The following is a 1,134,848-nucleotide window of genomic DNA, read 5'->3' as shown; positions in this document are numbered from 1 at the left end:
AATGGGGACAAACACCACTTCGCTGGGCAGCCTGTTCCAATGCTTCACCATGTTCTCTGTAAAGAAATTCTTCCACTCTAAACCTCTTCTGGTGCACCTTGAGATCATTTCTTTGAGTTTTATCCCTAGTCACCTGAGAAAAGACACTGACAGCTTCCCTGCTGCAATCTCCTTTCAGGTAGTTGTAGAGTGTGATTACAGTCTCCCTTTAGCTTCCTCTTCTCCAGACTAAACTACCCCAATTCCCTCAGCCAGTCCTCATAAGCCTTGTTTTCTACTCCCTTCACCAGCTTCACTGCTCTTCTCTGCATGCATTCAAGTAACTCAATGTCCTTGTAGTAAGGCCCCAAACTGAACACTGTATTCAAGGTGTGTTATCACCAGTGCCACATACAAGGGGGACAATCTCCACCATGTCCTGCTTGCCACACGCTTGCTGACACAGGCCAGGATTCCAAACCATCTGTCCCTAATCATACAGCCCTGCTAGATGGCATATTATATATGGGGTCAGCTCTACATGAAGCTATGGTGTCTCTGCCAAACTGTGAGGGAAATTACAACAGCCAGGGGCTGCCAGGGTGTGGTTATAGTGCAGGGATCCCTGTGTCCATGCACCAGAGAGTTTCTCACCCAGAGGGCAAGATCCCCTGGTTGTATGTGTGCTCAGTTCTAAGCCTTAGACACACGCATACCTGCAGATTTGAGATCCCAAGGTCCTGAAGGGACTGCTTTCCATGCATGGACCAGAACTCTTCCTCTGTTTCCTCCTGAACCCTCAGAGCACCAAAGTAGACGAAAATGAGTAAAACAATTCTGTTAGTTGGAATAATGTGTAATTCAGACTACTTGGGTTGTTTTCCTCTTCCCTGAAATGCTGTATACCCAGAAGGATGTGGTCATTAGTGTGAAGTGACTGAATTACTCCTACCTGTTAGTTCTTTTGGAAGCCGTAAGTTTCTGCGCCCTCCACATAAACTGATGCATGACATCTTTATCCCTTGGAGACAGAGCTAGAGTCAGATTTTAATAATAAAGCCATCATTTTGATTTCCTTCCATTCTACCAGCAAGAGAAAGTTTCAGATTTTGTTTGTTGGATTGGTAAAGCCATGCAGGTTTTACAGCTCAAGGTAAATCCTATCTGTTCTAAACACAGGTCAGAGATGCTGAAGTTAGACGATATAATTCTCCCAGATTGGAAACAGAGACATGGGCAGGCAAAGTAAGCTACAGCAAATGAGAGCAAAGATCAAATAGACCTCAAAGCAATCCACTCAGCATTGCTAGCTAGTAACACTGAAGGTACAGGTCTCTTCAAAGGATAATCCATTGCTTGTGTTTCCCTAAAGCAACAACAACAAAAAACAACTCTTGCTGTTTATTTCATTTTCTGCTTCCCCAGCTGCTTTTTGGAATAGTTCTGAATTCATTTTAGGCATTTGCAATACGTTTCCCCAGGTGCACCTGCAGTTCCAGAAACTCTCACAGCTTTCTAGAGGCAACATTGTCTTACGGTGAATTCATCCTCTCCTCTACTACTATCATATATTACTCCTGAGAGCTGTGATATTTACTTTCTGTGAACAAGCACACATCACTGAAAAAAAGAAATTATGCCGAAGCATTTTCACACATTGTGTCAGGAAGAACAAGTGATACCATGCAGCTGCAACACTGATGCTGGCAGTTTGACCATGGCATATCTGAGAAGAGATTTTTTTTAATCTAGCAGACCATGAAATAATAAGAAGCAGCTCATGAAATCCAAAACTGGATGGGAGATTATCACAATACTCCCTCTGGTCCAATAAATGTAATAGAATTTACAGCGTAATAGAATCAATGACAAGAACATAACTCAGTGCAGCAGGATTCTCACATCTGATTTGTGGAAAGGAAAATGTAAAAAAGTGTACTGACACCTAAGTCTGAGAAATGGGGTTCTTCAATGTCTATTTCACTCGTAAACAGGGAGACTAAAATGATGCTTATTTTGTTTAATTAGATTTTTGAAAGCAGCATTAATTTTTGAGGTTTACATGTTTCATTTCTGTTAGTAGAGGAATGTCTGTAAATAAAAACTGAATTATTTTTCATGCTATTTCTTTTATATTGTTATTGGGCTTTTGCCATTTTTTTTTCTATGGGGAAAAGTCACTGTCTTTCGCCTCCAAAATGAAATTAATGTGAGCAAAGATCAGCTCATTGTCTTTTGGTACATAAATCACTGCCCTTTTTCAGATCTGCTAGGGATTTATGTACAGAATTTTATTCTTAGAATGGTAGTGACAGAAATTAAACCATAAATTCAGCTGAAAAAACTCTGCCATTAAAGACTGTAATCTGAGTCCATTTTTTTTGTCTATTGGTTCTGATCCATTCCACCAAACAAATTTGTTAGACGTGTACCTTTTCTCATACCTCATCAGTTGTGTATGCAGAAACAAAAAACAACCCAACAAAAGAAAAGAAAACCAAAGCTGGAACAGCAGTCATGACTTTACAAACAAAAAACAACAAATGCCAAGCAAATTTTCCCCTAATCGTGTCATTATCATTTGTAAGTACTATGAAATTGCATCTTACAGCTATCATGTTTGGTTTCAGGTAGTTTTTTTTTTTTTTTTTTTTTTTTTTTTTTTGTGTGTGTGTGCTGGTGAATTACAAGCATTTTTGCTGCAATAATGACAGATGGCAAACAAATGAGGGATAAACTAACCTGCTAAATAATATGACATGAAATTTAGCATTTAAATTCCCATCTGGAAAGCTTCTACACTCAAATAGTCTTCCGGGGTTTGGGTGTGGATTTACTTGAAGTACTGCACATTTCTGGGTCTGTAATGCAATTTTAAGTCCCTGGCAATAGGCTGAGGCACACACATGACTGCTCAACTGATATCAAAACCTCAGGGACCACAGAAGGTAGCAATTACATACCCTCACAGGGTGCTCATTGCCTGGGGGTTTTAGACAGTGTTATTGCAGAAAGCTGCACAGCACACTGCTTAATAGCCATTTCCTGAAAGCTATCAGCACTGATACCATTATCATATTCTGATTTCAACTCTCCTTGAAATTTCATGACTTACTATTCCCTTTTCCTTTACTGTAAGCAATTTAGATATGCTTGAAAATAACACAAATCCTGGTTATTCTTCCCCATTATGTTCTGTGCTAATCTAATCAACGTGTATATTGACATAAGCACTCTACTCCTAATGGCTCCATGGAAATCATAAATAGTCAACATATCACCTGCTGAGTTATTCTGGGATATACCAACAATAATGTACAAAAACAATAGAGCCAACTTCTTTGAAGGAAATGCAAGTTATTTGTAAATATAGTGATACAAGGTATTATCTCACAGCCTCCAATTATCATTGCTAATATCCACAGCTCTGTATCCGTAATTTTCAAACTTAAACTATTTCATATATCAAGATTATATTTCATGACATGAAAGTCATGTGCATAACTTTCCTTTTGATAGTGGAATATGTTCAGACTTATTCCTCCTAAGTTTTTCTTAGCTATTTGGAAAAAAAACACCAACCAATACATTATTTAACACACACAAATGTGCATGAACATACACATCGAGACCATCTCAGTAATGCTTGGCTTAACCACATTTTCTCTCCTGTCCCTCCCCCCCCCCTTTTTTTTATTGAAACAAACAAACAAACAAAAAAAACAAAACAGTGAGCACAGTGGACCAAAATCCATTTACCGTTATCCTCTAGCAAAAATCCCATATCCACTAGCACTCAACTTAGAAAAAATGTTTTAATACCTGATGTGTTTTAATTAGGTTGGACTTGGCATTGTATTTACATTTTGAATTTAATGTCAAACACTTGTACCGTGTTTGAGGGGTTGCTTTTTATGTTGTCATGTTTTGTACAAAAGAATAAAAATTATTTTGCTATCATTTCTCTTTTAGGAACCATATATCTACATTAACTTACAAACCCACAAAGTTTGTCAAAGTCAATTTTTTCTTTAGTTTTTGAAATTACATATTTAATTGGATTAATATCAAAGATTTTACCATGAATATCACATTATCACTCAGTATTACATAGATATACAAATGAAAAAACACATTTTCAATATGGCAGAAACTACATGGAGGTATTTTAATATGTATTTTCATCATAGTTGGAAATTCTTGAAGGTGTATGACTGCCAGTCTCTCCTTAGTGTTTCTGCAACATTACTGATGAGAATATTTCCCCTGTAGTCAATGATATGCAAAGGAAAGATCTGAGAGCCTGAGTCCAGGCTTCTAGTCTCATACACAGTGAAGAGAGACAATCATTTACAATCATACACGATCACTTACTAGATCACCAGGATTAACGAAGGATGTCAGGCTCCCAGCTCCTGGTTCTGATGCCTGTTTTTTTACCAGTTTAAGGTTGTCTCAAATTATTCTGTTTATAATTTTTTTTTTTCTTATTTTACCTTTCATTCTCCCCCAGCTCCCCTCCCTCAGATGCAATTTCCCACAGAGCAGCTGTAGAAGGACACAGCTGTATTGTCTTTATGACGACAGAGAATTCCCTAGGGCCAAATCTTTCCCACATTGACTATTAAGACAAAGATTTGTCTTTAGGTTTCCTAGTATATGTCTAATTTGTAGATACCCAAACAAATAGAATATGTGTTTTCTCTCTGCAGAAGGATGTTTTGGTAAAATAAATAAAATTAGGATGGTAGAGATGGTATACTTGGGGACTAACTGAAGATTACATTATAGAGCCCAAACCCCTGAGGACTATAACTGTAAAGTATATACCCACAAAGTATTAATTCCTGTAAGCGGGGATTTATACGATTATCACTTTCTAGAGTCAGCTCCACTAACACTAAAAGATTATTATGGTGCAAAACCACAGGCTAAAATGGCCTGCTCCACTTATCGATGAGACAAACTTCTTCCATAAGTTTTTCCAGGGCTCCTGTGAAGAACGACTCTAAGTCAGTTCATTGCTAGGTTCAACACTGTACTTGAAACCACTCTAACACACTGCATAGTGCCTGCTGAGTTTTGAGAGCCCTGGTTTATTCTCATAAGGGACAATTGGGGTTTTTATATCCATTTCCAGAACTTAGCCCTGTTTTGATACTCATAAATTAACTAATGTGATTTAGATTCTCTCCTAGTTAAATCCATTGACATCAAGGAAATTATGTCAAGTTACAGCAGATGAGAGTTCTGCCCTGTTTAATCAGAAACTTTGATAAATTGCTCTTTAAAGGTCAACATCTCTGTATGCAGGGAGACAGTAAAAAGCCCATATACAACTTAGAATCTGGATGTCCAGGCACTGAATTCTCTTCTTCCTAGATCTGAATGGCTTGTCTATCTCTCTCTCTTTGAAGAGAAGGACTTTTTTCCTCCAAAAAGTGATCCAAATGGTGTAAGCAGAACACTGACTTGTTAAATAACTCAGTGACAAGTACCCTCATCTACCTGCTTTGTTTCCCTTCCATTATTATAAGAGGAGATGAAATGAAACTCAATTACTTAATCCACAGAGAATTTCTAGAGACTTTTGACTAGACAGCTACTTAACACACATTCTGTACTGAAATATAAATAACATAAACCATTTCTGTGCTACACAGAGTAGATGCAACACTAGCTGTTTATGTATCATCATGCTCAGCTCTTTCAGTGGATATTGGGACTTTTAAAAGTTAAATAAATCACATTTGCATTAAAAAAAATCGCAAATTCACCCAATAAGCCCACCATAGGAATAAAACTTATGAATTTAAAATCAGAGACTTGATAAATGCAACTGAAGCTTTCTTTACTGTGTAAGTGGTAAGACTGCAAGCATATGTGACCTCCAAAATATATAAATGAAAATGGAAGTTAACACTCTTACAGAATAATAGTGTTTTCATTCAGTGATTCATGGTACAATGCTTTTTTACCCCCCCAGACAGCTCTGCCTGAAACAGGGTGGGAGACAAAGCGACCAGAAGAGGTTTGGCAGTTAGCTTGGTAGGACCAAGCCTGAGCTGCTCAGCCAGATGAGGGAAACAATGCTTCATGTGGGACATGGTGGCTCCAGGTTGTGCATTCACAGCCTGGCTATAAGCACTCTCTAAGAATGTCCTCCTGTTCTAGAGCCACCTTTTTAATTATTATTACTAACTTGCACTAGCAAGGAATTTCAAAGTCTAATTATGCACTGTAACAAAGGTGCTTTTCACTAGCTTTTAAGTTTGCCTCCCGCTATTCTCCTTGGTTGCTCTCTGTTTACATTAAGGAACTGCATGTTTGTTCTCTCTGTTTATTTCCATACTGCTAAAGATTTTATTGGTTAATCATACTTCCTCTCCTCTGTCCCTTTCCCTCCCCTTCACTCCCCAAGAATTTCCAAGCCCTTGTCTGTATGGCGTGCTCCTGCATGGAAGCCAAACCACATTTTTCACCATCCTTGTCCCTCTTCTTTTTGGTGGTTATGGTTGGCTCTGTTAAATGGCATGAGTTTAACCATGACTTTCATGGACAAAGTAGCTTCACTTGAAGCCAATCCTTTGCTCACTCTAGAGATATACGTGGCAAGAACTAGATGAAACCAAAGTACTTGCCACCTTGTGCAGGCCAAGAGTGTAAGAATTTGCTAACAGTGTCCCACATATTTCCATTAGAAGCCAGACAAAACTTATCTTCAGTTTTGAGTAAATCGAGCTTCACTGCCTGAAGAAGGAGTCTCATATGATGCATCATTGGTCCGTTTGTGCTGCTAACAAAGAGCTCAGGGCAACTCCACCATGCAGTTCTACAGTCATTATTGGACCAAAGTGGCTCTTTGTACTGTCTCAGTCTTGACTGCAAACATGACAACGTATGTTATGGCAAAAAGAACAACATCCTACACTAAAGACCTTTCACGTCCCCTTTTTTTTCCTCAACATCATTTTGAATCAATCATTTTACAATAAGCCATATTGGTGTCTCAGCTCATTATCTGCTTATGGACTGAAATTAATTCAGCCTGGAAATTAAAAGTCTCAAGACAATAAGATTTATGATTTAACTACCTTGCAAGCAAGATAGGTTTTTATGCCTGGGTCAGCATGTCTCACAGCCCCCATGCCATCCAAAGCCAAACCTTTCCTCTATTCCAACAGCTGCTAGTTGCTCAACTCATGCTAATCCAGTCTTCAGCAAATCTCTTCTGGGCAGAAGTTCTTATGCCTCTCCCTTGCTCTCACTTATCAGAAATCTGGTTACACCCTAACAATCTTCCTTCCAGAAAACCTGCTTACTTGCAGCCCAAATTCTTGTGTGTGTACATGTCCATCATTTCTTGCTGACGCAGCAGCCAGTAGACACAAGTTAGTTCCATTACACTATATCCCTTTGTTACAGGAGAATTATTAGAAATGGATATTAACAAACAGAGTAAGATCACAACCTACATGTAGACACTGATTTTTGGAAAGCATTGGACTAAGATGTCAAGGCTGGATGCCTTGAGCAATATTAGTACTAATTTCTGCTTTCCTGCTTTTGCTTTCAGTACTGCAGCACAATAAGGCTTCTCTTCCTGCCTTTTCCACATGGGGTGGAAATGATAGACCATGTAGCCTTCCCTAAAGCCCCACTACTGTGAGGTTTCAGTCCTGTTGAGACAGCATTTAATACATTGAAGAAAGATGTAGCCATTTCTTTAAAGAACGATGGTGTCTGAGGCATTTAAAGGATGTATAATGTTGAAGAGTTCGTGATCATAATTATTTTAGAAGTTGTTTGCAGATTTACTGCATAGCTAGTGTGCATTTAGCCCATGGAGCATCAGTACTAACTGATGAAACCCAGGCTGCTTTGTGTCAATGACTACAAGAAGCATGCTGTGTCTGAAGTATGTATGGCACCCAAATTAGATGATATGGCACAAAATAAAAGTACTTTTTTTCCATCCCTTCATACATTTCTCACTGAAGCCTCGAGACTCACTGTTCCATTTTCCTTTGTTTTATTTTTCTCATATACACAACTAAGACCAACAGCAGCACACTGAAAATCTTCCCTGCACACATTTTTAAAAGCACTGATTTAAGTAATAGTTTACGAGGAGATAATTGCCAATGATATGGCCCAGGACTGTAAAAGCTAGTAAAACAGCTGTATCTGCTCCTCAGGCACTTCTGACTACCTGCCCAATAGAAAGCCCCAAAAGCCACATAAATGCTCATACTGGCATGGGGGTAAATGTGTGTCACTGCCTGGCATGAGCTGCAAAAACAGTTAAGAAGCAGATAAAAGGCAAAAATCCTTCAGTGAACATTTGAGCACAGCAGAGAGCTATCTTAAAGCTGCTCCAGCGTGGCAAATGGCTTATTGCTGCCCTGCTCCATGACTGCACCACTGCTCGCTGCTCATAGGAGCCACACAGCTTTGAGCTCTGTGACTCTCCAAAGAGATGCAGCCTCCTTGATCCCTGTAAGTTTATTTGGGCTGTTTCAGTCCCTTTTTTTTTGCAGTGACATTCACCCCCACGTGGCTCAACCAGGGGTCACAATTAACAAACCACCTTACATACTGAATCAGCCCGAGATAGGGGAATAAGCCAGCATAGCCACACTTCATACTAAGTCACTTTTAGTTGGGATCTGAGTTAAGGACTTTAGGAAGAAAGACTTCTGTAGTTTTCCACACACACACACCCCTCCCTCCCCCCTCTTCCCTCCTCCTCCCCCCCCCCCCCCAAATAAAATGAGTTCTTCATCAGGGTTAAACATTTTTCTCTCTCTTTTTTTTTTTTTTTTTTCTCTCCCTGCCCCCAAATTGGCTCATCCATCACTAGAATCAATATGAATGCAAAGATTTTGGTGGATTTGTTGTCATGGAAACCACTTCTGCTCTCTGATATCCCTTACAGGCTTTCCAGACCTTTTCTTGCCTTTTAAATTACTATTCTGTCCTACATTCTGAACACACTGTATCTTAATTCCACATTGTGAACTTGATTTGAAAGCAAACTGTGCACAATCACAGTAAAACCAACAGCCAAAAGATAAAACAGTCCCTGCTGAAGACAGAAGTAGCTGTCGGAGTGTTTACCAACTGCAGTCCCAAAATGGCTGCTTAGGAAAGCAAGGCTAAAAGCCCTCTCCCTCAGAGGGCTCAGTAAGCAAGCTACGACTTCTGTGAGATAGGCTTTATGTTTCTCTCTTCTCTCTTTATGTCTCTCTTTCCTCTCTGGAGATGCTTTGTTACCCAGAGAAAGGCTTATTTTGTGATTAAGGCAGTAAGGCATGAAATTAGGATCCAGACCAGTTAGAGTTACTCACATAAATAAAGTCTGCAGGATTTCGCCTTTGGAGTCCCTTATCCTGTTTCCAGGTTTCACAAGCTGCTAGTCAAGTCGCCTAGTTTTGGCTAACTTGGCTGTACAGAAAGTGGAGATGATAATCCTTATAGCATCCCATCAGATACGCTGAGGGGCTGAGGTGCTGCAGAAGGCACTAAGATCAGATACAACTCCTTAAAATGAATATAATAAATGAATATACCTGACATTACTTGCAGTGCATTTATAACCAGCTGTTCATATTCAAGTTCTGAGCTAACCATACATTTCATTAAGAGATGATACAAAGCTCTTCCATTTCTGTGCCAGTTCAGAAGCTACATGGTAGGAAATACCTTTCCTAGAATGCCCATGAAGTGCAGGGACCTGGTTCCTATTTAGGGCAAATTCAACCTGTGCTTTTACCTTCCTCTACGCTTACAAAAACATCTAAATGAGGAGCCATGCAAAAGCAAGAAGGAAACAGACCACAAACAGTCCAGGTTACAGTAGTGGGGAGAGTTGTTTGCAAGGAGACTGTGACAGGACTTGGGGAAGGAGTTTGATGTTCTATTTTTCCCTTGTTTTGGGGGGCTTTTTGTCCCTCTCCCCCACCATGCTAGACAGTTGCTTTCACTTAGTGGAAATTGCTGTTTGTTGCTATTCATTTTCATCAATGCTTTTAATAAACAGAAGTTAGTGTCTTCTAAAATGGTGCTATATAAAGCACTATGAATATGGAGAGATCTTCCCTGCTTACAGACTCTGTAATCACAAATCACTTCAGAGCCACATACCTACAGTGTTCAGCAAAGGAAGTTTGTTTGGGGTCAAACTAGTTTTATTTGACCTAGGCAGGTCATTTTCTTTCCCTGTTAAGCACCCTTTAAGAATCCAATTAAAGCTTCTAATTGAAACCTTTGAAAAGAAAAGGCCAAAAGTGAACATTATGACTTGTCCGCAATATACTTCCTCCAAGCCTGGGTTGGACAAAATATTGGAGGTCTCTTCCAACCTAGATGATTCTGTAATCTACCAAATTTTATGTCAAATCTGCAAGTAGCTTTAGAATGAGCAAAATGCCAACAAGCAAATCAGCTATTTAATATGCGCTCCCTCTCAAAAGCTGTTTTATTCTGCCAGATGTGGTACGGCCACAGCTAGAGCAGAACCACTCCTAGGGATGACAAGGAGCTCAGACAGAGGCTATCTATTTGTTCCAGACAACAGCAACTGCTGAGAAGCTGGATCTGTAATAGCTAGTCTTGTGGGAGAGCTCAGCAGTTCCCCACACTGATCTGATAGCAGCTACCTCAAGTACTGACCTGAACTTGGCCCCTTTTGCAACAGTCACATTATGATACTGTGCCAGATTTACTTTAGCCTGTAGAGAGTTGTCTTCCTTATTCAAAAAAAATACATAATCATAATTACAAATTAAATGATGCTGTCTGAGAGCTGATGCGCTCTGCAAAGAGTTGAGACCGAAGGACCTTGCTTTGAGTTCTTGTTCATAGAACCCTGAAGTAGTCACAATTCCCCTGCAAATAATAATAATAAAATAATATAATAAAAAAAGCCTGTGAAGGTTTACTAACAATGTGACTTTGGAGGATGCTCTGACACTAGATCATCATCTTATACAGTTGAAATCGGAACTCTGCTTGCCCTTCTCAGAAAGAGAGCAGTTTTGTCTACACGTACCTATTGATTGATCTGTGACAGCATGGAACATACTGAAGTACTGGTAAGAAAAATTTAAGAGTGAAAATCCTAGGAAGGGGGAAAAAAAAAAAAAAAAAAAAAAAAGGATGGCAGCAAATGCGAAAGGATAATTCTCCAAATAGAAGACAAAGTCTGTTCCAGTTATTTTTGTAAAGGGTTGATTGCAATTTGCATCCTGCTCAACCAGCATCTGCCATCAGCAGTGCTCAGTAGTCCTTTTATTTACTTTGTATTTTGCTTGTGAATGTTTCTTGATGACATTTCCTTCCCAAATCCTTCCTCAGTGATCGTTCACCCTTCTCCTTAATCCTGAACACACCTTGCTAAAACCTACAGGTGATTTGCAGGTTTCATTCCAACCACCACACAGTTACAAGCTCAGGTCACTTTACCAGAGTTGTCATATTGACCCCTCAGAGCGTGTTTGTAAAGAATACTTCTGGCAAAATCTACCGGGAATACGTTTGAGATATGGGGGTTCTGGGATGCAGTACGGCGTCCTGCATTGTCCTCTGTACCAAAAGAAGAACAGCAGATGGGAAGTAAGAGAGAAAACCCTTTGAATTGCACAATTTCCTTCTCCTCATTACAAACCAAGTTTACAGAGACATGTCTGGAGTTGTCAGAGAACAAAGCACTTTTGTAAGACAACCTGACAAAAATACCCTCAAATCCTACATGACGAAGGGGATGTTATTAAATGGAAACTGCACTAAGTCACCTATAAAAACAAACAAAAACACAGATTCTGATGGAAAACAGTGTTTGCATTTTCCATTCACTGTTGACAAGCAATAGCATTCCCACAGTGACTGAAATTACCAGGAAACTTTCTCCATGCTGGGCAAGCAGGGACAGAAAAGCAGCATTCTGCCAATAGCTCTGCTGCTGTTCCTGTGCAGTGTTTTTTTAAACCCTTCTTGCTTCCATGGAGTAATTAGATACAGATGTTGTTTGTGTTCATCCTTTTGCATTTTAGTCTTGCTCAAAGTATTTTGATAACTGACAAAGGGAAGTTCATATTTTATCAGCCTTTTACCATCAATTTCAAAGTGAGCCTGCGATTTATTTTCCCACAACCCCCAACATGAGGTGCGATGTACAGAGAGCTTCCTTGTCCACTCCTATTGTCTCAAAGGCCAAAGGATTCTAGCTGGAGAACAGCATCTGAGAACCTCCACAGGTTTAGCTTGAGAATCACTTCCCTAGAAATTTATACTGCCTTGAAATTGCTGTCAAGAACAGAAAACCACAGGACAATGGTAGGTGCTAGATCAGTCCTTAATAGGTAAAATAGTAAGGTATCCTCTTGAGCCACTTCCAACACTGGCTGCAAATTAGAGAGCTGGGGTTGAATTTAGGCAAATAGTGCTCACAAGTGGCCATCCAAAGAGCCTCGCTGTGGAAAGACTGCTGTGTGCCATTAGAAGGCAGCGAGGAAGGGTACTGATAGCCGAAACACAGTCCAGAACTAATTGCAATCATTTACAGTCAGGTAATAACTTAGCTGTTTATATTCATTTTAAAAGGTAGCTGAAAATGTGAACAATCCTGATATCTTACCCATATAAATGAGTTCTGCTGGTGGGCAAACATGTTTTTTTTCAAAAGGAAGGATATAGGACATAAAACCAAGAGGGGTGGGGAGGGAATAAGAAGGGGAGAATATGCAGTATTAGAAAGAATAACTGACATTATGACAGCAGGGATTTTGCTAATGTAAGCAGCATATTGTGTCAAAAGAAGATAGCAGAAATCTGTGTGCAAGTCTGCAGTTCAGCTGACTACAAGCATATGTAGTTGTAAATTCAATTTAACTATAGCTGAAAAGCCACTAAGCTTCAGGAAGCTGGGTTTAGGAATGCTAAGTGTTTATGGCCAGAAAGATTCAAAAGGACAAATTGCACCTTGATGGGAGAAGACATCACGGTGTAAGTTTTCCATTAGCTTTAATGGGACTCACATGACTAATTCTGCACACACCAAGACTGTACAGTTGAAGAAATATTACTTGTGACTGGGTTTTCCTAATAGCGATAAAAAATGTTGAAGCAAAATAAAAAGAAAAAAGGGGAAAAAAAAAAAAAAGGAATATTTTTAAGCTTCCCACATGACACGGAAACCATATTATCAAAAGAGTCAGAAGACAAAGGTAACGGACTCTGGGTTTAAATAAAGAGAATTAACTATCCTGAACAGTCACATCTATGGAAAGTCAAGTATGGAAAATGAATATAGTTTGTATTCTGAGAGAGGTGTTCTGAAAGAGCTTATTTTAAACTGCATTTCAGCTCAATTAAGTACCAGAAGTATATACCTCTTGTCAACTCTTGTGTAAACTCAGCTGCAAACAGGAGTGGTAGAGAAATAGGTGCAGAAAAACTGGCATTCTGAATAAGCCTTCCAGGTTTCTAGATCAAACCCTAATTGAGATATGCCTACCCTAAGAGTAGAGATATGCTTGGCTTTTTTCTTTTTCCTCTTTTTTTTTTTTTTTGTTGATCTCCTGGGAATTACATGCCCATCTAGAGTCAAACTGATGTTACTATTCATAGAATACCTGATATTGCTCTGCTTTGCAGAAATGAAAGCCTGAACTTGTGTTTCAAGGCATTCCTGAGCAGCCTCTCCAAGCTAGCCTATGCACCCCTCCACGCTCCACTAGATGGTTCAGGCACATGTATTTAAGGAATGAATAAGGGGTGAATGTACCAGTTGGTTGTTCCCTTTAGTGTCAGTCATTATTATATACGACTTTAACTAGTGCTAGCAGCTTAATATGGTTTAGGTTAATGAGCCATTCAGTGAGATCCAGCATTCCAGTTTGTTGGGTTGATGAATTAATCTCCACTACTTACAGCTCTTTGTTTGCACTGGAAAGCTGCCTGCTCCCAGGACAGGAGCAAGCGAGCTGTTCTGCAATGAGTGTTGTGGCTTCAGACTGCATCCCCAGAATAGTGTGTACACTCAGTAAACAGGTACTACTGAAACACACCAGCTCTTATCTATTAAACACGACAAAGTTATTCTTGCTCAAACTATATTTCTTTCAAGAAAACTTCTGAAACAGCACAATTTCAAATTCAGTACAGTATTCTTTATAGTGGGTCTCTAACTTGTTGTCCCCTGCTTCTCTCTCCTTTATTAATTCCATCCCTTTCTCATTTTATTTCTTTCCTACTGGGGAAAAAAACAAACAACAACAACAACAAAAAAAAAAACAACAGGATACAACATCACCAGAAACAACGATAAAACCCTCAAATACTTCAAACAGATCTGGTTTTGGTCTCCTTTTGTATAAGTTCAGAGAAATTGAATACTGAAAAGCTGTTACAGATGTCACAACACAAAAACACCATGGAGGTTCAAATGAGCTAAAGGGAAGGAAAGTAGAAAACTATCATAGGTGATCAGCCTTTTGGGTTGTTCGCAATAAGCTGAAAGATCTGAGAAGTTCTCAAGCTGTACAGAGAGATCTGAGGAGTTGGTAACAGACTTCCAATCAAAATCATTCCCAGCAGGCTTCCTCTTCTTCAACCTTTCACTTTTGTTCTACTTGCCAAGAACATCCTCATCCTTCATAATAGCTGATGACAAGTGTCCAGGAAGCAAAACAGACCTAGGTGGAACCATTCAGCATATATGCACTAAATAGACCCATTTTGAATGCATTGGTTAACAGTTTTGGTATACTAAGGATGCCAGCAAGCATCTTGCAAATCCCTGTATGGATAAAAGGCCAAAGAGCTGCCTCAAGCAGAGCTGTTGCTTCTCCTTCAAGCACAGGGAACTCATGCTCAAGAAGCACAGAGGCACAGTAAGCTTTAACTGGATAAATACATCCACTACAGTCATTGCTTTCACTGAGAAACCTTTTTTATTATATACATTTTTTTTTTTTTTTAGTTTTAAACCTCGTAGTAAGTTCATGTGTTTATATGTGATCAAACCTATTCTGCTACTGAGATTCCCTTTTTAGGCCTAGCCTACAGCAGAGGCCATGTTCACCAGAAGCTTATTGTCCAGAGGTTGGGAGCCAGCCTGGGTACATTATAGGCATCTGCAAAGGCAATGTTACCCAGAAGAATTGCTAGAGTTTCTGGTTTATTCTATTGCGGAACATAGAAAAATCTCTAAAAGACAGAACAAAAAAGCAGTTTTTGTTGTTTTCAATTATATATACACCAAATTGAAACTATCTAGCCTTCACATAGTTTCAGTAGGAAAAAAAAAATAATTATTAAAGCTTCTATTAGAAAGCTTTCCTTATAGCTCTTACCTGTCTCCTTCTGTTGTTACAGAGAGAAAACAGACGACACCCAAAACAACAGGTCACAGCAAGTTTCAGCTGGTCAGATAGTCAGAAGCCCAGCCCCACAGTACCCAGGGAAGGCAGCCAGGCTCAACCAGGAGAACAGATCACCAGGTAAGTTTGTGGTGACAAGACAGGTCTGAGATCAAGCTGCAAAGTGAGCCTACAAGTAAAGATCAACATATCCATGCCCTGGTATGAGCATAGCTAGGACTGAACTAGTGATGTTAGAGACTAGCACTCTAACAAGCTACAGGTGCTACCACTAAGTTGAGCTTAAATAGGGCTCCTGGGCCCGTGGGCAAAGGATACAGGTGGAGGTTCCGAGTAAGGCTGGCTAGGGCCATTAAGGCTTAAAGGGCCTCAGCACAGGGAGGAGCCTCTCTTCTTTCTCTGTGTGGCTTAGGAAAAATTTATTGTAAATACATTACTTAAATGAAAATCAAAACATTACTTTAAATGAAAGCATGATATAATTCCAAAATGAAACTTTCTCATTTGGGAACATTGTACTTAGGAATAGTAAAAAATGATATTTTGTGTGTAAAATGAAGGAGAATACAGGAAAACGTGCAACAACAATTCAGAACATCAGCTAAACAAAAAAGAATATTTGAAAAAATTGTGTCTGAAACTGGTGTTCAAATAGTAGTGTCCCTTAAGGACTATGAACTGTGAAAGGATGGGAGCCTTTTTTCAATTTATTTTGTAATATATTGTTCAAGTTGCCACAAGATGAACTTTAATTGAACTGCTAGTGAGTCTGGAGTATTTTAAGAGATATTGTAATATAGGCTGAACTTTGGATGGGGTCAGAGATAATAGAATGAATGCTGCCTGGGGCAAGGCTCTTTCTCATGGCATGAAACAATCATTCTCATGGTTCCTCTTTTTGAGTACAATTTTCTGTTCTTCCATAAAAAGGTTCTCATGAGCACAGTCAGGCTCCAAGTAAAGTCATGAAATGGAGTCACAGAGGGCAGGATTTTGGATTAAGTTAGTGACCTTTGTTCTGTGGGAGCAGGCTGCACATTTCCTGGAAGCTGTCATGGCAATTGCATAGGCAGGTTTCATCAGCCAAAATACTAAAGGCAGCAGGTTATTACTCATGCGTCTGTAGATCAATTGTGCTTTAGTGCTGCCTGGTAGTTGTTTGTTCCTATCTTATATCATCCGGGGATCATAGAAATCACATAAGAAAGAATTGACTTTGGGAAAAACAATGTATCAGTCATGGCAGCTCAGTTTTGACTTCATCCACACCAAAGGTATTTCTCATTCATAAATGAAGCAAATGGAATATAAGATGCTACTTTATCTTTCATGACTATTGAGACAAATGATGGGATTGGTCTGTTTAACTGTTGGTATCTCCACATGAACGAATTACCTGGGATCCATTTACAGTCAGTGGAAGCTTAGTCTAAGTAGTCAATAAAGTACAGGAGGCAAATTATAACACATTGATTCATGTCTAAAATAGGTTCTGGGAAAACCTGTCCTGAAAAAGACCACCTATTCCTTGCAAAGATAACTTGGTTCACTATCTCAAGTAGAAACATCCATATCGTAAAATTGAGACACATATTACTTAAACAGTCTGGCTGAGAGAATCTATTAAAGAATTTATTCCAGTAAAATATTGCCATAATCAACTGCAAAAGGTGCTGCACCTAAACTCTCAAAACTTTTCTATATAGTGCTAAGATATAAGAGATTTTGGTTTGCTTAAGTATACTATTAAAAAAAAAAAAAAAAAAAGAAAAAGAAAGAAAGAAAAGAAAAGCTCTAGGACTATTACACCATCTATGCACCTATTTAATAAACATTTTAAAATACTGACACTGTGGGAGACAATGCATGTCTCCACTTACAGCATAGAGACAATTTTCTCCCCAGAATTCAGAAGGCATTCTGACTTTGGATAGTTAGTAGGGAAAACTGTTCAAAAAAATTCTTCGGGACTAGAACAGCCTACTTGGGCATTTCATGTTTTCCAGCTGAATAACAACCTTGTGGAGTATAAAGTACATGTCTGTAGTGAATGAGAAAAAAAAATATATATAATATATATATATATCAAAGTTATAGCTTTCTTTGGAGAATGCATTTTGAATGAGATTAACACATGGAAACAGTTGGAAGCATAAAAACATTCTAAACTGCAGCCTTCACATTCTATCATTATTTATTAGACTTTATTCCCAAATATGTCCTTCCTATCTTCAGATCAGCGTAAGAATTTGGTAAGCAGAGGAATTGTAACTAGAACTGACCAGCATAAGATAATTTCATTGCAGTGAACATATTTGATTCTAGAAAAACTGTATTTTTACTGATCTTTACCAGGAAAAGACAGTTTGCTGTGCTCTTCAATTCAAATAGATGTTTGAAATTAATGTACAACATCAAGATGTCATTAGAGTGACCAGGTGTACACTGCAATAGCAGTGTAATGCCCATCCCTACATGGCATTAACTGTGAACAAAATAAATGAAGACGGTTACACATAAAACTAAAGAACAGGACGTTAAATCAAGGGAAATACATGTTCATAAAACCTTCTCTACACATGGCAATATTTTTCCTTTGGCATTGCTAAGTATCAGTACCCTGAGAAGTCAACGTATAAAAATGATCCCCTCTGGAAGACTCTCCAGCTGCCCACAGAAATCTTAACTCATTCTTAAAAGAATACTCCAAATACCACTTGAAGGATACCATTGCATGCCAAAATAATGAATCTAGAACATATACATGGGAAAATATTCTAACTTGGATGAGTGCTGTCAAACTGGAATACACAGATGAATAAGCAGCCAAATGCAGCACAGTTTTGGCTGGAGTCCAATATTAAGCAGGTGAAGTGGCATCTGAGAGCTACTCAAATTGTTCTTTTCACACCAGAAAAACAAAGATTCCTGCCTGCTCTGTTGCTGATATTTGCAAGCTCCACAAAATGTTTGTGAAATTAAAAATAAATAAATAAATACGTGCATGCACACACCACCTCTGTTTTATGCAGGTGCGCAGATGCTGTTTCATACATACACACACGAGGTCCAGCCAGGAGCTGCTCGTCCTGCTACTATTGCTGTGGCTAGAAGGTCTGAATTAGCATTGAGCTGGAATGGGGCCTAACTGCTTCTGGCAGCAAGAATCAGACAGATCTTGAAAGCTCAAGGCAGAGCCACCACTCGTTTGATACAATGTGTGTCGGTGCAAAAATCACTGCAATTTATTGGAGAAATAGATTCTTCCTGCCTATTATTTTCTCAGGATTACTTGCATTTGACACACCAGTTTGCAGTGTGTAATGATAGGAAGATATGATTCTTGCTTGTTTTTCTCCCTTTTCTTTATTTGCTAAGCTAAGGTGTAACAGAGGCAGGACTCGGGACATCATCCTAAGGGTGCTCTCTGAATAAAGACGACCTTTGGCATGCCCTGCTGAAATGCATGTCCAGGTGAGGAGCTCTCTGTTACTCAGAGTTGCTTCTGGTCTCTGACCCACTTTGGACTGCGTGCGCACCCTTTTGTTTCCTTGAGGAACCACTGTCATATGTGGTACTCCACACTGCTGGGACCTGTGCATACTCTTGTGAGATTTCAAATAGAGAAAAAAATGGTTATCCCATTTCCTTTAGTTCAAATATTTGAGTAAGTCAACATGATTCTGAAGTGGATATAGACCAAAAATCCTCACCCTATCTAGGACCCACTTCTTTAGAGGGTTCCGTGTGGATAAATCCCTGTATCTTTACATAGGGATGGATGCAACCTGACGGTGAGTATAAGGGTGTAGTGTCCTTGGCTATTTAACTCAATCTGAGGAGGGATATCAGTCCATTTCTGCCCTTTACCCTCTATCTTCTACTTTCCTTTGCAGTGCTGAAACCACTTTAAATCTCACTGCAGCACCACAGCTTTTCTAACATGTCAAAGAGAAATGAAAACAGTACAATGTCCTCTTAGAGAAGGGAATGGGCTGCAGCAGAAACTTAAGCATCTTAAGTGTACCTTGTATAAGGTACAGCTTACTTGAGCAACCTAACAGCCACAATATGGGGTAGCTCAAAGCTACTCACACAAAGAATGACATAGAAGTGACTTACTCTATTCACATCTCAAATTAAATCAGAGTTTATTTTAGTTATTTAGAACATAATTGGAATGTGGTTTTGTTAAGTTTTCTTTAAAGGACTGAGAGCTTCTAATATTTTCCCCATGGCTGAGAGACAAACTACTTAAAAAGCAAGATTTTCTAGTCAGAAAACATGTGTGTATAGAAATGCAGCTACACACAAGCCTGAGCACATTTGTATGTATTTATACATACATACGCATACACATTCATGGAAACATTTGTTAGAAGCATGAAAAATGGATTTGATTATGGAAAATTCTCAACATCTGCTGAAATTATTGAACGTCTGTAACTTCCGTTGCCTTCAAGAGGGAAATAAAGATATTCAGCAGCTGCATGTAGGATGCAGCCCACTGCCACTACTGCATAAAGCTGTAAGAAATGTGCCGATATACAGATCTCACAGCTCCTGCTCAAAGTGGTGAGAAAATCAATTCTAGACCAAAATGGCTAGAGGCAAAAGGATAAGATGAAATGTGACTGACAGAGAGACAGCATCCAGTAATGCTCAGTCAAGTGAAAAGGCAAAAGAACACAGGAATAGTAAAACCTATCCGTTTTTGTTTTAATTGGGAGGGGACACAGCAGGCAGTTTTGGTGCTCTAGGCAGTCCCTGCTACACAAAGCCTATAAATGTTAACTCTGTTCTATTCTGAAGTGAAACATGCAAAACATAGATAGGGCTCTTTATAACTAACACTGTGCTGTAGACAAATTGGACTGTGATTTCCAGTGACATTAGGGTGAAATGAGGTTGCCAAATCACGTCAGAATGAAGCAGTAATGATATATTCTTTCATGGTGCTGAAATCATTTTAGTCAGTGTCCAGTGCCTCTGCTTCTCATTGCATTTTGCCCCCCATTTCCCCATTGTTTGTAGTCTTAAGTATTGCAAATATAAACTATGTCTAAAAGTGTGAAAGGCAAGGCTTTTCCCCTCTATCTACTTCATGCTCTGTGAAGGATTGAAAGTCACAGAAAGGAGCAGGAACCTAGGATACTGGCATTATAATCTCAGCTGTACAGCTTGCTTTCTTTTTCCCCTGCTTCAGTTTACCCATCCATGAAACACATTGTCTGTGGCATCCCCTAAGGGCCCATAAGAGATTGGAGGATTTAATACAGACTAATGTGTTTGGCTGAAATAACTCCATAATTATAAACTATTGTTATTGCAAGAATCAAAGTTGAAGCATTTGAAAACCATGTGAGACAGAATTGGAGATTTTTTTTTTTTGGTAGCTTTTTTCATTCTTCAGTACTTTCAGCAGTCAGAAGTGACCAAGGAAAAGGGACAACTGACAAGGACTTAATCAATATATGAAAATGTCAAGCTGAAGAAGGAAATATTTGACCCACCCTTCATCGCAGAAAATCTTGTCTTCTTGGGGTGCAGTATGACAGAAGTCCCACACACCCTTATGTCTGACAGTTTACAGTCAAAATATGTTGTTGCTTCAGCTTTTTCTGTTCTTTTGACTTTTTAATTGCACTTGCTTTTGGTGATGTCAGAAGTAATGAGGGGAAGGAAACCTGACACCTGCCTGACAGCAATAAGGTTAGCTCCTTAGTAAAACCGGCTCTTTTAAGGGATTGCCTGCTGTTTATGATTCCTGAGCCTTTGGGGCAGCTTCCCTCCCATGCAGATGAGTACCGCCAAGAAGGCCAGAATATCAGAGGAAAGAATTAGGGAAGCTTAAGCATTAAAGTTGCAAGATGGAGAGAGCTGGAAGCAAAGCCAGAACAGCTTAGAAGGCAGGCAGCAGCAGTGAAAGCTTTGAAAGTAAGACATGTTAAATTTACGGTAGGAACAGTTTCCTTTACATAGGAGTTAGTAAAGGAAATATTTCCTAGGGGTTGATTCTACAGAAACCTTCTGGTGTGTAGGTTAATTAAGTGTTCTGAGAATTACCTGATTAGGGCTTCACAACCAAACATCTTTTAAAACTTAACACCTAATAGGCAGTGAGTGACTTAAGAATAGGAAACTCAAAAACAAAATAGAAAGATTTAAAGTTTTTCCATGAGATTGAATTTCCATGTAACCTTTTGCTTATAGCTGACAACACCAGTCATTATCAGAGAATTGCAGAATCATTAAGGTTGGAAAAGCCCTCCAAGATCATCTGTTCCAACCATCCCCCTACTATCAATGTCACCCACTAAACCATGTCCCTAAGCACCGGGTCCCACCTTTCCTTATATGCCCCCAGGGACGGTGACTCTACCACTTCCCTGGGCAACCTGTTCCAATGCCTGACTGCTCTTTCTAAGAAATGTCTCCTAAATTCTAACCTAAACTTTCCCTGATGCAACCTGAGGCCATTCCCTCTAGTCCTATCACTAGTTACCTGTGAGAAGAGGCCAACCCCCAACTCCCCACCACTTTCTTTCAGGTTGTTGCAGAGAGTAGTAAGGTCTCCCTGAGCCTCCTCTTCTCCAGACTAAACACCCCCAGTGTCCTCAGCTGCTCCCCATAGGACTTGTGTTCCAAGCCCCTCACCAGCTTCGTAGCCCTTCTCTGGACACACTCCAGGGCCTCGATGTCCTTCTGGTAGTGAGGGGCCCAAAGCTGAACACAGCACTTGAGGTGTGGCCTCACCAGAGCAAAGTACAGGGGCATGATCACCTCCTTGCTCCTGCTGGCCACACTACTCATGATACAAGCCAGGATGCCATTGGCCTTCTTGGCCGCACTGCCGGCTCATGTTCAAGTGAGCATCAACCAGCACCCCAGATTCTTTTCCTCTGCACAGCTTTCCAGCCACCCTGTCCCAGGGCTGTAGGGCTGGGGTTGTTGTGGACAAAGTGCAGGACCCAGCACTTGCCTGTGTTGAACCTCATCCCATTGGCCTCTGCCCATCCTGTCCAGGTCCCTCTGCGGGGTCTTCCTACCCTCCAGCAGATCAACACTTCCCCCTAGCTTGGTGTTCTCTGCAAAGTTACTGAGGGTGCACTCAATTCCCTCATTCAAATAATCAATAAAGATATTAAAGAGGATGGGCCCCAAAACCAAACCCTGGGGAACACCGCTGGTGACTGGTCACCAGCGGGATTTCGCTCTGTTCACCATCACTCTCTGGGCCCAGCCATGCTGCCAGTTCTTAACCCAGCACAGAGTGTATCTGTCCAAGCCACGGGCTGCCAGCTTCTCCAGAAGAATACAGGGGAGAGACTGTGTCAAAGGCCTTGCTGAAGTCTAGGCAGACTACACCAACAGCCTTTCCCTCATCCACCAAGTGGGTCATCTGGTCACAGTAGGAGATGAGGTTGGTCAGGCAGGTCTTGCCTTTCATGAACCCATGCTGACAGGGCTTGATCCCCCGGTTGTCCCACATATACTGTGTGATTGCATTCAGATGACCAGTTCCATCAACTTTCCTGGCACTGAGGCCAGGCTGACAGACCTGTAGTTCCCTGGGTCCTCCTTACGACCCTTCTGATAGATGGGTGTCACATTAGCAAGTCTCCAGTCATCCAGGATCTCTCCAGCATGACTGATGATAGATGATGGAAAGTGGCCCCATAATCACATCCGCCAGCTCCCTCAGCACCCTCAGGTGGATCCCATCCAGCCCCATAGACTTCTGACAGTCTGGGTGGAGCAGCAGGTCTCTCTGTTTCCACCTGATCTGTGTGGGGGGGTTCTGCTACCTATCCCAGACTTCTAGCTTAGGAGGCTGAGTACCCAGAGCATAAGTGGTCTGGCTAGTAAAGACAGAAGTATAGAAGGTGTTAAGAACCTCAGCTTTTTCCATATCCTCAGTAGTCACATTCCCCCCCTGTGTCCAGTAAAGAATGGAGATTCTCTTTGGCCCTCCTTTTGCTGTTAATATATTTATAAAAACATTTTTTTTTATCCTTAACTGTAGTGGCCAGTTTGAACTCATTGGGCTTTGGTCTTTCATTTTTTTTTCTCTGCATATGCTAGCAGCTTCCTTGTACATGTACTCTGCCCAAGTTGCCTGCCCCTTCTTCCACCGATCATAAACTCTCTTCTTCTCCCAGATACTCAACAAAAGTTCCCTGTTCAGCCAGCTGGTCTTCCCCGCTGGTTCATCTTACGGCACACAGGGGCAGCCTGCTCCTGCTCCTATAAGACTTCTTGAGAAGCATCCAGTCTTCCTGGACCCCTCTGCCCTTTAGGATTAGGATTTACAGTTTAGTGATATGGTTTAGTGGAGGACTTGTTAGTGTTAGGTTGGACTAGGTGATCTTGGAGGTCTCTTCCAACCTAGATGATTCTGTGATTCTGTGACTGACTCCCAAGGGACTTTCCCTACCAGTGTCCTGAACAATTCAAAGTCTGCCCTCCAGAAGTCCAAGCCATCTACCAGGATGGCCTTGAACAGTTTTATAATTTGCTTTGCTTCTGCGGTTACTCTGCTAAGAACAGTTTGGTCTACTGTAACGAGGGGGAAGAGCTAGAGGAAGCTAAGTAAGCACCCAAAGGTGTTTAGGTATTTGTCCTCTTATCCAGGAAGTAAGACAAATACTTCCTCAAACCCCAGTTAAACCCATGGCCCCTGCTAGGCACTGGAATCTGTGGTATTCCCAGACAGTAACTATTGCCAGCTCAGAGCTCACCTGGCTACAGCACCTCTGCTCATGGGCAGTGCAGGAGCAGCAAAGGCAGGTGTGTGTGAGAGAGGGGGAAGAAGCAGCAGTACCTCGGCTTCAGGTGGGCTGCTTGCTGACAAGCTAGAGGCATTTACTCCTCAGTATGTGTTGTGCCTCCCAAAGAGTTTCATTTAGGAAAGCTGGAAAAATAATTCAAGAAGTTTCTGTGCTGCCTTGAGCTCCGGGAAGCAGTTACTCCTTCTGTCTCCAGATTAGACAGAAGAAAGCTCCTTCAACCCCATCCTGCTTGGGCATATCATACAAGGACATGTTCTGTCTTAAAAAATAAATAAATAAATGCTATCACATAGTAATGGAAATACAGAAATACAGTAATTTATGGAAAACACCAAAGTCAGCATTGTGTGCACAGCTTGACATATGATTTTTTTTTTCTGTCTGTAGCAAGACAGAATTGTAGAGCATGCTTGTCCTTACAGGGCTCCAGTGGTCCTCGCTTTTGTTGCCACAGGCTAGTACTGCTGTGTTCCCTGACTGACACTTTTCCCCAGACTTGTTTGCATAGCAGTAGTAGAAGCCTGTGAGAAGCTCGCAGGGCCAGAGCGAGCATTTGCTGTTTTTTAATGGTCTGAAACATTAGGGCATTTAGAGGAAATCCAGTAAACATCTTTAAAATCAATAGCTAAGGGTAAGTGAAGTTGAAATGGGGAAGGAAATGGATTAATATTGGTGTAGCACGGCCCTTAAAAACATAGTGGCATTATTTCCAGTAGAGTAATTACTGGCATCAGGCTCTGAGCCAGCCTTAGACCACCCCTGAGTCTTGAATCATGCCCACCAAATTTTCTCCTGCCACCTCAGCTGGATGAGGTAGATGCTACAGTTTGCTCTGAACAGTTTTTATCTAAGATGTCTGCATGAGTGGCACTATGCAAATATTAGTTATTGTTCTCCAAACGTTTGTACTTAGAGTGGTAAGGAGAAAGCCCCTGTTGGGGTGCAGCCTAATGAGATGTTAATAGAGCAGTGGGTGAATGGAAGTATAAGTGCAGCGGGGGTTGTGCTAAGGAGCTCAGTTGACAAAAGAACTGTAAAAATGTGGAGCTCTCTGCACTGAACCAAAATCTGAAATATTTTTTTTTTTTTTGTTCAGTGAGGGAGGGCTCATTAAATAGCCATGTTTTCAAATATGTGCCTGCTGTTGAGAATAGGGTCCTGCTCTCTGTTCTGCAGTTACAGGATTTCATAGTCACAGAGAAAAAGGATGAGGTGAACAAATCCATGGTGTGACTATGAAGGACAGACTGGGGAAGGAGAATAAATTAGAATATTATGTGACTTTTTAAAGCAGCAGCCTGTCACTTCATTTAATGCAGAATGAACTGAAATGCACAGCAATGTGAAAGAAAGAAGAGTTACCCTAATAAAAGAACATTAAAAAAAAAAAAAGACAGGACCTGACTGACAAGCTTGCTTCTATACAACTGCTGTGCTGTTTGGACATCGAACTTTACAAGCTCCATCAAAACATGAGTAAATTGGGTAACTGTGTATACACACCATCATTTGGACACAGCTCCCCCACCACTTTCATACCCCTACCTCCATGCTGGAAGTTGCAACAGGGAGCACAGACTAGGTGCATAAGGGAGAGCATAGCTTTATCTTTGAGAGCTGTTAGGCTCATATGGGGGACTTATAATAAAAAGGGAACTGCTCTAACCATTTCTTCAGGGTGACAGTATCAGCTTTTATCATGTTGTACAACTATCTCAGAGACAGCTTACAATTTGGACCAAATAACACCTGTATTCTTCAACACTTTTCCTGTAAAGGGGTATCAAATGCTACAGTATTACAGTCACAATGTCTGCCTCACCATCTGATTCCATGAGCCACCAAATAAATTTCCAGAGCAGACTCACCTGATGGGAGTGCAATGGAGATGTTAGCATTTAATTGTGCTTCCTGCAGAGCAAAGCTTAGTGAGCTCTCGGTGAAGGTGACAGACAGCAAGAGGCAGGGAAGGGCACAGGTCAGCTACCTTCCTGGGTAGGTGACTTCTTTTTCTCCTGAGGAAACATCTGCGGTGGTGGGTCTGCATGGGGCATGCACAGCTGTAGTCTCAGCAAGGACAAATGTCTGGAAGAGAAAACAAACAGAGAATAAAACTGGATAAAAATGCAACTGATGCCACATGAAGATAATCAACCTCTGCAGCTGTTGTAGCTTGGAAGGCAACCAAATAAAAAGCTTTTCGGATATTTTGCTTTTGGCTTTTTCCTCCTCTAACACCAACCTGCTTCTGAAAAGAAATCCCTACTTTTTGCCAATCACAAGGAAAAAAATAGGTCCATGTGTGTATGTGCAAAGAAGGTATCTAATTTACACGCAAAATTGATGTAGTTGCAAATGCAAATTGAATTCTTGCTTCTGAAGGTAGCTGAATTTAATCACATATATATATACACGTATAAATATGTGTCATTTTGGAAAAATCTATGCAGTGCCAGTGCCTACTCCAACCTTTTGAATATATCAAGAGCCCTCTTGTCCTGACTATCCCTTTCCCATGTCAATAGCAACTCATGGCACACCTACATATGTACGAATACCTACACTAAATATCCTTATGTGCTTTGCTACCCAGAATTGGACCAAAGATCCCTTTTAAGCCTGTGTATATTTAGGACAGACACCTAAAATCAGTTTGGTGGATACTGAACTGAAGGATGCCTGAAAGCAGTTCATTCCACAGGCACTCAGCAACTTTTCCCTATGAAATTTTCAAGTCCGTTTGTGAACTCAAAAGGAGACATGCCCAACTGCTCAGAACTCCACAGCAGCAAACACCACTGCAGAGCTCTGTGTTGTAGGGAACAGGTCTTTGGATTTTCTAAGGAGAGCCCCCATCTTACATCTCAATTGACATTTCCCACTCTTCTGTGTTACTTGGCAACATCATGCAATCTGTAAAGCCATTTTAGCAATTCCAGCCTAATCTAATTTACCAGTGACTCTTCTATGAACACTTCAGTTTGAGATTACTGCCTAGACAAGGAATTTTCCTACAAACCTTGCAAGGGAAGACTTTAGTCTGGGAACCTCTGAAAGCACCTCTGTAGTGAAAAACAGTGAACAGGGGCCTTTAGTTTTTCGGTAATATTCCATTCCTTTATGTTTAACCATTAGCCATAGTAGGAATTATTTGCTACTGACAACCAAATAAATGCAAAAAGACTCATGCTCCATCAGACAGATAAATCAATTCCCATACTCTCCATCAGTCAGTGGGATGAGTTTGGGAAAAAGCTGCTTACTCCCAAGGATCCACATAGACCTCTTTCTCAATTTCCATACTAGGCAATACTTATTCTGTTTCTGAAATAGCTCCTGAAACACATTGTGCAAAGTGTAAGTATAGGGAACCTTAAAACTTCACAGTGACCTTCAGGTTCTGCATGATAAATCTCCTGAGAGAGTAGGGTTCCTGTCAAGAGATCCAACCACAAAATAGCAATGCACAGTGAAGGTGCCTTTAGACAGGGTCACAACAAAGAGTGTAAATTTATGTTTTTAACTATTCTGTTTTTTGTCTTTTCTCTTTAAAGTGGATATACAGAAAAATTATTAGGCAATGCAAGAAAGACCAGGGTTTTTCATCCACCACAGTACAGCACATTATCTTCACCACCAAGGTCCTTTGCAGTGCCATTCTTCCTCCCCTCACTCCTCCAAGACCTCTTGATATACAGCCCAAGGACTGAGGATTGCCCGTGGTGGCAAAGTGACAGCCTGGTGTGTGCTGGACTCTGCAAGGGACCAACGTGTACACTCCTGTGGTTTGTGAAGCATCCCTGACTCAGTCCCTGCTGCCTGCCCGTTCCAGGTGTGGCACACCTTTCCATCTGGCACTGCTCCACCTGGAGCAACTGGGCAAGGATGGGCATTGAACACATGATGGCAAAGAGGAAAAGAAAAGGTAGCCAGTACATTCTTCACTAAGGAATGCACCAATTCCCAAGCAGCACTGTAGCACTCATCTGAACCTTCCTAGATATTTTCCTAGTCGTCCAAAGGAGATGCTTCCCCTTTCTGCCTCCTCCCTCCCCAAATTTTAGGAAAAAAATGATGTAATTAAGAGCAATTATTTGTGAAATGATAGTTGTAAAACCACAAATTCCTTATGAAACAAAAGGAAAAACACCCATTACCTTATGGACTTGGGTCTGGAGTTGTTTTGTTCCTGGAGGCTGAGGATAGAGTAGAATTCAAAACAGAATCTGTACAAAATAGCTGGTTTTGCCTTGTGTTTGCACCTATATAATTTGAAGAGTTCCTTAGGAACTAGAAATCATACACCAAGGACATGTTAGCAAATCATCTTGTTGTGCTCATCCCAGTATTCTAGCTGGAATTATTGCTGCTCTGCAAAAATATTTACTCCAGTAAAAAAATTATATATATATATAAATAATCTTCATGTGCTGGGCTCTCACATTGCTCAGTAGATTTTACTGAGCAGATGAGACCAGCTCATGTAGGCTATAACACTGGAGCTCATCATCAGAGGCAGTGTAGATGAATGTATATGAATGAAGGTGCATGAACACTTGAACAGGTCCATGCAGAAACATCTTCATGTAACTTAAAATAGGAGAACACAATCAGTTAACCTCTCATGTTTTATGAACACTAGTTCTTAAATTGTAGAGCTGTTTGTTCTAACTCTAGGCTTTGCTAATGAGCCCATCTGTGATGCGTGACACATGCAGTTTTGCCCTAGTGTTTCTATTTTACTGTGGAGTTTCATAAGTATGTAGCAGAAAGCCATAGAGAGGCCATGCAAAAAACTTTCTTCTGGTTGCAGACCCGTTGCTGTGGAACACAATTCTGAGTGTAGCTCAGTGTAAGACTAGACACATGGGTGAACTACTTAATTTTCAGAGTTGAGGCTGTGAGTTTTGGCTGAGACAGTTACCCAGTGGGAGATTAACAGGAGTAAGACTGCAAGAGTTAGTAAATGAACCTGCAGTCAGCTCTGGCCAGCAATGCCCTGCAAACCCCCCTGGGGCTGTGGAAGATGCAGCCAGCAGGCTGCACTGGCTGGTTAGCAGGATACTACTGAGCAGTATCCGTTAGTACTTCACAATTCATAAGTACTTCCCAATTTCATGGAGGAGAGATGGGACTTCAGGTTCTTGGATTTCCAGCTGAGCACTCCACTCACTTTTTAACATACAAAAATGAGGAAAAGAGTCTATTTACTACAAATACAAGAAAGAGGGTCTATTTGCTACCAATAGTGTTTATTGATTGACAACTATATAAAATGAAAATCAAAATTTAATTCACTAGAGGAGAACAAGTGCACACTTTTAATGCAAGAATAATACTAGTATAAATCAAACCTAAATTTGAACCATGCTATTACTTGAAAATAACTGTCCGACATCTATTTGATCTACAGTCAAGAAGCAGAAAAAAAAACATGCTTCTGAGAAATAAGGTTATTTCTAATTATTTTCTTGTAAAAGTATATTTCATCACTGTGCAAGCAGCTTGTTTGATAAAGCAAAGAAATACAACAACTCAGAGCTCATTTATTTTGGACTCCAGCAATATTTTGCTAAAATTATGGTAGCTCTCATTTTTCAGACTACCTGCATAGTCTCTTGAGTTAAACACTTATTAGTATGAAAAACTGTCCAGAAAACATTAAACAATGCTTCTGAATATAAAGTATTTCATGAATATGTAAATCATGCCTGAATGTGACATTTGGGTTGTCTGTGAAACACTGATAGACACAAAACATTAAACTCAATCAAAGATGAGGACAATTTAACTTAATACTTTCCTAGTGTTGAAGATGAAGCTCTGGGTGTTAATGGCTGCGTATTATGCTTCAATTCATAGTTAAAACAAAATATCCGTAACTCACCATAAGCATGAATACAGGCAAAGTGTTGAAAAGAAAAAAAATAATTTGAGATCAAGGCAAAGAGCAGATCTGCAGGAGCTTGGCACGTTCATCTCCAACAGTAACCAAATAAATCAGCTTTGCCTTTTGTGTCTTAGGCTGCTCTGCCATGGTTGTTGGTGCTGAAATCTGCCCAGCAGCTGCCAAGGCCTCCAGAACATGCAGCGATTCTGCATGAGACTGACCAAGTCAAAGCCCTTCTCTCCCAAACTGCTTCTCCTTACCTAGTCAGAAACTCCTCTCCTGGTGCACCTACCCTGCCTTCTGTGAGGAGGGAGTCCAACGCGCCACTTCTGCGTAGAGCCACAGGATGCCAGAAGTAACTTACACCTAAAAGCGGTGAAATTGCATTAGCACAGTACACGGCTGGAGCTAATAAGCCTGGCGCTTGGCAAGTCTAATGAGCTTGGCTTGATGCCATGCTAACAGCAGCAGTTCAGACTCCAGTTACATCAGAGTGTTTGCGTCTGCCTCCAAGCCTGCCTAGATGTGCCTGTGTTGGCAAGCTCTGCCTTAGGTGGTTCAGGAAAGACAGACTCTTGTAGCTGCTTTGGGCTCCAAAATACACTCAATGCCAGAGCTTGTAGGAGTTTGTAATCAGCACTGTATCCACTGCTGCTGTCTTCCCATCATTCCCACCATTGCCATTCTGGCAATTATAATAAAGCAATTTGCAAAGTACAGGGTAGCAGTAAGGTGGTCATCACACAGTACTATAATGCTGCAATCTGAAAGAGGAAAACTATCACCTCTGGCAGGGGGCAACCAGCCCTCCAGATTAGGACTATCAGTTTGCTCTGTTGGTTTGGAGATGAGGAAAAGGGTTTGTTTTCCTGAAGCTGGACATCAGCTGCTTCAGAGAGCTGGACAAATGTATTCTCCCAGGATGAGCTCTTAGGAACGCAGATGTAGTCAGTGGTTAGACTGATGGATTATGGCCTGACTGTGAGGCAAACAGACCTCAGAAAAAAAGCCACACGTTTGAACTGCATTTTTGTTTTTCAAAATTGAATGGACCAGAACTAAGTGTAGTGTCCAGATCTCCCTCAAGCTCAGCATCTCAGCATCTCTTATATGTGCTTTATTGTCCAATATAGTCCTGGAGGAACCAATTTTCAGGGCTTTCACATGCACAGAATCACTTTGAAAGTATCAAAAATGACATTTTCCTAGTCAAGTCTCATTAAACTCTAAGACAGACTCTTAACTTAGTTTATTTCTGTGCCCAAAGGCATTTTTATTTCAATTTGCCACTAGCAATGTAATTCTCTGATTCTCCTCATCTTGGGAATCACTACCGAGACAGAGCAAGTTACAGATACATTTGCTGGAATTGACAGGAAGGAAGGAAGGCCAGATGAGCAAACAAATGTCCACCCAAGCTGAAACCTGCTCTGTGTAGAACATTCACTCAGGAGGTATATATTTAAACCAGATTATACTCCTTCCTAAAACAAATTAAAGCAAATTCAGAAAACTGTTACCCTCACGTGTGTCCACAGATGGCCCTAGCCTTGTGTCATCACGATGGAGCTAAAATGCAGCAGCAGATACACTGAACTACATTAAGAAACCAGGTTTGTTTTTCTCATCTGTGGCTACTGTGAAGTTAAAAACTATGATCGCCACACTTAGCTTCACATTCTGTCATTGGGGTTTGGTACAGATGCATTTGTAAGTGAGAACGGATGACTAAATGATTTTGGTTTTTTATTTCTTGGCATTTTCTGCAGCTATTTGTCTCTGAAAAAAACACTGGCATCACATTATCATCATAACTTGTGCATGCAGAAGGCATAGCACAACAATGAAGCAGTCCCAATAAGGTACATACAGCTGCTGTTGGGCTGATATACAAGTTACAAGCAAACATTCTTTCCGAAGACCTGAAGCATGATAGTGGCTGCTAATGGGAAAGTGTGGTAGACAGTTTTTCCCATCATTAGTTTTCCACATTGGTGTTTGGCAGATAGAAAATGAAAAGTTAATATACCAATCAAATCTTTCTGCTGAACATGTCAATTTAAGCTAGAGTAACACTTTCTGGGAATGAAATCAGAGCCCAATGCCTTTTTACATTTAATATTTTGAGCTTGAATTTCAGACCAAGTCAGCACTCTTATCCCTCATGCTATGAGGGTGCTTTGGTGTTAAACTGGAGGCACATGCATGTTCAGATTTCTGTCACATCATTGGTTTGGTTGTTATTATAAATTCTTTTATGTTTCTAGTACATTATCTGTTTTACAAAGGACAAACTTCAGATACTCTAAGCAAAAGATATGAAAGGTAACAGTGCTGGTTCCCTTCTCTAAAACACACCGCTCATACTTCAGAGAGAACTAGAACTTCAGCAGCAAACAGCCAGAACTTGAAAGTTAGATTAACAGTAAGGTATTCTTATTCAAACATGATCAAATAACTCCCTGTGCAATCAGAACATATAAATTGCACACCATATTTATTTAGATAGAAGTGAATCCCAATATTTAGGGGGTGAAATAAAGTCAGTGTAATATTTGGGCCAAAGGATTTCTAAAAACAAATGCGCACAGTCTTCTGACACCTTCCACAAGGGACTGCTTTCTCACCTCTTGCTCTACTACCTAATGGAACTTGAGAGGTAATGAAGCCCAGTGCAGTCTGGTAATTTCCTCGATGTAACAGGTCAAAGCTAGGACAGGTAAGTAAAAGCCAATGTGTAATACACAACAAGATGTCTGAGAAGAAGTTACTATGTATACATGATATGAGAGCACGGGAATATATTTCCTCTTTAGCCTCAGTACCTGAATACTTTCTTCACAAAACTCTATGATGTCCTTTAACACTGTCATGTCCCATTATGCATCTCATTAATTCTTTGAGATAATGGTGGCATTTTTCTTTTTTTTCTTATATTTTCCTTTGTTTTGTTTAAAAGCTCAACAGAGACAGGACATTGGAAATTAATACAGAACAAAACACTTTTCTCAGCAGGTCTCAGCTGTGTGGCAGTTTTATAAAAAATATAATACAAGAGCCTTAAAAGCAAAATGAAAATGGATATTTTTCTAGTTGCTAGGTTAGAGTTTTCTTTTTGCATTCATTTAAATGTAAGTAGGAAAAGACTTCATATGCATTGTTCAGTCTAGATGACTGAAAATCTTACACAGAAAAAAAGCTTATTGCTTTAAAATTGCATTGCAGGTATAGCTGATTAGTTTGTTTTATTCAGTACACTTTCTGTTGATTTAGTCAATCTGTTCTGCATCCTGTTTTTGGTCCTGTAAGTGTTGCAGAATAGCTCAAGCTGTCATCCAAATAAAAAACACATCGATTATGTTTGTGAGCAAACCCTTCCCTCAAGCAGCAGTATAGAGATGAACCAAGAGCAGAACAAAAATCTAGAAGGAGAGTTGCTGAAGCATAATGATAGCCAAAAGAAAGCTCCCTATCTGTGCTGAACCTCATACATTGTAGAAATAGTCAACTCAAGAGATTTTGTTCTGTTATCTACAACAGACTGTCAACAAGCAAAATACATGCTAAATCTGCTATCTGGCAGAAGAAGAGTAACCCTGATTTTTTGGAAAAGACTAAGACACCAACTGTAAAAATCTCTTAAGATTTTGAAGCAGCCAAGATGTTCATGCAGCCATACAATTTTCTTTTGATCTAGTACCAAAGACCAAATATATTTAAGTACTAAATTCCAGAGAAGTAGCTTTGCCCATTGCTAGATCATTCACACTTCAAATAATATCACACTGATGGCCAAGGGATTTGAGCACTAGCTGAGTGTGGGTATCAAGAAGGTAGTACATGAATGAACCTGGGGACATTTCATTTTGGTGCTCAAATTCACACCAGATTTGACAGAAGCACTTTGCCCTGCGTATCTCTTAAGACTACACTTGCAGATTTTGTCTGCTTTTTCCTCACTAAAATAATCTTTTGAATGGTGGTTCAGCTGGATAAGGCTCTGCTCTCATAATGGCAATGTAAGCCTAATGCCTTTCATCGAAGCATGACGCCATAGAATCATTTAGGTTGGAAAAGAACTCCCAGATCATCAAGCCCAACCGTTAAACAGTTTCCATTCACTTTGTTACAGATCCTTTGCTTTACACTAGCACAGCATTAAAGCAAGGCTACAGCATGAGGTATCCAATGTGGTACTATTCTACAATAGAGCATTACAGGTACTTGTGTAGTTCAAAACCTATTCAAGGTGTTGGTATGACATTCTGAAGTAAACTGGTAGGTAATTTAAAGAACGAAGTCTGGCAGCTGAAATCATGCACCAGGACTAAATTCTCTAAAAAAGTAACAGAATTTAATCAAAAGCTATGTGAGAAGTTTGTCTGAACTGGGATACATGCTTCTCATTTTTCCGTGCCTAAGGCAGTGCACTAACGTAAAAAGGAAAAGCCTGTTACTTAGAGTATCTACTGGTGTGTTTTTATAAGAGACTATTCTGCTCCAACACATGTTACAGAAATGTCTCACATGTAGTTCCTCTATAACTGTATAGAAACTATTGAAACATGGGAGAGTGATAGCTCTGAGGGTTCTTTGTGTGTGTGTATTTTCTTGTTAATCACACTGTCATTTGTTGAAGGATGAATTCCAAATAATAAGGAATGATTTCAAATCAATACAGGTGATGGAGAAAAAAAAAGAATGGAATGCAGAAACCACTTAGCAAACACAACCCGAGCAAATAGTCCAAAACCCCTGTAACGGTAGTTTTTGTGGTCTTATTCCCTTGCACCCTTTCCACTCTGTTGGAAATACGTGGTTTGGTTATACTTGAGGGAAGATAAGGGAAGGACAGGATACATACAATTTTTCATTTTAAAACCTTCAAAAACTTACAAATGGGTTATCTGTATCATCTGAATAATGCTTAGAAAAAAAAAAAAAAACTTTTTCAAATCTTAAGTTTAAAATAAATAGTTAAATAAAATAGCTCATAAAGGTAACCAAAGATGATAGTTTAATAATTTCCTAGGATATTTCTACAATGTAATATTGAGACATTTTACAGAAACAAACTCTCAAGAAAAGTTTAGTTTCATTTGCAATCATGTTGAGTTGCTATCTCAGGAGAGACAATGTCTTGTATGTTTAGGTTAGGTCGTCTCCTAATAAAAGTGAAAATTAGAACCAGAAGCCCACCACAGCAGAAAGGTTTTAATATCATTATTAGATACAAATGCAAGTGAATTAATTTCTTTTTATAGGGTTGTTTCAGAATTATATAAGAAGAAGATGGCCTTATAAAAATTTTCAATTAAGCCAAAGCATGACAAAGAATGGAAAGATGGAAAGCAGATTTTGCTGAGTTCTGTGAAAAGAAGGGGCAGGAGGTACATACCCTCAACAAAGCTATAAAAGCAAAGAGGAATTGCTATTATGCTGCAGTCTAGGTTGAAGTTACAAGGCATAAAGCCACGAAAGAGTATGGGTCACACACAGACATGAGAAATAGTGTTTTAAGTGATTACCCTAGACAGCTGCTATACCACTACAACCCTTTAAAGTCTCTGGAAGATTGGAATACACCACTCACTGTCATGATAAGAAACAGCAAAATGTTAAATTATCTCCAGAAGATAACATATCAAAAAACAGCAAATGAATATAAAATAGGCAATGCTGGGTCTGAATATGATACCGCAAAGCCCGGTGTCCACAACTTTTCTGATTATACCATGGAAAATTTGTCCTGAAAATGCCTCTGTCTTCAGAAAATTCATCAGTTTCTCCTTCAAAAACAGAGGTTCAGTCCCTACATACATACAAAGGGAAGAAGCGAGAGAGAATAAATTACATTAATGTTTAAAGACTTAGAAAAATAAGCAAAAAAAAATGTTTAAGTACTCAGTGAATGGGCTTAGAATCATAGAGTCATCTAGGTTGGAAAAGACCTTCAAGATCACCAAGTTCCATCACTAAACCACATTCCTTAGTGACATGCTCACAGATCTCTTAAACATCACAGAGGATGGGGACTACACCACTTCCCCCATAGGCAGCCTGTTCCAATACCTAACTACCCTTTCCATGAATAAACTCTTCCTAACATTTAATCCAAACCTCCCCTGGTGCAACTTGAGACTGTTTCCTCACGTTCTATTGCTTGTCACCTCAGAAGAGAGACCAAACCTCTCCTCACTGCAGCCTCCTTTCAGGTAGTCAGGTAGTTATAGAGTGATGAGGTCTCCCCACAGCTTCCTCTTCTGCAGACCAAGCAACCCCAGTTCCACCTCAGCCGCTCCTCATAACAATTATTTTTCTAGTCCCTTCACTAGCTACATTTCTCTTTTCCACACACACTCAGGCAACTCAGTATCTTTCTCGTAGTGAAGGGCACAAACCTGTTGAGTACAGAGGGATAATCACTTCCCTAGCCCTGCTGGCCACACTATTACTGATGCAGGCTAGGATGCCATTGGCTTTCTTGGCCACCTGGGCAGGCTGATGGCTCACATTTAGCTGGCTGTCAACCCGCAATTCCAGGTCCTGTTCTGCTGGGCAGATTTCCAGCCACCCTTCCCCATGCCTATACCACTTAAGGGGGTTGTTATGACTCAAGTGCAGCACCCAGCATTTACCCTTGCTGAATGCCTTACAATTGGACATGGCCCATCAATCCAGCCTTTCCAGATTCTTCTACAAAGTGACCTACCCTCAACCAGATCAACAGTCCTGCCTAACTTGGTATTGTCTGCTCCTTACTGAGGGTGCACTCAACCCCCTCATCAAGATCATTGATAAAAATGTTAGGCCAAATGGGCCCCAGTAGTGACCCCTAGGGAATGCCACTGGTAACCAGCCCCAACTGGACTGAACTCTGTTCATTGTATCTTCAGTCAGTGAACTGCACACCTGTCTAAGCCTTGAAAAGCCATTTTCTCCAGGAGAATTCCATGGGAGATGATGTCAAATGCTTTACTGAAATCCAGGCAAACAATACCCACGACCTCTCTCGCTAAGAAGGTCACCTTGTCATAAAAGGAAATAAGGTTAATCAGGAAAGACTGGCCTTAAATAAACCCATACTGACTGCATCTGATCACTGGATTTTCCTGTATGTGCCATGTGATGACATTCAAAATGATCTGCTCCATGACCTTCCCTGGTACCAAGGTCACACTGAGAGTCCTCTCATTCCCTGGATTCTCCTTTCTGCCCTTCTTGTAGATTGGAGTCATGTTCACCAACCTCCTATCAACTGGGACCTCCCTGGTTAACCAGAACCACTGCTAAATTATTGAAAGTGGTTTAGTGAGCACAGTTGACCTTCCTAATAAAGATTGAGGCAAAGGCATTAAGTACCTCAACCTTATCCTCGTCCTTTGCCACTGTTTCCTCCCACATCCAATGAAGGATGGAGAATCTCCTTAATCTTCCTTTCTGATTTTACTGGTGCTTCTCTTGCATTTAAGGAAACAAATCAAGAACTATTTTTCTTTCAATTACCCATTAGCTGCTCCATACTGCTCTGGAGTGTCTCCTCCACTCTGAAATACATTCCTTTTCTAATAAGCCTGAGAGTATACCCACATCTCTCTGTCAATCCATTAATGTCCACTTCAGATATTGAATTGCCAGTGGTACTGTATCTAGTCTTACTAGCATCATGTAGATAATTAACATCCAGACTTGGAAAGGACCTACATTTTTCTCCAACACAGGCTCTTCTGAGCACAATTTAAGAGAACGTGCATTTAAACCTGCTGTATATTAACTCCTAAGCATCCCACAATCAATTTCATGAATTCAGTGCATCTTCTAGGGAAGGATATATCCATTTTGAATACAAAGTAATATCCTTCAATTACCAAGGATAAAAAGATTTTGAAATGATGATTAATTAGCACATTGAACATACGTCTGGGAATGATCAAGTAAGCTATAGAACTTGCATAAAGAATTTTCTCAGTGCAAGCTTTACAATAATCTCCCACCAATGGATTCCATAGGAATTCAATCAGGGCCTTCCATTCTACTGATCGATAACTCCTGATAATAGTATATCCCTTTTAAGCTTGTTGATATAAACAAAGAACAGACCACATTAGCACTCTGCTAGCATTTTCTGTCAGAGAAGCATCTCTTTTGATGATACCTAGCCTAGAATAATTCAAACTCAAAAAATTACTTGACTTCTACTGAAATGTCAATGTAAAAATTGTTAGAAAATCAATTAAATTAAAAAGTTACTTGAAGTTACTTGCATCTAGTAACTGGTCATAAGTTCAGGAAGCTCATTCAGAGACCTCTTTCAGACAAAAGTTTATGGCAGGATGGACAAAAGTTCCTCTTTTAGACTCAACAGAAGAGAAGCACATACACAAGCAGACTGAGAAGCACAACACAATCCTCTATCCTTCATACAGGCACGGTCAAAGAAAACTTAGGCTCTAGAAACAGTAGTTAAAAGTTAAGAGCATCACTTAGCAACCTTTTTGTTGTGCAGGAGGGTTTTTCATTTTATTTCAGTCACAATAGTCTCTTTCTTATGCATATAGATTTTTTTTTTTTATTTTTTTTTTGCATGTTTGGATTTATTTGCTACATGTACTGTAATTCTTAATTTCAAGTCAGCTTGCTGAAAACAATAAAAATGATACATGTATTAGTTAGGTGTTTGAAGGTTGAAGGTAAATTTTTCGTTTGACCCCTGGTCTTTCCCATAGTTTCCATCCTAAAATCCTAGTTTTAGTTCTGTGGAATCAGAAAATAGTTTCATAAACTTAAAATAAGGATAAAACTTGATTCAGAAAACATTTACACTTTGTATTTAATATTTTAGAAAGCTTAGACTGTCTATACAATAGTATATAGCAGTATTCAAAACAAGAAATACGCCTACTGTCAGAGTTTACTTAATATTCCTCTGACACGTGGAGAAATTACATACCAGACGTGACCAAGAGCACAACTTCCCTGTATTGATTCAATTCCAGAGATAACACTGTTGATGACTAGGTGACACCATGGAGGACAAGAGCAACATGTAGACCCATAAAAGTCTGTCCCTTTGCTCCAATGCATAAACTGTATTATAAAGCACAGCCACCTGTAATTAACCGAAACAATATCAAGTAGAGTTTCTGTGGTTACTTTCATCTGTGATATTTTGGAAAGCCTTGCAGAATATTACCTTCTCAAATAAAATGTGTATCACAGACATTGATGTTTAGTATGTATGTAGTACATACAATATATTCTTTTTACTGCTCTAGCAATCTGAGTTAGAAAATATTCAAATAAGCACTGGAAGTAGATGAAAAGTCAAATCAGTGGAATTCACAGAGCAGATATTCAAAAACACTTGAATTCACTAGCACAGTAGTTACCCACAGCACTTATTCATCTCAATTTAATCTCTGTGTAGGAATAACAGCAAAGACAATAATTCTAGCTTTGAGTATGGACATGTAAAATTGTTACATTACTAGAGAATGGTATGTTAATACATAAGGCATTTGGGGATTGTTTATGTGGTGAAATGAACATAAGGTCCATTGTCCTTTCTTTCTGCCTTTCGCATATTCTTTTGAATTATTTCTGATATTTTGCTGCATGCTTCAAAATCCTTTGAAAGGAAGAACATTGTTAGTATATGCCAGATAATAATAGAATCACAAGCAACAGTTAGTGAAAGGGATGCGGGTGGGCAGGAATAAAAAAATCCCATTGTCTAGTTATTAAATCTGTTCGCTAGACTTGGGAAGATGTCAGAATACTTAAACAACCTTCATCCTAACAGCAGTGCTATAATTAGGAAGCTGCTATAAGTATTGGAGAAAGACGATAAAATGAGAATCACAGATGTTAGTGGTAGAGAGACCCATTTATGCTACCAAAATCCTTTTTCCTACTGCTCCCCAGCAGGGCTTCACAACTGCCTAGGCAGGAGCAGTTGCATAATGGACAGAAAGAATTCAGATACAGACCTCAGAAGGACATATTGCTGTGAACTTAGATGGAGCTCAACCTCATTCAAAGAGAAAGTCAGGAGGGAGCCGAGCATTTCATTAGGTTTCACATAAGTAGAAATAATTCTTCAGGCAGCAATGAAGTTTCTTCTGCCCTGCCACTGAGGTGAGCTTCTCCCAGCAAAGAGATGAACAAAGATAAGATTAAGCTCTAGAAATGGATTTATCAACAATCTCGATCTATCAGCGATCTGACTAATTCCCAAGCCTTACTAGACTTCATGGTATATCATGAATTTTGCATTTATGGTATAATTCCTAAAGCTCTGCTACTGAAGCTAAGTGATTACATGGGAATTTCAGCTTTCATTAAAGACTTGAAATGAATTTCTAACCACAGTAATTGCAATTAAAGAAGTCTGAAAGCGTGGTCTTTAGAAGTTGCACCCCTAACAAGTCAAATAATATTTTGAAAATTATTAGAATCTAACTTCCAAGATGTGCATGTTGGAGATTGCCTAGTTCAGGATTTTGAAATTCAAGTACTGGTGTTCTTTTGTATTATAACCCAGAGACTTATTTTTGCTTTATGGTTAAATTCCAATTTAAATTACAGAATTACAATTACTTAATTTATTCTCATTTTGAAAACAAATTTGTGCTTATAAGCCTATTCACGGTATTCCAAAAAAAAACCCAAAAACAAATAAAAAAAAAACTAAGCATAAATCAAAGAAACTTTTCAAAGTTATAGATTATTGTGATGTTCCATGCAGTGTTTCAGAGTAGCTGAACATCATGAATTAGAATATTTTTTCACTTACACAATGTGCCTGCTACAAAAAAAAAAAAAAGTATCCTAATGCAAACACATGACCATTGGAGGACATAAGACTGAATTTTGGCTCCCACGTCTGCCAGATTACTAGTGTAGCAATGGACAAGCTGCTTCTCTTTCCTCAGTTTGAAAGTGGAGATCACCATCTCTTTCTTACTGTTTACCTTCAATGATGAAAGTTTTGCACTTTTCAAGGAAAAGTATTTTCTTCTGTTCATGTACAACAGCTAACAGCATTTAGTCCTCTGAGCTGCCACACAAAAAATAGAGACATACTTACAGAGATTTGTACACTTATTTTTTTCAATACAGAAACAGAATTAGAATTCAGATTCACACATAATTTTGGTAAAAAGAAAAAGAATCCAGGGGGAGAGTTAATAGTGCCTCGAGAGGACATTCCTTGAATATTAACCATGATTTTGAATAATGTTCTTACAGTCTTCCAGAACTTTGTTTGCTATTCCTTAGAGCAAATATTTACAGAAATAATAGTAAAATCTGTTGGGAACAGAACAAAATACTCTCAGCACGATATTGCAAGAGCAGTAGGAACTTCCTCAAAGCATCTTTGTATGTACCTCCAGCTATACAGATTGTTTACACTGGAAACAGCCTCATTTAGGATTTCAAAGAAAATTCATCATCACAAGGCAATGTACAAACTTGAGCATCCAACACACAAGCAAATGTCTATCTGTGTGTTTACAAGAGAATCGTGTGCTGCATCATTCAGAAGGACAGCAGTCAGTTCATAACCCATGGATGAAGCATTTTTATGGCACACTGGGCTCCAAGCTAGAGACATCTAGCAACGTATGTTAAAAAAAAATAAATAAATAAAATAAAATAGAATTTCCACTTTCTTGACACCAACAGAACCAGTATCCATACAACTGGAGCTTCCAGGGATGATAACAAAGGTCAGAAAGAGAAATAGCAAGAGTTCTCAGCAGTTCTAAACAGTGGTCTGATGACCCTGGGAAAACTTTCAGTGCAGCTTTGCTGGTGAAATATTTTATTCTGAGACTACAGTGTTTGGGATTCTTTCTGAGGTCCCAGTGCCTCTTCCAGTGTTTGGGAGAAATCATTACCATTTCTGAACTGCAACCTGGTCACATTTCACATGACCTCTGTGGTTCTTGTGAGGTGCAGGAAAGCTGACTGGTAACATATGGGGACAGCTCTTAAAGTATACCAAAGTTAAAAAATGGTCCAAGATCTAAGCTCCAAATAGGACTCTCACAGTTTTGGGGACACTTTTGCTTTAATACTATCAACTTCAATACATTGATACTATCAACCCTTTGATACAATCAACATCATACTACTTTAAAAGCCATAATGCAAATACATACAGCTTTCCAAGTTTTATAATATTTTTCAGTCTACCTGTTTTCATTCCCACCTCACCTGTTATTCGAGTTAAAGAAACTGTTCTTTTGTCTCCTTTCATGTGTGTCCTAAATTAGTTAGATCCTCATGGTGTTTGAAGTAATTAGGCTGAAAGTATTGCATTATTTCCTGGAAGTCTCTAAGGGTGAGAGCTGTTGAAACTATCTAGCACAGTGCATGTGGCAGAACACATGGTCCAGTTCTTTATGCATGGTATTTTAGCGCAGAGGCTTCAGACAGCAAACACAATTGTACAGTTATTAAATATAAGCCCTTTGACACAACAACCAGAGGATGAGTGAATTCCTATGCATCTCCCCAAAAGTGGCAAAGAAGGTAGGGCCCATTGTGCACTGAATATAATTTTTCAGCCTGATTTTTTTAAAGACAATGATTACTATCAGGTTGACAGTTTCTAACTTCATTAGAAGTCACAGCTGCTGCTATCATTATTCTGATTAGTTACCTTGAATTGCTTTGCAAAAGACAATTATCATTACTGCTTCTCTATCACAAGGAGGAAGCGGTTCCTCATTGCAGAGCTGAATTAGAAAACAAAGTAGAGCATGAAATAAGCGGAAGAGCCTGAGTGTGTCAGACAGCAGAGAAGAACTGATCACACCTTCCTGAACTCAAGTATTTTAAATAGAGGCTATCACCCTGAAAGGAAGAAAACAGTAGAACAGATGATGCAAGTAACCACTAATAGATGCTAATGCTAGTCAAGTCAAATGATGTTGTAGCTGATAAGAATGTCTTATTTCTGATAAGTTACCCTGGTTTTGATCTTCCACGTGAACTGGTAGGTGCCTGTGGAGCTGCAGTACCACATGCTGGTGGTACATGGGATCCCTGCATATTCTGCTCCAATAGGAGTTTGGTTATTGACAACCCTTAGTTGATGCTTTTTCAGTTGGGCCTTCATGAAGGAAACAGGAGGTTCATGGCAAGAGAGCATGCAACAGGCAGTCATCTCCTAGATTGTGATTTTACTGAACACTTAAAACTTCCTTCTAATTTCAGACATCAACAGTGATTTAAATCAAGGTTGGAGGACAGTAGATTTTAGGGACTGGGGAGGTAAACACGTAGGAGCTATGACACTGGAAAACACCCAGAGCACTTTAAAGGAAATAATTGGCTGGTATTTTAGAGAAGGTATGGAAGATGGAGAAAACTCATACAAGCCATGAATATATGAAGAGAGGCAAAGAGGCAATGACAACAATACCCTTCCTTTCCAGTGAAGTTTAGTAGGCTGACAGAATTGGGAAGTGTAAGTGGGGACAGAAGTAACAGGAGTTTAGGAAGTTTCTTCTATAGGCTAGAAACTTATGACATATTCAGTAGTGATGCATTTGTTTTAACAATTACTTATGCTATGGTTAATATAAAGTATGTATTCAAAATAAGTTTTACACATGGATCATGCTGCCACACTGGTCATTACACACACCCACCAAAAAAATTCCACAGCACATCATTAAACACTGTGAACTGCCAACATCACAGGCTATCCCTTCACATCCAAGAGAAATCAGGAGGAGAAGTAGAGCTCCACTCTATTTTGGTCAGTGTACTTTGTCTGATCTTCCATCCTTAGAATGAGAGAGATGAGAACATAAACAATGACTTGTCTTTTCCAGTTGTAAGTTCCTGTTCCAGAAGCATTCAGCTAACGCTAGCAAAAATTGTTGGTGAAAAAACATCCTAGTAACTGCCAGGATGGTGTTAGCAACCAATGATATATATCCAAAAGCCAAGTCCCTTCAACTTCTCTTTTCTCTTATTTTTCTTATGATTTCTGCAACTTGAAATTTCTTTCTGAAAAGGCCCAATTGCCACACAATTACCATTCTGATCTTAAACATGACTTTGCTGTGATGTTCCAAGGCACCAAACACACTTCATGAAACAGTCCTTGTCCTCAGTGGCTCATAATTAAAATCGAATGAAGAGCAACCATGAAAAGTAACACAGAAGACCAGAGCATGAATTAGAATACAACTGACCTAGGTAGCCTTTTGACTGATGCTATTTTCTCTCTGCCTTTTCCTGTCTCTCTACCCAGACTTTGGCCTCCTCAGACCCCACTTTCCTCTAACTGTAGACTCTCAACACCTCCTGATGCTGGCTCCTCCTCTCCTTCAGGCCCCTCTGTTGGCCCTTCAGAGTTCCTGTCCTGACAAAAAGCTCATGCTAATAGAGAAAACTCAGTAGCTTTTGCTTCCCCTCTGTTACTTCCCTCTGCTATTGTAATAGTGTATGTGCCTTATTAATGAAGAATACATCAACTGTGACCACTGACTATTCTTTATCTCTGTTTTCTGTGGATATTATGAATTTTTTAAAAATGACATTATAACAAATGGTATTCAGGTTGCAAAGTCAAGCACTAAACAAAGAGGAAGTACTGGAATTAAACTTGTCTGCAAAACCTTAATTTGGTCCTTTTATGCACAAGTATTAGGATATAGACTTTAATTACATGAACAGACTATTTTTTCCACATCTAAATGCATAGATGTGCAAATTCTCAAGCAGTTGACTTGATTACAAGTATGCATAATATAAAAGTTCAATAGCCTATTGATATTTAGTCAGATTGCAGAAATTCCACATATTCATTGCAGCAGCTGACTATATTAGGATAGTATGCCAAAAGCTGAACAAATGAACTCAGATTACTGCAAATGACATGGAACAAATAGCCAGAAAAAAAAAATAGTAGGGTCACAAAAAAAAAATATACAAACAGGATGGTGAATACTAGACAACTGCATTTGGTTCAGCTGAAACAGAGCAAGAATTCTACCACAAATAATGTTTAATCTTTCCTACAGTTCCAGTAATACAGTCTAATCAGCACAGTGGCCACTTTATATTGGATAAATCCAAAGACTTAACCACAAAACGGGGTCAAAGTATACGTTTGAAATACACACAAAAAATTAGAGGTGACATCTTGGCCTGTAGGTGGTCTTCTGGCTAAAGAAAAAAATAGAAAAAGGTTAATTTCAAGGTTAGAACTAACCTTGGTCTATTTTTTTTTTTTTCCAGAGCCTAAAGCAGAGCTTATGGCCAACATGTCACTTCTAATATTCTTTGCTATCTCAACTCTTGAGTTTTATATTAACCTTTTCTCTTAAATTTTGCAGTCAGAATGCTAATGCGCTGTGGATTTTATTGCAGTGTGAAGAAGCTGGGCCTGATCCTCTTTTAATCTCTGGTCAACCAAGCATAGAGGCTGGCAAATGTAGATGGCAACGTTACCAATCTTCTGCACTCCGCAGAAAATAATAATAATAAAAAAAAAAGATAAGAAATCAGGGCAGAGCTGCCACAAGCCACCCCTAAACACTAACAAAAACAAGGAAAGAATTGAGTATTCATTTACATGTGTGTTTTATTTTTCCCTACCAGGAAATCTTTCTTTGGGGAAAACTCTGACGTGATTAGTCACACTGTTGCATATACTTTGTTGTGGAGGACATAGGGGTCTCAGATACTTGCAGAGAAGGGGAAGGGGCTCTGTTCTGTAGTTCTACAGTTGAAATATTTTGCAGTAAGTTCTACCTGGATATTAGCGTAGGACATGGGTGAAGGTGCTGAACAAAGTTTACATGATTTAGGTAGCAAAAAATTAAAAATACTGTAGAGGAATGAGAAGAGCATTGACAGTTAAAACCATCCATGTGGTGCATTAATACAGCTTAAAAATGAACTCTAGCCCATTAAACTCATCTGCCCCTGGTCACACATTGAGACAAATTCTTTTTCTTGATTTTCACTCTGGTTATATCATAAAACTTGCCCTGAAAATGAGATGCAGTGTCAGTTATTCTGCTGCTGCCCCAGAATAGTTTCCAACACCAGGCAAAGAAGAATGCATGTATTTTGTCTGTGTGTTTTTTATATAAGTGCAGGTGCTATATGTATGGTCTCAACAAAAACCTTCTCATAACCAATCTTCATATAACCAGGGGATGACAGTACTTCTCTGTATATGCCATTATCCCATATTTGGCTGTGCTGGAGGTAAGGGATGTCTCTGGGCAGCCCAGAAGAGTTGATTTCAGCAGCTCCAGCTGTTTCACATTATCCTAATGCTGGAGATGCCTGAGTACATGGCCATTCCTGGTCCCATCAGCTTCATTAAGAACTGCTTCCAACTTAAAAGTTACAAGTTGCTCTGACCAACAGGCTTACTTGTATGAAAATCTATCAGGGGTTTTGAGAATAGATCTGGTGTGTCTTGCTTAAGGTTTCTTCCACGCTGGTGTCTTCATGAAGAGAAGAAGCAGAAGTCTGTTTTCATTTTATACACAAATTCTCCATATTCCACCTCATTTGTAGAGCACAGTGTCACAAAACCTTCTCTTTGACAAGACTGTTGCTATCACTTACAATGCCATCTTACAGCACATCATGCTGGCCTGCAGGATAGCTTGAGCCTATACCATTTATAGGTCACGATAGTAAGCTGTGCTGTATATAAAAATACAACATACAGTGCAGAGAATAATGCATACCTGAACCAGTGAACCAGACTGTTTGTTACTTAAGTCTCTTCCTGCCTGACTTTTTTTTTTTTTTTTTAACGATATGGCATGCGATATGCAGTATTCATTTCAAATTGCTGAAATGAGTCTTTTGCTAATTTCTCCTGTTACATGAGAAAGTCAAGGAGAATTTCATGTTGGAAATACTTCTCATGGCTCACAGACTAGAGTGTACAAATATAGTCCGCAGAAAAGATCCTACAGGGCAAAGCTGTCAAAAGCAGTGTCGTTCCCCTGTTAATAGCAGAGACATGTATGGGGAATGCCAAGAGCATAGCTGGGTCTTCATGTGCTACTGGGGGAATTTTATCTGGTGCAATTAAAGCCAGGAAGAAAAGTGATGAAAGTCAGGAATAGAACATTAAATCTTGCTACCTAACAATGTTCCTATTTGGTAAAGAAATATTTCATGGCTGTCCTTACAAAGCCTTACAGCTATGCTCTATTTTGAAATGTGATGTGTCAGGAAGAGTAGCATAAATCTGCTAACACTAATCTACCGACAAATTGATTTTTATATTTTTATATTGATCTTTAAAGGTGGCAAAGCAAGGGCAGTTCTGGGGAAAAAATCACAGAAATTTAGGTGTGTAAGAGAACAATCGAGTCCATGACATTTGTACAGAGCTACCTCAAAACAATTGGCTAACTTTTTTTTTTTTTGAATGGTTTGAACTACAATTTATGACCCTTGGAAGGATTATATATTTTTTTAAAAAAAAAGAAAATGCAATAAAAGCTTTCCTAAGATCACAGGGGATGGGGTGACTGCAGGATTTTGTGACAAGCTTAAAAATTCAAATGAAATGTTTACAACAAAAAGACCTTCAGCATTCAACAGACAGGTCGGCTTCAGTCAGGAGCAAAACTTTGTTCACATGTAAGGATCATTGCCACTATGCCATTTGCTGCAGTCTCATTAAAGACCCCCCCAGGAGCAAGGGGGTACAGGCCCATATCACAAACTCTTGTCAGTGCAGTTCTAAAGACTTACCAGCCCTAATTCCAAAGCACATTCCATAATGCAAAAATATAGATACTCCTTAAATTATACTTTTCTTAAAAAGTAAAAAAAAAATAGGTCAGAAATACATGTAGCTTCTGCTTGGTTCTTAGGTTGTGATGTTCGTTGTCCTGTTCTATTTGATAGGGAGCATCTGATATTACAACTGCCTCCTGTGGACATTTTTGATTCATGGACGTTCAGATGGGGAACGAGTTCATTGTTCCAGCAACAGAAGAAGCCAATGCGGAAGGCACTGTATCGTCCAGAGGAAGGCAGTGTGCAAGTAGCTTTGGACTGCTCACCAAAGCAATGATTTTCAGCTTCACATACAAAACTCCATCTGTTTTCTGATAAAAGGGCATCTGTCTGTATGGCAAATAATGTCAAATCTAAAGACTTAGGGCTAAAAGGGTGAATAAGAGAATAATAAAAGCCAGCGTTTAAGTATTCCCATATACTGTTACTTGTCACCTAAGACTGGAACCTTGTATTGTCTATAGATCCAAGATTTCATCAAACATACCCAAAGGCTGACATATTACCTTTTCTATACTTTGCTGCAGAAAACCTATTTTTACTAAAGTTTCAAGACAACGTATCACATCTTTTTTAACCAGCTACTTTTTTTTTTTTTTTTAAATGGGAATAGCAGTTGCAATAAATTACACCCCCAGCTCTAAAACTCAGTTAAAAGCACACCATAAATGAGATGTGACAAGAGAAAATATACTGTAATAAAAATATAAAGAAAAAGAACTATTAATTGACTTAGCTTCAACTTCACCCTTCCAGTTTCATTAAATGTTGAAAGCAGCATGTCACTCTTGTGTAAATGGAAAGTAGGCTGCAGTCATTACATTGCCTACAGTATAGGCTTCATGGGACTCGAACAGGCTGCTACGTTCCAAAGCTAAATCACAGTTTTGCTGTCACCTAGCAATGACTGTTTGGAATAACCTCCTCCAAGAAGAATGCATCTATCTACAAGCACACAGTATCTACTGTTTCTATTTGTGCATCAGTCTGTATCGGGAAGGATGGATGCCGTGGCTAATAGTTTTTCTCCATGGAAATACCTTTTGAAGCATTTATATTTGAAAGGAAAGTGGTCGTGTTTTCAATACCATTCAGACAAGGACACGTCAAGGGCTACACACCAGTCAGCTTCTCTGTAAAATGATGCCTAGCTGAACACTCACAAAGTTTCCAAGCCTTGTATTTAGCTGCAGCACATATCAGATCAGTCTCCTTACCACACTTCCACAAAAACCAACAAACATGCTTAATATTATTTTTTCTAAAGAAAGCAGCAACTCTGATTTCTACCCTGATCCTATCACAGTGCAAGTGCCTTAAAGCTAACATGCCGGGTTGCCTAGCGACAGCACTAAGCCTGCTCTCGTCATCCTGCTCCTGATTTTTGTGGTGATATTTTAGCTCCTAAGGATGCTTTGTAATAAGAAAATAGTGGTAATATGGTTTCTTTCCTTATCTCAGAACTTAATGCTTTTACTGGTGTGAATGTTAATTCTTCCCAAAATGTCTAACTATTTTGTCAGCTCTTAGGACATTTGGAACAAAGCTTTGCAACGGGCTTGTCAAAAGAACCATGAGTTTTTAAACAAACAGCACCTGGAGATATTATCGATCTTAAATCTCCACAAATGATACTGAGTGCAAAGAAACTATTGTTGAGTGTGGATTCTGAGTTCACACAACAAGAATAATTACATGCAGTCACTGATGGTGATTTTCGGAACAACCATCAGAAAAGTATTCCTGTTCTTCATTTACTAGTAAAATAGAGAAGCGTTAAAGAAAGAATCATCACAACTTACAGTGTCCAGAATCAAACAAACAAGAAGATCAACTAATTGAACAAAAAATTAATTAGAGGAGGAAGCACTACACACTGGTGAGCACTTCAGGTTTAGCCATTTGCTTCCAAGGACAGTTAATTATAATTTTTAAAAAATATTTATTGATACTGCTACAGTTACTACAGCCTTATGATGATAAGTCCCAGAAACTGCACATTGACATAGACAAGGTTTTATCTTATATCTAGTGTGAAAGCAAAGACAACTGATTTTTTTCTTTGAGAAAGTGGAATAGTATTCTTAGGGTAAGAAACTGCAAATTCATGTCCCATCCTGTCCCAGCCAGAATGCAGTGCCATCTAAAACTTACCAGGATCCTACTGAAAAACCATCACTGAAATGAGAAGTGACCAGCACAATGAGAATCAATGGGACTGAGGCAAAGACAGAAAAATTGCAGATCTGTAAACAAGCATCAAGTAGACTTTAGAAGTGTCTTTCTGCTTGAGCAAAAGTTTAGGACATCCGTACTTTTGCATCCTTTAGTGACTGGTCATGTAAAATGCAGCCTCGTTTCAGAAGTCATGAAGTTCCCCTCCACACACCTGAAAGTTAAAAGCTGCCAATGTGTATCTTTTTCATCAACTGGGAATTTTAAGCCCTGACAGCAGGTGTTTGAATATGTGCATCAACAGGGCCTAAGAGCTAGACAGGGTGTCTTAGAAATGATGTACTTACAAGCCTCTCTTTAGTGCAATGGGCCAAAAGTAAAGTTTGGTCCACAGTACAGCAAACTTTGTGCTACCCTGTCCAGTCTTGGGTGGCTGCCGTGTTCTTGACCCAAGATTATGGGTAGGGATAAAAAGCTGACAACATGCCCCTTTACAAGCTGGTGTCAGACTGTATCATTTAAAAGGCATTCCAAACCAAAAAGCCCCAAGGATCCAGCACAGTCTGACTTCACAGTGGAAATAACAAAAGTACTCTTTGATGGGAAGTGGAACGGGACTACCCACTAGTCCGACATGAGAACCAACTGGTTCCTACGGAAATGGCTGTCATCCGTGCCCCTAAACCTGAGCTACAGACAGTGAAGTCATAGACTGCACAGCTCTCAATACACCTCTCAGGCTTCCTCTCCTGAATTCTTGAGAACTGTGGCAAGTTTTCCTTTGGTATCCACACGTGGCTGTTAGGCACACTGCTATGGATCATCACATCTAGCTGTAAGGCAGGCAGGCGTCACCCAGGTTGCAACCTGCAGTCCAAAGGAATTAATTGGCACCGTTCCCTCTATTTTCATAACACAAGCAGCTCTCTCTAACAAGTCAGTTCTAAACAGAACAAGCTGTTTGACAATTATCATTTTGAACAAATATTTTCAGCCACGCGCAAAACACCGTGGCAAAAAAAAGGCGAAAACTTTCAATAAACAGAAAATAGATGATTGTTCCAAAATGACAGCTTTCATGCTGTTTATCCCAAAGGATCCTTACAGCTTATGTAGTATGAAATAAATTTGCCACTGGTTAAAAATGTAAATTCTTTAAATACACAAAACCCTAATGAAAAGGCTTCTAACATTTCCCTTTTCCTGATTCCCACTCTTCTCTTTTTATCTTCCTAGAAGAAGACGTTGATTATAATTATAGTGGAGACTAAAATGCATGCTTGGTTTTGTGTTAAAAAATTATTCAGAAAGTAAAATGGGCTCTTAGTGTATGCGTGTGTGGTTGGGCATGTATGTGTACTTCTACACACACGTATGTGATATTTGCTTGCTGGCTTTTAAAGAATTTCCTTTTAATACACCAAGTACATTTGATATTCAAATGCACATAATTTGTAGAAAGCACACAAAAAAGAGGCTGACTACGGAGATGAGAGAGAAATGCTGCTTTGCGATTCCATCACTTCTTTAATGCTTTCAAGATGCGCAGTAATGCAAAACACAGGGCCTGACTCTGCCCTCCTGATAAAGCGATGAGGACCGCAGGATCAGTGCCACAGCCTGTCACTTTCTGCTCCTGGTTAGCAGGAGCTTGTGATTGTCACTGCAGGGTCAGCTGCTGTCAGGTCAGAGTATGCTACAACTAATGCTCAGTCTGCACTGCCCTTGAGGCACAGTATGCAAGCTCTGCTCTGAAGGAATGCATTGTACCGCAAAGATGGGACTTGCAATGGCAGCGAGTGTTTGCTAGCTAAGCAGGCTGATTTCAGATGCTGTTTTTTTTTTTTGTTTTTTTTTTTTTTTAAGTACAATTTCCAATTTTGTGAATTGCTCATGGAAGTAAGGAACTAATAGTGCTGATGTAGACAGCAGTTTACCTGGGTGGGAGCTAGGTGATAGGTTGCAGTTTGGGCCCCTTACAAATCCAGACACAAACAACTCCCCACTTTAATTCACAGAGCATCTCCTCCTGCACAAAGTGAACACACAGCTCACTGGTACCAGCTTACATTTAAGCTTACACATTGGCTGCCTGACTCCCTTGATACATAGACAAGTGTGCAACACAAGCAGCAAGCCCAATAGGGCTCTCTCAGGAGCAGTAGCATGCACCAGGTACTGGACTTACCACACACACCCCTCTAAGTCATTATTCATAGATAAGTCCAGTAGAGCCAAAATGCAGCCACCTACACTGCATTTAGGAAGAAGTCCAGCACAATCAGCCTCACTTACATATCAGATAGATCTGTGATCCTGCCTGCCATGGTAAAACCTATGTTCTAGTTACATGATAGACTTGATAGGTATCATAACATCATATCTGCATCTGCTTCAACACAAAGATCTTTACGCGTTCAGGTACAAGATTTCCATTGCATAGACCTTTGGATTGGAAAGGAAGAGACATGATCTGGGCACTGGTCCCATCACTCCCATTCACTTGCTATACTGCTGTACAAATACTGTTTCACATCTCATGTCTTCTTGGGAAAACAAAAACATCCTTCTTGCATTCCAAGCTTTCCTTCTCACGATTGCTCAGGTCACATTCTCTTGGAATGAATCTCAAAGTAACTAAAATGCCTAGTATTTTGATTTCCCTTTTCAGTTCACAGTGACTGAAATAATGGTGACTTCTGTACTTCTGCCTGGTGAAATGCTGTTTGTCAGACTAGTACTTTGGGTACGCTTCCTGACATAGGTGCCACACTGTGGTCTGAAGACTCTGGGGCATTGGACTCAGATGAAGCACTCAAGCAGCGTGAACTGTGTGCAAACTACTGGAGTAGTTTCCGTGGGGGAAAAAAAAAAAAAAAAAAAAAAACAAAAAAAAAAAACTCCAATGGCATTTCTGTAAGAAAATAGATTAAATTCTGTAAATATAGGGTTTTTTAATAGCTTGGCTCTTCCCTACTTGACTACATATTTTTAGGAGCCTTATAGTAAATTTAAGGTCTTTAGTCCATTATTCCTCTATCAAATCTGTTTGAACTTTACTGAGTACAAAGACCACTGCAAGCATGAAGAGAACAAGTACCAAATGCTAAGAGTTTTTGTCTTGAGGAACCTGAAATGAAAGTAAATTTTCCAGCATTTTTAGATAATTGCCTGGCTGGGGAGCTTTGTAGGATACAACTTTACAGGCTTGGCTCCCACCTCAGCTAGGAGCCATTGGTGCACTGTTTGTCACACTTTCTCCTCTTCCCAGGTCTTATTGTTTCTGTGCCAGAATAAAAGAACCAGAAATCTATTTTTATAGTAGGTTGTTCTAGGTAATCTCTTCAGATGAGAGATATGTGGGTGAACCTTCTCTTTTCATTCTAAAGCAGGCTGTATTATGCAAATTGTTTATAATTCGGTTGGGCAGAGACCAGCAAACTTTCTACTCTGCATTCATCAGCATGCTACTGCCAAATGCACACAAGATATTTAAGAGGTTTTAAGTTGCCTTACTTATCTCTGTTTTCTAGTATGGAGTCACAGAAAAGATAGAGGGAATTTTGCAGCCTGCTTCTGCTTGGAAGTCACTGTATAATAGATTTGTCCAAGTTATTTTTGTTAAAAATATCTATAAATAGCTTGCATAACAACTTGAGTGTGTTATGGAGTTATTGGGAATATTGCCTCATTAGAAAAAATAAGCAGCAGCTCTGAAAAAGGAGCTCAGGATTTTACACAGTAACAAAGAACAGTACTTGAAGGGCTTTGGACCTGTTCATGTGCTTAAAATTAGGAATATATTCAAGTGTTTTGCTCAGCTGGAAACACTCTGAAATAATGTCAGTCCTCATTTCCCCAGTAAAAGAATGGCTACAAAATATTTCATCTCAGCGTGTTAGATCAGAACTTTGTTGCTATCAAATAATTTACGTACTGCTTTCTCACAACAGGCTTGTTTATTCAGTTGTGTTTGGTTTTCCTTCCTTTCCATACACAAGATCTGGAAACAATTTCTCAGTGGTTGTACAGAGATAAAAAGACAAGACAGTTGTATACTACAGAATGAACTACAACAGCCTCGAAGCAAGAAATGCATCAAATTCTAGCTTACAGGTTTTGTGCACTTCCATGCCTAACGTTTAGTGGTGGATACAGGGTGGCATATAGCTCTGTAGGGATGGCTTCTCTTGCTTAGCCATCAGATAAAAGATGCAACTAAACCCCACTTGGTACAGGTTTCTGAAGGGCCAGGAGATAACGGGGGAGTATCCCTCTTGTAAAAGTTATGTATAGATTCTCTGCAACTGATGCAAGCCTGAGTGAATGGCAGCTGCATTGGAACTTGTTTTCATGTTCAGGTCAAGCTTTCAGGAATGCTGGAGTGGTCTGTTTCATCTGGAACACGATGGCTGGGGACAACACACCAGAGCTGTGCACATCCAGAGCATACCCTGCAGAAAAATCATTTCCCTCCCATGCCAGAAAATGCAACAAAGTGGTTGCTTAGTTTCAACCTCAACAACACAATATTTTATATCTTAAGTGACATTTGTATGTGTTGCTTATGTATATACAAAACATTGCTTTCAAAGCAGCAGGCTTTTGTTTTCCTCAAAAACAGTTTTTTGTTAAACTCTGTATAAGTGCTGCCCAAGGATGCCGTAGAGAAGTCAGCAGTTTCCTTCAGCCAGACAATCAAGCTGCTTCCAGCCACTTGAAAAGTGAACATCTGTTACTTAGCAACTGGGGTGGCAATTTGGGAGCATGTACCACACTTGCCACTCTTCTAGCAAGACTGTCACAGACCCAGCTACTCCATGCAAATAATCCTTTCCACAAAGGCAGAAAGCTAATGTGAGAAGATTATACATTTCCAGAAATAAACTTTACTTCAGCTGTTCTTCAAACTGTAGTTAGAAGATGTTTAGCATATTATTTCCTCCACAACCATTGGACACTTAATTCAACAATCCACCAGTCAAGTTCTGTTTCTAGGTCAGAGACATGGCTTGTGCAAAACATTTAACTACACGTAAATTTATTTCTTAGTTAAGAGTAAACCTGCTTGCTCTTACAGAAAACCCACTGAAGTTTTTGTTCTGTTTGAGAAACTGCCAATAATCTCAGAAGCTTTAAGTAACTCAAACACAGATTATACGAGATCTCCATGTTAGAGACTGGCTTAGTTTAAGGATTGGCTAACTGCATCATTCCCACCAGATAAAACAAGTTGTGATTATTTTGTGTTACCTGCTGTTTACATTTGGTGCTCAGTCGCTAGTTTCCATAAGCCTTGTTGTTATGTATTTCAAATTGTATCTCACTCCTCAACTCATCATTCCTAGCAGTGACTTGAGTAGCAATTGAAGATCCTATCAGCAAAATCATGACCTTGAGTAATTGATTTGGTTGCCTTGCAAAAAGAGCATGTCATATTTACTTTGCTTTCTGCAATTCTGGCTATTTTTCCATGGAAAGAGACATTAAGTCATTCAGATGGTCTTTTGATTATTACATCAGCTATAACTTTTTCCTTATGCTCTCTTTTATTCTGGTTTTCATGACAATCATTTTGCAAAAGCAAAAATCTTGGCACATTTTTAGAAGACATTTTTGAAGCATTCTGAGAATTCAGGTAAAGAGAATATTTATATACAGAGGGAAGAGATTTAAAGTAGTTGAATGTGTTACAAAATTATATTTTAAAATAACTTTGTCTGGTAACAAAATGTTTTGTCATCAATAAATACCTAGGAGCTCCAGGATTCCTTGTACTAACAGCTGCCTCCTGTATGCACGTTCAGACTTTTACTTTTGATTTGATATGCAGGACAATTCACAAATTTTATTTTCCAAGTAGGACAGCCAAGTTTATATACTCACTCTCTCCTTTCCCCCTCTACCATCTACTTGTACAGAAAGGTATATCAGCTCACTTTCTACGGAGAGAAATGTATAATGAAATAAGCAATGAAAGCAGGAAAAATAAAAGCACAGAGCATCTGTTCAACTATTTAATGAGCAGACATTTAGTAATACATCTGAATTCCACACAAGACTAATATGAGCAGACAAGTCTAATAAATATTTATGTACAGCCTTGAGATGTGTGCATTATAACAGTATATCAAAACAGGAGAGCAACCAATTACATAGAAGAAACAATGGCTACATAGGTTATTGTCTTGTAAAAAGAACTGGAGAAATGTGGAGCCAATCCCAGTGGCTAACATGTTCTTACTATTCTATTTTTATTGCTATGAAACTATTCTAAAACATGATTTAAGTTACCCTTGTGCTCTTTTGTTTGAAATGAGCAAGTAATAATCAACGCAAACTGATTTACTGTTTAAATGATGCGTGTAGGTGACCGTATTTACCACTGGCACCTGAAGGTGTGCTGCTACACACCTTCCCATCAGTTTTCCAGTATTTATGGTCACTCTGTCTGGTATAAATACCTGTCTTCAGATGTGTTTCCTGTCACAGGCTCCCAGCTCCAGCCAGGAAGTATATTCCTAGTTTGTACTTAATCTAAATAGATGTTGGGCCCAGAAGCTTAAGTATTTGAGACTTCCTCAGAAGTCTGTCGTAGAAGACTGTCACTGTTTGCAGTCTGTTTGCAATTCTACTTTCACATGTGAATTCAATATTTGTACTTGACATATTGGGGCAGGAAAGATGGATAAAAGAGGTGTCTGTGGTCTACCCTAAGCTTGGGCGTACAGATTCATCTACCCCACTGCAGGGGAGTACTTTTATGCTCCACATGTGCAGTCCAGGCTCAGTTATCCAACTCCATACTCTAGATGATTGCATGTCCCTTCAGCTCTCCCTCAAAGACATCTGCAGTTGAGAAAGGAGCATGATTTAACCGACATTTTAGAGACTGAGATGAATTACGAGGACTATATCAATATTTTTTCTACTTTCTGCATAAAGAGGTAAATTATCTTTTTAAAAGGCTTGCTTTGTTACTTGAGTCTTTGGAAAGGAATCACTGGAATTTTAGGAAAGCAATCTTTCCAGCTACACAGCTAGTGGTAACAACTAAGGTGAAATGAGAGGAAGTAAAGGATTAGGAAATTATTTCCTTATTTTTTTCTGCTGTCACCTTGAATCTTCTTGCATAAATCCTTAAAGCATGTCTAGCATGTAAATGAATTGGGTAGATGATAGCTCACCATCAGCATTGCTTTAAGTCTTCTAAACATATTATTAACAGTTAATGATTTCTAATTATGTTTTCTGTAGCAATTAAGTTATTGGCTCCTTCTCAAGTATTAAATCGGGACTTTTGCTTCTCCATGCAACTGACACATGTTGGCATATTGGTAGGTAGCAGCTTTATACATAGAGAATGGCACCTGTAACTGCTTTGATGTACTGATCATAGAATGGCTTGGGTTGGAAGGCACCTCAAAGATCACCTAGTTTCAACCCCCTGGAATAGACAGGGACACCACCCACTAGCTCAGGTTGCCCAGGGCCTCGTGTAACCTGGTCTTGAACACCTCCAGGGATGGGGCATCCACAGCTTCTCTGGGTAAGCTGTTCCAGTGCCTCACCACCCTCTGAGTGAAGAATTTCCTCCTAGCCTCTAATCTAAATCTCCCCTCTTCTAGTTTAAAACCATTTCTCTTTGTCCTGTCAATGTCTGACTGAAAAAACAGTTGCTCTCCATCTTTTTTTATACTTCCCCTTCAAGTACTGAAAGGCTGTAACAAGGTCCCCCCAGAGCCTTCTCTTCTCCAGTCTGAACAGCCCCAGCTCTCTCAGCCTTTCTACCTAGGAGAGGTGCTCCAGCCTCTTGGCCATCTTTGTGGTCCTCCTCTGGACCTGCTCTAATAGCCCCACATCCTTCTTGTGCTGAGGACCCCATACCTGGATGAAGTACTCCAATTAGGTCCTCACAAAGGTAAAGCAGAGGGGGACAATCACCTCCCTCCACCTGCTGGCCACTCCTCTTTTAATACAGCCCAGGGTACAGTTGGCCTGCTGGGTTGCAACCACACACTGCTGGCTCATGTCAAGCTTTTTGTCTACCAGAACCGCCCCGTCCTTCTTTGCAAGGCTGCTCTCACTGAGTTCTTCTCCCAGTCTGTCCTCATGTCCAGGGTTGCCCTGGCCCAGGTTCAGCACCTTACACTTGGCATTTTTGAACCTCATTGGGTTCACCTGGGCCCACTTCTGATGAAATGAAAATCACAGAATCACAGAATGGAAGGGACCTCAAAAGATCATCGGGTCCAATGCCCCTGCCAAAGCTGGTTCCTTAGATCAGGCTGCCCAGGTAGGCATCCAGATGGGAAAATATTTATTGCTTGAAAGTTATCAGCATTGGATTTCTGTAAATCCTGCCACAAATCAATTCATTTAATCTCAAGTCCACTGCAATTTGAAATCTGAATGATTTGAGAAAAAAAAAAGATCAATACTTCAAACAGCAAAGAAATCTTATTTGAAAATAACTTTAAAGAGCTATGAATGCTCTTTTCTATAATTAAATTGTGATATGTTGCCACAACGACACTTTACATTCTAAAATTATAACAGACTAATTAACTGTTGGAATAGCTCAGCAAGGGAAGTAATAAACATTATCATTTGGGACCTTTAAATCAGCCTCACCATCTTTTAAAGTCATACATTGCCAGTTAATAGGTTTACTTCAGCAACCACTGTGTGAAGTGTCTAGTTTGTGGTAGGTAAAGGCCAAACAATGACTGTAACAGTCTTTTTATGGGAAGTTGTTGGAAGACTTTCCATAAGAAGGAAAGAAATCCCTCGTGTTTCCACTGAAGACTGCATAGGTAATGGTTTGCATAGCAAAGCAGTCCTGACAACCCCAGCCTGTTTTCTGCTGTAAGTTAAGCACAAGTGTGAACAAGGTCTTGGGAAACTGATAGCACTATCTACTTGTTGTGTAGACAACATCCTGTCAGAGACCAAATGAAACTCTAAATTACTTTGGTCATTATACAAGTGACCTTTCATTAAACAAGTATCCTTTTACCTAAGCAAAATTTCTGTCTTGTATATCATACATAGGAGACTGGCCAAGTATCTTTTTAAATCACTTCATTTTCAACAGCTGCCTCTTGTGTCAAGATAGAGACATCAGAACAGGTCAACATGATGAGCTTAGATGTTCAATTCTCATCTCAGGAAGACTGAGTGCCCTGAAGGAATCACTGCCTTCAGCAATAGAATTAAGGTTCACATATTGATATAAACCCTGGGTTTCAGACATTAAACAGAAGCAAGCTAAGGATCTAGATTTGCCTACTATGCACAGTAAATAAAGTTTCTTCTAGGTTTTTCTAAAATTGTTTTAGGAGAAATGATAACAATCTGCTCCCTTATATTGGGAGTAGTGCTAGTATGAAGTGCTACAATACAATACAAACAGTACAACACAAATTGCTTTACCAAAAACAATATTTGTGCTCTGGAAAGAGCACAGTGTGTTATTGTGGATTGCCAGCCTCTCAGCGATAAGAGCAGCATGAACTCTTTATCCAAACCACAAATAACTAGAAACATAATAATAAAAAGGCTAGATGCTTATCTCTGAACAGATATTACCCATTCAGACCTACGTTTGCATAGGTTTTAGTTTAGACTTCATGCTGCATAACCTTGTATTTAGCATGCCATAGCTCAGCACATTTCCCATTTCATCATATCAGACTGACATCTAAAGATAAAAAGAAACCAGCTGAAACCTTCCCCTTATGTTAAAGCTTCTAGTAATATTCAGAAAGATTGTAAAAGGACAGTGTATTATTCTAGATTCCTGGTCCAAGTAGTACAATCCTGCAAACCTAGCTCTCCATGGAAAATTTTTGTATTTTGTTTTAGTCTATGGCTGTGACCGGACTCCACACCACAGTCCACATGAACCTGCACTAAAGCACACAGAATAAACTACTAACCTTTTAACTACACCACACTGAAGCCAGAGCTTACAGCTTCACCTCTATTCAGGTGAGCCCTCACTTGCAAACATTTCACAGTGCACTGCAGGCACAAAATTAAGCTTAGCCCAGAAGCATGATCTCACCACTTGGCTTTAGAAATACTGCTAGATTATTAAGCAGGATGATTTTTATGAAATCTCTTAAGAAGATTTTCATGAAGCCACAGGAATATATTCCAGAAACTTCTCACAGGAGGCATTTGATTTTTTTTCTTTTCTTAAGGAAATTCATTCATTAGGATTTAAGAGAATTATGAAAAAATATATATATGCATGAGGACAGGCATTGCTAGCATAGCATGAAAATACTTTGCTTAAAGCAGAAAGTAGCCTCAGCTTGATAGGAACCTTGGCTTCTACCAGGCTGCATTTGGAATTGCAGCTCAGGATGTTTATACATACTAAGAACCAGTTTAGATGGAGATGAGGTGGCCCAGGATTATCCCAGGAAGACTCAGGTATGACTGTAAAGATGAAAAAAAAAAGAGCAGCTAGATAAAAATCTTGTCTAGTACCAGGCACACCCCAGAATTCACAACTCAGCCACCTTTCTTAAAAGAAGACCAGTGGTGATCCCTGCCCAGTTGCATCAGGCTCTTTGAATAGAGCCATCTGGAGTGAACATGACCTGGAGACATTGTACTGGGTCTGGCTGGGACATTAACTTTCCCTGCAGCAGCCCATACAGTGCTGTGCTCTGCACTTGTAGCTAGAACAGCAGTGGTATCACACCAGCGTTGTGTCTGCTGCTGAGCAGTGCTGGCACAGCATCAGGACTCTCTCTAACCCTCCTGAGGGGTGGGTAAAAAAGTGAGAAAAGAAATATCACCAGGGCAGCTGACATAAACCAGCCAAAGGGATATTCCATACCATATGGTGTCACACTCAGCAATAAAAGGTGGAAACAGGAAGAAGAGGAGAGGGGTGGGCTCTCATTGTAAAAATGTTGGTCCTCCTCTCAAACACCAGCTACATGTATTGAGGTCCTGCTTCAAGGACATGGTCGAGCATCGCTCATTTGGGGGAAGCAGGGAGTAATTTCTTTCCTCTGCACTTCCACATAGCCTTTATTTGTTTTTCTCCCCTTTCCCCCTTTCCTTTTTTTTCCCCCCTTTAGTTAAGTTGTTTAATTAATAATGATCTTTCCTTGATAATAATTTTTTTCTCCTTCAATTAAATTATCCTTATCTCAACCTGTGAGTTTTTCTTTACTTCCTCCCCTCCTCATGTAAGGAGGGGGAGTGAGAGTGGTTGTGGTGCTTAGCTGCCTAGCGCAGTAAAACCACCACAGACATCAAGAATAAAATCTTGTGAACTAGCAAATACTGGTTTAAGCAGTAAGTCAAGCTGGACATCAGCATAAACCTGCTTTACTCTTCTGTAAAACCAACATTTGAATTTATACTCGAGATGGGGCAGTTTTCTAGCCTAATGGAGGCAGCAGACTGTGTCACATGCAGACTAGATCTGAGGAAAGGGCGGTATGTTTCTCTTGGATCATTAAAGACTTCAGCTGGAGCTGCATCCCACAAAGAACAACCTAGACACTTAAAAATTTTGTAAGGCAAGAATGAATGACAGTGTAAATGGCTGTCCCTTTCTCCAAAGGAACTGTTAGTGAGGACTTCCATTGCTTCTTCAGCCAAGTAACTTGGTAATGGCATTTGTGACCATTAATTTGCGCATCCTGTTGTTGTTTCTAGCACTTGAAGTTAAATTCAGGAAACAATCAGCTAATATAATCAAGCTTCTAATGAAAAAAGTAACCAATGTACATTGAAATAGACCACAACTACCTGTCAGAAATTAGTTTATTTCTGTTTTCCTTCACTCCACCATAATTTAAATGAAGTGTAAAACGTTTTTAAAGTGTTATAGAGGAAGTCACCAAAGTGAGGCAAGATATTCCTAATACATTTAGGACTAAATGAGACCAACATTTACTGAATAAAGCAGGACACTTCTATGGTATTGAGATGATTAAAGATCCACTGGAAAAAAAAAAAAAAAGCATTAAGTCTGTATTTCACATTTTGTATTAATGAGGTTTTAGAAACTGGGAAATTAAGAGTATTTTTCTGCCCATTTAAATGAATGAACAAGAGCCATGGGAGGATGGGATGGGAGGGCATGTCTTTCTTGACACTTTTTAAAAGGGTTGAGCTATTTATGTGTCATCAGGGAAGCATTCATTGATTTCACATAGATGAGCTGTGTAATGGGATTCAAAGCTTTGCAATTGTAGCCACCAGGTTAACTGTGGGTCATTAAAGGCCAAAAGAATCATCCACTGGAACATCTTCAGCAGTACGTGAAGCTAGCTTGCATCAGCAGTACAAACATCAGAATGACCTTTTTTTTTTTTTAAATCACCTCTTCCAAAGGAGTCCCAAACTGCAGTTTATAGGATGGTCCCTCTGAGCTTTCTACCAGGACCAAAAGTCACAGGGAACAACCACCCAAATAAAGCTATACCAGTTTGCTACATGCCAAAACCATCTATGGTAGCACTCAAGTTAAAGAATTTGTATGACTCAGAAAACTAATTATGTAATTAAAATTTTGCACAGTGCCTTGACATTCTGTTCTATTGTATGACACATGAAAATTACCCAGTTTGGTATAGCTCATATTTCATTAGTACTTGCTGGATTTTCTAGCTATCTCTATTTGCTATTACACATGTTTTAGGATAAATTACGAAGTCTATTTAAATTTTAAGCAATGGCTGCAGCCCATTCAAGACCTCTTTCATACCAGGAATAAAGGGATGGTGGAAGATGCTACATCACCCCTGCTAAGGTAAATGAAACAGGAAGAACTAGTCTAATCCATATGAACATGAGCATAGTCAGTGCTTTATGCAGGTTAAGAGAACGTAAAGGTTGGCAGACTAGTAACAAATAAGGTCAAAAGAAATGAAGAGGTCACTCTGCCCCAAGGAGCAGCTGTTCCTGAATCATTTCAGGCAAATTGATCTAAGTAATTCTTGAATTCTTTCAGCAATGGATATTCTCTACTGGTATACTTTAATGCTTCCCTATCCTCTACAGCATCTTGTAAGGATACTTATCTGCCCATGGTATGAGGAACCAACCAAAATAATCCTGAAGAGTTCTAGATGATGGATACAATGTTGATTTGTCACTCCCAATGTTTTACTGAAAGGAAATGAACCTAAAGGTCTTTTGGTGGATATAACACCAGAGTTGTCAATAGCTTCTTGCTGGGACAGATAACAATGCAACTTCTATATTATTTTGCTCTCCTTTTGCTAAGAAATCTCGAGTTTTACACGCTGTACGTGGTATTTTATATTGCCTGTGTACTTCCAAAATACTTTGAACTTCGTGAGAGCGACACCCAGTGGTACAATGTTTGTTTTCCTGCTTGTAGCAACATATGCCAGATAAATCTGCTTGCGTGCTTCCAAATTTAAAGTCATATTCATTTCCATGATCCTGTAAGCAACATAAATATTAAAAAGAAATGCATTAACTGAAGTCTTCAGACTGGAATTCCTGGAGTAGAATATTTAAATTATTTTAACTTAGCTGGATAAATGACCTGTCAGCACTGAGAAAAGCAAAACACTTCACTGCGAAGGAATTTGTGGATGCCTAAAAACTCTGAAGAACACATATTTAGCACCCAGTTATGATAAGTCTCAGCTTTTTGGTTTCCAATAATATTTTAGGGCAAACATCTCACACAATTCTTGAGTGAAAGTATTCATGAAATGACTAGATGCTCTGCTGGGAGTTGCACGGACTCAAAACAGAAATCTTCAGTGAGGCACATTATTTCAGACCCCCTATTAAGTACTATTTACTTTGACATATGCCCTCTTCCTGCCTTTCCAAGACTCAATCTTGAGTGAATACCTGCTGCTTTCCATTTTCTGACAAATCAGATCACAGGAGAAAGAAATGTCTTTTTTTTGTTTGTTTTTAAATGAGGACTGATGGATGGTGGTAGTATGGACTGCAGCTATAAACATACACACACTCATTCATGTTACTGTTGTATTACCCAGAACAAGTTTTTCCAATAATTGTAAATTAAATCAAGACACCAAATAAGTGTCCCTACTGCTTTCCAGCAGTATGATACTGCATCATCCCCTGGCACAATGCAGTTGACAGCTAAAACCCAAAAAGCTAGCAGCTTGCACAAGTCATGCCACTCATTCAACAGCCCAAAGCCAAAAGAGTTACTCCTTGCGGGGTTCAGTTTCTTTAAGAAATACATTGTCAGGTAGCTCCAATATGCACATTTACTGCTTTACTTTCCCTCATTACCATGTTTACCCAAGTTGTTGTGACAAACATTAAACAAAAAAAAGTAGATCACTGTTGAGATTTTTTCCTGAGGTCCTGCAACACGGAACCTAACAGGACAAGTCGGGGGCAGGCTAGAAGGGCTCAGCATCAATGAAAAGATGCTGATGACTGCATGCCATGCTGTGACTGATCTGAGGCTTTAATATTTTTAAAAACTTCATATATGAAAAGTGAGGCATTTGGACTAACATGGAAATATTTTGCCATTCCAATAAGTTATAACCTGTAAAATTGCGTGCCACTTATGTTTGCTTTATACCGAAGCTTTATTCATCATTTTATTTGCGTAAGTAGAATAAATGAATAGACATGCCCAATCTCTTGGTCAATTTCAACATTAGATCATAGTTTAAACATTCTTCTCTACAGAAGGATGGCAGAAACGTGCCCTGTCTAGCCCTTATTTTTTTAATAAACATTTTACATTTATATGGAGAATATGGTTCCATCTGAGTACATACTCTGGAAACGGGGGGTCCACATAACAGCTTAAGATGACACCAGGTCAGGGTCTGGCTCAGCAGGCCAGACTGGCAGAAGTGATTCATATTTCGTGTTTCATTTTTTCTGATCTTGGTAACTTATCCCATTGAGGACATATTCAATTACAGGGAAAACAACATCATCCCTGAACTTATGGGAGGACATTTTCCTCTGGCTTGGCCTCCAATTGTTTGGACATACAATTTTTTTGCAAGACAACTAGAGAAACCAAAATGAGTCCTGAACTTAGAGCAAGAGTCCGGTTTTAAGGTCATAGCAGAAAGCGAGATGAAACAAATCCAATTGCACCTTGGCAGCAGCTGGAGACTCAGTCTACCATACCAGAGGACAGGCATCTTCTGATCTGTGTGGTGCTGCTGAGGTCACTGAGGATCTAATTCTAAATCTAATTTCTTTTGTAAGGAGGAGAAAAGTGTTCATATGTGGTGAGCCCAAGGCAGAACAGGGCTGTGTCAGGCAGGAGGGGAGAAGCCACATGCATTGAGCGGCAACCTAAGAAAGCACTGGAGTAGAGACAGAGCTTGTATCACAGGCATGGTCTTACCAGTTTTAAAAAGCAACAGCAAAACACACTAAGGTATTTCTCCCTCCCCCCTTGCACACACCTGAGGAAGGTGTTTAGTTGTTCCTGTATTTTGTTTTACATACACCAAACCTAGATATATTAGAGCCATCTCTCACACAACTACGTGAAAATAAATCGCTCTTCCATTCTCCACATACACTTGTAAATAATTGGAGTGGTTGTGTGCATACAAGTGACAGCAGAGCTTATTTTCTGCTTCCATCTGTCTACATTAATGTTGTGCTGTATAAGCAGAAGTGAATAATGTCTGGTAAAACAGGTATGGGATAGTGTCACACAGATCATGCTTTATGCACTCTTGCCTTCTGCTTTTCTTCCCTAAGTCAGTATAATAGTGCTAGAGATCTGAATTTACAACATAAACATAGTTCAACATACGTGAAAAACATTTGCTTTAAAAGACAAAATTGCTGGAGCAATTTTAAATATTTTTCAAAAGCTAAAGCTGCTCAGACAGACAAATCTTGTTTTGACATGCGCCCCAAAAATAACCATGGCAGACTCAGAATTTACATCTACATAAAGAAGGTTAATGAACCAGGCAAATTGTGCTGCACAGGAAGCAAATGCCAAATATTGCTCTTAGCTCTTTCTTGTGAGTCAGTGGCTGCTGCAGGAGCAGGGGTACTAAAATAAATAGGGCCGCATACTCAGTGCAGTTGGAACACTCCAAAATGCCATGAAGCTGTCAGTCTGCATGTCAGAATCGATGTGCAAGACTGTCAGTAGAAAGGCAGGATGAATTTGGAGCTTTAAATAGTCACCATCTTTTACAGTTATTTATTAGCAGTAAAGGTGGCCTATCTTCCCTCCATATCACTGCAAATGATGCTCTTTATTCAGAACTACATTGTAATTGCCTTTTCATGTGAAAGTTGTAAGTAATACATAGATATTTGTCGGAAAAAAAATCTTAGAGGTGACAAAAGAGTACAGGTTATTTGAATATGCTCAGGCCTCCCACCCAAGATTAAATTTAGAAGCAGTAACTTTTTGGGGGGAGGAGTAGGGACACAATGATTAAGGAATAGTTTTAACTGATACTGGATATTGACAGAAATTGAAGATATGCAATACAGCTACCTCCACCAATCCATAAGTTTTCTACAAGTCTTCCTATGGATCTTCTATAGCTCCAACTTAAATTACTCAATTTAAGAATAAAACAAATTTAAGCTGACAGAGGGTAGGTTTAGGTTAGATATAAGGAAAATTCTATACTCAGGAAATGGTGATCCCAGGCTGCCCAGAGGAGCAGTGGGTGCCCCATCTCCAGCAGTGCCCAAGGCCATGTTGGATGGGGCTGGGGGCAGCCTGGGCTGTTGGGAGGGGGTTGAGGCTGAGTGTGCTTTAGGTCCCTTCCAACCCAAGGCATTCTACGATTTGGTGATCCTAACTTGAAGAAAATTCAAGTTAAATGAGTGGCCACATCAAAAAAAATATTTCTAGCTGACTTTGAACAGTGCTGGATGCAGGACAAAATAATTCCCTTCTACCTCAGTTGATACAGTCTAAAAACTCTTTTCATCTACTAAGCAGAAAGTTATGGTGCTGCATCTGAACTTTTCTGTAGGTACCAACATCCATGAACATCTACATAAATACAAGCAATCCTGTTCCCAGAAATTGCTTTGGGGTAAAATTACATACAAAGAGTAAATTCCCATACATGCAGGAGACAATATATTGAATGCAAAGTAGATGGAATTCAAAGATGAGAATTTTAGGACTAAAAATGTCTATGATAGCTCTACACATACTGATTTTGACTATTCAAAGGTTTGGGGAATGCGGGGAAAGAAAACTTATTTAAAGTACCAAACAGCTCATCACTTTCACAGCATAACTGCAATCTTCTTCCACAGACTACTGTGAAGTGTGCATTACCACAAATATTTACAAACACCTTCTTACTGGGGTTTCAGAAGATAAATTTATTCTGAGAATGACTCAAAAACTCAAATGCGAGTTGGCTGCATCGTGAGCTAGACCATCTCAGACAGACAGGGCAGAATCTCTGCAAAAGTGATCACGCTGGCAATGTTTCCTCATTGCTGCCTTTCCCTGCCTATTTTCTGGTAAATTAATCCCTTGTTTAAAATGTGTCTGTTCAATGGAGAGTATGACACACCTTTGTTTTCCTTGCCTCCTCTATTTGGTCTTGAGATTACAATTTAATTATGCTCCAGAGAAAATGGCATGAAATAATTTTCTGGAGAGGACTACAACTATCTGTTAAGACAGAAATTTGAACGTGGGACTTCTTTCAATCACTGAGAAAAATACTGTGCACATCCACATCCTCTTTTCCACAGGAGATGTTATCAGTTGTTAGTTTGCCTTCTAACACACAATTGCCCTTTATTTATTTAAAAAAAAAAAAAAAAAAAAAAAAGGAAACATCCATCGTTGTCACATTGAAATAACCAATATCACAGCGGCAGCTTCAGCCTGAAACTTCGGGGGAGATTTAAAAAAACATAGTCACATGCCTTCTCTGTAAAGAATATAGACACGACTTCCACATGCCATTTAGGTTGTAAGGACAGCTCTCTTTACCCCATGTCCCCGGTTTAGTTTCCAAGCTATGGGGACACAGATTTTGCTGGCATGTGCTGCCACCTAATGATACGGAAACCATCTGTCTAGACGGAAAGGCAGAAGTGTACCAAAACAGGGTGAAACTGCAAGGCAGGCTTCACAAACCACTCCTCTGAAGTGCGCAGTTTTTCTCTGGGACAGTAAGTGACATATCAAGTATATGTAAAGAACTAGAAAAAGTCAATGATAGATTTCACCTCTACTTGCCTCCTGCAAACCGTGGGTAGAGAAATATTTTTTATGTTCATATACATCATCTCACATATCACCTGATGACACTATACAGATACACGCACATTTTATATGTACATATATCATACTTTCATCTCATAGGGTCATTACTTTTTAACCTGATTCTAACCAGACTGATTCTAGCCAAAAGGTGTCCCCACAGCACCACAGAAATACCATTAGGAGGTATCCTTGTTGAGCACTTAACAGCTAGGAAGGCTACTTAGTACCCATATCTCAACTTTCTATCCCCTCACTGAGGAAATAAACCAAAAGATCTAAGTAGAAATAACTGAGATCAAATCCACATATTCTGTTTGCCAAAATCCTGCAACAGCTTTTCAGATAATTAGCACACAAAAGCCTCCAATATCATCCAGAAATACTAAAAGAAAACCTACAGCCCAAACCAAGAAGTTACAAAGCCCAAAACATAATTGAGAGGAAACCTTGTCACCCAACCCACATTTCACAACCCCTACCTGTTGTGTCCTCAAGGAAGATATAAGAAACCCCAATCTGTACGCTCATAAAATCAGCTCCACAAAGAAGAAAAGTAATAAATAAATATATGCAATGACCAGCAGCTGCCCTTAATAACATTTCAGTAATATTTCTATCTTTTTCTTCCCAAAAGGGGATACCTTCCTGCCTCCTCTTATATCACATTCCTCTCCATCCCCATAATGACTATCACGTGCTGTCAATTACCTTCAATTAATTCAAGCTGGTGGTAGCCTCCAACACCATCACTTTCTTCTCCTTCTACTTTAGAAGCAGAGATTATGGATTGAATGAATTGATTGAATGATTGAATGATGAATCCTGAACTGAAGAAGTAGCACAAGTGTGTAGAAGGGGAAGGAGAACAGCAATAGCCACACAAGCTTTAGGCACAAAAACTAGGAGAGGAGGAGAAGTCTGTGCTAAAAGAACCCACAAAGCTTTTCATTAAGTCTAAGGCAAAAGCTTGTCAAACAAGCAGGGACTTTTAAACATATCATGGGCTGGTTTTCTGGAAAGAATAAAATAAACAAATAAAAACTGAATTAAATATAATTTGTAAAACAGTGTGCTTTTCTCACCACAGACAACTGGAAGGGTTTGTTTGGGTCCAAAGCCTTTTGCTTGTTTTGATACCCTGATTTCCACTTACTGACCTGATGATACATTGTGTGACTTGCAATTTTTGCCAGTGTTTCAACAGACAACAAAATCAGTTTCTTTGGAAAATGGAAGAAAAACAAACCAAACCCTACAACTTGATAAAGCCTGAAATAATCACTGGGTATACTGGCTATATTTCTGTTGAAGTTCATGCATTTGTTCTTGTGAGTTAATTTGAGGGGCAAGCAAAGAGTGGGGCTTGCTTAGAAAGACCCACAGTGTTTTGGCAGGTCTAAAACAGAGCTTGACACAGTGTGGTGCTCTGCAGCAGCCTCTGATCCACTCATCTTCCCGCTGAGCTTGTTCCTGCCGACAGGCCCCACTGTGTTGGTTCAAAGATGGAAGGAATAAATCCATAAACAACCCTGATGTCTCCTGCCACATACAAAAAAAATAAATAAATAAATGACTTAATGCCTTTTCCAAATTCATAAGGCTTGTGAAAGCACAAGTGGTACAATGTCTCAGCTGTGTCCCTTTTAAACGGTTTGTGTTGTCTTAATCATCTCTACCTCTCGCTTGTGCGAGGGATGTCAGGGCTTCCTGACAGCAGCGCTGATCCGAGCACCACGAAGTTCCGTGTCACTGGCTGCAGCCAAACTTAGGACCAGCCCTGGAGGTGTCTGCCTGTGTAGCTGCAATTTCCTCGTTTGTGCATGGCATGGCTGAATTTCAGACAGTATGGGGCCTTTTGGGAAGAAGAGAGGAATGACTCATCTGTGTATAGTATGATAACTACATGAGTGTTCTCATTTAAATAAAAAGAAATCAGGCAGAGCTCTCAGAGTTTCTTATAAGGTGTTGTACAATAAGGTTTAGGGAAGGCTGCTGTGCCTCCTAGTGCTGTAGTAAGTACTGGGACCAGACAGGAGCTGGCTGACTGACTATATTCATTGCAAGTTGACAGAAAGAGAAAGCACAGCCCAATGTATTGTCACTAATCATTTATAGCAAGGAACTCTTGGCTGTCTTAATGCTTCTTTTATTGTTTAACTGGAATGCCACAGTAGCAAAGGCCCTCTTGTTCTAAAAACTATGGGCCCCATCATGTTGCAGCATCCCCTCCATCAGCTGACGGGAACATCTCATGAGAAAAAAGCAGGGGCCTGCTTCTAGCATCAACCCTAGAAACAATTAGTGGTAACACATTTCTCAGAACATTCACAAATTTTTGTTCTTTCCCCTTTCAACAATGTGCAACACTTGGGCTTCTGCGTTGCCAGTACCAGCAACAGAGCTCAAGGTGATGCTTTTTTAGGGTGGCCAGACACAGGTGATGGTCAAGGCCAATGAGGGTCAAGGAGGCACAAAAAGAGCTTGAAAGCCCAAGAAGAGCATTGTCCAATCACTGTGAGCATGGCTAGCCAATGGAAGCATAGATATGACTGGAATTCGGGATGATTTGAGGGAGTGCAGGATATGGCCGGCATTGGTTGCAGTTCTCAGAGTGCAAAATTTAAAAAAGGGACCCGATCCTTTAAAATTAAAATATGTAAGATAAGGGGTGTGCAACTATTCCCTCAAATTGTCAGCTTTGATCAGCACTCAGACTTTGGCTGTAATGCATATTAATGAATAGTTTATATTTTAAGGGTAGCTTTAGAAAGGACTGCAGGAAACTTCCCTACACCAGCTCCTACCTGTTGGTGGTCTCATAGGCCTGGGGAGCCTGAGTAGTTCAGCATTAGGGTGCAGTCTGTGCACCATGAATTCAAGTCTTCTCTAAAACTTTTTAAAGAGAATCCCTGACAATTTTCTCCCTTATTATGTCTTTCTGAGTGCAAACTGTCACATCTCCTTGCAGCCAAATGTGTAAGTATGTAATCCACCAGGACATTTTTGATCTGTTCAGAAGCTGTCATTTTTTAGAAGTCTTCACCGGACTTGCTGCCATGCTGTGGATGACCACGTTTGGATGTGTCTGAATGGGGAAATCATCGACACTTGAAGCCAAATTTCCCAGTATGCTCAGATTTACTCAATATTTAGTGGCCAGGAAGGGCCAAGAACCTAACATTCTTGTCACGCTGACTGACTGGATCCTTGGTCTGCCGCTGCAGCTGCAAGGACATCACCCCTGGGAAAGGGCCACATGCTGCTCCTGTGGTGTATTCGCTGTTGGGTAGAGTAGTTGGTACAGTCAGAGAGGAGTTGTATCGCTTTGTCAAAATCCACGGATCTTTTTGCTTATCATAACCATGCTTCATTAGTCAAAACGATACACAGTCTTTAAGAAAAGGTCCTCAGTTCCTGTATGGCAGGCTACTGCGTAATAGGGTGCCTCAGGGTAGAATATCAGCATTTTTCATCAGTATGTCATGTACTAAATCAAGCGTGTTTCCCTGTACATGGGCCAGAGACATAAGAAAGAATATAAAATCATAAAATTGTAGTACAAAAGATGATCAAATGGACAGCATTGGCCTGTGACTGAGGTCAACATTACAAGGTTAAATTAATCCAGCATAACATGTACAGCAGCTGGAAAATGTAATTTATCTTGCTGCAGTACCTCACTTCAGCACTAGTATTAGTATGACCAGGTAATAAACTGAAGTGATGGAAAACTAACCGCATATGTTTGCTGGGTGAGGTGTCAGCGAGACTGGCTGCTGAGCTGTCTCTTTCCATGGCTCTCCTGACACTGCTGGTGGCACAAACAGGGCACAGCAAAATACAGGCAAAACTGAGCAGGAGGCAGGGAAAAGTAGTGACCAGTCTGCACTTTTCCATGGCAGCATGAATTTAAGATAAAAGACAGGGACATGAAGTTGTGAGATTGGGATACTTCATTTTAGTTTGTTTCAGACACAGACTGGGCGGATGATATCAAGTTACTTAATTTCCTCATTTCTAGATTCCCAATTTAAAATCAAGGGACATATATGTGCTCGAACAGGGTAGTTGTGCTTATTTAATTTGTTAGGTGAGGGTCATATAAAATACATTAATATAAACTAAAATACACAGAATAAGTTTTGCCCATTTTCTTTAATTTTTAAAAACAAGTAAGCAGATGAAATCTTGTGCCCTTGAACACCAGAGTCTTTCTTTGTGCAAAACATTACATACATTGTTGTTTTTTATTGTATTATTTTAAATAATACTGCAGATACTTCAGAAAAGGGCAATACTGTTTCTACCACATAAAAAAATGATCATGATATAGTTGTTTTCTGCATTTTCCTCCTCCATATTGTTTAAAAAAAAAAAAAAAAGAAAGAAAGAAAAAAAAAAGGAAAAAAAAAAAGAAATCACAAATACTATTAGGAATTTCGCCCTCCCACAGCCCTCCCCACAAAAAAAGAAATATATTTTAAAAAATCAGTAGTGTTAAACAAGTCAGATATTAAACGCACACATTTACAAGCACAGAACATTAGCAATACCGTGTAATGCTTTAGACCATGCCAAACCATATGTATGTGTATAAAGCTACAGGTAAAATGGTTCATAGCAGCATAATAGGAAGCATATTTCACACAAGTACATAGTTCCTGTGGAGATATTCAGATGTAGACAACAGTTCAAAGTACTTTGACAAGCTATAATGCACAAGTCAGCTTTTTTTTTTTTTTTTTTTTTTTTTTTTTTTTTCCTGCTACAGCATCAAATGTTCTGATTTAAAGGACAATCCTGACTTGTCTGGGATTTTCATTTTGTGTCTAATGGGTGGCCAGTTGAAGGCTGTGTGTTCCACCTATTGGCACATTTTGCTATTTTGCTGTAAACATTCCTGAGGTGTCCTGATTCCAAAAGTTAACTTCACTGAAATCAAGACTAAAACATAACCTAAAAAGGCATCTACATATGCACATCCTTCACTGATAAAAAAAAAAAAAAAAAAAAAAAAAAGGTTGATATTTCCTTGCAGAGAGAACATAACCCATCGCAAGGTTCAGCTGTAGTTTTGGGGCCTTAGATTCTGGTGGGTGCAGAGAAAAAGGGACATTGGGTTGGAAATATTTATCACTTACTAGGACTTCCAAAGCTTTTTATTTCTAGGTTTTGGAATGGGTATGTTTTCAATGTCGATATGCACCTTGCAGTTGCTTTTTTTTTTTTAAGCTATGTAACAGCCTGGAGTTTTAATTCTGGGAGCATTTCTCTTCCCAAAGTGGCAATGGGGCTGTGATTTCTTTAGTCAACTCCTGTTCTGGATGTCCACCTGAAGACTCCCTCTGAGGGGGCCCAACATTCACAACACGGTGGCTTTGCACCTTTATAAAGGCAAGCTCCTTTAAAACGTCCTCTCCTAAGCACCTAGTGATAGAGACATGCAAAGTCAAGCAGGACTTGGAATATTTGAAATGGAATTGTGACAGAAGGTTTTAGACACCAAAACACAAACAAAGTGAAGTGAAATGAAATAGGTCAAATTGATGATGTGACTTGAGACAAAGTAATTCTATGAAAGATGCTTTTTTATGAGGTCTGATAACATAAGATCACAATGAAATGCTGACCACATGTACAGCTCGATGTAATATTAGGAGGTACTTAGTGATTTCTAGTGATCTGTTTTCCCCCTTGGAAGGCCAGCAGCCACTTCTTTTTCTAATAACTCCAGTTGCCTGTATTTGGTGATTTTGAATTACAGAGAGGACAGCAGATTTTATGACATCTCTTCTAAGGTTTCTTAGGCTGGTTGTCTCTCCCCATCAAATACTGTGCACTATAGTACAGCATTCCTTCACAGGTTTATCATACAACCATTAAATGAAAAACAGGACAGGAAAAATTTAATCTTCCAGAATAAACAATAGTTTGGGATATTGGCAGAAGAAAAAAGACCAAGAGACAGTCTAGAGATTTTGATATTTGGAACTAACATTTGCATACCTCATGGTAATAATTTCCATCAGTTGGATGTACATCACAAAATCTCTTCTCATTTCAGAGGGAGTCGGTTCATACCCAATGGAATAGAAAGGCCTGATATCAAAAACCTATCCTGATCCTTTTGTGAAACAGAGAAGTCACAACATCCTTGTCTTAATTCCTTCATTTGCACAATACATAAATTACCTCTTGGAACTCTGCTAGAGGTTAAGGACCAATTACCCTAGTGTTCCACCAAAAAATTCCTATTCTGACTTCAGTGCAAACCTCAATACCATTCAGGGTAAAATCAGTGCCAAACCTGAGAATATTTAGAAAGTACTTTGAAGATAAGAAAAGTCATATAATGCTACACAATGACATTACAGGATCCTTAATTTCTCTTAAGAGGAATGAATATATGTAGACAGACAGATTGGCAAACAGTTAAAGAGACAAAGACCAAATGTATGCAGAGCTCTAAACTTGTACTTTTTTTCCCTCACAATATCTCCATATATATAGAGTGACCTTGATCTCCTCCTGTTATACAAACATAGACAAACACATTTCACTCCAGGGGATGGGAAACGTCTACAAAAATGAAGCACTGGCTATCCTGACACTAATGAAAATGAAAAAAAAAAAAGCTGTAGAGGTCTCCTGAAGCAGTACAAGTCATCTTAGAGACCACTAACTTACAAGAAAAGCACAATGTATACCTCTTAAAAATATACATTCTTAATTCAATCTCCAGAAAAACAGTGACTCAGAAATGGGGCTGTTCCACCACTTTTTCAGGCCCATTGCAAGGTGAAGGAAAGGCAAGAAGAGTGGTGCTTCCTGTTGGCTTCACAAAACGTGCCTTGAATGGAGAGCTCTGTTAGGTGCAAAATGCAGTCGTGCATCTGATCTGGCCCAGAGGAAAGGGCAAATCACAGACTGGTGCAAAAGCCACTGTCCCCAGGTGGTAAGGCTCCCACTGATTTTGGTGCACTTTGGATACAGCCCACATTTAGACACTAATAATGCAACAGCAGTTACACGTCCTCTGCCCACCCTCTCACAGTTTCTCCCAATATAAACAAAAGGACATTCTGGTCCCCTTTATATACATACATTAAAAGCTGAAATGGTCTGAAATGCTTAGAGATTAGAAGGCATATATCTATACAACATCACATCTGCTGGAAATCTAAGTAGAAAAGCTTTACACACATTTTACAGGTCCCTCTAACTTCTAAAAAACATTTACTGAAATTACCATATTAAAAGAAGTCATCACTAACATACCATATAATACTATTTTTTTCTTTTACATAGTCATTACTTATATAGTAATTTTTTAAAAATCACTTTTAAACAAGTATACAATTTTCACTTTAAAATTAACTGGTTAATAAAATTTTGTGCAAAACAAGCCAGCCTCTATAATTAAGTGAATTTATTTATTTTTATACAAAAAAAATAGTTCTTTCAGAAATGTGTCTCCTTTTCTGTAATGGCTGAAATGGTGCCATCTCCTTTCAGTTTGGCGTCGCAGTCATTTATTGCAGCAATGTAGGATCTTCCTCCAAGTTTCCCTCTCATTTTCAGATCCGAGCTAGGTGTAATCAACTTCCTGAATTTCTGCAAAATTCAAGAAAATGGAAATCATTATCTTTTTCTTGCAGACATGCATTTCCTAAGTAGATTGACTACAAAACTCCTTTCTTCTGCATGTCTGCTTCTTCTCATTTTCCTGTTAGATCCATCCATAAAACTGTATGCCATACAGTTCTTTTCCTATCACACCAGACTAAAGAATAGAGAATGAAGGTGAAAACAAAGTCAAAGTGAATTTTCATGCTGATTTAGAGTAACAGTTCCTTCCATGAATAAACTCAGCAAAATGCTCCAGGTGAGGCCTGCTATATGTGTACATTTTGTTTCTCATGGCAGTCAAAGCATATACACTGAAAAAAAATAAGATAATGCCAAGGCAGTATTGTGTTAGGCTACAATAAAGAAAAATATATATATATACATGCGTTCAACTGATAACTTCCTATTTTCTAGAAATAACATCAGTAGCAATGTTGCTGTTTACAGCTTGGGGAGCAGAGGTGTTGCAGGAAGCTGGCTTCCTGAGAAACTCCCATCTGTAACTGAAACAACAACACAACAACAGCTGCAACAAATACCTTGTAATATTCATGTACGGAAAAGAGCATGAAACGTCTGCAGTCCTGAAATGTCTTCAGATGATAAGGCAATGCCAAACAAAAATCTATAGACAAAGCCTATCTACTTGCAGAGACGGAGTGAGGCATTAAGGCATTGAGGCATTAACATTAAGGAAGTATTTAATGTTAAGATTTATACAAGCTTCTTTCAAGAACACGCTAAGAAAACTTTACTATGTGCAATGTATTTAATGTTTATATACTCAGAGTAAAGATTTCTTAGGCCATATTTAATCAGCTCAGTGGATTCATTTCAATATGGACTGCAATCAGCCAGCATAATAAATAACATCTTTCAGCTTCTCCACTCAAGAAAACAATGACTATTACGTGGAGATATAGTCAGATGTACTCAGATGTCATACCCATTGGTTCTGAATGGAGAATGATCTTGCAAGTGTGGGTATATGTTGTGAGAAAAATCATTCAAAGGTGCCAGATAAACCCCAAACACTTAAAAAGAAATTCTTACCATCTTGTTCTGTATTTTGGAAGTATCCTATAGAATATTGAAAAGACTTATGAAGCATGGAAGAGACTTCCATACTGAGACAGGAGGTGGTAGTGGTGGGATACCTACTTTCATTGCCCAGTATTCCAAGGAACTCCATGTAAGATAACCATGTAAGAGATTGCTTTTCTGGAATATGAGAAATCCCAAACAGCCAAAAAAAGATTTATATTCTTGTTTCTTTGGTTATAGCCATCTTCTCTGTCTTTTGAGAAAGTATCTTATAATTAATAATCTTAATCTTATCCTAGACCTGAGATAACCTGATACTAAATTTTAGTAAATTATACCGAATATTTCTTTTTGCCTCCATTTCTCATGTAGAGAACTGTAATCAAGAAAACTGTCTGAAAACATATGCAAGTGTTTTCTACCCAGCTCCTGGTGAAAAATCTTGTTGGCACAAACATCAGTTACCAAAACCATGGAAAGAAAGCTGACTCAACTGAAAGGCTGGTACAAATCTTCTCGAGGGATTTAGCTAATGTCAAAGACTTTTTAAGCTACAAATGGAGCAGGAAAAAGAACAAAGCACCTTAAAGTTAGAGTTAGAGTATTGGTTAGCTACAACAGGCTCAAGCCAATGAAGGCAGAAAAAAAAATTAGGAAATTTTAGAAGAAAACAGAGAGAATACAGATGCCTCTGTTCACAAGTGATGACACCAAGCTACCATTGGAACAGGTATGTGGATCTTACCTTAGATAAAGGCATTGACTTTGCGATTAAACTGTGCTTAGTCTCAAGCAAATAAGAATTCCCTTCCAACTTCTTTTTTCAGTATTGCTAATCTGAAAATCTCACCTCTATGAAAGTGCCTTCTGCCTTCCACAGCTTAATGCAGATCCACAAAGGGATGCAGATCATGGAAGAGAGAGCCATCATCCACCCTATGCCATAGCCCCAGTCAGGGTATGTATATACATTGTTATATTTCAGAGGCTTGTATTTCACCAGGAAGAAAATGAAGATTCCCTGAAATAAGCAGAGAAACATATTAGTAGTACTTTAAACAACACTGTGAATTTAACAAGAAAATGACTGTTTTGTCAAGGACAGTCTACCTAAAGCTGGGAAGCAGAGGTAAGCTTTACAGAGAAAAAATACACAGTAATGTATTCTTTTATGTACAGCTGAGCTAACGTGTCTCAGCTCCTTCTGCTGAAATGAACAACCTTTCAAGTTTAAATCCTATTTACCTCTCAATGACAATAAAACCTGCACTTTGATGGCAAACAGTACATGGTCAAGAAAGATTAAGTTTTGCTACCATGAACCAGCTGTGATTAGCTGCGTTCTCTCCAACCTGTCATGATGAAAAAGGAAAGCCAAAATCGTCAAAGTTGCTTTAATCCACTGTCTGTATCAGCAGTTCTGCACACCAAATCTTTCATCCTCTCAAAAGCTCTAACATATCTGTTTAAATTCAACAGGTATATAATTAAGAAGTTTGGACCATTTAAGTTTATGTAATACAGAAAAGTTACCATGTACTTTTCTCCAAAGTCTTGACAAGAATGCACAGGAGCAAATGATATTAACTTATTTTCAGAGTTGGAGAAAATTAGTCAGCAATTTCCCCAGCTTTACAAACAGAGTAAGTGACGGAGCTCAAGTGAACCTGGATCTCCAGCTGTCCCAATGCACCTTGCTATCAGTGGGACAACTGGAAGGTTTTACTATCTAATACTCCAGCATTTGTGGATCAAATTTATGGGCAATTTGGTTATGCTCCTTTTGCAATTTTGTCTTCGCTATGTAGCCACAGCAGAGCGCCACAATGGGCACCAGTACTCCTAGCTTCTTCCTTCACCTTCTTCACACATATGAGATATTCCTTGGCCTCTTCTACTACTTAAGCTTGAAGGAAAAATATGTCTTTGAAAAATGTCTAGTTATCCACAAAGGGAAGGAAACAGGAGGCTGGAGTGGCAAGGAAAATGTGTAAGTTTGGAGGATCTTGAGGTATGCCTAGTAGACATAAGGTATATTACCAAAGCAGTGAGGAAAAACCTCTCTTGTATTGGCAAATGTTCACGTAGGCCTCTGAGTTTTTTTTTGTTTTGTTTTTGTTTTTTTTTCCTATTATTATATATGCAAATATTTCTCACAATTCACAGAACACATACATTTAATGTTTTTATACACATCCTGCAGAGTATTTTTGAATTAAAACATATGTTGTAAACCAATAGGCATTTTACTCTACTGTTGTGAACTATTAGCAGCAACAAATTTCTAAAATTATGCACAGAAAACCTTCATTATGTCTAAAACAAGTTACTGAGATATTCTGTACTTACTGCACAAATACCTGGAGTTAAGACCATCCAGCACCATTTAATCAATGTTAGTGGTTTGTACCCAATCATATCCTCAATGTTGTCATAAAAGCGATTGCTGCCTGCCCCAAAAAGCAAATCAAAAGAAGATGTAGAATGTACATGCAAGAGATTATACAGGTCAGCATTTAAAACAGAACAGACAAAAATGTGGGTTCTGGCAGAGCTTCAGAGATCATAGAAGCCATCTCTTTCTCTCACATACATCTCTCTGTCTTTTGCTCCATACTTCTGGCAGAGGTTGCTGCCTATATGTGTCTGAGTAGGAGTGGGCAGTCAGAAACGGCTTCCGGTCAGTAACAGTTTGAGCAGGCCCAGTTGAAGATTATAGATGCTACAAGCCCATATGTGAATCCTTAAATAGCCAGGGTCATGTGTGATCTGAAGTTCATACATTGCTTTACATAGTAAAATTGTTAGTCTTTTGTATGCAAATAAAGGTTTGATGATGCACCTTGAACATCCCCAGAACTTTGGTGGCTTTCCCCTGACTTTGCTGACAGAAGCAGCAGATCTAGGAAGGTTACTATGCCCCTTTTGTGTTAATGAGAAATGAACTCCAAGTCCCCTGGATTTATTTGTGCATGTCAGAAGTAGAAGGGAACATGTCCTGCAGAGACACTTTGTGAGAGAAGAAAGACTTATTACCACCCCTAATTTCTAAGGCAGCTGAGGATTTCTGTGGTGGAGGAATGTGAAGTTCAGTCCTGGAAGGAGCAAGAAAAATGTCCATTGCACTCTCCTCATTAGAGTGGAAGAAAAACATATTCCTGGCTTGTAGCAGAACACGGGAGTGTGGAGGGCCCTACTGCATAAGAGTACAAGGCCTTCACATTGTTTTTGTGCAAACAGAAAGCTTTCATAAAAACGGAAAATGACAACAATTTTTAGCAACTCACCATAAACCCAGCCTATGCAGACACATTCAAATATGGCAACAAAAAGAAGGCACATGCCACTAGCTGCATACGAGTCAAATAACTGAAAGACGTACATCCCACCCTGAAAGACAGAAACAGAAAAAGGACAAAAAAATAAAACTGAAATGTCATGTTGGCAATGGTACAAATATTTCACAGCAAATGTGTCTTTAATTACACAGTCAATCTGTTGTTTCCTCTGGCAATCTTCCTACTACAGTTGGCTCCTTCTTGAACACAGAATATTCATTTTTCAGTGGATGAATGTGAAGGATCTTTCCTTCCATAACACTTAAGATGATTCCCTATGCCAGCTGAATATTTGCTTTAAAGTAATAATTACTGGAGTGCAGAGGCCTACATTTCATTTGTTCCAGAACACTCTCTCACCTCCTTACATTTTTATTTTTATTTTTAACTTCATTTGTTATCATATTAAACTGTAGATAATGGCGGGTGATTTTGATCTCCAGAAGAGTGCACATAAAGATGCAGGGCTTTTGTTTATTTGTTTTAATATCTGTGCTACCAATGTGTAAATGCATTAGTGGGTGCAAAATGCACTAGTAAGTGCAAATGTAGGGAAAGAAGGCAAAATCTATATCTACTAGGATCAATCTCCATTGGCATAGGGACTGTAAAATGAGTAAGCTTGAATATAAAGTTTGAATATAAGTCACAGACTTTCATCTGCATTACTTAAGTGAGTCAATGTTTTTTGAGAAAACATGAAATAATAACCATCCTAATTCCAGGCAAGCTTCAAGCTTTTTCTTTTAAAGTTTTCCTAACAAGCTAAATATAGTTCACCAAGTGACTTTAAGTAGCAACATGTGCAGTTCTAAAAAGGAGATCAACCAAAACCAATCAGCATCCAAAGCAAGCATGGAATCCATACACAATGCGTAATACGCTATCAATAGTCCTGTAGTTTTCTGCCCTCAGTGGTGCCCTAGTACAAACCAATATGAAAAAGGTATATATGCTTATCCAAGACATCCTCCACTTCCTTACTGTTTGACTATGACTCAATTATTTCAGTTGTCAAATCTATCAGAGACAATTCTTTTATTCTCTTTCCCTCCCCCCCTTTTTTTCCCCCAAGATTAATCTCTTATCACATATGCTTTCAATATTGAAATAATAATGAGGAGTTTCACAGATCATTTCAACAGAAAGGAAACTTAAGACTTCCCTCTTTGCAGAAAGCTATACGAAGGAAATAGAGACTTGAGATCATCTCTTCAGTTGAAATATAATGCTATTTGAGTAGTACGCATGATCTATTACATTTCAGACAATTTTCTGAAAATGGAAGGGAACTCTAAAAACAGAGAAAACTAAATCAAAAAACAGTATCTAGGATTTCCCTGTTTGTTTGTTTTTGTTGTTGTTGTTGTTTTGTTTTGTCTCAGCATTAACTAAGTGAAGGTACATTAAGGTGGACTCTTTACATTTGACATACTATCTAAATCTTCTTGCACATATGAATGTTCTAAAGTAATTTGTATATAAAATTGCATTGATGTCCAAGCAAGCATCTGGCAAAACCTCTGCTGCATAGGTAGGAAACGACCATATGTCTGAATGAAAAAGTTTTTCTTTAAGGAAAAACATATTTTATGAATAATCCAAAGCCTGAAGAAAAATCCAGGATTGTTTATTTAGAAAAACAAGAGAGGACAAGGGATACATATTTACTCTTGGAAATCTCCCTCATGCATAATGCTTTGATGCCTTGCTGAAGTAGCACAGAACAGAGTGTTCTCCTCTAGTGTGTCATTTCAGCATGGGATCATAGATATCTAGACTGCCTCACTGATGATGTACATACATGTAAGTCACTTCTCTCAATAAAAATTTATATCTCTCTAGTACTACAGAGAAAAAAAAATATATTATATATATATATATATGTCCTTTAAGGTTCCCCTTGAATTTGATCACCATTCAAACAAAAAGTTGTAGTAAAAGCGCTGTGGAATATCAGTCTTCTGCGGTGGTTTTACTCGGGTGGGCAGCGAAGCTCCACCACAGTTGCTCTCTCACTCTGCCTCCTCAAACAGGAAAGGGGAGAACACAAAGGGTTCAAGGTTTGAGGTAAGGATGATTTAATTAACAGGAAAAGGAAGAAGGGAGGAAAAAAAAAAAAAAAAAGCAAAGGCCATGCGGAAGCACAGAGAGAGAAAAGCCATTACTCTCTACTTCCCATCAGCAAGAGATGTTTGGCCACGTTCTGGGATGCAGGGCCTCAACACGCGTAGCAGTTGTTTGGGAGGACAGATGCTTCAACTAAGAGAGCCCCCCCCCCCCCCCCAACTCTCCTTCCCCTTTCCCACCTTTATTGCTTTTATTTCATTCCATATGGCATGGAATAGCCCTTTGGTCAGTTAAGGTCAGCTGCCCTGGTGACGTCCCCTCCCCATCACTTGCCCACTCCCAGCCTGTTGGCTGTGTGGGGCTGGAGGGAGTCCTGATGTGGTGCTAGCACTGCTCAGCAGCAGACACAACACTGGAGTGATACCAATGCTGTTCTAGCTACACATGCAGAACACAGCACTGGGCTGCTACAGTGAAAGTCAACTCCATCCCAGCCAGACACAGCACACCTTCTCAGGCCAGAATAAAAATATTGAAGTCAATTTTTTTTTATTACATGTGTTGTTTTTTTTTTTTTCCTTGCTCCTAATGTAGATGCTTTTTTGATTATTAGCTGCATTTGCTTTTAGTTTGTAGTGCTGCCTCTGCCAGCTGGCTACGTTCCAAAATCTAGCAAGTGATAATCTTTACTGCAAAAAGCTCACTGTGAGGTTCAGCAAATATCTGAGCAGACTGGAAGCTTAGAGATTAACCAAAGAAATACATTGTAAGAAAAACACTTCTGCAAAATTCCTGGAACAATAGTCCTGCCATTTTGCATACCTTACTTTCTCTTAATTCTTCATGCTCATATTTCTGAACCTGTACATCTTGATAATGCATCTCTCACTGCTCTGCTTAACATGCAGACTGTGGGAGGAATTATTCCAAAATTTTCTTATTTTACATAGCAAAGATGATTTATCTTACTGAAAGCAAGAATAATTACAAGCAAATTGGTCTCTGTTCTGCTCCAATGCCCAGATTACAGGGACACACATCTGGAAGAAATTCTTAATCAACTTTTGTCAAGTCCTTTGTTCTCACCGGGAAAAATCACATAATACCTTTCACAAACTGACTGGCAATCTGAATTCCAGTACAAAGCCAGTTATAACTGTTATTCTTGGAAAAACTCCCAGAACCTCACTGTTCTGGTGGATAGAGATCCTTTCCTAATTTTCAGCCTGTAATTATTCATGGCTGGCTCATACACCCTGACTTGGGGATGAGAGAGAAGGAGCCATTCTATTTGCAGAATAATTCATGTTTATACTTGCTGCTACCTTTATGACATGCTTACAGAAAGCATACGTGTACCCTTCATTTCCAGCATTTCTCTAGTCACAGGTACAATCAGTGCTTCACTCCTAGGATTATCCTCCCTGCTCTTGTTTTGCATGTTGTCCCGGTCTGAACCGGAATCATACAGAATATTTCAGTGGGACTATTACCTTGTTCACTCATGGGTGTATTCCCATCTCTCATCTGCAAATACCTCTCTGGAAACATCTAAGAAACAGTTTGTACCAAGGACAACAGACTAACATGTCTACAATTGCCTAATGTCTTTTTCAGATGAAATTTGTTTTTTTTTGGTACCAAAGCAAGGTCTAAGGACTGTCTATACAGCAAGTGTAAGTGACCCCAGATGAGCTGATGAAACCCTGGGAATCTGCTTCACTGGGAAACCCTGCCAAGATTGCTGTACAACAGAGACACATTGTGGCCCTTCACAGTTAAGACAGCAAGGCTTCCTCAGACACACATTCTTCTGGCATTTAATTCCACAGCTCATCAGACATGCAGCTCTTTTCTTTGCCTCTCTCCCTGGTGCAGGGAGGTTCTAATGGCACAGCAAGCAGGGGAGAGTGTGGACTCTGCCTGTCTGATGGTTGTTTTAAGAGGATAAATTGAAGGAGCAGAAGACTGTTTATACAAGTCACTCTGTAAAGCAAGCACCGAGCAGCAAGACTAAACTCGCACCAAGTAGTAAAGGATCCCACAGTCCATCCCCTACCTGGGCTCCAAACACAGTAATTGCAGACACGTATCATGTATTAATGGGATGGACTAACACCTTCAGACGTTTTGGCTTACAACACCCCAAAGCAAACACCCTTGTTTGTTTGAAAAAATATATATATATATATTTTTTTTTTTTTTCTGTTACCATCATACCAAAGCAATTTATGCTCAGAAATGGACTGTATTGATTTACCTGGAGATATTAAAATCAAAGATATTTTAGCTTTCTTTTTTCACTTTATCACGTTCACTGATTTATTTATCTAAGACATTTTCAGACTGGTCTGCCCAGAATAAGTCAGCTGAAACCATGACCAGGATACCTGTTTGGCTGGTGTAAAGCAGATGGAATATCCTTTGCTATGTAACTTCAAATAAGATACTTCCTAAGCTAAGCAGAAAAATTGAGGATACATTTCAAATATCATGAAGCAGGTGAGAACAGTTTCTCAAGAATTTTGTAGTCATATTCCTGACAGCACAATTTGTCTATGGCAAATATTCATGTGTTTTTATCTGTCATGCTTATAAGCAGACACCCGTTTGTTTTTGTCTGCAGGAATTCAACAAAACACATCTTACCTCAGTCAACATTATCAGACCAATGAAATATGACACAATGGAAAGTCCAAGAATCAACAGTTCTCTTCTGTAACCCCTTCGGAAAATCTTTGGGTACATATCTACAACAGCTGTCACGAGACTTTCAACACACACGAACTAGAACAAATGACAAAAAAGTACAAATAAAATATGTCTCATCTGCTCTTGGGATTTGGATTTGCTACAAAACACTTCAAATTTCCTTTTATGTTCTCATCAGAGAGAAAGACTGAATGATCCCTGAGGATACTGTAAGCTCAAACTGAGAGGAACATCATTTCAGAATTAAAAAGCCCACAGCTACGGATTTCCAGTCCACAACCAAATTCAAATAGTTGAAGCCACTTATATTATATCAGAATTGTTTTGCCCTGTAGCAGATGGATTACATAAAATTCATATCTTTCAAATATTGTTTGAATGGGACTTATATGATGTATGACTTTTGCATGACTGCAGCAGAATTTCATTCAAAGCATCCTGCACTTTCATTTCTCAGAGGAACGATGTGCAGTTCTATGCACTTTCAAGCAATGCTAAATGAGCTGTGGCAGGGTTTTTGTTATTGGTTGGTTGTTTGGAGAAGCTCTTTCCATTTTATAAAAGCGAGAAGTTCCATAAAGTTATTAGGTGCCTGAGCCAAATACATCTAATGAAGGAGGGGATGAACATTCTTGCTAACTTTAAAAATCACCAGAAAGCCGGAGACCTGAGCACCTGGCTCAGGGCTCTGTTGCAAAGTTTCTAAAATAGCCATCAAAATGAATGCCCCCAAGTAGACAATACAAAGACTGTGTCATTGAAACATTCAAGAGTAGGATTCAGAAATTGCTTATTTTCAGACTTTTGATAAAATTTGTTATATTGGAAAAAAGAAAAGTTATTAAAACCTGTATTTTAATGATTGGAAATGTCATGCAAAATAAACACTGGTGATATTTATTTTACAGGATATAGTCATACAGTCTGTGAAAAAAATCACACAGAGAGCTGAGCTGCGTACTAAAAATGTCAACCACTTCATATTTTTCATCAAATAATATTCACAAATTTTATGGTCACATAGGAAGGATTTCTATGCTGTCACTTTACTGCCACATTTCTTGCTGTGGCATCTTGAAGTATGAACACACCATATGAAATTATGTTAGCACTGTCTGAAACTTGGTTTCAAAATTCTTTGCAAAGTGCTTTAAAAACTGGAAAGGATTACACACTGACATTCTACTGAATTGTGAACTTCAATCACCCATATTGAAGTTCAAACTGATTTCCATGTTAACAGTGGAAACTGTAGTCAGGCTGAATCAATGATCTCAATAAGATAAAGGAATCTCTACTATCATATAAGTAAGATTTAAATAAGGAACTTGAGTCAATGGTTTTAAGCAACAAATTAGGTTAGGGTTCATTCTTTCATCAGGTTAAATGCTATTTAAGGTTGGTGATACACACATGCTAGGGAATCTGACCAAATATTTGAATGGTGTTTGTTTCATACCTGACTATCTAATCCAAGGAATATGAGCATCATGAAGAACAGAGTTGCCCACAGGGGAGAAAGAGGCATCATGGTAACAGCTTTAGGGTAAGCAATGAATGCAAGTCCTGGTCCTGAAAAGGAAGAAAACAAAGTAAACAGTTTATACTTGTGTACTGGGTCTGGCTGGGACAGTGTCTTCCCAGCAGTTTATATAGTTCTGCATTTCAGATTGTGGCTAGAACAACTTTGCTAACACCAATGTTTTGGCTACTACTGAGCAGTGCATGCTCAGCATCAAGGCCTTCTTGTTTTCCCACTCTGCCTGCCCCTAGCAAGTATGCTTGTGGTAGGCAAGAGGCTGGGAGGAGACACAGCTGAACAGCCAACTCAAATTGGCTAAAGAAACATTCCATACCATGTGATGTCATGATCAGCAAGAAAACATGGGGTAGAAGAAGAAGAATGTAGGAGCTGTCTTCCAAGGTAGCCATTGCTCAGAGAATGGCTGAGCATCAGTCTGCTCATGGGAGGGGGTAATTGTTTTTGCATCGGTTGTTTTTTACTCATCTTTCCTTATTAAGCTGTCTTTATCTTGACGTACAAACAATTTTTCTCACTTTTTCTCTTCCTATTTTACCCCACATCACACTTGGGTGGGCAAAGAAGTGATTGTCAGTGTGGGTGCTTAGCTGCTGGCCACGATCAACTAGGGACAAATATTCATTTAAATATTTGGTGAAAAGGCTACTCAGAAATAAGGACTTGCTTGGCACATCAGCTCTGCCTACATCCTGTCCAAATGATGAAATGTCCGAATGATGTCCAAATGAAGGTCAAGACTTCTGCTAAGACATCACTGTGCCTTATGTTCCGTTTCTTTGTGTGGATGTACAAGACTCCTATGCCTGAATAAATAACAGTGTGTTGTCTAACTGAACACATTCTGAAATTAGATTTCAGAATTCTGAATTCTAGAATTCTGAAATTCTAGACTGGCATTAGCAGTCTAGAAATATGTAGCTGGATGTTATGTGTTAAGCAAGACTTGAGAGGTCTTCCAAAGATTTATCCTAAAGATCTCGTTTCTCATTACTTTAAAAGCTTCGTCTTATTTGTTTCTCAGAAGTAACATACATTTTCATGGATTCAGGTCTGTCTCGCTTAAAGGAAACTAAATGCTTCTTTCATGAGGATATAACACTCAAGGGGCATAAATGAGTAATGTATCTGTTAAATAAACTGCTGGATGTTCAGCTGGACTAAGTTTGCGTTACAATAGCTCATTAACCTAATGAGTTCGGTACTCTGCACAACAATATTAATGTTACTCACACATAAATGTATCACTAAAAATAGTTAAGAACTCTTCACATAGAACTATTCTAATGAATTAAGTAATCGATATTTAAGAGGAATTTTGTCAAAATTTCTGCAAAACAGTTAACTTATCCATGAGATACTGCACAGACTAACTATTCTGACAGCAGCCTTTGGACATTTTTTGTTCACTCAGAAAACCGCTTTTGGAACTTACCTGATTCTGCCACTTCTGCAATGGGCACACCTTGTTCATAAGCCATAAATCCAAGAACTGAAAAGATAGCAAAACCAGCAACAAAGCTTGTGCCACTGTTCAAGCAGCAGAGCATGATGCAGTCTCTGAAAATATAAATAAGAAATACTGCAGTTGATCTCCAGAGCCTGGGTTTCTTTCATATATTGAGCCATAAAATTAATAGAACCCCAAGCTGCAGGAATGGACATTAAGCTCTGAAAAAGCTGCCAAATGATAGTATGCCTGAAAGAAATCAGGCAGGCATAAGCATCTGCAGGAAGATACCTTTATAATACTTCTGCTTGTATTTTAACTGGCTGAATTGCAAACCTGTTTCTACTCGCTCACTGCTTTTCAACAGAATCTTTAAAAAAGCACAGTCAAATAAAATGTAAAAATGGGATTAATAACAATTTTTCTTCGGTAGTTGTAATAACATACTACAGAGGATATAAATACATTTATAATTTATAAATAAATTTATAAATTATTAGTAATTTGTTCCCTGGAAAAAAATCCTATGATTAGATCTTAGTTAATACTACCCCAAGTACAGTACAATGGCAATATGTATCTATACAAAAATACAATCCTGGTTTGCTTTAAAAACTCTTTGTTTTTTAGAAGTCATAGTAATGAAAAACAGCATACAAATTCTAAGAACTTTGTACGTTCCAAAGTGTCTAGGAAGTAAGCAAAGAGAATGGGCAGAGACGCTGTCTTCCCAGACATGTATCCTACACATGACAATTACAATCCTACAATGGTAATTACGAGGCCAAAGTGAAGAAATATGTCTTTATCTAGATTGGAAATTTCGCAATAGTAAGTCACGTTAAAATAAAGGGAAAGTATTGTTGGAGAAAGGTATGATCATTCCCCAGAGCTCAGTGAAATATCATTGTTTATCCTGCTTTCAAACAGCACTTCAGGCTTGTCAGATGAGGATACAGGGATGATTTATTATGACAGTTTAAGACAGTTTGCTACAAGAGACAGCTGTGTACTTGGGAAAGTAATGATCTAACCTAGATGTCTGAAAATGAATTTGGAATCTAAAACACTGAAACACAAGCCAAGCCTCTAGTTCTGTAAAGCCTACTCCTTAGCCTGGTTTATTCCCTTACTACTACAGCTCTGAAGAAAGTTTTTGTGCAAGCTGTCTATGAGAAGAAATGACCCTGAAAAATCTAACAGGTTCTAAATCCATGTCTTAAATAACAATTCTCATCTTTCTCATAGAGTTGTAGTGACTTCTTGAGAATCAAAGACATAATTCATATCTTTCAAGTCCTGTTGTATATTCTGACCAAACCTATTTGGCAATCTATCTGCATTATTGCTTGTTTAGTTTGGTATTTTTATACTGTAACTTTATCTCATCTGTTCCTTAAGTCAGAAGTGGGCAACCAGTTCCAGCATCTAATTCCTTCATTAACGGGCCCCAAATTGCCTCCCACATCTTTTTAAAGCTCCTCCTTTACTGACTTGGACTCACCTTAGCATCAGGCACATACACTCTAAATGGCAGGAAGCAGGTATACATTTCAGTACTGCAAAGTGAGTGCTGAACTAGGGCTCTTGGGCCGTGGGAGGCTTTGGCTCTGTCTCTTCACACCTTACCTACAATTAATTTTGATGATTATTTTAAGAATGTTTTTATGCTTTCATATCCATTTCATAGAAAACCTTTTCTGTATGGCATACCATCTACTAATTGCCCAAACTGGTACAGAAATGAGAAAGAGTTTGTAGATTAAGATGTGGATGCAGAGAAGTCCGGTGATCTTCACACTCCTTTCATGCATGGGCCCTCTCCCTCACTGTTCAGTTATTAACAGAGTTAAATAGGTCTTTTAAAATACCTTCTTAAAATTCAGAAAGCAGAGTTCTAACTTTTTAAAGTTGATTTTCATATGAAATTTCTTCCTGTAGTTGTGGACAGACAGGCTAGTCATGCATTTTAAATGTTTTAAAGCAAAACTACAATCTAAAAGAAAAAATGGGGAGCACTGTGTCCTTTGCACTTTGCAGAGAAATAAAACAAGGAAAAGACTCACCTTCCTAACCATTCTTCTCCATGTATTTCAGCACTGAATAAATAAACCTAGAGAGATTATCACCCCAATCTCTCTCCTAAGAGATCAGTCAGTTCAATGCTGAGAAATTAAGACTAAATATAATGAAATATTCTTGATAAAAGACATCAAAAAGATGTTATCTTCATCCATTTAAAAAAAAAAAAAGATGCTATTTTAAAGGGGTCGATCTAACTGCTCAGCATTTGTGTGATGCTTCCATTTGGAATAGCCAGTTTTCTGCAAATAAGAATTTACATAACTCCCAGGCTTTAAATGCAGTCCAACCACCACAATATTTTTTCTGGTGAGTGGTGTGGTACAGGACATCTGAGAGCTGCTGGTTCCTGCCTATGAGAAAAAAGGCTGAGTTGGAGACATGCTGCTCCCTGCAAATCTTTAGAGCATCTGGTGGGTGCTGCTGCATCCTTGTGGGGGAAGCAAGGCCCAGGTGGTTTAAGCTGGACAGTCCTGGGTAACTAGATCATCTCAGAAAGTAACAAGAGGACCACAGCCATTTCTGCACTCACAGGGAAGATACATGACCCACGTTTCCATGAGGTTGGTTTGGAACAAAATAGTTACAGGTAGGCACACGTTTCTCAAGGGAAATGGGCAAAAGTGAACCTAATGGGATTTTTACCATCTCCAGTTAGTGAAGTATCTATTAACAAAACACAGTCACAGCTCCACTATTTTGTTCCCCAGTTGGACAGTAATAGGCCAAAGACTTCGTTCTCTGGGAATGTAATAGTGTTTCCCATCCTAATAAAGATATAGCCTCCAGTTTGAATTGGATTCATTGATTGAGAAACCAATGAATATTTGAAAGCAAGTGCTCAGGAAACATTGGAAGGAAAACACAAAGTATATCTGCTTTTCCATCAATTTTTTATAAGTATCCTTGATAGGAAGACATCAGAGCCTGACTGAAGCCCAAGTGCATTTCAAATGAATGGAAATCTTCAAATTTTTATGAAAACTTCACATTCTTCCAAATGAATGTCTTGACGATCACCTGAATAATTCAAGGCATAATTCAATTTATCCTCTCCCTGCCTGACAGCCTGGATAATGCTGGAAATCCATTCTGCCTTCCTTTGCATGCTTCCAGTTACCTCCTTGCATTTATGGAATCCCTGGTGGCCAATACCCCCTTCCTCTTTTCCTCTTAGACTGGAAGCTTGATCAAGGCCATATATATAATTTTTTTCCCAAAATTTTGTCCATTTGTTGACAGTACGTGAAATTATTCATTTATCTTCTGCAATGCAGCAGAAGTGAGACAGATGCCCCATGAATTGTACAAGAGCTTATATGTAAAAACTGTCTTCCTCAGGTGCAAGGAGTGGTGTTGTGAAATCAGTGTTTTCCTTGATGGGGAACTGACCACTGTCCAGCAGGGAGCTAGATTAGTTCTGCAAATACAGAAAACATGAAGCAGGAACAATAGTTGCCTCTTCTGTCTACTGAGGGAGTGGGAAGTTACAGAATCCTTCCCTTAAGGTCTAAATGGGTTAGGATTTCTTAGCTTGCTAAAAATTAGGGGAAACATAAGTACACCTCTTTTTTTTTTTTTTAATATATGGAAAACATTGCCAGTGGACTTTACTGACTTTTCATCTTTTCTTAAGAGGCACTGTTGATATAAACTGTTGTAAACCCAGAGAGGATTTGGCCTCATAATTTTCTCACTGTCTTAAAGCATTACAAAGAAAGATTAGTAAAAACAATAAAACTTAATTTCTTATTTAAAGATGTGCAGTGACTTGTTTGCAATTAACTTATAATATTAATGACCTAGATCAGGTTGCTAATGAAAACTTTTTTTTTCCCACTAAAACACACTAAGATACATCACGTCATTATTTTCTTCGGAAACTTACCCTTAGGAAAAAAAAAAATCTCAGTGTGCAAAAAGAGTGGAAGTGCATGTTACAACCAGACAATTACACTGCAGGTATTTCTGAAGTCAAATCCATGGCCTGGTTTTCCTTTTTTCTTTTTTTTTTCCTTTTTTTTTTTTAAGTGGTAGTTAGAATATAAGTTTAATTCCACTTTCCACTGTAGAGAAGAGGCTGCATAGCTGTTTTGTACAGCTTGCTCTGTTAACACCCCTGTTTAAATCAGCTGCTTTCTGCAGCTAGCTTCTGTCTCACTTGTTTCTTCAGTTTTATGAAGAATCTTACTTTGTGACACCATAAAATCTGTTCTATTTTTTTGTGAAAACACTTTGTTAAAGGAATTGTGAAGACTGCATTCAGAAAAATAAATAAATATTTGGTTGCAGCATCTTGTCCATGAGCTTTGAAGTGAGCTGCTGATCTATTTTACAGAGATGCCAAGCTATACTGTCAGGGTCAGAGGAGAAGAAGAAAAATTGTCTAAGTTCTCCCAGTCACACATCAAAACTCCTGCTTTTTGTAAAAAGTTTCAAAACCATTGCAAAAAGACTACTGCCATCCTTGAGGAAGTGACAGAGTAGTTTTTTAGACATGATACAACTGGAGAGAAATAAAAATAAGATAAAATAACAACAAAAAAAAAAAAAGAGTAGCCTTAAGTAGATCAGCATCGTTTACGCTAATTAGGGAAAACTCTCATTGTCCACTGTTCCTTAGGGGCATTCACTACCCTCTGTTGGAGCTTTATCATTATTCTGAAAATAACATCAATCAGTATTGTTGGAATACTCTATGCGATTTCCACTACTTAATGTAGCAAGACATTTGGAATTTTGGCACTTGTAGCCATGTAAAACTATAACTTGTGCTGCTGCTGAGTTACTTTGCATGATTAGATAGCACAGTACCCTTAATTGCTCCTGGATAGTTTTGCAGCCATTCAGCTGGTGGATACATTTGTGCCTGTGGTTTCTAGTCTCCCAGCTCTCTCTTTCTCTGCAGGATCCTACTGTTTGCTCTTTCTGGCAGAAGAGCAAATTGCTGCTAAGATAGCGAACACATTTTCTAAAACTGGCTCCTAAACTCTCCAGGTAAAATCATAACTAAGAATTTAAATTCCAACCCCATTTATTTATTTTGCTTTGGGTTTTGGGCTATATTATTATTTCCTTTAGAGAAAAATGAAAATTTAATTCCCTGTCTATCATAATGGAGTCAGTACATTCAAACTATCATGTACTGTCTTGTACATGTATTAGAGGCTGTTAACAGTAAGAAAGCTAATTCAATAACTACAAATGCCAGAGGAAAAACGTAGTGTTCATTTTCCTGCCTGTGCCAGTAAAATCGAATGGGAACTTTGTGTTGGAGTCATATCTTTTTGACTGATTCAGAAAAGATTAAAACCTGCTGAAGTCATTAGCAATTTCCTTACTGATTTCTATAAAGACTAGAAATGACATGCTATCGTTTTCTACTGTGCCCTATATAGGAGATAGTAAACTATGCAAAAAATAACATTCAGAACACAGTCCAAACTAGGGTGAGTTTTGATAATTTTTCATATGACTTTTTTTTTTTTTAAAGCCGATATACATTATACAATCAAATACGGCATACATACAATGTATGGAATTCAGTATACTATACACGCTATTGTCTATGTGTGTGTACTGAGTGACATGGCTGCGCAAGGGTCAGATGTGATCAAAGGGGTAAAACCACCAAAATTTAGAAAAGAGTACTGAAAAAAATATAAAGAAAGCAATACAGGTCTCTGTCCAATGAAAATATGTGTCTGTGCTTATGATTCCTCATGCAAGTGGCTGAAGGAAAAGGGAAATACTTCAGAGTGAAGTTATATGGACAGAGCCATCACTGAAACTAAGTATAAAAGTAATGTGTAGAAGATATTACCTGTAGCAGTTGTTATTATAGTTGTTGTAACTTCCCAGAGCTGTCAAGCACCCCAAGCAGATTGCATAAGAGAAAAATATCTGTGTACCAGCATCAACCCAAACCTGAGGAAAAGAAATGGAGTGGTTAAAAGAGCTCAATAAGGAATCATAGTTACTTGTATACTGACCACAAATTTGCAGGGGCCGCTATACAGGGCAATAATACCTTGTAACCCTTTTGTAAGTCGCAACCTGAAAAGCAATATATGCTGTGAGTTAAATTCCCCTCTCCTTCCTAAAGGTATAAACAAGAAACATCTCAGAATGTCTTTACGTAGTCAATCTAACCTAAGGCAGAAAGAGAAGGACTTTAAGAGAAGAACCTCATCAAGTAAAAATCTCCAGTGCTTCTGTTACCACTATAAGGTGTTAGTAATTGTCTGCTAAATAGAGTCAGCTGCATTTATCTCATTCTCACTCAATCGTTTTTTTTTTTTTTTATTCAGATATAAAAATTTACCATGAAAGAACACTTTAAAATACGCCATTTATAGATAATATAAAAATTAAGATGAGCTGGGGAAAGAGAAACCAATTTATCCAGGGAAAGGTGGTTGTTGTTGTTTGTTTGGGTGGTTTTTTTTGTTTGTTTTGTTTTCAATAATTAATGGCCACAGTTAAGCAGCAGGACATAGTTGTTCCGGTCATTGTACAGTTAAAGAATAAAAGTTCTGTAGAGCTCTAAGTAAATAAATTTATAATTACCAGTATAGCAACATTTATATCCCAAACTGATGAAAACACTAAATCACAAATAAGAAAAAAGAGAAGGAAAAAAAGCACAAACTGACACAACACAATTATTATCCTCACAGCAACCACAAAAAATTAATATAATTTTTTTTAGTTTCAAAAACACCTCAGTGAAACAGTTTATTTCATCAAGCGTTCCACTAAAATCTGGGTGTGTTACTATTGGAGGTGAATATCTTTTAACTCCTGATTTCATCATGAGAGTGATGTGAAGAAGCCACAGCTACACAGCTGTGCTATTTCCAATCCAATAAATTCCACCTCCTGGTTTCCTGCGATGATTGAGCTCTGTAAGTTGCTTTTTAAAGCAGAGCAACCAAAATGCTTTTCAGAGAAGTAACAAAGCATTGTCTGGCTGATAACCAGAGGCAATAGCTATGTAGCCAATTGCTACTCTGAGTCTGAGACAGCAAGAAAATAAAATTCCACTCAGGTAATGATTTCATGACTGTACTAATGGTAATACAATACTCATAAACGTATGAAGGGGATGTGTTTGTTTTACATGTGATCAAGTGAGTCTTTGGTTTCTGGAACAATTGAGGGTGTTTCTGTTTAGGAATAACATTAACATCAGATTTGATTTGCATCAGTGTCTTAAATGGTTTCATTGCTGTCATACTGAATAAGATACAGCTGATTACATCTCAAAGTTTCACCACTTGGTAAGGGAAAAACTGCACAGAGAAAAAGCCTTTTGACAGACAGGCTTTTTAACAAGATTGGAAGCTCCCAAAAAGCTGTAAGTAGCATAGGTCAACTGAAAATGCACGGTCTTCTTAAGCACAAACAAAAGCTAGGAAACTGGATCAGCAGACGTAGAATCTGCTGTTTCCTTCCGTTTCAGTTTTTACACACCATATTGTTGTAGTGCATTGTATGGCACTTAGATGAGCATTAGCCTTTCCTGTTGGCACAGGCCAGCTCCACAAAGTCTGATTATTCCTGGGACAGTAAGTACTAGTGGAAATGGGGGCAAAGTGGAATTGTATTCCGAAGTGAGAAACTCTAGAGCTGCTTGAGAAGAACAGCAGAGAGCACATCCTTCTGGAGGTCCTGCACACCTAATTAGAAAAAAAAAGATGAAAATCTGGCTTTAAGTAGTATCATTCAGAGAAAACAATCTCCACTAAGGATGATGACATCTGACCGAGAATCAACATAAAAACAGCAGCAGATACTTTAAACAAAAACATGTTCTGTAAGCAAGGGTTCAGATATATATAAAAGTTGAATCAGATTGAAAAGCCCTTTGGTTTTGTTGCACTGTATGACAGTAAACTAGAATTTTCACCAGAACTTATGGCTAATGCTTAAAATACAAGAAGAAAACAATTTTATTTACTGTATGGAACAACAGAATCTGTGTAGCTTTGTTTGGGTTACAGACTTGGAGTACCAGTGACAGAATTTGTGATGACTGTTAATATTTCAATTTGGAGTTTCCAAAGTGGCAAAAATATCTACAATTGATCAAAGAAGTGAATCAGGAATTTAATTTAGAAATCACAGGTAGGTTTTTGACAGTTGGAAAAGTATGAGATGGACCAACTCTTCTATTTTGTCACAAGCCTGAACATGTCAAAATTTGAAAAGCAAGCAGCTGATAGTACAGATCACTTCTTTTTTTGCCCTAACAGCTCATGACCATTTGACAAATTTTGTATTAGACTTCAGCTCTCATTAGGAGTTGGAGATTTCGTTGACTTACACAAATTGTTTGTTAGTAGTCTTCGTCACACCCAGTCTTAGTCATTCTTAAACTGTCCCTTGTGGAAATTTATTCTCATGAAAACTTTTACTGGGCCTTTGTAGATATGGCTTACAAATCCAGGCACCATCCGTCTGGCTTATGGCAACAAAAGCATTATAAAATATTTCTGAGAGTGGCCAATCATTGTACTGCATTAGCTGGGTAATTTTGCAATATCTGGCTTAGACTAAAAGTTGCAACATTTTCCAAGGACATGGAATGAATGGAGCAGGATTCTGCAGAACAATGAAATTCTGAAGGACAGAGACAAAGAAAACACTGCCAGTAAACTGCAAAGCAAGGATTCTGGAGCCAGCAGCTGGTGAAAGGCTGGGACAAAAGGAGTACGTTTTTTCTGAAATGTGACTGGGCTTGATGTGTTTCTGGCATGGGTAAATTCCAGAGGAAAGAACCTGTACCAGGGAACATCCTGTTCATGCTTTATAAACTCAGTACCTTGAAAATCCTTGTGTTAGTGATCTTTAAGTCAATTCAATACTATGCATTCATAAATTTGGGGGCTGAAAACGTTTTATAGCCTTCCACTAACTTCTACTTTGAAGATTTAATTTTTTCCTTACTTTTCTTTACCTCATATATTAAAAAATTCCATTCCAAAACAGTATTAAAATTAAAGCACAAAACCTTCGTTTGTTATAACTTAATATATTTTTTTTTAAATCTAAGGGCAGAACCTTTATACCTGCTGTGCTCCCAATCTGCCTCCAGGGTACAGCTGATCCCCAAACATGCTAAGCCCAGCACCACTTTAACATTAGTATCGGCAAACCAGAAGAACGCAAACACCAGTTCAGAATACAGCAGCACAGCTACTGCTCTGACTCCTGTGCAGAAATAATTCTTGCTGCCTGCTGGTTGGAAAGAAGAGGTCGTTCAATGAGCCCATGTGACGAAGCTTGTATCCCAGAGGGAGAAGGTGACATAAAGAAGCCTCAACTCTATGGCACGACCTGCTTTCCCTAGGCATGATGGTGAGAAGAGGCAAGTCTCTTCACTTTCTATTTTCTAACCAGGAAGGGGAACAGCAGAGCTGTCTGTGCCCTGCTCCCCATTTTGAGGCTTTCCCCGACTTTATTCCGCAGCTTTCCTGATTCACAGAACAAGCAGTGGTCTCAGATGTGTCCTGCTGATTACTAACTTACATAGGAACAAACACAATTCCACTAAACAGAATAAATTTTTTTAAACTAAAAATGGAAAATGCTATTTTGCAAAGTCCAGCTCTCAAAAGCCAGCAATACCCAGAAATTAATATGCCTAAGTAACCTTAATTTGGCCTTCTTGTGCGTAAGTCCAGGACTTCTTCACATACACGACTGCAATACTACTCCGTATTCTGTCCAAGATGATGAATCAAGCTAGTCAAATAGAGGATCCTTTTGTCTAGACAATTCCTTGCCTCTTTTATTGCCATAATTATAGGACATGTAATGAATGAAGAAGGACAAAGAAGGAAAAAGATGTGCTGTGGTGAAGACAGCAGAATACTGCTCTGGAGAATTAGATTCTCATGTTGCTGCTATAAAGTTTCCAGGTGATACTATGTCCATAAATCACTTAAATAAATCCTTTCACAAATGTTCTGATGTTGCCTATGCTGGGAAACTTCAGAGATCAGGATTCATGGGGATTCCTGCAGCAGCCACAAGCTTGCTCTCAGGAGGGAGTCCTTGCAGTCTAGTCCATACCGTGTCCATGTATCAAATCACTGGGAGAATACCATTCACCTCGTCAGACCACACTTCATTCCTGAAGTGCCTTCTTGCTCTGAGTGCAAAGCAAACAGCACTGTAAAGCTGTTATGGAATCCTCCTGTGACTGCACGAAACAAGCTCCCAGGATAAAATGGCTTTAACTAGCACTTCCACAAAGTGTCATGACAAACAGATGAATGTAATTGAAATGGTGGAAAATTGTTTCACGTCTGGGGAATACAGAAAAATCAAGTAATTATTTTCAGTCTGGTCCTCCTAAAAGATAGCCAGTTTTGTTGTTTTTTTTTAAAAAAAAGCATGTGTTCACCTGAAAAGCTTCATTTTACACCTCAGCTAGGTAGTTACCCACGAATTTTCACTATTCTGTCCTTTTGTGCATGGCTAATATTTGCATATTAGTTTACAGGAAAAATGTAAGACACCTAAAAGACATGCTGAGGATATTTTAAGAAGTGGGAGGAGTTGGTTAAAAATGTGATACTTGGAAATTATGTTCATGGCAGGTTAAGCACACAAATCCACAGCCCAGCATCTCACCCCTCAGTGCCTGTGTCCTGGAGGAAGGCAGGACCCGGTCAGCCTTGTCTCTGTTTGCCTCTGTCTGCAGGCTGGGCTGACAAGCTCTTGGGATAAACACTACTTTATGGTTTAATTTTTCATTCTGTGGCTCAAATAATAGTAAAAATGGGAAAAGCAACCAAAAGAATATGATTGTTTAGAAACAGCCCAGCACAGCATTAAATCACCTGAAACATTCCCATTCTTATTCAGATGCATGTCTCTCTGCTCAGTCCATTGTAGTTGGTTCTGTATGTCTGTACACACAAGCACCCTGCATATGGTAACAGCACCCTTTTAGTAGTTTACTCTCATATCTGCTGTGATTTTTTTTCCTCTACTTCTTTAAGTTAGCCAATAAGTATAGCACTGTGTAACACTAGTGCAATTGTCACTGTGACATTAAATATGAAAGACTTTACATAGGCTTAAAAGATATGATGAAATTCACACACACACAAAACCAGAGAAGCTCAAAAGATGAGGCAGTATCTAGATGATGGAGTATGCAAGTAATTACTCACAAAGCACTGCGGCAGGAATGAATGAAGGCATTAGACCGTAAGGCTCCCAGCTCTATATCAAACAGAAAAATATTGCCAATGTCATTACAAGTGGCTCTCACTGAAGAGCTGCATCTGTCCTGCCACAGGAGAGATGTCACAATGATTTCCTCCCAGCGTTACTATTCTGCACTCACAGAATCAACAAAGACACTCAAGGAGTAGCTATGGGTTCTTGGTGCTACTCTGGGCTTATGCATAGGCTGTAGGTGCCTGTGTATTACAGTTTCAGAGATTTATACCTAAGGACAGACACGTCATGCTTCCTCTCTTTGCAACATTTTAAGCTAAGTTTCACAGATGTCCTAATGGTACCATATCACCATGATACTTCCAGTTTCAGAAGACAGCTTGGATAGATTTAAAAGTAATGGGGGGTCTGAAAGAACTGCAACATCCACATGATCTTCTTCTCCATACATAAAAGGAACAATGACCAAGCACTATAAGGATCCTTCCGTTAAGCAAAATGTGTACCTTGTTTATCTGTCTGTCCATGATCTCTCCCATAGTCGACAGTTAACAGATCCGATAGAAATTATAAACATGTAAGGGCTGCTATTATTTGTCCACACACTTCAGTTTGCTTCCTAATTTTCATCAAAATCAAGGGAATTAATTTCACATTGGAATTTGAGTACTGGTTGAAACACATATCCTAGTAGTGTAGTTTCATAAACATCTATTTAAAAAAAATAAAAAATTCTTAACAGTAAGATTGATTACTCACTTCAGCTACAAAACCCAAAGCATGTTTAGCTGCAGAGTGGTTACTGATGATTCCATAAGCAAGCACTCCATTTGAGAATATGGGAGATCCTACAGGCCAGTTAAATGCTGCACTCACTCTCTTAAAACATGATGTTCCAAACGTTAATAGTCATTTATTTCCCATTTTGTTATCAGAGAATGAGCAATCACTTCATAGTTCTCTTTAAATTTCAATTATTCATCACTTTTGATGAATCTCAGCAGTATTTGTATTTTAAAGAGCTTTGGTGTCAAATAAGGATTTTACAAAAAAAAAAAAAAAGCCTTTGCTGTCAGGATATAATAAATAAAAGTTTAAGGTAAAAGCATTGAACAGTTGCAGATTGTTTTTACAGTGAGAATGCCTGAATAAAATAACTTGTTGCAATACAAACTGAAACAGGAGCATTGCCAGAGTTTATGTCCCACACACCTTGAAAGGTTTAATGTTCATGTGTCAGTGTCTCACACAATGTGTGGAGAGTAAGTGGAAAATGTCAAAAATCACATCACCTACAGAACATCTCTACCTGTACCAAGCCTCAAGGCTTAGCATCTTCAGGTTGGCTTTTACTTCACATGTTCCATGAGCCTGAGGTGAGTGGTTTACATCTGAGCTGCCCGAGTCAGTAAAGCCAGCCTGGTGTTTGGTGTGCTATAGACATAGAGATGACAGGCCTCAATCTCAAAGTAGCACCTACATTTAAAGAGTAGGTCTCTCAGAGCTGAAAGCATTAATTACATGTCTAACACAAAAACATTTACAAGACTATTTTTTCCAGACTTATATCCCATGTCCCTTTAAAAATGACATTATTATCACTTAGACGGATTTTTAAAACACGAGGAATCTAACAAGTATGCTACTACAGAAGTGTGCCTGCTCTGTGTGTGCTAGCGTGCAACTATGACAATCATTCCCAGAGTGTTTCCAAAACAACTATTTATTACATTCCTCTGCTATGTGCTACACACATACACACACATATATATATATCTTCTCAGAAAAATAATAAAAGAGGCAGTAGTTGAGGACTGAGCATTTTACCTTTGATCTTATTCCAATTAAAGCAATTTTTTGCATCTTTCTCATTAGGAAGAACATTCAACTACATCATAAACTGTTACGCTGGGCATGGTGTAGCATAATTGGCAATAGCAGCAGAGAGCAGCAGGATGATAAGCAGACTGCTCTGTGAAGACTGGATAGATATACACTGGAAGGAAAGTAACAGGTATATGGGTGGTTTTCCTTTTAGATTTTTTTTTTTCCAGAGACAATTCCTATGATCCTCATATGCTAATCAATATGAAGAACATCATACATTCACGACACCTCACAAAAAATAAGGCCAATCCATTTTGCATGTTTTCAGTTTCAATGCAGAATACTTTGTCAAATGGACAGAGAACAAATGAGGCCAAAGCACCTGTATATGCCCTGATGGCCAGACTGAGCAAGAACATACAGTGGGCTTAAAATTCCCTTGCAGAATGCAAAAGGTTATTCTTTGGATAATTTCATTGCCATCAGCTGAAATCTCTTTTAAAATCATAAGAAAGAAAATTTACCAATTTGCATTTATTCTCCAAGTCACTCTTTCATAATCAGCTGGGATTTTTTTCTTCAATAGCAGCTAACACACAAAAATCATTTGAAAGTCTGTGCCATGCAAATGTGCAAAATGAATACATATTTCAGTTCAAAGTACTGTTATACTCAAAGAAACAACCCAAACACTTAGGAGACATTCAAAGTGAATAAATCCATTCCTTGTATGTATTCTGCTCTTTTCTCACTAGCAGTATGCTGATAATGTACCTTATTCCTGTGAAGCCTACAGAGAAAATCAAAGAACAAACTTTATCATTTTTACTTTACTGCAGAATCAACACAGTTAATTGTAACTGCATAATTTCTCCTGCCTGAATATAAAATAGCAAAAAAGGCTAATTTTCTGATCTTAGAATGTACTTAGTTAAAAAAACGTTTTTGTTTTGTTTTGTTTTTGTTTTGTTTGTTGTTGTTGTTGTTTTTCCAACAGAGTTAATTTAAAAAGACACACTGAAATAGAAATTAAGCAAAAGGCTATTTCATAAAGTTAAACTTCTTAAACCCAAGGGTCACTAAGTAAAGTAAAAAAACGTGTGGGATCCAAGCATGCTGGCACTAGCTATTACCCAAGTAAGCTAGCTCTTTAGCCCCTGCCCCCTATCCCCAAATGCCTTCTTGAGGGAGAAAAAAAGAAAAAGGAAAAAAAAATTATCCTGTTACTCTTTCATCTAAATGGGAAATGTCATTAAATGGGAAACCAAACCAAAACAAAATATGAACAGTGTATTGTGGAGAAGCAGAAAAAAATGTTGAGTTTTGGATACTGGACTTAGTTTGTTTCTGAAGTTTACTACCCAGAGCTTTTTAAACAAGGCAGTTTCTGAAAGCACTGCCTTCATTAGTGCAGGAAAACACAACTTAAACGGCCAGGCAGAAAATGGCTGAATTAAGCTCTTTTTTTCCTCTTTTTAATGGTAGTGATTCTCAAAAGATTAAAAGTAGGTTAGGCGAATAATAAAACAGCTATGTTTCTAGTGTCTACCTGACAACAGCTTTTGTAGAAGTGAATAATTACATGAAAATCACTTCCTTTCTACCTCTTTTTGGGATTTCTGTGGGTTGCTAGGCAGTCTCTCTCCTACCTTCTGCTAATGTTACTTACAGAGGGGATGAATGCAGCATATTCATTATGAGAATGGTGAGCTGAGGGGGAGAAGGACCTAAATACTTGAAGTTTTGTTTATTCACTGCTGCCTTTGGAGACCAACACTATAGCTCAGATTACTTTACACATTTAAATGCTAATTTACCCAGGCATGACTTAGCCAAGTACCACCCTGATAAAATGGAACAGGACCTTCCTCAATACAGGAGCCACACTAGTAGTATGTTTCTGTGTTGCCAGCCAATGTTGAAAGTCAGGTGCTAGATGGAGCAAGGCACAGTGAGGCTCCTTCTGAGACTTGCAGGAAGAACGCTTTCACTCTCTGACTGCTTTTCCTGACTGAAAAAAAATATTTGTTATGAGACTGGTTTACTTTCCTGAACTCCTTAACCCCAAATTTAGGAGATATCTTAATTGCTTTGGCATGATTCCAAAACTAGCAACCACCTGTACTGGTGTACTGCCCTGCTTCTGTAATTGTGAATGCACCCATATAGATTAGGGTGTATGTCCCTTAAAACAGAAATTAACATTAGTCCAAATCTCCCTTCTCTGCGAAGTGCTACCTGAGATAATGACGGGTTTGAATGCTCCTTTGAGATAACAGCTATGTGTGCCTGGTTTAGGGAAGGCAGCGAACCAAGTCAGATGCAGGCTTTGTGGGCTTTTAAAAAGTGTCTGATTTCCAAACCCTGATTTCAAGTCTTCTAAACCTGCAATTCACTTGGATTATGGACTTTCTTTTGACATCCTCACAATTACCTTGTACACCATGATGCAACAGGAGATGAGAAAGAGGACAGAAGCTTTGTACTCTCTTCCCAGACTCAACACATTCTGAGGGTAAGATTCAAATACACAAACCAGCACCTCAATTAAGAGAAATCCCAACCTGGAAAGAACTGAACTGCTAAAAGGACTGCAAATGTTTTATATTTTTTTTTTTATTTGTTTCTTACCAAATGTCTCCTTTACTTGGTTAATCACAGAGAACCACTAACTGCACACCCCATGTGCCCCATGCATCCATGCAACTCTGCTCCCAAATTTAACATCATTACAGAAAAACCACAAAGTAACAATATTCAGCCGCAAATCTCTTAATTCTTTCAGTTGCAGTTGAGTGTACTGATTTCTTAAGAGCATTCTCCTCTTGCTTCTTCAATTTATTCTTTTAAATAAACACAAGAAATGCTGATAACATTTTTAAAATGAGAGTGCTGATTAGCGTTCCTCTTTACTGACTGCAGCACCATCACCAAATGATCTCAGAATGAAATATTTGACCGTTGCCACATACAATCCAGTGCCTATGGACAGTCCAAAGTATTTCAGTATATTTATACTCAGTTGAATTGATGGCAGAAATCATCCTAATTTCTGTATTATGAATTCCAACCAAAATGTTTTTAAGGCCTTTTTTCTTTAAATATTCAATTTTTATAACTTTTGCCAGAAAACAGAGTTCTGGGGATTGTTTATTATTTAGGTTTTGGGGTGGAAATGAAGCAGAGGAATTAGCAAATGTAGTAGGATTGCCTGTTTTTTAGCAGTGACTGCTGCAAGATACCTAATTTCTGTTACAGAGTTGCTGTAATATCTCAAAGCAGACCATTCTCTGATAGTATTTTTCTGTTTACTCCTGATACTCTCTTAAGATGCTTATCTGGCATCCTTGAAGCTGGAGTAACACAGGAAATATTAAAAACAGTATTGTTTTTGTTATATTTATTGTAACAGTAAATATACTGCACATGAATCATTATTCAAAGAATTCATCTAACTTGGAAAATTAGAGAAAACTATTTTAAACGGTTACTTAACCTAGCCTCTATAAAAAAAAGATAATTCCCAAGATTTTTTAAAGTAGTTTTCTTAAGAATATTTATTTTAGAAACTGCACTTTTAACACCATAAAGAGCAGAGTTTGAATCAAAAGTAAATACATTATAGAAATATAGGGATGATTTAAATTCTTACTCTTATTTGAAAACAGCCTAAACCTCATACTAAACTAAGTATTCCACAAAGAAATTCCCATCAATTTTTTTTCCAATATAGACACTGTCCATTGTCCAATGATGGTACATAATGGTCTGAAGTAAAATCTGACTTGGGAGGAAAATGTTTTATATTGTATAGGTGATAGTACTTAAACACTTATTGCAGTTCAGTGCTGAGCCAAAGTTTTCAGATATATTAATCAATTAATATTCATGCCCTGCACCAACTAGAACACATATGAAATATAACTAAAAATATTTGAAATAATCACATTTAATTGCATAGGAACTATTCTTAAAATAGAGGATAAATACATTGAAAAAAGCATTTCCTTACAACAACAACTGTCAATCAACATGAACAATTGTCTTTAATACAACAACTGACAAAAAGACCTTTTGCTTTTTGTAGACCTGCAACTCAAACACAGACTGTAAAATTACATCTTAAAGATTATTTTCAAATACAAATATTTTCATTTAGACGGAAGTGGAACTCCCATGGTATGAGAACAAGGCTGTAGCACGCTTGGGACCTATTCTATTTTCAGTACTTATACACTAGACTGTTCCACAGCAAAGTTATGCAACATGGTTGCGTGATACAGCCATGTATATGTACAGCCATGTACAGCTCAGTGTGTAAGCGTGCATTAGTTTGTTAAGCAGCCTCAGAATAGAGTAAAATTTTTGAATTGGTATGGCCATATGCAGGCTACAACTATTCTGTCCACCCAAGGGGGATGCTGTACTATAAGGTAGAATCCAGATGTGTTGTGGAGGCTGTGCCTCCACATACCTGAATTGGAGTGAAAAACAAATGCTGCCATTAGAAGTAAGTAAAACGCTGTCTAATACGATGCCAGAAAAATAACTGCCAGAGTGGACTCAGTTTACTTCAGAAAAAAGAGAGCTCCTGCCTGTAGACAAACTATTTGCACCATCAAAGAGAAATTGTCACATCAAAAAGAGAGTTTTTCCAGGAAAGCCATCACCATATTGGAAGCTTTTGTAGGATTCTTGTGTCATTTGAGTCCTGCTCTTTCCAAATGGTGACTATAATACAGCCATTATGCCAAAGTCTGTCTGCCACCTAGGTTAGACACTATAAGGGTTGTTTAAACTAAGAATGAACCCTCCTGAGCTTTCCTATAGCCAATGGAGAGATTGGATCCTTCTGAAACGTTATGCAGCCCTTACATGGGTATCATACAGCACCCTCTAGGGGAACACACTTCCCTCTGCTGTTTACAGGAGGAGTTGGAAGCACTTCATCAAGGTTCATCAGAAGGTTACCTAACATCAAAGAGCATGAACTCCGCTTTTCAGCAGTCCCTGGTGATTTTCAGTGGGACCTGTGGGAACTGAAGATGCCTAGACACCCGAAGTCTTGGATGTTCTTACTCTAGTTGCATATTTCACTTCTAACACCTAATTTTCGCTTTCACTTCTAACTTCTAATGTCTGTAAGGTGATCTTTTCTACGGCTTTGGGTTTTATTCATACAATCTATTTCTCAGTGACTGCAGTCAGCGAGTAATTGTAAGAAAATGGTCCACCTCTACTGATTTTTCATGGAAGGCAGAGCGCAGCAGTCATAAGAGCATAGCTTTCTAAACCAAAGCATTGCCTTTCTCAAGCCACTGCCAAAAAACAAAAACCCAAAGGCAAATTAAGCAAAAAATCTGTAGTATTGACTTGCCCAGAGGTAAAGAACATATTTCCCCTTCTCAACTACATTGGCATAGTGCCATGGATGGGCACTTCACCACTGGATTCTGGCCCAGCTGCTGGAATTGTGCCACTGGCAGCTGCATTTCAAAAATTAAGAAACTAATCAAGTTTCTGTAGCATTACCAGTTCAAAATTCATCTGTCTCTGTTTCCACAGCCTGTTCTTTCTATTCCCTATGTTCCTTCTATATTTGGTGCTGGAAACATCAGAAGCTGCTGGTAAATCTTAGAAACTAAAAATAAAAAAATAATAATAAAAAAATGAACCCCCACTTTTTTTTGGAAGTGGTCAGCAAACATACGAACTAAGGTGGTGTAAGCCTATTTTGATTTTCAAGAGGATTTTAGAAATGTCTGTCACCAAAAGTTGTTTAGAAAACTAAGCATCTTTGGTTTAAGAAAGGAAAAAAAAATATATAATAAAAGATAATAAAAGATAATAAAGATAATAAAAAACAATAAAGACAGGAAACACCTGGTAAAGCAGTGTTTTTTGGTTTTTGTTTTTTCTTCAGTAAAAGGAGGCTACCAGTGGAATACTACAATGATCTGTGCCTCTGCTGATCAATTTCTTCACAACTGTGACATTAGGTTAGTCAGAGCTGGCTGGCAAAGACGGTAGTTAAAAAAAGATGTGACACTAAGTTACCCTGACTAACAAGAATGATAGCTAATTGCAACAATGCATTTTATGAAAATTAAATGATGGACAACATTTAATTACATTCAAAGTAATATACATGAGAAAAAACAATTCTGTTTTGACATACGGTTCTTAACTGATAATTTTGATTTGGAAGCAATATGTTAAGAGTGTAATAATAATAAAAAATAATAAAAGTGTTATGTTAGACAGTTCCAACATAGCAGTGGTCAACAAAGCAAATTAAGTGATAGGCACTGTTAAGGAAGTAATACAAGGAACACTAAGGTCAAGAATAGAATTATACAACTGAATAAATCCATCATTTGCCCACCTCTTGAATACTCCATCCAGTTCTCACTATAGTCTACTCACAAAGTTCCAAAATAATTGGAAAGTGCTCAGAAGATGAAACACAATGAAAAATAGTGTTTTATTTTGTGGTATGTATAACCCACACGTTCAGACAGGCTAGTTGACAACAGTCTGGATGGTCATGGGGCACAAGTTCACCACAATTCAGCTATGTGACCAACACAGTCCAACAGCACCCTGGACTAAGCACTGGTAAGAGCCTTACCAACAGATGAAGGGAGATGGGTGATCTTTTTTCTCTGCCAAATACCATTGGGACATACAGATTGCTGTGTCCAGTGCTGGATTCCCAGTACAGAGACACACAGACTTACTGAGTGAGTCCAGTGAAGGGCCACAAAGATGATTAAGGGTGGTTCTATGGCATAAAACATACAAGGAGAGGCCAAGACAGCTGGGACTGTTCAGCCTGGATATGAGAAGACCTGGGTGACTGTATCCGTGTGTATAAACACCTGATGGGGGAGGAAGTAAAGAAGAGAAAACCAGGCTTTTCCCAGTGGTGCCCAAGGAAAGGTCAAAGAGGCAATGAGCAAAAACTGAAACATAAGGCATTCCTTTTAAACATAAGAAAAAACATTTTACTGCAAGGGTGGTCACACACTGTAAAAAATCAGCCTGAGATTGTGGACTCTCCATCCTTGCAGATGTTCAAAACCCAACCTGACATGGCTCTGAACAACCTTTTGAAGTTGCTTTGGGCAAGGACGCTGGACAAGAAGATCTCTTGAAGTACTTTCCAGCCTCAACTATTCTGACATTCCAATTTAGTTGGGTAAGACATTTTCTGGAAAAGAAGTGACTGAGTTGGGATGTCAGAACAGTTCAACAAGTCATGAATGATGAGGAAAGAATAAGTAGGGATCTTATGTTAACTGTTACTATCAACGCAAGAAATTTTGCATCATCAGAGGAAATTTGTAGGAATAGGAAGGATGGAAGGAAGAAGGAGAGGAGGTTGCTCTTACTGATAGAATGAGCAGACCTGTGGAACTGGTTGCCAAGAGAGGTTGCGAATGCTAAGTTTTCATGGGCTGTAGGGAAGATTGGAAAACTACATGGAAGGGAAATCCATTGAGAATTTCTGAGCATAAAAAGCTACATGGAGCTCAGAAAATCACCTGACTTGGTAATATTTGCATGTCCAAAGAGTTCAAGGGACAAATATTGTATATTCCACTTGGAATCTTCTTATGTCTATTGCTAGGGACTGCATACTGGGCTACAAGTTCTTTGCATATTATCTTATATACTTTCAAGTAAATAATATATTGCCTTTCTCCCCTGATGTCCAGCAGGCTTAGAAGAAGCTCTCATTAAAGATCTGAAAGGCAGCTTTGTATGCTTCCTTTAACACCCTCTGTACTGCAGAAGAAATTATTTGCTCTCCATTTTACTAACTAACATTATCTAGCTGTTTCCTCACATGAAGAGAACCTTTCTCTGGTTCTCTTCATCTCTCACCTGATACTGCAGGTACCCAAACAAGGACTGTTATGTTTCTATATCTGCACAACTTCCAGCACAATTTCTCCCACCAATCCATGAAAGGGATTGTGAAAATTATAAGCAATTACTATGAAAATATTAAAGATACAAATTAATCATGAATCTGCCACTGATATGTGTTCTTCTGTTCACATAAACATATTCTGACTAGCTGGCATAAACTTCCTGCATAGGCACAGGAAACTGCACCTGCAGGATGGACACCCCAGCACGGGGAACTTGCCAACATTGTTGGACAGAAATTATCCAGCAGAAACATGCTCAAACTGCAGGTTATATGTGGGCTCTTGTGTTCAGCAGTTCACAATTGACCTACACAATGAATTGAATGAATTTATAATTTTGGCCTAAACATCCTCTGGTAGTGAGTTCCACCACTTAATTATCCATTCTGTGTTTTTCTAAACCCACTGCAACTCCATTTTGACAGCCTTTCACCAAGTCCAAGGCAGGGTTCCAGTATGACCTCCTGAGTTACTGGCTGACTGCCCCACAAAACGGGGAATGGTGCCCTGGCTGCAGAACCAGGAAGGCTACATTCTAATTTCAGGTCTATTAATGTGTAAAGCTTCCCCCTGCCCAAAAGAAAAAAACAAAAATGGAGGGGGAGGGGGGGAGGAGGGGGGATGGACGACAGACACAGTTTCCTATATACTGCCCTGTAGAGTTATCACTGTTGTTTAATGAGCAGACCAGTGTTCTAAGGAGCATCATGCATGAGATAGTTATCTGAAAAGCCACTGTAACCATTTAATTGTCTACAATACCCACCAAGACTGTGGTCCAGCTTGCAGCTGATATCTGAATACCTCTACTATAGTCAATTTGTTTGGAAAACTATTTATTGACTAAAGACCAAATGGAAAGGTGAATGGAAATGCTTTTAAAAAACTGAAACCAAACAGGAATGTTTCTAGAATGTCAACTAAAAAAATGTATTTAATAAACCAATTAAAGTTGCCAAGTGACAAATATCATTGTTACACAAATAAATGCTTAACTGGAAACAACACTGATTTCACACTGCTCACATAATAATCTAAACATTGCCCTTCACTAGCATAATAAAACCTGAATGTTGAGGCAGAAAAAATAAGAAAGAAACAATTTAAAATCGATTGCCTTTTAAAATAGCAGATTTTTTTTTAGAGTTTCTCAAAACACAGAGAACTGAAATCTCGTGCAACACACTCCTTAAATATTGGCATTGATAATATAGGTCAACAACTCAAAATAACCAAGTGTATAATTCTATTACAACTTAATCATGTTTTAGTCACTCAGCCTTCAACAAAGCTACAAATGTGGAAAATTTCATTCTAGCTTGATAAATATTGCCCCAGAAAACTAAGAAAAGCCATACAGTTAATCTGAAATGTTTTAAATCCTGTTTTCATTGAGAACTGTCATTTTCTGTTTAATACTACTTAAGACAATAAAACTCAAAGGATTCAAATGACTATCAAGACAGCCCAACAAAAATATTCTTCGCTTAACTTCAGCTACTTATGCACTTATTATAAATATGGACATAAATACACATTTGGATATACATATGTAAAAATATATTCAATCAGTGCAAGCATAGCCCGGGGTCCTCTTCTAATTGCTGCCAAACCCAGGTAGTCAGGAAAGGATACAGCAAACATATACCAATTTTAGTCCAGTTAGTTAAGCTGTATCAAAAAAGTTTTATAACTTTGTGTGTGGTAATGACTTGAGTATAACACCGTGGAAATGCTCTCCTAAGGTGACTTTCTTTTTCCAGGATCAGTGCAGGAAGCCCAGGAGTCCCACCACCTCTCTCACCCCTGCCACGTACCTTCTGGCCAGCGCTGCTGCCAGTGCTTGCTCAGCCTTTTGGCTGGATGTCACCAGTAACCCACAGGCTTTAAACTGCATTGCTCTGATGTTTGGTGGCCTGTTTTCTGTCACTTGTACAATCACATTCAAACAACTGGATAAAAATATTCGTAATGTAAATGTAGAAGACAAGTAACAGGAGCCAGCCAAGAATCCACAGAACTGTCTGCATGACAGCCCAACAAAGCACATAGAAACAAAAAGCCAATAAATGTCTTCAAGCAACAATTAAGGTTAAATGGATTCATGACCACTGTCTACAGCAAACTGAGTTAAAATAAAAGGCTACATATTACTTATCTCTCTCAGTCAAAATAGAAAAGCAAAAACATCTTTGATGTTGCACTTGTCCCTCAGAATAACCTGTTGTATGCTTCTCTTCCTTCTGAAAGGTAACAGAAGTATCAAAACTTCTACAGTGCTCAATACATTGCGATGGAAAGAAGACAAAAAAAGGACCATGTTTTTGTTTATTTCTTCCTCTTTCTCACTTGTTGCTAGTCTTTTGTTCCTTGACCCTATATTTTGACAATCCACACCACTTCTACTTGCACAAACATGGCTCTGAAGCTAAAGCCAAAATCTAAGACACTATATAATAATTAAAAAAAAAGAAGGAAGGAAGGAAGGAAGGAAGGAAGGAAGGAAGGAAGGAAGGAAGGAAGGAAGGAAAATCCCTCAGACTAAAATAGAGAAATATTAATATTTACTATTTGGAGCTGTGCTTGGCAGCATCATTTCTTTAACAAGTTATTTATTTAATGGCTATTCCTTTTGCCTTAATCTTTTTGTGACAAAAACTACTGAAAATCTGCCATGCAGTTGTATAAGTACAAAGGTACAGATATCAGTGACACACCAGTACTGAAAATCATTGCCTAGTCAGGCTGAAAACACCAAGGAGAGTAAATTAGTCCCTACACTATTTCATCTCTGCCTCATTCACTCAAGCTGAGACACCTGTCTCTGGACTGGACACAAGACCGTGGTCTTTCCAAGAGCACTACAGAAACAGCACAAAAAGGAACCTTCTCATAAGCAGAAGGAAAAGTCTGATTCAGGCAGATGGTGACTGAGTTACGCTTCCAAGACAGCTTCCTCTCTCCAACGATGAAAGAGGCAACTATTTGCAAAGCAGCAACCTTACTTACACGTTAGTTTTATACCCGCGGTTAAATATGGTGTCTCTGGACCACCTTAACTAGTTTGTTGTGGCTGCCACGATACAGAACAAATCATTTTAGTTTGCAATCCCTAATCATGCTTCACATTTCTTGCATTCCTTGATAGGATAGTAACTCACTGTAGGCTAGTGTCCCAGCTATACCTTTTTCAGGCAAAGGCAGTGAGTTAACTGCTGCAATCGTTTACCACTGATATTCTGCTCACCTTCACGGATGGATAAACTGCATCTAGACCTCCAGGCTGGGAAAGTGCCTGCTCTCACTACACCATTTCATGAACATCCCTCAGAGTCACCATGTTGTTTTATTATTTTACACAGATGGATTTAAAGTGTTTTAAAAGCATGAGTTGTGTGTAGAGTGACAGGAACTGTATACCCAACTGCAGTATTTTAGTAAACAAGCCACTCAACGTTCATCAAAATCTTTTTTTATTTTATTTTTTTTTTTTTTTCAGAGAACTGGGCAATGAAAAATCTTTTGCTTACAACACAGAATTGGCAGAAATTTTTTATTAAAACAAAGTTCAATTAAAAAACAAAAAATAAAACACTAGAATAAAAAAATGCAGTTGAGGATTTGTATTCAGGATCCATGCTTCTTAAAGCTCACATTCAGGGAGCTATTGAAGGTGTTGATCTTTTTTGATCAAATATTAAATTCCGCAGCAGAATGAAGATTTAATTCGTATTATTTGTACTTTATGTCAAATATTAAAAGAATCTGGTCAAAGTCTGAAAGTTTATTTTGAGAATTCAAATATTATTTCCCTATTTTAAATAAAGAATATTATTTTTAATTCCTAAACAAGATTGTATTTCAAAATGTAATGAGAGCAAAAAGACTTAATGAAAATACTTCTTTAAAGTAAAAACTCTCCTTAAAGTTCTGGTCTGTGTGAAATATTTTTTGATTTACTCTGCCAAGTTATCAATATGTGAACACAGGCTGAAGTACAAAATCACCAGGAACCAGATTCTGTCTCTCATTCCAGATAAACTCAGCTGTGCTTTCTTGATTCAAATGTTCTCTGAAAGGTTCACATGGGTTGAAAATAAACAAACAAATGAAAGATCGGTGAACTCTTATCCCAAGCTGCATCAACATCTGATGATTTCCTGCCAAGTTTGTAACAAATTTACACAATGCATTTATTGCCTCTGTGATAAGCAAATGCTTTCTTTCCTGTCCTTATTTACAGTCCTAAACTGTAGTAGTAGTGTTTGGTTGGCACTCGAGTAATAAAACACATCATTGCCTCTGTTCTTCTGAAGGAATACAATATATTTGCAGCCAGCATTTCAGTGCAAATGGCCATAGAATTCACAGTTTATCTGAGCCTCCGTGTTTAAAGCAAATGACTAAAAACACCCTTATGGGAAAATATGGTAACATACAGCAATCTACACACACACTTAACGAAGATCTGTTTAAAAATATTAGTGAGCTTTGCAGGACTTCCTATACTACAAAATGTTCTGTCATTTAACACAGGAATAAATGTATGTCTTAAGAGACTTACTTCATAGAAAAGAAGTTGAAGAGTGTCTCCAAGTTATGAAATGGATCACAACAGTCTGAAGTCATGCTAACTTCAAGAAGACATGCTGACCATCCCATTCTGTCATTTGTCTTAATGGGAAATTTAGATCACAGAATCACAGAATCTCTAGGTTGGAAGAGACCTCAAGATCATCGAGTCCAACCTCTGACCTAACACTAACAGTCCCCACTAAACCATATCCCTAAGTTCTACATCTAAACGTCTTTTGAAGACTTCCAGGGATGGTGACTCAACCACCTCCCTGGGCAGCCTGTTCCAATGTCTAACAACCCTTTCAGTAAAGAAATTCTTCCTAACATCTAACCTAAAACTCCCCTGGCGCAACTTTAGCCCATTCCCCCTCGTCCTGTCACCAGGCACATGGGAGAACAGGCCAACCCCCATCTCGCTAGAGCCTCCTTTAATATACTTATACAGAGTGATAAGGTCACCCCTGAGCCTCCTTTTCTCTAGGCTGAACAAGCCCAGCTCCTTCAGCCGCTCCTCATAGGACTTGCTCTCCAGGCCCCTCACCAGCTTCGTCGCCCTTCTCTGGACCCGCTCAAGCACCTCGATGTCCTTCTTGTAGCGAGGGGCCCAGAACTGAACACAGTACTCGAGGTGCGGCCTCACCAGAGCCGAGTACAGGGGGACGATCACCTCCCTAGCCCTGCTGGTCACAGTGTTTCTGATACAAGCCAGGATGCCGTTGGCCTTCTTGGCCACCTGAGCACACTGCTGGCTCATATTCAGCCGACTGTCCACCATCACTCCCAGGTCCTTCTCTGCCTGGCAGCTCTCCAGCCATTCCTCTCCCAGCCTGTAGCTCTTCTTGGGGTTATTGCGCCCCAGGTGCAGGACCCGGCACTTGGCCTTGTTAAACTTCATACAGTTGATATATTTTTAGTTGATATACAGATGATATATTTTATATTTTATTATATAAAAAACAGCATTTTATTTATATACATATATAAACACTTTAAAATGCATAGGGAAGAAGCAGTTATGCAATACTAAGTCATATACTACTTTATAGTTGACAACCAATACTGCTTCAATGGCCTACATGAAAACAATACTAATACAAAGAGGAATTGCTTTATCTGTAAGGAAAGAATAATCAGAAATTTCGCATAGATATTTGGAGTAGAGAGCATCAGAAAGCCACAGCTGCAAACATATACATCTCCTCATTTTTCCAATTTGCTCTCCTGGATCTGGACCCTTGCTGTGAGCTGCCTGGCAGCTGGTGACAATCACAATTGGAGAAGCAGCTCATTTTCCCACATACACTCAGGCAATGTGCCAGCAGCTGGCATCGGCTGTCTCTCACCTTCCCTCTTTGCCTTTTCTCTGCCACTTCTTTTCATCTTTCCTGTACTGCCCTTGCAAATAAACCGCACATGTAAGCACAAGTGTCACACAAACTACGTGCTCATGGAAAAGCATGGTAGGAAGAGGGAAGAGCAGCAGCAAAACATATCTAGTTGTAGGATGCACATGTAGCCATGGCCATACAGAGCCCCACAGCTCAGTGCAGTCCCCGATCATTAGGTATTGACCTGGGGAAAGGTATCTTTTCTGTTGCTTCCTTTCTGCCTTCCACCCCACTTTGTATTTCTATTAATTCAGAGAATACCTGCAGAGGTGATCCGCAGTACCAATCTCAGCTAGGACACTGCTGAGGAAAAATGCATGTGAAACCCAGCTCCTTATAGTGCAAACCTTAGTTACAGACCTTTCCAGGGTCATGGTCAACCCTTAGAGCATGGTGCCTCTGCAGTGACAGTTTGTGGGTGCGCACAATACATGTCAGCCATTACTATTTCTCAGGTCTGCAGGACCTTGCCCAGCCTTTTCTTTGTTGGATTGTGCTGAGAATTCAACTTTTTTTCCTGTTCTAGGATGGAGATAAAAAGAATCTCAGAAATGTATAGGGGATGAGAAAGTACACATTGTACTTCTCTTGAAAGAATAATATTTAACGGCACATTTTTATTTTTATTTTTTTTATTTTTGAATCAGTAAATGACATTTTTTCTGCAAGTTGAAAGTCATTCCACTGATACAGTGGTCTTTTTCTCCTTTTCCACTCATTCTTCTGGAATGTGTCTTCAAGGATTAACCAAAAATCCTGTTGCAATTTTTTGAATAGTTGAATATTTCTAGTGCCTCTCTTTATATGGCATCATATACCCACTGGTAGCTGTCCCAGAGATGGTGCAAAAATCTTTATTTGCTTCCCTTACAGATTATCCTCACCGTGCACAAGGTCCCTTGTTACAATTCTCTTACTACCATCCATACCTCATTCCATATTTTTGTACCAATTTTTAAATTCTCCTGTAACAAATTAAATTTTATCAACAGCTTTTCTCTTGCTGGGGGACTTGACTTCCAGTGCAGCTGCCAGAGAACGTTCCTGAGAATGTATATTAACTTAAGCACAAAATGGCTCTTTGGGTTTATCTAGTTTTTTTGGGGGGTGCCATCATCATAAACTGAAAATTTCTGTTACGGTAACACACTGAGCGAGCTCACGTGTGGATCCTGTCTCCCTCCAGTGGCATATCCCACTAGCCATGAGGTCTAATCTAAAAGTGCAGTTTGAGCTTCCCTGAAAGTCGGATGATGTTTCCCTTGCCAAGGTTGCTAAGGGGCTGCAGGGATAGCTGGGAGAGGTTCCAGGTGGCCTAGAGGCCCTAGGGAAATTACAAAATGACCCCATTCTTTCAACAAGTCTCTCCAAACTGCCAAAACCTGCTGTTGCCTGCTCAGCTTGCTGTTGCTTCTGTAGCAACAGCAAGAAACACAAGGAAGAACTGTGGGGGGGAAGGAGACAAACTGGTTGCTCAGAGCTTGAAATAACTCTCCAAAGCCATAGCTGGACTTCTGAAACCCCATTTGCTACACACAAAATTATAGTCACAATATTACGCTGTTGAAAAAACAGAGCTGTATATTGAGGCATGAAGCTAGATCCCAGTCACTTATTTACACCAACAGTTAGCAATGATTTATCCAAGTTAGATTTTGCCTTTCCCACCACATACTTTGATATATCTACTATCTTTGCACAATGTAGTGACCTGTGTGTGAATAACAAGCTGTTCCATATGCCCTGCAGAGGGCAATTATTTTGTCAAAGGAGAAGACCCTGAGTGTATTCTCCCTGTGCATTTTGAAGTATACGTGCCCAATTGCTGCAGTGCAGCTGGACTGCAAGACAGAAATAAGTACATGTCTTTCGTCAGGGGAAATGAAACGTGCTCCCAGGCTTGCCTTCAGCCCTTCTTTGGAGCAACTGGGAATAGACTCCCAGGAGTGATTTATGGCTTAGCTAAACATCTCTGTTCTTTCAGCAAGAATGCTGCATTATAGCAATTTTTTAGTCTTTCTATTCTTTAAAACCACATAAATGATTTGTAGGCAAAGGCCAAAGAACATAGTAAAATGAAATAGTTTCTCATTACACAGATTATAAACTGCATTGTAGGACAAAGTGTTTCTGAACATCATACCAGCTTATGTCCTCTGCTTATGTTACAATTTAAAATCTCATTTATTTGTAATGATATTTATAATGTGCAAACAGCAGACTTTGGTTGAGAAGAATCAATTCTTCTTAACATTTCAATTTAAAAACTTGGGGCCGGTGTTTATTACTTAACAGGAACATGAAAGCCTCACAACTGCAGCAATATCTTTTTATTTTTTCCTTTCATAAAAAGATTGGTTTGAAATTTAAATTTCATATCAAATAAACAAAGGTTGTTTGCTCAAAAACACATCAGGGTTGGAGTTGTATACACAGTAAATTCATCTAAGGATTTTCATACCTACAGGCTTGCACGAACTTCTGGAATTTCATTCCTCTTTTTTACATTTACTACAGCTCACAGCTGTGCGTATCATAACTACCTCGTTCAGAAAGTGAATACCTAATGAAGCAAACCAGAGGATGGGAATAAAGTGGCAGGAAAATAAAGTAAATCCCATAGCTGTTAAGAGAATGGCATGACTGTGATAGGAACTGGACATCCTCCTCTTCTCCTTACTACCATTTCTTCTCAGCTATCTCTCTGAGGAGGGAAAAAAAAAAAAAAAAAGGCTGCACAAGCCCCTTGTAACAGTGAAAAACGCAGCAAACGGAAGAAGCTATTACTAGACTTAGTGGTTTAAAAGGCTGGGAACATTTAGGACAGGTGATCTGCCTCTGAACCTTATTTTCTAAGTACCATTCTTAAAACTAGGCTGACCACACTCTACTGAACATATTGTGTCAAGCATATTTCTTACTAGATCGCAGGTTTCTCACTTTCACTTGTCACACTTCAAACAGATAAAAGCATCAAGAACTTACCCATCAGTTAGACATAATTTCAGTGCCAACAAACGGAAATTTTTAGTTTCAGTTCTAAATATTAGTATGCTTACACAGCTACAATGCAGTTCTGAAATCCACTGCTCAGGAATCCATACAGATTCCTTGGTTTTCAGAGCATGAAAGTACACGAAAATGAAATCACTATTTCTTCTACAGTTTTGTTTAAAAACAAACATCCAAAAAAAAAAAAAAAAAGCAAAAAAAGCAGCCTTAGACCTCTATTTAGGTGAAACAGTTGCCCCCGCTTTTCAAGCTGAGTTGTTTTAATTCTGCCTTTGAAAACATAGGCTTCATTTGGCCTCAAGATGGCGATGCGATTGTGAGAGTTGCAAGGCTGCACGAATTAACGGGGAATTAATCGGGGTTATTTTTACTTCTGCTAAAGAGAAATCTTGGTAAAGAATCAGACTGGCATTACTGCTGCAGCTCTTACTGCTTCATATTCTGCATTTTTAAACAATGGAAATCAAAAGTTATGGAAAGGTAAGTTCTTAAATATTTTTCCAGGCTGAATAGAACAGAAATTAATGAAATATTACCCATACACCTAGATAGTATTCTCAGAGCTCTCTCACTCACTTGCATTTTGTGTGTAGTCTAATTAGATTAATTAAATATAGGAATTGTTAACATTTTTGGTGATTTGCATATTTTTAAAAAAACTATAATTGCAAAAAAAATAATAGCTAGGAAAAGAAACCTATGCAAACTGCAATTTGGGGGGCAAAAATAATATTTTATTTATTCTAAGTGCATTCCTACTGAAAAAATGCATTTTCTCTACAACATATATCGAATTTACTAAAACGTTCTTTTTTCTCTATAAACACAGAGCATGAAAACAGCCACATAGGAAAATACAGGTTAACAAAGAAGTTTAAGAGACAGAGGACAACGTAAGAAAGAGAGTCATCTTTGTGCTATGAGCCTTATCTAGTTTGAAGGTGTTTATTTATTTATTTATTTATTCTAGTTCATTGCTATAATAGAATCACAGAACAGCTTGGGTTGGAAGAAACCTTAAAGCACACCCAGTCCCAACCCACTGCCAAGGGCAGGGACCCCTGCCCCCAGCCCAGGCTGCCCCCAGCCCCATCCAGCCTGGCCTTGGGCACTGCAAGGGATGGGGCAGCCACAGCTCCTCTGGACAGCCTGGGCCAGGGCCTCACCGCCCTCTGAGGAAGAATTCCTTATATCTGATCTAAATCCAGCCTCTGTTAGTTTCAAACTGTTACCTCGTCCTGTCCCTACAGCCCCTGCCAAAGAGTCCCTCCCCAACTTTCCTGCAGCCCTCTTTAGGTACCAGAAGGCCACTCTAAGGCCTTGCCAGAGTCTTCTCCATGCTGAACAACTCCAACTCCCTCAGCCTGGCTTCACATGAGAGGTGCTCCAGCTTTGTGGTTTCATCTGGACTTGCTCCTACAGGTCCAAGAGGTCCTATGCATTCATGTTGTGGTACACTAGAATATTTTAGACCATTTTGCATGCTTATGAACATATAACATATGCATATAACAGCTGTAGCTCTAATATCAGCCAGAGATATTTCCCTAATAATAATAAAATACCAGCATGACTACTGTGTTTATTCTAGAGTGAGAAAGTGGACATACAAGGTCCATAGAACTCAACAAGATACATCCAAAAGTACAAAGGGCATCATCGCAAGGATGCTTTCTCTTATCTTTGAAAGGTCATAACAATTGGAGGAAGTTCTTGATGCCGGGAGAAACACAAGCTTTTTATTCAATTTCAAGAGCGCAGGAAAGAAGATCCAGTGAGGTACAATCCAGTCAACCAAACCTCAGTGCAAAGGAAAGTTATGGAAAAAGTCCTCTTGAAGTCTTTTTCAAATTGATTGGATAACTGGCTGGACTGCCAGATCAAAGAATCATGATGCAAAGTGCAACTGGTTGGCTGTTATTAGTGATGCCTCTGAGTGACCAGTGCAAGAGATAATGCTATTTAATATTTTGTCTTGTTAACAGTGTGGGTAACAGGATAGAGTGCTCTTTCAGCACATTGGTGGATGATGTTAAATTGGGGAGAGTGATCTATGGCCTGGCAGGGAAGGCTGGATTCAGAGAGATATCAAAAATCTGGAAAAATAGGTGAGATCAGCCTTATGAAATACAAAAAAGCAAATGCAAAGTCCTTCACCTGGGACAAAATCACCCCATGCAGCCACATAGACTGGGCACAAACTGGCTCAAAAACTGGACCTGGGGCTCCTGAAGAAGAACAGGTCAGACATGAGTCAGCAGGGTGCCTTCATCCAACAAATTCAATTGCATCCTGTCCTGTATTAGCAGAAGTCTATACAACAGGCTGAGGGAAGTGATTCATCCCCTCTATTTGGCACTCGTGAAAATGTGGAGTACTGTAACAACTTCCTAGTAGAAGAACTAGTTCAGTGGATGGCCAGCAACATAGTTAAGGGAATTGGAGAACGTTACAGATGACAAAAACTGAATTTGCCCAGACTCAGAAAGATAAAACTAAGAAATCTGGTTGCTCTGTTCCCTTGCTGCATGGAAGAAAACTCTTGAGAAACCGAGTAAGCGCACAGACACAGGACAACAGGCACTAGGCATTAAGTTGAAACATGGGAAATTATGTTTAAAAGAAAATTCTGATTAAAAGAAAAAAGTCACCAAGAAGGTGGTCAAACACTGGAATAACTTGTGAAATTTCTGTCCACTTAGTTCAAAACTCAACTAGACCATACCCTGAGTAACCTCATCAGATTTTCCCTGCTTTGGGCACAGCACTGGCCTAGGCAGCCTTGGGAGGTCTCATCCAAGCCCTGTTATTCTGTCATTACACATTTGATAACAATTTATTTCTTGGGGTTTATGAGGTGGAAAGTAATGTGGAATTATTCATTAGATGTATAAGACCATTAAGGGGGGGGGGGGAGGGATTTATTGTTAGACTACTTAGATCTATTTAAAGATAAACAATTTCAAAAATTATTTCAAAAAACAATATTTCAATTAAAAATTTAAAGATAAACTCATGCTGAATGTTAGACTTTTTTTTTTTTAAGTCAGTGTTTTTATTGCAGGCAAACTTGTCAAACTATTTCTTTTATTCTAACATGTCACTGTCCTCTTCCTTTCTTTCTAATCCTAATTCCCCATACAATATCATTTTTTCCCCATAACTTGGTCTCCTGTCATGACGAAATTAAGTGTAACTGGAACAAGGACACAACCAAAGTACTAGAGGTCCTCTCTGAAAGCAACTTTTTTTAAAATCACCTATTTTTATCTTTTGTCTCTGTCTTTCAGAGAAGACGCGGACATCAGAGAGTAGAGGGGCATGCAAGAGTACAGTCACAGCTTCCTAACAGCTTAACTCACACAGCTACTAGAGGCGCATTGTGGAAATACTTCTGCCATCAGAAATTTTACTGCAACATTCACACTTTTCTACTGCAAATAAAAGATCAGAGAAATTTAAAATCAATCCTAACCACGATGGTTCAGATTTTCCTGTGCCTTTATGTAATTTGCTCTGTCATTCATTTATCATGCTTAACATTCATGTGAGCTTACATCAGAGATAAAGTACAACTGGCATTCCTTCCACATGAAAATGCATTCTGGTGTACAATCCAGTCCCAAAAGCCAGGGCAATTAGATTTGTTCAAGATTTTGGTAAGCACTGACTATTCAGAGAAGACCGCAACCCTAAATATGTTGGCATGCTCATACCTACAAAAGATATAAAGAATATTTCAATTAAAATAATATCTGCTGTTGTTGTTTGTTTTAAATATAAAGCAGTAACTCAGCCAGTTATTAGCATACAAGCACAAAATAAACAAGAAGGCTTTATTTTTATTCCCTTCCTCATTTTAAGGATCCACTGCTGCAGGAGGGATTAAATTTACCATATAGTTATACCCTGATCCATCAAACTTATGTCTGCTACTCCCTAACAAAGAGTTTTAAATCTCCTCAGTGCATAAGTGTTAGGAAAATCCCATTATTGAGAATCAAATCTTTTCTCAAAAAAAAAAAAAAAAAAAAGTAATCACTCAGCAGTAAGTACCACACACACAAGCACTATTACATATTAAGTGACTTGAATCTGTTGAGAGAGACAACCAGAATGATATTCTGAGTCAGACTTGCACACAAAATGCATAACAATCCTGTTAACTTTGCAAAATACTTCTTTTGTGTGAGTTGTAGCTCAGGAAAGACCCCATATTTAAGCTATGAACAGCAGCTATATCTTGCAGATCAGAGGTACAGGGACATATTTCAAGCCAGTTTGAACATGGAGCTACAGAGACCTCACTGCTGCTGAAACAAAGCATTACTGAAGCTAAAATATAGTACTCCACAATTATAATGAAAAGTGTTTGGTATGAGCCCTACAGACACACAGGACAAAAGATGGCATTTTCAGACCAAGAGGATCTAGTCTACTGAAAAGACAGAATATAAAAATGAAATAGAGCTTTCAAGTGCTGTGTTCTAAAAGGAACTGAAAAGACAGATGAATAGCTGCTTAGAAAGCTAAAATGAACCATGGAATGCAAATTACACAAAGACAAAAGATTCAAGAACTTCAAACTAAAGTGAGCCTTGAAGAGAAATTTAATTTATTTAATCCACAGTAAACATATTTGGCACCATGGATCAAATACTGCTATCTTAATACAGACACACAGAGTCTTCTTGGAACGTTATTTAAACAGACCTCCAACTAAAGAGGAAAACAACTTCTGGTAGTACACATGCATTATTGCTTTGATATTGTGGAGCAAATCCAAACAAACAAGAGTGGAGATGAAAACTGGAAGCACAAATATCAAGGTTATTTCAGATGACTTCTACTTGCTCCTTTGCAAAAACCTTTAGAACAAATTCAGAAGAGGTTTGTTGAATGGTTTTGATACAAAAAATCATGGTTTTGAACATTAGCACGTTCTACTTTTCCATAAAATGGAAATGTGTGTGTATAGTTAGGTTATCACTATTTTACTATTAAAAGTTGCAATGAAGCTGAAGCAATTCATTTTGACTTTTTTTTTTTTTTTAATAAATTGATTTGTGCCTCTTTTTTTTTTTTCGGTTTTACTTTAAAGATTGAGAAGTGAAACTTTCCCTATTTGTTGCAAAGTGACTATAGGCCCTACATATAGGTCAGAAATCTTTCTTCAAATATTCTGCCAGAATTGATTAGTCTCAACAAAACATTTCAACTTTAGTGAAAGTTTTTTTTTTTTCCAACATAAAAATAATGCTCTAAAAACATTTAACCACCCATACTACAAATAAGCAATCTCTATTATTATCTATTATTGTTCATAACCCCTATTGTGGCTCATCCTATTTCAGCTTATTTTCCACAAAAATGAGCTGAATCTTTAAAATACTGAATGCTGTAAGTATGGAAATGCATTGGGCAAAGACACATTGAGATGGAGGAAAAAAGTTGGCTTGTTAAAACAAAATATTAAGCCTCCCAAAAGATGTTCTGGTATCAGCTGAGCTGTATGTGTGGGACCAACAGATATACCCACACGTGTCTTAAGAGCTTTGTACTTCACAGCCTCCTTTGAAATAATACTACATGCTTTGGAAATTGTCATGGCAACAATGTATTTCTTTACAAATGGAAATAGTATAGTAAATAGGCATATAAAAACCCCTTACAACCTGACAATAATGTAGCTTAAGCTTGCATGCCCTCCTTCATTGAAGAACAGAAGTAAGGGTGACAGTAACATGTGAAAAATCCACATACAGAGCAAAATCCTGTTTAAAGGCCTCACACACAACAGTTGACAAATGAAGGAAGTGACATTTAAGCAGCAGGACCACCTCCTGCTCTCATTAAGTTGATGGACTTTACAGGTGGACGAACCATCTTGGTGCAGTACAAGAAAAGAGTACTCAGCACTTCAGCACCTTGACACTGCAGAGTGAAGCCCTAGTTAAAATTGAACATAAAGTATGCCATCCATGCTCTCAGGTACATGTATGACAGTCACATTTCTTGTCTCTGCTGAGTTAAAACATATTGGATTCATCTGAAATTGCGTTGTTGAATCTGAAACCTGCCTTGTTGAATTTACTAGAGCCTGAGCCTATTTTATGTTGCAAAAAATAAATGGGAGCATGTCAGAGAATCCTACCATTTTTTTTCTGTTACTGTGCTAATTTCACAGGTGCACTGTAGACACCTCTAAGCAACATTAAGGCTATTAATCTGTTACAAAGCCATGGCACATAACTGGGGATCTAACTCCATTTCCACAGCCCTTTTTTACCTCTCATCTATGCTGGCATAAAATGGTGGAAACACCATGGAGCCCAAAAGTGGCAACACGATTAAATTTGCACCTGAAATTTTCTGTATTTTAAATACATCTTTTCTTTCTAATCCTTTTTTCCATTTTTATTATTTTTTAGAAGTATTAGTTGTTAAAGGTGACCTTTACACGAAACAATTGTTTTAGAAGCTTCAGGGAAATAACCTGAAGGGTTTCCTGTATCGTCATCTGCAAAAAAGCACTTCTGCTAACACATATTCAGTAACCAGAATTGAGTACTTAAAAAAATAATAATTTTGACAAATATTCCCACACTTTCTCTTTTATCTCCATCTCAGGATCCATTTAATGTTATAACAGGGTTAGGAATAACACTGTCTAATATCTTTTACATTGTCAGACTAGATAAACAAAATGCTATTTGCAACTTCACAAGCTCTTATAGAGAGCTCTTACAGAGTTTGTGTCATTTTCCCTCTTTAATATCAGATGAATGATATATAACAACTATTTTATTGTACTAATCTGTCACTGAAAAAAAATCAACCCAGTATTTCCATGTTCAACTCTACTCTGGAAGTAACTAAAAAAATGGAGACTTCCACTTCAAAGGCCATAATCACCTGAATGACTAATTTCTATACTACTCTTCATTAAAATTTTAATTTGTAATGAGGACAGAAAGGTACAACTCTAAAATGGTTAAGGCTTCGTTAAAATTGTTCTCTTTGAAACCAGTAGTAATGCTCTTGCCCCAAAGTGGCAGAAGAAGCACTGCAACAGAGCACTTCTGAAAATTCTGATTTATCAACCAAGGTACTTCTCTACTAAAAGAATAATATGTTCCAACAACTGTAACTACTGATATTTTTAAAGCCCTATCCACAATTCAAGATCTCTAACAATGAACAACTATCCAGCAATCATCGACATTCAGAATTTAAAATCAAGAAACTCTTACAGTTTTTCACAGTCAGGGAGGAAAATAAACACATGGACCATGATCCTACCTGTGGGTCAGAGAGTCGAGAAAGGTCAGGGTACAAGTAGAATTTTATCCCCTCAGAAGCACCCGGCAATGTTACTCCTCGAATCAGAAGAATCATCAGCATGATATAGGGAAACGTGGCTGTTACATATACAACCTAGCAAGAAGAAGTAATCATTAGAAAAATATTTTTTTTTCTTTTTTACAAGTGCAACAAAGAGCATCCTTTATTTTGCTATAACATTAAAACAAACAAACAGAAAACATCAAAAAAAAACCAAAACAAAACAAAAAAAAAACAACAGCACAATTAAATCCTTTTCTGGAGGGAAAGGGGCTTTTGACACCCTTGTTTTCATAAGGTCAATTTTGTCCTCCAGCCATATTACCTTCTTGTAAGGAAAGGTCAACACTTTTTTATAGAGAGACTGCGAAGTTCTCTAAGTATATTATTTACTCTTGGTTTGTGACAGGCGACTAGCCGCTATACTACATGTATATAGTGTACATATGCACTATACCATGTACTATTCCAAACACTGATACAAGGAAACTGAGTATCATAACAGATAATTCATTGCATAATCTTATACGTATTGCATAGCAGTATCTGCAGTGAACTCTCAGTCACCTAGTAATTACTAAGCTGGCATCTCATAAAACTACGTTGTCTGCATGTGCATGCTTGAGTAAAAAGTATTTAATCAAGCCTAAAGGTTAAATACTATGTATATCCCCTGACAATTTGCTATATTACCTTTATCATACAAAGCACCTTAAGGCAGGATTTCTTAAGTGCTCAAACCCAGCAATTTCTATTTTCACAAATGAGATTTCAAAAATTAGTATACTTTGTACATGGAGAGCAACTGAATGTTTCTGGAAACCCGCAAGTTCTATTTTCTAAAGCAAAAAAAAATAGCAGAATTTCTCCTATTGTACAGTCACATACCTGAGAGCCATATGTAACTATTCAAAATTGGAAATGGTTTAGCTAATAGGTTCCATGTCACTACAAATATTCCCTTTTAATTGTACAGTACCTTAAACTTAATTTTCCGTTAGCCTTTGTAACTACTTCTTCCTGTGCAAACTAGATAGAGAATATCCTAAAATGAGTGATGCTCTTACATATCTCTGCCTTGCACAAGTTAAAATTATGTAAGAATGTGGGGGAAAACATGGTAAAAAATATAACTTGCATAGCTCTCAAATACAGGCATTTTAAACTTAGAAGTTCATTAACTGGTTCATGCCTATTTAAATGAAAAATATACATCAGAGAACATACCCATAATAGGAAAAACACATTTTCAGTGACAAATTAACTGAATTTTGATTTTCAGACAGTGCTGTGCACATAATTCCAAATACAAAATAAAAAAGGGGAAATTAAAATCACACAGCAGAGCTTCGAATGTGTCTAACTGCCCAAGTTATAATTCAACACCTTATTCTTCCTGACCTGAATAGGAACTAAGTACCTACATAACTTTCAGGTACCTTAAGCATTTTCAAAATACAAATCATCATTTTCCCAGGAAATTGATCCAACCAATATACTCCTATTGGTTGCAAAATCCTGAATTGATTAATTCATAGGTCAATACAGTGCAAAATAGACAGTTTTATCCCAGTGTTTCCATCTATTATCACTGACTGTTAGTGGAAAAGCAAACCTAACTGAGAACAAATAGAACTTGTCTCAAAGAGAGGTTGTATCTCTACAGTGAGGTTCCAAATAAAAACAGATAATGAGTTACTAAGAAGTAAAAAAGAAATACAGAATGGACATGATTCCGATCTGAGTCTTGTATTGGGTGGAGAGGACAGCATAGCTAGAAATGAATTTTCATGTTTTTATATTTAATTCTTTGACAGCTATTTTTCTCCCTCATTTAAATCAATAGTTGTTTATAATGGGAATAGTCAGTAGAGATATCCATTCAATGACACAGAAGGTATTGCACCTGAATGCCTATTAGTTTAAAAAGTAACATTTCATTGCATCATGCTTCATTAACTATACTAGTTTGCAGCCTACTATCTCTTGAGCATCCTGCCACTGCCTTGAAACATTTTACATTAGTAAACAGATTGCAGTTTTGTAAAAACAGATTTCTTCCCAGGTGCCTTTGGATGTATTTCCTCACTCACATCAATGAAGAAGAGCTAAAACTGCTTATCTCTATGAAACATCAGGTAAAGCTACCCTTGAACAGTCCACAATCCCACAGCAACCATCCAGGCTTGCAGAGCTACACTTCAGTTTCCTGCTTTCTTTTCAGAATGCCTTCCATACCTATTAACATTATTGCAAGTACTAGAAACACAACATCTTTTATTATAACACCTTTTATTATAAGGATAGGTGTCCGTCAGCTTCACAAGAATGAAGACTCTCCTTCCTTTCTGGTTACCATCTAGGAAGAGGATAGGGAGCAAGACTGCCTCAGTATTTCTGGCAATAAATGCTAATACAGATATCCAAAACAATGAAAGAGATACAAAAAAAAAAAAAAAAAAAAAAGCACAAAAAAAATACACCCTTACTGAGCCAACAGATATTGTTGGTGTTAATGCTCATAGAGCTCACAAGGGTATTAGTTTCTCTGGGACTGCAGCAGGAATACGTATTGTGCTCAGAAAGGGGAGAGAAGGCCATCACTTGTAGGTGGTGTTTGAGTCTCCCTGTGTGTTGAGCCATTTAATTCCATTGTGTCCAGCGTATCAGTTGTCACTGCACTAATTTTATCATGCTTCTCAAGAGCTCGTGAGGTGAGGGAGGACGAGGCATTTTAGAAATCAAATGCCATTATTATCATCATCACATCTGTAGGCATTAAAAGTTTCCGAAATTATTTTCTTTTCTTTCAGCACATCAAACCTCTCTGAATATAAAATGTGAACACAACTGTTTCTAATTACACTGCATCCTGTTTTAATTGACTTTAATTGCTTGGTATGTTAATTTGCATTCCAATGCTCAAAATGCTTTTTTTAAACTCATCAGAGCAATGCCAGCATTAAAGCAGTTGGAAACAAAATGAAAATTTCTGGGATGGTGGTTTTTCTACCAAGTTCTCCTGTTAGAATATAATGGAAGGGCAAATTTACAAACACAGATATATAGTTATGTAGAGAGGCACCTATTAGGACATCTAACAGCTCATAAACAGACTTAGGTGATTAGCTAAAAGTGCATTAGGACCAAGGAACCTGAAAGTAAACATTCAAAAGCATTGTGGTACTCCTGACTACCATGAACTTGCACTACCAAAGTACCAGCACTTCAAGTAGTAAACCCTGAAGAGACTGACATGCAATTTAAATTTAGTTATAACGACAGGTAGGTATCTATGCAATGGTTTCATGAATAACGCACCATGAGGGTACTGAGAAATGAACTAGCTATCAGCTTGCATCTTTTCATACCTAAACATCTTTAGAAGCATAAACCAAATGCGTGGATACAAATTTGGCTACTGGGACTGTTGAACTTCTTGTCCTCAATGAAAAGGTGCTTTTCTGAATGAATAAGGAAGATGCCCTGCATACGATTTACTGAGCCACACAACTCTAGAAGCCTAAGAACAGGTTTCTCAGGCTGCAGCTACTACAGAACACGTCTGCTGGGTATTCACACACTACATCACAGCAGCTTCTTAGCAGAAGAAGTGAAAAACATGAAGCGGTGGACTTTAATCCTTTGTTTGGCTCGTATTAAAACCATAACTGAACTAGAATTCAAAGAGCAAAATATAACTTTTGGAGGTTAAGGAAGTTTCACCACTGCCCTGACAACATAAGAAAATAAGAGCACATCTGTGAGATACCAACGAAATTCAACATTCAAATGGTTACAAGTCTTACACAGCCTTGGCCACAGCAATAGGCTAGCTGGAAAAATAAACAAAGCAATATCGGGTATTAATGTCAACATTAAACAGTGATACATGGAGCTCATTCATTTCTGGTTTGGACATGAGCGCTTTTATCTGATTTTCACACAAACACAGTAATCTATTTGTTTTCATAGAATCATAGAAAATCTTGGGTTGGGAGGGACCCCAAAGCCCACCCAGTCCCAACCCCCTGTCATGTGCAGGAACCCCTCCCCCCCAGCCCAGGCTGCCCCCAGCCCCATCCAGCCTGGCCTTTGGCGCTGCCAGGGATGGGGCAGCCACAGCTCCTCTGGGCAGCCTGGGCCAGGGCCTCACTGCCCTCTGAGTGAAGAATTTCTCCCTTTTATCTAATGTAAATCTACCCTTTTTTTTTCGGTTAAAACTGTTACCCCTTGTACTATCATTGCATTCCCTAATAAAGAGTCTCTCAGTGACAGGATATTAAATAAATATCCTGGTATTGATCAGACCTCATCATAACAAATCTCAGATCTTAAAAAGATGAAAATGAAGGAATCTTTTTTTTTTTTCTGCAAGCTACAATTTTTTTTTGTTTGTTTGTTTTTTGTTTGTTTTGTTTAATTCTAATGAAACAATTTCATTTTATAAATGGAATGGAAGTGTTTAATTTTACTTGATGCTTCAGAAACTTACTGTCTTGCTAATGACTGGGCGATGAGACGCTGGAGAGCAGCCTAGAAGAGAGGGATCTGGGGGTCGTGGTAGACAGCAAGTTGAATATGAGCCAGCAGTGTGCCCTGGCAGCCAGGAGGGCCAACCGTGTCCTGGGGTGCATCAAGCACGGCATCGCTAGTAGGTCAAGGGAGGTGATTGTCCCACTCTACTCTGCGCTGGTGAGGCCTCACCTCGAGTACTGTGTGCAGTTCTGGGCACCACAATATAAAAAGGACATGAAACTGTTGGAGAGTGTCCAGAGGAGGGCTACGAAGATGGTGAAAGGCCTGGAGGGGAAGACGTACGAGGAACGGCTGAGGGCACTGGGCCTGTTCAGCCTGGAGAAGAGGAGGCTGAGGGGAGACCTCATCGCAGTCTACAACTTCCTCGTAAGAGGGTGTCGAGAGGCAGGAGACCTTTTCTCCATTAACACCAGCGACAGGACCCGCAGGAATGGGGTTAAGCTGAGGCAGGGGAAGTTTAGGCTTGACATCAGGAGGAAGTTCTTCACAGAGAGAGTGGTTGCACACTGGAACAGGCTCCCCAGGGAAGTGGTCACTGCACTGAGCCTGCCTGAATTTAAGAAGAGATTGGACTGTGCGCTTAGTCACATGGTCTGAACTTTTGGGTAGACCTGTGCGGTGTCAAGAGTTGGACTTGATGATTCTTAAGGGTCCCTTCCAACTCAGGATATTCTATGATATTCTATGATAATCCTCTTCCTTTGAATTCCCCTATTTTTCCATTAGAAGATAAACACAGGTAATAGATAAACACAACTTAAGAATTGCTGGCAATTTGCCTAAAATCAGAATATATTGAAAATAAGGCCTGACACCATGCCCTGCCCATCCTTTACTTTTGTCTAGAGTTTTTGACCTATTGGATAGTCATTTGGCTTATTTATTTATTGAACACTGAGAACTAGACTGACACCACCAACTTTGTCAAGAGAAGACTGCTGAGCAGTCTTCAGATATCAGTGACATACAAAGCTTGTCTAAAAAGGAAAAATAGAAGACAAAATTATACCCATACTACAGAGTACACCCATGTGAAGAGAAACAATTTGAGAACCAAAATTTCACTGCCTGAGTGATGACAGAGAGAAGAAAAATTTTTATCCTGCTTCACAATGATGATGCAGAAAGACATATCAGTAAAAATATAGAAAATAATTATCACTGTCTGGCAATTCTAGCACCTTTGTGAAAAGGCCCAAGTCTACCTACATGGGCATGAATTTCATCAACATTAAAAATGCCTATATGCCACAGTTAACCCAGCCATCCTGCTCCACTAGTAATTTTTCAGTTTTGCAGATATTAACTTCTTAGATATTAAAATCAAATCATAACTCCACAAGATTTTCTTTTTACAATCACCATAGTATACTCTGAATTTTCCCATACCGCATTTGAAAAAAAGCCTTTTGCTGATATGACACTATAACATCTATAGATACACAAATCACAACTGAAAAGAGGTATTTTCAACATTAATTGGATTTACAAGAAAAGTGGTATAAAAGAATGACAGCTGATTCACAAGTTTTTGTAACAGTATGTCAAAAGGGAGAAAATATATTTTATAGATCTGCCTACGTTTTTAAGCTAAAATTTCATATGCAGAAAAGAAACTAAACCAAAAACCCAACAAAATGTCATATGGGTGGATTTGTAAGGTGTATGATTGGGGATGGGGAAGGAGATAGAAGCAGCAAAACAGCTGATTTCTCTTTTCTCTATGTGTTTTGTAGATTTATTCAGCATCATCTGCTGTGTCTTGTTTGTTGATCCACAGAGAGAAATTTGCTCTAGAATAATCTTGTGAACCATCCTTGTTTGCTTTGCAAGATGTTTGTTTACAAAATGCAGAATTTCTTCTAAGCTACCAATGAATCATGTGTGAGTGGAGACAGTTTCACTCAGAGTAAAAAGAAGTTCAAAAAACAACACATAAGAAAATTTAGCTGGATTTGAGAACTGAGAAAAGTTTCAAAGAGGAAAAACTGAATAGGTACCCATGGTGCACTAGAAAACAGGGTGCCAGAAGGGATGCCTCATAAAGGTACCAAAGAACCTTGATAAATGCACAATGATTACAGGAAGCATAAGATTCATCATGACACAGTAACACCAGCAAGGGATATATACTTCTAATGCCACATCACAGTAAGTGTAACAGCTGGGACACTGAAAAAATCCCTATCCAGCAAAGCTGTGCAAGTCCTTGTTTATAGACAGGTGGTGGTGAAGGCAATGAATATATAAATGTGTCAGAGTCAAGCTGAAACAGTTTTCTTTACAATTAAATGAAAACTCTAAATATTGAGACACACACAAAAAAAAAATCTATACCATTCCACTTTGCATTTTGTTTTAATATCCTTTTTACTGAATAGGTGAAAGATCCCTCTTGATTAAAAAAAAAAAAAAAAAAAAAAGCGCTTAACAAGCCAAAGTTATTATTCAGCATCATTTGAAAGTCAAAAAAAAGGTGATTTTTTTTTTCCTATTTCTTTTCAGCATGAATTACTCTTTAAATTGGGTCTGACTTTATGAACTTTCCAGCACTTCCCAAATTCCATTTCAACAATATATTCTGTGCCCCCAAAAAAATAAATAATTCTACTCAGAAATTCCAAAAGGGCAATAGGGTGCTGAAAGATTTGACTAAGTGCGACCCTCATGCTCTGTGAGCCTCTACCAGGCCAATCCAGGATTGCAGCGAACACTGGAAAGCAATGAAAAAGTACCAAAGACAGAAAATAACAATGGACTGCAGCAGCTCACATTCCCACTGAAGTGAACAATTCACTTAGATGATGAGCTGTTTCTCTCCATAAATATTCCTTCAGCAACACCAAGTTTTCTAAATATGTTACTTCAAATTATTTCCCAATTAATGAACACAGCTGTTTGTTTTTCTTTTTCTCTTTTTCTTCTTCTCCAGATTGCCAGGATCTATGAAATCAAGACAGGTCTTGTTTCTTCTGAAATTGCTCTTTAAGCTTGTCAGTCACTTTGAGGGGGCCTACAGACCTTATATTTATTTCTATTTTTAATATTGTCTAGTGCAAATATTTTTTTTTATTTTTTTTTACTTTGTTTTTTACTTTAACAAATGAATGCTTTGGGGTAGCAATATCTGTTAGACTGGTTAGAAACCAAACAAATTGTCACAGATATGGTCTCAGAGATGTCAGTGCAAGTATCCTGTCTTTTATTTTATTTAAGGAGTATTTTAGCTCAGTCACAAATGGGAGATCATAAAACTTGAATAGCAAATAAAGTACCAGTTTACTGTGACTGTGAACATCTAGAAGAATAATATTTGTATATTAGTTTTGCTAACAATCTAGTGCACAAAGTGGAAGACCTGCCTGACAGTGGTGTGCAGGGAGAGGACTGCTATAGAGAAAGCAAACTTGAAGTATCTCCACTAAGCTCATTACTGCAAGCAAATTGTTTATGTACAGCTCCCATCAAGTAGGGAATTTGCAGAGCCACAAATATCTCAAAATCAAAGACTGCTATTTAATCAAGTAAAAGTCAACTTTAAAAACCAATCAGGAAGAATTTTAAATATAAATTAGGACTAATTAATCAACTGAGGGTTGTTTTTATTTTTCATTTTGTAAAGGTCTTCAAAAAGTTCAAGCTTTTATAAATCAAAGCTGTTCCTTTTCAGAACCTTCCAGGATTTTCAGACTTCTGAATGTCATCCAGTCTGCCCTTATACACCAGCCCTATTAATTATTGTATATTAATTACAAATACAGAAACCTGAATTTTGCTTAAATAGCTTTTAATATGACCTCGGTTTCTGACAATTCCTGATAAGACAATTCCATTCCTATTAAAAGAATTTACAGGGGGTCAGAGTTATCCCTTATTGCATCTGAATTCCCAGTTTTGTTACCAAGCTTAGACAGACAGAAATGAGGGACTCATAATGCACTAGGTGGATTTGATTTCTCAGCTATTTTCGACACGCCTGTCCAGTTCTCACTGAAGTCTCTAGTCAGTAGGTTCTGACACGTTCTGAAAACGTTTAACCTGTGAAGCAGATAAAGTTGCAAAGGTCAGAACAGGACAGGAGATGATTTTCTTGTCCCACAAAAATTTGTAACAGCTTGCACTGGGGAAAAATAAATAAAATACAAACAAAGAACTACTAAGGAAAAAAGAAGACTGCATACAATCTGACAAGTGGATATAATGCCATCCAGGGCTACAAAAAGGATTAATAGGTGAGGTTTCCTCTCTAGAACTTGTCCTGCTTCAGCTTGACGTAAAAAGTAGAAGATGCCAGCTAGTAAAGACAAATATTTTGATCTGAGCATACTACCTGCACAAAGGCCTCAAGTTGGAAGTAGCTAAGAGAATCAGGCACTGTAGCCATCATATGAGGAGTCATCAAATAAGTGTATGACTACCTTAAAAATCTGTAAATAATTGCAAATATTAGAAATATGAAATTATACTACTGGAATTTGAAAATTCTCTGAAACGTTGCACCAAAGCTAGTCACACATGAGCCTTTTTTTTTCCTTATAATGTAGTCAATCCTTCAAACACTCAAGTAGTTTTGCTAGTGGCCATCTCTAAATGATTTATCAGTCAATTCTGCACAGTGCTTTCTGAAAGTACTACTGCATTATGCATTTACTGTGCAGTAAATACTGGTAAAAGTGAGAAGAAAAAAAAAAGCAGGCAAAAATACATAGCATTCATCTCTCTTCTTTCTTTTCATAATTTTTGTAATTACAGAATAGTTTTGTATTGGGAAGTTCAGGATAATACTCTGTTCATCGTGTGTTTGTCTAGCCACAGGATAACAGACAATTTCCTATCATCCACTGAGGAATACTGTTCCTTATCACCATGGTGACTGCTGAGAAACGTATTCACCCTAAAATATTTGCAATCCTATGTGTGTATTAAGTATAACTGTAACAGCTATATAATAAATAGCTTTGCCACTTAAACAAGTATTCTTATCCTCCAGAACTGCAATTCTCCACGTTTCCACTCCCTAGGACTACTACTTTTATTACAATGCCGTTAGTCACATTTATATTGTACCTCGAAGCTTACTACACCGTAACTTCCCTACTACTGCAGACTCTAAATCTAGCCCTTAAATCACCTCGAGGCCCACTTGTGGAGCACTGGTCTGACGCAGCATGCTGCATTTTAATTCTGCTGAGCTTCACATTCTAGTAGCTGATCTGACACACAGGTAAATGAGAGGAGTCACACAATGAAGACATTGGCTTAGACTTAAGATTATGTTTCTGCTACCAATTTATTTTTCTATCTTAAGTAAATGGTTTGATCTCTCTGTTCTCCCTTTATGCCTTCAGTTCAGCAGAGACCTCTGACTGACCATTAGGTGAGGTAAATGCAAGGTCTCCAGGGAACAGAGGCATTTCACAGTGCTCATCTGAAACGTGGCACAATGTGGTTTCAACCTCAATAAGGCACTCCAGGAACAAACGGCATACAGACTGAACTGCAAAAAAAAAAAAAAAAACTGAAATGCTATCAGCTATCACAGCACCAAACACATTTTCTAACTGCAGGAAATAAGTCAAAAAAAATTTACTACAGTTAATTCCTTATGTCAGACTGCTATAGCAGTGCCTTATGCTTTCGACATATGACACAATCAAGCAGAATGATATGTGGTAGGTTTTTTTTCCTTTTTTTTTTTTGTAAAAAAAAAAAAAAAGATTAAAATGAATAAATAGCAGGTGCATTTCAGCCAACTCATTTCTCTGGGATGTGTTTCAGTAGCAACCAGCAGCTGCCTGAAGCTGCCTTTGTTGCTCGTGTAGCATTTTATTTCATCAAGCTTTCCCATTCTTAAGAAGGAGCTTGGATTCAATCCATGTTAGTTGAGACTGAGGTGGTATACAGAATTAAAGTTGTAAATCTCTCAAGAGATGCCTTGTAAACAAGACTTCTACTAGAAAGACATCTTTACATTGTAGATAAAGCTAAAAATCTGACCTGTACTGGCTACAGAAACTAGAGACTGCCTTCCTGCTGACAGGAATTTGATATAATACTAACCTTTACATGTAGTGCCATGGAGATGGGTATCTACAAACTGCTTTGTAATTTGCTAGGAATAGGACAATCTTAAAGCTATACAGACCACTGCTAGCTGAGGACAAAACATCTGCGTGAGAATAGGGTATCATGTCAATTCTACTTCAGCTGAAGAAATACAAAACTGATGCATCACTAAGACAGACAGTGCTGTAAGTGTACACCAGCTCTCATGCTTCCCTGTTTTGTTGCAAGACCAAGGAGTTATTCTTGAATGTTCTTGTGAAGAAAAGGTACAAGTAATATTTCAAATATGTAAGTCAAGATCCAAAAAGGGATTCCAGCATCGGGATTTCTGTATGCACATAAGGACACTAGGACAGAGTTGACCGTACAGCTACCTTTGTAAAACAGTTTCATAAAATGAACAGTTCAAAAGCACAGATATAAGCAGTGTCATGCATCTGAAAGAATTAAGTTTTAGCCCTTACAGTCATATCAAGTGACTGAAGTACACAGAACAACTTATAGTTTAGCTCCTGTTTGACTTATGTATGTATTGTTTGCTGATTTCTTTTGGTAAGGGATAAGAGAACTTATGTGGGGCAGGTTTCCTCTGTAAATAGAGAAATACAAAGTCATGTAAGGAACAGTCAAACAGTGGACAAATGACCAAACTACAGCATTTCTAAAGTCTTTCTCTCTCTCTCTTTTTTTTTTTTTTTTTTTTAACTGAGTCAATCTATCTATTTTTGATAATGGGCTAAAAGTGCCTGGTAACCTCAGGAAAGAACAGACCCATGTGTTACCTTTAGCCAATCAATTTCTCCTATAGAGATGCCTCAGCATTAATCTGTGCCTTTTGGTTTCACCTTAACTTTTTCATCAAATTTCACTGCATCACCACTGAAAATATCAAGGCTGTCCTCTCCCTCTCCCCACCACTTTTCTCCATATGTTAGCTTCAAAAATCAGGTGATTTCTCTACCCCAAAGTTCTCACATGTGCATGTGCCCTGAGTTGTCCTTCAGTGCCCTGAAACACACTTTTGACTTGGCTTGGGCTGTGGACCAGGGCTCAGGACCAGACAAATTAAAGATTCCTATAAAAATGGACCTCCACTGTTGAGGTGCAACTGGGTAAGGGATGAAATGACAGATGCAATTCTTACTTAGGTTTACTATTTGATACTTTTCCCAGTTGCCAGACAGAAGTTTGCAAAAACCATTCTCAGAGAAGCACAAAAATCTTCTTTACTAACAAAACTGAGGTGTCCTTAAATGCTCAGTGCACAGGAGAGTGAAAAAAAAATCTCAGTAGCTGTTCTAAAACCTTACACAGAGGAGGCGGATAGCAGGAACTCTGCATGCATCTCATGAATGTTCTACTTTCCCTCTTTGAATACAGAGATCAGTCTTGGACAGAGTGTTAAAGCCTCGCCGTGAAGGGCTATTCTTTGCTATTACTTCAGGCTAAAACAAAAGACACTTCAGGAGATACAATCATTGCTGCCTAGTTCCTTTTCCTGGGCTCCTACAATGGGCCCCAGTTCTTTTTTTTTCTTTTCCTTCCATACATCTTTCTCCTTCTGTCCTTTTACTCTTTCTTTCTGCCTCATTGAATCTATTAAGGTCTTTATATAGCCTGCTATTGAGAAATAAATTTTCTTAGGGGACTACTGACTGAGTCTTAACTGCTGGCACGCAAGGCTTAACTCCTGATGGGAGGGCAGGAAAAAGTGATGGGTAAAAGGTATGAAAAATCCATGTCTGAATTTTGGGTCTTACAGAACACCAGCTTCCTTAGAGTGTCTTGCTGGTAATCAGCTCACAGGAAAGGAACATCCTAATTCTACGATGTTCCACAGAACAATTCATAGCAGCTTCACAGAATAACTTGGGTTGGAGAGACCTTAAAACCCATCCAGTTCCAACCCCCTGACGTGGGCTGGGACACCTTCCACCATGCCAGGTTGCCCAAAGCACCATCCAGGCTGGCCCCAGCCTTAGGCACGTCCAAGGATGCGGCACCCACAGTTTCTATAGGCAGCCTGTTTCAGTGCCTTACCTGGGTAAAGAATTTCTTCCTAATGTCTAACCTAAATCTACTCTCAGTTTAAGCCCATTGCCCCTTGTCCTATTGCTTGCACTGCCTGATAAAGAGTCCCTCTCCAGTTTTCTTGTAAGCCCCCCTTCAGTATCGTTTCTCTTTCATGCATTAGGCTTGACAGAGTTGTGTCTCTGCCCACATCTCCTACAGAAAAATGTACACTTTTCAATTATTTTACTTAAGTTCCATACACCAGTTCTTTCTCATAACCATCAATTAGAAGGCACTCTGCCATCAACAAAGTTGCATTACTATGAAACAGATGTAAGATTGGGTCCTCTCTTAACTGAGAATCACCCAGAGACAGAAATAAGAGCACTATCCCAGCTTGCCAATTCTGTGATAAACTATTTCAGACAACAAAGCTAGACACAAACTTGGTGCACTGCAGTTTACTACAGATCCAGAATAGACCTGCGTGCAAGCCAAAAAACTCCCTCTGGGATGATAAACTAGCTTGCACTATGTGAGATAAGCAAAGGAGCCAAGAAGAAGCCTGAAGCCTGTCTGAGCGTGGAGAAAGATCAATCCAAGAACCCAAATCCAAGGCGCTTTCTAGCATAAAGGGAGAAAAAAAAAAAAAAAAAAAGAGAGGAAAAAAAGTCTTTACTGCAAATGCAGGAGGAGGAGGGAGCAAAACTATAAAAAGGAAGTAAGGCAGAAATGCGTAGCATTGAGCAGTGAGAGATGACACTATGCTCAGCCAGACAGCTTACGGTTTCTGCTTTGAACTGCTCACGCAATTTTTTCCCCCCCTCAACAAGAAAAAAAAAAGTAACCAATGTTTAAGTACAGTTGCAGCTCTTTTTTTTTTTTTTCTAGCAATGCATAATGAGGAGCTTGATTTTTTAGACTGAATTCTCAAAAGCCCAGGTGTCTACTTTGTATGGAACTATTCAGGCATATCTGAACTGCAGCCTGTGACAGGTGGTCTTCAAAAGCACTACAGAGTGAAAAGGCAGGTCCCTTCATCTTTAGTTAAACCTTACTTAAATGTAGATGTTAATTATATTTTAGCACAATTTATTAGCCATCTTATGCGCTCATTATAAATGATCTTACAGTTTTCAGTGATTCCTTCCTGCCCATCACTTTTCACAGATTAACAATAACATCAAAACTACATACAAAAGCAATTTCCTGTTTTTTTTTTTTTAATAAGTCTATGTCAAGACAGTCCAGGCAAACTGACCACACATTACTGTTTTCTCCTGTCTCTGGTCTTTTAACACATAAAATAGACTTTCATATAATTTCTTGACAATTTACCATGAAACGGTCCTTCACTGTGTCCAACTCAGCAAATCAGACTAATCAGTTGAAATAATTAAGGAGTAAGGAACAGCACAGCATTGGGAAGGACAAGTGCCATGCAGTTACAAAATGAATTTCACGAAGTCCAGCTTAAGACCCTCATACACTTTATAGTAAAGCTTAGGTAAAACAATCAACCCAGGAAATATCTGAGGGTCTATATGGAATCCAGCCAAGTTTGCTTAACATGTTGTTTAGAATAAGACAAGCTTCCACCAGAACTATTAAGCCGTAAAAAGAAAAAAAAAAAAAGAAAAAATAAAACACAACTATGGAGAACTTCACAGGTTAATAGACAATGCACTTACACAGGAAACAGAAAGAAAACAATAGCCTAAGAGTAAAAAAAATTATGCCATCGCTTACATGCATTCAACCCAATATACCTACCAAAGGTAAGCAGTAAAACAGTACTGCTATTCCCTTAGGAAAAGAATGTTTTTGGCTTTGCCAAGTGTTTATAACTTTTCCAAGGATATCATGGTAGATGACGAAATACTTGAATGAATAATGGAAATCACAATTAAGAAAATGAAGAATGCCTCCTACTTTTATGTTAATATGTGATAACTTCATCACCAAAAAAAAGCTTCTAAAGTAGTGTAATCATTTCTAATGATGAATTGCAGCTGATTTTATTAACCAAACAGTATCCTTTTTAGAGATGTAATGCATAATATGAGGCTATCCAATGATAAATTAAGACAAAAGACATAAATATTTCATGAGGAGATGCTGTGTAATCATTATTCTATTATTTCAGGTTTTGACTTGCAGTACTATTTAATCAAGCATCTTAGACAACTCATGTTTAGAGAGAGCATCTATATCAGTGCTTATTCTTACATAGGACTTAGATGTGTGAGCACCGCCATACTCTTCAGCCGTGCTTTCTCTGCTATGGTTAATGGAGTACCTGAAGAGTGAAAGTTATAAACAGAACCATAAAAATATCTTCTAACATGTTTTCAAGTCAAAGCTTGATGAGATGGTGTACAAGACATTAAAAGCTGATTATGATAAAAACAAACAAACAAAAAACAATGAGCATATCTGTTTTAGAACAACAACCACAGCTTTTTCCAGGACACTCAGCCTTGTAGCTCCATGTCTACTCCTCTAGATTGTTTTGCAGACACTTGATACCTATGAAAGCTATGAAAGACTTGATCCTTTCTGCAGGTCCTTGTGCTAACTCAGGACAACATCCCTGGCCTTAACTTTCTGCATCAGCTTCTGTTTCCATTAGCCTCCCCTTATGTTGTAATTTTAAAGTATAACAAGAGGAGAAACAGCATAAAGCCTACACATTCTAAAATCAGGATGATGTTGAACTTCAGGGAACTCAACACAAAGGATAGGAAGGGATCAAAAAATCCAGAAGTTAGAATCAGAGAAAATAATATTCAGTGATTATCCTCTGTGATACATGAATTAGTTCTGGGGGTAAAAAAAAAAAAAAAAAAAAAAAAAAAATAGTCTTTTATGATATTTATCTTTCTTCCAGATGATCCTGAAGGTCTATGAGAAAGTTTTCTTAACACTTACAAACTAAGGATTGAAGTGAAGTACAAAATTATACGGAAGAATTTTCTTTTGCTGTTTGAGTCTAGCAGAAGAACAAGAGTAGGTTCCTTATAATAATCATAATAATGAGAATTCATTCAGGAAGACTAAAATACACAAGTCTTGATCTCAGTGGTCATACAAGTACTATGACTAATACTAAATAACTCCAAACTCATGAAGCTATGCAACAATATTTTCATTCTAACTCCTCCTATCAGAAAATGCTGACTGCAAGTTGACTGAGATAAAACAATAAAACCTGACCTAAAGTAGACTATTTAACTTTTTAAATATTTATTTTTAAATGACGTATCCCAGACCAAAAGCAATTTTCCTTCAGCTATCCACTTTTTTTTTTTAGTCGGTATTGCCCACGCAAATGATATCAGCCATATGCTATCGGAAGCAATCACACTTATTGGTGTGATTTATGGAGGATTTCAGTGCACAAACCAGAGTGAATTGTAAATCTGAATATAGCTTATTATTTCGTAAGTAACATAGGCTTTTCAGTTGTTTGCTTTTTGTAATCAAACCATAATTTAATAATGCATTCTATTGCTGTTTTCATTGTGTAGGCCCTATATAAAAATAACCAGTATCAAGTCAAAAGCAAAGAAAAAAATGGCAGGGTAAAAATTCTTATTACAATCTTACTTGTAACATTACATATATTTTGCAAAACAAAACTGTCTTTTTGGCAATGTTTATCTGTGATATTATCCTTTGGCAGACCCATCGAAGTATTCAGGATATTTTTCACTGTTCATTCATTCATTAAATACAACTTTTTACTGAAAGGGTCTTGACATAAATTTCCCAGAAACATAAACATAGTTGAATATGAACAAGGGCAGCTTATCACCTTTATTACACACTGAATACTCACTGTCTAAGCCAGCCTTTGGATCAAAATCTATTACTAGTTTAGCTGTTTCCTTTTTACTTTGAGTTTAGCTTTTCTTTTTGTGGTTTGCTTTCAAACATTAGATAACATACTTAAAAATGCGAAGTGGCAGGTGTAGTAAAATGTTCTAATACTTGAAAATGACAGTAAGACTGAAGGTTGCATTTTAACCCTTGTGATTTTAACCCTTGTGATTTGGCCTTTCATCATCAGTGGGCAGAAGTAGCATTCTTTTATATAGCACAGAGAACAGAAGCATGTCATTGAACGATATTATAAAGACATGAGCAAGGTTGATCAGTTGTCCCATGGCTGTGTGACATACTGTATGCTGATTAGCTGCCACTCCCATTCATGAATAGGCTAGTAATGCTGACTAGGAAAGAAAGACTCATGAAAACAAGATAGGTTTTTGGATAGTGTAGAAATCTTTTCAAGTTATTCTCTATGCAAGAAAAACTGCTATCACTCAAGTCCATTAGTAACACAAATGATAAAAAATGTATTTTAAATCAGGAGGGGATGATAGAAATATAACAAGCTAAGCAAAGAAATATATAATTCAGTAACAAAGGTTGGAATGAACACTGCATGTAGGAAAGTAGTACTTAATACATGATTCATATCATAAGGACAATTAAATATTGAAACAGGTTGCCCCGATATGTGAAATATCTGGCCTTGGAGATGTTTAAGATGCAGCTAGACAAAGCACTAAGGAAACTAGTCTGAATTCAGTTTTGACCCTGCTTTGACCAAGAGGTTGGACAAAAGGCTTTCCAAGGTCCTTTCCAATCTGTACAATATTGTAATACTATAAATCTGTGTACCCGAAGGGGTTCCAAAACAGTGTTAGCTCCAAACAGGGATAGGCTGATGCATTCAAAAAGTAAGCAAAATTCTTGAACAGAAAAGGAATAGACAAATAAGAGAGTACCTTTATATGACTTAGTCTACCAGTCTCCTGACTTCAAAAGAAATTGTGCAGAGCTTGCTACAAATTAGAAGTCACTATGAGCTCAAAGGAATGATCCTCATCTGATAAAACTATTGTTCTCCCATTAAAAAAAAATAATAATAAAAAAAAAAAATTAGGATTAGTTCCCTCAGCAAGGATTACAGAAAGAATAGATTAGGAATTTCTGATGTCCCTTTCTCAAAGTTTAAAGCGCAATAACATTTAGTTAAATTAACAAATGGATAGTCAAGATCCAAAAAAGAACTGGCTTCCTCTTCATTGCTACATGAAGATTTCCTGAATGTTTTATGAAGATCAAAAATTAGGAAGACTTAGTTTTTATATAGGTATATACGTTATGCAAAAGGGATGAGTTTGAAGAACTGTAAAGGTAAAAGGCTGAAACACCTCATCAACAGTGTTACAAGCACTTCATTTGAAGTTAAGCTATATGTTGGATTTAACACTTTTAGTATATAAATATAATATATAAAATACATTTTAGTATATCTTAAAATGTTAAATATTCATAATCTGAGGAGATGAATTCTGTGTTAGTGCTAGTTGGACAATGATGGTTTTATTTAATGACAGCTTTTAATGCTTGGATTTTTTTCCCCACCATGCATTAGGATGCAGAGTAAAAAGGCGAAGGAGTAAACCAACCTCTTGAATATTTCACAGAACACAGTTGGATGAAGACAGTACATCTCTATTTTTCTCTCTCTCCTCTTCCACTTTCTGTTTCTTTTTCCCCTATCCTCTTTCTCTCTAGCTATTTTGTTTCTCTGAAAACATTTCCAAAAGTAATAAAACTAAGTCAAAAAAGAATTTTTTTTTAGTTTTATTTCATTCAAATTATTCAATCAAGCTCAAGTCTATAGCAAATTTAGCAGCCTAGCCTAAAAAAAACTTCTAATATTATAACAAAAATCTAGAAGCAAATCTTAAATGTTTCCTAGAAATAAGCACATAATAAATTCAAACTAGTGTGAAAGACTATGTTTAGATGAGCTTAAATATGAATTTTTAAAACACCATTATATCAGAAATAGAAACTCTAGCCCAGAAGACTGCTTTGCCATGTCTCTTTCTCAGCATTTTAATCTTTTGTAGCATCCACATTTGACTGCTATCTCTGTGCTAGATGGTCTCAAGAGGCAATGAGATGGCACAGTTTCCAGTGACATTGGCTGTAATAAGAGGCAAGAACATTAAAATTCTGAAACAAATCTGAAAAAGGAATCTAAGTCAGGAAAAAAAACTAAAAATAATAAAAAGTAGCACTGCAATTAGTTGCAATATCACACATTAATCTGGTAAAAGGCTGTCCTTACTAATTACAGGAGCAGAAATGGAAAAAGAAAGGATCAACATGGGCTACAAAAGAACCTTACTACATGTTCCTCAGGAAGCAACAGATCCTCTGCATAGGCAGATTGCTGAAGAGCACAATGTGGTCTTTGTCAGTGTGAGGAACACAGGACTCTACCAATAAGTTGACTTACTTATGATTTTGGAGACAGAAGTGCTGCTCATGGTAAACCGATCTAAGTAGTATAAATATGTGATAAGCCTACTTCTTACAGGACCCCTTGAGACCAATGCAGCTGAGTACTGAGCACTGATTTCATTTTCTTTGCATTTCTTTTGGAAGACTGCTAGTTATTTCTGTGTATTTGAACAGCTTATCATCCCATTCAAAGTGGGCAAGATACATGTACTTCTCTACCTCAGGATGCTTTGCCTAAACTCATCAGAAGGGCAGTTATCAAAATGAAACTGGAATAAAATAAATATGTTCCACTTACTAGTAAGCTGTGAATTTAGTTAAGCTATCAGGAAAAAAAAATCAGATACGCTTTAATCACTTTCAAATGAGAGACCTGTTTCTGAGGAAGTGGTATATGCTGAAGGAATCTCATTAACATGCATATGGAGAATTATAAAAATCTGAATGTAAATCACAGAAACACAGAAACATAAAATATGTCCCCACTGAGATCAATAGAGACTCTTCCTTAGCAAATTATTTCTGCCAATGCTGTTTTTCTTAAGAGTTCTATGCAGCTTTGCACAAACTTGCATTCATGCACATGTGCATTCGCAATACATGTTTTTCCTCCACCCTTGGGACAAGATTATTCTATGGTTGAATAGATCTCCATCTTCAGACGTTCGTTCTGATTGAAAAAAATAATTTGCTCAGCTTCATTTCTTTGCCATCAGTTGTAGCTCTACACCACTTTTGTACCTCCCTTGAGTGCATACTTCAAAGACATACAGACATTTATCTTGTCATTCCCTTATCTCACCTTTGCTTCTCTATATTTTTGTCTTCATTTTTTCCATTTTTTTCCTCTTTGATCTAAACTATTTGTTCTTGTATGTATCTCTAGACAGACTCTCTCAGCATCTTTCAAGCAGTGACTTGATAAAAAAATAGGGCTGCATAAATCCATGCGTGTAAATACTTAGATGAAAAACGCACTACCAGATTGACTGACAGAGTTGGTAAATACAGACAGAAGTCCCATGACTTCCTTAGGCTGTGAAGTAGCATCGTTCTGTTAGGTATCCAGTATTCATTCACTCAACAACTTACAAGAATACTGGATTTTTATTTATTATTTTTTCCTAATATTGTTATCTTCATATGTGTGTTTTGTTTTTGTTATTTTCTCTTATTTCTGCTTTTGGTGATCCATTTGAATTTGTTTACAACTGCATTATTGTAGCTTCCTTATGTTTCTGAATGCTCTCAGTTTATCTGTGTAATTTGCTTGCATCACTGAGAGTTTCAGCTCCTTTGAGTTTAGGGCCAAATTCAAAATTTTATACTTTGTGCACAGAAATCAACACAACACATTCTTGATTCCATAATTCAAGGAATGACCTCTAGAGGAGTCTGCTAAGTTAATAAGTGCTAAGTTAATAACAATACAACTACTAAAACATCATCATCAACAACAAACAGACTCATGTAACAAACTTAGTGAAAATGAAAACCATTGAAACCAAGAGGAACAAAACAGTAAAAAGTAGGACTGATTCTTAGGTACTTAGTATTGCACTCTATATACTCCCAAGTACAGATACTTACAGCAATGCAATATGCATTTAAAAATCCTACCATTATGATTTAAAAACATGTAAGTGACAACACAGGTTTAGAGCAGTAGTCATAATTCAGCTAATGTACAGAATTTTAACCCTACCTTTCCAGTTGACTTTGTTCCTTTCCAAATGCAAAAATAGCAGATAGTCCAGGCAGCGAGGAGGCACAGGGCAAGTTCCCAACGAAGATTCCCAATATGTTCAATCCCATCAGATATAGCTAGCACTCTGCGTCTACCAAAGGGGGAAAAAAAGAAAGGATAATACTGGAGCAAAATAGTACTACATATAAAACACTGAGCTAAAAGCAAGTCTCCTTCAATGAAGGAGACTTCTGGTTACTGACTAGTGAGTATGCATCATGCTAAGAGAAAAGACACAGAAGAGAAAGTATTGGAATATTTTCAGTGGGTTTTACATCAGGTTAAAAATAAACAACTGATGGATTTTTCCAGGTCAGTGACAAAAATCAACAAGATTTAAAGATAGATTGGAAAAGCATGGAAAGCTTTTGTACAAAGTACAAGTCAGAGACAAAAATAAAAAAATAAAACTAAGTGCTCTGAATCAACAACACGTATACATAAGCCCAAAACAAAACACTTCAAGAGTAAATGTTTTTTCAGTTTTACTGTTTTTCCAGTAATAAATATTTGAGTTTTAACCTTTACTTTTACCTTGCAACATTTATTTTTATGAATTAAACTAACATCATAATCCACAACCAGTTCTCAACGTAATCCATTCCAGCAGCTGGTCACTTGAACCATTATGCTGTTCTTCTCTAATGGCTTAATAACATTTATTTATTAAGTTGTTGTTAACATCTATCTATCTCATGGCTACAATGTTTCACACACTAAAAAGCAACTATGCATTACAAACACAATTCTCAGCAAAGACTTGAGAAGTTTTAAAGCAACCGTTTTCTGGAAGCTGTCTACAGAAAGTAAATGTTGTTTTTTCTGAATTCTCTGTGAGAAGTCTCAAATAGCAGAGACACCTACCATACCCATCCAAAAACCTTGGCTGGATTCTTTTGAAAAGAGTGGCATAGAAAGTAAATGGCAAATTAATGACCTCTAAACAATTAGACCTGCTGCTCCCATTTAAGAAAGACACATGGTGCCAATCAACCTGAACTGTTAGCACTGTAATGAGTATTTAAATATACAAAAGTACTTTAAATCACTTTGTCTTTTCTCTGTTCATGCAGAACAAAGGTTTAATGTTTCTCTTAGAAAGAAAGCAGCAACAAGTCCAGAACATACAATTAAACTATAAGATATAATGCAGCCAAAGAATACACCCAATGAAGAGAAAAAGTCTTGCTCAGAGGGTAGCAGTGATTTCCTCAGCAGGCACAACACAGCTCTCCTTAGTGCCAAGGCCTTAGCTGTCCTGCTGACACTGGCAGAAACAGCAGCAGCGGCAGATTTTGAAAGCAGGAGGCATTCAGAACTTGAAATTCTTCTCACAAAACTGAGTTCAGCCTGACTATGGACACCCTTATAACTGCCCTTATTCTTTTATTACTCAACATAAATTAATCAAAAAAAACAAATTAATCAAAAATCAAAAAAAAACCCAAAAAACAAAAAACAAAAACACATGATTCTTCCCTGAATTCAAGAAGTGAGGCTGATATATTCAGTGGTCGAAGATGACAGAGTTGATCACAGCTTCTTGTTCCTCAGCAGCCCAGCTTCTATCTAAATACTGCTACAACCTTGAATAAATCACCCAAACAGTAGTAAACAAAATAGCACAGTTGTCTTCCTCATTTCTAAACATTACAAGAGCCCTGCACTACCTTATTCTCCTCAGATCTTAACGTAGATAAAGAACTGTAAAATGACATTAAAAGTGATACCCATGCAGTTTAGAAGTACAGGCATTAAAAAATAAGTAAATAAATAAGAAGTTCTATAGTAAGATGCCCAGGAACAGCCACATCTGTGAAGGCCTGCATCAGCGTTTCATCACTTGTGACAGTACGTGATAAAGCAGAGCAGAAAGAAGGGGTAATTTATGTGCACAGTAAAAATTAACCAGATTGTGATGGGAAGAGGTTGCAAGTACCTCACGGTCATTATAAGTGAAACTAGTTTTATTAGAGGGCCTCAGCGTCACCCTAAGAAAACCCTTAAATAAACTATGTGGTCTTGTAAAAGGAGATAGTGGGATCCCCAGACAAATGGCAAACTCCTAGGGGTTTTATATTCTGAATTATTAAGTAATATTAAAAGTCAAAATGAAAAATTACTAATTTTAATGAGCCAAAAGTGCCCCACTTGGGTACCTATACAAGCTTGACAGTTACAGGGAAGCCATGGGAGATAACTAAGCTGAATTACATAACTAAATTATTGAGAATCAGAAACCTGAATTAAGGGATGACTTCGACATTTCTTTACGATAAAACTTTTTAGTTGTCGAATTTGGCATATACTCCAGGAGATATTAAGATCTCATTGGCCATGTCATTTAGCAGAGGTGCATGCCAGACATACTGTAAAAAAGCATGTATACAAATATATATATGTATAACATATATACAATATATTATAAAACTTACTATTAAAAAAAAAAAAAACAAAACCAGTAAATGCCTATGTAATTTTGCTTTTCAAATTCTGCATGCTTTCCAGTAGAAAACACGCATGTATGTCCTTAACATCACTTCAAAAAGTGCTGTTAAATTCAAAAACCTGAACTCTTCAGATAGAGTCTGAAGACTTATTTTCACTTGAAGAAAAAAAAAAAAAAGCCCAAGAACCCAGAGAACCACTGTAGCTGCAAGGTACAAACAATGATGTAGCTGGGGGTAACCATTTGAATTACTACAGAATTTAAGATCACTGCTTATTATACACCATTTTAACCATAGTAACTTTGAGCATACTGTGCGAGTTTACTGCCAACAACTTAAGACTGGGTGAAATTTTGCTGTAAAAATTATTTGGCTTGCACAGAGATCTGAAGATACAAATCATCAAGTATTGTTGTATGTCAAAAATACGTTAAAACAGAAAACGATTAGAGTTTGAGAAGACTTCTTGTGGGTCTTGAGTTTGTTTTTGTTTTTCTGTTTCTTATACACAGCAGTTCAATTTAACGAACTGCCAGTAGCCTGGGAAAGAAGCCAGGAGACTGTTGGCATTTCAACATCTTGAACACAACGTTGAGGAAATAAACTTCATCTGCATTAGGGTTAACTTGGAACTTGAAGGTGAAATCAAACCAGAGTAAGAGTTTTAAATCAGTGGTAGCAAAACAAAAACTACACAGGATATAGTGTCTGTAAATGGAAAATTGAGGTCTCTCTCTTTTTTTTTTTAATTTAAATCACAGTGGATTCAGAACGTGTATCACACTCAAAGACACGTTACATGTTTGAAGGCTTCACTATGTCTTTCTGCACATAGATAACTTGAGTAACTATTATTGAAGGAAGAGTTTTACTTTCCTTTCCACACATAACACAAAGAAAAAGAAATGACAGACATTGATAGACTTAAATAAATAAAAGATAAATGTAATTGCATGTAAATATATATTTATTACTATAATTATTATAATTTATAAATTATTATTATATATTGTATTAATATTATATTATTATTAAACATATATAATATAAATGTAAATAATATGACTTAACTGAAGTTCAGAATACTTTGTATTTCTTGTTACGTGCCAGAAAAGCTGATGCTTGGTCACAATGGCATTTAAAACTGACAATCAAATCTTGGCTACATGGCTAATTATGACTACAGAGTGGTTTCATTGTGGTTACAGCTTATAGTACCAAATACTATAATCCAAACGCATACAGTTCATGTTGAATCAAAATAGAATTGTGGATAAAACAAGGACAGAACGGGGAAGAAAGAACAAAGCCACAGAAAAATTTCAGCATACTTTCAGTAGACATAAAACAACGTCCTTAGTAAGTAACGAGACAGTATTCTATGACCTTTTGCTACCTAAATTCCAGAAACCTACTGTTGCTAATGGTAACCTCTCTTCTTTTCAGTTGACATCATTGTACATATATGTACTAGCAAAATTTGGAAAAATAAAGATCAGTAAGTATTACGTACTTATTGAAAGTGCTTTTGCTTGTGAATTTACTAAAACAGTTTTTGATTTACCAGCTCAGTAATCCTAAAGAAAGAAGGAACCTTCTTTTGCTAGAATTGCTGCAGACAGGCATATTATGAGGTAACTGTTACTTCTGACTACTCATAGTAGAAAAATAACCTTTGCATCTACAATTGAAAAGTAAGAGTTTGAAAGCTTTAGCTTCTACAAGTGCACTCTTTTGGGACACAGCAACAACAGCACTACACTTCCCATGGGCTGGGAGAGCACTTTTCCTGGGAAAGGGCATCTTTAATAAAGTGTTCCAATGTGCAGGGCTGCAGCAAACTCTTGAAAATAAAAAGGATTAACTGCTACCATGCATAGTTGAAAGGAATGTACCAAGGTAATCATTGCATTATTTCATGATTTGGAAAGCTGAAGAACAGATTCAATGTATTTGAAGAAAGCTCCTTCATGTTCCCTCCCCAATTTGAAGCAGCGTCCAAGACATTTTTCTTTTACAAAATAAATAAATAAGTCAGAGAAAGCAGCCTCCCAAGGTCACTTCTCCTTCTGTATCTGTTCAGTCAGGAGCAGGCAATGCTATCTACATACCCTGAACCAGACTCTGTCCTCAGCACATTTTGTGGAAAATGAAAGAAAAAAGAAGCCACTAAGCAGCAGTGGTACTGCTGCTGAGTAGCCTTTCTGGCTGCTGGTATGCTCCATGTTTTGGTATGTTTCTTTCATACCTGCAGATTTTTCAGACCCAGTTTATATTTACCTTGTGAACCTTTTCACTGAGCTCTTTGTGAAGTGAAAAAAAAAAAAAAAAAGAAAAAGAAAAAAGCTAACAATTTTGAGCAGCAGTAGCACACAGCTTTTCCCACCAATTCAGAAGTATCATTATCTCTCAGACATCCTCTATTCCTATGCTAAATTAAGTCCTCCATCCAAAGATGTTTTCTAAAATCTCATATTTCTTTGTCTCTCATTGCACTGTCTACAGTTAATATTCTTTAACTTCTGTGAAAATTTATTGTTTTGAGTATTTCATACCCAAATGCATTTGAGTATTGTGTGCAACTATACAGTTGCTGACACGCAGACTTGAGCAGATACTAACTTGATTCTGAAACTGGTGGCATTCAAATTCCATGTACCAGGATCCTTTGTGGATACCTGAACCACAAGGCCAGATAGCTACCAGCATCCAAGGCTCTGGCAAGCATTTGCTTGAAGACAATCCCTCAGTGGATTGTTGCACTGTCAGATGCTTAAGATGTGGTGGTAGTTAACCACCACAAAGTCAGCCTCCTTTGGAAGAACCATAGTGACTGCAGTACTTCCAGACACACTGGAAGGCTGAGATGTTTTCCTTGGACACAACAGCATTCTTTTTGTCACAGAGATCAGAGGAAGCTGCTTATCTAACAAAGAGTACTTGTAACATATTGTTTATTGATAAGAGTGTGGCCAATGCTCATCAATAAATAGGTATAACTATACTACATAACAGTAGGAATAACTTTGAAACAACTATTTTGAGTTGTTTCCTCACCAGCAATATCCATTCTCCATTGTCTGAGTCACTTAACTTTTCCCACTATCTTACATAGAGAATCTTAAAAAACTGAATGCTGCAGCTCACTTGACCCTGTGACCTTCCTAGGCAGCAGCGTTGTGTGTTCTTCTCAAGTCTGTGCTTCATCAGCCTCTTTCCTCATCTCTTACAATTGGAATGAGCTTTAAGGGATCTCTGAGTGACTGAAATTGCTCTTTCAGTTCTATTAAAACACTTAACTCTACTGAACAGCACAGAAGCCTTTCTGTCCAGCAATATCTTTCAGAGATTTACAACATTTTGTTATGGTTGTCTTATCTGTGCTAATTGCTGTCTAATTTGGAAGAGAGGCTGATCCATCAATCTGGATTGCATTACTCAAAGGTGGAAAAAGGAACAGTCTAGGAAGAACAAAAACTTTTGAAAGACGCTGGTATGTAAGTGAGCAGGAATTAAACAAAAAATGCTTATTTCTAATAACAACATATAAATGTATGACCAGTGGTATTTCAGAGAAGACTCCATGCTTGGTTGAGAAGTTCCTGTTTACCACCTGGACACACTAAAACTCTCGAGGTAAGGGATAATGGCTAATAGAATGCAAGTTAACCAAAATTACATACTTCCACCTTTCTATGAACATAGAATGGTTTTCTCTCGTAATGAAAGCAAAACAGAATAAACGGGAAATATGAGATACTAAAGATTTAATACAGTATTCTCCACTGCCTTAGATACTACCATGATAGACTTTTTACAAAATATACTGAATGTTAAAAGATATAAAAACCCTATCAAAACCAAAAGGGTAGCAGTTCAGTTGGTAAAATTCATGCAACATTACTTAAAAATATGTATTATAAAACACCACAGAGAAACTCACACAGAAAACACATGGAAATATCACACACATTTAAGAACTTGCCAGGTTACTGTACACACTCTGCCCTATATATTCACACAGCTTTTAGAAGATAATAAAAACCCGCTATAAAATTCTGTTAAACTAAGAAATCTCTTATGAAAAAACATTTAACTTTATGTTTGGCTTTCTGAAAGCAGCAGACAGGTAATTCCCAGTGGTCACATCAGTGAGAATTCCACAGCTAGAGCATTATGCACAGCTCTAAAATATTTACCTCTTATAGTATATTTTCTGTGACCTACACATATCAGAATGAATTATTCCGAGTTGAGACACATTTTCTGCTACTCGGCCTAGTTCTTTCCTCTTGAAGTCCTGAGAGGGTTATATATTGTATATTTGTTATCCACTTTTCATATTTCTTATCTGTTAAAAAGATTAAATTCTACTCAGCAGACTTCTCTAAAATTTCTAGTTTCTGATTGCAAATAACAAGTATTTCTTATGTTAACCAATGTCACATTGAAGTCAGTACTTATCTGAATACAATGCGACGCCAATTAACAACTACTGTGAGTATCAATAAAAAAAATCTTCATGGTATGTATGTGTGTGTACTTATAGCTAGAGAAAGACTGAGATATACAAACCCTGAACACCCCACTTACCCTTTAGCTATTCCTGACCTATTTTCCTTCAACTTGTTTCACTGAAGTCACGGCAAGTGACTTCTTAGCCAAGTCTGAGAGTTTAATCCTATCAAATGGTTTCTTTTGTATCACTCCACTCACCTCTGCTCTATAGTTTCTTGGTACTCTCTCAAGATACCCAATAACTCTTTCAGCCTTTGTGCAGTTTTTCTGCTACTCCACCTACTCCTCTCTGAAGAAGTCATGCAGTGATAAAAAAAAATAAAAATCTCCTTTTTATTCACCTTCAGAGTGATGTAAATTAGTTCAGCATTCAGGCTGCAGCAGCTGTGAAATGAAAGTACCTAGAAGAAATATAAGCCAGCCTGGTTGTTCTCAAAAAAATTCTGTTGAGCCTCTTAAGCAGCCTGTAGACTTGTACTCAGCTGTTCACTTTTAAGTGTTCATATAATGAGAGCAACAGACCACAGAAAAAAATTTAGAAACATTCCATGATTTTGTAAAATAGTCCTTCATAAGTTCTTGGCTACAAACTCATGCAATAAATGAGTGATAGTAAACTCTTGCATCTTCCCCCTGGAATATATAAGTATAAAACTATTCCGTGAAAGGCCAAAAGAAATCATTGTCTCAGCATGTTTCTCACATGCACTGGCCCTACACTAATTCCTAGTTGAAAAACAAACAAACAAACAAACAAAAAAAAAAACAAGGGACACAAGGCAGCAAAAAAATGTACCTTGTAAGTCAAAAGAGAAAAATAATATTGTGAATGTTCAGGAGCTATTTGGGGAGGTCCTGAGTTCACATTTACAACTACTGACTCTTCATAAAGTACCACCATCCTCTTGCAATTTACAATTCTTAATTAAATTGAAATGAAAATTCTACTAGCTCAATTTTATTTATCAACTAAAACCAATAGATTTTTATGATTTCAATTCTGCTGACTATCTGTGGAAGAGACTTCAGGAGAGTATCAGTTATCTCCATTTCTGAACTGCAGGACAACTTTGCCTACATGATTGTTTAAAGGCCTGCACTGACTGATATTCTGTAATCTATAGGCAATCCCAAGCAATGTCTAATGAGTTTTCCTCAGGCAATCCTCCTGACATGGAAACTCAATTTCCTTACTGCCACATTAGAATATAATGGGAAAGAGTGAAAAGCCTACCAACTTCTTTTCCTGCCTGTTAGCTACATTTTTGTTTTCCTCCCACATCAAGAGCATCCCTCCTTTAAGAATTCAAATTGACTAAAAAACTAAGCAAGTATGAGTTATACATGAGAAAGGCAGGACTGGATGTAAACCTGGGGAAGGATATTAAACTGGATAGTTGTCGTACAGATTCCAGGAAGGCACTAGCTATAAACAAAGGAAAAACAAATCAGCTGAGGAGTTCAGGTAAGCACTGAAATAGCTCACCAATGTCCCAGAAGCATGCTAACGTTTAGGTTCCATCTGAAATGATTTGTCAGCATCCACACTTAAGATTAGAAAACTGAGAGAGAAAGGATTTCCCTCTACTCAGTGCTGATGAGGCCACACCTGAACTACAGCATCCAGTTCTGGGCTCTTCAGTATAAGACATACATGAAGGTACTGGAGAGAGTCCAACAGACAGCATCACAGATAATTAAGTGACTGGAGCACCTCTACTATTAGGAAAGGCTGTAGAGAGCTGGGGCCGTTCAGCTTGGAGAAGAGGAGGCTCAGGGGGATCTTACCAATGTATATAGATACCTGAAGGAAGTATGCAAAGAGGTCAAAAACACTCTTCAGTGGTGTTTTAGTCCATTGTCTCTCATCACAGGAGGTTCCATCTGAACATCAAAAAACTCTTTTTGACCGTGAGAGTGACCAAACATTAGAACAGGCTGCCCAGGGAGGTTGTGGAGTTTCCCTCCTTAGGAACATTCAAAAAATACCTGGACATGGTCCTGAGCAGCCAGCTCTAGGCAGCCCTGCTTGAGCAGTGGCTGGACAAGATGACTTCCAGATGTCTCTTCTGACCTCATTTATTGCTATTTGCATACACAGGTAGAACATGCTAGGACAGAAAACTAAAATCATTGAGTTCATCTATCTTCCTGGAAACCCTGGAAGGCTTCAGAGTCCTACATTCATATTCATAGCCCTGTTCTACCCTAAAGCATGAGGTCTTCTACCAAGAAAACTCCCTATCATGCTTCCTGCTATCCAGCAGTACATGACTTCAGAACAGCTTCCACACTTTCCTGTTAATACTTTGCATAAATAATTAAATTCTTATTAGTATAAGGACTGAAACTGGATGGTCTAGCTATTTACTTATAAAGTAACAGAACAGCCTCTGTAAATCCTTACTGTTCTCAAGTATCCTTTTCAATCTAAACCACCTAAATAAGAACTGAAGCAGCAGAAGAATGATTCTCTAAACTTATAGCTGAGGCACTCACCTCAGAAGTTGTTAGGATCCCCATCTACGCCTCATGACTGTTTATATTTTATAACAATTAGAGCAGGTTCAATGTGAAATCCCCATCCCATACAGATCATGTTCAAAGAAGTGGAACACATGTATTTAATTTCTTGAAACAAAATACCGCAAAGAGCATTCTAAATATTGAGTCATCAGAGTGGAAACAAAGGACTTTCTGCATTTTTAATAATTCCCCTAAAATTTCATGTAAGAGCAAAATAATATTTTGATTAAAGCCAAAGAGCAATGACTTGTTTCAAAAGCTGTAGTAAGTTTATTCATTTAAGTAATTTTTTAAAGCCTTTATCTTCAGAGAATGCAGAAACATGCATTTCTTTGTTTCTTAACTGAAATAAATCAGCACAACTTAACACTAAAGAATATGAAAAAAATAATCGGGCCTCTTACACTTAGCACTTTTACTCTCTGTAGCTCAGATCCCCTTCTGTAAAGTGGGAATAATTTGATGTTACATGGATTTTGTGAAGGTAAATGAACATGGAAGTAATCAAGATCTATGATTGCAAAGTCATTGACACCATAAGCACTCTAGTGCTAGTCTTGATTAAATTAATATTTTTGTATGGAAAGGAGAAACATAATAATAATAATGAGAATACAAAACGTTGGAAAAGGAACATAGAGAAGAACAACAAAATATTCAATGCCAGCACGGTGTTTGCTCCCTATCCATCCTCTAGCCAGAACAAAGCAGTTCTACTGAAAAAAAAAAAAAAGGTGCCGTTCCTTCAACTACAGATGATCATATTCACTAAAGACATCAACTTAAACTCACACAACCTCAGTTCTAGCATTTCCTAATACTTGAGTGTATGACTTTGTAACTTTTGATGCCATTTTTTCTGCATAGTAGAAGAGGTATATAAAATATTCAAGATAAAAATCAAAACCGGGGGGAAATTTCATCTGCCTGATTTAGGCTAATGTTTACCCTTGGCTTAGCATTTTGAGACATATCCCATTTCCTTATTTGAACTGAAACCAGGCAAAAATCTGTGGTTCTAAGGTAAAACCAGATGAAGAGCTCATGTAAATCCAAACAAAGTGCTGTTTTCACACGGCCTCTTGTGAACTGAACCGAAACAAGCAAGTCTGGCACAGCTCAATGTTCTTCTACAAGACATGCACAAAGGGCCTAGTTCTGAGAGGTGCTGAAGGTCTCTGGGTACTGAGCACTGCAGAATCAGGCCCAACTTGCTAATGACTTTTCATAGGATAGTGGGGATTAACCACAATGTGACTCTTGCAGTCATTTGCAGTCTGAATGAAACAGGAAAAACTCTTTGACTTTGCAAGGAAAGGGTTTGTGCCTTTTCCTTTTTGCTGAGAACAGCCCCTTTTCTTTTCCCTAAACAAAAAAAAAAAAAATGTTTTTTCTCACTAGGCTTTACTTGAAAATGCTAAGGATATGTCACTGCCTTCAGAGGATGACAGGCCAACAACTAGACCTTCTTTAGCAGAGGACTAAGTTGTTGTTATACAGCCAATAACAAACTATTGAGGTGGAATCAACCACAAAACCATGGGTCCTCTGTCTATCCAGCTCCCTTCCCAGGCACAAGAAACCTCAAATTCCTGTCCATGGTGACAGACCAGAGTAACAGCCAAAAGAGCACACAGATAAAGTCGCTATCCCCTACATGCATACCCGCTAGTTTCCGCACCTAGCAAAGCACACATCATGATGTAGATTTTCTCTTCTCTGTTTTCCGGGCTATAAAGATAGCCGCATCCATGGCTACAGCTCTCTTTCACGGGACTGCTTTAACATATCAAAAATGATCAACACCTCTATTATTACTGCAGCTACTTTAAAGCTTAAACAATAAAAAATGAATGTGACGTACCTTGAAATTAATTAATTTAAAAAAAAAAAAAAAAAAGCTTTATCAGGCTAACCCTTTAGGATAAGAACAACAAAATGAGCAGTAATTAACTGGACAGTCTCTGAATATTGGGCACCACTATGAAATGAAAAGCGAAGTTTTCAGACTCTTGCCTATCTTTCTCTGTAACACAACATTATATAACTTGTAGCATAAAAAGTGAATTGTGATCGATTCAGCTGTTTACCTTTGAAAAACGTATATGCAGATGGAATGTGAAACTTATCGATACTATGACTTTTTAAGGAAGGTTAGAAATCCTCTTTAAGTTCCTGATTTTTTCCAGAGTTGTCAACATTGACATCTGTGGTCAGTGACAAGTCAGATAACTCAAATGAAATCTTAAAACAATCATTAACAGGAAAAGATATTTTAACTAAGCAGGAAAACAAGTAAAATGGGTCCAATCCCCCCAACTTTGCCTGCTGTTCCTTCAGCGGGCTAAGGCCATTTTGGATGTGTAGCTACATATTAGTTATCAATTACAAGCTCACAAAAATATTTTAATTTTTGCAATCTTTGGATTCATAATTAGAGGCTTTTGAATGTATCAAGGGGAAAATAGCACCTAGAACCTACTTATCTCTAGAGTCTGTTTTTGTTTTAATAAACAAACAAAAAATCCATCCAAGACAATAAACAGGCTTTTATCTTCTTTGTGACCCAGCCACCAAAGCTGGTAGAAAATGTCGAATTCTAAGAGGAAGTGAGCCTATACCTATTAGACTAGCAAAGAAACAACGTAGTCCATACAGACCTGAGGAAGGCCAATTATTAGTCAGCATGCTATAAAAGCTTCATAGTACTGCAGAGTATTTTCTTAGTCTTCACTGCACTTGGGCAAATTACTGTTTGACTCCAGCAATAGTTTTAGGAATAGCCCAAGCCACAGAAGCAATAAAAGCTAGAAATATATCAGCAGCGAGGCTGAAGTATTTATCTGCAATCCACAAACCACCTAAGGATTTGGATTTGCTTCCAGTCACAAATAAAAAGGCCTGAGCCTTCTAGTCTAGATTAAAGATATATAATAATACCAGTTAAAGGAAGGAGAGAAAAAAAAAAAAAAAGAAAAAGATGACTCCTTCTCTAAGTCAGAAGTAAAGACATTCATTTGGGGACTTGTGTATTCATTTATGCACGCACAAATCCAACTTGTGCCACTGGTACTAACCTCTGATGGCATTTACAGAATGCCAGTCTAGTCTGCTTTGTAATACATAGCAACCTGTATATCCTTCATCATTATTAACTCAGATTCAGAGCACTTGCATTTCTGTAAATAGTGAGTGCTCTCCAACTGCAAAGGGTTTTTATTGTTGTTTGGGTTTGAGTTTTTTTGCTTTGTGTTTGTTTTTAGATTAAATATATATATATATATGAAGATATTATGAATACCCTAGAAGACTGTGGTAAGGTGATATGACCAAAGGAAAAAAAATTAAGATCAGCCTGACAGGTAACAAATGAACTATTCAGCTCTACAAAAAATTGGATAACATACAGTAAGCAAATTGGATCACTACTTACAACAATCACCACTCTAGTTCATAGATAATCTCAAACGTAGATGCTAATAGACCACAAAACGTTTTACCCCAGCTGGCCCTTTCCACAAAGAATTAGATACACTGCGGCCATGACATGGAAGAGTTTCAGTTGCTGACTTTATCATACAGACAGCAAAACATAAAGAAGGTTTTGAATGGTGGTGTTGTTCAGAAGAAAATTAATACTTCTACCTTCTCTTCACAGGCATCAATTTAATTAATCATAAGGAACCTGGTCATTATGCAAATTAATTCAGTCCTCTGATTGGTTATTCCAGCAGTGAAGATTGTCACACACTATCTACACAACTTCTGAAAATAGTAGCTAACACCAGCTTTGTCCAGTTTAGCCCATCAACTTTCCTTTCACTATTTCTTTCAGAGTCTTTCAATAAAGTTATGATTCCTAACGCTAGCATTTATGAAGTGGTAAAGCAACATCATGTGAACAAGACTTCAGGCTAAGTGAAATAACATTTCTGGTAACATTTATCTACAGATCAAAAGATGACTTGCTGTAAAAATTAAGTAGTCTGCTAATATATTTACTATGTATTAACTACTTTCAGATCTGCACTGTACATTTGTACAGAGCTCTACCACACATGTCTGATATGTAAAAAATATATAACTACAATCTTCTGTTCATTTGGAGTAGTCATTTTAATGCAAAACTAGTCCCAGTGTTCGACAAAGTTTGTTCTTCCACTTCTAAACTAGTTGGTTGTGTCTATTCTAAATTTTGAAGCCATGCAAAAGCGTACAAAAATGTTATCAAGGCAAAAATCATTCTCAGCAAGACAAGATGTTCAGTTTTCAAGGCTGAAAATTCATGCAACAGTTTTGCTTGGACACAGAAAGTGGAGAAGTTTAATATCTTAAACGGGTTTGGCCAGTGAACTGTTAGGATTATAAAAACCTTGTCCACAGATTAAAAAAATAAATATAATAACAAAAGGTGGTGTTTTGTTGTTGTTGTTGTTTTTTTTTGATGACTTTAAAGATTTTGGAGTGTGTATTTATATGTATATATAAGACCGGAAAAGAAATCACAAAAAAAATATCTGATTACCATTTCTAGTTCCAAAATTCATTCCTAATTCAGCTTAAATCAAATAGTCAAGGTAGTCAAGTACAACCACAATTTGAAGGATTCAGAACTCACTATAACTATAATCCAGTTTTAGCTATAAAATCTTTTTTAGTTTCATTTTTAGAGAATTTTGAGAGAGGACATGCTTAGAATTTGTATGTATGTGGGTCAAAATAACACTGTCATGGTAAATTAGAAAATCCCCCCCTCCCCCCCCCCAAAGAACTAAAAACGCACACACACAAAAAACAACAACAAAATAAACCTTCAACAAACCAGAAATATAAAACTTTAATTTTACTCTCCATATAAATTAACTGAGTATTGCCTGTTTCCCTAGACAGCTGGAGTTACCATCAGTTACTAAGTTTTGAGTATTGTTGAATAAGTAAATAAACAGTGAGTAAATAAGGCTAGTACTGGAGAAAATACTTTGTTCATTTACTCTAACTATATATTTAAAAAAAAATATTGTAGTTTTAGTTATCCCAAAGACATAATATGTTTGTGTTAAAATGATGGATCTGTAGCAATACGAGATGCAGCCTAAAATTCTTTGTTCTGAAACGTTATCTGGGAAGTGGGTAGAGTAGGTATATTTTGATTTAACAAACTAGGTGTTCAGATTATTGGAATTTTATCAGAGAAAAAAATACAATGACCTAGAGTTATTTCTTATTATTAATGTATAATCAAATCTGTATAAAGCATTATAACTGCCTTATATGTGTATTTTTTATATATATATATTATATATATAATAGCACTATTTACTGAATCAATAACTACTACCCACAAAGACTAAGAAAACTGAGGTAGCAAGACTAAGAGATTCAGAAGTAAAGACAGTAGCATACGCTAACATTCAAAAAATGGCATCAATGTAGAGTTCTCTTTGTAGGATAGTCTTAATTTATAGCCCTTTCAAAGTGTAGCTATTGCAGTTCTGGAAAGAAAAATTAAAAAAAACTGAGCATATAGCCTCAGAATAAGTTTCTACCTCATTAATAGAATTGGTAAATTACAATGGCCCTCAAGAATATTTAGTAACCTAGAATTTTGTAACACGTTCCTTTGAATTGTGAGGTGACTTCATATTAAAAGTAGCATTCCATTTCTGTGACTGTCTTAACAAACACTGAGCCTTGCAAGGAACAAGTATGCAACTACACATGCACTAATTAAATATTTATAATAAGAAAAAATGTGTCATCACAATAGCAGTCCATATTTTGTCAAGAGATAATTATCTTCTATTACTCTAACTAGAAACCATGATCAGAGACAAGAGAGTTAAGGTCTCCTGTTATCATTACAGCTAAATAACTAACACTTACACAGTTCATTCAAAAATAAGATAAAGACATAATATTTGTTAGCTCAAACAAGGATGAAGATGCAACCGTTAAAAGAGAGGAAACATCCCCAAGAAAAAAATAAATTAAAATCATCCTCTTTCTTTCACCTCTGCCTCATTAGTATGTGTTTGAGGCTCTTTCCTCCAGCACCAGGAGCCAAGCTTCCAAGCAAGTGGCACACTTTGTTCTATGTTCTTTCAGAATATGGAATTCCTTTCCTTGTATCTACTAAAAAGAGTTAAACCTCTCATCCTGACTCTCTTAGACTGTATGAGACAATTTTCAGCTGAACTCATATCACTAAGTGCTATAAGCTTATAAGGTATCTTAAGGTAAACAACCAAAATATTGGAAGATAACGAACAGTCAGATCAAGCATAAAGTTTATGTGCACTTACTCCCAAAATTCCATCACCGGAGAAGTGGCATTTTGTAAAGAAACTTGACTGCAGTTGCTCATATTAAGTTTTTGAAATTCCACACAGTTTTCTGTAAAAGAACAACAAAAAAGTGTTTACTATATTGACATGTAAATGTACATGTACATTTTTTCTTGTACATCTTGTAAAGCCACCATTCTATAACAGATTTGCATCATGTGGTTAAAAGGATTTCTAGGTGCTCTAAAATGTGTCAGCTACTACTTCTGCAACAGCATATTTTGATCACAAGATCATAGACCTGTGCTAAAAAAATATCCACACAGTATGTTACATTCTCCTGTAATGCTCTCCAAATGCATGGTTGCAATGGCAAAGACCAATAAAACAAAACATCTGAGGCAAGAGAAAGAAGCTTTGAGAAACTGAAGTAACTGATTGAGAAGCACAACACACTTCTACTCCAACCAATGGTTCAATAGCCAATGACAATGATTGGCTTATGAAACTGCCAGCAACAAGCTTCCACTTTGCCTTAACACGACAAGTGCAAAGTCACTCTTTGACTTATTATCTCTAATACTGAAAAAGAAGATCAGAACAGCTCAGCATTATTGAAATGACACTTGTTGTTTGATCAATGCTGGCTAAGCTCCTTTGCAGGGATGCCAAAAATTATACTGAAACCTTCCACACCTATTGGGTGATGAGCTAGTTCCTTAACATAACCTAAAACGCAACAGATTTCAGACACTTTTAGGTTTGCTCAAACATGATAACGTCCAATTAATAAAAACTATGAATGTATAATTGATATATAATTTGAAATCAGACTAATATAAAGGTACAAGTAAAAACTTTAGGAGCCTATAAATAATGGCATTAGTATGTATTCTCACCCATAAACATTTGTTATGCACTAAAAAAAAGTAGAGCATTATCAGTAACGTGAAATTATCAGTGAAAGGACAGATGCAGACCCTATACTGAAAAGCCTTATGAATACACACCTCATCTTTGATGCAAGAGGTTACTTTGCATGCATTAAGGATTATTTGACTAAGTTATCAGAGGCAGCTTTAGGCACATTATTCCTTAACATTTGGTATTAAAAAGAGCAAATCCACAGCTCTTTGTTTAATACTTTCTTCTCCATTTAAACTCCTGATTTCACAGAGTTAAAGAGCAAGATTGTAACCTGTCATCAACTCTGCAGTTGAATTCACTCACTGTATTCAGGGAGAATAGATATGATTGCAAATGAGAATCCTGGGATCTAGCCAGAATATTTTACAGAATTAACAAAAAACAAAGCCTTCTTTTCCTATCTGACATTATATTACACAGGAACAAATGCTTATACAATGCCGTATATTATACGTATTATACTTATATATATATATATACACACACACACACACATATATAAACACACACACACTTAATACACAATGTTTATACAATAAATCACTAAGCTTTCACTCCAGGATTCATTTATCATGATGTAAGTAGCGTGATGTCACTGACCCATTTGCAGAGAGTTTTCTACCACAATAGTTCTGTTCCCAACAATTTATCAATTAGTTGGAAATAATTCATTTGTTCAGCAATGATCTCTACTGAGGTCTTACCTGTATTCCATTCATGCCCACACGTAGCCCAAGGAAGCTCTGTAGTAAAGCAGTTAAACAGATAGAATATAGCCCATGCTAAAATGATGATGTAGTATACATTTAGATGTGCCTCTATAACTTGGGTAGCATATCCAATTCCTGGAGGGGAGAGAGAGAGAATAGAAACCTTTTACTTTTTGGATAATTTAAAAGCAAACACTTTAAGTATATCCTAAATTCAATACTGATTAAAAAACAAATAAACAAACAAAAAACTTAATGCGTTCTTTTGCAGTAGAACACAGAAAAGTTTGTTACCTTCAAACAAAGGGCAAACTTTCCTCCAGCAGGTAATGCCTCCTTCACTAGTAAACTGTCCCAAGGCTGTCTCCAAAAAAAAAACTGGTATTCCACAGCAAATAAAGAAAACCACATATGGGATGAGGAAAGCACCTACAAGCAAACATTGAGGTGGTATTGGTTATAATGAACATACTTTCTTGACAGTTTAGTAAGAAGTTTGTTTACCTAATAAAGGAAGAATCATCTGTTAACCAATTGTCAGGTGTTGTGCTAGAAGTGCAGAAAGTGTTTATTCATAGCACCAGATACCAAAAGTTAGGCCACTATCATGGAGGAAAAAAAAAAAAAGAGGCAGACCATACACACAAAAACTCACCCCCATCCCCTCCCCCCCCCCCTTCTCTCCCCCTAAAAACCGTAACAAAATTTCTCAGTATAGGCTATATTCTGCTAATCTTTCTCTCAAGCACAGGAAAGACCAAAGTCTTGCTCAACCACATCATCCCACACTGATCATCATCAGTCTACCCTATCTTCTCTTCTCAGGAAAGCAGGGAAGGAGCATTATGAAAGTGAAATCCAAGAAGTACTGTGCAGGTTATTTAGATAAACCTGATGGTGAAAATTGTAAGAAGGGAATTTTGAAATAAACCTCACACACAGGAAGAAAGCTGGACTTGGCATTATCAGCTAGAAGTTGACCATCAACTTTTTCATTACATGTTGACAGTAAAGTTCATCAAGGATAACGAGCAGTACAATTCAGTGCTGAAGAGCTATATATAACAAAACACCATTCTCTTATTAACACATAGCAGGAGCATTAGAAGTACTGTATTGTTTCACGATTAATCATGTTATCAGGTATGCAGTTAAAGAACATGACTGAAGTATGCAGAAGAAAAGAAGTGACAGAAGATCCATGTTAGGCATAATGTCACTTTCTAATAATGTGGACTTTACACATTCCATTTAGAACTGAACCTAAATAACAAGGAATGAAATATAGTCTTTCCAATACATAGAGAATCCATTAACATAAGGCCAAAATATTTTTTTCCTCATTTCCCAGCTACTTAGATTTTTTCCTGAGTCAAAGGATGATGTGGAAAGCAAGCTACTATCTGCCTGAGACTGAAACAAGGAAAGGAGAAAACACATATTAAGAAGAAATCATAAAATAACTGTTTCTGACATTTTTACTTATACTGATAAACAAAGACTTACTGGTTTAACACAGCACAGTGAAGTACTGCACAGAAGTTTTTCCTAGCAAGATGTATTTTACATTGCTGCATACACTGACCAGTTCTTCAGAGTACTAGCAATAGCAAGTACTCTTCCAATGAGAGTCTGAAAGACTGTTTTGATCATTAGTGAATAACACCTTACTAGCTACTTCTGTAATACTAAATCTCTCAGAAACTAAACTAAGAACAAAATGTTTCTGAATATACTTCAGGAAAATTTCTACAGCTGCAATACTAATAGGTATCCTGCTCCTGAACATTAAAAAAAAAAAATGACAAAACAACAACAAAATATACCCACAATCTGTAACAATAGTAGTACTTTAGTCACTTCAATGACAAAGTTAACGTAACTAAATACACCAGCTTTGTCTTGCAGTTACTTTCTTCAGACCCAGCACATCAATAGAGATATCTTCATGAGTAATCTCTTAGCTCAGCCAGACAGTTTGTGTATAGTTGAATCTCAGTTGTATCTCAAACAATACACGCAGACTACAAAGAATGTTATCTGTGCACCTAAAAACAGTTTCTCTATGTGATTCACTGTATAAGTGGTTTTAAAAAAAAAAAAAATCCTTACAAGACGTAATTTGAGAACTGCTGTCCAGTACAAAATCCAGCTTGTCCCACTCATGCTCAAACCTAATGAACTTCACAGGGAAACTTGTTGAAATTTAATGCATTGACTTTCATTCTCTTTCTCCAACTCCTTTACAATAGATAAATAACATCAGGAAAAATCAAAGGGCATCAAGGTTCACTGCTTGCAAACAGATAAGATTTTAAGAAATACCTAATGCAAAACATTAAAATGAATTAGTTTTCCTAATTAGAATAATTTGTTATTATGGACACTTGATAAAGTTATAGAAGCTCACTCCTATACTGCCTGTTATGGTTTAGAGCACGTGCCAGAGAAAGCTCAGACCTCAAAGTTGCCTACTACTGCTTCTGGATTTGTTCTGTACCTAGCAAGTTATTTCATAACTAGCTCACATATCTGACCATTGTTTTCATATATTATATACTAAGTAGTTTTCAGTATTGTTGAAACAATTTTTCATCAAACAAACCCAGTTCTGGTCTAATTCCAGTACGGCATTTTAAAGAGTTACAAAAAAAATACAGGTGATAGCCAAAGATCAAAGACCAAGCCAACACTAAAGAAAACTGAAGTCAATGGCAAATTTCCCATGGTGTCAGGACACGACCAATCAAACCACACATGCTAATTCTATTCTTAAAGAATGCAGTAGCAATGAAGTAAGATACTTAAGCAACAACTTTTTCACTAAGCCAAAACACAATTATAACGTGTTATGCCTAAGGGACAAGGAAAGGAAATTTGGCACAGCTCTGTTAGCAAACCTGTTAAAGAGACCTTTACATAAATCAGCCACTGAACATATTACTTTTCTTCCAGGATATATGCTTACACTAGCACTGATTCAGACCTTAAGTCTCCTCATTGAGAGACAGTTTTATATCTTCCCTTAACCTACAGTACTGATTTGGGAAGTAATGGCTAGAAGAAATATGGTTGACTTAAAGGAGTTTTCTTATGACCAATATAAATAAATAAATAAATTCTTGTAGTAGAATCCTCTGAAATAACATTCATCCTCTCCAAACTATGCCACTTTGAAAAATGAACTGCTACTTTCTTTTCTACATCATACCTAGGTAAGCATGCTTGAGTCTAAATCCACATGCAGAAGAAAACACAACATTCTATTTTAACTGGTTACTTCTGCACCAAAAAAAAAAAAAAACAATACAGGAAAATCTACTAAAAAAAAAATAAAATACAATATTTGGGGAGAAGGGAAACATCACATTTTTTTCTTGGTACTCATATGCTTAATAGTTCCCTACCCACACATACACTAAATCCTCTTAGTCTCCTCCACATCTCTCTTACTAGTGCAAGGAATCACTCTAAAACATCCTTAAGAGTTTATTCCCTAGGTGTTTATGTTGAGCTGTAAATCAATATATGATGCCATCTTACCTCCTCCATTCTTGTAGCAAAGATATGGGAATCTCCATACATTTCCCAACCCAATAATCTCCCCTGCCACAGAAAGCACAAATTCAACCTTATTGTTCCAGTGGCCTCTTTCATGAACTTTCTTATCGTTGCTGTGGACAAGGCTGGTACTTGAGGCTTCTGGGTCTAAAACATCTTCTGGCTTGCCATTAATTATAGGAATAGTCTTTTCAGCTGTCATGACTGTTCAGCCTATGGGAGAAGAAAGAAAAATATGCAGATATTTTAAGTCACTTGTCAACAACAACATTAAATGACTAAGAAGACCCTTAGCTTCACTAGCTTCAAAATACTTATTGCCTACATAGATTTACAGGTGAAAGTGAAGGAGGAAATTCTGTAAAGCTAGGAAAATTGTAAAAGTGGGAAAATGAAAAAGAAAGCAAGAGAGAGAAAGCTTATACATGAGGAGAAGGGAACAATGTTTCTGAGTTGACACAGACAGCGAGGAGTAGGAGGCTGTTTTAAGGGCTGGGCAGTGAAACCTTTTGAAAATCCCTCCCCAAGCAGGGATCCCTGCTTGAATAATCTCGCAGAGGACAAGAATCTACTGCACCTTCCAAGCACACGAATAAGAGCAGAGGAAGAAAGGGATGTGGAGAAGGGGGCCTGAACGGCTCTGGCCTGCCTGGAGAAGTAGGGGAACTCCCGGTTTACTCACCCAGGGCTCTGCTTATGCCTGCACGGCTGGGAGAGGGACAGGCTCTCTAGCCGAGTGCTCTGCTCCCAGCGGACCTCCGCGGGCTGCCGCTCTCCGCTCGGTCGCACGGGAGGCACGGGGCACGGCGGCCGCCAGCACCTAGCGGCAGAGGCGGGCAGGGGGAGGCGGGGATAACGCGGGCAGCGTTCGGCGAGCGAGGGACCGGGAAGCCTCGTCCTGCGCTGCGGCTGCCGCCCGGCCGGCCGGCGGCGAGAGGATGCTCCCCGGCTGCCCGCGCTCCGCAGCCGGAATTTGCAAATGCTCAGCCTTCCCCGGAGCGATGGTATAACACCCGCCTCCCCCCTCCGCCCACCTCAGGCTGTCCCACCAGCTCCCCCCTTCTCCTTCTCTTCTCCCTCCTCCTCCTCTCAGCATCACCGCCCGAGCATCCCCAGCCCCTCCCCGGGCGGCCCCGGCCCGCAGCGGCGGCTCCCTGCGCACCTGCTGCCCCCCGGGGGGGCTTCGCCTTCGCTTCTTTTTCTGGTTGGGGCTCAGTTGCGGCAAGTGGAAAGGGGACCCACCGACCCCTGACCCCCAGCTGATCGCTGCAGCTGGGGAGGAGGGAGAGGTGGGACAAAAACGGGATAAAAAAAATGTGGGGGGAACGTTTGGAAAGTGCGGAAACAATGTGGGTGCTTTCGAGTTACACTGGGAAGACGCAGAAACAGCCTACGTGGGCATTTCTAACCAGTGCTTTGCTTAAAATTAGAGTTGAATAAGTGTTAAATAGAAGCATCTATAAGAAAAAGCAACCTGCTTTGTGTCAGGTTGAATTAAATATTTCAAATAGATACCTTTTTTCCCCCATTTTATCCCCCCCCCACATGCACACACACACTTTTTAAAAATACCTTTTCCATTACCCATCTCCACAGCTTCTCCTTAGCAAATGGCAAGACCCAACTCATGTTTTAGCTTCAAACCTGCCCTCCAGTCCATACTCTCTATTGCAGCTATGATCACCAGTATTTTGCTCTGCAGCACCAGGAGACACACTTGGCAGCAGTGTCTCCTGCATCCCAGGTTACACTGAAGCACTTTGGAGGATGCTGTCCCAGAGACAGCATGCTCTGCCATGCAAATTCTCCTCCTGTTGCTTTTCAATTCCACAGGTTTCTCACCCTGTGAGGAGAACGGTCATCCAATGCTTGCTGAAGACAGTGGAAAAAGGCCCGTGGATAGATTTTATATTAACGTCATCTGACTTTGGAAGTTAGAGCTTGATCATACCCCATTTACATATGGACCAAAGCTTATCTCCACATTGAAACTCCTACTGTGGTTAAAATTTTTAGAGTTAGTCTTTTAAATTATACATGCCTGAAGATTGGTTGTTGGGGCCTCACTCTACATTTTGTCAACTACACATCATAACATACTCTGCCACCTACACCTCTAACAGGTGTAGGATAAGGTCCTTTCTTTTGTTGATATTCATATGGAGAGTAGTAGTCAAACCTGTATCATGTAATGAAAAACTGCTAATGGTAGAACTATGGTAAAACATGGGCTAAAACTGCAGAATTATTATTTTTTTCTTGTTAGCAACTTTTTTGTTTGTTTGATTTTGAATAAGAACTATCCTGCAGAGATATCATTACCTGAATGGATTTGTTTATTATTATTTTTCCTCGGTGGTGGGGGTGGGGGGGAGAGCCTGTGTGTTTTTTTTCTTTTATTATTATTATTATTTTTATTTTTTTCTAAATGCAGCTGGTACCCATTAACTAAGGATGGAATATATCCATTTTTTCCCCAACCTGGCTTTGTACAAATCAAACTCAATTCTTACCCTTCTTCATTTATTTTCCAGCAGGGACCAAAACAGGCATCGTTTTATTTTTTTTTTCCTCCTGTATTCCAGCCAGGCTGAGCAGGCTCAACAGGACTCACAAACATCAAAGGTGAAACTGAGTTCTCATCTCATTACTAAGAGTAATTCTAAAAATGGATAGAAGCTAAGGGACAGTAAACACTTGGCTAATGACATAATGCAAGAGAGGGCCCAGTCTTCTACTTGCACCTAGAATAAATTCTGCATCGTCAGGTCATTGGAGAAGTTTGTACTAGTATATTACATGCCTAGCATAATGTCTATTCTAAATGTGTCAGAACAGTGTCACGCTGTTGATGCTGGAAAGAATTCCAGGTAGAATTAGTCACAATATGAATAGCTTTCTGATGCAAACAGACAAATAACACCAAATTGAAGGGGCCTGCTCCAAAGAACAGTCTATACGATGACTGGCAGATGCAAAAGGTGTTTGATCACTGCTGATTTGTTTAGTATTTGAAATGATAAATATGTGGTGACAAGTATTTTATTCACTACTGTATTCTTGCAGTGATTCCCATTCAGTCTCCTACCAATTGAAAGGCTTATGGAAATAATTGCTAGTCTTGTGAATGCTTTTCTGAAATGAAGCAGTGTTTGCAACATAAAACTTCCCAAATTTTAAAACAATTAATTTTAACAATTTTAACAATTAATTAACACCCCCTCCCCCTTTTTTATTTTTTTAAATCTGGTAGAGCCTCCTCTATTCCAATGAAAACGAAATAATTCCCTGGATTACATCTCAGTTCACGCACTAACCTAGTATCATGAATTCACGCCTGCTTCTGTCAGTCTGTTGGGAAATCTGCACGACATGCAATCAGAGCTGAATGCTGTGATTGGGATGACAGCAAGACCTGCAACATGCTGTACTGTAAGACAAGAGACTGATAGTTACCAACCTCAGCAGGCTGTTCCTACTAAAACCAATATCCAATACTAAAACATTAACTGATTAACTAGTAGAAGGCCTAGCTGCACCACACATCTCAAGTAATCCAGTTATGTCCAACTAGATTTTTTCTGCATTGTCTGTTCCATTCCTGATCTGCAGAAGCATTTTAAGTTGTTGTTACTTCCAACCCACTCACCAGAAGTAAATTTCCTGGCCATTCCTCTTGAGTCCCACATTAAAATGATGTGACCTAACAAAGTAATTCAAGTTCTGCTTTATTTGGATTTGATCTCCACACTTCCAAGGAAACCATTAAAGCTCTATACAGAAAGTAAACAGTGGAAGCAAAAGCCAGATGTTTCTGCTAGTCAAAGAAAGGTGCTGTGAAGTCCCAAACATTCTATGACTAATTATATTTAGATGTATAAACTAAAATTAATAAAGACAATAAATTAATATATTGAGACAATACAGAGAAAAGAAACAAAGAAAAAGCCATGTTCCCATAGGATTCTGTCAGGGTTCTGAAACACATGGCAGCATACAGATGCACCAAGGAGTACATACCAAGCATCTTTATTTAAGATGTCTGGGACTTCTCCTTGGTCTATATTTTCAAGACACAAACCCACAGAGTTAAGACATACCAACACGTGGATGTTTATCTCCTGCTTTATTCCCACCTCTGTGCCCACCCCCTATAAAATTCAGAAGACACGTTGAAGAAAACTGCATGAGACAATTACACATTTTGCTTCCCTTATACTTTGGACTTTTCTGGGATATCAGGATGCCTTGTTCATCCCGCACTTTTTGGCTTCAGTTCCTGTAGCAATAGATTTGAACAAGAGTGAAGTCTCTGCTATGCTACAAAAATCTTTTGTAGCATAAGTGCCCTTACATTTTTGCATTTTTCAGAATAAAACAAGTACATGAGAAAATAACTAACTATAAAAAAAAATCTTATTAAAGCTACTATGAATGTAGTTGAGCTTTTAATAGTGAGATCAATGGAATTTTGATGCAAGTATTTAATGTGATCAAATGCCATGTTATATAGCTTTTCAAATGAAAAGGCTTGTCTCCATTTCTGCTTCTTACTAAACCACTGTAGTTCTGTTAGTTTCTGTGTTGTTCCAGTAACATAGAATCCTGTGCCAATGTAACTGAAACTGTGAAGGGTGGGGGGAAACAATTCTATCCAGGTTTAAGTTTCAGTTTAGATTTGATGTAAGCAAAAATCTGCACAAGCCTTATGTAGAGATTTCACAAGGTTAGGCTCTTCATGGGTAAACAGGTGCACAAAAGAGAAGAAATGGAATAAGAATTACAGTAGTGATACAGATCTGGCAATATTTTGGATCAAAAGCTTAAGCTCATGAAACAATTTGTGAACTAAGACATTTTTAGCTAGGATATTACAGTCTGGACTTAAGTCAAACAGCAATAGGCTGTCTGGTTTGTACCTAATCTATTTTCTGCAAAGAGGAAAAAAAAAAAAAAAAAGATTTATTTGTTGTATATTACAACTTCAAGTCAAGCAACAACTGACTGTTGGGCTTCTATTTACAAAGGCTTAACAGCCATCATTGTAGGCCTTTCTCTCATATTTATTTCCCGTGCCTCACAACGGATCCGATGCCGAACTTGTTCAACAGAACTGTGAAATCCACTATTTCATCTATTGACGTTGCCCTTTAGGGCCTTCTCTTGTCCTTTCTGTCAGTCTGAGAGCCATCTTTTCTTTTTGTTACATGCATTTTATCTTTCAGGCCATCATATCTTCCACACAGGATTGGGTGATTATTTCCACAATAGGGTTTTTCCATTAGAGATGCACTAACTTATGTCTTCATCTTTGGACCATCTCTGAGGCATTTTGCTGTGAAAGAGCTAGCTCCAGCTCCCCTGCAGCATTCCTCAGTACCAGTGTAAACTGTCAGACAGCCAGACAACCTTTTATGATGGTTAATCAGCTCATGCTTTTATTTTAACTATATGACTAAAGTGATCTAATGTCTCACTAAAAAGGCAGCAGACACTGTGGGTGCCCCATGTTGCCTCACAGAGGTAAGTACTCTTCCTAGTGCATTTTATGTAAACCTCCTTTTGCTAACGTGGTTTGTATTATCTTGAGCTTCCTAAATATGAGCTTTATTGGCAGACAGCACCTGGAGGGAACCTTCAATAGTGAGGCTCATACACAACTTCCAAGAGTTAGCATTCATCTATTCAAACTGAGCAGAGACACTCTCTATGTTGTGTCAGCCATGTCTAATGACTTACCTAACAAAAGCATGTTTTTATTTCTGCTGCTACTTCAGACACAGTAAGAACAGTAAGCAAATAAGTTACTTTTATGAAAAGAGTATCCTCATGTCTCTGGCTATAAACCTTGAGGCACTGTGCTTCTGATTAAGTCAAAGTGAAGTATATTTCTACACATTGACAAAGTGACCACCCTCCAGTAATTCAGCTGCTATTTGCAGCCAAAGACGTCCACAAGACAGAGATAAGTATAAAAGGTACTGGTTTGTGTGCAGAGAAGAAAATAACTATCCATATAAATGACAGCACTGAAAGAGAAGATCTCTATGGAATGTTATTTTAATGTGACCAGTGATAACAAATAAAAGCAATGCCAAAAAGCAACCTTAGAAGAATTAGGTATTTTAAAACATAACACCACTAGTGCCTTACCAAGGGCAGGAGCTATCCACTCATTCTTCCAGATTAGAAACTGAACTTGTAGTCTTCGTACAGCTATGCCAAACTCATGCTTCCTGAGGGATGAACTTAGAAAAGGAATGAACTTTGAGGAAAGATGGTGCTCAGAATCTCTGAATATATCTTCAACTAAATTAAGCTTTCAGAATTTGTATTAGAACAGGTACTCAATGAGTATTAAAATAAAGGCAGAACTGAATCCAGATCATACATATTCTCTGCAATCATAAAAAATCCTTTATCCCAGACATTTTTAATTGCTGTAGAAAAAAAAAATAGAGAAAGGAGTTGCTTTGTGCACGGTATGTTGCATATTTATGTGGACAGACTGTTAGGATTTCCCAAGGTCAGGGAACTTGACAATTCTACACTTTAGGTGTTCACTCTGAGTCCAATAGGAAACAGCATCTCCCAACACGTGGGTAGTGGTCCCATTGTATTACTTTTGCATGAACAGTCCATTTGGGCAGGCTTTGCGTTAATCCTTGAATTTCGCAAAGTTTAACTTGGCTTTCAGGCCTTAGACGGGGTCTAAGGAAGAGTAATTCAAAAATTTTCCAGCTTACAAATGAAAACTTTATCAACAGTTTATCAACAGTTAAAGTGAATAAAAAGAGAAGTATAAATATTTTGCAATCATATATAACTGCATATTTATGTTTAAATCTACATGTCTTGCAACATAAATATTTCTTGATGAAAGTGAAATTCCCCTCTTTTAATTCAACAGCTTAATATGCTCATCAATATAACTTTCTTACCCAGAAGAAAAGGACCAACATTCAATCCTGAAAGTGAACTTTTGATTGTTCAGGAAAGCACCTGAAGCATCCCTTACAAAAGCAGTAACCTATACAATACTAATGTGGAGTGAAAGCTGGCAGCAGCACTTAGCACAACGTGCCAGCTGTAGTTTTAAAATAAATCAGAACGGACAACTGCAAGTTATCATAAGAAATGCAGTCATAAAATATGAATGAGGGAGTTGTTTGGTTCAGTTTCAGATATGAAATAGGAAAAAGTCTCCAGAAGACAAGTCAACACTTAATGAAGTTTATTTACTGTTCTCCGTTATGCAAAATATTGAGAAATATGTATGACAAGTTACCTCAAAAATTCTATTCAACTCAATCACATTTTTTCTATCTTTAAAAAGCATAATATCAATAAATGCCTTACAAATTTTATAAAGAGGTCCCTTATTTTCAAAATGTTCCCTTTATCAAATGAAACGTCTTTATGGTTAAAGTCGCATGTTAGAAAAACAAAGCAGTTGAGTGAAAAATTTTGATCAGGTCTTATGAAATATATCCAATAATACTCACTGTTTATTTATATATTAGCACTAAGTGTTTAAATATCTAGAGTTTTAGAGAAATTATTGTATGCTAAGTTCTTCTCGCAGGCCTAACATACTCATATAAATACAGTTGTTTTAACTGCTCTGTCACAAATTACGTGCAACAACTCTAACTAGCTCAGCAAACAATCCTTTCTTCAGCTGTCTGCTGGCACGTAACTAATTAACAATTAATTATCTTTAACGAGATTCCTGCAGAGCAGGTGATGTGATACTGCAGATGCTTCAACTAAATTTCATTTCTATGCACAACTACTGAAAAGTACCTAGACATCTTGCTGCTTTGCTTTTTATCATTTTATTTTTAATCAGAAAATTATTCCTTTTAAGTATTGTTACATTAAAAAAAAAAAAGGTAAAGTACTGAAGAAACTCCTCTTACTAAAATACTTTCCTTACAGCTGTGAAGAAGCAGCTGTTATTGACATCAGACCAACACCTGTAGATTTATATTCTGTGACTCAGTCAAAATGGAACTTCTCTCAAACAACAGAAAAAAACAAGTTGTTGTAAAATCTCACCCCATTACGCCCAAACCCAGCAACATCTTGGTGTTTTAAAAGACCATAAATAATATTCAAGTTCTGTGATAGCTACTTACTAAAAAGCACAGTTATGTGACAGATGTGGTGTGTGGACGTTGTCTTCCAAAGCTAAAAGAGGGAGACTGTCTGGAAAAGTAAATGAAGATACAAGGGCATAATGAGACATTGCCACGAGTATCAGATTATATATGATTTTGTATCTGTCGGACAACAAAGAAAATCAATGATGAAAGAACTTCACAGCAAACAAGCATATATCACATTTATCCAAACAAATCTATGAGTATCTGAAGGAATGAGTAACAGCAGGTACAGATTCCTAATTTGCTGGCACAGATTTCAGATGCCTGATAATGATGGGTATGGTGGGAGGACAAGAGATGTGTACAAATTTTTATTGCACCTTTTTAGAAATGGATAGCATCTATTTGGGCTTTATGATTCAGGCAAAGAAAGCCAAATGGGTATGTTCTCACAAGTGGGAAAAAGCTTCCCAGAAAATTAAGAAAGTCATAAGAGTGTTATTTTAACATGAGATTTAAAGCAGAGACATGAAAAATATTATTCAGATGGTTCAGAATATTTCTAATAGTTCCTGCTCCATCTCATCCTCTATTCCTATCCCATCCACAAGAAAGCTGAAACTGATCTTAGACTGTTTGACTACATTTAAAAGAGAATCTTAAAACACCTGTCACAAATTCTTTCCCAGATGTCTGACTCTGTGTAGCATCATACTACTGGAAGTATTGAGCCACGGAAAAATAAATATATGAGAGAAGAAGAAATTTTGCACAGTCATTTTGAGTGTAACTTGTACCAAAGGCTTATGTTGGAACTTCTTAACATCCTAGTGTTTACAGGGCAAGTTATAGGCAACACATCATGCAGTGAGAAGGATCCATTTGATAGTCTGAGACACAATTCTCTTGGTTTCAGGACAGGAGGAAGAATGAGAAAAATTTGGCTCATTTCTCTTTACTATCTGTAATAGTCATGGCCTTTTCTAGGTCAGGGTAGCAAGGTAAATGTTAGAATTAAATATGGAATAATTTATATATATATAATAACTTATTAAATGCAGGAAATCTTTGCAGATGAGGAAGTTGGGGAATGGTAGACCTTTGGTATAAGAAATATATTTTAAAAAGATTAAAAGTTTGAAATTTCACCTGACACAAAGGACTAATGCCTTGCTAGTTTGCAACTCACCCCGGATTGTAAATTTTCAGTAAAAATATGCCCTGAATTAATTAGTTACAATATCTGTAAAACAAGAAAAGGAAGAAAAAATATTTTTCATTTTCTTCAGGAAGAATTCCTTAAGAGGAATGCTAGACATCAATTCAGAAAAGTTCAACTTTTTCTGAATATTGTTTTAATCATCATTTTCTGATGACTAGAAAGGTCTAGTTAAACTGCTTTATTAGGGTTCTTCCTGGTTTTGATTAAGTTCTCCTTACTAGTCATCTGCTGTACTTGTCCCACTGAGAAAAGGAAGTCTTTGCTGATGGAATCAAGGCAGATAGAATAATGTGTACCAGAGGGTAAGAGCGTGCATTGTCTTCATTAACCCTGGAATTTACAAGTATACTGTTTTTGAGAGAATCATTCTGCATTTTGTTATCAGCTTCTTCACCTGTTATTAAGAATAAGTTAAGAGGCGAAAATTGCATAATGAGGAGCACAACAATTTGATCTGCAGAGGTATCCATGATCACAACCTTTGAACTGTTTACTAGATACAGAATATGCTTCAGATAAGTACTTGGATTTTTTTTTTTATTTTTTTTTTTTGACCACTGCATCACTTAAAAACCTGTCCATACCTTGAACTTGCCTGAAATGAATTTTCTAATGGTTAATTTTCAGGTAGGCCTGTGAGTTCTATGTAGAGCCAGGAGCTGGATTCTATGATCACTGTAGGTCCCTTCCAGTTCAGGATGTTCTAATATTCTTAATAAACTTAATTTGAATGAAATCTTAATCCAAATGGCTGTTGGGAGAAAAAAATAAATAAATTTTATATATATATAAAAATCAGGAGCTAAATTTTAAAGGTAGTCTTTTCTCTTCTGACGATGAGTGTCAGAGTATGGAACTTGATTAGCTGTTTGCAGTTTGAAATGGTTTTAGGCACCGTAAACAATGACTGATAGAAAGATGCATAATCTCTAGTAATCCATAGTAAAATTCTATTTGACCTCCATATTAACTGTTCCTACTTGTGCCAAAAGCCTGATTGACTTCATTCAGGCCACAATTCCACCCAAATATCATAAAATAAATGTATGTATTTTTTCTGAACTACAAGTACTTTCACTCAACACAATGACAGAGCAGTAAAATCTACAGTTTGACATGTTTGTTATGCTCTGCTACAAAGTCATACAAGACACCAGACGCTCAGCCAGGCACAGGATAAACATTTCCCTTCTTACTTGTAGTAAGATGTAGATGAGGCCTACATTGATACAATATACTCCTGAGCAGCTATCTGGAACATTTTTTTATTTTTTTCTCAGAAACAGTTAGTTCCAAAGCTTTATTATTTGTAAGAAAACAATGGAGAACACTGATGCTTGAGAATTGCTAATTTATTACTAGATGTTAAGGGCTCTTTACTGGCTGGAAGGGAAATTTACAGTTGCTTTTTAAGTCAGTTGAAGTTTTTGTCAAGCTTAACTGGTCTCCAAGGTTAGACAGAGATCGCAGTTTTGGATGCTGCTATAATTATAGTTCATAATGCTAACTCAGGCTAACCTGGAAGCAATTAAGAACATTATATTACTTGGATGAGACTCAGCTGAGATTAATTTAATGCTTAGTCAAATGGGTAGAAGCAGGTCACAGAAAAATCTCAGAATACTCTAATATCAAATAAAGTTAGCAAAATTGAAGTCAAAAGAAACAATAATAGTGACCACTGCAATTATAGTAGCAGAGGCTAAGATGATATAGCTCTGTATCACAAGACTTTGAGGCTAGAGGCTTTGTGACTCTACTTCATTTGTCTTTCCCAAAAATGTAGTAACGTTCTCCGTTCTTTGCTAACACTACAGTGTTTCAGAATGAGGTTGCTCTGGGGATCTGTCTTCTTTGAAGAGAGGATTTTTTTTTATTTTTATTTTTTTTTTTCAAATCCAGAAGGCAGTCATTGGAAATACTGAGCCATACTGAAAATCTGCAGAAAGATCTCCTTTGAGGACTGCATGATGAAGAGGCCATGTGGTGACCTTGACAGATACAGGTGTTGCCACTATGCAGTAACTAGATCCTTCCATGGATCAAAATCCCAAAATATTTGTCAGGAACTTGTCTCTTTCCTTCCCCACTAAAATAACTTCGCAGCATACTGTCAAAAAAAAAAAAAAAAGTAGATATTATTACCTCCAAATGCACAGACCAGGAGCCATCTAAAAGTAAATTCTATAGCAGCTCACCATAAAGCATTGCCATTGTGCCTTCAGCCTGTTCAAGGATTTCTTTTTCCTCCATTCTGCAAGTGTCACTGAGCACCAGGACATAAAACATGTTATATACACCCACAACACAAGCCCAAAAGTTAACAGATCTAGTCATATCAACTTCAAGTCTATATTGGATGTAAGTGGTAGTGCAATGGAAAATTAGATAAGAGTCTGTTCGGATAAGACTGGAGTGTATCCCTAGCTTAGAAATGCATACAGTTAGTGTTTTTTAATATAAGAAGCAGTTGGTAAAAACGATGCTATGAAAGTAAATTTGTCTCATGTTGCCTTTACCAAGAATTCAGGTGCATTGGCAGTAGTGCAAAGTTAAATTGAAGGAAAAAAATATTTGAAAGCCGGGGAACTCTAAAGTTTTTAGTTTAAAATCTAAGTTTTCAGTGGGAGTAGAACAAGCTATGTACACGTTGCACATCTTGTGTTAATAATTTATGAGAGTAACATATGAGAGTTTCTTTCTTCACAAGGAAAGAAGGAATGAAAATGTTATGTATATGATTTATAGATATGTTAATTTCTATTACTGGAGAAAAAATACTTCGTTATAGTTGAGACTCCTTTTAGTAAAGTTAAGTATGTGAGAAGTACACAGGTTCTTTGACTATATTAAGTGCTCAGTTCCTGCACTTCCATATTATATATACTCACAACTTAGTCATTTACAACAGATGTTGCATGTTTTGCTGCCTTTGTCTTCAGCTTGAAGATATCCCAGATGTTGCTTTTGTTCCAACAGAAAGTAAAAACTCTTAAATAGGATGTTTACAGAATATTCCATCTTGTTCAAGGCCGAAGACCTTTCATTATTACCCCTAATTTGTATGGACATAATAGAAAGAAAGGTTTTAATTCAGCAAGATATTTCTTTTGAGGTTTGTCTTTAAAATAAGCACTAAGATAATTACAGCAGTTGGCTGTTAGTGCTAATAATTTCAGGTCCTTTTTTAGCAGTGATAAGAATGTATTAAATTTCAGATGCCTGTGTTAAATGGATTTTCAAATTTAAATGTTAAATTGTATGTTAAGCCTTTTTCAGCTTATTAAGTTTACCAGTTCAGTACTGGATATGGCAAGAGCCTTGAACAAGGAACAGAGCATTGTTTCCCTTTCCTACAGCTGAGCTGGTCAATCCGCTGAGATTGAGTGATGATTCTACCTACTTTCGATAAGGAGAAAACTTCTGAGAATTCAGATTTTCATACAGGCAGAGATAGTTTTCAAGACTGACTCCCTTCTACTGTGTGACTACATAGCTCAGCGTAATAATGTATGCTTATTTGCTGAATGGTCAATAAATACACATTACAGTCTGAAGCTAAAAAGCAGGGATTTGGTGGATTGTAACACAGATCACTGTATACCAAGAGCTTCTATAGGCCAAGAATCACATTGGGCTTTTTGCATTTACCTTGCAACACTGTGATTGTGTCACAGCATATTAACCAGTGAAAAGGCTGTGACATCCTCCAGCTAGATATTCTTATTTAATTTTGTGTTGATTGTTACATGAGAGTGTCTGTACTGCTCTGATGTATACATGTTTTTTGGTTGATTTTTTTTGAAGACAGTGGCTCCACCTGATTTCTCAAATTATTTGCTTCAGTGCTACTTTGCTAACAGCATCCTGGAGTTCTAAGTCTTTTATGTTTGCAAATCAGAATCCTGGCCAGACAGAAAACAACCCATCTATGAGTCCGTTTGATTAAAACAAAATTTGGCGGCTGCCTAATGGCTTGCTCAGGAAGCATTTGGGTTGCATTAAAATGAAGAGGCCAAAGAAAGTTTCTGAGCTGCATTCAAAATCTGATGTGAAAGGTCAAAATGCCATAGTGAATGGCACCTAATCTGTATAATGCCAGAGCAAAAGCTTTCAGGAACTCTTTTTACCATCTTCAAAATTTACCATCTTTATACCTGCTTCAGCTAGGAATAAATTAGTTTCGTATTAGCACAAATTAGCATTCAAGAAAAATTCTTTGAAGAAGTGTGGGTAGCTAAATGAAATCAAAACAAAAAATGTAACACACACTAGTTCTGTGGTTCATATTATTTTTCTATAGATGTCTTCCTCAATCTAAATTATTGTTTTGTGAGACTTTAACATGTTATCATCAACTTTTATTGTGGAGGTTAAAATATCTGAATATCTAAATCTGCTATTTCCATTGGACAAAACATTTTTGTATTCTAATTCTTGACAGAAAGTTAATTCTCACTCTGATTTTACAACTACAAATGAATTAAAATAATTAACGGCAGTGCTAGACTTCTGTTCTCAAATTTTGTGAAGAATTAAAAATATTTAAATCCCTTCATGCTTCAAGTTCTGACTAAATTTGGAAGTGTGGATTTTTAGAAGCAGATGTTTTTAATACATCTTACAAGTATGTTAATATTAAATCTTCCCCCATCCCACCCCCCCCCACACACACACAAAAAAAAAATAAAGGGGGATGGTCTCAGAGTGTATTCTACTTTTGCTTAGTTTCTCTGCATTGCCTCTTACATTTTCAGTCCCTGTAATATTGTCAAGATACCCTTTTTCAAAGGATTCCTCAGGTCATCACATCCACCCCTCCCAAAAGCTATATGGTGAATGCAAAGGACCTCCACGCTCCTGTAGTGCAGGGAGAATATAACGCAGGTTGTTTTACCTAAAGATTTGGGTAGTTTTGTTTCTTTTTATATCAAGAAAATGACCAACCTACGGGAGAGAAAATGCTTATGTGTCCAGAATCACACTACAGAAGTCAGATATTGATGCAATCTGAATTACTTTTTTCAGAATATCTCCAGAGCACCTCCTGATCAAATTTCCCTTCAAGAAAAATAGTAGTCCATCCTTTCACACTGATGCACCCCATTGCTTTTTTAATGGAAAAACTAGTACCTGCAAATTCCATCTCAGTTCTGAATTCACAATACTGAAAATTGAATAGCAATAAGACATAAAGGCCATTTAAAAATAAGCCCAGAACATCAGTGAACTGCAGGCTCTACCGACATAAAAAGTCAACTAATAAGTTTCCCAAGTGATTGTTTTGTGGGGTTTTAATTATTATTAAACATTAATAAATTTTTAACAGCGATAAATTTTAAAAGTTACACAACTAGAACTCATGTAATAGTTTGCCCTTCTTTCATTTTGGATATTTTATTCATTTTTCATCTAGTTATTTTGCAGCATCAGAATTTTCTTTCAAGTAATATCTTTTATGATTACTCAATTCACTATTTTGAACAAAAACTTTAAATATTATGAAGTTACATATATTTTAACATCTTTTAAAGCTCATTTTAAGTGTGAACAAAGACTTCCAAAAGAATCATGGTATTTAGATCTTCTTTAAAATGACTGAATTTCTAAAGCCACATGAAATCACCTCTCAAAAATACAGTCCTTTAAAGAGGCATCAATCTGAGTACACAAGACTCATGTTTGGCCTAGTGATCTGGCCAGTCAGTTATCAACCCAAACAAGACAGCCAATGCAGAGGAGATTTATTCATTCCATCTCCAGAAAAAGAGAAAATAAACAAAAAACACACCAGTAATTTTCCAAAATTAACATTTTTGATTAATTTTATATAAAATGCTAATTTTATATAAAATATTAAGAGTGGGATCACATTAAATCAACTGTAAAAATATTATTTTAAAACATGTGTAATGTAACATGAGTAACATGTAAATTACTATTATTATTAAGTTCATAGGTTCTGGTGTAAAAACTGTCACTGTAAACAGTAGAAATGATAAGTAGCAATCACTAGGTCAGCTGTCTCATGCTGGACATCATCAGTATGGACATCAGTATTTTGCCTTGATTTCAGCTCATGCCAAGTAGGAGCAGAATTTTCTTTTTATTTTATGAAGTTATTCATGTTTTTCATGAGTTATTGACTCATTATTGACTCTATCATCATAATTATATTAACTGAATTCATTGCTGAAGTTAATTTCAAGATTAAGTGCAAGAACCTGTTAGTTTGTATACTACTTTTCATATCGGTGTCAAGGCAGTATCATTCCTGTTCAGTGGTTTGTATGCATCAGGTTACTAAGGTTAGAAAACACTTGAAGTCTGCTCTAAAACTTTTAGCTTTCATTCTGCCAGATCAAGTTCCAACTGCAGATAGGCTAAAGCCACATCCTGGAGAAATTAAATGAAAGATTGGGTTTGAAATTCACAATTAGTTAATCCACTTGAGGTTTGTTCATAATTTATTCACAAATACAAAGAATTTCTGCTTTTTGTGGGAGTGGGGAAGGATGTTGCATACAAAGCCTGTGTCTAGACCTGAAGAATTCTGTGGCTGGTGGCTTAAAACGCAACAGTTACTAAATGCTATGTGTAAATATTTGCTTATGAAGTATTTCTACAGTTTCCTATACTATTCTACACTATTTCTACAGGTGCTTTCTACAGAACAGGCTTCCTGCTATAGTATATTTACAAGCATCATCAACAAAAATTTACTATTTCCATTATGCCATAAGCTTGGGAGCACTATGCCTAACTGCTGTAAGGAATGATTCACAGAGCTGAGAAATATTTTGGCAGTTAAAAAAGAAACCAAGCCAAACTTGCCTGTTTTCATTACCAACTATGAACTCTGTCCAGATGTGCTGTGATCTAATAAACCTTTCAAGGGAATCTGTACAGACAGTAAATTCTGTCTAAAACAGGCATGCCCCAGTGGCTGAACCTGAGTTTTTATATTGGTCTTTGAATGCTATCAGATACCAAAGTGAAATTCAGATTTAAAAATAAAAAATAAAAATAAAACCTCCCCTAGATAGAATTCTGAGTTCATCAAGGACAAACAGCATGTAACAGTAGATGGAGGAGAGAGGCAGCAGCAAGGATGCTCAGGAGAAAGAACTTCCCCACCTACAAACACTCTTTACTTGGGTGAACCAGAAAAAACTCAACACAACTCCCCCATTACCTTTTCCAGAGTCTGGTTAAACCTCCCACTAACTACAGGAGCTTAGCAAATTTATTCTCTGAGTGTTCTTTCAAAGAAGGGTTGAGATCTCTGAATTATAACAAAGTTTTTATGTAGTTTGTTAAGTCCTCTTGTCAAATTGTTGTGTGTTGGCAGAATGGAAAGGTAGACTTGCTTTTAATGTGTGGTTTGCAGCAGTTAAAAGGTATCAGCTATAAAAACAGGTCATACCACTCCTATTTCCTTGAAAACAGCTTGCTGCAATACTAACAGATATTGCAGAGTATCTGGTAATACAGCAGAAGTTACTTGTCACATGCTGCTATTTAACACTGCTCCAGCGATAGACCTTCCTAAGCAGTAGCCTTCCCCCATCTCCCTTCTACACTTGCGCGGTTGCTATTATCTAGAAAATGGGTTTCTCAGCAGGAGGGACATGACAACAAAACAGTCCCTTGGCTCAGCAACCCAATGTTGTCAGAGCTGAATATCTGTCTGGAACAGGACTTGATATTCCTTAAAACAAGTTCATTGACTGTTTGACCTTCTCTACTTCCTAGGAAGATAAAAGTACCAATGCAAACCAAACAATGTTGGACCACCTAGGATGTTGCTACATCCGTTTAGGAACAGAAGTGTGCGTAGAAGCAGAAACCCGCCTACCCTTGCACACTGACCAGGGAGTACATCCCATGCAATGAAACCTACTAAAAGTCATTAACATTCTCAAACACTTTTCTGGTAGGTACACTGCTTCTGAAATGCACTTTGTCTGCTGAGTTACAGTACAGACAGTCCCTTTGCCCAAACATCCCCACCTCCTGCTGAATTCCCAAGCTGACAAGTTGCTTCCATGTTTATCACTTTTACAAGAAAACAGTAATTATTCTGCTTGTGTTTCAGTACAACAAATTTTGTTGATGTTGTTAATAACAGTTTAAACTGAGCCACTACATATGCACGGTTTCCAGTAACTAGAAAGCAATAATACCAGATTTTCCACTGCTTTATGTTCATAACATCATATTTCAACTTATTTTCAGATTCAGTTATATAATTGATACGTGATGAAAGATGTAAAAGAGAAGTTACTCTCACCCTGGCTGCTTTCTTTCATTATTTTTAAGGGCTTTTCATGAAGGACAATCCTGAATTTATCAAATGCTCCAAAAAATAAATTAAGTAAGGGCCTTTTTCTGCATAAACCTCATGTTTTCTTTGTGTTTGCCAACTTCTTTCCCCAAGATATCACTATGTGCAGCCTCAGTCCTCCAAGGCTAGAATACATAGCTTCAAACATTTAGTTTTTGGTTTTGGATTTCTTAAAAGCAACTAAGAAAATCTTATCTTATTACCATAGATAAGACCTATTCTGAATACCCAGACAGCTATTCCTACTGTAGTCTCAAACTGCTGTGCTAGAAAAATAGAAAATGAGTTTTTACTGATAACTAATCCATCCTATTTTTCTCGCTTCTGTTCTCACTCGACAATGAAGAGAAAATATTATTTGCTTCATTCTGCACCAGATATGAATGATTGAATATTTATGCAACACCAAAAAAACCCCACACAATTATTTAAAATATATTTTCTGGCATAACCAAAACAAAGTTTTTAATACACATTAGTTCAAATGAGGGCCCTTGGGTCAGTTTGCACACTAATATTAAAGTCATACCCCACATTCACTCTTCAGACTTCTTCAGTCTATAGTCTTTGGTCTATGTATGACAAGTATATGTTGTGCAAATACTATTGAGAAAAAAAAAAAAAGAAAGAAAATTTTTCATTTTACAATAGCTTCACTATTAATAATTGATTAGTCAACAAGGGAGATACTGATCAATTGACAAGGCATGACTGACCAATGTTATCTACCCGGACTGCTGTAAGGCCTTTGACACAGTCCCACACAACATCCTGAACTCCAAATTGGAGAGATGCACATTTGAAGAGTGGACCATTCAGTGGATAGGGAATTGGCTGGATGGCTGTGCCCAGAGGGTGGTGGTCAATGGCTCTATGTCCAAGTGGAGGCTGGTGATGAGTAGTGTACCTCAGGATCCATCTTGGGACCGCTGCTCTTTAATGTCTTTATTGATAAAGACAGTGTGATCAAGTGCACCCTCAGCAAGATTGCAGATGACACCAAGCCGATTGGTACAGCTGATACAACAGAAGGAAGGGATGCCGTCCAAAGGGACTTGGACAAGCTTGGGAAGTGGGCCCATGCAAATCTAATGAGGTTCAACAAGACCAAATGCAAGGTGCTGCACCTGTGTCAGGGCAATCCCATATATGACAACAGAGCAGGAGAGCAGCCCTGTGGAAAAGTAGCTTGGGGGGTTCTGATGGACAAAAAGCTTGACATGAGTAAGCAGTGCACACTTGAATCCCAGAAAGCCAACTGCATCCTGGGCTGCATCAGCAGAGGAGCAGCCAATAGGGCAAGGGAGGGGACTGTGCCCCTGTGCTCTGCCCATGTGAGGCCCCACCTGGAGTTCTGCATCCAGGTTTGGGGCCCCCAGCACAAAAAGGATGTGGATCTGTTAGAGAAGATCCAGATGAGGGCCATGAAGATGATCAGAGGGCTGGAGCACCTCACAAGTGCAGAGTAGATGGGGACAATCATCTCCCTTGACCTTCTGGCCACTCCTCTTTTAATGCAGCCCAGGATGCAGCTGGCCTTCTAGGCTGCAAGTGTGCACTCCTGACTCATGTTAAGCTTTTCATCCACCAGAATCCCCCAATCCTTCTCTGCAAGGCTGCTCTCAATGAGTTCTTCTTCTAGCTTGTACTCATGTCTGTGATTCCCCCAACCCAGGTACAGCACCCTGTACTTAGACTTGTTGAACCTCATTAGGTTCACATGGGCCCACTTCTCAAGTTTGTCCAGAACCCTTTGGATGGTGTCCCTTCCTTCTGGTGTATCAACTGCACCACTCAGCTTTGTTTCATCTGTAAATCTGCTGAGAGTGCACTTGATCACAGTGTCTATGTTGTTGATGAAGATATTAAACAGTACCAGTTCGAGGACAGACCACTAAGGTACACCACTCATCACTGGCCTCAACTCGGACATAGAGCCATTGATCACCACTCTCTGGGGGTGACCTTCTAGCCAACTCCTTATCCACTGAATGGTCTACCCATCAAATCCATCTCTCCAATTTTGAGACCAGGATCCCATGTGGGACCATGTCAAAGGCCTTGCAGAAATCCAGGTAAATGATATCAACCAGTCTTCCTTCATCAGCTGATGCAATCATTCCATTGTGGAAAGACACCAGCTTGGTCACGCACAATCTACCCTTGGCGAAGCCATGCTGGCTGTCTTGAATCATCTTTGCCTTGCATGTTCCTCGACATTGCTTCCAGGAAGATCTTTTTCATGATCTTGTCACGTACAGAAGTGAGGCTCACTGGTCTGTAGTACCCTGGGTCCTCCATTCTATCCTTTTTAGAAATGGGAGTGATGTTTCCCTTTTTCCAGTCACTGGGGACTTCATCTGACTGCCAGGACTTTTCAAATATGATGGAGAGAGGCTTGGCAAATCCCAAATGTTATCCTGCTAGATAACTTTGATAAATTTTGTTCTTGGATATTTTAATTAATCACAAAATATGTGTTTTTTATAAGCACGTTTAAACTCAATGACATTCTGGTTTATGAGTAAAGACAATGCAGTTCTTTATATCAGAACAGAAAATAGCTAGAATAAACATCTCAACCATAAAATTGCTAGATAAAAATGGTCAAACGACCAACATTCAAAATTTTATATATATATATATATATACACGTGTGTGTATATATATATATATATATATATTCTGAGCATTGTTCATAAATATCATCTTCTTATTGCAGAATTAGGATTTATAGTGTACTAATCTTTCCTGCTTTACTTTCAGCTGAAGTGTCTTATTTTCATTTGGTTTTCCTAAGAAAGCAAGCTTGTAATTGTTACACAGCAAATATGGTAACCCCCTTTAATACTGGCTAGGTCAAGTGACTACTTTTACTACTACTTTTGTGAAACCCCCACATCAAGCTTTCCAGCCTCTTTCTGATTGAAATGTTACCTAATCTATCGTGAAACAGAAAAACAGGAAGCCAAATGGCAAAAAGTGTACAGGCTATAAATTGAGAGCAATAGCACAGACTAAAAGATGTGCAAAAAAAAAAAAAAAAAAAAAAAAAAAAAAAGGATGGGAATGAGAGGTTGGCTGATGTCATTAAAAAGTAGAGCACTGATAAAGTCAGGATCTGTGGTGACCATGACATGTTGGCAGACATACAAGATGAAGATTTAGGAGAAGAGATTCAGTCTGTCAGCATGAGACATTAATGCCAGAGGGGATTTCTAAAGGACTAAATAAACTGGTAAGACCAGTGTTAGAGTCTGCAGCAGAACAAGGATGTCAGCTAGCAGGCATAAGCCTCATGTCCTGTTCTACCAACTGACAGCAGTAGTCTCCAAGGTAATAAACAGCTATCCACACTGTGCAAAGGCCTGATGGAAACAAGTAAGGTTCAGAGAAACCTCAGGGACAGCACACAACAGACTATGTGAGCAGTCAAATCTTTGAGACCAACAAGAAGAGCTCTGAAATGCACGGTCTGAAAAGGGACATTCCTGATCCAACTACAGTGGGTTTGCATATGCAGTGAAGATGCAAGACCAGCAGTAATTATTAAAGTAATCATCATTGAAGATGATTAGTATATGACCAAGTCATTTCATTTGATGCTTCAGAAACTGCTAGCTTCCTCCCGACAAAATACAAAACAGGAAAAAAAATTGTTTCCTGCACTCTTCTAGGACATCTACAATGCTAATTTTGCTGATGCTGAGCAAGATTTGATGTATATTTTCTTTCTAGATCAAAACATTGGTGGTGCTACTCTCAAGCTCACGTATATGTGAGTAGCTTGACAGGTTGTTACAATACTTAGTTATTGGCTAAATACTAACCAATAACTTTTGGGCTATTATTCTCTAGCCCAAAGGAGTGTCAAGCTAATTTCTCCACAGGAGAGTAAGTGACCATTTTTTGTACAATAAAAGTATTTAATCTGTTTGTAGTTTAATTCTATGGCTACACTTACCTACAAAGTTAAGATGATTTGTGCTTACAGCTGAGTACTATTGTGATTTGTGTTTACTTCTGGTAATATTCTTCCGAGTTACCAAAACTCAATTTTACAGCACAACTTCAGATGCACACCAATTCTCATTAATACACACAGATATTTAAATTATAATACATTCATACATGTATATTATTTACACTTATAGGCAGATATAGCATATCTATCTAGCATAGCTCATATTACTATTAAAGCATAGTAACGTGGAGAAATTGTTCTTTGCTTGAAGAAACAAAATTTGTTCACCCCAATCCCCCCCACCCCCCCCTCCCAACATGGTTGAATGTAACATCTGCTCAGTGAGATTTCACTATGTATTGTGGCTATCAGTACACAGATTTTCTAAGTACCTAGTTGAGAAGATATATCAAAACAAAATGCTTGGACAAATTTAGCTGAGGTATATTAAACTAGTTGAGTTGTATAGCTTGGATGATGGTTACTTCATGAAATATAGTGATCCTTGGCTATCTATAATAGAATACAGTCTAGATCTGTGACATCTGTTAAACTGCAGGAGAGACTTTTAATAATTAATTTGTAATTTCACATCACCACAGAAATATGTCTAAATTTGGTTACTGGCAACAAAGAAAATGTAATAACCCTCATCATAATGTTCTTTTCAAGTTTTAATTTTCTCTGCAACCAATAACTAGTGGTTGAAATTAGTAGTAGGTCATCGGAAGACAAAAGTGTCGTGTTCTTTTTTCTTCTTCTTCTTTTAAGCAGTATTTAGACACTGATTTGAACAAGTTAAGAAAGTGTAACTTCCTAAGGACAATACCCTATCAGAGATTAACGTTTTGGGGACAAAGGAAAACATATATGAGATTTTGTTCGGCTTCAGACAAACAATATATCCACTGAATGCTATCATCAGTTTTAACAAAGGAAATCAGGCCACCAGTGATTGCTCTGGATACCCATGATACTCCATTGTAGTAACATCAGACCATCTATAACAAGAAATAGTAGCCACCACAGAAGTATGGAGGAAAACCACTAGATATTATAAACCAAAACCTACTTAAAAAGCTTGCTCAATAGAGGGAACTGGCGGTCTCATTTCATACATACTCTTTTGACCATGAATATATTGTTCTAAAATATTCAGCAAGTTATTTTACCTGAAGCTTCTGCTGTGAATCCCAAATAATCCTGACCTCAACCTGGACTTGACTGAGCAGCTTTCTTGTCTGGTATTTTAATCACCTTACAAAATAATAATAAAATAAAAATTAAAAATAATTTAAAACTTCCTATGTTTCCTGACTTTCATTTCTTCATTATTTTTTTTCCTGAAACTCATAGGTCTCCTTTTAAATTTTCACTGTCATAGTAACTTTTCAAGGAGTTCAAATTAGGGTTGGTGATGCCCAGAGCAGCCTAATGAGTATTTTGTACACAGGGGACTGAGAAAATAATACACCAACCCCTGAGTGCTACCCAGACTTACACAGATCAATTTATTTACCAGCAACATTTTGAAAATTTCATTAATAGATTTTTTTGTCTGAGTGTGAGCATTTTGCTTAATTATTTTGCAAGTCTACCCTCCTTTTCATGCAGATTTCCCCCAGTTCCTAAGGAAGAATTTTGGTGAAGGAAATACACCACAATTATAATAAGTATGCCCTTGAGAGATACATAAATGTTAAAATTTCTTTTCTAGTTTTCTTCTATATACATATTTGAAAAAAGCAGACATGACACTTTGTAGACGTCCAGATACTTCAAGGTATTTCTGTCATATCTTTAATAATAAGCACTGGTATCCCAAACTACACAATGAATTTTTAGAGACAAAAACAAGCGATGAAGAACATTGTGCAACTAGAAATTAGACTGCATTAAAATACAGACCAGGTACAGGAATGCTTTCTTTCACACAGTCCTCTGGAACACAAAGAAGTATGCAGCAGTCTTTGAGAAACAATTTCAAGTATAAATATTTAAAGTATACCACTGAGCAGAAGATTTGAAATTAATAAAAGAAGTTATCTATATTATGAAAATAAACACACCTGGCAGCCTCACTGAGAAGATACATGCATTTGGCACAAAAGAAATTTCCTGCAGTATTCCTTGTAGAATAATCTGACCTTTGGAAGGCTTGGAAAACAAAAGTCACTTTTTTTTTTTTTAAATGAATCTTAGAAACCTTAGGACTTTGAGCAACCTGCCCTAGTGGAAAGTGTCCATGCCCATTTATTGCAGAGGGAACTAGATGGTCCTTAAGGTCCCTTCCAACCCAACCCATTCTGTGATTCTATGAAATCAGGATTCACTGAGACGGGAACTGACAACAGTTGGTGAGGGTGCAATCACTAAGACACAGGAATTTCTTTGCCTTGGTTTGAATAACCAGACTCATAACCAACTGAATAACCAACCTCAGTGTTTTAAAACCAGCATTAAGCCTTGATGCTTCTCCAGTAATTAGAGAATGTGACTGTGGAAGCTTCATGTTCAGTGGCAAGCTTCTGTTACCCCAGTTACTATAAATATCCAAAGATACTGTCTAGAACAAATAAAAAAATTAAAAGACTAGATACAATTAAAAAAATCCATTCAATGCTCAAAATAGACAATGCTAATAAGCTTCATAACTTCTACACTTTCATTCCCAGCCTGGTCAATTGTTTGTTTTACAGAAGTGACAGGTAGGAAGTAATCTATGCTTATATTAACTGTGCTCTTTTCATTATAAATTGAGCCACACAGTTCACAGACACCTGTTATAAGGTTAAATCCCTTCAAAGAAAGGGTCTGAAGCTAAACAGTGATGTCTTTTTCATGAAGTTACAGCTACATTAATCTTTATCCATTTTTCTTCCCTGCATCTCTTCTTTTGTAGAAAGAAGAAATGGTGTAGCTTTACAGAGACTCAGTACATCATTTTGCTACATTTTAGAGTTAGGTCTTGAAAAGGAAAATAAAAAAAGCTAGCTACCTGATGTGTAGTTATTTTTAGAAGCTGAACATATCACCAGAAAAGTCTGTTCTGCATTCCCTGAGCCAAGACGATATGTCACTCTCAGACTGGATGCATTTCTGAAGCCTGTGGGCAAGAATCCACTAGTGACGGTGCATATCAGCACTGAAACTGAACAGGAGGGCTGTAGCAGAAACTACAAAATGCCTACAGGGAGCCAGAAAACACACTGAAGAAAGAAAAATAAATGTTGAAATGAACTTCTTTATAATTGTTCCTCTCCTTGCCAAGAAAAGCAGGATAGGAATAAGCTACTATCCAGATCACTGGGATAAAAGCAGAGAAGATTAACTTAGCTTATTACAGAAACAGAAGCCTAAACACAGTTTGCCCTCTTAGCAGGAAGACAAGTAATCATCCGGAGGATAGGTGGTCAGTATCATTGAAAGCGTATTAAATAAAAAGAAAGTGAACTCTCAACTGCTGGAGGACCTTGCATTCACATTATAAGTCAGGCACTCAGAAAGGTGTCCAGTGTGCAATTTAAATCTTGGTTCCACAAGGAGAAAAACTACTTCAAGGACAGCAACGATGCATTCCAATACTCCCAACAAGACACCAAGTAGAGTCTCTGCCTAAATTTGCACCTCATGCCCCACCACACCCCCACTGTGTTCATACACAATGAATTGCTGATGTAGATGCACCCAGCTTTTTGAAGGTCCCAGAGGAGGTTTACGTTCCTCCCTCATCCTCACGACTTTGCTTTGGACCTCACTCCTGTAAGGAACAAAACTTTTCCTTCTGTTGGAACCTCCCAGACTCAGGATTCGCTGCACAGCCCCAGCACTCCAGATGGGGTACATAGTTTTGGAGAATCATCTCCCTCTCACAGCTGAAGCCCAGCTTGATACAGAGTGTAGTGGATGAGGCTACGTGAATATTCATCCTATGCTGCTGCCTCTAAACAGCAAACTGGGAAAAAACACATTAAAGTTGTATCATTTGTTATGAGATGAAAAGAATGAACCTTATTTAGCATAAAATATTGATACTGAGCAAAATTAACCATCACACAGATAGAGCTGAAGATAAATTGTTCAACTGGCTGTTCCATCCATAATATGGTTACTGGATGGAGTGGGTGTGCAGGTAGTGTTTTCCTCTATCCATTCAGTGGTGGGGAGGGATACTGAGCAGACCTGGAAGGCCCAGCTGATCAATAGATGGCTGAGAGGCTGGTGCCATAGCAGGAATTTTGTTTGTTTTTTGATCATGAGGAAGCTTACTCAGCACCTGGCCTGGTGGTTGCTGATGAATTCCACCTGTCTCAAAGGGTGAAAAGGGGGAAACGGCCCTTGTGTGCTCTAAGATGAACTGGCGAGGAAGAATGGTGTGGTTGAACAGGGAACTTTTACTGTTTGTCCAGGAGAAGAGAATTTATGACCAGTGGAAGAAGGGGCAGGTAAGTCAGGCAGAGTACAAGGAAGTTGCCAGCATATGAAGAGGAAAAAAAATCAGGCAGGCCAAAGCTCAACCTGGCCACTAAAGTTAAGGATAAGAAAAAATGTTTTTATAAATATATTAACAGCAAGAGGAGGGCCAAAGAGAATCTCCATTCTTTGCTGGGTGCATGGGGGAATATGACTACTAAGAATAAGGAAAAGGCTGAGGTTCTTAATGCCTTGTTTGCATCTGCCTTTACTAGCCACACCACTTATCCTCAGGGTACTCAGCCTCCTGAGCTGGAAGTCTGGGGCAGGCAGCAGCAGAACTCCCCCACAGTTCCAGTGGAAACAGAGACCTGATGCTCCACCTGGGCTGTCACAAGTCCATAGGGCCAGATGGGTCCACCCAAGGGTGCTGAGGGAGCTGGTGGATGTGATTGCTGGGCCACTTTCCATCATCTATCATCAGTCATGCTCATCTGGAGAGATCCTGGATGACTGGAGACTTGCTAACGTGACATCCATCTATCAGAAGGACAGTAAGGAGGACCCGGGGAACTACAGGCCTGTCAGCCTGGCCTCAGTGCCAGGAAAGTTGATGGAACTGGTCATCTGGATGCAATCACACAGTATATGTGGGACAGCTGGGGGATCAGGCCCAGTCACCATGGGTTCATGAAAGGCAAGACCTGCCTGACCAACCTCATCTCCTACTGTGACCAGATGACCCGCTTGGTGGATGAGGGAAAGGCTGTTGGTGTAGTCTGCCTAGACTTCAGCAAGGCCTTAGACACGGTCTCCCCCAGCATTCTCCTGGCAGCCCATGGCTTCGACAGGTACACTCAGTGCTGGGTTAAAAACTGGCTGCATGGCTGGGCCCAGAGAGTGATGGTGAACAGAGTGAAATCCCGCTGGTGACCAGTCACCAGTGGTGTTCCCCAGGGTTTGGTGTTGGGGCCCATCCTCTTTAATATCTTTATTAATGATTTGGATGAGGGAATTGAGTGCACCCTCAGTAACTTTGCAGAGAACACCAAACTGGGGGGGAAGTGTCTATCTGCCAGAGGGTGGGAAGGCCCCACAGAGGGACCTGGACAGGTTGGGTCAATGGGCAGAGGTCAATGGGATGAGGTTCAACACAGCCAAGTGCCAGGTCCTGCACTTTAGCCACAACAACCCCACGCAGTGCTACAGGCTTGGGGCAGGGTGGCTGGAAAGCTGTGCAGAGGAAAAGGCTCTGGGGTGCTGGTTGATGCTCACTTGGACATGAGCCAGCAGTGTGCCCAGGTGGCCAAGAAGGCCAATGGCATCCTGGCTTGTATCATGAATAGTGTGGTCAGCAGGAGCAAGGAGGTGATCATGCCCCTGTACTTTGCTCTGGTGAGGCTGCACCTTGAGTGTTGTGTTCAGCTTTGGGCCCCTCAATATAAGAACGACATTGAGGCCCTGGAGCGTGTCTAGAGAAGAGCTATGAAGCTGGTGAGGGGTCTGGAACACAAGCCCTGTGAGGAGCAGCTGAGGGAACTGGGGGTGTTTAGTCTGGAGAAGAGGAGGCTCAGGGGAGATCTTACTGCTCTCTTAAATGACCTAAAAGGAAGTAGTGGGGAGCTGGAGGTCAGTCTCTTCCCACAGAGAACTAGTGATAGGACTAGAGGGAATGGCATCAAGTTGTGCCAGAGGAGGTTCAGTTTAGAATTTAGGACAAATTTCTTCTCAGAAAAAGTAGTCAGACATTGGAACAGATTGCCCAGGGAAGTGGTGGCATCCTGTGGTTGTCTTGTCCACCCCCACTCCACTAAGCTAACAGAGAGCCACCTACAGCTGGCTTCCCAGGTCTGTGCCCAGACAGCTTTGAAATATCTCCAAGAAACGTTACACTAAATTGCCATTGAGTGGCATTCCAACTCAAAAACAACCATTCCTTTTTTTCAGGCCTTGTATTTAAAGCATCTTCAGTATCAATGAAGCACAAGATGGGAGGCTAGCTACCACCTCCTCCATGCCATAAAACCACATGAAATAAAAATAAAATTGCCAAATAACTTCAGTTCTTACTTGCATGTTTGTTATCATATTGAAATTCAGCTTCAGCAATACATTTTGAATTGTTCATTCCACCTGTACTAAATTACCTGTTTCTAAAGAGTACAATAGATTTTCTAAACACAGAAAGCATTAACATGGACTGAAGCTAAATTGTACTTATAATATATAGTTGTATTATAGATCTATTGTTAGAAATATATACATAAACTGATAAATATAATGACATATCAGTATGTCACAGTATTAGTATTATTATCGAATGATAAAGAACCAACCTCACCAAAAAAAAAAAAAATGCTGTCAGAGAGTATGAGTGAGACTTGATATGATTTCTTATATACAAACAGTCAAAAGTCCCAAAGATTAACTTGCCTGATTCTTTTAAAAAGGGAATTGTATGTGAGTTAAATAGAATCAAACCAGCAAGGAAAGAAAACATAATTAGAAAAATATGAGCAAATACAGGATTTGAATGCATTTCATCGCACTTCCAGTACAGTGGCAGGAAGGACACAACCAAAATAAATACATAAAATAAAGCCACCATGAAAAACTCTCTCCACATCAACTGAAATTTAGGATGCTGTCAACACAACTCCTTGATCAAGAATTTTCAAGTCAGTGTGTCCAGTAAACTTAACCCAGGAGTCTTAAAGGAGCTAACAAAAGCACTTTCCAAACTTTTCATGCAGATTTTCAGTAACTCCAAAGGACACAAAAGTTCTAGATGTGTGGAGAAAAAACTATATTCATTTTTTTTGAAGGAGAAATGGAGAGCAACTCTAGAAACAGTAGCCAGGAATCATTCCCAGTTAATATAAGCAAGCAGCTCCTACTAGAACCCAATGTAATAGAATTACAGAATGCAAAACCAAAAAAAACGGAAACCTCAAAACAAACATTATCTTTTATGATCTTACAAGTTTTGTTAACTTTAGAAATACCTTAATGCAGTGTATTAGTGAGGTAAAAACTCTGCAGACTTTATATTGGGTCACACTTAAGGATCCCCATCTGTGTTCATAGTTTTATGTCCTATTACTTTACTCCCATAAATAGAAACGATACCCACATCACTCCTGACTGAAGCAGACCCATCAGATTTCTTTATTTCTGCCCCCAACCAAGCTTCTACTTCCTCATAAAATTCAGAGTCTGCGTCAATGATTATAGCCTCTATCATTGGTTTCTCAGCTCTTGCCATTGCTGTACTGATAACTTCAGCAGTTCTCATTTAATAAATACAGCCTAGATTTTATTTAAAATTTTGGTTTGATCACTGCAATCATCTATCTTATCGTGGCTGAGTCTGCCATGTTTCCAGTACTACATTCCTATATCCTCAATGCCTGAATTTTATTTTATTTTTCCATGTCTAAGTCTGAATTATTTAAGCTTTCCCAAATGTTGTCTTTATTTCTTTTCTTCAAGTTTATAGCATATGCTTAATTAATGAGTCTATTAATTTCTGTTTCTGATTGAGACTGTTTTAAGTGTAATTACTTCCTACAGTTTATGCACTGACAGGTTTGTCTTGATACTGGCAGCCATTTACCTCACAGATTCAGACCTGTATTTGAGTCATGTAAAGTTACACACACACAGGTGTGTAGCTCTGTGTATTACATTCTATCCTTTGCTCTTAGATTTTTTTTCACAAAACTTAGAAAAGCATAGCATTTTAGCTTTTTATCTCAAGGTTAGATTTGCTTGAATTTAGTAAAGCTATTGACAAAATGGTTGACAGGCAGACACACACCTGACACGATGTTACAAACCTATTCTCCTTTGTAAACCAGACTGGAAAACAACCAAAATCATAATGCCTGTCAGCAGCAGTTGCTGAGTCACTGCAACTATCTGTAGTATGCTGTCTGCAAGACAAGTATACCAAAGATCAGGAAAAAAAAAAATCTGACTGCCCTCCAAATTAGGATAGTTCACTTTGTGCACTGAGAAGAGTGCTTCACCTTGCTTAGCTCTCACTCCATGTTAGTTGTTTATGCACAGCACAGTTGCCAGCACACCGAAGAAACTGAAAATGAACGATCGCATCACTATACTCCCAAACACCAGTAGGTTTTGTCATGTGACTGGGATGTTTAGATTTCAGTCAATGACTTACCGTGCAGCCTTGCTGGAGAGGATCATCTCCTGTTTTACACCTAACAAGAGAAGGCCAAACCACTTGTCAGAGGCACTGCAAATTGTTAAGTGATCAGTCTCAAATTCTAAAAATATTATGAAGAACAGAAGATTTCTCTCACAAAAATTGAGGCAGTCCTTGCCACCACTTATGTCAGAAGTAGAATTCCAGTGAACATGCTTAGAAATCTACATATTGAATTTAGCAAGAAGTTCAAGTATTATTTAAAACTACTCTAAAAATGGAAGAATTTGTTAACCCTGTTTATACATGCAGTGAAAACCTCAGTGGGTCTGACTAGAAGAGGCTGATTTTACCTGAACTTCATAGTATGAAATGTCTAGAATTGCCCCTCAGTCCTTTCTTTGACATTCACAATGGGTTATCAGCCCAGGAGATTCAGCATTTTGAGTTTTAATGCTTGAGAAAGTGATGACCCATTATTTATCTAGTCAGACTAGGATCTTTGTTTAGTTCTGATGAATTACATAATAACTATAATTAAATGTTGAGGATGTTTCATAGACAAGAAAACACAGGCAGAAGCTTTTGTGTAGCCGTAAGTACTGATAATTCAGTATCATCCATTCTTCCCTTTATTTTGCAAAGCTGCACACAGAATACCAATCAAAATACCCAAATTAACCACCATAGGACCTAGTCCTCCTCTTTAGACCAGCTGCCCTAATTTGACTCCTCTCTTAGTGCATCTCGACTAACAGAACCAACCTAAATGAGGCCTTCAATTGCCTTTTTTAAGCTGATTTAAGTCAGAAGCTAGTTTACCTAATTCATAAAAATTAGGTATGCTAATTATTACAAATGTACCTGAACAGCTGCTTGCCAAACATAGCAATGGGCAGAGTCTCAAAAGATCGTACTTTCTCCACTCCCACTTGCATACTAACATGCGTTTCCCCCCCAGCACTCATCAAGTGAGCCACCCTGAGGTAAGATTCAAGCTTAGTCCTGCTATAAGGTGAGCTCAGCAGCTTGGCCACCACATGCTGCCCAGATCAGCTACAGCAAACTAAATATTGAACAAACAAAAGCTCATATTTGCTATATTCTGGGGTGTAAAAGGCGCAGCAGCAGAGGCATTGCGCCACTGCAGGGGCTGGGCCGCAGCTGCCCTCAGGTGGGGTCTGGAACCTTCTGCGAGAAGCCAAGGGCCACCACAGCAGGGCTCTGGGGGCTGCTGCTGGGAAACTGAGAAAGCTAGGGAAAAAAAGCAAATTTGGAGGAAAACACTGTTCAGGGATAGGTTGTTTAAAAAAAAAATAGACAAAAAGAAGTCAGGTTATACAAAAGCATACCAGGGAAAACAGTCACCTGGGTTCTCTGGGTGCTAGAGGGAAGACTCCTCCTGTCACTAGCTGCAACACTTTACCTGGTAGCATCCTGAATGTAGGTTTGGGAAGCAGAATATTGCTCTGTGACTGGCATATGCTTTCCTTGTGGAAGAGTTTCCCGTTAAATCCTTCCGTCCATTTTTTTTCTTGATGTCTTGTTTTCTGCAAAGTCTTTCTCTTCCAGGATAGCTGGTGGGGTCTTTTTCTGTGGTGGTCTGAGACTAGGAAAAGAGAGATTGAAGGCAACAACTCTCCTTTTAACTTCTCATTGCTTTGGCTTTTAAGGACATGTGTTGTCAATTAAAGATAAGGAGTTGGCCATGTGCTTCCACCAGTGGTTCCCTCTGTGCACCATTATAAGGACTTTGATTATAATTACACCAGTTGACCTAAGGAGTGGTGGGGAAAGGGAGGAAGGGTTGGTGGTTTTTTGTTTAGTTTCCCCCAAAGCCCTGATGTGCAAAGTTCAGTAGTCTTTGACAGTTGAAGTTTTCTTCTATGTTCTTGAGATTTAACAAGTTTGCAGCATAGCAGTTGTGAACAACCTTTGTGTATGAGAGGCAAACAGTGAGTTGTGGATGAAATATGTCCTTTAAAAAGGCTTCTGAGGTTAACGTGTTTCGCCATAGTTTTTATTATATATATATAGCCTATATTTACTTGTCCTTATAAGAAGGACAAATGACTGGATTCCTACCATTCTTCCCCCTTTCTCCAAGCAGGCTATTGCATATATAAGACAACCACATATTTTACTCCAGGAAAAAAAAAAAAAAAAAGGCAGAAAAAAAAAAGACTTCATAATTATGAATTCTATGCAGGTTTGGCCTGTTAGGAGTTCACATATTGAACTCCTGGGTCACATGTGGGTCATATAATTTACCCATGCTAACAAGCACACTATGGACCGTCCTTTGCTGAATTTGGTATATAGCTCCTGGTAGCTCCCCTGCTGGCACCCCTCTGTCAGCCTGCATGTGAAGGGGGCTAAAAGCCCCCAAGGATTCCCATAGCCTGTGCCATGGCTCTATCAAGGCATTCTTTCCCTTTATCCAAAGGATGCTTAGAAAAAGTGTGTTATCAGGTTTCCCAAATCCTTTTTGGCAGTGGTACTCCTTCCCAGCTGGTTTTCTATGCCACTTCCTAGCTGTTGGTTAGAGAGCAGACTGTGAGCAGACAAGCAGCAATGTGGGAAAGGGTGGGCCTCCCGCACATGATGGCGGAGTGATGATCAGTGGAGGAATGCTGGCATATGGCTGGTTCTTCTTGTTGGTATTTGGCTTACCAGCCTAGAAAGGTAAAATTCTAAAATAGGAATAGAAAAAGAAGAGCTATTGAATTATTTAGAAATAATAAAACTTAGATGCTGCTGAAGTTGTCACAGTTTGTAGCACAGCAATACACTTAGCAAGAGAAGCATACTTAACACATCTCAGTCTATCTGACGGCAAAGCAGTTTTGGTTTGTTTTTTTTTTTTTTTTTTTTTTTTTGAGCCGAACACTTCTGAAACAGATCAGCAGTGCAGGCTCCCTCTGGTGGCTTCTTCCCGTAAATGATAGTTGTGGTGGTTTTTTTTGTTTGTTTATTTTTCCTTGAAAGATCGGTGTAGTCCAATGGATTGCAGTTAGCCTGATGAAGTACATCTTATGTTTAAGAGCACAATGAGGCACTGCAACTTTCCTGTAAAGCGTTGATCAACAAGTGCTTTTTCTATGAATAATTTAAAAGACTGAGGGAACTGGGGTTGTTTTGTCTGGAGAAGAGGAGGACTTACTGCTCTCTGCAACTACATGAAAAGAAGGTGGGGGAAGCTGGGGGTTGGCCTCTTCTCGCAGGTAATTAGTGATAGGACTAGAGGGAATGGCATCAAGTTGCACCAAGGGAGGTTTAGGTTGGAAATGAGGAGACGTTTTTTCTCAGAAAGAGCAGTCAGGGATTGGAATGGGTTGCCCAAGGAGGTGGTAAAGTCACTGTCCCTGGGGGTATTTTAAGGAAAGGTTGGATGTTGGTGCTTGGGGACATTGTTTAGTGGGTAATGTTGGTGGTAGGGGGATGACTGGAACAGATGATCTTGGCGGTCTTTTCCAGCCTTAATGAATTTGATTCTGTGATTCTATGACTTGGTACAGGCTTTGTGTTATTATGTAAACCAGGGAAGAACGCACAGGAATGTTCTTTTTTTTTAAATTTTTTATTTTTTAAGTATATTAACTATAAAGTAACGTAATCTTGTTTCATAATGTTCAAAAGACATTATGCGGAATTTTAATTCTGGCCCTGATGTATTTAGAAAATTATCATCCTTGTAATTACTTCAAAATAAGCATTTACTTAAGGAGATGTAGGAATAAAATGAGGTCAGAATAGAACACTAATATAAGATTTAAAACAAATAAAAAGCATAAATACCTGCAAAAGCTGTTCTTGGACATGTATCCATGTTCATTATGTCTTATAGATCAACACCTTTGAACAATAAGAAAAAAAAGGGGGGGGGGAGGGAACCCAGATAATTGCATAACTAACATGATGACACAGCTTCCTGCTGTCAAGCTGTGCTATTCAGCTTCAATCCCACGTGGACATACCCAAAACCTACTAGATTTCTAGATTTTGGTTAAGTAGTTAAAATTTCATAAGCAGCTAAATATAACCTCTTATTTAGGAAACTGTCAGTGTGAGAACCTTCTAGCAGGTCAGAGCAAGCATTTAGTTGGAACAGGTAATGTTACTACATCCGGTACAATTTACTTCAAGCTGCAAGTAACATTGGTGAAGTCTAAATTGAACTGACAGCTCCTGGTGTCTATACAGACAGAAATGATGAAATGGTGTTTGTTAATGGCACCTAAATGTTGTGTTATTACTGGAACTCCCCAAGGAGTCAGCTCCAAATCAACAAAGACTTTGATCAAACTCACTTTTGACTGCAAGTATTTTGCTAGAGCAGACCAAACTTTGTTTCTGCATGCATTTCAACTTTTTTTTTTTTTTTTTTTTTTTCCCCCCCTTCAGGCTTTCATCCCTACAAATACTATACTAAAGTGTTCAACCTAAGGTCTATGCAGGAAATGTTTCCTAGTTCTGAAGTAGCCTTTTGAGGAGCTTATGCCTTTATTCAACCAAATATTGCATAGCCTTACAAACTATTAAAAGATATTTCATTATTGTTTCTTGGCTTCTTTCTCCCTGTCTCTTAAGATGTGTTAGAATTGCCAGAATATTATTAAAGCAAGTTGTGCCTTTAAGAAATGTTCTTCTGTCAGTTTGTTTTATATTTTAGGCCAGTCTCTCTAGAATCCTTATCTAACCTTTACAGTACTGGAGAAAGGGGGAAAATGGTTGCTAGGATACTTGCAAAAAGGCAAATTAGCTGCACTAGAAATAAAACAAAAGGATTAAAAATCTCTAACCTTTGAGTTAAACATCCGGTTTCAACAACTGCCAAAGTGTTGTGGTTCTTTTCTTTGAGAAAAAGAACTGCAAAATATTAATAGTACCCCCATTTCACAGGTACACGGAATTTCAAAGCATTGCCATAGTGAGAGAAGTTTAAGATGTCAAACTATGGTAAGTTTCCCTTGCTGTTTTCAGAATATTTGATCATTATTTATGTGTCTTTTGATATTTTATATTTTTCCATCCGCATTTGGAAGTGTAGCTACAGGGTTCTATGCCTTACATAAAACTGAGTTCCCAACTGCGCTAAGCGGAGACCTTAAAACCATGTGGAGTCTATGGCTTCAATGAAAGAATTAATTCTAATTGTTATCTAATTAACTTACTTTTAGACAGTGATGCTTTATTCTCATTTTACACCAGTTTAATTCTTCTTAGTTTTTCTTTATTAATAGCTTTGGCAGCAAAAATCAACAAGAAAAAATAATGCTGATAATCTAGATGCTTTTTGTTTGCTAAAATATATGCCTTCTTGATTCAAATCCGGACAGGTCCTTAGATAATTCTGCATCTTTAATGTAGTAAAAATTCCCACTTACTTCTAGAAAATGTCCTTTTGAATATTCAAATTGATTGCAAAATAAAGAGTTCTGTAATTGTCACTGCTGTGCGTTAACTCTGAGGTAGAACAAGTACTCACAGAAAGCTATTAGGACTACTAAATGCATTATTTTTAGAGCTCCCTCTATTGTTTATCCATTCCAATGAGGCTTGCAGATTTTGATCAAATCAATGCAAGAAACAAAGCCATCTTGACTCTATACAGTGATATACCACCATCTGGTCCCTACAAATTTTCTTCATCATGCTTTGCAGAATAGCAAGTACATTTGCATTAATAGCCATTTCTTCTTTCCTTTCTACCCTGAGTAATGCCTGAGGTATAGCCCTTGCCTTTAATATATACGTGGGACATCTTCTGGAACACAAGATGGCTTGGGCATTTTCTGTGTCTAGGACCAGAGAGGACTACACAGTACTGACTCCGAAGATGTTAATGGTCAGTTAGAGTAAACAGAAGACAGAGTACTATTAAGCCTCAGTAAGTTAATGTTCTTCATAAAAATGTAGTAGGAAATGCTCCCTGCTGTTAAGTCACAGATGGGAGGAATTGCTGACCTCAGTGCATGATTAAGGAGAGATGAATGCATGCCAGCTGTTTATACTGCAGATGCCATATAATAAAATGCATCTCTGAGTCTTCACCTTGCCAAAATTTGTCAGAGTTCTTTTTTTTTTTTTTTTTTTTTTTTTTTTCTGAACAGCTAGGGATAACTTTACAGACTTAAAGGAAATAAGAATGCTGCCAGTCTCATCATTCCTATGACTGTCCATTCTTGCATTCTGTTGTCTGATTCCAGTAAGAATCTGTTCTGCACCCCTTCTGATACCACCTAGATCATGGATAAAAGTATAGGAATTGCTTATTTACAACAGGAATTGAAGATTATTTTTCTGCTCTGTCATGACTATTTTCTTTCTCCACCCAAGTCAATGCACGATATTTTACATAAAAAAGATGTATACCAGGAGACTTCCCTGATGTAACTATTTTCTTGTTTGGCATTTTGACTCTTTTGCAACCACATCTTTTTCTTCCCCTTCTATTTTCTGCCATGAGTTGCGAGAATAAGTCCACAGTTCTGGTGTTGTTTTTTTTTTGTTGTTGTTTTGTTTTGTTTTAAATCACAAAAGGATAATCATTGCCTGCATAAATGAAACTGGGCTATTCACAATCTGAGATGGTAAATTGGTAAGAATCCAACTGCAGCTGCATAAAGATAGCAAAACGCAAATAGGAATGGAAACACATTTGGATAACTGCAAACATGCCAAATCAGGGAATGTAAAGCTATGTCAAAATAAATGTTACTGCGATGCATTTCTGCAGTATCTACTGAACTAAAAACACAGAGGATATCATACTATGAGGCTCAAGATTTACAAATCTTGAAAGAGGGTAGCATGACTTAAGAAATTCTTCACTCAGAGGGTGGCGGGCACAGGCTGCCCAGAGAAGCTGTGGATGCCCCACCCCTGGAGATGTTCAAGACCAGGTTGGATGAGGCCCTGGGCAACCTGGTCTGGTGGGTGGTATTCCTGCCCATGGCAGGGAGTTGGAACAAGATGACCTCTGAGGTCCCTTCAAACCAGAGCCATTCTGTGATTCTGTGAACTAACAGGGAAGACATTTTACAAGCACTCCAGAGAACCATTGTCAGGACCCTGCAAAGGCAGGCTGCCTAAGGTGTGGAGCAAAAATATGACCCACAGGGCAAGAGTCTCACCACCAAGGGCCCTGTCCCTTAGTACCCAAACAAGGCAAGCAGGACAGACCCAGTGATGGTCATCAGGGTCAGCCAGAATCCCACATCATCAGACAAGGCCACGGTGAAGCAGTAAGCCCAGGGTTAAGCCAGGAGCGCAGGTTCACATTTTTTTTCTTTTTCTGAAACTGGTGAACTATAGTATCCAAATGCGTTCAGGCTATCACCTCACTTACTGCTCTTGTCTGTCTTGTATATTCTGTTGGTTCTGACAAAGATGAAATCTGCACTTTAAGAAGTCTGGCTCAGCCATTTTGTTGGTATACCTGTAACTGCCAACTCCTGCCAAGACATGCTTCCCCTGTGCTCCTTGACCCTTTCCCGAAATTCCCTGTGAGGTACATGACAGGAAATATTTCTGTGCTCCTTGATGAAATATCATGCTTACGTTATGTTTCTTATCTCGCTGCAACCACACAACTGCAGCCAGCTAAAAAGATTAATACCCTAACATTTCTCTTTTTAAGAGATTGAAGTACACCAGCAAAACAAACTATTTTTTCAGAAGTACAGGTAAGAGTCAGTGTGTGTAAGAATTGAAAGGATTCCCACAGAGCTCATTCCAGAAACTTTTGAAAAACATCCTTCTCTTGACAATGTATTTAACTTGTTCTTTCCCTCTGTACTTGTTGAAGGTTTTGCATAAGGCAGCAACTAAAAACTTTCTGTCTATCTGAATTAAGAAACACCAAAAACCCCACCAGTCAAGAATGGGGTTTCTGAATGAAACTGGAAGGACTAAGTGGCCGAATAATAAGTCCATTTAAAAAAAAAAAAAATAAATAAAGGAAAAAAAAAAAGGAAAAAAGAAAGAAAAAGGATCTGGCCAGTTTCTTTGGAAAAACATCCATTCAGTTGCCAGAGAACCTGGGAGATGTTAAGACCACCCAGAAGGCAGGTAGCCTGCCAAACTGAAATCAAAAGTACATCATGCATTACGGACTGCAGTTTGCTTTGAGAACTCTTAGGGCTGTCCACGATCTTAGTTTTTATGGTTCAGTATTTACAGCTGAAATTTTATATTTATCATTGCTTAATCCCACCTGTATGAAAAGAGGAAACAGTAACAACAGAAGTGGTGTTATATCAGTATCAGACTGGATGATTACAGCATCACTAGTGCCATTCAGTGAAAGTTTTCACCACTTCTAGACAAGGTCTACTCTGAGTTGTGTTTGGGGATTTTTTGCACTTGTAATCACTAAATTTCCAGCTATGCCATTAGTCAGTCTCTAATTCCCCTGCAGTGGACATTTATTTAAATAAAATAAAATAAAGGGGGGGGGGGAGCAAATTCTCAATGTTTTCTGATGTATAGAAACATTTGCATCCAGGCTCTGAAAACTCCCAGGCTAGCTGTGCAGGTCAATAAACAGGGTCCTGGCATGAGCAGAAATGCAGTAAGTTAAAGGGTGGTAGCAGTAGTGATCATTCTCCTTCAGGATCATCTTCCATCAACTTCCTATTCTGCTCAAATTAACTTGTAAATCAATGTCTGTAAGAACATATCTCACGCTTGTACTTTAAGATGTGAGAAACTGGCACATTGTTCTGTTTTGTTTAATAAATGAATTTTTGTTTTAAAAGTTTGATAGCTCGCAGGTAGCACTAAGGCAGTGGTTTCCATTGATGTACTTGACTCACTGAACCAGTTAGCAGAGGCTGGCTCTTCACAGGGCTGCTGACTGCCCTGCAGAACCCACTTAGGCGCACAGTCCTGCCAAATGCCGGTGACCGTCTGTGCCACGAGCTTAAATCCTAATTTTTTCAATACCTATTGTAATAAGAGCAGTAAGTGATGAGGAGAATTCCTTGAGAAAAATAACTTTTATTTGTAGGGTGCTGGTAATAACTCAGACTTACAAATTATTTCATAATAATTAAAAATAGAAATGCATATTAACTTGAAACACAATAAGGTCATTTCAGCAAAATACATTACTCTGATGAATGACTGTAGCCTTCACCATCTGCATGGTGCCTCAGTCAAGCATATTAGAAGCAAACCCAGAGAATCCCTAAGATAAAATTACAGTTCTTTCCAAAAATATATCCATGTTTTTTTCTAAGAATGAAAGCATTCCTCCCATAAGATTTTTGTTTTGTCTTTTTTCCCCCTTTTTTATTTTTATTTTTTGGAGGGAAAGATTAAGTCTCTATGTGAAGTAGATGTGCGATTACTTAAAAAAAAATAATTAAAAAGCATGTTGGGGGAGAGGGACAATCTTTTTTTCAAGTACCTGTACAAATCTTATTCCATTTGTTTAGGATTTTTTCTTCACTAGTCCCAATTCCAAATCTTTACCTTTAGTCTAAGCACTCAGAAAAATAATTATCCAGTAAAATATAGAAGTGCTTTCAAATTCATCAGCTCTTTTTTGTAACATATATAGAAGCATAGGCTTGAAGAGAAGATGAGCTAAAAAGAAATCCAGCTCAAGCGGAGCAGAGAATACATTCGTAAACAGAGGCAGTTAGAAGAGGCAGAAGTATGCTTTTTCTAGAGGTGGTAATAAGTTTGATCACTGAATTTCATGCAGCATTGCTCTGCAGGATTTAAAGGTGAATGAGCAGCACAATAATTGAAAAAATGCTTATAGCAATCTGTTTATCATGGAGTGGGGAAGGAGTAGCGTTACAGAGAGGATCTCAGGTTACTACATCATAGAAGACCCTGAGCTTTTTTGTTTGGGCATAATATTTTCAGAAAAGATAATTTGTTCATGAAAGAAACATGCGCTATCTACTTCAGAGCATTTGGTTTTGAACTTGCTGATACAGACATTCCGGGGATATGTCTCTATGTTTGTCAGCCACTAATTTGATCTGTGTCATATTGACATTGATTCTGTCTCTTGTGTCTACTTTTTCACTCTCTTGACCAGAAAGGCTTGATATTTTCTAGTGACAGAAACACTCCCACTCCCATAAAATTACTTTCAGAATCATTCAAATTTAAAATTTCTGAATCATGTCCATACATCCTGAAATTAGTCAAATCCCATGCAATGCATTTATGATCCCCACCCTTTTTGTTTTGCAAATGTTCCTTAGTAATAAGTAACAGAAACAAACATTTTGAATATGTACATTTGCTAGAGTTTTTCCCGCAGTGGTGAGTCTGAGACAGAGATGGGTTCTACTCTTGGAAAATCATTTGGCTTCGGTGAAGCAGACTACTGTCCAAATACAGTGGCAGATCTGATACTGGCAAAACTGAGTGCACTGAGACCTATAGTCAAGGAAAAGCAGTCATATTTGTCACCTTTTATTCATACCACCACATTACCTCTACGGAACACCTTTTCTCTCCTCAGGATGATTTACAAAGAAAAGCATTGTTTTCATTCACTTTGAAAAGGCCATAATGCTGAGATACATATTGTGCTCAACTAGATGGATAAATAGCTCAGGAGGAAAAGCTAGCAAATCCACATCCCTGAGAACCCCTAAAAACTCCAGGAGCAGATATTACTGGATATCCTGTTTTACAGATACCAGCCAAACTAGAAAACCACATCAGAAATACAGGAAGGTTGTCTTCTTAGCACCAGTATGTTGGATCAGTTTAACAAAACAATAATAATAATTAAAAAAAAATCTTGCAAAAACTAATAAAAGAATGGATTTGCAGAAAGCATGATTTTCATTTTAAAACAGCTTATATTTCCCATAGAAAAGCAAGCTAATTCCATTTTTATTTAGTGCAAATCTAAGTACTTTGAAGAAAACCAAAAAAAAAATTTAGATTGTAAACCAGGTGCATGAAAACTTAATTTTAAAAGACCAAAAGACTAATGTATTATTTGAAAACTAAACTTGTTTGATTCTTCAATTGGATAAATTATCTTATGACAAGGCAAGACTGAAATTTGCTGCACGTTACCCAAAAGCTCATTGACAGAAGGCTATGACCATTCCATTAACCAAACTGCAGTGCTGTTTATTTTAGACAGACTGTTTAATTTTCCTTTGCTTTCATTTTGATGTATTGAAGATCACAACCCTCCAATATGTGCAATTTAAGTTTTTATTGCTGATGACAAGTTTACATAGAAAATAGTTTTGTAAAATTATGGGTGTCAGTACAGATAGAACAGAACAATGTAATTATCTAGAGCAAATCATTAAAGCTACATACGAAATGAAAATCAGCTGCAAAAGCAGACATGCCTTTTGAGCTTTGCAGACACATGAATGGCTTACGTATACAGCTTGAGCTGCTAGCATCACAAAGTGTTAATTCATTATTAACACTGTTGTTATCAATCCTTTTGTATTTTGGGACTCTTGAGTATAGCAATGGAGCTTTGCATAACTACTTGAGAAATGCAGAGCAGCAGTAAGACCGTACTTAAAATCATAGAATCATTAAGGCTGGAAAAGACCTCCAAGATCATCTGGTCCAACCATCCCCCTACTACTACAGTCACCCACTAAACCATGTCCCTAAGAACCACATCCAACCTTTCCTTGAACACCCCCAGGGACGGTGATGCCACCACCTCCCTGGGCAACCCATTCCAATGCCTGACTGCTCTTCCTGAGAAGAAATTTCTCCTAAATTCTAACCTAAACTTCCTCTGGAATAACTTGAGGACATTCCCCCTAGTCCTATCACTAGTTATCTGTGAGAAGAGGCCGATCCCCAGCTCCGCACACCTTTCTTTCAGGTATTTGTAGAGAGCAATGAGGTCTCCCCTGAGGCTCCTCTTCTCCAGACTAAAAAACGCCAGTGCCCTCAGCCGCTCCTCACAGGACTTGTGTTCCAGGCCCTTCACCAGCTTTGTAGCCCTGCTATGGACATGCTCCAGGGCCTCGATGTCCTTCTTGTAGTGAGGGGCCCAAAGCTGAACACAGCACTCAAGGCAGGGCCTCACCAGAGCAGATTACAAGGGGATGATCACCTCCCTGCTCCTGCTGGCCATGCAGTTCCTGATTCGAGCCAAGATGCCCTTCTTTGTGATTAATTGATACAGGGTTGCATTAAGCTTCTCTACTTTATTTTTACTTTTAAGATATTTTTAGACACGGTTTAGATTGTGCAGGTCAGTATAGGGTATGCAGAGTGTCATGATGGCTCTTTTTTCTAGTATGCATTTAGCTGTTGTCAGGCTCTGTAGTATTACAGTTGTCTTTAGATTCCTGTATTTTCAAAATAATATCAAAAATGGCAGCACTGATTTTAATTTAGACATAGCTTATATCCCCCCCCCCCCCCCTTCTATCTAATAACTGTCATGCCTGACTATAAAATGGAAAGAACTGCATGTGATGAAAGAAGACAATATTTTTGATTAACTTTGTGTGGGTTGGTGGGTGCAACAAATCTAAAAACATTTTCTGACATGCATTTCGTTTGGATTTCTCTTATGCCTTGGCCCTGCAATGAGCAAGGCTGTCAGAGCAATATGGCTCATGAAATTAGGGACACAATGTCAGACAAAAGGAGGAGTTGTTACTTCTTTTAGCAGCTCATGGTACTCCCCTGTTTACAGTACAAACGCGATGTGCTCTAAAGAGTGGCAATGGCTATAGCTTGTACTACAAAATGGGGACCCCCATGAAGCAAGCACATAGCCATCTGATGAATTGCCACTACACTGCGCCTTGTAACCTTCTTCTAACTCCTCCCTTTGTGGTATTAGGCAATACTAAACTTCCCAGTTTTACTCCTTGTCAACATTCAATAGCCTTTGAATATGAAAGCCCTCATGGTTAGGTTACTGGGGACAGGAAGAAAGGCACAAAGAGTTTTCCCTGATGTCTTTGTTTCTGCCATCTATCTATAAAACTGTGCACTTTGCATGCAGCTGGAAAGCACATGCTATTAAGCTCTAAAGAAGAGACAGACAACAAAAAGTTCCAGAGAGAGGGCAATTATTTTCCAAGGAAAACAAATCCTTTTCAGGACGTCCTTCTTAGTTTCTGTATTACGGTCCAAACATATGGGTATGGTGATGATATTAAAAGAGCTAGGAAAGACTGTAATCTGATACCACCCCTTGTGAAGCCAGGACAACAGAGATTTAAATTCAATCCTTCAGTTATATACATATGCATATATTTATTTATGTAAACATACGTGTATATAGGGTCTTAATTTTGGCTATTTCTAAAGGGCCATCAGAAACGTCTTCCTCAGTTTAACAAGGAAAAACAAGTGTGATTCAAGTGAACTCCAACAGAGGTTTTATTCTTTAGAGAAATCAGATTGGGTATGGACTTGAATAAATTCAGATTGAAACTCCATCAGCCTGTGGGAGTCTGTGAATGGCTCATCGTGTATTCAAGACACACTCTCACATACAAATGCCAACCAACAGAGCTGCAGTACACAGATCAGAATCTTTTTTCCATCTTAAAGCAGCGATTTACTTGCTAAAAGCATATTAAAAGAAATCCTGCAAAGTCTGAGTACTTTATTTTGCAATTTTTTTCCTCATGTAGTAGTATTTTTTCTTCCTTTCAGTTAAAGTCCTGTCAGAATACTAAGCCTATAAACAAGAAAAAAATAAATGGTTCACAAACAGAGTTGAAATGATAGAGAAAAATTCTAGCTAATCTGTTTTGACAGATAATAGCTTGCTGCTGTGATCTGTCATTTGGCTAATTTTCCCTTCTAACTGGTTGAAAATCACTTTGCTGAGATTTCTTTTGAAAGTCTACATGCAGGGAGGCTGAACTTTCCCACAGGAAAAGTGCATGTTGTTTTGTTCCATGTTAATCAAGATTTTAGCATTAGCGGTACACAACACTGCCAATCACCTGTATCGTGCTCTTACATATGAGGCAAATTAAGCAGCTCTCTCTGCTGTGGTTGACAGCAGGAAATCTGGGGTAGATTTCAGAACAAAAGAAGAAAAATTAGCCTGCTTTATTTATGCATTGAGCATGCTCCACTAGCACAGGACATCACGTGAGTCCTTGTTTCTAAGGAAACAGCTATGATACTGAGCACATACTTGTCTGTGATCAACCGTGAGGTGGTTATTTTCCTTCAGAGAGTTTTCTAAGACATAAATCTGATATGATTTGCTGCACTTGATTGGCATTGCCTTTTATTTACAAACATATAATTGTTAATATACGATGCATATAGAAGGGCTTGTTCATCTATGTTTAAATAAAATATATTAAAATATATTTAACAGTGACACAAACAATTTATTTATATTTGGAGTGGAATTGCCTCAGTTTATAAGGGAGCAAAGATGTTATACAACTACAGTCCCTAGATGATATTTTGATTTTCAATTCTTCACATTATTTATAGGATAATTTGCATTATATCGGAGTCATTATTAAAAAATAAAAAAGAAAAAAAAAAGAAAAAAAAAAGTATCTGAAAATGACTATTCAAATTCTTCTGCTTCTTGCCTGTTCAGCAAACATGTCTAGATCACCAAGATCTTGCAACTAGTGTAGCAATGTTGTAATACTGAAAAGGTACAAATAAACTGGATAGAAAGGTTGATGCCCATGAAGGAGATGTTACTTTGACCTATCAGTTAGTGTGCATCACTACAATGAAGAGAAAAGCATTTACAGTATTTAGAGAAAACATCTCAACATAACAGCAATTGAAGGGTATCCTTTTCCCGTTTGCTAGTAAGCTAACCACTAAAGCAGCAGCTCTTGTGCCTGATTCCTTCAGCCCTGGAATCTAACTCAGGATGTGTTTTTTACAGTGTTAAAATTGTAGCTTTTCAGTAATTAAGATGGGTAAATTGCCTGTTGAATTAAATGAAAACTTTAGTACATCAGAAACAAATAATGTAAGCTTTTTTTAAGCCTTGTATGAGCATCCCATCTGGTGTGCATTAAAAGTAGTATGGCCAGCAGGTCAAGGGAGGTGATCCTCCCCCTCTACTCTGCCCTGGTCAGGCCTCACCCGGAGTACTGTGTCCAGTTCTGGGCTGCCCGGTACAAGAAAGACAGGGATCTCCTGGAAAGAGTCCAGCAGAGGGCCACAAAGATGATACAGGGCCTGGAGCATCTCACCTACGAGTAAAGGCTGAGAGACCTGGGTCTGTGCAGCCTGGAGAAAAGAAGACTGAGGGGGGATCGTATCAATGTTTACAAACACCTGAAGTGTGGGAGACAGAGGGATTTGGCCAACCTCTTTTCAATGGTTTCTGGGGACAGGACAAGGGACAATGGCCACAAGGTGGAGCACAGGAAGTTCTGCACCAATATGCAAAATAACTTCTTCACAGTGAAGGTGACGGAGCACTGGAACAGGCTGCCCAGGGAGGTTGTGGAGTCTCCTTTCCTGGAGATATTCAAGGCCCATCTGGACACCTACCTGGGCAGCCTGCTCTAGGGAACCTGCTTTGGCAGGGGGGTTGGACCCAATGATCTCTTAAGGTCCCTTCCAACCCCTACAATTCTGTGATCCCTAGCACAATAAATGACATTGTTAACTTCTCCACAGAGTATCAAAGTAAACTGTAATTAAGGTGAAGAAGCCCACTCAAACAGAAATAAATTTAAACTGCAAATAAACTTTAATAAGCTTATAAACCTGAAAAGAGGCAAATTTATAACTTTTGTTGTTAGGAGCATTTGTAGGAGGGCTCTGAGGTATCCAGGCGCTCACCTGTTTTAACAAAGGGTGTGTTTACAGCCTAGAAACTGATATTCAGAAGATCACTGAAGCACCAACATGAGAAGTAGAAGGTAACTTTCAGACTAAGAACTGGGATTTTTCTTCTTTTCTGTGCAGAGAAAGACAGAAACCAGAACGTCTTCCTTCTCCATGTGAGTGTTGTCTTAAGGCAGTTTCCACCCAGACAGCATTTGTGTTTTGCCCCCAAGGGAAAAGGAGGCTTGTGCCTGTATGTGTATTGCAGTACAAAGAAAGCTCACTTCTATGTTTAGCTGTAAAATCAGAAGTATGTCATAAGAAGATTCTCACCAGCATAAAATGATGATAATTAAAACATCTCCAATAGCCCATTACAATACTCTGACATGAATTGACTGGAACTCATGAGCCAGGTTAATGACATATTTACAGCTGTGAAGGTAATACTGTATCTATTTAAAGATGGTTTATATTAAATATGTTTTTACTTAAAAGGTTTTACTTAAACAAGTCCTTGTTTAGTTTTCCTAGAAGAGTTGTTTTTTGTTTTAAATGACTCAGTTTTAGTTCCCCCCATGCACACACCTTCTGCCTTTAGGAAAATGCTTCCTCATCATGTGTTTTTTAGCAGCAGGAATTTCACCGGACTTAAGCTGGTTGGTTAAGTTTGCACAATTAATGAGAAGGAACATCACTTCTTCATGTTAAAGTCAAGCAAAAACTGTGCAGCATTTAGGCAGCTTTGCTTTGTATTTTTCAATACTTGTAACATTTAGACTTAAATTTGGTGTGCTGTGGTTTTTTTGTTGTTGTTTGTTTTGTTTTTTCCCCCCTTACTCTAAGGAAAATGAATACTGCACATGTGGCTATTAAAGAAGGTAATATCTGCCAAGTCTTAGACTGAATTTCCACTGTTACTGTATATCACATTACTGCAAATATTTCCTGGCTTATCTCCAATTTGAATGCTGATATTGTAGTCAATATTAAGAGGTCCTTATTAACTGGCAGTCAAGAAAGAAGAGAATTATATCTGTGCTCTAGGACATTAAAGTCACAATACTTCAGCATGTAACCTACTTTAAACACACTTCATCTGTCATTCTCAGTAAAGATGTGTGCTTGAATCTGGATCCAAGTAGGCCATCTAATTAAGTATCCTTTTACTCTGAGAAAAGAGCTCCTCAACAAGTTCTTTGTCTAATTTAAAGCCTCTGTGATGAAGATTATAATGTATTTTATAGAGAAATTCCTGCTTTATTATGTTCTGTTCATAAGCAGAGAAAATGCATAAAAATTAGAACATTTTTTGTGAAGGTTTTAGACAGAAATATTAGTCTAACCTTTTTCATCTGGTTTTACTGGAAGTTGAATGTGAGAATAAAAATGGAAAATGGTTTTATGCAGTGGAATGGAAATCAGAAAACTCTTCAAACCTTGAAATTTATGCAGCTTTTATTCTGCTTATAAACTCAAAATAGTTACTTGCGGGTTGATAATTCCACGGAGAACTAGAATGATGCTAACATCATTTTAACTGTATGCTGTGCAAGATTAAAAAAAAATCCTTTAGAAAATCTTAATCATGGATGTAATACAGTAAGGACTGAACTTGATTAAGTTTAAAAATCCCTTTCCTCTAAGGCATGTGTTTTGCTTTGTCTTTCCCCTTCCTTCTGATATCCAATTACCTAGACAGTTCAAACTCAGCAAGTACAAAGCACCTTCCTAAGGATCTGTTATCACAGGTGAGACATACTAAGCATCAAACAAACAAACAAAAAAAAAAGTTGCAGGACTAAACATTCCAAAACATGATTTTTGTACTTAGGAGCTTATCAATTTCATTAAATACTGAATATATCCTTTTCCAGTACTGACAACAATAGAATTAGTCAGCTTTACAATGATATTGCCAACAGTAAACTATCCCCATTTTTGTTTTGCAAAAACTCTCCATCAAAAAGATTATCCTTGAATGATCTCTAGACTACCCAATTCTGAAAGATATACTGAATGTGGATTACTTCCAAACCACAGAAAGAGCATGGACAACATGGCAGGTAAACAGCACTCCAAAGTAATCTTCCCTTTAGAAGCATACAACGTTTGGACATATGTCTTGCCAGAAAACTGTTAATCCAGTTTTTGTTGTTTCCCCCTTTTTCCCCTTAAACTAAAAATACCATAACTCATCCTTGATCCTTCTTAAAGGAATTGTAACCACCACCACTCCCTCAACCATTTTTAAGGTAGTTTCTGTTCTACTTGTACCTATCAAATAAACTGAATAAGTCATATCCTAATTATTCCAGATTTAATGCTTCCTTTCCTCTTGTACATTGGCTGTGATGGGATTCACAAGAGCTGCTGGTTAGTTGCCACCAGTAAACTGGGGACTTTGATAACTTCCCAGTCCTACTCAAACTGAATATACTGCAGACATGAACTGCTGAGTTCTGCAAACACTAGTCCTGCTATGCTGTTTTGTAGATATGAACAGAAATGCTCAGATTGCCTTGTTTTCATTAAACACTAAAAGAAACACATACAGGATATCTTATTCTTCATTCTGTTTATGTCTGTATATGTTCATCCAGTATGTTTTAATCACAGTAGATAATTTCCAGGAGTTCCTCCTATTACTCACAAATGTTGTTCATCAATCTCTTAGAAGGGTAGCTTATGTATAAATAAAAAAAAGAGAGGGAAGGAGGATAACATTTTATTATTCATACAAAACAACAATTTGGGTAGGTCCAACTATTTAGGAAAAGTAATTTTAAGAGTCGTTTTTAAAAAATGTACTCCAATAGTGAGGGTTTTTTTTTATAATTATTATTATTATTTTTAACTAGATGAGCCTTTTTGCTGTGTATATTAATCACAGATCATGGTTGCTCAATCTGCTTGGCTGGGCAAGCTACAAAAGAACCAAAACAAATCAATCTGCATACAAGAGGTTGAGTACTCCAGCAATTTAGGAAAGGCCAACAGACAATAAAATGGAATCAAAGGGAAAACTAACAAACTCCCTTCTTGTTTTTTAGATACTGAAATGTAGGAAAACAAAAATAGATGTTTATTGTATATACTTAATTTGTCAGAATGAACAGTGACGGAAACTTAGATTATTACTAAAGCTGGTTCATTTAATTTAACCTAAACACATCCTGAAATCTTTCTCTGTAAGCAATACAATCCTGCCAGATGTTGTGAGTGTGGGTCAAATTTATAGAAGGTAACTGATTTCATGTTGTTTGAAGCTCAACTTCTGGTAATTGATTATATTTATTGCTTGCATATGACATTTCTATGACATCTCGGATCTTAATTTATGTGGGATTTCTGAACTGCTTTCAGGACATGCATGCTTCTAGTTATTAGAAATCTACATGCTCAAGTTTCCCTCTTTCATGTTTTAAGAATGTTAATTAATTTTTAGGTGAAATCAATAGCTTGTTCTCTGCTGTACCTAAGCCATAAACTCTCAGACATGGAATCCACAATTATCCAATCCACAGTTATATTAATATATAATCCAGAATTATATTAAAAGTATATTTTAATATAAAATATAAAACTTATGTAACTGCAGTTTATTTGCTTTGAGTATATAGGATTGGAAGAATGTAAGGATATACTTGAAGGAAGGCTCTGCAGCCAGGAGGCAAAAATAAGGGTACAATTCCTGGGTACTCTCTGGGTTCCTACAGAGATTCCTGAACCTCTCTCAGACTACCTTTTGGCTTTGCTCCCACTGTTCCCAGCAATTTCGCTGTGGTTAGGATTTACTAAAAGACTTTGTCACTGTCATTTTCAGCAGCAGCCCAGCCCCTGAAGAAAAGGTTCTGGTGGGAAGGTCAGGGAGTAACCAAGAGCAGAGTAGAAGAGGAATGGAGGCAAGGAGAAGCTGTGAGTTCTGGGGTGAGCCATGGTACAAAGGAGGGCTGCTTGGACAGGAGTGGAGAATAGAAGTAGAGGCAGATGACCAAAAAAATTGGGCGCATTGCCAGAAAGTAAAGGGAGATAAGAAACTCTTAATGATCATTTGCAGCTCTTCTGTTTTTCCAGGCAAGTATGTTTTTCAAAGTTGAACTCCATGCACTCCAACAGAATTCAAGAATATCTTGTTTATGATTTAGTGCAGTTAACCACCATTCAAAAGACTTTTGCCCTTGCAATCACAAACTCAGAACATATGCTATTTTCTTTCACCATCAACGTCCCATCCGAGGGAACAGAGAGTCCAATACCTCAAAACAAAGCAAAAAATGACAAATAAAAAACCAAGCCACACACTAAACAAAACAAACAACAAAACCAGCCTGCAAAATCCTCACATTCCTCTTCCAGCCACTTCCACAAGCTGCTCCCAAAGGAAGAAGATAAAGGACATAGTAAATCTGAATTTTGCAGCAGGCTTTTGAACAATTAATTGCAGAACCTCTTGGACAGGCTAAAAATTATTGTTTCAGTTTTGTTTGCAGCACAGTTCAGCAGCTAAGTAGCTGTCTATTTTTCTGCCTTGTGGCATTGTCATCTTTTGCAATTTTTAGGAGCAGTTATAAAAGAAATGGTAATATAAAAATGGTAGCACAATTACTTATTCATGACAACAGTAGTTCTATTGCTGAAAGAAGTCTAGCTATAATCTCTATTATTCTTTTTCAAAGGGAAACCAGCCAAAAAACAAAAACAAAACAAACAAAAAACACAGAATTTAGGTAACTTCATATTTCCATGACATCATTATCTCACTAACCTTTCCTAAAAAAACAAAACAAAAAAACAGCGTAACAGTTTTCATTAACTGTCCATCTGAATTGAGAGAATTGAGATGTTTTCACTCTTTCCTTTTGTATATGGACAATAATTAAGGAACATTAAGCAAGACCCTGAATTTTGAAGTGTACTTGGAAGTATTTTGATGTACAATATAATTGTACATCCATCATTACCCATACTCTGGAAGTCCTGAGTGAGATTTAACCTTAACTAATTTATTTTAATATATGTATATTTAATATATGCATTTATTATTCGAACTTGTCCAAAATGCAAGCTGCAGCTTGGTGAAGTCTCTATTCACTTCTAAATTGTCACCTTGCTTTGTATTCTGATAGAGACTCACAGCGATGAATTGTTCACTGCAGTGTTAAATAGCAAGAGTTTAATAAATAGAATCGCTGTGTTAGACTTGAGGTATATGGGTCTGTGTGCGAAAAAAAGCTCCAGACAAACCTCTGTTCTAGAATTCTAGAAAAAGAAAGAAAAACCCGACAGACTATAGTGATAGTTTAATCTTATTAATTTAGTAGACATAACAGAGGAAATAGGGTCAAGAACACCACCTTAAATTACCTAGTGATTGCTGTTAACTGTGGCTATCAAGAATGCCTTAGGTGTTATTTATTATGGACTAGTTAACTTTAATATTAGTACTTATTGCTCATGGTAAATTTAGTTGTTAGTGGAATCTGTAATTATTTTTTTATTATGTGTCTGCTGTGGAGATGGAGAATAGGCTTTGAATCTCAATTCATTCCACATCCAGATGTCCATAACCTTGCAGTTAGATTTTAAAGACTTTATGGTTTTAGAGCAAAGTTTCCTCATATTTTGCACTTACATCTTTTCTTTTGGATATCAAAGATACTTTATAATTTTGCTTTGTGTTTAAAAAAAAAAAAAAATTTTGAAAATGATGATTCTTCCAATAATTTGTATTATCTAGATTTAAATATTTCATCTGAAACCAAAGCCATATGGGGCAAATGCAAACTCTGGAATACAAACCAATTTCTGTTCCATCCACCTTCAGAAAACAAAGATAAAGTGAAATAACAGATCTTGCTTTGCTTCATTTGAAGCATCCCTAGAGTTCCTGAGGGGAATAAATTTAAATACTTAGGCTTTTTCTGAAACATATGTTTGCTATCAAAATCAAAATTATATTTCAAAAACTCACAAAAAAATGCTTTTTGTATGTCATTGCTAAAAATCTAAAACACTAGTGTTAGCATTTTCTCTCCAAATATGAAAATTACAGAGGACAAGATCTGAAGCAGAAAAGAACAACTAAAATACGTTTTGTTGGTGTTGATTGGCATAGAGTATGGAGACATCTCTCCCAGAATTTCAGAAACACCTGAAGACATCAGGATTCTGGCTAACGACATGTCACACAGGATGAAATAGATCCCCCTGAGAAGCTTGTTAATTTATTAGGAAGTAGGAACATTTCTCTAGACTATTTCTAGTACAGCTTCTCAAAGCTAATGATTAGGCAGAATGCCTTTTATTAAACTTTTTGATGGTCTAGGGTGACACTATGTGGCTAATCTGAGCACTGAAAAATCAATTGCAAATTATCTCTTGGAATAACTTGGAATGAATTGATATCACCTCTGAATTCTCATGTGGAACAGGCAAGGGTAGAGCACAGCACTTTTAAGACTGTGACGTATAAATCCATGAGCATGTCTGAGCTTTCTGTTTCTAACTGTAACCATCATAGCAAATCACTGGACATAAATACATGCAGCAATGAAAAATACGATTGCATTGCAAGTATCTATATTCTGCCCCATAAAGCAGAGGATAGTTGGCCTGGGGTCTAACACTCTTCTAAAAAGAGAGAAAGCATTTATAGAATTTCTTTGATACTGTCCTGTTTATCTGTCTTCAGCTGTGTTTTCCTGAGACTATTGGGGGTGGTGGGAGAGGATGGAAGGCAATATTCCTCATCCAACATCATGATCTCTTTCCTCTTAGCACTAAATTTGAAGCTCGTGTTCTTTAATTAGTGCTCTGAGTTGTATGTGTTTTCCCCCTGAAGCGACTGTGTCGTTTTTACCTTTGTTTCTCTTATTTTCACTGCTTCTGTCTCATCCACCCACAGGGACATGTACACTCACTATTTAACTCTGCAAATAATACCAGACCTCTGTATTTGAATGCCACTTGCAAATCCACATGTTGCAACACGGCTTCACTGATTCTACCCCATAACAATTCAAAGCCATCAGTGAACTTATCCTATGTCCAGGGAAAACTCCCTTTCTCCGAGTTAATGCTGCAGTGGCAGCTAGAAGTATTTAAAATGCTAAACATATCAGTTTACGTTTAAAGTTTTTCAGCGTGTGCCAGAACATCATCCGGGGAAAAAAGCTGAGTGCGTTATATTGTGCACCACCCTCCTTGGGGCACAGCAACTTGACAGACAACCATCACATTAAATTCCCCCAGGTATGGAAGGAGTCTTGCTATGGAAGCAGTTTCTTCTGTTGTCCTTTAGCTGCACCTCTGGTTGCACCTATGCATTTGTAAAATTTACAGCAGAAAACCATTTGAGCCTGCTACAGCGTCCAGGTGTCATCAATTGCAGCCATAAGTAAGGGCCTTCATAATTAATTCAAGCAGTTTTGTATAATTGCGGCATAATTACATCCTGCTTTTATTTCCCTTCCTCTTCTTGATTTAACCTACAAGTAAGTGCTATTAAATTTGCCTCATACTTCTTTGATATGATTTCCCCAAAGGCTTGCCCAGCCCTCTTCCCAGTTTGCTGTAGTGTTTCTTCCAGAGCCAACTTTGTCTGGTTTAGGACAGTGAATTGAGAACAGACAGGTCTCCTCAGCTGCTGTCCGCGGCCCTTACTTAAACCAGCTTCCCAGTCCATTTTCTTTGGCATGCTTCTGACTGTACTTCTGTAACACATTCTGTGAATTTATTGGGGAAATACTGAATTCCCATCTCCAGAGTAGTATTTGTGATGTGCATTTTGCTTATCTATGCTACCAGAAGATACAGTGCTCCTGCAAAATATTGTGGATCATTTGCAGGAATTGATGGATATGGAAAAGGGTAATAGTTCAGTGGAAAAATAACTTGATGAACTTGGTTGTTTTTCTTATCCTCAAGTTAGATAACTTCATGAATTTTGTGGTAGAAAATATTCAAGTATTATTCCCAAAGACTTAAAACTAGATTACTCTGTCAAGTTTTTCTGCAACCACATTTAAGCCAAGAGAAAAATAATGAAAAAGCATTTTTTTAATTAACATTTAATCACCACATTTATTACCACCTGCACTGCTATTGGGCATGAAATTTTACAGGAGAAGAAGTTCTCCTGAATAAGTACTTAAGCTAATAGTCTAATTTATTTATTTGTGATAATCCAGCTTCCATAAACAAAACACCAAAAACAAAATCCCACCCACAGCAGGTAAAAAAAAGGGCGGGTTGGGAGGTAGGGGTGTATAAGGAAAGGAAAAAAATAATCAGAAAAATCAAAGAAATTTACAATTCTTAGAAATAGTTCTTTCTTTTGATCAGAATAACTCAACGTTCAAGGGATTACTTCAAAGCTCAACAGTTTTCTGGGAATTATTGAAGCCTGAAGACAGAATGTTTCATGTGAAACATGAAAACTGCTGTTTTTGCGGTGGTGGACTGCAAAAAATGATGTTAATGAGATTCATTTCTAATGCTGTAATATCTTTTATAGTTGTATGTTAACTTCTGTTGAGGGCAGTCAGAATGGGAGAATGAAGACATTTTCTATTCTATATAAATCAATAAAATTAATTCTGAGGATGAGACTTAAAGAATTTGTAAATTACTTATTCTCCATATGAAAGTGGTGGAAGTAAGTATTATGTGTAGGATGTGCATTAAACCTGCAGAGGAATAGACAGAGAAATACTTGAACTTGGGTTCGGCGCATGGTAGTGCCATGCAGCGTGGGCTGGAGAACCTGCAGAGAATTCATTTCCTATTGATTTTACACTCTTGCCTTCACTTGTTATTCAGAACACGTTCTTCAAATCTGAGTTGCTATCAGCTCTATTTTCAATTTAATTTGAAAGGGAGTATTTATTATAGCACGGACCATTAACATTGCAGAGAATGCCCTCTCCCCTCAACGGTGCCAATACCAGAGGATTGAATCTGCATCATAAAAGCTGAGTACGGGGAATCATTACAGTTATTATCATATATATCACCATAGTGCCTAGATCCTGGAGCATTCCAGCTATGCTATACTGTACAATACTCAAAAGTAGTTCACAATTTTTAAAGTTACATAACCCAGGCATTGCTCTTCCAATGCAGCACCATGGTTTTCTCCTGTGGCTCTCAGATATGAAGCTCAGCCTCTCTATAATGTTAAAAGCAAACGCAATCCGACCTTGAGATAAAAAGATTCTAAAAAATCCTGTTCTAATTCCGATTCTCCCCAGCACCCTTTCTGTCACCCCTATGGCAGCTGCTTCTCTGCGGGGCTGAGTTACCGAGCTTAATGGAGACTGTCCAAAGCCGACAGGTTTACAAGACTGTACCAGGCTGCACACGCACAGCATCAATCAGGTTTTTCAGTCACAACCCTCTGGGGATCTGTCAGAGATTTTATGGACAAGAACAGGTCACCACAGTTCTTGGAAATGTAACACTTTTTTTTCCTTCAGTTTTTCATGTCAAAGAGTGTATCTGTATATTCTGACTAGAAAGTAGCTTTTTTTTTTTTTTTTTTTTTTTTTTTTTCCCAGTCCAAAAATCTGTTCCTAGTATTTTCTTTTGTCTGGAACAAAAACATATTAATCTCATGGCAACAATTCACTGCATTACCACAGTGTTACCTCAGCCTTTGTTGCCACAAGAAGCAACTCCCATAAAGCTAAAATAATACATTACTGTATTTTCTCTGTGTAAACAAATCTGCAAATGTTTAACACCGATACTAAATGCTAAATACAAGTACTGCTTGCACCTTCATTTGAGATGGGCAGCTTGCAATTAAGTACAAGAATGAGCAGTAAGAGAATCTGATGAAGCTCAGTTTTAAAATAAATTTTAAGATGGATTAGAAGGATCCTTAAAAACCTAGTTGACTTCAAGTGTAGTTAACTCCCATTCTAAATTTTGCTTCTCTATTTAGACAGCAACCCATCTCAACGTTAATCTGTGATTTACTTATAATAGAGCATTGTTATTAATCACACAAGAGGGCTTTTCACATTGAAATACTCTGTGCTTCCAAGTCAGTGAAGACATCCTAAAAAACAAATAGCTACAAACTTAAAGCTTGAGTCCAGAATTTTCCTGTACCCTTAGCTGGCCTTCTGTCTATAAAGCAACATACAAATAGCAAGAATTGCCCCTGAAGTCAAGGAAACTAAATATAGCACTAATGGGAAAGCTTATGCTTGGTTAAACTCACAGTAGAGAAAAGATGGCTACTAAAATTAGTAAAAAAAAAAAAAAAAAAAAAAAAAAAAAGTATCTGCAGTCTATCAGCTGAAACATGAAATAAAGAGTAATAGTAACAGTGAGATACTGATAACTAGAGAATAATGGATTGAAATGTGGGACATTGCAGGATAATTCTTCATTATTTATAGAAGTTACTTCAGTTACAGGTTTCTGGGTGTAATTCACAAAATGCAGATTGGAACAGAAGTGAAAAGCAATGACAAAAAATGAAATCCTAATCCAAAGAATTGAAATAGTTTTTGTGTATCTGGGCTAATAAGTTTCAAATGCTGTTCACTGCCATCAAACATACTAAGTTTAAGATGAGAGAATAAAAGTACTATTTCCTCAGAGGAGTTCTGCTGCACTGTTCTGACCCATGGGAGCCCAGATCTCGCAGGAAGATTCTGTAAATCTGATGACAAGCAACAGAACAAGATACAAACAAAAAGACCAAGCATATGGTAGACCGTAAATCAAAGCAGTAGGGGGTCTATCATTGCAGTAGATAGGATTTACTGATTTCACCAGGAATGCTACATTAAAGTCTTCCAAATTTGCTTAGTAACACACTGCAAGTCAAAATAATCTCGAAGGACATAATGGCTGAACAGAATTGAACTCCTCCAGTGAGGCTTTCTAAGAAATAAAATACTACACTCTCCTTTACCGTGTTCTCCAAACATTGTTACCTTTTCAATAAATCAGTGCATAGCTGCTTAGATCACATCTTCTCCCATTGCGACATCGCACAGTAGATTATTTTTTTCCACCTTCTTGCTTCACAAAGAATTCTCTGGTAACATGCTTGTTTACTATTACATCAGTGTTTTATCTTAAGCAGCTCACACACCTGCAACTACTATTCAAGCCAACCTTCAGTTTTCGGTGGCTTTGATGCTTATTATGTCTGCAAACTAGATAACTATGATAGCTAATAGTGGACAGAAATACCAGAGGTCAAAGATTTGCTTTGGGTAATTGCTTAGAAATATATGACTGTTGCCAACATTATATTTTCTAGATAGCTAGTACTTTTGCAGAATAAGACTTCAAAAGATTTCTTTCTTGCACCTGCTGCTTTTGTTGGTTTGCAAGTGCCAACAGTTCTCATCACAAGATTGCAAACACTTGTACCTTTTGGCTTAGCCTGTAAATGAGCATCAACCACTTCAGTCTTGAAAAAGCTTCTAATAGATGTTAGCTTTTCTTTTTTCTTTTCTTTTCTTTCTTTTTTTTTTTTACCATTTTGAAATTCTTGGTCAGGGACTGAGCCATGGTAGCTTTGATGTAACATAGGGCTTTTTAAACTAACCATTGTTTAAAACCTAGAAAAAAAAATATTTTCAATTTTGCAAGCTTAATAAATGTATGTGTTACAAGCTATGACAAGTTCTACCAAGTAGTTTCATTTGTAGTTCAGTGGGAGTGCTTGCAAGTAGCTTTTGAAATTATTAACTCTATGAAGATTGTATATATATTTAAAAATAAAATAAAATAAAAAAGGGGGAGATTTGTCTTTTAAAGAAAATAAATTTTCTAATACAGCATACAGACTTTGGACCTTTTTTTTTTTTCTTTTTTTTTTTAGAAGTAAACCTGCATACTATTTTGAGGATTTTATAACCATTTACTAAAATTACCTTATTAGAAATTCTCTTAAAGTGTTCTTCATGTGTCATTTTCAAAGCTCATTTTCACAGGGCCATGGTAAGAGGCCCAAGTGGCCAGAGCTATACTGACTTTTCTGCTGTTCTGACACTATTGAGTTGCAGCCTCAGGAGCAACTGCAGTATTTTGTTAATGTTGGAAAAAGCAGGACTTCTCCTCTCCTTTGTGATAATACCTGCAAAGTCTTAAAATCAGATGTTTTCTGAGCCCAGGATGACTAGCTGCTATTTTCTAAAACTAGACCTTTTTTCTTTGATAAGATTTCTTTGAATGATGTTTTGTGAAACTAATTTAGAAGAGATCTCTCAGTACTACTTGCCTGAGTTCCCCACCAAGTCTCAGATGATGAGAGAACCGAAAGAATGTCTCTTTTGATGTTTTTTTTTTTTTTTTTTTTTTTTTTTATAAATAAAGACATGATTTGTGCAATGTAGCATGTGTATTATGTAAGCTCCTGAACAAAGGAATCTCAAATCATAACAGTTTAGTCCCATTTCAGGATACAATAATAGAACTGAACATTTAAGTATAGAGAGACTGCTGGGGGTCTCTTTTTTGAAAGAAAATGAATCTTAAGCAAAGATTTGACTGTAACTAGCCAACAAAGCAGTATTCTCTGACGTTAGGCAATTCAAAGTGGTGTCAGGAGATTGCTATTATTTGTAGTGTCTGGTGTTTGGTAGAATGGCAGATTTCCATTCTGCTGTACTGGCCCACGATTAACACAAGAATGCTCTGCCAGTGGTACATCATAGATCAGCATGAACATTTTCAAGCACAAAATGTACTGGCACCATCAGATAGGCAGGAACACTGAGGAGACAAAATGCTCTGTCATTACTAGGTAGTGCTTTAGCCTTAAACATGAAAATGCAAAGAAAGGCAATTGAATAATCCTTAAAGCATACTTAAAAATGTAGTCTTTCTCTGTTTTCTCATATGGTGAAATTGCAACTCATATCCAAGAGTATTCATATCCATGGGGTATTGGAGGCTACTGGACACTAATGTAGGAAAACACAGGATATGTAGGATGTAAAATGTAGGATATAGGAAAAAAGGCATAATTTAATAAAACCCTTTTTATCACTTCGGGCTTATAGAAAACAGCACAGAAAGTATAATAGAAAAATACTGAACATATCCAAATTCCTCACAGGAAGATAAAATAGGATAATAAAATCAAGCATAAGTGATTTTAATTCTTGGCAATAGATTAAACTCTAGAAAAAATAAAGGTATATATATAATCAGAAGTGGCTTCCCTAGATCCAGCCAATGTTGTACATCCTACAGCTCTGTTAAGAGGTCAGTCCCCTCAGCCTCACTCAGATTTCCGGCAAGTATGTCAGTTCATGTGAAGTGTGATGGTATTTTACCAGATGCAAGCACCTGCCTGGCAGAAAATCAGCTTTATTTACACCAGCCACTGAGCAGAGGCTTGTGACTCTGCATTTTTGCTTCTGAAACCATAATTCACTATGATATGCTTGGTACCTAAGTGGTAAGACTGAAAGACAAACAAAAACTAGAGGCATCTGTTCAATTCCCTTTGAATTCAGCTTGGAAGAACAGTCATTTTAATCTGAAATAATTGTGTCTTTATTCTGTCCTCTATCACTCTGTTAATAGTATTGCATCTCTGCCCTAGCTCTAGCCTTCACCAGCCCATATGGTGAGACCAGTCATGGAACTGCCTGAAAAGCAGCCGGAATTAATCCAGCAGCCACAACAACTAGTTTTCAGCAGGTAAACAGCCTGATCCAGTTCACCATATAACTACATAAATACTAGTGCTAAAACTTTTTAGAGGTATGGCAAGTTTATCATGAGTTAAAGAAGATATGGAATATAGTCTTTAGCATGTTTGTTTGTGACAGAAAGAATGTGATATTTTTCAGTTGCTTGCCAAAACTAATTCACCATTTATATATAAAATGACAAGTCCTATGACTCCTGTAATCTTTGTCTTTTATTCCAAATGGGTCAAATTAAGAATTATGATTAATTGTACCTATGCAAAGTAAGGATAAGAAAGCTTTCCTAGTTGACATGCTTTGATGAGAAAGTATTTGTAACTTACTCGTATAATTTGTCACCAAATAATGTTTATCTTCTTCTCTAATTTTTTAGAAAATTATTATAAATGCCTCTTACAAAAGTTGAATTTGAAATAACTCTCTGATGAAAGTTCCAGAAGGCTTTAAAAATACTTCTGAAAGAGATGACATAAATATTCTATAGTTTGTTTGTTTGTTTGTTAAGAAAACTAAATAACTTGGTTTTCAATTTTTCACAATTATGGATGTTTTTATAAAGTAATTTTATTGGCTATGTATCTACACTGCTTATACCAGCTCAACTTCTAATCATTCTTAAATCCACAGACACAAGGAGGAGAGGCAGGTGCTCTATGAGTTGCTTGAAAAGTGAACAGTTCCATCATAGCATAGACAAAATAAACAGGAAAACACATTCCCTTCCTTAGCACTTAATGCCTCAGTTGGTACCAGGCAAAAATGCTCTTCCAGACTGGCAGCATAAAATCAATGTTTATTTGAACATATGGGAGAAAACGTTGTTGTAAATATTTCCTTTGATTTGTCTTTCAACAGTCTGTCTTGTTTAATAAATAAGTAGTTTGATGATAGTTTCAGTTTCCATCAGTTTATTTTACTATAGAGCTAATATACCTGTTGAAATAGTATAGGTGGAAAGAAAAAAGAATCACTTTTCTCTGGCAGTCACTACCTCTTCTTATCAACATGTGGATGAACAAATCTGAGCATTACCTATGCTGATAAAATTTGAAATATGGATCTCTAGTTTATAATCCAGAGCAATTTACATGTTGGCCTAGTCCTGATCTGAACCATGAATAACTCTGCTTTCATCCTTGCCAGTGTCTCACAGTGCTGCAGGAATACAAACATATGTAGGAAATGTCTGTTGCTTACCTTTTTGTGGTTCCCCAAAAGCAACTATAGTAATACCATAATACCAAGAGAAAGCCTGAAGTGTTGAACCCTGATCCTCTCACAGCCTTTGTGAGAAGGGCTATTAATACTACTTTGAAGTTAACCAATACCATGAGTTGTGACATTTATTCTGTGTCATAGAATAATAGAAAAACATAATTTGGAAGGCAATGCCAGAGATCATCTTTCTTCCAGTCAATCTTCTCATGAGATGACAGGTTTGAGGTAACAGCTGAGCAACTTTTGTAAATCAGGATGCCTAACCTATACCTAAGCCTATTTATGAATTTTAACTTTAGTTGGAAAAGACAGAAGATACTACTTAAATATCTGTGGTATTAGAACTCAGTGCCTAGATCAAATCATCAATAACCAATTAGAATTTTATTTCATTTTAGCATATAGCAAAATATTAAATGCACCTGCATTTTTTTCCTCCTTTTCCTTACTGTTCTCCTTTCTCTTTTCCTTCACCCATTATTTCTGAACCATTTCCCCCATCCTGTGTCAGTACTGCATCTCATGACAAAGACATGCAGTGGCACTTGGTGTAGCATCAGCATGCATGATCAATACCTGATTTTTCTACCTATGTGTGTGTAACTAACTTGCTGTCTTCTTAATGGTATATTTAGTATGGATAAAAGAAGAACAGCAAGAATAAAACCTGGCACCCTTATTTTGAATCAGGATGTGAATTACCCATGATAGACTAATAAGTATTACGTGCCTTTCTGAATCTTCGGTTTGATGCAAGGGATAGCAAGTTAGTATAGTGGGGAATTTCTTCCTTGGTAGTCTCCTAAATTTACATGCATGGCTCACTTCCATGCAGTGCTACAAAGATGTCAGAAACATCTTGAAGAGGTGCAATTGCTAAAATAGACCTCAGAAGCTGACAGAAGATTAACATATATGTTGCTTAAAACCCACTGAACAATCCCAGTCCTCTTTCTTCCAAACAGTTTATCATGTGCATACTTATTTCAGAGATGAAGAGCCCTGCCAAAAGCACCCGGACTGAGGCTGTAAATAGAGTTATGTGTGTAGAAAGGAGGGCAACTGGACCTGTAAATAAGTGACAGAATTAAAAGAAAAATAAGTCAGATTGTCACCTAGACTGAGCTCACAATTTCAACTTCTCCAAGAAAGCCACTGTCCAACAGTATGCCCTAACAACAATTTTCTGCAGGGTTTTTGTTAATTTACTCTGTGGAATAAATTTTTATTTACTGGTAACTTTTCTCCCTTTTTAGTACTATTTTGTAGTAATTCTGGCAGTGCTGCTATCAAATGCTTCTTGTCATATAGAATTTGTGTAAAAGCTTGAAATCTAAGAAGACAAGAAAGTCTGTGATTTGAACCATTTTACCTCTAAAAATGTGGTTATGACAGTTACCTCACACCTCGTGTGAGAAGCTGGAATCTGTCCACCTGTTTGGTTAATTTCTAAACCTTGCCATTGGTATAGCAGTAATTTTGCACGGTCACAGCCTGTATCTGTTCATGGAACAGGTGCATTAGTCCAGGCTGGGGGTGGGAAGGGCTAGGAACTTTTGGGGCTGAGTGTCTGAGCAGAAGAACGGGCAATCCCTCATTTGTCCCTTGCAGTGCATACGCAGAGATTTTAGGGTAGGTCTTAACTGGCAGGACATGCACCTCCTGGCCTTAACCCACAGTTCTAAAAGGTGTCAGACCTAATATTTCTAATAGTGGCAGAGAGTGAAAGAGATGCAAAAAGTAATCTTAATGGAGGGATATGTAATATCCCCCAAGTGATAGGGAAACAGACTTTGATGCTCAACTTAGGACCAACATTAAACTATTTTTTGTCATACTCAAATTGACAGGGCCTTCATGCATCTTCCTTGTTCTTTACTTACTAATTTCAGCCAAGTTCTCTGCAGCATTCAGCTCAGCCATTCCCACCACCGTGCACCACCACAGCATGGACCAAGCTTTCTCTCTAGGGGTTCCGTTGTCGCGCAGCAGACAGGAATAGAAAGCACTCGGGGCTGACTCAGCACCTGGGCGTAAGGAAAGCCTGAGGTAGCCAGTGCTACCACTGGCTGGTCAGCAGGCTTCCTGCTGCCAATTCAGAGCATTGGCATACACGATTACATTAAAACATGCCAGTGGGAACCTAACGCTAGATTTAATGACTTCAAGTGAAAATAAAGAAAGCTGTTACGTTCAGACTGTTATTGTTCATGCTGCTTTGTGAATTTATTTCTTTAAATTTTCCACTTGTGCTCCTGCCAAGAGAGATCTATTAGACAGTAAGCAGCAAGAGTAAAACTTTATCATTTTGTTTCAAACTATAAAATAATTTACATCACATATTTTACTTACTTTTGTCTTTTTTTTTTTTTTTTTGAAACCACAAACATTCCAGCATCACACTGTAGGAATAAGAATAACAATAGAAAGCATAACCTTTTGCATAGTATTAAATGAACAGACAGAGTAAGTTCTTTATTTACAATTATTGTCTAGATAAAAAAATTCATAAAAACAGATGAATGAACATATATTAATAACCCCTAGTGGGATGGATTGCCAATGTACCACTGTATTGTTGTCCACAAATCTCATGCTGCTAAGTACAGTACGTCGAGAGCGAGCATTTATATATTGCAGGGAATTTTAACAAACTGATCATTTTGGTTTTTGATCCATTGTTCCCATCACAGAGAGGTCAAGCAATAAAAGAAAGGAATTGTGATGCACGACTTGTAGTTGAAAGGTCATAGCTATTCTGCTTTAAAAAAAAAAAAATCTATCATTTATCATATACATAAAGCACAGTCTCTGCTCACAAAAGCCCAAGTTTTCTATGCATCTCAGTTTATATATGTTTTACTATATATACACAGAATGCAGTGTTCATTTTCTTAACAGTTTTCAAGTCTGCAAATGGTACCTTAGAGAGGGGTACTCCTACAGGAAAATTAAAAAAAAAAAAAAAAAAGAAACCAAGAAAAAATATGAAGTGTTTGAAAATAAAAAGGCAAACAGTCAGTGTTAAGATGCTGAAAATAAATTGTTCCAGTATTAATAGCTTTTGAAGATGTTCAAGTCCAAAGCTAGAGGCTTCCCTGTAAATAGATAACACTTTTTTTCTTCTGAATATGATATCCCAAATAGGCCATAGAAACCCAATACATGTTATACAAAGGTTAATCACCATATTTACAAAGCGAAGAACAATCCTGACTGAGTTTCAATCACTTTGTTGCTAGGAATTAGCTAAAATAATAATGCTTTCATGCTAGCTTTTTACTGTTAAGAAACGGGTACCACTATCTGTTGAAAACAGAGTTGTATACGCCTCCCAAGACCTGTTCTGTTGGTCAGTGAAAAGTTTGGATCAGCGAACTATGAGTTTGAGCCAAAAACATTCAAGCTTCTACACAAAAGTCCGGAAGCTGGCAATTCAAGCTGATTTGAGCTTTACCTGGCTGAATAGTCTTGATGCACCCTGAAAACACTTTAGTCAGTTCAGTCTGCAGTTTGGCCATGAGTCTAATCTTGTTTTGGAGAGTTCTGGCTTGGATTAGTTCTTGTGACTGCAGAGATGCACCATGGTATTAGCCAACTTTAAGACAACCAGTAATACCTTAACAAATCAATTTATCAAGCTAGTTTGAGAGTGTTTTTCAACACATCTGGCTTAATCAATGGTGTAATTCAAAATATCTTTTGCACTGTACAATTATGGAAAAGATCATATGCTGAAAAGTCTTCAAGCAAACTTTATATTAAATACAAAAATTATTTATGAAAAATCTGTGATCCACAAAGTGCTTAGCATTCAAGTGGTTGACATAGCAATTATATAAGCTCATAAATTTTAAGTTACCAGGGCTGTTACCATCTTGAAAAATATTTTTCACCCTCTTACTGCAGGTTTTCCAAATAGCTTTCTTTGTAGAAAGCTCTAAGTAAAACAATTGTTACAGTATACCTTGTGACTACAGGAAGACAAGCTTGGTTCAAAACAAAATCACACAAAGCATATCTCAATACACAATTAATATAGCTTCAGTCAGACCTAGTAGTGCAGAAATGATAGTTTTCTTTAAAAAAAAAAAAAATCAAAGCAACAACCTACAGTAATTTTCATCCAAAATGCCAACAGCCCATACTTTGTAAGTAGTAAGGAAATAAATGCCTAAATTACTAACTGAAAAGGATTAACACAATATATCACAATATTTTAACATTAGTTTGATCTCCATATAGACAAACCAAATATAATGTATTTTTAATCTGTTATTTATAAACTCAACTCAGTTTCACATTCTTTCTTTCCAAAATTATTTTTGGAAGCCATTGCCATGTGTTTAAAGAATGAAATAGCCTCCATTATCATCTGTTGCACCAAAACAAATTCAAGCAGTTTATCAGAGGGAAAAAAAAATAAAAAATAAAAAAGAGAGAACCTGATCATTCCTATTTTTATTTGAAACAAAGGAAGCCTGGTTTACCTCCCTGTATATAGGATCACAATGCTACATCCAATGTGTTATATTTTGGCTTCTTTTGTTATTTACTAGCAATATCTACATTACTTAACAAAAAAAAAAAAAAAAAATCAGGCAGAAATCAGAACATAGTTGTAATAAAATATCCAGGGTGCAATATTACAGACGTTTTCAATGAGCTGAGCTGAGCCATTTTTATACTACTTCGGCAGGAAGTGCTTTCTTAACCCTACAAATAGTTAAGGATATTATCTACAGGCTTGTAAACAAATTACATTCTTTTTTTAGGACATAAATAAGTTAAAATAGTCAGAGCAATTTGAGCAGAAACAAGGCAACATGCCAACAAAGAAACTTTATATATATATAACTATATATATATAGATAGATATATACATATATATAATTAATTATGTATATACTTATATGTATATATCTCTATATATAGTCTCATAAATGTTTAAGTTCCTCTGTCCAACTGGTGCAAATCTACTGTGCAAGTTAAGCTTTGCAACTTCAAAAAAGTTATTTAAATTAATCTATACAATTGAGTCCATGCCACACAAGCATTTCAAAAAACTCACAGACCAGTGAATTGGATAAATAGCCTCAGAAAGAAGTCCTCTGCAGTTCCTGCTTAAGGAGGAAAAATAAAACAAAATGAAATAAAAATAAAGAGAAACAAAAAGAGAGAAAGAAGGGCCAGAAGTGTACAGTACATTCATGCAGGAGGGTATTTTTTTGTTTGTTTTGTTTTTCTGAAAGGGAACAAGAGGGGGTATGTAAATCAGCCATTCATTCTTTCCCCAAAACCATTGTGATCAATTCATTCACTTGTCTCAGAGTGAATAAGAGTTCAAACAGCTTTTCAGCCAGCAATGTTTTTAATATATATATTTATATATTTCGGTTGCTGTGGTTTTTATTTTATTTTACTATTTTTTTATTTTTTTTTTTTTTTGCAGTGACCTTTTCAGCTAAAGTGATGTCTCCAGGCTATGTATTGGGCTTCCTGGACTAGAAGAGGTAGCTGATTTACTTGTGTCAGTTGTAAGATTTATTCCACTGTCGATAGCACTGTTGTTCTTGTTCAGCGAAGACGGTGGACTCGAGTTTTTCTTGAGAGCAGAGTCTTCTTCTAGGTCTGTGTCATCAATGAGTGGGATGTGGGGCTGGGAATCTTCTATCCTAAATTCAGGATGAGTCATAAAGTTGTGAATAGAGGTTCTAGATTCTGGTTTTTCTAAACCTTCATAGAGAGAGCTACGGAATGCCTTCACGACGCGGATCTGGGGGGAGAAAAGGAAAGAGATGTCAGAGGTAGCACCTTTAAAGAGCAACACTGTGTTAGAGAATACTTTGTGAAGAATGTAGCATATGGTTAGGGCAGTGCAGGCAGCTGAAGTCCATAGTCTCTGGATGTTATATGCATAAACGAGTGGCTCAGTTATGTGCATTTTGAATATCTGTATCAACTGCAATATTAAAATAAATCAAGTTTAAAGCCATCAAAGAACTGATGGGAAGTACTGGTTAAAGAAAGCGAACATCCACTCGTGTGGTACATCCCTAGTAAAAGACAAGCCATGTTAATTGTAATGCAAATGTAAAACCATGCATGTTGATAGTTTTGCAGTGAGTAAGTAGGAAGGCTTTTTTAATTAAAAAAGTCTCTTTTGTATTGTTAAAAAAAAAAAAAACATTACACATAACATATCACACTTCACAAACAGAAAAGCACAGAACACAGACACAGTTTGATGGGTACATATGAGACACACAGGAGCCAAGGGTAAAAACTATCAGTAATATCAATGTTTTAAAGCAAAATCTAAATGAATGCAGCCAAGAGCACAAAAAGCCAAGCAGACAAAATACTAAGCATAATCATGCTACCACAGGGGGAAAAGAAAAAGAAAAAAAAAAAATCACAGTTACCACATGAACAGAGATAACTTGCACACAACAACTACACTTGGAAGCCTGGATAATGTGAACATCGTATTGTTGAACCAACTTTTATTTTTCCTTCATGCATATGTGAGGTAAACACTCGAGTATAGACCCACTGTTCTAGCCATTTAACTTTTTAATATATAGAAAACATAGTAAAATAATGTATTGATTGTTGGTTTGACTTGAATTGCATTGTTAAACAGCAAGCTCTTTCATTTTCTGTGTCTCAGTTTTAATACTATTTGTAAGGTTAGACGCTGAAAGCGACACAATTTATGCCATATATGCAGTCTTTAAACTAGGTCAGCAGACTTATGGCAGGATAAATTTAATGTTGTTAGCCACCTGACAATAAAAACACAGGTGAAAAACTACAAGGCTCAGCCCATCAGACTGTCAGCCACAGTGCAAATTGCTTTCTCAGTAGGAAATGAAAGGAGCAGAGAGAGAGGAGCATGGCAGAGTGGGGACGCTAGTGCTCTGTGGGTGAGCAAAGGTAGGGATGTTGTCTGTATCCCAGTGACCTGCTGGTTCTGAAAAGACGTGAAGGAATGTGCTATGTGTTACTACTGAAAAAACATAACTTTTTGGAAGGGAGTGAGGGGCAAAGAGGAAAAAACAGAATGGCAAAAATGTGATCTGTTGGCAAATGCTTTATGACTAAATATGAGTTCTATCCTTCTACTTCCATGTAGTTCATGAGTGAATTTTTAGCATTTCTTAAAGGGAAGACCAAAACACAGGCAGAGGCAGAAAAAGGTGCAAGCAGGCATTGTGAAAGCTTTTCCACACGCATTTGAAATGGTTGGCGGTAGGTATGTGTATCTTTTTACATGTGAATATGCTGCACATTACTGATTGGTTTAATACAGCACTAATTTGTAAAGCTTTAATTCCTCCTTGAATCAGCAGACTGTATTTTATTAATGGCATGGGGTCACCGTGTTCCAGCTGTGGGATCTAGCTGATCCTGTGGCTGGAGCTGCCTAAGCTGTACAGAATTTCAGCAGATTTGAGAAAGAGGTTGTCTTGTATTTTGATCTCTCTGCCCTTTGTCCTTGTTTGTGTTCTCTACATTTAAATATTTTTAATCTTTCAAAAATCCTGAGAGCAGAAGTCATGCCATCTTCAGATCCATGGCCCTCAGTCAGAGGCCAAATACCCTCCCTTCTCTTTAGAAATACATTTGGTAACACCAGGGCACAGTACAAAAAGCAGGTTTGTGTACTGCTTATGTTCCAAATAAGAGGACCAGAGTGGTGCAGAATGGTCTTGGCCAGATGTGGGGTACTGGAAGATATCAGGAGGCTGGCAGGCATGCAAGGCAAGAGGAGGATAAGAAGAGTAAAGAATACGTGCTACAGTCAGATGGTGCACCTAGTACCTCTATTTGACAGAGCACCTGGAATTATAAAGCAGGGCTTTATGCAGGCTGAATTGCTTTGAATTGTGTTTTGCTGTGTTATGGTTCTGTAGTGAACAGGCATATAAAAGATTCATTTGCATTACTAAAAATAGGATTTGAACTCATAGAGTAGAGTTGACATACCAATTCCCTCATTTTCTAGGCCTTTCTCTCTTGTATTTTAAAGTGCAAAGTAATTAGACTAAATAATTAAAAAAACAGCATGTTAGCCAAAGCAATCTTTAAGACATGCTACCACATTGTGCTAAGTTAAATCAGGGAATTTCTCTGTAACATGCTTACTTTAAAATATGGGCTGATACAGTGGTATTTTCTGCAAAGATCCCTATTATTTCTGCTATCTAAATAAAAATAAATCATCTTATTCAATTGCAGCTGTTCACTATATCTTATCGACTAAGTAAATACTTTATTTTGAATACAGCTACTTTTTGTTGCATAGATTTAGGTTCTGTTTGCCAGCTAGATTTTTTTTTTTTTTATAAATAAAGGTAAATTAGATTTTTCCTTAAATAGAAAAGGCTTGCAATTTCATATTATGCCTGTATAGATTCTGTAGTACCTAGTGAAAGTAAAGCTTTTTTTCAGGCCACACAAACTGCATTTAAGCCTCTACAGGCTAGCAAGGGAGGAACTTAATTTCATTTTATGAGACTCAAAGTTCTGTAGTAGAAAAAAACACCACTGAAGTCACTGAAATTCTGCTTAAGCAAGATTTCAGAAGTAGTCTCAGAAAAGGATACTGTAGCATAAGAACTGCTTTAAAGTGTTTTAAAAACTGTGCGTTGATACTGCATTTAATACCAACATTTGGAATAAAAGTTGCATTTAATGCCAAGCTTTTAGTCAACCATAGAGGTAGCTGATTTGCATGTTACACAGCTGGGGGAAACCAATAGAACTAGGTTGTATTTGAAAACATGTTACGAGTGTTAGGTTAGAGGTTGGACTCGATGATCTTGAGGTCTCTTCCAACCTAGAAAATTCTGTGATTCTGTGTGATTCTGTGAAAACCTGCCTGCCATGACCTGAATTCAATACTCTGCTGGGACTGCTCAAACTGATGACCCACTGAAAGAAAACACTACACTAACATCTTTTGCTTGGACTAAATGTGTTTACAGAGCAATCTGAAGGTTTTTAATTGCAGAACATACAATCAGCCAGAAATCATTTCACTTTATGTAAAGATCTATGAAAAAGTTCTGGCATGAACCATTAAAGTCTTGCAGGAGCATTTAGATGCTACTGGCATAGATTCTGTTTCTTCATAGTGACTTTTACTAAAAATAAAAAATAAAATACTAGCTTAAAAAGTAGTTTAGACCTGCTGATATGTAAAGTAGCTCATCTGCTGAATACAACAGTAAAATAAGGGCCAGATCTAGACAAATACCTAAATCTCAGAGTACTTAGAGATAGCTTTCTAGTAAATTTCCTTCTCTAAGTATCTGTAGAAAACTATATTTTTTTAACATCTCCCTAAAGTTTCAGAGATTGATTTCCATCAATATTTCAATTAAGGAGAAACTCTCCATCTTTAAATTGTATTGCTTGGTATGTAGAAGAAAACATTTACTTTCAGTGTCACACCTCATTCAGTGACAGAATTCCTTCATTACAATATAATTCAAAATCTTGTTAATCTTTCCCTTAATGTATCAAATTATTGCTTACAGGAACAAAATTTGGTTCTTTCAGTATGTTAATGGAAACATAGGTAGCTGAATACAAAGGTGGTATTTTAATTTATACATAATAACACTACCCTATTTAATCAAAGAAATGAAATATGTTATTTACTGAGAGTTACATGGCCCAATAGCAACATTTTTTTTTAATGCATGCTAAAGTAAGTTCAAGGTTATATGAAGTATATCTACTGTAAAAGTTTTAGGGGCTCTGCTGAAACAAAGTGTGATTACTTTTTGAAGAGAAAGCCAATAAACTTCACAGAATGTACAGCATGTAAAAGCAGGGACATACCCATGATGGATAGAACCTAAAAGGTGTTGGTTTCTATGGACTATGTGGAGCTCATGTTGATGAGATTTCTTTATGATACTGACAATGCCAAGGGAAGACAAACAGTGTGATACAGCTCCCTTTTCTCACAGTAATGGAGACAACAGAAAAAAATGAACTGCTTTTAAACAAAAGACTGTGGGGACAACACTTCAGGACATTTTTGACATGGCTATAAGTTTCCACTTCTTTCTTCTCTGTAGCTGTAATAGAAAAAACTCTTGAGTTTCATCCCACCTTGAAAGTTAGATTTATTATACTGCATCAGGCAAGAAGAATAAAAGAATTAAAATTTTAGATACTACAAATTTGTCCATTCAGAATAAAAGATGAAGTTCAGAATCTCACTCCTAAATACAACAATATAGGCAAAATACACAAGGCCTGTTAATCATCAGCAGATGTCATATGGTTGGTAGTGTGTGGGCTTATACTCGAATGTTTACCTGGCTTCATATAAGCCAAGTATCTTGAGTTTGGTTCACATTCATTTCAGGCTCAAGGTTAAAGACTCACAACCTCTTTTTATTTCACTCTCTCCTGCTGAACCCTTTTGTCCAATGTTCTCTAGCCCTCTGGGAAAACAAACACATTTAATATTCAGACAGTAGAGAGTAGGGCACTGCAAAAGCAAATAAATTCAATACTGAAAGATCAGTAAGGTGATTAGTATAAAATTGTAAACAAGAGGTCAATTTCGCAAAGAGATGCCAACTCTTATGTGTAACTGACACTATTCTATATCAAGACTATAGGTGCACAAATGTAAAAGTTTGGTCAAATACTATTGGATACGTAAAAGCTTTGAAATAGAAGGCATATCTTCAGTGTGCTTGGTTTTGCTTATTTTTGAATCCTCCCAGTTAATAAAATCAGATTAAGTATCCACAGGAGGAGATATTGTATGCAAAGGAGTCACCTGTAAATATGACTACCATGTTCTGGATTGTATGATGAAGAAGGTGAGTAAATTCAAAAATAAATTAAAAAAAAATAGAAAAATTATAATTTCTACATTTCTGCATTAATGAGTGAAAGAGACGCATACTCTCCTTCTACATAAATATGCAATAAATCCAGGAAGTGCTACCAAAAACTCAAACCACATGTAGCAAGGGCAGAATAGAATAACTACGCAGTCTGGGATATCCTCAGGCCTGATTCTCATTTCACAAAAGTTTCACGTGACTATTATCCCACTGAACTTCAGGGCATGAGATCAGAACCATATGCAGGGCTTCCACTTTCCATAGCATTTCTCCTTTATTATAGGACTCCTGCAAATTTATAGAACCTGACATTTTTGTATCAGATTTGACAAAGCTTAAATATATTAAACACCCTTTTAAAGAAATTATTTCTATGTAAGGACAATAAACCTTGCCACGACACATCTCCAGTTGAGGACATGACTAAGACTTTAAGCCTATTTATTTTCCCTAAAGGAAAGATATGCAGAAGTCAATTTTGATCTTGCATATCCCTGTAAGTTTGGGAAATCTTTGTAATAACAAGTGAGAACTTCTAAGCTTTACTATGATATCTCTGTCTCTATCAGCTGACGTCCCTAAATGATGCAACTTTTATAAACATCATTCTAGATGCAGACTTCAAGTCACGTTTTGCTTATTCCATTTCTGCATGTGACAGTTAAACTATGTTGCTACAGAAAGCAAGTGGCAATTTCAGTAAGGCTGGTTTGCCCACTTGACTTGATCATCTGTGTTTTGAATTTAGATCAGTATGAGACGGTGATTTTGCCTTACATTTAATAAATCAGATTGTTTTTTAAAAAAATAAATAAATAAAATCCTATTTTCAGCAAAAGCTGCTGAACAGTAAATATTTTTTTCTCAATACAAGAGTATCTGATTTTCATGTAGGATAGATTACAAAAGCTAAGCCAAACTCTCTCTCTTAAATTGTTCATCAGTAAATGCATCACAATATGCACTAGAATCAAGATTGCTACTAGAATCAAGTTCCGTGCTACAGTTTCCGACATAATTTGCAGATGCTCATGCCCTTGTGCCACTCTGAGGCAAGTGTTACAGATATAAGTATTCTACCTAAAATGATGGCTTCTTGGCGAGTCTGATAAATTTCAGCTATTTATGAGTTAAAGTGGCAATGAAAAAACTTCTTTTTACCTGAGAGTTAGCCCCAATTTTGAAGAAAATGCTAGACCCCAAAAAAAGTGAAACTGAACAAAAATACAGGCTTAATTAGGCTATGTTCTTCTTTTGCTGAAAAACACTTAAAAAATTTAAAAAAAAAAAAAAAAAACAAAAAAACAAAACTTCAGAGATCTGTATGATGGAAATATACTGAGAATATTTTGTGATCATTTGGTATGACATTAATTTGCTGCTAGAAACGCTAGAGTCATCACCCTGCATTTTTTCCTGTGCCATCTTTAGAAGTGGCTTGTTTGAGGCCACTGCTGCTAGCATTAATAAAACAAAAATTTTGATTGAGTAAAATATTCACTTCTAAAAATCTCAGACCAAAATGACAGACCTCAACAGAACAAAGAAAAAGGAACCTGCAAATTCAAAAGCTGCAGCAGACTGACGATCTGGAAGATTATTTTTTGGTGGGGCTTCATAGAAATCACAGAATAGTTTGGGTTGGAAGGGACCCTAAAGCCCACCCAGTTCCAACCCCCTGCCAAGGGCAGGGACAGCTGCCCCAGCCCCATCCAGCCTGGCCTTGGGCAGCCACAGCTCCCCTGGGCAGCCTGGGCAAGGGCCTCACCAATTATTTTTCAATATTTTTTTTCCCCTAAATATTTCCTACACTTAAAAATATTTTTGATTTTTAACTTTTTATGAAAGAAAGAGTTGTTTTGTGGGGTTTTGTTTGTTTTTAAGAGACCTGTGTTTTCTGACTGCTTCCACTTAAGAACGTTAACTATATATTCTGTGAGAATGGGGGAAGGAGGAACATCAAAGAATATTAAACGTGCATCTTGGAAAATTTTAAACTGCATTCTCTTGAAGGGGCCACCTACTGAAAATATAAACAACATTTGAGAACTAGATATAAACAGATTAGGATAAAGAACAACTTGTTTACTTTGTGTACAGTTAGATCCTCTACCTAACTATTATTACCAACTAATGCTGACTTCTAGAAATATGTAGTTTGTTGATGGCAAAACCACTATGACAGCTAAACAATTTCAGCATAACTAGGGAAACTTCAGTACTACAGTAAATATTTCCTTGTATAAATTACTTTTCATTAAGGTTTGCAACCCTCTTAATGATTTGAATGTGCCATTCTGATGAATACCTGAAAAATTCAGGTAACATCTTCCTAATCTGTTTCACCAACCATTGTAGATGAGACAGCATTTTACAGGCAGCTTTTCCATTAAGTAGTTACTAAACTTATGTGTGGCTATTAATAATTAATAAAATTTAAAAATACTTTGATGTCTCTGAATCAAACATTAATCTGCTCCAAAATAATAGAAAAACTACAGGATTTTGTTTCCAAAAAATGACATGTGATAGCTACATATGCAATATTTTAAAAAATCCTGAAGAGAGGGAAAGGCTTAAAAACCAGAGATACAGTTATCCCATTATTTCTCCCACCCCACAGAAAAATGTAATAATTTAGGGTTTCATTCATTGTGAGCAGCCAAGAGAAAAGCAGTCAGTCCTGTCCCACTACATATATTTTAAGCAAGGAGCCAAAAAGTAGAGCTAGGTGTTCATTTTACAACTAAAATTTTCTCAGAAAATGCCAATTTATTAAAACACACCCTATTTCTATGATATTTGGATTTGGAAAGGTTTTCCAGGTACTAGAAGAGGAGTAATTTGGAGATAAACAACTTTTTTTTTTTCCCCGCTGTCATTCATTGGGTTTGTGTCATAATAATAAACCAAAACATAGTGGCTGCAGCTCAATGCCTTTCCTTCTCTTGATCATGATACTGCCTTGAATTGTTGATGTTGTTGGAGTAAAAGTTAGCAAGCCAAATTTCCACCGAGACAAAGATAAACATTTTCTCTGAGAGAAAACAGACAAAGTCTAAACCTTAATGGATCTTTGGCTTCTTAGCAAAAGTAAAGTTTCTCCTTTGACATTTAATTCCAACAAAAATTCTAATGTATGTCAGAAATTTCTTTATTCTTGGTTTTCAAATACTGAAGGGGTTGCACTTGAACTGAAGGGAAAGGTCAAGCTTCCTTTTTTCATCCAGCAGTTCTGGAATGTTATTTCCCTCTCTTGTCTGCCTTTTCCTTGTGTGCTTTCCCTCTCTAGCTGGCTTGTCTCGCCAGCTTTTCACTAAAATTTGCATCAGGTAACTACTGCATGAGTCTGTAAAGTGTGGGACAGGCTTGTAAAAGTGACTTTATAAAGTTAAATATTCTTTTAATACTAAACAAGGTTAGAAATATGAGTCTTACTTGACAAATGAAGACATTTTACTGTCAGTAAAACAGCCCTTTCAAAAATTTCATTCTCTTCATTAACTTCACTAGATGCTTCACTTATACCTAAAATAAAGCTCTTTCAAGATTTCAGTGTTTAGAAACTTTTTCAAAAATAGGTTTTTGCCTTATTTATTTTGTTGCATCAACACTGTCCACTAACCAGTTTAGCTCCCTCCTTACTTAATGTTTACCTCCAACTAGATTTAGAGATAACAGTTCTTTTCGTTCATCATTCATGTAAACAATACATAGCCTTGCATCATAAACCAGATTCTCTATTTCTTTATTACTGTATCCATCCCAATTAGAGTACATTTTCCTTGGCTGTGAGTGACCTGTATTATACAGTCTTCCAGAAAGAATGATCTTTTATCTGACAAGCTGTTTTATTTTCTTTTTTTTCCTCTTACTACAAGATTTTCACAAAACTATTTAAAATACGTATTTTGTAAGCAGAAGAAAAATATATACAATGACATCAGGAAAACATAACACAGAAACCTCAAATAAAGTCTCCATAACTGGATAAAAAATGTCTACAAATTCCTGCTCTAACAATACCTAACGTAACCTGCAATAAATGATGGAGAGCATCTACTGTACACAAAGTAATCCAGTTTTGTGTAGCTGGGTAATAAACTAATAAACATAACAGGACAAAGTGGGAAAGGGCAAAGTAGTTCAGTCTCAAATGACTGCTACATAAGTTGGCATCTCTGTAGGTCTGATGCATTAAGAATACACACTCACGCCCAGCCGCAGCAGCAGATGTGCTGGTAGGAGAGGAAAGAGCATTGGATAACGATACGTGACTAGGGCTAGAAATATTGGTTACATCCTGGGTCTGGCTTGTGACGGAGGACTGTCTCCTTAGAGCCCCCTGAAAGGAAGTGCCACTCTTGAAAGTATTGACTACTTCGATCTGCAATGGAGGAAAGAATGAGACAAGTTGCTTAAAGTATGGATACAGTTGCAAAACTGACAGGAATAATAATGAAAAACAATAAATCAACCGTGCACACAGTTTTACTTCAACTGAATACTTTTTTTTTTTTTAAGTGTTCTTTTTATAATATTTTTAGATATGAATTTTTCTGCCTGGATTAAATGAAACAGCTCCATAGCAGAGACAGTGGAGCTGCATCAGTTTAAACAACGAGAAGATTTGAAATAAAAATCTTAAAAATTTAAACCATTTTATTTATATGTAAATAAACTAAATACAACTGGCATACTTGAAATAGCTAGCTTCCACTTTTTTCCTACTGAGAATAAAATTACTTTGCTATTGCTCTTTACGTGTTCTTCCAGAGAGTAGAAAATTCATTTACTTAATAGGAACAACAACAAAAGCCTATAAAAATATTCCAAATAAGAATCCATTTTGTCTACAAAAAACAGGGTTGTCAGCTTGATAAAATAGAAAGTGTTCTGATATTTTATCTGACTTTTTCTTTAATGAAAGTTTTTTGTAAATTTAACAGTAATAATGAACGCTAGTCTATTACAATTATAGATTAAAATATTACTATTTTATCTTTATACAGTGCTTAAAATTACACAGAAAATGATGTTGAACTGAATTGAATATTGCAGTTTTCTACTTTACTATTTTCAATTTCTTATTTCCATATGCATATTGCACTCAGTGTTACATGTATCTGTGATGAATACCCTCCTGAGTACTTTTAGTCCTTAACTGAGAAGATGAGTTAAAAAAAATGGAGTAAGTATTTCAAGACTGTCTGTGCCACCAGTATAACCTAATAAAAAGCAGACCCTATGTATCAAATGTATGTAAAATAAGAGACTGGCAGATAGGAGCAAAGAATAAATATATACTAAAATCCATACACACCAAAACATCCTTTGTTCCATTAGTGCCACCACAACATAACAAAACAGTATGAGAACCCACTAGAAGAATTCACCCAACCACTTATTTGAAGAAACCCACTGTTCCCAAATTTGTATCTTGCAACCCAGATTTCTGAAGAGACACAGCCTAGAAAGTAGTTGGGAAAAGGTTAAGTGGTATATTTATCAACTTCAACAGCACAAACCATGGTACAAGCCCTCATAAATTCTCCAAGTTGAAAACATCATAATAACTTTGCTAACATTTTCTACTGCGGTCAGTCCTAGGAATAAATAAATTAATATGGCTTCGTATCTAGTGATATGGATGCATCCCCTCCCATTATCTTAGTCTTCAGAGTTCATTCTTTATTTTCCTGCAGGTTTTTTTGAAAATTACCATATCAAGATCCCAGGAAAAGGGATCATAGGTTACTGCTGTACAATCATCTGACTGTACATTTACTAGATAAACATGAAACAGCTTTGTTCACTGACCCATTGTTTTCCAATGAGAGCCCGGAATACAACATGCATTTCACGTGCATCCTGATAGCTACAGTATTAAGCAGTCATGACAACATTTTCCAGCTTTGCTCTGTTCCTGCAGCAAACTTATTTTGACCTACATGTCCAATACAAATATCACAGTTAAAAAATACAATATGGGGTGGGTTAGCATCTGGAATGAGGGTACAAGTGAATCATTGGCATCTAGATAACAACATATGGTTCAAACCATTGGTTATATATGAAGGCATGTTAAATACTCACCTGAAATGTTCACTGTACAAAAGTAGAATTAGATAAAGATCCTGGGTTTTCATGATCTGATATAGGTGACAGAGCACTCTTCAAAAGAGAACATTCAAGAAAGATTTTAAAGACTCTCACTGAGAGCATGAAGTGCACTGTGGAAGACACAGATGATAAATCCTAAGCCAAAGGACATTTTTAGATGTATAAATGCCTTTCTAATTAACTGAAAGGAAAAGACCCTAGTATAAGCATGAATGAAAAGACAAGGGAAGATCTGTATTTAATAGTTTCTCCAGAGAACAAGAATTACAGGTGTGTAATTTACTCTTTCTCATGAAAAAAAATATAACTACAGATCTTCATTGAGTGAATCTACAGGGGGATGATGACAACCTTTTCAGAATCTTAAAGGCTGAACATACAGGGCTGTGTTCTGCCTAAAGCCAAGGAAGAAGAAGAGGAGAACTTGGCCCAGGAGTTTATCTTCCAAAATCAGAAAACAAAGAAGAAAGAGTTCATCCAAATAAATAAGTAAACAATGCATTTTAAAATAGGATGCTTTTGTAATTACAGAAGACTGAATTTATTTAGAATAATTCAAGCTGCTAAAAATGAGAAGGTAAAGGCTAAGTCACACATCATAAAAAGTTAGAAAATTGTCTAACAAAACAAAGAATGTAATCATGTTTTGATTGCATGCCTTTAGGTAGAAGAAAAAAATGCTGTTCTATATTTTTCACCTCTCTTATCTTTCTTTATGTCCTATAATTTATAAGATCTATATTTTAAACAAATGTATATACAGTTAATTGAAATATCAGTGATTAGCAGTTTAAAAAAAAAAGGGGGGGTTGGGGCTGGATCTTAACAGAATAGTCCTGACAGGACAGATATGCCAAAACTTTTTTATGACTCTTGACATATAACAGAATTTCCGCAAGCATTTCTGTTGTCATTAATGTCAACAGGATCCAGGTATCATTCACCTTATCTCCAACAAATATTTATTTTATTTTTTGAAGAACGATAACAATTTTGCTTTGTTCAATCTCTGGAAGTTTGCTTTAGTATTAGTAAAGCAAACTCAACTTTAATCTGCATGAAATAACAGTTTCCATTCTACTTACTTTGCTCCCCTGAAATGTTTTCTGCATAATGCTAAACAGCAGAATGGGAGAAAAAACAAAAACAAACAAACAAACAAAAATAAAAAAGAGGTGCTATATTTTTTCTTTTTATCTAACAAAAAAAAAAACTTGCTGGGATTGACTTTCATTGCTATGGCATTTGCATTTGTTCAAGAACAAAGTTTTAATGCAGAGAGGAAGAGGAAGAAAATGTAATACAGCACCTCTGTATTTTTTGACTGTCTAAACAGGCATCTTCCTTTTTTCATTAGCAGTCCCTAGACATTTGAATTTCTGAAAATTTTAAATGCATTTCTGTGCATCTCTGTAGCAATTAACATGGCACCTGTGTATTTTCATTTATGTATTGCTTTTATTCTAATACTTTTTCTTATATTTAGAGAATTTTTACGTATTTTTTCCCACCTTAAGCAGATAAAACAAACTTTGAATTACAGGATGATAGGGAGGGAGGAAAGAGTCAGACCCTGTGTTGTAAAAAGTAAGATATGTATCTTGAAAAGTTTTAGAACCTCCGCTCTTCGCAATTTTTCCATACTCAAATATAAGGTAACTACATAAACTTTTTGGTAATCAGTTTGAAAAGATGCAATGGATTTGTGGAACTTTTCAAAGATAATTAGATCTGCCCAGATGGTATGATCAGTCTTAACTCTCCCACTCCTTCAGAATAAAGAATTCTTGAGAACTGCAGCAAAGACTTGGAAAACAGTGCTGATAACTAGCAGAGATTAAAAAGCCCTGTCTTCTATGAAATTTAAGAGCTTTATATCCTTATGAAGCTTGCATAACTAGGATGAGTCAGTTGTGAAAGCTATTCTGACAAAGCTGTCTATTAAGTAGCCACTCTTCCATCCAGAGAAGGACAGTATGCATTCATGCAGAGACAGCACAAGGTATATTTATAAGACAACAAGATATCTAAATGATATCTAAATGAACAAAAGTAGACCAAAAAAAAAAAAATCAGAAATATATAGCCAATCTCTATAACTCAGTTATGTTTGTTTTTCATGCACCTTTCTTTAAAGTAAATTCTGCATGTAGAGTGTAAAATAGAAATGTCTGATGTTTCAGTATAAAGAGTCAACAATGGAAATTCTTTCTCTGGTTGCCTAGGTTTGAAACCTTTGTTTTGAGAGTAAAGAAACAAAGAAAGAAGAAAAAAGAAAAAGAAAAAAAAGAGTCTTTACTACTGCAAAGCTTTTGCCAGTTTGGATGAGGTTTTACTGGAACAATACAAAGGAGATCTGTCAATTATCTGGACAGAGAGGAAAAAACAAAAAAGAAAAAAAAAGCTACTGTAGATTCTTTATAACTTTCCTAGGAGTTAAGGCTTTTGTTGAATGCTGTAGCTATCTGTCCAGTAATGACTGAATAGCAAATAACCAAAAATAAACATGATCTAATATACAGCACAAGTGTGTGATGGTAGAAACCAGTCTTGCTGAGATCAGAATGATCAATCAAGTCATCAGTCTATTGTTTATTCCTAATCTTAACTGACATCCTCTTACATATATAAAGTGAGGGGATGCTCTACCTTCTTCTTCCGCATCTCCAGGAGTGCATTAGGCATCAGAGGATTCTTGCAAATCCTCCAGCTCCCCAAGGATGCTACAGACATCCTCATCTTCTTCCATCAACTCTTCTTTAGATGGCTTCCTGAGAAATGTAGTACAAGTGTATGAATTCATTTGGATGGGCCACAACACATAGCACATCAAAATGCGCTCAAGGTCCATCCAACAATTGGTCTAATTTGACCTGCATATAAGTTCATCACTCTCCAGTGGATATCTTGTAGCTGCTTTTGGAACTCTTTTTGAGTGTGTTGGCCCATTTTCTTTTTTCCATTAGCATTCCACAGATGTGAAATGGATGTAAAAATCAACATCATTGAACAAAAAAAAAATGAGGAAAAAAATCACAGAGCCTCTTGGCAGAAGGGGAAACAGTGCATCCTACCAAAGATATTTCTACAACTAAGAGCAGAATGGAGACTGAGAAGATGGATGTTAGCAAAGAAATGTAATTAATTTCATTTTGTTTTAAATAGTGTAAAAGAATAATAATTTGTTTGTGAATTAAGTGGACAAAGATATGCAGAAGAGCTAAAAACTACCTCTCAGACTAGAAAAAGAATTGAAAGGATGTAATTTTTTTTTTTGTGTGCTTGTAGTTCTTTGCACTCACCACAACCAGAAAGACATCCTGACAGAAATGCCAACAGACAATACTCCTCCTACAGCCAATCAGGAAGAAAAGAATGCACATTTAGAGGTCATCTTTCCATAATGTTTACCATTACCTGGGCACCTGTTTGTCACCTTTTAAACTGAGAGGAACTGTGACAATTTGAAATTTCTCTACTGATGAGTGCTCCTGACTCAAGACAGGAGTCAAGACGTACAACCCTGAAGATCCATGTTTAATCACTTACCTCAGAAGCTTGGGAATTTACCCAAAGACTCTCTCTAACACCCTAATCTCTAATTTCACCCTCTTGCCTTTCTCACTTTCCTGTGATGCACCAAGTAGACCTAACTATCCTAGCTTCAGTTTACTGCTTTCCCCCATTTTTCTAAAATATATGACTGCAGTTTTTCTCCAGGGTGGGAAAAAAAAAAAAAAGTATCAATTTGTAGATGGAAAAAGAGAAAATACCATCTATCTCTAGTTAAGACAAAAATCTCAAACTCAAAATCTTCTGTAATAAAAGTTACTTAAAGGAACAATTCTTTAAAGAAAAAATGTTTTCTTAATTATTCACCTCTTTTTCTTGTAAGCAAATGTAAAACATTGAGAATGTAAAATATTCACAGAACCACATGATATCATGGGGAATATGTATCTTTCAAAGTTGGTCTCTTCTGCAAGCTAGCACAAATCTTAGAAAGACTAAAGCGCTATCAAACAAGCTACTTGACTGCAATGAAAAAGGCATAACAGTTGAAATATTTTTTTTAGCACTACAAGACAAATTTTACCAAAGAGCCTAAACTGCACTAAATTTAGCACTGTGACTCTGTACAAGTATTTAGTATAGTATTTATCTGAATCCCTTCATTTTGCTTTAAAAATGTCATGGATTTTTGTATTTAGGAAAAGTTATGAGAAAAAAAAAAATCTAAGAAATCATTCATAGTAGCCAACACATACGTTTCAGCATCCAATAGACGCTTGAGCCCTTGCTACTTAAAATAAATTGAGAATCAGATTTTTCATGACCTTGCAAGAAAGAAAATTAATTCCTTTTAACCATGATCTACATATACGATACTGTCAGAACAGAAAAGATTATTATTTTTTTTCAAATCAACTGGTGCTTTACACTTTAGACCCAACAATAAGTTACTCTGTCATGGCATGAGTGAGAACAGCATATTTTTGACAAAATAAAATGGCATGTTTTAGAAGGCCTTTATAACATTTTGCTAGCCATTGTGACAGCTATCATTTTCCAGGTAGCGCTATTTTATCAGCTGTTATCACTGAAGTAGAAAAACTATGCCCGCAGTAGTCTCAAAAAAAAAAGTATTCCTATTTTTGCATATTATCATTTTATATTCTCCTCACTTCCACTATACACATACTTCTTAAAGTTTGCCTATTTTACTATTCCACAGGTTGCTCCTTTGAAATCAGTAAAGCAATTTCCAAGTACCATCATTCTGACACATAACCATCTCTGTAGTTTTCTATAACGTTATCTTGCCTTGATCACAGATTAAATATATTATTTCTAGACCGTGGGGGCATTTACTTTTAACATACCTGGGTTTGGATTCTGTTGAGGCCTCTGAACCAGAGAATTTGTCCACGTCGAAGTTCTCTCTCTGCATGATCAATTTCTTCGACATCTTCATTGAGTTCTTCTTCAGGGACCTCCTCCTTCTCAGTAAGCCGCCCTGCCTCCTTTAAAAACTTTAGCCTACTTGTTGGGATGGTTGCAATGACCTAAAATTATAAAAAGATGCTGAAAACATAAACCTCGTTCAATAACATTATAAGCTACTAATTACAAAAGAACTCTGATATTTTAATGAGTTAATGAGTTCTCTAGTCTTTCAGAAAAGCTACTATAAGCATATTCATAATAGCACTTTGTATTTATCCAACTCCATTTTAGCCGCCCAAAACACCTTATTTACTGTTACAATCACCATTACTGGCATTGTTAAACCACATTGGCAATACATGGCTATGGAACAAGTTTAAAGCTAGAAAGAAGTGATGTCCTTCCTCAAAATAAATAAATAAATAAATAAATAAATAAATAAATAAATAAAGGGGGATATAAGTATTTGAATGTTATTATATAAAAGAAATTTAACAAGATTGATACTTTTGCAATTAGTGTTTGGGGATTTCTAATGATTGAAAGTGGTCTAATGTCCATTAACGTGAGCTGAAAATGAGTTGCATTGCATGCTTATAAATCTCTGCACACTAAATTTGCTCATGTAATCAGCTTTCCTTTATTTATTTTGTCAAATCAAAACGGCTTTCTCAGCATTTAACAGGAACAAGTTTTCTAAAGGTATAGGTTTGAATATCTTCACACTGGACTTTTTGTGGAATTCTGTCTTATTCTCTGTCCTTAATTCTGTTTAATTTTATATTTACATATATTAATTAAATATTCTGCTTAACTCAGCCCCTCTCCTTATTCAGTTTGGCCACTGAAGTGGTCGCTGGAATTAATTAATAGAGGAGATGGCTAATAATCTTAAAAATTTGCAAATAGTGTATTCAGACTGTGTTGAACACAATCATTTTGAATACATTTCTGTGTTGTTATCCTGAGCACTCTCTGTTCTGATTTCTTTTGTCAGCTTTAATACGTATACAAGCAGATGGCTATTTAAACAAGATATTACCTGGAACATTCTGAATGTTTAAAAAATCTCCTACAAAAATAACTATTATACCCATTTCCTAAAAAAAGTGCAGCCATTTTATTTTTTTTGTTTGTTTTTGTTTCAGCAAAAAGCAATCACATCTCTGAAGCCCAAATGCATGGGAAAAAAAAAAAAAAAAAAAAAGAGGAGTCAGATGGAACAGGAAAGAATTTTGCAGATGAGAAACTACAACTATGGGACATTTGATAGCTGAGTAAAAGCTGCTGTCTGGTGGATGAAAGTCTTATCCAGTTTGTGATACTGATTTTTGCAGCCCTCTGGCATGTGATATTGTCCAGAGCACATGAGGCATAGCACAGGCTAAGCTGTTATCCTGAAAATGAGAGCATCAAAAGCGCTCCAGGAAGGCAGACAGACTGCATGGACGATTTAAAATCAATTTAGAAAAAAAGACAGAGAAATAATTTTGCCAATAGACTGAAGACTTGGGTAAGAAAGAATGAGACAGTTGTAGAAAAGTTGGTGAAGACGCATCTTACAGTTTTGGAAGGCTGGAACATATATAGCAAACACATATGAAGAGTCACCGTATATTTTCAGGATGAAAAAAAAATGTTGAATTTGCTAAGATTCTCCTTGAATTTCACGAACCACAACTCCAATTTTATTATATTATTATTAAAGATAGAATTAAATGTCCAAAACTCATTTTCTACACTATTGTGGAACATTTTTTTAAATGTACTTTAGGGCTGAAAAACATGATGTGAGCTTGGAAAAGTAATGAATTGGTGTGACATGAGCAAAGACAGAACAGGAGGAAAAAAATAAAAGGTAAGTGCTAGTCATTGCAATACTTACTGAAACTGCTTCAGATTCCCAGCTTTCAAAAAAAAAATAATGCCAGTACTCTACAGAAAGAAGCTACTTGAGAATGTTTATACGACATCTGATGAACCTCATGTGGATGAAGTGCTTACAAGACAGGATATATACAAACAACCATACTTGGAAGAGATTCTGTGTGATAGAACAGAGCCCTCCTTCAGGACCTCTCTCAGACAGGCTGACAGATTCTGTCCTAATTCTTTTCTTAGCATGTTCATATGTTTTTATGTTTGGTGATTTTTTTCCATATTTGCAAACACCAACCCAATTCAAGTAATGCCAGACTCAGTAGACTGAATGTAGCTTAAGGAACTAAATATTATTCCCAGAAAAACTACTACAATTTTCAATAGCAATCAATCATTTTGAGAATGCAACTTGACATAATTTAAAAAGACCTTGTTTTCAGAAGTGGTGGGGGCCACCTTTTAGTAACCAGTGTTCCTCAAATCATTGCAGCTTTGCTGCCCAGAAATTCCTTACACCTTATATCACTTTTAAAGGTGCCAAGTTTAACATCATTTGGTTATACTGAATCAAAAGAATGCCAGATTCAGGAGACCGTTCCAGAGCGAAGGCATATAAAAATTACGTGCTGCATAAACCTAGAATAGTAGCGAAAAGCCTGAAAAGAGGGGAAGCGCCTCTCCTGAAGGAAAAGAAGCATCTCTTACTGCAGAGCTCCTTATGGAAAGGACTCACCACAGACTGTATATCATGTAAATAAAACATTTTTACCTTGTATTTTCCTTTTATGGTCACTGAACACTGACCACAAGGGAAACTTTTTTACTCTGTTTCCTCCACATAAAACTGTAGCCTTTTCAGTGATTAATTTGCTGAGGTGTTCCAATATGAGTTTTAATTAAATGTCCAGGTGTTCATAACAAGGCTTGCAATTATGTCCACCCATTTTTGAGTTGAAAACAGCTGCTGAAACTATTCTTAATTTTCAATGGTAATGCAATCACTACATAGAACAAAATTCAGAAGCTAGCTAGTACTCTGATCAAAGGCTGTGGGAAGTTCTTCACAGCTGAACAATCTAATAAAACTCATAGGCTTTCTGTGCTTTCCTTTCCCCCCTCCCAAAGATGGCATTTTCCAGTCTGTAGAAAACAAAACTTTACTTTCCAAGAATGATCAAACTGATTTTATGTTTTTCCCTTGTAACTTCGTAACTTAAATCCCATCTTGAGGTAATAACCACATTAGTACAATGTAATAATGGTGATTTTTAGGACCATTAAAACCTGTTATGGCTGTGTAAATTCTTGCAAAAAAAAAAAAAAAATCTGATGTCCAACTGTCCAAAAAGCTTGTGTAGTGATTTTTTTTTCCATAAGAAAACATATAATCATTTTTGACAGCTAGCATCTACTCATTATAATTCCACTAAATCATTGCAGTATTCAATTGCAGCAGCAATTTCTTGGCTGTTTCTTCATAGCAGCAAACTCGTTGATCTTTATATCTGAGAAGTGAAACATTACTTCATATTTTTCATGTTTCCAAATATGTCAGGTGACATCAACTCGAAGATATTTAAATGCATTCAAAGATGAAGAAATAGTAGTATTATTACCTTTGCAATACAGGTTAGTACATACAGAGTAACGTAGTACTTTAACAACAATGGTTGTATCTGTACTATTACTTCCAGACAGCTAATCACATAACTTATTTAATTATCTCATAGACACAGATTTAATTATCACATGGACACCATCTCATAGATGGTTTTTCATCTATATTTTCATATCAGCTATGATGACACAGGTTTTAGCAGAATTTATAAATTATACATGAATTAATCTGCACTTGTCTGCAACTGTATTAGGAAAAAATCCTTTTTTTCTTTCATCCCCTCCTCCATCCTTCACCTACAAAAGTAGATGGAGATCAGTTCAGGTGTATATTGAATTAACTGGACACAGCAGTTTCTGTCAGGAGTGGTTTAACACAGAACTGGAACCTCTTTCCACTTTCAAAAATTTGCCATGGCCAAACATGAACATGCTACATTGGGTACTCTATTGCTAGGAAGTTTATAGCGCATTTTTTGTGGCTAGAGGACTAGGTTATTAATCAAATGCCTTTCACACAAAACACTAACTGAAGACAACCTTTCTGACAGCACACCCTGCATATGGAGAGAAAAGATATAAAAATTAACAAAAAATTGTATCTATTTTTGATGCAATTAGACAGCTACCTACATTTCAATGTGTGCCAAATGTGACGTTTTGAGAAATTTAAAGAAACAGTAGTATAGTAGGTTATAAACAGCATTTGTGTGTGATTTGGGGTGAAAATCAATCTTTGACTGGTTTATAAAAACAATAGCAGAAATCTGCATAATCCTGGATGCTTACCTGGCCCCATACAAGTTCTCCTAATCCAATAAATACACACCACATCCACTGGTCAAGCTGCAGGGGAGAACAGCTAAATGGTTTTCCTCCAAACTGGACAATTACTATCTACAAGGAAAAGCAGAGAAGAGATTGGGTAAATACTTTCAAGAAGGGTAGATGGAGGGCCTTGTCATTAACATTTTACCTGAGATTTTATCCTTTACAGCTCTGCCTCTTTGATTCCAACATATTTCACCAGTAGAATAGTCAAATATATTATTAACAATCTGTTGTGTACTGGACTGAATCTAAAGAGCATTCAAAATCAAAATGTTATCTTCTATTCCTAATATGTTATTTGACATTGTTACATGGTACCACACAAATACTTCAACCACTATGAGAGCAGGGAAGGGTGAATAACATCAGCAGCTGAGTCAGAAATGTGGTTAGCAGCTAGATGACGCTTTTTCTTCAGCCAGATAATTGAATGCAATAATGCCTAGAACTAGGAAAAAACGTTATGAAACATTTCCCATGACAAAATATTTAGAGATGATTGTGAATTTGTCAGGCCTCTCCTAGAAGCATCCTGGCTTAGGTTAGTAAACCCACCCTTTTGAACTAGCTGTCAAAGACCATTACTATCAAATTCTACCACCAAACGCTGGTGGCCTTTCTCCAGTACTTGGTTTACTTAGTGGCTCCCCTTTCTGTTTTAAACTATGGTCCAGGTTCAAATGACTCTCCTTACTCTTTTCATTAAAAAGGTCCCAATACTGATGATTTCCAGGATGTCAATGCTGAACTGAGTAATAATGTCAACCCAGAAATAGTTCAATGCATCAATTGTGCGGTCTGAAAGATAATGTCAGAGGGTGTCAGGTACTGGATAGACGCTAGCAAGTGGAAGGAGACTGGAGCAGAATGAGGAATTAGAGTTTTTATGGAAGAAAAATTACAAATGTTTGGGAAAAGTCTGTCTTTCCTTAATTATGTTCACATACGATTGGGCCAACAAACCTACAAAATGGACATGAAGAATTACTACCAAGAAGAAATACTAACAAAAACATCAAATAACTTTTGGTTATTTGCTGGCATTTGTTTGGCATTTTACCTTAAAATAGTGGATTAATATTAGCTATTTACAGGACAATTTTTCTATTCATGTAGTAAATTAATGTAAAATACTTTGCTAGTACTGATTAGTACAATATTTAATAATTTCTTCAAAAAAAAATCAATAAATTATGACAGCTATAATATATCTACAGATCAGTATAAGATTTGACGTAGTGATAATTATCAAAATTTGTTGTATTAGTTTGACCACATTAACATCTTCCATTATTTACACACAGTTTTATTGTGATAGTATGTGAAAGCAGATGTTTTTTATCTGTGCCTTCTACAGCTTTTAGATTAAACATACATAGAAAAAAACAAACAACAACAAAAAAAACCATTTTATCTATTTCATACTTACTAATTCTTGCCCAAATCATTACCTGAATAGCAAATGTACCCAGTACAATAGTGCAAAAAATAGGATTTCTGAAGATTCCGTCAAAGACATTTCTCTCGCCATGGATTTTGCGTGCGTTGATTTCATTGAAAAGCTGCATCATGACAAAGGTGTTGAAGATAATGGTGTAGTGCTCTGAAGGAGGAGAGTGGAGTGGTGCATTCCTCCCACTGTCAATCTTAAACATTTTCTCACCTAGTTATAAGACAAAAGTAAAGATTTCCACTAGAATACATCAAATTGGAATTTATATTTCCTTTGTTTGCTTTAGCTAGTTGTCTCCTTTGCTCTGCTTTTACCAGATGTCTTTCTGATCTTACTGTCCATAGGCAGAATTCTGAAGTCTAGTAAGCAAAGACATCTGAAGTTTCTGAGCAGAACACGTGCCAAGTGATAACTGTTTTCTACTAACTCAATATACCTGCTCAAATAGTTTTCAGTAGTGCTTTTCCTTAAACCAAACAGTAACTATTGCAAGTCAATTCTTTCTGAAGTACTAAGTGCTTCAGACTCACTGAGATATGCTTGCAATTTTCTACAATAATTAAAAACAATCACACAGTTTTTAACCTATTTGCTAAACCAGTATGCCGTAACTCGTGACAAGCATTCATGGATATTAATGATAAAAACACAGGCATCTCTGATTTTAAATAGATTTGGCTGTGATCATTCTGCTAAGTCTGCCTTGAAACCACAACATGAGGATCACCATGAGTAATTGTAAAGATGAGCTAATATTTGAAAAGACACCTACACCTGATGGGCCTCATTTGTTATGCACTACGTTTACAGATAACATAGCTATTGAAAGAGGTGTTTTCTTAAAGTAAGGGTGCTGCATTCATATAAAAGAGTAAATAATGAATGAAACAAAATGGGAGTAACGGTTACCACAGTACTACTAATTTCATAACCAGAATTCTGCTAATAAAAGCAAATCAAAACTTAAATGCTTTTCTGCTATCCCACTAGCACTGTACTCAGAATTTCTGAAAAAAGAAGAAAGGTTTCCTGAGGTTTTCCCCTGACGTCATAATTCCATCAGCTAAGCTGCCAGTGAGTGTTTTGCCCTGGGATATTTGAGCAGTTCATGTTCAAGTCACTGGGAATAATGAGCATGCTTCCAAAGCAAGAATTTGGCTTACAGTCTTTTGGCAGAAAGTAGATTATGATACGACAAATATATCACTAAACCAATATGAGGTAACAAAAGTTAGATTGTGAGAGAGCAGAGATTTTTAAGCAGATTATACATCTCCAAGGAGATAACTAAGTATTGGAAAACACTCCCCTTAATACATACAAACATAAAGGAAAAAAACAAATGAAAGCAAATATCATTGTTTTACACACACAATCATTGCATCTATTTGCTTTCATTCAATAAACACACAAACACAAAAATATGAACAATACTTTCCTCAGTGTGAGTACCTATCCTTAAACCTTTTGTTATTGCACTGCATCACTTAACTGGCATAGCAGAGTATGATGCTACAAAAGATGATGAATTAGTCGATCAAAACAGAAATAATAGTCATTAATTTGTAATTTATTTATTGAAATACTGAGTTTAGAACATCATCTCACTGCAAAACTGACCTTAGAGACGAGAAAGAAAAAGGCTCTATTTCCTAGGCTTTGAGAAAATTGGTTTGGCTCTGACCTTCAAAGTATTGCATGGGTTTTCCAGAGACACAGAAAAGTAATTAAGATAGGGTCAGAAAATCCTGGTTTTCTTTTCATCACGGTTCAGTATAAAGTATTTTAAATCATAATACTCATCAAAAAGCCATTAAAATTCCCAGAAAGTTCATAGAAATTTTTGTTCCGAGATTGATATCAAATGAATTACCAAGACCTTCTATGCCTGTTTTAGAGAATCTGAACATTAGAGTTTTCTTAGGCTTGCTAGATGTCCTCACAATATACTGTAAGCTTATAATGTTATTTGTATATATGTATGTATACACAATATTAGGGACCATCTCTCTCCAAAACCTGGCAATTATTTTGTTTTAAATAGTTCCAGTGTAAACAGACCATCACCTCCTTTGAGCATTCCAAACAAACTGCCAGTTATTGGTGAGATGCAGCAAGGTTTTTAAAACAGAGCTCAAAAAACTTCTAAGATTTTCAGAACCATAGATTTACATTTACAGCTTATATGAAAGTCTGTATATAATGACAAAAAAATAAATCTGAAACACATGAAACACATGCAATTCAGCAGCAGTGACATATTGTCAAGAAAACAATACCCAACTGATAAAATTCTCAGACCTTCGGGCAAATTCACTCATTATTTTGGAGCATTAGAAAACTATTATTAGCCTTGCACTTCCCTGCAACAAATAACATTTCCCCTCCTTCCCTTCTCTCTCAAAAACACAAAATATAAAAAGCATCCATTGCTAGCAAGAGCTAAAAAAAAAAAAAAAAAAAAAAAAAAAAAAAAGTCCAGAAGTACCAGGATAGAAATAAGAAATTGGATTTTTTAGGATTTGGATTTTTTTGAGAGGAGCAGACTAGAGAGTCTGTTTAAAATGTAGTCTAATGTAGTCATTTATGTTTTAACATATCTTCAGTGGTATGTTTTAACACACTCTTTTGCCTAAGCCCAAATCTATGTTTTGCTAGGAGAATAAAATCTCAAAGGCCCTTCCCAATGTGAAGAATGTATGAGAAGTGACTAAATCCCTCTATTGTGTCTCTTCTGTTACCACCAATGTTCTTGATTCCTTTAAGCAGTTTGCTCCTACTATTTCTTTAACTATGGATATGTGCATTAAGAAGATACATTGAAAGCATTCTGACATGCCAGCCTACATGGTCTAGGTACTTCTAAACCAAGCAACAAGCCTAACTTTCTTACCAACAAAAAGAAGTGTAAATATTAGAGTGAGCTGATAAACAGCATGGCCCAGAATATTCTTCATCATGGTACGGGATATGAGAGGTTTGTTCCTGCCATATGGCTTTCTTAGCAATAGAGCCTCTGTTGGAGGTTCAGTGGCCAGAGCAAGTGAGGCAAAGGTGTCCATAATCAGATTGACCCACAACATCTGTACAGCTTTTAGAGGAGAGTCCTGTGGAGACAAATTAGAAAGTTACTTATTTGCTAGAAAAACAACTGTTGTCAGGTCATTTACTGCGGTTTCATTTCTCACAAGTGCTGGAGACAGGATACTGAAATACATGGACTTTGGTCTGACCTACTACGACTGTTCTTATATTGCCTATACAAGATCAGAATCACAGGTAACAGTGATCTTAGCAAAGATTTCTCTCGAGTCATTTCAATCAAGAACATTTACAATCAGACAATATTTCTAAAGTATAACTTTAACACTTTATAACACATTTCAAAATCCTGGCTGTTAGTATGTGCATAATGCTTGAATTGGTAACTGAATTTAAGTAATTACACGTAACACAAGGTTTCTTTCCTGAAAGAAAAGTTGTACGAAGCAATTTTAAAAGCAATGATTCATTAATTATGTATTACTTATCTGTTCTTGGAAACAGCTTGAAATTATTAAAAAAATGATGAAACAATTATTAAAACAATTTAATGTTTTACTTAAGACCTTGTAAAAACAGTTGTGAAGAAAAAAATGCCCAATATTTGAATTTTAAAAATATTCAGAAACTCATTACAATACATCAGATTTGCAAAATTAAGCAAATCCTGACTCATTTGTTTGGTAAGATGAGAGCATATCTGAACCCATGGAACTAGAAAGAAGAAGAAAAAAGTTACTGCTCATCAGGATAAATAATTTATTTTCTGAAACAGATCACCAACCACTAGAAGGAGCTGTTTCCTCACTTAATTCGAGAAAGAGTCTATGGTCGTATTACAGAGAATTTTAGATTATGTTTAAAACATTAAAAAAAAAAAAAAAGGAAATAAATAAAACTAACACTGACCTTAGGAGAAAATGTAGATGGTTGTTACAGTTATTATACAAATTTGATTTTTAATTCATTGAGGCAGCTATAATGATAGACTGTTGCAATTGCTTCAAGGAGCCATAACAGGAAAAATGAAATAGGTTGGTTTTTTGTTTGTGTTGTAACTGAGAACTTCCTATGACTTTAAACTGAATATAAAATAGGCAGTATTTGTAAGATCTGCTTTCTCTTTCAAATAGACCTTATTATTCTGAAAATGGAATCTCAAAAGTAATAAGATATCAGTATGACAAATTTTATAATGGGAGTCAATCTACAGGGTGAAAGTTTGAAGATCAGATCACCATTTTTATGTATTACTTTAGCATCAGGCAGTCTTGAATGAAATAAATTAATGGAACACCATACAAAATAAATCAAATCCTAGAAAACCTCTTTATGAACTGTGCCCTCTTCTTCAAGGGGTTAAATATTTATCCTAAATAAAGTATTGTCAAGTTATGAGGGCCAACATCCATTCAGTATCCCAATAACACAATATTATATTTCAACTCTCCCTTGAGTTAAGGTATTACTTCCTCTTGAAAACATTTTAACAGACTTATAATTACACACATTTTGATACATTTAAAATTAAAAAAAAAAAAAAAGAAAAAAAAGAAAAGAAAAAAAAAAGTTTTTAACTTACTAACATGGATGGAGAAAAGCAACAAGCAAACTACTGTTTAAGTCTTACAAGTTGGGTACACCAGGGAAGGGAGGAAGAATAGCATTAATAGATTCTTGACCTCTTGGTCATGGGTTGCATTAACTGGGCTTATCTGGAGATTCAGTTCACTCATTTGATATGCAGCTGCAGAAAGAGGAAAAGCCTGTATCTTCAGAGGTGGAGAAAAAAACTAAAACTAGTCAGGACAAACTTTGCAACAAATATGAGACCTCATTTATTTTTATTAATACTTATGGCTAAAAAGCAAGGAGAGTACTTGTTGTAAAAGAATTTAGTTTAAACTGCCTAGACAAAAAAAAAAAAAAAAAAAAAGGAAAAACACATTTTCTACTGAAGAATTTTCCTTGTCATATTTTTTTCCTCCCTAGGTAATGAGTTTTCTCAAGAAACATCCCCTACTTTGAGATGTTATAGAAGATGAATTTGCTGCTTCATGTGCTGACTTCTATGTCACTAAAAACTGAATTTCTGTTATGCTTAATAAAGAGTCAAATGTTCGAGTGTCTAATCAGAGCCTGACATATTCCCAGCACAACAGAAAGTTAGATTCCTTCAGTCTCTAAATCACACAACTGTAATTGGCAGTCATCAGTTTTGGCAACAACATGTTCTCACCATTTCACACTGCCAATCACCTTGGGTGGCTATGGTACCTCTAATAATTATCTATTATTGGCAGTACTACACTGTTCAGTCAAGTGTGAAAGCTCATTCTAAGCTGAAGCCAAAACATTAAATACACATTAGTCTGGGGAGGCAGTGGAATGAAATTTCCACTGCAACTCTATCTGATTTCTGATTAGTTCGTGGAAACTGAGGAAAATACATATCAGCTAAGGTAGCCTAGTCTTCCATTACAAAGTTTATTCAGGTAAGCTGCACAAGTTGCATGCCAAGTCAGTGTTCTTTTCACTGCATTTCAACTACTGACTGAATAGCAGAAAAAAAAAATATCTTCTTTTGCCTTCCAAAAACTTTGGTGATCAAAGATGTTCAAACTGCAAGCCACCCAAAATCACCACGTATTTGTCAAACTCTTTTCCACTTGACCTTGGAATACGTTAGCATTGGCCTAGAGGTAAAAGGAAAACGTCCCTTGAATCAAGTGACGTTACACTTCATCTTGGAAATACTTAAATGTACAAATCACTAAAGGCTGAAAATAAACTACAAATCTTTTATGACATGCGGAGCCCCACAAATTTTAGAGCTTGTTACTTTTGATTTAGATGACAAGCTGTAGGGGAATAAAAAGGTATTTTCACCCTTACCTCTTTGCTTCCTCTTGTCACAGCACACATGCATACAGTCATAAAAATAAGTATTTCTGGTAGTTTATATACATAAATGAATATATATATATATGTGTGTGTATATATATATATATATGTATGTATATTCAGCCTTCACATCTGCTGCTAGATCACACTGTCTGGTAATTGTATGGAAGTGACCTCTTCAGTTCTCTTTCCATGCTTCTACGCCTTCCCAAAACACAGCTAAATTGTAAATACTTTGATTTTGTGTTATGTTCTTTTTTTTTTTTCAAATTTTCCAATGCTATTATTTTAAGATTTGCCAAGTACAGTTCTGCATGAAAACATTATAAACATGTAAATTACTGCCTTATACATTTAAGTATACATCATCCACATTTTTTGAACAAGGTCTGTAAAAACAATAAGTGATTCATGCAGTGTTTCATTGCTACAGTGCTTTTTAATTAACATTTAATTTTCCAAACATAATGTCCTATAGAGTCACTGTTTTCAGTTCCTAATGTCTGTTAAAACATTAAGTCTTTCTCAAAGTACAAGAATAACAATTTGAATGTAAAATGTTAAAACATGTTCTTTGTCTTATCTTTCTTTAATGCAACCTTTTTGAATAGTTACACTGCCTCAACAGTTGGAGACAGAGAAAAAAATGGCACAGAGATGGAACTGTTAGCTTTACAGTTCCAGTTAAAGATGTTTCCATTTGGCCAACAATTTTTTTAAAATCTTATATTGTACATCCCTATATTTTACTTAACAGGTTCAAATATAAAAACATGATTATTTACTTGGAACTGTATATGTTGGGTACTGGAAACAGAATGAAATTTCTGGTCTTGCAAGGGACATATGGAACTCTATGTGATGCTCAGAGACGTGCAACGACTCATTTAAAGTACAAATTCATAACTGTAGGCAGAGCTCCAAAAAAGAACCCTCACTGAATGAATCAAGGGCTGTGTAATCAGATCATATCCAGAATGAAGTTGGAATACAAGAGTTTGCAGATCATTAATCCAGTTGGGCGGGGGGAATAAAATTGATAACTAGAAAAGACAAGTGCAAACAGGCTGGTCAAGATGGCCACACCCTGACCATTTTAAAAGCATGCATTGGACTGTACACAGAGAAGGCAGAAAAGGGTAAATTAATTAGATTGACTGAAAGATAAAGTGAATTATCTTTTCATTATCTTATATGTGCCATGCAAACTGCAGACATGGGCCTAGCAGAAATAACAGTGGTGAGCTCTTTGGTTGGGGATGTGTGTAGAGTCAGCACCTGTGCAGCTGCAGACTGAGTGACCCCAATTCGGCTTTTAATCAGAGTTCATAAAGTTGGGTTTTCTTGTATTGCCTAGATATCAAAGTGTTATAAAGTGTAATTATAGAGCCACAATGCAAAGTTTCATTATCAAAACTCTTGGCCTACAGGTTGAGTGGCTCTAAACTGAAGCAAGGTCCAATGTAAGCTAGATCCTTGTAAGGGGCTGCTTAGTTTTGGCAGCAGCCTCTCCAAGCTTGGCAATACGTGACAATATATCTGTAATTCCTATGCCACTTAGAACATGATTTCTGTCACCTTTACATGACTTCATGTAATGCATAGGATAGCAAATGACTGTTTGCAGACTGTTTAGTCTGCATAATAAAATCTGCAATAGCCCACTCCTAATCCTTTATGATCCTGATGTAACATTGGAATGGCGTTGAGGGTTGCATGCAGCATGTTAAACATGCACGTTAAACAGTCATAAATTCAACATCTATTGAAACAACAAGCCAGGACAAAATAGAAATATAGTAGATAACTCTCTGCCAGCAGCATCTTGCTGCAGCAGGTAGATAAATAAATAAATATGCATTTGTTTAGTATTAAAAGAATTAAGCTAATCTGTAGTTCCCTTAAGTGGAACTTGGCAAGGTCACTGATTTTATTTATGTATTTGAGGAAGAAAAGGAAGAAAAGAAAAAAAAAAGCTGCAGATTTTTACAACCACAAATGGTCACAGGCCCTACTTAAAATTTTTCTTAAACCTCTCCACAGCACTCCTAAGGTGCTGTGGACCAAAGAAATCAACTTGTACTTGGCAATGCAACCACTGTGTGCTCCTTGGAGGTCTAGTTTTGGTAATAAGTACTCACACAGTTGGACCCTTTCATTAAAACCAAGTTGCTGTAGTTTCACTAGTCCCTCCTGCAGTGATATGACCACATGCACATACACACCAATGCAACTGCAGGATGAAGACTGAACAAAATTAAGCACTTAGTTGCAAAATTCAAGCCAAGTGTTAGAAAAATCAGTCAAATCAAAGATTTTATCTTTATGCTTCCTTTTAGCACAACCAGAAGAAACATCAAAAAGAGCTGGTAAAAGAAGCTTTGTACTCCAGGTATCCCAATGTGCTGTTTCTGAACTGCAGAACAATTTTTTTGAGAGAAGTGACATTAGAAAGCATGAAATAAATATTACTACCTAAATAGAAATGTTATCATTCTAGATTTCATAAAATCACCAAAAGTGTAGGCTGTGTAATACTAATTAACCTGAATATTAGTCATGGACTAAAATTATAATCTCTCTGTCAAAGAAAGCCAAACCTATTACCTGAAAGCAAAGCAAAATTCAGTCCAATACAGACCTTCTTTACATTCATTTTGAGGGTCACAGAAAGCTGTGTTGCTTTTTGAAAACTATGGATTTTAATTTTGTTAATTAAGAACTTAAGTGATTCATTCAAAATAATAATTTAGACCTATGTGCAGTTTTGCAGACTTATTGCCATGTGCACTTACCCTGTTGTACCCATGATTTTCAGTACGATCATGCATTTTGTACTAGAGCTATTTTCATAGCAACCAGAGGGTACAGTATGTTCCCAAGTGTAATTTTTAGTAGAGCTTATGAGCCAAACAAACATAATGCCCTTTCACTGCCTAGAATCTTTGAGTCAAAGCCTAACATAATAATGTTCATTCGTAAGGCAAGATCCTTGCTGAATGAGATAGAAATGAGAGCTGCTTGGAATTATCAGCAGTCAGGCAGTTCAGTGTAAACAGAACTACAATGGAAATAACTGTTGCCTTTTTGCTACAGTTTCAATTTTAGTTCCTTTCAGACCTTGTTCTTTGGATTTGCATTTTTACTGCCAAATTAAGGAATTGCATAAGAATCTGTTTGGGCAGAAATACAGAAATTCTAGGAGTTGTATGTTAAAACCTATAAACAGAGACAATAAACTTGACAGGCTCAGTGATGGTCTTACAGCCCATTGGGTTAGTACAAACACACTGGGCCTGATCCAAATCCTTTTAGAAGGTAATGGAATGATTCAAAGGATGAGAAAAGCTCTGGAAATAGAAAGGAGAACATGCTTCCACTGAATACACTCTACACAAGAACTTAGTATTGATTTTAAAAAGTCCTTTTATTGACTCAGAAATGTTTACCTCTTCAAGAATAAAATAGAAAAATCTTAGTTAACAGCTAGAATATATTTCCCTTAATGCTTTCACAAAGCAATTGAAAAACTGTGGATGCTAACCCCCAAAAAATCACCTTACATAAATGTGTTTAGGCAGCGATGGAATGTCTATAAAACACGGGCTCAAAAGGAAGAAGTCCCCTCAGTTCCAATTCTGGAATTCTGACCATGTTGCTATTAGCACTTTTTTGTATATTATTCTGCACCATTGATAAAATCCAGGAGGATTTACCTTCCACATTTTTAGTACTTATTCATGTAATTTCCGTTAGCAGTAAAAACTACTTCATGGTTAAACATGCTCTCAATATGCTTGGAAATATTTCCCAAGGGAAAATGAAAAGTTTCCAACTTCTGCCTCGACGTCAATAATTTTGTCCCATAGCACAGGCTCAGCTGTGACAACAAGACATCATCAAGACTTAGGAGGCAGCATGGTAGGGAACAAGCACTTAGCAGTTCACAATTTTTTACCTCTCAGAAAACAAATTAATTGTTTCACAGCACAGATAAGGCCTCTAAATGTCAGTCAAGGCTTAGGAGAAGTTTGACCTCACGGTTTTGTAAAGGTACCTGAGTTTCTGGTTTCAAGTATCAATTCCATGATTGCAATGTAAGTTTACCCTGGAGCAGAGCTAATGACTTATTCATTGTTCTGCTCAGGTGTGCATGAGGTGGAATTTACCTGCTGGAACAAGCATGTGCATCTGTATGATGCACGATACAGGGAGGCGTCAGCTCTCCCATAGTGCATCTCAACCAAAAGAGGCCTTTTGTAATAGCACCTGTCTGTAGCATTTGAAATACACATTAATTTGGGGTTGGGGGAGTAACAGCACTAAAAAGCCTGCACATTTTGCTATTTTCTAATGAAGGACAAGCCCTAGTACCCTAAATACAAACCATTAAATACATCCTGGTTTCTTGCTAGGTAAAATAAAATTTTATTCATCAAAAAGTAGTAATTTGAAGGAAAATACACAGTATGCTTTGGTAAAAGACCTAGACATGTTACACATACGTCAGGATTACAATAAGGGATTAGTGTAGAGGGGGAAAAAGAAATCAAAGTTCAACTATATGTGTTATTTAATTGGCTTATTGTTTGTACTTAAAATTAAAAGGACTTGCCTGAAAGCAACAAAATATTTATCAGTCAAAAAACTCCTCTGCTGGGATTACTTCTATTCACTGCTAACTTGAAAATCATAATCTCATTCCATAATCCATCATTAAATACATACTTAACAGTGAAATATTCTGAAAGAGAAAGGCAGAGTCACACAGACTCTTCCTTTTTCCAATCTTTGACATTTTCTTCCCTGATGCCAGAGGCTCAATCATGGCAATAATAAGTAATCAAAAACAGGGAGCTGTACAGAAGCAGAGCCAGTATTAGTTGTTCCTGAAAGTAATTTAGTTTTAGGAGAAAGTGGATTTGTACACTTTCTTTTGTCAACAGCTATTTAACACTTACCAGTTTGATCCTAAATACTTTAATTTTCAGAAGAACTTCAGAAAGCATGCTTTCTGTTGTACAAAGTAAGAAATAAATGTAAAGCATCATCACTTAAGAGGCAATGAAGCATTGGTAGGATTTGGCCCCATACTTTAAGCGATGCCTGAAGATAATCTTACCTGGGTAATGCACGCTCCAGTGAAAGCCACAATCACAGCCACAATGTTAACAGTGAGCTGGAACTGAAGGAATTTTGAGATACTATCATAGACGTTACGTCCCCACATGACAGCCTTTACAATGCTACTGAAATTGTCATCTGTTAGGATGATATCTGAGGCCTCCTTTGCAACATCTGTTCCAGCAATACCCTGGAAAAATTAATTGAGAATAAAATTACTGGGAAGTACACTGACAGTTAGAACACAAATCCCTGCATACTCAAAGTCCATAGTTACAGTAAGATTCCCCAGCACCATCACAATGACTGCTGAGTATATTCTGCATTTTATATTTGCTAGGATGATGGCTAATTGGACCTGTTTTTGAAAGTGAGTAAGGAGGCAGAAAAGGGCATTGACAGAGAACAATGGAATTCATGTGATGATACTTCTGGGTGCTTTAAATTAGCAGCTTATTGTCTAACAATCTTTTGAGTTTTTTGTTTCTTTTTTTCCCTTCTTTTTTTTTTTTTGGATATTATATTAATATACACGAACATAATTGCTAACAATTAGAATTACATATCTTAATATATAATCTAGTATATTAAGATATCTTAAGAGTCAAAGTATGTTGGGAAGACATCTTCACGTGTAGCAATAGTTTTTAGCAAAGTGAAATAGTATTCTGCTGTTGTGATGAACACTGAGTCCATTCTACTGTACAGGCAATATATTGCTTCATTAAGCAATTTTCTCAACACTTCATGAATGGAAAACTTCTTACAGCAGATTTACAATGACATAAACATCAATAAATACGCAGATTATACCATTGCAAAGCCAACATCAGCCTTTTTAAGTGCTGGTCCATCATTGGTTCCATCACCAGTCACAGCTACAACCTGTCTCTGTTCCACCTGGGTGCTGTCAATAATACCTGCAAAAAATGTATATACGAGTGTGTATACAGTGTGTTTATATGTTAGCAAGACAAAATTTACCTCTAAAAATAGCTATGTGTGTAATACCAACTACGTATGGTATAATATACCAACATGTTTTACAGAGATTGACAGAGTTGATTTCTAAGGAAAATAACGATGAAAGCCATGCCACCTCTATTATGTACTATTCAACATTGCTACTAGATTTTTTTATGGAAAGATCTGATCCTGCACCACCAAAACACCAATAACACTTGCATATGCATGATAGAGAATGACATTGTCTCACTATGTTCTTCTGGAAGACTTCTACTATTAAAAATTACATGTCACAGTAAAACCATTTCATACCAGCTCCCCAATTAAAATTCAATTTTTTTTTTTGTTTGTTTGTTTGGTTGTTTTTTTTTTAAGATTTAAGTTCATGCTTAAAGCTTTCTTAAACTGGGTCTTAACTATAATATCTGTTCCACTGGTTTGCCTTCTGGCAATCAGTTTAACCTAAAGATAACAAATGCCATTGATGAATTTTATTTAGTTGGAGCCAAATTAGCATTTTAACAGAGAGACATTCAACTCTGCCAAACGATGATTGAGAAGATATAAAATAATTCTTTAAATTATGGAGCAAAACATTCAAATAGTCATAATAAAATAATTTCCACTTTACTTTGTCAAATGATCTCAAAATGAAAACACTACTTTAAATGGTGAATTGAGTTTCACCAAATTAGCACAAACAAAAGTATTTTCCACTTATGCAGATAGGGAAAGTAAAGAAAAGATTAAATATTTTTTCTAAGGTCATAGAAGCGGCTCTGTATTTTAATGGGATGGGCATCGTTCTCCACTCATGTTTTTATTTCCATGTCAGAGTCCCTTTGTCGACTTAGTAGGAATACAGGATTTCTATGTAGGATATAAGAACAACTCCCTATATTAGGTAACATGAGGGGAAAATAAGAAAATTCCTTTTTTAACACACTTTGCACAAAGCTGTATCCTCTAAAAACAATTATCAAAACCTGCCCAGTGTAAAAAGCTTTCATCTACTCTGGAAAAAAAAAATAACTCCCATATCAGATAATCAGACAGAAATAGGAAATTGCAGATTACAGAGCAATAGCTGCCTCTTGGCAAAGTTTGGGCTTATCAGGCACCCAGAAGATTGCAATGCAAAAGGAAAGCAGTAACCATCCTCCTGTATTTTTCAGTCTCAAGAAAATCAGAGAGAAAAAAAAAAGCAAAAAAACAACATGCAATTCACTTTCCATTAGCGCTATGAACTCAGATAAATGGCATATTATTCTGATATGATCTTATAATTAGAGCTTTCAGTTTGTTGGGGCGACTTGTCTTTGGTATTACTAAATAAACAGGAACATCAGCTGCCATTGCTTTTAAAAACATTTATCTTGTCTTCCCTTCTTGTTATCAATATACCCTTTGATGTTAAATTAATAATTTAAGCTTCTGAAGAAATTCATTAAAACTCCGACACCTCATGCTATTAACTGCTCCAACCAGGTAGAGAACATCCTCTCACAATTAGATTCCAGATGGGAGCATAGCCCAAACGAAGCTGAAGAGAGTTTAACAAATGACCTCCTAATGGCTATAAATAGTGGACAAATGTCAGTGATTCACTACCTAACTGCCTATTTTTATCCATAAAAGCAAATTACACAGCCAGGATGAGACAACCACCCTCCAGAACACAGAACTGCATAATCAGCAATCGTGGAAAGAAATAAAATGGTCTTGGTTACCATCAGCATCTCAGCCACACTCACCACTGCCAGCGTCATTAGAACTACATGAAGACGTGGGACAAAACTATATAGATGGAGGAACTTTCCTTTGAACATCAGACTAATTTCTAAAATGAAGCAGTAGCAATTATTAGGGACTCAGATTATTTACTATAGCTATTCATAGTTATACCCATGCTCCTTGACTTCATATTATTTTTAATCTGTCCTTCTTCCCTTCCCCACATTTCTAAATCACTGTCTTCTTTCCAGCACTCTACTTCCTAACTCTGCTTGCTTTTCCTTTTTTTTTTTTTTATTCTCTTTTGATATAATTTTGTTAATGGCTGTGGTAAGCATTCATGGTTTTACTTCAAGAGTTTTCTTCAGTATCAACTAATATGCCTATATAGATTTCACAAAAGGTGTAGGGACACCAAAGAAGGGAGGGATGCCAAGGAAGGGCTCTCCCTCTACTATGGAGAACTACTGCTTTGGTGATCAATGAAAACCTTAAATAAGTGTATGATCTGACAGACGGGCAATCAGAGAATGCCCATTTCTACTCATTCACAATAGCTAAAAAGAAATTTCCATGTTAATTTCTCATGTCTAACAGCCAGGAAAATTCTGGGAAAATAAACTGCTTTACTCCAGTCAAAGACTTGCATACACTATGTTAATCAAACAGTTTGCGAAGTACAGCAAGCAAATTCATAAAATGTGGCAAAGCCTCCTCCCAAAACCGCCTTTGCTGTTTCATTGATCTGTGCCCTCATCTCAAGCTGTTAGGCTACAACTTTTCTCTGCCAAAAGGGAACTTTGTTAAAGAGTCACAGGAATGCATGCAGAACCCAACATTACAGTATGTTCCACACACAGATTCCATTGATGCTGTAGGAATTTGGGAAGGAATCATGTAGATTCTTTAAGATATATATGTGTAAGCAACTGTTTCTGATGAAGGAAAAGATTTTTTTTTTAAAACAATCATGTATAGCCATCAAGAGGAGCACTGTATGTGTACGCTTGCTATGAAAGATAACAGCATTACATACAAAAGTGAAAGTGAAATACATCATATATCTCCTACCTTCCTCCCATCTAACATCATGCAAGCATTAAATCAAACCCTTGCAGGATAATATTATAAATAATATTAAGCAACACTGTGTCTTCCATTTCTTTTACAGGGAAAGTATCTGTACCCATGGTCAGATCAAAAACATCAACAACTGCAGCCTCGGGTTTTCCCTTTACTGTGGAACAAATGCCACTTCATTTTAACAATTCTTATTTGCATTGTCACCCTTAGAGCCACATCAGTAAAAAACTGGTTCTGGGAGAGAGAGAGGAAAAAAAAAAAGAAAAAAGAAAAAAAAAAAAGCTGTTTTAGGTATCTTATTCTGTCTAAAATGGTTGACTCAAAACAGGCATCCCATACACTTACACATTTATCTGTCTTTGACAAGCCAAGCATACACAGATGCAGTAATATATTTATGTAGGCATATTGTGTTCACATCAGTTTTTAATATTTCCTAACTTTTTCAAGCTCCATGTTTATGTAACAAGAATTTAGAAAATCTGACTGAAAGAGAAAATTTAAATTAATTTAAGTTAAATGCTTGCCTACTTGCAGGAATAGATCTTTAAAGATTAATATAAAAGTGTTTTATAAAACATTACAGACAGCATTGGCAATAGTTAAGAGTGCTCTGCAAAGTTTGTGATATTAGAATGCCAGAGAAGACTATGGCATAAATACAAAGATTTCTGTTCTGAGCAGGCACCAGCAATGTGAAACATAAAAGGGGAACCTTGAAAGCATCAGGACCTTCCACAAAGTTATTCCTAACACTGATGACAAAGATCTAGATAGTATTTAAAGTATAAAACTCTAGATTCACTTGTAGATTCATCCTGCTTCCTTTAAACTATTCTTATATTCATCACTTTTGGGAAATGTTGGTCAAAGCCAACTTTTTGCATTATGGAACATGTCAAATTTCTGAATATTTCTTTACATGAATTTGAATAAAAATAAATATTTAAATTTTATTTCAAATGGAAATCAAAACCAATTGCAACTTGCACAATACTGATATTTAATTTCAGAATTTCAATATTTTTTTCTATTATTCTTATTATTTTACCTAGTCTCATGGCATATCCACTATAATGATATCAGGATAATTATATTTAATAATACCATCCCATGCAATAATATTTGAAATATTTTAGAAATTAAGGGTAATTATTAGAAAAAAAAATTTCTTCTTTAAAGTTCCCTTTCCCTTTCTGTTTTTTAATCAAGCGGCTTTCCAAGAACGTTCTTTTTAGTATCACACTAAAATAATTCCAGATGAATTTAAACATTGAAAACATAGCTTCTTTATCTTGTAAACTGAGAATTTATTTTATCCTCTCTATACCTTCTGGTAAGATGAGGATGTTGTTTTCATGAGTAGTAAGCATTTGCTTCTTATTTTAAAATAACAATCTGACAATATTGAAATATTTCAGCAATAATATCATTATAGATGACATGCATTTTTATTGTTGCATTTTGAAACAGGGTAAAAAAAAATGAAATCATACCAACAGATTTCATGAAGTCTTTAAGAAATTGTATTTCAGTTGGATTGAGATGTCTAAGTGAAATGTTTTGGTTTCACTGAAACACTTTGTGATGCTAAACCACTTTGACATTTTTTTCAATCTATTTCTACTTCAAAGACATAAATATTTGAGAGAACACTGTCTATGCAGCCTGAAATGCTGAACCATGCCTTTCTCTAGTCCCCTAGCAGTAGTAAAAAGAAAAATGTAAAAGAAAAATGATCCTTTTGCTGGGTGGGACTGTGCTGTATTAAAGACACAAAAAATGTTCCCTCCAGCAGCAGTATGTCATTAAAAATTAAATATATTTTTAAAAAAAGTTTATTTTGTGATGTGTGTTTTTACCCTAAAGCAGATAGAATACATCAAAGAATAGAAAATCCTCTTGATCCCTCAAGTGTCTGAGAAAAACATAACATTTTAACAAGAAGCCCAAAATTGGTGAACATTTAAATAGTTTCTTGTAACTTTTAATGGCCCTTGGAGTATACCATCCAAAAAAATCCATCCTGATTTCCACAGACTTGTTCTTGAACTTTGTTGGATATTTAATTGCTCTCTCTTGACCCTGCCATATCTTTAAAATATTAATTTTACCAGTTATATAAGACATTCAGTAGGAGTAAATATTTTGTATCGTCAAAGTGCTTATGATAAAGAACATCATTAAATTGTTGCTTATTTTTCTTCAGCTATTATTGATTTTATTTTCTCTGGCAAAGGTCCCATTCTCCTCTTACGGGAAAGTCCTATGTGATTCAAATAAGTACTCCCAAGGGACTTATTTAATCAACTTAATGAAACAAATTGTTGTGTGCTTCTGAAACAAATAAAACCATATTAGGCTTTACAAGTCGTGTCCTATAAGAGTTATAACACAGTGTGTTGTATACACGAAGGAAGTGCGGATATTTCAGCTGACTTTTTGCTGTTTGAATTCTGAGAAGGAGAGCAAGTAATTATGTTGCCCAAATCAATGGTCCCCAAACATTTTGATTGTGCACAGCTAATAGTAAAAAATTTTGAGCACACACCCCAATATTATGTATAGTATTTACAAATTGTGCATATGTATACTTACGTGCCAAAGTATTATAGACATTAGAAAAAATACACAAAATAGAGTTTTAAAAGGATTGGATAAATAAACTTTATTTTAAGAATGAGATTTTATTTATGAATGGTGCTAGAAATATTTTCTTCCTGCACCCCACTGGATTGTCTTGCATAACTCCTGGCATGTGTACACCCTACTTTGGAGACGACTGTTCTAAATACAGTCTCAAGAGGCTGAGTAACAGCAGTCTGTCTCCAGCTGCCTCATCTTCTGCACTATGACAGATCTTACAGGTATATTAGTTCTCCTGAATGAACCATGCTTCTTGAGTTCTTCACATACACTGGTCCCAATCCCAAAGGGCCCAACAGATCCAATTTTCAAATTCTCAAGGGAGCTTTTGCTCTAAGGTCATTTAGGCATTTTAAAAAGATTATATCCAGATCAAAAGCTTTTATAGTCAGTCATCTACGAAGTCATATCAATAAAACCTTGGCATCCAAAAGGATAAAGCTAGAAATTGTTTTCTACCTAAATCTGAATTATTTAAGCAGTCAGACAGATGGAAACATCTTTTTGTGGCCAGAAATGATGCTATCCCAGATCACAAATTTTCTGATTTAATAAACTTTTAAGCGTGAGCTTCAAGGTCAATAGAATAAAATATCATGCCAGCAAGAAGTGTCAGATACAGATCTGAAGAAGGCTTCATAAAGAATGCTGTGAATAAATCCATCTTTCATAGGAGCATTCTGTCTGCAGATGGAATGGTGAGAGAATATGGTTTGTATGGCACCGTTTTTATAGGACAAAAACAGACTCTAAAAATATAGCTGAAAATCTGAAGGAAGCCTGTTCATATCATACAACTACAAAGCCTATAGGAAAATGGAGCTCTATGCCTACATTTTACATGACATATGAAAACTGCTATTGCCACATGAAAAGTTTTTATTTTGGAATACTATTTAAATATAATTGTGGGACAACAGAAGCATAAAAACTTGAGTGATGATTGATTTACTCTAAATGAAATTGTTCTTGGTTGTTTTTTTTTCTGTTTATTTTGTTGTTAGTGGGTTTTGTTTTTGTTGTTGTTTTTTTTTTTTTTTTTTCATAATGAGGTATATTCAAGGAGATTAAAATCTACTCTGCCTTTTATTTATATGAAAAATTAGCCATTTCTCAATAATATTTTTCTGGCTAGCACACGCGCATTTTCCCTTCCCAGGTAGAGCCTCATTCCAGTCCAGTTAAAAAGTCCCAAGGCAAGTAAGAGATTACTTCTGCTTGCCACACAACTTACTAGTATTTCTGTTATTCCTGCCAACCAGTTTCTTGTTATTTTCCATTTGAAGGTTCAGACAGGATGCAAACACAAGAGATTTTGTTACCAAGAAAGCTTTCTTGTATTATGTATACAACAGAGATGTATAATTACAGATAACTCATATACAGTGTTAACAGTAACATTTTTACAGTACAGAAGATGCGTCAACCATATTTCAATAACCTTGGCATTAATTTACATGATTTATTAATTTACATGATGTTTTACAATTTACTCACCTTTTACCAAAGTGTGTTTGTCTGTGGGAGATGACCGAGCAAGTACTCGAAGTTTTGGCCAGATTTTGTCAATTCGCTCTTGCTCAATCTGGAAAACAACAAAAACAACAATATAATGATTAGTCTGTGATGAGCAAAATGCAAAATATATAATTTCTCAAAGTATATGATGTATATATTCCATATACATATATGGAAAATATATAACTTCTCAAAGTATATAATAATATGTAACTTCTCAAAGCCAATCAAACGTTTACAACTACAAATGTGTTCTTTTATTCTGCATTATAATACAAGTTCTTCACCTCATTTTGGCACTAATTATGGCAGAATTTTCTCTGTACACCAACAGCAACAAGGACATATCCATAGCATATCCTTATGCTCCCAGGATTCCATCAATCAATTCAAGGAGTAAATGACTGTGTCCAGACACAGCAGAGTTTTGTTTTTTAAAGCTGGCTTCAATAGTCCGTGTGTTAGCTCCATCTTTTATATGTGGAATTAAAAATCTTCTGAGAATAGACTAAGTTACTGAAATCATTAGAATGAGTGAATATCGCAGTACATGGATTAGATAAAGTGGTACAAAATAAAGTGGGCCTAACTGGTTCTTTGTACAGACTGAATTCATGAGACTTAAACCTGCAGACTGCTGTTGTGTTCCTTCTCTTTGCTAACAAACCTGTTTTTAATGTACTTAGTTTTGATTTCTTGTATACTAGTGCTATGGTTCTAAAAACTGCTAAATAAGGCTAGCACTAAATTTATAATGGCTCTGCATGATAAGAAGTAAAGACTGGATTTTCAATTGTATTTTAGAAAAAAAAGAAAGATACTTCTAGAAAGAAATACCGATATCTCCAAGTAAAGTAGTCTTTACTGAAATAAGCATTGGTGCAGGTGAAAGAACATTTCAGTGTTCTCACTACTTGTAAACCATATTAATATGTATGGATTTACTATATGAATTACCTCTCCCTTCTCATTTCGGATCCTTCTGTTAAACTCTTTTCCTTCAAGGCAAAGAAAGTCTTCTCCTGGATGAATGATTCCACATTTTATGGCAATGGCGCGTGCTGTGTTGATGTTGTCTCCAGTGACCATGCGGACCGTAATTCCAGCTCGCTGGCACTTTCTTATGGCTTCTGGGACCTTCAAAAGCAACATACATAGGAAAGAAAATATGAGATAGATACGAAATATAAATACAAGTTGGATGTTTCCAGTTAGAATATTTTTAGGCTAAGAAATTCATGAAGTAAAAAGGGAAATCATCCATATTATGGCATAGATTAAAAGCTATTTGACTTCTACAGAATTGAGGTTACACCAGAGGCAAGACAAATCTCGTAGCAAGAAGCATACAAACCATTTTTCTGATCACTTGCCTTAAGCTTCTCCTGATTTTGATACAAACAGGAGTACTCTGCATATTTTTTGACCTTTAGCAATTAAGGTACCTAATATATTCAATATATGTCAAAACTGAGATAATCAATATCCGTATATTCAAAAACAAAACAAAACAAAAAAACCTTTATATTCAATATACATGCACCGAGAACAGTTATTTTGTACAGAAAATTATCTAACATCTGATCCAAACTTTCAATAAGATTATCTAAAACTTTTTAGAATTCAGCATTATTACCCTAACTTATGCATATCAACAGGTGGCATTCCCAAATATACATGAGCTTAATATTTCAAGAATAATGTATTCCAAAACTCTAAAAATGACAAATGATTAGTTACCCTCTTTCTGCATAAAACCAACTTTTCCTGTTGCACAGTATACATACCAATGAGGGAGAATTCAGTGTCTGACAGGGTCTGTGAGATTAATGTAGAAACCAAGTTGGCATTGTATATTTGGCATCAGCTTATTTAAAAATAAAAAATCACTTTGTAATGAAAATAACCAATAAGCAAAGGGTGTGATTATGAAAAAAATTGTCATTTTTAATAATTATCAACAAATTTTAAAACAATCCCATTTAGTTTAAGAAAGGGCATAGAAAGGGATATTAGTGGCTGCAATAGCAAAGTTTTCTACTGCCAATTCAGTGCAATTTGCTGATTATGACCTCTATCAGATAAGTACACTGTAGAACTTAATGTCAATTAGAATAGATTAATCTCATCCATTAATACAGAAAAATATCAAGAAAAGGAGACGCCATCCACAACATCACACCGATACTTTTTTGTATTGCTAGATATTTTAACTTCCTCCATAGCTGTAGCGGGCACTGCTGGGGGCAGGATGCTGAACTGATTGACAGATTGACAGCCCCTGCTCTGATCCGGCATGGGAACTGCTGGGGTCCTAATGAGTTCATGGGGCCAGAAAGGCTGGGTATCTTGGACTGAACGTCACACTAAAAATAAATTATATGCCCTTAAACTGTATTGTAGATAATGATTATTCTAATCAGTGAGTACAATTTCACACCATGTTTCTGCATCTTTATTAAAATATTTTTTCCTGAGGAAATATTTTTTTCCTCAGGAAAAAATAGTGTTATTCATTTGCATAAGATTAGAAATGTCTCCAACAGTTATAAATCAACACGGCACAAAGGGCATAATGGCTCTTCTGGTCAGCTGTGTTCTTCCCTCTTTAATAAACAAAAGGCAGTTACGAGGCATCTGCTTTCCACAGCACCTAACTAAACTAACACCTAGTTGACAAGCAGACTAGTACTTTTCTCATGACTATGAAGAAAACCGCTTCTTCCTCAAACCATACACACAGAATGCAGTTTGCAGAATGACTCTCTGGCAATAGAGATTACAGAAGCAAGAGAAAAAATAAACATTTATCTACCCATTCCCTCTTCTCTACTAATTGAAAATGTTCTTCCCATGAGATGTATCCTGGAAGCATCATCTGGACTACCTGAGCCTTTTAACAGTACAAAAAAGGGCACCTACAACCAGATCAGATCTATTACTTAAGCAAATGACTACTGAGTTACCCAGTTTCCACATTAATAATCTTGGCTACATCCCATTTGCCAGTTTGGAGTGCCCTTAGTATACACTTAACTGTAGTGACCCTCGCGCATAGGGTATGACAAATTTAGATGACTGACTGTAAATCCAGCACAGCATATGAACCATGACGGAGAAAAATAAATTACAGTGCAAACAGAAAATAAAAAAAAAATAAAAATAAAAAATCACACAAAGTGCCAGTCCTATTAAATAAGGTCATGGGAGGACAACCTAGTTTCAAATACACCTCAAACTAACTTTTAACTAGTAAAATAATTCTACCTCCCTCTTCTCTCATTTTTGGACAGCTGGTGGGTGGTATCTGATTTACACTGTGTACAATAATTACAGTTAAAATATTGTTCATATTTTTTAATGCTGTAGGGAAGAAAGTGTTGGCAGACTGAGTGGGCAGTAGAAGCAGACATTTTCCATCAGTTTTGCAGAATTTAGGTACACATTTCGATTTATTTTTTTTAGTTTCTCTCTGTAAAAAAAAAAAACTTCAGATGTGTGCATGTATAAATTATGCAATGCACAAGTAACTATCAAAATCAGGTGACAAATAGGTGGAATGTAGAAATGATTTACATTCTTCCAGAAATAAAAAAATGTAGGTGTACATTGGCAAATCAGTATAAGCCAGTATAGACTCATTAAAGCCAAAGTAGAAAAGCTGTCAAAAACAACAGACAAATCTCTATAGGCATGAGATAGCATTCTGTTTGTTCTCTTCTTGTATATTTATCAAAGGAAAAAAAAAGTAAAAAAGCTTAATGGCAAGCCGGTATCTCAGTGCTTGATAAAGCCAGCTACTAACAATGAATAAGCCAGTCTGAATTGCATCAGCCTAAATAACCAAAGCATGCAAAATTCATGTATGTCCACTGGTTACACTCCAGTCAAAACTGGTCAGTTGCTGGATATCATTGTTGAATAATTCATCCAAATAGTATGCATGGAGGGAAAAGCAATAGCAAGAAAGTGCCCTGCAGTATAACCAGAACAGATGCAGCACTCCCATGTCTGAGACCATGCTAGCATGACACCACTGATACAGCAGGTATGTCGAATACGTGACAACCTGAACACACCAAGGGTGTGTTCTGAGCAGCTCTGAGAAACTAGGGGAGCTATAAATTTGTATGCCATTAACTCCAAAGATCATCTTAAGGAAAAAATGCAGCCTTTTCCATTATAAACATTAACACAATATAAGGGAAAATACAGGTTGTCAGGATGGTGGCACTGCATTGCTTCACTGAAATTAGCTAATCTGCCATTTATGTCCATGAATACTGAGAATATTAATAAAACAGAAGCTGTAGTATTATTTCACATTTTTATGCTTTTCCCCTGCAGAAGACACTTTGAAAATTCATAAACTCCAGTGGTGTGTCTATATTTAATTACTGTACTAATTCTTGCAAAATAAGGTCATTTATAAGAGCTCAACACCTTACTATTTGCAACAATTTAAGTGATACGTAATTCCCACTAAGTCAGATATTTCATACAGACACCATTTTCTGAAATTGCTTTTGTTATGGCTTGAAGGTTGTTTTGATCTTACCACAATGAAACAGTCAAAAGGGATATGGAGAAAAATCCCCTCAAAACAAATTTCCCCAAAACAACTGCAGATTTGTCCAACATTTGGTAGAATTCTGGTGTTAAAAGGCGTTATCTACAAGAAATTCAGTACATTATTTAGATAATTTTAGAAATAAAATGTTTTTCTTCCTTCATCTTCTTTGATCCTTTAAATAGATGTCAGACTTGACCTCTTTGTTTGTAGCAACACTATTCATTTTTACCTCAAGCTCCTATGAAATTATTCCCTATGAAATGAGAGTAGTTCTCTTAGAAAACACATGGAAGGATAGTTTGCAGCTATTTTAAATAATAACTGCAAACCCCATTGCTACCCATTCCCTCAGTCTGCCATACCATACTGTCATACGTATTATAAAGCTATTTTCAAAAAACACATTGATCAGTTTTGGAGGGAAAGAGCACTGATTCATAGCTCTATTGGTCACTGACAGTTAAAATCTGTCTGAGTTTAGATAGATAGATAGATAAATGAGCTAGAGTATTAGGAGTGGAATCCATGCAGACAGGATATTTTAAGAATATTTTTAAATATTTTTAAAGACGTGCAATGTCAGGTGTAGGGACAGATGGATTAGCAGCAAGAGACCAGCGTATGATGGATAAAGTGAATGCTGTTCATCTGATGACTGCAGAAGTAAGGGTTTTATCATAGTTTTCACCTAACCAAGACTTACTTCATATTATATATTTCTCAATACTGAAAAAAAAGGCAAAAAAACCCACTAACACTCAAAGTACAGCTATGAAACTGGTGCCTATAGTTGTAATTATATCATGCTGTTTTCCTTTATTTATTTTCTAATTACAGCAGAAATATATAAAGGCCTGCTTTAAAAGTTACTCAGGGAAATAGTTTTCCTTGCATGTCTAGCATAGCCACCAATTCTCAGTGGATCAAATACAAAGATTTAGATATGATTAAAAAAAAAGATCCAGCAAAAACATAAAAGGAGACAGAAGACTAAAAAAGACCAAGATTGGTACCAAGCTACTTTATGCAGAATAAGAACCCGCTCTTTCTGTACAAGGGAAACTTGAGTTATCTTTCAATAACCTTACTCCAGAGCAAATGGCAGTCATTAATCATCTACTGAAATAACACTACCATCGCAGAATGGATCTTGCTTCCATTGTGCATCACCAGTACTGATTTTCTCAAATTACTTGAATTAAAACTTCTGTCACGTTTTTACAAGCCATTTAAGAATAGGATCCATGAAATCTGCAGCCTCCCCATGGTAAAGCTTTTTCTTGTCCAAATATAACATTAAAAAGTTTCCCTGAATATATACCAGTTACAATCTCAAGATAATTAGCAAAGTGGCAACATCACAATTATAACCATAGCAATTATTATCACTACACCCCTTTCTTCTGCTTTCAGAGTTGTGCCTCACTGCTTTGCTTAAAGAAAAAATCTTTAATATCTGGGAGTATAATAAAACTTGTAATGATGAATTCTCCTATATACTCCTGCATGACAGAAGATTCAATCATTTTAATCCTGTAGTTCACAAAGCCCTATTTTGCAATATTTAAATACTAGTTGATTAATAGTTGATGTTTATCAAGTTAATTTGATTTTTTTTAACCAACTGAAGTTTATTTCTAAAGTTCACTTCCACCTTCGACAGAACTAATTAAATAATAATAAAATTAAAAAAAAAAAAAAAAAAGATAAAGACTGCAATAAATCTATAGTTCAATTTCTGTTCAGTTCTCCAAGAAATGTTTTATGACATAAGAATTTGATATACCTCTGGCCTTACTGGATCTTCAATGCCAACAACACAAATGCAAGTCAGATCAGATAAAATGTCATTTTCATTGTCCCAGTCTGGCTCAGGGCTGCTATTGAAGTCTCGGAAAGCAACACAGATAGTTCTCAGTCCATCACAGGCCATTGGTTCAATCACTTTTTTCACCATTTCATCCCGGTCACGTGGTCTGAAGACACGAGGTTCACCAGCTGCATTAAGGATCCTGGAACACCTTTTTTATTTAAGAAAAAAAAAATTAATTGTATATTTGCATGACAGTTGAAAAGTAATTCCTTGTACCAGCTCTTTTCATTCAACATCTTCCTTTTTGACAGCAAGTTTTAAATTTCTATTGAAAATATCTAGATCAAAGAAGATTCACTACTGAAATGTCATCAGATAAAATTTGACTGTAACTTATTATGGAGACACCAAGACCCTGTCCTCCATTACTTCCCTAAAACCCATGTAATTAATAAGCTGAGAACTTACAAAGAAATTGAAAAACCCTTACGTTCCAAATATGTTTATTAAACTAAAGAATGCATTCATAAATTACCAAATGCAGATGAGAAATAAATTAGAAGACCCAATATTTCTGCTAGCCAATGACAAGGAAAATAAGTCAAAGATTTCATCAGGGAAGAGGGAGGGAACTGGACATGGACAGTAACACCTTTACTCTCCTCAAGTGAGTCCTTTTTCTACCCTAGGTAGAAACACCAAAATTCCCAAGTATGTTTTATTACTGTCAGAATGTTTTGTATCGTTAAGATTTTGAAAAAACACAGCAAGAAATCCTTTGAACTTACTTCTTCAGAACAATTTCAGAAGCTCCTTTGCTGTACATTCGGAAACTGCCATCTGGCATTTTAATGACAGTGCTCATTGACTTTCTCACAGAGTTGAATGTGTAAACCTTATAAAGTTTCTCCTCGGGGATGAGGTTCCGAACAGGCTCATAATCTTGTTTCAAATCCAGGACAAACCCTAAGAGGCCACATTCTGTCTTGTTGCCTACCTGGCGAGGCAGGCCACCTTCTTTTTCTGGTGGCTGTAGAGAAGAAAAGATTAGATAGGGATTTCTGTAATGATTAGCAGTATGCAATGCCTTCTACCCAATTAATAACATAGTTACAGTGTACAGTTTAAGATCTAAAACTCTAATTATGGAGTCATGTCTCTTCCATTTTTTTAAAAACTAGCAGAAATTTTAGTGTTATAACAGACTGGAAGCAGTTATGCTCACAACAAGGAAAATGTCTCCAGTCAGATGACTACATTTGGTCTTTTGCATTTCTTTTCTTTTAAATCAACCATGGGCAGTTGAATTTCTTATAGCTAGGCAAAACATCATTAAAAATGAAATAATTGTCTTTAGGCTCAATATAATTAATACTTACTCATCACAAATAGGATATTTTATATTCTTACTTGCTTAGAATTGAATTGTTTTGCTGACTTCTATGGGTTTAACGGCAAATTAAAAAAAAAAAAAAAAGTCCTTTTTATCTACCAGGCAGTTTTGAATTAATAAAGTAAAATAAAGTAAAATAAAGTAAAATAAAGTAAAATAAAGTAAAATAAAGTAAAGTAAAGTAAAGTAAAGTAAAGTAAAGTAAAGTAAAGTAAAGTAAAGTAAAGTAAAGTAAAGTAAAGTAAAGTAAAGTAAAGTAAAGTAAAGTAAAGTAAAGTAAAGTAAAATAAAATAAAATAAAATAAAATAAAATAAAATAAAATAAAATAAAATAAAATAAAATAAAATAAATCAATCTGCATCTTAATCATAATAGTAAACCTACATGAAAATGGCATTTCCAACAATGTAAAAAATAATAATCCTGCTGCTAAAAGCACCTGTTTCTAGGATCACCATATTTTAGTCAGCTGCTTCAGACATTAAATGTTATATATGTTTTTATACATATATATATGTTATATACATATATATATATGTTATATATGCTTTATATGTTAAAAAAAAAAAAAAAGGAGTAGTTAATCATTTTGTAATTCTTGTTACTTCTAGGGACAAGGACAGCTCTATCTTCCCATTTGAAATATAAATAAAAACAAAAAACAGCCACATTTCACACACACACACAAAATAGAAGTGTAATATACCCCAAATCAAAAATTCCTGTGTTGTCAAGATTCCAAACAGATTTAAGGGTCCCATGCATGAGCAATACTGTTAATAACTTACATTTTCTTGTACATATTAGAATTAGAGAATGGTTTTTTTTAAGCTATGGAAACCAAGAGAAGGAAAAATCCTTTCACAACTTTAATTTGCAAAGTATCATACCACCGAAAACATTTGCATTTGACTCAAGACAAGGCTGTAAGTCATTGGTTTAAATGTCACAAACATTTTGCAGAATTAGGGCTGCAGGAATACATTCAGAATTATGTCCATGTTTTCACCATAGACTTCTAAATCTACCCTACTTGGGAAATACCTGAGGGATGAGGGGTAATGTAAGGTGATTAATTGAAATTACAAATCTCTAATCCCACTTAGGTTTGAATTCTTGCAACGAGTGCTGCCATAAAAGAGGGAAAGAGGAATTTTACGTAAGTATTAGTAAGTATCCCAGAGAGTAACCCTTTGCAGCTGGTTTAAAAATGAAGGACTGATAGAAGATATTAATAGACTTGTCTAGAACTGAAGTAAGCAAAATGAAAGGCAGAATTTCCATAAGAATTATTTTTCTTTCACCAGAAAAATTTATACTCAGACAGATTAACAGGATTTCCTTTTCAGAGAGAGATGCATCTATGGTGAGCAGTACACAATAATCTAGAAATATTATAAGAGAGTTATCCTTCCATAACTCATTGTAACATCTCTAGCTTCTACATAAACAATCATCTGACCCAGTTATATGGGTAAGATTCGTGTTGCTATGACATTTTAGCATTATTCCAGGCTCAAATTAAAACACTTGCACTTAGAAAGCATAGCAAAATGATATATTAAATTTATTATATACTATAATAAATTGTCCTGCTGTAATCCCATTATAGTGTGATACAACTGCCTTCTGGATTCTTAAATTCACTTAAGGATCCCTGCCTTACAACCCAATAACTTGTAGTTATATGATCTCTAAGGACTGTTAAATTCAGTAGATATACAAATTTCAGGTAGGAGTCAATAAAATACCATTTCGTTTAAAATAATTGGTTAATTTTCATGACATTGCTGCACAGAGTTCTTGAAATGTGCTAAGAACTTGTTTTTTTTTCAAAGCAGCAGATTAATCAACTTCACTGCCTAGATAGGAATGCAGAAAACGACTTATTTCATATCAAACTTCCTCTTTTAGCTCTAAATCCCTATTTATGTTGCCTCTCTCTGCCACTGAAGACAATGAATCTCAACATTGACTTAAACGTGAATGTGATTAAGACACTAGCAAATGCACACTGGAACCCAATGAAATAGATACAGATTTCTTTCCATCACAGACACAGAATATTAGATAACTGCTATTTCTTATGCATATGATTTCATCATGAGCAACTGTGAATATATACTGACAAAATAAAAATCTACCTACATTTGACAGTGTTTAAACCTAGAGACCTTCTAAAATTCATTTTTTATTTAACCGTAAAGTAGATCACACTTTCCTTCTCTTAGAGTGGTCTAAAAATAGACTTCTTTTAGTGACCATCTTTTGAATTCAAATACGTAAGCAAGGGGAAAAAATACCAGTGAAAAAATGAATAGATATTTCAGAAAGGTTTTGAAATCTGCTAACAAGTGGCCACCTCCCTCTAGAGCAGCTGCTGTCTCCATACTCTTTGTACATTACATTAAAATAAAACATATGGTGGTGAGAGCTGGCAAGCACCACTTCCTTCCCTGTACTGTTTCAGCTCAAAATCTATATGCCAAAACTAGTTTCCTTGCAGATTGCTCTTGACAACCCTTCACAGAAGCTGCTGGCTGTTAAAACTTTGTACTGTGCTGTATCTACATTTATTGTTTGCTGAAACCTGCAGTTTATGGCACCTGGAACACAATTAAAAGGATTGTACAAAGGGGCTACTTTTGAATAATTAAGTATGAATTACTTAATTGACTTGGTGAATGAAAACGCTTTGACACTGTAGGAGAGAAAGCCTCTGAACTGTGATGTGCTAAAAGAAACTTTTGAATGCATTGTTTCTCAAGAGCTCAGTGAAAGGTCTTTTGCTAGTCACAAGATAATCTTGTACTGGGAAGGGACTGATCCAACATACTCCTCCAATAAGTACTCCCCACTGATAATTGTATAATAATTTTGTTTCTTTCAAGTCTTTACATTATTTACATGATAATAATATTTCAATTGTAAGTAAATACTTTCATGTAAAACAAGTGCAAGCAGATGTAAAATAAATAGTTTTTATAACTATCAAATCAAAATAGGTTTCTAGGTCAAAGTACAGCAGTATTATTCAGGTTTAAAAATACCAACCCCAAAAGCTAATATTGACTTAATACTGAATTTGGATTACAAAATAAATTTTCAAAATGCTTTCAATGGAAATTAACTTGCTAGTAAAGACAGGTTAAGAGGAAAGCAAGATAAAACTGTGGGCATAGTTTACGGAGGTTCCTCAAGTTTTAAAAATACATTAGGAAATTATAAGGCTTCCATTTAACCATAACATTCACTAAACTTAATTTTCCTTATTGCCATTTTTGATGTAAGAGGAGAGAAACTGGAAAGAAGATCCGAGTAGTCTTTACAAAACAAAGTGTTAAGGTTTCATACATTATATGAAGTTGTCATTTGTTTCATGTTATGTTTTTGTGTTCCAGAATGATGATGACTGTAAATGTATTGATTTTATTAAGATAATTAGCTTTGCTAGATTATATCCATATTGAATGCTCCATTTCAAGTCCATTTACAAGAGGCAAACAGATGAAAATACATTTTTCAAATTAAATTGTGAAAAAAATCCACTTTATATTTTATTTACAGAGTCACATAATGGTTGAGGTTGGAAGGGGCCTCTGGAGGTCATTTTGTCCAACCGCCCTGCTCAAGCAGGGCCACCTTCAGCTGCTGGCCCAGGGCCACGTCCAGGCAGCTTTTGAAGATGTACACGGAGGAGACTCCACAACCTCTATGGGCAGCCTGTGCCAGAGCTCCATTACCTGACAGCACAGAAGTGCTTCCTGACCTTTAGATGGAGCTTCCTGTGTTCCAGTTTGTGCCCATTGCCTCTTGTCTTGGCACCGGGCATGACTGACAAAATCCTGGCCCCATCCTCCTTGCCCTCTCCATTCGTAGACATTGGAGAAATCCTCCCGAGCCTCCTCTTCCTCAGGCTGAACAGTCCCAGCTCTCTCAGCCTCCCCTCAGAGGAGAGGTGTTCCAGTATCTTAATCATCTTTGTGTACCTTCCTTGGACTCTCCCCAGTGGCAAAACCTCTCTTATACTTGGGTGGCCAGCACTGGACACAGCACCGCAGGTGTGGTGTCACCAGTGCCAAGTAGAGGGGAAGGATCGCCTCCCTCAACCTGCTGGCAATACTACAGCCCACAATACCTTTAGCTTTCTTTGCTGCAAGACTTCATACCAAGTATAATCCAGACTCTGGATACCAAATAAAGCAAATTCATTTGCAGTATCTTCTCTTTCCTTCTATACTGCCTGTTCACAGAGTATTTATTGTTCTCTAGTTTCATCACTTCTGCGTAACTACACAGAAATGTAAAGATAAAGTTTGTCTTGGAAGAGGCTGGTTTTTATGTGCAAAGATTCTCTTACAGATTTTTTTTTCCACTTCTCTTTATTGTTTTGAAAGGTTATTTAATAATCTTATCTGACTTTTCTCTTCCCAGACAATACCGTGGAACTGGTTTTAATTGAACTTCTGCTTACATTATAGTTTCATCTCTATCTCAGTACCATAACATACTTCTGGCTTTCTAGGCAGACCACAGCTGACATATTAATTATCTACATGACTAAGATAATATTATTTTAACCAAGTGCAAACATTTTATTAGAATTCTTGAAAGATCCTTTTTATAGATTAAAGCAAACAGCATCCTGAAGATAAGTTTTACTACAAATAGCTGGCATCAGCTCTGCACTATCAAAATGTTATGAATTCACTTTTATAACATCTTTATTTAGGAATAAAAATAAGTCTGTATCTTGTGAAGATTCTGATCTTTGCTACTCTTGAGCAAAAATCTAGAATAATATTATTAACTTGAGTGATAAGGAAGATCACAATTTGTCCTTGGACTGTTTGGAATTTTAAGAATTTTTTCACATGAATGAGTAATAAATTGACTCTGCTTTACACAGAGCACAGAAGGCAACACGTTAAATTACAGACAATGCTTTCTGTTAATATATTTGCCATTTTACAATTTATAATCACCACTGCCAGGTACAATACTGTTGAAATTCAGTTAAAGTCAAGTCAGTTTGAATTGAGGTCAGCATAAGGGATTGAAAAAGAACTGTTAACTTCTTTGAGCTGGTTGCATAATCGTTTTGGCTTCAGAAGAAACAGACTCAGTTAACCTTATGTACCATTCTGATCTCACTCACTGGATTTAAAGCCCGACATTTAAAAGTTTAAAGCTTTTTTTTTTTTTTTTCTTATGAACACTGCTGAGTAGAATTACGGAATCACAGAATAGTTTAGGTTAGAGTAACAGAAGTGTTCTCGATCACTTATACGATCCCTTTCTTCATAAAATACACACTTAAAACATCTCCGTAACAGACATCAGGACATGGAGATTTTGAATTAAAAATCAGTCGGAAGCACAGGATTAGGAGACAAAAATGTGGTTATACAGATGTGTATCGGCAATCAAGCAGTTCGGTGGTATTCTCTAGCATAAGATAAGACTAAAAGAGATCATAGCTCCATGCTGTTACCTCAGGTCCTGTTGCTGTCCCCAGAGAGCAGAGCTCAGCGTCTGCCTCTCCGCTCCCCTCATGAGGGAGCTGCAGGCCACCATGAGGCCTCCCCTCAGCCTGCCGTGCTCTGCGCTGAACAAACCAAGGGCCTTCAGCCGCTCCTCCTGTCTTGACCTCTAGAGCCTTCACCATCTTTCCTGCCCTCCTTTGGACACTGAATTTTTATGAGTTTTATGTCCTTCTTACACTGTGGTGCCCAAAACTGTACACAGTGCTCAAGGTGAGGCTGCACCAGGTGGATCAGAGCAGGACAATCCCTTCCCTCGACCAGTTAGCAATGCCATGCCTGATGCAGCTCAGGGTATGGTTGGCCCTCCTGACTGTCAGGGTACAGTGTTGACTCATATTCAACTTGCTGTTGACCAAAGCCCCCAGATCCCTTTCTTCAGGACTGCTCTCCAGCTCCAGTTTGTACATACAGCCAGGGTTGCCCCTTCCCAGGTGCAAAATCCAACCCTTGCTCTCTTTCATACAGTTGGTGATTGCATAGCCCTCCAGTCTGTCAAGGTATTTCTGCAAAGCCTCTCCACCCTTGAGGGAGTCAATAATTCCTCCTCATCCAGTATCGCCTGCAAACTTACTTAGTGTGCATTCAAGTTCTGTATCCAAATCATCTATATAAACATCAAAGAGATCTGCCCCCAAAATGGAGCCCTGCAGAGCACCACTAGCGACTGGCCTCCAGCCTGATGTAACCCCATTTACTATAACCCTTTGAAGCTGACCCATCAGCCAACTGTTCTCCCATCATATTGTGTATTTGTCTAGCTGTATGCTGGACATTTTGTCCAGAAGAATACTGTGAGAGACAGTATCAAAAGCTTTCCTGAAATCCAAAAAGATTATATCTACTGTCTTTCCTCAGTCAACTAGATGGGTAACCCTGTTGTAAAAGGAAATTAAGTTAGTTAAGCTGGGCTTTCCACTCATAAAACTGTATTGAGTATGACCAATGACTGTGTTGTCTTTCAAGTGTTTTTCTGTAACTCCCAAAATAATCTCCTCTATCATTTTACCAGGCACTGAAGTGAGACTGATAGGCCTGTAATTACCAGGGTCTTCTTTCTTGCCCTTCTTGAAAACTGGGACAACATTTTCCATCTTCCAGTCAACTGGGACCTCTGCAGATTCCTAAGACTATTGAAAAATAGTTTAGAGAGGTCTTACGGTGACATCAGCCAGGTCCTTGTATACCCTGGGATGAATCCCATTGGGCCCCATAGACTTATATGCATCCAAGTGAAGCAGCAGAGCCCACACAAGTTTGGGATTAGCTGGGAGTTCCTGCAGTCCAGTCCTCCCAACTCAGGGCTCTGGGGGTCCCAGGGCCCATCATCAGTGTTAAAGACAAAGGCAAAAAAAGCATTATATGTCTCTGCTTTATTGACATCCCTATTTGTGAGGTGACCAACCTCATCAGTAATAAAACAATGTTATTGCTGGTCCTCCTTTTGCTGGTAACAAAACAAAACAAAAACAACAACAGAAAAGCCCTTCTTGTTGTCCACCACAGTACTGGCTAGCTTCAACTCTAATTGAGCTTTGGCCACATGAATTTTCTCCCTACAAAGGCAAATAAATAGCATCTCTGTAGTCCTCCCATGTTGCCTGACCTCACTTCCAGTGTCCACGCACTTTCATTTTCAGCACAAGCTCTAGAAGATCCCCACTCTGCCAAGCAGGCCTTTTGCCCTGCCTGCCCGAATTCCAACACTTTGGAATTGTCTGCTCCTGTGCTCTTAAAAGGTGATCAGCACTGATGGACCCCAATACCTTCAAAGGCAGATTTCCAGGGGACCTCAGTAATTTGTCCCTGAGCAGCCTGAAGACATCTCTCCTCATATCCAGGGTTGAAGTTTTGGTGGCAGTTTTCCTCCTAACACCAAAGATTTTAAACTCAACTACTTCATTGTCACTGTGTTTGACAGCTGCCAATTGCCACCAGGAGGAGGAACAGAGGAAAATAATAAGTGGATCACAAATAAATAAATAACAAATCTGAAAAATTCACCATCCCTGTCCTGTATTGACATTTCCCAGATTTCTATTCTGAAATTATTGGAAAAGGAATAACAGAGGTAATTCAATATTTACTCCTTTCACCTTTATCAGCCACAAAACCCTAATATTCACAGCAGCTCTGTTTCTTGTGAGAATGGCCACCAAATAAGTCACCTCCAGTTGTCACTATTTACTTTAGGCACCAGCAGTCACCATCATAAGCCTACCAAAATCAAAGCAACATATTCCAAATCCTGACTGACAGGTGTTGATTTGGTAGCCAGTCTGACACATGTTCAAGATCTAGACAACCTAAAACAAAAGCACTTGAAACATGTTTCAGCATTCTCAAGAGAGATCAACTCTGAAGACTAAAATTAGAAATGTAAACAACAACATTATTTAATAACAAAGTTGTGCATTTGTAAGTTGTTGTGTAATACTTGTGGGTAGTAAGGCTGCCTTTTCACTGAAGTAGCTTCCGTATGTCCTCTTAATTACTACATGCTGAACACAGACAGCACTCTCACATCACTTAGACCTCTGTGCTACAGTAAAATCATAGTTTCAAAGTATATCTATCTATATATTGCACTTCAAGCCTAAGTCAGGACACTAACTTACTGCCAGTTCAAATTCTTAAAGCCATAAGATAACCTTCACATCCCTCACAGTTAGAGATCAACCAGGACATCCTGCTGAGCTCAGTTACACTGTCTGAGCAAGAAACAAGTAGCAGAGAAGCAGATGAAAAGAGTCCCCTGTGACTGATCAGACATAGACTGCACCCTTTAGCTGACATGAAGCAGGCTGCTCAGACGAGTGACAGCAATGCTGCTTGGCACTGCCACCCAGCACGGGCCCCACTCCTATTATTTAGCAACCATTAAACTAAAAGATCTGCTCAAAATTCCTAGCAAATTGGTTAAAGGAATTTTTGACTCATTACTGTACAGGGAGTAAGAAACAATATGATTCTACAATAGCTTCCTATACCAGATTAATATCATAAATATTCAACATCTTTGCCTATTCTCTGAAGACAGACCTGGAAATGATATAAAAATTTAATTATAGCAATACTCTGGTATTGTGTAATTTGCATTGCTAGCACTTGTGATGGATACAGGTTATTCAAAGAAAACATTATATAAATCCTGCATATTTTTAACATCTCTTGTAATCTCAAATAGTAGCAACACAATCATATAAAAAGGGGCCAGCTGTAATTATGCAATGTAGCAGCATGACATTTCCTATCAGCACGGCAAAGTTAGGGAGTGCAGCAGTGATGTGGCTCAGTGCATATGGACTCATGCTTGTTTCAGCTCACATAACAGGAACAAGGAAAAAATGATCCTATCCATAAACTCCCCCAAGAGTGATTATGAAAGGTGAAATCATGCATGAAGAACAGACTGAAAGGCTGGTGTGACAGCCTCTTTACTCCCTCTCTGATTGACTGTTACCCATTTTAACATGCAAAGTGAGCTAATAGTTTGCCCTTAGTTTTAATAGCAAATAATTAAATTGCCCTTTTAGTTTGAAGGACAAATTTATGTTTGATTCACTTGAATTAAAAAAAAAAAAAAAAAAAAAAAAAAAAAAAAAAAGTATACGTCCAAAAAATACTTCAGCAAGTATGAAATTTCTTTCCTCTTCTCACTAGTTAAATGTAAAAGACTGATAGGTCAGTCCTGTACACGTTTTTCACAGAATTGCAAAATACTTGAGGCTGGAAGGCACCAGTCTCACCTGAGGATCCTGCTGGCTCAGTGCTCCAGCCCATCAAGGTCCCTCTGACAGGCAGCACATCCATCTGGTGTCACCAGCCACTCCTTTGTATCATCTTCAGACTTGTGGGGGAGCACTTGGCCCCATTATCCAGATCACTGGTAATGCTAAACGTTATTGCCCCCACCTCATGGATCACTGGGATGCACCACTAGAAACCTGCTTCCAGCTGGACTTTGTGATCACAATTCCCTTAGACCAGCAGTTTGGCCAGGTTTAATTCCACTTCACTGTCCACTCTTCTATTCTGTATTTCCTCAGTCTGTTAATTCACTCTCAAGGACAGAGGATGGAAGTTAAAAATATAAACAGAACATTTTATATTGTCTCCACATAAATTTTGAGACATACAAAATGTTGACACATAAGCAATTTGCAGTGCTTATATGAATATATTACTCCTAGGTACAAAGATCTTGTTAGCATTAATTAGAACAAACTTGTTCTATTTCCTTCAGCTTCACAACCAGAGAAATACTAAGTGGGGTACCTACAGTAGAAGCAACATTCAAGGTAGTTAACAAAGCTATATTTAACTACATTTATCTCTGTAATTAATTCAGCTGGGCCCAGAACAGGGCTTTTGTTTGTTTGATTGTTTAAAATTATGTAAATATTAACTGATAACATTTTGAAAGTAATACCTTTTCACAGAGTCCTGCACATGTTACTGAATAATATTTATTCTTAGGAACTGACATTCATGTTATGCTTATATATCGCAGTTCATTAGTGACCCTGCAAGCAGATGTGCTGCATGAGTTATTCCTTTTCATCTCCTAATACATTTTAGTTCTCCAATTTAAACTTTTTCATTTTGTGATAGATATTGTGTCTGTTTAAGGTGTCAAGAATTAAAATACAAAGTTGGATATAGTCTAATTTAAAAAATAATAATAATTTACAAAAAGCTCTGAATTCAAAATCCACAGCAGTTCATGGCTGAATTTAAACAGAGGCACATTTATACACCCCGTTACAGCACAAAGAATGAATTCTTAATAATCATGAGTGACACCACAGAATAATTCCAGCCTCAGTGTTTCCAGATTAAACTGAGTTTTATACACAGACATTTTTTCTTTGTGTTTTCCCCAAAACAGTTTTGATATATTTATAATACCGTAAGATCTTATTTGTCTGTATGAAAGGTCTTTCCTACTGTTATTGATCAAACCAGTGTACATCTTCTATTATAACCTATAATCATCTCATTACAATTTGACACTCAAATTTTGAAAATAATACATTCCATTTCCAAATCTGAAACACTGAAAATCTCCACTCCTGTCCTTTTGCACAGTCCCATTCACAGGGAACTGGCAATTGTTAGATTTATACTAGTGCCATTCCAGCTTTGTTTAATTGCAACAAGAACTGTTGACAAGTAACCTATATAATCAAAATAATTAGACAAAACAATTGTTATTAACTTACTTTAATTAACAACCAATTTACTTTAAATATAGTCTAAGTACAAGGTTTCAATTAATGCTAGCTATAAAGATGCAAGAGTATGTTTCTCCCCTGTTAAGAATGTCTTCAGAACACAGACCTGAGTGACAAATGTGCCATTTCTAAGGCAAACTCACTATGATTAAGAACAGATTAACAGATTTCATAACTCTCTGATAATTTGTTCCATGCATTTGGGAAAAGTTTGTTATATTTTCATGAACCACAAATAAGTTGAACATTTTTCTTCAAGCGGAAAAGAGAAATTGCACTTAATTGCAGAATTGTAATTGGTACCTCCATAATGACAACCAAGCATCTGCTACCTTGTTTCACATCTATAAAACTAAGGGTTTACTGCATGCTAATATTAGACTGGTTTCATGAATTGCATGAATGGTTGCAGACACAGAAAACAGAGACAGGAGACAAACTACATAATGCTGAGTTGATCAGATAGGGAAAATCTGGTTTCAAGAAAGCTTCTGCAGCTTAAACATTTTGTTTCCAAATTAGAAAAATGACTAGGGATTTGTATGTTTTTGCTAACATGATTAGAAATGATGCATCTGTTTTAAGGCTGAAACCTCATCTTTTATGTTTGAGGAAGGATCAATACACTCTCTTCAGTTCTTGCAATGAACTAACTAGCAACTGTCTATTTGGAAAACATCTTTTGAGTGATTCTGATAAATGCTACCAACAGTGTGTTTCCTAGCATTACAAGACTTTCTCTCACCCAGGTTGCACATGAAAATTCAATGTTTCTGAACATGACATCAACAAAATTTCAGTTAATCTTCCTCCCTTTAAATTAACTTATAAATTCCTTATCAAAATTAATCATACTTTTAATAAAAAACTCCTCTAATAGTCTGACGTGTATCTCGTGTGTTTTCTACTATTCACTGTATGTGAATTTCAGCCACAAAATAATGAAATGCAACCATCCATTCCATCTTATCTAAATACACTTTTAAATTTGCATAATCTTCTCTATGCCTAACTGGAAGCAAGAAGAAAATCTTGTACTGTGCTGCAGACATTAAGTCATTGTTTTAGGCTAATGAATTGAGGGGGTGGGGGATGGGGGGGTGGAACAGTGCCATGATGTGAAAAGTCGGTGTTAGAGGGCTGTGATTATGATCATACCGTACATGAATTTCATCATTACATCAAAGAACAGAAAATTCTTGACCTTTATATATGATCGCCAAAAGCTTGAATTTCAACAACATAAATAGCAGTATTTACACGTAGCTGTTCTGTGCATTCAGTCTTCACCTGCACAAAACTTACCAATACTTTGAATTTTCCACTTCTGCTTTTTAAATTTATCTCAGATAAGAAAACTGATTTTCAAAAGACCAAACTAAAGCAAAAAATCAGTATTAATACTCACTGAGTTTCTTGTTGCAGCACTATTAAAACAATTTGTATAGTTTATGGAGCCAAATTTAGTAAGTGTAAAGCAAATCTAGGCACATGAAACATAAGAGGAGATTCTTTTTCACTTAAGCTACTGATTATAGCGCATCATAATTATAGATCTTCTCTGTCAATAGGACTCATTTCCAGAGTGCGCCAAAGAGTTCTTCAAGCATCCATTTCTAAATAAGTCTAAAAAGATTAGCAACAGCCACTTTGTTTATCATACAAAATGTACTTGTCCTCTTTAAATCTATACTAGCATGTATCCACTGAAATTATTTTTAAATTGGTTTTGGTTAGTTAGAGGTTGTTTTTCGTGAAGGAAATGCATGAATTCAAGTGAATGTAATAGAATATAATACATTATAGATGTAATAGAATATAATACATTATAGCAATGCTTATCTAATATTTTCAGTAGTGTCTGGTTTGTTTTTTTTGTTTGTTTGTTTTGCTTTTTGTGTGTGTGTGGTGGTGTTTTTTTTTTTTTTCATGATTGATATGGTAATGTTTGATATACTTTATAAATTCAGTCTCTCTCCTCTTCAGGACACCAAGAATGATGCTTTTGCTGGAATAGAAGACTGTGAGACTGCAGCCAATTTTCATCTGATAATTCATTCAAAAAAAAAAAAAAAACAGTATGATGGAGAGGTCAAACATCTTGTCTTCCTTTATAAGAAAACTGTCTAACAAAAGCTTGTTTCTCACCTTTTAGAAACAGAAGTGGGATATACAACCCCTAGCAAACCAGCATTGAACAGTCAGTCCTTCTCCTTTGTAGTGAAGAGAAGCATAAAGTAACTTAATTCTCTGCTCACTTCAATAAAAAGTAGAAACCACAGAAAAATAGCAATGAATGGAACACTTTAATACACTCAATACTTTCATCCAGTATTATGAACATCAAGCTACATCTACTACCCAACACTCATTTGCGATTTCAGATAGAATTAATGTCCTGGTGTGTCCATAAAGACTTGCCAGCAGTGCATTCTTCTGCTGTGCACATTTGCACTTACACATGAGACAGGTTAGCAGTAGTAAATATTAAAAACATCCTGAATTTTTACAAACTTCCTTCTAGAAGCTTATTTTTTCCATGCAAGATGTCTGCCAAGAGAGTTCTGTCATTCCTTCGGTGACGCTTGGGAACAATATAGTTCTAACTATATTAACATACCCCTGGCAACCTTTCCTTTGAAAACCTTCAGAGTTTCTTCTGCCAGACTCTGGCTGGGAAAATGACTGTATGTAACAAATGCCTTCTGTCCACCAATGTCACAGGCCTTTGAGAGTCAGTGCCCCACGCAGTTTGCTCACAATGTGTGGCTACAATTCTTCATAATCCCGTCCATTCTTGAGATTTTTCAGGTTTATTTGGCACTTCTAACTAGCAGAAAGGCCATCATTTTTGGACACTTTCCCACACTCACTTGTAACTAATATAAAAATATGACTGACTGGAATGCAGGAGGGCCAAGATCTTCACACCCAAGAAGAGAAAACTGGAAGTTGAAAGAAAAATCAGGAATGGGGGCTATCTGTGAAAGAAAGCAGGAACGAGAATTTGAAGCATAGTTTTTTATTTACTGAGTATTTAATACCAGCTTTCTAGGACTCACTGTGACTCGAGTAAAAAGAATAATGTTTTGCTGACGTGAACAGAAATAGAAAAAAAATGTAAGCACAATTTAATTCCAGAAGAGCAATGCCAAGTCAATTTAAAGTCTTTTTCATGTGTACAAAGTAACTCCTGCACATCCATTGCTCTGAAACTATCAAGTTATTTTATCACATACTGTATTTCTGATCTGTTGTTCTTCAGTCACTGCTTCAGTTTTTTGTTTGATTGTTTGTTTTTCCAAAGGAAAATACACCCCTTTGGAGTTTTATGAGAATAAAAATAAAACTTACTACAAACCGCATAGTGTATGTTATATAATTATATTACATATACACCAAAGAGAATTAATGCCATATTTCATTAAACGACATTATGAGGTGATTCATCCTCTGTGTTCTGTTTTTGTTGTTTTTTTTTTTTTAATAAGTCTTTCTAAGTATTTTTGCTTGGTTATGAAACCAATACCACTTATATAGAGCTGGCATTAAATTATCATGTGAAATTATTGGCTTTCTGTTCTTGATAAAGAGCATAAAGAACATCTAAATTAAAACAGATTACAGAATATTAAAGTAAGCTATTTCACAGAATCAAGATATGCCTCAAGTGTTTTATACCCACTTATGTAAAAACAAAAGCTCCCATCAAGAAAACATGCTCCCTGATAATATCCCATACAAAGTGTTAACACTGAATTCTAACCAGCATATGAATCAGCTCCAAAGTGTGACAACTGTTTCCATAAGGTATCATAGGAATGAAAAGAAGTATGCATTAAAATCATTCACTGTGCCAATACATTTTATTACATAAAAATAAAAATAAAAATAAAAAAATGGGGTCTAAAAATTATCAGACAACTATGAGTAGTATTTAGATGAAAACACCATGGAATACCATGCAGGGAAAGTGACTTCTAAAGCCTGCTTGCATCTACAGGTATGTTTGGAAATAACTGGCATTTATCCCTATAAGTGAATCATCCTGCACTGGTTCAGGGAGTGGAAAATAAGATCATGAAAGTAACATGAATAACATAAAAGAAAATCCTATGCAAGGAAACAGGAAAAACATTGTATCACAACAAGTTAAAAAAAAAAAAAAAAAAAAAAAAACTTAATTTACTCATTTTCATGCAAGCAAGCAGAAAAAAATGCTAACATTCTGGTAACAAAAAGCTTCCAAGTGACTGTCAGTCCTGCTTATAATCTTGCTGTGATTAATTATTCCAACAGGAAGAAACGGAATCTGCAGTTACCAAATTGTGAAGGCAAAGGCCAGTATGAGTAAGGTTTTATGTATCTGTTTTCTCTAGCATGAAGAAAGAAAATAAAAGAAAATAATTTGTCTTTTAGCTATTATGTCATACTACACAGTATAGTGTAGGATTGTTTTATTCGTCCATCTTCTCTTCACGTGTTGTTAGGGAGGACAGTCACACCTTTCTTTGGCAGAAAAAGAGACATGGAACAAAGGAAAAGGCTGACCATACTGTGGGGAAACCTGTCTTGCCTCTGACAACCTGGCCACAAATGAAAATAAGCATCCTTCCAGAGAGTTTAACAATGTCAACAGCAGATTTACAGGATGACCCTGCTCTGATCTCTGCTTCCTAATCCTTCTTTGCTTAGGTAAATCCATCCCACAGACAAGTGCCAAGGAGCTTTCCATGCAGCTGATGCCATTCTAACCCCTTATACACAACTCCCCAGAAATGAGGCTTTATTATAAAATGCTTTCAGCTAGCAAGACAAAGCGCTTGCATCCTGACAGCAGAAAGTGCATGATGGATATAACAACATGTCCTATGCTTTACACAGTCCAGTACTCTTTTCTAAACACAGTTATTTCAGTTATTAACTCAGTAGCTAATTTAGTGAGAAAAGTTATATTTGTACCTCTTATTATATAAAACTTCAATAGCCAGTGATGTGTGAATATCACTACTCTTTGCTAATTGCCATTCCTAGAAGCAGAGACAATTAACTGCATGATTATTATCTTTAATAATTATTATTTACACAGTAAATGATATGCACGCTATAAATTATTTTTTTTTCTGCCTAAATTATTCTGAGAAAATGCTTATCAATCACTTTAAGAAAAATTAAAGACAATGTGGTTGGGGATTGTGTGTGTGTGTGATGGTTGTCTTGCTTATATAGAAAAAGATACTTCACCTGCATTGTCTGGTCCCATCTACAATACATCTGCTTAATACTTAAAGGGGTCTTATAAAAAGGATGGACTCTTTACTCGAGTAGATAATGATAGGACAAAGGGGAATGGTCTTAAACTAAAAGAAAACAGATTTAGATTAGAGGTTAGGACGAAATTCTTCACTCAGAGGGTGGTGAGGCACTGAACTGAGAAGCTGTGGATGCCCTATCCCTGGAGGTGTTCAAGTCCAGGTTGGACTGGGTCCTGGGCAACCTGTTCTGGTGGGTGGCATCACTCCCCATGGCAGGGTGGTTGGAACTGGATGGTCTTTAACCAAGCCATTCTATTATTCTATGATTATTATAGCCATTTAACAGCTTGCAAAAAAAAATAATAAATAAATAAATAAATAAATATGCCTATAAGATAAAAATTACACCTATGAAGTAATAACTCTTCAGAATCACTGTAGAAATCAATGCAATCAAATTTTAATCAAATCAAATCAATTTTAGAAAAGAATTCACAGTGCACTTCATTTGCAAAATAGATGGGATGGGAAGGTTTGGGTAGAGCTAGAAAAAAGTTTTCATAGTCTAAGCAACTGGTCTGCAGTATGTAGAGAAAAAGCCCCCCAAAAAGCTATCTCAGAAGTGAATTGGGGAACACTATTTCTATTTTCCATGTCATTCGTCAAATTGGCATTAACCTTTTAATTTTAAATGGATCAAACGCACCATTAGCTAGAGAGTCAGAAATGCTGAAGAGAATATTTTAATGCCATCACCTGTGCACTCAGAAGCATAAGAATTAACAATTTCCACAATTTTCTGTTACTAGGACAACATGCTGAAAGAAGCCAATGAATGTTTTTACTGCACCACAGTCACATTGCTTACTGACTACTTAGGAATTACTGACCTAAATCCAGCCCTACTGAGATGGATTCTGCCACCCTGAAACATGCTAAAAAAAGTCATTTTTCCCAGATTTTCTGCAAAGCAGATTTATCTATATGCTTCTTATATCACAAGTTTAGCAAGTTTTTGTACACCTAAGACCGCAGAACGCAAAGGGTAAAACCTGGAGCAGGGCCCCAGGAGTTCATACAAACCTACTTGTTCTTTCTGAGACAGTGAAGAGCTACAAGCTTTGAAGTCCCAAAGCAGTTCAATTTGCCAGCTAAGGATTCTCCCCTCAGCCTATTTTTCTATGCATTTTCTGGATAGCTTTTAAGCATAAATGAGGATTTCGTCATTCCCAATGTATTCCACAGGAACAGTGCAGGAAGAGGATTCATGCCTATTCCTCTTTCTTGCCTGCTGCAAAGCCAGGCGACACTAGCACCAAAGCAGTGCAGTGCCATGATATGGGATATGTTGCAAAAATGCATTCCAAATGTTTCTCACAGTTTACTAATTTCTCTTTAGGTAAGGATAAAACCTTCCAAAGATATAGAACAAAAAGGCTGCCAAAAACCTTCCACAGATCTATCCTCATGCAAAATGGCTGCCCAAAATGGCGGCGCTGCCTCTGCCCCCTCGCTCAATCTTAAACCAAGATACTAGAATCTTGACACATTATCTAAATGTGGAATTTATTTTTGAGCATTGCCAAAGGAAACAAACCTGAGACCAGAAAACCATTATGAAGGATGGCCTCAGCTCAGATAGACACCAAAATTAACTCAAATCTCCCATTCCAAAAATACACATGTAAACCTCTCTGTGGACAAACCTTACAATCATATGTGGAAAAAATGATGCAGTAAAACAGGGACGGCTGTACAGCCCTAGAAGAGACTGGTGTTTGTGTGTGATACGTGCAAGTGCCACTGCTGCCGTGCTCTTCGCATGGCCTAACCAACTCTCTTCCTTATCATCAGTTTTACCTTCCCCACCCGCAGTGTGCCCTCATTGTGACATTCTGGAGTTCTCGTTCCTTCTCCCACTGCCACTCCTTCCCCAGAGCTGAGCTGCTTTCATACAGGTAGCCCAGCCCTGACTGACAACAGATGAATTACTGATCTTTTGCTGAGACTTATTCAAGTCAGCAGCTACAGCTGCCAGTTTTGTTTGCTGCTTGACAGTAATGGTAGGTATCTACAGAGGGAAGAAAATAGAATTTAGGCCAGGCCATTTACTCAACCTTTTTCTTTTTTCCCCTAACCACTTCTGTCCCCATTTTTTCTCTCTCTCTCTCTCTCTCTCTCTCTCTTTGTTGTTGTTATTTTTATTTTTAAAGTATTTTAATTTGGAACACTATTAGCATTTTAACTTCCTTGCTTAAAACAAGACCCAACCTGAACCTCCATGTCAATTAAAACCAAATGGTAATTTCATTTGTATTTTAACACGAGAAACAAGGGCTTATGAAGAGGTTTTGGGAAGACCGTAAGTAAATGTATCTTTACAATTTCAACTACCAAAATAATTTAAAAAGTTGTTTGAATGATAAAAACTATTTTCTCATGGTTCTCCTCTGAATAAAGAGAATTCTAGTGACATCCAACAGCAGTTTCATTTAGCGTGATTGCCCTTGGCAAACAGCTGCAATAAAATATTTATATATTTATATATATATCTTTTGCTGTAGCCTCAGGAAATATAAATTCCAAGGATTTTCTGCTGATAGGTATAGCATAATCTGATCGGGGGTTTTGAGTCTGGTGTAAGAAATGAAACACAATTTTTAATTGTTAGGGTCCTCTATTCTATTTTGAAAACAAGAGTTCATATAAGTACACACACGTATATATATGCAGAGATAAAAGGTTTGTGTTCTGTGAGACAAGAATTAGAGAGCTGCAAGCAACTACCATTGAAAAGATATTTCCATCCTCTTTTCACTCACGGATAACTTTCTAAATTAATATGGGGAAATGTATGGAAAAATCCATAAATTAACCTACCACTTATGAAGTTTTTTTATTAATTCAAACTTCCAAATTATCCACATTCCTGAACACAACTTTAAATCCTCTGGGAAGGTCTTACTATATTGAAAGTGATGGAATTATGAAAGGTAGAAGAAAATGACTGTGAATTTCTGTTGGCAACACAGTACGTGTATATAAATTATTCCTGAGAACATTTTTCCACTAATTTAAAAAAAAAAAAGAGAGAGACGAGATGAAATATTTGATAAATGAAATCCAAAGACTTTAAATTTGATGGTTTTAAAAAACAATTCTATAAAAGAGAAGTAAATTTTGTACTTTATATACCTCTTTTAAGACTATTTCTGAGGGGAAACTAATGTCTCCCAACAACCTGGATAGCTGTACTACTTTTGGATGCAAATATATTCCTCACGAATAAAACGAACCATTCCCCTGGCTACTACATCCATGTTCTCAATACCCATGATATATTTTCATTTATTCCTGCAAGGTACTATTGTGCTTTTAAAATCTTACTTTTTTTGTGCACTTTAAAAACCTCATTTTCAGTTACTTTTACCATTCCACTTCTGTAGAATGCCATTTCTTTTTATGGTTCTCACATTATGGGTTACCTACTTGTTCTGCCAGCCTCCCTCCACTCCTCCAAGAAAGTATAGTGCATTCATTCCACTATTTCTGCATCAGAAAATCAGTTAAAAGAACTATTTATCTTTAACTAAAAAATTTTGTGCCAAAACTTTTTGAACTGCTTTCAGTATAATGACATTAGAAATTTAGTTACACTTTTTTAATACGATCTTTCATTATACATGCATGAAAAAGTAATTACAGAAAGCAATAAGATGAATTAACACCTTCCTTTTTTTCCCCACTAAATCTTAATGGCTGAGTTTAATGCTTAAATGCAGCTCCATCCCACAGCTATGCTGCACATACCCCTACAGCTAGCCCACTCCCTCAGCGTCGCTCTCTCCCCCAGCCAAGTCCCCTTCTCAGGGCAGCTTGTGGGGAGCTTCTGTTGCTCCCTGCTGGGAGTATTTGGGGCCCTCAAACTCATCGTCACAGTCCTGTGAGTAGAGGTCTGAGTGCACAGTGAAGAGCCTCATCTGGAGCTAGGGTAGGAATGTAACTGGAGTTTGGGTGCAGGCAACAACCTGGGTATCTTCACTATCTCCTTAGAGAGATGTTAATGTAACAAGCAGGTGGGTTTGTGCAATACCATAAACAGGAAACATACCATTTTCTCTGTTCTGACTGCAATAAATTTGTCTTTTTTTCTTTTTCTTTTTTTTTTCTTTTCCTTTTTTTTTTCTTTTCTTTATTCACCCCTTTTGTTCTAATCAATAGAGATGTTTTTGTCCAATAGGTTGCACCAGGTCACATTCATTACTTGACTAACATTTATCCATGTGTAAACTATCATATGTTTACTTCATTTCATAAGTTGGCAGAAGGTGTGGAAAACGGTGAATGTTTTGCACTTTTCAGTGACGTATACGTCTTTTTCCTTAAAGAGTCCCAGCTAAAGGATATCAATACATTGTGCTAAATACTATGCAAATGCAGTAAATGATACTTCAGATCTTCAGAACTGAAAACAGCCTTCCTAATACTTATCCAGATATCCACCTAAGCACAAATAGTTTTTTTGCTCCCTAGGCACTTATTAAGTACCTAATGAAATGCCTATGTTAGATCACAGTAGCTGAGTCTTTCCACTGGTACTGAAAATCACTCAATTTAATGCTAATTGTGATCTCTTTTTAATAAGAACATACTATACCCATCTAGAGAGCATGTCATCTTTGCCCTCTGACAGCTTTCAGGAAATTAAAAGGATAAATACTTTTATAATTAAAATGGAATTTATGCAAGCAAGAGCTCGAAACAAGAGTCAAATCACTGGTTTTAGTATATGGACTCTATTTCATTACTGCTCCATGATATTTGAGATCAATGTACCTCTGCTCCAAGTGCAATCTAAACATTCCCAAAATGCAAATTTTGTTTTCAGAGTAAGACATGCTTTACAAGCCTTATCACAGCTCATGTGCAAAAATGTATGAAGTGCCATTTTTACTTCCATGGGGAGGGGGTGGGGAAGCTATATAAAACATTAATACTGGGTGAAAAAAAAGACTTTCTGGAGAGCAGCTTCACATAAACAGCATAAACACAGCACTAAAGTTGCTCTGAGGCTAACAGAATGCAAAAGCAGCTCACACAATAACTTAATCCTTGGAAAGTGTTAAAAAGAACTATATATAATGATGCTATTGTTTAGTTAGAATAATTTGTGTTTGATCTCTCAGGGAAATTCACATCTTTTATTACAAGCAGTGATATTATTTTCTTTTTATATTTTTATCAACGGTTCAATTGCCCCTTAATCAAACGATAATGCAAGAGGGAACATTTCTCATTCAGCACAGTATCTTGACTAATTTTACGGCCCCATATGTGATTACTCTGAACAGAAGTTCATGCAATGTGCAATTTACAGTGTACACGTAACTATATAACTAATAATAGAATATGTAAAATTCAGTCTTTGTGACATAGCACTCATATGCCCTTTGGGTTTGAGCTGATATTCACAATTTGATTTAACATGCCCTAAGAATGAGTGCATAAGCATGCATTCAGTATTAGCAGTTAGAAAAATAATTCGGCACACTTCATCCTGGAAAAAAAATCCCTTATATATTTTTTCCTATAATTATGATTTTTAATGAATAAGGGCTTTGGAGCAACACAGTTTATCTTAAACTTTAGCTTAAGCTTGCTATAACAATAACTCCTCTGATATTGGAGTATTGTCACAGGGTCTATACTGCAAGGCTTGACCTTATGATGCTGTTATAAGAGCTAAAAAATCCCCAATAATTTTATACAGATGAGTTCAAGTAGTCATCTGATATGCAACCAAACAATGGTGATTTCCAGAGAATTTCACCCATTTTTCAATTTTTCAGAGGGTTGATCTCTGTGCAAAGCTGTAAAAGAACTGAAGTGGTGAAACACTGACTCCTTTTAATAGGCACATACCATTAACTTTAGTGATAAGCATTGAGTCTTAGCTATGGGGAAAGTAAAAAACAACACCACTATGTTGAGACCACAATGAAATTTTAAAACTACTATTGACAAGAAAATTTTCTGTCAAATGAAACTACTACCACAAGAGAAAGAGAGGACAGCCCAGAGGAAGCAGTCTAGGAGGTTTCTGGAGAAAGTGGAAGATAGCTTCCTGACGCAGCTGATTAGTGAACCTACCAGGGGTGGTGCCCTGCTAGACCTTCTCTTCACAAACAGAGAAGGACTGGTGGAGGATGTGATTGTCGGGAACAGTCTTGGGCAGAGTGACCACGAAATGGTGGAGTTCACTATTCTTGGCGGGGCCAGGAAGGGAACCAGTAAAACCACTGTATTGGACTTTCGGAGGGCTGGCTTTGGGCTGCTCAGGACACTAGTTGGTGGAGTCCCATGGGAGGTGGTTCTGAAGGGCAGAGGGGTCCGGAAAGGCTGGGCGCTCTTTAAGAGGCAAATCCTAATGGCACAGGAGCGGTCTATTCCCATGCGCCGAAAGATGAGCCAGTGGGGAAGAAGACCAGCCTGGCTCAACAGAGAATTGTGGCTTGAGCTTAGGAGAAAAAAGAGGGTTTATAATCTTTGGAAAATTGGGCAGGCCACTAAGGAGGACTATAAGGATGTAGCGAGGCTGTGCAGGGACAAGATTAGGAAGGCCAAAGCTCATCTGGAGCTCAATCTGGCTACTGCTGTTAAAGATAACAAAAAACGCTTTTATAAATACATCAACACAAAAAGGAGGACTAGGGAGAATCTCCATCCTTTACTGGATGCAGGGGGAAACTTAGTTACAAGAGATGAGGAAAAGGCGGAGGTGCTTAATGCCTTCTTTGCCTCAGTCTTTAGCGGCAAAACCGGTTGCTCTCTGGATACCCAGTACCCAGAACTGGTGGAAGGGGACGGGGAGCAGGATGTGGCCCTCACCATCCACGAAGAACTGGTTGGTGACCTGCTACGGCACTTGGATGTGCACAAATCGATGGGGCCGGATGGGATCCACCCAAGGGTACTGAGAGAACTGGCAGAGGAGCTGGCCAAGCCCCTATCCATCATTTATCAGCAGTCCTGGCTATCGGGGGAGGTCCCAGCTGACTGGCGGCTAGCAAATGTGACGCCCATCTACAAGAAGGGCCGGAGGGCAGACCCGGGGAACTACAGGCCTGTCAGTTTGACCTCAGTGCCAGGGAAGCTCATGGAGCAGATCCTCTTGGGAGTCATCATGCGGCACTTGAAGGGCAAGCAGGCGATCAGGCCCAGTCAGCATGGGTTTATGGAAGGCAGGTCCTGCTTGACGAACCTGATCTCCTTCTATGACAAAGTGACGCGCTGGGTGGACGAGGGAAAGGCTGTGGTCTACCTTGACTTCAGCAAGGCTTTTGACACCGTCTCCCACAGCATTCTCCTCAAGAAACTGGCTGCTCTTGGCTTGGACTGGCGCACGCTTCGTTGGGTTGGAAACTGGCTGGATAGCCGGGCCCAAACAGTCATGGTAAATGGAGCCAAGTCCAGTTGGAGGCCAGTCACTAGTGGCGTCCCCCAGGGCTCGGTGCTGGGGCCGGTCCTCTTTAACATCTTCATCAATGATCTGGATGACGGCATTGAGTGCACCCTCAGTAAGTTTGCAGATGACACCAAGCTAGGTGCGTGTGTCGATCTGCTCGAGGGTAGGAAGGCTCTGCAGGAGGATCTGGATAGGCTGCACCGATGGGCTGAGGTCAACTGTATGAAGTTCAACAAGGCCAAGTGCCGGGTCCTGCACCTGGGACGCAATAACCCCAAGCAGAACTACAGGCTGGGAGAGGAATGGTTGGAGAGCTGCCAGGCAGAGAAGGACCTGGGAGTGATGGTGGACAGTCGGCTGAATATGAGCCAGCAGTGTGCTCAGGTGGCCAAGAAGGCCAACAGCATCCTGGCTTGTATCAGAAACACTGTGACCAGCAGGGCTAGGGAGGTGATCGTCCCCCTGTACTCGGCTCTGGTGAGGCCGCACCTCGAGTACTGTGTTCAGTTTTGGGCCCCTCGCTACAAGAAGGACATCGAGGTGCTTGAGCGGGTCCAAAGAAGGGCGACAAAGCTGGTGAGGGGCCTGGAGAGCAAGTCCTATGAGGAGCGGCTGAAGGAGCTGGGCTTGTTCAGCCTGGAGAAGAGGAGGCTCAGGGGTGACCTTATTGCTCTGTATAAGTACATTAAAGGAGGCTGTAGCGAGGTGGGGGTTGGCCTGTTCTCCCATGTGCCTGGTGACAGGACGAGGGGGAATGGGCTAAAGTTACGCCAAGGGAGTTTTAGGTTAGATGTTAGGAAGAATTTCTTTACTGAAAGGGTTGTTAGGCACTGGAACGGGCTGCCCAGGGAGGTGGTGGAGTCACCATCCCTGGAAGTCTTCAAAAGACGTTTAGATGTAGAACTTAGGGATGTGGTTTAGTGGGTACTGTTAGTGTTAGGTTAGAGGTTGGACTCGATGATCTTGAGGTCTCTTCCAACCTAGAGATTCTGTGATTCTGTGACATTAAACATATGGCACAGACGCATCCCTTTGGAAAGTGGTCGAATATGTTACCACATCTTGCTCAGAAACTTGAACTTCTGAGATTCAGAGAGCCTGAACTTGTAAGGAAGTTGAACAAAAACACCTCATTACTGTGTTTGATCTCAAGAATGCAAAACAAGCAGCAGCAAAACACAAAACAACTGAAATGCAGATGATGCTGAGTCTTACTCTCCCCGTTGTACCTGACTTACTACCAGCCAACCTGCCTGTTTCGTGCCACATCATCTCTCAGCAATGAGCAAAATTCTGCCAATGTTGGTAACATTTTACCAATGCACTCCCAACACTGAACTCCACAGTGACAGCTAGAACTGATGCTGGTGACTAGCATTACCACTGCAGCAATTATACAAATACAAACGCACACATCTGCCTATTCTCCTTCACTCCTATCTGTCTGTATTACCTTGTCTTAACTCCAGTCTGTGTACTGAGGCTGAGTTTGGTCCCATTTCGCTTCCTACAGAGGGAAGTACCCAGAGGTACTGGGGCTGTAATTATGTTAAAATATATGGGTATATTCCTCTCTCCAACAACCAAATTATGAAAACATGCATTTACTCAGCGGCAGAAAAATATTCTTACAAATTTTTAAATATGGAAATTAGATTTCAAAAACCCACTGCTATAAAATATCCACCCAGCATTTACACATAACCTCCCAAAATAGGAAGGCCCATCTTTCATTTCATCAACCCTGCTAACCTGGAGAGACCATAAGAAAAAGAAGAATGAGATTGAGGATTCAGCTGGGAACAGGCACTGTCAGTTGGATCCTCACAGCTGGAACATGTGTAGCTCCAGGGTATCTGAATTTGAAGTCAAAAGGAGTAGCTCAAACCTCATTTGACTACAACTACTTCTCCTTGCAGTGCAAGAAAAGAGGTGCTCTCACATTGCTGGATGATTTCAGCTGCAAGATGTCAACAAACATTGTCTGTCTGAGCTGTTGGAGCCATCGTGTCCACTGTCAGTGTAAGAAGTAGGTCAAGCTGTCTTGGGCCTGGTTCTCCTCACATTTCCCTTTCCAGAGAGCTTTCAGTGAGAACAGAAGAGGGGGCACATCATGGCACAGATGACTGAAGGGTGCTGAAGTTGTAGTCTCACTTCAGATACTAGCCCTAGTTAAACAGTTTGTCCTCAGGAGCATTCATTTCAAAGCACCTTTGCCACAAACACACTTCACACGTTTGCTTAAGTTTTCTCTAAAAATTCTTCTTCCAAATGTTGATTGTTACTAACATCCAGTTAGCATTACTAACTGCATTAACTTCAGTTAATTGCATTAACTTAACTGATTTAACCAATCCCGTTTGTTTTATCAAAGAATTAGTTGAAGATTCTTAGACAAAAATAATTTTACACACAGGAAGTCTCAATGAAAACTAGTTTTGTGAAGTTACCTGTATACAGATTAGACCAACCCAACCTACAAACAGCAGGAGTTTTTAAAATATAGCATGGTCTTGTATATACAAGTATAATCCTAATCTGAAAAACAAAACAAAACAACCACAAAAGCACATACACAAAAAAACAACCACCCACACATAAGACAAATAATTTTTACAACCTGCTCTCATTTTGAGGACCTCAACAGTATTTAACAATTGATGATCAACAACAGGACATTAAGAAATTAACAGTGCTTAAAAAAATATAACTACTGCCATGTTTCATTTTAGTGACAGAAAGCCCAGCTTACCAGAATTTTTGTAGTATAAGCACTGTTGATAGCGATAGCATTTACCAGCAATTCAAGGGTTTTGGCGGGTACAGAATCTGGGTCAGGGATCTCTTTGTAGTGGACATCACCGACATAGGCTTGGACGACTGTCATCCGGTTGGTTGTTAGTGTCCCTGTTTTGTCGGAGCAGATGGCCGTAGCATTACCCATAGTTTCACAAGCATCTAAGTGGCGGACCAGATTGTTGTCTTTCATCATTTTCTGAGAGAAAGCAAAATAAAATACATTCAAGATTTGCTTTGACAAATCTCAATCAGTTATGCAAAGGACAAAAGCATATATTCAGTCTTGTTCATTAGCATGTAATGCTCAGCCAGAACTTCAATTGGTCCAGTAATAAAAGTCCTAGTTACAGACAACCAATGATTATCTTGAAATAATTTTGCTTATGATAAAATGACATAGTTCCATATTTTTTCACATATATATATTTTATTTTATTCTAAGATATAGGTAGAACAGAATAAATTAGCTCAAGTAACTGAAGATAACAGGATTTTTTTTAAACAGAATCATTATAGTAAATATTATAAAATTATGCATTATTTTATATTTCCTTTTGATTTTTTCTTTCAGCTTAACTCCTAAAAATAAAGAATTAGTGTAATTAGAATTAAAGCTAAACATCAAGAGTAATTAGTAGTGTAAATTAAGTTACCTATTAGAACAAAATTTGTAACTGCTGTAACTGCACAGAATATGAATTCTTTGTGAGATATTATCTTCCAGACACATTCTTATTTTAACCTTGAGTGTCTAGTCAAATATTTCATCCTTCTTTTCAATACCGTGTCCAATGCCAGTACATTATTGTGTAGTACATAGAGCAACTACACATCTTGAAAACCAACCAAACCAACCAAGCCAAACCACAGCAACAACAACCCCACCACCATTCCACAGTGCATATTTTTCACAAGACATACAGTCTTCCTGGAAGCAGATGTTATCCTTGTTTATATGTTTTCATTATTAAAGAATTCTGTGCCCAATCACCTGACCCTTACTCTCAGAACAGTATCTTATACTTTCAGGGCACTGTATCACCAGTTGAAGGCACATGCACATTACAATTTGATACTGCAAATATAGATACACATGGATGTGTTGTATTTACTGGGTGAAGGGCATAAGGAGAAGGGGAAATATTTTTAAAGCAGCTACATTCTCTTCTAAAAAAATCACATTCTTGAGTATTTTTGTTAATGATATTTGCCTAAAAAATAAATCAAGCTATTTATTTGTGATGTTTATGTTATTTTTTTACATGCTAAATGGAAATAAACTACAGAATTTTCACTGGAGATTCCTAGAATTCCTAGAATAAGGGCAGTCTGAATAAATTGCTAAAGCAATCTGAGAAAACTCTTATACTGGAGTAATCCGTAAGTCCGGTATTTTAATCCTCTTTAAGTTCCTAACCAAATCATTTACATTAACTACAAACATCAACAACCACATTTAAGAAAAAAAACCTTACTTTATTTGAAATGAAATAATAATAATAATAATAATAATGAGAACTTAAAATCTTTTTTAAAACTTTTTACTATTGTAAAAGCAAGTTTGAAGACAAAGTTATTCTATATTAAGAGACTGGAGTATTCTCAAAGTAAACCCAGCTCAATAAATACCTGGTAGCTATGTAAACTAAGCAGATATTTCTACTGTTTGAAATTCCTGCATTGTGTAGTTTTAAAGCTGCATATTGACTTGTATACATATTTTCATTTTTGTCATAAACACTTTCAAACTAAAACAAAGTAGTACTGTAAAGAAATGTCACTCTCATTAACATTTTAATGGCATTAATTTACAGTCCGACTTTAATCAAAGCTGATAAAAGCTGAAGAACAATGTACTAGCAAACTCAACAGAAAAGTATTATTTCCCCCATTTTTAATGTCTCTTACCTTTACTGAATAAGCCAGAGAAATAGTGACAGCAAGTGGAAGTCCCTCAGGAACTGCAACCACAAGTACAGTAACACCAATAATGAAGAATTTAACAAAATACTGAACGTAGACGGGAGTGCACTCAGGCAGCCACTGTTTCTTTTTGACCACAAAGGTGTCGATGGCAAAATAGAGTACCAAAATGATTACAGTGATGGCAGACATCACCAAACCTGAAAATAAAAATAATCAATTACTATGAAGAAACAAACCCCATATAATCAAAAACATGCAATTAGAAATTTGTATTTGAGTTTCATATGGAAATATTTTCTTACTCTACATGAGATTTTACATTACCCCTACTACCAATAATAGTAAATCATACAATGCAAAGGAAAACATTACTATAATATATTTACAACATAAACCATTATTGTAATACAATTACAATGTCCATACATTCCAATGAGTAAAGAAAGACTCAATTCAGAACAGAAGGATGCTGCTGCACCATTTCTAAGCACCATCTCAGTGCTGCCTTTAAAACTTCCCAGTAAGTCTAGAGTCCTGATGATTAAGACAAGTTTTTCAAGTTTAGTACATTAGTTTGCTAGTCTAAATATTGAAACAACATTTCCTCATCTTTCTTTTTAAATAAGTTTATCTTGAGAGGCTAGAGAAAAGGAGTATCTTTTAGTTTATTTTGTTATGTAGAATATTTTAGACTGAGGTATCCAGTCAAAACCAATAATATATAATTGTCCACAGTTATGTAATTGGTCTTCTGGAAAAAAATGACTAATAATAGTGTTTCCAAGGTTTCCCTTTTCAAAGGGACATATGAAAACAGTGCATATGTTTGTGAGGAGAGTCTCAGAACAGTACAAAACTAACAGTATATCACGTGAGAGACTAATAAATATTTCACAGAATTCTAAGAAGATCTGGGGGACTATGTATGCTCTCTTGATGACACAGACTTTGCTAAGATAGTATTTCGCCTGCAGTTATGTTCCTGGATTTAAGTGACAAATAAAAACTGGTTGCCATTAGGACATCTATTTTGCTTTGCTATGATTAGTGCTCTTTGGCTTTGAATAAGAAGCCAAGCCTGCATTTCAGAATATACTGATTTCTGTCTAATGAGATCATACAATAGAAGGAGGATTCTGTGAATTCCATGTCTTGACTGAAGTTAAAAATAAATAAATAAAAAGGTAAGCTAAAGGATGTTAAGGTTAACAGAAACAGATAACTCAGGGAGACCACTAAATACCAGAGGATAAAGGCAAATACATTAAAATAGTTTACAGGTAAATCTTTATGGCAATAAAAGACATTTCCATAGATTGCCTAATGAAAAATAATATTAAAAAAATGAGGCCATAATTAATTTAATTCATATTACTTGTCACAGTATGGTTAGAAAGACCTGTACTGTTACTTTAAAAATGACACCTATATGCATTCCAAAACACCAGAGAAAGTAATAAGCAGAAAGCAATGTGGAAAAATACTTAGTCTAGGAAGTTAATAATCATAAAAAATGAAATGTTTTTATATCAATGCATACTGTTGTACACCTATCAAGAAAACAGAAAAGCTTGTGGAATATAAAAGTGGGCAAAGTATGAAACTGAATATTTAAAAGCTGATAAGCAGAAATTCTTAGTAATGCACTGTTCAGGCAAAGAGACAGACGTGGCATCATGGGGTTCTGTGATCAGCTAAGTGTAATCAACTGAAAATAATTAGAAGGAACAGTAGGGGTAAAGATGAGATTGGTAAAGAAGTATAAAGGAGATTCAACAGAGGTGAGGAAGTTAGGATTCTGTTGTATGGCCAATGCCAGGGATCTGTAGAATTAGAGACCAAGATCTCTTTAGTACTACTAGAAAAAAAAAATAATAATAAAAAAAAATAATGAACATTAGGTGATTACGAAAGATCTTAACTTTCTACCTGCATGTTGGAGAAGAAGGGACATTGAACAGTAGGGACCAGATGGTACTGGATACAGTCAACAGATACGTCATATTTGGATAGAAGGCATGAACATGGATATTAAGAGAGAATAGAACGATTTCAGAATCCATAGAGGGAAATATTGTGAGCGACATTCTGAGATGATATTAGAGATTCTGAAACTGCGTACTTAGAAGTTCTATGGGAGGAGGAAATTAAATATCATGTAATTACTGAACTTGGGAGTATCAAGTAAGCGACGTTTCATTTTGATTCAAATATTCATTACATTCCAAGTTGGCCAAAGCTTTCTGTTTCTTGATGGTCAAAACTGAGCTTTTGAAGATACAAGATCTTCAGTACCATCTACTGTCCTCAGAACAGTACTATGACAATCCAATTCTAATATTGCAGTAATAAAGTACTACTCTTTTAAGAATACCTTGCTTAGAAACCCTTTGTTGTTACTTTAACACACTGCTATTCAGACATTTATCCAGTCATACCTGCTTTGCCTATCTGGACTGCCAGCTTAGTCAGCTTTCCCTGAAGGACAGATTTTTCTTTCTTGTGCATGTTGGATTTCTTCTTGTCTTTGTCATCTCCTTCTCCCCCTTCTGCACTCTTCAGTGGCTGCATCTCCATGGCAGCAGCCCCATCCTGCTGCTTGGCTAATAATGCAGAACAAAACTGTTACTCCAAAACTGTTCTCCATTCTTCTTCTTTTAGTGTTGATACTTACTGAATACCCCCAGCAACACCCCTTGTTGGGGCTGATGATTGGAACTCTGCACAGAATTACCCTTTGCTCCCACAGCAGACAGATGCCCACATGAGGACCCAGCGGGGTTCCGCAGGGGCACAAATGTACAAGTGTACCCATGAGCCCTTCACACACATGGGAATATGTGACACACCATTTGTTGAGTACCAGGAAAACCATTACTTTTGGTTTTGTTTGTTTGTTTATAGCCAATGACATTCTATGTTATACACATATATATCACTTAATGTGTTGCAAAACACTTGGCAAGTAACAGTACATCAGTACTGCAGGATTTCCTAGAATAGCAGATCTCAAACATTTTAGCAAGTTGACTATCTATAATTCACTAAATTTTGGTATGCCTCATAGATTACAATGCACTCTTATAATCTTACTTTTAATGACAATGTTTTAAAAGCAGTGTGGTTCCGTGGACACTCCACAAACAGATCTGCTTGCCTGCATAGGCACCTCTGTAACCTGTGGACCACACTTTGTGAACCGCTATTCTAGAGTAATACCAGATTTAAAAGGTTTCCTTAGCATTCAGTGTTCAGGTAGTTTGACCATCAGGTCAGATAGCAAAACCATCATAATTATCCCATTTAAAAATAAAAAATAAAAAATTACAAACTATAGCATACATTCCTGAAAGAATGCTAATGCTAAAGGAAACTTTTAGTATCAAAAAGCAAGAGTTTTATTAAATTAAAAAGAAGAAGAAAAAAACCACGACATTCCAATTTATATATGTGTATGTGTCAGTTTTGTATAGAAAGGAGACAAAAGTAAATTAAACAGAATGAGATGAAACAGATCTGCTCAGCTTTGACATTCCTGAACAGTTTTTACAAAATCATGCTTATCTGACCTGGAAATCTAACTTTTTTGTTTAACTTTAAAATGTATTAATTTAGTATAATTTTATTTAATGGTTCTGTACCACTAACAACTGAGTTTATCTATTCTATTTCTGATCTACCACCTTTGCGAAGTTTAGAATTATCTGAAAAGAAGAGAAAATTATAGTTTAATTTACTTACTTGGCATAATCTAAAGAAATCATGATATCTGGTATCTCTTATTTAACAAAACATGGAAACATAACTTTTCTTCAGAGGAAGCAAAATATTTATTTCTATTTCTTCCTGAGATTGCACATTAATGAAGAAACATCTAATATTCTTAATCTTCCTTTTTTTTATCGTTATAGCACACTTTTACATTGCTAAATAACCTGAGGCATTAAAGTTTCCTTTTGTTTTTTGTTTGTTTTTTTTTTTTAACCTTCTCCCTGCAATTAAAAATATGTTTATACAATGTCATTAAACACCAAAGGTGACCAAACATATCAAAAAGAGGGCTGGAAATTCACTAATGATACATAGCATACATAACTTGCACAAGAAAAATGAATCCAAATGAGCTTCGTGACATGACAGTGTCTCTTAAAAACATCTTATTTGAAATAATGTTCTTTTCCTATACTAAATATCTGATACATCAAAATTCTATAAACTAAAATTCTACAATTTCTTGGGTAGGATCTTTTTTCAACATTGTTTGAATAGGGCCATTTTTACATATATTCACAAATCACAAACTCTTGTTTTATTTTTTAACAGAATCTACCTACATATGCTAAACATAAAATCCACAACCTGCTTAATAGGAAAGAAGATTACCTTTGTTCTGGCTGTTCTCCATATTCCCATCCTGCATTTTGCCTATATGATGAAAAATTTCAACAGACAACAGACAGTAAACAATCTTCACCCAAGACAGAACATGAAAATGGGAATTCAAATAAAAAAGGCAGACAAAAGTAATGAGCATGTTACAGATACTTATTGATGATCAGTAGCCCTTGTTATTATACAAGTATGTTTATTAGAAGCATAGACAACTTAGCTGGACACATTCAAGCAACTTCAGTCAAGTTCAATGTTGTAACATAAAATACTAAATATCATTACATTTTTTGGAGCAAATTGCAGAAGTTAAGCTGATACTAATAAAGGGAATCTACTAGAAAGTAGAATTTTAGTAATAAACATGAAGTGAACTTTCAGATATCTAGTATTTAATAAACCACAGTTACAATCTGGCACACAGTAGTATAGAGCATGACCTCCTTAATGTATGCCCAAATTAAATAAATTATTTTCGTAAATTAAAAAAAATATATATATATATGTGTGTGTGTGTGTGTTAATAAATATAAATAAATAAAACTGTAAAATGGCATCTTCTGTACTTATATTATTTAGCAAATTACTCCTGTAAATATGAGTGCCAGGTGGTCATCCTATATTCAGATTTATCCTAAAGAGAATGTCAAATGCATCTGTAATCTACAATTTAATATTTCAGCTACATTTAGTTTTACCATATCTAAATCATTATTTGTATTCTTTAAAGCTGGCAATAAATTTGAAAGTGTATATTAAATTAAAATGGTAAAAATACCAGTTAGAGCATACAAAACTCTGGTATAACTAGTAAATGATATCAAGTTTCAAAAAATGATATCAAAAAATGATATCAAAATTTCTTGGTGGGATAACTTGTGAAAAAGTCACAGTGATAAATTAATCTCTTGGAACAGACTATTTGAATTTTTTAAATATTATATTCCAAGTGGATGACAACCTCTTATAGTTTGCTATAATGGCCAATAGAAAAATAATACTAAGGAAAATTAATAGTTAAAATTTCTTCACAGGATTTTTGACACAAAGTATCATTAGAGTTTCAGTGACATAAAGTATCATTAGAGTTTCTTAACAAAAATCACAGCAGTTAAGTCCTGCTCTTCAGACTTCCTGTGCTAACAGAGAAGGAATTAACATGCATGGTAAAGCAGCAGATATTATGCTTCAATACATGCATTAATTTTTTCACTCTAAGCTGTGAATACATAGCAGCAAAATTGAAAGGCTAAGATGCATTTCTCACACATTTGTATGTTCAGTAATTGGGGATCACTAAAGACTTGATTCTCTTAAAAAGAGCAAAAATGGCCAAATAGGTTGTAAATGACATTGCACCCCAGGCTAATAGGCTACAGCCACCGAGAAATTCCAAAGTGTAGAATTACATTAAAGGAATAGATGTTGTGCTACATATAATGATCTCAGTACTCGGATTACTAAAGTTTGCTGAAGTAGGCTATATAGCATCAACTGCTTGTCTATTTTTAACTCTATTGCCACCTTGGTTATAATATGATTTAAAAAACAAGGGATAACTATCTTCCAAAGACCTATATCTTCCCAGGAATCTATGACCCTGGGCAAAAACAAGTTTGTTTTCATTATGATATTTGCTCAAAAATTTTTGCTTCATCTAAAAATTGCAGGGGAAAAAAAAAAAAAAACAACAACAAAACAAACAAACAAAAGAAACCAGCTGAACTTGATATCTACCTTATCACTATTTTTCTTAGAATGCTTTTTAATACAGATAGAGGAAGACATAAAACATCACCAGAGATTCATATTTCTAGCTAGTGGAAAAAGCCGTCCTTAAGAGCTGGGACACATTAATTTTGAGCAGACGTAGTCTGCTCTGTGTTCTGCTTTACAGTTTATTTTTTTTGAACACAGTTCAAAACCTTAATGCAGTAGAATTAAAGATTCTTCAATTTTATTTTTTTTTTAAAAAAAAGCAAAACAAACAAAAACAAACAAACAAACAAAAGAGCTTCAAACTGGCAAACACAAAATGCGCTACTGTTTTCCATGTAAACCAAAATACTTAACTTTATTATCTGTATTTGCTTTTTAATAGGGACATAATAATTTTTGTAATGAGTTAAATTAAGAATTCATCTACCCTCACTACCTACAAAATGGGCAATCATTAACAACAATGTAAACATATATATATATATATATTTAAAATAACACAGAATAAGTAATTATGATAAAGGAAATAATACAGTAAAGGGGAGTAAATTATTTCCTATAGTTTCTTGAATCTTAAGTTTCCACTTGAATACAAATTATGAAGAAAGAAATCAAGATGACAGAACCACTACTGCTGAGAAATCCTTCTTTCAGTTTGTGCTAGGACCAGAAATACTAACCTGTCTCTCTGACCTTTGTGCATTGTTTAGAAAAACAAAAAGGATTAGTAAGTATTAATATTTTATGTTAAATGCAATATAGAATTCCTCAGAAATATGTTTTTAATATAATTTTGTATTTTTTTTATTTTTGGAAATAAGTAAATAAAAGGGACGGTGTGCCCTGAAATCTGGTGGAATTAATCTGGGTTTATTTTTACCACTTTTCAGAGAAAGGCCAAAAAATCAGAAAGTTTAGAAAAGAATACAGAGCCTCTAAATAGGAGTTGAATTCTGCAGCTGTTTTGAAAATTTTGGATTTGAATAAAAATTTTTTTTTGCATGTTGCCTTTACTTGATGAAAATTCCCATCTCTTTACTTGGAACATACCCATGGCATCACTAGTGCCAAAGTTCTTATGCCCAAAAGGTTACTTCAGCAAATAAACCTTCCACAGTAGACTTCCCTTTCCCTCCCATCAACTCTTTATGAAGAGTTAATGAAACAAAATAACAAAATCCTACTGCTGGCAATAGAAATTATTTGCTTATTGGAAGAACAACTTGAAATCACCTAAAGAAGCTGACCTAGTTATATGCTCATGTTCTGTGATAGAACAAAAAAAAGAAAATACCCTACTGATCTTCCAAAATGTCTCATGTTGCAATAGAAATGAGTTGCAGCTCTCTTCGTGTCAAGTCAGTAATATTATGCAGCTAGTAAGAACAGACGCACATTGCAAATCTATATATAGGGGAAGAAGTGACGTATTTCAAGTGAATCATTAGGAATTCTTCCATGCAGTATGATATCAGAATCAATGCATTTGTAAAACACAGGTTAACTACAAAAGAATAATTCTGATGCCACTGATCAAATAGGAAGTTTTAGATAATTCTTTTATGCATTCACTAAATAACTCTTCTTGCAATTCAGGAAATACATTAAAATATATTAAAACTGCAAATTGCTTTGTAGAAAAAGAACAGAAGTATACATATGCTAGAACTAGAATTAGCAGTAGATGTGAAGTATATCAGCTGAGATTTTTCTCTGAGTCTGGTATGGTATTTCTATAATTTATAATCTTAATTATAATATCTTTTTATATTACAATTTATAATTTTAATTTTAAAAAAATATGAGTTGTGACAGACACACACACAGACCCCCAAAAAATGAAATCCTGATTTAGGAATAAGGCTGGTCAATGAACACCATTGCTTTCTGCAAACCAAATCATATTTGGGATAAACAAGCTGTAAACAAACATCACTGCTTCTTCCCATATTTACTTTATAACAATTTATGTTTTCTAAATACTGTACTATTAAAACAGAGGAAAATTCATGAATTATTACCTTTCTGTAAAATTTTCTGATCTTCTTATAACCTGAACTTGTAACCTTTTAAGAACTGAATATATATATTTTTGTTTGTTTGTTTTGTTTGTTTAACAAAAAGGACCATCAGAAAATTATGCATTTTCATTTCAACTACTAGAAATAACTACTAGTATGTGATAGTTACTTATATAGCAGGTGGCAAACAACAGGATGCATCACAAGCCTACATACCTTTATCACTATCACTGACCGAAAATAAAAAGCATTTTTCTGTGTCAACTGAATACTGGTAACTAAGATATAAATCAATTTATTTTAAATTGTAATGTTTTGACTTTCAACTCGCAAGCAACATCATTTCCTGTTCTAAGTATTTATTCAAGCATGTATTTTCATATTTGAAGGTATGTTCTACACAGAGATATTAGACATTAGGTAAAAATGCTTGTTTCCAGTTACATTTCAGGGAAAATTCTAAGGCATTATTGAAAAAAATAATTTAATCTAGGTTGGAAAAATAGCTACAAGAACTTCATCTCCTCGCTTTAGAACTTCTTTCCTTCCTTTCTCTTCTCCAACCCCCCTGCAAAACATAGCTACCTTTTAAGTATTCTCAACTCATCATCACTACTGACTAGAAAAATGCATAGTATAAACAGAAACCAGACTTTGGCAATTTCCCAGACAATTTCAAAGCACTAAAATTTAACTCTGCTCTCTGTCACAGTTCTCCTCTGAGCACACCATCAAGAAAGTTGAATTATAGAAAGTTTCTTCTCTACATGTTGATCAAAGATGTGCAGAACTCATTTAACTGCCTCACTTCAGAAGAGGTGAAAGCAGAAAAATGTTCAGTTGCACAAACAATTCACTTCTATACCTTGTGCACTGAAAAGAACTGAGTATGTAAACTACAGCTCTGAGATAAGCAGAGAAAATAACTGCTGTTTCTGGTGGGAGAGAAGATAGGAAGTCTGAAAGTCCCATATTTACTTGATTTTACACACTAATTTAATATCCTTTGGCACTCAATTTTCATAGGAAATTCAGGCATTTAGACCAAACAAAACAGATATTTACCGAGCAGCTAAATCATGCTAACAGAGAGACTGAGTTAGAATAACTCAGGACTCATTTCTGCCTCCTGCTGAGCAATGGTTTTCAACCAGCAAAGCACTTAAGCAGATGCTTGACTTAGCACTCAGCAAAATTTAATAATGCAATCTCTAGTGGGACAGAGGAGGACATCTGGTAAGGCTGTTGTATGCACAGACGTGTTTTACACACAAGGAAGTAGAACCATGAGGAAGGGAAAATGAAACAGTCCTCATTCATTTCCTGGTTCTTGGTCTCTAAGGAATCTGAAATGGGGGTGTTGGAACCAGGATGGTCTAGAGATAACACAGAGATGGGACTTGTAGGAAGAATTAATATTTTTTTCTGAATTTGCCTATATTGTTGGAAAACAGTAAAGTTTTGCAGTTCTGCTTTAGATCCTTCAAGCTTTTGTGACATTTTTGTGTGCAAGACTTCGTGTTCTCAAAAGCTCATCTGCCAAAGTTAAACAGACAAGATTTTGAGACTCAAAAAAAAGTTGCTACTCCTGCTTTACTAAAAAAAAATCTGCCCTGCAGTGAGATGTCAGAATTGGAAATCCTAGTTTCCCAGCAAACCTAGAATATGCAGGGGGAAAATTTTTAAGTCTGCTTACATGTTTCTTTTAAGTTGTAATCAAATTATTTAGAATTAGGATCAAAGGATTTACAATGCCATTGCTTTAAGAAGGTTCTCACAGTAGTAGACCTTAATACTTGTTTAGTGCTTGGCAATGCTGTGTCAGAAACTAACGTTACATACATAATGCCCAAACCACTGACCCACATTAAAAAAAATAAAATTGTCACCAACGTGATGAAAAATAGAATGTCTGGGTAACTGGTGCCGTACAAGAAGGAAAGGTCTCTATGGCAAATATAGACTAATGTATTTGATGACCAGAAAAATATAGCTCTTCTAATGCCTAGACTAATCTTGACCCATTCTATTTAACACTGAAATTAGACTATTAGAAGAGACACTGAAATACCTCCATGCTACAAGTGGGGTCAAGAAACTGTATTAAGAGATGGTCAGACTTGACCACAGTAATATATATACACACAGTCAGTGCAAACAGGCTCGTTAGATGATCACTGTCTAAGGGCATCCACAAAGCTTTGCTTTGCTATCAGTCTCTATTCAAAAAGATGCTGAAAGCAGCAGAATTTTTTTATGAAAGCACTGCAAGTAGAAATTGAGCCAGATTCCCGACCCCAGCACTATTTCTCAAAGCTACATGAAGACTATATCAATACTTATGAGAGTGCCACATCAGAAGAAGGTACAATCCATTTATCACGGTGTTCTTCAGATCTGTGCTGACAAATGTGTTTTACAATGAAACTTTACGTAAAGGCAACTCAAAAAGTTTTGAAAACAGTCTTATTAACTGTTCCTTTTACAATTTTAATTAATGGCAAAGAGATCATAATTCCTGTTTGTTCTTCCATGCTTAATTCTATGTAAATGAAGTGATTCAGTCATAACATCTTTGTGGCATCTCATAAGCTGCTGTAGAGCTTGTGGAAAAGGAGCTCTCAGAGGGTAATGACATGCACATAGAACATCTGTGCAGTTCATAAGAGAAAGACAGAATCTGATATAGTAAGGAGAGAAATCTATCAAATAAAACAAGCTAGGTGTTCTTGACGTACCATTGACTAAGCTGGCATTTGCATTATCAGTGGCATTTGCACCTGCTGCACCATCTGTGGCTGAAGGAGGGTGGGAGGAGGGATGGGAAGAATCTACTGAGTAATAATGGGTAAAAAAACAAACAAACAAACAAAAAACAATAAATAATAAATAATAACAATATGAACAAATGCAAATGAAAAAAAGCAAAAACATTTATGAAATACTGTGGCTTTGTTTTCACCAAAATCAATGTTTTAAATTAATCAACATAAATTTCAAAACCAAAATGTCATTACAAAGGCAAAAAAATCTTACATGGAATAATTATAATAACAACTAAACGAACAAGAAAGATGTTTAACCAAGTTAACAGTTGGTAAGAACTAATTGTACACACTATGTATGGTCCTCTCTATGTATTTTTTTTAACTTAAATTATGAGTTACAGAAATATTAAAATGGTTGAAATATTTCCGTAAGTAAATAAATTTGTGGAATGTATCAGTAGTTTTAAAATATGTTGCATACAACATTGTATCTGCAACATTTCATACTTTGCATTTGATGCAATGCTACATATTACAATGTATTACTGCTGGCACAGCCCAGTCTAAGGTGCTGGCTCAATCTGTGTCTTATAAAAACCTAGTTGCACATTGATTTGAGGGGAAACATTAAACTTTTCCATATTGTATGTAGAAATGTAGAAGAAGCAGTCTAGGAAAATATAGTCTTGTAATGAGTTGTTTCAAATCCAAATAATGGGCATTATGTAATTGCCTCTGTTTTGTGGTGAAATGAAAAAAAAAGTAACAGAAAATAAAATTCTCACTTTGTTTTCAGCAATTATTTGCATATCAGATAAATTGGTCAAGCAATCTTTCCTAACAGGTATATGAAAAACTTTGAGAACATTTTATTATTTTATTGTGGATTTTTATACTACTGTAGAGAAAATTAATCTCTGCAAATAATAGATAAAATAAATTTTGCTTTGTTTCTGTTGGGTAATCGCTCACAACAGAGCACAGAAGTCCTGCAGTGAATCCGGACTGAGACCCTTGAACTTCGTCAGTCCTTGACCCACAGTGACTGTTTCATATTGTACTGGTTTGTAATTCAAGAAATATCATCTTGTCTTATTTACAAATGGTAAATTGGAAAAAGAAAATAAACAGCATATAGGATTTAAAAACACACCACGTGTAAGTATATTCATGAAAATTTCAATTGCAAATTTGATTATTCTGATGATAACAACAGTGTTTTGGTTACTCATGCTTATTTTTTATTCCATTTGGATACTCATACTAACCAGCACAGCACGAAGTGCTAACAGCAAATCACGCATCTCAGTGTTTAATGTACTGTAATTTACTTCTGGAGATTAACTGAGTATTCAAGCTTAACATTCAGATTTGCAACACCAACAGTGCGTGCGCACTTAAATGTTTTCCATGAACAATCCTGTTGATTTGAAATTGTTCTTTAATTTAACTGGACTGATTCAAAGACAATTATTTTAATCATTAGTTCAACCCTGATTTGCACCAAAGCTTGCTGGCTAAAGGCCTCATCCTTTCATTTGATGTGGTAGAATTCTTACTCTACCTGGAAGCTGATGTCCATCGTCCTGTTTCACACCTGTATGATGATTTTTACAAAATGTTAATGAACAATAAAAGCAAACACCCACATAAGACTGAAGCAAACATCTATGATTGTTAGGACTTTAGAGAACTGCAGGTTTATATATGAGAGTACGTCATCTGAGTTCAGGCCTAATCAGCCATCAGCTCTGCACAGGTACTCTTCTGCACTAGCACAAACCTGCTAGAGACAGTACAAAACATGAAGGAATTTTCTTGGTATTGTAGCTATATCCAATTGGATTTAGCATCTGCAAAAAAAGATCTTACGCATCCCTGTAAGTATCTGTGTCTCTCGGAAGTACATTATGAGCACAGTGCATCGCATTACTTTGCTACCTCAGATTTGTCTTTCACTGTCTTCCAGGCTATCCACAATCCAACATGAGAAAATCATCAGCGTCCTGAGCAAAATAATATACAGAGAAGGCCAACCCCATTAAACAAAGGACCTCAGGACAGACAGTTGTTACATTCAAGCAGAAACTGATGTTGCTCCCTCTCCTCTAGAATATTCTTATACACTGCCAAAAGAGATGCTGCCAGATCCTGAAACATCTGTATGTAGGAGTCTTTTCCATCCTTTTAGTGACAGCAAGATTAGACTCCAGGAAATTGTTCAAAACTAGTCTGAAGTGAGTTTTACTTTGGGAAGTTGCGGTCTTTCTCCTTTTAAAGTTCTGCAAACTTATCATGCCTGATAAGTATTTTGCATTTCTAGGTTTCATAAGGACTTCCATTTGTTGCACACATTTCTGAACAGAAAATCTGTGTTGTGAAAACCATTTTGAATTGGTTTTCCTATCTGCTGCTTCAAATTGAAAGGATGGAACAGAAATAATAAAGGTGAAATCATGCTTTCTAATAGGTAAAATGCTCTGTAAAACTATAACTACTCCTTTATTAACTGTAAAAAGCACTAAAAAGTGTGGGAGTGTCTAAAAAATCATATTAATTGACCTTAAGCATGTCTGAAAGAAAAACATACTTAGAACAAACACGAAACAAAATTCTGAAAGTAGACTGGAATGATTTACAAAAAGACTGTATGAACAAAAACTGCAAAGGACATGTTAAATCATGTCTGCTTGGTGTGCAAACCAGAGAGTAGCAGTTGCTCATGACTTCAAACTATAATAAGATGGAAAATCTTAACATTTCTTGATTTCATCAACTGATACGTGATGTCAAAGTTAAACTCTCTGTTAACATTTACTGCTACTTACTTTATTCCATTTTTACTATTCTTAGAATGACCTCTACACCTTAGGTAATTAAAATGCCTCTAAAATCAGTCACTGACATTAAATAACTAAGTTAGTAAAAAATCTTATCTTTATTTTATGTCTGAAGCTCAAAAAAAGATGTAATTTTCATGGCTGAGTTTTGAAAAAACAATGTTACATAGATGTAAGTGCACGAGTGCAAAACCTTTGCAAATTTTAGGTGAGTATGGATTTATGCAAAAAGACATAGCAATGGGAGTATGCCCATGTACTTCCTTGCATTTAATTATGTACTGAGAGTCTGCAATTTAACACTGGGAAAACATCTTGTTATCCAATGTATATTATTGGTTAACCACTTTTGCAGTTTTCCAGTGTGATGTGCAATGACAAAAATGGATTAAAAAAAAAGGTTTTTTTAAATCTGTTTGTTTGTCAAGAGTTGAGGAGAGTTCTGGCTACAAAAACAAAACAAAACAAAAACAAAACAAAACCAAGTGCTTTCTTGGGAGCATGTGTGTTGTGAAATTTACCTTTTTTGTCTTTCTTTTCTTCTTCTTCTCCTCCAGCACCTAACAGAGTAAAGATGATGCCTGTCTGAGAATTCACACCGACAGCAGTTACGAGCATTCGTCCAGAGCCTTCCATGACGTGAGTACCTGAAAATACACAATATAAGTGCTTGCTTATGCATACATACATATATATATAAACACACGTGTGTGTGTGTGTGTGTGTATATACATATATAAGTTAAAAAGAATAGCCATTAAATGTTTTACACAAGGCTAGCACTGAGGGAGATCTGTAACCGAGAAAGTTACACTTTTAAAATCTTCATCAATGTCAATATTATTACATATCAAAAATAAGCCCTATTGTTATATACTATTCTCAACCACAAATGGATTTTTAATTGCAAATATTAGGATGTATATTCATTAGCCACATTACATTCAATTTTAAAAAGAAATGTTGTCACTAACAGAAAGGTTACACAAGTTTGGAAGATAATTTAGCTTCATACGTTTAATTCTTGTAACTTAAGAAATATTTCTTAATATTCTGCAAATATTCCTCGGAGATTGTTGTCCAGATTACACTGACTATACATGGAATGCTATTACATAACTGAAGCAAAAGCATATGTGCAAGTTCTCTCATCTTTCTCAGCTGTTGTTGATTTACAGGCATAGAAAACATATTTTTGAAGATGATTTCTCATCTTCATACTTGAAAATCAATACTGAAAAAAATCTTCAAGGGATGTTAAATTCAATTAAATCACAAGTTTCCCAAACAGCAAGAATCTGATACACTTGAAAACAAAATCAATGTGTACAAAGATTTCTATTAGGCTAAAACAAAGTAAAATGCAGAGTATTTTTTTTTAAGATCATTTGTTTAACTAGGTAATTACACCATTATATTAACTAAATTCTTATTGAGAAAAGAAATGGATGCTTTATTGTATAGAAATTTTTAATTTCCAACTCTTATTTAAGAAAATGTTGGGGGTATCTAAAATCACAGCCTCTTAGAAACCTTTTGCTATGAGTTGTGGAAACATAAACAAACTAGGAATTCCTAGAAACAGTCATGGAGTATTTTGATCTAACATCTTGGAAAAAAATTGTAACACTTTATAACATTTTAATAGATCTGTCCTTAGTAGATAGTGAATATTAAAAGACATACACCACTGTATGTCAGTCATGTGACACAGTTATGTTCCTATGGTCTAGACAAAAAAATAATACCTAATGATGAGAAACTACTCATATATGAAGCTATTAATTGAAATATGTTTTATATTTTATTCTTTACTGGTAGAAAATTATGTATGCCTATTAAGCTATAGCATTGTCTATTTAGTATAAGTCTTTGTGACACCCAGATGAAAAGCAATTATTTCTCTATGTGAAGTTGGCAGGGTAAACTGAGATTGAAAGTAGCTGGAAGTTTACTGGGTTTGGGGTTTTTCAAATACTCTTTCCTGCATTTGAAGAAGGAGGAAATAATTTGGAAAGTACAAAAACAGACTATAACATACAAAGTAAAAGCTGTGAGAATGGTTTATATATATTCATATAAAACAAACAAAAACCCCATATTTATAATCCAAGTGAAATATGGTTAACTTGGTTAACGGTAACACATGGTTAACTAAATCTGCTCAAAGATTGGTTTCTTATTTAACAATTTGTTTTATCGTAGGTATTAAAGTTTGAAATACATTATGTATTAGGACTAGTCATTGTCACAGACATGCATCTGTGGGATATAAGTAAAATCAGACCAGATGGAATCAGAATATAATCCAGTAACTAAAGTACCATTATAGGAAAAACAAAGAAAAAAAAAAAAAGGAAAAAGAAAAACCTCCTATATTTAAGTAATTTATTTGTTTAAGACAAGAATTCAAGTCTTTAAGTCAAAGAAAAAGTTTGACCATTGTGATCAAAAAAAGAAAAAGAAACAAATAAACAGTTATTACTTTCTTATTGCTTATAATAACCACTTTAAAGCCTCGTCACTGTGGTATTTGTGACAAACTACTTTTCTGGGTTTTATTCTATTGTTTCTTAGATCCTCACCTCATTTCAAAACTAATGTTGTACTGCTCCACAGTTTGTCAGAAATGCAAGGTTCCCCATTTACTTTCATTAACATGAAATCACTGTTTCTTTCATTCTGTTGACAGCATGAGTAATGTAAATTCAGTAACTGACATCCTAAATACTTCTGTGGCTAATGGGGTAAAGATTCTGTTATGTTTATTCTCAACTATCTCACCCCTGTCACTTACCCAATGCCATCATTACTTATCACTCAATATTTAGAAACAAAAGCAAAGTTGTTCACTGATGCCTGTAGTTTTGAAACATATTGGAGGAAGGGATGTCTGAAGCCACAGTGAAATAGAGAAGAATCCTCAGTCTTATTGCAAACTACTGCAAAATGGATTTTAACCAACTGAATTATGAGTCTGTGGCATTGAACAAATAGGCATTGAACAAATAGGGGTTGTTTTAAATTTCTCATGGAGAATCTTATTGAGCTTTCACACCTACTAAACCTGGACATGGAAAGATTCCTTCCCCCTCCTTTTCTTAAAAAAAAAAAAAAAAAGCATTTTAAGGGTGATGATTCTCATTCAAATGTTTTCTCTTTGTTGAGTTATCTCAAAAGTTGACAAAAGGAACCTTTGTCATACATAGATATATATTAATATAATAATCTCCTTATAACCTTTTTTTTTTTAACACATTTTCTTATTACTGCACATCCATTTGCTGTCCTCAAACAATGCCACTATATATTTGTAATCAAAATCTTCTTATAAGTAATCAAAGTTTCATGTTCTTAAAAGGAAAAGAGAAACACAGCACAGCATATAGCCTAGTTTGAGACCATAAACATCTCATCACAACCTTGAGAAAAATTCAGCAGAAATAAGAAAAATAGGAACAAAAATACTCCACTAGTCAGATATGTTTAAAAAAAAACAAAAAAACAAACAAACAAAAAAAAACATGACATTAGTGAGTTGTGAACTGTTCCTATGGCTCCTATGAGGTATTTCTGTGATACCATTTGATTCCTTAAAAAGTCATTTTCTCTCTTTCACATGACAGAACAAAACATCACGAACATACAAAACAACTATCCAAACAACCAAAATCAAATCACATTCAAGTCAAAAGGAACAGTAAAGATCTTTAAGAATTAGAATAGGTTGTACTGGCTCAGGCAAAACAGAAAAAAATGCCTGAAATTTAATGCATAACTTTTGAAATAACTTCTTTTAAGGCCACCATTTAAAACTATCTTTTAATTCATAACTTTCTTTTAGTATACATGTTTTATTTTGAAGGAATCTTCTTCTGTACTGGACTACAAAGGTGTGCATAAATATACACAAAATACTGCATGCATATGGGCAACTTTATTAAGAAAACAAATATCCACCAATTTTCAAGCTTACGTTTTGTGCACCTTGAAAAGGCAAAATGTCTTCAAATGCATGAAATGCCATGCTGAACCTTTTAAACCTTTTCTTAACGTTAGTCTTGTAAAACATAATTCTGAAATGTTGAGTTGCATACAAATGCGTGCTTTGGAGCTGGTACTAAGTACTAATTTATCAGCAGACTACTCTTTGTTAGGATTACTGGAAGCTAATCACAAAAGCTGAACCTCCTTCCATCTAACTCTGGCAATTTCGTCATTTAAGTGGTGTTATAATTCATTTATATTAGCCTGAATGAAGAAATAGACTTTGTGAATTTGATCAGCTATTGTTACATAAATGAAATGCTGGAATGAATGCATGCTTTTCACTTAATCTGTTCACCAAACATGTATTTCAAATTCATGTGGAACTACTACACTGAATTATTTCCCTCTTTAGACTATTTTTTCAATATTAGTAAAATATATATTTTTTTCACATGCCAAGTATTTTTTTTTTAATAAACAGTGGATATTCCAAGATAGAAAATAAGGAGATTAGTTCAGTGGGAAAAGAGCTATTTGGATTACACAGATAAGGAAGCTACACTGAAGCATGTACATTTTCAGACAAAAATGCAACTAAACATGTACTGCTCAAAAACCTCCAAATCTAACAATACTAGTGAAATAGGTTGGAAATATGGCTCAAAAAATACAGAAAGAAATGCAGAGCACTCTAATTTTGAGTGTTTATCCTGTTTTGTTACTTCCAGCAAGCTTGAGTTGAGCAAAAACTCTCTATCTGCATGTCTAAATAATGGTTTAGTCACTGCAATTATTAAAAGGTAACTGAAGTCACTAAGAAAGCGAAACAACCATCAGAATATCCTCTTTAAACAAAAAAAGTTTTCCAGCAAAAACTCATCTACATGTAATTTCAGCATAACCAAATAATTTGGAACATTTTAAGTTAGATGCTCTGTTCTAAAAATTTCTGCTTTGCTAGAAGCTTAGCTTTGAATATTTTCCGGCAAGGAATTAAGACAGAATCAGAACTATTTTTCTCCAGGCAGTAACTGACCCGATTCCTTAATCAAGCTTCCTTCTAATTTGCAAAACCTAACAAAGCACCATAACCAAGACATTTCCTTAATTTATTTGTTCTTTAATAAGCTGACTCTTCATTGTTTCAAAGAATCAAACAAACAAACAAAAAGTACACATGGATGAAACTTAGGTTAAGATAACCTTCTGTCAGTATCAGTTCAGTGAGAACTACACTGGGTCAGTTCCTCTTTGCAACTCTTTCATGCTAATTTCATTAATCAAATTAATCTAAATAACTGGAATAACTGAAAAAAAAAAAAAAAAAAAAAAAAAGCTTTAAACAATAAACCTCCAAAGATATTTTTTTTACAATGTTAACTATTATCACCTTGTACCCCTAAATAATTACTGAGGCCAGACTCATGTACAAAACTTCTGTATATGGGAATCATGGATTTCTCTGAATTTCAAACTATGCAGAACTTGAAGGGCATATCAGTTTTCACAGAATTACAGAATTGTAGGGGTTGGAAGGGGCCTTAAGAGATCCTTGGGTCCAACGCCCCTGCCAAAGCAGGTTCCCTAGAGCAGGCTGCCCAGGTAAGCGTCCAGATGGGCCTTGAATATCTCCAGGGAAGGAGACTCCACAACCTCCCTGGACAGCCTGTTCCAGTGCTCCATCACCCTCACTGTGAAGAAGTTCTTTCGCATCTTGGTGCGGAATGTCCTATGCTCTATTTTTTGGCCATTGTCCCTTGTCCTGTCCCCAGAAACCACTGAAAAGAGGTTGGCCATATCCCTTTGTCTCCCATAGTTCAGGTATTTATAAACATTGCTGAGATCCCCTCTCAGTCTTCTTTTCTCCAGGCTGCACAGACCCAGGTCTCTCAGCCTTTCCTTGTAGGTGAGATGCTCCAGGCCCCGTATCATCTTTGTGGCTGGACTCTTTCCAGGAGATCCTTGTCATTTTTGTACCAGGGAGCCCATAACTGGACACAGTACTCCAGGTGAGGCCTGACCAGGGCAGAGTAGAGGGGGAGGATCACCTCCCTTGACCTGCTGGCCATGCTCCTTTTAATGCACGCCAGGATCCCATTGGCCTTCTTGGCCACCAGGGCACAGTGCTGGCTCATGGCCAACCTGTCTTCCACCAGGCAAAGGTGGACGAGTATCAGACAGTTTCATTACCCAAGCTCTCTTCACCTTTTGGTCAATACATGCCCATGCTCATTGCAAAGAAATTTAATATAACCATGGGCTTGTTAATACTGTTGACTTTTGATACAGTGTATTGTGCTACACCACGCATGCAAAACTCTATTAGTGACCTAAAAGAAGGGAAAAAGAAGTACAGTGGAACTATTGGTTGTTTTCATTTCAGGTATATCAGTTGAGTTTCATTTCAGTTTATATTCCCATTTCTGCCTTCCTAGGTAGTACCAAATGTGCTATATACAGATGGAAATGAACCATCTGGTCTAGTCAGCACTTGTACTCTTAGAATTGCTTCTCAAGTATAGTAAATGACTATCTGGATGATTAAACAGGACATTAAGCACAGAAACTCATTTAGTTTAATTATGTCATTGAAACTAATCGAATATTAAAAATGTTTCAGGTGCCAACAGTGAAAATAAGACTTCCTGATTCATGGTGTTTTTCTTTCACCAAATTTAGACCCACAAAAACAAACCATGGCTGCAATTCAAATGTTACCTTTCTTTAGCTTTCTTCTATCAAACCTGAACTGTCTTCTTTTCCAACAGACGATGGAGGAAGAACAGTGGCAAACATCAGCCTGACAATCTTTGTCTAAATTCCAAAACCTAATTGGAAATAATTTACTGATGTCTTCAGGTTCAAAGACAAGGAAAAATTAAGGTCTTTTTACAGTTTTTTTTTTTTTTCCCTGCTTTAAAGAAGTTTTATTAAAATACGGGTTCTATGCTAATATCCAACAGAAATTCTGTTTTTAAAACTACTGTGAAACAAACATGACATGGTGGGTTTCAACTTTTTTGATTTTTGAGCTACTAACAATTTCCAGCAGGCACATCAGGTCCAACATCATGGGTATTAAACTTTGCAGTATATCTCTGGAAAAAAAGGTAGTATTTGGTGAACTCATAAGCAAATAGAGTTCAAGGGTTTGCTAACACAGAACGAGTATAAATTCATTAGTATAAATATGGAGCAAAAGTTTGTGCAGCATTTGTTAAAATATCCCATTAATTCTTCACCTTTTTGTAATTACTATAGAGATAACATACTAAAAGGGAAATATAAATAGTGCAAACTTTACTGTAAAACCATAAAGACAAACCTCTCTTTCTAGCAAAGATGTTTAAGCTTTGGGAAGCAGGATAAAAATTTCTTTTCACCTAACTCAACTACTTTCCTTTTCTCTCCCCATCATGCCTTTCAGGGCAGTGTCTTTATATTTTTTCCACAGTCACCACTGAAATCTATGGGTATTCAAAAGGATCTCATTCAATTTAGGAATATGGGAGAGTACACGAACAAGACAACAAGAAGTATACTTTCTGTGAGTTGAGAGTTCAAATGTATTTGAAAGGACTCTATCAAGTTGCAATACATTGATGATTGTTATGAGACCATTATGAGACAAAATAGCAGACAGCTTTTATGCCTTCACATCTTAGCTTAAATCTGTTAAGAACCAGACTATTTAAAAATCTCATTTTTAGAATAAAATATATATATGTGTATATTTAAATGATTTACTGTGTAGAATTATATTACAAAATACAAATAGTATGAATAACATGAACATATAACAAAGATTATGAACATAAAAATTGACATAAAAGTCAATATTTTAGTGTATCCATCTTTCTTAGCACATTTGTTGTTTCTTTCTCTAATGTTTCTACTGTATGCATAAAAAAGAGGCTTTGAAAGACTTTAAAATTTAATGGTTAAATTAAAGTTGGTATATGATGAATTGAAATGATTTTTTTTTCCAGGAATTATATTTTCATTTCCCTCTAAGAATTTTCAGCATTTCTCACTTATTTAATAAATATCATGATCAGAAAGAATTACACACAATCAGAAAACATTAGTCTATCTCTCATATGAAAAACTGGCAAGGTCTGTGTCTGTATTCAAAAGACCTGCTATATCTAGGTTACCAAAACCTGATGCTGTAGAGAACCAAATCAAAACAAAACATGAACAAAGCTGTACATAAAAGGTAAACTCAGAAAGAATTCAGACAAATTTACCTGACAGTAGCATTGGGTCTTTGTCAACAGATTTGCGGACTTGATCTGACTCTCCAGTTAAAGAACTTTCATCAATTTTAAGATCATTTCCTTGAATAAATATCCCATCGGCAGGTAGGAGATCACCTTTCAGTAAAAAAAAAAAAAAACAATGGAAAACCAGTGATTTAGTAAGTGCTTTTATAATTACATAATTATTTCTATGATAAAATTACAACAATAATTACATTAAAATGTAAAATGAAAGCAAATATGAAAGTGCAACCATATCAGATCACATCAGCCACATTATTATAATCTCATAGAGAATAACCTTTGCGTTGCAAATATTTTTTGCTTAACGTTACACCAGAATCAGAATGCATCACACTTAACATACAATGAATAATCACCTAGACTAGGAGGGGAGTGATCTTTTTAACATGACATGAAGGTTGTTCTGTCAAACTTCCTAAGAAAAAACAGCAGCTAATAGACAGTTAAGCAGTCTCTCTCCTTTCTGCTCTCTGGATGCTCTCCTGCATCTAAACCTAGGAGAGACTTGACCCAGGAGAGACTGGACGCCTGTTGGAACAGGCTGTAATTTTCAGGTTGAATTAGACACAGCTAACAGAGTTCCTGCAAAGATTTTACAATTCACCAGAGCATGGGGAGAAAAATGGGGGGGGAGGAAGAGGGGGGTGCATCCTTTATGGTATATAATTATATGGCATCCACCCACTAGTAACACCCAGTTTGTGGACACTTACAGGATCCATAGTTTTGGAGCAGCCTACCAACAAGGGTTAGCACAGGGGCATGATTCCCTTTCAGAAAGCATTTAAAATTGCTTCATATTCATACCTGGACAGATTCCAAAAATTCCAAATACTGTAATCCTCCATGAAAGAGAATTACCATTGTAAGAACAGTTCTTGTCCTTGTCAGTGAAAGGAAATGAAGCTTACAAAAATAAAATTAATTACCAAGTGTAATTTTACTGCATGTATTTTAGGTCAAGTTTTTCTTTTGCCCTCACAGCATAATTATTACCATACCATGGATAGTAATGATACCAAATTATTCTGTTTTTGAATTAATTCCAGTGAAGTGAGTTCCAAATATCCTCTATTTGGCCAGGAAGGGAGAAGGGAAATAAAGTTCAGAAAAGTAATCGATTTGACGAAACTTACCATATTTCACCTGTGCAATGTCACCAACTACTATCTCTGCCACTGGGATTTGGATAACCTGTCCACCTCGGACAACAGTAAATTTCTGTTCCTGCTCAATACGACTTTGAAGCCCACGGAACTGCTTCTCCTTGCTCCAGTCATTGAAGGCAGTGACGAGCACAACACAGATAACAGAGAGAAGGATGGCAGCACCTTCAATCCAGCCAGCTTCAGCCTCACCCTCATCTTCAGCTCCTCCTGTTGCAGTACCACATCCTACCAAGACAATATTATGACTCATTCAGTCAAGCAAAGATCAGTTGTATTAAATTTATCACAAGAAAATCTTGCTGTGAAATGGCAACAAAATGCAAACCAAACCAATGGGTAAAGGCGGCATCAATTCTGTTGTCTAATAGGACTCAGGCTTCACCTGAGCCATCTAACATTCCCAGAAATCAGGAGGACTTAAGAAAAGTGGCTCCTAATACTAAAACAACTAATACCATAAATCAGTTGAAAGTGATACAATTCAATTAAGAATAGAATTATATAAATTGAAGGTTGGGAAAACAAAAAAAAAAAAATGCTTGAAAAGCTACACATCTGATGTAATTTATATACTCATGACTTAACTCTAAATTTTCATTTTAGAAATAGGATACATGAGTAATAACTGCAACAAAGAAGTAATCAAATTTCTGAAGATTGCCTGAATTGATTAAGGGTAAACATTACAAATAGAGATACTGTTTTATCTAACCTACCATTTAATATTTATTGCTTGGTATTTGACCTAGTTTTATCAAGCATAAGAGAAAGATTGTATACCTTCCTAAAAAAGATTAAAGAAATAATTTTCAATATAATTTCTAAACAGTCTCAGCTAAATGCCCTCATAAAGAACACTTGCATAAAAAAAACTACTCTGATCAACTAGCATATTAGTATTTAAACGTAATAATGAAGGGCATTAGGGAACATTCAGAAAAATTAAAACCTAATATAAATTCATCAGCAACCCAATTAATAACTAGTAATTGATATAACATAATCAGTATCTTTCTTACAGAGGAATATAGGGCATATTTGTAGAAAAATAAGTATATTATTTCTGATACAAGTATAATAGTATTTAAAAAGTACATTCTAAGTATTACCTGAACTAATACTGAGATATTTTATTAACTAGTGCTAATTATTTATTTCCAAGTAACACAATTAAGATTTGAATACATTTCCTAGACAAAATTTACAAAATATAACCAACCTAGATGTCCTCTTTAATGAAACAAGCCCTAAAAAAAATAGTTCATGACAGTGGATAGCAAAGCATGCTTACTGGAATCACAAAATTCAGAGATTTCACAACCTAAAGGGGAGAAAAAAAGAACCCAATCCAAGCAAAAGAGCCTTCTCTCCTGAGTGACAGAGAGAGAATATGAACCTTTTAATTTCTCATGAAGAACTGAACAAGGTAGGCGTTTGACATCAGTTATCCATCTTCCTCAGGTACCAGGGAGTTTAGCAATTTCACAACTGTGCTGCTTCCATCTATGACTAAAGTTTAATTTTGGTATATTCATCACCTGACACTAGAGGAAATTAACAAGCAATTTAATTTCTATTTTTAATCTGGAGAGGTTTCCCTGTAACATAAGCATCATAATTCATTAACCAGCTGAGTAATTACTCTTGCGTGTGAACAGTAACAAAATTACCAAAAAAAGTCAAAGGAAGATGTATTAAAGACTAAGCCTCTACTAAGTGAACAGAAGAAAATTAAAGTGAGTTTTTACCAGTGCTTGCTGCAGTTTAAACTCAGATTTAACCTAAAACTCAGATTTAACCTAATTGTAAGGAAAAGCACACTCCCAGAAGAAAGGGCTTTCCTGGCAGGGATGCCTTCAGACAGATGACCTAAATGAATCTTTATATGCAGGACAAGAACGTTGCTGAAAATACTGTTTTTACAGCACCCAAGAAATTAAGTAATTTTTTAAATTATTATTATTATTATTTTTTAAAGTTCAGTGCCTTGAGTTGCTTAAACCAGTCACAAATGCAACTTATAAACTCACAGGTGCAATGTCTTCCTTAAGCAGAACATTACTTGGGAAGGACTGATGGAATTTGTTTTGTTTAACCTTTAAATCATCTTAATTGGTCCATGTTACATTTTAGATTCCTTTTCCAAATCAGTAAATTCACTTTTGCCTTGAGTAGATTATACTGTTTCCCAGCACACATAATTCTGTTTTAGCAAATGTAAGACAAAAATTCACTACTCGTTTTTCATTAGATATGATTTAAAATGAAGAAACAATATCCTATTCTTTTTAACAGCATACATCCTCTCTTCTTTCTCACAAAAGAAACATATGCTGGTCTAACACAAAGATTGATTTTGTTTTCTTTTTGGATTTTAAAGTCCTCACCACTTGAAATTTAGTCTATCTTGTGTAAAAGTGCAAATAAGGTGGGTGATCACATGGCCCAGCTTAACTGACAACAGTAACAGCCCAATCCCCCGTAAGGGTGACAAGGAGCAGCTCAACTCTGGGACAATTATATGGTGATAATATTTACTTTAATCTATAGCATGCCCTCCCCTGTGCTTTCACTGAAAACTGTCTTTGATTTCTGCATAAAGATTATTTATAATTTATAACACACTATTTTCTACTAGAACAAGAATTATGTAATACTTAAATACTTAAATTTTTAAAATCAGACGTTTGAAAGCTGTGCTTTGTCCTTCATTACAAGGAACCCATGCTGTCTCTGGACATACATAAGCATATTCTGTTATTGGAAGAGCAGAATACCCTGTCACTACAGCAGAAAGCTGCCAGTTTTTGCAAGTCTTTTACAAGTCCTTGCTATTTTTCCAAAGAACCAATAGGTCTTATTACTGCCTTTTGGATGTGTCAGAGAAACAAAACCCCTATTAGTCAGTGTACTCAAACCCTATATTAACACATTGTACCTTGAATAGCTTGGAGAATAATATTTCTGAGAAAACAAAAACAAAAAGCATTCTGATACACAGGCATAAAATAAAAAATATACGTTGACTTAAGTAATGAAATTTATCTCGTGTAGGTGTTATCAGAACTGAATTCTACATTAATATAAACAATACCGTTCCCAGTATGTTCATATAACCAGGAAAAGTAGCCTACTGTAGAATGTAAATAACACAAAATGATATCATGAAGATGAAAGGAATTGTGTTTACCTGTCTCATAGATTATGCACAAGCAAAGAACATGTTTCTCTCTTTGTATTAAGGCTGAAAAAAATGTTTGTAAGAAAGAAAGGAAATGTGGAGAAAACACTGAATTTAAACCAAGTTCTTGGAAAGCATCCCTGAATTTGACAAGCTTTAGCACTGAATGATGATTCATGATTCTAGCTTTTAAAATGCTGAGAAAATTCTCCAAAACCTTTTGGAAATCTTGAAAGTTCAAAAATGGTTCATTTATTTTCTGTTCAGCCAGATGATAGTAAATTCAGATGGAGGAAAAGTCTGTGGAGGGAAGGAGGGAATTCTTGGAGTGAGACCCAGGAATAATTAAACTGACAAGCATGGTCAAAAATAAAAGTTAGACTTTTAGATGGATGCAAGAGATTGTGAGGTGCTTTACAGAGTTCAGAACGCTCCTTGGTTGAGATGCAGTTTAGCTTCTATAAATAAACTATAAAGAAGCATTGCTTCTTAGTGATCCATTGATCCAGGTTATCTGACACACTAAGTGAATTCACCCATAGAGGTGACAGGGAGCAGACAGCTCACTCTGTTTTCATTCAGCATGACCCAACATTATAATAGTGAGCCAAGGTATGAGAGACATGAATTGATTACTTTTTCCTCAGAGGATCAGGACTCTGGAACACAATTTTAAAGACCACAAAGAGATTGATAATACACAAATGGGGATCTCACTCCTTGACCTGCTGATGCCCAGTCTGCAGGCTGGCTGACCATGCCATATTCTAAACACCATGAACACCACATGAGTGTTCCTGTCTGTTCCACAAGTTCCCTCACCTTGTCTTCGTGTTTTGCAGTCCCACAAATGAAACAGGATGAAAGTGCTTGATAAATTAATGCCAAATGCACACACCATTCTTTCTTACTGTAAGAATAAACTGTAGCCACTTCAAGTAAAGAAAGCACGCAATACTTACAGATAGGGTTGCTGAACAGATTTTTTTAATAAAGATTTACAGACAAGCAAGATTTAAAAAATGCAACCTGCCCTTCAAGAGATGACCTGTCAGGAAACATTTTATTGACCTATGCTGTGTTCTTGCTTCAAAATTGTTTTAGAAACGTTTCCTTTTAACAGAGAAGGGGAAAAAAAAAAAAAAAAAAAAAAAAAAAAAAAAAAAAGAAAAAACCTTGCATCTCTATTGGTATATATTTGTAGAATTCTTTCTCATATAATAAAGGGGAAAAAAATCTCTCTTTAGCTATTATATCATGAATAAAAAATAATCTAGAAATTCTAGAGTGACTTTATACGGGGCTTATATGGCAAGGTGTTGGTAGCAGGGGGCTGCAGGAGTGGGAGCAGTTCTTGAAGAGCTGCTGCCTGTGGGCAGCCCACACAAGACAGCTCAGGAAAGACAGCATCCCATGGGAGGGACCCCATGTGACGTGGAGTTTTGTTTCTCAGAGGCAGAGAGGGACTGAGAAGGAGCAGACAAAGCATTAGGGACTGACCCCAGCACCGTTCCTGTGCTGCTGGAGGAGAAGCAGAAGAGAGTGGATGAGGGAAGGTTGTTTTAATTTGCTTTTGGTTCTCACTGCTCTTGTCTGTCAGCAATAGATAATAAATTACATTAATAACCCTCATACTGAGGCTGTTTTGCCCACGACAGTAACTGGTGGCGCAGTCTCCCTGTCCTTATCTCAACCCATGTGATTGTTCTTCATCATACATTTCTCTCCCTGTTGTTCTGAGGATGGGGAGTGATTGAGCAGCGTGGCAGGGCATGCACCAGCATGAAAATACCACAAACATATATGAACTTTTGGGAACAAACTACCTGTATTCATAGGACAAAAAAGTCCTTATACTTTTTAACTGTTCATCTATTACTATCCATCCTTTCTGTAGTTTGCAGAGTGATACAGTAACAACTTTATAGATATAGGGAAAGTAAGGCATATAAATAAGACACACAAAAGAGGAAATGATAATATGCTTAAGTAGAATATACAAAATATAATTTCAAGCATCTAGTGGCAATTAGAAATGCTTATATAACCCTCAAAAATTTTGTTAAGGTCTAAGATTGCTATTATGTTTTCCCAGGATTGTACTTGGCTCCTGATGTTACTGAAAAACATGCCTGCAGTTTCATTATTGAAAGGCACAGACTGAAAAGCCTCAAAAAAGTATTAATGTGCGTATGTGTGATTTGTAGCAGGGTTTTAGTGCAACATGGTGAATTGTGAAGTATTCATTTAAAATTATGTTTAACATGGGCCATATCTGTCAGAAAGTTCAATTTAAAAAAAAAAAAAAAGCAAACAAGTTTTTAATATGAGGCTATTTTCTGCCATAACTATGAACATATGCCATGTGTGTATCATTCCCAAAAGACTCATCCTCATGAGATGGAAAATGCATACTCAGTTTGAAACTGTGATTACGCAGATTTGACTGCAAGTCAAGAATGTAAAGGGCTTTAACTCCCTTGGCATAGAAAAAGCAGATGAAGTCATAAAATGGATGAGTTTATTCCCCAGGCACATGAAGGTACAGGTGAGCTGAACCCCCTGCGGGACAGCGGGATGTTCTGAAGTACCAATGGGGAACGATATGCCTGCGCCCGTCATGAAACTTCTCAAAGGAACATTACCAGAAACTTGTGGAAAAATAAGAGAATTTTAAAAGCTTAAAATTTGAGCAGAAATAGGTCAGCAAAGACTGTTGAAAGAGGTTTCTATAGAAAGGAGATGAAGGGAAGACGGAATCTGAGGGTAAAGAGGATTCAGGAAAAAGGGTGGAAAGTAATTCAAACCAGAACATGTGGTCAGTTCGTCTGAAGTGACAGCAACCTGCGTTTCAGTCTCATCAGAGATTGCAAGCAATCTGAGCACAAAAGATACGGGCTAAAAAAATCCAAGAACCAGGAACACTGAGCACGCTGCCTGTGCTGTACCCTTTTAGGCACTTGCATAAACTCCAGGAACTTCAAAATTAACCTGAGAAGCCTATTCTGCATTAGCAGTATTTTAATTATATATAAGGCTTTAGGAAGTAAAAACAGGGTAGCAAGGCACAGGATAAAAAAAAAAAAAAAAAAAAAAAAAAAAAAGGAAAAGGCCACACTCATAGCCAGAGAGCATCATCTGACAATTTACTAGGCTTGTTTCCTGTTGGGATACCTCTAAGTTCAGAGACCCCATTTCAACACACATATTTTTCATAGTATCTCCACCAAATCACCAATTCAGAGCCAGTACAGAAAGAGGCGTGCAAGCACTGTGCACCTTACAAAGAAGTCTCTAATTTCTAATTAGATTCCTAATAGTTATGAGGAGATTCTTAAAGCTAACTTGAATAGGACAACAATTATAATTACAAGCCAAATAGTGTTAGGCTGGAGCATGGTAATTTTTAAATCAGGAAAAGTATATTTTTAAATTTGTGAACATCTGTATTCCTAGCTAAATCCCAACCTACAGCACATACCTCTCTAAGCTACTCATTTCAACCTACACATTTCTATTTTTAAGCTGAGAATACCTTGTGGCATTTAAATTCCCTAGGAAAATCTCATACCACCCCCAGAGGTAATTTTTTTAGTCAGTCAAACTGGTTTTGCCATCAGAAAGACAACAGTTCCCATGATAAAAACTTCTTTATTTAATAGCTTCCTGTAAAAGTCATTTTTCCTTAGCTGAAAACTCCAGCACTGATGTTATTAAAGCAACCTGAGCAGCTGTAAGTTACAGCTTTTTTTCATTAATAGCATTGGGCTTGTTACTAACAGCGTAAGCGACATTTCTTATTTTATCAAACACGGGTGGGAAAAGGAACGATAACCGAAAATTATGCAGCAAATATCAAAACTTCCCTTCCTTAATGACTTTTTTAAGCAGGAACAGACCCTGACGTATTCACTTTTAGGATCTCCTTGTTGTGTTACACCACTTGTCATCACATTGATCCAAAGAGTGGGCCAGGGACCAAACATCACATTGGACCAATGTCATCACATTGGTCCAAAGAGCGGGCAGCCCCTCCATGAGGGAGCACGGTCAGGGCTCTGTCACTTCCAGCACAGGGCAGGATGGCCACAGGGCAGCACCGCAGAGCCACAGCTCATAGCAGAGGTGCAGAAATTACTAGAGCTTCAAAAATGAAAGAAGTTCTCTCTCTTTCTCCCATACTCTCCAAGGACTTATTCAACCATGAAAAACATTTTCTGGTTACTTGTCAGGCTCTGTTCTGCAGAAACGCATGCTCTTCTGTGACCAGCCAAGCAGAAGGGATGGAGTAAGATCAGATTTATTTTTATAAATATCTGATACATGCATTTCAGGTTTAAGGTGCTTGTATATTCACTAAAAGTGATTTGGGGATGCTTATTTGAAAAAAATATTAGAATTCTTCTCTTTGTGATACTTCAGTTAGTTATATAAGGATTTCAGCAAGGAAAAAAAAAAAAGAAAAAGTCCCTGTAGGTTAGTTATATAAGCATCAACTTTAGAGCTCAATATTAAATATTTACACATTTTCAACATATCCCTGCAAGAAAAAAATATCTGAAAGCCCCGAATGCATAGACATTCCTCAGCCTGATCACAAGCATTTGCAAGCAGAGAAACATTAATTTCAATCAACCCGACGTTATCCCTTAATCACTCAGCTTTAACAGGTGCTGTACATCGAGCAAGATTCCCCTGACTAGCACAAAAGCGATGTATTTTGTAAATACCTGTCGAAGGGATGGTGTCCTAACTCCACCAAAGGCAGTGGAATGGAACAGGATCACAAAACTATTTTTTAAATATTAATACATATTAATTTATATTAATTTCTTAAATATTTATATTTAGTTCTGTTTCCCCATGTTGCCAATGCAGGGATTTGAATCACAAGTCCTGTTCTCAAGAGTTGCAGGGTAAAACCTTGACATCGGATTGCTAGCGTTTTACTGTACATTGCTCAGAGCCAAAAGCATCTGGAAAATGTAGTCACATATTCAATGGGTAAAACATAGTTTTCAAACACAAGGTTCAGACCAAGAAAGTTGTTCTCTGTGATTATTAATACGAGTTCAAGTGCAGTTACTCAACAATGCTTATACAGTCATATCCTAGTGGAGTTTTACTTATGGAATTAATTCTTTCAGAGAACTTCTCCCTGGAAAATATGTGAGAAGATTTCATATTTCATCCCAAAGTTCTAAATCTCATTACCTCATGTCCCCAGCTGAGAGTTGAGCAGTACTTGGCAACCTGCAAATCTATCTAACGAGCAATTTCTAAAAGCAACCCAGTTTTGTCGATGATCTACACATCTCTAATGAAGGGAAGGTATCTATGGGACTTAATTTTTTGCAGCCCAACACAGATTTGTAGAAACCAGATGTAGGTCACTACATTATGAAATAATTATTTAATTTACAGGTCCCATGTGACACAAAGTGCACATTCTGCACTTTATAAGTTTGTAATGTGTTGTTACTGAAGCCAGCCCAAGTCTAAAACTTGTGTCATTCATCAATATCACTGACATCCCATAACAAAGCTGCTCCCTAAGCATACTTTGTGAATAGGATTTTGATGCAGTTGAACAAAACCAGAATGAAAGCACTCCTTGGACAAATGTTTGGCTCCAGAAAACTGATGGACCACTTCATCCCATCTTTTTTTTTTTTTTTTTAACTTTTATTTTCCTACTTTTTTTTTTCTATTTTTTTTCCCCCCTGAATCCACGGTGCATGTAGTATTATTTCCATACTTCTTTTAGACTTACCAGTTCTTTGGCAGAGAGCAATACTTAAATTGGGCTTTCCTCGCTGACCCTGAAAATCTGGGTATGAACCTGTTTTCTTTCTAATTGCTTCTTACAGAGACACCATTTCCAGTGTTTCCAGATCTCCACATTGCAATAAAATGTTAATTTACCAATTAAAAAAAGGGAGGGAGATGGGAACAGGGGGAGGGGAGAGGACATCACCAGACTAGTGGATGAGCAGAACCTCACAAGTTCTATGTCATTACAAAAAAACACGGGTCCGAAGAAAGTAGAGGGAAGTGTCAGAAAGACTCTTTTATCTGACTGTATACCCAACCAGAAGCTGAGAATCAAGAAGCGTGTAATCAGAAAGCTTCAGAAAAGGCAAAACCTACAAAATAAAAATTTAATGTAACCTTGAATAATCTTGAAGTACACCACTTGTAAGCATTTTAGAATATGGTTAAAAAAAAAAAAAAAAAAAGCATATCACAAAACAACCAATTCAATATATTCTCATCTCAATACTTACAAAAGAGCAGTTATGTTCACCAATTATCTTTACAGTAAACATGTTTGTTGTGTGATCCAGTGCAAATTTGCAAAACAAGTGTTTTCACACCTCATCAAAAATACTCCTCCCACAATAATAAACAATCATAAACAGTTTCACAGGAATTGCTAAATATATGAGCAAAAACTTCTTAGAAGATGACAAAATAATGAAATTAAATAATCAGTCTTTTATTAAATTCTGCAAATAATTAATTATTTAGATGTTAATGCAGAGAACTAAAGACCATCAGTCAGAGTCTAAGGTTCCCAGTAAGGATAACATATTCCATAGAGTTATGGAATCGGAATATGGCTTGTCTACCCTAGGAAGGCTGTACTGGGATAATGTAACGAGCATCTCTAGTAAAGATATAGCTTACAAAAATCTTAGTAGCTCACAAAAATCTGTTTTTTGATTTAAAAAAAAAAATCTGTTTTTTGTGTTGTTTTTTTTTTTTTTAAAAAAAAGCTAGCAAAAATTTGTTAGCATAATCTATAAAAATTTGATAAAGAAATACATACTTCTTATTATTTACCTGTGTCTACAGAGTAATTGAAAATATTTAATTCAAATGTAAAACAACAACAACAACAAACATTTATCACATGAAAATCTTTTGCTGTAACATTTCATTTCAGAACAAATATCCTCAATTAAATTTCTGGTTAAGATAGAAAGTTAGATAGAAAGTTTCTTTGCATTCATCCCGGGTATATAAAAATGCAGTTATGAAATTCTCCAAATTTAAGTCACTATTCCAAGAATGTGGTGTAGGCGTGCATGGTCTTAACCTTAAGCATGCTTGCTCATTCAATTTAGACTTTTTTCTACAGAAAAGCACTGAGAAAAATGGAAGATGTTGGTTCAGTTGCAGTGCAGAATAAAAATATATACCAATAATTTGCACTGAAGTTTTGTTTAGTGGCCAGAAAACCTGAGAGTAAGGGTATCTGGAGATAGCTCTCACCTGATTTGACTGTAACAGAAAAGTGCTTAAGTTTAGACGGCACCAACAACAGGGCAAAGCAATTTATAGTAATAAAGAACACGGAGCACAATTAAGGGATTCCCCTGAGATGATGTTATTCAAGTGTCAGAACTATGAGAAAATGGAATGTAAAAGACAAACTCAATTTGAAAGATATATGTACTAAATTGGATTAATAATTTAGGAGACTGATCTCAGGGAACTGCATGGGTTTTGAATGACTTTACTGGAATGCTAATATGAACGTCACTGGAGAACTCAGAATAAAATTATGAGGGAAAGGAAGGCCTTTTTTTCACAATCATATATCCTAAGACCAAACTTAGAAGAGGCTACCATGCCAATGCAAACAGCACATTATGAATAAAACTGATAGGAAGGAATTAGAAATTTTATTAGCTTGATACTAGCAGTGAAGTGGCTGTCCACATAGTGACATTTTTTCGCTCAGATACAGTTAAAGAAGTTGGATTTAGAATTCTACCCTTGCATTCAAAAAAAAATAAAATCACTCACAGGAAACACTGCAACTACTGGGATAAAGTTATCTTAGCCTTATTAAACACAAATTGCCCACTTAGGGCCTGAACACACTACTGAAGAAAAAAGATTTATAATCTCAAGAAAATATAGTATGTTTGGAGTTAGAGCCATCTAGGCTTTCTTTGTATAAACAGGTCAGAAAGATAAAGCTGTTGTCATTTAAGTTAGGTTCTAGAAACAGGAGGAATGCTCCCATTTGTCATGTAGCAATCCCTGAAGATCTCCAGTACTTCCTAAGTATAGTTGGTTGCAGAGGAGGATTTGAACACTTCCTCAGCTACCGCTCCCAGAACAGATCACTGGAAGCACACAAAAACACAAAAGCCCATGAAAATAAACAAATGCTTAATTGCAAAACCAGCTATCATCAAGGCTCTTGACTTTAAATCAACATTTCCCCAAGTATAAACCTGAGAAAAAGTTTAAAACTTAATACAAATCAAAAAATATATATATTTCCAAATACATAACCAGATTAGAGCTTTCTTGCTTACACTTCTACTTAATCCTTATAAACAAAGTCCATGCTCTTTCTGTATGAAGCAGAGCAATCAGAATAGCAAATCATTAAAGAAAGTTTTTAGGGTGGCTTCTGCCTGAGTAATGAATGTTTGTACTGTTACATCATGCTCTGGTTGCACTTTAATACAGACAAAATGTACTACCAAAAATATTGCCCCCCCCCCCTTTTTTTTTCTTTAAAATGAGATGTTCTAACCAAGACAATTTTAGAAAAAGACTGTAATTCACAGAAACGCTACCAAAAATTTGCAAGACTGTATGAAAAGAGTTGACTTTCCCTGGAATACCTGACAGACGTTTCATCAGGGCTTCTAAAAAAATCAAATGGGAGCACAACCTGAATATGCAATTGCTGACTGATGCACTTCTTCATACATCTGGAACACTTAAAGAGTAATTGTCAACTCTTTATAACCTACAAGCCCTGCAGAGAGAGTGTAAGGTTACTAAGAATAGGTTACTGATTTTTATTAGACCCCTTCAAAGTAATTCATGGATTCTCTGAGGTGCGCAGACCACAGCTTGAAAGCCACTGATTAAGAAAATTTGCAACTGAGTAGGCTTAAGCAACCCAGCACAGCTAAGATACTGCAAAATCAGAAAATTAAATCAACACTCATTTTTGTTAGGCTATGCCAATGTGCCTTAGATCCAGTTCTTGAAACACCTCAGCCTCTTCCCGTGCAGTGACTCCATCACTCAATGGTCATATTCATAGGAACAAGAGAGCCGGGTTGAGAAAGATACTGGAGATTTATAGACCTCAGCCACAAAATCAGCTCATAAACTGAAGTGTTTATTACTTGTATTAAATCCCTCGTCTTCATTACTTCGTGCTATAAAGCTCTAAGTGGTGAAAATTCATGTTAGTAAAAGATTGAACTTTATATCATAATGACTTGCACCATTAAAAAGTTCTATCAACACCAGTAAGCAGTGTGCCCATGTAAAAGCAGATTTACAGTGCAAACCTAGGTGGTAAGGAAACATGTTTCTGGACGACATTTTTTCTCCAGTTTAGTTTCATCTCAAATTGCACTTCCAGTCTGTGCACTCCCCAAAAGTACTCTGCAATGTGAATCAAAGCATGTTATCTGGAGACAAACAGGAGATGTGATTTCTAAAGTATGCTGGGGATCCAAACTAAAACATTAAAGTAGACCAAGCCTTCATTCACTGCCTGTTCTTACCATGGCTCAGCTCAACCTGCTCTGTGCCTGAGAAAGATTTCCAAAAAGTCAGGTGCATCTATGTAGATTTGAAGTTGAGAGATTTTAAAATTATTTACCCAAGATGCCAATTTAGTGCCTTAGTGCACGTGCACATACTTGGTGTTGATTTTAAAATATTTTGTCTGAAAGGCCTGCTTTGTTTTTACCAGATTCTCCAGAAAAACAGAAGCAGCAAATGCTGTATCGGTGTTTAAAAGATTATACCTGGTTTGGTTTTGTTTTCCAATCATCTCTGGTAAACATTGTTTTCCATGCAGGCTTTGGTTTTTCACACAGTTTGAATTCATGCAGACTAGTGGACAAACAGCACCCTCCTTTGAAACTGTAGAAACAATCCTATCACCTGACCCAAAAATGCTTTCAATTAAAAAATGGGCACATAATAAATAGGTGTTTTGGGGAATTTGAAATGTATTTGAGATTCTAAAACTGCTGATTTAGATCTGATTTCTGAATTCACAATTGAGTAAGAGACCAATCAGTATTGCTGTAGCTCATACTGTTTTATTTTATAAGCTATTAGTGTTAACCTTTGGCAATGGAGATATTTTCTGAGCTTTTGGATTGTTATTGTTTTAGGAAAATTCTGTTTGTTTTGTTAATCACCAGATAAATTATTTTAAGAGAATTGTGGCTCCCTCTGTCAAGTTCAGTCTATTAACAGTATTCCTCTGTATTACTAATGTTTACATTTTATATTTCTACTGAAAAAGCTGAGTAAGTTCGCATGAACACATTGCTATTTATAATTGTCTTCAAGTAGTTAAAATATGGCTGAAAATATGGTATGATAAACTGGTTTTCATACCCACATAAGATAAAACAAGAAGGCAATGTGTTTAAATTCTTACAAGAGACATCTAGGTTATTCACCAGGAGTAACTGTCTCACTGCACGGATGCTTAAATAAATTATCTTGGAAAGACACAGAATTTCCATTACTGGAAACTTGGAGAAATAAGTATGATAAATTTCTGTCAAGAATGGCTTAAGTATTGTTGATAGTGCTTTTGAGTACAGGGACAGACTAAATGACCTCAAAGATCCCTTCAAATAGGTTTTCTCATATTCTGCCTCTTCTTGTTTGTCTTTGGATGCTTTCATCAGGCTGTGGCTTAACCAGGGAACAGAGACTGGAGCACTCCCTGATTTATAATACCCAGCACTCTTCTCTGCACAGCACTCCTTATATAGGGAGTTCTGGGGAGAATAAAGTAAATACAGCTTTGCTGCTCTGCAAAGGATGAAGACAGACCGACAACGCACGCCCTCCATTTCAGTTGCAGCCCTCCTAGCTTGCTGGCTGTGGGGGATGGTGCTCAGCCCCCTCCCCGCTGCATCCCTGTCCTCAGCACTTCTGCACGATCCCACAGGGACAGCCAAAACAGTGTGGCCCCCAGCACCCCCAAAGCCAGTTGGCACATGTTGGCAGGAACATCCCACTTTAGCCAGGCCTGTTCCTCTCCTGACACAAGGCAGCGGACACAGACACAGGATGCTGCCCTCCCCAGCTGGCACTAGTTGAGACTGGAGTCCCAGTGGGCTAATTTTGCCTCCTGAGGGGCCTCACAGCTAAAGCTGAGCATCAACTGGAGCCGGGCTCTTCCCTACAAACAAGCCACCAAACCATCCTCGCATGATGCTCTCTATTACCCCTTATTACCCAGGATTCTCAAATTCATATATTTTGGAGATCTGGAATCCTGAATCTGCCCTATCTTTTGAATACAGAAAACAGCCTAAAAGCACCAATTTTTCAGACATGAAATACTGTAATGACCTAATGACAACTTAAATGGGCATGACTTTTTCTTCAAAAAAGCCTTTTACAAGTAGTGGGAGACAGCAAGACAATTTGTGCACAAGAGCTTGGATACACGCATAATAGCTGGATGCATCAACCTTCTCTGTTTTCTGTTCCCGGATATTTATTGCTTGTGTTGAATTAATATAAAAAAAAAAAATCTAATAACAATAATAATAAAAAAACAGGCTGGGCTAATGTCATTAGAAGCCATATACTGCTTCACCTCTTCCTAGCTTTAGGAGGAAGAAGGTTAAATGGGGGGTGCTGGCAGAACAAGCTGTTTGTAAGGAGGGCAAATACCTCTGTGTCTTTCCTGTTTTGCAGGGTGCCAACTGCTTCATCACTTGTACTGTCAGATGGGTTGGACCTTTTTAAAAATCCTTCTGGAATCTCCTGGTTTCTTTTTTATAAAGAGCAATAAACGTATGTGAGTGTTTGCAACATTACTCAAAAGTTGTTTTGGTGCCTCTGACATTAATATATTCTTTGAATTTCATCTAATTTATATAAAAATGGTATTTCCTAATACCTGCGCTTCTACTGCCTCACCTTCTTTTCAGTTTTCTTCCTTGGACATCACAAATAAAACCTCCAGCACACTGACAGCTGGGGCAGTGTTACTTATTTTATTTATTCCTATTAGGATATATCAGCTTTTAAGGCTGCACTGCCCTTATACCCCCATAATTCGACCTGTTTTTCCATCGATTTGGTATTCTACAGTGTCTGAAGGAGATTATGTAACACTTACAGAAAAATATACACACATTAGGTTTTTATAGCAAAAACAAAGTCATTTGAATGCTGAGACAAACAGGGGCAGGGGAGGGGTTCAAATCTGTTCTAATTAAGTACTACAGAGAAATTAATTTACAACTAAAACACTCTGAAGAACTATACCTGGTTTGGTACAAGGTTACGTTGTACTACACAAATGGTTGACAATCCTTAAAAATTAAAACAAGTGCTTACAGCCTGCAAATAGCACAGATAAAGGATACTGAAACGGCTGCCAGATTTCCCCGCTGTGCCAATGGGTGATTAGTTGACACTGACAGTGAGGATTAGAAGACAGTTCAGCTGTTCCCTTGACCTTTTGAGATATACAAGAGATTTGAAGATGTTTGCTAATTGTTGTTGCATTCAGCAGCTGCAACAAAATTCTGGAAATATTTAAATACTATAAGTAATTATTTGGGGATGCTGGGTTTTTGTTTGTTTGTTTGCACTGACATAGTTTATGAAGTAGGGTCGCAAACCAAGATTCAAATTACTGCACAGTGCTAAAATGAATAAAATTTAGCTCATTTACTTTTAAAAGGCTTCAAATTTTCTACATCACATCTTGCTTTATGGAAAGAACTTAAAGAGATAATGCATTTTCAGTGCACTGCTTGATGAATTTTTTCTTTTTTTTAAATACAAAGTGCACACTGGTTGTGGAATCAGCTAACATCTTAAGTGGGCTTCATAGTTGGCGGGCTGGCAATGACTTAAAGTTGCTTATTGTTATATACTGCTATGATTTTAGGAAATGTGTAAAATAACGTTAACATTAGCCTTACAAACTGGATTTTTATGCTGTCTGCATTTATGCATTCTAATGTACTCTATGGTATCACATGTAAAATGTGTTGGTTTTTTTTGTGTTTTTTTTTTTTAAAGCAATTTAAAGTTGCCACAAAGAATATATAATTAACTTTATTCAGCTGATTCATTCACTTATCAATCAAATATACTAAATTCATACTTTTGAAATCCAGGAAGACAGATTTTTAGAGACTGGAAGATACATGAAACATCTTCCTCTGGAAATCTTTATGTCCTTGGATCTTTCATTGGCCCTGAGCATTTCTCAGTATGTAAGCCTGGCAAAGGACTTAAAATAGAAAGATATATAGATAGAAAGATAACGCATGCTTCATTATCTATGCAAGGCCTACTGAATTCGAAGGTTAAAGAAAACGTATGATGAATTCCTAAACACAGACTATATAGGTAAAGAAAAGTAAAAATTGATAAATGCTGCATTAAAACTTCAATTTATATTCAATTACACTCATTATGTCTCACTAGGAAGTAAATGAACTGAACACCTCCTTAAGAGGATGACTCAGGATTTTCATGTGGTTATTTATCTGAGGTTACTTTTAATTAAGTTTAATTAAATTTGGTTAAAGTTCCTCCAATAATCACTGCTATTACTTTAACCTTCTTGAAACAACTGCTTGTCTCATAGGATCATTTGAGCAAAGGGGAAACACAGATATTTCTTGTTTAAATGACACCTTGAGCTATACATAGATTTTCTACTGCTCGTTTCTAATACTAAGGCAATGCAAATGATCAACATTAATAAGAACAATAAAACCAACATGTTCACATTTGGCAGGAACTGGTTGTATTCTACAGCAGAATTTGACAATATTGAGTACCATTCCCAACAGCAGATGAGCTGGTAGTGCTCCTGCAGAGCTAATCCTGCTATTTAGTTTATATCCAATGTTTGCTTCCTGCCCAAATGACACCTGTGTGTTTCTTCTGAGCCAGTATGTGTCTGCATACATAAAAGCATATTTCAAGGTTTCCCCAATGGGCATTTTGGATTTATACAAGTTAAGAATAAGTTGATTTCATCAGAAAAAATGTAAAATTTATAGAATCCCCAGAGAAAAAACAAAAGAACCTACTGAGGCATTGCTTTGTAGAAAGGAAATAGGAAAAGTTTGTGATCTGAGCAATAATTCTAATGAAGAAAACCATTTCTGTGAGAGCAGGAAAAAAAAAAAAAAAAAAGAAAGAAAGAAAAAAAAGGAAAAGAAAAAAGAATTGGATGCTAAAGGACAGACAGATCCCAAATATCAGCTATCAGCTACCTGAAAACACTAAAAAATTGCAGCTCTGTCACAGCTGTTGGTAAAAAAAAAAAAAAAAAAAAAAAAAAAAAAAAAAAAAAAGGAAGGGAAGCAAATCACATATTAAAACCCCACAAAAAATAGAAGATTTTTTTTTGTCAAATCCACAGTCAAGTGTGTCATCATACACAGCAATACAGAAAGGGCCTTTTTCCTTGCTCTACCACATTGCCTGAATTACAGAGCCTGCCTGTTCATCTTCTAAGCCTCAGCGTTCATCCTCATGAGGAGGTTGGAAAGTGATGCACTGCCTTCCTTCCAAACAGAAAGGAAACACACATCTCTTGCATGCCAATAAATTGAAGAAATTAACCTCTAAGAGTTGTCCCCAGGGCAATACAGCTGTGAGCCATTATTTCTTGTGATAGGGCCAATTTATTTTTTTCTTTTCCTCCCTCTCCATTGTCCCATATTCTTAACATGCATCTGATATCTGCCAAATTTGGCATGGCAGGCTGGGATTTCTAGTTCCATCCCCCAGCACAGGGAAAATTTCTCTCTATGCAGAGAAATGCGCACAAGAGCAGAAGACAAACCCTGCACATATACCTGAAGATCGTATGAAATTGGTATAGGACCTTAGTTGATTGACAAATACAGATAATGGAGGGGTAGACATCACCCTTGGGTTAAAAATAAATAAATAAATAAATAAATAAATAAATGAAAGAAAAATAATTTATGGAAACAGTTCAGTGCTGGATGGGAAACTTCAGTTGATTATACATGCAACTACAGAATAATGAACAAAATTCTTAATAAAGACTTTAGAGTTGTATCAGAAATGTAGTATTTCTTATTTTATCCTGGATGCAGGGAATGTCTACTGTGTATCACCAGAACAAAATTCCCTTTAGAAGGCTAGGTGTCACAGCAGAAGCATTAATACCACCAACTGATGTAAGGAAAAACAAGAGCTGGAACCATGAAAAGATAAAGGATATAACAACAGCATTTTGAAATGTAGTAAAGGAATAAAGTCTTAATTATGTGATATTACTTGGTTTTGTTTGTTTGTTTTTTAAATATAAGAAATCTTATAACATTTACTGTAAGTGCTGAGGGATTGGGACATCTTTATAACATGACCCTGCAGTTGAGCCTTGCTGAAAGCCAACAGAGTGCCTACTGCAGCTGTTCTGCTCCAGCAGAATTTGCACTGAGAGGAGGGAACTTGCAAAGAGGACTGGATTGACCCAAATCAGCTGAAGTCTTAAAATAAACAAATAAATAAAGTGTACACTGGTATAGACTACAAATTGGATAGAAATTTGTGCCACCTGGTATTCAATTCAGCACTTTCACTCCTAAAAGAAGTTTCTTGCTAGCTGCATTATATTCTCATATATATTTATATACTTGTAAATATGAAATGTTTACTTTTTTATATCCTTCTGCAGATACCTGCACTAATCACCGTTCCAAATCTCTCCCACTGTGACATATTTCTACAGAATTGCTCAATGTGATGAAATGTCAAGAGAGATATTTTGACTCATGTCTTCACAGGCAGTAGCACAAGAGCAGATGAGAACAGCACAGCACAGTGTTTTGGATCTTAAGCAATAGATCTGCACAAGGTGGGGGTGAGTTGCTCAGGTTGTTTTTTTTCCCCTTTAAGACATATTTTCACAGATATTTAATCTGAATAACACCTTTGCTTCTACAGTAGAGGCATCTACAAGTAGATGCATTTACATCTCTTTGGCAAATACCCCACCAGCGGGCATGTTGGCACTTTCATTTCCATGTCTGACTGTGACTTGCTGTCCCATGCACATGTCCTTGTTCAAGGTCCACATATAAGGAGTATGTGATGTGCTAGGGGCATGCAGAACAGTTGTACTATGAGGACCATCACAACTGGGCAGCTCAGCATGGAAAGAAGATGAGCAACCACCCTCCCACTGCAGAACAGCTGTACCTTCTCACCTGTACAGGTGCCCTTTCTGATTTAAATCTCCTGTTGACCAAGCAATGCAATATGTTACAGGAATGATAGGGAAATGCCTGAATGGTGAACCAGCAGAAATATTATCTCCTGTAAGAAAACTAAGAGGTCAACAGGCATCCCAGCTGCGGCATATCAACACCACTGCAGGTTAATGCATCTGACTTGGGAGGTTCAGATTTCAGGGTACTGTGCCCTGCTTGTGCATTTGTTCCTGTTCATTAACTTGTTGCATGAATAACAGGAAGGCTAACCCAGCCAAACCTCTGCTGAGCAGTATTGTGCAACAAAAGCTTTGCTTTCAATACAGAGTTTTGCCTTGGGAATTTCAACCGAAACTACCTAAAATCAAAAAGATTACTCTTTTTTTCCTCCTCCACCTAAATTGCAAAGAACTGTACACTAGACAATAAATGTTATGCCTGTGGCTTCCCACTGACAGCTGGGACTTCAAAACATCTCACCTCGGGCTACTTTTTCCCTCAGTTGTAATTCACATAAGGAAACATAATTCAAGGAAGAAAACTTCAACAGCTTGTTGCAGTCATGTAAATAGTAAATGACTGTCAGGCGTTGATATCAGTGGGTTGTGCAACAGGGTAATAGGAGCCACATGTGAAATAAGGCCTGAGGGATGGTAACAAGGGAGAGGATTCAAGGCTCAGAAGTTGCTAGTGAAGGTGTTAACAGAAGGCTGAAAATTTTTAACCAGTTCACGCACAACACCAGTAGAGATGGGGGATGCACCATGGCTGGGCAGTACTGCTAATCCACAGGGCAGACTATATCAAGGTGGCTATGGGGAAGAGATCTACGGGGAGGGGATCAGAATAAAAAAAAAAAAAGAAAAGAAAAGGAAAAAAGAAGATTCCTTCAGCTCCGTTCCGTAACACTGCAATTTCTCACCATCTTGGGGGTTCTCACCCAGTCTGAGCTCCCTTTCCCCTTGTTTCCCCTGAGCTCCCTTATTTCATTTCCACAAGCAATTTGATGGTTTGAGACCACAGTTTGGGTAGCTGATCTCAAGCACCTATTCTTTCTATTTATATACTGGCTTTAAAAACAGCATTGATACTTCTTTAAAAAAATGTATGCAAAAATTATTTCACCACACAGTGATACAGAAAGATAAACATTCAAATATGGTCCTGGACTAACTAATCTACACTGCAAAGACAAACAAACAAACCACCATGTAGCCAGGCTCCCATATATTCATTAAATCCCCTTCACATATCACAGGCTCACTATTATGTTTGCTCGGAGTCTGTAATCTGTTAACCCAGGACACTGAAGGATTTTGTTCCAAGGCACAAAGTATTTTCAGCTTGCTTAAGTCACATCCCTGTGTAATCACCATTAGAGCAGTGACTACATCTGCACCAGCAATTTTCTCTCAAAATACATTTACTGAAACACAGCAGCAGTTTTGCACTTTTTTGAAAGAGTGGAAAAATGATTGTGTGGATCAGTAATGAGAGCAGTAATTGCCACAGGGCTGACAATAATTTATGCAGAAGTTCTCAATTGCTCCTAATGGCCTGTCAGATGGTAAAAGGGAATGCAAAGCAGATCATAAAAACAACTCTAGCGTAGCTTTGGAGAACAGAATTCTTGAAACTTTCACTCTTACTAAGAAAAGTGAAAAATACAGGAGCTGAAGTGGCTTCTGGAGAAGCAATAAAAACAAACTACACTATTATCTAGTAATTCGCATAGATAAGATTTTATGATAGCAGAAAATAAAATAAAATAAATAAAAAAAAAAAAAGATTGTTTTCCAAGATTCATTCATATCTTAAATGCAGGAGAACAAAATCTTCAGGTACTACCAACAGGAGATTACTACCACTACTAGTTCCAAGGTTGATTGAGGAAGGTAGCTACTGGTTCTTCAAAATCCCAGAAATATTCCTTATTTCCAAAGGTGTAAAGTAAATGCGACTCAGAAAGTAATAACCTACTTACTTTTCTAAAGACAATACCAAACTGCACTAGAGCCATTTGGAAATGCAGTTATACTAGTCAGAGGACTTCCGCTTTGGTAATGTATCAACATGTATAGTTTAAAATTGGAAAACAGTCAGTCCAACACACAGAAAAACATTTAATCTTATAGCTGCCTAACACAAGAAAGCACACAGAGATATGCATACATTACACTGTACTGGTAGCAATTACTGAAGCAATTCAGGCACTCTAATGTGTTTTTGTTTTTTGATCTGTGGATTTTATCCTGTATTCCTCCTCCAAATACAAAAAAAAAAAAAAAATGCATCTTGCACTTAAGCTACAGAAACTAATTCCATTACAGCTTCAAAACTTAAAGTCAGTTTCAAAACAAATTGTATCTCTTCTAAAAAATTAAGGAAGACTTCAACTTATCATATTAACTAATAAAATATCTTCCAGGAAAACAGTTCTAAAAATGTGGGGAGACCAGAGACCATTGAATGAAATACTGTGCTGTGGGAAAACACAAACACATTTTCCCAGGCTGTACTGTTGAGCTTTTCAGACTGTCCCAGAATTTCAGATGTGTCATACATTCCCATGGGAAAAGAAACATTTTAAATACGATATCAAAATTACAATAATAATAATAATAAAAGTAATAATAAAAATCATGGTCTGATGACACAACTCTCCTCTTCCTAAAACCTTGTGACAATCCTATTTTAAAAATATTTTCAAAAAAAAAAACGCACAAAGTAAATTTACAAATAAGAGGGCACATTTGTGCCTAAGGGGGAAAAAAAAAAAAAAGTTTGCAGAATTGAAATCTTAATTTTGTAAACCATTTTTCATGGTTTATAATGTCCCCAAGGTATCCTACTATGCCCAGGTATGTGCTAATGAAAATAAATGTTTTCTTCAGTTAAAAAATAAATTACTTCTTTCCCTTCTCATGCCTACATCAGAGACCTGCTGAAATTGATAACAACATATTCAATGCTCAGTGAGAAAGCAACAAAAGATTCCTGATTACATAGAAAAGATTAAAGAATCATAAATATGCTACAAGAGCTACGCATAGCTACGTGCTCGTTCTGCTCGTGAATGGAAAAGGAAAAAGGAAGGGTCTTCAAGGAAAGTAGCCAAAGGAAACTGAAGCAAATGTAAAAAGCATTTCAAGGTTATATTTAGAGGAAGACATTCTTCATACGTTTGCCAAGCTATTCACGTCATTTCACACAGCATGTTTTATCCAGCTTTATAAGTCTATGAGAGAACAGGAAAGAAAAAATCTGGATCGGTTGCCAGAAATGGAAATCTTGCATTTATGCAGAGGAACGAATATTTTAAGCATGTGAATTCAAGAGTACTTTCAAAGGGGGGGGGCTTAAAACCTTCTACAGATATTGCAGAAGGATCCTGCAGTTTATAGCTTAGAAGCAACATGACCTAGCTTCTATTACTCTCTGTCCAGCTAGGCTCACTGGCCTTTAGCTATGTCACTAAAAATACTAAAATGAGTGAACTTCAGTAAATTCAAGTCTTCATCTGGTATAATCCAGCTGAAGACCTGCCCATGTTTATGTACATAGGCTACATCAGTTACATAAGCAACCACATATTTCTCCTCTATAACATGCTAAACAATAATCTAAGATTAATAAACACCAACCACAAGCTCAAACGTGAAAACAAATACTCAAGTTCTATAAGAATATTATGGTTTTAACTCAGCACACGTCACAAAGGTCAACTGTTTGCATAAAGAAATGTCAAGCATGCAAATAATACATCACTACTACTATGTAGTGGTAATAGGAACAACTGAAATGGAAATTTCCTGTTGGTGACCTTCTGGAGGGTAGGGATGGAATCAATTTCAGATATAGGACCATTTTCACTTAAATCTATGCAAATTACTTCAATAAAGAGTTTCTTTTTACCTTCATTGCCTTCTCCAGGTGGCTGGTAAAATGAGAGCCCCAAAGATATGATGGCTGCAATTTCCAAGATTATAAGAGTCACGTCCTGCAGCGCTTCCCAGACTAGCTGTAAGAATGTTTTTGGCTTCTTTGGGGGAATGAAGTTTTTTCCAAAAATAAGCTTTCTTTTTTCTAGATCTGCAGCAGTGCCAGCTAATCCTGTAAATTAAAAAATTAAAAATTAAAAATGCAGGGAAATAGAAAATAACCATTTATACCTGCTTTTCTATAAATTATTTCTTCAAGTACAACTACAAGCTGTACCAACCATGGCATATTAACAACAGGCAGATTTTCCATTTACATTTTGCTTTTGCAAGATGACTTGCCCTTACTTTCTGAACGGAATCCTTAAGGACTTTGTTTAGTAGTAATTCCTGTCACTTTTATTCCTAAATCAGTCTGTGAATTAGTAGGCTTACTTTAATATCTCTCTCTATATATACATATATACACATATAAACATGTATACACGTAAGCAATGACTTCTGAAAACATAATTATTTGGACTTTATGATCTATTTGGGATGCAGCTGGAATAGCTGTCGGCAGCTTTTGGTAATATCAGAAGCAGCATATCTTTGTTCAGACCTCAGGTTGATGACCTCAAAGTAAAACTCAATAAAGCATGTCATGTTCTCCATCAAAGCAACTGCTCTTGCTGCATAGGTACTGTCACATCATTGCTGGAGTGAACTGTGTCAAATTTTGTCCCTAGGAAGACAACCACAGTGACAGGATATATGTGTAAAGAAAAAGCAAGCAAAGGTTCCTTAAATCTGTATAAAAGTGTATGTTTTCTTCATGACACTTCAAGTTAAGTGCATTTCAATGTAAGGATGCAATGTAAGAATGTGAATGAAGTTGTGCTAAAGAGTTCCAACCTTTCACTTAGGTACTTTTTTTTTTCCCCCGTGTTTTAATTATATCAAGTCTGTGCATATCTATCACCTTTTCTGTTAAAAAAAAAAAAAAAAAAAAAAAAGCTACAAAATACTTGCAAATGTTCAGGTAGAATAACTGTGCCTATATACTGCTCTCAGCAGTATAAGGAACTGAAATAAAGTAGAGAGGTTACAGGTATCTGGGTATCTGTCAAATAATATTTTCATCTGTTGAAATATTTACAAAACTGTAGGTTTTGAATGCAATCAGCAACACAAAATTATTCACACTTATTCACACTAAGATGACAATTAAAATAGTTCCACTGAGGGTTGACCTCAGAGGATCACTAAAAAGGTGCTTGCAAGAGAGCAAGAGGAAACCATCCCATGCTAAAAGGCTTCCCATCACTCCTCTTCTTGCACTGGTCAAGGTAACTCCTTCCCTTCCTCTTAGGAACATTGACACCTACAGGTACGTGAAGAATGGAAAGCCCTCTTACAAGCATCTCCAAGACATGAAGCAGAAGAAACGAGGATCCTAACGTGCTAATGACACCCAGCTTTATGTCCCAGCCATTGAGGACTGGCACTGCTGTTCCCAGCACCACGGTGCACACATGCCAGCTGAAAGCACCAGTCCAGGCATAATTTCAAGACCAAAGTGATGCTTTGCTGAAAGTATCAATCCTGCCACAGTACAGCCACAGCCGACTCACCTTTCACTTTGAGTATATAATTACAACTGCTGTGTAGTTTCTGGTTCTTGGTTAACTCATCAAACTTTCATTTCAGCTTCTATGAAACACTATCCTCCCCTCCCAGGTAAAGGCATGCTGTAGTTATTATTGCCTCGCTCAATTTAATTTTCAGTACCTACTGCTTAGTGAGACTACAACACAGGTTGCAGCTACTACAAAGTGTGCCTATGCCTATCTCTGCAATTCAGACAATCACGTCAGACTTCTCAGCTCCTCTGTGAGTTCTCAGTCAGCTTCCAATGCAGTCTAAAGGCTTTACCCATGTGAAATGTGAATAGCAGATGATGAGCCATTTGGGTAGTTACCCTTTTATGAACCAACGTAGATCAGAGAAGTTAAGGCAACAAAGGTGGGAGATCAGAGGAGTCACTCGCCACTGATGGGATCTGACATAGGGACAAGCCTTCAGGAGGAATGAAACAAGTCCAATTTGATCAGCTTCCAGAGGGCTGCAAAGCCCTTTAATACAAAACAGGGTTTTCACTAAAAATAGCATGCACAATTTGTACTAGTTCCCCAAAACATAACCTGCCCCAGATACTGCAGTGACTTCATACACGAAGGGGAAAGTGCATCAACACTGTTGACAGTGGCAGGAATTTCTGGCAGAAACATTCATATAATGCATCTACAAGCAGCAGAAAGACCTCAAATGCATATTGGAAAGCAGAAGAAAAATACGTCTTCAAAAGGAGTATTTCCCAACACAGAACATATGTGCACAGCAGCAGGCCAGCTCCAGCAGGTAAGCAGATGACTGGGTACTCAGCTGCGGGAAGCCATGGCTGAAACAGCACAGGAAAGAGCTGCCCTAGTTTTGAACAATTCTAATTACATTTACCTAGCCTTTTACGATGAATTTACCATTTTGCAAACTGTGTTATGTACTTTATCGTCAATAAGCCACAAAAGGTATGCATGTCCTGTCCTATGCTGCTAATCATAGCACATATGGTATTTCATATATACATACTAAGAAGCTTCCAAAGCAAAGGAAAGAGAGAGAGACTGGAACTCAAAGAGCTGCTGCTTCTCTAACACACGTATTGTCCACTGACACTGAAATTTAGGAACCATAAGTTTGAGAACTAGACTGGGCATAAAGAATCTATGTCCACCATAATTTTCCAGTCTATGTAACCTATGTTAGATTTTAGAAATAAATTTTATTTAACTGTGCTCTTTCCTCTTTAATTATGGCATTTATTTTCTTGTGAATTATTTAGAAATGCTGGAAAATGAAATTCATTCTATTTTTTTTTCCCCTCCCTCTGAATATCAGGAGCTGACAAACTCCTGGATTTCCAGAGCAAGAGGAAAGGAGAGCATGAAGAAATACAAAGACTGATGATGAAGTCACATCTTGACAGCCCTAAGTGTTACTGCAGAGATAATAAGGTCAGAAAGGGACAATAAAATATGTAGAGAAGTCAAAGCTGTACACAGAGGTACTGCTAAGGGAAAGAGCACTGAGAATCAGAGGCGAAGATGCTTACTTTGCAAAAGTTTCCATCAATTCTCCATGGCATTGCCAGAAGAAAGTACACAGGGGCACCCCTTATCTTTTCAAATCTTTTTATTCAGAAATGCTACTTCACATAGTCCTAGAGGTGGTTTAAGCAAGCCGAACTTTGCGGCTTGAAGAGGATTAGAGGTCACTCGCACTTTGTCGCACTGGCGGATCTGCGGGATGCTGCTTCCCAGTGAGTGCACGCTGACAGGCAGTGCAGATGGTAAAAACGTCAATTAGCACAGCAGGATCTGCAAGTGGACATCTGTCCTCACCATTACTTTAACCAGGAGATGGCATTCCTGCTGCTAGACTTGCTTTTTTCCCTCCCCCTTATTACACATACTTACTTCACTACTGTTCTTGAATTTTTTTTTTCCTCATTTGTCCCTTAGTCTATGTATTGACTGCTGTGACAATAATGATAGAATAGTGCAAATGAGAGCAATAAGAAAAATCATTTCTATATGAAGAGGAATTGAAGAAGGGAAAAAAAAAAAAAAAAAAGTTAACAGAGATACCGGTTCTATATGACCTCAGAATCCAAATGTTACTAGCAAAAGCAGAAGCATTAGATGATGTATTCTGTATGGCAATAAGTCACAGACAGGCTGGCTTTAAATTCATGTGTCCACACACACATATATGTATATATTTAAAATACTTCTGTATGTTAAGGCTATGCAACAATTCTTTGCTTGACCAAAGTGTTTTAGAATGGTTGTACAGATTTATATCAAATTTGTCTACAAATATTATGCATATGTTTAAGAAATACTGTGAAAACTGATTACTGATGCTTCTAGCACTTGAATAGTTTCTTAAGGTTTGTTTCCAAAACTTTTCCTCCAAAATTGTTTGCAATTTGTGAAGAACAAAAGATTAGCTAGAAAGCATTTTCTATGATACTGTGCAGTATATTAAATGGATTTCTTCTTTCATCTGGCTTGCCTTTTTAACACTTTTTTTTTTTTCCCCAATTGTTGCTTTTTGGAGGGAGAGAATGATTAAAAATCTGCAGAAACAACAATTAATGGTTTTTCCCCGTTCCTTATCTACATCTGTCAGTTACTGCACACTGAATATAAACCCATAATTTCAATTAATGCTTCCTGGAAAATTGTTTTTCTCCTGACAATCATCTCCACTGCAACCAAACGGAGCATCACAAACAGGATGATTTTGATGCTGCAAAACAGCAAAAGCACATCACTACTACAGCAACTGGGAATAAATAGATAAAACTTAAGAGAAAGGTTCATGTTCACTTAAACTATGAGATGAAAAATGGAAAAATTATATTTTACTAATTGTGCAAACAAACCATTAGTTACTTTTATAACCTCTTCCCCACATTTTCTGACTGTCTGGGGAAAAAATAATAAAATAATTAAATAAAATAAATAAAAAGTAATAAAATAAAATAAAATAATAATAATAAAAAATTCAAATACCAAAACCCGTAAACGGGAATTTAAAACTCACAATATCTATAAATTCAAACGCAAAAAAAAAATGTTCAGCAAGGACAATAAAAGCTTTACAGTGATGCTGAACATTATTAAATTTCTATTGAAATTAATACTCAGAGGTTAAAAAATGAAACCACAACTTTTTTTTGGTAATTAACTCTACTGACAGATGCAACATGCATGACATGCATAAATTGTTCTTATGACAACAGAGACCTATGTTTCATATCAAGCTCCTACCACCCAAGTCTCAACCTGCACCTTCAAATGATCAGCGTTTCTAGCATGACATTACCGAGGTATTCACTGAAACCTAAAACAAAGTATCACTTTGGTAATTATTTCATTTCTTTGCCTAGTTTTACAAGTTCCATTTATTTCACATTTAACTATGAAATGATCCCTGCCTTTACTACTACTACACAACCCTTTAATATAATTTGCCCGGGTCCACCAACCTCTATAGATTTTGTGTAAATTTTCTAAAATTCAGTGGGGATTAGAAACACTAGCCCAGTTATTCTGCTATTCTAACACAGAAAATTCAAACCCACAATCTCATTTTACATTTTAAACAGAATTCCATTCTCAGGCTTTAGAAACAAATTTATGTTTACTACTCTTCTTTTCTCCCTTGACAAAGCTTCTCTTGACAGCAGGTCTTCATTTCTTCCACTTCAATCTAAGAAGTACTATCAGTCTTGTGAGGGAAAGTGCTGAAAAAGTAAATTTTTGTAATTCTAACAAATAGCTAGTAACTAGGAGATTTAGTTTGAGATCTGCCTTAGGCAGATCTAAGAAACTGGGTAAGGCAAGGAACCATTGGCAACAAAATGACTGTTGTTATGGTTTTGATCAAAGGCTCAGGAAGGTATATTTTTTCTCTTATAACTGATACAATGATGTCAACAAGCACACTATGCTGTAATGTAACAGTAGTCTCACACAGCTTACTAGGTCATGAAGTCTTTGTGACCCTCGTTTAAAGGGTGTCTAAGTAAAACAAACACCCACTTTGGTACCAGCTTTGCCAAAGAATTCTATGTTGCACTAGACTACTTGTTTCACTAGCACAATTCATTTATTTACTTTTTAATAGTACAAAGGCATCAGACACGCATTCACACCTAGAATGGATGCCTCTGTGACCTCCTAGTTTTATCATGTATCATTTCATCATATGCTTGAAAAAGTTTTTCATGCAGTCCATTGAAATTCTGTTTAGACCATCTTATATAAAATCAGTTAAGAGAAGCCAGTCTATCAGTAGGGAAGTAATGAGAGCATTTACTAGTTTCAGCAAGCTGAATTGGAATTTCACCAGTGAATGAACCTCAATGAATAATAATTTCCTTCTAATCTCAGAACAACAAAGCTGACTGTAAAGCATAATGAATCTCATTACCTGTTTTCATTAATATCACTTGCTTATGTTTGTTTACATAAATTGTAAGAAATCTGTATAAATTTTAAAAGCCTTTGGAATCACAAATCATCCGGCACGTGTCCTGGAAGCTTTACCCTGCTGACGCTACTATTTCTACTAGTCCCGCTGGCAGTGCTGCCAACCGACCTTTACAGGATTCAAAACCCCCCTGAGCCAAATGCTTCACAGCCAGAGCTGAATAGCCAGCATACAGAGGAGAGGTACACAGAAAAGGCAGAACCAGGAAATGAATTAACTGCCCCTCTGCTTCTCCATTAATCATCCACCCTCTTCGCATCCGACAGCAACGACTGGCCAAGTCACCATGTCCTGTCCTCTTGCCTCCTGCCCTGGCTTCAGCTGCCACCCTGCAGTGTCTGTACAGCTTCAAGCTGACTACAAAAACCCTTACATAAGTCTTCACCATTGCAGTTGCATCCAGAACTATTACTCTGAAGCCACACCAAGTATATTACATCTCCTAAGCTCTGTTTTGTTCTTTGTTTTTAAATAAGGTAACTGAAGAGCTTAACATCCTATTTTATATGCTGACACATCTAATGTGAATGCTAGGAACAGATAAATAACAACAAATAGCATTTCTACAACGAGTTTCTCTCCCTCACTCTCCTTCTAGGTGTAGAAATTGATGAGCAAATTAGTCTCAGCCTTATGAGACAGAGAAAGACTGCAGTTCTTGCCCCAGTGGTGGCAGTTCAGGAGAGTGAATTCCCACCTCCTGGAACTCCTGATTTACACTCAGCTGCAAGATACCATGCAGTATTTATTGCTGTCAAGAAGCAGTGCATGCTCGGAGACAGGTTTCATTCATTTCCTCCATCTAGCCATTTTGGTTTTATTTCTTCTGTCTTCTAGTTTCTTCTAATTTCTTTTTCAAGTAAAATTACTTTGAAGAGAAATTATTAACCAGAAACAAATAATTTACCTAAGATAACTAATAGCAGCAACACAGAAATGGTTCCCGATACTGACTGTAATGTAGCCAAAAAAAGCCACACATCTGAAAGACATGCTCCAATTTCATAATAATGTAATGACTGGACTAGTGTGCAGGGCATTACCATGAGTCTACATCAAGGCAACAGACAACATATCAAATATTAAAGGCAGGATCTGCATCCTAACAGATGACCAATATTCTTGCCTGAACAGACACTGAAAAGCTTTCCGCAAAGGCTCGTAACAATGTCTTCAATGAGAGCTGAAGGTCCAGTATGTAAGAAGAGGGATTAGGATTCCTCATTTACATTTGTACTGCGGTCAGAAGTACAGCTGTTGAGAGGGGAGGCAGAAAATCATGCCACTAGAAATCATTTCTTCAGCTTTTACTCTACTCAAGCGTCATTACACCATTTATGTGTCTCATCCTGTGCATTACAGATGGTTTTCTTTTGTTCTGTTGGGGTAGTATGAGGTACAATAAAGTTGCTAGACTCTATGCCACAATGCTACCAAGTACTAATGATCAAGCAGGTATACCTTCCAACCAGCACCTACCAGATAATAAACTCATGCAGAATTCCTTGTTGCATTACATATTAAAAAATATCAGTGCAGATCTTCATCTAGCATTTAAAGTTAACCAAAACACTATGGAGGGGCTTTCCTGCAGCTAAGCCATTCACAAGCCAGCGGGACACCCCGCAGATGCTGAGCACTGTGGGGTTGGCTCAGTACCACGTACCCTCAGCAGCTTACCAGTTCTGGGCTTTTTGTAAGAGAGGCAGAGGGACTAGGGTAATGAGAATGGTTTTTATCCCTTTCTTCAGGGGAAAAAAAAAAAAAAAAAAAAAAAGCAGATAATTGCAAATGTAGTCAAAGCCTAGAGATGGTTTATTCAAATGTCTTTTTTGGTTATTTAAAAAAAAGATAGTATTTTACTCTGACATTATGATTTATAGTGTATAAATGCCCTCTGCACAGGCTTCTATGTCACCCAAAAAATGTCCAATTTCCTACTGAAGTGTAGAAGTGTAAGACGTGGCTATTTCAATTAAGTTCACAGAAAGTATGAGGGAAATACTATCAAAAACATGGTGTTAAAATGCTGTGTTATAATATGATTGTTCCAGATCATTTGAAAGCTTTTTCTTGCTTTCAAATCAAATCAAGCAAGACTTACTACAGCTTATAAGAGCACTCACTGGCTATCCTGTAGGATCAGGGTGGAAAAGCCCTAACATATGAATCAGGTAATTGCAGGGAAAAGCAATCATATGAATTTAACAGAGAAGATCCAAGGTCTCAGATAAGGAACAGAGCAAGTAAATAAACACATACAAAAAAAAAAAAAAAAAAAAAAAGTTGAAAGTCTTCCATAATTAACACACTTTCATCATATTCATAACTGCTTACCATCACTCTCACCAGATCCTACACAAAAATTCTTCATTTCATGCGTGTTGCTAACAGCAATCATAGGGATGAAGGAAAGGGAAAACAGACCCTGAAATCAGTCTGGGATTCTCTGTTCCCACACCACGGTCTGAGCAGTGCTGGTGACAAACAAGCAAGCCCCCCTGGTTGCTATAGAGGCAGCTTCTGCCTGGCCATGCAGATACACTGCAGCCTGGGGGAATGCAAGTCCCCCAGCAGAAACACCACCATCAGTCACAGTCCTAAGGGAACTGTAGAGCTCAGGGAGGTGCTTGCATAAAGGCATCTCCTGCCAGCTGGGAGCTTTGCATGTGCAAGCGCTCCTGTGAGCCCTGGGGTGAGCGCAGCCAAACAGGTAACTACCTCTGGCCCCCATCAGGACCTGAGGTAGCCATGGGCAAGTGGTAGAGCAGGGAACAACATCAGGTCCATGCTCGGGATCCTGACCTAACAGTAGAGAGTGAGAAAAGAAAATAGAGCCACATTTCCACCTGCACATGTGCCCAGGCCTATACTTACTGCAAACAGCTAGTGAGGGTGACATCACTGACACTGAGCCCAGGGACTCCTGCTATTAAATAACACCACCACAAAGAAATCCAGAATTAAAAGATTAGCTACTAGACTTCCTACTGTTCATAATGACAAAGAGCCTTCAGCTTTGATTTTTCACATTTCTTATCACAGACTTTTGAGTCAGTGCAGCATTAGGCCTGTACACACTGAAAATGCACTAGGCCTGTCTGCACTAGTCTGAAAGATCCACACATCTCTTTCTTGGACCTTTACTCTTATTATTTGTCACTGCAATCACCATAACTCTTTAGTATAAGCAGTTCCGAGGGTCTATCGTTCATATTTATTTGATGAAGTTCATAAGAAAGACTAAAAGTAACATAGCTAAATAGCATATGCTCTCATAACAACAAGAGATTGGAAGAGAGGTTTCTTGTGGATGAGGCCAAGAATTTGTAGGTTTAGGTAGCTCACTCCTCATATAGATATTTTTATATATGAATTTACACATATATATTAAAATAAATTAAAAGAAAAATCTTATGTTCTGAAGACAGAGACACTTATTATTGTGATGTCCACTAGGGAGACAGACTAAAAATGCCAAAATATCCCGCTTTACTAAGTCTGCTTCTATAGCATGATTCTCTCCCCTCCCACCCTTACTTAAAAAAAATAAAAAAAATCAGTGAGCTGTGTTTTTCAGAGGTGTTACCTCCAAGTGCTGCTACTTGGCAGCTCTTAATTTCATTGCTATCTTTGTTATCTTTGTCAGTGTCATCTGCTTTTCCTGTGAGCAATGTCAGCTTGTCAGCTGCACAGCAACTGTACCCTCTTCAAGCTGTGCCTATGCAAGAGACAGAGCACTTGCTGTAGTGTATCTTAAGCTGCTGTGCATTCAGGAGAGTATTCAAGATATCTAAAAACAAAAACAAGTGAGAACACTGAAGAAAAAAAGAGTGCTATGATCATTATGCCATCTGCAAGCAACATTAAATGCCACTATGCTCCTGCATGTGACAATGATGTCACTTAAACCACAATGCCCAACTTGTGAGGAGACAGTAAGAAAATAAGATGTATTTTGGGCATCCAATGGATCATATCCTGTTGCTCAGGAGCATTAAAATAGTTAGACCCTTTAAACCTCAAACATAGTCCACATACTGTGAGCTGTTACCTGCATAACACTCCGCATCACATTCAGTGTTACCTGTCTCCATCCTCTTCAGAAACAAGTGAGACCCATCCTTTAACTCATCATCTGCCTTTCCTGTACCACGTAGACTTGGAGGGACAATAAAAATGAAAGAAGTTGTAAAAATTCATCCAACGGTGCTGGAATGAATACTATTACACTGAACACCTCATAACCAAACAGAGATATACAAAGTTTAGAGACACTGGGCACTGTTAATTTAGCAAGTCAAACAAGCTCCCAACTGCCCAATTTCCTGCATGAATTAAGAAAAGATTTGAAGAGAAGAAGGTCCCAAGACTTTCTAGTCTGCTAGTAATTAGTTAATTCAATTCCTGAAAACTGTCTGGGTGTAAAAGAGCAGTAGAGCAAAGAGGATTTATCATCAGCAGCAGTGTTTTAGTTGGGCTGATGGAACCATTGGAACAGGCCTCATGAGATGCCTTCTTTTGGCCATGAAGGCCAACAGCATCCTGGCTTGTATAAGAAGCACTGTGGCCAGCAGGGCTAGGGAAGTGATCATCCCCCTGTACTCGGCTCTGGTGAGGCCGCACCTCGAGTACTGTGTTCAGTTTTGGGCCCCTCGCTACAAGAAGGACATCGAGGTGCTTGATCAAGTCCAGAGCAGGGCGATGAGTCTGGAGAACAAATCCTATGAGGAGCGGCTGAGGGAGCTGGGCTTGTTCAGCCTGGAGAAAAGGAGGCTCAGGGGCGACCTTATCGCTCTCTACAGATACCTTAAAGGAGGCTGTAGTGAGGTGGGGGTTGGCCTGTTCTCCCACGTGCCTGGTGACAGGATGAGGGGGAACGGGCTGAAGTTGCACCAGGGGAGTTTTAGGTTGAATCTTAGGAAGAACTTCTTTACTGAAAGGGTTGTGATGCATTGGAACGGGCTGCCCAGGGAAGTGGTGGAGTCACCACCCCTGGAGGGCTTTAAAAGACGTTTAGATGTAGAGCTTAGGGATATGGTTTAGTGGAGGAATGTTAGTGTTAGGTCAGAGGTTGGACTTGATGATCTTGAGGTCTCTTCCAACCTAGAAATTCTGTGATTTTGTGATTCAAAGACTTCTCAGCCTTGTGTAAAGCATAATAACAGGGGTGTAATACCAAGAGATGCCTTTTCTAATGCTGTGAGAAGTGTCAAAGTTTTCTTGACTCTTATTTTTGAATGACTAGCAAGTATAAATGGCAACCAAAGCAATCCCGAGATGTAGTGCGGGATATAGCTTTATTTTATTCTTATCCTCACGTGCAATAGAATGTTATTAGGAACTCAACACCCACAGACTTTTCCTAATTTAGCACACTTAAAAAACATAAAGAATAGACTCTCACAATATGAAAAATATATTGTCAATCACCTTGATTATCTCTCAGCATAACTAATCTTATCTGAATGCAATAATCACTAATGAAGTTCTCCAGATTCTTTTCCAGTGCAAAGCAAATACTAAATTAAACTGTAAGTACCTCAAGGAAGGAGTTCCTTGCCACCAGCTACAATAAGAGTTCAAGTCAGAGCCAGTCAAGGACAACACACAACAAATTTATGCACAACAAACTGGTCCCACTTCAAAATCAAATCTTAATAGAAATATTGTAGAACACATAAGACTTAACCAAGGTTTGTTCCTAAATTTTCTTCACAGATGAATTTCAGCAGCAAAATAGATGAATCTCACCAACCTGTATTCCACTGTTTATTGAGTACATAACTTCCACTGCATATTCTGTAGAAAACTGAGACTCTGACTGATCCACATCTCATCTCACATCTTACAGCTGAACTGGAAACCCTCTCACATGGGAGGGCATTCAATTAACTACAGAAACTGAACTGGATTAGCTCAGACCTCTGGGAATTCAAGGTAGCAGAGGCAACCACGAGACAGAAAGAGTAAGGGTGTGTAGCAAGCACATACCCTGGAAGATCCTGAAAGAAATGGACTTCATATCCAGACCCCATTTCTCATTGACAACAGAAGCAGGAAACATTTGAAGGATACAAGGATTCTATACAGATATCTGGCAACCCAAAAAGACACTGAAAATTGCTCAATTACAAAGAAGATCTGTTCAAGGAGACATTAAAATGGAAAGCATTTGTATTCAAATCTCTCGATTTACTTGGTCACAGGATCTATGCATTCTTTATGTTAAGAATTACTCTTCCCTATTTTGTCTTCTATGGTTTGAGAAGTTGAAAACCTCGTACATCTTTTGGCAAGTGGACTTTCAAGAGAAGATAAGGCAATTCTGCTACAAAGCTCTGACAGAAGAATGTTCACATCACAAATACTTAGGAATTTGTTCTAGACACATTAGCGGAAATCAAAATATTATACTGTATAATAATAGAAGCAACAAATTCATATTAACAAGCATCCCTGGACAGCTTCGGCAAGTAAACAAAAATCACATTTTCTTAATGTCCTCTAAATAACCCCTACAGTTATTAATTAACCTTCATTAAATATTTGGAAGCTTAAATTTGTATTTAATATGAGATCTCAAATTAGAAGTTGCTTAACCAATTTATGGCTTAACTATTTTAATTGCACAGAAGTTACCTATATTTACATCGTGCTAGCTATTTCATTTTCGTTCCAGCCCATTAATTCATTGCTTTGCTTAATCCAGCTCAACTGGGAAGAGGCACTCTTAATCCAAAATAAGACCATCCATACAAAGAGTTAATCCATAATGGTTAATTGGGAAAAGATGTTCCAGAATAAATCCACATGCTAAAATAAGTAAATCTCTTAGACTGAGTTTGAGATTTAAACCACTTTCCCCTCAGCTTCAAAGCTGCTGCTAAAGACAAATACTTCCTCTTGCCACAGTGATGGCAATACAGTTATTTGGAGCTGAAGCCACACATCAGGCAGCAGAAGAACATAGTAATTTACTTTATCAAATTAGAAGTAAATTATTTCAAATAAGAGAAACAAGAATACTGAGACATGAAGAAACAGAAAAAGAGATTAAAGAAAAGCAAGTAAAACCAACTTTATCATTATATCAAAATGGAGCAGAATTCACTCAAAGACATTTTGTCATGATGTAACAGAGGCATATATTTATATAACCACTGCTCAGAGACTCCATTAAATTCCCTGCTCAGTCAATGGAGGTTCTGCACTCAAATATGGCATGAGCCTACAAGCAGAGCAACAGAAATATGACTTTCAACTTTTTGCCTATGTCCAACTGTCCTATCAATTGAGCAGCCCCTCATAATTTAGAATTTATTCTTAGTCATGATAAACAACTATATTTTTATTCAATCTCAGGTTATCAAGTTCATAGAACAGAAGTAATTGGAATAAGTCTTAAAATATAAATATATACACACACACACATATCCCTTTTCTAACCAAAATGCCAATTTCCCCAACCAATCTTTCAAAAAACCTGGATGATTCCAGAAACGCAAAATATGATTCAAAAGTATTTTGTCAACTGTGAAACCATTTTGTTTATAGCTGCAATGCAGCATTCTCTTCAGAACTCTTCATCTCACTTAAAGGATAAAATGACCCAACTGCCTAATCTGTTCCATCATTATTCATTAATGAAGAGACTGGGCCTAGAGGATTGTCATTGCAGGACAATATTATATATATATATATATATATCATTAATACATTCCTTAAGCATGGCACACATTAACACTAAAGAAAACATGAAAATCAGAAACTTTTGATGTCTGTTTTATCAACATTTAGAGAACATTATCAGTTTAAATAGTACCGATAACTTATTATTGTATGAAATAATTTTGATTAACATAGAAGGTGCTTGAAATGCTTTTCAATATGATGAATAGGGCTGAGGCTGAAGTCGTTCCTTTCAGGCAGACATCTTGAGCATGCATTTATTTTCTACAGGTTATGTAAGTGGTGAACAGAGATGAACCGAATTGGCATGCTGAAATATTCAGGACACTCTACGGCAGAATCTTTCCCCCTCTCTCTAGTGCCCTAATTCTGTTCTGCCTTCTGTTAAACTTGTTTATATTTTTCCTTTTCTCCCTATTTGCCTCCTACATGTATGTCTTTTGCTAATTCTGAAGCTAATCTTACCAGACCTTCCCTCTTCCCTTTGTATCCTTTTCCAGCCTACCACAGTTCTTTCTCCTTGAAACTTCTTACTCACTTTAGAGAAATTGCATATCCTCTGATGACACTATTGTTATTTAACTTTACACACCCGTATTTATTTATTTATTATGAAAAGCATGAGCACAAAATACATAAAATTTCAGATGAACAGTGTGTAGCAAAGATGGCTATGGAATGCTAAGTACTTAGCAGGCTTATGAATGACATTCAAGAAAAGCTCTTTCATGAAAACAAAATATTGTAGGACTTTGAAAATCTTAAGAAAATACACTTTGTTTTATTATAATAAAAAATAGCAGTGAACAAAGCTTCAAAAGGAAGACTTATGTGAGACTATTAATACTGAGTACCAACATTGCTTTCCATTTAGGTGGCCTAAAGATTTTAGAACTTATTGGAAAAATAAACAATTCCTATTATTATGAAAACAGGAAGCAGGCTTGCATAAAATAAAAAGACAGCATTAATCTTTTAACTTCCTGAGCTTTGTTTGTATCACAGTCTTTATTTGCAATTAAGCTTAGTGCATCTGAAGTTCACTGTCTGCCAAGCCTCAGAAGACTGATACAGCCCAGGATGGGTAATTCAGGCTCCTTTTACACTGACCTACCAAACTCTGACCTATCAGACCTTCCTGGTAAAAGTGAGAAGGGATTACAGTTTCATTCAGATCTTGATACCTGAGCAATTCATTCAACAAGGGTACCAATTATGTTCGATCCCCTCACCTTTCCCCCTATATCTGGACTGGACTGATTTGCCATGGAGGGGTAATCCAGTGTCATGCAGAACTTAATCATAGTGAGCTAAGATGAAAGGTTCTGGGTCTTGAAATTGATCTTTAGTTCATCCAGTTCGTTCATTTGTTATAATTCTAATGCTATCAAAACACAGGGTTTAATCTATAAATAGGTATCTACCGTACACTCACATGCAGTGAGGGTGATGTACACGAACACTAAGACTATCATCTGCACCAATGAAAACAAGCGTGTGAGAACATTTCATAGAGCTCGCGTGTCCTTTTGGGCTCACCTCCACCAAAACACAGATCTATGTAATATGAAATACATACATTACATTTCTCTGCCAATGGTTGGAGATGGGTGATAAATTTAAATGATGCAAAATATCAGTTCAGTCCACCTAATATGCTTTTACCTTATCACTACAAGGTTATTTAAAAGCAATGTACAGGAACACATTCAATAATATCTAACCAGAACAAATGCACGCTATTTTTCTCCAAAATAAAATAAAAATGGTGCCCTGGGCATTCATCATTGTGTTCTCCATTTCCGTGGCTAGAAAGGACTGCTCTGCCTGCTTGCAGCATCTGGGCCTTTGACCCCACCCGCCTCACAGTCGCAGCCCTAAACTCACCTAGCCCTGATCAGGTAACAAAAGCAAAGCCCCATCACAGCCTGGGCTTCAGCAATAGCCACACACTCCCCACAGGACTCTGTATGCACCTGTGCAGGCCCTGACACCTGTGGTGTCCTCACTTGGTGGCTGACAGTCACAGGCACGATTTCCAGCTGCGGTGAAGATGCAGAATTTTTTAGGACTACTTCACTTTATAAAAACTTAATTTACAGCTTGATCCACTTCTGAGGTAAGCAGCGTTTTGGAGCAGGGCTGTGCAGGGGGCTTAGGACACAACAATGCTACCCAGCACTTGCTGCTGCCACGAGCAGCTCCCTGCCCACAGCTGGGCACCCAGAGACCCTCCTGCCTTCCCTTCCACTGCAGCACACCACACTTGCTAGGACAAACGCATCACAGCAAACAGAGGTAATTTTAAATCTCACGTAAAATTGTTAAAAATACATTAAAAAAAAAAATATTTACAAGTGACAGTGGCAGGCTGATGCTGTTACTAATTCTCCATGTCAGTCCCCACCTTGGAAATTATTTTTCCTTATAATGTATCTTTAAGATGTTCTCTCTTCTGCTATGGTTTCATTGTACATTACTTTTTTATGCACTTCCCCCTCCCCCCCATTAATCTGGAGTGCATCTGCTATGCTTTATGTAATGCTGCTTCATGCAATGTCATAGGACCCAAATACAAAACCTCAGCAGGAAACTGCATCCCAAGATTTTGCCTTAGTTGATTTTAGAAGCTGTGGCTTCACTACCAAGGCCTCAGCTTCATAAACTGGAATTCCTTGAGGCTGAAGACAGTTGAACCAGTCTCGAATCCCAGCTTTATCAAGCTGCTGCCGTCAACATCCTTGACTTGTCCTTGAAATGGCTTTCTACAGCCGTGACTCACTCTGCTACAGCACTCATTTTACTGGCAGAAAATAGAACTGAGTGATACAGAGTTAACCATGGAGAGACGTCGTGCAAGGGACAGCAGGGAGATTCCTGGGGCATGAGGAAGGAGCACCAAGTAATCAGTGTTCTTGCTATTAAAAAAATAATAATAAAAAATTACAATTTAATTTTCCTGGCTTCCAAAGCACTTCCTCGATTCCCAATTTCATTTGTGTGTAGGAGAATAGTACAGCCAAGCTTTCCCCTTAAACAGCCATTTGGGTGGGGAGGGGGGGGGGAAAGCAGACAGCAGGAAGTATTTGAATCAAATGAGCACAAGAGAAAATAACAAATTGCAAACAGGCAGCTAATTAAGCTGTTTGCAGGCTACTTTGCTCTTTGCTTACATCAGTAGGTTACTGATTGGATATATGCTTTTCAGAAAAAAATGCCTTTAAGAGTGTATTGTATTTATTAAAACTTTGGGGTATAATTTTCCCACTGATATGAAACAAAGGACCAAATGTTCACGTGGTTTGGTAGACCATAAGGATTTCTTCCAATAGGGAAATTGTGTCCGGAATTTGCCTTCCTATAGACGAAGCAATATGTCTGGAAGCTGCAGCTACAGGAATGATAACACAGGATGTTTTCTGGAACATATTTATTTACCTGAAAATCATGCACGATTTTCAGGCTGTTTGTTTCCCAATAAACATTAATAATCTGTGATCTGTGTGATATCAAAGCTTCTTGTGTTCTCTCCTTCTCCTTTGCCCGCCCACAAAATGCTTGTAAATGATGATTAGACATTAGTCCACTATCTGGCACAGCTGGGATTTGAATCATGATTGGAGACCAGCAAAACACAAACATATTTTAAAAGAAAGCAATTTACATCTTGATTTGGCATATCCCATGTCACAAGTCACAATGAGCATCTGTGAGTTCATTAATTTCCCCTACAGTTCATGTGCAATAGTGATACAAAAGCCAAGTGTAAAATACCTCATTTCCCTTGCCTACCCTATGGTCAGCTCCTGAGCCACCCGGGCATGTCTCCAGACCTATTTGCTAGTGCAGTTACACAAACAGCTGGGTTGAAGCTAAAAACCAGCCGGGAACTACAGAGGGTGGCAACAGACACATCTTAAAGCATCTGATTGCATGCTTACAGGCACCTATCTCACCTAGTATCAGTGCTATTCAAACGATGGAAATTAAAAATGCCAACCTGTAGCACTCTAGTGTCAACCACAGGTTTACCTCTTCATGGTCTGTAAAAAATCCAGTGATGGTCAAAAGGTTTTGTTTATCCTCATAGCAAGGATTGTTTATCCTCACAGCAAATGCAGCTACATGCTCATTGCTTTTACAGTTCTGCTGTTTGCATAACATAATGCTCATGCTATTAACAGCAGGATAATTCTTGACCCTTACATGCCTATATCATTCAGATGTTTGAATTTCCACAAATCCCAGGACATTAGAGCTCTGCAAGAATAGAAGAAAGTAATCTACATGGATTACATCAAGTTTGTGCAATAAATGTCATAACATAGATCAAAAGTGTTCTTGCTTAACTCATTTCTTTCATATAACTACACCTTTATGTAAACAGAAACAATATATACAAATGTAGAAAATGTCACAGATACCATTGTGATGATGTAATGGAAAGTGTAAATTTAAAATGTGAACAGTGAATATAAATGTGAAACACAAAGCTGAGCTAAGGAGCTCTCTGGTTTAGACTCAAAATATGTGTATGTACTGTAAATGCCACCTAAACACATTTTATTTATTTAAAGATACACTTATCCAAAAAGAGACTAGATCTTTACAGTAAAGAAACAGTCTCTGGTGGAAACATGTCTTCAGAAAATGCAACTGACCTACATGGATTATGCTGGAAAAAATATTTTTCTTTTCTTTTTTTTTTTTTTTTTTTCCAAGCATGCAGCTTTGTGGTTCATTATCAGCAAACTGGTTTAACACTGAAATCTAACAGAGTCAAATTTGAATTAGTGGGCAAGCAAGAGAAGGAAATGATTGCCTAATTTTTAAGGCTTACATTTCTAACATGCATGACAAAATTACCAATTAATAAAGATACTATTTTCATGGATATGTTGGATTCAGTTTGACACTTGTTGTTGAGAGTTCATTGGATAGAAAAGATGTAACTGCTTTTGAAACTTGCAGAAAATTAAATGTAATCTACCTTCCAGTTATTTCTAAAATTATATGCAGTTGAAAGACTGCATTAAAGATTTTTATTTTTTTTTTTTTTTTTTTTTTTTACTTTGAATGTTGTCATGCTATAAAACTTCTGATGTGGAAAAAATGTGAGACCTCTAGGAATGATAAGCACAAAAAGCATTATCTTTAAATAGTGTCAGAAAAAAAAAAAAAAAAAAAAAATTGACTTCTGCAAGTGAAGCTGAGTAGCTTACACGTAGACAAGGATTTAACTCATGTAAACAGGGATTTAACTAACTGTGGAAGTATTTTAAATGTTGGGTTTTTCTTGTTTCCCTCCATCCCCCATCATTTCCTATCCCCAAGTAATTCTTATTTCAGTTGTAACGCGGACTCCAACGATTGTGCTATTTCACAGATTGACTGAAGTGCTCTTGCTTGCAGTCCATGGTCACTTTTGAAACAGATAAAAATTCTGTATCAGGAAGTAAAACATGTGAAGAGCAAAGGGTAGTGTTTCTTCACTGTCCTTTTTCTTGAAATACTATATAAATTTCAATATATAAAAATGTGACCTGGCTTTCCAGATTTTTTGATTATCAGCAAACTAACAAAATGTATGAATCCCAAGCAATCTTGGCAGTTTGCAACACACAAAAAAGCAGGAAGATAACACAGAGCTGGCTATGTTTGGACTTAAATACTTTTGCTCAAAAGTCACAGGCTAGTCTGAAACCTAAAAGAGGAAACAGGCTTCTATTACTGTGTCCCACAAACAGTTGTTTCTCCAAGATTGTTTCCTAACTTATATCTTGTGATATTTATCTCATCTTTTCATTTACTGTTATATGCTGAAAAATGTATGCTTAATGTTATGCAAATTAGTTAAACTAGAACTTCGAGTGTAATCTGGCCTGTTGTGCATCTCTTCCCAGATAACTTTTCAGAGGAGTTTGAATAGAAAAATCTGTTAAAAATACAGTTTATGCCAAGATACACTGTCTCCTTGCTCGCCTTGGAGACTGTGCTTGGACCTAAGAAAGGACCACAGATACTAAAATGATGCTAGCACTGGAGAAGCGTTGCCCCAGATTCCCACTGCCCATAAGTCTTCAGGCTTCTGCTTGTCAGAAAAGGGCTGAGTGCCAGCAAACCAAGTACATCCGCCTTAGTCATCTCATCCAAAAGTTTCATACAGATGTCAAACCTCCCAGAGAAATCATGAGAGCCTTTGCCGACTGCATATATTTCCAAACCATTATGAATAATACCTAAAAATAGTGCAAACAACCATTAGGTCAGATTCTGGGCTCTTATAAAAGAGACTGAATTAATTTATCTACATAGTTAAAGAATGAGACTTATTTATTACTTTGATAGTCCAGGTATGCTAAGCAAAAGGAACGTCATAAAGAAATACGTTTGCCTTGAAGTACAATGCCTCAAGGATATATCATTGCTATTTCAAGTATACCCTTACAGATCACAAAAAAGCAACCAAGGAAAAAAACAAGATGCATTTACAAGTTACCAGACTGTCCTGCATGACTAAGCTGATTTGTAAAATGCATAATTTCCTTTTGCAATAAATAGAGGTAATTACACAGTTCTCTATAAAAATAAACTCTGCAAAGGCAAAATTCTGCATCTGACACGGAAATTACCAGTCTATTCCATCCAATTGTGCTGCTCACAAAAACTGGCTCAAAAATTAAATTAAGCACATAGTTTATTAAAAAACTAAGAAACACTTTAATTTTTAAAGATCTGTAGTGTAAAGTTCGCTTCAACTATTTCTTATTGAACATTTTGGTCCAAATATGTAGGAATATCTTTATGAGACATTTCAACTTCTATTGCATAGGTTTTAATAAGCTAGATGAATAAGATAAGTTTTGGGCTCAGGCAAAATTTCATTTCCTAGTATTTTACAAACTGAATATAGCAGCAAGACCTGCTGGGTCCTAAAAACGAGAATGCAGAACTCATCAGCGGTAGCTGCATAGCAAACCCCAACACACAACCACTGCAATCTGTGAGTAGATAAAAAATTCAACTTGCATTTAGAACACAACAATTCCTTTCAATTCAAGTGGCATTTACTACACAACAAAGGCAAAATAGCAGTGAGAGCCGCCAAACCTTCTCCTTGGCTCATTTACCATTTCAGCCAATAAAAAGGATGGAAATATTTTTTTGCCAGAACTCAAACTGCTGTTGGCTTTTAGTTGGCTCTACTGCGCTACCTTCATACCTTGAAGGAAGAAAAGGCCACATTCCACAGCAGCCTAACACTCATAAACCTCAGTGAAGACCCGAAAAGGGGGGCCAAATTTCTAGGAACACATTACGCCACATGTTACTGCAAAAATAAATTGTAGAAATGCAAGATGAAGCAAAATATCAAAAAGCAAGCACTCCTGCATGTAATCAGTGTGCTTTGTAGGAGCAGATAGCTGTGGTGAAGACCACAAGGAAAAATACAGGAAAAAGAAATGAAGATTTATGAAGACATTATTTACAGAGGAAAAAAATGCAAGCTCTCTGGGATTTGCTTGGCATTAATCCTGATGTTCTGTCAACCAATCATTTCATCTGCATTCATTATAATTAGCAATAAATGACTTGCAAATAACAAGACATAGCTTGTCAACAACACTTCTTTGCTCCTAGAACCTCCACGTGAAGTAAATCCTGGCAAACAGAGTGCACACACAGACAGTGACGTTTCCAATGACATTTACGTGATCTCTCTCTGCACATCTGTACATATCCCTGCAACCAGAAATTGGGAGAGGGACACATCAGGAGCATGTCTATCCTATACAGCATTGAAAGGGCAGTATTTGCTCAATTTAAGCAGAGCCTGAGCTGGAGTGGGAAGCAGTGAAAAGGCTTCACCTGGTAGGCAGGCACCGGCTCCGCTCAGACATTCCCACATCCTTTTGAAAGGGATGCAAAAGGACAGGGGCAACTTTAAGAGAACGTAATTCATCAACTGAACCTGATGCCTTGGTTTTCCACCCTACTGAGATAGCAGCCCACATCTATACCCAGCCTAGGAAGTTAAAGCAGGTCACTGTCAGAGGAGAATGGTACCAGCTCCTGCCTCTACACCTGCCTGCCTACCAAAGCCATTTCCAGATATCTCATGGAAATGAGTCGTTTACTGAAGAAAAAGTGGCAACAGCAGGTAAAAAAATTGGCAGTTCTGGTGACGGGAGACAGAAGATAACTCCGTATTTTCTTCCAGTATCTCCAAAAGCTTGCAGTGCCCCCGCTGCCGTATAGCATTACTGCTGGCTGCAGGCCTGGTAACCAAAGACAGGACAGGAACCTGAGCTGTGTGGAAATTTGCAGTGGCTCCTGCAGTGTACAGGTTTTGCTAGGGAAGAAAATGTTGGTACACCCTTTTCTTGGGGTTACCACATCAGACAGCATTAATGCATCTATTCAAACTCCATCGAAGTTTCAGGAAACTACTCGTAAGTATGTAAAGCTCCCAGTGGTTTGTCAACACAACAGTGACAATACAAAATTCCTGAAGGAAAAAGGGACAGAGCACATTGCTCTGCCAGCAAGCTCTCCAAGCAAATCTTCTGGTGCTGTTTGCAGCAGAGGTCCTGAGAAGAATTTGTGTAGTTTTAATTCCTTCCAGTGGAGGACAGTGGTTTACAACAGAAGGAATTTAATGGCTGCATTTCATCTGGCAAGTTATCTGTTTACTCATGTTGGCAGCACACAGCTATATGTTCGCCAGGCTTTATGTGAGCCGACCATAGCAAGCCCTGTCCTGGACCCTACCCGTGTTAGTTCACAACCCCACAGTTTGCTTAAAACTGACCTGGAGCTTTAGAATGATCACAGATTGGGGCTTCTGAGAGGTACGACATACCATCAATGACATTGCTAAGCAGGGACATTTTGACCCAATATATGGAATAGCAAAAATACTTTAAGAACTTTTTGAACTATTTGTAGGATTAAAGATGCATCAATTTAACTGCACAATACAGTGATTTTCTAACCAAGACCATACCACTTTAAAGGCTTGATTTTTACATGGCAAAATCTCTTATGTAATGTTTAATATTTGAAATAAAATGCTGAGAAGGCATGGGTCTTAATTATTTAGCTTCTGACACATACCCTGCCTTTAAAAATTCAGTGTCTGACTGCAGATCTGAAAGACCTCCCTATAAATAAGTTATCCTCTCTGAAGCCGTAACAAATTTCAAAAAGCATTCCAATGATTCTCAGCTGATCAGAGGAAGCACATCACTATGAAAATGTGAAAAGAATGTGGATTTGAATATTATTTTAAGACACCAAACCATCAGAGATTGCTGGGATTCTATTAAAAAGGCTCAGAGAGTACAACTTTAACAACATGACACCACTTTCCCTTTCACAAGTATTTCCACTTTACCACAAGCAAAAGATTGTGGGAGTAGCTATAGTCTCCCTTATCTGCAACAGACCTGTCTCTGCAGTATCTCCTAAATGGAAAGCATTCTAAATTAATTAAACAAACCTCAAGAGACAGTAAACTAATTATTCTGGGCATACATAAGATGCTGCTGAGTTAATCTCTATGAACACAAGCGAGTTAAGTTTATATTGACATATTGGGCCAAATTTATTGTTGGAGAAATTAACTTCAGTGGAGTTATGCCAGGAGTGAATTTTTCCTCATTAAGTAGAAATAGGTCTGTCAGCTGAAGTGTGAGAATGTATTGCCTCTTGGGAAAACTATATTACACTCTAGTTTATAAATGACTACTTTTGCATACCCATATGCCTCAAAATGCACAGAAGTATTTTTTGTTTAACCACCTAGTAGTGGGATCTTTGCACGTGACCCCTTGCGACTGCTGACTTCAGCATGGAGGTTGCAAGGAGCACAGCTTAGCTATGTAACTAGCTTATTCCTGAAGCTACCTCAAGTTTCCTTAGTGTTCAAAGTTCACGTACAAGCAGGAGACACCCTCCTCATGTCTAAATCTAACGTGACTACCATCAAATGTTCTTTATATTTACCATGAAAGAATTACTTTGGAAAGAACATCTTAGACAATTTCCAACTACTGCGATTGTTAGGGTTTCCGCTATTATTTGTATTTCAAAAATCATTACTTACCTAAACTCTATAACCACTGTGTCATACACTGTGTCACATTAATCTTTGGATTATTTTATACAGAGAAACAGAACTCAAAGCAGTAGCTGCTACCACCTCAGAAATAGATGTACCGAGAACAAAAATTAGCACAAAGCTAAGGGTTACATCCATGTCTCTATGTGAGCATGAGAAGTCCCACCAGCTCAGGAGACAATCTGTCTCCAAACTCCTTCACTTCTGAACATTCACCTGAACTCCCCCCAGAGTCGCTCACCATGCTAATAGGACCAGCACTCTCATGTGTTCAGCATCATGGTGAGCTCTGTAGCTTAGGCTTAGTGCTCAGAAGCGTTGACTTGTCTTGAAGACTTTTTTTTTTTTTTTTTTAGGGGGGGAGGGAGAAGGGGGTATTTTATTTTATTTTTTGAGTTTTCCCAAGCCAAATGCCAGGAACATTCCACATTACCATGTTTGCTAAAGATGCATCAAGACACATACTAAAGCTGCATCTTGATAGCATCTTAAAGATATGTCTTGAGGTAGCTTTAGCATGCGGTGTTTAGCAGTTTGGGAGTTTGTTTTTTAATTTATTGGCTTCTACTTTCCACCTACCTCTTGTTCACATAAGCATTTTAAACAGAAATCTATTTTCAGTATGGCCAGAAGAAGCTAGAGAGGAATCTAAGGGCAAACCAAAACAGGCTTTGAATCGGGCTGCAGCTATTTGGAGACAGAATTCCCAAGAACTGGCATAGCTCCTTTGAAACTAAGGAAACTCTCTTGACACAAAGCAAAGGCTTGATATTACTAACATTTTCTGAAGTGTTAATCTGAGTAACGTCACCCCTTCTTCTACTGGAAGTCATCCTTAATAAATCTATACTTCTCAGTACTATTTATGTTATTGCAACAACTTATTTTTCAAGAAGCCTTCCTATAATGTGAGTGTACAAAGTATATTAATCACGAGTCAGCCTGACCACAGGACGTAAGGATACACAAAAATTATCACCGCTGCAACTTACTTAACAAGCGAGAGAAAGGAGAGATGAGGCAGGGAGGTTAATCCCATCAGCATCTAGGGTCACAGCACAGCATCTACACCTAGTATGGCTCCTTACCAGCTAGTGTTCACTTTAAAGCTTTCCACGTTTGCAGCTATTATCTCATTTAGGCTTATTCTCATCACTAGCTTAGCATTTGTAGCCTCTGAGTGTGGCTTTAAATATCTCTATGAAAAACGGCAAGTTAAATTACATTAGGGAAACATCCAAAATTAGTAGTTTTAAAATCAAAATCCAATCCCCACTGCAGAGTATCATGGCGATCACTGAGAAAATTGCTATTAAAGCTAGAAGGCAATGCCAAGAGGAGCTTCTCTGTTGTCCCACCACGATGCAGAGCAATCACAGAGATGTTTAGCTTTTTTTCTGAGGTTCATCACTGCTGTACAGCTGCTGTTTCAGCCGTGGAAGAGTGTCAGCCTCCTGGAGAGTCTTAATTAAATAAAAGGCAATTTTAGAAGGTGGGGGGAGTATCATTACAACATGAAGCATTGCTATTTGGATGTCAATTTACATAATCAAAGAGCAATGTAGCTTTATGCTTATAAATTGCATTCAAATCAAAAGCCAGTTTATTGCTGAATGACTCTGCTTTACTTAGATATTGCCAGAATTTAGGCTGAGGTAGTCATTAACACGCTATTTTTCAGCACATATTCTCAAAAGCAAAGCACATTCCAAATTTTGGAGTGCAAAAGCCTTTCCTTCTTAGACTGCTATCTGATGTCATCTCCTTCCCTAACACTGCTTGCGGAAGCATGGTGCACTTCAGAGATGACGTGGAAGGAGGAAACATAAGCTATTAGTTTTCATCAGAAGTGACTACGATTAAAGGGAAAGGTAACTCTCATTTGAGAAGCAGCACTTTCCCAATTGCATTTTATTAAGAGAAATGTTCCCTATTGCAAATTACTGCATGCTCCAATGTGGAAACCTTTCCTCCATCTCTAATATTAAAGTGTTGTCAATGCTCTGCGTGCCAGTTGACTACACAAAATGACAAGTATCCAGGCACATTCCTTGCAACAACTGGCATCTGCTTTGGAGTCATTTTAGTTGGTTTGAATGGCACTAATTAGAAGTAGTTACATATAAATGACATCCCAAAGACTTGACACAATAAACATTGCTATCTAGTGCCATTCATTTGCTCTTCCCATTCAAATATACACAGTATTTAGGATAATTTTCATGTTCACTGCCACCTTTATCCCACAAATAAGGTCACGAGACAGACAAACAACAAATATATGAAGCACCACATGGAAGTTGAATACATAATAAGTTATCAAATGCTCTTTAAAGCATCTAGGCCAGGGTTTTGATTGCTACTTAAAAGTTGTGAATACACCTCTAAGAATGAGGTATTAGAAGGCTGTCTCCTTACTTAATCTTACAAAGGAGCTTCAAAGGGATCCTCACAACCACCTCTCAGTATTAACTGTCCAGGCAGCTTTATAAACATTATCAATTTTTCCTATTTATTCCTCAGTTGCACACACACAAAGTGGTGCTTGTTAAAAACAAAGATGTTTCTATCCTCATGTTGATGTAGAACGCTAGTGAAGACAGTTGAGATCTGAAGGTCCTTCATAGTGACTCTGGTTGTTAGGTGAATCTTACAACATTTCTTCCTGGGGGGGTCTTAAGTGCCAAAAGGACAGAACAAGCCAAAACACCCAGCAATGATCAAAGCAGCAGCTAACTGCACATCTACAGCCTAGCCTGGTGGAGAAGTCTGGGGCTGGCGATCAGAAGGTCTGTGACACAGACACAGCATTTTATACAGGCACAATTAAGATCATTAATAGATGTAGCTACCAGAAGAAAAGGCAGCAACCACCTAGAGACCTTCTTTGACCTCCATCATCTTATATTTTTAGCACCCCATGGCCCTTTTTAGACTTACAGCTTTTTTTAATACCTATTCTAGTGCTACTTAACACCTCATACCAACTCTCTCACAACTGTAGTGGCACAACATAATTTTCAAACACTTTCAGGTATTTCTGCTGATTAAGCAACCTGTCACGAATGTGATTTCTGGAATCTGGACTGCCTTCTAAGCTGCAACCTTCAACACCAGTTGCAAATATAGATCAAAAAAAAAAAGTCAAGCTGGCAAAATGAAATCAGTAGCTTTCAATGCAGTGTCAAATTTCAAACAAACAGCATATAATGAAGGAATAAGCTATTTGCTAAATGATTAGAGGCAGCTTAAAGGTTTTTTTTTCTTAATGATATTTTTCAGTATTACATTTTGAACAGGTTTGTAGAAGATGCAAGGTGAATAATCCTAACAGATGACATCTGAAACAGAATGCACACAAAAAATTACCAGGTCCTCATAAAATTCTGCATCCCTTACAGCACCTTTTCAAAATTTGCATGTTACTTTGTTTTCATCTGTTTCAGATGAAATTATAAAGACTTTTTTTCTTAAATACTACCCTTCCTATCTTTAAAAGTGCGTGTACTTCAAACAACTTGACAGGAGACCTTTAGAGTCTTCATTTTTTGAAATCACAGCATAATTACAGAACTCCCTGCGTACTAAGCAATGTCATCACGTAACAAAAGAGGGCGAATAGTCTTGATTTTTATTTTTTTTTATCATGTCCCTGCTAATATCACAGAACACACAAGGACTTAACGAAACAATGACAGACAAAACATTTCTCAGGCTCTAATTAATTCTTTTCCAGAACAGAGCCAGTTAACACTCGACCTTCTTTTTACTTAACAGCTTAGCTTTACATATGTGAAACTCAATTCCAAATTAAACTACTTGAGCATATGCTTAGATTTAAGCACACTCAGGGCATGTGCTTTAAATTAAGCAAACTATTTCTGAAGGTCACACGAGGCATGCCTAACACAAACCACTTACAGGATGTGATCTTGCAGATGCTGAACTTCCTAGATAGTCTTGCGTTGTTCCTAATGCAATTTGAGAGATATGAAAAATATTCATAATAGCAACCTCATAGTTTTGAAAAAATGTCATGGCGCTGTACTGTGAGTGCCCTTCCGCCTTTGGCGCAGCAACACTTGTTACTATTTGAGCTGACCACAGAGCCTTGGAGCAGGAAATGAGCATTGGAATGGGTGCGGTGAGGTGAAGGACACCCACATTCCTGCACCAGAATCCCCCTGAGGCTTTGCTTAGGGAGCTCTGCCAGCTCTGCCTACAATGTAGACATTTCTGTCTCTCCAATGCCGTTACCTAAAGCTGGGAAGGTAAATCAAGGGCTGAAAAAGAGGCAGTTATATTTATACACTTTACTGCATGAAGAGATACAAAAGCAGTAATCTGTAAGAGCACGAGTATGTTAGACTACCCAGTAAAACAATTTAAATCAAATTTTACTTTTCCTACCAGGTATTTATAGTAGCTGCTCTTCTGCAACTCTATCAGAAGCAGACAAATCCTCACCAAAAATAAGTGTCCTTCTGCTTTTTAGCTTATATAACATGCATGCCAGAAGTGTGCTCTCTGCCTATGTTTTATTTATAAGTCAACTGTTCGTAAAGGACTTTTTGAATTCACTTTCACCAACAACTGTGTAACCTTCAGAGTGCAAAATTTATAATCTCAGGAGAGAAAGAGGACATCTGGTGTCAAGTTGTCCTATTAGGACAATGTAAGATGAAGCCTGAATGTCCTTCTTTTATCAATTCAGCATTGCAAATATCAATAGTCTGATACTTATTTTCAAAACTACACAGGTACTTGGGCTACTGACTCAACACTGTTGCAATAACTTTAGGATAAGAAAGTTTTACCAAATCAGAAATCAAAGCATGCTAAGAATTGCACCAAATTTCTTTTTCATTAATTACATAGCGGGTTCTTGGTTTTGGCAAAACAGCACCATTGCCCAGGACTGGAATGGACTTCCACAATAATTAATATAATTATTAGATTTAAACAGTTGTTGGGATTATATCTAATGTGTAGATTGTATCTTTTTAAAAGAAAATTAGAAAAAACTTGTCTGAATAGTTTGCTGATTTAACCAACTAGCAAATGATTTATCACAAATACATGAATGTCATTTCCTAAATTAAATATGCGAGAATAATCATATCAGCAATGTTACTTTCTAGGAAATACTGGGTCAGGGGTCCTAAGTCATTTTGTTTTCATCAACCTGCCCTGAAGATGAAATTTGATTTAAGAGATTATGCATTACTTCACTTTTAACATTTTAACTCTTCAGAATAATATTATGGTAGATTAATTTCAAAATCCTTTGGCTTCACGTGAGATTGCCAAGTGGACAAGTGAATCAAGGAGTATGTTGCAGTATACATAAGGCTACAAATAAGGTTAAAGACATACTATGGAGTCTCTGAACAGAGTAGAAGGGTTATTAGTTTTTTATCTTTATGAAATGCAGAGAAGTTCCATAGGAATCTGTTGACCTATGAAAAGGACTCACAAAACTTACTTGTACAGCAATCTTCCAAAATACTTATGGATTATAACATAAAACCTGCCCCTTAATTACTCAGTGGTGTAAATAATCAGCATTTTATTCCATGGCAGATTTCAAATCAGTTAAGAGCAAGAGCATTCTGTTTCACATTGATTATTCATTAACATAAATAAGATAAATGCTAAAGGTTGCCCAAATGCAAATTTGGGTGAACACATCTCACTCTTTCATGAATTTTCAATGTACTTCCAATTGTGAAGCTGTTATTCTAAAAAGCAAATAAAAGTACCATGCTTGAAACAAAGTTGTAGGAGACAACTCATGTTCTTAAGAGCAGCTTCCATATGGTTGCATGCCATGTTGTATGCTTTTCAGAAAAGTTCATTTGCAATAGATATATACAGCTACAAGCCATCAAACAACTCTACTATTTGCACAGAAACACTTCAGTTATCCTGATCATGCCATAACACCTATCCTTTTCTCATGCTCTGAAACAACCCAATTCTAAGATAGAACACACTTGCACTGCAAGAAGTTAGAAACAGGAGCAAAGCATCATGCCTGTGATCAGCTCCAACACTTCCAGGCACAAACATCCTTCTTAAACTGTTTACTAGCAGCACCTTTTTTTTTTTTTTTTAAAAAAAAAAAAAACAAAAAAAAAAAAAAAAAACAAAAAAAAAAAAAAAAAAACAAAAAAAACCACCTTATTTCACAGCAGCCTCTCAGAAGCTTCTGTCAGAATAACTTTGATAATGTTTTCCCTAGGGACCCTGGAAATAACACTAACTTCTACATGCAGCATCTCTTCCCTATGCACTAAACCAGCTCGGTTTACACAGCCTATCTCCCTTACCTGGCAATTAGGGGAACTGGGTTATCAAGCCTCCTGTGACCTATGGTAAAATGCACCAGTACTTCTGTTTTCTGGGCACCGAGCAACAGGGAATGAAGCATTGACCTTGCCACCACACAGAATAAATTCTAAATATAGCATGATTTCTAGGTACTCCAATGTTCTTTCACCAGTTAACTGTTAACTCATGACACCAGGCAAGATTTTTCCTGAGGCACACATTTTTCCTCTTTTTGTTCTCTTATTCCAGGCAAGATGATGACTAGTGAACAACCAAGATGACATTCAGCTTGCTTGGCCAGGTAGCTGGTTAGTTCCTTTAGGGGGTAAGCTAAAATACAGTCAGGAGAGTGATTGCAGTCAATGGTTTTAGCCTTGCAAGTCAGGTTTTGTTTCTCATTATCTGTGCTTTTGTTTTGCCTTTTGCTGTTGGGGTGCTTTTTGTGGGGGGTGTTTTTGTTTGTAAGCCTACTCACTGTACATACGCATTTTTAATTACAACTGTATCAATATTCAGGATGTTGCCTCCATGGAGCTAAATGGTATTAGAAAAGACCCATGAAATAGATTGTTTGCTGTGCCGTAAAAATCCTGCTGAAGAGCAGAAAGGAGAAGGGAAGAGTTCAGAAGTGTCCAGAAGAGATTTGCATATGTTAAATTAAATGTACTGACATGTTATTTACAGAGCATTGCAGTGTTACCAAACAATAACATCTGTTGCTAAAAGGGAGATAAATAATCATTACTTTTCTTTTTTTCTTTTTTTTTTTTCTTTTTTTTTTTTTTTTTGGTCCCACTACTTCATTAGCTTTATAAAGAAACTCAGTCCCTACTTCAAGCATCTTCTATTTTTCCTCTGTTGGTAAGGTTTGGAGATAATAAAACAGCACTGTTCCCCTCTAATGCCCTATAGCTGTTGCAGAAAACACCTTGAATACTGCACATAGTCAGCTGAAACAGGCTCATTTAAAATGCTGGTCAACTTCATAGACAGCTGCTCTTTCCCACATAACTATAAAGGGAACTCTAAGAAAAAAGATATCCCCTTCACCTTGTTCCAACACTGAATTCCCCTGAGCAAACAGCTCTTCTTTGAGGCCCAATTCTAACATGGTTTTTCTTTCATGAGGATCAATGGGACAGAGTCATGATGGAGTACTTCCCTGTTAGGCACTCAGCCCTCTTCCTCTGCAGGCATCTCCCCACAGCTGCTTTTGAGACTTGAGCAGGACTTTTTTATGCTGATCTGGACTTCACTGCTTCCTTTTTGGGCCTCTGCATTTGTTTTGTTCATTGAACATCTGAAATTATTCTAAACTCTCTTACACTTACGCGTCAACAAAAAGCTACTTGGAACAAAGATGACAGCAGCAGCACATAATTTCCTGCCTCCTTCACAAAGATACTCAGTGCCTATTCCACTTGTCTAAAGCTTTAGAGCACATCGATATTTACTGCAGTCACAGGAGTGCTCTAGTACCACACACCTTCAGCTAGCTCAGGTGTTTTTAGCAGCGTGGCATGGCAATAGAATCAGAGGTTAACTGCTCAAGTACTTTTGCTGCTTTGATGAGTTTTGTAGCATGCAGCCATAGGTCTTGTGCCAGATTAAGTGCAATGCCTCATGCTACCCTGAATACTTTGTTATGAAGAGCAGATCTCAGCTGTATGGAGCTTGGTCTTGAACTCTCACTGCTTGTGCTGAAAGTTGTCCTTCCATGTAAGCGCTTGAATGAAAGTGCTGAAAGGAAACAGACATAACAGCGCCCTAGATTATAAAAACCTGAAAAAAATAATCCCCTGAACAAAAGATTTTGTGCTACATATTCAGTAATAAGTTCTCACATTTTCCATCTCCTATGATTCAAGTTTACAAATAAAATTTTCTAGGATTTGAATCAGCATTTCAGCACTTAACAGATCAGAGGCAGATCATAGGTTACTTACTAATAGGAATTTAAGAATGGCTATAAATCAAAAGGTACAGTAAAGGAAATTAAGATCAATCCCCACACACACACAAAGCTTTCAGCAGGAATTTCACACATAATTTGAAGCTGAGGGTAGAGGGTTTTTTGGCTTGTTTTTGTTTTCAAACTAGAATAATTGTAAGTATATGTTGCCCTTGGATATGAATTAAAGAAATAATGTGTTTTTTTTTTAAAATCGAAGCATATAAAACATAAGCATCCATATAGTGCACTAGAATCTTTAACCATATTCTTTTGTTCCATGCCACTGGCATATCTCTTTATCTATAAACAGAATTTGGGGAATATACCACAAAACAAAGCGGAATACTGTTACGGGATTCATCAGAATTAGGTCTTACACACACATGTTCAGAATTAAAACTTCTGGAGCAAAATCTACGGCAAGAACAGACACGGTACTTCCATCTGATTCTGGCAATAATATCCTATTAGGTTGCTGGTAAATACAACAGTGGGTTATAAAATTTCCTGCACATACCATAGCTTACTTTCATTCTCAATCATCTAAAAAGACTAACAGTAATATCTACTTTGGAAATCAAGAATTCCAAGCATTTCTTAAACACCAGAATAAAGCATCTCATCAGAAAGACTTGTTACTTAAATATTTTTCAATATTGTTATTTAAAAGTAAAAACTATGCTCACTTCATTGTGTTCCCAAAATGTCCCACTAAATTTTTCAATGCTGGATACAGCATAAAATATCAATAGTTGCTTCTAATTCTTCAGATATCAATACTAATGTGCCCATTCCAATATGCCAGTGAGAAAAGTGCTTTTAATTTCAAAATACCTTGGATAGCCACAGCCTACACTTTCAAAGTAATGTTAGATTCATCCTTCTGTAAAACTACTCTGAATTGTAAAAAATTCTGTTTCTTCCAAAAGTGCTACTTGTACAGCTATTGACTTTATAATAATATACAAGGGCTTTATTCCCTACTTGTTTCCAATGTTGGTAAGAAGGTTACTTAAAAATACTTACATATTTTGTAGTAAAATGAAAACTACAGTTTTTTGCTTATTACTGAACAACTTGCAAATTTGTGTGAAAGAACACAATATTTGTTTCCTATATCTAACAGAAAAATGACTTTGTTTAATGAAGACCACATTTCTGCATTTTTACTGACATTGCACTGTTTAAACCATGAAAAATATATACACTTATGCATGAATTACTTCAAATTCTGATCTTTCCGAATAATAAATATTGTTTGAAAAGTAGAACTCAGTCACTACTTGACTAACAAAACATGCCCAAACATACCCCACCTATAGACAATCTTGAGCTGTAATAAAAATATTTCACTGTCCAACCTTGAAACATCTGATTCAAGAGCAATCCCTGTTGTAACAGACACCTTATACAATCTCTCTTCAGTTTCAAGGAGCAATAAGCTGCAATAGATGGATATTCTGAAAAGAATACACAAAAGAACAATTTCCATCTTCTTCCAGAAGATTGCTGTAGTTTCCTCAAGCATATTCAAGTTAAAATTGTCATAGATGTACTCTGGCTTAAAGCAGTAATATTGACAGTATGCAGGTCAAGGACTTCTCATGCCAAATCCAGACTTTTAAACTATTAAAAGCCCAACTGCCTTCAGGCATCTTTTCATACTCTTGCATCAGAGAATTCTGGTACCAGTCCCCACAGCCCTCTCAGGTGCACTTACTGCTAACGCACCATTCACAATTTCAGCTGACTGAATGTTTGCAGCACAAACAACAGCTTGCCATCATCTTCAACAATGCCCAGAAGTGGAAGGTGCCACAGCATTCAGATGTGCAATTTGGACCAGAAGCTTGAAAAGGAGCACATTTAAGCACACAGTTCCTGACACTCAGGGGGAGTTCCCTTCACAAATTCGTAATCCAGAAAGCACAGCAATTAAACAGGTAATTGGAAAACAGGAGGAAGTAAAGCCATTTTCAGTTTAGAAACAGATTAAAGACATCATTTCCAACATGGTCTGGATAAAAAAAAAAAAAAAAAAAAAAAAAATAGTCAAAATAAAAGGAGGTTCTAGAAAGTCTCTTGAGAGGAGATCCTAATTGCCACACTGCTGAGTTTGTCTGCTGTAACAAGTAGCATATATGAAAGCCTAAAGTTTTCCAGCACTTCTCTTGTTCTCTGCAGAACCCCAAGGTAAAAACAAAATTTTGGTAACTGAGGCCACACAGCCAAACAGATATCTAATTTGGCTATTTTTCCTTTGAAGTCTTTCCATATACAATTCAAGTCACACCAGGCAGTCAAATGCAAAATATTTCCAAAGGCCTACCCTTGAAGTGAAATTTCACAGATGTTACCTGTACAACTGTCCTTGTTGATGCCATTTGATAATAAACCTTGTCTGCAAGTAGCAGACAGTCCCCTTTTCTGTCTATCACGGGAAGAAATATCCATGCCTATACTTGTGCTTGTTTCCACCCAGCTAGGCCAAAGGCTACCTGGTTGTATTCATACCACTTTGAGAACTTGAATTATTTCAAAGATGCATGTTGCTCTGAAATTTAGCGTAGCTTAATTGCATGTGGACTGCTCTGGATTTTGTAAATGAGTTTAACTTGCATTTTACAGGTCAATAGATGTGCATGAGAAAATAAAGCAGCCTCAGACAACCAGCATTAAGGTATTCAGTAATGCAGGACAGCTCCCATTAAGCATTCAAACACTACCATTCCTCACGCTTTCCTGAAACCCTGTGTCTCAGAATTAATGCCACAGTGATCTACACTAGCCAGAGCCTGGAAATTCAGATACAGAAAACCATGGATCAGAAGGTTGGTGTCCAAATTCAAATGTGATCTGATTCATAGTTTACATTCAGATTTCTTCTTTACATTGAAAGTGATGTTTTGATCTAGTGGCAGATGCAGGCTTATTTATTTATTTATTAAAAAAGATCCAATAGCTGTGGACAGATTACAGATTGTATTGCTTCTATTAGAAACAAGCCACATTTCACATCTCTGTGTAAATGTTACCCACTGCTCTTTCATGGTACTATATGGAATAGATATGTCAGTGCAACAGGCAAGGGTGACATACTCCCAAACACCTACCCTTGCCTTGCAGGCATACTGTATAAACCATAACCCTCGTACCAGTCTCTGGCCTGCTGTCCGGAAGTCTTCACTCAGTCTCTGGTGCACCCCTTGCAGGAAGCAAGGGGCTGTTCACTCAGACACCATACAACCCTTTTTCATGGCCTGAATGAGGCACACCTCTGACTCCAGCTCATACTAGCAGCATACAAAGCTAGATCTGTGGTCTCTGTGTTATGCTTCAATGCACATTGTCCATTTCATTTTAGTTTTCTAAGGCTCAGTTGTTAAGTTTGGTGGTAAATGTCACTGACCACCATAGCTCCACATTTTTGTCCCAACATTTTAGAGTCAACTGTTTGAATGATATTTTTGACTGCAAGTCGTTCAAGGTTCTACAAGTTCTTCCTAGGTTTCTAGACGCTAGCTTAACTCCCTTACAGTCCACAGCTGTTGTAGGTTTTGTTTTTTTGTTGGCTATAAAATCTCTAACTCTTGTTCTGATTCCCTTCAGCCACTTTTTGGATTGCAGGAACATATCCAGTATTTCCATGACTGCAAACCTCAGTCAACCCTTTGTTCAAGGAACCTGCATAGTGCCAGAGGGAAAAATCAGTTTTAAAGGAAAAAAAAAAAAAAATCTTTCTGTATCTCTCTGTAAAGAGGACAGAACTTATGAAGCACAGGTACTAAGATTAGCAGCAAGTGCTACCTTATAAAATCAGGCTAACATTTCCACTAGTTGAAATGCACATAGCTATCTGCATTTAGGCATACAAATTGCTACCATGCTCAAAAATAAATCCCTTCCTAGTACTACGCATGGTAAGATTTTAAATTTTAAGATTTTAAGAATTTTAAATTAAATCCACCTCTGTCTTTGTTTGTATACCTGTATTTTTGTAGACAACTTCTTCAAACGTGAATTCCTCAAATCTAGCTATCTTTGTTAACATGATTTTCTAAATATCTCGTGTCCTTTAGAGGAGCTGTAGTTCATGTTTCACATTGAAGAAAACAGCACACAAAACTAAGGAAATGTGACATAGGAAAATCCATTTTACCCTTGTCAGATATACGCTGTGATACAATTAACCCATACCTAAAAATTTTCCACTGTCTGCTAGCCCAGCACTCTCAGTTCTTTATTTAGGCAACTTGGTCATTTAGGACTCCTCTGTTAGAGGAGCTGAAAATGAAGTTGTCAGCTTTTTGGGTGATGTCAAGGTAGCATTTATCAGTTGCTGATTCAGGTCTATAGAAAGGTCAAACTGTTGAGTAAGTGTTTATCTGGACTCAAACTTCTGTATTTTCCCTCCTCCCAGAAGGATTAGAGTGAAACACTGAGCACACTGCCCAGAAGGATGAGTATCAAACAGCAGAGTCAAGCAGTAAATTGCAGTAGATTCCCAGATGAAAACTACATCCAAGCAAGCAAACTTTCACATAATAACTTCAAGCAACATAATGTCTTTTGATAATAAACACAGTTGTGTGTAAAGGTCTAAGCATATCTCATCCTCTTGCTCGTTAGACAAACCCTTCTGGAAGAGCAAACTCTTTTGCTCCTTCCTAGCGAGCCACTGGCACCTTGGACCTAGTCCTTTTGTATTGTCTGAATAAATTCTGGGCAGCACTGTTCCCTGTTCGGAAAGCATTTATTAATATTGGATCATGTTTTGTTCCAGAAAGTCCTAAAGACTATTAAGGACCTTGCTAGCTTTTCACTGCTAAGTGCTGATGGCAGTCACAAACCCACAGGTAGCTCCATATGTTTAATATTCTGTATCTGGGAATTTATTTTTGTCTTCAGTGATAAGCCAACAACAAAACAGTTAGTCCTGTAGTAATTAAACCTACTGAAGGAATCATGCTAACTTTTCCATGTACCGGGCTCCTTTTGCTCACTGTAAAACAACAGCCCGATAAAAACAAAAAACTGGTGCAGTGTAAGATTTGTCATTACTTTTCCTGTTGAACACCTCCCAGCTCAGCGTGAGCTATATAATAAGTCTGTAGCTTTTGAGAAACTGAATGGATGTATTAATTAATGTTGCCTGCCAGCTCACCTTACTTACATGTACTGACTCAATACTAAATAGAGCATCAGGTGTTCGCCTCTGAAAAGACATGGGCATGCTTATTAATTAGCTTTGCTTGCCAACTCCCTTTAATGAGTTATTGGATTATCAAATAAACCATGGTGTTTGGCTTTTGAGAAGAATCATAAGGTTACTTTGTACAGAGCCTAACATTTTGCTGCTGGGCCATCATCTAGTCTTTACTACTGCCAACACATGCTATACATGCCCCTGCAGTTCATGCCAAAGAGAAACGTGTTTGAATCCTGAAGCCACTGACGTTCTACAGGGTGCTGCCATGCACTCACTTCCTAACACTTCCTTCTCTAGTTTCCTGGTCTCTTTTCACGATAAAGTTTCCACCCGGCTAGAGACTGGTGTATTTTTACACATATTTGGCCACTTAAAACCTAAAACTTGGGTTTTATGCTTACAAATTTTTAAGATTTCATATTAGTCTTTTATGATATTGGACACTGAATGGGATAGTTGGAGCACTGATGTTTGGGCAGAAGCAAAGCTCTCACTACTAGTTTTGCTTTGTAAAGAACTCTTATTTAAACTGTGTCCCTGTTAACTACCAAAACCCTGTTTGGATTACTGTGCTTTATGCATTAACTCAGTACAATTAAGCTTCTATGAATTGCTATTCCAGAGTTCCTCCTAGTGCTAGAAACCAAAACTATCTTGAGCACTTTACATTAAGTATAATGAAGCTTTAAGTAGGAAATAGTTGACTATACACAAAGATACTTTAAATTAAAAAGTGAATATCTGCCATATCATTACACCTTATCCACCTCAATCTTTTCCTATCAAAACAGCAGCAACCATGATGTTAAAGGCTTTTGTCAATCCTTTCTTCTTTTAAAATAATTACATCTTCATTTCTTAGAGTAGATATATTCTTAGAGGAGACCAAGGCCTCAAAGCACCATAAACCATTAGTATTAACTATATTATAAAACTTTGTCAGTTAAAAAAAAAAAACAAATACAATGAATGTTAAATTAATATTGTTGCTATAAAGTATTTAAGATTCTTGGGATATGCCAAACTCAACATTCAAGTCATTTTGCTTAGGGGGGGAAATAGAAATTTCATCACTGACATGAATAAAGTAGGGGTTAAGTCAGGAGAGCCATTAAAAAAGAAACAATTTTTTTTATATCTTAAAATGTGAACACAAGTAGCCAATCTTTCCGGTCATTTAAAATGCAGAACTTCAGCCTGTAAGTTATGGCTTGAATTATCTCATGCAGTGAAAATTGACAGAAGTTTTCAGCATCCATTTTTTGCAAAAAATATTTTTCTTGAAAACCCTTCCAGGAAGGCATAATTTTTTCTTCTTCCCCACAAAGATTCAGAAATGAGAAGGGTTATAAATTAAAATGTTATGTAAATCATCATTTAATTTGTGTTGCCTTTTTTTTTTTTTTTAAAAAGCCACAAGCCGAGTTTGACAATAAATGTTAGTCTTAAAATATTTTCAACTGGAAGCTGCTGCCTAACATTTACAGAAGACCATTTAGTTGCTCATTCTGTGTACCTAATTCAAGGGTATCAACTGTATTTAATAACTCCAGCATAATTACATAGAGTTATGCTGAGATATTTTCCTTTAATAATCAACATTAAATCTGTTTCCAAAGTTTTATATTTAATGCAGTTGTACTATTTAACACTGTGATACTTAATCAACCAGTTGTACAAGTAATATTAAACAGAGCACCACCATTCGTCAGATAAAGACAATTCGGTTCTGCCAAGTGGCCCAAGCTGAAATAGGACAGACACATAACATCCGACCTGACTGATACCAGAAGGTACAAAGTACAGAACAAAGAGCATGTGAGCAATAAGGAAATAGGTATCAGGAGAAGCAGACATACTCAAAATGGGGAGTACGCAGGTGAAGAAATTTGGACAAAGGATGATTTGGTATAAACAATGAGAGAGTACATCTTCAGTGCTGTTTCAGGTTGCCTAGAAGCATATTAAATTATCAGGGCAACATTTTCATCGTTGATTACTCATACCAATATACACAAATGTTCAATACCACAAGAAAACCTAAGCAATTAATACCAATAAATGCCTTATATAGATGCTATAGTATATGAAGAAAATAGTATTTTCTTCTATAGTGTATGAAAAAAATCATTACACCTGCTACTTGTAATCTGCTAGAATGCAGAGCTGTCTGATGGCAGGTGTGCTAATCTGAACACCCATCTGTCCTATTGCACTCCCCATTTCCCCAACAGCTGCGAGCTCAGTGCCCAGCCTCCTCTGGCTCCTCTCTGCACACCCTCTTTGCTCCCTAGGAGGCATAAAGGCCCCTTCCCACCAAGATCTGGCCCTCACCTAAAACCTTTTCCCCCTGGTAAGATGTACCAGGTAAAGACCACTTCACCTGGATCATGACACCTATGCTATGGACTATGTTCACCTTGCAACAACAGGTAGAAACACTTTTATTCCATTCACCCACCACTTGTTATTCCTACAATGCTCCCATAACTTCCTTTGGCAGCCCCAGGCAGGTAAGATGCACTATTTTTTAACTGGAGAGTGAACTTTCTCAAAATGTTTTGAAGTAAGAACAGGTTTAGGCATGTTCCTCTCCTTCTGCATCTCAAATTAAAAGGAAGGAAGTTTGCAAAAATACATCTTAAAGGTATCAAGGCAACTTCATCCATCCCAACACTGCAAGGCATCTAAGACGACGCAGGAAGTCACTCAACTAAAATTCAGGACTTTGAAGCAACAATGATGGCAGAATGCAGGTTAAACTGCTCAAAGCAAAAGGAAGAGTTAAGAGAGAAGGAAAGTCTCACAAAGTCGTGGCATGATGGTAACCCAATCGGACAAGAAATGGAGAGGCTTCCAAACTGGGTACCAGATTTAGGACAAATTTTAAACACTCTTTTAAACTCTTAAAATTCACTGTGCTGTCACTACATGAACATGACTAGATAGAAAAGATGACAGGCTTGCAAAAGCACTCATTTGATTCTCCAGGGAAGGATGCCAGCAGACACCCTCGCACAGTAAACAGTGGCTTGCAAGTGACTCGTAGGAGCATGGCTGGCATCAGCCCTGGAGGGACATTTCACTCCTTATAGCAAGGTGAGGTGTCCCTTGTAGCAGCTGCTGAGTGCAGAGAGATTTATAAAAGGGAAGAGCAGAACAAGAGAGACATGAAGGCTTTTACGTACAGGAAATGCAATTGATTGCCACTGCACAGCAAGAGGCAGCATATTTTCTCCATAATTTTAAGCTGCTAGCTGCAGCAGCATTAATGTCATCGTCAATACCTCTGGAAAAGTGGGACAGCAGAAAGCACTGCCAGCATCTCATGGCAAAATATGCCATGCTGATATCCCTGTTAAACAGGATTAAAATCAGAAATTAAAAATAGCATCTAGGTTTGTGAGAAAAAAAAAAAATATTTCACCTTAAGAGCCTTTGTATATTATTAATGCCGAAACAGTTACTGGTGTTGCAGGAGATATTTTTAAGCATTTTCCAATTGTCCTGACCTTTTACCATGCACACTCTTCAAGTCAAAAAGCTCAGATTCTTCCAAGACATTTAACATTCAACTCAAACATTAATACAGGCTTATTCTTAGCCTCTATAGCTTGTATACAGTGTTTTAGGGCAATAGTGCACATACGGTAAAGAACTGGGTATTTTCTTTGTCCTCTGAGAGGTCACTTTAAAACAGTCAATAAGACTTAGTTCAATGACTTCTGCCATCTCATAATCCACATGTAAGTGACTTCAGCTATGCTATAACATTAAACAAAACCAAAACAGCTGGACAACAGCTCACTGAAGAAAAGAGAACTGATCTTTGTACAACCAATACACTTATTCAGCTAAAGCTGTATTTACTCCTCTGTTAATACATGTTATATCCATCTTCTGATCCAGCATGCATGATGGATTTCACTTCTGTAGTTTTGGGATTTTTACTTTGTGTGTTGCAGCAGATTAGTTTTCACATTTGTAAGCAGGTGAAGTAGCAGAAGTTCTAATTTAATCTCCTTCCTTGTGAACAAAACCAACAAGATATTTATACCTATTTTCCTTGGCTACCTTTTTAATTTTAAAGCTTTGAAGTTTTAAGTTTTTAAATTTTTTACGTGTATTTGTGGACTCCTTCAGCACCTACAGCTTTGATGCATCAGTGACTTATTAGACCAGCACCAGAAACAAAATAATTTTCCTTTCTAGGGCCAACTACAGTCACGTAACACGCTTGATGCACTAATGATACTGATAATCACCAACAATTTACTTTTCTGCTTTCCTTCGGCATATTTTTTTAAGTCTGAAAAGTATTTGTCCTGAACTCTTACCTAAGCACCTTCATTTAGTTTCACATCTACTCACTGACACAAGAGATGGGGTCAGCTCTGTCAAACTGCCCTTGCACCTGCTGGGCTTGCTGCACAAACTCACTGATTTGAGAAAACAATAGAACAAAGGACAAGTCCAAGGACCAAGTACTCCACTGTCATCACAGGAGACGTGTACAAAGTCAGGAGGGTGAGCACAACTTAATACTTGAATAGTTTTTCAACTTTACACCATGCTTTTGGAGAAAGCAGGAAAGCACTGATTTAAAAGTTTTTTGGTTTTTGGTTTTTGTTTTTTTTTTTTTTTTAAAAAAAATAGACATTTTGCACAGAGAAAATGATAGGTTCTAATTTCAGTCAGACTTCACAGCTGTTTTATCCTTTTTATCAATTGTCACTAATAGTAAAGATTTTTACCAAGGGAGTCATCTATATATGCTCCAAGTTTTTCATGGGCTAAAAGTCAATTGCAGGACTACAGTTGGAGGAGAAATGCATATTTTGGCTGCACTACTGCAAGACTACAAACATCAAGGTGGCTTGCAAAACCATGCAACAGTCATGATACTCCTGAATGTAGGTGATGTAATGTAACAACTTTCTAATACAGCTTTTTTTTTTTTTTAAGAGAAAAAAAAACTGTAATAATACAACTGAAAAAATAAAGCAGTGGCCCAAAAAAGGCCTTGTCATACCTTTAAAATTCAGACCCTATTCTAGAGAGAAGGGTATGCAACAGCTGAAGGGAGGCAAGCACAGGGAAACCCACGATGCCCCAATTACCTATCCAAACTTCCAAACTGAGGTAATTATTCAAAACTGGGAAGCAAATTGAAAAATAAATAAATTTAAAAAAAAAAAAAAAATAGGAGTAGTTTTGCTGTATTGTGTTTAAGAAAAGAATCAACTGAGTGCCTAGAATAATGCTTATCCTAAGTGGTAAGAATATAATTTAATAGCTACACTTTAATTTTTACAACTTTAGAACATTTCCAGCAACTTGTATTACTGCATTAATGCTGAAAAGATCCTGGACATAGAGTATTCAGTCTGTAGCATCTGAAGAGCTATGCCCTCACATATGAGGTGGAAGTCTGCTGCTGTTCACCGCTCACTTATTGAACACATTAAAAAAATTCTCCTCTAATTCACCTGTAACTACTTCAAAGACAAGCTCTCCTTTTTAAGCACACCTGTAAAGAAATGGGCCATTCCCTATTGTCCTTAATCTCCAATGCTAATTAGAAAAAAGAAAAAAAAAAACAACTATGAACTTTGAACTGCTCTAATAATTTGGTCTGTTCTCTTTTGTATTAATTTTTTCAGTCTTTCTGTAACTTACCAGAGTATACCCAAGCTGCCCTCATACCGAAAAATACAGTGCTTCTGTAGAAAGCGGTGGGGAGGAGAGATTTACACAAAATGCAAAAGGAATAATCAAAAGAGTAGCACAGGCTATGGAAGCTCAGGTTATCGAGTCTTATGCAAGTTACCACAGTGACTCAGCTCACAATCCACATGGGAAAAGAGTATTTGCAGTCCCTAAAGAATTTCATATGAAAGCAGAGAGGAAACAAGGGCTAGTTAAAGCTATTGTTACAGAAATAGCAGCTACATACACCCAGCTATTTCCATTACACAACAGAAATACACTGCATTTAATATGGCTAAACTGCCAAGTTCTGGACCACGAGATTATAGTGTGTTGTTTTACTATCCCGAAGGCAAGGACAAGGAATGGGATTCCTAATAGCATTCAGAAAGATAATTCTTTCTTTAAAAGTTTGAAAGAAAGTTACTAAACTGTGTTGCAGGCTACGTCAGACTGTCATCCACTGTCAGTGAAAATAGGTTCTATGTTGGAGCTGATGATCAATTTTTCAAGATGTGTGGGAAGCCTCCTTTGTCCTTACTGCTTTTTGGATCTGCAACTGCAAACATATTTTCTAGAACACCTACACAGATGTGGGAAAAATGACTGAGGAAGGGTAGAAATAATTTCTAGAGATGCTTTGAAAACAAAAAGGCAGGTCAGAAACAGTGAATGCATCACATTCAAGGAAACCAGGAATGAGGAAATACAAATCTATTTGTCTTGGAAGCACATCGAGCTGGCTGCTAAACAGACATCTGTGGCTTTATTTTCCCCTCACCTTTATAAATAACTGGCATGTCAAACACCATCAACCTTTTCTTCTGAAAGACTTCTTGGAAAACAGATGGGAACAATAAAATTGATCAGTCTAGATTTGAAGGCTAAGTATCAACTGCAAAAGGGGAAGGGAGGCAGGAAATCATTACTGCATCTGACACACTGTTCTTATCCCAAGACTGTTCATACTAGTTAATGTCAAAAGAAAAATAACCAGTCATCCAGTCATGCTGGTTCCACTGACAAGGCTACTGAACTTGGACTGGCTTATTGAAAGCCACTGCCCCAGTGATAAGACAAATTACTTATCCCAACCCCTTTTTCTTTTTGGGCATATAACAGAATATTTTTTCATGACAAGATATAAATGCAATGCTGAGCTAAGAACAATAATCAAAATTTCAAGGATTGCGAGGAACAGCATGGTTGTCATCTCTCCAAGCTACACATGATCTTCACAAAGACTTGAGCAGCAAAGTTTTCCAATTCCTTGGCTCAGCTGGAAGCAACTTTACTGCTAACAATGACGCTTCATGGAAAGTTGGGGAATACCTAAGGAAGATGCTGGTAATTGTTTTATCTTAAAACGTTAAAGGCAGCCCTTTTTGCACCCTATTAAGCATCAGTTGAAACAACTGCTTAAGGGCTGTGCTTGTCTTTCCTCTAGCAGGGCCAACCACAAAAGGATAAAAACACTGTGCACCAACCATTTGCTTTCATAGGACACTGAGGAAACAAGGCAAAAAAAATCCTTTCAGTCTCTCTGATATACTGCAAAGACAAAGCTTAATTTCATCAAGGGCAAACTGGCTACATCGATTGGATTATTCATTTGGTATAATGGACTTTGCTTTCTTCCTGCAGCTTTCTCAAAGCAAGAACAAAATGAAGATAAATCAGCTCTCTCTCAAGGCTGACACTCTCCATATATTTATAGATTTCAAAGCCCTGCAATACAATAGAAGCGAGGTATTCATTGCACATGATTTTTTCCTTTGCAATACTGTTACTCTTACGTAGACTCCGCAGAAAACATGCGTGCTTTGCAAAGGAAAGGCTGAAGCACAGATCAGCAGCAGCTCCATGCTTCTCTAAGGACTTTCCTCACCATTACCAATTAAAAAGCCCAGCTTTTCCTTTACCAGCACAGAAGCCACTTTGATACATGTGCATGCAAGCATACTTAACAGAATACCCTTTTGATCCACCAAGCAAAGGACTAATTGCCTTTTTCTGAGGAAGCACCACTTACGTAATCCTGCTCTGCAATCTCGACAACTGACGTAAGTGCCAGAGTTTATGAAATCTGAAAATTATTTCTCCTATCGTTACAGACTCCGTTCCTATAAAGTTAAAGATCTGACCTCATCTTTTTCACGTAATAAATGAACTAGTTATTGCAAACCACTTTCTCTTAGAATGAGACTACAGGTTTATCAACTGCACCATATCATGGCAACTTTCCATCACTTACTACTTTGCAAAAAGGAATGACATACTGTGTTGCATCATCGTATTTAGACCAAGGAGAATCCTGTGGCACAACACAGCAAGGCAAATATTACCCTACAATTAACTCTTCAGAAAGAAGGAAGGAATTGCTTTTTGGGGTCAGACTTGCCTTTGAATTAGAGCACATTGCAATTGTCATTGAGCTAATTACAGTGAAGAAACCTTTAGAACTGAGAAAAATATTGCACCTATTTATTATTCAGTTCACCTAGATCTGAGATGCAATAGCAAAATGTCTATCTGTAGTCAGTAAACACCGCCTGCATATGTTTAAGGTACTGTCTTAAAGGGTAGGGGAATTCAGCTAGCATGAAAATAGCCTTTTTCTTACAGAGTAACACCTGCCAAAGTATGACCATCATTGAAAGGAAAACGATCTCCTGGGTAATCACATAAGCAACTCAGCACTGGTTTCAGAAAATCTCTGATGATGGCTACTATAACAGGCAGAAGACATTCACTTGCTTTCTTCCTTTCCTAAATTTACTTTAAGGCAATGCAGTTTCACACAGAGAAGCTTTTGCAAAGTATTTAGGAATCTCAAAGGAGCAGGTGATCTAGCTTATATTTATTTTACAAGCTTCATGGGGAAAATGCATCATGCAATATTTCCCTAGTTTTCTACAAGTAAATGAACAAAGCCAAAGTAAATCAGCAAGTGGCACAGCATGCCAAAAAAACAGAAACAAAAAGAGCAATGAAATTGTACTTATCACTTAGAAAAATCTAAGCCTTTCATTTGAGATGCTTGTGTTTGGGTAACCTTTGGAAGAATGTTTGCTGTTCCATTACACAAACAATGGAAATATGAGATAAGGAAAATAACTGCAGTTGCCAAGAATGCTCCATGCACTGAAGTCATTAAACATTTAGATATTATTTTATAGACATATAAGATGCTTACAGCAGGAGTCTCAAATGTACAGAACACGTCCATCCTGGGTTTCTGTGGATCCCTGGAACGCAGGGCAGAAATCCCAAAGCTGTGCTCATGTCCGTTTGCATAGCACCATGCTGGTACACCCACCCATTGAAGTACAGATGTGTAAGAGCCAACTTCAAGCTTGCTAAGGCCAAGTATTACAACTTTAACAGGCATGTTATATAGGACTTTGAGACAGTATTGTGAGCCAAAGCAAAACTCTTACTTCACATGCGTTATTAACCCAACCATCTTGCCTAGATCTTTTCCATCTGTTCACAATCTTGAAAGACCTACCAGGACAATGGCATTTAATGTGAGCTTGGGTCAGACCCAGCATTTACGCACAGAACAGACATGCAAAGAGCCAGATAAATAATAACTGTTCTACAGCAAATAAGCAGGAACAGGAGTCACCCCTGGGTGCAGAGGGGAGGCCCCATGTTCCTTCCTGTGCTTTCTGCCCATCCTGGGGGGCAGGCACCAACTGGGCCTCTCCAGTGATGACCCCCAAAGATACAGGCAGAACACTAGAACGGCCTGAGTTGGAAGGGACCTCAGCTGGTTCCAAGCCCCCTGCCAAGGACAGGGATGCCACCCGCAGGATCAGGGTGATTACTTCCCAGGCAAAATCTCACCGCTAAGCCCCATGAACACCCTGGGTGCCTACAGGAGCATTACAAGCCCTTTGTGGGGACCTGAATGGGCCAGCACAGCTGACAAGGATTTATTAAAGTTAGTAGGGAAAAATGTCAGCATATCACAAGCCTTACCAGCTCAACCAGGTTTCATACTACATGAATAACTAGGTGAAATATGAGTTTAAAGTTTGCTAGGTTTTTTTTTGTTGTTGTTGTTTGGTTGGTTGCTTGCTTGCTTTTTTTTTTTTTTTTGCAAGGTAGGAAAAAGTGTGTTCCAAGAGGGGGAACCCTTACAGGCATGAGCCGTGACAATAAGGAAGGCTTTTTGTTGTGGGGGAAGACTGTTTCATTGTTTAAACCAAGCCTTCCATGGGGAGAGAACATGTACAAATAAGGACTAGATGTGTACTCCGAGTTTGGCTGCTGGCCTGACCATGCTGGCAAATTGGCCCGAACTCTAAGTTATGTTGTGACACCACAAATAAGGACAAGGATTTAGGCGTGGCAATCTGGAGAGAGGATGAGGAGTTCTGGTTTAGGGTCCTTTGAAGAGGCTGCTCTGAAGATTTTGAAAGTACTTAGCTCAGCTCCACATCCAAATTCTTAAAATCTACTTTGGGAGAGCTGGAACATAGCTTTTAAAGAACAAAAAACATTGCATGAGTAGAATAATATTCTGACCTTGAATTCCGACCGTTTCCTGACAAAAAATCTGACCTTGAATTGAAATGTTTGAGAAAATCTTTAATTTACACTTAAACATTATAAAACATCAAATATTGTGCATATTGTGCTAACAACAGCTAAAAAGATGCTACTATTAATTTCTTAACTTTCATAATATTTTTTACAGGGTGGTGTTATACATTTCAATCTCTGGCAATCCACTATATTTCTACTTTACACTCACAATTATATTTGGCTCAATCAAGTACTTTCCATTCCTATCTCATTTTTCTAAGTTCTGTACATACCTGTAGCTAATATAACATATAACAATTGAGTGGTGTACCTAAATGAAATTCAGTATGTACTTGGCAAGACTTGCTTCAAAAAATAGAATATTAAGTTATTAACAGCATATTTATTTTATTTTATTTATTTATTTATTTCTACAAAAACAAGCTTGAGGAACTAAAACTAGCAAACTGATTCAACACAAACAAAGCAACAAAACAAAGCAACTGATTCACCTGGTTGTAGCCAGTCTTGCTTCATTTTTTACCTCAGTTATATTTGTAAAATACTTTTCAGATTGTATTAATTAAAAAGAAATACTCCTACAGTTGGCTTCATTGGTACTCAGTCTGTACATCTTATATGGTGAATGAGAAAGAGAGAGATCTTGCATCTTAACTAAGGACAGTCACGGGGATAAAAAGTCAACTTCCATGCTAGAAATATTTTCATGTAACTGCTAATTGATACTCTCTCTTGCCATGAAATCTTGATACAGTATCCTAAGAGAACTAAAGCTTGCCAAACAAACTTCCATTTTTCGTATTACAAATAGGTTCCAATGGTTCACATAATAACGTTCTCACAGTACACCAGATCATCTCTAAAATCTTTTACCTAGAAACTTTAGTTACCTGCAATCTACCAGGTAGCTACTCAACACAAACAGAACTTCTATAGTGCTGTAACATTAACACCTATAATATATAACATCTTTTGGAGCTGCTGTTTCAGGCCTGAAACACAAATACAGTTGATATTCCTCATAGCACAAATATTACATAGGTAAAAGCCTTTTCTTTACACTAGAAAAAAAAAAAAAAAAAAAAAAAAGCATCATTGTTCACAGCTTCACATTTCCTGCATATTGGCAATTACAGCATCCAAGTATTTCAAGCAAGAAATCATGTAAGTTAATTCCCTAACATATTCTTAGAAAGAATAAACATTTTTGTAATATGAAGGGAATGTAGTTGAGTAACTTAGGGTTAATTGGTGTACATTAGTATGTACTACATGAAACTGTGGACAAAAAACAGTTAACATTCATTTCAGGAAAGAGTGCATTCCAGCCTTATTTGGTATTCATCCAACTAACTCAGCACATTTTACCAGCCATCCTTTATAAGGTATCACTAATGCTCGAGTGGGCCTCAAAGACTCAGATTGCACGTAAAATTATACAACTGTCATCCTGGCTTGGCCCAATGGTGCATTCAACGCCATTTTGCAAAATGGCAGATAGCTAGATCCTGCTTATTTTCCATATTACTAGAATAATGAAAGTGAAACTAATCAATATTAAAAAAAAAAAAATCAAGGAGACATGCATTTGTATTTCTTCATACAACATATTTCTCCAGGTTTGGGGCAAAACAAAGTCACATCCAGTGACTTCCAAAAAGGCACATCCAGTATAAGTGATTGATTCCACCAGTCCATAGGAGGTACATCAAATATTAACATAGGAAATGAACTGCTGAATAAACCGAGCTAATTGCTACTTCTTATATTTTGTAAATATCAACTCAGTAAATTCAGATTAGATCCCATTTTGGAATATGCCTGCTTTAATATCCTTCCTCTGTTTGAGTAGCTGCTAAAGCTATGCTTCAAAAATGACAAAAAAAAAAATTATGAAAACAATTTCTGAAAGAGCTAAACCCAGGAAAACCAAATTCAACAGTCAAGTCCTTTTTGCTTTTTCATTCATATTCACCCAAGACTCTTGCTCAGCAAGACTTTGGGTTTATTGAAACCCTGCAGTAATGTTTCTTCTCTTATTCTTCATAAAACTGTATAAAATCTGCAGCACTCTAAAAAAAAAAAAAAAAAAAAAAAAAAGAGTGGAAATTGAATTAACTATGCTTCACCAAAAAAAAAAAAAAAGCTCTATGGGAGGATCCATTGCGTACACTAATAATAATTTATCTGTAGCTCATGTCTCATATCTGACTGATGCCAAACAAAATCCCCCTTCCATAAAAGAACCTATTTTGTTTCCTTCCTCTCAGAAAAGTTACATCTTCAGGAATATCCTCCTCACCATATTGTGACATTCTTTGCCATGCTTAGACAGAAGAAAAAGCAATGGCCAGGGATTTATGCCTAAACATATGTTTGGCAGAAGCCTCTACAGTTTTTCTTCTGAATTGTTATGGATATTTGCTCTCAGACAAAAATTTCTGAGTTCAACATGATATTTCAGAGACTTTTCCTCCTGAAACTATTTTTCCAAACAAAACAAATAAAAATAAGATCAAAGCTTAATGTGATTAGGAACACCTATTACACGATCTAATTTAAAATTAAAAACCCAGCAGAGTCCTCATGATTCCAAGGCTATGCTGATTGCCATTCGAAGCTGGAAATGTTTCTCCCTAATGCAGAAATGATGAAGTGTATGTAAGGCTCAGAGGAAAGTTACCTTATCTGAAGTATCAGATATAGATTACTGATGGAGTCAGCATGCCACACTAGTTGGAGCCATACGCTCTGTTCCGATATGAGGAATTAAGTTTCCCTGATGTCACAAATTGAACAGAATGCAATTAACATTTCCTTTGAAGTTCACATTGACCAGATAACCACTAGAATAAGTTGGCAAAACTTCAGTGAAGTGCTCTTGGCTCACACAAACTGAGACTTCACCTTCAGCATTTTATAACCCACTGAGGGATATTGGAGGTGCTGAATCCCAAATGGGATATTTTTAAATCTGTGTTTATTCCACCATGTAAATGTAGGGATCCTGCACTTGTGTCTGGAATTCCCCAGATGCATCAGAATCATTGCATATTCCCTGAGGAATTGATTACCTGGTGGGCAACAGCTGTTAGGCTGCTCTCTGCAAGGCTGATGGACATCTGGAAATCCCAGACAGACCCTTTTTCCTGCCTCACTCCTCCCACAGAGAGCGATCTCTGGGCAGGACAAGGTATTTGACCAAGACTAGAAAATGGATGTTGAATTATAAAAGGTTCCACTTGCCACTAATTAGAATACAAGTGATGCATGAATGCTAAGTCACTATTGGAGCTTTGCTGCTCATTTTAATACAAAATTAGTTTAATAATCCTTTGCTGAAAAGGTACTGCTCACAGTGTCATAGTTTCTAACCTCTAAGAATTCTGACGTTGTATAAGAATAAGGACAGGGCCATAAAGAAACTTTTAATCTTTATATGAAGATTATATTGGTAGCTGCTCCTTGGGATTCTTCAACTAGTGTAATTTATAATATCACATTATGTGACCCTACAATGGATTTACAGTGGATAGATGTGTATGGTTACACCAACAAATCAAGACTCTATAGCATTTAAACAGAAAAAGTAACTAAATGATTGATTTTTAAAAAGGAGAGGATGAAACAAAGCTAACATTTCTATCTTCTTGAAAAAAAAGATTTTAAAATTAGCATCTTGACTACTTTACAAAACAAGATAAATATTATAGATTTAAAGATTGTGTAACTTCCAAGAACACTAATAATCTTTGGAGGTGAAAATACAATGATTTTAAAAAACTAGACTAATGATTGCTGACCAGGTAAAGAACACCAGAGGCACTTAGAAGAATAGATACTGAGAAATTATGAATGGTATTATTAAACACAACTAACGAGCATAATTATAAACATAAAAAGCCCAACTAATTAAAACATTGACACAGTAATATGTTCGTAATGATCAAAAACATCTATGGTGATAGAGCAAGTCAAGATTAGTAACCACAAAATATACACTATATATTGATCTAAAAAGTAATACAACATGTATCTCAATCATTCATTTCATATTCTCAAGAGGTTTAAATACCTAGAAACTTTTGAAGCAATTAGTATGCATCTGTTTACCCCAAAAATGTAGAAGTTAGTGTCATTTTAACGCTATGAAAAAGGTGCTGATGTTTGTCTGCATTTTAAAGAAATAATACATTTACCTGTTTGAATAAACAGGTCCTTCTATTCTCATGCTAGCTATAGCTGTAGCTAGACAAATGGGTGACTGCTTTCTTCTTTCCCTGAAGAATTTTTGTTTTTTTCTTGTTGGGAAATAATGGCAGCACCATGAGAACTGTGATAAGGCTTTAAATGAAGCCTTTCTTTAACTCTCTGGAGAGCATTTATGCAAAGCCCCCAGATTTAACTGAAGGAAAATATGCTTACCTTCTGTTGGTGATGTCTTCAGATGTCTGCAGAGCCCCTCTGTTTCCCCATATGTCTCTTTAATTTTTACTACTGCTTCTGTTCCTCGAAGTTCCATGAGGGAGCGCAGTTCTTGCAGTGTGCACCCAAATTCTCCTGCATGGTTGGCCTCATTTCTTTGGTTCTTGGAATAAAAATCGCTATTTGTCATGTCACCCATTGTTGCTGATTATATTGCTCCACTCGTTATAGTTGATACAAGCTTAAAATTGTTTAAAAATTGAAGGAAAGGAATCTCGTATCCCAACCTAAGCAATTAGAAAGAATCCAGCGTGTCCAGTGAGCTGTGTGGAGAATGCCTCTGGTGTGCAAAGTGTCCCTGGCCGACTGGTGGTCCACAGACTGGCTGCTTTCAAGGCTGCAGACCAGCTCCACTCCATTCACCACTTCCCATTATGCAGCACCCAGGCTGTAGAATCTACATGGTCATTTCTTCCTCTGGACCTTTGGGAACAAACAGAAGGCGCTCATTAGAAGAGTGAGCACTGCTGCTTTACAAGGATGATTTCAAATTCATTCTATCATTGCAATTTGACTTGTCATTTAAGAACAGCTATGGAGAAACACTGTACAGGTCTCCTGTAAAATGCTGCAGGTGGTCAAAGCGAGCATCGACAAGGATACCACTAGCTCTCACCAGATAAAGCTCTCTACACCTGAAGCACCAATGGCAGTGTTGCTTACTTTAATCAAGTCCCAAGAGCACCTGCTAAATGAGATGGTTCATAAATATTAATAAGAAAGTGATTAGTCCTGCATGCTGGATGCACCTTGAGTGTGTACTCTGGTTCATATGGCCACTGCAATCCTTCATCCCACAAGAACACACACTCTCTTAAAGGCTACAGAGTAACAAAATACAGTTAAACCATTAGCTTTAATAATGGGTTACAGCAAAAGTGTTTTGCCGCACAAGGACAGAAAAACTGGTGGAAAAACTAGAGCCGCCTGTTATGAAGTCAGAATACATTTGCATACATTATATCTTGCAGCATTGCCTTCTGCGGGTGTAAATGCACAGCCCAGGAAAGAGAAGAAAAAAAAAAAAAAAGAAAAAAAAAAAAAACCTCAATCATCTTGGCCTGAAAGGCCAGAGCTGGGACGATCCAGGGGCTGCTCCCCCCGACACACACCTGCCAGCACAACTCAGGGCGGGCCTAGGCCTGAGAAGTCACATTCAGACCATCTGGGAGACAGCTGATTACTTGCTAAAACCAGCCTTTAAAACACATCTCTTCTTCCCATATTCTAATGAAGTTGGTTTAAATACTGCTGAAAGCAGCTATTACACTTGGCACAGAGTTTTCACAGCAATTAAAGGTTTCTTTTTTGCCTCAAGTGGGTTAGTGCCTGCACACTGTCTAATCCACAGGCCTCAGCCTAGTTTGCTTGTGATTAAAAAGGTCTTTAAAAGAGCATACCACCAGCCCAGCGGCAGATGAACCTGCCACATTTTGAACTTTCTAGGTACTGCAGTACACATCATGTGCACATACAGAGGATCCCAAAGTGTTTCAAGCCCCAGTATTACATTTGTGCAGCAATTGAAATCTCCTGCCCACATACTGTAACACACAGGCTTGGTATTTCCACTGCACTAACTCCCTTGCCATCACTCTGCATGGGAGAATGATCAAACCCGCTGCATTCACTAAGGCCTCGTTGCCTACAAATACATTATTTGCTTTAGAGACGACTAGTTCACCTTCTCCAGGGAGACATACTGAACCTCTCCCCTCCTCCCATTTACAGATAGCAACTCAACATTCCTAAGATTTCGGGGGGGAAGAAAGGCCAACGTTTCATTACAATATTATGGAATGCAGTTGAAATAGCAGTCAACTGCTACATGCTTCTTCCACCCATCCTATTTATTGGCAGATATTCTAGTGCTACGAACTACTGCCAACTTTCATTTCACTTATTGCTTTTCAAGTTCACAAGAAGAGAAGAATTTCAGCACAAAGCATGGCTTACTGTGAGCAATAAAGAAAAACTGGAAGCAGTAATAAAAAGGGGCCTTTATTTGCCAAGGAAGAGCAAGGAGGAGATATCCTGCCCTACCAACAGCAATCATTTTTCCATGCTTGCATGCCAGACAATGTTCACAGTAACAGTTAATTTCAGGGTAACTTCTTACGTACACCATGCAGAAAGAATAACTTAGAGCAAACAGATTTTTTTATAACAAAGAAAACCCAGGAAAATATTGTGACAAAAGGTGGCATCAATAATAACTAAAGTGACAGACTGCTATGTATTTCCAGTGGGGAGGAAAAATAAATAAAGATAAATAAAAGACAATCCATTCCAAAGACAAGTACACTTAAAGACCTTGAACACTGTCTAAAACAGCCACAACACTCAAAGAAAGCAGCAACAAAAAACAATACACCGTTCACCTAACTGACAACTCATAGGGCTTTACTGGTGCTATAATATTTTTTCCAAATCCTCCTCTACTAAAAGAAAATGAACAACACAGCAAAAAGACAATGATTACCTTTTTCTGACAAGAACCCCCTGGTGATTTCATCAGTGATGTAAAAAGTACTGAACTTGGCATCAAAGTTTTCTGCACTGTTTTTCTGTAGGATGAGTCTACCACTCTCAAACAAAGCATCTTCTTTAACTTACTGTGCCATCACTATATCTTAATATTTTTTTGCTTCTATTCCTAGAAATTCCATTTGTTATTTGCCAGCCACAGCAAGACGTTGATGTTGCTTTTTAGCATGTGCTTGAGTCATTTGCCTGCTTAATTTTTTATATTGCTTTCAATTAAATATTAATCAATAAACAACAAATATGAAGGTTGTGCTTCCTTCAGTGCTTTAATAACAAATCCCTTAGAGTTTCTGCTCTTCATGATTCACCTAATGCTATGGCACTAGGGAAAAACCATCTCACATTTTTGAATGGCAGATAGCAATATATAGAAAGCACAAAGCATGACTAACGTTATTCACTGATAATGCACTTCTCTAATCCTGTGGAACAAGATATGCCAGCTTCATTTGATCCTTGAATCTCTCTTATGAAAAGTCCTTTGGAATTTTGCCAGATTGCATACCAGGTTAACATAACTGACACAACCACATGGCCACCGAGTGGTTAATATTCTTATAACAAAAGCTGAGAAATAGAAAATTAAGACTGGTATATGGTGATACTCCCCCATCAGTTGGGCTACAGGATTTACATCATCAGAATAGATTAAAAAACTACAAGTGAGTGAAATTTACAATCTCTTCTACAAGAAATCCAACTACTGCACCATGTTTAGACAGGGTCTTCCGTTTGCTGTTTGGCAGGGAGGACATGAGGGAATTATTTTACAACTCACTCCCAAAACCTTGATATTTTCACAATGTGAATGAAGTACAGGTGAACTACCAACACTGATTTAAAACAATCAGTTGATACCTGTACATTTTAAATCAAAATGAACAACTCACGTTATTCAGAAATAGTACCACAGAAAAACCCTCACTGATTCAACTCAGATTAAATAACAGACAGCTGTTATTTTGCCTCAGAGGAGGAACGGATCCAGACGCACTGCAAAGAGAAACAGGCACTTCTAAACTGAGTCTGATCTCTTTCTAATACAGATGTCTAAATTAGGTGAATTGAATTTCATGCCAGGGGTGCCTACTTGCACTGGTTATAGGGCACGTCTGCATAAGTAGTTCACAAAAAGACATCCAATGCCACTTGAAAGTAATCCATCCCACTATGGTCTAAGCTGTATGGGGAATAAAATGGGAATGACATCTCCATCGTCGGATGGCAGTAAGTTCAAGCAAGCTGCATGTTTCAGCAGCAGAAAGTGCACTAGAGGTGGGAAGTAACCAGGGAGTGCATGTGCGTCTTCTTTCTTGCTCAGAGGAGACCTATGTTCCCTCAGAGCCTCCACGAGAAAACTTTTCAACCTCTAGCCCAAGGCCCACTCAATCTCTTCAAACCCAAAGACCATCATCTACAGTTTTCTACAGTGCCATCTTCAATGGCACTAATTCATAAGCAATTGCATCCCAGGCCACATAGAGCCACCTCCCAGAAGTCAGGGAGCATGGCTTTTGACATCATTCTAGCACACAGTCATTTCCTCCCCAGTTGTATGTATTTGGTCTCACCATTCCCAGTGTCAACAGTCTGTAGAAAACTTCTCTACAGAGGATTGGTTTCAACAAGAGAGAAATTAAAATCTCCAGTCATTGAAAAACTAATTTCACAGACAATGTGATGTTGCCAGTCACGTGGTTCTTTCTTTTTTCTTACCAATGCTTCTGAAACATGCTTTAGGAACAAGAAATTTAGGTAAAAATTTTCCTAAAGCATAGTTTGGCAACAACTGTGAAAAAAGGAAATAAAGATGAAATGCATCCCACCTAGATGCATTTCAGGTACCAAAAGACTTCACATTCTTGAAAGCCTGAGTAAAATACTACGCTTATTTTTCCTCATTAAGTGGTCAGAATACAAGTCGTCACCTTGTTATAAGTTATGTTCCAAGATGTTGGGGATTTTTGTTGTACAAGTGCGCTACAAACTACAGTCTCTCCTCTTCTCCCAGGTGCCTGTATCTTGGGAAACAGGCTTCCATTCCTGTAGAGCCCAAGTCAAATATTTTTCATCTTCTAGCTGCTTAAAGGAAATGCATGCCAATTAAAACAGAAGCAATTTGGAAGAACTAACTGCAAGCCTGCTGGGAAAACTATACTTTGATTTCTCTGATCAGGAAAAGTCTCGGAAGCCTGTAAATATTTTTACAGTATTAGAATGATTTCTAAGCAGATATCACCACCATGTATTCTGACATCTGATTTCATTTGGATGTTTATTAGCAGAAAAAATAGTAGTAAAGTAACAAACCAGCTCTTTAGTTTCATGAGATTAGAATCACAAAACCTGTATTTCACAGTCCTTGAAGGTCTGGGCAAAACACCTTGATATCATGACAACTCCAAAAATTCAGGCTACATTCATAATTGGTCTGTTTTCTCTAAATTCTTAATCTAAGGATACAGTGACTGATCTAAGAAAAATGATGATAAAGGAATTACCTGCACTTACAAGAGGAAGGATGAAGAAGTAATCACTTCTTCATGGGTTGGCAGAGGAACAGCCAGAGCAGAGAGATGAGGAAATCACGGTGCCATTCACTCATTGTGCAGTTGGGAAGAAGGCATACTGATCTGGTTCCCCCCCAAATGATACTGAGGGGGGTTAGCAGTTCCCAACCTGTAATTTGTGGCATTACTGTCACTCTAGGATTATTATTTGGCTAAAGGTACAATGCTAGTTGCTCCCTTGGGACATGCAGAGACCTCCCAAAGCAAGAAGAAAAAAAAATGCTGGATATGTCACATTTTACTGAGTGCTAGGTATTCAGTCAGATTTCTCAATATCCATTCTGTTAGAGATATCATTCCTTGACAAAATAGAACTGGAAGCAGAATTAAGGGAATTTTCCCTAGAATCTAAGCAAAATGGGCTGAGTTTTTTCAAAACCTCAGACCTCAATGTACAGCATGTGCTGGATAAAGCCAGCAACAGGCAGACACCATGCTGGGGAAGATGCAAGACTCAATGGCAACCTTCTACAAGCTGGAAAGAGCTGAGAAAGAAAACCCTACCCTGCTCCACACAAGTCTCCACGTGAGTGAAGTAAATCCAGCTGTGGCCCAGTTGCATCACCTCTTACAATTTATTGCTCTTCTCATAATGTCAAAGACAAAATGCTCATCTATTTGTGAAAATAATCTTCACAGACAAGAATGAGAAATGGCTTGTTTATCCAAGCAGCCAATGAAGCTATTCAAATGCACCAAACATGCTCAAACCCATACTCTTAAAAAGTGATTTTGAAATTTAATTATCAGGAATGCACAAGATGCAGCAGAACCTAAGGAAAACTATTATTTGAATAAAAGCAGGCTGGCACCTTCAAAAGTGTGATTTTTTTTATTTAATATCTGCAAGTAAGGAGAAGATGAAGAAAGGAATTGAACTTTGCAGCTAAGTGCTGTCTGAAAATATCCTAACTTAATCGCTAAAGAATTTCATGTTGCATTAAGTTAAGAAAAGGGGTAAATAACTCATTTGCAATGAACTTCCAGGACTGAGAGACATTTGTATGTTCCAACTACAAAACACTGGAATCTCTTCTACAATGTTTCATTTAGAATTCCCCTGCTAATATGACATAATGACAACAAAGTTAAATAAAAAAATAAGAGCCTTTTTAAATCCCAGACAACTATCTAACAAATATCATTACAGCCCCTAAATTACTTCAGTCCTTGCAGTATGAATCCATGCCTCCAGTAAGCTTGTACAAATGTTGCCATCAGGTAGGATAAAGAAAAATGATTTCCTGTCTACTGTATGATACTGCTGATTATTTAAAGGCAAAAGAGACATGGTCACAAAATAAATCTTTATTTAAAGGAGCACAAAAGGTCATTAGCTTCAGTTAAACAATAAGTCTATTTACTTAGGACCTCTACCAAGCAGAATCAAATGCTTACAAAAATTTGCTTTTTTTTTTTTTTTTTTGTGCTGTACCAATATGCTGAGGGAAAAGTTAAAACAATTGTGAAATAAAACTACCTCTAGTGCCCTGTTATAGCATGCAGTTATTCAGTCTACAATTTGACACAAAGTCTGTTTTCTGCCATTACTCATGTAAATGGTTGCAGCAAAGCCAAATGAACTACTGACAGGAAGAAAAATACTATTAAAGGAATCAATTCAGTCCCATTAAAGTCAATGAAATTACTCTATCAACGACTTCTGGGGGATTGGATCAGACCCTGCAGATGAAATCCTTCCTTCACTGACGCCAGAATTCCACTGTTTATGAATGCTGTTAGCAGACTGACTGCAAGAAGGAACCATGTTTATTATCCCTCATCACTGAGCACTAGGCTGAGTGGCAAAATACTCCTGGCGTGGCTATGCAAAACCACCAACACCTGCTGACCACAGGCACTGCTGCATGGGACCAGAGGACTCACCAACAGCCAGTGCTCCCACTGGTGTAGAGCCCTACACATCATTAGTGATGCTTAATGGGGGAAAATAATTTCCTATGCAAAGAAGTTTTCTAGAAAAGTCTGTACTGGCCACAAGTTTAAGCACCCTGTTTCTTGCTGATACTAGTGGGGATTTATTTTATTTGCTTTCAGTGATAAAATTAAAGGTTATTTTTCATTAGCTATTTATTCTCCCCCAAGGCTCTAATTCTGCATTGCAAAGCAGTTATTGGGTTTCCTTTATTCACTGTCTTCCCGCGCAACGCACATTCATACTCTTTATTCAGTGCCAGAAGTACAACTCCAAAGACCCATTCTACACCTCCGTAAGCTTTAGAAAATGCATGTTTTCATCTATAGCTGCATTGATTTGTACAGAAACTAACAGAGCATAGTTTCTCCAAAGAAGGCCAGCTTCCAAACTACATTATCAATTTAATCTAAAACACAGCTGGACAAAAAGCTAAGCATATTCAGACTACCATTAAATAAAAGAGATCTGGAAAAAATATCAAAATCAAACGCACTGAAAACAATAGCTGATTAAATGGCCTCCCTATCTAATCTTCATACCTTAAGACTAGGTCAAGTACTATGGTAAAAACTTCTACTGTTCTCAGTAACATCTGAACCTCATTTTACATTCCTTTCTCAAACTTTTGAGCAATGTTTTACAGAGATTTTTTAATCTTAAAAATTGAAAGTAATAAAGCAAACCTTGCACATGACCGAATCATCCTTCAGTCTTTTAATCTTAGTATTATACAATTCCTACCCGATGTCCTTCAGCCTGTAGGCTCCAGAGGATGGAGTCCAACAGCTACCCCACTGCCAGCACATGGCGACCCTCTGGACACCCACCTCAGGACTGCACCAACCTACAACTTGTTTGGAGAGTTTTTAAGAGGGGACAGAAATATTTCCAGTACTGGTCAGCATTTTGTCACAGCTGTAGGCTCAAATGCAGAAATATATTTTATTTTTAAATAAGCTGGAGATAAATTAAGGCCTTTTCCTGCTTTAGTTGGAAGCAAGAAAAGCACATTCATGCATCCCAGGAAGCAGCACTCATTAGTGTCATGTATGATATAATTTTGATTGATTACTGTTACTAAAAAGCAATCATTTTTCATAAGGGATGGACCCACAGGATAACAGAAACTAAAAACTGAGGAAAACGTGATCAGCCAGCTGCAGCAAAAGGTGTTTTGTCATTCCTGTTCTGGACTCAGGAGGTTCTAGGGCCCAAATCAAATCTTGCTTGGTCAATTGGCATTTCTTTACATCAGCTCAAATTGCAAAGACAAAACCAGAATAAAACCTGAACAGACGTCAGCAGAAAGGTCATGATATACAGGTCAATGGTTTTCTGTACCTGAAAAGTTAGTGCTTAGTAAAGGAAAGACAGGAGTCACATCCAGCATGTGAAAGTCCCAGTGACAGCTATTTTACATCTGTTTAAATAGCAGCTTTCCCAGTATGGGTGATTGCTTATTAATTAAAAGAGTTTCTTCTACACCTCCTGGAAATAGTTTGCAACACATACAATCCACATACAAGGTTAAATCCAAACACTTATTTTATGCAAAAGACCTTTCAGATTTTACCATTTAATTCCAAACTACTATACCACGATCAGATGTGACACTCAATCCTAAGAAAAACGTTTCCAATTCTACATAGCAACCCAAAGGAAAAAAAAAAATAAATATGCTATGCTGTTTTTTTCTTCTTCTTCTGTCAGCATACATCACATAAATTAGCAGCAAAAAGGCTTGGTTGACTAGTTGACTACACTTGGCCACATCACTCTTGAAAAGTAAAGAGAATCCAAGCACATTAACAAACCATAGCCAAAAGACGGGAGAGCTACAGCATGACCTTGCCAAAACAGAATTAGATTGCTGTATTTAGCCAGTCACACTTTATTTCAGCCTTATATAAAAAATATTTTACCTGAGTGACTTCAAAACCAATAGCAATGGGGAAAAACATTTTTTTGTATGTTAACACTTTTTGGGGGGTGTTAACACTTTTCAAGTGTTACTCAAGAAAAAAGAAAAAATCCTCTTGCTAGCAGCAGGGCCAGCCAGTGTGGAGTACAAGAAATCATAGTGGCAGCTGAAGTCAGACATCATTACTGTCAGTCAGAAGTTGGCAGATGACTTTACAGCAAATGAAATGCTAGAGTATGATTCAGACCTCTGTGGGAAACAGCTGGCCCAGGAAAAAATAAACAAACTAAAACCCATCAAACTTATCCTGCAGCCTGCATCTGCAGCCCTATCTTCTCCCCCCTTGGTTACCTATCAGAGTTATCTTATAACACTATCAAGTATCTTATAACGCTATCGAGTAAAGATATAAAGCCATAAAAGCCATTTATAAAACCAAAGGTTTTAGTGTGGCACCTTTGATCATGAATGAGATTCACAAAAACCAGCTTCCATGCAAACAAACTACAAGCAGAATAATAAAGAACAGGAAAAAAAAAAAAAAAAAAACTGTTTTTTTAAAAAACAGTTGTTATAAATACACTGTTATTTAAAGAGTGAACATATACATATATATATATATATGTGTGTGTGTGTGTGTGTGTGTGAGGAGAACTGGAACACACATTTTTTCATATGCCCTCTTCTTACAGTGGCTAGAAGAGAAAAATGCACACTATAATCCATTTTTCTCAACAAATATATATATATATTACTTTTGTCTACAGTAAAAACAATTTAGTACCTTTCTCTTTTAAAAAGACAATATATATATATATTTTATATAATATCTGTCTATTTTATCCTTGACATTGGATACAGTTCTCTAAAATGAGAGCACAGAGACCAAATTATAATTACCAGCTGTGTTTGGTGCTATAAGGGCCACTGGAGGCAGACTTTTTTTTGTTCCCTGCATATTTGAAGGCATGAGACCATTTCAACTTCTTTGGCTAGAACCTTGGAAGTGGTACATGCAGTAGAAGAACATCAGGCATCGTGAGTATCTTCCTTTTGGTAGGTGGGCTTTTTATATAAATAGCTTATTTTAGACATCACATATCATTGAACAGGACTCAGATATCCCATAGATGCCAGTCACAGAATGACCAACTGCTCTACTCCAACCACGTACCACTCAAACATGATGCCACTACTTCCCAGCAGGAGACTACCGATGAGTAAAAACTGCACACACACACACACACACACACACACACACAGAAAGTTATAAAAACTTTCCTTAAATTTCAGATTGCTGTTAAATTCATCCTCAGAATTCAAGGGCAGCTTGTGAAAGGATAACAAATTTAAGATCTAACTTTAAAAGGTTCTGAATTACTAGAAAACGAGGCTACCAGGATTTTATCAGTCCTAGTACATGTATTAGAATTAGGTCCCCAATAAACTTAAAATCTGTTTACATATTGTTTCTGCCACTGAACTCTCAATGCATAATTATACAAACATGAGAAAAATAATCCTTTAGCTATGCTATATCTTATAGAAAACAAGTTTGATGGCAAAAAGTAAAAGCTATCTTTCTTCAATAAGATGTTTCTATTGTACTCCAAAAAAAAAAAAAAAAAATCCACAGAAATATTTTTTACAGTCACATAACATTTTTCTTTAAAAAGGGGAAATTACCTATGGTTGCTCCTGAACACAGATCCAAGCCTTCAAATTCCCAGATTCAAATGCAAATGTCCTCAACCTTGAGCACACACAGATTTTGCAGGTAAAATAAAATTAGAAAAATAAACTACACCTAAAAGCAAGATTTGGCTAGATTCCTTTCCTAGTTCTTTAGGAGCACAGGCAATAGAGCAGAAAAAGACCGAGTAAGCCCCCAGTCCATTCTCCTGTCTGCAAATAAGGTCAAGAGCCCCTGCTTTTTCCTCCCCTGCATTGCCGGTCATTTGTGTGCTTATTTCTATCACCTGACATGAAAATGGGATGTGATTATTTGGCTCTTTAATCAGGGGAGAAGAAAGGGAAGTGTTGACATAAAGACAGAATCTAACATCTTCAAAGAAATTTGTAATCAATAAGAAAATCAAATATAAACATTTGTTCTCCACAGCAATTTGTAACTATGAACATCTTAACCACAACAAAATAGAAGCAGAGCTACTGGAGAGAGAAGTCAGCACCACATAAAGCTATGTGAAAGGACAAGAGGAAAAAAAAAAAATCCCCGCAAGGACTCGGTTGCACAATAGGAACCGTCAGCCAAGGTCACTCTTAAGAAAGAGAGCAAAAGAGAGCATCCAAAAAGGAGGTTTTAAATCTCAGTGGGCATTAGCTGAAAGACACACAGTGATGTTCTGCAGTGATTTTAAATAGGGCATTCACTAAGGATTAAAAGTATATCAGTCAACTCCATCATAATGCAAATTTTTTGCTAAATGTTCTCTGCACAGATTATTCTTATACAGGGAATCAAAATGCCGTTTTGAAAAATAAATGACAAATTAGTTTTACAGAAATAATATATATGTACAGCCACAAAAATGGCATTGCTCCTTTCTCCTGAGAACAGCTGAGAAAAAAAATGAGAAACATTTAACACCGGTAGAAGAAAAATAATGGAGGAAACGAAAACCACTGCATTGGGGCTGACAGATTGAGGAGAAGGCTGCAGAGGGCAATCATTGCCACCTGACTGCGGCTCCTCCGAACCGGCAGAAACCACACCTGGCCCAGGGGAAGGCACTTTCCAGACACGCATGTGTGTATGGAAGCTGACACACAACAGGGTCATTAATCCTAAAAACTGATCAGAGAAAATAAATAGAGTTGGGAGCAAAAATTCAGAAGCAAAGTCTTCCTTACATTCAGCTTCAAGGAAAGCATTAATTTTAGCAAGCAGTTTTGAAAGGAAAAGAAAAAAAAAAAAACATTCTTCCCTCAAAACTGTATACGGTACAGACACTACTCTTTTTCTGCTTCACAGCAGCAACATTTGGAAAACTACTTAACCTTTCTATTTTTATCTGGGTGCATTCAAATTACCAATAATGTACAACATGCTGTAACAAAACCACTGATGTAGGGTATAATTTTCCCTGAAGCACATTATCCTAGCTGGTGGCTCAGAAAAATAAGCTGATAAAACAGCAGCAGACATCAATTGATGGATAAAAAGTGATCACAGCCATGTAGAACACTGCTGCCCAACCTTAAAATCATACAATTAGCTAAAAAATATAAGTAGTAGGACAGGACATACGAACAACCGCACATTATCTATGGGGTCATACTAAAAATCCTCCTACAAATCCTCCTCCTCCTGCACGTTTTTAAATAGACCATCAGATTATCACCTCACAATTTAGCTATTAACACACAGATTTATTTTAAAGCCATCATCATGCCTGGTACTTTTATTAAATATCTTCTTCCTTGTCAAGTTCAATCGGGATCTCATCCTAACCATGATGAGCTTTTAATTTTCTGTTCTATTAATAGCAACTTAAAAATAAAATGTTCTCTTTTGAAACTATAATGCTGTAACTTCTTCAGGGGCTGCAAGGAGGAAGAGAGAGATTAATCTTCCCACTCTGCATCTCTTAAACTGCATTAGCTATCTGCATATATGGGAAAAATCAAGGGAATGAGCAAGAAATGTGAATTTTCTCTCAATACTTGAAGTATAATTCTATATAAGCATTTTGCTGGGGCTACAGAGCAGTAACAGGGAGTTATCAAAATACAGCAGATAAATAGTTTAAGAGTTTCCATGTAGGTTATGAATACTCTCAACAACTGTCTTGCAGGTCATCACTGGATAATAGATTAATTAATGACATAATTAGCTAAAGGATACGCAGACTCCTATCCAGCAAAGCCCTTCAGCAGATACTCAAATTGCAGCTCAGGTGGGGTCCTCATTACCTCCCTGGCTGATGAGGAAAGCCAGAAAAGTTAAAGATGAGTATCATGGCACACTGTGGCCATCTGACATATGGACCAGGCTGTTCCAGCTGCTTTTTTTCTTTGTCCTCTTCCAAGGGCAGGAGAACAAGGTAAAGACAAAGCCGTTTACAAGAAGGAGTAATACCTCTCTCAGGCCTGCTGGAGTACCATCAACACAAGGTACATGTGCTGCAGCACTCCCTTTTACCATTATACTGCAGTGCTGCTTTCACTTGTGAGGAATTAAATCAGTCATGTCAAGTCCTGGGCTATCACCAGAATGGTGCAGAGGAGGAAGGGTTGGTGACTGCTCTTTGGTGTCCACTCCCACCAGTGGAAAACAGGGAACAGACCCTCGTACGTAAACAGTGCAGAAATCGCCAGCATCTGGGCTTTTCCACAGATCTCTCTGACCTGCCTAGCTTAACAGTGTGCAAACTGATACGCAGAAAAGGCACTGGCCTGCTTTGAGATTTATTTTCTGTAACTGTCTAAATAAAATGATTGTGACCTTTCTTTTAGGATATGGGCCTTGCCACAGCTATTCAAGCCTATCTTTATCTAAAGATTGGAACACTGAAATGTGTTTTAATGAGGGATAAACTGAGACCATCTGGATGTCTCAGCTGCTACAGAGCATGATTGTTTGCTGATTTTAACCGTGTCTCTTGCAGAGAACATAGACCTGTGTTACACAAAGTGCACTAGCGCAGCTTGATTTCTCCTTGTAATCAAATGTGTTGATCCAAAATCTATTTCCAGCAAATTACTTGTCTGTTTTGGGAACAACTCCCTCCTCATCTCTTAACCACCATGATGGGGACAAGGAGAGACAATTGAGTTGAGAAGGTGTATTTGTAAGAGGCTGACAGAGAGCATTCTCAGAGAAATCTCCTACTTTGAAATCTGACCACTATGTTTTTTACAACCATGAAGTAGCTGCCAACTTTATGGATAGTGTGTTAAGACCTGGACTTAACAATGAAAAATTATAATAAAAAATAAATTTAAAAAATCATGTAAAAATGGTAATTAATTTGTCACTTTTATATGCTGTTGGCATTAGGTCAATTTGTATTTATGTAATTTTTTCAAATAAAATAAAACAAGCAGGGAGCTGAACACAACCCCCTATTTTTCTGCATCAGAAGACTGCAGGCACTAACATTTTATGAAAGATTCCAATTTCTAAATATCCTATGTAAACTTCACAAATACTTTTGACCAAACACCGTCCTTTCAGGTTGGGGATGCAACTTATGTGTAATAATTTCTACTAAATACTCAGCCAACATGCACCATTAATGATTTGAGATTTAAACATTTCGTTTAAATTAGAGTGTTGTTAATTATACATTCATCAAAAATGATACCTTAAACTTCCAATTCCAACCAGATCTGAAAATTAAAAAAATAAAACTAACAACTGTTCTTGTAAACAGAATTACTCTAGGGATACTGAGATCTTAATAAATTTAGCATATTTTTAGCATATTTTTTCTTTACCTTTTTTCATCTAAAAAAAGTTTCTGCAAAGAAATGTGTAGTCTGTTGGTTATACATCTAAAAAAGTGAGTCAACATAGACTCTTCTGGCTTTTGACTAGAAAGTGATTATTTGAGAATGAAATCAAGTCCTGCCTTAATTTCCTACCAGATTATCAATAAATGCCTAAAATGGAATTTTTGTAAAAAGTATCTTGAGACATTTGGAAGAAATATCCCCATAAAATGCTAAGCCAGATTGATTACTCCCAGTTTTTAAGCTTCATCTAGTACCAGGGTACACAGCTTTATTGATTTGTTGGGCTCCTACTTCTTCCAGGAATAAAAGTCACTACAGGAAAATCAGTTACTACAATACTTCCAATTCCCAATTCTAAACCAAAATGGTACTGATAAATCTCTGAATCCTCCCTGACAGCTAAACTTTTGAAACTTCCTATCGCTAATGATCATTACAGATTTACTAGAAAGTGAAGTCTCTTAGTATGACACCAAATCCACAAATATTTGACAAGTAAAGGATTTCCAAAAGAAATGCATACATCATCATAGATGTGGATACATTTTACAAATAGACTAATAAAATTAAATCTCTCCTTCTATGGGTAGAAATGGTAACAAGGAATTACCCCTCTTTCTCATAGGTTCTGCAAATATACATGCTAGTGTTGAAAATGCCTGTAATGCAGCTAAACTCAGTAAAATGATTAATCCCATCTACAGTTTATTGTGTATGAGGTGTAACAATTTAACACAATCGAGTCTTAAATAATGGGATTTCCATGACAGACCTTTTAACACGGTTGAACTCAAACTCCCTGCACTGATTTAATACCTGATACCCACAAATAAACAAAAAAGATATTCCAGTCATTTCCAAAGTTTTTATTCTAATCAAGTCCCACATACATTCAAGAGAAGCAAATTCACACCACCTGACAAAAGCTTTGTTTTTCTTGATGTTTAATGGACTCATCAGAAGTAATTCACACATCAGAGAATTAAAATTACCATACTTTTAATAGTTTTAAGCAGTCTCTCAATTTTGTTTTCAAATCAGAAATATAAGAGGGGTAGTACTCTCAGCACAATCTCTAGAACGACAAAAGGAAATTGTTGCCAGTGCACCAACAAGCTTTGTGTGTTTAAATGGTATTCACCTATAAAAAATAAAAATATAAGGTTATCTCAGAAAATTAACAAGACTAATCAAAAGATTACCTAGGTCTCTGATTTGCATACACCTAACCCACATGCTATCACAAAATAAGAATCTAGTCAGCCCTGGATTTCAGTGAGCAACTCAGCCAAGATGGGGATTAAACAAGACACCAACTCATTCTACAGGTATTTAAAGCTGGTAAATCAATGTAAAGCTTTTATAAGTGAGTATTTAAAATAAGCATAGCTTTATTCACATATGTTTGCATGTCTTGTTTTGCCTTCTTTGGAAATGAACAAAAAATACTTTCTCAGATGTATTCCTTAATAACCTGATATTTATCTTGTTTTTCATAATTTCTTGTAGGAATAAAACTTACGAAGTTCTAGCGTAACCATTTTCAAAAAAAAAAAAAAAACAACAAAAAACAAAAAACATATGTTCTCATTTTCAAAAATTATTTTTAGCACCTAGGAGTCTACATCTGTAGATATACAAAGAATATACAAGATATTTCCATTTCTGTAACAGCAACTCAAGTGACCTGCAAGGAATTACAGAAGTAGAAATAAACAGAAGTAGTAATAATGTAAATCTAGGATTGAAACGTCACTATTTTTCAAACCTGCAATTCCCTACTGTCTTCCTATGTCTGCCAAAAGCATGTACACCTCATTTTAACAGACTGAAAAACATTCCTGCAGCACTCTGTGTACTCATGCTCCTCATTTACATCACAGTCAAAGGCACTGACACAAGAAAATCTGTGTGTATGCTCCTGTTTATCTGTTTCTCTGGTTGACCTGATCTGCCACTTGCAAGCACACAAGAACGACAGCTTATTTGCTGAATCTGTTTACCCCACTGTCATTCAGATGTAGTACGATGCTTAAATAGGCAACAGTCAGATTAATATAATTGAGGCTGCAGTTCAGAGAGACAGGAAGTCATGCCGGAATTGCCAAGCGCTTATTCTCTTATGATTAAAACATCCCCGGGGTTATATCAGTATAAAGAAGAACCCAAATCAGAGATGCACAGAAGACAGAGGACCAAAAGACATGAGCTTTTGCTTTTCAGAACAGCTCACTGCTTCGAAAGGAACAAACATGAATCACGCAAAGTTGCCATTTTAATTGCATAAGCAAGGCTGGTGAATTTGTCATTGCTTTTGACAGATTTTTTTCCCAGAGTCGCATTATAACCAGAGCTAGGCTTCTATTGCATAAGATAACTCCTGCACCAGACTGAAAGCCCAGCAAACAGATACAAAAAACTCCTTAAACAGCCTTTTTTCTTTGACTCCAGTGATATACTTCTACATGTCTGCTATTCCTGAGCAGATTAGAAACACTCTGTCCAAACACAGGAAAAGCAAATAATGAACAAATCAGTGACTGAATAGGATTTAAAGTCCTCAGCACCACAGGACTGGCTAGCAAAACCACATTCTTTGGACCAGCATTGCTATTCATGATACAGGAAAAAAAAACAGATATGCATGTGACAGAGAGCATCCTCTAGAGATCAGAACACCATTATCACAGATGGCACGCAAAGAAGTAGAGTAATATTGTTGATGTATCAATTTGTTTGAAGTCTTTCAGTCCACTTTCAATTAAGCTATTTCATATCTCAGTGCTACAAATTGGAAGGTATTTCCTTTTGAACAATTTGACCTCACCCACAAGTTGCCAAAAAGGTCTGAAGAACAACACAAGGAGTGCAATGTTGCTGGAGGAAAAGGGTTTATAAAATGTGCCACTACCTGTAACATTTTGCAGGTATATGCAAAATGCACAGGGGCAGAAGTGCTGTGCTGCAGCTAGAGCTGCACTACAGCTGCATCCTGCCAGCTGACAAGCAGTGGCTTGGGGTTAAAATTTAGTACAGTGATTTAAGTGACATTTGCCCTGCAGTTGAGCCATGCGACTCCTACTAAAGCACACAGGTGTCATCAGTAGAATTACACTCAAACTATTTCTGTATTTGTGCAAAGTTGATCTTCACCTTTTCTCTATCCTAGATTTTGATTTCCCATAAGTGATCATGGCTGGCCCAATTCTACTCTCATCTACATCAGCTGGAGCCTTACCATCCACTTCAAAGGCAATGGATTTAACCTAGTATAATTAATTTTGATAAATTCATTTAACAAATGGATTTTGAGCAACACTGCAGTTTTGAAACAACTTATACAAACACCCCTTTTTGTGTGTGTGTGTGCGTGTGTTTTGTTTTTGTTTTCAGGTTGCAGAGCAGCTTTGGTGCTCATGAACTAAATTCGTTTTGGAGGAAACAAAGTGGAAGTCCCACTCCAGGTTCACACCAAAAACATTCAACACACACAGATCTGAAACAATTACGGGTCTTTGGAAAGCTTCTAGTCACATGTGGGGAGCACTTTCTGTCCAGAAGCTCAGGCTGAATCTAGTCCGAAGTGAAACCCCAAGCTTGCATACCTACAGGGGCCTCAGCATTGATTGCTTCAAGCTATTGATCTGCTTCTAATGCACCATGTGACTAGCTGATGTAGACATGTTTCAAACTCTTGTTCTATGTCTTACCTCTACAATATTTTTATTTCTTATGCCATCCTAAATAATGCACTCAGCATTACTGATGATCATGACCCTCTGTGTCTTATCCACAGATTCCTGTTGGAACCTCACAGATTACCTTCTTGAATTATAGCCTCAGAACAATGCTTACAGGGAACTGAATCTTATTGTTTAAAATTTTCTCTCAGAATTAACCATTAACCTTCCACTTTTTTTTTTTTTTTTTTTTTTTTTTTACAAAATGCTTTATGTGAGAGGTGATTTGTTTAGCAGTGCTTTGCATCAAGAGAACTTCCATTTGCAAACAAGTTTTCTGTAACATCTTAGCTTATGCTTTAGGCTTAAGAATGACAGTCAACATTCATACCTAGGAATCCAGTATCAGAACAAAATCTTGTAAGGGAAAACTACAGAAATAGTCCTTTAAATAAAGGTCAAAATTTCAAAATCAAATTACATATATAGCAAGAACAGTGTTGCAGTGTTTTATACTCTTCAACTTTTACAGAAGGAAGTGCCATTACATAAGGTACATCTGCAAATGCTACAACTGTTATGAAAGGAGCTGTACTGAAAGACTGAAAACATAACCCCAATGTAGGGAATCACAGATCCTTAACAGGAAGGTAACGGCTGCTAATGCATACTGCAAATATTTCAGGCTTTAGCCAGATGAAATTCCCTTAAACAATTATATCCTGAAAGTCTTGGAAACCTCCTGGCTGAAGGAGCATCTCAGTCTGCCGGTGAGATAGACCCCTGGCAGTACGATGGAGATCTCTTGACTCTCAGACCAGCAGCTCCAGAACCAACCTCACTCTGCTCCCACCCTGACCTAGTCTGGGCTGGCTGATTTCCTCCTCCACCTGCCAGTTGATCCTATCCACTAAGGCCTCTGAAGAGCTAAGTGAGACATCCATAAGGCCACAGAATTATAATTGAGACTTACTCTAACGATTTTCCTTTAACAAGGGAGGGAGAAGTTCCCTCCCACTGTTTATCCCTGTAGCCTTAACAGCCTGCCTTGTATTTTAGAAGTACCAAGTTTATATTAATTGAGAATACATTTTATCATAGCTCATTTTCATCTTTTTCTGCAGTTCACCCTCTGATACAGGGCTTTATCAATATTTTTACCATATATATTGTTTACTATTTTATTGTGCATCCCTCATTAATCCCACTGCAGCACAATTCACCTAATGCAACACTTCCAGGAAGGCTGCTTTAACAACATAGACATTAATTAAGAAGCTCTTTAATAACACTGCAGAAATAAGTGTCAAATTTCTTGTATAGCAAGAAGTACACAGACTTAAGCAGTCAAGATTCAGTCAACATTTTTTCCTTATTACCTTAGTTTCAAGATAATATAATATAAAATGCATCTAGAAATTTGGGACAGGTCACTTGTGACTTTTGTAAGCAGCTCCACGCTTATCTCTAAAATGGAAGAGTTTGGGCACTGCACCTCTAACATATTTGGAATTCTCTAGAAAAGACAAGAGCATACTGCTTTCCTTCCTCTTCTCTTACTTCTTCACATTCCTCTCTTACCTATATGAATTCCACTTGCTGGAAGCAATTGAAGAGAAAAAGAGCAAATCACGAACCTGTCATGTAAAGTTATAAAAAAACATCAAAAAGGATGGCAAGTCTGTCAAACTGAAAAATTACCTCCCATAACTGTTAAGCATGAACTGCTGTTGTGAATCTGTGTTCCAAAAGAGCCGGAGGACCCACTGACACCACAGCACAGCCCTCACAGAGGCTCCATCCAATTAAAAGTTGTATGTGACTCAGGAAAATGCCAGCACAGACTTCCATGCACTTCTAGTTTGAAACTTAATTTCCAGTTAAACACTTCTTTTTTTTTTTTTTTTACTTTCTTTTTTTTTTCTTTTTTTTTTTTTTTTTTTCCCTTCATCACAAAGGCATGGGATAGGCTGCGTTGGAAGGGACTTCTGGAGGTCAGCTAGTCCACTTCCCTGCTCAAAGCAGGGCCAACTCTGAACACGAGACTCCCCCTTGGACCCATTCCCATGTTGAATCACCCTGTGGTGAGAAAGTTCTTAGCCAGAATTTAACCAGAATTTCTCCAACTTGTATTCATTGTCTCACATCTTCTTAAGAGATCCTTAAACTCTCTCTTCTCCAGCCTGAACTGCAGCTCACCCAGCTGCTTGCTTGCTCCCTGCCTTGGTGGCCCTCCACTGGACAGCCCCTGGGCTTGTTGGGCGTCTGTTCTGTCCTGGGGAGGCAGAGCCTGGACACAGCACTCCAGCTGCACCTTCATAAATAAAGGAGGAAGGTAGCGTGTGAGCACGCTGATGGTTATTATGGGGTTCAATGCCCAGATTTGGGCTCAAGCATCATGGAGATAGCATTTGTGTGACCTGGCAGAGCAAATTGCTTTCGTTGCTTATACAGTGCTGCTGTTAATAAAATGCCACCAAGAGTAAATGAAGAGAATGGACAGAACTTGCAAAAAGTCACTGGGAACCAAACTAAATTTTCGTAACTGGCACTGGGAAAAAGAAAAAAAAGAAAAAAAAAAAAAAAAAAAGCTGCTTATAATGAAGCACATTCATTTTATCAAAAAAAATAAACCTAGAGTGTATTTTCACAAACACACTTGAAACTCAAGGTCAGACATTGCAAACAGAGATTAACAACCTATCTTACATATAGGATTAGACACATAAGAGAGATTCTTTTGCCACAAGATATTGTAATTAAGGGATTTAACTCCCATCAAGGAAGGAGTCTGACATGTTTAGAAATTTCCACTCATAATGCTGACCAGACAACCTTGCTAAAAATAATTATTTTTGAATGCCAGAGGAAAAAAAAAAAAAAAATCTATTTGATTTCTTTAGCAGGTCACAATATTCCCCAGAATACTGAAAGCAATACTGATTTCTGCTATAATGCAGGTTTTATAGCATACAAGATAATGAAATATCTAAAACTGAACAAAAAGGTTTACTGTCAATATAAGACACTATCAGATTTTTAGTTTTACTCATCTATGCTTTTGTTTCATAGAAACACTATGAAAAATGGTAAAGGCATATACAGACAAACACAAATTGGATCAGTATTCAGAGATTGTTAATTCAACCAAATTTGCAAAGACTGAAATTGATCCAGGAGGGCAATGCTGGGGCAAAGATCTGAATATGTACGATGAGGTGGATGAAAATCACCTAAAGTGGAGGGGGAAAAAAAAAAGTGCCAAATCAACAGCTCTTCAGTGGAGCTACAGTATTAACAGAGAGAACTTCTGCATGAAGTCAGTCTCTGTGATGTTTTATCAAAATAATATAGGCCCACATCCAGAAAAAACAACACGGAGGCAGGTGGCGGCACACATATCAAGTGGTGGCATCTCTCTGCATGGGAAAGGATGTTAATTTAGTTCTTAAATGTCTACAGGATTATCTCATACTCAGCAGTTGGGTAGTGGGAGTGATGCAACTCTGTCGCATCCCAGAGATGCAGTTTGTGAAAAAGACAAACCAAGGACTCTGAGAGGCACTGCTATCATATCATGTGGCAAGGCAGACAAGACAAGAGGGAAGCCAGAGAATGAAGAAGGCATCAAAGTGTTTAAAGAGAGTAGGAGAAACTCTTAAACCTTTTCCAAATAATTGTGACACAGTGAAAAAAAAAAAATAAGGAAAGACTGGTAGTGATACAGGCCTTCACCCTGGCAGTCAGATAAAAGAAAACCTGTTGGATACTGCTTTGTCGCATGGCTTTCCCCTGCTGTCTTAGGTTGCAAAAACATCCTCACCTCTGCTCCTCAGATGCCTATATGTTGTCAAAACTTGCCAGGCACAAGCGTTGTCGTCCAAATACAAACATCATTATAGCTTGCCTAGACAGTTTCAGGAAGCAGAACCAGTAAACAACAAAAATACCTTTGTAACAAAGGATGCAGATGTTTGTGTGTACAATGATTTGGGAACACTTATGGCATTTTAAAGTTTACAATACATGTTAACCAAAAACGTATATTCTGATGAAGTAATGGGGCAGTGCAGTAGTCTTTGAAATTGACTGGATTTGAACAATTTATAGCCACGAAGAAGTTTCAGAAGCAATGACTGAATAGCTTTCTAAGGCACTCTGAAACAAATTTTCTGTTATGATGCATATGGATTTTACAACGCTTACAAATGCCATTAGCAGCAGTAAGAAGTGTAGGACTTAATTCACGATGTGTTATCATCGAAATGTTCCCTATTTAATTAATAAAGGAAAAAAAAAAAAAAGCACACTCTTTTCAGTTGATTTTTACATTTAATATCTTACAAATTGTATCACAGATGCTTTTACCATAGCACACAGGCTCCAACGCTTAACCAAAATCATTCCTCCACCTCAGCTGAAATCTCGGCCCTTAATTATCAGTACCTGTTAAGAACTGACATTTCTCCCTCCATAACAGTGGTATACCTCCCCCACAAAAGACTATCATAATTCTTTGGGGGGTTCCACATCTTCACTTAAGAAACTAAGCAATTACAGCTTGTTCATGTTCTATTTTGTGGTTCCAGCAGTTTTCTTAACCTTGAAAAAATTTTGCATCGTTATTCTAATTACAAGAAGTGGGAGTATAAGAAATGTTTCTAACAAAGAAAAGAAACTGAGATGGCAGATACATTAAATTTTATGCAGCAAAATGTCACAAGGTGAAGTAATGAAATACGACCACTGTCACTTACCCATGTATGTGTCAGCTGCTGTAAATAAAAAGCTACCTTCTTTTAATCCCATTCTGATGCTGATAAATTGATTCCAGGTATTTCTATTATTACAAATTAGAGCTATGGAAACTGTAATCGTTTATTTTTTTAAATCACTCTTGCCATAAAACAAAGATAAACAGAATGTATGTATTTTTGATGAATTTTAAACACCAGCAAAGGAGTTTTTTGATGCATCCGGACAGAGACATACATGAAATGCATAGAGTGTCTTCTATTTGGTTCACACATTAGCTTACAAAACCAGTCATGATAAAGGCATGTCTCAGCACCTTACTATGCTTATCACAAGAGAACCTAGTATGTGGGCTGCCTAAGTAGCCAGCTGTGGAGCTCAGCATGCAGAAATCCTCAATGCCGTAACACTTCACCAGTTTTCTCTTAAAATCCTCAAATATATTGAGCTGTCTGCACTAGAGAAAGAGGAAAGTTTTTATTCAAATAATGTAATGACACAGGATTCTCCCAAGTATAGGAAAAATAGTGAAATCCATTATGGACCTTACATGCATACATGCTTTTCATGGGCAGAAGTGAGACAACACAGTGATCTCTTCCATAGAAGCCTTCAGATACACGTGCAACTAGAGGCGTTTTAGCACACATTTAAAATCCAGCATGAACCCAGGTTTCAAACTTTCCTTTCCTGCAAAAGCAAAGATTTCTCTGTGTTGTGCTTTGGTAACCCCTTATACAATCTCAGGACTTCTTTACTTTAAAATACATGTAAAATATTCTGAGTTTGAGTACAGAGATAACAGAGCAGTCAAACAAATCTGAACGCTTCTTAAATCCACTTTTCTCTTTGGACAACTGTCTGGTCCTTCAAATTGAGCTGTAGCCTCTGTGAAATTCCTTCCCCCATAGCAGCACATGCAGCCTTGTCTTTCCATTCAAGTGGAAGGGGAGAACAAACCTGATTTGGCTGACCCATTCTTGCGGGTCTAATTCTTAGCTTCAGAGCTACATAGAAGTTAGCAAAAGGAATAACTGAATGCGCTACCAAACAGAGAGCACACGATCGATGCCACTTACATCTAGGACTGGAAAGATTTCCACCTGCACTAGTGCTCATCCCCAGAAATGGGATAGCCATCCGCTGCAGCACCTACATTTCACACAGTTTCCTAATAAGCTCAGAGGCATCCAGTACTGGTACTACCCCAGACAGCTGCGATGCCCTTAGAGTCCATGTGAGGCTCCAGAGTTGCTCATGTATCTGGTTAACATGGGATTTTTCTGAAATTAGAACATTGCCCCATTTTCAATAAAGCCTCCAAGATTCCAGGATTGTCCCTGTTAGCAAGGACACTCCTTGAAAATTAGGACATCTGATAACCTGAAAGAAGGAGGGTAATTAGTCACATCCCTGCAACCTTCTCTCCTAAAGAAACAGTGATAAAAGTAATAAAAGTAAACTTACATTAGAATATCTTAAAATGCATTATTATGCAATCCTAGTTACATAACCATGCTTTATCAACTTTAGGTATTTTCAGGCAGAATGCCGTTTCACAGACTTGCCCACATACAAGCATTTTAAAAAGTATGGATTGTCTCTCTCAAAAAGCTTTGGTCTTGGATACATTTCCAGCTAAATTCCTAAATGGCAGATTGCCTGCCTATATTTCAGACATAAATCGAATCCTTAGGAAAAAAATAATAAAAAATTAAAAAAAAAAAAAAGGAAGTTTTTTTGAGACTCTCTTTTCAGCTAATTCCTTTCAGAGAAGTTATAAAATTCATATAGGCATTTGCAAATCCAAATATATCAGCCTATCCAGACATTCTGTACCATTTGCATTTCAGCTAAAACTGCATTGTGAATCTATTCAAAATTCAAATACAAGCAAACTTTGATGACATAAAACATGACAACTTGCAAAATGTTGCTGTATTTTATCAAAAATAATTATATTACCTTCTAGCTTCTATCTCTAGATCCAATGAGGAGCAGGAATAGTGGTGCATTCCATGTTCTCTTAAAACATTTAGTCCAAATTTATTCATTTAATGGGTTTAGTAAATTTAGGAAGAAATATCATAACCTCCAAAATAAATATCTGAATATTGTGCTTAAAGGTATCTAAGCTGAAGTTAAAGACAAAATTCACAGCTACTGAATGGGTCTGAAAGTAAGAAGAAAAATGAAACTAGTGCATGTGAAATTCTGACAAGGCAAAATCTAGTCCCGAATGCATTTTTAAAAGATTATGCTTAAATAGAAATGAGGTAAATTTTAAATGCATAATCTGTGCAAAGTACAATCACTAGTTGATAACAGTCATTAGTTAACTGCTTTTATTCCTTTCCAAATATTTTCTATCAATTTAATGTAATATTGAACATTTACTGTCAGTTATTAAATCCAGGGAAAAAAAAAAAAACACATTTGTAATAAGCTAAAATGTATGCTATGCGACAATTGTTAATGACAAGATAAGCAGATGTTTAATATTTCAGGTAAAACACCACTAGGCAATACATCCTACAAAAAATATTTATAGCTTATTTTTTTCTTTTACATATAGGGTTCTATTATAATGAACCTTTTATCATACTTTCTAAAATTAAGACATAGGGGACATTTTCAAAGCAATTATCGTTTGCCTTCTGGCTGTGCAAACTAATTCTCTCTCTTACAAGCCCACATCTCTGCCTTATGACTTCACAGTAACTCAAGTTACCCACTCACTATACACACTGCTTGTGTACCTTCCCCCAGAACACTAAATATCGTTTATACAGCATAAAATTATCCTGATGGATAGCGAAGAACAGTAAGAAAGTTACCAGCAAAAGCATTAGTCTCCATACCTGCAATTCTCCGACCACTGGGATTGTATTACTGAACGAAGAGATAAATTATGCAGGTGAGACGGAGCTACCCATTACAGCAAGAAGGCACAAATGACCATTATATGATGTACTTACCTAAGACCAACTGCAGAGTGGTCTGAACATGTGTCAGACAAGACACACCTTTGCTGTAAGGGGAGCACTTTCTCTCCACCCCCTATAGATCCCTCTCCCCTCCCCAGCTGCAGGCTGGCTTGAGAAGCAGAGGTAAGTGAAGCCCAGCACTCCTGAGCGCAGCACGCGCAGCACAGGGATAATTGCTTGCTTTTATCAACAAATCCTGGCAAGTAAAGTGACCTGTCTACAGTTTTCCATACTACAGTATTTAACAGTCTCACAGAATTCCCTAATTTTGCAGCAGAAGGCAGCAAAGAAAGTGGCCACAGGATTCATACGCCCCTGTAGTTCCCATTCCCCTCCTTTTTTAAGGCACGGCGCCTGCTCACCACAGTAACGCCTGGGCTTCGTGCTCAGGCTGGGGAGCCGGAGAGAAGACAGCTCTTTAATCACAGAACAAGGCTGAATATGTGCAAAATTAAGAAAAACACTCAACATCCACTGAAGTTAAAAGCACTTAACCCAGAATAATTACTTTTAAAAGCCACTATTTGGATATGCTGAATCCTGAACAGACGGGCAGCTACTAGAGTTCCAGCCCCTGCTTTGTATTTATTTTCAAGTATTTTCTATGAAATAGAAGACTAGTAGCAAAGACCATCTTCCCACCAATCCCATGATACCTTGCAAGTTATTCGTTATGGAAATATTTTGGAAAACCAGTGGCAGTGGGTTAACCAGAAGATGGATCCAGCAGAAGATGAAACCGAACCCCAGCCTCCCGCTCTCTGAATCCCTTTGACACCATACATAGGTCTAGCTCTCCACTTCTGTTAAACCTGCCTAAAATCGAACCATAACAGTTTCTTTTCCATGATGAATACCAGTATGTTGAACTCAACTACTCTCAACTTGAAGCTTGGAGGAAAGGAAATAAAAGAGAAAAGGGGAAGGGGAAGTGTATGAGTACATCTAATCATGCACACATGCGGAGTCCATACTGGCTACGTGTCTGTTCTGAATATCCTTTGTTTTCTTTTTGGTTTGCCTGGTGTCCTAGTGCCCAAAACAACAAACCATGGGGCATGGGGCATCTGCACCAGCCCCAAAGAGGTTCAGTTGGAAATAAGAAGCACCTAATACTGTTTTAACAGTAAAACACTAAGCTTTCAAATACCATTACTTTATCACAGATAAACATTCTATCCCATCTTTAAAAGACTGAATTGTGATTAGAAAAAAGGATTACAAAATGTCCAAAGGAAAGAAGACTTTTAACGCAGCTTTTTTAAATTATCCTCAAATTATCTCAGTAAAATTTATTGTATTTTACTGGATGCAAGCTATATTTATCAGTCACACTACAATGAAGTGATGAAATGAATTGCTGATACCCTTAAGTAACAATTTTTTTTGTATCTGTACAGCTGAACATATTCTCCTTATGGCTAATAAAAATTCTGCAATGCAGTCTACAAGACTGATACTGCCATATACAACAATAAGCATTGTTGGACTGCTACCTTAGAAGATCAAATTCTATGAGTTAATGGTTTCTTGACTGATCGGAATTTAAATTAGCATTTCACAGGTTAACAGCACGGTTATGTTGCAAAACAGTCCATGATTCTTTTTTTGGGGAGTGGTTAAAAAAATAAAGAAAAGAATCCAAAAACTACTAAATAGCTTTACTCAACTATTACAATAAATTTTTGAATCTGCAAAATAAAAACACTTAAAAATGTTACAGGCACAAAATATGGCACTATACAACCTGTTACATTTGAGACATGCAAATAATCCAAAATAAAATTATACCTTAAAAAGAAAGCCATACATACAACATCCATAAAATATTGTTAAGGACTGAGAAGAAATTACTGTTCATAAGATGACTTATTTCTTAAGTTAAAATGATAAATATAATAAAGATTTATTTGTTAGGACTTAGCCTAAGTATCTATTTAAAAACTATGTACTTTTATTCATATTTCATGCCGATAAAAGTACTTGAGCAAGAAAGCCCTGCAACTGTAATAAATTGCTGCTTTTCACATCCTTATATATCCAAAATGTTATAGCAAGTCTCCCTTTTGAATAATAGAACTAAAATACACATTTTAAGCATATCTTTCACTGATGTCCTGCAAGTATTCTATGCTGATTTGACTAAGCATTAAAAACACAGGTATATCCTGAAATATATTTACAATTCTATCCCACAGCCACTTACATTTCAACCCAGTTTCTAAAATTACAGTGTATGCTGTTAATCAAGCAGTTTGCTCTGCAGTGCATTGCTAGGCACCTATAGGAAGCTCCATTCATTCCAGTGATGCACAGGCAAACTCTCACAGTTCATTTCTTACTGTTTTTGCTGAAAAGTCACTCTTTCTTTATCAAGGATTTGCACATATTGTACGGCATGCTATAGAGCTTATTTAGAGCAGACAAACAATTATTTAGTGGCACCATGACCCGCAAAGGTACATAGCGAACTAAGCACAGGCAGCCAAAATGCGACTGCGTCTCATGCAGGTGAACAATGGGTACCTGGAGGGAGAGGGGAGCCGGGGGGAGCCGTGCAGCAGCTGCTCCCACGGGGCAAGGTAAACGCCACTGCCACACACACACTGCTGGCACTCCAACAGGCACCCAGCTCAAGGCGTTTCCATGTAAGGTCCATTTACAAGAACATAAATATTTGCTAGCAGCCATTCTGAACCTCAGCAGAGGAGTCCGAATTTAAGACTTAAATTAACTTGTTAACAATAAAGGCTATTCACCTTTGATACTTTCCATCCTAAATAACTCGGAAATTGGTTTATCTACAGTTAAGGAGACAAGTATGTCAAAGGGGCAGAGGGCTAAAAATTAAAGGAACAAAATGACAGAAGTTTGGCTCACAGGGTACAAAATGGGCTTTCAAGAACAATACAAGATATTATTTTAGGAAAGTACTTTTTTTTTGCCACTACTCTACTCTTTACATAAAGTTTGGAGTAAGTGAACATTATGTTCACCCTATATTCTAATGATCATCTTTGTTAGCCAGATATATGCAGGTTTTCCTTGCAGGAAAACATGCAGGGGAAATAAGAACCAAATGAATCACACACAACAGAACTGGGAAGCAATGATCTTGGCAAAAGGTAACCAAAAACTGAGGTCATCTTTACTTGTATTTCCTTAAATTTACCTGCATTTCCTTAAGTTTTGCAATGTGGTTACAAATTTAAGAATAAAACCGCTCATTTTAAAAAGAACTTAAAAGAAATTAGGATTTTTAGAGAAAAAGACTCTACCAAAAGCCTGAAATAAAAAAGCAGCTTTGATGAAATCAATACAACTGCATCGGTTACAGTTTCAGAGGTGACCTCTACATCAGATCTTCCTTTTCTCTTCCTCTGTACAATTTTCCTTATATCAGTTCTCTTCGAGCAAGGAGCTGAGAAAGCAGTAAGAACTACAGATTACGAAAAAAGCTACTAGTTTGCCAGCACATTAGCAAGTGACCTTCTGAAAATCTCCTCCAAGCTCTGCGTTTAAGAACCAGCCGTCTGGTGTAGCCCAGGATTTTGCAGACATTGGTCCTTAAAGATGCAATACAAAATCTGCACGTGTAAAGAAAATTCAACCTCAGCTATAGAAAGGTAAAAACAAACTCATCTCCACAGATTTTTTGTGCTACTGCAGCAGTATTTAAGAGGTAGCACTGCAGCACATCCTTTAGCCATATAGATAGCAAGTGAGCAGTAATATTTTATGAAGGTGTCAAGTTCCTGCCCCCAAAGGTAACTGATAAGCACAAGATAGCCCTTCTGTCTCCAGACTTTAACAAGTGCAAAAACCTGCAATACTCTGTTGACTATCATTATAGCAAACTAATGTACAAGCACAAATGTTAATAGCCCTACATCTTTCTGCGGGTCGAATGAATCTTGTATCACGAGCAATGGAACAAAATTTCAGTGGCATGAGGGGGTATTCCCTAACTGGTCTCCTTCAGCAACAGCAACATTTTACCACAGTTTGAAAACATGGAGAAAGCCCAGGCAGCAATATTGTCCCCTTCTCTATGCCATTCAGGTCCTGAACAAATGGATTTTAAAGGAAAATAAGGCATGGGAAGGTGTTTTTTGTTTGTTTGTTTGTTTTTGGTGTTTTGTTGTGTTTTTTGTTTTTTGTTTTTTGTTTTTTGGTGGTGGTGGTGGTGGTATTTTGTCTGTAAACCTAGGTCCATAAGCAAGACAAACTTGTCTTGCTCCATTGATTTCTAGAGATACGCCAATTTGAGCCCATTAAGGATCAAGACCCCAGACTTGATCCAACAATTATCTTCATTATGTTTTATTAATCACTTGCTATTAGCAATTTTCAAATACAAATAACATAAAGGAATATAATGTGAAGAAACTGAATCCATTTCACAGTCTTTGTAACCTACACACTATTTTTTAAGCCATCAGACTGTCCAATGTCCACAAAACAGTTCAGCTGGCATTAAACCAAATCATAGAATCATTAAGATTGGATAGTCTAAATTAACCAAATGTGTCTGCCACAACAAAATTTTCTGTAGTATAAGAACAGATACATTTGCTACTTCTTAAGGCTTCATAAATGAGATTTTTTTCAGAACCACACTGCTGTCTTAAGTAATTTATCCGCTTTTTAGGCAGGTAGAACAATGGAAGCCTAAATTGCAAAAACCCTTTCAAAGTCAGCAAAAATGTCATTTAATTATATGCTGTGGTAGATCTCCTAAACCAAGGGAATGGAATTTAAATATTATTTTTATATACTTTTGTACTTGGACTGTTCTCACAGTCCAAACTCACTTACCACTTTACTCATTCCTTAGCTGCGACAAAAATATACAAACTGCAACAAGAATGTCCCAAATGTTTCTGCAAAATGAACACAGCTTGCAAAACGTGCTCCTCTGGATTAAGAATGACTACTAAGCCTAGACAACAAAATTTCCTCAAAAAGAGTTATGAAGAAGTTCCCATAACTTGCACATTAAAGTTGTTATACTCTAATCCCAAGCACAGACTCTGCACAATATGTACATGCACACAGAGTACATTTGCACACCAGGAAGTTCAGAGGGAGACTATTTTCATCATCTGAACACAGACAGGGCACCCCCAGGCTGAATTTGTAGGGACATGAGTTGGGTGAGGAGCCTGACAGCATCCAGAAAGAGCAGCACCGCTGAAGCCCACAGAGCAGCACACAAGGGCTGCATCCAGAGCAGATTTCCAGGAATTTCTGGAGCTGTGCAAGCCATCACGAGTTTTCAGATTCCTCTCAAAGCTTTTAGCTGCAGCAGAAGTTGTTCAGCTTCCAAAGCTGATAAGCGCTATAGTGCTGACTTGCAAGTGAGTATCTCCTAAGAAACTCAAACAGTAGCTACTCACTGAACAATTATGCACTTTGTTCACTTAAATGAGCACAGAAAAGTCTGTGTTTATTGACATCTGCTTTAGTTTTGTTGCAAAGTGCCAGTTGCATTGTAAGAAAAAAAAAAAAAAAAAATCTGACCCTTTTAATGGGGGAGGAGGTAAAATAAAAAAAGAATAGAAGACTAAGGCAAAGTTTTAGCAAAAGAGACTTTATGACTTGCTACAGGACCAGTAATTACACATCTCAACATAGTAACTTCTGGAGAAGCTCATTTGGTAGTGAATTGACTGGTGCACCTGCTCTGTTTAAAATACTTATATTTAATTGATCAGGGAGTCTTATAACTCTTCACCCTTTAACAAGGCCAGTGCGACTGCTTCTTCGAATGCACTGCTCAAGCTTTCACTGGTCTTTGCACAAAGTTCCGGGACTTACATTGCCAGGTTGGATATAACCACGACTGGCAGCATCTCTGCTATGGTCCCTTATGTTCTACAGATTCAGAGTGATTTCTGTTTAATAAATTATTGTATTTCTCTGAAATTCAGACATATTATTGAAGTCATTAAATGTAAGTCACCAAAACAGAAAGTTTGTTCTTTCTGTCTCAGAGCCCCAAAGGCCAGGGAGACCACAACGACTAAGCTGTTTTTTGCAGGCTGCTTATCTGAACTCATCTACAAGTCATCCTGGAAGCACAAGAACTACAAAGAGCTTGCATGACTGCTAAAAGCATTTTCTAATGCTAAATGTGAGCTTCTGAACTCCCCTTTCAGAATATTAATACACACAAAGATTTTTCAGAAAGATGAAGTGGGAAAATAAAGAAACAGCTCCTTTACCCTTATCCAAATGACAAAATCTCTCAACTTAAATATATATATATATATACACACACAGTGATATCAGCATTGCTTAATAAGTTTCTGATTTTTTCCACACCAGAAAAATCATTCAAGCCCTAATTTATCATGGCAACACTAATTCCCAAATATCAAAAGCCCAGAATGTTTTCCCCAGAGTCACTTTTCAAACCATTTCCTGCTCACGGGAAGTGACCTGAGAAATGGATCATGGGCTGGGGAAAAACTTCCTGCCTCAGTGACACATCAGTGAAAATCAGGAGCAGGAGAGCTTTATTTTTATTTGATAGTTTTATTCATTTTCATTCATTTTTCATTTTTATTTTTCATTTTTGAGAGCTTTATTTTTCATTGCTTGCCAGAAAATCATTTTCTTCCATGGAAAACGAAGCCCCTCAGCACCCTGAAAGTTAGAATACTATTGGTCCAGCAGAACTTAAATGATATAAATTTAACAGGGAATTATAAATTTTCATATTTGTTAAATATGAAACACTACAAAGAGAAATCTTTCTTCAAATTTAAGACTGATTCTAGGAAAATGTACATACATGAAGCTAAGAACCATCATACATCTGCAAAATCCCACCAACGTCTTCTCCTCACATGTGCTGCTGTTTAAGGACAAGCAGTGTGTGGGACAAGGTTTCAGTAAGTGCCCTCGGAACACATGGGTTCGTTTTCACTTCACCAGGTGAAGTTCAAAAATGCACAAGACAATTTCTTGCTGAGACTTGAGATCAATGACTCCAACCATTCCACATAAATGGCTAAAAATTGGGCAAGTTAATAAGAGTTTATTTTGCTCCTAGTTTTCTCTCCCAGCTTAAATTAAATCTGTATTTCTATTAGTTGTGAGCATCTTCACACAGAGTCACACAGATTAATAAGATTTATATATAGATTAGTAAGATTTATATATAGAAAGGAAAATGCTGATCAATATTACTTAAAAATATGGCTGAAAAATCTCCAAAATCAGTCTCCAGTAGAAAGGGAAAATCTTAAGATTACTTACAAATTATAAAAACACAAGCTAGCATTTCTTAAAGAAAGCTTCAATCACATTTTGTACAGCATTTCATATTTTGTAGGTGTGGAAATGATTTGTAGAATAATTTATACATCATAAGACTGAAATGATACATTTAGCTTGTACCATGTACAATGGAAAGTAATACTGCAAAGGAGAAGCTTTATTGTTACCAAGAACACTTAAGCATAAAACATTGATAATATGTTTAAATTTATTGATAAATAATGAATGTCTTTGATATGGAAAGTTTTTGCAAGCATCGATGTATTAATGGATTTTTATACTTAATTTTATGCACGAAAAGGACAAAAATAAGAAAAGATAGTGTAGAACAGGGAAATCTACTTCTAAAGATATTATCTTTGAGCCACAAATTCAGCACAACCAGCCGCTGGAGACAGTTTGCACAGGCCCACAGCAGTGGCAAACAGACATAAATGCTTTTACAACTGCCTGAAGGTATTCCCTTCACACTTCTCATGTAGGCTGTGGTGGATTTTTCTTCATTGGAAGAGCACTTTAGCACAGAGGAAGCATATCTTTTCAGCAAATTTTTCATCTTTATTTTTACTCTGTGAAAGAAAATTGTTATTTCGCAAGCTATTGAGCTTGCACACGTAAAAATCACCTTTACAAAATATATATATATATGTATATATATTATTTGACCTGAAAATTAGTTACTTTGCTAATTTTGGGGACAAATTTTTGGTTCTGGTCATTGGATCACAATTTTTTTCCTACTTAGACCAATGTCCAGTAATTTGATTTGAATTTAGAAAGGAGGGGGAAAAAAAAGGGAAAAAAAAAAAAGAGAGAAGAAAAAAAACAACAACACTGTGGGAGCCTCAGCAAATTCAGAACACCTTCATACAGTAAATTTACACATTGAGACTGAAATGCAGAACTACAGCACCAATGTATGCCAATTTAACAGTGTTTTTTTTTTGTTTGGTTTTTTTTTCAGCACTGAACTTGTGCCTACATTGCTAAAAAAACAGACAGCAAAAATTGTCATAGCTAGCCCTTCTTGTTCTTTACTACCAGGGAGACAATAAACAGCAAACGTGAAACTGTCACTTTCCACCTTAATATGAAAAATTACATCTTGACCATTGCAAAGTTCTCTCTGAAAAAAATATTGGGTGCTCTTTGGATATCACATTATATTGTACCTGTGTTTTTCAGGAAGATAAAAATAATCTTAAAAAAAAAAAATAATTAGTGTGACAAACTATCAAAAGACAGATTAAACATCAAAGTCATAATATTTGTACCTCTTTAACATACAAAAATAAACACACTCAGCTTGGAAATTTTGGTAACAATTTGGGTAATGATTTTCTGCTATTTCTTACTTTTTATTATGCTACAGGATAAACCGTAAGGAACATGGCCTTCACAGGCAGAATTATCTGCCATAGCATTCTCCTCTGTAAATTACAGAAAATCCTAAACCTCACAAATTATTTCTGTGGCAGATCTAAAACCAGAAAAGATGCTTACTGGAATCATTAGCAAGAGCACTGCAGAGAGGTGTGCTGACAAGATGGACTTAAAGCTCCTTTACTCCAGTGTTCAAAGTGGTCTCAGCAAACATTGGGAGTTTGAAACCACAGTGAAACTCATGAAGCTCCACCATAACTTCGGAGCCCGTCCTGAACACCTGCATGCAATACAAGGGAAAACAAGCAGAGGAAGGGCAGGCTCCTATTCTTGCTTGCAGAAGATTAAGGTAGAGCACTCCATCAAACAGGAACAAATGGTCCTGTGTGGCCCCCTACCTCCCACAGATCATTTGTTTCACACCTCCTGGAGCAGAGTAAGCAGCACAGTACAAAGCTTCCCGTGTTTCTGTGCTTAGTGGGCAGTGCTCTGCACGCATGGCTTATTAATAGAGCACAGCTCATCACGTGAGGAAAGCTCCAAAATAAAGGATGCTATGTACAGATTAATTTACTGCAAGAACAGATGATGGACACAAAACTTGAAATTATTCTATTTCTACTTAATTACTCCAGTTATGCAAACTCCCCCACTACCTCAGTCACCCTGAAAAGTTGTCCTGCAACAAAGGATCAGATTTGTTTTTCCAGATGACCTTAAGTACCAGATTGAGGTGAAGTTGTTTGGTTTGGTTGTTTTTGCAGAACTGTAACAAGATTCTCCTTGAACCATGAAACATTTGTAGAAGTATTTCCAGTGGTCCATTTAAAATTTGACATTTTAAGTGTCAGCTTCTCCAAAACTACTCACAGTAGTAAAAATGTTACCATTGACTTCATTATATGATGTCTTACATGTAGCATGAATGGGTTACAGCATTCTAACCATATGGCTACTTCATTATACAAAATGACATACCAATTCTGATTTTAAAACCCATTTATTCCTCGACACCTCATGAGAAAAGATCACATTTATTTGATGAACAGGCAGCCCAGGAAGTGGCAGTTTCTTGTAACACTCCAGCACTTCCCTGTTTGTTACATCCACCTGCTACCTCTGCTCCTCACCTTGGGAACACTGGCCTTCAAAATTGCCTCTCCTCACCACACTGGAAGTGGTCTGGACTTACTATTCCCAAAGTACTCTTCCTGACTAATAGCAATGCTTCAGATTTGTTTCAGAATACACATGCCTACTTCATGGTTAGCTCAAAGGTATTTGAGAATAACTGTTTTCATTTATGTTTATTTTCTATACTAATTTGAACGATTTTACATTTACCTTATTGGGATTTAATCTTTTTCATGATACTCCTCTCTTCTGGTTATGTCCAGTTTGTTAATTAAAATCTGCAGGCATGTCAGACACTATGACTTCAATGCAGAAATTTCAAGATCTTGTATGTCTCTAGAAGTATTACAGGAAGGATAATTTTTTGGTCTCTTTAAACATCATAGATACCGGTCCAGTTTTGCTTGTCTTTACAAGCAGCCAGTGGGCTTTTCTTGAACAAAAAGGATGCAATCTACCACACTCTCACTGCAGAAGTTAAAAATATTTTGGTTGTTCTAGAAGGAAACAGTGCAAATACATTAAGAAGAAAGTTGTACTTGCAACTGAGAAAAGAAATAATAGCGTTACATAAAAGCGTTGACATAACAGGCCACTGAAATGGCACTAGGACTGCGTAGCGTGGTCACCTGCTTTTCACACCGAGCGGAACAGATCTCACCAGCCTCTTCTGCTGCGTCATCTTGCCTGCTAACCAGGTCCATGTCTTCACACACACAGCCGGGGCCATGAGGGAGCAGGAGGCTTCTAACAGATGGTGATGGTGTTATCTGTACTTTTCCTTCCGCTAGTAGCACTTCAAGCAAGTCATGATGACCTGACAGAATGTCAAGAGGCTGAGTGGCACCTGGAGACACATCCCTTGGGGTTTGAGGGAGTCACCTCTCTGGTACTGGCACTGACCCCAGGGCTGACCTCAGGGTGTAGGGAGCAGGAGGTGTTGGGAATCAGCTATTGAAAACTCATTCCAATATCAATGTCAAGCTCAAAGGAACTGCCAAATCCACTTAATCCTTCATGCCGAAAACATACCTTCCAAACTGAAAGCGTATTTATCTCAATCTTATTTAAGCAAAGCTGACTGTTTTCCTCTCCTAAGAGAAATCTCTGGAGTTCTTGCACAGTTAACTTCAAAACTGTTCAACACTGCACAGCAACTCATCGTTTCACCCTATTTATATACCACTCAGTGGTTGCTTTACTTCCCACATCAGAATAAATTACTGATAAACATTGCTGTAATCCGTTTACCACATCCTGTTCATCCAGTTCATACTGTGCAAAACATCCACAACAGCTCAGACACTCTTTATGTAAAAGGGCTGGGAAGGCAAGACTTACCATGCCTGAGTGCACACAAGTCTAAAATGGCATTCCACAATTTGCAACTCATATCATATTTAAGCTTCATTTATATTTTGCATTAAAAAAGTGATGCTTCAGTTCTTATATATAGGAGATACATTCCATGTGGTATCCATTGAGAATATAATTCTTATAGGAAGAAATGCAACATACCTTTTACTTCTACTTTTGCAACCTTAACATTGTATTGAGTTTCCATTTTTCTTTGGAACAGCCTTACTAATATGAAAATGAGTGCAAGATAATATATTTCGTTTCTGGCCAGAGGTCATTCAGTCACCACTGTTTATCGTTCCAAGGAAATCGTAACCGTACACATGGCAACTTCAGGGAACTGTTGCCAGTACTCAGAAAGGTAGATATACTGAAAGAATAAGCAAATAGATTTAATACACTTCTCTACCACACAATATTTTAATAATTTACAATGTCCACACAGGGTATACTAGTCAGCACAGTAGGAAAAAACATCACAATGCCTTTATTGACATGCACATGTGGTGCAGAATGCATCCACTTCTTAAATTAAAACTTTTTTTTGAAGTGAGTAACACTTCTGTCCTTCCCATAAGCAGAATATCCTGTATATCCTATATGATCTCTGTGATGAGATTTTAATACTGCTCAGGAAAAAAAAAAAAAAAAAAAAAAAAAAAAAGCCAAATTAAAAAAATATGAATTTTGGAAAAAAAAATCCAATTGTGAAGTCACTGATAAAACAGAACTATTACCCTCAGAACCCAAAAGAAACAAAATGCAGTGCTACACCACCTAATCAAATGCGTCGTAATACATCAATAGGTACAGAACAGTAATTAGAGCAAAAGTTACTGGGCTACTCCTCTGTCAGGAATTCCTCACCTCAGGAATCTTTAGAAATCATTCAAGAAGAGAACAGAAATCACTCAGGAAAAGAGAATTGTAAAGACTGAAACCATTATAAACCCTCATCAATGATGCCAGTCTTTGGGAAGAAAAATAAAAACTCCTCCAATAAGCTTGCAAAACCAATGCCAGCAGATAGTCTTTATTAGGGAAAGGTCAGTAACTCCAAACCTAATTGTACTCATCTGCAGATCAGTTCTATTTCTGAATACTTAAAATATATATATATATACTGTAAACTGCAGCAACTCAAGTGCTTGTGAAGCCAGGTGACCAATTTACTTCCTTTCACTATCTTCCTTCCTGCTTTGTTGACTTCTGTCCGTCAATCAAAAAAGTACAGAATTTAAACTCAGCCCAATTGCCTCTCAATATAATCTGACCTCCTCCACTCAGTCTCTTATTTTACATGAAGGTTGCATGGAGTTCACTCTCTTAAAGCTCTTTAATAGAACATCAGACAAAAGTTCCTTAAGGACAATAACTGAAATTCTGTTATTATTAATTCTGCTACCACCAGAAGATCTAGGCTGAAATTTGGGAGCAGTAATCTTTGACCCACAGGTGAAACCCAGAAAAGAAGCTAGGAAGAGAAGCTAGACAAAAAAGTCATACATAGTCTTGTCAGGACCTGAAATCTTTCAAACAAGTACTGCAAAATGGAATCATGGGAAAAAGAAAGAAAAAAGGGAAAAAAAAAAAAAAAAAGAAAGAAAAAAAAAAAAAGCACAAGTATTTCTGAAGAAACCAGTAACCAGAAGTAAGGCATCCATCATTCACCCTACACTGGTTTTAGCACAACTATTGTACAAACAAAACCTCAGAAGGAGCACATTTCCCTTCAGCAGGTTTCTGCCCAAGCCCAGGAAGGCATGCAGATCCCTTCCCACTCCTCCTCCCTCAGCTGCACTAAGGAGGATATTTGGTTAACAGGACAGTAGGGACTACAAATTCATCCAGATCAAAAGCAAACCTCAGTAGTCTGCAAATACAGGTCTGCACATGGGGATGGTTATTTTTCTTAGGACAGGTTCTCTCAAGAGAATACCCTGGTACATCCCAAAACAAAAGTATGATATTTTTTATGTCTACAGCACATCTGCAGTGAGTGCCAGGAGCCAAGGAATGATGGGCAGATAGGGGTATGTAGGGGGCATTTGTCTCTGCAGCTTTGATCTATTCAGGAACGGCTTTACTCTACACGTCTGTAAAAATATTGAGGTCCTTCAAGCCTGTCCATCTACCATGCTTCCTAAATTGCTGTCAAATGCCCATTTCTGCTTTGAATTACCTCCTCATCTGTTTTGCAGAAGTCCAGAACACATTTTATGACAGGCTGCAGTAGTCTAGATGACACAGGGTTTTGTCTCCCTCACAGTGTCACTCACACTGTTTATTTTCTCTACATAATTGCTGTATCTGTGGGTGTAATGTAGTTGATTTAGCAAGTTTCAGGGAAGAGGAAGATGCTAGCATGCTGACGTTTCCTTTCTGCTATCTAGCAGTTAAATAAATTTGGAGCCTTTCATTTACAGATTCAAGAGCAATGGCAAGAATGCAGAACATGAGAGATTTTGTTCCAAGCCAAGCTGCCCAGGTCTGACCTTATTCTGTAAGACACAGGAACTGAAATCATCCATGAACCAGCACAACAGTACCAGGCTGGTTTGAAAGCAGGATATTCAATGCAAGCTTTCCCATGAAAAATTTAATGAATCAGTCCACTGAAACCAACATGCAGTTACAGGCCTGCCCCTGAAGTTTTTTTGTTTGTTTGTTTGTTTGTTTGTTTTCGGGGGTGCTATATTGTTCATTTATTCAGTGAACATATTTTAAAAGAAAAATACTGCAAACTAGAAAGTTGTTTACAGAAAATTGCTTGATGGCGCTACACATCATTCAGCCCTTATGACAGTTCCCCAAAACTGGTGTTATCAAAAAGCTTATTTACCAACTCCACTCTTAAGGCTTTTCTTTCCCATTGTCAGATGACATACTTTTCACCATGTGCCTTAAAACAAACACCCAGACGGGTACCTTTGCCTCCAAATAATTATAATTTACCATTTCAGATCTGACAAAAAAAAATCTGACAGCCCTCTAGGCAGAGGATGACCAAAAAAGATTACTGCATCTCACTCATAGTTTACTGCTGGCTTATTTGCTATTTTAAACAGGTAAAATTGAAATAAGTATTTTTTCCTGAAAAAATACTGAATTTAAAGGCTTTGTTAAAGGAGCTGTCCTGATTTCAGAGGTAAACTTCCACTGACAGAGAGTACGTTACCAGAAAAAAAAAAAGAAAAAAAAAAAGTGGTATAGAAGACAAGGGTTTTATTAAATATTAAGTAATGCTCTCATTTAAGCAGGCAAATTTCTCATTTTTCATACTATGATTTTACAAGATGACTTTATTTGATGAATAGGACCATGTAAACACAGGTCTAAGTAGAACTGTAGTCTGCTCAAAAATAGCATTTTTTTTTAGCAATCCCCATATCTTTTTCTAAACCCAGTTTATTCATTTAAGCAACTTCCAGTTAGGTCTCACTGGTATATTAATAAACACACACAGAGTAAATTCATTACAAAATATTAGGTAAAGGCAAATCTTACAGAGTCAGTTATTGCTCTGAAAGCTCAAGGTTAATGACATCAAGGAGACATTTACAGAAATCATATCATTCAGGGGCTTGAAGAACTCATTACTCAATTGTAATCCATTTTCATAATCCAATGATCAGCACTGAGAAATAAAACATTTTGGTCATCTGCTGCAATTTTTTTTTTCATAAATGATTATTTCGTTCACTGATACTACAATAACAGAAGTAATCATGTAATTAAATCATCTTTGGCCTAATATAATTAGTACAATTTGGAATATTTCCTATTTTTTAACAGGTGAATTATAAAACACATGGTATGTATATGCCTCTGTAAGCATTAAACACTTCTGCATTTAACACACTAGAATAAAGTGTATACATTAATGCAAGCAGATCTGAAAGACAGTTTTACTGCTGTATTATTGTAGAAGATGCTTGGTTTTGCTGTAATTTTATTATTTACACAATGATAAAATTAGAGGTTATGTTCACAAAACAAGTTTCCTTCTCCCTAATTATATCAAAACTTCTGCTCGCTGTTAAGCCTGCTTTCCCCAGGAACTGAGGCTTCTGCACTGCTGTCTAGCCCTGACTCCCAACTCCTGAATTCAGTCATCAGCTGCAACCAATTTGGTGCAGGAGAGAGAACTCACATGTAGTTAGGTCCTACCACTTTCCTGAGTACTTGAATATCAATCTGGGTCTGACTAGAAGGGACTAGAAGGAGGAACCCTCATTAGCACAGATAGTGATGGAGAAGCTGTAACAGCCATTCTTGGCTTACAGACGGGCAGTCCTTGCACACCAACAGCAGGGGCAGCTGCTGGTCTGGCAGCAGGGGAAGGTGGCACTGTGCAGGAAGGGAGAGGAGAAGGGGAAGGATATAGCACAGGTACCAACAGGAAGGCAGGGATATCATGGATACCATGAGGGTGGCTTAGAGACAGAGAGGGGGATCAAATGCAAAAGAGTACAGGGAAGCCACAACAACATCTGCAATGGGCTAAGGTCATTGTGGCATAAGAACTTGGAAAAGCTGCACAAGAGTTGTAGGTAACCTCAGCTTGGTAATTGCTTTGCTTGTAAAACAACTTGTTTAGCCACGCATTTATAGGAAGTAACAGTTCTCTTATGTCAGCTACAATCTCACACATCGGGAACAAACCACAGATAAAGATACAAAATAAACAGAATTTCTAATAAAACACTTTTAGTGTTTCTTACATGAGTTGAAAGGCGACAATATGATTGGCAATAGGTAAAATCCGGGCAGAGCTTCAGAAAGTTAAGTGGAACAACACCCTGAGATTTCCGAAGTGTTTGATTTCAATTCAGAAGACTTCTGTTCAGCTTCAATTCCTGGCACTTCAAATTTTCCAAACAGGTTTGCCCACAGACATATTTGTCTAATTAGCCCTTAGCCCCTTCACTGAGCATACTGATGACCCCAGTCTTGAAAAAACTGTACAATCCAATCAGAGCCCTGACAAAAGAAAAAGATGCTGCATTACCTGCCTCTTCCCCCACCAGCTTTAATGATATTCATGAGCACCAACTGCTTGCAGCTCAAGCCCAACAGGAATAAAAAAAAAATAAAAAAATCTGCTCATCAAGACTAAGAAGAGGAAGAAAAATGCTGAGCAGCAGCTGTCACAGAGTGGGAGGACAAAGACTGAAATGAGAGAAGAAGCTGCCAATACCTTTTAAAGTCTCCTTGTCTAAGAAAATGAAATTCAAAATGAATCTCTTCTCTCAAAGAATTTTTTTTCAGGCTTTTAAATCATTTCAATTAAGTGCATGATTAATCATTATTAGATTTTAGTGTATATGTTCTTCCCTAGAAAACCCATCAGAAGGTTTGCATGAAAAGTCTCCACCTATGTAGACAGAGCAGTCCAATGGCTAATTTGAAGAACACTCCTGGACAAATACAGATTTGTATCTGAATATATTTGCAAACATAAGCTGTGGATTTAGAACACTGTACACATACCTGAAGTACTATTTCACAGTCCTAAAAATATGTTCAGATGACAGCACTGAAGTCAATATAGGAGAAATGATCCTGTTTATAACCTCATCCCTTTCTCTCTCAAAGTCAAACAATGATGGTACTTGATGACTTAAACCACTTTGCCATTGTTGCTAAGTTGTTACTTAATACTTCATTATGTTTTATTTAACTAATGTTAAGTTAATCCCTAATAAACCATTCAGACTTGCTCAGGTAATGTAGCAAGCACTCCCTTAAAGGAAATTAATTTTTATACAAATATTTATATGAATACATATATATGCAAAATATACATATATGTTATATGTGCATGTATATATATAAATACAAATACATAACATAAATACACATAGAGAAAAAAAAATAAAAATGGGAGTCTTAAGAGTGCAATAGAATACTCACGAGACGAAAAATTCCACTAGGGCACAGCAGGGCTCCTACTGCACCTTTCAGAGGGCTGGGTCCAATTCACATCCTGTGGTCTGGCAGGGTTTAGAACAACACATCTCTTTCTGCCACTCACTGGCAGACAAAAACCTCAACAACTGTAACGTTAGCTGGCCCAAGACGTTCACTTTCAAAATCTAAGTTCTAATCCTCATCGTATGCAACAGCTGAATCAAAATCTATGTTACTGGAATAATTAAAGAGGAACTATGATCCTGTGACCTTTCAAAAAAGGAAAATTGTGGCTTCAGCAACACATACTAAGATATATAAGATAATACCAAAGCACAATTATTTGATATCTTGTGCTCAAACCATCATAAGCTCTTTCCTGTATTTGTCCAGGCTTTCTTCAGCACATTTTCAAAAGTAGCCTGCTTACACAAATGCATACTAAAAATAATAACAGTAATTTTGCTTTGTAGACTACTTGATTCTGCCTCCAACACATACTCTAGGTTTTCCCTTTCTCTCTGTTTACTGGCCATGCAAAACAAAATAACAACAAAGAATCTTTAACTTTGGTTTTGACGGTTGTTCCATTTTTTTTTTTACAATTACATTTCCAGTTTCTGTTCTTCGCAAACATGAGGAGAGTGAAATTGGAAAAAAAAAAAAAAAAGAGAGAGAGAGAGAGAGAGAGAAAGTAAAAGCACGTGCTTTTAAATGTATTATATTAGCAGAATACATATTACTGCATTACTTGAACTCATGACAAGATTTTTCTGATTCGCTGAAGAAGCCCAGATTTTTTCCACAGAAAAAATAAAATCAAGGTCAAAGAGAAATATATATATATATATTCATCTGTTACCACTGTAACAAACTATTCTTAGGAATGAAAGCAATAGGGAAAGAAGAACTAACCATAAATTGCAGATAATTTCTATGTTTTGGGGACCAAATGATAAGGACAAGCAAGAATGGTCTTCTGAAGGCATTCACCTACCCAGGCAGGCATCGCTGCTGCTAAACAGTCAGAGGAAGGGAAAGAAAAGCGACACCATTTCAGGGTATTAAAACACCCACATAAAGCTTTCAGATTATCTTAACACTGTTTGCACACTAAAAAATGAACCCCACCATAGGTGGACTATGGCCACATAATTTATATAGACTACGGTCCTAAATTTGCATGACAAGAAATGTGTCATCTGGAGAATGACTGGACTGGTTGTCCATTAAAATTTGCTACTGGCTTGCTTTCCACGTTTTCTTCTATTACAGAGATGCGTGTCGTAGTTACAAACTGTTTTCTTCAGAAAACATTTAAAAGAAATAAAAGTTAAAAAGATAGCTGATAGCCGATTTACATATGATTTAAGCATACATTAGAGAATTTTCTATTTCCTAGTGAAATTTTACATTTGACCAAGTATTCAGGAAAAGGAAAGAGCCGAAGATACAGAGCCAAGATTCATAAAAAGGTATACATTCATTTGAACAGCTAAGAGGAGCTTTGGAATCTCTTCAGATGCAGAAAATTATACGTGAATGTTTAAGTTACTCATCACAGGTCTAGTTCTACAAAAATAGTTCCAATCAACTGCTTTAAAAGGAAAAGGGAGGCCAAGTCTTTCAGTACCTGGAAAAACATCTATGATAAAACAGACGCATTGAATGATTCCAAATGAATGGCAAGTGGAGGTCCTGTTATTTCCATGGGCAGCAATCACTTTGCTTGCCATTCCCTCCCTGTGCTTTACCGGGCCTCCCAGCCTCTACCTCCAGGGCATGGGCTTCGGTCTTGGCTTACATGAGCCTGCTTTCTTATATCTCTTGATACATATTTACATGCCACGTTTATTCCTTAATCGATAGAGTATAAATTACAGCATGGCACACATGGAAATTACACATCTCAAACACAGCATAGGGTGGTTTGTAACGTTATTCAAATGTGCACAGCACCCTCCGTTCAAAAGCCAAAATGGAGTAATTACGAGAACTCTGCAATAGCAGGCCTGTTGAATCTATTAACTGAGAAAGACATTAATACAAACAAATTTTTCTAGGAAGCATGTGAAACGAAACACAATCCAGCTGTGTCAACCAACAAATTTATTTCTCTTCAGTCTCGAGATATGCTAAAATGTAGACAGACTTATTTCCATGTCTTCTTCTTCAACATGGATTCTTTATGGATGAGCTGCAGATTCTTCACTCTGTTATTTTGGTTATTTTAGCTATTATGCACTCACTCACTTCATCTATATGGGCTGCCTTATCTAGTGTAGCTCCACTAGAAAGAAACGATTTAGGTTAAAACCCTTTAAAACAGACGTGACTGAAAAAAAAAATCACGCCATCAAAACCAGTTAGTAAATAACACAGTTGGATTTACAAGAAGATAAAGGCTGAAATGCTTTAAAAAGACCTATTATATATATATATATATATATATATATACACACATATATATATGTATATATATAAATGAGCAGTTCTAATTAACTCAGGTATTTCCTCTTTTCTTTGACCTCTGAATATTTTACTGATCATGATCCTAATTACTATGTAGGACACTGCCAACTGATGATAACGGTATCTATTCATATGCACCATATATTACTTTTAAAATTCTAATATACAGTACCTCAGAACCAGAGCATGTTTTTGGAAGGCCATGGGGTTAATGGGATCTTTTAAGAAAAAATAAGTGATAGATACTGACTCAGCTTATATTTAGGACTTCCACTTTTACACAGCTTTAGTAACATTTTCTCCAGAAAGCAAGCAGGGCAAATTACACAGCCTCTTGAGGACCACTACTGTATGTGCCTCTCCAGAGAAATCTACCAATGACAATTCTTAGTCATAACTTCAGAAGCTACAGGCATTCAATTAAATGCACTCTTACTTAGCACAACCCATACCTGATGTTAATTCTAAAATCCAGCTCTGGTTCTCTCTGCATGAGCGCCCTAGCAAAGAGCACCAGGCGATCTCCCTGCAAACAATGCTTGCCCGTTCCTCGGCAGAGAATGGTATACAGCAGGAACTGCTGTGCTTGATCTTCTCCAGCTCCTTTTTGTTAGGTTTGCTGCAGAAACCCCACTAACTCCCGACAACACACAGTTAAAAATATTCTTTGCACATTAGCAAACAATTCTGCAGCATCATACCAGACTACTTGCCCTTGATTAGAAACATTTGCTGGAACTGAGGTTATTTTGTTTGAGTTGCAACCAAGTACATTACCTTGTGTTACTCCCCGTGAATGATTCATACATGCAGATTTTAATAAAAAAATCAATATCTTGTGTATAGTAAGAGAATATTTAATGTTTCTGAACAAATGAGCTTTTAGCCTGAATGCTAGGTAATGTCATGCATTTCATGCCTTGATTGTTCAAATATCAAATCTTCGCTGAACCATCCAAAAAGCTCTTTTTTGAGAAGTATCAGATTTTAACAGATTAATACACTTGTTATATATAATGGTGGCTAAAACTCTAAAGTTCAGATACTTCATTTATTGAAAAAAAAATATTTTAAATAGTCTTTTTTAATGTTAAGTAATATGTTTAGAAGTTAAAATATAAATACATTAAAATCAGTTGTAATAATTAACAGATAGTTGAGATGAATCTCAATAATAAATTAAACATTTATGTTTCTTCTTGCAGATGGATGTAGTACCAAAACCACCAAAGCTCTTATGCGAAATATTATTTTTTTTTTTTTTGCATCAGGCATTGCAGCAATTGTCAAAATCTAGTAAGTACTATTTACAGGAAATACTGGTAGTTTTTGTTTATTTTTTTTTTTTTTTTTAATATATGCGGTTGTACCTGACCTCTTACATTGCTCCCACCCTGAAGAGCATATGCCTATCAACAACATATCCTCCAAGGCCAAGTACTTGTATGTTAGTGGTATTTCTATAATGCACAATTATGAAAACATTTCATTTGCAAAACATCTTCATCTAGCTCTTGCCTCTTGCTTTCTACTAATGAAATTAACTCTTCTATCAACTCATAATCACTGCAAAGGTATTCAAAGACATCCTGGAAATGCAGAGAAACACTAAAGCAGCAGCATTCACACCATTATCACAAATCTTCCTAACACCAAACAAACAAATATGCTGGCTACACATTCAGTTGGAGAACTAGCAATTTTCCTTCATTTCAGATGAATCTGTACACATTCAGAAACCAACGGGATCATATTTTTTGCCTGCAATGTGATCAATTTCCTAGATGGGAGACTTGTCCAGAACTCCCCTTTGTGAAGGAAGGGGAAGCAAACAAAACCAGCCTCTATGGCTTCTAGCTGCTGACAGCTGGTTTGTATTTCAGGGGACAAAGAAATTGAGTAATTTAAGTTCTTACACTGTGTACACTGGGCTTTAAAGAAGACCAGTGTCACTAGCCTGCAATAAGGCATCTCTTCTACCACTGGGGCCTTCACCTACCTTCAGCAATACTTGCAAAAAACAGATTGTCAACAGCTTTACTGCCAGAAAGACCTTCACTGTAGATGCAATTTGCATGAGTCAAAGTGTCCTTGTGCTGCTCTTGCTTATGCCATTTGGCGTAGCGGTTTGAATATACAGCAAAAAAGTCCTGGGCCCCTGCTGGCTGCATCTCTAGTGGGGGTCTCTGCCATCAGGGCTGCTACAGAGGTTAGCTCTAAATAGTTAGAACAAAGATATCTAATTAGAAAAACAAAACAAAACAAAAAACTTCAATGTGCATCAAGCATTTCTTAACTGTGTTTTTCTCCTATCTGGATGAAACGATACTCACAAATCCACAGCACTTCCAACTCACTGAAAAGAATTAGCAAGTTTTATTTTATTGGTACTGCATGGGGAAAACAATTCAAACAATGGGAAAAGTTAACATTTAGCTATTGCCTTAAAACTCTAAGTGTGGCAATAAAATTATAATTTTACTAAAACGACTGATATCTGTGATTTAATATGAAAAAAGATTTGTAAGAAGTTGGGATTTTTTACTACTTTTGGAGAGGAACTATGTTATTCCAACAAAAATAAACGCTAAATAAAAATATATAATAATAAATATATTTTTTTAAACCAAAATTATTTGTTCAAGACTTTCACTGCTTAAGTTTTGCTTGGTCTTTGCAGACCAAAAAGTTCTTGGAAACCTTAAAGCTGAGTTACCTGGAAATTACGTACTTTTGAAAATCATTATCAACTACTTTCAGCCACTGAAGTCACTGGACAGGTGCATTCTGCAGCCTATAAGTAGCAATTTAACAAACATGTCAGAGAGAACTGCATTTAAGTCTTTTACTGGAATATGGGTTTTGATCACGTTTTACACTGAACATCAGATGGTTTGAAAAAAGTCTTGAACTTTATTGCTTGGTATTACACATTTTTTACATCCTGTGAAAGATTCTTTCTAAGAATTCTTTCTTGTCTAAGAAGAAGGTATTTGTTAAAGTCCATTTCCAATCACAAGGAACATATTAGGGGTATTTAAATGCTCCCAATTCTAACAACGTTTGCAGGAAAAGCTTATCTTGCATTGATGAGCAAGGATTTGTTCCAAATGCAGGCCATCTGTGTAATATTTGCACCACCAGAATTGCTGCATGAATTGTCCCTGGAGAAATGTATATATTCCTTCTATTGCTTCCTGTTGAACTATACATAAGGGAATTTTCAGATATGCCATCAGTCAGACTGCTTTAGAGAGAAATACTAGGTTCTCAGAAACATTTTTTACACTACTGCTTGGACACTCACAAAAGCAATCACTTTCACTTGCCAACTCTCAGCTTATTATGTAATGCACCCAAGCTTTTACATTTATTCAGCATACACAAGCGTTGTTCAATTTGGCACGTTTTTAGTTTTTAAATATGAATAAGAATGTTTCAAAGAATGAAACTGAGTCGGGAAATATTTCCATGAGAAGCTGAGTATGGATTAAAAGTATTTGGCTTCAAAAGTAAAATTAGATGATATTTAATTTAGTTTATTTATGAAGTTGTATTTGTTCCATTCAAATATGTAATCTCCTCTGAGACAGTTCAGCTTTGCAAAATGATAATCTGTTCCTATATTTCTATTAGTTGTGATTTATTCTGATTCATTCCTTTGTTGAAAAATGCTAATGAAAGCAGTTGATGCCGACAAAGATCAACAAGCAGCAACAACTGATACAACCATCGGTCTGAATAAAGGGGAAAGACTGCGTGACACAGTCAAGCAAGAAAATCTGAGCCAAAGACTTCTAGGGAGACGTTGGCTATGGAGAAAACCAAGCTCAGGCACTCAGCTGCCAGGCTGAATTAGCATGACCTCAATTCTCGACAACTCATCTCAAAAAGTCTCACAAAGCCACTCAGCAAATGACATTTCTCCTATGGGTATATATTTAAGAGAGATGAAGAGCTAAAATCAACCTTGCTGGTCTTTGATGTTGAGGCTCAAGGGAGGCAAATAATTGCTGAAGACTTTGAGGACATACACAGATTGTATGGATATATGAAGGACAGACTGATAGCTGTTGTGCTTCATATACCTTGTAGGAATGAGTATAAGAGATCTTAAAATCAGTCATACAAGCTTTTCAGTTACTTTACTAGTCACTTATGTATTTACTGTACTCTGTGGATAAGACAAATTGTCTTCTCTTGTGCAAGACTCTTCACAAATACTCTTATGCCTGTACAACTGGACCAGACAGCTGTACCACAAAAGACTTCTTCCAAGGCAGGCATCACAGCATCTTGTCATAAATGGCTGGGAAGCTTCCTAGGGACAAGAATTCAGTTTGCAAGAAGACAGACAGAAGAGTTTGCCACAATTAACAGAGGCCCTCTGAAATACCATAATTACATCAATAATTTTTTCCATTCTCTAGGCAGCTCAAAAGACCTCTGAATCATTTTCATTGTATTCTCATGGACATATTTTTTCTTATGAGACCATTCCTCATGAGCAGGCCCATAATATCACCTTCTACCTTTCCAATGGAGCTGATCAATCTTTACTTTAGCCATGAAATAACAGGTTCAGGGAGAGTCCATATAAAAATAATAAAAATAATAATAATAATAAAAAGTAACATAGGCTCCTTCCTTCCTTCCTAAAATGAATTAAAAATGGTTTCATAAAGCCTCTGTGGACATCACCATAGATGTTTTGTGCCATGTGACTTAATGGAGCAAGTGCTTTTTTTCCATGGTCTCTCTGATCTTTCACAGGGATGAATTTCATAGGTCCCAACACATTTTTTTCTCAAGCAATTACAAGTTTTCCCCTTTTTGTCTTCTTATTACTGTAGTGACACATCACTGCTATAATAAAGGTAGACTATGAGAGAGAAAGTCAAATCCATATGAAATTTTGAATTGATCAAGACCTCAATCTTGGAGGCTCTGTGTTCACTGGAGGGCAAATGTCAAAGGCAGACCAACACAGTAATGTCTTGCTGGCCTCCTGAGTAACTCCTAAACAGAATATCTGGCAGCTGGTAGGAAAGTTTCTAGAGAACTTGTAAGGTCAAACAAGAATTACTGAGGAAGGGAGTGGATCTTATGTGTGGGAGGGAGTACAAAATTGTTATTGTTTTCAAGTGAACCACTGAAATAATTACTTTGAATGGAACTGAACTATACAGTAAACCAAACAACAAAAAGGACTTTATAGCAACTGCTCCCTATTCAGGGTGCTTTTGTGGTTTTTATTTATATATGTGTATATATATTAGGTTTTTTATATATTTATTTTTTTATTTTCTATTCTATTTTGAAGGATTTATCCCTTTCCTAATACAGCAATAGTCAGAACTCTTCTCAAGAAAGCATCAAAATCAAAATGATAACTGTCCTAATCAGCACAAAATCTCCTGTGGCGTTTCCAGTTTCCGTGTTACCCACCTCAGCACTGAGTGTACTGCTTCAATTCTTATGCCAGTGTCGCAACCCCTGGGTCACGCCTCTGCCTAAGGAGAACAGGTTTGGGTGTTATATTTTACTTGATGTAACAAATCTGGCATGCAGACTCTAGACAGAATCATAGACTTTAAACTTCTTTGATTCCTATTGATCACAGACAAGAAGATCTCAGGGATGAGCTATCAGCAGTATTGTCTCCCAAACGAAATAAAGTGCCTTGATACAAAGGAATAATAAGTATGCATAGTTCTAATTATTAGTTATTCTCTCACAGTGTTCTTACTCAAATTTATTTTAAATGTATATGTGCTTCTCTTGGGGTCTGGTAATTAAGGCTGCAAAAATACTATTTACCTTATTTATAATAAAACCTTTAGAAATGACATATGTCCTGTATCTGCAGCTTCCATCTGCTCCAGATCAGATAAAGGAGAACAATATTTCCTTAAAAGGAAATTGGACCTGATTAAGAAATTATATTAGAGGTGTTTTTTTCTCCAAAAATTAAAAAAAAAAATCCTTCCCCCAAAATATTTTTCTAGTGTTAGTTTCAAAGATACCCTCTTAATCCAAAAAAGATATGTAAATGAGACTTGTGTATGAAGACCTCATGCACTCAATTTCAATGCTTCAAAAGGTTCAAGAAAAAACACTTCAGATGTCTTCCATTTTCTCTTTCATTTCTTTCCAACCTCAGTTCTAGTAACAGAATTATGCTTTCAGATTAAAACTTCTAAGTATATTTCTAAACTAGAAAAAGGAGGACAAGGGCAGGGAAGAGGACACTTAATTTATTATCTTCTCACATTAGAATTACAGGGAACCTTAATGATATACCAAGATATAAATCCTGTAGTTTGTACTATATTAATCATCTGTCTACATGAGAAGTCAGATAAATATATAATCCTATTTCTGCATTGCAGATTTTATATGTCCCTTCCCTTCCGCAGGTTTTGGGCTTTTTAAACATTGCTTCTAGATTGGTGGGAAATCTGTAATAAGCTAGGGAATGGCATAGCAACTAGAGTTTGTTAAAATGAAGTTACACTAAGCTTAATATGAAGATAAAAGAAATAGCTATTCAGCCATTGCAGCAGCAAGTACCTTTTGTCACAGTGAGCACAATTTGCCTCTGTGGTCTCACCATCCCTACACCAAGGTCAGCTCTGCCACCATCCACAGGCAGCTGCTGGCTCCCCCAAGCCTTCCCCCCTAGCCTGGGCACCAGCCACATCCCACCTGCATATTGAAAGACCTTCATTTGATACAGACTCCAGCAGTCCGTACCTACATCTCATTGCTGCATCTCATAGTCCTGGAAAAGCTGTATTTCCCTCTTTCATCTCCCCTTTTCAGCCCACACAAGTAAATAAATTTCATACTTCTGCCTCCTTTGCCTATTTACAATATTTAAGCACTACACAGAGCAAACAGAAATGCTCAATACTATTTTGGACAAAACCAAACCAAAATTTAAAAATTAACCTAATGGAAGACTCCATATACAGTGGTGCATACATGTAAATTGGGTGCCCTGTAGACTACCAGCTCCCCACATATGCTTTGCAATAAAATACCAGCTCCTAACCCTTATGTCCTAAAGGGGAAGTCTTGGCACAGCACAAGGTACATCATGGTAGTCCTTTCCTTTTCCTCTTGGTAAATGCAAGACAAAGGCAGACCCCTCAGTGACAAAGAGGTCTGGCCTGCCCCATGCAAACCAGTGCCATGAGGGGATGGGAGAGGCATCAAGCCCTGAGCAGGAGCCAAATACCCTGTGGAACAAAGAGTTTGCTGCCAAGCCTATATGGAAAGAGGGAGGTATACTGCATGGAAATCAGGCATATCATTGCTTCTGATGGGTTGCTTTCATGGCATGTTCAGCCATCTTATTCAATAGTGCTGATTTAGCATTTCACCTTATCCTGCAGCAGTCTGCATAACAATTTCCCATTAAAGCATTACAGAGGTAACTAGTCCTGTTACAATGCAAATGCCCTCCTTGGCTAATGTGACAATCTACAGTGCACCTAAAACTGCACAGAATTCTTCTACAAATTTCCCAGGTTAACTCAATGAGTCATTATTAGGGATTCCTTTAAGTACGGTGCAGGGAGAAGCAATCACATATCTTTGTGAAAAAGAACCCAGAAATCATTATTTCATCGCAATTGCATTTCACTGGTCCCTAAATATCAAACATCAGTTGATATATTTTTAGAACAACATGCAAAATCTTCATTATAATGCAAGCAGAGGAGAGGAACGCAGTAAGCATGCAGCATAAAATGAAATGGTCCTCCTCGGCCAGGACAAGCTTCTTCCTAAACCAGCTTACAAAGGACACAAATCAATGCTGCCTCCTGACATTCAGGATCACACATTCCCCAGGCAGGCTGGAACAGGTTATTGGGAACACTGCTGTCTTCTAATTACCTGTGTGACACAAAGGGTACTGTTCTGAAAGACAACCCATAATGGTAGCAGCACATTTTTATGGTGCTTCATCAGCATCAGATTTTTTCAAGGTTAGTTATATGCTGAGGACAACTATTACAATATATTCATCGATCCTGCAAGACAAACAGCATATATCGCACGTGCCAAAATCGGCCATACTGCTCTAAGTGTAAGTCTTCTCAAGACCCACGAGTGCACAGAAACCTGCTGCAACAAAGACTGGGGATGGTTATGTCTGCCCTCAGAAGGCAATGGCCCAAGGAGAAAAAGGAAAAGACAATAGGAATGAAGATCCTCACCAGCCCTAGCTGAGAAGTGTGCTGCACTTGTAGGTGAAAAACAGTTTAAATTGAATAACATAATGCAGCAGATAATTGGATCTACTGGGGAGGAGGGAGGGGGGGTACTTATGTCCAAAACTGAACTTCAGACTTTCAAGCACAAGTGTGCTTCTTGCTGGCTGGAGCTAGTATGAGCTGGTTGCAAATTTTGATAATGCCTGAATCCTGTAAGAGTGGCAAATCCAATTATTGAAGAGACGTGAGAGCACCACCAGTAGAGACAGACTGCATGCACAGACCAGTGGGATTGTGAAAACCAGGGATCTCAAGTTGCAGAAGGAGGAGGAGGCTCAGCAGAAGGGTTCCCCAGAGAAGTGGTCTGCAAGAAGAAGGGTGTCTGAGAAAAAAAATAAAATAAAATAAAATAAAATAAAATAAAATAAAATAAAATAAAATAAAATAAAATAAAATAAAATAAAATAAAATAAAATAAAATAAAATAAAATAAAATAAAATAAAATAAAATGAAGAGTTGACGAAAAACCTGGAGGTGTGGGCAGGTCCTGGAGATCAGAGAGATGAGTGAAGACAAATGCCAGGGGATGCCCAGTTCAACCTGTGTGAGATCAAGCAGGGTAAAACTCTCCTCTCCTTGCACCTCGAATACGTGCCAATACCCAGATCCCTGTGGGCTGCCATTTCCCATCTCACCCATGGCAACTGGCTGCCAGCACTCCAAGGTGCAGGACTACCCTCATGCTTCTTCATCTGCTGGATCAGCTTCAGTTAGCCTGCTGGCTTACGGAAAAACTTTGAGGCATTTCTATTTTCACATTTACCAAGAGACTTAAGACTGATTCTGTCTGACCTCATGTTTAGCGGCCAGTAGAAAATTCCCATTCCATTATAAATCAACAGTGGTACACAGAGGGACTGAGCTTCACCTAAAATACCTGGTAAACCAACCAGTGGTCAGTTTCAGCTGTGATGGCTGACTTGTGTCCAACAAGGTGGGTATTTTGTTATCATCAGTCTTTGGCTAGGGTGTGCAGAAGGAGGTAACCCTGATGGCATTTAAACACCAGCTCATCACAAGGTGAAGTGCAAAGTTTGCACTGAACTGGACTATGAAGCACAACTCAAATAAGAGCATGGAAGATAACTTATCATACCAAAGACAGCTCTTGGCTAAGAAAATCTCCTTAGAAGAGATGTATGTATGAGGAAAGCCATTTGCTTCAAACACGTAGCTATTTCCACAGGTCAGGAGCTGGGAAGGCCAGAGAACTGGGAAGAGAACTACCGAAGCTCCTCTTTGCCCAGCGTGTAACAGTTAAGCACCTCCTCATTTTGTGCAGTAGATTTCTCAGCAAGATTCAAAGCATATTGGACTGAAACTCATTTTATTTTTAATTCAATTCATATGGTTTTATTTTTAACTCACTTTAATTAAAATGCACTGAATGAAATTATCAATTGAAATTATTTCATCAGCTGTGAGTGTTCATTCTTTAGTATATATATATTTTTTATTTTAGTACATTTTTTTTGTCCTCAAAAAAAGTTTATATACATACCACAGTGCATCTAGGCTGTAGATGCAAGGTATTGGACCTTAATATCACATCTTTCACACTCTTAATTGTAAGTATATTCAGGGTATTTACCATAATTTGGATTTTTTTTATTTTTATTTTTTTGGAAATGCTTCAGTTCTGGGCTAACTCCTAAAATTGCAGTTCCATTTTAATCAAGGAACACTTTTAGGACAAATATTGTCCTAAGCAATATTTGTCTCCTTATGGTTTTACCTTTGTTACTTCAGAGATTTGCTTCTTAACATACCAGTGTGCATTAGCAATCAAGAAAGAATACGGAACTATATCACAAGAAGGGTCATCTAGTGAAAAAAGAACACACCTAGGAGGTCTATCATCTACTGTCCAGTGACTGCTTGCAATGCAATAGTCAGGCATCTTCATCAGTACCTGGATGATATCCGCACAAGTCTGCAGATGATACAAACGAGGGAGGAGTGGTTGGTGACACCAGATGGATGTGCTGCCTGTCAGAGGGACCTTGATGGGCTGGAGCACTGAGCCAGCAGGAAGCCCAGCAGAGGGAAGTGCAGAATTCTGTTCTGGGGGAGGAAAAGCCGCTTGCAGGGCTGAGAGGCTCCTGGTGGACACAAAGTTGACTGGGAGATGGAAACACATCCCTGCAGCAAAGAAGGCCAACAGCCTCCTGGGCTGCATCAGCCAGCGTGCTGCCAGCACAGCAAGGGAGCTGATCCTTCCCCTCTGCTCAGCAGTGCTGAGACACATCTGGGTTGCTGTGCCCAGTGCTGAGCTCCTGGTACAGGAGAGACATGGACTTCCCAGGGTGAGTCCAGTGAAGGGACACAGAGATGATGAAGAGACTTGAGCATCTTCAGTCTTGGCCAGTGGGACACTGAGAGGGAGCTGGGGCTAGCCAGCCTGGAGGAGAGAAGGCTCAGGGGGAACCTGATCAATGTGCTTAATTCCCTATGGGAAGGAGTAAAGAAAATGCTGCCAGACTCTTCTCAGTGGTGCCCAGTGAATGTTTGGTGTTGTTTTTTGGTTTTTTTTTTGGTTTGTTTTTTAAAAAAGGTAATGAGAGCTAACTGAGACAGGAAATTCCGACTGAATGTGAGAAAATCATGAGGGTGGTCAAACTGGAACAGGTTGTGGTGTCTCCATCCCTGCAGACATTTAAAACCAGACCAGGCTCAGCCCCGAGCAACCTGTTCTCATTGAACCTGCTTTGGGCAGGGTGGTTGGACATGATCATCTCCAGAGGAGATCATCTCCTCCCAACCTCAGCTGCTCTGATTTCCTGACTCTGTAAAATCAGTTAACTCCTCCACCTCTTTCACCTTCCACATCTGTGGGAGGAAGACAATAGGTAGAAATTGCACAAACTTACAAATAAATCACAATTATTTCTGCTGGGCCTCCTCTAGGACTTCTCTGATAGCCTGGTGCACAACCCTCATATGCTCTAACCATGCAATGGCTACTTTTAAACCATGAACCAATGCCAACAGGATGAACTTGTTCACATACCTGGTAGTACAAGAGAAAAACTTTGTAACTTGGTCACCATTTCTCAACTATGCAAAGTCTGATATTCAAGTGGACATCCCACAGCACTTTTTAGTCTTCATATTTAATTGACTTACAGTATTAGAAAGGAGTATGTCCTGTACTTTGCAGTAATGCCAGCGTCCTAGGACTACTTTTGTGTTACTGGGCTATTTTTAAATATGCTTAATTCCTAAACTTTTTGTTACAAATTGTTTTTTTTCTTCATATGTGAATCTCTATTTTTAGTACACAAAATAAGATTTTATATTAAGAAAAATAACATAGAAAGCATGTTTTTTTCTCCCTAGACACAAATAAAAACTGTAAAACTTCGATCACAAACCCCACGGCTCTTAAAATTGTACAATATGTTTGTGCTTTGTATGGAAGGACATGATACTTTAAAATAAAAATTACTATAAAATGCTACTGATCATTTTCATTGTCTTTTACATGAAATTAAGGGTTAAAGGATTTTATGAAGTATATATATACTTGCATATAAAAAAGTACAGCATACAAAACATAGGCTATGTAGGAAGAAGTACTGTTCCATTATGCAACCGTTCCAGTAAGGATATGGTATCATTGTATGCAATGTATATATAGGCAATATATAGGAATAAATTCTGTACGGTCTGACAGTATTGAGCATCCCTGCTGTGCACAATAAAGCCCTGGCAAGTTGAATCCAAGCTGAGATTTCCTAATCTCAAACACAACGCCTGGACTGCAGGTGCTGCAGAGGCAGCAGAACTATCCCGGTCACACAGATTTCTGTTGCTTGATTTGCAACCGAGCCATACTGCCAGGGAGCCTCCATTCAGAAGGGATTCATTGCTACCTTCCTGGCTCAGCAAGAAAAGAATCTTAATGAAAGCATGAGAGAGACTGTCTTAAGCTTTAGCAACACATTTTGGTATATGAATTAAGCAAAAAAAAACTCTCTAGAGCAGATGATTTAATCATAATCATCCTTAGCCTTTTTTAAAAAACCCTGTTTCAATTGGCTTATTTAAATCATACATAAATATGTAATTTTAATCATGATTTTTCTTCAGTTGATCAGATAATGTATAAGATAAGGTTAATGAATTTTTGTTCACTTTCAGCAATCAGCCAGAAAGGCATAGCAGTACTTGCTGAATTCCAGTGAACTGTAATATCCTTCTTTGTCTCCCCTTGAAAATGTAATGAAAAATCTGGCAGAAGCTAAGCTTATTCTCTACAAGGTTCCACGTTATGGTGAATCAAATAAACTGCTTTCTTCTCTTCAGAACATTATTTTAAGTCCAACCTGTGAAAGTATTTACATTTACAAAAAGGAGGTGGGTTCAATTTACAGAACTACCAGCTGCTGTAGTCCTACTGCAGTATAGTGAGGTTTTGGTGAATGTTAGAGATAGGTACAAGGTCATGACTTCTGTATTTATTTCAAAATGTAAGAAGGAATTATTACATACACAACTGACATTTGAAAATATGAACTGCAGAATGAAAAAAAAAATAAGGTGAAAATACTAGTAACATTCTTATATATAAGCAAAATGTAAGTTCACATTTTCAGTATTCAGACCAGATTATTTTTTTTTTAATCATTAGAGAAATTTTTGCATCCCAAATTCTAGAGCATTAGAAAAGATAAGCTGTACATTTTACTAAGGGGGGAGAAGGAAAGAGGAAAAATAATCCTTTAAAACTGTTTCCTAGATACATTATATGAAATTTAAAAGAAAAATGCACTCACAAAAGTCACTTCATGGAAGCTCTTAAAAGAACTGTATGATACCTAGTTCAGCATTACCATGTCTTCTGTAACCTGTAATCCTACTGACAAGCATGAAACTCTCCTAAGCTGTGTCAATATACATGCATGAAGCCTTTTTATATATGCAGAAAGCATAAGAAATATCATTCAGCTTCCATTGTCAACAGAAAAAAAATAAATAAAATAAAAGACCTTTTCTGTGATAATGCAAGCATATTTACCATTGATGTGCTGGGCCAAAAATCAATCCTTCACAGAAATGTAAAAAGAAAAATGAACAGGATGAGAATGGGGGGTAAAAAAAAAAAAAAGTAAAAAGCAGATATTCATGCTGCATTACTATACACAACTTATCTACCAGCCCTAATTTACTGCCTTATTCACAAACTTATTCATTTTACCAGCACTACAAGGAAAATATGAAACACTTCTTCACAGGTAGCAATTTTCATTAAAATGAGAGGAACAGGAACAAAGTAAAAGCTGTATGTGATCAAAGACCTGCTGGATACCTGAGTCAAACAGTTATTTCAGAGCAAGGTACAAGAGCTAGTCATGCATATGGATGACCTCTCACAAATTAAATGCTAATCGAGAATGCATCTCGACATAAAAAAATGTGGACTGTGAAGTAGATCTGTAATCTCCTTTTACTAAGCAAAGACTAACAAAAAGCCTTCATCATCAATTTCATACTGCATATATCTAATACTAACCACCAACCCCAGAAATAAAAGAACAGTTTTTTCCATTTTAAGCATGCCAGCTATCATTCAAACATCCTCATTTGTATAACATCTCTGCAATCCTTTAACAGATTCCCTAACAGAACGTACTAAAGAGGTCAAATGACCAGAAGTCCTAGTAAGTATGCAGCACTTTGGATGTATGTGGATCGTAAAATGAACAGTTTTACCCTGAAAGAATATGCATTGCATTCCCTTTTAGCAACTTCAATACTTACCTTCCAGAAGGTATGGAAAGCACAGGGCTAAGCATCTGCTCCTGGCTGCTCAAGTGCTCCAGGACTGCCTATGGCCATCATCTCATTAGTCCATGGAAACGACGTGCGGTGCCCAAGCAGCTGCCCCAGCTTGTACAGGACAACTCCAAGTCAGTAAAGGGGAGGCTGGGGAAGAGCTCGACCGCTGCCCAGGACCGCTGGGCAGATGAGCTGCCAGCGCCGCAGGCAGGGATCAAACGCACAGAAGCTCCCTTTACATAATAGGAAATGACTCCTGTAATCTTATGTTTTCTGTTAAAGCACTGTATGGTTCATGAGCAGCAAAAGCTTTTCCATGCAGCATGCAGGGATTTGGGGCTGATTTTTTTTTTCCAAGTATGTATGTATCTGTAAGAATTACCGGTTATTGTACCAACACACCATAGAAAGCCTTTCCCCACCTTGCCACAGGAAACACTATGCATGCTTAAAAGAAATTACATAAAATTCCCTGTTCCTGTTACAGCATTTTCTAATCCATTTCAATAGAAAGGTACTGCACTACTTTTTTGTTGTTGTTTGTTAATCGGTGTGCCCTTTACTTTCAAGCATACACATCAAAAAAACTATAAGCAGCTCTAAAAATAAACCCAGTTGAGGATTACATATCTTCCTAATAAGAAATGTCTTTACCTCTCATAAGATCATATTAAAGTTAAAAACAAAGTCAAACTGCACTGCTCACATTTTAGTCTTTTCTGGACCTTAGAAAGAAGAAAAAAAAAAAAAAAAAGCACATCCAATTCTTACCAGCAATGCAATTCTTACCAGCAATGATAAAAGCAAAACCTCATCCACGTGTTCTCTTCACCACTAAATAACAGATTTAATCTAAATCAAGCCCATTTCTTTAAAAAAGACAACATCATACTGAATTTTTAGCCCACAAAAGCTTAGTGAATTATTTCTGATGCAAGAGTGCCTTTTAGCAATGCAGTTTCTGTTTGACCTTACAGAATAATCTACAGAAGTTGCAGCATTACCTTTCCAGAGATTCACAGGGCATGAACCAAAATCTAATGCATCACTCAGACCCAGTCTCCACACCATTTTCTCATCAGCTTGTGCCTTCATGAGAAGCAAATTGCCAAATAAACAAGCTCAGAACAGAAAGGGGAACAATTTTTTTTTCTTTTTTTTTTTTTTATTCTCATGCTGTGGATGTCGCTACTTACTTGGCTAAGATATCATCACAAATCCAAAATGATTTCAATTACACAGCGGAGTAATCACCGTTCGGCATCTGTAAGGGATTGATAAGCGGAGCTACATTACCGGAGTCCCTCTGCAGACCGTACCACCCCGGCTGGCAGGTGGGGAGGCAGCCGAGCTTCCTGCCAGAGCATCTCGCTGCCAGGGCGCAGGAGGATGGTTGCCGCCTGCAGTTTCACATTGCTAAAGGAGGGAAGCAAGCAGCAGGCAGGGTAAGGGAGGAAAAGGTTTCTCTGAAAGAAAAAATGGACTGAACCACCATGTTGTTGTTTGTGATTTTAATACTTCCCTTGGGATAATGACAAAAACGGAAGATGGCAAGCTACCAGGAATATGCCACTTACTCAGAAACGGGAGAAACCTTCAAGGACAAGGACTGTCAAGTCCTATCACTCTCATTTGAGGAGGAAGGGAAGGTGGAGGGGAGGCTGTGTATGAAGGGGGCAAGGGGAGTGAGGGAAACAGCAAATCCAGTGCCCCCCTGCAGCAGACAGCAGGCTGCATCGGCTGGCTTGCCGAGCGTTGGAGTACCAAATGTTTCCTTAGCTTCGTTAACTAATTATAAATTAGGCAGCAAATGCAACAAACATGTCTCTCTCAGATTATTTCATAAGCACCTTTTTCAAAGACACAGCTCTCTTCCTCTCTTGTTCTCTTTCTGCTTATATAAGAACCAAGGTTAATTATAATGAAAACGTCAAAAAATTATTTCCAGGCTGTGATGTTTTTGTTGCACTTGTGTTTCTGTCATGCCTTCCAGAAATCTAAAACCCACACAGAAGAAGCATGCAAAAATGCCCTCATCTTTAATCTGATCTGGTCACATTAGCATACACTGTAAAGCCATACACATGCCACAGTAGCTTTGCCCCCCCACACCTTTTTTTTTTTTTTCTTTTTAAACATTAAAAACATAGCATTCTAATTCATGATAACAAGTCTTAGACTTTCTGAGAAACCAGGGCATTTTATTTTATTCCAAGCTGCTTACTATCTGTTTTGTGTTATTTCTTCAGAACTAAATAAATAAATAAATCTACCTGATATTTTGAATTATTACATGAGTAGGATTCTGAAATGCCAAGGGCTGTATATTTCAATGGAACACCCTTTCATAGCTGTGCAAAAATAAATAAATAAATAAAATCCAAGCACTAAAAATAAAAGGGACATCAGTCCTTTTAAAAAATAAATCTATGTAAAAGGGGTTATTTTTTTTAAAGTCAATTTAAAGTAAATCATGGTCAGCACATGCACTGTGTTCCCAAACAGTGGTTTCAAATTCTGTACCTCAAACCATTCCATCCTGATAGTGACTGAACACAGAAAAATATACTGTTTTTCTTCAACTAGGTTTAAAACAGCATATAGAAAAGTTGTAAGCTTTTCCATAGTATCCTAGGACAGCAGTGGTTCGTGACTTCACTCTGTCTTGGACAGAATGGGCAACTGCAAGTAAGCATACCTCCCTGAGCACTAATAGGAGTAGCTGTGCTGATGCTCTGTCATCCTGCCTTACTCGCTGCTCAGAATATCAATTCAGCCAGTTAAACCAAAAGTCTGTACTGCACTGCACCAAAATGGAAGCTATTAAAAAAAAAAAAAAAAAAAAAGCACCACAGCTAGGATCATTGATCAGGGAGTTTCATCTATGCTGATTTTTTTTTAAATGAAGTAAAATTTAAATTCCTACCAGGATCAATACAGATTTTTCTCCCGTGAAACTGCCTTTATCATTAGAAAGCTCCAGGCAATTATATGCATGTCAGGGCACTAGATGCAGTGACTTTGTGTTATATTAAGCACAGAGATGTGTCCCCTTTTTCTTAGCAAGTCTTTGGTACAAACTGCAGCTTTAAGGAGCACGGAGTGCAGATTTAAAACTGAATTCAGGCACTGAAAAAAAAAATAACAGGACAAAAAAAGTGCTATACTTGAGATGTGTTGTGCTTAGGTCCAGACCCACAAATATTGGTGACCTCTCCTGCTCTGTCAAGAAAGCAGGAAGATACCAATGTAACCTGTAATTATTAAGATACAACATTTATTTTTCTGTACATGTTTTAAAGATGATTTGAAAAGTTCTAAAAGGTTGATTGACAGAGTAACAAAATAGATTAAAGAAGATTTTTTGAACTGTCCTTCCTAGATGAAGAGAGGAATAGCTTAAAAAAATTGAACACGGTATGGCACAAGTTTTTCTACATCTGGCTCTTGCCAGTCTGACTGCAGCTCACAGTCATGTGTGTCATAGTACAGAAACTTCAGCCTGGGTACAGAATCACCATGCCTAGATTGGTCTTGGTCAGGAAATACCCTAATCTTTGGTTGTGACTAATAGAGTAGAGGCAAGGGAATGAGAATGCAAAGCGAATAACAAAAATATGTTCAAAAAGAAAGAAAAATCTTAGTTTGAACATATTACTATGGACCCAACCCAAAGGAACAAGTTTTCACATGAATAGTCCCAGTGCATATTTAATGTAGGGCCTCAAAAGTATCACACCACGTAATGAGATGATCAAGCTATTTAAACTTTTTGCTGGGCCCACCAGTTTGGAGCCCATCTCCAGTGCTGTAGGCATTTTATTGCTAGTGTTGGTGCTACCTTCATCACAGCACTGCTACTCATCCCACTGCCACCTGTGCTACAGGAAGCTGGCCACCATGGCTGAGCACAACCTCAGAAGATGTGTTCAAGGCCAGGTTGGATGGGACTTTGAGCAACCTGGTCTACTGGGAGGTGTCCCTGCCCATGGCATGGGGGTTGGAACTGGATGGTCTTTAAGGTCCCTTCCAACCCAACCCATTCTACGGTTCTGTGGTAAGATGCACTTTCAGGAGTAAGAATTGACCTCCTGTGTCATGGCACCATGTACAACACTGGGAGCTTGCCTTGTTTTTAAATAGAGAATGCAAAGTCATGTTATATTTGTCCTTACCTAGAGCAACTCTGTGCACACCCTGCAGAGGTGCTACACATCCTTTCTTCTAATGCAATGTCAGGGCTCAGTGTGTGCTCACTACCCTTCAAGTTACAGAACAGGCTAGGCATCACTAGTACCTTACAACCAAAGCTAAAACCAGCAATTCCACCCCACAAAATAAGCTATTAAGTAGCACCAATATTAAAAGGTTGTTTTTATTTATATTTTTTTAACACACAACTGTGAAATAAAGTAGCATTTTCCAATTTGCTTGGCTTTCAGCATTTCCAACTCAAAATGGCTACAATGTTAGCAGGCACTTTTTCTCGATCTCATTATAAAATTTAATAGCAAAGCATTGCAAAACAACAAAACATCTGAACAGTGCCTCTCCTGAAATGAAGATTTGTCAGCATGTCCTCATGCCTATTAAAGCGTCCAGTGGCATATTATTTAGCTCTGACAGTAGAACAATTTAACACCTTAACTTGGGGGCAAGTAGCGGAAATGGAGCAGAAAAAGACCAGAAAATTTGAAAGAAAAATACAAAGATGTTTCTCAGGACTAACCTTAAAAAACACCACCGCAATGCTTATGGGATGTGAAAGGAAGGAGACTTTAGCTATTGAGCTTGAATATGACCTGAGAAATTACTTCTCCAGTAAAACCTCAACTGGCAATTCAGAAAATAGCCAGAGACAAAAGAAAGATTCTACCTAATTTCTTTAGAGAAAATGTCAGTCCAGATGTGCTGGAGACAGACGTCATGAGCACCTTTCAAGGTCTTTATGAGATAATTAATGACAGGAAATGCAGGAACATAATTTTAATTCCTCTTTCAGGATCTTGGGGACCAAGACCTCCTTTTAAGTGAGGCTGTCCAATCAAAGGAATAGCACTGGAAATCAGCAGCAGATTTCTAATATTTTTCTAATCACAACCCAGATACTTAAACTAGAACAGCAGACTGGCAGCCTTTCATATTTTTAAACCTCATTTGCTACATTTTAAAAACAGGAATTAAATCTGTTTTCAGACTCGGTATTTCTCCAGTTTTGTAACATTCTGCAGTAATATTTCTGCAAAGAAACAGCTTGCATTTCCAAACTGCGCAAACATGTTGTTATCCCAGGAAGCAACATGACCTAATAAAAGAAGTAGAGGAGAGGGACCTCAGAACACCCAAATTCAAGGACTTGCCCTGCAGTTTCTTGACTATGGGATGTTAGTAGGTCACTTAATCCCACTGTGCTTCAATTTCTCTAACTATAAAATAAGTATATGCACTAGTAACAAATTACTGCAGTTATCGGTTGCTTGACTTGTTAACCCTTTCCTGTCTTTGAAAGTAGGGTATTTGACATACCTAAGTGTACTCTCTGAGGCAACGAAGGTTAGGAGGTAAGCAGCACATATTTAAAACATCGCTTTTATTGTACCAATTACTTTTACGACTGATAAACTACTGTGTTCCATAGCAGCTCACTTTCCACATCAGAATCCCAGTTTTCTCATACCCGAAAGCAGACCTACCCGAACGCCACCACTGTGGTTACCTCCTCTTTCCTCCAACCTCTGCCATCTGATATCCATCAATACAAACATTTCTTCTTCCTTTCCCTACCATCCATGCCCACAAAGAACAGATGTGCTACAAGGTTGGGCTAGCATCACCATCCCCTTCCCTGCTACAGCGTTGGTGCTCTGATAACTAAACCAGGGTGACCCGAATGAGAAGAGCCCTTTCAAAAAAGAATCAGGCCCTTTCAAAAAGAATAAAACCCAAGGAAAGCAGTCTACTTGAAGTAGCATTAATGAGTCTGAGCTTCCTAATAAAGTTCAAGTAAACCTGGCTCACTGCCTAACCACAGCAATGACAGAGTTCCCAACAGAGCAGCATCTTTAGTTTCTCCTCCAAAGAAGCGATATGTATTTGCCAAAGTAAGAATCTGCAACTGCAACATCTGATACAGCTACAGCAAAATCCACAGCTGAAATCAGCTCCTTCGTGATATGAACAGTCTAAGATGTCCCCCAAAAATATGAAAACGGTATTACACAAGTATTGCACCTCTTTCTTAGTTTAAGACAGAATCTTCTTTATCACATGCATATGAGAAAAACTATTTTTTAAATGCTCAGAACAAATCATAACCAATAAAGTAGCCTAACAGCAGCACTAAAGAACAACCCGAGAGTGACACAGGTTTTAGGAATTGAAGAATGGGATATTCAATATGCTTAGGAATCACCCCTTCAATTTAGTCTGTATTTCAACCCTGTAAGTGTACTGGTGGGCACACTTTGAAACAGGAGTTGTGCCAAATGTCTTCTGTCTTTTGTTTTGTTTTTTTATTTGGTTGTTTTTTTTTTGTCTCAGTGGAGATTATAGGCCCTCACAGGCACTGGTAGGGTACTGACAGTTTAATTTCAAATGATAGGATCCTACAATTAAAAAAAAAAAAAAGTACATTAGTTTGTATGAGCCTACAGATTTCAAGCAGTCTACCCTTCATAGATGTTCAGAAATAGGGTTGAAATTTAGTACATACAGATAGCTTACATGGATCCACATCTGTTTCACCAAATCTCATCTTCCAGAGAGCACAGATAAGTTTAGAACAAGAATGTTGGTTTAGTAGCTTCTCCTGGTATCACTGATACAAAATACTACAACAACTTTCCAAAGGTTGTTTTTCTTTCTTACTGGCTAATGCTTTGTACAGGAAACCATTCACCTTCAATTGGAAAAGCATATTCAAAGTCAGAATGCATTTGAAAGAGCATCCTTTACAGTGAAACTGCCTATGCCTATGACATGGATATCAATCTCAAGTTAAGTACCACCTTTATATAGCTAGGTCTCACTATAACCTTGGATTGCTCCTATAAAAAGGAAACTGACATATTTAAATTAATTGTTACACAGTCATATTTCCAGCAGCTTGGACACTAATAAATAATAGCAGAGAATTAAAGTATAAATATGACCTGTTAATAATATTAATTAAAAAAAAAAATGCATACTTCTCAAGACATTCTCTAAGCCTACATTCTTCAATATATGCATTTTTCATACATACCTTGATATCCTTACTGTAAATCTCAGACTGACACAGTAACTACTGTCGTAGTGTTCTCCAAAACTATATCAACAACCGAAGCCTGTACTAGCATTATTTAATGTAGTACTCTAGTAAAAGCAAATGATTAACATAAATTGAAATAACAGTGGGACAAGGTTCAATCATTCTCAACAATTAGAAAGAGATAAAATTTTAGCAAGCTATTAAATGAGGGCTTTCAATAGCTCAGCAAATAACAGAACGAGTATACATTTTTTCTAGAAATAAATCACCTTGAAGGAATGATTTCTGTTCTGTTTGTTGTGGCATTGTTTTGTTTCATTTTCCCCAATATAACAAGATAAAAGTCTATGTATAGATTATTGGGTAAGGCAACCTGACCTGTTAAGCTTTGTTAAGCCGCACATATCTGCCCTGTTCCGCAAGTGCCAGTAATCATCCTGCGTGGCGACGTGCGCACCCACACAGCCTTCAGGGCGAGCACGAGCCCCGTGCCGGGTACCACGCAGCCACCCAGCCTCCTGACATGGTTGGCCCCACGTCCTCTGCACCGTCAGTCTCTCCTTTCCATGGCCATAAACGCCAATTTAAAGATACGTGGCTCTTGATGTTCCTCGGCATGGGAAGAGGGAACTGGAGCCTGCCTGCTGCATAAATCACTCCCAGCCTCCGACGTCCATCCCCATATCACAGCCTTCTGCCTTGGGCAAACAGCTCAGTGTGTGGCAGCCAGCATCTGCAGGGCTCCCTGGCTAGCAAGGGCAGCCTCCGCCTCACTTTCTGTGCTCACTCACAGACTGGCTCCTATGGCTTGAAGAGCTTTGCTGCTATGGGCTGGAACTTGTCAGAACATTTTCAACTGGTCCCATCCTTCATGACATGGGGTTTGACAGAAGGGCTACCATGCAGCCAAAACAGAAACAAGGTATTAACACCAACACATTGGTCATTCTGCTGCCACTAGAGCTCTCCCATAAAACCCATGCCAGGAATTCAAACTACTAAAGAGTCATGCCCCAGACTGAAATTATCTTGACAGCCATTTGTAATTTTGTATATTAAAACACTACTATGAGATTTTATTCATAGTTATATAGGGATTTGAAATAAGTGTTTGAATTCTTTAGCAAAAGGATTTATTTTCTTAGCCTTACAAAAAGGAAGATTAAAGAATTATTGGAATGCATATAATAATACATATTTATTCATAAACATAATTTATATAAATATATTTGTTCATATTATTAAATATATATTAACCAAATATCAGATCAAAATCTTATTGTATATGAAATAAAAATATATTGTTAATGAAGATAAGTTAGCTTGGCTTCTAGACTGAACAGTGTTATAAAGAACCATTAGCTGTTTCTTAATCCCAGACAAAGGAACATGAAATAATAGCTATCATAATTTTGCCAGAATTTCAGCACTTTCTGACATACAGCACATGCAGCAACAATGCCTAGGGGCTTGCCAAGGCATAAATGTTATTCTAGAATAAAGTGGACTATCTAGTACAGGCAAACTCTACATGTGAAGAAAAATGTTATTGTAGGAAAAAAATGCACGATATCTAGTCTAGAATAACCCCACATCCAAACACGATTCATATGTTTCTTCTTCCTTTTTCTTCAATTTTGTTCCAGAGACGGAGAATAAATGTGTCCTCACACTAATCTACTCCCAAGTATCTGCATGTATAGGCAAGCCATATGCATGGTTTCTTGTTTTTGCTGACCTGACAAATGCTTACATTGTACAAATGTCATCTTCAACATTTTCTAAAAGACCTTATTCACCAGGTAGCAACAGGAAGCAGAACTGAACATGGACTTCAGTGAGAAGTTAAATGGCATCTGGCAAACTGGTAATGTGACTACATACAGAAATATTTTCTAGTATTTCCTTAAATGAAATAATCCTTCAAAGTATGCACTATTATAATAATCTTCCACCAGAAACATTCATGTGCTGCAGATAACTACATTCCTAGTTAACTGAAAAGTTCTGAAAGACAAAAAAATATATATCCTTCTGCTTGGTCATAAATGGGTCAAGAAAAGATTTACAGGCAAACAAAGCAAGCTAGGATCTCCTCTGCCCCCCAGAGATGCTCTAAAGCAGCCAGGCAATACAATCTTGAACCAAAAGACCAAGAAAGGATGAACGAAGAAGCACTTTTATTGCTTATAAGCTATGGTGGAACCCATCCATGTTTAGCCAACCAGTGAGCACAGGCTACAAGGTTTGAATGTTTTGTGTACTAGATTTTAACTACCTTTTCTCAGATGCAGATTTGTTGCTCTGTCCTTCACTCAATACATAAATAAATAAACATTTACAAACTATGAATATGTTTGTAGTGAAGGAAGAAAACAACAACTCATATTGAGCACAAAAAACAGGTAATGTTATTTTGCACAGGAAAAAGAAGCTAATGATATATTTCACTGTGGGTCATTTGACAGCTCATGTCTAAGTCTCAGAGAGGACTACAGAGACCACACGTGTCTCAGGACAGCACGTGAATTCAGGAACCCAGAACTGAAGGCCTTGTCCAGAACGTGGCCACCAGGATGACTAACACATCACTGTAACCCTTTTCCAGAGCTAATACACAGACACAATTTCTTAGTAAGGTTTTTGCTGCAAATAAATCTGTTGGATGTCTTAGAGTCCAGCAATAAAACTGCAGACCATAGCGATGAAATCCCTGCAGCCTCTGCCTATTCCAGGCTTGCATAAGCTACCATTATTCTTGTTCTCTGGCATATGTCCTTGCCCAGTGGATATATGAAGTTCATGCTAACATCTGAATCTCTATAAACGTACAAAGAATGGATGGATATCAAAAAACAAATGATTAATAAATAAATACTAATGCCTCACTGGAAGGTTAAGAGAAGAAATAGACAAAGTGCATTTAAGTCATGTCTCCAGAAAAGGGAACAAGAGGAAAAAAAGTCTCAAGCACTTGTAAACCAGTCAAAGCAAGCAAAAGCCTCATTCTTTCCCCCTTCTTAAACCTTCAGAAGGTATTTTATGCATGGACTGTTAAGGGTCTGATAAATTTAAGACCATTAAGCATTCATCTGCCATTTCAGCTTAGTAATTTAGGAAGTGTCCTGTACTGTCAGATAAGCAGCTGCTACTCAAATTCTACTTTAAATAGCATTGCTTCTTATAAATTCATATATTTAGAAGGACTCCTTAATAATCTCTTTAGACAAATAGTTATTCTTTTAATACAGCATTGTCCTGCAAAGATAAACTGCATTCCATTTTGTACTTTTTGTTGACTTGTTGTCTAAAGCAGACATTCCAGTCTCTAAAATTAAACATCTTATAGAGTTACTTACAAAAGATCAAGAAAAAAAGATAATAAATAATGCATACACTTATATAAATTTTCAAACACTGAAACTATGTGTAAGGTTAGGATTAAGACCTGTATTTCCTGAATGTAGAACAGTGGCCAAAGTGATGTCAAAGATGTTAGCTGACCTTGAGGATAAAGAAAATTTTGCAGTCCTCCATCATGTACTTAACTTAGTTCACTAAAGACATCTAAATGTTCTGTGCTTACATACAATAAAATGGTTAAACACAGATATTCCATATTAATTATGTTTAATACTCCTAACTTCGATTTGTGGAGAGGAAAATTAGGTTTCCTGAGAGCTGCTGTAGCTTCCAAACATCATCTTATTCACAAGCAACAAAAATGCTTACAGCGTTATGTTTAGATAAAGTAGTAATGAGAACTCTCAGCATATTATTTGTAAAATGAAATCCCATGGAGTTTTGTTTTTTTCCTCTTGGCATTTCATTAATCCTATCTCAGGAACAACAACAAGGGAAGATCATAGCACAGGTAAGAAAAAATAATAATATATATAATAAAATACAGTTCAGAATTCTATGTTCCCCATATCTGAAATGCTGGAAATTGTGTGAATATAACTTTGGTGAATGGGGAGAGAAGACTCAAATACAAGCCTCTCCAAACCACCAAGATGACATATAGTGGCCACGGCTTTCAAGTAATTAATTCTCTAAAGAAACATCTAAATGCTAAGCTCAAATATCCTCTAAAAAAGGCAACAATTTCTCAAACACATCTTAGCTAAGCTGAGTGTTAGCCTTTGATTTTTTCTTGTTTTATGAAAATCCTGGGGTCCCCCTTAATTAATGATCACACACAACACTTTGTGTACTCAATACTGGCAGCAGTCCATGCTGCCACCTGAAGTGTTTGCTTTCATTTGCTAGGGCATTTAGTTGTCGTGTTTTAGCTGACTACACTGAACCAGCCTTCAAGAGCTCTAAATTGTTTTAGAGCTGCCCAAGAGGTCGCTCTCCAGCAACCTGATCCGTCTTCCATTCAGTGTACTCAGCAAAGCAAGTAACAACACCTTCAGTTCCCAAAAGCAATTTAATTTGCTATAAAGAAGAAAACAGACTGTACGCTTAACTGGAAAAAAAAAAAAAAAAGTCATAGCAGCTTTACATGATATTCTACAGGAACACAGTTCAATCTGGTTACCTGTTATTCAAGCTAATAATATACAGCATTCTAGATCCTAAATCTACAAAGTCTGCAGTGTCCTAAGGAATTTTTCTGAAAAGCAAGTGGTATCCCCTGGTTGTCAGCAACATCACTTTATAGCTAGGTATCCTATACATGTGAAAGCCAGAAATATCCTTACCATATCAGATTTGCAGCCACTCTCTACAATGGTACCTGAAGTCCTTCCACTGACGCTAGTAGAAAGCAAAGCACTCCATATAATCCAGTATAGTTTCCAAGAAAATGTACTGATATGAAAGTTTGTTATTAAAAGCAACCATTTACTGTGTCTATCCTCTAAAATAGTTGGGAAAATATATCTGTGACATCTTTCCCTTCTCTACTTCCTCCCAGCAAAATTACAAAAAAAAAAAAAAAAAAAATCTGACATATGAAAAAAGAATTTCATTTTACATCACTTACTTTCTCCCAATCTAAACTAGAAATAAATAGAATTACACAGAAGTAAACTAAGTCTACAGTCAAGATAGACTAGTAAGTAAGTCTATTATTAAGAAGCAGAATAAGTTGATTTCCTTTCAAATATAATATTTCAAATAGTTTGAAGTTAGGCATTTGTAAGCTAATGGAAGAAACCCAGTGCACTGGCAGGAAGAATATTGGCTTGCGGTTCTAATTAGTGCTATAGAACTGACTGATAAAACTAGAGACCACTGTTAAACCATGTGGCCAAGGAACCTTTCCATTTTACAATGTATTCTAAAAGTCTAAAATGCATTACACTGCTAAAAAAAAATAAAAATAAATAAAAATAAAGAAGCTACAGATCTGTGGTAAACAGTCTTTTCTGTTCTATCAATAATATCCACATCTATCTTTTATTCCTAGATAGCTAGGTACAAAAGCACAAAAATGATTGTTACTGACTTTTCCTACTGTTTATACACAACGTACTGATGATTCTACTCTGCCCGGAGGGAACGGATAGTTTCCAAGTTGAAGCTGTGGGCCTCTTACAGGAAAAGATGCATAAAAAGATAAAACCACAGTTTACGGAGAACACTGTTGGAATCTACCTGAAATCTTTCAATATGGTATTTAAGGAATCTGGGGAAAAACATGAATCATACAAATTAGAGACATAACAGCAATAAAATAATGATCTACACCACAATATTCACTTTATACAGTTTTTGGGTGCTATGCTTTCAGGAAGGTAAAAATAATAATTACCACAAACAAAAGGGCAGACATCCTGAAATCACAGCCTATAAAGAGCAAAATTACCTCACTTGTAACAAAATCTGGTTTCTTTTCTCCTGTTTTATAAGGAAGCATAAGCATCTGATTTACTCAGGCAACATGAATACTAAAAGTGATTGCAATGGAGTTACATTAGTAAAATGTGCTACGTGCATTTGCAGTATCAGCATGAGAAAGTAAGCTAGTGATTTCAATCTTAATGAAAGAACTGCGTAACTAGAACAAGGAAACAAAAGTCTGGCACTGAAGTTTGTCTATCCCCAGGAGCACCAATCCAGGGAATAATACTAAAACACAACAAGTGACTTGCGCAATAATTGTCCTCTTGGCACTCAGCAAGAAGAACGCAAAAATTTGCCAATGGACATACAAAACACTGTCAAGTTGAATTACAATATATTTACAAATATTTGGTGATAACTTTCATAGTTGTTCAGATTTATTTTTAAAGACTTGAGACCTCAAGATAGTAGGAAGATAAAGCATCAACCTTTGTGACTAATCTCACTCTGGATTTTCAAACCAATCACCAACCTTTTGTAAATAGGGTCCTGAATGAAATCAGGAATCACTTGAAGTTCATACAGAGCCAGCGGCTTGATATTCAGCACTTCTCTGTAGACAAGAAAACAGTAAGACTCAGATCCTTTGCTCCCTTCCCCTCTCACTCTACACTTCATCTGTAAATAACCATTTCTACATTTATATGCTCTAATATGATCCCTATGGAGATCTCTCCCAGATCTCCTACACACACCTTACATAAAATGTTGCCTCTCTCTTCATCACCACACAATCATCTCAAGCTCAACAAGACTACAGAGATGTATATTTAGCTGTAAAAGAATGAAAGTTAGCACAGCTTATGTTCAGTTATATCATCCTGAAAAATACTTGAGTGAAGTACTGAGCAATTAGTTTGTGCTGAACTTCGTGCTGTCTCAATTACATTGTTCAAGCCAGATACTTAAAACTAGGTTTGACAGTTCTACCTGAAAGCAATATAGACATGTCTCTTCAGAAAAGATCTTAATCCATCCAATGTCCCCCCCTCTGTTTGCACCTTCAGTCCCAGCTGCCTACCACCAAGATCTATGACCAGGAAACTTCCAATTTTGAGCTCAGTCCTACTCCTCACATTGAAACTACTTCCAATATACCAGTCTAAATATTACCTCAAGCAAAGCGCTTCCTCTCCTTCCAGCTAAAACATTAACTGAGGCTCTCTTGAGCTCCAAAGCTCACACATGCACATGGACTCCAAATTCTGCACCGCACCTAAAGAAGCAGGGGCTCATACTTCTCAGTCATTTGGGATGAAGGTAGAGGCTCTTTGTTTAATAGCTTTTCAAGGAAAACTTCCCAACTTGCGTATCACAGACACTGCAGCCAAAACCACAAAACATGCAGATAAGTATCCCAGAATCATAATCCACTAAAGAAAGGAAGTCACAATATTTCCTACAGTTAACATTTCTTTACAGTGCCTATGATGAAAGAAAAGATTTCTAGGTAGAAGGGTGACCATGCTCTAACAGCATTAGCTCAGGACTAGGAGGATCTAGATTTAATTTCAACGTTCATCACAAACTCTCCCTGTAACCTTCACCAAGTGATTTAGTTTCACCATGTCTTTTCCTCTCTCTAAATAGGGTAGATTATCTCCCAAATGTACAGTTCAGACAAACAGAAGGTTGCTAAATACTCAGCCTTTCAATAATTAAGGTCTGTCATAGACAGATGCAATCTACAGCAGAAATATAAAATAAATATTAAGTAACCAAACCACTAAATAATTTTATTATATTCTATTTCATTGAACATATTACATTGTTCAGAGGTATAAACTCTACTTCCATGCTTTCCCAAACATAACTTCTTACAGGTGAGGAGGACTACAGACCTTTTTGAGGGGATATTAAAAATCACATCACAAAACTACTTTCTCTTATTTTCATAGAAGAGAAAAGCCTCAAAACTGTTCAGGGGGCATTACCCCATTGTTTAACCTACACACACTCTGGTCATCCCTCAGGACATAAGCTTACCAGGCATGAAAGTCAATCCAAGACTGAGGTCTGACACAACTGCAGCCCCAGCTAGCCCAGCTCTTCTGTCATTTCCTAATCTCTTCAGATATAGAACTGAACAGTAACTCATTACTTAGATTTCAAGTAGCATCACTGTAAAAAGAAAACCTCTCTAGAGTGCACACAATTCATGGGTTAAGTGAAAATTGTCACACCTAGAGCATCTCCTCAAAACCTTACGCAGGCACAACACTTCTGGAACTCTGTAAAAGCCTCCAGCATCAGAGGTGTTTGTTTTTTTTTGTTTGTTTGTTTTGTGTGTGTGCATGTGTTTTCTTCTAGCACCACCTTTTTAAATTTCTGGTTCTGTCTTCAGCTATGTGCTCCTGCTTGCAAACATCGATCTGAGGAGTTTATTTTACTTACATGCCCCCTATTTAAACATGAAAACTATCCCTAACAGCCCTACCTTCAGTAAGCTCACGCACTAACAGTGGTAGTAAGAGTTCACCCTCTGCACCTCCAGAAGAGGTTCTCATCTTGCTCCACAAGACTCCCAACATGACGCTGCATTGCTGCCCACAGCCAACAAGGCAGGGGGGGCTTTGCACCAGTAGGGTCCTGTGCAGGACGATAGTGGGGAACAGCAATCAGGTTGCAGAGAGAGCAGCTCCCTTGCAACAGCAGCAAATGAGGCCAAACCACCCAGCAGAGGAACAGCCTGCATGAAGGCATTGAATCTGCGCAGACAGAACTGGGAGCTGCCATTTCTGCACACTACTTTGAAGTGTACCACTAGTGACGTTAGTATCACGGTTTAGAAACCTCTGCTCCATAAACATAAAACTCCTCCAGAAAAGATGAGTAACAGACCTATTAAACATTTTGAACTGAAAATTACATAGAATACACTGAACTGCCAGTGCCCAGACTGCTGCTGTCATTGCATTTTTCTGCAGAACTAAGAACTTGCAGCCTAAGGTACGTGGCCTTTTATTTGTTAAGACGACTACCCAGACAGGAAACCTTTTGCTTCTGGCTGCGGGAGTCTGCTTAAAGGCAGCAAAAGATAGAAGCAAGGAATTTTAATCTCAGTCACTTGTTTCAAAGGAATGCTAAATAGGAAGCAGAAGAAAATGTAAAAGCTTTGAGAAATCTTTCAGCACAGATTTCAGCAGAAATATCCAGATTGTGTGCTTAGCAAGCACAACTGGAAATCCTCAGTAATTAGAGATGGGACGTGGGGGGAATGCTGTCCCCCACCACAACCATCCCAATCTTTCCAGTGTGGGAACGTTACCTATTTCCTAGCAGCTTGTTCTATTTCTCTCTTTCACCTTTGTAAACAACATTTAGATCACAGCAGGTAGATAGGATACTCTCTCTTCTACAAAAAAAAAAAAAAAAAAAAAAAAAAAAAAAAAAAAAAAAGCAGACATTGCTAGATACAACAGTTGGTTACTTGGGATGTATTTATTATCTTTTCCCTTTCTGATACCATTTCTCCATCTTGTACTGGGTTTCCTCACTGGGTGCACAGGTAGCATCCAAGTGAATGTGACATTAACCATGAAAAACTTCTGTTCCCTCTTTTCCTTTCAGTTAACCTCTGCACTGTTGTTTCTTTTCGTCAGTCCTGCCTGGTAAGACGACAAATTCATGCCCGTATAACAGAGGTATGAGTGGTTGTTGCCAGGTGACCAGCATATAACTGATAAGAGTTCAATTAGCCAAATCTTCTCACAGGTATAGGAATATTACGGAAGTTACCAAGAAAAAAAAAAAATAAATAAAAGGAAAAAAAATGCATTCTGGATCAAGGTCCTCTTTTTATTTGGATTTAATTCCATTGTTACTTTGATTGCAGTTTTCCTTCCTTTCCCTACTACACATAAAGTGAATATCCGTGTTTTCTTCTCCAGTGGCTGGTTTGCAACCCCCGTTTCCTTACTTAGCCACTCTGCAGCGTGTAGCTTTGACAGGCTCACAGCCCCATTCTGCTCGGAGCTACCATGCTAAACCTGCTGACGTCAGGTGAAATTAGGTCAGCATGAAAGTGCTAGTGAAGGGGAATAAAATCCTGGATCTCATTTCTCTCCTTGAAACAGCAACCACACATCAGGGGCATTATTTTCCATTTTCCATCCTGTATGGTTGCGGTAATTTGGATTCTCTTCTACTTAGCTGAGCAAGAGTGGAGGAGGAGAAGGAGGAGGTGGAGGAGGAAAAGGTACTAATCTCTTTAGAAAGCAGCACTTGACACCAAGTGTGTAGGTGATAATGACTACTTCTAGGGAACTGACATAATACCAAGCATTTACAGTATAGTGAAACTTTGCTCTAAGAGGAGCGAAGGTCCACTGAAGCAATTAATTCATGATTTTTTTTCCATCACACCACAAGAGAGCTACAATATAATTAACTCTAAAGTGACTCTACAGTTGTTTATACATCCACAGTGAGAAATAGCAGCAATACAGCATCCCAGTTGCTTGTCCAGAAAGCACAAAGAAGGTGCAGTTCACCTTTCTACTCTCCAAGACTGAAAATTTCAGCTATTATACTGAAAATAGAATGAGTGAATGCACGCTCTTCCATGCAGAAAGAAAAATAAATAAATGAATAAACACTAAATTACATGGGGCAAGTAGCAAACATGTAAGAAGCAAATTTTAAATGAATCACAATAACATGAATGTTCCCCAGCTCCCCACAAATCTCCTTTTCATAATTAAGCTAAAACTGCCCTAACAGAGGGAAAGAAAGCTGCAATAGCTTTATTTACATATAAACAGTTATGCAACTGTAAACATAAGTCATGCATGTGAGGTAATGGAGAAACCATCAACACAGTTATTGACTATACTTTAGATCTCCATTTCAAGTGTCAATTACAGTCTCTTCCACCTTCTTACATATTATTCTCTACAAGGACTACCTTGTGCCATCCCTACTTCAAATACACTAAAGAGTGTCCCAGTCTTTTTTTTGTTGTTGTTGTTGTTGCTGTTTTAAAGCCCGAGCAAAGGCATATTTGTACAACGTGTGCTTAAGCTATAGTACAAAACTAAAAATTAACTAGGAACACACAACTTTGTACAGCCTACCATAAAATGCCACTCATGGTGCAGCAATACTAATTGAACCATGTCCTCTTTTGAAACCTACAAATGTTTGCTGGAGAATTGTACATTTCACCACAGCTGATCTCAGCCTAAGGTTTGCCAAGTAAAAATACTAATGCAAGGCTCTTTGCTAAAGCCTGGCTTGTTTTGAGGTAGAATTTTTCTCTAATCCTGCTTATTTTACTGTTCAAATATTGCTCTTGCCCAAGATATTGGCCTCTATTCTTTACTCCCAACTTGGATGTCTACGTTCTTATTGTACTATTGTGTTATTTGGCACATGAAGAATGAGGTTAAGTGGTAAATGATTACCTTATCTTTGCAAGATGAATTAGGCCTAGGCACAAAGGTGCCAAAAGTAATTATCGTATTAGATGTGGCAACATAAGAATCACAAAGTTAACCTCTGCGCAGCTATTGCACATTGAGCTGTGCATTTGCTTGTGTTCATCAAGTTTCTGCGCACTCAGATTTCTCATTCATACATGAGAAATAAACCTCGTCATCCACATTAATGTCTCTGTGAAGGTCACATAGCTCACTTATCCATGAGAAGTCTTGTGTTGCAAAATCTGTGGGGGATTTGTTTAAACTGATTTTTCTCCTTACATACAAGTTCTACAGGTTTCTTATGATGCTGTTTTACAACACAAATCATAAAGTTCTGATGTTAAGCAGCATTTTACTTGGCAAACTTACAGGAGAGCGGAGCAAATCCAAGCAGATCTAAGAGCTGACTGCTGCCGGAGTGAGCTGTGCCACATCTTCCTTCTCAGATGCAGGCTCTCCCTGTTTCCCGTGCATGGCCATTGGGGCTTGTTTTGACCTCAGGAAGACATGTTTCAGAGAGCAATGTATATGAAAAATTTATTTCAATCCTCCCTACACTCCATTAAAAAATGTTTCTGCTCTCTTTTTCTTCCCTAGTGAGCTCACAACTGTGTTAAATGCAAGAAGAAGGAAAAAGTCAGGGAGAAGGAAATGGGGTACTTTTGTCACCAAATGTCCCTTCAAAGATCTTAATTTCAACTCCAGGACATTATCACTGCCCAATTGAAAGCAGTCAGCTACAGGGAGTAAGAAATCCTGACTGGAAGCTAACTGACGTGGTATCTTGAACTCAAATTTAAGATCATAAAGACAGAAGTATTGATTTTGCTTTCCTGTGATACTGACTTATTAAAACAAGCAAAAAGTCACATAGCCCTTTTACTTTTGTACATTTTGAATGTTGTATTGTTTCATTTGTTTGTTTTTCTGAAGTTATATTTGTAGCACAAAACTTTCTGCTTAACAGAAATAGAGAGCTATATGGTAACAACAGGAATTACGAAGGTTTGAAAATTTTCCATTTAGCTCAAAATGAAGTTGAAAGTGCATTAAGCACAGGACATCCATAAGGTGTTGTTGTGGTTTAACCCAGCTGTCAGCTAAACACCACACAGCCATATGCTCACCCTCCCCCCTCCCTCTCTGGGATGGGGAAGAGAAATGGAAAGTGAAGCCTGTGAGTTGAGACAAAGACAGTTTATTAAGACAGGAAAATAACAATAATAATAATAACAATAATGATGATAATAGTACTACTAATAACAATCTGTACAAAACAAGTGATGCACAGTGCAATTGCTCACCACCTGGTGACTGATGCCCAGCCTAACCCCAAGCAGTCCGGCCCCCTCCACCCGGCTAGCCACCCCTATATATTGTTTAGCATGACCCCAGATGGTATGGAATACCCCTTTGGCCAGTTTGCGTCAGCTGTTCTGGGTCTGTCCCCTCCCAGCTCTTGCTGCACCTCCAGCCTGCCCGTTGGCAGGACAGAGTGAGAAGCTGAAATGTCCTTGGCTTGGTGTAAGCACTGCTCTGCAGCAATTAAAACATCTGCGTGTTATCAGCACTCTTCTTATCCTAAGCCAAAACATAGCATTCTACCAGCTACTAGGAAGAAAATTAACTCCGTCCTAACTGAAACCAGGACATATATCCACCCCTTATTCCATACCATTTATGTCATGCTCAGGTTACACTTTCCCATATATTCTAATTAATCACCATTTTCATCTAGGGTATTTAGTAATCATAGTAGTGATGACATACACTATTATATAATAATTAACATGATACAATTCAACTCATGGGCTATTCTCACCCAGTATTAAATCCCCTTGAGGTACACACTGGACCTCTCCATTCTTTTGCATTACCCACCAAGTGCATCCAGGTCCCTGAGCAAAAGCAATTCCACGAATGGGTTTGCCTTTTCCTGAGGCAGGAGTAGCCCAGACTGTTTTACCCAGCATATTTCTTACGTGAACTATGGGAACTTTATCCCCTTCTACAGTACATAACAGGTTTGATTGGGCAGGTCCAGCTCGGTTGGCAGATCCCCTAGTATTGACTAACCAGGTGGCCTTTGCCAAATGTGTGTCCCTATTTTTGAATGTCCCAGCACCCATTGCTTGCAGTGTAGTCTTTAACAGTCCATTGTATCGTTCAACTTTCCCAGAGGCTGGTGCATGATAGGGGATGTGATACACCCACTCAATACCATGCTCTTTGGCCCAAGTGTCTATGACGTTGTTTTGGAAATGAGACCCATTGTCTGACTCTATTTCTGGGGTGCCATGTCACCATAGGACTTGCTTTTTAAGGCCCAGGATAGTGTTCCGGGCGGTGGCATGAGGCACAGGATATGTTTTCAGCCATCCAGTGGTTACTTCCACCATTGTAAGTACGTGGCGCTTGCCATTGCGGTTTTGAGGGAGTGTGATGTAATCAATCTGCCAGGCCTCTCCATTTTTATATTTCAGCCATCGTCCTCCATACCAAAGAGGCTTTGACCGTTTGGCTTGCTTGATTGCAGCACATGTTTCACAGTCATGAATAACCTGTGCTACATCGTCCATGGTCAGGTCCACCCCTCGATCACGAGCCCATCTGTATGTTGCATCTCTACCTTGATGTCATGGGCCCATCGGGCTATAAATAATTCACCTTTATGTTGCCAGTCCAGGTCCACCTGAGTCACTTCAATCTTAGCAGTCTGATCCACCTGCTGGTTGTTTTGATGTTCTTCAGTAGCCCAATTCTTGGCACATGGGCATCTACATGGCGTAGATTTACAACCAGGTTCTCCACCCGAGCAGCAATATCTTGCCACAATGCAGCAGCCCAGATGGGTTTGCCCCTGCGCTGCCAGTTGTTTTGCTTCCGCTGCTGTAACCACTCCCACAGGCCATTTGCTACAATCCATGAATCAGTGTAGAGATAGAGAACTGGCCAGTTTTCTCGTTCAGCAATATCTAAAGCCAGCTGGATGGCCTTCACTTCTGCAAACTGACTCGATTCACCTTCTCCCTCAGCAGCTTCTGCAACTCGTCGTGTAGGACTCCATACAGCAGCCTTCCATCTCCGATGCTTTCCCACAATACGACAGGACCCATCAGTGAACAGGGCATATTTCTTCTCATTTTCTGGTAGCTTGTTGTACAGTGGGGCTTCTTCAGCATGGACCACCTCCTCCTCTGATGATTTCCCAAAGTATTTGCCTTATGGCGAGTCCATAATCACTTCCAAGATTCCTGGGTGACTGGGGTTTCCTATTCGAGCCCACTCCGTACAGATCCTCTGTATCCCCAACTCCAAAACCCCAGGGGTTGACCTTGTGTTTCCCCAGGTTCTTTCTGCCAGAGGCTCCAGGTGGGGCAATTCTCCCTGGCTGCGGTGTAGAGCACATTCTTTACATCTGGTCCTGTTCGGACTGACCCAAGGGCTACTGCATGAACTATTTCATGCTTAATTTGCTCAAAGGCTTGTTGTTGCTCAGGGTCCCATTCAAAATCATTCTTCTTATGGGTTACTTGGTAGAACAGGTTTACAATCAGACTGTAATTTGGAATGTTCATTCTCCAAAACCCCACAACACCTAGGAAAGTTTGTGTTTCTTTTTTGCTAGTTGGTGGAGACATAGCTGTTATTTTGTTGATCACATCCATTGGGATTTGATGGCGTCCATCTTGCCATTTTATTCCTAAAAACTGGATCTCTCGTGCAGGTCCTTTGACTTTATTTTGTTTTATGGTAAAACCGGCCTTCAGAAAGATTTGAACTATTTTCTTCCCTTTCTCGAAAACTTCCTCTGCTGTCACGGAGGAAGTCACCCCACACAATAATGTCATCGATGTACTGCAGATGTTCAGGAGCTTCCCCCTGCTCTAGCACAGACTGGATCAGTCCATGGCAAATGGTAGGGCTGTGTTTCCACCCCTGGGGCAGCTGATTCCAAGTATATTGGACTCCCCTCCAAGTGAAAGCAAACTGTGGCCTGTACTCTGCTGCTAGAGGGATGGAGAAAAATGCATTAGCAATATCAGTTGTGGCGTACCACTCGGCTGCCTTCAATTCCAGTTCGTACTGAAGTTCCAGCATGTCCGGCACTGCAGCACTCAGTGGTGGTGTGACTTTGTTCAGGCCACAATAGTCCACTGTTAGTCTCCACTCGCCATTAGACTTTCGCACTAGCCATATAGGACTATTAAAAGGTGAATGAGCCTTGCTGGTCACTCCTTGGCTCTCCAATTGACAAATTAGCTTATGGATGGGAATCAGGGAGTCTCGGTGCGATATCGCTGCTGGTGCCCAGTTGTGGTAGCAATTGGCACTTGCTGTTCTTCGAGCCTAAGCAACCCCACAACAGAAGGGTCCTCTGAGAGACTGGGCAAGGTAGGCAATGGTTTAATGCCCTCTGTCTATAAGGCAGCTATGCCAAAAGCCCACCGGAACCCTTTTGGGTCCTTGAAATAGTCTCTTCTAAGAGGATATTTCATTCTACCAGCTACTAGGAAGAAAATTAACTCTGACCTAACTGAAACCTGGACAGGTGTTAAACTGCATGCTTAAATTACATGCAATCTTATGGCATGCTTGCTGTCTCTGGAAAGAAGGGAGCCAATCTACCCTAGCAGTAGTTCTTTTAACAAAATGACCAGTAATCCTATTTTCTAAAGGTTGGATAGGCAGCTGTAGAGGATTGGAACTGCAGCAGCCTTCTTATCTCATCACTTTCCTTCCAACCTCAGTCAACTCCACATGGTTCACTGCTCCTTCCACCCCATAGCCTGGCTTCATGCAGCCTAATCCAGTCATATTATGTGTAAAGTTCATGTGCCACCCAGAAAGGACTGATATCAGCTCAAAGACGAGTGCAAGAACCAGTGCAAGGCCGGACTGGGACCGTGACCATGACAGGAGGTGAAAGCAGAAAGGCCAATATCCAGCTGTTGCACCAGCCAGGGCTGTGACAGAACAGCAGCCTGATGGACGTGCTCCCATCCATGTCAACCCCACCAGTAAATGATTGCCTTCCACCAGATGAAATTATTCTGTTGCTAATGATTCCTCACTGACCACAGAGTTTCTCTAAATTCAAGCTATGAAACTGAATTGCAGTGCCCCAGTGGAGAAGATTTATGTGTAGTGCTTATTTGCCGTGTAAAATCAAACATAAATCACTTCTGCCCAGGAAACTATGAGCTTTGCGCAGGTGACAAAAAGAAAGTTTTCTGTGTCTCTCAGAAATTATATCGCCTTTTTCTGGTCAGTTATCACAGATTTTTACTGTTTTTTGTCATGTGGCAAATAGTTGAGACTATAATATTTTAATAATATATATATTTATTTTTTGAGACCATAATACATTTTATTTGTACTGTTAGTGAAGTTACGTGCTCCCAGTTGTTAATATCTTCCACTGCACCATGTGTTTAGAAGCACTGTTAGATCAGTAAAAAAAAAAAAAAAAAAAACAGGTCGGTTGCAAAATCTGCAGCCTTTTCCACTAGGGCTGCAAAACTGTTTAAAAGATTCCCTAACTCCAATTTTAGAAGTCCCATTTTAAAATTGCTACACTACTATCAGTGACAGGAAAACGGTTTCCCAAAAGTCAAAGAAATGGCCCACCCATGTTTGCAGATCTAAGCAGTTAAATTGCAGTTAGGAAGCTTGGGGGAAAGAAGTCAGGTGCAAGGTGGCTGCTTTCAGCAGAGCACTGCCAAGTTTCTAACAGGCCCCTGCACATCCCACAAACCTGCACTGGGGCTCTTCACACTGGGCAGCTCCTCCTGGCAGGTGAAAGCAAGAGACGAGAGGCAAAGTTTGCTTGGATTTCTCAAAGTTTCCTCTGAACTCAGGAGCAGGGAGCAGGAAAAAGATGGATGAGCTTGCAAAGCTTCCCCTGCATCTGAATTTTGGTTGTTCAAAGTTAAACTGCTTTAAATTGAATTAAAGAATATCATGTATTATAGCGTGTTTTGTAAAACAGGAGGCTGAGTAGCAGCCTGCACAAATTCCTAATCACTAGAATTAATCTGTCACCTTGCAAGGTCACAATCAAGAGAAAACACCTCTGGAAAAATAATAGGTGATGGAAAGACAGAATGAGCAAATAAATCAGTGGTTAAATATTGCTTTCTAGGAAATTATGCTGTTGTTCAGATGAGTCTCTGCTATTTCAAATACCTTTTCAGAATTTTTCAGGGAACAAGGTCATGAATAACTTTTTTTCAAACAAACAGTAGCAAATAAAATGCAGAGATTCAGCATAGCAGATTGAAAGAACTTGGGTAATTTTTTTCCACATTGCACACACACAATAAAAAATAATAATAATAATTAAAAATATATATATAAGGACTCTCATGCCATATTCCCGAGTACGTATCTTTTCCGATACGCATCTTACATTCTAAAAATATTTTCCATTTGACCATCGACTCAAATTAATATATTCTAATCCTTCTAGGTACAAAATTAAAATCAAAAGAGAAATGTGACTCCCACAAAGTCCCAGCAGCCCTTTTGAAATGCTCTGTGCTGACATGCAGATTTCAAAAACATATTAGAAGATTTTTAACCTCCTGCTCTTTCAAATCAGTTGCAGTAAAAAATATGTCTTTTTGTAACAGGAGTTTTCCCTGTAAAACAGTTTGCATATATTAAGAATTTCTTCCAGGAAGACCTTCTTTTATTTTTGAATATGAATTAAAGGACTACTTTAAAAATATTCAAAAATATCACAAAAATTAAATTTTGAAGATATATTGGAACGAGCTGTTAACTCCTGAATTTCAGAGTTACTCCAAGTCTGCCAGTAATATTACGGTCAGTTTTGTCTCATCTATCAAAATTCACGGGACCAAACAATCTACAGTCTAGTTTACAGTGGGACCTTATAAGTTTATTTATAAATTAGAGGCAGAAAAATAGCAGAATATTTCCAGTAACTATTCTTAAGACACAGAGAGAATCATTGGGATCTCCTGCCAGAAATCCTTTTTCTCCAAATTAAGTTGCTTTTAGTAGCTATCCTCAGTTTAATGAGGAATTAAGGTATGGAGGTATGGATGTTTAATGAAATTACATAAATATTGTGAACTACAACAGTGAATTAGAACACCATGTGGCTGGCATTATAAAATTACTGGTAATATTTCCTTCATTTCAATAAAGCATTATTATAAGGAAAATCTATCTTACAGCAAAATATTGCCTATCTAAGGGCAGGTGATAAACACAAACTGGAGACTGGCACAACAACAAAGCTGATCATTTTTGAGACCAGTTCCTTTTGAAACTTGAATAAGTGTCCAACTTAAAACATAACTGAAAGATCATCCTTTGCAAATTAGGCTGCTCTCTTCCACCATTCACCATGGTGTCTCCAATGCTACCTGCAATGCAGCTTCCTTTCACGTACCGTCCCAAGTAAAGAGAGGATTTAAGTTTCTTAAGATTGTCTATTGGGATTTTTTTTTAATGGCAGTTTAAATCAAGATATAAATATATACCAACATTATAACAGCAAATAGTGCAGGAAAGATAAGGAAACTTTTTTTTTTTTTAATCCAAATTTTCATCCATTTATGCTCTTTATACATATCATCATTCAAAACACAAGAGCACAAGTATACCAGCGACTTTCACACTATGAAGAAAAAGACTCATTCCTTTCTCTGAGCTCCCTCTCTCTTTGTTCACCTTTAAATATTTTGTCAGAACACATATTTCCAACAGCAAACATGTCCTGAATGGAAGGAGAGCTGTGAAAAGAATTAGAACAGAAAGAGTACTAAAGGAAATACTTATGACAATATTTCTGCACAGACTTGGAACTACCATCTGCTCACAACAAAAAATAAATAGACGTGACTGGCTGGTCAAACTGTGCAAATGCATATACTTCATTTATTTCACCAGGACTTTTGCTTGATTTGTATCTACAGCCCACAACCAAACAAAAAAAAAACAGGGTTGTAGAGAGATTACACTGAACCCTTAAAACTATATTCCTTCATAGTTTGAGTGAAGTCAAAAAAAAACAGACTATTGAAATAATATTTTTCATACATCACTTCTTTCTGCATTGAGAAATTTGGATTACTTCTCAGCAATCAATGAGGAACAAAATCCACTGTAATGAAGTTTAATTAAATTCAACCACTGTTCATTCAAAGCTATTGCAAACTTTTTTCAATATACTGCTTTATTTTAATTATACACAAGGATAAATGTTTTTGTTTTATTTAGTCCTAGTTTTAGGACTAATTTTAGAAATACCTGTCACATTATCATTATTGTACTTTCTTTTCCTTGTGATGTTGAATTTTTACACAATGCATAACAGATCAGTAGCAAACTCAAGCCAGTACCCACATTAACAAAAAGGACTGTAAGCCAATGCAAGATGTAGATTTTCTTAAAAAGTCACACTTTATAAGAAGTTTAACTTTTCTGGTTGTCTTTACCCAGAAATCTCACCCCCATATAGCTCTACTCCATGAGTACTAATGAAGAATCTGTCCTCTCCCTTTCATCTCTATCTTTCCAAACAAGCAAAAAAAAGAAAAAGAAAAAAAAAAAAAAAAAGAAGAAGAAGAAGAAGTGTGAGAACATATGTTGATCTTATCTTTTGCCTTGCTGCATTTTTTTAATTCTATTTTAGCTGGTTTGGATTATTTTGTCTTCAGGCACAGCAAACATCTGGGGCTTAAAGCCAAGGGTGAGTTTTGAGACTGCCCATGGAATTTCCTCCATTTTGCAGTTAGCTGATCACCATTCACAGCTCCTGAGCTCTATCCTTGTTTTTCCCCACTGTATTTTTTATATTATACATCCAAATGACAGTCCCCTGTTCAAGTTTTATGCATTTTCATTTAAATAGATAGGTGGAGGAGGTATATAAACTAGCATTTCCCCATCCGTTTTATGTAAAATTGTATATAAGATGATGCATGCACCACTAAAATAGCAGTTTTAAAATGAATCATTCATACCAGTTTCCAACTTCTTGTAAAAGATGAGGATTGAACTGCCAGTGCAAAAACTTTGAAAATGCCTTATAACAAGAGACAGCATTTGTAAATATAACACAGTGTAGGAATGCAAAGATAAAAAGTAATCTAGATTATGTTGGGGTTTTTATTTATTTATGTTTATTTTTTTTAAATTGTAGTATGAACATTACCTATTTTACTCAAATTTGACTACAGAATTAAGAAAAGCCTTGTGTCATACAAAGTTTACAAAAAGATTAAAATGAGACTCCAAATGGAAAACAACAGGAGCTTTTCTTAAGCAAGTTTTAAGCCTTACTAGACCTCGGCTGGTGATGAACTACAATAGTATATATACAAACAGGCACACAAACTCCCATGTGTATTCACACGTATAAAAGCATTAAAAGGGGGGTGGGGGGGGGTTAACATTTGTTTTACATTCTCAATATTTTAAATGATTATGATTATTTCAGAGGATTTTCTATTTTTGCCATTCTTCTTTCACATACAGATTGCAATAAAATAATTTTTCAGTCTTGCAGGGCTTTCTTCTCTCTCCTCCTTTCTCCTTTTCCTTAACTTTTCTTTGTACAAGTGCATGTTTTCTCAAAATCAATTCAAATTCCACAAAACCATACTAAAAAATTTTCTGATCCTTAATAATCTCATGTCTTAAGAATTGCAATCTCTTTCACTTCAGCCTTTGTAAATCCCAATTTGCCATCCCTTAATTCTTTTCTAAAATACCCACTAAAACAATCGTGATGGTTCTTAAGAAAAAAAAAAAAAAAAAAAAAGGATAAAAAGGATGACGCAATCAATTTTTTTTCTTGTTTTTTTTTTTTAACCCCTTTTTCTTCCACAGCTGTATGAGGCAACAACTCACTGTGAGGGTCTCCCCAGCCCATTGACCTGGACATGGTGTAGATGCCTTTGTCCAGCAGATGCTCTGTGTCTGGCTTAACTGCTCATTTACCAGGATTTTCAGGAGTCACTAGCTATTCTTATCTGTTCCCAAAAGGAAATCCCACTAACCTGCAAAATCCACCAACCAAGCTCTATCAAGTCTCTCTTCAACACCCAGCACTTCTCTGATGAATGCAGACGACTTGCTCATGACTATTAGGAAACCTGCTTCAGATGCAACTTCTGACCCAGAAACTCTCACAAAGTGGTTACAGAAACAAGAAGTTTCCTTGTTACTAAAACTCCTTCCACAAAGAAAGGATCCGCTATTGACCCTTGGCAGAAACTGTGTATAACTATTTGCTTATTTTCAGGAATGCCACCTCATGGGATTTAGAGAAAAGCTTATGAGAAAAACAAAAACAGTTCAGCACCACCCTTAATCTTGACACCTTGCAAAGCATATGTTTGTTTTTTTTTTCATTTCATCTCATCCATAAAGCATGCTGGCATGTATAAAAGCACACACTCTTAAAGAAACAAGGAAGGAAAAAGAAGAAAGAGTTTAGTTATTGAAAGTTATGTCTATGCCCGCTGGGCACAGATTTCATTTCCATTTCAGTGCAGTTTCTCAAGTAAGACTGACAGAGACATTTACAGTGGTGAATCATACTACTCCAGCAAGGCTGTGTGCTATTTCTCTGGGGACCTGGGGGATGATGGAGAGAGGAAGAATTCCTTGGCATTGAGGCATGGTACCAAAAACATAAGTAAAGGAGTGGGAGCAGGAGGAACTCATTGAGGTCATTCTTACAACCTTTTCAGTGGGCTATTACATGAATACCTAATAGTTTATAAAGACTTACATGGACTTATCTCCCTTAAGTTGCAATTTATAGCCTAGAGGCTAGGTTTGGTTAGAAAAAGTAAGGATAAAAATATCAATAAAGAACAAATAGAAAGTTATTCTTTGCCTTTTTTTTTTTTAAACAGGCACACACACCAGAGAGCAGCAGCTTTACCTGTGGGTACCAGTTCACCTCCAGTACAAAGCTCGCACCAGCTGCTCCAGCAGAATTCAGCACAGAGTCAAAACCATTTTTTTTCTTTCCTCCTACAGCATTGAAGCTATAGATCTGCTATTGCCAAGTCCCTCTTTTGATGCTAGAAATCCCGTACAATTTACAAGTGCCTCTCATATACACATGTTTTTTTTTAATCACTCCCTCTAATATTTCCCTGGCATTAATCCTTGTTCTAGATGACAGTGATAGAGAGGAGGAACTACCTGATATAGATGAAGTGGTTGGACAGCTGTTCTTGTGATAAAAAGTTGTTGGTTTGTTTTTTCTTTCTTTTTTTTTTTTTTTTTTTAATTAGGGACGGAAAGGTATATTTAATTGGCAAGACATATTTGCATTTATAAATCCAATAGCAGGTATAATTCATGGTCCTCTTCTGATCTGGGCAGGAGAATTTGCAGTGGTAAATCTCTGCTTACATCCTCTCCCCTCACTCCCCTCCCACAAAAGAAAAAATACACACATATATATATAAGGTTCTAAAATGCAGAAGTTCTGCAAACATTAAGAAAACATTTATCAAACTCAGATAAAAGCTGTGATCTCTTCTGAATTCCACCTCCATTCAGTTAAATCGTTTTGAACTGGGCCTCAGCATTTTCAGCACTATTTCAAGGAAAAAAAATACAAAAAATGAAAAAGAGTTTTCCTCCACATTCTCTTTGCTGAACTTCATATACCAGTTCAGTACTGGTACCAGGAACAGACACCAAGTGATTTTGGCCCGAAGTAAAATCAACCAGAGGCAGCAATTTTCCCAGCTATCAGATGATTAAGCTTTGCAGGACAAGCAAATGATATGTAGAAATTCCATAGCAGCTAATCAAAAATAAAACTTCAGAAAGCAGCAAAAAGCTCATAATGAAGAAATATATTCCACCACAGGTGGCAGGAAATTGTAGCTACTGATAACAAGTGTTATGGGGCTCAAGCAAAGAAAGAAAATTAGCATAAGCATGAAGGAAAAGTAGTGATAGCACCAAAAAAACCCTCCTTGGAGCACTCTCCAGAAATCTATCATAAGAATCAAGTGAAAAGCAATAAGTAATAAATTTGCATTTTCTGTAAGACCTTGCATTCAAACATATTCTTAAATATTTTGTGAGCTTAAGTAGCTGGCTGCAGACCATGTGTTGCTTGCATACATAAAAAGCGAAGCATCACTTCACTCGGTGTTGAAGCACCGACATCTGCAGGGAGAGATTACTGAGAAATCTAACACAAGGCCTAGGAATAAGTCACTCAGTCCATCCAAAGAGGGGATGACAAGGATTGCGCTTGAGAAGCCAGTACAAAACCTGCATTTCAAGACACTGAAGAGACACACAAGGTGCAAAGAAACAAGGAGTCCAAAGAGAAGCCCAAGGCCAGGCCCTGCACAGGCCAACAGCACAGCCAGGATGAGCATGGGAGGGTGACCAGCAAGGAGGAATTGAGGGTCAGACACAAACTCCCCTCCCATGTCCCTTGCTTTCCTAAATGACTCACCAGCCTCAGGAAAGATGTAGGAAGTGCGATGGATTACACAACCCTGCAAAACTGGCAAGTGCCAAACCATTCAAGAAAGGTATTAATATTACTGGCTTAGATGAACTCTTCAGGGGAAAAATGGATAGGAATTCAATAGACGATGATTAGATCATCAAACTGAAAGCAAATGGAGAATTTTTCTACTTTGCTCTTGTACGAGTGCACAATTCAGTCAAGTGAATGGAACTCTAAAGGCCATGCAGGCAAAATGCAGACTTAAAATTTAAAGCAGATAAACAAGATGCACCAGCAAAATCTATGCTAAAAAAAAAAAAAAGGTGTTTTGTTTACTGATGTTTTGGAACTGTTGTTTTGTTTAAAGAGCCTGATCTCAACCTGGAGCTCAACTTAGAGGGCAAGCTGAAAGAGAGGGAAGAGCACCACAGTCACTGAAATGACTTCTTCAGCAGGGGCAGGAGAAAAAAAAAATCAGAAAGTCCTGTGTCTGCTGGATGTATTCACTTTGCAGTTTCTTCCTGAAAAAGGGAAATTTAACACAGGAATCAGTAAGAAGTGGAGTAATCAGCAAAGTAGGCACAGGTGGGGTCATGAAAGAAAACCTTTGCTCCTCCATAGGATCAAAACAATTAAGGAAGGATGAAGGTTTTTTACCTTTAAAAAGGCATTTACCCTCTGAATTAAGGGGTAAATGTAGTATGCTGTATTTGTCAAGCAAGGTTTGGCACATAGCCTCTGAAATACGGTGAATGAAGACAAACGTGAACACACCTCCTTTGTGAGATTTAGTTTCTATATATTAGCATGTGAATTGTACTCAACCCTCTATGGTGTCATATTAAAGAATTACACATCTGAATGTTCTGTATTTGAAGGGAAACCAGTAAAAAGGCATTAACCTAGGCTTTGTGAGCTAGGAACAGATATAAGTCAGTACAAAGCCAGTAACGGACCTACAAAATCTGCAGCATGAAAAGCCTACCAAGAAAAAAAAAATGTAAAGCAACAAATGATTTGAACAGCACATACAACATGCAGAATTCCAAGCACTGTACAGATGTAAAAAATGCAGCAGAAACACATCAAAATTTTTGGTTCAACTAAAAGTTTTCCTTAACTTTATTACATTAAAATATCATTACTTTAGGGAGCTGTTTGTATTGCTCTAGAGAGATATTTTACTGTGATGTTCAGTAACACAGTCAGCACAGAAGAGATAGAAAGAGCATAGTGCAGATGTGCCATGTAACCTCTCAGGGTCACCATTTCCATTACCTACAAAACAGATGTGACATAACCAGTACCACTTCAGGACTGACTGCTGAGAAGCCCTAAGCAAGAGCTAGATAATGTCTACTGTTATCCTCTCACTGAATATAGTTATGTTTTAATATTACCTCTACAGACCTCTCAAAATGACAAATTTAAAATAAGTACAAGTTGTATGATTATAAAATGTCATTGACTTTACATAGTAGGAAAAGGTTATTTAATTAGGGGAGGTCAGATTTTCAAAGGAGGGAGAGTTCACAGACATGCACGGATATTTTTATTTTTCATTTAGTTGCACAAAAAAAAAAAAAAAAAGAGGTAACTGCACAGGTAGTGGTAGGCACAGGAGCACTCTACTTCTGCATAACTTTACTGAATGAATAATGCCATACCAGCCTCTAAGAAGTGAAAGCAAACAGAACAGACCCCTCCTCCCCTTGAAAACACAGGACATGGTCCCAGAAAAAGTAATACAGAAACCAGTGGACAGGACTATCTGACATGAAACCTATGATATCAACTTTGTTGACATAGATATGATCATTAGGGATGAGTTGGCATAAAATTTGTGCCCATCTTAGCGGTGCTGAAGAAATATAACGAAGTGAGACTACTAGTCTCACTCTTCGCTCTTACAGCTCTTTTTCTCCAACAAAGAATAAGTTACAAAAGCAAAAGGTCACAATAATTACTTGAAAAGCCAAGAGTTTCAGTGGCTTCACTAGTGCCTGCGTGCACAGACCCGACAGCGAAATGCTGGTGCTGAAGCCATTTCTTCAGTTTCGTTATTCTCAATTATGATGGGCATTCAATTTCTACTAAGAATAGAAATAACATTGCAGCCTAAAGTATTTCCCTTAATGACTTAGACAGACAACAAGAACCACCAAACAAACCCATGTATGATTTCATAAAGGAGAGGACAACAGTTGCAATTACCTCTGTGACTTTTGTAAGGAAGAAATAATCCTTGTGAACTTGTGGCCTCACCAGACACCCACAAAAATCAGCATTACGTCCTGTTTAGTGTTATCTGAAGCTTGTATTAACACCTAGCACAACCAGAACAGTACCGTGTACATGTTCATCAATGGAAAAAAACATCTTATGTAAATGCAACATCAGTTCCAGTTCTGAGGCAGGTTAAACAACAGTGAAATCTGGGTAGAGTTAGACCATAAGCCCATTGCATCTCTCAAAAAGGGTATTTCAAAAGCTAATAACAAAGCATTTGTAGGAGTTTTTGTTGTTGTTGTTGTTTTGTTTGTTTGTTTGTTTCATTTTACAAGCACACTAAATTGTGTGATTCTGTATGGCAGCTTGCCTTCCACAATATAAATGAAGACTAATGCATAAAACACTAAGGAATGGGCAAAATGATGGTATTTTGATGATCTTACTCGTGGGGGAGGGGATGGAGGTGTGTGATCAGCAGGAAAAACCTCTGTGTGGGAATTTATTTATTTACTTTTAAATATCTGAATGGCTAAGAACGCTCCCTGCCTAGTCCGTCTTAGCTTTTTGTCTCTTATAGATGTTTAAACATCTGACAGACAAGTGTTACAGATGATATAAGGAGTTTTTGAAAAACATGTAGCTTCGATCTCTAGGATTTTGAAAGACAAGCACACTATTTGGTCTGCACAGCTTACAGCACCCACTAAAATCCTTCATTAAAGCAATAGCGACAAACTACTGCAGTCAAAAAGGAATGTCAGTAAAAAGTACTAATGTTAGTGCAGTGGTTTTCAGCATTAATGTTACAGTTGCCACAGTCATTATGACCGTATTTTCATTCTGATTTAGTTTTAGTTAAAGAACCTATCAATTAATATTTACATGTGAGAACAATACATATGCTATTGCTCCAGTGGAAAGTCATTTGGAAATTATTAGAGACAAAAGCATAAATCCTTGAATAATTTCTATCCATACAAACATTACATCCTGTTTTGAACACATTAAAGTTGTGCAAGAGCCTTTCTGTATAACACAGTGCTTTTTATAAACTTTACCATACAAGATATTTCATTTTTTTTAATATACAATATAAAAGTAGATAGGTAATCTATCTAAAGCTAACTCTTGCAGTCTTCTTTGTAGCACCTATACAGAATGTAAGCTATATAATATGGAAAGCTTCCTTAATTACTTACAGACAACGTACAAAGACAATCCCCTTGTAATCATCAGAATTAGAAGTAATCCTATACTTCACTGCATAAAACTCTATTTCAGAGTAAATATCATTAATTTTTCTTTACTGATTCTAATATTTCATAAGACTAAACTTAATTTAGTAGATAGTAAGTGCTATTTCCCCTTTTGCTATAATAGTTTGAACATTATACCTTATTTTCCCTTCTTGGTTAATGAGTCTTTAGTAACAAGAGAGGTATTAAATGGAACAACAGATTATACATTTACTGTATCACCACTTACAGTACATTTGAACCACTTACTATTCAACAGAAAAAAAAAAAAGAATAAATACCAGCTTTTTCATTCCACTCAGAAAATAACAGAATTTTCATACATTCAGAGCAAACTGGGCAACTTCAATTTGACATGTTTATAAAGCTCATCCAATCCAAGCTGCCTGAGTTCTCGTGTGGTTATAACTAAAGTAATGCTTGAAATAACTTGGTGCTTCTCTGTACCTGATAGAGTGGCTTGGATTCCTGCTAGTCTTAGTGAAGCATCATGTAAATGTAGTGCTTCCAAAATTTAAGAACGAAAATTAATTACAGAAATGAAAAGTCACTGTTAAGGCATAACAGTTTCATGGAACTGGAAAAGAAAAAGGTAGGATTCATACCACATGTAATATGATGACATGTGCACAAGACCAAAGGATTTATTTGGAGTTAATTAACGAATACACATACAAACACACACATATTTACCATACCTGTATTTAATATTCCTCTACTCTTATTAAGATTTTGTGTATGCAATAGAGTTCATAAGTCAAAAAAGTGTTAAGCCATGTAATGTTACTCCTGGAACTTTCATGTATACTTTCCAATGCTTGAAGTTAAGACTATAAGGCTAATACTTCATCTGTGCAATTTTCTTTTGCAATTAAAAATTAAGGTGCATTCTCATAAAGAACAGATTTTTAATGGTGTGAAAATAAATTAAGTAGAGAGGAAGCATTATTTAGTCCAAAATCTTGGAGTTCTGGGAGAGAAAAAATGAGGAAACAATAGCTCTGCTGGAGCTACCTTGGTGTAGATGTCATCAAGTGACACTGCAATCTCTCTCTGCATTCGCTTTATGTTTCCTGCACGGTGGTTCAGTATTGGCCATTACATAATCTGTTTTCAATGCAGTCAAGTGCTCAAACACATTTGTCACAGTCACTAATCCCATACTTTATGCAATGCAATGTAAAGAGAAAGGAGACTGATCTTTCAAAATATGGAAAGCTCTCCTTAGACAATGTGAAATCATAAGTGTCATTGTTATGTGGAAGAAACCTAGGATTAGTAATATGGTAAAGCAAATAAAGCACTTGTATTTCTAATCTGGTGTCACTAAACTGAATATCAAGATCTTATTTATCAATATGAGTTGAATTCCTCAGGAATTTTGCATTTCTATTGTCTATGATTTCTATTACGTTACAACAGCTGAATTTGAATTTTGGGAGAATGAAAAACAACATACAGTACTGTCGTCTTGTAAAAATGAACAAGTGCTTCACAAACAGGGTTCCAAGTCACATAACCAGCTGGGTCTTTTTGAGTTGGTTAATCAATCTTGATTTCAAAACTGGAAGAAAGAAAAGAGATAATTAGACTTGACAAACCCCAGAGAATTAAACAAATTAATAGAACAAACAAGAGGATTGATCTAAAGGATACCCCATAAAACTGAGAGCAAACAGCCCATGTCATAAATAGTTACAGACATAATGCAGTAAAATAACGTGATTAAAAAGTTCTGCGACCAACAATCTACATTAACAGCTTGGAATGATGAGCCTCAGCTCCCAGAGCTTTTCACCCTTATCCATTTATCAGTGCTGTAGCCTTGGTAAAACTCTGGCCTCTTGCATATATATATAAATAAACAGTACTTTTAGTGCAGACAGGTGACTCTCATCTGGTTGTAATTTCCATTATCTTTAAAAATAGCTTGCACACTGAAGATGACAAGTCTAAACCTTCAGCACTTCAAGTTGTGTAGCTGCGCTGGAATAGCTGCTCAACATTATTAATATCCACCATTTATGGGACAAATGCAGAACATTAACCAGGAGGGTGAGGATGAATGGCTGAAAGTGGGAAGGGGAAACTGAAGGCCAAGAGACAGATGAGAATGAAAAGGCTGACAGCAAAAAAAGACAGTGCTTGTCACGGTAGCTTTACTATCTGCTGCTCTGCCTCATATCAGAGAGGGGCTGGAAGAGTTAAAAACACAGAGCAATGTTTTATTTGTGCTGTATGGGTTCATACAGGAGAGGGGCTGCAGAAGACGGCAGGCAGTCTGCATGCTGAGAGCTGAGGGGCCCCAGTGGCGGCCGGCTGTTTGTGGCTGCCAGTGAGAGGGCTGGTGGACAAAGAGATTTTCCTTGCTGTCTGTGGGACAGGAGAACCTGGAAGTGAGTATCTGAGAGGTCTTAGAGTTTGCACATTGAAGTCACCAAGAATAAATAACATTCTGCCTTTTTCCACAACAGACCCCCAAGAAGGTGCAGTAAAACCACAGGCAGCATTTGGACGAGGAAGAGAGGTCCTGCTGGACACAAGTGTTCTCTATGCGAACGTAACACTATGCCATAAAGGCAGGCCTACAAAGTTTCAGTTTGCAAACACTGGATAGTTATTGCCCTTTGAACTCTACATGAAACACCTTTTATTATCTATGAGGGTCTCCCAACACAGACACCAGTACACCCACATCTGCTTCATCTTGGATTGGCATCACGGAGCTAGCTTCCCCAGTCCTCTTGGCACTAGGTTTGAAAGATACCGGGTCCTGTGAATCATTCAAATGCATTCAGTTCCCTCTTTATATCTAAATGACAGTTTAAACCATTCAAAAATATTCAACTTTCATACTGTTTCAATTTGTGGTGCTTATTTCAGGGTTAACACCACCCTTTGAGTATTCTAGGTAAATTCAGCTTAACATAATTTTATGAGGGAATTTCAGGACTTGGACACTATCTTTTTTCAAACCATATCTAGTTTTATTTTGAGGATTAAGGTTCATAATGTGCTAGGACTAAGCGTTCTAGAACCACACAGTATTACTACATTTTCTCTTCCCTCATTTCTGTGGAAATCAGAGTGGGAAGGAAAATGGATTTAATGCAAAGGCATGCACAGACCTTAGGCTGCACCTAACATGTGACACTGACACAAGGAGGGAAGCAATTGCATTCCAAATTTCAACCAATTTGGAATCTAATTGTACTCTCGAGGTAAATATGTGTGTGTTTGTATGTGTATTCGTTAATTAACTCCAAATAAATCCTTTGGTCTTGTGCAAAATGAAGACTTCCAGTCACTTTCTAGCAATTTTACAGAAACCACTTTGCCATTACAGCAACAAAGATGGAAAGAGCTTAGTGGAAGAACACAACGAATTTGCAAGCTAAAACCCAAGAACTTAATTATAATCCAGTCTCAAATTCTGCTCTTAAAATCTTACCTACCAAGGTAACTATCACTCATCACAGGTTTTTAGCCAGGCTTTTATTGCCAAAGTATACCACCAGGTGGCAAGATTGCAAAATAAAGATTAAAAAAATCATTCCTATAATGCATTCAGTCAGGGCTGCTTCAAGGACCCCTTGCTGGGAAATGACAACTGTTCTGTGAAGACTTGGGTAAGTGCTTAAATCCTCCCTGCATGGTTCTGTAAAATAAAGTATTTTAACATTTCTTCATCACACCTCACGTAGCCAATTTACTTACAATTACATTAAACTCAACACAAAACTCCCATTACATTAAATGGGGAAACTGTGACCACCAAATGTACTTCTCTAAGAAACATGGTGTTGCCACCACTTTCCGTCTCCTTCTTTCTCTGACATCAATTTTACCCTTTTTGAAATGCCCTAAAATCTTACGTGACAGCAGGGATCTCACATTTACATGAGAATACAACTCAGCAAAGATGGCTAACAAAATTATGTTTGGAAAAGAGAAGAAGAGAACACCTTACATGAAGTACACTTAAAATCAAACAAATCATTTTTCCCTCCCATGATACTTTAATTTCTCACAAATTATTATATAATTCTTTATTCTCTATATTATTATCAATTATCTATAAACCAAGATAAGGAAGTTGCTTTTGAGATTAGCCATAACAGCAGCATGCATTATAGATATATGAGCTTGGTTAAATGGCCTTAATTTCATAGAGAGTACATTACTTTACATTGTTATTTTAATCCAAATTTTAGGAAAAATGTAAGTTCTGATTAACTACTCAGAAATGTGTTACTATAATGTTTCACCCCAGACCTCAAAGGACACAACGTAAGCGCACAGCCCAGCGTTATGTGTTTTATACACATACATATACACACACATACATATATAAGTAACTAAAAATATTAGTAAGACTAAGACTTGCCTTCCTTACAACAAAACAAATAACCAAGTTGCACAGCTAAAGAAGCTGATGAACAGCCACAGTTGACCTTAAGATACACAACACAAGAAAATGATTCTAGAAATATTTTAGGCTTTTTTTTCCTTCCATTCGTAGTGTGGCACCTGCTTAATAATATACAGCTACACTTCACAACTGCTTAAAATATTGTCATTATCCCTTGAGCTATAAGAAATTACGTAGGTGTAAAATAATCAGAATGTCAAGTACATTAAATGTCAAGCATAAATAAGAACCAAAATTGGAATCTCTCAAAGATGCTAGCACTCCCACAGTTGGGCAAAAAGTGTTAACTTCAATAACTACCACCATTTGGGACTTGTATTATTTTACAAAACAAAATTCTTTGCCTTCATGGCATGTAATAACTTGAAAGCTGATTTGGCATTAGAAAGTAAACATTAACTAAGTCAACAAGAAAACTTCCTGCGCTGAAGTAGACTTTTATTTGGGACTCTTCAATTCAGACACTTCAGGGTATTGTACTATTATAAAAACAAAACAAAACAAACAAACACAACACAACACTTTGGAGAAGAAAAAAAGGGAGGGATGAGTAATACATGAGCTTGTATTATTACATGGGAGGGCACCAAGGACATACACTGTAAAATAAACAGCCAAGTCATAAAATCTCTTCAGCCGTTAAAAAAAAAAAATATATATATATATATATATATACATATATATATATATATAAATAAAATAAAAAAATATGTACAAATCCATTTTAAATTCCAGAGTTCAACAAACATCAAAATGAAAATCACACACCCTTTCCCCAGTGCCTATATACTAACAAAATACTTCAAAGTGGAGCTATCTAAAATCTAAACTAGATTGGAATCTCTTTCAGGAAGGTATTTGTTTCAACTCAGTTCATGCTATACACTAGCACAGCAGAGTCTCAACCACACTCTCCTCTCGTGGACCTCAATGAAAGCATTTCAAAACATATGAAAACACAACGCACGTCTTTAGGGGACAACACCTCCTACCAGCTGTTCAAGGAAAATCAAGCAAACATATTCTTGTCTATAATGAAATGCTGCCCTAATGTTCACATTTTCTTCCACATTAACTATTTAATTTTCTATAAGTAGCCTTGCAGGACATTAAGTAGTTCAGATGGCTCTACTTAGAAGGCTTCAACCAAGAACTTCCCCAAACTGTCTGTGGTGTTGGACAAGCCAGGACACCATCACAGAGAGGTTTACACAGCAAGAACGTTTCACAAAACAATAAGCTACTTAGGCGCTCATGTTGAAGAGATTCATGGTCTTGTAGAGATGCAGCATGGAAACTTTTCTAAGTTTCTAAGTTTCTCATTCCTACTCTATTCATCCCCCTTTCTTTCAAGCATGGAGCTCTCTTCTGGGAAGAGCAATAACAGAGTCAATTGATTGACAAACGGATCAACAGGAACTGGACTGAGATCACCAAATCACTTTGCCTCAGCCATATGAAGCTGTCAGCCAGCAGTAATAATGAAATTGACTCTGATTTGATTTGGATTGAAGTTCTCAAGCATCAAGGTTAAAACACTTCCATGTAACTGTGCCCTGGCTACACACTCAGTCAGAGAAAGATAAAACATGCAGTAGAATTGAAATGAGTTTTCCTCTAATGTTACAGAAAATATCTAACATTTCATACCTCTATCAGCATGTATTATTCGTGTTTCAAGAATTCTGTGTTATAAGAGGAAACTCTCAAGCTCACAAACTTCTGCAATTCTACAGTCAGTTTATAGAACCAAGGCAACAAGCATTTACCACCCTGAATTAAGAAGGAAAGGCTCTATCAATTGTTCAGCAGTTGCTAACATGCCCTTTCCTTTCATTCAATAGTACTGTGATTACCACGTCAACTTAAAGCTATGCTTCTATCACAAAACTAAGAAGAAACTACTAAGTATAAGGGTACTAATAACTGGAGTGACCTTAAAGGATTTGTTGATTTTCTTCTTTGTCTCCAGAAACAGTATGTAAATATACAATAAGAATTATGTATGTAAAATTAGCCAGTGCCATACAGCTGAGCAGCCACTCTTGAGGTCTTCAGAAAAATAACATATTTTCCTTCCCAGAGAGTACTGTGAATGAGTCCCAGGCTCAGACAATTTAGGTACGCGTTCAATATAAAAAACATAAATAAAATCCTCTTCAATGTTCAAGAACTCTCTCTAAAGCACTTACAATATAAAAGGAAATCTTACTAAGAGGTTGCATACACCTGATTTATTTCAGGAAACCAAACAAAAATAACAAGAGTGCCACCTATCCTTCATCACGAATAATAGAATTTCCCATGAAATGACCTTGCTGTTAAAAATGCAGCACAATAAAACCTGACAGTTCAGAACATATAAAGCTCTCCATCTGGACAGAAACCAGGTTAAAAAAATAAAACAGAAAGCAAAGTGTTGCATGTAAAAGCAGGAAGAAAAAGAAATTGAGGAGAAGGATTTGAAAATAAATAAAGAAATCTGTCAGACATCAAGAAGATAAAATCCAAAAGATCAAAACACAGCAAAATTAAGGATATTTTAAAGCTTCCAGATGCATTTTGGACTTCAGCAAGAATTTTTTGAAAATAGGTTTGCATGTAACATACAACCAGCCATATTTGCCTAAAACAAGCTGTAGCACACAAGCATCAATTAATAGGAAAAAAAAAAAAAAAAAAAGATTCTTCCTACGCAGGTAAATGGGGGCCACAAGCCAGGTGGGCAGGTGTTTGTTTCCATTTGTTTTAGGTTAGAGTGGATGTGTGAGTCACACAGGCAGGTAATCCCATCACCCTCATCAGGAAAATGAATAGAAGTCATTAAAAGGAATGAAATAAACTTATAAACACCTATCCTTGTGAAAGAAGCCAGTTTTTCTTTCCTCTAATGGGCATTCACACTTCCCATTTGCCTGGAGAAAAAGAATGTGAATGAGGGAGCTCCAGCTGGATCTGTGCATTTGGATATATTAATTTCCAAAGGATATCTGTAGGCTCTTGAAAATATCTTCCTCAAAAAGAGTCCTAAGAAAACGAAGCCACTAGGAGAAAGAGGAAAGGTCTCTGCTCTCAGGACTGACTTGGTTCAAAGTGCCCCACTGCAGCTGGTGACATGTGGAGCCCTTCCAGCAGCTGCCCCCTGTGGGCTCGCACGGTAGCTGGAAAAGGGCATGGGCAGCAACATGGCAAAGCCACACCGACACAAGGTTCATGGTACCATGATGAGAGCTAACCACAAAGAGCTGCAAAAAGATCCTTCAGGCGTCTGTGACTGAGCATTAACGTGAAACTCAACACAGGTGCCCATTACACAATGGACTTAGGAAAGTCAATCCTGATGTAATACTCAAATTGGTAATGGCTAAACTCATCATTTCCACATGGAAACAAGGTCCTGGCATGATGGTGGGTACCGTGTCCCTTCTGTTCTCCTGCCCATAAGCTTTGGGCACAACTGCAGGAAATAGTCACACAATTGATATCTCAAGTACATTGCACGCAAAGAAGTCACACAGGCGCACCAAGATAGACAAAAACCAAAATTGCCTGCCAAGGGTATCCCTACACAGCAATCACCATTGCCAGTTGGTTGGGTGGAAATCTCTCAACAGCAAAGCAATGCTTTCTAGCAGGTGGGCAGCCGGTGCTGACACCTGGACACTTGTCCATGCAACGCTTCTAAGTGCAAGGAGCGAGACACCAAGCATGAGTGAGCATTGCTCACCAAGAGGATCTTCTACAGAAAAAAGATTTCCAGGATAAGCAAAATGCAATATCACGTGGGAAGGAAATGGAGATTGCTTCAACCCTGTGAGAATTCACAATTTTAACACCACAACCCCTCAAAGTACAACCCTTTTAAGAGGTTTACTATGTTAAAAAAGGGAGGAAGTGATCCAAACAAGTATTGCAACCTCTCCAAAGAACAAGATAAGAAACAAACAAACAAAAAAATCAAGTACCATGTTCATCAGAAGCAGCTTCACAGTCTCTATGGATTGACTTACATGGAAAATAGAGAATGATCATTTATCCATGGCTGGAGTTTTGGTCTAGTGGTGCATATAACACCAGCAAACTCCTTAAGTATAATTACAGCTATATACTCAATCCAGGACTACATAGTATTTCATGCTCATTCAACTCGGTCTGGAATCACATCCAAGACATTCTAAATTGTGCTCCAGCTACTGAATTTAAAAATAAAATAAAAAAAAACTTGCATATTCTCTCAGAAGTTTCAGAAGGATGCTCTTAAGAAGTATTGGAACAAATAAAAAAGGAAGAAAAGCAGAAATGTGACAAATATTTCCAATTACCATGTGCAATGGTTTCACTCAAAACAAGTTTTCTTGAAAAAAATCTGTTTATATAATACCATTAACATGTTATATTACCAAGCCAACTGTAAGTTTATGATGCAGCCATTTCAACTTAGGCCCTGTAAAAATTTAAGCTGGAAGGAATGAAATTCAAATCCACGTGGAAGTAATGAGGGTAAAATCCTGAAAGAATAAATCCCTTAATGTATTCACAAGAGGGAGAAAAAAAAAAAAAAAAAAAAGTGGAAGTTTTGTTTCTGAGCTCCTGATGAACACTAAGCTGAAAGAAAGACCAAAGGATCCAGCAAAGGAGGCTGGGAAACTTAACATGGGATGAAACAAACAAACAAAACCACACACATGCACACACAAAAACAGACCTGAAAACCGCTATTAGCTGTAAGAATCAGAACTTGAGCAGTTAACAAGGTGGATGAAGGTTACTCACTCCACAGCACGGGTCCCTCCTGGGACTGCTGATAGCCAGAACCTTCTCCTCAGGAGCACCTGCCTGATGGCAGCAAGATAAGCTATGCCCAGCTCACACATATATTCAAATTACAAAATTGGATAAAGAATTTAAGTGACCTAACGATACCCCATAAGGCTGCACATGTCCAAAAGGCACCGTGGATCAGCTGTGTTAGTGTAAACACTACCAAAGCACTATTTGAGTAGAGAGCTGCAACAGTACTTTTGAGCCATTTTTTAATCCAACTTCATGCTTGGATGAAATAAACAACCTGAATAGAGAATTCTGTTGTAAGTGGCAATCTTTTTTCTTGGCATTTATTTGGTTTTGGAACTTGGATTAGCATTCGTGCTTGGCGTGACTGAAGCGGAACTGATACGTGATAGTGCCATGAATACTGCAGCTTTTGTGTAAGAATGTTAATAGATACATACACAAAACTGGACCAAACATGGGAAAGTTAACATTACTCACAGTACCCTAAGGACAGAGAGAAAAAGGGTGTCAAATCGCACTTGGCATTCCCAGACAGCAGGGCTGTAAGCACCTGAGCTAGTGAGAGCTGGGAGCTGCCTGCCAGGGCCATGAGGGCTTCCCTCAATAGCCGTGACACAAGCCCAGCCCTGTGTCATCTGCACACGTGGCAGCAGCTCCCGACTCCTGCCAAGCCCCCAGCTTCCCTGAAGTGCCACTCCAAAGCCAGAGCTCACGGGATTTAAAAGACAGCTCCTCGCACTGACAGGCAAACCGTGCTGCCGCCAAATGACCTGCCTCGTGGTGCCCCTGCTACCTTGTGTCATGATGGTGGAGTTTTATAGGAATCAAGGAAAGAACGAGTGGGAAAACAAGAGGAGGGCTCAATAGACAAGGGTGCTCTTGCAGCTGGGAATCAGAGGCACAATGACACACCTACGCTCTTCAGCTTAGAGTGACACCAGTCTTTTGTCATGAGGATCCTGCATACTTCAAGAACGATAAAAGATAAAACACCTGAGAAGGAAAAGCAGATGCATGAACCTTCAGAGAAAATGTTCAGCGGTGGAAGAAAGACAAGTATGTTCAGCACTGTCTTTTGTCACGAGTAAATATGATCACAAGGATATTTATCCTCATTTTCAGAGATCCAAAGTAAAAATATGAAATTAAGAATTAAAAACTTGGCACATTGGGCAGCAGATGGGCCAAGTTATTGGCTCCGATGGTTGCAAAGACCACCTGCCTATGGAGCAGCACTGCCTTGCAGAGGGGCAGCAGTAGTTTGCAGCACCAACATCACCACAGGCTTCCAGGTTAATCATCAGCTGCTAACTGCAGTCCTTATAGTAAGAGAACAATTTATATTTTCTTTTTAGTATTAATACCTAACATTAAGCATTCACTGTTTGCTTTCTGATTTGAAAATAATGAATGCACTTTACACTTCCTAACCACCACACAAGGAACAGTACTGGGGCAGCTAAAGATACATGCTGCTCTGCCCTGCACTTGTCAGAAAACAGGTGCCAAGTTTGAAACTGTTGGTCTTCCTCCAGCTGGATACTGGATACCACACCTGAAATGGTCTGTGAATAAATGTGATGCAAAAGTATTTGAAAAGGTACTCTGCAAAGGTTCGTTCTGACCAAGACAGCTTTCTTAGTCTTCTGCTTCTTTGCAGCCATTACCATCTGCTCTGCAACAGATTTCTTTGCAAACTTTTTTCCTGACTACCCAAAGACTCCAATAAAACAAAACCTTCCCAGTAAGCTGCTGCAGATTGCTAAATGACTGCCTTACAAAGGCCAAGGCAAGCTGATGAGCTTTGTGTAATCGCCAATAATAATTTAGATAACACACGCGAAACGTCATCCTATTCCCCACTCAGAACTATCAATCTTTCAAATAGCATTCCTAAGCCAAAACGAATCAGTCAGAAATGCCCAGTTCATTTCTTTACAGTCAATTTCACCTGGCTCACAGGAAGACAGACAAATTGTGTTTGCCTCAAGCTCAAAGATTCTGCTCCAGATTTATAGTTGGAAGAGTCTCTATGCAAGTAATCATATACTTCCAAATGACTGTTCCTTTAAAATTAGCACCTAAAATTATATTTAAAAATATAATAATAAAATAAAATAAGAGCAGCTTCCTTATGCTGCATGATTTCTTTATCTGTTTAATTCCTCAAGGGTTTGTTATAAATGGGGCAAAGAAAGCTACTACTAAAGCAAATGAAAAAATAACCTTCTTGACCTTGTTCCAAGAGGAAACGAGTAAAAAATGAAACATCCAACCACTGCCTATACTATGAAAAACTTGGTTTGGTAGCTGCTCTACTCTGTGGCCCACAGCTCCAATGCCCCTGTGCACCCAGTGGGTGCAGTGGCAGGCAAGGTGCCCCTCCCGGGTCAGCAGAGGCAATGTGAAAGGCTGTCCTGTCGACAAGCACCTTCCCAAGCCTGGCAAGCCGCAAGACAGCTCCGCCAGGCACCAGCCCCACACACTATGGCAGCAGAAGCCTCGGAAGAGGTGCTCAGCTCCCTCATGCAACACGCAGCAAGTGCTGGACAGTGCACAGCTGGCGTTTGCAAGCACTAGGCGTGAAGATCCAGATGTGGAGATCTACAGAACTACTGGATGAAGGTGTTTTCAAGCTGGTACATGAGATATCCACCTACTATATCAATATCAGTCACAAACTGTTGGTTGTTTGTTTGTTTTTTCCTTTTCTCTTCTAGTTTCCTGGGAAGCTACAGCCACTTCGCCAGCTTTCTGGCCATCGCCAGTGCTGCACTTGTCACCTCAGTGATAAATAATCTCAGCTGAAGCACAAGGTGAGGATGACATGCCAGCTGAAGACAGAACAAACTGGGACTACCTGCTTTCTTTAAGGTTTGCATTGCTCTGACACAGCAGGTGTATATCAAGTCTCTCACAAGCAGCTCCAAAAGCAGTTCAAGGTCTTGATCTTAATTCTTTAAGTAACCCCATTTCTGCACAGAGCAAGTTTAGACTGTGCATTGTCAGACCTACATTTCCCTGGGAAGGATACAGATTTGGGAAAAAAGAACCATAGGAAGGACGTGAATGAAGTCTTCTTTACTGAAGGGATGCAGACACAAAGCAGCTATTTGGATACCAGACAGAACCGAAATGAAGCCATCTCTAGGAAGTTCCCATTCTCAGCAAGAATATCTCAATGCCAGAAGCGGAACTGGAAACAGAAATTCTTTGTTCACCAGCAACCTCCTCCCCTGGTCTTTTATTGCCCCTAATTCCATACTGATATCAAAAGTTTTCACCCAGAAAAGACGGATTTCATATAGGAGTGAAAGCTAGCACCAGAAATAAAATAGCTTTTTGTAAGTGATAAGCATTGCACTCTAAAAGTCTCTTTTTGGAAGTAACAGACAGCTACAATCCACGGCATTAAGTCCACTATGTGAACAATATCAAAGTGTAGGTAAAAAACAGGACAAATACCTAAAAGGAAGGTTAGACAAATGCATGCTGCCCCCAGGTTTTCAACAAAATGATCATTTCTAAGCTAGAGACGTGAACGATACTATGTATAACTCAAAGGTCATGCAAATGAAAACAGGTCTATTAAGAATACTCGGTTCTTCACTCCCATAGAGCAATTAGGCCAGCTCATACTCGTGGCACTGCTGTCCACAAGCAACCAAGGAGGTTTGTTTCTGTTCTGTTGGCAGAGCTGTATGGAAAAGCTTACAGGCTTCATTGTTTATGTTCTGATTAGCAAAATGCATTGCTAATAGCCTTGTATCGTCAATTCTGACCATCTATAATCATGCGTCATCCTCTGTCCTAATCCTAATATTCACTAAAATAACATCTTAAAACATTCAAATTTTTAATCAGCAGTGTCTTAAAATCATTAAACTAATATAATGCAAGGATTAGTTTTTAATTTGCTCCTAATTTTTCACCATCAAAGTCTTAGAGCAGATTTCAAACAACCCTATAAATATAAATGTAACTTATTTAAAAACAGAACAAAACTGACATTCCCATCTAATTACACAAGACAGAAATAACCATTATTAAAGAAAAAAAATACTTTCATTATCAGAAAATTCACCAATTTACCAAACATCTGAAAATGCAAAAATATGTTGGCAATGATTTGAAAAAACAGATCCTAATTGAAAAATAACAGCTCATCTAAATTTTATTTTCTTTGCTTTTTTTTTTTTTTTTTTTTTTTTTAAGAAAATTTAGACAGCTCTGCACTCGTATTGAATCTAAATATAATTGCAATACATCACACAAGATAACTCTCACAGGAGAAGATGACATATCAGTAGCAACCAGACCCTGATGTGGATTAGGATAACGGGGAAGACAGAGGAGGAAGAACACAGAGCTCCCTTCTGCATAACATTTTTCCTGCACACTGTACATCAACACAATCAAACAACACAGTCACCTTGTTGAATAATGAATAACAAAATGAAAAGAAAATTAAGGAGCAGTAAGCAAGGGAGAAAAGATTCAAGCTGACATTTCAAATGAGAGGAAGTCACCGAGAGGTTCACAGCGACTGCTCCAGATGGCAGGAGCTATTTTGGCCAGACTACCTGGCTAGGACGGGAGCTGCAGTTAGGTAAGCAGAAGGGGGCAGGAAGAAGGAAAGGAACAAAGGAAAAAAAAAAAACAATGACTGAAAATGGAATTTTTACCCTGCAGCCCTCCTCATTCGGAGCTGTGCAAGTTACAGAACAGAACAGCAACTCCCTATGAATGTTTAAGGAAAAGGAAACCAATTACTACTGATGGTTATGGATATAAAAGTTCCTTTTGGCCAGGGTATGGATTAATTATCTCTCCCATGCCTGGCTTCCTATAAACATAATTAAATTGACAACTTTTTATAAGTAAATCGTATGTGTGCTTTGGGCAACATAAAGCATCTTGCCACCTAATTGCATTCTTTATCCGTACTTTCCCCATCAGCCTCCCTTATTTCACTGGGAAGAAAAGCTCTTTTATAGATATAGATATATATATATATATTCTTTTTTGTTTGTTTCTTTGCCTTAAGGCTCAATGCATATTCTAGCTGTCAGAAGTGATTTCCCTGCTCACTGAGCAAATATTCTCAACACTGATTTTCTTCTTTTATTTACTACTGTTAGACAATGATACAGTCCCAGATAATGGAAATCTAGGCAGGTCAGAGTGCATCAAAGACTTATCTCTAGGCAGGAATTCCAGGCTCATTAAATATAGCAATGCACTTTATATAAGTGCAACTCAGGGTTGCTGTGAGTTGGTTTGGGAGCACAGGTGACAAAGTTGCAACTATATTATGAGAATCATAATAAAGGACAATAAGAATTCTGTGTGACTGCAGAACTGTATGGTATGTGTATGCCACTGCAAAAAGGGGACTGTTTTAAATAATATTTCAGGAACTAGAATATTAAGGAACTAGAATTGGATTATTTCTTATTTCCTCATGCCTCCAAAAGCAATTTGTACTCTATTGCAGAGAACTTACTGTGAGAAATAGAATGCAAAGGAAGGAAACATAAAACAAGCCCAGAAATTATCTAACACACCTTTTATGTATACAGTTATTATCAGAAAGGCACATGAGAGCAAAATGCCGTTATGAAAAGACACCCATGGCTAAGTCAATGATCAGAAGCAGGTATGCTGTTCCCCAGTTTTCAGTTCTGGTTTAGGGTCTCAAACAGCACACCCCTTCAACCTTGCTTTCTGTAAGCCAGACATAGAGTGGCACAGACATTCACTAAAGAAAGGGTGAAGCCCTGTCAAAACAGCTGGCCTAGCGCTAAAAAGGTCTTCTGGTTAGTAGATGGATGGTGGTGTTGAAATTTGTGTATGTCATGGACAGTACAAAATCAGAAATGAAAGAGTACAGCAGTTTTAAATTATCTAACCAGGCACCAAGGCAATGATTGCTGCAGAGTCGAAATGGACCCAGAGGCTGACAACAAGCTTTGAAAAGCACCAAGTGAAGGAGAGGCACCTTCTTACTGCGGAATTTAAACACCACTGGCTCTCAGCAGGACTTGGGCTCCTAATCGCTGGATACCCAAAGGTATTTAGGCCCAGGCAAGCACTGATGAAAACTTCAAAAACTTCTTCGCTTTCTTAATCTAACCACAAGGCATGAGCAAAGGGGTTTAACATCTCAGCTCAACTACATCGTTCTGCTTGTCATACTGCAGGGCCTGACTGCACAAAACCTTGATCCATGGTACAAATGCCTAAGTGCACATGGAAGTTAACCAAGGGAGGTGCTTATAAAATGTCCAGAGCATCTTTGAAATTACCCCAATATCTTAGCAGTTGATAAAGGCAAGCTGCTAAAAATAAAATTCAAGCAAGCTCAGATTTCAAATGGAACTATATTCCCTAAGAAGGCTGAACAGAAACCTCAGCAGTATTTTAGATGACCCTTTACATGTTCAGTGACTACCAGGATGGAACAATAAACTGGAATATGGAAATGAAGTATCAGGCAAGTTCCATCTTCGCTTCCTTAAACTGTGTGAAAGAAACATCAGCTAGTTAAGAAAAAGACAGAGTATAGGAAGAGTGCACATTTGAATGCAGTAACTAACTTGAAAAAATCCATTACATCATACAATTTAGAAAATGTATGGGATGTCAGAAGTTGTCAACGTGTAGAAAATCGAGGTTTTGTAAAAGACGTAAAAGAAGCGTAGGTAAACACCACTCTGAAATTAGTAAAATAAGAGAATATAAACCAAGAAAAAGAAGAGCACCACTAACTATATAGAAACTAATTGAACATTGGAAAATACAAAGCTATCAGCAATATATCAAGAATATGAATGAAAAAAAAAAAAAAAAAAAGAAAAAGCTCTGTTTCTTTAAGTAAATTTAAGGAAAAAAAAGAATCCATAAATAAAGCCCTAAGCTCTGTTGCTTTTGTTTTTTTCATTAAGCCACATAATGGAGTTACACAACTTGAAATACAAAAAGAGAAAATACATCTGTTTTGTTAAAAGACTTAATTAATACCTGCGTTAAGGAAATGAAAAATAATAGAGCTTCACGTTTTATCATTTTGTAACAATTACCAAATATATTTATTCTTTCCACTATTATTGAAAAACATAATTATATACTACAAAATTAGGAAAAGTTGCTGCCTGATAGCTATAAATAACATTAGGATTATTAAAAAAAATCCAAATCTGAATGCAGAACAAGCTTCTGCAGTTGAAGGCCAGCATATGCTCCAGCGTACACGTACAGAAAAGCAGAGAAATCTGGAATAAGAAGAGAAATGCAGATTACAAAAAAAAGAGCCAAGCTTCCAATGCAAAACTAAATACAATTTCAATTCTATATACTATCAAATAATGGTTAGGGAAGCCACAGATTTTTCATGGCTCTAGCTCTTCAGGATATAGAGTATTCCACACTACTGCAACAGCAACAATACTTCAAATAAATTAAATAAGTCAAAATAAGTTAAAAGTTCCGGCAGAGAAGAATGCCACTAATGACAAGCAATGAAGAATAAACTTTTCCTACGGAAATATAAATTATGAATGTAGAGTGGTTATACAACTAAGAGCAGGGAGAAACTAAGCAAAAACCTTTGTGACTAGCAGAGCTAACGAAGCCTTACTGGCTTCTCCATTGTCTAATAACATGCAAGCTTACAATGGAGCTTTCTTCACAAATTAGTGACTTTTCCTAAGGTCTTATTCCCAAGCAGGTTTTTGGTATTCAACAGGGAACAGCACTCTTTGTCTTAGGGCTTTTTTTTTTTTTTTAAAAAAAAAAAAAAAAAAAAAAAAAAAAAAAAAAAACCTTCTTCAACCCGGTCATCTGTTTTCACTGCTGGCAGGAACTCGATGTTTTTGTGTCTCTACCTGCCTGCCAAATAAACTAAAACTGGCCCAAGAAGTCAAGAGTTATTGAAGTGTGGGGAAAAAGAGGCTGAATGCAAAGACACACTAACTGACTTGATCTGACTGTTTCCAAGGGTAACAACTGCAAAATCATTGCAGCTCCTCTTTAGTCATTTCATCTTCTCCCTTTGCATTTTCCCTTCTCCTACCCCCCCGTACAAGCACAGACTAAGTCAGGAAAGCAATCTAGGTTTCAGGAATGAATCACGTCTCAACATTTCTTTTTGTGAGATTCTGTTCTCTTTAGAAACTCAGCAAGAAATCATACATATGCAATAGAAATCTCAACAAACTGGATTTCTTATAAGCCCCCAAAACTCAATTAAAACAATCTATTCTTTTTATCTAGACAAGCTTCTTGCATGAGTTAAAAATAAGCCTTTTTTTCTTTATTTATTTTTTATTAACAACGAGGACAAAGAAGGCAAATGGTCACAATGAACTTGACAAGCCTTCACAGTACCTCGTCATGAGGGAAGCTACCCTACTTTCCAAAGCAGTTTTCTTCAGACTCATCACTTTCTGGTAACAGATGGGAGGCTGAAGATAGAAAGAAGGATAGTTTATGCCTAGCACCAAGGGGAGAGAGGGGGAAAAAAAAGCCTCAGCAGTAAGATCCTACAAATCCCTGCAGGGATCTTTTTTTTAAAATAATAATAATAATAATAATCAGCAGCTGTCTTTCTCGTCAGAAATTTGGTTTATTTTTTTTAAAGTATTAAAGAAAAGGATCAGAGAGTTTTCCTTATGCTGCCAATGTTCTAGATGCCTGAGCTGAGCTCTCCTTGCCTATTTTGTCCTGTGCTGTACCTACTTCTACTTACTCATTTTCCTAATTACCTATCAGTTCAGTACAAAAGTAGCAATGAGAAAGAAGGTTGTTCTTCAGAAGTCTGCTAACGGAGTTCTATCATGAAAAAAAAAGCTGCTTCAGTTCTAAAATTAAAAAAAAATATGTTTTTGTGTAACAGCAAAAACATTTAGACTAATCCTTAATCCTAAATTCCTATCTGGATTAGTTGCTTTACCAACTGGTCAGGATTTCACTTGTTCAGAGGCACTGATAGCAAAATAGTATATAATTATGCAGCAGCAAATGTATACTAAGTGTGCATACTAAGTAGGTTCTTGGATGCACTAACAGTTTATATTTTGCCATCGAGAGCCATAGTTTTCATGAAGTTGTGATGATACAGTAAAAATATCACTAGCTTTAAATTATAGAACAACCTTTTCCTTCAACAAAACAAATCATGAGTGCTATTGGCACATGGCTATATTTATCAGCAGTGGCACTAACAAAAAGAAGTTTACAAACCAAGTTGAACTAAACATCTTTTCACTGTAATACTAGGAAAATTCAAAGGAAAAAAATAGTTGAAAACTCTTATCATCATTTTCTAGATGACAAAGCACGTGCCATTCACATTCCCGTGTATTCATATGCACCCTCTATTATGTGGTTACATATAATTATGTGTACATACATAAATATGTATGTAGACCAAGTTTGGAAATACTCTCACTAAAACACTGGAACAATTCACACCATCTCGTTTACATCCAACTTTTAAATCAGATTGAAATGGAAAGAAATTTGGGACTGATGCGTTGGTTTCACTGTCAGTGCTTTATCAAGTAAACCAAGTAAGTGGGAGTGAGCTGCTTTCCTCCCTGTGCTAACGTTCATCTACTGGTTAACGCCGCAAGTCTTGTGGAAATTGTTAGCACCCCACATAAAATGTAATGATCTAGCACAGTACTGGTTTTAGGATTAGATTGACCACTTCCACTGACCCTACAGCAGATACCCAGCACTTACAAGTGAAATAGATCATCCTTGTTTGTTCAGTAAAAACTGTCTTGAGATCCTTGGTATTAGTAGATGCATATTTTTGGTATGGTCACATGATTATTACCTTCCCAGTTATAACCACAGTGGAAAGATAACACCAAAGAGAAAAAAACAGGCATGTTTTAATATGAATATCAAACTCCGGTGCTTAATCAAGAATGTGACATTACTGCTGTTTGAGATCTGTTAGTTATGGATGTTCAAACTTGTACAACAGAGAATACATCACAGTTTTATAGCAACAGATGGAACAGGATGGAATCATTTATTTCCCTTTAGTATAAACTCCAAGAGACAGCTGAGATAATGCAGAGATTCAAAAATAATTGTATTTATACACCCTTAAGTAAAAAGCCTCCATTTCTCTTCTCCCTAAAAGAAAAGAGGTCATCACCAACAGAGTAGGATGGGAATCAGGGTGAGAACATTCCTAAGGAGGTTTGGGTAGGCACGCAATTGCAAGACTGGTTCTTCTACAGAAGTGTGAAGATAATCAAGCTCTTCAGTCTAAGAATTCTCAAGATTGACATGTATATGTATGTATATATATACACACTAATATATAGAAGCCAGAAACCATCAAAGAAAGGCTTAATGAAAGTACTATTGCTTTTATATATTATTTCTGAACTAATATTAGGTGCTCAACAGAAAAATAGAATACAAATACCCCTACCCATATATACCCAGAGTAATGTAAACAAAAAACAGAAGTATGCCACTAAATGTACATTATAGACATCAGAATATCACCAGATAATAAAGTGTGTATCCTTCCTTATCCTTCCTTACAGAAAGCTAACTCCAGTCCCTGTAGACTTGAGAATTCTACACAAATCTGGATGAAATATGGGAACAAGATCAGGAGCTCTTGGTGATTGGAGGAGAGCATCCGATTCTTTTTTTGCTCCCCAACACCAACATAAAAACTGCACTACAGCAAGATCTCTGTCACAGGCAGCAAACACCAAATTCAAAAGCTCTCTCTTGGAACCATTGGATTAGACCTTCAGTTGAGACAAGCAGTGAACAAATCAAAAATAGAGATTTGTCTATGAAAAGGGAAACACATTAAGTCCCCAATAGTTACAGATATTAAGCAAAGACCAGTATACAAACTGGTTTTGTGATCATCTGTTTTGTTGAGAGATAAATTGGTACCATCCTTTTGAACCATTCTGCAATATGATCATAAAGAAAAATTAAACCAGTTTAATGTCACACCCCTAAATTTGTTAGAATAGCCTTGATGTATAAAGTATGCAGTTGAGTAATGACTACATCAATTCAGAAACAGCATAGTATCATCAACAAGTTTTTGAAATACAAAATGTAAAGAACCCCCAGGTCTTTAAAAATCTGTCTTAAATCATTCTGAAATGAATTTTCCATGAGGGCCCACTTCTTGTCTAAAGTTTAAAACAAAGGAATACAAAAAAAAAAAAAAATCACAGTATCAAATAGATCATGGAAGCCTTTAATTCAGAGGATTCTCAGTCAGAACCTACTACATGTGGCAGCATGATGAAAACGGTCCAAAATTTATGGACTAGTCTTGAGCAAAAGATGAGATCCTCACAGTGAAGGCTGTCCTCTCATCACAGACTCCCTTCAGTTCCTGCAAAAGCCTCTGATTTCCAATTGCAACTATCACACAAGTTGATCACAATGATTTTGAGAATGGCTGGAATTTTTCCAAATATCTTTGGAATCTTTCCCAATACAGCCGAGTGCACTTGGTTCAATGGGCAGATTATAAGAGAGACTATTAATGGAGAGCCAAATTGAGTCCTTGTCTGAATTATGAGGAGGAATTGCTGCAAACACAAAAAACTACTTCACCTCCCTGTGTCTCTCACCTTCCATGCCCAGGCCAGTAGTAGGCACTGGCAGAGGTCACTGGAGAGCACGATAAGCTGATAGATTAGCTACATAGTTTGGACCTTCATTATGAAGGCTGAGCAAATTTGGAACTTTCCCTTTTACTTAATGTTTTTGTTTTGTTTTGTTTTTTAAGTAAATTCACTCATCATTGGTAATTAAATCCTAAAACTGAACATATTCTATGCTCAGGCACACATACATATTTTTCCTCCTTCAAAAATACCTCCTTTTCATGATAGCTTTGAACTTCAGAGTGCAGTACTGTGATAGCTACAGATGATGAAGTTTAGCAGCAACATAATAAAGTTCACATAAATATTTCATATCAAGAAATGAGAAAAGCCTGAAGTAGTTTCATTTGATCCAAAAAGGATGCTTGATATGCAGATTTTGCTTCGTTTATGAATAAATGAAAACTGAATACCATTAACAACTCAAGGTGGGAGTTGGAAGTTAAAGTTAACCTGAGTTACCAGTACAGCATAACACCAACACAAGATGACTTCGCATAAAGCTTGAGGGAGTTCTATCCAAAAATATGAAAGGAAAACTTAAATCATGAAAACTAAAAAGTTCTTATTAAAGTAGTCTGCCATCCCCAGTGTCACAGGGCTTATTTTAAATGTTATCAAAATAGAGGTAATTAGGTTGGCATTAAATTACAGCACATAAAAGTTCCTGAAATTTTCATTTGCATGCTTGTTTAACCACCATCTTCTCTGCAGATGATCTCCACACTTTGAAAGTGAATACATAAAATCTGCAATTTATTATGTAACATATAGAAAACACAACAGAAAACACAGGAAAAAAAAAAAAAAAACGGTTTTACTTGATATTTCATACATAACAAATTTTATTTGACAACCATGCTGGAAGAAAAGTAATAAAATTCATCAACCTAAAATTGCATTTAAAAAGAATCCTTGAATATGCAAAAATCTAAGTTTCCATGGAATGTTTGACTAACAGAAAATAAAATAATCCCGTGCAACAGACTTCACTGCTGTTAGTAGATGAGAACGAAACAGCAATATTCTTTTTATTAAGTAACTGAAATAGGAAATAAATTTTGTAGTAATCTGAAATACAGTAAAATTCACCACAATAGCCAAATATACTCAGGTATATAAGATACATGACACAAAGGATATCCACAATCACATTAGTAAGACATTTCAATTTGTATTCACAGAAATAAAAACTTTTTTCATGCACTTACACTTTAACAGAAGCTAAATACCTGGTACTACATTTGTCTTATGCAGCTCAGTACAAGCTATTCCCGATAGTAGGGAAAAATAGAGTAAAAGAGGATATTAGGACGTAATGCTTAGAATTCTCATAAGAAGCATTTTCATCTTTAATTATAGTGATCCTTCAGCATCAGAGCAGAAGGCAGATTAATATTCATATTGACTTTAAGTAAATGAGAATAATCAATACTGTAGTATAACAACATCGACACTGTAGTATAACAGCACTTATTCCATTCTTGACATTTTATGTCCAGTTATGGACATTATAGAAAACCATAAAAATACCATAACTTTTCTAGACATTCAAGTTTACTTTTTTGACAAGAACGTGGATAAGTATTTCACCTGGCAATGCCATTAAAAAGAAATCACAACAAGCTTCCATGTTAATATTTCTGCAGCAGTATTGTCTACACTTTTATCTTCTTGAGTCATGGCCTGTCATAGAAAACGTGATGTTAATTAAGATATGACGTCAACAGCTTTTTTTCATCCATTCCCAGCCATCACTACATTAGATAAATATCAACACTTAAATACACATCTGTCTACTGACTTATAGTTACTTTAACTGAATTACTGCCAAGTGATAGATCTGGATTTTACTTATTTTAATTATCAACTTCAAAACCAAGCTATAATACAATAGCTGTTTATCCTATGGTAGCCTAAACATAACTGTAATTAAATTTCATGTTTTCAGCCAGTAAATCAATTTTTTTTTTTTTTTTTTTTTTTTTTTTTTTTTTTTTTTTTTATATATAGCCAGCTGATGATTATACCAGAAGACTCCAGCAGCTTTCACAATTCGGAATTCCTTTCTATCAGCTGCAGCACGTAAACCGAGGAGATAATTTCCAGGCTCTGGAGAAAGCTGTCTAGAAGGCAGCATAATTTCTTTAAAATGGAGAGCAGGTTATATTGGGCAATAACTTGTTAGACTGTAATGTGCTTACACTTAATGTTATACATTTATATTCATGTTACATATTGTTAAGATCAAAGCTCTTCTGTAATGCAATATGAAGAGAATAAAAACCTAGTTCCAAACCATCACTTCTTTCAGCACTGTTTTGCATTTGTATTTTTGTGATTGTCTAGTCAAACCATGAAAACTCCCAAAATAGTTAATAAAAGATGCAAAATCAGCATATTACACTTGAGGCACAGGAATCAATATTTGAGTGAAAGCATTGCTAAGCATCATTTATATATTTATTTTTTTTAACCTCAAACATTCTAAATTCAAGTCTTCATGTGCTTAACAGTAAATTACATTGCAAAGCAGGTAAAGACGAGTGTAATTATATGTTACATTAGAATAGAGTAGGTAAGGCAAATTGAGGTTGGCTTACAAGCAAAAGAAAACTTTCTTGAGTCAGGATGCAGCTGTGTCATTCTACCACCATTATATGGAGTCACCTCCTAGTTGAAACAGGCTACCCGATTTCGAAAATAAGAGTGGACAAGTCACAATTTCAAAGCTATTATAAACTAAGCAGCACTTGACAGTTGAGAATTTATGGATCCTAATTTTAGAAGCATCATTTGGATTGGATCCAAGACAGAGGTAGAGAAACCTGCAATAAGATGCAAAGGGGAAGAGCTGAAATTCTCAGCTCTGTTTTAAGTAAGGTGAAGCCCCTTACACTGTGGAATAAAAGAGCTGAAAACATTTCTTCTTCTTTTCTCTCTTAGCTTTGTAAACACCAGAATCACAATCAAGGCAAAAAGAAAAATGAAACAAAAAGAAAGCCATAATCACAATTTTAAAACTCTCATTTTAAAGCTAATTCAATGATATTTGCAATCACAATGTGTTTTCCACATTAGAGCTACCAGCTTTTGAATCTTAAATATATTACTGGCACACGCAGGCACCTGCAAAAAACTACTTTCAAATACCTGTATTCCTGGTTCTGTCTGTTGTTCCAGGCTGTGGAACTGATGTCAGGGGAGCTCTGCCACAGCACAGCAGGATCCACCAGAAAGGTAATGCCAGTAACGAGAACTGGTGGGTGCCATAAGCAAGTTCTGTCAAATAGTCTCATTCGCCAACCTCCCTTCAGGAAGGCTAAAACTCCAGATGGAAATGACAATATGCAACAGTCTCTTACACTCTAAGAGTGGTGGCCAATACACAGGCCAGCATCCTTCCAGTTTTGATTGCTGAGGATTATTCTTTCCCATTTTCTCTCTGTAATTACTATTGGCAGTAGAAAACCATCTCTCTTATCCACTGCATTTGGATAACCAATTCTTTTTTTTTCTTTTTTTTTTTTTTTGAAAACATTCAGATCGTAAAACAGAAGTCCAAGTATCCTGCTTGCCATTTTACATTTGTTTTTCATATGCATGGATATATCCCAGAACAAAATACTGACTTTTTGTTGTCTATGGCTGAGTCATAAGGCATTTAAAAAGGGAAGCTTTAAAGGAATTCCTTTGTCCTCAGACCATCTTTTCCATCAAGTATTTCTCCCAAAACAACATTGTTATGATGTTAGTATAAAAGGAAGAAATCTAATGTGGGAATTAATATACCAATTAATGTGGGAATTAATATACTAATTAGTTACTAACGATAACCACACAGTTACTGTTATAACTATGTTTAAAAAAAAATCAGCAGCACCCTTTGTTGGGCATACATTTACAGGAGCATTTTTGGTCAGGTACTTTCCTGCGTTTAAATATATGATACATAAAGCATCAAGACAATACCAACACCATAAACATCACTATCGACTTAGAAAGAGGGTTTATCAGTGGTCCCTTGACTACTGTATCCTGCTTGAACAGTGGCAGTTTCAAATGCTTTGGAAAAAAATGCTGCAAATAGAAGTCTGATAAGTCTGCCATCTGGTAGCCCATCTACACAGAAGGGTTTTGTGAACTGATCTCTAGCTCTTCCTACAGAATATAAGGAAAGCTTTAATTGCAGTAAGCCTTCAAATACAAATGGGATATATGTAGATTTAAAAAAAAAAAAAAAAAAAGGAAAAGCTTTTTGCTTTGGATTAATGTAATTTTATTTAATTGCTTCTAATTAAAATTATTTTACAAGTGGAAAACAAAAGTGTCTATTAATTCTCTGCATACACTAAATTTAGATATTAACTGAGTAGCTTATTCACAGTATTTACTATAATTACTGCAACACTTTTCTAACTTCGATGATTTAAAAGTTTTGGGACTTGATGCCAAATAATAGTTTCTGCTGCATAAAGCAAAATAATCTTTCAAACTCCCAGTGCCTTTGTACTCGGAACGTGACTCACTAAATTTACATTTTGTGAAAGTACATGTAGGAGTAAAAGCACTTATGTATTATCAAGAAATATGACATTATAATCCCATGAAGTTACTACTTATAGAGAAAAAATAAAACTGTTCCCATTCTCTTCCATACCTAAGTGTAAAGTGAATACTTTCCATTAACTTTACCTTCTATTAACTTCATAAAGAAAAAGTACGCTTAATATTTTTGCATATATTTTTAACTTCACTTTTAACACAAAGTTTAAAGTCAGCCATGAAACACTGAAATTTGACATATTTTTCAATAAGCATTAACTCATTTAAAAATAATTTTTGTATTTAAAACCATTCCTTGTTTTGTATCAAAAAAAAAAAAAGATGTGGACAAAATCAGGGGAAATTAAAAAAAAAATGCGGATTATTGTGCAAACATCTTTATTTTATAAATAGACCAAAGTTAGGCCAATAAAAGTCAATTTCTGTAACTTCTCTTTGTTCCTATTCCTTGCTCTCTCTCTCTCCTTTTTAACCACCTGGGTTCCCACATAGTTCTTCAAACACCAACAGAACAACAAAGCAAATTAAGTGTGCTATTTTTTGATGAAATTCGCTAACTGAAAAATCAAAGGTATTATTAAAGTCTGCTTCTAAGACATTTTCTAGATGCAGACAGGCCAATTTATTTTACAAATTCTTTAATACTCAAAGCCACAGTCTGTCACAAGAGACCTATGCTTGATTTATTTCACAGGGATATTGCACTAACATATGGTGCAGCCACCCTATGTAGTTCACCCCACTAACACTTGAGCATATACCTCTATCAATAAACAAACAGAGAGAAGCAGGGGAAAAAAGGCAGAAACATCAACTGCAGGTGGGTGTAAACTTAACTGTGAATCCCTCAAGCACCAGTGTTCACAGCTGAACCATGCAGGAATGGTCACAGAAGTAAAGAGGTGACTTTCAGATTTTTTTTGTATTTTTTTTTCTCACCTGCTTATGAAGAATGACTACAGCACTGCCCTGGAGGACTGATGAAAATCAGGAAAACAATTGTAATAAGAATGGGGTTGTACAACCTAAAATGGATTAGAAAAATGGCTTTAAAATAACCAATGCACAAAAGGTGACATGGCTACAGGGTGAAAGCTTGGAAGCCTTCTGAAAAGCTCTTATCATGGAGCTTCTTCTGGAAATCATGGGACAGACCAAGAAACAACTGAGCACAGCTCAGTAGAGACTAGAATACACTTTTATTTTTAATTTTTAAGCACTGGGGGGGGGGGGGGGGGGGGGGGGGGGGATTACATTCCCATTTGTTAACAGTTTTGATGGCATATTATCGCTGATTTCTTTAAGGAAACCAGTTCAGCCAGCCTCCTGAAAAAAAACACCAACTACCACATTCAGGCATAGACATACTAAAGAAGCATCTGTGCAGTGCACCATCAAAAGTGTCTTTTTATTATTTTCTCAAGATGGAATCTCTGTCAGTGAAATAGCATTTGCATTTACATTTGCCTCATGCAACTCCAACTATCAAATTACTCTCAAAATCAGAATTGTTATCAAAAAAAACAGAATGAGATAATTTATGCCATGGCCATGAAGTAATCAAAATACAGAAATAAATAAACAAAAGAAAAATAAACAAAAATTAAAAATCAGGATAAAGCAGAACATTGCCTTTTTTTTTTTTTTTTTTTTTACTCAAAACTCACTAAGGTTAAAAACCAGGGAGTTAATTCAGAAAAAGGAAAGCAAAATGCATTGTAATAGGCAAATGGGCTACATGAAACCAAAATGCAGAGAAGAAAATAGAAAATTGAGCAAGATTGAAAGCAGGAATTTAATGAGTTAAATTAGGAAAATAATTATTAAAGTGTCTGTTTCAAACATCTGAAAACTAGAACTTTGAAAATGTACTGTTACGTGGAAAATTCTGTAGTGTCAAGAGAATATTCCAAATGAAAAGGTTTTTCCTAGCTCTAGCAATTCACTAACAAATCATCATTAAAGGTTTGATCCCCTGAGAACCTTAACAGCACTTCTGCAGCATTAATAATAGGCCATCTAATTCCCCCAGTTGATTTCTAACTTCTAATTAGGTTTTAATTCATGATATAACTTAACCTTCTATTCTGATAGCCTCTATTCTTAAGGAAATAGGAATTTATCTTTCTAAACTAAAAAGTTTTTACAGTCAAGACTGATGGATTATATTGTTCTTTCTGCTCATTTACCATCTTCCTCAAACTCTTCTGAAATAAAGCATTTTTATTATTCTCACTGAAACATTCTGAGTCTCCCATATCTGCTCGCTCTTCCCAGCTGGCAATGAACGGCTTGATTTTGGAAATGTTTCATATCTAAAAGGCAGGAGTTGGTAACGTTCTGTAAATTACTATCTCAAGCAACACCAGAAGACCAGGAACCTTATTCAAAACTGTCTCTAAGAGTTTTGACTTGGAACAACATTGAAGAAACTCCCCATTCCACCGAATAGCACTGAAGAGGCAAGGCATCGGTTAACGGGGCCCATTTTAATGCAGTCTCTGTTTGAATTCTCCTTGCTGGGGATTGCTGCAGTACTAGGCTCTCTTCTACAGGCTTGCATGCAACAATTTCTTCTATCAAAGTAGAATTATTTTTTTATTTTATTTATTTATTTATTTATTTAAATCTGCTGCTTTTTCATTATGGTTCTTATCCAGTTTTCTCCTGCATGAGGTAGGTTAGCCTAATATACCTCTGAGAGCTCTTCTGATCTTGAGCAGAGTAGAGTAACGGGGAACAGAACAAGATTTGGGAGTAGAACAGAATTGGGGTAGAATGGAACTGGAGCATTACCAAACGAGGAGTAGAACTGATTAAGGGAAGAACTAGGGTGGAATTAGCAGTAGAACAAAACTGCAACAAGAACTAGAAGGGAATTCCTTGCCAATGCACCTCCACCTGCAATGCAGCACGCTGCTAGCTCTCCCCTGGGATGCTGGCAGTAGCAGCGCCCTGCTGAGGAGCGATGAGCTACGCCTGGGGAAGCTTCCTCCTGCACCGAGCCACTGCGCCGCTGGAGGAACGCTTCGGGGATCCACTTGCCTAAGCCTCAGAGAAGAGTTAGACATTGTGAAATGTTATTCTTGTGGTTCTTCATCAAATGGAAATCCGAGCCTACGACTTGTGCCCAGTAAATTTTCCTGACATGTTTCAGTTTAATTTGTTTTGTTCTAAATGTCAGCAAAAGATATAGTCAAGCAAGAAAGAATTATGAGATTTCTTTCCGCTGTGACATATAGCACTGCCTGGATGGGATTGACAGGTGATATAACACTCAAATATTCATTCTGAACCACAGAGGTTAAAAAGTATTGCTTCATTGCAGTGTTAGCATTTTCACAGCTGCACCAAACCTTCATATCTATGCAAGGAAAAAATCCATTGCCATTATTTGAGTTCATATTTTTAAAAGCAGTATACATCATTCATGCCTGCAAATAAAAATCATGCTGTTTTTCTTTAACTTACTGATATCATTATAAACAAATATGACAGCAGTCTAATTTTTTCTTCCATAAAACAAGCAGCATGTCCCACGTCTAGCCCAACACTTTTCTGGTTACAATTTGAGGTTAAACTTGCACAGCGTGATCACTGCTACAAATGATCCACAAGAAACCCAGAAGAAGGAAAGAAACTCCCCCTTGCAATCTACCATTAGAAAACCCCAAAGAAACAAAGTCATTTCAGATTTTCCTTTAATTTGCTTTCAAGGATTTTGAAAGGCTCTGGCATTTCTTTTTTGGAAGCAACACTGAAAAGTATTCCTTCCAAATAAACTAAAGATTTTACACAAACCAAAGAATGCTTCCAGACGTTTTTCTCTCAAGTATACTTTAATAAATCTCTCTGAATAAAGAAAACTTTAAGGTAGATAAATAGCTTCTTCAAGGATAAAGAATAAGGGAAGGGCTCTAAGCATTAGAAAATTATACTCATATTTCATTTGAATTGATTTTGTCTACCTAATCATTAAAACCAAAAAGCTTACTCTTCTTGTTCAAGAGAAGATAAAAAGTATTATTTTAAAATATGATAGAACAATTACAGTTGAATAATACATATGTAAATACTAAATGTGCAGATAATGGGATTGGTATGAAAAAAATTAGAAGCATTGCTCTATCACTAAATTCAAGATAATCAGCATGTTCTGCTGAATATTCAACTAAAAACAATATTCAAATTTTTTTTATTTGGTTTTAAATATTTATTTAGTTTGCACACACAGCAACATAAATCTGCAAACAGAAAAATCATTCTAGAAGAGAAAGCTCACCTACAAGAACCCCAATAGCAACAGAAAAAACAACAGTAAAGCCTCAACACTTTGATGCTTCTTCAAAAATCAAGACTATATGGTACAACGTGCTCTAACAAGCATGGTTGGATCAACTTAGGTGATTAAAAATATATATATGATAACCAAGAGACATAATGAAAACAGCTATTTGGTTATTAAAAATTGTAGCATGCTGTTTAAAAATAGTTAAACTTAATGCCATATGGGAAGGGTCTATCAGGCCACAATACTGGTGAGAATTTCCTAATCAAGCTTAACAGATAGCCAACAGACTGACAGATAGACAGAAATTGCATATGCCTCATTTCCTTTACAAAACAGACTAAAAATAAGACTTTACTAATAATTATCATTACATCTATGACAGCGCCTATTATAGCACCAACAAACTTCAGCCTGATGTGTGTGTGACAGGAAAACAATGAAACCAGAGAGCGTATCACCCTAGTGGGCAAGGGAGAAACCAAGGGAGATGAATGGAAGAAAAGCATCCATCCCACTTGGTGTTCTACGGCTGTCCTGGTAGAGACAGCAAAGGAAACTCACCCGTAAAGAGACAACAAAGGAACAAGGGACAAGCACAGCAGCTGCACAGCCAATAATGAGGACAGGCCTTTAAAGCCTAAAGAAACAGTTCTGGCCTTCCCAAGCCGAAAGGCATGGACTACAAGCTGACGAGCACTTCCACAGCCTAAGGGTGCCCTGAGCAGAAACAGGCTGAAGTTTAAAATTTTCCTCTCCTCTCCCGTAAGTTCCTCTTCATTATTTACATATTTTCTCCTTGGTGTATAGGAATAGCGTAATAGCAAGTTTGAACTAAATTTCTCCATGACTATAAAAATATTTTTGATTAAACAGATGTCAGCAAAATTTTATGGAGTGAAAATTGAGTAACAGATGGTGAGGCCTGTGGAGTTCAAAGAGGCTGTATTTTATTAAAAAGGAAATTTGAGGAAAAGAAGTATTTTGCTGGAAATATTGATGCAGTGTTTAAGCAAATGTAGAAATATTCTTACTTGATAGAAAACAGTAAGTTGTTTTTTTTTTTTTTTTTAAAAAAAAAAAAAAAAGAGGTATTCATGCCATAAGCCTCAGACCATTAAATAAAGGATTTAACTCTGATTTCTTTTTACTGAATGGAGCTTTCCACCCATGACATCAAGGTTCTTAAAAATAACGTACTCCACAGAGGAAGAAAAACACACAGCTACCAACACCAAAAATAACAATGACCTTGATTAAGGTCCTGGACAAAATCTCTCCTGTATGTGACACACGCAGCTGTGGCATCAGTTATTGTGAAAGCAAGTTTATGAATACTTAGCCATGGAGTAATAAATACTTTCAATATTAAGTTTGGGATAGATATTCACCAAAGCCCCAAATAATGGCAAGTAGTCTACAGAAAATGAGACTGAGAAAGATTATAACTTCTGACTACTGTTACTGTATCACCTCTTTTACAGCTTTACCACTTAAAATGATGGTTTAAAAAAAAAAAAAAAAAAAAAAAAGCCATCAGTGGAATATAGGCAGAGAGCTCACGAAATCAAAAGAATGGAAAAAAATAGTCATTATTGTAGTATAATGATTTCTCTCCCTATTCCTATGGCTCTCAAGTCTTTTTTCAAGGTGCTATTTTTAACATACTGTATTACATTACTGGGAAACAATTAAAAAGGCAAGTAGCAATTTCAAATTAGTGACCAGAGCCATTGTGCAGCAGAGTACCCCTAAGGAATAGCAGTCAGCGAGCTACTTTCGGTGCCCATAGAGAAAGCCTTGGAGATATGTGATAGTTTCAGAGCACCAAACCATAAGGAAAAGAACTACCTGTTCTCCAAGTCAGCCTTGTGAACACGGGCCCAAGCAGGGCTAAGGGGCAGCATCTGACACAACCCACAATATCGCTGCTCTCCCTGGTGGCACAGAGCATGGCAGGGGCACCACCAGGGTGGGAGCTGCCAGAGCTACACACCGCACATCACCACAACACAGCTTTGATTTTGTCAAAGCATTGGCCACTTTTTATCTCCCTTAACACAAGGCAGCTGGGAGGAGAGTCTGACTCTGATCTGCTCCTGCTGCAGCACAGCTCGGAGTTTTGGTAATGACTTCAACTGTGCTTAAGTGCACACTGACGTACCAGTGGTAAAACTGGTAAAACATCCACACGCTGCTGGATATTTTTGATCTTGCATTTTAATTCCTCAGTGACGGCTTCTATCAGATACTTGAGCTATGTTGCCTGGGTTTCTGATGTAGATATCTCATGGAGACATGGGAGCTGCTGTGTTTGCACACTTCCAAAATACTGCTCATTTGTCAGAGAGCAACCCCCACGAGTATCCGTCCAGCTAGAACCAGAGTGTCCATTAATCAGTAGTAATACTTGTGGTTTATGAAGATTGCAACCTCCTAGTGGCTTGAGGCCCTGACACCACCACCATAGGAAATACACATCTTGCTATAAACAAGATGTATTACATCCATGAAATAGACTATAGTATACACATTCTGCTTATGTTTGGCACAGTGATAAAAAAAATCAGCTAATGCAAACCTGTACAAAGCAAAATACCCTCTTCAATATCTCTACTGTAGCTTTTGAACAGGTAACAGTTATTGAGATGCAATGTTTAGCTTCACAAGTCATCCATCATTCCTTCCCCTGTATTGAGTCATTTATCACTCACATCCAGGTATCTTACACTGGGTTCAGAGAGATCAAGCAAAGACACGAACAAGTTTTTATATTCATACTGCTACCAAAATAACTTCAGTCATATTTAGTACAGCCCTCCAACCTTCCCAAGGAAAAGAAGCATTTGGATAACTGATCAGATTCAAACGTCTTGAAAGCACGTGCATGTTGAAAATATGGTCACAGTGCTTTTAGACCTAACACCGCAATTCTGTAAGAAACAGGAGGGTAGGGATTAATGTTCCTATTTACAGGTTCTTTCCAGCAGTCTTCTGTATCAGTTAGAACTGAAGTTTCTTAGTGAGTAAAAAAAAAAAAAAAAAAAAAAAAAAAAATCAAGGCAAGTGTCTGAAATTTATCAGATAAATGAGAATTTATCTGATATATACTTTGATATAAATATAGAAGAAAATGCAGCTTTGGCATTTCAGGCATCATCCTTCAGAGCTGTTTGTCTTCTGAAAGCAAACACCTCTATCAAACTACAAAAATCTTGAAATAATTATCCAAATACCTCCCTCTTTATCTTATGCTTTTTATAGCTTTCAGAGAACACTTAAGCACATGACATTTGGAGTTTTAAGTATTCAGTGTTAGTGGCATGAAAATATCATTCCAAATTTTGGAGGGGGGGGGGTAAAATCCTGACCTAAGATGATAACTTTGGTTAACATTTTCATTCCCAGACAGGTAAGGTAAAAGCACTGCATAATTGTGAAACAGAGAAACCAATTTCACAGAGGGAAGGAGGGTATTTTAAGATATGCAGGTAAAATCCTCTAATGTAAGTGCCCCTAATCAATGCATATAGGTATACATTGTGTGCTTTTCAAAAAGAATGACCCACAGCATATCAGTTAACTAGAATATTAGAGTTGAGTTGATGGAACAGGGAACAATCATCAGTTCAAATTTACAGAAAACATCTGTATTTAAGCTCCCAAGAGACATTTCAGTATTTAGATAATAGGTAACAAAATCCCAAGGAGCGTCTCATTCCCATCGGTGCTGAGGCTGAAGGAAGCATCCATAATTCTTTCTTGCATTCAAGTCTGCCAGCTGTGCTTCTGTATTAGCCTATTCATCCCTATGTTTTGGGTATCAACTGCCAAGAAAACACTTCAGCTAGTGCAACTAACAGTTCTCTGGCACTGCACGGGGGACTGGAGCAGACTGGAGCACTTCAGTGAGTGGCGCTGGGTAAGTATGCAAGGACAGAAATTCATATTCAGAAGAGTGGTAATTAGCTTTTATCCCATGGGGAGAAAGCTGTTATATCATAGAAGGAACAATGAAAATCACCTTAAAGAACAGTGTATCATAGCAATCACATAATTTTGAAAGTAGAAAACATATTGCTGAATTTGGATACTGAGCCTTTCTCCGGTTTGGAACACAGACTGGTAGCTCATCAGTCCTTTTTTCTGACAAGGTTTAGGATACACTGCAAGTGTAATTAAAAAAAAAAAAAAAATATTTGGCCTCTTGAAGAGAAGGAAAAGGTAATGGCAAAGGTCGTGTCAGGAGAGAGATCTCCTTTATTCAGTGGCAATGATATGGGGCTTTGGACCAATTTGGCAGGGCTAAACCTGACAAATACCAGTGCTGTTTATTAGGAAATGACACAAGGAAAAAAATACATTTCACACTTTTTTTTTTTTTCTCTGCAGTGAAAGACAGAAAAATTCTATCTAAAAATACAAGATCATTGGTCTGTGTGAACAAATTAAGAAGAAAATCCATATCAGCATATTTAACACTTTCACTTGCCTCCTTTCACTTGGTTAAGTACAGATACAGATTAACAGGTGAGTAAAATTAGGTGCATTTCCCCAATATCTAAGAAATATTTTGTCCACAAAAGTTTCATTATACGAAAGAAGCATTCAGCTAGAACAGTCAAGACTAGCAATAATCCTTAATTGATCTTCCCCTTCTTCCAGGTGGATTTCTTTGCCAGTTTCCTGGGACCAATACTTGCATATTGTGCTCTTCAATACAGGATTGAAGTAAGGCAGCCTTTTACACACGATGATGGAAGGGTAGCTTAAAGCTCCCGTATACCTCTGTGTGTTTTGCCCACACATAGCGAGCAGCAGGTCCACAGCATCCCTGCCCATTTGCACAAGAGTCAGAAGTACTAATTTGCACGAAGTCTCACTATATACACACACATAAAACCCAGGAGCTTGGCCAGGGACACATAGTGCGCTCTGCATAAACCCAGCGCAGTCCTTTACTCCTTACTGAGAAGAGTAGAGGAGGAGGGGGTTTCAGCTGTTTTTGGTCTGCATGGATTTAAGCAGCGATCTAGCCTGTATTTAAGCAACACAAAATGAAATACCGTATACCACCACCAGCTTGGCTCTGAAACCCAGCATCTAGCACACTGTTGACCAGATTTTTATAGGCTGACAAGCAACCGCTATTTAAGAATCAGTTGTAGCTAATGGCACATTTTTACTTCGAGGCAGCATGGCTAACTGCCCAATTAAGGACTGCTATTAACAGCTTCAGACAAATAAACTTACTTAAAAGCAAAATGAACTTGTTAACGGCATCATTTTCAGGACACCTCAACGGCTGTTACCATACTGTAATCAGAAGTTTCTGAAGAGTTGCCTTTTAAACACTTTCACTGACAAGTTATCGTTTGGATAAAATACTGCGTTCACCCTACACTGTATTCATGCTGCAGAGAGCACTTCACTGAAGAGAGATTATTTCAGTCCAAAATAATATGATCTGGGGGAACTGAATTAGTCAATTGGTAGAGTTTAGCATGGAGAAAACTTTTTAATGATGAAAACCAAAACACACTTGTTTCTGCCTCATATCAATACTGTACTTCATACCAAGTGAATTGTACTGTCTTTGCTGAGAACTTGGGCCATTTGGAACTACTGGTGTAACAGCACTGGTGCTAATGGCAGGGAGCTCCCACCCTACTAGCCAGGACTGCAGTATGTGGATACAAAAACTGAAGGTAGATCTCAGGTATTTTTCCTGTACAGTTTGGGGCTTTTTTTTTTTTTTTTTTTTTAAAGCAGATACAGGTCATGGCATAGCAGGACACTGCCCTGTGCATTGGGAAGGTCAGAAGGTTTCTGAAAGGTGTATGATGATTGCGGAGAGCTCACTACCACTGCTGACACTCTCCTTGTCATATGCATGTCTGGGAGACTGTCCCGCCAAACCCAGCTGGCTTCACATTTAATGTCTTTTTTAAGAAAAAAAAAGAAAAAAGAAAAAAAATGAAACTTTAGAAAACTCAAATCAAGTTAAGGTCCGTCTGATTAATTGCTCTACTTAGCTAATTTGATAAGCTCTAAGTCAGTTTTCTGTGCACCCTTCATTGGCTTGATCTACTTTGTAAATGAATCTAATTATGAACACCTGCAATCAAAAGCTCCCAACCCTGCAGAAGTTATATGACTCTTATTTGTAGATAGTATTTGTAAACACAGAATCACACGGAATCACAGAATTTCTAGGTTGGAAGAGACCTCAAGATCGTCGAGTCCAACCTCTGACCTAACGCTAACAGTCCCCACTAAACCATATCCCTAAGCTCTACATCTAAACGTCAGATAAACTATAGAAAAGCATCTTGCCACAAGAAACGTTTTGGGGATACAAGGCAGGCATACAACAAGGGCCACATTCACTGAGTACAGGAGCCACTCCTACACTGCCCAGTGTTTCAGTCCTGTTCATTCAGTGATGTAAACTGCATTCCTCAAGCGAGTTCTAATAAAAGTTGCATTACAGCAGATAAAAGAAGACAAATTGTTCAAAATAATTGCAATCCCCAAACAACATTAATCAGATAAACCATATATCAGAAGCTGAATAATAGTGTTAGATTCAATTGAAAATACTATGGGTATCTGAAAATTAACTATGGGCCTTCAGAAAGAAAGCTCAGTATGAGAAGCACATAAACTGATGAAACTACTGTAAAAGAAAAAGGTTCAGCAGCGCCTTTAGGGGACATGTTTTAGATAATATACAGAATAACTGTATATATACTGGTCTAGATATACAACTACCCCTGATTTAAAAGTGACAAGTGCTATATTTCAATAGGTGGGATTTATTGTTGTTTTACACACCCTCAAAAACCATTTCAAAACCATTAGAGAAGCATCAGCAGCATAAGATTAATTTTCCCATCAAAACCAGAGAGGCTATAGCTTAGTTTATCTAGATTTTTATGCTAGTCTTGATGCATTTAAAAAAATAATAATTAACTTGACAATAATACTGTCAGACTTGCCTAATCGATAAAAACAGTTTGCATTGGTAAAATCCAACTACTAGGCATTTGAGTTTACAATGATTTCTTGTACTTGTAAAAATATTTTAGCTAAGCAATGCCAGGCTGAGCCTTATTCAGTAATTGTGTAAATTAAAATTATGAACCCTATACTTTAGAGAACATCTACAAATCTTGAAAAGTATTACTCCTAGATGGTCTCTAAAATTGAAAGACACTTTTATTGTACTTTAGAGAAGAAAACACTGCTCCACTATTTTAAAACCAAGACTATAAGAAAGTGAAATTATTAATGGAGCCATTAACCATCTTTCTGGTGCTCCCAGACTAATTAATTTGCAGTCAGTGCTAAGATCCTCACACACTTTCCAAACTTCTAGCAAGCACTGAGAACAGTAGAACTGGTCCATACTACCACTGTGTTGTACAGGAGACTACGGAAAAAGACCTTCAGTTTGTAGAATGAGGAAAAAGTGTAAAAAAAAAAAAAAAAAAAAAAAAGTCCAAAAGTCTGGAGACAGAAGAATGATAGCATTAAAACACCTGACAAATGTTAAGCTTTTGTTCTTGCATTAATTCCTATTCAAGAGGGATGAGTAGTTAAATGTAATATGCAATTGAGCAAGGGCTTGTCCTTGGTCATGATCTGCAAATGCACACATAAACCTGCTGGCTGTTCAAGACCCTGCAAGACAAACTATTGCCATCAGTAAGTGTGCTTATTAAGAAGCCAGTGAATACGCTAGGATTACATTTTTATTCAGGAAGAAGCAGTACATCTATGGATGTGATTGGACTGTTAGAAACACCAAGAAAAGCTAAATGTCTCCAGTACTTACCTTGACAGTTCAATGAAGCAGATTTTAAATTTGCTGACTTGAATGTAAGTGAATTAGGGAAGAAGATTTAAAGACCATGTCCCTTAAAGCCTGGGCCACACCTCTAGCACTTTAATCCCATCAACTAGGGAAAACTGTTTACTAACTTCTAGCCTTAGAGGCAGAGGTCACTGATTAGCATAGACCCTTTAGCAGGTAAGAGAACTGATGGGGGTAGGGGTGGCAATGGTACCACATAAGGATTTAAGTTGCTTCCGGTAAAAAGGAAGGGGAAAGTCATAAATTTTAAAACCTACACCAGGAAACCCAGAAGTAGAAGGTATTTTCTACTTAGCAGGTCAAAAAAGAACAGGACATAGTTGGAAACCATTTGATAAAGTGGGGCTTAATTCCAGGAGATTGTTTATTTTCATGTCATATCCATAATAAAAGCGGTAATTTGCTAATATTTGGAGGAGAAAGGGAACAGAAGAAATGTATGCCACTTTGGAGGAGCACAGGGGCTTATTTTGCCTATACAAAATGAGTTTATGAAATATTTTTAACTTAATTATTTTAAGAAGCACTGAAGAGTTGGCAGCCATGGAGAATTGCTTAGCATAGATAAGGCGCCTTCAGGCATGGAGCCTGGACAAAACAGGAATTGATGCATCCTAGCCTGGGCCTTTTGTGTTACTCTTCTTGTCATTTGGAGACCAGTCATGAATTGGGGTGCCACTGCAGTATTTTATCTACAAAAATGTCCCTGTGCTGCACTGTCTGAGATTTCATTTTTGAACAAAACAGTTGAAAATTGCAGGCCCTCATCAGATTCATCGTAGATTTTTAAAACTAATTTTGCACCGGATATTGTGCAAAACTGGAAGTTTGAGACTAAATCTGTACAGCAGATACAGACTAAAGTTGCATTAGCGTGTTTATGATAATCTCAACTGACAGACTGACAAAATAATGTTTTATCCCCTGGAATTACACTGTGTATAACTTAAAAAGATTAAATAAGGCTTACCATGAACATAGCGCACAGCGTGATGCAGTCTTTGTGCCACAGCATGCAAGCCCTAATAGAAATAAAGAAGAAACAGTTTCAATTTTTGGAAATATAAATTGTGACTGGATGTAATGTCCAGTACATGTAGATGTAATAATAATAATAATAATAATAATAATAATGCAGTCCAACCATTTAAACGCATCTGGTTTTGTTTAAGTTCAAGTGGTTTTATTGAACAAGTAATAAAATTAACCTCATCTCTTCTCCATTACTCCCCTAATGCATTAATTTGAAAGCTTTAAAAACAAAAACACACAACTCTATCAGATTCTAATAACTGAAGAGTTAATGCACGTACTTTTAAAAAAAAATAAAAAATAAAAAAATCTTAAATGATATAAGTCACATTACATTTGTTACAATTTATAATTATTCAATAGTAGCATTGAGTTCTCTAAGTCTTTAATAGAATGCATAAGCTATGTATTCCTTAGAATTAATTATTTGAAAGGGAAAAAGGTCTAGTAAATAAATATATGTATGAATCAGAGTCCATCAAAGTTTAATCTAGTTACTTTTGGAGGAGATGAAACTGAATATCTCCAAGAATACATCAAGACAAGCATGTAGATATCTCTTTGGTTCACAAATTTAACAAGAGGATTCCTATGTTTTCAAGAATCTATTTAAAACTACCTGGACATGGTTTGTTAAGTAAAGAGAAACGTAATAGTACATGTGTTTATATTTGTTAAGACATGACTTGGTAAGTATACCTTTTTACCCCTAGTCAGATAATTATTTCACTAAGCTGTGAGGCTTGTTGAGAGGTGAAAGCAATAACAGCCTTATAAGAGTTTCAAAATACATTCAGTATCTATTTCTCTTCTGAATTGTTAAAGCACTATCCGAACAATACAAAATGATACACGAACTGAATACATATCATGCTATTAACAGCCAAAAGGTGATTACTTGACTGTATTAGTTCCACTGCACATTTGTTCAGGATGGAAATTAGAAGGAAAATAAAACTTGTTTGAGAGTCAAGGCTAGGTTAGGTAGTAAGGTTTCAACATTAATGGAATTGAAATCTAGCCAACAAAAAGGCTAAAGCACCTGATAGAAGTGCCATGGAATGCAATCACTATGACTTATCAAAATATCCTTCTTGCATCTTATGCAAAAGGTTGCAATAGCTTCAAGTCAAACAACTTGCTCCACTACCTGGGATACCAACATCACTTTGCTGCATTTATTCCAGAGATTTCCCATTATGGAAACACATGAAAATGGCTGAATACTAGAGCTGTATCATTCCGAATTGTGTGCACAATACCAGAGCTAAGCACAAGCAATCTGTCTTCCCCATAAACCAGCAATGCAGCCCAAACATCAGATACCATTACAGACAATTTGCAGATAGCTCCATGAATCAAGCTAACTGCAAAGGAGGAAGACATATTAGGGAAAATATTTAAATGTAATAACTTTAAAGTATAGCAAGTCTAAACAACTTGAGCAGCAGAAATGATAATGACGTAAATTAAATGAGTAAGAAGAGAGAATCCCAGCTCAGGACTCAAAGCAACACAGATGCGGTCACTATAGTGATAGAAATACTTGGCTCTGTTTTGGCTACCCTACACAGTTCTCAGTGCTTACAATTTGAGGCTCGGGTCGAAAAAAAAAAATGTATTTCTGCCTACAGCACAGGTGTGTCATTAATGCTCCTGCCTCCATTTGACTCACCGGTAAAGTACTTCCACTTCTGTGAGACTGGCTTTGAGGATAAATTCAGAAGATAACAGAAAAGTGCTCAAACACTAGGGGGATAAATTCAAACGTCTAATCAGTGTTCTCAACATGATTTCTCTGACTTTGTCAAAACAGCATTCTCAGATTGGAAAATACGACAAAACCATAGTCCATGCTATAAATCCCAGAGTAATCAATTCTAGTTTTAAAATGCATTGTTACTTTCATCAGGTATTACTTAAGGTGCCACCTGATGAATATTCCTTTACACTTTTATGTGGCATTCCCAAAGTTTTGAAAAACTGTAGTTGTTAAAGGTCATGCAGATTGCTGTAAAATTCCTCATAAAGGAGTTTGCTCTAAGAAAGCCAGTCACTCAAGAAAAAAAAAGTTTCTAGAAAATTTATTGTTAAATAAAATCCTTTGTGCTTCATTTGTTTCCCTAAATTGCTTAAACCAGTGCTGAAGCAGCATTTTTGAATGCTTGCAATCATTCTTTTTCTACACTTGGCTGAAAAAAATAATAACCATACAGAAACTGATAATCAAATATCTCGATATAGTAAGAAAATTTTATTGATTTTAAGAACACTTTTGATGAGAGAAAGGTTTTATCTTCCCTAGTCAAACTGAAGAGTGAACTATAAAGAAATTGATGTGACTTCCAATTTATTCACCATCCTAAAAATTTGGAGAAGCCACAAAACATAAAGCTGAGGTGACAATGGCTTCATCAGCAAACCTGTTTCTTATGAGAAAGAGAACAGATCCTGCTTGTATAATGACACAAGGGGAAAAAAAAAAAAAAAAAAAAAAAGAAAAAAAAAGTATGTATAAGAGTATGTATTAAATCATTCTTCTAAAAGGGAAAAGATTTTGTCCCTACTTCATTCTGCTGTGGGAAGCTCACTCGTTGCCAGATGCCTTGAAGAGTTCTAAATTTCTATTTATTTTTATAGTCCCTTCCCTCTCTATTTTGGGCAGTTTGGCAGTTGTACAGCCTAAGTCATAGGTGATCCGATTAGCCTGTTAAGATGACTTTCTGCTAAGGAACTTCACCTTGGGCCAAACTGACCCAATACTGCTCTTTGCAAATGATGCAAAAGCAGAATTACAGTGGCTTCGAATTTAACAAACTACTCTGAGGAAGAGTAGAGATAGTAGAGATTGTTTGTCAGGCTCAGAGACGTATCAGTTTCCATTTACTGACGCCAAGTGAAACCTGTAAAATACATCTGTGTTTTTTACAGGTTCCTTTGTAGGAGATGCAGCACATCTGCTGCACTTCCTCATTCATCCGCTGTACCACACCCAGCCTGACCCTCATCTCTCATCACTACTCTCATTCTACTACGCTGCCTTTTTTTTTTTTTTGACTAAAGACTTTTTTTTTTGATGTATGACTTTTTTATTAGTATTTTTTAAACATTGATGAATGCTCAGACACACGGCCTGCAACTATTTTTTTCTTTTAAGCTCCTTTATAATGCTGCAGTTAAACACATTCTTGAACTCAATCTTGGAGATCATTTTGTGCAGCTTAGATTGCACGCATTTAGTCAGTATCCTATGGCAATTTATGAACAACACTCCATAGGTTTATTTTTAGTAAGTGTACCTCATTCACACATTTTGTAGTGCTGCATGGGGATCACTGATCTTTATGCATGACTGCAGTGATAAGATCTGGCAACATTCTTTAATAACTGTTTAAACTGCTCTCGTCGTGTGCTTCAAGCAACATACAATTATTCCAACACCTAAAAAGAGCTCTTTCCACTTGCAGTATTTTCCACTACTCAATATGTGCACTCTTGCCACCTGATAGCTAAGATTTTCCATTATTTCCTTTATTTGATTGACTCCTTTACAGCCAGTGGACAAAGTACACACATATAGTTCATGTGAGATAGCTTAAATGGTAATCACAGAGTCTACACAATGAGAGATTCCTATTTTAAATCCATGAAGACCAGGCTAAAATATACACATATATAGTCCATCACTAAATATTTACTTAAATGTAGAGAATAATAATGGTAAAGATAAAAATTTTAACAAAATTAGATAAATTACATCAGTATTTGGCATGATACTGTACACAGCCAAAATTTATACTGTAGCTTGAGTCACAGTTGCCTTGTATTTTCAATTTACAAGTTCCAGTAAGTTACATTCACTGCAGCATCACTGAATTTCTTTCCACTTTTCTCTGAATTGTCTAGATGCTGCTGCTACAGAGTAAGTAAAAGCATCTCTTAAGATAAACAAAGGACGTTGAAATTATTGAAGTTATCATGAATGCAAATTTTGTATCAACAAAAATAATTCAATTTCATTAATTTAAAAGGATGCAGAGCTTTTGGTGGAGCAGGGATAACTAAACCAGTTGGCTATGTTAGAACTGCCTCTGGGAGGGAAGACCTGCAGTGCTTTTGTCCCATGAGGTGGAACAGACCACAAGCACACTCTGCTTGGCACTCCTCTCCTAAGTCAGAGTATATTAATATCTGGACATTGAATTAATGAAGCTCTAGACCAGGTGAATGATAAAACCTTTCTAAAGTGGATGCTCTAACATCTAAAGGCCAAGGGCTAGGGCACTAGTAAGAATTCCAACACCATGCATCTGCAATTCAAGCTGGTAGAGAAATGAAATCACATCTGGAAGGCTGAGAAGGCAACAGGAAAGGCAATCCCCACTGATACTGTGAAAGGAGATTATCATGGGGAGGGGGTAGATTGCCTTTTTTTTTTTTTTTTCCTAATGAAACGGTTTTCGCCCCTGCCCACCCACCCAGTGGCACAGGCCTCTACTACATTTTCATTTTTTTTCCATCTCCCATAAATGTAGTATTACTCCAAGTTTAGCTTACAATGTGAAATGCATCTCATCTTTCTCCAGGATTTGAGTATAAGTAATTATAGCATTGCAAAACAAAACTGACAGCCTATGTGTTAGCTCAATATGTCAAAAAGACAGGCAGTGAAGCCTCTCCGTGGCTGCGGTACATCTACTGTCATCTCTCATCAGGTGACACACTGAAAAAGCAGCAAGTGCCGGGTTTCCAGGTTGAATTATATGAATCAAGGAGATTGTTCTAAAGAGGTTGCTCTTGTCTCAGACAAGATCTAGCAAGAAGTGGGAGCTTGAAACATTGCCCCAAAGCAGTAAAACACTTTCAAACACTTTCAGACTCCCAAACCTGGTGCTTTCCATGGAGAAGGTGGCGGACACTAAAATCAAAGTGAAATTCTAAGCACTTTGAGTCACTCTTGAAGCTAAGAAGAGGGTTTTAAGCACCAAAGAGATAACACTGCCGCTCCAATGGGTTGTGAAAGTTATAGATGCTTTAGTTAAAATAATCCAAATCATTTTACCTGGAGAGCTGAGGTCACCAATGCCCTCACAGTTGCTTTAATTTCATTAGTGGCCTAAAACTGTTGGGAATGAGATGACAGCAGAGCTGATCATACAAGTTTTACTGTATGTCAAAACCACATCTGGAATTGATTATGCCTCAAGCATAACAGAAGAGTTAATCTATATTATCTATTTTTTTCAGAGGTCATTATAGATTTAAAACGGAAAAAAAATTGTAAGGGTTTTATTTGTGTGTTGTTTTGTTACCCTGAAGTATTCAGATTATTAATTTTTTTTTTTTAATCTTAAATACATGTGCTAGAATTACAAGTGCTAGAATCAAAGCCATACATTATATATATAATATATAAAATATATAAAATATAAAATAAATATATAATTTTATATGTATATATCAATAATGATAGATATATATATATATATCAAACAAAGATTAAAGGTGATACCTGACCTTCACTTGTCTCAACATTATCCATATCCAAAGAGGTCAAATCCCATTCTTCTGAAATTGCTTCCGTTATAAGAGTATTTAATAGCTCTAAAGACATAGTGCCATCTTTACCACATACATACTAGACACATATTTTCTAAATATTTCATTTTATTACTACCAAATGGGATTGGATTTGTAGCAGAACTGAAATTCAAAAACTCAATGAAAATAAAACAACTATGATAAATTCTGTGCAAGCTCCTTCGCTGTTCATATTTACCTCATATGTTGGAGTTATTACTAATTCCTTTAATAAATGTGGCTGATTCTAGAATATTACCTGGACTATAAGAGTCAGCAGATAAGAACAGCTATATGATACTATAGAGCTTTACAGCTGTGTTAAGCATAGACACTGGATTGCTTTCTCTCAGATCAGTTTGGTGATCCAAGAAAGTTTCTAGACACTTTAAGGTCTGACAAAAAAAAAAAAAAAAGTAAAATCTTTTTGAAAAAAAAGAATGAGTCACCTCCTCCTATGGAAAAAAAAAAAATGTGTTTGAAAAAATATTTTTATTAGAAAAATCACATTTTCTTCTTTCTGAAAGCCCTAGTCAAGAACAGACCAAAATACTGCTTTTCAGGCACCCAAGCTACAAGTGGCACAATTCCTAAGCACGTGAGACTTCTGTGCCACGCGTTGGGCTGGCGCTTGGCCCACAAGCAGCGCCACTGGCAGTTACCACTCGGCTTCCTGTGTGTACCAAAGGGATCCGGATCCAAAGGGACCAGGGGAAGGATCCCCACACCGCTAGCTGCTGCCATCTACCTCTGCTGTAAGGCAGCATTACAATCTGACAGCACGGCCAGTCTCGCACCCCATGGCTCTTCATGCTAAATGAAGCCTGCCATCAGCTACATGCCAAAAGGAGGGGATAAAATGTAAGCATTTTGGGGGAAGAAACTACCTGACCACAGCCTCCTCTAGTCATGAGTAATACGGACATACATACTTGCAGCAGACAAAAAAATCCATGCAAAGCACTGGCACATCCACCTGTTGTGCTCAGCAGCCACGCCGTGCAGCAGCACTGCCTCCGAGCTCCCTGCACAATTGCAGAAGCTGTCAACAGGGGATAAGCAAAAACAAAGCAAGCAACCTGATTTAGCAGAGGACAAGTTGTTCACTTGTCTACAGATAACAGCTTTAATGAACACAGTTGCTCAGGTATTTTCTTTTAGGGAGGATTTTGAAAAATAAAATCAGCTGTGGGAGAGAGGAGCAGCTATGAGCAGCTCCATTATCCCCACTGCTAGAGATAGGCTTCTTGTTTCACCTCTTTCACAACTTCTTTTTAACACCTTTCTACAGAACAGAAGCATCATGATGAAGTCCAAATAGGCTTTCAACTGTAGCCATAATTATAGAGTATCCTCCATCTTCACTGTTCGTACAACTTGCCATCAATACTTTTGAGCTTTACTTCCCTATGTAACGAACTGCTCTCCTTACATGTAACTACTTCCTTTTCTTTCCACTTTTTTAAGATAGGTCAGTGTAAAACAAGAAGATTTAAAGCCATCTAACAAAGCTGGATAGAAAGCTGTGCAGCAGCTCTGGGAACCTCGAATTCTCTTCTGTCATTTTCTTAAAAGAAAAAGGAAATCCACAGAAGTGGTCTAGGAGTCATTGAAATTTCTATTGGGTGGGTATATATACATTTTAATTTATTCATAAATAAATACATATTTTAAAAAATCTGCTCAGCTATAGTGGATTTAACAGCGTTATTACATAACTACTTCAACAGCTTCCCCCATCGTGTACTTTTCTCATCATGTAAATTTTTTGAAGTTATTTCTAAGGCAATAACTCGATATCAAAAGTTTAATTTCAGAGTGTGACAGATGACAAATCTTCTTCCTATTTAAATGCTCCCCCCATAGTGCTATTCTAGTCTGTGCAGAATATAAATGACCAACTGGGAAAAAAAAAGAAAAAAAAAAAAAAGCGAATTATGAAGTATTTTCATAGTCATCTAGTGAAAAGCATTTTTCAAGGTTTTTCATTAAAATTTTGTCCAGATCCCACATTTAAGATAGAATTAACACAAGGGGAAAAGGAGTTCCCTGCTCCAAATGCTGCTGACGAAAGGACGCTGCCTCCAGAGCTCTGAAGATTTGCTTAGCAGCGTGGCACACTCTTGTCCCCTCCTAAGGGGAACAGTAGCTTGTTAGAATATGTGCTAACTACATTTATGCAAACACATTTCTGATACTGCAACAAAGGAATGCTGCCAGTCTGCTACCCTGAAAGCAAGGAGTCAGTTCTGCAGCTCTGTTAGTACCAAGGACTGCAATAAGTTAACACAGCAGTTCAGTGTGTGCTGCAGCACTGAACTTGGGCACATTACAAAGGCCCACAGTACTGCAAAGCCTCCATGTAAAAGAGATGAATTAACCTTAATATAAAACCCACCAAACCATCTGGGAAGACGGTTAACCTTTTTAGCAATGCAAGGAAGAGAGGTTTCAGCTACTGCTCTGCTTGCTGTTGGAACAGATGCTCACAAGGACATCTGGGATCCTGCCTGCATCATAGGAAGACAGGCTATGCTATTAGTGAATGTTCAGCATGCTGCTACTCTTTGAAATTTTAAAGGAAAAACAAGATATTTGTTTTCTTGTGCTTCCTTCCTTCTGCTGTCTCCCTACGCCCCCTCCCCAAATATCACTAGGGAAGACGTTCAGCTGAGGTGCAAAATAGCTCAAGCTGTGCATACACTTTAGGTCAGCCCTCTACAGTAAAAGGACTGTGATTGTGTTTTCATTTAACTTGCTGCCTGGTGGAGAACCCATCCTGAAGTACAGAGGTCTGACATCCATAGTCAAGGCCTGCCAAGGTGTAACCTGCAGCTTAACTAACATCTCACAGCGAAGAGCTACCTAACGCTGATACTGCAGCAGTTTGCTAGAAAGGCAGATCCTGACGAGAGGCACCTTGCCCTTAATTTAGAAAGCTAGAAGCACCGCCACCAGCTGAACACGATGCTTTAAGCACATGCTTTGTATGTTACTGCCATGCCTCGTGTGAGGGCTGGGTGCCAGCACCCTCCGCAGGGCACAGTGCAGCACTAGGGCAAGGCCCAGTGCTTACGTGCTGCTGCTTCAGGGCAATTCAGACTCAGTAACAAAATTGTATCATTTCTTGTCCAGGACATAGCTCAGCTACCTCTACTTTGCATCCCTCTGCGCTGTAGTCATAGTGGGGGATTTTCATGGCACAGTCATTCATCAAATTCGGATGCCTGCCCAGACCGCAAGCTCAGGATCACTGGGGGACTGATTGAAGTCCCACAAAGCAAGGTGAACCTCCATTAGGTGTATGCAAAAATTCAGTGTTAGAGAAGGGATTTATTTCTCCCTATTCACCCAACTCCAGTTATACTGCTTTTCTAACCACCTTTTACCTGCAAAGTAATTTGTTATTTTCCCCATAAGGGTCTTTCAAAGCAACAGAAAAATACAGTTCCAATATTTCCAAGATGTTCATGCAAAGACACCTTTCAGCATTTTTCCTGAACTAAGTTCAAAGTACTTGTCACAACTGTTTTTTTTCCATCACTAGTAGTAAGCATATGCCTAATTACTCATTACAAGTTACTGTTAACTACACACACTATAAGTTGCAGAAGTTTATTAAAAAGAAATTAAAAAATGAAAAAGGCTGCCAGAGGAGTTGCACCAACTCCATTTTTGTGCAGGTGTCATGAAGCACTGAACATAAAAGACAGCTGATGTATTAAAACTCTTTCAAAATTTGAAGGATGGAGAAAAAAACCTACAGACATATCCCAGTTCCACCACAGAGCCCTGCACGTTATGCATTCTGCTGGCTGAATGTACACTATCTTCCTACTCCGTGTTACAAAGCTAACAATCATCATACACAAACACAGCTACAGCATAGCTCTCCATCATGTCTTGGTTGACTTTGAACCCTCTAAGATAAGGAGAAAAAAACATCTCCCCCTCTGCAAAGGGCATAAGCATTGCTCCTGCAGCACACTCAGTCGAATTCTGGTGGGAAGTTTGACAAGTAGATACACATTTATCGAGAAAGCAAAAAATATTTTGGGTAAAGTGTATAAAGAAGAGAAAAAGAGCTGTCGAGCTGCCTTTAACAATCCCAATCAGACCATCCCTGGAGGTATTACAATTTAACCACCTCCTGTAACACAGCATGTTTAGTGTTGGTTTTCTATTAAAAAAAAAAAAAAAAAAAAAAAAACTTCCAGAGTTTTCTTGACACAGACCGGAAAAACACTGCAGATGAAAGGAAATAAGCTGGATGAATCATCTCTATCCTCAACCAGAAGCAAAGTACTTAGATGTCATAATCTTTTCCTTTCCTTCTTTTTTCTGCTTTGATGTCACCAGCAAAAAAAATATATCGGTCAGGGCAGACTGAAAACTGCCTAATGAAGGTCCAAAGCAGCATCAGGGGGATTATTCTCAAGTTAATTCTGGTCAAATTTAAGGCAGCAATTCTTACAAAGCACAGGACTGTAATCCTGATGAGGTATTATTTTCTGCCACAGGAAGCCCCCAAAATTTGGGGATTGGGTATTTCTGATTACTTCCTCTGACCTTCTAACTTGTGAAGCTTCTTCACAGACACAGTTCTCTCAATAACAATAACAAACAAGGTGATCTGGAAGTATGCAAACTAATGATAGGACCATAATGACAATCTGCAAATGTTTTACGTCCTTATACTGAAACGTTATGCATGGTAAGAAGTGTCTGACACAGATTCCCCTGTAGACATAAGAAAATCTGATAGTTGGGGGGTGGGGAGGGTGGGGGGTGTTTGTTGTTGTTTGTTTTTAATGTAATACATTTTGTACCTTGCCTGTTTATTAATGCCCATAACTCAATAGCAGAAATCAATTAAAATTGTCTCTGATTCCCTAAAATAAAGAAATTACTTTCATAGCACATCTAGAAGTGGTTCGAGATGAATTCTTTTGATTTGAGAGCAGACAACAGGCCATTCTATCACTTAAAACGTATCACTGAGATACCAGTGAGCATTTCGCTTGTGGTTGCTCATCCACTCGATTTCCTTAACTGTTCTCTTTGCAGCCTGTAGCTTCCAAGAGCTGCTCAGAGGAACACTGGTGTCAGTACGTTAAGGTGCCCAGGACTACTCCTTGCAAGCTCTTCATAGAAGAGCTCACTGGAGCACAACACCAAATGCTCTTTTTGAAAACCAAGCAATTATGACTTCTCTCCTAGTCAAGGCAAAACAGCAGTCTTTCAGCGAAGCAGGAAAGAAAAGCGGTAACTATTTTAAAACATTTCTTAGCTCTTCAAGATCTCTCCTGCATTGCTCCCCCACACGCTACTGTCACAAAACAGCACCACCACCAGCTATTCAGCCTCCTGCAGGAAGCCACCCCCATGCAGAACCTGAATATTTCTGCCTTCACAAGCTGGCTTCCCTGGCCAGGCCCCACCACACCACCACGCCTCACCCTACAACACCACTGCACTGCCAGGATCTCTCCCTGGGGACTCAGCAGCCACGACACTAAGCACATCACAGCCAACCACACTGCTTTCAGTCCTCATCTGTAGGATCCAGGAGCAGAGCAGGCTTTTGTAAAGCCTCCTGTTCCACCTCCCGTCTGCCCTGCCCTCAAAGCACATCAGGGTTGCAGCAGGCATGCTCCCTGCAGGCTCAGAGGCACCAAAACCAGGCTGGCTGCACTGCTGCCCCGCAGCTGCAGCAACATTTCTTGGCACGATTCAGGAAGAATATGCAAATAGAAAACGGTCTGCTACAAGTTCCTCCCTTGTAAGGACAGCCAAACAGAGGCAAAACCAAGTGCATTCCCCAGGGCAGCAGCATAAGGATGGTGAGGCTCCTTTCTCAGCAATCACCTCCATGAAGATACCCGCTAGTCAGCACCATTTTCACAACTATTAGAATAAATTTCAGCTGCAATTTTCTGTGACAAGGAGTTTTGCTAACATCCATAACATCCATTCTAGGTTTAGAAAAGATCCTTCATCACAGATTACAGATTTTTGTTTTTACTGTGTCTCAGTGCAAGGAAACACCAGAACACTTGGTTTCAATGAATTGATTGTTCAAGGTCATTTCTAAATATGTGAGCAAATACAGAAAATACTCAGACTGTTTTAATAGTTATAACATTGCACTGTATTGATTACCCATTTCTGTCATGGCGTGCCCTCTGATAAGAGAAAATGCAATGCAGATCCACAAGAAAACAAATCACTGCCATCATCTAAAGGAGGCATAACATGGTTTCAGTTGTACAGGAGCTTAGACACATTAAATGCAAATACATGCAAAAATAATATTCATAAAACGTTTTGGAGCCATTAAACAATTTTTGTAAAAATGCATCATTTACAGAGTAAATGGAAGTGATGTATTAAATTGTTGTGAGATTTTGACCCTTAGGAGGTGATCAACATCCCTGGTGGTTTCAGCACGCACAGCTGAGGCCAATCGCATAAGAATCTTAAAAAGTCCTGTACAGAATTCTAGGATGTTTACCACCAATCAGTGGTGATTAGATCATGAAAATGCATCAAGATTATGTAAATTCCAAGTGATGCCAAATATTTAACTTTACACGAGCACCCACACACCGAACTAATGAAGCTGGAAGGCAATCTAAATGATGATTACTATTACTTTCAAGAAGGAGAAGTGAGCCAACAAACAGAAGTTGGCAAAACATTAGTGTTATTTTCAGGAATTGTTTGCAAAGGTATACATGTACTGGGCTTTCAGCAAGTCAAAAACTGTAATTCCAACACAGTTGTCTACAAACCAGGCCAGAACCAAGCAATACTGTTCAGATGGTGGTATTACCCGTTACTTATAGGTACCAGCCTAATTAGCCCAGTTTTCCCCAAATGGATGCATCCAAACTGATCAAAGCCTTTGCCCATCACCGGTTTAACATTTACTTGGTTAATGAGCCCCAAAAAAGCAGCTATGCTCTTTCTCTCTCTCTTATTCTAGGTACTTCTAGTATAAATAGGTAAGCAAGGTAAGCAATGGGATTTGCAATCCAGTTTTATTTACTGCCTGAACTAACAAAGATTCTTCAGACATCTATAAACAGCATCACAAAAGCCACGTCCCCAGCTTTTAACAGAATTATTTAAAAAAAAAAAAAAAAAAAAAAAAAAAAAAAAAAAAAAAAAAAAACACTAAAAAGCTGTTTTTCCAGCAACAAATAGCTTTAATATCACTGGAAACTACAACTGAAAAACATTATAAAGCTTTGTTTTACTCCCACTGAAAGACAACACCTCTTGCTTTGTAAATATTTGGAAAAAAATATTTGATCCACAGCGTGTGCACACAAACACCTCTTCCCAGACTACCAAAGAACCAGAAACAACACCATATGTTTCATGGGATAATATGCTCCTTTGGCATCTGTAAATGTTTTCGATGAATACAATTTAAAATGAACTAAAAGAAATTGAATTATATTGTCTGAAATAAGCTGGTATGATTAACCCAGACTGTATCACAATGATGGGCTATGACATCCACTGAATTGTACCTCATATAGGAAGATAATTCGTTCATCTTTAGTGAGAGAAATAAACAAGCTTTTTTTACACAGTTCACTATCGAGAATAACCCCCACTTCTCCTTTGCCCTAAAGGTTCCACTTTCTAGTGTTCCTTTGACTTTTCTACAACTCTATTGCAGGTTACACCTGCTAACTGGAAACCCCACATTCACACACTTGGCTACAACCAGGTCTGCAGCATGATGTTGATGAATTTTACTTCCACAGACAGACTAAACAAAATAATATTCACAAGCCATGATTTTCCCTCAGCCACAAGAAAAAATATACATTTTTAAAAGGGTGGGGGAAATTTAAGGTTTGGCAGTTGGATCACACACCGTGTGCTCTTCCTGTTGTCCTTCAGCAGCTGAGGCAGGGCAGCAGCTTTTGGCTGTGTTTCTTTTTATTTTTCACACCTCCCTCCTGTTACTGTCCATTTTTCTTAGGAGCAAAAAAGACTTCAACAACAGCTGGTCTTCAGCACAAGTTTTTAATCTTAAAAATAAAAAGCATTTCAAACAAAAGGGAAAAAATTACTTAACAGCTTGATTTATCTGTGTTTGTTTCTGAGGTTTATAGATCTATTTTAAACAGAAACGAAGCACAAAATTACTCAAGTTGTTTAAAGGAAAACCAAACATACAAATCATCCTGGCAAACATATCACATTTTAAATCTTAGCAGACTTTTATAATTACATTTTCTCTCCACAATAAACATTTACATCCAAACAGTATCCCCTGTATTCTGCTAAGCGCCAAAGACTCAGAGAAACACATTCCCCCAAATATTTCTTACATTATGTTTACTATTCGATACGTTTGCTATGTTACCTGTGGCACAAAAAAATACATACTTTTAGAAAAATGACAACTTTATTTCCAGCATTTAAGTCATAAAGCTTTCCCTTCGCAGTGGACTGACCAAATCCATTTGGCCATTATACTCAAAAGATAAATATAAGGTAGAGTTAGATTTCTTTGCTACTGAGCTCAGGTATCCAGGAACACCTTCAGCACAAGTTCATGAAGTCAAGGTGTTAACAAGGGCCCAGGCATTCTGCCATAAGAATGCACATGGTCTTTCCACAGGCCAGAACACCAAACAGTTTCCCAGAGTCCTATGTAACTTGACTACTGAGGATAAGGAAAAGGCTGAGGTTCTTAATGCCTTGTTTGCATCTGTCTTTATTAGCCACACCACTTATCCTCAGGGTACTCAGCCTCCTGAGCTGGAAGTCTGGGACAGACAGTAGAAGAACTCCCCCACAATTCAGGTGGAAACAGAGACCTGATGCTCCACCTGGGCTGTCACAAGTCCATAGGGCCAGACGGGTCCACCAGAAGGACAGACTGTTACCAGAAGGACAGTAAGGAGGACCCGGGGAACTACAGGCCTGTCAGCCTGGCCTCAGTGCCAGGAAAGTTGATGGAACTGGTCATCTGGATGCAATCACACAGTATATGTGAGACAGCTGGGGGATCAGGCCCAGTCACCATGGGTTCATGAAAGGCAAGACCTGCCTGACCAACCTCATCTCCTACTGTGACCAGATGACCCGCTTGGTGGATGAGGGAAAGGCTGTTGGTGTAGTCTGCCTAGACTTCAGCAAGGCCTTAGACACGGTCTCCCCCAGCATTCTCCTGGCAGCCCATGGCTTCGACAGGTACACTCAGTGCTGGGTTAAAAACTGGCTGCATGGCTGGGCCCAGAGAGTGATGGTGAACAGAGTGAAATCCCGCTGGTGACCAGTCACCAGTGGTGTTCCCCAGGGGTTGGTGTTGGGGACCATCCTCTTTAATATCTTTATTAATGATTTGGATGAGGGAATTGAGTGCACCCTCAATAAGTTTGCAGACAACGCCAAATTGGGGGGAAGTGTCTATCTGCCAGAGGGTGGGAAGGCCCCACAGAGGGACCTGGACAGGTTGGGTCGATGGGCAGAGGGCAATGGGATGAGGTTCAACACAGCCAAGTGCCAGGTCCTGCACTTTGGCCTCAACAACCCCATGCAGTGCTACAGGCTTGGGGCAGGGTGGCTGGAAAGCTGTGCAGAGGAAAAGGCTCTGGGGTGCTGGTTGATGCTCACTTGAACATGAGCCAGCAGTGTGCCCAGGTAGCCAAGAAGGCCAATGGCATTCTGGCTTATATCACGAATAGTGTGGTCAGCAGGAGCAAGGAGGTGATCATGCCCCCTGTACTTTGCTCTGGTGAGGCCACACCTCGAGTGCTGTGTTCAGCTTTGGGCCCCTCACTACCAGAAGGGCATCGAGGCCCTGGAGCGTGTCCAGAGAAGGGCTACGAAGCTGGTGAGGGGCCTGGAACACAAGTGCTGTGAGGAGCAGCTGAGGGCACTGGGGGTGTTTAGTCTGGAGAAGAGAAGGCTCAGGGGAGACCTTACTGCTCTCTGCAACTACCTGAAAGAAAGCCATGGGAAGCTGGGGGTCAGCCTCTTCTCACAGTAACCAGCAACAGGACTAGAGGGAATGGCCTGCAGTAGCACTAGAGGAGGTTCAGGTTGGAAATTAGGAGACATTTCTTCTCAGAAAGAATAGTCAGGCACTGGGACAGGTTGCCCAGGGCAGTGGTGGAGTCACCTGGGGATGTTTAAGGAGAGATTGGACGTGGTACTTTGGGACACGGTTTAGTGGGTGACAGTGGTAGTAGGGGGATGATTGGACCAGATGATCTTCGAGGTCTTTTCCAAACTTAATGAGTCTATGATCTCTCATGTCTTAAAGCCCTCACTTCGCATTATATATCCAATTTAGAAACTACTTAAATTTTTCTATACTCTCATTTCATTTACTTACATATTTGTCTAAATAGTAGGTATTTTCTCCTATTACAAAGTAGTTGTTTGTTGGTTTTTTTTTTCTTCTTAAAAGGCCAAACCACTCCTTCAGATTCCAGGTGTCCACTTCAGTCAGCTCAAAACAGACAATTTTTGAAGGAGCAGTAGAAAAGAGAGTTGTTTTGTATTTTAAGTCTATTTTCACCTACGTCACTGACTATCTTAAAATAGTAACCAGCTTTAAAGTAGCCTTTGGTGTCCACCATTTCATTTACTTGCCTTTATTCCCTATAAACTACAAAATTGAAAAGCTTTCAGGGATTTTCAGAAGGAGCCATACACACTGGCACCAATTGGAAGAATATACATTTTATTGTAATATCCTATAATCAGGAGAATCAGGAGTAATGTGTGCAACAGACATTCCTTTATAGGACAAAAAAAAAAAAAATCCTGCTCACTATCTTTTTTTTCTTTACACAAAATCGATCCATTCTATCTATGCATTCACACCTAATTTGTGCAACGTATAGGTTCAGAGACTTCTCTGTAGTACCTGAAGATGCATTTCCTCTTTCATTACTATATGTTACATTTTTAAAAATAAAGGTAGCAACACCGTTTACTTTTATTTTTTTTTACCCCAACTTAACATTGGAGATAACAGGTGAACGGTGTGTGCAATTCTCTCTGCTGCACAGCAGGACATTACAACTGCAAGAAGCATTTTCCTCAACACCCAGTATTTATCACCAGTACTACTCTGGTAACAGAGTATAAAATTGAATGGTCTGACTTCCTTAGACATATAGCTTTGTGAAAAGAAACTAACAGAAATGGTAGCATTTATCACGTTAAGGCATCAAAACTTTAGCACTACAAGAAGACAAGAGCAGGTGATTCACAGAGCAGCAAAGTGCTCTCTGCCAATAGTCTGTTAGTATACAGGATTATTCTACAGGACTTAGCTCAATACTCATCAGCTTTATGACCTGTTTCACACAAGTTAGCATTCCCAATGCATTTCATTTCACAGAAAAGAGGTTTAAACCAACATCGCAGAACAAAGAGGGGCTGATGTCCCAAGTGGGGCAGTCCAAACCATAGCAAGCCACAAGCCACCTCCTGTGAGCCAGATTCTCAGAAGTGCTCAGAACCACGGTGAAGCCATACAGTTTTCAAGTCCCGTTGCCAGTACCAGGAACTGCCGTAACAATCAGAACATTTACAAATCTTGCCACTAAGTGCAACCCCTATGTAAGAGCAGTTCATGAGGCAGTAGAGGAGAGGGATAATGAAATAAAGACACCATTGGGAGTCTCAGATCCATGTCTAATAGTAGAAATCCTACTGGGATACTAACATTTTTGTGTATCACTGGACAGCTTAAAACAAAACACCAAAACTACCTTATTGGTTCCCTAATTCCTAAGGTGCTTCTTGCCCCTGTGCACCGCTGAGAAAAACACGAAAGGTCTATGTTGTTTCCACACATCCAACAGAAGAAGTAGTGGTGCAAGTTAATAGGAAAATTTACTAAACAGTGAAAAGGAAATGGTAGAAATGAACACTATTTTAAATAACATGAACTGAATACTTTAAAATCTTTTTTCAGCTTACAATCATTTGCAAGCTTTTGCTCATTTCAATGGCAGCTTGCAAATCTTGTTGAAGCTCAGTAAAAATGGTAGTGTTTCATGAACATAACCTATTAAAAAAGCTGTCATTTATTACCACAATGAAGTCAAGAAATAGCACCCCTAAATATGCTCCAGTATGTTCCATCTGTGTAAATGGTAATAACCCCATGCAAAACTCATTGCAGGGGCAGAACCCAATTATTTTCTTTCAAATCATTCATTGCAAGCAGAAAGTTCATGTTCCTACAGCAGAAATAAGCGATATGAGCTGTCATTCCTGAGATTTTATTATGCTGAACCACACTTTTGAATCAGATAGTTCTCAGGTTTTGAAACCTTTCAATGTTCTCTTTAAGTTGATTTCTTACAACCACCATTTGAACTGGAATTTATTTGTACAGAGTGACATTTGTTTTTCAGAGTCCTCCTAATCTATTTGTTGGGCTGCTCCCAAGACTTTTGGCTCAGTCTCTGCAGTGTTGTATTTATGGCAGTCAGGGCTTGTGTAGATTTTCAACTCTAAGTATACAGGTTTTGTAGAGCATTTTATCTTCGTTTTTCATAAAGCTTTTTTAAAGCTAAACTGTATCTTTAACCATTAGCCCCAAATGCTAGCTGGAAAGCTGGGCTCCTTCAGAACACACCCATCCACTTGCACAAAACAAATGAAAAACCAGCCTGCAGCAGCCTGCCTCCAGCAGCAGCAGTCCTTTTACTGGAGGCATAAGCTCATAAAGGCTAATAAAACCATTTTTGCTACCTTTGTCAGAAGGTAAACATTGATTATCATTGATCATTGCTACTATCTTTTGACTATGGAAAACCTCAGCACATGAAATTTTTAAATCTTGCATACCTTCAAAATAGCAAAAATACCAAAATAATAATAAAACATTCCTAGACAAAACCTTACTAAGAAATAAGTGTGTGAAATGACAAGGAAAAACGTTAATAGCTGCAAGACAAGGTTTGAATCAGTAGGTCAAAGGTGTTCTCACATTATTCTCTTGTACAATAGAAAAGAAGAATCAAGTCTTAGGCAGGGATGAGAGCTTAGAAGTCATCAGTGCAGCAATTCTGCACCTTTCTCAAGTAAAACCTTCAAGCTGCAGCAAATAACTCAAGAGTGAAACCTCTTAGTAAGTCTGAGTTGTGCTTGCGTGGGACTGCCCACAGTAAGCTCTAATAACGGGACTGAGTCTCGGGAAGGTTTTTGAAACTAGAATTTTTAAGTTATGGAGATCTGACTGTTCAAAGGGATACCATTAAAATCCAAGGAAGGGATCAGGGGGGAAGGAAAAGTATTCAAATTACCCTCATCTTAGAAGAATGGGATCAAAGCCTGAACCAGGGCCTAATGTTAAAAAAAAAAAAAAAAAAAAAAAAAAAAAAGGTTCCATAAGCAGTCTGTATTCCAAGATCTTTCTGTGACTCCCAATCATCTCTACTAAAAGAAAATACTTGTTTCAGGATATTTATATGTATTAGCTTTGGTAAACTATTGCAGACCGTAACTAGCTTCAGATGCTTATCTTAACATACTTGGCAGAGATCAAAAGCACTGAACACAAATAAAAAAAGAAAAGAGCATAAGGAAACAGTGAACAGTGCACAAGGTCTTCCATTAAAAGAAACACCCTTCACTTATTCTCCGCTACTACTTGACTATAAACTGGTTGAAATTAGTCTATTAGAAACAGGCTTACAGAGCCTGAAAGCAAACAAAAAGAGTTATTTGTTTTCCTTTGCAACCCAGCAGGACCGGCATCTAGAGTAGAGATAAGTTTTGGCTCACGTTTCTTTGATCTTGGAAAACCAGGTTCAGCCAAAGTGTGCAAACAGCCCTACAAGCTTAATGCCAAGAAGCACATGAAGCTCAGACACAGACACCCCAGTGACTGCCCAATTTCTCTGTTAGCTGAGAAGCAGACCTGCCACAGGTACTCTCATGTGCTGCACCTCCTGCAATGCAACCACAAGGTACAGACTTTACATCAACGTCTGGTCAATTAATTAGTGAGTATTTAATATTCAAAAAGTGAGGCCAGCTAATTCCCTCACTGAGATTAAGAGAATTTTTATCGTTAGTGGCAGCTCCAGGTACATTTGTAGTCCTACAACTCAAACATAATATTTTAAGCCCATAGGCAAGGACAGATCCACTAACGCTGTTAACAGAAGGATGATTTCTCTTTTCATACTCACTTCCCACAAATTTTGTTACTGACATACCAGTAATTACTGTTTCTAAATGCCCTCCCTTCTTTCTTCATTTTTAATTATACTGTGTCAGCACGTAAAAATGTACAAACCATGCAGAAGACAAAGAAGATACATTTCCTACAAAGGCTACGGAGCTTTCAAAAGAAGAAATACAAAAGCAAGGCCTGTTAGGAAGAAGACACGAGCTTACCTTTGCATAGCTTTACACAGGGAGTGCCAGCTAACGACAAAATAAACATGAGTTTTTGGAGAGCTACTATAGGGATCCGCAGGGCAAAAGGGAATTACAAAAGCCAACAGAAGAAGAGGAAAGTTTTGCCTGACTCGTACTCTTGCCATTCTCCCCAGCCTCATTTCTCCCTTAAAAACAAAGGCAAAGCTTGCTCATCACTCCCAAGTAATACAAAAAAATAAGATTTTCAATCTACTTTTAAAAGCTTTTTCCTTCCCTTGAAGCCTTTCACCTTCATCTGTATTACCACCTCCTATGCAAACATGTGACCCATTTCAGTACCTCAAAGTACTGAGCCCAATATCCCATACTAATAGGTATCAAACCATCTACAATAGTGGCAACACTTCCTTGCAGACCACTTTCTGCAGAACCAGCCCAGTGCCTTCAAGAGCACCTTCAACAGCTTTTCTACACCTTCAACAGCTTTTTTTGAGTTGTTAACCAGAGTAGGTTAGGTGTGTGCAAGTTCATGTTCTCTGCAACTATTTATAAGTAAGCAGTGCAAAACATCTACTTCTGAAAAATCCCTTATTAGAAGAAGAAAGTAAAATAATGCCTCAGAAGCATTCTGATGGGTCAAAAATGATCGGTCTTAAGAAGTAAAGGTGAGAGAACTAGAGTCACAAGTAAAATGAACTACCATGGTTCAGCTTTCTCAGCTTTCAGCTTTTTTCAGCTTTCTCTTCACATCTCCAGAAAACAGTTTTACAAGCCAAAGGACTCCATGGCAGCACTCTGCCTGTTAAACAAGGTTGCCTTGCAACTCTCGGTAATAAGAACTCATTCCTCTTCTCATGTGAGAGGGAATTACCTAATCCATCACAGTTCATCCTTACCCTCATAATAGCACCTACAATTAGGGAATGTATCTGTAATATTTTGTCAAAAAGTTAATTCTTCTCCTTCTAACCCTCAAAGCCTTCATCCATCCAACTGTAAAGCCACTAAGAAATGAAAGAGCTGGACGCTGGATCTAAAAAGGAACTAGAGGCCCACTGTGCGAAGCATGCTGCCCAAGCAATGGTATGGCTCGGTTGTAGCTCTGTGGCCCTACAGAAATGGCAAAATTCTGTTTGTTTGTTTTAGAGACACAGACTGCATACAGGCACAAATCGGGATGCACCTTGAAACAGGGATCACCAAGGAAACACATCAGTGTGAACCTCAAGAGTCTTTTCAGGTCTTTGGAACTTCCCACTAGGAAGCACTTCCTTTTTCTGGGGATTTGTAAAACCTTCCACATTGGAGGAAACGCTCTTGCCATTAATTTAACATATAAATGGAGAAAGGCATCATTGCTGCTTCCTCCCCCTCATACTGTAGCCACCATACCTTTGTATATCGCCAGCCTGAAAAATAAATATTATTCCAATCAAAACTAGACTATTACATAGAAGACAATGTAGGGAACTATTGCAATGACATTTACCATCCACCTGATGGAGAGCAAAATCCAGGGTGCCTATATTTTACAAATAGAAAGCATAACTGCGTTTCTTCTGTTTTCAGCCATTTCATTCTTTCATGTCTCATTAAAATAACCTTTCCACTAAAGAGATCTCTGGAGGACAGTAAAAATCACAGCAAAACTTGGGTTCTCTTCTCTCAGTATTTTACTCTTTCAGTGGCAAGTCGAGAAACAACATTTTATAGGAAAAGTGAAACTTACCGCTTACTCTATCACTGACACACTCTTAGTATGTATATTTTTAATCATCTATTTTATAAGATGTTCCAGAGGAAAGAGGAGTTAATATTTTGATCTAATTGTAAAATAGCCATAGGACATTATTATTATTATTATTTTAATTCTGCTTGCATTGCAATTGTTTCACTATGTGACTTACAATAATAATAGAAAGACATGTGAACTACTCAGGGGAATGGACCAAAAACATCCTTGGGTGGGAGACACTTTTTGACATGTAATAAAGTATTGTTATTTAACACCTTTAACAAAAAAGGTCTCCAGACATCTTTTATAAATATAGAACAATTTCCAGTCCCATCAGGAGTATAATATCCAATGACTACGTAAAACCTAACAAGCTTCCCACCTTAAGTCTTTTGAATTACAAGGGAAGTTGAAGTACTTCTGCATACCTTCAGATAATTCAGGAAGTGCTAGAGACCAGAGAGAATCATTTAATGAAGAATTTTAGCAGCTAACAGTTTTCTAAATATGTTATCAACTGAACTTAATCATAAGCAGCACCTAGTTCCATTTGTCTGGCTTCACAAAGTGACAAAACAAGCTGTAGAAATAAAGCTTTCACTAGCACATAAAAGTGCATTTTTCCTGCAAGGTCTCAATACTGACATAAATGGAAATCGAAGGCTTTTGCCAGAGAATTCTGCTGCACAGCACACCAAAGCAAGTTTGCAGGACCTCTTTCTAATCTTACAGTGCAAATACATCTTCATTAACATTCAACAGGACTGAGAATGAAAAAGGAGAACCTAGCATTTAACTTCCACAATAAGTACTGATATGTGTGCTTTTAAATACGTTTAACTTATGAAGATGACCAAAAATTCTAACTTCATTATAATCATTGGCTTAGTATCATAGTTGAGTTTATTTCAATGTAGTTTATTTCCACTGTAAATGGGGAGGAGCCTTGTGGAAAGGGGATTGGAGCCACTCATCTTGATAACCACTTCCAGCCTTGTGCAAGAGGCTTGGTGCTGTAGAGCACATATATGGTCTATAGGTATAGCTTGTAGGGCAGGCAGCAAGCTGTAGAGCTGATTTCACCTCTCCTTTTTCCTTGCATAACTAATATTCTATACTTGGTTTGTCTAGTTTAAGAACATAAAATTTTCCTTTTTTTTTCTTTTTTTTTCTTTTTTTTTTTTTTTTTTTAACTACACTAAAAGTGCAAAAAGACTGAACTCAAGTATAATGCTGCTGGCATTTTTTGACATAACTACAGCTCCAGTAAGACTGCAGAGACACATCCTGTTGCTGTGCTGACAAACTCTGTGCTACCATGAAGCAATAGCCAGTGGGATTTTCTTTCCTTCCTACTCTTTTCCCAGTGATAAAGACGGAAATGAAACTTCTGAAAATTACCCTTCTGTTACTCCAGCACCATCTCTCTTGAACTGCATGGTACTATTACTGCCAAAACCTTTTCTCTTCCAAGCTTTACAGGAGCTTCGTTTCTGTGGGCAACATACATCTAACTACAGCAACTATCACACAGCTGCATAATAGCTGATGTTTGATCAGCTACAATCAGCCAAAATGATTTAACAGCAGGAAGAAAAATACTTGTTGGCTGAAGATACACTGTGCTGAATATTGCAACAGCCTTACAGGTTTTTCTACATAGTTAGGGGTGGTCTCTGTGGAAGAATACCATCTCATCCGTGACTATAATGCAGTAACCTATTTTTTTCCAAAGAGTGCCTCCCACTGAGAAACCAAGTAAAGTGCTGTACACACACACGTCCCAGTAAGTCTGAATTCTTGATTATACATGTCACAGGAGTACCTTGGATACCATGTTACACAACTGCTAGGAAAGTGAAATGGAAATGCTATCACATTACTAATACAGAACAACCAAACCCCACTATTTGAGGAAAAATACTAAGCACAGTTCTAGGCTATATACAAATTGAAATGTTTTGAGGAAATAATGTGCTGAAGTAACAGCAGGAGTGAACAAACACACTGCAATGTTTTGGGAGTGTTTTGTGGTTTTTTTGTTTTGTGGGTTTCACTCTGTGGTTGAGATTTGCCTATGTATCAATTACACTTCCCTATCAGATTCCAGCCAGAGACAGATCTCATTTCTAAGGAAACCATTTGCATTAAACTACTTTTATTCTATTCTAATAGTGGTAGGGCAGGCTTTCTAAAGTTAAGTATTTGTTACGTCCTTCCCCCACCCCATTACCTATTTTCTGTATATTTACAAAGCATCAAGGAATCAGTAACCAAAATTGCTCTACTGCCTACTTGCAAGGAAGCAGATTGACTTCACTAACACAGAGAAAGCCAAATAAACCTCTGACACTGCTGAAATAATAGTGTTTTAGTTACTTTTTTAATTGGTCTTTCATTTGCTGTTAGCATTGAATTTATCTGACCCAGAAATAAAAGGGAACAGGCATTGTTAACAATACTTTGTCCTATTAGTGTGATTTTAATCATTTCCCTGTTTAGACCTACCTGACAGCACCCATCAACTTACCTGGCTAGACTTCATCTGAGTAGCCTTACTAAAGATGATGCTTCAGAAAGGAAGACACATGTCTCAAGAGGATGATGGTGCATTAAAATTTTCCTATCTAGGTAACTAGTTGAAACACATCCTAAATAAATAATACAATTCCCACCAGGATACTTGTTGAGCTATGTGAAGCAAATCAGTCTGAGCTCAGTTCCAGGAAAAGTAACATGCAGTTTGGCTCTAATTTACACTTCTGCAGTTAGCTACAAGAAGATATGTCACATGCACTCCAAAAACAGAATGCCTGCTCTCAGGAAAACCTGCCCCATGCTTCAGACTGATTTAAGGTGTTCAGGTCCAAGTTATGAAGAAATGTCTGTAGCCACTGACAAGAGACAATGCAGAGACTGAAAACACAAAAATGTATCACTGGTGTTTCAGAAAGAAACTGCTACAGGGCAAAAGATGCTGTGTTTCTCTATTATAACTATTCTGATGCCATTTCTTACCTTTAAAATAATTGGAGCCACATGGGTTCACAACAGCTTACCTTGGTTATTCCCAGGGACTATCATGACAGAGCCTGGGAGAGAGAACGTCAGGCAATAAATGGCCGTAGCAGAAATTTTTTGAGCAGGAGGATCACAGGGAGGGACTAGGGGGAATGCAAACTTGCAGTTTTTTAAGTTTCAGTATTATTCCTGATATCTGGGAAAAGCAGCTGCCTTCTTCTCTGACATGAATTTTTAGTTCATTACATCCTCTGTGCAAAACAAAACTTACATTTCCTGACTTCCACCAGTCCATAAAGCCTTAGGTTTACATGAACTCATGGCTTCTTTTCTGCAGAGAAGCCACTTTTCCTAGTGCTCCCCAAAGCTATGTAGCGATTTACATAATTGACTTAAAAAGTAGAATGAAACAGCATAGCAATGTGAGGTAAATGTCCCAGCAGTCAAAATCTCGGCTGCTGAACCGCTGTCACCTTACAGTGATAACCATCTCAGCCACTCGCAGACACCAAGCAATTAGCCTGTCTGAAAAGATTTCAGAATTTGGCCATGGCGACTCATGTATTGAACAGCAGATGTGAGATATGTCCTCCTTGTATCACTAACGTTTTAGTTCCAATGGGGCAAGTTGGCTTGGATGAGCACACACTTCACTGGATAAAAAACTGTCAGGGTGGCTGGGCCCAGGCTCTGTTGTGGTGAGTGGAGTAACATCCAGCGGGGGGCTGGTACAAGCAGTGTCCCCCTGGGCTCAGTACTGGGGCCAGTTCTCTTTAGTATTTTTATCAATGACCTGAAGTCTTACAAGGAGCAGCTGATACAGCAGCTGATACTAGAGTAAAGAAGGCTTGGGGGAGATCTCACTGCTATCTCCAGCTACCTCAAAGGAGGTTACAGGAAGGCTGAGGGTCGGTCTCTTCTCCCAAGCACCAAGTGATAGGAGAAGAGGAAGCGGCCTCGAGTTGTGCTGGGGAGGTTTAGATTGGATACCAGGAGAAGTTTCTTCACTGAAAGGGGTGTGAAGCATTGGAACAGGCTGCCCAGTGAAGTGGTTGAGTCACCATCCCTAGAGGTATTCAAAAGACGTGTAGGTGTGGTGCGCAGGGACGTGGTTTTTGTGGTAGACTTGGCAGTGGCAGGTTAACAGTGGGACTTGATCTGAGAGGTCTTTTCCAATCTCAATGATTTTGTGAATCAAAGAGTTACACTGTGGTTTGGTTTTGTTCCTTCTTTCTAGTGAGCTCCTACCTGTTTTGGAAATGACAGCAGAAGCAAGAACTGGGACTGGTGCTCCAGCTGGCAGAGGAGGTGGGAAAGCCGGCAGAGGAGATGGACCTGGAAGCTACTGCACAGCCTGGAAATTTCCTCAGTGGGACAAACCCACTGGTTGTCTCTAATCTGCATACAGAGTACCTCTTGGCACAAGCAATTGTTTAGCAATGCACAGAAAAAGTGGTATAGGACAACACAAAAAGTGCTGCGGAAACAAATTTTGACTTCTACCTTTCATCTATAAAGGAGTGACAGAAGTTGGATTCAGGAGAATAGAGCTGCACCCAACCTCCACTGCTTCAATACCAAATGCCTGCTTGGGCTTCTGCCAAAGGTATTTTGCTATAAAAAGAGCTGGCTTTGCCTCTTTGTGTGTGTGTGTGTGTGTGTGTGTTTTGTTGGTTTTTTTTTCCTCCCCCTATACTCTATGCAGGAGTCTACATGCTATGCAAACAGTAAAGCCTAAAGTTAAGCAATTCTAAAGGAAAAGGGAGGCTTTTTTATACCACTAAAAACATGCCAACAGTATTCCAAACTTCCACATAGCCTCAAGGTTCCCTGAGATTTACTTAAAATAATGGGGCATGAGGGCTGAAGTTGACTTTACAGATCACATACACCCTGAAGGACTATTAAACCCTAAAGAGCTTGCTGAAAAAAAGCCATTTTCCTAAATAAACACAACAGTTCCAGTGATGTAAAATATCAGATCATGAAGACAGCATAGTAAAATTCAAAGGAAAAATCTCTTTATGTTCCCACTTATCTGATTATTGCTTTTCTTATAAAACATTTGGAAACTACACTTATCTGTGAAATTACAGATCTACCTCCCAAGTATAGAGACACTATGCCATAGGGGAAAAGGCAGTTAAGAGAGGTACTTCTAGGAATCTTCCATACATTGTCTCTATAACGAGCTTTTTGAGCTCTTCAGATTACCTTCTTTAGGTTTTTTGCTTATTTAAAAACTTTATATAACATATGTTGTATGGATGTGTAACAGTTTAATCTTACAGAAGAAAAATGGAAACTGAAATTGCTAGATGAACAAAATATATCCAAAGTCTCTTTCCTTCACAGTTCATAGGTCTGATATTTGAGCATTTCTATAATCATTTTGGAGAAACTGGTAAACTCTAATTAGCCAAAATAAAATAAAAAACTCACTCTAGTAAACCACTGGAAGAGAACAGTCACAAACGCAATTGTATCTTCAGAAACATAATATGTAGAAAAGTAACAGACTGACAATACAATATAGTAAAAAACAAAACAAAAAAAAAGGCAACAGTGATAGATTAAATATTAAACTCTGAACCCTACATGCCTCAGCATACTTGCCATTTTCTATTAAAATCAATAAGTACACTCAGATCTCAGTACTCCTGGACTCTGCAGTAAGGCATATGTGTTTTGTTTCTATACTGCTGTGTTTCTGCACGTGTTTCTGTACACAAAAGCTTGAATGTAACACACAAACCACACAAACCACCAATATTACAGAATGCCATCATGGCTTAGGAGCAGAGCTGCCGCCTGCCCTCCAGCACTGCCCCATTTAACCCGCAGGCACTTCACATCACTTCGCAGAGCAGTGCCCTGCACAGGCAGCAGGGCTCTTACTTCCCATCCACCCACCCAAAACACGGCTGCACATGGGGCTGGATAACAGGCTATTTTAACCTTTTTTCTCTATTTGAAGCCCAGCTAGTTCAGCTCAGAGAGCTGTACAGCACCTGTGGATTCCTTGTCTCATTTATTAGAGAATTTATGGAAGTAGAAATTGAGAATTTTATCCAGCATGAAATTCTGGAAAATAGAAAAGAGACATTGCAAAGCTTCCCACAGAAGAAAAAATATGACAACTGTGGCATGATTTCTAAGTCAGCAGCAGCTCTCGGTGCTTCTAGACACACCTGCCTTTCTGCAAGCACTGAGCATGCCAGGGAGAAAGCAAAGCAGCCATGAGCCCAGACTTGGTGAGGTGTTATTGGGAAGCAGGGAGCCCTGGCCCTGTTCTAAATTCTAAAATCGAAGGACCACAGGCCTCCCCAGTCTGTGGATCACAGCAGTTGTTGCAGAAGCTCTGTCTAAAAGTGCCAAGCCAAAGCTGAGCTAGCAGGAAACAAGCGGTTTCCAGTGGTCTGCTTCATTAGAATTTCAAAAGGACACATTTACACCAACACTTTGGGTTACAATGAATTTGAGCTTTTCAGCCAAAAATGGTTTTGTCACAAGTCTCCACCATCCCTTCCACCAAATGATGAAAAGAATGAATTTATTATGCCCTTTGGGCTGGCCGGGTTCTTTCTCTGCAGCTATTGCAGGACTCTTGCGTGACTCAGAGCCAATAAAATTTTTCACTCAGGCTCACTGACCATGTGCTCTACTTTCTGCATCCAACCCCCACAGCTATAGCTGCAAGTTAATGGGTGCTGGAGCCCAGAACAGATGATGTACACTTGGTACAGAAGTTTTAAGAGGACTGACACTATTGCACGTTAATGCTCTTGATGAGGTGACACTATTCAGTATTGAGTCACAAAAACGTTAGAATCTTTTTAGCTACCTCCTGATGATGAGATTAAAAGAGATGTACTATCGCTGACCTACTGACATCTCAGCCCAGCAGCACTCCAATTCTCCCTTCATGTTGCACAGCGCCCACGCCACACAGCCACTTCAGAGTGCACTAGCTTTAACGCAAAAATTTCCTGCTCAGATTTCCCAACCCCAGATTCTGCTAGAGAAAGCGTTATTGCAGTGAAATGGCTTCTAATAATTATCCCTTGCTGCTGCGAGAAAAAGTAATTTCAGAAACAAAGTCATTACCTTCATTAATACTATTTATGACATTTCTGTAGTAGCAATCAACTCATGTCACCATCAAGCTGTCAGTAGTGACCGACTGCTAAGGAGACTTGCAGCTGTGGAAACAGCTCAGAAACTGATTCGCTCCCCAAAGACTGATTATTTGATAAGCTTACGGTAGCTTGGTGTTGCCACATTGCATTTTACGTAAACCAAGCTTCATGGAATGACTGCTAAGCACTGAACAAAGGTGTTCTCACTGCTCCAACCCACCTCCCAACACGGAGCATCAAGAAAAGATAAGAATGAAAAATTATTTGAAGAAAAACATAACCCAGTTTATCCTGGACTATTTTCTATCACTAGTGAGGGGAAGCCAAGTGGAAAATAAACCATTAGGACATACAAGTAGTTTGGTGGAATGAGAATTTGGAAAGGTTAGCATGATTCTGGCCAGCAGGCAGTTAATGTCAGTGTAATTGCTAACCTCAACTGGAAGTGACTGTTGATATAAAAAAAAAAGTGTAATAGATCTTCAAACAAATACACTTAACCTGGCTGTAGGGACTAAATGGCTCTCCCATTCAAGCAAATATAGTTTATTAAAGCACAATTTATACTAGCCTTTACAGTTTAATCTTATAGGTAATACCAATACCCCAATAATACAACTTGCATGGATAACAAAAAACAGAAATACCACAGATCTTAGTTTTTATACTAACAGAGACGAAAACTGTTTGCTGTCCCTGAAACTCTGTGGGGTAATTTGTTAGCGTATTACAATAATTTAAGGTTCCAGTAATGCTTCCTTTCAGGACCATCTTCCCCTACAGAAAAGTGGACTTTTATACAGACTGCCTGATATTTGGCATAAATTTCCTCTAATTTATATACAACTATGATGGTGGAACAATAGAGAATGAACTTACATACAACAGCAATAACTTGCAACACATCAACACCATGCCTCTAGGGTCCAAACCTGCCTGGGGATACTGAAATCAAGATGTGATTCCTCCCCACACACAGCCTAGCATGTGTCGATTTAAATGCAACTCTTGTCATGCAGCTAGGACTTGAAGACCACAACAAGCAGTTGTGGCTTGTGCTAAGGAGTTTACTATCTGCTGCAAAACCAATTTTAGAGTCTATTTACAACCCAGAAGCTCCTCCCTGAAACAGTGGATCTCATCCTAAAAAATCTCAGCTTTTCCATATCCCCAAATGAAGGTGGTCCTTCAGACCAAAGAAAACTTACTAAAACAGAACCTTCTAGCAGAAAAGTATATTTAAGGAAACTGCGAAAGCAATAGGTCATGGGCAGGACCCACACTTCCCACAACAAAACATTCATTAGAGATTGGTTTGCCATTCAAGCAATAGCTGCAAACAGTGAAGATGTGATTGTTTAATTCCACACTGCAGGATCTGGAGGGAAACTCTTAGTACTACAATGAACCAGCTCTTGACATGGATTCTGCTGTGTATCTAAGAGCTCATTCCCCACCAAACTGGGCTCCCTGTATTCTTCCTCCCTCGCCCCTGCTTTCTCAAAAGCTACCAGTGCCCAATAATGGCAGAAGCATTAAGGGTAGTGGCACTCAAACAATTGCAATGTTTTTCTATGAAAGGAGTTACAATGGAACTATTTCTACTTTCAGTCATTTAATAAAATTTCAAAAATTGTTCCAAACTCATCTAAAAAGTCACTCAAGGTTGCTTTTTGTCAGACATTCTTTTTCTGCTCACTTCATGGCAGTTGTAAAAGTGGAGATTCTCACACAGAATTTTGAGCAACAGAATAACTGTTTTTTTTGTTTGTTTGTTTTAATGTGATAGAAAAAACAATAGCTTCTGAGTTAAGACAGATTAGAAACAGAACAGCTGCCTTCATGATCATATAATGCATAGTATGTATTGTTACATATATCCTCAATGCTGCCCTCGTCCTGGCCAGCAACCCCCAGTCACCACACAGTGACAGTCTATCCTGCTCCACAAGACCTACCATAGATCACAAGCAGTTTCTCAAGTTACTGCATGACTCATTTTCTCGTTACAGACAGGAGCAATTCCTCTACTTCTCTGAGCTATTGAGACAACGTGTCATAATATTATGGTAGTACTATCATAAACAGTAGTGGAAGTACCATCAAATACAACAAAGTGATAACACTCAGTTACACTCTAATATCTCCCCAAAGCATTCATCTCTCGTTAGAGAATTCCCTAAGGACTGGGATGAGTTTCATCTCTCTGCAGAGCCCTACTGCATGAAGTTGTATGTGAATTACTGAAATACCTAGTCCACCTCAGGAGAAGGGAATCAACTGTAGATACAGCCATGTCCCTGCATGGGACAGGCCTAACTTAAATGAAATCTAAGTCTTCTGGTAAGTCAGAGTCCAGACACATTACTCTTGCTTTAAAAACAAAAATTAGGCCCTCGTAAAATGCATTCTATCCATTTCACACTGACAGAAGTAATTACACCCAAGTGTTTCCTGCCAGCAGGACTGCCTTGAATCCATTACTCTTAGGAGTGGTATTAAAACCAAACCCTCTTCTCTACAGAGCCACTGAATGATTTACCACTATTTTGGAAGCTTTTTAAAATTTTGAAAGGCATTGGTTTTAAAGTAGTCTTTTGCTTAAATGAAGCAGGCATCAGAAGAAGTTAAAGCAGGCTTATCTGCACGCCAATTATATTTATGTACACTGTTGGCATGAACTGCCCCAAATACTTCTACAATTTAACGGTGCTGCAAAAAGTCGTATTACTTCATACATTTTGCACATTTCAGATTGATTCCTAAGATAATTCTGAAGAGTAGTTTCATATTATGTAATGGTCTTATTCCTAGACATTTTAAGCTTTTATCTACAAAACAGGTAAAGAAAAAAGTTCATCTCACGTTGCCTTTTCAATGCCCTTGGATTTACAAACTTATGCTGAAAGTACAGTGAGGAATAAAGCTTACTGAACGTGTAGCCTCCCCTTGCTCAGGAATGTACAGGATTAGAACAAGCAACACTAAATCACGCTTGCCAATACGTTTCCAGGGGATACAACTCTGAACAAACTTGAGTCAACCTTCAGTGGTTCTGGTGTAAGACAAGGTACTCCAAAGACAAAGGAAAAGCTTTAAAAATGCTTGGATTTGTCACCTCTAAAAATGGCAACTCAGCATTCATTAGTGACCTTCATAAAAAGAATCTCAAATCCTTTTTACCACCTTCATGCCGTAAACACTTTGCATCCAACACCTAAGGTGCATCTGTCAAAGAAGAAATAGGAGAAGTTTTATCAAGTACAGTGTTATAAGTAATTCCCTGAGTATCTTGAAAAACTTCAGAACAGTGAATAACCACCCTTATTTTATTGATTGCAAACCCAATAGATAATCTCTGAATTTGAGTGTTTTATGGTCACTGACTATATAAGAGGATTGTAAACAATTAGAAACCCCAAAATCTACTAAACTGAGTAGTATTGGTTTAGCTTGAGAAAGGCAGCAGTACACCACATGCAAAGCCAAATTTGCAGGGAGGGGAAATTCCTATTAACAGAAAAATGTATATACTTTGAAATATAGAAAAGCATCAGGGCACAAGTGTTTTTCTTTTTAGCCATGCAATTATAACAGCTGTGCTTTTTTCTTGAAAGGAAAAGCAAGCAATACTTTTCCAACTAAATCAAAGGAAGGTTTGTAATACATCGTAAATTAGTGTTTAACCTCCTTGATAGAAGAAGAAAAAAAGAAAAAGTTCTAGAAAACGAAAGTTCAGAGTTCAAATCAATCATGTTTTGTGAATTTTAATCAGAGCACTTGTAGCTCAGCACACCCACCACAAAGGGTTAGTAAAGACTCTGAAGTGACAGAGGATCACTACACCATCCAGTGTTTCTTTTTTAATCCAACAGTGTCATAATCAAATTATAAAATATTTAGTGCACACAATAAACAGTGGTTTCTAAAGTTGCTGCACCCAAGGACTTGCTCAATAGAACAGGAAATAAACTGTTTTGGTTAACAGGCTAAGCTTTCATAGTTACTCTAATCTAATATCCATGGGAGAAGCATTAGCTGGCGAAAAACATAAAAAACAGAAGGAGGCTAAAAACAAAACCCAGCATATGCTGATTAATCTTGCAGCATGACGACATAGTGCTAAAATCAGACTACCAAGACACAAGTGTAGGCAGAAAAATAATTTGTCTTCTGCTCAGATGCTTTTTTCCTTGGGGGAGGGAGAACGGAGAAGAGGAGATGCAAGGGCCCAAATAGAAATAAAAATCTTCCCATGCCCTTTCATACAAGGTTGGAAGTATCCCACAAACAATCTTCAAAATAAGTAGAATCTGCTAGTATGAGCTAAATTTAGTTGCATATGTTTTCCACAACATATGCAAGTACAATTTCCCTTCTACTTCCTGAGGCCATACGCTTCACTAACTTATCTAGCACTCAATCTATATCCTCTGTAAAAATTCTGAGGAATATTCTATGATATGGAGACAGAATCCTTTTGTGACCGAAAGTTTTCTAAAAACAAGAAAGTAAGCTCATTCCTCTCTACTAATTTCTTTCTCCAAAACTTGCCTGCTGTGTTGAAACACAGTAACTATCAGACAGAACATGCCTGTTCTCTTAGCTGTGGCTGAGAAAAAAGCAAAAGTGCACACAAAATATCTTCGGAGAATAAATTCTGCTGCAATTCAGAACTGAATTATTTGTGGGATAACAAGTTCTCTATCAGTACAGAGGGATTTAGTATTTATTTTCTTTCTTCCAAGACTACTGAAGAGTTTCCCCTTAATTAATCATTTCCACTGCACACCCTCTTTTCATGACACTGTCTTAATCTTTTCTTTTCTTTTTTTCATATTAAACCTAAATTCTATCTGAGAAATATTTCAACTGCACTAACTAACATTACTCATTACTAGAATAAAATGAATGCCACCTCCTTCCTTCTTTGGCTTTTACACATCCTTACCTCTACAAAAGATGGCATGTCCTATAGTCCCGTGTTACTGAACTAAAGCAACAGTTTCACCTTCTAGAAACACTTCATTGCTGTTTCTTAGCACAGCTACAACAATCCCACTAGTTCGACACAGCTACAACAATCCCACTAGTTTGGTGCAGCAAAATATTACCTTCTAGTAGAAATGCTGACACAACTTCATGCAGTGAAGGACAAGTCCTCCTTCCACCCAATAAAAGAAAAAGCCTCTTGAATTCACAATACAGTTAAACTTTGCTAAGATACTAACTCATAATAACGAGTAACAAATCAATTTAAAACACAAGCGACTTTAAGAACTTCTCAAAACACATAAGAAATTATTTCAGATTAAAAAAAAACATTCCCAGCACACAGTTTGTTTGTTTGTTTTTGTCTTTGTCAAATCATGGTTTTTTTAGATAATAGAGAAAAGAAAATAGAGAAAAGAAAAGAAACAAAAAAAAAAAAAAAAAAAAGAATTAGCAGCTACTTCTTACACTTCCAAGTCCTTCTGGCTAGATTTGAAGAATTCTATAGGAAACAGAAAGTAGAACATATATTTGATGAAAATTAATTTTAAGCAATTTTCTGGTTTCTAGGCTCAATGGGATTTCTCAGCCCATCAAGCAAAGCCAATACAATCCCATATTTTATCTGTAAGCCTGGTTTTCCTTTCCCTCATCCCCATTTTCTTTCAAACATTCCCTAGAAACGAAAATACTTCAGTAATAACTTCTGAACAGCGGTACTTCAAAAATTTCACAGTCAGGCCACTTTCTTCTTGCCTCACCTAACTGCTTGGTGTAGTTACAGAATTATTTCAGTTGGACCAGACCATCTCTAACTTCTTCCTCCACCGTAGCTCAAAACATACCAAGTCTGGAATTACCAGAACAAGTAATTGTAACAAGCAAAACATGACAGGAGACTGGGGACAACAGATAACACAGAAGCAGCACAGAGGCTTTCTGCTTCATCTATCACTCATAAAGGACAATTGAAGCAGAACAAAATAACAATGCATTACTACCAGTCTTCTACTCGAACTCTACGAGATGGCAGTAAGCAGTCTCATTCTCAAGTTGTACAATTTACGTCAAACAACCACAATCAAATCTGGTTGCTGAGTCTTAGAGATGCAAGCCCACGTAAGTTAACTGAAGTTTTAAGCAGGTCCATTAAACAGCAGGCCCCGTTCCGAGTAGTAAAGCTAATTAAAAACTGGGCCTGAGCCAAGAGGATCCTCAAACAGAAAGCATAGTTACAAAAACACATTTCCACAAAAAAATGCTCATAACTCAGCAAGCAGGGCTACTAAATTTTTGTCTTTTTTGCTCTAGTAAGGAAAACAAAGAAGTCCAAGGAGAAAACTGCAGTGAAACAACAACAACACTACTTAAGTCTTGAGGAGATGTCAACCTTACTTCAGACTAAGTTGCAGGCTTTTTTTCTTTGTTTTAATTCAGGTAATTGCAACATCTTTATTTTGAATGTGTTCATGAAGTGCACTCTCTCCTAAACCTATTGTGTATAATGTGGAAGTTGAGATTAATTTGTACTTAATTCACAAATATATTGCAAAGTCACTAAGAAAGAACAATTAGAATAGCCCTATTAGAAAAATTTACTTTCAACTTTATTTCATTTGTAGATAGAACATTATTCACATTTAAGAAGCTTCCTTTATTGTAACATTTTTAGGTCCCTGTGGTTCAAAAATATTTTCAGGTCTCATGGTGAGACCTGAACCCCATTTTCAGGTCTCAGTAGTGGAATTATGAGCAATTTTTTTGAGGGTAATAATGGATTATTCACAAAACCAACTTTTGGAACAGTGTTGTGAAAAAGAGGAGTCACTCAAAAAAAAAAAAAAAAAAAAAAAAACACAAGTATTTTGCTGTGAACAAATAATATATTTACACGTGTGCACATGCATGTACTTAAACACAAAATGTGTTTATAACACATGTGCCAATGCACCCACACATGCATACACAAGCAAAAACTTTACGAAAGTATACAACTGAACAGAATATCAGAGTGGGTACTACACCAATCCATCTGGTCCTAAGTGGAAAATCATTGCCGTGTTATTTGAAGGAAGATCACCTGAGGATTGTCACAGAGCTGTGGTTAAGCAAAGCTAGAAAGGATGCCCTGCTGCTGGGTGACAGGTGGTGGAAGTAGCTGAGTAAAGAAGCTGAACTGCAGGATCCGTGTAGTGTGCAACTGAGTAAGTCGCAAAATAATGTGACAGATATATATATCTGTTTGGGGAAAATAGAAGAGTAGCGTGTACCTAGGTGTTTCTTTTAATTCTGCCATTTAATAAGCTACTTCTGTCTTGCAGCACGAATGCTGATAAATGGAAGTTTAAATTTATGATTTGTATCCACCTCACTGCTGAAAGCACACAAAGAGGAAACTATGATAAACATAAGGATTCAAAAACCACAAACAACTTAATGAATTGAATTATGTATGTCTAGAAGAAATAGCAGTTTGCTACAGGACTATACTAAAAGGAAGCACAGAAACTTACTGAATAAATTATTCATAAGAATAACAGAAGCCAAATTTCAGATGTTTGAGGATTGCTGCTTCAGAATTCTAAAGGAAAAGAAGAATCCACAAACAGAAACATAGAATATTTATATTTGTAATTATTTCAAAGAAAAAGTAGTGCATTTTATTTCTAGAGGCTGAACTTGTAACTCTCCCCATTGAACCATCTCAAAAAATTAACTAACTGAAATTCAGCCCTCCACATTTCAAGCATTTGTCTTCTCATGCCTCAATTTTCTGCAAAAGTTAAGGTCAAGCAAACAACCTGAGAAACCATTGTCTGCCAGGATTTGCTACAAGAGTCTTTTGTGAACTACTTCAGGTATTACAAAAGTGTCAAGAGCAAAAGGCCAGTAGACAGTTCTCACATTGCTGTGTCAGTTCTTGAAAATTGACAAGAACGCAAAGATAGTGACAGAACTATAATAAATCTCAGATTAAGTACCCGCCAACATTAAGGGTACATTTCCAAAAAATTACTATATTTTCTTCAGATTTGTAATGAGAATTGGCTATTTGCTAACATTTTACTGATCACTGCCTTCATCAACCACTGTAAACTGAAATCCTTAAGAATAACTCAAAATATTGGTGACGTTATCTTTCTGATTCTTCTTTGCTACTTCTTTCTGAGCTCCTGTGCTTTAGATTAACACAAGAACAGGATTAAGTTTAATTAAACAAGATATCCAAAAACAGATTTTTATCTTTATCCTAGCATAACATACAAAGGCAAAAGGCCAACTCACAATCACAAGATATTTAAATGAGTAAGTACTAAACACAAGGGTAACTTGAAATAGATAATTTACTTTGTGTCATTAGGCCATCTAATTAATTGTTTCACATTATTAGTATATTGCAGTAAACAGTGATTTAAGCAGCTGCTTAAACACAGATCATACAAATATATGAGCATAGGCTAATGGAAAGAATGGCATATTTATTTAGATTAAACATTCCTGAATAAATTAAGTAAAAAATGCTCAGATCAGAAGCGGAACTGCTTTCTGAAATAAGCAACTGAAAAAACCCTCACTCTACTAGTTTGCATGAGGAAGAGCACCATATGAAATCTGTTGAGTACAACAAAGATTTTCAAGTTGTTAGAAGCTGTTAGCAGGCCTCATTTGAAAAGAATGGACTTACATTAAAAATAAATCCTCAGCTTACTTTTCCTCAAAAAAGAGCCTGTATAAGTACTTTTCATTATTCAGACTAATTTTCATAACTGAAATGCAATGCAGTTTCCTTTGATGCTGTGTAATGTTTCTGAGTTCTGTTAAGTGGTACATAATTATCCTCTTCCCCTTCCCCCCACAGCCACCATAAATTGTTCATCTTTTGACAACTTCAAACAATCAGGCTCCAAAAATATGTAGTTATGAGGCACATAGTTTAAAAGTTATATGGAGTCATTGAGCTTTTAGATGACAGAAGGGGTCAGAGTGTTATTTAATGCTTCAGTTCCAAGCTCTGAAGATCTGATCTTTCCACCTTTGGTCATTCTAGTATCTGGAAACAACCCATTTAGATTTAAGACTGTATCAGTACTCACTCCTCTGACCTTTCAATGCATGTGTAGGAACCACAGCATTATGAACCTACTCAAAAATCTTCAAGCCAATATGCTGTCTCATTACGTTAGCTCATTTTGAGTTTCAAGAATAAAGCATTAGGAGTAATATGGGATGCAGCAGCATTTCAAAAAGCTACTGCAGATGAATACACTGAAGTCTATGGGGCCCAATGGAATTCATCTTTAGGTGCTCAAAGAGCTAGCCGGTGCCATCACAAGACCCCTCTCAATGATTTTTCAACAGTCTTAGCATACTGGAGAGGTCCCAGTTGACTGGAAGTTCGCAAATGTTGTCCCAGTCTTCAAGAAGGGTGAGAAATAAAACCCTGGTAATTAAGGGCCTGTCAGTCTCACTTCAGTGCCTGGTAAAATGACAGAGAAGATAGAGCATGTCCAAAGGAGGGCTACAAAGATGGTGAAACAAAGACGGTGAAGGCTCTAGGGACAAGACGTATAAGGAGTGGCTGAGAGCCCTTGGTTTGTTCAGCCCAGAACAGAGCAGACCGAGGAGAGGCCTCATGGTGGCCTGCGGCTCCCTCACAAGGGGAGGGACAGGTGCTGAGCTCTGCTCTCTGGGGACAGTAACAAAACCAGAGGGAACGGCATGGAGCTGGGTCAGGGGAGGGTCAGGCTGGGTGACAGGGAAAGGTTCTGCACCCAGAGGGTGGTCAGGAACTGGGACAGGCTGCCCAGGGACGTGGTCACGGCACCGGGCTGCTGAAGTTCAAGGAATATTTGGACAATGCTCTCAGATATAGGGTCTGATTTTGAGGTGGTTCTGTGTAGAGCCAGGAGTTGGACCCAATGCTGCTCGTGGGTCCCTTCCAACTCAGAATATTCTGACTTAGATCCCTCTACTAAGACCACGTGAGTTTGTGGGGTACAGAAAACACGAAGGTAGATTCACCCATACCTGAAAAAGACAACAGGCTAGAAGAAACCTCAGTGTCCTTTCCCACAGCTTGAGCAGAATATAGCAGACTTTAAAAGCATGCCTGATGACTCCAGTCCCAGTTACAATCTTTCACACAGCCTTGACAGGCCGCCTACTCCAGTGCTTCAATTCTTCAAGTGTTGTTCAACTCTTCCCCCACCACTACCCCACTTAAATCTTTGGAAACATATCCAATGATGACTTTCTGTGCTATGCTTACTGGATTGCAAGGAACAACTGATCATCATCCTCTTTTCACAACCCTTATATTTAAAGAATCACGTTGCTAGCTGATAGTTTTCATTTCTAATTCCTTCTACTTTTTCCACAGATCACCTTTCCCAAATGCTTTATTCTTCTTCTGTGCAGTTGTCCTTTGCTTTTCTCTCTCTTCCATGTTTTCATGAGGTAGTGCCCAAAATTAGAAGTTAGCTATGCGGGCCTTCATGAGCTCCATGGGTGAGCTCAGAGCTGATGCATCTGACAAAGGGCAACTCCAAATATCCTAGGTTAAAAGTTTTACAGGAGCACTGTGCTGTTGTTTACAGTCCATTATAATCCTGCATCCTATCCTAACCCTAATTCCTCCCTCTGTCTACTAGCCTACTAACCAATTTACTCCTTAATTTAGGTTAATACTTTTAATTTTATGTTAGTAGTAATTCATACATTTCCTTTTTTGATTTGTTTTTCAATGGTTTTGATTAATATCACCTACTTGTAATCAATTTTAAATCTGGTATTGTCCTGCAAAATACTTGCATCCCCATCCATCCTGGAAGCACTGTAAGTTCAGTGTTTTTTTGTTCCAGCATCAAGCTATTTAGAAAAATACTAAAAACAGTAGAATCAGGCCTAGGACATATTCTTGTAATATCCACCCCAATTAAACAGCAAATATCTGCTAACTCTGGATATTCTTCAAAAACTGGCTGTTCCCCCAGATAATAACTAGTTGTTTAGTAGTAGTTTCACCTACAGTACATTTTTCTTACAAAGATGTTTTATTGGATGATGTCAAATGCCTTAGCAAAGCAACATATTTCTGTTTCCCTTTTTCTGGTATTCCAGCTAGCCTTTCGAAGCAGTACAGCAGCTGGGTTCTCACTAATACCTGTCAGATATTTAATTAAACCCATCATCTACAAACTTTCAAACTGATTTTTTGAAAAACCTTCTTCTGGCACCTTTGCAAATATCCAGTTAAACCCCTTAACTTCCTCCAAAGAAAAGCAATATTGATTCCCACATACACCCCACACAATTCTCTGGGAAGTTTCCTTCTAACAAATTCTCTATGTCAAGTGGCAGTAAATCATATATTACTTCAATGAATTCCTTAAATAGCAAAAACAGCGTTTTCATTGGGACTAGCCAAGTTAAACTCATTTAAATTACCTAAATATTTTCTAGCGTGTTCTTTTCTTCTTCAGGTGTGCATTACAATTTTGAAATTCTATAAGGCATCTGATTACAGGTAATCTTTCTGGATAGGCTAACAAAACAAAAAGATTACATGCTTCAGCTTTCTCTAAATCACCTGTTAATTTCTCTCACTCTCTAGGCAAAAGAGACAACACCATCTTTACAAGCGTACAGATAGAAATCATTCTGCTTTGACCACACAGTGGTCTCAATTACTATCTCCACTCATTTTCATGAGAGAACAGTTTTCTCAAGTTGATTAATATCTTGTAGAGAACCAAAACTATGGAACCTGATTTCAAAGCACATCACAATTTAATGTCAAACAATTATCAGCTAAGTGTCCCTAATATGTCAACTTTGCCTCTTGGGATACATTACAAAGCTTGCACCTATTTACATGACTTTGTCTGGAAAGGACTAAAACTTCTTCTATCAGCAGGCTGACACACACAGACACAAACACAATTTCATTTGTTGAAAACATTAGCCTGCAAGAATTCCCCACAAGGCCATACAGCAAAAGGTCCCTAGCACACAATTAGATTTTTCTATAAGTATCAAGAAGCTATAAAACAAAGACATAAATTTCATGATTAACACAAGCTATCACTGACCAAAAGCAACAGAGAATTTATTTTTTTCTGGCCTACTCAAAAACAGAAAAAACAAGGGCTCAGGTTCTCCAATTAATCAAATTAGGGCTGTTAAAATTCAAGATTCAAGAAGGCTTGTAATTCCTTAGATTGACAGGTCATAACAATTCAGTCTTTCTTCACCTGCTCATTACTACTGTCTATTAAAAGAAATATATATATATATATATATATGTGTATATATATATATATATATGTATATGATAACGCAGATAGTATTTACAGACAGTTCAAGACCATCTTATTGTTGACACATATAAACTGCTAAATACACAGAAATTTTCCGATGCAGTTAATTTCTATATAAAAGCATCTTGATGATGGTATCAGTCCAATACCTAAACCTTTCCAGCAATGAGACACAGCTATAGGTATTTAAGCAATGTTAGGCACTTCAATTTTTGTCAGAGGTAAAAAGTCAGAGGTCTGCTTCCTCCCCCCTACCCTGCACATATGCTTCTGACTTTTGAATTTACAGCCTAGAGCCCTCTTTATCATTCATACATTAGTTACAAGTCATTTAGCAAGTACAATGGTATATTTTTAATTATGATAGATTTATTAACTCACTCAGATTAGATGCCCTTCAACATCAGAAGACTAGTGTCACTCTAAGGAAGGAAAAAAAAAAAAAAAAAGCACAACTATTACTATGAATGAAGCTGGAATCTCAGCTGTTTCCAGAATGAAAAAAAAAAAAGTTCAAGCCATTATTTTTAAATTATCAGTTACCCTTAAGGCAAATATTTCTATCAATGGTAGTGCAATGTCATCTACTCAATTCATATTAAATACAAACTCACTAAATTCACATTAAGAATCTCAGTCAGCAATCTCCATTTAAAAATCAATTTAGTTGAAGTGGCTTGGAACTTAGTTCCAGTGTTTAAGTTGATCTTCCACACTTCAGCCCCTGTGGAACGCAGTTAAAATAGGAGGCTCCCCTAAAGTTTTGAAATGTATTAAAACACAGCATTTGTGATTTATGTCAAGTTTTGGACCCTAATTACCTTAAGAAGTGTTGAATATCCACTAAACTTTTTTTTTTTTTTTTCTGGTTCCTTTGATAAGGAAATTAAAATTAGCTATGCCACAACTATTTCCAGTTTGTACCTACTGAATGTGACATGTTACCACAAATTAAGTACTTCTTACCACATGAAATTTGCTCTCTATAGGTAACCTTAAAGGAGGTTGTAGCGAGGTGGGGGTTGGTCTGTTCTCCCACATGCCTGGCGACAGTACAAGGGGGAATGGGGAGTTGTGTCAGGAGAGGTTTAGGTTGGATATTAGGAAAAACTTCTTTACCAAAAGGGTCGTTAGGCATTGGAATGGGCTGCCCATGGAAGTGGTGGAGTCACCATCCCTGGAAGTCTTCAAAAGACGTTTAGATGTAGAGCTTAGGGATATGGTTTAGTGGAGGACTGGTTAGTGTTAGGTCAGAGGTTGGACTAGGTGATCGTGGAGGTCTCTTCCAACCTAGATGATTCTGTGGTTCTGTAATTTAAAATAATAATAATAAAAAAATAAAATAAAATATGCCATGATAGCGTTTCATTTAAAAGATACATCTGCTAGAATACATTCAAGCTTATGTACAATAATCATGTACACATTGCACATTCGAAAGTGTTGGCCAACTTCAGCAGACTTTTTAAGATGATAAACTGCAAATTGAGAATTATGGCATCATTCAGCATTTAATAAGAGAAGAAAATATCTTTCAAAAGTATTTTTGTATAATGTGTTAGAGCATTGTAGTCTGTGCAGTTGGATTTCTATGCTGGAGGAAAGTCATTATCAACAACAACAATCATTTTATAATAGAAATAATTAGAATTGAACTCCTCCTGATGTAAAAAGATCTGGAATATAAAGTATCTGTGGATTAATTCATGGTTTATGTGACTGTGGCAACTACTAAACGATCTGCAAAAAGAGAAAACTTTTCAGGTTCCTTCCAGGTGGATACAGGAGCTGGTTTTAAGACATTACCTGGCAGAAGTCAGGAGCTTTCAAATAAAACAGTTTGCTAAAACTTTATATTTTGGAATGTACCTAGTTTAAAGTGTAATATACTGGTATGCAAGTCCTGATAGGGAGCATAAGCATGGAGCAAGAGATGTTGGTTTCTAAGTCAAGAAAGGATTTATACATCACAGTCATAACCATAAATTACATACAGATGTCCTGGCAGCTGGTGTGAGCACAGGTGCCACACATGCCTGCAGCCCATTCTGCACAGCAGGTGAGAAAGCAATGTTCTGCACTAGGAATGGGCTCTGGCCGGGGACATAAATGAAAATTAAGCAGAAACAGGGAAGGCTCTGTTTTGCAACACTACAAATACTGAAAACCAAAACCTAAGCAATGGTCACCACATGCAAATCTAGTAGTAGGGATTAATCTAGTAAACCTGAAGATCAAAGAGCAAGTGTGTACTGGATAAGCTGGGAACTCAACATAAGGAACAATTAAATTGTGCTTCCCACATCTTCATCCTTTCCATCAATTGTTATTTTCAACTCTATGAAATTAATTAAATTTCCTGAAGTACACAGAATATTTTAGGACTTTCTCCTTCTAGAATCTTAGAAACAGAGGAAAAGAAATAAAGTTCTAACAAGGTTTTCACATAAAAAGCACCTAGTACCTGCCTGAATACAAACTATTATGTTTGATAATCTTTTCCCATAGCTTCACAGCAGGAATTGTGACAATAGTGTTATAACTCTGATGTTCAACATTACAGGCATTAGAACTGCAGATATATTAGAATTGCAGCAGATATAGCCAGAAGGGTATGGAATACCGATCTAGGATGTATCATAGTTACCACCGTACATCTCCAGATCTGAGAGCAGGAACTTTCACATCTTTGTGTTCACGAACTTATCTTGAACTCATGTTTTTAGTAGTTATCTAATGTGTCAACAGCAGTCCTCTCAGTGGTTGCTTATCCTTTTTGAGCACCTATGTCATTTGATTGGTGTCTTTTTTAACCATTTTAATTTGGAAATTTTTTCTCATCTTTTAGTAAAGTCAAATGAATTTTCTGAATGAATTTTCTGAAATTGAATTTTCACTTTTTCCACTGTTCAATCAGTGTATTTATTGGTAAGCGGGATCAGAATATTACTCGGAAACAAAGCCTGGCAGATGACAGGAATATTTTATTCTGGCTTTGAAATGTGACATTCCCCTGCTGTTTGCAGTGGTTCCATTTTGGATAGTTATTGTGCACACACACTGTTTTGTATACAGTTCATGAGAATACATAGGTTAAAATTTGTGTCCTGAATCATGAAAAAGACTTCAACAAATAGGTGTTATTTTTAACAAAGTCTACTAGAAATGAGGAAACATACGAGAAAAACTTTTTCAATGTAAGGAAACAAGGGAGAAAAATTCTGCTGACATCAAAACAACTGAGTCTGACAGAAATCTCATGGTCTTCAGTGAGGACTGTGGCTCTACTGATAATGATAATCTCATTGCAAGAGATTAAAACAAAAACTGAAAATACATAGGCAGGGGAGTGGGAGGGAAAAATCTAGAGAGAGATCCTAGACTCTTCCCTTTAAGTACTTTCTATACAGCCATATCAGCTGGACTCAGGACCAGGGAAAACACACTATCAAGCTTAACTTAACATGAATATAACCCTAACATGCTTTAAAAATTCAAAAATTTAGTAGAGTGGTAATGAAGTAAGGAGAGGCACAGAAAACAGAGTGTACAGTCTAAAGGTTAAAGCAAAACGGGAAAAAGCCACATATCAGATTGCATACACAGAATCAGGTACAAATTACACACAAAGCCTGCCACTACAATCAAATATGACAAATATTTGACACTTCAAAATGACAAGCTATGAAACTAAAAAAATCACCTTTAAGCTAATTGTAACAAGGCACCTCTAATTTCATTTATAATGAGGGAAAGAAAAGCACAATTTAAATACATTTAAGAAAAAAAAAAAAAAAAAAACTTGTCAAAATTTAAATCCTATAACTCAGTTGTGAGAATTGTCAGTCTTGTCAGAAGATCAGAAAAATCTCTATGTTCATGATTTGCCTAGCAAAATATTGTTGACCTTTCACCCTGAAATATTTAAATTCAAATACTTTCAAATTCCAAAAATTTTCCTCAAAGCCAGTCTGTATTTCTCAGAATGCCCTAGATGTCACCTGAGCTTGTGAAGGGAAATAGGTTCCAGTAAAAGCAAGAGGGGAAAGATGAATCTGACAAGGCCGTCAGGAAAAGACAGGAAAGTTTTCCCCTCTCTACACCCCTAGAAAGAAGCCATACAAACACATTCCTCTACACAGGTTTGGAGCCAGCAGGCTTAGACACAGAGAAGGAATAAGCCTACAGCTAAATTATTTCTAGCTGGGGAAGGACCGAGAGGTGCTTTGTGCATACCACAAAAGGACAAATCTCTTTTAAGCACGCAAGAACAGTGCTGTGGCATCCAGAAGGAAAGTAAACACAATGCCTGCATTTAAAAAAAAAAAAAAAAGTTTGACATGACAAATTACTTAATTGACTGCAGTCATAACAGTAATGTCTAAATCACCTTAGGAAATGAATACATAAAGTAACACAGGAGAAAACCACAAAACACGTTATAAAATTTCAAGTAGGAAAGTGTTTAGTGGATCAAGCACTGGTTTCCTAAAACATATGAAAGACGAGCAAAGTTCTAACTTCCCAGAATAATCTAGTTTTAAATACTTATCAGCCTTACAACAAGGAAAACAAAAAAACAAAAAAAAAAGGAAAATAAGTAACAAGAATATCCAGACAAGTCTTTCAACTATTTAGAAGACTTGTCATAACAAATAACAGACTGCATTAATATCCAGCATTAACTTTGCTGAAGCTCTACCAAGCAATAAGGAATGACAAAGATGCATAAAACTTCTTTAATTTTATGATAAATCTGTAAATTAAAGTTTTAACAGTTGTAGTAATAACACACACTTGAAAATACATTATTTTAGCTTCAATTTTCCTGGTGAGCCTCTCTTGCTGGCCTCTACAGTATTTGTCTAGGAAGAAAAAGATCCTGGAATAACAGCAGAATATTATCAAGTGGCTAATCTAGTAGATGAGGCAATGCCTTAAAACAACAAAGGCTTACAATCTCACATAAAACTAGAATTTATAGACATTTCATACACAGGATAGGTACAGCCACAACCTGTTACACTTCATAGATACCATGCCTCTATTGGGATCTGCAGATAACCTAAGTTTTACAACCTGTACAAAACGGTTTATTAGCATGGTCCCCATGCCAAGATAGGGACAAAAATGTAACCTGTGAGGCAAAACACACAGAACTTAGTGAACATTAACTCAGTTTTCCACTAGCGCTGGTAAATCTGTGATTGCATCTGAGAGCTGCTGATTTAAGCCAAAGTAGATCACTACAGCTAGTCGGTACAGCACGAGAGCACATACTTAAGTGAAGCTGTTATCCCATAATCCTGTTATGGTTTTATTGAAACATCAAATATATTCAACTATCAAGCATTGTAAATAGATTCATGATTCCTGTTAGCCTCTAAGTTAGCGATCTTTGCAATAAACCTTTTTTGGATAATCCTATCCAAATTAATGGTTTTATTTTTTCTTCCTCAAAGATGCACAAGATGACTTTAAAGGAATACATTATATGAACCCAAGTACTGAAGCCAGTGAATCTCAACATACAGAAGTTTTCTGTTACATCTTGTTTGTTTGGGTGAGACTCTCTGTAACATTCACCCGTTGCTGAGCTTACGTTGTATAACTCCAAATGGTATAATTACTAGAACACATATTTGGAAAAGGCAAGGAAGACTTGAAGCACTTTTTTTCCCATTTTCTAACAGGAATTGATAGTGAGCAAGATGAAAGGGATCTTACAAAAATAGAATGGTATTCAACTAAATGGAAATTCAAATAAAGATTTTTCATAAGTCCAAGAAATGAAATCCCACAATACAGGTGATTGTAATGAATCACATTTAAAAAAAATCTCAGCATGATATATTCACTGCCATTTTGAGAACTAAAATGGTGGCAAATCTTTCCTGTCCAAAGACAAGCGTTTTAGAACTATTGAGCTAAGCACACGTTAAACAAATTCCTAGATCATACTCTAGTTTAAAATATTCTTTTTCTTCAGTGTAACTGGAAATACAAGCAAAGAGATCTAAATTATGTTGCTGTCAGAGCAGCTCTAGTCAGATGAATCAATTCCTTTATTGTTCACAGAAGAACAGTCACCACCACCTCTAACCCTGTCACTGCTCATTCTGTCAAAATCCAAGATGTTGGGTAATACTGCCCCAGTATCAACATCAAGCTTTTTCCAACTCATGGACAGTAGCAGCAACTCAGCCTTCACTGATATCCAGACCAAAAAAAAAAAAAAAAAAAAAAAAAAAAAAAAAAAAAAAATTTGAAAAGAAGAGGTAACAGAAGTGGCAAAAACCTTCACATCAGCATCTGTATATGTGCATACTATGTAACATTCATCACCACTGTAGCTAAATGCCTGTCATAGTCACCTCAAATTCTAACTTCCAATTAACACTTCATATCTAAGTAAAGCCAGTATGCAAAACACATTTTTTGGAGGAAAGGGAAAAGCTTTCTTTCATTCTGACAGATAGCAGGTTTCTGCAGTCTCTATATCAAAAATAATTCTAAATTCTAACAGAAAAAGTTCAATATTCTATAGACAAGAATTTAAGCCTTTTTTTATTATTATTTATTTATTTATTTATTTAATGTTGCCGGATCTTTAAAATATTTCCTAGTGTATCAGGGGGGTGGGAGGTATGGAGAAAAAAATCACTAAGGAAGGGGAATTATTTTTATTTTTTATTATTATTATTTATTTATAACAAACATTTTTTAAATGTGAAAAGAAGAAAAGAATACCTGACCTAGTATGTTTGAGTGATTTGTTTTAGATGTTCTTAATTAACATGGGATAAGGTATGCAATTAGGTATTCAGCAGCCAAGGAACTCTCATCGGGGCAATTTCTGCAGGCTGGGGGTGGTTTCCATGCACAGAGGAGAAGTGCAGAGAAAATCACATTGTTCACAGCAGTGACGTTCCTCTATACTGTTCTAAACATCATTTGTATTTCATTGAATCTGAAGCAATCTCAGGCAGAAGTTACAGCTAAGAAAGTCAAAACAAAGCAATCCATCAGATTTTATATTCTCAGTTTCAAAACAATAATACCTATGATAAGAAAAGCTGTATCTGATTAGAACAAAGAATAAATACCAGAGGGATATAGAAAAATATTCTCTATCTACATATGAATGCTTAAAATTAAAGAATCAAACTGTACTTTAAAAAGACTTTCAGATTCCAAATACCTACTTAAAATATTTCACTAACAATAGTCTCCAAATACATCTAGCACAATAAATTCTAAAAATAAATACTGTCAGAAACAGCACTACAGATATTGCTGTAAAGCAACCGCAGGTTTCTTTATGATTTCTGTATTTAACTAACAAAGCACATGCTCCCAAGCACGTCTGTACAGTCTGGAGAGCATTGAGAACAACTATTTATCAAATAGCTTTTCTAAAGCGTGTGGTAAGCTTTCAGGAAACTATTTGAAAACACAAAGATACCTAACTGAAGAGGAGAGATTACTACACAATTGAATGGTTAAACTCCTTTCTGGCATATGGCAGTAGTACACATGGGCAAACAAATGCAATCTGTTTGAATCAATTGCTCTCAAAAGCTTTCCCATTTGCTTGATGACAATAAGCAGTCATTGTTTCACATACTAAGCAACCTGGAACCTGCTTTCATCATTGCAGCACTTCTCTCCAAAACAACAGTGCATACCCTGCAAGAACAGACGGACAGAACTGGAAGAAGGCAGGAGAAGCAGCAAGCTTAGTTACTGGTGGCTAACAGCTTAGCCAGGTACCTCAAGAAGACCCTTGCCACACACTCACAATTTATGTTCGTATCCATTTACAGGACTTGTTGCTAGCATTAGAACTCCAACATGGCAAAAGATTGAGGTTATCTGCTAAATGTTACTACCGTGGGCCATTATTTTGCTGAGGCAGTCCCAGAAGTTCTCTGTTCTCTAGCATCACACATCTTACCTGGTCTGTTTTTTCACACAGGCTCAGATTTAGCATGTCTCAGAGCTCAAGTCTTGTACATGGGTGCCAGAAAAGGAGTGGAGAGAGAATTTTCACATCTTGTATGCTTTGATCTTTCTTTTTTGGAGGAACTAATTCAAGGATATATGTTCTAATTAACTTAGGAGACCTAATCACTCTAAATACCCATTCTCACTAAGGAACATTACACACTGGGCACCCTCTCAGCTGCCATTACATCCATTCACCCTTCAGTTCATTGCTGTCATCTTAACACCGCCTACCCTACCTTCGCCTCTGGCCACATCAAGCATTTCTGGACAGTTGCACAACATAGCATGTGTTTTGACTAAGTTCTTCTCCCACGGTCTGGTTTCCCTAATGTTGAAGTACCCAAGCATCTATGTGATGTCCTACAATTCATTTCTATGTTATTTGCACATCATTACATTGGTATCCAATAGTTTTATGTCTCCTCTCAGTATGAGAAAGGCTGCTCAGAACTTCTCCCAGATAAACGTCAGTTTGTTTCACTACTGAATTCAGCTATACAGAGTCAGCTGAACAGAATTAACCCGAACTGCAGTAATACACCTCTTTCCTCTGTGGTGGTTTTGTGGTGTTTTGTTTGTTTGTATTCTGGAGCTTGTTTGGGTTTTTTTGGTGCGTTTTCACTTAGTTTTTGTTTTTAATAAGTACATCTTCTGGAGGGGCATTCCTTCCAGATTTAGTATTTTGCTACCAGACTGGTTTCTAGTTGACTAAAGGCACAAGTTCTTACTCTTTCTGGAATCTGCTTTTTAACTCTCTGCCCTCAGTAGGCTCCCAAGAGTTTCACTTGGTTTCTATGTCCTATCTCTCTCCCTTTAAAACGGAAACCAGTTCTCAATTTTAGTTTTTCTTCTGACAGAGGCAGGACCACCTCAACACGCAAAAGAAAAGGTACTAGTGAACAAAAGACAATGTCTTTCCACACACAGATACATCCTTTTACTCTTGTTTTATGACCTTTATGATCTGATCAATATTTTAAAAGAAGAGAATGATATTTTTATGATAGTGTCCTTATCCATTCAACAACCTCCAGCAGCAGTCTCTGATCTCCATTTCCATGGTTCCCTGAGCACATCCATTGGTAACTCATGGGCCTCACAGTCTGGAACTAGAGCTCACTCTGACCTCTGCCACCTCACTTGAAAATCTTCAGCTGCCTTTGTGCTGAATGGCTCTCAGCAAGCTTGGCTCACTGAATTGCCTCTGGAAAGTTCTTAATAAACAAAAGTTATCCTACTTTCCCTCACCAAGTTTGAGGATTAATTAAGGCATTCCCTTTATCATTCACTCAGTCACTGCCAGGTCTGAGTTAAACTGAAGTCTTCAGCCCTTCTATCCTCAAGGCCACTGCAAGCTGGACAAAATCAATCTTTAAACTGGTTCCATGAGGGCTGCGTACTAGAAACAGTAACTGGAAAAGTATTCAAAAAGTGGTGCACTTCAAGTCTCCAGAGAACACGTCCTAAGGATCTAAGTAGGAGACTATTTCTCTTAAATTACATCGAAGTTCAGATTTACAATTATCATAGGTATAGTAAATGGCTGTCTTCTTGCCAGATAGTTCCTCTTAACTATTATAAATCTACCATCATTTTCATTTCATGCTTCACAGAGAAGAAGCTGAGGCCTGTCACACCCAGCTCAGTATCTGAGCTCAAACAGGTGTTTCTGCCAGTTCGCCAGTTCCCACTCCCCTTCCCCTGCAGGAAAGATAGCAACTTTTAATAGTTAACTGAAGTCTAAATCCCTTCACATTCCAGGAGGTCAAATTAAAGTCAGACATTTACACAAGTCATACAGAAAGATGAGAGAATCGGCTGAATTTCAATTAAAATGAATGGCTGTGTAGGCAGGATGAGCTGAGCCATTCCTCATCACCTGTTTTTCTGAACACAGAAGGCAGTACAGTATGTGCCATCCATTTAGACAAGAGAGAAAGAGAAGCAGAAACATTCAAAATATCCCCTCAATACAGACAGAAATAAGAAAAACTATACTTATTTTTTTTATTATCAACCTTCAGAAAATACCACACCGCACCATGTTCAAGTTCCTACTTGGTTCTGGTCAACTGCAAGCCCTCTCTTCACTGAATACCTGAAAAATAATGCATGTTACTTACACACATGCCTCCCTTAGCATCTACTTCTACAGGAAGTTACCAGAATAATACAGAACCACAGCACTACATCATACCACCTCTGCAAACTTCCTATACTCTGAGGTTGAAAGTCTTAATTCCAATACAGATTTCTCTGCCCCACGAACAACCAGAGCCTTGAGTAATTTTTGACCTTCTTTTGAGTGGCAAAGTAGGGAAATTGCTATGTAACAGCAGTTTTAGAAAGAATGATGTAAAATTAATGCAAATTATGCAATCTACACAACGAGAAAAAACAACCCCCACACCCTAGCAGCTGTTGCCAAGTTGACGTGGTCCAGTTTCTCACGTATTTTAGAAACATCGTCCTCTTCCTAAAACTCAATGCCGAAAAGTCAGCCAAAAATGCTGCAGGGCACCATCTAGAGCCAAGATCCTGTTCTACATGTTGTTTTGCTCAAACAGTAATTTTTTAGTAGCTTTGTTGCAAGCTCCAGGGATGGGCAGGAACACATCCTGACAGATGAGATGGGAAGTGGTAACTTTACGAACAGTCACTAGCCTGGCTTCTGGGAGCAGCACGCTGCCATTTGGGATTTACCATTCTCTGTATTTTGTGGGGGACTACCAGCTGCTGCTCTCACATCTCTAACTCATTGTGTTTCGTGTGCAAACAATATTTTGGCTTAATGTGGTACACTGAAACATAAGATCAGTTTGCTTTATTCTTTCATGATTTATATCTGTTGGGGTGGGGGGGGAAATCAGATTATTTTTTTTCCTACTGAATGGAATTCACATCTATATGAATCGCTCTATATATAATATATATAATATGGTGCATACCTCTGCAACCTCCTTCATTTAGACTGCAGTGTTGGCAGCAGGCTAAAGGTTCTCAGCACAAGTAGCAAATTCTTTTGCTGCAAAGCTTGCTTTGATTGTGATCATGAAAAAGTTTGATAGTGCAGTGGTCAATAAAAGGTCAACATTACCATATTACAGCAACGATAGTCGCATTTGTCCTTCTTGACAGAAAGACAAAACACTCAAAACTTACTTCACTAGTGAATTTTTCAGCCATTTAGCTATAGCAAGTCACATGCAATGCATTTTCTATTTTCTACCACCAAATGCAAAGGCATATCAGGAAACCTGACCATATCAAAACTCAATAGTAAACAAACAGATTTTCCTAGGGAAAATATTCCAATACATCTATAAAAATATAAAGAAAATGGGTCTCAGCTCTTTCACATTGAAAACAATAAAACAAAGTAACCAACCTCATTTCTTTCTACATAATACTTCATCACTGTACCTTGATAAATAACTCCCATTTCAGAAAACAGAATAGAAAAATAAAAACAAGAAAGATTGCCTCACTTTTCTTTCAAAACACTGACATAGCAGTGCCAAATTCACTCAGCTACCTAACCGTGTGGGGTCAGTACTGGGGCAGGGGTCAGTACTGGGTTGACTGTTGTTTAACTTATTCATCAACAACCTGGCTGATACAACAGAGCGCACCCTCCTCAAGTTTGCTGATGGCACAAAGCTGAGAGGAGTGGCTGATACCCCAGGGGGCTGTGCTGCTGTTCAGAGGGACCTTGACAGGCTGCAGGGTTGGGCTGAGAGGAACCTCGTGAAGTTCAACAAGGGCAAGTGCAGGGTCCTGCACCTGGGGAGGAATAAGCCCAAGCACCAGTACAGGCTAGGGGCTGACCTGCTGGAGAGCAGCTCTGCAGGGAGGGACCTGGGAGTCCTGGTGGGCAGCAGGCTGACCAGGAGCCAGCAATGTGCCCTTGTGGCCAAGAAGACCTACGGGATCCTGGGGTGCCTTAGGAAGTGTTGCCAGCAGGTCAAGGAAAGTGATTCTCCCCCTCTGCTCAGCCCTGGTGAGGCCCCACCTGGAGCACGGTGTGCAGTTCTGGGCTACCCAAGACAAGAGGGGCATGGAGCTGCTGGAGCGAGGCCAGAGGAGGGCTACGAAGATGATGAGAGGACTGGAGCAGGTGTCGTACGAGGACAGGCTGAGAGAGCTGGGCCTGTTTAGCCTGGAAAAGAGGAGACTGAGGGGAGACCTCATCTGTGTGTATCAATATCTGAGGGGAGGGTGTCAAGAGGCTGGAGCCAGTCGCTTTTCAGTTGTGCCCAGCAACAGGGTGAGATGCAACGGGCACAAACTGAAGCCTAGGAGGTTCCTGCTGAATATGGGAGGTCACTCCTTTACTGGGAGGGTGACAGAGCACCGGAACAGGCTGCCCAGAGAGACTGTGGAGTCTCCTTCTCTGGAGATATTCAAAACCCACCTGGATGCCATCCTGCGCAATGTGCTCAGGGTGACCCCCTGCCCAGCACGGGGGCTGGACTAGATGAGCTTCAGAGCTCCCTTCCAACCTCACCCATTCTGTGGTGCCGTGTGGTAGCACGATCACAGTCCATGGTAAGAAAATAATGAAATCTACTCAATAGCGTGAGATATATTTTGATGAATGTTTCTAAAGGAGCTAACATGAAGGAGGTCAGTCAGGAATAAATGGAACATGAAGTAAATAACCTCTTAAAATAATATGACGGATACATTTATTAAAAATAAATTTCAAAAATAGATTGCTTTTCTGACTACAACACTTGCTTTCACTGGCAAAGGCAATAGGAAAAATTAATGAAATTGGCTGCTTCTCTCCAGGGACGAAGATAATCGATCTGTTGGGAAGGGCCTTTATCTAGCTCAGAGATAGCACACGTACAGCAGATGGAAGGGGGAAAAAAATTAAAAATCAGAGATCATTTGGCTGGCAGATCTCCAGAGTTGCTTATCAGCTCCCACCACTCTAACTCAAATGTAGGTATTTGAAACACTGGAGAGGTTGCCAATGGTAATATTCTTTTATGAACTAGAGTGAAGAAGGCTGGGGGAGCACAGGGAGGGGGAAGGAGGGGTCCCCTATTGTTTTTGCAATAAACAAGACCTCAGGAACAAGTAGTCCATTTATTTCTCCTGAACTGATTCTTTCTGGAAAGCAAAGCTCTTTAAAATAGATAAACAAAAAAAAAGTCCTTGGTTTATAGTTACAGTAACTACAGTCATTGGCCTGGCAACAGGCAAACTGCAGGTTTATCAAATGGACAGTGGTGGTGGTGTTTAAAAAAAAAACAAAACAAAAAAAAAAAAAAAACACCAGTTTCTCAGTTCATTATCTACTCCACAGTAGAATAGCTCTTGAAGCATAAAGTCTCTTTTTTCAGCATAAGAGACAAGTAAATTCATTACTGCAGACAGCTTGTAGGGTGATTAAAACCTTTAACTTTTCCACATCTTTCCTAGTCCAAAATCTATACAAACCCCCCTATGAATGGGCATCTAAGAGACCTAATTCTACAGGTTAGTAGTTCCTACGTTGAATTAACAACATCTTCATTTCTCTATAACAAACCAACAGCGACTATTCCTCCCTGCCCCCAGTGCTTCATCGCTTAGTATTTCGGACTCCCAGTTTGCACGCCTGACTCTGGGGCGGGAAGATGAAGACAGAAGGAGGTATTATCTAAGAATACTGTATAAAATCATCTTGTTGAATAGCATGCCAGTTGAGAACCTTTAAGAACGCATAAACTTGCACATTTCCCAAAATCATTTCAAGAAAAATGAAAATGCCTTGAAAGGAATCAGTTTCTCTAGCAGACTAGAGCCCTCCTTCCTTGGAGAAAGGACATAACTCAGCTTATCGAAGTCAGAGAAAAAATGGCTTGGAACCCAGTCAGAAGGGTAGCAATTAACTTAATACGCCAAAAAATAAGAGGCCTAAATTACTGCAGGAAGTTAATCAGTGTTTATCTCTTTTCCAATTTACCAGAAAGTGTGCCTATAAAAGAGATTGGGGGGGAGGAGAGAGGAAAGATCAATTTCATCACCAAAAAAAGTAATCTGTGTCACAATTGTCAAGCACATAGCATTGATAAGCTCATTATTTCAAATTAGCATAAACAACAAAAAGCTCTTTAAAAAAAAAATCTAGTCCTACTGGTTTGTCAGAAGCACAGTGCCTTAAGATTAATGTAGAAAAGAAGACATATAAATGAACTAAACAGCGTATGCAAGTGTTTACTTAGGGATGGTCATGTCTTCCATTTACAAGTTTGAGAAGCGGGAATGGGTGAAAGTATAAAAACGTTGAAAGAAAATGTAATGGGGAAGTAGAATGTTCCTCAGCAGATAGACCACGTGACAGACTAAATTATGGGGGGGGAAATCATAAGAAGTCACCAGCAATAGCTCACTGCTCATCCCAGACTTACAAAAGAAACCCTTTTAATTTACCTTATCCACTCTGACCATTTTTTATATACAGCATAATATATTAAATTATTTTTGGTGAATGCCTTTTGTTTCTCAGCCTCACTTCACAACCATGTGAGAAAACGCCTTAATTTTCCAAAAATGTAGTTAATAGCTTTATTAAAACTATTGCTTCCAATGTCTTTTTGCAGCAAATTATTCACCATCACACAGCTAAAAATCAAAGTTCCATCTAATGTTTATTCCTGTACTACATCATAATTACACATCCAAATCTTTCTGTTCTGATAAGTGTTTCAGCCAATTCAATTACAAATTACAACTACTTTTTCTCTTTAGAAATAATTAGGAGAGGGAAAAATATCCTAACTAAAATATAGTTTTAAGTCTAGATCTTGACACTACTAAATTAATTAATTTGGGCCAGGAAAAAAAAAAATAATTCTGTCTTATAAAAGCATGAGTTCTGAAAAGGAATTTCAATCCATCCTCACATAACTCCTCCTTTGAGCAGCATGATTAGATCAGGCAATGTGCAGTATCGATACAGGTTTGATGCCCGACTCCATCCTCTTGATACACATACATGAAAGGTTTTACCTCACCTCTGTGGTCCTTCCCTCCCCTTCCTGCATACAGTTCTCTCACAATACTGGCATCAGTGTATGATTTACATCACGGCACCACCACAGCAGTGCCACAGCTGTAACGCACTCCCATTTCACACAGAGTTACGGGCAACAAAATTGGCTGGACTCGTATACATGTTAAACACATCAGGCATCTGCGCTCTGCACCCAAAGGAATTGCCAAGTGCACATCAACAGTGCAACTAATATATTAGTTAGTTGCTATTTCAAGAACAATTCTGAATCTGAACACAATAAAAATGAAGATGTATTAACTGTGATCTTAAAATCTGAAAAAGGATATAGTGCGAGTGCCACGCTTGCACATTCATCAACATTATACCTTCTTGGGTGAAAGCAGTCTAAATAAAGTCATTGAAAAACGCAACCTTTTACTACTTAAATCATCTTGATTTAATGGCCATATCAGTAACCATTAAGTGCTTTATGAAACTTTGAAACACACCCTAGGGACAAAGTTCAGTTCAAATAATCATTCATCTCTTAATAAGCTGAGTAAATACTCAGTAAATACTCAAACAACTACATTAAAATCCCAGTTACTACATGCACCAAGAACCAGGAAATCAACTAACTATAAAGGTACAGTTTTTAGGTTCCCTTCTACTTCTCCATAGCAGTTATGCCCCCAGGAAGCCTCCCTGCACACAAGGAAGAAGAGGAGAGCACACGAAGAGCCCCAGACCCTGGCAGGCCTCTCACATGCAGCACGAAGAGCCTGACTTCTCACAGGAGACTCAACAGATTGATGGAGGTGAAACTCTGTCCAGGTAAAAATTCCAAATTCAACTAGCATTTTCGGATTTTACTAGCTTAAGTGTTGAATTTAGGAAAATCAGTGGCAAAACTGACAGCCATTTTCACAGTACCTTTAAATTTTTATTTTCCCTGTTCGACCTACTACCTCAGGCTCTTCAACAGACATTATGCGGCACACCTCAAACAATATAATTCAACTGCCATTCAGTTTTGTGAAATATGAAACTATTCATTGTTAAATATTGAAAAGATGCTATTATATTTGCATTGATTACTACATCTGGAAATAACTGTACAAGGCCTTGGGCCAATCTCCAGCAGATATTCCAGTACCATCAAAACCCTTTTCTGAATCTCCATTGCTTTTAGTCTGCCTAATGTCTCATCTTGATCTTACAACAAATGTGTATGTTTTAGAGAGAAACTGCAGCAAATAAAGAAATATATAGAAATAAAATAAAGAAATAAAGAGAACCCACCTCCATCTGTTGTCTCTCATTTTCTTTCATTAAAGCACAATTGTTGGTTTGGATCACTTTAAAGTAATTACCATAAGAAGCTTGAAAATGATCTTTTAACAGATGCTTTTTTTCTTGAATAAGTTTCCAATATTTTTAGTCTATAAAGTCAGACTATTTTGTGGGCTTTAGCCATTTGTAAATGAACATCAGCCTTGTCCAACATGAAGAAACCAATTTCAGCTACAGTTATTAATACTTTTCCCTTACAATATAGTTGGAGATTAGAAATTGAAATTGAATATAACAGACATTAACAGCACTGGCTTTTACTACGACATCATAAACTATTTGTCCAGTTTTCCAGAAGTCTACTATAACCTTCCAGAGGGAAAAAAAATACAAATAAGTACAAAATACTCAGACAACATGTGCCATGCAAAAGGTCAGTTCTACACCTTGCTGAACAGTCTGGCTATAATCCAACAAAACGTTTAGTTATACGAGACAAGCGTATGTTAAGCACATCAGCTGCTTTTTCAGGCTACAGTTAACATGCTGAATCATGCTGGGGGCTTTGATAAAAAGTCAGTGCTGAAAGAAAAATATTCTGAATTTCCAAGACCAAAAGTACATAAAAAAAATAATCTGTAATTTGATATTATTATTGTTGTTATTATTATTCCCTTCAAACAGTTTCAGGAACTGCAAGAAATGCAAAGCTGAGTGCTCCAACAGCAGGTTGCAGTTGTGCACTAGGCTGTTTGCTTTGGTTTTCTTTCCTTGTTTTCTTTGTGTGTTTTTTTCTCCCCCACAAAATAATCCCTAGTTATGTACAGTCTGTGAGAGGCAGTCTTTCAACTCCAATATAAGAAGCTAAATCAATCTCAATACAATTTTATTCAAGCTGTCAGTGGCTAAAAGTACTTCTTACTATGCAAGCTCTCAGAGTGCATTAAATTTCATGGAAAAATTAGCATATTAAACCAATGTGCGTGTGTGTGTGTATCTTCCCATCACCCATCAGAATTAAAGACATCTTTCACATTAGGTTGGAGAAGCATGTCTTATGAGCATGCTTTGTTTCCTTGTTCATGCAAATACTCCAGACATTTTTAATTAATATTTCTAATTATCATATTACCCATTATTCCGAGGGCTATCTAAAAGACTGTAGGACACACACACCACATCACACAAAGGCTGTCTGTTAGTACTGCACCGTCACTTCTACTCCTTTTGCCATATAGACTATATTACAGTATTTCTGATTCAGCTTTGCAGAAGGTTTCACCAATCATTGTTAAAGCACTGTTTAAGTAGCAATTCTGTGTCACTGACTAAAGCAAGGGTATCATGACTTTAAATGAGACTACTATATGAAAGAAAAATCTTGGGATTTCTACAAAAAATCCAAGTAAAACAAGATTATTTTTTTTAATGTACATAAAATTCACATTCACGTTTAAATTTCACTCTGTTCCTCTTCTAAACCTGACAGTCATACTCTGTAGGAGACCTAGCAGTGACACACTAGAGTCCATCAACACACACAGAATATACTGCAAACCTGATAACATTTCAGCTAGCTGAAATCAATTCTGTTGGTGCTTAGTCCCAGATCTATTCTGGCTTTTTTTCCCCCCTTTCACAGAGAATGTTTCAGACACCATCTTGCTTCATAATGAAGACCTGAATTGCAGACAAAGTGAAAGCAGTAAAGCAGAACAAACAGCTTTGATTATCTTTTTCAAATATTGTTATGTTGGCATGAAAGCATTTGGCTCTCACAATGCTTTTTTTTTTTTATTTTTATTTGAAACATGAATAGGTTCAGAGGGACGGAGGCACAATGAGGACAATTCAGTACATCTTTCATACAGACACAAATCCATTACCAGAGCAAACATTGCTTTCTGCATTCACCAACAGAAAGGTCTAACAGGAACTGCTTACTATAGAGCATATCCACATCCCACAGCAAAAGTTAGATTTATTTACCATTAAGAAATCAACTCAAAAAAAAGTCTTCATGATATGATTGTGTACATCTACGTAATTTTACTACATATATATGTATGTATATAGAAATATCTAGAGAGATAAATATATATATAATTGCCTACTTAATATTTGTTTTGTCAGCATATATAGTTTCAAGAACCAATTCCAGTTGATAAAGGAAAAGCAGTAAAAATACCCCAATAAGCAATTAAAACCATACACTACTGATATAATTTAACTTGTTTAATAAAAGTCTTTGAAGGATTAATGGGGAGATAAAAACCAGGCCAAAATTCACACACAAATTATAAATATTCCAATTCTATTTCACATTCTTCTTCTGCTAGTTTACTCAAGGATGCATGATCTTCTGAGGAAAAGAAATAATAATATTTGAAACCACATGTACTATATCTTTTATATATATATATATATATATATATATATATTCTTAGGCTTTTTAAATGGACTTTATTTATTTTTACTCTTGTATGACAAGCTTTTCTCTATGTGTTAACTTAATTTCTACCAGTTTGCTTCATTAGCTTTCTAAAATTATTTTCCTCCTTCCTCAGTAACAGCTTTATGAGTATCACATTCCTCTCATTACCACCAAAACAATGCTTTTGAGGAGAAAAATCTAGACCAAAGATCCAATCTCCAGGCATAAACCATATAACAAAAGAAATTTGGATTTTTCACCACTGATCCAAGGAAACAGAAAAAAAAAAAAAAAAATCAAGGAAGTGTCTCAGTCCTGTAAATATGAGTTTTCAAGACAAAATCTCTTGTCATCTGGATTCTTCAGGTCAATGAAAAAAATTCAACATTTAAAAAAAATATTTACTATGTTAACATTCAAACCTTCACAATGTTATCATTTCCTTCTTTGGGTGATTTCATTAGAGCACCATACTGTAGAGTTTGATATTTTCAGAAAAGGACAGCTAGATCATACATGGAGGCTTTAACTGCTTAGTATACATTGAAATAACGAAACCAGAGAAGCAGGAGCACATGAAATCCAATAGTTCACTAACCTGTCGCTTACAGTGCCTCTCTCACAGACAGGATCCTCACTAAAGCATACATGAATGTGAAACATGCTTCTTCATGTCTCAGTTAAGTATTAAACATACATATTTAGAACAAATAAGTGAGCGTCCACGTAGCAACAATTTTGTTAAGGTTCAATTGTCATCTTGAAGAAGTACTACTACTAAAATTCTGAAACTACAATGGCAATACAACAAGCGCTCTTCTCTGAGAAGATACCAAGTTAATTCTTTCAAGTGTTGCTACACAGCAAGTGTCTTCCCTCCCCTCCCCCCCAGGCGAAGATGGGAAAAAAATATTTTTAAAAGATATTTCTTTAGGTTCATTAAAATTTTTGTATTTACTTCTGTGAACGCAACTCTGCCCCCTCTCATTCATGACTGAAATTAATACAGTCCATTGAAAATGCCATGTTATTCACATCTGATAAAGTATTCTTCACCCACATTCATTTTTGAATTTCTACTATCCTTTATTAAAAATACTAAGATTTCAACAAGGGATGAGATGATATATCTATTGATGTATCTCACGTATATGTTCACTCCTCTTCAGCCTACTCCATTCATAAATCGTCTTTTCTATTCTCAACATTCTTGCAAATTAGCCTTATGTAGAAAGATTTTTAACCATTGTCTTGCCATATTTGCTACACTCTAAGCATACTTTCTGGAAGCTTCTTAGGTATGTTTTCTGGAAGTCTCTGTGTGTGGTATTTTCCTCGAGAGATTTTGAAGAAATATTCTATGTGAAACATTAAGAGCACACGACTGTCATAAAATCTAAGACATGGGGTCATAAAAAAATATTAAGTTATGCAATACAGTAACAATTACTGTGGGTCAGTCATAAACTAACATATCTTTAAGTTAGAAATAATCACCTGGGAAGATATCTGAAGACTCTTGAATAGTAGGAAGACAAAAGCAGAGGGCAAGACTGGACTAGAATGCTGGAATCAGAAGGAAAGAGCATGTCAAACGAGGAAAACTAAGAGGATGTAAGCAAACAAACCTTTTTCCTGACCCCAAATATTTGGGAGATTATAGGTCCAGCTAGCCTTAATTTTCTCCTAAAGTGAGTTAACAAGATACAAACAACTCTCATAGATAAAACAAGAGAATTCAGTTAACCTAACCTGAGGGTAACATCACTTGTTGTGTAGATAGATGTTCTCTATCAAAGCAAATATTTCAATATAGATACATCTATTTAGAGCAAGTCCTACACTTGCATGTGGCATTACATTCAGATGAATATGATATTAATATTTAGTTGCATAAGCAAGAGTTTCTGTTGAGTGTTATCTTAAAAGCATAACTAGAACCAAATTCAGTTCAAAATTTAGTTTTGTCCTTAACAGACTTAAGTCAGCATCAAAATCAATGAAGCAATAAGGAAAGCTACAATGATGCTAAAACTAGCAAAACTAAAAGAGAAAGATGATACAACTTCTCCAGTGACAACACACTCGGTGTAAACCAAATGGAAATTTACTGGCTTGCCGTTTGGAATTCTAGGTGTTCAACCAAAGCTGACCTTTGCATTTTTCTTTCCATTGACAATGGTATGGCTAAGTACTTCCTGTACACAAAATTACATATACTATACACATCCCTACCAGAAGAATCTATGTTAAAATAACTTTTCAAAAAACACCCTAAACATGAAAAATCTAGCAGCAGAACATAATAAAGATGATTCTTATTCAATATTCTTATTGAATATGCTTGATTTTTGGCCACTTGAATATTCTGCAACAGAAATATAAGTAATAAAGCTATAAAGCGGACATAAGGCAAAATACACACAAAACTTCAGCTATTTGCCCAAAAAAAAAAGTATTAACAATATGTTGATCAATTATGTTTTGTTAAATGTTAGACATTTTCTTCCATCTGATTCTAACTCCACTCTATTTAAAAGTTTTACCAATATTTCAACAAAATATCTGAAAGTATACATTGCTGTAAGTATTCCTTTCTTTCATCGTTCTCAAAAAATCATGATGATATGCCCTCTCTGAAACAAGACCACATGCTAAGCAATTTCCTTGAATATTGTTGTCTCTAACTGCCTACCTCACAAATACCAGTACAAGAATTGTCCACAGAAGATTATCCCAGAGTTGGTAGCAGTCTTACACAGAACTTACTAGTCTTAAAAATTCTTCTTGAAGGAAAAAAAGAGAGATAGAGAAAAAAAGAAAAAAAAAAAAAGAATAAAATATTTACAAAGGTATCTTTTCACCACTGTGAATTTTTAATTACTGTATAATAATGCAGGTCTCAAAGTATCTCGTGATAAATGATCACTGCCCACAACAGCTTCTCAAGTATCACATCTGTTAAAATTTCATGGAGCCAGAGGTTTTAATGATGTCTGAACATTATATAAATGGAAAAAGGAAAAAACATAATGAAACTATTCGGAAAAAGGTTGATTCTGAAAAATGGTGGGCAAAAATCAAGAGCCTCAATAAAAAATGATTATAAAAGAACGGGGAACTAACAGAAGTCTGTGTTTGTCACAAGAACCAGTACCACATTTACTATAATGCAGCAAAGAAAACTACACATGATGGAGTACTGGTGTTGGTTCTTGTTGGAGATATGTCAGAAGGACTACTTGTCCACAAGGACAAGCTTTGCTGAAAGAAGTTTATCTTTATCAATCACTCTTGGCACTAAAAATGAGATAAAGGACTTTGTGACGCTGAGCAGAAATCCCACACTTGAAGAGCAGCAGCAGATGAAGCAAGTGTAACGCATGTCATTGAGTACTTTACCTAGTAAAACCTGCAGCTTTCAGAGAAAGGCATTTTATCATCCCTGATCATGTGTCCACACATCAACATAATTAAATAGTCATAAGGGAAAATGAGTCTCTTCATTCCCTTCACCAATGCAGGATGGTTTCTCCCATTAAAGCCAAGGAGGTTCATCTCAGACTCCCAGCTTTTAATATCATGTTATAGATACCATACTTTACAAGGAAGAGATACAGCAAAATTTTTAATATTCCTCTTGCTCCAAATTGACTACTTCCATTGCTTTATAACCTTTCAATAAAACAACAGCCTAAGCAAATGACTCTTCATCCCACCATAACAATATTAAATTCCCTAGCCTAAGGCAAAGGAAAAGAAATTACGTTAAAAAACAAGTCTCAAAAAAACAAGCTGAAGTCAACTTGTGTTATGTTTTAATCATCACTGCTCTTTCCAAATGTACATATATGTCATAGATTAAACCGATCATGGAAATCAGAAAAAAGTGGGCAAATATGTAAAATTTTTACTAATAGAAAAATCTCTTGAAAACAAATAAAATTGCTATACAACACTGCCTACAAAGTTTGCATTAGATCCTACCTAGTAATATTTAAGCTGTGTGTTTTCTTGAGAAAAGGTGTATTATACTCTGAATTATTTCTTCTACAGAAAAGCTAATGAACATAACAAAATCAGCTACATAATAGAAAAGCAGTGACACAGGATTGAAACAAAATGTTTCTATTAACTAGAGTTATTTGTTATTACCTTTATTGTAAATTGTTATCACAGAAAATACTATTCAAATAACGAAGCAAATCAAAACCAAAAACTAGTGAGATGCCCATCAGGTACCTGTGACCTACTATGAATTAAAATAATAATAATAATAATAATAATAAAACAAGAGCCAAAAAGCTGGAACTCAACCAAATCTCAGAATAATGAAGCAGAATAATTGTTACAGAAACAAATCTATAAATCCTCTTAGCAAAAATTAAAAGACACAAACAATATTTTGTATCCTTTTAGCCAAACAGTAAAATGTTCCTTTGGAAATCTTATGCATTCTAAGTCCACGGATCCTGAGGATTATTTTTTATATTATTACTTCGTGCTTATATCTGAGGTTGTGTAAAGCTTGGCAGGAATTACTTCCCTTTAGAACTTATATGGCCGCAGCACCTCAAACCTTCTGACTTTGAAATACAAACATTTACATTTAAATATAGAAAATGTTATTCGAATGAGCACTAGAAGACCTGTCTAGTCCAATGACAGAAGTGTAGATAATTATAATGTTCTCATTTCTCCTTTTGAGCTTTTCTACATACAGCAATCTCAGCGCATATCTCTGTTCCAACGTTAACAACTCAAACTTTTCATTCTGCCCTGTTTTAAATCCCCTGGCTTACTCTGAGTTTGCCTTTTTTTTTTTTTCTCTCCCGTGCCTCTTTCCTTATTTCCTTTTTAACCAGAAAACCCGTAACATCTCTTATGGTTCCTGGTGTATTACTGTGTTCAGTTTCACCATCTCAGAAGCACTGCCAGAGGATTTTTGCCACTGAAGCCTCTCCCTTCACAAGGGGCTTCCCTTCCAAGCTCTCATTTTCAGCCTTAGAGTTTCAGTGGCATAAGGAAAACAATAGTTTCTATGGATCTATGCACTGGTGATACACTACCTTTGCCATGGTTTTTACAACTTTACAACTAAATGTGTCCATAAACGGCGAGGTATTTGATCATTTGATTCACTATCAGGGCAGCTCTAGCTTTAAGTCCAAGAACAAGCATGTAAGCAGAAAACAGGCATATTTATAGGACCTTGGTTGGGGACGGAGGGGGGTAGGAGCAGCTTTCACATACTATGGGATTCATTCCAGCAGATAGGAAAAATCAGTTTAATATAGAAAAATATACATATTCCTACAAATATGGAGTCGAAATAGATTTCTGCTGACCACCTAGCAAAAATAAAATCTATTGATTTATTTTCTACCAGTACAAAGAGAAACAAGTTCCAAAAGAACTCCCTCCTTCCAATTTTAACAAGAAAAGAAAAAAAAAAAAAAAAAGCCAAACAGCAGATTGTTACTTGCTCACAGATTCCTACCTCTGAGACTTGACTGACTGCACCTGCCATGGAAAGAGTGACACATTATGTAAGCTGAAAGCAATTAGTACGATCAAACACAAACTAAGCAGATTACAGGCTAGGAAACCAACAAGAAAAATGCTTTGCTAGCAACCATTACAAACCCCAAACATCTCATTAGTGCATGACAGTGATGTCCAAATTGCGGTCTGTAGAGGACTTCTGGTTCTCACACTGAAACTTTACTTACCAAATTTTGAAATGTGATCAAACGCCCTTGCAGGCTACACGCCTGCCTCTCAGTTAGTTCTGGTATTTTTTGCCACCCCAGGAACAGGTCCTGGAAGCTACAGAGCATCTCCAGCAGCTCTCCCCGCCCCGCTGGCATCTCAGCTCTGGCTGCTCAGGTTGCATCCCAATCCCACACTGCAGGGAGCTGAGGGAGAGGAGGAAATCCTTCAGCTCTTCCCCTTCACAGCTACTTGGGCATTAACATGATTGCATGGTGGGGGGAGAAGGTGAAAGCTGCTTTGCTGGTTCTTGTGTCACTGGAGACTAAACAAGCACAGGCACTGTTCTTGTTTGCTCAAGACCAGCCCGTTTCCCATCTCCAGGGCTTACTGTTGTGAACGTGCAATTCCCAACCATCTATTTGTTCCCTCACAGCATCTTCTTGAAGACATTAAGCAGCAGCAGCTGAGGATGTAGTTACATTAATTGCATTCCTTCCACACACCAAACTCTCACAAAGATGTATCTGCAAGGGGAACCGGCAGCAGCTTCAAAATCCATTTCTCGAGCAGAGAAATTAAATGCAAATAGAGTGCCTTCCTCGAGTAATAGCTGTGATGTACTGACCTTGCTAGCATATAATGCTTGGCCTTCATGCTGAAGGAATTATATCAGAGGCACCAAGCAGAAGGCATCACCAGAAGCCACAATCAATCTAGGGAGCCATCTTCTTCCTTGCGGGAGGACATGCGGAGAACGGAGTGCCCTCCGTTCAGGAGTGCCCTCCAAGCTCAGGGCTGCTGGTTCCACTCACGGTGGGTTCTTGGTGGTTCCAGATTGTCCAGGAGCAATCCACAGCCAGAGGTGAGTGGGGTCTGACCCACTATGGGGCTTGCAGTGCCTCTGCGAAAACAGAGCCAGGAAATGGCAGGCAACAACACGAGGAAGCACGATGAAAGCCCTGGAGACTGACACCTTGGGCAATGAGGGGAGGGGAAGGGTGTCTGTAAGTGAAGCCGAGCCTGGGGAAGGGGAGGAACAGTGCCTTAAGTGGCCCAATGCTTGCCATTTCTGTCACCCAGTACCCAAATCTGAAGTCAAATCTTTCAAATTGTTCAAGTTGAGTCCATTTTACACAAACAGTAACTGGTGGGGGATCTCCCTGCCTTTATTCCAAGCCCTGAGCTTTCTAGCTCCTGTTCTTCCTGTTTTCTCCCCCATCCCACTGTGGTGAGGGAGCACTCAAGTATCTGGGGGGGAGGGGGGGGCTTTGCTGCTTGCTGGGGCCACCCCACCACAGGAGGGCAGAAGGTCCAGGACCATGTGGTCACGTCACCTGCCATAGAACGTAACAGGGGGCACAATCTCCGTCCTCAGTGGAGCAGAACTGTGCTTGCAGCTGGGACACAAACCTGCAGCTGACAATATCCTATCACACTGCGTTACCTTTTTTCATTGAGGAATCGGTATATTCAAAGTACAAGATCTTTTTCATTCTCCCAAAAGCCAGCAGGGACAGAAAGGCATCTCATACAGATCTATCTTGAGGTTTATAGCTATAGACTAACAGATCGTAAGCATAAATCATTTCTGAGCAAGTCCAGGAAGCTCTTTTTTTCCCCAAACATCTTGCTGGAAATAAGAACCTAACCTTTTAACTGAAAATACATCAAATATAAATGACATAAAGCATATATTTTACCTGTGTTTAACCTCATCCAAATATAACCGTGTCCAACTTTACAGTTTTTCCAGCCATAAATACATGGGCCACGGTTCACCTTCTTTGCTTTCTGAGAAATAGGAATTGGGAAACTACAGACAGCATGGATCCAATCTCGTATTTTGAATGGAAAATGCAAAGTGCTTGCATGTCTTCACTTATGACTTTGCAAGTTCTTAACCTTCATCTTATTTACCATTACTTCGTCCATCCAGAATAAAATCAAAATTCTGTGCTGTGTCATCTCAACCCCAGCTAGAGGGCTACGATTTAGTTACAGGCCAATGAATGAGTGAAAACAGAAGGAAAAAAAACCTGGCTGAATTAATTTTTTTATTTTAATTTTAAGAAGGCATCCATGAAAACTACTCAAAGTATTAAAAGAATCAGCCTGCAGAAATAATAATCTCGTTTTATTTATAGTCAAGGGTCATGGGAAATCTGTCCTGATATATAAAAAAAATACAGCTTCCCAGATTAGTTTTGGTAACAGAATTCCAAGAATGAACAGCTATGGGAAAGTTTAAATTCTCATCAAATACACCTGAATGTCCTTGTCCAAAAGGTTTACACTTTGTCACCCAAGCACTGATCTGTTTGTGATGATTGTTAATTATGGCATGATTAGAATATTATTTGAATAATTAAACTAGATTAAAAAAATAAAATTACTCCCTTTATTATATGAACTAATAAATGCAATCACTAACCTTTTAGTGAATGCCATACGTATAGAGAAGTCTGCTGTACAAGCTATTGAAATAGTTGTACCCAGAAGCATTTCTGATTCCTTTGGAAAAGAAAAAAAAGTTGTCAGCAAGAGGATGCTTTTATTGTGTAATTACTGCTTTGTTATGTGCTTGCATAACAAAATTCATTTTCTGTCACTTCTACTTCAGTTTAAAACGCTGCATATTTGGACTACTGAATCACTGAAGTACAACATCACAAAAGTAATATGGAACCGAGCTTGCACCCCAAGATACTCATTGACTTTGAAGAAATTATTCTGTCTCAAATCTGTATTCTTACATGCCTAGTCACTCACCCTGCTGCTACACTTGGTTAAGTGAAGTCATTCCATCCCCAATGGAATAATAACTGAAAAGCTAAGATCTTGGTTATTAACATGCTTCTATCTGGAAAGCCACAGTAGTTCCCGACTTCAGACAATCTTCACAGGAAGCAGTGCTACCAGATTAGAGTCATTCGTGTCTCAGAGCATTTGATTACCTTCACAGAAATAGCACCTTTCTGAAGCATTATATTTACTCTTAATTCTCCCTTAATAGAGGTATGCTTTTGTTTTTATCCTTTCAGGAAGACGAATCGAAGAAACTGCACCTTGACAGTAAATATATCCAGCAGCATATTCTCCAAGGCATTCAAGCCACAGGCTTACCGTTTCACTGAGGCAGCCTTCAGCTAACCTCTGCACAATCTGGCAGACTGACCAGAGCCTTGAATCGAGATACTCCTTTAAAATAGCAATGACATGAGCACATTCTAGCAAGCCCTCATGTCCTAGACCACAAGCAAGAGGAAAAGGATACATGTGTAGTTCTGTAAAGCATAATTGCTGTATTCTCTGCAGCACAGTCAATAATCCACTCTGTGCTTGCTGCTCCCTGCAGGAAGTGTATAGACCTGAGGTGACAACACCACGCTGTACAAGATGTGTTCTGTGTCACTGGAAAACAGAACCATGGTGCCACCCTGCATGGAGGTGCCTCAGGAAGGAGTCCCTTTGTGCTGACAGCCATAAGACTTTTTTCCTCTTCAGAAATGCTGCAATTATCTTTGTCAACACTGTAGGTAAGCTAAATATTGGTGTCAGGTGCCTGCCAGCTGGAATGCAGCCTGGAATGCAGCACCCAGGGTCCCAACCGTTCTGTATCTCTTCCATCACGTTCTCAGAGACATGGGCTGGCCATTGAGAAAGTCACTAGCATTTTATTTTTTATTTAAGTACGTTCATTAACTATTCAGAGAAGCTGAAGTAGCACTCAGGCAGCAAGCACATGGTCTTATAGCACCACAGAAACCTGTGCATCGAGATGTATTCTCTCTCACACATATACACAAATACCCATGCACATCACATTTCCCTTATCAAGTTTTTCATCTACTCATTTTTACCCTATTTCTGTTCCTATTCCCCATCCTCCTACCTTAATCAAGAACACAGCTTTAAATTAATACCTTCATTTGACTGAATGTGAGTTTCTACACAATTCATATATATATTATTTACCTGTATATTCTCAAATACAAATATATTACACATATACTTAATTCAACAATGGTGAATTGCACCTGTAAGGAAATGCTATCCAGTATTTCCCTCCATTGGAAAAGAGTTAGCACAATGACACCATTTCTAATTCTATTTGGCACTATCTATAAGCACTGTAGTTCATTTTGCCTGGAGTTACCTTGCAAACAAAAATCCAGGAGTATGGCTATCAGTTCTGTTTTCTCACACCAGCAGAACCATCCTCATCAGTCAGTTGTGTATTTTCTAAGCACGCAGAACAGAAGGGCTCACACACCGTTTGCTTAGATGGCCAGGCTGACAGGTATCATAGATCACCTCAGTTCCTGACACTATATCAGTTTCACAAGAGACTGGCACCAACCCTAAACATCATCATTAATCAGATGTTCTTTGCAGCGTTAGGAAGACCGCTTCTCTCCAACAACACCTAATTGGTCTTATGGGCAAGGGAGCCAGAGTAGCAGATATTGTGATCCAAGTGTTAATTCACTTGCTCTTCATCACTCCTACCTGACTTCCTGATGTCTATTACCACTTTTCCCAGCTACCATAATTATTTCTGTACTTAACGCTGCCTGACTGGTAAAGCTACATAAAGCAAGGGACTCCTCTAGTTCTTGCAGTAGAGCAGTGGTTGCACAAACAAATAGTTTTGATTGTTCTGCCTGGAGCGCCTTTCTCTTCCTCTAATTCCCACAAGAACCTCATCTGCACTCTGGAATTTCCTTTGCCAATCAATTTCATTACCGGCACTAACACACGAGTGAGGCAAAAGTAGCAACAAGAAAGTTCACTGAGCAAACTTCTGCTCTTCTGCTTCTCACACTACAGGAGATCAAGTATTTTCTATTGGCAGCAAAGTCCCTCCTGCTGATACATAGAAAACTTCCTCAACTACTGTAATTGACCATAAATTAACTACCAAAGTAGCTACATTACAAAGCAAGACAAACAAACAAAATTAAGATGAATGCGAGGCCCCACCTCACCGAGCCAACCTTTTAGGCAAGCATAAACTTAGTGAATCATCTACAGCTGCTTACCACCAGTCCAACAGTCCCTCATCAGCAAAACAAGACAGGGCATTTAGGCTCCCATGTCAGTACGGAGGGGCAGGAGCCTGCAGTTGCTTTGTCTAGAGCCAGCACTTCGCCCTGCAAGAGACTGCAAAATCAGGACTGAGAGAAACTGCCCCCAGCTGCCAGAGGCAGGCATCCTTTCCACCTGGACCCACCTGGACCTGCTCAGCAGCATGCATTCCATCTTATCTACCGGGACCCACGCACCTATTTCAGCTGCACAGATTCGTAACTTCATTGCATGCTTTTAAGACTGGAGGCTAAAATACTGTAGAGTGTCAGTGACTTTCCCCCTGTTGCCTCATAGAAACACTGTCATTCTCTCACCTATACACATGCCACAGTGTAACAGAGTTTGTGTATTACTCCCTTCTCAGAAGCTGGTACAACAGGCACACTTCTTTGACAAAATCTTTAGGAAGGGTATCTAGTGGTGCACTGCAGCAAAGCAACAGCACCTTGTTATGCACAGCTAGGTTAAATTTAAGATAAAAACAAGGCTTTTAAAGCATAGCATTTTGTGAAAGGTGGACCATGTAGGAAGTCCACTTTGAGGTTTCCGAATGAGATGAACTGGGAGAATATATGTCTCACAATACAGCCATGTCCAGCCTCACCTTCCTTTCTACAATATTGTTCTGTTCTTTGCTTGTGTAGAAAGCTTTTAGAAGAACACGCTTCCTTTTATTAAAGTATTCTAAAAATATTACTTCCTAATAAGAACCTCATTTGCATGACAAATTCTCTGTGCAGTGTCAGAAGCATCTTTAAATGAAGATGTCACGCTTAGAGGAATTATTCTGCAGGCAGATGAGTTCACACCAAACTTTGCTGGTGACAAGTTCATTTCATTTTCATCATAGTGTGCTTTGACAGTACGATAAGAGAATCATGGCCTTTCCCCAGGGAGAATTCTTTGCTCATATATTAATTCCAACAAAGGAATGCCAGCCAGTTAAGTTCATCCCTATGATGCAGGCCAAGTACTCAAAAGCAATCATTTACAAAGATAAAAGGTACTATGTACATCACCCACATTTTCCATTGCAATTCTTGCAGGAGTAAATGCAGCTATTAAGATTTTTTTTTTTTTTTTAATTTTAAAATCAACACTGTTTTTCCTTTCCTACAGATTTAAATTTAAGAGTCTGTAAAAACATGAAATCTTTCAAATTGGAGAAAAATATCATGAACCTCTTGCTTTTTAACTTGCAATGTCTGCTTTGCAAGCATTGAAGACAATATTCCATGTGTGTCTATGCAACAGAGAAACCCAGGTACCTCCACTGGGAGAGGAAGACCTGTGTACAGTATCCTATCTTGAGAGAAAAACTTTGGAGTTACTTCCTCCTCTGAGAGGCCCTGGAAGCATGACATTTGCCAGGAAAGCCTTGACCCAGCCACAGAAAGTGATGGCAGCATGTTTGCCATCACTCACAGGCTGAAAAACTTTCACTTTGCAACCACAGCTTTAAAGACTTCTACTTCACAGCATGCACGACACTTGTCTGGAAGCATTAATTGCCATGGGAGAAGCCACTCTTCTTCAGGTATTCAAATATATAAACACTTTCCATCCAGACCTGTTCAGCAGCATGCGTTACCTGCATTACCTTACGGGAGCCGTGCACCCATCTCACTACGTGCCTCAGACAGTCTAAAGGCCAGGCAGGTGGATGGTGACACGGAGGGCAGGGAGCTTTCAGTCACACATCCCAGGAAAGGAATTTCACTGGATCTTCACGTGACATGACACAAGCATCGTGGTGGAAATAAAAGACATCTCTTACCACAGCTGAAGTCTGAGAATGAGAGGAGAGCTGCACATCAGGCAGCTCAGAATCTGAATGCTTGTTCTCTCTCCTCAGCCTGAAAGCTTTGGGAGTTAATGAACAAGTCATAAAAGAAACCTCAAATAGACCGTTTCTACCATTGCTGGACTTATTTTCCTAGTTTTTATCTGCTGTAGTTTCCCCCTTGAATCTCACATTAGATATTTCTTTATCATTCTTCACCACCAAGCTTTTCCATTTTCCTATAAAACACCAAATACATGTTCTGTAACCCAAGAGGATTCCTGCCTCTTCAGTAGCTCACCTTTTGAGGGGCGGCTTCACATCTTATTTTTACTGATATGGACTTCAGTGAAACCATGAGCTCTACTGGTGCAGGCAAAAGACAACTGGGCCTAAACTTAAACAAACAGCTACATTTATGCTACATGAAAAATCCTAAATAGTAAGAAATTTCATTTAATGATTACGCATATGGGGTTGACAATAATGAGGAAAATATTAACATATGAATACAAGTATCAACAAAACTATTGTGAGATAACAAGGGAGCAACTTCAGTGTGCTGAGAAGACACATCACAGCTAAATCGTAAGCAGCCAGATTCTTCTGCAACAGGCCAGGCTACGTGGCTGTGCTTTGGACGCCCAGGTTCAGATGCTTCCAAGAGCCAGAGTGATGCTAACAGCCTCCTCTGCAAAGTGCTCCAAAGCAAACTCCAAAACTCACATGATTCTTTTTAAGGTTGGACTACAAAAACTGCCCAAAAATTAAAAGCTGCTGCTTCAGCTCATCCTACAACCAACCCCAAATATAGACACATATGTGATTTCCACCTTGCTCTGTCCACCCACGCGTTTGCACAGGGTAAACTCACTAAGGGAATTTTAACACTGGGTATGGCAGGGAGATACCGAGGTTACAGAAAGGGTTTCTGCTTCTCCGTGTGCAGGCGGGTGTCCAGCACCGGACGCTGTACGCCGGTAAAAGCGATGTAGCAGAGCCCGGCGTTTCCAGGCTGAAGAGCAGCAGTGGTGCTGACAGAAAGGGAGCGAGCTGAGGGCTAGGACATGGTGATCTCCCTCGGCACCAGAAACCCCTTCCCTCTTTTACCCTCAGCAGGCCGTTCAGCTTCACCGTTGTAATTTGCTGAAGAATAAGGGAGTCATTTCAGGTTTCATACATTAAAACATCAGTCGTGGGGGTTCCTCCGGAGCTCGGAGCCCGGCACCGGCGGGGCGCAGCGGAGCCGCCTCGCTCCTGCAGCGCGCTGCCGCCAGGGGCGCGCAGCCGGGGCCGCGGGCACGCGCCTGGGCCCGGCCGCGTCCCAGCGCCCCCCCGCGGGCACGGCGCGGCCGAGGGGGCCGCGGGTGCCGGAGCACACGAGATAAATGACGCCTGGAAAGCTGCACAGCTCAGTGGCAGAAGAGCGGGGTGAGCCGGGTACCCCAGCAGAGAGCAGGGTGCAGGCCAAGCACTGCTGCCAGCCCCTGGGCAGCGGGAAGGAAGACAGCCGAATACACGGTGCGCCCAGCCAAGAGATGCACGTCCAGGGCACCTGGCAGTCCTGAGCACCAAACCAAGTCTAGTGACACAGCTCTGTGCACGTGTGTAAAATAATTCTTGGATATAGCCGCTACATCAAGGTGTTCACTGACGTCTTGCTCTCTGTGTATAACTACCCTCAAGGAGCAGCTCACACAGGGAATTGCACAGAGACCAACCTCCCGCATCGCTTAAACGGGAACCAGAAGAGCTGGGAACCGAGCTCAGTGCACATCAGTACTGCTGGAGGGCCAGAGATCAAGGCAAACATCTCTCAGCTCTTTGTACACATCTTGTGTGGTACCCACTGACAGACAGGTGGTGATGCCCAGCTAAAGTACTAACGTGCAAATATAGCAATGGTGTCTAGGTGTAAACACGTTTATTCACTCTTCTCCTGCTCACCCTGTACCTCCTGTGGGTGCCATACAAACATGCTGGAAGAGCAGCACATTCGGTGCCCTCATTGACAATAGCCTTAGCATTAGAATTTCCCGTGCTGCCAAGAACACTAGGAAAAAAGTCTCTAGTAACATGGCAAATCTGCAGAACTGGTATCTCATCGCTAGCCAGCAAAATTCATAAACTTTAAAAAACAAAATCTGAGTAGCCATGTGCATAAGTCTAGTACCAAATAAAATGGAAGCTCCTAAAAAAAATCCTTTCCAACAGCCACTTCAGCATCTAGCTGGCACTTTCTAGCTTTTGTCTTGTATTCTGTTGGATGAAAAACTGCAATATAATTAGATTTGAGTGGTTTTGTATTTTGTTTTGCCAAAATATATATATATAAAGTTTAAAAAGACAGATTATACTTAAATGTTAAAAACAACAAAAAGCATTTAAAGAGATTTCAAAACCATGCAAATAACTTTGAATGTTCCTTATTCTACCCTACAAATTTTAAGTGTTACCCTGTCTACACTCCCTTGAGAGTTAAGCGTTCTCTGCATTTTTTGTTTTTTGTTTTTTTAAGGCCAACCGTATGCTCTGTTTAGTTCTACCTTCCCACTCACACTTTAAAATATACAAGTTACAGTGATACCAACCACTTCGATAAATTTTATTCTCTCTTCCAACAAATCTTGCTTCTTTTTAGTCTTCAACCACCGCAGTTAGCAAAAAGCTATTACTATGGGGCTTCACATGCACATTAAGTTCCACCACGGTGAATAGAAAAGTTTATTTAAAGCATATAATCAGCAAAACAAAAAGCAGGAGGTGATGTAACACACACACCCCAAAGGAAAGTATTGCCCATGGACACGTCTAGTCTCAGATCCATGAAACACATTTCAAGACAGACGTTATGAAACCATCGTCTTTTGTCACTGGAAATGTCCTAGAAAAAAGCTATTGCAACTAGCACACAGATGTTTAGGCAGAAAATGAAGTGTGTTTCTGACAATTTTTTAAGGGAATTGTACATTAAGCTGAAGAGTTAAAATAATACATTGGTGAGGATCACTTTACTTTGCAGTATAAAAGCAATTCCAAACCTGGCTTTTCTGATACCGGGATGATCTCCCACAGCGAGATCAGCTGTTCTCAAAGGGCTGGAGGGCAGCTCACACACTGCACAAGCTGAAGTCCCATGTCCCAGACACTGCGGTGAGGGAAGTGGAAAAAGTGTATACAAGAGCAGGGGGAAGGAAGCAAGACGGAAAAGGCTTTTGTTTGCATTTCTGTGTTCTTGGTCCTTGCAAGCAAGACTCATGGATTATTAATTCTGCTTTCCCGAAGTGACAGCAAGGGGCAATTTTGAGTTATCATTGCAAAATGTGGGCTAAATTTAAGAGGGGTAGCATTAACTTAAATGAAGCGATACCTGTTTACACCAGAAATTAAATGTTTTAGGGTTTTTGAGCACATATTTGGTTAAACTGGCTTTAAACAATGCACTAAAATCTCCTGTAAAATAACATACTTAGTCACGGTCTGAACTTTTGGGTAGACCTGTGCGGTGTCAAGAGTTGGACTTGATGATCATTAAGGGTCCCTTCCAACTCAGGATATTCTATGATATTGCTTTTTTTTTTTTTTGTCACCTGCAGAACCCACTTAACTAGCCTTTACTTCAATCAAAGTGTGACAGAATACCTGCAAGGATTGTGCATTAGAGGCCTTTGAGAAAGCCATAACCATCCAAAAATCAAAAGTATTTACTACTTTTTTTTTTTTCTTAAAGCAGAAGCTTCTGCATTATCAATGCCCAGTAGAAATACTTCAAACCAATTGAAATCCTCTATCTGGAAACAGAAAAATACTAAGCACTTGAGAGGGAAAAAAATAAATAAATAAAATTTACAGCTTACCACCCTCAGCCCAGAGAGTCTAAACCTCATTTTACACAATAATTCTCAAGTATTAATCATATCCACTAGCATGCTATAAGAGCAACTAATCTCTTTAGCTGAAAACCACTGACTGAAAACATATTGAATATACTGTGAGAGCAGCTTGGAATTACAACACGAGCTAGCAGAGAAAGACAATGAAAACCCCATAAAACATACTGTAAGCAGACGGGGGGGTAGAGCCAGAACCAAAGAGCAGAGCTGAGACCAAAGCAGCAACAAAACACCAAGAGCTGGGCTGTGCGGCAGTGCCCGCCTGCCTACCTCCTGCTGCCACCCTGCCCACCGCCTCGCAGGAGACCACAGCATCTCCGACACACATCTATAGCCTTCAGTCTTAGACTGGAAGATTCAAACTTCTAGAGGTTTTGCAAATTCTTTTTGAACACCAGCTATCACCTACAAGTTTTACTTTCTTCCTGTTGCAAGCAATATTATAGGAAGCTCAGTGCACAGCTCCCGCAGCTGCAATGCTGCAGTTTGGAACAGAGCAGGTTGGGTCCTTGCTGGTGCTCAGTACCTACCAGGATTTGCTGACAGCCCCAGGGAAACAGAGAAGCAAGGTAACAATGAGAAGAGACAAAAGCAGTCAGAGTAATATTCTGACAAAAATTCAAGTCAGCTGTGATTAATTTAAATCTCTAACAAGCAAAAAACAACAAGCCTTCCTACCTGTTGTAGACCATTCAGGCAGGTGGGATTAAAACCACCACCTCTTCTTTTGATCATTTTGCATTGAATAATTTTGCACTGTTTTGTCTTTTAATAACACTTCCTTGCCTCAGAAACCAGCTATGAACAGCTGGTAATAACTGCTTGACCACGTATTAGTGAAGTGAGTGCTGTGCCATTATACCTGTTCTGACAAAAGCTACCTCCATGTTCTGAAACTGTTTGTTCACATCCAACCCCATCCTATTTTCTTTCCAGAAGGATGTTCTGGAGAGCATCCCATGCTTCCAGGCCGCTGTGGGAGCAATGTCAGATGAACATGCAGCTTCACTGTGCACCTCCGCCTGGAGCTTTCTTCCACTCTTCATATCGCTGGCCATGCTTCACCGCAATTTGCTGTGCCACTTCGAAAACCTGCTATTTTATAACATCCTCATTACAGTTCCGTTTCTTATCATTCTCCATTTTCAAGCAATAGGGGTGTCCCAGAGGGTCTCCTCCTGCAGCACATGTGCGCAGCCCACAGCATTGCTGCCACTGCCCTGTGCACCGCCCATTGGCAGTATTGGAAGATTGCTGAGAAAGAGCTGGTCTCCAGAGCTGGAAAGATTGGAGAACTCATGCTTAAAATTTGAGGCTAGTTCTTCACTTAAAAATTAATTAATTAATTAATTAATTAAAATTGGCATTTTGACTGGAGCTTCCAGCTGTCACTCTTAAAAAAGATTAGAGCTCCACTTGTCCCTACCAGAAAGGGTAAGAAAAGCTTCAATATTTGTAAGCTATGACAATGTTTCATATCAGTCATGTGAAATCCATCTAAATAAACGTTACTAAACTCAAAGCTGATGGCACTGAGCCTGAGGTCTGTACTATGGGATCAATGCAAATAAACCTTTCCTGCCTTTGGAAGTCAGTCATGTCTACCCAAAGAGAAAAATGTTCATGGCAGAGTCACCAAGTGATTTATAGCTGGTGGCAATACTTCATTTAAATAAAACATTAATTTAACAATGCAACACTGATTTCCTTGAAGCTGACTTTTCTGTAAGAATTATTAACCATAGAAACCACATTTCCTCCCTTCAAGCATACTGCCTTCATCTACTTTGTATTCAATTTTGTATTGGTGGCTAGTTCCTATTGAAAAATAAAAACAAAAGTAACTCTCTTAAAAAGTAGGTTTGACAAAAACTTACGCCAGTGAAGCAAAAGCTATCAGGTAATGTAGTGTCCACTCCTTACACTGCGTTCAAAATCACCCATAAGTGAGCTTGAAGCTGAGAAGAGCAGACCATTGCCTAACACTGCCTCTGGTATAGGAAAGCTGCTCGCTGTGTTTCTGAGGACATGACTTTCCATCTACTCCAGGCCAGCTGTTGTTACCTTAGCATCAAAGATAAAGGCAAGGCAAGAGAAAGTATGAAGAACAACTAGAAAACTGCAAGAAGCTGTAGGGAGGAGCTTCGTGGAGTTTAGGAGAACATGGTATGACACAGTACCAAAAAAAAAAAAAAAAAAATCACATTCCCATCAGAATAGCATTTCCTTCAGGTTCATGAGCATGGATAAAAAGTATCCATGCTGAATCCTTGGTAGTTCAAATAAAAATTGTATCTGAGTGCAGGAGAAGGCACAAAGGGAGCATTTTTATTAATGTGGGCTTGTGTCCAACTGCAAGTGACCCAAAAGCCCCACACAACCTGACAGGCAAAGGACAGGAGCCCTTAGGGCTCATCCCCTGCCACTTGTCAGCGATGACAGTGTAAGTGTCCTGGGAAGTGGCTGCAAACATGGGGCTGGTGCTACCCTTCTCCTCTTCAGGCTATTACATTCATTTGGTCTATATGACATTTAGGAAGGTTTACATTTTTCTTGGGTTGTCTGGAAGAATGCTTTTGTATCTATTAATTCTGTTCAACTACATTTTAATTTAAAAAGACAAGCATGCCAGCCTATAAACATCCTTTTCTTAATGACAGTGTCAGTGTGGAAATTTAAAATTTCAAGTGCTCCTTACTTCCCTTTCCCACTAGTCCCACATTTTTCCTGTGTCTATGAATTCAATCTGAGACACGTGGTGACCAGAATGCTGCTCTCTGGCCACTTGCACCAGCACCCCAAAAAGAGCAAAATATACCTACAGCTCTCTCTAAATTACAGAGGCGAGTTACGGAAGAAGAGATGAGAGCACACTGCAGAATATGCTTATGAACACTACATCTGAACGATCTCTAAGTCCTGCGACCAATTCACGTAAAAGGATCTTCTCAGAAGGGAGCTGCAGAGGAGGATGAGTCACAGCACACAGCCCCTACGTGTCTGGTGTAGGTGGCCAGGTTGAGCTGGAAGAGTTCAAGTGCAAAAAAGTGCTGAGAGAACAAAATGCTTGCTCTGACACCTGTAACACTGACCCCATATTTTATCTGCTCTCTGAGGCCACACGTAGCATGAGTGCCCTCAAGAACTGCCACAAACACAGCTGAAAGGCGGTGGAGGCAGCACTGGCAGAATTTCCTCCTAAAGGAAGCCTTTTGCAGGGGATTTGCCACTTGAGTTCCCTCAGACATCTGCCATTTTCTAGTCCCATTCCAACACAGCTGACAAGCTCTGTCCTTGTGCTGAGGAGTTTGGAGATGCAGCGTTCCCCCAGGAAACAGAGCGTTAACTTCGTGTGCTGCCTTGGAATAAGCTGAAGCACTAAAGTTCATTTCAGACTACCCCCAGGTTTTTAAAAACACCAAGAAAAACAGCAAGTAATGTACTAATGCAAGCCACTCCTGCAGCCCAAATGCAAGCAGCACTGATTGTGAGAATGCAGCACTTGAGAAGAACAGAGCCCTGGGAAGCAGGCGGTGTCCTTTGCGTTTCTGGGCAAGCAGGACGAGCACAAAGCACTCTGCAGCTACTGATGGCCATTAGGACTCCAGCCTTCAATGCACACTGTGGGTACAGACAAAGATTCAAAGAGGTCCACAAGAAAATGAAGGAAGGGACTGTGCAGCTCTTGCACACAAACAAACACATCTCATTCTAGTCAACAGCCCCCCGACCTCCCTTTTTTCATTGCATCTTCACTCGGCATTCGCTTACAACTACTTGTGATAGCGGGGGCACACACTGCACCTGGTGTTACAGCCCTCAGGTCAACACCAGCCCCTAACTAAAAAACAAAAACCTCACTGTTTAAAGAAAACACACATGCAGCTCTATTAGAAGAGTATTTGCCATATTCCCGTTTCATCTCCCTTGCAATAATTGTATTTCATGTACTGCAAAAAGCTAGGGAAACTGAGCTCCTTATCTATAAAAACTACTGTACTTCTTTTCTCAAAGATTTGTCTCCAACAACAACCAAACGTCACATGAGTGAAAGTCTGAATGATATTGCACTCATGTGATTCTGTTTCTATGCAGGCTAAACCTCTCTTTTCTGTTTTGCATGACTCCACAAGCTTTTTTGAGATTTAAAAACTAATCCTATTTCACCAAAACATTTTTGTTTGCCTCAGATCCAGTTCCCCCCTTTGCCTTTATTGGCAGTGAAAGTTTGGATTCCTTTCAGCCAGCAGGCAGAGAAATCTGGAGGAATATATTTACATCTTTTAAAACTTTTAAAGAATAAGTAAAGGACATCGGTTATACCTCTTATGGGATTTTCAAGTCTTTAAATCTGTCTCGTAGGTGTTCTGCTTTGGAAAGATGACTTACTTCTAAACATTTGGCACATTAGAGAGTTATTCCAAATGCTTATAAAACTAGAAGTGCATTAGCATTTACTAGCTAATGCGACGGTGCAGTTCCAGCAGACACTGCCCACCACACAGTTGTGTCAATATTTTTTTCTGACAACTCTCATTTTCACTGTTTGACTATGAGGTTTGTGCAAATTACAGAATCCTTGCGACAGTGCCATTCTGGCAATGCAGCTGCCCCATTCTCATGGTTTTTCATTGCCTCCTCTCACAGAGGTAACCATACAGGCACTTCATCAAAACATCTTGTGGATTATCTGATAGGGAAAGAAGATGTTTGCTCCTCCTCTCCGTTAGGCTTGGAAGTAGATAGGAAAAAAAAAATACTGGAGAAAATTCTAATGCAATCTTCTAGGTAATTGAGGTATGCCTTGCTGCTCTCCTAGTGAGAGCTGGAACTTGCAAAATATCCAAGCAAGTGAAAAAAAATCCCTTTTCTTTTTGACATTGGTACAACATACCAGCACGGTCTGAACACACCAGCAAAGCTCCGGGCTTTGCCTCCCAGTGAAACAAGAAAAAGAAGTTAATTGGATAGCTGGATAAAACAATAATAATAATAAAAACATGATAGACAATATTGATCATCTAAAACAGTTAGTGGACTTCAAGTTACAGAAAGTTTTGCTGTGAATTCCACTATGTAATTCAAACTATTTCTCCTTTCTTTCATACTTGTAGACCTTGAGCAGACCCAAGGATGAATCACTGTTAGAGTTCCAGCTCCATTACAGGACTGGGGCAATCAGCGATGCCATTTCAGTGATTTACACAGGCGATTCTTCTCCAGAAGAAACGGAGAAGGGAAAAGTACTGAAATGAGCTCGTTGCTCGGCAGAAGATTTTAATGGAGGGAATGGAAAGAAAAGCCAAGCCTGAGCTAGGAGTAAGCCCAAATGAATATGCAAGTACAAAAATTGCGGGCATTTTTCTCTGGATTTTTTGACACCCATTATTTGGCCCACGAAAAGCTTGCCTAGCAGCTGCATTAGGCAGGGCTGCAGGAGCACCAGGAGATCAAAGCAAAGAGACTTTGCATTTAAAACCAGGAACAATGATTAGCAGATACACACGAGTCTTCAGAGCAGATGAGAGAAAATGCCACTGAGCAACACAGTCGCTGATGTACATGACCCATCACTAACAGCTTCAAATTGCACCTTTTTTCATCCTTTGCACTGGTATATCCTGGCCTGAAATTTAATTTTAGCAATTCTTCATTTAATAATTTTTCCAAAGTTAAATAATTTTACTCCAAGCCTGCAATAACAACATTTCTCACTACTACACTGAAGCGAATGAAAAGCTTTTGGATTACTTATCAGATAAAAACGCATATGTTGCTTTTACTCCACACTCCATATAGTAGCACGTATAGCTCTTGTAACAATCAGATGGTGGGGAATGCACTGCGTGAAGAAATAACTACATTTATTTCAGATAAAAGCTACTGGCATAGAGCACGGTCCTACTCTGTTCTGAATTATGCATGTGTGCATTTCTCGATGAGCCTAAAAATAATACATGCTTTAGATTTTAATCCATCTTGAGAATTAGAATACGAACAAAAGAATGCAGAGAAGTTAGATGTTCCTACTTGCAGTACTTCTGGTGGGGGCTGTCCACATCACTTATCATGCACTCCTTCTGGAAGTAAATGGACTGAGTTTTCTTCAGCAGTCAGTCAAACTGCAGTCGATTGAAATCCTCAGTAAAGGGCATGTCATTGCTCCAAATGACATTCAGTCAGCAGAGGAACATTTTGCAGAAGTCAATGGGAATGGTAATAATACATCCAGCAAGCTACAGAAAAAATCGAGTGTATCTTGGGGATAGGTAGGGAATTCACGAGTAGGGGAAAGAGGTCAGGAATAAAACCAATTATTAGTTGAAGTCAGAGTTGACCAAGAGGCTAAACTGGAAAAAAGGTCAGAGCAAATGTTTCAGAATATAAAACACCACATTTTGAAATCAAAGTGAAATATTTCTTTTTGGACAATTTCATGTCTCATGTTAAAATATTTTTATAATGTTTTCATTTTCTTGAAATTAGGTGAATCCTGAAATCTGGGAAACAGCTTTAATTGAGCTGGCAAATATTTTAGTCTGAAAAGCAAAGCATTATACATTGTTTTGCCAACAATTCTATAATTGCTGTTTCAATTCAATCTGGTTTTGTTTCTTGCAAAATATTTGGTGCAGCCACTATGAAAATGAAAGCAAACAAAATTTACCAACCTTGGCTCAGTAATAATTCACGGTGATTTTAATTCAGTGAGGAATGCGAGTGTGCTCCCCAGAGCTGCGTAAAGTCACCAGATTCTGCCAAGGTAAGCGCCCATACAATTAACACCAGGATGCTTGTCTTGCCATCGCTTGGTACCTCTGGGCATGCCTAGGGAATGTCTTTCAGGACTTAGGTGTGCTCCCCTTCCCTAAACCAAAATCAAAGTCCAAAGTTCAGGGAGAACTTTCATTTTTAAGCACTGCTGTTCCTAAAAAGGCTGATGGTACTGAAAGGGCGAGACAGCAAGACTTCACAGCTTCCTTTGGGAAAATGCAAGCAATTGATTCCCTGCCTTTGATGCCATCAACAGGAAACTGTCTCTAAGCTCTTGCCAAGGTCTAGAGAAAAAGCATGGGCCAAGGAAATAGTTAATAAAGAAACAGAAAAATAACCAAAATTGCAGTAAGCGGGTTTTGTACAACGACTTCTTTTGAGGTCTTCTCTTACAGCATCCTCTCTTCCTCAACAATCAGCATTTGTATTTCAACCCCTTTGTGCTTAGTTTGGAATGCTGAAAATAATTAATATTTCAGCGAGGATAAAAGGTTATGCAGCTTGAAGTCTATTACTTACTTGCAGAAGAGGCACAGCTCAGAGGGCAGTTGTTACACAAACAAGCCTCCAACCCAGGAGTGGAAGGACCACTTCCAAGGATGAGAAAGCAGCTCAGTTATTATTCATTTTTATTACAGTGGTACCCAGGCACTGCATAAATAGTATTTCTGTCTCAGTAATCTCTTGCTGAGCCAACCAACAGGATGCCAATTAGTGATCACTTTTTAATTTTATTTTTAGTTTTCTGCTTTAAACAACTGTCTACTGGTAAACTGACTGAGGTCTCTTAACTCACTTGAATAGTCCAAACAACATTCAGCTGAAGCTGAATCAGCAGCCCGACTGCGAGCAGATAGATAGATACAAATAAAATAATGACACCCTGTTAGTAAGCCGTTGAGCTATCAGCTTGTTTTTCTCTCCCTCCTGGGGAGCTGATATCAAAGACAGCAAAACATTCAGGTCTGAGGTCAGTTACAACTTCCCTGATAGAATATTTTAGCAAATGTGTTCAAGGCTCATTTTGCACAACCAGTTATAAAGACATATTGTCCAATTAAGATTATGTTATAAAATAATAAAGATAAGTAAGTTAAACCATTTACAAAAATAACACCTTAGGAATTGGAAAACAGACCTGCTATAAATTTCTTTTATGAATTATTGTGAAATTCAGCCTTTGTACTACTTTAATTTGTACTAATTCTTTTAGAATTGGGTTAAATACAAAAATACATCTAAACAACAGAAATAGCACCAAAAAAGACATCAGGGAAAAAATAATTTGATAAATCTAAATAAAATTTATTAAAGTTAAATTTAATTAAAGCTAATAAAAATTGAAATTATTCTGTGCAACCAAGGTGCTCGCTAATTTCAACTCTTAAGAGCTAGTTGATTTTTATTTCAACTGTTAATACCTTTTTTTCTCTTTTTTTTTTTAATTTATTTATTTTTATTTTTATTACAAAGTATGAGAACCCACAACAAATAACAAATATGGAAATCTGGGTATACATATATGAATGTATTTGCCCACTTGCAAAGAATAAATACTGACCATATTTCCTCTAATTATTTATGGATAAAAGCATCTCATATCACAGTTTTAATGTTCATGCTGTATATGTAGATATCAAACACGTTGGCAAGATGTAAGGAAGACATACAAAACAATCTCATACAACGCAAAATATTTAAATGTCAAGAAGGTGTAATGTTCTTCTATTTTTTTTTCTGACATTTCTGCAATGTTTCTGTATTCTATTCAGTTGTCAGATACGAAATGACATCTTTCAGATAAATGCTAGCCTACTGTCCCTAAACCAAAACCCTCCCAAAACAAACAAACAAACCAACAAAAAACATTCCCTCTGTGCCCCAGGATACAGAAAACAGAAAGACTGTTTGCTCTGGGAGGTAATTAAATGATACTGAGGACAGTGTGTGTGTGTTTATGTACACGCACATGTTCACCATTTACTCAGAGTTGTAATTAAACGATAACGCATACGCAGGCACACACACTTCTCTTTGCCAAATCAAAGAGGATGGAAGAATCAGCTGAGTCAGACATGCATCATTTTCATCATTTTTTGGGTTTTCCCAAATGTTTCACATATGAAATGTTAGCAATCAATATGTGCTAAGTCTTCTAACAGCACAGTCCTGTCTTGGCAATCATAATTCATAAGGCTTTTGATTTATTCAAATGTACTCCTAAAGGTTTATCTTCTCTGTTCATATAAATAATTATGCCTCAATTCACACTGCTTACTTTAGAACTTGCCATTTCTATATTCTGCCATGACACTGTGAAGCATTTGGAATCACTGACGTGGAATTAGCAACGTGACAAGAACAGTACTCAACAAAATTACGGTTACAATTTTTGCTAAAAGTCATTGCCAGATTTATAATGATCACCATGCAGCTATGCTAAGTCTGTATCGGTTGCACTTCTGAGCCTGTTACAATTACTCAGCAGAAAGTGAATTTTATAGTTAATGCACACAATCAAGTGACTCTGTGGAGAATTGTTCTGTCTGTATTCAAAAGCATTTATTTATACAGCAATGAAATGTCTCTCTAATTGCAATTTATAAATGTTTATCGCTTATCTTTCAAAAGAGCTAAATAAAGAGGAATTTAACTGAAAATTAAAGGTATTTAATGTATACTGAAAAGCAGAAATTGAAAGGAAGGTTGTAAGACATGTTAAGAAAGGCTCCAGATCGCCATCTGAGATGTGTGGTTCTCTTCTATCACCCAGCTGAGTAATCCTGAGCAAAGCAAGCAGATTGCATTCTTCACTCATACTCTGAACTCAGAGATTACCATTAGAACAACGATGTATTGACTTTTTTTTTCTTTTTTTTTTTTTTTTTTAAATATTCAATACCTTGGAAATGCATTCAGCTTTAACTGCTGTGTGTCTACCCCACAACTCTTGGACTGTTCTTTCTCTGCATTTACATAGGAACTACAAAAGATCACATCAGTGGGAAAGGCAAAAGAAGAATAACATATTGATGTTTCCTAAAGGACAACTGAAATTAAAATGTGGTTTTGATACATGCTATTAATGTCTCTGCTTAACAGTATTATTGCCCTTGGTAACAGTGCTTATTTTCAGATGAGTATTTTGCCTATTTTATGCACTAATTATCTTCAGATGATAACATTCATATTAATTTTAATTTCTCTAATGTAAAAACATAATAGAATTTAAATTCTCTAATGCAGAAAATCCACATGGCAGTAGATTTTTAATTTATCCTGCATATTGTACTTCTATTGGTCCACTGATGGCTGTGTGAGAAAGTTCATAAACTATCAGATTAGCAAAACACTTCTACTGAAATAAGCCCCTGAATTCTCAGGAAAGTACAAAAGGAGATAAACAATGAGAAAATGTGCCAAGAGCAAGCAGTCCCACCTGATTCAATTACAAATTTGCCTACAGAACAAACTCAACAGAAATGGAAAACCCTACCTGAAGTCCAGCAACGCCGACAGGATAGTGAGTGCAGCACAGGGATGTCAGGGCTATTTGCCCTTTTCCCACAGAGGAGTCCTACACAGTGGCCCCTCTTAGTTCCCCAGGGAAAGAAAGCATAACTGCAGATAAACCACTACTGCTCTCCTCTGCTTCTTTGTGGGTTTTCTGTGGAGTTTTAGGAATGATGGCGTGAGGACCAGGTTTTGCCTCATCAGATGCCACTTCCTCTTTTCCCCCCTCAGAATTTTCTCCCATTAATAATGCATTAATATAAACATGTCAAAAATTTTTCAATGTCCTTGTCAATTCAACACCTGAAGTAATTGGGGTAACTCCTGTCTGGAAAAAATAAAAAGATCTCAACCATTTTATTCCATAAAGTTCATCATAGCCAATGTATTTGTTCTGCTTGCCCTGGTTCAGTTATCTTAGGTCACAAAACTCAGCTCCTGTAGTCTATTCAATCCCAACTTTCCAAATGCTAATTTTCTTCCAGTCTTTAATATCGCTAGACAGGGGAAGCAAAACTTGGTTATGAGAAATGCAGCCACTAAACACAGTTTCCCATCCGAGAGTCTAACTCATACTCTTGTGGAAGAGCCCTGGAAACATAATTCATTTCTCATCCTTTCATCCACTTCACACAGTCATTACACCTGAATTTTTTCATAGTGAAAACCAACACAACACACAACGCTGCTGTCTGCAGAGAAACACGTTGTATTTAGTAGCACATACGTACACAGGTCAGCCATACTGCGCTGAATACTGATTTCAGATGGCGCATCCCCTTCACTCCTGAGACTGCACAGAGTGGAGAGGTTACAGAATATCCTAACCTGTGACTGCCCCATGTTATAACCTCACTGGTCCTTCAATCTTTTTGCGTATAGCATTTTTATTTTTTTTTTTTTTTTTTCGAAATTCTTCTTCTTAAGTCTACAATTTGAATTACTATTTGGAGGATTTATTCTAACACCAGTTTTCGCTCACCATAACTACAGTGGAATTCGATATACTATAGCTGACTAATATATGCCTTATCATGGAGCTTTGATACCAAGTTTGAGCTTATCTAACACAACTTGGATTAATTCCCAAAGGAAAGAGCTCAGAAGGAAAAAAAAAAAAAAAAAAAAAAAAAGATCGCTGCTACCTTATTTCTGTAATCTTTCAGTAAAAAGGCACCACAGAACATATCAAGGCTTAAACTTAATATATACTTCCTTTATTTTCAGCCAGTTCCCTAAACTTCGTTAAATGATTCTGTGTCTGTGGATTTCAACCTGCTGGCAACTGCGTAGGCCACTTTATACGCACTTCTGCCCCAGTGAGTTTAAATGTTATTTTACACTCTCAATTGAACACTGAAAGGGCAATGTTACACACTGTATTAATGTTGAGTGCTGTTGCAGGGGACTGTCTTCCAAAGTAGACCCAGAATTATCTTCTAGACATTATTATCAAGAAACTGAAAAAAAAAAAAATCAGTTCACTCCCTCCAAAAATGATGAAGTAGGCATAGGAAAAACTGTGGGGTTGGTTCTTTTTAAAAAGCAACATTTGGGGCTTTTTTTTTTTTTCCCTGCACAATTGTGAAGAACTTTTCTTTTAAGGAGAGCTAAAAAAGAAACGTAAGGTTATTTTGTTATCCAATTCCAGGAACCGCAACTTGTAAGGAAACTATCACATATCGTGAAGACGATGCATAGAAAAACCTGTGCCAGAGAACAGAAAATCCAATTAATTAATTTAGTGTTGTGGCTGTATCATCACAGCCGAGTCCTCATTTACAAAGAGCACACCCCTTTGGTCCCCAGTTGCTACAGCCTTCTAGCACCCTCCTCACTGGAACTGGGATCTTCTCAGATCGAATCTTCAGCCCGTAGCCTTCCTCTCTATTTGCAGCTGGGCAGGGCTTCACAAATATTTATAGATAGGAAGCACTTCACAGAAGTACTGGTTCCTTTTAACTCCTGGATCCACATACATGAGAAGCTATTTGTCCCTTGGAGAGATGAGATAATAAGCACGATAAGAAGCATCTTCTGAAGTGTATTTCTTAATGCACACTGTATTTAAATACAAGCCTTTACCTTATGATGATCTCGAGCAGCTATTTATAAAAATAAATTTGCTGAATACAGCAAGCTTACACAGATGGACTAATCTGAGAAGAACTTCAGTTCCTCACCAGCTCTTCCAGAGCTAAAAGGTTTCTTAGAGAGCACACTGTAAAAGAGAAAACTAAATCAAAACAAACACTTTAAAATACGCTCAGAATTTCTCAGGACAATGTATTTTGTCCTGTGTTGCTGTACCTTTGAACGCCTACAATCTTGCTGCGTAAAAATTAAAAAAGTGCATATGAAAAGATAATATCAATACCACCCTGTTAAAGCACGAGACAGACGCACAATAGCTGACACATGAATGTAGCTGAAGAAAACCTGCCTTCCACCTTTAGAAGAATTTGGAATTAAAAAAAAAAATGAATATTTCTGAATTGACAGATATATTTTTTCCTCCCTTATTACATCCTTACTTTCATATTCACTTGCCATTCATCTTAAACAGAAAGAAGGTACCTAGGAAAATGCCACAAGACAGGATTAGGTTTAAAAAAGAAAAAAAAAAACTTGCAACCAAGCTCCAGGTCATCACTGCCTCTGCAAGTTGATTACTCAACTCACTACTAATCTGCTGCACAATGCAATTTGATTTCAATTTCCCAAGGAGGTGGAGGAAGGGAGGGGAGAATGTATCCAGCTGACGAAGCCCTGCCTAGGTTAAATTCTGTTGAAAGCTCTCTGCAGAGAAACTCACAGCAAGAATGGCAAAGGAAGTAATGATTGTTTGTATTTCTCCACCACTTTTTCCTTTATTTAGTCAACAAAAATGTTTAATAATCATGACCATTTTGTCCTTTTTCACTCACAATATTCTCTAACATATAGCTAAATCCTGTCGCAGTAGAGAAATGGAATTGTTTCCAAATAGGGATAGATAGCTATTCAGTTTAGTGCAATTTTTGGTTTAAATAAAAAACTACAAGATTTTTGGTTAATTAAATTTAGCAATGATGCTCAACATACAGCTTTCAAATACCATTCCTTCTCCTGGAACCAAGATTTAAATACCTATGGCAATGCCATCAGAGTAAATAATTTAAGAATTTATTTGCCATGATACCTTAACAAAACAGCTCCTGAACATTTCACTAAAAATGCTATGTTTATTTCCAGTGTTTTGAAAAGGAAGATTGATAGGGACTTGCAAAACAGCTTGCTTCAGTGCACGTACATTTCAGCGTTGGATCACCAAAATCCGTCAGTTTACTTCCAGTCTAATCTGTCATTTCCACTGCAACAGCCCACTGGAAGTTATTCCATCTGCACATTTCATGACGACCAGCTCATTAGTTTCTTATCTACCAGCCTACTTAATTACATCACGTAGTATAACTTCATTAATTTTAAAAGCAGTGATATGCCATTCTACACATCGATTTCCGTATTTCGATCCTGTCTCCAATGGATGTTTTGATCCCTGCTGCAGAATCTGCTGCTCAAGCAGTTTGAAATTCAAAACAGCGAGAGCTGGGTTTGTGTAACTCAGAGTGCCAAACGCAGCACATGAAGTAAAAGAACATTTTGACATTAACCACGATTCGTAACAGCTGACCTTTTGAATCAGATCAAAATGGCACTTCTTCAAAGCTGCATCCGCCCTAATCAAATATAACGTAAAGCAACAAGGGACTTTCACTCAAATATTTGCAGGGCTCTTTAATTGTTCAGCTGAAATATTTCCACTTTATTACACTGGGGAGATTTACATGAGCTTATTGTAACTTTATAGATTTGATGTGGTTTAAATTATGAAACTGCTTTATAACTTCCTATGTAAAGATCCAGATTAGAATTTCCTTAATCAGCTCAAACATATAATATTTGAACTAACCATTCTTACAGTGTGCTTTTCCTGATAGGGATTTATCACACGCAAGAAATGGGTACACAGATTTGCTCAACGGAAAAAAGGTGAAGTAATCAAAGCAATGGAAGTGTGCCTTGGCAATTAGCACCAGCTACAACGTGGGCTCTGCAGCCTGCTTTTTAAAAAGCCCCAGTAGTTCAAAGAACATTTTTGGAAGTGGTCTTCTAGACCTACTTGCCACAATATATTGTCCAAATCACCATGGTAATTCTGTGTAATTACAACATCAGGGCAGAAACGTTTGGACTTTACTGACTTACCTACTTACCTACTTCCCAAAGATTTCAATGAGAAAGAAAAAAAAAAAAAGTGGACTGTCATAACTAATATACTGAAGTGCATTTGGGGAATCCTGGGTCTGATCAACTTTGAGTGATCCGAAATCTGAACGTTATGCTGTCGATCAAAGTGGGACAAGGCGCCAGGTTGCTCAAAAGCTGAGTCTGTATCCCCGAATCTCAGACGAGGGGGTGACAAAGGGAGTTTTCCATCCTATCAGAAATAAAAGTTTTACAACCTGCTTGCTCACACAGATGAAAACACCATCTGGTTACCCATACGTATCTGTGTTATAAACAATCGGGATGAGTTGTATTTTCATTGCTTTAACCCAATCGAGACGGGGTTCTTAAATATCATTTTCTGATCAATGCAGCCAGCCAGCACAGCCACTGTGTTAACATTATGTGAAACCTCTTCAGAGACAAGATGACTAAAAATAGCTGCCGGTACTTACAATCCCTGCAGGAGAGTTTCAAAAGTGACTAATACCTTGAAAATGTGAAATTCTTTAATAGATCGTATTTTAAGAAAACAGAAGCTAAATAGTTTCTGAGAAAATAAGTCTCTGTACAAAATGGTCTTTACCTGTATTTGCAAACTCCTTGACAAGAGGGCTAATTGAGGCACCTGGATCAAGCAGCTCACATTTTGAATTCCTGAGTACAGACTGCTCCACTGATGTCACAGGGAAAATCATTATTGCATTTGTTTTTCTAAGAAATTGAAAATTCACTTCAATAGCTAATACAGGTCCTACTGTTAGAAAGGCAGCTGCTATCATTACGTCTGACCAATTTGCCAATAACAAAAGGGACAATTTGGGGAATATCAGAGCACAATGACTCTCTAATACTTTAATGTCCAGTCATTCTCCAAGTTAATTGGTCAGTGCACCATGCCAGAAATTTCATAGAAAATGTTACGCTACAGCATTCCATTTTCCCGTGCAGAAAACCATCCTTCTCTGCAGGCCTGTCGGCACAGATACAGCCCCTAATTCAACAGAGCACTTAAGCCTGATATTTAATGCTTTATTTCAGCAGAATTCAAATGCACATGTAAGTGCTTTGCTGAACAAGGAAGGATTTAGGCATATGCTTAAGTACTTTGCTGAACTGGGACCACACCACTATTTATAGAAAGCTTTTTGTTCCGGTTTTATTGTTTAACACTTATAGTCATCCTATGGCTTTTCCTTCTGTATACTTTCCCCTAGCAGAGCAAAGTATTTAGGGACACAATTTTCTTCCAGAAGTCAGAGGTTTAAAATCAGGGTGGATATCATAAGCTTCACTGATCTCATCTTTCTTTGGCCGTATTTACAGAAGAATATGAAAAAAAAAATTGGACTGAACTGTAGGGAGGTTATGAAGCCAGAAGTCACATGCAACAACAGGTTGGAAAGGCCTTCCCCCCACTCAGGAAGGACTTTTCCTGAGAAGTAAACACTAATGTGTGCACCTGTAAGGGTTCACTTCAACTTGTCCAGGCATCCTTCAGTGTGCAGCACTGTTCCACAGGCACAGAGATTCAGGCAGGATCACGTCCAAAGTAGAGTTTTATTCAGCTTGAAAAGACATCGGCGTTGTGCATCCATGGCCGCTGCAGAGGCAGGGTGCTAAGCAATAAGCGGGGAGTGAGAAGACAAAGAACACTTCCCAGTGACTTCCAGTTCAACACCAGTGGCTGTGGGGATTCATGCAGAAAGTTGTCCCTCTCCATGGCAGAGGGATCTGGACACACCAGTTCCCCTTTCAGGGTTAACAAACATTCTCTCAAATGTTTGCTTTATGAAGCATTCTCTGCTCACAGCTATTGATGTGCTAACAAAAACTCCACATCTCACTAAAAATCTCTAAATATCAGGTTTGCTTTGCTAAAAATGCCAGTGATCCACTGTTGTTCTTTTACAGATTTTGTCTCCCCACAAAAATATACATGGGGCTTCAGTTTTTTGTATTTATACACAGATTACCCAAAGACAGTACTGTGTTTCTGGGATGACTGAAAATCTGGTTGGATAAAACTGGTAGGTTTAATTGACATTCCTCCTTTAAAATGGATGTAAAAGGCATGTACCCATCCAAAGCAATAGCACATAGAAGACCACATGGTTTTAGGGGGAAGGGTTCGTCTAGATATCTTTTGAGAATGGGAAGAGATAAAACAAAAGAGGAGAGGCAGACAGTAGAAGAAAGAGAAGGAAGGAGAAAACAGCCGGCTCCTCACTGGTGCGTAACCGCGAAGGCTGCGGCACCGGGCGCGTCTGCGCGCTGCCGGAGGAGGCTGGGAGGGCAGGCAGGGCACTGCTGCTGCTCCTTGTGATGCAGAGCCCGTGCTGCACAGCAGCAACAGCCCCTGCTTCACCCACCTCCTGCTCCCTTCCCCTGCAAATCCACCTCTGAGCTTCTGCTGGGGGAAGCTGGCAGAGAAATGCCTTGTGCCTGATTCTCCCTGCGCTCCGCGGAGCAGGATCTTATACATCCCGCTGCTCCTAGGCAGGCTGCATCAAAGGCAACCCCACCAACAGCTTCTCCTGTAACTTATAACTTTCAATCTTGGCTGCCTACATGCATAGAAGGGGGCAAAATTGTCCCCCCAGACACATTGTTTCACCAGAGCGCCCCAGCAACATAACCCACAGACACTGAATCAATGGCAGAAAGTCTTCACCCTTTTCAGGAGGTACTGAAGCAGACTCCAGTAATCTTCAGCTGAATTATTAATAGTGACTTATAAGCCTTTTATACCATTATAATGGGAAGTTCTCTATTAGCCACCAATTTAGAGTGCAATTTTCAAAAACATCCAAGTGATGTAGATGCACAAACCCCACTGACAAGCCAAATGCCATTTGGCTTCCATTCCTCCCCTTTTTAGAAATCTTGCCCTTAACACATTAAATATTTCTACTGTGTTATCTGTAACTTATTAGACAATCAGGCCATAAATGCAGCTTGGAAATGGTCTCTTGACAGGAGCGCTTGACTTAGAGCTAAGTTCACAAGCAGGATATTCCTCCTTCAAGCAGGAAGAAATTTTAACTGGAAAGGTTTTCTGTTCTAGGCAGGTTCTACCTGAGATGCAGTGGTTCTCAGCACAGCACCTGCAAGAGGAACACGAAGAGAACTGGGATTTTCACACTGGGAAGAGGCTGGGTTGTTTCTGTATGCATACAAAAAGCCATGCTTCACTCCTCTGTAAGTGGCTTTAATACTCCTTGTGAGTAACATCACAAACACCTTGCATTGCTTTGCACTTACAGTAGCACTTTCCCTCCAAAATTCTCGGTAGCTTTACAAATAGTAATGAATTAACCCTTGAGACATGCGGGTTAAGTACATACTGCGGCGGTTTAATTATTAATCCCAAACAGTAGCCCAGCAAAGGCAAGCGGCTTGCATGAAATCAGAAAGCATCGCCTAACAAAGCAAGTAATAATACACAGTCTTAGTTGCTCCATGCCATGCCCTGGCCATCACACAGAGGCATTTTTTTTTTCATCTTTTCAGGCTGTTGCCTTGAGGAGGAGCCATGTTATATTATCAAGGTGGAGCTGGGCAAACAAGATAAAGGTACAACTGTGGAATATGTTACTAAAGCTGCAGCTGCATTTTATTCTGATTAATAGGAAAGTATTGACTGAGACCTTACTGGCAGCAATACATTTCAGGTGAGCATTATCAGAAGCTGAGAGAATTCACTATTGTACTAAATGGAAGATGTGAAAGAAGCACAAAAAAAAAAGTGGAATTCAGGGCAGCAACTTCAACAAACTCAGTCAAATGATTGGTAATGTCTCCTGAAGAGATGATCTTAGAGTCCAGGAGTTCAGGAAACCTGACAGTTTATTAACAAAGCCTGTATAAAATAGTGCAACAGATTATCTCAATGCAGAGGAAATAGAAGGAGCATTGGGAGAGACAATTATTGTTACATCCAGAGTCTTCTAAAGGCTTTGACTATCAGAAGAGATTGTACAAAAGGTGAAACAAGAACACTAAACAAAGAACAGGTAGAAAAGAATGGCAGAAATGTCTCGGCTATGATCCAGATAAGCCAACACACAAAAGGATCAACAACTAATGAGGGACATAAAAAGGCAACCAAAAAAGGATCTATAAATACAGCAGCAGTAAATGGGAGACAAAGATAAGCAACAGTTCTAGGATTTAATGGGAAAGGAGAGAAAATAACAGATGGCTAAGAAAAAGCTGAAGCGTTCAGTACCTCCTTCATATTCTTTTAATGTCTAAAGGATAATGGAGAATGAAAAAAAAAAAATCAAAAGTGATTTTACCAAGAATACAAGACTACAGGCCAGAAGAATAAAGAACAGACTAAAAAATGTCAAGAGAAGCCAGACGTACTCAGTTTGATAGGGCCTGTTGAAATTCACTGCAGAGGAGTTGAGGAATTACCTAAAGCCATCCCCAAACATTAGCTATTATATTCAATAATGCACAAAGAAAGGGTAAAGTTCCCAAAGGACCATGAAGAGGCAAAACCAGTACGCAACTTCAAAAGAAGCGAGTCTGCGACGAGAAACTGCAAACCAATCCACCTCTCTGTTATGCCCAGGAAAATGTGGAAGCAAGCTAAATCATCACATCAGCACCTGAAGGATTAAGTGCCGGAAAATAATCAAAATGTCAAATCAAAGAAATTTCCCTTTTGATATGGTAACCGGCCTTATAAAGAATGGAAAAGCCATAATTGACAGTGTACATTGGCTACAATAAGGCACTCAGTAACTGCCCGATGTGGTATTTTCATAGGACAGTAAGGATTGATATGTAAGTGAAGCTTAAGGGGTACTCAGGTCCTTGTATTCCATCCCTGGGATGGAATTCCACGTAGCACACTGAAAGAATATGCTTGACAGCCAGGCAAATGTTAGTAGAGAAAAATGTTTGTGAAGTAGGCGAGTAAGGTTTGTACCATCTTCAATCCACTAGTGGACACAAGCAAGCTGCAAAAGAAAACTTAATATATTGAAGAAATTGCTCAACGGTAAACTGGAAGCAAAGGAAATCCAAATCAAGCTACAAATAAGCTACAAATCAAGTAAAAATATAAAATGGAGCAAGGTTGAGTTCTGCTGGAAGGGATCTGGAAGGCACTGCAGACTATCAGTAACAAATAATATAATGGTATTTTTAAATAAGTCCTATGTCACACCAGGATATGTAACAGGAATGCTGTACATAAAGTAGCCTTTCCATTTTCTCCGCTCTCAAGAAACTTGCAAAACAAGAGAGGGAAAAAAAAAAAAAAAAAAGGAAAACAAAACAAAGCGAAACTCACAAGGAAATTCACAGTAAATGCAACCCCATCTTGTCAGCTTATTTAGCTAGGGAGCAATAAATGGTAGCAGTGCCAACAAAAAAAAATATATAGTGAACACTGTTGGGCCAAACAAAAAGCACCAGAACACTGAATCTTTTGAAGGAAACAAACCTCACAGATTGTAAGGGCATTTTCTTCCTCCCATTTCTCTCAAGTCCTCCAGCACTTGACAAAACCAGAAAGGCTACAATGTATACCACATGAATTTTTCAGAGTAATTAATCTTTCAGGAAGACTCAGTCTACCTTTTTCAGAATGATTATTGTGAGTTTTGCACATTTAAAAATGAATGGGCTTACTTTCTGACAGGTCTTTTGGACAGCCAGTGATTACTATCATTAAGAAGAATCCAATAACACGGCATGGATCTTTTCCACATATATATATTATTTATTTCTTTTTACCATTTTTTCTTTATGTAATTACCTTTTATCATATGTAGGCCAAAATTCATACCAGTCTTCTACTTTTAAAACATAAAAAAAAGTTAAAGCTAGTAAAATATTCTATGTGCTAAGAAAATGTTTGTGGATTTTGTAGATAAAATAACGCATTAAAAATGCATTTTAACTTCAGACTACAACTTTAACATAGCAAAACAGTCGCATATATACCTAATATTGCCATTAATTAGTTCTCTAGAGTAACTTTATTCTCACAGGTAGCATTTTGCTTTTACAGAAACTGTAGGCCAGCACCACCTAAAAATGCACAGAACAATTTCCTCAGGTGACAAAGAATAAAAATCTTCAGTGTTCTGGGGAATAAGGTGAATTTACCTTAAGCTTCAGCAATTGCTACCAAAAAAATTGCTAAGTAATCTGCCATTAGCAAAGGCCTTTTTGTTTTTCTCTTGATTATCTACAGTCTTCATTATCCCACCTAAAAACATTTTAAGACACCTATGCAAATGCTTTTCAGGAACCCATCAACCCATTGGGAATTTCAATTTTGGTTACAAAGCCCCCACACAAGCTGCATATTATTTCAAGCTTCTTACATCATTAGCCTGTTTCAAAAATATTGGTATTACTGAAAGGTTTAAAACATCAAGACAAAACTTGCAATACAGAAACTGAAACACTGAATAGTCTAATATAGGGGCCCCTTCTGTACGTTCTGAATGCAATCACATCTCCCACGATGGCAGATTTCCCGTTAGCAGGAATAGCTTCCACTGATGAAGAACGGCTATTCAATAAGCAGGACACAATATATATGTTCAGCAAATCTATACTCAAGGTGACACTGACTTCCACACAGTACAGCAATGCAGAGGCTTGAAAAGCGTCTCCTGCTTGCAGGGAGATATCAAAAGGAATAATCCAGTGCTATTTCCACTATTAACCACCAAAAGAAAGCCTCAACACTCATCAGAAAACTCCCAAATCCTAAAGCGTGCATGTAACATGGAGTGGACAGCAGCAATTGTGGTATCTTTAAACACTCTTCAGCCCTGCTGGCTGATTCTACGTTAGACATACCCCTGGTGCAGCTGAATGAAAAATGTTGTAGTGTGTTAACAGGTAAGGTAGGCTATAGGTAATTCCACAAACACTACAGAATTTATGATTTATTAAGCTTAAAAATGTAAATACTGTATATAGAGAGCTGCAGTCTTGTGGGCTTCATGCTGCACAAAATTGCTCAGAGCATGAGCTGTACATCCGAGGCCAAGCTTGGCAGGTGGGACAGGGAAACACACTTCAGTCTCACAGCTCTGAACCCTGCCCCAGCTTCAGTGATTAAGACTAATCCCTCCCTGATGAATTTGCAAACCTATTTGATGGTTTCCATATACACATATGCTGCATACACACAGAGTGCTCCATGCAGGCAGGACAGGGCACCTCCCTCACAGGAAGCATCAGTGAAAGAAACCCGTTTGGGCTCCAAAAACCCCAGCGCTGTTACTTTTAAAGGCATTCCACCACACAATGAAGAAATTCACTGTGGAAACAAAGACCCTTGTATTGACGCTGTACTACCTAGCACACGATATCACTGTTGTTGCTCTCTCACACTCAGAACCACACCACAATGTGGCCTTCACATGCACTCGGCACTCAATGGGACAGCGTCAGGGAGCTGAGCAGTTTGGGGGTGCATGGCCCAGAAACAGGAGCCATGGGAAGCCTGTAAGAGCTGCCAGTAAAGCCAGTCCTTAAGACCAAAGGAGAGAAATAGCTGCGTGCAGATAAAGAAGCCTGCACAAGAGAACAGCGACTGAGGCTGCGAGGGTGCTGACCTGAGCATCTGGACTGAAGAAACTCAGGCTCCTTCAGAATTGATGTTATTTTTCTGCAGGACTCAAGGTATGCAATGAACCCTCCAAAATACACTTGCTATTGTATGTGTTAAATATGTAACAACTTCTGCTTCTAAGAAACATTTAAAGCCTTTTTAGTTTACATTCCAGTGTGTGGAGGGCGTCCCTGCAGCACAGCAGCTCTTTTATTTATATGCTGCAAAATATTCAAGAATTCAGAATGTAAGGTGCAGAATCCATGAAGATGAGACCTTTTACACCAAAGACCCAGAAAAATGCCAGTTAACATATCAGTTAGAATACAGATCATTATTATATAATATAGATTACATTGTGATATATTTGAAGCACTAAGTATAAAAGAGTTGACTACACCTATAAAATAGAAGTCTGAAATATTTCAGTGCTAAATAACTCTGTTTATGAAAGAGGAAATCTTATTCAGAGTAAGCTTCAAAAAAATTTTTGATCTAACTAATAATTTTGTAGAACAAATATAGAGACCAACGTGTATCTCTGCCACTCTTCCACGCATTACTGTCATGTCTATTATCCTGCTACACGTAAATATTGTTTATCCATGTTCAATTTTCCTTTCTCAAAGATTTTAGATTTTTCTTTTCAGACAGTCAAAACTATTTTACCTTTTGCACTTGTCACGTATATTCACAAAAGAAATAGTTTGCATTTATACTAATCTTTGTTGTTGTTTTTTTATATACTTAGCTTTGTTTTGAAGCAGAATTCTTAAGTTTATCTGACACACATTCCGATGGTAAGCTTTATCAGAAGTTTGAACTTCATTCAGATGTTTATTTTAAAAGATTTCAGCAGCCACACAGCTTTGTTTAGATGTGAACTTTCTTCCCATTCCAGATTCTCTCTCCTGCTATCATCTCCCATCAGACCATCACCAAGAATCTTTTTGCAGACATTTTTCCACAACTCCATTCATCATCCTGCACCTATTCTGAAGTTGCAGTGCGTGTTATGGGGAATTTTTGAGTACAAGAAAGTTTAAGCTCACTTTCTAAATTTTAAACTATTTTAAATTATGAACAAGTAACCATGAAATGCATCTGCTGTTAATATAGATAAACTCTAAGCTAAAACCTAGAGGATTATCTATCTTCAGGCAAATAGTCCTACTTTCTAGTCCCATCACCAAAGTTGCTGTAGTAGTTGATCTCCAGTGCTTTATTCTTAGCTAACAAAGGATGTGGAACCAGAGAGATGCACCACGTCTGACTCAGATACCTACAAGGAGGTAACTAATGCTGCCCGCAGTGCCACGCTGTGTCTGATGGGTGACACGGGATGTAGCAGAAACTCCCACCACTCTGAAGTGGGGGTGAAAAGCCAGGTGGGGCAACTCAGGGCATCAAGGGATACCAGGAGGCTTCATTGAGGAAAATCAAACCACTGGGTATTCCCACAGTCCATTTGCTCTCCCCACTGCTTTCCTCCAAACTGAATCCCATCGAGGTGACAGCACCACAAACAACGTGCAATTTTATTAACTGCTATCTCCCTATAGAACTTGTCAAAAACCAAGAAAAATGTTCTTCAGATAATCAGCAAACAGGCAATTGAATGGTTATAAAATACAGTTTGGTTAGGGAAACATGCCAGAAATTTGGGTCCAATATCACTTGGAAAATTAAGAGGTTGTGGTACTGAATTTATAGCATGTGAACAAAACACAACACTGGTAATGATATCAAGCGCAAATTAAAGGTAAAGTAATACTCTGCACTGTGAAATTAAAATATTCATTTAATTCAATGTTGAAGTGTTAATCTTGACGCTGAACTAAGCAGTTGATACAAAATCTTTTGTGTTGGGAAGAACTTCCAGCAATGCTCACCGTCGAAATGGAGGTCAACATTAGATCATAAAGTCATTTTCAAGAATACTGAGCTAGTTTAATAGCAAGACGCAGAGACGTACACAAGCCACCACTCCTTCACGTAAACATCCTGAAAATGTTGGATTCCACTTCAGTGGCCACATTAAAGCGCGTTACGTGAAGGTGAGTGGACAGGATCAGAAACAAAGAGCTGCTTGCAAACCTGACCGTACGCGGTCCCACTCATCTTCAAAGACCTCCCCACGCATCCAGGGCTGGCAGTATCTGCCAGCAAGGTATCTGCAGCCTGGAAAAGGTCCCTTTTCACTGCGTGGGGGTTGAGTTACAGCCCTGTCAACTTTCACGCTGTTTATAAACTTACATTGTAGTTTATTTCAGCGGCAGTGGAGCCCTACTCTATGCCTTTGCTTTTAGCTGCCCTGTCTTCACATCACCTTCTCGTGGTATCGGTGCTCCTCAAATGTCACTTGACAACAAAATACGTGGCGGATGAAAAGGAAATAAAGAAAGAGTTAGCACGGAATTAGGTTGTGATGGTGTAACGTGATAAAACAGCACAGTAAGGTTGGAAAAAAAAAGAAAAAAATAAAAAAAAAAAAAAACAGTGAAAACGATCGGCTAGAAACACAGAAGCAGCAGTCAACTTTTTGACAGTTCAATGGGGTAGAGGAGCGGGCAGAGGTCGGGGGAGGGCTCGGCTCCTTCGGCTCGGCGCTGCTCCGCCGGAGCGCTGCGAGGCTCCGCGGGCAGCCGTGGGAGCGGGGACCCAGCCCGGCCCCGCAGCTCGGCGGTGCGGGAGCGGGGCGAGATCCCCGCCCCTGGAAGCGGCTGCTCCTTCCCTCGGCTCCCCGCAGCGGGGGAGCTGAAGCCTCCTCCCGGCTCCTTCCCCCGGCTCGGGGAGCTGCCCCCCGCCGGGTGCGGGACGGGGAGGGCCCCCTTCAGCCCTTCGCTCGCCCCGAGCCCGGGGGCAGCGCGGCCACCTCTGCCCGCCCGTCCCCGCCGCCTCTCGCAGCGGAGCCCCGAGGGCTGTGCGAGCGGTCAGCGCCTCTGCCCCGCGGGGCGACCCCGGGCAGAAGCCGCCCGCATCCACCGCCCCGAGGGAACATCCCTCGGCCGCATCCCGCCGCTCAAGGTCACCTCAGCGCGGGGCTGCCCCTCCCGGGGGTCGCCGCTCCCCGCAGCCCCCAAGCAGCGCCGGTAGATCCGGGCCGCGCCGGGCTCCTGCTCCTACCTGAGCCGGCGAGCGGAGCCGAGCCGAGCCGAGCGGAGCCGCCGGGAGCGCGGAGGCGGCCGCTGTCCCCTCAGCAGCGGCGGCGGCGCCCGCGGAGTGGGGCCGCGCACGGCGCCTCCCTCCTGCGCCGGGCCGCTGCGCTGCGGTGGGCGGCGGCGGCGGCGCTCCGTCAGACTTAGCGGGGCCGCGGCGAGCGGGGAAGCCCCGGGGGTGGGGGGGGGCGGGCAGCGCCTCTCCCCTCCCCGCCGAGGTGCCGGCCCCAGCGGAGCGGAGCGGAGCCTCCCCCGGCAGGGCTGGGGCTCCCCTCAGCGGGGAGAGGCCGGCGCCGCGCCCGGCTCCGCCGCGGCTGCAGGGGGCGCGCAGCGGCGACCCCCGCTCGGCGGGCTCGGCCCCGGGCTCCCGGGTGGGCGCCACTCAGGCCCCGCATCCCCGCGGAGGGAGGGGAGCCCTGGGGGATGCGGGGGTCCCTCAGCTTTCACCGCTCGTCACGGTGCTGACGTTCGCCTCTCGCAGCCCCGGGGGCTCCCAAAATGTCAGGGGACCGGTGAGGGTGGCTCTGAGCTCAGCGAGCGGGGCTTGAATCGTATCTGTCAACAGCAAAAGGTCCCCACCTCGCGCCTTCTGTTCCCTCAGCGCTCACAGATTTCTGTCAGAATCCTCCACAAGACGCGAGAAGGCCTCACCCTGACCGAGAGAAGGAGGCTCTGGCCCTGGGGCACAGCACCTGTCAAAGATGCCCGAGGTTCGTTCCCACTTCATGAAGGAGTTGACGTACAGATTGCCTACATGAAGTAAACTGAGGAACTAGCACTCCAGTGTGAGGAAATTAGTGCCCCCCAAAGAAAAAAAAAAAAAACACGTGGATTTAAGATGCTTCTTTTCTTCACAGCATTGCAGAATGGCATCTTTGAAACATTTCTAGAGCGATTAAAGTGGGTTATTTAACCAAACCTTCCTGATGTTATACATAGACTCAGATTAGATTTCCTAAAAATTCTGCTATGACAAAAAGTCTTGCCACCACAAGAGTTAAAACTACCCACCAACCATCTCCAAAGCTGAACTGAAATAGAGAGAATTTGGAAGAGGAGACAAAAAAAAAAAAAATGCTTGGTTGGTGCTGTGGACTTGTGTTTGGTGTAAAAGATTCATATCCATTGCATAACACCTACAGACTGCTACCGCAGACAACACTAGCATTTTATGTGGAAAAGTGGAACTCTTCCACCTCTTTTTACTGGTAAATAGCAGTGCTGGCCAGCCCTGGTTGTTTGAGAGACGATACGATGTTAATTATATTCTGATTCTTATCTTGGCTTCTTCCTCAACGCCATTTAAATTCCAGTCTTAACCTTATCTCAGCAAGAACTTAGGAAAAAGTAGGACAGCCAACAGAACAAAAGTACAAGTCCCTCCACATCTTTTCAAACGACTTCTAGCTTATTTGATACTAGGAGAAGCTGTAACCAGAAGCTGTAATCTTTGTAGTAATTTCACACAAATTAACAAAATACAAACTTGTAGTTCTCACAAAGTTCAGTCATCACCTTTGGAAAACTTCAGAAACCTGTACGTATTCTGCAAATATCTAGATTAGTTCTCTCATTTGATCTTAAACCACATGCTTACTGTCAGCTGCACATCAACGTTTCTGGTGCTTTCCCTGATACATCACTCAGTGTCATCACGAAGATCAAACAAACTGAGAAAACCTAACCAAAAATAGCAACATTTCTGTTTTGACAATGCTTGGAAAGATGGCTGAAAAGGCCTGAATGAAGTGTTTACAAAAATAATCGTGCAAACATTAGGTAAATCTGGAGCTATTTTCTGCTTGTGCTTATTAATCATTTAAAGCAGATGATTGGAGTACCATTTGAAAGCGTTAGGTGTGCATTCTTACTTAGTGCAGGCAAATACATTTGACTAATAATTCTGCACTGCATAAAACCATCACATCCTACAGACTATTTTCACAGAAATGTAAAAATTCCCCACACAACCTTACACTGTTAAACATAAAAGACCACAGAGCAGAGTTCTGGGTTCAAATATTATTCAGGTCAGCCTCTGAGCATATGACTTGTCTCATCAGAACATCCACAGCTGGTCAGCTACTGCAGCTGGGACTAATAACTGCAGAGCAGAACAAACAATATCTTAAGATATTCAGTCCCTATGACTGATTTTTAAGTGATGGTGAAATAGCAAAATTGCATGGCTCTTTATCATTTGTAATAAACAACAGAAGACAGAGAAACATTTTTTGTTTATTATCTTTTGCCTATGAAAATCTTTTCCTATGAAAACATATGTTATATATAATTTCTGACAGCTTTAGAAGCTACCCTACGCTCATTTTTATAGAGAATACATGGCATTTTTTAGTGTCTCTCTTTTTCTTTGGAGATCTTTTTCTTGTACTATAGTATTTCTAGGAACTTAACCTATTACATAGAGATTTTAGTAAAACTACAAGATAAAGCATGCAGTTAACAGCTTCAACTAATCTCCTATAATTCAACACTTCAGACAATTCCCATCGTGGTTTTCCCTAAATTTCTTAAATTACACATTCTCTCAGGTTTAGGTATTCCTTTAAATTCTTTCTCATTTCCCTGTTTAACCGGGGAACATATGCATAGTGGAGGTTATCTACTTGGTTTAAAAAATGTGAAGGTGCACCTTTACCTGCAGTCATCAAACTCGGTGGTACTATGCACGCCTTAAGTCTGAATGATCTAATAATGAATTATACTTGTCAGACAGTTCTTCTCAGGTTTCAGCTTCATGTTATTTTCACAACCTACAGCTTAATCTCCACACTACCAAAACAGAGGAGGAATTTCAAGGACATTTCAGAAAGGAGGGGATAATGGGTGCCAATTCAATAGCTTACAGTTTGGCTGTAATTATATAAGAATGAAATAGCTATTCTTTTATTTCAGTGTACTTTATGAGATTTCTAAAAATAATGTATGTATATAAAGCATAACAATGATGAAATTTTCTAAAAATAATGTATATAAAGCATAACAATAATGTGTTCATATCATATATCCATAACACCTTCCACTCCAAGGAATCCGTATGCACTTAGAGAGTTTACCTTTGAAGTGTTGCTGGTGCCAAATGGCAACGCTAAGAATGGAAGTGAAGAATACTTGATCTGCCAAAAATGTAGTAGTACATACATTAAGAGAGCAAAGTACGATCGTAAAACCTGTCATCATTCTTCACAAAGCAGGCAAAAGTGTTTTATGAGGAGTCATTACACAACAATACAGGACTTTTTGAAATATGAGGACTCAGAAGGATATTTGCAGGACCAGTATTTGACTTACAGCCTTGAAGTGCTACTCTCATAACAGAGTTAGACGTTTGATTACGAGAACGTTCAGACACGGTCTTAGTTGCTCTTAAGAAAAAACTCTCATGGTATCATATGCCACCAAGCTATGGCATAAGTCCAGTATCTGATACAGTAGAAAGCATATCCCCGTGAATCACCAGTGTGATCTCCTGCGGTAATTTCACACCCTCACATCACAGTCTCCCACTCAAAAAACAACCAGTCCTGCATCTCTATTGTTCTTAAGAGCCAGAGTAACGACAGACAAAGGCTATGACAGTAACACGTTTTCTGGCAGTAACACGTTCTCTGGCATTGCCATGAAGTTGTATAGCAGTCAGCCTGTCACAGTTCTGCATGAAGTTGCTTTTCACATTTAACATCTGAATGTCAGACACTGCTGGGAAAGACTAGAAGATAACAGAATTATGATCATCACATTGTTTGGGAAAAAAATATATATATATTACCAGAGGATTGTTAGATGTATTGGGTTATTCTGCAGCTCTTATTTCACAGTTCTAATTCAGCATCAAAGCAAGAAGAGCTGGAGTCTAGTGCAAAATGCATATTATATGTATACCTACATGAAATGTCCTTGCTTCAGCTGTGCTAAACGTAAGGGGACTTTAACCTCCGTCTGAATTGAGTAGCAACTGCATAGGACAGACACAGGGTCTGAATGAAGCTCCCGTTTGCTGACCCTGTTAACATTTGTGACTCTAGAAAATAAATCTGGTGCTTCCCTGGCAAAAGGTATTCTGTAACTAAGTAATTTGTTAAACCTGATAAAAAGTTGGTAATTTTGCACGCAAAAGCACTTAGAAAAAAAATATAGAAGGACAGTTTCTATGACCTTGATAACCTGGTGGTAGCGTCCATATCATCTCTGTTATAAACAAACAGGCAAGCCCACAAGAAAGGAAAAAAAAAATAAAAATCACAACAGCAACAAAGAGTTGGAAGAATATGGCCAATGGAGAGAACATAATACAGTGATTATATCTTTTCTGAAAGGACCACAAGTGAGTTTGCCAGATGTATAATCTGACTTTTCTCAGAATTGAATGTTAAATTACAGCAACAGTTCAGGACAAAGATAAGTTTTAGCTAGTTTAAACTAGTTAAAATGCCCATCTCCTTTATCACAGCTCTTTTCTTTTAAATTTTCTACCTTATTTCTGTAACTAAGTAATTTGAAACTATTTTCTACCTTGATGTTGTGTTCCAAGAAATATATTGATAGAGTGAAGTAGGCAATGGTTTGCATAATCGTTAGCACTAGCAGCAAAGATTTTGAATAGGAAGGATAATTAAATCGTTAGACATGGGATGTGGGTAAAGAAGCAGGACTAAAATTCAAAAAAACAGTGAAGACATAAAGCAGCATCTAAAGGTCAGTGCTGGAAAACAAGCTGGCTACTGGCAAACTTGTCTCAACATTCCCATAAATTAAAAGTCAGTCCTCGCTTTCTACAGCAGCTTCCCAAGGGGAAATAGAATCATTGATTTAAATACGAGTTGTCCTCTGTGGTTTCAGTGGAAATTTCCAGGATAAATATTACACAAAATCCCTAAAAGAAAATATTTATCAATAACAGAATTCTTGTTGCAAATAAAGATGGATTTAGCAAAGCAAACATAGAATCTACAAATGGTCCCAATGGTCATTGTATAAATACCATGTTTAGCTTGCTGATGTTTGGGTAAGAATGATTCATTTGCTTTGAGAATAATAACATTTTAGAATATCTTCTAAAGACTGAAGTTACATACATACCATTTTGTTGGAAGCCCCTTACCTTTTGTATTTAAACTCTTAATGAAAAACATCACAAGGGCAAGGCAAATCTACACACATATATTTTAAGCAAGTGGTTGCTTTAAGACATATACGCCAGAAAAATACTATCAGGAAGCCCTTGGATCGACTCAGGAGAGCCCATGTCACTGCAAAAGGAAGTTAACAATGCTGTTAGACCTTTCAGCAATTTATCAACACGAAGTCTGCTTTTTCACTTTTCCAGTTTCTGGCCAATACTTCTGCTAATGAATATAGTACTTATGTCTCCAAAGCTCTCTATAAATAGTAACTGTGAATCTCTTAGCAATTACTACAAATGAGCTCTGAGGTGAGAAGAACGTAAGCATTCCTGTCAGACATGGACAGACTTGGGTACCTCCCAGCCTGCTTGCAAATTAATCCCAGAGTTATCTGCATGCCTGATATGATGGGCTGTCTCAGTAGTCCCGTGGTTAACTGCATATGGAAATGGCAGCAGCAAGATAGTTCATATTCTTAGCATGCACAGCCACAACATTCGTGTGTGATCTCACCCCCAGGTTTTAATTCCTAAAAGGGTTAGTTCTTACCAGGGTCTAACCTGCATGTTTAGTATTTCATCGTGATTACGCAGGCTTATATTCACTATGCTTAGGCATAATGCTGAGCTTTGGAGTGTTCCTCCTGGACTCCAGTGTGTGTACACATACACGCATACAGAAAATCAAAAGAGAAATAAGTGCATCCAGATGGCTATTCAGGCCTCCTAAGACCTCTTCAGTATCACTATTTGCATCTTCCCACTACCTGGAGAGGAGTTTAAGGTGACTACACACCTCCATTAGTCACCTTAATAGGATTAATCTCTTGTACTGTCTTCTAATTAGGTCCATATAACTATCTGATGATCTTGAGCATACATTCTAGCTATGAGTGCAAGCAGACGAAAGGAAAAATGCGGACATGGAATACATTATGGATGGAAAAAGGGCAGGCCTTTTTTCTCATTCTTCATTCGGCTTTTTGTTTTCTAGTAGCGTTTCAGCAACTTATCACTCTGTATTGATTTGGAACTTCTAGGTAAAAAAATTACTGCTGGTTTAAAACTACTTTTAATTATTCTCAGACAATAAATTCTGATTTTATTTGCATCAGCATAAATTCATAGTGTCGGCTGACTATCCCAGATTAAAGAGAAAAGATATCCAGAAAGGTTCTGTGTGAATAAAGTCTGAGTGGCATTATGGCAAGAAAGACAGAGAGACTCCTGGGCCACATTAGGTAGAGCACTACCAGCAGGTGAAGGGAGATGATCCATCCCCCACTCAGCAGTGGTGAGACGCTCCCGGAGCACAGGGTCCAGTGCTCATGGCCTCCCAGTACAAGAGTGGCCGGGACTTACAGGAGTGAGCTCAGCAAAGGGCCACAGGGACAATTAAGGAACTGGAACATCCATCCTGTGAGGAGAGGCGAAGAGCACTGGGTCTGTTCAGCTTGCGGAAGAGAAGGCTCAGGGAGATTTTATAAACGAGACTAAATGCCCAGTGGGAAGAAACAAAGATGGATCCAGGCTCTTCTCCGTGGTGCCCAGCAACAGGACAAGAGGCAATGGGCACAAACGGAAATAAAGGAAATTCCATGGAAACATTAAAAATGATTATTATTTTTTAAACCATACCTTTTCTTACTTTGAGGATGATCAAACACTTGCACAGACTGCACAGAGAGGTTGTGGAGGCTCCATCCTTGGAGATACTCAGAACCTAGCTAGGCACAGTCCCGGGCAACCAGTTGAATGTGCTTTGAGCAGAGAAGTTGGAGGTGCCAGCCAGCCTCAACTATTCCGTATCCCACACAGATGAAGGAAATTAGCCTCCACACCACAGCCTTGATTAGAGTCAGACTTGTTGAATTCCCATCAAAGCTGTCATACAACGTTTTAAACCTGGTCTTTATCAGCAACAATTTGCTGACAAGGAGCGGCCAAACCCTATCTCTCAATCTGACTTCCTATATAGCTTTTAACTAATCATCTTGGATGGGTCAATATAAGAATGGATTTTATTTTCAAATGCTTTTCTTGAGCAGCCTCAGTTTACCCAAATTTACTGGTGTTGGAAATACTGTGTTATTGCTAGTGTTTTCTGGTGATAATTGAATGAGAACACTACCAGGGATAGTGTTTGACACACAATGCCAAATGCCAATCTATCACTCAAAAATATCCCCACCCAACCCCACAAAAATAAATAAATAAATAAGCTTTAATGACCTCAGAGTGGTTTATGCTTTTTCTTATAAGTATATGATATCCTACCATCCTACCACAAGCAAGTAATTGGGGGAAGTCAAATATTATCCTCTTAAGATGGAATTTGAATGATTTATGTTTGTAAATGATATTTTGCTGCTAGGCTGCTATTGCTTCTGGGCTGATGCATATTCTATCCTCATTCACAAACAATATCTAAATGAGGTAAATATTACTTTTATGTATTATATTGAAAAGTATATATCTTACTAAAATAAACAGGATTTTCTGACTGAATAGCAGAGGAAAAAAGCCTAATGTGCTGTATTTCCTGAGTGTGGCAACTAAAAAGGTTACTACACATGGCTATCTGTCCAAATTTTGCCTAGAAAGCTTGGGTCTCAGCAGCAGGGATGAATTGGGCTATGTCAGAAAACAAAAGCTACAATGGTGTTTGAACAGACTGTGGTGGGTGGTCTGCCTGTCCCCCTGGGATGGCTTGGTCAAACAACACTGGGATGACTGGTGAGGCTAAAAAGCCCCCAAGTCTCTGAGAAATCCCTGTTTGCAATGCAATGGCTTGTTTGCTCCAGGAATGAACAGTACCAAGACTTTCTTCCCCAGCACAGTACTTCCAGTTACTCCAAGCTGTTTCCTTACCATCTGTGTTGGTGGAGAGGAACGAGGCATTTGCCTGGAATGGAGGCACCGAAGACGGACTGTCCTCTTCAGAGCAGAGTGAGGCAGGCAGGGCTAGGTCTCGTAAATGAAGTTACTGCTGTTTCCTCTGTGTTTTCTACCGTCTCTGGTTTATTTCTTGGGCACACCAATGTTCATAGTTCAAATACATATTTGATTCAATCTTATGTGAGCTTCAATAAGGAAAATCCGGAAGTTTCTGCCCTGAGGCAAACGTAAAAGGTTGAGTTAAGGCAGTGAATCAACTCTTGCTGCAGAAAGCAGTATCCTCCCAGATACTGTGACCATCCTGCAGTCTGCAAATAAGTACAGAGAGCAGTCTCAAGTGTGTGTTCAGTTATGTAAGAGCAAGGAAAGCAAGCCTAGATAAGAATATGCATTTGAAGAAAGGTTGTTTTATTACACGGGACATCGGTAAGTCCATAAAGGAAAATCATCTGTCTTTCATGGCACAGCAAAAAGGTACAAGCAAATCTTCAGCCATTCCTTACAACTTTTCACAGACTGTGTATGCATGTTACTTACTTCTAATGAAGTGCAGTGGCGTGTATTCATCAGAAAGTCTATTCTAAAGCAGTAATTATTGCAAAGTTCTGCAATTATAAGGGGGTGTTCAAGTAGTTGTACTTAGTACAGATTAATATTCTTTTAATTATATAACTTACTGGAATCTGAATAAAAATGAACCTAGACAGCGACATACTCTTTAAGTTGGCAGTTGTAGTGGTTTCTCAGTGGTAGCATACATGAGAAAGCTTCACCAATCTCTCATCTTTTTCCCCCTCACCATTTATCATATGGTTACAGTGAAAAACAGCAGGGAAATGAATTATGCATATTTTTTAGCACACTGAAAAGTTAATGAAAAGTTAAATACAACTTACGTGTGTGATTGCACAAAGCACTTATTTGACCTTGCTAAGCTTTAAAAGGCATTCTAAGATTAGCCTGGCATGTATTTCAAGTGTACGAAAAATACAAAATTGGTTCTTAAAATGCTAGTACAGACTGTTTCATGCCTAAATCCTCATTATGTTCAGGATATTTATAGGAAGTGACTCAACTTTAAAGTGGGTAAAGACAAGTAAACCCTCCTTTTTTGTGGAAAAGTGGTGCTCATATTCAGATGCTACATCGCCAAGCTACAATCTTCAATAAATCATGTTTTCCATAGGAAAGAAAAAAGACTATGTAAATGTTTCCATGAACCAATTTTTGTCAAAGTGAATTGTACAGCATGGCAGCAATGCTGAGTTTACAGTTGAGCATATATTTGGGGTGGGAAAGTGAGAGTGGGAGCAGACACAAAGAGGTGAAGGCGAGAGGAGCACTCTGCCCTTCCACCCCTTTCAGTTTTAGGATTTGCAAGCAAGCCTGAGAGCCCCAGAAACCCATGAAAACACTCATCCTCCAGATGACTTTTGCTTTTCCATCATTTGTCACATCTCATTTTCATGTTGTGCCTTTATTCTCTTATTTAACCACAGGGGAAAGCAAATTAGACGAAAGTGAATAGATACACTAAGGGCAGAACAAACTCCCATATTTCCAGTAATACATAAGCAAAACAAAAATAGAATGTTTTATTCTGTGCTTTATTTCCTGTTGTTGTCTAGCAATGCAGAACATCACACTTCAACATCTGACATATCCTGCTCCACCAACTCACTACCCCTGCAAAGAGGACAGTGGTAAGAGTTGCTTGTGTTTATCCATTTTTGAAAGAGACAATACTTTAAGGAGATAAAGAATTCACATTTAGCTTGATAATTCTAAGAAGTTTAAAGGTCAGCAGGATTGATATTGTACTTGAAATGTAAAAAAAAGTCATTTTGTTAATTCAGCTCTCCTATGCTGACAACTCCGGCACTACATTTCAGCCTCAGCTGTTAGAAGTGTATCAGGTCTACATGTCCTTTACTAACAAGCTTTATCCAAAGAACAGGAGGATGAAGTATGCTACACTGTTGTGTCTCAAAATGGTAAATATAGATGAGCTGCAGAATTTTGATACTGTTCTACTGGGAAAAATAGACTATCCTACAGGAAAACCGTAAATGGCTTCCAGGCAGGTACACACATACCAGAAGCCACAGATCTTCTCTCAAATCTTTGCTGACTTGCTATTGACCTTGAAGTCGTAAGAACTTTACTAATTAAATTTTTAAATAATTTCATTTCACTGTAGCAATTCACCTCTCTCAATTACATCTGTATCTCTACCTGTACAGCCTTTTTGTTTGTACTCATTGTGGTTTGGTATCACTTTATTATGCAATTCCTGATTTCCAAAGTGTAAATTCTTTGTCAAGTTACCTATGCCTGACCACCAGGTACAAAGATTTATTCTCCCAGACGTACCTTTGATAGCACGTCTCTACTTTTGCCACCACTGAATTAACACAAAACACTACAGCTTTTCTGTGGCTTTTGTATTAGCCACTTTATCATGAGATGAAATCTATCTGAAAGCTGGATTTAATGCAAAATTCAACAGCCTGCTGATTAAGCAGAACATCTTACTGAAAGCAGACAGTCCTTCCAGGTGTACCTGGGCTTTCTACAAAACTCAAAACCACAAAGCACTACTTTTCAACTTTCTTTGGACATCCAATAACAGACCAAGATTTGTCTGCCTCAGAAAATGTCTCTTCTTCCTCAGGATAATACCCTGGGGTTGTGATCACTCCCTAGTGTCCAGGCAGGGCATCCTGTAAAATACTTTTCTACAAAACATTCCTTGACCTCCATAATATGAAGCAGTTGTCCAACTTAACTGTTTTTCAGCGAAAATTGGTACAGCTTTATTTTTGAAAGGCAGGAACTAGGATCTTTGTTTCAGAAGCAAAAAATGGAGCAGTTCTAGCTGGAAATGATCTCTTCTGTTCTATAATGGGAGACTTTGTCTCCTATGAACTAGACATCATTATGGATCATACCTTTAATGGTCAGCAGGGAAGTCGGAGTCTTGGTTGCAAGTTTTTAGGATGCTGAAATCAGAATGAAATAATGCTCATATAACTAAATTATTGACAACCCTAACTGGTATCACCATTGTGGTTTCATTGTGTCCTAAATTCTGGCACTGGGGAGTGATTTTTTTCTGAAACAACCAGTGTCATAGTGTCATTGTTGACATACATGCTAAACATCTCCATTTTTATAAATGAAATGACAATGTTTATGTGAACAGAATGAAGGTATTGCTCTGAAAAACTCTTTCTAGGTTAGGGAATATACTCAACAAGGCTGGAAAAACTTCTGAACCAGTTCTGGGATATTGTAATCAGAAGTGTGGAAAATTCTTTTAACCATACAGCTCTGTACTTTGTTTAGAGCCCAGGACTGGAATTCATTTGCTTTCTTTTGTTAAGATCCCATCATAGTTATCCAGGGTTTCACTTTAGTGGATTTTTGTTCTTGTTTTTCATTCACTGTAAATTTCATATTACCAGCCTTCACCCAAAAAAAAAAAAAATCCTTGAACTGTCTTCTATTGATTAAATCCAGTGTAACACAGGAAAACGCTGGGACCTTCTTAAACAGAACTGCAAGATACAACTCTGAAATATTTAATAATTCTTTTGAAGGTTGTTTTTTTTTTTTTTTAAGTGATCCCTACTGCATGTAAAAATACCTTTATATAAGCAGTATTTTAGGCATAGTGTTAACAAAAGGATATTAAAAAATCTTAAATATTTTATTATTGCCCTTTGTAAATTACTTTGGCCTCTTACTACTCTTAACACCCTAAAACCATTTGCTTATCTTGCAATATAGACTACATGGACTATATATACTCTGTACTTCCTTTCCCTCATCTTCTTTCTCTTCATTATGTATACACATTTGGATGAAAATCTTTCACTTTGTTATGGCTTCATTCCTTTTTTCTTCCTCTTCCCATTATGATGAGAACTATTTAAGAATTAAAGTGCTGCTAGTGAATCCTTGGTCAGTTTCTCTTTTTTTTTTTGTGGGGGAGGGTGGGGGGGGTTGTTTGGTTTTGTTTTGTTTTTACATCGCATAACAGAGATTACTTTGGATTCACGCTGTGAATAGCAGCTTTGGGAGGAATATAGCAGAGCTGCTGCTTTGCCACTGAGCTAAGCAGAAAGCAGGACAAGACTCATAGGCTGCAAGTTAATATATTAATGTCTAAAAATACAAACTTACAAAACAATCATCCTATTTCTTGGCCTTAAAAGAAATCATGTTCTTCCTTCCCACCAATGATTCCACTGTTTGTGTCACATATGCGTGATGTAATTAACAGGTAAAGCCAGAGATTCATTTTGCAACTCATGTACATCACAATAATAATTCAACTGGACAGACTGAGCACCAAGGCTTCAAAGAGACCCTTAATATTTAAAAACATAAATATACATTATTGAACTGTCAGATGCGAAACAGCAATGTAACATCACTATTCCATTCATTATTCTTAAGAACTTCAGAGTGTGTCCGTGATGAGGAAAAAATGAAGATATCAAGACTGCGCCCCCCAGCAGCAGTCACTATGTTTGTACCCTTCAGGTTCAGCTCAGAGCCAAGGTCTTTTTATGAAATGTGGCTTTGAATCCAATAGCACCTTGAGTCCGTACACAAGAAACTACAATACAAGCACAAGAAAAAATACGTCTGTGCAGTAAGTCATCAAAACAAGTTCACGGTCCAAGAACAATGTTGCAGTGTGCAACATACCATCACAAGGGAGCACATAAAAGGGAAACAGGGAAGCAATGCTTTCAGATCATCAGTGTTTTGCTGTGCAACTTCAGGTTAGTGCCTCCCCTAACACATCTACCTTGATTATAGGCTTGTGCATCCACTAGAAAATATTACTTATAGCAGAAAATATTACTTATCACAATAATAGAGGTCAGGGCTAAATATTAGACATTTTTGTCAAACTCAGAGTTGGCAAGGTTGCTGTCATTCTTCAGAATAATCTGTTTGTGTTTGTATTTTGTACTTGATGATACCACCATAAAAATGCCACTTGGACAGACCATTAAGTCTACATTTGCGGTGCCTTTTTGTAGATTTTTGTTCTCCTTTTGTAATGTGGAAGATTAATGTTACTGGTTCTCTGCTGTCTTCCTTCCTCCATGGAAAGCAGAGATTCACAGGCAGTGGTTGCATGCAGCAACAACGTGGAAGAGATTAAAGGCTTTCTGTAAAAACTGAGATCCAGAACTACATATTATAAAAGGAAGAAAGTCTAGCACTGGATATAGGGTAGGAAAAAAAATACTAATCCTGCAATGTTGACCATCAATACGCTTGAAAGATCACACATACAGATGTTCTGATACCATTCCATCACGAGGAATTACATCCTCACATTAATAATTATTTATAATATATTAGAAGTAAGAGACATTACATACATGGCTGCTTTTTTACTTTTTTTCTTCAAAGATGCTTATTTTTTATTATTTTTATTTTAGGATGGGAAAGCAAATACTCCTGTGTCTGTTTACCACGTAATCTGCTCTGCTAGTTTTGAACCATAAATTTATGCCACTGAAAGGACAGTAAAGCAGCTGAGAAAGACATTTAAAAGGACCATAAAAAAGGTGAACCCAAAACACTGTTTTTTGTGTGAATTCACTTGGGTAGTTAAGATCAGGAGTAAGCTCTTCCGAAGCCTACAAAACTAATGGTATCATCCAGTGATTTGCAGAGTAAGCTAAGTGTTCCAATTCATTTGAGTTTTTCCTCTTAGTTGTCCTTTGGAGTAAACAGCCATTATGCACATACACAATTATTATTATTATTATAATTATTATTATTATTTAGACCTCTTTCTGCACCTTTAATACAGTCACTTTCATTCTCTTGGCAGAGCTGATAGTTTAAGTTCGATGCCAGTCATTTAACACCAGGTGAATGCCAGATTCTTGAAGGTACTCAAATATTGCTATCAAAATCTGCTACTGCATCTGGTTTGTACCTGTAGCAGCTGATAAACCACGTACAGAGCGGCCTGCTGGGTATATTCAAGTGCAGGTCTGACTCACCTAACCATTCTTTCAGATGACAATAGATTATAGCACAGCGTAAGATCAAAGAGCGAGTGCAGTAAAAACATTCAAGGTGCAACAGAAGTGTTCAGATCAGAATGATGGATGCATTTTTATAGACATCTAAACAGAATACATGCCTTAGAACTAATAAACAAGTTTGTTTTACTACTTCCACAATCATTTTTATAGACAAGTTAATGACACACTGGAATTTGTAAAGAATTTTCTGAAAACTTGTCTTTTCCCTAGGTGACAAACTAGATGTTAAAAAAAAAAAAAAAAAAAAAGTCAGAAAAGCCTTTGAGACGTTTTCCAGTCTACTTCCAGCTCCAGGAAGAACTGTATCCAAGCCATTCCTAGGAGCCCCACTCATAACCTCTTCTTAAAACCAACCTTGATCCTAAATCCTCGTAGGCCACCCATTCTAGGGGCAGATTATTATAATCATAAGGCTTTTCCTGATGTGTGGTCAAAATTCCCATCCAATTTAACTTCAGACTTCTTGAAGATGAGTTCATTGCTATTGTCCAGTGGGAATGCTATCAGTACGCAAGTGGAAGGATCACTCCATTATCTTACAGATAAGTCTTATCTGTAAGATAAGCCTTGTTTATACATTCCAGTGCTAGCTTTTTTTGTTTTGTTTGGCAAGAGTAGGAAATTATTGGGTTGCGTTTAATTACTAATCCATCATAACTATCTTTACATTAAAGCTATTGGTTTTAAAGAACATAAGCCTATTTTTTGGCCTGTTCAGTTGACCCAGTAGTTGACTTTTCATCTTAGAAACATTCACTAATCTTCAGAAACATTCAGGATCCTTCATCCTTGTCTAGACAGTATCGTGTCCATAAGCAGGATTTGCAGTATAAGATCTAAATGAAATTTGCAGCAGTGTTCGTCACAGTTCTCCCATCCTCCTAGTTGCAATGCCAATGATGTCCATAAGCAATTTAAGTCCCAAAGATCCTATGATACTGCTTGTGCTATTAATTACACAATACATGCTCTAGTTCAAGAAACTGATTGCCTTCGCATTTGGAAAATTAATTACTTGAAAAGTAAAGAAAATTTCTCCTTCAGGTATACTGCAAGTGATACTCCACGGAACTACCTTCTGCACAGTTGTCTAGCTGTCATACTTAACCCAATATAACAAATACTAAGTGCCAGGGTGCATTTTTGCTTATTGAGGACGTTTCAACAGCACTGTTTTGAACACTGAACAGAGCTGGGAACAAACTGCAAAATTAGGGTAATGTATACAGAATTCCCTTATCTCTGACCCAAGAACATCTTTAAAAGCTTTAAATATATTTAGGGGCAATTTCATCCTAATTGCATCTGCAAGGAATTTTAGAAGTCTTCTGAGGAGCTTTGTGACCCCTCATTAGAGCTCTGCACAGACAAGAGACTGGAAATTAACTGAAATACCCAGACATACTGAAATAGGAACCTTTTTTTTTTTTTTTTTCCCCCAATTACATAAAAGCTATAATTATATTGGTTACATAAACATTTTAATTGGGGAAAACATTAGATAATTGAAGACACCCTCCCCCAACCCCAGTTAACCACCACTCATAGCACAGCAAGAGTAAAATTAACTCATGCTGTAAAGCTGCTTCCATGTGAGGATGATACTGCTCTCTTCTTTCATTCCATCTTTGAAAGAAAGAAAACATTTTAGTCTACTTTGAAGTACACACTCTGTTATGTAGTTGCATACATTATTTTTTCCTATTTCTTTAATCAGTGTCAAGTCTACTCCATAAGAAATCTGATTTTAAAAAAAAAGACACACTGAATAATGCTTTATGCTTAATCAGTAATGACAAGGATAACTAGACTCCATCTCTGCTGAAGAGCAGAAATAGAGATATTCTGAGTAGCAAAAGGGCTGTACAGCTGATCAGCTACTATTCAACTTGAAACATGATGAGAAACCTTTTTTTTTTTTTCTCCTTACAAACAGTCTTCTCTCTGGAAGGATGTTACTTGCAAAAAGATCCCAACACTCACTACATTTTTGCTGTAAGAAAGCAAAACAGAAATGCAAGTTTTTGTCTGTTACACAGTCACCTGAAAAAAAGGGAATAAAACTACTGTGGTGTTTGGCTAGTCTGACCCACCATTACGGTTTGATTTGCTGTGGGGAAAGCGGCAACTGAACTGACAGGGAACAAACAGCCCTGTTACTGTCCACATCACCTTGCTGGTGTTATCTCAGCTAAGCCTAATAAGGATGTAATCCTGTTGCCAGTCTTGGCTGATGTCACGACCTTTTGCTAAATTTGCTGTCAGGGGTGCTCCTAGGGTCAGCCAGGGAATTCCCATCTGGTAGGAATGGGACAGGTACAAAAGTGCTTTGAGCCCAAACCAGCCAGCATAGATCCAAGGGCGATGATTTTCAATAGGGCAGGGTGAAGGAGGGAAGAGCCATGTGTGAGAAGAGGATGTCTCAATTCTTCTTTTTTAAACCACAGCTGGATACAATAACAGTTCTATTTTGTGTCAGTGCCTACAGCTCCCCCACAGCGAAAAGCTGCTTCAGCAGAGTGCCGCTGTTGCAGCTCATTGGGCACTGCGTACATCTCAATGAGTGAGAACCAGAGATCGCTGCCCTGCTACCAGGTGAGAGGCAACACCAGAAGGTCAGCAGTCTGCATCAGGACGCAAGGATACAAACTCCTACAGAGTATAATGAATAGTGTAATACAGTTCTGTGAGTGCCTAGGCAGCGCTTTTCTCTATATGAGGAGAGGCAACAGTGGTCCAAGACTTAGTTTATATAACAAGTTATTTAAGGGAGAAGTTAATTGAAGTACATAAATACTGAAGAGTATCACATCAAGCCCAACTTAGACGAAGTCATAGAAGTGCATTTAAAAAGTCATTAAAAATATTAGTAGAAAACTTCCCACTTCAAGATCCCATGAGACAAATTCTGTCAAGAAATTATTAGATATTATCTAATATTAAAAATACCAAAAATGAAGAAGGCAGAAAAAGCAGAAATTCACCCAAATGGGTCACAACTTTTTCCAAAAACTGTCAGTTTGTTTTAGAAAAGAGACCATAGCCAACAGAGCAGCAGCTGAAAGTAAAATTAAACTATAATTCTGCAACTTTTTTTTTTTTTTTAATTACATACTACTTAATGTAAAAGTTTGATGTAAAGCGTTTTCAGATGCGTTTGTAACACTGTCCTCTGATAATCTCCGGTCTCATTCTTCCATTACCTGTCCTAAGCAAATAGCTTTTTCCCCTCTGCCAGCCTTGACTGAGCCTACCAAAGGCAGAAATAGCGTTTGTGGGCATTTCCATCCTTGTGATATGATCAGACTGGAGAATGCAAGGGCACATCTCTGTTTGTTTCTGTTCCAGTCATTTGCAACACACGAGAAGTACATGGATATGGACTGAAAACCACGGCTGATAAACTAAAAGCAACAAGGTAAAGGATAGGATAGGATAGGATAGGATAGGATAGGATAGGATAGGATAGGATAGGATAGGATAGGATAGGATAGGATAGGATGAAGAAAAACAAAGCGAAGAATGGAGTGTGTGCATTAAAGAAAGGAGGCTGAGGTGAAGCAGGGCAAGGGAAACACCACACCCGCCTGTCACACTGAGAGCAAGTGGAAATGCTTTCTTACACTGGTATTCCAGGTCAAGCACCAATAATATATACCTGCACTTTACTAAGATGAAAGAAGCACAGGTAGATCACATTCAGACAAATTTAGAGACGTCTGTAACTATTCAAACGTGAGGTGCCAGGTACGCAGCATCCCCCTGTTAAGGCAGTGTCTAAACACGAGTGCTACATTACAGGTACAGTCTGTGTCTGTATACCACAAACTCTGTCAAAGCAGTTCTTGTTCTGTTATCTTTTTGGTCATATTTTGTCTCAGGTTTTGGTGAGAACAAAAGAAAGGGAAAAACATTCTTCCAGATTTCTGTTTGCACCTGAAGTTACAGTGAAACAGGATGAGAAAATAATATGCTTCACGTTAATTTGTGGTCTGGCATCCCCTTTTCTTGAAACTATGGCTTGTGCCTCCCTCTGCTTTTTAAGGTTGCTCTTAGAGCATGGTATAAACTGTATTATTCTGTAGCCATGCTATGGTAGCGGGTAGGAAGCTTTCCTTAAACCTTATCATGCTGATACACCAAGCCCCGTGCAGCCTCGTGCACACACCAACTGGGCTAACTTCAGATCTACAGAAGCACAGCGCTGCCTTCGCTGACTCAGTCTCAAGACATTGCTGTGATGATTATTTCAAATGTATGCCCTTTGCATAGGTTTTGAACTAAGGGACACGTACAGAATTATCAGCAATTTCTCCTTCATCCCTTTCCTGTGAATAAATAATTTAAATCCTTTACTTCTGACAGCAAGTTTCATCAGCATGCTACAGTATTTTAACAAGCAGTGCTATTCTGCAGAACAACTTCATAGAGAGAGCTCATGAAAGGCCAATTTTCATTTTCAGCATAAAGCAGTCATTTACATACAGAAAACCCAGGAAAACCAGTTCAGCTATACCTCAGGTGAAGTATGAGATTATTGGACTACAGTCAGAGAAAGCATTGCTTCTCTTCAGGGTAAACTATTTTTGACATTAAGCAGCTATAAATATATTTGAGGAAGAAAAAGGATTCTGTTGAGGATATTATCTGTTTGCAATTCAGGGAGAATTCATAAATCTTACCCAGGCTTTTCATTCACTGGAAAGCATACGTATAATCCAGTCTAGTCGTTATACAGAAATTGGGCAGCCAACATCTTTAAGAAAAAGTTACAAAAACCTAAGTCCCAAATACATTCTTTAAAAAGGTGAGTAATGATGTCACCTTAGATGATCTCATTTAGGATGAGGTTGTAGACTGTAGTCACTTGCCACCTTCATTTATTCTCCATGAGCAGTAAAGCAAATTCATTCAGCTTACTATCAGCAATCTTACTTTCACAGAAGACAAACTGGACTTTTTTTAATGTGAAAAAAGTCAATACAAATCAGAGTCCTATTTGATTTTCATGTCACTAAGTCAATAAAAAGATAAACAAGCTGTCCTAAAGGGAAAGGTAGAAGGCAATGTCCAATATTCATTAAACTGAATGGGTCAGTGATTCAGTAGGTTCAGGCACTGACATTTTTAATACTGATAGCAGTAATTTTATGTATACTGAATGCCAGAGACTTGATTTACTTCAAATGAGTACTTACAGACTTTGGTATGGTCCAGTAAAGCACAGTAGTTGCACAGAACATTTATTTATAGCTATTCCTACTAATATAGTGTGATAAAAAAAATCTTTGGTTTATATTCATAGTTAGCGTAAAGATGAAAAACAGCAATGGAAAAACATGCTAAGCAAGACTCGGTTATTCTTATAAAACGTTTTTCTCTGTCAATACACTTGTTCACAGTTTATGTAATCTTGTTCTGGGGAAGCTAATAAAAGCCCAGTGAATGCAGCTGTGTGCAGGTAAACCTTCTTACAAATTCAGTGTTCTGTACAGCAGCAAGTTTCAACACTGATTAACAAAACTACTGGAATGCGGTGCAACTTAAACATGACTTCAGTCATCTAAAACTAGCCAAGAGCATCCTCAGTTGTAAAAGGGTTGCCTGTTGTTTCGCTCACTGATAGACATAGAGGTTAACACTAAAACATCTGGCAAAATAGGACTGAGCTTTATAAAAACTGAAAACCCAACACAAATTTCTTCTAAAACCTGCTTTTAAATCTGAAACTGAAGCAAATGCACACACCACCACCACCCCAAAATAAATAAAACCACCATAGCCCAATGGTATCACAACCCAGTCACTAGCACTCAGTATGGACATTTTCAGGTTTCAAGTTTCTTGAGGTTTCACCTGATCCGTACGGAACGCTGTGCTGTAGGAAGTAGGGAATTGTAGGGAAGTAAAGTGCTCTGAACTCAGGGAAGCGAGTTTGGAGATGAAGCAAATTTATTTTTCCAACAACTGAAGGTAAGGAGCATTTTAAATCAACAACCACACACTTCATGAAAATCCAGCTAGTATGAAGGAACACATTTGGGTAACCATTCAAGTTAAGTAAGTTTCAAAGCTATTGTAATATGGTGTACATATCATAGAGCCTTGTAGGTAACCCATGGTTTAGAAAATCAAAGATGCCCCCTGCATAAAGGACAGGCAGAGAACAGCATCACTGAGGTACTAGTCCCATTTCTTTCAGGCAAATTACTGCATAGATATCTAGGGTTAAGGAGTTTGGACATTTTTTTTGAACAGCTTTTACAGTATTGTAAGGTAACATAATGAAAATACATTGTATTTGAAACCAAAGAGCAGCATATTAGACATGCACTGGTAGAAAACATCCTGTGTGCAATCAGAGATGTTAGAAGTACCATACACAACTTGGATGTTAATCAAAAAGCATACTAATCCAATTTAAATTCATTTTTGTGGAAAAAAGTCTACGTGGTCTTATTCATAAAAATGGAATCCTCAACATTCAGCTGTGGTGGGTATAACACGAACATATACAGTCTTCATATTCAGGTTCTTCATGGAGACGTCCTTTGTGATCTCTAAACCAAAAAAAAAAAGGGGGGAGGGGGAGACAGTTAGTATTCTTTCCAACAAGTGAAACTATCAATGCATTTTAATGCATTTTTTCTTTACTCGGACAGCTCTATTCATTCAATTGAAATGAGACTTGGACAGAAACTGCTCAGCTCAAATTCCCTCCTGTTAAAGCACAGAGCATCAAAGAACTGCCACAAGCCACATGTTAGGCTCACGGGTGCAAGAGTTCAAGGCACTGTTTAGGTTACAAAGTAGATTTTTTTTTTTGAAAGCATATGTCAGCCCACAGCTCCCAGCTTCCTATCCACAGAGAACAACATCTAGTCAGAAAATTGCTTTATAATGCAATAATGTGTAGTCAACAACACAGCACAATGCACTGAAAACCATAGTCCCTTATAAACCTTATGTAAGAATAGGACAGAGCAGAGATCTAACCTCCTCTCGTATCCCATCACTTACAGCAGTTGGAACAAGATGCCTGTGAAGGAGTACAAGACGATGCATACAACTTGAGTTGTATACGTAAAGCAAGGACTGTAGTAGCAACATTAGTTTTTAGCAGATGCTATCTTGTAAAATATGCCTAAAGAAATTTATACTGCACCAGATTGATTGAAGTCTTTTCATAGCTCTCTGCGTATACCTTGGAACAATAATAGGATAAAGACTCACCAACAGCCCTTTTATGGATACAGCGTATTTCTAACAGGCTGATCCACAGTTTATAATTACTTATGAAACACGCACCCAGTAATCCTGCCTCACAGCTAAAGAAACAATGCCTTACAATTACAAAGAAGGGGAGAACTGGAAACCTCTATTACTGTTCTTACCACTGTACAGCGAGCATTTTTTCCAAGAAGCAAGATGCTTGCTAGCTCAGTATTTCCCAACACCCACCAGCTGTAGCAAACTACACCAATAACAGAGCAGAATACTTTTGTTCCAGAGCGTTACCTCCCAGTATTCAAAACAATCTGAATAATAAATATACCAGAGGTCTCTTTACTAAGAAACTTCAAAGTGGTAAGAAACTTCAAAGTGGTAACTACAAATACATACACAGAAACCAAAGCAAAAGAAATTTGGGGGTTACTGTGTAACTGCACACTAGAGTCCCTACAGACAACATAAGCAAATAAAAGATAATTTTAAATTTTGGCACTGGTGTTAGCACAAGTGACAGATTAATAACATTCAGATATTTGGGTATTTTTTCTGTGGAAACAATTTTCTAGTGTACTGCACTGTATCACCGTCCTGATGTCTGATATTCATCCTGCTCTAACTCGGGCTCGCGTCCAGCTGACAAAGACCAAGGCACAGCGCGTGTGGTGGGGGGAGGCAAGTCTGTGAAGCACAGCCATGGAGATAAGGTAAAAGCAGTTTAATTTGCAGTAACATGATGTCCAAGTGGAAACTGTTTCTAGAAAAGGCAGCAACAAGTTTTGTTCCTGTGTATGAATACCAATACGTACTTTCCTTCTAACATTAAGGCCCCCATCTTTCCTTGAAAAGTGTTTCATATTTAGACTGAGTAGATACAGTCTGCATCAAACTTCAAATGCCATCAATTAAATAATTGAAAAGTCTTTATGGATCCTGATGGTTCCATTTTTAAGGAGTTCTCCTCCAGTGCAGTGCTCTGCTTCAAGCAGCTGAATACCCATCCACAGAGCTAAGAGGTATAATCCAATTCAGCAATTAGGGCTTTATTCCCTCATTAACCTTCCTCTCCTTTCCATGAAAATATTACAGCAGTCTGTAAAGAAGTTACTCTGGTTTGCAGAAGCAGACAAACTATGAACTTGGTCTCAAAGCTATGTGTGTTTTGTGTTTTTTTTTTGTTCATTTATTCATTTATTTTACTCCACAATTGCCAAGTCACATGGTAAAAAAAAAAAAAAAGAGGAAAACAACAAATCTCCCAAAATCTCTAATCCCTGCACACTGAGACATTACATGAAGCTACTTCTTTCAACAGTATTTAAGAGAAAAATTACTATTAGAAATTGAAAACTCGACTCAGCAACAAAACGTGACAACATGCTCTTTTGTGGTAGTCCCTCTGAAGGAAGGCTCTGCAGTTGGCATGCCAAAAGTATTACCCAGACCCCAAATATCTCCTAACCAGCTACCTGTGACTCGTGTTTCAGTCTTATGAACAAGCAATGCTCACCACTTTCACATTTGGTTGCACTTTATCTGTGTAGGTCCCTTCCAGCTGAACTATTCCAATTTCTAATTTAAATAAATGTCCTTCCAGTCTTCCAAAAGGAAGGTGGAACAGATTTGTTTCTGAAAAGTTGGCAAGCTTTCGGGCAATAGAGACCAGATGCCCAGCTTCCTGTGGCTGACAAAATTTATAAAGGTAATATTTTAAAAATGGTAACTCGTTTTCTGTCATATGGTTATTATTTTTTCCCTTTTAAGAAGACATCAGCCTTTCTATTCACTGCTCGTTATCACTGAATGTTTCAAATGGTTAATAGAAACTTTTATTATTATTATTACCAGCTTTTATTTTTAGAGTAAGCCATCAAAAAAAGACTCAAATTTGTGTTTTGAAGCTAAGATCTTGGAATATATTGATAAAATGCTAAACAAGGGATTACAAAACAGCAACTACACACAGTCATTAATTGAACTAATATCTGCTATGGGCATCAAAATATGGTTTATTCTGTATGCAGCATTTATCAATTAAAAAGATGTGAAGATGAAGTATGGCCACTTCAGTATTTATACGATAAAGAAAAGTATGAAAAAAAGCTTCATGGTGAGGTAAATCTAAGATAACAGAAACATAACTCCATTGCATAAGCATGTGTTAGCTACAAAAATAAATCTCCAGGACCCAGTCCTCTATCTTCTGAGCCTCAATATAACCAAACGAGGTATTTTGGCCTTTGAAGACTTAAAAAAACAATCTTTCACATCGTCATGAATTATCAGTTTTACCCTATTTAAAGCTTAAATAGTTCTGGAGAATTCATACTACAAATATGCTACAGTGATTCCGTTGATTTCCCTTTTAGGTAAAGGCATTTTAAAAATCCTTACTTCAACTGATACTTAATGGCTATATATTGTTCTGTTTTGTCAGTTACTGCACACTTTAAAGGCTAGAAACTTTTATACAATAGTTATTTCAGCAGCTTAACTAAACCATACGCCGCCGTGAACCTGTTTGCCCTCTAACAGCAATAGAAACTAAAAATCAAGCAGCAAGTATACCATCAATAACTCCTGAATGGCTACATTCCTAGTCAGCAAAGTTGTACAAATAAATACCTTTTTTGTTTATGCAACCAAAGTGTGGTTGACATGCTTAGCTCTTACACCTTGTGCTGTTTCTGAACTCTGCTCTACGCTTCTGTTCGTTAACCTCATTCAGCACATTCTTCTGAGCGTTAGTTCAAACTATCACTGGAAAGTTTCATCAACATTTGAGATTCACTTTACTTACAAAATGGCTTTTGAATAAGCAGAGTTCAGGTCACATGAAACAAAAGAAATAAAACAACCCTCCAATAAAAACAACAAAATACACCCTATTAATGCTAATTTTAATCTCTGCCACCCATCTGAGGATAAACCCTAGTTTTAAGGCAGCTACACGGGAGGGCTGCACTCCTACAGCAGCTGACTGGTACCTCAGGAGGAAGCTCAACCCATCCTAAAGATTTGAAAACTAGTTTAAACAGGATGGTTAACTTCTGGGCAGGTACCCTGATGTCATTAGGTTGCGTGTGATGTATCCCTCTGTACTGGGTTTCCATGGCAAGGTTTTGGTAGCAGGGGGCTGCAGGGGTGGCCTTTGTGAGATGAATCCAGCAGCTGCCACATGTCAGACAAGGGCCAGTTTCAGCTGGCTCCAAAGGGACCTGCCACTGGCCAGAGCTGAGCCAGCAAGCAAGGTCATTTGTGCCCCTGTGAGAGCAGATTCAAGAAAAGGAAAATAAACATGCTGCATAATGGCAGCTGGGAGAGCAAGGAGTGAGAAGCAGCCCCGCAGCCCCCTAGGTGAGTGCAGCAGGAGGGCAGGAGCTGCTCCAGGCAGGCAGCAGCAGTTCCCCTGGTGGAGCAGGCTGTCCCCCTGCAGCCCAGGGGTCCCACATGGAGCAGATCTCCACGCTGCAGCCCCCCCATGGGTGGAGGAGCCCCCAGTGGAGCAGGTGGATGTGGCCTGGAGGAGGCTGCGGCCCATGGAGAGCCCCCACAGAAGCAGGCCCTGGGCCGGAGCTGCAGCCCGTGGAGAGGAGCCCACGCAGGAGCAGGGGGTCTGGGGGGAGCTGCCGCCCATGGGGGACCTGTGCTGGGGCAGTTTGCTCCTGGGGGATGGACCCCATGGGACAGAGCCGTGTGGGAGCAGTGCTTGAAGAGCTGCTGCCTGTGGGCAGCCCCCGCAGGCTCAGTTCAGAAAGGACGGCATCCTTGGGAGGGACCCCACGGGGAGCAGGGGCAGAGGGGGAAATAGTGCACACAGACAAAGCCTTAGGGACTGACTGCAGCCCCTATTCCCTGCTCCTCTGTGCCACTCAGGGGGAGGACGTAGAAGGTGGAAGGGAAGAAGGTGTTTTTAGGTTGAGTTTCTCACTGCTCTACCTTGTTAGTAATAGGTAATAAATTACATTAATCTCCCTATGCTGGATCTGTTTTACCCATGGTAATTGAGTGATCTCCCTGTCCTTATCTCAACCCTTGAGGACTTTTCATCATATTTTCTCCCCCTTCCCCTTTGAGGAGGGAGAGCGAGAGAGCAGTTGTAGTGGAAATAGCTGCCCTGCTGAAAAAAACCACCACACCCTCCAAGCAGCTTGTAAATCATGCCAGTAAGGTAAAAAGGGAGACAGAATCCTTTACACAATTTCATTCAAAGTCGCATTTTCCTGAGTATACAAGAAATACCTGGTTCTGTTTATTTGCTTTTACTATGTAGTTTCTAATCCATTCTTCCTGTCAAATACAGTTGCATATCCTTCTCATGTCCACCTTTTTAGCACTACAGGTCATGCATTAGAAATTTCTAAGTCTCCCCCTCCGTGTTTTTCAAAGATTCTTTAGCACTTCAGGTATGTGATTGTCATTAAAGCTTTCTACTTCCCAAGTACTCCAAATAAAATGTTGCTGCCATAGTCAACCAAGTCTGACCTACTCAAACTACTCTGAAATAGATCTGATATACTCCCCTGACCTTTTCTGCAGAAGGAAGAAAAAATCTGCAACTTGAGTATTACAGGAAGAATTTAAAAGGTTCTTAAAATATTCACACTTCAGATTCACTCACTTCTAGAAAAGAGATTCACTCTGAGTCACAGCAGCATGGAACCACCAGTTCCATTTCTGACTGACTTTTCTATCTCAAAAGGAAGAAACTTGCAAAAAAAAACTTGGTGTTGGACATTTCATAAGGGAAATACATTAAAACTTTGAACTTGCTAATATATTTACGTGCTCAAAGAATTTTTTTGAATAGATTATTGAATTACTTGGCAAAATTAGAAGCCAATGTGTAAACAGAATGCATTTAGTAATTAAACTGGGCCTCAGTTACAGGGTTATATTGGCTGCTCCTGAACAAAAAACTTCCAAGTATCCTTGAACAAGCAAGTGAAACGTTTGTGCTTACCCTGAGTTTGTGCTTCATCCAGGAACAATTTTAGCCTTCTGCTTCTGAGCCCAAAAACTTTTGCTGTTTCATGTAGAAGACCTTGGTATGTTAATCCGTTCTGACCAACGGGGTTTTCCATTAGAAGAGTTCCCATTGTTCCTTTCTGACATTCTAAACAAGATAAAGAGTTACATAACTACTGATGAAGAATGATATTACTTTATCTACCTCGGTAAATCAAAATTTAGGATTTGTTCTTATAGTTCACCACCACTTCTTTACAGTGCTTTAGAATTAGCCGTTCCAGCTTACCTACAAATAACCACTAAATACGTTTATAAACTATAAACTCGTAAGTGTAAGTGATTAACAGCTTGACAAACAAAAGAAAATCTTGTAGAATTCTTTACCATTGTCAAATGGAGGACCTGGAAACTGGAAAACATGAAGTATTTCAGCAGGACACACAAACCACTAACAACTACGGAAACTCCCAGAACAGATTCTGATGATCAAAACCCCAATTAAAAACACATTTTTTGCCCCAGGTAGGTTCTCAGTAATGTCTGTAGGAATCCACATGGACAGGCAGTCCAGAAAGGACTCAGAGCAGAGCTGAGATGAAGAGCAAGTTACCAAGAACACAACTTTTCCCATCAAAGGTTTCAAAGCAGAAGCAGCCTAGCAGATTAGCAGCTGGAAAACAATTAAATGCACTTATCTACGCTCCAGACCAGACTAATAATACAATTCCTTTGCCTTTTAAATAGCACTAAGAAATGTTTTACAGACTGTTTACAATGCCTTGGTAAAGAGCAGGCTTATCTTTCATCTTCCTATTCATTTCTGGTCAGTTTTAGATTCAACATTTTAAAATAAGCTGCACAGGTGAGCAGACTGTCAGAAACAGGGAAACAATGCTGAAGGGATCATGTTTAAATGCCATTTGTTATCTCAAACTAGCTCTTCACTCTTATGAAAAGGTAAAGAAAAACTAAACAATCACTGTGTTTATTATAAAGTACACACTAGAAGAAAAATAAATGAAATCACCATCTACAAATTGAAACAGACATGATCTTCATCATGATGATCTTCATCATCAAGAGATAGTGTCTGAAACTTAGATCAGAAAAAACTCAGCCTGTAAGCAAGGAGAAATCAGTATCCAACATACCTTGTGGTTTTGCATTTACTAACTGCAAGTTGATATACTGGCAGAGAAGAGCATCAGGAGAGTTGGTCAGAGCAGGTGCTGACCCTGTTGTCACATGTAGAGTCTTTCCACTGAGAGTAAGCAAGTCAGTTTTATTTATCAGTTCTGAAAAAGAAAATGAGACCAGTCAGGCCATTACAGGGAAGCCAAGGTCCAGCTCCTGCTCAGTTAGCTGACAGAGTCCTGCTAACTGATTCTGCTGTGGAAGCGGTTGCAATTGCTTGCTCAAGAAAGGGTATTTCTCCAGTTTGACAAGTGGAATTTATGCAGGGGGAGGGGAAGCATTTCTTAATATCACAGAGAACCTAATCTGCTATGGAAATCAGTTCCTACATCTCACTTCTTATGCACATAAATACATGACACGATTCCTTATAAATAACTTAAGCAAGCAGTTGCTCACTTAAGCCAACCATTTCTTTCTCATTACATTAAGACCTATGATCTTTGCCTCTACCCTGACTTCAGTAGCTGAAGCAGGGCTGGATTTGCATTACCACGCAATGCTGAGACACTTCCCACATTAAACTTCAGGTAACAGTAAGTGTACAACCAGTAGTAGCTGGTTAGGTCCTGAATAACACCCTTTGCATTGATATTTGCATTTAATGTCAACAACAGCTGATGATTCAGCAGATAACTCTAGCCATGCATATTTAGAAATTGGTGGACATCAGACACAAAACAGGACCTGCATCTTATTTTTTTCTTAGAAGGATTTGAGAGGCAATACCGGCACCTTGGAAGCACTCAGATGAGAAACAAATGAGGTATGCGAGCCTTCATCCCGCACTACCTACAGGAGCAAGCTGCCTGCCTACCAGAGAGATGCACCACCACCACCACCCTGCTGCCAGGCACAACACTGAAGAGAAAGAACATCCCTCTTTATTGCAGCTACAGAAGAACTCCAAAGACCAAATCTAGGAAGAATTAACAAATTTACTATCTTGCAAAAATTGCACAGTGTATACAGAGCAGGCACGTGTCATCTCCTCCAACAGGTTTTCTTTCCCTATCAGTACTGTTTGCATGTCACAGAGCCTACGGTTTACAAAGCTTTTTTTCCATCAGTTCCTCTAAATGAATTTGAAAGATGGAGAAATTGCCTTTTTCTTTTTTTTAAGGAGAAAAAAAAAAAAAAAGGAAGTTTATAAGAGTTTATAAGTTTAAAAGCAAAAAAAAAGAGGTGAAGCATGCTCACAGGCTATACACTCTCAAAATTATGCCAGCTGCCAGAGAACAAAGCACAATGCAATGTGGAAGGTTTATGAGATCGCCCTAGAGAAGGAAAGAAAGAATATTTACCATTTCTACCCTCAGACTGCATCTAAGAAAGAATTTTGACTTAAGAAATCTCAGGTGTTGCAGCGTCTACACGTTAAGAAATATATTACGAAGAAATCTCAGTGTTCTGTTTTAATGGCACAAAATCCCTAGCCTTTAAAATCATCTTTATAAAAAAAATATAAAAAGCTTTAAAGAAAAAGTAAAAACTTCATTGCTGCATCTAAAATTGAATTTTCACGAATGAGGTAAGGGATGTATTGTAAGACAGCGGTCATCTGCCAGCTAACCGAACACTTTCCTGGTTTGTCTGAGGAGCAGGCCCAGGAGGAGCTTTGCTTGTAGGTAAAACCAAAATGGTTTCATTTAAAAGAAAGCAAGAGAAAACAACTAACAAGTGAAGGGTAAGTGACAAGAAAAGGAGTCAGCAGAGTTTCTTCCTAGCGTAACTCTAAAGCGGCACTGCTTGCCATTTACTTGCCATTACCAGGCAGTAGCTGTGAGACCGCACCAGCAAGCAGCGAGCTTCAGAGAGCAGCACCCCCAGTAACTCACAGCTCACTGCTGTTACACAGGGACCACGATCTGTGCAGGTTGATGCAGGTCAACAGGGCACAAACAGCGGTCAGTGCAATTTGCACGTTTAACACGTCGAGCACTTTGCATTACAGGACCACTGCCATTTTCACCAGGAAGATCCCATGGACAGTGCTATCAATACACTCAGTTCACATGACTCCAATAACTAATAAATGAGACAAGTGGGTCATTTCTTCATATATTATGATACTCTTGAAAGGAAGCAGATGTTGAAATGTGCTCATCAATATTAAAATTACTTTTAAAGGCAGTTCTCCCTGCAGCTGAGATTTAAGTGGTAATGCTCTCTGCTAAGGTACCTTAGGGCCTTCATGGCCTTTTAAAAATTCAAAATAATAATAAAAAAATCTTATTGAACTCATGTTCAAAAACAGTGATAAGAAACAAAAAATAGTTAGCCATCTGAAAATCATAAAGACAGAATAAGACACGGACTAAAAGATTTTCTGGGGAAATTCTATCTCAGTTCCACCCTTTTCCTTCTCCCCTCCCTGCCTTCTTTTAAATCCTAAATGATTTATGGACTCGTATAGTCTAAGAAAAATAGAGTTGTCTTAAAAAGGTCTTCCTCAATATGGGCTACTTCCTTGAAAGCTGAGTGCAACTCAGAAGCTGTGTACAGTAAGAAGTGTGTAAAGTTTTCAGCTATCTAGAGCAAAAAGAAAGTAACAGACAACTATTCTTATGATCCAATTTGAGCCCACCCTCTTTCCTTTAAATTACTTAAACAGAAAAAATAAAAAAAATAAATTAAAAAAAAAAGTAAAATGAGACAAATTCTGTTCTTGTTTCTGAAGACCATTAAAAATCCCAGAAACTTGCTCAGTGTTTGTGCAGTTACTCAAAATATATCAATTCACTGCTGGGGAGGAAATGTTTATCCCATTATTTCAATGTTCTACTGAGAAAGAGGGCCTTGACATATTTTAGCCTGCCTTAATACAAGAACAGCCTGATTTTATATCATTATGCAACCTTAAGTAAATCTTCATTACAATTAGAAAACAAGATAATAAACTACTGCAAGTAAAGTGGAGGGGCCTAGAAACCACAGGAAGGAAAACAAGCAGCCAGAAATATGGTTTTACTGGGTCACAATTTTATTAACACATGTGGGACCAATTCAGCAACAATTCGTCCAGAGTGCACGACCTTTCCTTTGCAATTCCTCTCAGAGTGGCTGATACCAGCTCCTTGCCTTACCTAAGGAGCCCCCGGGCCTGTGGCGAGGCCTCACCTAACATCACCCAAGCAAAGGCTGGGTGGATAAAGCCAAGGGATTGCATCTGAATTGACCCAGACACCAAGAGTTGCAGCTCTGTTCTCTAACATCCCTAAGAGCTATTTTCTTTTTACATGCTTGCATTCAGCCCTGGCTCCGCTGGGAGCATCATCTTCTGCTCATCAATACTTGTCCAAATTCTCTGCCAAAGTAAATTTGATAATCTAATCTTTCCAAGGGAATTTCCATGTCATTAACAAGTCAGCAGGGAAAACACCCTCTTTGCCTTGACCACTTACAAAGAGTAAAAGATCAAAATCAGCATGCCCAGCTGGAAAGCTCAAATGCAAACAGAAAAAGTGGCACAGAAAGGGAAGAAATGAAGCCTTCACCACTACAGCAGAAAAAAATGTTTGAAAGAGGGGTGAACTAAATAAGGATCCAAACAGCTTATCATCTCAATAAGGTGAGAATTTCCCAACTCTTCTTGGCCTTTGCAGGTCATCACTGTTGTTCGGAAAATGATTTAAAGGAATGCCATTTCCTGCTTTAAAATATAAACACGGTACTCAAAGTTTCCTGTATATCATCCATAACTGAAAGCCAAGAATGATCATTTCATATGAGAAACTATGCAGTTCAAGTGAGCACAACTTGGAAAGAGCTTTTACATTAAGCTAAGTGGATTACATCAGAGAAAGTTATGATATGAAAAGGCCCAAAACATTCTTGCCAACATACATTCAGGAAATTACAAGTCACAAAACTAGAGCTGTTCTTACTGACATTATAGACTCAGGTAAGTCTACTCCCCTACTGGTATCATTGGCACACAAACTGGTGATCCACAGCAGTCCTGTGTGCAACCCAAAACAGCCTTTTGCAAAAGCCAATTAAAATATCTCCTCTTACATGTTGCTTCAGTAGTACCTCTGTGAAAACACGCTAGCAAAGGTTTCTACAGCTGTCAAACTTCAATTTTTGTGGTATTTTATCATTTCTTTGTCACTCATCTCAGACTTTATGTTGTTAATGGTGTGGAAACAAACAAATGAAGTTTCAACTCCAAGATGTGCCTGTAAATAACCCTAAGAACATAAAAAGGATTTACTGCTACTGTCAAAACCTATCTGAAGTTGTATCACAGCACAGACACTTCAAGTACTCTGCATTCTGTATCCATTCACTAAAACATTTGGTTAATATTATTTTGTTCTCGGTGTGCTGATTTTTAAGATGTCACTTTTGCTGATGTACTGGAATATTACGTGTAATGTAATAATAAAACAGCATCTTCATCTCAGAGAAGAGAGCGCCAGCTTGCTGGTAGGATCTCAGAGTCACTAATTGCAACATCTTTCATAATGTTTCTCTGTCTCAGTTATTTTATCTTTGTAATGAACTGAACTATGATATAACCTGCAACTCTATATATAATCCATAGAAAGTGCTTTTTGTTCTCATGCCTTAACAGAGGTAAAGTTCAAGCTGCAAAAATATTCAATAAATTTTCCTGAAAAGAAAAAAAATGCAGAGATCCTCAGCTTTCTCTACGGTGAAAAATAGAATGATTTTTTTCTCTATACATAGGTACACTTTGCATTCAGTTTAAGTTCTCACCCTGCCCACTGAGGCATTGGGAAAAAAATGAAATCATGCAAAAGCTGATGACAGCTTGCCATCAACATACAGCATAGCCTGGACCTGATAGAGACGTTTTCTGAAATAAATCAGATTTTGTTCTGATGAAAGCTGCTATGGAAATAGGTTAACAGAAGAGATGAGCATCATTTTAACAGCAGATTTTGGAAACATTCTAATGTGACTATAAACAAAGTCTCATAAGTTAAGTATTATAAAGCAGAATATTTCCTTGTGCATTTTCCTGTCAATTTTGTGTGTGTGTGTGTGTGTATATACATATGTATAAACTGTACAGTAAGTAATTCCTGGCTGCTGCTAGGAAGACTCAATTTTCCTTGTCATACTCCATTTACCTGTTTTTCCATTAAAAACTGTCAGTTTTGAATTTTTAAGACCAAAAATGCAGGAGACAGCATCTACAAGCCCAGTGAAGTTCAAGGTATTATCTCCTTTTGGATTTTCCAGCAGCAACACACCATCTAAAACAGAAATTATGAAATTAAGATACAGTTTGCAAGAAACATGAATTTCAATGATTTTCTAATGAGTTTTTCTAATGACTTCCAGCAAATTACTAAGCTAATTTAAAACTGACAACACTACATACTTCCAGAACTTTTTGTAGAAAGAGGGAAAGAGAGAAGAAAACAGGAAAACTGACTCAAATGTATTGCAGATTTAGAGTTATATTTGTTTTTATTAACAAAGTTACTGTTGCTGAATTATAATCCAGTATTACATTGATTAAAAAGTGGCAGACTGTACGCCAAGATGTTCACCAGGTTAGCTGTCTTCATTAATACAAACATGATACAAAGCATAAGTGCACTGACAAAAAATTGTAAACAAATTTAAGAAAAAAATCCAGAGTACATTTAGTTTGTTCTCATTTTAATATAAAACTCAGCCTTGTAATACTTTTAATAATATCACTATACTGACTTATGTAATGTACTTTTGACTATCCAAAACAGTTTATTCTCTAGTTTAAGTATTCTTTTCAGTTCTTCTTTTTTTTTTTTTTTTTTTTTCCTCTCTCTCCAGAAATAGTATCTGGTCCACAGAAAGGCATCTCCTCCATATTGCTACATAAAGAATTCAAAATTCTCAAGGGACATACTCTGAGCCTGGGTGAATACATGCACACAAGTTTAACATATGACTATTTTTTCTTTTAATAAACTCATTTTGAAGAGCTATTGAAAGCTGCTTTGAAAGAGAGCATCCTTCAAACATCTTCTTGGCATCAACATTCCTCATTCCATTTTCTGAACAGTCTTTTAACACACCACCACAGACAAATCAAAATGGGTCCATTCCTACCTTGCTCTGTCCCATTAGCACAGACTTTGAGGTTGACGTAGGCACAGGCTGGACCAACACGCTGGCACACACCACCTCTGACAAGTGTAATTTCTAGCTCTGATCCCTTCAGCTAAAAAAAAAAAAAAAAAACCAAAAAAAAACATATATTGCTTACATATTGTTTTGCTGATTTTTTCTTCAAACTTCATTAATATTTTTGTCTTTTTATATTGAACATCACTCATTTTATTGAAACAGCAGATTTTGCCTCTTCTTCCTTCAGAAACAGTGCTCCAAATATGAATTTATCTTTAACTTAAAGATGAATCAACATTTAACACGTGAAGAAAAGAGTAGAATAAAGCGCCTCAGTGTGACTGTAGTCTCTCAAAATCTAACCCCAAAATGAATATACTTAAATGATGAAGACTCTTCCAGAGGTAATTTAGTATCTGAACACATGATGCTGTTCTCAAGTTGTCTGCTGAAACCTTCATCTGCCTGCACTGGCTACAGAGAACAGCTAGGGCTACAAGTTGTCCTCATACTAAGTCTACTGCAGAAACAAATGTATTTTTTTACAGGCCTTAAACCATAGCTTTGTTAAGACCATGTTTTCTCAAGCCCAATTCTCTTCCTGAGCTAAGTACAGGTTGATATTCCTCCTGAACTTATACCAATTTTCATGAGAATAGCACTCTAAGTGATCACCTAAATTTAAATCCATAATGAAACAGGTGTCATTCAGAAATCACGTACAGAAACAACTGGTAGTATGTTGCTATTTAAAACCTTTTTCTTAAATAAATATAGAGCACAAATATGGAAATGCTGCTCAGTGCTGAGCTCCTACTGCAACCTAGAGAAAGACTGATGGAGCAGTACATCTTGTTTTGTGCTTACCTACTTTCACCAGCAACTAAACATTCATTTTACACAGAGCTGCTTTTCCCTCCCAATATTTTCTGAAAAAAAACAGCTGAAGTTTCCAGCTGTCTTTCAGAACAAGCCTCTGAGAAGGATTCATAATTAATGGTCTTTATATAACATTGATCCAGGATACTTTCACAGAAACACTAACCCTGAATGTAATCAAAATACTTCCAGAACAAACAGACTGCTTTTCATTTTTGTCCCAGTCTTTACACATATTCAGCATCACACGGATTTCCAATCGTCTTTTTAATAACTTCCAGAGGTTTACTGCAGTGACCCTGCCACAACTGCTCTATCTTAGGAACCCACGTGCAGCATTACACACGTGGGTCTTTCACCTTGCCCCTGCTTTTGTACCTGAAAGCGCACAATGGTCCTTGTAAAACATTTTCCACTTCAGTGCTGCTTACCCACCCCATCAACAGAAGACAGTCAACGCATAATTCAGTTTCAATGCAAAGCCTTTATGCCTGAAAGTGCTAGTACAAAACGCGTGTGTAGGTATGACCAAGAAAACCCACCAAGCACGGTCGGGTTTGATGTGCTGACCTGCAAATCCACTGCACATCACTGCAGCTATTTTAACTCTCCACAAAGGGCCAAACTGCTACCCTGAAAGGACTTCTTCAGAAAAGCTTTTTCATTTCAGATATTTTTATGTACTGCTGGTGCTGTGACAAGCTAGTCGCAGCAGAACACAGAACAGAGTGCAAAACATCTGCCCTGAGCAATCCATCTCTACAGTCCTGGAAAGTGAGACTTCCGAGGAAGAATTTACAGTTGCACTAAAACTCCCGTCATCTGTTTCTGTCTGCAACCTCTCTTTTAAATACTAAATATCTGACTAATAAGTCAGAAGCCCATCAAGTCTGTAAACACAGCCATTTAAAGGTGCAGAAAGCTCCCCACCTGGCAAAGCCCACAGCTGAACTCTGCAGGGAGGTACTTTGTGGTAATTGAGGCTCCTTAGCCTATGCTAAAAACAAATGGGAATTTACTTGCAAAGTTCGTCTTTGCTTCAGATACAGCGCTTAACTTTGGTATGCAGAACTTGCAGTGAGTCACAGCTCATGTTCTTGTTTGGGGGAAAAACAAGCCCAAGACTTTAAGCTAGCAGGCAGGAACTCACAGCCCTATGGCCACCACAAGATGACCATCGCCTGCCCATAAACCTACTCACCAACTGCAACAGCCACACAGAAGTGTCATATGTAGTGTTACTTCAGGTACAATTCTGTAGGTTTTCCCCACTCAGCAATCCAGTATTTGTGCAAACGTGTATTCTGATGCACAGCCCTCTCTGATTACATACTGCTCACCATTCCGAAATCCAAACGGATGTCTGTTTTTGCTGACATCCAGACAACAGCTATTGATTATATCCCTAATAACCAGCACCTTCTGTCAGGGCAAGATTTTGTCGTTGCATAAAGAGCATTATTTAAAACTAACAGACTCCTTGTTTAGCTAGCCACAATGTTCTTCTGCACCAGCATCTGCCAAATTAAGATTTAAAAAGCAGACAAATAATGGGGAGGTGGGGGGAGAGGACATACTTGCACAGGCATGGCAGCCTTCACAGAAAGATGCAGTGACCAACAACAAAACAATTTCAGATGTATGCTACCAGACAAGTGTTTCCCAACACTACACGTTTATGCAGCTACTTTTACATTCTGAATTGTATTTGATGTTGATTTAAGCTGTCCATCAACAGCAACACAATCAGGTAAGAAATAGCAAAATTTTCCAGACACCATATTCTCTACTTTTACAATGTTTTTCTTCCTCTGTGTTTGTCTCTAGATGAAACTACTGATTTTGAAAAAGGCCAAACACACCTTTGTTTCAAATCCATACAACTTCAAAAATTTAATTAATATAAAATGTTTCCCTTACACATGCTGCCAGTAGGACAGACAAAATGTGTCTCCTTCTCAGCTATTCTCATAGCCCTACCCATTTTTACCCATTTTGTAAAACAAATTGGAAGAACTAATATATCATAAATTCTTGTCTTCCTGGGTTAGCATAACATTTAGATTAAAGAACCTGTTTCACCCACAATTCTGATAGGCATGAATGAATACAGTCAGTTTGCATAAAACCAAAGAGTATTCTTAAAACATGTCAGAAGAAACAGTCAAGGAAAACAAAGGAAAGTTCAAATTTGGTGATGAAAGGATAAGCCAATCTGCAAAACTTCATTGTTACAAAAGGCTGAACTTCAGGAAGAAAAAAAAAAAACACAAAACATCCTCAAACATTATTAACTGAAACTGACCTTAAGTCAAGATGCAAAATTTAGCTTCAAAGGAGAAAATTTCTAAATACAAAAGCGTATTAACTTAAAGAAATCAGAACAACAGGATTTCTGCTTTCTAAACAATGCACTAATCCAAATATAAATAACTATCTAAAGTACTTTAAGCTTACACAAATTGCAATTAACATATTTACTTCAGTACCCAAGTGGCTTCCTTTCCAAACTTAATAGACAAGCAACAGAGCCCACCTATTTTATTTTTTAAACCAAAAAGAAAAACATGGACATTCATAAACATGAAATAACATCCCCTTTATCCCACAAATACTGACATAAAAATTATCTGCAATCAAAACAATTGTTTCGGTTAAAAGCTTATAGGAAAATGAACTATGCAGTCAATGCTTTTTCCTTCTTACTTGGGTGGTCTCCTGGATGAGAACTTCTTTTGACGTAGGCACCGGGTAAGGTTTTAGGGCAGCCTTTATTGTTGCAAGAATGAAATCTGTATGTTCCTTAATAACAGTATCCAAGTAGTCACCTTCTGGATATGATCTGTAGTACACTGTAATCTCATCTGTAGGAACCAGATTTCGCTGTAGGACATACCAAATAGACCATTAATTGACAGCAAGCCTAAAAGTTGAAGAAAAAACGTATTAGATATTTACTAGACATTTGTTAGAAGTTTCCCCAAAAATACTTGAATAAAGCAACTATTTTGTCAGAAGGGAAAGGAAGAGGCATGAAACATTGCGGCATTTTCTTCTAAAGATAATGACCACCTAAAAAGCACACTTTCCTCAAAATATCTCATTTACAAATTCATTTACTAACTCTCCCCCTTAATTAAATGAAAACTGATACTGAATTCTAACAAAATTCTGTTTCAGTAAGAAAAAAAACTTGCATCCTAATGCCATTCCAGCAATAGTTATTGTAGATCCAGAATTGTATTAGTCGTTTACTTTGATAACAGGAGTGGGAATCAAAAAACGACAGTAAATGCATATTAGCATCATGCTAAGTGATAAGCAACACCAAGGATTTTGATATTCATTTAAATAAGTTACAAACTTATGTCATTACAGAAATAAACATGAATCATCCAGTAACTTAAGACTTTTCATGGCCACATTTCTTCCTAATTTTACGAAGAGATATATATATATACACACACACACACACAATTAAACGTGAAAGGGGAAGGTGACAATTTTGGTATACGTTTGTCATTTTTCATGCATGCTCTTAGTGAAGATTAATACAGTCTCTAGCCCATCACCACCAAGTTTGCTGAGTAGGAAAACCCCAAATGTAAGGGTTTATTTTAAAAAACTTGCAAATTCAGAAACTTTTTAAATTGTTTGTCAAGAGTTACATATTAATGTAATGTCCTCTCCACATAAATACTTTTTAGACCTGTAATCATCTCCCTGGTGACCCAGCTTTCTGAGCACAAAATGGAGGCACTGAGCACAGCTCTTTTTGGATTATTATCATAGATAGAGAGAAGTTACATTGGTTCAAAGTGCTTTAACATAAAGGTCAGACAGCATCACTTATATGTATGATGAGAACAATTAAGAGTGGAATCATTTATGTCAAGTGGTGCCAGAAATGCCTCCTGCAATTTGCTAAGACGTGAGTCTGTTTCTTTTAGCAGTCCTAAGCTCAGAAGTCTTGGCTCTCACCAGTTCAGCTGATGTAACACACTAGGACTGAGACTGAACAGATCACAGCACTTGGCAGGAGGAAGGCAGGCCCAAGAGATAGTTAACTGGGACTGAACCACTGCTACGTGGCTAAAGGGAGAAAAACTACAGGGACTCAAAAAAAAAAAAAAGTGTATCCACTACTAACAACATGTAATAACCTTAGGCACTGGTATGGGTTGCCCAGGGACGTGCTTCAGTCACTATCCCTGGGGGCGTTTAAGGAAAAGGATAGACGTGGTGCGACGCGGTTTAGTAGGTGATAGTGGTGGTAGGGGGATGGTTGGACCAGATGATCTTGGAGGTCTTTTCCAATCTTAATGGTTCTGTGCAACCTTAATGGTTCTGTGATTGTATAGTAAGCTCAAGATTCAACTCTAGTTACTTAAAATACGGAAATTCAAAACAAAAGAATGATTTCAAGCTATTTATGCCAGAACAAAGTTTGAGATCGGGGATAAATGATACAGGTCTTCACATTTTAATTAACAACCTCAGTTTTTGCTACATATTGCCCAAGAAGAGCTTAAAAGTAAATTGTCTTATTCCATTGCTTCCTAACCTTTTTGCGAAGCTTCTGAATGCGGTTAATCACTTCCCGGGCAACTCCTTCATCCACCATGGACTGGTCTGGGGTAACATCTAGCAGAACTAAAACCTAAGGATTCATAGAAGAGTTGAACAGGTGACAAACTTGAAACAACCTAGTATTAACTCACAGTTACAATCTTCCTGTGCTCCTCACAAAAATACCAGGTTAAAGAGAGCACTTTAACATCTCCAAAACTGAGAAGATAGCCTACCACATACCAAGAGCCTAACTGGTAAGAAAAACCACCCCAGCTTCTCACCTCGACAATTCTGTTCCACTTTTAGAGGAATGCTTCTCTTAAAGCAAAGAAAAAAAAAAAAAAAAACAGTAAGATACCTGAGCATCGGAATGTGCCTCAAACTGGGCAGATCCTCCCGCAGTCTGATCAAAGGTATACATGAGACGAAGATCTTCCTCATGAAGTTCATGTCCTTCTACAACAATGGTGCCTGCAGAATAGGCAGATGAAGAATGCTTCTTACAATCAGAACGAAAAATAAATCAATAAAAAGCTTAAAACAAATTCCAGACTTAAAATAAATGAAATTTATTACAATTGTCATACAGTTAAACCACAATGAAATGCTAGTAGAACACGCTGAACATTCAGATTCTCATTCAGATTTTTCATACTAACACTTCTGCAGGCAGAACTCAGCTCACACACAGACCTTCTGTATACCCTTTGAATGAAACAGAACTTAAAAATAACCTGCATATTCAAGTAAACGAAAAATTCACATTCAAGCAGTTAACTGAACAGATATAGCTGGAAAATTCACACCCGCTTGTAAATCTGCAGTTGAAGCCATGATTCCAGAATAAAAGCTGTCACACAAATACTCAGTTCAAATTTGACTCAGTCTTATGGAAAAAGACTCATTCCTTACTCCATTTTGGACATACAGTAGAACTTAAACAGTTGAACCGTGTAAGATTAGTATACACAACCACTTCAACCACTTCAATTCTATAGTCAAGAAAACAGATTAAAAAACAAAAAACCTCATACACCCTCTTATTAACGTAAACTGTAATACAGATGATAGCTGGGAGGTGAGCTTTATGTTTCTGTAAGTCTAAAAAGGATACTTTTGCATTAGTTTGATTAATATATATAAACCAAGTGCAATTACTTGCATTTTTCTGATAAATCCCAAATCTTTTGTGTTGCCTTTTTTTTTTTTTTTTTTTTGGACAATTTTGCTATGGTTTAGCGGTTTGTACCACCACGTACCTGTCTCCTGGAATTCCTCCAGCTGCTCGCTCTTCAGCTCTTTGATTGCAGCCATGACAAGTTTAAATGCACCTTTCAGGCGCTTCCCAAGCACCATGTGATCTGGTTCCGCTCTCAGCCGGACTCCGTATTTATCTTTGTTAGTAGATAATGTCACTTGACGGACATTAAGCTCCTGCATAAACACACCAAGAGGAAAAAGGAAGCTAAAGAACAGCCATCTCCGACAACTCTTCGAAAGTCTAGAAAAGCAGGGGCCATAGGACTAGGAAAGTGGTAAGTCCCAAGCTGCAAATTTTTTGAATGGTTGCTTCTGTGAACCAAGTAATTTGCCAACACAGCAACAGCAAATAAACCCAACCAGTGTTGAAACTGTTCTTCAACAGAAGATCCTATTCTCATCTTCAGCCTTTAGGAAGGCATCTCACCAGTATCAACAGACACCAGTCAGCTCTCAACTCAGATCAGATCCATTTTCAACAAGCTTTTTTATTTTACTGTTATAACTGCCTGGAAAGTTGAAACTATTACTTCTGTGTGCAATGGCACTAGAAAATGGTCTGGAAAAATTCAGCAAGGAAGATTTTACTAAAATATGCTTTTCAAAATGCATTTAGCCAGATAACTATAATGAAAATCTTTGCTTTAAGTCAAGCAACAGTTACTGCTCCATCTTGTCTCTTTCCTTTTGTTTATTCTAGGTCCTTACTGTACAGAAAACCACCTTGCTCAGACAAACTACAGTCAAGCACAAAGCGTTACAGCACAAGACTACCAAAGATCAGTGAGCAGGGGCAGCCAAAAAAGCTTATTTGCATCTGTCATCTTCAGAAGGAACCCGAGGACATTATTTTGCCACTACAAAGAACCATGGGCGGGCCCATAGTTTGAGTAATGTGCAGTTTTTGTCCCCATGTTTGAATGGGGACATAGTGGTGCTACAGAGAGTTTTATGGAATAAAAACTGATTAAGAGGACAGTGTTGCTTCTATATGAGGAGAGACCAAAATGTCTGGAGCTCTTTGGAGAGAAGGATGTTTAAGGGGAATAAGATTGAGGTTTAGAAAGTTATGAAGGAGGTGGAGAAGGAACGTAAAATGATCACAGAATCACAGAATTTCTAGGTTGGAAGAGACCTTAAGATCGAGTCCAACCTCTGACCTAACACAGTCCCCACTAAACCATATCCCTAAGCTCTACATCTAAACGTCTTTTAAAGACCTCCAGGGATGGTGACTCCACCACTTCCCTGGGCAGCCTGTTCCAATGTCTAACAACCCTTTCGGTAAAGAAGCTCTTCTTAAGATCCAACCTAAAACTCCCCTGGTGCAACTTAAGCCCATTCCCCCTTGTCCTGTCATTCCAAATCTCCACCTGATCCCTCGAATGCAGTGAAAACAGTCAGAGATGGGTGTAAAACAGATCCACAGCAAGGAGTTAACCCTTGGAACCTAATGCCACGGGAGGAGGAAATCAGGAGTGTACCAGCAAATTCAACAAGCAATTACACTCACGACAACAGGCAGGCAAGAAGATATTAAAAGGAATAAGCAGGGATCTGTCCTTAAACATCTTTAATACAACAACTCCAAATGGCTGACTTCTGGATGTGTTCACTGAAAGAAGTAACCAGACACCTGTGCTCTGTAAACAGCCCTCGCTATTGCAGGACACACCGTACACTGCTAGCAGAGCTGTTATTCTAAGCCACTAAGTCACTTCTTACATTCTTAACTACAACTATTTTCCTCATCATATAAACATACTAAAATCACCATTAAAAATATAATTGCACACCCAGACATCATACAATATCAAATTCAAAACCACACAGGGAACTCTACACTTCATTCTAGCCAAGAAACAAATGCTTCACACACATAACTAACTACACCACGAACCACTGCCTTAGTGTATCTCCTGTAAATGGAAGAACCACCCTGTATCCCAATGTTATTTTGGATCTTCAAGATACCTTTACAAGGCAGGCAAAAAAACAGGCTAACAATAAAACAAACAAAGGCAGGACTTGACACCAAAATTCCCTGTTTCATGTGGTCTCACTCTATCCTTGCTGTAAAATACCAGGGACAGAACTTGGATAGTCTGAATTGCCAACATGCAGCTCTTCTACAGGTACAAAACTGTGCATATCTGGAGCACGTTACACTGCAATTCTGTAGTTTGCCTGTCAGATTGCCCAATACTTGAAGCATTGAATACTTGGAGTTGTGTTTAAATCTCCACCAGGAGGTTGTTAGAGTTCACATTGACGTGACACAGAATCAGCAAGTGCATTTGGCAAGCAAGCTGCTCCAAGTCTTGTAGGAAGCAGAAGTAAACAGTAGCAGAAAGGACTAGCAAATAGCCAGACATTTAGACTGAGAAGTAACTCTTAAATACAACCTCTGAGCTCAAAGTCTAATTCCCCAGGAAGTCCTACTGGCATGAGGAGCCACGAATACAACTGAATCTAATTTTATTTAATACATCTTTTAGGAAATCTAATGAAAATTACGTATTTCAGAAATTCAGTTTTAATCGAAATGAGCCCACAATTGGTAAATGACAACCGGGGGGGCGGGGAGTAGCAATCTGAAAAATAGCACAAGTTTAAATATGATTTTGGGCCTCATTAGATAAATTACACACAAGCATCTCTATCAGGACAAATATCCTATGCTAATTTGATTAAGAAACCATTCGTATTTATACATTATTTGTTACAAAACTAAAACAGTTCTTAAAAAAAAAAAAAAAAAAAGCAAATCTGTATCTTGGATTTCTTTATAATTGTCTCATTGTAGTGCTTTGATTTAAAATAGTGTTTATTATTACCTTCTCAATAAAGCAAAATCATCTATACATGTACCTGCTAACACTCATATACACAAACTGAAGCAACTGATTCTTCCTCCCAGTTGGAAGAGCTGCATATTCACACGTTCTCAGTGCTGTACAAGGGCCTTCAGTTTGTGCCAATACTTCATGTGCCAGACATGATCAGACTGACCTGCAACCCACCTACCAACACTGTCCAATTCTCAGAATAGAGAAGAAATGCCAGTGCTGTGCTTCAGGCTGGGCTGGGCCTTTTATTTACATGGAAAATAAATATTAGTTATGCAACACTGTGAGAAACCAAATACTGAAGGACCACACACACTGCCACAGTTTACTTGTCAGTTAGCTCAACCCATTCACTGATTCAATCTACTGTATTGCTGTGACACCGTTAACATTATGAAGTACTGGTAGACCTTGAATTTGATGAAGGGAGAGCAAATTATCTCCACGTTATTATAGCCATATGTAGAAGAGAGGGTTGAAGAGTGTACAGAAGTTGAATGCAAACAAAACACTGATTGTGCACAGACTAAAATTTACTCGGATAAAGACCTTTAACTAGAAGTAGTTAAAAAGAAAAGCCCTGAAACTAGTGTTGTAAAAGGCTTGAGCTACTAATGAATAAAATGCAACCACATCGAACAGTTATTTCATTTTGTGAGCTTGGTTCTTTTTGCATGACAACTCCATGCTCTGGACAGTTCTAATATTAAGTTCCATTTATTTAAATTATTTTGTATGTTTTGATGATGAGAGTAAGACTACAGATCAAAGAATACAGTTATTATTTTTAAAAAGTGATCAGCATTTTTCAGAGAACTGACAACTGTATTTTTCAATGTCTTTAGTTGGCAACTGCATGAGATGAAATGGTGCAAATTTTCTTAGATATTACCTCTGGCACTAGAAACACACCTCTGGCAGTAACCAAAGGTTCTGAAGTTGTGAATATGGAAGGAGGTTGATGAATAAAACTGCAAATAATACTGCAAAGTAATACTACCCACTTGCCCATATTCATTGATCTCTACAGCTGTGAGCTGTCCTGGTAAACAACTAAATTGATTGCAATGCAGTAGAAAAAACACATATGCTTTTGCATCAGCCTGATGAATTTTAAGATAGAAAATACTTTGTGCTATTTTTTATTATGCATTTGTACTTCCATAAAGGTATTTACGTTTGTTGAAATTCATCTCCCTAAAACATATATGTTAACTTTGTTTGAAATAGCAAATTAAGTGAAACCTACTTTTGCATATTCATCCAGTTCTGCAATAATTTACCAAGTTGTGAGGTTCTTGTCACCTTTTACCAGCTGTACAAGTCGACAGCAAATTTTTCCACCCACCTTTTTGAAGTACTTTGAGTAAGCAAACTTCATCTCCTTTAAAACTGGATTCTGTACAACAATTAATTCCAGTTTTCTGATGAAGAAAATGTGGTAAACACTAACCTAAACTTCAAAAACTGTGTTATTGGTACTGAAATTGTTAAGAATAATAGTAATTCTGAAGTGGCATCACAGTTGCCAAGTCTAAGAGAAACAGTCAATACGCTACAATGACAGAAAAACGTGACCAATCCTACTTGCAAATCAATTAAGATTTATTTTTTTAATCAAAGTTCATTCAGTGCATAATTCTTAAGAATTTAAGTTCCACAGTAATTAAAAATGTACAAGTATATAACATGGATCTGAAAAATACCTTGTACAACAAGCCATGACTCCCTTAGCCAGTGCTCCTAAGTTACCCCCAAATAATTTTTGAAAGCCTGGTATAGATGCATACTTAGGCTGATACATGACTGGAAGTTTAGGAGGTCCTCTCCACTGCTTCAGTCATCTATTGAATTCCCTGTCATCAGCTGGCACAGCTGCTGTCACCAAGACAAGCATGATGACTTTATCTTGCTCACGCTGATGCACGTTTTTGTTTTCCTTGTTACAAAGTACTTCATCTTGACAATGACAACTCCAACCAAAAAAAGTTGCATCAGACTGTAAGCATGGGACAATTTTCTGTTACAAAGCTCTCTCTAGACAGCTACATTTAAAGGGAGAACCCTTAACCCTTAAGGACAGGGATACAATAGAGATCATGTGTTTTCTGTATGAGGAAAGAAATCCTTGTAATACACTACTGCCAAACTTACTACACTCAAAAAAGAACTTGTAACTCACATCTTCCAAGACACGTTTCCCTACTTATGTTACATAAGCCTATGGAAAGAAAAAAAATCATTAAGTGTTAAACATCATAACTTTACGCTTCACATGCTACCAGCATGCATTAGTACAGCCACTGGAATTGACTCTGTCACGATCATATTCCGATTGATCTGGAAAGTGACAGATTTAGACAAATTAAAAATGACAAGAAGGTCAAAGACCAATAAGCCATTACAGTAAAAAAATAACACAAACCAAAGACAGACTGCCAAACCTGCCACTCCTATATTTTACCAGCACTTCTGAGACTTTAAGTTGATACACCATGGAAGGAATTTCCTGAAGACAGAAATAAGACAGTAAGCTCCTCAACAGAGTCAAATTCAAAGCTTCAGTATTGTGGATGGAGATGAAGGAAAGGAACCAGTCTGAACTGTGAAGTATTTCCCACCCAGTTACTGCCCATTCACCCATCCAAAGGAGTCACACACTAATATGACAGCAGCTGGGAAGTATACTGGAGATAAAACAGAACAAAGAATTCAGTTGCAACAGTAATCTGTTTTTAGTATATCTGCCACAAGCACTTAAAACTGAGGAAAAGAACAAACTGAGAAGGATAATGAAAAATATACCCTGTGGCTCACCTATTCACATATGAAGCTATCGAAAGGAAAGAGAAGTCACATAAGCTGTGCGGATGTACAACTGAACTACTGTTCAAAATTGTTTTCTTTTCTTTTTTTCCTTGTGTAAGTAGAGATTATTTCAAACAATTAAGATTTGAGAAGGCAGGACCTAAGAAGGCTAAAGCTTACAGTTCACAGGTATTCAGAAATGGTATTAGAACTTCTATGTGAAATCTCTTTTAATAGTTAAACATGTCAATAAAAGATGGTAGTGGGGGGATGTTAGTTTTGGTGTTACATTATACTTGGTCTCTTTAATGATACTCTTGTAATTACTCTACTATCCCTCCCTCAAAAAAGGCTGTTAAAGGAGGTCTGAAGTGGTTTCATCAAGGTGGTTTGGTTTCCAAGGCCCCTGGACAAAGCTGGAATGCATTCTATGTACATTCACTGAATTAAGGAACAAACAAATACAATGGGACTGTGTAAGGAAATGAATCAAGTGAAAAATCCAAAAAGACTCAGTACAGAAACTAGCCATGAAACAACCCCAAGTTTATTCTCTAGTGCAAAGCATGTTTTCTGCCCAATATCAACACCCAGTAAGCACTATTAGAATTCTGCTTTATCAGCCAAGAGCCGCTATTTGAAATGCAATTCCTTCCTCCCAACGACACATCCAGTTACAACAAAGTAGTCATGACATATGTCCCCAGGCAACACAGTCAAAGACTTGGGTGACAAGCAATCATCTATCCCAATGAAAGATTACTACAGAAAGAGGAAATTAAGACTGTTCATTTGGAACAGTATTGCTTAACAAGTCTTTCTTCTTCCCTCACTGCCTTCCAGACTGGTTCTGGAAGGCCTCCAGTCTTACACTGGAGATACTTACCTATTTCACTCTTGCTCAGTGAAGCAATTAGAAAGCCCTTAGGCTGCTAGCTCAGAAAAACTGCACATAGCATAGCTCATGATATCAAATGCATTATCATGATAAATTTAATAATTAAGAACCGAGGGTTTGCAAGTTGTTTACAAGACACCAACAACTAGAAAAACATTTCAATGTATACTTGGCATAGTGGCTTTTTTTAATAAATAAAAGCACCATGGTTCATCTAAATTCATTATCGCAGCTGAGAAGCTGTTTCTTATCACTATTCCGTCTTACTGTTTGATTACTTTTGTACATCACTGATGTGAAAGTGCATATAAAATCTATGTGTAATGAAATTTAATTGAACATAAAGCTTAAAAAAGCATATTCTACAAACAATCTGGTAAACGATCAAAATGCAATAGGCTTTGTGCCTTCAAAACAACTGCTGAAATGCAGCATTGAAGTTTAAAAGATTTATTTATAGCATTAACATATAAATAAATGAAGTTTATTTATAAAAAAACTTTTTCATTTCACTTCTTAAAATACTATGAATTTTTACATGACTGACTAAAAGCAGGAAGTCCAGCCAACTTCAGAAAGTTAAGCTCAAAAAACCAAGAAGGTTTATTTTATTTTTGAATGACAAGGCTTTTATCCAAATAAAGATTTAGAAGTAGGGCAGAGTCTGCATTTCTCTAATGGACACATATTAGAAGAGTATTTCATTGGCATACAGGGGTAGATAAGTGTATGAAATTGTATGGACTAAGACCTTATTTATTTGACCTTTTATTTGTTAAGCAACATCTTAACTGGGCTCTTATTCTCTCTTACACGGAACTCCCCTCTGTCAAACCCTCCACTTATCATCAAACTGTTTTTAATGCCTTTTAACTGAAAGTGAACACAAATTTTCTAACTCAACTCTTTGACAACATGTAGTTGAATCTTACCTTATTCTTAATCAGAAAATGTTTTTCCCTTCACTCAAGGAGGAAAAACAGGACTTCCTTAAAGAGGTCATTGGAAATACTATGTGGTGGTCATTTTGAGAGGAAGCATTTCTTAGTACTACAACTGCCTGCTTAAGAATCACCCATTCACCTTCATTTCTGCACATATCATATTTCTTTTCATTACAACTCTTTTAAGTGAATTTTACCTAGTGAGATATTACCATAGAACACAGGGGTGGTTAGGATTTTTTTTTTTTTTTGAGGTAACTGACTAACATACACAGTCCACTTCAGTGTCATGCTCATGTTCTTACCTCAAGTATGTATTTCTCCAGAGAGCTGATGTTTTCCAGTGCCTCTGGATCCCGATGGATAACAACTACTTCTTTCAGAGGATACTAGGGAGAAGAAAACAAACTTTTGTCCTTCCAAGTAAAAATAAAGAATGTCCAAAATTATGTAGTTATTTGAACTATTTCACTATTGATTTCTAATTGTTATTCCAAACTTTATTATGCCATTTTCCACAGCTTATCCTGAAGTTGCAAAGCTAGTGCATATTCACAAGGTATTAATAAGAGTTAGTAAGACTTCTAACCTTTACTGGAATGGTTTTTCTGTCTCTGATTACTCGTCCAAGCTCAATAACAGACTGCAAACAAGAAACTGCACTTTCAATTTTTTTGTCGATCAGATCCTCCCTAGGTCAAAAAAAAAATAGGAAACATTAAAATGATTCATCATTTCTGTATTGGTTTAAGAAGATTTAAAACATTTGACCCATTTCTCTGAAATTTCCTAGAAGAGACTCAATTATGCCCTGTTTGGGGCAATTTCAAAAATGAACAAACATGTTTTTCTTCTCTCTTTGTGGAGAAGACGACGGAAAAATCTTACTGTAAGACAAAAACAGCTATTTTAAAATAATCTTTTATTAGCAGCTCTCACAAGATGGCGATGATGGATTGAGTCATACTACCTGTTTTATTAATATCCAGTAAAAAGCAAAATTTACATTCCTAATATCACAAGATGATGCAAAAAGGTTTTATAAATAGAATACTTACAATGACAATGAAATACCTATAATGAAACCAACTTGCTGGATCTCAATGCATCTTTTCAGGAATTCTACATACTATAGCTTGATGTTTTAGACAGTCCTGTCATCTCTTCTGGCTTCATCATTTTTCCTGGCTTCATCATTTTAACACCCTTCCATTTTGAGGCAGCTCCCCCCCTCCTGTGTTTTTTTCCTTCAGTAAGCTGACATTCACTTCTTGTTTCAAACATACTAACATCCAAAAGTTCTGAGAACGTGTTTTTCTTGATTTCTTGAGAAGCTGCATAACTTGAGCAGCTCTTTTAAAACTGCACTAACGTCATATCAAGATCAGAGGTACTGGCTCAAAACACAATTTTAAATAAAGCAACGTTGGTAGCTATAATGTAAGTAGTAAAAGTATTGGGATTAAAACCATGCATTTGGTAAGAACTAACCAAAAAAAAAAAAAAAAACAAAACTGATAAAGCAAGAACATGTGTCCACAACTATTGCACCAGGGCTTCAATTAAAACATTACTTCATATTTTAAAGCTTCTGTTCTTCCAAAAGCTAGTAGCCATGATGGTCCTCAAAAAATATCTTGGAAATACATAAGTTGCATGATGTAATGTTTTTGAACCCAGAAAGGTTCAAATAGTAGAATGTAGAAATATTTCACCATTGCTTGCCGTTACCTAACAACACTGTGGAGCCATAAAACAAGAATGGATTTCATGGATTGCATGTACATCCACAAAATCTAATACAAGCAACCTGTTCAGACACCAAGCAACCAAACAATACCTCAGGTATTCATTCAAGTTCAGCTGTGAAAGTGGCCAAGTCCCTCAGCTTTCTCTGTGTACAGCCATCATATCGTCAGAGATTAAAGTCGTATTTTCTAAGACTGCACCAAGAAAGTTTTCATGTCTCTCTTTTTTGGCTGACAGTATTTTCCTTATGCAGTCATCAGAAAAGTATTCCAAGAAAAAACACAAATGACATCCTTAGCAACTCAAGGTGAAACTCTAAACCTCAACAATAATTTAGTTTTGAAAATATCTTCTTATCTGACAAGGAGAATAATTGATACATAGGAGATCCAGTAAATTAGACAAACTTCTTGCAGACAAAAACCCAAACAAATACAAGAAAAAGGGAAACTGTGCAGCCACTGAAATACATCATGTTTGCACAATGCAGCATGAAGTCAGTCAGCACTAACAGGAACAAAAGAAGTGACTAAGCCACTTTTAAACAGTCATGCTAAGTGCGTGCCTGAACTGAGCTCCTACAAATATAATCCATTAGTCCATACTCCAGGAACATAAAAACATTTGTGGTAACTCTGAAGTCTCACATTCTTTGATTACCTATTCTTTGCAGCACTTTCCCAGAGAACAGAAAACCAGCACCATCATCATTAGGCGAATCTGAAACTCCTTTTTGCAACAGCTCACTACTAAAGCAAGCAGAAAGAACAAACCTCTTCCTCAAAGGATATAGTATCCATGAAAGAAACATTACCACAAGGTTTGAATTCTTCAACTAGCATGTAAAATACCAAGGTCAGCTCCTTTGTCCTTAGGGGTTTTTAAACCGAGCCGCAATACAACAGGAAATAGAGAAGCGTGCTCCTCTCATATTCAGTGACTAACAGCAGACTGAAATGCAGGCACTAACTTAATCCACTAACAAAACACCAAGGCAACAATGAGTAACTGATTATTATAATATTGCTGCCTCCCTTGGTGGGACCAAGAAAACAAAACAAAACAAAAACAAACAAAAAAAAACAAGAAGCAAACTTCAGTTGTCAAATTCTAGCTGGGTCAAGTTGATAATCCAGGACTTAATTTGATATAACCATCACCAAGCTAAACCTTTTTCTAGCACTTCCAAAAAAACCCTCACCCATCTGCATTCAAACAAAAAGGATCCATCTGAAAAGCCCTCTCGTGTTATGTATCCTCTTACAAGGAAGTGGCAATCTCTGGACAATGGTTCAAATTCCTGATCTGTAGCCAAAAGAACTCACTCTGCTGGCTCCATATGTGGTCCACACAAAACAATAATTTTAATCCACGTGGGATTTGGCATCAACATTTGCCAAGAGATGAGGGGATTCTTGCATTCTTGCGACTGTAGGGCCTGCAAGGAGGTTTTGAAATCCTCTGGGGCTCTTTATAGGTAAACATTACAGCTTTTAGCCAGTATGGTTTGCAGAGTGAAAAGGATATTCCTCAACTGCCATAAGCAGGAATACACATTTCCAGCACAGCGTTTCCTCCTAATTGTTTTCCTTCCTATCGCTACAATCCTTTAACCTAGAAGTCTGCTGCCTAAACATGGAGGGAAAATTTCCAGCTTTGACAGGCGAGTGCAAAGTGTATTGCTAGTGAAATGTCCTCCTACAGTGAAGAGGCTAGCAATCAGTTTAATTAAACTTGAACATTTTGCACTTACAGAAAAAAAATGTGTTAACCAACATCCTAAAAACTCTTCTTGGTTACTTTGTATCATTCATATTATTAAAGCAGCTCCTTTTCCTGTTACTCAAAGCAGTTTACAACACACATAACAGAAGGAGCACTTCTCTGTGACAAGCAAATTAAAAACAAACAAACAAAAACAAACAAAAACACCCACCATTTTGCCACAGAACAGCTGTTTCTTACCTCACTTGGGGAAGCATGAGGTAGTGGATGCTTTCAGTATTCTTTTCCTGTACTGAGGCTGGATCAATAAGTGTCTTCAGGTTCTGGTACATCAGCTCAGTGATGAATGGAGTATATGGTGCCTGTAATGTTGCATTCATTCTTTCACCATCTTTTCTTTATTGTTTGTACACTATGAATCAGTAATACTTATGAATGAAATAAGGACAGTTCAGCAAAAACGTGATGCTTACACAGTGTCTTCAATGCAGAACTGTGAAGTTAATCAAAATGCTGCCTGAACTAAATGATGAAACTGGTACTACTTATTGACCTGCTTTCTGAGCTTCGTGTTTGGGTATCAGAAGGGAAATCTGAATGTCTCTTTAAGCCAGGTGATATTTGCAGAAAAACAAACAAAAGGGGGAGGTGGAAAATGAACTGTGCTGCTTAAGTCAATAGTAATATACTTTTTCTCCAACTAAGTTCAGTCTCTGTACCCCCAATTTCTACAGTCAACTTAGAAACCAAGATGCATGCTTTTAGATAAACTATGTTAATAAAAGTCAGTTAGTTATGTAATTCCCTTACCATAAGTCGGCACATGGAGTACAAAACACTGAACAAGGTTTCCAGGGCCCTAATGCAGTCTTCAGTCCCATTCTCACCCTATTCAAAGCATTAACCAAGATTAGAAACAATGAAGGAGAAACAAACCAGTACCATTTTAGCATCACTGAACTGATTTCAGTAAATCCTAAATGAGTTTCTGTAAATTCCCAAGATTTCCTATGTTAATGCAATAAATGGGTTTTCCAAACTGCATTCATTTTGCTCAAAATCTCATCCAGCAAGTGAAACTGAGTTACAGTGCATTCTGTTGGTTAATTAGCTTTCCTCATAAATCAAGGAGGAAAAAAAACATTCTAATTTCTCATCTTCCACTTTCAGGTACAAACTTGATCATATTCAGAAGACAGCAGATAGATTGCTGCTTAATACCATGAAGCTGATATGTATTAAGTTAATGCAGACTTGGATTTAATTACAAGACCACAGAGGTAGATACATACCTTTAGTCTTCTGCGATTCATTCTAACATACCAGTTGGTCAGAATATCTACAAACTTCACTAATCGAGGGACTACGGTATACAGCCTGTAAGCTAGAAAGAAAACATTTACTGTAAGTAATATTTACCATCTACATCTATCTTCTTTCTTAAAGAAACCTATTATCAGTAGCAGCTCCGGTGTTGAGCATAAAATTTTAGCAGAAGGTTAAAAAGGTTAGAATTTTAGCAAGGTTAAAAAGTTGATTAGACATACTGTTATGTTAAATGTTAAAACCACATTAAGGAAATACACGTCATCAAGTTTCATGCTACAAGACAAACATCTACCGCCAAATTACTCTTCTCATCCTACACAAACATGCATGACAGAATCCTTATGTTTTTATCTGACTTGTAAAGAGGACAGTGGATAAAAGACCATTAATCATGAAGGATTTGGCAAATCCTGTATTTGTACATGCTATAAATACAGCCAAGTTACAAGAAGTTCACCGGAAATTATTGCAGAATCATACAATAGAATTTTATTATAAATTATTGCCAAGAGTTTTTGTCAGATTTAAAATGAGACACACATTTTAATTAATTTTCCCTGAATTATTTGCTTTTTTTCAGCAGACAGGAAGCACAGTAACAGCAAGCCTGACAAGGTATGAAGTTGTATTTTCCAAGTTCAGCATAGCTTAAAAGCATGGAGAACTGCCAGAACAAAAAACAAGGTCATCAAGAACATCATGATGCAACAGGGAAAATTTTCAAAAAATATCGTGAACAACTGAAAGCTTAACTATGACTTAGCTTCCTGAAGTAAAACTCATGTACAGCTTTTTTTTTTTTTTAATTAAGGAACTTTTTCATGTCAATTTTGAATCAGTTTCATTAATCAAGCAACTGCTGAATAAAATTTATCTTTACTTTACAAGCTTCATTATGCTTTTCATTGCATTTTCTAAAATAGAAATGGCTTTAAAGGCAGAGTACTTGTATTTAAACCTAAAAAGGAAACCCTCAGAAGATTCATGCCATGGGGGGGGAGACATTTCTGTGGGAATCTGTGTTCCTGAGAAATACCCAGTTCTTGAACAGCTATGAATCATCTAGTTAGAAGACTGGTTCATAAACAAAATAAAGCGCACACACACTAAAAAAACATTAAGGAAGAGTATACATTTAATACAACGTTCAAGTTAGCTTGGAAGCATGCATTTCTCCCCTCTTTATAACTGTAATCCTATGAACCAAGTTGTGAAATGTCACTTTTTCAGGAAGGATGCACGCAGGTGCAGGGAAGCACGTGCAGACACGCACACATTCCTTTCCATTTCAATCACCAGCAGATAGGCTGTTCTGCGCAAGAAGCACCCGACACAGGAAACGATTAAATAGTGCAAGTATGATAAGGCTTAATGTTCAGAAATACAGATTTTTGCCCCCGTATAACACGAAGGGCTGCTTGCTCTATTACTTTCCATATCATCTTTCCATTACATGTATGTTACCACTTGCCCTACTTAAAAGCTCAAGCATCCAAACCACCGAGGTTTCCATAATAAAGCTGGGGTTCAGGGGAGAGAATAGACAGCACAACTACTCGATGGCACGTATTTCATTTGGCTAAGCTAGTTCTCATCACCCTGATGCTAAGCCAGCTACCCTGTCTGCTGCTGAGGAGTTGACTGGTGCACACTGACTTCCAGCAATCCCAAAGAGAGGTGTTTCCACACCTCCATTTTGAGCACCGATTAAAAGGGGTGACAAGCAATGGCCAAAAAGCTCCTCACATACAGGCACGTGTTGAGGCGTGTGGCCTAAACACAGCTCAGTTTTGACAACTTTTCACAACTAGCAGGTGCCAGAAAGCAGCATCATGTCAGCTGGCTCACTGTCCTGAAATGCATACGTTAGGGGAGTTTTTAAGCTCTCCTCAAACCACAGCTATGAAGGTTTTATTATATACACCTTCCTGAAGGCTTTCTAGGGTCTCTACACTACACCAAAGCTGGAGGGTGCTGAGGTACGCTGATGTGCAGGCTACTAGTAGATATTGGGGCAGAATTAATTAAGTTCCACTTCATGGAAACATCTTTGTAGGGGCAGGAGAGTGGTGTAAAATATAGCTCCACTATAAATTACACTTTAATGAGCAGCAGAAGCCAAGCTTAATTGCAAAGTTTCCCCCCCCATGATGTCTCCCTGCCATTTAGAGCCTCAAGCATGCATGCTCGTATACATGGTCATACAGAGAGGTGCACAAACAGCACATTATGGCACAACCTGGGCCATTTCCCTGAACAGTAGCACCCAAACTGCACCTCAGCACCACTGCTTCTGCTGCATTTTAGATGTGGCATTCAAATTATTACACACATCTTGGAGGTTACAGATCTGCACAGCATTAGCTGGCAAATGCCACCATTGACTTCTGCTGCCATCGTGTCATGTCTGCAACAGCTTCTGCACTCATATGTTCATTATTTTTGGAATCAGCTTCTAAAATGAAGCTTGTATAGTGTATTTATCGCCTTTACTCGGGGTTTGAGGTTATCAGCCACAATTATGACCTTTCCTTGCCTCCTTCTGAAAACAACATTTTTCCTGATTCAAGTCATTTGAAGTAGCAAGTCTTAAAAAAAATCAAAATGTGATTTATTTTAAATATTAGTACAACAGAGCACCGTGTCACAGTACACTCATTTACTGCACATCTGACTGAATTCAGAGTTTACGCAGAAAAATAAATTGAAAAAACATGTTTATTACTCATTTCCAAATGGGATATATCAATCATGTCATTGTCATTGATGTCATCATGTCATTGATGAATGTATCATAATATCTTCTTCTAACACAAAAGTCAATGGCATTTAATATCATCAATATTACAATCTTGGAATTCTTTACATTGCCATTTTCCAACAGGAAGTTTCTCTGAATGATCTTCTTGCTTTGTAAAGATGGCAGCTGACACATCCCTTTGCGTTAGCTTCCTCTTAGAAACCCAGAGCACAATTGAAGTTCTGCCCCACTATCATCTTCCCACAAACATTATTTCTGTTCAAACTCCATACTAATCCAAGATCCCACGTACACATTTACAAATCAATTTTCCACTTTCACAGAATCACAAAATGGTTGAGGTTGGAAGGGGACCTCTGAAGATCACTTAGTCCCTCAAAACATTTTCCTCTTAATACAGAGCATGTAAACTCGGATAGACCCTGTGTATTTCTCTAGTAATAGATGAAATTCAACAAATACCATCAAACATCAAGGACAAAACTCCTGGGAAAAAGACACGTTTTTGACAACAGAGTGCTTTTATCATAACTCTGTCTTCGGTAGCTTGAGGATTCCTTTCTTCCTTTAATGAGATGTTTCAGATGACTTCGCCTGAACTTCATTACTGAAATAAAATGCTTTACCTACTGTAGCAAAATAAACACATGTCCTGGTGAGAATGAACGTACCAGTCTGAGGGTGGGAGGGGAAGCACAAGAGATGACTGATGCAGAAAAGGACTGTCCTATATCCCTGTGAACTCCAGCTTGGCATTATCTGTTATTCCAGTAATAAAAATTTCCCCAAGCCAAAGCACACCTGTTGGAAGGCTTCTAAAAATTATTCCAATGGCAACTTAAGATCACTGGCATGGGGGGTTGTTTGTTGATTCATAAGCAGGGACTACAATGGCAAAAGCCATCTTCTTTCCAGTATTGAGGTGTCTGGTGCCCTTAAAGGCACGAAAATCTCTTCAGATCCCCATCACGACTTCATCTGCAAGTTTGTAGGCTTGCTGGATCATGCTAACTAGTTCAAGGGCTTCTACATCTTCTCATTGCAATTTACGTTGTCTTAATATAAAATGAAATGATTAAGAGGTACAGGATGATGAAAAAGACAACATATACATGGAGAAAACCAGTGAGAGCTTCTTTATAAAGCTACATAGTAAATTGGCAGTATTCTGTCCTTTTGTGCGTATTCCCAGTATGATTACAAAGAAACCCTCTCCATGGAATAAAGTAAGGAAAAGCTTGTCCCCATGCCCCTGTATCACTCCAAAATTTTGTATTTAGCTGGTTTGATCACTGCCCATTGTATTTAAAAATTATTTATTTATAGCTTCCCTAAATTCTATTTGGAATCCTTTTCACTGTCATCTTTCAGGTACTGTAACAGTATTATTCATTACTCCAAGCACTGCAGAAGATGGTACAGCAGGAAGCCACATCACCAAACTGATAGGATTAGCTATGGTAAAAAAGCGTCATCACTTTTCAACATCTCACAAGCAACTACAGCAAAATCTGCATTGATACCTATAAAGACACTATTCTACGCATTACTGTAACTGGTTAAAGATTTCCTTCCTTTTATCTGAACTGTAAGTCTCAAGTGAACTGTGGAAGTCTATGGATGAAATGGTTAGTTCCCTAATCAAAAATTGAACATACGTACACCCCCCCCCCAACATGTGCATACCTGCCATTTCAGCTTTGAAGAACTGTATGAGTGATTGGGTGAAAGAAAGAATCCATTTATCCATGATGTTATTGCTCTCCTTAACTGTGTTCTCATTGTAAAGGAATTCTCTTCCCTCCTCCTATCATCAACATAAAAACACAAAACACATTTTCAAGTCATAAGGGTATATATTCCAATCTCTATATCGAGCCACCTTTCAGACAGAAGTATTTTGTCACCTTCACTCTGTGTTATGCCGGTTTCCTAAGGGGGAACACAAATTCCAGAAACATATGCAAGAGAAATGGCCAAAGGAAAACCCAGCTTCCACTGCTCCTGATTTCACCACAACACTTTCAACTGCAAAGGAGGCCTGTTACGTGCATAAAGGGCCAGAAAGCAGTACTGCACAAACTGCTATGCAGTAGTCCCTTCCCCACTTGCCCTGTAAATCATAGCTTCCAGATACAGGGTAGGAGTCTTGAATTTACAGAACTCTTTCATCCAGGAGGATCCAAAGCATTTACAAGAAACGTAATGACTAAGAAGGTAAGTTGTATCCAGGGAAATGGCATTTCAAGCATAGAGTTTTAAAATCATGTGGCACTTTCAGAAGGTTAAACAAATATGAGAGCAAAAGCCCCCACTGAAAAGCAAACAAAAAACAGGAAGACTTTTAGGCATCTAAATGTAAATAGCATGTTCTGATGCTAGACAGAATAGTGATGTTTGCACCCATCTGAGAAATTTCGTAACACTTGACTGATTCTGCAGGGCATTGTAAGCAATATCACAAGAAAGCACAATCATCTGTGCTGTGCCAACAGTCTGACTCGTCTGCACATGGATGTTCTTAAAACTAGCAGAAAATGGGGTGGGGGAGGATTTTTTTTTTAATATATATATATATACACACACACATATATATATTTATTTTTATTTATTATTTTATTTAGATTTACCATCAGTATTTAACATCTGGTTTTGACAAGTTTCTGGACTCTGCCCTCCCTTGAAATCCAGATGAAAAGATCTGTTTAGATTATTTGACCCAATAGCTATCCTTCTAACTGTGTAAATGGATGCTTACATTTTTTAGGATTAAAAAAAAAGGCATCTGCACACCCAAAAGTGCAGCAATCAGTGTGAGGTCAGCAGGCATCAAACCAACTATAATTACTCGGTAACTGCAGTAAGCATAAAATTATAAGACTGAAATTATAATTTATCTTGCAGTAGGCAGAACATAATGAAAAAGTTTTTAAAGCCTGAGCATGAAATCTAATTTAAGCAGTAGCACCTCCAATAGCCCACTGTTTTGCCTAATATGGTACACAGTGATGGTTTTAATATTTATAAAGGAAAAATACATCTGCTGAATCACCAAAACTATCTGCTTAAGCACCTGGATTTTCCACTGGGGTCTTCCACCCTCCATTTGGCTGATCTTGCAAGATTTACCAGGATCACAGCAAAAAGCTGCAAAGCACACAAGATAACTCACAGGTTAAAGAGAAAAACTGAAATATATTTTTGGGCAATACACGTTTGTCTGAGGAAAGACGTCTAGGGATCCTGAGAAGAGATTCATTAAGTATTAGGCTCTGAAGTTACTAGACTTTCTTCCCAAAAGGGGCTGTTAAAAAGATAAAACCATTTAAGTCAGCTATTTACTGTATTATTTACTGAAGTCAGCTGCCTTTATTGCTTCAAATGGCAGTTCTCCGAAGTGATTAAACTTCTACTGTAATTTCGTGTGTAATACAAGGTTTGAACTTGTTTTTGCTTAGTTTCTACTCCCATAGAAGTCTGCACTGGCAAGTGGTAGCCTTCCATCATTAATCTTCGCTGAAAGATTATAATTAGTTTCAACAGAACCTACACAGCCTACATGCAAAATCTTCAATTCAAATGAAGTATTACTGCAGGAAACTTTAATCTTGCTTTCATTCTGCAAGTGTAGAAATTTGTGTCACTCATATAGCTTTTTTTTTTTTTTTTAGCACACTTCAAATGTAATCTGCAAGTCTAAAGCATTATTGCAAATGATTTACCTTTCTTTCCATTTCTTCATTTTTTTTTTTAAGTGACATTTAAATTTAATTTTAATTAAATATAAAAATAATTAACTGTCACGTTACACAAGACAATCTTACTGCTGTGGGTAATGCATTCCACATCAAGTATTCCCAAGTTTAATTATGAATCTGCATAAAAATATTTAAGTTACAGTACATGAAGAGATGCATTTTCAGCAGTGGCCGCTGTGACAATTTTTTTTGTTTGTTTGCAGTTCTGTTTTAAATCTGTGTGTTATTAGGGTAATGTTCTCAGCACAGAGAAACTTGCAGCACTCCTTCCTCACATGTAGCCATATCTGACCACACAATTTGGGATAACAGCAAAGAAAATGCATCAGCACTTAAAGCAGCATTAGTGACACTTAGTTCTTTCAAGCTACTAGAAGAAACCCTGATAAGACAGTCCCTAGAAAACCATCAAGGCTTGATACGGACTTTTCAGAAGAATTCCCTCAAGCACTTGTGGTACTTCACTTTTTACTGGCGTTCCCAGAAACATGACTAGCAGAGCTATTTACTTAGAAACCCATGAACTGGAAAGCCCCTATCTTATTCTCCAATTTCAGGAGTGTAAATGCAACAGCATCACATTTACCTAAAATAGAGTATTTACCTAAAAAAGAGCATGAGTTTCTCTCCTCTGAGAAACGTTAGCTTTTATGCCTTGATGGTACCCTACATTTCAGTCCTGCTTTCTATGTAATAAGCTTGGTCAAGAAGAGAAAGATGCACAAGTGATTAGCTTAATAAAATAGGATACCAACAGCAAATACAGAAATTTACAGCAAGCATACGCAACCTGACCCACCTTTGAAGTCAGCCTTACTTTGAACGAGAAGGTCAAGATCAGGTGATCTCCCAAGGTCCCTGCCAACCTAAATCTCTCTCTGATACTAATTCTCAGTAATGGTGGACAAAGCACAAAAATTTTTCCCCTTGGCATTTCCAGACTTGAGAGATCTGTACCTTATGTTCCAGGATCTGAACATTCTGAACAAGAAAACGGTATGCGTTGTACCAGGGCAGGAAGACATCCTTCAGTATATCCCTTACTCCTTCCTCCTTAAATCGCAGATTTTCTGCCCTTACCACAGGAGAATTGATAAGGTATAACCTGAAAAATAAGAACACAATACTTAAAAGCTTAAAACTGAATATAGTAATAGAAATGCACTTAAGCACACAGTGAATTCTGAGAGCTGCGTAGCAATGGAAAAATACCCAAAGGAACAGTCTCACACTAAGAACCCTAAAAAGGACAGCATTGTAAGCATGTTACATATTGAGCATATGATAATTCACTTCCTAGTGCCATGGGATTACTTCTATCACACCACATACTGAATTTGATTCAGAATTTAAATTTTCTTTTTAATCTAAAAGTTAATTGAAGTCACAACAGGTACTCAGATGCTATCACAATATAAAAACTAGCACTGGATGCACAGAATTAATGTTCATCTTTATAATGGCACCCATATATTTTTAACTCCTTAACAATGACACAGCACTTTCTACTCAATCTACTTATTCCCACCGATTAGAAAAAGGTTCAGGCTCATCACAAGGGCTTGAACAAGGCAAAGAAAGGGAGATCAGTAAAAAAAAGAAAAGCTGAAATTGATGTTGTCATAAAGTCAGCCCAAGAAGAGGAGAAAGGACGTACCTCCTACAAATACAAATATGCCTCAGCTATAGAAGTAGCTTGGAAAGAGCAAAGCAGAGGATTCAGATCACACTATAAGAAGCAGCTCCTTCCAGAACCATGGGCATCTGCAGCCAAGGATGTTCATCTACACCTGAAATCCACCCTGTCCAGTAAGACCCTTCTCAAGACAGTCTTGCTTAAGCTAACATGAGATTATCTCCTCACATCAGATACAAGACATTCCCCTGGCTTCCTTGATCATTTTGCAAAAGAAATTATCTTTATCCATATGCTTTTTATTCCCTACACAAATTCTCCATTTACAAATTGTTATCTATCTTGTTACCTCAAAAGGAAGCCAGGTCCTTCTCAGGTAACACAAAACTTCCATAAGAACTTAAATATGCTTCATTTAACTTTCCAAGTATGAAAAACAAATGAAACAATTCTTGGAGACTTTGGCATTTCCCAATAAAAATGAATTTATTAACTCATTTCCTCATGCTTTATCAACTTCAAAAATCATGATTCTAATCTAATATATCTTTACAAACACTTCCTTTAGGAGGCTTTAAAGTCTTAACGTGGTCTGACACAGCAAACTCAAGAATAGCAGATCATAAATTCTTTAGGAGAGGGTTTCCTGCATAAAAATAAAGACGGTAATGCAGGAATATCAGCAGCACAGAAACTGGCTTTTACGGAACTGTATTAAAAAAACACAAATGAGAAAAAAACAAAACCAAGCATTTTTAAACATGATAGCTGAATTCAGATTATGGATTTACAAAAACACAGAATAATTAGGCATGACAATGAACTAGTAAGCCCTTAAATGAAACCAGAATTTGCAAATATATCTGTTTAAATCAAACCACCTATCACAATTATTTGCATACATGCACTCTACTTGTTTATTTCAGAAGTAAAAAATAACTTAAGCCAAATACGAGAGCTAGTCTGGCACAAGGCTATCCATAGCCCAGGTCTGTTAGCAGTTAGGGACTTACCTAAAATAATGACCACCACAAATTACCTCCACTGTTTACTTCCTCAAGAAGCTATGATGCAAATTAATCAAAACTACAAAGCATCCATTAAATTGCACCTTTGCAACCACCTCAGCAGCACTCTCTGCAGAATCTGACTGTCACAAGTCCTAGGATAGCTTTTACAACAAGAAACTAAAGAAAATGGAGCTCTCCAAGGCCACAGCTGGTTTTAGCTTTTTGTTTGTGTTAATACAGCAGACCTATACTGTCTTACAGCACATGAATGTTTAAAGAACATTAAATTATTCTAATATAAGGATATGCCAATTATCATATGGAAAGAGAAATGAGACACCTGATGAAGGAGGATTTCTAACAATTCAGTTACACCTTGTGGCCAGGAAGCGACCAGTGGCCAGAAAGTTTAGTTACATCCACTGACCAGAAAATAAAACCTTCCTCAGATCATGCCAGTGTTATCAGGTTGTTGTAATAATGTATGAGAAATAATAGAGTAACTTCTTTTTCATCTCTCCAAAGCAGTAGTCCGTTGCATTATGTTACCTGTTCTGCATTTTAAGAACAGACAGAAAGGGCAGAGTAACGTAAAAGCAATGCTTATCTTGGAATACAGGAAAGCAAAGGGCCTATAAGCAGTATGACAAGCAACTTTTTTCTTTCCTGACATAATTCAACTTTAACACCTATCCAATCTGAGTCACAGCTCTCAGGAATACCAAAATAACTGGTTTTGGCAATTCTTACAGATTTCACACAGGATTCAAGCTTCAGGAAATCTGAAATTGGGTTGTTAAATTTACTGTGCAATCAACCTATTTCTTGTTTGCCCTTGCCATTCAATTCCATACTCATTTAAACAGCTTACATTAACATTTTCTGCTAATTTCTTTATCATGTTACTGCTGAGAATACTTCAACGCTGTACCTAAAGCATATATGTATTCTTTATATGTATATATGTACATACACATGGGTATATACAGACATGTATATAATACATACACACACACACACATTCTGCAAAAGCTAAAGTAACTCTGCAGGGAAGCAGTGCCAAGGAAAAAACTCAATTGTAGCTTTTTCTATAAACAGAACACATCAAGCACTTCAGTGAATAGGCACAGACAACTGAATCACGGAGCTCCTTCCATAAATGAGCCCAGTCTGTAATGCTTTTTACTCTCTGTGTGGGTGTACGTATAAATAAATGTGACATTAAAGAAAGAGTATACAGGCAGAAAAATGAATTAGCTTTTTAGAAATCAAAAAACATGAATAATGGAAGTGTAACTTCTGGAGTTTAAGATTTTTAAAAAGGCAAATTTTTTTTTCAACTGAAACATCACTCATGGTTTAAAATCTCTGGCAAGAACAACTCCAAGCCTTTTCACTCATTGTTTCAGCTACAGATTCACTGACATTCTGCTAAATACACCTTGACTTTTTATAAAGAACAATTTTGATAAAATTTAAGAAATCCATCCAGCCCTCCATTGTAAGCATATATACAAAGATAATTTACTTGGTCTTTAAATTGCTAAAGCTTGAAAAAAATAAAGAAATTCATACCTGCTTTTTTTTTTTTTTTAAATCATCTAGATACAGCAGTAACTATCTTTCTCAAAGAAAAAATCCCAGCACACTAAGCTTTTTTTCAGACCAGTGATTACCACATATGGTTGTAGAATATAATGAAGCATGTGCAGCAGTGTAAGGTTTTCTTATATACAGCAAGAATTACACAGCTCTTGAGAAATGTATAAGTAGTGTACTCAGTTATTAGCATGTCTTTATTATGCCTTTAACTCAAGGTACCACTTTATGTTCTAGCTGGTGCATCCAGCCAAGTACCAGGTGACTGCATAATTATGTTTACATGTTTGTATAATTTTAATGAAACATTTGAACTGTGTGTTTAATCACTGACCTGGACAGTTTATATATATATATACACACAGTAGGTTGTTCCAGTTCTGCTTTTCTTGTTTCACTCCTGCAAGTATGTACTGTATACTTTTATCATTAAAAAAGGAACTTTCTCTTTAGAAAATTAATAATATAAGCAGCAAACAAATTTATGTGTATTATACAGTAATTGTTCCCTAACTATTTATCAGAAAACTGACAGTACTGATTCAAAGATTTCATTCATTTTTCACATGGTCAACTCAACGATTAGCAGAAATTGCAGACATGCCAGCCTGAGTGGGATCCTATACAATCTAGAGACGTTTTCAGACGAGGGGCCTCCATTCAGCTCATCAGCTTTGGTCTGTATCAGCCTTGAGGGAGATAAGTCAATAGTATGAATGTCCAGGCACTTTAACTACTGCCAGTTCTTTGGGTCATCCACTCAGCAGCCACACAGGTCTGGAGTTTTCCAAAATTAACTTTATTGCTACTGATAATTGTCAAAAAACCATATGCAGCCCTCCTGGTACATGTCTACTATAAACAGACAACTAACATCAGATTCTACATGAATTTTTTAAAAAAACCTACCTTAGTGCATCAGCTCCGTAACTATTTACAATAGCCATTGGATCAGGATAATTCTTCTTCCTTTTGCTCATTTTTTGGCCATCACTAGAAAATATCAGAATGCAGGAGTAAATTCCCAAAATTCTTGTAATAAATGGGCAAAAATCCAGCTTAATTTATTCTGCCCTATTACATTCACGGTAGTAAAGACAATAATACACTAGTATATCATTTCAGTCTGACTGCTGAACCCATGACAGCATCTGAAAAAACAAGCAAGCAAGAGGCTCACAAGTTACAAATCCAAGCAGTAAATCCATCTTCCCTGGAGAAACTGGGTGAAACACTTGGTTTGAATCAATCCCTCCCACCCACTGGCAAACCTGCATGTTAAGTAAAGGGCATGAAATATAATTATTTAAAATTACATCTACATTTGTGATTTCCTTTACCCTGCACAAATGATGCATAGTATTTCCTATTCTGACTTGTTACCCATTTGCTCTCTCTAAGAAGGACTAATCCTGCTGGCAAGCAGCAAGTGCAACACAGCTGGGGTGTATAAACCTCACGAAGTCCATTCATGATTTAATTTATGAATTAACTTCACAGGGACTTTAGTGAAATATTCTTTAAATAAAAATTGGTTCATGAAATTACTGATACACACCAACCTGGCAAGAACTAGGCCATTTACAATTACATTCTTGAAAGGAGGCCTTCCAAAAAGAGCAGTGGACAGCACCAGCAAAGTGTAGAACCTGGAACGAGACAATGTAAGTGTGACCTAATGCTGCTAAGCTGAAATCTGCACACACTTCATTACTACTAAAATTCTAATTACACTGTTTTATTCTAGCAAACTTCAAGTACGTGAAACATTCATACGACAAAGACTCAGAAGAGGATCTTATTTTAAGTAGACTCTTTTCCTCTGTGGCATATCGTACTGTTTGTTCAGGTGCGATCTACCAGTCTAAGAGGACAGAAAAATTGTAATAGTAACCAATAGCAGGGCTGTAAAAATAATGGTAGCATTTCATGAAAATAACTGGAGGATGGGCCACAGCTTTCTCAGTTAAAAATGACTATTGCACTGACAACTGCTTAGCAACCTTAGAACAGCACACGATTACATGAAAGCTAATTGATTCAGAACAAGGCACAGACTGCTATACCTCCCAGCTATGCATTTGCAACAAGATTTAGTGGAATGAAGGTTTGCCTGCATTTTCCAAAGGAGTTTTCATCAAAAGCTACATGTAACTGGGAATGCATTGCTGACACTTGTGGGTCCCTAGCTCTATGCAGGCTGCTGTGTGCAGTACTGCAGATATTCATCGGCCTGCATGACATCCCTGGTGCTTATACCTCAGAGGGGCTTTTAACTCACAAAGAAAAAAAAAAAAAGCAATCTAAATTCACATTGCAAGACAGAAATTCTCTTTGTTAAACTGCACTGTAATTCCATGAATTTTAAGAAACACTCTTTACCTGCACAGAAACACATGCACTTGGAAGCACCCTCCTCCTTCATTTCTAGCCTTCTTTAAAAAAACCTTAAACATAAATACCTGAGCGCTTCTTCAGATGACCGATACCCCAAGCCTGTATGACTGACGTGTCATTACTACCATAACAATACTTTAGTATCTAAAAATACCTTACTGGCAAATTCCCATCAGTTTCTGATAAGTCATAAATTTGCATATAGTTACAACAGGTGTGATTTCAATTAAAAAGAATAGCATTGAACGAACCAGAAGAGAATTCAGCTGTTTGCATTATGAAATTTGGACAGATGTGCTGTTGGTGCTGAGAGAGCACATCACCGAGAACTTCCGACAGATTTTATGTTACTCACATCGTCGAACCAGATGACCCCCAGAAATGAGGTAACCTAGTCAACAATTCCAAGTGTCCTGTGAGCCACACAAAATGAGAAGAGTGGCACGTAATCTTCGCAGATTATCCTTCAGAAAACTCACCTCATTCAGAACATTTTAAGGAGTGTCTCTTCACACATCTTATGTTTGAAATATCTTTGTCACAGACGCACTTGATTCTGACAGCTCCCTAGACCTCTCTGCTGCTTCATTCATATCTCGGGCTGCTTATGTCCTTGCAGATATACAGCCATCAGCCAAAACAATATTATAAAAAACGAACAGCACAAAGATAGAGGTTCACTTCTTTGCTTTTCCTTTCCCTTTCTTGTCTCCCCACAGAAAGGAGAAAGCATTCCCTTTTTTTTTCAGAGGGAATTCATAATGCTGTTAAATTCAATGCAGGTTAAATTCATAATGCTGTAAAGCACGCCAATAACCTCCAGTTGTGAATTCCCTGTAGGCCACCACATTCTCACTATAACTACAAATCTTGTGATATCCACCTACAAAAAATAAATAAATCAGAGAGCTTTTCCTCTCAGTTGGTCAAGACTAGAGCCTTGTTACCTAACTACTCTCAGATTTTTTCCTCTGGCCTTAACAAATATAATTTAGCTCTTTCTCATATCCCCACAGTTATGGAAAATATCACTCTTAGCTCATCACCTTGGTCACATTCATTTTACCCTTGTCTCTATTCATGTTACTTTCTCTGTTGCACCAAAAAGAAGCCACCAGACCTCCCATCACCTGCGCTTTTCACCGTGTGTCAGTTCTCACTTCACCGTTCTCACTTACCGTCTCTGATCTGACACAACCCAATCTTCATTCTCAATTTTATCCCTTCATATAGAAGGTTTCAAATAAGAATTTACCTTTTTCTTTCACAAAAGAGAAGTGCTCTTTTGCAAATCACCAAAATGCTTGCTATTATCAAAGCACTGGCTTATTAGCATATACAAACACTGTAGGGAAGATATGAGCATCAACATACGTGTTCACATGTTTTGATATTCCAAAGAACAAGATGAGATGGGCTTAGGTATGATGAGGATTTATAGTAATTCTTACGCTTATGTCAAATCCAAAAAGCTATCTACTCCAGATTATAATATGGATGTCTTCATCTGCACATTGCCCACAACACACAAGCCAAGTGTGAGGGCTCAAACTGAAGCACAGTGGGTTATGTGCTTCATAAACATAATTGCACAGTCCCAAATGGCATTATCATCTGTTTGAACTTTTCAGCTAAATTGGTGTGGTGATTTGGTTAAACCTTTCCTCTTTTTGGAAAGGAAAAAAATACTGCTGCTTCGAACAGCATCTTGCAGACAGGTCAACATCAGTGAACTGAAATCCAGTTATGTTTACTATTTAGAAAAGAGATCTAAACTGGGATAGTGACAGTTTAGTACATCTGGATGTTGCAATGGCCTCAACTTTACCTCAGTATTATACTATAAAAATGACAACTTTTGTAAAAATTCCAAATGCATTCTTTAATGCTTTCCATCCACCATCTCTCCCCCATGTGCTTCAAAAGATAGCACAAAAAGCAACGCTGCACTAAGTATGTGACGTACTAATCCACTGTTACATCCCAATCTCAAACAGCTACAGAATAAATCCTGAAACCCAAACTACTTGAATATTGCTACTGTATTTACTGAAATCATAGCTAACTTTAGCAGATCTTTCATCCACATAAAAATCCCAAACCATGTTTAGTTCTGTTGAACTTTCACAATTCAGTAGCTCCCTTGTGTATTTTAAGGATGTTTATACGTTGTAGATTTTTAATTGTTTTATTTTTTTTGTGTACATGTCTAAATTGCAAACAATGCCCTTTTAACTTTATAAAGCATAGCAAGGAGAAAAACTGTTTCTGACCTTCTCGTTTGCACACTGTTACTTTTATCTTCTTTTATGCCTCTTTTCTAATCAAAACATAGCTATACAACATTCAAGGATCAGTCAGACACAATAATTTGCCAGATGCTGAGCAATAACATTACAAGTATAACACAAAATTACCATCCTCGTGTTTGGTCAATGCCTTCAGCAATGAAGTCAGCAGGGAAAGAGTCCTCAAGTTCTTTTTTGTTTTCAAACGGATAATGCACTTGTGCATAAGGCATACTTCCGCTCTCAAACCAGCAATCAAAAACTTCAGGGACCCGGTGCAATACGCCCTTTCCACAGCGTGAAGGGATTGTCAGATGATCAATACTATGGGAAAGAAAAAGATTGATGACATCTAAACAAAAACAAAAATTAGCACAAAAGTTTACATTATGCTTGCGCATAGGTATGATACGAGTTTTGGTTTAAGTTTTAATGATTTTTCCACACGTAACCTTTCCTTTGACAACTTTTACAAAATAAAGCTACGTTAGAGATTTTGTATTAACAGTGTCTAGGAAGACAGAAGAAAGGAAAATGTACACATATTAATTCTCAGTCTTAAATCCTCTTGCTACTTTTGTATTTTCCCTAGATCAATTTCCCAGGGTTTGGGTAAAGAATGAACATTTCTTATACCAGATCAACTATTTTTAACAGCCAATGAACAGTCTCCATGACTGACCTTTCTCGATGGAGATCAGTGACTTTCACTCCTGACAGCTCTTCCAATTCTGCCATTGAACCAATACAAACCACCTGTAAGAGATACGAGAAACATAGTCAGTAATTTGTGCGCTTTTTTGTTTCCCCCTCTGCCATGTTAGACAGGATATTTGTAGGACAGTATCTTCCTAGTAGCTGATCTAGCTGAAAAGCCTAAAAAAATTCACGTAAAGTCCCCCTGTTCAAACTGTCAAACCAGCAAACAACGTTTGAGATTAGAAATCACTGCCTGGGTTTGATACAATTCATGTTACAACAAATGGAGACTTGGAAGATCAAATGTGCTGGCAGACAGCAAAAAAGGAGGGGGCTTATTTGTTTTGTTGTTTTTCAAACTATAAAAATATTACCTCTGAAAAATCCACAATCTTGCCTTCTACATAGACAGTAGTTTCTGATCCCACCTTTGTCATCCGAAGCTAAGGTAAGCAGCTAAATAGTTGATTGTAACTTTTGTATCTCAGGTACAGTGAATTGCTCACGTTAACAGCATCTTATTCAAAGGGGAAAAAGAGCCACTGGTAACAAAGGAGTTAATTAGAAAATCTACAGGCTTCACTTAGTTTTTATTACATTAATCTAAGGAAACACAAGCTGCAATCCTCGTCTGGATTTTGGAAGTCTGATCCCAAATGCTATCAGTCCAATTCAGATGAGCCATGGAAAAGACAAACAGATCTGACAGGGAGGAGTTAGATGTACCAACGTAAAGAAGCTAAAAGGCTGGAAATTTTTCACATAATGTAACTTCCAACGCTATTCTTGGACAGAAGTAGATAGGGTACTGCTCAATTCCTACAGCTAGTCTTAAGTATATACATATGTATACACAGAAATTGTGACTGACCAAAAGGGTTTGCTGTGTTTAATCCTACAAACTGTCATGAATTCCAGAGATGAAAAAAAAAAGTCTAATTTGTTTTTCCAACCCTGATTTTCCCTGTCTAATTCAACTACTGGTCTGCATTACTCATCAGTCTTTTATTGTTACTTTTGAAATGTAATTTTGCCATCACTTGTTTTATTTCTGTATGGGAAGTGAAGCATTACAATGATTGCACCGGTCAAATCTGCAGTTTGTATAGCGACCCGCACTGGGGAATTGATCCCAATTAAAAATATACCTTTATGAACAAACTGTTTTTAATCCTGATTAGTTCCACGTTCACCATGTGGCCCCATAAACAATTGTATGGGAGCAAGTGAGTGGGCAGCAGGTGCTTAGTTCAGCACTGCTGGCAGAAAAGGGGTTGTTTTGTTTTTTCTCTGAGCATCTGGTGCAACCACAGACTTCTACTGAGCAGGATATTTTTGTAGAATAAGCCCAAGTCCACATCTAAAAAGCCAACAGCTGTCAGAGGAACACAGATAAGACCGTACTGAGGAAGGCTGCCTCTGTCCAAGGCAGAAGGATAGAGCTAGCATCCCAAGCATAGCTCACTGGGTACCTGAAGGCAAGAAAATAACACAAGAAGTAGACAGGAATCAAGTCCAGTTCTTCATTAGGTTACGCCCACTTGTTTTTGCAGATTGGTTTATGCTATAGCTTCAGATAATTTTCTTCAACTGTTCAAATGCTTTAGTAGCCAGATCCCTTTCCCAATGAGCCACTTTTTCCTCCTGTTTTATTTTTCAGCCAGATCAACTACAAAAACAGCTTTATCAACATTTAATAGAGGACAGCAAAGATTGAAATAAGTAGGCAGGGACTGGAGGCTGTTCGACCCTGTTTCAGCATTACTAATGTGAAATCAGAGGTCAAGGTTAAATACTTCTAATGAAACATTCATCAGCATTATATCTATGTAAATTAGGATTATCCGCGTAAATAGGAAGACTACAGGCATCCTGCAACACTCATGGACCTCAATGTTCCTGTGCTCTGCAGTCCCTATTAAGGGAAAGTGTTAATTTTTGTGGGTTTCTCATTTCAGAGCTGTGAAGTACCTATAATCAAAGAATGAGGAACACTCAAAGAAAGAAGCCCACGCAGTGCAGCAGTACACCGGCAAGAAGACATTCTGGGATTTTTAAAAAGAGCCTTCTGAATAGTGATCAGTTAAAATACACGACTGATAAGGTCAGCTCGAAGCGGTGTTCCCAAAGCAGCCTGCAAGCAGAGTGAAGCAGACCAGTTCCCTCCTACTTCAGCAGAGCACAGCCAAAGTCCTCTCGCTCCACATCTACGATGCAGGACTGTGCACCAAAACTAGTCAAGGGTTTGTAGTTCAACAAGTGACAAGCAATGAAACCATCCAAGAGAACTTCTGTAACACCACTAAGTATTTAACACAATGATTTGTATGCAAGTTCTATAAAACTAACTGATGTCCACTTTATAAGCTCGTTGTATTGTTGAAAAATTTTATTATCTACTCTAAATGAGATGTGTTCCTACACTTAGAAAATCATTAAGATTTGAGGGCTTAAAACAATAAAACTGTCTTCAAAAACACGGTAATAAACAAGCTTCAAAAACTAAATTCCATTACGCATCTCTACCCAATAATTATGCTAAAATAAAAATAAGATAAAAACCCAAAATAAAACTGTGGGAAACCAGATATTGATTTGTAATAAAATTCACTTTAATAGCAATTAATTCACCTTACTGTATATTAAATAAGGAACTGTTATTACTTCTCCAAGATTTAATATGCACAGCATAATTGCATGCGACAAAGTGTTCTTCTGAGAGCAATACATGAAGAGGAGGCTCAGCAATCTCACATGGCACTAGGCTGCATTAAAACTGAAGTGAGGAAATTTTGAGTGAATATTATTTCTGCATGAGAGCAGAAGTCACTTAAATCTTGATTTTTACATTAGCCCTGATAGCATTTAGTTTCAAAGCTATACCCTCACACATCTAAGAAGAATGAATATAAAGAAAAAACAAAACTTGAAATTTAGCATGGTCCAGAAGCCATTCTTAACTATTGAACAATGGGCATGCAGCCTTTCGAGTAGACAGAAATGTATGCAAGATCTGCAGATAAAAATACTGGATACGTTGGTGTTTCTATCATTATTCAAGAACATGAAGCCCTGAGTAATATTTGCCATTAATTTCATGTAAAAGTTTCATCTTCCAACCTAGATGTTATATTGTTATTAAAAACAAACTTACAAAGGCCAAAAAAATCTGCACACACAGGAAAGAGGACAGCAAATGTAGTATTATTAGAAGTAGGGAGTGGAAGTGTGGGGGTATGTAGCTTTTACACAATCTTTTTCAGCTGTAAAATAAACTCCTGAAATACTTTAGCACAAAGCCAAAAGCCTTTCTTCTATCTTAAAACAAACAAACAAACCCTGTTATACTGAGTAAAGTATTTCAATTGTAACACTTATTTAAAACCTCTAGGCACTAACTGTCAGTCTTTAAATTAAACTTTAACCATTATATGGAACAAAGAAGTAGTTGGTTTGCCAGTAATTTACAAACACACTCAGCATAAATGCAATTCAAATGCCAAGGCTTTCTTAGATATTTAAATCATAAGTGCAAGGAGTAAATTCTTCCCTTCCCCACCATCTACCTGCCTATCAGCAACATTTCCAGTCAGGTGGAAATACAGAATGCTTTATGGCACACATCTAAGTAATAGTGCAGTTTAAGACAATACTCTTCTGGAATATGCTTTTCTATTGGCAAGCTTCCATGTCTCAAATGAACGGTAAAGCTTGTTCAAATCAAGGGAGATAAAGATTTGGGATAAAGCCATCAGTATTTACCCTCCATGAACATCCTGACGTGGATCACCATTTCATCTTTCCAGCATGAGGAAGACTCGTCACATTGGTCTAACCCACGTAGGAATAAAAAATCCCCACATTTTATGCTGAGAAATAGTTTTAAAGCTTGGTATTTTGACACTAAGAAAATGGTCATCACCAGAACTGTTACAGATTACTCAGTGAATATTCATTTCTAGCGTTAGCCTTATATACTCGCATCATTCTACTAGATTCACATTTTTACATTCTACCACATTCACATTTTTAGCACTACCAATGTATATTTTCACTGTTCTGCTATGGTGGACTTGCTTTTATGCCATGAACAATTCATTTGGCTTGAAGCAACCAAGTATCAGAACTTCAAAAAACACATTGCAATGACCGAGCAAAGATCTCTTCCTTTGCATTTTCTCACTGCATTTCTTACACCATCAGCTTTCTGAACACTGAAAATACTTCCCAGAAAGACAAGATGAATTCTACTGTTAAAAAAAAGCAAGAAAAATTTCAATCAAAATCAATGAAAATGTGTGTGTGTGTGGAAATGCATGAACACATGCATATTTCTATCACCTACTATAGATACTCGCATACCATTAAGATATAACAAGACTTACGACTGCAGCAGCCAAAAATGTAACAGTCCATCAATATAAGCATACATATAATACAGAGATTTTTCTGTCAACCAAAACTTTCAGTTTCTTACCTCTTCAAAATCATCACTGACCCACAACGGGATGGGCGTTCCCCAGTACCGGTTTCTAGATATAGCCCAATCTCGTGCATCTTTAAGCCAGTTCCCAAAACGCTTCTCCCTCACAAAATCTGGAACCCTGTTCCAAAAATAAGAAAAGTATTCTTTTATCACTGCATTCAATCTAACAGGAAACTAATAAGAATGTTTCTGTTTGATCTCATCCAGAAAACAAGTTAATTGTGAATAGAAGGGCCCTTTCCCAACTCATGAGATGCATTTGGAGACCCAGAGATTAGTCTAAAGAAGGGAGCAGAAAATATATGGTCTCTTCCACCTTTTTCTGTTTGAAGCACTTGGCTCTCTAGCAAATAATTTGTTGAAGAATATAAATTTTTTTTCTTCCACAGATCAGCCCCAAGAGTAACAACCAAAGATGAAATAATCCTTTGTAGGAAAAATTAAAGAATGGATTCACATGCATACACTAAGGCAGGAGTCTGCCCAGCAGCAGCAGATTTATGAAACAAGTGTGAGCATCCCTCAGCAAGAGCTACAGATGGAAATGAATGCAACTGTCTCTTAAGTTTCATCCATGATGTTACCATGTGAAGGTCCGAAGACCTCTTGATGTCAGCATTGCCTAAGGTGGATAAAAACTACTTTGGTAAGACTCAATTAAATACCATTCTTAAGGTCTGTAACTTCACTAGTTATTTCTAGATTTATTTATTTATATTTATGTTTATATATTTATATATATATTTATATTTATATTTAGACTGCAGAGTTATCTTCTCTTATCTTCTCCGAAAGAAAAGTGTGATACAAAAAGTTTTTAAACAAACTCAGAGGCTAACATTTCACAACATCCACCTGTTCCAAAATTCAGAAGCGTACGCAGGCTCTCCATTTGTTTTAGGGTAGCACTCATTACCAGTAACTTTTTTGTGCTGACCTTAAGGGACCCTCTCTCCAAACACCAGTGGAAACTAACAGTACGAAGATGATTAGCATTTGCCTAACATTCCACTAATGTGGAAAACTTCTCTTCACATCACTCCTAAACTAGTTTCCATGTTTCAGAAGTTGTTAGACACTGATTAGCTGAAATTATTAGTCCCATTTAACATAGCTAGAGGCTGAAACAATCCCCCAATGACATTAAAATGCTAAAAGTTTCAACTCTGCCTCCTCAAAACACGCATGAAAAATTAATTTTATCCCCAAAGTGGACATTAACTAAAAAAAATGTACGTGGTGTGACCTCTTACTCTCTCTGAGCTAAGAAAACACGTAATTTACCTCTTTGGGTAAAATTGTCTGCCCCTGCTGCCCGTTTTTAGTGGAACATAAGACACAAACCACTTCATCTACTACAAATCATGTTTGTGACCGTGATTTGTTGCCACTTCAGAGATACAGTACAGACAACCATTAAATAAAACGTAAAGAACCTGTGTCTCAAACATATTTGGAGCTTGTCACTCAAAAAATGCATTACTCAAAACAACTTGTTCTGCCCATCACACAGACGCTTCACTCCCATGCTGTATCTAAAGAAACTTGGCCTCACACAGAGACTACTCTGTACTGCCATTAATTTGTCAGCACACGGCCTTCCTTACAGTCCCCAGTTAATTCTTCCATCTGAATTCCCAAGTACACTGTGAACAGAGTTGTGACTTTGATGAGACCGTGACAAAACCATTATCACAGAATCATTACTGATGCTGGCCCTTAGCTTGCAAGAAATTTTGGACTGTGTTAAATCACATACATGTACCTAAGCCCAGAAGATAAAACAGTCCCCTGAAAGTAACCAGCTGCACAATTCACTGAAGTACAAACACTGACCTCTGTGCATCCAAGCTGTCCTCGCAGCACAGATATTTAGATGCTTTAAGAATTACAAGAAGAAAAACAGAAGGCCACCCACATAGATAGCCCTACTTTCCAACACAGAGAGATAAAGAAGCTCTTTGCCATATTTTGATACACATCTTCCATATTTCACCAGGTATCTGTCACAAACCCCCTTCAGTTGAAAGGCGTAAATTTCAGTTTTAAGCTGATGACTCCACTTGAATGTGGCTTGGTATGACAAGCAAGGTGAGAAGTGCTACAGTCCATGCAGAGCAACCCACTGCTAATAGCACTGAACAGATTCAGACCTCAAAACAGGTCAAGCTCCAGCATCAAACATTTCTCCAAGTCTGCAACAGAAATCAAAGCAGTGATTTCACTTCTAAAGGATTCCCACTACAGCCCCTGTGCTGTTAGAAACTTTTAGAAACTTTTTTTTTTTTTTATTTCCCAACTGGCCTACAATTTGTGTTGGTTTTGACCTTCCAATTTCTCTGCAAAATGACACTGATAAGATTTCCTACTTCCTTCTCAAACATTTAGCAAGGTTAAGGAGACTGCTGCCTCAGCAGGTTGTGAAGCTCTCAATTTATGCCTTCAGAATAGTGTGGGATAATAGCTATTTCTACTTCCTTGGCATCCAGGATAGTGCACTAAATAAACTTCAAGATGCAGACACTGCAGCGGTTGAAAAGTCCATAGAACTGATCTTCACAACACCAAGAGATAAATATTGATTCGTCAAATTATAAATCAGATCTTGAATGAAAGCAACCAGTTTCAACTTGCTTCGATTTCTCTTGTTACTCCAACAACAAAACTCTGGCTGAACAAATTAGACATGATGGCAATTATGAATCTGCTTGAGATTTGGACATACATTTATTTTTGATTGTTTGCTCTCATTTTTGAAGTGGATCTGAGGGTTTGCTAAATTCATGCATCACTATGAGTGAACAATGAACTCCCCTAACCTTTCTCGGCAGCTACTCATTTTCTTAGTGTCAAATCAAGATTCTATGTAACAAACAAAAAAAGACTACAAAGACCAAAGAAAATCCAGTCCTTTAACAAAATGCATTAGCCTACCACAACAGAAACCATTTTCCTTGCCTGCAAGTCTATGCGCTACAGACCATCCATGTCACAAAGCAAGTCAGCATAGATCTGAAAATTGCAGATTAGGGCGTATCTCTTCCATCCCAGAGCATGAATTTGTGTGGCTAACAGCAAGGTACCGCAGCTGCTGGTCCAGTGAGTGCTCATCACCAATTAATACCAGAGGAATGGCATGAATTAAGATTTCTCTATTTACTTTTTGATTCTTCTTGCCAAAGAGAAACAGGCAGGATGTAAGAAATCTAAATTATTACATAATCCAGAAGGAAAGTTATTAAAAGGTATGAGACATCTGTTCCTTTTCTGGGCATGTATTTTGAAGTCTCTCTCTTGTTGTTCGTAACAATTCAGAATAGAGAAGAGTAATTCTTACCCATTTCAAAGATCAGATGTGCTCTGCATGATGCTTTGAGTTGGCTCACCTTGCACTAGTCATAGGATTCAGGAACATGGTCGCAAAGTAATATTACTGAAATAAACAGCTGTTAAATATTACCACAGCAGAAGTGTTATATGCTTTACTATTAACTTACTATTAAAAGCTCTTTGAGTTATACTAATTTTTTCTCACTCTCCATTGCTCCTCTCATCAGCTAATTTAACTCATGGCATTCTTCAAAAAAAAAAAAAAAAACCATAACTTTACATACTGGGTAAGATTTACTTCATAATTACTAATTAGAGGAAGCTCGCAGCTCATAAATTATTTGAAAAAATGACCCATAAAGTCAGACTGATAAACAAAAAATAGCAAGAATTAGGAAATCTAGTAACAGGCTAGCAGCCAGCATTTGCTGTATTTGGTTCTGAGAACGTGGTCCCAAAATTATCCTCTCATTTGGCAACTTGGTAACTTTAAGCAACTCAGGAAATCAAGTACCAGTTACATGTTTGGAAAGGAGGAGTTCAATCTTCCAGTAGATAACTGAGTTAAAACAGCAAAAACAAGGCTGATTAAGTAATTATCCTAGGTTATTTAACTACATATGTATAGATTTCTTTAAAACCATAACACACAATACCTGTTTTTGCCTTTCTTTATACACATTAACTGCTCTTTACAAGACCAAAACTCTTAGATTCCATTATGTTAATTTGCTCTAGTAATAAGTCTCCTTCAACATGACCTCAAATTGATTTTTAATGGTTTTTACTTTGAGGAGACAAAACAGACAGCTATTCATGCCCTTTTGACACTTTAATTAGTGCCAATACTGTATCATGGACCTAATTAAAACTCCCCTGGATAGGGGAGGAGAAAAGGAGGAAAGGGGAGGAGAGAGAAAAGGTCAGCTGCTTGCAAAGCACACAGTTTCTACTGCAGCAAACACTCTCTCCTGCCCAGGTCAGGAAAGCTCATCATAATGTGCACAACCACATACCCCACACAAGTTAGGGTTGCTTCCATCAGTCTGAAAGATTTTTCTGCTTATATGCTGCTTATATTTGCTAAATTAATAGCACTTTCAATCATTTTGCTATAGCAATGTTTTTCTTCGCTCTTTTATCCTGGTTCCCATAGCAACAAACACTTTAGCGTGAGACTGCAATGCTGCTGCAGACTGCATCATAAGCACGCTGTCAGCAGCATACAGCTGCCTGACAAGCCAGGATTAACTCAAGTCATAACCTCCACTTGCATGATACATTTACATCTTAAAAAACCCCGATACATTTCATTAGTATGACCCAGACTTTTAATTGCTATTCAAATTCTTCCTGTCACCCCCAAAGGCAGCCCCTTGCATTGTGAAGCCAGTGGAGAATGAAGCTTTTGCTGTAGTTTTTCTTGCTGCTGTTTCCCTTGGAACATGCTCATGGTTACCAAGTATTTTATATGGCATTACCGGCTTGTAAACACAAATCTACCTGCATTTAAAATGGCACGTGCAGGTGGATTTTCCAGTTGCTGAAGAGCAACTGCAGAGTGAACTGATGTTTGGAGTCTTGGACTCCAGCAATAACTTCATCAACAACGAGCTTTTGATGACCATTCATTGGAACTGAAAAGAGGTTGTACTCATGACAAAACAAACTCTCTCTGCTTATGATGCTTGGAGTGGAAGCAGCAAAATTAGGGCACAGCAGAACACAAGCTATCAACATCACTTGGAACAAGCCTTAAAATTCACTCACAATCCTCAACTCTGTCTGATAACAGCCACTAATAAAACCTTCTGACTTATGCTGTTCTAAATTAGACAAACATGAGATGAGGCTAACCCTGCAGCAATTTTTTTCCTACATCTGTCTGTAGGCAGTGATGTTTGCTTGTATTTTAGCTCGGGATACGCTGCCACCTAGTGACCACACATTGCTATACACTTTGCTCTCACTACTACAAAAGACTTTATTTGGATTCACATTTTCTTAAGTGCAGTTGATGATTCAAAACAAACAGTGACAACGAAATGATGATATTAAGGAAAAAATACAAGAAAACCTTTACACATAAGATGCGTTTAAAACAGTTGAAATGTAAATCATTTATTTACGTTATATTAGAATAGGAAAAAATACCCTAATAAACATCTTAAAAAACAAAAAGAAAAAATGGAGAAAACAAGGGACTAACTAATTTTCCTAAATTATCCTGCAATTCCATTATAATTTAAATTCTGTTGCTCCTGCTACAGAGCCAGATTTGTCATCTGCATGAAAATAAACAAGATTAGTAGAAGAAACATTAACTTTCCACTGCTGAACTGGCCCTACACCCACCTTCTGCACTGCCTACCAGACAGGGTTTAGGATACAAGATAGGCATAATTTGTGAATAACTCATGCCTTTTAAAAGGCTGGAGACAGTCTTCTGCTCAACAAATAAGAATGGCCAAAGACCAGAAAGGTCGTATCAAAAGCCTCAAAAGAGAATGTACTTGGCTGAAGCATGTGAAGACACTTGTTCTTGGGTGCTCATACAGGAACAGCAGGAAGCCTGCAAAAGTCACACTTCTAAAACAAAATATTATCTTCCAGCTAAAAGGTCTGCTGCATGCGTTCTTTATAGTATTCTCATTAATCATTTAAATTGTTCTTAAAAATCAAAAAAGAGTATCTCTAAGAACCAATATATCACACTCCATTACAGTGTTTGGATTTTTCAGTGCCAAGATGCAGGAACAAAAGGCTTGGCTTCTTTGAAGTCTGTCACATCTGCTTTCCGTCCACTGATGCTCATTTTTCCACTATATTAAGTGCTGTAAATCTTGTGTAAACAATGTCAGAACTGCGCAATAGTCACTAATGCTAAAAACTAGTCAAGAGTTAGAAGTAATTATTTCCAAAGTTACTGAAGCAGAACTCCTAACTTCGAGGGAGTTTCTTTTAAGAAGAGTTCAAGGCTGAAATTTCAATACAAAGTACAAAATATTTAGAACCTCTTCTGTCAACCTGTAAGCGTATGAGAACAGTACACTGCCAGAAGTGTGAGCTGCTATGTTTCTAACTTATGTTTCTAAATTAATTTACTCTTTAATTTATGAATCTGCAACTTATACCAGCTTTGAACTCTGATCACAGGAATTCATCCTACGACAGAATCTAAGGTGGCATGCTTTAGTTGCTTGTCAGTGGTTATGTAGGAAATTACAACAAATCATAACTCTTTCAACAAATCTTTACCACATTTCTAACAAACAACTAAGGCTTAATCCAAAGTACTTACACCAGGGACCCTGCCTTGGTGCTGCACCTAACTCTTCTTATTGACGTACCAGAAAACCAAGGCCTGACAGCTCCGAATGGTGCCACAGACAGATTCTCTCTTCCTTAGCTCAAGTACCACAGTAGTAGGCTGTCTGGATACAAGATCACTTTTAAAAATTATTATTGTTACTATTTTACCAATTCTGTAATAAAGAGAAAATTCAGTAAGGGATCTTCAGATAAAGACTGAAACACCATCCCTACTTAGTGCTTCTGTGCCATGTTTTCAGCAATTTCCAGTCCGTACCTTCTCGCACTGACCACAGTAAGGCTGGGAGAACTGAAAGGGGTTTTAGTAACTTTCTGATCTGAAAAAATGCTGTCATGTTACTCCCATAGTCATTCGTGTAAGCTACAGTTAAGCTAGAAAAGTGAAGATACAATTGCAGGCTTTCATAAATTTTGAGTGACTACAGCTTAATTAGTAGGCTATTTCATTAAAAAACTAATTAGAAATGCAATCAGGTTGCAAAGTTTGTCCAACTATGTTTAATCTATTTCCATCAAAAAGGATACCTATAAAGAGTGCAGCTATTCTTAAGGGACAATAAACTTCTCAGTCATTAATAGTAATAAAAAAAGCAATGCAGTCAAACTCATTTTGCAAAGGTTAATATAGTCTGAAAAGCATTTATCCCAATTTTCTCATTTTCAGGACATGTTGAAGCCCCAGAGAATCCAAAAATATATATTTTTTGAGAAGCTAGGTATTATTCTTGTGACACTTGAAGAGCTCAGGTCTCTTCAAAAGCATAAAAGTAGGTTTGGGGAAGGATGGAGTCCCCAGCATTTTAACAAACCAATAGTGAAGAACACCAGCAGTGTCAATGCTGACTTAAGAAGTTACACCCCAAACCAAATGGACATTAGTGAAGGACACAGGAAGTAATCCTTAAAAGTAACGTCCTTTTCTCTTAAAAAGCTGGATTTTAAAAGCCATCTTTATGGAGTGAAAGCCATTGAGAACTCAAACTAGTTACAATGAAAACACCTGCTGAAAATATGCATTAATATGATTTTTAAAATAACTTAGTCATACTAAGGTCACTACTCATGGCCACATTCCCCTACAAAAAGATTCTCACAGTCTCTGAGACCATATTGTTTCAACAGAAACTCTGAGGAATCTGTTTCATACACAATTATGGAATTATGCTGAGACTCAACAAGTGCCTAGAAGACCAAGTGATACTTTAATTCCACGCACACTGAATACTGCCAATTCAGACAATCACTGGTGTTCCCACCCAACAGCACCTCTCACTTGTATCCCCACCACCCAACACGTCCATAAGACAATACTTAAAGCACAAATATATACACAAAGTAGGGTTCAAACATTGTACTAGCTCTTATGTCTCCTGGATGTGCAGAGGTCATCAGTTTCTTCGTGAAGTTTTGCTACTTCAGAAACAAAACTATCTCAGCTAAATACTTCCTTTTCATAATAAGATCATTACATTTTTCCTATGTTCATGTGAAAATTAAGCATGCAGGTCTACTGTCAGTCATCAAAACAGTAAAAGCATCTTGAGAAAGCTAATTAAAGCTAAGAACAAACACTTTCACCCCCTCTCCAGTTTATTTTTCCCCAAAAGAAGGATCACAGTATGTTCTGTTATGGAAAACAGAAAGCAACACTTACTAATCCATAAAATCATCTTACATACCAAGACTGGGCATGTGCTTATTAGCAAGCCAACACTGCAGCATTTTTGGGCTGTCTCTATCATGGATCACTAACCTCATATTTCAACATTTACACTGCTTGTACCACGTAAGCAGTTATGCAAAAGCTGCTCATGGAGAATTTAATTGCTAACTACTGTCCATGAAGAAACGCAGCCTAAGCTGTAATTGTTCTGTTTCACCTGGAAGTTGAGTCACCTTTAACACCAATTTCATTTGCTAAGCAAAGGCACTCTGGTAGAACCCCACTTTTTCCTGAAGTCCTCTTCTGCAAAGACTGAACAACCGAAATGGAACACACTACAGCCGAATGAGGTTTTAGCTTCCACATGTTCCCCATCTGGTCTAAGCTTTCCAAGCAGTGGTTAGTTATAAGCTGGGATGAAAACTGAAGGTTATGGAGGTAGAGAGGATAGGATACTTTTGCACACCAGAAGTCTATAACAGACTCAAAATGGCTACCGTCTCTAATAGCTCCCTCTTACTGCTAATTTGGTAATGTATTTAGGTTATTATTTAAAGCTTACCTTTTTTTTTTGCCTATGTTTTCACATTCCCTCTAAAGAGAGATTTAATTTTTGGCATTCTCAGGCCATTTTTATTTAAACCTCTGAAACACTGGATTTACCTGCGGTTACTTCACAAAATAGGGCATTTGTGTTTGTTGGATTTTTTTGTTGCACTTTTTGTTATTATTGTTGACTTGGTTTCCCCTTCAAAAGCACCTGTGACAAAGTATCCGTTTTCTCTGTAATAACTAGGTGAGAAGAAAAATACTTTATCCATGAATTAATTTACTTTGCAACAATAAATACCCAGAATTTAGCTGTCTAAATTCTTCTCTAATGGATCTTGTCTGGGAGGCTTAGCTATATAGTTTCATGCTTCCTCAGGTTGAAGATTTCCTTCGCAATTTCTCTCATGCTGAATTGCTTAGCATTGTATCACACAATTTGAGGATACTTTTAACAATCCCATAACATAATTCACTGTCAACTTTACGAATCTAACTTCACTCTTAGATTGCACTCAACCTTAACTGCACCCTGAAATGTATTTCTCATGGAACTCTACGCAAACAAAGAATGCCTTCTCAGACACAAGAAAGGAAGAAGGTGCAAACATGTTCATGCAAAAGGTTGATGTGCAATTAAGTATGTTATCTGCTCATGCCATGAAGACTGTCCCATTGCTCTACCAGTTGGAGGACTGTTTGTGAAACTTAAGATAAAACACTACGGTTACCAGTGCCATTCCAGTAGCACTGCCTCAAAGACAGAATGGAAATATGTGAAGTTAGCACAGCAACAGCAAGAAATTGCTTTGTAGAGATCCCTCCTTGTAAAGGAAAAAAAAAAAACATGCAGGAGACATTACCAGTAACATTGTGCGTTATTCTCCAGTAGCTTCTCCACCATGTGCTCTACTCTTACAAACCAGCTCGGCACAGCTTTGTATATTAATGGAGTATCTGACCTGCAGAGGGAAGGTGATGGGAGAAGGGAAAACACATTAAAAAAAAACACTTTTTTTTTTTTTTTTTTAAATAAAGTACACCTTAAAATGCAGTTCTATGCAATTCTATACAGGACCGTTTTCTCTGCACAGACAGAATTCATTGTACTTCCTGATATATTATCACAGTACCAGAGGTTGTTTTGTTGTGGGTGGGGTGGGTTTTTTTTTGCTTGGGAGGGGGACTTTTTGTTCTGTTTAAATACAAACTGTTACACTCACACAGGCTACTATTTTAAAATAAACTGCTAAAAACTAAATAAATTCCTCACCCAGCAATTTAAGGAATTTTCATAGCAAGAGAATCGTAAGAACAAACTATACTTGAATTTTCAATGTGTGTTCCTTTGCAGGACAAAAATATGAACTTTGCTTAATTTTAAAGTGAGTCATTTAAGGCTTCCAGGTGAGCTCATTCTATATTTTTTTTATATCAGTATCTTCAACCTAAAAAGCCAGAAATTATTTTATCATCTTCTTTCAATTTGTATTTAATAAAATAGTAAAGTCAAAGATGGACCAGCAGTACCAGGGTTAACTAGATGAACGTCCCATTCCAGGAGGAGAAAGAAATATCCAGATAAACATATAAAAGCTTTAAGTCAAAGACATATTAATATATTCCTTACTTCAGCATTTAAGACAATTCATACAAAACCAACATGGGGTGGGAGCAGATTGAAAACTTGGGATTATTTGGAAACAGGAATGCTGTGCTCAAATGCAAACATTCTAAGCCACAAAGTTTCACTTCTTAACTTAGAGTCCTAAAACCTAAAAAAGGGAATAGGTAACTCCTCCTACAGCAGCAAGCCCATAGTTAAAATAAAGCACACTGAAAGCTACAAGGTACTCCAGAAGTATTTCAGTTCTGAGCATCTTGTTTCAGATGTGCTGAAAAACGAATTGCCATCACATACCAGATTTTGAACTACTGGAAACAAAGCAAGACCTGAGAACAGTTTCTGAGTCTTAAAGTGTACAGAGACTGCTGGGACAATAACTGGTACCCAACCAGTATCAGAGGCAAGCAGATGAAAATGTAAACATTGCCCAGGCTTTCAACCTAACATTAAGTTTCTAATACTTGATAACCGTTCCAAAGCACCTGGAGAGAACTGCTGCCACCTACATGAAAGGTAGTGAGAAAAGGGCGGGTGGCATCTTCCCTAAATATGTTCATTCTTGTAGCTGTACAGCCAAGCAGTGCCTCGACAGAGAGATAATTGTATATTTATATATATACACATACACACTGAAAAACTGCCCAACCAGTAATATTTTATACAGCTCTGCCCCATGTGATTGGTGACAGTTCAGGAAAACGGACTGAATTCTTTACAGCAAAAGTGGCTGAGAAATCCCCATTGCTGGGCTGTTTTCCATCAATACAAGACAAGGGAAAAAAAGATCCAGCCAGACCTTCAAGCAGAGATGGGTGCTGAAAAAATTCCTGTCTGCCTAAACATTCTTCTGTCTGAACTTACAGTTATTTTCTTTCCCCATTCTTAAATAAGCTAGGTCAGCTTAAGGAAGACAAATAGGTCCTCCTGAAGACCAGAACTGATTCCCCTATGTAGTATGATAGTTAAACTACATCTGCTACACCTTCCCAGTCCTAATTAAAATTACACATGTATATATGCATATATATGTTTATTCATGTATCAAAGAATGAGCAAACTGAGTTAAAAAAAAAACAAAGAAGAAAAGGACAAAGCAAAAACGTGACCACCCTGCTCAGGAGTCACTTATGCTGGTGAAGCTGGCTCAGGGAACACGTTATCTGGAAATGGTTGGCAGCCAAGGCAGTACTGTGCAGAACACTTGCTTGTTTTCATATTCCCTCCTACACATTCACTTCTGGACAATGTCATGCGGTCTATGGAGATGCATGGCTGTTTGGTCTGATTTAGTACAACCACTCCTGGTGCTTCCATAACACTGTCCTTTGGCTCCAACTCCAGATCTGTAATTTTTCAGTACCTCACAAAGGACCAAGATTGATGGAGTCAATTTACTGACAGTACAAGCTCAAAGTAGAAGCCAAAATGCCACAAATGCAGTGAAGAAAATCAATTTAAAACATAAAATCCCCTTTTCCATGTTACCTTCCACCCCCTGCCTCTCAACGTAATAGTGCTACTCACAAAATTCAGAGAGAATCCCACAAATAAAACTTTGTACTGTAGCTAACGTTTGCACGTAATCATAGAATGGCTTGGGTTGGAAAATCCAAGATCATCTAGATCCAATCCCCCTGTCATAGGCAGGGACACCACCCACTTCTGGAGGTAGCTGCACCTAACATTTCCTGTAGTCTTCAAAGAATACTTACATCAATGGATCTACGTATCTTACGGTAAAATTGAGCTGATGTTGAACAAGTAAATATTTAAATGGATACAGTAGGTTCAGGCAAAATGCTGGGATGATGAAACAGTGGAAAGCAGCACACCAAGGACACGAGTTGAGAGCAGATAAAACATTAGAAGAACACCTTATTTTGGCAACATGAGAATATTCAGTCTCTTGCTATGGCGAGGAACTTCACAGTGCATGCCAAAAGTGTGACAGAGTCACCTATCCAGTCTCACAGCATCACCCCATCACATGCAGAGATGAGTTCTGATGCCCAGGACCAGCACATCCTTCAGGGAATGCCAGTGGTAGCGTGCTTGCATAAGAGTGTGTCCTTTAGAATTTTATCAGAGGTGGCATGGTACCTGAGCAAGATGCCTGTTCCTTAGCAGTGGCACAAAATTAGCTCTCTGAAATCTTTGTAGATGAAAAGATCTGAGAGCATTTTTTTTTGCGTGCACTATACATGCCCAGTAATTTCTCATACCTGTTTTGGACTATATGGTGGTATGGTGGTTTAAAACAGATTACTGTGATCTTATTCCCTTCTTTTTTCTTTTTTGCAATTTAGGAAGCAAATCACAGATAACTGATCGTGTGCCATTAAAGAATGCTTCTTGGCTTTGCTTTGCCTGGCTTAAAAAGACAAAGCTCTGCATCTGCCTGTGACAGAGCTTCCCAATATTGCCTCCTAACAGGCTGGCACACAGCAGTTACAATGGACAGATGCTTCAGCTTGTTACCTTTGCTACCTTCCTGAGTTGCTAAACTGCTACCTAGACCAGATAAGCATTCAGGCTGTCAAGATCTCACATGTCCACAAAGCAGATTTTGCCAGTGATTTCCATTTGTAGCAATTCCAGTAAGAGGAATTCTAGCTGGAAGTTGTCTACTGTGTATTTAGCAGTGTCAGTTTTCCTCTGAAGTTTCAATGTTAGTTGACAGAAGGTTACTACATATCTTACAACAAAACAATAAGGAGAAGGACCTTAATTTGACGTGTAGAAAGAGGAAATAACATTCAGGATTCAACAACTGCCTGGTTCCACGGAAAAGCAGGAGCAATAAATAGTACATTAAGTAGAAGGGCCCAATTTCAAAGTTATTTTACTTTAATCAAAATAACTTGTAACTATGTTCCAAGTCAAAAACTACTCTTCTGCTTTTAGCATATTCCAATTATGGGTTGATTTCTGATGGCAGTGAAATGAGTTTTTCAAGTAGATTCCATTATTCTGCTCTTCCCACCAGATAATTTGCTGCTAGGTGCTGCCTGCAACTTATCATCAATCAACAAAAATGTCAACAGTGTGGCAAGCCTAAGTATGTTCTACAGAATCAGCACTTCTGCATTACTAGCTTGTCTCCAAAGGGCATGACTATATATTTGAGTTACTACATAAAGAAAATAAAAGTGCTGCTTGTTTTTGGCTGCCATTTATCAAAAACTGTCCCTATTCACAAAGGACATACCACAGAGTAATTCCCCTTCCTCCCTCAGCTAGCTCCTAGTCAGGAACAAGGCAGTCATGCTATTCAATGGCAAGTAAAGGTTATTCTGGCTGTAGTTGAAAGATAAATGCACACTGCTAAAACACCTCACCTAGCAGCGTTAGAGCAAGACACAGAGAAAAGCTTTGATTCACAACCATTTCAGTACTGGTGCTGTACACATCAGATATGACTAAAGATGTTCGAAGTGGCTTCAAATCTGAAATCAGATTTTATTTATTTATTTATTTATTTTAAAGTGTGTCTCACCTTTAAAAAAATAGTTTAATAAAATATGCCTAATAAAAGACTTTGGAGGTTTTTTTGGTTTTTTTGTTTTTATTAATAATTGACACTGTTGAGTCTTTTTTTGTATATCTCAATTTTGACAGCAATTACAAGAGCAATTTTCAGGACACTGAACAATGTCAAGCAACTACTCCTTAGCAAATCACTATTAATATCTAGTGGGACAAACTGGGAAAAGCTATTTTGTAAGGAAAAACCACTCGCATAAAAGTCAAATCAGCAATCACCAGATAGACATTTTTGTCTCAATAGAAGATGAAAGCAATAAGAAGTACTAACAATGATAGTTACTCTTCTTCAAACACGCAGTTAAAGCCAGAGTGGATACTAATAAAAACATGCTTCATTTCTAGATTAAATTTGCCTAGCCTTCATTTCTCTCCTCTGAATATTTTTGTTTGTTTATTATTCTGAGTGCCCATGGAGACTTGCACACAGTTCCCCCTTCAACATCTGCAAAGAATTCCCAATCTGACAAGGACGGCTGGTGACAGGCCACTATGCTGAACCAACTAGCAACATGCAACTCTGAAGAACAAGTTCAAACTCAAATTAAAAAAAGAAGTAAAATCTTAGCTGAAAACAATTTTCAGCACTAAAATTCCTGAGACTTATGGAAAAGAAATCCCATTTAATTGACTTTGAAAGCAAAACTGCAGCCCCTCTGATTCAGTACTCTTGATTCCTTTTACTTTTAATCATGTTGAAAAAAAATATTTCAGCAGGTTAAGGGAGGATGGGAAAGGAAGCAAACCTGAAGAAACTATTCAGTCACAGCCCGCAATCTTAAAGCCATGCACACTTCTCTCCTTACCTCCAGCAGAAAGGATAGCTGTGTTTGTAACTACTGCTGTGAACCAGTCTGCCTTTCTCCTTCAGTAATTTAATGATGTTCTTATCTGCATCCTAGAAAGACAGAACAAAGTTTTCCTTGGGTAACAGATTACACTATTTCAGTAAGCTACCACAGAATTCAATTCCAAACAAAAAAGACCCCTACAAATAATCCAGTATCTACATGTACAAAAGTGAAAAAAAAAAAAACCTTGCATAGAATCCATGTATGTATTGAAGAGGCACTGTGAAACACTAAATTCGAAAAGTTATTTGCTACCCAAATCCTGGTAGATAGCACCAGTCCCATATTACCCTTAACCTTGTTTCCACATACACTAAATGGTACAAATTTCATTTTTATTCTGTAACGCTGACACACACCAGAACTCACACTATTAAATCTTTTAAGTTGTCTGATTGTGCAGCAGAAACTCACACAGTGCTTCTTACCTAATATTTAGACTTCATTCCTCAATGTGACTGTTACAGAAGTTGAAGCATCTTCTGTTACACCTAACTAGGCAGGATTTACATTCTAAACTGGGACTGAAAGATGTTAGAGTTAAAGACAATCTACTGGACAAATGCTGTCAAAATGAGATTAAGAAAGGAAAAAAATGTATACAAAAGGTTTTTGATACTGCAATATTCACAAGCTAAAAAGGGATTCAGGACCCTAAGAATATTTTCCAAGAGCCTTAAGTTCAGATTCCTATCATCAGCAAGAAGGCAATAAGAATGTAGTCTCCAGTGTTCCCTTATGTGCCTCAATATACAGCAGGAAGCAGTGACAGCTGTTTGAGTTCAAATACAATACAAGATTTTAAGCCTTTTACCTGTAAATTGTGTTCATAGGAACAAGCTATCAAATTGTAGCAGTGGGAAACCCTGAGTGAAAAATAGATTGTTTACTGAGTGCATAGAAATTAAGAGGCACTTATTTTAAGATTTGTCTGGAACAATCTGGAGTTACTTTGGAGCTACTTTCACATGGATTCTCTTGCATTTATTGGCAAGTAAATTCATGCTGCAATGTGTCCTCCAAGTAGGGAAAATGATCAGATTTCTCTCCCAGTTCTCTTCTCAGCTAATCAGCAACAGAACACTTCTACATATAAATTTTATCTTAAATAAAGTAGCAATCTTCTTTCTCCAATACCACTGACCTTCACATACTGTCCAGCAAAGTCAGTCACTTCAGCTGTAAAGCAGCCTGATGCATCAACAGGACAAACTGGCACTGAATCTTTCTGAATTATATTAAAATCCACACAGACTCTGTAATCATCCTACAAAAGATACAAGGGCAGTAGATACAAGTTACAGAAGTCTAAAATATCCATTATAATATCCACTCCTGAAAAAAAAAAATACAGAATAAGAAATGTGAGGACTGGATAAGAACAGAAGAATATTCAAGCTTTACTACACCAAAATATACCTAAGAGAGTACAATATTTTATGAAGTTGTACTTTTATTTAACATAGAAATTATTTTTTCTGTCAAGTACATGAATTTCTCTACTTCACCTATTAAAGGCATACGTGCACATGCTCCTGTGTACATACACGCATGTATATTTGCATGTACACATACATATATACAAATATTCAATGGCTTCAGGTTATTATTGCATAGAAAAGAATGTGAAAAACAGTCATGCTCTTGTACCAGCCAACAGACACTTGTTACTGTTAACACACAAGCCTGCATGGCATTTTTAGACGGCAGGTTGTTTTAATCAATTTAATTCTGGAAGTACAGATGAGAAATCCCAACTTTGAATGTCTTAATCTAAAGCTTTTAAATCTGTACTTCTTGATTTTTGTTGGTTGTAGGCAATGATACTGACCAAGAATTACACATGGACAACACTGCATTTCATTTTTCTGGCCAGCCTCTGTTCAATTCTTTAATTTACAGTAGCAGTAACGAAAAAAAAAAAAAAAATAAGGACAAGAGGGTCAATTCAAAGTTCTCATGCATGCTAAAAAAATGTGGTATGCTCAAAAAGCAAAGAGCAAACCAAAATTACTAGGGGAACAGGACAGTTCAGATTCTGCTTTCAATTTTGAAGCCATAGTAAAGGTATGTCTTAACCAATCATTATTCCAGATTACCTGATTTTTTGCCCTGAAGGTAAAATTACATTATTGGGGGGTTGTAAAGGAAGGGAGATGGGGACAGTTGCAGATCAATCTCTCAACACACTTGCAGAACCACTTTACTTCCCCCAAAGAGCAAGGTCCTGTCTAAGCCTGCATCCAGGCAGGTTGCTTTTGTGCCTTACAGGTTCCTGTATTACTGCTCTGACGAAACAGGGAGAAAAACACTAATTTAAGGGCAAAAAATTGTAGGTTTTATTGTGGTGTGAAATGGAACCTGCGGTGATCCTGTCTGTCTAAACCGGCTGTAGCTGAACTGTTAGCCTCCTCTTTGCTTCGAGCTCATTTACCTTTGGGGAAACAAGCACACAGCAGCTTTCCAAAGAGTTGCACTCTAAAGCAATTAGTCCACCTTGAGCAAGGAGATGATATCTGAAGCAAGTGTTCAGCTGAGCATTAGGCACAAGTGTTTCACAGCGAGCTGCACGACCCTTCCCTAGATGTAACCCATACCAGTGAGCTGGCCTTTGGAGTGACAAAGCTGGATTTCCAGCCTCCAGAGGGGAACTTTCTCCTATATCTTCTACACTACCCACTAGCTCCCACCAGCTCCCTCAAGACAGGTCTGTTGACCCAGACAGTATTTTAAAGGGCACACTGAAACTCGTCCATAGCAATTGTGAAGCTGGCTTCAAGTACCGATGCCTTACATGCAGGAACAAAAACCCACTTCAGTTACAGCACTCAGGTGCTCCATATACCACAGCCTCTCCTTCTCAGCTGCTGTGGACAGCCACCACAGTTACTCAGCCTCTCTTTGGTCTACCAGCTACTTTGGTCAATAGATTAACTGAGACAAGCCCGTTCTCAGTTGACCTTTCATCAGCTGTTCTTTCTGAGATACAGCAAGCAGACCGCAGTGTTAATATGTAGGCCAGATGACAGAACTAACGTCAACCACAATTTGGCAATGAACTGTAAAAGGCTTTGAAGCAGCAGCCAGCACTGAGTACATCAAAGCCTGGCATGCTGACAACCTAGCTAAAACGTACTAACAAACCTTCCACTTTGCAGGACCTATAGGTCAAGATGTGGTTCAGTTTGGTTTGCATCACTGAAGCAGCCAGTGATATATCAAGGGTTTCCTTTCTTTTCAAAAACTTGAACTTGAATGCAAAAGCTCTACAGACTGACCTGCCATTCATTCAATTTAATGGAGACTTGCTTCAGTGACCACAATCCAGGAATATATTCAGGCACATGTAGAAATCCACAAGTGCTAAACCCCACTGGAAAACTAAAACAAATTTCAATTCTTTCCAGGACTGAGGTCATAGTGCTGTTTGTTTTTTTTCCTTAAATGCCTGTCATGACTAGATCTCTTCAAAGATTACAAACGAAAGTCAAAATGAACAACACAGAAGCTATTAAAAACTCATTGGTAAGAATAACTCAAAGCTTTTCTACCTGGAACGTGAAAAAAGCTAACAAAAAACTGAAGTCAAAAAGGTTTACCTGTAGCACCACTCATACAAAAAACAAGTGTACTTTTGTAATGCATTGAAAAGAATATGCAACAGCAATGTATCTATGAAACATCTATGATTCATGACAAGCAGGTGCTGGAATTACAGGGTTTGCAAGCAAGCTAAACTGCACCTAAAACTTTTAAGTTGATGAAATAATGAAACGTCTGAGCAGCTCAATTTTAATGTCACGTTAATCTGGAGGTACAATGGATTTAAAACGTTTTTATGCAGGTTTGTCTTGCTGCATGAGCTTTCATTTTGATTTCTTTTGAACCAAAGTAAGTGCTTTCTCATACTGCATCACAGCTTGTATTTGGCAAAAACATCAGACAAGACAATAAAACTACATATCCTGGAACTAAATGAAGGTGAACTTTTAATTTAAAATGTTGTTGGAGAAGGATGTATTTCTAAGCTATTATCAGATTGTCTACTAGTAAGAAGAATAAAAAGGCCTTACTTTCAACCACTATTTATCAGAAAAACTTACTTATTACTTAGGGAAGGAACAGAAGAACCAAGACAACACTTCTAAACAAATGTGCTCTTTTCCTTCCAATAGTAGCATATCCAGTTAACCCAGGTCCATATCATTCAGTATAAAGTCTAGGTGCTCCACAGCTACCGCATGCAAAGTTTTATTTGTGATCTTAGTGTACTTTTTCCTCCCACAAATACTCTATGCATTTTTTCCTTCATAATGCATTTAACATACCGTCATGTTTTCAAAAACTCTGGTTTTAAAAAGGCAATTGCTGACTTCCCAGGAGAGACAGAAAAGATTTTTCCCCCTTCTGTGTTTACACAAGTCTTCGTGTGCTTATAACAGAATCAAACAGAAGATGGCAGATAATCCTTGCTCTAACTGGCTGGGCAGCCTTTCCAACAAGCTGTTTCCAGCAACTAGAAAATACACAACAGGACATTCCAGCAGTCAATGGAAAGCTTCTTCCAGGGTTCCTTCTCTGTTAGTAGCCTTTACTCTTCCCTTATTCCATGTCCTACAGCAAGAGTTCCTGATTCAAAGCCAGGACTGGTCCTTTATCCCTCAGTTAACTCCCTGTAATGCTCAGCGATAGGGGAATATCTGAGGTTTAGAAAATGTCATACGCTTTAAACTCCTTAAGACACCCTATCAGTCACCATGAACTTAACTTCTTCATTAACGAGTAAAATACTACACGGTCTTTTTTTTTTTTTTTTTTTTCAAAAAAGATGTCACAGCTGTCTTAAGCCAGGACATCTTTTCACATCAATGTTCATCTTTACAAGACAAACAGAATACCACAACAGACGCAGCAAAAAAAGACGGGAAAAGATGGGATATTTCACATGAACACAAAGAGGTCTGTTATTAATGCCAATGGTTTCTGGAAACGATGATGGAGATTGTAGTTCAGGGACTGCTAATTGCTAGACATTGGCAGCTCTATTACAAGTTTTTTGAGGGCATCTTTGGATAATGGCTGAAGACAGGACACTATACAAAAAGGACAATGAGCCTGAACTAGTGCAGTTAATTCATGTGTCTAAAAATTGAACTGATGAAATTCATGAAAAATTATCCCTCTTAGGCTTTGCAAGAAATGACTGAAACAAAGAACAATAATGTTTCTTAGTAGACAAAAAAAATAGAGTGCAACAAAATCCCTTCACACTAAGGGATAAAGCCTCAGAACAAAAGCACTAGAAGCATTTTTTCAGGCCCTCCAAATGCACAAGTAACAAAATGGAAACACTGAAGAAAGACAGCATATTGAGCAGAACTGCAGCTACCATCCCAAATGTATCACTTACCAGTACACCAGATCATTTGTTCTTGAGGCTGTAAATTTAGACTTTTGGAAAAGCTAAGATCAACAACATTTGGAAGATAAGGTGGCAAGTTCACTTCACATACCTCAACAATAACCATTAGACAACTAAAATCCCCAATCTAGCAAACAAATGTGACTAGTGTATGCAAGAATTTACTAGATGTGATGCTTCTTATATTTGTGAGTAGCAAAAGGGATGACTGTTTAATTTCATAGTCACCCTGACAGTCAACAGTAGCTGGAAAGCCAAGCAATGTGTGTTGGAACAAAGTGGACATAAAAGATCCATAAATTATACTTACAGCACCAAAATAGGGGGCCTGATGGACAACACCTGTGCCTTCCTCCTCCTTCACATAACTGTCTACTAACACAGTAAAGGCACCTTTATCTTTGCACTGTAAAACAAAAATATGCTTTTCATATATACAGAAAAACAGAATTATTAAGAACATGGAAGAGCTACTGGTTATACTCTAGAATCAACAACTGCATCAGAAATAAATGACGCACATTAAAATATGACATTCCTAACATTATGTATCCATTTCCCATACCTAAAACATCTAGACACTTCATTTAAACAGTATCAACTGTGATTAAATCTAAGACCTCTCAAGAAGAGCCTAACAGTCAATTAATCTTCAAGCCACAGATCTTCACACAGGTCTGTGCTTAACAGAATACAAATCAGTACACTCTTGTAAGCGAGGATACAATCAAGACAGCTACAGGCATTAATTATACAGGAGTTTCCTTCCATTTTTATGTCCACTCTACCTTCTAAATATTAAAGAAAACCTTTGTTTTTATAGTAATACATTCTATTTCCTCCAGCAATTCAAGAGAACTCAAGAAAAATTAATGATCAGTGTGTAAATAACAAAAAATACAGATCTGTTTCCTATTCCTTAATGTAAAAGTGGTTAAAAATAGTACTGCAGATAGTTACAGCTGAATTAGATGTGTTACAAAATATTATATTTGGCATGTTCTGAAGGGGGATATTTTAAGATAAGACATCCATTCTAAGAAAAATTGGTGTATGCCCATCTGCTCCTTAAGAAGTACAGCAGGACTCAAAATAATTTATTCATTCTAACCTTTACTCCTGTCGTAGTTTATCAGATTCCACTAGGTGTTTGTCCTTCCTGTAGAAATAACAGGTCCTGCTACCTACAGACATTTCCTCAGCTTTGTGCTGACTTCAGCACATGCTTCAAAAACAGATGGTAGTCAGAAATGACTGAATCCCTTGCCCAAATTAACAGCTGCTTGTCCAGCAGTACTGTAATCCATTTCAACTCTTTGAAAAATTTAACCAATTTTTAATAAGAAATATGGTGGGGTTTTCTCTTCTTTTTTAAACACATCAGTTCTCCACCCTATTTCTTATTACTATATATTCTACTACAGTCTGCAGTACTATTAACTACTGTAGACTTACACAGCACATAAAAGGTGCACAAATGGACTCCCACAAAGGCCACATATAGTAATAGTTATTTTACCAAAGGTTTTTAATTGTTCAGCAGAAATCATTATATCTGCAACTGTTATCTACAATCATTTTCTTAGGAATACAAAATCTGTGGAATTTAAAGGCAAACAAACTCTCCAGTTGAAAAGTTGAGAGCAATAACAACTACATAGAGTTTTGCTGCAATCTGAAGCCATACCACTATTTACCAGTGAATTCTTACTCTGGTTATATTTAAAACTTTAGGAGAAAATATAGAAAACGGCCTTCTGTTTTTCAACCTTTCACTAAGATTTTAAACTACTTTAATAAAATGCAGCTTTTCTTATTAGAAGACAAGATTTTATCAAATATAAAATAAAATATAAGCAAGGAATATAAACATTTTGACTTTTGTCCTTGCGTACTATGTCAAATACTGAACTTGTTCATCCTACTTACCTGAATGAAATATTCAAAGAGTGGTTTATATTTTTTGCCTTTAAGCGTAATGCCAGGAAACCTGAGGAGAAAGACTTAAATGAACACAGATTTAACAACTTGAAAATTACTCAGCTAGCACCAGTGCTGTTTTTCCTATCTCCTTTTCTCCCAATCCCTATCAGATTTCAACACCATAAAGTAAGGAAAGTTTCTTCTAAATAGTTTGCTTCCCACTTCTAGATCTCTTTGACAACTTGAGCTTACACAAAAAACACATCTTAATGCACCTCAGCTAAAAGAGAACAGGTACACTCCTTCCCGATGCTCTTCCAATCAGGCAACCATTGTAAATTAACATAGAAATTAAACATTAATAACAACTTATTTCTGATAAACCTATGGGCAAGGAGCTTCTGGATAAAACAAATTTTATGTTGATAACAACAAGGAACCATAGCTCAGTGTGTTCAAACAGAACTAAATAAGCACTGATCCAAAATGTCTACAAGTTTTATGTGCAGAAGATTACGATTCTGAACATTACAGTGTTTATAGCTCAGATGCTTTATTCCTTATTCTAAAATTAGGCATCTAAGCTCCCCAGAGGCATCTCAAAACATCCAATACAGACAGGACTGACTGGGGAACCGAGCCAGACAGGAAATGCAAGACAGAGATCCAGTCTGTGGATCTGGCCCTCTTCAGGCTTTTGGCCACAGATGGCAAAAATGATAATTGGATTGTGATTCGCCGACCACAACTCTCCTGAAAAGGCTTAAATCTTCCATTTCAGGAAAAAGTCTAGTTAAAACACAACTTCATCTAATAGATGGGTTACCTCTCCAGATGTGTCACAGCTGTGATCTTTCCCTATACTCTTCCTAATTTACATCCACATCTTCCAAACAATGGTCAAACTATGCAAGCTTTGACTAATTGAAAGTGGGAAACAGCTTGAAAGCTGTTCCATGGTACAAAAAAGAAACTCAATCAATATTTAATGCCAAGTTAAAGAGCATGACTCCTCAGCTTGGCATATGTAATATCCACTAGGAAAAGGGGAGATTTCTATTTTAAGCCACAGCTTCACGGATAGTTTCAGCATTTTATATTACAAACAGCCTTAGGAATGTTTGAGGTGCTTAATCAGGATCAGATGAGAGAATAGCATCCCAGCACTCAGCCATGAAGATGTGAGAATGCTCAGACAGAACATCAAGCTCTGGAACTGCTTAAAAAAACAGTGAAATTCCCACTTAAAATTTATTTACTTAAGTAAATTAAAGCAAAGGGTTGTGGATCACATTCCTTATTTTCCCTTTTGATTTCTAAAATATTTTATCAAAGTCCTGAACTTCAAGCTGAAAATTTGTACCTGCCTTCTTGTAACCTAAGTTATACTGGCATAACAGAGGCTAGATTAAAACCACCATAGTAATCTTTCTCTCTCAAGGGATCAGAAATCTCTAATCAAAAAGGAGACAATGCTGAGGTGCTGTAAAATAGTATAAAGAAATGAAGAGTTTAATATGCAAATAGGCTGAAATGTTACACAAAGGGAGGAAAATGTTCATCACTCATTTCACATTCACCACTACTACATAAAGGAAACATAAGGAGACTACTTGCTACATAAGGACATTTACTCCAATTTTCTCTCACAAGAAACACTAACTGCATCTGAGAGGAAAAAGGGAAGAAAAGCAGCCAAGTTGGGTTTGAAAGAAAAGCTGGGGATATTCAGATATAGAAAGTTCAGATACAGGAAATTTTCAGTATAAGATTATTCCACGACCTCAGCCTGCCACCTGGTATGGAGCAAGTGTCATGAATCTCTCTCTCCCTTGAGGACCTAACTGCTTGAAAATTTAAAAGGTAACTAGAAGAAAAAAAAAAAGTGAGAAAAAAAAAGTAGAAAAAGGAAAATCTCATTTCCATGAATTTACATACTTTTTAGATCTAAATCTTCAGAAAATCCATTCAACTACCAGCTACCTCTTGTCTCTCATTTCATGTTTGAGACAAATGATTTATTACATAACATAAAAAATTGTAGTATGACAAAAAAAACGTCAGTCGGAGAAGACTGTAGCACTAATATGGAAAGAGGAAAAAATTGCACTCTGCAAAGAGAGTACAAGTTGCCAGCAGCCTTATGTGTAGGTACTAAACATCTACATCTATGTCTAGATGTAAAAATCAAAAGATAAGGGAAAAAAAAAGTTAGAAATACAAGTAGCCAGGGATAAAAGCATATACAACCAACTTCTGTATGACTGTCTTACAGCAGGTACAGCCCTATTATTCCACAATTCTGATGAAGAGAAAAACACAACAAGGAAGGCTAACACATTTAATGCATACACAGATGCAGGAAATGAATGATGGCAGCACTACTGAAATTTAATTTGTAGAATTCCACAAAAAGAACAATCCAGGAGCAAAGCATAATAGACCTACAAATGGAATGCATCTACCTTGCTTATTTTCAAGTCTAAGAAATGCATTCCAAAATAGAAGATGGGGTATTTTTGGTAGAAACATTTTTTTTCTAAACACTAAGGAAATTTCCAAGAACTGGAAAGAAGCACGGTACCTAGACTTCAAGAGGAAAATGGGGCACTGATGGACCTAAAAAAAGTCAGACCAACAACTTGATTCAAGTTTAAGTGATCAAACAGTTTAAATAGAGGGAGTGCTAAACACACAACATGAATTTGTCAAGAATAAGTCACGGTAAACCAAATTATTTCCTTTGTCAGGCAAGCTAGCTAGCTTAAACAGCAATCAAGCAGATAGATCCAAGTCTTAGTGTTGGCTTTTGATACTTTCCCATGTCATTCCATGTCATTCTGGCAAACACAAAATACAAAAGCATCGTAACTGTGTGACTGTATGTTTACATTTCCAGTGGTATCCTAACACTGACACTATTTGGTGTTTTTTTTTATTGATGAATGAAGGGAGAAAGAAAAACAGAGCAAGCAAATCTGGAGATCAGGCGTTCTGTCCACAGTGAAGAAAAGAAGCACTGAAAGACCATCTTTTTAACTGAGTACCACCTCAAATGACTACAGCATATGTGACAGATGATGGCAATTACCTTTGGGGACAGTGCAGGAAAAGAAGGAAAAAAAACAAATAGGAATTACTCAATTGTCATAGTATGAGCATAAGAGTAGAAAACAAGCAGGTGCTCTAGCTCTATATCACTACAATTCCATTACTACATATAATTTCTTAGCCTCTTTTCACATGCGTGCACATGACACAATTTTTATTTGAAAAATGCTGATGTAAAACTTTCAACTGCTTGGGGTAAAGCCACAAAAATAACTACTGCCAATGAAGAAGGGCTGTCATTCACAACCTTCTAGCTTTTTTCTTTAAAACCACTGCACAGGATTGAATAAAGTCAAATATTTATTATTACCCTTTTATCAGATTGATTTTTTTTATACAAAAGATTTAAAAGAAGCAAAGCCACATATTCTAAGAGGGCTACATAATTTAAAATACCTGCGTTCCCTATCCAATTTATTAAATAGTTCATATTTTTCAATCCAAACAAGATGAATAAGTAATTATCAGAAAGCATAACTGCCACTAACTACTTACTTGGAGTAGAGAATTTTGCAGAAGCAGTATTTGTTTTTTCTTGTCTGTTTCACTTTAAATACTTAGACTATTTTTTATATTTGTTCCACATTCGCACAATTTCCAATTTTAGAGACTTTTAAATTAACAATGTTTTTCATAAAAACAATGGAAAAACAAACAAAATTGAAGGAAAAATGGACTAAGGATTTGTTTTTTGCTGCAATACAATAATCCAATGAAACTTTTATTCTATTTGGAGCTTTATATTCAGGACTTCCATTCTTTTATTATTTTTTTTTTTGAAAGATATACACACAAGTATCAACACAAAGGGAAAGTCGTCTTTAGGCAACAGCAAATTCAACTTTTTGAAACACTTAACTTCTGAGCTATAAAAATACCGGACATTACCAAGTATGAAATAATTCATGTACTTGCCTCTCCAGTATCTCATATTCCGTGTCAGATTTGTATAGGGCTATTAGCCTGGATTCCATCAAGATGTAAATCTTTCCTGTGGCATTATCTAGAACATAAAAACAAAACAAAAAAAGTTATATAAATCTCACTTTACTACCCCCATTTGCACTATTACAAAACCTTTCAGTTTATGCAATATGGTATGTTAGCTATAAAACTGCCCAAAATAGTCTTGCTGATCAACTACTATTTTCCACCTCTTTCTTCTCCATAACATGACTACCATTAGCCATCTAACATGTTACAGGTTAAGAGAACAAAGATGTTCAGTTACTGCAGTTTAGCTGTAACATACCAGTAACTTACTCATGAGCCTGATCCCCTAGTACAGGAGGGAAAAGAAAAAGCTAGGGACACCCAGCCACACCTTCCTGCCTTTCAAATACAATGTGATTTTAAGAGGTCAAATAAAGCATTTGTTCTTGTTCATTACTTCAGCTATCAATATTTATTAGGGAACAGCCCTCAGAATGTATGCAACAGAAAATAAAAAGAGCACAGCAGCTAGAAACCATCAGCCACATGGGAAACATATCTCATTCTTTACAATAACACTGATCCAGTCCCAACAAAGCACTAAGTTTAACATAAAACAGTCTATCATACAAAATAAATGCATGTATTCAAAGGCACTGAAGAAAAGTGGGTTCATTATATACAATCTTAATTTGACACTTGCCTCTCAATTTTACGTACTGCAATTCTGGGTTAACGCAAAGGGCTAGATTACTAGGTAAGGTCCAAGGAGTAGTGGTCCAAGCAACAAGAGAGATGCTTGCATCTTCATCCAGCGGGAAGCTCACAATCACTGAAGGGTCTTGAACGTCCTTCACAGGCAAGATAAAGTCAAAAGGAAAGCGAGAAAACACATTCAATGCAAGTCATAGTGAAAAAATGCAAGTCAAAGTAGTTACTATTGCTGACATCTGCCCAAATCTATCTTGCAATTTGCCTAGTTCATCTCTGCAGTGACAGAAGTTGAAGTGCCAGCATAAGAAAGTTTGAAAAAGATGACAATCCCAACATTCTCCCATTATATCAGTGGAAACTATCAGCCTGACAAGGCCGCAGAGTTAAGGGTTAGCATTAGCACCAAGATTTTGGAAATTATCTGCCAAAGCACCACAGAGCCGAGTGCCAGTTCCCTCGGGTACCTCTTCTAATCCCTTTTAAAAAGTCTATAATTAATCTCAACTGTCAAAACTAGCAGCAGTTTCTCAACTACTGCTACACAAAGGCTTTTTCCATCTTTTCCTCTAGAGTCAGGGAGTAGGAGGAATAGCCATCACTGCAGATGAAATATCTTACTAAGAAACCATTGTTAGGAACAAAAAATAGAAGCTTTGAGTGCTTAAAAACACAAGTACATCAATACTTATAAGAGTTAAAGCATCAGGGAAGAAGACCTTTAGCAGCTGCTCTATCAAATTTTGTCTTCAAATGGTTCAAAAGAATCCCCTGAAAACAATTTTTTCTTTCAGACAAAAACAACCCTAGTTGGTCACTGTCTGTCACATATTAGAGAAAATAGACTGAAAAGCAAGTCTAATCTTGTACATGTGAAATTTTTATTATTAAGTGCCAAATAGAAAATGAATGTCATATGCACAGGCCCTAAACATACAAACAGGTCCTATCCCTCATCATTTCTGGTGCAGGGCACTCTGGTTTCTGTCCAGCACCACGGAACAGTTAATTGCATCACGGGACAGGCAGCTATTTATGTCTGAGCTAAGGGCTGTTCCAGAGGGAATTTTCTGTGAACATCTGGTGCAGTCAACAGTAAAACATAAATATTACATAACTCTTGTACTGCGCTTGATGCGAGCAAAGGCTGAGCTATCATTACCGTTCTGCCTCTAACAACTGAGAAACAGCACTGTAGGATCATTCACCTTTTCTGAAGCACTAAGTTGATCTGGCAGATAATTACATCTGGAAAGCAATAAAAAAACACCCAAGCTTCCAAAAAAGGACATTGTTCAATACTTTTATTTACAAAGTTGTACCTGCTTTAAGTTGAAGACAACACCTCTTCACTTGCACGTAATACAAGATACTGACAAAGTTTACTCAAGTCTACATCAGACACCAAAGTCAATTTCTAAACGTGTTTCCTGTGTCCTATTTCTCATCGGATCAATCAACAGAAGCCAAAGCCTGCTTTTCACATCAAGAAAGATAACAGCTGCCTTACACCCAGAAATGACAGGTCTTGCCAAGAATAAATCATACCAGCTCACAGGCTCGTAATGATCCAATCTCCAAAATACCACCTCAAACAGATAAAAAGATCTCTTTCACATGAAGTGGCACAGCAGCATATGTAAGCCCACACTCTACTCGTTCTAGAGTAAGAAATAGCATCTAAGTATTTTATTAAGATACGAGAAGAAAAGAGAGCGTTGTTCTATGGAAGAAGGGCACACAAAAATAGTCTTTGTTACAAAGAAAGCTCATTAATCTGAGCCTATATGAAATGTAGATTACTTTGCTTGTATTTATTAACTATTTCAGTCATCAAACAATCACAAAATAACAAGATATCTTTGTAGGTGACACTTCCAAATCACAAGAGCCTTTGTTCTTCAATATGGTCAATTGCTCCTCTGAAATATAGAAAGCACTAGTATCTGTGGACAGCATTATAAAAGTTCATTTAAACATTTTTTTTTCAGAAACACTATTTCTGGCCAGCAAATTGGCCTTTGTTAGGCAAGATGTAAAGAAGACCAGATGTACAATTTGTGCTAGCTTTCTGCTGTAACAACGTAAGTAAAGATTTATGATACAAGGACATGGAGACCTGGGTGGGGATAGTAGAGAATGCAAAACTTGTGTCCACAAACTAAAATGAAAATTGGAAAACTGGGACAGAATTTCTGCTTTCATGCATGTGGTAACATGTTTGCTGCTAATAAAAGCTGCATCTAGTCATTCATTTCAAGGGATCATCTTAAAAATGCATGGTATTGTTTGGTTTGTATTAAGAAAAACATTATGTTGAATTTACCAATCTGAGTTAACAATACTTACAAGACCTATAATAGCACTGAGCTACAACCAAACATGATCTTTGATAATTCTTACTAATCTTACTAATTCTTACTAATCCTCCCATGAGAGATTTCAACTTTGCAAAGACCCTTCCTCTTTTCAGATCTGCACAGCCAGGGAATGCTACAGCTTTCCTGCAAGTACTTACAATAAAATCCCAGCACAAGTGCAATATTCATCTTGAAAGCCAAAAGAGGAAATGAGAGTAATTTGGCAGAGTAAAACAAAGTATATGCCTCAAATACCTGTAAGTAGTAACCAAGAAGAAGGAAGAATGAAAAGATCGCATAATCCAAACAAACACAGCTAAACTCAACAAAACAGCCTTTTTCTTTTTTTTTTTTTTCCCCGCTATCAGCTCAGAGTATAACATGCTTATGTACCAAGCAAAAAAATACTAAAGCCTTACAAATCCAAGTTGAGGATACTAGAGACTAAACTGCAACGCACCATGTACACATATACTGACCTTGTAATTCTGATGGGACTCGAAGTTGGACAGTGGGGTGTTGCATGCAGTTGAGAAAGGCATGACCTTAACACCCCTATATACTAGTCCTTTGTCATACAGCTGCTTGAAAACCCACCTGGAAGTAAACAAGAAACATGAAATAACACTTGGAGTTTCAAATTTAATAGAGCAACTGCAAAGCGTGGTTCTGCTCTAGCTGGAGTGCTGTTCTGAAAGACACATTTTTAACCAATCATCAACTAAAGGCAGTATTTCTAAGTCAAAAAGAAATTCACTGTGACTGTATTATTGGTGAATACTTAGTTTTACCTGATTCTAACACCTTGGTTTTCTGTGTGCTGACTTCACAGAACAGAGAAATATTCAGATGGAACACAAATAAGTATTGCTGAATAATCTCTCTCAAATTTCCTGAATATAACAACAATCTGAAATTTCTTTAACAAGGCTGAAGTCAGACATAATTTTCAGAGATGTGTTGTGACACAGCTGCTCACTCGTCACATCATCTGGAGCACCTACAACATCAGCCAGTGCTAAAAAACAGATCAGACATCAGCTACAGATGACCGCTTCCCCCTCTGAGTAAATCCTGACAATCCCAAGATCATTTTCCACAAGAGAACACAGCTCAGCATGCAAAGTGTTGAACACAGTTTTATGGTGCCACAAGTTACATTAATGTTCTCCTCTGGTAGCTCATCTCTCTCTCTGTTCCAGTCCAAGATCATTCTCACGCCAATCTTTAACTCCTTTATGCCATCTTCAATATGGCCTGTGGTGTACATGAATCCTTGTGTCTTCTCAAATTAATGAAGAAACTACTTAATATTGTAACATTGAGTCAATGCTCAAGATGAACTGTAGCTGGAAGAGTAAGGTACTTTACATTGCAACTCATCATATGCCCACGTGATGGACAAAACCCTATGTTTCTTTGTATCTGAACAACACAGGGTTTGCTAAACGATCACCCACATAAATCAGCTCATCAGTTCTCACTGACCTACACGTCCAGTGGTGTTGTCTGCAGGTTGGTTACCTTACAAGTAAGGCAGGAGAGGGCAAGTCTATCATGCCAAACTCAACTACAGATCCAAGTTTCTGCAGAATCCGTTCATTTCAGATGCCACGTGCAAATTGTTAGAGTGCTGACTTTAAAAGCTCTTTTTACTTGAATATTTTCAAACCATCCTAATCACTTTTCTGTGTCCCTTTCCAGATAAATAGCCCATTGCTAAGCAACCAACCCCATCTTGGCAAGCAATGCTTTTTCCTGCAGGCTGTGTCACTTTATGCTTGAGAACCTGGGCCTGTATTTAAGTCAGTGTTTTGTCTTCGATGTTTGAATGCATAATCTTTGACGCAAAACAAAGGAAGACTACTGCACTGATTTCCATCTACAGCCTGAAAGAAGAATATCAAAAGATACTGATCAGCCTGTTATCATATCAAGAAGATGTGCAATGCAACCAGATGGGCCTCTAGTAAAAGAAATATATTTTTTATGAGTGGTCACTAACATGAGGAAAGTTACAGAACCCAAACTCTAAGATTAATAAAAGTCTAAGAAACCCTCAGCAGCATCAAGTTCTACCATGAAAGAGTCAAACCCAGAAGTCTTTCAGAGCTGTGCACTCCAACAGAGGTGGCTTACCTTCCACACACAACTCAGAAGTGACCTTATTAAAGCAGAAAACGTCACCAATGGTCAAGTTGTAGCTGGACCCTAACTCAAATCCAAAGCACAGCAGTGAGTGCATGTGTTTTACAACTGAGACTGCTTCAACTTAAATGTAAGTGTCTCAAAAATATAGAGAGATTTCTTAATGTAGTTTCATCAACTTTCTGCATATACATTTCAGCTGGCTAACTGTAGAAGTTTTTATGCAAGTTAAAATTTAAATGTATGCTTACCACCTCGGAGCCTAATTAATGCAGAGTGTGACAAGCGACAGCATTTATACTGAAGGTGTTCTACTTGCCTTTCAAAAACAGTTAACTAAAATATCTACAGGGGAAAAAAAAGCTTCACTTTAGCTTCACTTTCTAAAGAACACTGCCTACTACCAGCATAGAAGAAAACTCCTTAGTGAAACACTGAATATTTAATTCAGCTGTAAATATGTAAGCTTCAGACAAGGTGAACGCTAGATGGAGCTGCAAAGTTACAAATCCAAGCCAGCATCTCCCTCTTGCGGCCATTCTGACTCGCTGCAAACCAAGAGCACCCCGGTTTTTCTGAAGCCAGACGAGCTGGTGAGCATTCTAACCACCGAATTCAAATCACACGTTTACAGCTGACCAGAACTGCTCCTTTCAGAAAACTATTCCAACAAAGCAGTGAGAATTATGAAGTTGAGACTTCTGCTTGATGTAATAGCCCTCGTTATCACCATAAAAACAGCTGTTATCTTGAAAACCACATAATTGGTTTCCTCAATAAAAAGCCCTTGAGATCAGTTCCTGTGCGATCATGAGAAGTGCACAGATGACAACTGTCAAAGACCTTTCTGCTAGCAGCACTGCCCTCTTAAAACAAAGCAACTGCTGGAGACTACCCTACGTCTAACAGGAGTCCCTTACCTGTTACAGACAGCACATTTTGCTTAACAATTCAACACAGGACTTCAGAAAGTAACTTACCAAAATCTCTTTAAATCCCTTTGATAGCAAAACACTGGCAATTTGCAAGAAAGGGACTCTAGAATGATACACCAAAACTGAAACTGACCTCCCTCTGAAAAGAAAAAAAAAATTACAAAACCACAGAGCTCCTTTCTGCTGACAAGCAGAAAAGGTTTACCCCAAAAAGATCAGAGATCAAGGAACGTTCCCTTAATTCGGGCACAATTCTCCTCAAACGCAATGCCAATTCAGTTGTATCCTCTCAGCTATGCAACACTTACTCTACTTCACGGAAGAAAAATAAGGTTTGGGAAAAAGGAGCTCCAGGTGCATGTCTCAGTCTTTGTTAACACAGATCCTGCTCCCTAAAGGTGAAAGATTGCCAACTTCTAAACAGAATGACAAACGGGAAACAAACATTTATTGTCCCTTAGGTGCCATGAGGGGATGACAACCGCTCTGACCCAGTGAGTACCCAAGACCCCAAGTTACACTCACCAGGTGTAACATCCTAGAAACTGGAGCATACTACAACATTGATCACAGTCATATACACAACGTGTGAACATCACAAAGCGAACTTGGGCTTCCAAAAGCTACTGAATTAGCCAATGCAATATTCAAACACTCAAATACTGGCAGCCAGGTGAGCCTACCATACCCTGGGGTGCACCAAGCACGGTCGAGGGAGGTGTCCCTCTCTGCTCTGCACAGCCTCACCTCCAGCACTGTGTGCAGTTCTGGGCACCACAGTACAAAAAGGACATGAAACTGTTGGAGAGTGTCCAGAGAAGGGCTACAAAGAAGGTCCTAGAGGGGGAGACGTATGAGGAGCGGCTGAGGGCACTGGGCCTGTTCAGCCTGGAGAAGAGGAGGCTGAGGGGGGACCTCATGGCGGCCTACAGCTTCCTCATGAGGGGAGTGGAGGGGCAGACACCGATCTCTTCCCTTTAGCAACCAGTGATAGGACCCGAGGGAGCGGGGTCAAGCTGCAACAGGAGAGGTTCAGGCTGGATATCAGGAAGAGGTTCTTCACTGAGAGGGTTGTCGTGCACTCAAACAGGCTCCCCAGGGACATAGTCATGGCACCGAGCCTGTCGGAGTTTAAGAAGTGATTGGACTGTGCTCTTTGTCATATGGTCTGAATTTTCGGGTAGACCTCTGTGGAGCCAGGAGTTGGACTTGATGGTCCTTATGGGTCCCTTCCAACTCGGGCTATTCTATGACTCTATGAATTCTGGAGAGGTTATTGGGGCTGCTGAGAGCAGGGCCGTTCACCTTGAGGTGCAGCAGCCACAGGCTCCGTGCCCTGTGTGTCACCCTGCATTGTATGAGGGCTGCCTGAGTCCTCAAGCTGCCTGCCTGCACCCAACCATCGTCTGAGCACAGCCTGCTCCCCCCCAGGGGTTCCTGCAGCTCTGGGGGCACTTCCTGGGGTCCCTGACATGAGACATTCGCACACTAACGGGGTCTGCTGAAGAGACTCTTTCAGGTTGACTCTTTGAGGGCTGCTTTGGGTACAGGAGACACAACACGGGGCCTTTACAGGTGGCTTTCTAATGTCTCTTGCTATGTCTGGGGGAGAAAATGAGCCCACCCTGCTCCCAATAAATTGTGTAGGAGAAAGATGCAACGAGGGAGCAAACTGATGCTTCCCAGCAGCCTGTCAGAGCCAGAGGCAGCGCCAGAGCCTGAAGAGGTCTGGGGCTCCTTCACGTTCCTCTGCCCTCCTCGCCACAACCACGGCGGGCCCAGCACTTCTCACCTTGCCCTTCCCTTCCCTCTCCCCCCCAGGTCCTTCTGCTCGGAGCACCGCCCGCAGCAGGCAGCGCAGGCAGCTCCAGAGCAGGGCACCACCTGCATCATCTGCATGGAGCCTGTGGGGGACAGCACGTCCTACCACACCATGGTGTGCCCAACCTGCAATCACGCCTGGTTCCACCGGCGCTGCATCCAGGTAGGAGCCCTCCCCTCATCCTGCGGGCACGGCAGCTGCTCAGCAGCACCAGGGCCCACTCACCGCATGTGTTTCTGCTTCAGGAAATGGCCATACACACAGACAATCACTTCATCAAGTGCCCTGTCTGCAGGAACAGGATGCAGTTTTGTGCAGAGATGTCCAATATGGGGATCCGAGGGATCTGAGTCCCATTCAGGTTGGTATCCCTCTGCCCTGCTCTCTAGACACGAGGGCACAAGCACTGTGCACAGCCAGGGACTGGACAATTTTGTCCCTTCTCTTGCAGACGACCAACCTGGGAGAACAACTCCTCTGCGTTGCTGTGAGAAAGGTGCTGGCGCTGTACTGTCAGCGAATGCCATTACCCATGAGGCAGAGAGCGGGCGGAGGGACAGGGGTGAGTTGCCTCAGCAGCCATCTGGGGCTCTGCATGGGACCTCAGCATCGCTGCAGGCTGGGGGAGGCAGGACAGAGCAGAAGGGATGTGCCAGCCACTCCCTGCCTCAGACGCTTTGTCCTCACACCCACAACCCTTTGCTTCTTCCCCAGGCCCTGGCAGCTGCTCCTGTGCCGCTCCTGTGCTGCCGAAGGCACCCACCGGCGCTGCTCCAACTTGACCGACAGCGCAGGCACCTGGGAGCACGACAGCAGCACTGGCATGGGCACCAGCAGCCCGGCAGTACTGTGGCCATTACAAGGTATCCTGGTGACTGACAGAACGGGGCACAGATTGTGAAGGATGACCCGCCGACATGTAGTGTGGGCACCAGACACCTTTAACCAGCCCCGAGGACACGAGACCAGTGCTGAGAGAAGCACTCACAGCCCTAATTGCGAAGCAGCACCAGGTACCTTCAGGCACTCCATGGTGCCCGAAGACAGACACCCCACCAGCCAGTGGGGTCGAGCCCGGGCAAGAAGCCGCTCCCCATTACGTCAGGCCACAAATACCCATAGCCAGCCCTGGAGACAGCGTGGGAGCAGATGTGCTGCATCCCCCTGTGCTCAGAGCAGCAGCAGCAGCAGCAGCAGCAGCAGCAGCTCTGAGAGCGAAACGGCATCGGGGTCCTCCAGCAATTCCTCGGTGCCTGAACGCAGCAGCCACTGCAGCCACACCGGGCCAGTCCGGACACGAAGCCGCTCCCGGTTACAACGTCGGGCCTCGAATCCCTACAGCCGGCCTGAACAACGCCGCGGGAGCAGCCGTGCTCCAGCCCGACGTCGTGGCCCCAGTCCCCAGCCGCCATCACAATAAAGCTTGCTGCCAATCCCATCTGTGCGGAGAGATCACACGCGCGCGTCGGCTTCAGCCTCACTTGCACTCCCATTAGATGGATTAGAAAAATAACAGAATTCCAGTAAGCACGTTTGGCTTAATCACATTGTCCAGAAGGGGTTACGATCTACACAGCCAGGCATATTGTTGGGCTGTACATGTCCCAGTTATCAGCCAACCGTCACCCTGTAGACTATGGCAGGTAAAATTGGGAGCTGTGATATTATCGTGTCTTTGGGGAATTGTGGTATGAACGTTCCCTGTGAGATTCCCAAGTTTCACTCCATTCCAACACCCCTCTGTTTCTAACGGCACATTCATTAGCGCAGGCCCATGAGGTGTTCAGGTCAGAATCGATACGATACAAGCTGGCATCTGCCACATCCAAGTGAAAACCATGCTTAGGTGGGATTGTTGCACAACGGCACAATGCATGCAGTTACAACTCCTTGCCCAAGGAGCAGAGATTCTGTGGAAAAGGCTCTCCCATGAGTCACAAGCAATGCTTGAAAGACAAGATGTAATCAAATAAAAAGGAAGCAACGATCAAAGAAAGACACGTGGGGATGAAAAAAACAGGGAAAAAAAGCAAAACCAAAAGGAGTACTGAAACAATACTGGACACGAATCAAGAAAGCATAACTATAAGAGGAGCGCTCAGTCCAATACCAAACACAGAAAGCCTATCTTTAGAATAATATCTTTATAAGACACCTTCATATGACAGACAGAAGAAGCATTTATTCTGGGGCCCACGATTTTTTAAGTACGGTATCATCAAGTCTTATGTCCAACTAGGAGGGAAAGCTTTAAAATCCCAGCATACAGAGCTCATTTTGCTCCAGCTCTACCCTCCAGGCTCTCAACTAGCATAAATAAGGACATTTCCTGCTGTAATCTTCCTATCAGTGCACCGAATGATTCTGGATTATGTCAGAAGTGAAAAATGCACTTATAACAGAAAATAAAAATATGCAAAACTAATGCTAGACTTACCCCAAAGATCATCTAACTAAGCAGGAGCTCAGACCATTCCTCCTTTAAAATAAAAGGAGATGAAATAAGGACTGTCATGGTATGATCACCACCACCTTGGAACTAGAGAACTAAATGCATGGAAGAAATTAAGTGTGAAAAGAACTCAAATACTAGAAAAATGTACAAAGCAGACTTCTTCCTTGTGAACACTATCCCTGTAGCAAATCACTGAAATGTCATGGAATACACAAATTACAGCAGTGGTTCCTATGAGGACCCATAGATTTGTTGTTTTGAAGTCATTCTGTTTTAGTGCTGGATGAGTTCCCTACGCAGAAAAAAATAAAGTCAGAAAACAACTTGTACGACTTACACAAGAGGGGGGAAAAAACAGGGTCACGACATTCCAGTTACATGCATCCTCACACCAAGGGCAGCTGGACAATGACATTTAGTAATGGCTCAACGGTATGGAAAAACCTCAGGCCAAAAGGAAAGCAAAGCTACACGTAGTGAGCAGTGGTACAACAGCCAGGCAACCCAAGGCAAAGGTTCCAGTTTTGAGAGCTACCTAGAACCTCTTCGGCTGTAGCACAGGAGCAAGACAGGGGCACCCCGAGCCTGACACTTACAGAACATCAAAGGGCAGCGAGGCCAAAGGCCACTTCTGTCAAGGAAGAAATCTGAGGTCCTCTCTAAACAACAACCCTAACGGGGAAACAAACTGCAGTAACTGAGATGGTTCAGGTGGAGGAAAAAAAAGCCCTGTCACTGACAGGAGCCCCATGCTGCGTGTTCACGGTATACAGCATAACCATTATCTCAATCCCATCAAGTACTCACTTTCTGTTGTAACTAGGTATGATTTTTTCTTTTTTCCTCTCACCCATTTGCTTGTAATATTGCAAAAGGGTTAAAGAACTCCTTAGAGCACAAAAGCAGATAGCAAATGTTTCTGTCACCAGAGTGGCATGAGCATTGTGTGGTTTTCCACTGTACAAGCAAGTCTTTCAGAAACACACACGAAGCTTTCAACTGTTTTTAAAACTGATTTATGTTCAAACTGCAAAGGGTAATTTTAGCCACTAGATGGAAATAGAAAGCTGATTAACAAAACCTACGTGCACAAAGGTCAAAAAAAAACATTGCAAATCATCAGATCCGAAACATGCCTCAGTTCTGACCACTGAGCTCTCCCCTCCTCTCCTTGACACTTCTGACTTTTTCCTCTTCAATGGCCAGAGAGAACTGTTCTCGAGATGCAAACTATCTACAAGCCTGAAAACCTGAAAGCCTGAAAAGTTTAGAAGTTCCTGTTCTTTCTTCAAAGCTCATACACTTCTCAGACCAATCTGAGGTCAGTAAAAAATTTAAAGTCATATCAAGTTGCTCTCAATTCCACTGCATCTGTCTTATGAGCTGTACAAATATTACACAAACCCATTACATTTCACAGAACAACAGAAATTCTACTTGAGCCCACTGTGGAACGGCCAGCCCCAGGAAGAGTTAGAACCAAAAAATTAACTTAACCATATAGGTTTAAATGATGGAAAGACTGAAGACAAAATCCTTACCACATTTTAACCACAAAAAATCCATGGTTGCCATGCTTACTGCTGTTATATCAGTGTGTTTTTTTTTTGTGTGTCTAAGAGCAGTATTCTAGTTCCACAGGCAGAACATAGCAAGAAAAACACTAGACGGGTCAATACGGTCACCAGATTTCAGTCAGTGCAGAAATTAATCTGCAGCTTCTGTTCCATACTTATCCAGGCACTAAAATATTACAAATTTTTTAAATTTGTTTAAATGAAAAAACTCATTAAAACAGATCAGTTTTAAGAAGTGCACTTGAATCTACCATTCAAATGAATAATCCTAATAGACAAAATGCATCTTGAATGACACAGATTTTCAGTTTGCTGATTGTGTTGGTAACCACCTGACTTCCTTTAGAAAAATTTACATGATGTTGTCAAAAGCACTACTGTAACTAGAGTGCTCTCCAAGCCTTATCTCCCTTAGCCTTGGGGCAGGCTTCCTGCATTCCTTTTTCATTTCCCTCCTCCATCCACTGTGTGTAAACACCAGTGGTTCCACCTCCTGTTCTGTGCGAGCAGGTTGGCAATGGTACTGTATGTCCCTTCAAGACCTAGACTTTGTAGGCAATCCTATTTTTTAAAACAGCCTTTTAAAAGCATATTTTGCAACATGATTATGCAGAAAAAAAGTAGCACCAGGAAGCAAAAAGCACAGAATTAGAAGGCTGTCTGCATACATGCTTCCCGAAATCTCTCATATCACAGAGATTTCAGATGCAAAGTCTGGATCCAAATAATCTTACAAGAGGTAGGTTTCTTGCCAGCCTTGGCTTTCTTGTCAGTCTTAGCTTTATCATTAAGTAGGGTTTCTTCAGCTAAACTAGTTTTACATCTACTTCCTTCCTATTATCCCTGCAATGCTCATCAAAAATTCACTGGTACTTCAGTCCTCTGTAATTGTTCCAGAGCCATCTGGAAGTTTTATCAATCTTTTATCATACCTATACGAACCATTTAATTACATATGAAACCAACTACACAGCTCTATAAAGAAAGGTTATTAATAAAACTAAAGAATATCAATAATAGTTTATTATACATATAATTTACTTTTCAATGGCTTTTTGTCAGCATACACTCAGCCAAACCTTTCCCCATAATTCACCTTGTAACTCTAGCACCTGAAGTACTCATTGTTGCCAGTTTTCCACTGTATCAGCTCAGTTTGTTTTTCCTCAACCTCAAAGGTCATCTTGTCTTTTAGAATTCCAACAGTCATTCTGAAAATGTTGCCAAAATTCCTGAAGTTAGCTCTGCAACAGGAGTCCCAGACAGCTGTCAAATTATACTGCCAAGAACATCTAACAGCAGATTCCGAGACTCTAAGTTCAAGCTTAAAGAAGGGGGTTTACTGAACAGAGTTTAAAGTTAACACTGTGAAGAAAATCAAGAAGTTAGAGAGAACTTCCTAAATGGAGCAAGGAACACATTCATCCATATGTCACCAGAACTGCTTTGAGGTTGACATGGAGTAGTACAACTTCAGGGCTGAATAAGAGTAGTCTTGTTCATACTTATTTTTGAAATACTTATTTTATTTTGCCCATACTTACTTTAGTTTGAAAATCCCTACTATCCTCAAAGAAAAAGCAGTTCAATTAATTCCCTCAAACAGGCATCAAGAGATTTCACACCCCCTTCGCCTTCTGTATTTTTCCCACTGTTTATCTGAACTTGGCACATTTCAAAACAGTTCTCGTGACATATGGATCAATACCGGTTACAGTAACTGAAGCCTTCTTAACATTTTACATTCGTAGAGCATGCGAGTTAACTTACCACACAGACTCCATGAACTCAGGATAAAGAGTTTTATAGTCATTTTCAAAATCAATCCAACGTCCTAATCTGGTTACATTGAACTGTTAAGAAATCAGATTAAGAGACATCTTAACATTAAAGATCACAGTGCATTTCCACTACTTATTCTGTAAAAAGCTTTATTTTAGGAGTGCAGCGTTTGTCCCATATCAGCAAAACACTTAACGGTTCTATGAAATGTTTAAGCCTGATATAGCTCAAAACAATGTATTTAAACAAAGACAACCAAAGAATGAGACCATAACTGTTTAGATTCAAGACCACAGAATAGTCAAATAGGTTTGACACTACTAAATAGAAATAGTGGTGGAACAGAAATGCATTTTCAAGGTTCAGCTGTGGTTCAAACACCTGAGAATTGCTACTGATTACAGGGGTCTTGTTTTCCCTTTTTAAAGCTACTGGTTCCAGAGACAGTGAAACCTGGAACACCGTCTGTCAGCTTTCAGTTTTACCAAAACATGATGTGTGTAGAAGACAAGGAAATTATGAAAGAAATTGGTATGTCACAAGAAGTTACCAAAAATGTTTTCAGGGCCAACTGCCTTCCTTGACTTCCCAAAGGTATGAAAGGGCTACCAGAGATCACAACACTGACAGGCACTAGCCCCTGTCTCAGGACAGATGTGTTCAGGCCCACTGGCACAGGATACGAAAACTAATGAGTAGTAAGCTAGCTATGGAGTCCACCTGGGACAGGCTACTTTCCCAATTTGCAATTTTTGAACTGTCAGCTCTACGAATAACTGAGCCCAGAAACACCTCTCCTGATACTGTTACATGCAGGTCAGGCTGAATGGCAAACTGGTAGAGTGATGAGAGCCGATGATTTCTCTCACTTCTATAGTTTCACAGCATACCTGAGTTCCTAAAATATGTAGGTTTTTTCTTTTAAGCCACTCTGACATTCCACTATTAAGATCCAAAGCCTACAGCTGATCACTACAAGGATCCAAGAAGTTGGAGTATTATATTTGGTCTCAAAGATCTCATGCATCCAAGGAACTTTTTCACAATGTTTTAACTTTTTTAGCTGCTCCGGACAGAAAATAAACACTATTTCCTGGAGCAATTTTGGGAATTCCTCTCCTAACACTGTCACAATGTATATTTCAATCAAAAGGAATAGAGCAGGACTAGAGAGCACATAACATAACAAAGTAGACCAGCCTCTGGATCATGGGAAGAAAAAAAAAAAAGGATTATTATGCCTGGTAAAAGAAACAAGTAATGGTGAAGATAAAGGTTTACTGTAAGCCTCAATTTTATAGAGGAATTACAGTTCTTCAAACTAGAAAGGCCCTATGCTCGCTGCAAGATGAAAAAGTCTGATCCCTTCTTCCCCTCATCTGTGGGCACTTGCTATCACCTGCTGTCACTGTGGCACAGCCAGGAAAAGCACCTGGGCTGTGCCTTAGCTCCACAAAGCCACAAAGAAAAAGGTCATCACTTCACATCCATACCAGACTAGTAGCAAATACAAATGGGTTAAACATACTTTATTCTGGCCCACTATAACTGCTTTCATGCATACCTCCTCTTTCCCATTCATAACTATTATAAACATACATACAGAAAGAAAAACATACTAAGGACAAAAAGAAGAAGTACCAGGTCCTATGTACAGAACAAATACTATCAAGAGCTACAAATAAAACCATGCATCCAAGAAAATATCAAACCCAACTACTTAGAACAGCTCTCTAACATAAAGGGAGTCTATAAGACCAATGCTCTCTCCTTCACTATTTTCATGGATTGCAAAGTTTACACCAAGACTCTCTTGGAAAAGTGAGGGTCTACCCACACCAATTCTGACCCAAAAATGAGATGCTAGAACTTCTGCTGTTCCAGAAATAGAAACTATTCCTACACTCTGACAGTAACACTGTCAGTAACAAAGTGGGGACCAGAAAAGCCAAGAGATGTTAGTGTGCATTGCTTTTATTTGCTCCACTTGAAAACAATTCAAGTCAGACTTCACTTTCAATTTTCTATACAGAAGAAGACACAAAGGAAGAGACAATTTGTTCAGTGTATCTGTTTAGCTAGACACTTTGAGCTGCTCCAGGTTACGTTCAGATAACCTCCTGACATTACAGCAGTCCTCCTGTTCTGAAACACAACGTTTTCCTTATGTTCCCCTTTCAGGATCACCAATAAAGAACAGTGTAGTTAAGGACATGGGATTTATGCATGTAACCAAACAGAAGGATAAAGTTCACCCCAGCAGAACAATTTATACAGATGAAGCCAAACGAGTTTTCTGAATAAACCAATCACAATACCACACTGGAAATCCGGACAAGTTAGTATAGTCTCTCTTTGTAATGTTCAATTCTTTAAGAAGTTGACTCCCACCACCACATCTGTAGAGCAAAGAGCAGTTGCTTCTTTCCATCCACCTCTGAAGAGGAAGTCATTGCAAACAGTCTCTTATACCAAGGGACCACTATGTGACTCTCATATGCCATCCACATTCTGAGGACCTACCCCTTTCAAAACCTTAAGCCAGAAATCCTCCTCACTGAGGCTGCCTCCCCTCTTTGGTCTGCAAAATGTTGCAAGGTTACACTCTCAACCCCACATCACGACTCAATCCACCCAGCATAAAAACCACCTGCTCTTTAAGTCAGTGCTCCCTCTGCTGTGCTTCACCACACCGTGAGACACAATAAAGAGAGGTCTAGTAAAATCAGACTTCTACATCCTGTAATGGAACATACAGCAGAACGCACACTGAGCCTTCACTTACCTCCCATTCCTTCGAGTACCTCATCACAATTCCTCTGCACTGGTTGTTGTACTCTGCGATGCCCATCTTTGCCACATCTTCTGGCCCTTTGATACCTAAGGTCTTGTCAATCTCATATTCCTGGGAGCATTGAGGAAAAAAAACAGGAAAAATCACCCTGCTGTCAAAATCTTTCACATAATTTCTCTAGTTAATGTTCTATGCATTATATGGGCTGAAGGGTCTCTATCCTTCTGAATCTTCATTGAGTACTACACCTGAAATAAGCAGACATTTTAAAGGATAGCCTCAGTGTGAATACGTCTTTAGCATCTTAAGAAAAGGAATAATAAGGTTTCTGAAATAGATACCAAATAAATACATGATTACAGTAAGTAACAGAGTGCCTGGAGAAGGGCATATGATCAGCAGAAAGCAGCAGGAGCTAGAACACAAAGGCCAGAGCAATACACTGGACAAATAACTTCTATTTCTCTTTTAGCAACCATGCCAGGCGTAAGAGCAACATAAACATGACTGATGAGCAGGAAACACCATGGAAAGAGGAACCAACAGACATATCTGTAGGCAGACTTTTACACATACCACAGGTAAGCCATGGCAGTCCCAGCCAAACCTTCTGTCAACATGAAACCCACTCTGATGAGCGAATCTGGTTACTATGTCTTTAATGGTTCCTGCAAGAATATGGCCATAGTGTGGTAGCCCAGTAGCAAACGGAGGGCCATCATAGAAGTTAAACCTGGAACACAAAACAACATTCTTAACTAAATTGAACTTCAGCATCAAATCAAACAGGGTAACTGTATCTGTGCTTCCTATGTCTTACCAGGGCAACATCAATTTCTCGCTCTGCTGTTAGCAGCCAACACAAGCATTATGTTGGCAGAGGAAATAAAGGCATTATCTCAACTCCTTCAGGTCCTGATTGCCAGTTCTACCACAGTTACTACTGAAAACGTCAGCAGGCTGCTCCACAGCTGGCAGACATGGGAGTTGTCCTTTCTTACCTAGAGATTTATTTTATAAACTTCCTGAGCAGGAAGCTACTGTTTTATTACTACTACTAGTATACTGTTGATTCTTCATACACTGAAATATAAATGGTAACTGACATGAGCACATTAGCCAAGATTGCTATCTCCAAAGAGAATTGGGGCCAAAAAAAAGTAATTACAGCTAAGCCAACCCTGCATTGCAACAAACAGCTTTTAGTTGATTCTTACCTAGGTCTATTCTTCGACTGCTTTAGGCATTCCTGGAAACAATTCAGTTTTTTCCAGAGCTCCAGTATCTTCTCTTCCTCATTTGGGAAAGAGATGTTTTCTGGAACTTGTTGAACCATTCTTTCCCAGCAAGAACCAAGCAAAGAAAACACACATTTAAAAGAAGTGAAGGGAAAAAATGACCTCAAATGCAACTATTTTGCAAATCCAAATCAACATGCCACATCTTTGTTTTTCCAAAGAGACTGACTCAGCATCAACATGAAAGCAAGCTCTATATTCTAAATAATAATAAACAATAATAATAATTTTGATAGATTAACACCACAGTTTTGTAACAGGAAAAGCATTCTCCACTCACTAAACTAGTCATTTTTGTAATATGCTTTTCTTTTTGCTTCCATAGAAAATAGTCACAGGGTGAATTATTTTTGGCTGCAGGGTTTTTTTTGTTGGTGGTTGGGTTTGGTTGTTGTTTGTTTTTTTTTCCCTTTTTTTGTTGTTCAAAATTTTTAATTTTCATGTCCAAACTGGCCTTTCATCATCAATTTTTGAACTAGTACAGGAACTAAATAAATTAGTTAAAAGGAAGCTGCTTTTCACTGTACATCTATTCCTAGCATTTATGTTTTCAAAGACTTATACCATCCTTTTTCTCCTTAGTCCATCATTCTCAGGAACACCTAAAACGAGCTTAGACTTCACATGGCATCACTGAAACATGCGACAACAGAAGATGAACACGGGGAGAAGAATTTGAACAAACAGCTAAGGACAAGGCTCAAGGACCTCTGCTGTGCATCCTCTAAAAGTTCTAACTTCCAGAGGATCTGCAGATTTTACTTGCATCAAGCTCCACCGGTGAAGTTGAGCGATAACCATACAGGTTTTGAGAACTGGCCCAGCTGTCAGCACCCCATAATCTAATAAATTAAATACATATTAAAGGTTCGGTCTGTAACTGCGACCGGGCTATGGAAGCTGCTCACATATCACAGACTCCATGCGTAAGTCACAGTATCACTTTTGGCCCCTTTCTACCAACTGGCGCACTGCACGCACAAACCAGTGTCCAGCAACCACAGGCCACAAACTTATACACACACCTCCCAACAGTACAAGCAAAGTTTATTAAGTCAAAATTAGGGGGAAAAAAAAATACTGATGATAGTTAACATGCAAGTTAGTCACTACCACACATTTTTGTTCCTAGTTACAGGACGCAATTTTAGACAGATTGACTTAAAAGACAAACCCAATTTAAAACTCATGTACGTCTCAGCTGAGCAACAAGTTAAATTAAGACTTCAGTGTTCAGGAAAAACATCAGTTCACACACTGATGCACGAATAATTCAACATATCCAAAGCATGAAGGGACTCCAAAGCCCACCCCATCCCAACCCCCTTGCCATGGGCAGGGCCCCCTGCCCCCAGCCCAGGCTGCCCCCAGCCCCATCCAGCCTGGCCTTGGGCACTGCCAGGGATGGGGCAGCCACAGCTCCTCTGGGCAGCCTGGGCCAGGGCCTCACCACCCTCTGGGGAAAGAATTTCTTCCGATTATCTCATCCAAATCTACCCTCTCTCAGTTCAAAGCTGTTAGCCCTTGTCCTATCAGTACACCCCCTTACAGAATCCCTCCCCAGCCATCTCATAGGCCCCCTTTAGGTATTGGAAAGTTGTTATAAGGTCTCCCCAAGCCTTCTCTCCTCCAGGCTGAACAATCCCAGCTCCCTCAGCCTGTCTTCATAGGGGAGGTGCTCAATGACACACCACTTTCAAGCAAGACTCCAGATTTACATACAGATTAGTAAGCACAAGGGTTGGTTGTTGTTTTCCTGGTTTTTGTTTGTTTGTTGGTGGTGGGCATTTTTTTGTATTCTTGTTTCTTTGTTCATTTTCTGCTGAGAAAAAAAGCTCAGGGTTAAGGCAATGCACCACTGAAGAATTAAAGGGCACTCACTTTTCTACAAGATAGTAACATTCAATAGGAAAGGCATCAAAGTTTACAGATTGTACTGCAGCAGTCTCAAACTTTTGCTGAGCTTCTTATCTAGAAGGAAAAGAAAAAAACAAGTATTAAAACCATGCAAGCAAGTTAGAATATGGTTTTGGGGGTATTAAAATCAATAGCAAATATTTAATTACTCAAGAAAGAATCAATAAAAATCCTACTACGTGTGAACCAAGATTTGAGAAATGCACTTGACAACATAAAACATGTATGGACGGATAATCAGCACAAAGGAGATTTCAAAACATTACTGACTTTGTTGCTTGGAAAACTGAGTACTCACAAACTAAAAGCACACGTCAGATACTGTGACAGGCAGTTAAATGAAATGAACGCACCGCATCCTATATAAGCAGTCTCCCAACCTTCTGAGGCTTATGATCGGTCTCTTACCTCTGTTCCAACCACCTTCTTCCACAAACTATTGTGTAGACTTGTGCATGACCTTCCTTCCCTCCACAGACTAGAGGCCTCCTTTCTCCATCTACAAACGCCTTCCCCAGAGTTAAAGAACGCGTTACTTCACATTCACACAGAATTAGACCCTCTCGTTTCCTGTCTTTTTAAGTCGTGATATTCGAAGCAAGGCAATTTCTGAGATAACAAACTTGTGAACTGATCATTTGTTAATCAATATAACCATTCTCTCCATCCTTTCCAGAAATGGAAGTTTAAAATGAAAAGCTGGCTGCCTGGGAGCAGAATGCTGAGCTACAGACCGAATGTTGCTGATGAGAATCCTTTGCCAGCAAGTTGTTATGCCTTACATACAGAACAAAACTGCAACACTAACCAACGACCTAAGAACAGGTGGAGAAAAAAAAAATAAATCCTGTTCAACTACCTTTAAAACTTTTTAAAACTGAGTAATAGTGTTCTATTCCAACCAGCCCTTCACATAAACCCCTGCACAGCTGGAAATACAAGAACACGCTTCTATTTGGAGCAACTTTTTTTTTCTGCCTAAAAAGGACATCAAGTTACCACCCTATTGGCCGCTCTCCCTAATCTCTCCTGCAATTAGTTCGTGCAATTACATCAGAAAGGAATGAAAAGCACAGTTTTCATCACACGAGTTCTGTGCTTGATGGTAACAGAAAACTGATGTTTTCACCTTCTTCAGAACATGCTGATAATGACCTGGTTCAACTCAGCTATCCAATGGGTAACAAAACTGATGAATTACAGACTTTTCTTACTGAGAAAATGCCTCCTAAAGGGATAAGATCAGAAAATTAAATCTGGGAAAGTGTGAAGCGCCAATTTCTAATTCCTTCAAAGTTAAATGAAGCCGACTCGAGCTGAGCCCGACACCTGAGGATGGGTTAGGGAAATTGCATGAAGTGAACTCATGTGAGCCTGTCACTCAGGCTGAAACACCGGCCAAGATGGGCTACAGCTCATCCAGTCCTGCTTCTCTTCATGCTGAAAAGCCGATTAGAAGAGCACTGACAGGGCGACCTGATCCATACACTAACGCTCTGTTTAGGCACAAGCCCGTCTGTGAAGCACACCAGAGAGAGCCCCCACTGCCGCACCCACGCTCTCTTCAGCAATTTCTGGTGCCTCCACGCTACCTCCACTAAAAGCGTAGAATCCTTCGCTGTGCAAACAAAACCTGCATTATTTGGGAATGGCTCCGAACGACCCATTTCATAGATCAGAAGCTCCCGGCAGCTGAATTCGCGAACGCTGCAGCTGCACAGAGCCGAACCCCGGGTTACCCCGCAGCCTGCGCCGACCCAGCAGGGCCGGGCGGGCCGAGCCCACCCGCAGGGCTCAGCTCCAGCCGGGGCTGCGCTCCCACAGCGTCACCCGCGGGGCGCCGGAGCTGCGGCCGGCTCAGGAGCCGCCGCCCACCCGCAGCGAGGCACCACAGGGGCACCACAGGGGCACCACAGGGGCACCACAGGGGCACCACAGGGGCACCACAGGGGCACCACAGGGGCACCACAGGGGCACCACAGCCCTGCCACAGGCGCCCCGAGCCCCGCCGCGCCTCCCCCAGCCCCGGCAGCGCCCCCAGGCCCCGGGCCGGGCCCCGCCGCTCACCTCGGGCCGCATGGCAGGAAGCGGCGCCGGGCGCACGCGGCGCACGCAGCCAATGGGCGCGCCGCCCAACAAGGCCGCCTGCCATTGGTGCCGCCCGGCCCCGGCCCGGCAGAGAGGGGCGGTACCGGGGGGAGGCGGGAGGGGGCGGAGGGGAGCTGAGGGGTTCCCGTGTTGCTGAGGGGATTTAGGGCGTTGTTTAAAAATGCGGCCTTGAAATATAGAAAGATGTTGGCAGTGTCGCTTCTGCTGTTGCCACGTCCAGGTTCTCATCGTTTTCCCCCTATTTTGTGCTTCTCTGTCCTTCACGAGTGTAACAATGACCCGAACGCACACCGCTCTGCTGGCCTTACCCGTGTGGTGCCCGTAACAAACCAGTCGGGGCACAGCAAGCTCCTTCACGAGCGCTTTTATCCCAAAGATGGGCAGAAAAGGGAAGACGGTGGTACCGAGTAGTGCAGGAGCTGCACTGTGGGTCAAAAAATAAGGGAAAAAAGGGGAAATTGAAAGCCCGGGGAGATTTGTAGCAGAGGGATCGGGGCTCTGTGTAACTGGGCCCATCCCCAGACCGAAAGAGCGAACGTCTCCGTGCCCGTTCCTCACACAGCAGCGAGCTCAGCTGGGAGGCAAGAAGCGAGCCCCCCGAGAGCCCTCACAGGGGCAGCCCCAGCTCCCCCCCGGGGGCGCGCTGAGGGAAGGCCGGGCCCGGGTCTCGGCCAGGCCTGGGCGCTCCCGGCCCCCGCCTCCAGGGGCAAAGGCGGCGGCACCGAGCGCCCCCTGCCGAGGGGCGAGGCGGAGCCCTGGGCCCCACGGGCCCGTCAGGGCGGCCGGCGAAGGCGAAGTCGGCCCTCGCTGGGGCGCGGGCACCATTTTAGATCGGCGGCCCCGGGGGTGGCGGCGGCCCCCGTCAGGAGCTCAAGGGGCGGGGGGCGGCCGAGGGCACGGCCGCGGAGCTCCGCGGCTTCCAGCGGCCCCTCACGGGCCCGGCCGCCCCTTCCCCGCCGCAGCCATTTCGCCTGCCCGCACCTCACGGGCGGCTTAGGCACTTTACGTAAGAGCACTGCAACGGAGGAGAGGGCGAGGGCGCTTGCGCAAAGAACTGAGCGCAAAAGGTGTTTGTGAATAGCAGAGGAGCAAAACAACACTCCCCGAGAGTTGGGCCAAACCAACAGGCGCCGCGCGGGGGTGGGCTGAAGGGGGCGGTCCCGGGACTAACCCTGCAGGCACCAGCGCGGAGCCCGGCGGGGCCGATCGCTGCGCAGAGCTCAGTGTTGCTGCCGGGCCCACAGGTGGAGATTTGCAGAGGACAGGCTGGGTGAGGAGCAGCCGGCTGCCTCCCCCAGCACTCTCCCCCCGCGGCTCGGCAGCAGTTGGACCGCGCCAGAGAGTATAAATATGGGGTGTGCGCGTCCCCGCTGGTAGTCGGCGTGGGGCGGCGGGCGGCGTCGGTGGCGTGCAGCGCCTGCGGCTCAGCGCCCTCCCCGCAGCCGTCCCTCGTCGCTCCCCTCCCGGCCCCGGCCCGCCGGCCCCTGGCGGAGCGCTGACAGCCCGGTAGCGGCCGGCTGGGGGTGTGGGCGAGGCCATCTCACCGCGGCGGCGGCTTGGAGCCGGTCAAGCTGCCCCGCAGCCCGCAGCCGCTCAGCCAGGCTATGCGCTGCAGACGGGCTCCGCTCAAGAAAAAAACGGAGCGGATCGTGAAGAGGTAGAGGCGCCCGCGGAGGCCCCCCCCGGCGGGGACGCGGCAGCAGCAGCAGCGGCGGCAGCAGCAGCAGCAGCAGCAGCAGGGCGCTTGGCCACCGGCGGCACAGCCCGGCGAGAAGCGGGAGGAGAAGCGGCGGCGGCACCGGGCGCGCTCGGCGGGGCGAGGAGCATGTGAGGGGCCGGGGCGGCCATGGTGCGAGGCGCGCAGCCGGCGGTGAGCGGCGGCAGAGCCCGGCGCCCCCCCTGGGGGGGTCCCGCCCGCGGCTCGGCGCTGCCGCCCGGCGCCTGCCCCGCGCCGCCCAAGGGCTGCGAGCCGCGGCGGGGCGGCAGCCGCTCGCGGTGGCCCCGCGGGAGGCAGCCCGGAGGGGCGAGGAAGCTGCTGGGTGGGCGCCCGCACGGCCCCTGCCAGCACTGGCAGCAGCAGCAGCAGCAGCACTGCCGCCCCTTTCGGCGCTGCCACCGGCCCGGCCGGCCGCGGGTGCTGCTCTCCCTGCGGCCCGTCAACGTGCTGGGCAGGAGGGCGCCCGGCATGCGGGCCCCCCGCAACACCAACCAGTTCCTGATGCGGGAGAAGTACCAGCTCATGCACCTGCGCTCCGACTCGGTGGGCACCGAGAGCGGCGGGTCGGACTGCGAGATGGACCCGCTGGACATGGACTCCTACCTGGGGGTGCTGGAGAACGCCCGCGGGGCGCTGATGGACGCCGTGGAGGACACCCGCACCTGCGGCCCCGCTGCGAGGTCGCCTCCGGCTCCGGGCTGGGGTCCCCCGCAGGAGGAGAGCCAGCAGTACTTCCCCTCCGAGGACGATGTGATTGAGAGCGAGCTCTTCATGGAGAGGGACTTCGATGAGTTCTGCAGCCGGATCGCCTGAGCCCCCTGCGGGCGGCTTTCCCCGCGCTGTGTCGGGTCCCGTATTCCTCGGTCACCTCCTTGCGTTTTTGCCAGGGGGGTCGGCCGCTTTTATAAACGAGCGAGTGAGCGGCGGCAGCCCCCATGTAAATAAAAGGAACTTTTCTGGAGGCAAGCAGGCTGCCAGCAATGCTTCATGCGCCGGGGGCTCCCGGGGTGGGCAGTGGGGAGGGCACGGGAGAGGTAGGCAGAGGTTGGGGGGTGTGGAGGGGGGGAAGGCCAGGGGCAGGGAGCAGCAGAACCAGGAAACCAAATAATCCAAGCACCAGAGGGGACTTTCCTCACCTCGCCGAAGTTGCTGCACTCCCTGGGAGCCCAGTGTGCAGGCAAGATGGCTCAATACGTGCACAGCAGTGAAGGTAAACACAAACCATCGATTCTACAGCTATTTACAATTCCTCTCCTTCTAAGGAAGGCAATCAAGGCAGAAAGGCACTTTGGACACAAGCTACTGATTGCACCACTGTGCCATTTTTCTACTGTAATTGGAGCGTTTTCATGCCTGCTTTACATTTATGACAGCGGGGTTTTATTCTTATTTTACCAACCACAGCAGAAGGAGAAGTGTCTAGAAATATACTTAAAGGGCCTCTGAACACCTAAAAACATAGATGCCAAGCACCCAAAAGGTGGATGCTTACCACCTGGCCAAAGCTCTCCAGGATTAAGTTTTTTAATTTTTTATTTTTTTTAAGGTTAGGATTAAGTTTTTTCATACATACCGTGAAGGTAGGAGCTAAGGTAAACACAAATCTTGTGAAATCCCTCAGGAGGAGAATGTTCTGGGGAAGGGGTCATGAATTCAAACTAATAAGAGAATGGCTTGAAACAGTTACAGTACGTTACACAACAGGTAACACATTCCTGAAACTTGTTAGCACAGGGGCAAATTGTATCTGCTGGTCTGGAACAAGTTTAGCTGAATTATCCTTACATCCACAAACAGGGGACAGAACCCACCCCCAGGTGCTGAAGGAGTAGGAACAGAGCAGACTGTGGCCGTGGCTGCTTGCTCTTACCCTCCCTAGGCAGCCTTGCCTGTGCCCACCAGAACACGAGGCCAGGTGAGCCCCGGGTCCCGTCGAGCAGGGGCTGTTCTTTTAAACTTAACCCACTTCCAGCACAGCTGTAGGACCCTGGGAGCAGCAACCATGTCCGTCTCCGAATCATTTTTTCAGTGCATCTCCTTTTCGCTTCAGCTCCCTGAGGCCTGTAACAGATCTCGTTTTTCTCCACCACATAAAGATGTGATGTATGCAGGGCATAGAGCTGGGAAAATGAGCTATTCCCTCTATCCCCCTCCTCTCATGCATGCCTGTGAAATCAGAGCTCGTATGTCAAAACAAACCTAAGCCAGAATGTCGGTGCATTTGCAGATACTGCCCTTTGCAATTAAAGACACAGACAAAAATTAATCCTTATCTTTACAATCAAAACTCTATTTTCAGGCAAAATGTTTGAGATTTCAAAATCTTCAGTTATGATCCTGTGAAATACAGTGTCCAAAGACACCATTTTCTTCATCCTCCTTATCAAAGGGAGCTGTTCAACACATTACATGAATGATAATACTTATTTTATCTGGAAATAGCCATATCGTTTATGGCTATTTTTCACAGGACTATACATATAAACTTCAGGCAATACAATTCCTTATATGCAAAACATAACTCTTACTGGCAACAATAGGCTTATATTCAAATCAGACCTATCTTTGGAATTTTACTCAATGGTAAGTCATTCTAGGGAAGAGGTGTAAGACAACCTCTCAGGTAAATGGAACCATAGTTCACAGCCAAAGAAACTACAAAGATTTGGTCTCCAGGAAGCTTGTATTTTATTAATGAATCTAGATCTGTAGTAACATGCTAATTTAATGGCTTGAATATGTTTCGTTGCTCCTCCCCCCAAAAAAACCTTGCTATTTGAACGAGTATGACAAGAACTCACTTCGGAATCCTTACCTGAAACTTGGCCTTGCATTCTGTATTGCTGCTGGTATATTATAGAGGTGCCTTGTATTTTGAAAGCAAGCCCTATGCTCTCCCCACCAGACAGAGCAATTTGCCATGAACGATTCCTTCGTGTTCAAGCCCCAAAAATATATCAGGGCACCTCACCTTCTTCCTCCTCCCAGTGTCCTTCTCCACTGCCTGCCACCAACACAGGCTGCAGTGCCCTACTCGGCATGAGAGCAGATGCCACTGCAGTCTGTTTGTCAGCAGTCATGGTAGTGTAGCGTGGTGGAAGGAGGAAAAGACAGGAAAGTTCTCCCTTTCTCCTTTGAGTCTATGCAGAGCCACAGCATCCATGTATTTAACCATGTACCAAGCAAAACCAAAGCCGACGTGTTCAGTGGGGAGCCCTCGTGTATTGCCCTTCGTCTCCACGCTCACATGTTCACTTCCTTACTGCACTTTACCCAGTTTCCCTTGTCTTTCTAGCAAGTCCCATGTTCTCTTAATTTCAAGACCTTTTGCCATTGTGTTACTTATATTACTTAGATCTGGTTTGTTCGTACATTTTCTTGTTTTCTTCCTTTATCATTTGAATTATGAAATTTTTATTATTTGAATTTATGTGTTTGGGAAGTGCCTGCCTTGTAATGGATGCAACCACAAATAACACCTTACTACTAAGTGTGAAAGCACTTTACAAAGCTGAAATTCACAACAAAGCTAGTCAACATCAAAGCTGGGAAAAGAAACCAAAAGCTCTTACTTCAGAAGATGAATTATCAAACCACTGGCCAACAAACTCACTCATCTTCCCAAACTTCACAGCTGCAAGTTTTACATGTGCTCTTCTGCTTCTAAGTATTTCTTGTGCCACTGTCTCAAATCTGACTCATATACACAGGTGCCAAAACAGATCACAAAAATACAGGGATGGTTTTCAAACTGATCAACATCATCTTTGAGCTGAATTCACCTCATATTTTGAATCCTCATATTTGAATTGTCATAGCCTACTTGAGGTACATTTTGCTTTGATAAGACTGACTTGATTGGCACTGTCATCTATCAGATTGTATGACAATGACATACTGAACACAAACATTTGGAGAAAGAAAAGTAATGAGAAGTATTGTCAGGTGGAAAATATATGCTTGTGCTGAAAATTACACCATAAATGTTTTACCACATCCATAAAACACTAAGTATAATATTATAAAAACACCAACATTTTTATAAACATTTCCACCTAATTTTCATTTTTAAATAGCTTTACCAGATTTCTTTATAGCCACACTCCTCATACAGGTGAGCTTTACAAATCTAAAGAAATTTTATTATAAACAGAACCATAATGTGTTCACCGTGTATAGTCAGTTAATCATTGGATTTTTGTTGAGTACAGTTGGAATTAAAATATGTATGAACTACTTGGAAGTCCAAGGCAAATGGGAGGAAAGACTAAATACACAGAGGCTATGCTGACACAACACAAAGGGTTCTGTTGCAACTTGTTTAATTTATTTCTATCAATTAACACACAGGACAAGGTTTGGTGAAATTTACCTAGAGAAAAAAGAGCTTAATAATATTATGAAGGAGACAGAATTTCCTTTTTATTACACAGTATTAAAATTTCAGCACGTCTTGTTGAGCATATAGATAAGCAGTTTGTACAGCTGCATATCTGTTTGAAATCTCTAGCATGACAAAAGTGCTACTTTTTGTTGAGGAACAGGTGATACTGCACAATACCTGTGAGGCTTTCAATCTCATTCACTAGTAAAATAATTAACCATGATTGGAAGAAAATGGTCATCAGTCACTCCCCTCATCTCCAGCAACACATTTGTAACAGATCTGAGGATGTTCAATTCAAAGTGGGGTGATAAAATGGAATTGATTTTGAACCGTTACAAGCGCCTGCTTTGCTGTCAAATGTTTTATTAACATTCAAATGTCTCTAGTTATTATTTCTTAGCTTTTGTGTTCTTTTCAAGACAAAACTGATGCTAAAAAAAATCACATTTGACCTAATTTTCCTTTTGCTGTATCAGAAGATTCTTTTTCAACATGCAGAAATATATATATATATTAAAAAAAAATTATCAGGAAAACATATACACAATTTTGTAAAGACTCAGCATTTTCACATCACTCTACAGGTGAGATTTTCAAAGAATTGGAGACAATTTTCTTTTAATAGCCAATATAGCATCTTGGTTATTTATTGAGATACTCCTGTGAATTTCCTATCTTTGTTTCCACACACATACCAAAATAAATACAAACTAGAGCGGCATTAGTTTACAAGCCAAATGGTTATATATACAGTACTACTTTGCCAGATTTACTGATTCCTACCCTTCTTTAAATCCCCTTCTTCTTTCCCCATATAGTTCCCTATCACTTTCCCTGTGCATATAGTTATGCTAGTGTGCATGAGATGATTATACGGTATTCTACCTTTCTATAGAGCCTCTGAAAACATGCTTTCTTACTTAGGCTCCATATCTACAGTAGAAATTAAATATACTGAAGTTTTAGTATAAAAAAAAAAACAAACAAACAAGTAAAAACTAAGTGGATAATCATGAACAAGATTAAAAAAAAAAAAAAAAAAAAAGAATTGCAAACCACACCTTAGACTCAACAGTCATCCAAACTTAAAGAAAGTCACCTCAAGGAGATCTTTTTAGTCCTACAAAGGCAATAAGAACAGGATTAAACAGAATAATGTTCTCCACTCAGTTAAGAACATCATGTTTAAGAAACTAAGATACACACACCTTCAGGAAACTGGGAAAGTCCAGCACCTAGACACAAGTTCTTCTATGATTTAGGAGTTTATAAGTATTTCACATTCTGGAGAAGAATAAAGTACTACAAAGTGTGGTGCTACTTTGGTGATAAAATTCATGATGTATTTCACCATAAGCACATTCTAAGAAATTCTAGCTCTTAAAAGAAGCAAAGACATGGCAGTACCCATCCTGTCACACTGTAGACTTTGATGTTTTACTTCTTTTGTACAGACGGTCATAAGCTGTTATAAGGTAATGAAGACTTTTGTGGCTTGCAGAAAATTAAATACAAAGGGTACATTTTAGGGAATCATCCTTGACAGTTTCTCTTACAGAAGAATCTGTGGTTTCAAAGGATTGCACATAATTCAGATAGTTCCATGTAAACCTGCATACAGCCTTGCATCCTGAGAAGCAAAGTGAGAGCTCGATGCAAAGGCCTTTACAAAACTGATGTTATACTTAATCCATCATGTACAAATAATTTGTTAAATGTGAACCCAGATTTTTATTATTTACAGTCTGATTTACTACAGCCTTTGCTATGCAAATACATGCAATACAACCATTCTGTTCATTTATAATTGTGGAATGAAGCCATGCCTCATCACCTGTAGAAATTAAAAGAACAGATAAGAGTAACATCTCTTGGAGATGGTAAGATTGAAGCTACCTTAATTGTCTACTTCTTCACTTGTGGTCATACTGCTGCTACATCATATCCAGCTACAAGACACTACTTTTTCCTGTGAAACAAGAGAAGTAAAATATCACACAAAGAGAAACTTTCTTCTAAAGTGTAACACATACTTTTGCTTTTCTTATTATCTTTAATATTAACCAACCCCTTATAATGAAATTTTGTAGTGAAAAATATTAAATGTTTTAGGCAATTCAGAACAACACCACTGTGTTGGAATAAAAACTTCTTCTATGATATTATTCCATTTTCACCTGTTGTTCTAGTGTTACTTCAGGAAAAGAAACTCACTAACTAGAAGCAACAGACTTAAACTGAAATAAATCAATAAACAAGCTGTGCAGCAGCATTACTCCCAGCCAGTTGCATGTCTTTTCCACTAGATGAATACTTTAATAGCAACAATTTAACCAAAAGTTGATTAAAAAAAAATTAAAATTCCAAGCTCCAGAACTGTCCTTTTACACATAAGGCAGTAACTTCTGCCAAGATAGGAGAAGGAAAAAAAATCAAAAGCCTCCTCCTGGCATTCCTGAGCATCTCTCAGTCAGGTTAAGAAGCACGGTGCGTCTCAATCAGCAAAGTACTACAGAAGTGCTGTCCTTCCAGGATCCCCGTGCAATCCGCTTGAGAGCTCAGTCCAGCTGGAAATTGAATCAATGAGCCTCGTTTCAGTAAGAGTAGCAGGCCCCAAGATATCACAGTAATATGCTGATTTTGCTATTTCGGTGGGTTTTGCAAGATTCAAGTCATTGGTAAACACCTGAATTCCCATTCGTCTGTACCAAGTCAGCGCAGCAGTGCTATCTGCAGCCAAGTGAAAGGCACAAAGTCGAGTTTTTCTCTCTGTTACTATCACTGAGACCTGCCTAGACCAGCATTTCCTACTTATCTTGCTCAATCCCTTTTCTCTCCGCAAATAAACTGTCATTTCATTCCTGGCCCTTACTAGCCCAAAAAGCAGTACCATGCTGACAAAACTGTGCTACTTCCAAACCTAGAGCTGCTTCCATGCCCTTTCTGAATACCTCTTGTGCCACTGCTACAGTAACATGGGAAATGTTGGAGAGAAGATTCTTCAACTCCTGTGTTTATGTCATTTGTTTCCACGGGATACCCAATACAGACAGGGACAGAGCAGGGGAGAGGTCATGTCTACAAAGAATACAAACTTCCCCATGTGCTAATGGAAGAGTATCTGTGTAATACAGGAACTACAGAAAAGTTTTTGGGAAATACACAACACTCTCTCTAAAGGCTCTTCCAAATGGCAGCTATTTTCATTTTGGGGAACCTTCCAAGTCTGATGTGGTTCCCTGCATTTAGCAGTCCTCAGTGTATTCCACATACCTCATTATTCTCTCACACATGTAGACCTTTAACATCGTTCGGGAAATAACCTTCACAGATCTACAATGTACTGCAACAAGTGCATGTGCTGCTTTCTATTATGCAACATCTCCAAACTTCTTTTGCATGAAAAGGTGCTGAACAGCTAGCATTTATCGGTCTCCCTAATGACTTTGTAACCTCTGGCACAACCTAAGTTGTCTCTTACTGGACCAAATAATTTTAGCCTGATCATCTGCTTCTCACACTAGTCAATCCTGGGAATTGCACAGAATTATTGCAAGGGTTGCACCTCCTCTCACAGACTTTCTCATTAGTTCTTCTACATGACTCACTGATATTATCTAAAAATTTACTATCTAAAAACTTAGTCTCTGCATTTTGTCTTGTAAAATTACAAGTGACTTCCACTTGAAATGTCTTGCACCTTCTTCTGGTTACAATGGAGTAATCTAAGTTGTATAAGAGGGTATTTGATTTGTGAATTAATTTTAACACATATTGATTGCAATGAGTTAAATGTCTCACCTTGTTAATGTAATGACTGCTAACCACATGTCTCTACAGAAAAAGCAAATGTAATTTCAAAAGAAAGACAACTTAGGTCCAACATCAGGAAGGAAGGAAGGAATATCTAAAGTGTTGCAATGTTTGCAAAGTGAAAAATTTCCGGTGGTTAACTGAATGCGTCAAGTTAGATTTACCAGTTTTTATGTGAGAATGTAAAAGTAAACTCATCAAATTGTAAACAAATGGCAAGCACTTGCTTCCAGATGTGAGAAAGCAAGATAAAAAATAAAATTACTACTATGTTCTAGTATTAATATACAATATAGACCAAAAAAAACCATCATATAATGATTTGACAAGCCTCTACGAGGGTGACATTTCCTACTGTATTACAGTCGTAATACTACAGTGTCATCCTGGGGAAGAAATGCAGTACATGTCATCGTTCCAGCTAAAATTTATTACTTTAAAGAGCAAGATGAGTGAAGCTTCTTTTCCACTAGGTTTACACCTGGCAGTTGACTGAATTATTTTCAGTATTTTTATCACAATTTTGCATCATGGGTTTATTCCTTACTGATGACAGAAAAGGGACAGAAGAGAAACAGAGAACTAAATCTGGTGTTTTATAATGGATGAACTCCTACTGAGGTCTCCATGGAACAAACAGACTGGGGAGGAAGAGATATGGGAGGAGGGGATGTCTTCTGTGAATTCTGAAAGGTTGAGATCATATTGCTTTCTTTAATACAGCATCAGTCTTTCTAATTTTCCCTTTTCAGAACACGATTGCTATGTCCTACCTTTGAGATCTCTTAATCTCTCCTGGCTTTTATAACACAAGACAGATAACAAGACACATGCAGCAACAACATGATCCTTAACAGAAAACTAGAAAAGAAAAAGATGTATAAATATATAAACTTCTAAACATTTGAACAAATGATATTATTCTATATTTTGTATTAAAGTATAGCTTAAACTTTACAAGTACAGATAAAAAATTTTTTCTTTTTTTTTGGCCTACAAGGAGTCCATAGCTTTCAAGGGAAAACTGTCAGGCTTCTACGTATCATATTTTAGGCATACAAATCAAGCCACAAAATCCATACAAATCCAGTCTTAAAAACCATTAGCAAACCTTTTCACTAGTGAACAGAAACAATTCCTTTTATCTCTGTTTCCTGAAGATGAATTCTTATGTGCCTATTACTCCATTTGCTTTCAAATCAACCTTCTCCAGCTTTCCACTACCATCCTATTCCCCCTTTCTTTCACTTGTTTCTTCCCTTTCCTCCACATCTTCCTTTATCTTGTTCTTTTAGTTCCTACACACCAAAACTTGGTCTCAGTACAACCCTAAGAGATGGTGGGCATCATAACAAAAGCTTGCTTCACTTCCACATTTTATGGAGGCTATTATCAACTTGCTGACTTCAGCAGTAACAGGAACATGCCATTTTCAACATACACACAAAAATCTGAAGATGGTTATGATTACAAATATTAGGAATACATTATTGGTCCATCCAGCTCACTACTTGACCTTCAAGAGCAACAATAGGAGAAGTTGTCCAGAGGAAAGCACACATGTGGCTGCTTTCTGTTTACTTCCCATTATTCCCTAAACATTTACTATCATCATGCTGTTGCTGTTAATGTGGGGATCTGTCATGAATTGTCTAATCCCTTTTTGAACCAGCTGATACAATCTGCCCTAACACTCTCCTCCTGGGGCAAGAAAAGTAATCGGTTGTGTAAAGTGCTTTCTTTTAAGTCGTTCACCTCCTAGTTTCAATTTATACCCCCCTTGTTCTACTGTTTTGTGATTTCTTTACCATCCTTCAGATACTTCATACAGGAAGCATTAAAAACAAGCAGTATTTTTTTTTAAATATGGAACTAGTCTAAGGCCACTATTAACAATTACCCAATTTTACACAGCTACTTAGGACAGAAAAGTTTTAGCACTGTCTCATAGCCTAACTATATGCAAGGCAGGTCTACACTAGTGCTACCACAGCCACACAATAACATTTTGGACCTAATTCAGCTTTGACATGAACGAAGCTCTAGCAGAGCTAGTAGGAGCTGTGTCTGCACTTGTTTTAGGACTGAGTTTGCCCCTTCACATTGAGAGCTCTCCATCTTCTGCATTTATTCCTCCAAACTTCTCCTGATATTTGACATGGATCAGGAAAAATGTGTTAACTGGAAGAGAATTTGCACAGCATTTTTCTGCCTTACCATTGGGTCTGTCAGTCACTACCTGTAAACTCTTGAAGGCTGTAGAAACAAACAGGAGTGCAGAGTCATGTTTTCCCAAAGAATATTAACTTCTGACATTTATTTTTTTTCTTTTTATAATAAAGCTGTATTTACATTACGTTTCCAACCCATCAGTCACTACTTTGTATTTTTCATCTTGTAATGTTATTGCTCCCATATTCAGGAAATACAAAACCAGACAAAAGTTAACAGCATTATTATGAAGTAGTGTTACATGAAGGGAAAACAGAGTTAGATTTCTGTGTGACTATTTTCAGTAAACCTGCTCAGCCAATACTATGCTCCTCTCAGAAGTGTCTCTAACCCAAAATCCTGTCATAAACCAGCTTCTTTAGTGATAATAACATCTATTAGATTAACAAGCTTGTATTCATATTAGTTTACAATGGCCAACCTACAAGACGGTGATACTAGCCACAATTACAGAAGAGATCTCCACAAATCAATTTTGCAAATACAGATAGATCATCTCTAACCCTATCAATCTTTAAACTACCGCTCTCTCCACTTTGCTTTTGTAAAGTGGCCAAAACCAAGATAAGTAAAAGGTTTTACACATTAACATATGAGCTCTCCAAATCATACCGTAAATGCGTAACAGTTTCCATTATCTGTGGAAGGACGGAATTTGGAACGAAAACTGCTGTAAACACTTCTCAAATGGTAGGTCCGTGCGCTACCCACTGCCACAGGCAGACAAATAAGCTTTAGGCAGCTAATGGCAACACTTGCATGGCACAGATTTTGTTCACCTGTAAACACCTCACAAAGCAAATACTTGTCCCAGAGTTGCCTGCGTGTATCGTAGCTCAGGTTCAGGTCAGCAACAATCCTCTCTTAGGGAAGCGACACCTTGCAACACGAACACAAGGCTTCTACAGCCTCTCCTTTTAGAAAACTGCTTAGAAGCTGATTCTAGGAGGTGACCTGATTTTTATGGATTGTGTGAGCGTTTCCTAGCCTGTTGGGTGTTATTTTGAGGAGCCTGGGGTTCTAACTCGTGCTGCCTGAGAGGAGGGAAGGCGGCGGCAGCGCGGCACTAGGACCCGGCCGCCGGCTCCCCGCGGGCCGCCAGCTCTGGCCCCAGGCCCGCTGCCACCCTCAGGCCTTCAGCGCAGGCAGAAAGAGGGGAAAAGGGGAACAACAAGCATCGCCTCTGCTAAAGGGCAACTTCAACCTTACCTAGTTAAACGACAGCAAGAAACAGTGCAGTTCGCATAGGGAAGACAGGAGGAAAAAAATAAAAAAATAAAAAAAAAAAGGAAAAAAAAAAAAGCTGGCTTCTACTCAGAGCAGGGGGGGGGGCTTGGCTTTCAGCTATTTTTGAATTCAAACTTAATAAAAGCCATAGCGTAAGCTTCCTATCCTAGCCTGGCTGCCTCGGAGATCCCACCCCCAGGCCAGCTCCCAGCACCCTCTCTCTAACAGCTTTTTTTTAACCCTTTCTTTTACCTTTTTTTTTTTTTTTTTTAACCCTTTCTTTTTATATCCAGGGTGGAAACACCGAGCCGCAATGAGCCAGTGCCACTCCAGCTACCTCAGGCAGAGTTAGATTAAGTCGTTCCAGCTTTGATTACTAATTTGGCTTGTGGACATTGTAAATTAATTGTCTGTGCTGTAAAAAGGTGGCTAAGGGAGACAGATTCTGCCCAGCAGCCCTGATCTTACTAAAAGCACGCTCCCAAATGTCACTCAGCGAGCTACGTAGAGCTGGCACTCCCTGAGTCCCTTCAGCACAACGGGTGCTTGAGAAGCAGGGAATGGCATTCAGCCACTGCAGGCATGAACACACTGAACAAAGCCCAGTTACAGGAGCAGGGCACTGAGCCTGACACGGGGAGGAACTGCACCAGGGTCTACAATCTGCTGCTCTTGCTGGTACACGTGTTACAGTAGGGATTCGTACCAATATCCACTGTTTTACCTACAAATTGTAAGAAGAGCAAAGTGCTATCCACCAGTTAACACCTCTGCCTTCACATGAATGACTGGATTTGTTAATGTTTGGTAGGTTTGTGAAAACACCCCCTGTCACTGCTGACCAGCCCTACTGCCCTTTGGAAGGCCTTCCTTCACGGAGCTTGGCTGCTGCTGAAGCACATGACTCGCTGCTCCTCTTCCTGAAGCAACCTGCACATTTTCCACTTGCTCATCTTCACTTTTCCGCTTTGGATTTTTCAGCCAGCAGCCTGTCCAAGGAGCGTTGGGTTTCTGTAGTTTTGTGTGTGTGTGACTCTGTGACAAAATGATAGCTCACGCAGTAGAGTTTTACCGTACAACTGGCTCAACAGAGGTGATCTGATTTTTCTTCTGTGATGTAATGGTGAAAAAGGGAAGGCAGGACACAGACCCAGGAGGAGTAGAGGGAGGAGGTTCAGCTGCTCAGACACAACAGAGAGTTTTACCTATTCAGTTATGCTTCACCTGAGCTGTTTAACTTCCCCAAAGCATTGGGAAGTCAGTGTTCTCAGTTGCTCTTCTGCTTTAACTTTCTATCAACTGTTTATTTCTGAATCAGACTCCTAACATATCCTGGATTATTTCCACTTCCCCATTATTCAAAATCCACACAGTTCCTGTCCTTGTAGTAGCCTGGATTACTTGCTTTGAAAAGCACTTCTGGATATCAGAAAAACTTGCCTAGAGAATGTATTAAAACTTAGGCCAGGCTAATGTTTGAAGAACAAGAAGTATTTTATTTCTGGTGAGAGAGTAAACAAACTAAAACCCATTTTCTGCTTGCTGCTCTGGATAGGCTTAAGGTTAATTTCCTGTTTTCTCCAGCTCTCTAAGCTTCCAACAGCCCTGAAGAGCTCTGCAGTACAGTCCATAAACACTAGAAATACCCAGTGTTTCCATACAAATGAGAAGCGAAGTCTGTGCTCAGCATATGCTGGCTGTGAAGAGATCTTTCATGCCAGTAAAACTTGCCAATCCTGAAAGTACTGGCCTTAGTCAGGCTTGTGCTGCACAATGCATTCACGTGTTTTGATCATGAACATCACAGGGAGAAGCAACACTTGTCTAACTGCACGGTGTTTGCACAGGAACTGGTATTTTTGACATGCAGCAGAGCTTTTGTGCATCTGTCACAGTTGCTGTGTCTCTCGTGTAAGCATTCAATGCTCCCAGACATATTGAATGCAAATGCTGCACGTGTTAAAACTATTGCTCGGGGATGTTCATGACAGCCAACTCTGTGCGGAAGCACCAGTCTCACTGCTCATTCACTGCACAGCTCTTTTGTACACCCTCCCTCCTACAAATTCTGTACAAGACTACAAAAGGACTGTGCTTAGAAAGCATCAACATAAAGATTTTGCCATTAACACTACAATTGGTTAGCTAATAAATTGCAACAAATTTGACATGCATGACCATGTACCACAGGTCAGAATCCCATGTTTTCAGGTATGCTGGTCTAGACAGTAAAGTCTGGGGTATCACCTCTAATGCAGACCATGTTCAAAGACCCACAATTGGACAACTCTCTCTTATCTGTACCTTGCTTTCATACCTACTATCTATAGGAAAAATTGCAAAAATCTCATTTGGATGTCAATCTCTTTTCAGCAAAGAAGCTATGTGTATGCCTGAATATGGCCCCAGGAACCCAGAACTGAATGGTGCATATTTTATAGACACATTTTTAAAAATGCATATAAATAAGAGGCTGACCTGACTGGTATTTATCCACAGCTGCTACTGTAATAGGAAACAAAGTTAATTAAAAACATCAGTAACTACAGCTAATAGGGGAAGTAGAGTAGATAACTATAAAATGCACACAACACTCATTGAAAATTTTCACTAATAAAGAGAGGCATTTGGCTTCCAGAATTGTGGATTAATTTAGCACTCACTGAAAATAAAGTGTATTCACTACATCATGCACTACTTAGCTGTGAGTTCAGTTTGATCATAAAATCAAATAAAATCCTGTTAACAGTTCCAGAAGGCACTGTACCTCACCAGTAGAGGAACAAAGGCTATTATTTCAATACTGTCAGAAACTGGAATTGTGTGAGACAATTTCTGTTACTAGCACTGCTACAGGTGATATTTGTGATCCTTAAACAGCTTCCTCAACCTCTCCAGGCCTCAGAAACTTCCTCTGAAAAGAGAGAAGACTCATCTCTTTCCCAGGCTGGAAGCTCTGAATCATCATCTGCAAAATGCTTTGTTTCTACTGTTAGTTTTTCATGGAAGATATCCCACTGTACATATTAGCCATATACACTATTCTAATGCACCTATGAAACAAGCTTGAGAAAGGCACTCTGTATTGTACAGTATCGTAGAGAGCAATACAACACAGTTATTTGTAAAAGGGCTAAAAAAGATGTCAAATCAGAGGAAAATAATAGTAATAGAAATCATCTTATCTGTTACAGTGACCAGGCTGTGCATGACTCTCTATAGACTGAAGACTTGATTTACCCACCCTCAGCTTACTGCTGAGAACTATGTCTAAGGTACTTGCCCTCACTGACCAAATGACAGACGTGCAACCAGAGAGGCTTGTGTTGAAGAGCCACTATAAAAGCAACATGACCTTAATTCTATTGTAGAAGAATGTCCCAGTCCTACACCCCAAAATATGTTGGTCAAGAAAGTGGATACTGGTAAGGCTGTGAACAGTGATAGGATTAGGTATCAAAGTATCACATACATTCTTTTCTAAGTCGTTTGTCTCTCACAGATTCTACTCCCTTCCCCCCCCCCAAAAAAAAAAATAATAATCTGAGTGCTTTCTTAGGTACGTGTATCGATGTCTTTTCACAATGCAGCTAAAAAAAGTTACCTAGCTGTTCTACAGTTTTCATACAAAAGCAGGTTTGTATCCCACTACACAATTTTGTAATTGGAACAAGATATCAGAATGATTTTTCTTTTATTCCTCTGTCTGACAAACATTCCAATAGAAGGTCTAAGCAATATGCTCAGTAACCTCTCTGTTCTTTGAACCAGTAAGCTGCTGACTTCGAGCAAAAACGTTTGAAATAAGCTTTGTCTCATTTTTTAGTTGGTTATCTGCTTGGTGTAAGGGACAACCTGTTTCTGATACATAAAGCCACACTTCTGTAACAAGTGCCAAACTGAAATGTTCTTTCATACCTACTTCACCCTAAGTGGCTCATGCAATTAAGAATGGCTTTTAAGCAGATAGTGGAGTTGCAGCCATGACTAGGTGACAGTGACGAGACTAGGCAGCTTAAAACCTTGATATTGTTTCTGCTTCATACCCAAGCTGACACCCCACTGAGATCCTTCCACATTTACCTCCTTTATGGTACTGCAAAAGGCACAGCTCATCGCAAATAACATTAATGAGATTTCTATTGGGATTGCAATACGCTTTTTCTATTGGGACCATTTGGGCACTACTATTTGCCTAATTATTCCTCTCCTAATTAATTCTACTGGCAGTTGCAGATCTTCAGTTACATAAACTCTCCTGTGTTTGCTCAATTAAGTGGAAAGATTCCTGTAACCTAATATGTTAGCAGTGGGATAAAAACAGCTGCATAACCTCTACCCAATACAGAAAATATTGGAGCTCTCCAAAGAAAAGGCATACAAAAGCCCCTCAGACCTCTTTTTCCCTAATCTAAGTAGTTGCTTGTAATTTTTCAAAGGTATATTGCGAACTTCTTTCCCATCTTTCAGAGTTGGTACAAGGTATCAGATAATATGTCTATAGAAAAGTCTACAGAAAAATGGATTTCTCCCAGCACTTACAGAAATTCCACCCTAAAAAGGTGAAACTCACTACAACTTACTTGAAGCATGTTGTGTGGACAGCTATTCTGACTAGTCACGCTTCAGTACTGACAAGACCATTTATCGTCCCAAGCATTCCACCCCAAAATGCCCATGCCACGTAATGTATTAGGCTCAGCGCATGCTTCATGTTCACTTTTGGGAAACATACAAACAATATAAATGAATGTCTTAACTAGCTGCGTGTCAATAGTTCCCATGTTTTCCAAAAAGCATGCACAATAATCCTGTTAGGTTTGACCCATTCTACAGCTGGCAAGGCCAGTTTGCAGAACGCTTAAAATATACCATAAGAGAAGACTATTTTTTGTTCCAAAGACTGCAGTAATTTACATTAAAATTTGCTTTTCAATTCTGTAGATATATGCCAGCAGGTACATACTTCAGTACTACATGCAGAATTGCTTTTATGAAAGGACTATCTAAAATTTGTGGACATATTTAGAACTAGTCACTCCATTAAACTCCATCCTGAGTTACAGTCAGTCTTGAGATGTCTAGCTGTGACTATCTTTCAGTTACATCATGGATTTGAGAATTCAAAATATTCTTATTAAGAAGGAGCCATCATTGTGAAGTAAAACCAGAGCAAATGTTTTCACAAGTCCTTTGCATCTCATGTAGTTCTCAAGAATGCTGTACTTTTAAAACAAACACCTTATGACATGCGTAGACTGCTCACAATCTTTCTATTGACTTTCCCTTATCACAAAGTTATTTAAATTTCCATTTGGAAGCCATCAGCTTTGAAAGAGCTGTTTGAATATTTTAATAAGGTGCTGGCTTAGAGCTCCAATTTTAATACTCAAAAGAAAAACAATTCATAACTACCAGCCTCAAAGGCTATATGACACGTATTACTTATGAAGAACACAAACATGGTTATTTAATGTTACAAAACTGAATTAGACTTTTCGTTCTGTGGGACCATAAAATTATTTCAGTATGTATGAGCTCAATGTTTTCTGAACGTTATCAGCATTAGTTTCATTCAATGCAAAAACTTCTAGCTGTGCCAGTGAAGACTGCAACAAATACCAAATTGCACCAATCAAACAAAAAGCTTCACAAGACAAAGGTTGTACTAAGTTATTTCTGAAGGACACAACCCAGTTAATACAAGACTCGCGTTTAATTGTCCAGCAATGAAAGACGTTCTCTTACTTACCATTCCTACTTGTTTGGAATTGTACAAGCAGAGCTACTCCTCCGTAGGTTAGGCATGGATTTTACTTTTTTCAACACAACCTAAATAGTGCATCTTATATCCCAATTAGAGATGTGGAAGATTATAGGCACATAATGTACGGAGACAATTATTTTCTGCAAATCTAATTTAATACTTGGTATTGAGGATACCAATAAAACTTATTTGCGGAGTTCTTTTCCACCCCATTAACTTGTACAACCACATTTTTTCTTGCAGTTCCCCATATGCTGTATTCTACACGCATATATTTGATTTAAGTCTACTTGATTTGATATTGAGTTCCAAAGAATGCAGAGAACAGGCCTATTGCACTGCTTACACACCATCTTTGGCCCCTCTCCCGGAATACCTATGCCCTCCTCAATCTCTGTACTTCACACAGACCAGCACACACTCCTCCATTTTGGCAGGAATGACAAAACCCAAACTCAGCAATAACCTTTAAAAAGATTAAACAGATTATTGAAACCTGTAAAGACTTTATTAATTCTTTAAAATTCCTGTACACTATATTAAAATATTTTTTTTTCCTTCTCCCCTTCTCCCTCTCTCTGAAACAGCTATTCCACAGCCTATATTTTTCTCTGACCACCTTAGAAGCAATCATCTTATCATGTGTTGTTGTTTGTTTTTTTTTTGTCCATCCTGAATCTTGAGATGGTCTGTCTAGTATACATCTAACTAAACTCTGCACTCACCTTGGGTTTGATTTCAGTTCTTATTTGAATTTCAAGTCAACTGCTTTTATTTAAGATGAAGGGTTCAAGGGAATAGAGGTTTATGGGTGGGAAAACACTAGTATAGTTTTCTAATTTTATCAGCTGATCAAGCAGAAAAAAGACATAACCTCTACCTAAAAAATGTTATGTAAATCGTACAAGCAATCAGTGACTACGTATGTACCTGAACGTGCTTCATTCCTTTCTGAGGCAGAAGGAGCAAGGATTTCTCTTGTACTGTAGAACCTCAAATTACAAACTGCAGTTCAGGTGCAGTTATCTCCCATTTCTCCTTCCTTAAAGGGAAAATAGAAAACAGAAAAAAAAATGATGATGACCAGGACAGACACTAAGAATTTGTGGTAAGCTAATGTCAGTTTAAACATCCAGACTTCAAAGATTCTCCTGAGTTGTACATCTTACTGTCCCAGTCATCAAGACAAAAATCTTTATCTTCCCAGAAATTCAATTCTTCACAAAACCTGAAAGTAAGTCCTGCTCTATCCCATTACCTCCAATGAACAGAGACTGATCTGTTCAAACAGGAGACGGACTCTGTCAGGGACTGTAGTCATAAGACAAGGAGTAATGGCTTTAAACTAAAAAAGCATGGATTTAGATTACGTATTAGGAATAAATTATTTACTCAGAGGGTGGTGAGGCACTGGAACAGGCTACCCAGAGAAGCTGTGGATGCCCCATCCCTGTAAATGTTTAAGGCCAGGCTGGACGGGGTTTTGGTCAACCTGGTCTGGTGGAAGGTGTCCATAGCTATGGCTGGGGTTGGAATTAGATGGGCTTTAAAGTCCCTTTTAACCCAAACTATTCTAAGTGATGGTTAGAACAAGCACTGGTAAGAACATACTCTGGGTTAGACGTCTACAATACACGGAATCATAGAATGGCTTGGGTTGGAAGGCACCTCAAAGATCACCTAGTTCCAACCCCCTGCCATAGGCAGGGACACAACCCACTAGATCAGGTTGCTTGGGGCCTCAACTAACATGGCCTTGAACACCTCCAGGGATGGGGCATCCACAACCTCTCTGGGCAGCCTGTTCCAGTGCTTCACCACTCTCTGAGTGAAGAATTTCCTCCTAACCTCTAATCTAAATCTCCCCTCTTTTAGTTTTAAAACCATTCCCCTTTGTCCTGTCAATGTCTGATTGAGAAAAGAGTTGCTCTCCATCTTCTTTATACTTCCCCTTCAAGTACTGAAAGGCTGCAATGAGGTCCCCCCGGAGCCTTCTCTTCTCCAGGCTGAACAGCCCCAGCTCTCTCAGCCTTTCTACCTAGGAGAGGTGCTCCAGCCCCTTGATCATCTTTGTGGCCCTCCTCTGGACCTGCTCTAACCGCCCTACATCCTTCATATGCTGGGGGCCTCAGACTTGGATGCAGGACTCCAAGTGGGGCCTTCCAAGGGCTGAGCAGAGGGGGGCAATCACCTCCCTCCACCTGCTGGCCACTCCTCTTTTGATGCAGCCCAGGGTGCAGTTGCCCTTCTGGGCTGCAAGCACAAACTGCTGCCTCATGTCGAGCTTTTTATCCACCAGAACCCCCAAGTCCTTCTCTGCAGGGCTGCTCTCAATGAGCTCTTCTCCCAGCCTGTTCTCATGTCCAGGACTTCCCCAGCCCAGGTGCAGGACCCTGCACTTAGACCTGGTGAACCTCATTAGGTTCACATAGGCCACTTCTCCAGCCTGTTCAGGTCCCTTTGGATGGCATCCCTTCCTTCTGCTGTATTGACTGCACCACTCAGCTTGGTGTCATCTGCAAACATGCTGAGAGTGCACTTCCTCCCAATGTCTACGTCACTGATAAAGATATTAAACAGCACCGGTTTGAGGACCCACCCCTGAGGTACACCACTCATCACCGGCCTCCACTTGGACACAGAGCCATTGACCAACACTCTCTGGGTGCCACCTTCAAGCCAACTCCTCATCCACTGTATGGTCTACCCATCAAATCCATCTCTCTCCAATTCAGAAACCAGGATGTCATGTGGGATCACGTCAAAGGCCTTGCAGAAGTCCAGGTGGATGACAATACATGCTTTAGCTGCATTAAAAAAAAGACTGGTACTAAAAATACTGTAAAACAAGATGCAAGAATAGCCCTCATAATAAAAACTCTAAAGCAAGTGGATTTCTTTCTTTTTTTTTTTCTTTTTTTTTTTTAAACAAACTTACAATGAGCTTGAAGATGACTAACCACCTGAACTTGCCATCTGCTCCTCTGCCAGGAAATTACCACCTCCACTGCAGAGTCAGCAGACTACTTCACGTGAGCATTATCTTATCACTCAGGCGAAAACTCAGACAAGGCAGCTTGGATCACCAACTTAAACTACTAAGCTTATCCAGCTCATTTTGCCTGGAGCACCTTCTGGGTACCTTGCAGAAGACAACAGCTACCAACAGTGAGAGGATGAGGAGAATCTGCAAGTCAGGAGGAAGCAAACATCTCCTGACAGTATCTAAGGAACATTTAATAAGTATCTAAGGAACATTTAATTTGAATAACACCACTGTTGCTCGACCACTCAACCATCCCAATTTTGAGGATTAAAAATAACTGAATTAAAAAAGAAGCATAAAATATTAATTTAAGCCCGTGACAAAAAATACTTCAGCAGCCTGCTTAAAAACATAATCTCATGGGCCATGAGTGACAATGAACTACAGTAGATCAAAATGCTATAAGTTTTGTGCATTTCATTGTAAATACTTATTCTGTTTTGTAGGTAGGAGATGAAGATGGAATTCTTTAACTAAAGGTAACAACAGGAACATGAAAGCAACAGTGAATTGCCTCAGAGAAATCAATGAACTTTGCAAGCATCTAACCCACCTCATTTTTCAGGGTTTATTGTTAAGCAGGAATTAATCCACTCCCATCAAAAAGTGCTCCCAACAGAAGCCTTTGGGTACACCTCAACTCCCTTGGGGAGCCTTTACGCAACCCCACACACAACAGGACTCTGCGCCTTCTCTCTTTCCAAACAACCCTAATCATAACACTAAGCCAAACCCTAATTAGGACCCTAAAAAACATGCATGGTGCCACTTTCTCCCATCACAAAGTGCTCCCAATGGAAGCCTTTGAGTACACCTGAACACCTGTGGGTGGCTTGTGCTCAGGAACACTATATGCCACAGCTGAGAGATCCAAGCTGCTCCAGACAGGATCCAGCTCAAACATCACTTCAGTGTCCTCTTGCACCTGGAGGCAGTCAGTACATACGCAACAAACTGCCACAGAACAGAATCAGCTTGAGAGCTGATTTAGCTTGACCTCAGGGCTGGTGCTGCTGCAGGTTATCCAGCCCCTGCAAACCTACCTGGGTGTGCCCATGCCGTGCAGCGTGGTGTTCCTCACTCCAGGAAGGTTTACTGGCTCAGAATTCATCTGGTGCAAACACACAGCAGCTGGTATGTTAGGCCCATTGCTAAGGATTGCATCACACAGTACACGTACTGCCCAGATCCTTCCTTAGGCTGGAATTTCAGCCTCACAATTACTCCTAGTCATGATCAACTAACACGATATAAATCATGAAGCTCTCTCCTACGAGCAACGCTCTCTCCTAAGAGCAACACGCAGTTAGTAACATTGGAGGTAAAACTTCCAAAAACACAGCACTTCAATTGATTTCTATTTATATAAGCTCCCTTCTGAATAAAGAGCACTGACTTTGCACACCAGAGTACTTCCTAAATTTCGTGGGGTGGAGGTGGGTGTGTTTGTTTCTTGCCATTTGCTCTCCAGCTAATAAAAATACACTGGTTTTTATTTTTTTTAAGTTATTTGACAACTAAAAGCATTTTCTCTTACAAGCTTTAACACATAAAACAAATTGCCATCATAACAGACTTCAGTAATCACCACAGAGAAGTACTATTTTATACACACACACAACTTTTAGACACTGCAATATCATAGAATTTACTGGCAACCCAAATATTACCAAAATTATATTTCTTTGAATTACAAAGATGAGATGAGAGCAAAATAAACTGCAAAGATCTAAATCCATACAAGAATAATTAAATGAAGGTGGGTAATCAAAATTAACTTACTATCATACCTTGGAAAGCTTAACATTACTTGTAAGCTTCCTAATACAAACTATTCAATGTAGATTTCCAAATACTTGAAAGAAAAATTGAGATGTACCACAAAGATAGCATGATAAAGTGAATAAAAAATTAATGGAATATATCTCAGTGTAGACAGATGTGTGACATATAAAATGAAATCAAAGCTGATATCCTGGTTCTCTTAGCAATAACACACTGTGCATCTCCACAAGAAGTTGCCTCTGACTAAGTACAACCACTGCCTTCTTACCCTGCTTGGAACAACACAAAGCAAACTGCTCTCGTACACTGGCAGGGGGCCTTAAGGAAGGAAGCAGGGAAGATGCCAGAAGAACACTCAGATTTGCACAGCTCTTTCTATTTGCACAGTATACACAGAGTAGAGCACATTAAAAAAAAAAAAAAAAAAGCTTCCAGATATTTGCAAGTGTTATCTATTAACTAAAACCACTTTTGCTGCTGGATTAGGAGATTGAGACTAGCTTGCTGATCATGGAGACGGATGAGCTCCATGCCTAGCACAAGCAGCATAAAAAGAGCACAGAACATACTCCTTTTTATCAACAGCAAGTCCCCAGCTTAGTTCATTTCTGTTGTTTATTTGCAACCAAAAGAAAAAGTACGAAGGCGCACAGTGCAGAGGAGGATACAATTGAAGATTTACCTCGTAACCCAGTTCAGCTGAAATGAGACATTTCTAGCATGTCAGATATTTAATTTTCATTTTATATTTTATGAGCAAAAAAGGCAACATATCAACAAATACTGTATTTTACTGTCTGTATTTTACTGTCTAGGGCTTTAGATACCATTTCAGAGAGACAATGGTTGTTTGGTCTGTTCAGAGAGCCAGATCTAGAACAATTGTTATTCCAAAGAATCCTTAAAATCATCTGAAATAGGTGTCTAATGAATATTTCAGCTGAAGGCTTTACTGGACATTTTAAAGCTTTTGCATACTGCAGAAGAGAGCTGGGACTCTGAAAGGTATTATGACAGTATTTGTATAAATGTGTGTAGGAGCAATTATCCTCTTTAAATATTTTTGACCCTTTCTAAATACCAATGCCTCTTAAATGCCATTTAAACTCTGATCAGGTCCAGCTGGGCAGAAATTAGCCAATTTATTTCTGAAACAGTAAAAAACCTTTCTTGTTTTAGACTACTACTTCAATGAGAAAGTGTAACAGAAAAGCTTGCTCGTAACAAAAAAAAAAATCTTATCATTTTCATTTCTCTCCCAATTTCTTTTCAGTCACTGAGGCTATTAGCAGTGGCTTGCCATCCTGACTTCAGATAGAGGACAGCCAGTAAGTTGCCTTTGAGTCTTGTCTCATATCGAGCCAAACTTAAGTGGCAAGAAGTATGAAACAGTTTACTTGTACCTGCATAACTGAATGAAATGGTGAACTTCAGATTGTCTTCTAAGAGGTGAAGGCTGGTGCCTTCCCTGCTTCTAGAAGAAACGCTTCACTTTCTGCTCTGGTATTAAGAAAAGCTGCAGCATTAGACAGATATCATGGACCTAAGACGGCAAAGTATGGACGAGATAACCCTGATAATTCTTGTCTAGAACTAAACCATGCAAAATGATACTAATATAAAACATGCCATTTTTTGCTTAACAGCAAAGACTACAAACAAGAGAAAAAATGGAAGAGTAAAAAAAAAAAATCAGGAAGTGCAGCTAAGTACAAAGTCCCCTAACAGCCTGCAGGACACCTACTTTCCATTTGTATCCTGAAAAATTACCCCTGCTGCCAAAGCTGCAACACTGATTTGTAGCCACTATTTACAGGCACTAGAAGCTAGAGAGCAATGCAGGGACATCACTGCAAGATGTAGCATGCAGGGTAAAGGCACTGCCTTATTATTGGCACTTCTATGCTTTAATCCTCAAAACAAAAAAACAATAACAAAAAAAATAAAAACAATAATACCAAATAACTGAATAAACACAAATCACAACAGGCACGACCAGCTGAAGTCCCCAAAGGAGACAGGTGTGAACTAGCCTCACCCTCATATTTAGTGTAGACCTGAAACACCTTTTAGTCCAACATGCACATCTGACAGTTCATCCCTTGAAATTTTTAAAGCAGAAATAATAAATAAATCAGAAGCATCAAACAAGTGCCTGGTGCAGTTACTGAACCTAAAAATAGCCCTATAACAGTTGTTTAATTTACTTCCCCCTGTCATGCACTAAGACTTTCATTTCAGCTCAGAACAAAAGAATTTCAGGCTCATGCCTGTTAGGTACAGAGTGCTTTTGAAATGACATAAGAACTGTAACTATTAATAACTAAGAATTGCATGTTGGAAAGCTATTTATGAAGAGTAACAAGTTCAAGGGTGTTGGGAGGGGTAGGGAGGGAATCAAATTGCTTTATAAGGATACAATTTTTTTAATTTTTATTTTTTGCCATTTTACTTCTCTCTCAAGACCAAAGGTGAAGATCTTGTTTTGCTAATCTGTTATCACTACAAAATCATCTTTTATACCTATAAGATAAATTAAAATGCTGTTATTCTCCAGAGTAAACCACAAAATCTAGAAGGAAAGGAAAAAGAAAACCCACAAAGTATCTGTCACTTTAACTGCAAGATGTATCAAATGCTACCTGACAGTACCAATTCAGTTGTTCCCCAGATTGCAAAGGTTTATAAATAAGAATGGCAAGCTTGAAAGTTTCCTTTAATGGATTCACCACAGTTGCAAAGACAGCAGGACAGGAGCAAAAACAGAGATCATAATTTCAGGAATCAAAAAAAGTAACTGACTCCTTAAAAGCAGTTGCAGTTTCAGTTAACTATTTACTAGAACAAGAACATAAAATAGATCCTTAAAGCAGCCTATCAAAACAACACTGGAGTTTCCAGGACTCAATTATCCTGCCTACTATACAGACTGGAATTTAACGGAAGATCCCACCCACCCTTAGAGCCTATTAGCATTGCACTACAAACACCAAAATGACAATGTTGGTGCCACCCTGTCAGGATGGTGAGCAGCTGTTTCCACCACTGCTGCACAGCAGATCATACATTGCATCTCTTCCAGACTGAGGCTGGGGAAGTTGGAAATAATCATATTTATAAAGCTTTTGTTGTTAAGTTACACTTGTGATTAATTTAGGAGCTTTAGATATTGTTTCATCACAATCTATCTTTATTACATCTCCTCTTCTACAAAATAAAAACTTTCATCTTTAAAATTAAGTTTAAAGCACTACTCCAATGTAGAAGAAACATTTTTAAGTAGTTTATCCCCCAGAGCTCAACAAATACGGTTATATAAGCAGGCATGTTTTTTAGCCTTACAGAAACTAGTAATCCTTATCTTTTTTTTTTTTTTTTTTTTAATATCCTGACACATTTAGTAGGTACTCACATGTTGAGTAACCTCACAGTTCAACTCTCTTTTCAATACATACCATTAATTTCATGGTATCAACACGACCTTGGTCAAACATGAATAAGGCTATTCCATTAAACACTTCCACACTGCAACCAGCAGCTATAATCTGATAAAAACAATAAAAAAAATAGATGAAGGTTAATTGCCAACCCCATAAATTTCATTTAAAATGAAAAAGTGTCTGCACCATATGATCTTGTTTCTTATGCACTATTTCCCCTCGTTTTGACAGTATGAAACACACCACGTGTACTTTGATCCTGGCGCATTCCCAGTTATATTAGGGAATATGGCAGCATCCAAGCATCCACCATCTTCTACATTGAGAATTAAATGGATCATAATTTATCAGTCGGTTTGCTTATGTAGGTATTACAAATCAAACATGAGAGGAGTGTGTGCAAAAGATGCGTAAACAAGAAAAGCTGCATGAATCTACAACAGAAAACAGATACTCTGTTAACCTAGAGAAATCCAAACCCACAGCTGCCTTCAAGAAACTACAGCATGTCAAATTCAGCTTTGCTTATGCTTAGAGAAAAATCTTTCTTGAAAGGGCTACAGCTTTTTTTTTTTTTCCTTCCAATTTAATTTTTTTCTACTTGTTCTAAAAGTGGGCTAGATGAGAACTAGGACTGCACACATACATCATTGACTAGTATTTCAGAGAGAAAACAACTTCATCTGAGAGCCTCGTGAGGAAGATATTCAAATCAGTGGCTTCTCTGCCACCTCTGGTCTTTCTCCCACTATGACTGCAGCTTGTTACTTGCATTAAGAGCAGGGATGAAAGCTAACGTAAAATAAGGAATTTCAAAAAGCTGTAGCATTTTATATCCCATTGCTGTCAGAGTTGCATGAAAAATCAAGCTATTATAAATAGCCCTCAGCTGCATGCAGGGGAAGATCTTGCATAATGGATGTCTAGTACGAGTGATCATATTTTTAAGAACTACTGTAAAGCAGGCACTGCATCACCAGTGGCAAATACTCCTTCAAAGGGAGAATCCTGCAAGAAGATAACACTGTAAACTCATATTGGATTTGGAGGTTTGTCCGCTATGTGGACACCTGAACCAAGGGAACGGCCCACACAGGAAAGTGTAACAAGTGCTGCCCACCTCCCTCAACCCCCCAAAAAAAATCTTACAGGTGACAGAAACAAGGACAGAGATCATTTCACTCCGGACACATGGGTACCTAAATTTTCTTGCTTTGATAAAATGCTTTTATCAGTCAGGTAACACCTAAAGCTGTATAGCTATTTCTGTTGTCTGTTTATGTTTCTAGAATGGAACAAAAAAAGCAGGTCTGTAACTAAATCTTTAAGTGCCACTAGGTACTGGTTGCTCAGGACTCCCTCAGCTATTTTGCGAAGCTTGTCACTGCAATTGTGAAGGGACTAAGTGGTGAACAGAACCTGACTCTGAATTTGTTTCTCTGCAGCTGTCTCTGCTGTGCTGCCAGGAAAGAGCAAAACACAGTGACACCCTACACTTGACTGACTGTTAGCTAAACAGCTCTAACCATGAAACCAGAAACCACAAGTTTAAGCATATGCAAAGGGCTTGCATAATAAAGAAAAGATGATTTTAAGCAATATTCCATTTCTCTTCTTAACAGGTAGGCTAGAGTGCCCAGAAACAAGTGCTTAGATGCACATACTTGAGGAAAATCTAAGCATGCAAATAAAATATGTGGTTTGATTTGCTGAAGAACTGAGCGCTCAGCAGTTTGCACTGGGGGTGAATGTCCTCAGTGTGTGCTCAGACATCAAAGTAAAATTTGGCCTTTTAGATTTATTTATTTGAAATGTACAGGCAAAGCCTTGTGGCAAGCACTTTACCAAAGTACCTAATTGTCTTATCACTGTTTGGAACAATAACAAAAAATGTTATTGTCCATTCAAGACGTGGCATTCTCTCTAGAGACCCAGGTTTTGAAACCTGGATTTCAGAGGAATCTTCAGCTTTCAGCTAAAATAAGAAAAGCAACATTTTCTATCTTCTGGTTTCAGAAAAACTGAACACCACCCTCAAGGTGAAAAAAAATGGTTTGAGCTTTATAAGTCTGCAAACCCATTGCATTAAAGTTTGATTAGTGGTTTCCTACTACTTAGGTTTGTCAGTATAGATGGGAAATAGAAGTTATCTTCATGAAAGGCAAGATATCTTTTGAAGAGAATAATTATAATGTGAATTAATGAACCTCCTATAATATAAAATCCTGGAACTGTAGGACAACAAAATCATGATGCAAAACAGACTAGATTGAATGGCCTAATTTCTGTCTGACAAAAAATGGCATTAAGCAATAACATGCACCCTTTCTAAGGCTTACACTGAAACACAGATCAGACGTTTTCAGATGGCTAACAAACCTCCACTTACCTCACTGCTGCAGCCTGTTGAAACTTGGCTCTGTGGTGGTAAATTCACATCCTTTAATTGAGGTGAACAACTGAGCACTGAAAATTCATTACAGCGATTCAAACACAGATTAGAGGCAGGAATGAAATAATTAAAAAGCATCTGCTAAACTGTTAAGTATGGAAAAGAAAGAGAGGTTAATGGAAACAAATGCATCAAAAACATCATCTTCCAAAGCTCATGGGAAGCTTACTGTGTACACTGGTTTGATTTACCAGCTTCCACTTTCTTGCTATTATCCTATACAGTAAGAGCAATCAAGCTCAACACATTTCGTGCCTTGTGGGCCATCTACAAAACAACACCTTCATCTTCAGAATTTTCTTTTGGTTATTTGCAAAATAGTTACTTGCTTTTAATCTCATTTTCCACTCCTGCCTGTTGTCCTACCCATATTCTTAAGAAGAACAAGTGAATAAATAAATGAAGAGATTTAACACTGACCATTAAAACAGAAAATAAACATTTTACTTCTATTCTGATAGCACTAGAAACACCTTCACTGGGACTACTCTTTGGAAAGGGAACTTCTGTTTTCCAAGATGTTGTGTTGTGTGATCACAGATCAATGCCCTCAACTATCTCTAAGCTTGAAAGCTGAGCAGCAGGCTACTGTTTCTTTGTCTCTGGGTAAGACAGCATTTTAAAAACAAATGCTAACAAGACTGTGAGATATGAAATATCATAAGGCTGAATTCAGGGACTTGTCAAAAACAGCAGGTCATGTTACTCAGCAGCACACAGGGTCTCTGTGTGTAACAACAGGAGGTGCCATGTGTATCTTCCCTGAAGCCCAGCTGCTGTTATCACAGGTTGGACTTTGTTACCAAAGTAAAGACACTGCTTGCTACCAAGATTATCTGACTTCATCAAACTATTCTGATGATTGGGCCAGAGATGGAAGGAGAGGCAAACAATTACCAGCTTGCCCAGCAGATGAAAACTCCATTTATTTAAGTTAAAGACCATTTTAACTCTGTTCCAAAACAGAGTGGTAGACTGAGGAGGTTCAAAAATCCTCTTCTTCTCTATTATCCAGTGCATTCAGCTGTCTTAAACACCTGGAAGGCAGGAATAGAGTTCAATTCCTCAGCATTAGGTTTTTTAACTTGCATTAATTCTTAACCTCTCTCATTTCCTTACAGCACAAGGCTACTTGCCAGTATCATCAGCATTAGCTATCCAACCCCCTTTAGGTCATTAAAGGAAACTCACTAATACCAGAGTTAACCATTTCTGAGTCAGCAGCCTATGACACAGTACGAGTTATGCTCTGCTGTATGAAGCAGCTTCCAGTGCTCTCTTTACTGTAGTCTTGTTAATCAAAACAGATATTGGGACACTGCAATAGATGCTAATAAGATCTGTTCACTGTCTCTTAAGTCCTCTTGAAAAATGTGCACGCAAACTCAGACATTTTACTCAGCTAAACCACACAGCTGGCACTGCAAAGTACTTTACAGAGAGGCAAACAAAACACAGAACCTTTTCATGGCAAGCATGGGTCAAAACAAAATGATTACAGAAAAAAAGGCTCGGTATAACTTGCAATTGTTTCTAATAACCAAGTTATACCATACAAAACTGAGTGAGAACTTCAGGTTGCCACCTTATGCCTGCAGTGGAGGAGGGGGATCAGGAAAGAACGTCTTAAAAATAAAAGCAAGAGGAAGTGCTACGAATGCTTCCACTTTATCTACCATCTCTGGCGATTGGCTGCCAGAGCTGTTGCTACACAAACTCTGCCTGCTCCTACCATACATAATGAGCCCTACTCTGTTACAGCAAACCGCTGCAGACGTTACCTCTGCTAACACAGCAGTACGGCAAGCTTTACTGAATTAGAATACCCAATGACTGTCTCCCCTTGAGCTAACAGGAAAAGCAAGAAGTTTGCCCAAGAATGTACAACTCCCTGAAATGAAGCTCACTATATGGGCAGAAAACCACTGTCTATAGGTGTTTCATGTGACGCTGTGAAAACTTCTGTTAGTTGTTTCCAAAGCAACAGAGCAATGTGGTTCCAATCCCTGCTGCTGTATTTTCCAATAAAAGTCTTTAAGAACTGTGTGACTGCTGTAGGAAGCAAAGTAGGGAGACCAAAGTCAGGTTTGCTATTTCAAAAGGTACTGAACTGAGATCTGGAAGCAAATTAAGCCTCCCTCCTAAATTAAAAACAAAACAAACAAAATAAAGCCACAATACCACATGGGTTTACAATTATAATACCCTTTAAAGGTTTTTGTTGGTTTTTATTTAAAATAATGTTTTCACCTTTTATGTGACCTGTATATTAAAATAAGTGCTGACAAAAATGAGGGTCTAAAAATCTCACCTCTTCCAGCATCCACTCTTTTTAATGGAAATCAAGGGTGTGCCTTAGCTCAGGGAAAAGTGATACAAAATACCTGCTGCTGAAGATAAGAAATGGAAAAGCTAACATACTACCTCCTTTGCTCCTAATCTAACGCAAATCAGTGTTGAATTTGGAACAAAACAAAACCAAACCAGAAACATTTATTAAAATTAACAACTTCAGTGTTCTGAGAACTGATATGCTTGAGCCAGCCCTGAGCAGGCCATGGGATTCAGTATGCTTTGATTAAGAGTTACATTACAGTGAATAATCCTAAGTAATGGGACAAACTACTGAGAAAATCCTCCAGGCATAATTACAGTAAATTAATAAGGATGTTTGAGTAATTCACATTCATCAATAGTATAATTGTTGAAACTTCAGGTGTCATCTTGAAGAAGAGTAGTAACGAGCAAGGGCTTGCACATAGGTTTCAGCAGTGAGTGGGACTTAAGTCCCCAACACTAAAACCTGTTTCTTTTGTGGCAAATTGGAAAACAAACCCTCCTCCAACAACCGAAAGCAATTGACCAGAAACATTATAAGCCCTTTATCACTAGAGTGAATTTCGCATGAAATAAACATAAGATATATACTTTTTGGCTTTTGCAACAAACCACATTAGAGTCACAAGATAAATTATGGCATGTGCAAACACAATACTACTTGTAGGCTAAGTTTTGCTGTTCTGTGTAGTGCAAATCATCCACCAGAACTTCATCTCCTTGGGAGTTATGTTTGTACATGAAGCGTGATTCAAACTCCACCAAAGCTTAAAAAAAAATAAATAAAAAAAATCAGGGGGTGGTGACATGCACAAACAGCAAATCAGCGAGGTGGTTGGATGTAACCGGTCTGTTTCCATACTGCAACCACAGGACAGGCAAGAGAAAGGAATGCTAGCACATGCCTCAGCTGCTTCGGTGCAGTCAGGTGGCCATTACTGCAGCAAGCTCCCGTCAGAAACCATGCACTTCTGAAGACAGAATGAAGTTACAAACATGGAACTGAAGAACGGAGGCTAACAATATGTTATTTCAACAATAATATAAAAAGTAATTTGTCTACTACCTAAACTTCATGCTCTGATGACTGCATTAGTGTTTTACTTGAACACGTTACTATTTCCTCCAATTATTTCTGTTTTGGACAAGGATTTTGTACAGAAGTTATTGTTTCTGACAGATGTATGAACCAGTGTTTTTCCCACTGTTTTGAACAAGTAGCACTACCTTCATTTCTTTGCACTATGGCTTGTAATAACTTAGCCCAGGGTCTGCTTGTGGAAGCACCATGAATGAAGCTGCAATTGTTTTCACGTCAGTGTGATAAGTTAAACAGTGCAGCCACACCCTCTCATTTAGGTTGTGATAAAAGCCCTGTGGTTGGGGGCAGGACAAAATGTGAAAAGGAAGGGCCGTTTCCTCCAAGGAATGGGAGTTCATTATAAAAATTAACCCCCAGTTGCCTTCAAACAGACAAACAAACAAAGCCAACAAGAAGCAGCAAACAAAAAACAATACCACCACACAAGAAAATCATCTCCAAGTCAACCAGAGCTTGTTTCCTTCTGAAAAAGTACTCATGGCCTATTGCCTGCTTCTTCCCAGAGAGGTGTATGTTGGTGCAGGGTACATCCAGCCCTTTATATACCCTACCTGGAAGTTAGCACAACATTTAGCCTCATCAGAACTTTCTGCAGAATTATCTCCATGCAGTTCTTTCTGATTTCTAATGCAAAGACTGCCTTAGTCTGTAGTTCCTTATAACACTGTGAAAGGCCTGGTTTACGATCTGCATTTATGTTGCTTGCAGTTTGTACTAACAATTAAACACTAGCTTTAAGGAAGTCTTGTGTGTTCTGAACTGCCCTATCAGCTGTGAAGTACTTCAGCTTAAAGCAATACCCTACCACCTGCAATACCATCTGCACTGAAAATGCAGATTTTAAACATAATTCAAAAGTACTTACTGCAACTTCCACTCCAGTTTCACCTCTGAAAAGCTAATATATATATATACACACACACACACACACACTTCTAAGGGGAAAAGTATTTTTAATTGATATATGAGCAGAACTAAAAAAAAAAAAAAAAAAGAGCATGAGAAACTTTTTTTTTTTTTTCCAAGTTACGTGGTATTCCTGTCAAGGTTAAAAAGCTAGATTTGATCAGACAGATCGAAGCTCCAGACATGTATTCAGAGTCCCCTTTCCATATTTTCAGCCAATTCATGCATGTCATCTTAACATGTTTGGTTTTTTGAAACATAAGAACCCTTTGAAGCCTGTAACATCTTTCTTTGTTCTCTCTTCTTTAAAGAGAACCACCCAAAATATTGTTTTTTTAATTGATGATATATTTCAAGAACTTTTTTTTTTTGTAAGAGACTGGTCCCTCTTTTTCCTTTTATAAACTATTATCATTTTCATGATGTTTTACACAGTGAGAAAATAGATTATTTTCCATGGAAGATGAACTCTGTAGGATATCATTGCAGAAAGCAGCTGTTTCATTCAGTTAACAACATGGCATTTACATGTAACATAGCAAAGCTTAAAATGAAAACAGAAAACAAGAGTCAGACTGGATTTTCTTCAATATTCTGGAAGTTAAATACAATATGTTGGAGGCAGAAAGATAAAGATAGTAGTGGTATGTGCCTGTTTTATTAAAGAATATAATTTGACAAAACCCAAGTTACATCCAAATATGCACAACTGAAACAACCACTCAGGAGAGGGAAAGCATAAATACCCTAACCACACATGCTCTAATTAAGCTGATGGTGAAAAAAGTTATAATTCTCAGTACAGATGTTTCAAACACTAAATATTGCTTGTAAAAACTTGGGAAAATTAAGCTACAATGGGAAAGTCAAAGGAATATTGAAAAACTTAAAATATGCATTCCTTATTTTACAGGGATGGAAGTTGTATGCGAAAGGTTTATCATCTCCTGCTGTAGCTGCATTGGATCATAACCGCTAACAGAAAATGTGAGCTGCAAATATATATAGAAGAGGAGAATGCACGTGGTATGTTTGGGAAGTTACAGAACTTTCCATGCCAGGGAACACAGACTCCTCTGAAGGCATGGTGGGTTGGTAGAAAAAGAAAATCCTTTGGCTTCTTTCCTCAGATGTAAATCATTTGGTGCCATCTACCCGCCAGCAAGTTGTGCTTTCAGTTGTGCCAGCCCGCTTAACCTTGGCACGACTGCGCTCAAACCCGACATCCCCAGCTAAATCCCCCGGGCAATCTTGCTGTTCCTCCTTCCAGGCAGCAGGGTGAGGAGGGACGAGGTGCTTAAACCCTGGGGTGTCCCACAGAGGGGGCACGGCCCCACTGCTGGCCCCGGGGGCACAGCTGGGAGACGCCTGCACTGGCCCCGTGCCCAGCTCCCAGCAGGGCCCCTGGTCAAGGCAGCCAGGGCAAGAGGAAGGAAACTCCTGGAAACAAACACGAGCTCTAAGCAGCAGTCCACGCAGTCTCAGTTTTGGCTGCTCGTTCCCTTCTTTTTTGGACACCACAAAATGATAAATCATTGTTTCTCTCGGAGCCCATTTTGTGCTTAGTGCCTTGGTGCTATTACAGGCAAATTGGATGAAGAACAAAGAAAAATCAGGGAGCTGGATCTTTCTCTCTCCACGACTAAGATGGCAAACAGGTTTTAAAACCTCCGAAAAACCAATCAAGGGCATACCTGCATCTCGTGAAGCATACCTGCACCTTGTGAAACTGCCACCCAGGACCTCAGAGAGCTGATCTCTCGCTCCAAAACTGCGCTAAGCTTGTAGCACACTACAAAGTGCACTGAGTTCCTGAAGTCTTGTCCAGTTTAGATTTTAGGTTGTGCTTTCATACTTTTTCCTCGATAATATTTTTAAAGACAAACAAATATTGTAAAACAAATCAACTAACACATCAAAAGTTTCTGGACATAATCACCGAATTGTAGGGGTTGGAAGGGACCTTAAGAGATCATGGGGTCCAACCCCCCTGCCAAAGCAGGTTCCCTAGAGCAGGTAGGCATCCAGACGGGCCTTCTCCAGAAGAAGGCTCCACAACCTCCCTGGGCACCCGTCCCAGTGCTCCGTCACCCTCACCGTGAAGAAGTTATTTCGCTTATTGATGCGGAACGTCCTGTGCTCCATCTTGTGGCCATTACCCCTTGTCCTGTCCCCACAAACCACTGAAAAGAGGTTGGCCAAATCCCTCTGTCTCCCACGCTTAAGATATTTATAAACATTGATAAGATCCCCTCTCAGTCTTCTTTTCTCCAGGCTGAACAGACCCAGGTCTCTCAGCCTTTCCGCACAGGGAAGATGCTCTAGGTCCCGTCTCATCTTTGTGGCCCTCCACTGGACTCCTTCCAGCAGATCCCTGTCTTTTTTTGTACCGGGGAGCCCAGAACTGGACACAGTACTCCAGGTGAGGCCTGACCAGGGCAGAGTAGAGGGGGAGGATCACCTCCCTTGACCTGCTGGCCATACTCCTTTTAATGCACACCAGGATCCCATTAGCCCTCTTGGCCACCAGGGCACAGTGCTGGCTCATGGTCAACCTGTCGTCCACCAGGACCCCCAGGTCCTTCTCCTCAGAGCTCCTCTCCAGCAGGTCACCCCCCAGCCTGTACTGATATGAACAGTTGTTCCTTCCCAAGTGCAGGACTCTACGCTTGTTCTTATTAAACCACATTTAAATGAGTAAACACAGTTTTAATATATTAACCTTGCTGTAGCAATCCCCTAGTAGGGTACACCATTTCCACAATCAGGTGTTTAAATCAAGAACTTTCTACCTACAATTATCTACACTGAGACATCAGACATCTTTGTATGCAGAACGCACTTGGTTTCTAGTAAAAGTAACGTCAAAGCCTCCTGGCAGGAATATTTAGGAATTTGTATCAGACTGCTACATATGAGTCTAAGATTGTCTTCCTCCAGGGCAAATATATTAATGTGCAAGCAAATCAAACAGTAATTCTTCATTTTGTTAAGCAATATCTCACAAGTAAAACATGAAGGCAATGCTTCTAAGACAATCGCTGCAACACCAACAGCTATTCAGAGAGCAGGCTAAACTGCCATCATAAAAAATGTCTGTTCTCTTTGTGTGCATGTATGCTTTTATTTATTTGTTTATATATTTATTAAAGGCATTGCTCCGTTAAAGAATTTCAACACTTACCTGACTTGGATAGAAACAAAAGAAAACAAGTTACACAGAATTACTGCTTCTCAGGTGTACCATGGAAATTGATGGTGCATCTTAAACTGAATTGCCTTAACCTGTTTTCACGGTTAAGGTTTACCCCATTATTTGCACTGGACACAGGATAACAACATGCAAATACTCATTACCTTGTCTCTTTTGACAAATATCTGTTCCTTTAAATATGTCATCAGAACAGAAGCAGTTGGATAAGAGTTCTGTCTTTTCAAGGTTGGACACAGAACACCACCACTACAATTAAAGCCCAGCTACCTAACAGCTGCTCTGTACTAACCAGCAGCATGCAAACCATTAGTCAGCAGCAAGCTCTAAGAACAATTTTTCATTTGAATCTTACACCAATGCATTTTACCTTTCTGTTACCAAGGAAGTAAAGCTACTTGTTTCATTCAGCTTTTGTGCTGACTACATGAACATACAAGAATTTAAATAGCTCAGTAGCATGACCAAGCCCTCAAGAATTTATGTCCTCATGGTTTGAATGGTACTCTCACCATGTAGTCACACCGTAAAATTATACTGTGCTACATTGCAGTGAAGTGACTATGGCAGCCAGGCTACTGCCAGATTTCAGTGCTTCAAGTTTTAGAAGCCTGTTGAGAACCCAGGACACTTGTTCAGCCAGCTAACCCACAGTGAACTCTGTGATGCTATTTGAGTACTACTGTAGCCAGTCCAGCTGGCTTACAGCTAACTAGCCTTACAAACATAGCACCACCATGTTCTGAGACTCCTCAGACCTTTAGGAAGAATGTCACTCTTGAACTAACCAAGCTATTTTTGCATTATGCAAAATGGAAGATAATAAACCTGCACAAGTGAAACGCTGGCTTAAAACAGCGCCTGTCTCCAGCAAAGAGACACTTAGTGATAGCTTCCACAGCTGTTCCTAAAATGCTGTACTGCTCAAATCATTTTTCAAACGTGCTTCATACATAAGGCTGTCTAGGGATGAGGAGAGAGCATGCACATGGAAGAGTGACATTAGGTGGGGGAGGAGAAGAAAAACAGCCAACGATTACATAACAGCTGTTTTTTTGTCTTCAGGAAGCAATTGGTCTCTCATTTTTCCTCCTAGTTTTAATCGCAGTATTCTGTCCCCTCCCCCTACATCACAAGGGCTGCAAGCAGACAGAACATGCTATCAGTTTAACAGCTGGAACAAGCAAAGAGCAGGGAAGGAGGTAGGGGCATCTTCTAGGCTATGATATATTTAGTATTGGTCAGCCGATACATGTTAACTCAAGTCCAGAAAAATAAAATTGTCAATCTAAACACATAAGTTCCTCAGCTTGTACGTGCGCAGAGCTAGTTACGTACAGTTTGCTAAAGGACAGACGTGCTGCTTTACCTACAAAATGGTGTGAGCAGACTGCAACAGAGTAGAATTGACTACCCCGAAATACATGCAGCAGAACCCACAGACGATGACATTTCCATGTTTCAGAGTAGCCAACGCAGGGCTAAGCATATGCTAAAAGATCAATAAAGGTAGCTCTGGCAAAAAAGAAAAATGCACGACAAAGGAAGACCGAACGGGCTGATGCCTAACATTGTGTCGTTTCCTTCATTTTCCCCACCCACCTCGTTCCCGGGACTGTGCACCAGTCTGCTCGCTACTGCTTTGCCATCTGGTTTCTGTCTGCAACACTACAGTTGCAATGCAAAAACTTGTACAACTGATGCCACCGTCTGGAAAAACACAGTATTCTATCTAGCACACAGCGTAAATGCGTTGGAAATTTACAGTATGCAGTACTGAGGTGTTGCTACTGTTGACAGGTTTTTCCATTGAAATGCTTCATATTTTCAGAATGTCAAGCCAGTAGCATAACTAAGTAACAATATTCCAAACAGGTGACTTTTAAACACCACAGGTGAAACCCCAGAACTGCCAGGAAAGGGAAGACGTCAGAAGACAAAAGGGATGAAATGGAAGACTGAACAAAGCTACTGAACATCCACATCTGAAATACCCTCAAGTAAGACAGACAACTGAGACAAATTACTAAGAAAAAAAATACTATCTTTTAAGATGTTAAATTGTGTTACCTTTATCTTGTAAATATGTAAAAATTCTTTACAAAAAGCTTTATTAAATTGGCCAAAGAAATGCCTTAAAGATTGGTCCTGCAATCTTCGTTCTTAAACCACTCCAACGACCTGAGCAGATTCCAGGAAAGCAATGATTGCTAGAAAGGCAAGTCAGCCATTTTGTGTAAATATCAGCACTGATCCACACAGAAGCAGAAGTTAACTAGGAAAAGGATTTTCTACTAAGTTACCGCATAACGTATTCTCTCCAGCAAACTAGTACAAACAGAAAGGAGTGCTCCTTGCTATGGCAAAGGTCAAAGGGAACTTGGTGCTCCTTCACCTTCTCCAACTGTCCTACGTGACAACACAAGCAGGTTCAAACTTGTAGCTGTACAAATCGTACCAAGCCAGAAGGGCTGATGGCAGTTGCCCAGCACTTTTATTCCTTTGCTCACCTTGGGCTTTGATATACTTATTTCTTTATGCCTGCCAAAGTGGCCCCAAAAGATTAGTCTTAATTGAAACCATACAAGGCTGTAAATAGGATGCCATTAGGTCTTCTCATACTAAGGTGCTCTATGCCTAGTAGTTAACACCTGTGAAGCCCTGAATCACAGTTAGGAAAGCAGTGCACTAGAATTCGAATGCTGAATCTCACTCAGGAGAAAACAGCGTTGTACAGACATAGTAAGGCAGCGTTCTGCAAAATGTGGCATTTATTACAACTCAGAAGACCTCCGAGCCTCAGGAAGAAAAAGGATCACATGCCACACAAAATAGTTCGACTGAACAACTTTGTTCACAAAGCAGCATAACAGACCGTGGTACTTAAAAAAAAAAAAGTTTACAGAAAACAGGCTTCATCTTTGACAGCCATGAGATGAAACTCCATTTATGTTTGTAAAAGAACGTGAAAGTAAAGAAATTTCTTTAGAAGACTAAAAACAAACAGATGTATGCAATGTAAAAGTGAATTTTAAGGACAGACAGGAAGAAAACAAATCAGACAAGCTTCAGAAGGCATAGGGAAGTATATTACAAAACAAAACAAGAAAACAAACAAAAACACATGCTGAACACAGGACTTTGAAAAAATACATTTTTCCTCCATCTACTCAGTACTCTGGGATTTGCTTTTTGATCTTCTGTTCTCTAACTTTCAAGATGAGACTGCTTTCAGCTTTCTTATCTTAGTAGTGTGTTTCCTAGTCACTGAGTTGCTATTTAAACCCAGAGGTAGCCAGCTATTCTCATTTTCTAATGTGAGGCCTCGCAAACAGCAATCTTATTATTCCTTGGACCAGGAAGAGCCCAAGGATAAAAAAAACACCTTGTTTTAAGTGCTGAATCCTGGCAGGTTGAAGGTTAAGTATTGTAACAGTCAGTTTTACAAGAATTTGCACCGATCTTTCATTACAAGGGGGTCAAGTCCTTCGAGCCCCACGCTGGAAATGACTTAGTCAAGTACAATATCCTATCAAACCACAATCATGAAAGCGTTTCTATTATTACTTAAAACTTATTGCTAGTAGACTGTTTTCAACCAGGGATACAAGACAAGGTGATGTATGCAACAACTTGTACCCTATATGAACAAGTATTCTGGCATCATGCTCTGCAGCAGTGCACAACTATTTTATAAAAATCAAGCAAGAAAATGAGCTAGAGACAGTGGAAACCACTACAAAAGGTGCATACTGCAGTTATAGACTCCCTTTCACAGATCATTTGATCACAAATTGCTCAGTCTCTACTTGAGAAATGCGCTTAAAGCAATTTCCATGTGATGATCAGGTCTCTGGCACTACTGTTTATTGATACTGCTTTCCACCTTGTGAGGGATGGCTTCTAAGAGCACTAGAAAAGGAGCATATTTACATCCGTTAGATTTTACAGTAAATTTAACAGAAACAAAATGTTCACTTGAACTGTTTGCTACCAAAACAGTGTAAATGTCAACAAAACCAACTTTTTTTTTTTGCTAATAAGTAGAAACAGTTTGGCTGTCTTTCAAGAAGACTTCATACTTCTTTGTGCATACATATTTGTCATGAGAACCAAAAGAACTACAGGAAAGCAAAATGGAACAGTTTATTATTTTACAAATAAATGCTAGTCATGGAACTTCGCTTGAGCCTTATCTGTAGACCACCATTCTCAGTTACTTCTTTCACACATCCTTGAAAACACATCACAAAATATTTTATCCCATAACACTTTCAGTGCACAGTGTTTCCTTGGCTGGAAATTACTCTTTTTCTGTCTGTCACAGCTCTTAGATACTACTTTGTTCTGACTCACTTTTGTAAGTAAGGATGTTTCTGCTCAGGCATCCTAAGGCACAACTGAGAATGCTTTCTGAGTACCTTAACTGGCTATAATTCTTTCCCTCTAGCCTCCAACAAAGAATAAACTGATTGGGATCTTCATTTAACCCTGACACTGCTATTGTTCACCATTCTAAGGGGGATTGACCCTTCTTACATTCTACAGCGGACTGATCAATCTCCCATCATTGATCCTTACCATCTGCCAGTCCATGAACAGCACTTTAAACCAAGTGACTTTCTCCAGGCAGATCACATACATGCTGCAACATGCTGTAGCCTCTAAGTTAATTAGCCAAGAGCCAATACTTCCATAACACTCTGTATTCTGATGTTGTCATGACCCTCTGCCGCAAATATGCTAAATGGATGGAAGAATACATCCTTATATGTAAAATATTCAACAAGCATATAACACCAGAAACATTTGCCCTTAAGATTTATTTATGTATACATGTATATACTCAATTAAAAAGTATAAAAAACAGCTCTGTGAAGAAATACAAATCTACCCATTTCATAAGTCTTCCCACTTATATACATATTTTAATAAGCTTCTGGTAAAATTTTACTCTGAAAATGGGGCATTCCAAGAATTTGTAAAAGGAATCTCAAACAGGATCTCTGTTACATTCAGCTGAATACAGGTTGTATAGTCTTAAAGGTGTGGTACTACCTGTTCTTCATCAACAGCATACAGCAAGGGGGCATGAGAACACAAAAAATAATCCACAGTTTTCTTTGTTCCATGATCAAATTCCCCAAAAATATGCAAAGAAGCGAGTCTCCTTTAAACCGTATAGACAAAAACACACCCAACTTGTTACAATTATTGACATAATAAATATGTAGCTATTTAGAAACAAAGTTTAACAGTCTTTTCCAGTATTGTTTCTTGTTAGATCTTTGAAACATTAGAATTTTGAAGTTGAAGAAAAACGTCTCTTTCAAAGAAGAAACATGAAACAAAGACTTATTGTTTTGTTTTCACTTTCCTTCTTGCATCCTTATGTTTCTTCCGGCATTCCTGAAAATATTTAAATTTTAACACAGTATTATGAGAAGTTTCTCAATTCACTCTTAGTCTCAAACAAGTTTTTTTCCATGCACTGATGTAGCTGGTGCTGTGCAATACAGACATTCAATGATTTACCAGACCAGACACCACAACATGAAGTTACACACACTGCTATGTTAAAAATTTGTAGTTTCCTTGTAATGGTAAAGTTTCAAGCCCTTCTGAAATTCCCAAATTTATTTTTAATGCAAATTAAACAGATAAGCAGCCCCATTCCCTCCTCACACTGAGCTTTCAGCTAGTTATCAAATAACAGATGTTAAAATACTCACCTCAAGCAATAATCTACGTCTGTCTTCCCAACTATCTTTTTCTTCGCTGAGGTCAACTGATCTACAGAATAACTTGGGGCCCTCTGCACAGAACAAAGAACAAATTAATGTAGTTAAAAACATCTGAATATGATGTCCTTCATAAATTTCACGTGCAAAATAGTAATGAAGTCAGAAGACCTGTTATTTTCCACATACTCTACCCTTACCCCCACAACACAGTTGATTGAAACAAAATGTGTTATACATTACAGCTTGGCATACTAGAGAAAAATTAAAGGCAGCAGCAGTTTTCTTTATTATGCTGTAATTGCAGTCAATCAGTATCTGTTTCATTAAAGGCTCATCAGCATTATTCCATGCCTATCAAAAAAAATTTATGCCTGTTACAGATTCAGAGCTTGATTTTAACAAGCACTGTAAATCAGATTTTCAAGCTGGAAGATAACAGTACAATAACTATATTAGCTACATAACAACTTTTACATACACTTTTTTTTTTTAATCAATCAATATATTAACTTGTCTCAGGAAATGAACATAATTTAAAGTTGTCCTGACAATTGCATAAAATACCAGAAGCAACTACATTTTTTTGTACTATGAAATTCATTATATTCACACTCACACAAAAGAAACACCACAAAACACGTTATGTAGGATCAAGAACCATATGGGTATAAACCTCATTATACCTTTTAATCGTTCATCATCTTTGGAGAAGAAGAATAATCTAGCACTTACTGCCTGAGGTAAAGAGGAAAACCTAGAAAAATACAAAGAAATTTCAGTGTCATAAAAGTTAGTCTCAAATTCCATTAACACAAATTAAAGCTGCAATGCTTCACAGAAATAGCATGCACTGAAATGTAGCATTACTCCACAACAACCACATACAGCCTTCGGTAAAGAAATGTGCAAGAACACTTGGCATGTATTTGACTTTTGGCCAAAACCACTACCCAATTAAGTTCTCATGCACCAATCCAGAAACTCAATTTTTACATTCAACTTCAACACTGACAGCAGAATTTTGGAGTATTATGTTCTGTGCACTAAGGAATGGTTTCCCTAAAAAATTTTTAAAAAATATGCACAATGAAGATACTAGCTTTCCATGACTGGATGGATTGATGCTATTAAAATTCTCATAGCATCATCTACTACCAAGATAACAAATAAGAACAGAACTTGCATTTCTTTGTCCCTTTCACTTTCTGTTGCCTCTGGTTCATCATCCTCCTCCTCAGAGCTGCTGTCTTGGAAACGTGGATCTTCTTGCCAGCTGACTTTTACAGGTTTTATTGTTTCAATTACGTAGGGCTCTGCAGTAGTAGCACAACAGAAGTCAGTTAACTCACCTCCTTGTCAGTAAAATATTCTACTTAAGAGTGAAATAGTTACATTGGAAACAACAGATTTGTGCAGGACAAAATTCTCCCTTCACAGATTCTTCGGACAGGTATGAACGTAGTTTGCTCTCTCTAATATTAGTAATTCATCCTCTAAACACACAAGTAGTATTAACACAGCATAGGGAAAAAGTGCACCAACTCCTTTTGAAGTTCACTGTTAGGGCCCATGGTTCTGATTAAGTCACTCTAACCAAACAATTATTATTAACTGATTTGGGAGTAATTGTGACTGTTCATATTTTAACTTGTAGAAGATGGAATATAAGCTTCCTTTCACTATCTTACAAAGTTCCTTTATTAAGAGGCTCACAATGCCTTAGCTTATTCTTTCTGTGTATTCAATCATGCTGTTATATTCACATACACGTTCCTGCCTATTAACAGGCAGGGAGTTGCCAGAAGTTCAGTTTAGACATGGTAACTTCCATATGCATCTGAGCTATTACAGTCTCCCTCGGCCAAAAGGACTGAGGTTAGGGGTACTCTCTTCTTTTAGTGTATAAGCACAGCATCTGTGCAGGACTCACCAGGCCAGAGTAGAAAGACAGCTCTTCCTTATACTGCCTCTCTCTCGCAATATAAAGCCAATTCCAAACCCAGAAGTCACTAGACAATGGTGGGGGAAAGGGGGGGGGGACAAAAACAATCAAACAAAGAAATACCACCTCAAAAATCTTACTCCAGTGAAAGAACAGAAATTTCTAATTTGGAAAAAGGAAGCATTTGCTGAGGAAGAAAGCAAGTTCAAATTATCCACATCACACAATTTGCACTACAAAAGCCAGACTATTGATTTTCTTCTTTCATGGCTTCCACATGACACACATGATCTTTCTGAAATCAGGTTAAACAAAAATCACAAAAATTATTGTAGCAACCAAGGTATGTGCAATAGGGTCACACCTATCTTTTTGCTTTGTGTCAACTCAGCAGCAAGCACAGTGGTCCTGCAATCCGTGAATAGGATTTTTATGCAATATAAGCCAATAATTATTCATAACAAATAATGTAAGACACAGTGTTCAAGTACAGTTCTCAATGCTAAGAAGTTTGTGAAATGCAGACTACATCTCCTCACAGATATTTTCCACATTGTTCTAGTGAGCTCACATGTTGCTATACTGACCTGTATCACTGAATTTACCATTTATGAAGTCAGCATTACTGATTGTTTTGTTTTTTATGTCAGTTAACTTCAGTCTCTTTTCCTACAGTATTTCTTACGAAGGGATTCAATATCATTTTTTTCTAATCTTCATTACACATTCAATTTCCTTACATTGGGTTGCTTTTTTGTTTTTACCTCGATAATACCCCAATAATCACATCATTCAGTTTCAAGTTTCTATGGTTACAATACAGTTAAGCACATGGAACTGTTCATGGATCTTGGGGTCAACTCTAAGATCTTCTCTGCTCATAATACTCCCTAAATTAAGGGATATTTTATTTATACTATCTTGTTGTTTTATATGAATCCTGATTTGACTTGTGTACCATATTTTTTTCCTCGTATATTTAAGAAATTCAGTGGATGACAACTTTTTCCATCACTGTTCAAAAAATAATTAAATAGTATTTCCTTTTCAAAGCATTATCTCTTGACACTATCCCTTAAAAAAATGGGATGCAAGCATGATTAACTGGAATTAAACTACAAAGATCTTGGCAAGTATAAAAGACCACCATAATGATTTTGCATTACTGACTTTAGCCTTTGAAAACCCTCTAGTTTCTGAACCTAAAACATGCTATGTAATTCCTGTGTCTGACATAATCAACTCATTCAAAAATCTATTATCACGTATATTCTGCTATTACCTTCTTTTACGTGTGACTGATCCACATCATCAAAGAAAGAAAACTTGAAACCACCAGAATTCTGAGCTGTGTTACTCCCATCATCAGGTCCCAGGTTGTCGTGTGGGGTGGATTCCTCTGCATTATCTTTGTCCCAGGGTATTTCTTCTCTTTTTTCTGGTTTGCTCTTTGAAGATCCAAACAACTCTTTTAAATCAACAGCAATATCATAATAGATTTCTTTAGAAACTTCAGGCAGTTTCTCACTCTCCTCCCTCTTCTTCTTTCTCTTAGCTTTACTGAAATCAGATTGTTAAAAGATAATGAAACAACATGCGTGTTTTTAAAGGAAAGGTTCCCCAAGAATTTCAGAAATAATAGCAATTATAATAGCAATAGCAATTAATAGCGAGGCTGCTTATCCAAACACATCAATAAGTAGATCACTTAACTACATTTTTTTTTCCTTCTCTTTCTTAGCAGTTCCAAGTTCTGGCAACAGGATATTCCAAGGTTTATACGCCAGCATGACTGTCCTTTGTGTTCAGACTTTTAACCCCTTTCTTTCCACCTTATACAATTTGCCCACCTTTTGAGGGTGAGCAGCGGGGAGGTGCCTCAGGTTTGAATGCATGAAAAGGCAGCAACACTTCTACTTCATTATGAACTAAATTCTGACTCATCATTTAATACATGACAGTATCTGATCTAAATACTATGATATTTGGGACAGATTTCTTTTCTGACAAATTAGAAGTTAACAGACAATGCTTTCTCCTCACAGATTTGCAAGTCTCAAAGTCCATGACTTGAAGCAGAGGAAAGCCTGAAGGTGAGAAAGGAGGACAGAAAATAGCACGTAGGGAGTAGGGAAAGTATTATGTTACTTCGTATTGGTATAGGCCACAATCCTTATTTCAGCAATAACAGGGAGAACTAAAGAAAAAACAGCAGTATGTGTAGGGTCAAAGTCTTTTTTTTGCCATTTTTGAAAGCCAGCCTTCCAGGGAAAGAAACATTACAATGATAGGTACCAAGCTGTACTATTACCTCTCTTTTTCTGTAGTATCGGGTTTCCTTTCAAAAACCACATGGTCCTGCCTTGTGGGATCATAGCGGAGGGCATTAACATCCCTATAATAATAGAATGGGGAAAAAAAAACAGCAAGAAATCACCCATGAGACACTATAAAGGGTCAATTGAAAGCTACCCTAAACCTTTACGGTTAGATTTAGATCTACAACTACTTCTTTATCAAAAAAGCTCCAAACCAATCCAAAATCTAACTGACCAGAAGATACTTTTTAAATGCCTGTGCCTGTCTGGTTCAGGAAAAATTATAAACGGAATCAACTTTAATTCAATTGTGTAATTTTTAATATAAAACAAACTTCAAGTTGAGCATTATGCAGTAGAAGCTTGTATCTCCTCAAAAGATAAACAGGTGGAGGCATATCAGTAGGTATCTATTCGTAGATAAATATACCAATGTTGCTGTGTATTCCAGTACCAAACATTCCACAAAGTCAAATAATTCAAGGAAACAGAGTAGCATGTTCACCTTCCCGTATGTAAACGTTTTGGGGAACTTCCAGATAGAGCAGTCTAATGTTTAGACTGACCCTTACGCAGCCTTACCACAATGCAGGAAGACAGCCATGTACTTCCCCTCCTCTCCCCCAATTAATGCTTACAACTTAGTTAACTGCTTTTAAACAGGTATGCACTATATCATTAACTGGGTATTAGAGAACACCAATGCAATAAATATTTCCTAAAACGATCTCTGCAACTGTAGAGATCATTTCCCCCTCTGCTAGTCTTTAGAAAATGCAAGAAAATTTACAAAGCAGCCATAGACCTAAATACGATTGTGCAGTAGTCACAATATTTAGCAGCCAGAAGTCAATTCACGTCATTCCAGTAACAACTGCCTGTAAAAGCTGACTGACTGCACATTACTCCATTAATCATCTTAACTCTTAATTTCCACCATTTCAGTCCACAGCCAGACATAACAAATTACCGATCTAATGAAGACATTTCTCAAAAGCAGAAATACAGATGAGCATAAGAAGAAAAAATCTCCACTGCAAAAGAAGACTCATGTTGTCCCTTGAAAGAAGGATAACTATGTTATTTTTCATGTGTAGGCCAGAGAGAACAATTACCTTCTTAACTCCTATGGAAGTTATGATCTAACCTACTGACCTACTGCCTAACTCACATGTTCTTTGTCTATCTTATTTAAGTTTGTCTTCACAAAGAACAGAACTATCTCACACAGGCAAGGACTTATTAAAATATTAATTCCTAGACACAGTAAATTTTCTACAGTTGGATTGTTGGAAAAAACATAAGCAGTCATCCTATCACTTCTTTTTTACCACAATGATAATTACCAGTTACATAATCTACCGGGACACTCAAGTTGGAAACTGAATTAAAAGCTAACTTCAGATGCACACAACGTAAGGTCCTCTCAGTAAACTAAGAAACTTTAGTTGGGTAATATTGACAAAAATTAAGCCTCCCCAAAATCCCTTCTTCTCTGATAAAAGATGGCCCATACTTGAATTTCTTCGCATTTGTAGCCATTTTAGTTGGTTTGGCATGTTCCAAGTCGACATTCAAGAGGCTTCCCAGTATTTGCAGGTTTCTCTTTTTCTCTGAAGCAAGTTCATCGTCCTCATCTGTCTTCAATGTATTTGTTTCTGCTAATAAGATAAATGAATAAATAAGTACATTTTTCCCACTGTGACTGAAGTAAGTCTGTGAAATTCAATGTATAGCGTTATTACAACAGTAGGAGAGCTCATGCAAATTGACAGGTCACTTCCCTTATCTTAAAGCTACTTAGAGGCTTTCTTCCTTGCTGTGCAACTAGTCTTTGATTAGCAGTATTAAGGACACTTATTTCATGTGAAAATCAGACCAGTTATTTACCCTGTTCCCTTTTTTGTACAACCGTGCAACAACTCTGGCAGTGAGAGAGACTGTACAGAAAATCATTTAAGCAAAGGCAGTAGCAGAACTTGGCAAAAGATTAAATTTCAGAAATAAATTCTGAGCCATGAGCAGCAGGTTAACAATTTGTTAGGGGAAAAAAATCTTTAGAAGACTTTTTTTTTTTTTTTTAATAGCAGAAAAGATGAAAAGGACAAAAAAAAAATCTTTCTGACTGCTCAATGGAGAGCACAGTGACTACAAAACCAACAGCTGAAATTGATGTAAAGGTCAAAAAGTTTATTTTAGTTATGTCACCTTAAGTTATTTACCTTAAGAAAAACATGGGCAAAACATTCTGGCATCAGCCTGTATTAAAAAGATCATTTCAAATGTTGACTTTTTAACAAAATTAATATTTCATTTAGCTATTACAAATGCTTTTGCAGCATATATATTTGAGAAAACACAACTACCAGAATACCATACGTATAGCCACAGCACGGTTTGGCTGTTTACTTTGAAGAATCACCAGAAAAACAAGAGGTTAAGGAGCTTCTACAAGGATCCAAAATTAAGGCTCCATTATATACCTCTAGTATTACTGTTAACCAGGAACAAAGTACAAAGTACTTAGGGATATGTTTTAGTGGGGACTGTTAGTGTTAGGTCAGAGGTTGGACTCGATGATCTTAAGGTCTCTTCCAACCTAGAAATTCTGTGATTCTGTACAAGCCTACCTTCTTCTTCACTGTCACTTTCAAGGAATCGAGCATCCATACGAAATCTTTCATCTGTGCCAAACCGGGATTGCAAATTCAAGAGCTAAATAAAATGAAAACCTATTACATGTTGGAAAACAAACCATCAACATACAGTAACCTTCCCCCCCAAGTGCTATAAACACAACATAGTAACAACCTTTAAATGTTGATGCCTTTTCCAGAAATTCCTCCATAGTCAAAAACAATGACAAGATCAGAGAACTGTCCTCACTTCCCAACACCCATTTTCTCCATAGCTACTGTTCCCTCTTTTTAAGAGAATTCCATTTTAAGTTCATCAAAATCCTATTCAGCAAGAATGCAAACCTATGTATTACATACTTCCAAAGTGGTGTTACAGAGTCTTACAAAAAAAAATAAATCACATTAATAGATTCACTCACTTTTTCACCAGCTTTGCCTTCAAACTGGGGTTTAATTTTGAATCTCTCATCATCTGTATCATCTTGCTCATCTTCGCTGCTTTCAAAGAGTCTTCCAGAAGTTTTAGGATCAGACTCCTATGTTAAACAAAAAGAATACAGAAAAGGAGACGTTTTCACAACTAACGGAAAATAATTCAGTAATAACTTTGTTCTCGTGCTTTCCAATTTATCTGAAAAAATGCATTGCTAGAACAACCAGCTAGCTTACTCGCCCACGCATTTCAAATCTTACGTTGTTTAGACATTTCACCATTTTGTTTTAGTTTTCCATCAGAAGGGTCTCCTAAAGAAAGATACCGTACAGGGATTCCAAATACAAATGAAGATACATATAACTTAAAAAACAACAACAACAAAAACTTAAGTATGAGGAAAAATTAGGGAAGAAGATTTTATTTCGATAGTAAAGATGGCCCTAACCTTGCCTTTTTTTTTTTTTCAGGGGGTGGGGAAAATACAGTCTGAGGAATCTGCTAAATAAGGTGTTGATTAAATAAGCTTTAAAGATGAAGCCCCACACAATTTCTTTGGACTCAAATATCATTTTAAAAGCAAGACACTTCATTAATCCAGATTTTTTGTCCAGTGTTGGAAAGAACAATAAGTCTTTCTACAGCACTACCTTCCTTTGACCGAAAGCAGTGAAATTCAAAACTACTTATGCTCTATAACCTAAATATTCTTTTTCTTTTAATCAAAGTTAAAACATCTTGCATACAGATCTCCATCTCCTTATAAGGTTTCAAACATCTCCAACTTTGTCAGATGCACAGTCAATTCTTTGTAACCTGTTTCATGTTGGCTAAAAAAGAATTATTCCTGTTAGTTCAAAACTTCTTCATTTACTTTTTTCTATCACCACACTATGAAAAATAGTCTTCAAAACAAATGGCATAGTCATATCCATACGAAACTTCTTCACACAATACTGGACTTCTTAATAAAACTTACTTTTTCATGCACATTTCCCAAACTCTCATCTTCCTTCAAGATCTCATCCACTTCAGCTTCACTTTCCACATCTGAATCAAATGTGATGTGTTTACGCTTGCTTTCTGGCTGGCTATCCTACGTAAGAATAAAACTGTCATGTTAAACATTAAATATTCACTACAGTCACACAGAAGTAACTCAGATATTTCTATGACATTACAGGAGGAATCTACTGTTCCTTTTGCACCTCTAGAGACAGCCCAGGAATTAGATAGGCAACATTCTGTACGAACTCTGAAAACCGGCAACATTTAAAAATTTAATAGGGGAATTCTTGAATATACTTTAAAATAATTTATTTTCCCTTTGCTTTTACTGTATACTATTCAGATAAAAGTTGTGAGTGTAATTACCAGATTTGAAAGAGCTCCTTGAATGACTTTCTTCTGTAATTCTCTCTCTTTCTGTCTCTCTTCTAGAGCTGCCAGCCTCCTCTGGTTATCCTGCAATTGTTTCTTTTTTGTATTAGACTCCTTCGAAGCAGTACCATGAAGTTCCTTATTTTCCAAGAGACTCATCTTCTTACTTTCACATTTCTTAACGTCATATTCTGAACTTGTGTTGCTTACAACCTTCTTCATTTTGTTTGAAAGCGGTTTTGGGCTTTTCAGTTGTTGTTTCATGCGTTTCTGCAACACTGCAGTGTTACTATCCATGTCACTGCTCTCACCTTCACTGTCACTGGTGCTAGGAGCAGCATCTCCATACTCTAAGTTTTGGTCTTCCTGCAAATAATTTGTCCTTTTCCTCTTTCCTTGTAAACGTGGCTTGCAAACAGGCCGATCATTCTCATCTACTAAGGAGACAGCATCTGATAACTTTTGCTGTTCACAAGGCTCACTTTGTTCATTTTCCTTGCTGATATCAAGGGAATAAAAAGGATGGCTCTTGGATTGCCCTTCAGAGGGCTTCTGCCCACAATAAGGAATTGAAGCTTTAACACCTAAACTTTCTACAGACTTCTTTAAACCAGCGCTGTCCTTAGTTAACTCTTTTTCACAAAGGGACCGCATTCCTCTGAAGGGCTGGTATTTCAAACATGAACCATTGTGTCTCTTGGAGCTTTCCTCATCAACATTGTTCTCCCCTTCTAAAATGGCAGCAACTATATCTTCAGGACTGATGCACTTCTTTTTAACTGCAGGGGGAGTTCTAGAAAGTCTTGTTTTACATGTGACGTTGCCCTTAGCATTTTCTTTCACGCTGCACTGACTAGAGTTCTGTGCGTTACCAAGTTCTTCGACTGATGTCCCAGAGTTCTCCGTAGCTAATGCTTTTAGGTCATCTAATGTGAGGTCTAGACGGTAACAGTTTTGCATCATGGATTCGTAATCAGAACTGATTTCAGACTCCCCTTTCTCAGACTCTGAATAAGAACTTTCACTATCACTTGTCTTTGTTGTACTTGGCAAGGCAGAAATTTTAGGTTTTCTTACTTTCCCTTCTCTTACAGTTCTGTGGGTTTTCGGTGAGGAGTCATTTGCCAAATCACATTTTTTATTAGTTAGTATTTCTTTTGTTTCCACCACTGCCAGTTTAGAGTCTTCTAAAAATGCAGTTTTCATGCTACTTGGATCTGAACCTTTACTCTCAGCAATAATCTCATCTGTATCTGCTGAATCATAACCATTATCACATTCCACAGTCTCTTTCTCTTTATTATTTCCTTTGACAACTTTCTTTGTAGCGTCTAGATTGCCTAAGGACCAGTGAGTATTGTACTTTAACTCAAAATTAACTCCAACAATTTCCAAGTGGTCACCCTCAGTCTCAATGTCTGCTTGCTGTCTTTCCATCCCTTTCTTTACCATCGTTCTAATTTCCTCCTCAGAATCAATGTCACCATCAGAAACATGCATTGTATTATTCTGAGAAGAAATCCTAGAATTATTGGTTTTATCTGTTAAAGAGCCTCGCCCTGGTGTTCTCCTATAAAGACTGCTTGACGGAAGCAATTCAGACCCCTCATTGGATTTGGTTTTTGATCTTTGATCTAGCTGTGAAGAGCTTATGTTTTTAGAATGCGGCCAGCACCCAGAAGGGGGCGCTGCTGATCCATTCAGACCCTCACTGTCCAGTTGTCTCAGCTTTTTAGGTTGTTTCTTAGTTACAGGGAATTCTCCTTGCCTCTTCTTGCTTATGCTGTCATCTTTCTCTTCCAAATACCAAGTAAGCTTGGATACAGGAACTGCATGTGTCAAGTCTTGCTCCAGCTTTCTAAGGTTGTGGCAGTATTTTGATGGGTCATATTTCACAACGTTAGTCCTAGTTAAGGAATAAGAACAATACAATTCTTCCAGCAGAGACTTCCAATCTCTAGGAACAAGCTAAATTCTAAGTGAAAGAACAATGAGTTCTTTTAACGGTAGGACAGTATGCCTTTAAACAAAGGACTTGCAATCTAAAAAAAGTTATTCAAATCACACAGATTTATTGCAAGATTTACTTAAGGGACTCTGTAAATCAAAACTAGTAGTCAATGTGAAGACCCTTAAGCAGATAAGCAGAAACAGTTACCCATACAACAAAAGAAAGAAGAGCATGGTGTCTATGCCCAACCAGTACAAAAAGGATATTTTATTTTTTTGTTGATTCCTAAGGCGAAGGATGGGTAGGACTCTACCAAACTTACCCACAACCCAATTCTGAAAGGAAAGAGAAATAAATTCAGTATAAAACAAAACAAAAAAAGGAGATGAAATAAACCCGGAGGATAACAAGGTGTATATTCTTTGGTAAGAAAGAACCATCTGTGACCTATTTATTTTTTGTTTCCCTTACTAAGATATTTTCAGTGTGCAACTTAACCAGATTCCTTCTTAAAAAAATCACAACAAAAAACATACAATAAGACCAATAACTATCTACGACCTGCAAATAATGACAAAATACAACCAAATTTCTTTACGAGTAAGATTATTAATATAAAGCTTCTGGCTTATGAATTAACAATGGTAACTATATGGACAGTATCACTACTCCTTCGCCTTTCTTCCCCTCCCAAGTAACAAATTCAAAATCCCCCACACTTCCCAAAAATCACAGCGTTGAGTAAATAAATTTAAAATTTTGTGGTAAATATTTTTGTTGCCTGAGTTTGCATGCTCAACAATTTTGTTCAGTCTTACTTTTAAATGTATTGAAGCACAGAGAACAGCCTGACAGCCCAGCCATCCAAAATGTATATGTTCTATAAAAACAAGTACATATGCTCTTTCTATGCTCTTAAGACTGACATGAAGACATTCAGGCATTAAAGGGTAATGAAGCGTTTATTAATTTAACGTGACAGAGGACTGCATGATCAAGATTTTTTCTAGTCATGACAAAGAACAACAAAAATATCCTGCTTGTCTACATGTAAGGCATTTCTTTCGACTACTTCTCAGAGCTGGATTGTCACACAAGTTTCTTTACAGACAACATAAAGATTTGACAGGAATTTAGATGTAATAAACTTGCGCCCAATTCTGTTTTTTAATTCTCTACAGATCTACCCCACCATACCTTATGGTCTGGCACCTCTGTACCTGGTACTGCTTTCATGTGAAAGTCTACAACTCCAGCCTTTTTCAGCGATTCTAGCAAAGACATTTTGTCGTTTGTCTGTGTTTTTTCTTTCTGAAGCCTCGCTTCCTCTCTCTCCATAGCAAGCCTGTACCAAAAAGTACATCACACCTGTAAAAAGATCTGCCCATGTGCTAAATTGTAACTGGCAGTGACTATCTCCCATAGAACAGTAAGCATTCACTACTTAAATTAACATATTTCTGATTATAGTTGATCTTTAAGGGAAAATATGTGCATCAACAGTCCACCAACATCAATAAAAATTAGAAAGAATAACAGTGTAGCAGATGCATGAAGCATTGCCATAATATTGGTAGTTAAACATAAAAAGGGTAATTTCAGTAAAAACATACATTTGTTTCTTGATTTTTACCTATGCAAAAAGCTTTCTTTGGCCAACTCGACTTGCAGCGTCCCCCCTTTCCATTTGGCTTTATTTAAAATTGATATGCCTGTGAAACAAGGAGACTAGAAATTAGTATCTTTTACATTAAAAAATTCACTTTGAACTTAACTATGCCACCTTCTACAATAGCTTGAAGTTTCTTTAGTATCATCTTATACTGCATTAGCCATTTGATTTAAGTTTGCATACGAAAAGCGTAATATCCTATTCTTAAACAAGGACGTCCACATCCAAAATTAAAGTTCTGAGATGAGAAGTGTTATTGAAGTCTGTACGGTTCAGTTCAAACACCGATGTGAAGATTCAAATACACATACAATGAAGTTTCCATGCTAATGTCAGATAAAACTCTTCTGTACTTAACTTCTTATTTGTTTTTGTAAGATATAGTTAAGGAGCACCCAAAACAGTTAGGAAAACTGTTCTACTTGGAACTTGAGAAAGAACGGCTGGGTTAGCTTTTAGTTGATCTCAAAAAGCTTTCCTCTTCCTAATGGCTGTATTCTCTAAATACAGGAGCATGTTACCAATCCCTCTCTTTAGGTAAAGATACCTTCATCTGGTGTTTTACTGCTACATACATGTATTACACAGGTAATTTTATAACTTCACAAATAATTTTGTAATCCACCCATTTTGGAATTTGTAAGACTGCTGTAACAGAAGCACGTTTATGGAAACTCCTTCTGGACTACCTTTCATGTCGAGTTTCTTCTACTGTTCTATAGACTTAGTGGAAGTGTTTGAAATACATTCCCTACACTTTTTGATAAAAGGGCTAGAACAAACAAAAAATTACTTCTTCAGTTGCAAGATTTTTTATTCTTTTTTAAATCTGCTAGCATCTGCTCACTGAGAAGTCTAGCAAAAACAGCCTCCATATACTGCAACTTAAAGCAAGTGAATCGAGTACGACAACAGAATGAAACAAGCTCTGCTTGGACCGTGTTCTGACTTGACATCAGATGAACCGTCAGTAACGTAATTTGACTCAGGAACATAATATACTTATAAATAAAATGAAAAGAATATACTTACATTTTTTAAGATCTGTTTCAGAAATGTTGGCAGTGATGTAAGCAAAAGTTTTCGTAGGATTTCCTGCTCAATGATAAACATTAATTTAATTTCTATGTAACTTTAACATTTATTTCCTGAAAATAAAGTATTTCTGAAACAAGAACAGTATTTCACACTATGAGTTGAAGCACAACCCACTTTTAAAGAATGATATAAAACTGTTACCCTGGTCATCTTTTCTGGTAATAATCTCTACATCCGAAACACGTCCAAACTTCCCAAATCTTTCTTGTAGTTCAGCCTTAGAAACTGTATGGCCAAGACCTCCAACATAAAGACGTTTTGAAGCTTGTTCCTTCTCCATATTCAAGAAGTCAAGCTGTCACATCCGTAACACGCACTCTGTTTTTCTGTAAAATGATAACAATAGTTCCAATTATGAAACAAATCATTCCATCAAAATTCCTCCACAAAGAACCTTTGAGAAGAGGGCACCTTTGCTTTGGACTAGGTAACGTGCTCTGCTCCAAACTATCAGCAAGCATTGCTGTATGCTAGGGCTTAGCTTATCTTTTACCTTAAAGCGCATAACTTGCTGCATGACAATACGCGTGAACAGCTCGGCATTCCTTTCGCTTCTCCCCCTGGTATCACAACCGAAAGCTTGCAAGTTATCAAGCTTTTACCTGTAACTTTTAAGGTAACAACACCAGAACTGATGTTTAGGAATACAACCTGTGTGGATTGGTGCAGATGAAGCTCAAGCCCTCCTACACCTCAGAATTTCTTTACAGAAAACAAAACGTTGAGTAGTAGAAACACTGAACTGTGAACCTGTTTAAGTATTTCTGCCCCGACACCACGCGCTCCTGCGCACCTGAGCGCTTGGCGCAAGGGGCCGGTCCCTCCTCACTGCGCGTCTCGTTCCAGCACAAGCGACAACAAAAGCACAGCACAGCAGGGGGAAGGCCGAGCTCACCCCCTTGTTTTCCAGCACACACACACCAACACGATTTAAGCCCCCCCCAGCCCCAGCCCCAGCCGCCGCTCACCGCCTCCATGTGCGCTCCTCACGGAGCCGCTGCCGGTGCCGTCCCCCTCTCAGCCCTTCCCGGCGCCGTCTCCCCGCAGGAGGGTTCCGCCTCCCGCTGCTCCTCCCGCGCTGCCGCCGGGCTCCTGTTGGCGGCCGGTCAGGTTTGGGGGCAACACACGGCTCGGGGCACGGGACGCAACCAACTCGGAAGAAAGGTAGAGGGGGTGTTTCCCCAAGATAGAAGCGAGAAAATTAAAGGAAGTAGCCACATCAACAACCCCGTTACTACTCATCTCATATAGAAACCTCAGCATCTGTCCTTTCGGATATTTCGCTATTCCTCAAGGGCGCAACGAAAGCCCGGTGCTGCGGCTGGCTCCCCCCTCTCCGGCAGCAGCAGTGGTAGCGCCCGGTGCGGCGGCGGGGCGGGCTGGGCGCGCAGTTCGAAGGCGCGGCGCGCGCGGCGGTTGGGCGGGGGGCGCCTCGCGCGGCGGCCGTTGGAGCTGCGCGCGGGCGGGTGGGCGAGAAGCTGAGGGGGTCGACCCTGAGGCGGACACACGCTCGGGACGAGGAGAAAAAACTGCTGTGCCCGTACAGGTACGTCTCGCTCGGGTAAGAGGAAGCGCTGCTGTCTGCCGGGGGCGATGCTCTTTGAACTGCTGAGGGTCCCCGGGCTCTGCGGCACCGCCCGAAGCTTTAAACCCGCTCCCAGCCCCAGAGTTCGCTGGCACGGGAAGCTTCGGCTATAGCGACCTCCCGATTGTTTTCCCAAGGCGCTCTCTGTTAAAGCCGTGGTGTTTGTCAACGCGTTCTATTTACAGAATCACAGAATTTCTAGGTTGGAAGAGACCTCAAGATCATCGAGTCCAACCTCCGACCTAACGCTAACAGTCCCCACTAAACCATATCCCTAAGCTCTACATCTAAACGTCTTTTAAAGACTTCCAGGGATGGTGACTCCACCACTTTTTGTTTTGAATGTTTTCATATATATGTTATTCATATGCCGTTTCTTGTGAAGTAAAGCAACAAAATCCCATTTTCCCCTCATCCCTTTTTATTGAGCCACGTTAGTGTGGTTGCGTTCAAATACATCAGTGGTTATGTGCAAATGCACAAAATAAAGCTAGATTTTTTTTTTCCTATTGAAAGCTCTAATGCATCGGTTGGGTAATGTTCTCTGCAGTCCTTTGAATGTGTTGTGTCTAAACTAGTGTGCTAATCTCAAGGTGTTTTTTTCTCTTAATGGTATTTACTTGTTTTGACTTACTCGAGAAAGATGTTTGTTTCTTTGTATCCTTTTAGCGCTGTTTCCATGAGAGGCAGATTATGCTCTTGCCCTGCATAAGAGTAGCTGGGCTTTGTTTAACCAGCTGGCAAGCACAGCTCTGCTCACTGTGAGAAACTAAGGTGCGTTTCATCACAGGATCAGGTGGCTCGTTAGGTGAATTGCTCACAACTGGAATCTGTTTCCACACCTAACTGGTAGAACAGTCAGATAGAACACCTATCTGTGGAACAGGTTGATGTTCTGTAATGGCAAGTTGGAAATCCCCAGGAAATCTACTGGATGAAATCATGCTTAGTTAAAGATTCTAAAAGAAAACTTTTGACTGTACTGGGTTCCTGATTCAACTTCTTTATCTATAGGCTATGCAGAGATTTGTGTGTTGATATTGGTCTAAAAATTTTCTTTGGCTTAATGAATTAAGCTTTTGAGGAACTAATACAATAAAATCACCGTGTACGCTTGTAGACTGCTATTTTTCTAATGGGGCTTCATTGGGGTTACACTGATGACAAAGTACTGTAGTATCAAGAGCACGTATTGTTGCTTGCCTTCAAGCCTAATTCTGTTTTCTGGTTGATGATAGAAGGCTTATATGTCAGTGTAATCTTCTGTAGCAAACAGGATTGTTTAATTCTATAGGATTCTTTACTGTGGTGTACGTTATTGTATTTGTCAAATCTACCCAGGATATTTTAAAAAATGTATGCATCAATTCTTTAGTTTTCAGAAGACATAGGATGTAATTGAATTCTCATTTTGTGGTGGGAGAATTAATTGCCTAATGTTATATTTTCATGTTTAAATTAATTGTTTGGATAAAAATAACTGATTTTGAATATTGATCAATTCTGTGGGGAGGCCTAAGAGATACACTTATTTTGTTTTACCTAGTCACTTTGATTCTGAGAAATGGAGAACAATGTTTATAAAGTTTATGAAGATGAAATTCAGCTGCTAGAAGAAGAGATTAAACTGTTGGCTGAGAAGTATGACGACCTAAAACAGGAATCCACCTTTTATTCTGATGAAGAGATACTAACATCAATGTATGTTGTTTTCACGTGTTGGAATAATAACATTTTTTTGTCAAAAGTCTTGGGTAAAGCTTTTGCCTGTATGTTATGATACTAGGACTTCCCTTATGTTATTTTTACAGTGCTATTATAAAGCAGATCTCATTTAGGACATGGTCATGTATGATAAAACATTAAAAATAATAAGTAAATATTTTATTGTCTTTTTATTTCCATCTGATTTTTATTTATTTTGTAAAAGGCAATCATTGTGGGTCAGAGCATAGTAATGAATATGCTGTGGTGTGGGCCCCACAAAGCTGTTGACTGCAAAGGCCATGTGTTTCATTATAAAGAATGAAACAGCTCAGTTGCATGTTTATATTAAAAAAACAAAAACAGTGGCATGTACAGATAGGACTAGCTATATGCTAAATAGGGCATATTTACTATAGAATATCAGTTAAATAATATACATGTATACTCCATAGATAAACTATGCCATTTAGGTTACTAAAGGCATCACAACTCACTCTGATTGTATGTCCCTCCAAGTAGATGATATATCACAGTTTATAAGAAAGACTGTTTACTTGGCAGCGAATGTGAGGTCTGTAGATTAGAATTGCTTATTGTTACTGTAATATGATCTAACTGAAATTTGACTCGCTGCTAGCTGATCTTGGTCTGAAAATCATCAGAACAAATTACAAATGTAATAAAACATGTTCTTAACTCTGGATCTTTTACCCTTTTATTTTTTTCTTTAATTCTAGAAAATTATTCCAAAAAGAATTTCAGGGAGAATCTAAGGGAGAATGTCCATCAGACCTGAAAGCTCAGCTTGAAAGCCTAGAGAGAGAGATGTCATTTTTAATGAAGTTTACTGGTATTCACTTCACAAATCATTCCAAGAAAACACTGGAAAAAAGTAAGCATTTTTGTGCCTGTTACTAGTGCTATACTGAGCATGCTGTTTAAGATCATGCATCCACAGATATTTTAATTCCACTTTAAATGGTAGCAGAAAAAAATTAATGTATTTCAATACAATCACCTTAATTGACAAAAAAAGTTTCTGAGCAAATACTGTATTTTGCGTAGTGGGAAAGTGAAATACTACTATGAAATTAGTTTTGTTTTCTTAACATATTTAACTTGATTTCGTAATCGGTATGATTGACAGTAACAGTTGGTACTTTAAGTATGACTAATGGAAGAAATGCAATAGTTGTATGGGATTATGGTATCTTGTTAACTTTCTTTTTTATAATAGATGAAAACAGAACAGTGCAGAAGCACAGATTGTCAGGGAATTGCCACTCTCTGCCTTTTCAATTGGAATTTCAGCTTCTTGAAACACAGGTAATGACCAATGTATGTTTAAAAAAAAAAAAAGCCAACAAACAAAACTTCAGATGGATAAATGTCTATAGCTACTTTTTCACCTGAAAACTTCAACTGGTATTTTGTCATTATGATTGCCTGCGCCTCCTTAATTTAAGCCTCAGTGAATTGTTTTTACTCTATAACAGGTGGACCCAACTTTTGTATTCCATGTGCATGCAGGCAAAATAGTTTTGAAGGTCAGGTTCTGCATCCAGTCATGAAATTCTTATCAAACTCTTGTGTAGTCTTTTATCTTGAACTGGAGACTGGAAAATTCAAAACCCCACCTCTCTTAAGGGAACTGAGGAAAAACTAAAACAATATAAATCTGAACAATTACTTTTTTTTACTCTGGTTATGTTCTTACTCTCTTTGCTAGTGTGAATAGCTATTATATCACAGGGATTGTATGGAAATTACTGATTAATGATTACTGATTTTCTGCAAGGAAGCTGTAGTCAGAACCTTTTAGCACAGAATTCAAAATGATAAACGGTAGAAATCAGCTTCTAATCCAATTTGTAATAATCAGAAGATTTTCTTCTCAAGAAAACTTGATTTATGGATCAACTTTAAAGGTACCTTTTAAATAGAATGCTTAGACCAGATAGTGTTAACAATTGCTTTGCTATGTAAAATGTCCTTTCTAAGTTTAAGAAAAGCCCTTGTGAATTTAGGAAATGAGTATTTAGATATTCACATGTGGGTTGTGTAATTTGAAACTGCAAGAGGTCAGTTGAATGAAGTTATTCTGCCACCTCTTAAGTCCGCACATCGCATGGTCTTGTGTGCTTGGTGAAAAAATTTTACCATTTGTTTGTGTAAAACTGCACTTAGCTTTGAGCATGGAGAGAGTCTGCATCAATTGTGGGACTTCATTAGATTGCTGTTGGTTTCTCACCTATATGCTACTTCTTTAATTTTTTCCAAAATTTATGTTAACTGAGCGCAAATGAATAGACCAGTCGATTTAGGAGTGCATTCACAGTGCTTAAATCTGTTGTACCACTAGATGGCAATACTTACCTACCTAACGCCTAAATCATGTAACCCCAGCACTCAAGTAAGCTATTTGTTTCTTTGAGAGCAGGTGATATGTAGAAAACTGTGTGTATGCATATTAAAAATCAAACCTTCCACTGAAAAAAAAATACATAATTGCGATTTTTTTTTTTTGCATGGCCTAATTTCTTTAATAAAAATACATAGCACCTGCAGCTTACAGTTTAAAATACAATGCAATGTGTCTTCAGACAAGACTAATAAGGCCTGGAAACTATTTTTGGTGCCTCAGGCTTCTTCCATATTAAAACAGAAGTATGCATGTCTATTCTAATATACAGCATTTACAGTTGTATTTAAAGTAACCTATACTGAGATCAGCATGGGCGAGATAATGTAAAGTTGCAGCTAGTTTTACCCATTCTGAGAAATAAAAGAAAACAGCTTTTTGGGAAATGCTCAGTAGACAACAAATACATTGGTATTCAACAAAAAACATTTTTATTCGCACTAATCAGCTTGATCTGTTTAATCTAGTAAAGTTGCCATAGTTAGCTCCATAGCATCTTAAATTAGGCCACTTGGTATACAGTATCAAATTAGAGGTAATTATCTCTAATTTTATTTATTGATAGCTTTTAGCATGAATGACATTTAACATTTTATTCCAGGCTACAGTTTTACAGAGGAACAGGCAGATCTGAGTCGAGTTCACTGTGGCTAGCTTTTAGTGATTGAAGTTGATCATTAATGGAGTATTGGTCACTCACCGCCTGACATATTCTGCATATTATCTGTTACTTTGGTTTTGGTGCAGCGTCAGACCAGCATATAGCTTATATCTCAAAGCTGGCTAGTGTTTTGCCAGCTTGGAGTGCAAGCTTATTTGTACACTCTTATGCAGAGATAGATGCTTATGAAGGTCAGAATGTGGATGAAGAAAACAGTTTAATGTAAAAGCATTTATTATTTCCAATCCAACTGCTGTTGGGTATTACAGGACATGTACAATTAGCTTGAAAATCTGCTCAAACAAGTCTAAAACTGTTGAGAAAGGAATCATTCAAGAGTTGCGTTCTTCTCAAGAACTTTACAATTAAATCTTTTTATTTGACCCCTAGATGGCATCTTGGCATATGTTAATAACCCATTTCCTGGAAAACCAGTCCTCTTACAGGGTAACACATTAGCTTATAGCTGCTACCAGCTTCTCTACAGCTCCATGCATACGTTGAACATTTTGCTCTAAATTTATTTTTTTTCCCTGAAGTTACTTGCTCAAAACACTAAACTTCGTAGTGTCTTGGCTTGCTTTTTCCATCTTTACTGATGGCAGTGTTAGCAGTACTTCTGTCCAACCTGCACTAGGGATTGCTGCGGTATGTTTGTGTTTGCCTTCAGATTGTCCATTTAGTTTCCTCTGTTGCCATTCCTTTGTAGTGACTGGGAATAAGAAAAAGTACAGTCTCCAGGATTAAGTGAAATATTTGCTATGGTCTTCAAGCCATTATTTTAAGCCTTTTCATTCTCTGTTATCTAACGTTTACCTCTGTGTTTAAGAATGTGGAGGAAAAAAATAATTATTTTGGCTTCATTACTATATGATCTTCTTTTCTGAATGTTTTTTATATGCTGTTAGGTATTTTAATTTGGAAACATTTTAATTTTATTATAATGTATTTATCCCTAAGTTTTGTTTGTTTTATTAATTTAGGATAGCATTAATATGTTTCCTAGATGAAACATTATACTTGAGTTTTCTGGTTTATGTGACAGCTAGGAAGGTGTTGTGCTGGAAAATATGAAGAACCTTAAAGAAATGGAAATGACATGGAAGGCAGTGGATAAACCTCTTATAAATAAGTCTTCTTTTATACATGTATGTTCTCTGTGTTGAGTAGTTGAGTTATTCTAAAAGCCTTGCTGTCTGCATGATACTGATATTGTTGAAATAAAAAAATCACAGAAATGGGATGTATTTTAAAAAATGTTGACTGTTTTTGTGTTTAGAAGCATTTGCATATGTTTTTGTATATTTTATATATAAATACATTCTTTTTCTTGGTAGAGAAAATTCTAAAATGCCTCATTCTTTCTCCAATCCAGAACAAAGAGAATGTGTCTGCTGTTATTACTGATTTCAACATTAGAATGGAATCTGAAGAATATTCAGACTTAAGCAAGTTTGTGTCCAGGTAAGGTGGACTCTTTTCTTTAAGGAGACCTACTGTATGGGATATCTGATACTAAAGGCAATACCGAATCTTCATGAAAATTGCTTGCAGTCAGTTTCTTTGCTTGGTAATGTACTGTTAGCCCAACCTGAACACTTCTAAGCCCTACTCTGTATCCTTCTGGAGAGAAGATGAAATGAACATCATTTTTAAGGTCTGAAAGGGCTGATAGAAATTCTTGTTAAACGGAAACAGGTTCTGGGTTGTAATATGTTTTAGATGTTTGTAATTGTTTGGTTCAGATAAAGATGCAACAAGCTAATCTCAGAGCATTTTCATTAACGTAATCATGAAGTTATCTGTTACTCAGATGTGTATATGAGTTGCAGATGTGCAATGACAGCTAAACTTGGATGAGGAATGGCTAAAGTGTAATACAGAGCCCCTCTCCAGTACTTGCGTGCTACTAATTCTCTGCTCAATATCCTATTTCTCATCTTTATATCTGGATTTTTTCATTGACATTATGTAAGAAAATAAAAAGGTAGAAAATAGTTTAAAAATTTGGAGTAGCGTATTTGCACAATGGCTTAAAAAAACAAATGCTAAAACTAAAGTGCATTACTGCATGCTACTCTTGACTATTTTCTGGAGGCTGTCAGCTTTTGGTATGCAGGATGAATAATGATCAAATGATTAGTCTCTAGTATTCCACTGTGAAATCTGCTGGCAAACTATGCTGGGAACAAATCTATTATTTCATAGAATCATTATAGAATGGTTTGAGTTGGAAGGGAACTTTAAAATCATCCAAATTCACCACCACCCCTCCACCCCCCCCCCCCCCCCGCCATGGGCAGGGATACCTCCTCCCAGCCCAGGTCACCCCCAGCCCCATCCAGCCTGGCCTTGGGCAGTGCCAGGGATGGGGCAGCCACAGCTCCCTGGGGCAGCCTGGGCCAGGGCCTCAGCACTCTCAGAGTGAAGAATTTCTTCAAAATATCTAATTTAAATCTACCCTCTTTTAGTTACCCCTTGTCCTATCACTTAGTTCCTTGACAGAGTCTCTCCCAAGCTTTCTTGTAGGCACCCCTTAGGACCTGGCAGGTGTAAGGTGTCTATACAGCCTTCTCTTTTCCAGTCTGAACAACCCCAGCTCTCTAGCCTGTCTTCATAGGAGAGGTGTCCCAGCCCTCTGGTCATCCTCAGAGTCCTTCTCTGGACTTGCTCCAACAGGCCCCTGGCTGCCTTATGTTGGGGACCTCTGAGCTGAACACAGTACTGTACGTGGGGTCTCACAAGGGCAGAGCAGAGGGGGAGAATCACCGCCTTCAACTTGCTGATCACACTTCCTTTGCAGTCCAGGGTATGGTTGGCTTTCTGGACTGCAAGCACTCGTTGCTGGGTCACATCAAACTTTTCATCTACCAGTATTCCTAAGTCCTTCTCTGGGTGCTTGCTCTCCGCCCATTTGTCAGTCAGTCTTTACTGGTGTTTGGAATTGCCCTGACCCAGGTACAGGAACTTTCACTTGATCTTGTTGAACTTCGTGAGGTTGGCAAAGGCCCACCTCTCGAGCCTGTGAGGGTCCCTATGAATGGCAGCCCTTCCCTGTCTCTGAAGAGACAGCTGCACCACTCAGCTTGGTGTCAGCTGCAAACTTAATGTGTTCTTTAAGTGACTACTTCTGTTTTATGTTATTTTTCAGACATGAGAAGGGAAAGGGAAGGCAAATGGATAGGGGAGAAAAAATGTTTCTTATCTTAGGCTTCATTAGTCTGTACTGACAGCTGAGTTTTTGTTAAGAAGCTCTGGAAATTCCATGCAGGTCTACTAAAGCTAGTGTTATGACTAAGAATATTAGTTGACTGCTCTCAAGTAGCAGGATTTAGAAGAGGAAATTACTCTGTTTTTTATGCATATTTTTTGACAGTAGAGTTGTCTTGGGACTTGACAGTTACACTGAAAATTAATGTGTTGAAACAGTGGCAGACTTTATTTCATCCTAGCTTGAGCACTCGTGTTTTGTCCTTCTCTCTTCACTACCCTGGTCTTTTTCCATGTCATGCTGGTATTCATAATTAAACATATGTTTTCATGAGTGCTATAAGATGAATTAAGACTTGACCATCAGTAAAGAAAGCTGAAGAGAAAGCAGAACTGCTTTGATTTGTATGTACTGTTATTCTCATGCCAGTGTGTAAATTCATGAAGCCATAAGGCAAATAAGACTGATGTAGTAGTCATTTGGTTGAAAAAAGTAATTCATAATAATGTATAAATGTAACATATAGTAACTGTATTTATTACTGATCTAAGGCAGAAAATATATGGCCAGAGTGTGGTTGATGTTGGCAATGTCTGTTTTGAAAGTAATGCACCATTAGACTGACTTATTCTGATTATGCGATCTCCCTTTATTGTTTTTTCAATCTCTTCTTTAGCTAGTTCTGATTTCTTACCCTAATTCCCAATCCCCCCTTTTTCATGTCCAGTTTCAGGCTTTTCCGAACTAGTCCTTTGTTCTTCACTCTCCTAGTTGCTCTTAGAATCTGGATTCCCACACTTTTCCTCCCTCTTCTTCCATTTCTTGACCAGCTGAATCTGGTATTGTTCTTTTTCAGTCTCCCCACCACTTTTTTCCTTCTTTTACTGTCTTTAAATCTTCAGTATTCTTTTTTTTTTTTTTTTTGTTACATTTTTCATAATGTATCATTGAAAAGGGTCTTTAATAGCACTGGAGTTAAAAACTTGGCGGTCAATTGTAATTCCCAAGCTCATGCTGCTTTTTAAATGCTTTGGAAGAAAACAGGAATACTAAAGCACTTGAGCAACATGTTTTTAGAACAAGCAAAATACAACAGTTTAATTTCAAACAGCTACTGCTGGAATATGTAATACTTATTTTTAAAAGTTGTGCCATTTCTTAAATATACTGTGACAGTAAAAGGTGTATGCAGATGGAATCACAACACTGTTTTTGAATTTTGCTCCAGTTACCACCTATGTTAAGCTTTTATTAGTGCTGAGGACCACAACATCTATGAAAAATGCTGTTCCCAGTTTTTTTTCCTATTCTTTTTGACTGAACTAGCTCAACAAGTAATGGGAGATCAGCTAATGCATAGATTACTTAAATAGGAGGAGTTTATACAGACAATTTAAAAGCTACTGTTTTATTAATTAGAATTTATCAGTCAGAGTGAAGGATTTGTGAAATGTCTGCATTACATTAAACACTGCATGGGCTAGGTCTCTTGGAAGGGAGGTGAAGCATGAATTCTTCCCACAGCTGTAAGAGTCATTCCTTGGTTTCATATCCTAATGCAAGAAGTCTTGTATGCTGCTCTGAGTTAAAATAGGTTTCCTGTCTTAAAATAACTTATGGAGCTTTGAATAGTGTCATAACATTTAAGCTTCTTGTATACTTTTGTGTTTTGTTGATGTTATTTAGTAAAAGGGAAATGGTGTTCAGATGAAGGGCATGTGATTTTAACCTGATTCATAGCTAAATCTCAGCCTGAAAATGCTATTTGCTGTTTTTGGATAACTTCTCTGTTACATGGATGTTGGCTTTGGACATCAGTGTTTTCTGCTTCTAGTGGATTATTATTTTTTAAATCTGGTGACATTTTGTATTGCTTAATTCTTTCCAAAAAGAGACTTTAACATGCACTCTCATAATACCTTGTTATATACTATTTTGAAAGTGTTCTTGGTATTATAGAATCTGTGGTAGGTGGCTTCAGCATTAGGAATTAAGGCTAATTTAGGAATTTGCTTGGTCTAGACACAGGTTTGTTTATTTGTTTATGAGTAGTTTAAAAGCTATCATACAGCTAATTGAAACGGTGCCCATATGCAGACTCTTGGCGCCCTTAACAATGTAAAAAAAGCATTTATGTTACTCATATCTGTTCATGCCAGCACAGATTCCCCCCTCCTCCCCGCAAGTACCAGCTCCAGATTTCTATTGTACAGATACAGGGCTGCTTAAATCTACCCAAGAGGAGTATATACTTAGGAATAACTGGTTCTATACATACCTCATGTCCCACATTTAAAAAATAAAATAAACTGCCTATTTTGAAACAGTGCATAACTAATTTACTACTTAGTTCTCCTTCATCTCAGATATATGGTCTGTTTGATCCAAAAATCTTTTGTGCATGATCATTTTCTCCTACCATTCAACATTGTGATTGGTACAAAGGTGGTAACAAAGGTGGGCGTGTTATATTATGTTTGTAATTCTTAAATTGGAGGTTAACAGTACTGGTAGAAAATCGTTTATCAGAAGATGATAAATGGAGAGGGCCTTGTTGCCTAATGACTTTCAAACTCAGGAGCTGAGAAGCAGAAGTCCTTGCTTCTTTCAAAATTGTAATTTTTTCTTGTTACCTTAACCATTTTGTTTGCCTCTTTAAATGTTTAATGCTTCTGTGTGTCCTATATGTATGTAGTTGTGCTTTGTTTTGCATCAATTTGTTTGCTAGTGACAGCTTTAATATTTGCTGTAGTCCGTCCCTCTCAGGAACATACCTATATGTTTTGTAGGCTGTTTTTCACATTTGAAACTGTCTGTTTGAACTTGTTAGCCCAAACCATCTTTCTTTGCTAGAAGACCTAGTCTTGAAAATGTTCATCTATTTTGCTGAAAGATGAATCTGAGAGGAAAAAGAAAATAAAAACAAAGAACATCATGTTAAAATAATGTCACATGGTTTGTGACCTCTTTTAAAGTACATAGAAATGGATATTCCATCAGAATTGTCTTTTTAAAAACACATTGAGTATGTAGCTGGTTACGACCTTCTATTTCACCTCTTTCCATGTACATGGTCTTAAAAGGCACATTGTTTTATGTGTAGCATCACCTTCACTAGACAGCGAGATGTGGGCAGTCATTGCTAAGTCTAGATTTTTACTATACTGTGTACAGATTTTTATATGTATAATTATGAGTTGTGGTTTTTAAAAAAAGACAACCCTGTCCAGAACACATAGCTAGTCGGCCATTGTCAATCAGTATGTGTCTACTTCCTTCCAGGGACTCAATTTTGCCTGTACTGCCAGCATTTTTTTGTCTTGGCCTGGTTTTGCTGGCAGTTGTGACTACTTTAGTAACTTCCTTTTAATGATGTTGTTCTTTCCAGGCTAGGATAAAACTTGTTTGGCTTTTCTTTTACGTTTTCAATGTCTGAATGAACATCACATTTTTTCCAGTGTGTTTGTGTAGCACGTTGCTGTTCCTGTATATTAAGTAAAGTTGGATCTGAGGTGAAGTTCTCCCCTGAATTGCTGAAATGATTCAGCTTGCAACCACTTTGCTAAGGGCTTCAGGTTTCTGCTTTCAGCTATTCCGAAAATCAAAAAGAATAGCTTACCTCAAACAAGAAAGGTATTAGAAGACGATCTTACACATAAGCTATCTGTTACCTGCATTCTGAAATACTCTCAAGTGTCTGTCAGGTATTTCTAAATTTTTCCCACGCAAGATTTGTAAAATCCTATACTGGTAACTGAAATAAACCTTTATTTTCAAGGCAGCACTTGACAAGTATGACTTGACAATGACTAATATTCTATTTTGTCTACCATGGCTTCACATGAATGATGATGGGAAGCTTTTCATCCTTACAATTACAGAATCTTCTTGCTTCAGGTGTTCAGACACTCAGCTTTTGTTAGCTTTTGGGGAATATTGCATTCTTGCCAGGATTCTTTAGTCAAAACTGCATGTTCTTTGAGTGTTCCCTCCTCCTTCCCACCACCCTGACCATGCAGGATGGATGGTTGGTGATTCAGCAATTTCTGTCTTCCTATATTCCTTCTTTTTCCTTACATTACTAGAAATTTGAAGAGTAATGATTTTTATCCCGAGACAAACACCTCCACCTCACCTTCTCCCCAAACCAGCTCTCCACCTATTTTCACTAGTTTGTCTTTAGTACAATTATTCCCTGTAAAGTGGATGCATTATTATATTTTCTCTTTTGATTAAAGCATGTGTACAGCTTTTCAGCTCTAATGGTCACCTTCACTTTGTTAACAATAGAGGGTAAAAAGGTCTGTTCAGGTTCCTTATAAGCAGAAACTCTCTACTTGTGTGATGGCACCTACCATAAGTGTTCAGATCTTAATCCAGTTGGTTCTAATTCCAATTGTTCTGAGGCAAGCTTTTGCGCATTACTGATTTATTTTCACTGTCTTTCTGGGCTGTTACAGAAGGAATGTGTAATGGTGTCCTACCAAAAACATTTTGCTTATATGCATCTTAGTTGCCATACAGACTAACACAGTTTTGCTGGAGGATGTAGCAGTAAAGGTGTAACAAAGGAAATAACTTCAGTGCTAGTCATTGAAGTAGAAAAGCTTCTTCTGTTTGGTAGTTATGGTCAGCAGAAATGGAAAATACTCTTACTAAGCATGGAATCATTGTACTTGAACATTTGTACTTGATGCTGTTGAAATTACTCTGAAAATGACAAAGCCAAAGCAATAGGGTCTTTTCTTTAATTCTCATATGCTTTGTCTCCTGTATTGAAAATTCCTCAGACTTGCTAGAAAGTAAAATGACTACTGCTGATCTCCCTCTTTCCAGAGGCTTTATGGGTGAAAAACTCATTATTTGCAATGGCATGCTGCCATTGAAATATTACCTTGCCAAAGCAACATTTGTTAGTCTCATAATATAGACTGTAAGCACTGCTGAATCCATTCTGGCTATTTGAACATCTAGCAAAGGTGTCTTTGCACTGCTCTTTGTAGATCATCAGCTTCCAAGAGAATTTAGTGCAAGCATGGGATCATTTGGGTGAATAAAGCCATGTTGTATCCATGTATATCCATGCTCATTAGATGAACTGTTAAACCACGCGAGAGTCCAAAGCTGCAGAAATACCGAGGGGAGTTCTGCCAGAATCAGCTTGCTCCATCCAGATTAATTAGTCTCTGCTTAGAAAGTGCCTGGCACCAATATCTCTGCAGTCCATTTCTCAGTCATGGATTTATCTGCATCAATTTTCTTCATCCTGCCCTACTGCACTGATTATTGAAAATCACTATTTTCCTTAATGGGAGATGACTCAAGATTTAACTGTATATCAACACTTATTTCTAAATCAAATTTGCCATGCATCATCTAATGAGCAGACTTTCTTGCTTTCCATATTTCAAGGTTAATTTTGAAAAGCTGAATATCATGCAGGCAGAGGCCAATAATAAATATCATGTAAAGATGTAGTTGATTAGAACAAATATCACAAGACCATTCAGTACCTAATAATGTAATTTGGTTAATCTTACCATTTTTTCAGGTTACTGTTTATCTATACGATACCTTGGAATTTATTCAGAAAATAGAGTATTAGATGAACAAGCATAAAGTTAAACTAAGATTTTTATAGGAGGACTACTTTACTGAGTTATCACATATTACATACATGACTAATTTTGTACCTTTTGAGGATTTTAAAGCATGTAGTTCTTTTTTTTTTTTTTCCAATTAAGTACATATATTTCCCGTCTTTTTTTTTTTTTTTGGTGAATTCTGACTTCAAAAATCAAACAATACTAGTCACAAATTCTTAAAGGTAAAATTGCAAATTTTAGGCTATAGAATTGATACTTCTGACTAGTACTGTTTAGGATAAATAATATATTTTTCTTTTACAGCACTGAAAAACACAGAAATCTTCTGCTGTTTTTTAGAAGCCTTTCGTCTTATGCTGAGTGGTATGAACATCGTAGATGTACATTTTTACATTTCAAGGTACTGTTTATTGAACTTTTCTATATAAATTCTCCATTTGGTTCTTAAGTGGTTCATCAAGATGGAGCAATGAAGAAGAAATTAGCTTTTCAGCAGAGTCTGTGAATCTTACTTTTGTGTGTTCAGTAGAGAATATTAGGTGAGGATGTTTGTGTTGTATTCAAGGGGCAGTGCCCATGCTTGGTATTTTTGTTGTTTTTTTACCATGCTAATGCTCCTGTCCTCATATGTAGAAGAAAATAAGAATATCAGTGTCTTCTTTCTGGAGGAGTAAAATGGTTGTTTATTGCCATTGCATTTCATTTTGGGTGTGAAAAAAAAGGGGAGGGGGGGGGTAAGAAACCAGAAGAAAATAACATTTGTGGTCTTTGGCATTTAAACATTCTGAAAGACTGGATCTGTCTCTTTTGAAAGTGTGACGACATGTGTTTGGGTGACAGCACTTCCAGTTCTGCAATATTTCACTTGAAGAGCAAATAAACTGTGCCTCCCTTTTAAGTGGAAAATACTATCTCAATTTAGTTTTAAATTAATGTTACTTGGCTTGTTAGCTTTGTACTGGTTTTAAGGTAAGTAACTTTTTCAAAGTGAAAATACAGCAGTCATGCAAACACAGAACATCTTCTGTGATTGAGTGGTTAGTATTACAGGTCAATGTTTAGCTACTTAATTGTTTTTATTTATTCTTTTAGCTCAGTTTTATTTAGCTCAAGCAATTACTGTCCTTCAACTCAGCACCCTCATTGCTTTTTAGCTGTATTATGAAGTGTGGCCTGCTTTGATTCCTATATTTTGAATCTTCTAGGTTCTTCAGAGTACTGTGCTGGATTAATATTTTTCATTCTCTTTAATCTGTTTGGTCAGTTCTGATGATGTTTTAAAAAAGAATCCTATCCTCAGCTGAGTGTAAATTGATGTTGTCTAATCCTGCTGGTTGTTGTATAAAGACTAATCATTCAATAGTGAAATAGAGACTGACAAGGTAGAGAGAGCACAGAGGGCTTCATGGTTTTATGGTGTGCTTTTTTGTTTGTTTGTTTTCTTGTTTTTTTTTTAGCCAGCTTCACTAATTCTTAGATCAGCCTCATGACAGTAGCCACTGTGGTTCCTGGGACAATGTAAATATTCCTCATTTTAAAACTCAGTACAAACATTTAAAAAATAGGAGATAGTATTTTAAGTTGTCACGTGTGTCTTAAGGAAGCAGTTCTAAAAATGGTTTGGTCAGTCTCTGAATGTAAAGGATAGTGGTATTTCATATAGAATGTATCTATGTCTTAAGTGAATGTATCTCCATACATATATTGTATACTACTGGTTTACATCAATGTTACAAATACTGTTCCTAAAGTTACTTTTTTAATTGACAAGGATAGTGATGAGAAAAGCAGACGAACTTGGGAGAATATGATTGAATATGGTCCTATGAAGATATTCTTAGGTTGCCTTATTTATGTCAGCATTAGTAATAATTTCATTTAGTAGAAGTAGAAGGCTTTCTGAAATGAGAGAATTAACAAAGGCATGGTGGATCAAATCTGACAGTTCCAAGTGTTCAAAGCTGGATGCTAAGGGTACTATATGCATTTGTAACAATATCCTGTGTTTAATTCAGTGAAAGTGGCTAGGAGTGGCTTTTAACATCTGCATAAAATAAACAAATAGTCTTACCCTGTAAATATTTGCACTTCAATAACAATATTAAACTTTGGATTTTTTTTCTTACTACCAGCTTGATAGACTTCAAGTATACATCCAGCTAACTGGAAACAGTATTGGAGAGAAGACTTTTTTTTTTTTTTTTTTTTTTTGGGGGGGTTACATTTATTATTAATTATTGAAAAGAAAATTACCCAGGCTATTAGGTAGAAATAGGCGGTGCTTCTAATAGTTTGGTCATAGCATAGTGTATTAAAAGCAGGAAAGGTGGATTTCTTCCCCCCTTTCTATTAGCTCTGGTACTTGAGAAGGAAGCAATAAAGTAGAAGTGAATGGATAATTCAGTAGTAATGGAGATGTGAGATGAATGACTATTGCAATTTGCAAAGTTGATCATCAAAAATAGCAGTTTTGTAGTGCGTTTTTGCAGTTAAAGAGAATAATTGTGGGACAAATAACTTGGATTAAGCAAAAAAGCTGCTTGTCATATATATTTGACAATAAGTAGGCTATTCTAGAGAGCAGGGGCAGCTTTAAGTAGGTTTGGATAGAACGATGTTCAGTTATAAACAAATTGGGCTCTACATTATACATTCCCTGCCTTTGAGCCTAAGCAGTTGTGGATTTTTACTGAAACAGGTTAGTCTGCAATATGCATGCTTCACACACATCAAGAAAAAGAGTTCAGTATACCTTTACTACCTTCTGCTGCTACTCCTGTCTTCTACTGCAGAAAAAAATCTACAAGGTAGTGCTTTAAATAAATTTTGAAGAGGTGATTGAAGTGTCCCAGAAGTCCTAGCTTATTGTGTTTTGTTTCCCCCTCCCCCCCCATGATAGTCATATAATATTACTTGTATGGCAGGTCTTGCTGCATTGCCACAATAAATATGTTTAGAAAATGGATTTACAGCTACAAATAATTTTCTGATCTAGGCACACCCATAGTCTGCTATGAGACTGCATAACTCAAGTATGTAGGCATTGTTGGAAGAGCAGATTATTCAAGCTGATAAACAAGAAAAAAAAATTCAAGTTTTATTGGAAATACAGACTAGAAATAAGTGATGGGGAAAAAACAGTGTACATTCAGCTTGATATTAATACAGGTCACAAAAAGAGAAGGCTAAAAATCTTGCATAGTATAGCCCTTCTAACTTAAAACTTTTGATGTTTTCTCGTGCTGTGAATGGGGAAAAGTAAATTAAAATATATCAGATAATTTATTGTCTGTGTGGGGCTTTCAGAAGATACCAGTTGTCTACTTGTGGTGTGCTCACGAAATATTAAGAGCATTAAATTAGAATTCTTGTTGATGTCTAGTACCTTTTCAAAAATATATACAACAACCTACTGTAAAATTAATGATGTGGTAGTAGTAAGATCTTAGCATTTGTGTGTGCATGAATTACATAAATGTGCATACATGTGTTTATGCATATGTATGCACATGCTTGTTTTCACAGGGAAATAATAGGAATAATTTTGAAATGTATTGACTCCATTAATATTACAAAGAGCTTTATTTAGTAGTAATGACTTGTAATGAGAATAAGATCAGAGGCACTACTTAGGCTTCTAACTTGTGTTTACTTCATCTTATCAAATGGGGATGAGAGAATTGCTGGCTTTTATTTTTTTCCTGGTCTAAATTTGGATTGAAAATGGAATGTATTTTGATATGCTTTGGGGCTGTTTATCTTTTTGCTGAACACCTGGAAATATCAAAATTGTATGATTTAGATGGGAAAAATGAAAATCAAATGTTTTTCTTGCTGTAGGACTTCTTGTTCTCAGATGCAGTAAGACAATGGAATTTGTTGTTAAAATAATCTAAACTGGAAAATTGGGGATTGCTATGCCTTTTTTGAGTAATGGGTTCAGGGCAAAAATATACTTGTCTTGCTTTTCATATTTGTATACTCTTTTCAGAATGATGAACCCACAGCTGATTCCTGACATAGTCACTTAACCTTAAAAAGTGACTTACAGTTTCGTAGATCTCAACACTCTTAGTGACAGAGCATCAGTATGTTCAAAATTAAGTTTGAATTTATTAATAATTCCCCAGAGCACAAGCGCTAACAAATCAAGGCTTAGCTAAATAAGATAGACATAATTAATACAAAATACCTTAAAAAAATCAGTATTCTAGGTGGTATTAATACATCATGCATTTGGTGCTTAACTAGTTCTACGAATTAGATATCTACACTAGCTTCAAAGTTAGTATGAAGTTGATCCGGTAATAATACTAGCACTTGTTTGGCATTTGTTTATTTGAAGAGTTTAAGCCTGTGGTAGGTATTTGAGGGAAGAAACCAAGTTAGAAGAAATGTATTTTTGTGTAATTAGAAACCCTGTGTTCTGAAAGACATTATGTCCAGTTTTAGTAAATGGATTGAGGTCTGCACACGTAGTTTTCTCTTTTCAATTGATTGTTATAAAGTTCTTGAGTGAAATGATGCTAGTTTCATTTGCTCAGGGTTAGCACTATTTTTAGATCAGTGATAGAATCAGCTTTTCTTTTTGAAGATTTAATGTGATTTTTGTCTAATGAGTGAATGTGTTTCTGTACAAAGGTATTTCTGTTTCTTTGTACTGACTGCTAGTTGAAATCTTGCTCGTTTAGAGGTAAAAAGCATTAATTCAGCTTTGCTGTTAATTATATGTCACATTTCCTGTCAAGAAAAAGCGGTGAACAAGGCTCAGTTTATATCATGCCTTAATAACAAAGGTACTCTGTCATACCATGCTGTATGCTGAGCATTGTATTTAAATGGGAAGATAAAGTTGACTCATATGACTACAGCTGAACAAGATGTGTGTGTGTATATATATTATATTTCCATCAAAAATGTGTAAAAATATTTATATGTAGTATATACAATTGAATGCGTATATACGTATACATTCAATTGTAATATATATCTATAACTGTATTTAGATTATTTTTTAAAGAAAAATACTAAAGGAACATTTGACACATTTGAATGTTCTGCTTGCCTTGTTGCTAGGTACACTAAGCCTAGATAAGAATTTTTCTCATTTTCCACTAATGAAGTTTTCAAGGAAGTTTTAATAAAGTTAAACATTGTTAAGTTCTGTGTCTAAACATAACTTTCTTTCATATGCAACTTCATTCCATGCACTTTTGAAGGTCAGCTGAAAAAGCTTAATTTCAGATCAAAGCGAGTATGATTGGAATTAAAATTTATTTTTCCTCTGTAGCTTGCTTGAAGAATGTTTGTGTTTATCTGAAAGCAAAATGTGGTGATTGTCCTGGAAATTGATAAAGAATGTGAAAAAGCAGTTTCATGATTTTCCCTACATGTAAAGAATAAGTAGTGAATTAGAAGTTGAAACCATATGCATATGTACACACATTTTTATGCTTTCATCAACAAAATCTGAAAGCATGGGTGGCATTGTAACTCCTAAATTAAGTGGATGTTTTGAAATAGTTATTTTAGAGGAGAACTCAATTTCAACACAGGAAAAAGTTCAGGGTATGCAGGGAAAACTGCATTAGCAAAAGAGAGGATATAAACAGGAATAAGAATGATCTTCTGTTACCATGCTTGAATTTTGGCATGTATAATTATGTAAGTAGTGACTAGTAGTATGTCCCTACAGGCAATGTTCTCAAGCAGGAAAAAGCATTAACGTGCTTTGCCAGGAGGATCGGATTGCCTTCCATCCGTATCTCATCCATACGCGTGCGGATGTAACGTGTGTTGTTCGACTTGCAGAATGTGTCGTCAGTGATTGTAGTAATGTTGTTGTACTGCAAAACAAAACAAATTTTCATTGTTAAGTAAATACACATGAACACACGCATACACAGACGTAAGTTAGAGAATTGCCAAACTGTAATATTATTATTATCCCCACTCATTTTATTGTCACTGGGATTGTGTTAAAGATAGGTAGGAATCAAGCCTCTTCAAACCAATCAATGAACTGATAAACAATTTGAGGTTTGGAATGTATGGTTGACAAAAGATTGCTTTTTTTTTTTTTTTTTTTTTACCATTTCTTATTAGCTTTTGTACACCAAGTAAAAGAAATTTTTGCATGATAGTTAGCTAAGAGCTTCTGACAGTAAGGGTACTTAAATTTTGCTTTATTCTAGAGAATTATTTCAAGTCTTAACTACTTTCTCCTCCTGTGTATTAATGAGGATGTGCATGTTGAACACTGGTTGTGGCCAAACAAATGAGAGCTGAATCGTTTTATGTGGAGGAGCACTAGACAACTGTAGCACAACTGCAGTTTAAACTGTTTTAGAAGGAAATGGGGATTGGTTTGTGCAGCTAGGTCTTTTTATAATAAAAAGTTAAGGAAATAGTTCAGAAATACCTGAAGGTGAAGAATACGCAGACTCTCTGGTAAGTTCAGGGGAACAGACTCCAGTGCATTATGTCCCAAGTAGAGGTAGGCCAAATTTGTCAGCTTCTATTGGAAAGAAAGAGAGAATCATTGCTGATATTGCTTACTCTTGTGTCTGTTGTAAGCCATGTATATTTTTCTGATTGCAGAGAAAGCCTATAAAGTGATCTAACAGGAAATATTTTGCTGTGAATGTTGAATCCTATTGTACCAAGAAGGTCATAGGCCTTCTATGTGCTGGAAATTTCAGTGTTGGCATACTGGTTATAAAAACTGGACACCACTATAAATATATATCCTTGTTTAATAGCATTTATGTCATCCACAGACTTGTATTTGAGCCATTAGTTTTGAATCCACTATTCCTTCGTGTGTGAGAGAGAAAGGAAGTAGGTAGGATTATATCTTAAAGACAAGAATTTTTAGATGAACTACTACATGAGTGCGCCACTGTGCATAGGAGAATTATTCCAGAGTGCCTTAAAAACAAAAACCCTGAAAAGCTGCTTTCTCCTAGTTTGTTTCTTTGATCACAAAAACACAAGAAAATCCCAGTGACGGTATACTCCTTTTATTTACCTTGGTTGCCTAGTTTGTCATCTTTTACTTACTTTGAAAGCATTTGCTTTGATTCCTCTGCTCTTGATTCTGTTTTGGTTTGCATTAAATGTTGTTAGTTTGGGAGGTAGAACAGGAAGTTTTACAAGCCGATTTTCAGCAAGAGAAAGTTCTTCCAATAACAGAAGCTTTGCAAAGGCTCCGTCTTCAATTTCTTCTATCCTATTTCCACTAAAATCAATTCTTCTCAAAGTAGCTATACATAAAAGAAATAGAAATCTAAGTATCAAATTTATGGTTGCGTAGCATACTAAACATGCGTGGTTTTGTTAGATGTTACAATGACAATGGCTGCACTATCCTGTTAGTATTTATATTTGTAGATCACAAAATGTGAATTAAATCCACGCTTGGCTTTCCTCATTATTGAGACTATATATAGATACACACGTATGTGATCATTCCTGTTTGCATAGAGAAAACATGATTGTAGATCCTGGTAGAATTTGCAGTGTCATGGAGTGAAGTGGGTGGGAGAGATCTCTGGAGCACTGGAAAGAAATGTACACGGTCAGTTAAGACTGGGCAGGGGACGATCAAATTTGACTTTTAGCACCCTGTTGCTTGATTAAAATAGATACGTGGGCCAAAGCGGGTTATCCATATTGTCTTCACAGTTCCTCTTCTAGCACAAGCACTGAATTAAGTAATACACATTGCATAACCTAGCAAAATATAAAGTATATCTTATTTTGGCATAATATTAAAGGACAACAACAAACACATTATTGTTACAAATTACTTACTAATGTCAGCAAAATCTGAGACTGCTATCCTTTTTATTTTATTAAATCGTGCGTATAGGTACGCTGTTTCCTTTGGCAGTGGGGGTACAGCTTCAATATCTATTTCCTCGCAGTACACTGATCCACTTAAACACACACAGAGCAGACAAGTAGGTAAATCTGAAAGCAAATTATTTTGAGTAGACAGTTAAAAGTTATTCAACTAATATTCAACTAATATTCAAAACAATTTTTTTCTGGTATCTTTACTTCTGGTAACATTTTTTTTCCTGGTATCTTTACTTCTGGTATCTTCTATAGAGATTTCCCCTCTATTAAATTTTTAGTTGTTCTACCAGCAGCAAGTTCCACAGAGATTTAATACCATGATTTTTTTGTCTGTTTTTGTATTCTTTCTGCGTAATTTCCCTGTGTTATATTCTCTGTTCTTAACTGAGCTTGTCTTGGAATGCTATTAATCCATATTATTTCATTTTTTAAGTGTAGAGCATTGTGAATTTGACTGCAATGCTTTGGCCATGTTAAATGTAATCTTTAGAACCATTGCTTTCAAAAGAGAAAGTCATGCAGAAGAAATATCTGGAAGTGCCCACGTTTGATATTACAATTGCACTGTAGTATTTCTGGCGGGGTCATGTATACTCTGTGTTACTCCTAGCTACTATTTTTTCTAATCCTCTTTATAAAAACTCTAGTGGTGGTGATTATATAATTGCTTTAGGCAATCTGTTACTGCATTTTTGTATAGCTATAATTTTAAATAATGAGAGAAACTCTATCTCCTTTAATACAGTTTAAGTCTATTATGGCTTGTCCTATCTGTCATAAATGTTAATAAACTATTATTCATTTCTTATTTGTGCTAATTCTTTATGACAGGAATATTCGGATACATATAACAAATACAGCTTTGAATCCAGTTTTGTTACCATTGTTACCTATATACTGCAAAATTTTGGTTGGCTTCCAATTTGGTCTGTAGCAAAGAGTAGTTTTGTGCTGCTAGGTAGTCTGTTAAAACTGCATAGCGCAAAAGGATCTTCCCCAACCTGAAGAGTTACTGAAATAGCAAATACTGAGCCAAACCAGTGTATGTACTAGAGCACTTTTTTTTTCTCCTTCTCACAAAGGAACTGCAGAAAATGGGATTGACATTTGGAGCTTTAACTTGAGTTCCACCCAGTTTGCTTTTTTTTATTTTTTTATTTGGTTTGTCATCTTCTGTCTGGGGGGGGGGGGGGGGAGAGTGTGGAAAAAAAATGGTATCACTATGTAAAATGCAGCAGTTTCTATGTTTGTCTGACTAGAAACTGGGGTTTTCCCAGATTTGTTCCTGTTTTGATGCAGTCTTGTTGAAAAGATGCTATTTGGCAATAGCTAATCCCTATGATTAAAACTTCAGTGCAGACTGACACTGCAGTGGTCTTGCTGAATCATCTGTGATATCCCAGATAGACCCAAAATGTTTCTCTCTTTTCTGTGCTGTGTTTGTCAGAAAACAGCTTTTTCTTTTTACATGTAAAAATCATCATGGCTCATTAGGAGACAATACACCTCAGAGCTAGTAGGAAGAATGTTCCTGACATATTTTAACTGTTTTTGTCCTAGGAATCATATTATGCCCAAATTCATTTACATTTCAATTCAATTTCAATTTTTTTCTGGATGTTTTACATGTTAACAGAATCAAAAAATCAATAATGTATAAAATGTTGACTTCCACAGTCATCAGATGTGCATTGTGAGAACAGAAGTTTCTTCAAGTTAAGCTATTTAACTTAAATATATTTCATTGCAAGCTGGGGAAACTGCGGACTATGTTGAGGTATATATTTTCCTTTTCTTGCTTGTACTGCCTAGCTTATTTAATATGGGTACGTCTCTACAGCAAATACAAACGGGTAAGTCTAGAGAGATTCTTATAGGCTGTGTTGTATATTCAGTGTTTACCTGAAGATACTTCGATTTATTAACCTGTCCTCTCAGAGGCAAAAGTTTAGAAGACTTTCCATAGGAGATATGAAAGATGTTAATAGATAAAAATGTTATTTCTGTATCCCTTGTTGTCCTCTGTATATTCAATTTTTATATTCAAAGCCTTTTGTAGAGTTTGCATGTTACAGTATCCATATCCATTTACTTACTTGTATCCTTTGTTGGTTTTACACTGCGTTCGCTGTCATCCCCTTGCAGTCTTAGGGCAGTGTCAAGAGAAACGTTTGTTGCATCCTTTGTGTGAGAGCAAATGGTATTTTAAAAAACAATAAGCACAGTATTACAAGAGTCTTAAATAGTACATCTTTTCAAATGAGCTTCCTACATCTTCTCGTGACATTTAATTTTTATATTCATCTTACACACTGGATGACTAAGATGATATATTATCCCTTTTGTATGTGAGCTCTGCGGTTTGAAAGGCAAAAAGGGAAGATGTTGCTGCTACTGTTCTTTGGATAAGACCACTAACCATAAGGGGGCATGGGAGGGTAGAAAATACCAACTGTGATGGGGAAGGAATACATAAGCAATGAGTGTCTACAAAAACCTGCACTTTTGAAGACAGAGTATTTTGCAGAAGGCATAATGCAAAATTTGAAAGGATTCTTATGACTATAATTTAAATTATTTCTGTTCAAAAAAAAAAAAAAAGAATCCCAATGTTTCCTTGCATTTGAAATTGTCTGAAATACCCCATGGAGATATTTATTAAACTTTTCAGTTGCACGGAAACTTATTTTATAAACATGTTCATTTCAGGTGTTGGCTGAAGTTTTGCAGTACGTGTTCATTAAATCTCTGTTAAACCTGAACTGCTAACAGATAGTCTTTAGTGATGCAGGAAATTATAGGTTTTCATTGAATATGATTGGGATTTTAATTACATGCTATTTCCCTTTACAGCAAGTCATACTATGGCTTGCACATATTAAAGTTTGGAGGGCCTGTTAGGTTGACCGTAGCAGTTGTGTTTAGCTAGCATCATTTGTTGTCTGTTTTGATGGGTCGTATTTGCAGGACAGAGTAAGACAATGTGCTTCTCACTCTACTTGGCTACCAGCAACACATGGGGAGAACTACATCAACAGGTGTGTAGAACATTTTTCTTTAAACATGCTTAATGATCAGGATCTTGGCCTGAGTACAGTAACTGAAGAGAGCTTCTCTGGTTGCTCACAAGAGAAACATTTTTTTATTTCCTCATTCAGGCATGTAGCATATTCTTCATCTACTACAGCAATGTGAAAGTAACACTGTTGGTTTACTTCTGGTACCAACTTTGCTTTATTTATTAGTGGGAATTTTTGTATTTAGCAATATAAAACCATTGAGCTTTAGAAACAAGTATCTTGGCCAGCCTCTGTCATTTTGACCCTTTTTTAGCCTGTGAATCATCCATCACTTGGCTTGCCCCTGCGTCTGTCTATCCAGGCTATGACCCTTTTTTTTTTTTTTGTAATGTTTGGGAGAGGTTGGTTTGTTATAGCAGAACATTTCTCCACAGGTTAGAATGCTGATGACAGTTCAGCAGCTTCTGTGTAGGGTAAAAGATCTGCAGTATTTGGTGTAGAGAAGTTGGAGTGTAAGCTGAAAAGTTAGAAGACTCAAACAGCAAATCTTTAAAAATGTTTAGTTTGCACAGTTCTGTCGATTAGGCATGTAAAAACATGATTCTGACAGAAGTATTGATGCCAGTAGAGACTTTGGTATAGATGCAGAACAATTGCACTTTTATTGTAGTGTGCTTGGCTCACAAGGGATGCTTTTAATATGCTTTAATATGCTTATGTGAAAAGTGTTTGCTGACGTAGCATATGTACCAGCTGTAGGTTTCTAATACAGTATCCTACTTGAGGTGTGATCCGAGAACAAGTATGCATGCGAGTTCTTTACAGGATACAGCACACAACTAGTTTCTGAAAGCAGGAAATGTCAACAAAAGAATAAAACTGGTTATTTACACAATACTGTTAAATACACAAACAATATATTCCCAGGCTCCCAGATAAAAGTAGAAATAACCAGTATATTGGCAGTATTTCCTGGTCGGCTATAGAAATTCCTAGCCATGGAATACTGGTGCAAAAGATTGGTTGGATTATAACTGCAGGAATTTTGTTACTGCCATATATAGGGTATACATTGAAGAAACATTGACCTGCTTACATACTTAAATTCCACCTGCCTCTTGCACTTGACTCTGCAAACATGAGTTCCTCATACAAAACCAGGTTACAATTTGATATCTGAACACTTTAAATATCTTTAAAACTTTGGCAAAGTAAATGAATGATTCATCCTGATAATACACAAGGGTGTTCTATAAAGCTGAATGTTTATATTCAATGGAATAATTGAGTCCAGACACATGATGGTGTCTAACTGGATAGTTCTTCCTGTTGTAGAAATCAAGATTGCATGATTTTAAATTTCTAGTATTTTAGAAAAATTCCAGTTCCTTTTTTTTTTTTTTTTTTTGATTGAGAACACAGTAAGGAGTTAACTGTGTCATGTTTTTCTGACTGGGCATGTTTGAAGAAACTGTTGGCACGTATTTCAGTTACAGTTAATGCTTTAAATATTCTGGAAGCTACGATTTCTATTGTAAGTGAATAGAAGACTTGCTTGCATATCCAGTGATTTTAAATTGGGAACCTTGGAACTTGTATAGATGTATTTGTTGCACATAAGGAACTAATTTATTATTTTGCAATGAAAACACGTCACTGGAGGACCAACCCGATGGAAATAATGACCGATTGCATTCCTGGAATTACCCTAAGCAGAACTGTTGGCCTTCAGTAGACCTCCAGTGTATATTGCTGCCAGCACAGACGTTGATTGGTTTGTGGCATATCTGCTGGCACTATTTCCTTATGGGTATACAGTATATTCCTCAGTCGTCTTTTTTGCTAAAATAGTAGCGTATTCCTATTAAAATGATTTTAGAAGCAAATGTCATTTGATGCTGTGCCTAGCTTGTTAAAATTGATGTAAAATTTGCTTATTGATTAGATAGTCACCCATTTGTTGAGTCATTTAAAATGGTCTCTTTATCAGAGGTTTATGAAACATGTTACTGTGTCACTGTTGCTGATGTCAGATTCAGAAATTAATTAGGAATTTTTACTATAAATATTGAGCTGCCATTTTTAGTCTAATATTAGAAAGCTATAATTAAATGGAATTTGAAAAATAGTAAAAGTATATGCAGAAATGATTTCTCTATAGATGTACTGGAATTTATTACTTATAACAATTACCTTCTGTTCTCCCCTTTTATTTGTTTATCATGTTATTGTAACAAGTACAGTTAATATTGATAAAAACTACCTTGAAGCTATTAATATCCAGATCTGGTAGTTACCACTTTGTTTAGAAATGTCATTTTCCTTTGCAGCTAGTTTTAGGACAATCATTGTTAGCTTTTTTCCTACCCCTCTGATAAAGTGTTGTATCTTGTTCTTGTTCTGTGCATTTCTTAGGTCCTGTCAGAGCCACTCTGAACAGAAGGATGAGGGTTTTCACTGTGCCTTTCTGCTGAGGCTGTTGTACTTCATTTAACTCATCTCTATTTTTGTGTCTTGTGTTTAAATTAACAAGCATGTATGTGGAGCACATAGCTAAACAGTTCAGAATTGACCATTTGGGGGTGCTGATGAGTGCCCTAACACATTTTTATTGCAGAGTTTAAGAGTCTGAAAGTGTTAACACTATATGCAACTACAACAGGACTGGACATTCTGTAGTAGCTTAGGACTGCTAAACTGTCAAGTAGCAAAAATACCAGGGGAAAAAAAGGGCAAAAAAAACCAAACAAACCAACCACCAAGTAATCGTTTGAATCAAAGGAAAACTGATTTATAATGACAGGTTACATACAATAAAAAGCACTGTTTCAAGTGTGTTTTTTTTTTTTTTTTAATAAAAAATAACAACAACCACACAACTAAATAAAATCACCCTCCTTGCTTTTAATTTAAACTTATTTTGTTAATACATTACTCAAACTGTTTAGCTAGCGTGCTAGTACATACGCTTCATGAAACTTGAAAATAGTAGGTACATAACTACAGCAGGGTTTAAAATGCTACATTCTTACTTGCAAAAGCAAGTCTTATGAGGGTTTCTCAAATTGTAGCAAGGGTAGTATTTTTGTGGTTTTAATTGGAGTGCATTTCCCTTATATCTGAAACTATTGTATGTTTTGCCATTATTGTAAGACTTCTCCATAAAACTTGCATACATGCATGTTACACCTTATTCATTCATATAATGCTTAGCAATTAAAATATTAAACTGATAAGATAAATACCTTTTTTATATCCTTGGACTGTATTTCATAATCTTGGTGGATCAGGCTTCCCATGGTAACATCTGTATCATAGTCATAAAACTTGAATGGTTCTTGCTGTATAGGTGGTGCTGACTTCACCAAAGGTACAAACACAAACAGAAAAAAAGCAGGCTGCAAAGTCTTCATTTTCTCACAGAACAGTGTATCTGGCTTGCACAGAGCTGATGAAGATCTGCTAGTGTGTTGACTATGGAGAATACTTTCTTTGTGACTGGAAATGAAAATGCAATCCGTCAAAACAATATTTAAAGCCTAGAGAACTAGTTGGCAGGGGTTTCTAACGCATAAGGAACATGGAACAACTTTTAACTCTTGGTATTCTTTAATTAGACTCCAGTATTATAAAAACTGTTCTTAACGTGAAGAGAAACTAGGAAATAACAAACAGCCTTTTCCAACTGGTAAGGGAAAATATTATCTTAATTCCATTTGCTTGTTTCCCAGAGTAGTGCTTTTGGTAACGTCAGGAGGATTTTGTAAAGCAGTTTACAAAACACTTGGCACGTACGAACCTGAATCAATCAAACCAAGAGAGGTTTTTCCCTGCTGTCAAGATATTGATATTTGTTATAAGGCATTTAGGTTTGAAAATCATTCTCTCATTGCTCTTGCCTTTACATGTGAAAGTAAATTGCACAACATAACTTTACACACACACCACAGAGTACACAACTGGGGTTTGTTTGGAGGCTACAAACTTAATTTAAAAGCATTTTAAATACATATGCAATACTCCTTAAAATTAAATATTTGCACAGCATATTTTCCTGCTTGTTGTAATTGAGTGCTTTTCTTAAGCATTAGGTTAGTATACTTTAAGTTAATATTCTTTTAGGAAAAAATGTCCACCTACCGTTTTAGTAGATTCCAAGTTCTGTGATTGTGTCCTAAAACCAGATATTCTTATGTATATGTTAACCCAAAGTAGACTGATAAAAAAGTAAAGTTATGAAATACATATGCTGCAATGAATACTTCTTCCAGGATTGACAGTCTTAAAAGTGCTTTCCATGGGGTAAAAAATGCTTTGCCAGCATTCTGTCCCTAGGGTAAGAGGTAATATCCTGGAGCAGGGGGTTGTACTTTGAATAACATTTGTAAATGTTAAATCTGTCTAGTTCATCCCACTTGCTAAAGTGTTGGTTTTCTGCTATGTGGTGATTTACTCTTTATAATTGTTAAGGCTTTTTCTCCAAATCAAATATTAATTGTGCAAACTAGAGGTCTCTAACAAGGCATGTGTTACCCATTTTGTTTAATGGTTTAGCTAAGAGACAAAGCAGCTGCTTTCTGACTGAGACAGAGGTACAGCCAAAACATATGTATAATGTATTAGTCACATTTTTATGACTGATAAAATGTTTCAGTACAACTTGTATATGTTTAGAGAAGTTTCACCTAGGTAAGAAGTGGAAACTGTTCTGTGTGAAGGGTTCTGGAAACAAAAAAATACTTTTTAGAGTTTGGAGGCAGGGTGGGGGATGTGTTGAGATTTTCAGACGAGTAATCCATATCTACATTCTTAACTAAAAGACTTATTACAGAATTTATTTAGAAATTGTTTCATAATAAATACTTGTTTCAAGTGAAGTTCTGTTTCAGTTCTATAGATAGCTTAGTAAATACCATCCAGGTGTAGAATTTTCCTATGAAGTAGAAGCAGTGGTATTCTAGATTTCTAATGCATTTCTTCCTCCCCCATCCTTTTCCTTATTATGTATTTTTGGCAGTCTGTATAAATGGGAGCCAGATGACCAACTTGTAAGTTTACGAAGTAGCTTTTCTAAGTGTTTAAAAAATGTGTAGCAATAAAACTTATCAGGGGGATATTCAGATTAATATTTTAATGACTTTATTTAAATATATATATATATATGTATATATGATAGCGCTATCAGCTAGATAATGTTGGAGATAAACAGTAGACCTATTTGGATAGATTTTCTTGGAAGTTCTGTCTTGTTTAAAACCAGATGTTGTTAGTAAATATGGAAATTGTAGATTGGCAATAGCCATTTGCTGTCTAAACTTTTTTCCAGTTTATAATCACTTGCAATTTTCTGAACTTATTAGGCTTTTATTAAAAAAAAAAAAAAGTTTTAGTTCATATGCAGTTTAAACAATGTTGTAGTTAGGACTTGCAGCTTGCTCTAGAATAATGGTTTGGTTGTAAGCATATAACTAAAAATATAAAGGGAACAATGTCAGTAATAATGGAAATTGGACTCTGAATCATTCTGATTGCTGTTCAGGTAGAACAGTAAGAAAACCAAAAGTTTTGAGGTTTTATGGCTAGGATAATAATATGTTTTCCACTGCATTATGTAGGAACTTAGTTTAAAGGACTGCTACCTACCAGAAAAAGTAGATTCACTGGGGAAAAGGCAGAAAAGTTGCAACATATCAATTCCACCTTATCATCTCCCATGGTCTCATGCATATTTCAGGAGTAATAATAGCACCTCTTCTTTGCAGCTGATCTCTTTCCAACCAGCTGTTTCCCCTCCCCACCCCACTGAATATCCAGCCAGCATCTGGCTCTGGAAATCCTTTTTTTTTTTTTTTTTCCTCCAGTGTTTGCATGTAATCAAAGGGTAAATATTCTAAGGTGAAAATACTGAGTATTGAAACTGACAGCATGACATAACATTGGAACTGTATTTGTTTTATAAGTCCTGTGAAGCTTTCACAGTATGTATATGTGTATGCATATAATGTATATGGAATAGCCTATTTTTCCCCACATACTATTAAAAATAAGGGATGCTTACTAGATAACGAAAGCATTGAAAATGTGTTAATGCAAGAAAGCTCTTACCTGCTTGGATCTACAAGAGAAGAGGATGTATAATGTTTGAAGACTTCTGCAATAGTTTCTGCAGAAGAAATTTTCAAGTCTGTTAATCAGTATCAAAAGATTTCACAGGTACACATAACACAAAAAGTTGTGTAGTGTGCATACTCACTGTTCTGAGTATGTCAGGTAATTAGTTCATCTTGATGTCATCAAGGCTTACCTTACGGTAGATTTTTCTATCACTTTAAACTGGTAGTGGCAAATAAGGTAGTAGTCCTGTCCTGTAATTCATCTGCTTGTCATCCAATGTGCCAGGAAAAATAAGGTATCAACAACTAATTTCAGATAAAACCAAGTGGTTTTTTTTGTTGTTGTTGTTGCTATTATCTGTATTTATGTAACAAATACTCAGCATAAGGAAGTGGATGGCACAAGTGGCTGATAATAAGGAAGGATGGTAGTGCTGCTTTCAGCATCAGGGCTGCTTTGTTTTTGCTCAGAATGACTTGAAATGCTCCTAGAACTCAAATCATCTGAAATGAAAAATGTGGTCTGTGCATTAGCAATAGGGAAGCTACCAGGAAGTACTCACCCTGGCAAGCAGAGAATGCTTTTCAGACGTTTTCAACATGTAGATGTTTTACATATAGGTATCTATTTGGATCCTAGTTATAAGGATCTATACATTTAGAAGGTAATTTCTTTTCTGAAATGCTAAACGAGCTCTGTTATTGAATTGAGCTCCAGTTTTCCAAGATGGCCTTGAGAGATTATTTAAGGTATTGTTTCTGGTTAGTCAGGTGTGCCTTACTTATTTTTTTAACCTGTGCTATCTCATTTTCACAAACTGATTTACCCACAAAATACCTTCACTTCAAATGTCATGCACATAAAATGACTGCTTTTCTAATTGTAAAATGGAAACCTGGATGAAATTTGAATGGTAATAATGTCCCTACAGTTTTGTAAGGACATGAAATGTAGCTGGAAGTGTAAATGAAATATCACACATTTTTATTTATAGTGGAGGAGCGACAAGTCAGTCTAACAAGGAACACTCAATCTCTAGATTCTGCTTTTAGAAAAACTTAACTTTCTGGAAGAAGGGTTGCATACAGAGTAAGTGTAAAATTTGTTCCCCGGTGTTGCCCTGTATCAAAGAGAGAATGAAGATTAAAAGGCTTTCAGGACAGAAAAAGTGAGAAGCTGGGTAAGTATGGATGGCAGGAGGAAAGCAAACAAAGGTAGCTTTTCCAAACTGCAGGAGACATTGCTGATTGCATCTTCTCTGGCATCTTGGAAGCAATCTAGTATTTAGGAGTGTTTAATCTCAAACAAAGGTAAAGTAAAAAATAAAATAAAAAAAATAAAGCTGAAAATATCCCAGAGGAACAGAAGAAAGATTTTTGTTTTGCAGGCAGACAAAAGTGGGTTTTGCATGTCATTTGAACTGGCTGATTTTCAGTTCAGTCTATTTATCTTGTACTTGGAGTGGCCTCATATCTTATGACCTGCTCAGAGCTTCAGGCTGACTACTTTTTCTGCTCTTGCTTTTCCCCAAGGCAGATAAAAAAGAAACCAAAGTTTCCCTTAAAATCTAATCATTCAAGGGCATATGGTAAAAGCTGTCACAAACAGTTCTTACCCAGTGTATGTTGCCAGAGAAAATGACACCAAAGGGAGGGCAGTTCTCTTCATTTTTGGTAGCTTTCAGCAAAACGCAGTTCTCATACATGTTAGCGTGTTAAGTACCTTACTTTGCCATAATGATGTTTAGTAATTCTTTAATACTCAGTAGTTTAGTAAAAAAAAATGTTGGAAGAAAGCTTTTCTGTACTTCTTCCTGTTTAAAATGGAACCAGGAGCTGATTGCTGCTAATTCTCTGTGAGACACTTGTCTTGCTCCTGGTAAACCTCCGCAAGGTGCTGGAGAACTGAGCGTGCTGAAGAGCTGCATTCCAGAGGGGGAAGTCTTTGCCTTCTGTATGGCTGCTGGTTGAAAATGGCTTCGCCAGGGTGCCTGTAGCAGGGACCAGAACTGTGTAATGACTCTGGACTGTGTGATAGGAGGCGGGATACCAGGAAGAAGGAAAAATTAATAGATGGAAAACAAAAAAAGGGGCCTTATTGCTCAGGTACGTGGGTTAAGAGAGAGGGCTCTGAGGCAGCAGCAGTAGGGAGAGTGCCATTGGGTTGCTGTCAAGATACTCCTTATGAAATAAACCAAAGCTGAATTTACTTTTAAACACTCAGGTTTGTTCTATATTTAGGCAAAGATGTATTTTTACAGCTGCTTAAAGACCTTGGCTTTCATCATCTATCATAGTCTCTAAAGGACAATATTGGCAAGTTGTATAGTTTCCCATTTTTTACTGTTTTTAAGTGTTCTTGGAAGAACAAATTATGGATTATTGCTTAGATTCCTCATGACTAATGAACACTAGAAATCACATTGTTTTTTTAAAAAAAATGTCTCTTCTGTTGGATAGAAAGACACAGGAACAACGTAAGAAAGCTTCTAAAGACATCTCAGGGTTTATAGACCTAGATGCAATGCTAGATTTTCTTCTAGAAGTCTTTTTTTTTTTTTTTTCAACGTCCTACATGGAGCAAAAGCACTGATATTTCTTTGTATGTCTTTTATATGAAGTGTGATAAGCCATATGCTCTGGGTTGGAATAATTATAAGAGCCTCCAACAGAACAACTATGTGCCTTGACTGCTGTGTGTATATGTGCTATGGAACTGCCCTGTGACTCCTGTGTCCCTCTCTGCTCTTTGTTGAGGTCCTGACACACGAGTGTAAAATTAGTTGTAAAGCAGTTTGTGCTCATGCTGGGCTGCATTCATTCTGGGAACAAAGTGCTGGAGTATCCAGAAGGGAAGAAGCAGCCTCCTGGCTTCTTCTCAAGAAATGCACAGAAATTGGGTTGAAGGTATTGCTATAGAAGAGATATTGTGTAATATTTAGAAAGTATATTTCACTTCAGCATCCTGGGGGGATGGGGGAGGTTTTAGAGATGGTATTAAATCTGCAGTAAATGGCTATCATGTCTTAAAAAGAGAACTTGGAGTACTCTTAAAGATTCAGAATGACCAAAGAAGTATCAGAGATAAGAATTTATGCATAAACACATCCAGTGCTTTTATGAAAAGTTACAACGGTTTCCAAGGCTCAGTGAATTGGATTAGGTTAAGGTCACTGTCAGAGCAACCAGCTGCAACAGAGAAACGGTTGAAAAATGACCTAGTGATTGTACGAGCATCCTTCCATATGTTTCTTATTTATAATCAGAATTTTTTAAAGCTGAAGACACTACCTTTATTCCTTGCATTTCCATTTTTGGAAGAGAAACAGACTCCTTGTGTCAGTTACTGTGTCTTACATTAATAAAGCACATCTTAAAAATTGTGCACGATGGTAATCAGAAATCAAACTATTGTTAATAAATACAAATGATATCAAGAGTAACAGTACTGTCTGCTATTCACCCAGATCCATGGGTGAATATATTGAAGTTATTATCTCTTGAACTTTGCCTGTTTATCATCAGTTACATCCTGAATGAAAACCAATCTACTTTGATTTATTGAAATTGCTTAGAATTCCTTCCAGAATTGATGTGGCTTACTTATAACAATATAATTTGGTTAGAGCCATTGCTACATCTACAGGGACACTAGAGATGAGGCTCCAAGACTCAGTGCCCTGACACCTCTTTTTAGTTTTATGTTCCTGTCATGTGTTCCTTACCTTATTCATAGTACCTACTTTACTCTTTGTATTTAAGGTTAGTCTTCATGTTTATCTATTTTTGCTTTCTCATGTGCATTATAATAGGGGAAGGCTAGTTAATTTATTTTTTATTTGTGGATGCTGAATTTATGCAAAGAATTGGGATAGCACTGGAAAATTATTGAAATCCTGAAATTCTATTTTGGTGAATAATTTTTTAAAATAAAAAATGTATGTTTTTTTTTTTTTTTCAAGTAGGAAATTCCTATGTTTATTGCTTGCAATGATCAAGTTCAGAAACTAAGAAGGAAATTGATTCATATTGAAAGACTGGAATGTGAATATGTTCAAAGAAGTCAGAAAGCTTGAAATGCAAACCATCTGTTGGCTATAAAGGAGTTTTTGTCCATGTAATTTATCAGAATACTGAAGTAAATATCTGAAAAATTAAGGTTTATGAGCATGAAAATGCAAGAGCCAGAAAAAGATAAAACAAGTTCCTATTATTTTGAGACTAAAGGAAGAAATATAAATGGTTGGGTTAGACTATTGTTCTTTCTTTTTTATTTTGATTTTTCATAATAACTACATCTTGTGGCATATAGATGTAGTGAAGAAGTTATATTGTAATTTTGAGAACTTGAATTCTGTGAACTAAAGCCTAGTCATAACTGTTTTCCAGAAACCCATGAGGTTTTCCCTGTAGGGTTGTGTGGGTATCAAAACATTCTGCAAGGTTCTACTACTGCCTTGCTTATTCTTATGCACTATAGATACTGCTCATAATACTTAGCTTAAATTTCAAGAAGGTTCCATCTTTGTTTACAAAGATATGACTTGGAAGACACAGCTCTGAACAGTTTGTCCATGTTTATCAGTTATTGTTTTTCTGGCTATGTTTCTGCTGTTATTTTAATTAAATAGTGCATTTTTTGAAGTGAATCTTCTGATAAGCCCTACTTGCTGTAGGCTTGCTGTCATATCCCATAGGACTTCGAATTATGTGAACTTGATTCTTTCTAGACGTAACAAACCTGAACATGTATATACTCAGGGGTGCACCTGATGTGCTGCAGCTTTTAATGAATTTTAATCAGTGGCTAGTCTGAAGTGGCTAGTCTGAAGCAGACTGTGCTGTATGGTTCCAGTCCTTAGTTGCTAATGCAGAGACAGTGCTATAAGCCAGCTCAGGCTTTGTTCCATATTTACTGACTCTGCTGTAAATAAACTAATCAGACTCTTTGACACTTGTTAGGTTCAACTGTCACTGATAAAATAAGTAACGTTTTAATGTATGTTTAGTTCTTAGTTTAAGTTTATTCCCTACTGAAAAAAAGACCATATAATATTCTGAAAATAAACACCAGAGCAAGCACCAAGCAAATACATTTTGACACCAAAATGTGTATGTTTCTCTAGTGGGATAATTTGGCTTATACAGAGCTCCACACTCCTGTGGCTAGGCTGCTTTGTGTACCTGAATCAGTATGGGTGACTGCTACAGAGCACTGCAACATGCAGCATTGCAGACATGCTGTTCCCAAATTTAATGAACTTGCGTATGCCTTGGTATATAAACACAGTGCTTAAAGTGAATTAAAATTCAAGTATCACAGAATTTCTAGGTTGGAAGAGACCTCAAGATCATCGAGTCCAACCTCTGACCTACCACTAAGAGTCCTCCACTAAACCATATCCCTCAGCTCTACATCTAAACGTCTTTTAAAGACCTCCAGGGATGGTGACTCCACCACTTCCCTGGGCAGCCCGTTCCAATGTCTAACAACCCTTTCGGTAAAGAAGTTCTTTCTAACATCCACCCTAATACCCCCCTGGCGCAACTTTAGCCCATTCCCCCTCGTCCTGTCACCAGGCACGTGGGAGAACAGACCAACCCCCACCTCTCTACAGCCTCCTTTAAGGTATCTGTAAAGAGCAATAAGGTTGCCCCTGAGCCTCCTCTTCTCCAGGCTGAACAAGCCCAGCTCCCTCAGCCGCTCCTCGTAGGACTTGTTCTCCCGGCCCCTCACCAGCTTCGTCGCCCTTCTCTGGACCCACTCAAGCACCTCGATGTCCTTCTTGTAGCGAGGGGCCCAAAACTGAACACAGTACTCGAGGTGCGGCCTCACCAGCGCCGAGTACAGGGGGACGATCACCTCCCTAGCCCTGCTGGCCACACTGCTTCTGATACAAGCCAGGATGCCGTTGGCCTTCTTGGCCACCTGAGCACACTGCTGGCTCATATTCAGCTGACTGTCCACCATCACTCCCAGGTCCTTCTCTGCCTGGCAGCTCTCCAACCACTCATCTCCCAGCCTGTAGCTCTGCTTGGGGTTGTTGTGCCCTAGGTGCAGGACCCGGCACTTGGCCTTGTTGAACTTTATATAGTTGACCTCAGCCCATCGGTGCAGCCTATCCAGATCAAAGTAGGATCGAATCAAATATATTTCATATTGAGGATCAAGATCAAATATATTAAAAATGCAAATATATTAAGGCTTTAAGCATATAGCAGTAGTGAGGAGCAATGGAAGCATGCTAACCACAGTCAAAGACAGTGAGAATGTAGTGGGTATGTAGTTTGGACATGGAGTTCCAAACAAATTAGCGTACAGTGTCCTGTCTCCAAAAATAGCTGGAAGCAGGTACCCTGGGAAGACTGGGAATAAAACAAGCATATATCATTCTTCTCTACTCCCATTTACAAATATTCTTCCATGTGCCAACTATTTTCTGCTCAGCACTTCTGCATCTACTGTGCTTTCTGCCCAACAACCTGCAGTGAATCTCTTCCAAGAAACACAGTTACTTATCCAGTCTTCCCTTAAAACCACATGTGAAAGGGTTGCTGTGTTCACTGTGTTCTTAGGCACGCAGTTTAACGAGCTGACTACACATCGCCTGCAAACTTCTTTTCCTCTGCTTGGCTTATACCTGACTCATGCCAGCTTTCTTTAATACCTCCTTGCTCCTGCACTGGAGCAGTTGATCCCTGGACCCATGGTGTGTGTGCAACTCATAATCTTGTAAACATCTCTTTTATTTCCCCTTAGCCATCTCTTTTCTTAGCTGGCGAGTCCCAGCCAACTTAATATTGTTTATATAGAAACCATTCCTTACCTTTGGTGCCCTTACAATCTCTCTCTAATCCTCTGCTGATTATGCCATATGTAAAGATTATGGGTAGCTCAAGGGGTCAGAAGTCTCCAGCATGTTAAATGTCTGGGTCAGTGGCATAATGGTGTCTGGTGTTAGTCAGTGCTTTTGTGGTACCATCTATTGTTACTTTCAAGTTTTGCTCCCGAGTGATGGTACTCAAGTCATTATTTGTTAGCTTTTAGGTGAAGCTAATATTATCTTTTCACAAAACCATTACTTTACATTTAATGATGCTGAATTTCATTTACTATTTTAGCATCCTGGTAGCGGGTCATTCTTCTTCATCTCTTAGCAATCTTTGTTGTCATCTCTCAGATCACCCCAATTTGCTGGGCACCAGCCCTTTGCAAAACTCCTGCAAATGGACTTCCTCCACAACAAGACGTGACTGCTTAACTTTAATGCTTTTAATCTTTCCTATATTTCATTTGGTTTTGTCTGTGCTGTCACCTCTCAGTCTGTGGCAGCTTGATTTCCTCAAAAATTCTTCAGAAATTAATGGTAGGCAGTTTGAACCAGGATCTCTCTTGTACACACCTTTCGTGATTCCCGCAACAAACTCGAAGAGATTTGCAAGGTAGAACATCCTTTCACAGATGCCATGTCCACTCATACCAATGTCAACTGTAGTTATCTAGGTGTCAGTTGATTCTGAACTTCACGATAACTTCTCTCTCTAATATAGACATAGGGCTAGCAGGTCTTTAGTTCCCTGACCATCCTGAAATCTTTTCTAAAAAATAGCATTGTATTTGCCACACAGGATATAATATTAATAGAATGAAATATGAATTATGATGGTTCTGCTTATAATACAATTTTCATGTTCTATGTGAATGAATTTAATGTAATAATTACTGAAAACTTTAGAACTATATTATCAGTTTGATTTATGTTTAAACTACAAGAAACATGCAACTAGTTACTAAAAGTCTGTCTTTAAAGCTACTTTAAAAATAAAGCTAAGCAGAAAGTTTATGATAAAAGATTTATAATACTATTATATTTGAATAGTGTTTTTTAAGGTTGAGCAAGACTTTCAAAAGAGTCAGTTAATTTAGATTTGTATTTTGTGCACTGTTCTTTTACACTTACAATCTGAAAGAGATGAAAAGTTATAACAATTCCCTAAGGATAATATACTATAAGTTTATATTAATAAAACCATACATACATATATATTTAAATTTGTGTATATAATATAAATTTGTTTTTTGAGAGCATTTAAATACTATAATGAATACATTTATATATTATTCTTTAAGGAAGACAGAGGTTCTTGAAGCTGATAAATGTTAATAAACTATTTTTTTAATAAAGGAAGATAAATTCTGTAGAGTTCTAGCTACACATTTACAAATTTGTGTAGCTACCATAAAAATACTTTGCCATAAATGTATCTGTTCATAAAATGCAAGAGAAAAAGGGGTAGAGAGGAGAGAAGATTTCTTAAGTGAGACAACATAAGATTCCAAGTTGATAATGATATAATAAATTTTGTATGTATAAATCTTTATAAGCAGTTGTTCTTAAAGACTGGGGTATATTCATGGGCTTATGAGGAATTTCTCTCCATTCAAAGGTACAGATGCATGACTGATTTTTTTCATTTGTTAGTATATTAATTCTTGTATCAGAATCCAAAATATACCAAGAAGGTATATTTTGGACAAAATATCAAAACAAAACTGATCTTATAAGAAAGAAAACTGACCAACTTTTTAGAAATTCTAATACAAATTTGCTTGTAATTTTATGTAGCGTTTTTATTTTCCCTAGACTTAAAGTATAATATCACATTGGGAGTATGATATATAGTTTATCGCGCTCATTAGTTTTTCTTGTGGAAATGGTGATTCTTCCTCACTACTAACAAAGGTTTATCAGGAAATGAAATGCTGAATTTTTTTTTTTTAAAAAAGGGGGGGGGAGGGGGGTAATTAATACTACTAATAAAAAAAGGCTGAAGTGCCCTCTAATAGTATCCTATACTGTAGTGATTTGCAACTCTTTCTAGGCATATAACATAACAATAAACTTTCCATAGTTCAAACAGTATATATTACTTTTCTGTGGGTTACTTTAAGCAATTTTTTTCTACTTCGAAGCAGAATATATCTTACTGGTATCATCTATGCAGAGGGATGGTCTTAATAAAGTCTGGAATGCCACTATTTGTGCCTGTTCTAGCTGATGAGCAATTCTAATCAAAAAGTGTTAAATTTTCAATGCCTTCTAAAGTATAGGTAAAACTTAAATACTGATACTTAAATACTGATGGTTGAGAGTTATATTAATGAACATCCTAAGATCACTGAAGAGAGGTTGTTCATTGTCTATATAAACAACTAAAATCTGCTTTTTGAAAGACTTGTTATAGTCAAGGTACAAGCTGAGGAATAAGTATTATAATATATCTTGGCAAAACACTGGAAACAAATATTAAAAAGATTTGGAACTCCATGTTTGTGAGTTTCCTGTCCATCTAGATATTGAAAGAAGCAACATCTGTATTTCTGGAAGATGTGCAGGAAAGTGTTTTTGTAACATATGTAACATATGTTTTTCTCTAATATGTCTTTTTTTACTGCTGTCAGAATAGTAGAATAATAGTAGAATGTCTAGCTGGACGGATTTTTGCCGTTATCCACATGTTCCTGTTGAGCACTCTGTTGATCTGGTATAAACATTTTGCAAGATGAATCACTTTAGAACATACAAACCTTTTTCAGGTCACTTTTCTTTTGCTTAGACTGCCAACCCTCAGATGAGTCCATCATTACCTCAGGTTATATATCAGACTGCTACTAAATGCTGACATGAGTGTACTTTGCTACCAGTATTATGGCTTTTACTACACCAGTAATGTCATATTTATGTACACTGAAATCCTATATCTCCACTTTATATAAATGTATCTTAAATACCCCAAACTATCCAGATGTTCTGAAATGGACACAAGTACCCCACAAGTAAGCAAAAGTTTCCATGTATACTCATTAACAGAGATGTTTTCACTGAAAATAAGGATAAAAGTAGTTGTTTTCTTCTTCACGATCTTCTTCAGTTTCTTGATCATGTGTTTCATGATCATCTTCTGCTTCATCATATTCTTCTGGTGTTAATAATCGGCGAAACACTGGTGTTCTTAGTTGAGTTGACTTGTTGACGTTACTGTTTTGTTCACCATAATAAATGGTTCTAATGTGAGGAAAGCAGAAGAAGGCATACGTGCTCATTGGAGTTGTTAGCTTATTTTGGTCCACCCGTATATACGTTAATTGTTTGGTGTTCATTGGATCAATAGATGGACACATCAAAGTAACATTTATCACTGTAAGAGAGAAAAATGTTCATTAAAATACAGAAAATAGTTAGATTTAAGAACAATTACAAAATTGAAATTTGGAGTTTAAAATGGAAAATACTTTGTTTTACACATTAACAAAGTTGTCCTTTGTTTTTAATCAGTTTTTTAAATTACAGTGATAACACTTTTGGAATTTACAAAATATAAGGTTGTGGGGTAAACAAATATATGTATATGAATATATAAAATCTGTAATTACTAGTTTATATTAATGGAATATTTTTGTGGTTCCTTTTCCCTGTATGTGATTTTTATTAATTGTCTTATCAGAAGCAAGTTTCAAAGGGAACTTAGCTAATTATATGAAAAAAATACAGAATATTTGCAAAATATCTATATTGAAATTATAGTTAAGATGGAAAAATGAAATTCCCTCTAGTTTACTGTTGGTAGGTCTCAGCTAACCAAGGATGTGTTTACATTCCAGCTTGAAGAAGATGGGTTGATATTCTTTCTACACTGTAAGCTAAAAGCTGCATGGAACCACTTACTCCTGAGAGGTACATTGCATATGAACTTTGGGTCAAGGCCATGTGAACTCATTAGTTCAGAACACTAATGGCTCAAGCTCATCAGTCTGCAAAGAGGAGAATCACAGTACCTCTTGAGAAACATGTAAATTTAGCTGACTACTGTGCTTGGTTTATAAGTGACCTGAGAGCTGTAAAGTGGCAGGTCCTCAAAACCAAGGACACAACAAAAGTGGTGGGTTTTATCTAGCTTAAAAGTGCTGAATTCTGGTTGTTAAAGTATGCTGATCCCACTCTTCACAACCAACCCCAAAATCCACTACATTTTTTGCTTTTCAAGAATTACATCAACATACTTTCAATGTCATTGTCTTCAATATACAAATGCTGCAGACTTCTTGGAATGTAGAATAATTGTTTCAATTTGTTATGTCCAAGATTAAGTTCTAAAAGGTTAGGTAGATTAAAGGTGTTGTATGGAATGTTCTGCAGGTTGTTGTGGGACATTCTTAGAGCAATGATTTTTGGAAGTCTGCTGAAATAGTTTTCTGGAATATAAGAAATCGAGTTGTTTTCAAGAGAGAGATACATAAGTGATGATGGTAGATCAGGAGGCATAGTCTCTAATTTGTTATTGCATAAGTTGATTTGCATTAAATTTTTCATGACTGAAAAGCGTTTTCCTTTGAGTACGGAGTCATCAAGAAAGTTATTGCAAAGGTCAAGCATGGTTATGTTTGGTAATCCTTCCAATGCATTTCCGGATAACTGAGAAATTTTATTGAAACCAAGGAGCAGTCGCTCCAGAGAGCTTGGGAGTGGGAATGGAAATTCTTCTAATTCATTGTGCTGTAAATGAAGCTGCACTAAATGTGACAGTTTGGCAAAAACGCCATGGTCAATCATATGAAATTTAATTTTGTTGTGGCTGAGATTAATTTCTCTTAAAATGGTAACATTAGTGAACGGTCCTGCAGGTACAGCTTCAATATCATTGTTTTGCAGATAGAGTTGTTGGACGTGAGGAGGGATATTTGGTATCATCTTAAGTTTACGGTGATCACAGTACATTGATAGTGGAAAAGCTGGTGGACAAAAGCATTCTCTGGCACACTCGACTGGAACAGGAAAGCGGGGAACTTCAGCTTGTGGACTTGGATTAAAATAATAGGAATGCTGATGATCTGGCTCGTCATCATATTCATCCCCAAAATCATAGTCTTCGTATTGACAAAAGACCATAGCAGTCCACAGGAGGTAAATGATTGATAGCTGGCTCAGAATCCCCATATTTAAAATTGTATGTTGTATTCTGTTGATGAGAAGGAAAAAATAAGTTTACCAGATAGTCATAAGCTAAATGACATACAACCTTATCAGTTTTAAGAAGCAGTAGTATTAAACTAATGTAAATAAGCAGAATAATGTATTTTCTTGGGAGCACTGTCAGTGGCACTAGTAGCTGTACTGGGTCTGGCTGGGATGGAGTTGCCTCTCCCTGCAGGCCCATATGGTGCTGTAGTCTGCACCTGCAGCTCGAACAGCCCTGGTATCACACCCGTGTTTGGTCTCCCAGTGGGCACTGCTGACACTGCTGATTGAAGACCCTCTCCAATCCCCCCCAAAACCAGTAGGTTGGGGGTGGGCAAGAGGTGGGCAGCTGACCTAAACTCACCAAAGGGGTATGCCATATCATACGAGGTCACACTCAGCAAAGAAGGGTGGGAAAGGGGAAGAAGTGGGGGCAGGTCTCTCATTATGAAGACATCCATCTTCCCAAATGACCACTACAGGTATTGAGGTCCTGCTTCCTAGGATGTGGCCAAACATCACTTGCTGATGGGCAGTAGAGAATAACATTTCTCTTTGTGTTTGTGCACAGCCTTTGTTTCCTTTTTTCTCTTTTCCATTTCCCTTTAATTAAATTATCCTTATCACAACCTGTGAGCTTTTTCTTTTTTCTTTTTCCTTTCCAGCATACTTTCTTCTCCCCCTCTCCATCTGAGGAGGGGAAGTGAGAGTGGTTGTGGTGGAGTTCTGCTGCCCAGCAGGGTAAAACCACCACAGCAGCAAAAGCAATTTTTCATTCGGATCTTCCAAGAAACTGCCATAAACAACTATACTGGCCTTGAAGTAAATGTAAGTTTTCTTTCAGTTTGGATAAGGAAGAACTTTCTACTTGTGCTGTGTCTTTTACTGAGCGGTACCATAACATCTCTGAGAAGTAGCAGGAAAAATGATCCCAGTCTTCCTTCTTCTCTGCCATATATCAAAATGGGATAAGTTGCAAAAAAAAAAAAACCACACGTGAAATGGTACAGACCGGTGTTTGTATTAGACAGCTTAGATGCTGCATTCTTTCCAGTTTAACGGGTTAAAACATCAGCCTTACAATTCAGCTTTAAAGGGGTGCAGATGAAATTCCCATGGAATGTTTATTTCTCAGACCTTTGAAAACACCTGTGTAACCTTATGAAACTATTTGAAGATGAAAACAACTGATATTTAAAATGTGAGTTCTCTCACTAGGAACTTGCACAGCACCAATGTTGTGTGGCCAATATCATAGAAACGTTGTTGGGAAGGGACGTGGGGAGATAGTGTAGTCCAGCACGCTGTTCAAAGTGCGTCCATCTCCAACAGTGGATTACATCAGCCTAGACCTTAGGTGAGCCTTGAAAAACTTTGGAGTGGAATTCTAACATCTAACATCTCTCTAAACAACCCAAGTTAGTGCTATCCTGCCCTCCTTGTGAGGAAGTTTGCTAGTCTGATGGAACCTCCAGGCCATGCTTGCGTCTGTTGCTCTTGCTATGAGCAGACAGCTATTACTGTTAAAGATACATAAAGATACACATATTCACACCTAGGGTGAAGTAACTGCAGAAAAAAGTGTAGCATTGTTTCTATAAATACAACAATAAAATATAGTTTGAAATGTTGTATTTTATATTCAAAAAAAGAAAAAAGAAAATTAAAATTAGTATGGTATTGGTGGTTGTATGTTCCGTGGCATTTTACGTTGTTTTTCTACTTTCTGCAAAGCATGGGTGGTTTAGTAAAATGCATTAATTTATTTTCCCTGTTCCCATTGTTATATTTGATTTCAACGATTGTGTATCGCACATGATGTCAAATCTTCATTGATGAGCTGTTTTATTTGTAGAATTCCTATGCTTCTGTAATTGTATGTTCTTTATATGCATAAACTGCATTCACAATACTCTTCGGAGGTGAAGTACTGATATTGTGAAAGACAATTATTGGCAAATAATTTTGCATGTCAAAGTTCAGATGCTCAAAGCCAGAGTAACGTTTTAGAGCACTTTATGCAGTCAAAAGAATCCTATTATTTGGTCAATTTGGAGTTGTGAATCGGGTCAAGCTGTACAATTTAGACAGTGGGTGAGTCAGAATGTAACATTGCTGGTCAAAGAACACGGATCATTGAAAAGACATCACTCAGTATAGCGTGGGAACCCCAAGACAGAGAAAAACAAATAATCTCAGTTTTCTTATAATGACATTCATATTTCTTAATCATGAGACTCTCTTTTTTGTTAATATCCTTAGTAGTCATTTCTTTTACCAAGCACAGTCAAACAGTAAGAAAAGAGACGAGATTCACTGTTTCATAGTGCTGACTGATTCCCAAAGCATGATGTGTTCAATGAATTGAAGGAGAGAGGGAGTCTTTCAAAAGTTGTAACAGAACTCTGAAGTTGCATACTTTCTCCCGATCCTCCCGTGTTGCATACAAGACAGTGCGCAATGATGGGTGCTTGTTATCAATTGTGGTATTATTGTCTAACTCAAATTTTGGACTTTGCATCAGTTGTATTGTAATGCTCCTTTAATGAAGTATCAATAATTCATTAAATTTAAAAACAGGGTTGGGTAAAGCTAGTTGAGAACCACACTGTATGAAGGTCCTTGGCAAAGCCAGGGTCTCCATATCCCCATAGCATTGTCAGATATATCTGAGCTAATAAAAGTAGCAGGAACGTCTACGAAAGACCCAGCCCACCCCTACATGCATGATATAAATGCACAGTGCTGACAAACCTTGCAGACACTTGCTGGGTCAGAGAAGCAATACTGTGCTTCAAGAGGAATTAATAGCTTTTGAGATTTAAGGCAGTATATATTAGAAGAATACCTTTATGCCATATTTCTAACTCCCTGTCAGAGCTGCTGGTATCTACCTATATAAATTCTATTGTGACCTGATTTTTTTCTTGAATGGATGCAATTTGTTCTTCTGGCCTGTTTCGTGTTCTTGGTTGTGTTGTGATTCCTGTTACTCCCTTACTCCTGGTTTTCCTGTCCAGAAACTTAGCTTCATCTTCTGGTTCTAGCTTCTCAGCACTTCTGCTTGGTGTCACAGTTTGTGATTCTTTTGGCCCCAAGAATAGAAATTATTAGTCCTTAGAAACCAGGAGGAATAACTGTGCAAAGTCTTGCACTGTTTGCAGAAAAAGTATACTTAGGCATTCACACAATTCACTTGTCAGGTAGACAATGTAAAGGGAAGAACTATAATCACCACATGTCCAATGAGAAATAATAAGTATCAAAGTCTCTTGCAGGTGTTACAGAGGGAAAGGAGCTTGTATTTTGTAGGGTTTTTATACCTTAGCTGTAGCTGAGTGTGTATTTGGTAGAATGTTAATCCCTTTACAAGCTTGCAGTTCAAGTCTCATAGCACTGAGATAATAATCATTCTTCATGACTTATTTCTAAGAACCTAAGAACCCACTATCTTGAAAACAAAGAATGATGTCAGCTGGGACTTGGTAATTGGGGAAGCAAGTCAGATGCACACAACGTGACAAACTGCGTACTTACAAAGCTGAAAGAAAATAGAAAATCATAAAAGCATGATTGTCTGCTATCTGTAAAAAAAAAAATCACAGAATCACAGAATTGAAATCAAAGCTTAGTAACTGTATTTACAAGCAGTTTACTAGCTGAAATCTAAAACTTATATAACATGCATGACTCACTCCTAACTGCAAAAATAACACAATTGGTTCTTTTGTTCCTGCTTACCAAGAAAACTTACTCTTTGGAAGTCTGGGAAGCTCAAGTTGTAGAGGGGAGCAACTTGGTGTGCTGATGAAATCATCTGAGCAATAACCTAACACAGCTGGAGGAACAAAAGATGTTTCTAAGCCATATTTTGTGGTGAGGAGCCTTGTGGGAAGGCAAAGCAAAATAATAGCCTTAGCCCCTCTTCTGATTTGCCAGTAAAAAAAAAAATTGTGCCACATCATCAGCTATTGTTGATGCTGTGTCACAAGTCTGGGAAGAGATTTATCCTTTTGTTAGAATCCCTTCAAAAGTATTTACAAGACGTTTTCAGTGTTATCAGTTCACTTAAAAAAAAAAAAAAGTAAGACTTCAAAAGTATTTCAGAGGTTGTTAGTTCATTTTGTGGTTTCGGCTATGCTCATTCAGTTATCCAAAGGATTTGTCCTCTGGAGGATGAAGTTAAGAAACAAACAAAAAAAAAAAAAAAAAAAAAAAGAAAGTAACAAGTAACCTTATTAAAATTGAAGGAAAGTATGTGCTCTAGAGAAGGTCCTGATAAGTATCTTCAATTTTACACTTTTTGTTTCCTCCATAATCTCTTTGCTATTGGCTTCCTGCAAAATACTTGTGCTACGCAGTGGCTTTAACATGCAGTGTTTTGAAATTACAGTTCATGATTCACAGTAAGTTTCCAACATGTTTTTGGTGAACAGAGAGTATAAATTTTTGTATGAGACAGATAAGTATTACATGAGATATAAGCTGTTGTTACTGAACAGATGACTATTTCTCAGAGTTTTTAAAGTGGATAAGAAAAGGTATCATTATCTACTTTTGCTGCTATATGGTACTTGGAGAACAACTGTGATATATGCAAAAAAAAATAGAAGGTGCAAGTTTTTTGTTGTCAAAGTTGAGATACTGTTCTGGATTAACTGAATGATTTATCAGAAAACTCTAAGGAAGCATTTAATTACGCTTTTGCATTGGTAAAACAATTACATTGTTTCTAAATCTATTCACAAAGAAATATCTGGTTCTTAAGCCTTAGTTCCTTGGAATTATTATATTCAAGAAAATATTGCAACTGTAAATTTTATTTCTTTTCTGGCTTCCAGCTTCCCAAAGCCATTGATCTTTTTGACTTTTTCAAGTTTTTCTCTGTAGCATTTCTGTAGCATTTTCTCTGTAGCATCTAGAACATTGTTAAAGGAGAAAGTCATGCATGATTTTAACATTTGGAATATAAAGAAAAGCACCGGAGGTCATGAGCAAAATAATTTTGTGGTAGTTGGCAACAGCGGAACTAAAATGAAATCCATGTATTTATATAGAGAATATAGAACTGCAAAGGAAGGGTTGAAAGAATAAAATAAAAATTACATGGTCCTCTATGTACTTTACAGTAAATAATTAAATATCTACATAGTACCATTAAACCTAAGTAATACTAAACAACAGAAGTAATTATTTGTTCAGTAATTGCAATATATTTGTAGTGATGAATCAGAAAAATACATTGAGTTTTAATGCCAGCTAGTTAAGTGTTATTTGATGGTACAAAGTTTGTTGTTGTTTTTTGTTGTTGTTTTGAAATGCAAGACAAAGAATGTAGTGCAGTTTTGGAAGTTCTGTTATATTAACAGTTCCAAATAAAGCACATGCAAAAATTAAAACAATTTTCTCTAAAGATAAAAGTTGGATCAAATTAAAATTTTAATTTCATACCTGATGTTTTTCTATAGTTTTCAACTACTGATTGGGTCCTGAATCCTCTTAAGCTATCAGAAGACTAAAAATCTTGTTACGCGTTTAGAAATCCATGGTGGCAAAGGAAAAGAGTCTGTCCTTTTGAAAACTGTAGCAAAACTCTTGCTTTAAAGCATATATAGTTGGAGGAGATGAGGTCTAGCCATGGGATATATAAAGACTCAGTTACTTTTTTGTTGCATGAGCTGTCTTGGCTGTAAACAAGTCTCTGCTTTGTGATCTTGGTCAAATCTGTGTGGTTTGGTCATCTCCTAGTTTTTGGTTTAAATTGTGGTAGGAATTTCCTAACAGGGAGGATAATGAGAGGATTAAATTTAACATCCCACACGTAAGACTTGTTGTTTCAAAGGCTGCAACAAATCTTTAAAGTAACTTTGCTGGGATGGATCATTTTTGAAAAATTAAAGTGTTTGAAGTTTTACCATTTTCATTAATTGCATTCAGTTAATGAGAATAGTTAGCATTTTCAACTTTGGTTCTGAACTGAAGCTTAAGAAAGAAGACTGTTCTAATAGGCAGTAGTTTTAGGTTTGCTTAATTGTATAAATGTGAATTTAAAAACTGTTCATTTTAAGTTTCAAAATTCTAGGCAAAAATTTTCCAGAATAAGTAGAGAAGATAATGACTGTCACTGAGGTGGCATAATTCACAAATGGGATTAGCCCTGACATAAGATGGAAAACAAATATATTGCATAGCTTTTTCCCTATCAATAGTTTGCTTTAGAAGGGTTGGGGGGGCTTTTTTTCCCTCTCCTCCAAAAAGTGTGGTTCTCCATATGAAGTATAGAAAAAGTAAAAAATAATCTGCATGTTGTTCATTGAGGCTCAAAGGAAGTCAAATGACGCTAAGATGTGTACAACAGTGCTACTGAGAACTCCTTGGAAGCTAGAGCTAGAATAACTTGCTAGAACTAGAAAGGTCTTCAGCCAAGGGCTGGCCCTGGCATCAGACTTCTGTAGAAAAGCCTCATGCTCAAAATTCTAAAATCTTCACTTGGCAATTTGAGAGAAAGAAATCTATGTTTTAGGTAACAATTGGTAATGGTTTGTTACTCTAGTTGTTTGCATGGTAGAAAAGAAAATGCACGCTCAAATATGAGGAAATTTGAATGTAGTAATTTGCTTCTCTATAAAGCCTGTGGGTTTTTGAAGAAAGAAGCAACCTCAGGCATGTATCATCTATGCTGGGCTGCACTTCAAAGTCAGATTGTAAGCACAGAAAGAAAATACAGATATAAAACTCTGCATCCTAATTTCTGGTTCTTCTCTGGCAATCCACAGATGCTGTCAGCAGACCACCAGTAGTCTGTAAGACTCATATGTGATCTGCAAAAGCACATCTTACTTGTTTTTGCTGTCAGTAATAGTAACCAACTATCATGATGGCAGTGGCTGAAGGGTTTATTTACCCTGTGCCGTGGCGAGTCGGAAAATTCAGGTACTGAAGCACAGAGCTCTCAGCAAACCAATATGCTGAACTATTTGTTCTGGCAAGGCCTTCAGCACAGCCTGAGCCAAGAGTACCAGGTAACAACTGTCCCTGTGCAAATATGCATTTTTAAAGGTGGTGGAAAAGTGGGCATTGAATCCTATAAACAGTCCTGCAGAGCTGAGATGAGACCTCTACCTCCAAAACACAAAAAAGCTAAAGGAGGACAGAGCTGTACCATGCGTGGGGTCCTACGGTCGCTTCTGACCTGAGCCTTGCTGTGTGGTCTCAACTTTTTCCCTGTTTTGTAGGTGGTATTATGTGATGAAAACTCTGGCAGCCCTTGTCTTACACGTCTGTTTTACATGTGTTGGTTTGTTTACTAGGAGCTACTATGAAGAGCATGTTGAGCAACTGAGAACAGTTTTAAAAAAAAAAAAAAAAAGGAAAAACAAAAAGCTGCCGAAAAAGCTGCTGAAAAACAACTCCTAAGATTTACTAGACTGTAGGTTTTGAATATATTGACTCTTCGAATCTGTCAAGGGAGGAGAGGTTATTTTTCTTTGATAGATGGATTTTCTTTTCTGTAGCAGGGTCATTTAAATTTCTGCTACAATAACAAGCAATCAAACAATCAATGCCTACAAACTATTAAAAACAGTTTTAAAACAATAAACACTGTAAATAAACTGAAGGAACATTCAGTGTTTTGTAATAGGGGAAAGTGAGGCACTTGATACATAAGTGAATGAAACATGCAGAGATCCATGTGCGGTGTCAATCCGAGTTGGTAAGTCCAAACAGATGGTACCCTTTGTATGTGTCCTTATTGCTTCTGGAAGAATATTCAGTAGTAGTTATCTGAGATAGCATAGTATGCCACTTCTTTTATAATACTACTAACTATATATATATTAGTATATCTTTCAGATGTTCAACAGCTTAGGCACAGCCTTCATGTCTTTAAATAAAACACCAGCAAAGTCTTTAAACTATCACCTTAAAGTGTGAAGTTGACAGAAGCTTGCAGCTCACCGCGAGAGTGTTCTTGGTGGCCACTTTAACCAGCTAACTAACCAGCTAACTTTGTTCCTCGAATCTATTCCAAAGCAGGTACTTCTACTCTTTTTTTTTTTTTTTTTTTTTTTTTTTTCAAACAGGACTGCTAACTTTGATGTCCTAAGCTGATGAATACTTAAAAGAGACGATGCAACTTCTACCCTATATTAATAATTTATATTATTTTTTTCATTAGCTTACTTTGTTCATTCATAGCTATAAATTTAGTGCACTTTTGTAATGTACTTGAAATGTACCTGCAACTTGAGATGGTTCGTATGGTTGTATTCAGTTTGCAAATCATGTTTATAGCCACCCCATTATTAGCTTTTTTCTTCAGGTACTTTCTGGCAAGGATAAGAAGTACCTTTCAAAGTTATTTGCCAAAGAATTCCTGAATGATCATGCATAAAAAACATTTTGCATTAACAGAAATTTCCTGCTTTTGTATGATGGAAATTGCTTCCCGTTTACTGTTATTTTGAGTTTGTGCAAGAATGAATGTCCTTATTTGTTTTTACAATAGCTGTTGAATGTGTTTGTTTTCATTACATACATGGATTTGTTCAAATATTTCCAGAGCTGCCTGTCCTGCCTTTTGGGGCAAAGGATTTTGCCAGGCAGCCTTTCAGCTCTCTACAGTAGTCTGGAAACTGGAGACCATCCTTAAACTAGATCCTATCTTTTATTAACCCTCTCTTTTTTTCTGTATAATAAATTCTCTTGTTTAGCACAAGGCCTTGTAATGCTACTATATGACTATGTCATTACAGAACAAAATCCTGCACCAGGTAGTACTAAAGATGTGTACCTAGTCCTGCATCCAGTTTTTAATAGCAGCTGATAGCAGAGCTGCAGGAAAGATTATAAGAACATGACAAGTGAAGAGTTATATGTCTGCAGTACATTTTCTCTGCAGCCAGAGACTGTGACTTGGAAACTTCCATAGAAACACTGAGTATTACAACGTGTCATTCATCTGTACGTGTCCCTGGCATCATCTTATAAGGAAAAATATGATCTCTGTGCTCTTCCTTTCATCCAGTTACCCTCCATTTTTCTCTCTCTCTCTCTTTTTTATTTTTTTGTGGATTTTCTTTAAGTAATATTAACTCTTTTTTAGGAAAGATACTTTTCCATACACCTATATTCTGGCAGACATACCAAATAAAATTGTCCTTTGATCTATGGCAAGTAATCAAATTAAGTATTTCTTACTATTTGTATGAGTAATTTGTGAATCACAGCTGTTTCTTGACAGAGCTAAGACAGTGTCTCACAGTTATTTTATCCAATCACTCTGTGGTAGGAAGTCTTATGTTGCTTCTATCATTAGCCATTTTGAGATTCTTGAAAGGGTTTATGGCTGCTTCTGGTGAAGACTTGAATGTGGTTCACACATTTTTAGGGTTGGCCATTTAAGAAGAAACAACTTGTTTCGTTGTCTGTCCTAAACCAACAGTCATGGTAGCAAGCATTTCAGGTGCTCTAGGCAGTAGTTACGGGTCTCTCATGGTAATCCAGTAAGTGTCCTTGTTACTGAGTGTTACACTGACAGTTGCCTTGCTCTATCACTTCTCAAGAGTGAAGGTAATACATGCATGTATTTATAGCCCAAACATAAACAATCACAATGCTTTCAGTCTTTAAAAAATAAATAAACATATATATATTTGAGCTTTAGTCTGGCTATGTCATGAAGTCAGTGTTTTGAGGGACTGAGTGAATAGACTGAACTTCATCAGAGCTGAGCCTATACCAGCAGCAGTCTTAAAAAATCTTAATATTCTATATGACTGCAAGACAGCTGTCCAAAACTCCCTTCACATCTTTGCCAAGCACTGGACTTACTGCTGAAACTTACTCATAAGTCTGGACGTTATGACAGCAGCCACAGAGACATGGCTGTCTAATTGTTTAGAACTGCCAGTGGGTGAACTAGATACAGGATTTACCCACAATGGAATGTGTAAGTGGAAAGGTACTCTTTGGAAAGACAGAAGAGTTGCTTTCTGAAGCAATTGCACTTCTAACAGATGTGTTTTCCATACTCACATATTCTCCTCTTCTCAGGTTCCTATGCACTCTGCCTTTGGGAGGGAACAGTTTAAGTGGGAAACATGCGTTACCCTGGCTGTTCTCAGCGCAAAGCACAAGAAGCAGCAGTGCACATCTGTAAAATACAGGTACAGCTAAGGCAAAACATTCCTGATAACAGGAGTAATGAAATATTACTTTACATATATATGCTCCGGTGGAACGTCCACATGGAAAACATCTCAGAGATTTTTAGTTAGTATGGTAAGAATTTTTTTTTTTTTTTTTGTAACGTGCAGTGTTTTAATTGCTTTATCATAAATACTGGTATAAGGTTTTAATAAAGAACAACTATTTTTTTCTTCCATCTTTTAGATGGAAGCAGCAAGAAGAATGCTAAAGATTGTTTTTAGATCAGACTTAGTTTCTGTCTTTCTGAAATGTTGTGGTTTTGACTTTCAGAAATTCAATCTGAACATGCTTGATTTAGGTTTGAACAGCTAGATTGATTGTTCCAGGAAGACCATATCAACAATATATATATATATATATATTTTTTTTTTTCAGTAGAACCAAAATACACAGGAATTATAGTACCAAGGCATTATTTTGTACAGATTTCATCTTGACAGTGGTTTCAAGGAGAAGAGTTAATAGTGGCCTGTTAACTACCTACTAGCTTAATCTGTTTTGTATTCTAAAAAGTGTATTGCTCTAAAGTATACATAAATGCTAGTTGTTAACCCTGATGGTTACAGGACAAATAACGAATCTCTTGCCATGTTGCTTAAGAAGTACTTCATGGGCTCTGGCTATAGTAGTGGTCAATAGAGATTTGAAGTATGTTTTTTTCTGCATAGCATCACAACAGACTTTATCTTCATTTCAAATAATGTGCTAATCTTACAGGCCCTTGTATCTTGTATAGAAGCATAGTTTGTCAGCTGGACCATAAAGCCATCAACTCTACCAGCAATTTAGGTCGATGTCTGCATGGAACGTAGCTCCTATAAGTGTTCTCATTCTTTCATCCCCAAATTTATGCTATTATGAGGAGATTCTGTTGGTGGTTGTTCTAGGAGAGTATTATGCATTTAGTGAATATGGGGGCAAAGTTTTACACTGCCATACTGGCATTTACTTAATACGTATGTATTTCTGCAAGTTATTTAACTTTATTTTTCTTAGTCATGTTATAAATGGAAACAAGTTCTTTGCGAAATTAAATTTAGTATTTGAGGTAATAGAAATTATTCGCATATTTTACAGGAGCATAACATCTAAATGGCAATTTTATGTATTAATTTAAAATATCAGTGAAAACAGGTACTTGGAAAAGCAAAGTAAACTTTTGTGAAATTACTGATTTCTGGCTATGTAACTAACTTTTTCTTGGGCAAGTGATAATGCTGCCTCGCAGTATAGCTGCTGGACAAATGAGTAGACAATTGCATGTATTATTCTTGCAGAATAGTTGATTTTTCTACCCTTCTTGAATCTGAGCATCTATTGTTCAGAATAATATTGTGATTTCTTCCCTTTCTTCGTGCCCCGTGACTCATTTTGCCTGTTCCTTGTTTAATCTTGTAGAATAGAAAGAAGATAGGGCTTGAAAGAAAAATGCTGGTATGATGTCTGGATGTTCTTGTTGGCCCTAAGCAGGATATAAATTGAGGTAAAATATTGTCTTTTAGAACGAGAATGGTAGGCCACGTTTCTTTTCCACAAGGAAGAAAGAAAGGAGTTAAGGTATTCTGTGAAGATTGTTTCTGGAAGGAAAAATGTTGTCATTCGTCTTTATATCTAAAAAGCACTTGGAACTTGGAAATAACACAGGCTGAGCAGTTAAGAGGCAAGTGCATGCTAGTGCTGATGACTTGCTCCCTCTCTGTCTCTCAGGAAATTTTATATCCTTTGGCAACTAGTCGACTCGAGATTTTTTCCATGCTTCACTGTCTTCTGTAAATAAGGAGAGAAAGTAACTATTTAACAGTTACTCCAGATGGATTGTGAAGAGTGCATATTAATTTCAGTATTGCTCCCATTGGTTCTGATAGAGAACTTTGTAAAGGTGATGATGGGTAGTACATGCATAATGAATCTGGCATGAGAGACATGTTGCACAAGGTCTGTATATATGCAGTTAGCCTCGTGCATCCAGGCTTTTTAGATTTACTGCTCATGCCCAGGGACTTTGTAGCAAGACTTCACTGTGTGAAAATGTGTGGGATTCTCATCAAAACTGCATCCATAGTGCAGCTGTTCCAAAAATCTCATAGTCTTCAATTTTTTCCTGGACATGAATTTGAGACAGAAAAAGGGTGTATGGATAGGAAAACCTGGCTGTATGGTTTTCCCACCTCAGTCGTAGAAGCAGAATGGTTAAATCCAGAACTGCATTGTTGAGTAGAACTCAACTTCATATTTTATGTGAAAAACTGCAAGGAGCCTGTCTGCTGGCAGCCTATTCTGTTGAGCTAGTTTTCTATTGGCTAACATGAGCTTTGAGAAACATCTGAACTCCTGGTTTCAAAATATTGATTACTTTTGGAAATCTCTTAAATAGCAAAGAAGATTTTCTGTTTATTTTGTGCTTCACACTGTCTTTCATCTCAGGTGCTTCACTGAGTATGCACGGTAAATCTTTTGTGTATCTCAGCAGATAAATTCAGACACTGGTATGTGATACGTGGCATTTGGAGTTCGAGTCAGATTTTCATTTACTCTAGGGCTTTTCCGTATGTTTCCAATTAGAAGCTTTGTTCTCAAACCTCTAGTCTCCCCAGAAGGAAGGAAAAAAACAAGAAACAATCTTCAATTCTCAGCATAGAAAAGGAGAAAAAAAAATAGAGGCTTCAGACCATTATTTCATTACTTTGACCTTATAATTCTGCTTGTGTAAAATTCTGATTAAAGTAAAATGGCAATATTAATGTTTTTTCTGTCTGATGTGTTGGATGTTAGTTTTTTCTGGATCAATAGTGCAATATTTTAACTAGGAATCTGCTCTTAAGACTATGAAGTAATAAGCAGTGATGATTGACAATATTCTTAATATTTTATGAATTTTCTTCTTTTACTTGAACTTCATTGAAAATGAATGTCATGTTACTAATTTTCTGATTTTGCTAATCTGTCATTTAGGAAAACACTTTTTTAAATCAAGGCAGTAATCAGGAAAATATCCAGAAACTTTGAAGAATGGAGAGAACAAACTGGCATAGGTCAAGCTTGTAAAGTTGAAACTTCTTGGTTTTGTTCAGCTTTACTGGGCAGTCTTTTCTGAGACATTTGAAGTTGCATCAGTTGATTCCACTCAGCCAATACAACACTTGTAGCATTATTAGTAGTAAATATCAAAATATTAGCTGGAAACTTAGGCTCTAAAAAAATTAGCTAGCTAAATTTAGCTTAAACTTGAAAAGAAATGTCATAAGTATTAGTAAATGGACAACTATGGTCGAACAGGTATGGTAAATAGTTTGATGCTGGTAACTACTGTCTTTGAGAGACAGCAGAAGTTGCTTCTTAGGACATAGATAAATTTCATTATGGTGACAGTAGCTGAACTTTCTTGATTTTCTGTGGAAAGGACGATTTATCTCTGGTGTTTGTCAATTATTTCACCCAATATATTTGGTGTCATAGGAAAATAGACATGTATTTCTAAAACTTGTGGAAACAGCAGCTGGGTAAAAGAAAGTGCTCCAAGTAGGTACTTCAGCTGAGAAAAAAGACAGTTCTTGTTCTTGGAGTAAGCAGCCAGATGGCAAGACAAACCAGACATGTTGACTAAGCCCTTGGCATACTTTTAGCTCTGTCACTTGGCAGCCAAACGGATGGCAGCTGTGGAATGGAGCTGCAGGAGAACACGCTGAGGTATTAGAGTGAGGTGGAAACAAGCTGGAAGAACCTGTGGGTTGTAAGACTCAAGCCCATAGGAATCCAGGCTTCCCTGGCTTCCTTGTTCAAGGAGGAACTTGGTGACAGCAACACTGGGAATAAAGATGCTGTCCTTATCCTGCCAGTGCAAGCACACTGCTGGCACGTCATGTTTAACTTGGTATCCACCAGGACCCTTTTCTGCAAAGCTGCTTTCCAGCCAGTCCAGCGTTTACCAGTGCCTGGGGTTGTTCCTCCCCAGTGCAGGACTTTGCACTTCTGCTTGTTGGATTTCAGGAGGTTCCTGGCCTGTAACTCCATTCTCCAGCCTGTCTGCGTCCCGCTGGATGGCAGCACAACCTTCTGGGGTTGTCACTCACTGGCTGGGGTTATCAGCCACTCCTGCCAGTTTGTGTCATCAGGAAACTTGCTGAGAGTACAGTGCCCCATCATCCGGACCATTAATGAAGATATTGAACAGGATTGGACCCAGCACTGTCCCCTGTCCATCGCTGGTTAATGGCCTCCAAGTAGAATTCATTCCAGTACTAACTACTCTCTGGGTCCCACTGTTAAGCTGTTTTTAAATACACCTCCCTGTCTGCTCATCCAGCTCATATTTGATGATACTTTCATGCTTTTAAAGTTTTTTTCCTAAGGCCATGCAGGGGCTGTGCTCTTTCTCTGTCCATTTGTCCTTTTCTCTCCCCAGATACTTCAGAGAATAGTGGTCATTTTCAGCTAAGTGCCAGATACACTGAATACCTGCAGGCTTCATGTAAAGTGGCAGCTGGGCAGAGGAGGAAGACTATTGATACTGGTCTTGCTGAAAAAGAAAGAAAAATCAACACATCTCCATAGTAATTTAGCACTTAAATAGGCTATTTTGCTTAGTCAATATTTGTGAAGTTTACTCATTTGTTACCATGCAGTAATAATCTTTGTTAGTTATTCTTTAGAATTTTCCTTCAATTGGTAACAACAGGCTGCCATCATCTGGCGAAATATGTAAACTGTCTTTTTGTAAGGGCAGATTTTCAGAAGAGAGAAATGTATTAAAGTTTGGAAAGCTTAGATGTGATATATATATTGTTTTTATTAGAGGAATGTAGCAGGAATATGTATTAGAGGAAGAATCTTAGAAAGATTTATATCAAACCTGTCTTTCTCCCTTTTCCCCCTTTCCATAACATCTGCAGAGAATGTAGATGTAGAGGTGATTCCTTGGCAGTTTTCTCCTTGTCTGTTGATAACTCAAGTGCATCCTTCTGTGGCCAGGCCTTTGAACACCAGTGTATGATCAGCAGTTGGCGATTACTCTGTTCAGGAGACTGCTGAAACTGTGTAAGGTGCATTTTATGTTGTAACATTTACTTGTCATTATGACATCCAGCTGGTTTTATGTTAAAGTATGTCAAAGACAAATAGACAAGGTGCGTGATGTATTCATTATTACCCACAAATGCTAGCTGAAAAATGATCTCTGAAAAGAGGAAGGACACTGAACTTAACTATTTCTCATAAGCAATGGTCAGAAATCCTAAGAACTGATGTAACATGATATAAGAAGTTTTTGCCCCCCCTTTTTTTTTTTTTTTTTTTTTAAATAAATTATGGGAGACAAGTAAAGCAAACCATTTTATACTTATCTGCTTTAATGCAGAATTGTTAATGTAAATTAAGTTGCAGAGAAAATTATTTAACATATAATGCTAGTTGAATTTGCCCTGAAGATGGTGAAAAGCTGAGCAACTGATAAAACCCTTTAGAAGCTATTTACTATGTGTGAGCATGGGGGACAGTATCTTGAAATTGCGATGCAGTTTCTTCTGTGAATGGTATGTGTATCCATGCGTGCTGACTGTGCATGGCAAAGAGCAAAAAGCACTGTGCGTGGGAAAGAGGAAAGAGAAGGAAGCAAGACAAATTTTAGGGCTTTGAAATTGGGAGTAAATAGTCCTTTACGTCTTAAGACTTTGCTACATTTTTACATTTCCCATTATATTGACTTCAAGAGGAGATCTAAAATTTGGTGAAGCCCTTAGGGGTATATGTATAAGGAATTGTTAGGTTTAGATAGCACAAGGCATGCTACTTCCTAGAGCCTAGGACTACTCTACAGAAACCATGCCCCAAGGAAGGTTTCAGATGAGGTCCAACAAGGGGGGACACTTTCTGGAGGCTGCATTAGGATTGTTATCTAGCCTCAGCCACAACTTGTTGCCTCAGGAGACCTAAAAAGTCCTGTGTTGTTTTTTTTTTATTATTATTTTTCTTAAATGTGCCTAGTGGAGGCACACAGGTCATTTGGACAAAAGTTAGAGGGATTTTATTTTTGCACACGTATGTAATCTTTGGAAAAATTATGCAAAATGCAATTACTAAGACTTATGGAGAATATAGGTAAATGCTTCCAAGGGCTCCTTGCTGCTAGGTAGGCTTATTGGCGCTGGGTTGAGTTGGACTGCTTTGGGGTGGAGAAGTGTAGGCTAACAAAAAGAAACAGAAGTTGTACTACAGTGTTCAGACCTGAGTCAGTCTTCTTAAATGTCTTAGTCTTGGCAGGTGCAGTGCTCCTGTTGTCCAGTGCATAAACATGAATTAGATAAGGAATTGGTCACTTTTTCTGTTATATTTCAAAGAATCATAGAATTTGGGTTGGAAGGGACCTTAAATGCCATCCAGTTCCAGCTCACCTGCCACAGGCAGGGACACCTTCCACTAAACCAGGTTGCCCAAAGCCCCATCAAGCTTGGTCTTTTAATTGTTACCAATGAATCAGTGTAGAATAAAGTATTGCATTACACAATCTTCAGGATTGAACTTCTTTTTACTATTATGTTTCTACTTGAACTCTTTTCTCTACTTCAAGTCCCTCAAGTCGTCTTTTTGCCCAGTTATCCTCCAGTCATCTACAAATTTTCCTGCCTCATCCCTTATTTGCCTGTCCTTTTGGTAGTAAACATTATAAACAGTGAACCTGTTGTGGAACATAAAGGATTTCAGCTTTCTAGCTGTTAAGAGATAAGAACAGCCATTTATTTCAAATCTTCACTTTCTTCTTGGACAGTCAGTTGTTGTTGACAGTGCCTTGTCCCTCTGGTATGGGATTATGATCTACTTATGGAAGTGTAAGGCAAGGTACCCTGTCAGAGACAGCTGCTATCTCCCTAAGGGTCTGAATGTGCACTTGGGCTGTAATCATGAAGTAGTAAGTACTCCTGCTGGAGAATGAATTTACAGATTCTGCTTGATAACAACTGTAAGATAAATGACTGATCTGTTTGGTGTGTTATTCTTTATGCTGCTATGCTGTTTCTTTGTCACTTATTTCAGCCCTTGTTCTTTTTAGCATTCTTTCGTTCTCCACGTAAATCTCATAAAGGTGGCTTAGAGAGTTAGCTCACTCTCCCATGGCTTGGTCTGGATGTTACTGCTGGATTTATTTCCAGTGCAGTGTACCAAGGGGCTCAAACTGTCTTCACTGGGAATGCAGAGCTTTCCCAGTATGTATTCCCTGTATGAATGGTACATAATAGTTCTGTGTTTCCTCCAAGTGTAGTAACTAATTCTCTAGTGCAAACAAGTACTGAAGCAGTACCTTTTTTTTCTATATATCCATGAGGTTTGTCTTCTAATGTACGTCTGTGTTTAGAAATCATAGCTCCTCTCATTCATGATAATACAGCTATAACTAAAGAAACCCATGTTATAAACTACACCGATTGATAAAGAATATAATATTCATTAATTAATATTTTCAGTACCAATCAGTGCTTTCCCCATGTTATTTGCTAGGAAGAGCGCCCCTTAGAAACCTCTTTAGAAACCAAGAACAGATGCGTGGTGATCTGCAGGCTCAGGATTTTGTTTTGTTTCTGTTTTTAGTGTTTTGGTTTGTTTTTATTCTGCCTGGAAGTGTTTTACAAAGTTTGTGTTTGCAAAAAACTCACCCTTTGCGAAGAGCCTCCACTGGCTCACAAAAATGTGGTTTGGGGTCCTCACAGGCTTTTAAGCGTGCTGAGTGAAGAAGTTATAAAAGATTTCAATAATTAGGGTACTTGATCCTACAGGCTTTTATCATCATAGCTATGTTGGTCATTGACATAAAGACATATTATTTGGAAACAGCAGAGTGATGCTAACAAAAGAACGAACGCAAAGACTTGAAGATTTAAGAAAAAAAATTTAGACAACATTTAGTGCTTAGTGTACTTATGTACTTAGGGAGGTGGGAAAGCCAGAGAGGTTCAGAATTGCTTGATTTCTATGCAGTTCTTCTACTACTAGTAGTCTGTGTCATTTCCTGTAGCAGTTTCAAGTAAATTGTTGAATTTTTAGTTTTGTTGAAGACTGGCAGTATTAAATGATCTGCAAGATATGTGTATTTGGGAAAAGGAAGAATAGAGAAAATGCCTAGAGGAGAGTCAAAAAGGTGTTTGGATGTAACCTCTGGATGTTTTGACATGATCTATCGTAGAATAAAATATAGAAATGCAAGTATTCTTTAAATTTATTTAATTTATTTTGAATCCCAATAGCAAATATACACTAAATAGATATATAAAATATCCATTTTATACAGTACTGTCAGTATTGAGAATTCTATGTGCTGACCTACGTAAGAAGTCAGGGCAGTTGAGTTCCAGCTATGTGCTTGCGTTCAGCAATTTTAGGATAGTTACTAACGTTAACGAGGGAGTCTTAACCCGTGTGAGGTCAAAATATAAAGGAAGAAAAAAAATAAATGAAAATCATGATTACAATTATTATAGATACAAGAAAATATTTGTGCTGGCCTAAAGAGAGTTTAATAAACATTCCTATTAAGCTTAAAGCATATGATAAGACTTGAATCCTACTTTTTAATGTTCAGAGTGCTTCAAATTATACTGATAGCAAAACATTGGACATTTCCCTATTAAAGATGTAGGAATACATGCCAAAAACTTTTAAGTGTCTTCATGTGGTAGTTCTGGGTATGAAAACCACTTTTATCTCACAAATTAAAATATGTTCTAGTTTAGAAACAAAAGACCTCACAATACTGTACCTTCTTATTGCATATTTGCCTGTTTACTGATTATCAGAAATGGCAAAAGAAGTTGTCTTTGACAGATTTCTTGCAGCTTTTCTTTCAATACTTTCTAGCAGAGGAAAAGGTCCTTACTGGGGAAAAAGTTGTTTCCACTTGATTTTTAGAATTTATTTTAAAGAAAGAATATGTCAACAGTATGTTACTAAAGTAAAGTATTTAACATCAATTACAGGAAACACCAAATACAGTTTCCAGTTCCACTTCCAAGAGCCCTTCCATGAGATATAAAAATTTTTGCTTAAATTACTCAAATTAGCTTGAACATTGTCAAAGAAGACAATGGATCCTACTAAAATATTGTTTCTAATTAATTCTCTCTGAAATAGTAAATACTTTGTAAACTGATTAAATACTGTAAAATTGACATTTTTCAGCAAATTTCAAGTAATGTAGTACTGATTTTGACAGGTTACTTTTTGAAATGCCCAACTTTAGTATCACTTCAGAAAATTTCCAAGTTGCACACTGTTTCTGCCTAAAATGCAACGGAAAGTTGAAGGCTGAACCTCCCAGTACTTTACAGGATTGTTGAAAAGGCTTATGCCACTATATAATGCTTTCTTCTTTCTTCTTCCTGTTGGACAGAAATCATTCACTCCCAGCTTTGCAATGTGATTAGAATGAAGGAAGACAACCTGCAACAATAATGAACAGTAGAGTACAATAGTTCAGTATGTAAATGAGGAAAATGTCTAAACATTCATTATTACATAGATAACTAAGGTTTGTTGTAAGAACAGTTGGATATAAACTCTTAATAATATCCAGAATTAAAATTTCATGTTAAGTCTTTAGAAAACGTTTCCCACCTGTCACAATCTCTCCTATTACACACACAAAAAAAGTTTCATGGTATTTTATCAGGGTGTTGCCAGAATAATTCAACTCTGTTCATATGGAATATTATCCTAAAATGCAATTCTATGTTCTCTTGTAGTCATAATTACAATACTATGGTATTATATTCTCCTATAATGCAAATTTTCAGTGATTTTATACATTTCATAAAAATAGTTTCTAGAAAAACTGATATTAGGAAAGGCTTGTTGGAATGTTTTTTACAAATAGATTGGTCTAATGCTGATGTTGCTTAAATTAGTTATAAAGAAAAAAATGGCAGTAGAATTTTGAATTTAAGTAAAGTACATTGGTGAAAATTCTTTTGCTGTACATAATATAACTATGTTTACATTACAAGTTGATGTTTTATGCATATACTTATATATATATATATATATATATATATATATATCTATATCTATATACATACATATATACATAAAAAGATTTTCCTTTAACCAGAGGTGAAATGAGACATGGAAAGAAGTAATATTCAGAGGTAAAAGGTTTTACTAGATAGATATGTTCTAAATAAAGATTTTAAAATCTTATATTGTCATTTCAGCCTTATAAAGAATTTTATCTGGATTTAAGATTTTTCAGTGTAGGAAAGGAAAAATTTCCATTCCAGCTTGCATTAGCATATTTCATATTAATGAAAACTATAACAAATCTATAACAAACTTTTTTGCAAATATATGTTCTCTGTGTAATGTGTTGTTTTTTTTCTCCTACTTATACTTCTTGATGTTTCAGCTGATTTCTTTAAGGACATATATGCTTTCAGCTTTTCCTAACGTGAGGGGCTTGTCAGAGGGGCTTGTCGAAATGTCTAAGTAACAGTTAATTATGATTTTTAATTATTTTCCCAATCAATATAGCTCTGTGAAAATCAAACAACTCGTAACTCCCAAAGCCTTCTATTAAGTTTAGTGTATGACCTGCAGATACTTCAAGTCGGGTAATCCAGGAGGAACTTTCTTGAGCTTATTTCTTTCAAGGTGGATTTCACGGACACTTGGTATGTTGGCAAAACTTCCATTTTCCACATCTTTGATTTTATTATTCCCAAGGCCTAGCCTAGAAATAGTACAAAGAATGTTTAATTAAAGATTGAGATTCACAACAGCATTCAAGAGCGTGCTTTTTTTAAAGATTGAAATTCACAGGAGTACACATGGGGAAAAAGAACTGGCGAAGGATGATGAAATCTTACCTCTGATGGAAAGAAAACCACCATTGACATAATAAATATTTTTTTCATAGTTTAATCTCCCTTTAAAGGACAGCAGCTAGCCAGATGTGAGCAATCGTCCCATAGACGATTTTGTCTGCAGGCTTTTTTCTCTTAGTGCAAGAGTTAATGATAAACATCAACAAATCTGCTTGTAAAATAAGCTATGCCCTTTTATCAGGTAGTGTAGGTAGAAAATAGACTCATTGAGAAACAAAATGTGTTGTTCTAATAAATAGCCAAAGAAGAACAAGTCTTGTAAAGTAACAGTAATATTTGTAGCCTAGTCAAAACCATTGTATTTTAAAAATAAGCAGGACTATCCTTTCTCCTACTTCCATGTTTTTCTTAATCAGGCTTTAATTAGATTTTTTGGTGTAAGCCTTCAGCCTGTGTTGCTAGGAAGGTGATTCAGAAGGTGGAGACTTAGGCCAGATGGAGCTGCTGTCACTACTCATCCTGCAGTCCCCTTTTTCTCCTTTCTGTCTTAATTTTTTCAGAAACTGAAGGTGATATTCAAAAGCCATTTGGTAGTTCTTCGGTATTTCTTTCTATTACCAAATTAAAAATTCAGTGCTGCGCAGCCCTATTTTCAGAGTACTTAACTGAGCTTTAGAGATAGAACTTCCTTCTTTTGTCCTACATCCATGATTCATTCCTCAGAAACAATTATTTTCGTTCAACCCCATCACATGTGGAAACAGCTATCAAGTTGTTTCCTTTACCAACTCCTTTGTTTCTCTCAAGCTAATTTTCAGGAACTGAATTTATTTCTCTTAGAATTTGCAAGTTTTCCCAGGTATTTGTATACACAAGACTCAAATTTCCCTTTTCATGCCATCCTTTTGTATTTTTCTTTGGGATGTGTGTGGAGTGTCTCTTTCCAATTCCCTTAGGCCTTCTCTGGGGTTAAAAAAGCTATTAGGGCTCTTAAATCCTATAAGGTTAGTGGCAAGAAAGGCATTCTGTTCCTAAAAGGGAAAACAGTTGGTGTTGCTGTATGCCACTTTTTGTGGGGGGTTGTGAGATGAGTGAAAAAGAAGTTAAAAGGCCTGGGCCTGGTAGGGAACAGGCTAGAGAAAATACTAAATACTGTTGATAAATATTGTGACCACAAAGGCTCATGTACAATGAGTATGCATGCAGTACATAGATGTGGCATATTACTACCAGCACATTATGAGATACTATATAAAGAACATGATACGTTGCTCCAGACACCTCGAGGCAAGAATTTGCTGATGACATTTTAGAATCAGATGCTGTTCCTAACATACATTTCTACTCAGAATTCCAAGTAAGGTGTAATAAAGTGGCCGATGTTTCTTTATGTATAGTTTGTATATGTGCATTTAAGGTTTGGTCTTATTTATGGCAGTTCATATTAAAACATACACATTTGAATTCTCTTTTTTCCTATTTACAAGAGAAGTACTGAATAAGAGGTCCTGCCAGCTTGGACCTTTTATCAAATAAAAGCATTCTGCAGGATAATTTTACCTTTGAAGGTCTTTATACCGGTTAAAGTCTTCAACTTCAACTGCTGTGATCTTATTGTCATCTAAATGCAGTTCTAGTAGGCTTGAAGGTAATCCTATTGGGGAAAAATGCTCAGCATGAGAAAAATCAAACAACTTATTTATCAGTTTTTTTTTTCTTTTGAATATTTATTATATTCACAACATTCCTTTCATTTGTGTGGAGTTGGGTGAAGATTCTTGGGAGGATTGTCTCAACCAAATGTATTGGGTAGAGGCATGCTACTTTAAAAAAAAAAGTCCATATCACTTTGTTTAAAATAGAAACTTTTCAAAAAGAAAAAAAAAGTGCCTATGCTAATATTAAGATTTTCAAACTTGTCAGTTGGCTGTTATGTGCAATTATTTAACAATTGGTAGTCAAATTCCTACTCCTGTGGAACCTGTGATTTCTCATTTTTTTGTAGGGGCGTATTTTCTTCCAAGGGAGGTAGCAATTGCTCCATTATAGCTCTTAACAGCTGATCTGTGAGGAAAGCATTTGGGCTTGTCTGAGCACAGTGAGGTATCTGCTATGTTCTGTTCCATGCTGGTATGCAAACTGTTTTCTCACGTGGAGCCAAGTAGTCCCAGTTCAGAACTGCTGGTTGTGTGCTCTGTGAATGGGCCAGAAGACAGGAAATCTTCTATGCAAAATCCTGTTAGTGAGGGCAAAGGAAGGCAGTGACGTTTCCATTTGCTGATCCTACCTTCAGTTTGACTAGCATTTGTCTTGGCAGCTCACTGGCACCAAGCAAGACAAACCACCTCTTTCTGGTCCTAGTATGGCTGAGGAGAGCACTGCTCCCACTGCTGCTTGTTGCAGCCCTGGCTGAGACAGGAATACTGAAGAAAAGGGCTGTGTTTTACAGCCTGTCTTTATGCTGGTTGACATGCTTTCATGTTTTTTTTCCCCCCCAGTTTACATTCCCATTTACAGTTCCACAGGGCTGCTACTTGTGCCTGAGGTAGTATCAAGAGGGAAGATTCCCCACGTGTACTTTCTTTTCCATTTGTGTAGAATGTCCTCGTTATGAATTCCTGCTGGTTTAAGATGCTACTGTTTGAGCCCACATGTTGGAACTCATACTGTATTTCCTTAGAGGATATTTCTCCTTAACAAAACGAAAATTTGTATTGTTCTATGTATATGTTTCCTTCCGATAAGTGACAAGAGATGCTATTATGACAATACTGGAAGAATTTATTTTTTCCTTTTTGTTTTTTTTTTTTTTTTTTTGGTTTGGGAGTGTTACCATAAGCAGCCAAGTAGTTTTTGATCCTAAAACTACCTCATCTTAAGAATTGGCATGAGGTTTTTGTTTATTCATTTGTTTTAGCATTCTTCTATACTGATGTGTTTTAGATCTGATCTTTCTTGAAGAAGAGACTGAATTTAATAAGAAACAAATTCTTTCTTTATCTGAATGATCTGGAAATAAATATCTTAGGGGCTAGCATTTACTTTCCCTGTAAGTAGAAGGATGATGTAATATAACGTATTATGCTTATTTTCCTCCCTTTTTCGGCTACCTAGCTGTTTTTAGCAGGGCAAAATCATGAGAATTTGGTTGCATGCTGCGTTGACCTACAGAAAAGGCATGTAGAATGTTGTACTGACTTCCTTCATGCAGCATTTTAGTTTGTTAAAAAAAAGACACCTACTTTTCTTATGCAAAGGTAAATGGTTTCTAAAATTAGTGCTTTAATTTATTATTACTCCAAATCAAGAAATGAATTGTTCTACATGGAAGAGTGATTTAATTTTGTAGTATGTTATGCTGGATTTAATTAAAAAGTTAATAATAAATTTCACGTAGAAAAACACACCAAAAGACTTACAAAATGCTGTGGTCTTACTTCTGGTTTTTGCATGAAGTTGCTGTTGGGCTGGCTATATTGCAGAGCTAAAAAGTCACTTCAAACATTCAAAAGTGAAGGTTTTGGTTTTGATTAAATGCATAAAGGAAGTGGGACTTCTGTATCCCTTATTACCCAAGCCAAGTGTCAGGTTTTGTCCTTTCTCTGTAAAGAGTTTTGAGAAGTTGGTGTGAAAGACCAGAAGTGGGTGCTGCCTATCATTTTTTTCAAATTTTTCTCGTGAGAAAAGCCACTGGATGATGGACCAGGCTGCCTGCCAGAAGGAGGGGGCAAGAGAGGGGCCAGCAGAGCATCTCCATGTGTGCGTGCCACAGGGTGCAGAATCGAGTGCCATGTACAGAAAGCAAAAATGAGGACAGGAGGTGGTTTGGACGGGATGCACAATTAGAAAACAATGTATGAAATTTGTAACAATCCTATAGATGTGACAGCATTTTATGTAAGACTAAACTAGCATAGGTAAAATAGAAAAGGTAAAACAAAGCATACCTTTAGGAATTGAAGTTAATTTAGCTTCTGCAATTCTTATGTGGTAGATATTTACTCCTTCAAAAGCCCCTGGCTCTATTCCTTCGTTGTTAAGAGGATTTGCACTCATTTCTGTCAAAGGGGGAGAAAAAATAACATATTTATGGCATAGGAATTTTCTGTATGTTAAACTAGGTCATAAATAATTGATTGCATTTTATTTACTAACACTAGTGTTTTATGTATTGATGTTTATTTAACTTTGATTGCCTGTTCTGGAGGATGGTAGTGACAGCTTTCAGTGAATAAAGGCTGTCTAACCAGACTTGTAGGGTTCCCAGAAACTTTACCTACCTAACACCTTCAAGTGGAATTTAAATGGTGAATTATAGTTTCTATAGCATAGATATCTCTTAAAGAGGAAATTCCACATTGGGGAAATGATTGAATGAAAATTGTATATAACATCTTAATTTCTTGATAAGGAAGTTTTCTTTTCTAATAAGGCTTACCCAAAACATGTAAAGACTTCATTCCTTTAAATGCATCCTTGTGGATTTTCTTAACCTTATTAGCATGAATCCTGAGCTCTGCTAAAGTTGTTGGTAGATTCGTTGGGATCTCAGTTAGCTGGTTATGAGATAAATACAGTCGTCGCAACTTCTTTGTTGGTAGAAAGGCTTTTGGATGGATCTTGGATATTTTATTGTTGTTCAAAGCCAGTGCCTATGACATATGGAAAGAGCAATACAAAAAAAAATAATTCTCTATACAAGTATTTTATCATGATGCAAACTTGAATTTAATATGTAGTTTATCAATTAAATATTTTTCTAAAATACCAAACTCTGGCACTGAAACTTGTTTACTAAATGTACACCCCCCTGCCCACCTCCTTTTTGCTTGGTAAAACAAAACTGTTTATTTTTTGGCATTTCACATCATTGTGAAGAACAAAAAAAAACACTGAAGCTGGAACATCAGCTAGAAGGTAGAGATCAAATACTCAGACCTGACAAGGTATCCTGCCGGTGGTAATGGGAAGGATTAGTAAAACAAGATGTTTGTATCTTTTGTGATGTTGGACTAGGGTTATATTCTTTTGTTGTTGTATTTTAATGCAGACAAATTCTCAAGACTCAGAACTTGATTTTTATTTTCAACATAATATGCTGTCATAAAAGTTGTTTTTTATCTGATTTTCTTAAAAGTTAATGTCTGTATACAACTGATAGACACCCATTTGCCATCATTTTTCAGCTCAGCTCATGTGAATTTGAGCATCTCTCTTGACTATACAGTACACCGGTTCTTTTATGGACTTTTTTATTCTTTGTTCCTACGTGCTTTTACATAAACTGCTAGTGAGTGATAATCTCATTATCAGAGATCATGTAATGAGTAAACACATCCAAAAATCTTGACTTATATCAAATTATTTTGCATGTCAGATCACATCTCTGTCTTTTCATACAGACTAATAGACAGTATCAACTACTAATTTTCATTCCTTTTTCGCGTCTTTGAGCTGTTGGCAATCATCTTCTCAATGGAGTTGGAAAAAAAATAGAGCAAAACAGAAGTAATCTTTTTCCCAGTAAAAATGAAGATAGCTTAAGGAACTAAACTGGAAATGCTTCCTTCCTAATCCACACTGCCATCTGTGGCTTTGCTAAGGATACTAGTGCTCAGACAAGGAGTACAAAGAGAACTTAGTTTTTGTAAAAAGTCTGTTGGGTCTTGCCATGTAATCACAAGGTAACTGAGGAGAAAAATCAAAGCAGCTCAGAGTTTTCAGTTATCACATAATTAAGTGGTGACTCTAATATATTATGTGGTGATTCCTGATGTATTCCAGTGACTTGCTCAGTCCTTGGAGGTTTAATGTCTACTAGAGCTTTCATACTGAAAATAAACCCCGTTGAGTTGTTTACCCTCATGTACCCAAACATGAGAAACTTAAGGGAAACTGGAAACATTTTGTTGCAAATGATGAATTTATATGATTCCTGCTTTTTATATCCTAGTTTAACCCATAATAATTAAAAAGCTAATGCATAAATGTTTAGATCCAGTAAATTTTCTGTTCTTGCTCAGAAACCAAATAGAGTTAAAAGGGATTTGTTTTACATTGGTTTAACATGTATTTCATGTTTTTCTAATGTGGAATAGAATTATTTAATTTTCTATAATTTGTGGTACAAATTTTTCATTTTTACAATGAAAATTTTGAAATTTGTCAGTATTTGTTGGTTCTGAAGCTAAAGTGACATCTTGTGGAAATTGTGTTCCAAAACAGATTTAACCTCCCTTTCTGGGCCTCTGAGTCTCTTTTTTTCTCTTTCTAAAAAGGAATGATTGTGTATTGCAACTCTAGATTTATCAGTCGCCATTGCTACTTATTTTCAAGTCTATCTGCGCATCTCTGCTTGAGCATGTTAAAAAACTGTAGTAAAGCACATGACTTTTTCAGTAATTCATTGCTGGTACATTTTCTGTTCAGGTCAATTGGATTTTTAACCCCGGTTTCAGTGGTCTATCTATTCATTGTATACTGTGTGCTTTTGAAAATACCCTAAGAAAACACAGTTCTGTTTTTCCCCTGTTCCTTCTAGTATTTTACAGCTAAGCAGATTAAAAGAAGCACTTGCCTTATGGCCTATAAAATGTAAGGAGTGTTCTTGTGCATGCTTAGGATTGAATAAATCTGGAGGATCTTTTTGATAAGATACACCAGGTACATTTTCTGGAGTTTTAACATAATTCTTACAGATCAAAGTAATCTGCTTCTTACTATGTGTGAGCAGCCAAATATGCAGACATCAGACTGTGTTTTATGGGTACTGTTGGGGAAGAAAAATACCATTTATATTTTAAAAGTATCAAGATATTTCAAATTGCTAAATAAGATTTCAAAATTGGAAAATAGCAAGCTTACGTAAAGCGATACAAGCCCTTGGAGATCATTTTCTTTGACCTCTTTAATTTTGTTGTTCTGAAGGTCGATCATACGCGTATCTGGTGGAATGTTGCGAGGTATCGATGTCAAACCTAGTTAAGTATGTGAGAGAAACAGAAACAATTCAGGACTAGGTAGATGTCCAAAGAAATTAACTACTAAATGGAAAAACGCAGTAAGATTGTTGATAGCTAGGATGGGAAAGAAAATGCAGCCATAAAGCACAACATGGAAGGGAATGCTTTGATACTGAGAGGAACTAATTATGTCGGAACAGATGACAACAATGTGTGGATAATTTCTTCTACTCCTAGCCATTAAAAGCTTACATGGGGTACTCATTACATGTTCCTTGCATCTGGGAAATAAGCAGCTTCAGAGCACAGCTTGTTCTGCACGGAAACTGGTGAAGTCCTTGGAGAAAGCAGTCCTCTGATAAGCTGTAGTTGCTGGCTCCTTGGAAACAGGGCTGTTGCTGTAGCTTTAAGCGATCTCTGCTCTGCCTTTGGATGCTCCTCTCTGCCTTCAGCATCTGTTGTACTGGCACAGTTGCTTAAATAGCCACACAGTTAACATCAGGGCTGAGAAATGTGTTCTTGGTAGAAGAGGCCAAACTATAGGCTTCCAGCTTCCAGTACTCAATTACCAGTTGTACAAATTCCCCAGTCACATTTACTGTTCAGTTACAAAACCACTCCATTCATGCCATCTGAGGTCCTGACTCAGCAGAGGAGACTACCAAGGGATAGTAACTTGATATTTTGATTCACTATAACTAACTATAATTAGAACAATAAATAATGAATTCATACTTAGGGATTTAGAACATTTAGGAATGAGTTAACAATAGCAGGTTTGCCTTTTTTTAAAATGTTGTTACCAGTGATGTGCAGTTGTAATGGAAGTTAAGCTAAGGAAATAGTTTGTATCCCATTTGTGTATTTGCTTTATAACTTAATAGTGGTTTATTTATGGCCTATTTTTCCTTTGCTGTCCTGTCTTGTTATTTCACCTGTTGCTTTGTAATTATGAGTGAAGTACTGTAGGAATAGTCTTTTCTGAGAGGGGGGACTAATTAAGAGCTTGTCTAATGCAAACAGAAGATGCAGGAAATTTTTGTACTCCTCTGGACGTAACATCATGGAAGCAAAAGAAGCAGCAGACAGTACAATAAAAATGTTTATATAGTAGCATCTTCACATTCTGAGATTGCTCTCTTAGTGGATAAAAAGCTAAATTTTCTAAATACCTTTCCATTCTATGTTGTTATCAATAGAAGTCATTGTTATTGGAAGGTGGCTGTAGCAGTTTATTAATTTCCTGAACTGATACACATTAAGTCTGGGAAACATTTATTCTGTAAAAAAGTGCTTGGCACAGCTGATGTTGTTTGCAAGCCTGATTGGAAAAATAGTGTAAGCTTTTTTTGGAAATGACTAGTGTAGGAACATGTGAAGGTGTGCCATAGAATTGGAGCTGTAGAACTCATCCTTCAAAAGGAAAAACTTCTCCAAAGGAGAACCCAGTGGACAGCAGGCACGCTAATTAATTCTTACCTAGATCAGAGCAGTGGACAACTCTCACGTAGCACTGGCATCCAAAGGGGCATGTTGGAAATAGATCAAAAGGAATCAGTGGTATAATTGGTTCAGTGGTTGGAAACAGAGAATTGTCATCATCGTCATCTTCTTCCTCTTCTTCCATGTCTTGAAGCATCATATTCTTTAGCGTAAAATATGAAGGACCAGTGAGAGATTTAGCAGAGCACAGTGCCAAGAAGAGAAGAAGTGTGTACTCTTTCATGTTTTCTTGATCAGGATAGTCAACCTTGAATGGGAAAGTAAACAAACAAATGGAAACCCTAAATACAAGAATCAGTGCATGTGAAAAAGCAAACAGAAGTATCGTTTTCACAAAAATATCTTCACTTAGCTGAAAAATGGTCTGTTATGAATATTAGAGTTTAATTAGTATATGAAGGTTAAAGAATATTTATAAGACAGAAGTATAAAAATATTGAAATTATTATTGTAAATTTATATATTACAAGAAAATATCAAAATTAAGTGAAATCCATTAGAAATTAGTGTTATGTTGAAGCTCTTTTAGTTGAGTTTAAAAAATAATTTCATCATTTACTAGGCCTCTGAAGCAAAATACTGTTTAATCAAGGATTTTAAAAGAATGGAGTGTAGTTTTGTAGCAGATTTTACCAGAATTTGGAATTGGATTTCTTTTATTAATTCTTAATTAAAATATGTTTAATGGAATATGTTGGCTAATGTGCCTTGCTTTTAACTAGCTTTTTTATCTATTCAGTTTGGAAGACACAAAGATGTTGGATCATTTAGGGCACGTTCAAAGCAGAAAAAACCATGTCAGGTAGCTACAGGTATCTTTTTCTGATATTCTTGAGAGGAATACGCAGTCTGCCAATGGTTTCAAAAGTAGATTTGTCTTTAAAAAATATGGCAAACTCTGTCCTATTCCAACTGTTTGTTCAATTTCATTCAGATTCTTTGAAACGTACTTTTACCAGGTTACTTTTAGCCCCCTCTGACTGGGAAAACCAGGACACTAAATTGTCTCGTCCTTAACTACAGTACACTGCGTTACCTGAGTGTTGATGATCCACAGTTCAAAGCCTTTGGATATTTTATATGTGTTCTGTTTTTATTCTAAAAGTTATTTTATTGACCAAATTTTCCTGTAAAACTAGACTGCAAGGAAAAAAGAGGCAATGCGAATCGCCACTGAACGCTTTGCAGCTCTCTAAGAGAAGGCTGTAATTATTGAATTCATATAGGTTCTAAATGCAAGTACCTAAAACGTTATGGCCAGGATATCCAATGCTACAAGGAGATAAAGAATCAGGTATGAGCAATTAGCTTCTCTCCACTTTTGAAGAAACATACCAACACTGAAGCTAGTATAGACTAAATTCTGTCTTGGTACTGCAAATCCTAATGGCGTGGGTTGGAGTTTGAGGATTCCACTCCCCTTTTCCACTGTTTTTAAACTCTGTGTATAAATGTTGCCGAGAAGGTGGTTGGCAGTATGGTCTCATGAACTAGACTGTGTTCCTCAGAGACATCTGTGCATAGTCATCTTGAAGTTACAAAAAGTAATTTTATGTTTTATTAGGTATACATATATGACATTTTGGTTAGAAATTGCTTTCAAGCATTTAAGAAACGCTGTGAGCAAGGTAGGTATCAGAAATGAGGGATCTCATCAAGTCACAAGAATTCTGCCAGCTGGTACTGGTGGGGAATGTCTCGTCAAAAAGGCCTCTCTCTTGTTGGAGATACTGGCTGCTGCTCTTTAATTGGTGGTTTTAAAGTGGTGTTTATAAAGGAAGTAATTAGTGTCAACCTGAAATGGTTCATTAGCTGTGTTTGCCTGAATCACAGAATCACAGAACTGTAGGGGTTGGAAGGGACCTCGAAAGATCATCGGGTCCAACTCCCCTGCCAAAGCAGGTTCCTCAGAGCAGGCTGCCCAGGTAGGTGTCCAGACAGGCCTTGAATATCTCCAGAGAAGGAGACTCCACAACCTCGCTGGGCAGCCTGTTCCAGTGCTCCATCACCCTCACCGTGAAGTTCTTTCGCATGTCAGTGCGGAACTTCATGTGTTCTAACTTGCAGCCATTGCCCCTTGTCCTATCCCCACAAACCACTGAGAAGAGGTTGGCTACATCCTTCTGTCCCCCACCCCTCAGATATTTATATACACTGAGGAGGTCCCCTCTCAGTCTTCTCTTCTCCAGGCTGAACAGCCCCGGTTCTCTCAGCCTTTCCTCATAAGGAAGATGTTCCAGGCCCCATATCATCTTTGTGGCCTCCGATGGACTCTTTCCAGGAGATCCCTGTCTTTCTTGTACCGGGGAGCCCAGAACTGGACACAGTACTCCAGGTGAGGCCTTACCAGGGCAGAGTAGAGGGGGAGGATCACCTCCCTTGACCTGCTGGCCATACTCTTTTTAATGCACACCAGGATCCCATTAGCCCTCTTGGCCACCAGGGCACAGTGCTGGCTCATGTCATCCACCTGTCATCCACCAGGACCCCCAGGTCCTTCTCCTCAGAGCTCTTTTCAGAGATGTTTTCAGTCTCTTTCATATGGGGATTCACTTAAGATGAGAGTTAGTCAACTGTTAGCAAGTAGAAACTGATGAATTAATCACACCTCTAAGACTTCTCTTGGAGTATTTTCAGAGATTATCATAAAGGGTGAGTAAAGTCCTTTTTTCACAAGCCAACTATCATTAAAAGAAGAAAAAGAAGACGTGTAAATTCAGCTCTCAACTCTACATTTTTCTCTTCCAAAGCCCAATTCAGGAAGCAGTTCAGATGTTACAGAAAGCTGTGCCAACCAAGAGAGGCTATTGTAAATTTTATTATACGTATCCTGTTTATAAAATTATCTGTTTAGACTATCATAAATCTCTTTAGGGAAATACTAAACGGATGTCAATTCTTGTTTGATCACCTAATTATACACTTGTTGATCTGTTTATAGCTGGAAAATATCTTTATGTAGACCTTTTGTCATTGGTTCTCAATCACAGGAAAAGGAGTACACTGGTTTGTACAAGCGTGGTGACTTGGCTTATACAGAGTTTGGGGGATTTTATTGTGTTATTTTTTTCCAAGATGATTTTGATGTTTCTTATATAGGGTTCTAACTACATTAAAATGCTGTCTGTTGTATACATTCTACTAGTGTGATTGTGTACGTTTCAGGGTGTATAAAATGATAAAACCTAACAGTATTTAGTTTACATAAAATTTGCCATTTCAAAGAGAAGTAACCTCTTTACCTCAAATACATGTCTGAAAGCAGAAGCACAGTACACATTGTATCTTTCAGGTATGTGATGCATGACTCTGAATTTAATGTCTATTGTAATCTTCCAGTTGACTGCTCATTTGAGCACAGTCTCTTTTACTGATTTAGCAGCCTCTTAGAAGAACATTCACATCTATTTTCCCATGTACTCTTCTATGTGTTCAAAGTACTGTTCTGTTTCAATGCTCCTAGAAAGAATTCTATAGTTGTACTTGCAATCCTATGCAATGTGTTTTCTTGGAAGTGTCAACAAAAATAAATGGTGTGGAGATCAAGATGTGGAACCTACATTTGTTTGTTTGGAGAGAACCGCAGCCTTGTTTGGCTGTACACCTTTTGACTCTCTGTTCCTATCAATCTTGTATTTCAGCCTCAGCAAAACTGTCAAAATTTCCAACACTTTTGTCATATAAAATGCTGAAGAGATAAGGAGTTTGAAGCCTTTCAGATTTTTGAGTTCTTCTTGTTCTTGGACAAGTGCTTTAACAGCTGGGTTTTCCAATATGTTAAGCTGGTCTTCCCCTGGCTGGTTAGCTCCGAATTGACTGACCTGTATTCAGTGTTGTACAGTTTGTGTATGTAAGATATCAAGCTTCAGAGTGTATATCTTGTCATGGGACATTTAGTTGCTAAGTCCCTGCTGATTTCTAATTGTGATAGGCACTAGATGTGTAGTTTTATAGTACCTAAACAATAATCTTTCATGTATATTCCTGGAAGTTGCCTTGTGAAGCCATTGACATGGTTTCTGTCACATCTGTTTCCATGCTTGCACCCGTAGCAAATGGATTGCATCTTTCCTTTCAGATGTTCAGTAAACTTATCATGATTTCAAACTATGTAAAGCTTGAGGCTGCAACTGGAAAAGTGGCCAATACCAGCTTTTAAAAAATAGCCGTTGTTCATAAACACCTCTGCAAAAGTAGTGTTGCAATATGCCATTGATGAAATTTATTATCCGTGTAAGTTAAATTTTGGGAAAACAATTCTCTGTGTAGAACAAAGCCTGAGTTATGATACATTGTTTTAGGAAAGAGAAAAATCCTTTGCTTTGTCTTCCCTTTTTGTCATTAGGAGATCCTTATTACTTATTGACTTCATAGCTAGCAGCAGCAACCAAGTTCGACTCCAGCATTGCATTGGCCAAAGAACTACATGTGGCTTTATGGAGGTTTTATGTTTTGTTTTTTTTTCCTGGCTGAGTTTTTGAATTTCCCAGTAAATAGCTGTTGATAGGTCTCTGTAGAAATGCTCTGACTGTAGCTCATCTCAAAGCACTTGTACAAAAATTCTGCATGCTTAAACTTCAAGAATAAGTGAAGTTAAAAAATGAAAGTCTAAAATTCAAGTTTGTAAAGACTTTTCTTTAAATACTTTAATTATTTTACCATGATAAATTAATTAAATGTTTTACCAGTTGTTTCAGAAAACATAGCTCAGGAATACAACAGTACTAATGGCTCGCTACTGCCACTTCAGGCTGGTTCAGCTCCAAGACAAATATTTTACTCTCTCAGACCAGCATTTCCATTCCGGCTGCTCACTGAGCTGATTGAACTCACTAAACCAGCAGAAAACTGATGTGAGCAAGGAAAAAAACACACATTCTTTCCAGGTGAACAAACTAAATCACTCTGGTATCAGAGCCAGTGCAAAGGAATGGGTGGGAACAGCCTGGCTTAGGGGGAAGGAATGCTAAATAGGAAGACAGAAGGATAAGAGATTGTCACAGTCATTTTTGACGTAGGCAAGCTGCTAGGCAGACTCAGGTGTTTTACTGAATAATAACCTGAAAGGGTGACTCTTGTTTAGACAAATGCATTCAGGGAGAGCTCATTTTTGTAGCAATCCTCCTTTCCTTCGGTACAAAAATCTTCTGAATAACAAACACCTTTTCACTGGAACTCAAGGCACCTCAAAGTGAGGTAACTGAATCTGGAGACTGCACTTTACACGTAGAGATGCTATGAGGGTGACTTCGTTTCTCTGAGTGTGTAACAATCCTAAAAATGCTGTGATTATTGCTTGGGACATATTTATCTTCACCAATGTGATTATCTTTACCTAAACATAGAATGCCAAATAGCATGTAGAAGATACAAACTTTCTGCTGTTAATTTAGGATAATATTTATCATTTTGAACTGACGAATGCAGGTGATTTCATAGTATGTGAATACGATTAAAACTATTTACAGACTGTGTGGGAAATTCCCACATAAATGGGCAACAGTTCAGTGACATGAAACTTCTAAACATGAATTATGGAAGGGCAAGCACTTGTTATGGGGACAGAAGTTATGTTGCTAGTATGGGATGTCTGCATGAAAAAAGAAAAAAAAAGGCTGGATTCCTTGGCAGTACTGCAGCATGTTGCATTTGTTGTCTTACCAGTTGCAACACTGAAGGAGTTAATAGGTAAGAATCTAAGACTTAAAAAGTCTAAGAATTATATTTAGAAATTACTTCTGGTTGTGTAGGGAGGCAAATTTCCTGTGGCATTGTTTCTGAAAAGGAAATGTTTAAGTGATACTCTGGTGGTCTTCTCAGAGGCAGAGAAAAATCCCTGTGTTCATTAATAACACAAATCATTGCACTGTGCACAGATTTTGTCCAAAGAAAGGCAAGACCATAGCTGTTTTGAAAGCTATATTTAAAAATAGTTCTGGTTCTATTAGTCATTGTCCCATTCCAGAAATAAATGTGTTTCTGTTTAACTCTTTGTCTACTCTCTCCTGATTTTTAAGTTGCTTAATTAAAACCAGGAGATAATATTTTGGTTAGTTAGATTACTGAAAAATTATTGTTTCTTGAGAAATAGTCCAATATTGAAACTATGTTGTATAATAATGAATAGCTTGTTTATAAACTAAGATATTTTTAGAAAATATTTTCTTTTCATAGAAAATGTTGCTTGACTTGTGTTACTGAACATGACCTTAGAGCATTTTTAGGTTATTTTCATTTCAAGAAGCTTATCACTTTCATATGCCATTTTCAATTACTTTGCTGTTATCTAATTTAAAAAGCCCTCCTTGCATACCTAATTACAAAAGTTAACACTATGTTGTAAATATAGTAACTATTATAAATGTAACATAAATTTTCATAAATAGTAAGAATTGAGGAAAAATGTTTCTTGATAGTTGTTAAGAAGATATGACAAGTATTTCTTTAAGAGTTAATCAGTTCACTGTAGCCTTTTTTTTTTTTTTTTGCTTTGCAGCCAGATGTAGTAATCAGAATTATTTCAGCTGCAAAGTAGATTTTCAAATGTTTCATTAAAAAGTGGTAGCTCTAACTCTAGATTAACTGATGTTACTTATCTGCACAAAGTGACTGACAACCTCTTCCTTAATTCTTTATTGCTATTTAAATATAATAGGTATTCAATCTGGACATACCTTGCAAGTTTGATAGTTCTTCCAGAAGCACTGTGATAATCCACCTGAGATCTTTTTGTCCAGTTATTTCATTTTTAAAAAAGAGAGAGAAAGGAAGTTAGGCTGAATGCTGTGAAGTGGAAAGTAGGTATAAAGAAAAATTCCACTTCCAAACTTCTTGATCCTCCTGGCACCCTGGGTGACACCCGAGTAAACTGCTGCTTCAGATTAGCCCATCTTAGTACTGAAGAACGATATTAAGACGACTTGTTACCACTCATATGTTTTTCATCACTGCCTGTATGACAGCCAAAACTTCTGGCTTAACTCTAGACGTCTAGTGGAAGACTTTGTAAAACCTGTAGTTTAATAATAGTTGACATCAGGCCACTGGAAGTACAGTGAGGTCCATTTCAGGTCATTCCTTCTATGGAATCACACTTCTTATTTATGATTTCGTTAGTTGTTATTCTTCAAAAAGTATACCACTAATAAAAGTATAAAACTATAGCCAGTGGCAGGGTAAACCAATAGCCTGTAGTGAGTGATCTGCCTGTAACCAAACCTTTCTAAAGTTACAAAGTTAGTACTTTGTTGTGTAGTGCTGTATAAATGCTGCCCTTGCTTTCAGTAGACTATTGTCTGGCTAGGGGAGATGGTTCAAGCACATAAAATACAGATCGGGTTTTATTAGTCAATGCAGTTAACTTCTACTGTATATGAGAAATTAAGCATATCTTTGTTTTAAAACAGAGGCAGTATTTGCAATATTCTGTGATAAGGAATGAGGTTGTAGACTTAAAATAAACTCCCTGAGAATTTGCAATGACTTATTGTTTTATATGCCCAGCACAATGCATAGAAACTGGTTTATTGGGTGTTTACCTTGAGTAGGCTGCCTACTTCTGCCTGATTCAGAACTGTATGACTGAGTTTACCTAAAGCAGAAGTCTCAGAGTTTGTGTCTTTAAATTTACAATACATTATATCTTCCTGATTTTATGCACATCTGACACATCTATTTCTTTAATTAGTTCCTTTCAGGGTTAAAACTCAGATCTTGCTGCAGGAAAATACAGATTGAAATTTTATTTTAACCTATGTGTAAAGTGGTGGTGTTTGCAAAATGACAGTTGAAGTCATGTGTTAGTTAATTCGTCTACCATTATTTTCTTAAGGAAGAAAAAGATACTGTGCCCAAAATTAAAAGTTTGGGGCTGTCATACCGAACAAGATAAGGCTTGTGTTACCTCCTGCATTGTTTTTGCATGTGCTCCAGTTCCAGTAGATGAATGATGAGAACCTTTCTCCCTATCACAGTTCCCAAAGAATGAAATTACAGTTTTAAGAGCAATCATATTCCCACATAAAAATCTGAGAGAGAATCTTAAACTCTTTTGAAATCTCAAATTGCATATATCTGCACTCTCTTGCCTGTATTTAGAAACCAAATCTTCCTAAGCAAACACCCCTGTGTTTTGAATAGGTTGGTTTGGATGCATTTACTTGAGCAAATTTGTATTAAATTGCTATCTAAAAAAAAACTCCAACATTTTCTTGGCTCTTTAATAGAAGAGAGGAGAGTCTGAGGGTTGTGATATGAATGTACTGGTTTCTTCTTTTTCACTTATTTCAATATGAAGGTGTTGAATCAACAGTTTAGGTTGATCCTTGTTTGCAACAATGCTCCATGTTCCTGGTGTTTAGCAACATCCCAGTTTTGGCTAGATATTTTTAAAACTTTTCTCTTTTTGGTTGATTTTTATGATAGAAACACGTTCTGGTGTCTATAAAGTCAGTCATAGCCATACTTATGAAGCTGACACAAACAGTAGTAGCATCTGGAAGAAATGTCACCATGCTATATTATAATGAATTATTCATTCATTTTGTACCATTTAGCATATCAATATGGTAGAAACAATTATTGCTTCCATTGACATACTGTTCTTGTAATAAACCTGTTTAGTACTTCAAAATACAGGTTTCATATTTTCATTATGAATGTGATTGCATGCTAAAACAAAATACCCCAAAGTCACCTTTTTAGGTCACTTGACTACCAAATTCTGACCTTTAGACGCTGGCTGTTAATAGCAGTACTAAAAATTAAAATAGACCTGTGGTTTTCAATCTAATTTATGAGTCAGTTCTTTTAAACATTTGCAGCATATTTCCAATTTACAAAAACTAACTACTCTTGCAGAATTCCTCTCCAGAATCCCTGTTTCCAATATACTTTAATTTTTGGACCCGATGGCACTACATGAGCCAACACAGCAGGAGAATTGTAGAGTTCTGAATGAAAGCTGGAGTGTGCAAATGAGTGACTTGATGCTAGGTACTAGGTTCAATTCTCCTCTCACTTTTTTTGGGTAAGACTACAGTGTACTTCTGTGGAATGTGTAGTGGCTAGTCAAAGGATGTAGCTGCAGCTTTTTGAGGGAATGCTTTCTTGGATTTGTTACATAGCAATTGATTGGAGATGATACTGCTGGAGATGCTGTTATTGTTCCTGCTGTTGCATGAACAGTGAGATTTGGTTTTTAAATAGCCTGACAGAAAAATATGTCTGTCATAGTCATTTAATCCATGGTGTTGGGGTTTTATTTTGAGTGAGTCTTTTATTTTGAGAGAGGCAAGCAACTGTATGTATATTCTCCTGTATATTGTATGTTTAAATAAGTAAAAGTTTATTGGGGGTTAATCTTTGGATCTTTTCAGTGATTTTTATTTCCAGCAGTGAAAAAATTGGTAGAACATTAGTTCTATCTTGCCTTGAAATGCCTGACTTACATTTACAAATAGTGGAAATTAATTTCTGAGTCAAAGGACAGAAATATATCCAAGAAACCATGGTTCCGAATACTGCCTTTCACCATGGTGAAATATGCAAATGAAAAAAGTTTGGATGGTGTTTTATATTTAACTTTGTCACAGCATTGAAATAAAATGCTATCTTGATTTTCTTCATCAAAAGTAACTATGTTTCTAGTACTTGATATGTTTGAGCAGTCAAGCATATGCTGCCATATGTGGGTTATGCTTACATTGCAGTCTTTTTTTAAGCGGATCTTGTATATATTTGTTATTGTAAGGCAAAACAAATACTTTTTCATTGACTAGCACTGTTTATAAATGTGGTTTACATAAAGTGATGAATCTAACATCAACTGCAAAAATCTGTCTTGGAGACTGCCCATCACATTTTAATAAGATGACATATTCCTTTCATGCTCACAAGCAGCCCATGTGGAGCACAGTCCCACAGTTTGGGTTTAGCTGTGTTTTGGCTGCAGTTGAACTACACCATTCAAACTAGCTGAGTTCAGAAAAACTGTACTCTTCTGCTTCTGTGGTTCATCCTGACTCTTCAGTATTTATATGTAAATATATTAAATAATCATATTTATTTATTAGCATCTATGAATTAACTGTCACTTGTTAATTGGCGTGTACTTTTTCACATATTTTTGGCAGCTGATTTAGAAACTGCAACAAAGTGCTCTGTTTCATTTTACAGTCTGGCCTTTATTAGCAACATGTCAATCCTGAGAGTCAAGTCATAGCTTGCGGTGTTAGAGGACCTATAAAGTCCGGTGTGTACGTACACACTCCCACATGATTGTTAGACTTATCAGATGCTGCTGACATGCACTGATAATAAGATTTCTTCTTATATTTGTAGTGTTTTATGCATGCAGTAACGTGGCAGACATGACTGACCGGAGAGGCAGAGTAGTAACCTGAAGAGACAGGTTTTATTTTTCATCTTTGCAGTTGGTTTGCCTTGCCTTAGGAGAGTAAGTTAGCTTTGTTCTACCTTAGGCTATAGATTAATACAAATTTCTTGATGTGAGAATGCTAGTTTAAGAAATCCCCGGCCAGCTTCTCCCCATCTTGATGCTGATCTCCTTGATCCTGTACAAAGTTTGTGCATTTAACTGGATCAGCAGTCTGCTCAGCCTGAAAAATAACCTGCTTGATGGATGAAGGTCTTGAAATAGTTTTGGTTTCAGTACATGTCAATTGTTAGTCTTGCTCTTGGTTCTACTTACAAGTTTGGATAGTGTTAGATGACATTTTTATGGAATACGGATACTTATCTTTCTTACAGACTTTGGAAACACCAGACATTCTTTCATGGAAAATCAAACAGTAGTTAAAATGAAAAGTTCTGCAATCAGTGCCAAACTACTGAATCACTCAGATAATAAGGAGAATTTTTTGTTTCTGAATACAAACTTGACTGAGTACAACATTTCCTCATAGAATATCAAGTATTTACTGTTAAAATTTAACAACTTAATAAAACCTGGTCACCTGCAAAGAAAGGATATGCTGATTTTTTCCGTTTTTCCTGTTGTTTTAACAGTATGAATAATATAGAAGTGTAAATGATAGTTTTCTTATATGCAACCTTTTGACAGATTCATATTGTTCAGAACCTGAAAACAGCATTTAAAGCAATATCTGTCATCAACTTCCATTGAATTAGTAATTGTGGTAGTTGTAAGAAAAACGAAATACGTCCATCTAGTCTTTTGTATTACAGAAGGGGGAAAAAAAAGAAAAAAATGTATTCAGAGTATGCCAGACTGCAAAGATAATTTAATTTGGTGTCATGCTTTCTTCTAGCATTGCTTATCAGCAAAAGTAATGTGTATTACTGTAGAAATTCAAGAATCCAATAGAAGATGACTTTCACTCAGTTTACGATAGAAACTATTAAAAATTAAAGCAGTAAATATGACATCGATCGCATAGTAACTGTCAACAGTTTGCACTTTTAGGTCTAATGAAGAACATGGGTCTGCAAAATTGGTTGCATGCACTTTGAGCATATACTGTTTTGTAGCTGGAAAAAGTAACAGTATTTCTAGGAAGATTTCCAAACTCTGTTTGCAAGTTTTGAAACAAGCAGTTTGTTATTGTGGAATAGTTGAAATGAAAGCTTTCAGAAACATTACTAATAGAAAAAAGGCTATTAGCTCACTAAAGGAGTGCATGCCCTACCATATTACTTAATCTAGCCTGTGTTCTCAGATGCATGTTTTGCTCCTGGGAATTCTGTAGGAGTGTCTCGTTTGTTTGCCATTGGCACAGTAGCAGTATCCGTCCTTCTAGGTTGGGTCTAACACTAAAGAGGCTGGGACACCTCTGAAAGAGTGTGCTTCATTTTTAGTTAACCACAGCTCTTATAGTTTTAACACTATTTTATCATGTAACTATGGAATCATGAAATCATGGGTACTAGGTAATATGTAGGGTTTTTTCCAAGTTGGCATTTAAAAAAAAAAAAAGAGAATTAAAGTTACTTTAACTACTCGTATATTGCTGATTTTTAGCATGTGTTCTTTTCCTGTTTCACCTGTGGGGGAAACCACAAGTAAAGGTAAGAAGAAAAGGTACAAATACAGAAACTAAATGTGTAAATGAAGAAAACCTTGCAATATATGATGTACTGTAACAGATCTAATAACTAGATCTAATATTTTCTATGAAAATATTTTTAGGTTTTGCAGCTTTTCATACTAGTTGCACTTACATATTTAAAAAAAATAAAGCTTGCATGTATTAAGTAATAGGCACATTCTTGCCAGTATTCCCCGTGTGGGTATGTGATACAAAAAAGATGAGTTTTTCTCTAGCCTTTCCTAAAAGTGGCTACTTTGACTTAAAAAAAAAACATCAAAGGCCTTGCCAAAGTCTGCGGCTGTTGGAACCTGTGTTGGCTCAGTCTTGCTTGCCACTACACATGGAGCGCTGTGGTGTGGTAGGTGTTACAGCAGAGTTACCAAGAAAATCAAAGAAAACCTAAGAGAAAAAAAACTTGTCAATTAAGCTAAAATACCATATAGAAACTAGCAGAGAAGTTGGAGAGTTGGAGTTGTTGGACAGATATCTTGATGTTCTATTTTTCAAGTTATTTGGTTGAAAATACAGGAATGCATTAGTTAAGATGTTTGGTTGCCTGGATGGTTTTACACTGCTTTTTATTGTAGATAGAAATTCACTAATGATAGAAGTTACTTTTACCACTCAATGGAAATGCTTATGTAAATTGAAAGAAAAACATATATCATAATTCCATATTAACTTGTGGTATGGAAAATGAGATCTTTTCTTTGTAGAACAATTTGTAAAGCGGAGGCTATGATTTTTTTCTTGAACACTTGTATTACACAAAATGGTAATTTCCATTCGGTTTCCTGTCGGCAGTGCTAAATAGCTTTGACTTTGGAAAGTACATTCCTTACCAATGTGTAACATTTGTTTGTTTGTTGGTTTTCAAACAGGCAAACTACATCTTTGGTAATTTGTCTGCATGTGATTCAGGCTGCAACTATACTAGTGTTTCTTTGTTTTTATTACAATTTCTGTATAAGATGTTTTACAACTAAGGTAAAAGATGCATGTATCCTCACTTAAACCACGGGCTGTTCTTTGCTTAGAAGATTTACCTCAAAAATTTACCTCAGCTAAAACACAGTTAATTGATGTTTCTTTCACTTGTGGCATTACCAAATAGCCTTCAAAATAAGGACACCATGTATGTAACACAGGTCTGTTTGAATCCATGCATCACCAAAAAACAAAGAATGATTGTTTTGTGTTTTCCAATGCAAAAAAAAAAAAAAAAAAAAAGAAAGAAAGAAAGAAAGAGGTAACAAATGAAACGAGTGGGTGACAGTCTCAAAATTAAAGGAAATATGGAATGAAACATGTACAGTACAGCTGTGGAAATATGCAAGCAAGCGTAGTAGGGTTTTGATGATTTATGTAGACTATAATTGGTCTAATTGAAAGAGGAAAAGTCTTGCTTCCTGAGTTTCTCTGTTATAAGAGCCAAACTTTCCTGATAAAAATGGAAGAAGAGTTCTCCCTGGTAGTGAATCAACTTTTACTGAAGTTCAGAACCATCTTCCATTAGAAGAAAGCAAGCCATATATATATATATATATATATGTATGTATGTATATGTATATGTATGTATGTATTTTTAAACAAAGAATATTAATTCTAAAAAGGTTATGAACCATGAAATATTCAGAAGGGCCTTCTCTGACTATGAAGGAACGAAAAGCATGAGAGTGGAGGATAAGATGTAATGGAATAGCCAACTTTCAGGAGTTTGGAGAAATCGCTGTGGAAAAAAAAATGAAGTCAATTTTAATCCTTTTTCCTAATTTTAATCCTTTAAACATATAATTGCATAATTCACTTAGAAGATTCTTGTCTTGTTTGATAGTGTTGTTGAGTATCTAGTATTTCCACAGCTGTGTTCAGTATTATTCCTTTGAGAAAAATATCTGTCTTGTGGAAAAAAATAGGTCAGCTTTTATATATTTTCCCTAGAAATGGCTATCATATGAAAAGTTCCCACAGAGAAAGATGGATTTATTTTACAAATACTGCATGCAAAGGATACATTTTTTTCTGTGTAAATACTCATAATACTACATTCTTGAAATTAAAATTATTTTTTTTCTGAATTAACAGAACTGTTTCAGAGTACTTTGTAGAAGATGGTACATTAGCTGGTCTTGATAACTCTGCTTATCAACACTACATATATACAAATAACCTAAATCAGAAGGTACAAATAACAAAAATTTTTATAGTTAGTAACTGTGTGGATATCTGTATCTTCTACGAAGAACTAAACAAAATTGAAATTAAAATTCTGTGAAACCACAGTAATCATTTACTCAGTGGCACTAAGAAATTCCTTACATAACAGCCTATTAAAGAAGACATTGTGTAGTAAATGTTTTTGAAGATGAACATTTTAAAAGAAGTAAGCATTAATGCTTTTGTTTACTTTAATTCATAAATCCGTGGAAAAAAAAAAATCCATGTAATGAATGGAATGGCTTGGGAAGACTGGAAGAATTTGCTTTGGGGAATTCACTCAACTCTTCAGTGTTTGTTCACTTGTTGTGGAGAGTATAGAGAAAGTGTAGCCGTTATAGGTGGCAGACTCATTGGACTGGATCTGAAGCACATGGCAAGAATGTCATTGCCTTTTAGTATTCATGGGAAACAAGAATAGCTAATCCTGTTTACGTCCCAGACACCAGGCAGATTTTTGAGCCCAGTACAATAGTCATTGGACCTTAAGAAAAACAAGCACTGTTCAGGCATTTCCACCCAAAGCCTTGCTCCTTAATATATCCAGCATAGTTTTGTGTACTTTTACCCTTCCGTAGAAATGAAATTGAAATTTATAAGAGGAAGCTGCAATCTGGGGAGGAAAGAATATTTTTCATTTTTCTTGAGATTAATATGGTGCTCTGCTTGGTAGTGCTGCACATCAGCATTTCCCCAGACTGAAAAAAAAATTCAATTTCTGAATATACAGCTTTGAAATTAATGCCCTAAATAAACCTCATTACCCATAAAACTAAAACTCCCAGCTGATAAAACTGATAGCTGATAGAACTCCCAGTGTGAAAATAAGTAAAAATGACATTTTTCTAGTCACAAAGACAGAGCTTAAGGGCTATAGCCTTCTGTAGTGACACATATGGATATCAAAGACAGACCTGCATGGGATATAGGTCCAATTTCGCTTCTAGGTTTAGCATGTGACTGGTGTAAAGTGATTCATATAAGCTGTGTGAACTTGAATATAACCAGCACACAGCTCCTGGACAGTGATGGTAGTGAAGTTGTCACCAGCTCTGTAGCCCACTTCCCTGTTCAAATGAGATTCCCCTTCATTTGTATCATGCAGTATCCTGGGAAAGTTAATTCAGTGCTGAGAATTTTTAATATAGTCCTGTATTTTATTATAGTCCTGTAGTATTGCAAGAAACTTCACTGCAGTGCCCAGATTGTGTATTGGGAAATTTTATAATCTGTGTTCACAGCAACAATTAGACAGGGCTATGTATAAAGTACATAAGAGCATAAGAACAGCTGTACTGGATTAAATCAGAGCTCATCTAGTCCAGTCTCTTGTCTTTGACAATAACCAAATATAGTTCCGTGGAGAAAGGGTTCTGGAGTTTATTACGTTCCTTTGCTTTTAGTTTCCCTGAAGCAAATGAAAGCTGCAATTTTTAAGACAGCTGTTTTGTTTAGTTTTGCGATTCACCCTGAGATAATTTGATTTTTTTATGCTGTTCCCTTAAGACTGATTATTTTTTGTGTGAAAAATTTGACACCATAATGTCTGTTGGCTTAGTTTTGCTTTACTTGCTGGAGTATTTCAGTATCATAAAGCGGATCATAATTTACCCTGAATTGTTTTACGGTATGATCCAAAGTGTTTCATGCAGTACTTGACTATGTAAGTTCTTTCAGATAATGCAAAATGCTATATAATGTTTTCCCAAAGGTAATTTAGTCAAGTGGTATCTGTTACGACTTTTTCATCCTGCAACATCTGTAATGAAAGAAGTTTTTGAAATGTTATGTTCAATATTCTCTATTCACTTCTTTAAGTGAAAAGAAGAAGAAAAAGAAAAAGAAAAACAAAACAAAACAGCACTAAATATTTATGGGTTTATCCCAACAGGGGGCAGGGTGTCAGTTAGCAAGGAACATGACATATGTAATGATACTTCGTAGTTTGTACATTGGTATCATCAGAAGAATGTATTTCCATTGGATGAAACCCTAGCAGTTGGAGCAAAATCGTTGAAATTACTCTTGATAACATTTAGGTGTAGCGGCTTAATGCCTGAATCAGTATAAAACTTTTAAGTATTGTGTTAATTTATTAGGAGTATATATTTTAGGGAAGAAAAAGCACGTTGGTGAGACGATCACTTCTTTGTGTGAAAGGGAGATCTGTTTAATACATCTTAGGAGTTTTGTAATTGACGTCTTCCCTACTTTCAGATGGAAAATGAGTTCCAACATTTTTCCACAATATTTTGGGCCTCGCAACTGTACAGAAGTTGTTGACATCATTAAACCAGAGCTCTTATTTCATGTCTGCTGTTTTTCCCCCCATTTAAAGTATTTTTCAGATGCCAAAAGAAATAAAATTAAAGCCTTTTCCCTTGAAATAGAGAATTTGGGATTCAATGGTAACTATCTATAATAGAAGGGTAATGTTACTAAATAAAGAACACCAGCAGGGCACTCTCTTTTGTTCATTAGAAAACAGAAATGTTTGTCTTTTGAACGAGTCAAGCATATTATTATGAACTAGTCTTTTTGGATTGCCATTTATGCTTCTATTTCTTTTCAAGAAGACAGTAAGACTATTGTGAAGGGTTTCCTCCAAATGAGGTTAGGGTGCACAGTTGACTGCCGTTTCTGGTCCACTGAATCTTTGTGTCTCCTGCATGGATAAAAAGCTTTAAAAGTAGGTGTCTAATTTAAACACATGCGTTCTTTCCAAAGAACTTCACCTCTGTGGTTAGGACGTTCCACAAGATGGTCGTAGTGTTATTCTGACCCTCCTCTAAGCACTGATTTGGCCTGAATTTTGGTCTTCCATAATCTTGATAAATATTTTTAGCAATAAATAGTTGTATAAAAGTTATAATGTATGTTGATACTGCATGCTCATTTTGCTTTTCTACACTTAGACAGAAAGAGTGACCCTTTGCATGTTGTTTCAGGCTGTAAATCCAAGGAGGCAATTCCTTGCAGTGACACTGTTAAGTGCCACCACCTCCAAACAAGTAGAGGTTTTCATGGGTTACTTTAAGGAGCTTCCAACTTCCAGAACACCAGATATTGTCTAGCTCTGTAAATTTACAGTCTACAGACTTGCTTGTTGAAAATTGCTTTGTATCGATGCCATCAGGATAATTGTGTAAAATTATTTTGAAAGCATCTTCTCATATTTCTAATATTTTGCTGGCTGTAATCTTGTATTCTCTGAAAAGTACGTGTGTTAAAACATAGTATTTCACATAGTATTTCAAATTAGAAAATATTTTTCATGAGAGTTTCAACTAGTTAATATTTGTGTTACTGTAAAACAGAAATGACCAACTGTTTATTTTGTTGCCATGATATAGTTTTTTAAAAAAGGTTGCCCCTTGAGAAATATTAAAAGTTTATTTCTTTTTGTAAAATAGCAACCAAGTTGTTGGTAGAGAAATGATGAAATCATGTTTTTCAGCTCTGATCTTTTTTTTTTTTCTTATTGAACACAAAGGTATTTTTGCAGTATGTGAAAGCATGATGCATGTTTCAGAATCAAAATTCAGAAATGGTGTCAGCAACTCTCTATAGCGTTATGTAAAACAGAATTAATTGGGTGAAATTTACTTTGTTGTCTTGGGCCATTAGGAAGCTACTAGTCATGCCTGAAACTTCTTTTTGGGGCAAAGCTGAGTGATTTCTAGCTTTGACAGCAGGGGATCTCTTTATTCTTCATTAAACTGAAACAGAAAATGGAGAACAGTATATACTTACTATGAACTCTACGTTTTGGGGAATGTAAAGGTTCTAACAGCCTCAACACATGGAAGAAATAATAGCAATTTCACTTAGATTCAACTGAATTACTATTAATTACTATTAATTTCTGTATTATTATTATTATTTCTTGCCTTTTTTCAAAAGGAAGTGCTTATACATTATCTTAGAGGAAACATTGACTCTAATTATTGCTTCAAACTCAGAAAGCTGTCCAAGCTTTCATGGTAACAACCTTATTTGTTGGATACCTTTGCAGTTCTTGTCTTACCAGATGTGTATGTCCCTGTGCACAAAACAACAACTCAGGCAGATTCTCAAAGTTCTCTTATGATTTAACCAGTGGAAAGATCCTACTCAATGTCAATGCCAACTCATTTTCTATTAATAAGGTGGTAATCACAAGATATGTTCTGTTATGGTGAAGCATTAACATCATGTTTGAGCTTATAATGGGACTTGCCTGAAGGATTTAGCAGCCCTTGTCCAAGTTCTTATGTATGATGCACATGTGAACAGTACAAATAATGACTTAGAAATATAACAGAATATAAAGCCCCAAATTTCCTCTTGTGCCTCAAAGCATTGTGGTTTTGGAGTTACTAATGCTGTTGAATCCTAACCATTGCAGTTCTTGGCCTCTTAGCGCCTTTATATTACCCTCTCATAGTTTCAACATACACATTACACCTATGTATTCAGATATATGTACCTTACATTTGTCTATAGCTTTGTCTATGGATTACTAACAGTATTTTATTCAGATTTTTGCCCTACTCCAAGCAGTTTGCTCTCTTAAATGGTTTTTAAAAAATGGTTAAATTGTTAATGAGACATCTCTTTGCAGTCTTAGCAATCTGCAGTTTATTCTCTCTTGAGTCTCTTCAGGAATACGAACTGCAGCTACTTCTGCATCTGGAGAACAGGAGATATGAGAGCACTTCTGTGCATCCACCCAAACCTGATTTTGGTTCAATATTGTTACTTGATAAAAGATCAGCTTAACAGTTTTCTTCCTCAGCCACATTCTCAGCAAGTATTTGCATGTTTGCATGCACTGAACTCCTGTTGGCAGTCATTATGCCACCTGCCTAGGAGTAATGGGAAGTCTCTCCAAGCAACTCAGCTGAGCTTCTTGTTGATCAGGTGGTGTCAACTTCTATAAGACTTAACAGATTTTCGAGAGATTGGTGCCACTGGGGCTCACGCAAATTATTTCAATTCCAGGAGAATATCACAAGAATGTTATTACAGGGTGTGTTTCATAGTATTTCTATAAGAGCCTTCTGAGACAAATAATACTATAAGAGAACTATATTATATTCTTAAATGTCTATTCAAGTATATTAAATTACAATGCAAGCCTGCAAAGATTATTTACTCAAACATATTTTAGAGAATAAACAGTAGCTGTAGGGGTTTTTATTACTACTATTTTCTTGTTTGTTGAGCTGTCTTTGCATATTTTTACCGTTCTGGTGGCCAGAAGATTCTGACTTTGTTCCCATATTTTTCTTGACCAAGAATGGTCAGGTCACTTCTCTGTCTTACTGTCACAAGCTGTAAAATGGTTATAATTCTGTTTATAAAATTCTTTGAGACTCACTCTTAAAATGTAGAGGGATTTATTTATTTTATTATAAAGCCCATTTCACTTCCAATTTAGTGGCTGATTTTGAAGAGTGAGCAGACTTAAACTGCTTACATTTGGCATATGGAAATGTTATCAAGTTTAATTGTCCGTGTATTTCTTAAGTGAGCAACCATCCATTTGTTACATAACATCCATCCCTTGACTTCTTTCTCCTTGGTCTTTTGCCTGTGCTACTGTTCTGTGCTGTCTCCAGAAGGTTTTTCCTTCAGTCTCTCTGTTTCACTGCTGTGGCATTGTATTTGTACCATAACTTCACTTTGTCATGTTATGTTATCAAGTGCTTCTTGTATGAACAACTCATCATAGCATAGCTTCAAATAAGCTTGGTACTCATTGTATTAAGTGACCAGAGGAAAGATCTAAGACAAATGACTTGCTTAAAATTCACTTTTATGGTATCTTAAAAGTGAAAAAGCACATACTGGAGAAAGAAATTATTACCATATGACTAGTGACCAACAAAACATCCAAAGCAATCTTTTTACAAAAGTCCGCATATCTTAGAATTTTTTCGTACAAGAGATACATTGTATTTTAACTGCACATGAAGTACCAATGTGCCTCGCAGGTAATAGTTTATATGAATAAGAGAGAACTTAGAACAAGGTAATTTTGCTTTCATCATGATTGTATAGCTTCAGAGAAAACAGAAGTCAGGTGTTGTATAGACTGTCTATAGTACGTTAAAATGGGGGAGGAACCTTCACTGTTAAGTGGTCATGAGTGATATATTTATGCTAATTATATAGCACATTTGCTGGAAGTAGATTGGGATGTTTGGGAAATGCATCATGAAACCCTCAATTCCAGAGTGAAGGGAAGAAAATTACAATCCAGTAGTTGATATGTATCCCTAGAAGGTTTTTTATGGTGTGCAGTTCCTTACAGTTTTTATATGCCTTTTGAAATGTCAGTCCCTATATTAAGCTATTTCATCCTTTCTTCCCACCCATTCTGAAGATTAAGCGGCATGCCTATAGTACTGGAGAAAACAGAGTAAATTTTTTTTCATTCCTTACAGAATAGCCCAAGAGCAAGTGGAAAGTAATTGTGTGAAAAATGATTTGTCAGTTATCTCTGATCATTTCCTATCACAAGCCTACTCTTTCAAACAAGTACTGTAGAATTAAATAAATATGAAAGATGCTAGAATTACTTTGAATTTTAATGGAATTTATTCTTTAAAAGAAAAATATTAGGTATTTTCTATTAAAAAAAAATAGACCACTTTAGAAAAAGAATGTAATATTGAAACCGGAGCAGAATATTAAAAAGGCTTCTTTCCTTTGAATTCTCCAAGAGATTGAACTCCTTTCTAGGGATACAGATCTATTCGTAAATACTTACTTTGTGTACCTAAGCAAACATTAATATCAAATCACAGAATCACCTGAAACTGCTGTATCAATATTGTCTCTACAAGTGTGATCTTTTGACTATCTAGAAGTTTTCAAATAACTACTAACTGGATGTTTGAAAGTTTCAAGGAGGTCTAATTAGTCATATAAATAGGCAACATGATCCTGTTCCTGTACAGTATAAAAATCTGATTAAACTAAGGATTGTACAAGTGAATGGGACCTACCATCCTTGTTTAATAATAATAATAATAAAAGATAATAATTTATACACTGTTTAAAAAATCCAGACAGAAATTAGTTCCTCTAACTCATCAAATTCTGCATTTGAATACTGGGGTCATCTCTCTAAAACAAAGAGTTTAGTATTTTTTCCTTGAAATGTCAGGTGGAAGAGAAAAAAATCTGTGTAGGAAATTTCTCTAGTAACAGGTATGTTTTATGAAATTTGATCCTTGCACTACTTGAATGTTCATAGTTTAGGGATTTTCATTTGTATCATTTTTAAAGCTAATACCATCATTTAAAATGACTTAAATTCAATTAGTCAGTTTAAATTGGAACAAGTTGAGTGTTTAGCTATATTATTCTCTTTTGAAAGTGCTCTCAGGCATATGGTGAGGACCCAGGGGTGGACTCTGTGATCCATGTGGGTCCCTTCCCACTCAGCATATCCTATGATTCTTCTGAAATTTAATGTGAGGGTGTCTGAGTTCACAATATCATCTGTTGAAGTAGAAGTTTCGTCAGTAGAAATGGAAATAGAAATTTATGACAGTCTTGAGCTTCTATTTTTACATTTAATCTTTCGTATAATGAAACAATATAAAGAAATGCACCAATACCTTACTACAGTAAATAATGTCTTCTATATAGTTTATCGCAGTAAAAGGGTTTAGATCAGAAATAGACAGACCTTTTGGTAGCAAAGAATAAATAAACCTGTTTGTCTAGAGAGAGGTTTTGCAATGCAAAAGTTAGGTATTTATTTACTCTTCTGTGGTTTAAGAACAACACTGCAATAGGATCTTATGCACGAAAATGCATGTGGTGATAGCTGTCTTGTGTTGATGTAGTTGTTTTCAAGATGAACGTGTTCTAGACGAGAATCTTCGTTCTCGTCCTCTTCACTGTTGTCATTGACATCATCGGGATGAGTCCTGCAGATGCGTTCTGGAGGGACCGTCCTGTGATATTGTGGGAGGGATTATATTTTAATTAGTACAGATACTTCATAACTTCATAATTTATTTCAGAGATATGATTTATTAAGATTTGAAAATGTTGTTCAGTAAATTAAATTTTCTAAGATATTTATTTAAGAGCTTTGGAGATCATTCTTTCTTAAATTCTCTCCTTGCATTTTCTCATTTATACCATATAATTCCTTTTCCTGAGAAAAGTATTGCCAAGTTGTATGAAAGTATGAAACTTACTGTATAACATACATAAGATCCTTCATCTATCATTCCTCTGTTTTGGAAACAGTGGAAATGAAACAGAAAAAATGTCTGACTTCAGAGCTGCAGCTGACTGAAAAGTACTGATAAGACACTTTCAGTGGTCATAAACAGCTGAAAACTCTTTCCAGTTTTTTTTATAATCTGTTTGGTCTCTGACCCAAGAGCAGAAAAAGCTGGTGCTTTGCTGTGCCTTATGCAACAGGAGCTGCCCTAGTGGGTCCCAGCAGTATTACAGAGAGATTTTCTGGAGAGAATTGGTGCTCGGCATCTCTGTGAGCGTTTTTTTAGAGCTAGGAGGGAGGGTGAAACCACATTATTCTCCTATTATGTGCAGAAGTAATGCTGCAGTGGAAGACCTGGGATTTAGCTCCTCCTCCAAATTTTAAAAAATAAAGGAGTTACTAAAAGTCCTTAAAAGAAAACATGTCATATAACTTTTATTTTAATGCCAATAGTGTAACAAAAAGCTTCCTATTACCTTATTTTATTATTGTTCAGTCTTAGAAAACGTAATTTTCTCATTTCTTCAATTCCAAAAGGTACAGACTTCAATTCATTGTGATCCAAAAACAACTCTCTCAAAGAGTGATATGCTCCAAAAAATGATACTGGATCAACTCCATCATCAGTGAGTTTGTTGAAGGACAGGTAGAGATACTCCAGCCCTGGCTTCATATGACCAAAGACATATCCTGGAATCCTTTCAATCTGATTTCCTATAAGTACCAGGTGTAGTAAGGATTTTGGCAGATAGGAAGGAACATGATACAACTTATTATAGGAGAGATCAATTGATTCCAAGTTCCTGCATCAAAGGAGAAAGAAAATGGGATGGAAACATTATAGCGTACTGTGTTGTTAATTCTACAGTCTCTATAAAACAATGCTTTTAACATGGTAACACAGAAATTCACAAAAAATCTCTTTTAAAAGAGAAATTTGTTTCTGTTAATGGAACAGAATGCATTTGATGGAACATTGTCTATATAATTACTCTGGGAACAGAAAGAATTGAAGTCATTAATTATCAGTCAAGCATAATGATTTCTGTTGACAGGAGGAAATCTACAGTAATGAGTAGAGATGGGGTTGAACAGAGGAAACTTGGGCTTAGTTTGTGATTGATAAGCATTGCAGAATTGTAATCATAAGTGACCCTAGAATGTACATGTTAAGCTTGGGAATTTGCCATTCATACCATTGACATGGATTTTTAAATGTTATTCTAAAGCCCATCTGAAACTGAATTGTTATGTGAATGGCTGCTTTAGAAGCATTCCAGATTGCTTCCCTCACAGAGCTGAAAGCAGCTGTTAGTAGCAGTGTGTTCTTTTAAGCAGTTTACAAATCTAGAAACCAACTGCTAGGACTGCAGCTGATAAGTTATGGCAAGATACACTGTGTAGTTCAACACACCCTTTCCACAGAAACTACTTGAGTATTCCATGTGCTTTAAGCAGTGAGATTTTAAGTAGCATTAACTTTTGTGGAACAGAAGAGTGATTTGGACAGTAGTCTTATTTTAGTCAGAATAGTCCCATTGTCTCTGCAACATGACCCACTTCTTAAATTTTGAAGATTTGGATGGTTGATGACACATGGATGCTCAGCTAATATCCTTATGCCTCCCAAAACCCATATTGGTATATATTGTGATATGTGCTAAGTACTCAACAGAGCTGGTATCATTGGAGCTATTTTTAAAGCTTCAGAATGATAACTAGCAAATGAGGAGAGCAGACAATGCATGTTTGCCAGGTCTGCTCTAGTTGAATATTTTAGTTTATATGTGTGTTTGCCAGAAGAAACAAAAGTGGTGCAGTCTTTTGCTTCTTTCATTCTTACTGCCAGCTCTGCTTATATTCTGCTCTCACATTGTATTCTACTCTTATGTAATGGGACTGCACAGTCCTCCCTTATTTACTTATTTACTTCTGTATTTTTTAATCTAATGGGAAATAATACTAGCACAATATTCAGTTATCTTAAAATTACCTCTGAGATAATGTATTAATACAAAATTATCATATAATTGTATGGAGTACTATTGATAATATTAATTATTTGTTTGGATGGTCAGAAAAAATATCTACACTTCTATGTTAATATGGTACAGGTTTGAGGTATAAGATCACTTTTGTTTTAAAGCTGACTGAATATTTCCTAGATTATACAATTTAAGCAAAGGAAAATTAAGAAAAAATAGTTAAAAGAGACTGTCAAATCAAAAGATAAACAGAATTCCAAGTTAAAATAATAAAGTCTAAATATTTATTTCATTATCTGTCTTATGGATAACAGAGAAAAATAAAATTAGTTTAAATGATTCTTACTTACTCTTGGTTTATCCAAGCCAAAGGTGCTATTCTGTGTTCTTCTAATTTATTATGCTTTAGCACAATGACATTTATGTTTCTTGTATGGTTAAAGCAAATTTCTGATACTTCTTCAATTTGATTGTTTTCAAGGTATAACTCCTATAAGAGCATTTGGAAAGAAAATTTGTGTAAGCAAAATACAATGTCAGTGTTTTACAAAACTTAATGCTGTGAGTCTGCAATGTATCAAAACTGTGGTTTACAAAAGCAAAGATTAACTACCTGATAATGGCTTGTAACATCGGATAAATGTGACATGAAAAAAAAAAAAAGGAACAATGACCAAAGTTTATGAAGGATCTGAAATACAATTTAAGGGCTGCAGAGGAGGGCCTTGGGAAAAGAGAAAAGTGACTTCTTAGCCTGAAATTCATTGTCTGTATGCTTATTAATTGTTGGTTTAAAATTAGACGTTGCCAAAGCATATGAGCAAATAGAAAAACTTGTCAGGTGTTTGCTGTAGGGACCAAGTCAGTCAAAAAAAAGAAACCTGTAACATGTGAGTGAATGGGAAGTGGAGAACATTAGGCCAAAGAAAAGTTGCAGGCAGTAGCTGCAGCAGAAGATATTGCTAGAAAGATATTGCTGGTGTAGCTAGAGCTAGCTTTCTGTATTTTCCCTTCACATTTCAGGTTATGGATGGTTCCAGGAATAAAAAGAAATAAATACGAGGACACTGAAATCAGGAAGAAGAAAGGGAAAGACAGAATTGAGAGAGATCATGAAAATAATAGGTAGCAAGAATGATCTTTGAAGAGAAGACTGAGGTATGTTACAAATGAAACTATACAGAGAATGAAGAGGGGGAAAATATCTTTCACACTTGTCCTTAAATAAAACAAATAGATAAATCAAAACAAACAAACAAAATCCAAAACAAATCTAAGTTCAAATTCTAGGCAGAGGAAGGAGATAGGAGAGAACCAAAAGAAGAAATTATTTGATTAAAAATCAAGGGAGGATGAAATTGCTCAGGGAAGAAACCTGTTCAGCCCCTCATCCCCAAATGAGGAAGAACTTAGCAAAGATTTGGAAAAGCAGGAAAAATGAGACTTAAATCTGTCAAAAAAGGAAAAGGATGGTTAGGTATAGGCATGAAAGGAGCTTTTTTGGTTTTCTCTCCCTTCCAGACCTAGACAATCTTGGTTCCTTCAGTCCTTCATTATGAAACAGGTTTTCTGTTTCTCTGATGATTATTGTTGCTATCTTGTGAACAATGTTTTTGCACTAGAACATTATGCTGTGTGACTGAACAAACAGGACTGATAGTTTTCTTAAATTTTCTTGCAGGCTACGCTATTTTGTGAGAGTATACTAGAGAAATTCAGACTTGAGAGACACTGTTTGGGATAAAGTTGGTGTTAAGTAAATTTCTGTAAAGAAAAATTTAGGAATAAGAATTAGTATAACTAGAAACAAATATATAAAATTAAAATTAATCTTCACCTGATGATAGTAAAGCAGTAAAAAGGATGATAAGTATGGCTGGAAAATAAAGCTTGCTTTTTTTTGGTTTGGTTTGGTTTGGTTTTTACCTCAAGAGTAGTGGGAAGACCTTGTGGGATAATTCTGAATTTATTTCTTCCCAGTCGCAAATAAGAGAGACTTTTCAAAGGATAGAAGGCCAAGGGACTGACATTTGCTTCACTAAGTTTATTTCCTTCTAATTCCAAGGTGACCAGGTTCTTTAAATCTGGAGGGAAAAAAAAAAAAAGTAGGAATTCCTGTTAGTGAATGCCATCTCATATCTAGTTAATTCGTATTAAAGCATCTTAAACATTAATATAATCAGTTCACAGTAATAAAAAAATGTAGCCTTTTCCTAAAAGGGTTTTAGTTCATTATCTCATAGTCATAGAATTAGTTTTGATTAGTTTGTAGAATTTTAGAGATTTAATAGAGGCTTCTTATTTATAGTTTTCTCTCCTACTCAGAACGAAAAAGGCAGCTGCAAGAACTGGGGCTAGTTCTTACAGGTCCTTTAGGCCTTGCTGGCTCTACGCAGGCTATGTGTCTGCTGGCACTGACCTTTGTGCAGTTGCCCAATGATCCCCATGGGTCTCCCGTCACTTACGTGACAGTGGATGTTACCCTTTCTTAGTCATTCCTTCCCTCCCCTGTCTGACTCCTTTCAACCACTTACTGTACCAAGTGTTGAGAACCCTTCACAGATTACACTGTTCCACCTTCCAAAGGAAACGATCATGTAGATCTCAGCCATCCAATGTAGGTCTCAGAAGAAAGCAGTGTTGCTCAGTACACGTAAGCAAGAAATACTATTTCATAATGCTTATTTCCTCATTCACACATAAACCACATAACTGTGGGGTTTTTTTGATTGCTTGTTTGTTTTTTACAGAAGCTTTATATTGTTCCTCCTAACAGTACAATCCAATCATTACAAAAACTGAAAGTTTCTTGTTACTCCTTTGGCCTACATTTCCTTTGTCTCAGCTCAAGCATTTTTATTGCTCCATAGAGAGCTGTATCACTAAACTGATTCTGTTTCCATGGGGACCCTTTTGGCAGCAGAGGAAAGGGAGCAAAAAGTAGTCAAATTATGACATGGATCATTTATCAGCCTACATTTAGTTTGACTTAAAATGATCATGGGTTGCTCTGATTGTGTTATTTGACACAGAGCGATCAGGTTATGGGTCAGGAGAGTACATATCTTCAGCATACTTCAACTTTTACTTAGAAACTTTAAATATAACTTTATTGGAAAAAGTAACAGTTGTATAAGAAGGAAAAATGCAATTTTAAAAAACTCAGTCATGCAAGTCTTTCAGCTTTTGATGCCTTTTGAAAACACAAAACTTAAAGTTAGTAATTATTTTTCTGGTTATATCCAGTCAGATGCATTTGGTTGAACAGTCTGCTTTTCAGATGTAGTGTTATCTTTTCATATGATCAATATTATCTTTCTGAATACCTTGTAAGGCATCTTCATCAATGGCATGGAGCTGGTTGTCATTTATTTTTATTTCTTCCAAAGTTGATGGCAATCTAGAGGGAATATGTACCAGCATATTTCCATCCAAATACAAGCGTTTGAGCTTTTTCAGGATCTTAATTATAAGGATGAAGAAGAGAATGCAGATTATCAAGGTCTAACATACATGGTTAAACATACAGCATGATCAGTTACCATTACATTAACCACAAAGATTTTGAAGATTTTTCAGTAGCAGTGCAGTACCAGCCGGTGTTTCTTACTTATGATTATTTAACATTTAATGCTTGGTTAATGTCATTCAAAAATCTCTGGCTGTTCTTGAACGCAAGAGTAATTTCTTGAAATAACCACGTTTAATTGTATTGTAATTATACTGTGGTTATATGTATTAGGTGTAAACTGTTTTAGATCCAGAAACTTAAAACTGGAAAACTTTCCTTCAGGTAATAATATTCAGTCATTGGATAACAGAAAAGTTAGACTTTCTTACTTTGAACGCATGTGAACCTATGCCAGAAGAGGTAATATTATTTTTACTCAAATCAATCCATTCCAAATTAGGTATCCCATTGAATGCTTCATCTGAGATAGTAGTAATAATGTTTCCTGGGACAGAATTCAAGAAAACAGTTTGAGTTACAGTATGTATTGAGTTGTGTAGTACTGTACATGTAAAAATATATAACAGAAATAGTTGTATTATATAAAATATTTATAGATAGATATGTTTATATTACTATTTAACCTCTAGTATAAAAAAAAAAAACTTGAAATTTTATTGTGTTAGACTCAGCTGTAAAATTATTAATAAATTTCTACAATACGAAATTGTTATATATTAATGCTACTGCTGAGTGGATTTGAGAATGGTTAATGTTAATTAGAGAGAAAAATAATAAGAAGACCCACTAATTACCTGTAAGATCTAGACTTGTGAGATCTGGATCTGTGATGGGTGGTATTTGTGTAAGTTTGGCATTAATACAGCTTACTGTGGATTCTGAGGTGGAACATCCAGATGGCAAAGGAGGAGCTTCTATAGGTGGAATAGGAATGGGGAAACGAGATGGCATTCCGAAAGTACCATCATCTTCATCACTTTCATACTGTTCTTCCTCTGTATCTCTCACTCTTGTTCTTATTTCTTCCCTTTTCTTTATTTCTTCTTTTTGAAGTTGTAGGTCTTCCTCTTCAAATGATAGCCTTCTTTCTTCATCCTTTCTTGTGATAGGCCTCTTTTCTTTCTGATACACTTTATGCTTATGTCGATTTTTTTTGCCTTTCCTTCTTCTTTTCTTTTCATCCTTCCTATGAACATCTTTGTCTTTAAACTCTACCACTTCTGTTCTGAGCAGTTCATCTTTTTCAGTTTGAGTATGTGCTGATGGCAGAACATTGGGGTTGTCAAGGTCATTGGGTGCTGGAGAATCACCAGACAACTCAGTTATATCATCCAGTGAAATAATATTTGAATCCAATGAAGAAGCTGACCAGGTAATGAGAATAATAATAAAACAGACAAACAAACAAAAAAGTCTGATGAGAAGGTATGAAACTAAAGTTTTAGTAAACAATGTTCCCTTCACATAAAAATAAAAATAAACAGTAACTGTAGAAGAGTAGTATTTCCCTTAGAATATGATTTGAAAGAATGAAAATATGGTGTTATATTGCTGCTTGACAGAAGAGTCAGACTTTGATGAATGATTAAGCCAACCAAGAAAAACATTTTGTGGGTGGGTATGACCCTCTGCAACTATAGGGAAAAAAGAAAAAGAAAAAAAAAAGCGGAAAGAATTGAATGTAGCCTTTGTTGCCTTCCTTTTTGCATTAGCATAATTATTATTTTTTGGCTTTGATGCAGAGGTCTAGAGAAGTGAAAAAGTATGTCTGGGAGTAGGAGGAAGGTAATTTGAATAAAATTCACAAAGGCTATTGCATGTTCTCCTGTGTAAGGGACTGCCAAGTGTAGAGATGGCTCTAGGTGTAGAGGTAACCAGGGAAATGTTTTAACCCAATTGCCAAAGTGCAGCTTTTACTAGTGTAACAGGGCAAGTTTAATAAATGGAGTTGAAATGTTTCAAGCAACATCATTTCTAGTTCTACAGTTAATTTCTGTCCTGCCTCAGTACATTTCTCTGTGTGTGTGTTAGACATACACACAAAAAAAGAAAGCTGAATAATAACTTGACAATAAGAGGAGGTTAGGTTTAGTACTTTGCAGATGGAGAGTATTGGGAACAAGTGGAAGGAAATCACATTTTATCTTTATCTCCTCTGTTTCTTTTATTTTTAAAAATAACACTTTTGTATAATTTGTTTGAAGCACAAGCATGATTGTCATCCTCTTGTTCCGCTTAACTTTCTCCTCTTGATTTATATCAAATAGCTGCATGTGTTTTTACGCTTTTAACAAATACTTTCTAGACTTGATGCTATATTAATAATAGTGGCTAGTATCCTGGCTAGAATCTTTTGTGAATGGAAGTGGGATATAAAATGGAACCAGATGTTCTTTCTTGGTATATTTAGTAAATTTTTATAAATGTAGGAGAAAAGATGCAAAAAAAAAATAAAAATATATATATATATATATATATAATTACCTTTCTAAATATCAACTCATACTCATCTAGACCTGCTCTTTCCACATAATTCAGGGCTTGTTTTCTCTGTAACTATATAATGGGTAGCTAGTAGTACCTGATAATATTAAGTGTAACTTTTATGTAAGGTTTTGCTTGAGTTAGGTTAGAAACAGTAAAAATATTATGATGTACTTTACCAGTATCAGAACAAACTGGGCAGCATTCTCCTGGAGGTATAATAGTTTTTGGACACTTCAAAGGGTGGCACATAGCTGTATCACAGATTACTTCTCCTTTTGAACAGAGACAAGTCACACAGGGCTTGGGAGACCAGACAGCTTTATCAAACATAATCATCCCATTAGCTGTGCACTGACCCTTTTTTCCTAAGAAAAATAAATAGAAAGCTTAAACAGAAATAAAAACAACAGAGTCTTACATCAAAACTTTGAAAATAAGCACTACTATTTAGTTCTTGTTTTGAAAACACAAAATACACTCCATTCTAAGTATCATATCCTTATTCCTTACTTTTCTTGATAGCATTGTCTTCAGTTAATGAGTATTCTCTAATCTCTGTTTGTCTGCTCCCACTGTTTCAGGCAGTTGTTGTAATAGTTATGCCAATTGATGAGGACCCCTACCAGCTTCATCTTTTAGAAAAACTCCCAAATTATTCAAATTCAGAGAGTTTCTTAACATGGGAAAACTAAATCTGGATGGTGAGTTTCCGGGGGACTTGTGCATGACATCTCCTCTTTCCTCTCCATTCTTAGAAATGAAGGTCGCTGAAAGTCATGCATAGGTACAGTTGAAAAAGAAGAAGAAAATTTCTTCATTACTATGACATTAAAATGAATCACACAGAACTTGAGAATTATTTTTCCAGGTCCCTTTCTGCCTCTCTCATGTGAAGGGACATCTTTACTAATGTCTTGCACACTACATGAGAAATTTTTGTTAAGGCTCTGAGGAACCGGGCAGGTGTCAATATTCACTTCGTAGTGAGTGTTCATAGACAATGCAAGTAAAGTCTGCCCTGTAATGGCTAGTAAGATGCTATTTGCAAGCATACCTCTGAACCTGGTGAACAACTTTATACATCTTCCTTTTTTTCTGCCTGACTGCTGTAAGAATGCATTGCTGAAGGATTCATTTCAAGCTGACAAACCACTTCTACATTATGTGCTGGAAAGGGCAAATTAAAGAAAATTTTTGCTCTTTTCCTAAGGATGGTTTGACTTTCTCCTTCAGCCAGTATAAAGATTGTCTAATACAGTCGAAAATTCTTATCTCAATGGAATTTACGTGCAAGAGGCTTTCATTTGAGACAGGCATTGTCACTAGAAGGATTGTGTGCAGAGGTAGTTTTAACACCACCTGCCCTGCTTCCTGCTTGGTTGCTCAGTTGTAAAGGGAGAATGGGCAGGAGAGTCTCTAAATATCCTAACAAAAATTATACTGATTTGCTTCAAATAAAAGCTTGAACTACATGTGTCTCTGATATTAATGTTTAACTCAAAATATAGCATTTTGCAAAGTCCTTCAAGGCAGTTCTGGTCTTAATTTCATAACAAAAATATTCCCATTGGACATGAACTTGTTTTCTAAAATAAATATTAATTATCAGCATCATCCTAAGATTGGATGATAGAAAGGGGAAAAAGGAAACTTTTCAACAGTTATGTCCTGTGTTTTTCAAAGGTCTAGTAAGTCCAGGTTATGTATATATAGTTTCTGCAGCATAAAGTTGTGCTCTGATCCACTCAAGCCATATTAACTGAGGGAGGAGATGAGTTAGCCCACACCAAATGTTAGTTGGCTGTCTTTGCCAACTCTACCCAGGTATCTATAATCCTGCTGTTTGCTGGATCCAGACTTCTGTTTTTTATGTACTTGTCAGTAAGCCACTGTGTTTCTTTCAAATGATCTCCAAAGGAAACAAAAAGACACTACACTTTCTCATGTTAAACAATAAAATGTCAGCTGTTTCTGGGGAACATATTTGGCTTGAGATGGAAATTCTTCTGTACTTCCTTCAATTCTTTATTTTGTTTGGGCTACTGGACTATATCTGAAATTGGTGCAAATCTTGTCTGAATAAGCATAAAGATATGGGATGGCAGGACTTGGCCTCTGCCCACTTCTCTAACAAATTATTCTGTTTTCTGTGTGCATGAGTGTTACTTAAAAGACAAAACAAGCGTGTGTGCTCACAGGCAAAGAAGGTACCCCTTTATTGCTTTGTGGAACTGCTATCAGTCCTTCCTTTGGAATTCGTATACAAGACGGACTAAAGACTGGGTTGAGATGCTCCTTAAACTTCTTATTCATTGAGTAGAGAGAAGTGACATTTAAAACATATTAGAAATAGTGCAACAGCATACTTCTAATTCTGCTCTGCTTAAAAGGCAAACTTTATTTAGTCTGTAAAGGACAAACAACTGTAAATTACCTTATGCTGCGGTGAACTCTTTGATTTAATTTAAGTGAGTTCACATGAATTTTATGTGGAGGAAAGAGAGATCTTTGGTTGCCATTAAAATTCTCTTTAAGCTCTTAATTTGCATCCTGCAAATGGTATGTGTAGATTGTTTATTTAGGCTACTCACAGCAGAATAAGTAGCTAGAAGAATGATAATTCAGTTCTGGGTTTTGGATTGCATTTTTTTTCTGTTTTGAAGCATGATTAATAATAGTGTTCTATTATTTAATAGGTTCTGTTTTTTCCAAATCTGACATTAACTTGCAAAAATTTTGAACTTTAAAAGCTAGACTAAAAAATACCTTGTGGTTGAAGTGTTTGGCATATAAGCACAGGACTTTTAACCTTTGGAAATATGGTGTAAATCCAGCATGAGGTTCCAAATAAAATGAGTTCAGTGGTTTTAGCTCAGCTTTTGGATGCAAGTCCAGATAGAAAGAAAAAAATGGGGAGTGGCTGGGGGGGACTATGCATTATTTCAGCATGACTGATGGTCTCTGTCAGAGAAACTGGAATATCTTACATAAAGTGTATGCAATTTATGTGGCATTTTCCTCTGTTTAATATATATATATTTTAAATGAAAGTTTGACATTATATATTAGAAGAGCAATACTGTAGTATACACTAGACATGATATAGTTAAGAGTTTTTCTAGTTTCCCTTACTTTAAACTATTAAACTATGAAATGGTTCATCCTTTTTGAAAGTACGGACTTGCAACAAATAGTAATCGTTAGGAAAATATGACTAAAATATGTTTTGCCGTAAAGTTGAGACCTATTAACATAGCGGTTGTGCCTCCTGTGTGTGATACACTTAAAAAAGCCTGGATTTTGCTTATGAAATTAGATTATTATCATTTTATGTAGAGAAGAGGTAGCCAGGGCTTTCTTATTCATAAAATTGCATATGGTATTTTTATTCAGTGTGTGATCCTTTAGTGCTGCAATGGAAGCCTTTATATTCCTGAGCTATAGAGCAGACATGACCCTATAATGGTCTTTCACAACATCCCAGTGTCTGTTCTTCAACCTTTGAACTTCTTTCTATGAAAAGAAATGAAGCATTATAATATCTCAATGATTTTTCAGTTGGTTAGTAACTAGGTTTTCAACATTAAAAATATTTATAGTAGTATTCAGAATTTTTTATCTTTACAACAGATGTCTGGTTTTTAGACTCTTGCTGAGCCTTAATTTCCTGTTTTGTGAGTCCAAATTTCCCATCTGTAATGTTGAAAATGTCTGCAAACGAAAGTTGTAGAGCAAGAGTGTTCTGTCCCTTTTCTGTGCTAAGGACCATAAAGATACTTACATATATAAATTTTCAATTTCTTTCTTGTCTTGCATTCCTTGAGGAGACTGTAGAGAGTCATGTTAAAATTACTAAGGTAGGCTTTAGTAAAGACCAATGAAATTATGGTGGTTTTTTTGTTTGTTTCTCAAAATATAACATTTGTTTGTAATGTAACCTTCATATTGCAACTATTACTATGTTATTGATTTATTTACAAAATAAATAATTATTCCCAATCTACTGCATGTAGACATAGTTTGAATGTCGCTTTTTAAACATGAGAAAAATTCAAGACCTTAATTCATTTTAAATAACACTTGTGTCATTGGTGTTAGGGCTTCAATTGACTTTGGAGATATTGAGCAAGACATTCTCCAAAAGGGCCTTCAAACTTGCTATACATTTGAAGTTATGAAAATACTATCCCAGCAAAATTTGAATTAGATATAATGAAGGGAGAATGCAGACAATTTGCAGAGAATTTACTTTTACATGGCAAAGCAGGATTATCTGTAATGCTTAAGCATAGATCATTAAAAAGCATCATATGCTAGACATGGAGTTATTATAAAAGGCAACAGAGTTACTTTAGCAAAAGGTAATCGGTTTTGTTTCACTCTGTGTTGCAAATAGAGATAACATAAAGCTTTCAGGATTTTACGTTTCATTTGAAATCAAGAGAAAAAATTAGTCTGCAAGGTATTTGTCTACTCTAAGTAGCAGAGGGGTTTAATTCTTACCTGGTAAGACACTATAACTAGATTCATGTCCACCCAAACCTATGAGAGAGTCAAATACTCCCATAACACCGTCATCGATATTAATGAGAGGTATGCTGGGTGCTACAGCAACCGGAGCTGGAAGCTTCATCCTTGGCTGTCTCAGGGACCTGCGCTGGGCAGTGGAGCCCTTCCCTGCTCCTCCATTGCGCATTCTTCTCCTTTGCTTCCTAGGAACTGCACTAGGTTCATTTTGAGAAAAATCAATACACAGAGAGACAAGCAGCAAACAGTAGACAAATGATGAAGCCTGCATGCTTTCGTGTGTCTCGGAAAATGTCCTAGAATGGGAAAGAAGAAAATTAGATATCTAGAGAGCTTTTAGTGTTGTGTCAGACAAATGTTGCACTTTTTAAAGCAAGTGGACCAATGCATGGTAGGTCAGCGTAAGCAAGTTTCCTCTTGGAAATAAATTGCCCTATGAGAGCTCATTTAAGCAACTTTACTTCTGTGGTTCTCTGACCATTCAAGTGTACCACTGGATAGAAGGATATTTTATCAGCTGACTGCTGAATGAGTCAAACTGAGTATGAAACTGTATCTTTTTCTATCAATCCTGCAGCTAAAGAGGTACTACCTTTGCATTTAGGAGTTGAATCTGTACATTTGCAGTGCCAAGAGGCGTTTGTAGTTTAGCAATTGTTATTGCTTCCAGAAAGGGTGCTCCTGAGAGCTGTGAAGTGTTTCTGCATTTTTTTGATTCCTAGTATTTCTTCCAGGTTGTTGTAACTTCTGAACTTGGGAATGGCAAAGTAACAGAAAAATGCATAGTTCTTTTTTGATATTCTGCTCCAAATGCGCCCTAGGTTTATCATTTCTATGCAATGTATTTGTCACCATAGATGAAAAGAGATGTACTTTTGCTTCCACTTCTAGCCATCCTTGTGTTTAATGGAATCTTAGTTCTGCGTAGGTAGTCTAGAAATGGCAATCTGTAATGGGTTGTGTTCTGCATTTACTTTCCAAGAAACGGAGTATGTCTCTATATTTTGAACCTTCCTACATACATTGTAATGTTTACATTACACTTACTGTCACCAATAGGTGGCATTCCAGAACAGAGCAGTCAGGATCCAGCAGTATACATGGAAACCATATCAAGCAATGGCTATCCCAGTGGGGTAACTACTGCATGCATACCCAAAGTTATTAATGCTTTTTCATAGCTCTCTTGGCATTACTATTTCCGAAAGGGAACTCTGTCCTGGAACCTATTTAACTGAGACTAAAGGTTCTGTTGTTCTTGTGATGTTGAGAATTAGTGATGTGTCCAAGGTGAAGCTTAGAGTATGTCCATTAGTTTTGTCTAAGGAAGTCAAAAGGGGATTCAAAATTGCTTTATCTTGATGTTTGTCAGCCAGGCTTTATATTTAGTCTTTCTCTTTGGAGTTAGTCTTACAGTTACTTATGTTGTGGTAATACTTACTTTGTATTACTTTAAGAACCTGAGCTTTCTGCCTGAAAGATTTTTTTAGAAGTTTATACATCTTGGTATTTTCTGATTAAGGAAAACGGTCAAGTTTTTCATTACAAGTTGCCTAACTTTTCTTTAACATAAGGCATGTGATTGCATATTTTTTGATGCTTTCTACAGCATAATTCTCGTATTCTGTTTTTAAATGGGAAGTTGGTAGTAAATAAGCTTAAAAACAATATGGTTTGATGTTTTCCTAATATTATGGTTTCTGTGTTCAACTATTTTAAATTTAAAATATTATAGCAAATATATATTTATTTACAGAATTTTGTTAAGGTAAGCTAATATTTGTATCCCCACTGTTAAGGGAACTTGAAATCCAGGTGTCTCACACAAATTCCCATGTAATGAAAACAATCTAGACTTGAGTTTATTCACGTCACCTTCTACCCATGAGAAAACAATTATTCCAAAAATGCTGTATAGACTGTACACTGACTTTTTATGTAAAGAAATTATTGTTAGTTAACATATGAAATAGATGGAGAAGCCTGTACTCTGCATTGGTGATGTCTGTTCTTTTTCAGGAAGTGCTTGCTTCTTGGTACATCATCTTGCAGGACAGATGACCTAATATTTTTGGTTTCTAACTTTCTTGTATGGTAATGACTGACTATAAAATTACACATTAAACTTCTGTTCCATGTGTTTGAATGAAAAGCATAAAGAGCCCTTAGGGAAAACTGAGCATACAAAGAAAAGTCTTGAACATCTGTATTCATTCTGTTGAGTTAGTGACATCTCAATTATGGTCACATTTTTATAGTACACTTTGTAATAACACCATAGCTACATAGTAGCAATATTGGTACATTACATTTAGTTCATTTTAATATTTAACCATTTCTTCCTGCGACGAGTCTTATAGTGACATTACTGAAATGCTTTTCGATTCTCAATATAGGTATTTTTAAGTCAGGAAAAATACAATGTGAGTTACATTACATTTACTGTACAAACTGTCTAAATATTTTCCTGTTTTGCAGTATTTGCAATATAAATAGTAAAACTATATTTAAAATCCAATTATTATAGAGTGAAAATTGCCTTCATAAAATATTATGACAACAAATTTTAAAACAAAAACAAAAAGCACCCTCCCCAAGGGAATGTCTTTTAGGCTAGCCCTCCTGTTCATATCACATATTTTCACCCTAAGTCAGCTTTTCTGTTCTGAAAACTTAATACTCCTACTTAAAACCAAATGGTGTTCCTTGTATGCAAAATACTGAGCTACATTTCTACATTTATTTCATTGGCTTATTTAATAAGTGGTGGCTCACATTTTAAACCAAAATTGTGAATATCATACAAGAAAAGGGCCTTAAATGCATTGGGCCTTTTATAACCGTGTCCAGAATCCTCAGATTATTATCAGGAAGTTGTATTTAGTATAGTGCCAGCCAACTTTTAACTTGACAATTCAACCTGTTCAATTTATAAGACTTTTGTAATAAAAGATTAGGTTTCAAAATAAGATTATAGACAGCTAATAAATTCAAATTGCTCCATTTTCATGTTGCCAGACACACTCAACATGACTGCATTGCTATACCTTTTTGATTTTACCCATAAAAGTTTAGATCATGCATGATATGCATAAGCATCTTTAAAACCTTTACTTTTATCATGTACGTTCAGTAGTCTGCATCTTTTAAAATGTTTATCTTCAATAAGTTCAGTAACTGTTATTTTGTTGTTATGGTAATAGAAATAGTTAATTTTTAAACCAGTGATCCTTTAGAATACCAGAATATCAGAATTTATTAAATAATCTGTCTTTATCTAAAGATAGTCTTGAACTGAGACCCGGTCTAAATTCAAGCATCTTTCTAAAATGTCATGGTTATTTCTCAAGATACACAGGGGTTAAAGTGATTTACCAAGATTTGTCACATACTCTCCTTTAAATTGATTGCACAGAAATGAGTTACATTTAGCCATACCAGCAAAGCTAATTGCATTTTCAGTTAGTTTAAGCTTGAAGTGTGTGGCAAACATTCACACCAAACACAAAGCAAATCAACTGGTATTGCATACTTAAGCTAGAAAAGCATTTATGTTCAGTATTACTAAAAATAGCTAATATTATTTCATACATATTTGCAAAGTTAACATGTAGTTTAAGCCATTCAACACCACACTTTAAGCAGTAATTTAAAATGTAAAACATTTTACCTTGTAATCTAACCTAACAGGAGATTCTGCTTGGTGTCATTTAGTCTCCAGTTGCAAATGAAACAAAATCACACTGATATCTTTAAAACAAACAGAGAAACAGTAGGGGTTGTTGAAACATGTTAGATGATTCCTTAGTTAAGTCTGAAATAGCTTCTTTCCCTGGGGACAACGCGCTGTTCTGTTCTGTCTGCAGAGAATCAGCTAATACTGTTACTCGGAGAACTAAAAACCCCAGTTAAGCAAAATGAAAAGCAGCACAATACGTTCGGTCCGTAGGCTGACAAGGCACAGCTGGAAATTTCTCTTTCAGTACTTACAGTTGCATAAGGAACGAGAAAATGGAGTGTTTTCAAAAGACCTGAAAAATGTGCGTTCAGTTCTGGTTTATGTATTTAGAAGTGTCGTTTCCAGGTGGCATGAACTTAATGTAGATTTTTTATTTTACAAAGATATTTTGGATAGAGTAACCTTAGTATAAAAATATTTATTAAAATGAGAATGTTTCTTAAATTTGTATTTTCTTAATCCTCTTCTGTCAGCCTGTAATCTATATGAACCAAACCTTTTTATTGAAGGTTTTTTTCATGGAAACATTTTCTTTTGTCCTATTACAGCAATGATTTCACCATAAGTTCTAGCTTATGCATGGAAAATAAAAAGACTGAAGCATTTTCCCTTCATTTTTTGTAAGGGTAATTACATCCTGAAACCTGATACTGAAGCCCAGCAATCCAGAAGTTAGTAATCCAAATATGAGAACTGAGTTTGGGGGGAAGGGAGGAAAAATGGTACGTTACCACAAGTCCTTTGTGTGCCAGCAGAGCCTTTTCCTTCATCCTCAGACAGAGCTGCTGCAGTGTGTCAGAGTCTGAGGAGACGATGAGTCTGCTTAGCTTCAGAAATGACAAATTTACCTGGTAGATGGAGTTGTCTGAGTTGTTCGGACGTAACAAATTTGTTGTTTGCTTGAATTCACACTCTGAGGAATGTTGAGACAGTCACAGAATGGTATAACCATTGAGTTAACCATAATTGTTGGCCTGCCTGTGGCAGAAAGACATTGGGAAAATTGATTGTCTCTTAAAATAGTTATTCGGTGTTTAGTGTGCTTTGCTTTGCAAAGTCAAAAGAGGAAATATAAAACTTGTGTGTTTTATCTGGAGCTGCTTAAAAAGAATGGAGGTGGTTATGCTGAAATGGAGCTAGCATCTGAAATGAGATAGCACACCCGGTTCCTGTGTTCAAAACATTGCTCTGTATAGAGCAAGTCACACAGTAGGACAACAGTTGTTCTCGCACAAGTAAAGGATTAAAAAAAAATAAAATGTTGTGTGTGTCAGGTAAAAGTCTCTATGTATTTAAATAATGGTGTACTCACTTGAGTGAGCAGCATTCACTGCATTATGTATTTGTATGATGCTTCTTATGCTTCTGATCATTGTTTCATGGCTATCTGCTGTTAGTGTACCAGGCCCCCATCTCCTGAAAGCCTGCCCAGCTGGACACAGGGTCGCCTGCTAGTGGCCAGTGTGGTGGATCTGGCCAGCCTTCGCTCGTGCAAAGCTCTGGTTTAATGCATCTGCTTTGGATGTGGCATCTCTGATGGCTGAATTCTAGGAAGTCCTCAAAGCTGGCTGTTTAAGTTATGTCATCACTGTATTTTTGACTAGGATGGTCTTGTAAAAGATTTCAGATGTGTGCAGCTCAGGTAATGCTCTTTTATTAGAAACAAAAAATGAGCAAAACCTGTGGTATTTACTGTCTTTATGTGAATGGTTCACTCTGAGTACAGCAAGTTGCCAGGATCTGGTTCATCTGTAGGTATGGCCCTGCCTGTCCACCCCAAATGCACGGCTAGTCGTGTCATGAGTGTGCAGTATGCACATTGTTGTCCATTAAGATGCCTTAATGTGGAATTGTCTCCTTTGAGAAATGAAGAGACAAAGATTAAACAGCGGTGAATAAAATAATTTTTAACTCCTTTACATCTTATTGCAAACTGCCAGCACTGTTACTTAGTGATTTAAGCAAGAGCCATAAGAGATGTGAAATGAACATAAAATCAGCCTCTGGCATGAATTCTTCATAAAATCTCTGCTGACCTCTTCTCCTTAGAGCTTGTAATTTGTAGTGGGACAAGGCTTTCCCTCTCCTTTTTCTGAAATTACCCAGTGGAAATTATTCAAGGAAATCTTCAGTGAAAAAGGGGGGTTAGAATTTAGGTTGGCATCAGGCTTGTTTATAATGTTTCCAACAGATTTTTGTAACGTCCCTATTACCTATTAGGTGACAACAATATTGGCTATAGGCTTTTAAGAAATTTGATAGTTGAAAAAAAATATTGAAAATTATTGATGTCTTGAAAGGCATCAAGGACACAGTTTACGCAACTTCTCTTGGCTACCAGTTGCAATGCTTGATTGTCTCCATTGCAAAACATTTCATCATTGTCTCTCATCCTTACAATGTACACCTCCCTAAAGAGCTGTGCTTTGTATTCTCTTAGGTATTGCAAGGGTTTCCCTGAGCCTTCTTTTCTCCAGGCTGAACCAGCATCTTCTTTCTATTAATAGTCAGCAAACCCAAGGAATTTGGAAGCAGTTCAGAAGGGTATATAGCATGCTTGTTTATGAAATGCGATCACAGATGACATTAAAATGAGCTTCTCAAAAAATAAATCAATGCTGCTTCAAATGGTTATACTTTCCTGATGTATATAATATTTGATTCTCTTATTCCTTGTATTCTAAACAAGATTAAAGAAAAGGCAGTGTGTTTTCGTGCCGACTGTGTTGGCTGAGTGCTGTTGGCTTGGAGGTTGCTCGAAGTAGGTCTTCATTAGGGTTGCTCACAGGGCTGAGTCCCAGCTAGCGATGAGTTGCCAAGCTACGATTATTCAGACGACATATACAGCAGCCATGCACTGCAAGTTTTGGAGAGCATTTTTATGTTTCTAGGGTCGGAGCAAAAACAGAGAAAACGCTGACTAAAAAGATAGAAATTGTGTAAGTTGACAGCATTGGAACTTCATTACTTTTGAAGTGAATTGCTACAGGCTATTTCTGTAATTTGTACAAAAAAAGCCCCCAATGATAGGCCTGTGTTGTTAAGGGTTATGAGCATTTGAGCTTCTGTGGGACTTGCGTATGGAGTACGTCCCCTCCCCCATAAAAATAAATAAATCTGGAAGTCTGCCCAAAAGAACTGTAAAAAGACTGATATTTGTAACATGTCTATATTTATATTTTATTTTAAAGTTATTTCAGAATTCTCTGAGAGTATTTTGTATGCATCTGTATTTATGTAATGATTTATCTTTTACTTAGGTAATGATGTATCTTATGCTACATATTGACTTTTTGTTGAACTGGATTAAAGGATGATATGACATTCCTTGCAGAACATCAAGCTGGGGAATTTTCTGTTTTCTGCAATTATTTTGAGAAATATCACATACAGATTTTGCAAAGTCCATGTCTTCTACATGACTGTTCTTTTCCAGTACCAAAGAGAATGGTTTTTTTGTTTGTTTGTTTGTTGTTGTTGTTGTTTTTACAGCAGAGCGAGACCTATTTTTCCTTGCTTAGTATGTCATGTTCTAGGGAGTGCATCTGTCACAATTTCAGTTATTCTTAATCTCCTTAATTTGTTAGGACACTTTGCTGTTTCATGTTTCTTTTTGCATACATGCTTTTTTCTTATTTTCTAGACTTCAGTTCCTTTATAGAAGGCATCCATTAGTCACCTATTATTCATATACTAAGCTGCTGAGCATTTTTCTTCAAGTCGTGATGAATGTGCCAGTGGTGTCCATCCTCTCACTCTCTAAGCTTCATGTGAAGCACCTCCCCAGTTGTTATGACTGCTTTGGTATTATTGTTTTTCACCCTGTTCTTTAAACTGGGCTTGCAAATGAAAGCATCAGCTCAGTGCTCAATGGGTTTCTTGCATATTGTCACTAACACATGCTTAATTATGCCTCCAGGTTTACTATGTTAACAGAAGGGTTCTGTTGAAGTTGGATCCATTATCAAATTTATTCTCAAAACACCGATGAAAATTATTATTTCAGTGAGTCAAATAACACATCCACATTCAGGAATTTAGAGTTGTTTTTGTTTAGTTCAGGAATTTGAAAGAAAGGAGACAGTACCAAAAGCTATAGCAGCATTTTTTAAAACTTTCAATAAAAGAACGCAATGATTTTTTTTAAATTGCTCTGCTCTTGGTTTTCGTGATGAATCTTTGCAGTTGGGGGCTGGTTTTGATCAGAGACAAAGATGGAATACTAATCTTTGGACTTACTGATGTGTTGTTTTTTTTTTTTTTTTTTTAAATAAAACACAAGTTTATAGCTGGAAAAAATAGCAATGGGAAAAAAATAAATTTGTAACTGCTAGAGTCAGCACAGAACATGAGAAGGGGAATTTGGGATTGGCAGTACACTGCATTTCTAAAACCTATAGCAGTTACTGCATTCTTTTTTGTAATCAGTGGTCACCAATATGCTTAAGGAAAAAAACATAGGAGAAGGAAAAAATGTTGTTGGGAAACCTTTAAAAGGGACATTAAAAACAGATTTTTCTCACATTTAAAAATGTTGACTCTACATTACAAAATGCATTGAGGACTTCACGGTGGGAATAAACCTAAATATGCAATATGAGATAAATGTAGCCAAGATATTTTTACATAAAAAAAAACAGGTTGCTTTTCAACTGCAACTGCACCGCAATTCCAATTCTCCACTAAAGTGAATGGAATGTGTATGATATTAATTCATTAGTACTAACCCCCTCAATCTGTTATCTTTACATTCAATACCACAGCACCATTTTTAGTTTGAGGTATGCTTTTTCACTTTATAAATGAGGTGCCAATGAACAGAGATATGGAAGTAACCTGTAAACCTTTCTTGTATCTGGCAAAGGAATTTTTACTCCTGTTAAGGAGAACACATAGTACCTCACCCTGTGCTTTGCGTTTTTTCCTAAATGTAGATCATATTGTAACTGGCTGGTTTTGTCCATTCCTATTTGCTGTTCCTTACAGAGTACATGTATATTGTAGATCTGGTCAGTTTTACTAATTGCACTCATCCAACTTAAGTTGCCTGCTTCCTAATGAGTATTTTTAGTAATGTAAGAAGATGCATTTAGGTACCAACAGCACGTAAGAGAAGCAGCCAATTGGAATTTGAAGCCAGTGTGTTTTATCTACTGCCTGTAACTATGTGCATCAGTGAAGAAATTGTGATTACTTCATTGCCCAAAGCCTATTCTCTGTGGTGTCCCAATGGACATTGTCCACCTAGTTTTAATAATATGTCCTTAAACGAATATGTCTTGTAGCAAACGTAAAAGATTTCAACTGTACTTCTCTCTTTTGTTTCAACTAGTATCCCGTTATTTTTCAGGTTCAAGTGTTGAAACATCCTTATGTATTGGAAAATTATATTTTAGCTATTTGAGGATTTGTAGATTTCCAAAACATTCAGCTTAGCATTGAGTATGTCTTCTGTGCATTTGAAATATGCACAGAAGCAAATAAGCAGAAGGAGCTTGGATTTGGATTTGGGTTTTTTCAAGTGCCAGTATCGACTATTGTTATGAGGTTTCTCATTTTTTAATAAGTTCATCTTTTATGTTTGTGCTTCAAATTATGATTAAGTAAGTTATTTTTTGTCCTTGCCATAGTTCACATATTATTATTTCTGATCTCTGTTGTATTCAAACTTTGTATGAACAGAAGAGTATGTTTTTGTATTCCTATAAATCCTTAGTCTTGAATCTCGGTTTTGGCAAGTGCCCATTTGGTTGTGGGAATGTAAATCTAAATCCAAGACATTGCCCTAAAATTTTCAGACATTGTAAGCTTTTTTGTTCTGGGGGAAAGCCCATCATATTACCAGTATCGTTCTGATATGTTTGAAGTTCTCCTTTCAGTTCTTATTGCTCAGAAATACCTCCTATTTAAGAGATTTTTTTTCTGTTTATTTCTTTCGTTAAGATTGTTGGCCTCCTTTTCTGCTGGAAGCGCTGAATGAAGAATTCAAAATGGTTCAAAATAGGATCTCGAAGGTCATAGCAACAAAAACAGTTGCTAATTTTCTGGCAGACAGACATAAGCCTATGGGGTTTTCATTCATATCCTGCCATTGCTTCTTATATACATTTCCTTTTGCTTCAGTAGCTATCCACATCATACCCAGAACAGAAGCGACATTTCTCCTAAGCCATTGGAATAATCATTAAACTAAAATGAAAATATAGGAGTCTGTTTATCTCTGTGTAAATATTGAAAATAGATTGTTTAGAAATCATTCAAATATTAATATATAATTATTGTAATGTCCTTTCCCTATTTGTTTTTTCAAAGCCACCATTTGCTTTCCATTTACTTGGTCAACCTTGGTTACACTTTCCCCTTATAGGCAAAATGGCAGAGAAAGCATTGGTACAGAACACGGGGTACTTCTCTAAGAAGTGAGCATGTTTTTTTTTAATAAACTTATTTTGTATACTATTGCCATGCTAAATTGTGTCAGAAGTGGGATTTAAAAAAAAAAATATATGTTCTTACAAATAAAAATGGTTTGAGCTTTCACCTGGTAGGCAGATTGTTGGGTTCCTGAGGCTGGCTCCGTTTATCATTGTTGTTTGTTGCCAAAGACATTTTCACGTTTATTGTTTTTAATGGTAACTAGAAAGTAGTAACAGGATGCCTCTCCACTGCGCCACTGGCTCAGGAAGGAGATGTAAACTGGTGAGACAAATATTTTGAAGCTTTTTAGTTAAAAAGAAGGATTTGTTGGCAGCTGGTACAAAAAGACGCTGAGGAAAATAAAGAAGTTTGCTTGCGGTTTCCTTTTAAATCTAAAAAGTAGTTGTCATTGCCTGTTGATTCATGTTTTCCCCATTACAAATAGTAGAACCGAATGATTTGTTTGGGTTAACTAGCAGAAAATGGCAAAAATTACTTGTACAGCAATTCTGTGGTGAGCTACCATTGAGAGATTAAAGGGGGAAAGTGGAAGGCTTAGATATATGTATGTATGTGCATATCTAACTTTTTTTTTTTAATATAATTTTAATACCCCATTGGTATTTGTAATGATTTCAGCATTTCTGGGGATCTGTAATTTCACACTGAACAAAATTCAGGGTTGTCTGTAAGCTGAAAACACCTTGTGAAGTACTTACTTATGTTTGCTTTATGATCTGGCTAGCAGTCGTGGCCCCACCAGTGCAAAACGGGAGCTGCCTGCTTCCTGACACTCCAGCACATTTTCCCTCATGTCCTCTTGAAGAAAAGTTTGATCAGGGAAGTGCTAGGAACAAAATCAACAGTTTCAGCAGAATATGTTGTTCTGGATGGATGTGTTTGTGTTATGTAGAAATATGTCTCGTTGAAGCAGAACACTGGTGTTGGGTTTTCTCAAAGCTCAGAAAGACTTCTGGGACTTTTTGAGATTCAGTAAGGCTCAGTTGACCTTTTTTACTGTAATTTCTGTCCGTTCTTTGCAGTAAATTCTTTGCATTCCTTTTCCTTGGTTATCTGGAACACTCAACAAATGACTGAAGAAGTAGAGTTATTTCTGAGATACGTTCTGAATCTATTTCTGAAATTTCTTTTCATGACCTAAGGTAATAATTATAACTGCTGTGACAACACATCCTATCTGCTGAGGCTACAAACCTTGCTTAGGTCTTACAAGTGTCTTGTGCATGATTGCTTGCACAGTTAGGGGCTTTTTGTTTAAAAAAAAAAAAAAAAAAAAAAAAGCAAATTCTTTTCAATTCAACCAGTTCAGAATTGAAATGTCTAATTGCAGTAGAAGGAACATCAAAGGTTTTCTGTTAATGTCTTGTCCAAACACTTGCAATGTCTCCATGCCACTTAAGATGAGCCTACATTTCAGAGAGGCAGCAGGCACTTTTGTTTTACTCAGAGCTCCTTCCATCGTAAAGGTGTTCTGTCTTCTGGTACCCCTGGTTAGGGAGCTATTTGATACGGATACTGGACAGAGCTTTGGCCTAATAGTATTTGCCGCTAGCTGGTTTCAATGCATCAGTGTTTTAAGAAGCACTCAAACCCCTCTTTCTTCCTGCTTGCTCACTTCCCAGCAGCTGTTCGCTTGAAATAGTCAGTGTCAGGAGATGAAATCTTCAGTGGCAACATTATTCATTCCTGCTTGAGTGCTCCGTTGCACTGTCTCCAGATTGTTTTGCTGCTACTAGTTTTGAGGCTGGGCCATTAGTCAGAATGAGAGAACAAATTATTTTTTTTCATTCATTTTGCTTTCGGGTTGATATGCAGCAGCCGCCCAAGCAGTTCTGCTGGCTGAGCTGGGGGCAGTAGCTAGCTGCTGGAGAGAAAATGGAGGAAGGCAGGGAGGACAGGCAGAGCTTAACCTATCCCTGGATACTTGTTCTGTGAAGCTATATTTTAAAACAGAAACAGAAAATCGGAAATAACCCGAGAGATAACTATCTGGTCCATCAGAAACAAGCTGAAACAAGCTGCTTCTGTTGACCCTAAACAAGGAGTAAGACACCTTCTCCCAGGAAAACTGAATGAAGTGTGGTTTGAATCATCCTATATGCTCTTAAGTACCTTTTAATGACTTGGCAGTCTTATTTTATAGTCTTATTTTTAAGACTGGCATTCTATGCCCTCTGTACAGACCTACACCAGTGGTTTGACTTCCTCTCAGACCTGGAAGCCCAGGTGACCTGCACCAGTGAGTGCTGGGGCAGCCCTTGAAGGTGCTGCATGACACGGGGCCACTCGATCCTGAAGGTGCGTGCTGAGCTGTGACTTGCTCAGGAGCTTCTCAGGGTTTTCTTACAGTCAGCCCAGCCACTACTGTCTTATCAGTTCCAATCTATGTGGTTGTTATGTGATATGGTTTTTGCTTTTTCAAAAATTGGTGAATTTTGTAAATGTTGTGGAGGCTGGCTTACACAAAGTTTTGCTTCAAGTGAAATACCAATCAATATAATTTTTTTCATGTGTGAGCTGTTTCATGTAACTGATATTTTCCTCAGCCTCTGCTGAGCATTTTGAAACCAAACTGAGACTTTTTTTTTGAAACCAACGGGACATTATCCCACCTTGTTATTTTATTACTTGTAGTTGCAATATGGCACAATTATCCATGTGTCATGAATATGGGAGCAAGAGAGTTTGTGCAAATTGTCTCCAAGAATAATGATTGCCCACATCTGGAACAAAGATCATAGAATCATAGAATATCCCAAGTTGGAAGGGACCCATAAAGATCATCGAGTCCAACTCCTGGCACCACACAGGTCTACCCATAAGTTTAGACCATGTGACGAAGTGCACAGTCACTTAGTCACAAAGATACATTACAAGCCTTGTTTACTGGTCTGGGAAAAAAAGGATGAAGTAAGATTTTACTCCATTACCTAAAGGTTTAAATTATAAGTAATTCTGTTTATATTAATGTAATTATTGCAAAGTAAAATTAATGAGTGTGGAAGGATGCAGTTGATGGATATTCTATATGTGAAGAACCCTTCATTTCAGCTCAAGTGTCAAAACAGCTACTATAACCACTTGGAGTAACGCTCGGAAATTTTATTTAATGTTTTCAGTGAAATTAATGATCTTTCTGGACCCTTTTCTTTATACGTGTTTTAATCTGGCAGATTTCGTTTCAGTTTGGGGAGTTTAGTTTGTTTTTAATAGACATAAATGTAGACTGCATATAGCATTATTACCTTTCAGCAGCACTTTGGCATATTTGAATGAAAGAAAAAAAAAAGTATAGTTTCTTATGAAAATATTTCTGTTGTGTTAATTTACTTAAATGATACCAGATTGAGTTTATAGCACTGTGGCAAAACATAACTTGCAGAATGTGTTGATGTGCTCATGCTAGCTTTAACTGCCTGGCTCCAATAGCAACAGTGGCAGCACAGGCAGTTTGAGCACAGGTTAAAAGCACATAGGTTGCAAGGTAACTCGTGTTGTTTTAACTGCCTAGGTCTGAAATGCTTTGCCCTTTTTTCTTTGAGAGAATTTTTAAAAGATTGAGATCACTAAAGATAACTCAAAGCTGTTCCATTAAACAAACCAGTAACTTGCAGTAGTGTTAATATTATTTTTTAATTAACAAGTATTAAACAGCTTTGTTTAAAGCAAACCATATTTTAACCCAGGATTAATCAGCCTAGCAGCTCTTTGAACATTCCCATAATTTAAAATCATATTTTTTGTTTGTTTGTTTTAACCATATGCTCAGAGAATTTGGGAGTTTTGGGGAGTGCAGAATGTTTGATTTGGATTTACTTTTTTTCCATGACACTGTAAGGTTCTCATTGAAAATTTCTTCAGCCATCAAGTCCTATGAAGTCCCATTAGTGCCTTAGTATTGTATATTTTTAAATAATTCTAAACAAATTAAAATCTTGAGAAGTTTTCTTTATTTTTTTATTCATATTTCAGTGAGGAGAAGACTGAGCAGAGCTACCTCCGTTCAGTGGTTAGAGCAGCAGCTCTCACTCAGCCAAGGCAAAACCTATTTTTCTCATGAAATCAAAATAAGTAAAACGTTTTTTTTCTGTCTCTTTACCTTCCAGTCTGTAAAGTGAAATGATTATAATTAACATTTATACTTGGATCTTACAGGATGAAAAACAGTTCATAAATGGAGGAAGTGTTCACCTACATCAGACAACTAGTACATTTAGTAATAAGTTCATTCTTCCACACACTGGAATGCCCCAGTAAGTCCTATATGATAATGCACTGTAATACTGTTCCCAACAGGATAGCTCTACAAAGCTTCAGAACAAGGGTAATGTTGGTTTTGTTCTGCAAGCATGCATGAACTTAAACAAATGGGAATAGCAACTAACATCCTCAAAGTATAGCTATGTAACAAATGAATATATAATTGTATCCAGTGCTGAATGTAATTAAAATCAGTGTGGCTAATAGTAGCAGTTAAAATGAATTAAAAGGTAGAATATTCTAACAGCTGTGCAACTGACTCATTGGAAAAGGCGTTTTTCTCTACATATTACGTAGGTGTTAAAGCAGCTTAGGAGACAGTTAAAAGGACTATCTGTTTGGGATTTTTATACTATATTTAGGGAAAAATGTTAAGGTCTAATTCTTTATTCGCTAGCTTTTCTATATTTCTCTACTTGTATTACACCATGTGTATTGTACAAGGTAGAATAAACTGATTTTGTCAGAAGTCTTTGCTGGTTATGATTGAGAGTTGAAAGATTGTATATGGTACATTCATAGTGAGTAGTTTGTTAACTGAGTGCCACAATATCTTTGTCTCAGACATTCGCAGGAAAAATCCTGTGAATTAATAAGGTTAGAATTTTAGAGATACAGTAATTCAAAATTCATAAGGCAACAGGACATGAGGATAATGAGAAATAAAATTCTGGAGTTTTAAGAGCTGTACAGCTATCACCTGAATTATTTCTAAGAGGAATAAATACGTACATATACTAGAATGTGCTACTTCTGCTCTGGCAGGGACAGCTGCAAGTAAATGTTAATGCAATAGCTGATTCCAAAACAGAGAGGGAAAAAAAAAAAAAAAAAAAAAAAAAAAAAAGCCAAAGAAAGATGAAGAGTATGTTGGAGGCCTCAAATGTTAGTTCTCAGTGTGTTGTGGAAGAGTCATCCAAAGGTCTTTCTTACAGGGGAAAAATGAATAAAGAAGTAATCCAAAACTACTTTAAAAAATAACATTGTAGTGCTACCATTCTTCTCAATTTTTTCCTAACAATCAGATTAGCTGTGTATACCTTACAGTTCCTGGTGTGAGATTCTGTTTGGTTTTGGAAATAGCCTGTTATATCCTGATCTTTTTATACAAGCTGGGAATAACTCTGTGTTTAAATTCTGGGAGTGCAAAATCTTCCTTTTGGTCATTGGTTTAATTTCCTTTATCTTGAACTTTTTTTACACACCTGTCAATAACTTCCTGACTTCTTAATATTTTCTTTTGCTCACTTGTAACTTACCCTTTTTTCCCCTTTTTTTTTTTTTTTAACCCCTTCTCCTTTTATTTTCTCTTGCTTATTGTTGCATCTCCTACTTTTTCTTCATCTCCATCTACGTAAAATAATATGAAACACTGAATTTTGGTGCTTCTCATATGACTTTATACTGTTTGTCCTGTTAATATTCCTCAAATAATCTTAGAGTCATTAATTGTTACTTAAATTAGAATAATGGTAATGTCTGCACTGTTGCTTATATTGAAATGGTACGACAAAATATTATTTTCTTAAATATTGCTCTCACTTTGTGTGGAAACTTCAAATTTTGAGTACCATTAGTATATGGTATTTATTAACATAACTAATAATCATTCATATTTATTTTTCTATGCTTATGCAGTTACCAGTTTTGTGTATGCCATCAGGTCAAAGGCATGCCCCTTTCAATCATTTGTTAATTAATATCTACTAAAGCAAAAAGATAAATAAATATCCCTGACATGGAACCACAGATTCAGGAAGGTTAGAAAAGACCTTCACGATCATCTGGTCCAACTGGTCTGGTGATCACCTTCTGATCGTCTGGTCCCCTACTACCACTGTCACCCACTAAACCATGTCCCCAAGCACCACATCCAACCTCTCCTTGAACACCCCCACCCCCTCCCTGGGCAACCTGTCCCAGTGCCTGACCACTCTTCCTGAGAAGAAATGTCTCCAAACTTCCAACCTGAACCTCCCCTGGTGCATCTTGAGGCCATTCTTCAGCTGGAATCAGTTGTACCTTCCTAAACTGACTTCATTATTAACCCAAATGATTATTGAATTGCCAAACATGAATTAATTGAATTAAAGCCATGCCTTGCTATATGCTGGGCATTAATAGCATAACTCTTCTGCAACGCCCGCTGAACGCCAGCAGTCCTGAGGTCACTGAAATCCAGGCTTGGGACTGTTCTGGCTGAAGTCTCAGAGGGCCACTGGCCAGGCGGTGGCACTTTGCCACTGCTCCGTCTGCAAGGCAGCTGGTGGCGGTGGGGAAAGTTTGTGGAGGAATTTGGGATGAGTGCAGATGAGGAGTAGAGGGCGTGAAGGCTGCTTGTGCTTCCTCGGGTACCTCTGTGTAAAATCCCAGTCTGGCTGAGATTGATGCTCCTGTACCCACACTGACAACATGCATTATTCCACAGCTTTATGGTGTTGAGTTAGGACAAATCCTGTTAGTAATCATGAGAACTGAATTATACATCTGAGAAAAAGAAGCTTTAAACATACACTAGGTTTATATGCATGAATGTTAGTGTTACTTTACTTCTGTAGAGATACAAAACCAGAACAAAACAAGAAAAAAGTGAAAGCTAAGCTGTAAGGCTAGCCAATTTTCTTTTAACTTGATTTCTACAAGAACAAAATTTATTGTTACCAGTGGTTGTTTGAGATGTTTCTGCAATGCCAGGCATTTCTGTTTGAGTAAAAAATGCCTCAGAGTTGCACCGAATGTGAATGAATTACACTGGCAGCTAGTGTTAGCATTCCTATTACTTCTTCATATCATAGCAGCACCTAGCAATAAAACAAATATTTACACACTCATCAAAGGGCACTCTTGATGACTGCAGCTTTGGCATTTAAAAACCAAATAAGGTGGAGCATAATACATTTGCCTGGCAACTGCATGTGATTTCTCATAGTGGGTATACTAAGGAATTATCATCACTGCCCTAAACATGCTTTTGCACTTGACAATAGACAAATATTAGAGTCTGAACCATCCTTGTTCTGAGAGGTTTAGTCTAAGGTATACTATGAAGTTGCAGAGTAAATGGTGTTAGAGAGTTTCAGTGTAATCATAGTTCCTTCTTCTTATAATGTTATTCTGGTTTTTGCTGCTTTCTCTTTGAAGTGTTCAGCAGATCAAAGTTTGAGGATAGTTGACCATTTTTAACTAGTCTGTTATTTATCAGTGGATTTGCTGCATTATACCCTTATGCATACAACAACTACAAAAATACTAAATTTTTTTTGAGTACCATAAATCTCTTCTTGTAGCCACTTGTGTCTTCTCAAGAATATTTCCCATTTCGCTCTTGTTTATGCTAAGAATATGTTGATAAACTGAAATGTGATGCTTTGGACAGCTGTATTTAAAGAACTATGTTTGGAATTTATGAGAAAGGAATTCAGAGTATATAAAGTTTTCGAGGTCTTTTCAAGTGAAGTGGCTCCTGCTATTGTTGATAGCAACAGGCACATTAGCATTTCCTATTACTATTTAATTTCACATACGCAGAACAGTTAAGGCAACTGAGAGTCATTAATAACAAGACAAACAAAAGCTACCAGGTGGCAAAATTTTGTTGAGACTTCCATAAACGTAATGCTTTATAGAGCAATTAAGGGAGAATGCTTTGTGGCAAAGATTTGAGCGTAAGTTTTTATGGAAAGCTTCACTTTTCACCTAATGCAGATGTTAAACCTTTTTGTGATGTCCAGGAATAATAGTAATATAACACAATGGTATTGAATTGTATTGAATGAAAATAAACACTGACTGATATGAGAGCAGATTTTACCTACATATCTGCACGTGTTTAAGTGTTAATCTGGTCCTTATGCTAGCTAGATTAATGAGAGGTATTGTAATATATGCAGTTGGGAATTATGCTGTGGATGCTGATATAAGTCTGTGTAGAACTTATTTTTATTTAAGTGCAGCTTGTGCAAGAATTATTTGTTTCTGTAGAAACACAGATCGCACCTTTATCACTGGTGTCCAGTAAAGATTACAGTTGTATCAGGTCTACGTAAAACCAATACAACAGTACAGCTACTACTTCGGGTATCTTAAGACATGGAGGTGATAGTACTAGCAGATTTGATGGCTCCTAATTGACCCAAGTCCTCTCTGCTGTTGGAAGGTTTGCTCAAAGTGACAAGAGATTGACCTCTTAAACAGCTTATAACCTTCATTGAGAAATTAAAAATGGTTCCAAGTGGATCTGTGGGCATAAACATCTTTACCACCTAAGACAAGTGTTTGCCCACAAAAGTAAATAACTCTTCAGACTCTTTCTGAAAGGCCCTTCTGTAAGCTTTGTTTGAACAAGACACCAAATAGCTTTCCTATATTTGGTCTATACATTGGCAGTCAGTATTAAGAACTAATACTGACTCAGGTTTATTAGACTACTTTATTCTGTTCTGTTCTTTTAGCCATCCTTCTTTCTTTTAGTTGGTGCTGCACAGCAATTGGTCATACATATTTTGAGTATGTTATATTTATGATAATTACCAGCTAGTTACATGAACTGATTCAATGGCTAATGAAGTCAAGGAAACAATTCTCTCATCTCAGAGGCATGTACATTATCTTAACAGGGATAATGTAACTCAAAGAACTCCAGTTAGTGTTCCAATGTGCAGCTCTTCTTCTAATAGTAAAAAATAATGGAGTTTTATTGATTAACAGTAGTTGAAGACTGCCTCTTGTCCTTAACCATGTACTTCCATCCTCTACCTGACCCACAGTCAAGCTGAAATAACTGCAATAGTAAATAATGAACATAAGCTGATTACCTTGTCTGAAAACTTTCTTTAGTCATATTTTGAAGAAAGTAAATGCCTAATGCTGAGCTTACTTAGAGGAACCAGATGGTTTGGGTTGTGTCCTATGACTGTTTTTTAAAATGCACCATGGTACTTGGAAAAGAAAAAAAAAAAATCACACAGCTTTAAAGCCAAGATGTTAACTAAATTCAGATGTTTTTATTTATATTACGCTTTAAATGTGCTGTCTGGACGAGTCTGATAATGTAAACTGCACAAAAGCGAGTTGGGTCACACTTGATAATCAACATTTCTGTGGTATGTCGAATCTAAGTTGCTTTGTGCAATTCTTGACCCTTTTATTAAGCCATCAAAAAGGCTTAGAGAGAATCTTTCAGCATCTTCCATAAAGGAAAATATTTAAGGATCTGTAAAGTAACTTGCTTCTGTTGTAAGGGAAGAAAACATAAACTAGGCTTAATTTCTCTCCTAAAAATGCCTTTCTTTCTGACTCACGATTTTTGTTCTTCACACTGTTTTGTAACACGGCATTATTTTTCTTTGTCATAATCTTTTTGTTCTCTATACTGTCTTTGACTTCTTAGTATCTCTTACTAAATTAGATATATCTGCTGATTTTCATACAGTGCTTTTTATATTGCATTTACCATCAAGATGTGTTGAATAATACTTAATCACAGATGTGTAGGGCAGGAGTTTCAAAATAGAAGATTAAAAAAAATATATATAGTACATCAGTAAATTTGTGGAGGAAGAACAGAACTGCTGAGTCCCGTTGGCTGATGGTAGAATGCCACTGGAAAAAAAAAAGTCCAGGTGCACGGTTAATGCTCTGCTGCAATAGACGCATCAATTCCTGTGTCCTGGATTCAGCTGTGCAGATGAGTACCCAGAAAATGGCTCTACAGACAGCTTAGTATTAAGACAGTATATTTTAAAAGTTAAATAAAATAACAAATAAGTCCTAAAGCTTTTAATTCAGAGGGGGGAAAAAAAAAAAAAAAAAAAAAGGATTATATTTCTTCAGTTTAAGTGGACAGTCAGTAATAGCTGATACAAGAATAAACAACGGGGAACATTCTGTCCCCAAGAGGCAGATGGCAAGCCTGTTCTGTGTATATGCTTGCACCAATTGGCAGGTCTGGCAGACTGCTTTCCGGGAGTAGTACAGGCTTTTGTGAGACATGCAACATCTGGGCAGTTCCAGAGGACACATCTGGCTGGACTGCACTGCAGGTTACCCAGTAACAGCAGGAGCATTCATGGTTTCCAGACTTTTTGTATTCTCATGCCTATGGCCCACTGCATTGAGTGTTCCCAGCAGGTGTCCAGGAGAGCAGCATCAAGAGGTGATGCTCAGTTGGAGCCTAGGGGTCGTGCTGGCTGGCTGCTGTGGGAATGCAAAGGCTCTGAAGGCAGAGCAAGCAAGCCTGCAAGTCTTGTCTGTTCTAGAGAAGTGTGCTCTCATTTCCAGTTTGCCCATTTACTATAGAAAAAAAAGATAAGGAATAAGGGAATAAAGTGCCACTGCCTTGGTGCTGTTACTTTTGAAACGTTTTGTAAGTGTGCACTCGTCATTGCTCAGGAGTATAATTTTTCATAAACTAGAGGAAATAAATCCCTTGCCCCAATAATTGTAAAGGGAAATAATGCACATAAGGTTCATTGCTTCCCCACCAAGTAAAGAAAAAAAAAAAAGAAAAAACATTTGCAACTTCTGTGTTCACTGTTTATTGTGTACCTCTTCCTGTTCTTTTAGAGGTTTCATTTTCATTTGTTTTTCCTCACATTAAAAAAAATAAGTAAATAGACCTCTAGTATGTATTTAATTTATTCCTAGTCTCCTGTAATTAGGTTGCAAATAACCATGTGGTTACCATATGACAAAGTGGTATTGAAAGGAAATGTTTTGTAAGATGCACAGCAGTATGTATGCGGGGGTGTAGGTAATGCAGGTTTAGTTCTTCCGTAGGCATGCAGCCTAGGTACAGTTATGAAAATGCAAACAGTATGCTAAAATTAATACAGTTATATCAAGAAATGTATACATGCTATATTGAGGCACATGGGATGCTAAAAGAAAGGTCTTTCGCTGCCTCCATTTTCTCAAGAGGGGGTAGATGAGTAGCTGACAGATGCTTCTTGGTATATACACCACAGCAGCTTGCTTTACCAAGCAGAAAGTACTGCATTACTTTCACCTTCGATCAGGTGGTACATTGTGGTTATTAGACTGTCAGTGCCCCTTTGTAATGTATGTATATACATACAAGTGTTAGCAGTAAGTGTGTGCTATACGTGTACCAGCCGCTGTAGTCTCTATTCAGGCAATGAGAAGAAGAATTTGGCTGACTTCAGCCCCTCAGACTTCTCTACTGGCTAAAAACAGTACAGAAAAATGAGTAAAATTATGAAGGAACAGTACAGTTTTTGGAAGGGAATCTGCTTTTCATTTTGAGGGGAACAGTGACAAACTGAGCCATATACTGCAGAAATCATGGTTGAATAAAGTATGAAAAATAACGTTATGGAAATGTGCAAAAGGAAAATAAAGGGCAATGGAAATAGAGTGGTGGCTGAAAAAGGTGAAGCTGTAATCAACTGAAGGATAAAAAAATAATAATAAAGAAACTTCTTTGTCAATTTGCTGCTGCTACAGAGGCTTTGGGCTGCTGATGAGAAAAGACTTCCTCCCAGGTACCAGGCATCGGGTACTATTTTAAGGCACTGACCTGACCTCAAGGTGTTGAGGAATGCTGTATGAGTCAACCTTAACTAAGTGATCTGCAACTAACTCCAGTCCGCTGGAAAAAACTGATCTGCAATTAGGTGGATACGGAGCAATTTCCATTCAGAGCAACCAGCTGTACGTAGCTGTGCTACTGGAGGAAACCAGGCTTATCCTGAGCTTGTAAGGAAATCTTGGTAAACTTTTTCTGCAAAGATTTTCCCTGTCAAGTGTGGCATTCATAATGAATCACCTGTATCACTTGTGGTTTTAGCTTTACGTGAAGCAAACTGATCGCTGTGCAAGATGTTATATGATGGTTACATAGACAAAACTACTTTTTCCTTGTGTGTGTCTTTTTTGTAGAGTTGGTTGTTGGTTCTGAACACACTTGGGGTTTGTGTAATTTACAGATTGCCAGCAGGACTGTTCTAGTCAAGGAAAATGTTTACTTAGATAGGAGCTGTGTTTATTCTGAGACATAATTGTGAGTGGTGCAGTTTCATAAATTCCTTTTTCAAACAGTGTTTTTATGCTGTGTAATTTAGGTGAAGGGGAAGAGTGCATTGTCTTTTCTTGGTTTCAGTTCCCTTAATTGCACAAAATGAGACCCTGTCATGATTTTTGAGGTCCTTTATGCTTTAAACTTTCAATGTACTATTCTTTAAATAGTTGAAGATATCATAATTCTAGCCCTTGCAAAGCAATTTAGGCAGTCTTCAGAGTAGAAATTATATCTTTATTATATATCTATATATATCTTTATATCCATATAGATACAGCATGCAAAAACACATGATACATGTTGGGTTATTTTTCTAAGAACTGGGTCTAGAAGCAGCTAGAAAGTAGTAAAAACTTTTCTAATAGCTGTTTAAAAATTTAATACCGCTTCTTCATAAACTGATTTTGCTTTTAATCAGAGTTTTAACGAAATACTATCTCCATGCCTACACTGCTATCCCTAACACTTTGATTGATCATGAGGCTTTTACCAAATGCAATTTGACCTTTGTTGAAGTGCATTGAACACATTTTTATTTTGAGGCCCCCAGGTTACAGAGGTCAGTAGCTTGTGGTACAGATCTCGGTGCTTCCCAGCTTTAGGTCTCCTTACCTTGTTCAACTCAGTTACGTTGGTTGTGTTTGTAGGAGCCCGAGCTTCTTGAGGCTTTTTTGTACCTAAGGCTTCAACTCTGTCCTTTTCCTTTTATAATTCTATCATCCGTATTTTATTGTTTAAAAAACACCTTTGTTAGGTATTCTCATGCAGTAGTACAACTAATTTTCATAGCTATAATTTGTTACGTATCCCAGTTGCTACAAATTGATATTTATGCTTATCCAAAAATAAAAGCATGCTGCCATGTTCCTAAATATGCAGTGATGATTTAATGAAAGTTGATGTGCCCTGATGTGCTAGTAATGTTTGTAGATATATGCTTTAACTGAGATTTTCTTAAATACATTGTTTACTTCCTGAAAAGATTGCCATATTTCCTCTAATTTAAATAATTGATCTTAGTTTAGAACATTGGCATTTCAGGAACAAACCAAACTGTCTTTGTTTTTCTCCACCACATGAAGCGGTGATGCAGAAGCTAACAGTAAGCCCCTCTCTAGCAGCCTGTTATTAGAACATCCTATTTTGACCACAATTTTTTCCAATCCTTTGGGTAGTGCTGAGGCCTCAGCAGTCCTGTTTTCCTTGTGTTTCTGTGACCGTTATTCAAGTCTGACAGTTCTGGAATCTCATTTTGACCAAGAGGCCAATAGGAAAATATAATTTAAGCATGCACAGCCCACCAATGTTATATATCCAATAGATAAAGAAGGATGAAAATGAATAGAATTTATTGTGTTATTAGTTTTTAAAAGGTCTTTTTAAAATTTTAAGCATGATCTTGGCATGAGAAGAGGCTGTAAATGGAGTCTTTCCTCTCGTGGAATTACCGTATAATTAGACATGACTGCAGAAGGGGGAGCTGAACCCTTGGGTTTGGACAGTGCTAGAGGCCACATGAGAAAAGCAGCACCTGACCTGCTGGTAACTGTATTCAGCAAGGTTGTACGGGGTAGCACATTCCTGCATGTTCTGCATATGAACACACACAAAAATTACTGGAGAAACTTTGCTTTTTAGGCCATCTTTCAGTCCTCAAAAAGCTTCAAGGAGACTATATTTAGGTAGAGTTGATTTTCATTTCAAAAGAAGTCTCAAAAAAATGCAAGGATAAATCTTTGTTCTGTATTCATGTTGGTGACAGCTGTCTTACAGAGTAACATCTTTCAGTTAATTGAAATGCATTAATAAATGTATTATCCAATATCTAAAAATGAAACTACTCCAAGTGACTAAAATTACATTTCTAGAAAGAAAATCTATTGAAATGGTGTATGCAATTTTCAGTTTATAACAATTACCATAGTTGGTGACTTGAGAATAAGAATTTATCTCAGGCAGCATGTCAGTGCTGGGCAGGTGCCGCAGCCCTGGCACAGGCTGCCCCAAGGTGCTGAGGGCTCCTCCTTGGAGGGGCCGCCTGGGCATGGGGCTGGGCTCCCTGTGCTGGAGCACAGGGTTGGACAAGGCGACCTCCAGGGGTCCTGTCAGCCTCAGCCATTCTGGGATTCTGGGATTTTGCATTACTTGAGTTAAGACTACTGTAATTCAGTAATGAGGCTGTGTTAAAACCAGAGAATGAGGCTGTTGGAGAACCAGAGCTACTTTTAGGTCAGACCATCTCCTCAGGAGCATGTGGAGTCAGTACACTGGGATGTCCTACCCCAGCATGTCCGATGCTTGGTGGCTGCTTGTTGGTGAGGGATGTTAAGGGATTGACCTGAATTTTTGCAGTGGTTAGCAGACTGGTTACTGAGGGCTTGAATGTTTAATGCTTCTGAAATGTAATCATGTTATTGGTATTCTACAGTAGCTAGAATTTTCATCATTTTTTTGCAAATAACTTGCGTTTGAATTCCTGAATTTATACTGATATTAGTACAGGCCTTGATGCTACCAGGATGACTTGAGCGGATGATGTGCAGTTGAGCAAAACAAACATAAACTGCCCTGCAGAGCCAAAGCGTAGCACTTTTGATAAAGTTGGAAGTAGCTTACGATTACGGATGGATTCCTGGTAGCACGACTTACCTAGCAGTCTTTATGTACGGTACTGATTACGGAACTCAAAATTAGTAGCAGCGTGAACTGCTGTTCCATCTAAGAGCAGAGCAGCGTGTGTTCTGGTGAATGGGCTAGAAGGAATTTGCCAGCTTTTAGATGGCAAGCTGAATATTTTCAACTATCTTTGTTAGAAAAGCTCTAGTATGCAGAAAGTTGCAAAGCAGATTTAAATCGTTGAAGAATAATGTGTTTTGATTAAAAACACATCCTAGAAGTTTATTCACTCAGATTGCTCTGTGTGTGCGTGTCTGTGTAAAATCTGCCATGGGAGCAAGGGAAGATTGTGTATTCAATCATGATGAGTCTCTTCATGAATTCCCTCGTGATTTGAGACTATTTCTGTTATTTTTGTCTTCTGACAAAAAGTTCCCATAGGATTCCCTCCTTGGACTCCTGAAGGATCTGGAAAAACTATTTCCGTCCAAAATAATAATAGCATGGGCTTTTGGGTTTGATCATGAACTGACATTTAAAAGTCATCTGAGGAAAGATACTTTGCGATTTAAGTCAGTTTTTGTTTAATGCAGTGGTAGCTGATCTTTCCCATCTGGTATCACAGTACTTGACGTGATATCTTCAGTTGTCCACTGTCCAGCTTGTGAGATTCCCTAGGAGGTACTTCCCAAGAGACCCACGAGTGGATCAGGTCATTCTATTGCTCCAGTTATTGCTTGGCTTTCTTTATCCCCAGAGGAAAACCTAGAAAACTGGCAGCTACACAAAAGAGAATGTGAGGGGAAAACCCAGTACCTACAGAGTGCACTTTGAAGTGTGGTCATTTAAGGACTGGAGCAGCTTTTGCCTACTCTCTGCCTGACTCTTCCATGCTTGTGCCAGATGCACATTTCACCTGAGCTATAGTCATTACGTTTTACACACAGTGAAGGAAAGGTAGAGGGTGCTACTGTTTCCTGGCTCTCAAACGGTCAGCATTTAACATTGTTCGCTTCCCCTCGGGTGCTGTAGCTTGCCTTGCTGCTTCTGCCACACCCTCACGCTGAGGAGTCGGCCAGGGAGAGGAGCACAACCTTGTCTAGCTCTGGGTGAGGCACTGCCTCGTGCTGCTCCAAACCCTTCAGTTTTAGAACGTAACGTGTCTGAAAAGATATGTGGGTATTTCTGTTTTGGCTTTTTTGGGTGTTTGATGGATTGCTAAGATAGGATCTTTCCTGCTAAGAAGCTGGATTTTATCCCAAACCCTGTGAATGACACACAGGATCAGATTCTCACAGCCTTCAGACTGACTGCCAAAACTCTTGCGTTCAGTAAGGCACAGAACAACTGCTTCCTGTGTGCAAAACTCACCAAAACAATGACTCCCATGTACGAGGGAGGACAGTTGTGTATTTTGTGATCTCCTTGAGATACCTCTGGTTTCTGCACACAAAATACCACCCACTAGTTGGAGGAAAAAGCACCGATCATGGCAGCTGCACGGGAGCTCACTTCCAAACAAGTAATGGGTGCATTTTGAAAATGGGAACTCTTACCTAGTTTCTCTATTTTCTGTTGTGATTCCCAAAGGTCTCAGTATGGGCGGATGAAGATAAAGTGTGACTCAGTGCTCAGCTATGCTGCACTTGAGATCTCCTGTCAATGAGGAACTTAAGAGTTGAGTTCAGCAGATACAAGTAGTCATAATTTTTAGGGTTTGCAACCTGGAACTAAAGAGACTCCTAGATTCTGAGATACCAGACAAACAAAGGCACATAGCCCATCTCTGATATTCGGTATTGAGAAGGAAAGCCTGGAAAACTTTTGGCATCAGAGGAGCATAATTCCACAGGGAATGAAGCTGAAAAAAATCATTGTGTTATTAGGCCAGTGTCATTTTTGTGCTATAACTACTATGCACTTTGTTGCCTTTTATACATCTTTGTTCTCCGGGTGCATTGTGGTCTTTATCCCCATAATAATTACAGTACTCTAGATACTCTAAAAACTTAAATTGGCAAATTCCATGTGTTTTATGTCATTTGGCATTCTGCACAACCCCCCCTCAGTTTGTCATAAATTCCTACAACAGAGCAAGTTCACATCTGGTAGCAATTTCAGTATGCCAGATGAGGTGTAATCCTATAAAACCTAACTCATTTTCTCCAGCGCCTTTCAAAGATGAGCTCTCCTGCTCCTTTTCCGTCAGACATACCACTTGCCCTCTGAGCTCTGCAGAATGACTTAGGCTGACAGTCTTTTCACACTTCATATAAAGTGCGGTTTTTGGAACAGGGGTTAGTATCAAGTACATAAGGCAGTACAAGCAAGTAGAGTGTTAAAGTCCTCAACATAACAAACTTTTTTTTTTTTTTAACAGCATGTCCCTGCAGGATACAGTAATTAATAAGTGTTTTTTCTCAGTATTTTGAGGCATATGGAGCTCCTCTTGTTCTTTGAGTAAATTGTCATCTTACATACTGCACAATATCTGAAAGATGCACACATAGCTACTATTTGGGTTGTTGTTTTTTTTTTTTTACATGCTTTCAAATAGTTTTAGCAAAAGTTATGTGTTTGGGGTAATTCAAGATACACATATTGAAGACTGTAAAGTATTAAATGCAGTAACAAAACAGCACTGGGATGACTGCTCAATGATCCATCTCAGCACACTGCAGTAATTGTAAATAGCTCAAATTCCCGGTAAAGTCGCTGTTTAACAGCAGTCAATCGTTTTATATGTTCTGTAGTTTTCTGCTGTCCCATTAGATTTTGAGAAGTGGTTATTTTGGTATCTCATTGCCTTTATTACTTTATGCTTTCAAAGCGCTATATTGAGCTTGCCGATCCTGTTTCTCAAAAGGAATAGAGAGTATCATACAGTAAGGGTAACTAAATCACAGAGGTTTGGTTTGTGGATTTTTTGTGAAATGGTGATGTATTATAATGTGTTATTAAACCAAATTAACAGAACTTAATTTAAAATGTTATTTCACACTTTCCTATGTCTTGCACTAGAACTTCTCAGACCTGTTTGTTCCTGCACAATCCTGTTTTTTATTGTGATGTTACCAAATTAAATGTCTGTTGATATCATATGAATGATACTTTAAAATAATACAAACATCAGAATTTTTTACAATTACTATTGTTACTTCTAACTATAATACACTGCCACTATTAACTTATGTATTTAAAAGTCCCTTGCAATGGGACATTACTAGCTAGAAGCCACCGTGTCTATTATGATTTCTTTGACCTAATTTATACCCTTTTGAATCTGTTTATTGACAGGCCAAATATCCTGACATTGTAGCCCTTCCAGAAGGACAGCTGGGAGATTACATGATTCTAAGGAATCCTAAACTTCCAGGGTAAGGCAATACATAAATGGGATTTTGCTTGTATTGTTTTTAAGAAAAAGGGACAAATTTCACTTACAACTGTGGGGTGATTTTTGTAGATAAAGGATCATAAAATGCACAGTGATAATCTCTCATAGTTCTCCTTGAAAATTAAGTTATTCTTTGCTTTGTAGAATTTCTTAAACACAGAGATTAGGTGATGCCTATTACATTTTAGGGTTATAATGACACATTGAAAACAATGAGAGAGGAAAAAAAAGAAGTAGTACAAGTACAGGCTGTTTCCACATTGCCTTCTTAGAGAAGACAAATTGTGTTGCTACCTTGTGTGCCCACTGTTACATTTTAAGAAACAGTTTAAGAAACAGTATAATAATATCTTGGATTTGGAAGCTCAAATTACAATGAAGAATTGGAATTCAAAGCTCAGGAAGGCAGGATGCATCCTTCCTCTCCTGCATCAGAAAACACATCAGGTTCAACTGCATTTGCTCCATCTTGGTTTTCTTTCTGAATCACATTACCAGAGCAATGGGCAGAGGACAGAGGCTGAGCAGCCCTCTTAATGTGGCCGGGTGGGCTGCTGGCAAATTGCTTCTGTCAGATAAAGCAGCAGTTTCTGCCCCTTGGCCTGAACAAAAGAGCTCATCCCTGCTAGCGCAAAGGCCTGCGCAGCCTGTCACACCCAGTGCTTACAGCTCTTACTTTTTTCTGTGGGAGGAGGTGCAGTGATCACAAATCACTGAAGCTAAGCATAGTTCCTTCTTCTTCTTTCCCTTAAAGAAAGTAAAGAAAATCACTTACCATTTTGCTGAAAGCAGGTACAGTTATATTCTTCCATTGTTTTATAAGGAAATCAGTTCGATTGAGGTGACTGTTCAATGCCATTTATTAGTATTACTTTGCTAGGTTTATTTGGGCTCCCTGCTCGACATATTCTGTCAGGTTTGCATCTTTAAATAATTTTAAGGGAAAAAATCCTTGAAGTTTCACGTAGCAAATGCAGTAATGCAGATGGGTTGTTTTAAAGCAGCAAAGGTACCACTAATGTTTTAGACTGATCTCTGTGTACTCCACTAGGAAAACTCTTACCCTGCCAACTGTCTAACTGTTCACTTTCATTACAGTACAGTGATCTTGTCCCACTGCCAAAGCTGGAAATAAGGCAGAACACCAGAAACACTCTTGGAATAATGGGAGGGTCTAGGGATACAGGGATCTAGGCCTTGGCTGTAGTTATCTCTGTATATTATTCTAAAAGAGCCATAAACTTTGCAGGGGTGGATCTTATTGCAAGCCCAGAATATCACTCTGTTTATGCAGACATTTCTTCTGAAATGACTTTGTTTTCATGCTCTATCTAGCAGAGTATCAGACGACAGGTTGCAGAGAAATCTTCTTTCTTGCATATCATATTGTTTTTACCACTGTGCTCTGTAAACTTAAAATTTGTAAAAGACAAAACCAAGAACTAGGGGAAAAAATCCTCTTGAAGTTTAAAAAGTTGAATGTACCTGGAAATGAAGTAATAACCTTCCCGTGTCAACAAATTACCAATTTTCCTTGGTTCAAAAATCTAAGAATTTCTGATTCCTAAATACAAAGATCTCTAAGTTGCATTACCGGACGTGAATTTTGTTTAAGAGCACAATGAGCATGAACCTCCTGAATCCCATACTTTTTCTGATTTTAAGAAACTAAGACAGTTGCCTAGTTAACAACTAACTTTTCTCTGGATATGATACAGGTTTGAATTAATGATTGTCTGGAAGATACATATAGATGAAGAAGGGAGAACCACACCTGTTCTGGACCTTCTGACTAAAGTACCAGAGCAAGGTAACATCATTCTCTGCAGAGACAGGCAATTTCTGAGCTTTTAAGGAGAATGCCTATCCCTTTTATTTGCCCAGCATCCCTTTAGATAAAATATATCTTGCAGAGCCCAGCCAGGCCAACAAATCCAAATCTAGCAAACAGATGAGCCTCACCTCCTGCATATTTACTTTAAAGGGGCTTGCAAAAAAAAGTGTCTTCTTTTAGACAGCAGATAACCTGCCTTACCCTAAAATGCAAGCCTAACAGCTACTTTCAGTCACAGCATACCTGTTTGAAAATCATGTTCACTTTTACATTATTCTTGTAGTCTTGGAGCGGAAAATGGCACCTTTTGAAAATGCACCTACCTGCTTCCGAAGCATGCTGCTGCTGTTTGGAATTGAGACAGCAATCGAGAATCTGATCAAAGTGGCTGGCTTGGAAAAATCAATTCCAGCATTACTTACAAGAGGTAGCAATTTCAGAAGTAGTTTTAATTAAGATATTGTGTTATGCAGTCTATAATTTTATTGAATATAAACATTAAGTTATTTTCCATTTAGAAACCATACTCATAAAACATGCTATCTGTACAATTATGGCACGTTATATATAAATTGTCATGACATGAAAATAAATACAGCCATTTAAATACAAAAATGCCAAATAAAATAGTTACATGTACAGAGTGATTTCATTATAAATTTATCTTTCTGAATCATTAATGTACCAGAGTGGTTTATCTTTTTAACATTTTCTAGATAGCTGGAAAGTGTTAAAAGATCATGCACTGTCAAAATCAAGTCCATAAAAAGTGGAAATTTCATTCACAGCTCTGTAAAAGTACAGTGATTTTAAAATGACTAGAGAACAGTAAGAGACTCCTAGAACAAAGAGTTAAATAGCTTTCTAATTAAATTAGGCTGGAAGCAGGCAAATAATTTGAAGATTTTCAAGAAATATTATGCTAAAAAAATGTAATTGTCTGAAGTAACTTTTTTCCATAGCATAAGTTTTGGGTAGAAACAGCATTAAACTAAACAAGAATGGACCATTATACTGTCATAACAAGAAGTGGGTGAGTTCAGTACTGCTTGCTGTGAACATTAGTTAATTTTTTGTTTGTTTTACTTATGGGAAAAATTCTAGTAGATAATACACTATGAAAGCACCACATTTCATACCTTTGTCCCTGAAGAAGCAAAACAGAACAGACATCTTGTAATCTTCCTTCACTTCCATCAGAGGTACCATTAGCTGATTTGTGAACTGGCAGCGTTTTTCAAGAGTTAATGCCCTGCTCTATCACAACCAAATGGCATTGTCCAAACCAAACCTATACAACCTGAAATCGCATACTTCTTACAGAGTGTAACAGTTGTTCCTAGAATCAAGGATCAAAGATAAAAACTATGTGGAATCTTGAGTAATTTTAAAAGACTTCCTTTTCAAGTCCATAGCTGCTATAATCATGCAAAAGCAGTGCTAGTGCCTGACCTATATGTTACTTATGACAAAGTATGCAGCAGTCATGAAATAGGTGTAGAAATCAAGAATTAAACCTACTAATTTCAAAGCCATAGTATGTTTATAACACCATAGTTTTAATAAGCCACTATGTGATCATTGAAATAGTCTCCTACAGTTCTGGAAGGTTAGGAAAAACTGACAGAACAGATAGGTTTGTGTTAGAATCTACAGTGGAACAATGCCAGAGATTAAGTTTTGATGAACAGCAGCTCTGTAAAATATATCATTAGATATAAGGCAGACTAATTTCAAGTTTGGAATGCAGCAGACAGGCAAAATTCATTGCTACTTTACCCACTGACATATTACTGGTTTAGCTAGTTTTGTGCAACCTTTACTTTATTTCATCTTTATCTCTTTCTTGCATGAAAATGAAACTGTTTATCAGTAAACACACTTCTGTTTGCATACGAAATGTGTTTAAAGTTACAGCATTGAAAAAAACAAAACCTTTTCAGCTGCAGATAATCTTTCCCAAACTTCTCTAACAATTGGAGGGTTTCTGATATTAAAAAACAGACCTCTTTTCCCCTGGTTTTCTTTGAAAAGGAGGGGTTATTACCATTGTTAACTACAAGCTTATTACACTGTTGTAGTATCACATTTAAGTAATGACCCTATTCCAGAAAGGCATACTATCACCTGGAAGCGGACTATAAGCCTGCTAATACAATTCACTTCCCACTACAAAGCCCTACTGCTATATGATTGGTGTTATTCTGCATTTCATATTTCTTCCTTGATTTGAGCCAATCTACAGCATTTTACAGTTTTGCTTTTTAAGTTTCAGGTAAAATGGAGTAACTCAAACATCACATTGAGATCCTAATATAAATACGTTTTTAAAAATGTTAACCTACATTATTTTGAAAAAATATTACCAGTAATACTGTATACAGCTAACAGTAACTGTATACAGATAACAACATAGCAGTTCACTGTAGCTTGAATAGCATCTCTCTGCACATTTTAGGGAGTGTAATTCCCAAGCATGTGGGAAAGGTGGCTATAGATTTTATCACACTACCCACAGTTTTGAGTGTATCCTCAGTTTCCAACTCAGGATCTTCTTTGCCAATGGCTTACTGCAACATCTCACAGGCTTTCAGCTGTACATATCGATGTTTACAAGGTAAAGTCATCGTTAAGTTGCTGAAGTAGTGATAAAAACTTAGTTCCAGTACTCATCATGAGAAAGTGACCCTCCAGCTTCTGATGCTGTCACATTTTTTTCTGTCACTTAAAAAGAACAAGCCTGAAAGTGGATGGCCATGCTACGCAATAGGTGGGATGTCAGTGAAATAATGCCACACAAATGCAAAAAGCAATTGACACGGTCTAAAAGACCTAAAGTAATCTGGAAAATTCAGAATATATCATTCCTATCGCTCAATTTCTATTAGGTAAGAGTGAGCTGTGGTTTCACCTTAAATAGCAGCATGTAACATATAGAAAATAAAAGACCAATATGTCAGACAAGTTAAGCTCAGCTGTCACATAAAATTCAAAACTGCTTACCTTTAACCCTTTTCACTTAGTTTCAGAAGCTTTAGGTAGATACAAAGTGATCACAAAACTTCTGGAGGCAGTCTGGTTGTTCTTAACCTCATGCATTAGTACTTAAGTGTTCTGCAATAACATGGTAGTTCCATAGATCAGTAACACTTGAATAGCCACTTCAGTTGTATTTTCAGTGGACTTAATGCTAAAGTTTAATACTAGGTTTTGTCAGAGCATTTCTTCTTCCTAGCAGGTATGAGCACAAACGCCAAGGCAATTCGCTTGTTAGTAATTAGGTTTTCTATGTTAGTGCAACACCTCAGGAAACCTGTAATTTTGTGCTCTTCCAATTCTAAGGAAGTGGACATTTAGTATTATTTAGATCTGTCCTCTAGCTTCAAGGTATGGCACATTATCTGTTCTGTCACATTAAATACATTCATTTAGGTTACATAGCAAATGCATGTTTTAGTGCTATTCCATGTCTTTGAAAAGGCCTACCAATTAGAAACCATTTCTTAAAGCAAAAAACATTCACAGCTGAAAAATGCACCGAACACAATAGAAAAAAAAAATCACCATAATTGTATTCCATTAATCTCTCACTTTGCAGTGTGCTCAAATGAAAATAACCTTAAGGAAACAGTTACACTTTGTGGAGAACTAATGTGCAGTCTTCGTTCTCCTTGAAGAGACTGGACATAACTGGGTCATCTTTGGCCTGTACATTCTTCAAATAATAGTTTACTATCTTGCCATCGAGTTTGTACTGATGAGGAATGCTTTCATAGGGTTTAAGGTCAAGGTCCAGGACAGAAACAGAAAAAGTGAATCTTGATTTGGATGCTAGTACCACAGGTCTTTGCTCAGAGCTGGAAAACAAAACCATATTGCACATCTGAGTCACCGAGGTTAGGATTTTTCATTCACACGTCCCAGGTCCCCTTACAGAAGTGACTCTCGTATTTATTTTACAACTTTCACGAAAGCCTAAGAAAATAAGTTTCAATGTAGCACTCAGGAAATTACAGCTCCAGATTACGCAGTCTTTAAGTAAATTTGCTGGATCTTCTTCCAGTCATTTGCCTTTCAGCTTCCACAGAGTTTAAGTCAAAATGCTACTCAGCATTAGTCTGTCTCTGTATTTAGTGAATACACTAAATATCACTATTTCTAGGTGAGATTGAATACAAATCAAGAGCCTTATTAACTAGCAGAAGAAATTACTGCAACTCTCACCTAGGTTCAAGGTAATACAATTTAGTATCAGAACACGTGTCCCAAGCATATTGAAGGATGGAGAATTTAGTAACAGATCAAATTTTGCAAGAGCCATCTCCCACATGAACCTTTTACTCAAGAACTGCAGGGCAAACGCAGAAGACCATATGCTCTAAAGTAAAATCCCCCATATAAAAGCAAGACTTATTGCTGGCACAAGTCAAAACAGGTAACACTTTGGCAAAGCCTCTTGCCTTACAGTAGTTGTCACCTCCTGATATTGCCTTGTTTCTACTGATATGCTTAATACAGACTTCTGTTTTCTAACTAAAGTTAAAAGCAACTCATCTAGAAAAAAATCTCTCTGATGAGGACAGCAAGACAGAAAAATTTTACCTAGCTAAATACCATGTATATCTACCATGAACAATCAACTCAAACTTCACAATGGGAGTAAATATAAAAGCTTGACCTTTTATCAACTTAAAACACTTCAAAAAAACCAGATGTCTACCCTGTCTTAAATCAGAACCCTACCTTACCAATATGCCCACAGCGAAATATTTGGACACACATACACAGGAAAAGAAAAAAAAAAAAAGCTTCAACAGTTACATGAATTTACTGAACTGTGTAAATGAATCTTCAGATTCCTAATGAATATTAGTCATTCAAAAGCAGATAACTCTTACCATTCATCTTGTAGACAAGGTGAAAGGGAAATCATGATGGAGCAGTCTTTAGCAGTCATTGCTATTCTGTACTGTTGCACCTACACAATATAGAAATGACAAGAATTTTCCATTATTATTTGTATTTACCTTTATATAAAGCATATACCGTTCTTTATGTTCTTTCAAAAGGCACTGGTATACTTAGTATATTACTATGTTGGTAGTTAAAAGAGCTGGAAATTATCTCTATAGCAGATGTTCAGCAAGAACAAGTGCTTTTACAGCATCCTGTGTAAGAACCGTGTTTATTTCTACAGAAATGTCTTTTCCTGAAGGTCAGAGAAGCACCTGGTCATGTAAATGCCTCCTCAACCTAGACAGGAAATAGCCAGCTTTTTTTTTTTTCCATGAACAGGTGCTAAATAGTTTGGTTTTAATTGTTTCTGCTGCATACCATACAGCTTGGCACCCTGTCAAAACTAAGCACTTTTACTGTACAAAATTCTAATGAGACAGTGGTGATGCTAACAGGCTATCCATCAATTTCAGTTAGACAAGTGTTTATTAAAAACTGTCAGACAAAAGTTTCAACAATATATACAGGAAAAGTACCTTTGTTAATGCAAATGCTATTGTCCCATCATCTTCAGTTGAAAGATCTAGCAGCTTCTCATAAAATGCTTCATTGTAAGGCCCATCTATCTGTAATGTACTTCTAAATAAATTTTAAAAGAAGATTTACAGACAGCCAAGATGATTTACTGATAGCCAGTGAGATCTTTCTTAAGCAGCCCGGATATTCAGATTAGAACATACCAACACCAACACCACTGAAGATGGCAACAGGTTAATTAACACCCTGACCAGTCCCTATTAGCCTCATTTTGCTTAAGATCTGCTACTGTTTAGGTTTGGGTGTTTGTTTTGGTTTGTTTGTTAATTTGTTTTTAAGATTAATCACTCTTAATTCACCCTCACCTCTGTATCACAAAAACAGCATTTTTTTAGTGAATACCGGAAAGTTTCAAAGTTTGTAACTGTGGAAGTTCCCAGAAAGCATAGCTTTCTGGGAAAATAGTGGGGCATGAACTTTCTTACGAGACCCTGCTCCCCACCCCACCCCTCCATAATGCGTGCAGGTACTTGATGTGCTAGCAATGGAATGGCTTACTTGGTCTCCTTCCTTCCTATGTTAAATACCTGGACTCCTGAAAATATGAACCCATAAAAATGGAGTTTTAGAGCATACAAACACCACATAGATAAAAGAATACATTTTCAAGTGACTTGCTTCACGTACAAATATCCAGGTAAGCCCCACTGCAAATGGTTTAAGCAGAACTTAAGGCCACTGCATTGCCTGCCAGAATATAACCCTTCAAATTGCAACAAAGGAACCCAAAGCTGCACCACCTTGTAAGTGAAGCCAGGGTGCCCTCTTGTGATCTGTGGCAGAATTACAGGCAAGTTACCCCTCAAGAATGCAAAAAAGTGTCAAAGTTACGGCTTTTTATAGTGATTATTTCAACTAATAAGCCATATTTTAGAACAAATGTAGCAGCTTGAAATATTCAATATTTTTTCACCAGGCACAATATATAGCAAGATAAAGATTCATGTGCCTCAAGTATGATTTGATCTCTTGTGATCTGGCATTTTAAGCTACTCTTACTCTTAACAAGGTCAGGCTGAACAAGAGCAGATATTAATTAGTCCATTATCCCTTCAATTGTTCTGTTACATCCTGCAAGTTCAGTTTGGATTCTTGCTGAATATCAAAGTAAGGGTTTTAAAGGGCAGGTAGTAGGTAGACGAATACGACTTGAGAATGACTGTACGAATGCCATTATTACTGCATTTAATGCCATTATCATCTTCCACGTTATCTGGCATTTCAAGTTAGAGATTCAGAACATGCAATACCATTAATGATGGTGACACACAGCGTACCAAAAGATAACAAATAGTTGCATGTGCATAGACTCAGTCTTGCCTGCAAAGCTATTTAATCAGAACTGAAAAGACATCAAATCTTACCTCTCTTCAGGAAACTCCTCTAAGTACTGTTCAACTCTAGTGTACAAAGGATAGAGTCCTTCAATATCCAGCATGTCAAGCATCTGAGCCTGAAGGGTTTTATAAAGGAGACAACCCTTTGGTAAGCCAGAGCTTTCCAATTTATGTTTACCTAGAAGAAAATATATTTTCAAAAAAAGGCAAGTATGATGTCTTTGTTTTGCTTCATTTTGCTATCACAGGTACTTGTTCACAAAGCAAATCCAAATGTGCTTCAGACCAGTCAAAGAAAAAAAGCCAAAACACTTCAATTTCCAAACACTAACAGGTGCTTCTACTTAATTGCACATTTGAATAGCACATTTTGGCTGTAAAATACCATACTTGGTATACAACTCTACAAATTATTCAGATGAAAACAAACACTTCCATTGCAATCTACTTGTTCACATCTACAAGAATTTTTTTGCAAGTTTGAAGCCACCACAAATTTGGTTTCAACAGTACAAACTGCTGGTAGAGAGTAATTTGGCAAATCAGTCTCTCTCTCAGATAGTGTAAATTGAATCATATTTGGTATTTGTGTAAGACAGACAGCTCTTTCTCCACACAATACAGTAAAAAGCAACCAACAGTAAAACAGATCTTCCTTAAAGCAGATCAAGAAGCACGCTATTCGTATAATTGGACTAACTAGCAGCTTCTTGAACAATTCAAACTTTACGGGGAATTAACATGATTTACAGCCTTCCAGCTCTCATTTCCCATTTTTTCCCCCAGTATTCATACCTTCTCTTTACCAGGAGTGGTGTAGTAGAAGAAAAGAAAGTGAGCTACACCCTAGCTGCCTAGTCTGACAGAAGGAGCAAGGAAAGGCAAGAAACAGGTGCTATGTAACAGACCAACAAGAGCAGCCAGATTTCATCACATACAACATAAAAATTCCCTAGTCATTTAAAATAACCTATTACTGTTACCAGCTCAAATGGGTATTTTCTTTAATTTATCCTCTGCTACCTTCTGAATTCATTTTTACCCCAGTCAGCAGGTACAATGCTAGAAGTTCTCACTGCAAGGTCACACTAAAAACAATTATTTAGCAGCTATGCAGCTCAGAACTTTTTTTTTTCTTTTTTTTTTTTTTTTTAAGAAATCACTAAATTCCCACTATTTCAGTTCTCACACCACTATTAAAGACCAACTGAGAGGCAAACATCCAAATCATCATGTGGTAACATTTAGTTATTGACATTCTTCAAGTAATTATTTCTTACCATTTCTTACTAGCTCCTTATTAAAAGCACTTGCTTCACAGTAGCTTCTTCCTTGTGAAATGGGAACTGTCTTCATATCACCTGCCCTGCAGGCATCAGTACTACTTAGTAGCGTCATAGTTATAACATGGATTAGTTCTTTAACAATTGTCCTTGTACAGTGTGGTCCACTGACCAATCCATTTGAAGGGAAAAAGAAAGGTTTTAAGTGACGAGCAAGTTCATTCCAGTCAGATACACATTCCTGATCATCTTTACAGCCATAAATTAGTTCCCCGTTCTACAAATGAAAAAGGGAGATTGAGACATTTCATGAAATACAGTTACTCATACTTAGTTAATCAAAGTATTACATTTAATGTTTTTAAATGACACATGAAAGCGTTAGTATAACAGTATACATACAAATACACCCATTCCCAATCTCTTACTCAGATACCCCAGGTAACAACCTTTGAATTAGGACCAGAAATAAAACAAACCATTTAAGTCACATGCTACTTACTCAACTTAATAAACTGTAAGTAATAAGAACAATAGAAGTGAAATGATACTTAGCTAGTTTTCCTATTTCTTCTTTTTGAATAATGTCAATAGTGAAAAAGTGCAATGTTAAACAACCTTTTTTTAAAAGCCAAATAGGAAAAGGAAAGCTATAATAGAAAGAGACAGAAAAATCGTGATATTTACCTGCATTCTAATAAATAAACAGGACAATTCATACAATTTTAAGTAATTCAAGTAGTTGGATTAACACTTGAATAAGTTGAAAATAATTTTATTTCTTAGAATTAATCTAAGATCCACATAAGTCATCACTTACTGCTTTATATTTTCCCTACATTACTTCCACATAAAAAGTTGACTTTTTACTTCTTCAGTGAGGCATGCTGTGCGTTTGACTTGCATGAATGTTGTAACTGTAATTTCCAAAAATACTTGTAGCAACATGCGAAGTTCTCTACCTTCTTCATCCTGAGACATACCAAGTTTTAAAACGGTCACCTTTGAAAGTCTTTTTCTATTAGTTGTTCCTTTGTGATTCACTGCAACTAATTAGTTCTGGGAAACTCTTATTTACCTGTCCTAACTTGAAATCTAACAACAGATTTTTCCATTTTTCCATTCTCTTCTACTTCATGGTCCATTAGTGATGGTGCCAATTAAGCAGTATCTTGACTGTTCAGGTGCTGAAATTGTTTAACCAAGGAAAGAAAAAAAAAAAAGCAAGACAGAGACGAATTTGATTGCTTACCTTAAATATTTTCAAGTTGTTCTGTGCCTCCTGTAATAAGCTCTTCAAAGCAAAGTGCATTCTTTGTTTATTTCTAGGGGGAAAAAAAAAGCATATAAACATCCAAGAAATCCAAGAATGTTTTATCACCACCATTAGGTATTTACACCTATGCCTGGAGGACTCTGTTGAGTCAAAACTGGGCACCTGAAGTGAACACACCCATTAAGCATTGTTACTCATGCTAAAGTCACTGCAAAGACTAACTACTGGAAATTAGAATATTAAATCTGGGTAAATTAAAACACTTCTGAGATTTCATGTTATGTAGCAGAAGGTACAGTTGCATTAATTAAGGAACTCTGATTCCTGAAATAGGTGTTAAGAGGCATATAGCACCAGAAACATTCACTGTAAAAGTCAGACAAGCAGGCATTAATCATTTTTAATGCTTCTGGGAAACTCAAAGTAATCTGAGAAAGAAATCTACAATGGATTTTTTTTGGCGCAAAAGCACAATCAAGTCACACAACTCCTTACCCTGAGAAGAGATCCAATGGGCAATATTTACTTGGTCGCTTCCATTTTCCGTTTGCTACCTGTTGAAAAGCAGAACTACTCTTGTTAATCACTTTCTGTAATAGCTGTTCTCAGTTATTTTAAGGCAGGTGTGTGGCACTAATATCCTCTCTTCAGAAGTCCCACAACACTTAAACTCCTTGGACTTCCAGCTCATGACTACTAAGTGTCTTCCATGTCATATTTGCCTCAAAACACTCAAACTGTATTCACAAATGGAAAGTAGGATGAAAGGTCACATTAAATTCCAGTAAGCCAGTTATATAATTTCAGATACATAATGGACATTGCTCATATACATCCCACATGTTACTGTAGTGGGTTTACATGGCATGGTTTTGGTAGCAGGGGGCTATAGGGGTGGCTTCTGTGAGAAGGATCTAGAAGCTGCCCCATGTTTGGTAAGTGCCCCACCGCTGACCAGAGCCAAGCCAATAAGCCATGTTGTTTTGCACCTCTGTGAGAGCAGATTTAAGTCAGGGAAAAAAAAAAACAAAAAAAAAAAACACTGCGCCAGACAACAGCTGGGAGAGTGGGAGGAGTGAGGAACAGCCTTGCAGGTGCCAAGGTCAGTGAAGGAGGGGGAGAGGTGCTCCAGGCGCCGGAGCAGAAGTCCCCTGCGGCCTATGGTGAGGACCATGGTGAAGCAGGATGTCCCCCTGCAGCCCATGGAGTACCACAGTGGAGCAGGGTTCCACGCTGCAGCCTGTGGAGGAGACCACGGTGGAGCAGGTGGCCCTGCACCGATGGAGGCTGCCGCCTGTGGAAGACCCCTGCCGGAGCAGTTTCTGGGCCGGACCTGTAGCCCGTGGAGAGGAGCCCACGCAGGAGCAGGTGACCTGGCAGGAGCTGCTGCCCGTGGGGGAGCCAGGTTGGAGCAGTTTTCTCCTGAGTGATGGACCCCGTGGTACGGACCCACAACTGGAGCAGTTCTGGAAGAGCTGCTGCCTGTGGGAAGCCCACGCCAGATCAGTTCATCAAGGACTGCATCCCGTGGGAGGGACACCACAGCACAGGGGACGAGAGTGACCGAGAAGGAGCAGTGAAGAAGGACTGGAGGCTGACCATAATCCCCATTCCCCCGTGCCACTCAGTGGGAGGAGGTGGAAGAGGGTGGATGGGGGGAAGGTGCTTTTGGTTTCTTTCCTTTGTTTCTTGCTTCTCTAGGTTGTTAGTAATAGGCAATAGATCTTACTATCTCCCTATGCTGAGTCTGTTTTGCCTGTCACAATAATTACTGCGTGATCTCCCTGTCCTTATCTCAACCCTTGAGCCCTTTTCATCATATTTTCTCCCCATTCCTCTTTGAGGAGGGGGAGTGAGAGAGCAGTTGTGGAGCTCAGCCGCCCACCGGATTAAAACCACCACAGTTACCTGTTGCTTTACGGTATGGGATGTCACCATGCATTCGCTGAGCTGTATTTAAGAGGAAATTTGATTTAAGAGTTTACCTTATCAACAGCTTCAATAGTCCCTAAGGACTAATATTGTATTTGTTTGCTTCCAACTTCCCACAGAACTTTTTCCACCTCTCACTAAACAGATTCACACCCAGCAACTCAGATCCATATCCACCTACCATTGTTAGTCATATCAGAGGTTTAAGCAACAACACGCAAGTTTCAACATGAAAGAAGCTTATAACTGTGAATAAAACACAGTACTGTCAAAAGAATGCAGGACGAAGACCAAAAAAATTACCTTTAGATGCTGATGCATACAGTAACGACACACCTTGTGTTTTATCTCCTGTGAAACATGGCTGGAAAAAGGAATGAAGCCACACTTGGGCTAAAACAAACAAACAGAAATGATTACAAATAGAAATGCATTTCTTTCTACAAAGGGCCTACAATATGCAAATCTTTCAAGTATTTACACAGAAAAAAAAATATAAATCAACACCTAATACTTAAAGGTTTTATATATGTCACCGTACATTATTCCCAATTATTTTAGAGTACTCAGTGAAGAAATAAGGACACACAAAATTGCTGTGGCCTACAGAAGAAACCTACTAATATCTGGGAATTCAAGTTTCAAAAGATCAGAAATTTGGTGAGGGAGTGGGGATGGTATTTTATCCTATGGGTCACAGCAAAAGCAGTGAGCTATGCCATATCCTACTGCTGAATTTCTTCAAATCTACTCTGGTCAGTACATGCTTAAAAACTGTAAAAGAACAAAACCACAATAACAACAACAACAAAAAGAAGGATTTTCTCCTATTCAATACCTTAATCTCTATGCAGAGGATTGGCCGATGTTCCACAAAACGATAGGTCTGCAGCCTGGTAAGATTAGGAAGGCACATTGCATAACCACTAAGTGTGTCCATATCCTTATCACAGCGAGACTCTAGAGAGAAAAAAAAACACCACCGAGAAAATTAAGTGTGTGGATGTTTGTTTTACACTGTAGTTGTGTTGTTCAGCAGTTGGGGGAAGAAAGAAATGAAACAAAACACACACACACACACACAAAAAAACAAAAACAACACAAAGGCAGGACACAGTTTAGCAGGATTTAGCCAATTACGCGCTTGCATAAATCTGGCCTTCCCATTAGCAACACCCATTTTCTCCTTCCTCAAAAGTGTCATAAAGAGTGCTTCAAGAGCTGCTTTTAATGGCCTGTTTCCAGCGCATCCTAAGAAACTTAGCAATGAGAGGCCTGAAACAGCAATGGAGTGGCCAAGGTAGAGATTTATAACTGTATTCAAAGAGACGATCTCATGTTTGCTTACTAAAATTGCTGCCATCCCTGGGCCTGTGGAAATGGACAGGCATATCAATAGCGACAGGCAGAAGTTGAGGAGAAAGTGTAAATCTAAACAGAATCCACAAGTGGCTTAGCTCAATTCCTCAGTTTGCACGTAGTGCTTCTGCAAGGTTTCAAACATTTGTCCCAGGCTTGAAATCAAGATACAACGTACTAAAAAATATTGATAGGAAGCAATTAACTGAAGAACCACCTCTCCCTAACATTCCAGTGTTTACAACAAAATAATAAATAGGACAAAAGCAACATAAATGAAACAAAAGTTAGGTTCCTCCTCCTTAAAGGAGGATTCCTGATTCTATGATAGCTTATTGCAAGAATTTTTAAAACCACCCAAAAATAGTATTTCTGAATATAGTCCAGATAAACAGTCTTGAGGGGAAAAAAGAAAAAAACAAAAAAAAAAAACCTTTAGCAACTTTTATTAGGCACAGTATTTACTTACCTTGCTGGTTTCTGGCACTGTGAAACTTTCTCAGGTGACAACAAGTCAATACAGAGTGTCCTGCCTTATTCATAGGTAAATTAAGTCACTTTTTCCAAAGGATCAAAGGCTTCAAGGAACTGGCTACACTTACCAAAGGATTTTATATCACATCTTTCTTCTATGAAATCTCCTGAAACAGACGTTTCTGAGCCTTCTAAAGAAGGCTTGAGAAAACAGTATTTTAATGAGTATCTTCCACCACCCTCCTTGATCTTTCTAAAGGACTTCAAGAGCAAGGTAAAAAGCTTGTTCAGGAATTATCAAACACAGGCTTAAAGTGGATCCCTTTCTCCAACTTGATGAAACCACTAGCAGATGCAGTTTTACAGCCTGGAACACACCCATTTTTCCACAACAAATTTTCAGCTTTTCATTGTTTTAGTACTGAAAGAAGTTCCCTCATGTTCTGGGTTATGGTACTTTTTTTAACTTTATTTTAAAGCACAATGTTTTTATAGCTTGAGCAATGACCCCCTTTTAATGGGGCACTTACCTGGCCTCTCTGGCTGAATCTTTAAACAGAGCTGTCTCACGAAGTCTAAAGGCAGTTGAATAATTTCCTATTAAAAAAAAAAAAAGAAAAAAAAAGAAAATATATGTATTTCAACACAAAGATTAACACCCAGAGTTTGGGAGTCTTAAAATGGAATACCAAAGATCAACGGACATTAACAGCAATATACTAAGGTATACAATTAGCAGCTTCTCCCTCAGGTTAACCACCTATATGAAGACCTGCACCTGAGTTCACATACAACACTTTGAAAACAAAATGGAATTTTAACAAATGCATGAAAAAACGTCATTTTTCAGGATGAGTTTAACGTTCATGAAGAAACTTGCATCATTTCCCAAATGAAACAGTCCCACTTCTGGCTGGTGTCTCACTCCCCACCCCTCCAAGGCAGAATTGTGCCCATCAGGTTCCAACCCCAACTTCCCCACTCGGGTACCTGATGGTCAGTTAACGAGATCTCGCCACCTTGAAGTGCATGGCAAGGAAAGTTACCTCGGAGTGCACACAGATCTAGACAGTTTGTGTAAACCCGATTCCTCCCCTTGTTTTGCAAAGATAGTCTCAAAATCTATCTTTCTCACCTCTCACCTTATACAGGGCCAAGGAATGACCGCTTTTTTCAGCTGTAGCTTGAAACAGTTCAAGCCACAGAGTACAATCCAATCACCTCAGCAGCACAAAGCAGGATCTTTGTTCTTAACCAAATGCTTCTTGTGTGTGTAGCTTGCTCAAGAATATCTCTAAACCCTATTAATTGCTTTCAGTGTTCCCAAAAAGACTGTATAGTTTACCATGCATAAGCCATTTATTTTAAGAATAAAACATTTACCCCATGGTGAACATAATTCTCCCCAAAGAACTGCTTCATGACATGTTTTCCAAAGTCTACGATGTTTTGCAGATGGTGTAGTATTTCCTCTGAAGTCTGGAAGAAAGAAACATAGTAATTAAATTATGAAATAATGATAAACACTACTCAAGGATACATACATGTACTACTCATAGACTTAGCAAACCAATTAAGTCAGTACATATTGAAATTAAACGGACACACACAACTTGAGCTGCATTTGTTTTCCTGCTGCTCTTTAAGAGTCTGGGATGGCCACAAAAATAAAGATGATTATTCAACTTGAGTTTCAGAGGAAAAAAGGACAGAGAAAATTAAGAAAGTGGAAGTTGGAGAGATCACTCAAGATCTATTATTAGTACTCAACAGCTCAAAGATCTCTAGGTAAAAGCAGAGACGCAGCAAGCCTCCTCACCAAGAGGTTGAGTTCAGGAGAGCCTCTGAGTGCTACAAAATGCTTTACCTGGAGTTTCAGAAGAGAATGGCCCAAAAGACTGAGCCAAATCCCAAACCTGTGCACAAACAAAACTTGTTACCTGTCCCAAATGCTGCCCTAGACAATGAAAACTCTTAGTATAGCACCATCATTCATTTTACGCTGTGTTTCTATAAGGAAACACCAAAGTTCTTCCACAAGATAAAAACACCAAGCTAGACAGGAACGAAGCTGTCTGAGTGCCAGCAGCAGGATGGCCACCTCGGCGTGGTCTCACTTGGGCACGCTTCTGCACCTCCGAGAGGCAGCAGAGGGCCCGTGCACGAGAAGCCTTACAGTATGATCACATCCCCAGTACCTGAGCATACTCTGGTTCTCTGCACACTGTTCTATTGGTACTACAACCTCCAAGCTCCCTTCCCGGATCTTTTTCTGGAAACACTCCTTTGCCTACACTACAGAGCACTGAACCACACAGATATGCTCCTGGGATTAAGTTACAGTAGAAGAGGAAGTGCAACACTGATGTCCCAGTTAGAAAAATCACAGAGGAAAAAAAAAACATCAACAGGAGAAAAAAATAAGTTCTGCACTACAGAGCAGAGGAAGAGAAAATAAAATGCTAGGAGGATTCACTCAGGTAATGACAAAGACTGGAGGGAGAACCAGGGAAAGACAACATCCAGCAGGAATTAAATGTGTAAGGAGGATAAAGCAGACCATCACTAACCAGGCAATTTTAGTACCTTTATTCTATAATGCCATTACAATAGGTAGATTTTTTTCCACCAGGAAGGGTTACCTAACAAATTTACACCAATTGCATAACTCGGATTATTTTGTTACCATAATTCAGGCCTGCTGAGACTGCACACCAAGTTTAATACTCTTCCCTTAGCAGAATTAATTTTCCAGACTGAAACAGCAATTCACAGCACTGCAATACACCGAGAGGCTGCTACTGGATGTTGCTGCGGTACTCCAGCCTCTCACTTCAGTAGCACTCAGTACTACACCCTGCTACTTTATTATGGAGTGTGCTACAAAAAAAAATACAAATAAAAAATCCTTTGCAGCAAGTAGAAGTCCAATTTTCTCCGAGCACTTGCATTTCTATCATTCTGTAAAGGCCAGGACAGCACTAATTCTTTAACATGCCTGGCATACTGTATGTGGAGCTATTTCTCAGAACAGCTCTCCCTGAACCCTTTTAAGAGAGCCAAAATAAGCTTGGAGCCTCCTCAGAACAGGCAATCTTCCACTGCTTGCGTTTTACAACAAAACACACACCGATGGTGCCTGAGTAACTTTCTCAGCTGCAGTCATCTGGTCTAAAGAAGTGCCTCTAAGAGAAAATAATGAATAGGCAACAAGATAAGTGAGCAGACCACCCACATGGGTATGAAAAACCCTATTTTTAAAGCAGCATTGCTCAGCCTGCGTTCTGCAGGAAGGCCAGCACCCATCACGAGTGCTGAGCACACCTACATCCACGAGAGGTGGCTGCCAGCAGCCCAAGCTCTTTTGCTGCTCCCCACACGAGGCAGGGAGCAGCGCTGGGTACGTCCCTGTTCCTCTGCCCTCACCCTGCTTTGACACCTGCCCGCACCCCTTTAACAGCAAGTGTATTGGGAACACTGCAAACAAGAAATAAAAAACAACTAACAAACTACTGGAGCACCACCTTTTAACATTAAAAAACACAAAGATGAAAAACTTTGAAGGAGCCACCACTCTGGCCAGTTCATCTAGCCAAAAATGCCAACTCTCAGAGGTTCCACATAACAGAAAGGCAAACATCCACTCGTGCAAAACACCTGTGTACACTAAAATTAGCAACATGCCACTGAAGTCATTCCACAAGTCCTGATACTTGGCATTCTACTCAAGAAATGTAATCCCCAGTTATATTATTCACTATCAGTACTTTTTATTCAAACATTTAATTGTAACAATAAAATTATCATTTGTGATACTATCGCCTTGTGTAACTGCTGAGTTATGTAGTCCCAATCAGTATAAATGCAAAACAGTATTTGGACTTTTTTTTTTTTGTAAAACCTTTTCCAAAGGAGTTAAACAGCACAGACTGAGATGCACATCTGAATTTCAGTATGCCTCTTACTAGAAAGTATTTTGCTTCAGCTGGTTCTTTCAGAATTGTTTACGCTGGATGAGCTACAACATCACATGCAGAAATGTATCACCCTGGATCCTAACTGATCTTGCACCAGACAGGAATATAAAACCTAAAAAACATTTCTTCTCTATTGCTGTCACATTGCTCTGTCCAAGTTTGTCCCAAAACTCTGCTTCTGCAGGGCCACACTCGTTGCTAGATCAGATACAACCCGCAGGAACACCTACTGCGATGTATCTCTATGCTTGGTGGCATTCTGAACAATTTTATTCATCTGATTATGCAAGAGAAAAAAAAAAAATCAAGAATCTGAGCACTGTTTAAGAAGTAAAAGCACAGCATGCCCAGGCCATTTTCCCTTGTGTTTCACTATTCCAATCCAGAAACCTACGTGCACACCAAAGAAGTTCACAGAAGTGTCTCAACTTCAACTCTGAGATATGTAAAGGTGAAGTTACTTCCTAGCTTCCACTGCCATTTCTTCCTGACATGTCAGTTTTTAAAAACCAATTAGTACGCAAGAATATCTTCAGACTAAATAAATAAATAAATGCTGGTACCTCACGTGTTTTGTTCTTTAAATAAAGAGCCATAGACCGCTTTGTATTTAAGCCATTCCCCGCAGCTCTCAAGTAACGTGCCAAAAAGACTACTCACCAGGTTAGAGAAATGGCAGAATTTGAACCTCCTGCCTCTTTTGCTCTTTTATTTTTTCCCTGGGAGCACTGTGCTGACGCTTCATTTTTACCCATCACCTTTGATTCTTGATAGTTTCTTATGCCTTTTAAAGTAAATCTAAGGTAACCCCCTTCAGTTCCTTTCTCAAGCAGAAAAATCTTGTGCCACAGCCCAAGCAAACAGAGGCCGTGTCCCACTCTGCTTTCTGCAGCAGCCAGGGCTGTGAAGTCGCTCAGCGACAATGGCCGTTCTTGCAGTATTTCCTGCAGCACCACCGCTCTCCCACAGGTCGATAAGCAACATTAACACTGCCCCCATTGCCACAGACATCCTTACAAAAAGCCATCCCTTCTACACAGTCACTGCTGTCTTAAAATTTGACCCCCCCAGAGGTCACGGTATCAGCAGTCACATAGCCTTAGTTACGTAAGAAGATCTCACATTTCTGTTCTGTTGCCAAAACTCCTGAAACGCAAGCACATTTCAAAACATCCCCTTTTTCTTACTCCTGTCGGTCGCAGTTCTTTTGCAGGTTTCCTCTCTCTCCTCAGACCCATTTTTTTTTAGCTTACCTGGGGGCTTTTATCACCAGGACGTGTTGAATCTTACCTTATTCTGGTTTGGGGGAGACTTCAAAAACCGCAGCACCACACAGCGCTAAAGAAAGACAGGAAAGAATATTGATTTCATTAGTATTTAAGCACATCAAAGTAAATTTCATCTGAACACCGCAAGGGTCTGATTCCCCAATCTAGCTCATCTAAAACACTGGGGAGAAAAAAAAAAAAAAAAGGCTTTTTAAAGGCTTGATTCGCTCAACTTGAAATCAAGTACATCAACTTCTGCTCCCAGATTTGCCACGACCTCCTCTATTGACCTTACCAAGGCAGCCACTCTGTCCTGTCACCAGCTGTAAAAGGGAGAACACTCCAGTAGCTTCTATCACTGAAAGTCTGCTGTGTCAATTGTGACTGCCCCTAAAATACAGCATCAAACAAAAATACAGAAAAACGCCCTATCGTTTTTGCCCAAAAAGTCTTTGGAAAAAACTGTAAGACCCACTAAAATATCTGGTTATCACATTTTGTAACACTGAGATGATTTTAAGCAGATAGCTTTTAGTTAGCAGCAATAGCTACACAGCTCTGCTGATACCACTGATACTGGTACTGAGAATTATTACCAGTGAAAATATCAGGGGTGTATTTTTCATGCTAGTGCATTATTGATTCATTCAACTGATTCTTGACTTGCAAATCCTGTGGGAAGTTGTTGCCATGAGGTTTTTTGTCTGTTATCTTAAATGCTTTAAGGATTGAACATCAAAGATACAACATGCCAAATGAAGGGCCAAATCCAGAAGAAAACAGATTTCTGAGGAAGCTGGTGCTACCCTTCACACTTGGAGGATCAGATCAACTAGATCCTAGTGTTCCCCAAACTTCATTCCCTATATGTACCCCCCCCAAAGCCTTTAGACTGCTTACCAGTACTTTCATCAATGCACTATTTACCACCAAAGCGTTAAGTTAATTGAATAGCAGTCCGTACAGACAAAAAGATGAAAACAACAGCAACAAAAAACAAAACAAAAGAAACCAAACAAACAAAAAAACAGGCTACAAAATCAAGGAGAGAAAAAAAAAAAAAGCAATGCATTAAAGTAGGAAAAAGTAACACATGACACATTAAGAGGCTTCAGATCTTTTGAAGAACGAAGACAAGCTAGAAAAAAAGTGAATTCAAAGGAAAAACTCTGCAATTTTTCCTTTTATTAAAAACCAATCCTGCAGTCCTTTCTCTGTAAGCACGTTCAGCATTCAGTTCACAACAAAAGCCATCAGAATATCAAATATGACTGCCCTTATTATTCAAATAAAGAATTTAAGCAAAATTCTTGCATGAAATTTGGTAAATGGTAACAAACATTCCCACCAGCGCCCATCACCACACTGGAGCTACAGCAAAACTACAGCTGTTAGAGGCAGCTCAGTGCGAGTGGGAGCAGCAGGGATACAGAAAGCTGCTCACAGAGCACATCGGGCTTTTAACAATAGCTCCATGCTCTAGAAGGGCACTGCATCAAGGCCCAGCAACGTGAGACTCCAGCCTTATACTTACACATCTGCTTAAAGGCAAATACTTCCTTGGCACCCTACCGTGAAACAATTGTTTGTTTGTCTTTTAAATCATAACTAAAAGTTGATGCTTGCCAATAAAGAGAGAAGCTGTAAGAGGGGCTGCAAGAATGTGCTGAAAGAAGTCACTGGAGAAGACAAACGCGTGCGTGCATGCACACACAATTTTTGTCTTAATGTATCTTGGGGAAAAATGAATTGCTGGTCTTGGTCCCCGGGAAGTCAAATGATCATCTGCAGTAATTTTTCTTCTCTAAAACAGTTACTCTAGCTATTATTTTAATTTTACTTAAAGAAATCCAAGAACTGCTTGCAGTTAAGCCAAAATAACAAAATATGACTGGCATCAATCTAGGCACTTTGGATTCGGCAGTTGCATCATGAAGCCAGGATTAAAAATATATATATATACATTTATTCTTTCACAGACCGATATTTGATATTGGACTACAATTGTTTGGAAATATCTTTTAAACTTCTTTCTCTTAAGACCAAGCTACTCTGCAGGCCTCCTCAACAGGGGAGTTTTCACAAGTTAAACACAACTGGGACAACTCTATAATCCTGGCACTTCATGCTTCGGGAAAAAATAAAACTAAACTAAAACTAAACAGAAGTAGTTTGCATCACTGAGGGGTTTTTGACTTTCAGTCTCTTGTTACATTGTTAACAAAATCTGTTTAAGAGATGGTGCCGGTGCAAGAAACAGGAAAATTTGCCTAAAACAACATCAACAACAACGCCATGTATTTACGTATTTTACTTCTACTCTACCACCTCAGCTCACACAGCTTTTGAGTAAGCTTCTGTATAAGAACATGAAGAATTGGCCTGTCCAAACATAAAGCCTGGGAAATGCCACCTCAGCTTCTGCCTTTCCAAGTCAGCAGGCTCACATCATTTGTTACTACACTGCTGTTGTTCTAACCAGAACAAGTGAAGTATTTTTCTGTAGAGGCAAAATATTTCTCTGATATCTGGTTCTGCAACAGCCCGGTGTAACAGGAAAAGATTCTGATCTAGCTGGTCACCAACTGGTGTTCACACATGCAAGGTCTTCTGGTAGGAACCAAACCCCTTGGGGAAACAACTAAGTCCCAAGAGGAACCCCACCCTCCTGCTCCCTCCCTCCACAGCATCCCCTAAGCTACAGTGCCCGGAACCTCACCGGTGTTTCCGTGAGCACCGTGTGCAATTTTACAACACAAAGGTGTTAACCTCTCTGCTGCCAACATACCACTGTGATGAAGGCATGTGCTGGACAAGCAGAACAATAAACCCCAGAAGAGCTTTAAAGCTGTCTGTATAAAAGTCATGAGCTCCCAGTTGTGAACTACCCAGGGAAAACGCTCTCAAAGACTGGTACCAAATCTTTCCTACACTTAATGCCAAATAACTCCTTGCAATCAATTAGACACAGCACCACCACCACCTGCTACTACTTAAGGAGGTGAAGGGATGAAGCTGCTCCTCCTACTTTTAGGAAACAATACCTGAAAGCATTGCAGGATTTCTTTATACAATAAAAACTGACTGTTTAATTTAGAGCCTTTAGTGTCAGGCACAAACTGAAGCCCAGGAGGTTCCAGCTGAATATGGGAGGTGACAGAGCACCAGGACAGGGTGCCCAGAGAGGCTGTGGAGTCTCCTTCTCTGGAGATCTTCAAAACCCACTTGGCTGCCATCCTGTGCAACATGCTCTAGGTGATCCTGCCCAGCAGAGGGTTGGCCTAGATGATCTTCGGAGGTCCCTTCCAGACCTCAGCCATCCTGTGATTCTTTTCCTCAACCCAAAAAGTTATCAAGAACTTACCCAAAATAGCTCTACAAACGTCAAACTTGCTTCTACCACTGTGGCTATGTAGTGCAACTTAGTCGTAGCAGATTTACACCAGCGTTCAGCCGTTACACCTACAAGAAGTGCATTCTACCTAAATTTCAGTCAAAGGGAGAGGTAGGGGTTAAGTGAAGTTAAACAGGACTGCTATACAAACCCTACTTGAAGTTACTGATCTGCAAATACTAATAAATGACATTTTCACTGGCACCACAGATGAACTATGGACCTATTCTGCTGATATTTCTGCAGTAGAACAGTTGAACTGCATGCAGTTCATATGCTAGCTAAATTATCCTGACATTTTCTATTCCAAATTCATGTTCCACAACCCCTTCGATTCTAACTTTAGATTGAGGGATTTAAACAGAAAACAATGGTTTTCTGTGCAAAGAATCCACCACGGGAGGGAAGCAGATGGCCAAAGAGGTGTCACTGTCACATCTCAGAGCAGACAGCTGCACAGAGGAGCACTCCTTCCTCTGAGAACTAATAAAACCCAGTAAAAACACGTCCTCTGCACTGCCTAGGAACTCCATTCAAAGCTTATCTTTATGATACTCAACAGATGACATTTTAAAAGTCTCCTCTACAGGGTACTGCTGTGGGACATGAGAGATGAACACAAACTAAAAACTGGAAAACTCCATAGCTTTTGAGGGCAGCACACATGGTAATACTGTATAGAAGTGCTGGTTTCCAACTCAGTTTTGTTCTGTATAAGAACGCGGATTAGATCACACAGAACAAAGTGAGGAAAGCTACGTTTCCTGCCACTATGGAGGAAGTTTAGCAATCGCTCACACAAAGCGCAAGGAAGCATTCAAAAATCGGAACAATGTTCTTCTATTTGGTGTAGGAGCCCCCTAAGAACAATCTGATCTCTTTACATGAATAAAGATTTTCTGCCACAGCACTTGGCTTGACACCATTCAGCATTTTAAGCCATTACTTGGGAGCAAACCCCACCCCAGGACTTGCTCCGTGCAGCAGAGTGAGCAGCACCGATCACCTCTTGGTGGCCACCCTTGGGCACGCTGCAGCTGGGTAACGCTGTACACGGCCTGACACCCTAACTGTTAGGAAAAAATAGTCCTTAACATCTAACAGGGCATCAAATACCTCACAGCTCTGTCCAACAGGTGAGTTCTACAAACAGGAACATGAAAACGTGTGCTGAGCTTCCTTCCTCCACACTGCTCCAAACCTGCAGTCAGCACCGGCGGGTACAGCCAGGCGCCTGGCAGCAAGGAGTTTCAGGAGAATATTTACAGGGAGGGGGAAGCAATTAAAAGTCAAAACAGTTAAAATAAAAGGGAAAAGGAACGTTGCTGCTACAGTTGGTGTCTCATGCCACACACACAAGACGTTTTCACATCTGCATCTACAGAACCGTCTGAGGCACTAATGTTGTAAGATGAGTCCTGAAGGATATTTCTGCTTTTCTGTTCTTTCTGCTCTCTTCATTCACTTCCCCTGCCTGGTGTCACCTACCCCTTCACCTTAGGAAATACACTGCTAAACTGCACTGCACTCAGAGCATCCTCTCGGTGCAGAAACCTGGTAAGGACAAAGTAAATTTAATAGTCTGGTACAATATGAAATCAAAATTCTGTAACAGACATTGACTTAGGCAGCTGGTTTGGGTCAAAAAAAAAAAAAAAGCTTTGCAGCTAATCCACTGCTCATTTGTGAATTTAAAGTCTTTCCAACTTTTGATTCTTTTATAATAAAAAGCTCTGTAGACTGCACTCAGGCAGAGTTGGTCCAGCCAGCGATGGTATCAACAGCTACAGTTACACCCACGTAGCCAAAGGATCAGAAGCAAATACAAAACCGTCTTCCTTTCGTGCAGTGATTATAGACGCATATCTAAATACTAGTTAAACACGGTTGACACAAGGAACGTACAGTTTCACAGGTTCGAGTGCCACTCAACTCAAACTAGTAATTGCCTCCTATTCCTAAAAACTTAATTGTTGTTTACAGCACAGCACACATCTCTTCTTTTCTTCTCCACTGATGACACACCTCAATCACATACTTGGCTTTTCAGCTGGATTCTGTAGCTGCTTGCTTCGGTAAACTTGGGCAGAAGCTCCTTTGCTCACGCACGGTAAATAAATACACAAATAGTTTTTCAAGTAATTACAACTAGGGAAGAAGGAACAAAGGAATGCATTACATTTAGTCATGAATCTGTTTTCTTGTCCTTTTTCTTAATAGGCAAAAGGAATGCACTTGGGGGTGGGGGGGTTGCTAGACAGTCTATGCTTAGATACACATACCCCCGAAAGAACACGATGCCAGAGAAACAAGGCCAAAGAAATGCCCTGTAACAGGGGACACAACACAACAGAAGAAGTTTTACAGGTCCTTAACTCCCATTAAAGTTTATGCTGGAATCTTGGTCCAACTTCATCACATGAAAGCTTTTCTTTCCTCAGAAAATTCTACAGAAACAGATGCAAAACTCCTCCCTATGTTATACTGTGTAGCTTTGGTGATTTTTTTTGACCCCTCCAGAGCATGAAATCAATCAGAAATAAGAACGACCATTGGTTTGGAATTTCAGAAGAATCTCCTCAAGGATGCAAAAGTTTTTAAGCTCAAGGCTTAACAAAACCGTGTCTCTCCTAATAGTCAAAATAAAATTCAATGAATGGAAGTTGCGTCTCGCTTCTCATAACTTCTTAGCATGAAAAGGCAAAGCCAGAGTAACTCGGCCATTCTTTAATCAGTGAGAGAGGCAGAGAAGGCCACCACTGATAAGCAAGGCTAGCGAAAGGCAGGAGAGTATTTCTAATATTTATACCTGCAAGGAACAGCAAAAAGAACCAGAGCAGAAGAGCCAGCAGTCTGCTCTTCAGTGCCTTGAAGTGGAGACGCTCACAGGTATTAATTCACTATTCCACAGACATTAAGAGAAAACCACAACAAAACAGAACACAACAAAACCCACTCCTAGTCAGGGAACTGGAATTTCTCAGGAATGCCTTGGAAGTGTGGGGGCAATACTTTACTTACACTGCTTTCAAGACAACAAAACAGATTCAGCCAACTCCACATAGAAAAGCAATGGGATGAAAGGGAAGAACAAAACAGGGCACTCGAGCTCTTGAACCTACACAAAATGCGACCATCTGAAGAAGTGCCTCAAGATGATCCTCTCAACAAGACAGCAACTGATGGTCGGCATCACTCCCTTTTTGCCAAATAAGACCAAGCTGCATCTAGCTCATAATGCTGCCCATAAACTTTTCCCTCTCTTAGCAAAAACTCCTGTGTCTAAACATAAAATCTCCTTAATGGCCCTCTCTCAAAGTAAGCTCATTACAACAAAATTTTCCATTACGACTCAGGTTTTAACTACTCTAACCCAAACAAGCAAAACAACCAGGCAGACTATTTCATACTTCCAAAGCAGTACTAGGAACAATTACCTAGCCCGATGTGATGCAAAGCACCCCTGCAGACAGAGAATACATTTTATTTCATAGGAAACAAAACCAGATCGGTGTCCCATATGCAGAAAGGGCCCTTCTGCACATCCTTCGCAGCCACCGTAAGGCAGCGGCAGTCGCGGTGAAATCAGAACTGAACATCCAGATGCAACAGCCCTCTACTCCCGGCAGCCCCCACAAACCCAGCACGGGGACTGGGAAGGACATCTGTGAAGGAAGCACTGATGACACTGCGATATCCTTCGCCCTTACCCATGTAACTTGAAGATTTAAAAAATATCTCAGAGAAGAGCCAGGTATTATTAGCCTACTACAAGCACCAGCTGTAGGAACCTTACGCAAGTTGGATCAGCTGCCTTGACTCCCTCCCTCGGCCTCCTCAGCTCTGCTTCATTTACCTTCTCCATCTGTCATCTCCTTTTTCTATTTAGTAAGCTCCCATATGCTCTGGGGATGGTTCACATATTTACTAACAAACTAAGTCCCTTACCAAACCCCAAAGATATCTGTCAGAGCTGCTAGCACTCCGAGATGAGAAGCAGATTATTACTAACAATAAAGGCACCTGCAGACACACACCGCAACCTTCTGCAAACACACGTCAAGGTTCCTTTGGACTATCTTACTGAATGCAAAACTTACTGGGAAAAAACCTCCCTTTCTATTGTTTCATTTTATCACCTCCAAGTAGTCATCCTGAAATGTAAGCTTAATATTCAGATGTATTTTAAAAGGAAGCATTAGATTGCCATCATATCCCAGCATTAGAAAAAAAAAAAGTCAACTGCAGTAAAGCACAGGAGGAACATAGATACATGAAGAAAAAACTTGAAATAAGTTTCAAGCAGTGTTTCAACATTCAAAGGAAATACAAGCCCTTACTTCTAGAGTCACTTGGGCTACTTTTTACGAACAACAATTTCCTGAAGCCTTTATGAAAAGAAGCGTTAGTGTCTCTGTAAGAGGAAACAACTGATTAAAAGGCAGAACTACAAATGAGGATTTCCAGCTTACTTCTGAAAAACCAGCCACCTCTACCTCAGCAGAAGGCAGCAGCTTACTAGGAGATAACTGTCCTACCACAGTCCCTCAGAACCCTCCCTGCTGCTCGAGAGCAGAGAGAAGGAGGTAAAGAACGGTCAAACTCCGTCTTCAAATCAGAAGCCAAATTTGATGCAGAAGGAGCAACATTCCAATAAAATGCAGAGAATACAAAGCATCTTTTATAAACTGCCTAGCGGTCTGTGATTGTGTTCAGCTGCTTTTCTTTTTTTTTTATTATTTAAAACTGTATCTGTACCACAGCACTTCAGGCACCTCTGAGAACACAGCTAGAACAAGTAACCAGAGGACTCACCAGATGGTGAATTGTGGCAAGTAAGTTATTGGTAAGGATGGTAAATTGTGGCAAGCAAACGCTACTAGGATTGAATCAAATACTCAACATTGCCACGTACGGACAAGGACTACGCAATTACTGATTCAATGAAATTGCAGTTTTTGTGTACTTGGGAGAGATCAGTCTGAATGGATCAAGCACCGGCCTCAGGAAGCAAAGGGAAGTGCCAGTTGTATCTCACTGGCACCAATGGTACAGCAGGCCTATCCTTGTTCATTTCCCGGTAGCAGCATTTTGGCAGGTTGCAAGACAGACAAAGGCTTTTTGACCACCATTCAGTTTCAGTTTGGGTTAAGTTAATCACAGCTGTATTAAAAACCACCAGGAAAAGCTTTGCCACCAGAGAAATCTGTCCCACGATACCGTATATCTGCCAAAATGTTAGAGTCACCAGAACTACAAAAGCCAGGAGAACAGAAGCTGGAACATACATTAAGCAAGCAAGCAGCTTCAGTGGTGATGGTGTTAACTGGAAACTCTTTGCAGGCGTTCCATCGTTAAATGCTGGAGAACTAATTAAAGTAACTCTGTGAAACTATCACTGTGAGAAGAGATGCGCTGACGAAGCCATGCCCCACCCAAGATCCTCTTTTTCCTCACGGGGTGAATGGGAACAGAGATGCAGTTGCAGTGATTTCAGATTCTCTGCCCCTGTACTGACCGCTCGGGGGGCCGTGTCACTGCGGCGTCCTGGAGGTCAGCAGCTGGTACCGGGACCAGCCCCCAGGCAGTGCTTCACAGCACATCACACATCACGGCGTGTTCCACGGACACCGGCCTGTGTCAGACCAACCTCTGCCTACAGGCCAGCACCCAAAGGCACCGGAAAAAACGTCTGCTTGTTGGCTGCATCCAGGGCTTATCAGCTCATCACTAGCAGAGCTGCTTGTTGGGCATGTGACTTTCCTGTGACCACGTTTTCAATTTTGGTGCTGTACTAACTCTGGATTAACGGGGCGTTACATTCACGTCTTAAATACGCAGGGAATGGGAGAAGCCAAAAAATAAACATAGCCTTAAAAAGACCCTGCGCCACGAACTGAGGCGTGCCTTGTTCTTCTTAGTCTTCACCCACAAGCCAGCTCTGCACCACACAATCAGTAACAAGTGTGTGCCCAGCCTGCCTGCCTGCTCACCCCAGCCTGAACCCCAGGGACCTGATAACATGAGCTTGCACAGAACCAGTTATCAATGCTTCAGAGAGTGGATCAGAGGGCAGGAGCTGAAGCTAAACTCCCTGGGTCTTAGTTCACAAAGGGCAGACCAGCTTCTGCTTTCCTCTCCAGACGGACAGGGGACTTGCGTGGTCTTTGTTGCTGTTGGTGTTGTTTTATTTTTAAACCACTCAGATCCTCCTGAAGAAGCAAGGATGAGAGGTTCAGACCCATGCAGGTAGGGACCAGCTTCCTTCCCTCATTCCGAGGCACCACGACACACAAGAAGGGAGAACAAGGCGACACCAAGCACACCAACGCTTCCGCCCTGGCCTCTTGCAATCCCAGCACTTCTGTCTCTGCCCCCATTCACATCCCCCTTGCCACAACCAAATCACCATCCCTCCCCCTGACCTTTACACACAGTAAACATGAACCAAAGAGATACAGAATGAAGGCAGGACAGTTAAAATAAAATTCAGTATCTTAAATATGCTGCTGTTTCATTCACACAAACCTGAGAATGACTGACAACGGATCACAAGCAGGGTGATTAATCATGCAAGCACGTCCTGTTTGCAAGGGGCACAGCGCAACAATCAGCATCTAAACACTATTTTAGATACTCCCGTTTTCCAAGAGTTCACCAGCTATCTATACAGGAAAAAAATACATCTGCTTTACTTTCACTGTATCCTAAAGTTTTCGCTTCTTGTTGAAAGGAGAACTGACACACTCGGCAAGCACTCCGAGTTTCTGGCAGACTTCCTCATCTTCCACGTCTTCAAAGATATCACAATTGCATCACTGCTGACCCATTACGCCTTCTGATTCCTATTGTTCAGTGACTGCATTTTTTTTTTTGAGCTGCCTTTTCCAAAGCTTAAATTTAGACAGGAAACAAAATCATCGCTTTTTTCTTATAGTTAGAATATCTTTTAAAAGTACCTCATATAAAGAGAAAGGAGAGCCACACAAACGTCCCTCCTGAGTTTGAGGAGGCCGTGATACTTCCAGCATTTTCCTCAGGCTGACATTTGTTAACGTTTTTTATACTGAATGTGTGTTTAAAACCCAGAAAAGATACATCAAATATAGTATTTTTGATCGTTCTTTCATACATATAGAAGAATAAATGGTTTTCAGGGTTCAGCTCATACAGCTTGTAGATTTTTCTACATAAATACCACCCTTTAGCCTTTTAGCTCTAAAACCTTTAGATCCATGCAATACCAAGGGCATTTTGGGGCACACTGGTGGCAGCACTCAGACTCAGTAACAGGACTCTGAAGCCCCGAAGCGGCCCCGAGCACCCGTCAGGCACGGCCCCAGCTCCTCCGAGGGCCGCTGGGAGCCGAGCCCGGCGCTGTGAGGTGACAGCAGCGCCGTGGGCAGCCTCCGCTTCGCCTCACGATGCTGCCGGCAAATGGGCCCGGCTCCGTTTGCTTCTTTACAGAGAAAAACGGGGAAGAAAAACAAAAAAAAAAGGGTGCGCGGAGGCACGGGGCCGGCGGGACCCGTCCCCCCCTCCCCCCCCTCCTGAGGTCGCCAGACCCCGCGGGCGCCCAGGGGAGCGCGGTCCCTGCCGGGGCTGCCTTCTGTCGCACCCATATCGCGACACGACAGGCGGGTAACTGCCAGCGCGTCCCCCCAGCCGTCTCCAGGCTGCCGCCGCTGCCCCGGTTAAGGAAAGGCCCGGCCCGGCCGCGCACCTGGGGAGGCCCCGGCCCGCCCCCCCCCTTCCCTCCCCTCACGCGGGGCCCGGCGGCGGGGGAGGGGCGCTCCGGCCCCGCCGCGCAAGGGCCGCACCTGGCAGTGCGAGACGACGAGGCTCTGGTTGCCCTCCCCGTGGTACTTCCATTCATTCTCGTCCATCTTCTCCACTTCCATGCCCGGCCCGGGCCGCCCCGCCGCGCCCCGCGGGGACGGTGCCTGCCGCCGGCCCGCCGCCCTCACGCCGCCACCATGGCGGCTGCGCGCCGCCCGCCGCGCGGGAAGGGCCGCCCGGCACCGCCCCGCCCCGCCCCGCCGCCATCTTCGGGCCGGCCGCCTCAGCGCGCCCGAGCCCGCCCGCAGCCTCCGTTGTCCCCTCAGTGTTGTCCCCTCCCGGGTGAAGCCCGTGCCCCTGCTCCAGGTTTCCCTCCTCCTTCAGGCACTTCCCAGGCTTAGAGTTCCATTATCGCGTTAAGGGGTTTCCTTCGTCTCAGCAAGGCTGAATTCCACATGAATAAACTGAACTACTGTAAAACAAATTGTCTACGCACCTAAGCTAGCTGTCACAAACTCAGGGTCAAATCCTGGATTCCTTAGTCCAGTCAGTTTTGAGTTTTGACTGCAAAGAACAGAACTCCAATTACCATTTAAAATTTACCTCTAACAGTTTACAATTTTTCCCTTTTCTTTCTTCCTGAGGAAGGTACTCCATAACAGTAACCTTGCAAGCAGGTGTTACCTTCTGATTCCCTCGTATAACAAACACACTATTTGAGTAGCACCCAGCTATGACTTACACAGTCTTTAAGAAGTCAAAGCAAAGAACAGGGTATGTTTTTAAAAAGGAAAAGATGCACATAGAAGGCTGAAAATAAAACCTTCAAAAATCTGCCATAAGTCACTGATTTTTGTGTTGTGCTGTCATTTTAATTTATAACCTAATTTCAACTAGATTTTTGAAAAATAAATGGAGTCTAAGCAATACATGCTTCCTTTTTGCCAAAAATGTGGATTGATATGCACTTGTCCTTTTTATTTAACAATACGCTATAGACTTGTATGAAAAAGGAAATGTGAATACCTGATTCCTCTGGCCATTTAATAAAGACAAAAATAATGTCACAGGAGGAATGTTTAAAGTATGTTTGTCACCTTGCATGTTTGCTAAGTTCCATTATGTTGTGTAATAACAAACAGATACATAAAAAAAGAAAAAAAGTGTTATCCCATCTTATCCAAACGCAGTAGAAGAATTTCATTCAAGGTTACATACAAAACTTTCAGTGGAAGCATTATTCCGCAATTAATGTACATCAGAGACATAGGATATGAACACTTAATAGGCTTACATGAATAAAGACAAATATGTTAACTGGTAGTGGCAGAAGTAATTTGTCTTAATAGAATCAACTTGTAATACTAGAATTTCTTTAAAGTTTTCATACCTCTAAAAAGTACACGGCTACACAGAAAAATAAAGTAGAAGTTGAGTGCAAGGGTGAAAAAAAAAAAAAGTAAAACAAAAAACACGTAAGCTTTAATCCAATCACTGTCTCCAGCAAGTGACTTCACCTCTTCCTCCCACATCTCATGGCACACAATTACCACTTTGCTACATTGCAGGGGGGTTCTGAAAATGCATTGGTGAAACTTTGAAATAAGAGGGACAAAAATGTAATAACATATTTCTCTCTGTGTTATCAGCTTTTAAGTGTTACTTATTTTAGATACTATCTACAACACACACAAACTTAAGTATCTTAGGCTTCTGTGCTGTTAATGATGTTAAAGTGTTACTTAACTGGAATTCCTCCAGCATAGTCTTGCGGTATAAGTACAGCTTGTGTAGACATACCTGGATTACTCTTAATTAGCTACCTTGAGGACTAGCACAGAGCTCAGTGAGCTTCAAAATCCATCTGAGGATCTCAGTAGATAATCAGGTGCTTGTGGTATTTTAGTATGTAAATAAGCTATGTTAAAACTGCATCAGGATTGTGTAGGGTAATCATACCTCCAGTTCTGCAGCTTCCCTTAATCCCCTTACCTTTTTCTTTTTGATGGTGTTTGAAAGCATCAGGAGAACGCCACAGGCTTAAGAATACATTGCCATTTTCCGGATTCTACAACTGTACCAGGTGGCTCTCTTGAGCTGTGTGTCACAGTTCTTCTTTCCTAGGTCTCTACACTGTCAGGGATACAAAAAACACAAACTTTAAATACAGCGTTTAAAACAGTGACCTCAGTATACTTAACTGTGCAAATAGTCTCAATGCAAGATAAATAAAAGACTTTCCTACAAAATAAAATACAAGAATACTGATCATACGACATTCTTATAAGCTAGTAAAATACTATCATGTAAAGCTAGTCAAACATTTGCAGCTAGGAGAAGACAGCCTTCCTGCCTCTTTACGTAAAGGTAAACAATACGTTAGCTAATATAAATTTTCTTCCCAGTTTATTGTCTATCATCCCATGCTTGTAGTGGTATGTTTTTATTTAAATTTGGTTTAAGCTATGGAACTAACCACCAACTTCACATCTTTAGTTTATTGATCTCAGCTCTCCTGGATTATCCCCGGTACACAGATCTTTCTCAGCCCACCACAACATGACTTCTCTCCCACCAGCAGACTTCAGCTCTCAGCTTTTGTCACGTCCTTTCCCCAGTCATGCCACAGAATTACCAGTGCAGGACTCGCACACATGCAGTCTTTTATATACCTTGTCAATTTACCAAGGAATAAGAATTAAATAGTTTAAAATGGTCTTATTTAGTCTGAGGCTAAAACAAAAGCAAGCAAGCGTTTTGCATTAATATTCTGATGGCTAAGAAAAGTTCATTAAATCCAGGTATCAGGGAAAACAGCATTACTGAGACTCATAATAAAGTCAGATGCCAATAACAAAAATGTCTTGTAAGCTTATGAGAAGGATTTTTGTTGTAAATTGCATCACCAAAAAGAAAGAATTCTGTAAAAAGATTATTCTGTTATTTTTGAAAAAGGATAAACATGACACAGAAGATCCTATCCTGCGACCAAGAAACATCTGCCTGAAGAAATTATTTAAAAATCAAAAATTCCAAACAAAGTCCAAGGAAGTTGAATAAACGTAACACTAAAATGAAATTTTTCTTTTTCTTAAATTAAAATTAATTCAAAAGATGCAGTTATGTTTAATGAAGGTTACCTGACAGTTTTATATTACACTCAAGCCATCAATAATGGAGCATACTGATGGAACTCACACCTCATTGCAGTTCTAAAGCTTTACCTTTTTTATCTGGATTATGCTGCTGCATAATCTCCATGCCTTATTTTTCTCTTGAATCCATGATTGATCTACGTAATTTCATGCATACACCAGAAATCCAGAAAACCTCATGCTTCAGTTGTCATTTCACCATCTCGCCATCTGAGCAGCATTGACCCAAAGCAGGGGGGAATAAAGGTGACTAACGTGTAGTTTGATGGGGGGGGGGGGAGGTGTTTGGTGTTGTGTTTTTATATTTATTTATTTAGAAATCATACCTGGTACTTCCAACCATAAGAAATATTTTATTTTACTCGCTAAGGAAGTTGATGGCTTTGGGAACAAGTATGTAGCAAGAAAAGGCGACAAGGTCAACAACATAGACATTGTTAATCAACAAGAGCTTGCACAGACTTCCCCAGCCAGCAGTATCTGCAGCTGTGAGTCAACAGGCATAACTACTGGGAGGTTACATTGCTAGGGGCTGGTGAAGAAGGAAATGAAGTTAAAGACCCAGAGCATAGATTCATTTCTTCTCTATATAGTATATAAAATGCAGATGAATTGTCAGAACAGGTGCGATTTTTATGTACAGGCAAGATCCTTAACACTGTTTTCCATGGATAAGGGTCCTATGTGTTCACTGAGAGTGGAAAAAAAATAAAAGAAGACGTCAACAAAACACTACAAATGAGCCGGGATAGGGGAATGGATATACATCATGGTGAATTTTTTTGGATGAGTAAGAGAAAATAAATGGAGGAGGAGATTAACTAGAAACTGCAGGGGGCCTTTAAAGCAGAACATTATGGTGAAACCCGAGGAGCTTTGATAAGGTATTAAATCAGAATGGAACAAGACCAATCCCATCTAAGCACCTCCTTAAAGTCTGCTCTTACAGCATTTAATCCTGAGGGCAAGGAAGGAAAGATGAAGGGATAAAGAGCTTTTAGGTCTCGCCTGGTATGAAGTGCAACTGGAAAACAAAACGTTCCTTACAGGAAGAGGTACAAGCCAACTACCAGAGCTGTGCGTAAGTATGAGTTTTTGCTGCTTTTGCAACAGAGTAACACTTCTTAGGGCAGGTGCTGTGTGTCAAACTATCAGCACCCATCAGACATCCTTGTGCAACATGCGACTGCCCCTGGGCAGCACCCCATGGGCTGACATCACCTGCACAACCTCTTCTGCTTAGCCCTTGGGCCTGGCAGTGGTTAAAGGAAAGGACATCTTAATATTTTTTTTTGGCGCAAGCCCTGTATGACCATCTTTAAATAGGCAATGGAATATGCTGACTTACCTAGTTTTTAGCTCCAGCACTATTGCACAGCTATGCCCTTTTGTGAAAAACCTCAAAACCTCCCCAGGTTGAACTCCTGGTTCACGAAGTACAAGGTCTCCAGAAGATTAACTACACATTGACATAAACTGGTCCCACCTTACATTTCAGCTTGTACCCCACAATGCCAAGCCGTGTGACAATACCAAGAGATGGCACAGAAGGACCGTGATGCAGTTTTTTTTTTATTGATGAATCCTGTGTTACCCTGACACAGCCAAATACTTCAAAAGACAATGCCTCAGCTTCACAGGTACCAGAGAGTTATTGACTGGTGGAGCGATCGCTGTATTCAAACAGCAGCACCTAAGACGACTGCTTCGCCCCCCCAATCTGGCCATACATTCCTGTTCCCTCTTTGCATTGTTCTTAGTCCTTTTACACCCATATGGCAAGGCAGGGCAAACGATTCATCCAACGAATGGTCAGATTGTCTCAGATTGCTTTTTTCTTATTATAACATTTTAGTTCACTCAGCAAACCGCTATGCCACTGCACAGCCACATAAACCCTCCAGCTCTCATTAAAGGAGCAATGGGAACGCAACCAAAAGTGGTGGCGAGTGCAGCATTAGCCATTTGTTAGACCTGATTAAGCTGATGATGAAACTGGACTTTTGGCCACACTGCAGAGCCTCCCAGCAAGGTGATTTGGGGGGGTTGTGGGGGGGAAATTTCAAGGAAAGAGGGGGGGGGGGGAAAGCACAGAATGAGCAGATTTCTGGGTGTGCTCTGAAAACAAGCAGGGAGCACATCACCTGCCTTGGGAGCACAAGCCACATCACTCAGGCAGTCCACGAGCTGCCATTTGCAGTGCTCCGCCTCCCCAGGAAAAAAAAAAGGCTTCTGCCATCCCTTTATTGCCAGACCTACCTGTTCTGGACCTGTGTTATCACAGTATCAGCGATAGCACGTTCTACTAAATGCTTTATTGATTTAAAACAGCAATTGCTAAGAGAGTTTAGATTGTTACCTTTAAGTGCAATGAAGTAGGTATTTATCAAGTGATTAGGAAATCTTTCTGACGAAATGCTTGGCAAAAGCAAGTGTAAAACAATAAAAATAAGAACTGCAATGGATATGGAAGTATTTCCCTTGGAACAAAAGTGAATAATAAGGGTGCATCTCACATCTTTCCCACAAGTTTCTAGACAAAAAGTAAACCTAAGATACTTTCAAACCTAAGAGCTCTTCCTAACCATGACAGGAAAAGGAATACCCCAAAATATATGATCTTCTAAAAAGATTACACTTAAACAGAAACAGGCCCAAAGAACAGTGAAGCCCCTTCTCATGCAAGGCTTGGTACCTTGGAAGGCACCAGTCAATGCAGTATGGATGTACAAATTCCAAAAATATACCTGGGTATTCTACTTGGTGGGTGATTTTGAACCTATTTCATTATGAGACATTAAGAGTGCAGAGAAGAGACATAAAATCATGTTTAGAGATATACTTAATTATAATCAAAGTAGGGAGATTGGTGAAAGTTACACTGACAGCTATCAGAAAGTTACTTGTAAAGTGTTAGAGTGATTCTGCTAGCCAGCCAAAAAGAAACAGAGCAGAAGCACTTCAGTGGTGAGAATTGTTCTCCAGCCAGAAATAATCATCTGGAAAGAGGAGATAATCTGACAAAAGCAAGCAAAGTAACAAAAACTAAGAAAAAAATCCTGTTATCTGATTCATGAGACCCCAGGAGCAGTAAGGAAATCCATCAGTAGCAGCCAGGCCAGCCTCAGAAGCACTGCTCACAAGGTGGTACAGTAGCAGCTCGTGTTTATCAAATGCATTTCCAATTTCTTACTCTGCACAGCAACAAGGAAGTAGGAGCCATTCACTCGACCTCCGGTACTTCTGGATGTGGAGGAAGAAAAGCAGCACTGCCAATAAAAATGAACGATTCCAATCGTTCTTCCGTAAGGACCCAATTATCAATATTTTGTTCAACTGCTTTTCTAGGGTTTTGCAGGGTTGCAAAAAGCAATGGGAAACAGCCTCATCTGCTGGTTCGGGGAGATACAGCCAGGTGCCTGCACAAAGCCTAGCACTCCTCCCCCTTGCACCTCCCATGCCTCAAAGTCACCTTTTTGTAGCTGTTGTTGTTGCACTACGTAACAGAGCAGCAGCAAAAAAAAATCTGCCCACACTCCTCACATGGCTGGGGACAGATAATAAATTAAAAGGAGAAGCTCTAGGTCTGCTTTCTATCTCCTGATTACTTGTAGACAGACAAGTCTGAAGGTGAGATTGCTCAACACCTCCCCTTATTTAGTTCTGCTGTGTGTTTTGTGATTTTGCTGGAATACCGTAATGGTCCTGATCAGATCTTCCATGGGACTACTTGCTTCAAACAAGATAGAGGTCTTTGCTGCTGTTTTTAAGTTTATTTCAAAAACTGAGAAAAAGAATATGCTGCTTTATCTCACTGAAGGTTAGATGTAACAGCACTTCTTAAGGAAAAGTCTACATTGAAAAAATCATGGGACAGCAGCAACTAGCATGGGATGACTTCACCACTGTGAAGCTAAGGATACACCTTTTGCTGCCTTTTTAGTCTCAATTATATTAAAATCTAAGCTTCTGCTAAGGCATGCACATAATTTTAATGTTGACATGAGCTAATTTCTGAGTGACCGAGTTCAGCGCCAGTTTTCTTACAAAATCCATTAAAAACCAGCCATATAGCTGCACACACTCCTCAGACATCCCCTCCCCATCTCCCCTACAAGCCCTTCCCAGCCTTCGTGCTTCTCAGTGACCTTGGATCTACAGATGAGGCTGATGAGGTGCAGCTGTGAGCAGCCACACTGGGGCCTTAAGACATAACACACTGCTTTGTCTTATGCACAGGTTTGCTCACTGCCGAGCCAGGGGATTGCCACACGTAAGGACTGAACCAATCCTCCTGGGGTCTCTTCATCAAGCCACGTTATGTCACTGGTCCTAACTGGTCTAAAGTTAATAGTATTTCCAAGTGAATCATTTGATTTTGCTCAAGTTAAAGCTTTAATGTCTGCCATTATTTCATTATCCTGATTGCAGGAAGGATTTTAAAGTACACGGGTCACTGAAGTTACTTACCTTACCTCAGCGTCCCAGCTCCATACCTCCTTTAAACAGGACTGATCTCATTTTCGAAGGACTGATCGGTTCCAGGTCCCATTCACAGCAGAAGGCTTTGCATTCACTGAACACTTCAGAAAGTCAGGCCGTGCTATTTTAATGTCTGTGCTCAGATGGGAGAGCTCAGACACAGAGATGCATAGGAAGAGGTTAAAAGTAGACGGAAACAAACTTCAATAGGACCAAGCAAGCAGATGGTACTTACGAAGATGCACTTAAACGGCAAGAAAAGGAAACAGAAGCAAATAAAAGAGAACAAGGAATGCGCAAAATATCAAAGCCCATAAGCCTGAACTGTTATTTTCGCATGCAAATTGCATTTCAGAGATTAGTCCTAGAAGGCTATTAATTATGGTATGAAAAGCCATACTGTGGCTAACTCTTTATCAAGGGCACTGCGATAATTAGACAGAGCTGTATAAAGAGGCTTTACAGGAGATTTTTCAAGAGACTAGATCCATATTGATCCAGTGGGGAAAAAAAAAATACGATTTCAGGAATAACCTGTATTACCTGCCAAAATACAGCCACCACAAGTGACTCAAGCAATTATTCAAGGGAAAAAAAATAGATAAAATAACAACGCAGCATAACCAGCACTTACCTGTGCTCTGTGTAGCCACAGGAGCTGCGTGTACATTAACCCTCTTGGACATCGCAGCATCTCAGAGAGGTTTAACAATGTTTTAGTGGAATATCCTCGTACAAGGACCCCTCAAGGACCAAAGGCAGAGGACAAAGGTATGATCTTGCCCTCTCAGCTTCTAGCTTTCCCTCAAATCACACACCCGGTATTCAGTTTGTGAACATTTCCCAAGGGCCCTGCTGAATTTAGAGAAGAGTCTGAACCTCCTGGTCAGTTTTACTTCCCTCTCTATACCCACTGCCCCCCTCCTGAGCATCATTTTGCCACATTTAACTCTTTCTGTAGGGCATCCTTTGCCAGAGGGACAACCCCATGTTCCAACCAAATGCCAAATAATTCTGCTTACATGCCATCACTTTCCTAACAATGGATTTTAGAAGTGATGCTTCATCTCACAAAGATGGCTTACTTAATGACCTGCGAGATATGAACATTTTTACTTCTGCTGGAGTAATCTACTTGCAATACTGTATTTGCAAAAGCATGCTGTGGCTTTTAGTTATTTTTCTGAATATAGAATTCCTGGCACATTTAATAAATAAGAATACGAATACATTATAGTAAATGACGTGCATAGCAAAATAATCGTTTGCTTTAATGGAAGAAAAATTTGTGAATAGTTTTCCATCCTTCCCTTTGTGACCGTTGTCCTCCATTATCTCCCAAAGTATGTTCTTCATAAATCAATACAGAATAGTCTACTACAATACAGAAATCTAAGCCAGAGATCAAATTGAAGGATATTCCCAGGATCATTGCTTGAACAGTAGCACCTAAGTTACTATTAGAAGAACAGGTGTGTTCAGAGCTTTCACGGAAAATGGCTTAATAAACCTGCTGTCAAATGTCTTCCCCATTTCAATGCCTGTTCAATCTATAAAATAGGATTGTTTCATTCAATTCTGCTCATTCAATCTATCCCCATGACAGAGCAAAGATGAACCAAAGAATCGCTCTTCAGGACAAGCAATTTAGGTGCTTCCCTCTTTCCAAGAAGAGGCTTTGCATCTCTGTTAAGCCGTGGCTCTTGGGACAGGGACCTGCTGCCACCTGGGAGCACACAACCCACCACTTTTACTGCCCTGTGATGGTCTGAAGCATCAGCAGAATAACAGCTCCTTCTAAGGCAGTAGAGAAGGCAGAGAGCAGATCACTGAGTTGCTGAAAGTTCAGACCCCTTACTGAGATGCAATTCTCTTCTGCTCTTTACTGACATCATTCTTTTCTCTTCCAATTACACCAAAACAAACCTTTTATATCCGTTTGCTCCATCCCACCTCTTTTCAGATGCTTCGAGAGGCATTCTCCACCTATAAATGCAGCCATTCAAGTCCAGTATTCTTTAAACCATACCACACAGGCAACATAAAGTAAAAGCTTACTTTACATGGAAGTTAAGTTTAAAACAAGTTTTGTCTGTAGTTTGTCTAGGTTATCACCTGCACAACCAAACATTTACATCTGCAAGAGAAATCAGAGGAAATAGGAAGGAAAATCCCTTTCTCTGACCCTAGCTGGGACCAGCTGACAGGTGTTTGCCTCATCTGTTCCCAAAAAACTCATCGATGGACATTGTGGGGAATACCTTCCAGTGCACAGCTATGCTGAGCTGATGACTAATTTCAGTCTGCTTTGCTGTAGTAAATAGCCATTAAATATTCATTCTTTCTCTAGCCAAGTGACCGTGGATAAAGGGAACATTTAACATTTCCATGCTAAATGTTTATTAAATAAAAAAATAAAAGCTGCTTTTCCTGCCTATGGTTTAACTTGCCTACCTCTATGATAGACAGAAAAACAGAATTCCAAAGCAGGAAGTCCTCAGAAGTTATATGGAAAGTTATCAATAGAAAAAGTTGTTCCACCATTCCTACAAACAGATAGGCACGTCCACGTACGTATTAGGAGTAGGGAGAAGTGGCAGCAAACTTCCACAAGCACCATACTGTTCTTTTAGACCACAGTGCATGATATAATGCTAATCGCCCTTCCTTGCTATCAGATTTTCATGCATACTCCTGTATTACTTCCAGCATAAAATACAATCCTTATTTTGGTAGAAGTAACCCTCCTGCTGCTGCCAGTTTCCTAAAGCAATCATTTCCAACACTGTGTCTACAGTAAAAGCAGCTTTACTGATTAATTGGTTAGCTGAAAACATCCATAGGGCTCCCATCATATGAATGGGGAGAGTATGTAATTATGTGAAAGAACATCAATACACTGCTTTATTCTTCCTATTATATGGAGATGTCCACAAAGGCACCAGGTAGATTACATACAGTATCACGGAATAACCCTCTTTGGACCCTCTTCCAAGAAGTCGACACAAAGGTGCAAACAATAGCTCTGTAACAAAGCATCAAGGCTGAACAAAGATTGTTTAAGACAATCATTAAAAGCAAGTTCTGCTTTCTCTTCCTTTAAAGGGGCAAATACCTTTAGATTTTGTATGCAGGTTTTTCTACTACTCTTTTTTTTTTTTTTTTTGCATCATAGCAAAATGTTTGTCAGAACAAATGATGCCAGCCCATAAAGAACTCCTTACACATTCTACATGTATATAATAATCTCTGGAGATGATAGACCTACCATTCCTCAGGGAAAACATTCAACAGTTACTGAAAAGCGTTGGTAGGACATGATAAAAGCCATCATGGACGTGACACACCAAGATAGGAAAGAAAAATACTAGCAAGCCCATCTGTATCACAGCCACGTGAATTCAGACATGACATCAGCACCTGAAATTGGAGGGGAGGTACACACAAAAGCATCAAATGGCAACCAAAGATTTAAACACATACCTGGGGTAAAGAGTTCAAAAGTTGGAAATTAAGCATAAGGCTCGGAGGAGTCAATTCCATTCCAAACTTTTTTCATGCTGAAAATAAAAAAATAAAAATCAAAGAACCTATTTTAGGGCTTCAACTTCCCTGGGGGTTTTAGGTAAGCCTAAGAATAGCTGCAGATGTATGCATAAGGCTTCGGTGCTGTTGCTGAAAAAGGAATCCCAGCTTTAATACATTTAGTTGGGTGTTTGAAGCAGTGGAAGTAACATAATTCATCACAGCCAAGTTAAATAAGTAGTTTATAGGCAGTGAACCCCACCAGGACATGTATTAGAAAAACAGCAACCACCCAGTATTGCTCCCCACTGAAAATCTTCAGGTAAACACATCTTCAATATTTCTGAAGACTGAATTTTCTGAAGTAATCCCAGGAGAAAATGACTATTGTAAAGAAACCTGCAGAAATTCTAAAAAACATTAGCAGAAGGTAGAGTAAAAAGTGTGTATAGCTTATTAGACAGGATTCTAGAAGGCTAAAGTTACTGGGCAGCTTTTCTCAAAGCCATCATTGTTTCTCCTCACTTAGTTAACAAAGATGATACCAGATCTCAATATTCTCAATTATGGATCCTTGTGAAGTAATAAAGGACCAGATCTCACCCCTTAAAAGAGTAACTTCCAGGTCATTTAAAGGCATTACAGCAGTTAGGAACAGCATACAAAAGAAACCTTTAGGCGTGCTGTTACACTCCCCAGTCTGGTATGAAAATGAAAGAGCTGCCATAGTCTAGAAAAAAAAAAACAAAAACAATGCCTCCACCCTCTGGATTAACTTTCCCTTTTTAATGCAGCACTCTTGCTATTCTAGTTCTTAGGGTCGTTGTCCAGACACAGCACCTGCCAATGAACCAGCATTAATCTCTTTTCATTTCCTGCTGTTACAGAGGGTTAGCAACTTTCACTTTAAAAAAAAAATATATATATATGTATATATTTAACATAGAGGACAGAGACACCAGAAGAAGGAAGAAAAAAATAAGTCTTGTATGTGCTTTACTTAGGATTTCTAGTCAGGTAAATTGAAAGATATACACAGGATCCCTGGATCACAGATCAATAGACTGCATTTAACTTCAAAACTTTTGATTCCAGACTTCCAGTTTTCATTCCATGAAGAGTTCAGTCATCGGTATTTTAGATCACATTTAGAGAGAATGAATGCTGAAGGCCTACGGGAAAACAGCTAAATACCTATTTTAAAAAATACATGCAGCTTTTCCTGAATATACCACTGAGATTGTAAAAACATACGATTGTGACAAAGCTTAAATAGATTCTCTTCTTTGCTGCAGGTGACTTGCAGACAGTCACCTGCAAGTGACTTGCAGGTTTCAGCTTCAATTAAATCTTCAATTGATGCTTTAGAAATTAACGACAACTCCCTGAAGCTTGTACACAGGCCTCGGATAAACACCGCAAATGCGTGAAACGTTCATTTAGGCCACAGTCAAAATGCCTTCCGTGTTAAATATGGGATCGATCATACTGACTTCTATGAAAGAAGCAGCTTTCTCTCGATGTGCAGCAACAAGTCATCAACAAAATATGAAGACTAGCAGATACTAGCCAAAATTTTGTGAAAATACTGGTTATTCAAAAAATACTCCATAAATGTGGTTTAAGAACATGCTTAAAAAATTCCATCAAAATTCTTTATTCCACATTAAATGTCCAGCACTACTAAGTCCAAGTACATATTTAATTACCATTGAATGTGCTTAATTACTGTTGGCTGAGGTCTATTCAATGCCTTTGGTTATAGGGTCAGCCCATTTCATTCTGGGCCAAAAAGGACATGATGTCCCTCTCCATTTGTACCTCCCCCCCCTCCCCCCCAGAATATTAGAAAAAAAACTTGGACCAAACCCTTGCAACCACCTTCAACACGCAGTGAAGTGAGAAATGCATGTGATAACCTCTGGTACCCCCAAAGAAAAGCACCATATCCCCAGAAGAAAGAAGCCAGATCAGTAACACATTATTTTGAGCACTAAATGAGATTTTATTGCGTTGTACATGTTAGAACAGTTCCATTCTCATTTATACTTCTGCAGCTTTGAAATACGCTGTCTGCCTCCAAACCCCAGGATAACCCTAACTCACAGAGTGAAAAAAGTTGAAGGTTGCTGCTGCAATCCATTTGAAGAATATCAAAAAGCGTAAGCCACTACAAATTTTATACTTCTTCACTCTTACAGGTGCCTTTGTGCAAATCTAACCCTCGGGGCACACATTTGCAACAGAAGCATTCACAAAACCTTGCTTTGATGCTAGTGATGCTGTGCAAGTAACATGCAGAGGAGTGGTGCAAAGCATAGCTTGCATGTTCATTTCATATTGATCTAAAGCTTACTAAAATGCGTACAAAAATGACGTACAGTGAGAGTACTCAGTATTTTACTTACCCATATTTAGCATACAAAGTAAAGCTGAAGTCTTGCAATAACAAATAATTTTAAGTATTCATGAATATTTGTAAGAATTTATAAATAATTGGCAAGTCCCTTTCCTCCTTACTGGCAGGAGGGAAGAGTGCTCAGTGCTGCCACACCACAGAGACAGGTTTGGTTGTTTGAGGATATAACGAACCTGCTTCTGTGCAGCATTGCCCGACTACCTGGAACTAACAGAACAACCCAGGCTGTCTTCCGACAAGTTAAATATTTTCTGGTCAAACTCAACTTAGTTTCCTTGCTTGTTCATTCTTCCACTGTGTAGTAGACAATCATCCCAAAAGTCAGACTGCAGTCAGGAAAGCTCCCTAGTAAGACCTACATTATGATGCTGACTGTACTTGTTACTACCAAGCTACACAAAGTTAATGGTTTATGCTTTTGAAAGTTCATATTCAAAGCTGTTTTGTCATAGCATCTACAAAGACTATTTGTTTATACATTTTTTTTCCCTCCTCAAAAAACGTGTTTCAAAGACAAACTTGCATTCTGGGCAGATCTCCAGGATTACAACCTTTTTTTCCCCCTAAGCTTAGTATGTATTTAGCCTGAGAAGTCTGTCTGAAACATTAAAGAAACTCCGTGATGTAATTTTTCTTCTAACTGAATTATGTATGGCAAAGTTATGTTATCAGGTTATATATATTTGCAATTCTGTCTTTCAGTGACTCTAGTCATTTATGTTAAGAGCAAACCAGTCCAAACATTTCTCTTTCACAGTACTTAGATTTTGAAGAACCCCTAGGGAAAACAACTGATACCACATAACTTCTGCTAATGAGGCTATACAAATATTACCATCAATAATCTTGGGTCCAATAGTTTAAATTAGTGATAAAAAACAAGCTTGTCACGAATCACAATGTAATTTGAATTCTTATTGCTACCTGATGTGCTCAAGATCTGTGTATAGTCTGATTGCAAAGGGCAGCCAAACCTCAGTGCACAGCAATCCCCCCAAGCAGATGAACATCTATGGAAGTGTTTTATAAATACATTTAATAATAAAGAAAATGTGACTGAAATATATTGCTCCCTCAAGAAGTTACCAAATTTACAAATTCCCCTCGTCAGTTTACTTCTCAGTAGAAAATTTGAGATGACTTTATACTAGAAAGCAAATATCACTTGTTAATACTGGAATAGGTTTAATCCTTTGAAAGACAATGGTGAAAATGAGCCTGTTATTCACAGAATAAAAGCTATCAACAGCAATTCTGGTGTTACAAGAAAAAATACTTTTTATTAAAAGTAAATGTGACAGTAGAAGGTGTCAACATTACTAATCAAAAACTAGAATGCCTCTACCAACCCCAAAATACACATCTTCCCATTACACCACATCAACATGCATCAGCTCAAGCCTGGAGGAACCACACAAAGACCAGTTCATGACCATGGATTTGATGCACTGATAGCACATACTGCAGAAACGAAGATGAGATCAGAGTTCTGGATCACACCTCTTACCATACAAATGAAGAGAAAAAAATGCGAAATGGAAAAACCATACATGCATTATTATTAAACAACAAAATCTGAAGAAAGTTAATAACATGAAAGGAAAAATTAGTGGTTAAAATAGGTAAGAAACCAGCTATGCAAAAAACAATGACCTTTTAATGTACATCAGTAATTAAAGTGTAATGTTTTTATGTACATCAGTAATTAAACCATGATGAAGATAGTAAAACTGTTGAAGCCATGCATATATTCAACAAATGTTTTCCATCTGTATTTGATAATGCAGATAATTTTGTACTATACAAGGATGATGAAATACTTCCAATATATTTTAACTAGAACAGACAGCATCAAAATCACTTTTTTGATTTTGTAAGGAAAAACATAACCACAAGATCCTGAAAAAATGTCTAAGAACTGGCTTTGGATATCTATGGGACCCTGACGCCTATTTCTGATGAGTTTTGCAGTAACTAAAAAGTTTCTCAAAAGAGCAGGTGTCCCAATATTAAAAATGTAATAACTAATAACTGCAGGAGAGCTGGAGCACTTTTAATAACTAAATAAAAAAGGTTAGTTAATATAGAATTAGTTTACTTCACAAGAAGCATAATTAGAAGGAAAACAGCATCATTACTCCCAGTTATCATTGTTTTATAGAAAAGCTATCCTGTTAAACTTCAGTTCCATTCTTTGTGTAATTGCAGTACCACAGACTACTTGGGCTTTTATAAGACGCTTCACCTAAAACATGGCATTCTAAACCAAATAAAACTACACAGTAAGAAATGCACTGAGTGAATTAAAAATAGGTTAACTGTTAAATGTGCTATCTTCTGCTTATGGCAGTACTAGATCTGAATTAATTTTTCAGTGTTCTCAGTGAAGTGAAAATCAGAGTAACATCACTGATGGCAGAGCTGCAAAGGGTGAGAAACGAGGTTTGGGTCAGTTGGTTCACTACACTCATTTCTTAAGAGCACACTCATGCACATATTAAAGAAATGAATGAGTTTGCAGGAAGCATATGTGTGATTCCTAGTTAGAAGAGTACGATTTACACAAACTTACAAGGCTTAGTCTTTTTAATCCTGAAAAGAAAAACCAGACTGACCTTGATTACAGTATGAAGTACATCCAGGAAGCCACACTGAAAGGCTTCTTCCTCTTGAAGATAAAGGAATGAGGACACCAATGTTTACAGATCACATTTAAAACCTGCCAAATCCCCCCTTGAACTAACACTAATTGTAACAGCCTTAAACAAATACAGAGAGCAGACAATACCCTTACCTCTTGACCTTTTCAGACCATAACTAAAACCCTCTCTATTTTTTAGCTGTGAATAATGAATCGGGGCGTGCTATATAGGACCTGCAGTACGTAAGTGGTAAGGGTATGTAAACTAATGGGACCTTCTGCATTGCATGGGTTTTACAGCTGTCGTGTTAAACTACGACACAGCTCATAAGGACAAAGCTTTTAAATAAGCATCTTTGCAGCAAGGCAATCTTTTTAAGAAACAGGCAAACACATCCTGTTTCATGTGTAAATGTTTCTTCTAGCTTTACTTATCAACAGTTTTCCTGAAAAAGTGATGGCACCTTTCTTCCTGCCAACAACAGCCTCCTTTACTACCAAGTGCTCTGTTCTCACAGAAAGGCCTTTGTTTCTCACAGCACTGTCCAAGAGCTCTTGGACATGTTTGTAAAGCAGTGGAATGAAGCTCTAGATGTCGCAAACTAGTCTGGTCTCTTTACTTGCAGATCAGGTGTTTGCTCCACTGAGTCCCAGCCTCCTCCACCTGCAGAGTAACTTGAACTCTGCACCTGCAGCACAAGCGTATGAAACTGAACTTGAATTACACAGACAAAAGTGTCCCTTTTAATGGTTAGCATCACATTTCCAGAGTAGGTTCTAGCAAGCGGGGCACAGGATGCTAGATGCAAGCTATTATACAGTGTACCAAGTGTGTGCTGCTGGAGGAGGATGATTAATAAATGAGAAGCAGAGTACACCAGAGCTGGATTCACCCAGGCTCTTCTCTGCTCTTACGCAGCACACAAGAAAAGAACATCCAAAAACAGCTACTGTACCCTGCTTGTCTGTCAAACCACACCCACTATCTGGAAACCATGCCCGGTGTCCTCATTCACCTCTAACTCCGCTCCCTTGAACACTTACTGCTCCATAAAAGCCCCTGTTCAGCTGAACGCTGTGCTACATCCTTTCAGCCAAGCTATGCTCATCTAGCATGCAGCAAGGCCAGTTATCCTGCAAATGACACTTATCCAAAGGGGGCACCTCTCCTTAGTAGATTTAAAGTTACTTCATACAGTTAGCAACAAACACAAATTTGTCTCTTAGAGGTCCTAAATAAATATCCCGTACAGGCAATTCTATCACAGGAAAAGGTGTTACTAAAAACATAAAACAACGTCATAAGAATGGATTTTTCACTCTTTTAAGGTCTTGCAGCAAGTTTATTTTTTTATAAATATTTTTTACTTAAGATAACCCAGAAACTCATTTATTGGAGTAACAGACTAGAAAAACAATTGTATTTTTATTCTTCACCAAGTTTTAACTACTAAGGATATGGCACTATGCACATTGTTCAGATGAAACAGACTGCTAGATGAGCCTGCCTCCAAAATAACAAGGCAAACAGTAATCAAGGCAAACAGCAGTGAATAAGCCACAGCTGCTTCTAATGCAAACAAAGAACTAACATCTTCATGCAGGCTGGAGTTCTGCCCTTTCCAGTTTGCCCAGACTTGCCCCTTCACTGTATGTTTTATCATGTTATTGACATGGTGTAAAATTTTTATATATATATATTTTTTTTTTTGCTGACATCCTACCACCAGACAAAGCTCCTTCATCAAGTATCCAGCTCTGACTGAGCACTGGGCTACCAGAGAACAACTGTGCAGTCTTCCACAGCTGCCTTACAAGCCACAGCTTCTGACTTAACACAGCTCTGAGGAACCAAATCCCATTTTGGAGTCTCCATGTAAATCAGAAACAAAGTTTTAATATTACATTGAAACCGCTGTGTTTGATTTATTACCTAATTTGTACCTAACAGTCCCTAGAGACACAGACAAGATGAGAAGGAATCCAACCTAACTCAAGAAATGGCAGTTTCTTGTTTCCCAGAAAAATCACAACAGTTAAGTGATGCTTATCATTAGTGTTTGACTCCAGCTTTCAACATGGCTTTAAGTTGCAGTTTTAAACATTAACTCCATCTCCCAATGAACTCAAAAACATTCGTGTAACTGATCGAGTGTTAGAAAAACAATTTTGCTTCCAGTTTCATACAGCACACACTGAAAAACCACACAGCTCTACTCAGACACCTTGCGTCTGAGCTTAAATTAAGATTGTTGTAGCTATCTGAAATAAGGGTGAATATTAAGGGCTTCACCTTAAAGGTAGAGTATCTGAAATGATTAGGAAGAGCTATAGAAAGCTTTCAGAGCAACGTTTCAAAAACAACAACAGAAGTCAAAAGCAGTTTGAACAAATCTTTATTATTCTACTTCAATAACAAGAAATAACAAGATAACTATTTCCCCAATCCCTTTTATCAAAACGTTGGGGAAAGATGAAACCCAGCCCCGACATAAATGCATGCTTTGAAAGAGTTAAAAATAGAAGTTACTTTTTGTTATTTGTGCCTTACAGCCAAACTTGAACGACCCTGAGAAAACTCTGTGCAGACAAGTCACTGGAAAGATTTATGTGCAGCTTGCTAAATTTGTTTTTAATCCCGTGTTATTGTTTTGCAAGTTGAGTTTTTTTAAACCAAGTGCTAACCTTGACAAAAATTCATCATGAGGAGTGCTACAATATTGCTTTCTTATTGCAAATAGCTAGTACTTCCTTGAAAATATAAACGTGTAAAACAGTCAGCTGACTGCACAGTGCATTTACAGTACGTGATCCAGAGTAACAAGCAGCTTAAAGAGCTGCTTTATACATTAGCCCTTGGCCACAAAGAACTTGGCAGTGCTACTACGGCTTGAATGACTATAGGGTGGAAAATACTACCACTACAAATAAAAAAAAGAATGCAAGAGCTCTGTTCAATCTACTTTTATCAGAAACCAGGATATATATGCATCGTTGAACAAGGAACAGGAACTGAACTAGAAGCTGTCATCATGTTGTAATTCTTGGAAGGGCTGGATCTGCTGCTCCTTACGGCTGGTCCCACTCTCCAGCGGTTTGGTCGTCTCCTACCTCGGCTGGGGACTTTTGTAAAGGACGCAGATAGAGCCGTTTTCACCTATACGATAGGACACCTCGAAAGGGTCGACCCAAAGAGTCAATTCGCTGGGCAGGAGCTGGAAGAGCCTCTCGTGGCTCAGCCCAATCATCCCCGCCGCCTCGACTATCAAGGGGTCCATCTTGTGGTTGATCCTAATGCAGCGGTACCCGGAGCCCTTGGAGGGCGCCAGGGGGAACCAGTGGTGCTTGTACCGCTCTGCGGGAGGAACAAAGAGCAGCGTCACCGCGGCCCCGCGCCCCGCCACCGGGCCGGGGCCCCCCGACGCCGCCGCCCCCCGGCTCACCGCACAGCGCCTCCTGCAGGCACTCTCGGAAGCACCGCAGCCGCTCCTCGCCGATACCGCCGGCGGCCCGCAGGAGGCGGGTGATGAACGCCGCCGCCGTGCACACCTCGGTCCACATGGCCGCCCGGCCGGCGCGCCACGCCGCGCCCCTCCGCGCCACGCCCCCGCCCCGCCAGCCAATGACGACGCCGCGCCGCGCCTGCGTCACAAAGGCGCGTCCCGCCCCCTCCCCGCCCCGCGGCAGAGGGCGAGGAAGTTGGCGCCGTCCGCAGCCACTTTCCCTTTCTGCTGGGATCTGAACGCAGCCCCTCCTTCCGCTGGGTCGGCATTAAAAGTCACCTCCACCACCGCCACCGGGCTCTGCGGCTCTAACATCTTATATTCGGCCTTGTTAGAAGGGCACACGCTGCTCCTCCGCTCCTCCCCGAGGCATTGCCAAAGAGCCAGAGGGAGCTCACCTGTGAGGGAGCTGAACAGCATCTTGTTACCCCAGCTGCACAGCTCAATTGTTTGCACCTCTTACTCACTTGTCAGCTTAAGAGCGTGACATCAGCTCTAGCTCAGTAGCAGCTAAAGCCATACGCAGTAGTTAAGGCTTATCTGCAGACCTTTATAAGCAGATCTTGTTTTACTGCTGCTGGAAAGTTCACCAGATACTTACTCATCAGTAGAAGCATGAAAAAGGTTTCACTAGTATTTTAGTTGTTACTAACAATCAGTTGAACACAGGGTTAGAATTTACAGAAGTTATTCCCCAAGCCTCCAAACATCCATCCCTTTAACCTAAGGGTCAGAAGTCACTGGGGCTACATCCAGAAATCCCAACCCACGTAGCTGGAGCACCAGGAAAGAGCAATACAGGAGAACAACTCATAGCAGACTCAAGTCTCATCCCCCACAGGGGGAGCTCCCAGGGAAATGCTGTTACCACTGGCAATAGCAGGACATACAAGGTGTTCATTAAAGCACTGGTGAATCACAAAGCCCCCCTCTGGTTTATTTCTGCTAGGTGCTGCTATCTGAGGTGTTGAAGCAGTCAAGCAATTTTCACTATGTTTACAATTAGAACCTCTTCAGACCTACTGTTTGTGTAAAGTCTGCTTCAGGAAAGCAAGTTCCCATCCAGTTTGAACAAAAGTGTTTGAAACAGTATGACAACAATAAAACTCACATATTACTCCTGCTTACTTGATGTTATGCACCTGAGTAAGACTTCTTGACCCTGCTCTTCCCTACTTCATATGGAGCAACATGACCAAGACAGAAGGGTCAAGAACCTCAAGTGACAGAACTATAGCACCTGAATTTTGGATGGATAGTCAGTCCCACTTTCAACAGTCCCACTTTATGACTTCACATTTTAAAGCCATCATTTAAGAATCTAGCCATCATATACTCCAAGGTTTATGGACTTGAAATAGTTTTGTATGTCATTTTATAACCTAGCCAAAGAGATTTTTATCCAATACAGGGGGGGGGGGGGGGGGGGGAAAAAGTATTTTATCTCTTTGAGGAAGACAGTGAATTTCTGTGCTTTCTTTTTCCTTTCCCTCACAACTGTTAGCCCTAGACGACCTCTTTTCCTGAGGAAGCGTAGAGCGCTGCTTCAAGATACTATTTTATTAGAAAACATTTTCAATTAAGTCCAGTATGCATTTTAGTAACTCAGACTTTAGAAATTAATTTCAAAAAATTAACCTTTGCCAGTAGCTGGACGTAACAGTCATCCAATTACTTCAGTCTTATTGAGAATCAGAACACAAAATCCATGTCTCCAGTTTTGGAGACTTCACTGGTAAGATTATCCAGGTGCACACGGACTACGACACACCACCACCTCTGAGCAGGCACAATCATTACTTCTGGTCAAGTTACATGAAAAGGAGTAAGCTTGCATTATTTAAGATGCTACTTTGGTTTACACAAAATTTCTGTAGCAGAAAATTATTCCTGCACAACAAAGTTTCACTGTCACTGTAAGACCAGCTCTGGGACTACATTTAACCTACATATTCTGCCACGTACTTATCTCAAACACTTCCCCACATTATTCACATCCCCTCCCTTTAGATAATAGGGAATTCCCCTACCATATCTGCACTGCGTGACTCCAAAACCTTTGACACCCTGGCAGTATTGCCACAAACACAAGAAGACAGCTACTCATTTCCAGGTGACATGGACAAACACATCATTATGCTTACACTGAAGTCATTAAATTCTTACTAGCATTCAGAATAAACACAGCGTTACTGTTAACAGCATTAAGAGTTATCAAATCCAGACAAGGTATCAAACTGTGCTTAAGTACACAAAACACCTTCTCCTATCCAAGCTGCGTATGCCCATTCGAATATACACACAAATCCCCAGTCAGACAAGGCTCTACTAAAGCTAGGACAGATACTAAGGGACCTGATTTTGACTTACTCACAAGAAAATCAAGTAAAGATCAGAGTAGAAAGGACTTACAAGCAACCAAGTGAAAAGAAGTTGAAAGCACTGCAGGAGAACAAGAAAATGTCGCAACACTGCTAGCACAGATCAATGCTTCCTGCACTGAGGTCTGGCACCTAGGTCCACTAAGCAGTGCATTCAGGTGGATTAAGAAGGTTTTGCTGTAAAAATGAAAAGATGCCACAGCCAGCAGCTGATATCAAAGTCACACCTGGATCTCCATAGCAAGTTTCATACTGAAAGCTCAAGCTAAGCAAACCACAGAAAGAAGACAAAGAAAAAGCAATAGCTGTATGACTCTTACACTTTCATCTCCATGCCAGAAAATGGTTCCATATGCATCAGTATCTAAATCTTTGGAAACTAGTTTTTTGCTGCTTATTTCGATAGCTATTTATATAAATAGGCTGTTTTAGAGAATACCAGTACTTCCTATAACAAAACAGTGTGAATGTAATTAAGCAATTGTAAACAGCATTCCAGCACAAACAAGACCTGTTGAAATATGTCATTTTTCAGCAGAAACAAGTTTTAAGCAGTATTCTCTCTCTTTCCGTCATCCCCACCCCAAAAGAAAAAAAAAAAGCTTAAAAAGCTTCTCCCCCACCTCCCATTTTCTGGAAGACTTTTAGCTTTGAGAGTTGAGAAACTTTATCACACAGGCAGCAGAAACAAATGAATTACCACTACTATGTATATCCTTTTCTTCCACAGAGAGGTTTTTTTAGCTTATAAATTGAGACTTACCTTTGCTGTTACTCTGTTCACCTGCAAAGTCAGTTCTCTTCAGCAGAAACATCTGGAATGGAGAAAGACAGTCAATATCTTGCTACATCTTATTAAAAAGAAAAAAAAAAGTATATGCAAGTTTTCTACTCTATTTTTTCCTCAACTTTAGCGGGGGGGGATGAAGCTGTATCAGCCATACATCATCACTATTAAAAGTAAAAACAATAACTAACAATAGCGCTAGCCCAGTCTGTTATCATATAAAATAATCATAAAATGAAAAATACAAAGACCAAGTAAAATCTTAGTCAAGATCCTTTTTGCTTACAGTTCTCAGTCTGCCTTTCTAGAGTGACTGACACAGAAACCTAGACCCTCTACAAGAAGGTTTTAACTAACGCAATAAGTTTTTGTTTTACACCATCTATTTGAAGCATCTCTCATTAAACATAACCCAGTAAAAACACTCTTACAAACAGTAAGTGCCTTTATCACCACACTACAGAGCCAAACATGACGCTAACATTCCCACTACAGACACAAATAGTATTTCCAAAGGACACATTCAATGAAGTAAATGCCAAGACTTTCCACAGTCTCCTCCACCTAATAAGTTAATTAACAAGGTATATCTTTTTATAAGAAGACTTACACCTATACCCCACCGGTAAAATGATGCAAACCTTCTCTTTACAACCACTCCCCCTTGTGCTAAGTAGCTGCAGCTGCCTGAATCCTAAGGGCTCACCTGTGACCAGGTTAGTGCAGGAGCTGGGCCAGCTGAGAGCACCGCTCAGGCTGCCTTTCTTTTGGCCTTTATAGCTGGTCCCAGGCTCTCACTGTTTATGCACGAACGATGAATAAAACACATTGTGCTCCAGCAGTGATTTCAGTGCACTGCATGCGAAGGGCAGCAGAGAAACGAACAAAAGCAATCAGATTTCTCCTGTGGAAGCTGAGATGTGCTGCCAGCAGCACCGCGGGCCTCGTGTGAGGGTCACCAGGGCTCCCTAGCACCGGGGCTGTCACTGAGCCTCCTGCAGAGCCTAACGCTGCGAGGCCACGGCCTGCTCGGCAGGGTTTGGCAGCATATTGGTGGCCCTACGCCCACCTGGGTTACCTGGAGCAGACAGCAGCTGGAAAGGCGGTTTTGCAGCCCAATTTAGGGACATTTTACGGACAGACTGAGGTGCGAGTACAGCAGCCCACTGCTGCCGGTAGCCCAGCAGCAGGCTTTTACCACAGATTTTTCGCAGACAGAGCCCTTTCCCGATATTATGACCCGCTACCGGCTCTGCTTTATTAGAGAACAAAACAAAATAAAAAAAAATTTAAAAAAAAAAAAAAGTGAAAATAAGGCGGTTGGGACCCCAATTTCTGTGGGAAAGGCCCCAAAGGGCCAGGAGGCGGCGGCCGCGGGGGATTTACCACAGCGAGGGGGCGGTGACGCGAGCTGCCGTGACGTCACCGCGGCGGCCCCCATTGGCCGGGCGGGCGGGCTGCCGGCCGCTGATTGGCTGCCGGGCGGCGCGGCGGGCTCCGCGCCCCGTCCCCTCAGAGCTCGGCGCCGGCCGCTATGGCGGCGCCCGGGCCGCGGAAGCGCAGCGGCCCCGCGCTGTGCGGGGCGGGCTGGGTGCGGGGCCCCGCTCCGGCCGCGCCGCTGGGCAACGGCGTCCCGCCTCACAAGCGCCCCAAGGGGCCGGCGGCGGGCGGCGGCGAGGCGCCGGAGGACCCGTTCGGGGACGGCGACGACTTCACGGCGGACGAGCTGGAGGAGATCGAGACGCTCGCCTCGCAGGCGCTGTCGCAGGACGCGGGGCGCGGCTGGGGCGGCCGGGCCGGGCCGCGGGGCAGGGCTGCGGGGCAGGAGCCCGCAGGTCGGTGTGAGGGGAGCGGGGGGTGCTGGGGCGAGCCGAGCCGAGCCGAGCCTCACGGCCCGCCGGGCTCTTTCCTCAGCAGGGGGCGGCGCGGATACCGGGCTGCCGAGGGACGCGTTCCGCTACGAGGTGCTGCAGACACAGCACGAAGAGATCCGGCACAAGGTGGGCGGCGGCGGGCACGGAGGTGGCTGCGGTACCTCCCGGGGATGCCGCGTGGGAACAGGAAAGAGATGCAGGGAGTGCAGGGACGCGCCCCGTCCAGCAGCTCAAACATCAGATCTGAGCAGGGTTGTGCAAATGTTTTACCATTTTCTTTTAGTCTCTGGTAAAACTTCACACAGAAACTGCTACCAGAGGTAGTGTGATATCCTTCAGTCTGTTTTTTAAAATGACCAGGTGGCTGGTTTTTGATAGCTCTTAGCGTCAAAGCGGTCAGCAGCTTAACAACACGTTGTGTCAGAAAATGTCTTCTTTGATTTGGCTTTGAAGGTCATGTGTGGTTCTAGCAGATGGGGCTTGACTACTGAGAGAGGCAGCAAATAGCAATAATTTCTGCATAGCGGTTCCGCTTCAATAGATCTTTGTTTCCTCGCAGTTGTGCTTTCTCCCATATGGAAGGGTCCTACGCTATTTACAGTTCTGTCACCATCCTTACCTCTCTTCCACTTCTTTTGTTTCCTCCTTTATTGGGAAGACCCTGCCTGTACACCACGTGAGGGTAAAATATCATTTTACATCCTGATATAGAGGTGTCTTTATACTTTTTTCTCAATTCTTTTCTGAATAACCCATTCTGTTCTCTCTCCAGTCTTGTCTCTGAGCAGTGATGGCTGTTCAGAGTAATCGAGGCTATACGTGTCATGAACATACTGTCTGGGGGTGGTAACTTGTCCGAGGACAGCGTTGTTGTTGGCTGCTGTGCTTGATGAGATACTGTGGTTAAATTATCATTGTTACATCCCAACATTTTAATAAGTTTTTGTTGTGTGCGACTAGAGTACTTGTCAAAGAAATAGCATAAACATAGAGGAGGTGAAAGAATGGTCTCTGACAGATACCAGGATAGAACATTGACATATACCTTTGCTGTCACTTTATAATTCTGTTAGAGAAAACACTTAATTAGGAAAAAAAAATAAAAGATTAGAAACTATATTGCAGACTTTCTAAACTGGTTTAGAGAAGCATTTTTCTCTCTAGAAAGTATAAGCACGTTTAATCTTCGACCACATAGATAATGATACAAATACATCGTTTAATGGAATTCATCTCTTCGCAGCTGAAAGAAATGCAGGATGAAATTCTAACTAAAAATGGAGAAATTAAAATTTTGCGCGACTCAATGCAGCAGATGGAGTGTGCTATGGAGGAACAGAAAAAATCATACATGCTGTTGGAACAGCAAAAATCTCAGACCCTAAAGGAAAAAGAAAAAGAGTTCTCCAAAAAGGTTTGTAACTATAACAGTTACCTTCACATCACAGGTGGAAGCTAGTTTTATGACTTAAATGATATTATAGTCCATTTAGTCAAAGGAAGAAGATTTGTGTGAAACTTCTAAATCATGTATGCTTTTATTTTGTTATCTAGAAGAAAACACATGTAAGAACTTGCTGGTAGGTTTCTTCTGCCAGCATAAAAGAACAAAGTTAAAATGGTAGAATTTTTTGATTATTTAATGTTTTCTTAAACAGTCCCCAGAAAATTACAATTGGAATGTATTGTTAAATGGAAAAAATAGACAGAATATGCTGTATGACTCTGATCAGATTGCTATTCCTGTTGCAGTCATCTTTCTGAAAGCCCCTGAAGAGGACAGTGGCTGCTTTTGTGCTGTTTACTCTGCTGTTAATGGCCTCACTGTAGTCATACTCTGCGTGGCACTTGGTCTTACCAAGTCATACGTTTCTTGCCTGAATTTTGACACTTGGTTCTAACATAGTATTAATTGGATTAGGATACATAAAAATGGAGATCTTGTGCAGAGATCACAGTAAGTAGATGGTAATCTTGAAATCTTACAGTAATTTGAGTTGCTTTGCAGTTATAGCACCGCTCATGTATCTGTAACAGTAAAACTGTCTCTTGAATTCCCCTTTCAGATACTGTCCTTGCAGTCAGAGTTGCAGTTCAAAGATGCAGAAATGAATGAACTAAGAACGCGACTTCAGAACTGTGAGAGAAACAAACATGTTACTCAAACAGTTTTAACACCAAGGTATGAGTTTTGGAAAATGAATTTGTGTTGCCTTTTATAATACATATACTTGAAGTACTACAGAGGTTTTCTTTCTTCATGTAACTCTTAGTTCTGTTTTCTTGAAAAAATACATCCAAAAAAAAGTTTGACCCCTGTGGAATTTGCTTTAAAAGACTTGCTTACAAAGAGTGGATAGTGAAATACATCTAAAACATCAATGCTACAAACACTATTAAATAGATCTTTCTTTACTATTTAATAAAATACTTCTGAAAGAGATATTGATCCATCAAAGTTGATTTGGGGGGTAATTTTTCCTCTTGCTTTTTTATTTTTTTAAATAGCCCTAAAAAGAATTCTGCAATCCAAGTGAAATCAGAAGGATGTTCTCCACAGTCTGGAAGAAGATCTTTTCCTACAAAAGAGTCTTTCGGCGCTGACACATCTACTAGACCATCTTCTTCAAGAAAGTTGTTTGCCCAGGCTGCTTCTATCAAAGAAGGTAAACCCCTATATAGCTTGCAACGTTTTTAGCTGCGTATGAACATTCTGCTTTACGTAAAGCTTTTTGTACTATGTAACTGAGTGGTTTCATTAAGAGTGCTCAAGGGAAAAAAAGTATTTCTCTTAGTTTGATTTTGCTTAAATTTATTTTGTTTTTATAGCAATTGACCTTAAGCTTTGACTGAAATTTGCATGAAGATCAATTGAATTCACATCTTGGTAAATGGCAGTGTACCAGATGCCAGGATATCGGTGATGAAGTATCTGTTGGCTGTGATGAAAAACTTTCATTTATTATGGGATGAACTAAAATACCCAAATTGTTATCTGCCTTTGTCACTGAAGAAAGAACAGGAAATAATTTGCCTATTTCTTGAAAACGTCTGCTAGGCAACTAATGCTTTTTTTTTGTATTACTGCAATTCTGGCTTTAATAAACAGACCATTTTTGGCATTTTATTTTAAATGGTATGTATTTAGCCACATTGAAAGAAACAGATGAAACCGGTTACTCATTTCCTCTTCTACGTATACAGCAGTAATTCTCACAAAATTGCATCTTTAAATTCATTGCGTAAAACTTAGGAAAATGAAATATGTTTGAATATTGCTATAATATGAAACAAAAATAGTGTGGTTTTTTTTTTGTTTGTTTGTTTTTAGCAGCCAACAAAATTTGGGTATCATCAGCTAATGCTTACAGAAAACAAAATGAAAAATCTGAGACATTACCCTTCAGCTACAGTATTCAGTCTGAAACTGTGGGCAGTATGAACTTCCAAAACCAAACAAAAATAAATACAGTAGCCTTAAAAGATTAACAGTTATTCCCCACCACCACCTATTCATTCTGGTAACAACATTCAGTATGCCTATTTGTTTGAAAAACACACTCAGTTGTCTTAGTAACCCTCCAAGGCTTTTTTTCTACATTTTTACATTTTCTAATGTATTTTAGGGAGCAATTCTGCTTGCATCACAGCTCTTAGCTATAGCATTATAGTTACTATATTAACTAGATAGTATTATAGTGTTTCAGTACCTAAAGGGGACCTAAAAGAAAGTTGGAGAGGGATTCTTTATCAGGGAATGTGGTGATAGGACAAGGAGTAATGGCTTTAACCTTTTTTTTTTTTTTTTTAGTTTAGATTAGATATAAGGAAAAAAATTCTTAGAGTGCTGAGGCACTGGCACGGGCTACCCATAGAAGCTGTGGCTGCCCCGTCCCTGGCAATGTTTGAGGCCAGGCTGGATGGGGCTTTGGGCAACCTGGTCTGGTGGGAGTGTCCTTGTCCACAGCAGGGGATTGGAATTAGATGATCATTAAGGTCCCCTCCAAATTATTTTATGATTCTGTGATTATTATTTGACATTACTGAGTTATGCAAAATTCGTATTTTATGCTGATCTGCTGCCTGTGTACTTCCTATATAATGGCTGTGGCTAATTGAATGTGTGTAAATGTTAGATAAGGATTTGTAAGCCGTCTAGTTCTCACACATGAATTGTAATTCCCGTTTGTTTTAGATAGTAAGATACCCCATCCTGAAGTTTTATCCATGAAGAATGAAACGGAGGGAAAAAACGGTTCCTATAAATCTGTACATAAACGAAACACGCAAGGTAAGGTATTGCTGGCAGCACAGAAACAGTGAGCGTTTCTGAGGTACGGCTAAGGTGCCGGTACTAAGCAGTGTCAGGCTGACGAACCCGCTGTGTGCAGTGCCAGTGCAAAGAGGTTGTGAGCCAGCTGCTTTTTGCTTTGAGCATTGTGATTTTGCTATAAAACATTTCAGATTATATTATTATCTTGTATCTCCACAACATTCTGATACTGGTACTCTATTTAAGAAAAAGGTTTGCCTGGCTTTTGCTTTACGGAAGGATTTGGACCAAGACATAGATTGAGAGGCATCTTACTAGGAGGGTGGCTCTTTCACTATTAAGATACTACACTTTTTATTGCAAACTTTACACACTTTTTTTTTTTTTTTTTTAAGTAAAAACAGTAGGGCAGCATTTAAAATGTTCAACATGTTACTTCCAGTTCAGAAAAGGATTGTATCACATGGTTTTAATGTCTGGACTGGAAAAGGGGGAGCAAGTCACCAGGACAGTTGTGGGTTATAACAATCATTTGGATTGAGATATTTTGCTAATATGGGGATTGTAATTAAAATCTCTCTAAATATAACTTAGTTAATACTTAAATCACATCTTGAAGATTTTCAGAAAAAATGAATTTTAGAACATGAATCTTTTCCTGATTTCTGTCTTGTAAGAAAGAGAAAATTTGTAATGAAAAAATAATTTTGTGGTTGAGAGCACTATAAATGAGGTTAATCTTTTGAAATATTTTTTGTTACTGTTGTCGTTGGTGGTAAAATTACTCCAAAGACAATTATATATCTTTTCAGGTTCTATCTTACTGAATGCACTGATGAAGCAACCCATTGTCCCTGGGTCTTTACTAGGTCTTTGCCACCTTCTTAGCAGTAACTCGGAGACCCTACAAGGAGCTATGTTGCAGTCTAACCTTCTGGATACGTAAGTTTACTTTTTGTTTTACCGTATCAGATGTGTTCTTAGTATAGTGGCAATGTAGTGGTATACTCTGTATGAAACGCTTACTCATGTAGGACTCGTGTTGGATACTTCACAACTTTCCTTGTGTTCAATGCTGTTTTGCTGAGGCCATTTAAAGCACAATTTGGAATGTCATTCATGCTGTGTCTTCAATTATTAATGTTTGATTATTGTGGATACTAAATACTGGAGAAACACTAAGAGAGAAACCAGGTTAATTTTATTTTAGGGGAAGGCACAGGAATAAGTAAAACTTTAAAGCTGCTATCAGCCGCAGCTATCCATATCTATCTAAGGATATAAAACTTGCAGTGAAAGAAATGTATAAACAAGATCATGAGTCAAGAGTAAAATCATCAAAAAAAAAATCAGTGAAAAAAATTCATCAAAAGAACGTGATCAAAAGAACTGTAGAGTTTTTGTTTTAATCTAAATTTATGTTCAATTCATGTACAATTTTTCTCAGACACAATGCTCTGTAAAGCATTTAAATACGAATATTAGATATAAAATTGGCTGAATATGTCTTTAAAAGTCATATTTGTTCCTAAGATTTTTGTTGTTACCTGCCTTACTGCTTTTTTGTTGAGAATCCTATACTTTTTATTTAAGGTTTACTTGGACATAAAGGCTAGCTCTTGTTGATAGTTAAATTCAAGATAATAATTTAGAAAGGAATTAGTTGCTCACAAAATCTGGATCACAACCCATAGTTTATGGGAAGGTTTACAAGATGGTACCTTGCAAATGTTTTCCTGCACCCACTGATGCAGGAGAACTTTTATTAAAGGTTTTCAACAGAGCTTTCTCAAGTTAATCATCTACTCAGTCTGTTTTTCTGCTTCCCAAGACAAATCAGCCAGGCTTATTATCACCATCTCTCTTGAATACATCTTCTTTAATAATAAACTTTTGAAAACTTAATATCACACTTTACATTTCAAACATGATTCTCACTTTAAAGAATTAGACTGTAGCTCCTGAAATTCCTTTGCTTTTCTGATATATTGTTTTATTAGTAATTCTTGTGTTTTGTGGGGTTTATGCCATGGCTCACGTCTCATTGCCCATACCACTTACGCAGGCAGTTTCTCCATTTGGTCTTTGTAGCTGCATTTTGACTAGTTAATTGCTAAAAGCTGTTCCTCCATTTTTTTTTTGTTGCTGTCTTTTGACAGCCCCTTCCTGTTACAGATCAGTAATATACAAATATTCCTTCTTCCCAGAAGCTACCCAGTAACTTCAGGGGAAGATAGGAATATACAACAGGTCTCAAGCACATCAGCTGAGAAGCCAGTGTTTGAAATGTAGCTTTAGACAATGGTTACTAACGAGCTGGTAAAGTTACACAACTATCAGTCCTGAATACTTTCACAAGACTTAGGATTGTTTTGATACTGTTCTTCCATGCAAGTATCAAGGAGTAGTTGTTTTTTTTTTAATTTTGGGAATAGACACCTAACTACAGTAGCCTTTCTATTATTTCATTCAGAATATGGATAACTAATAAATGAAATCAAAATTTTCAACTGTTTGCTACCTTTTCTTTTGCTGAAGTATTTTCCTTCTTTTAATTTTATGCGGATAGGAAGCCGACACAAATACCCAGCATCAGGACAACTCAGGAAGAAATTGCTCCTCTTGTATCCCTGCGAGAAGCTCAAAAACTTGCAATAACAGGATTGAACTTGATTGCTATGGATGAAGGGTCAGCTGAAGGAAGCCTAGCAGGAAGTGGGAGAGAGTTCTTGCCCCTCAAACGTTGCAAGATCCGAGGCGCTGTGCATCTCTTGCCCTTGGTGGAGCACCACATTGGTGCATACTGTCAAGCAGTACAATTGGCGGACAAGGCAGTAAATGGTTCTTGTGGAAACCACTCAGTTGTTTCTTCTCGAACCAGCACAAATATGGTATCAAGTAAGGAGGACTTCAGGTCGTCTCTTGAAGAAACAACAGTTATATCACTGGGTATTCTTTATTATTTGGCATTTTATAGCTGGGATGTTGTCCACATATTGCTGTCTACTGAAGTAGAAGAAGGTTCTACTGTTGGAGATGAACAGATTTCCAAGATGGACAAAGATGTGTTGTGTGATAATAAAGAAGACACCAGGACACAAGGAGGGCTGCCTGAAGCTTCACAGGATGTCCCTATTAACGATCGAGCTCAACATTCTTTGTTCAGAAAGCTGATTCAGGTTTTAGATTTTTCTACTACAACAGGCTCCCAGACTGATAACATACTAAAGCAAAGCCTGAAAGTTTTGGTAAAATTAGCTGAAAATTCAACAGTGGACTTGCTAATAAAGTAAGTCAGTAATAGCTTTAAAATGATCTCAGGCTCTTAGTTTTCATTCTCTGTTTAAACTAATTTGTGCAGATGACAGTAAAAATTCTGACATTTATGGGAGAATATCTTATTTCTCAGCTCATCTTTGAGATGCATGGGAGGATCTGCCTTTGCTGCTAATAAATGAGATAATTGCCCCAAATTAATAATAAGATCTGCTTATAAGTTTATATGAAGCAGATGCTGTTGCCTCATTGCATAGCTGTCACTTTGAAGAGAGAAAACTTCTCAAGGCTCTATGCAGTTCATGAGGGTTTTTGGTTTTTTCTTCCAATTGCTGGAAGATGCATAAGAAATGAAAGCACAGGGCTTTCTGTTTTATTTATTTACTCTATATTTTATATTAATATGATAATATTTGAATATTTCATATGGTTTATAAGTATATAAACTTTATACTACAAAATGTTTATAATATTTATTTATTCTGGCACATAAAATGGCACACTCAAAAGTGCAACAATTTGTCTGCTAATGTCTAATATATGGAACCATAGTGTGAATTGCAGACTGTCTTCAAAATCTAACAATGTGTTTTTCAGCTCATGGCATGTAAGTTGAGATCACCTAGTTTTGAATGGCTGAAAAGGCATGAATTACAATGCTGCATGTAAGAAATGGTGAATTATTTTCAAATCATCAGTGCTTTTCATGTTTCTAACTCAGATTTTTCTTTTGAAGTTTTCAGCACTTACTGAGTAGCCAGATACTGCTCCGTTGTCTGTGTCCCGAGATCCCTTTGCATGCTGTCCTTTTGACCGTGAAACTGTTGTGTATACTTGCTCAACACCACATGTTGGTCGCTCAGCTTTGTTCTCATTCAGGTAAAAGATTGCCTAACACATAATTGTTAACAGTTGAATGTTAGTTAGCACAACTAAAAATAATACAAATAGGCCTTGCTCTAAAGTATTAAACCCCCCAAAGGCAAAGCCTGAAAACGTTTTCTAGCTCCGAGTTCCAGTTACTGTTTGAAGAATATTTTGTCTGGCAGTATCCTTGCCATGCAGTTCTGATACCCATCTGGACTTCTAAAGCTACTTTCCAGATGAAAGTTTACTATATTAAAAGTTGGTAAGGAAAAAGGGGTTTCAAGGATTTGAAGGCTAATTCCGTTCTGCAGGAGACCTGCACTCATGACGATGTTGAGTTTAGGGATTACAGTACCCTGCATGACAAATACTCTTTGTCTAGTACCCACAAAAAATGTAATAGGAGAGTAGCACCACAAATGCATAGAAAGTTTAGGGGTACTAATTTCTTCACCACTGCTTAAGGTGTCTGCAAGTAAAGCAAGAAGTTGAATCTGTATCTTGAGCCCAGGATAGCACTCTACATATTTTCTGGAATATGTTATCTTCTGTGGAAAAAAAATACTCTTTTTTATCACAGACAATTAACTAGTTGGAAAAAGAACAAAGTTATCTCTCTTTCAGATACCTGCCTTCTTCTTGCACTGTACATGTATATCACATCAAGGCCAGATAAATCAGCATCTGAAGTGCTTTGGCTTCAGCTGGAACAAGAGGTAACAGCAGCTGTTAGTTCTTGTGCTTTTTCCTATTGGGGGGTGGGAGGTGGGAAGGGAGGAACAGGGCAGTGCACAAATTGTTTGAAATAAGTTCTATCTTCAACTGAAACAAAAATTGAGAGTATTCACTTGCAGTAAAGGATTACATTGACTTTTAAAAGAAGCTGTTTGAAATTCAATCAATAACCACTCTTCAAGATAACATCAGTCATAGCAGTCAACATAGTTAAGTCATTGAAAAAGCGAGAAGGCTCTTAGGATGTCTGTAAATGTTCAAGACTACAAGTTTTGTTTTGCTTTTATATTGATGGAGTAAAAGGAAACAAGACCTGTGTTTCATTTTGATTTTATAATTTACTTCTGAACTGTATCTTTGAAATCATTCCAAATGAAATACAGCATATGGTGAAATACTAGCTTGCTGTACAGTATGCATGATCCTGTATAGGGAGAATAGTTTTTGAATTTATATTGTTCGTAGTGCCAGGGGTGGCTTGTGGGGTTCTACCATTTGTTCCACCTCTACTTTCACTTAAAAGAATTTTGAACTATTTTCTAAAAGTATTTTCATTATCCCCTGTCTGCATTGCATTTAGGAAGTGCAAACACCTGATGTGTATGCACTGAATCCTTGTCAGCCTTTCTTATCAGGAAGCTGAAGTGTTTTCTGTGCAAGGCAAATTCCACGTCTGTCTTAGTGTGTGTTTGTTTTTCCTCTAACATTTTGTTTTTCTTTTGGTGGGGTAAAAAGATGAATTGTTAGGAAAAGAACCAAGAATGTTTAAAACCAGTAATGAAATGACATTTCTACCTCCCTTTATTTGCAGCTAAATTGTGTGATAATTATGCAGAACCCTAGTACTTATTGTAATGCCATATGCATGTTTTTGTAATAGACAGTTAGACTCCTGACAAAGTGTACACGGTGTTCCAGGCCAGCAATTTTACTACCTGGTACAGACTGCCAGTGTAATCCTGAGGTACGTCACTACAGCTACTGAATTTATTCTACTGAAAACTTAAAAGTTACTCCTAACAATGCTGAAGTAGTTTTTTACCATTTTTTAGCTACACTGAAACAGAAGTGTTCTGTACTTTGAAGTCTGCCTTCTTCTGGAAAGCTTGTTTTTGCTTGCTAGAAAATATTGGATGTCTGAAAAGATTGATTAGTGAAGCTCATAATAACTTTTCCACTGCTCTAATTTTATTTTGTATACTGAGACTTTTATCTCTTGCAGGTGGTTAAGGCACTAATTGTAATGTTACATAGACAGTGGATGAAGATGAGAAGATCTGATAGCGGCTTGTGTGCGCATAAGGAGCAAATTATTCAGTTTTTACGAGATGCTGTTTTACTCTTACACAGCCTATCTCAGAAAGATAAACTGTTTCACGAACACTGTTTGGAAGTACTCCATCAGTATGACCAAGCTATGCCAGGCATAAGAGCCATTCTCAAAAAAAATCAAAAATTGAGTGCCTGTGAAGGTAAATCAAGTCACATTACAGAGTTGTTTTGTCTTCTCTATTGTGTGAATGAAATTCCACTTCTGTCTCATTCCTCAGTTAACAAGTACTATGTACCAAATAATGTGGATATTTTGTTTGATCAAACAAAATCCTTTGCTCCCCCTCCCTTCAGTAGAACAATCTACACTGTATGTTACCTCACTTTAAATTATTCCAAATTTCCAACTAGCATTACGCTTTCTCTCTGCAATTGTTTTTTCCCTGCATCCCTTAACATCTTCCTTGTCCCTCTTCCACCCCACCCTTCCTCCATTACCCCAAAAGCTTCTTTAGCCCATTTAACATCAGGACTTTCCCCTTGCTTTGCACACTTCGTGTCTATTTCCTGCAGAGCTAATCTAGTGAAATTGTCTCTGCTCCCTGGACCTTGATGCCACCTCTTCATCCACTCGTGGCGTTATTTCCATGCATATTTTAGAGCTAATGTGAGCGACTGTGTTCTCATGTCAGTATGCGGTTTGCTACAGGACACCAGACAACATGTGGTCTTACTAAGAGTAGAGTCCGTGTGATAAATCTTTCAGTGGTGGTATTTTGCATCAGTAAGGCAGGTGATGTGAACATGCCACAAGTGCTAACAGTGACTTCTCTGAAGAAACTAAACAGCACGCTACGTGTTTGTTCTACTCTGCTTAGAGTGTCCTAAAGTTTTCTGGAACTTCTCCTAACACCTTGTCTAGCTGTGCTTGGAAATGGACCAGAAGAATGTAACGGCTTACAATTTTGGGGATGGTGGTACATGTGTGTGCTTGCACGTGTGTACTTACCAGTCAGGTTCTTCCTGCTAATCACAAAATGCTGTGCTTTTGGCCTAGTGGCTTTTTAAAATAAGTTTATAACAGTAAGGCTTAAAACTTACTTAATTAATAGTCTTAAATAGTTCTTTTAAATAAAAGTTCTCTTCGCTATGTTTCCCCTGGTAACTAAATTTGGTTGTCCAAGGTAGTGCTCTCCTTAGTTTTAGGCCTTAAAGGAAAGAGGAGGAGGTGGGGAAAGTTTGTATGACAAAACACATATATAAAGACCTCTTTACATTTAAACTTTGAAAGTCTATTTGCTACAGCCTTCTAGAGGAAGTCTTGTTTGTATTTCAAAAAAAAAAAAATCCCAGCTATAATTTTATTAAGTACAAAAATAATTCTCTAAAACACGTGCTTTTCTGTTGTTGCAGAGCTGATGTTAGATGAATTGTATCCTCCTGAGCCAGAAGCAGAAGATCAGGGAATGGACTGCAGTTAGCTGATGTTTACCAAGGGTCTCTCTCCTTCCTTATTTAAATCATAATAATCAGTGACAATCTGAAAATTAAATAATCTGTTTTATTAAATGATAATACAAACAAACAAAAATGTATTTCTTTGTTGTGATTTTGTGCTATCCAAGTGAACCTGAAAGCAAAGGAATTTTGATGTAAGAAAAATGATACTGCAGTGTACTGTTTTGCTGTGCAAAACCACTCCAGGGGTTACGAATGGTTCTGTTTGAGTTTCATTCTATATGAAACAGCTGTAAATAGAATGGAAACTTTTTGTTTTCCATTTTACTGTGACTAAGCTAAATTTCAGCTAAATTTATGATGCTGAATGTCCTGAGGTGTTTGTGATCACTGAGTTCATATGGAAGTCTTCTAAAAATATCTGATCTGTTTCTTTTGCAGCTGTTAACACATTCTTGCATGACTTCCACATTTTCAGGTTGATATTAGTAGATTGTTTATTGTGCTTTTTATAAATTTGTAGAAGTAACTTAGAGTTGGCAGTTCAGTTCTGAGCAAGAAATTCATCAAAGTCCTGTAATAATCATCCAAGATCACTCATTTTTTCCCTCAAATTTGTGAATGTGCTGGAAGTACAACTATTAAGGTGCCAAAACAAAAAATAGAACTTTTTCCCAAAGTTACCATCTCATTCTTGTAACGTAAACATTGAGGAGAATTGTTGCTTTACCCTTTCAACTGTGTTTTATTACCAGCTGCTGGTAGTGGCTGAACCTTAGATCTTAGCAGAAGTGTAAGTGCTTCTAAAATAGCCTAGAGGTTTGTTTTTACCTTGGAATGCTTTTTTTCTTCTTTTGACAGATACCTGATTCTAATTCTATAGAATACTAGAATTGAATAGAGGAAGCTATGGCTTACACCTTCTTTTAACAAATATTGAACTTTTTTCAATTTTTAAGTGAAAGGTGCATTTATGAGGCATCTCAAAAGAAGGAACAAACCTTTCCTAAGGCCAAAACTGACCTTATGTAGTGTTACTAAGGAAGTAGGGGAGAAATGAGATACAGATAGTAAACTAAGTTAAATCAATCCTAGCTTTCAATTGCTTTAACGTTGTATGTACTTCAGTACAAGGAGGACAGTGTGCCAATTTTAGTGCTTATGAAAGAAACTACAGCTTCATGTTCCTAGATTTTGCAGTTAACAGACATCATATTACAGCTGAGCAAATTGCGAAGGCAAAAAAAAATAAGGGAAGAGGGACTCCTACCAAGACAGGATTACAGTCAGATAGCAAACAGTACTGTCAAGAGTGCTCTTAATTTAAAGCCTAATATTTTTGGTCTCCTACTTTTTTATCACCCTAAGCTGTTTATTATTTTCATCTGCTGTGTAACAAAATTAGCACTGTATCTTCTCCTGCTATCCTCTTCAGCAGGTGAGAGGTGTATCAGGACTGCCTGGGGCCAAAGCAAGCCATGGACCATAAATACCTTTTCAGTTCATCTCCCTGGGGCTGGATGGGTGGTGGTTTGCATCCTCTGCAGCTGCTCTGGGTGTTAGGCTGGCACCCAGGCTGGGCAGCCCCACATGCTGTACCGATAGGACTGAGCAGGCAGATGCTTTACATCACCTTTTGCAGTGCTGGTGCACAAGAGGGACACAGTCATACTCAAAAAAAAAAAAAAAGCCTGGATCCAAGGACCAGAATGAAGAGGAGAGCACCACGGTGGGAGGCAAGCCCTTGGAAAATTGGGAAAGATCCAGTTCTCTGGTCTTAACACAAAGAGGCTGTACCCTGCCCAGGGTGCTAAGCATGCTCTTGGCTGGGCTCTTGCTTTTGAAGAGAACTTTCCCAGAAACAGCTGTACAGGAATAGCTGGTGCAGTAATCCAGCATCTCTCTCAGGCCAAAGCTGCTAGATACAAAGCTTCGCTCCTTTCTCCCACAACGCAGCTCAGGGCTAATCCTCCACACTTTGAGCAACACCTGGCGGAGCTCCACCAGGCCTGGGCTGCTGGTTGCCGTGATAAATTCTATCCACAAGCTGCCAGCAGCTCCTCTCAGTAACAGGCTTCAGAAGTTGCTTTAGAGCAGCTGGAGAATGCTGTTTTCCTGCTTGAATACAGTAAGGAAGGATACAGGCACATACAGCAAAGCTTTCCTTCTAAGTTCAAGTATGTTTGCATTGTAACTACCTTAAGAGCACCACCATAGCACTGGACAAACTACACAAGTTTCAGCATGATGTAAAAATATTTAGTACACTTAAAAAACAAACAAACAAAAAAAAGGCAAGTCCTGGCCTTTAGGATTAGAGAGAAGAGCTTGAAAATGCAAATTAAAGACTATTTCCTTACTCAAAGGCCAGAATAAACATGAAGGTAATTCTTTAAAAAGTCTTGTGAGCAGCTGTAAAGCAGTAGCCAGCACTCAGCCTGCTGAAAAGGGCCAACTTAGAGCTGTTCTATCAAAGCTACGATTGTCACACTATCCCAAAATGCAGTGACCTGCCATCAGTTTTTGAGTGCTCTCTGCTGTTTCCACCACCTAATTTCTATAAACATAGTTTGAGCATACAGAGAGAAGATGAATTCAAATCACTTCTTTGGGTGGACAGATGAAATGAGCTGTTAGCAGAGGTTGGTCTAAAAGGAGTTAAGGAATCCCAAATCATTAGCACAAGCCAAAGTTACAAAAAACGGGTTTAAGAAATTCCTGGCTTCATCTCAAGGACAGCTTGGTAAGAGAGAGATGTGTATTACTGCTAAACTTTGTATAAACAGGAGTGTTATCTGTGGAGAAAATGCTTGGAAAATACACATAAATTGTTCCCTTCTGGCACTGGATTCCTTCCCATCCACCCACTCTAACAGACAACACCCTAACATGTACATCTACACTCTGATCGTTTTCATCCTACTTTTGACTTTGAAGTGGTATAACCTGGGGTATTCCAGAGGCTATATTAAATAAAAACCACCTCATACTTTTGCCAATAGAAGTGATAGTAACATCATGGTATGATGACATTGAAAGGCAGCTTTTAAAACATTTTCTGCAACTGAAAAGTTCATGCTCCTAAGAAAAAATGAGGCTATACTCTTGTGAGTATACTTACACTTTTTTTTTCTCTTTAGAATTGCCATAATTTGTTATTTAGGTCATTTATAGTTACTAACAAAAAGAACAGGATTTTCGTAATTCTTCCCTTTTTACATTCTCTTAGAATTTGGGATTTAAATTATTATTTTTTTAGAGATCCAATCATGTATGCAACAGATGATCATTCAAGTGGTTTTTTTTTGTTTTGTTTTTATAGATAATGGGGTCACACTGGCAAACTATGACCTGAAAATAACAGAACTCAGACTGCTCTCACCAGACACTCCCTGTAGAATTCACAGCACAGCAGCTCTTTTTCAAGGCCAGTTCCTATTTCCCCATGTTACAGATAAACTGTTCCTCTGAGAAAAGGAATTTACTCCAGCAACAAGCACTGCTGTAGGAGTGCATATTGAAGCATTAAGCAGCACAAACTAGTCGTGTTCTATACGTGACCATCACATCGATCAGTCGGCAGCAGGCAGCCCGCTGTTTCTAGCTGAGCTAAGGCTAGCTGGCTTCCCTCTAGCTGAGCTCTGCAGACAGGGCTAAGGCTAGGCAAGAAGTGGATGAAGAAGGCAATTGCTTCTAGTAGTTTAGCTATTACTCAGACACCGTACACACAAAGGAGGCGGATGACCTTGCCGACTGGCACTGTAAGACGTACTGACACTTCTGGTCGAAGTCACAGTTCAGGACGATGCATCACTGCGTTGATAAGTGCCGTCCTGTGGTGATCCAGGGACCCGATGCACTGAAGGGATTCAAGCACAGAACAGTTTATTTCTGCCAAAGCTAGGTACACAGATAAAATAAATGGTGCTTCACCGATTAAAACATTTATGGTGCGTGCACAGATAGCACCTTATTCCCTACAGCTCAGGATCATCAACTAGCTGAAGTTGGAAGGGGCCTCTGTAGGTCACCTAACGCAGTCCATGAATTTCTACAGCCAAGACAAACAACATCTGTTTTGTATCATGTCAGGCCTCACATTTTTAAAAGCCAAACTGTAATAGGTGAAGATGGCAAATAGAAAATACTGCAGAAAACATCTGAGCTGAGTTGTGGAACTTGTTATTCATCTTAATCCCACTTGTGCAAATTATTGCTTAAAAGAAAGGTTAGCCTGTGCTAGACTATTTAACTGTCAGTTATCTTAACTAGAAAATAACATTTTTGTGTTAGTTACAGTCTGTAGTGTTTAATATATTAAGGTTAATTACAGGATTTCTAATTTGCCTGTGTAAGGACTGTATTATTTGCTATGAATGCAAACTGCTGTTTAAATTGTTGAAGAGCTGTATCTCATTGGTTATAATTTAGCAGACTGATACGAAGAGACAGTCTGTGACTTTATAAAGACCTAAAACCCCAGTGAAGCTGAAATTTATCAAAATTCTTCTAAGAGTGAGGGTAAACACTTTCTGTAGGAAGTTTAACTGCAAACAGCTAACAACGTGCTGAGTGCTTTCTCCCTGCAGCAGGTAAATACAGTTCACCTGGCATTAATCTTAGAAGTTTTAGTTCTAATGCTTGCATTTGAAACGCTATTCTGAGCAGCTGCTCAAATGGTGGCCTGTTTTTGAGACTATCTAGAGGAAAACTGCTGGTTTGTTTTCATACTGGCTGTTATATTCCAGCCTGAGTTTCCTAGCAGAGAGAACATAGAACAGGAGTGTACGTTGGTATTTTGAGGATGTAGATAAATGATTTGTTCTGCTAAAGACCTCCTCCACATCACAGCTGTTCTGTAACACCTGCCCAGCAGTCTATAAAGCAGATCCTACCTGATTCCAGGGCCAAAGTGACATTGAAGAATGAACCATGGAAACCAGCTGCAGGAGGAAGAAATGCTAGAATGAAAGGTACCTGATCCAGAAGTTATTTTAATTGCAGCATTTATTTTGTCTGCTGTCAAAAATTAACTAAAAGAAATTTCAGTTGAGAAAATGTGAAATAAAATTAAAGTGTCAAATAGAAGTAAATATATAGATAATTAAATCCTACACTGGAAACTTAGCTGTCAATCCAAGACAATAATAATGGATTACCAAGTATCAACCCATTCAGTACCATGTGGTATCTTACCAAAAGCATTCTTGACCCACCCAAAGCAAGTATTTTTAACTGAATGAGTAATGACTCAGGACTAATGTTTTCAAAAACTTTTTAAAGAAAAACAGTGGAAAATATACCAAAAAACATCAGATAAAATGTTTTCACACAGACTAGAAAGCATCACCAAACTGGTGTAGCTGAAAAACGAGGCATATATTTGACAGGCAAGTCAAAATGTGTTGAGAAAAGGACATTAGACTTCAATCAAATAACAACTTTTTTTGGAGTCTATCATCTAGCCTACAGTAGACTTTTCAAGTATCTTGGGACTTGCTAGTGCATTCAAATATCGTATAGAAAAGACCTCAGAAGCAATTCTTTTAGATTAGCTTTGAAGCACACCCTCAGAATATCATTCAGGAGCTCATCTTGTTCCTTTGTATTGCACCTTATAATTTTGATTAAGCTTCAGACTCTGTTACCAAAAAGTTATATTCACAATACAAGATAACTTAAAATACACTTGCTGTCAAACGCAATTAAGTAAAATGTAGCTTTGCAGATACACTCCCAAATGCTCAGACTTAGCACTCAGACACATTGAGAAAACAAAAAAGAATATATTTCAAACACTGCATTTATTACAAAGGTGCATAGAGTTTATACCATTTCTTTAGAACACTTATGTTTGAACTACAAACAACATACAAAGCTAGTTTACAGTATGTAAAAGTCAACAATGATTATCTAATAAATTCAGACCAACAGAATATTATATTGTATTTAATTTCACAAAACATTTCTGAAACAAAGGCACTTACAGAACTAAAAAAAAAAACCAAAAAAAAACATACACTCTTTCAACATTTAAAATTTGAATTCCATTACCCCTCCCTACAGCACTGTGGGTAACTAGTTTGATGTAAAGACATTAGCAAATGGGACTGACATATTACCAGTACTTGAACAAGTTTAAGGTACAAGCTCTCCATCATTTCTGTAACTGCCCCATTCACTTAACTATATGAAAACACGTTTAATTGGGTTGCACAGCAATAACTGCATAAAATTTGGTCCTATGCTGTATCAATAATGTTGATTAATGCATTAGTAAGAAAAGACCCGATTAAGCGTTCCAATTTTGAAATGAGGAAAGCAAACCATTTTCTCTTCCTTCAACCATTTTTTAACTGAAGTAGTAACAATACAACTAAAGTAGTTCATTGTGTCTTAATGATTCATCTCTGCACTTGAATATAGTCAACATTACCAGATGTTCATTATAAGAGAAGTGTAAATTAACAGGCTCCTTAACCCTATCCCTGATCTCCTCCCACCACTCCATGTGTGGTCATATTCAGGGCAATTTATCTATCTGCATCTACCCCAAAATTTTAGATTTGGGGATTTTCATTGTTGCCAGTTTACTTTCCTACTACCTTTTTGTTATGGATGATGGCAGATGATTAAGTCAATGTGTCATGAAATTGCAGATTTTCCTTTTTTATCCAAAACATAACCCTACTAACACCACCACAAACCATACATTTTGCCACATCAGGCAGAGGAAAGGAAGAGGTGCGAAGTAACAACCTCGTGAGGGCCAACACTGGAACATTGTACCTGTGCTCCAAGAACTGCCCAACAGCTGGCTGCATTTCCCTGGCCAGACTCCATCAGGCAGCAGACTAACAAAGTTGCTGGAATGTCTTGGAATCTCTGCCATTCTTCTATATGAATCAACACATGAGTAGGGGATCTATAGAAAAGGGATTATTTCTGCAGTTATTATCCTACATAAAAATATTCCAGATTTCTAGGGAAAGACTTCATCCTCCATACAGGGGACAGTGCCCATTTCTGGTTGTTCCCACAGAACTCCTAACAGTGTTAGGACGCATTGCCTGATTTTCCAGCTTGCAAGGCAGAAAAGGGGAGGAACATAGAGGAACATGCACTCCGCGGGTGCCTCTTGGTGCCACTGCATGCTATTAACTCAGACAGTCTTGGAGTGGTGTACGTAGGGGCATAGGTTGTCATGGTTCTCAATGTTACAAAATTTTCCACAAATTTCTCCTGAAATGCCCTAAAGATTTTCTTAAAAAAAAAATAAAAAAAAAAATAAAAAAATGGAATAACACAGAAAAAGGCCCCCAAAATCAGTTAGAGAAATAAGGCTGCCTTTGACAATAGCAGCTTCCATCCATCATATGAGGTAAAACAATGCCATCAGTTATGTAAGTTCAATGTCTTTTAAACAGTTATATACCCTAGATGTAGAATCACAAGGACAAGTGGCTAAAAGGCCTCTCTAAACAAGTAAAATCTGTGTATGGAATATGCCAAAATTATTTCACTAGTTATGTCACAGTGACAGATTCAACAGTCTACAGACAGCTCTACTGAGAAATAACAAAGTGTACTTCAATGCTAGAAAAGGTAGCGTTGTAGAGGACACTAAAAATCATGTTTCACTTGATCAGTACAAGAGCCAAAAGCCTTTCTAACACTGCTAATAGTTCTTGAAAATATATTACCGCACTGTGACCAAATCCTACTACTCTTCTTAGTCCTTACTTCTCATTCTTTACTCAGCTTTATGGGAATGTTGAAGACAAAAGGGAGGCTAAACCTCTACTCCAAGTTTGGTTGGCATTTCTTTTTTGACACTCGTATTTTTCAGATACAGACTTGATTCATAAAGATACATCATCTCTAGGTTCCCGTTGTAGACAGTGACAAACCCTAAACATTTTTTAAAAAAAGTCTACTTCTGACATCACATATATCCTGTAAAATAAATCCCTTCTCTGTGACAAGGAATGGCCGAACACTGGCAGTCGCTTCTGCTTAACATATGATTAAGGTGCTATTTTCTTCCCCCAACATCAACAACATATGACTATTAAGCAAACAAAGCACTTGTCCAATATTTTTTAAGAAGAATTCTTAGGTTTTAATCTTTTGATCTGTGTTCTACTGAATGGCAGAAGGTTTGATTTTGTTGTTGATTTCTAGCTATAAAGTAAAACAGCCTGAGAAAAAGCCCAATGAAGGCACAGTTTTTAAGCCTTAAAATTGGGAAAGAAAACAAGAAAATGACCAACTCATGCTATTTAGCACAGAATAACGCAACTAGTCCAAACACAATTAAAACATGAATCGCTACCCCTTACTGAAGGCAAATGCACTTCAAAAAAGTAAAAATCCTTTTTAAACAATAAATGAAATGTATTGTGTTGAAGCTTACCTCATGCTAGTAACTTCAAAACAGGCAGAACACGTGTCACAGAGTTTCTCAGACTTAATACTGTGCAAAAGATTGCTACAGCTTTGCACATTTGATAATGCTTATTTGACCATTCCTTTCTACCACACTTAAAAATTATTGCACGATAAATGTTATTGTGGTTCTTATTTCTGAAGCACCCCTTCTTCATACTTTTCTTACTGTATATTGAACAAAATCAATTTTTGTATTAGCTTGAGGTATAAATGAGCAACTTCTTGTAGAAGTACTTGAAACATTTAAAACCACAAAGGATACTGAATTAACTTTCACTTTACTTAGACAAAGGATTGCTGTCTTCCAGGATAATGTACTACAGCGGCATGGTGTAAACAGAACAGATTATATTTTAAAAAGTTTTGTATGCAGAAGCACGGTAGTAGGTCTGTTCAATAGGTGGGCTTCTGAGGATCCATATAAGCAGGGTTGTAAGGGGGCTGGCTGATTGGATAAGGTGCTCCAGCACCAGCTGCAAAAACAAAAAAAAGAACAGGATTTGTAAAATTTACCTTTAGAATTTTCTATCTAAAATGACAACTGTTTTAAGTACACAATTAAGAGGTTCAAATTAACTAGAATCTTAATTGAATTTGAAAGTAGTTTGCCCTAAGTCATACGGCATTTGCATTTCAAAAGTTAGATAAAAAAAATTGTGATATATGTGCGTATTATAGCAGCTACAAAGACATAGCTTTCAGGGGAGGACAGTTTTAAAAAAAAAAAAAAAACAAACAAAAAAACAAACACAACAAAATGATCTGGTGGAAGTCAGAGATGCACAAACAACAAGATACACCTGACACTATGTGGAGAAGTAAAAATAAACCAATGGGCAAAAGAAAAAGGACTAGAGAAAGCATCTTAGGATTCCTTCAGGGGAAGTGCTTTTCTGATAACTGCCAACAAGGTAATTACAAAATTAAGATAGAATTTAAAAAGTGGCCCACCACTACCAAGCACATTAAAGAGTTTGACTATATCCTTATTTTCTAGTATTCTGCAACAAGCTGCTTCAAGAGGCATTTTCATTTTCAGGTCTGTCAAACAGCACAAGTTAGTTCAAATAACACAGCACCTGATCAGATCCCTAGAACGCGGCTATCTGTCAATGATCCTGTAAGTTGATCAGTGTGTTTGGCTCCTGTGTGACAGAGCAGGTATTCTCTCTCCTGCACATGACCTAATTAAGAGGCTGGCCCTTGGCTAATAAAGGCAAATAAGGGAAAGAGCTGGTAACATGGAAAGCAATTTAAGAATCTCTCAGAAAAAAAAATAAAAATTAAGAACTAACAAACAACTTAATTGAGGAAAAGTTTGAGAAACCTGAGAGTAGGAGAAGCAAAATTTCTTTGAGCCCCTCACACTATAGAGGTGAAGCCAAAGCACTCTGGGGGTAGTCCCCTAAAATCCACAGCTTCTTCAGAGTTTATGAAGGAAAAATAAAATAAGCATGCCTGTAAAGTCAGTGTTTTCACATGCTGAACTCACTTGCACATTGTTAATGTTCAATTTCTAACTGGTTTGTAAATATGTGAGACCATGAACAGTCATTTCACATTTGAGTTGTTATGAAAGAATAACTTTCTAGGGGCACAACCTCCTATACAAGATTAACTTTGTTTGAACTAACTTTGTTCATCCTTCTAAGTAGAAGGATGAACAGTGTGGTACATAAGAGGGCTCAAAGACCCTAGGATACGTAACAGCATAGTTTTGGTCTCTCTGAATAGTCATGAGCCAATTCTTTGGGGAATAGTTATTCCCAGAACAAGCTGGAATTAGACATAGCAACAGTAAAGCTACATGAAAGCAATGCTGTGAAAGAAGGAAAGCAGAAGAAAAAAAAAAATTCCAATAATTCTAATGGCCAGTCATCAGAAAACTGATTTGAAGTTGATCACAGACTGGTTATTCTAGCAAACTACTGAACTACGAGCAAAAGCCATCTGTGTTTAGATTAAAACATTCAGTAAGTATTAACTACTACCCATATGTTAACGATTTAATATGAAATTTCAACTGAATCATTAAATTGTTCTACTGGATCCACTGGGAGTCCTACACAACAGCAAACTGCCAATGAAGTACCAGTTACATCTCCTCTTGCAATGATTAATATAGAAATGGTGATAGGGAAATTTCAATAAGGACGAAATTTAACATCTACTGTAACTCCAGTTTTAAATAATTTGCTTACATTAGCATTAACGTAAAACATAATAAATGTAATAATAGAGGATTGGCTCCAATGTCACCATCTTTTTTGCTATTCAAGAGAAAGAAACATTTAGACCATTCTTGCCTTACCTGCCACTGTTTCATGGTAAGCTGGAGGTCCTGATGGCTGCATGGGATAAGGGGGAGGATACTGTGTGGGGTACGGTGCTGCTGGCATTCCCGGCTGTGGCTGGATAGGCATCGGCTGATATCCTTGATACGGAGCTACCGGGTAGCTGGGTGGCACTCCTGGCTGGGGGTAGGCAGCGTGAACCACTGTGGTGGCAGTAGTGGTGGTCACCACAGCTACAAACAACCGAAAGGAATATGGTTAGTCCTGGTGGTTCTAGGAGACCACCTGGGACAGCCAACAACAGTAATATAAAAAATGTTTTCTCTTGAGATCACTTTCTCACTCCAAAATCTGCTCAAAATAATTTCTGAAGTTCCACAAAACGATTTAGAGATGTGTGTCTCAAAATACTCTTCCATTGATCAAAGTGGTCCTAAAAACCTTCACAAACTGGCTGCTCTCCCAGCCCATTTCCTTATTTCTCAACCACAAAGAGCAAAGACATTTTTTCCTGGACTGTTCAAAAACAGTCTGTGGCCAAGTGATGTATCATTCACTATGAGACTGGAATAACCTGCTTATTTTTTGAAGTTATTGGCTGTTTTAAAGGATAAAGGTAATAAATATCTCCTTTATTAGGCAAGCAGCTTCCTACCACGTTTGACCAAATGAGTTTCCTTTTAACGTAGTCTGTGTACTAACACATGTATGTGTTAGTACATCTTTGTACATTATAACAGAAAGGCAAATACACATATTTTTTGTAGGAGCTAACACTGGGTTATTGGTTCATCTCCCTTATTGCAGTAAGGGAAGATTAACAATTTCTAATAAACTGCAATAATTAGGTTTCAAGATCTCCTTCTTCTTCAGGCTGCAATTATAAACATTGCTCAAGATTCCACTTGACGCATAGGGAACAACAAAAGAAAGCTTTTATTCTACTTAAATCCTGTCATAAAGACGCGTCCACTGTTTCAGTGACTGTATGCAGACTAATCTCAGCTTACATTTGAAATGCTCTTATTTATATTTTAATCAAGACAACTTTTCATTAGTACTTCCTTTTAAAATACTCGTTTTGTAATCTGTTCTCAGAGGATTATGCTACTTTAAACAGCATATTGTTTGTCCACATTAATCAGCATTTCAAAGTTTTTTTTTGGCTTAGTATCATTCTATTTGTCAAATATTTAGAATAAAGAGAACATTAAACATGTATTCCAAAATTACTCAAATACAACATAAAGAAAAGAAGACCAATAAACGGTCGCTCTAAAGTTTACATATTGATATGATCAATAAAACACAGCTTTGACTTCAAAAATTCCCATGGTATAATGACTCACTTCTAAGCTAACATCAAGCCTAGAAGTACAAAAGCTTTCTGTAAATTCTGAGAATTTGCAACATTACAGTTGCAGGATTTGCGCTACCATAACATTGTTTTTGAAATATGTGATTTTCCTTAGCAGTGATAGAAAAAAGAACGTATCTTGTGGTACAGTTTGAATAACCACTTTCCCAGTGATCACCATGAACATGCAAATTCACTTCTTTTCAGTCTGTCATAGTGGTGAGGGAGACTTCTCATTCTTCAAATGCAAGATTTATCTTTTGGCAGTAAAGACATTTTACTTAATTCCTGAACAACTAATGTTACAGTGCTGGGCCTGAGGTGTGTTTTTCAAGTACATTTTTAAGAGACTAGGGAAAATTTTAAATTAATTTTTCATTCTATTCCACATTTACCTAAACCAATCAACCAAAAAAAAAAAAAACAAAACAAAATCCACACATTCCGGGGGAGAATAAAGGAATTTCTTAAATGCTTAGAAGACATTCAAAAATGTCTCTGCTATATCACGTTTTAAAGCAGCTTAAATGCTTATTTTCAATGGTTAGCTATTGCAGCTTTTGTAGCAGATAAGTAAGGAAACGTTACTTTTACCTCTTACAAAAATACAATCTTTCGGGGGAAAAAAATAGTCTTTTCATTACAAGAAAAAGAAAGTAAATGTACAGGTACTTACGCCGTGGTTTTCGACATGCTTTATACAAACAGCAACACGAACAGGTGAGGCACAGAATGATAGTAATTACAATCACTGCAAAAACGGTGATTCCAATCGCAACAAGGGTTCCAAAACTGCAGGAAAGACACCAGCAGAAGTAAGCCTCACACAACTTTCTTACCCTTTAATCTAGCCTTCTGTAGCTAACACAGCACTCTTCCTTCAATCCGATAGTGGTACTATTTCATGCATTTGAATAAGAAATAAAATTCAGTCCAATCCAGTGCCACACAAGGTCAGGTCTGCTAAATCAGTGGAAGCTGGCCAGCCCCTGGCAAGCAGTCCTCTCCACCGCCCATGAACAGGACAGAATGGGAGCACTTGATCCTGCTTCTTTTGGTGTGGCTGCATGTCCCCTTGTATTCCAAAAGATTACAGAGATAAGGTTTCACATTCATTCATTCCACTGGTTAATTTTCCAAGTATGACTTGGACATACAGGTAGGCATAGCTGAAATGAAATGCCTTTGTCTTACGAGTGACAGCAAGTCCCTGATGCACAAGGAAGGCTTCCAGGGACAGTCACAGTACTGAGCTGACCTCTCCATGCTGCAGATTCCTGCCAGGTTCCTTGGCATTTGGAAACAGCTGTGTCAGAAACCATGTTTCAGATGGTTTCAAAGATGAGCACTTCTGCAATAATGAGCACGTTATACTAACTACAGGAAACAGAAACACTAAAACACCAAAATCTAGCGTGGAGAGGCCAAAAATCATACCACCTCTAACCTCTGTAAGGACTACCAGCTGATGGAGGCACACGTAAAGCTTTCGGAGCTGACTAAGAGCTGCTAATCACACAGAACAGAAGAAAGTAACCGCTCAATGCTTAAATGCTCAGTGACGAGCCTACATTTGTCTGTCACGGGAGAGGTTGTGTAGTTTTCTGAAACGTCCCTTTTTAGAAGCCTAAAATCCAGAAAATTTGATGGCTTTTTAGGAATACCGGAATGAAAAAGCAAAGTACTGGAATCTGAGACCTTTTAAGAAATAATTTACATGATTTGTTTGCTATAGTCTGCAATCATTAAATCCCTTCTTTCAGGGAAGCCAGTCTCCTGCACTTGGATTTCTTACGAAATGCATCATGCATCAGTTTTGGAAACAATTGCAGGAAGTCAGTTCTTAATGAAGAACAAGCTCTAAAATAATGAGTAGACAGCTGATTTAATATCCATCCTGTTTTTGTCTTCTCCAGAGATTTTGGCTACAGAACTTTCTAGCTTCCTGTCCAGTTTCCTGTTAACATCTTTAAACTAAATGACATCTCTCTAGAACCTCCAGCATTTTTCACTCAGCTATCAACCAGTCATCCAATGTAAAAATTATTTTGGATTATCAATTACACCAAAAGGTTAAATCACTGGCATAACAAAAAAATAAATAAAAAATAAAGTGTTCTGTCCCTAGCCCAAATTCACAGGACCTCAACTCAGTCTTCTAGAGCAACTTAACGCTCAATAAGCTGGAAACTGAACAGAAGTGTTGACAAATAAAACAGGTTTAATCTAAAATGCAGTTTTTTCCCCTAGCAGAGGTCCCATCAATTTTATTTTTCTTCTGCAACAGCCTGGACAATGAAATTGGGTCAAATATCTTTCAAGAACCTGAGCAACACTTATCTGTGGTTGAATGTGTATTAACTGGAGTTGTTATTTGTGCGCTGACTTTGTGAAGTACTAAGTACAGCACTACGGAATTATTAGTGAAGCAGTAAGTCTGGCACAGTGGTTTGCCTCCTGGTACTGCAGCTCAGCATTTACACGCAGAACAGGAAGCAGGAACTGTTGCAGCCTCCTGAAGACACAGAAACCACGTCAGAAATGCTGCCAAGAGAACAAACAGATAACTGCAACACAGCTGCACAGCCATGGGGGTGCACACAGGCTGTGTCACTTTTATTTGCACCTTTGCAAAACGATGGACCTAAGATTATTATACAGGTTCCTTACCAGATTATACGTGGAATATATATTTATCTATAGAATGTTTATATAACTCATCATATAAATTCAAATGTATACTGAAGAAGAAACAGAAGTGTGCAGAATGTATTTACACATCAGACTTAACCATCATGATTGCACTGTTCACAACACACACGACTGCCTGCAACAAGCTACAGGCAGCTGCAGAACCTGGGCAGCAACAAGAATTAACTATGATTACGGCTAGCTAGGGAGTGCCAACGGTGTTTTCCATTTCAACCCTGAGAAAGCTTTCTTAGCAGGGAAGTTAACACTTCCATTATACTCAGGTAGTTACTACTGAGCAACATTAGTACAGACAAAAAAGTCTTACAGGTTCTTCCTGTGTCAAGGAAAGAGATTAGGAGGCCTGACAAAGAATAACAAAATTCTTCACTTCTGCAGCCAATGAACCTTGCTGGACTTTACCAAAGCCTGGGCAAAATTCAAACAAACCTAAGAAATTGAGAGAACAGAGGGGAGATGTGTCTGCTCATCACAAATAAAAAAAGCACAGCAGGAAACTGGCAGAGCCCTCACCTTTCAGGACCAAAGTCAGTTCTGTTATGACAAAAAGAGGACAGTACCAGCCTGTCTGCAGCCCAGCTGGCCACCGACAGATAAACACTGGTCAGTCTGAAGCACAAGCTCCTTTTGCTTAACTGTCATAAACTTTTCTTCTCACAGAAGAAATTCTCGTTGCCTGTTTACTATCTCCAGTAAGGAATGTGATGATAACAAAGCTTAGGGTAAAAAACAAACAAACAAACAACACAAACCACCATATCCATATCACCAAGTTCTTAGAAACACCCTGCGTATGAGCCAGTGATGTGTGCTTGCAGCCCAGAAAGCCTGCGGCACCCTGGGGTGCACCGCGGGCAGCAGGGTGAAGGAGGGGAACTTGTGAGACCCCACCTGGAGCCTGCCTTCAGCTTGGGGCCCCCTGCACAAGAAGGACATGAAACTATTAGTGCGAGTCTTGAGGAAGCCACAAAGATGCTCAGAGGCTGTAGGTGACAGGCTGAGGGAGCTGGGGTTGATCTGTCTGGAGGAGAGAAGGCCCTGGGGAGATCTCACAGCGGCCTGCCGGCGCCTAAAGGGGGCTACAGGACATCTGGGGAGGGACCCTGTCAGGTGGTATAATGATAGGGCATGGGGTAATGGCTTTAAATTAAAAGAGGGTAGATTTAGATGAGATATAAGGAAGAAATTCTTTCCCCAGAGGGCGGTGAGGCCCAGGCCTGGGCTGCCCAGAGGAGCTGTGGCTGCCCCATCCCTGGCAGTGCCCAAGGCCAGGCTGGATGGGGCTGGGGGCACGGGGCCCTGCCATGGCAGGGGTTGGGACTGGGTGGGCTTTGGGGTCCTTTCCAACCCAAACCACTCTGTGATTTTTATTTTCATCATTTGTCTGCATGTTTGCTAAAACAAGATGACCGCTTTTTCATGCATCTTTTAAAGAACTGAATGGAGACATTTGTAATGGAGGAGTGCCAGGTGCACCCGCTCCAGAGGGTGGTTCTGTGTTTGGATGTGTAAACACTGTGGTTCAGTTCTACGTATTGAAATCCTGTGTGATTACTGCAAACCAAAATTATAAGCCTTCAGAAACAGCCCAGTGAGCGAAACAACAGACATGAGTCAGTTCTTCACAAAGCTTTCTCAGGACTGCACACAACTGGATTGCCACAGGCATTTTTACCGTCCGCTCTAAAGCAGCAGCATGACTTTCCTGCCCGTTCTTGGGTTCATGGAGACTCACTTTTTGAAACAGCACAAGGTACCATGACATTTATGGAAAGCAAAACCATATGAACTTGCAAGCACCCTTTTACCACCAAAGGAGTACTGCCCTGAGCACTTCCTCCTGGATATTCAGTGACACTGACACACAGGAAGGAATGATTACAGCCCCCTGAGACTCCCACTAGTAAGGCTGCTGAAAAGAGCTCAGGAAGGCTACTAGAAATTGTAGGTCATACTCAAGTAAGGCTAGAATGGTGCTCACCATTCACTTTACTCAGTGAACTGTCTAAGCTCTAGCAGGTAAGATATCCCACATAATGTATAAAGACTCCTGTGGTGTATTAGCTCCAGAAAGCCTTTCTTAACAGAAACCATTGCTTTATTTAGTTGCTTTCACGTGATGAACTCGTCTGAAAGGACTCAACATATTTGGAAAAATATATATTTGCATTAAATATTATTTTATTTACCAATTGTTAGTCTGCATTACACATACATGAAAATGAATAAACAAAGGACTGTAGCTTAAAGATTCTTCCTGGATAGTTAACCAAACACAAATCCCCAAACAAACAAAAACCAAACCAAAAATACACCTTACCCCATGAACTCTGTGAACAAACATCATGGTGCAGAAAGCGGGGTGGCCACAGCCCGAGATCGGAACGCTGTGCAGGCGTCACAGTCTGCACACAGCTTTTCAGACTCCTACATTATATACCATAGCCCCTAAATAAACCACACACTTACAAACAGCCTGAGCTCAGTCACTGACACTTCCTGCTTTTTTCTCCTCACATCATAAAAGCTAACTTTTGCCAATAACTTAACTGAAAACAAAACACAAACCCACTAGCAGCTTTACCATGACAGTGATGAACTGCAACTTCTCAAAATCCACATGAAGTCAATCTGGAGAGGACTCCCTGCCCCTTCCTATCTCTGCGCTCTCTTGCTCAACCTACTCCACTTCTACTCGTCTTCTCTTACAAGTACAGTTGGAAAGTTCTGAATTGCGTATGCACTGAGTGTACCTTGCAGACTCATCTTACCTTTGAAGTGTGCTAATAATCCAAGCCGTATACGAGTTTACATAAAGGGAGATGTATGATTAGTGCCTGTTTTAGTCTTCTGGTGCTGAATGAGATGCAAGTGACATTAAAAAGGTAAAACCAAACCCAAGATCTAGAGGTACTATTTGTAGATGTTAATTCTTAAGGCGGTTGTTTTTCCGTACTGAGATCTCAACTTTAAACACTAACTGGAAAAAAGATGTGAAATGCTCTGCATGTACCTAAAGCTTTTGAAAATATTCAAGTTTTTAAACCTCCTTAACAGTTTGTATCACCTAGTTTGTGACATTTTATAAGCTCTACTGTAAAAAAAGTTTGTGCGTATCTATGTGTTCATGACAGTGGCACACACTACAACTTTTGTCTTTAAAAAAAGAAGAAAAACAACACAATGCCCAAAACAACAAGACCACCTGGTTTTGAAAAATTACTTTAAGCAGCCTGTTTTATTCCACAAGTTTTACTCTATTCCAAGATTTGTTCCATGCTACAAGAAAACATGTTGGCAGGGTTCATTTCAAAGATACATGGTTGGTTTCAAAAGCAAACATTTACAAATACTGAGTTACAGCTGTAAAGCCGGGTGGTCTGGAACGACCTCAGAAGGTAATTTAGGCCATTCCAAGAAGTCAAAAAAAAAAATAAAAATTAAGTATCTACATGGCATTCTTTCCAGCTCCAGAAGAGGATACTGTTCCCAGAAGCGTGACAGAATGGTAAATGCCCGGACTTGCCCCAACTCTGGTACAGGACAAAACCAAACAAGTCTCTGTACGGAGACGCTCTCTTACGCCCAATATTTTAGTCGCGGTCACACAATGCCATATACTGCCTCTAACATTAAGTATAAAAATTAAAGACAAACTTTTTAAGAACAACCAATATGACCTCCCGGGGCTATTCCAGAGGGGTTATATTTTACAACTTCACAAGCAATATACTTCGTCTAGTATTTTAGCATGAAGATTCGAGACATAAGAACCACTTTTCTAGAGACTCAAAAAACCATTTCCATAGACAGCAAACTCCTGTGGGGTTAACATTCACAGCAAAACATTAGCATGGCATTAACACTTGGTAGACCAGCCAACCTGTGGGTCAGCTTGAGACTCAGAGTGAATAGCATGGTTTCAGAAGTATGAAACGTTGGTACTTCTGGCACAGTGGTAGGTTTGAGTAACTGCTATGTCATTTTCTATGCTATGCCATGTCATGAAGTGCACCTTGCTTAACTGGAAACTCTCTGCAGTGGCCTTTCAGATAGCTGGTAACTCAAATTACCACTTGTGAGTGTTCCTCCTGGGGTCTGGCCCACATACACTTCCTTCACACGAAGGTAATGTTTTCATTTCACTTTGGCTAACCCACCACTAGAGTATCAGCCCAAACAATCGCTAAGCGCTGCTCTAGCACAGACATGAATTAACTCCTCCGAAAACCCACTAATATTTCCCACAACTTTCCCCAGTTCTTTCTAGGTACCCTCAAAAGAAGGCAAATTTGCACCAGGAGCCCCCAGAAGCAATCCTCGTAACACCTCAGCTTACTGCAGCCAGAACAACCGTGAGCAAAGTCCTCCAGCGTTAGGACAAACTTTTGCAGCCCAGGGACCCTTAGCACCAGCCGAGTCAGCTCTGCAGTCAGGAGCAACCCTAAAGCAAGAAGGATAAGGCCGTGGCAAGCCACGAACCCTTGCAACTGCAAAGAATTACAGAAAAAAAGAATGCCACAGCCTTTGTGAGGGAAAGTTGGCTAAATACATCCTGAATGGGTCCTTTTTCTGTTTGTTCAAATAGGAAGCTGGCGTGGGTTACTTTTTACAGCTTTAAGCCTAAAATAACACACCTTAATTTCACAAAGACCAACCGTAACCAAAGTTAATTACTATTTTGGAAGACATTAATTTCACAATATTTTCAAGTAACATATAATAGTTTTGCACAACGTGTTCTTAAACAGCCTATATGAGAAAGTGGCAGGGAGGGAACTTCCTAGAGCTTTTGATTTTACTCAGAGATCTGACACTCAGATCCTACGGCTTCTAACAGAAAATGTACACAAGCATCTCTTCTTGGCCTCTAAGCAGTTCTCTTGTACTAAATATACCCAGTTACATATGTTCTTTTATAGCATGTACTAAAAATACAATTTATTGGGGATGCTTCCCAGGAAACGTCCACTTTGTAGACAGCTCAGAGTAATTGCTGTAAGTAACTGACATTAAAAATGCATGTAATGAAGAGGGGAAATGTCCAAGCTGCATTCAGAAGTCCTTCATCAACAGCACAAGAATTAACATTAACTTCACACAGGTCACAGGACAATTTCAGAAAAGTCCATTCGACCTTCAGCATGAAAACAGTTCTTAAGCCCTATGAAAACACTCACTTCTACAGACAATAAACGGATTTAGCATGCTCCTTTAGCAGCAAAAAGAGAATGTACACCGATTATATGCACAGACAGATAAGGCAAACAAACGAGTCAGCTCCCATTCTATTGCTAGGATCCCATTTGAACAGTATCGAATGTCATTTCCCCCATGCCAATAAAAATTTGAAACCAAGACAAAGGCAATGAGAGGGATTTTTCCAAAATGGTCAACCAAATGAACAGAACAAGTCCAACTGAATCACTAAGTATTGCAGAAAGTTTTCCCTGCAATAAACAACTGCGATACTATGCATACATCACCACCAATATTCATTCTAGAAAGCAGTTCTAAAAGTCCTCATATTTAAGCAACTAACTAGAAACTGACTTGGCAGGAGAGATAAAGTGTAAAACATAAACAATTCGAGCAAATTCAGCCTGGGATATGACTTCCCAAACACTCTGAAACTGCAATCAAAGGAAGTTCAAGCTAGGCTACACCCACCAGCTCTGCTTGCCATATAGCGCAGCTCTTCCATACACTAGCCATAGGTCATCACACCTACAGAAGTCAGAAACTGAGTGCTCAGACAGGAGCAAAATTTGAATTAGGGAAATGAACTATCCTACACCATTACAAACCGACGTGCTTTCTCACTGTTCCTCTCACCAGGAAAAGCACGTCATCCGCTGTGACAAAAAACAAGGAAAATCTCACACTGCTCAAGTAAGAGCAGACCTCTGCAGAAGAGTTCACATCTTGCTGACCAATACTTCTCTTTTTAAATGGTATCACCATTAACAAGACTGTCATAAGAAGTCACAAGTGGCTTAGATGATTGGCACCTTCCATAACTAAAATAAATATATAATAATAAATTAAAAAAAAAAAAAAAACTTTTTAAGCTGACCTTTCAGTGGAATTGAGAAGCAGAGGTCACACTAGTGAACACAGTGAACTAGTGAATACCACGTTAAAATGAATGGTATAAAATGTTTTTAATAAAAAATAGGTTTTGCTAAAAGACCAGTGTTGGCGCAAGTATTAATTTCCTAAAATTCAACTGATTTGTTCGTTCCACAGAACGCACAAGCACAGTTACAAAAGACTATGCAATTCAAAGTCATTTCCCTCTTCCCTCATGACATTTCTAACACAATTTATCACAAATACACCTGGCTACCCCTCAGGCCATAGCTGCTGCATGGAAGTACACGATGCAGCAGAGCTGGATCTAGCTTTGGAACCCACGTGCTCAAAGATCCAACTGAGTAACAAGCATTGTCTCTGAACCATGTTTTGAAGCAAGGATTCTCCATCTTCTGGGCTGTAGGACCCTTATCTGAGGACTATCTTACCTGTGGGTGCTTTCACAGGTTTGCTCAGAGTCAACCCGTGCACAAAACATGTACTTTTTTCAGACTTCTATTTGTGGGCACAGCAAAGCCCACAGAATTAGTAGAAACACCCTACCCTAGTAAGTACGTACAGAAACAAAGGACACACCTACAGAAAAAACGAACCACTAAACCTAACCCACGTGATGAATCTCTACCTGGCCTAAACGTGCAAAGACACAGTATCTTGCTTTTTGCCCTGAAATGGCCTTCTGTAGTTAGAAGAGCAGGCTGCTAAACCCAACCTTGGAGCAGCATTTCTCAATCTCTTCCCCTCTTGGTTTCAGAGCATACAAACTTACACAAGCATTTAAGCCCCCTGCCTGAAGCTGGCAGCTGAAGAATCATTAACAGCAGCTCACAACTGCTCTGTCAGCAATGGAGACAAAAAACGAGTGCCCTATAATGCAAGTTACCATTACACAAATCATGAAAGGCTATATTTACTTTTCAGGCTAGTACAAAGCACAGAACAATTTTTAGAATAGCTTCAAATCCACATCTGAATTGTTCCTAGACTAGCAGCTTACATTTCTTGGTGGGATATGCCTGTGTCTGAATGCAAGCCATACAGAGAGGGCTCTGTACACAGTTTAACTCTTTTGTTACATAAAATACTTAGGATCAGTACTGGAAAACAAATTCCCTGAATATTAAATAGAGTGCTTGCATAAAACTGTATTTTCCAAATAATTTCTTAATTCATCATTGGAAGCCTATTACAGATGCTGAAACATCGAAATACACAACAGAATACGAACTGAAGTCCCTGACAGCAACAGTGGAAGAGGAAGAGAACAGGGTACAGTTCACCATCACTATTTTTAACCATGACTAAGGAGGATGCATGTGCTTAAAAACATCTAAATTGAGACAGCAAGTTAGGATAATCACATCCTCCACAGTTAGAAGCATATAGTTTTTGCCCCCTTATACACACAGTAGACCACTGCAGACACTGCTTTTCAAACAAGGGTGGGCAGAATTTCTCCGTTTCACAGAGGAGCCAAGTCTCAAGACAACACAGGGATCAGCCCATGACAAAGGCTGAACACACACAACCCGAGTCTAACAAGGCTGTCCTCTGTTGGCTGAGACCTCCCGGGAAGGCTGTTGTTCTGCCTCCCTCTTCCCACCACGTCAGGACGAGCAGGCTCTTCTCAAGGCATTGCAGCGTGTTACATAACTTCAAGGCAGAAATTAATTTAGAAACGGAGACCAACTAACTGGAAATGGTAATTCTGTTTTCAATTTAGAGTGACCGATTATCAGCTCTGCCAACTACATTATTTTTCCTCTGCAACTCTGATGCAGATGCTCTGCTTTGCCCCACCTCCTTAAGCACGCAAATATTTCACAATTAGTTGAATTGTGGGTGAGTCATCTAATTTCCTTTTCCAGTAAGGGTCACTGTTGGAGAATTGGCATACCAAGGCTAAAAAACCACGTTACCAATGCAAATCATGACAACTGTGGTTACAGTGAACCAGTGCTCTGCTTCTGCAGCTTCTTAAAGGAGGAATACTGAGTACTGTAGAATGAGAGAGGATAATGATCTCAACCTTACTCACAATCAGTTTCCAAAACAGAACACAGCAGGGGAAAAATCAATTTGCTAATCCAATTTAAAGAAAAAGAACGTGAAACACCTTCAATGTATTCTTCAACAGCAGAAGTTGTATAAATTGCATACATTCATCTCACATGTAAGGATGAATGGTAGCGAATGGTGGCAATTTAACAAGTTTAGTCGTATAAAACCAATGCCTGCACTGTGACTTAAAAGCTCCAAATAATCTTTAGGAATAAACTAACAACAGAAAACATGTGAATCTGAGTTAATGCCGACTTGTATACTTAAAATGCTTAATTTTCTTCTAAATGCAGTGTTCTGGGAAGCACGATACTTTCGAGTACTTGAAAGTATGTGGTTATGACACTCCAAAGGAATGTAATTTATTGTCTTAAAAAAAGACCAAAAGGAGATTATAGGATAGTAACTGCCTGCATTTTGAACTTCATGGAGGTGCCCAAAGTGCCTTGCACCCCTGCCTCAACAACACCCGATATACAATGTTAAATACTGAAGGAAATTGGTATTAAAGGACAGTAATAAAAAGAAACCTACTCAAAACTGGTACTTGCACTTCTGCTGAAGACCTCAGAATAAATACAGCAAAGAAGCAGGAGCGCAGGCAAACTACCAACTGCTCAGCTGGACAGGACACAGGAAGAGCGCCTGCAGCACCATCCGAACCCTTCCCTAGCGTGGTCCCAAAGAATCACACCATAATTATGGCAGGTTTTCCAGGCAGGGAGAAGAGACCCCCTAGCTCACACAGCCCACTGGCCAGTCCACAAAGTTAGTGACAAGCCCTCCAAGATATGAAAGTCTCTTAAAAAGCTAGGATTTGTGAGCAATTAGTCAGAGCAGTGATTTGATATAGGAATAAGGCCAGAGAAAGAATGAGGAACTAAATGCTTTCTGACCCTTAATGCCTGTCTGGGAACCACCCCACCCCCCTTTTTGAAGGGCAGCATCAAAGGTAGTATTTGCGTAGGACACTAAAGGAAGGTGCTGTTTATTGTCTCTACTCCTGTTATAAACCATTCAAGGAGATCGTTCAACAACCGTGTTCATCTTGCTGAGCATACAAAAAAATATATCTGAACTGACATCAGCCACACAGACAAGTCTTAAATAAACATTGTCATCGAGAAGCAATGTGAAACTTGTCTTTTAAGGGAAACTGGCATGGCACAAAAGGGTGGAGCATACCTTGCAGGCAGAAATGAGAGCTCTTCTTGAAGGAAAAAACCTTACTGCTTGTTTAAGAGAAAAAAAAAAAACACCTCTGTTACCAGGCAGCCTGTAACAGGAGGGTAACCTACGAGTGACTCGGTGCCCCAGTGATGGCAGGAAGAGTAACTAAAGGCCTGTTCATTTTCGTTTCCGATGTTGAAACATCCTAAATCAAACATTCAAGGTCATCGTTCTCTTTGGAAAGTTTTAGGAAGCAGTTTTCCTCTGGACTTGCGTTCAGATAGCTTTTCAAAAGCAATGTTTCTGTGCATAACTATTTTTTTTTTAGAATTGTAAGAAAAAATTATCAACTGTAATTTTTTTGTTACTTAAAAATGCCTAACAGGAAAACAAGCCTGACGTTAAGCCCAGGTGCTTGCACACCACGCTGAGTTTCCAAAGCTGTAACGCAACCGAAAGAAGCTTGAGAGAACGCCTGGCGGTGAGACGGCTTCTGGGGCACGCCAGGGCTGAGACAGAAATAGTTAAAGCAGCTTAGCTCCTACACACTGAGCATTTTCCCTCATTTAAGGATGCACCTCTGTGGACTGAGGCCCTCGGTTCCAGTTCCTTAAGTAACCGCGTGGGCTCGGCATAGATTTGGGCTTTTTTCAATTATTTTTTCTTTCCGTGCTGTGCACTAGCTATGCTCGTTAGCACGGAAAAAAAAAAAAAAAAAGACAAACCGCATTTCTTAGCATCCTCACATTTCTCCTTTCATCCTCAAACACATTCAACGCCTCCGCAGGCCCAACGCTGGCGCTCAGAATCGGGAATTCGGATTTTTTTTTTTTCTCCTCATCTTTCCCCTAAAAACGCGTCGGGATAGCAGCGGCTGCAAGCCGGGGCTCCCGCAGCCCTGAGGGATGCGCCACCAGCCCCAGCACCCCTCCCACCCTCTCCCCGGGCCCCCCAGCCCCCCACCCAGCCCTCTCCCCTCTGTCCTGCCGGGCACGGAGCTCGCCCAGCCCGGCCCCGCCGCCCCTTACCCCATGCTCGCCGCCGCCGCCGCCGCCCGACCCGCGCCCGGCCCGGCCCGGCCCCGCCCCTCCCGTCACGGCGCTGGCCCCGCCTCAAGGGGACGCGGCACCACCTCAGGCTCTGCCTCGGTGTTTTTTTGTTTTGTTTTGTTTTTTTTCTTAACCCGTTTCTTTTCTTTTTTAACGTAAAGCGAGCACCGGGGCTCTGTACGGATTCCTCGGCTGCTAAGCCACAGGGGGCGGCTCTGGCAGCGCCAGAAGTGACCGGGATCTCTGTCGGTTCCTTCAGCCTTCAAGTCCAGAGCACCCACCTGCTCACACCCCTGCCTCAAAACCGACAGATGATGTTTGTTTTTTTTTTTTTTTTCCTGCTTTTTCAGTTCCGCAGCAGTTCCTCACGGCAGAGGGAACCACCAGGATGTTCTCCCGGCAGCTTCACCCAGCTGCCGCTGGAGACCACTAACAAAACACTGCAGTTCCCTGGGGAAATTTGGGACCCTGTTAATGTAACAGCCAGCACAGCTACGTTTTACTTTTTATTTTTATCGTTTCGTGAAGAACAGCACATTTCTTGTTTAAATATATGCTGCCAAGGGGAAATTGATAAAGGTGTGTTTTCAGAAGAAAACATACTCAAGGTCAATTAAAAAGAAAATTCAAAATATAATTTAAAATTAAAATCAAAATATATTATCTGAGCAGTTCGGTAACATTCATTATTAAATTTAGCAGTCTAAAGGTTTGTAATTATTTGAATATACATGTATGCAGATATAGGTCATAATAGTTCATAATTAACTCTTGTTCTTCCTTTATATTATTCCACAGAATGGGAACCAGGAACATTTTACAGCAGGACTCTTGTAACCACCAACACAATGCACATACTGAAAGTAACTTATCTCATGTGAGATCGGAATAGCACAAGAAATATCGATAAAATCTTAAGTGCAAAAGATGCTAAAAAGTAAGGAGATGCTTCAAGCAAAAGCACCTCTTACAGAGCCACTAGAGACTTAATCCATCAATTCTTAGAAAGACAGAGTAAGCATGCCCATGCCTCAGAAGACAAACTCCCATTCAGCAACATGAACATGGACTTGCATATGGGGATCATTGGCATGATCCAGTCTCTTTCCTATCTGTTTCTTCATATGGTCTCAGGTGTACGCAAGTTTGAGTGTTCAACATATTTAACACACAAATCCATATTTCTGATTTCATTTTCTCCTAGCACAGACTGACTATGCAATAAAGAACCTCTAAATAGAAAAACATTTATAGAACCTCCAAATAAATAACATTTAAAAAGCTGGTGCTTCGCATGTCTTACCTTGGGCCATAATCACTTAAATCTTCAGAGTCCAAAAGCAAGTTCAGGTTGCCCAAGTCAGAGGTCCTGTAAGAAGATAATACATCTCAAAAAGTGGGATTTAAGACATATTTAGCACCTGGCTAAGTTCCAAGTACTTATGAAAGGTAATGGAGACTAAAAAGAGAATGAGATTAATTTTGTCATCCTCAAAGAAAAGTGAAACAGAGCAGTAGAAGTGTTTGAAAATACTCAAGAAAACACATGCCAGTTCATGCACCAATTTGTCTATCTCATTGCTCCCACTTCAAAAGTAAGTTACATGCCTTAAAGTAGATCCCCGACAGAGCCTTATATGGAGCTGAAAGGTCCCTTTGTAGGTTTTTACCATTAAGATGCTTGCTTTTGTCCTTTGAACCCACTGTACACAATCCATTTGCCTCATACCTTCCATCAAGCAGATTACACATCAATTGCTGTTCTTCATCAAATCTGAATAATGAATTTGAGCAGCAGTATCGACGTGTGCAATCTCCACAGCAGAAGCTGGGACAGGATTTTGCAGGTTGCACCTTGCTATGGGGATCCAGATATGCTTGACAGTACTCGCCTAAAGCTGAAAAGAGGTAAAATCCAAGAGTTACTAATGAAAGAAATAACTCCTCTATCAAGTTTCTCTCTCGTACTGACATCCAGGTTAACACCTAAATATGTTTCAAGCGTTTGTGTTAGGGTCTGCCGATCTGTTACACCCTTCAGAGCCCAGCAAAGGTGAACACCTGCAAAGTACCTGGCCTCCATCGAGGAGCTCTTTCACACACTTTCTAAAGCTTTCACACACGTGTGAAGGAATAACCCAGGCAAACGTGCCTGCGGACACCGCCTCGGACATCTGCAGAGCCTCAACCCGCGCCTTGGTCTCCTCCAGCCCCCACGCAAGCCCAAGGATGGCGTGCTTCAGCCCGCTGCGCTTCCCTGGGTATTCACGGGACGCAAAGGCGCGGCCGTGGCCCTGGCCTTCCCTTCCACCCGTTCCTCGCCCTGCTTCCCGGCACATCCCCGCCACCACGGCCCGCCGACAGGCTCCGTCGAGGCTGGGGGTTGAGGGTGAAGCCGCTCCCGGGACGCTGCCTCCCTCGCCCTTCTCCCGGTCCCCCCCCCGCAGCCTTTCCTCGGCCGGCTCCGAGCGGCGCCCGGCGGCGGGTGCAGGGAGCCCGGCCGCCAACGGCCCCCCCTCGGCCGCCGCCCCGCGCTCACCGGGCACCGGCAGCAGGCAGAGGAGGAGGAGGCCGAGGCCGAGGCCGAGGGCGCCGCGCCACGCAGCCATCAGCACCGCCGCTCCCCTTCCGCCTCAGGGGCGGAGCGGCCCGGGGCAGCGGGGAGCCGCGGAGCCTCCCCCCGGGTCGCCGTGGCTGCTGCCCGGTGGCCGCTCCTCCTCCAGCAGTTACCTCCGCGTAGGTAACTAACCAGCTTGAACTGGCTTGAGTGCTGGAGTCTGTCAAAGACGGGAAAGGCCAGAAGATGAGCAGCGAGGAAGGCTGCCCCCGGTGCTCCCCCACCAGCGCTGTATACCGAGGCCAGAGCCTGCTGCCAGCCCCAGCCCTGGGAGCGTGCCAGTGAGAGGGACTGAGGCTCTGAACCCAGCCCTGAGAGGCCAGGGCCCTGTGCAGGTGCCCTCTCGCAGCCGTGTGAGAGACTTCATGCATTCAAAGGCAGCTGCAAAGCTCTCGGAGCTCCTCAGCTGAAGGCACACATCCTTGAGGCTGCCAGACAACAGCAGTCTCCCTGGGACAGCAAGGCCTGAAATGCATAGCCAAGAGTCTGGGAGCTGTAGGGAAGATGCTGACAGACCCTGGGGAGAAGACAACCCTGTGGTCGTAGCCCATAACGTTACCCCCCCTCGAGAAAGGCAGAGGTGAATAAAGACAACACATGCATGTGCGATCTTTCAGCACAATCTCAGGTGCTACTGACCCTGAGGGAGAAGTGAGACCAGGGTGAGTCTGTAGCACCCAGCACCATGCCAGGTCCCGCAGCACGCAGCACAGAGGAGTTCCATACTCTGCAAGGGCCACAGTTGGAGAAAGTGTGAGATAAGAGACAAGAATGGCAAGAAAGGACGAATAAGGCCTGGTAACTGTGCACAGACCAAGGCAAAAAATATTAAGTATTGCCTTGGCGGTCAGGTGAGACTTGTGTGACATGTGATTGACACGTATGATTGTGGAGACCTGATCCACGGTTCTGTAGCTCTATGCGGGGCACTGCTGGAGATGGACGAAGTGTGAGATAAGAGAGAGAAAGGACTAGTCGCAGGAGATCTGATGTACAGTATCCCTTGCACAGTGAAGTGCTTGGCAGTACACCCCCATTTCCCAGAATCAGAACATTGGTGTGTGGTACCCTACAGGGGGTAAATTTCTGCAGCAGCACACTGACAAGGGCTAGGAAAAATGGGAAATATGAGTGTCAGGGGACCCGGAGATATCCCTGGGGGAGTACATACCGACAGTCCTTCCGGAAGAATAATAAGAAATTGGAAAAAAAAATGGTCTTCTGGAAAGGCCCCTTCTGCGTCTCCTGCACCCAAAGCTACTCTGACTACTACCTGTTACTATTACCTGTTGCTGTTACTAAGAGCACAGTCCAAAAGCTTCTTAAAGTCCAACAGGCTTGGTACAGTGACTACGTCCCTGGGGAGCCTGTTCCAGTGCACGACAACCCTCTCAGTGAAGAACCTCTTCCTGATATCCAGCCTGAATCTCCCCTGTCACAGCTTGACACCACTCCCTCGGGTCCTATCACTGGTCGCTAAAGGGAAGAGATCGATGCCTGCCCCTCCACTCCCCTTGTGAGGAAGCTGTAGGCCGCCATGTGGTCCCCCCTCAGCCTCCTCTTCTCCAGGCTGAACAGGCCCAGTGCCCTCAGCCGCTCCTCATACGTCTCCCCCTCTAGGACCTTCACCATCTTTGTAGCCCTTCTCTGGACACTCTCCAACAGTTTCATGTCCTTTTTGTACTGTGGTGCCCAGAACTGCACACAGTGCTTGAGGTGAGGCTGCACCAGCACAGAGTAGAGTAGCAGCGCTTTGATCACCCATGTGTGCCACCTGGACGGAGCATGTCCAGAGTGCATCCAGCAGCCTGCTGTTCACTATCCCTTGTGAAAAAGGAGAGAAAAGTTAAGCTCAAGGAGTCAGGAGGTACACTCAAACCATTCATTTCAGGTACAAGCAAAACATTGATAACTACAGGAAAACAACCTTCCAGGTTGCAGATCAGCTTGGGGGAAGACAGCTTCAAGAAGCCATTTACCTTCTCACTGCCCTCACTAACAGCCCTAGACACCAGCACTATGGAGCGCATCTCCGCAGCAAGGGGCTCCTTCCAGTTTGAGCTGCTCTCCAATACAAATGGGAGGCTGCACTTGGGTGAAACTATGTACTCAGGAACACTGCTCTGCTACTTCCAGATAACGTTCCTTCAGAAGCTGGGTGTGACGACCCAGTTTCATTCCCAAGGGAAATAAAAATCATAATACCACTCCTGCACTTCCTGATGTCCTGCTTGTACCTGGAACATTCTCTGTAGCTACTCCATCTCTCAGCTGTGCTGAAGAAGATGCGGGGACAGAAAGGCTCGCAGGCACAGCTCACCTAGGCTAACTCACAGCCTCCTTAAGGCTGTATGATGCCTCGCAGTAGCTGTCCTTGTGCAAAACAATCCCTGGTGCCCCAGAAAGCAGCTTGCCTTAGCTGTGGGTGCCACGCAGCCCTCAAATACCAGCCTTGCGGTCTCACAAGCCGGACTGTGCTGGGGTGGCCGATGCCAGAGCAAATGACTGCCCGGCAGTATCATCATTGCCGAGGAAAGCATTAATCCGAGAACCCGAGAGGCCGTCTGCCCTGCAAGGGGAACTCCCAGAGTCCGATGGGACAAAGACAGGTGGCACCACATCCTCCAGCACCGCGACACGAGTTTCTGCTGGAGTCCCTCATTCTGCCCTCCCAAAATCTCGCCTCTGCTCAGGGACTCGCTCGCTTTCTGCCCCACCACGCCTCTCTCAGCACGGCCACTGCCACTGGCAGGCAGGCGATCTCAAGCGAGACGAGGGGCGCTCGCCCCGTTCCACAGCGGTCCTGCTTGTGCGAGGCGCGTCCAGCCCGTACCTGCGACCTTGGACTTCTCCGGCTCATTGCTCAGCCTGTAGTTCTTCCTCGAGAGAGCAGGCCCAGCACCTCGCGACGTCATTCTTCACAGGCACCGGTGCCAGAGCAGACATAAGACAGGCAGACGCCTAGACCCAAACCTGCTGGGGAGGACGCTGCCGTTAAACTTCTCCCTTTCTTGCAGGCTCACGAGCCTGGCCTGAACAACCCAGATAAGCCCAAGCCAAGTCCTTGTGCTAACGGCAAGGCCACACAAGAGCCCAAAGCCAGCTGCCAGCCCTGCTCTCACCTGTCCCACCTGCCCAATGACCCCAACCTCCTCTCCAGTGCTGCAGTGCTGTGATCACCCACGTGTGCCACTGGGACAGAGCATGTCCAGAGTGCTTGTCCCTGCTGCCCTGGGCTCCCCTGCAAAGCAATCAGCCTGGAGGAAGATGGGCGAGGGCAGCAGGGGTGGTTGGCTCGGAACTGTATTGGACTTGGGGGCTGCGGATTAGGGCCAGTGCTTGGGGCTAGCATGTGCCTGGTTCTGTGGCGTGTCCTGGGCTGGCTGGAAGGATTCGGGGCTGGATATTGTAATCGTGATCGGGTTGTCCTCTGCTCTGGCCCAGGGTGGCTGGAGCCGCCGCTGCTCTCAGGCACTATGGAGCTGCGGGGCGTCCCCACTCCTGTCAGTCTGAGGGTGCTGGAGCTGCTGCTCTTGGGTACCAGGGAGCCAAGGAGGGCCCCAGTCCTGCCTGGCTGGCAGTGCTGGGGCTGTTGCTGTCCAGCAGTGGGGAGCCTTGGGAGGACCGTGGTGCCACCTGGCTGCGTGCGCTATTGGTGCTGCAGCTAGGTAACAAATCGCCTTGTTGGTATTGCTTACATCACCCTCAGGGATTAGACACCCACATTGGTGGTGAGCAGAACCTGTGCTTGAAACATCTTGGTATCTACCTTATGTCATCGTACCAATCCCCATTATTCCGAATCGTCAACAACAGCCTTTCGAAGCCCATGCATATGATAAGGCCCCGTGGTGTGTTACGATGCCCAAGGTCAGCGTAGGTGGGGATGGCAAGGAGCTGTAACTGTGCCATTGTGATTGTGCAACAATCCCGCCTAAGCATGGTTTTCACTTGGATGTGGCAGATGCCAGCTTATATTGTATGGATTCTAACCTGAACACCTCATGGGCCTGCGCTAATGAACACCTCCTTAACGACAGCCGTTAGCTAGGTGATAATGGTCTCCACCAGGCACAGTGCACTCTCCAGGAAGTCGGTACACACCCAGACTGACTACCCATTAAAAAATGCAGCAGTTCAGGTCTCCAGATGCAAGGAGTGTCTGAGCCTGTTGCTGCCATCCGCGGGAGGCAGAGAAACTGCGTGCATGAGGTGCGAGCAGGTGGATTACCTGGTCCACATGGTGGCGGAGCTCAAGGAGGAGGTGGAGAGGTTGAGGGATATCAGGGATTGTGAGAGGGAGATAGACTGGTGGAGCAACTCCCTGCAGGGCCTCAAGGAGAGGTATCGAGGTGAGACACCCCAAATGGGGGTGGACCCCCTGCCCTGTTGCCGTCGGGCAGAGGGAGGGGATCTGGGAGTTGAGGAGGAATGGAAACAGGTCCCTGCTCGACATCGCAGGTGATGCCCTCCCCTTCCGGCCCCACCTTCCCAGGTGCCCTTCACAGAATCACAGAATCACAGAATTTCTAGGTTGGAAGAGACCTCAAGACCTGGGACAGTTAGTGGATGGAGCGGGGGTGCAGGTGGTGTTTTTGTCCATCCCTACAGTGGCAGGGAGGGGTACAGGGAGGACACGGAAAGCCCACCTGTTAAACGCGTGGCTCCGGGGCTGGTGCCAACGCAGAAATCTTGGGTTTCTCAACCATGGGGCACTTTACTCGGCACCCAGCCTGATGGCCACAGACGGGTCCCTATCTTTTAGGGGAAAATGGATCCTGGGCCAGGAGCTGGCGGGGCTCATTGAGAGGGCTTTAAACTAGGTAAGAAGGGGGATGGGGCTGAAGCAAGGATTGTTGGAGCTGTGCCAGGGGGAACAATAGCAAGGCCGGGGGATAAGGCAATGGCCCAGCTGAAGTGCATCTACACCAATGCACGCAGCATGGGTAACAAACAGGAGGAGCTGGAAGCCATCGTGCAGCAGGCAGGCTATGACTTGGTTGCCATCACGGAGACGTGGTGGGACCAGTCTCATGACTGGAGTGCTGCAATGCCTGGCTATAAGCTCTTCAGAAGGGACAGGCAGCACAGAAGGGGTGGCGGTGTGGCTCTCTATATTAGAGAGTCTTTCAATGTTGTAGAACTCGAGGCTGGGAATGACAAGATCGAGTCCCTTTGGGTTAGGATCGGCAGGGACAACAAGGCTAGTATCCTGGTCGGGGTCTGCTATAGACCGCCGAACCAGGATGAGGAGACGGATGAGGAGTTCTACAGGCAGCTGACAGAAGTTGCGAAATCTTTAGAGCTTGTTCTCGTGGGGGACTTCAACTTCCCTGACATATCCTGGAAGCACAACACAGCCCAGAGAAAGCAGTCTAGGTTTCTGGAGAGCGTGGGAGATAGCTTCCTGACGCAGCTGGTTAGTGAACCTACCAGGGGTGGCGCCCCGCTACACCTTCTCTTCACAAACAGAGAAGGACTGGTGGAGGATGTGATTGTCGGGAGCTGTCTTGGGCAGAGTGACCACGAAATGGTGGAGTTCTCTATTCTTGGCGAGGCCAGGAAGGGGACCAGTAAGACCGCTGTATTGGACTTCCGGAGGGCTGACTTTGAGCTTCTCAGGACCCTGGTTGGTACAGTCCCTTGGGAGGCGGTTCTGAAGGGCAGAGGGGTCCAGGAAGGCTGGGAGCTCTTCAAGAGGGAAATCTTAATGGCGCAGGAACGGTCTGTCCCCACGTGCCCAAAGACGAGCTGGCAGGGAAGAAGACCAGCCTGGCTGAACAGAGAATTGTGGCTTGAGCTTAGGAGAAAAAAGAGGGTTTATAATCTTTGGAAAAGTGGGCAGGCCACTAGGGAGGACTATAAGGATGTTGTGAGGCTGTGCAGGGAGAAAATTAGACAGGCCAAAGCTCATCTGGAGCTCAATCTGGCTACTGCCGTTAAAGATAACAAAAAATGTTTTTATAAATACATCAACACAAAAAGGAGGACTAAGGAGAATCTCCATCCTTTACTGGATGCGGGGGGAAACTTAGTTACAAGAGATGAGGAGAAGGCGGAGGTGCTCAATGCCTTCTTTGCCTCAGTCTTTAGCGGCAATACCGCTTGTTCTCTGGATACCCAGTACCCTGAGCTGGTGGAAGGGGATGGGGAGCAGCATGAGGCCCTCACTATCCATGAAGAACTGGTTGGTGACCTGGTACGGCACTTGGATATGCACAAGTCGATGGGGCCGGATGGGATCCACCCAAGGGTACTGAGAGAACTGGCAGAGGAGCTGGCCAAGCCGCTTTCCATCATTTATCAGCAGTCCTGGCTATCGGGGGAGGTCCCAGCTGACTGGCGGCTAGCAAATGTGACGCCCATCTACAAGAAGGGACGGAGGGCAGACCCGGGGAACTACAGGCCTGTCAGTTTGACCTCAGTGCCAGGGAAGCTCATGGAGCAGATCCTCTTGAGAGTCATCACGCAGCACTTGCAGGGCAAGAAGGTGATCAGGCCCAGTCAGCATGGGTTTATGAAAGGCAGGTCCTGCTTGACGAACCTGATCTCCTTCTATGACAAAGTGACACGCTGGGTGGATGAGGGAAAGGCTGTGGATGTCATCTACCTAGACTTCAGCAAGGCTTTTGACACCGTCTCCCACAGCATTCTCCTCAAGAACTGTCTGCTCTTGGCTTGGACTGGCGCACGCTTCGTTGGGTTGGAAACTGGCTGGATAGCCGGGCCCAAACAGTCATGGTAAATGGAGTCAAGTCCAGTTGGAGGCCAGTCACTAGTGGCGTCCCCCAGGGCTCAGTGCTGGGGCCGGTCCTCTTTAATATCTTCATCAATGATCTGGACGAGGGCATTGAGTGCACCCTCAGTAAGTTTGCAGATGACACCAAGCTATGCGCATGTGTCGAATTGCTCGAGGGTAGGAAGGCTCTGCAGGAGGATCTGGATAGGCTGCACCGATGGGCTGAGGTCAACTGCATGAAGTTTAACAAGGCCAAGTGCCGGGTCCTGCACCTGGGGCGCAATAACCCCAAGCAGAGCTACAGGCTGGGAGATGAGTGGTTGGAGAGCTGCCAGGCAGAGAAGGACCTGGGAGTGATGGTGGACAGTCAGCTGAATATGAGCCAGCAGTGTGCTCAGGTGGCCAAGAAGGCCAACAGCATCCTGGCTTGTATCAGAAGCAGTGTGGCCAGCAGGGCTAGGGAGGTGATCGTCCCCCTGTACTTGGATCTGGTGAGGCTGCACCTCGAGTACTGTGTTCAGTTTTGGGCCCCTCGCTACAAGAAGGACATCGAGGTGCTTGAGCAGGTCCAGAGAAGGGCGATGAAGCTGGTGAGGGGCCTGGAGAACAATTCCTACGAGGAGCGGCTGAGGGAGCTGGGCTTGTTCAGCCTGGAGAAAAGGAGGCTCAGGGGCGACCTTATTGCTCTTTACAGATACCTTAAAGGAGGCTGTAGAGAGGTGGGGGTTGGTCTGTTCTCCCACGTGCCTGGTGACAGGATGAGGGGGAATGGGCTAAAGTTGCGCCAGGGGGGTATTAGGGTGGATGTTAGGACGAACTTCTTTACCGAAAGGGTTGTTAGACACTGGAACAGGCTGCCCAGGGAAGTGGTGGAGTCACCATCCCTGGAAGTCTTTAAAAGACGTTTAGATGTAGAGCTTAGGGATATGGTTTAGTGGGGACTGTTAGCGTTAGGTCGGAGGTTGGACTCGATGATCTTGAGGTCTCTTCCAACCTAGAAATTCTGTGATTCTGTGATTTTGTTAGAAACAGAGGGGTGTTGGAATGGAGTGAAACTTGGGAATCTCACAGGGAACGTTCATACCACAATTCCCCAAAGACACGATAATATCACAGCTCCCAATTTTACCTGCCATAGTCTACAGGGTGACGGTTGGCTGATAACTGGGACATGTACAGCCCAACAATATGCCTGGCTGTGTAGATCGTAACCCCTTCTGGACAATGTGATTAAGCCAAACGTGCTTACTGGAATTCTGTTATTTTTCTAATCCATCTAATGGGAGTGCAAGTGAGGCTGAAGCCGACACGCGCGTGTGATCTCTCCGCACAGATGGGATTGGCAGCAAGCTTTATTGTGATGGCGGCTGGGGACTGGGGCCACGACGTCGGGCTGGAGCACGGCTGCTCCCGCGGCGTTGTTCAGGCCGGCTGTAGGGATTTGAGGCCCGACGTTGTAACCGGGAGCGGCTTCGTGTCCGGACTGGCCCGGTGTGGCTGCAGTGGCTGCTGCGTTCAGGCACCAGGGAATCGCTGGAGGACCCCGATGCCGTTTCGCTCTCAGAGCTGCTGCTGCTGCTGCTGCTGCTGCTCTGAGCACAGGGGGATGCAGCACGTCTGCTCCCACGCTGTCTCCGGGGCCGGCTCTGGGTATTTGTGGCCTGACGTAATGGGGAGCGGCTTCTTGCCCGGGCCGTCCCCTGCTGGCTGGAGCATCGTCTCCGTTTACGCCTTGGGGATCCACTGGGGGACCCCGATGTCGCCTGCCTGGGAGATCGAGTGGTGCTGCTGCTCCCAGCACCGGTTTGTGGTGCATGGCTGCTCCTGTGGCGTCTTCTGGGCCTGTTGCAGGTGTCTTGGGCCTGATGTAAACGTGGGCGAATTGTCCTCTGCTCTGTCCCCTGCTGCCTGGTGGGGCTGCTGCTCTCAGGTACCAGGGAACTGTAGGATGGCCCTGGTGCTGCCTGGCTGCTGGTGCTGCAGCTGCTGCTTTCAGGTGCTGGGGAGCCACAGGAGGGCCCCAGAACATCCAGACTGGAGGTGCCAGGGCTGGTGAGCCCCAGGTTGGCACGGCAAGCCGTAATGCAGGAACTGCTGGAGGTTCCTGGTGCTGTTTCACTGTCAGAGCGGCTACTGCTGTCACTGCTGCTCTGAGCACTAGGGGTTGTAGCATGTCTGCTGCCACACCGTCTTCCAGTCTGCCTCTGGGTATTTGGAGCCCGATGTTGTAACGGTGAACGGCTTCTTCTCTGGGGTCGCCCCTGCTGGCTGGAGGATCGTCGCCGTTTACGTCTTGGGGATCCACTGGGGGACCCCGATGCCGCCTGCCTGGGAGATCGGGTGGTGCTGCTGCTCCCAGCACTGGTCTGTGGTTCATGGCATCTCCTGCGGCGTCTTTGGGGCTGGCTCTGGGCATCTGTGGCCTGATGTTCCAGCGGTGAGCGGCTTCTTCTCTGGGGTCGTCCCCGCTGGCTGGGAGGGAGTCTGCCTTCGGGCACCATGGAGTGACTGGAGGTTCCTGGTGCCCTCTGTCTGGCCAAGCTGGGCGTGCTGCTCTCAGCGCTGGGTTCTGCAGCACGGCTCCTCGTGCGGCTTCTTCCGGGATCATTACAGGTGTCCTGGGCCTGACGTACAGGTTGGCGGATTGCCCTCTCTTCTGTTGCTGGCCTTCCACTCTCAGTCCCCTGGGAGCTGTGGGATGGCCCTGGTGCTGCCTGGCTGCTGCTGCTGCTGCTGAGGCTGCTGCTTTCGGGTGCTGGGGGGCCATGGGAGGGCCCCGGAGCCTCTGCACTGGAGGTGCTAGAGCTGGCGAGCCCCTGGTTGGCACTGGAGGCTGTAAGAGGAGGCAGGAAGGTGAGTGGGATGGACTTCCAGACCCACGGCAGTAGAGGCTCTGCTCCGTCCTGGGTCAGAGAGACTCTGGCAAGGCTGCCCTGAGCCCCTGCAGCCCAGCAGCATGCGGCCTGTGCGTCTTACCGTTGTCCACGCCAGCGCAGCTGGCGCACTCCCAGGTGCCTGCTCTGTTGGTCAAGTTGGAGCAGCGCCGGTGGGTGCCTTCGGCAGCACAGGAGCGGCACAGGAGCAGCTGCCAGGGCCTGGGGAAGAAGCAAAGGGTTGTGGGTGTGAGGACAAAGCGTCTGAGGCAGGGAGTGGCTGGCACATCCCTTCTGCTCTGTCCTGCCTCCCCCAGCCTGCAGCGATGCTGAGGTCCCATGCAGAGCCCCAGATGGCTGCTGAGGCAACTCACCCGTGTACTTCTGCCTGCTCCCTGCCTCGTGGGTAAAGGCATTCGCTGGCATCACAGCGCTGGTGCCTCTCACGCTGTGATGCAAAGGCGTCGTTGTCCTCCCAGGTTGGTCGTCTGCAAGAGAAGGGATGAAATTGTCCAGTCCTTGGCTGTGCACAGCGCTTGTGCCCTCGTGCCTCAAGAGTAGGGTAGAGGGATACCAACCTGACTGGGATTCGGATCCCCATGTGGGCCATCTCTTTACGAAACTTCTTCGTGTCTCTGCATATGGGGCACTGGAAGCAGAGAATGCCTGCACACATGGCGTGTCCCTGCAGCAGGAACACAGGCGGTGAGCGGTGAGCGGGCCCTGGTGCTGCTGAGCAGCTGCCGTGCCCGCAGGGTGAGGGGAGGGCTCCTACCTGGATGCAGCGCCGGTGGAACCAGGCGTGATTGCAGGTTGGGCACACCATGGTGTGGTAGGACGTGCTGTCCCCCACAGGCTCCATGCAGATGATGCAGGTGGTGCCCTGCTCTGGAGCTGCCTGCGCTGCCTGCTGCGGGCGGTGCTCCGAGCAGAAGGAACTGGGGGGGAGAGGGAAGGGAAGGGCAAGGTGAGAAGTGCTGGGCCCGCCGCGGTTGTGGCGAGGAGGGCAGAGGAACGTGAAGGAGCCCCAGGCCCATCCAGGCTCTGGCGCTGCCTCTGGCTCTGCCAGGCTGCTGGGAAGCATCACCGTGGGGTCCTCTCTTGCTTGGCTGGTGCCGGCAGCCCTTACCTGTACTGCCCGCAGTATTGGGTGACGCATTCTCCCTCTGAGGCGCAGGGGAGATGGAAGCAGCGTTCACAGCCTCTCACCGTGCAGGTGATGGTGGCCCCTCGCTTGCCACAGACGAAGCATTGCTGAAGAGAACACAACAGCCCCATTAGCAGCAGGCTCGATGCCGCCACCGCTGACCCCACACCCCTGGGCAGGGCAGGGCACAGGGTGCAGGACACACTCTGCAGACCCGCCTGGTGGACAAGGCTCGTCTGCCAGAGCAGCAGTTTGTCCTGGAGCAGGTTGGAAAGGCCGGGATTGCTTCCCTGGGGTCCAGGCTAAGCTTGCGGGAGCATCTCCTGGCACAAACCTCCCTGTCCCTGTCAGGTCCTCACCTTCTGAGATGCCTGCCTGACTGTACGCCGTACATCCTCTACTAAAATTACTGCATTTCCCACTCTTATTCCTGCACTTCCCTGTCCTACGAGTTCATGCTGCTCAACGCCACTCGCAAAAAGCTATAGAAGAGAAAAGAGCAGGATCTCATTAGGAGTCATAGTTGAAGGGATCATCCCTGGTGGGATGTTGACAGGACCCCTGGGGGAACTCACCATGCAATGTAAGTGGGCACAGAGCCCAACCCTTTCGTATGTATGGCCGCAGACATTCACGTCGACATCTACCCGGCCACACAGCATGCATGCTGGAGGAGAGAGAGAAAATGGCTCAGCCATTGAGCACCTTTGCGGGGCCAGGTGTCCCCGAGGGACTGTCCCCAAGGGCCTGTTCTGTCCCTGCCATGCTGGCTGATGGGCAGGGCCAGAGGCTGTGGAGGGGAAGGGGCCCAGCAGGCACCCACAGCCCGACCTGGGTCCCCCCTGCCAAGGAGCAGAGGGGCCCTGCTGAGAAAAGGGATACTTTTCTCTCACCTCGCTCCCTCGAGTCGGGAGCATTCTCGTTCCTTGCAGACATGGTGCACTTCGACAGTGAGCACTTGGAGAGTCCCTGCCTCAGCGGTGCCGGGGTTTCTCCTCCACACACTCCTCTGCCGAACCTGAGGGGGAAGCAGAACGAGGGTGAGTCTGTAGCACGGGCCCTGAGGTGTGGGACCCCTCCTCCCTCGGCAGCCCCGGGCTGCCCCCTCCTCCCTGCCCTCTCCCCAACTCACCAAATCGCACTGAGGCACGGCCCGGGCCCAGCAGCCTTTTATACTCTCCTTGCCCCGCGGGTCACAATGGCCATTGTGACATCACCGCTGCGCGCCCCCTATTTGGGCAGGGATGCCCAAAGCTGCCTGACGCCCACTGTGACAGAGCCCCTGCCTCACGGGGGTGGCTGGAGGTGCCATGCTGGGGCCTGGGCCCTCGGCACCCAAGCAAGGGGAAGGCCGCTCTTGCGGCGGAGAGGAAGGATCGCTTCCCTCGGGCTGCTGGCAGTGCTCCCCGCGCCACAGGAGATGTCCCTCAGATGGGGCTGCAGCCCTGGAGTGGCAGCGCCTGCACCACACCTTTGGGCCAGCATTGCCAACCTCCGAGACAGGCGCAGGACATCTGGCATATGACTCGCAGCTTGCTCCCTCCTCACGTCCTTCTCCTACACAGTTTCTTGAGAGCAGCGTGGGACCAGAGCTCATTTTCCCCCCTGTTATAAATGAGATCTCAATCTGAATTTTGTAATATTTGTAAAACAAATATTTATAAAAGGTATAAAAGGCAAGTAAACAGCACTGGGTGTGCAGAGAGTCCACGCTCCACCAAAACGCACACACAAACATCAAACATTCTAGATATACAGAACATTGCTTTACATACTAAACCCAAGTATGCCTACACATATGTACGGTCAGGAAAGGTAACAAAGAATCCTTTAAGTTCCAGGACTGAACAGGCTCCATTTTCCATTCCTTTTCTTGATGACAAACAAGTCTCCATTTTCCATCCCTTTTGAACAATATGAACAATAAGAAATTGTAGTGGGTTTACTTGGCAAGTTTTGGTAGCAGGGGCCCATAGGGGTGGCTTCTGTGAGAAGAATCCAGAAGCTGCCCCATTTTAGATAAGGGCCCTGCTGCTGTCCAGAGCCAAGCCAATAAGCGATGTTGTCTGCGTCTCTGTGAGAGCATATTTAAGAAAGGGAAGAAATTGCTGTGGAACAGCAGCTGGGAGAAAGAGAGGAGTGAGAAACGGCCTTGCAGACACCAAGGTCAGTGAAGGGGTGGGAGGAGGTGCTCCAGGCACCACAACAGAAGTTCCCCTGTGGCCTGTGGTGAGGACCATGGCGGAGCAGGCTGTCCGCCTGCAGCCCATGGAGTACCACAGTGGAGCAGGGTTTCACGCTGTAGCCCGTGGAAGAGGCCACGGTGGAGCAGGTGGCCCTGCACCGAAGCAGGCTGCAGCCTGTGGAGGACCCCCGCCGGAGCAGATTGTGGGCCGGAGCTGCAGCCTGTGGAGCAGAGCCCACGCAGGAGCAGGGGGCCTGGCAGGAGCTGCCACCCGTGGGGGACCCAGGTTGGAGCAGTTTGCTCCTGAGGGGTGGACCTCAGGAGCAAACTATAACAGTATGGAGACCAATAAAATCTCCCCTTAGTTTTCAGTGTTGAGATCCAACTTCCAGATCCCAAACTGACAAAATAGCACACAATAGCTGAGGTGGATACAGTAAGCCCCCAAGCCACCACAACCACACAACCTTTCCCTTTACCCAACGCCCCTCTAACCACTCGTAGCACTTAAAATGGGGAGGGAGGGAATTTTCTCACAAATAAGGTTTTGCACCCGAAAAATGCAGCTCTGCACCTTACAGTGCAAATGGGGGGCCCTAAAAAAGAAGATATTGTGCCCTGAAAATGACAGCCTGGGCCAGAAAAGTGAGGGTGTAAGCACTAAGAAGCCAATTTTGTCTCCTGAGAGCAGTCTTAGGGCCCTGAACGAAAGGGCTTGGTCCCTACAAATGAGGCCCTGGGCCTGCAAACTGAGGGTTTAGATGATCAGAAGAAGACTTGGGATGCCAAGTGGAGGTTCTGGAGCTTGAAAAGAAGGCTTTGGAGCCTAGAGAGGAAACACGGGGGCCTCCTAATGAGGCTTTGAACACTTAAAATGGGGAGGGAGAGAGAGACGAAGGGAGGGAGGGAGGGAGGGAGAGGGAGGGGGAGTGTGGACGGGCCTGGTCGTCAAGGTGAGGCTTTAGACCTGGATCCTGGGCCTTTGGAGTCTCTAGCTTACGGCCTGTGCTATAAGTTGCCCCCTTAATTAATTTTCAGAGAGCATTGCATTAAGAATAGAAAGGAATTTATTGAGCAAGCCAACAGCAAGCAAAACAGTGCTGGGCGGCCGGGGAGTCTCGGCTCCGCCATCGGCGCGCACCTCACACCCGCCAGGGTCCCTTTTTATATCTCGGTAATTCCGGGATTATGCAGCACATCCTGGTATATTCTGCGACTGCGCGCACTGTTGCTAGGGCGTTGTCTCTGTCCCTCTGGTGGTCGTGAAGATGAAGGCTGTAGTCTTCCTCGGCATTGTGGTTCAACTTCTTTTTTTTAGATTTGGTCATGTTGGCCCAGCGTGAGACAGGAAGGCAGGATGTTGAGACACTAGGTTAGCAACTTATCAGGAGATGGTTACATGAGCTTTGCAACAGCGTCTTTGAAGAAAAGAGGCAACTGAGATGCAGTAGGAGAGAAGGGGAGGGGGCTCTCTTTTTTGTTACATTAAGCAAAAGAATTTTCATAGTGTCCAGCCAAGTATTATACAGCTCCTTACTTGAGCAGGGAGCCTTCGCAATTCCTGCTCCTCAAACGGAACTCCTTGTTTTTATAATACAAAACACAATGAACAAACATTTATTGTGTATTACAGGCATGATGCACTAAAACGGACCCAGGCTCTCACTTTTAGGGCCCAAAGCATTCTTTTTAGGCCCCAGAGTCACATATTGAGGCAGAAAGCCTCTTCCTTGGGCTCCAAAGCCTTGAATGAAAGGATGAACCCTCCTTTTGACAGGATTGTTCTTGCTTACACGTCAATCCTACAGAGCAGGCTGCCATTTCCAAGGGGCAATTCCCTATTTTTAGGGTCCACAATTTTATTATAAGATGCAACGCGTCCTTCTTAGATGGCGTGTTAAAATTTGAGGAGGGGAGGAGGCAAGAGGCAGTGAGGAGGAGGAGAGGGCGTGTCTTGTATCTCCAAGTCAGGCTTTGGAGCTGAAAGCTGGGCCTTTGGACTCTGCAGCTCAGGGTCTGGATCCTCAAGTGCTGCTTTGTTTCCTCCATCTAGGTGTTTGGACCCACAAAGGAGTATTTGGACCCTAAAATTCAGGCCTCGGCTCCTAGCATGAGGATTTGGGAATATGGAATGAGGGGTTTTCCTCTCAAATAAGGCCTCGGCATCTAAAAGGGCCGCTTTGTACCTTACGATCAAAGTGTGGACCCTAGAAATTGGGCATGTTGCCCAAAAATGGGCAGCCTGGTCCGTAAGAGTGTGGCTGGAAGCAAGAAAAATCTGACATTGGATCCAGAAGCTAGGTTAAGGGGGAGGCCTGGCCATCTAAGAAGGCCGTGTTGCATCTTATCATAGAATTGTGGATCCTAAAAATAGGGAATTGTTCCTTGGAAATGGCAGCCTGGTCTCTAAGATTGATGTGTAAGCAACAAAAAACCAGGAGAGGTTATCCTTTCAATCAAGGCTTTTGAGCCCAAGGAAGAGAGGCTTTTGCCCTACTATGTGAGGCCGGGGCCTAAAAATGTCAGACAGCACAGCCTGCCCTCCTCTGTCTAGATCCAAGAGCGATGCTTTGCTCCCTCCAGATGGGTGTTTGGACCCAAAAAGGAGGCTTTGGAACCTAAAATTCTGGCCTCGGCTCCTAGCATGAGGATTTGGGAATTTGAAAGCAGGGGTGTTCCTCTGAAAGAAAGCCTCGCCATTTCTAAAGGCCGCTTGGCACCTTGCATTGAAAATGTGGACCCTAAAAATCGGGCATTGTGCCCTAAAAATGGCAGCCTGGTTAGTAAGAGTGTGGCTGGAAGCAAGGAAAATCTAGCTTTGGATCCAGAAGCAAGTGTCAGGGCCCTGACCCAAAGCACTCAGTCACTTGAAAGGAGCACCCTGTCTCTTAAATGGAAGGTTAAGGCAATCAGAGGAAGAGTTCAGATACCAAGTGGAGGTTGTGGACCCTGAACATAGGGATTTGGGGTGAAATAAGGATGCCTGGGGCCCTAATAATGAGGTTTGAGACGGTTAAAATTTGAGGAGGGGAGGAGGCAAGAGGCAGTGAGGAGGAGGACAGGGCGTGTCTTGTATCTCCAAGTCAGGCTTTGGAGCCGAAAGCTGGGCCTTTGGACTCTGCAGCTCAGGGTCTGGATTCAAAAGTGTTGTTTTGCACCCTCCATCTAGATGTTTGGACCCAAAGAGGAGGGTAAAAAACAAGGGGTAAGCATCTTAATATCTTTATTATCTTGTTTATAATATCTTTTTTATAAATGGAAGGCACAAAGCAAGCCAGCAACAGAGACTGTCCAAGAGAAATACTTGGTGCTTTATAAACAAACAAGGAAGTACCCTTAGGTGGGTGTGATAATCCTCCTCTAATGCGTTTTTGGAGTGCAAAAATAGATTTGTTCTTGCTCTTCTCTCCAGGACAAAGGCAGAATAGGCAACTGCAAAGTTAGACCAGGGAGGTCAGTTTGTTCCATACTGAGAAAGACAAGCCTGTAAAACAAACTAGACAGATTTTCTTGGTACTATTCATCTTCCTTCAGCAAAGGCAAAGCTTATGACACTTGTTGGTGTGTGTATATATATTTATCCAGTGCTCTCACAACAAAATTTTGATTTGAAGAGGGCACACAGATCTGATTTTTTTTTTCTTTTCCAGTAACTAGTATAATAAGCACTGGTATTTTTGTATAAAAACAGAAAAATACAAACCAAAAGACTGAATATTATGTGGTATGCATGACATTAAAAAAAAATGGTGGTTTCAAAGCAATATGTACCCTGGTGTGTTTGCCATATCCTAGAGTCCAGCTTAAAGTGTACCTGATCTGTATTGCATTTTGATATTAATCTCCGTGTACAATGTTTTGCATGTAATTTATATGGTTCTTGGAAGAAAAAAAAAAAAGAATGAATTGTCAGTTAGCTTCTTCTGAGAAAACAGATTCCAAGCAGAGATACTACTCAAATCAGAAGTGGACGAGCAGTTGAGGGGTGGGAAAAGGGGTACATATACAAAATTTAAAATAAATAAATAAATAAATAAAACATGCTGGGGGTGGGGGAGAAGGGAAATGGTTTTGAATCAATAAAGCTTTGGCTGTTGAGCAGAAACAATGCGCGAGTGCATCCAGAGAATAAAATGTGCCCACATGTAACTGTGACGTCCACAGTGTGTCCACCAGCTTGTGAAATCAATCCCACATCTTCTCGTGGTGCTGGATGAATGGCTGAGCTTCCCATCTGAGCAAGGCAGAGCGTGCAAGTAGGGCCTGCAGGGTGGAAAGAGGGATGGGGATCAAGAAGCAAGCCCACTGCTATGACAGAGTCCCTATAGGCAGTGTGGGTTTTCTCTCTATGCAAGCCTCATTATTCAGAGGCAGAGTATGGCTTCGTCCATTCAAGGTCCAGAATCAGTTGTCAAATGCTAGCCAAAGCCAGTGGCTCCTGGGCTATGTGACAAACTAACCCTAGAGCCAAAATCCTCCTTGTCCTCTTACCTGGTGCCCTTTCTGCGATGCCTTTAGGGTGAGTCAAGGCTATGATCTCCACCTTCTGGGGCTGGTGTTTGAGCTATGTCCTACCTCAGTGCTGAGACTCTTTTGCCTCTGTAGAGGCCCTTTGCCATGACACGAGTGACGCTGAGAACTAAAATCAACTAGCCTCTGAAACGTTCTTGTTCCCAAGCACAGTTTTTTCACTGGCTTGCTTGAACTCCTAGTTTTTGGGCGAGAAGCTATTGTTTCTCTGTGCCTTTAATAAGAGGCTTTCTCTGGAGCCAAGTCAGGATGGCAAGATTGAGCTGGGCAAGGCTATCGAGGAGGAAATTCAATCTTCCCAGCTGGGTGTCTGACCCTTGGAGCCCGGGCCAACTGATCTGAAGCGGCTGTAAAAGCTTTATTTCGCAGCATCGCTGTCTTCCCTGCTCGCATTCTAGGCACGGTGTTTCTGCTGACAGCGTCTTCCACCTCCTCAGCAGAAGCTGCTTCTTTCTTTAAACGTAGTACAGGCTGGACGCAAAGAAAGAAACTGTTAGCGGTGCTTTTAGCTATTTAAATGGGGAGAAAAACAGCCACTGTTTCTTTCTTTGTCCAGGGCAGCCACGAATGCTTGCGTGACGTGGGCTCCTCTCCCACGTCCTTAATTGCCAAGCCGCTAGCGGCTCTGGTGACGTGTCCCGTGGGTGTCTGTGCAGTGACGGGGCTGCCTCACCCCTGTGTACCCCAGGACAGACATTTGGGGGGCTCTTTGCTGCTACCACAGGGCGCAACCTGCGGGTCCTGGGGCAGGCAGGATGAGTGCTGCTGGGCCCGGAGGGTAGGCCTGGCCTGAGAGGAGTTTGGGGCTTAAAGCAGGCTTGTCCTGCCCCAGCCTTCTCCAGAACCTGTGTGCCTGGCTCTGGAAAGCTGTGACAAGACATAAAATGACTCGCAGCTTGCCAAGAGAGCTGCGGTGGTGGAGGAATGGCCGCCTCAAGGGGCTGAGGCCAGGCACCATCACGGGCAGGACTCGAGAGACGAGGCACGATCTTGGCACAGACACAGAAGGGAAGGGGAAGCGCTGCTCTGCTGGCCCTGAGCGGTGCAGCCCCGGGAGAAAAAAAAAATCTGTGTTTCCTTCCGCTGATGTCCACGCTGAAGGTGCAGAAGGGTTCCGTGCTGTTGCTTGGGTCAGCCTTGTTGCCAGGTTGGGAATGTTTAGCCTCCCGGTGCTTCGGTGCTGTTGGGCTGCACTCAGAGTGTGAGCTCTGGGCGTTATTTCTCAACTACTGCGTTATTTGAGCGTACAGAGCCGAGATATTTTGCGGATAGGTGATTTAAGCCACGTCAGAACCACCGCTGTGGCGTGTGCCAGCGTCGGACGCCCGTTCGACTGATCGGGCGGAGCAGGTGAATTGAATTTGGTGCTGGGTGGCGAGGTGGTGTTGGGGGAAGAGCTAGGCTAAGGAGAGCTTCCTCTTGCTCTGCCCCTTCCCATCTCAAATGGCCACTTCCTGGGGAGATGGGTTCGTTGGGAGGTTAACTACAACGTTACAGTGAGGATGAGGAATCCTCTTTAGTCCCGTAGGTATTTGCTGCCAGGCCGCAGCGTTGATTTCAGAAATTGTATTTCAAAAAGGAAAAAGAAAGGAAATCTGTATTCTTTGACATACTCTCTTTTCTCGGAGAGTAGATGTAGGAGCTTCAGCAGTGCCCTTCCTCCGGAAACGATTCCCAGTGTCTGCTCAGACACTGAGGAGGAAAATGGAGGAGAGCCACCCGCTATAAATAAAGGAAAGAAGGGCTCATGGATTAAGGGAGAACCACTACTTCAAAAATTGGTGCTCTCTACAAACCGGTTAAGGGTTTGGGACCTGCAGGTGCTGCCTACACCTGTGTGCGTTGCAGTCGTGCCTGTTGCCACTGAGCAAAACGGGGAGAGCTGCTTTGTCGAACGCGGCGTGTTAAAGCACGTGCCGCTGCCTGGAAGAAAAGCACGGACTTCCCTCGTGTGGGACTTCTTCCCTAGCGATCTGTGGTTTACCTGATGGTTTCCCATAAGCTGTGAATGTTTAAAAGAAAAAAAAAAAAAAACAAAACCAAAACCCAACCCCAGCGTTGAGAGTGGTGAGGCAGATCCTCACCTGGGGACTCAGAGTCAGCGGTGACATCACCATGCGAAGCATTGTGTGCGCTTCGGGTCGGGGCTGCTGCGAGCCTCACAGCGGGGTGGGAGAGCAGATCCGGGGTGCCTCTGTGTCAGCCCTGTGCCCTGGTGGCTTCGTGAGCACTGAGAGTTTGACTCCTGTGTTCCCAGCTTTCGCTTGCGCACCTGCGGTGTGGCAGAGCCAGCGAGCTGCTTCCTCAGCTGGAGGAGGAAGAGGAGTGACCTCAACATTGCCGAGGTAAAGCACAATTATTGAAAAGATTTGGCAAAGATGTGGGTTGTAGCAGCGCGGCTGCTGCAGCTGCAGCAGGTCCTGGAGCATTGGAGAAGATAGAGAGGGGTTTCTTGGTGAAAAGAATGCTGTTAAAAGCGTTTTCGTGCCAGAAATTAGGAGAAACGCCTCTGTTGTTTGACATCCTCTATTGACCTGGCACATTGGCATTACAGCGTACCTGGCACGCTGTTTGTATGAAAAAAAAAGGTCTTTTAGTCAGGGCAGGCCAGAAACCTGCCTTGGCACTTCCACATGGCAGCAATGCTTACAGAGCCTGCATCCTGGCTGCCAGGCCAGGATCTAAATCCGATGGTGCTGTTGGTAAACTGAAGCTCAGGAAGCGCTTCTGGGTTTTTCTGTACTTCCATGTGAACTTTTACCTTAACTTAAGCTATTTTCATCACAACAACTAGGTTTAAAAGCAGTTTCAGTTTAACATCTACATGCTTGGGTGTTATTAACAGAGCTTTGTATACTGAGCTGGTGCTTGGTAGGAGAAAAACCATAAATCTTCCCTGGGAAACTTGGACCCCCTCAGCTACATACTGCTATGAGGAAGCTCAGATGAAAGAACACACTTAAATAACACATCAGCAGAGCTGTTGTGCTCCTGACCACCAAAGGCACCTTTTTCCAACGCCGTCGTACTGGAAGTTGATGCAGCTGGTTCCATCCGTAACGTGGGACTGTACAGTGCTGTAAAAGAAATATTTTTTCACAGCTTTGGAGAAAGTGAAGCAGAGAAAACCCCACCTAACCACTGATACCTGGACCCCAAACTGCCACAGACTGACAGTGATGCCCACTGGATATCTCCGGCTGCCTTCTGACTGCTCCAGCAGAAGTCCCGTTCGAATTAGCCAGCAGGTCCCTCTGAGTGGCTTTGCTGAAACTCCTGCCGTAGGAAGTATCCTACGGGAGCCAAGTTGCTAAACTGATGTGTGGTTTTCCCTTAACCCCCTCAGCCCTGACTTTGCAGCTCCTGACGACACTGCCAACGTGTGCAGTGTCACCGTGTGCCAGCTAGGTGCCAGCTGCCATGGTTTATAGATTGTAAAATGAGTGATTTGGGACTCGTGAGCACTGAGAACAGGTTAGCAATTGCTTAAGAGCTTTACTTGTGTCGCTCTGGGGCAGGGAGATGGGTGAAACATCTTAGGCTTGAAAGTGATTCCCTGCAGAGGGACGTGCTCAGATCTGTCGTTTTGGTCACCTTATTAGATCCCTGCTTGAGAGGTTGCTTGCAAGAGTCGATTCCTCTTCACCTTGATGTGTCAAGCTAAAGACAAATCTGTGCCGAAGCACTGTCTGATCAGACGAGTGCCTCAGTTCAGGATTGTTCTTGGACAGCTCCAGAAACACCAGGACGATCAGCGCCTTCAGGAACAGATTAATTGGATCTTGAGGCTGTCATAAAACAGGTCGCTGAAGTTTGAAGACTCTTCCAATAGTTTGGGCCAGCAAGGAGCAGCTGTACCTGGCGGCTGCGGTAACTCGGGGCTCAGAGTCTCAGAGAGCGTGCTGAAAGGTGACCCCCAGCTGGCTGCTGGAGGAAGCTGAGGCAGCGTTCAGCTCTAACCTTTGCCTTCTTGGCTGGCATCTTTGCACTCCAGCTGTCGGTGGGTGTTGAGTGTCCTTCCCCCCAGCCTCAGCACGCGCCCTCAGATGTAGGCAGCGTTTAGCAGCTAGAATTCACTCCAATATAAAGAGTGCAAATCATGCGTTTTCTGCTTTTGCTTTGGAACTCTTAGCTTGAGGTTTTCCTGCAGGCCGTGAGGTTTCTTGCAGCAGCAGGGATGAGTTCTGTTAGCAAGAGGCTGTTCTGTGCTTCGACTGTGGGAAGATGAATGGTTACCTGTGCAGCGCGAAATAGAACTTGACACCTAGCACACCGCACTTGCAGCCTGTGGGGTGCTTTAACAAGCAGGTAAATCAGCAGAGGCTGTTTTGCAGCCAGGGTGATGCTGGGTGATTAAAAAGCAGGGGCAGAACAAGGAGTTTCTAGTGTTTGTTCTTGCTTGTCATCCGACTCTCCACTTCCACTGTTCTTTAGAAAAAAAAAAGAGAAAAAAAAAAACAACAACAAAAAACAAGGGGTAAGCATCTTAATATCTTTATTGTAAATGGAAGGCACAAAACAGACCAGCAACAGAGACTGTCCAAGAGAAATACTTGGTGCTTTATAAACAAACAAGGAAGTACCCTTAGGTGGGTGTGATAATCCTCCTCTAATGCGCTTTTGGAGTGCAAAAATAGATTTGTTCCTTTCTTGCTCTTCTCTCCAGGACAAAGGCAGAATAGGCAATGGCAAAGTTAGACCAGGGAGGTCCGTTTGTTCCATACTGAGAAAGACAAGCCTGTAAAACAAACTAGACAGATTTTCTTGGTACTATTTATCTTCCTTCAGCAAAGGCAAAGCTTATGACACTTGTTGGTGTGTATTTCCAGACCCCCAGCTACTGGCACTGTAGCGCATCTCTAATTCTTTGGTACAAAAGGTTCAAAATCTCGTAATGCAAAAGTTTTACAGGCACCCTGGAGCAAAGAAAAGAAATCTAAAAATCTTACCAACTTCTATTACAGACCTGCTGAGTGCACCAGAGTTACTCATTTTTATTCAGGCTTTCAGGGGCAACTTCAGTTGGTTTAGCGCCTGGATTGCCGTGTTAGCAGATGTCAGTTTAAAAAAAAAAAAAGCTTTTGAGGTCCTTTTTAAAATGAGACTGCTTTTTGGAATTTAGGGCTGCAAGGTATGCTTGGTTTTGCTTTCTTCCCATTCCTTAGACCAGATCCATTCAGATTCTGAACAGCGTTCCCGGTCTGTTCAGGAAACTGGAAGGCAACAAGCAAAATGATGAGCTCCTTGGGCAGTCAAAAGAGCTAAATCTGGAGAGTGTTTTGAGTCAAACTTCCATGCTAAGGAGCACCAGTAATTGTTAGAAGTAGATGCAGAGGAACCTGCATGGCACTGGGTGTGTTTCTGAAGGTGCTAAAGGTGCGAAGTGACGATTCCTATCCATAGTAAAGAAGAGAAGGAAAGCTTGCACTTAACTACTGTTTTTATTCCCTTTGTCCAGCAGTCAAAAGCAGTAACTAATACGAGAAGCCAACTTTTCCTCTCTTTATTTTAGATTTGGGAAAATTCCCTGCCAAAAAAATATTTCCTGGAAAATTCACTAGTGTTTGTGTGAGTAAAAGGTTCCAACCTTTGATTATTAATTTGTAAGAACTATTTCATCCACTTTTGTCCAGAAGAGTCAGAAATAATTTGCACAGAAATGTGCAGCGTTTTCATGAAAGGATTCAGAATCACTCTAATTTGAACTTTATCTGGTCTGGTTGCAGGTTTTGTGACATTTAGTGTCTTTAAAAAAAAAATAAATAATTAAAATTTCTGACTTCATCTCGGAAAAAGAAAAACAAAATGCTCGTGGCTAAATAAAATCTGTTGCAGCTCTGCTCATCGAAAAATCATTGGCTGTTAAATTGGACCTAAGTCGTCTTCTCTAACCTTTCATGATCCTGCAGCAATGGATGAGGATGGAGATATGGATTAGGGAACAGCACGTGATGGCAAACCTGTGGTATTTGCTACAGCGCAGAAAGAAAAACCCAATTGCTTCCAAAAAATCCAACTAATTCAAAATCCTTGGTATCATGCAGCCATGCCACTGGCAAAGTGAGCATTCCCCTGCCTCTCAAAGCTTGCTGTACCCTTGATCTGCTGTCTTCCTGCTCTTAATTGATTGCAACTCTACGTGTCTGATCAGGGCTACGAGTTGTTCTCGCTATGGAGATCATACAACATACACTGTGCACGCTTGTGTGTATAGATCTGTTTATCCTGTATGCATGTACATACGTCTGCATATTTGTGTGCTGGCCCCCAGATCACTCATGTTACAAAGCATCGGCCTCGAAGGCATACTCATCAAAATCTTTTGTAGAGCCTCCATTTTTTTCTAGTTCCCTCAAAAGGAGAGAATTTTTACGCGCTCTCTGTGTCGAAAAGGCAAAAATTCTGATTTTCACTGTCGCTCTCGCTAACTTTCTCTCACTCCCTCCTCGTGTGTGTATCAACACAGATGTGTGTATGCGTATGCACATCTGTGGATTTATATGCACTGGTATGTTTTTTGCTGTACAGGTAATAAAGACGGGGAAAGGTTTTTGTGTTTTCTTAATAGGTGAAGAAATCTTGAAGACCAGAGATTGGAACATACTGAATTTTAAATTAAAAAAAAAAAAAAGTTAGATTGTCCGGCTGCGGAAGATGGAGCCTCATTTTGCAGCCACTTTGAATCACGAGTTCATCTCTAAATGCGCTGGGTTTTTTGTTTTTGTTTTGTTTTGTTTTTTGGTTTATATTGTTTTGAAGAGCTAACTAACCCTGGCTGTCTCCAGTCTGAGAGAGCATTCAAATGGACTTGCTTGCTCTATTAGTTATAAGCTGTTTAAAAGCGCATGCTATGTTTGAATTGTGGATGAGAGGTTCCCTTGGCAAAGTGAGGAGGAAAATTCTTCCTACCCGTTTATTATTAATTCACGGATTCAGTCTTGGTTCGGCCTCCAGGAGAAGTTAACTGGAAGTCTTTGAAGATCGATAACTTTGCTGAGGTTGTCCAGGTAGGTGAAATGGAAGACCCACAGTGCCTGCAACGTGCTGTTTAATGCGTCCTAACTGTGTTCTAGAGAAGTTATTTGTAGCCAGAGTTGATTATTGACTTGCATGTATGATCAGGTGTTTTTTTAAGGAGTGACTCCGTTTTCAGGCTTCCAGATGTGCTCCAAGTCATCTTATTGAGGATGTGGAAGAGAACGCTTGCTGACAAAGCTCCTGGCAGCTTTAGGGAACTTTCATATTTAGTTAGTTCATGTAACAGCTGATTTCAAGGCTTTGCTCTCTTCGAGAGACTGATAACTTGATTTGATGAACTGAAGAAAGCTGGAAAAACGTTGGTTCCTCATTATTTTTCACTTGTTACTTTCTTTAGGGTTACTTTTCAAAAGAAGGTTTCCCTGCTCACAAGCCAGTAGACGACTTTCAGCCCAAGCAAGGGTGAAGACAGCTCTCTCCAAGAGCAGAGGAAGTCCCTGTGGAGAGAAGCCGAGCTTGTTAGCAGAACTCGTCGGCATGTCTAAACAAGGAGACGATTGCTACTTCTATTTCTATTCTACCTGTACCAAGGTATGGCTGGCTTTCCTTTGCTTTGCTTTTTTTTCCCCATTTTTTTCAGGAAGGAGTAGATGAGGAGGAGGAAGCACACTGGTCTTTGGTTAACTTGAGAACCAGATAGATTCTGAATTCAGTTGTAGCAACCTGAGGCAGCAGCATGGCCATTTTTGAGGCTGTACTCTATTTTCCTCGTTGGTTTCCTTTTGGTTCCAGGGAGACAAATGTGCCTACCGCCACTGCGAAGCTGCTCTGGGCAATGAGACGGTCTGCAAGCTGTGGCAGGAGGGTCGTTGTCTCAGGAACGTCTGCCGATTCAGACACATGGAAATTGACGTGAGTGCCTAACGATGTGTTCTCAAAATCAATCAACAAAAGCCTTTTTCAGTGCCGTAGGTGTACTGATTGTGCTTGTGCAGGATAGATTCGTTTGCTTCAAAACCATACTGGTTTCTGTTACCAAGAGAGGGGGTGGAAGGAAGCAGAGGGAAATAAAATCCTTCCGATAACGCTGTTCTAGCTGCCTGGGGTAGGAAGTGGGGAAAGTTAAAGGTGCAGAAGAACTAAGTGTCCAAGAAGTAGTTCTAGACAGGGTTAACCTAGGCAATTTCAGATGTTCTTTTTCCCTCTGAATAATGCTAGTATAATCCTAGGTGTATTAGTTTAAGCCACCCTCAACTGATGTCTGAGAGTGCCAGTCTTCTCAAACTGAATGATGACAAATCTAAATGTGCATAGTGGTTCCAGCTTATGCAAACTTTGTGAATATGCCCAGAAATACTCCACTTAACTGAGAAACTGACCTTTGGAATGATGTTTCGGCACTGTGTTGTGACAGCTGTCATGATCTGGAGCTGCGCATCTCTTTGCAAGCCTCAGGTGCGTGTTATCACGAGCTTTTCTTTCTTTCTGTCTTCAGAAAAAGCGCAGTGAGATTCCTTGCTACTGGGAGAAGCAGCCGGGAGGCTGTCAGAAAGCCAACTGTGCTTTTCATCATGCAAAGGGACGTGACATCGATGGACAATTCTTCCCACCAAGCAAGAGTGAGTTTAGGTCCTTTTTCTTGAAGCGCTTAATTTGGAGTATTACTTAGTGGGTGCCAATCCTGTAGGGGCCATCAGGTAACTGTTCATTTGTGAGTGCAGGAAAAGGTCTGCAGTCATAGGTGTACTGCACGGAGTGTACTGCTGGTGTTTGTTTTCTGCTTTCGTGCTCAACTTCTCTTGGCTTTGTGTGATGTTTGCCTTGCAGTTTGCTTCCTGTTGTTTCATCTTTTGCTGGGTGGCAGGGAGATGTGTTGCTGTTCGAAGGGAAGTCATTGTTGACGGTGTAAACAGTGATGGGATGGGCAAAAGGAGATGCTGAATTCGTTGTCTGTGCGGGTTATCTGCCTTTCCTACCATCTCTTTGCCAAATTGTGGTCAGAGTTTTAAACTGCCATATTACCGATGATCCTCCTCTTCCTCTAGCTACACTGCCAAGTCCGCCTGAGTCCACGGACGATGCTTTGAAAGTGGCTCAGATGTCACTGCAGCAAAACAAACTTTCTGTCCAGTCAAATCCCTCTCCACAGCTAAGGGGGTGATGAAAGTGGAAAACTCTGAAAATGTCCCAAGCCCTACACACCCTCCAGTTGTAATCAATGCTGCAGATGATGATGAAGATGATGATGGTGAGCATGTTTTGGTTCTTGGAAGGAATTTGTGCTGTAAATGGTTGTGTAAATCTTTGGTTCTTGAAGGAATCTGTGCTGTAAATGAATGTATAAATCACAGATGACCTGAGGTCTGGCTAGCGATAGGGCAGGCAGTGTGGCCAGGTCACTGGTGGCTTTGTCTGGCAGTCAGTGGACAGAACCTGAAACGTTGGAGGAAAGCTTAGAACCACTCCTGGCTTTAGCTGGTCTGTTGTGTAAAGTTCTATGTGAAACTAGGAAGGAAATTTCTTTTTTCTGTCTGAAGAGCAATGTGTTGTGTAGTAGTTAAAGCTGCAGAGAGAATCTAGAGTCCTAGATGTTTTGTCCTAGTGTATTCTACTTAGGAGTTCATCAGGTCAGTGTAGCTGTTTAAAAAACAAAACAAAACAAAAGAGCAACAAAGTTTTTTATATGAAGCATGGGCTGAAGTGTCACTGCATGAGCTACGTAATCATGAACAATCTGGTCTATGCATAACTGAATAGATTTTTCCCCTTCAGACCAACTTTCTGAGGAAGGAGAAGAAACTAGAACTCCCATCCAGCAACCAGCTGCGGAAGGCAAAAATGGATTACGGGTGATTTCCACTCGCAAAGGCAGTTCTACTACTACTAAACAAGGTATTCCAGCACCTTAGTAGGATAAATCAGAAGAACTTGACAGTTAACTCAAAAGCAGTGTGGTGTAAAAACACAACAAAATGTAGGGGTGCTGAATGGACTCGGTTATTTCCATGATCTCATTTCTGCCATTCATACCATCATGTGCCCATTGGGTCAGAAAGGTGAACTCCTTTTCTTTACTTTTGGAGAACAAAACAGGGCCACAGCATGGAGTTGAAATGGCTGCACGTGCAGCCTTGCAACCACTGTTGATAAGCCATATTTAACGACAGAGGGATCTAATATCGTGTAAATGGATTAAAATTAAAACTACGTTTTTAAGCCTGAAGGATGAAAGGAGGGGCAAAATGCCCTTGGTTCTCTGGCTCTTTCACTTGTGAGGAGTGTTGACAGGCTTTATTCTAAATACTTCAGAAAGTTGCTGAGCGCTAAGAAGCCTGAGGAGCTGTGGTCCTCAGTGAGTGCCTCTAAGCCTGTCTCATGAACTGTTTCCTGTTTTCAGAGGGCAATCTGAATTTTGGAATAAAAACACTTGAGGAAATCAAATCGCAGAAGATGAAGGAAAAAAATAAGAGACACGGTGGTGAGTTAATATTCCCTACTTTCCTATCCTGTTCACGGCAGGTGATGGTGCCTGGGAGCTGCTTGAGGGACAGACTTCCATTTTTAGCTGGGGGCATCAAGCAACCTGATTCTCAGCCAGCTGGTATTCTAAATGGGAGTTCAAAGGGCAACCAGAGGCAAATTGGTCACCTCTCTTTTTTACATGCTCTGCTTGCTGTATTTTGGACAGTAACAAATAATTTAAAGTTTTTTGTTCTTTGTGATAGTTTTTTATGTTGGGTAAACTTCCTTACGTTTTGGTTGCTCTGAACAGAAGGTTCTTCAAGATCTTCTCTTTGTCCCATTGATTCTATGATTTTTCCTGCTCCAGAAAAGGAAAACGTCCAGACAGTGGTGAGAACTGTGACACTGTCTTCCAAGAAAGGTAATAGTGAATGCTTTTGTTTTGATTTCATTACTCCTAAACTGGAGGGTTAAGCAATAATTAAAACAATTCACCCATGTTAGCCTTCTGGTGCTGCCTTCTGTTCAAAACGTGCTTTTATGCTTAAAGTCCCTGGTTGTACTGGCAAGATGTGGTGCTCAGGTTAAGTGCAGTGGCAGGAGAAAAGAAGTGTCAGTATGCAAATAGGGGGGTAACTGAAAAACAGAAGAGTAAGGAGAAGAAAGAGCTGTAGAAGACAGTGCTATATAAGAAGCAATTTCTGAAGCATTAAAGAGGCTGCCAGTGGCAGGTGTGGACACAGTATGACAGGAGTTTGTGTATAAATTGTTTAGAGCTGTGCAAATGCCTTTGAAAGGGAAAAAAGTGTGGAAGTACTTTTACTCGTAGACATTCACCTTCGAAAGGACTATTTGTCAGCATTTGTACCTAATAATATTCTGCTTGCTTATGCAGCTTTGTTCTGCACAAAGTATAGCTGTCAAGCAGACTCAGATTCACTCTCTACTATCTCAGCTGGAATTTGAAGCAAGCACTGAGACTATTAATATTTTTTTTTCTATGTTAATTATAGTTAAAATATGAGTTTATGTGGTTTAGCTGTCAAAACAGTGTCTGACATGTTGGAGATGGGCTAACAGGATAATATTTCTGTTGGCTGCTGGTTTCTGTGAAATAGAAAAAGAAAATCCCTTTTGTTTTAGGGGAGGAACCTGTGGTTCGACTAGATCTTGCTGCTAGACAAGGAAAACGGAAAGCCTCCGCGGGTAAGAACTTTTTATGAGCTGTTACGTAGGTGCTGCCTTCTATATATGACTGCATTAAAGAGTATTTTTGATGTGTGAAAGGAAAATACGTTGCAGTGGAGATCTGTGTTGACTGCAGAAATGGTCAAAAAAAAAAAAAAAAATCATTTATCAGCTGAAAGGCAATTCTATGAAAATATGCTTGAAAAATAGAAGCTTATTGTTGACTGTTCTCAAAGCTTCCTGCAAAGAAAAGTTCTTACAATATTCCTTGTTTTCTCTGAAGATGATGTAAGCACCCTTCCAGTGAAGCGCTGCCTTGCTGAAAGGCTGGGGAAGAAGGTAGAGGCTCCGGGAAATGCTGACAAAGCACCCAAGAGAGATCCAGGTACTAACCGGGCATCTGGATTGGATTCCTGGGTTTTGTATTTAGTCTTTCTGTTTGTCCTTTTCCAGTGATGTTTCTTTTTGCATGTTGGCTGAGGTGGTAATCACTGGGGTTCAAAGTTCCCTTTCCTGTCTTGTTTTGCAATGTGAACCTGAAGTTGACATTCTGCAGCCTCCCTAATTCGTTCTTTTTCTGTTTTGCAGTTCAAGTTGCCAAGTCTCTGAAGGACAGGCTGGGATTACCTCCGAAACAGACCAGTACTGAGAGAGGTAACAGCTAGATATTAAATATGCTTTCTCCTCCTTCCTTTCCATGAACTTGGACTGCTTTCATCCATCCCTAAAAACTAATTGAAACGAAAACAAAGAACTGATGCCTCTTGCTTGAGTGCTGAAGCTCTTCTGACAGCCACTATCAGAAATCTGGCTCTAGGTGTGTGTTTCTTTTCTACTTGTGCCTTGTCAAGGTTTTTGGCTGCTTCTGTGAACCGTTCCGTACAATTAGAACAGAACCACTGCCAGGAGCAGGAATTTGAAATGCAGTCTGAAAAAGTACTAAAGTAAAGCAGCATTTCTGTGTAGCAGTTCTCTCTGGATAGGGCTGGTCTTCAAAATACAAGTGGCTCAGAGGAGGAGGAGAATGTTGTTCTAAGGATATTGTTCTAAGATGCATTATTGGGAACACTCAAGATTAGTTTTCCTTAGTGCTCTGACAAATGTTGGAGACTGAAACTATTGCTGGACTCTCTTTAAATGTTGGTGCTTCTCCTCATTTCTTGATGATGACAGGGAAGGCTGCTAAGCCGATGGGAGAGATCCATGTGAAAACACTGGAGGAAATCCGTCGTGAGAAAGCTCTTCAGAGACGCGAAACTCAAGCCAAAGGCGAGGCTGAAGGGCATGGTAAAACTGAAGATTCCAGCGCAGGGGCAAGACCTGCTCGTGCAGCTCCCTCAGCACAACCCGGACCTGCCCCAGCAGAGCAGAAATCTTTATGGAGCACAAAACTAACAGGTGCTCCATAAACAGATGCTTTAATGCCTGCCCCAGTGAGGTGCTTCCCATCTTGAGCAAGTTCAGTTTGCTCAGGATCTGCTTCATGGGTAATTGCTGAATGGATTGCACATTGTAGCCTGTCTCTCTCTCTCTCATGGGGCACAAGGAAATAAATGCACAAAGGAAACAAGTACCCAGCTTTCTTTATTTCTGCCGTTGACCAAACTTTTTTTTCTCTTCTTTTTCAGGTGCTTTAAAAACAGAAAAGAAGGCAGTGGAATTGAACCGGCCTTTTCCTAAACTTTCCTCTGTACCTGATGTACAGGTGAGTCCTCTGTGAAGACACACATACATTCGTACAATTTCTGATCATTCTGACAAGTTTGGTTACTCACCGTGTGCCACCGTCTTGAGCGTGTTCTTACCCTTCAGCACGTGGTAGGAGCTGCAGTGCAGTCTAAATCCTATCGCCAGCAGCATTTCCAGACAACTCTGTACTCCTCAAACTTGGAATCAGTCTGTTTATACCACAGCAACAAAGAAACCCTGTTAGCACCAGCTGAAATCTACACAGTTAACGTGGAGGGAATTCTTTTTGTTCTTACTGACTTGATCTGTCAGACAAAAAGAATGTGATAAATAGATGTACAGCAGAACACCCTAGCTGTTTAAAGAAGCTTGCCATAGTGGATATTGCAGATATGTCAGACTGTGTCCATAGTAAAGCATGGCTCTTGTTACAGGCAGAATTTTAGGGAAAAAAAAAAAAACACAACAGTAACCTGAACGATATTAATATGCTGTTCCACATCAAGACCATTTTGGAGGGATTGCTGATCAGATTTTCTTAACGAAATCTCCACGGATTTTTTTTTTTTGTCCTATTCATGCACTACTTTTCTTTCCTTCTAGCCCACTCAGCAGAGTGGAAGTCTTAAATGTCCAGAGAAGAGCTTTGAAGAGAGCCGGTGGGAGAAGTGGCAACAGAGAGAACAACAAGAGAAGCTTGGGAAGGAGGAAGCTGCTGTCAAATCTACTGCTGGCTTCTTTCATACCGAACCAGCAGGGAAAGTGGCAGCTCAATTTCCGGGCCAGGAAGCTAAAAGTAAGTGTTGAAGGTTAAGAGTTCCTTAGGTTGTCTTCTGAAATACAGACAGAAGATGACAATTCTCATGCTGTAACTCTGGCTGGGTGCATTTTGCCACGCAATGCTACGAAGCGAAGTGTGGACTTTCTTTTTCTTAGTTTGTTTCTTTTCCTGCCAGCCAGATGTTAGGTAAGGAACGGGAGAGTAGAAAATGACACTACAAATTTGGACTTTGTAGAACAACTTAACTGTGGGACATCACTGCAAGGGAGAGGCAGCTGGTACAACAGTTGCATACACTCTTGTCCTACTCTAACTGCTGCTTTTTCCTTTCCTAGAGGGAGCAGGACTTGAAATATAAAAGCTGTCTATATTTGTGAACGTAGCTTGCACTTAGGATTGCTATGTGTCTGAGGTTTCCCTTGTCCTGGATTCTTATTTACTGTAGCTATTCGGTTTCTTGGTTCCTTTGTATGGATTGTTGGTAGACAGAGTTTACTATGTGGAAAACATTCCTGAGAATCCAGGCAATGGCGGTGCAATTCTGCTGGCCAAATGCATTTAACTGTGTAGAAGGACCGTGGAAATGATGAAGAGAACCTGGATTTTTCCTGAGGCAGAGCAAGACTGTATCAGTTCTCTCTTCCTTTTACTCTAGCCAACTTGATGACATCTGCGAAGCCTTCGGGTGGGAAAGTGACTTTCCCCAAGAAGAAGGCACTGAAACGTAAGGCACCTGGGAGTTATCCCTCTGCCATAGCAGCTGTGGAACTCCGGAGTGCCTTGGATGCTGACATGATGGGACCTCCAGCCAAAAAAGCAGCCATGGTAAGGCCAGGGGCTAATGCAGAGATGGATCCCTTGTTAAATTTCTACCCTCCTCTAGGAGAAAAGGTGGAAAAGTCAAACGTTCTGCAGGCCTTCTGTTTCCTTGGAAATCCAGTAGCTGTCTACAGGATGCTTGTAGAACCCTTCTGTATTTATGAGCTGAATGGCACTCTTTAACCGGTACTCTGATGCTGTGATTTCTCTGGTGGGGGGGATTTTGTCCATGAATGCCATGTTCTTAAAAGACACAAGATCATGAGTAACCTCCAGGTGAATGTGAACTTTCTTCAGGAGCACCTTGGTTTTGTATTTTGGCCACGGCTCCGCAATGCCAGAGGAGAAGCAGTGTGGAGGAAAAAGCTATTAAGGAATCTTTTACCCATGTGTCATAAATACTGTTTTGCTGCTTTCTAGGGTGTTTCAGACGTGCCGGAGCACGTCCCAGCCATCAGACTTGAAGAAAATGCCCAAAACAGGTGACAACCCCAGCTTGTTCTTTTTCTTAATCAGTGTATATCCCCAGGGAAACATAAGTTCTGTCACATGTGGGGAAAAAGGAGGGTTCTGAGATCATTAAAGCCCAAATCCATCAAAGGAATAAGTCACCTGAAACCACTTTCTAGCAGCTAGCAGGATTGCTTAATTAGGCTTTCTTTAAATGCTGCAAGTCAGCACAGCTTTCCAGTGACTTCTTGGGTTGTCTGAATACCTGAACGAGGAGGAGGAGGTGAAGTTCTACTTCCTCGTGAGGTGATAGATGAGCAGTAGTGTCCTCTGCCTTTTGGTCCTCAAGAATGCCACCTCAACTCCAGGTGCCCTGGCTTCACAGATAAAGCCCCAGACTGAAAAATGTAGCTGGTAACACATCGGGCTCTAAATGTAGCCCTGGGTTGATTGATAACAATCCCTGTGTAAGACTGAAGCGTAGGAGGGCTTGCCTACAGTTTTAAGAGCCGGTTTGCAGAAAAGGGATTGCCCGTTAAGAAATGGCATATCCTGATTGTTCTTTCTTGCTCTCCCAAGACCTGAAGTGCGTCTTGGAAGCCCGGCAAGATTAGAGGAGCAGATGGAGATCAATCTCGAGACCTCGACCTCAGCTTCTTCCCAGCTAGAAGAGGCACGGACACGCCAGCTGAGTTCCACAGGGAACGCACCCTTATCTGCGGATGACGATTTGGAGCAGCTACTTTGGGAAATCTCAGGAGGCAGACTGGAAGCCGAAATCGACTTAGACCCAGGGAAGGACGACGATGAGCTCCTCCTTGAACTCTCCGAGATGATTGACAGTTGAACTGCGTAGTCCTATGGTATATTAAAAAAAAAAAAAAAAAATTAAAACTGTTCTTCTTGTTGGATACCCCGAGGTGATCCTTTTTCTAACTGAGGCTTTGCAATGAGACTTAAAGCACAGTCCGAACTGGTAGAAATTGGCAGGATCTGCACTCAGTTGTCCTAAATTTCCCTGCTGCTCAGAGTTAAGGGCTCGTGCATCCGTTCTGTAACTATAGGTGGCTACCTTCGCTATCGAGAGGACAAAGCACTTCTTTTGGCACAGAAAGATCTCCATTGGCACGCCATGGTGGCTGCAAATCGATCTTCTGGTGGAGCGATGCTCTGAAGGCTTAAACGTAAAGCTTCTTCCTTCCTCCCCCCTTGGCACAACTCGATGTTGGGCACATTGTGAAGCTTCGGTGTTCTGATTTCTCGGACAGTTGATAGCCAAATCCTGGAGTTACTGTGTCAACTCTTGACTTTTACTCGTGTATGCCATTGTTTTGACTGTACCCGTGTCAGATGATGAAGCTGTAGGGGTGGGAGGGAGCAGAATTGTTATTCCAGTGTGTTGTGGACCAAACTTGCTGCCAGGAGTGGGGGTGGGGGTCAGCCCACCCAGCCTTACTTTCAGTTCTCAGGGATGATCAAATGGTGAAAAGCAGCAGCTCTGCCATGCGGCTCCGCTACCCCCACTCCCTTCTCTCGTGCTGTACCAAAGTTCCCCCAGGCTTTGGTTGGTGCTTTTTGCTGGTGTGAGGACTCCGGGGCGAGCAGTCGGGACTCTGCCGCAGTCACGGGGTCGATGAAGGGTTGTTTAAGTGCCTCTTGGTTTTCAAAATTGCTCCCCTGAGCTGCTGGCTCTGCTGCCTGCTACAGCAAATGTTCGGGTGCCATCAGCATCGCGCTTGGGCGTGGGCACTGACCCTGCGGAGGACAGAGCTGAGATTCGGGTGTATTGTGTACCCTGCCACCAGCCAGCATTTTTTTTCCCCTAGCAGATCAATTTTGAATTATTTTCCGACCTTTTCGTGGCACGGTAGGCTCTTCCCGCTATGATTTGTGAAGCTGTGGGGGCCCTCAGGCATTTGCTGCTGGCAGAGGAAAAGCGCTTGTCGAATTTGTTGTAAATACTTAATGTTTGGACAAAACCACGCGTCTCTGTGTGTGTGTGTGTGTGTGTGTGTGTGTGTGCTGTGACGCCCCGGCCCCACCAGGGAGAACCTCCACTGACGAAACTGCTGCTGGAGCTCACACAGGCCTTCATTGTGCTGAAGGACTTCACGGGGACTTCTGCCCTATTACCCCTTCACTTCAGGGCTAAGAGCATCTTTTGTGGATCCAAAGCCTTTTTCTCACCCTTTCTTTGCAGCTGAGAAGCATACAGGCATGGCACCAAGGCTCCTCTGTATAGACCACAGCCTTGTTCTTAAGCACCCAGCTTTCAGGATGTTTTCAGGACAAGAGAGCCTATAGTTGGGATCCAAAGCCGCCTTTATCACCTACACCCTCCGTTTTTGGACCCAGGCTCTCACTTTTAGGGCCCAAAGCATTCTTTTTAGGCCCCAGAGTCACATATTGAGGCAGAAAGCCTCTTCCTTGGGCTCCAAAGCCTTGAATGAAAGGATGAACCCTCCTTTTGACAGGATTGTTCTTGCTTACACATCAATCCTACAGAGCACGCTGCCATTTCCAAGGGGCAATTCCCTATTTTTAGGGTCCACAATTTTATTATAAGATGAAATGTGGCCTTCTTAGATGGCAAAGCCGTATGTGAGAAAGCCCTGCTTTCAAATTCCCAAATCCTCATGCTAGGAGCCGAGGCCTGAATTTTAGGGTCCAAACATCCATTTTGAGGAAGCAGAGAGTGGAGTGTGCATCACGCTGCCCTGACATTTTTAGGCCCCAGCATCACATATTAGGGCAGAAAGCCTCTTCCTTGGGCTTGAAAGCCTTGTCTGAAAGGGTAACCCCTCCTTTTTAGTGGCTTTTTCTTGCTTGCACTTTAATCTTACAGACCAGGCTGCCACTTACAAGGAACAAACCCCTATTTTTAGGGTGACAATTTTATTATAACCTTATTATTGCCACATCAGGGCCCAGGGACCATCTCTGGAACCGGGAGCAGGGCCTCTGTGGCAGGTCCTGTCCCAACGGACACAACGGACCTGGTTCCCTGCAATGCGGACTTCTTAGATGGCGAGGCCTTATTGGAGAGGAACAGCCCTCCTTTCAAATTCCCAAATCCTCATGCTAGGAGATGAGGCCTGAATGTTAGAGCCCAAAGCCTCCTCTTTGGGTCCAAACACCCATCTGCAGGGAGCAAAGCATCACTTTAGGATCCAGACAGAGGAAGCGGGCTGCGCTGTCCATGAGTTTTAGGCCCCAGCATCACATATTAGGGCAAAAAGCATCCTCCTTGGGCTCAAAAGCCCTTTATAGAGAATGAGCCCTCCTTTTCAGTGCCAGGATCATCATTTGCTGAGTCAAGGCCTGACTGTCACATCCCAAAGGCTCAACCTGAGAGCCCAAAGCCTCTTTTTTAGCACCCAGAGCTTTCTCCTTGGGACTCAAAGCCTCAGGTTGGGGTACAAAGGCTCATTTTCTGGTTTCAAAGCCCCATTTTAGTGTCCAGAGACCCCCATGCTAGGCTCTAAAACTTCATTCTTCATGGCTGACGTCTCATGCTCAGGCTCCAAACCCTGATTTTCAGGGCCCAGACGCTGCTTTGGAATCCTAAGTCCCCTCCTGATTGCCTACCTACTTTTTTGTAGGCCAAGAGTCTAGTTTTCGGTGATCAAAGCCTTAATATTAGGGCCCGGAGACCCACCTCTTGAATTCAGAGCCGCCTTCTTGAGACCTTCCTCATTAGGGCCAAATGTCTCATTTTCACCCTATAACCCCTTCTCTTCAGGGCTAAGAGCATCTTTTGCGGATCCAAAGCCTTTTTCTCACCCTTTCTTTGCAGCTGAGAAGCATACAGGCATGGCACCAAGGCTCCTCTGTATAGACCACAGCCTTGTTCTTAAGCACCCAGCTTTCAGGACGTTTTCAGGACAAGAGAGCCTATAGTTGGGATCCAAAGCCGCCTTTATCACCTACACCCTCCGTTTTTGGACCCAGGCTCTCACTTTTAGGGCCCAAAGCATTCTTTTTAGGCCCCAGAGTCACATATTGAGGCAGAAAGCCTCTTCCTTGGGCTCCAAAGCCTTGAATGAAAGGATAAACCCTCCTTTTGACAGGATTGTTCTTGCTTACACGTCAATCCTACAGAGCAGGCTGCCATTTCCAAGGGGCAATTCCCTATTTTTTGGGTCCACAATTTTATTATAAGATGCACCATGGCCTTCTTAGATGGCAAAGCCGTATGTGAGAGGAAGAGCCCTGCTTCCAAATCCCCAAATCCTCATGCTAGGAGCCGAGGCCTGAATTTTAGGGTCCAAACATCCATTTTGAGGAAGCAGAGAGTGGAGTGTGCACCATGCTGCCCTGACATTTTTTGGCCCCAGCATCACATATTAGGGCAGAAAGCCTCTTCCTGGGGCTCCAAAGCCTTGTTTGAAAGGATAATTCCTCCTTTTTAGTGGCTAACGATTTCTTGTATCCCCCTAACTCCCTCTCTCAGCCATCCAACCCGCAGGGCTCAGGACTTGTTGATGCTCTAAGGAAAAGCCTGAGGAGACAGAGAGCTGTGTGTCCAGCCCACAGGGCGCTGGACAACAGGCTGGCCAGGACAAGGAGACAAAGAACAGGCAGGCAAACAGCGCGAAAGAAGCAGGAAAGCTGGAGGAAGAGGTTCTGCCTCTGTTCTGCCGCTGGCTGGAAAGCGGATCTGAGAAGGGACAGCCTCGTTCACAGCTGCTTGGAAGAGAGCCCCAGCTCGTGTCTGGAATGCTCTGGTGTCCCCAAGGCTGCCAGCACTGGGAACAGCCTGTTGATGGCGGTGCCTCCCCTTTCCTGGTGTCGCAGAGAAAGGGAAGCCCATGCAGGACCCCGTTGGGAAGGCCTGCAATGCCATGGGAGGGCCTGCGTGCTGGAGCAGGGCAAGAGAGCGGGGACAAGCGGCAGAAGAGGCTGGAGAGGGGGGAAAGGTGTCCGCAGGTTGCTTGTAGCTTCTCCCTCCCCTGGCCACTTAGCGCGAGGCGAAGCACAGCCTGGACACTGGCGATTCGGGTGCAGAGCTTTATTCGGACAAGCTGCCGGCCGGCTGCCAGTCCTCACCCCCCCGCTGCCCCGCACGCCGGGGGGGCCGCCCCCAGCCCTGGCAGGAGGGCCGCGACGGTGGTGGGGGCCGGGGGGGTGGTATCCACGGGGGCTGGAGGGCGCTGGGCCGGTCGCGCTGCAGCCGGCTGGGGTGCGCTCGTCCAGGCCCGGGTGGCGGCCGCTGGCGCTGGGCCCGTCTCGGTGCCCGGGCTTCCGAGGCTGCGGAGAGGCGCCTGCGGAGAGAGGAGGCTGGGCAGCACCCGGCGGCCGCGCCGCAGCACCTCAGCGGCGGTGCTGCAAGGCCAGCGGCAGCCGGCCGACGGGGAGCTGGGGCGAGAGACGGCCGCTCACTGCTGTCTTCTCCTGCGCAGCCGGATGACCCCGCAGCACAGAAGCGTGCCGAAGAGCAGGGAGCCCACGATTGCCGCCGCGCTCACGAGGCAGTGCTTGCGCACGGCGGCACCGGCCGAGGCACTCGCGCTCCTCTCGCCAGCCGCACCTGGAGGAACAGCTCTGGGCCTTAGCGCGTCCTCGCGCTGCTGGGCAGCCTGCGGGAGCTCTGGCAGTGCCGAGACGGTCGCTCTCCCGCTGCCAGCCTCTCCGGGAAGAAGCTGCCTTGCTTGCAGCAGAAGGCGCCGCCGCCATGCTCGCGGCTCCCGCTTACGGGCTGCTCAGTACCTGGATTCTCTTGAAAAAACTGGAACACCCCGGTGTGGCGGGCTTCTCCGGGCTCCGAGAGCACTGCCAAGAAGGAGAGAAAGGGAAAGCCTCAGCACGGCTTAGGCACAGAGGATGCCGAAGGACGGGCGGATGGCCGGGCGGACGGAGAGGCTCCCTCTGCGAGTCCGTGCAGCCCCCTGGGCCGCAGGTCGCAGGAGGGGTCCCACTCGCTGCTGCGGTGCTGCTTTGGGCCCCTGGGGACTTGGGCAAGCTGCGGGGCTCAGGTGCTGCGGGAGGTACGCTCCGGTACGGGTCACGGGCTGCAACGGGCTGCGGTGGGAGGCAGGCGATCCCCAGCCACAGGCACAGAGGCCCGCCAGCATCTCTGGCACACCGCTGGCGCTGAGCTCCGCGCGCCAGAGCCCACAGCCCTCCTCCAGAGCGCTTCCAGGCTCCTTTGGCAGCACCTGCTCTGTGCTAAGCGTGCCACCGGACGGCAATTACCTGGCGGGACGGTCGCTGGCGCTGCCTCTGGCGCTCCCTCCGAGCCTGGCAGCGTGTTTCCCCTGGGAAGCGCCTCCTTCTGCACAGCCTCTCCGTCCGCCCCTTCGGCAAGAAAGCGGCACAGTTGCACTGGGAGCGACCGCTCCTCAGCAGGAGGATGCTTCTAGCTGCAGCAGGCGATGCTTCTCAGCATGCACACGGCTGTAGCCAGCCCCTCAGGCTTCCCCGTGCTGCACACCCACCCTGTGCTCCCTCCAGTTCCTGCAGGATTTCCTGCAGGATTGCCGAGGTCCTCTGGGAGCTTTGGCCTCTTCTCGCTTGATGCCTTGCTCTTCGAGGACCCAGCGCGGAAGCTGGAGAGCCGTCGCCTACAGCCACACCTGCAAGCAAACACAGAACAGAGCAGCTCCCACCAAACAGGGCGGGATGCTTCTTCCCATCGCGCAGCTCCCACAGGGGATTGCTGCACGGCCCTGGGCTCTCCCTCCCGCCCAGGAGCCTCTTGCAAACAGGCAGCAGGGGCCTGCAGTGCCAGCGTGCCGGGACAAAACGAACGAAGCGTGCGTGCAGCTGCCCAGAGAAGGGCCTCCCCAGAGCTCAGCCCAGGCTCGAAACTCAAGCCCACCATGCCCGCTGGCTCTGCAGCACGCATGGGGGCGGAGCGGCTGGCAAAGACAGCTTGGCAAGGCAAAGCGCCCCAGGCGTGTCACCGAGCCTGAGCCCTTCCCTCTCTGCTCTCCTGCGCGGCTGAGGCCAAGGAAGGCTGAAGGTCCATTGCACGCGGGCAGCAAACAACAAGGGCAATGCTCGCTCCTCCCTCCCGCTGACTTACTTGGGGGATCGCCCTGGGGCACGAGGACAGGACCATGCTCGGATGTCCCGGACAAATCACCTACAGGCACAGAGCAAAACCGTTGCCAGTGCGTGCTGGGAGCTCCTTCTGCCCCAGCGCCCTGCGGTGGCTGACAGAGGGGCCGGGGCACGGCGCAGGGCCCGGGAGCAGGGCGAGCTGGGGGAAAAACACTCGTCCCCGCTTCTTGTGGAGAAGAGCCCACTGGCCAGGGAGAGGCTGCAGCACTGCTCAGCTGGCGCAGAAAGCCACCAACAAACCCCAAGGAAAGCAAGAGCCACACCGTAGCCCACGTACCTGTGGGGTGCCACCCAGTCTCAGGAGCAGGATTCCACGGGGCAGCTGGAACAGCACGGCCTGCGGGCACAGATGGGGGCCAGCACAGGTGAGGAGGGCTTCCACTGCTGCCCTCGGGAAGCCCCCCCAGGGAGCGGACGACCCCTCGGAAGGGGGTGGTCTGCCTGCGCAGGACCTCCACTCGCCCGCGGACCAGTGCTGCTGCTTTGGAGGCAGAGGACGGTGACAACTTACCGCTGGGCTGCCCCTGGAGCTCCACTCCAGGACCCAGCTGAGGAGCTGGGGAAGCGCTGCCGAGCGCATCGTCACCTGGAAGCAAGCAGAGAGCAGACACGTTCCCCTTGCCCGCTGTGCCCCCGAGCACCCTGCAGTGACGGAGGGGCCGGGGCACGGGGCGAGATGCCCGAGGCTGCGGCGGGGCTCAGGGACCTCCCGACGGAGGGGAAGGCTGGAGCCGGGACAGCGCGGCGCATGGCTCGGCTCACAGGGGCCCCGGGGGGGCTCAGCCCAGGCTTCGGCCCCCAGCCCCTCCGGCGACTCGCCTGCATCCGGCCCTGCCGCTGCCCCCGGCGCTGGCGCCCACCTGCTCCCAGCGCTCGCCTTGGCATAGCCCAGGCATCCCGGGCACACAGGCCTGCCAGCACGAGGAGGAGGAGGAGGAGGCGGGTGGGGGCCGCAGCCCCCCACATCCGCCCCATGCTGCCACCGCCGCGTGAGTGCCGCCGTTGGGGCCGGTGCAGAGAGGTGCCCGTGGCCTGGCACAGTGTCACAGCGCGGCGCTGTGACCTCATGGCCGCACCCTGCTGGCACAGGGGCTGCATGCATGGGGCTGGGGCTGCGTGGCATTAGGCACAGCCGCAGCTCCACTGGGCCACCCGCCCTCAGCGCGGAAAGTGGCCTCCTCCTTCTCCTCGTTGCCATCAGAGCTGGCCAGCAGCATCCTCAGCATCCTAGAGGTCTTGGGTCTGAATGATTCCAAATAAATAAATAAATAAATACATAAATAGAAAACAAATAAAAACAGAAAAGGAAAAAAGAAAGAGAAAAATGGTGTTGGATCCTAAAAGATTCCTTGGTCCCTCAAAGCCTCTGGGCTGCATGGTCCCAAACCCCAGTTTTAAAGTCCAAAGCCTCACTACTTTGAGGACCACCCCTTGGTTAGGATCCAAAGGATCTTCATTAGTAGGCCTCCGTGTGTCCTTGTTTGCCTGCCACAACCTTCTTTTCAGGGTCCAGCACCTCCACTTGGGATCCAAAGTCGTCTTTTGATCTCGTGACCCCTCAGAATTGAGCCCCAGGCTCTACGTTCTAGTGAACAAATCTTGCTTTTCAGGGCCCTGCAACTCCATGCTGATCCAAAGGGGACTTTTTATGGCTTACCTCCTCAGTTTTCAAGCCCACGCCATCATTTGTAGGGCACAATGCCTTACTTTGGTGTCTCACAGTTTCATTTGAGGCTGCAAAGCTGCCTTTATAGGGGGCAATACCTTAGCTGACAGGAACCCTCTTTCATTTTTAGTTTCAAAATGTTCATTCGAAGATCCAAGGCCTGAGGCTTTGGGCCCAAAGCCTCCTTTTCGGGTCCAAACACCCATCTGGAGGGAGCAAAGCATCGCTCTTGGATCTAGACAGAGGAGGGCAGGCTGTGCTGTCTGACATTTTTAGGCCCCGGCCTCACATAGTAGGGCAAAAGCCTCTTCCTTGGGCTCCAAAGCCTTGATTGAAAGGATAACCTCTCCTGGTTTTTTGTTGCTTACACATCAACCTTAGAGACCAGGCTGCCATTTCCAAGGAACAATTCCCTATTTTTAGGATCCACAATTCTATTATAAGATGCAATGCGGCCTTCTTAGATGGCCAGGCCTCCCCCTTAACCTAGCTTCTGGATCCAATGTCAGATTTTTCTTGCTTCCAGCCACACTCTTACGGACCAGGCTGCCCGTTTTAGTGCATCATGCCTGTAATACACAATAAATGTTTGTTCATTGTGTTTTGTATTATAAAAACAAGGAGTTCCGTTTGAGGAGCAGGAATTGCGAAGGCTCCCTGCTCAAGTAAGGAGCTGTATAATACTTGGCTGGACACTATGAAAATTCTTTTGCTTAATGTAACAAAAAAGAGAGCCCCCTCCCCTTCTCTCCTACTGCATCTCAGTTGCCTCTTTTCTTCAAAGACGCTGTTGCAAAGCTCATGTAACCATCTCCTGATAAGTTGCTAACCTAGTGTCTCAACATCCTGCCTTCCTGTCTCACGCTGGGCCAACATGACCAAATCTAAAAAAAAGAAGTTGAACCACAATGCCGAGGAAGACTACAGCCTTCATCTTCACGACCACCAGAGGGACAGAGACAACGCCCTAGCAACAGTGCGCGCAGTCGCAGAATATACCAGGATGTGCTGCGTAATCCCGGAATTACCGAGATATAAAAAGGGACCCTGGCGGGGGTGAGGTGCGCGCCGATGGCGGAGCCGAGACTCCCCGGCCGCCCAGCACTGTTTTGCTTGCTGTTGGCTTGCTCAATAAATTCCTTTCTATTCTTAATGCAATGCTCTCTGAAAATTAATTAAGGGGGCAACTTATAGCACAGGCCGTAAGCTAGAGACTCCAAAGGCCCAGGATCCAGGTCTAAAGCCTCACCTTGACGACCAGGCCCGTCCACACTCCCCCTCCCTCTCCCTCCCTCCCTCCCTCCCTTCGTCTCTCTCTCCCTCCCCATTTTAAGTGTTCAAAGCCTCATTAGGAGGCCCCCGTGTTTCCTCTCTAGGCTCCAAAGCCTTCTTTTCAAGCTCCAGAACCTCCACTTGGCATCCCAAGTCTTCTTCTGATCATCTAAACCCTCAGTTTGCAGGCCCAGGGCCTCATTTGTAGGGACCAAGCCCTTTCGTTCAGGGCCCTAAGACTGCTCTCAGGAGACAAAACTGGCTTCTTAGTGCTTACACCCTCACTTTTCTGGCCCAGGCTGTCATTTTCAGGGCACAATATCTTCTTTTTTAGGGCCCCCCATTTGCACTGTAAGGTGCAGAGCTGCATTTTTCGGGTGCAAAACCTTATTTGTGAGAAAATTCCCTCCCTCCCCATTTCAAGTGCTACGAGTGGTTAGAGGGGCGTTGGGTAAAGGGAAAGGTTGTGTGGTTGTGGTGGCTTGGGGGCTTACTGTATCCACCTCAGCTATTGTGTGCTATTTTGTCAGTTTGGGATCTGGAAGTTGGATCTCAACACTGAAAACTAAGGGGAGATTTTATTGGTCTCCATACTGTTATAGTTTGCTCCTGAGGTCCACCCCTCAGGAGCAAACTGCTCCAACCTGGGTCCCCCACGGGTGGCAGCTCCTGCCAGGCCCCCTGCTCCTGCGTGGGCTCTGCTCCACAGGCTGCAGCTCCGGCCCACAATCTGCTCCGGCGGGGGTCCTCCACAGGCTGCAGCCTGCTTCGGTGCAGGGCCACCTGCTCCACCGTGGCCTCTTCCACGGGCTACAGCGTGAAACCCTGCTCCACTGTGGTACTCCATGGGCTGCAGGCGGACAGCCTGCTCCGCCATGGTCCTCACCACAGGCCACAGGGGAACTTCTGTTGTGGTGCCTGGAGCACCTCCTCCCACCCCTTCACTGACCTTGGTGTCTGCAAGGCCGTTTCTCACTCCTCTCTTTCTCCCAGCTGCTGTTCCACAGCAATTTCTTCCCTTTCTTAAATATGCTCTCACAGAGACGCAGACAACATCGCTTATTGGCTTGGCTCTGGACAGCAGCAGGGCCCTTATCTAAAATGGGGCAGCTTCTGGATTCTTCTCACAGAAGCCACCCCTATGGGCCCCTGCTACCAAAACTTGCCAAGTAAACCCACTACAATTTCTTATTGTTCATATTGTTCAAAAGGGATGGAAAATGGAGACTTGTTTGTCGTCAAGAAAAGGAATGGAAAATGGAGCCTGTTCAGTCCTGGAACTTAAAGGATTCTTTGTTACCTTTCCTGACCGTACATATGTGTAGGCATACTTGGGTTTAGTATGTAAAGCAATGTTCTGTATATCTAGAATGTTTGATGTTTGTGTGTGCGTTTTGGTGGAGCGTGGACTCTCTGCACACCCAGTGCTGTTTACTTGCCTTTTATACCTTTTATAAATATTTGTTTTACAAATATTACAAAATTCAGATTGAGATCTCATTTATAACAGGGGGGAAAATGAGCTCTGGTCCCACGCTGCTCTCAAGAAACTGTGTAGGAGAAGGACGTGAGGAGGGAGCAAGCTGCGAGTCATATGCCAGATGTCCTGCGCCTGTCTCGGAGGTTGGCAATGCTGGCCCAAAGGTGTGGTGCAGGCGCTGCCACTCCAGGGCTGCAGCCCCATCTGAGGGACATCTCCTGTGGCGCGGGGAGCACTGCCAGCAGCCCGAGGGAAGCGATCCTTCCTCTCCGCCGCAAGAGCGGCCTTCCCCTTGCTTGGGTGCCGAGGGCCCAGGCCCCAGCATGGCACCTCCAGCCACCCCCGTGAGGCAGGGGCTCTGTCACAGTGGGCGTCAGGCAGCTTTGGGCATCCCTGCCCAAATAGGGGGCGCGCAGCGGTGATGTCACAATGGCCATTGTGACCCGCGGGGCAAGGAGAGTATAAAAGGCTGCTGGGCCCGGGCCGTGCCTCAGTGCGATTTGGTGAGTTGGGGAGAGGGCAGGGAGGAGGGGGCAGCCCGGGGCTGCCGAGGGAGGAGGGGTCCCACACCTCAGGGCCCGTGCTACAGACTCACCCTCGTTCTGCTTCCCCCTCAGGTTCGGCAGAGGAGTGTGTGGAGGAGAAACCCCGGCACCGCTGAGGCAGGGACTCTCCAAGTGCTCACTGTCGAAGTGCACCATGTCTGCAAGGAACGAGAATGCTCCCGACTCGAGGGAGCGAGGTGAGAGAAAAGTATCCCTTTTCTCAGCAGGGCCCCTCTGCTCCTTGGCAGGGGGGACCCAGGTCGGGCTGTGGGTGCCTGCTGGGCCCCTTCCCCTCCACAGCCTCTGGCCCTGCCCATCAGCCAGCATGGCAGGGACAGAACAGGCCCTTGGGGACAGTCCCTCGGGGACACCTGGCCCCGCAAAGGTGCTCAATGGCTGAGCCATTTTCTCTCTCTCCTCCAGCATGCATGCTGTGTGGCCGGGTAGATGTCGACGTGAATGTCTGCGGCCATACATATGAAAGGGGTGGGCTCTGTGCCCACTTATGTTGCATGGTGAGTTCCCCCAGGGGTCCTGTCAACATCCCACCAGGGACGGTCCCTTCAACTATGACTCCTAATGAGATCCTGCTCTTTTCTCTTCTATAGTTTTTTGCGAGTGAACTTTATCGGCAAGGACTCATAACAGAGGGAATGGAAGGAATTTTAATAGACGATGTATGGCGAGCAATATGGCAGGCATTCGAGAAGGTGAGGACCTGACAGGGACAGGGAGGTTTGTGCCAGGAGATGCTCCCACAAGCTTAGCCTGGACCCCAGGGAAGCAATCCCGGCCTTTCCAACCTGCTCCAGGACAAACTGCTGCTCTGGCAGACGAGCCTTGTCCACCAGGCGGGTCTGCAGAGTGTGTCCTGCACCCTGTGCCCTGCCCTGCCCAGGGGTGTGGGATCAGCGGTGGCGGCATCGAGCCTGCTGCTAATGGGGCTGTTGTGTTCTCTTCAGCAATGCTTCGTCTGTGGCGAGCGAGGGGCCACCATCACCTGCACGGTGAGAGGCTGTGAACGCTGCTTCCATCTCCCCTGCGCCTCAGAGGGAGAATGTGTCACCCAATACTGCGGGCAGTACAGGTAAGGTCTGCCGGCACCAGCCAAGCAAGAGAAGACCCCACGGTGATGCTTCCCAAGCAGCCTGGCAGAGCCAGAGGCAGCGCCAGAGCCTGGACGGGCCTGGGGCTCCTTCACGTTCCTCTGCCCTCCTCGCCACAACCGCGGCGGGCCCAGCACTTCTCACCTTGCCCTTCCCTTCCCTCTCCCCCCCAGGTCCTTCTGCTCGGAGCACCGCCCGCAGCAGGCAGCGCAGGCAGCTCCAGAGCAGGGCACCACCTGCATCATCTGCATGGAGCCTGTGGGGGACAGCACGTCCTACCACACCATGGTGTGCCCAACCTGCAATCACGCCTGGTTCCACCGGCGCTGCATCCAGGTAGGAGCCCTCCCCTCACCCTGCGGGCACGGCAGCTGCTCAGCAGCACCAGGGCCCGCTCACCGCTCACCGCCTGTGTTCCTGCTGCAGGGACACGCCATGTGTGCAGGCATTCTCTGCTTCCAGTGCCCCATATGCAGAGACAAGATACCGTTTTGTCTAGAGATGTACCGCATGGGGATCCGAATCCCAGTCAGGTTGGTATCCCTCTACCCTGCTCTTGAGGCACGAGGGCACAAGCGCTGTGCACAGCCAAATACTGGACCATTTCATCCCTTCTCTTGCAGACCACCAACCTGGGAGGACAACGACGCCTTTGCATCACAGCGTGAGAGGCACCAGCGCTGTGATGCCAGCGAATGCCTTTACCCACGAGGCAGGGAGCAGGCAGAAGTACACGGGTGAGTTGCCTCAGCAGCCATCTGGGGCTCTGCATGGGACCTCAGCATCGCTGCAGGCTGGGGGAGGCAGGACAGAGCAGAAGGGATGTGCCAGCCACTCCCTGCCTCAGACGCTTTGTCCTCACACCCACAACCCTTTGCTTCTTCCCCAGGCCCTGGCAGCTGCTCCTGTGCCGCTCCTGTGCTGCCGAAGGCACCCACCGGCGCTGCTCCAACTTGACCAACAGAGCAGGCACCTGGGAGTGCGCCAGCTGCGCTGGCGTGGACAACGGTAAGACGCACAGGCCGCATGCTGCTGGGCTGCAGGGGCTCAGGGCAGCCTTGCCAGAGTCGAGTCTCTCTGACCCAGGACGGAGCAGAGCCTCTACTGCCGTGGGTCTGGAAGTCCATCCCACTCACCTTCCTGCCTCCTCTTACAGCCTCCAGTGCCAACCAGGGGCTCGCCAGCTCTAGCACCTCCAGTGCAGAGGCTCCGGGGCCCTCCCATGGCCCCCCAGCACCCGAAAGCAGCAGCCTCAGCAGCAGCAGCAGCAGCCAGGCAGCACCAGGGCCATCCCACAGCTCCCAGGGGACTGAGAGTGGAAGGCCAGCAACAGAAGAGAGGGCAATCCGCCAACCTGTACGTCAGGCCCAGGACACCTGTAATGATCCCGGAAGAAGCCGCACGAGGAGCCGTGCTGCAGAACCCAGCGCTGAGAGCAGCACGCCCAGCTTGGCCAGACAGAGGGCACCAGGAACCTCCAGTCACTCCATGGTGCCCGAAGGCAGACTCCCTCCCAGCCAGCGGGGACGACCCCAGAGAAGAAGCCGCTCACCGCTGGAACATCAGGCCACAGATGCCCAGAGCCAGCCCCAAAGACGCCGCAGGAGATGCCATGAACCACAGACCAGTGCTGGGAGCAGCAGCACCACCCGATCTCCCAGGCAGGCGGCATTGGGGTCCCCCAGTGGATCCCCAAGACGTAAACGGCGACGATCCTCCAGCCAGCAGGGGCGACCCCAGAGAAGAAGCCGTTCACCGTTACATCGGGCTCCGAATACCCAGAGGCAGACTGGAAGACGGTGTGGCAGCAGACATGCTACAACCCCTAGTGCTCAGAGCAGCAGTGACAGCAGTAGCCGCTCTGACAGTGAAACAGCACCAGGAACCTCCAGCAGTTCCTGCATTACGGCTTGCCGTGCCAACCTGGGGCTCGCCAGCCCTGGCACCTCCAGTCTGGATGTTCTGGGGCCCTCCTGTGGCTCCCCAGCACCTGAAAGCAGCAGCTGCAGCACCAGCAGCCAGGCAGCACCAGGGCCATCCTACAGTTCCCTGGTACCTGAGAGCAGCAGCCCCACCAGGCAGCAGGGGACAGAGCAGAGGACAATTCGCCCACGTTTACATCAGGCCCAAGACACCTGCAACAGGCCCAGAAGACGCCACAGGAGCAGCCATGCACCACAAACCGGTGCTGGGAGCAGCAGCACCACTCGATCTCCCAGGCAGGCGGCATCGGGGTCCCCCAGTGGATCCCCAAGGCGTAAACGGAGACGATGCTCCAGCCAGCAGGGGACGGCCCGGGCAAGAAGCCGCTCCCCATTACGTCAGGCCACAAATACCCAGAGCCGGCCCCGGAGACAGCGTGGGAGCAGACGTGCTGCATCCCCCTGTGCTCAGAGCAGCAGCAGCAGCAGCAGCAGCTCTGAGAGCGAAACGGCATCGGGGTCCTCCAGCGATTCCCCGGTGCCTGAACGCAGCAGCCACTGCAGCCACACCGGGCCAGTCCGGACACGAAGCCGCTCCCGGTTACAACGTCGGGCCTCGAATCCCTACAGCCGGCCTGAACAACGCCGCGGGAGCAGCCGTGCTCCAGCCCGACGTCGTGGCCCCAGTCCCCAGCCGCCATCACAATAAAGCTTGCTGCCAATCCCATCTGTGCGGAGAGATCACACGCGCGTGTCGGCTTCAGCCTCACTTGCACTCCCATTAGATGGATTAGAAAAATAACAGAATTCCAGTAAGCACGTTTGGCTTAATCACATTGTCCAGAAGGGGTTACGATCTACACAGCCAGGCATATTGTTGGGCTGTACATGTCCCAGTTATCAGCCAACCGTCACCCTGTAGACTATGGCAGGTAAAATTGGGAGCTGTGATATTATCGTGTCTTTGGGGAATTGTGGTATGAACGTTCCCTGTGAGATTCCCAAGTTTCACTCCATTCCAACACCCCTCTGTTTCTAACAGAATCACAGAATCACAGAATTTCTAGGTTGGAAGAGACCTCAAGATCATCGAGTCCAACCTCCGACCTAACGCTAACAGTCCCCACTAAACCATATCCCTAAGCTCTACATCTAAACGTCTTTTAAAGACTTCCAGGGATGGTGACTCCACCACTTCCCTGGGCAGCCTGTTCCAGTGTCTAACAACCCTTTCGGTAAAGAAGTTCGTCCTAACATCCACCCTAATACCCCCCTGGCGCAACTTTAGCCCATTCCCCCTCATCCTGTCACCAGGCACGTGGGAGAACAGACCAACCCCCACCTCTCTACAGCCTCCTTTAAGGTATCTGTAAAGAGCAATAAGGTCACCCCTGAGCCTCCTTTTCTCCAGGCTGAACAAGCCCAGCTCCCTCAGCCGCTCCTCATAGGACTTGTTCTCCCGGCCCCTCACCAGCTTCGTCGCCCTTCTCTGGACCCACTCAAGCACCTCGATGTCCTTCTTGTAGCGAGGGGCCCAAAACTGAACACAGTACTCGAGGTGCGGCCTCACCAGCGCCGAGTACAGGGGGACGATCACCTCCCTAGCCCTGCTGGCCACACTGCTTCTGATACAAGCCAGGATGCTGTTGGCCTTCTTGGCCACCTGAGCACACTGCTGGCTCATATTCAGCTGACTGTCCACCATCACTCCCAGGTCCTTCTCTGCCTGGCAGCTCTCCAACCACTCATCTCCCAGCCTGTAGTTCTGCTTGGGGTTATTGCGCCCCAGGTGCAGGACCCGGCACTTGGCCTTGTTGAACTTCATGCAGTTGACCTCAGCCCATCGGCGCAGCCTATCCAGATCCTCCTGCAGAGCCTTCCTACCCTCGAGCAGATCGACACATGCGCATAGCTTGGTGTCATCTGCAAACTTACTGAGGGTGCACTCAATGCCCTCGTCCAGATCATTGATGAAGATATTAAAGAGGACCGGCCCCAGCACCGAGCCCTGGGGGACGCCACTAGTGACTGGCCTCCAACTGGACTTGACTCCATTTACCATGACTGTTTGGGCCCGGCTATCCAGCCAGTTTCCAACCCAACGAAGCGTGCGCCAGTCCAAGCCAAGAGCAGACAGTTTCTTGAGGAGAATGCTGTGGGAGACGGTGTCAAAAGCCTTGCTGAAGTCTAGGTAGACGACATCCACAGCCTTTCCCTCATCCACCCAGCGTGTCACTTTGTCATAGAAGGAGATCAGGTTCGTCAAGCAGGACCTGCCTTTCATAAACCCATGCTGACTGGGCCTGATCGCCTTCTTGCCCTGCAAGTGCTGCGTGATGACTCTCAAGAGGATCTGCTCCATGAGCTTCCCTGGCACTGAGGTCAAACTGACAGGCCTGTAGTTCCCCGGGTCTGCCCTCCGTCCCTTCTTGTAGATGGGCGTCACATTTGCTAGCCGCCAGTCAGCTGGGACCTCCCCCGATAGCCAGGACTGCTGATAAATGATGGAAAGTGGCTTGGCCAGCTCCTCTGCCAGTTCTCTCAGTACCCTTGGGTGGATCCCATCCAGCCCCATCGACTTGTGCACATCCAAGTGCCGTACCAGGTCACCAACCAGTTCTTCGTGGATAGTGAGGGCCTCATGCTGCTCCCCATCCCCTTCCACCAGCTCAGGGTACTGGGTATCCAGAGAACAAGCGGTATTGCCGCTAAAGACTGAGGCAAAGAAGGCATTGAGCACCTCCGCCTTCTCCTCATCTCTTGTAACTAAGTTTCCCCCCGCATCCAGTAAAGGATGGAGATTCTCCTTAGTCCTCCTTTTTGTGTTGATGTATTTATAAAAACATTTTTTGTTATCTTTAACGGCAGTAGCCAGATTGAGCTCCAGATGAGCTTTGGCCTGTCTAATTTTCTCCCTGCACAGCCTCACAACATCCTTATAGTCCTCCCTAGTGGCCTGCCCACTTTTCCAAAGATTATAAACCCTCTTTTTTCTCCTAAGCTCAAGCCACAATTCTCTGTTCAGCCAGGCTGGTCTTCTTCCCTGCCAGCTCGTCTTTGGGCACGTGGGGACAGACCGTTCCTGCGCCATTAAGATTTCCCTCTTGAAGAGCTCCCAGCCTTCCTGGACCCCTCTGCCCTTCAGAACCGCCTCCCAAGGGACTGTACCAACCAGGGTCCTGAGAAGCTCAAAGTCAGCCCTCCGGAAGTCCAATACAGCGGTCTTACTGGTCCCCTTCCTGGCCTCGCCAAGAATAGAGAACTCCACCATTTCGTGGTCACTCTGCCCAAGACAGCTCCCGACAATCACATCCTCCACCAGTCCTTCTCTGTTTGTGAAGAGAAGGTCTAGCGGGGCGCCACCCCTGGTAGGTTCACTAACCAGCTGTGTCAGGAAGCTATCTCCCACGCTCTCCAGAAACCTAGACTGCTTTCTCTGGGCTGTGTTGTGCTTCCAGGATATGTCAGGGAAGTTGAAGTCCCCCACGAGAACAAGCTCTGAAGATTTCGCAACTTCTGTCAGCTGCCTGTAGAACTCCTCATCCGTCTCCTCATCCTGGTTTGGTGGTCTATAACAGACCCCGACCAGGACGCTAGCCTTGTTGTCCCCGCCGATCCTAACCCAAAGGGACTCGACCTTGTCATTCCCAGCCTTGAGTTCTACAACATTGAAAGACTCTCTAATATAGAGAGCCACACCGCCACCCCTTCTGTGCTGCCTGTCCCTTCTGAAGAGCTTATAGCCAGGCATTGCAGCACTCCAGTCGTGAGACTGGTCCCACCACGTCTCCGTGATGGCAACCAAGTCGTAGCCTGCCTGCTGCACGATGGCTTCCAGCTCCTCCTGTTTGTTACCCATGCTGCGTGCATTGGTGTAGATGCACTTCAGCTGGGCCATTGCCTTATCCCCCGGCCTTGCTATTGTTCCCCCTGGCACAGCTCCAACAATCCTTGCTTCAGCCCCATCCCCCTTCTTACCTAGTTTAAATCCCTCTCAATGAGCCCTGCCAGCTCCTGGCCCAGGATCCGTTTTCCCCTAAAAGACAGGGAACTGTGCTCTCTTCTGAAGTCCTTACTCTTCTCCTCTAGGTACAGTGCACCCTTCCTCTTCTACGTACCCTCTCTTCAAGATGGGCCAGGAGGGACATAACCAAGTAGAAGGCATATAGGAACCAAAACATACACAATTTACTCATTTGTCTGTTGGAATATCTCAGAGCCCAGGTCTGTACATTTTCTTCACCCCATCATCTACCAGCATGCACACTTGCAATATTCATCTGAAATATTACCAAATTTGGGGGCTATTTCTCCATCCCTAACTCCTCCATTTCACCTTGTTTTATTGGCTTTGTATCAGGCCCACGAGTACTGTCATGACTAGCGCAATGCTATGTGTAGGTGTGAGGCAGATTAATATGGCAAAGCACAACAGCCCCCCCGCCAACAGACACTGTGTCCGCTTTTCTCCAGGCACAAGGCTGTGCGACCAGGATGCCGAGCAGCTGCAGGGCTGGCAGAGCCGGTGAGCTCGGCTGTCCTTGCGGCTCTCCGAAGACAGCAACAGCAACAGGATGTTCATGGTGAGAAGCGCCAGCCCCGAGCCCTGAGCCCTGAGCCCTGAGCCCCGGAGGAGAGCCCGGCCCTGCGACGGCAGCAAGAGGACCGGCGCTGTCCCCGACAAAGCCCGGTCCCCACGGGGCCCGCACGCGGCCGCACCCCAGCCGTCGCCCAGCCCCTGCTCCCAGCTCTCCTGGGGCGCTGGGAGCAGCAGGGCTGAGCGGGGCCGTCGCAGCCCTCGCGGTGGCTGACGTGCTGCCCTTCCTCCCACAGATCTTCATGAAGTACCTGCAGCCCTCGGAACGCCTGGGCCAGAGCATGAGAGCCGTCCAGAGCATGAGAGCCCCGAGTCCCCACAGCACCGAGCTGGCTGCCCACATGGTGGACGTGCTGGCGGCAGAGACCGACTTCCATTCGGGACAGGTGGGTGCCCGCCAGCACCCCCGGCCACGGCCACGGCTCCAGCCTCCAGAGCTCCTCGGGGCTCTGTTCCTGCCCTGGTGCCGGCCCAGTCTCAGCCGTGTCCCACCGGCAGGTGCTCCACATCGTGTGGGCCATCTACAGAAGCCTGCCGTCCGTCAGAGCCGCGCTGGCCCTTCAGAGCCTGGACAGGGCCCTGCTGCTGCTGGCCAGCAAGCGCCCCAGGGAGACGGTTGCCAGCCTGCTGCAGTGCTCGCTGACCTGCACCAGGTACGGGGCCCAGCAGGGCTCCTCTCGCACACCCCCAAAGCCGTCAGCCGGGCTGGGGGCGGCCCTGCTGACAGCCCGGGGGTCCCGCAGCGTCGCCGTCACCATGTGGAGGGCGATGGTGTCTGAGCCCCCAGCCACAGAGAGGGTGCTGCGCGAGCTGCTCCGCATCCTCATGAACCAGTCTGGCTGCAAGACATCCACCTCCACCAAGGACCACCCGCGCATCCTGGCCCTGGCCGTGAGTTCCTCGCTTGCCCGTCTGCGTCTCCGTCGGGCAGGGGCAGGGGCAGGGGCAGGGGCCAGGGCCGGGGCAGGGGCCGGGGCAGGGGCAGGGGCAGGGGCAGGGGCAGGGGCAGGGGCAGGGGCAGGGGCAGGGGCCCTGCTCCCCTCCCCTGGCCCCTGCCAGCCTTCTCCGCACCCTGGGGCACCAGCCTGGGGGGCTGCGTCCTCCTCTGTCCCTCCCTGCCCACGCCTCCGCCTCCGGGTGCTTCCTGCAGGCAGCAAGGCCCCTCCACGAGATCCTCCTGCTGCCTACCAGCCGGGGGGAGGCGAAGGCCATTTTCCCCCAGCTCTTCCTGGCCCTCCTCTTCCAAGTGTCCTTCACCACGGAGCTGAAGCTGCAGGAGGTGCAGGTCTTCTGGGAGAAGCACCGGCAGGACCTGCTCACTCCCGTCAGGTGCCACATCCCCGGCCCCTGCTGCTCAGAGGAGCCCAGGGCTGGGGCTCCCGGCGTGACCCGGGCCCTTCTCTGCCTGCAGGTCCACGGTGCAGGCCCTGAAAGCGCTGCTCCGCAGCGTGGGCCTGGGGAGCCCGGTGCTGGCCATCGAGGCGCAGGGCGGCTGGGCCGCGCTTCTCAGCGCCGAGAGCCACCTCTGGGGCGTGCAGGTGGTGGCCAGGTGAGAGCCCCTCGTCGGCACCATCCCAGCCCTGGAGGTGACAGGGGCTTCTCGGAGGAAGTGCTGCCACAGCATGGGTGCCCGTGGCCGCTGGGCTGGTGGCAAAAGAGAGCGCTGCAAAGCCAGGAGAGCTGGGCCCGCCCGGCTCGGGGCTGACGGCGCCTGCTTGCCGTTCTCCCTGCCAGGGAAATGAAGGAGTTGCCCAGGAGCCTGCGCGCCACCATCATCCACCAGCTGGTTGAGCTGCTCCGCACGGAGGCCTCCTCCTGGCAGACGGTGGCCATGGTCATCCTCAGCAAGGTGAGCAGGGGCAGCAGGAGCAGCGAGCCCACGTGGGGCTCTGCACAAGCCCTGCTGCCTCGGGGCCAGGCTTGGCCGTGCCCTGGCATTCCTGCCCTGGCATTCTTGCTGCTGAGCCGGCACTGCGCCCCACGTCCTTTTCAGCTGCTGGAGTGCACAGAGCTCGGCGACGAGCTGGACTGCGTCGCGAGCCTCTTTGCCAGCTACCTGCGGAGCCCGTGCCTGGGCATGCAGAGCCTGGTGCTCAGGGCGATCCTGGGGCTCACCGAGAGGCCGGCCACGGTGAGCGGGGGCAGCCGGCAACGCCACGAGTGCCGCGGCTTGGGCTGGGCTGGCCCCGGGCTCTTGTGGCTCGGCACCTTGCCAGGCAGCGGGGAGGTCAAGGGGCGTAGGGCGGGCTGGGAGAGTGTTTTCGCCCAGGGGGCAGTCCTTGCTTTCCCCAAAGGAAGGTGTTTTGTTCACACAGGCGAGGCAAACGCTCCTCCTGCTGCCGAGCATCACGGAGCAGCTGCAGGCTGCAGACAGCGACACCCGCGCTGTCGCTCTGCCCGTGCTCAGCACCATGCTGCGGCTCCTGGAGGGGAGGACGCTCAGCCTCGCGGCTCTGGAGCTGGCCGGCAAGCTCCCAGCCCTCTTTGGCGATGTAAGGCTGCGTCCCCATGGCTGTGTCCCTGGGACAGCCCGCTGGGGGCTCTCCCTGCCCGCTTCCCAGCCCTGGGCGCCGCGAGCCCTTGGGCAGGCTCATTTGGGAGCGCTTTTGGGGGATCGGGGACTTTGCCCACAGCAGGACCCATGTCCTCCTCTCGCCCTCCCCAGGACTCAAGTACGGTGCGGCTTCTCTCTATTCGCCTCTTCCTCGACACGCTGGGCTTTGTGGAGGGCAGCCAAGAGAAGCTGCAGCAGGTGGCACACAGGAGCCTGCTCCCGCTGTCCCTCCACCTGCACGACCAGGACGAGAGCGTGGCCGAGGTGGGCATTTTGCTCCTCGGGGGAGGGCGATGCTGACTGCCCTGCCCTGCCCTGCCCTGCCTTGGGGGCCCCCGAGCACCAGGGGTGCTGCAGCTGCTGGCAGCGTTAGGCTCCACTGAGGCCCCCTCCCTGCGGAGGGGCTGCGGGGGGGGAGCAGGGTCTTCTGCCCAGGCTCTGCTGCCATCTCAGCTGTTCTGCAGGCCTCCCGGGAAGCCCTCCTTGGTGTTGCGCGCTTCCTGCGCTGGAGGCAGCTGGCGCACCTGGCCGAGACGCTGCAGAGCTGGAAGATCGGCGAGTGCCTGGTACGCACAGTTCTGCACCCAGGGCCGGGGCCGGGGCCGGGGCCGCCCTGCGCTGAGCCCGCGCCCTTCCCTCTGCAGCTGGCCAGGAGGAGCAGCGCAGCAGAGGAGTACCTGGCCCAGAGCCTGCCCTACCTGCAGAGCCTGCAGGAGCCCCTGCGGCGGGAGGCTGTGAGGTTCACTGGTGAGCCGCGAGCCTGGCGTCCCCCGTCCCTGTGCCTTCGTGCTGCGCCCCGGGGAGCAGCCGGGGGCGCTGACAGGCCGTGTGTCCCCAGGGCTCGTGGGGAGGCACCTGCTGGATCAGCACCAGAGCAAGAGCCAGGACATCTGCCAAGGTGAGCCAGGGAGGGGGATGGCAGGAGCCTGTCCCCTGCTCCCTCCTGGCTGTGCGGAGAGCTGGGGGCAACGTCTGCGGGGGGCCGGGCGCTCTGCGGGTACAGGGCCGTCACCTCGCCTCTCCTTCTCTGTTCTCTCAGTCCTGCGAGGCTTGGCAAACGACCCCAGCGAATCGGTCTCGTCGCTGGCGATTCAGACGGTGCTGATCCTGCAAGCACCAAGGCCACGCTCGCGCTTCAGCTTTCGGCAGCTGTGCTCCAAGCTGCAGAAGGCGTGGAGGAGGCGACGCTCTTCCCCGGCAGGCAGCTGAGCGTGCTGGAAAGCTCCCGGCATCTCCTCCTGCCTGCGGCGCAGCCCCGCTCCCCGGGCACGTTCCCTCCACTTCTCCGGCCTTCTGCGTGCCGGGGGCACGCCCGAAGCAGCTCCCAAAGCCCATGAACAACAGGGCTTCAGCCGGCGCCTCTCCAGCAGCGAGCCTGCTCCAAGACCCCCGCTTCGGCCTGGGACACTGCCAGGGATGGCACAGCCGCAGCTCCACTGGGCCACCCGCCCTCAGCGCGGAAAGTGGCCTCCTCCTCCTCCTCGTTGCCATCAGAGCTGGCCAGCAGCATCCTCAGCTACACGCAGGCTGTGCCTCCCCAGCCCCGGGGGCACTGTGCAGCCCTCCCTGGAGCGCAGCTCTGCGCACACGCCCCACGCCTGGGGGCCTCGCTCTTTTGCCCTCTCTCTGGCCTTTCGCGCGGTCTCACCCATTTTCTTTCCCTTCCCTTCCCTGCCCTGCCCTTCCCTGCCCTGCCCTGCCCTGCCCTGCCCTTCCTGCCCTGCCCATCCCTTCATTTTTTCCTCCCTCTTCCTTTTCCCTTTAATTAAACTTTTTGTATCTCAAAATGCCCTCTCTCTGGCCTTTCGCGCGGTCTCACCCATTTTCTTCCCTTCCCTTCCCTTCCCTTCCCTTCCCTTCCCTTCCCTTCCCTTCCCTTCCCTTCCCTTCCCTTCCCTTCCCTTCCCTGCCCTGCCCTGCCCTGCCCTGCCCTGCCCTGCCCTGCCCTGCCCTGCCCTGCCCTGCCCTGCCCTGCCCTGCCCTGCCCTGCCCGTCCCTTCATTTTTTCCTCCCTCTCCCTTTTCCCTTTAATTAAACTTTTTGTATCTCAAACCACGAGCTCCACGTGTCTGTCGTATTTTCTCCCCCTGCCTCTTGGAGGAGAGGCAGGGAGAGAGCGGCCGTGCTGGAACTCGGCTGCCCACCTGAGGAAAACCAGCACCCTGTTGGGACAGCAGGGGCATGCTGGAGTGCTGCCTTTCTCCACTTCACCATTTGCCTGGAGGAAGGATCTGCCCCCTCTGACTCTGGCCAGCACTGAGTGTCCTTTTGGGATGCTGCCAGGCTGCACGAGGACAGCCAGGCGCTGTAGCACTGGGGAGAGTCTCCAAGTGCCTTCCCTCCAGAGGCCAGCTCTTCTGAAGACAGCAGTTTCCCCCAGCAGGGGGAAACCAAAACCAGTGCTTTGTGCCCCAAAGAAGAGGCTCTGAGCACAGAACCAGAGGCCTTGGGTCTGAAAAATCAAATAAATAAATAAATAGAAAAAAATAAACGAAACAAAGAAAAGGAAAAAACAAAGAGAAAAATGGCGTTGGATCCTAAAAGGCTTCTTTGGTCCCTCAAAGCCTCTGGGCTGCATGGTCCCAAACCCCAGTTTTAAAGTCCAAAGCCTCACTACTTTGAGGACCACCCCTTGGTTAGGATCCAAAGGATCTTCATTAGTAGGCCCCCGTGTTTCCTTGTTTGCCTGCCACAGCTTTCTTTTCAGGGTCCAGCACCTCCACTTGGGATCCAAAGTCGTCTTTTGATCTCGTGACCCCTCAGAATTGAGCCCCAGGCTCTACGTTCTAGTGAACAAATCTTGCTTTTCAGGGCCCTGCAACTCCATGCTGATCCAAAGGGGACTTTTTATGGCTTACCTCCTCAGTTTTCAAGCCCACGCCATCATTTTTAGGGCACAATGCCTTACTTTGGTGTCTCACAGTTTCATTGTAGGCTGCAAAGCTGCCTTTATAGGGTGCAATACCTTAGCTGACAGGAACCCTCTTTCATTTTTGGTTTCAAAATGTTCATTCGAAGAGCCAAGGCCTGAGGCTTTGGGCCCAAAGCCTCCTTTTCGGGTCCAAACACCCATCTGGAGGGAGCAAAGCATCGCTCTTGGATCTAGACAGAGGAGGGCAGGCTGTGCTGTCTGACATTTCTAGGCCGCAGCCTCACATAGTAGGGCAAAAGCCTCTTCCTTGGGCTCAAAAGCCTTGATTGAAAGGATAACCTCTCCTGGTTTTTTGTTGCTTACACATCAATCTTAGAGACCAGGCTGCCATTTCCAAGGAACAATTCCCTATTTTTAGGATCCACAATTCTATTATAAGATGCAATGCGGCCTTCTTAGATGGCCAGGCCTCCCCCTTAACCTAGCTTCTGGATCCAATGTCAGATTTTTCTTGCTTCCAGCCACACTCTTACGGACCAGGCTGCCCGTTTTAGGGCAACATGCCCAATTTCTAGGGTCCACACTTTGATCGTAAGGTGCAAAGCGGCCCTTTTAGATGCCGAGGCCTTATTTGAGAGGAAAACCCCTCATTCCATATTCCCAAATCCTCATGCTAGGAGCCGAGGCCTGAATTTTAGGGTCCAAATCCTCCTTTTCAGGTCCAAACACCCATCCGGAGGGAGCAAAGCATCACTTCAAGATCCAGACAGAGCAGGGTGGGCCGCGCTCCCTGTCACGGTGACAGCCTGCTGCACCACCTGCCTGTGACCAGGCCACACGGGACACCTCGGTTTGGACAAGGCGCCCTCCACAGCGCAGTGCAGCCACTGGGGATGCAACAGGCTTTTTATCACCTACACCCTCTGTTTTTGGACGCAGGCCCTCCTTTTTAGGGAGCAAAACATTTTTGTTTTAGTCCTCAGCGTCACATATTAGGGCAGAAAGCCTCTTCCTTGGGCTCCAAAGCCTTGTTTGAAAGGAGAAACCGTCCTTTTTAGTGGCTTTTCTTGTTTACATCCACAATCTTAAGGACCAGGCTGCCATTTTCAAGGAAGAAATCCTTGTTTTTAGGGTCCACACGTTCATTGTAAGTTGACAAGCGGCCTTCTTATATGCTGAGGCCTTCTTTGAGAGGCCTCACCACATTCCAAATTCCCAAATCCTCATGCTGGGAGCCGAGGCCTGAATTTTAGGGTCCAAATCCTCCTCTTTCGGTCCAAACACCTAGATGGAGGAAACAAAGCAGCACTTGAGGATCCAGACCCTGAGCTGCAGAGTCCAAAGGCCCAGCTTTCAGCTCCAAAGCCTGACTTGGAGATACAAGACACGCCCTCTCCTCCTCCTCACTGCCTCTTCCCTCCTCCCCTCCTCAAATTTTAACACGCCATCTAAGAAGGACGCGTTGCATCTTATAATAAAATTGTGGACCCTAAAAATAGGGAATTGCCCCTTGGAAATGGCAGCCTGCTCTGTAGGATTGACGTGTAAGCAAGAACAATCCTGTCAAAAGGAGGGTTCATCCTTTCATTCAAGGCTTTGGAGCCCAAGGAAGAGGCTTTCTGCCTCAATATGTGACTCTGGGGCCTAAAAAGAATGCTTTGGGCCCTAAAAGTGAGAGCCTGGGTCCAAAAACGGAGGGTGTAGGTGATAAAGGCGGCTTTGGATCCCAACTATAGGCTCTCTTGTCCTGAAAACATCCTGAAAGCTGGGTGCTTAAGAACAAGGCTGTGGTCTATACAGAGGAGCCTTGGTGCCATGCCTGTATGCTTCTCAGCTGCAAAGAAAGGGTGAGAAAAAGGCTTTGGATCCGCAAAAGATGCTCTTAGCCCTGAAGAGAAGGGGTTATAGGGTGAAAATGAGACATTTGGCCCTAATGAGGAAGGTCTCAAGAAGGCGGCTCTGAATTCAAGAGGTGGGTCTCCGGGCCCTAATATTAAGGCTTTGATCACCGAAAACTAGACTCTTGGCCTACAAAAAAGTAGGTAGGCAATCAGGAGGGGACTTAGGATTCCAAAGCAGCGTCTGGGCCCTGAAAATCAGGGTTTGGAGCCTGAGCATGAGACGTCAGCCATGAAGAATGAAGTTTTAGAGCCTAGCATGGGGGTCTCTGGACACTAAAATGGGGCTTTGAACCCAGAAAATGAGCCTTTGTACCCCAACCTGAGGCTTTGAGTCCCAAGGAGAAGGCTCTGGGTGCTAAAAAAGAGGCTTTGGGCTCTCAGGTTGAGCCTTTGGGATGTGACAGTCAGGCCTTGACTCAGCAAATGATGATCCTGGCACTGAAAAGGAGGGCTCATTCTCTAAAAAGGGCTTTGAGCCCAAGGAGGATGCTTTTTGCCCTAATATGTGATGCTGGGGCCTAAAAATGATGGACAGTTGCGGCCCGCCCTCCACTCTCTGCTTCCTCAAAATGGATGTTTGGACCCCAAAATTCAGGCCTCAGCTCCTAGCATGAGGATTTGCGAATTTAAAAGGAGGGGTGCCCTTCTGATTGCCTTGGATAAGGCAATCAGAAGAAGAGTTCAGATACCAAGTGGAGGTTGTGGACCCTGAACATAGGGATTTGGGGTGAAATAAGGAAGCATGGGGCCCTAATAATGAGGTTTTGGACTGTTAAAATTTGAGGAGGGGAGGAGGCAAGAGGCAGTGAGGAGGAGGAGAGGGCGTGTCTTGGATCTCCAAGTCAGGCTTTGGAGCTGAAAGCTGGGCCTTTGGACTCTGCAGCTCAGGGTCTGGATCCTGAAGTGCTGCTTTGTTTCCTCCATCTAGGTGTTTGGACCCACAAAGGAGGATTTGGACCGTAAAATTCAGGCCCTGGCTCCCAGCATGAGGATTTGGGAATATGGAATGAGGGGTTTTCCTCTCAAATAAGGCCTCGGCATCTAAAAGGGCCGCTTTGTACCTTACGATCAAAGTGTGGACCCTAGAAATTGGGCATGTTGCCCTAAAACGGGCAGCCTGGTCCATAAGAGTGTGGCTGGAAGCAAGAAAAATCTGACATTGGATCCAGAAGCTAGGTTAAGGGGGAGGCCTGGCCATCTAAGAAGGCCGCGTTGCATCTTATAATAGAATTGTGGATCCTAAAAATAGGGAATTGTTCCTTGGAAATGGCAGCCTGGTCTCTAAGATTGATGTGTAAGCAACAAAAAACCAGGAGAGGTTATCCTTTCAATCAAGGCTTTTGAGCCCAATGAAAAGAGGCTTTTGCCCTACTATGTGAGGCTGCGGCCTAGAAATGTCAGACAGCACAGCCTGCCCTCCTCTGTCTAGATCCAAGAGCGATGCTTTGCTCCCTCCAGATGGGTGTTTGGACCCGAAAAGGAGGCTTTGGGCCCAAAGCCTCAGGCCTTGGCTCTTCGAATGAACATTTTGAAACCAAAAATGAAAGAGGGTTCCTGTCAGCTAAGGTATTGCACCCTATAAAGGCAGCTTTGCAGCCTACAATGAAACTGTGAGACACCAAAGTAAGGCATTGTGCCCTAAAAATGATGGCGTGGGCTTGAAAACTGAGGAGGTAAGCCATAAAAAGTCCCCTTTGGATCAGCATCGAGTTGCAGGGCCCTGAAAAGCAAGATTTGTTCACTAGAACGTAGAGCCTGGGGCTCAATTCTGAGGGGTCACGAGATCAAAAGACGACTTTGGATCCCAAGTGGAGGTGCTGGACCCTGAAAAGAAAGCTGTGGCAGGCAAACAAGGAAACACGGGGGCCTACTAATGAAGATCCTTTGGATCCTAACCAAGGGGTGGTCCTCAAAGTAGTGAGGCTTTGGACTTTAAAACTGGGGTTTGGGACCATGCAGCCCAGAGGCTTTGAGGGACCAAAGAAGCCTTTTAGGATCCAACGCCATTTTTCTCTTTGTTTTTTCCTTTTCTTTGTTTCGTTTATTTTTTTCTATTTATTTATTTATTTGATTTTTCAGACCCAAGGCCTCTGGTTCTGTGCTCAGAGCCTCTTCTTTGGGGCACAAAGCACTGGTTTTGGTTTCCCCCTGCTGGGGGAAACTGCTGTCTTCAGAAGAGCTGGCCTCTGGAGGGAAGGCACTTGGAGACTCTCCCCAGTGCTACAGCGCCTGGCTGTCCTCGTGCAGCCTGGCAGCATCCCAAAAGGACACTCAGTGCTGGCCAGAGTCAGAGGGGGCAGATCCTTCCTCCAGGCAAATGGTGAAGTGGAGAAAGGCAGCACTCCAGCATGCCCCTGCTGTCCCAACAGGGTGCTGGTTTTCCTCAGGTGGGCAGCCGAGTTCCAGCACGGCCGCTCTCTCCCTGCCTCTCCTCCAAGAGGCAGGGGGAGAAAATACGACAGACACGTGGAGCTCGTGGTTTGAGATACAAAAAGTTTAATTAAAGGGAAAAGGGAGAGGGAGGAAAAAATGAAGGGACGGGCAGGGCAGGGCAGGGCAGGGCAGGGCAGGGCAGGGCAGGGCAGGGCAGGGCAGGGCAGGGCAGGGCAGGGAAGGGAAGGGAAGGGAAGGGAAGGGAAGGGAAGGGAAGGGAAGGGAAGGGAAGGGAAGGGAAGGGAAGGGAAGGGAAGGGAAGGGAAGGGAAGGGAAGGGAAGGGAAGGGAAGGGAAGGGAAGGGAAGGGAAGAAAATGGGTGAGACCGCGCGAAAGGCCAGAGAGAGGGCATTTTGAGATACAAAAAGTTTAATTAAAGGGAAAAGGAAGAGGGAGGAAAAAATGAAGGGATGGGCAGGGCAGGAAGGGCAGGGCAGGGCAGGGCAGGGCAGGGAAGGGCAGGGCAGGGAAGGGAAGGGAAAGAAAATGGGTGAGACCGCGCGAAAGGCCAGAGAGAGGGCAAAAGAGCGAGGCCCCCAGGCGTGGGGCGTGTGCGCAGAGCTGCGCTCCAGGGAGGGCTGCACAGTGCCCCCGGGGCTGGGGAGGCACAGCCTGCGTGTAGCTGAGGATGCTGCTGGCCAGCTCTGATGGCAACGAGGAGGAGGAGGAGGCCACTTTCCGCGCTGAGGGCGGGTGGCCCAGTGGAGCTGCGGCTGTGCCATCCCTGGCAGTGTCCCAGGCCGAAGCGGGGGTCTTGGAGCAGGCTCGCTGCTGGAGAGGCGCCGGCTGAAGCCCTGTTGTTCATGGGCTTTGGGAGCTGCTTCGGGCGTGCCCCCGGCACGCAGAAGGCCGGAGAAGTGGAGGGAACGTGCCCGGGGAGCGGGGCTGCGCCGCAGGCAGGAGGAGATGCCGGGAGCTTTCCAGCACGCTCAGCTGCCTGCCGGGGAAGAGCGTCGCCTCCTCCACGCCTTCTGCAGCTTGGAGCACAGCTGCCGAAAGCTGAAGCGCGAGCGTGGCCTTGGTGCTTGCAGGATCAGCACCGTCTGAATCGCCAGCGACGAGACCGATTCGCTGGGGTCGTTTGCCAAGCCTCGCAGGACTGAGAGAACAGAGAAGGAGAGGCGAGGTGACGGCCCTGTACCCGCAGAGCGCCCGGCCCCCCGCAGACGTTGCCCCCAGCTCTCCGCACAGCCAGGAGGGAGCAGGGGACAGGCTCCTGCCATCCCCCTCCCTGGCTCACCTTGGCAGATGTCCTGGCTCTTGCTCTGGTGCTGATCCAGCAGGTGCCTCCCCACGAGCCCTGGGGACACACGGCCTGTCAGCGCCCCCGGCTGCTCCCCGGGGCGCAGCACGAAGGCACAGGGACGGGGGACGCCAGGCTCGCGGCTCACCAGTGAACCTCACAGCCTCCCGCCGCAGGGGCTCCTGCAGGCTCTGCAGGTAGGGCAGGCTCTGGGCCAGGTACTCCTCTGCTGCGCTGCTCCTCCTGGCCAGCTGCAGAGGGAAGGGCGCGGGCTCAGCGCAGGGCGGCCCCGGCCCCGGCCCCGGCCCTGGGTGCAGAACTGTGCGTACCAGGCACTCGCCGATCTTCCAGCTCTGCAGCGTCTCGGCCAGGTGCGCCAGCTGCCTCCAGCGCAGGAAGCGCGCAACACCAAGGAGGGCTTCCCGGGAGGCCTGCAGAACAGCTGAGATGGCAGCAGAGCCTGGGCAGAAGACCCTGCTCCCCCCCCGCAGCCCCTCCGCAGGGAGGGGGCCTCAGTGGAGCCTAACGCTGCCAGCAGCTGCAGCACCCCTGGTGCTCGGGGGCCCCCAAGGCAGGGCAGGGCAGGGCAGGGCAGTCAGCATCGCCCTCCCCCGAGGAGCAAAATGCCCACCTCGGCCACGCTCTCGTCCTGGTCGTGCAGGTGGAGGGACAGCGGGAGCAGGCTCCTGTGTGCCACCTGCTGCAGCTTCTCTTGGCTGCCCTCCACAAAGCCCAGCGTGTCGAGGAAGAGGCGAATAGAGAGAAGCCGCACCGTACTTGAGTCCTGGGGAGGGCGAGAGGAGGACATGGGTCCTGCTGTGGGCAAAGTCCCCGATCCCCCAAAAGCGCTCCCAAATGAGCCTGCCCAAGGGCTCGCGGCGCCCAGGGCTGGGAAGCGGGCAGGGAGAGCCCCCAGCGGGCTGTCCCAGGGACACAGCCATGGGGACGCAGCCTTACATCGCCAAAGAGGGCTGGGAGCTTGCCGGCCAGCTCCAGAGCCGCGAGGCTGAGCGTCCTCCCCTCCAGGAGCCGCAGCATGGTGCTGAGCACGGGCAGAGCGACAGCGCGGGTGTCGCTGTCTGCAGCCTGCAGCTGCTCCGTGATGCTCGGCAGCAGGAGGAGCGTTTGCCTCGCCTGTGTGAACAAAACACCTTCCTTTGGGGAAAGCAAGGACTGCCCCCTGGGCGAAAACACTCTCCCAGCCCGCCCTACGCCCCTTGACCTCCCCGCTGCCTGGCAAGGTGCCGAGCCACAAGAGCCCGGGGCCAGCCCAGCCCAAGCCGCGGCACTCGTGGCGTTGCCGGCTGCCCCCGCTCACCGTGGCCGGCCTCTCGGTGAGCCCCAGGATCGCCCTGAGCACCAGGCTCTGCATGCCCAGGCACGGGCTCCGCAGGTAGCTGGCAAAGAGGCTCGCGACGCAGTCCAGCTCGTCGCCGAGCTCTGTGCACTCCAGCAGCTGAAAAGGACGTGGGGCGCAGTGCCGGCTCAGCAGCAAGAATGCCAGGGCAGGAATGCCAGGGCACGGCCAAGCCTGGCCCCGAGGCAGCAGGGCTTGTGCAGAGCCCCACGTGGGCTCGCTGCTCCTGCTGCCCCTGCTCACCTTGCTGAGGATGACCATGGCCACCGTCTGCCAGGAGGAGGCCTCCGTGCGGAGCAGCTCAACCAGCTGGTGGATGATGGTGGCGCGCAGGCTCCTGGGCAACTCCTTCATTTCCCTGGCAGGGAGAACGGCAAGCAGGCGCCGTCAGCCCCGAGCCGGGCGGGCCCAGCTCTCCTGGCTTTGCAGCGCTCTCTTTTGCCACCAGCCCAGCGGCCACGGGCACCCATGCTGTGGCAGCACTTCCTCCGAGAAGCCCCTGTCACCTCCAGGGCTGGGATGGTGCCGACGAGGGGCTCTCACCTGGCCACCACCTGCACGCCCCAGAGGTGGCTCTCGGCGCTGAGAAGCGCGGCCCAGCCGCCCTGCGCCTCGATGGCCAGCACCGGGCTCCCCAGGCCCACGCTGCGGAGCAGCGCTTTCAGGGCCTGCACCGTGGACCTGCAGGCAGAGAAGGGCCCGGGTCACGCCGGGAGCCCCAGCCCTGGGCTCCTCTGAGCAGCAGGGGCCGGGGATGTGGCACCTGACGGGAGTGAGCAGGTCCTGCCGGTGCTTCTCCCAGAAGACCTGCACCTCCTGCAGCTTCAGCTCCGTGGTGAAGGACACTTGGAAGAGGAGGGCCAGGAAGAGCTGGGGGAAAATGGCCTTCGCCTCCCCCCGGCTGGTAGGCAGCAGGAGGATCTCGTGGAGGGGCCTTGCTGCCTGCAGGAAGCACCCGGAGGCGGAGGCGTGGGCAGGGAGGGACAGAGGAGGACGCAGCCCCCCAGGCTGGTGCCCCAGGGTGCAGAGAAGGCTGGCAGGGGCCAGGGGAGGGGAGCGGGGCCCCTGCCCCTGCCCCTGCCCCTGCCCCTGCCCCTGCCCCGGCCCCTGCCCCGGCCCTGGCCCCTGCCCCTGCCCCTGCCCCTGCCCGACGGAGACGCAGACGGGCAAGCGAGGAACTCACGGCCAGGGCCAGGATGCGCGGGTGGTCCTTGGTGGAGGTGGATGTCTTGCAGCCAGACTGGTTCATGAGGATGCGGAGCAGCTCGCGCAGCACCCTCTCTGTGGCTGGGGGCTCAGACACCATCGCCCTCCACATGGTGACGGCGACGCTGCGGGACCCCCGGGCTGTCAGCAGGGCCGCCCCCAGCCCGGCTGACGGCTTTGGGGGTGTGCGAGAGGAGCCCTGCTGGGCCCCGTACCTGGTGCAGGTCAGCGAGCACTGCAGCAGGCTGGCAACCGTCTCCCTGGGGCGCTTGCTGGCCAGCAGCAGCAGGGCCCTGTCCAGGCTCTGAAGGGCCAGCGCGGCTCTGACGGACGGCAGGCTTCTGTAGATGGCCCACACGATGTGGAGCACCTGCCGGTGGGACACGGCTGAGACTGGGCCGGCACCAGGGCAGGAACAGAGCCCCGAGGAGCTCTGGAGGCTGGAGCCGTGGCCGTGGCCGGGGGTGCTGGCGGGCACCCACCTGTCCCGAATGGAAGTCGGTCTCTGCCGCCAGCACGTCCACCATGTGGGCAGCCAGCTCGGTGCTGTGGGGACTCGGGGCTCTCATGCTCTGGACGGCTCTCATGCTCTGGCCCAGGCGTTCCGAGGGCTGCAGGTACTTCATGAAGATCTGTGGGAGGAAGGGCAGCACGTCAGCCACCGCGAGGGCTGCGACGGCCCCGCTCAGCCCTGCTGCTCCCAGCGCCCCAGGAGAGCTGGGAGCAGGGGCTGGGCGACGGCTGGGGTGCGGCCGCGTGCGGGCCCCGTGGGGACCGGGCTTTGTCGGGGACAGCGCCGGTCCTCTTGCTGCCGTCGCAGGGCCGGGCTCTCCTCCGGGGCTCAGGGCTCAGGGCTCAGGGCTCGGGGCTGGCGCTTCTCACCATGAACATCCTGTTGCTGTTGCTGTCTTCGGAGAGCCGCAAGGACAGCCGAGCTCGCCGGCTCTGCCAGCCCTGCAGCTGCTCGGCATCCTGGTCGCACAGCCTTGTGCCTGGAGAAAAGCGGACACAGTGTCTGTCGGCGGGGGGGCTGTTGTGCTTTGCCATATTAATCTGCCTCACACCTACACATAGCATTGCGCTAGTCATGACAGTACTCGTGGGCCTGATACAAAGCCAATAAAACAAGGTGAAATGGAGGAGTTAGGGATGGAGAAATAGCCCCCAAATTTGGTAATATTTCAGATGAATATTGCAAGTGTGCATGCTGGTAGATGATGGGGTGAAGAAAATGTACAGACCTGGGCTCTGAGATATTCCAACAGACAAATGAGTAAATTGTGTATGTTTTGGTTCCTATATGCCTTCTACTTGGTTATGTCCCTCCTGGCCCATCTTGAAGAGAGGGTACTTAGAAGAGGAAGGGTGCACTGTACCTAGAGGAGAAGAGTAAGGACTTCAGAAGAGAGCACAGTTCCCTGTCTTTTAGGGGAAAACGGATCCTGGGCCAGGAGCTGGCAGGGCTCATTGAGAGGGATTTAAACTAGGTAAGAAGGGGGATGGGGCTGAAGCAAGGATTGTTGGAGCTGTGCCAGGGGGAACAATAGCAAGGCCGGGGGATAAGGCAATGGCCCAGCTGAAGTGCATCTACACCAATGCACGCAGCATGGGTAACAAACAGGAGGAGCGGGAAGCCATCGTGCAGCAGGCAGGCTACGACTTGGTTGCCATCACGGAGACGTGGTGGGACCAGTCTCACGACTGGAGTGCTGCAATGCCTGGCTATAAGCTCTTCAGAAGGGACAGGCAGCACAGAAGGGGTGGCGGTGTGGCTCTCTATGTTAGAGAGTCTTTTGATGTTGTAGAACTCAAGGCTGGGAATGACAAGGTCGAGTCCCTTTGGGTTAGGATCGGCAGGGACAACAAGGCTAGCGTCCTGGTCGGGGTCTGTTATAGACCACCAAACCAGGATGAGGAGACGGATGAGGAGTTCTACAGGCAGCTGACAGAAGTTGCGAAATCTTCAGAGCTTGTTCTCGTGGGGGACTTCAACTTCCCAGACATATCCTGGAAGCACAACACAGCCCAGAGAAAGCAGTCTAGGTTTCTGGAGAGCGTGGGAGATAGCTTCCTGACACAGCTGGTTAGTGAACCTACCAGGGGTGGCGCCCCGCTAGACCTTCTCTTCACAAACAGAGAAGGACTGGTGGAGGATGTGATTGTCGGGAGCTGTCTTGGGCAGAGTGACCACAAAATGGTGGAGTTCTCTATTCTTGGCGAGGCCAGGAAGGGGACCAGTAAGACCGCTGTATTGGACTTCCGGAGGGCTGACTTTGAGCTTCTCAGGATCCTGGTTGGTACAGTCCCTTGGGAGGCGGTTCTGAAGGGCAGAGGGGTCCAGGAAGGCTGGGAGCTCTTCAAGAGGGAAATCTTAATGGCGCAGGAACGGTCTGTCCCCACGTGCCCAAAGACGAGCTGGCAGGGAAGAAGACCAGCCTGGCTGAACAGAGAATTGTGGCTTGAGCTTAGGAGAAAAAAGAGGGTTTATAATCTTTGGAAAAGTGGGCAGGCCACTAGGGAGGACTATAAGGATGTTGCGAGGCTGTGCAGGGAGAAAATTAGACAGGCCAAAGCTCATCTGGAGCTCAATCTGGCTGCTGCCGTTAAAGATAACAAAAAATGTTTTTATAAATACATCAACACAAAAAGGAGGACTAAGGAGAATCTCCATCCTTTACTGGATGCGGGGGGAAACTTAGTTATAAGAGATGAGGAGAAGGCGGAGGTGCTCAATGCCTTCTTTGCCTCAGTCTTTAGCGGCAATACCGCTTGTTCTCTGGATACCCAGTACCCTGAGCTGGTGGAAGGGGATGGGGAGCAGCATGAGGCCCTCACTATCCACGAAGAACTGGTTGGTGACCTGGTACGGCACTTGGATGTGCACAAGTCGATGGGGCTGGATGGGATCCACCCAAGGGTACTGAGAGAACTGGCAGAGGAGCTGGCCAAGCCACTTTCCATCATTTATCAGCAGTCCTGGCTATCGGGGGAGGTCCCAGCTGACTGGCGGCTAGCAAATGTGACGCCCATCTACAAGAAGGGACGGAGGGCAGACCCGGGGAACTACAGGCCTGTCAGTTTGACCTCAGTGCCAGGGAAGCTCATGGAGCAGATCCTCTTGAGAGTCATCACGCAGCACTTGCAGGGCAAGAAGGCGATCAGGCCCAGTCAGCATGGGTTTATGAAAGGCAGGTCCTGCTTGACGAACCTGATCTCCTTCTATGACAAAGTGACACGCTGGGTGGATGAGGGAAAGGCTGTGGATGTCGTCTACCTAGACTTCAGCAAGGCTTTTGACACCGTCTCCCACAGCATTCTCCTCAAGAAACTGTCTGCTCTTGGCTTGGACTGGCGCACGCTTCGTTGGGTTGGAAACTGGCTGGATAGCCGGGCCCAAACAGTCATGGTAAATGGAGTCAAGTCCAGTTGGAGGCCAGTCACTAGTGGCGTCCCCCAGGGCTCGGTGCTGGGGCCGGTCCTCTTTAATATCTTCATCAATGATCTGGACGAGGGCATTGAGTGCACCCTCAGTAAGTTTGCAGATGACACCAAGCTATGCGCATGTGTCGATCTGCTCGAGGGTAGGAAGGCTCTGCAGGAGGATCTGGATAGGCTGCGCCGATGGGCTGAGGTCAACTGCATGAAGTTCAACAAGGCCAAGTGCCGGGTCCTGCACCTGGGGCGCAATAACCCCAAGCAGAACTACAGGCTGGGAGATGAGTGGTTGGAGAGCTGCCAGGCAGAGAAGGACCTGGGAGTGATGGTGGACAGTCAGCTGAATATGAGCCAGCAGTGTGCTCAGGTGGCCAAGAAGGCCAACAGCATCCTGGCTTGTATCAGAAGCAGTGTGGCCAGCAGGGCTAGGGAGGTGATCGTCCCCCTGTACTCGGCGCTGGTGAGGCCGCACCTCGAGTACTGTGTTCAGTTTTGGGCCCCTCACTACAAGAAGGACATCGAGGTGCTTGAGTGGGTCCAGAGAAGGGCGACGAAGCTGGTGAGGGGCCGGGAGAACAAGTCCTATGAGGAGCGGCTGAGGGAGCTGGGCTTGTTCAGCCTGGAGAAAAGGAGGCTCAGGGGCGACCTTATTGCTCTTTACAGATACCTTAAAGGAGGCTGTAGAGAGGTGGGGGTTGGTCTGTTCTCCCACGTGCCTGGTGACAGGATGAGGGGGAATGGGCTAAAGTTGCGCCAGGGGGGTATTAGGGTGGATGTTAGGACGAACTTCTTTACCGAAAGGGTTGTTAGACACTGGAACAGGCTGCCCAGGGAAGTGGTGGAGTCACCATCCCTGGAAGTCTTTAAAAGACGTTTAGATGTAGAGCTTAGGGATATGGTTTAGTGGGGACTGTTAGCGTTAGGTCGGAGGTTGGACTCGATGATCTTGAGGTCTCTTCCAACCTAGAAATTCTGTGATTCTGTGATTCTGTTAGAAACAGAGGGGTGTTGGAATGGAGTGAAACTTGGGAATCTCACAGGGAACGTTCATACCACAATTCCCCAAAGACACGATAATATCACAGCTCCCAATTTTACCTGCCATAGTCTACAGGGTGACGGTTGGCTGATAACTGGGACATGTACAGCCCAACAATATGCCTGGCTGTGTAGATCGTAACCCCTTCTGGACAATGTGATTAAGCCAAACGTGCTTACTGGAATTCTGTTATTTTTCTAATCCATCTAATGGGAGTGCAAGTGAGGCTGAAGCCGACACGCGCGTGTGATCTCTCCGCACAGATGGGATTGGCAGCAAGCTTTATTGTGATGGCGGCTGGGGACTGGGGCCACGACGTCGGGCTGGAGCACGGCTGCTCCCGCGGCGTTGTTCAGGCCGGCTGTAGGGATTCGAGGCCCGACGTTGTAACCGGGAGCGGCTTCGTGTCCGGACTGGCCCGGTGTGGCTGCAGTGGCTGCTGCGTTCAGGCACCGGGGAATCGCTGGAGGACCCCGATGCCGTTTCGCTCTCAGAGCTGCTGCTGCTGCTGCTGCTGCTGCTCTGAGCACAGGGGGATGCAGCACGTCTGCTCCCACGCTGTCTCCGGGGCCGGCTCTGGGTATTTGTGGCCTGACGTAATGGGGAGCGGCTTCTTGCCCGGGCCGTCCCCTGCTGGCTGGAGCATCGTCTCTGTTTACGCCTTGGGGATCCACTGGGGGACCCCGATGCCGCCTGCCTGGGAGATCGAGTGGTGCTGCTGCTCCCAGCACTGGTTTGTGGTGCATGGCTGCTCCTGTGGCGTCTTCTGGGCCTGTTGCAGGTGTCTTGGGCCTGATGTAAATGTGGGCGAATTGTCCTCTGCTCTGTCCCCTGCTGCCTGGTGGGGCTGCTGCTCTCAGGTACCAGGGAACTGTAGGATGGCCCTGGTGCTGCCTGGCTGCTGGTGCTGCAGCTGCTGCTTTCAGGTGCTGGGGAGCCACAGGAGGGCCCCAGAACATCCAGACTGGAGGTGCCAGGGCTGGCGAGCCCCAGGTTGGCACTGCAAGCAGTAATGCAGGAACTGCTGAAGGTTCCTGGTGCTGTTTCACTGTCAGAGCGGCTACTGCTGTCACTGCTGCTCTGAGCACTAGGGGTTGTAGCATGTCTGCTGCCACACCGTCTTCCAGTCTGCCTCTGGGTATTTGGAGCCCGATGTAACGGTGAACGGCTTCTTCTCTGGGGTCGCCCCTGCTGGCTGGAGGATCGTCGCCGTTTACGTCTTGGGGATCCACTGGGGGACCCCGATGCCGCCTGCCTGGGAGATCGGGTGGTGCTGCTGCTCCCAGCACTGGTCTGTGGTTCATGGCATCTCCTGCGGCGTCTTTGGGGCTGGCTCTGGGCATCTGTGGCCTGATGTTCCAGCGGTGAGCGGCTTCTTCTCTGGGGTCGTCCCCGCTGGCTGGGAGGGAGTCTGCCTTCGGGCACCATGGAGTGACTGGAGGTTCCTGGTGCCCTCTGTCTGGCCAAGCTGGGCGTGCTGCTCTCAGCGCTGGGTTCTGCAGCACGGCTCCTCGTGCGGCTTCTTCCGGGATCATTACAGGTGTCCTGGGCCTGACGTACAGGTTGGCGGATTGCCCTCTCTTCTGTTGCTGGCCTTCCACTCTCAGTCCCCTGGGAGCTGTGGGATGGCCCTGGTGCTGCCTGGCTGCTGCTGCTGCTGCTGAGGCTGCTGCTTTCGGGTGCTGGGGAGCCATGGGAGGGCCCCGGAGCCTCTGCACTGGAGGTGCTAGAGCTGGCGAGCCCCTGGTTGGCACTGGAGGCTGTAAGAGGAGGCAGGAAGGTGAGTGGGATGGACTTCCAGACCCACGGCAGTAGAGGCTCTGCTCCGTCCTGGGTCAGAGAGACTCAACTCTGGCAAGGCTGCCCTGAGCCCCTGCAGCCCAGCAGCATGCGGCCTGTGCGTCTTACCGTTGTCCACGCCAGCGCAGCTGGCACACTCCCAGGTGCCTGCTCTGTTGGTCAAGTTGGAGCAGCGCCGGTGGGTGCCTTCGGCAGCACAGGAGCGGCACAGGAGCAGCTGCCAGGGCCTGGGGAAGAAGCAAAGGGTTGTGGGTGTGAGGACAAAGCGTCTGAGGCAGGGAGTGGCTGGCACATCCCTTCTGCTCTGTCCTGCCTCCCCCAGCCTGCAGCGATGCTGAGGTCCCATGCAGAGCCCCAGATGGCTGCTGAGGCAACTCACCCGTGTACTTCTGCCTGCTCCCTGCCTCGTGGGTAAAGGCATTCGCTGGCATCACAGCGCTGGTGCCTCTCACGCTGTGATGCAAAGGCGTCGTTGTCCTCCCAGGTTGGTGGTCTGCAAGAGAAGGGATGAAATGGTCCAGTATTTGGCTGTGCACAGCGCTTGTGCCCTCGTGCCTCAAGAGCAGGGTAGAGGGATACCAACCTGACTGGGATTCGGATCCCCATGTGGGCCATCTTTTTACGAAACTTCGTCGTGTCTCTGCATATGGGGCACTGGAAGCAGAGAATGCCTGCACACATGGCGTGTCCCTGCAGCAGGAACACAGGCGGTGAGCGGTGAGCGGGCCCTGGTGCTGCTGAGCAGCTGCCGTGCCCGCAGGGTGAGGGGAGGGCTCCTACCTGGATGCAGCGCCGGTGGAACCAGGCGTGATTGCAGGCTGGGCACACCATGGTGTGGTAGGACGTGCTGTCCCCCACAGGCTCCATGCAGATGATGCAGGTGGTGCCCTGCTCTGGAGCTGCCTGCGCTGCCTGCTGCGGGCGGTGCTCCGAGCAGAAGGACCTGGGGGGGAGAGGGAAGGGAAGGGCAAGGTGAGAAGTGCTGGGCCCGCCGCGGTTGTGGCGAGGAGGGCAGAGGAACGTGAAGGAGCCCCAGGCCCGTCCAGGCTCTGGCGCTGCCTCTGGCTCTGCCAGGCTGCTTGGGAAGCATCACCGTGGGGTCTTCTCTTGCTTGGCTGGTGCCGGCAGACCTTACCTGTACTGCCCGCAGTATTGGGTGACACATTCTCCCTCTGAGGCGCAGGGGAGATGGAAGCAGCGTTCACAGCCTCTCACCGTGCAGGTGATGGTGGCCCCTTGCTCGCCACAGACGAAGCATTGCTGAAGAGAACACAACAGCCCCATTAGCAGCAGGCTCGATGCCGCCACCGCTGATCCCACACCCCTGGGCAGGGCAGGGCACAGGGTGCAGGACACACTCTGCAGACCCGCCTGGTGGACAAGGCTCGTCTGCCAGAGCAGCAGTTTGTCCCGGAGCAGGTTGGAAAGGCCGGGATTGCTTCCCTGGGGTCCAGGCTAAGCTTGTGGGAGCATCTCCTGGCACAAACCTCCCTGTCCCTGTCAGGTCCTCACCTTCTCAGATGCCTGCCTGACTGTGCGCCATACATCCTCTACTAAAATTAGTGCACTTCCCTGTCTTAAGAGTCCACACCGATCAAGGCCATTCGCAAAAAGCTATAGAAGAGAAAAGAGCAGGATCTCATTAGGGGTCATAGTTGAAGGGACCGTCCCTGGTGGGATGTTGACAGGACCCCTGGGGGAACTCACCATGCAATATAAGTGGGCACAGAGCCCACCCCTTTCATATGTATGGCCGCAGACATTCACGTCGACATCTACCCGGCCACACAGCATGCATGCTGGAGGAGAGAGAGAAAATGGCTCAGCCATTGAGCACCTTTGCGGGGCCAGGTGTCCCCGAGGGACTGTCCCCAAGGGCCTGTTCTGTCCCTGCCATGCTGGCTGATGGGCAGGGCCAGAGGCTGTGGAGGGGAAGGGGCCCAGCAGGCACCCACAGCCCGACCTGGGTCCCCCCTGCCAAGGAGCAGAGGGGCCCTGCTGAGAAAAGGGATACTTTTCTCTCACCTCGCTCCCTCGAGTCGGGAGCATTCTCGTTCCTTGCAGACATGGTGCACTTCGACAGTGAGCACTTGGAGAGTCCCTGCCTCAGCGGTGCCGGGGTTTCTCCTCCACACACTCCTCTGCCGAACCTGAGGGGGAAGCAGAACGAGGGTGAGTCTGTAGCACGGGCCCTGAGGTGTGGGACCCCTCCTCCCTCGGCAGCCCCGGGCTGCCCCCTCCTCCCTGCCCTCTCCCCAACTCACCAAATCGCACTGAGGCACGGCCCGGGCCCAGCAGCCTTTTATACTCTCCTTGCCCCGCGGGTCACAATGGCCATTGTGACATCACCGCTGCGCGCCCTCCGTTTGGTGCTAAACTAGAGCTGAGTGGTTCAGGGTGCACTGAAGGTAACCAGGCTAGAGCATGAGGCAGTGGGAGCTGAGCAGAAGGAGTTGCTAGGCTCCAGCAGGCCTGTGTAGAGCTGCCCATGATCAAAAGTCAGGCATCAATCAGAAGTCTGTAACCATGCCCGGTAGACATGTGCAGCACGTGCAGCTGGCTCAGAAGCTGTGTAATGCCTTGTGTTGGAAAAATGAAGGGTCTCCAGTTCTCGACCATCTTGGAGTCCATGTCATCATTCCCTTCAACCCACCTCATTCATTAATGGGCCTACATTGCCTCTACTGTTAGTTTTATCTGCTAGGTATTTGAAGCAGCTCTTTCTGTTGTCCTTGACCCCTCTCGCACAGTTTAATTCTAAGGAGGCCTTAGCTTTCCTAGTTGCCTCCCTAAATCCTCTGACAGCAGCCTTATATTCCTCATAAGTGGCCAGCCCCTCCTTCCATGATCTGTAGACTGTCCTCTCCCACCTGAGTTTTCCCAGCATTTCCCTGTTTAACCATGAAGGTCACCTGGCTCTCTTTCCTGACTTCTTACCTGTTGGGTCTCTCTGTTCTTGAGCTTGGAAGAAGCAGTCCTTGAACGCTAACCAGCTGTCTTGGGCTCCTTTTCCTTCAAGTACCTTGTCCCATGGGATTTCCCTTAGCAAATGCTTGAAAAGGCCAAAGTTGGCCCTACTGAAGTCCAGGGTTGCGATTCTCGGTACTCTGTTCCTGCCACGTGAGATCCCAAACTCTGCCATCTCATGGTCGCTGCAACCAAGGCTGCCCTTAACTTTCACCGCTTCAACCAGCCCCTCCTTGTTAGTGAGGACAAGATCCAGCAGCGCTCCTCTCCTATTAGGCACATCCACCATTTGCATCAAGAAGTTATCATCAATACACTGAAGGTGAGAGAGGGAGTTAGGAGAATCTTATCAAGTAGCAATAGAGCGCTGACGGCATTAAACTAGGATGCTACTTAGTGTCTTTGCTAATGTGATATATGGAGTGGTAATTTGTGTCGAGAAAATGGTTGGTATTAATAAAGAAGGGAAAGATGTGGGAGTGTGGCCATGGGGGTCAGCAAGTCCTGTGATTGATGATAACATTATACTCTTAATGATGAGGCCATCGGGAATGTAAAAGAGTTTAGAGGGAATAAAGAAGGGTGAATCAGGAAACTCCATGCAATCTCGGGTTGCTTGTTCTCCAGCCGTTAAGGCATGGAAGTTTCTAGGCGTTTGCTGTTGCTGTTATATTCAAAGTCGTTTGACCAATGAAAAGTTGTTTTGAAAATGACTGCTGTGGGGAGAAGGGTATAAGAGGGGAGCTTGTCCTCAAGATGAAAAAAAGGCAACATGATGAAGTTATGTCATCAATAAAGAAGTAGAAAGAAGGAATGAAAAGGATCAGGCTGGCAGAACAGAGACTAGGACGGGAACAGGCACTTTGATCGCCTCATGAAGATAGGCTCAGCCAAACTCGGCAAACTGCTCTGAGAAGCTCATACAGAAAGTCGCTGGAAATGGGCACACCAGAGCTGGAGAGAAGCTCAAGCTGAGAGAAGCGGAGCCGCACACACAACTGCTGCTCACTGTTTGTTACCTTTTCTGATTGTACATATGTATAGGCTTTCTAGAGTTTAGTAAGTCATGGAACTTAAAGGATTGTTTGTTACCTTTCCTGATTGTACATATGTGTAGGCACACTTGGTTTAGTATGTAAAAGCAATGTTTTATATATCTAGAATGTTTGATGTTTGTGTGTGTGTGTGTTGGTGGAGCGTGGACTCCCCGCACACCCAGCGCTGTTTACTTGCCTTTTATAGCTTTTATACCTTTTATAAATATTCCTTTTATAAATATTACTAAACTCAGATTGAGTTGAGACTTCATTTATAACACTGGTGACCTGGATGTGCCTTTTGACCCAGGCCCCATTGGCCTTGAAAAGGAGATGGATATGCTTTTCTTTGATCCGGTAAGAATGGGATATATAAGGCCCAAAGAACAAGTTGCTTGACAACTTAAAGGAAGACATATTGTTCCCACGACTAGCCCTGGAATTCTCCAGTGTTTGTAATCGAAAAAAGGAATAGAAAATGGAGACTGTTAAGTCATGGAACTTAAAGGATTGTTTGTTACCTTTTCTGATTGTATAGGCGTACTCAGGTTTAGTATGTAAAAGCAATGTTCTGTATATTTTGAAGGTTCGATGTTTGTGTATGTGTTGGTAGAGCATAGATTCCCCGCACATCCAGCGCTGTTTAACTGCCTTTTATAAATATTCCTTTTATAAATATTACCAAATTCAGATTGAGTTGAGACTTCATTTATAACACTAACTATGGTGCATTGTGCAAATTAACTAAAGCAAGAAGCCTTGCCCCTTACCAAGGGCAGTCTCCTAATAAGAGTGTGAGCCTATCTTAAGAAACTGGTAGGAACTGGTCCTGTGGATGGACAAAAGCCAAGGAGCAACTGAGTCTGTGCAAAGACAATAGGTCAACTAGTGGTGATGAGGAAGAGTCATCAACCTTCATCCCCACGACCCCTGACGACCATCACCAGAATACACTACACAAGCGCAGATGGGAGGAGTTTATGGAAGTGACTCCTTGGACCTAATTTTAATGCAAAGCAGGGACAGGTTATGAATACGTATAGGCGTGGTGTGAAACTTCATGCATAGGTAACTCTACTGCATAAAACCAAGGCAAGTTGCTGTGTCAGGTGTGCACTACTTTGGTGGGACTCCCCCCCCGTGCTGCCCAGCGCTGAATAAATGTACCTACTGTACAACTTCCTGATTGTGGAGACCGTTTTCCGCAAGTCAAAGGAACCTCCTGGACTGCGGCTGGCTGGCTGAATAGGCCTTCCAGCAAATGTCAGGGTAGTTGAAATCCCCCATAATAACCAGGGCCTGTGGTCCTGGTTCCATGGTGTTCATTCTACAAACATTGCAAAGATTCTGGACAGAGCTTGTGGCCTACCATTTCAATGCCAAGAAGGTTCTGGCTTTGCAGCTCTAACGTTTTTAGGAGCTTGCCATTGCAACTCGGAGGTACGTGTGCCATATCATGTCTCACTGCCTGTGCATTTTCATCTAGAGATTTAGCACTGAATTTCCAACACAACCATTTTCCTGTACATAATAAGTGCAGAATGTCTAACCTGTTCGTCACAAGACCAGCAAAATTTCCTAAGTTGGTACATGTGCTATATCTAAACTCAGGTGTTGCTGAACTATACGGAGCTATTGTTGGTATTTCTATTGTGCTTGAAGTTACCCAGAATGCTGCTGTGGGTGCTTTAAAGAGTATGCAGTAGACTGATTAATTTGGTCTCACAATTGGCTATCCAATATTGTCTGTCCTTGGACTACATTTTAGCCTCACAAGGAGATGTTTGCGCATCAATAAGTATTACCTGTTGCTTTTTTGCTAACAAATCCAAGCAGATCAAACAAGATGTGAATATTTGTCGGTGACAGATCTGTACCTCCCACCAAATAGCCCAAGAACAATGTGTTCTTGAAGGCCTGTCAGCTGACGTGGCTGTGGTTTTGGCTACCAGGCCTCCAAGCACAGGCGCAACATATCCGAATGATGTTAGTCCTCATTCTGACTGTCAGATTTGTGCCTTTCTGCATTTCATTTTGTATCAAATCACTATTTGTTATCATTCTTACCTAAACTGGTACCGTATACCCATGTCTCAACCAACAAACCCTCTCAGGAGTGACACCACTGGACCTAATGGGGACCTAATGCATCTCCCCCACCTTGCACATTAGGAGGCAAGAGAGGTGCACCAGATATGGTGTAGTCTCACTCGTAGTGATACACAAGTGGTCACAGGCCGAGGAATGGAGTGATGGGAGCAGCCATAAAGGCAGTCTGCTCATAAAGGGGAAAATACTAACACAAACGGCCCGCTAAAACACTGGCAGAAGATGTCTGAGAACTGCTAGCCTGAGAACCTGGCCCGGGACAAGGCCTGTGGATGAAAAGCATCCTTGAAAAGCACGTCTGGCATCTTTGACATGCATCTGGGTGTTATAAGTTGCCCCCTTAATTAATTTTCAGAGAGCATTGCATTAAGAATAGAAAGGAATTTATTGAGTAAGCAACAGCAAGCAAAACAGTGCTGGGCGGCCGGGGAGTCTCGGCTCCGCCATCGGCGCGCACCTCACCCCCGCCAGGGTCCCTTTTTATATCTCGGTAATTCCGGGATTACACAGCACATCCTGGTATATTCTGCGACTGCGCGCACTGTTGCTAGGGCGTTGTCTCTGTCCCTCTGGTGGTCGTGAAGATGAAGGCTGTAGTCTTCCTCGGCATTGTGGTTCAACTTCTTTTTTTTAGATTTGGTCATGTTGGCCCAGCGTGAGACAGGAAGGCAGGATGTTGAGACACTAGGTTAGCAACTTATCAGGAGATGGTTACATGAGCTTTGCAACAGTGTCTTTGAAGAAAAGAGGCAACTGAGATGCAGAAGGAGAGAAGGGGAGGGGGCTCTCTTTTTTGTTACATTAAGCAAAAGAATTTTCATAGTGTCCAGCCAAGTATTATACAGCTCCTTACTTCAGCAAGGAGCCTTCGCAATTCCTGCTCCTCAAACGGAACTCCTTGTTTTTATAATACAAAAGACAATGAACAAACATTTATTGTGTATTACACTGGGTACCTAAGAAACAGAGGTGTCCTGAGATAACATTGATAAGCTCAAAAAAAAGGAACTGTACAGACAACATATAGTCCAGAAAGGTGAAAAATAGTCTGGAAAAAGGGGAAAAAGTCCAGAGAAAGTATGGAATTATCAACTGTTGTTGGCTGTTCTATCTGGACGAAAAGACAGTCTGGGAAAATTAAAAGTTGCTCTGAGAGAATGGAAAAAAGTGTCATTGTCTATTGACTGTCCTGGGTGAAAAACAGAAATTATTTAGAACTATAGGCTGCTCCAGACAGTTGTGGCCTACACCCTTCTATGTCTCTGCGATACAAAAATGACTTTTTTTTTTTTTTAATTTTTATTTTTTTCCCACAAATGGAGCCTCCTCTTGGGAGAAGTTCCCCGGAATGAACTTTTCTACAGGATCTCCTAGTTGAGTTATTGCACCCTCAGCGGGGATGCCAGGCTGACTGCAGACCCCACGATGCGATTCA

The 1,134,848-nt window shown here is 39.1% G+C and overlaps 22 protein-coding genes, 2 long non-coding RNA genes, 1 other non-coding gene and 1 pseudogene across 82 annotated transcripts; 8 read left to right on the top strand and 18 right to left on the bottom strand.

The window, feature by feature from the left end:
- Window positions 1-14,076: 14,076 nt before the first annotated feature.
- On the bottom strand, window positions 14,077-68,897 carry LOC106018974 (uncharacterized). Of its 3 annotated transcripts, none has more exons than XR_002404867.4 (5): window positions 68,760-68,897; window positions 30,305-30,410; window positions 26,023-26,239; window positions 15,336-15,769; window positions 14,077-14,675 (listed from the first exon to the last, which is right to left on the bottom strand). It is a non-coding gene; the product is annotated as an uncharacterized lncRNA (long non-coding RNA). The 3 variants fall into 3 exon arrangements; XR_001193428.5 differs by having other exon boundaries at window positions 30,337-30,410; XR_002404868.4 differs by lacking the exon at window positions 30,305-30,410.
- A 3,519-nt stretch (window positions 68,898-72,416) lies between these two features.
- SLC6A11 (solute carrier family 6 member 11) lies at window positions 72,417-224,132 on the bottom strand. Of its 5 annotated transcripts, XM_027467744.3 has the most exons (17): window positions 224,046-224,132; window positions 198,755-198,937; window positions 197,344-197,383; window positions 167,086-167,316; window positions 163,837-163,971; window positions 163,537-163,677; window positions 161,924-162,014; window positions 146,086-146,218; window positions 125,391-125,525; window positions 93,969-94,072; window positions 88,049-88,173; window positions 86,533-86,645; window positions 85,011-85,148; window positions 80,241-80,343; window positions 79,303-79,403; window positions 77,804-77,974; window positions 72,417-75,894 (listed from the first exon to the last, which is right to left on the bottom strand). In XM_027467744.3, exons 4-17 carry the CDS (start codon window positions 167,303-167,305, stop codon window positions 75,742-75,744), a joined length of 1,863 nt encoding a protein of 620 aa, XP_027323545.1. In that variant the 5' UTR covers window positions 167,306-167,316; window positions 197,344-197,383; window positions 198,755-198,937; window positions 224,046-224,132; the 3' UTR covers window positions 72,417-75,741. The 5 variants fall into 5 exon arrangements, with proteins under 5 accessions (XP_027323545.1, XP_038041653.1, XP_027323544.1 ...); XM_038185725.2 differs by lacking the exons at window positions 197,344-197,383; window positions 224,046-224,132 and having other exon boundaries at window positions 198,755-198,982; XM_027467743.3 differs by lacking the exons at window positions 197,344-197,383; window positions 198,755-198,937; window positions 224,046-224,132 and adding an exon at window positions 167,786-168,101.
- A 6,069-nt stretch (window positions 224,133-230,201) lies between these two features.
- Window positions 230,202-650,815, bottom strand: ATP2B2 (ATPase plasma membrane Ca2+ transporting 2). Of its 25 annotated transcripts, none has more exons than XM_072044123.1 (27): window positions 650,612-650,815; window positions 648,953-649,100; window positions 542,077-542,128; window positions 504,932-505,036; window positions 409,424-409,906; window positions 357,291-357,488; window positions 333,909-334,166; window positions 332,737-332,862; window positions 325,018-325,143; window positions 323,221-323,253; window positions 321,627-321,722; window positions 315,143-315,184; window positions 313,198-313,362; window positions 310,742-310,956; window positions 308,787-309,029; window positions 281,929-282,170; window positions 281,114-281,348; window positions 275,712-275,891; window positions 274,734-274,821; window positions 267,621-267,727; window positions 266,806-266,997; window positions 258,631-258,844; window positions 255,736-255,947; window positions 254,243-254,350; window positions 249,892-250,074; window positions 243,186-243,272; window positions 230,202-233,778 (listed from the first exon to the last, which is right to left on the bottom strand). In XM_072044123.1, exons 5-27 carry the CDS (start codon window positions 409,620-409,622, stop codon window positions 233,467-233,469), a joined length of 3,861 nt encoding a protein of 1,286 aa, XP_071900224.1. In that variant the 5' UTR covers window positions 409,623-409,906; window positions 504,932-505,036; window positions 542,077-542,128; window positions 648,953-649,100; window positions 650,612-650,815; the 3' UTR covers window positions 230,202-233,466. The 25 variants fall into 25 exon arrangements, with proteins under 25 accessions (XP_071900224.1, XP_027323535.1, XP_038041637.1 ...); XM_072044126.1 differs by lacking the exons at window positions 648,953-649,100; window positions 650,612-650,815 and adding exons at window positions 238,416-238,471; window positions 643,799-643,994 and having other exon boundaries at window positions 233,641-233,778; window positions 243,101-243,272; XM_027467734.3 differs by lacking the exon at window positions 648,953-649,100.
- A 13,071-nt stretch (window positions 650,816-663,886) lies between these two features.
- IARS1 (isoleucyl-tRNA synthetase 1) lies at window positions 663,887-765,347 on the bottom strand. 4 transcript variants are annotated; one of them, XM_027467325.3, is made up of 35 exons: window positions 765,241-765,347; window positions 763,138-763,227; window positions 761,176-761,295; window positions 760,535-760,691; window positions 759,950-760,069; window positions 757,153-757,235; window positions 746,925-747,042; window positions 744,078-744,225; window positions 743,357-743,444; window positions 739,337-739,397; window positions 737,718-737,813; window positions 733,130-733,252; window positions 731,941-732,032; window positions 726,828-726,926; window positions 717,081-717,207; window positions 712,587-712,660; window positions 712,034-712,228; window positions 708,782-708,868; window positions 708,129-708,212; window positions 703,932-704,079; window positions 700,903-701,023; window positions 696,419-696,510; window positions 695,937-696,014; window positions 695,367-695,488; window positions 692,242-692,344; window positions 691,958-692,041; window positions 684,153-684,327; window positions 683,252-683,364; window positions 682,886-682,981; window positions 681,028-681,204; window positions 677,425-677,536; window positions 676,455-676,580; window positions 671,310-671,453; window positions 670,151-670,303; window positions 663,887-664,517 (listed from the first exon to the last, which is right to left on the bottom strand). In XM_027467325.3, the coding sequence occupies exons 3-35, from the start codon at window positions 761,292-761,294 to the stop codon at window positions 664,435-664,437; spliced, it is 3,798 nt and encodes a 1,265-aa protein (XP_027323126.1). In that variant the 5' UTR covers window position 761,295; window positions 763,138-763,227; window positions 765,241-765,347; the 3' UTR covers window positions 663,887-664,434. The 4 variants fall into 4 exon arrangements, with proteins under 4 accessions (XP_027323126.1, XP_038041719.1, XP_021132096.1 ...); XM_038185791.2 differs by lacking the exon at window positions 765,241-765,347 and adding an exon at window positions 764,766-764,789; XM_021276421.4 differs by lacking the exon at window positions 765,241-765,347 and adding an exon at window positions 763,582-763,682.
- On the top strand, window positions 751,094-752,835 carry LOC140003562 (uncharacterized). Its single transcript, XM_072044273.1, has 3 exons — window positions 751,094-751,715; window positions 752,065-752,213; window positions 752,274-752,835. Exons 1-3 carry the CDS (start codon window positions 751,183-751,185, stop codon window positions 752,768-752,770), a joined length of 1,179 nt encoding a protein of 392 aa, XP_071900374.1. The 5' UTR covers window positions 751,094-751,182; the 3' UTR covers window positions 752,771-752,835.
- On the bottom strand, window positions 762,129-762,263 carry LOC113845125 (small nucleolar RNA SNORA84). The gene has a single exon (XR_003500416.2). It is a non-coding gene; the product is annotated as a small nucleolar RNA SNORA84 (small nucleolar RNA).
- Window positions 765,348-807,508: 42,161 nt separating the features above from the next.
- Window positions 807,509-822,982, bottom strand: NOL8 (nucleolar protein 8). 4 transcript variants are annotated; one of them, XM_038185800.2, is made up of 17 exons: window positions 822,850-822,982; window positions 822,023-822,207; window positions 821,816-821,878; window positions 820,745-820,823; window positions 820,309-820,456; window positions 819,378-819,446; window positions 817,155-819,059; window positions 816,760-816,876; window positions 815,767-815,883; window positions 815,339-815,423; window positions 814,225-814,369; window positions 812,702-812,785; window positions 811,673-811,950; window positions 809,632-809,761; window positions 809,132-809,202; window positions 808,437-808,519; window positions 807,509-808,113 (listed from the first exon to the last, which is right to left on the bottom strand). In XM_038185800.2, exons 2-17 carry the CDS (start codon window positions 822,159-822,161, stop codon window positions 808,060-808,062), a joined length of 3,567 nt encoding a protein of 1,188 aa, XP_038041728.2. In that variant the 5' UTR covers window positions 822,162-822,207; window positions 822,850-822,982; the 3' UTR covers window positions 807,509-808,059. The 4 variants fall into 4 exon arrangements, with proteins under 4 accessions (XP_038041728.2, XP_038041730.2, XP_038041729.2 ...); XM_038185802.2 differs by having other exon boundaries at window positions 814,225-814,366; XM_038185801.2 differs by lacking the exon at window positions 822,850-822,982 and adding an exon at window positions 822,675-822,817.
- CENPP (centromere protein P) lies at window positions 822,911-973,338 on the top strand. Of its 4 annotated transcripts, none has more exons than XM_027467670.3 (10): window positions 822,911-823,045; window positions 824,136-824,240; window positions 825,013-825,167; window positions 825,911-826,065; window positions 826,411-826,499; window positions 829,632-829,720; window positions 837,377-837,473; window positions 958,946-959,025; window positions 960,764-960,855; window positions 961,163-973,338. In XM_027467670.3, exons 3-10 carry the CDS (start codon window positions 825,031-825,033, stop codon window positions 961,333-961,335), a joined length of 912 nt encoding a protein of 303 aa, XP_027323471.3. In that variant the 5' UTR covers window positions 822,911-823,045; window positions 824,136-824,240; window positions 825,013-825,030; the 3' UTR covers window positions 961,336-973,338. The 4 variants fall into 4 exon arrangements, with proteins under 4 accessions (XP_027323471.3, XP_012960637.4, XP_005025684.4 ...); XM_013105183.4 differs by lacking the exon at window positions 822,911-823,045 and adding an exon at window positions 823,130-823,427; XM_005025627.6 differs by lacking the exons at window positions 822,911-823,045; window positions 824,136-824,240 and adding an exon at window positions 823,130-823,427.
- OGN (osteoglycin) lies at window positions 840,158-852,277 on the bottom strand. The gene is made up of 7 exons (XM_005025623.6): window positions 852,097-852,277; window positions 851,202-851,454; window positions 847,033-847,117; window positions 844,889-845,047; window positions 844,136-844,338; window positions 843,495-843,590; window positions 840,158-842,919 (listed from the first exon to the last, which is right to left on the bottom strand). Exons 2-7 carry the CDS (start codon window positions 851,367-851,369, stop codon window positions 842,749-842,751), a joined length of 882 nt encoding a protein of 293 aa, XP_005025680.1. The 5' UTR covers window positions 851,370-851,454; window positions 852,097-852,277; the 3' UTR covers window positions 840,158-842,748.
- Window positions 861,910-871,984, bottom strand: OMD (osteomodulin). 3 transcript variants are annotated; one of them, XM_038185809.2, is made up of 3 exons: window positions 871,538-871,984; window positions 865,132-866,087; window positions 861,910-864,269 (listed from the first exon to the last, which is right to left on the bottom strand). In XM_038185809.2, exons 2-3 carry the CDS (start codon window positions 866,063-866,065, stop codon window positions 863,950-863,952), a joined length of 1,254 nt encoding a protein of 417 aa, XP_038041737.1. In that variant the 5' UTR covers window positions 866,066-866,087; window positions 871,538-871,984; the 3' UTR covers window positions 861,910-863,949. The 3 variants fall into 3 exon arrangements, with proteins under 3 accessions (XP_038041737.1, XP_012960636.1, XP_071900338.1); XM_013105182.5 differs by lacking the exon at window positions 871,538-871,984 and adding an exon at window positions 869,828-870,095; XM_072044237.1 differs by lacking the exon at window positions 871,538-871,984 and adding an exon at window positions 869,841-870,095.
- Window positions 884,490-902,555, bottom strand: ASPN (asporin). 2 transcript variants are annotated; one of them, XM_072044238.1, is made up of 9 exons: window positions 902,240-902,555; window positions 898,174-898,246; window positions 895,542-895,812; window positions 893,965-894,077; window positions 891,539-891,752; window positions 891,048-891,158; window positions 888,661-888,754; window positions 886,868-887,006; window positions 884,490-885,721 (listed from the first exon to the last, which is right to left on the bottom strand). In XM_072044238.1, exons 2-9 carry the CDS (start codon window positions 898,210-898,212, stop codon window positions 885,524-885,526), a joined length of 1,179 nt encoding a protein of 392 aa, XP_071900339.1. In that variant the 5' UTR covers window positions 898,213-898,246; window positions 902,240-902,555; the 3' UTR covers window positions 884,490-885,523. The 2 variants fall into 2 exon arrangements, with proteins under 2 accessions (XP_071900339.1, XP_005025682.1); XM_005025625.5 differs by lacking the exon at window positions 898,174-898,246 and having other exon boundaries at window positions 902,240-902,553.
- ECM2 (extracellular matrix protein 2) lies at window positions 915,633-935,206 on the bottom strand. 2 transcript variants are annotated; one of them, XM_027467667.3, is made up of 11 exons: window positions 935,028-935,206; window positions 934,228-934,307; window positions 930,534-930,853; window positions 926,207-926,395; window positions 924,338-924,907; window positions 923,912-924,027; window positions 923,398-923,533; window positions 921,998-922,155; window positions 920,422-920,561; window positions 918,563-918,889; window positions 915,633-917,808 (listed from the first exon to the last, which is right to left on the bottom strand). In XM_027467667.3, exons 3-11 carry the CDS (start codon window positions 930,826-930,828, stop codon window positions 917,607-917,609), a joined length of 2,133 nt encoding a protein of 710 aa, XP_027323468.2. In that variant the 5' UTR covers window positions 930,829-930,853; window positions 934,228-934,307; window positions 935,028-935,206; the 3' UTR covers window positions 915,633-917,606. The 2 variants fall into 2 exon arrangements, with proteins under 2 accessions (XP_027323468.2, XP_038041733.1); XM_038185805.2 differs by having other exon boundaries at window positions 926,207-926,416; window positions 935,028-935,138.
- IPPK (inositol-pentakisphosphate 2-kinase) lies at window positions 961,340-1,014,780 on the bottom strand. 4 transcript variants are annotated; one of them, XM_072044235.1, is made up of 16 exons: window positions 1,014,483-1,014,780; window positions 1,014,111-1,014,259; window positions 1,013,381-1,013,432; window positions 992,504-992,644; window positions 979,361-979,408; window positions 975,477-975,572; window positions 974,624-974,690; window positions 973,099-973,220; window positions 972,564-972,653; window positions 970,824-970,882; window positions 970,305-970,377; window positions 969,050-969,329; window positions 967,797-967,947; window positions 966,372-966,474; window positions 965,778-965,857; window positions 961,340-964,736 (listed from the first exon to the last, which is right to left on the bottom strand). In XM_072044235.1, exons 4-16 carry the CDS (start codon window positions 992,531-992,533, stop codon window positions 964,511-964,513), a joined length of 1,425 nt encoding a protein of 474 aa, XP_071900336.1. In that variant the 5' UTR covers window positions 992,534-992,644; window positions 1,013,381-1,013,432; window positions 1,014,111-1,014,259; window positions 1,014,483-1,014,780; the 3' UTR covers window positions 961,340-964,510. The 4 variants fall into 4 exon arrangements, with proteins under 4 accessions (XP_071900336.1, XP_071900337.1, XP_038041735.1 ...); XM_072044236.1 differs by lacking the exons at window positions 1,014,111-1,014,259; window positions 1,014,483-1,014,780 and adding exons at window positions 1,001,632-1,001,708; window positions 1,013,849-1,013,999; XM_038185807.2 differs by lacking the exons at window positions 1,013,381-1,013,432; window positions 1,014,111-1,014,259; window positions 1,014,483-1,014,780 and adding an exon at window positions 998,137-998,381.
- On the bottom strand, window positions 1,007,350-1,010,294 carry LOC113845057 (protein BTG2-like). The gene is made up of 3 exons (XM_072044499.1): window positions 1,010,177-1,010,294; window positions 1,009,845-1,010,088; window positions 1,007,350-1,007,422 (listed from the first exon to the last, which is right to left on the bottom strand). The coding sequence occupies exons 1-3, from the start codon at window positions 1,010,292-1,010,294 to the stop codon at window positions 1,007,350-1,007,352; spliced, it is 435 nt and encodes a 144-aa protein (XP_071900600.1).
- Window positions 1,014,781-1,014,906: 126 nt separating the features above from the next.
- Window positions 1,014,907-1,027,296, top strand: ATRIP (ATR interacting protein). Of its 4 annotated transcripts, none has more exons than XM_027467727.3 (13): window positions 1,014,907-1,015,239; window positions 1,015,322-1,015,404; window positions 1,016,522-1,016,692; window positions 1,017,345-1,017,460; window positions 1,017,787-1,017,944; window positions 1,019,474-1,019,569; window positions 1,020,364-1,020,493; window positions 1,022,121-1,022,840; window positions 1,023,564-1,023,706; window positions 1,024,319-1,024,410; window positions 1,025,310-1,025,393; window positions 1,025,652-1,025,901; window positions 1,027,115-1,027,296. In XM_027467727.3, exons 1-13 carry the CDS (start codon window positions 1,014,939-1,014,941, stop codon window positions 1,027,180-1,027,182), a joined length of 2,412 nt encoding a protein of 803 aa, XP_027323528.1. In that variant the 5' UTR covers window positions 1,014,907-1,014,938; the 3' UTR covers window positions 1,027,183-1,027,296. The 4 variants fall into 4 exon arrangements, with proteins under 4 accessions (XP_027323528.1, XP_027323527.1, XP_027323529.1 ...); XM_027467726.3 differs by having other exon boundaries at window positions 1,015,319-1,015,404; XM_027467728.3 differs by lacking the exon at window positions 1,025,310-1,025,393 and having other exon boundaries at window positions 1,015,319-1,015,404.
- Window positions 1,027,297-1,032,944: 5,648 nt separating this feature from the next.
- On the bottom strand, window positions 1,032,945-1,055,051 carry SHISA5 (shisa family member 5). 3 transcript variants are annotated; one of them, XM_038185810.2, is made up of 6 exons: window positions 1,054,889-1,055,051; window positions 1,054,079-1,054,247; window positions 1,053,653-1,053,718; window positions 1,039,938-1,040,053; window positions 1,037,922-1,038,137; window positions 1,032,945-1,036,083 (listed from the first exon to the last, which is right to left on the bottom strand). In XM_038185810.2, exons 1-6 carry the CDS (start codon window positions 1,054,956-1,054,958, stop codon window positions 1,036,004-1,036,006), a joined length of 717 nt encoding a protein of 238 aa, XP_038041738.2. In that variant the 5' UTR covers window positions 1,054,959-1,055,051; the 3' UTR covers window positions 1,032,945-1,036,003. The 3 variants fall into 3 exon arrangements, with proteins under 3 accessions (XP_038041738.2, XP_038041739.2, XP_071900341.1); XM_038185811.2 differs by lacking the exon at window positions 1,054,889-1,055,051 and adding an exon at window positions 1,054,422-1,054,439; XM_072044240.1 differs by lacking the exons at window positions 1,053,653-1,053,718; window positions 1,054,079-1,054,247; window positions 1,054,889-1,055,051 and adding an exon at window positions 1,052,329-1,052,424.
- On the bottom strand, window positions 1,045,193-1,052,311 carry LOC140003557 (uncharacterized). The gene is made up of 2 exons (XR_011812438.1): window positions 1,052,047-1,052,311; window positions 1,045,193-1,051,359 (listed from the first exon to the last, which is right to left on the bottom strand). It is a non-coding gene; the product is annotated as an uncharacterized lncRNA (long non-coding RNA).
- An 8,811-nt stretch (window positions 1,055,052-1,063,862) lies between the features above and the next one.
- On the bottom strand, window positions 1,063,863-1,066,747 carry LOC140003631 (PHD finger protein 7-like). The gene is made up of 10 exons (XM_072044498.1): window positions 1,066,619-1,066,747; window positions 1,066,301-1,066,392; window positions 1,066,085-1,066,207; window positions 1,065,708-1,065,832; window positions 1,065,354-1,065,516; window positions 1,065,157-1,065,263; window positions 1,064,953-1,065,066; window positions 1,064,682-1,064,800; window positions 1,064,339-1,064,538; window positions 1,063,863-1,063,973 (listed from the first exon to the last, which is right to left on the bottom strand). Exons 1-10 carry the CDS (start codon window positions 1,066,659-1,066,661, stop codon window positions 1,063,863-1,063,865), a joined length of 1,197 nt encoding a protein of 398 aa, XP_071900599.1. The 5' UTR covers window positions 1,066,662-1,066,747.
- A 1,216-nt stretch (window positions 1,066,748-1,067,963) lies between these two features.
- LOC140003630 (zinc finger CCCH domain-containing protein 11A-like) lies at window positions 1,067,964-1,084,103 on the top strand (annotated as a pseudogene).
- Window positions 1,084,104-1,084,582: 479 nt separating this feature from the next.
- Window positions 1,084,583-1,086,999, top strand: LOC140003585 (zinc finger CCCH domain-containing protein 11A-like). The gene is made up of 4 exons (XM_072044307.1): window positions 1,084,583-1,084,722; window positions 1,085,242-1,085,466; window positions 1,085,697-1,085,773; window positions 1,086,361-1,086,999. The coding sequence occupies exons 2-4, from the start codon at window positions 1,085,259-1,085,261 to the stop codon at window positions 1,086,562-1,086,564; spliced, it is 489 nt and encodes a 162-aa protein (XP_071900408.1). The 5' UTR covers window positions 1,084,583-1,084,722; window positions 1,085,242-1,085,258; the 3' UTR covers window positions 1,086,565-1,086,999.
- A 154-nt stretch (window positions 1,087,000-1,087,153) lies between these two features.
- Window positions 1,087,154-1,092,218, top strand: LOC140003584 (zinc finger CCCH domain-containing protein 11A-like). Its single transcript, XM_072044306.1, has 3 exons — window positions 1,087,154-1,087,363; window positions 1,087,778-1,087,839; window positions 1,088,387-1,092,218. The coding sequence occupies exons 1-3, from the start codon at window positions 1,087,202-1,087,204 to the stop codon at window positions 1,088,652-1,088,654; spliced, it is 492 nt and encodes a 163-aa protein (XP_071900407.1). The 5' UTR covers window positions 1,087,154-1,087,201; the 3' UTR covers window positions 1,088,655-1,092,218.
- Window positions 1,092,219-1,092,637: 419 nt separating this feature from the next.
- Window positions 1,092,638-1,098,687, bottom strand: LOC119718189 (uncharacterized). The gene is made up of 9 exons (XM_072044497.1): window positions 1,098,625-1,098,687; window positions 1,095,384-1,095,558; window positions 1,095,150-1,095,209; window positions 1,094,835-1,094,894; window positions 1,094,245-1,094,382; window positions 1,094,003-1,094,104; window positions 1,093,517-1,093,579; window positions 1,093,190-1,093,337; window positions 1,092,638-1,093,071 (listed from the first exon to the last, which is right to left on the bottom strand). The coding sequence occupies exons 1-9, from the start codon at window positions 1,098,685-1,098,687 to the stop codon at window positions 1,092,819-1,092,821; spliced, it is 1,062 nt and encodes a 353-aa protein (XP_071900598.1). The 3' UTR covers window positions 1,092,638-1,092,818.
- A 1,216-nt stretch (window positions 1,098,688-1,099,903) lies between these two features.
- LOC140003629 (PHD finger protein 7-like) lies at window positions 1,099,904-1,107,013 on the top strand. The gene is made up of 11 exons (XM_072044496.1): window positions 1,099,904-1,100,032; window positions 1,100,259-1,100,350; window positions 1,100,444-1,100,545; window positions 1,100,798-1,100,922; window positions 1,101,115-1,101,277; window positions 1,101,368-1,101,474; window positions 1,101,565-1,101,678; window positions 1,101,831-1,101,949; window positions 1,102,098-1,102,640; window positions 1,103,711-1,103,795; window positions 1,106,953-1,107,013. Exons 1-11 carry the CDS (start codon window positions 1,099,990-1,099,992, stop codon window positions 1,107,011-1,107,013), a joined length of 1,554 nt encoding a protein of 517 aa, XP_071900597.1. The 5' UTR covers window positions 1,099,904-1,099,989.
- Window positions 1,107,014-1,107,420: 407 nt separating this feature from the next.
- Window positions 1,107,421-1,111,926, top strand: LOC113842005 (maestro heat-like repeat-containing protein family member 6). 4 transcript variants are annotated; one of them, XM_038186035.2, is made up of 13 exons: window positions 1,107,425-1,107,846; window positions 1,107,959-1,108,113; window positions 1,108,204-1,108,351; window positions 1,108,611-1,108,789; window positions 1,108,872-1,109,009; window positions 1,109,195-1,109,309; window positions 1,109,454-1,109,591; window positions 1,109,776-1,109,952; window positions 1,110,126-1,110,278; window positions 1,110,479-1,110,580; window positions 1,110,659-1,110,761; window positions 1,110,853-1,110,912; window positions 1,111,054-1,111,926. In XM_038186035.2, exons 1-13 carry the CDS (start codon window positions 1,107,703-1,107,705, stop codon window positions 1,111,221-1,111,223), a joined length of 1,782 nt encoding a protein of 593 aa, XP_038041963.2. In that variant the 5' UTR covers window positions 1,107,425-1,107,702; the 3' UTR covers window positions 1,111,224-1,111,926. The 4 variants fall into 4 exon arrangements, with proteins under 4 accessions (XP_071900404.1, XP_071900405.1, XP_071900406.1 ...); XM_072044304.1 differs by having other exon boundaries at window positions 1,107,423-1,107,846; window positions 1,110,659-1,110,912; XM_072044305.1 differs by having other exon boundaries at window positions 1,107,423-1,107,846; window positions 1,110,479-1,110,761.
- A 4,913-nt stretch (window positions 1,111,927-1,116,839) lies between these two features.
- On the bottom strand, window positions 1,116,840-1,122,012 carry LOC113845082 (maestro heat-like repeat-containing protein family member 6). Of its 4 annotated transcripts, XM_072044412.1 has the most exons (13): window positions 1,121,509-1,122,012; window positions 1,121,242-1,121,396; window positions 1,121,004-1,121,151; window positions 1,120,584-1,120,762; window positions 1,120,364-1,120,501; window positions 1,120,064-1,120,178; window positions 1,119,782-1,119,919; window positions 1,119,421-1,119,597; window positions 1,119,095-1,119,247; window positions 1,118,793-1,118,894; window positions 1,118,612-1,118,714; window positions 1,118,461-1,118,520; window positions 1,116,841-1,118,319 (listed from the first exon to the last, which is right to left on the bottom strand). In XM_072044412.1, the coding sequence occupies exons 1-13, from the start codon at window positions 1,121,650-1,121,652 to the stop codon at window positions 1,118,150-1,118,152; spliced, it is 1,782 nt and encodes a 593-aa protein (XP_071900513.1). In that variant the 5' UTR covers window positions 1,121,653-1,122,012; the 3' UTR covers window positions 1,116,841-1,118,149. The 4 variants fall into 4 exon arrangements, with proteins under 4 accessions (XP_071900512.1, XP_071900510.1, XP_071900513.1 ...); XM_072044411.1 differs by having other exon boundaries at window positions 1,116,840-1,118,319; window positions 1,118,612-1,118,894; XM_072044410.1 differs by having other exon boundaries at window positions 1,118,461-1,118,714.
- Window positions 1,121,882-1,129,807, bottom strand: LOC140003628 (PHD finger protein 7-like). Its single transcript, XM_072044495.1, has 11 exons — window positions 1,129,326-1,129,807; window positions 1,129,008-1,129,099; window positions 1,128,813-1,128,914; window positions 1,128,436-1,128,560; window positions 1,128,081-1,128,243; window positions 1,127,884-1,127,990; window positions 1,127,680-1,127,793; window positions 1,127,409-1,127,527; window positions 1,127,039-1,127,260; window positions 1,125,560-1,125,644; window positions 1,121,882-1,122,131 (listed from the first exon to the last, which is right to left on the bottom strand). Exons 1-11 carry the CDS (start codon window positions 1,129,366-1,129,368, stop codon window positions 1,121,882-1,121,884), a joined length of 1,422 nt encoding a protein of 473 aa, XP_071900596.1. The 5' UTR covers window positions 1,129,369-1,129,807.
- Window positions 1,129,808-1,134,848: the final 5,041 nt, after the last annotated feature.

Source organism: Anas platyrhynchos, chromosome 13 (genome assembly GCF_047663525.1).
Source record: "Anas platyrhynchos isolate ZD024472 breed Pekin duck chromosome 13, IASCAAS_PekinDuck_T2T, whole genome shotgun sequence".
Taxonomy (NCBI): domain Eukaryota; kingdom Metazoa; phylum Chordata; class Aves; order Anseriformes; family Anatidae; genus Anas; species Anas platyrhynchos.
Note: the sequence above shows the minus strand (reverse complement) of the source record. Positions and strands in the feature narration are given on the sequence as shown.

Excerpts from the sequence above, each read along its gene's own strand:
- SLC6A11 (XM_027467744.3), bottom strand. The coding sequence starts at position 167,305 with ATGACAGCTGAAAAGACTATTCCTATAATTAATGGCAAGCCAGAAGAT. Across the intron at positions 163,972-167,085 it reads TTGCTACAAGAATGGAGGAG|GTGCTTTCCTCATCCCATAT; the intron begins GTAAGATGGCAT and ends GTTTGCTTGTAG. Across the intron at positions 125,526-146,085 it reads GAACAAAGTCAACTGGAAAG|GTTGTATATGTAACAGCCAC; the intron begins GTAGGGTTAAAA and ends TCTTCTTGCTAG.
- LOC140003584 (XM_072044306.1), top strand. The coding sequence starts at position 1,087,202 with ATGACATCTGCGAAGCCTTCGGGTGGGAAAGTGACTTTCCCCAAGAAG. Across the intron at positions 1,087,364-1,087,777 it reads CAGCCAAAAAAGCAGCCATG|GGTGTTTCAGACGTGCCGGA; the intron begins GTAAGGCCAGGG and ends GCTGCTTTCTAG. Across the intron at positions 1,087,840-1,088,386 it reads GAAGAAAATGCCCAAAACAG|ACCTGAAGTGCGTCTTGGAA; the intron begins GTGACAACCCCA and ends TGCTCTCCCAAG.
- ATP2B2 (XM_072044123.1), bottom strand. The coding sequence starts at position 409,622 with ATGGGTGACATGACAAATAGCGATTTTTATTCCAAGAACCAAAGAAAT. Across the intron at positions 321,723-323,220 it reads CGATGGACATCAGCTTCCAG|TAGATTCTTCCCATCCCTCC; the intron begins GTAGAGTAAGAA and ends ATTATTACTCAG. Across the intron at positions 281,349-281,928 it reads TCTGAAATTGTTCTGAAGAA|GTGTTCCAGGATCCTTAATG; the intron begins GTAAGTTCAAAG and ends TAAATAAAAAAG.
- ASPN (XM_072044238.1), bottom strand. The coding sequence starts at position 898,212 with ATGATAATCTCTGAAAATACTCCAAGAGAAGTCTTAGAG. Across the intron at positions 891,753-893,964 it reads AAGGGCTTGTATCGCTTTAC|GCACTGGCTTTGAACAACAA; the intron begins GTAAGCTTGCTA and ends CATATGTCATAG. Across the intron at positions 885,722-886,867 it reads CCGACTTGAAGTATCTGCAG|GTTGTCTTCCTTCATTCTAA; the intron begins GTCATACACTAA and ends TTATTGTTGCAG.
- LOC113842005 (XM_072044303.1), top strand. The coding sequence starts at position 1,107,703 with ATGAAGTACCTGCAGCCCTCGGAACGCCTGGGCCAGAGCATGAGAGCC. Across the intron at positions 1,108,114-1,108,203 it reads TGCTCGCTGACCTGCACCAG|CGTCGCCGTCACCATGTGGA; the intron begins GTACGGGGCCCA and ends GGGGTCCCGCAG. Across the intron at positions 1,108,352-1,108,610 it reads CGCGCATCCTGGCCCTGGCC|GCAGCAAGGCCCCTCCACGA; the intron begins GTGAGTTCCTCG and ends TGCTTCCTGCAG.
- NOL8 (XM_038185800.2), bottom strand. The coding sequence starts at position 822,161 with ATGGAGAAGGAACAAGCTTCAAAACGTCTTTATGTTGGAGGTCTTGGC. Across the intron at positions 815,424-815,766 it reads AAGGCAAAGCTGGTGAAAAA|CTCTTGAATTTGCAATCCCG; the intron begins GTGAGTGAATCT and ends CATTTTATTTAG. Across the intron at positions 814,370-815,338 it reads AAGTGACAGTGAAGAAGAAG|CAGAAACAAATACATTGAAG; the intron begins GTAGGCTTGTAC and ends TTATCTTATTAG.
- LOC140003628 (XM_072044495.1), bottom strand. The coding sequence starts at position 1,129,368 with ATGTCTGCAAGGAACGAGAATGCTCCCGACTCGAGGGAGCGAG. Across the intron at positions 1,127,261-1,127,408 it reads CTGCGCTGGCGTGGACAACG|CCTCCAGTGCCAACCAGGGG; the intron begins GTAAGACGCACA and ends CTCCTCTTACAG. Across the intron at positions 1,122,132-1,125,559 it reads CACCCTGTAGACTATGGCAG|GCCCACGAGTACTGTCATGA; the intron begins GTAAAATTGGGA and ends GCTTTGTATCAG.
- LOC140003629 (XM_072044496.1), top strand. The coding sequence starts at position 1,099,990 with ATGTCTGCAAGGAACGAGAATGCTCCCGACTCGAGGGAGCGAG. Across the intron at positions 1,100,351-1,100,443 it reads GTGCCCACTTATGTTGCATG|TTTTTTGCGAGTGAACTTTA; the intron begins GTGAGTTCCCCC and ends TCTCTTCTATAG. Across the intron at positions 1,100,923-1,101,114 it reads CAATACTGCGGGCAGTACAG|GTCCTTCTGCTCGGAGCACC; the intron begins GTAAGGTCTGCC and ends TCTCCCCCCCAG.
- OGN (XM_005025623.6), bottom strand. The coding sequence starts at position 851,369 with ATGAAGACTTTGCAGCCTGCTTTTTTTCTGTTTGTGTTTGTACCTTTG. Across the intron at positions 847,118-851,201 it reads AGTCCAAGGATATAAAAAAG|GATGCAACAAACGTTTCTCT; the intron begins GTATTTATCTTA and ends TCTCACACAAAG. Across the intron at positions 844,339-844,888 it reads CTCAGATTTTGCTGACATTA|CTACTTTGAGAAGAATTGAT; the intron begins GTAAGTAATTTG and ends TTTTATGTATAG.
- LOC140003585 (XM_072044307.1), top strand. The coding sequence starts at position 1,085,259 with ATGGGAGAGATCCATGTGAAAACACTGGAGGAAATCCGTCGTGAGAAA. Across the intron at positions 1,085,467-1,085,696 it reads ATGGAGCACAAAACTAACAG|GTGCTTTAAAAACAGAAAAG; the intron begins GTGCTCCATAAA and ends CTTCTTTTTCAG. Across the intron at positions 1,085,774-1,086,360 it reads CCTCTGTACCTGATGTACAG|CCCACTCAGCAGAGTGGAAG; the intron begins GTGAGTCCTCTG and ends CTTTCCTTCTAG.
- LOC113845082 (XM_072044409.1), bottom strand. The coding sequence starts at position 1,121,652 with ATGAAGTACCTGCAGCCCTCGGAACGCCTGGGCCAGAGCATGAGAGCC. Across the intron at positions 1,120,763-1,121,003 it reads CGCGCATCCTGGCCCTGGCC|GCAGCAAGGCCCCTCCACGA; the intron begins GTGAGTTCCTCG and ends TGCTTCCTGCAG. Across the intron at positions 1,119,248-1,119,420 it reads TCCCAGCCCTCTTTGGCGAT|GACTCAAGTACGGTGCGGCT; the intron begins GTAAGGCTGCGT and ends CGCCCTCCCCAG.
- OMD (XM_038185809.2), bottom strand. The coding sequence starts at position 866,065 with ATGGGGATTCTGAGCCAGCTATCAATCATTTACCTCCTGTGGACTGCT. Across the intron at positions 864,270-865,131 it reads TGAAGACAATGACATTGAAA|TGATAAATGTTACTTTGATG; the intron begins GTATGTTGATGT and ends TCTCTCTTACAG.
- LOC140003631 (XM_072044498.1), bottom strand. The coding sequence starts at position 1,066,661 with ATGTCTGCAAGGAACGAGAATGCTCCCGACTCGAGGGAGCGAG. Across the intron at positions 1,066,393-1,066,618 it reads TCCCGACTCGAGGGAGCGAG|CATGCATGCTGTGTGGCCGG; the intron begins GTGAGAGAAAAG and ends TCTCTCCTCCAG. Across the intron at positions 1,066,208-1,066,300 it reads GTGCCCACTTACATTGCATG|CTTTTTGCGAGTGGCGTTGA; the intron begins GTGAGTTCCCCC and ends TCTCTTCTATAG.
- LOC140003562 (XM_072044273.1), top strand. The coding sequence starts at position 751,183 with ATGCAACGAGGGAGCAAACTGATGCTTCCCAGCAGCCTGTCAGAGCCA. Across the intron at positions 751,716-752,064 it reads TCTGAGTCCCATTCAGGTTG|GCCCTGGCAGCTGCTCCTGT; the intron begins GTATCCCTCTGC and ends CTTCTTCCCCAG. Across the intron at positions 752,214-752,273 it reads AGTACTGTGGCCATTACAAG|TGTGGGCACCAGACACCTTT; the intron begins GTATCCTGGTGA and ends GCCGACATGTAG.
- IARS1 (XM_027467325.3), bottom strand. The coding sequence starts at position 761,294 with ATGGTTCAACAAGTTCCAGAAAACATCTCTTTCCCAAATGAGGAAGAG. Across the intron at positions 743,445-744,077 it reads GCAGTACGTAAAATTGAGAG|ATAATGCCACAGGAAAGATT; the intron begins GCAAGTGTCAAA and ends TTTATGTTCTAG. Across the intron at positions 704,080-708,128 it reads TACGGAGCTGATGCACTAAG|GTTATACCTTATCAATTCTC; the intron begins GTAGGTTTTTTT and ends CTTATTTTTCAG.
- LOC119718189 (XM_072044497.1), bottom strand. The coding sequence starts at position 1,098,687 with ATGGCGGAGCAGGCTGTCCGCCTGCAGCCCATGGAGTACCACAGTGGA. Across the intron at positions 1,095,210-1,095,383 it reads GCTCCAGGGGCAGCCCAGCG|GCCGTGCTGTTCCAGCTGCC; the intron begins GTAAGTTGTCAC and ends CTGTGCCCGCAG. Across the intron at positions 1,094,895-1,095,149 it reads GACTGGGTGGCACCCCACAG|GTGATTTGTCCGGGACATCC; the intron begins GTACGTGGGCTA and ends CTGTGCCTGTAG.
- ECM2 (XM_038185805.2), bottom strand. The coding sequence starts at position 930,828 with ATGCAGGCTTCATCATTTGTCTACTGTTTGCTGCTTGTCTCTCTGTGT. Across the intron at positions 923,534-923,911 it reads TAGGTTCACATGCGTTCAAA|ATCCTGAAAAAGCTCAAACG; the intron begins GTAAGAAAGTCT and ends CTTATAATTAAG. Across the intron at positions 918,890-920,421 it reads TTGGCTTGGATAAACCAAGA|GAACTTGGAATCAATTGATC; the intron begins GTAAGTAAGAAT and ends CCTTTGATGCAG.
- ATRIP (XM_027467726.3), top strand. The coding sequence starts at position 1,014,939 with ATGGCGGCGCCCGGGCCGCGGAAGCGCAGCGGCCCCGCGCTGTGCGGG. Across the intron at positions 1,022,841-1,023,563 it reads ACAGTGGACTTGCTAATAAA|TTTTCAGCACTTACTGAGTA; the intron begins GTAAGTCAGTAA and ends TTTCTTTTGAAG. Across the intron at positions 1,025,394-1,025,651 it reads ACTGCCAGTGTAATCCTGAG|GTGGTTAAGGCACTAATTGT; the intron begins GTACGTCACTAC and ends TATCTCTTGCAG.
- LOC113845057 (XM_072044499.1), bottom strand. The coding sequence starts at position 1,010,294 with ATGTGGACCGAGGTGTGCACGGCGGCGGCGTTCATCACCCGCCTCCTG. Across the intron at positions 1,010,089-1,010,176 it reads CCTGCAGGAGGCGCTGTGCG|AGCGGTACAAGCACCACTGG; the intron begins GTGAGCCGGGGG and ends TTCCTCCCGCAG. Across the intron at positions 1,007,423-1,009,844 it reads TACAAAAGTCCCCAGCCGAG|GTGCAGAGTTCAAGTTACTC; the intron begins GTAGGAGACGAC and ends CTTGTGCTGCAG.
- SHISA5 (XM_038185810.2), bottom strand. The coding sequence starts at position 1,054,958 with ATGGCTGCGTGGCGCGGCGCCCTCGGCCTCGGCCTCGGCCTCCTCCTC. Across the intron at positions 1,054,248-1,054,888 it reads CTGCCTGCTGCCGGTGCCCG|CTTTAGGCGAGTACTGTCAA; the intron begins GTGAGCGCGGGG and ends ACCTCTTTTCAG. Across the intron at positions 1,040,054-1,053,652 it reads TTAAGTGATTATGGCCCAAG|TTTTGGAACCCTTGTTGCGA; the intron begins GTAAGACATGCG and ends TCTTTCCTGCAG.
- CENPP (XM_027467670.3), top strand. The coding sequence starts at position 825,031 with ATGGAGAACAATGTTTATAAAGTTTATGAAGATGAAATTCAGCTGCTA. Across the intron at positions 826,500-829,631 it reads TTCAGCTTCTTGAAACACAG|AACAAAGAGAATGTGTCTGC; the intron begins GTAATGACCAAT and ends TCTCCAATCCAG. Across the intron at positions 959,026-960,763 it reads AGGAATCCTAAACTTCCAGG|GTTTGAATTAATGATTGTCT; the intron begins GTAAGGCAATAC and ends GATATGATACAG.
- IPPK (XM_038185806.2), bottom strand. The coding sequence starts at position 990,633 with ATGGAAGTGGAGAAGATGGACGAGAATGAATGGAAGTACCACGGGGAG. Across the intron at positions 974,691-975,476 it reads AGAATTATGTTCACCATGGG|GAAATTATTCAACTGCCTTT; the intron begins GTAAATGTTTTA and ends TTTTTTTAATAG. Across the intron at positions 964,737-965,777 it reads CCTTGTCTACAAGATGAATG|CTCTGAGCAAAGACCTGTGG; the intron begins GTAAGAGTTATC and ends TTTGTTTTCCAG.